The sequence below is a fragment of the Schistocerca gregaria genome, chromosome X (genome assembly GCF_023897955.1).
Source record: "Schistocerca gregaria isolate iqSchGreg1 chromosome X, iqSchGreg1.2, whole genome shotgun sequence".
In the NCBI taxonomy this organism is placed as follows: Eukaryota; Metazoa; Arthropoda; class Insecta; order Orthoptera; family Acrididae; genus Schistocerca; species Schistocerca gregaria.
Genome location: NC_064931.1, coordinates 470,393,485 through 471,546,917, shown reverse-complemented (window position 1 = coordinate 471,546,917; position 1,153,433 = coordinate 470,393,485). Strand labels below are relative to the sequence as shown.

The window sequence follows — 1,153,433 nt, the reverse complement described above, 5'->3', positions numbered from 1 at the left end:
GCCAGGGTAGGTGACTTACACATTCTAGAGCACGTTGGGTGGCACGGGATACATGCGGACGTGCATTGTCCTGTTGGAACAGCAAGTTCCCTTGCCGGTCTAGGAATGGTAGAACGATGGGTTCGATGACGGTTTGGATGTACCGTGCACTATTCAGTGTCCCCTCGACGATCACCAGAGGTGTACGGCCAGTGTAGGAGATCGCTCCCCACACCAAGATGCCGGGTGTTGGCCCTGTGTGCCTCGGTCGTATGCAGTCCTGATTGTGGCGCTCACCTGCACGGCGCCAAACACGCATACGACCATCATTGGCACCAAGGCAGAAGCGACTCTCATCGCTGAAGACGACACGTCTCCATTCGTCCCTCCATTCACGCCTGTCGCGACACCACTGGAGGCGGGCTGCACGATGTTGGGGCGTGAGCGGAAGACGGCCTAACGGTGTGCGGGACCGTAGCCCAGCTTCATGGAGACTGTTGCGAATGGTCCTCGCCGATACCCCAGGAGCAACAGTGTCCCTAATTTGCTGGGAAGTGGCGGTGCGGTCCCCTACGGCACTGCGTAGGATCCTACGGTCTTGGCGTGCATCCGTGCGTCGCTGCCGTCCGGTCCCAGGTCGACGGGCACGTGCACCTTCCGCCGACCACTGGCGACAACATCAATGTACTGTGGAGACCTCACGCCCCACGTGTTGAGCAATTCGGCGGTATGTCCACCCGGCCTCCCGCATGCCCACTATACGCCCTCGCTCAAAGTCCGTCAACTGTACGTACGGTTCACGTCCACGCTGTCGCGGCATGCTACCAGTGTTAAAGACTGCGATGGAGCTCCGTATGTCACGGCAAACTGGCTGACACTGACGGCGGCGGTGCACAAATGCTGCGCAGCTAGCGCCATTCGACGGCCAACACCGCGGTTCCTGGTGTGTCCGCTGTGCCGTGCGTGTGATCATTGCTTGTACAGCCCTCTCGCAGTGTCCGGAGCAAGTATGGTGGGTCTGACACACCGGTGTCAATGTGTTCTTTTTTCCATTTCCAGGAGTGTATATGGTGCGAAAAGTAGTAGTTGACTCTACATAATGAAAAGTGTTAAGTCGTCCACAGGAGTACTAAAACGAATGAAAAGTGGCAACTGAGTCTGAATAATGGGAAGTGTGAAGTCTTACTTGTAAGTACTAAAAGAAGTCCACTAAATTTCATTTACGGGATAAAACACACAGATCTAAAGGCTGTGAATTAAATACTTACGGATTACAATTATGAATAACTTAAACTGAAACTACGACGTAGATAATGTTGTGCGAGGAAGCAAATCAAGGACTGCGATTTATTGGCAGAAAATGTAATAGGTCTACTAAAGAGACCACTTACATCACACTCATCCGCCCTCTTCTGAGATATCCTTGGACGATGTGGAACTTGCACCAGATAAGATTGCCGGAGGACATCGAAAAAATTCAAAGATGGGCAGCTCGTACAAACTATCGCAAAATAAGGCAGAGTGCCACGGGTATCATACGTTAGTTGGGGTGACAATCATTAAAGCATAGACGATTTCGTTGAGGCAGGATCTTCTTATGAAATTTGAATCACGAACTTTGTTCTAAGAGTTGGTTAATTTTTGTTGGTGCCCACCGGTATAGGGAGGAATGATCACCATAAAAAAGTAAGGGAGATCAGAGCTCGCACCGAAAGATTTAGCTCTTTCTTTTTCTCGCGCGCTGTTCGAGAGTGGAAAGGTAGAGAAATAGCTTGAAAGTGGTTCGATGAATGCCCTACCAGGCACTTAATTCTTAGTTGCAAAGTAATCATGTAGATGTAGATGTAGCTCTCCTCCTACTAAGGTGGCCCATTTGGCACTTTACAGAAATATGTAAAACATAGCAAAATGTTTATCCTGGAGACATACAGAGCTTAGTTCCCTGTGCTAAAAGTTTGCGTTCACCCACACGTGTTCTGAACCCACTGATGTTCCACAGTAATAAGGGACTGTTTTGGTGATGACGTTATCCCTTTCCTCTCTCCTTTCATTCACCAGTTTTAGCTGAGGCATCAGCAGTCCGGTAGCACCTACTACGACGAGAGGGTTACGCCAGGCGCCGGAGCAATATGGATCAGCAAGCAGCCAACATGTGTCGGGGCCTCCACCGTCGCCGCACCACATTCAAGAACCAAGTCCACCGTCCTCTACTTGTTGTCTCTCCACTGATGGGCGTCTCTAGGCTTGCTCCATCACCAGCCAGATTCCTTCACTGAAGGGCAGCAGACCGACACTAAGACGATACAGCCACTCACCCTCCTGCGCGGGTACTGGCGCCCTGGCGCCACGAGTTGACACTCACAAGGCGAGTCCATCACTGGAGGCTGGCATCCCGTGCTAGTATACTGGCAACTTTCTGCGCTGCTGGCACCGCTCACCAACAAACAGGGGAGTGTACAGCTGAGCGAGCTTCTGGTGTCACCATTTCTGGGCGCAGACGTCACAGCCCAAAGGCCATCAGCTTGCCAGCGTCGCGCAGCACGCTCCTTCCTCTCCAAATGTTGAGAGGTCACATGGCTACTCCACTGTGAATCTAAACGTGTAAGTTTTAATAAACGTGTAGGTTTTAATAAGACATTTGACTTCAGATGTTACTTATGTGAGTTTCTTTCGGCCTGCACCCTTGCCACGACCCATTTCCACGACTCCGCCCTGTGCAGAAGTGTCTCTTCTCCCTGGATCCACTTCAGCTTCCATCAGACAGGACCAAGATCGCACTCTCTGACAGCTCCTCATCGAACCTGTCAGGGTATGATGTTCTTGATACTTTGTCTATATTTTGGCGAAATAGAAGGCTGCATTTGCTATTTCTTCTCTGCCTGCTGAGAGGCTGCGTTATTTTTGTTGTTAGTATTACATTACAGTCAGTCCTGTGTTGCACATACGTGTTGATTTAATGAGCTGTGCAGATTTGCAATTTCGTGGAGAGTTGCAAGTTGTTGTGCTCTATTTACGGCGATCGTCCTAGGGCTCACACTGTTTGTTGGTACAGGCTACTTAATTTCTAGTTAAAATGTCAACGCGAATGTAGGCGACTGAATGGCCTTAATTGCGTTTTTCACCTCCGAGTACTGGGTGCGTTGAGTAATCTTGAATTCCTGTATGTTCTTCTTATCGATAAGGGCTCGATATTTCTGCTACAAATTGGGTATCTCTCAAAACAATTCATGAACGTGGATGGAGTAATGCATTGATTATCTGCTGTGTCAGCAGCTGCACGTACTCTTCCTTTGTGCGCCACTGAAGTAGTGGCACTTGAAGCCTTAACCTCCAGACAGATGAAATCCAATGTTTTCTGGAGCTATTCTGCGGCTCTATACCTTAAAGGTGCACCATATCTCTGCAGCTGACTATCCATTCACTCCTGGAGATTCAGCTTTTAATAGATTTCTTACTTGAACAGCTCTCGCTTCCTAGATCAGAAGTGTAGTGCTATGCAGGTTTTCAGTTGATTTCAATGGCCTAAACCAAAATGTTATGAGCACCTTCCATTCCTTTAGTCACAACGAAAAAACAATTTAATAGTAGGACAGTTCCTGATAAGTTTGAAAGTGCACCATGTCACAATTCCCTCAATGAAAAAATGGAAACTCGTATGTACATTATTCATCAGGAGTAGTAATGCTAGAGTGGACGTAACAGAAGTAGTGACCTCGGAAGTTCGGTAGTCGTAATACGCTAAACGACTGGCGTTGATACAAAGGCTATCTAATGTACTAAAGATGACATGAAATGCTGATTATCTGTTTTAAACAGATTACCACAAATTCATTGGGAATTCAACGATCGATAAACACTAAACTAGTATTGTTTAGTGAAGTGCAGGAACTACAGTCATTCTAAGGTTCGTGAATGTAATATATTTATTGTCCCTTTCTGATCTCACAGTAGAGAAAGTAAAAAGCCATAGTATTCTGCCGATTTAGTGTTTAGGAGATGGAGAGGGAGAAGGTGGAAGGGAGTCATTCGTGCAGTTACATTGTTTCTTAGATCACTTGTTTGCTTTGAATTCCTGCTTTACTTTCCCTGTACTAATGGGACAATTCGGCAGCACTGTAGCTTTTAAAGATAACAGAAGATCTATCACAAGAAGTATTTTCATAATTTCTGTAATTTTGACAGTGAAATTTACAAGTCATTCTGGATTAATTTTGCCTGTCACCTTTTCGTCATTGCACCACCAAAAATCATAAGAACCTGCAGCAGTGGTTGGTTGGTTTTGGGGGAGGAAACCAGACAACGAGGTCATCGGTCTCATCGAATTAGGGAAGGAACGGGAAGGAAGTTGGCCGTGCCCTTTCAAAGGAACCATCCCGGCATTTGCCTGGAGCGATTTAGGGAAATCACGGAAAACCTAAATCTGGATGTCCGGACGCGGGTTTGAACCGTCGTCCTCCCGAATGCGAGTCCAGTGTGCTAGCCACTGCGCCACCTCGCTCGGTCTGCAGCAGTGTTTTCTGATATCTGGACTGCAATTTATTTCTCCAGTGTGTTCTTAGATCCAGACAGCGCATGGCGTGTAATGACCACACGAGTATTATCAAGCGAACCAGTAGTCGGCGCTTCAAAATTCACCAATCTTAACGCTCAAACGGTATGGTGCGGGTCAGATCCGACTGAACCGTTCAGTTTTCCTCTACAATGCTCTACCCACGCAGTGCAGAAAGTCGAACTGGCAAGGAACCCTACTTGTCACTCGTGTGATGGCTATTGGAGTGACTGCAGTTATCGTATAAGTGACCTTGGCTTGCTGCGTGCATTTCAGGCCGTATCCGACGCGACCATACCAGTAATGTAATTGTACTATGAATCTTTTTCACAGTTTTGATACGGAAATGGCTTGGAAACAACTGTTACACACGGCTGAAGCAGTTCTAGTTGAGCTATGTCTCCAGGAGGGTCCTTCAGGCCAAGAGGACAGTGACCCTACCGTGGAAGAATGTCTGAAAATCTGACGATGGAAGTCTTATGAACAGTGACATAGGAGAAGATGTCTTCGACTGTGATGAAGTGGGTGAGAGATACAGGAGTGAAGAAGAAGGGACAGAAGATGTAAATTTTGAGTTAGGTATGGACGAGCAAGCAATGTGGACCGACAAACTTTTATGTTCAAAATATTCAGGAACCCTTCTTCAAATGTGATTACTCACCTTCCCTGACCCAAAAATAAGGCGCGAGGGATTACAAACGAAAAAAAAAACATTATTTTCACTTTTCCTGGCCGATGAAATGACAGAAAACATTGTTCGTCATACCAGTAACGAAATAGAAGCTCAAGTACAGTCACCCCAGCAATTCCCTTCTACATCTGACAGACGTAACTGAGATAAAATCTTTAATTGTTCTCTTGTTCATGAGTGATGTCTGGAAAGATTCTCGCTTATGCCAAGATGGTATGTTTTCCGTGATGTATGAACCGCCGATCTTTCGTTGTGCCACGTCGCAGAAAATATTTACATTCCGTCTACAAAATTTGAGATTCGATGATAAGAGTACTAGGGAGTCGAGAAAGGCTAAAGATAAATTTGCTGCGTTTCATGAAATAGAGGATACTTTTGTAAGTCATTGTTTGCAGTATTATAACCCGATTTAGTATGCTCTTAGGCTTGCTTACTCAGTGACAGAGAGCAGTCAAAATGTGACAACTTATAACTGGTTCACTTTATATGGGTTGGCTGAGAAACTGTCTTAGAAAAAACTTACTTTAGTCGGTTCACTATGTAAAAACAAGGGTGAGATATCACTATCCATGTTGTCAACGACCCCCACTGGAACTGTAAAGTTCGTCTATCAAGACAACAAAATGTTGCTTTCTTTCACTCCTAAAATGAAAAGAAATGTTATCTTAGTGTCAACAGTGCGTCATAGTGGAACAATAAGTGATGAGTCAAGAAAGCCAGAAATTGTTGAGTTCTAAAGCCTAACAAAACGTGGAGTGGACATGTTTGACAGACTTTGTAATGAGAAGACTACCAAATAGAAAACTCGAAAGTGGCCACTGAGATATTTCTTCGGAATGTTAGGCATCACAACTGGGAACAGTTGCGTTTTACTAAGATGTAATACAAACCAACATTCATTCCCAGTACGTGCACGGACCACTTTCCTAAAAAATCTCGCATTGGGTTTGACAAATCCCGTGTTTGAAAAATGAATGCCCAACCCACGGATCTCGAGAGCTCTTTGTTTTGACAATTGCCAAGGTGTTCGGATAAAAAATAGGAACAATCCACCGTCACGCCCATTCAGAATTTGCAGACAACCGAAGAAGATGTAGCTTTCGTGATCCTTCTAAAGACAGAAAGGGAAATGAATTTTGTGTCAAATGCACTTTATGCGTATATCGTATTGTGTGTTAGGTGTGTGACTGATGATTCTACTGAGGAAACATACATATGATATTAATTTCTATTACTGAAGACATTTCTTTTTTTCTTTACATTCTTCTGTGTTTTGTAAAAAAGATGGGAATTGTGTTTCATTTTTTGTTGGTGTTTTGATTTGGATTTGGCGGCTGCTAAGGGCTAACGCCCGCAGGGGCTCAGCATCGGTTTGCTCGGTACGGGCTTGGCGACCCTGGGGCTCCTGAGCTGGAGACTGGGATGCTCCACCAGTCCTCTGTCACTATAAGCTTTCGGAATGTTTCATCGACCACCATGCGGAGCGGCGGTGGAACCTTGTGTGTCACAGTGTGCCGTCCCCCGTGAAAATATTGAACAAAACCTCGAACGTAAATATTAAAAAGAATCAATATGGACGAGAGCTTTTATCTCGATGCGAAATATTCTACTGAATGCGATACTGGCCGCACAGGCGCCAAAAATTTTTCTCATTTGTACTATTATTATATAAAATGTTAATTTCAGTTTTCGAGTGCAAAGATGAATAATTATGTACAAGACAATCAATGTAACTTTAATGTGAGGAAGAACGGAGCTCAATTGCTCTTCTACTATACTTTTTCTCTCTCTCTTGTGTGGTGTGGTAGAGGTCGGGCATGTTTGTTACTTACTGATGAATGTAAGCTCAGTTGTGATATTAATTTAAAAATATAATAGTTTAAAGTTATTGTTCACTTTTATCTGTAGAAGTTGCGCTCTGTATCATCTCCGCTTCCTTTTTAAAATCAGTATTCGAAGTAATTTTCAGTGCAACAGTCGCAGCCGCCTCTGCAGCAAGAGATGCCATTACGTGGCAATTTTGATTCACGAATTTAGCAGAAGCGAAGAGATCACCCGCTCATAAGATAACAAATATTTTTTCCACAGCCGCCTAACGCAGCGGAAGAAAACATTGTTTTAAGATTTTTATTTTCAATTACTCGGCGAAATCGAAAACCATGACTCGGATTTCAATTATTTGTTAACAGGGGTAAAAACAATTCTCTCGCGTGTGTGGGCTGCTGTAAATTATAACAAAGAACTCATGCTTGTAAGGAAAAATACAAAAATATTGTTTTAGTTCTCAAATTAAATGCAGTGTGTTTCTAGACTGGTTCATATTAAAGTGACTAACGTGAACAAAACGTTTGCTCATACTAATCTTTATTGATCAGTCAGTTATTAAAAGCATTAACTAAAAAATAATTTCAACTCTATTCAACGTTACATCCAAATCTCTATCATTTAAAAAGTCTTTCTCGTCCACACTACATATTTTTATTATTGTCACGCGATACTGGCGCCGCAACTCGGGGCTCGAATTATTTACTATTATGACTGATGTAATTATGTATATACATAACCACTGTTACATATTAATGTTTGTGTAAAATTTTCTTTCATGTACACCAAACTATACTCTGAGGCTAACTGGAGAAGAGAAGGACTGTAAAAGAAAACGAAATTGATTGAAAGAAAAAGGTAAGGCTTATTGTGCAAGAATCCTAAAGAACTGTGTGCGAAATATTCAAGCCATAAGCACATGAGATGCCTTTGGTTCAGAACAGTAAGTTGTGAAAAGTGAAGTGAGTGTATTTCTGTGTATTTGTGTATGTATTTATATGTTTATTTTTGAAGGGATATGTATATATTCATTTGTGTTAGTGTTTGGGCCGGCCTATGTGACCGAGCGGTTCTAGGCGTTTCAGTTCGGAACCGCGCGACCGCTACGGTCGCAGGTTCGAATCCTGCCTCGGGCGTGGATGTGTGTAATGTCCTTATGGTAGTTAGGATTATGGTTCAAATGGCTCTGAGCACTATGGGACTTAACAGCTGAGGTCATCAGTCCCCTAGAACTTAAAACTACTTAAACTTAAATAACCTAAGGACATCACACACATCTATGCCCGAGGCAGAATTTGAACCTGCTACCGTAGCGGTCGCTCGGTTCCAGACTGTGGCGCCTAGAACCGCTCGGCCATTCCGGCCGGCAGTTAGGTTTAAGTAGTTATAAGTTCTAGGGGAGACCTCGGATGTTAAGTCCAATAGTGCTCAGAGCCATTGAAACCATTTTTTGTTAGTGTCTGAAATTGTAATTGTGTCGAATTGAATCCAGTATGGGTAAAGTAGGGCAGGCTAAAGCACCTGTACCGGACGAACGAAATGAAAATCTTACTCAGAATATAAAAGAATCACATGGCACCGACTCGGAAAATATATCTTCCGAAGCGCGGTGCGAGTATATGCGGACGACAAAGGAGGCTCCACAGCTGAAGGACAATGAAATATTAATGACTCCTGTGCCTGTACAGGGGGCCAAACCAAGTTGCAGACTAGGTGGGGCACCTGTGTGCTCGCCTATCGCAGATCATTTCGCAGAATTTTTGAAGGCTTGAGGAAAGAGAGAGAAAAAAGGAAAGACTTTTAGAACAGGAAGAGCGAGAAAAGGAGCAAAAATTAGCTCAAATACTCAGTGAGCGAGAGCAAAAATTTGCTCAAATGCTCCATGAGCGTGAGCAACAAAGCAAATTCTCAGTGAGCGAGAGCAACGTATAGAATCAAAACTAAGTAGTATACAAAATGAAATTGTCGAGATGCTGGATGAGTGTAATGAGATACTCGATCTTGTACAAAGTTTGTCTTGCGAGATGCAGAAATTGCAAGTATCTCATACTAGTCTCAACGACGATGTTCAGAACCAAACAAATCGTGTAAACAATGTGGAGCTTGAGGCGCCTAGAAACGTTTACGAGTACTTAGAAGCCCTAGCACATAAAATTGAGAAGGAACTTGACGAATGGCTAGAGATTAAAAATCGCGAAATCTGATCAAAGATAGAGAGCGACATATAGTCGGCTGTTGAACAAGCGACAGCTGCTTTGGGCGTAAACACTGACGAAAACGCTGCCGCAATGCAAGTAGAACTAGCGCAGATAAAGTCACGTGTGCCGGCAGAGTTACCAATTTGGCAACTAGAAGTCGCACCAATCGTACGATGGCTATCTGAGCTAGAGAACCAGGTAAACAGTGGAGGATCGAGTCAGACTCCGCGCACAGATCGTTACGACAGCATAAATAGAGTGCAAAGCGCTTACGCGCAGACACAACCAGCTGTCAATAACAGACATGAACAATATCCAATACCATGTAGTTCACATCATGAATTAAGAAGCGAAACGGACAGTAGCAATCCACTGTACCGGAAAGAGCATAATGTGATCAAACATCGAACATTTCAGCCTTTCAATAGTGAGGAGCGTAATGTCCACCCTGTTATTTTTATCAAGAATTTTGGTAATTTTTTCCCAGGGGTTGGACAGAAAGGCAACGCATTTTTTTATTAGAGGTGGAGCCCCTCCACGCCCACACCGGCATGATGGCCAACACAAAAGGTCTACTGCCATGTCTGCATAAGGGATAGTATTCACTAAAGTGAGGTGTCGCAGGATGTGGGTACTGCGATGTTTGCGTACGTCTGGTTAAGATTAACCTTTAATACGCGCTCATCTGGAGATAGATTGGTCGAAATCTGACGAAGGGTAGCGGTTTTAAGGGCAGAGGAAAAAAAGTGCCAAGGCAAGAGCCAAGGGAAAAAAACCTCTGCGATAGTTAGGTCGGGTGGTAAGAGCAGTAGCGGTTGTCTTCCTGCCTGCGATAGGTTGTGCAAGGATGGGCCTTGTTAGTAGTGGGTATCATGCATGTCGATACCTTGGCGTTGTGCGGTTGTGCTGCTCGGCGGCTGGCGCTGGGTGCTGGTACGGAGTCCTCGTTCAGCGTCAGCAACCTGCAACAGTTAGGTTTGTTATCGATCTTGTGTCCGATAGGTCATATACCGGAAGAACAGTGTGAGGGAATGTTGCCAGATTGTTTGTGCGCCTGTGGGCGAGATCGACGGTATCCGTGCTGTGGCCTGTTGGTCAGCTCTAATAGCAGCTGGTAGTTGCCAGTCAGTGTTGCTGATATGCAGTGGGTTACCGACGTTTGTCGCCGTTTTGCGTATGTTAGTTTACCATAGCTGGCTATGCCCTAGCTAGCAGTGTCTTTGGCCGCTTGTGTTTCCACCTGTGGTTGTGATCGTAGTTTCCAGAGTGAGGGTGAAAGGATTGTTCGAGTGTCTCGAGTTCCTGTATAGTCGTGTGGCGTGTTTTTTGAATACTTCCTTGAGGCAACGCATACACTTCGGTCTCTTTTATACAATGTGGCGTGCACCGTGGGCAACAGATGTATCGGAAAAATGCCACACTATGCATCGATTTGAGCGTGCATTTTTGCAGAACATTTGGTCAGACATTAGAACATTTGGTCAGACAGTGTACAAGAAAGACTGTGTAAATAACTACACAGCCCTGAAATGTACAATTCGAAATTAGAAACCTTGCGCAAGTACTTTGAAAATTACTTAAATAAGACTAGGTAATGGGACGAACCCACATCTGATCGTGATGTGATCACATTGATAAAGATGAAATCACCAAGTGATATTAATAAATATTTGCTCAGCCTGGCCGGTGTGGCCGTGCGGTTCTAGGCGCTACAGTCTGGAAGCACGTGACCGCTACGGTCGTAGGTTCGAATCCTGCCTTGGGCATAGATGTGTGTGATGCCCTTAGGTTAGTTAGGTTTAAGTAGTTCTAAGTTCTAGGGGACTGTTGACCTCAGATGTTAAGTCCCATAGCGCTCAGAGCCATTTTGAACCTACTGGATGGGATGAAACTCTCCCTGAAATGACACAGTCACGATGGATAATCAGCAGAGCCAACTGGTTGATGCTGGGCCAGCTGGCTGTATGTAAATGCCGCAGCAGCATTCAGGAGTGGTTGGATCACATCACACGAGCAATCCACGATAACGCTGACCCCTTCACCCCAAAGGGTCATCATTCTACGGAGCCCTTGTGCCTTTGTGGACTGATGAGTACCGTGTAGTTATTAGAGTCAGGCATGCAGCTTTGCGTCTGTTTAAGAGATGCGTGTGGCGTACAGATTACTTTGCGCCACATTTCATTCGAATGGATTTTTTTTTGCGACAAACCGGCCATGTCGGATTAGCCGATGGATCTGCCCTCTATTTTAAGTAGCGTCCAAACGAATGCGGTTCGAGTGTTCAAATTTTGTGAACTGTTAACTGTTCAATATGTTTTCCAAGATTTTAGGGAGATGATTTTAGTGTGTCTACAGGGTGACAGGCTCATCCATATTTTTGTAAGAGGTCAGCTAATGACATTTCCTGTGTCTTCCTTTTAGTTCCTTCCTACATCTACATCTGCATCTGCATCTACATGGATACTCTGCAAATCAAACGCGTGGCAGAGGGTTCATCGGACCACCTTCACACTAATTCTCTATTATTCCAATCTCGAACAGCGCGCGAGAGAAACGAACGCATATATCTTTCCCTGCGAGCTCTGATTTCCTGATTTTGTTATGATGATCGGAGGAGAAGAAATTTGGTGACTGAAGATTTTTACCCTCCACGCTGCCCTCCAATACCAAATTGGTGATCCCTTGATGCCTAAAAAAATGTCCTACCAACCGATCCCTTCTTCTGGTCAAGTTGTGCCACAAACTTCTCTTCTCCCCAATCCTATTCAATACTTCCTCATTATTTATGTGATCTACCCATCTAATCTTCAGCATTCTTCTGTAGCACCACATTTCGAAAGCTTCTATTCTCTTCTTGTCCAAACTATTTATCGTCCATGTTTCACTTCCATTCATGGCTACACTCCATACAAATACTTTCAGAAATGACTTCCTGACACTTAAATCTATACTCGATGTTAACAAATTTCTCTTCTTCAGAAACGCTTTCCTTGCCATTGCCAGTCTACATTTTATATCCTCTCTACTTCGACCATCATCAGTTATTTTGCTCCCTAAATAGCAAAACTCCTTTACTACTTTAAGTGTCTCATTTCCTAATCTAATTCCCTCAGCATCACTCGACTTAATTCGACTACATTCTACTATCCACGTTTTGCTTTTGTTGATGTTCATCTTATATCCTCCTTTCAAGACACTATCCATTCCGTTCAACTGCTCTTCCAAGTCCTTTGCTGTCTCTGACTGAATTACGATGTCATCGGCGTACCTCAAAGTTTTTATTTCTTCTCCATGGACTTTAATACCTACTCCGAACTTTTCTTTTGTTTCCTTCACTGCTTGCTCAATATACAGATTGAATAACATCGGGGATAGACTACAGCCCTGTCTCACTCCATTCCCAACCACTGCTTCCCTTTCATGTCCCTCGACTCTTATAACTGCCATTTGGTTTCTGTACAAATTGTAAATAGCCTTTCGCTCCCTGTATTTTACCCCTGCCACCTTCAGAATTTGAAAGAGAGTACTCCAGTCAACATTGTCAAAAGCTTTCTCTAGGTCTACAAATGCTAGAAACGTAGGTTTGCCCTTCCTTAATCTAGCTTCTAAGATAAGTCGTAGGGTCAGTATTGCCTCACGTGTTCCAACATTTCTACGGAATTCAAACTGATCTTCCCCGAGGTCGGTTTTTACTAGTTTTTCCATTCGTCTGTAAAGAACTCGCGTTAGTATTTTGCAGCTGTGACTTATTAAACTGATAGTTCGGTAATTTTCACATCTGTCAACACCTGCTTTCTTTGGGATTGGAATTATTATATTCTTCTTGAAGTGTGAGGGTATTTCGCCTGTCTCATACATCTTGCTCACCAGATGGTAGAGTTTTGTCAGGACTGGCTCTCCCAAGGCCGTCAGTAGTTCCAATGGAATGTGGTCTATTCCGGGGGCCTTGTTTCGACTCAGGTCTTTCACTGCTCTGTCAAACTCTTCACGCAGTATCGTATCTCCCATTTCATCTTCATCTACATCCTCTTCCATTTCCATAATGTCCTCAAGTACATCGCCCTTGTATAGACCCTCTATATACTCCTTCCACCTTTCTGCTTTCCCTTCTTTGCTTATAACTGGGTTTCCATCTCAGCTCTTGATGTTCATACAAGTGGTTCTCTTATCTCCAAAGGTCTCTTTAATTTTCCTGTAGGCAGTATCTATCTTATCCCTAGTGAGATAAGCCTCTACATCCCTACATTTGTTCTCTAGCGATGCCTGCTTAGCCATTTTACACTTCCTGTCGATCTCATTTTTGAGACGTCTGTTTTCCTTTTTGCCTGCTTCATTTACTACATTTTTATATTTTCTCCTTTCATCAATTATATTCAGTATTTCTTCTGTTACCCAAGGGTTTCTACTAGCCCTCGTCTTTTTACCTACTTGATCCTCTGCTGCCTTCAGTACTTCATCCCTCAAAGCTACCCATTCTTCTTCTACTGTATTTCTTTCCCCCTTTCCTGTCAATTGCTCCCTTATGCTCTCCCTGAGACTCTGTACAACCTCTGGTTCTTTTAGTTTATCCAGGTCCCATCTTCTTAAATTCCCACCTTTTTGCAGTTTCTTCAGTTTTAATCTACAGGTCATAACCAACAGATTGTGGTGAGAGTCCACATCTGCCCCTGGAAATGTCTTACAATTTAAAACCTGGTTCCTAAACCTCTGTCTTACCATTATATAATCTATCTGAAACCTGTCAGTATCTCCAGGCTTCTTCCATGTATACAGCCTTCTTTTATGATTCTTGAACCAAGTGTTAGCTATGATTAAGTTGTGCTCTGTGCAAAATTCTACCAGGTGGCTTCCTCTTTCATTTATTTGCCCCAGTCCATATTCACCTACTACGTTTCCTTCTCTCCCTTTTCCTAGTACCGAATTCCAGTCACCCATGACTATTAAATTTTCGTCCCCCTTCACTATCTGAGTAATTTCTTTTATTTGATCATACATTTCTTCAATTTCTTCGACATCTGGAGAGCTAGTTGGCATATAAACTTGTACTACTGTAGTAGTTGTGGGCTTCTTGTCTACCTTGGCCACAATAATGCGTTCACTATGCTGTTTGTAGTAGCTTACCCGCATTCCTATTTTCCTGTTCACTATGAATTTTATTATACAGCAATCCATTTGAGGCGCTGAGAATCTTGAGGGTCGATCGCGAGATTGTAGCATTTATTCATGCTTCTGAAATTTGTTGATCCTATGGTGAGTCAGGTTTATCTGTGTTGTGGGCCCACATTGTATATATGAAAATTCACGAAAAGCTGTATCCCTGGTTTCTCTGATAATTCACTTAAATGTGTGCCGCGCGGCGTAGCAGCGCGTTCTGAGGCGACTTATCACAGTCCGCGCGGCTTTTCCCGTAGGAGGTTCGAGTCTTCCCTCCGGCATCGGTGTGTGTTGTCCGTAGCGTAAGTTAGATTAAGTTAGTGTGTAAGTCTAGGGACCGATGACCTCACCAGTTTTGTCCCATAGAACTTACCACAAATTTCCAAACTTAAGTGTGGGATTGGCGTGCTTTAAGCCCATATGGATCTCAGTGTCTCATTTGTATTCTAGTCAAGTAACCAATTTAGTAGACATTACTACTTGAGTTTAATCAATTAAATAAACGGCATTTCGTGTTTGGAGTTGGTTGTTTACTGTGCGGCTCAAAAATGGTTCAAATGGCTCTGAGCACTATGGGACTCAACTGCTGTGGTCATTAGTCCCCTAGAACTTAGAACTACTTAAACCTAACTATCCTAAGGACATCACACACATCCATGCCCGAGGCAGGATTCGAACGAACCTGCGACCGTAGCAGTTGCACGGTTCCGGACTACGCACCTAGAACCGCGAGACCACCGCGGCCGGCTACTGTGCGGGAATCGGGTTTCGTGTGCAGTGTAAACATGAACTATGTTGAATTTATTTTAGACCTTAACAGAATAGTAAATAAGTGATTACGGGTCATGAGTCGTGCTTGGGTCGCTCAGTCTGCGGGCACGGCAGCTCAGCGTGTTCGGTCAGAGAGCTGGATGCCCTCTGTAATAAAAAAAAAACCGAGTGAAAGGAAAAGCGATGAATGTGAACGGGTGTCTTGTGAAGTCCGCCCGACCACAAGCAAAAAACGATAACGAACAAACTGATCAATTTAAAAAAAGTCAGAGAGCACTTGCACGCAAAAGGCAAAAGTCCCGCGTTTGACTCTCGGCCTGTCACATAGCTTTAATCAGTACGAAACAACAAAGTTTTCAGAAAAACAGACGGCCGGTGTGGCCGTACGGTTCTAGGCGCTTCAGTCTGGAACCGCGTTACCGCTACGGTTGCAGGTTCGAATCCTGCTTCGAGCATGGATGTGTGTGATGTCCTTAGGTTAGTTCGGTTTAAGTAGTTCTAAGTTCTAGGGGACTGATGACCTCAGAAGTTAAGTGCCATAGTGCTCAGAGCCATTTGAACCATCAGAAAAACAATTCTTTATTTTGTCAGATAATTTACGCATCTTAGTGTGATTATTATTATTACTGTTATTATTATTATTATTATTATTATTATTGGCAGTTGCTGTTGTTGTTGTTGCGGTCTTCAGTCCTGAGACTGGTTTGATGCAGCTCTCCATGCTACTCTATCCTGTGCAAGCTTCTTCATCTCCCAGTAACTACTGCAACCTACACCCTTCTGAATCTGCTTAGTGTATTCATCTCTGGGTTTCCCTCTAATATTTTTACCCTCCACGCTGCCCTCCGATACCAAATTGGTGATCCCTTGATGCCTCAGAACATGTCCTACCAACCGATCCCTTCTTCTAGTCAAGTTGTGCCACAAATTTCTCTTCTGCCCAATTCTGTTCAATACTTCCTCATTAGTTATGTGATCTACCCATCTAATCTTCAGCATTCTTCTGTAGCACCACATTTCGAAAGCTTCTATTCTCTTGTTGTCCAAACTATTTATCGTCCATGTTTCACTTCCATACATGGCTACACTCCATACAAATACTTTCAGAAATGACTTCCTCACACTTAAATCTATACTCGATGTTAACAAATTTCTCTTCTCCAGAAACGCTTTCCTTGCCATTGTCAGTCTACATTTTATATCCTCTCTACTTCGACCAGTGTCAGTAGTTGCATAAACTTGTTGTTAAGCATAACTGTTACACAGAAGATGCTAACAATTTCTGAATCTAAAAATTTGTGAGTGCCCAGAATTTATACTCATGAGCCGCTGCTGATTATGAATTTCTGACACACAGTCAACATGAATTTAGGAAACATCCTTCTTGTGGATCACAACTATCTCTTTACTCAGACGAAGTGTTGACTACTATTGACAAGGGATTTTAAACTGATTCCATATTTCTATATATCCAGATGGCTTTTGACACTACCACACAAGCGGCTTGTAGTGAAATTGCGTGATTATGGAATATCGTCCAAATTATGCGACTGGATTCGTGATTTTCTGTCAGAGAGAGATCACATTTCGCAGTAACTGGCGGACATGATTCTGCCTTTCCCCAAGGCAGTGTTACATGCCTTCTGCTGTTCCTTATCTACACAAACGATTTAGGAGAAATTCTGACCAGCCGTCTTAGGAAGTTTGCTGAGGATACTGTCGTTTATCGTCTAGTAAACTCATCAGAAGATCAAAATAAATTGCAAAATGGTTTAGGAAAGATATCTGTATGGTGCGAAAATTGGCACTTGGCGTTAAATAACGAAAAGTGTGAGGCCATCCACGTGAGTGCTAAAAGGAATCCGTTAGACTTTGGTTACACGATAAATCGGTCAGATCTAAAGGCCGTAAATTCGCTTGTCCGTCCTCGTTTGAAGTACTGCTGCCCTGTCTGGGATCCTTACCAGATTGGATTAACGGAGTACATCGAGAAAGTTCATAGAAGAGCAGCACGTTTTGTATTATCGCGAAATAGAGGAGATAGTGTTTTTCGTTGCGGCGGAATCGTCTCACGAAACTTCAGTCACCAACTTTCTTCTCCTCCGATCATCATAACAAAATGAGGGAAATCAGAGCTCGCAGGGAAAGATATATGCGTTCGTTTCTCTCGCGCGCTGTTCGAAATTGGAATAATAGAGAATTAGTGTGAAGGTGGTCCGATGAACCCTCTGCCAGGCGTTTGATTTGCAGAGTATCCATGTAGATGTAGGAAGGAGCTAAAAGAAAGACACAGGAAATGTCATTAGCTGACCTCTTACAAAAATATGGATGAGCCTGTCACCCTGTAGACACACTAAAATCATCTCCCTAAAATCTTGGAAAACATATTGAACAGTTAACAGTTCACAAAATTTGAACACTCGAACCGCATTCGTTTGGACGCTATTTAAAATAGAGGGCAGATCCATCGGCTAGTCCGACACGGCCGGTTTGTCGCAAAAAAAAAAAAAAAAAAAAAAAAACAGTCGAATGAAATGTGGCGCAAAGTAATCTGCACGCCACACGCATCTCTTAAACAGACGCAAAGCTGCATGCCTGACTCGAATGACTACACGGTACTCATCAGTCCACAAAGGCACAGGGGCTCCGTAGAATGATGAAGAGATGCCTTTGGGGTGAAGAGGTCAGCGTTATCGTGGATTGCTCGTGTGATGTGATCCAACCACTCCTGAATGCTGCTGCGGCATTTACATACAGCCAGCTGGCCCAGCATCAACCAGTTGGCTCTGCTGATTATCCATCGTGACTGTGTCATTTCAGGGAGAGTTTCATCCCATCCAGTAGGTTCAAAATGGCTCTGAGCACTATGGGACTTAACATCTGAGGTCATCAGTCCCCTAGAACTTAGAACTACTTAAACCTAACTAACCTAAGGGCATCACACACATCTATGCACAAGGCAGGATTCGAACCTACGACCGTAGCGGTCACGTGCTTCCAGACTGTAGCGCCTAGAACCGCACGGCCACACCGGCCGGGCTGAGCAAATATTTCTTAATATCATTTGGTGATTTCATCTTTATCAATGTGATCACATCACGATCAGATGTGGGTTCGTCCCAATACCTAGTCTTATTTAAGTATTTTTCAAAGTACTTGCGCAAGGTTTCTAATTTCGAATTGTACATTTCAGGGCTGTGTAGTTCTTTACACAGTCTTTCTTGTACACTGTCTGACCAAATGTTCTAATGTCTGACCAAATGTTCCGCAAAAATGCACGCTCAAATTGATGCATAGTGTGGCATTTTTCCGATACATCTGTTGCCCACAGTGCACGCCACATTGTATAAAAGAGACCGAAGTGTATGCGTTGCCTCAAGGAAGTATTCAAAAAACACGCCACACGACTATACAGGAACTCGAGACACTCGAACAATCCTTTCATCCTCACTCTGGGAAACTACTATCACAACCACAGGTGGAAACACAAGCGGCCAAGACCGTAGCGGTCGCACGGTTCCAGACTGAAGCGGCTAGAACCGCTCGGCCATATCGGCCGGCGGGCCTGTAAGGCAATTACATGACGCGAGCTGCGCATGCCGAAAAGCTTCTTAAAATGTGCACAACAGTAGGTGTGTTCGCGATCCCGATGCAACTGTTCATAATGTTCGAACACAATATATGTTACAAAATACTGCTGCATATCGACGTGAATGATATGGGCCTGTAATCACTCCTATTGCTTTACTTGAATATTTGTGTGACTTGTAGAACTCTCCAGTCTTTGGGTAGGGATCTTTCGTCAAGCGAGCTGTTGTATATTATTATTAAGTATGGAGCTGCTGCATCAGCATACTCTGAAAGGAACGTATTTGGTACACAGTCTGAACTGGAAGATTTGTTTTTGCGAAGTGTTTTAAGTTACTTCACTACTCCGACGATTCTATTTCTAAGTTACTCCTTGTGGCACCTGTCTTGATTGGAATTCTGAAATATTTACTTCGTCTTCTTTGGTGAAGGAATTTTTGAAGGTTATGTTTAGTAACTCAGCTTTGCAGCACAGTCGTCGATAGTATTTCCATTGCTATCGCTCAGAGAAGGCATTGATTGTGTCTTGCTGCTAGCATACTTTACATACGACAATAATGTCTTGATTTTCCGCCACTTTTCGAGACCAAGTTGCGTTGTAGAAACTATTATAAGCGTCTCGCATTGACGTCCGTGATAAATTTCGAGCCTGTGTAAAAGATCGCCAATCTTGGGGATTTTGCGTTCGTTTAAAATTATCATGTTTTTTTTTGTTGTTTTAACAGTATTCTGACCTGTTGTGTACCTTGGGGGAGCAGCTCCGTCGTTTGTTAATTTATTTGGTATAAATCTCTCAGTTAATGTCGGTACTATATCTTTGAATTCAAGCCGCATCTGGTCTACATTTACATTGTTAATTTGGATGGAGTGCAGACTGTCTCACAGGAAGGCGTCAAACGAATTTTTATTTTTTTAATAAAGATATTTCTCGTTTACTTTTGTTGAATTTGGAGCTACGGTATTCAGTCTCGCTGCGACAACCCGGTGGTCACTTATCCCTGTATCCATTTTGATGCACCTTATTTGCTCAGGATTATTTGTTGCTACAAGGTCAAGCGTGTTTTCACAACCGTTTTCTATTTCAGTGGGCTCATGAACTAATGGCTCGAAATAATTTTCGGAGAATTCGTTTAGCACAATTTCGGATAATGTTTTATACGTACCTTTGGATTTAAACATGTATTTTCGCCAACATACCGAGAGTAAATTAGTCACCACCATTGCAAAAATCTCGGCTGAATTTATCTCCGGCTTAAGCCAGCTTTCAGTGCGTATAACGACAGGATATTAGCGCTCGGAGCTCTGGTACTTTCCCAACACAGCTACGTCATTTTCATCAGTGATACCGATGGTTCCTGGATTTACGTTCTTCCTGAGTTCTACCTGCATCCTTTGATACTGAAGCCCTTTTTGTGTTTACCCGAGACCCTCTAGCCTAACCCTTTGTCGTTTTACTTGTGATTTAATCTCATACATAGCTAGTTCTGCTCTTTCTCCGTTGTTTTAGCTTATGTGAGATAGAGTGATTGTGTGGTCAGTTCAGTGCATGATATTTTATCTATATTCGTCTGTTTTCATGAGTGTGAGAGGGCTGATAATCTCACCGCTGAGCTCCCCATAAGCTCCCATCACGCACACGGTTATATATTATGTCTTCATTAAGGATTTTGTATGTAACATACTATCAATAAACTTTATTATTCAAAAATAATACTTACTGTGTGCCTATATCCACACAAACCTCATCGAAGAAGGAGCGGGTCGGATCTGACCAGACCGTACCGTTTAACTTCGTCTCCAACCACCTACCATTTGATGTTTAATAGGTACTCAAGCCGAAAACACCTAAGACTCAGTCGACTAGCACACAGTGTTATCATTGATAGAAGAGAAACACTCAGAGACAAAAAAATTATTTACAGGAAGATAATCTTTAACGCAACCTTTTCTGGTATCAATAGTTGCTTCCGGAATCGTGCTATGAGAGTGCGTACTTTCTCTTCAATATTACTGGAACTCAATCCACAGATCGCTTCTTACTGTTCCAGCGACCAGTGAAAAAGAAAGTATATAGTTTAAGAAAAAATGAAACACGAATTGTGTAACATTCTGAAGGTCAGTAACTCAAGTTCTTCAATATTCATATCCAACAAGGACCAATATTCACCATTTACGGCAGTGACTGAAATATCGTAACAAAAGTAAAATTATAATCTTGGTTGTAAAATATGAAGAGACATCTGTTATTTATTTGTTATCTTGTAGTAGAGAAATAGCAATGTCCTGTGTCTGAGCTGTGCTTCTCCTACTTCATTACATTCCTCTTGTACTTCTAGTTCAGTCTTCACGAAAGCTGTATACTTCGTTCTCTTTGCGACGCTGTGATACGGGAACCAGTCAGATCATGGCCTCTGTTGGCATACACCGTCAGCCACTATCACCTTCAAACGTTGTGTTGATGGTTTAAAATGTTCGTTTTCTTTGGAGGAGAAACCGTATCTATGAAAATAACAAGTTCCCGCTTCATTTTCGTCTTTCTGATTTAAATATGAAGTCTCACTACTTTTATTGCTGATTTCATTTAACGTATATTTCTTGTCACTGCTGATCCTCATCCTTCGTACACACGTAACATGTCTTCGTCGATATCGTAATTAACTGCGTGAATGTTTCTTTTATCAATTACCTCTCATCTTCAGTTGTGCTTCCTGCGAATACCTTTGAGTTTACTTGTGGCTTTCTCCTTTATCAAAATAATGGGGCCGTATAATAATTGTTCTTTCAGCGGAGCTCATTATTATATGAATATCTTTAACTAGACATTTTTGTCAATTTCACTCGATTTTGTAATCAATAAAATAACATCATATATGATCTCAACCCATGATGTTTCATTTCATTTCCTTCTCTCCTTCTGAGTGTTCCACTTTTATTTTGTTACCAAATGCATTTGCATGCCTAAAATTTTCCGGCTTTCTCTCCATTCCCTTTTTCCATTTCTCTTTCGAATCTCTCGTGAAATAATGCAAATGAAGCAAATGTGTGTTGGGGAGGTATAGGCATGTGCAAGTAAGTCGTATAAATGGTAAATGAGTGGAGATGTGATAAACAGTCATGTAAGTTATAGATTCAGAATTCCCTATGGGTCTTTGCTAGCTCATAGGTCGTTTGAGGTCCACAGAGTACCTGAGTACTGTGGGCAGATTTTCTCTTTTTTCCGTTTCTGCTCCGTACTCCTATTGCTTAGCCCGTTTCCTAGTAAGGTAGTTCCAAACCGTGAGACAGCACTGACAAGGTGATACGTAGATCAGTGTCGCAACAGTATTTTATGGTTTGGGTTCTCTGCCCTTACATCACGTGGCACTGACTCAAAGCAGCAATGTGCTAAAGGCACCACACGGATGTGAGACAAATCATTTGCCCTAAATTTATCAATTAAACCACTCCAGGTTCGCTGAGATACACATGATACAGGAAATCGGCTCGGATAACTGTCAGAATCAGTGTAAGTGAGAATGTATCGGATACAAGCAGGTTTTATGGAATATCATGACTGGTCCTAAGACACACAGGCTGGAGCTGGCAAAACGTCTATGGTGAAGTACGGCAGTGGATCGTAGAGCTCACGGAGCACGATACATCGGACAGGTCTCTCGGCGTGAGAGATACAGTTTAAGACGTAAGTGATAGTTCTCCGGTTCTTATGGAGATTATAACGCGACATCAATGACTCAACGAGGCATTGTTAAGGTTTTCTTCAGAACATTAGTGTGTGTTGTATAACAGAGATGTCTATGCTTGAATTCAATTAGGAGTGCCGATATTGAAAAAATATAAGGTGGTGTATTCATACAAGAGAATTGCATAGGGGTATAAAGGAGACATTTTGCTGTAGTTAAAGTAAGTGATTCGGTTGTAGGTTAAAAGAACGTCTTCGTGACATGTTTAATTACATGGAATGTATAATGTTGTGGTATCTATAGTGGACACTTCGCGTATTTAATTTGAAGCGTTGATATTACCTAGTGCAACATGTTGATCATTTTGTGAAATGTGTTAACGAGGTTCAAGAGACTAAATGATACTTCCTAAGGTTAATTATGATAGCGTGTGAGGAAGAGTGAGACCATAGTTCCGTAATGTTCTACGAGTCCTGCCAGATCCCCACACCCCTATCGTTGTGAGATGGTTCAACACCGTTGCCGCATTCTCAAGTGAATATCGTGAACTGTAAGTGTTCAATGAGTAGTTTTGCCTAAAGGCTCAGTGGGACAGCACAGAAAATTATGTGGGATTCCAGGGAGTGGACTGAAGCATGAATGGTGCCCACAATAGTAATCAGTGGAGTCAAGTATTGGATACTGCAAATCAAATATACTAGAGTCGGATTCGATTAGGTTCAGTTTTTGTTCCACAGACCCAAAAATGAGATGATTCTCGTGAGTGTGGAACACATGAGAAAGAGTAACCTAAGAACCATAAAACATTTGAATACAATACTTACTACACTGATCATTTGCCAGCCGCCGTGGCCGAGCGGTGATAGGCGCTTCAGTCTCGAACCGCCCGACCGCTACGGTCGCAGGTTCGAATCCTGCCTCGGGCTTGGATGTGTTTGATGTCCTTAGGTTAGTTAGGTTTAAATAGTTCTAAGTTCTAGGAGACTGATGGCCTCAGACGTTATGTCCCATAGTGCTCAGAGCCCTTCTAACCATTTTTTTGATCATTTGTCAGAAGATTGTCAAAATAGGTGAATACAATACAATAAACTGGAACTGTTAATATTTACAGAATTAATACACTGTCAGAATGAAACATTGTTATTCACTTTTAATAAATTTATCACACATAAAATACCTAATCGTGACTGTTGTGACCAAGTGCTTTCAAAACTGAAGTCTAACAGACATTTTTACTTAAGCTGGTCTAACAGTTCAAATGGCTCTGAGCACTATAGGACTTAACATCTGTGGTCATCAGTCCCCTAGAACTTAGAACTACTTAAACCTAACTAACCTAAGGACATCACACACATCCACGCCCGAGGCAGGATTCGAACCTGCGACCGTAGCAGTCGCGCGGTTCCGGACTGCGCGCCTAGAACCGCTAGACCACCGCGGACGGCGTCTAATAGTTCCTGTTAAGATATTCATCGACAGAGTAGAAGGAGTTGCCTATCGAAAAATTTTTTGAAATGTATTTAAGCCGTGCTTCTGGCTCGCTCGAAGCCCGTTACCGCCGGAGGCGTACTCGCAGCTACAAGGACAATGGGGTCGGCTAAGCCTGCCACGGCTCGCCTGCTGTGAGTTTCCACTGCACTCGGGAGACTCGTAGACATTCCAGTGCTATTTGTCTCAGAGCTATAATGACGAAAGAGGACGTTCTGCGAATGTTAGCAGGGGGGAGGTACGTTCTGCTGGACACATCTAGAACAAGTTGGGTAGTTCATGCCTCGATAACTTCAAGATACTAGTTTAATTTTTTGTCAGTGTGTGTCATTTCATGTTAGACGAACGATGTGTCCACGGTAATGTTAACCGATTTTCCTGAAAATTCACTCTTACAGCCACGTCAAAGAAGAGAGCTCAATATTTATTTTCATGTCTCTTTTACGTTCTGAACAGTGGCGGATTAAAGCTTGCAGTATATTATTAGAGCGTTCAGTTTATTTGCGAATGTTATTTAGAATGCGGCCTCTGTGCGCTCGTAACAGGTATGCTTTTCCGGTTAGTGAACCAAAGACGCTATGCTGAGTTAAAACTTTTGTATCCCATGCTGGTAATTGCTTCCACTTGTTGACCGAAAAAGCTAGTAAAACTAAATCTCATTTGATCTCGTACTTACTTCTAGTATTCTCTTCGTCTGTTTAAGACTTCATAGGAAACGTACGATCTGTAATTAATAGTGGAAATAAATCAGTGTCTACCAGATATTTTGAATGCATGATTTAAATTATCAAGTCATCACAGAAGCTGAATTAATTACACTCCTGGAAATGGAAAAAAGAACACACTGCCACCGGTGTGTCAGACCCACCATACTAGCTCCGGACACTGCGAGAGGGCTGTACAAGCAATGATCACACGCACGGCACAGCGGACACAACAGGAACCGCGGTGTTGGCCGTCGAATGGCGCTAGCTGCGCAGCATTTGTGCACCGCCGCCGTCAGTGTCAGCCAGTTTGCCGTGGCATACGGAGCTCCATCGCAGTCTTTAACACTGGTAGCATGCCGCGACAGCGTGGACGTGAACCGTATGTGCAGTCGACGAACTTTGAGCGAGGGCGTATAGTGGGCATGCGGGAGGCCGGGTGGACGTACCGCCGAATTGCTCAACACGTGGGGCGTGAGGTCTCCACAGTACATCGATGTTGTCGCCAGTGGTTGGCGGAAGGTGCACGTGCCCGTCGACCTGGGACCGGACGGCAGCGACGCACGGATGCACGCCAAGACCGTAGGATCCTACGCAGTGCCGTAGGGGACCGCACCACCACTTCTCAGCAAATTAGGGACACTGCTGCTCCTGGGGTATCGGCGAGGACCATTCGCAACAGTCTCCATGAAGTTGGGCTACGGTCCCGCACACCGTTAGGCCGTCTTCCGCTCACGCCCCAACATCGTGCAGCCCGCCTCCAGTGGTGTCGCGACAGGCGTGAGTGGAGGGACGAATGGAGACGTGTCGTCTTCAACGATGAGAGACGCTTCTGCCTTGGTGCCAATGATGGTCGTATGCGTGTTTTGCGCCGTGCAGGTGAGCGCCACAATCAGGACTGCATACGACCGAGGCACACAGGGCCAACACCCGGCATCTTGGTGTGGTGAGCGATCTCCTACACTGGCCGTACACCTCTGGTGATCGTCGAGGGGACACTGAATAGTGCACGGTACATCCAAACCGTCATCGAACCCATCGTTCTACCATTCCTAGACCGGCAAGGGAACTTGCTGTTCCAACAGGACAATGCACGTCCGCATGTATCCCGTGCCACCCAACGTGCTCTAGAAGGTGTAAGTCAACTACCCTGGCCAGCAAGATCTCCGGATCTGTCCCCCATTGAGCATGTTTGGGACTGGATGAAGCGTCGTCTCACGCGGTCTGCACGTCCAGCACGAACGCTGGTCCAACTGAGGCGCCAGGTGGAAATGGCATAGCAAGCCGTTCCACAGAACTACATCCAGCATCTCTACGATCGTCTCCATGGGAGAATAGCAGCCTGCATTGCTGCGAAAGGTGGATATACACTGTATTAGTGCCGACATTGTGCATGCCCTGTTGCCTGTGTCTATGTGCCTGTGGTTCTGTCAGTGTGATCATGTGATGTATCTGACCCCAGGAATGTGTCAATAAAGTTTCCCCTTCCTGGGACAATGAATTCACGGTGTTCTTATTTCAATTTCCAGGAGTGTATTTACGCACTTTTTGTTGAATGCGCATTTTTTCGAAGAGCCATCAGATTCACTGAATCAAAGAGCCTCTAGCTACTAAATTCTAAATTTCCTACAGAGCCTTTTGCTCTAGCGGACTAATAATATTGTGGTGTGTAGTACGAAGTTTCGTTATCTGGTGAGTTTTTATTACAATAACACGATACAATGTAGAACTTGTGCTGTGTTTGTATGAGTCCGATGACAAGTGTATTTACATTTTATTCAGAACTTTAGAAAACATGATTAACGCCAAGTATCCAGGACGCTGGACGTGCACATTACAAACTATACAAGCTGATGCACTTCTTTCGCTGGTAGTCTAATTTAAGTTAAATCAGTTCCAAATAAAGGTGAAAAGCTCTGTCACGACGAAGGTCATTGTTAAACATAAAAGTGAAATAAAACAGACAATACTTTTTACGAACTGCAATAGAAAAATTGTTCCTTCGACTTCATCGAGATTTGAATCATATGTATAATGTACTGAAGAAACTGTTCACCAGATTTCAAATTGCAACATTGTGGGAATAATAATAATAATAATAATAATATTTTCCACTTTACTTTTTGTTGTCTTACAATTTCCTAAAAAATTGCTTCGTTACTTTAAAGAGATGCGAGAAAAAAATATGTGCTGTATTCGTCAGAAAAGATATTGATTACTGCAGTTTTTAATTCCAGATAGTGGCTGAAATGGATACTTGTGATCCTGTGGGTTACGTCCAGTGCCGAAGAGAGGGATGCGAAGTGGTACTAATATACAAGGGAGCGACCACGAGCACGAAAAGACATGCGTGCATAAGTATCACATATTCGACATCTATAATAGTTTCGAACAGTTATAAAGAGACAATCAGGGACAAGCGTGAGCAAATGTGCGCGTTGGATCTACGAGCGTTTGACACCGTCTGTTCAAAATGTTCAGATGTGTGTAAAATTATGGGACTTCACTGCTAAGGTCATCAGTCCCTAAGCTTACGCACTACTTAACCTAAATTATCCTAAAGACAAACACACACACCCATGGCCGAGGGAGGACTCCAACTTCAGCCGGGACCAGCCGCACAGTCCATGACTGTAGCGCCTAAGACCGCACGGCTAATCCCGCTCTGTCTGTAAGGAAGGGTTTATTAGCCTATCACAAGGACCATTCGATATTTGTGCCAAGTACGGGACAGTGACAGGACAAGAGATTTTTCCATCTCCGAGAACTGTTTTTCGATATGTACGAGATATTTCCGATCAAGTGAGAAGTGAGGTCTTGTCTCAAGTAAAGAAAGCTATTGAGCAGAATGGGTGTTCTATGATGTATTGTCGTTGGACTGACAGTTATCGCAAAATACGTTATCTGACTGTCACATCTGGTATTATTGTAGAGCCTGAGGATAGGTGTGAACTCAGAAACAATGTGCTCCTCACAACGAAGTTTCGAATCGTTCAAATGGCTCTCAGCACTATGGGACTTAACATCTGAGGTCATCAATCCCCTAGAACTTACAACTACTTAAACTTAACTAGCCTAAGGACATCACACACATCCACGCCCGAGGCAGGATTCGAACCTGCGACCGTAGCGGTCGCGCGGTTCCAGACTGAAGCACCTAAAACCGCTTTGGCACTGCGGCCGGCCACAACGAAGTTTCCTGACTTTTCAGATATAAGTGAAAATATTCTTACAGAGTCATATGAAATACTCTTTGCGATAGATATATCTCCTCTGAATTAAACAAAGTGACATTTGAGACGGATCATGGACCGAACTTGAAGAAAGCTCTTCAACACCACAAATGTCTACCACGAGCAGTGCACTGTATAAACAGAGCATTAAGGAACACAGCGGATGATAAGTTCCTTAATGAAGAATTGCCTGATAAACTCCATACAGGCAGCGAGTATAACTGTAGGATATATGAAACGCTCTGGTGGCAAGGCTAGAAAGGCATTACATCAAGATGTTCAAACGAGATCGAATAGCATCCATATGATGTTGGATTCGTTTCATTAAAAAAATAAAATTGAGAATTTGCTGTCGGAAAAAACGAACAGGAAACGATATCTTCGTATCAACCTGATGTAATGGAGGGTGTAATTAAATTTCTTGAACCTTTTAAAGAGGCCACAAATGACGTGGAGGGTGAAACAGAACCGCCCTGCCTCTTGTGGTGCCGAGGGCACTTAAGCCTAGTATACTACATATACGCCGAAGTGAAGAAGGCAGTGCAGTAGTTAGTAGTAGTTCAAAAATGGCTATGAGCACTATAGGACTTAACGTCTATGGTCATCAGTCCCCTAGAACTTAGAACTACTTAAACCTAACTAACCTAAGGCCATCACACAACACCCAGTCATCACGAGGCAGAGAAAATCCCTGACCCCGCCGGAAATCGAAGCCGGGAAGCCGGGCGTGGGAAGCGAGAACGCTACCGCACGACCACGAGCTGCGGACTTAGTAGTAGTAGTAGTAGTAGTAGTAGTAGTAGTAGTACTAGCACCGTTATTCATCCGTAGATCTCTTTCTACAAGGATACAGGACATGTCAAAGTATTTAGAAATATAGATCAATTTGAAATAAGCTAATTCGTATACACATATATTTACAGACTTCTAGTTAGAGACAATAATTAGATTTACTCCTGGTATACAATACTTTTTTATTAAATTGGTGAGAGGGCATGCAGAAACCTACCTAAAAGAGAAAGTTGTTGACGAACTACAGGATTCTTATTATATGGCTACTCTTAGTAATGAGTGAAGAGAAGAAAGAAAATATTTATCAAGATGATCGTCAGAAGCTAAATAGTGTAGTTTATCAAAGAGAGAGAAGATCCCATGCCCTCTCCCGAAAAGAAGTTCCGAAGCTGGCGTTCATCAATTTCTAAATGCAAAGATGAAGTTGAGAAATATTTGAACATAGAGACCCCCAGGTGATTACAAGAATGTTCTGTCGTGGTGGAAGGCCAATGCCTGTGCCTCTCCTAAGCTCTTAAAAGATGCGAAAGAAATCCTCTGGATTCCCGCTACTAGTGCTGCAAGCGAAAGCAATTTTAACAGGACAGGCTCAATGGCATCCGAGTAGCGCTCGTTTATCGATCCAGAACATGTCGATGACAAGTTCTTAAGTCATAATAATAAGAGGAACAAGGACATTATTTTATGAGGACAATCAAATCATACGAGACGGAGCACAAATAATCTGTGTAAACAGCCTCCACTTGTGTAAGGTACAGGGTGACAATTATTGAACTACATGAAATAAAATCGTCGTAACTTCTGGTCGGTTTGCGTTAGGACGTTCAAACTGCACGGTTGGGCGCGTTGCTGTTGTCGGCCATTTGCACGTGAAAATGTCACGATAAAATGTGGCTGAGCATATAGCACTTGTGAAGGCCAGCATTAACAGCCCAACTGCGGCTCAAAGGAAGTTTGAGACAGAGTTCAAGCTGAAGGCAGCCGGTTCAAGTGTGCTAACAATCAAAAATGCGATTTGAAAGTTTGAGAGAACGGGTAGTGTTCGTGATAACAGTGTTGGAAATTTCGGTCACCCAAAAAGAGTGAAAACGCCTGAAGATATCGAGAAGACACGTGCTGTGTTTCAAATCAGACCCAGGAAATCGGTCAGACGAGCTGTGCGATTCAACCGGGAGACACTGTGGCAAATTCTCGTTGAAGACCTGCATCATTTCCCATGCAAAATTCAAACCCAGCAGCCATTAATCCCCACGGCCATGGAACAGCAGTTGCGTTTCGCCAACAATATTGTCCACAGGTTTGATGAACAGGACTTTGATGTAAATATGGTTTGGTTTAGTGAGGAAGCCCACAGTCAACTGGATGACTTCGTCAATAAGCAAAATTAGTACCTTTTGGGAAATAAGAATCCGCACTTTGCGATCGAGAAGTTTCTTCACCGTCAATGGGTGACTGCGTGGTATGCAATGACAAGTCACGGAATAATCAGTGCGACATCCCTTGATGGCATGGTTACTGTCCAACGGTACGTGAATGTTTTGGAAAATGATTTCATCCCCATTATCCAAAGTGACCCTGATTTTGACAAGATATCGTTCATGCAAGACAGAGATCGACCCCATCGAAGCAGGAGAGTGTTTGGTGTCCTGGAGGAGCACTTTGGGGACCGCATTCTGGCTCTGCGGTACCCAGAGGCCACTGGTATGGGCCTCGAGTGGCCGTCATATTCTCCAGTAGTGAACACACGTACAGCAATAATCCCAAAACCATTGCTGAGATGAAAACAGCCATTCAGGTCATCAACAGCATCGATGTTCCGACACTTGAGCGGGTCACGCAGAATTTTGTTATTCGTCTGCGCTACATCATCGCCAATGATTGCAGGCACATCGAACATCTCATAATCTGAATTCTAATATCTGTAGTGAACATTTACATGTTGAATAAGGTGTGTGCAAGCCGTAGTTTGCAACTAATTAACTTTTTTATATAATTCAATAATTATCACTCTCTAAATATAATACACAGATTTGTATTCGGAAATTTCTATTACCAATAGATTTTTAAATTCTAGTCACGTAGTTGTCATGTACTGTGTTACATCATTTCCAGCCTCTACTTCATTTACTGATTCCACTTGATCATTCATTACTCCAATAGTTTTAATCTTATTTTTCATGTACGTACAAAGAATGTTATTTCTTCCATTAAACAACCATGAGATGGCTTCATAAATTGAATCTGGTTATAGCAGAGAAATGTTTTACTTCTTGGCACATGCTCGACGAACAAATCCTGCCCGGGAGGGATTAGCCGAGCGGTCTTAAGCGCTGCACTCATGGACTCTGCGGCTGGTCCCGGCGGAGGCTCGAGTCCTCCCTCGGACATGGGTGTGTGTGTTTGTCCTTAGGATAATTTAGGTTAAATAGTGTGTAAGGCTGGGGACTGCTGACCTTAGCAGTTAAGTCCCATACGATTTCACACACATTTGAACAAATCCTGCTTCTACAATGTTTCTAAACAAGATAACGCGAAAATACAAAGATCGAAGTATTATGAAGATAAAATAATGAATTTATCAAACGTGTATACATCATACGTGCAGTTTTTATCGCCTTTGGGTACCACATTTGGTCGATTTCCCTTCCGCTACAAATAGGACCGAGTTGCCCCGCTCATGAGCGGCTGTGCTCTAGCCACGAGTTACTTGCCGCCCCAATCCCGAGCAGCTGCCATGCTCCCGATTAACGAACGAGCTTGATGCGCGAACTGACCGCCTCCGAAATACATATACTAGTGTCGATATCACATAACTTGTGCATGTAATGTACAGGTAGAGATTAGAAATATACGAACTGTAGAGAGACAAGTAATTCGTAGTTGTGTGTGAGTGTCGGAGCCGAAGAAGGTGGAACAGCGAAAATAACGTTAATACAAACAGGGGAATGAAGACTACAGACATTTGGTAGTTAACTCAGAACTTGTACTCCGGACTAGTGTTTTGTAAAATATCAACTGTATAAAGAGCTTTTTTACTGCAGCCAGACTTTTGCCACGCTAGAATTCAGTGGACGGAATTACTCCAGAAAGGGAAGAGTGTAACGGCTCGTGCAACAATCGGGACCCCATGCCATAATACGAACGCTTCTCAACACCCGCAAACGTAGCGTTTACACTATGCCAGCAGCTCCCCAACTACGACTCGGTTGCCGAGACAATAACCATCGCTTCGAGGCATTTCGACGGCGGTTGACGGACTGTGTACGTCACAACTTTATTTATTTGCTGGTTTCTTTCAGTTTATCTATATAAAAGAACAGACCGAATGTTGCACATGAATTGCATGAATAAAGCCCACAATACTTCAACATAATTTCAAATGTATTAGTAATAATTAAGCATTACGATGTTTAAGAGGGGAAAATTTACATAGAATAACCACATTAAATCCAATTAAAAGAAATTGTACATACTACCATTAGGCTTTTTGGTGCGCAGATACCTGTTCATAAGGAATCCAGAAGGCACACAGTGCTGGTCTATTACACCATGCGGCAGTGGAAGATGACAAATTTTATAATTTATAATTCTGGGCTACACTACTACAACGTTATACTACACAGCACCACACCACAATACTGTTCTGTCAGGGTCTCAGGAAGCTTGTCCTGGTCCTCCATGAGGCTCGTCTCCTCACTGCTTCCAGAAGGTTGTTTTGGGTGGGTGTTCTGCCGTGGTGCATCTCGTTATCAGGATGTAAGGCCTCCTCTTGGTTGTCTCTCACCCATGTAGTCTTGCAGTTAATAATCCGATATCTTACCTGTAAGCGAGACAAGCTTATGCCACAGTTCCTTATTCCTTTTTATAACTGTAACAAGACCTCCTTCGTCTTGTATAATAGTTGGCCGTCCGGCCAGGCTGGGCTCCGAATGGGCGTCCGCTGTGTGTGGGTTTCCGTCGTCGGGCCATCGTTGATCTTTCTGCTGCAGGCCGCCGCCAGATGGGGCGAAGGTTGAAACGATGCCCTCCTAACGGGAGATATGTGGGCTCTAAGGCGTACGTCACAGCACGTGATACTATATGTCTTAAGACTTGCAGTGACAGTCTCCAGCGGGGGCGAGTTGCTGTGAGAGACCACTTAAATACTTCGCACCTGCACATTTAAAGAGACGCAAGCTCTCCATGGCATATGACAAAGCTAACGACTTTATTAGGTACCTTTTCACTGACATGCTGATTTTCTCTCTAGTCCCAGACGTAGCCGAACGTTAGCAATGTATACTGAGCAAGGCAACTAGTGTGGCGTCAAAAGTTCGTTGTGTGGCCCGTATTTCCCATGGGCCGCGCCTGACAGTCACTTACACTCTGGCCTGCCAGCGCCTGCACTCGCTTCAGCTGGGCGGGATACAGCGGCTCCGCCATCAGCGGAACTACATAAGGCTGCAGCGTCTGATGCAGTACTGCCTAGGTATGTATGCTGACCAAACAAGGACTACGCTCTACTGGGGAAACGGCTACCGCACTCCTCGTGACGCTATTTCTCACCGCCGCGATATCGACTCCTGACCATCCCTGCGGGTCAAGGACGTCGTGGGCCTGTGCTGGGCCGCGCCACTGGACGAGCAACTTATGTAACGTGCTGGAGAAACACAGAGTTTACACGCACACCGTCTGTCTTACTGCGGTCACCTTCACCACCTATGGACTCCCATAGACCTTGCCATCCCATCGAAGCCACAATGTCCAGATGGGAGAGCTATCGCCGTCCGGTCTACTTGAAGTACAGCTCTTCCACCCCTCCGTAGCACCCGCTACATACTCGTGACCACTGCAGAAGAATGTCTTTTTTCAGCACTCCATGGATTCTATATAATGCAGAAGCAGATAACATTTATTTTATTTTGTTCAGTTTTACAGAAACATTATTTTGCTCTCTACGTCAACATACTTATCTTCTTTGGTTGAAAGTAAATGACATTGAGACTAAATGACCCATTGGAGTATCTACGTATTTGATATTGCAGCTGCCATCTGCAACTCGGTTACTTGAGCACTGGCTGGATATGCACCTATTTCGTTACTCCCTTGTTTTTAGGGTTCCATGCCTAAATCAGTAAAAACGGAGTCCTTATACGATCATGTTTTTGTCCGTCTAACTGTTCGTCTGTTAAGGTCCCTTTTCCTCAGGAAAGGATAGAGGTATCGAGTTGAAATTTGTACCAAATACTAAGGTCTATGGTCCCTTGGCGGTGTAAAAAAATGAAGCTTCTAAGTCAATGCAATCAAAAGATACGAACGTCCGTTAAGATCTTTTTTTCTCAGGAACGGATAGAGGTATCAAGCTGAAATTTATGTCATATATGAAATCTGCGGTCCCTCGATGGTGCAAAAATTTTAAACTTCTCAGACAACGCTATCGAAAGATGTAGTCATTTATGTCACACATTTTGATGTTTCAAATTCACTCATTAAAACCTACAGATGACCCATCTACGTAGATAATTAAGTTTGTACAGAAACCTCAGAGCTCGAGTCCTACTCGCTCTTGTCCGGTTATGTTACTAGGACTGTTCAATAAAGAATGATCATATATTTTTTGACAACATACCTTTACTCATCCTCATAATTTTGATGGTCCTTCTCGAAGTAGTCTCCCATGAATGCGATGCACTTGTTCCAGCATTTCTGCCAGTCTTCAAATACATGCTGGAAACCATTTTTGAGAGGTCCAAAATCGCCTCCGAAGTCTTCACCACTGCTTCTGATGATTGATAATATCGCCCACGAAGGCATTTCTTCATGTTAGGGAATAGAAAAAAGTCACATGGGGCTAAAACCGGACTATAGGGAGGGTGAGGTATGCACTTCACGTTGATTTTTGCAAGATATTCAGCAACAACATTGGCAATATGCGGCCGCGCATTATCGTGGTGCAGCATCCAGCCTGCTTCACGGAATTATGGTCTTTTGCGCCTCATACGGACTTGCAATGTGTCCAGGACATCCCTGTAATATTGACCAGTTACTGATGTGTGTGCAGGTACAACATGCTGATTAACCATTCCATGAATATAAAAGAATGAGATGACCACAACGTTCCCAGCAGAAGCAACCAATTTTGCTAATTTGGGGGTTGGTGATGAAGGAGATTTCCACACTGAGCTTTGCTGTTTGCTCTCAGGATCAAAATGATGTAGCCAAGTTTCATCAGCAGTGATTACATTTGAAAGAAATTCCGGATCTACCTCTATCATCAACTTTAACTGTATGCAGATCTGCACGCGAATGTCCTTTGGTTCGGGAATCAACAGTCTTGGAATCCATCGCGCACAAAAACGTGTAGTGTGTAATTTTTCTGTCACCAATGTGTTGGTGGCACACGGTGAAATGTTCAGTATTTCTGAAAGTGATCTTAACGTAATTAGTCGATCCTCTCTCACATTGACAGTAACACTATTGATGTTTTCTTCAGTAAGAGCAGTAACTGGACCACCGGGCCGTTCTTCCTTTGAAATTGTTAGCTTCCCCTGTTTAAACATTTCAAACCACCTTCGAGCTGTGCTGTAAGGAAGAGCCGGCCGATGTGGCCGAGCGGTTCTAGGCGCTTCACTCCGGAACCGCACGACCGCTACGGTGGCAGGTTCGAGTCCTGCCTCGGGCATGGATGTGTGTGATGTCCTTAGGTTAGTTAGGTATAAGTAGTTCTAAGTTCTAGGGGACTGATGACCTCAGAAGTTAAGTCCCATAGTGCTCAGAGCCATTTGAACCATTTTTTGTAAGGAAGAACAAACTATCCATAGGCCTCCTTTAACATTGTACAGGTTTCAGCTGAAGATTTGCTTAGACGAAAGCAGAATTTCAAAGCCGCATATTGTTTCTCGCGTGTTACCTCCATTGTAGTGGTAGGCGATGCTGAACATGTCTGACCTTGCCTGCCTCTCACAGGCGGGAACCAGGAATCCCAATAATGAACTACTACGGCGTATTTGTTGCACATTAAGATAACAGAATATCATAAGATTTAATTTAGGAACGAGAAATTTGGACCATAAAAAATTATGATCATTCTCTATTGACCAGCCCTCGTATATGTGCCCTAACTTCCAGGGACATTAGGCCTTTAGCGATTATATAGGAAGAAATGTTGTGTCACATTACCTGACGTATGATACGAGTCATACATATTTTTGCATAAGACAGCCACGTGTTTCTTTCAGTTTGTTGTTTACAGATTTTGAATATACCTGGGAAAATAGTATTTACTTTCACTGGTGTAATTGGCACGTAAACGCAGTGAACACTTTCTTTTCTGATTGGCTGATTACCCGGCATTTATTCCAGTCTCCTCTTATTCCACCTCCTCCTTCCGCCTTCTTCTGTCCATCTGCTGCTCCACTCTTTCTGTCCATCTCCTCCTCGCACCTCTCTGCCCACCTCCTCTACACTCCCTCTCTGTGTTCACCATCTCCTCTCCCCTCTCTCTATCCATCCATGTACAGAATAAAAACGAAAGCCCGACTCCGCGTGGCGGGACACGGACAACGGTATGATCAGGTATCTATAAAGTTCAATAAAGATTAAGCGAAAGAACTTGCCCCCCTTCTAGGAGTAATTTATCGTAGATCACTTGGGAAACGAAAGGTACCTAACGACTGATAAAAAGCGCACGTCATTCCCGTTTTTAAGAAAGGCCGCATGACAGATCCACACAATTATAGACCTATATCGTCGATGCCAATCTGTTGTAGAATTATGGAATATGTTTTATGCTAAAGAATTATGCCGTTCTTGGAAAATGAACAGCTCCTCTATAAAAACCAACATGGATTCCGCAAACAGAGATCCTGAGAAACTCAGCTCATTCTGTTCCTCCATAAGATCCACACCGCAGTGGACAACGGCGCTCAGGCTGGTGCCGTGTTCCTTGGTTTCAGTAAAGCATTTTGACACAGTCTCGCATTGCCGTTTAAGCTTAGGGAGTATCGCAGCAGGCCTGGGACTGGATTCAAGACTCCCTTGCAGACAGAACTCAACACGTCGCTCTTAACGGAACTAAATCGACAGATGTAAAGGTAATATCTGGAGTACCACAGGGAAGTGTGATAGGGCCGTTGCTGTTCACAATATATATAAATGATCTAGTAGAAAGCGACGGATGCTCTTTAAGGCTATTCGCAGATGATGCAGTCGTCTATACCAAAGTAGCAACGCCAGAAGATAGTAAGAATTTGCAGAACTACCCGCAGAGAACTGACGAATGGTGCAGACTCTGGCAGCTGAACCTGAACGTAACTAAATATAACATATTACGCATACATAGGAAAAGAAATCAATTTCTGTACAGCTACACTACTGATGACAAACAGCTCGAGACAGCGTATGCCGTAAAATATATAGGCGTAACTATACAGAACGACCTTAAGTGGAATGACCATATAAAGCAGATAGTGGGAAAAGCAGACACTAAACTCTGATTCATCGAAGAATCTTCAGGAAATGTAACTCATCCACGAAAGAAGTGGCTTATAAGGCGCTTGTTCGTCCGATTCTTGAGTATTGTTCATCTATATGGGATCCCTATCAGGTAGGACTGATAGAGGAGATAGAGAAGATGCAAAGAAGAGCGGGATAGTTTAGCTGGCGAGAGAGCGTTACGGAGATGCTAAACAAACTCCACTGGCAGACGTCACGAGAGACACGTTGAGCATCACGGAGACGTTTACTGCTGAAATTTCGGGACAGCGCTTTTCACGAGGAGTCAGGCAACATATTACTTCTCCCCACATACATCTCGCGTATTGACCACGAGGAGAAAATTCAAGAAATCAGAGCCAATACTGAGGCTTACCGACAATCACTCTTCCCATGCACTATTCGCGAGTTGAACAGGGGGGGAGGGGGGAGAATCAGATAGTGGTACCGAATGTACCCTCTGCCACACACCATTAGGTAGCTTGAGGAGTATGATGTAGATGTAGATGTGGGCGCCTGGTAGGGCTGCTGCCCAGATCCACTCGGATCCCATTTACCGATCATAGTGGCCAAGAAGCAATAATGACCCACCGTAAGGAAACGGCTGGCGTGTCGGTAAACAGAAGCCGAAAGCTAAAAAAGTGTCCCTCCCCTACTCCCCCTCTCTCTGCCCATCAGCTCCTCTTCTGTGTTATGCCCACCAACTCCTCCCGATCTCTTTGGCCATCTCCTCTCCTCCTTCCCCCTATTTGTGTCCATCTCAGGCGTTCTCTCTCCATCACCACGTTACAATATCCACCACAATACGGGGTTGGTGGTTCTAATCCCCCAGCATTTTTTTTTTCAAATAGTAGGTAACATATGAGTATGTATCAAGTTTGGTTGAAATCGATCCAGGAGTTTAGGATAGGACTTTTACACGCGGCATTGCCCTGGTTTACATATGTGACACATATTTCATTCGTATTTGTACACATACTTCATTTATATTTGTACACATATTTCACCTGTCTATGTAGCGAATTTAATCACACAGTTTCGTTTTCAGGTAGCTCAATGTTTGTTATGTCATGTCTTCTGAACTAAAATTAAAGCAATAACAGCCCTCGGTCGCAAAAATTAAGTCTTTTGACCTGCTTTCGGCACTACTATGAGTGCCTTCATGAGAAGTAAAACATTCAAACAGGCCCATAAAAAATGGTTCAAATGGCTCTGAGCACTATGGGACTTAACATCTGAGGCCATCAGTCCCCTAGAACTTAGAACTACTTAAACCTAACTAACGTAAGGACATCACACACATCCATGCTCGATGCAGGATTCGAACCTGCGATCGTAGCGGTCACGCGGTTCCAGACTGAAGGGCCTAGAACCGCTCGGCCACAACGGACGGCACTGGCCTGTAACACAAGTACAAAAACTATGGGAATTTTTTTCATGTAAGTGTGAGTAATGACGAACAGTGTGAAATAAATATCAAGACATAAAGCTTTAGTCACAAAATTAAAAAAAAAAATACATGAAAGGCAAGCCACTATGGGCTGCTCACACATGTCAAGCCACAGGTAGCATCAGACTGAGACGTCCGCGTTAGCAATTGTGAGCAGGTGAAAATTACACCAAAAGTGCCATCTAGTAGACGCAAATACAAACTGGCTACTTAACATTCAGAATGTAGACAATCTAATACTATGATGAACATTATTTAGTACATGTAGTAAAACTCAATATTTTATCTGACAGTAGCAGACATGGTTACACTTTGTCAACGTCAGAGCTAAGAAGTACAGTTTAAAGACTGAGAACGTCATTATAGAATTACAAAGGGGGCTGAATCTACATCTACATCTACATCTACATCCATACTCCGCAAGCCACCTGACGGTGTGTGTCGGAGGGTACCCTGAGTACCTCTATCGGTTCTCCCTTCTATTCCAGTCTCGTATTGTACGTGGAAAGAAGGATTGTCGGTATGCTTCTGTGTGGGCTCTAATCTCTCTGATTTTATCCTCATGGTCTCTTCGCGAGATATACGTAGGAGGGAGCAATATACTGCTTGACTCTTCGGTGAAGGTATGTTCTCGAAACTTTAACAAAAGCCCGTACCGAGCTACTGAGCGTCTCTCCTGCAGAGTCTTCCACTGGAGTTTATCTATCATCTCCGTAACGCTTTCGCAATTACTAAATGATCCTGTAACGAAGCGCGCTGCTCTCCGTTGGATCTTCTCTATCTCTTCTATCAACCCTACCTGGTGCGGATCCCACACTGCTGAGCAGTATTCAAGCATTGGGCGAACAAGCGTACTGTAACCTACTTCCTTTGTTGTCGGATTGCATTTCCTTAAGATTCTTCCAATGAATCTCAGTCTGGCATCTGCTTTACCGACGATCAACTTTATATGATCATTCCATTTTAAATCACTCCTAATGAGTACTCCCAGATAATTTATGGAATTAACTACTTCCAGTTGCTGACCTGCTATTTTGTAGCTAAATGATAAGGGACCTATCTTTCTATGTATTCGCATCACATTACACTTGTCTACATTGAGATTCAATTGCCATTCCCTGCACCATGCGTCAATTCGCTGCAGATCCTCCTGCATTTCAGTACAATTTTCCATTGTTGCAACCTCTCGATACACCACAGCATCATCTGCAAAAAGCCTCAGTGAACTTCCGATGTCATCCACCAGGTCATTTATGTATATTGTGAATAGCAACGGTCCTATGACACTCCCCTGGGGCACACCTGAAATCACTCTTACTCAGCGTGTAGAAAAACCACATAACATGAAATGTAGCCAATATAAACCATTTAATAAACAAAAAATTATGAGTCGACTTAGATAGAAAGAACATTTCGGTAACTGCACGAGGGAACACGAAATCAAATATCAAGCAATTTCTTTACACCGTTGAAGTAGTTTTTCTTAGGTAATTATAGCTGCTCATTAAGAATAAGTCCATCATTTCGAGAAAGACGTTTAAAAATTTCTAATTATCCAAGAATATCTAATCTGCGCTCTTTCTTCTCTGTATGCAAAACGTTGATATAGTGAACTGTTTTACGGGCGTGACCTGTAATCAGACGGTCGTCGGCAAAAGACGGATTTTTGGTGCTAGTGCCATTTTCTCTTAAAATAAGTTCTTTGTATCTGATTGTGAAGGCACGTCCTGTTTGTCGTATGTGGTAAGAAGAGCAGGTGTCGCAGAAAATCTGATAGATACCAGAGTTTTCCAAAGGCGAACGAGTCGATTTTAAATTATGAATACAATTTTTTTCAAGCTGTTATCGGTTGAAAAGGTGACATTATAATTGTATCTATTACGAAGAAGGCGTTGAATCTGATTGGAGATGGGCCCCAAGAAAGGAATAGAAAAAAACTTCTTTTGATTGAGTTCAATAATAGAGGTGCTTTATATACTAAATAATGTTCATCACAATATTCATCTGTCTATATTTTGAATATTAAGTAGCGTGTTTGTATTTGCGGCTACTAGATGGCACTCTTGGTGTAATGTTCACCATCCCGCAGTTGCTAACGCCGGCAAATCAGGCTGTTGCCATCTGCAGCTTGACATTTATGAGCAGCCCATGTGACTTGCTTCCACGTATTCTTTTTTTAAAAATTTTGTGACTTAAGCTTTGTGTCTTGGTATCTATTTCACACGCAAATGTAAGTAATGTTTCTTTCTGGTACTGTTAGTCAGTACTTACACTTGTAAAAAAAAATTCCCATAATCTTTGCACTTATGTTATAGGCCAGTTTAATGTATTACTTCTGATGAAGGCACTCATAGTAGTGCCGAAACCAGGTCAAAAGACTTAATTATTGCGACCGAGGGCTGTTATTGCTTTAATTTTACTTTGTAAACGGTCGCTGACCACGCAGTCCTGTTTAGAACTTTAAGGTCTCCTGAACTATGTGTGTCGCCCAATGATTTAACTTTGCAGGTACATTCAGAGATATATGTAATACTGTATGCGAAATGTGTTGGGAATAGAGTTTGTTTTAAAGAAGTATTAAATTAAAACGTCGTGCATGATGTGGCGTCTTTCCCGCATCTCAGTGTCTATGACGTCATATCTTGTGAACTACGAGTCGTAGAATGATATATTGCAGGTACATTCCCGGTATATGTGAACACTCTCTGTTAAATGTGTTTAGAGTAGAGGTACTAAGAAATAGCTGATTAATTAAAGCGCCATGCATGATGCCAATTTTTCACCCAGCTCAGTGTTTATGAACTGTGTGTCCAACAGCGATATATTTTTGCATATACAGTCAGTAGTATATGTGAAAACTGTCTGCAAAATGCGTTGGGAATAGAATAAGTAGCAAATGAGTAATAAATTGAAATGTCATGCCCGATGCATCACTTTTACTGCATGAACAGAGAAAATGTATTTCATCATTTTGTGAGGGGTACCAACTGGAAACAGTTTCGTAAAGGTATGAAATTAAGTGCAAAGTTTGTTGTAAGTACTCTCCTCCTCAAATACTGGATGAATATAGTATGGATATTTGCGCATCGCGAGCTACACATCTTTCTCATCATAACCTCACCCCTTTGAGAGGTTGATGGCACTTCCCCGACAGCAGTCTTTCCAGACGGTAATTGATTGTTGAACCAAGTTTGGTCGAAATCCATCCAGTGGTTTAGAAGAAGATGTAGAACATACCTACTGACATCCATTTTATAGTATGTGGACATAGATTATGACCTGCCTCTTATGCATTAGAAAGCAATAAAGATTGGAATTTAACGCCTCGTGTATGATAAAGTCATTGAAGACGGAGCACAAGCTCAGGTACAATAAAGATAAGATAGGAAATTTGCAACATCCTTTTCGAAGGAATCATCCTGGCATTCACCTTTGCTGGTTTACGACTAACTCGAAAAACATACATCTGCTTGCCCGTACGGATGTTTGAATGCCTCTCCACCTCAATAGGAGTCTGGTGTCTTAACTACTCCACCACTCACTCTGTCTAAAACAGGAACTGTTTCTTGCGAAGTACTTCGCTCCTTCGTAGATGTTCCCACTTCCCTGGAATCTACTCCACTGCCTGTAAACGACATTACAGGCGACATTCAGTTAGCGGTCCATTTCATGCTGTCTGTGACTTGGATAAAAAGGTCCTAATTTCCAAAAGAGCATGCAGTTTTTGATTTCCGATAGAATAGTGCTCCGACATGATATCAGTATACCACTTGTACAACCTCGAATGACTGAACGAATTTTTCGTGTGGAAAATAGCCCTATAATGCTCTGAAAATCGGTAACAAATAAATAAAAGTTGGTGCATGGTGAAAATTTTTCCCTTGCATAATAATTACAATATACTAGAAAAAATTAATACTTTCGGCGACTGAGTATTAAATTCCTATGCTCGTGCTAGAGCTGCCAGTAAAAATACGTCATTCATTAGTGAGATTTGTCTTTTATGCACTATATGTTTAATAAGTCATCTTGCATACGGATTCGCCCGGACAGCCACGAGCGGTAAAGCGCCACTTCCGAGATGGTGAGATATGCGGAGCCCGGATAGAATGCGCCCGGTGGGTTGACGACGGGGGCGGCGCGCTCATGTGATTTGAAGGCGGTTTCCAGCATCCGGAAATCGGGCTGGCACCCAAATCCCACCTCAGTTATACAATTCGCAAAGATTTAAAAAGCTTTCGCTCTCTTTCACACGACTAACACTACACGCAGACACATGGGGTACACACATTCCGTCCCGTGGGATGACGGGTGCGACAAGAAGGGCATCTGGCCACCCCTACCCATGCAATATCCATTTCTAACCACGCGAGTACTGCAGTGATGCAGGACAAAGAAATTATAAAAAGAAAAAGTAAACTTAGATACGGCCCGTAAAGCGTTTAGATGTACGCACTCAGTGCATGATGCAGTAGCACTGCCGGTTTTGGAGTAAGTTTGAAACGATCACCGTAACAGAGTGGTTTTAAAACCGACAGTGTGTTTACATTTGATGCTGACTGCAGATGAATATTGCTTTGTTATTAAGCCTGCCGTTCGAGCAGTCATTGTTTGCAGATGACGTCCTGTGCTGTTGGACCTGAATCGTGCCAAATATTAAAGATTATTAATAGGGTCAATACGTTGTCGCCCTTGGAGCTCGTGCGACTGTGACCAATGTGGTACCTAGACACTATGCACTGAATCAGAAACAACAGCACTACGAAAACATGAGTGACATCGGTAGAGCAAGCTAAGAGCAAGGGGCTGAAGGAAAGTGGGTAGGACCTAAATTAGAAATGAAAAACTGTCAAAGTCACTTCCGAGCTGAATGTTGTTTCAAATAACATCAGCAAATAGTTACATGATAAACATTTGTTGGTTAGACACAATTGCAAGACTGTAAATGAGCCATATTAATGATAATATGAAAAGAGAGTGTTGCGACACGAGAGAACTATCGATTGTTTAGGCGATGTAGTATGCCCCTGTTTCAGACAATACGACATTTATTCTGACCAATAATTTCGATTACATGCGAAGCACATATGATAATAAATTACGAATAGAAATAGAACCTTTTTATTGTATCTGTTATCTCATCCTATTCTAAGGTACGGTGAGTATTGGAGATTATTTAGGCATTTTGTGCATCCAACTTCGATTGATGGCCCAGATTACGTCCTTGGAGAGATGGTTATTACACAGGCAATAATTATACGACACATCTGATCTGCACAGTTTGTTCTGTCACAAACCAGAGTAATTTTCGATCGAAATCGACTATAGAATCTCATCATAGTGCTTATAGTGTTAACCGATGCATAGGAGACTATGGACCATTTTCAGTCTCTGTCATATTCGTGAAGTGTGCCCAAACGTTTGATCCATTTTCATTGGTGCTCCTTGGCTACACACTGAATTACTTATGAAGTGGCCACCTTCTTTCCTCAGTGTAGTGTGTCAAATGTGTACCAGCGTTCTTTTTATTACTGCAATGGGCTTTTGTAGTGCAAAAGTAAGATTACTTTTTAACATTCCATTGACATCGAGAGTATCGGAGAGGTTTAACCAGCAGTAACTCGATAAAGATAGGCGAGAAGCAGAACCTCTGTCTTCTTGAAATAAAAATTCTGTTCTAACGCGAAAGGGAAAGTGTTACCCCATGTAGCACCAGTTCTACATTTATCAGACTTTGTGAAAATGTTCATTACGTACGAGGTCCATCATCAGCATTGGCACGAGACGCGACCCCAAAGGGCAAGAATCAGCTCTAATATTCATTGTGGCTTGGAAATAGACAACCTATGAATATCATTTTGGGGAATTTCTTGCCATGCCTGAAACACATGCTGTATCTGTTCTTGAAGATTGCTGGCCGGGTGCTGGTATATAAGTAGACATCTTCCATCTCGGATAAGCTCTAAGGGTGACAAATCAGCGGACCGAACAGACTGGTAGAGAATGCTTACATTCGTTAAGGCGTTTGCGGTGTAAACGGCACTGTGGGATTTTACATTGGCCTGCTGAAACATGCCATTTGGTGTTCTTGTCTTGAAGGGAAAACAACATGGTCTGCCATTGTTGCCATATACTAGCGTGCGGTTGGTAGCTCTTCAGTGACTGGTAAATCAGTCCTGTTATCATATCCCATAGCTCCCCACAACATGATTCCAGGAACTGGAGAGATACAGGTATCGAGGATCACTGCTTCCAGTGATCTTCCACCAGGTCAACGACGGACATTATATGTCGACCTGACCACCATAAACAGAAGGGAGTCTCATTGCTCAACGCCACAGAATGCCACTCAATAATCCTGTTGACTCTGACTCTTACACCACGCAAGTCTCTATTTTCTGTAGTATGGCGTCGGCGGTAAAGGATGCAAGGGAACCCGAGATCTCAACCCATCTTCGAATACTCTATTCCACACAGTTCGTGGACAGACATTGCCTGTGATCTTTGCACGAATCTAGCTATTGTCATCCGTCTGTTCGTCAGAGCCAATCTAACAATCCCACATGGTGTATTCATTCTGGAAGCACTCGTGCCTACCGTTCTCGTCACGGTCCTATGCCGAGTCAATCTCGCCACCTCTTATTGTGCAGCCATTGCACAACAGTCATCTCTCTGTTCTACCTGTCGGTCTGTCAGTATGATGTTCCCACGCCCTTCATGCTAATGATTCTACATTTCTCAAAGCCGGAAAGGTAGCGACAAACTGTACTTGCACGTACACTTCCTCTGCGCATGGCGTGTTGCTATCCCCGTCTGAACAATCCTGGTAACGTTAGACACTCCCAATAACTATGATGTACTCAAACCATTCTAGAACTATATGAATAGTTTTTCTTCTGTATTGAAAATAAAGTCGCATAAAGGTGAAATTTCAATCAACGTAAACCACAGGCATGGAAATACTCGAGTATCAGTTTGGTAGCGTTCGGTCAAGGTGTAACACTTCTTATTTTCGTCGGTATATTATCCATGTGAACTTATTTAAGGACACTACCGAAAATATAAATTATTTGGAATCGATAGGGTTTTAATTCCACTTCCGTAGCTAAATCGTCAGCATGTATGACCGCTGTGTGGAGTATCGAAGTTCGATTCCTGATTTCTAAGGGGGAAGATTGTAAACAAGTTTACTCGGCCTCTTGATGCCGATCGAAAAGCTACTGGAGTGAGATGTAGCGGTTACAACACTTTGGAATCTTACAACGAGTGGGAAGGGCGGTGTGCTGACCCCATGTCGCCTGCCGTTGTGGGCGAGCGGTTCTAGGCGCTTCAGTCTGGAACCGCGCGACCGCTATGGTCGCAGGTTCCAATCCTGCCTCGGGCATGGGTGTGTGTGATGTCCTTAGGTTAGTTGGTTTACTTAGTTCTAAGTTCTAGGGGAGTGATGACCTCAGATGTTAAGTCCCATAGTGCTCACAGCTATTTTTTTGACCTCATGTCTCTCCACAAGCCATCCAAGTGACGCCGTTGACCGAGGATGACACGGCGCCAGATCGGCCCAAGTGCCAGCAGACGGACCTTGAGCTCCACATACAGCAATTGGGCAAAAATATGGAAACACCTCTTGAAGTGGATGATTGAACATAAAAGCAGATGTTAACTAAGCCTGCAGTTTGCACTGTTGTATTTGACCACGAACGGAAACTGTGACATGTTCTGAATACGCAGGAATTGTCAGTCTTTGTCAGAACAGTGTTCTGTGTAGTTGTGAGTGCATTATGTCGGAGCTAAGTGAATTCCAACGAAGGCAAATTTTTGCTGCTCGTATAGTGTGTGCTTCTGTAAACAAAGTACCCAAAGTGTTTGTTGTTTCAAGAGCCACCGTATCGAAGAGTTATACCGCATATAGGGAAAGAGGAAAAACATCATCAGCTAAATCACAAAGCGGACGAAAGTGTGGGCTGATGACAGACGATCACCGAAGAGGCTTGTGACAAAAAATAAGACGACGACAGCTGAGAAAGTCACTACAGACTTGAATGTCGCCCTCGTCAACCCTGTCAGTATCAAAAGAGCTGGCATGGTGACCTGGAATTCCTAAAACACTCGTCAGTGATGCAAATGTCCTTAACTGAACAGCGGCTAGGGGTAGCCGAGCGGTCTTGGGCGTCTTGTCACGGTCCGCGCAGCTTTCCCCGTCGGAGGGTCGAGTCCTCCCTCGGGCATGAGTGTGTGTGTCGTCCTTAGCGTAAGTTAGTTTAAGTTAAATTACGTAGTGTGTAAGCTTAGGGACCGTCGACCTCAGCAGTTTGCTCCCATAAAGCCTTACCACAGATTTCCAGTTTTTCCGTAACTGAAAAACGTGTAGTCTACCTTAGCCATATGTGCAGTACTACAGAGCAATGGAAGAAAGTCATGTTGCCGGGTAAGTCTTGTTTTAACTAATTCCATCATCTGGCAGCGTTTAAGTCCAAAGAGTGAAGCAAGGCGGGGTTCGCCGATAACTTGGGCAACCACATCGTGGTATTACGTAGGCCACAAGATTACTCTGCAAGGTCGCGTTACTGCGAAAGATTATGTGACCATTTTGACTGATTAGTATATCTCGTGATACAATGTTTGTTCCCCAATGGTGACACTGTATTCCAAGACGACGGGCCCTATTCACACAGCCCACATCGTCCACGGCTGGTTTTGTGAGAACGAGGATGAATCGCTCACAGCCACCAGATCTCAATATTACCTAGCCTTTGTGGTCTGCTTTGCAGACAAGGGTGAGTGATCACTACCCTCCTCGATCATTGTTACCTGTATCTGTCAATATTTTGCAGGAAGAATGGTATAAGAGTCCCTTAAGGACTGTACAGAAACTATATTTATCCACCCCGTGATGACTGAAAGCTGGTTTGAATGCTAGCTGTTTTCCTCCACCGCATTAGGCATTTTAATGTGTTTCCATACTTTTTTATCCACCCTCGCATGTGCAGTGTACTTGTGTGTTGTTGTGAACGTTTATGATAGTGAAGGAATGTTGAGTGGTTGCAACCCAATGCGGAAACATAGCACATTGCTCTTGATTACCACCAAGCGGACTGCCGATCTTAATGTCGCCATGTGACGGATGGATCACCACCGACGGTGTTAGTGGCCTTTCTTCATAAGACAGTAATGATATGAGCACAATATAACTTAACACACTTGGAGACGTAACATGACGAACCAAAACTATAGGCCGATACCTCTCCTCTTTACTGGCGAATACTGACTATGAAAATTTCTTTCGTAGTCAGGAGTCGAATCAGATGCTACAGAATGGACCTAGCGCACTAGCGTTCGTTATAAATTATCAAAACCCTACGATGTTAAACAGGAAAATTGGGGAATTATAGTTTTGTTTACACAGATTTTTACAGAAGTCGTGCTGTGTTTGTTTCGTTGAAACTGATGACGTTCATCCCATTCTTTGCCTAGAACAATTTATCAGAAATAGGAATTCATCACAATTTAATTAAAGTTTATAAGTAGTTTGCTACTTCATTTCTTTTTATTAAGGAACTGGCGGCTGGGTTCTAAAGTGACCGTACTTATTGTGAAGATGATCCAGGTGAAGGACTCCCAAAACTACAGTCAGAGATGAAAGTACCAAGGAGGAACACATGATAATATTAGTCGATTGGTGTATGAAATACAGACATCAGAAAAAGTTTTCCATCACCCCGGTTCCTAGAACTCCTGAAGATAGACGTTGACTGTGGATATTGTATCAGACACAACTGCTTTGACTGCTCAGAGAGCCGGCCGGAGTGGCCATGCGGTTCTAGACGATACAGTCTGGAACCGCGAGACTGCTACTGTCGCAGATTCGAATCCTGACTCGGGCATGGATGTGTGTGATGACCTTCGGTTAGTTAGGTTTAAGTAGTTCTAAGTTCTAGGGGACTGATGACCTCTGAAGTTGAGTCCCATAGTGCTCAGAGCCATTTGAACCGTTTTGGAACTAGAATGATGTTTTCACTCTGCAGCGGAGTGTGCGCTGATTTGAAATTTTCTGGCAGATTAAAACTGTGTGCCGGACCGAGACTCGAACTCGGGACCGTTGCCTTTCGCGAGCAAGTACTCTACCAACTGTGCTACCCAAGCACGACTCACGTCCCGTCCTCACAGTGCCTCAGGCTGTGGCTAAGCCATGTCTCCGCAATATCCTTTCTTCCAGGAGTGCTAGTTCTGCAAGGTTCGCAGGAGAGCTTCTGTAAAGTTTGGAAGGTAGGAGACGAGGTACTGGCAGAAGTAAAGCTGTGAGGACTGGGCGTGAGTCCTGCTTGGGTAGCTCAGTTCGTTGAGTAATTGCCCGCGATAGGCAAAGGTCCGGAGTTCGAGTCTCGGTCCGGCACACTGTTTTAATCTGCCAGGAAGTTTCATTTTTGAACTGTTTAGAGATGTCACTAAACCTGCCCAAAGATGAAAACAACCATGCATGAGCAGCGCCTATTAGATGAGGGGGTCCGACAGCTGATCAATTCCAGTCATTCCACCAGGAAGGAGGTACAGGGCTCGTGTTCTCTGTAGTCCAACCATGCCCAGACGGTCAATACCATGGTTCGATCGCGTCCGCGTTGTTACTTTCTGCCCCTCAAGAAGGGTAATGTCCAGGTGTCTCGGAGAGAGCGAAAGCAATGTTGTTCGAATATGGAGAAGATACAGACAGGAACTGTCGATGACATGCCTCACTCAGGCCGCCCAAGGGCTACTACTGCAGTAGATGACCGCTACCTACGGATTATGGCTCAGAGGAAACCTGACAGCAACGCCACTATGTTGGATAATGCTTTTCGAGCAGCCACAGGACGTCGTGTTACGATTCAAACTGTGCCCAATAGTCTGCATGATGCGGAACTTCGCACCCGACGTCCATGGCAAGGTCCATCCTTGCAACCACGACACCATGCAGCTCGGTACAGATGGGCCGAACAACATGCCGAATGGACCGCTCACGATCAGCATCACGTTCTCTTTACCGATGAGTGTCGCATATGCCTTCAACCAGACAATCGTCGAAGACGTGTTTGGAGACAAACCGGTGCAGCAAGGTAGAGGTTCCATGCTGTTTTGGGGTGCCGTTATGTGGGTGCGACGTACGCCGCTGGTGGTCGTAGAAGGCGCCGTAACGGCTGTACGATACGTGTCATCCTCCGACCGATAGCGCAACTATATCGGCAGCATATTGGCGAGGCATTCGTCTTCGTGGACGACTATTCGCTCTCCCATCGTGCACATCTTGTGAATGACTTCCTTCAAGATAACGACATCGCTCGATTAGTATAGCCAGCATGTTCGCCAGACATGAACCCTATCGAACATGCCTGGGTTAGATTGAAAAGGGGTTGTTTATGGACGACGTGACCCACTAACAACTCTGAGGGATCTACACCGAATCGCCTTTGAGGATTGGGACAATCAGGACCAGCAGTGCCTTGATGAACTTATGAACAGTATGCCACGACGAATACAGGCATGCATCAATGCAAGAGGATGAGCTACTGGGTATTAGAGGTACCGCTGTGTACAGCAATCTGGACCTCCACCTCTGAAGGTCTCGCTGTATGGTGGTACAACATGCAATATGTGGTTTTCATGAGCAATAAAAAGAGCGGAAATGATGTTTATGTTGATCTCTATTCCAGTTTTCTGTACAGGTTCCGGAGCTCTCGGAACCGAGGTGATGCAAAACATGTTTTGATGTGTGTATCTAACGACTCAGATCAGATGAAATGACGTGGTACGTTTTAAATCAATAATTAACTCCAAGAAAGGTATGTGCAAGATAGTTGCCGTACTTGTTGAATGTACATTAAATACTCCCTTCTCCTACCCCCCCTCCCCCAACGAAAAACCTCAGCAATGTGTGCTTGTAAGTATGGATGACAAGAAGGTCCTCTAATCACGCCAGAAATGAAACAGTATCCATAGCATTGAATGGGACTGACGAGCTCAGATGTTAAGTCCCTTAGTGCTCAGAGCCATAGCATTGAATGGAACTTCTGGACCATACAGAGAGAAGTAGATTCCACCTTCTCGATGGACTACTGTCTATGTTTCATGGAATGCAAAACGTGTTCTTACTATTTACTATATTGCAAGAGGCAAACAGCAGCTCGCAAATACTATACAACTCTTCTAGCCCAATTTAATGGAGACATTGCGTCGGAAGAGGTCTGAATTATAAAAGAAAACAATCATTTTTCATCAGGCAATGCCGCTTCTCACCATGAGGCTTTAGCAACGGCGCACCTAAGGGATTAGAATCACTTATCTACTCTTACTCTCTGACTCTCCTGCCCCCCACAAACCGCAGTTGATTTTTGGCTTCGTCAAGTTGCCTCTTCCACAGCATTCTGTCTTCGGCATCTTCTTCCCTTGCTCTCTTATCCTGACGATCATTGGCAACCTGGTCTCTCCATCTCATTTTCAGTCTGCCTAGAGGTCTTCGTCCTTCCGGTTTATTCTGTGGGACTTCTCTCTTCTATGTACATCGCCGGTCAATCTTAGTCTTCTTCTCTTACCTTCTGCAAATACATCTGGTTCATTGTATAGCTCCCTGAGCTCCCTGTTCTTTCTTCTTCGCCATTCTTCTCCCTCATGGATTGGTCCAAATATCTTTCACAGTATTTTATTTTCAAAAACTTTTGTGTTTCTCTCCGTGTATTTATCTATACACCATATTCCGCTCCATATAGTAATACTGATCTGATTGTTCTTTTTATGTATTCCTATTCGGTTCCTCTCGAAAAATTTTTAGATGACAGTAGTTTGTTGAGTGAGTATGATGCTCTGGAAGCAGCTTTGATCCTCGCCTATATTTCTTACTTCTCATCGTTTTTGTTGTTTACGACTACCCCCAGATTAGAATCACGGATTGCAAAAACATCCACTTCTTACACAATACTTGACACTTTTACACTTTTAAGTACTACTGCATCTAAATGAATTTAAACGTGCAGATGTGAAAACATTATTGCTTCTGCTCATCTACTTAGTACGTCTAGTGATGATGTGCTGATAAAGTGTCTACCACTTTGTTGATTCGGCCTATGGATCATAAGGGATCCTTACTTGTAACAGACTATGTAGACGCAAGCAACTTAATGAATGCATGGTTTCCGTCACTGCTCAAGATATTGACCACTGAAACTCAAATTGAGCCAGTAGCTGTAGCTGATAACTCATAGAATAATCTTTTGTGCAGCAAAGGAACAGAAGATTCAGATATACAAGATACATTGGGAACTACAATCATAGAGGATGTTCGAGACTGGATGAGTAAAAATGCAAAAAAAAAAAAAAAATGCCAACAATATCCTGTATAAGGACGAAATAGTGGACGATGCGCAAGGAGTTTCCAGCGAAGAAGAGGAAGTCAATTATATTAGCGAATGTACGAGTAATAAGTCAACATTTACACTGTCAAATGCAAGACAGAAATGGGACACACTTACCAACTTTGAAAGCTACTCCTACCTGTTGTAATTTAACCACAGTACATAGCAAGTAATGACTCCGACATTAACGCTCTTTTTTTTTTTTTTTTTTTTTTTTTTTTTTTTTTTTTTTTCCTTTATTGTGATTTTAATACCTGTGACAAACAGGTAGGCCGGCAGCGGACCAAGTATGCCGCTCTTCGGCCTCAGAGTATACACAGAACAGAGATGAGGGAGATATAAAAACAATCAAGACGGCGGGGTACAAACAGTAGACAAAACAGAGTTAAAACGGAGTCGGTCACGTGCGTAGCACAATGGATAAAAGCGGAGAAACACGGTGCACAAACGCAGATGGCAGATGGCCACACGTGAACCAGCGGAGCACAAACGACGAAACACAAACACACTGCAGGAGAGTCGAGGCACAAACACATGCGATGGTCTTCGGCGTAGGACGATGAAAGTAACTGATGGAAGACAGCAGAGTCGTGGCCTGCCAAGGGGAAAAGGTGTGGGGAAGAGGAGAGAGAGGGGGAGGGGAAGATGCCAGTGGAGGAGAGGGATGGAGGAGAAGGGGGAGGGTAGGGGGAGTGGAAGCCCAAGGAGAAAGGGGAGGGGAGGGAGGGAGAGAAGGGAGAGAGGGTGCCCACAGGAAAAGGAGAGGAGAGGGAAGGTAAGGCTCAAAGTTGGTAGGAGGGGTAGATGGAGGGGAGGAGGGCATCATCAGGGAGGGGGAGTTGACGGAAGCCACCGAGGGAGAGGGTGTGGAGGGTGTAAAGATGGAGAGCAGGTGGGATATAGGAATGCAGGCGCGGCAGCGGGTTGGGGTGGGAGAGGATGGGAGAGACAAGAGGGTGTGGAGGATCAAGCTTGCGGGAGGTGTAGAGGATCCGTAACCGTTCGAGGAAAAGGAGGAGGTGCGGGAAGGGAATCAGGTCATAGAGGATCCGCGTGGGGGAAGGGAGACGGATGCGATAGGCGAGGCGGAGCGCATGGCGTTCTAGGATCTGAATGGACTTGTAGAAGGTAGGAGGGGCAGAGATCCAGGCGGGATGAGCATAGCAAAGGATAGGACGGATGAGGGACTTGTAGGTGTAGAGGATGGTGGAAGGGTCCAGACCCCATGTACGGCCAGAAAGGAGCTTAAGGAGGCGGAGGCGGGAGCGTGCCTTGGCTTGGATCGTCCGGAGATGTGGGTTCCAGGAGAGGCGACGGTCGAGGGTGACACCAAGGTACTTGAGAGTAGGTGTGAGGGTGATGGGACGGCCATAAATAGTAAGATAGAAATCAAGGAGACGGAAGGAACGAGTGGTTTTGCCTACAATGATCGCCTGGGTCTTGGAAGGATTGACCTTGAGCAACCACTGGTTACACCAAGTGGTGAACCGGTCAAGATAGGATTGGAGAAGGTGCTGGGAGCGTTGCAGGGTGGGAGCGAGGGCAAGGAAGGCAGTGTCATCGGCGTACTGGAGAAGGTGTAGGGGAGGTGCAGGTGGAGGCATGTCTGCCGTGTAAAGGAGGTAGAGAAGAGGGGAAAGGACGGAACCTTGGGGCACACCGGCGGAGGGGTAGAAGGTGTAGGAATCAGTGTTGTGGATGGTGACATAGGAAGGACGGTGGGAAAGGAAGGAAGCGACCAGACGGACATAGTTGAGAGGAAGAGCAAAGGTTTGGAGCTTGAAAAGGAGACCGGAATGCCACACACGGTCATAGGCGCGTTCGAGGTCGAGGGAAAGGAAGATGGCGGAACGACGGGAATTGAGTTGTTCGGAGAGGAGGTGAGTGAGGTGAAGGAGGAGGTCATCGGCTGAGAAGGACGGCCGAAAGCCACATTGGGTAGGGGGGAGGAGGCGGTGTTGGTGAAGGTGCTTGTGTAGGCGGCGGGTAAGAATGGATTCCAGGACCTTGCTGAAGACCGAGGTAAGGCTGATGGGACGGTAGGAGGAGACAGCGGAAGGCGGTTTGTCGGGCTTGAGGAACATCAGGATCCGGGAGGTTTTCCACAGGTCGGGGTAGTAGCCGGTGGACAGGACCACATTGTAGAGCCTGGCCAATGTGGAGAGGAAGGAGGCAGGAGCTTCACGGAGGTGACGGTAAGTAACACGATCATGACCGGGAGCAGTGTTGCGTTTAGGGCGAAGTGTAGCAATGATATCTTGAGTGGTGATTGGGGTATTTAGTTCTGTGTGTGTGATGTTGTCCAAGTACTGGAAGCCAGGAGCAAGCGGGGGGACAGAGGTATCAGTTCGATCACGGACATCAGGAAAGAGGGAATAATCGAACTGGGGATCGTCAGGGATGGTAAGGATATCGGAGAGGTAGGAGGCGAAATGGTTGGCCTTACTAAGGGCATCAGGGAAGGGGTGGTCATCATGAAGGAGAGGGTAGTAGGGAGAGGGTTTAGATCCGGTAAGGCGGCGGAAGGCTGACCAGTACTTGGACGAGTTGATAGGTAAGGTGGCATTAAGACGGGTGCATGTCTGTCGCCAGTCCCGGCGTTTCTTTGCCGTGAGTAAGTTCCTGATGTGTCGCTGTAGTTGCCGGTGGCGTCGTAGTGTGTCCTGGTCACGTGTGTGAAGGAAGGCACGGTAGAGCCGGCGGGATTCACGCAGGAGAAGGACGGCCTGTGGGGGTAAGGTGGGGCGGTGCGGATGGATGGCAATGGTAGGGACGTGGGCCTCCACGGCCTCAGACAAGGTCTGCTGGAGAAAGGAGGCAGCACGGGTAACGTCATCAGGTTGGTGGTAGGTGAGGGGGTGGCTATCGACCTGGAGAGCAAGGGAGTCCCGGTAGGCATTCCAGTTGGCACGGGAGTAGTCATGGACATATTTCGGGGGAGGGTCATGGCGCGGGTCGGGACGGGGGCGACGACCGTCTGATATTAACGCTCTGAATATATTCCCTTTTGTATGAAATTTGACTCCTGAATGAACAACAACGTTATCTGACTACAGTTAATGAAACACGAGGTAGTAGGAAAAATTCCGAAGTCGGATGGAACATATAAAGCGGCCTTCAACATACATTAAAGGAAGTTAAATTGTAGCCGAGACCTTCAGCCGTCATAATAGAATCCATCAGTATTTATGTGCCTGTCCTTGGAGGGATGAGGCGTGCCACCACAGATGTAATTGGACTTTTTATGTCCTAATGCCTAGAGGCGAGAAAATGATTCACCAGAATACGAAGTCCCAATGTATTTATTGCTGCAGCAGGTGTCTTGAGGGTCTCTGCCACTCTAACGTATCTTGCCTGGCTGGAAATAGCATACACGAGAGTAAAATTCCATGTCTCCTGAGAGCAGTATATTTTAAGTACGTTGTACTCGCACCTAGTACTAATATGAACAAAGGATAAGTGAATACAAATGCCAATGAACATGAAAATTCGTAAGACTGAGAAATAACTACAGGAAAAAAGTAAATCACGGGAGATTTTAAATTAACTTCAGTTATTTTTCCAAAAACAGACGCAAAAATTCATGAACAGGAGATAAAAATGTCATCTCATCGACAACCACATATTAAGAAAAATCAGAAAAAGTCATGGGATACCTCCTAATACCGTATCGGATCTCCTTTTGCTCGGCATTGTGCAACAGTTTGACGTGGCATGGACTTAACAAGTCGATAGAAATACCTGCAGAAATATTGAGCCCTGCTGACTCTATTGTCGTGCATAACAGCGAAAATGTTGCCAGTGCAAGATTTTATGCATGTGGACGAACTGACCTCTCGATTATGTTCCATAAATGTTCAATGGGATTCATATCGGGCCATCTGGGTGCCAAACCATTCGCTCGAAATGTCCAGATTGTTCTGACATAGCCCATTGTCAGTCGCAAAAATCCCATCGCTGTTTCAGAACATAAAGTCCATGAATGGCTGCAAATGATCTTCAGGTAGTCGAACATAACTATTTCCTGTCAATGATCGGATCAGTTGGAGCAGAGTACGCAGTTAGTTACCAAGTAAACACAACACACACCGTTATGGAGCCACCACGAGCTTCCACAGTGCTTTACTGACAACTTGGGTCCATGGCTTCGTGGGGTCTGCAACACACTCGAACCCTACCATCAGCTCTTACCAACTGAAATCGGGACTCACCTAACCAGACCACTGTTTTCTAGTCGTCTAGGGTCCGGGATCTCAGGAGGGGCTGTCGTGCTGTTAGCAAAGGCACTCGCGTCGGTCGTCTGCTGTCATACCCCATTAACGGCAAATTTCGCCTCACTGTCCTAATGGATACGTTCGTCGCACATCTCATACTGATTTTTGCGGTTACTTCACTCATTGCTGCTTGTCTGTCAGCACTGACAACTCTACGCAAACGCCGCTGCTCTCGGTCGTTAAGTGAAGACCGTCGGCCATTGCGTTGTACGTGGTGATAATTTATGCCTGAAATTTGGTATGTCTGCCACTCTTGACACTGCATATCTCGGAATATTTAATTCCCTAACGATTTCCGAAATGGAAATGGAAATGTGTCTAGCTCCAACTGCCATTCCGCTTTTAAAGTCTGTTAATTCCCGTCGTGCGGCCATAATCACGTCTGAAACCTTTTCACGTGAATCACCTGTGTACAAATGACAGATTCGCCAGTGCAATGCCCTTGTATACCTTGTGTACGCTATACTACCGCCATATGTGTATGTGCATTCCTCGCAGTAGTACGAGGGGCGTTCAGTAAGTAATGCAACCTATTTTTTCTCGCCCAGTCTCAATTGATAAAATGCGGAATTTGTTGTAGAACATTATAAAATATTCTCGCTTTATGTCCTATAGTTGCTGAAGCTCCGATAGGTGACAGCGCTATACGTAGGCATCAAAATGGCTTTTATTACGGTGGTGCGTCCCAAACAGGTAGCTGTCACTGTTTCATTTGGCGGAAAACCAAAGCACTGCAGATATTCGTACGCGCTTGCTGAGTGTCTACGGAGACAAGGCCGTGAACAAACGCACGATGAGTCGTTCTGCAGGCGTCTGGCAATATTGCAAAAAGGTCGCACTAATCTGATCTCCCGTGTGTTGGCCGTCCACACCTAGCTGTGACTCTTGCAATTTTGGAACGTGTGGACACTCTCATTCGAGGTGATCAACAGATCACAATAAAACACCTCTCTGCTCGAAACGACGTCTCTGTTTGTAGTGTTAACATACTAGTACACTATTTGAGGTACTCAAAGATGTGTGTCCGAATCTCACGCCTTCCGACTTCCCTCCGTTTGGCCCAAGGGAGGATATTCACCGTGGGAAGCAGTACGTGGATGATGGGGAGATTATTCATGCAGCAAGACTTTTGCTCCGACGTCGACCAATCGAATTGTAGTATGCGGACATACAGGCCCTCCCAGTACGTTGACGTAAGGCTGTCATATTGACTGGAAATTATGTTGAAAAATGGGATTTTGTTACCAAAACAGTGGGGAATAATGTGATGTGTTGGAATCCTGAATATAACCAACCTGATTTGAGAAAAAAATGCATTGCATTACTTATTGAACGTCCCTGGTATTTAGAAAGTGGAAAAGTAACGTGAAAGACGACCTGTATCCTCGGGCGACTCACTGAAAAATATGTATTGATTCTCGCATATTCAAATTGTTCACGTGAATACGCCGGTGCAAAAACATGTCCTGCAGCAGCACCTGAAAAAGCATGTGCGAGAACGTACTGAAAATTAATGCCTCCGAAAGCTTTTTTAAATAAAACAAACGTTATTAACATTCTACCTCTATATTCCTCATGTCTACATATTCATTTCTCAACATAGTCATCCTAGAACGAACACATTTCTACCAACGAAAGTCCAGTTTGTTGGTACTGTCACTGCAGAATGTTTGAAACTGTTGACGGGCCACAACTTCACCGCTGCTTGCACCTATTCATCACTATCAAAGTTAAGTCTTCGATGGTGTTCTTTAAGTTCTGGAAACAGATGAAAATCGGGAGGGACCAAGTCGGGACTGTGTGGAGGATGATCGCTGACAGTGAACCCAAAGAGTCGAATTGTTGCAAATGTCGCAAATCTCGCGTGTGGTCTGGCATTGTTATGGTGAAGAGAAGGTGATCCATGTGTAGGCGAACTTGTCGAATTCGAAACTCACTTACAAAACGCTGTTTTTTACACACCGACATAGTTCCGTTAATCACTGCCATGTTAGACGCTACAATTCGGATCCCTCTAGTGGCAGAGTGCTGCGAATACGTAGGCATGAAGAATAAAGATGTAAAATGTTAATAACGTTTGTTTTATTTGAAAAGCTCTAAGATTTTTCACACACAACATTTGGAGACATTACTCATTAGCACGCCCTCGAAACATGGGATTATACCAATACAACGCAAGCGAGTAAATGCCTCACCGATAACGCTAGACGATGCAGCTTGGTAATACTGATCTCAAGTAATTTACAAGACAGAATTGTAAACTTCACAAATCGCGAGCAGGCAGTAGTATGTCAACTACGTCCTGCACAGACTAGATGAAGAGGAAGAATAGAACAGCCGCTCTGCCCAAACGAACTTGAAGCTCAGCGCCGAGCAGCCTGATTGGATGATAAGGCACCGTGCTCAAAGTACAGCGTGAAGTCATCCTTTTTCACTACTCAACAAAAGATAAGACTTTTGCAGCAGGCGATAACGTGGACTATTAAGTCCTTGAGTCTTGCGAGTGTTTCGCAACTTGAGCAGTGATACTTTAAGTGAAAGACGTTTTTAGCAAATGCCTTTCAACTTTATAGACATTAATCTGGATAACCTCACTCGGAAAGAGATGTGACAACAGGTGATAAAAGAACAATGAATAAAAGAGTCTCAACCAACCTTCTTTAAGCTATTATCAACATCAAAATATTTCCATGGCATCAACATTAGGTACTAGTGCCACTTTGTCTGCTCTGGACCATATCATCATAAATCCAGATGACAGCACAAAGTAGCCGGTAAAGCAAGCACCATTCTACAGTAAATGTAGCATATAAATTTCAGGCTTTCATTTTCGAATACATACGGTAACGTATATGTGCAGTAGCGTATACATAAAGCTTGTTTCATAAAATCTTTAAGCCACTATCAACAGATATTGGGCCTGGAAATATCCCATCGCTCCAAAAAGTTTCGGGATTGGATTAATAAAAAATACACTACCGTTTGGAGAAAGTGGAACACCAAGACCTAGAGATGTCATCACAATTAACTTTATTCCACCGGTTAGGAAAATGACACTACACAAATGATTACCTTTACGAACCTGTACATGCACTGTGATTGTGGGAATTCGGTATGGAGTAGCGCCACCACCTGCTGCAATAAGAACCGCTAGACGTCGTGGCATGAGATCAAAGATCCCTGAATATGATGCTGGGGAATATTCAGCCACGCCGTCTGTAGGCGCTTCCACGAAGCATCAACTTTTGCTGCAGGATGATCTGAGCGAATACGTTGTCGACTGACGTATCCCAGACATATGCGATGGGCATCAGGTCAGGCAAACTGGGAGGTCGCGGAAGCAGTTGTACCCATAGTTCTTTGAACGAAGCTTGCACATTCCTCGCCACATACGGCCGGTTGTTGTCCTGCTGAAATATGGCATGTAGAACGACTTGCAAGAGGGGCATTGCCTCTGGCTGTAAACCGTCCATGATGTGACGGTAACAATGACTGCCCTCAAAACGTAGGAGGCGAAATCACGTGTTATGGGCACTGGCGCCCCAAGCCATCACACTTGGCGTTTGTCCGCTATGCCACGAAACAATACAGTCTGTCCGACTGCGTTCACCACCGCGGCGTCGAACGAGTATGCGGCCATCACTGTAGAAGCTGAAGCGGGATTCGTCCGAAAGCACTACATTTTGCCAACCAGCACGGGCCGGCCGGAGTGGCCGAGCGGCTCTAGGCGCTACAGTCTGGAACCGCGCGACCGCTACGGTCGCAGGTTCGAATCCTGCCTCGGGCATGGATGTGTGTGATGTCCTTAGGTTTAAGTAGTTCTAAGTTCTAGGGAACTGATGACCTCAGAAGTTAAGTCGCATAGCGCTCAGAGCCATTTGAACCACCCAGCACGACAATGTCGGCGCTCACGTGTCAATTGTAGTCTGTGACGTTGGTGGGTTCTGGTCAGTGGCAGCCGACATAATGGCATGCATGCCACAAGTGCAACTCACAGAAGACGGCGTCGAACCATCGATGTAGACATGTGGCGTGCGGGATAGCCGCGCGGTCTATGCGCCTTTTCACGGTCCGCGCGGGGCTCTCCGTCGGCGCTCGAGTCCTCCCTCGGGCATGGGTGTGTGTGTGTTGTACTTAGCGCAAATTAGTTTAAGTTAGATTAAGTAGTGCGTAAGCTTGGGGACCGATGACCTCAGCAGTTTGGCCCCATAAGAACTTACCACAAATTTCCAAAATTACCACGTAGACATGTCCACATCCTTCGCAGAGCTCCAGCGATGTTCCAGCACTGTCGGAGAAGCTGTTCTGTCCGCAAGGGCCGAGAGAATAAGATGGCGGTCATCTCGCTCAGTAAACACAATGTGTCGTCCAGTACCTTGTCGGCATTGTGTACGGCCCCCTTCTCTCCACTATTTCCACGCCTCACTATCGAAGCAGCGTGCCATGTACTAGACGCAGTGGCACGGTTGCTTACAGGTTTCCACTTCGCATGACGGTTCCGCATCGACTGAGCGTTGTGGACACTGACGTGTCTGGTCAAACACAAGAGGGCGCTGTGAGGTCTACGTGCACACCACCACCACCTCTCTCTCATTTAAATCACTTATTATGGTTCCGCTGCTCGACACGTCTTCTTATCGTGGTGTGCTGCAAACCATTGCTTCTGAGTGTTTCACTTTTTACAAACAGTAGTCTAGGTAAACGTTAAACTGGTGGTTTTAATGTTACAGGTGTTCTACGTACCTAAATTGAGTACTAGGCACAAAAATGCTCATGTGAAATTTTATGAAAAGTCCTTTTTCGGATGTTGTTCAACATACACGTCGTATTGGCTTGAATGACAGTTATGTTGTCAAATCATTGACCCATCATTCGAATTTCTCCACTTTGTCGTTTTGTGATCGGTTCATGTGATAACACCAAGTGTCGTTAACCGTGATAGTTTTCTGAACAGAATTGTATTCATTCAGCATTTTAATTAAATCTCGAAGGTGTGCATGAGTCATTTTTGTTCTGGATTCAAAGTGTGCAGAACCAACTTTGCAAGCAATTTTCTCTACGTCGAAACATTCTGTAGCATGTTCTGAACTCTTGATTTAGAGATGTTCCTCCAATCTCGGAACTTTTTGGATGGGCGCCGTGTTCTCGTGGATAAAAATCGGGCAGTAGTGCCTCTTTTGTTGCTGTGGATCATACACTGAAGAGCCAAAGAAACTGGTACAACCGCCTAATATCGTACACGGCTCCCGCGAGAACGCAGAAGTGCCACAACACGACGTGGCATGGACTCCAATAATATCTGAAGTAGTGCTGGAGGAAATGGACGCTATGAATCCTGCAGGGCTATTCATAAATCCGTAAGGGGACGAGGGGGTGGAGATCTCTTCTGAACCACACGTTGCAAGGTATCCCATATATGATCAATAATGATCATGTCTGGAGAGTTTGGTGGCCAGCGGAAGCGTTTTAACTGAGAAGAGTGTTCCTGGAGCCACACTGTAGCAATTCTGGATGTGTGGGGTGTCACACTGTCCTGCTGGAATTTGCCCAAGTCAGTTAGAAGGCACAATGGACATGAATGGATGCAGGTGATCAGTCAGACAGGATGCTTACGTACACATCACCTGTCAGTCATATCTAGGCGTATCAGGGCTCCCATATCACTCCAACTGCACACGCGCGCCGGCCGGAGTGGCCGTGCGTTCCTAGGCGCTGCAGTCTGGAGCCGAGCGACCGCTACGGTCGTAGGTTCGAATCCTGCCTCGGGCATGGATGTGTGTGATGTCCTTATGTTAGTTAGGTTTAATTAGTTCTAAGTTCTAGGCGACTGATGACCTCAGAAGTTAAGTCGCATAGTGCTCAGAGCCATTTGAACTATTTTTGCTCACGGGCCGCATCATTACAGAGTCTCCATCAGCTTAAACAGGCCCTCCTGACATGAAGGGACCATGGATCCATGAGGTTGTCTCCATACCCGTACACGTCCATCCAGTCGGTACAATTTCAAACGAGACGTGTCCGACCAGCCAACATGTTTTCAGTCATCAGCAGTCCAATGTCGGTGTTGTCGGGTCCAGGCGTGGTATAAAGCTTTGTGTTGTGCAGTCATAACGCGTACACGAGTGGGCCTTCGGCTCCGACAGCCCATACCGATAATGTTTCGTTGAATGGTTCGTACGCTAATACTTGCTGATGGCCCAGCATTAAAATCTGCACCAGGTTGCGGAAGTGTTGCACTTCTGTCACACTGAACGACTCTCTACAGTCGTCGTTGGTCCCGTTCTTGCAGGATCTTTTTCCAGCCGCGGCGATGTCGGAGATTTGATCTTTTACCGGATTGCTGACATTCACGGTACACTCTTGAAATGTTCGTACGGGATAGGCCCCGCTTCATCGCTACCTCGAAGTTGCTGTGTTCCATCACGCTTGCGCCGACTATAACACCACGTTCAAACTCACCTAAATATTGACCGCCCGCCATTGTAGCGGCAGTAACCGATGTAACAACTGCGCCAGACACATGTTTTCTTATATAGGCGTTGCTGACTGCCACGCCGTATTCTGGCTGTTTACACATATCTGTATTTGAATACGCATGCCTATACCAGTTTCTTTGGCGCTTCAGTGTATTGTAAATCCAAATGATAGCAGCAAATAACTGTTAAAGTTCATACCATTCTACAGTAAATATGGCACATAAATTTTTAGCACACTCCAGGCTTTGTTTTGAATATGTATAGTGGTTTTATGAGCTGTGTCGAGGCCTTGCACTAATCTGCCAGCAGTCAGTAACACAGACGGGTTACACGGGCAACGGACCTCTCTGCAGACGACAGACACGAGAGGACTGTGCTCCTCTCTGTCACCAATTTGCAACCCTAGTGCCACCAGAGGTCACTGGCCCCACGGAAATTTTCAATCCTGCTGTCCAGCACTCCGTCTTCAGGCCGCAAGTGTCCCATCGGGACCGTCCGACCGCCGTGTCATCCTCATAGAGGATGCAGATAGGAGGGGCGTGCGGTCAGCACACTGCTCTCCCGGTATTTATGATGGTTTTCTGCGACCGGAGCCGCTGCTATTCTGTCGACTAGCCCCTCAATTGGCATCACGAGGCTGAGTGCACTCCGAAAAATGGCAACAGCGCATGGCGGCCTGGATGGTCACCCATCTAAGTGCCGGCCACGCCCGACAGCGCTTAACTTCGGTGATCTCACGGGAACTGGCGGTTCCACTGCGGCAAGGCCGTTGCCAATCCTACTGTCCACGTGACCGAAAATAGTACCAGTAGTATCCTGGAGCATGGGCAATACTGAGGCTGGCGCTCGGCCACGATGGGCCAGTTCACTCCATGTGAGTTCCTGGGCCAAGCGCCAGTTGTGAAAGCATTCCAACAATCATTATCCCACTCTGGAGCCACGGCAGTGATGACGTGGCAATCCACATCAATCTTCCCATCCAGACGCTACCAGCACAGGCCCTACGCTAATGAGATATGGCTCCGACGCCATGACTTGTAATCGGGCTTCATAATGTCCGTTATTTATTTTGTCATCGCTTATGCCAAACTCAATCCCTTTTTCATTCATTCAGGACTTAAACAGTTGCTCGTCCAGGACAGACTTCGATTGTGGCACTGTTAGCGTATGGACCTTGACATTTACAAAGTTTCTTTGCCACGGCCATTCAGTCTTTTTAAGTTCATTCCATATTCAAGAAGTGACTTGTGTTAAATGACCGTGTTTAGAATTAACTCTTATCAGAGACAACTTCAGACCTTATCCCTTCATTTATTATTACTATTATTATTATTATTATTATTCATTCAATGTTGATGAAGAGGTTTGTGTTCATTTACTGTATTGACAATTAACTGTCAGCCGGGACAGCTACAGGCCTACGGCCCTCAGTTATATCCATCGTTTGTTTATTGTTCACACCTGGACACTAAATGTGGAACTAACTTCTAACGTACAGTGATCAGTACAGGCATTCTGCCTCAGAAATCATGTTGTGGTTGTACATTCAAGAGGTTTTCTGCAAGTTTTCATGATTGTGTTTAAACTAACGTCAGTCAGAGAAGTTTCTTTTCCTTTTTATGATGCGATAAACTTCACCTTCATTGCACATCTGGGTATTCTTCCTTTGGAGGACATATTATTTGGTGACGAAGTATTCTTTCGATGTAGTTCTCACAGGTGTGCTCTGACCCAGGTAGACAGTGTTTTGGTGTGTGTTAGCCTACTTTCAAGTACACTTACAGTTACATTGCTTCCAGCATGGCGGAACCGACGAATGGCTTTTCCCAAGTGTTGTGTTGTTGCTGCTCCAGCAGATGAAGTGCACCCACGCACTCCTGATCAAGAGACTGGCAGCAGTTTCCGTGTCGTCACAGGAGTTCTCCATCCACCTACGATAAACGCCGACTTGGCTTTCTCCTTCTGGCGTAGCTTCGGTGTCTTTGGTCAGTATCTTCATGACACCATTCCCGCCGCTGTTCCAGAGACTATCGCCGCCAGACAGCACCGTCGCAGCTTCCTCCCTGTGACCCAACGTCTGCACCTTTGTTCGTAGCTGTCCTCATGCATACTCCTCCATTCGACGTTTTCCTGCGTACCTCCATAGCCTCGCCTATTCCCTTCCACCTGGCCTCGGTCGTGCCTAATACCTACACTTAAATTTTTTTTCTATTTTCCTGTGCCTATTCCAAGCAAGCAACTTCTAAATGTCTTTTCTATGCCTCATCTATGCACACATTTCTGCTTCTATAACCACCTATACACTGTGGACAAAATCCTCTTCAAATTCAAGTGCGGTTCACCCACCTTTGCCCTCCCAAAACGCTCTCATGCCTTTCGGACCCAAGATTTTCACATCCAACGTGCTACCGTCCTCTCTTCTGCCCTCCTCTTACGCACTTCTGCGTTAATTTCTGCCCTCTGGTCTCCCCAAGTCTACTGCAACACCAGCATGTCCAGGCCTGCTGGTCTCAGCAGAATGAGTCCTTAACTCTGCTTCTAATCGTCTACCTCAATGCTCCGTCCATACCCTTAACTCCCAGTTGTCCACACTAAACTGTCACCACGCTTTGGACAAGGCCCTGTTGGCGGAAACCATTATCAATACTACTACTATGCCCCCGGTGGCATATGCCGTCATCGGATCAAAATCGATATCGCCTTTCCGAGTTTATTAATTTTTTTTCAGCAGTGTATATAGCTGGATAATTTGCGCGCTGTGAGTTACGCTGCCTAAAGAGAATGCACAGCTTGAAACTGTATACGTGACTTACTGTGTTAAACCTTTAACACAATACTATAATTCTCAGTGAGTATATGACAGCATTTGAAATTTTTAAATTCGATCAATAACTACAAGAAATACTGAAAATGAAATTTTTGTTGCCCCTGGAAACTATGAGATAGTCAACCTGCAATTTGATTGTGCCGCGCGTTAACCTCTTAGTAACACGTATTAGAGATGTTACGCGATACAGGTGAATCGAAAGTAACAGTACAAACTTTGTGGTTGTAATGTATGGCCGGCCGGGGTGCCGAGCGGTTCTACGCGCTACAGTCTGAAACCGAGCGACCACTATGGTCGCAGGTTCGAATCCTGCCTCGGGCATGGATGTGTGTGATGTCCTTAGGTTAGTTAGGTTTAAGTAGTTCTAAGTTCTAGGGGACTGATGACCTCAGACGTTAAGTCCCATAGTGCTCAGAGCCATTTTGTAATGTATGCATCAAAATACGAGTAAAATATTAAATAAAGATTTGCTTGCAATTGCTTTATTTTCGAGAGGCGCGGGCGTGGAGGGGCTTGGTGGTTAACGTCCAGTCGACAACGAGGTCATTAGAGACGGAAGACAAACGCGGATTAAGGGAGAATGGGGAAAAGGAACCATCCTGGCGTTTACCTGAAACGATTTAACGAAAATCACAGAAAATCTAAACAGGATGATCGGACGCCGGTTTCAACCGTCGTCCTTCCGAATGCCAGTCCAGTGTGATGACCAAGGCGCCACCTTGTTCGGTCTCCGTTTCCGACTTATGATGCACGATGCCATTTGTTGTAGGATTTACATCACATATCGGTAAAGGCTTTTGGCATGTGTTCTTCGTCTGCATATCGACTGATGTTGCTTTATACACCCCTCTACACAACTCTGTTGATACTGGTATTACATGAGTTTATATATTTGACTTCGGTGTTGTTCGCTGTACTCTGTGGCGTTGTGGGGCACTTGTGGACGCATAGGAACCCTCGTGTGGCTACTGTACTACGATATCAACATAGTTTCGCAGTGAACATTAGGTGTGGTATGGTGCACAATCAATTACTCGGACCGCATGTCATTCCACAGCGCTTGACTAGCAAAGTTTATTGACAGTTTTTGGAACATGAATTTGGTGGTCTGCTTCATGATGTCACAATCGCAACACGAACCAACTTACGGTTTATGCACTACGGCGACCCTGTACGTTTCAGGTGGGACATAGCAGAGTATCTCAATGTTTCCAGAATAAAATTTTCACTCTGCAGAGGAGTGGACGCTGATATGAAACTTCCTGGCAGATTAAAACTGTGTGCAGGACCGAGACTCGAATTCGGGACCTTTACCTTTCGCAGGCAAGTGCTCTACCAACTGAGTTACCCAAGCACGACTCACGCTCCGTCCTCACAGCTTTAATTACGCCAGTATCTCGTCTCCTACCACAGTTTTAATCTGCCAGGAAGTTTTATCTCAATGTTGCTTACCGCGGTAAGTGGGAAGGTCGTGGAGGCCCAGTCGCTTGGCCCACCATACCCCTTGGAATCTACCTTTGGAGTACACTCAAGGAGCTAGTTCATGATGTTCGAATCAATAATGTAAAAAAAAAATGGTTCAAATGGCTCTGAGCACTAAGGGACTTAACATCTGAGGTCACCAGTCCCCTAGCACTTAAACCTACTTAAACCTAACTAACCTAAGGACAACACACACATCCATGCCCAAGGCAGGATTCGAACCTGCGACCGTAGCAATCGATAATTTAGCGCAACTACAGCAGCAAACTGGAAACGGGTGTGAAACTACGCAGAATGAAATGAACGGAGCCTTCAACATTCTGACCGTGGTAAGAGGTCGGGCGCGTCTCTGTCTTCGTCTACTTGGCCATCATTTTGTAGTTGTGTTGAGTTTTTGGCCCATTCGTGACGTTGCTTACTGAGAAGAATTAATTTTGTGTTGCATTTGTGGTCCCTACTCTGCCGCATAACTCTGAAATAAATAATTTCAGACAAAACGTTATTTGACATTTTACGCTTATTTTGATGCATACATTACACCCACGAAGTGTGTACAGGTACTTTTGAATTTGCCTGTAAATACGAAATCGAACAGCGTCAGTCTTCTATCTGCACAGAGTGAAGCGTCCGAGAGGTCGCACTAGCGCTGACTTTCGTGTCCCGCCCGCCGCCGGCATGCGCGCAACGCAAAAGCAGCCCGATGACGTAAGTCAGCGGCGCGTTGCCTAATGTTGGCGTCGTTGGGTTAGGCCCCAGAGCTTGACTTTCACCGCCAGAGCTGTGTTAGGGACACCGGGAAGCCGCTCGGGTTGCGTGACAGTCACTCGGGGCGGGGATGGTGGCGGCTAAATGACGGCAGCCTTGGAAGCGGAGAGGAGCGCCGACCCTGGAGGCTCGTATTTGGCGAGCAACCGCACGGCAGGCCGCAGTCTGTGCTGCGCCGCGCCGCCGGACCGCACGCTGCGGAGCTGCGACGCGTCTCGCCTGGGTAAGCGCGCCACCCACCTCTGCAGCGGGCATGTTGCGTGCCAGGGGCGCGTCTTAGTTTACCATTGCTGCCAATGAATCACTTATAATTTTCATCCCATTTATATTTCGTGAGCCGTTCGAGATATCGAAACAAAGGTTTTGGCAATTGAGACTGTGCACAGGGGAGATGGAGAGCAAGATTATTGTCATATCCGGCACAATTTGACCAGTTCTCACAGACGTGGGTAATGATGATCGAGAAGTCCGAGTCTTGCACCGTGCGATTTCCATCTTTTCGACAAGCTCAAAGGTCATCTGGGGGAAAGAGATTTTTCAGTGATGAGGGCGTTCAGACACCGGCTCTCGAACGGGTTCGTAACCGAGTAGCGAAGTTCTATCATCAAGGAACTGGACGACTGATAGAAAATTTCGATCATTGTTTAAAGAGACTTGGTGTCTATGTTGAAAAATAGTGTCATGTAGCTATGTGAGCTGGAAGTGTTGTACAGTATTCAATGAAAGTCACTTAGCTTGCCATAATAAAGTGCAACTTACTTTTAGAAGTTCCCTCGATGCATTACACCGAAGCTGGCCATTTGCTTTAACTACAACTTACTCTATTCGTGATTTCACGTCTTACTCCGGCGCACTGCCGCTGGCAGATTTTCGTACGGTTGAAATTCTTTAATATAACAGTGAAATGTAGCTAAATTCTTACGACTTTTCTCATTTCTCCTTTATGAAACGGCTAACAGCCTCTCCACAAGGTCAACTCTTTGTCACCCGCATCTACATCTACATATTTACTTCGTAAGCCACTGGCAGAAGGTACATCTCACCAGTATTATCAATTTTCTCTCCTATTACATTCGCGTATTGAGTGATGAAAAATGAATGTCTAGATGCTACAATCTGACTGGATATTCTTTGAGTTTTCACACTACCCACACACAAACAAGCCGCCTCGGAGAATATCGTGATTGCAAGTAATACTCTCCAATAAGTCTCCATTACAATAACCAGTGGCGGCCCATTCACTTACCTGAACACAACCGAAATTTTTATCGTGTCTGCAGTTGACTCTTCGTTCAAGATAACGCACTCGACTATGCTTGTCAAATAAGTCTAAATCTAGTTGCGAACTGGTGTAATGTCCCATACGAACATATTTTCTTTAGCAGCTGTGAATTTGGTACAAATTCGGAAATTTCGAAAACCTACACTTGTATGCAAAATTTAACGACGAAAGTAACTTTCGCATCATGTGGACCTTCGAAGTAACTTAACTCATTGGAACTTGGACAATACATAGAAAGAATTGCTACTGTACAACGGAGGAGATAACTGAAAGTAATACGCAATGAGACGAACAGAAATGACTTTTACACAAAGACAATAATTACACTTAAGTCATCACGTTTTATGATGGTACCCTGAACATTACAAAAGGATGAACATAGTTCTTAATAGAGTGCCTGATCATCACGGACGGCAATGCATGCCCTGCAACGTGCTCCCATTCTGGCTAAAATGTTGGTAAGGAGTTCTTGTGGTAGGGCGTTCCGTTTCTCTACCAACTCGACTGACAATCACTGGATAGTCGTTGGTACATTTGGACGTGCTGCAATTCGTCTCGCGAACCCATCCCACTCGGGCTCGATAAGATTTAAGTTGGGGGAGCGGACAGGTGAGTCCATTCGCCGAATATCCTCTCGTTCCAAGAGCTCCTCCACCTGCTCATTTCCATGTGGTCGCACATTTTCGTCCATAAATATGATAAAAATCGTTCAAATGGCTTTGAGCACTATGTGATTTAACAACTGAAGTCATCAGTCCCTTAGAATTAGAACTACTTAAACCTAACTAACCTAAGGACGTCCATACCCGAAGCAGGATTCTAACCGACCGTAGCAGCAGCGCGGTTCCGGACTGAAGCTCCTAGAACCGCTTGACCACAACGCCGGCCATAAATATGAAGTCAGAGCCAAATGCATCCCTGATAAGACCCACATAGGGAAGGAGTACAGTGTCAAGGTAACGTTGAACGCTGAGTTTACCGTGTTCAAAGATTTGGAGGCCAGTATCCTGATGAAATTTTGCGCTATCACAACTAGACCACCCAAACGATCATGTTAGACATTTTTCCTGGGTGGATTACGTACCATCAAATAGCGAGTGATGAGAACACGTAAAACTCCCAGGAACAATATCGAACACGATCGTTTAGTGGTTCAGATGTTACGGTGTTGGGTGGCATAATGTTACATGTGTTTCCTGACCACCAAATCTCTAAACATGGTAGACGAGCTGGGAAACGCTGTTGTGACACTGTACTTCTTCCTCATCTTTTCAGAGGTGCATTCAGCCCTGACTTCATTTTTATGGATGACAGTGAGCGACCGCATCGAACTGGAGGAGGAGATTTGGGAACTAGAAGATATTCAGTGAATGTACTTGTCTATCACCCCCCCCCCCCCCTCTCTCCCTATCGAGGACTTAAGGAATGTGTTGGGGAGATGTATCGCAGCACGTCCACATGCAACAATGCCCATCCAGCAACCAAGCAACCATTTTAGTTAAACCAGGTCCACCAGGTTATCATACTAGGACTTGAAGTGCAAATGGTTAATTTTGGTTTTCATGATCGCTGTTTTTGAAAACCACATAACTTGTTATGATGGTCGTTTCTCTTCTGACACATTTTATTTTGATAACAGCAGAGTTTACGATAATTTAGCAGTGAAAGCTAATTTTCGAACATTTTACAATAATCTCTCCAGCATGGCCAGTGCTATCCACAGCTACCTTTTACAGATAACTTCTCTTAAGACATGGCTATAGATTTCCAACTCTGAACACTTTCGCTGGAATACATTAGTGTAAGTAATATTTATTACAAACTTTACGAACCTACATGGAGACCGGTTTACATGATGCGATAGCGAGTGAAAGAGCATCCAGACCTCATAGCTTGGGGATGTCTGAGGTGTCTACTCGAGGTAAATAATCTATAACAGAAGTGATATTCTACTCGTTGGTTAACAAAAGTTGATAATAATTAGGCAGCCATATCAGTTTCCTGAAACTAACCCAGGTTGTTTTTCAATTTATGCTCGCAGGTGCATAAAATTATTAAATATTAGTAGTCACGCAAAAAAATATTATCAATTGCAAGCAATATACCACAACCAACACAGTTTCATGTTAGGGAACCCAGTACCAGTTTCTCGTTCAACGTTGCTTTACGCCGCTTTCAGTCTAATTGCAATTCCGACTACTTTAATAATATTATATCGTCAGGTTCCAGAACTCGACGTTTAGATTAGGACTTGGTCACTTGATTTCAAAACGGGAACTGACCTCCCATTCGCCATTGTCTTGTCCCTTGGGCTTCCAAAATATGAGAGCCAGTCATAAATTACAAAGCACTTCAGAAACTTCCTCGTACAATAGACATATCCTTTTAGGTCAAGGTTAAAGTAATTATTTACGCTACAAAAAAATAGCAGTTTCCATTTGTAATTGTACAATGTATGACAGTACAGATCGAAACAGTATCTAGAAGTTTTACCAGTTTTTATCCACAAATCTAATAGTCGCGGAAGAAATAGTCACACAGTCGACTGGACAGGCTACTTTGGGTAGTGGGAGAGTGATCTGACTGACGAGTATCCACAGACAACTGCCTGCTAACTGGTCATTTAAGACTATGGTAAGGGAAGGGAAGCAAGCGCCAGAGCACGAATTATTGAAGGACTTCTGCGATGTAATTTTTCTGCCAAGGATGATGCTCAGAAAACTTCCGAGCGTTCCGCTCGCTAATATCATTAATGTACGTGGGATTCTCACCAAAACTGTTCTTTGGAGGAGCTCGGGAAAATGCAAGGTAGAGTTACGCAGTACGTTATTTTAATTATAAATGAACATGACAGCGTCAAATACATGTTCGCTTATCTTCAGTGGGCAATTTATATCGCGGAGTGAACATGTCAATAAAATCCAAGGAATCAGTGTGCACGGAAGAACGTATATGTAATGGTTCATCTTCAGCGTCGCTCGGTACTGAAACAAATAGATCCACAAAAGATACTGACATATGACGTAAACCCCACTTCACACTGTGCGATGACTTGTGAGGTCTAATATGAATGCAGTACATGCGAAACGTCTATTAGATATGTTCTGCTAGGAATTCAACACTTATGGTGGAGCCTAGTTGTTGATGTTCCTCACACGCCTCGTCTTTCACGTTGACTGTGTTTACCGACTGTAGGTAAAATCCTAATAAAATCTATTACGCCATCAGTTTAATATTCACATCCTGTTAAGAGGAAGGAAGATTGGGTTTATCGTCCCGTCGACATGGAGGTCATTAGAGACGGAGTATAAGCTCAGATTGTGTCAAGGATGGGGAAGTAAATCGTACGTGCTTTTGGAAAGGGACCATCCCGACATTTGCATGGAGCGAAACTGAGAAATCACGGAAAACCTAAATCTGGACGCGAGTTTGAACGTCCTCCCGAATGCGAGTCTACTGCACCACTCCGCTCGATACGTCCTTTCAGATACTTGTAAAATTGGAGTTATATTGTTAATCTCTGTAACCGTATCAGGCGAGCCTTAATTTTTATGTTTGTAAATTCCAGCTTTTCAGTTTCTAGCTGCATATGCTGTACGTAATCAATAAACTTGTTTGTATGAGTCTCAGCGTATGCTTGATCGATAGTTGTGCGATCGCTAAAACTTGGTGTGGCACATTCTAGAAGCTTACGAACACAAGGAGCGAAGTGGGGGAGTAGCTAAACCACCGAAATCGCCAGAAGTGGATTTCAAACTCGAGTCAGCTCTTCCTAATTTAGACGTTTCGTGATTTGCCTTCAAGTGACGCTTGTAATCGCTCCATCTTCAAACAAATACCGAACTACTTAGAACTTTTTCACCTGTTTCCTAATTTTTAATGGTTTCTACCATTTATGTGAAAAGTATAAACACACCACCGCTATGAAACCGAGCTGTCTGTATTGCTGGCGATCCAAGCTATAAGAACACACAATCGTGACCTGACTCACACCCAGGTGCTTCGCCAGACGAGTCGGAGAGTTCCCGACACTATAGACTGTAACACTCAGCTGCCCCACTTTCACTGCACAAGGTCCTTCGATGCTGCGCTCCTTCTGACGACACATCCATATAGTCTGAGTGACATTTATATAGAGCTATCCGGACAATTCTGATCAGATATACTATAATTGGAGGCAAATACATTAATGTTATATTAGTGATTTTTTTCAGAATGTGTCAATGCAGAAGTACATTGGTTAGAAAGAGGGTGACTGTAGCAGCCCACAGCTACCAGCAATCACTCTGATGGGTTTCACGGGAATTAAGTGCAGCCACGTCGACTGTGACTGTGAAAATAAACATCAGGAAAGTAGTAAACCTTATCTTCGCCCTTGTCCGCCTACGAAGCTAACGGATAAGGATCACTGAACACTAAAGCGCGCTGTACGAACCAATCGTTAACATAATAATCAGCTGTGATAACATATTTTTCTCTTGGAGCAGTATAAGCTACGAATGACATTTTTAGGATAAATTAAAATTGTGTACCTGAATTAGATTCGAATCCGTATCCATTGCCTCTTATGAGTAGGGCGTTACCAACGAAGACAAGGGTCCACACCTTCCTGATCGGCTAAAAGATTCAAGACATATTCCTGCTTTACTGAGCTGAGAGTGAAAAATTTTATTCTGTAACAAATACTAAGGCTGTGGTTATATCGAACTTTCCTCTTTTTTTCTTCTCCGAGAGGTGCCACTTGTTTAGCAGCCTAGCAGGAAAACTTCTATGCGGCTTGGAATATAAGACGAGAAGCCAGTCGGTAGGCGCAGGACGTACTGGTTTCGTAATTGATTGTGCCCTGCGGCAAGGCTCTAGACCTGCGTTCCGGAGAACGACTGAACAAGTCACCGTTCATTCATCTTGATGTAGGTTTTCCGTGATTTCCTTCGAAGACAAGCAAATGACGGGATGGTTCCTTTGAAAGAACAAGGCGGGTGTCCTTCTCTGTCTCTTCCCCCTCCAGGCCTATGCTTCGTCTCTAATGACCTTGTTGTCAACGGGGCATTAAACCCTAATCGTCCTTCAGTCAGTAGCGAGTAAACTCTTGATCGTATTCGTGCCATAGCAAAGGGTTTAATATACACTGAAAACAGTTGGTATTTATACAGAGTAGATAATTAAATATCTTGAGTTTTTTTTTCTCGTAACGTTATATGTCGGTTTCAAATGTGGGATATACGACAGATTAGTTATATGTCTTTAACTGTAGTCGTCACATACACATACACTGAGCATTAGGAATATTTTGCGGCGAATGTGTTTTGTAGCCTCCTGGCTAGATCTACTACGTTACAACTGGTATGAAATTCCGCGTTATGCAAGATACAGCTAATGTATTCTCTCTTCTCTCGCACTATCTGTACTATCTTGTTAGGTATGATATTGTATTTTACTGTTTGAAAACTTTCTGAAACGGTAGAAGATTTTGAAGATGTTCATAAAAAATGCAAAAAGGTACTTTATAAAAATCTTGATAATTTTCGCACTTTATCTCTAAAAGTGCAACTAAGAACTGGTTTTCAGTTACGTGATTTTAATGTCTGCTGTGTTTTTTTAATAACAAGAAAAGGAAAATTAAACATAAGGATTTAACGTTTAGTCAACAAGGATGCGAGTGCAATCGGGTACAAAGTCGTGATGAACGAAGGGTGAGAACACAGGCATTGCACTTTCTAAAGGAGCGAGTGTAAAATTAGACCTTATTGGCTTAGGAGAACAACGGATGGCAGGCCATAGTTTAACGCAAGTCCACCAAGTTGCAACACTTGTGTATTGACCACTGTGCCTGAAGAAATGAGGCAATAGAAAACTATCTTTAGAAATAATATAATGTAGCAATTACAATTACCTTCTATAAGAATGTTACAAAGAGAAAAAAAGAGTCGTATGGCATTGTTGATGGGAGACCCAGGGGGCTAGTTAAACCACGTAAACGGAAGAGGTCTTTTTCTCATCGCAGCCCATTTCCTTGAGATATGAGTTGTGTCTTAAGTAGAGTTGCGCTATACCAAACTTACGATTCCGTACTTTTGGTATACTACACAGATGACGTAGTAATGGCAGGAACACCGGTAGTATTGGTAGCACTGACAGGGAAAGAAACATAAATTAAACCGGAAGAGAGAAAATGGGAGCCGACTACTTCTCTCTTTTTTTTTTTTGTCTTGATGTTTTTATTTTTGCGCATAATTATCTTTATTTTTACCTCAAAATCCGTATTTTTCACGCTAAAAATCAACAATTTTCGGATAAAACCAGTATTAAACGTTGCAAATTTCAGTTTCGTCATAACTACACTTTATTCTTAAGTAACAGACAGGAGAATAAATATATAGAACGATAATGTTCTGTCCGGCCGATGTGGCCGTACGGTTCTAGGGGCTTCAGTCTAGAACCGCGCGACCGCTACGGTCGCAGGTTTAAATCCTGCCTCGGGCATGGATGTGTCTGATGTACTTAGGTTAGTTAGGTTTAAGTAGTTTTATGTTATAGGGGACTGATGACCTTAGATGTTAAGTCCCATAGTGCTCAGTGCCATTTGAACCATTTTGATAATGTTCCGTAGCTCACCTGACACTTTATGTATTATCACACAACTAGACGGCTCACTGTTTGTGGTTTTTAGGGGTATCTATCGAAACATTGACCGCATAGCAAAAACAGAAAGCGATCGTCATAAGGTAGCGCCGGATACGTATGGAACACACCCAACGTACAGATGACGTGGGTACGACCTTAACTGATCCAAGCTACTGGGAAAGCTAACGTAGGCTACGCTTACTTATGGTATTCTACAGTAGCCTACCGTAATTTTACAACTCTGGCCTTAACTCTGTCTGCTGGGTGCAGGTGACTGTAATGGATGGATGGATAGTGTAGTGTCATATTTGTGTTGGATGATGAGGAGAAAAAGTAGCTGTCGAAACCTGATGCCGGAGTATGGCCTAATGCTGTCGAATAGCGCCAAGGGGACAGCTGGGCCTAAGGATACCACGCGAGAGACTGATCATCAACAACAGCGCACTTGTCCTCACTTCATGGGACACTGTAGAGAGATCTGGAAATTAATCCATGAATTTAGTATAAAATCTGATATTTGAGTCACCACATTTCTCCCGTTGTCGATCAAATGCCCGTACTGAAATTTTCTTTCCAGGATTCAAACGGGCCACTTGCAAGGCGAGCGTCACCAAACATGCGTGCGTTAGCGCCCTGGTATGAGATTTCGACAATGGTAGAGGATATATTTTCTGTGTCTGTCGCTGATTTGATTAAAATATCAACATAATTTGTAAACACAACTATTGTATAGTTCAAGTTGGTATAATCCATCCAACGAACTTACTTGGGCCACCACCCAAATATTCATACGGCCATACATAGTTCAAACGTAGTAAGTTGTCCAGTCTTTATGTACAAAACTATTCACTTGCAGGTCTCTGGCTTCTCCATTCGTACATTTAAGTTCTGAGTGTATATCACGACAGGACTCACTGCCTTCCCCTTATTTCCATTCAGAAAAAATACAAGAACGCAACATAATTAGATATAAAAATATAGTTATTCTCATAAATCTCCTACAAGACACCCACTTGTGGCGGTGCTTGGTTGGCTAAGTAACGGGTCCGATCACGAAGGTGTCTCCGTCTCCATGCTACCTGCAGTGAACAAAGGGCTGGATAGTCCAGGTTCACGCATCCAGCACAGTTACAACGGTTCCCGATAGGTAGCGTATTATAATGGACAGGCTGACCTCAGCGCTAATTGGAGTCATGAATGACGGTGGTCGAGTTCAGTCTTCTTGTACGCGCCTTTACTTTTTCTGACAACCAATGAGCGCTCAGTAATTTTACCAGTGCTCCACTGTGAACATCATAACCGGTGCGAGCATTAAACGTAGTTATAGCGCATTATTTACTGAATTTTTATTCCATTCATGGTTGATGATGGTAGTCGTAAGCGAAGAGTTTTCCGTAAGCAAGCGAGATACGTTATTGGCAAACTACACGCTTTTTTCAAATGGAAAACCGTCTTTGAGCGTACTTCAACTGTCGCTCGGAACTGACAACGCTAGGCGCTACAGTCTGTAACCGCGCGACCGCTGCGGTCGCAGGTTCGAATCCTGCCTCGGGCATGGATGTGTGTGATGTCCTTAGGTTACTTAGGTGTAAGTAGTTCTAAGTTCTAGGGGACTGATGACCTCAGCAGTTAAGTCCCATAGTGCTCAGAGCCATTTGAACAAAACAGATCATGGTGAAGAAATCCTCCGCAACTTAAAACTTAACTGTTAAAGAAATTCCTTGACAAACAGTAGAATGCAGCTTCAGTCCTTCCAAAACCAGGAAGGAACCGTGGTTCCACCAGTACGTTTTCCTGCATCACATTCGTCAATTGTGTACGGGAGACCTTTGAGTGCCTGCTAAACTGCAAACTTGTCTGTTTCTTGAAAACCAAATATTTCTTTCGCCGCACTGTGAGTTGAGAAGATATAAAACTGTCGTTAGTAACAGGCTGACAATAATTGCTGCTCCCTGTGTGCTGTCAGGAACGATTTTCGGAGTGGTACAACTAGTAGCGGTACTGTGCATTTTATTTGTGACAAGAGAAGAGTTCTGAATTTAAATGGCGACATACACCCATTTTCGGGTCAGAAGGAATTCGTTTCTATCTTTATTTTATCCGAACCCTACTCTTCAGTGTGTGTGTGTGTGTGTGTGTGTGTGTGTGTGTGTGTGTGTGTGTGTGAGAGAGAGAGAGAGAGAGAGAGAGAGAGAGAGAGAGAGAAGGCGAGGGGTGCTGTATTAATGTGCTGCAGTGGCTTAATCGCTTAATATCAAGGGGCCTGTTAGATTAATATGTCTCATCCATACTTCCGGTAATTTCATGTGATTTTCCTGTTTTGCAATGTATTCGTGTGTGTGTGCGTAAATGTACGGAGGACTAACATGATCAAAGAACGGAATGTTACATACACACACACACACACACACACACACACACACACACACACACACACACACACACACAAGCCTTTATGGCTACTGCGAGTCGTCTGGAATTTTTACTGCTTGTGTTGTACTGAACTATGTCACAGTCACAGTAGTAGATATTTGATATTGCTAGCGACTGGACTATTTCTTTTTTTGAAGAGATATCTGATCTACATGTTGGAGATATACGGTAAGCAATACACTGATCGGCCTGTCATAATATGGTGATTTGCTATTATGATTCTTGGGCTTAGGCGAATTAAGCCCCGTCCACACTGAGTACGAGATGTTAACGAGAGAGTCGTTGCAGATCGATGTCAGTACTGGAATAATAGTTTCAGAAGTGCTTTCTATCAATCTATATTTACTCCACAACAGCTCACTGCGGAAGACGAGATGCCTCTCATTGGAAATATCAAAATATCCACATAAATTTTCTGGGGCATCCTGGGTGACGTATTTCAGATTTCTGTTGTGAGTTTGGAGCACCTTTAGATGTGAATATTAGACTTGCAACAGAATATTCAAGTGCCCATGGATTAAGAGAGCTACACGAAGTGCGTATCTGACTATTGCATAATGGCTACGGCTACAGATAAGAAAAGGTCGTAACGGATTATTATTAGTTGGTCGACTTTCAAAGGCTGTATAGCCGACGGAAGTTTAGCTGAGCTCCATTTTTCTCTTTTGTTTAAGTTATGCATTTTGTTATAAAGGTGTTAATAACAGAAAACGCCTAGCATATGTCACAAATTACGATACTTGCAAATTTAAAGCAAATTAAAAAATTCTCCTAGCCACAGATGACACAGACGATGCTACTATAAAGGGCGATCAAAAAGTTTCCATTAGAAGGCATTACAGTCCAGAATCAGTATGGTAATCAGGCAAAATTGCCGTGAGCATTGAGAAAATCATAAATGCGACGCAGTAAGTTAAAAATTCCCGTTTGATAAAACACCGTGCGTGAAGAAGTAGACCCTTTAAGTCCTTTTTTCAGGGACCTAATGAGTGATAATCTCAAGCGTTGAGATTATAAATATACAGCGGGTACTCGAGTGTTGCCTACTTGAGACGGCATAACGAAGTTTGCTATATGGGGACGTGTGTGATAATGAAGCAACAGCATCCATTGCTGTGCGATGGTTTTCAACAGACATTGTGCCCCATACACATTCTTCATTCTCCGATCGCTGTCTACCAGTGTTTGTCCTTCGGTAGCCAAGAAAAGAATAACAGCATGTTGGTTCTCTTTGGACGCATTTGGTTACAACTTTGCCATATGTTGTGTTTCTGCATTTGCTGCACGCTCAGTCGGAAAGACTCGAAGGCCGTACTAATCCCTTTCCTACATATTGGTGCTCATACAAGTGGACCGGAATAACGCTGCACTGCGTATACGTTGCAACAACGCCCTCAAACGGAAACTTTTTGATCGCCCGACACGTTATTAGTCGGACAAACTGGCAAGCCACCAGACTCTCTATGCAAAACTTGTTTCCTTTATAAACCACTCTTTCAGGGAAGGGGAAGTATTTACATTTTTCTTAACATACTCCGAGCAAGCCTTACGTAACAAAGTCGTAGGCGTCTCTGTATGCCTGTTCGTGCAAGTCTGACGTCTCAGTGAGGATGGTGTTACTTGTGGTGCAGAAAATAAATCACTTCAAACAAGATTTCCGTAAAGAATGTGACACGTGTTTTATAAGACAGAATACAGCAAATGTAAAATGTAACCAGATATTTTCATATCTTGCTTCTGAAGATTGTCAAAACCCAAATTATTGCGATCGCATATTGCAACTAAAGAAACACCTATGTTTTTACGACTAATGCTACGTTTATATTTAATGGTGTACTATATCAAATAAAAGTGTAAACAGCTTTATATTTCTGGAGCATCAAAACAGATGTAAAGAGTGGCTGCTTACATAAATGAAGGATGAGGAACGTTTGTGATACAATCTAGTGATCTGTGGTTACCAGAGATTGTACGAATGACATTTAGCCACTCGCTGGTATTTCTGATGTGTGTTTCTAACAAGTAATGCCTCTACTTAAAAAAATTACACGCACTGTTTTAACGTTTTGTAAATTAAACAAGAAATGTACTTTATAGCATCCAAAATCACCAATTATCTTTCTCGTCACCACGATGATTTGCATCCTAACTAAATATTGGACATATATGCACGTATCCAAAGACGTGAAGAAATTTTACACGCACTACATTCGTGTCTTACTTTACAGCACCTAGGTTCTACGCCGATCAGTATATTTGCCATTCCTCACACATGGTCCGTCTTAGACAGTTTCTGTGTTGCGTCATATACAAATAGTAGCGTAGAGAGGTATTTAATCCGATTAATAACTTTCCACAAAATCCATTCGCATAGGAACAGTCATCATTTTTCAGACGTGACTGTGATTAAAGCCAAATAAATCAGTAGATTCAACAGGAAATAAGCAAGCCTCAGGGTGAACGGATCGTGGTTATGTCAGTTCGAATTGGCCTCGGAAGGTCAACAGTACTGAGTGACCGCCGTGTCATTCTCAGCTAAGAGGCGTCACTGAATGCGGATATGGAGGGGCATGTGGTCAGCACACCGCTCTCTCGGCCGTTGTCAGTATTCATGTCCGGAGCTGCTACTTCTGTGAAGTAGCTTCTCAATTGGCCTCACAAGGGCTGAGTGAGTGCACCCCGCTTGCCCACAGCGCCTGGCAGAACCGGACGGTGACACATCAAGTGTTAGACAAGCACAACAGGGCTTAACTTTGGTGATCTGACGGGAACCTTTGTTACCTAGCCGCAAGGCCGTTGGCGCAGCGCTAATGGCCACGGAAAAACCGTTGAACATTGGCGCTCCAGGTATATCTAATCTGCGACCGCGAGTTCGACTCTAGTCCACCACGTGCAGGTGAAACGTCACAAAAATCATCAAACAAACGTCGGTCAAAGAACCCGAGACAGAAGTCAACAGGCAATTGGCTGTTTTTCTTTCGTTACCCTCTCGGGGAAGTTTATTCATATCAACGTAATAAAAAATTTCACAAATTTTCAAACAGCCGTGGTATGGTGAGTAATTTCACAGATTTTGTAGGGCCAGACTTACGTTATCTTTGTGTGGCAAAACAACTATTTTATTTAAAACAATTACCGTTTTCTTCTACATCATTTTGGTTTAATTAGCTTGACGCGTTGCCCTTGACATACGAAGAGCCTAGACTTTCTTACAAGTGGAGACTAATGTGGCAAAGAAATTCTCACCTCGTTCAAGGACATCCTAAATCAAGAAGGTAAATAAAAAATTTGTAACCATCTATCCTGGTTACGTTTTAATTCGGTGTTTTGATCTGGGATACGTTGAAAATCATCAGGACAGTCTTGTTGACTATTTCTAAGTTTCAGGTACCAACGTATCACAAACACGAAGTTCCAAATTAAGAGACTGCATATCGAAAATATGGAAGCACTGATAACAACACGGGCTACAACTCAAACAAAGAGATGAGCAAGGAAATTGAAGAACTGAATAACTGGAAATAATTTCGGGGGACATCATTTTTGGAAGATGTCGAAAAAGATAAGTACTGTAATTAAAGTCAGTATTGTAGACCCTGTGAAGAACTTTCTTTTTTTACGTATGTGAAGTGGTCTGACAATAATTAGACAGGGCAAACCAGGGGGAAGTAATTAATGATGTCGCTTCCTACGCCCGGGTTCCCGGGTTCGATTCCCCGCGGGTCAGGGATTTTCTCTGCCTCGTGATGTCTGGGTGTTGTGTGATGTCCTTAGGTTAGTTAGGTTTAAGTAGTTCTAAGTTCTAGGGGACTGATGACCATAGATGTTAAGTCCCATAGTGCTCAGAGGCATTTGAAGCATTTTTTGTTGTTGAATTAATGATGATTTGCTTTCAAATGACAACATGGAACTTGATGGTGGCCATAGCGGAGCGGAAGTAATTTTGAACAACAATGACGATCTAAACCAGAGAAGGGAAGACGAGGCAGGTGGTGGAAATGCTAGTAGCGCTTCCAATCTAATCTGAAGTCTAGATAAAAGGAATATTACAATTCAGTTGAAAGAAAAGAAGAAAATCCGGAGAAACTTAACGAGCGTCACAAGACGGAATTAAGAGAATTTTCATGGGAGTATTTTGATGCTTTTAATGAAAAGCCAGGAAGAGAAAACAATTACCCGTGTAAACTTAAGATACGATACCACGCAGTGTTTTTCGTTAATCTTTACGGAATACCCGCGTGTAGAATGGTGGCTGCAGAAATGGAATTACAAAAGATTGGAATTTGGGGACATATAGAGAGGAGCTGCACTGAATACCATAACACAGCGGTTGTAGTATGTAAATGAGATGGCGGGATAAGGCTTGTAGTAGATACCAGACACTTAAATAAAATGTTTGAGAGAGAAACTGACCATCCTGAAAATACAGACGAACTATTGCACGAATTTAAAGATGTAACCTACATAACTAGTCTTGATATCACCTCAGACTTTCACCAGGTACCATTGGAACCCAATTCTAGGAAGCACATTGCATTTCTGTACAGTGCCAGATTTTATCAATGGTGTGTGGCACCATTTACATTAAACGTTTCTGTAATAGAGTTTATCTGAGGTATAGGTTTTGTTCTATGAAAGGAATGAAATATTAAAATGACAATTTAAGGCGCTGATGTTTTTGTTACTGGTAAAAATTGGGAGAGCATCTTGAATTACTAAGAGGAGTATGGAAAAAGTTAAGGGCTGCTTGCACGCATCTCATTAAAGTTGAAAAAGTGTAAATTTGCTGTGAAACATCTGAAACTCTTTGGTCACAGTATTATAGAGGAAGAAATTTTGCCTGGAAGTGATAATATACTGGCCACAGCGAAATTTCCTTCCCTTGAATAAAAGAAGTTAATATTATTTATAGAGTTACCTAATTTTTCAGGAAAATTTGTAAAGAGTCGGGCTTTGAATGCACATTGTTTGAATAATCTTTTGAGGAAAAGTGTCATATGGGTATGGAGTCAGGAATTAGAGCAGTCTTGGGTGAAATGAGGAGGCAGTTATGTGATGAAATTCTACGCAGACCAGATTTAACATTACCGTGTTGCCTAATGTCTGATCGTAGTGCTAGTGGAGTAAGCTCACTTATTTGAGGAGAAAGAATAGGAAGACATAAAATCATTTTAAAGCATTTGCACGCATGACATAACAAAAACAAGAGAAGAATCACACTGTAACAGAAGAAGAGTTGCTAGCAGTATCGTGGGCTTTCCCCAAGTTTGGAAACTATTTATTAGGACATAAAAGTATAGTGTATTCTGATCATAATGTTCTGAGTTATCTGCTCGAATGCAGGTTGTATCACAGTAGAATTACAAAGTAGGCGCTTGTCTCCGAGCAGTTTCATTATTCAATAAAACAACTCAAAGTAAAGGAAAATGTAACTGTGATGCACTGTCTAGATTACCAATAGGAGGTGAATGTGTAGAGAGAAGAAAGGTGTTTTATGATTATGTACATGAAAGGAATTAAGTATGAAAGGGAAATTAGAAATACTTGTAATGAGATAAGGAGGAACCTTAACCACGATGAAAACTGGAAACTTATAAAGTGTCTCATGGGACAGAAAGGTAATAAAAAAGTGGAACAATACTATAAAGTTTATAAAGGAGTGTTGTTTAGGAGAAATAGTCCAGACTGTGATAGGTGAAGTTGTGTTATCCAGAACAGTATATTGATAGTGTTACGAGGTATGTACAAAAAAAAGTTGCATACACTGTGGAAGTTTGAAGTGCATCCACAAGATCCAAGAAAATCTATATATTCGCAACTTAATCAAAAGACTCAGAAGTATTTTCGCGACTTGTGACAGATGTTAACATGTAAAATTCATCAACCAAACTAGGAGAGGGTTCATGAAGAACATTAATCCAATGAAGCAGACTAAACTAATAGGAACTGATTTATTTGGTCTGTTACCAAAAGCCAAAGAAAGCACACTCTCATTTTTGTTATGTTAGATCTATTTTCGGAATTCATAAAGTTACATGACGTTGAGGAATTCTGCTACATGGGTAGCAAAATAACCCATGACAGATGGGCCAAGGAAGACATAAAAAGCGGAATAGCACTGGAAAAAAGATCATTTCTAGCCAAGAGGAGTCTATTGTATCAAACTTAGGTCTTAATTTGAGGAAGAAATGTCTGAGAATGTACGTTTGAAGTATAGCATTGTACGGCAGTGAAACACATACTGTGGGAAAATAGAAGCAGAAGAGGATAGAAGCATTTGAGATGTGATGCCACAGACAGAATGTCGAAAATTAGGTAGACTGATATGGTAAGGAATGAAGAGGTTCTCCACAGAATTGGGGAGGACAAGAACATATGGAAATCACTGACAAGAAGAGGGGACAAGATGATAGGGAATCTATTAAGACCTCAGACAATAACTTCCATGACTCTGTGTGGAGCTGTAGAGGATAAAAACTGCTATCAGAGACAGAGATTTTGATACATCCAGCAAATAATTGAGGACGTGTTACTCTGAGATGAAAAGGTTGGGACGGAGAGGAATTCATGGTGGTGCTGCAGCAAACAATCAGAAGACTAATGGCTCAAAAAAGTGATACCCTACAAAAAGTAAAATTATAATACAAAATATTTAAAAAAGATTATTTTGAAGAGGAAGGCATCCCAAAATCTTATCCATCTGATAACGGAGGTCAGTTTAGGCATAAGCTGTGAAATAGTTTTACAGAGGAAGAAAATACAAAACACATATTAATGTCAGCATAAAATCTATCAAATAATCCCACTGAAACATACGTGAGAGAAATTGGGAGACTATGTAGAACCTACTGCAGTAGAGAGCACAAAAGTTGGATTGAACATATAAATGGTTTTGAGGATACACTAAATCGGTTGCAACATTCAGCCACTGAATTTTCAGCACATGAGCTAATGTGTGACAAGAAACTTGCTAATTTAATAAATGAAATCATAAAATTCCCTGCATGCAAAAGTGTAACTGAACAGGAAAGAAAAGAGCGATTCCAGAAGAATATAAGCAGTGTAATATTAGTAAGCAGAGATGTGATAGGAGGTTAAAAGTAACACAGTTTATGGTACAAGATCTGGTTCTTGTGAAAACCAATGCAAAGTCAAGGGGACTTAGTGGAGAAACTAAAAGATACTTGAGATTTATATTTGATGATTCGAAATAATACAGATTCCTCATCCAAATGCTTATAGGTTAATTAATCTCAAGTCAAGAAAGTTATTTTGGTTAAGAAATATTGTACAGCTGAAACCATATGTGTGACAAAAGCCGTTTAACACCCTCTGTCACTACAAAAAATAGTAACATAATCTAGATGAGTACAAAAAATTTTGTATGTTTTTGAAAACATTATTGCAAACCCTCAGAGGGATGCATCTTCTTTATGCATTAAGTATGTGGCATATACTAGATCCCTAGCCATGCAGTTGTTACTGCAAAATTTCATAGTTTCCAGAATCACGTTATTCTTTATTCTGTCCTGTAAAATACACCTCTCTCACTATTTTTACACTTCTATAATACACAGCATCATGCTGAGTTTGCTTTGTTATATAAAAACCATGAATGGAATAAGAGCAGGCTGGTGGCCGAGCGGTTCTTGGCCCTACAGTCTGGAACCGCGCGAAAGCTACGGTCGCAGGTTCGAATCCTACCTCAGGCATGGATGTGTGTGATGTCCTTAGGTTAGTTAGGTTTAAGTAGTTCTAAGTTCTAGGGGACTGATGACCTTAGAGGTTAAGTCCCATAGTGCTCAGAGCCATTTGAACCAATGGAATAAGAGATGATATATGTTTCGTTATATTATCTCTATATACATATACATTTATTTATTTATGTGTGTGTGTGTGTGTGTGTGTGTGTGTGTGTGTGTGTGTGTGTGCTGGTGTGCTGAATCACTCATTCTTATTGAACTATGGAACAGTTTATTGAGCTGGTTTGTGAGTTTGTTACAGAGTTAAATGATTTGAGATATGGAAGAAATATATTTACGTACATACAGGGTGTTTCAAAAATGACCGGTATATTTGAAACGGCAATAAAAACTAAACGAGCAGCGATAGAAATAAACCGTTTGCTTCAGTATGCTTGGGACAACAGTACATTTTCAGGCGGACAAACTTTCGAAATTACAGTAGTTACAATTTTCAACAACAGATGGCGCTGCAAGTGATGTGAAAGATATAGACGACAACGCAGTCTGTGGGTGCGCCATTCTGTACGTCGTCTTTCTGCTGTAAGCGTGTGCTGTTCACAACGTGCAAGTGTGCTGTGGACAACATGGTTTATTCCTTAGAACAGAGGATTTTTCTGGTGTTGGAATTCCACCGCCTAGAACACAGTGTTGTTGCAACAAGACGAAGTTTTCAACGGAGGTTTAATGTAACCAAAGTACCGAAAAGCGATACAATAAAGGATCTGTTTGAAAAATTTCAACGGACTGGGAACGTGACGGATGAACGTGCTTGAACGGTAGGGCGACCGCGTACGGCAACCACTTAGGGCAATGCGCAGCTAGTGCAGCAGGTGATCGAACAGCGGCCTCGGGTTTCCGTTCGCCGTGTTGCAGCTGCAGTCCAAATGACGCCACGTCCACGTATCGTCTCATGCGCCAGAGTTTACACCTCTATCCATACAAAATTCAAACGCGGCAACCCCTCAGCGCCGCTACTATTGCAGCACGAGAGACATTCGCTAACGACAAAGTGCACAGGATTGATGACGGCGATATGCATGTGGACAGCATTTGGTTTACTGACGAAGCTTATTTTCACCTGGACGGCTTCGTCAATAAACACAACTGGCGCATATGGGGAACCGAAAAGCCCCATGTTGCAGTCCCATCGTCCCTGCATCCTCAAAAATTACTGGTCTGGGCCGCCATTTCTTCCAAAGGAATCATTGGCCCATTTTTCAGATCCGAAACGATTACTGCATCACGCTATCTGGACATTCTTCGTGAATTTTTGGCGGTACAAACTGCCTTAGACGACACTGCGAACACCTCGTGGTTTATGCAAGATGGTGCCCGGCCACATCGCACGGCCGACGTCTTTAATTTCCTGAATGAATATTTCGATGATCGTGTGATTGCTTTGGGCTATCCGAAACATACAGGAGGCGGCGTGGATTGGCCTCCCTATTCGCCAGACATGAACCCCTGTGACTTCTTTCTGTGGGGACACTTGAAAGACCAGGTGTACCGCCAGAATCCAGAAACAATTGAACAGCTGAAGCAGTATATCTCATCTGCATGTGAAGCCATTCCGCCAGACACGTTGTCAAAGGTTTCGGGTAATTTCATTCAGAGACTACGCCATGTTATTGCTACGCATGGTGGATATGTGGAAAATATCGTACTATAGAGTTTCCCAGACCTCAGCGCCATCTGTTGTTGACAATTGTAACTACTGTAATTTCGAAAGTTTGTCTGCCTGAAAATGTACTGTTGTCCCAAGCATATTGCAACAAACGGTGTATTTCTATCGCTGCTCGTATAATTTGTATTGCCGTTTCAAATATACCGGCCATTTTTGAAACACCCTGTACTACAACTTCGCAAAACTGTGGAACTGTAAGCCCCAAATATACACTACATATGATACATAACTGATAATACTTCTCTGTTTTTTCACCTGTGATGACGTTACTTTTCAAGAGGAACATACCATTTCTGATGACACAATGATTAAACAGAAGATATTACCATGCCAAGTATATACTAACTACATACCGAAGTGAATTATCAATACATTTAGTTACCAGTTTATCTTGTAAACTTTGGTTCGACCTACATGTATCCTCACTGTTAGAACAAAATACCCTAGATGTTAGGAATTTCTGCTATGTACTTGCACTAGCTAGCTGATAATGTACTGACATTTTTGAATTTTGTTTTGTGAAATATTCAGAATTTTAAGATTTTGCATCAGTCGTTTGATACTCTATAAACTTACTGTATTTTATTCTGACTCAGCTGTTTGTGATACGGACTATGTGTTGTTCCAGAGAAGAACAAACCATTTGACAAGACTCAAGGAGACGTGAGATGCCTTCTGATCACCAGCTGAATTTGAGTTCCCATTGTACTAATGACCCATAGATATGTGAAAGGACATGGAGAAAATAAATTTATAAAATTAAGTAACCTTTAATAATTTATGTAATGATATTATGTATATACCTGTTAAAACAGTTCTTTACCTAATATATATGTAATAGGTTATTTGATAATACTTCCCAATCTATAACCGAAACAGATGCAGATAACAACATTATTGTATAACATACCCCTTTTCTCATACAATCATTCTGTGGAAAAGTCTGGTCCATAATTTATATATTTGATAGCTTTTGGAGGTGTAAAAATGCAGACTGTGATGATTCTTATTGGAAACTGCGATTCTGACGGTATGAAAGTAGCCGAGACTCTCTCGCTATGTTTACACAAAGTAGAACGTATAATCAAGGACTGTAACATTATAAATTCAATATATGTATGTGATGAGAATATCTGGAATGCAATTACGATGAATTGTACTTGCAAATTCCATACACGGAAACCTGACTGTAATGACTGTTCAGCTAAGTGTAGAGGTGCAGGTTTCATATTATCATCAAATTTACAATTTTATTAAGATTTCTACCTTAAACATTATTGTGGAAAGGTATGTCATGTAATTTGGCGATAACTGTAATATGTTGGGATATTAATTATTCTGGAAACAGTGTAACAAATAGTAAATTGGATTTCTGTAACATGTTTTAGAAAACCGATCACCTTTTACATGTAAACATCGAAATTACTGGTCCATTAAGTTTCGGGAATGCAGCCCCATGAATTCTGCTTCTTCTAATAATATGTCGAAATTCTGACTTCTGTTTCATCTTTCTGGGACTCCGTAGTAAAAGAGGCCACTGAAATCCGCTTGACGAAGAATTTAATTAATAAAGACAGCGGTTTCACATTAGATAAATCATGGAATCCGGCACTTTCAATATTGAACTTACAAAGACGTCGCTACAGTTCAGCTCCCAGTAATACATCGACCTCCCAGCATGGATCGAATGCGCAGCCACAGACGTAACTCATGCATATTGTACGTCTTTGCCGCCGATCAACATCACTGACGCCTTGTTTATCTGTGGCCGCATGCGCAGTGGCGCGGTCCGCCAGTTTAAAAGGATGGAGCGAGCGCTGGAGCGTCAGTCGTACGGCTCTCTCTGAAGATGGCTGAAAGGTATACAGCCGAAATATTAGAAGAAGAAGCAGAATTCATGCGGCTGCATTCCCGAAACTTAATGGAGCAGTCTTTGCGCCGCGAAAACCTGAAGATTCACATCGAAATTACTGTTTGCAACAAAGAATGCTTTCGTATTTCGATTTTCAGAACACATACAAAGACCAGCAGCAACAACTGTGGTACAGTGAGTCTCAGATTTCGTGGGTCAGTGTTACATCATCTTTGTGGCGCAAATCAACAATTTTGTAAGCAATTAACTTTTTCTGCCAAATCAATTTGATTTGATTAGCGTAGTGGGTTGCTCCTGGCGTATAAAAAGTCCAAACTTCCTTATAGATGCAAGAAAGAGGTACTCACCTCCACCAAGAACATCTAAAATCAAGAAGTTATATAAACCGATTCATAGCCATATAACCTAGTTACATTTGAAGGTGACGATCAGTATTTGTCAGGGCGGACTCCAGCTATGTATGGCAAAAACGAAGTTCTAAATATCTACCGAAACACCAGTGGAAATGTGCGAACTCGTGTAGTTGCTCTCCTTTCTGTGCAGACAGAGTCCACTAGTATCTGTCAACAGACTCGAGTGATGAGTTGTCAGTTAAATGGGTAGCGGAAGATACTCACAACGTCCGGAACCGCGCGACTGCTACGGTCGCAGGTTCAAATCCTGCCTCGGGCATGGATGTGTGTGATGTCCTTAGGTTAGTTAAGTAGTTCTAAGTTCTAGGGGACTGATGACCACAGATGTTAAGTCCCATAGTACTCAGAGCCATTTTTTTAGACTCACAACGTACCGAGTCGGCGAGTTCGGAGATGGCGTCACAGAACCGACTGCCGAGTTTTAAGTGAGTATACAGACCTCATTTCCGATCTCTAATGAAGGCACAAAGCATGGAGAAAACGTCACCTGGACTACTGAGCTGTGGTACGCGATGGTTCGTCCCCAGAATATTGCTGCGCGGTGTGGGATCCTTACCAGGTGGGATTGACGGAGGACATCGAAAGGGTGCAAAAAAAGGGCAGCTCGTTTTGTATTATCACGTTATAGGGGAGAGAGTGTGGCAGATATGATACACGAGTTGGGATGGAAGTCATTACAGCATAGACGTTTTTCGTGTCGGCGAGACCTTTTTACGAAATTTCAGTCACCAACTTTCTCTTCCGAATGCGAAAATATTTTGTTGAGCCCAACCTACATAGGTAGGAATGATCATCAAAATAAAATAAGAGAAATCAGAGCTCGAACAGAAAGGTTTAGGTGTTCGTTTTTCCCGCTCGCTGTTCGGGAGTGGAATAGTAGAGAGATAGTATGATTGTGGTTCGGTGAACCGTCTGCCAAGCACTTAAATGTGAATTGCAGAGTAGTCATGTAGATGTAGATGTAGATGTAGTGGCGGTGTACAGGTCCATCGAAAAGCATATGAGACGATGCATCCTACTTGCCAGTTGGGTACATTTCGGGCAGGTGGTTAAGATGTTCTCATATGGGAGGTGTCTGTGTACAAGACCGTAAGAAGGGGTGGTGATATAGGCCCCAACCAAGGGTGTAGGCACAGATGGGACGCAAAAACTCACTGAAAAAGATGGGAAAGAAAGACGGTTTAAGAATTTCCTGGAAGAAGTGGTTGAGTTCTCCCACCCCTCGTGTTCTTATCTTCTGTCTACGAGGAGAAGCCTGTCTGTCAGCATGCGACTGTAAACATATGCTGTTGTATCAATGTTGTTTTTGCAATGTCGTTTCGTACAAATAGCATCATAACGAAAACGTCTGCTACTGTGAGACGACTATAGTCGCTAACGTGGGTTGTGGCTACACTGTGCTAGATTCACACAGCTTGCACCTAAACAGTTCGCTCATGGTCAGCAGTTGACTTCTTACTACTACTTGATTGGTGTTGTATGATCTCAAAGATCGGCGAGTAGGTGCTGGAGCAAATATGGTATCTGATCGAAGACTACAGATTTCCACCGACTTCTACTGACCGAAAATGGGATCGAGAGGCGACGGTAGAAGATGCAAGAAAAAAAGGTGAAGGGGATACGTAATTTACGAGGAGGCTTCAAACAGTAAGATACGCATGTCATTCTATATTAAGACAATTGCGCAATAACAGTGGTGCGTTGGCAGAAAAGAGCATAAATTCTGATCTTCCTGTAGACGCAGTTCTGGTGCGGTACGGAAAACAGGTGCATCACAGTGTGCGAGAGAAGCGGTCGCGGAAACTGGAAACGTACTCCAAAGTGGAAGTACGAGGGACAGCATGATTCGTGTAGCCAAAACGTCTGAACTGCACATAGATTCGTCGTGACATTCTGGCGGTATATGGACCAAATGCAATGTCGCTTTCAGCTTTTGTGAAATGGTGCCAATAATTTTACCAAGGCTGATCAGACACAGGTGTTGTCGATGGGCTACGAAAGCCATAGATACCGACACAGACGGCGATGTACAGGCAGTGGAGGAACTGATTCGCAGTAATCATATACTTTTTGATGATGAGGACGTTGACAGTGGTTCTCGAATGGCTCCGTGACCAAGGACCGGAATTCTATCGTCAAGGAACGATTGGTAGAACGTCCCGAGCGTTGTTTACAGGCACTTGATGACTATGTTTAAAAATTGTGTCGTGTATGTGTGTCACTTTGAAGTGTGCAGCATTTAATAAATGTTACTTGGCTGCCATAACAATGTGTAACTCACATTTTGAAATCCTTCGTACTTGTAGGGACTCTTCCCAGGTTTCCGTTGGTACGATTCAATTGTTTTTACAAAGTTTATACAAATTGTTATTAAAATCTGCGTAGAAAAATTACAGACATGTAGTTTCACAGGAGGAGCACAACTTTGGCTGTTCCGCCTGGGATAGAAGCACATCACTACAGTCCTGCTTGTATACCATTTGCTTCAGCAAGACAAATCGTACCTATTCGCTCCCACATCGGCAGAATGGTTTGAAGAACACTCCATAGACATGAGGCTACATGTGTGTCCATCTAGGTCTCCTCGCTTCAGTCCTGTTGTGTACGTCTGAGGCGCCATCAGTAATATGTACGCACATAGCACTCACAAAGGAATCATACACACGAGCCACACACTTTGCTCATCCTTCGCACGACTGTAGTCGAGAAGTCAAGGTGCAAAGCTTTAGTAGCTTGAATACCACAGGAGAGCGCCATTGTCGAACAGTGCGTTAGCTCAATCTCTGTCCTCAAATTTCCTCCACCATTGCGGTTCGAACTGGCTACCACCATCTCGAGTGTCTGGTAGCGAACTTAGATACATATGTTGATTATATGTTGATAAACGTGGTGCTCATTTTCAAAATGTTGTTCGATAATAAACAGCAAGTGAGCACTAGTTCATACCTATACAAAGATTGTTTTCCATATATGTGACCTTTAACGACTATGTATCGATAAACAGCGCAAACATAACTAAATGTAGGAAGAAGATACGTTCTCGCTTCCCGCTCCCGGGTTTGATTCCCGGTGGGGCAGGGATTTTCTCTGCCTCGTGATGACTGGATGTTTTGTGATGGCCTTAGGTTAGTTAGGTTTAAGTAGTTCTAACTTCTAGCGGACTGATGACCATAGATTTTAAGTCCTATAGTGCTCAGAGCCATTTGAACCATTTTGAAGAAGCTGTGGACAAATAAATCTTACATTACTTTATTTTCAAAGATTAAAAGTGTAAGATTGTACGGACTAAAACAGGTACATAAGTCAGTAATGGCACAGACTATTGCGGTATATAGAGAAAATAAACAAAATAACTGGTTAATATGATGAACAGGCAAAAAATGGGGCGGAAGCGAGGAAGGAGTCAATGGAATGTAGGTGGGCAACAATAATACTGTTTACAACTACTGTCTTATTCTGTGAAAATATTAACCGCGCTAAACCTCATGCGTGTTTAAAATTTTTACTCTGGCTCAGGAAGAGTCGGACCCACCTTTAAGACCCAAGCTGAAACTACTGTGCACAACAGAATGACAAACGCGAAGAATCTATGGCCCTAGTTTTGGCTCCTAAAGTGGAGTATCAAATCTAATATAAACGGATGGTGTTAAAAGAAGCAAGTTTTAGATGCACACATTAATTTTTCAATTAAAAACACACACTAAACTCATTTGACTATGAAAGAACTTCCATCAATATTACAAAATGTGTCCTAGATGAATTATGCCAAGTTAGTCCAATGATTTTCCGCGTTACTTGAAGTTAAATGAGAATGCTTTAGACGCAAATGACGTTCTAAACTTACTCACGAGCTTTTATTCTCAGGCTTTTCCTGCGATGCCACTGCTGCTAATAATGCTCACCATAAATATTCAGCATGCAACGTGCAGAAAGATGCCATCGTGTGTGTGTCTGCTGTACAGCTCAAGGATCGAGCTTCCGCCAACACGAACTCTGACCCCAGATCGGCTGCTAAGATGCATATCATTCCCGCACCTCCATGTTTCTGGAAAAACTCTTCTGTCTGTCCGCATCTCCGTCCACAACCAACTCTCCATATTCTAGCTGGATTATGCAGCTTGCTCCTTTCTTCCAGCCATATAGGATATGCTCACCAGTCGCTGAATAAGAACAATCAGCAAGCCAATGGTGGTGATTCATTGTTGCACAAAAATCCCACCAAGAAAGCGCTTCGCTTTAAAAACGCTATTGACTTTCTGATTCGACCTTCTTTCTCAAAAAAAGCTACTGCTCTGTCTTCATGACATCATAAACATTTTTACCAATCACGAGTATTTATGCTCAGCAACTAATCTCACATCCAAGGTCCTCAAAATTTAAAAAACTGCGCCTGCGGCTAGACTCTTATTTTTCGTCACACTATGCTTCTTTAGGAAAGCGTAAGATTCTTGTCTGCTGAGGGCACTCTTCAGATCATGGGTAAGCGCTGGCCTCCCGCTAAAGAAATTCCTCTCCTGGCCTCTGCACAGCCGCAGGATGGAGGGTGGCTCATAAGCCCACAATATCTATGATCATCTGGAGCTCATCCCACAAGGTGACATTCATGGAGACGAAACTTGAGGATGTCCGCCTGTGCGGATGCCAGAAACTACCTTTTCTGTTATTTCAGACACCACTGTGACTGTCCCCGATCCAGCGTTCTGCCCTGTTCCCAAGCACTCTCAAAAGCAAAAAGAAAAGAAGATCCCCACCATGTTAAATGCAGTTAAGATGTGAAGTTAGTACAGTCAGTGCAGTCCAGTTCAGTTTTGTAATTATTTCTAGCGACCCCAGCAACGCTTTGCAATTGCTGAATATGTATGGGAACTGGATATATGTTCTAAACTCCTTCTACCCCTCTCTCTGCCCAGTCCCTCTCCCCACTCCCTATCGTCCACTTCCTCCTCTCCTCCTCTGTCTCTCCACCTCCTCTTCCCCATATTATTGTCCATCTCTCCTTTCCCTCTCTGTATATCCATTTCCTCGTCCCCCCCTCTGTCCATTTTCTCTTCTTCCTTTCTCTGAGCTTGAGATTTCTGTATTGTTGTTGCCAGTGAACCCTTGGTTGGGAACTGAAGTGGCTTAAAATGAATAGGTATGTCGTATACGGACTATAACAGACCTCCCATGCTGCTGCATCGTCAAATGGGTGGGATTACACAGTTTTGGACAATTCATATTCCATAGCAGGATTCTAATCATAAGTCGTTAAGCTATAAATGCAGCTTTCGTGTTGCCTATTAAAAATAACACGTAGTTGCGTACAATTTATGTTTAAAATTATGTGTAAGGGGGAAGAATATGTATGTGGGAAACAATTTATGTAATGGCTGCGGGAAAGAAAATGAAATAGCCCATTTTCACAGCGCGGTACAGCACATCATTTTCACTCTCGCAGTCGATTTTAGCAGAACTCCTGCACGTTGTTGTTTAAATAAATATAAAACCCGTGTCAGCCTGGATATTTAAAATAGAGTATCGCGTAAAAATTTCACGTACGTCGGTCAAGAACCTTTCTGTCAATGTTCCCCTGATACACGTATACAGCTTATGTTCGTCCAAATGTTTAATAGAACATCGTGTAAAAATCTGAAGTAAATTTGTCAAGAACCTTTCTAGATATTGGTTGACTCTTTCACAGAAGATTAGAGCAACCAGCCACTTTTTACAATGCTATTTATTTATTTAAATAACGCCGTTACCGGTTTCAAACCTATAGGTTCATCTTCAGACGGCTACTTTACGTTTTACATTAGATTTCGTAAATGGAAGATGTAAGCGAAACATCTTCCATTTAATAATAATAATTTGTTTGCATCACTTAAAATTGTCGTGAGGCACAGTTACAATTAAAAAGACGCTTTCACACAACTTATTTTGGTTGTAGGGCATCTCCACCCCAAGGAAGTTCCGTCAGGTCGGAAAACAAAACACGAAATGTAATGTAAAACGTGAACTAGCTGTGTGAAGATGAACCTATTGGTTCGAAACCGGTAATGGCGCTGTTTAAATAAATAAATAGCATTGTGAAAAGTAGCTGGCTGCTGTAATCTTCTGTGTAAGAGTCAAACTATATTTTGTACACAGCCACATGCTCAAAAGGTCAGTTTTTGACAAAATAGCATTAATTTTTATAGATTTTTGCTTACAGCCTTTTCCCTTGTTGACCCAACGACGTCGTCCATTACGATTGCAGTGAGCACGGAACCATCGGGACTCGACCGTCGATCAATGGAAACGTGTCGGGTCTTCAGGTGAATCACATTTTTGTTACACTAGGTCGATAGTTGTCTTCACAGGCGCCGTCGTCATGGTGAACGGCGACTCGAAACCTGCAGCGCACCATGGTCGCAGGCTGGTTGGAGCAGTATTACGCTATGAGAGACATTCTGCGATTGGAAGGGACCTGTGGTAGTAATCGAAGACACGTTGACATCTGCGAGCCACATTAATTCCTTCACGCTTGATGTCTTCTCTGAAAGCGATTATATCTTTCAGCAGTATAATTAAGTCTCTCGGAGCCAGAACCTTGCTACAGAGGTTTGAGGACCATTATAGAGCACTCACGTAGATATCTCGGTGACCAAATTCACCTGATGTAAATCCTATGGAACACATCTGGGTCACTATCGGGCGCCATAAAGCATAAGAACATCAGCGACTCGCCATTTACGCGAATCACATAGTGCATAGACATTTAATGCCACATACCTCCACAAACCGACCTACAAACTGACGGATCCCTTATATGCGAAATCAGTGATGTATTTCATTCCAAAGACGGAAAAACAAGCTATTAAGCAGATAGTCGTAATGTTTTCGCTCATCAACTTATGTCCGCCCGTGTAAAAATTTAAACAAATCGGTCATGAACTTGTCGAGATATTTGGTAACACCATTAAATGACGACTTGTCTTTATATAGTAGTCAAAATTTTACAGATATATTCATATACTACACGTATTGAAACAACATGTGTTCTGTTTCTGTCTGAACGTTTAGTAGAGCGTCATGTAAATATTTGAAGTAAATCGGTCCAGAAAGTTTCGAGATTACTGGTAACAACCCTTCCCCTTTATATACGAGTAGTATATACATATTACGACATGTACTAAAGAAGAGTGTAGCTTATGCCATCCGAACTTTTATTATAGTATAGTTTAATAATCTTAAGTAAACTGGTCAACGTCTTTTCAAGATTTTTGCTAACAACTTTTCCCATTTACGTGTTTTATGTACATATATTTATATACCTTAAATATTAAAAATATGTATCCTGTCTGTCCAAGTGTTTGTTAGGTGCAGCCTGCGTCCGTCTGAACGCTTATTAGGGTATCGTGTAAGCGTTTGAAATAAATCGGGCAAGAACTTCTCCGGATTTTTGATAACAACGTTAAATGACGACTTGTCTTTATATATCAGTTGAAGCATGTATTATGATGGTCCTAACCTCATTGTCCTCTAACTAGAGCGTTATTCTCATCTTAAATGAAAACAGACATGCCAGATGGCTCGCCAGTTATCAACTGGCTGCTGCTACTTTGGCAAGCGTGAATATCGGAACTGTACTTAATCATTAAGAATTAAGTCAGGATTCTGTTACTCATGTTTCTTAGTAGCTAGAATATCAAGTGCTATTACTTTCCTGCCTTTAGTTCCTCTATGGAGAATATTAACTTTAATATCATAACACTGAGATTCATTCAGAGCATGTTGAGCAAAGATAGAATCTTTCTTTTTCATTCTCTAACTCCTTTCATGTTCAGTCAGTCTAGCAGTTATACACCTACGTGACTGATCTACAAATAATTTATCACACTAGTTGCAGCTAATCCTATAATTCTACTCTGTTGTAAAGGTAGAATTCTGTTTTTACTGTTGAACAGAACATGGCCAATAGCATTCCTAGCACAAAAGCTGGAGTATATTTCCTGAATTTTAATTTTCTGGCAGGTTCATGTGAATTCCTACCTACATGTGGCATAGGGCCCCATTGTTGTCAGTGTTATTTAGTGCCTTATAAGGAGCATACAGCGCTGCTGTTATCTATCCTCTGTTTCTTCTATCTACCGAGCATGTTATCAATTTTTGACTTGTAAATTCTTATTTTTTTAATCTTTGAGCGTAAAATAATATGTTTTATTCATAGCGTCTTTGTGAATTTCATTATGCTTGCATTCTGTATAGATATATAGTTACAAAAGGTCACACATACTTCGCAAAACTATCGTTGTTCTGCTATTAACTCTCGTTATTGTTCTGTGGACTATGTGCTTAGTATTCAGTGGTCTCAGGACGGCGTAGAAAGCCGAGAGGCAGTTCACGATGAACTATAAAATAAATATAATTGTGGAACTTTCGTTCTGTGTATTTCACTTCTTAAGAAGATAGTAACTTTCTTTTCTGACAACTGAAATTGCATAATAGACACTTTACAGGCCGGTGTGTTTTATTCAGTAAATATTCCTCCAACGGAATATCATCAGCTGTAGACTACTGTAATTCATCACTGCACGAAACGTCCGTACACTGTTCCATATTCCTGTTATGGCACCACATACGCCAACCGATGCAGCGTTTAACACTTGTCAGTATGATTTGTGGCTTGTTAGCAGCTTTCCGGAGGTGGGAATCCGGTTTACACCTTTCGCACCGAACAGTCATTGTGCTAGGAGAAGCTGATGCCAGTGTGGATTTTGTAAAGCGACCATGGTGACAGGATAATCAATTTATTGTTTACTTTACAGTCGCTAGACAATATGTGCCCTTTCTCTGAGAAGTCATTTGCAGCTACTTACTTGCATAAAATCTCTTCAGTTTGCAGACTTACTGTTGACAGTTTTAGAGAGCGATCAGTAGTGACAGCTATTCAGATTGTGTATTTAGTTTTATTTGCTTAGACAGCATACGTAATTCTTTCTTACGGAAGGAGGAGTTTAAAAAATGCCTCCGGTGATTTTAAATTTATTGTGTATAATATGACAGATTATTCACTCATAGGTAATCAAATCTGATTTTGTAACCTACCTTAAGTCTAAAGTTCAGCATTACATTAAATGTGGTTGAGATATACGCTCTTCTGAAGAGCGAACCGATTATAGTAAACGTCCGGTTACCTAGATACTCCCTTGATGAAAATCAGCTTCCTCTTTGGGATTATAGTCGCGGAAGCTATCAAGAAAATTACAAAAATCATGGAATATAGCGGTAAATATACTTTCATCTTTTATATCAGGCACAATAATATACTACTGGATAGGGAGAAACTTTTTCATATTTTTCTCTTGGATGAACGACTTTCTTCACGGACCATCTACTTACGTCGACACAAGAAACGCATTTGTTCTAGTCCCATTAAGAAATGCGTTTACGCGAATAAGATGATGAAAAATTTCATATAAATATATAAATTTAAGATGAAAGTCGCTGCGGAGAAAGATGGAGCCAGGATTAGCTTCTAAGCGCGAAGAAATTGTGTTAAAGTGTAAAATAGTTCTACGGATCGGAGCGTGGAATGTCAGATCCCTTAATCGGGCAGGTAGGTTAGAAAATTTAAAAAGGGAAATGGATAGGTTGAAGTTAGATATAGTGGGAATTAGTGAAGTTCGGTGGCAAGAGGAACAGGACTTCTGGTCAGGTGACTGCAGGGCTATAAACACAAGATCAAATAGGGGTAATGCAGGAGTAGGTTTAATAATGAATAGGAAAATAGGAATGCGGGTAAGCTACTACAAACAGCATAGTGAACGCGTTGTTGTGGCCAAGATAGATACGAAGCCCACACCTACTACAGTAGTACAAGTTTATATGCCAACTAGCTCTGCAGATGATGAAGAAATTGAAGAAATGTACGATGAAATAAAAGAAATTATTCAGATAGTGAAGGGAGACGAAAATTTAATAGTAATGGGTGACTGGAATTCGAGTGTAGGAAAAGGGAGAGAAGGAAACATAGTAGGTGAGTATGGATTGGGGCTAAGAAATGAAAGAGGAAGCCGCCTAGTAGAATTTTGCACAGAGCACAACTTAATCATAGCTAACACTTGGTTTAAGAATCATGAAAGAAGGTTGTATACGTGGAAGAACCCTGGAGATACTAAAAGGTATCAGATAGATTATATAATGGTAAGACAGAGATTTAGGAACCAGGTTTTAGGTTGTAAGACATTTCCAGGGGCAGATGTGGACTCTGACCACAATCTATTGGTTATGACCTGTAGATTAAAACTGAAGAAACTGCAAAAATGTGGGAAATTAAGGAGATGGGACCTGGATAAACTGAAAGAACCAGAGGTTGTACAGAGTTTCAGGGAGAGCATAAGGGAACAATTGACAGGAATAGGGGAAAGAAATACAGTAGAAGAAGAATGGGTAGCTCTGAGGGATGAAGTAGTGAAGGCAGCAGAGGATAAAGTAGGTACAAAGACGAGGGCTGCTAGAAATCCTTGGGTAACAAAAGAAATATTGAATTTAATTGATGAAAGGAGAAAATATAAAAATGTAGTAAATGAAGCAGGCAAAAAGGAATACAAACGTCTCAAAAATGAGATCAACAGGAAGTGCAAAATGGCTAAACAGGGATGGCTAGAGGACAAATGTAAGGATGTAGAAGCTTATCTCACTAGGGGTAAGATAGATACTGCCTACAGGAAAATTAAAGAGACCTTTTGAGAGAAGAGAACCATGTGTATCAATATCAAGAGCTCAGATGGCAGCCCAGTTCTAAGCAAAGAAGGGAAGGCAGAAAGGTGGAAGGAGTATATAGAAGGTTTATACAAGGGCGATGTACTTGAGGACAATATTATGGAAATGGAAGAAGATGTAGATGAAGACGAAATGGGAGATACGATACTGCGTGAAGAGTATGACAGAGCACTGAAAGACCTTAGTCGAAACAAGGCCCCCGGAGTAGACAACATTCCATTAGAACTACTGACGGCCTTGGGAGAACCAGTCCTGACAAAACTCTACCAGCTAGTGAGCAAGATGTATGAGACAGGCGAAGTACCCTCAGACTTCAAGAAGAATATAATAATTCCAATCCCAAAAAAAGCAGGTGCTGACAGATGTGAAAATTACCGAACTATCAGTTTAATAAGCCACGGCTGCAAAATACTAACGCGAATTCTTTACAGACGAATGGAAAAACTGGTAGATGCAGACCTCGGGGAGGATCAGTTTGGATTCCGTAGAAATGTTGGAACACGTGAGGCAATACTGACCTTAAAACTTATCTTAGAAGAAAGATTAAGAAAAGGCAAACCTACGTTTCTAGCATTTGTAGACTTAGAGAAAGCTTTTGACAATATTGACTGGAATACTCTCTTTCAAATTCTAAAGGTGGCAGGGGTAAAATACAGGGAGCGAAAGGCTATTTACAATTTGTACAGAAACCAGATGGCAGTTATTAAAGTCGAGGGGCATGAAAGGGAAGCAGTGGTTGGGAAAGGAGTGAGACAGGGTTGTAGCCTCTCCCCGATGTTATTCAATCTGTATATTGAGCAAGCAGTAAAGGAAACAAAAGAAAAATTTGGAGGAGGTATTAAAATTCATGGAGAAGAAGTAAAAACTTTGAGGTTCGCCGATGACATTGTAATTCTGTCAGAGACGGCAAAGGATTTGGAAGAGCAGTTGAACGGAATGGACAGTGTCTTGAAAAGAGGATATAAGATGAACATCAACAAAAGCAAAACTAGGATAATGGAATGTAGTCAAATTAAATCGGGTGATGCTGAGGGAATTAGATTAGGAAATGAGACACTTAAAGTAGTGAAGGAGTTTAGCTATTTAGGAAGTAAAATAACTGATGATGGTCGAAGTAGGGAGGATATAAAATGTAGACTGGCAATGGCAAGGAAAGCGTTTCTGAAGAAGAGAAATTTGTTAACATCGAGTATAGATTTATGTATCAGGAAGTCGTTTCTGAAAGTATTTGTTTGGAGTGTAGCCATGTATGGAAGTGAAACATGGACGATAACTAGTTTGGACAAGAAGAGAATAGAAGCTTTTGAAATGTGGTGCTACAGAAGAATGCTGAAGATTAAATGGGTAGATCACATAACTAATGAGGAGGTATTGAATAGGATTGGAGAGAAGAGAAGTTTGTGGCACAACTTGACTAGAAGAAGGGATCGGTTGGTAGGACATGTTTTGAGGCATCAAGGGATCACAAATTTAGCATTGGAGGGCAGCGTGGAGGGTAAAAATCGTAGAGGGAGACCGAGAGATGAGTACACTAAGCAGATTCAGAAGGATGTGGGTTGCAGTAGGTACTGGGAGATGAAGCAGCACAGGGTAGAGTAGCATGGAGAGCTGCATCAAACCAGTCTCAGGACTGAAGACAACAACAACAACAACATAATTACATGGCCCCTTCCTTTTGAGAGCGCCCATTTTTTATCACGTAACTATAATTGCGGATGAACCATACGAAGAATCAAAAGATAGCTATGACCTCTATAGTGCGTGCTTCCGTCATCTCCATACACTACACTTTTTATCTCCACTAGAATATGCCAACTATGTCCTGTCATGCACATGGCGACATTCACACACACACACACGCACGCACACACACACACACACACACACACACACACACACACACACACACACACACACAACGACAAGTTTGGAAGCGCCTCGTTTCATGTGTGTCAGCGGCAGTATTGAACGCAATAAATATGTCTGAACTTAGCCAAATTAAAGGGATCAATAATATTCTTTCTAGTTCTAGTTTTGTGCATTTATAAGAAGTGAAAAATAACATTTTAACTAACTTTTTCATGATTGAATTAATTTTTTGTGTTCTTGACTGGGTAGTGAATAAGCTAATATTTGTAATTTTCCACGGATATTTATAGTTTTATCACTATTCTGTGTGAAACACATATGTCCCACTGTTACCTGGGAAGAAGAACATCGGGGAAACATTGTAAGCGGTAACTTTGTGTTAGTAAGACGTGATAATTCAAAAGTTAAGGTAGATGAGATGCTTCAAAGCAAGAATGAATACATAATGGCAGTTTAAAGTGACTGCTTATGATGTTCGTCCTTATCTCATAACTTCTTGTGCTATATTGTCTACATAGTTGCCGTGTTCTTTTTCCTGACACTTATCGCATATCGTCCGGAAATCCACTAACTCCTCTCGCTTTGTGAGCTATCTTTCGGCATATAAGACATTTTTGAGACGTGAGCTGTCAATAGAATTGTTACTGAATTATCGTCTTGGCATTATATAGCAGGAGAAGAGAGATTAGGGCTCGTTCAAAGGCATCTAGAGTTATTTCTCTCAATGTGTGAGTAGAATAGTACAGAAATTCGATAATATTGGGACGAGGTATGTTCCAACATACACACTGTCTGACACAAAAAGTGCAGTATAGCGAAGGGTAGGGGGAAACGAAATGGAACTTAACGGATTGAGACGGTACATGATGTTACGAGTATTTCAGTCATTAAAAAAGTCATATTTACAAATAAGTTAGCAGTATCAGCCCACGTACCAGTATGTTGTTGACCTCCTCTGGTCTGGATTCATATACTGATTCTGTTGGGAAGGATGTAATAACACAGTTTTATCCGCTCCTGAGGCAAGGTGGCCCACAAGCGTTGCATTTTTTTTAAAAATTGGATATTTGTAATAAGTTCCTCTGGAATCAAACTGCTGAGGTCATCGGTCCCTATGCCTACACAATACTTAATCTAACTTAATCTAACTTACGCTAAGGACAACACACACATCAATGACCGAGGGAGCATTCGTACCTCCCTCTGTGGGAGCCACACGAACCGTGGCAAGGCGCCTCAGACTGCACGGCTACCACACGCGCCACACAACTGTCGTAAATTGTCCTTGATATCACGTCCGAGTTGGTCCCATACATGTTCTGTTAAGAACAGATTTGGGGATCTTTTTGACCACAGGTACAGCTCAACATCACACAGACTGCCCATAGAGACACGTGGCATGTGTGAACGAGAACTGTCCTGTTGAAAAATTGTACTACGATATTGGCACATGAGAGGTGACACATGAGGACATAGGATGTCCGTGACGCAGCAGTGAAATTTAGACATAGCCGATGGCTCCCCACGCTATGATGCCAGAAGTAACACATGACAAGGATGGGACCTTCTTCCCAGGTCACGGACGTACTCGCTCACGATGGTTATTGGGATAAAGCAGAACCACGATTCATCCCTAATAAACCGCGACGTTATTCATCGGCAATCAATGCTTCTCGGCCACAGTACCATTGCAAACGCAAACGTTTGTGTTGTGGTGTTGACAGCAGTCTAAGCATGGGACGTGATTTCCGTATCGAAATGCTGCTAGCCTCTGAGCAGCGGTGCTGGATGACACAGACTGCTGCAGTGAGTCCATTACATGTTTACGGATGGCATGTGCAGGTGAGAATGGATTACGACGTGCATTGTGCACAATACGACGATCCTCCATGTGGTGGTCAGACGTGATCGACCGGGACCTTGACGTCGTGTATGCCTGCCCTCACGTTCCCATACAGTCCAACACCGGGCTACAGGCACATCTGAATGCCCCACAACTCTGGATATTGGACGATTCGACCAACCAGCCAAATGGAAACCCACGAGGAGGCCCATTTCAAACTCTGTCAACGCTGCCTACGTGGCATCTCCGTATCCTTCACAGTGATCACTCAACATCTGGCGCTGTTCATACGTCTTATAGAGGGTGTTACAAAAACACCTTACATTCCTCACACACAAATAAAGAAAAGATGTTATGTGGACATGTGTCCGGAAACGCTTAGTTTCCATGTTAGAGCTCATTTTAGTTTCGTCAGTATGTACTGTACTTCCTCGATTCACCGCCATGATTTCATACGGGATACTCTACCTGTGCTGCTAGAACATGTGCCTTTACAAGTGCGACACAACATGTGGTTCATGCACGATGGAGTTCCTGCACATTTCAGTCGAAGTGTTCGTACGCTTCTCAACAACAGATTCGGTGACTGATGGATTGGTAGAGGCGGTCCAATTCCATGGCCTCCGCGCTCTCTTGATCTCAACCCTCTTGACTTTCATTAATGGGGGCATTTTAAAACTCTTGTCTACGCAGCCCCGGTACCAAATGTAGAGACTCTTCGTGCTCGTATTGTGGACGGCTGTGATACAATACGCCATTCTCCAGGGCTGCATCAGCGCATCAGGGATTCCATGCGACGGAGGATGGATGCATGTATCCTCGGTAACGGAGGACATTTTGAACATTTCCTGTAACAAAATGTTTGAAGTCACGCTGGTACGTTCTGTTGCTGTGTGTTTCCATTCCATGGTTAATGTGATTTGAAGAGAAGTAATAAAATGAGCTCTAACATGGAAAGTAAGCGTTTCCGGACACATGTCCACATAACATATTTTCTTTCTTTGTGTGTGAGCAATGTATCCTGAAAGTTTGGCCGGACCTTTTTGTAACACCCTGTATATCCTACCCGACCTGGTAACAAAACACGAACAACGACAGTCCATTCTATCTGTCACAGAGAATTGCAACTCTAACCATTTACAGATGCACCAGCGGTGTAAGAGTGCGATGTTACATTAGCATACGACCATGTCTTCCGGGTGCTACACCTTTTCGGTCAGGCAGTGTATTTAGATGTAGACACATATTTGGATGACTGGATCAGCATCGAATGAGGTAATCTGGGTTACATTTTGTCCACATAATCTCTTTAGATCGTATTAGGTAGGCCTGGTGCAACTTAAAAACTGGAGATTATTAAGGAATCATCAAACAGGGCATAATATGAAAGTAAATATTCTGCATCAAGAGATAAAAATTTATAATTTTGATATGCATTGAATGTTACAGTTGTTACCAACGTCAAACTCTTCAGTTTCTGTGCTCAACTGTTCTGGAAAGTCATCGGACAAGCAAGTCGAAATTAAGTCAAGTCTTGAAACGAAAAAAAAAGTATCCAATAAAAATAATGCTCACAAACCACCATTTGCGTGTTGTGTTACGTATACAAATACATTCATGGTGTGAAACTCTCCCTACGATTTTTAACACAGAGTTCGTAGCAACACTAATAACAAACTGGGAGATGGATCAAGTAACATACGAAAATCTGAGAATGTAAATCACTAATTCGAGGCTATAATCTTGAACTTGAATCCTTTTCTTACATCTCTCCCTTAAGTCAGAAAACATGCACAAGGAGTTAGGGTTTTTCAGAGCGTCACTACAACATATCTTTGAATGCAGTTTAAAGGTTACCAGTATCAACAACGGATGAATTGTTTTGACTTCACCAAACTTCGTACCGTTGGTTTGGACAGCACAGATAATAATTGATAGCCTGTTGATACAATGGAATCTGATGACTCAGCAATGCTACTTACTGCAAAAGCGCCTGCGGGCTATCTTAAAGTGTAAAAATTTACAACTCATCGTTACGAATCAAACATCACTTGAGTGTGCACGTGTGCTACATCGTACATTTCATATTTACATGTTAACGATCTGATAATAAAATATCTCAGTCATGTTAAAGCAGCGAATACGAAATTTTGTAGATTGTACACTGAGGTGACGAAAGTCACAGGATAGAGATACGCACATATACAGATGGCGGTAGTGTATAGGCGGAGCTGTCATTTGTATGTTGGTGATTCATGTGAAAAGGTGTCCGACGTGATTATGGCCGCACAACGGGAATTAACTGATTATGAACGCGGAGTGGTAGCTGGAACTAGGCGTATGGGACATTCCATTTCGGAAATCGTTAGGGAATTCAAATTCCGAGATCCACAGTGTCAAGAGCGTGCCGTGAACACGAAATTTCAGACATTACCTTTGAAATGGACAACGCAGTGGCTGACGTCCTTCACTTAACGCCCCAGGTCAGTGGCGTTTGCGTAGAATTGTCAGTGGTAATAGAAAGGCAAAACTCCCTGTGGAATGTACGACGGACGTATCCGTAAGGACAGTACGATGAAATTTTGCGCTAATGGGCCATGGCAGCTAACGACCGAAGCGAATGCCTTTGCTAACACTATGACGTTGCTAGCAGTACCTCTCCTCGGCACGTGATCGTATCGGCCGCACCCTTGACGACTGGAAAAGATGAGTCTCTATTTCAGTTGGTAAGAGCTGGTGCTAAGGTTCGAGTGTGGCGCAGACCCCACGAAGACATGGACCCAGGTTCTCAACAAGGCACAGTGGTGGCTCCATAATGGTGTGGGCTGTGTTTACATGGATGGACTGTGTCCTCTAGTCCAACTGAACTAATCATTGACCATAAATGGTTGTGTTTGGTTACTTGGATACCATTTGCAGTCATTCATGGTCATCATGTTCCCAAACAAGGACGGAATTTTTATGGATGACAACCCGCCAAGACACTGGGCCACTGTTGCTCGCGATAGGCTTGAAGAGCATTCTGGACAGTTCGAGCGAATGATTTGGCCAGCCAGATCGCCAGACATGAATCCCATCGAACATTTGTAGGACATAATCCAGAGTTAGTGCACAAAATCCTGCACCGGCAACACTTCCGTAATTATGAACTGCTGTAAAGACAGCATGCATTTCTGCAGGAACATCCAATGACTTGTTGAGTTCATGCCAAGTCGACTTGTTGCACTATGCAGGCCTAAAGGAGGTCCGACACGATAGTAGGAAGTATCCCACAAGTTTCGTCACCTCAGAGTACTTTAAGAAGGAATTTCACGAATTGTTGTACACTGACTGTCTGATGGGGACCATTTTCATTAAGAGCATTTTCATAAACCAAGACTAACATATCACTTTAAAAAGCTCAGAGTTTTGTATGCATTTTCTTTAGTTTTATTTGAAGCGCTTGTACGAAATATTTAAAGAACATAGAGAAACTGTTGAGCGTAAATAGTCAACACTGTATACTCAAATGTAGACTCATAAATTAGTTGGTCTGGTTGTCACACAGCGATTCCCCGAAATGTCATTGGCCACCTACGTGATAAATGTTTTTAATTGAAATAGTTATGATTTAGATTTGATTCTGAAATTTGTTATTAATAAGCTCCATTAAAATTGTGGAAATTATTTCATCAACATAAAGGCTATACAAATACGATTTATTGCATCCACGTAATTACTTTATTTTGAATTTTGTGACAAAAGAAATGTACCTACATCTAAATCTGAAATAACTAAAAATATATTTTTCCACAAAACTTATATGAAATGAAGTACAATGTTGTTTCGGTAGAACAGAGAAGCCTTGTAAATTATGTTTTCGACTAAGTGATATTGAAGCATTTTCTCTCTGAAATTGGCCGGCCGCGGTGGTCTCGCGGTTCTAGGCGCGCAGTCCGGAACCGTGCGACTGCTACGGTCGCAGGTTCGAATCCTGCCTCGGGCATGGATGTGTGTGATGTCCTTAGGTTAGTTAGGTTTAAGTAGTTCTAAGTTCTAGGGGACTAATGACGACAGCAGTTGAGTCCCATAGTGCTCAGAGCCATTTGAACATCTCTGAAATTGCCGGAAAGTCGTCATGGAAGACGTGAATTGTTTGAAGTACATAAATCACTAGAATTTATCAGTTCATAGCTCACATTATTACGGTGTAGAAAGGAGAAAGGAAGAAGTTAAGCTTGTTTCACGATCTAATTCGAATTAACTCAATGATCCGCTGTGTGGTGGGTGTGGAGCTGTTCAGCCAACTTCAGATGAGTTTTCACATTTTGCCTAAGCTGCTGGAAGCAAATGCAAGAATGGTTCTTCGACGCCTGCTGATGAATGTCACCCATAGTTTTCTGTAGGTGAGCTCAAAATGTTAACCTCTGACCCTCCTTGCGTTTCGGGTACAATTCTCAGTGATCTGAAAACAGAATCACCTTCGAAATTAGTCATTATTGCAACTTTTCTGCTTAACATTAAGATATATTCATTCTGAGGAAACGCAACAGCTATTGAAACTTACCAAGGCTGGCCATGTTGAGGTGTTGCGCCACTTCCTAAAGTGTATTCACAAAAGGTTTCCTCTACCTTATTAATAATGGGATGTAAATTCGGCCAAGGCTAAGCCTAGTCTCTGTAGTTACAGCCTCCTCCTTGAGCTGTCCTCTTCATCTCCACGTATGAAGAACTTCCCATATAACTGATGATATTTTTTTAAATACGATGTTCTCGGTCGTTCCCTCGTTCCCCTTGCTATGAATTTTCCTTCGAAAATGTTTTGTGAAACAATATAATGTTTAATTAAGTATCCAACGAGTTTTGATTTCCAATGGCCTGTAACTTTCAGTAGTTCTTTCTTTTCTCCTATTTCTTGTAGAAGTATCTCATTCATTCATCTGTCAGTCCAGCTAGTTCTTGTAATTCTCCTCCGGTCCCTGTGCGACCAATTAGTTACTTGCGCGAACTGTGCAACGAATGTCTGTTGCAAGGAAGGGTCCCTGCACCGTCAAAGAACGCTGCAGTGGTAACAATTAGTAAAGGGAAAGTTAAGGATCCAATTATACCCAAATCCTACAGACTAATTTGTCTTTTGAACGTTCTCAGAAAGATAATTGGAAAACTATTAAGCAAAACATTACAATATCATAGCCTGCTACACGGGATGAGCCCTCAAAAGTGAGGGTTTAGAAGAGGCACGTCAGCTGAAGACGCAATAAATAAGGCCGTTTCGCTAGCGACAGATACACATTCTACGTACGGTCTAGCGATGTTGATAAATATTGCTGGTCCTTTTGGTAACTTATAGTGGCCGTCTTTCTTGGGCCGCCCTAGGGATTTGGAGTGTCCAGAAGCGTTGTACAACCGCGTAAGAGATTATTACCACGGGCGACAGGCTTCTTTAACATGCTCAGGAAAGAAAATAACGAAGACAATAACAAAAGTCTGTAAGCAGGGATCAGTGTGAAGTCCAGAATTATGGGATGTAGCATTGAAGCCCATACTATCGACAGCGGTAACGTAAGTGGACTGAGAGTATTTGCAGATGACGTGTTGTTCGTTGTTTAAGTGGTGGCTCCATTGTTGTTGCGGTCTTCAGTCGTGAGACTGGTTTGATGCAGCTCTCCATGCTACTCTATCCTGTGCAAGCTTCTTCATCTCCCAGTACCTACTGCAACCTACATCCTTCTGAATCTGCTTAGTGTATTCATCTCTTGGTCTCCCTCTACGATTTTTACCCTCCACGCTGCCCTCCAATGCTAAATGGGTGATCCCTTTATTCCTCAGAACATGTCCTACCAACCGATCCCTTCTTCTGGTAAAGTTGTGCCACAAGCTCCTCTTCTCCCAAATCCTCATTAGTTATGTGATCTACCCATCTAATCTTAAGCATTCTTCTGTAGCACCACATTTCAAAAGCTTCTATTCTCTTCTTGTCCAAACTATTTATCGTCCATGTTTCACTTCCATACATGGCTACACTCCATACAAATACTTTCAGAAATGACTTCCTGACACTTAAATCTATACTCGATATTAACAAATTTCTCTTCTTCAGAAACGCTTTCCTTGCCATTGCCAGTCTACATTTTATATCCTCTCTACTTCGACCATCATCAGTTATTTTGCTCCCTAAATAGCAAAACTCCTTTACTACTTTAAGTGTCTCATTTCCTAATCTAATTCCCTCAGCATCACTCGACTTAATTCGACTACATTCTACTATCCACGTTTTGCTTTTGTTGATGTTCATCTTATATCCTCCTTTCAAGACACTGTCCATTCCATTCAACTGCTTTTCCAAGTCCTTTGCTGTCTCTGACAGAATTACAATGTCATCGGCAAACCTCAGAGTTTTTATTTCTTCTCCGTGGATTTTAATACCTACTCCAGATTTTTCTTTTGTTTCCTTTATTGCTTGCTCAATATACCGATTGAATAACATCGGGAAGAGGCTACAACCCTGTCTCACTCCCTTCCCAACCACTGCTTCCCTTTCATGCCCCTCGACTCTTATAACTGCCATCTGGTTTCTGTACAAATTGTAAATAGTCTTTCGCTCCCTGTATTTTACCCCTGCCACCTTTAGAATTTGAAAGAGAGTATTCCTGTCAACATTGTCAAAAGCTTTCTTTAAGTCTACAAATGCTAGAGACCTAGGTTTGCCTTTCCTTAATTGTTCTTCTAAGATAAGTCGTAAGGTCAGTATTGCCTCACGTGTTCCAGTGTTTCTACGGAATCCAAACTGATCTTCCCCGAGGTCGGCTTCTACTAGTTTTTCCATTCGTCTGTAAAGAATTCGTGTTATTATTTTGCAGCTGTGGCTTATTAAACTGATTGTCCGGTAATTTTCACATCTGTCAACACCTGCTTTCTTTGGGATTGGAATTATTATATTCTTCTTGAAGTCTGAGGGTATTGCGCCTGTTTCATACATATTGCTCACCAGATGGTAGAGTTTTGTCAGGACTGGCTCTCCCAAGGCCGCCAGTAGTTCCAATGGAATGTTGTCTACTCCGGGGGCCTTGTTTCGACTCAGGTCTTTCAGTGCTCTGTCAAACTCTTCACGCAATATCATATCTCCCATTTCATATTCATCTACATCCTCTTCCATTTCCATAATACTGTCCTCAAGTGCATCGCCCTTGTATAGAGCCTCTATATACTCCTTCCACCTTTCTGCTTTCCCTTCTTTGCTTAGAACTGGGTTTCCATCTGACCTCTTGATGTTCATATAAGTGGTTCTCTTTTCTCAAAAGGTCTCTCTAATTTTCCTGTAGGCAGTATCTATCTTACCCCTAGTGAGATAAGCCTCTACATCCTTACATTTGTCATCTAGCCATCCCTGCTTAGCCATTTTGCACTTCCTGTCGATCTCATTTTTTAGGCGTTTGTATTCCTTTTTGTCTGCTTCATTTACTGCATTTTTATATTTTCTCCTTTCATCAATTAAATTCAGTGTATCTTCTGTTACCCAAGGATTTTTTACCTACTTGATCCTCTGCTGCCTTCACTACTTCATCCCTCAAAGCTACCCATTCTTCTTCTACTGTATTTCTTTCCCCGATTCCTGTCAATTGTTCCCTTATGCTCTCCCTGAAACTCTGTAAAACCTCTGGTTCTTTCAGTTTATACAGGTCCCATCTCCTTAATTTCCCACATTTTTGCAGTTTCTTCAGTTTTAATCTACAGGTCATAACCAATAGATTGTGGTCAGAGTCCACATCTGCCCCTGGAAATGTCTTACAATTTAAAACCTGGTTCCTAAACCTCTGTCTTACCATAATATAATCTACCTGATACCTTTTAGTATCTCCAGGCTTCTTCCATGTATACAACCTTCTTTCATGATTCTTAAGCCAAGTGTTAGCTATGACTAAGTTGTGCTCTGTGCAAAATTCTACCAGGCGGCATCCTCTTTCATTTCTTAGCCCCAATCCATATTCACCTACTATGTTTCCTTCTCTCCCTTTTCCTACACTCGAATTCCAGTCACCCATGACTATTAAATTTTCGTCTCCCTTCACTATCTGAATAATTTCTTTTATTTCATCATACATTTCTTCAATTTCTTCGTCATCTGCAGAGCTAGTTGGCATATAAACTTGTATTACTGAAGTAGGCATGGGCTTCGTGTCTATCTTGGCCACAATAATGCGTTCACTATGCTGTTTGTAGTAGCTTACCCGCATTCCTTTTTTCCTATTCATTATTAAACCTACTCCCGCATTACCCCTATTTGATTTTGTGTTTATAACCCTGTAGTCACCTGACCAGAAGTCTTGTTCCTCCTGACACCTAAATTCACTAATTCCCACTATATCTAACTTTAACCTATCCATTTCCCTTTTTAAATTTTCTAACGTACCTGCCCGATTAAGGGGTCTGACATTCCACGCTCCGATACGTAGAACGCCAGTTTTCTTTCTCCTGATAACGACATCCTCTTGAGAAGTCCCCGCCCGGAGATCCGAATGGGGGACTATTTTACCTACGGAATATTTTACCCAAGAGGACGCCATCATCATTTAATCATACAGTAAAGCTGCATGCCCTCGGGGAAAATTACGGCCGTAGTTTCCCCTTGCTTTCAGCCGTTCGCAGTACCAGCAGAGCAAAGCCCTTTTGGTTATTGTTACTAGGCCAGATCACTCAATCATCCAGACTGTTGACCTTGCAACTACTGAAAAGGCTGCTGCCCCTCTTCAGGAACCACACATTTGTCTGGCCTCTCAACAGATACCCCTCCGTTGTGGTTTGTGGTTGCACCTTTTCCACAAAATTAATTACGAACTGACCGTCCGGTCATTGACGTGTCTGTTCTTCTTTTGTAGTCTTGAAAGCTGTCATACTATACATTAGTTATAGAATGTAAGTCATATGGTATGAATATATTACCATCCCAAGTAAATGTGATGAGCAGTGAGAGAAGGCGAGATAGCGCACAACAAAGAAATTCCAGAGTCAAAACTTCCAAAATGGAACGCAGGAGTTATAACATGTGGTACTTGTGTAGAACAAATAGGAGGTACGTACGTCTGGAGGTCCTTTCCGTACACCTCACTGTTGCAAACGGACGTTACACCACGACACAGACATAAATTTGAACAAGATACGTCGATGATCGTACTGACAGTTCTTAACTCCGTGAAAAAATGGGGCACGAGGGAGATTTGAACACTGATCTTCTCCCTCGCATTCCAACACCATGACCACATAACCACGACCTCGTGGTTGTTGCCTATCTTGACCTTAGAGCGTTCACTGTTTCTATTTTGCTTTTTTTTTTTTCGCAGTTCAGTACACATCCTTCCTGTTTTCATGCGTGATACGTGTTCAGTTTTTGACGGGCTATCCACTGGGCCATCTTACCACTAAATCTGAGGGGCGTGCGATGGGGAGTCCCTTGTAAGAGTAACGTGCGCCTACTGCACTGCCGCGAATGATGCTTTGTTAGTAATTCTAAGAATATTCCCACTGGACATAGAAAATAGGAAAAGGGGAGCTTTTTACTGCTTAAAGAATGGCAATCAAATGGAAGTACGAAGGGTGCTTGGAACTAAGGCCAATTCGAAAAAGGTAATCAAAGGTAGCGTATTTTAACTGTGGTAAAATGAATGGGACACTTCAGCCAACGGCAGGACAACATAGAAATTTCTCCCTAGTATCAGGGTGAGATTAAAAATAAGATTTCTTGACCCGCCGAGTGGACAGATACATTACCTGACTGGCCACGGTCCGTATGCTACGTATCTATACAATAAGGGTGAATGACCTTTGCGCCTACGGCAATGTGGCACAGCAGAACACACATTGCGTACTGTACGCCCTATGAAGATGCGGCGGGTAATGGATGTCAGGTATTAAGGACGTTGGACTCCAAAGCAGTATTAAGGAGCGAGTAGCAAGTCGACCTGGCGCATCTTGGACGATACTAGAGTCGCAGTATTCAGGAAGGCCAAGGAAGACTTCACATTCAATCATAAGTCAGCATGCTGCCATCCAGACTAGACAATATACTCTGCAGTTAGATAAAAGATAACTGAGGTCGGTGACCTCCGAATAAAATAATTTCCCAAGAATCTATATTGCGTTGGTGCAAGTGATCATGAAAGTGTGGATTTTAAGAAGTAGGAGTGATGGGTGGACTTTCTTGTTGCAGTGAAAACGCTGCTGACGTGCTTCCATCGCCCTAGAAATCCGGCAGACAATGTCTGTTAATGGGATAGTACGAGGGCGGATCCAGTAGCGGAAACAGCCATATACAAGTTAAATATACCAAAATAAACGAACTAACAGAGAACAGATTCTGTAGGTCTTATAGTAGTATTAGTAGTTGGGTGACTGCTTAAGGGTTTTATTTGAGCTTTGTGTTAGTAGAAGTAGTTGAAGTATTTGAAAGAAATTAAATATCAAAAATAAATAGTTAATATTTGAATTTATTAATATCCAAGAAAATGTGATATGTATGATCTATTTTAACTTTTCAGATAATTGGCTGTAATTATGAAGTATAAATAACCCTCCTCCAGAACCACATTTCCGCAGCTTCTAGGTGAGCTTTCTCCTGCTTTGCTAACTTCCAGGTTGCGCATCCATACATTACGACACTTCACACATTTCTGTCGTTGTTATAGCGTAACGTTTATTTCTCTTTCCTTCATTGATACTGGAAGTTAAATTTTCGCTATAAGCAGTTCAGTTTCACAGCAGGTACTTCCATTTTATCTGGAATGAGACAGAAATGTGAAAATATGGATTGTCGAAACTGATATCTCTCTCTCTCTCTCTCTCTCTCTCTCTCTCTCTCTCTCTCTCTCTCTATGCCCCCCCCCCCCTCTCTCTCTCTCCTTACTTTATCTCTGCGTGTCTCTTCTTTAAGTACAACCACATCCGAAAAAATGTCTGTACCGATAAGACTGAAGATTTATTAGTAGACGAGCATTCTCCTAATCGACTGTAATTGTAGACATTGGTGGGAAGAATTTTGTTAAGGTTCAGTTTTGTTTTCTAGCTTCTGCGTAGAAAAGCCGTCTTGTCACAGTTTTGGCACATACAGCCTGAAAGACAAAAGGAATACAGCAATATAAACTTTTGTTTGCGAAAATGTAAGAGACGTGGACTACTTTTTACGCGCACAATATTAATCTGCCTGTGCGTTAGAGTTTCAGGGAAGCGCAGCGCCGTTATCGAGTCTAGCAGCTAAACAAGAAAAGCAAAGCGCTCTGACAAGAGGCTATAGCATCGCAGCCGTATCTAATCTGACGCTGTGCAGCGTGAAAGATACAAAAAAAGCAACTTCATGCTGTAACAACCATACGGTTTATAATATACAACCAGTTACAGATGTTACTTCAGAAAGCGTAGAAGCTAAAATTCATGTCAGAGAGCTGACTTGGAAATAAACTACTGAAATTTACGTCCAACTTTTAATAAAATAGAGAAATATACTACAAATACACCAAGGTGGCCAGACTTCATACGTTTCATCGTGAACTTCCACGTTTCCCAATTCGTTCCTTGTTTTCCGTATAGTCCCAGTAACAAGAACATATATCTGTGTGTATACGCAAAAGCTAAAAAACAAAACTGCAACGTAACAAAATTCTTCCCGTCAGTGTCTACAATTACAGTCCGTTAGGAGAATGCTGTCTACTAATAAATCTTCAGTCTTGTCGGTACAGATACTTTTTCAGATATGACTGTGTGTGTGTGTGTGTGTGCGTGTGTGTGTGTGTGTGTGACCGTGTGGGAAAGATAAATTATGCTGCCAGTGATCGGAGTTGATATTGTATTTGTTTTTTCACAGCCTAGCAAGTGCATCCGTTGAACATGTACATCTCTGAAAAACTAAGAGTCATGTGAACGCAGAAAACGATGCGTAACTAATTATACCTGTGACATGCTTGGCTGTCAATTGACACGCCAAGGTTACAAGGCAGCGTACGTAACTAAAAATAGTGCGTGTGAAGAGGTAAACAATTTTGTGCATTACACAAATCTGTGGTGTGTGACATATATGTTTCGTATCTTCTTCATCTGTTACTCATCGCTACAAACTGCCGAAGTTCACCTTGTACCAGTCTCCTCATTCAGTACTCAGTATACAAAGAGTATTGAGGCCTTAGTTCATCACTAACTCTGTCAAATTTCGCTATCTATTGTGTTCTCCACACTGTCACAGCGGCAGTATAGCCTGTTATGGACAGGAAATTAGGGCACATTTGAATTCTATAGCATGTATGCTTTCCTGGTTAATTTCTTGCACATATTCGCAGGAAAAGTTTCCCTATACTTTATCAGTTCATCCGAGCACTCAGGTATGTAATTATAAGCCTACAGCTGTTCTGGTTCCACTAGAAACATAAAATTATTCACGTACTCGCAGATTCCCAGGAGTAGGTGAAGATCGACTCTGAAGTTCTGAGATTAAGATTCTCGATAACGCACAACTTTCTTCAGTTAGCTTATCGGTACTACAGTTTCCACTGATATCCTTTACCTAATACTTATGATCCTACATACTTCCTTGACGTTCGCTGAACACTTCTCTGCCAGCCTCTGCGGTTCTAGGCGCTTAAGTCTGGAACCGCGCGAACGCTACGATCGCAGTTTCGAATTCTGCCTCGGGAATGGATGTATATGATGTTCTTAGGTTAGTTACGTTTAAGTGGTTCTAAGTTCTAGTGGACTGATGACCTCAGACTTTTTGAACACTTCTCTTTCTGACGATACCTTCCAGGCAAGAACGACTTACATAGTTCTGATCGCGAGGAAGTATTGAGTCCAATCATATATCTGTCAAGGTATTTCATATGCTCGTATTTCCTGAATTAGCCGACGGAACTAAACTCTATGGAAAGCTTTGTGAAGCATGAGAAACGCGGCATTAACCTGTCATGCTATATACACTGTCTTCTAGATCTAGCGAACGAAGAGAAGACAGGCAAATTCAAACAATAGCCCATTCTTCCTGTTATAGCCTTTTGTGACTTCCTATCATTATTGTTGTCGATGGTGCCAAATATGATGTTTTTTTTTCAACTTGAAACTACTCAGCATTGCTGCCAGATGTCTCCCTCAAGGTTACCCCTCTCCTGCACTCCCTCCCCATCCCTATCCCCTTCCCATCCCCCTCCCCCTATAGACCATGCCTTCTATTCAAGGGCAAAAATTCTATTGGTTGAGGATATTGGGCCACTCTGCATGGATCTCCCCTACTCTTATCAATGATTTAGGACTCCACATCCATCCTCCCATGGCATCAGTTCCACCAACCTCATGGAGTCACTACCTCTGGAGCCACTGTCATCTCCATTACCAAGGCTAGGGTATCATCAGCCGTGAGCAGGGATGGCACGGTGTATATGTTGTTGTTCTCATTTGTACAATGGAAAAATTCGGTTGATCCTGCATATACACAACCACACATACAAAAATACACATTGAATATTTTTCGTTTCTTATTTGGACTGTCAGCATTAAGAGGCAGACATACATGGCCTCCATGAACTTCTCCAGTGCTAGTGTCACTGCATGAAAATTTCATGGTAAAAGTTCAGATGAGTATTGATGTGAATTCCACCTGTGAAGTTTCGTCTTATATGTAGCTACTGAGGGCAGAGTGGATGGGAAGCGTATGTTCACATGTGACTTCATTTGTCTTACAGGCAGGGGGTTATGTCATATTCCTGCTGGACGTTCTCTAGATATCTGGGGCCTGAGATATCAAGGCTGGAAGACATGTGGGGTAAGAGTGGCTGCAGCAATCTGGGAAGGAAAGGGTCAGAGCCGAAAAGCTTCTAGAGGAGGTATCATTGATGGCTGTGCACATTAGACCACACTTGGCACTCGTAAGATGTGGCCGCGATACCTAGCATCAGCATAAAAACAAATGTTCATAACGTTTAAATAAATAGACCATACGATCTGCAGTCTGTTTGTGATGTCCCAATAATTAAATATTGCTACACACATGCCCCTAAAACGTATATGTGCTATAAATGCTCCTAAATTTATAAATAAATGGCCTGTGTACCATTCAAACTTATGCCACTTAGATTTCTGGCCATTTTTACATTGGAGTTATATCTTAGTGGTGGATCTATTTGACAATTCATGGAGCTAGGCACCTTGCATTGTGACATCGTAGTGTCAGACATCTTTACCTAGAAGGAATCAATAGGGTAACTGCATTTGAATAGGGTAGAGGGGTGGGGGAGAGAGAAGGAAGGCCATAAATCATCGATAAGGGTGAGGGATGTCTGGCAACCATGCAGTGTGAGCTTCTATCATCAACCAATAGGATAACGGCCCTTCAAAGGCAAGTGGTCCAGAGTGGAAGGGAGATAGAGAGGGGGGAGGGGAGGGAGAATGGAGTGACCTTGGAGGAGAGATCTGGTAACAGTGCAGAGTGGGCTCATTTCAGAAAAAAACACCACACTCACACCAGCTTCCTTTAAGTTTTGTCTACATGTGCAAGTAACATGGCAGTCAACAGTAGGAGGTAAAAATTTAGAGATAGAACATCACTTGTAAAATTTGAAATGTACAAGATGCTGACAATTAAACAGTACAAATTGTCACAAAACGCAAAGATCATCACTTGGGCATAGTGCTACAAAGTGAAGGGATAGTGAAGTCAAACAAAACCATATACTTTTTGATGGAGGTAATGTAAGGAGATGGTAACCTGTGTAAAGAGACTTTACAACTACACGAACTGACTAAAAGTATCGAAAACGTTCGAAACATCCTACGTTTCATCAATTACTCCAATAGCAACGAAAACCCTTGACGTGAGATCACATACTAATTGAATACGTGTCTCATAGTCAATGTCCTTCTTACTACGCCACAAGAAGAAATCGAAACAACTTCGAAATCGCGTTGTCAATGGCTATATATTTGATGCACGTCGGCCAACTGTGTCCTCTCTGCGAGACGATTATTCACAACTGTGTTGAAATACTGTGACGACCCAAATAGCCACTCAGTTGGAACCACATGCGCCTTCGAAGGATGTAAGGAATTTCGTACAGCGGTACTGGCAGAGCTTCTAGGTAATCGTGGTAACGCTGTCCTATAGGTTTTTGGCGGAGTATCTAGTTACACCATCAATGTATGTTACTACTATACTGATCTACATTGATGGTGTGACTAACAAAGAGCAAGCAGCATGTACATCTGCAAGATGGCGAACCCAAAACTTATCTGATGTTGTACAAACGGTTTGTCAATGGTGGAGCGAACAGGGTGGGGGGGCCCATTTAGCCTCGGGGGGAAAACAAGAGTGAAGTGAAGAGCTTTCAAGAGCCTCATTGCTTCCATCCACGACACGTCGCCGCTTTTATCTGTGCTAAAGGCGGACATACCAGCTATTAGGTAGGTGGTCATAATGTTCTGGCTGATCACATATGCATCTTCCAGTTAAAAACACAATTCCATAAGAAACATTCAAGCGCTCATAAGCTCGCAAGCCATATGTTTCAGTCCAAACCTTTAATCGTGATCTATAAATAACACGAAGACTCGGATCGCATTCGTCTTGTTCTCAACACCAGATAAGCAAGGTGTTTTTTTCGTCCTCTGTCTATATAGTTGCACATAACGTTCTGCATGAAGACCAGAGATGTTTCCTTCTGTCCCCTGCTCTTTCTTCTCCAAGAATGCCGAAGGAAAAAACGTCGCGGACTGTACACTTCTGTAAGCGTAACATTCTTAAAATTAATGACACGCTAGCTGCACTGGTGTGCTACGCAAGAGTGCTTTCTTTCGTCACATATAAAGTGCACATACAACATATACCGCGGAGATCTAAGAACAGCTGGTAACATAGCTATCTGCTAAGACCTTCAAATTTTTGTTTCACATACAAATTGTCATTTCTAGATGAAAGAATAGATTCCTTTTAATCTTGTGGAGGGCCAGCTAAACAGTGCAACCCGCTGATGCAGTATTCAAGAGCATTAGCTTTTAATTTATTAGTTTTGATTAATTTGCCCTTTGGCCCTCTTTTTCTCTTTAATTTCAGTCTTTCTAATGAATTTCTCTTGCAGGGGCAGCGTAGTAGCCTATTGCCTATGCGACTCGATGATTCCCAACGAATTAAACGCAGACGTTTTATTTTTCAAATTCAGGTCTGATGAAGCTAGTGGCACTACGGCGTTTGTCTACTCCTGTTAGTTAAATTATTGGCGAACCATCATAAGACTACATTTCAATGACACTTTTTCTGTCCTTCTTTGTTACATGGTCTTCGCAATGACTGAACTGAACTTTTGTAAGTGTTTGTCAGGTTTTTGTCCTTGCGGTTGTTGATGCAGTACTTGTTAGAGTCCTACCAACAGCGTTGTTACAGAAACTGTACGTGCGAAGCGTGTTCTGGTACATACTTCCATGCAACGTGAGTGCTCATCAATTTCTAGGGCAGTAGTCAGAACTCGTGCCAGCAGATCTTCCTTTGTCTGCACAGGAGTCTCGTAGCAAGGCAAAAGTTGACATCAGGTGACGATATGACATAGCGCATGTCATCCTGTGTACCTTGTTGCATGCCAGGACAAGCGACTCTGAAACCTTTCTCTCTCCCTCAGCAGACGTGGACGCGCTACGCACCTGAACTGAAACCGTCGTAGAACGGGAACGGTACTTTTCCGGACATGGGTTCCTATTCAAAATATTGTGTAGAAGCGTAGAACTGGAATTTCCTAACACCCTGTAAGTCAAACATCGCTGTAACATCTGTCATTCTGTCATTCATGGTACTGAATTGAAATTAGCCATGTTTTCAGTGCATTCCTATTGTCACTCAAAGACTGAAAGTTATCTTCATATTTACCGCATTTTAGGCAATATCCTGGTCCTTGCAAACAACAATCCAGTCAGTACCGTGTCGTTGAGCAATCCATATACAAGTCCATGACGAAGTAGTCACTGCACGTTTTCGAGCTGGTGACGATGACGGCAATACTGACAACACAATCGTGCTTGTAGCAGTTGCTGCCACTGCTGTCAGACTCTTTACAGGTCTGTTTGATGTTCGAGCATTCGAGGTGTTAAACTTAAACGTCTTGTTAGTGAGCTTGGTGGCTCAGTACTTAAGACAATGAACACATATTCGGGAGGAAGGTGGTTAAAATTCCCATCCCGTCATCCGGATGTAACTTTTCCGTCTTTTCCCGATATGGCGAAAGGCAAATGATGGGACGGTTCCGTCGTAAGGACCCAGACGAACTCCTTTCACAACCTTCCCTATTCTTTCCTCGGTGTCCTCTTTGGTAGTGATCTTAGAGTCTTTTTTGATTGCCGTCATTGGTTCCCTTTTCGTCTTTGTCGTTCCTACTGTGCTGGCAATGAAGCTGACAACAGTAACTGGCCAGTCAGGCACTACGTAAGGTGTGGACGTGCTGCTTCTTACAGGGTGACAATTACTGAACTACATGAAATAAAATCGCCATAACTTCTGAAGGGTATGCCTTAGGACTTTCAAACTGCACGGGTCATGATGGGAATTAGTATGCATTGTATCATTTGGTTTTGCCACGAAGCTCACTTTCATTTCGATGTGTTCGTCAGTATGCAAAACTGGGGCGTTTGGGGGACTATTAATCCGCATTTCACGATAGAGAAGTCTCTTCGCTCTCAGCGGGTTGCTGTGTGGTGTGCAGTGTTCAGTCACAGAATAATGGGTGCGATATTCCTTGATGCCAAGGTGACTACCGAACGGTGGCGGCACGGTAGCTCAGCGTGTTCGGTCAGAGGGTTAGCTGCCCTCTCTAATAATAAAAGAAAACTGAGTTAATCGATCAAAAAAGAATTTATACGGATGTCTTACGACGTCCGCCCCGAGCAGATGCAACGAAAAAAAGCGAACAAAGTGAGATTTAAAAATAAAAAAAACGGTACGTGAAGTTTTTTTAAGATGATTTGATCCCCATTCTCCAAAGTGACCCTAATTTCTACGAAATGTGGTTCATGAAGACGGAGCTCGACCACATCGAAGCAGGAGAGTGTTTGGTGTCCTGGAGGCGCACTCGGGGACTGCATTCTGGCTCTGTGATACCCAGAGGTCACTTACATAGGCCTCGATTGGCCGCCATATTCTCCGGATATAAACACATGCGACTCTTTTCTGTGGGGCTATATTAAAGATAAGTTGTACAGTAATAATCCCAAAACCATTGCTGAGCTCAAAACAGCCATTCAGAAGGTCATCGACAGCCTCGATGTTTCGACACCTCAGCAGGTCATGCAGAATTTCGCAAATCGTCTGCGCCACATGAGCGCCAATGATGGCTGGCATGTCGAACATGTCACAGACTAAATCCGAATAACTATAGTGACGTTTACATGCTGAATAAAGTGTGTGCATACCGCAGTTTGTCACTAATTTACGTTTTTCTGTAAAGTTTAATAACTGTCACCTTCTAGGTCACCAATTCCGCGCTGCTGGCAGCATAGTATCGTCCCCCAGCCGCCCTAGTCGTCTGGCAGAGCATCTAAAGTAGTTTTAGCACCTGGTCGAGCGATGTGGTCAGAAAGACGACCAGGGCGGCTTGAAGCAGTGGTGGTCTGGCCGCGGAAGAGATTGGACTATGAGATCAGTGACAGCAAAGTGAGAGCAGGTGCAGTTAAAATCAGTGAGACACAAATTGCGTTGTCTAAAATCGGTGGATTAGATATGGATCGAACGTAAACATCAGGCTACTCTAGGGACTAGTCTGTTGCCACAACTTATTTGTCATTCACATTCCTACGTCTACATCAACATGCATACTCCGCAACCCACCGTGTGATACGTGGTGGAGGGTACCCTGTGCTATTACTAGTCATTTCGCAAATTGAACCAGGGAAAAACGACTATCTATATACTTATCTTAGTGGTACTTAGGCCGAATGTATGTTGGCGCCAGTTGGATTGCTCTGTAGTCACCTTCAAATGCTCATTCTCTAAATTATCTCGAGAGAGTTTGTATGAATCGACAGAGGATGAAATGACGCTTCGTTTGCTGTATAGGAAGTCGGAGTTTCCGAAAAAAAGTTTTTCGTCCAAAATCTACACTCACAATTATGCATAGTGGTCGTTTGAGCGCTTATAGTGTGAAAGCATTTGACTTCCCGAAGCATTTCCATAACACGTGTGTGCCGGTAACAAATCTGGAAGACCACCTGTGTATTGCTTCGATGTCTTCCTTTAATCCACCTGGTGCAAGTCCTAAACACTCGAGCAGCACCCAAGCATAGATCACAGTAGCGCCTATATGCGGTATCCTTTACAAATGAACCACACTTTCCCAAAATTCTCCTAATAAACCGGAATCGACCATTCGCCTTCCCTACTACAGTCCTCACAGCATCGTTCCATTTCATGTCGCATTGCAACGCTACGTCCAGATATTTAAAACAAGTGACCGTGTCAAGCAGAACATTACTAATGCTGTATCCGAACATTACGCTTTTGTTTTTCCTACTTATCCGCATTGACTTACATTTCTCCACATGTAGAGGCAGCTCCCATTCATCAAACCACTAGAAATTATGTCTAAGTCACCTAGTATCATCGTAGCGTCACTCATCGGCGACACCTCCTCGTACACCACAGCATTATCAACAAATATCACCAAACTGCTCCCCACCCTGTCCGCTAAATCATTTATGTACACTGTGTGGTCAAAGGTATCCCGACACCACCAAAAATATACATTTTTCATATTAGGTGCATTGTTCTGCCACCTACTGCCAGGTACTCCATATCAGCGGCCTCAGTAGTCAGTAGATATCGTGAGAGAGCAGAATGGGGCGCTCCACGGAAGTCACGGACTTCGAACGTGGTCAGGTGATTGGGTGCCACTTGTGTCATACATCTGTATGCGAGATTTCCACACTCCGAATCATCCCTAGGTCCACTGCTTCCGATGTGATAGTGAAGTAGAAACGCGAAGGGACACGTACAGCACAAAGCGTACAGGCCTACTTCGTCTGTTGACTGACAGAGGCCGCCGACAGTTGAAGAGGGTCGTATTGTGTAATAGGCAGACATCTGTCCAGACCATCACACAGAAATTCCACACTGCATCAGGATCCACTGCTAGCACCATGACAGAGCTGAGAAAACTTGGATTTCATGGTCGAGCCTCTACTCATAAGCCACACATCACGCCCATAAATGCCGAACGACGTCTCGCTTGGTGCAAGGAGCGTAAACATTGGACGATTGAACAGTGGAAAAACGTTGTGTGGAGTGACGAATCACGGTACACAATGTGGCGATTGGATAGCAAGTTGTGGATATGGCGAATGCCAGGTGAACGTCATCTGCCAGCGTGTGTAGTGCCAACAGTAAAATTCGGAGGCGATGGTGTTATGGTGTGGTAGTGCTTTTCATGGAGTGGGCTTGAACACCTTGTTGTTTTTCGTGGCACTATCACAACACAGGCCTACATTGATGTTTTAATCACATTCTTGCTTCCCACTGTTGAAGAGCACTGCGGGGATGGCGATTGCATCTTTCAACACGATCGAGCGCCTGTTCATAACGCACAGCCTGGGGCGGATTGGTTATACGACAATAACACCCCCTTAATGGACTGGCCTGCACAGAGTATTGACCCGATTTCTATAGAAAACCTTTGGGATGTTTTCGAACGCCGACTTTATGCCAGGCCTCACCGACCGACATCTGTACCTCTCCTCAGTGTAGCACTCCGTGAAGAATGGGCTGCCATTCTCCAAGAAACCTTCCAAAATCTGATTGAACGTATGCCTGCTAGAGTGGAAGCTGTCAACAAGGCTGGCGGTGGGCCAACACCATATTGAATTCCAGCATTACCGATGGAGGGCGCCACGAACTTACAAGTCATTTTCAGCCAGGTGTCCGGATACTTTTGACCACATAGTGTATATAGAAAACAATAGCGGTCCTGTCACATTTCCCTGGGGCGCTCCTGATGACACTCTTTTATATGATGATCACTAGGAGTCGAGGACAACGTATCGGGTTCTGTTACCTAAGAAGTCTTAGGCCCATTCAGATGTCTGGAAACCTATTCCGTAGGCTCGTATTTTCGTTAACAGTCTGTAGTGGGTTATCGGGTTATCGTGTCAAATGCTTTACGGAAATCTGGGAATATGGAATCTGCCTCTTGCCCTTCATACATAGTTCGCAGTATACCATGTGATTGTATAACTTCCTTTCACGCTGTGCGGTTCCTTAGTGGATACAAGAGCGAGGAACATATGCTGTTCATGAACACAGAATTCAGACATTAATTTATTCTACATCCAATATCAAATAGTAAAAATAGTACATAACTTTGTTGTTTTAGTTGCAGCGTCAGTTGCTAACAGTTGATCTGAATTTAGAAATATATACAGATACAAAAGATTTATAATTATGTGACCCTTCAGTACAATGTCTATTCAGAAGATGTCGAGCACTGGCTACTATGCAAGTCTGTAAACGTCATGGAACTGGTAAACACACAAATTGGGGTCAGTTCACCAATGTTCCAACTTACGCAACCCGCCGCTGGAGCTCCAGAAAGGGGATACTTGCATCTCATCGGTAGCGACGTAACCATTTGTGGCAGCGGCGTCGTACCGCGGTGGCTGCTGTAGGAAACACGGCGGCGTAACTAGGACGAGCGTGTTTGAAAGTGCTCCGACCGAATGGCGGCCGATACTGCAGTGAGAAAAGGGCAACGTAAGTTTCGCACGGGTTATGCTTTCTACAATCATTCCGATTTGTGGACATAAGCTTTTCGGTCTCTAGGAAATTTATTGTATTCGCAATTAGAATTTGTTCTAGAATGCTGCAGCAAACCGATGTAAAGGATGTTGGTCTGTATTTTGCAGGTCCGTTCTTTTACCCTTCTTATACACAGGAGTCACCTGCGGTTTTATCCGGTCGCTTGGGACTTTGCGCTGGGAGAGAGATTCATGATAAATGCAGGCTAAGTAAGGAGCCAACGCCGTAGAGTACTTTTTGAAAAAGTCCATCCGGACCTAGTGTCTTGTCTGTCTTTGAGTTGTTTCTCTACCTCAGGCATATACTTGTCCTGCGCACTATTTACAGTCTATTTAACCGATACCATTAATTCCTCTGTGTCCATCGTACTGGAATTAAATGATTGTAATCATTGTCTAAGTGAAATGCTATCAACAGCTCATCTGCTCTTTCTAGCAGAAACACTCTCCTAACCTTCTTCACTGATTTATTAGCTTTCGTAAACATAGTCGCTACGATGACATCATGGTCACTAATCCCCGTCTCTATACTGATGCCATAGATAAGGTCCTGCCTGTTTGCAGCTATAAGGTCTAAAAGATTTCGTTTGCGTGTCGGCTACCGAGCTAGCTGCTTAAGACAGTTTTCGGAAACATGTTCGTGGGCTTCGCCGACTCATAATCAAATTATCGCTTTTCAACCTAACCTAGACCGCGGTCTACGCTACAGGTCAGGTTGTCACCACAACAAAATCGACAGAGTTTATTCGAACGTCATTTTTCCCTTGCTCATTTTAGTGACTCATTGTGGAAAATAAAGAGTTGCATTCTCCTGGGTTCGATGTACGTCCTGGGCTGGCAGTGGGCACCGTGTCTTCCCGATGGGACGCTCATCAAGCTACATCCCTGGGACGCAAGATGTGGCACGTTTTCTGACACACACGTATCGTCTCTGATAGCGCCTGGTATGCCAGCGGAATTTGTAGCTGCATCTGTCGCGCCTGGTGCATGCACTTCAGCGATGCTGACGTCATCCCCCGGCTCCACAGCTGACATCGCACCCGGAAGCTGGTCGGATCACATGCGGCTTGTGTGGCATACTGTGCTGGCGATCAATCGGGCCTTTGTGGCTTTTAACTTCTCACAGCCAAGGTATCTCTCTATATGACCGCCGTTGGGGTATTTGAATGTCGGTGGGTACTTCTGAACAACGGGTACCTCTAAGGCGGTGTAAACATTCACATGACCTGAAAGATTTTCCTGTTCCTATGGCTTCAGAGGCGGCAGCGAGAAGAAATGTAATGCCCTACTGCGTCTTCGGGGATCTGATGCGCGTTACTGGGCGCACGCCAATTCAGAGGTTCTCCATTTCTCCTTTGGGGTGATCCAACTCTATACTTCGGGGAAGACCTGAAATTCCGCTCAGATCACATTGACCAGACTAGGAGGATGAGAGCAAAACGTAGCTGGTGTGCAGCTACCTCACTCGTCGCCTTCCTTTAGCCTTTTATGATGCTTCTCTCGTGGTTTAGAGTACGGTCGTTCACTGCTTGGGCAGCTGTGAAATTTGCGGTAGTCATCATTCAGCGACAGGACGACCAGTGGTGGTCTAGGCTCGGGCCGTTAAGCATTTTATGTCTTAAGAAATTGTATTGAAATCCATCTGCTCGACCGAAGAGTCTTCAGCGTCCATCTACTCGTCCGAAGATGGTTGTCGGTCGTTGCAGGTACTGCGGCAAACAGTTTCGCTGGACGGGCCGTGCTCTTTGTGACAATAGCAGTCTAGGCAAGACTCACAGAGCATGAGTCTCGCACAACGCGTCTTTTGCTACCAGTAGTGGCGACACCAACGTCCTTCTTTATCTTGTCGTCCGCCTTCGAGGAGTATCCGTGTTCGCTCTGTCGTCATATTCAGTTTCTTTCAATACTGTCGGTGCGCTACGGTTAGTTCAGCCACCACTGCAGTGTTCTCGCCTGGTGTCGGTCTTTTTGCCACACTGCGCCCTTCCTGCTGCACCCGTATCTACATTTATACAGCGCAAGCCAACTTTTGTCGGTAAAGCTGCGTATGCATTCTAATTTCTCTGATTTTCTTATCATTAGCTCAATGCTTCCGAAATGATAATCACTTTCAGACACAAACTCTGCTCCTGGGGGTCACCTCAACTCCACGAGGGTTGCCGACCGAGCTCCTAACGGCGCCACGAAGCAATTAAACATTTCGGCCTTCGAGCTGTCAGCCTCAGGAGTAAAATTTAGGCATTTTCATTAACATTTTTGAAACATTTAATCTTAGCTTCTGTTGGAACTTCAGCGGTTATAACAAATGTTAAATTTTTTATTATTGTAAAACAGTCCCAACTTCATGAAGATGTTTATTTATTTACTGCTAACCGGTTTCGACCACTATTCTGGTGATCATCAGACTGCTTACTCCGTGAAGGCAGCAATCTGAATTTACTTAGAAGAATGTAAACTTCAAGCACAAAAAGAAACATAGAACATCAACAAATACGTAAAAGAAAAGAAAACTATATCTATGGGAGTCTGCTGAAGCTGGTGAGGACCAGGCGCCACAGTGGTAGGCATACAGCCACTGCCGCATGACATGCAATTTGCATCGCTTAAATAGCGGAAGCTCCACCCACAGTCTCCAGCATTACATACTCGTTAACCAATGACCGTAAAACACGTTAAATAAAGACTAAATACAATCATTAGTCTACAATATTTACGTCGAGGCCACGGGTATACCGAAAATACGAATAAACTTTATGAAAGCTCTATCTCGCCCTCTATACCTGGTACATGCTATGCACTGGTCCCTATAGAAGGCACTAATGTTTTATATCTTAATATTATTTGCTTGTAGCTCCTTTTAGTGCTTAAAAGCCACGTTGCTTTTGAATATAATTGTGACACAAATAATTTTCAACCTATAATAACTATTTTGTTCTCTGATCAGTGCAGAAACATAACAATCGAGATTATGGTACCTTGATTACTGGCGAGCCAAAGATTGTAACCCAATACTGATATATCTTTGATGTGTAGTGATAAAACATCGAATTTCGGAACGTTACTATGGTTACTGGTGGCGTCCCTGTTAAACATATTTGCCTCATGGATGTTACACACAGAGCGCTACGGAGGGCACCACACGTATTCTTATAGGTTAACAGCTTATTTTGTTTCATTCTATTCAATTTTAAGTTTTATATTATGGTTTAATAAAGCTTATTTGTATTTTAGATATACCCATGGTCTGAAAGTAAGTATTGTACACAAATAATGGTATTTAGGTTTTTTTAAACATGTTTGACGGCCGCTGGCTGACAATTATGTAATGCTGGAGATGGTGGATGTAAATTGCATGTCATGCAGCTGTGATTATACGCCTTTTAGAGTGGCGTCAGCTCATCACGAGCTTCAGCAGACTTTCTTCGTATTCTTCATGTACTACGTTTCTTTTTGTCATTATAGTTTACATTCCTTTAAGTACATTCGTGCTATTATCTTCACTGAGTCTGATGATGACCAGAACAGTGGTCGAACCCTGCCACCAGTAAATAAATAAACATGTTTATGAGGGTAGGACTGTTTTAGCGCAATTTTTATAACTTTCATTTACCACTTCTCTCTCGCGCTAATAACCATTGGAAAAATGCGGTTTCCTACCAGAGATTTTCAAAAGTTTATCTTGAACAATTGGTGGAAGAGCACCTGTTATACTTGTAAAATTATTTATTTTGAGCTAGTCTCTTAGGTCCTCTCCACAACCAGTTTCGGATAATGATGATAAGGTCTTTTTAGTGCCCGTAGTAAACTCGTTTGGGGCGATTATGGAAAAAGCAGCTCATAGTCTCCAGCTCAGAGAAAAATTTATGGTCTCGACTATATGTTATGTTCTTCAAAAGCGTTTATGTGTTCTTAAATAAAGTATTAGCGTTGCAAGTTCACTCATTTTCTTCGGGGAGCGACTACATGGACACTCCTGATACTTTACATAAATAACTTTTTCAGAATGAATCTTTCGTTTGCAGTGGAAGGTGCACAACAAAGTTTTTGGCGGGTTAAAATTGTGTCACGGACACGGAATCTAAACCTGAATGTTGCTTTTCGTTGAAAATGTTCTCATCTACTGAATCATTCAGGACTTCCTCTCACACCTTTAGTTCTCTCCTACTTCCCAAACTTCACAACCGTTCTCCCACATGTCTAGCTACAAGGTTACCATGTTCTGAAACTCCAAAATCTTAACTCTTTTAGGACTGTATTTCCCCAGATCTATATAGTGGTGCTAGAATGTTTTTCTTCGTTTTAAATAAAAAGTATGATTGCCATACCTCTTACGTGTAGCGTAGCCCAGGTAATCTGTACTAAATTGGTTTTTTTTTTTTTTGTTTTGAATAAGAAAGTACGATTGCAGTGAAACAGTGACTGTCATGTTCCTATCGAGGTCAGGACTAATCCCTTCAGGGCTACCGAATCAAATATGATTAGCTCAGTTTTATGGTGTGAAACTGTTGTATTACATATGAAACAAGCAAGAAGCAGCTGGATGAATACACTAATTCGCAAAAAAAATTGTGTATAGCACAAAAATAAACTGTTAAGAGAAAACCGGGGTAAAGGTGAACCACCATAGACAAGAGATGTAGACATCACATAACTCTAAGCTAAAAAAATCGAAATATTGACTGTCAGCAGACTGAAGCGACATTATCCGTTTTACTAGCATAGGATGTCAACTGTAAGCAGTAATCTAAATAAACAGTACATAAATTGTTGATGATACGAGATGAAAACAAACAACTGGAGACTTTAGTATGAATAGTAAAAATATATGCGGGCACTACATTAAACGCCGAAAGTGCGGACATGTACGCATAAATGTGGACGTATGGTAACCTAAACTAGCAGGACTGCAAGAAAGGAGGAAAAAGTCTGAGATTAGTTTTGGAAACGACCTCTAGGCTGTAGCTATGGTACTTCTCTTGGCTACCAAGCTTAAATTCAGGAACCTTAAGACATCATTTTATGCGCACAACACTATTGGACACTTTTTACCCAGTGGAAAAGACAGCACTTCGGCTTTGGAAAAGAGTGGAGTACTCAAAATCACTTGTAACTGAGGCAAATTCTATATTGGCCAGTCTTGCAGGGCAATATCTACACGCTTGAAGGAACACAATAGAAGTTGGAGACTTAGAAAAGGATATTCTACTTTTGCAGACCATCTACTTAAAGAAGGCCACATTTTCAAGGCACAGCATGAAGTCTTACATAACATCCATCAAAGAAGGAAGGTAAACTGCCCTGAAATAATGACAATTAATAAACATATATCGACTTACCCAGTTTAGAACTGAATGATTAGATACAGCTCCGCTTCTCAAAACTTCTAACTGCAGGTACTGCTAATAATTCAGGTCCATAGCACTTTGTAAACTATTCCTCTCCTTCACATGCCTCATTTTTTTCCTTTCTTACGTTTACTGTAGTTTCACTTGCCCTGTTAAAATTTATTGTGTATAATTGCAGTTGTTTCAATTAACTGTCTAGTCTCACTCGTTATACTGTACCTTTTTGTAATATTGAACCTTTTAAGGACAATGATGATGATGATGATGATGTTTGGTTTATGGGGCGCTCAACTGTGCAGTTATCAGCGCCCCTACAAATTTCCAATATTTACTCAGCCCCAGCTTGCCACTTTCATGAATAATGACGAAATGATGATAACAACACAAAGACCCAATCCGCGGGCGGAGAAAATCCCCAACCCGGCCGGGAATCGAACCCGGGACCCCAAGCAACGATAGCCACTAGACCACTAGCTGCGGACTTTTAAGGACAAGATTAACTTTCTCACTATCCCGCTTGGAACATGTCACAATTTTTTTTTTTTTTGTATACTGATCACTTATTGTTCTAGGCGCGCAGTCCGGAACCGTGCGACTGCTACGGTCGCAGGTTCTAATCCTGCCTCGGGCATGGATGTGTGTGATGTCCTTAGGTTAGTTAGGTTTAAGTAGTTCTAAGTTCTAGGGGACTAATGACCACAGCAGTTGAGTCCCATAGTGCTCAGAGCCATTTGAACCAATTTTGTTCACTTATTTTTCCTCTAAGAACAATTCTTGGCATATAGTTCGGTATTTAATGTGTCTCGTATTTTATCTAATATAAATATTTTTACATCGCATTTTTACTGTAATAATCACTCTCGTTTTAGTACTAAATCAAACAGTAAGATTTGCTGTATTTGGAAACCAACTGAGATACCCCGTAGTTACACTGCTGTAAATCTTTGATCCAAGAAAAGTCCCACAGCCAGGCATATGTATCTCTGTACGTGACAATGGTGTAACAGCCGAAAACCGGTCTGTAAAATAGTAGATAGTGTAGACTATCACACCAGTGTTGCGTGTTTTGTCATTAATGATGTATTTCTCTTCTGTATCCAAGAGTGTTAGTTCCTCTACGTTCATAGGATAACTTGCGTCACGTTTGGAAAGCAGGACACAGGTGCTGGAAGAAATGAATCTGTTAAGCGTGGTCGTGATTCGTTCACGGATAGCTCAGTCAATGAGAGCATTGCACGCGAAAGGCAATGTCCCGGGCTTGAGTACTGATCGGGCACAGTGTTTCAATCTTCCAGCAAATTATAAATAAACTTACTGCATTCTCACTGTCGGCCTGAATGTAGGCCGCTATATCTCACGTTACACTGCACTCCGCGCCACGGGGCACTAACGAATGAACAACTGAGGCAAATATAGAACTCCCTACGCGCGACATTAAATTCAAATATTAAGTTTATCAACTGTCCAATGAGAATACTTTCTTTGGTAGAAATCTGATATTAACCATTTTGGTCGAGGACTGGATATGTGCGAATATTTCCAGGTCTTCTGGTTTCTAACTATACCTCGCACCATGTAGCCGCGTTCCCATTGTCCACCACGATGGATGGTGAAGATAAATTCTGAGATGATCAGTTATTCACTGTGACATGTGAACCACGTGCTGATGATAAGTTTCAGTAGCTACTATAGACAGAAAGCAGCTCGTTACCCTTCCATCTCTGGTACAAGATGCGGAACGATGTGGCCCAGACGAACGGTTTGCTTGTGGAAGTAGCAAATCAGCTACTGGAAGCGTAGTTTTCGCTATGACAGTCGGTTCTGAGGAAAGTAAAATGAGCTTCCACTGGTGATGTATCCTTATTAGGAAATGCAGAACGTATTGGAACATGATTGCTGTTGTTTTCCTAGTCTGGTGGGATCCTATGGCAGTGTCTATGTACTGTGTCTTCAAGTAATACTATTTTTGTGTACAATTCTATCGTAAGACCAATTTGCCCGATATTTGATTTCGAATTTCAATTTAAAACTGGTATCCATACTTCTGTGATACACATTTACTCGGTCCAAAGGAACTGCATTAAAACCTCAGTCCAAAGGAACTGCATTAGAACCTTGATTTCCATATAGTGCTTCGCTGATTCGTCGAATAGAGGGTCTCTACTCGGATTGTCATAATTTCACCAAAATGGAAGAGAGTTATAGCCACATACCCGTGTTGATATAGCTTTCCAACTATACGAATTTTCAACATACTGCATATCAACATGTGAATCTCACGAAACACAAAATACTTGCACACTAGCAAACAAACCTACGTGGCACGGAATTGAAGAGATAGCACCACTGCACATTATCGAACGACAGGGCATGTTGATTTCAGCTCACAATTAACTATGAGAGCTAGATTTTCTACCGTAATACATATGTGTGCTTGCAGGCGCTGCGCAATCTGCGATGCGCATGGATTCGTCACAAGTCGTTTTGTTATGGCATATTAGAGAGCGACCGGAAAAAGTTTACGTAACTTGACAATAGTAAAGAATTTCGTAAATGATGTGATTGTAATGCGAGAAACAAAAGAAGATTAATGTTCGCATAATCGGAGCTATAATATGTTATTCAGAATTTCTGTGGAGATCAGAGTTTAACGTCCCATCAACATCATGGTCATCAGAGACAGGGCGTAACCTCGGACTGATTCAAGGAAAGGGAAGGAACACGGCCGTGCGCTTTCAAAGGAACTATCCCGGCATTTACCTGTAGCGATTTAAAGAAATCACAGAAAAACCTAAATCTTGATGGCCTAACGCAGATTTTGATCGTCGTACTTCCGAATGCGAATCAATAGTGCTAACAACTGCGCAGCCTCGCTCGTTAATTTCTGTCTAAGGACAAGAATAAAATTACACTGGGTTGCCAAGAGGAATGATCAATATTCAGGAATATGAAAGAAGTGATCGTTCGAAGCCAAAAAGTCTAGTAAATATGGAATCTAAAATGCATAGCTTAAGAGCTATGGGCACCTTCTCATCTTCGATACTGTGAAGCAAATTTCTTGTACTATAAATTCTTTGCTTTCCATATTTTGGAAGGAAGTGGTAACGACAAAAACAAGAAAAACTATCTGTAAAAATGAGCTCTGAAGTGCATGCATTAAAAACTATGAGTACTTATTCAGTACTAGTTCAGCTTAACTCGTAGAGTCAGAAAGACAAACCGGGCCCTTATTAAACTCGCAGTGAGAGTTTTAGGCGATTTCTCACACCTACTCTCAGCTGTATCCCTGACGTGTGTCTGAGAAACTCAAACAATTGGTTCAAACCACCAAATTACACAGAGTAAAATGGCTGATTTTCATTGTTTTCGCTGAATTTTATCTATATATTTATGGGCCACCAATTAATTACGGGTAGTCGGGGACCGAGTTTAATATTTATTATTTTCAGAGTTATCCGAGTAGCTGTCAGGTTACTCGCAACTTAGTATTGAGTTCCTGGACGGAAGCACAAATAAACATTGTTCATTACGTTTTGCAACTCGGTACAATGGCGAAGCCTTTCATAATATTTCTAAAATTGTAACCCAGGAGATGTGCAGCATGGTACGGCACCAGTTATGGTGCAATGTTCACGAGACTACACTCGCGTTCGGTTGGATCATGATTCAGTGTGCCGTCCAGACTTACTGATTTCGATTCTCTAAAGTTACTTTGGGCAAATCCATGAGTGATTCTCTCGAGGTCAGGACATCCTTGTGCAAGCTAGAAAATTTTTTACAGTCACCATGACGTTGCAGTGTGAGACTCATTCCTTTCTTTCTTTAGTGGCCTTCAACTAGGTACGTTTAACCATTATGTAACGTATTGGAAAATAACTTAGCAGCTTTGGACTTCAGCTGGGGTATAAGGAAACATCAGTAACATTTACAAGTTCTCTTGTGTCAGCTTCCAGTACACTGAAGATTCATGATAATGAATATCTGTGAAACGCCGCTTGCCTTATCCGCTGCTAGCTAATCTTTGCACTTCAAGAGGTATATATATATATGGCATTCTGCAATCCGAGCTTCTCTCTCATTGTGATACGTGAATTTAATGTGTTGTCAGTACAAAGATCTTTTCAGAACATCCCTATCCATTTGGAAGAAATTGGACAGTCTCACTTAATCTTTTGTGTAGTCACCAGTGCCTTGTTGTGAAAAAATATTATTCCACATTTCATGAAACTGAATTTATGATTTCTGGGACTATATGAGTGGTTTCTCTAGCTAGTGACCTAACGCAGAGGGCCTTCATCCTGAGGTCTTTGGTTCGAATCGTTGGGATGAAGAGAATTTCATATCCACAATTCAGTCGCAATGAGAAGAGAGCTGGTAACGCACAAATTCTGATAACTTATTTCTGTGGCGATCGGCTTGTCGGAGGGGTCGTTAAGAATTTAGTTCATAGGTAAACGGGTGAGACAGACTGTCTACAGAAAGCATGCCCTCCGTAGCCCTAATTAGTCCGGTGTGGAGCTACCCGTAGTCTACTGACATAATTCACCTGACATTCATCCGAGCACGGTGAATGTGAGTCTGCAAGTGAATTCGCGCTTAGGAAATATGGAAGTGAGACCTAAGACTCACCGTCGACTTACCCCAGTACATAGACAGATGGGTCTGGCAATCCGCTTGCGCCGACATGTCAGTCTGACCGATCTGTATGTGAACGGCACACCGTAACGCTATTCGAGAGAAGATGGCTCTGTGTCAGCACTGTATTGCAATTGATCCCCATTTTATTTCAAGCTCGCATCGAAGCAAACACAACACTACACTGCAGAAGCTTTCATCACAGTTATCCACACGATAAAGGAACATACCTGATACGAAGACGTAGCTCAGGAGAACAATTCAGGATTTTCGAATTTTGTTTTCAACAGACATTGACGAGAATACGATAGAGTTTGGGACTAAATCTCAACTGTTTTGTGTATCTCTAAACGTCTTCTTTTCCTTTTAGTGCGTGAACCCCCTACAACCTTTTATCAGAAATTCATAGAATTAAAAATAAAAACAGAAACAGCGAATCATTATCTGCAATTTTATAAAATCACTGTTATACAGGGTGTTCGGAAATTCCCGTTACAAACTTCTATGACTTATAGAGGGAAGTGAGTACATAATATTTTGAATAGGAGCCCATGTCCGGAAACGTACCGTTTCCGTTCTACGACGATTTACAGATTTTTAACTCATCCACTCCTGCTTGAGGAATTGAAATTGAACGTGACAGAGTACAATTATTAGGCAACAATTCGAAAGGAAACATAATGAAACATCAATTCATCACTTAAGCACATTTGCTTGTGTTAAAACTTGAACATTACGCGTTTACATTATTCTAGAACAAAACAGAACCCAGCAGACTGTACGTACAGAACAGCAGCTCGATGTGGCGACCACCAACGCTGTTACAGACACAATATTTGCTAAGCATCTTCTGGTGCACCCTCTCCGTTCCATCTGGTGTCTCTTCAGTCTCTTGTGCAGCGGCCAGAACTGATACCAGCAGATCTTCTCCTGTCTCTACAGGAGTATCATAAATGAAACTTTGCATACATCGAAAGATGTGGCGCAGTGAAGAGCACACTAGACGAGCATTCTGGAGGGCGATGGTTCAAAACTGCATCCGGTCATCCTGATTGCGGTTTTCCGTGATTTCCCAAATCGCTTGCGGCAAATGCCGGGATGGTTCCTTTGAAAGGGCACGGCTGAATTCCTTCCCCATTCGTCCCTAATCCGATGAAACCGATGACCTCACTGTGTGATCCCCTCCCTCCAAATCAATAAATCAAATTTTGCATACGACTCCACAAGAAGTAGTACATAGGAGTTAAATCCGGTGATCGCGACGAGTACACGGTGAGACCGCCTCGGCCTATCCATCTTTGACCATCTCGTCTGTTGAGATGTCTCCGAACCGCACGTGGGAAGTGAGGGGGTGCATCATCAAGCTGGAACCACATTTCCTGACCAACATTCAGTAGCACAGCTTCCAAGAACTGGTTTAATACGTTTTGCAGGAAGATCAAATACGCAGGACCAGGTAGCTTGAGTGGAGGGAGGTATGGCCCAGTCATGTGACCGTCGAGGAATACCTGCCCACACGTTAGTATCAAACCAGTGCTGAAATCCCTGAACATGCGCGGCACGAAGTTTTTCGTCTGCCCAGACATGGCTTTATCACGAATTCAGAGCACAATCCCTTGAAAACTTAAATTGATCTGTGAACAGAACTCGGAAAGAGGAGTGTATCGATGCAGCGGTGCAGGAACCATGTGCATTAGGCAACATGTGGTAAATCGTCTGGGCACATAGTGTGTACCCTCTGTAAGTGGTACGGATGTAGCTGCTGCTCACGCTGAACGTCCCAGATGATACTGTACCTAACACCCAATGCATGCTCAGTTGTCCGAATACTCGTTGACGGGTCCTCTTCAACGTGATGTAGTACATCTTGAAATTCGGGCGTGCAGCGTTGCAGTGGAGTATCCAGTCCTACCTTCTCACAGTGAAATTACCTGCTTCTCAGAGCCGCCGTGTAACTTGGGCCAAAGTTTATGCGATGACGTGCTACGTTGCGGAAAACGTTCGTGATACAGCCGACTAGCAGCTCCTCCGTTACCTCGAGCTTCGCCAAATACAAGGAGCATATCTGTGTATTCAGAAAACGTCTATCGAACCATGTTTACTGTATCGGAGACACACAGGCACTGAAAAGGTCTCGCAGCAAGGCAGACATTAAGTGACATTAGGTTACCGTTTGACGTAGTACAAGTCATCCTGTCTACCCTATTGAATACCAAGACAAGCAATTCTGAGACTTTTCTCTTTCCTTCAGCATATGTGGACTCGTTACGCACTTCAATTGAAACCGTCGCAGAACGAAAACGGTAAATTTTCGGACGTGGCTAACTATTCAAAATATTATGTGTTCACTGCTCCGTACAAGTCCTACAAGTTTGTAACTGGAATTTCGGTATACACTGTGTGTATTAATTGATGACGAAGTAAATGGTAGTAGAAGTACTGCGCAGTATTTCATAAATGGAAAAAAAATTACATCTTTAAAGTGAAATATATTTTGCTTTATATTAGAATTTTAGTGTTTCATTAATTCTATTAAATATGTTCTATGCTATACTGGCTTAATGTTGGAATTCCAGGTTTTATACTGAGATCTGCAACATTAGATGGTGTTGCTATGAAGAGCGTTGACATAGATATATTTTCTTACCGTTATAATTTGACTTCCACTATCTCATTCTCACAAAAATTCGGCTCAAAATTTCAGATAAGTATTGTGTTTTCTACTGGGGCAAACCATGCTGTTTCTCTACCACTTTTGCCACTGAAAAGGTAACAATTATAGCGATGTGCTTTTCTCTTCAACACCTGTTTAAAAAAAATACTTTCTTTAATGAAAATTTCATTCCATTAGCCTTTTGCAGGTATGTAACTCAACATTACAAACGTTCAGGGTGGTTTTGAATAACGGGAACAATTCTTGCGAGAAAGAATAAATAAAGTACAATGAAAAAATGCCCTTGAATGTAAGATTTCCATTCTAGAACGCAGTTGATTGAAATTATGTAGCACCCGTGAAGTGCATCCCAGTGAGCACAATGAAGTAACAGCCACGTGACGCTTCGGGAGGCCATAGTTTGTTCTTCCGGTAGGGCAAACAGTGTGTGTGCCAGCGCGGGAGTGTGTCTGTCACAAGAAGTACCAACACGTATCGCGTGTAAGACGTCATAGAAGGACAGCCGGTTGCGCAAGCTGGCAGCCGCCAACATATTTTACTCTTCGAGGCTAAACACGTACTGATGGTTCGCGGCTATCGGGAATCCATGTATTACCAGGTGGCTGTCGCAAAATTTGACGATACCATCGTAGATAATGGTGACTTCATCTCGGAATAGGATAAATGGATACTACAGGAAGAAAGATCAGGGTTTAACGTCATGACGAAGTCATAGAAGATGAAACTCAAGCTCGGATCGTGAAAAGATGGGAAGCCACATGCCATGTCTTTTTTCAAAGGAATCAGCCCATAATTTTTTTAAATGGTTTAGGGAACTCATTGAAAATTTTTAATATGAATAGCCGGACGGGGATTTGAACCACAATCCTGCGAATGCGACTCCATATAGTAATATTGCGTCTCCTCCCTCGTTATCGATGATACAGGCTGGTACACAACCAAACGACAAAACGTTGACCGCAGAGGAATACCCGTTTGTAATAAACCTGCGCGTCGGGGTTACTTACGACCTATAATTTGTAGGTAGAGGTCATCAGTTGGTGTTCACGTGCCGGCCGCTGTGGCCGAGCGGTTCTAGGCTCTTCAGCCCGGAACCGCGTTGCTCCTGCGGTCGCAGGCTCGAATGCTGCCTCGGGCATGGATGTGTATGATGTCCTTAGGTTAGTTAGGTTTAAGTAGTTCTAAGTCTAGGGAACTGATGACCTCAGATGTTAAGTCCCATAGTGCTTAGAGCCATTTGAACCATTTTTGGTGTTCACGTAACTTACGGAACTGCAGCCGGTTGATATCGTCGACAACCGCCGATGTTTTGACAGGAGCGCACCCTGTCATTTTCAAGGCAAACCGGGAGTGAAGTAAGCGCTCCGCAAGAGAATAGGTGATATTGACCGCGAGTAACTATTCCGAGGCACACCTTCAATGTTGATCTTCCTCACGATAAGTGTTGCATTTCAGAATGATGTCTACATCGAGGAAGCCACGGTCTGTAGCGGAGGACACTTTTCGTATCAGCACCATTTCTCCAATCCGTTGTTCCATCTGCAAACGGTACGTGGAAAGTACAGCTATCGGTAAGGCTGCAATATCTCTGGTCGTCTCCTCACACTTCAGCAAATGTATGCACGAGGAAGTAGTATGATTTTTTTGGATTGTATGCTCTTGGAAATTTAATAGTATCTTCGCGTTGTTCGATGCCACATTTGTACCGTCTGTCACGGGAGATTCTTGAGTATCTCCGTAACATTCTCAAGCTTACTAAACGAAAGAATGACGAAATCCTTCGCTCTTCGTTGGATGTTCTCCCTTCTCTCTCTCTCTCTCTCTTCTATTAATCCAACTTGGCAGGTGTCTAGACTGACAAGAAACACTGAAGAATCGGTAGAACGAATGTTTAGTTAGCCACTTCTTTCGTGGACTATTACGTTTCCTCAAAGTCCTCCCAGTTACTCCCAGCCTGGAATTTAATTTTCATACAAGTTTTATGTGGTTCTTACATTTCGTGTCAACCGAATGATTACTCCTAGGTCTTGTAAGTTATTTATTATTCCAGTGATTATTTCCAGTAGCGTCAACTAACAGCAGTGGATATCTTCTATTTATGCACAGTTCGTTATAGACTGCCCAGTCACATAATGTGACCATCTGTAAAAATCCTTAATAACCATGTGTTGCAGCAATAACCGCTGCGGGGCGTGCAGGAAGCAAGTCAGTGAGCTTCTGGAAGGTATGGACAGGGATGTGGCGCCATGCCGACTGCAGTGCCGTGGTTTCCCGGTAGAGGATCCATGGCTCGTACAGCCCGATCGAGGTGGTCCCACGGAATCTCGATTGGGTTTAAATCCGAGTCGTTTAGTGACCAGAGAGGTACGGCAAACAGATCCTCGTACTCTTCCAGCTACGCACGTACATTGAGAATTGTGTGACACGTTACATTGTCCTCTTCGTATATGCCATAGTGCCGAGGAAAATAAAACTTCATGTAGAGGTGGACACGGTCCCCAAGGATAAATTAATACTTGTGTTGATTCATTGTGCCTTCCAGAATCACAAGATCACCCATGGAATGCTACGAAATGTTCCCCAACTTATAACGCTCCCTGCTCCGTCTCGACCCTTCCGATGACTACTGCAGGGTATTTGCTTTCAGATGCTTCGCGATGTACAAGCCAACGGACATCTGTCCAGTGGAGAATAAAGGGCCACCTGTCACCATTCAGTGGACGTCTAGTTGTGGTATTGGCGAGCAAATTCCAGCCTTCGTCCCCGATGAATAGCAGTCAGCACGGGAGCATGAACCAGGCGCCCGCTGCAGAGGTCCATACGCACCAACGTTCGCTGATCGATCATTGGGAAGACGCTGTTGGTGGCCCCTTGATTCGTCTGGGCAGTAAGCGCCATTTTGTCATGCACGATATACTTTAACCACGACAGCACGTTAACAGTTTATAAACTTAGACGTTTAGAAAACGATTCCCCTGATGGCCCGAAAGGCAGCGATCACGCCCATTTGGACCTCATATAAATCGCTCCGTTTCCACTTTAAGACAGCTACTGCGCTGTTTTCTGCATTTGCCCAACACGCTTTATACACCATCCACTGCTCTAACTGCCAACTGCCGTCAGCGAGTGGCTGTTGCACGTTGACGTCGAAAATAGGCGTTGTTCGTATGAATGTGACTGGACCGTGTATTTATTTATGTTCAGAGTAAATCGCCAGTCCCTCAACCAGTCGTCCGTCCTGTATAGGTGTTCCTGCATTTCAGTACAGTCTTCCGACGTTGCAACCTTGGATCACAGGACTTCTGACATTATTCAGTAGATCACTTATACAAGGTGAAAAGTATTTAAACCGACAAACTCTGGGAGGTTGTAGGGGACATCAAAACAAATATTTTTCCCTAATGTCATTTTTCCCTATGAGGATTATTTAAACCGTTGGAGGCCGTATTAAGCTCTTCAGTTGTAGGAAACTGCTGTCTACCAGTGTAGTAGTGCATTGTTTCTGTTTACTAATGGAGCGATACGCCTGGAGTGAGTACACTGATACGGTTGGTGCATACTAGAGTCCTGCATGACCGAGTAAGCGAGCACATAATACGAGATGCGGCGAGCACACCCTAACTGCATAGGCTGTCCGCACTAGTCCTTGTGACCGAGCATAGAAGCCGTGACCGAATACGTAGCTCGTAACTTCAAACACATTACACGTGTCGTTATCCGTGTGAGACAGCAGCCAGTACGGGCTTCTCATTTGTGGTGTGTCTCTCTCTGTAATCATGCAGCGCGAGGAAGCCAGTGCAGTAAGACGTAAGATTGAAAGGAATGTTTATACATTGAAGAAACGGGAAGGTCTAAAAAGCCAAGTATGGGGGTACATTTCTGTTGCTTGTAGACGAAAACAGTACGCCTACTGGATACGTATCGTTCCTAAACCGCTCCACATTACTGTGTTTCCAGTCGGGAACCACTCATTTAAAGAAACACAGTTGCAAGAAACCTCACAAAGATACAGCTCCTTCAGGGATACCGGCATTAATAGAAAACAGTATTACAGCAAAGTGTGTTGCAATGTGTGCTAAAGATATGAGACCAATTAATGTGGTTTCCGGTGAAGGTTTCAGAGAACTAGGCCAAGAATTAATACATCTAGGTGCGCATAATGGAGAAGTTAACGTGGCAGATGTGATGCCACTTCCCTCTTCTTGAAGTAGACATGTCAAAGAACAAGCTGATGTAACACGAAACAGCATAATGCCTTCTGTTATTGCGGAAGTTATTAATAAAACATGTGCTGCGAATGTTTTTATGTAGACTGATTCTCATAATCAGGTGCACTATTTGACGCTTACAACACATTACATTAACACAGATTGGTCTCTTGTGAACAATGTTTTATTTACAACAAAATTCCCGGACGTTAAGAAGACGGGAACAAATATTATAAAAGAAACTGAAGAGAGGATGGCTGATTGGGACATTTCGCCGGACATGTTGCACAGTTTTGTTTTTGTCTCCGACCAGGGTGCTAATATAATAAAGCCTTTGGAAGATCACGAAAGGATTCCTTGTGCTGCTCATTGTATAAACACAGCACTTAGCCATACGTCCGATGAAGATAACTTCTTGTTAAATCATATCCAGAACATCGCATCAACAATAAATACTGCAAAATGCATTGTAAGGTACATTAAGAAAAGTGGCCTCTACTCGTCTTTGAAGTCATCGTTGAAACAAGAGGTCTGCACACGCTGGAACAGCTTGTACACTATGCTGGAATCCTTACACACTCAGTATAACGAAGTTGCTGCTTTGATGACGGAAAAGGACTCCGCTTACAGATTGCAAGGATATGATAATGAGCTAGCAGGAAAAATTGCGCATTTTCTGAGACCATTTAAAATGACCACAGATGAATTAGAAGGCGAAAAATAACCGACAATCCAGTTAGTTCTTCTTTGGTTTCATAAACTGCATTAATCTGCAATGTCAATGACACTGACTGTCAGGTGAGTAATTACTGCAGTTAAAAGCACTGTTTCATTATTATACGCGATAGATTTATATTTTACTAGCGTAATTGACGAGTACTAACAGATAAGTATTTTTTAACAGGAAGAACAAAGGATTGAAAATCGAGCCTTGACTTTCGTTTGTCAGAAGCTTGTGATCACTTCCAGACATAAAATTGCTACGTTTCTTTGGCCGTCTTTCCGTGATCTTAAAATGCTTAAAATAAATAAAAAGCAGAAAATTCTTAGCAATGTGCGACAAATGTGTGCTACTTACGCAGGTGCAACATGCATTCATTAACATAATGGTTTTTGCATAGTTAGTGGGTAGTAAGTTATAGAGAAACGGGAATAATTCGTATAATATTTCATGAACGTAAAACACATCGTTTTTACGGTAACGTTTCGATAATTTCCACATCAGTTCTGTATTACTTGACTCTTTTGTTTCTTATCGTAGATCCTCCAAGTACTGTGTCATCACGAACAAGAAAGAGAGATCGTTTCAAGGAGTGGAAGAACAACAGATCATCCGCAGCAGATGAAGTAGATCTGTACATTTTAATGCACCCCGGAGATGATGATGACATCTTAAAGTGGTGGAGCAGACATGAAACAGATCTGCCAGGCCTGGCTGCAGCTGCAAGACGTATTTTATGTATCCCAGCAACAAGCGCAACGAGTGAAAGATGCTTTAGTAAAGCCGGCATGTTACTAACAAATCGTCGCAGCCAATTAAATCCGGAACGCGTTAGTGATTTACTGCTGATCAACAATAAATATAACTTTGTTTCTGTTGCAAACAAGTGAAATGTATGACAAGTTACGTCTGTAAATGTTTGATGTCCTTTGTATGCTTTCTTTGTGAAGATGGTTGTCTTCTAGATTACAGGAACAGCACTCATTTAATGTTTCCTATTGATGAAAGGAAAAATGTATCTTTTGTTTGGAAATGAGACTCGTCTTCTATCCGCGATTGTATTGAAATATTTTACTTTCCAAGTGCTTTATGAATTTACCTGTGTCACGTACCCGTTATTGTAAACGTGGGGCGGGTACGTGACCGAGCCGAGTCGTGTGGGGCCGGACACGAGCGGCTCGGTCCGCCTGTCAACAGGCGAGCCGTGACCGGTCAAACATAGAGCGTTGCAGCACTGTAGTGTGTACTACGTAGCGCACCACAACGGACGAGCTGCACAGCGGGTTTATCAACAATAATATCCTAATCGCATTATCCCGCATCATACGACCTTTGCTGCTGAGTACCAACGTCTGCGTGGGAACGGGTCATTTAGCAGATTACCTGGATAGGGACGCCGTCGCACGGGAAGAACGCTGCAATTTGAGGAAGCTGTCTTGGAGCATGTGAAGGGGCGTCCTTCAATCAGCACTCGTGCAGTTGCACATAGCATGGGGACGAATCAGACGAATGTAAGAACAGTCCTTCGAGAGCAATTGTTACGCCCATTTCACTTACAGCGTCTCCACAACCTGGAACCAGTTGATTATCCACCCAGAGCACAGTTTTTGCAGTGGTACCTGGAACAGTGTGAAATGCATCCTACATTTTCATCCTCTGTGTTGTTTACCGAGGAAGGAACGTTCGGACGTGATAGTCTTCAACATGCACAATTCGCATGTTTGGAGTGAGGGTAACCCACATGTCACAGTTACTAGCGCTCATGAAGTGTGGTTCTTCGTTAATGTGTGGGCCGGTGTTGTTGGGGACTGTTTAATTGGGCCGTATCTGCTACATAGGCCATTAAATGGCAGGCACTATTGAAATTTTCTCGCCAGAGCATTGCCAAAACTGCTGGAAAAGGTCCCACTCCCTAAAAAACACATGTGGTCCCAACATGACGGGGCGCCGGCGCATTTCAGTCATCGTGTGCGTCCATTCCTGGACCGACGGTTCCCAGAAACGTGTATTGGCAGCGGCAGAGTGTGCGTTGGTTTAATAAATTTGCCGCCCGAGAAATCTTCCTCTGCCGGTTTAAATACTCCTCATAAGAAAAATTGACATTATGGAAAAATATCTGTTTTGATGTCCCCTACAACCTCCCAGAGTTTGTCGGTTTAAATACTTTTCACCCTGTATATGTTCTTACATCTACCACTTTCGTACTGTTCGAATGATTCTTTGATCACTATTTTCTAGAATGTCCTGAATACAGCCACGAAGGTGGTTCGGTACTCTGCTAAGTACGTATTTTGTTCTCTTAAGGAAGCTGCAGATCTTCCGTAACTATGTTGATTTTTACAGAGGAGATATTCGTTCTGCAAAGTGTACTTAGGGCGTGAGCGTAAAATACGCTTCAATTACTCCCCAACAGACTGATATCAGTGGTATGTGTTTATAATTGTATCCAGCTGTCCTATGTGTGTGCATAGATGTCTGGCAACTTATCTTGCCGACAATCCCCGCTTGGCGTGAAGAGATGATACGTGCACGGCCTAAGCCTACAGTGATAATTCGAGGAATGTTGACAGAACGGACAGTGAACTCATTTGTGACTGGATGCTCAGTGCGGTCTACTGGGCTGCACTGAGTATTCTGGTCTACTTTTAGCTCCATTACACAGGTACGTAACGACTTCCTGTGGTCAAAATAACAATGAGAAAAAGCTTCTGAAAAAAACCCAATAACAATGCAAGTCATGATTGTAGTGTAAAATCTTTCTGAGTAGTTTATTCTAACACATCATATGGAATGTATCTCGCCTCAGCGTCACTGCAAAAAAAGGGCGCTGACGTTGACCTTGTGTTACATGTTGGCTGCTTTCTTATTATTTTTGACTATGACTAACGGCATATTAATTTTAAGAACTTGGGAATGGGATCATGTGGTCCCGAAACTGTGTTAAATAAATCTTGCATTTGGACTACTGGTGCGTCTTACTCTGTTCTGCCACAGGGGTTGCACAAATACACGGAAACATTGCGAAAAACATATTCTTGAACATAAATGCAGAAGCAAGCCAAGGTTGCAGGTTGAGCACTAACGGCAACTGCAATTATGTCGCAGCTTACTAAATTCGAACATAGGCAAATTGTTGGTCCTCGTATGACGGGTGCTTCCGTAACCAAAGGAGCTGAAGTATTTGGTGTTTCCAGGGGTTCCGTATCGAAGATTTATACCGCATACAGGGAAAAAGGAAAAACATTATCAGCTAATTCACAACTCGGATAAAAGTGGGTGATACGTGATCGTGACAGACGGTCATTGAAGATGATTGTGATGAAAAATAAGTGGCCTACAGCTGCAAAAGTCACTACAGAATTGAATGTCGCATACGCCAACGCTTTCAGCACCAAAAACACAGAAGCTGAGCTCCACAAGCAGGGAATTTCAGAGCGAGGCGGAACTTCAAATCCATTCATCAGTCGTGCAAATACCCGTAACATGAAAACGTGGTTCCGGAGCCATAAAATCTGGACTATGGAGGAACAGAAGAAAGTCATTTTGTTCTATGAATTTTCTTTCACATTATTTCCAACTACTGGCCGAATTTACGTCCCAAGAATGCTCATCAGGGGTTCTGTGATGATTTAGGCACCCATATCATGGAATTCCATGGGCGCCAAGATTATTCTGCAGGGTCACATTATGCCAAGGATTATGTGACCATTTCGGCTGATCTCGTCCATCCATTGGTACAATGTTTGTTCCAAGATAACAGGATCCCTGTTTACACAGCTCTCATCGTCCACGGTTGATTTTGTGAGGATGGGGATGAATTGTCGCATCTTGCCTGGCCACCAGTCACCATATCTTTACATAACTGAACGTTTGTGGCCTACTTTGGAGCGAAGGGCGCGCGATCGCTGTCCACCTACATAATAGTTACTTGAACTTGCAATTGCCGGCCGCGGTGGCCGTGCGGTTCTCGCGCTGCAGTCCGGAACCGCGGGGCTGCTACGGTCGCAGATTCGAATCCTGCCTCGGGCATGGGTGTGTGTGATGTCCTTAGGTTAGTTAGGTTTAAGTAGTTCTAAGTTCTAGGGGACTTATGACCTAAGATGTTGAGTCCCATAGTGCTCAGAGCCATTTGAACTTGCAATTGTTTTGCAGGGAGAATGCTATAAGATTCCCTCGAAAAAGATACGGGTCCTGTATTTATCCATTACGAGGGGACTAGAAGCTATTTTGAATGCCAACGGTTTTCCTACACCTTATTGGGCATGGTAATGAGTTGTGTTTTCAGTGTTTTCACATTTTTCCTACTTCTGTATTATCTCTGTCATGACAGTTACTCACACTCTTGGTTAAGAGTTCCTGAACGTTGAGACTGAAGTATGTTGGAACATCGTCCTGTTGGCAGATGTAATTCAGACTGTCACTCTATAGTTGCGGAGTGCTACACTTTTGCAGCACGTTCAGTTTCGTGTATTGTGTAATGAAATTTCTCGTGATGAAAAGGAGGTCATAAAAGGAAAAGCTGTGGCGCTACACAGCACATATTAACTTTTGTTAGGTCTCCGATATGCTGCATGAAACTGTGGGGATTTTTGTAGTTCTAGATTCGTTCATCCTAATTATTCACTGTACCATTGACCAAAAATAATAATTCATGACTAAACTCGAGTTCTCACGCAAACCACCTTTTTCCATAGGCTGTTGCAGTCGTGCAGCAAATTCCAAACGAACTGATGATACTGCTTTGTGTACGGGAAGCTGTCGAAGATGAGTGACTGTAAGAGGATACAAGATGACTTAGACAAAATTACTAATTGGTGTGATAAATGGCAGCTAGCTCTAAATGTAGAAAAATTCAAGTTAACGTGCATGTGTACAAAAGCAAACCCGTTTTGTTCGGATACAGAATTAGTAGTGTCCTGCTTGACATAATCACATCGGTGAAATATCTGAGAGTAACGTTGCAAAGCGATATGAACCGGAACGAGCATGTGAGGATTGTTGCAGGGAAGATCGACTTCGGGTTATTGTGGTAATTTTAGTATAGTGTGGTTCATCTGTAAAGGACACGGCATATGTGACGCTAGTGCGACCTATTGTTGAGTACTCCCCGAGTGTTTGGGAACCGCACAATGTGAGGTTGAAGGAAGACATGTACAAATAGAAACTCCCCATCGCATCCCCCTCAGATTTATTGATAAGAGGGCCCAGTGGACATGCCGTCAAAAACTAAACACAGGACCATCTTATCACTAAATCTGAGGGGGTACGATGGGGAATTTCCCTTGTAAGCAGTTCAGAGGCGGGCTGATAGATTTGTTACCGGTACGTTTGAACAACACGCAACAACTACGGCGATGCTTCGGGAAGTCAAATGGCAATCCCTGGAGGGAAGGCGACTTTCTTTTCGATGCACACTGTTGGGAAAATTTTGAAAACCGGCATTTGAAGCCGACTTAAGGACCAAAGAAATAAGATACCAGAAATTAGGGCTTCTACGGGGGTATGTAGACAGTCGCTTTTCCTTCGCTCTGTTTGTGAGTGGAACAGGAAAGGAAATGACTAGTAGCGGTACAAGGTGCCCTCCGCCACGCGCCACATGGTCGTTGCTGAGTGTGTATGTAGATGTAGAATTATTTCGTCCGTGGGCGTCATAGTTTGAAGCAGGAAGACGCTGGGAAGTTTCTGCTACAATATTTTGAGTTAGATTTAGCGAACTATGGGTAATAAAAATCTGCTCGTCGAATTCTGTAGGTTACGTGGTGAAGTAACTTAACTGTTTCTTCAATCACTCTCTGATTACTTCTAACGGAGTCATTATGTGGGGGAAAACTGAGCGCAAAACCGCTCAGTAGAGTAGGAAATTGTTGAATCTGTGTGAAAACTTATACAGCAGTGCCGCTCCTATCTTCAGACACATTGGTGGAAATGAAATTCAAGCCTGCGTAAGGTCTGCAGCGACTGTGCCTACCTTCACTAATCACTACAGGTGCTATTCGACATAAAGAAGCGAAAACTAGTGAATTAAAACAATTATTTAGTGTCTTCTCTATATAGCTGAAAATTTTTGAAATATAATTTAAATAAGCCCGCTTGAACAATAAATTCCAACCTTGAAACACCCCATTTCCTAGTCCGGCAGCCGGCCGCTGTGGCCGACCGGTTCTAGGCGCTACAGTCTGGAACCGTGCGACCGCTACGGTCGCAGGTTCGAATCCTGCCTCGGGCATGGACGTGTGTGATGTTCTTAGGTTAGTTAGGTTTAAGTAGTTGTAATGTCTGGGAGACTGATGACCTGAGATGCTCAGAGCCATTGGAGCTAGCCTAGTCCGGCTGCTAGCTGTTGTCTACAACAGGGTCGGGTATTGTAGGAAGAAGTCTTTCTTTAGCCTGGCACTGATGGTCCAGTCTTTCCCTAATCCTCCTAAAGGGGTTGTAGCCGGAGCCTACATGGTTGACTTACAGACAGAGTAATTCCTCCAAGACGGCCGGTAATTCCAATATCCGCTGCAGAAAAAGTTCTGGAAGTCCTACTAGGAATTATAACTTCACAGAAACCCTACTAGCGGGTGCAGGGAATGGCCTATGGAAATGGCTACATTCTGCTGTTGATTGTGACTGGCTGAATGGCCTAAATGTTAAATGATTTAGTGGGGCAGTCTGGAGCTCGCGCAATGGGGTAGTCAATCGGTAGTTCTCCTGTGTCATCGGGTCCTGCGCAATGCCGGAGATACCGCTTGTGTCGTTCGTGAAATTCTCTGTGTAATAAAAGTAACACGAGTGAATTTTGTTATGTACTGAAGTGTCCAAGTGATAATTATTCTCAAATGGTTCAAATGACTCTATGCACTATCGGACTTAACATCTGAGATCATCAATCCCCTAGACTTAGAACTACTTAAACCTAACTAACCTAAGGACATCACACACATCCATGCGCAAGGCAGGATTCGAACCTGCGACCGTAGCAGCAGCGCGGTTCCGGATTAAAGCGCCTCGAACCGCTCGGTCACTTCGGCCGGCCGGCGATAATTATTCTCACGGAAGTATATACATTGCTGAACAAAAGAAAGTGCCAGTCGGATGACTGCCTAAATTCGTATACATGCACACCGTCAGCGAGTATGTAACTGATTGGAGCTACATTCTCTGTGACAGAGAGAACGGCCACCAGAGTGATTAATGTTGTTCGTATTTATTGTTGTTAATAGGTCTGTTAAGGTATATAACAGGCATGATTAGCGTCAACTGCTGAATGATCACTGCTATGGACATGGAATTACCGTGTACTCGAGTGAGACACATACCACCATGTGGCATAGTTTGAAAGGGGTCTCATTGCGTGTCTCCATTTGGCCTACCGGTCAAAATGGTTCAAATGGCTCTGAGCACTATGGGACTTAAATTCAGAGGTCATCATTCCCCTAGAACTTAGAACTACTTAAACGTAACTAACCTAAGGACATCACACACATCCATGCGCGAGGCAGATTCGAACCTGCGACCATAGCGGTCGCGTGGTTCCAGACTGTAGCGCCTAGAACCGCTCGGCCACCTGGCCGGCTGGGTGACCGGTCGAATTGTGCAAAATCCAGATATGTGGGGCTTCGGGGCTTCCGGATGCAATAATGGCCCGATATTGGACTGCACGGGAGCATGAGGATAGGCTCACTCGTCCTCAAGGAGGGTCTACCAGGTTTGAACATTACATGGTAGGATCGTTGTATTGTGCACGAAGTACATTGTAATCCCTTCACGTCTACGCCTGCCATGCGATAACAAGTAATGGAACTCCTGCTATGTTCTGTGTTATTCTGCTCCATTGGTTGGCGACTAGCAGTAGCCAGACTAGGGAATACCGTGCCATGAGTTAACGATACAACACAAACGGCTGCGTTTGGAGCGGGTCCATGACCGGGAAGCATGGGCTGCGAATGAATGCGTCGCATTATGTTCAGCGATGAATCACGGTTCTGCACTACAACAAATGACTGTCGTAAGCGAATGTGACGCCGGCTTGCAGAGAGGTCTCACTCTTCAGTGTTTGGGGAGACATAGCTGTGGTTCTCCTGGCGCCATGGTGCGGGTAGCCGTCAGCTATGACTTCAGGTTGCGTCTGGTAGCGACTTGGAGACTCTGAAGGCATAACGGTACGTCACGGACATACTGCGTCTTCATGTGTTAGCTCTCATGTGACGTGGTGCCATTTTTCAACCGGACAGTGCTCGTCCACATATGGCACGTGTCTCTATGCTCCGTATGTACCATGTTGAGGTATTCCCGTGGCAACAAGATTACAGATCTGTTCCCGATATAACATATGTGGACCCAGCTCAGACGCCAACTCTGTCCCTGTACCAGTATCCAGGATATCAAGGATAAGTGAAAACGGTTATAAGCCAGCATGCCTCAACAGAGGACACAACGGCTTTGTCACGTTCTTCCCACATCAGAACATGCATCCAAGCCAGAGGAGATGCAACGCCATACTGTTAGGTGGGCTCATACTCCCAAGTTCATTGCAAATTTGACCCGAATTTGTAATCAGTGAAATGACTTCATATACCCTCTCAACCTGTTAACTTTGATTTCGTTTCTTCATCCTCTTCCCTGTACTTCACTGTATATGTTATGCAGTAAATTTTTCCCCCCAGCCTTTTAGAAATCTAATTGATACGGTTTTCTCAGTTTGATATCAAGATTTCTTGGATTATTTAAGAATCAACGGCTCTGTCGTTCAGAGTAAAATTCAGTTATTCTGCAGTTTGAGTCCACAGTACTTGTTTCATAATTGTGTAACCTATCGCGGTATTACATAAATCACCCAAAACCTGTTTTTGTCTTCCTAGGGAGTATATCACCTTCACTTGTTGCTGATAAGCTGAGATTGGGTTTCAGACTTCAAACGAAATATTAAGTCAAATATGTTGTTATAAAGTACCATCTCTAGGAAGTTGAAATTATTTTGACGCTTCTTTAATTTGTACAAAGAAAAGATTTTTTTGTACGGTAAGATCCTATGGGACCAGACTGCTGTGGTCTTCGGTCCCCAAGGTTACACACTACTTAATCTAACTTGAGCTAAGGACGACACACACACACACACACACACACACACACACACACACACACACACGCACGCACACACACACACACACACACACACACACACACACACACACACGCACACACACACACACACACACACACTCATGCCCGAAGGAGGACTCGAACCTCCGACGGGGGCAGCCACGCGAACCGTGACAAGGCGCCAAGACCACGCGGCTACCCAGCGTGGCAGCAAAGACTTACTGCAATTATTACGCAGCATATCGTCGTTTCGATTTCCATACTCTGTTGACACAAAAATTCAGAGTGCGTCATTTGAAACGCTATAGTTTCTTTTGGATTATTCAGGCCGCTGGATGTGCCGGAAACTACTGTTCTAGATCAGCTGATAAAGTGATAAGAAACGCATCGTTGTCTTTATAATCCCACGTTTTACCGCCGTAGTTCAAGGTTTGCTTTTAAGATAAGATAACTTTGCGGTGATGTAGGCTCTGGGAAACTAATGCCGCTCCTGATCTTTACCTGTGCGACAAACCTTAATCACGCCGCCTTCTGTGAAGTCGTGGAAGCGCTTCATAGCGAAGACGTAGCGGATTAGGTACGAATTTGAATTTTTTAATGAGCATTAAGTATTTGTATACTCCTTACGCGCAGGACTGAGACTTGTGTTTGCTGCTAGTTAATTAAATAATGAGCACGCGTAAGCATGGAGGTGAATGACCACATCACAAGTGAGCTGGTTGTATGGCCTGGCCTAGTATAAAAACGCCATGTAGAAAAAAAATAAGAAGAAAGAAGGAACAATGGAACCATGGTAATATCTTTTTCAGATTTCTGATGACAATAACTACACTTCATATTACATTCAGTAATAACTGGAAAAGTTCCACAATTTTCTCCTTAAGCAGGGATTACAGCAGGACTAGATCACAGTTCGTTAACTGACGCCATGGGGATGTGAGTTTTATAGATGTCTAGTCAATGTCATATTTGTTGGCGATGAATCTGAGAAGAAACATAAGGGTAATTACAGTTGTACTTTATACAATTACCCTTTGACAAGATCGCATTGCAGGAAGGTCAGCCGTTGATTCAGAATAACGTTTTCGATATGTCGTCGTTTGGCAGTAGAGCCTTTATTTTCTTACAGGACATACTAGTCACACTTCCACTCTGTGATACTGACACTGAATTTACATTGCGGTGAAAAGTGATCTTAGTATTAGATGTGGTACGTAAAGGAGTTGCTGGTTCTATTTACACTTGTCAGCAATAATCGTAGATTTCAGAGGTGTTCTCCGTGTTTCTTTGGATAAAGTACGTACAGCGTGGTTCCACTCAGAAATAATGAGATATGAGAAGTAATGCTACAAGTCTTTGTTTTTAAATATTACATCATTTTGTGTCTCTTTCGCTTATTGATGGTGACTGTCGGACTTTCATCTATTCCCAAAACATCTCACAGGAATAGAATCACAACAGATGTTATAATAGTAATACCATTACCGCAGGAGTGTGACACTAGTTCATGTTGCAACATGATACAATCAAGAATCCATACCTCTTCGTAAAGCCGGCCGCGGTGGTCAAGCGGTTCTAGGCGCTTCAGTCGGGAACCGAGCGACTGCTACGGTCGCAGGTTCGAATCCTCCCTCGGGCATGGATGTGTGTGATGTTCTTAGGCTAGTTAGGTTTAAGTAGTTCTAAGTTCTAGGAAACTGATGACCTCAGATGTTATGTCCCATAGTGCTCAGAGCCATTTTGAACCTCTTCGTAAGTGACTGAATACAGCTGTGTATGGATACCTGGAAAACCACATCAAATAATCCAAATGGCAATGCAGATGCTCAAACATACGGTAGACAAGTTACTATGAGCAGTGCGAAATGAACTAGTGCTGGAGCTAAGCAGTAGCTATGAAGTAATAGCGACAGAGGCAGCTAGCGGCGGCGTGCGGATAGGACAAAATGTTTATTATCTAATAAACTGTTCTAACACTGTAATGTTTTAATGATAAAGTATGTAATAGTAACTAAAATGTACTGAAATCACCTACTGGTAGTAACCAACCAAAGAACAATTAAAATAAGAACAGGCTGCATAAGGTTTACCGCCACATTCGTCGTGATCTGCAAGATCATACTCAGGTTACACTTTCAAACGCTACCTATCGAAACGAATATTGATCCATCTCCCGGATGTTGAACTTCGCCGTGACAAATATCCTTCCTTCCAACTGTAACCTGGACTAGTCTCCCCTCCCCCCAAGGCCCCCCTTTTCCATTCCCGTCCTTCTCACCGAGCGGATTTTCCTCCTTCCCCTCCCCCCTCCCCCCCTCCGAGTCCCTACACTTCATCCTCACCTCTTTCCCTCCCTCGCCCTCTTCGGCGCGCCCCCCGCCAGTCTCCCTCCCTCACTTCTTACGTTCTCCCTCATCTCCTTGCGCCTGGCAGATCCTCCATTTTGATCATCGTCATCAGTGTGCTACGACAGTGTTGTGTTTGGTGCTGTTCTCCTGTGTGTCGAGAGGTGTGCTTTTAATTGTGTGCTGGACTTGTACGTAGTGTTACTGTGAGGGGTGGTTATGTGGTACGCCGTCTATAGATACTTTTATGCTCCGGTCATACTTCGCCTTGTGTTCTTTTAATTGTCTCAGTGTGTGGTTTTTTGTGCTCAATACATTTAAAGTTTTTGTCTCCATTTACGGTCGCCCCCTTTTTGTCTGTCCTCGTCCATTATGTTTCCCCTTTTTTATATTATTGTGCGCCATATTTTCTCCTTTCACTTTTAAATGTCTTCTGCTGTATCATTATTGTCTTTTGGCTGAAGAGCAGCGCATTTGCTGCCGCCAGCCCGCCCCGGATGGGGAATTGAAATTTGATAAAGAAAAAAAAAGAATGTTGAGAATAAGTAATATAGTAAATGAACAGCACAAAATAACAAACTGTATAAGAAAAGAGCGCCATATATGGCGTTGTTCGGGGTACATGTCCTGGTTGCAGTTCAAAGCGCAAACAGGTGAAACAGATTTTAAACAGTGACGAGAACAGAAGTTTAATATACAGCAGAAACACTCTCCCTCAAGAACAAAGGACTACTAGATGAGCTCGAGAAGAAGGAAAGAGTAATTCTCAGGAAGATTCTTGGTGGACACAAAAAAATGGTGAAAAACGGGTAAAGATGAGCGGTGAGAAGATCTACAAATTTATTAAACCAGTGACAACGGAAATGAGAAAGAGAAGGCTGATGTCCTTTGCTCATCTGGTGAGAATGGATAACGGCAGATTAACGAAGAAAATTTTCAATATAATTCAAGAGAGGAAAACACCCAACTCTCCGTTGCAAGGAATAAAGAAAGACCTCAGTGAACTTGGACTTACAGAAATGGACGCAATGAATAGGGACAAGTACAGAAAGGCAGTAACTGAATTCGAGGTTTTTCAGAAGGCTCCAAAACCGAAGTCCAACAGAAAACTAACATCTGAATATCTGGCAAAAGTGGCAGCAGGCAGAAGAGCAGCCCGAGAGAAGAGAGAAAGAAAAGTGAACATGAAACAAAATTTTTAATGTGGTCCTTATCTGGACAATTCATGTAAGTAAATAAATAAGTAATAATAAAATAGTAAACTATGTTAGCTGACTTGTAATCAGTAGAGGCCACTATAAACTCTGTGTGCAAAGGTCCAAATGACTATTCTACAATAAAACCATTATTTTCATTACAACTCTACGTTTATTAAAACACAATGGCAAATGTAGTTTGTTCACTTTGGACTAACATTGACCCAGTATCCATTAGCTAAAGAAGTTCACAAAAATGTGTAGCTCAAAATGCGTGTGAATTCCTAATGGATCAAACAGCTGAGGTCATCGGTCCCTAGACTAACATACTACTTAAAATAACGTACGCTAAGAACAACAAACACACCCATGACCAAGGGAGGACTCGAACCTCAGACGGGAGGGCCGCGCAAACTGTGACATGGCGCCTCAAACCACGTGGCTATTTGTAGCTCCACATATGGCTTTGTACGTATGTTACATACCCTAGTCAAACAATTTATTAAAATACGAATTAAAAACAAGCTGTGTATTCCGTCACAGATGTTGACACAAAGCCTCTTTGGGTACTCTATAGGTAAATTCAGTATCTATACATGCGTTGTAATTCTGTATAAGTCCCGCACTACATAATAAGATGTACAGTATGTGACACCAAGCGCGTGGTTGCGTATGGCATTATCATGGACATTTGCCGCCGACTGTAACATCGTGGAACTGTTAATGAATACTATGAAGGTATTTAATTCAAATTTTATAATAATTATAATTTACAGCAGCAGCATGACGGGCATGACGGTTACAATCTCCGAATACAGGTTCTCCAAATGTCCCCAGCAGAGTTTCTCAAGAAGGCCGTCTTTGTGCCACAGATTGCCATTTAAGTTCTCTTAGTATTTCTATAACACCAAAATGTTAAGATGCTGGCAGCGCACCTCTCAATTCGATTCCTTTCGTGATACACATTTGGTATGGACTCCGGAATGGGTCGGTCTAGCATGTTGTGTGCGATTTCGTTAGCAGACGCAGTGAACTTTCCCAGAATCCTTCACACAAACCTAAGTCTTCCATTCGACTTCACTAATATTGATTTTACGTGATTGTCTCAGTTCATACCACTTCTTAGTATTACCTCTATACACTGTGATGACAAACGTCAAGGGATAGCGATATGTACATGAACAAACGGCGGTAATACGGCGTACACAATATATAAAAGGGCAGTGCATTGGAGGAGCTGTCATTTGTACTCAGTGTGGTATATGCGAAAAAGTGTTCGACGTGATTATGGCTGCATGACGGGAATTAACAGACTGAATGCAGAATGATAGTTGGAGCTAGACGTCAGAGACATTCCATCTTGAAAATCGTTAGTGTATTCAGTATTCCGAGATACACAGTGTCAAGAGTTTTCCGAGGATACCAAACTTCAGGCATCATCTGTCACCAAGGACAACGCAGTGGCCTACGGTCTTCAATTAACGGCCGAGTGCAGCGCCGTTTGCGTAAAGTTTACAGTGCTAACATGCAAGCAACAGTGCGTGAAATAACCACAAAAATCAACGTGAGACGTACGACGAATGTATCCGTTAAGACAACGCGGCAAGATTTGGCGTTAATGGGCTATGGAAACAGACGATCGACGCGAGTGCCTTTGCTAACAGCCGAACATCGCATGTAACGCTTCTCCTGGGCTCCTGACCGTATCTATTGGACCCTAGACGACTGGAAAATCGTGGCCTGGTCAGATGAGTCTCGATTTCAGTTGGTAAGAACTGACTGCAGTGTTCGAGTATGGCGCAGGCCCCACGAAGCCATTGATTCTAGTTGGCAACAAGCCACTATGCAAGCTGGTCTATGCTGTGTTTACATGGAATGGACTGGGTCCTCCGGTCCAACTGAAGCGATCATTGACTGTAAATGGTTATTTTCGGCTATTTGGAGACCATCTGCAGCCATTCATGCATTCATGGATGTCATGTCACACACACCTGTGGTGTTTTTATGGATGAAATTGCGGCATGTTACCGGGCCAAAATTGTTCGTGACTGGTATGAAGAGTATTGTGGAGAATTCTAGCGAATTATTTGGCCACCCGGATCGCCCGACATGGACCATAATCGAGAGGTCAGTCCACGCACGAAGTACTGCACTGCCAACGTTTTCGTAGTTATGGACGGGTATAGCTACTGCTCAGTATTTCTGCAAGGAACTTCCAAAGACTTGTTGAGCCCATGCCACCTCGAGTTGCTTCACTATGTTGGGCATAAGGAGAACTTATATTAGTAGGTATTTCATGACTTTTGTCGCCTCAGTGTGTACGTATACACTGTAACATGCTCAAGATGTTATCCACTAATGTTGTAGTCGGGTACTACCTGGCACTTCCTCTTTGCTAGATAAATTATGTTATATCTGTTCGCATTAAAGGAGAACTGCCATTCATAACACCAAATGTAAATTTTTTTTCGAATCTTTCTGCTATTCGTTACGAGTATCCAATGAAGATACTTTCCTGTACATTACAACATCTCAGCGAACAATCTTAAAGTGGCGCTCATCCTGTTCGAAAAATAATTTGTTTATATTATATATGATTGACAGCACTCACGTATGGGGGCAGTCTAGAGTATTATGAAATACAAGAGTATGAATGCGAGAGCCGCTATCGCTAATTATGATTTTATTTTTGGTGAGCGGTTTCGGCAAATCTAAGTTGCCATCATCGCATCTGTAAAGCATACAGATCGAAAATACAAGCATAATCGAGTCAGATATAATAGAGTGGGGTACACATTTACACAACTTGGACATACAACATATCTTATGCAAATACACCTCAACAAATCCCCATCATATGTGCAATATATAGTGGCAAGTCATATCACGTCATTCCAGGGACATGAATAAAGTGATACATTGGCAGTAATGCAACAACATTTACATAAAATACCATGCGTGCTGCACCAACTGCACAAGTTCATAATCACACAAAGATGAGAGACGACAGAGAATGACAAGTCAAAGGTAAAGCCGTTACGAACTAACACCAGGTGGCACTGCAGTAGTAAACAAACCGAAATACAGTCGTAACATAGAAAGCATCAAGAAGAAGTTGGCATCCAAGAAGTACACAAAAAATGAATTATACATAATCCAGACCACATATTGTAGCAACTAAATTCCTTTTATAAATCTTTTTTATTTATTTTTTATTTTACAGTTCCAATAACACTGTAAAAGAAAGTATTTTATATCAACTGCACTAACCTACTACATATATAGTCAAAACAGCTATGAGGCAAGTACAGTGTGGAAAATATATCGCCACTGAATAAGCTTACAGAAGATCACTCGATGTATAGGTGATAAGAATACAGAAACAATGAGCGAATTACAAGTCACGATGTATGTAGATAACAAAAGGGATCAACTAAAATTCTGCATTCTTAAATTATCAGATATGATCACATTATTGTAGACCGACGACAGTACGACACTAGGTCTAGGTGCTTCCATAACATGGTGGTCGTGGTCTACGTTTGGTGTAACAAATTAGTAGTATAAGACCAAAATTTTGTAATGAATAGTGTATGCAAATTGTTTGCAATATAATTATGTAAGTACAGTATTATGGTAACCGCGATTAAATTATGTACAGACTTTACAAAACAACCGTAAACGGAAATGGTAGCTCAAGGTCTAGGTGTAGAATGTATATAGAGCTATTAGCACAGAGAAGGATGTCAGTAACGTGAAGTATACTGATATCATGTAGAGGATTACAGTGTTCAATTGACATAATATCAGAGAAAGGGAACACTTAATATTGTAAAAGGGTGCATAGTACAACGGAAGGTTGTGGTGTTAACGTAACATGGAGCTCGAAGTCTAATTTTGGTGACATGAACATCTAATATATGGCCAGGAAATACTTACTGAGTAATTTGAGTAATTTGAAAATACTGATATAAGTACAGTATGTCATCTACATATATACGGAGTGAACATTAATAAAACCGAAAAACTGCAGGGACGGATTCCTGACTGGAAACGGAGGGAAAAAGGTGATACAAATATGTTTTCAGAAATGGGCGCTGTGCGTGCAGTGACAACAAATCGTCTCGGGACACAGTACAGAGTTGCACTGCATCCACGTCACAACAGATGTTCAAAGTGGCCTCCATGGGATTGCAGGTGAGAGGGATAGTAGAGGTTGTCAGCCAGGATACACAAAATCTTACTTCAGCTTACGACAATGTCCGCGGGACACTTGCCTAGAGCATGTATTAGGTAGGTTTCGTCTCAGTGACCTGTAAAACCCGCTCCTCCAAATCTGGTGTAGCGCAGTCCGGCGCCTCCTTGCACATTCGTCTATCTGAAAGGACTCATGGTCACACAAACTCCCAAAAAGAGCTTGAAATATTGTTTGATATGCTTGGTGTCTGAGGGGGTACTTGTTTTGGTATAGCCGTGCTGCCTCTCGACCGTTCTCATCTGCTTGGCCGTGCACAAACACCATCTCGGCTTGTTCCCGGCGGAAATATCATATCATTCTGCTGCTTACAGTACGCTGCGTAAGCCACACGCCCTACAGCACACAAGTAACACACGGCACGTGGTCAGAGGAACTGTCATTCGTCAGCTCCATCTATGGTGGCAACGATGCATTTCCGAACACATGTTGATACGACCTTTTTTCCTCCGTTTCCAGCTAGGAATCCATTCCTGCAGTTTGTCGGTTTTATTAATCTTCACCTTGTTCATTGTTTCTCTATTCTTATCACGTAAACATCGAGTCAACTACTGCAACCTCATTCAAAGGCGATATATTTTTCACATTGTACTTGCTTCACAACTCTTTTGACAATAATGTGCAGTAAGTTGGTACAGTTGATATAAAGTACTTTCTTTTAAATTGTTATCATAATTGTAAACCTCAAAAACTAATTTTTATAAAAGGAATTTTGTTACGTATTCCATTATCTGGTCTCGATTACCTGGTCTGTGTAATTACATACAGAATTGTATATATTGCATTATTTTGTGTTCTTCTTGTATGTAACTTCTTCCTGATGCTTTCTGTGTTATGACTATATTTCGGTATGTTTATTACTGCAGTGCCATCTGCTAGTAGTTGGGAACATCATTGCTTTTGACTTGTGACTCTCAGTCGTCTTTCACCTGTTGCGTGAATATAAGCCTTTGGAGTGTGTGCAACGTGCGTGATATTTTATGTAAATCTTATTGTATTATTGACAAGTCGTCGTCGTCCCCGCCCCCCTCCCTCCCCCACCCACCCCCCTACAGCTGAGTGGTCAGCGTGACGGATTGCCGTCCTACGGACCCGGCTTCGATTCCCGGCTGGGTCGGGATTTTCTCCGCTCGAGGACTAGGTGTTGTGCTGTCTTCATCATAATTTCGTCCCCATCCGGCGCGCAGGTCGCCCAATGTGGCGTCGAATATAATAGACACGCATCAAAGCGGCCGGACCTGCCTCGCAAGGGGCCTCCCAGCCAATGATATTAAACGCTCATTTCCATTCATTTCCATTGACATGGCGATGTATCACTTTCTTCATATTCTTGGAGTGACCTGATACGATTTGACACTATATATGCACATATGATGGAGATTTATTCAGGTATATTTGCATAAGATATACTGATATATCCATGTTGTGTAAATATGTAAATTATTTCAATTTGTAAATTCTGCTTGTATTTTCCATCTATAGGTTTTACAGATCCGATGATGGCAACCTAGATTTGTCGAAACCAGTCGTCAAAAGGAAAATTATAATTAGTGGTCTGGGCTATTGAAAATTGTTTCCTCTGTATTTCAGTTATGTATATAGAACATTATAGCTGCTATTGTTCTTTTAGGGGCATGTTACTTTCGGTTATGTGTAACATTCGCCTTTCTGTGTGAAGTACAGGATTCTTTCAGTCAAATATTTCTCGACCCAGTCACATATTTCAGAAGATACCCCGTATGACCGTATCTTGATAGATTAGTAGACAATATGGTAAAGTGCAGGACTTTCGGAAATCTAGGTAATCCGAATCGACCTGTCGTTAACAACACGTCGAGTATAAATGTTTTACACAAGTGTTTTTTTTCCTGAATCAGTGTCGATTCCTTGATAGATTGTCTTCCTCCGTGAAAGTGATAATGTTTTAGCTTAGAACATGCTATAGGATCCTGCCACAGACGAACGTCAGTGACATTGGTCTGTAGTTCTGTAAGTCAATTACCTTTTTTGGAAACATGAATGACCTGCGCTGTTTTCACGTCATACGGGGCCATACGTTGTGCAATATATTCTAGATAAATATGAGCCAGGAAAGGAACTAATTTTGCAGCCTATTCATTCTAAGATCTGTCTTGTTTACTATAGGTAGTCACAACTGCTTTTAAATTACGAGGCTACTAATAACGGTATCTGTCATTTGTGATGCTGTGCAACGATCAGATATTGGTACGGTTTTGTCTGCCTGAATACATTTTAAATGCGTAATTTACAGTTTTTGCTTTCCGTCTGCTGCCTTCTGTTTTAATGTCAGACGGATTCACGAGAGAATGAATGGAAGTTTTGGATTTTAACTCATTGTCATTCTTAAATATGATCGACTTTTCTCTATCAGTTTAACCTCGTTCTCTTTTGTAGCGTGAAAGTAGTAGTCTCGCAGCACCCTTCGAATAGTACCATCAAACGGGGTGGTATTTACTATTCTTTACTGCTGTAATTGGAGTGTACTTATTCAGACAGTTATAACAGTAATTGTTTTGCTTTTACCAGATCTAAATTAAGTGTCCTGGTTCCGTCCTTTATGTAAGTTTATAGTGACTGTATTATTTCTATCGAACTCAAGTGCTTTCCTAGCTTTCTTGATTACCTTCGATGCTAAAAGTTACAGAAGAAAGAAAAACGTGAGATGCAAAAATTTTGCATTGTCACCGTTTCATTCTTTACAGCTCTTGGCACGTTCGAAGATAACAGGAGAGCGTTATCGGAGATCTGCTGAAGCGGGGAAGGGACAACAGCTGCCAGTCCCAGTTGCGGAAGTTGGGAGTTGCAAGCGGACACCACGCGCTGTCACACCTCAGCGACTCCGGGCCACAGGTATTCCCACAGGTAAACTGAGGCACAACCTCCATCTACATCACTTTTTCATAGATAAAGTAGTGGTAAATTTGTTGATACATGCTTCACCTGTTCGTTCAGTTTCTATGGTCATGTGATATAGAAAATTTATTTTTTGTCCACTTTTTTCCTTGAAAGTTCTACATAAAGATTTGCAAACCATTGTCTCTCAAAATGAACTGAATCGACGTTTTTTGTGATATAGCAGGCAGTCTGTTCAAGCAATGAAGTTCTCGACTAACGAATACTAGGGAGCTGAGAAGACTGCTTTGAAACGAAGACCATCAAATGATGTGTCTGGAATGCCCAACTGCTCTTCCAAGCTCATCCGACCTGTTGTTAAGTTGATGCCATGTCGATCTGCGGCAATGCATCTAGCTAGCGGGAGTCCTAGACGGTATTATCTACCAACCTCGTGATTTTTGTTCAACCACTGCATGCTTTTTGACTTCCTACGTCGATGTCGTTGCGTTAAGAATAATCAAGCCTGATTAGAAAAAAAGGACTCACCCTGTAGTTCCAACTAACAACGACTGTTTGTGCCTTGAGTCGTCGAATTCTGAAATACGTTTTTCAGTTAGCACTCCTAGTGCAACCATTTCTCCTAGCTCGGTTATTAATTCGTTTTTTTATGTTAATTACCAGGAAACCTCTACACTGATTCTGTGAAGAATCGATCTTCCATGTATGAAACAGCTTCAGACGTCTGACTACTTTACAAATGAATTAATGTGTGAAATATTTGAAGTTACGAAGCCAAACGATAAAAAGTTGGAATAAGGTTTGAAATTATATTTAAAGTTTGTTGGATGTCAACCTTATTATCAAACACTAGACGAGTATTTTCGGGGAATTTTGCGCTCCGTTTTAAGAAAAGCAGGTTTTTTACGCATTTCAATGTTTACGACATCATGACAAATACAACAACTATGGGTCGTACAGTGACATAATTTGCAGGTACATTCTGAGGTATAATGGACGCTGTCTGAAGAATATATGGCGGATAGGGTTACCAGTAAATAAGTAGTAAATTAAAATGTCGTGCCTGATGCTGAAGTTTTACTGCATGAACAGCGAATATGTAGTAAGTTGGTGACTATTTTCCTTTCAGCGTTTTGCCAGGGCTTTCAGGGAGAAAAACTTTCGAAAGTGTTAGAAATTATGTGTAATGTTTGTTTGAAGTCCCTAAGAGCTTTCATTCTCAAATACTGGATGCATATAGCTGGGTAATTGTGGGCCATGAGCTATGCTGCCTCAAAACATACACAGTTTCTAATTGTAATTCTTGTCTTATTGTGTTAAACCTTTAACGTAAGATTATACCTCTTAATCAGTATGTTATTTTTAAAGTTAATCAATAATTATGTGAAAGCCTGAAAATCAAATCTGTGTTCCCCTGGAAGCCGTTACACAGGTAACCTCGTCTGTGCACCATGAAACCCGTTAGCCGTTTAGTACTATAGATTATTGTGAATCGAAGCGAAGTAAATCTGATCCCAACTCGAACGCTGGTCTTAGCACCGCAGTGCTTTACTAGTTGTGGCCTTACTAACCTTCCGTTCATTTCACCTTTGATGAACTGAGTAACTGAAATAGTTATGTGGTAACGTCCAGTTTAACGTGGACTCTTAATAATTTTTAACATCAAGAAATCATTTCCAGAGTAGTAGCTGATAGGATTGACTTAGTATCGAAACTCACCACTTTGTAGTTGTAGTATGGCATTTATCCGTTTATACTACGAATTTTATGTCAGATCAAAACAAGTGTCGACACACTAAAAATCTTGTCTATGGAACTGTGAAATCTCTGCAGGTACACCACTATTTAAAAACGTTTAGATGCTTTAAAAAGCGGAAGTTAATCATCAAATTTCAAAAATATGAATCACTTGTATTTAACTGATAGACCTATGAACCACTTTGGGCCAGTGTCTATAAAGTAATTATTTCTGTAATCATGGCTATATTTTATGAAGATAGGAGGTGCAATGTTTAAGACACTGGATTATCACTTGTGGAGATAAGTTCTAATTCCCGTCTCATTAGGCAGATTTACATTTTCGGTAACGTACCTACAACTTTTAAGACGAATAGAATAGTTCCTAGTATGAAGCAGCAATCGACTCTATTAGGTTCCTTTCGGGTAAGAAATGGTAGCATTATAATGAGGACGATGGAGGGGGGGGGGGGGGTAAGAGGGGGAGGGGGAAAGGCGAAGGGAGCAATGATCAGGCATTCTCTTGCGGTAAACATTCTGCATTCTGCAGGGTATTTGAACGCCGACCCTAACATTGCACTACAGTGCTACGTCTCACAGCCAAAGAATGCCGTAGGAACGAACTACAGTGTTCGACAAGGAACAAATTGCCATCCTATTTGTTATATCTTCTTACCGTGATCAACTGAAATTCACATGAAATGAGCAACACAAGCTACTATGTAACTCGTTTCTCTTGTGTAGATGACACAGCTAACTTCGTTTCATGGCGTGATATGACAGCCTTCCTCTGAAGGTCAGCACCACCGTCATACACCTCCCAATTATTCTTGTATTTCCTTTTTCCTTGAACACCGGAGTACACGCTCATTATTGCACAGTCTGCTGAAGCCTTTGTTCATCTTTCTTTTGATTCTGCAGCTGTATTCCAGTTCGGGTGAAGAAGGGTCAAGTCTTCGCCCAGCCATCCAACGTTTCACTAAGGATCACAAATTCACCTCTGTAGAGTTTCCTCCATTCTTCTCCATCTAAACCTGCATCATATCTCTAATGACTTCGCTGTTGATAAGATTATAGACTCTAGTCCCCCTACAATCCATGTGACACAACTCTCAAAACAATGCTATGATCGAGAAGAAATCAATTTTACTTCAGTTAACCCTTAAAGGAATTTAAACTGCAAAGTAGGTTTCGTAATCAGCTGAATATTGTGAGACTACTGTCCTCCTGTTGAGGGTTTCTAGCATTTTTTCCCCACTGCTTGATTCAGAAGTATACAGATATTTAAAATTTTTTGTCTCCTTCAGCACTATTATACCACCCTCTATAGGATAAAATTGAAAATCTAACAGCAAAATACTCGCATAAACTACACATTCTGAAACGTATATTAAGCTTAGAAACTCGAAATACATCTGATACCGATTTGGCGAGCTACTATGAGATGATAAGTAAACTTGATGAAGTTGAAATGTGATGTGTATAGCGATGCCATGAACTTGAAGTCCCTTCCTCTAAGCAGTTTTACTGAAAGAGGTGGTTAAGACACTGGATTGGCCTTTAAAATCCCCTTTAGGTCGTCCGTATTTAGATTTCCTTAGTTACACTAAATCGCTTAAGCTGAATAAGATGGTTGTTTTGATAAAGCTTCAGATGATTCCTTTGCACATCCCTGTCCCCTTGAGCTAATGCACCGACTGTTACAAGCTCTAACCTCTGGCTTTATGCTATTTGAAATATCGATCTAAACATGTCTTCTTATGTCCTGAAGTGTTCAGATATGTTCTTGCATTTTTGAGGGTGGTTCTGAGAGTGATATTGTTGTAGTTGACCTGTAATGGTTGTCACAACAAATGTATTAGTTGCTTTTCTTTATTTCCTAGATGGGATTTTATACATCTGCGGAGTGCGTTGAATTCGTATATTAACTACGTTACTTCTCGTCTCTATTTTCTTCCGTTAAAAGCATAGGTGAGACAAACATCGCACTTCCGTTGTTACTTACACGGGATTGTCCCAACAGTAAACGGCGACAATAAAGCAAAAGCCAAAGTCGTCTGATAGGTAAATCGAACACAAAAGGTGCAATTAACATCAAATTATATAACAGAAACATATGAACCACCTCAAAAAACTATTGCAGCATATCTTATGTAGGAAGTTTATCTTAGAAATTCCAAGCTCATAGCCAAGGATAAACGTTACAATCCCCTTCTCTAGTAACAGCACATTACGAGACTGCGAAACCATAAAATATAAGTCACGTGTAAGAAAAAAGAAAGTCGGTGGTTGTAAAAGTTTCACTGCCAAAGCTACTCAACATTTATATTAGTCATTCTGGCAGAACCTACCAGATCAGATTTAATGGGAATATGAGAGATTCCTTGCTGAAATATTTTGACGAATCAGCAAAGCTCAACTAATATTCTCGGTTTAAAAGAGGATGTATGGAAATTGATGGAGAAAACTAGTAGCAATTCTAGCTTCAGTAAGAGAGACAGAGCTTGATGCCTGGGAAAAATTCCACAGTCTTCTATACAAACAGAAGTCAGCAGACATGCAGCCGTATAATTAAATTCTACATTTAGTGTTATATCTGAGGGTAATACTCCAGTACCATGGTCAGACTGCAAGACAAACTAAGAAAGAAGTTTTTTGTAATACACACTCTTTACACTGAAAAAAAAACTGAAACTACAAGACCCAAGTACGACCTGGTTTAGAAAACTGCTGTAGTGATGAAAGCTCTTGTTAAGCTGGTTTAACAGAAAGCGGCGAAAGAATTCCGAGCTGCAAGGAAAGTAAAAGCCAGATATACAGCCCACACGCAAGTATAACAGGAAGCTTCAGAAAACCTAAATCAGGAGTTTTGTATCATAGACAAAGCTGTTCTCGCGAAAGCCAAACGGGGAAATTTAAAAATCAAATTTTCATCGTGGACTATACCAAGTATCTGCTGCCTTCATCGTATATCTCACGTAGTGATAATGAGAATGAGATAAGAGAGATTTGGCCACATACCGAGGCATACAGACAGTTATTTTTTGTCACTCTGAGCATGAATGGAATAGTGTACAGCGTAATTAATATTTGTCTGAAGTGCTCTCCACCATCGATTGTACCATGACTTGCATAGTAAATCCATAGAGATGGTAGACAGTGTACCACCGCACAGCTTGTTATCAAAATAAGCTATGATCTCACCTTTAAACTTACAGCTAGTAGGCTCTCGGTCGTCCTAATAATCTCACTCGATTTTTTCTTAATCACCTGGCCGTATGTAATGATAAACTTATGTCCACTTTAATACAGTTTTAGCAACTTTTGTTGCATATATTTAGGAGCCAAAGGAAATGCCACAACGAAACTACAAGAGTGACCTTACACCTTAGAAAACAAATTTCATGCTACCTAGCTGTAATGTATTTCCTCTGTGATGTTTTACTATGTCATGTTCGTAAAATGAGCTCTATGAATCCTCTAAGTGTTTCTCCTGAGAATTTCAGAAAAAATGTCTTTAATATGTGTACTGTCATTTTTAATTGTTGATTATCTCCAAATTTTCTTTTGATTCTGTACTGCAGATCATTAAAGGCAATCACAAATAGCATTGTGCGTCGCGAAAAGACGATTGCTCATTTCCTTTAAATTGAGTGCTATAGCACAGTCTCAAAACACGGCCAATCTGTATTAAATACGATAAAAGTTATTTTCTTCATGTGTTACATTTGGGTGACGATTCTGAATTTCTTCCTAAAAATGGTGTCGTTGTGTTCTTATCTAGATAGTTGGAACTGAAATAAAAATTTCGAAACCAAAATTAGTGTTCTATCATTTCGTTTATCAGTAGCGAATAACAATAGATCAGATACGACGTATGTATGTGTGCACGTCATTGGGAAAAGTCAATGGAAATGAATTCCGCTCAGAAACCTACATTTTTCTGCTACCGAACGTAAACAGGAAGAGTTGTTAAAGGAAGTTAGTGTGAATTAATTTAGAGGTCAGTAATTGAAATTATAAAATAATTTAAAGTAGTCATTTTCTATAATCTGCATATTCCAGGGAGGAATTCATTAACTTACAAAAATGGCGATTCCCCTAAGGAATTTCACTTATAATTGGAATACTCTCAGAAACTAAAATCATTCTTTTATTATATGATGAACCTTTCTCATCTTGTAGTTCCGCTGTACATTAATGGAAAAACTAATACAGGAAGTTCGTACACTTCCGTGAAGCCTACAGAAAATGAAGACCTTCCCTCATCTACTACTGTCAAACATTAAGTCAAGCTTTTTTTAGTTCACAGCTTAGTACTTCAACATACTAATATTAGTTAATAAATGCTAACTAAAATATAAATTGAATTGTGTTTCATCATTTAATAACAATAATCTTGTCTAAATAATACGAGGGCTATTCGGAAAGCATATTCCGTTCGACTGCGAAATGGAAACCACAGTGAAAATCCGTTGAAGCTGTGCATAGATGTCTTGGACAAAGTCTTTAGTATATCCACCGATAGCGCCACGCCGTTCTTTTCAGTTCTGAGAGGATTGTGAGCACGTAAAAGTGTCCAGAACAATAGTATCCTGATTTCATGCACCCCACACAACGTGATTCCCATGCATTTCCTTCTTCGTGACAATTCTCGGTCACACATTGCAGGGGAAATGAGCATAATACTGCAGCGCTTTCGATAGGAAGTGTTTGATCATCCATCATACAGCCCGGTTTTGGCACCTTCTGATTTTCATCTCTGCTCGAATGAAACGCTGGATATGAAGAAGTTTTGGCACAGACAGCAAGCTGCTGACTAGAGTACAGAATCGGCGGAAACAGAAAGCATTGGCCTTCTATGACGAGGGTACTGGAAAGTTAGTAGAATGCCACGACAAATGTCTTAGTTGGAGCCGCGACTGATAGAGAAGTAGCTAGAAGGAGTAGCTAAATATTGTAAATAAAAAAGATTTCATTTTCACCAATCTTTCCATTTCGCCACCAATGGGACCTTACTTTCCTAAAAGCCCTCCTATTTCGTTCCCTGTATCATCACCTGTTCAGAGACTGTGATTTCTGTAGGCTTCTCAAAGAATACACTTCAGTATCCATGCAACTTTGTTGGCTTATAAAGAAATAATTAACGAGTTAAACTAAATCAACAATTAAATCATGTCACAGTTTCATCTGATGTCAAAGACAACATTCTGGGTTAGAACATTATACACAGAAGTAAAAGGTAGTAATCAAATTACAGATACACTATGTGATCAAATGTATCCGGCCACCTGGCTGAAAATGTCTTACAAGTTCGTTGTGCCCTCCATCTGTAATACTGGAATTCAACATGGTGTCGGCCAACCCTTAGCCTTGATGACCCCTTCCACTCTTGCAGACATACGTTCAATCATGTGTTGGAAGGTTTCTTGGGGAATGGCAGCCCATTCTTCACGGAGTGCTGCGCTGAGGAGAGGTATTGATGTCGGTCGTTGAGGCCTGGCACGAAGTTGGCGTTCCAAAACATCCCAAAGGTGTTCTATAGGATTCAGATCAGGACTCTGTGCAGCACAGTCCATTACAGGGATGTTATTGTCGTGTAACCACTCCGCCACAGGCCGTACATTATGAACAGGTGCTCGATCTTGTTGAAAGATGCAATCGCCATCCCCGTATTGCTCTTCAACAGTGAGAAGCCAGAATGTACTTAAAACATCAATCTAGGCCTGTGTTATGATAGTGCCACGCAAAATAACAATGGGTGCAAGCCCCCTCCATGAAAAACACGACCACACCGAATGTTACTGTTGGCACTACACACGTTGGCAGATGACGTTCACCGGGCATTCGCCATACCCACACCCTGCCATCGAATCGCCACATTGTGTACCGTGATTCGTCACTCCACACAACGTTTCTCCACTGTTCAATCGTCCAAACGCTACTTACACCAAGCGAGGCGTCGTTTGGCATTTATTTGCGTGATGTGTAGCTTATGAGCAGCAGCTAGATCATGAAATCTAAGTTTTCTCACCTTCCGCCTCACTGTCATAGTACTTGCAGTGGATCCTGACGCAGTTTGGAATTTCTGTGTGATGGTCTGGATAGATGTCTGCTTATTACACATTAAGACCCTCTTCAATTGTCGGCGGTCTCTATCAGTCAACAGACGAGGTCGGCCTGTACGCTTTTGTGCCGTACGTGTACCTTCACTATCACATCGAAAACAGTGGACCTAGGGATGTTTAGGAGTGTGGAAATCTCACGTACAGACACAAGTGACACCGAATCACCTGACCACGTTCGAAGTGAGTTCCGCGGAGCGCTCCACTATGCTCTCTTACGATGTCTAATGACTACTGACGTCGCTGGTATGGAGTACCTGGTTGTAGGTCGCAGCACAATGCACCTAATATGAAAAACGTATGTTTTGTGGGTGTCCGTATACGTTTGATCACATAGTGTATGACCAATTGCACTGCAGTCGTCAATCTCTGTTTAAATTACTTTATGACACTATATACAAATGATTGTTTTTCGTAATCATCAATCGGAAAGTATTTTTTTTCTGGTGAAAACAAAATTTTATTTGCTGGTGGTGCACAGGAACTGTCACAGAGAAAATAAATGTGTAGATTGTTGTTGCTGAAGTTGTGTCCTTCAGTCAGAAGACTGGTTTCATGCTGCTCTCCAAGCTCATTATTCCTGTAAAAGCTTCTTCAGCTCTGCACGACTACGACAACCTACACACATTTCAACGTATTCACAGTAGTCGAGCCTTTGTCTTCCTCAACATTTATTTCGTAGCACATTTTCTTCCATTACCAAACTGATGATTCATTCATGCCTCAAGATCTGTCCTATAAACCGAGCTCCGCTTTTAATTAAGTTGTGTCAGAAATATTTCTTTCTTGTGAATTCGGTGCTGTATCTTCTCATTAGTTATCTCGTCTATTCATCTAATTTTCAGCATTCTTCTGTAGCACCATACTTCCAAATTTTCTTACATCTTGTTGTTTGAACGGTTTATTGTTCCTGATTCATTTACTTGTAAGGCTACACTCCAGAAAAATACGTTCATAAAAGACTTACAATTATTTAAATGTATATTCGACGTTAACAAACTTCTCTTCTTTAGAAACTCTTTTCTTATATCACCAATTCACATATTATGCCTTCTCTACTCCGATTATAATCAGCTACTTTATTGCCCAGACACCAACGATTATAATCAGCTACTTTATTGCCCAGACACCAAAACTTATCGACTACTTTTAGTGCATCGTTTCCAATACAATTCCATCAGAACCGTCCGATTTAATTTGACTACAATCCATTAGCCTCTTTTTGCATTTCTTGATCATCTTACATCCTCTTTTCAAGACACTGTCAATTTTATTCAACTTCTCTTCCAAGCGTTTTGCTGTCTCTAACAGAATTAAAACCTCGAAGTTTCTATTTCTTCATCAACATCAACGTCTACAGGATTACTCTGCAATGCACAATTAAGTGGCAGAGGGTTCATTGAACCATCGTCAAGTTTCTTCTCCACCGTTCCACTCTCCAACAGCACGCTAATAAACAGAGCACTTGAATCGTTTCGTGCGAGCTCTGATTTTGTAAACTATTGATTTTGATGATCTGATGACTTTATAAGACGATGAATGACAGAATCATCTGCAAGCAGTCTAAGAGGGTTGTTCAGATTGTCTCCTAAGTCGTTTATGTACATCAGGAACAACGGACGACCTATAACACTTCCTTGGGGAAAACAAAACATCATTTCTGTTTTATTAGATGACCTTCCGTCAGTTATTACGAACTGTGGCCTTTCTAGCAGGAAATCGCAAATCCATTAGCAAGGTTGAGACGATACTCCATAGCCACGCAGTTTGGTTAGAGGTCGCTTGTGAGAAACCGTGTCAAAAACCTTACGGAAATGTAAAAATATAAAATCATTGTGACATCCCCTATCGTTAGCACGTATTACTTGGCGAGAATATAGAGCTATTTGTGTTTCAAAAGAACAGTGTCTTCTGAATCCGTGCTCGCCATTTGTCGATAAACTGTTTTCTTCGAGGAAATGCATAATGTCGAACACAGTACATGTTCCAAAATCCTACAGCAAATCGACATAAGTGCTATGGATCTGTAATTCTTTGCTAGGCATTGGTGTGACCTATGCAACTTTCCAACCTTTAGGTATTCATCTGTCGATGAGTGGGAAATTGTAAATGATTACTAAGTAGGGGAGCTATTGTACTGATTAATAATTAGGGAGCTTTGTATCAGAATACTCTGAAAGGAACGTAACTGGTATACTGCCTCTGTTGAGTGATTTAACATGCTACACTACACCGACGATGTCTACTGCTATGTTATTCATGTTACGAGCTGCTCTTCATGCGAATTGTGGAATATTTAATTCGTGTTCTTTGGTCACCGAATTTCTGAAAATCATGTTTTGTAGCTCTGCTTTAGTGGCACTGCCATCAGCAACATGATCATGAAGCACAGTGAAGATATTTATTACGTCTTACCGCTAGTGTTCTTTACATACCACCAGAATCTCTTGAGATTTTCTGTCAGATTTCGGGACAGAGTTCCTTAGTGGAAACTATTGAAAGCATCTCGCATTGAAGACTTCTGTAGATTTCTAGCTTTTGTGAAACATAGCCAACCTTAGAGGTTCTGCTTTCTTTCTAACGTGGCATGCGTTTTTTGTTGCTTCTGCAACAGTTTTCTGATCTGTTTTATATACCAAAGAGAATCTGCTCCGTCTCTTACTACTTTATTTGATACAAACATCTCAGTTGCATCGATAATATTTCTTTAATTCCAAGTCATGTCTGGTCTACGCTTACGTAGTTTTGAAGGAATACAGACTGTTTCCAAGGAAGGCGTCTAACTAAATATATTTTGCGTTTATTTTTGATGGATTTGGATGTTATATTATCCAGTCTCAATGCAGCGACCTTGTGGTCACTAATACCTGTATCCACCATGAAGCTCCCTATCTGATCAGGATTATTTGTTGCTAAGTGGTCAACTATGTTTTCTCAACCATTTATACTTCTAACGGGCTCCTGTACCTATCGTTCGAAATAATATTCAGTAAGATTTCGTTCTATGTTTCATGCGCGTCACTTCCTGAACATCTATTCCTTCTTTGGTTTGATTTGCTTGCTCAGTGTACAGACTGAATAATATAGGGAATAGGCTACAACTCTGTCTCACTCTCTTCTCAACAACTGCTTTTCTTGCTTGCCCCTTGACTGTTATAATGCCGTATAGTTTCTGTACGAGTTGTAAATAACCTTTCGCTCATTGAATTTTACCCCAGCTACCTTCAGAATTTTAAACAGTGTATTGCAGGCAATATTGTCAAAAGCTTTCTGTAGGTTTGCCTTTCCTTAACCTATCTTCTAAGAGATGTCATAAGGTCAGTATTGCCTCGCGTGTTCCTACATTCCTCCGGGATCCAAACTGATTCTCACCGAGGTTGTCTTCTACCAATGTCTCCGTTCTTCCGTAAATAATTTTGCCACCATAACTTGTTAAAGTGATAGTTCGATAATATGCACACATGTCAGCACTTGCTTTATTTGGAACAGTAAATATTACACTATTTATAAAGTATGAGGGTATTTCGCCTTCATCATACATCTTGCACATTACCCGAGCGGATAACGGACTGGCTGAATGCGCGGTGTAGTCGGCTGGCAGCATCTCCCGACAGAATGGATGCGACGGACTTTGCGTGTCCTTATCTTCTGGCAGAGCCGGATGGATGTCCAGCGTCAGCGGTAACAACGCTCAGCAGCCAAGTCCCGTCAAGGCCATCACCGATGCATATACTGTGGCGTCTTCAATCGAAGTCTCTGATAAAGAATCTCTCTGGCTCTAGATTTTGAAGACATACTGAACTTCCTGGGCCCCATTCTTGACTCCAAACTGTCGTGGTTTACACACCTGAGAGACCTGAAAGCCAGACTCCTGAGGGCAAAGAATATGATAAAGTGCCCTATCCACGGAGCTTGGGGAGCAGACAGGCCACGTCTACTCAAGTTTTATTGGACTTCCATTTGTTCGGGGCTAGACTACAACTGCACAGTGCACGGGTCAGTGAGGCCTTCTTACCTGAAGATCACTGATGCTATCCACCATGAGGGGATGAAGGGCTTAGGTTGACCGCGGGTGCTTGTAGGACCAACCCCATACGCAGTCCCTGTGCTGACACTGGGGAACTGACACTCACCATCTGGCAACAGCTTCTCATGGTGCGCCATGCATCTAAGTTACTCCAGTCGTTCACGAGCAACAGTACCTTTTGGGATATGTGAGCAGTGTACGTTGGATTCAATAGTTGTGGAACGGGTACAGCCCTTAATTCAGTATTTTAACTGCTGCCACCGTGGTTACTCCAGAGGTCCAGAGCAATTTTAGATTTAGTGCAGTACAGGAGAGACTGCACTCCTACATATGTTTTAATACATTATTTTACTGCATTTTAACTAAGCATCACAACTCTACAGTTGTCTTTACGGATGGGACGCAAAAGGGGACTCCGAGCGTTACTGCCTCTCGATCGCAAGGGTCCCAGGTTCGATCCCAGGCCAGGTCGGAGATTTTCCCCACCTGGGGACTGGGTATTTCTGTTGTCCTCATAATTTCATCGTCATCCGGGAAAACGGCAAGACTAGACTGTGACAAGATTGCGAATATGTATGGGCGCTGATAACCGCGTACTTGAGCGCCCCACAAACAAACTTCATCATCATCATCATCAGGGGCACTCCATTGGCTGCTCTTTTGTTTCCCCGACCATGTCTTGAAGGTCCGACAGCCTCAAGACTTTACTGTCTTCAACACAAAATTATAAGCGATCCTGTGGGCACCGGACCAGATGAAATGTACTTAGGGCGCTAAATTCCTTGTCTGTTGCGATTCTCTGAGTGCCCTTCACTCTCTGAAACGCTTGTACTCAGGAGATAGCCCAGAATACCTAGGAAGCCATTCTCCAACTGCAACGCCTGGGGAAGGAGGTGTCTTTCTGCTGGGTACCAGAGTACGTAGATACTGCAGGGAACGAAAGGGTGGATGTAGCAGACAAGGGAGCATGTGGCGATCCTCATTTAGTTCATGAGTGTATGGGAAGACGAGTGGCTGGACGTATTACATAATAAGCTGCACCTGATAAAGCCCCCTTCGCGACCGTGGCGTACTTCCTTTCATTCATGAAGACGGGATGAGGTCCTCCTTACTCGTCTTCGCACAGGCTTCTTTCGCCGGCGAGAGGACCCTCCAACGTGCGGTGCTTGTGGCGAACAAATGACTGTACGCCACATTTTACTAGATTGTTTTATTTTCAGATCAGAATGCAGTGGAAGATTTGCTGACAGATCTTTACTCGATTTCAAATCACGTTGAAGCGAATGTGCTTAGATTTTTAAGATCTTATGATGTGTCCAAATTGTTTCCAAAAATTTTTCGCAGATGTTCTTAATGTGTTAAAATGATGACTGGCTCACCCATGTTTTTTTTTTTTTTTTCCAGTCAGATTCCCCTATGCCGTTGGTTAAGCTCCTCTGTCGTTTCACGTATGATTCTATCCTAGATGTGGCACCTTTCACTATATCTCTCTTATTTTACAGCGTGTTATATGGTGTGATTGTGTGGGTCAACGCGAGTGAGGTAGAAGTGACCGAGCTTATGAGTGAGTGAGCGTGACAAAGTTTTAAGCCCTTTCATCCACATTCGTTTCTTCTAATATTTGTAAGGTCATTGATAACCACGCCGTTGAGTGCCGTAAACCCACCTACCAAACCACCAACCCACCAACCACTCAACCCTCGCCCCCTCCCCCCTGCACACACTCACACACAGTAAACTAAATGAGTTTTGAAACTTTCCTGGCAAATCAAAACTGTGTGCCGGACCGAGACTCGAACTCGGGACCTTTGTCTTTCGCGGGCAACTGTTCTACCAACTGAGCTACCCAAGCACGACTCACGCCCCGTCCTCACAACTTGACGCGGTAATAACAGTATGTAAGCCGTGCAGACTTGGACGGGGCATCATCCTAGCGAAGACATGGGTTGCAAATAGGGAAATCCATTGAATAAGCGACTTTGACAAAGGGTAGATTATTATTACAGAGAACCTATAAACAAGTATCTCGAAAATGGCAAAGCTTGTCGAATGTTCATGTGCTACTGTCTGGAGGCTGTACGGAAAGCGGTAAAAGAACAGTGAAACTGACACTAAGCGCCAAATGGTTGGACGCCCACGACTCTTCACAGAGCGTGGGGTTCGGCGGCTTGTTTGCAGTGCGAAGTAGGGTAGATAGTGATCTGTGACATATCTGCCGAAAGAGCACAATGCTGGTGCACGCACAAGTTTCGGAGCACAACGTTCATCGAGCATTGTGGAACATAGAGCTCTGCAGCAGACCACCCCTACGTTTTCTCATGTTGACCCAACGATATCTTCATTTACGATTGCAGTAGGCACGGGACTATCGCGATTCGACCGTCGATCAATGGAAACGTGTCGACTCTTCTTTAGGACGCTGGTCGTCTCCACAAACGCCGTCATCGAGGTGAGCGGCGGCTCGAAACACGCAGCGTGCCGCAGACGCTGGCTCGTGGGAGCAGTATTATGCTACGGGAGAAATTCTCCTGTGCTTGCATGGGACCTGTGGTAGTAACGAAGACACGCTGACAGCTGCGAACCACCTACATCCCTTAATGCTTGATGTCTTTCCCGACGGCGACGTCATCTTTCAGTAGCATAACTGTCCGTGTCTCGGAGCCAGAACAGTGCTAGTTTGGTATGGGGAGCACTGTAGTGAACTCACCTAGAATTCTCGGCGACCAAATTCACCTGATGTAAAGTACTATGGAACCCATACGAGTCGCTATCGGGTGCCAGCACCGCATACGCAAATTAGAGGCCCGTTATTTACACGTATTACATGACCTGTGCGTAGACATCTAATGCCACATACCTCCAAAAACCTACCAACAAACTGTCGGGTGCTCGATACTCAGAATCACTAATTTATTTCATTCCAAAGACGGACAAACAAGCTATTAAATAGGTAGTCATAATTTTTTGTCTCATAAGTGTACAGTTTTACAATTATTTTTATATTGTCATACAATAATAATTCGCCTCTCCTTTGTATGTTACCTTACGCACACCACACCAACGCTCACCACTAAGAGTTTGTTGAACAATCGTAATCGTTATGATCGTCATACCATAAAGGGGCCTAGCACGATGTGGTGAAGGAGGATTCTGAACGGCAGTCATTCAGTAAGTTTTCATCTTGTGAATTTAGAAACCAATGTACGTCATGAATTACATTTTAATGTATTTGAAGGATACATATAGTAATGGTACTGTTAGATCCCATGCCGATTTTCAAAGCAGGACTCCAACATACAGGTTTCGTTTAACAAGTCATCAAAGTTGCCTCACATAGAAAGGCCAAATAATAACGACGAAAGAACATAGCTTCCGCAAAATAAACCTTGTAGAGTGCATCTAATGCACTGTCACTAGTCCGAGGCAAAACAGTTGTGAGTTGGCTGGAAATAATGTGAAGAACATAACGGGGGAGAAGGGTATAAGTGCTGATATTTTTATTGGTGACTGACGACGGCGTACTGAACATTTCATCAGTATTTACTTCATTTGCAGGCTAATAATTATAGATAATAAGAGTGGTAATTTTTTTTAGTTTGCTAGTCCCTCCAAGTACGTGTGTCTAGAAAAAGCCGAACAGTCGGTCAGATGTTGAAGTCTGGACGCTAAACGGTTAATCTATACTGACAGGCATAGTGCACTTACACGGGAATTGACCAATCCGATACGACAAGACCTGCCTTGAGATATTTTATAAGCGAAGCATATCCCTAAATAAATGCAATGTAAAAATTTTAGCTATTAAGACGCACTGAAATATTTAAAAAATGTTGAAAATGGCCGAATTCGTATCCCGCAAGACGGCGGGAGAAATGGACGCCCCTACTGAAGCTGTAGCATCTGCGCCTTCGCAACGAACCAGGCGCATTGCCTTGGTCGCGGTAGGTTTGTAAGCAGGAAACACGATACAACACGATCGTAATTCGTAAAGCGAATTTGCGCAGATAGTTTCCTCGACGCTATTGTAAACCGTGTTCTGCAAATCTATAAAAATTATCATTTGCTTTATGCAGCATGTTATTGGAAACTGTGGAAACCTTAGAAGAAACAGGAAATAACTCTTACGATTCCGTGAACAATGGTTCGGAAGACGACAGTTGTGCCAGTACTGCATGGAACAAGAATACCTCCCTGGACCAAAGGAAACATGTGCTAAAATAGATTCCAATGACAAAGAAAAGACTGTGAATTGTGGAAAACGCTTAAAGAAAAGCAGTTTGCGAAACCGATTTTGTTTCGTAAAATCGGAGCATGAACTGAGTAAATTTAAGAAAGAGATACTCGAATTAAGGAATATGCTCCAAAATGAAACTCGCAAAAGTGGGAAAGAAAAACTGTTCGAAAGATTTAGAACTGCTCGCGAGAAACGATACTCCATGAGAGATGGAGATCTAAGAGACTGGAGCCTTCGAATCGCTGATTTCCAGGATTTCCAGCTGCTATTAATAGGCATTACTATAGAGAAATTCATAGCTTACGAAGTTTGCTGTTATCCTCGCAGCTACAGTGTGCAACGCTGATCAGTCAAGTTTCATGAAAGAACTGCGTACACACCACACTTCACCTTTTCAGATCGAAAAAAGACGGAGTCAGCTGAGCAATCGATGAATGCACACAATAATGCCAGTTATGCATCAATTACTGCTTCTGCAGCTTTACACTGAGGTCACGAAAGTCACGGGATACACCTAAAGCCGTGACGGACCTCCTTTCGCCTGGTGTAATTCAACAATTCGACGTGGCATAAACTCAGTAAGTCGTTGGAAATCCCCTGCAGAAATATTGAGGCATGCTGCTTCTATAGTCGTCCATAACTGCGAAAGTGTAGCCGGTGCAGGATTCTGTGCACTAACTGACTTCTCGGTTATGTCTCATAAACGTTCGATGGGATTCATGTTGGGCGATCTGGGTGGCCAGATCATTCACTAGAAATACCCGGAATGTTCTTCAACCAATCGCGAACGATTTCGGGTCGATGACATGGCGCACTGTCATCCGTAAAAATTTAAGCGTTGTTTGAGAACATGAAGTCGCTGCAAATTGTCTCCAAGTAGCCGAACGTAACCGGTGACCTACTCCATTCCATGCAAACACAGCCCACACCATTGCGGAACCACCACCAGCTTGCACAGTGCTTTGTGACAATCTAGGTCCATGGCTTCGTGAGGTCAGCGCCACACTCAATCGAACGTCATATCTTGGAAGTTATTTAAGAAATTAATGAAATGACGCACTTTTGTATAATTAAAGCTTGGTTTATACAGAGACGAACACAAGAGGACAAGCATTAGTGAACTAGAATTCTCTCTGATGTTAACGGCATGCTAACGCGAGCGAACTTCATTCAACTGTGATCGATTAGCATGCGATTGTGTTCCGCTGGTGGTCGGTCTTATACCGAACCATGCAAAGGAGCTCTCGTCATGTCGACTCCACACATCGTGAAGGGGAGAAGGCTAGGTTAAAAAGTAAATGGAAAAATGGATGGTCCGCCTGGGATTCGATACCACGATTGTTTGGTTTTCAGGAAAGAGCTTTACCGCTTTTATGCCATTGTTCTTGCCATTTGTTCTGGGCGAACGTCATAGGACATCCCTTCAAGTTTGTTGTTGAATACTTCACATAGTTTTTCTTTATTGCAGAAAAGCAGCCAGTCCTCTGACTGAACACGCTGAGTTACCGTGCCAGCAACGCTAGATTGCGAGATCCAACAACCAGTGTGTGTATGCTAGTTTCCTTCAGGTTATGTTGATCGTCGGTAATTAGTGTCCTGTTTATAAATTTCCACCTCAGTTGTAAGGAGAAGCCAGAGAAAATCGTCAGCCGTCATAAGTACAAAATTTTGGACTATTGCTAAAGAAATCTGGAGCTGCAATTCAATGTTAAATGGACTATTTATACGCATTTCAGGCTACCGTATAAATTGAATACTTAAGTTCATCTTTACCTACTCCATTTTAAGTCCTTCGGCACGAACATAGGGTTCGTCATGTAAAATAATCCTCTCTGTCTAAGTTTTGCATCGTGGCTCTAACAGTATAGTGATGTATCCTGAACGCCGATTATTAGCTACATAAAACAATAATGAGACGTTTACAGTCAATGTTCGTTGCCTCCTGTTCTTTTCCTTTCCGTGTCGTTTAAACGCTTGTGCAGAAATAACAGTGAATTATAGTGAACACAGGCGAAATTTCTGCTAGTGCTCCTTCGCTTGTGTTCGCTTTCATTCCCTCTGGTGTGAACCAGGCTTCAGATACTTAAAACTGGCGTATTTGCACTCCGGATATTTACGCTACGCAGCGCTGAGCGCACTTGGCACAGCTGCTTCTTCTCACTCACCCAATCCCGCGCTCGGCAGGCAGGGCTGCACAAACTGCTGTTAAAATCGGTTCTTCGTGCTGCAAAAATGAGTAATTTCAACATTTTTTTACACTTGGAGTGCTTCTAAGAAGCTGGAATTTTGGCAGTGGATTTCTTTCAATGTATTCGTCCAGCGCCAAAAATTTCAGAGTAGGTTTCGACATTTCGGATTGGACTATTCCATCGATAGTGGTGCAGCTACTACTGTGCAGAAAACATCGTTAGTAAATTATGTAGCGTTTTCATAGGAAGAACGTTAGAAGCAGAGAATAAACAACACACACACAGAAGTGGGTACATATTATGCTACCAATTGTCACAATGTCTGCGCTTATACCCCTAACACCCTGAATAGCGATGATTCAGTTTATAAAGCACTCATCACACCAAAGTCTTCAAGAGCTGCTTCTTCATATAGAGGCTTAGTGAATCATAATATCCTACTGTCCTAAGGTTCAGCAAAATCAAGAAATGAGAATATATTTTCTGAACAGATCGGAAAGGTAACAGAACAACGGAATCCTTAATCACAACATATTTGGAAAACAACAGTGCTAGTACTGTATCATCAGAAAAGATCTCAGCCGAAATGAACTTGCTTCGTGGCACAGCGGTTAAGGTAGTAGGCTCGCATTTAGTAGGAGCATGGTTACCACCGTCCGACCATCCGACTCCTAGATCATTTCAATTCCCTGCATCCTAGCATCAAATTTACCATGGAGGTGGAAAATGATGGAAAGCTTCCGTCTCTGGATGTTCTGGTGTACAGAAAGGATGATGGGACACTGGGACACAGCGTTTATCGAAAGCCTACGCACACGGACCGTTACTTACATGCTTCTAGCTGTCATCCATCGTTCCAGCGTACGGGGGTTCTGCGGACGTTGGCGAGAAGAGCTTATGCCATTTCAGATGGAGAAAGCTTGACACAAGAATTGGACCATCTTAAGATTGTGTTCAAGCAGAATGGCTATACAGATAAACAGATCCGTCGTGCTTTCCAGTTTGGACCTTCGCCTGAACCACCAGAAGATACCTGCAAATCGGTAGCTTTTCTGCCTTTTGCTGGGAGCATTTCCTCGAAGATAGGAAGGATTCTGAAAAGATATCACATCAGAAGTATTTTTCGCCCGCCAGCTAAGATTAGAGCGCTCCTTGGCTCTGTAAAGGATGACTTGGGTTTGAGGAAGCCCGGTGTGTACAAGATCCCTTGCCACTGTGGAAAGACTTATATTGGTCAGACAATCGGGACCATTCAGGAGCGATGTGTTGAGCATCAGCGGCACACAAGGCTGCTTCAACCTGAGAAGTCTGCAGTGGCGGAACACTGTCTCACCGAGGGACACAGAATACTATATGACGAGACACAAATGGTTGCCCCTGCATCTCGCTATTGGGACTGTATTTTAAAAGAATCCATAGAGATTCGGTTATCTGACAACCTTATTAATAGAGACAAGGGTTTTCTTTTAAGTAAGACTTGGGACCCAGTGTTGTCTGACATTAAAAAACAGCGGTCTGTGGTTCTATCGTCGGAATAACATTTTAATTTATTTTTATTATTTTTTTTAAATTTCTGACAGCGATATCTCGATTTCGCCTCTTTCCATCACTGGCGGCGGGGTATGTCTACTGCGCTAGAGGGCGGTTACGGCACCTTCTCGAGCACGCGTTGTGGGTCTTCTGCGGCCTATATAGAGGCCGCCGCTTGCGCTGGGAAGTCAGTTCTGGCGAGATCGTGCACCAGCACTCTCACCTGAAGATGGCGGCCAGTTGGACCGCGGAAATATTGTGTCTTGAAGACGTTACGATCCGGCTGCATACCCGAGAAGAATATTATCAATTATTACGCCGGGAAAGCCTTCGTAGTCGCTTTTTTCTGTTATGAAATTGAGAAAGTCCCACCAACTTTCATGTTTCACAGAGTTTAATCTGCTCAACTCCATATGCCTGAGTGTATCACGAACCACAGTTCCTGAGACATTATGTATTCTAAAACTGAAATGTGTATAAATTTATAAACGCCACAGATTAGTGCTAAATGCCTGTATGTAAAGCTTCTTGTAGTTGCTATGTGTTAGTATTACCTAAGGTGCTTATTCAATCCAGTAATAAAAGTTACTGCTTTCGCAGAAAAATAAAAAGATGAAAATAAACGCACTTGATAAACTCCAGCTAATAAAGTATGCTGCAATATTCGCCTGTTAGAAGTAGATGCACCGAGCTATAATCACGTCTTCCTAAGTTACCAGCATGTGCAGCCTTCGGTATATAGCCGTCTTATTCACACACCTGCTCGGAATAGTGTACTCGAGGGGAAGACGGAATGCTGAGTGGAGCGCGAACGCACTTCGGAAATGCAAATCTTGGCCAGGGCTCATCTAGTTTTAGGATTTCCATTGTTTGCCCTTTCGTTTAAGGATAATGCCGGCTCGCTGCCCTTGAGAAGGTCATGGCTTATTTCCTTCCTCGTCTTCAGTCGTACTGCCCTCTTTGTCGACGAGAACTTAACCTTCTTCCATTCTCTCACTTTTATAAGAGTTTTTGAATTTTTTTTACCCTGTATGAGAGCGATCCAAACATTTATGTTCAATTTAGGTCATCCAACATCTAACTTTGTACCGCGTTAAGAATGTTGCTACTTCATGAGTTGCAGGTTTTAAGAGCATCAGTGTTCTGTTATTTATCTGTCCTGGAATGCACGACTGAATACAATAATTTGCCGATAATGGTGAAGGCATGTAAATTTGATTCTTCGACATACAAGAATATTTGCCCCGTTACTTTTAGATGAAAAGATGTTTACACTTACTTAGTTTCCACACTCGTGTCCATACTCATCTGTACAGTCTGGCATATGTCGCCGAAAAAATTAAAAATTCTACAAATTAATACTTTTATAAAAATGAAATAATATCTAAACTTATTGCCAAGAGAATGCATTGAAACTCTATGCTAGAACAGGCTCAAGGGTGTTGTGAAAAAGGCCCATATGTGAGAATTTTCTGTTGGACTGAAGGGCCATTTTTCCTCTTCGTTAAAATGCAACTGAAACTCTTCGGTCAGTTATAAATTGTTTTTCTCAGCAAAGATGTTAATGTTGTAACCTTTAAAAAAACTGGTTTACTTTGCTTTCACTGCAGAGTCCGCACCTCAGACTGGAAGAAGAAATATCAGGTGTCTCGTTGCTCTCTAAAACTTGTTAACTTCGTTGTGTATGTTTTTATTGTAACTGCTTGTTTTCTCAAGCGAGGATGGGGAACCAAGAACGGAGTTCGCCTAAGTGAAATAGTACACCAGCTCAAAGCATATGCGCATTGGTCGGTGTATGAAACAAACGATAATTAAATCGTTAAAGCATTAATCTTATTTATCAACTATTTTTCCTTTCAAAGTGATTTCGTTTTTTTAAATATATACATGGTATTAAAAAAAAGCGTCCAATATTTTGAAAGGCGGGAGCACCCTTCACAACACGTAGTTTCAATATTTAGGATGTCAGTGTTGTTGGAAGACAGATAAAATATCTTGTTGTCGTTTATCTGAAAAGCAGAAAGTTTGTTGAATTATTCCCATAGTATTTAAATGCTGGAATTTTGCTGAAATGATATCGTTGTATTCGAATGAAAAAGACCAAATTATGCCGATACATTGCGATTATGACTTCAGTCTCCAGGATATAGCATAACTTACTGAAATTGAAAATATCTCTTACTAGGCTATTTTTGGCAGGCAAAAATATCTAGATGAGAAAAGAACTTTTTAAAAGAACATGTATGATTTTCGTCAGCTACGGTACTTTTTAACGATTGCTTAGTCTGAGAAAAGAATTTGACAATAGCCAAGACTAAGCAGCCACATTAAATTCCGACAAGACTTCGTTATAAGCACGTCAGTAAATTTTGGACAGGGCGATGATGCGCATGTTTGACAACGGTTATCTTGTATTCTGTTTTCTTAAGTTGTATCAATGCAATCACTTGACTGTAACGAATTAGTGGGTGCAATTTTTATAACTATGGAATATTAATTACTTCAGCAGTGGATACAATTGATATCTGAGCCCACTGCGAAGAGTAGCCGCGAGTATTGTGCTGTATGTGATCGGGAAGAGTGCCCAGCATGTGTCCAACATCTGTGTCGTGTTGTAATACTTGGTACAATCATCTACAAACAGTCTATAGGGAGAGTTACTGCAGACGTATAATGTGAAGTAATTTCGTTAGCCGTTAAGGCGTTTATCCCAGTAGTTATTTAGTACTGTCTAGGTTGCCGACCGGTTGATGAAATTCCTCGTGCTTTGAAGTACTGTTTGCAGTCTTTCTTCGTGTCGCCAAACATTTGACAGTCACACGACGGGAGCCGAATGACTGTCTTGAGAAGTCACCCACTACACCTGTAATTCGGAGCAGGTATCACTACGGAGGAGGATAATACCATTAACAGGATACTAGAAAGTTTAAACATCAAATGGCCAATTGCTATTTGACAGGCGTGAATACTTACCTTCCTAGTATCATAAGCTTTACACACACAAGAGGACACTCATAAATTATGTCGTATGCTAATAGTGCTGTAAGACGACTGTGTTTCGAAAAAATACTTTTGTTGTGGTAGTTAAAGTCGGTTATTACTTGGCTGAGATATTACGTTACCGTTGCTTTATGTAAAAACCACGTCTCCTCATATCCTCCTGCCACTAAATGAGCTTTTGAGCTGGACGAAGAAGCACTCGGAAACACTGAAGTGAGCTCTTGAATGATTTCAGTTGGTTACAAAGTATACGAATTTCCCTTGCCTTCCAGTTGCGGTCAGCGTTTTGGCACTGTCTAACCCAGATAGCCGGCCGCGGTGGTCTCGCGGGTCTAGGCGCGCAGTCCAGAACTGTGAGACTGCTACGGTCGCAGGTTCGAATCTTGCCTCGGGCATGGATGTGTGTGATGTCCTTAGGTTAGTTAGGTTTAAGTAGTACTAAGTTCTAGGGGACTGATGACCACAACAGTTGAGTCCCATAGTGCTCAGAGCCATTTGAACCATTTTGACCCAGATATCTTGTGCACACGATGATCTTTCTCGAATGGTTCAAATGGCTCTAGGCACTATGGGACTTAACATCGGAGGTCATCAGTCCCCTAGACTCAGAACTACTTAAACCTGAGGACATCACACACATCCACGCCCGAGGCAGGATTCGAACCCGAGACCGTAGCAGCAGCGAAGGTTCCGAACTGAAGAGTCTAGAACCGTTGGGCCACAGCGGCCGACGATCTTTCTCATCTGAGCTAAATATTATCAACTTGAAATGCTACTTAAGTCATTTATTTAATCTTTGGCATGGTAAATTGCATATTATGTATTGCGCTTTTCGATTATCAGAAGAGCGAAAGATTATCTGGTCGCCAGTATTTTTTTTTTTTATTTACTTCATGAGAAGCAGTATCCATGGCTCTTAACGAGGAGGCGAACTAGCGTTACATTATGTAATATGACTATCCACGCGATGAGCAAGTAACCTCTGGCAATAAGAGCTAGTTTAGATGTACTTCTTAATAGTCATGATTGCCTCAATGTATCACGCAAATAATTTATGGCCGCAACACGAGGCATATAAAGTTACATTGCTGTGATGAATACAAATTGAAATGTACGTTATCTCATAACTGGCACATTGAATCGCTTATCAGGTTAGAGAAGGACGACGGCATACACTTCCAAAAGAATCGTGCCTAGTAAACCATTTTGTCAGTCAAACCATCCTTCTCGTTGTTGACTACATTTATTTTATTTACCACAGATTAATAATAACAGTGGTTATAAAATGGTGACTTTCATAATTTTCTCACACGTTTACTCATTTAGATTTCAAGGCCTTAATTTTGCAGACTTCAGTGTTATGATTTTTGAGTGACTGACTTCACATAGGTGTAGTACCTGACATTCTTACGAATATATCTTTTTACTTAACATTGTTTGTATCTTTAAGCTAAGCAAAAGGAATCTGTACATCCATAGCTCCTGCACGGATGTAAAATGAAAGACTGAAACACATGCGATCCGCAATTCGCACACAGTGTAATGCATACTAATGATATAAGCAACTGTGTTTGCAAGATACAGGTAACGACAATGACAATGTTGTAAATTCAGATAGCAGAGAAGCTGAAAACTCTACCAGCAGTGCATTTTATCTTGTTATTTCCCTCTGTGATCACTTAGACGTCCCTATCCTTTACAAGAAGTCAGGCCATTGTTACAGGGACACATTGGAAGAAAGTTGGAGTTCAGAGACTACTATAAATTCTAAATTTAGTAGAGCCGAGAAACTGAGCCTACAGCTTTCCTGAAAGAGGAGAATTCTGCAATTCACAATCAGATGCTTGGCAGAGTGTTCATTGAACAACCTTCGGACTTTTTCTGTAATGTTCCACTCTCGAAAAGCGTGTGGGAAAATGAACACTTAAATCATTCCGTGAGGGTTGTGATTCCTCTTATTTTATTACGATGATCGTTTATCCCTATGCAGGTACGCGTCAACAAAGCATTTTCATATTCGGAGGAGAATACTAGTGAATGAAATTCCCTGAAAAAACTCGCTGCATTAGCTGCGTCGACAAACCTTAACTTTGGGTGAATATTGTTCATTGGCAGAAAATTTAGAAGGTGCATCAGGTCTACTAAAGAGACTGCTTACACCACGTTTGTCCGCCCTATTCTGGAATATCGCTCTGCGGTGTGGGATCCGCATCAGGTGGGACTCAGGGGTGACGTCGAAAAAGTACAAAGAAGGGCAGCTCGTTTTGTATTATCGCGAAAAAGGGGAGATAGTGTCACAGACATGATACGTGAATTGGAGCGGCAATCATTAAAACAAAGGCGTTTTTCGTTGCGACGGGATCTTCTCATGAAATTTCAATCACCAGTTTTCTCCTCCGATTGCGAAAACATTCTGTTGGCACCCACCTACATAGGGAGAAATGATCATCACGATAAAATAAGAGAAATCAGGGCTCGCACAGAAAAATTTAAGTGCTCGTTTTTCCCGCGTGCCGTTCGAGAGTAGAACGGTAGAGAGACAGCTTGAATGTGGTTCATTGAGCCCTCTGCCAGGCACTTTATTTTGAATAGCAGAGTAATCACGTAGATGTAGATGTAGATCGTGTAAAGGAAATTTAACGGATTCTTTTTAGTACTCAGGTAGAAGACATCACACTTGTTATTCTTTAGGGTCAAGTGTCACTTTTAGCACCAAACGGATATATTGTCTAAATCATTTGCTAATTCATATTGATCTGATCATTTTACTAGATGGTAAATAATAGCACCATTTGCAAACAATCTCCCAAATTTTCTTGGGGAACGCTGTATATCACTTTCGTTTTACTCGACGGCATTCCGTCAGTTACTACGAACTATGATCTTTCTGGCGGGAAACAGTAAATCCAATCGCACAACGAAGGCGATACGCCAAGGCAACAACTTAATTAGAAGCCTCAATTTGATTAGATTGTGAGTAATGGTGCCAAAATCCTTCCAGAAAACTAGAAATGCGAAATGAATTTAAGGGTCACTGTCGACAGCATTCATTACTTCATGTGAATAAAGAGCTAGTTGTGTTTGACAACAACGAAATCGCCGGCCGCGGTGGTCTCGCGGTTCTAGGCGCGCAGTCCGGAACCTTGCGACTGCTACGGTCGCAGGTTCGAATCCTGCCTCGGGCATGGATGTGTGTGATGTCCTTAGGTTAGTTAGGTTTAAGTAGTTCTAAGTTCTAGGGGACTAATCACCACAGCAGTTGAGTCCCATAGTGCTCAGAGCCATTTGAACCATTTTGAACAACGAAATTTTCTGAATCCGTGCTAACGATGTGTCAGTAGATCGTTTTCTTCGATGTAATTAATAATTCTTGAACTCATACGTTCCAAAATCTTACTGTAGATCAGTGATATGGGTCTGTAATTCAGAGAATTACTTCTGTTTCCTCTTTTATGTATTGGTCTAACCTGCGCAACTTTCCAGTCCTTCGGTACACCTACGGTATCAACGTCTAAGTTATTCATGTTACTGTTTCGAATTCTGCAACATTTACTGCATCATCTTTAGTGAAGTAATCTCGAAGAACAGTGTGTTGTAACTCTGCTTTAATGCACTGTCTTCGTTAAAATTACCATTGCTATCGCGCAGTGAATGCAATAATTGTGCCTTGTCACTGTGTACTTCATGTACGACTGGAGTTTTATGGAATTTTCTGTCAGATTTTGGGACAGAATTTCGGTGTGGAAACTATTAAAATCATCTGGCATTGAAGTCGGAGGAGGAGATCAGAGTTTGACGTCCCGTCGATAGCGAGGTCATTAGAGACGGAGCACTTGCTTGGATTTCGGAAGGATGGGGAAGGAGATCGACCGTGCCCTTTTCAAAGTAACCATCACGGTAGTTATCTGGAGCAGTTTATGGAAACCCCTGAAAACCTAAATCTGGTGGGGATTTGAACCGTCGTTCTCCCGGATGCAAGTCCAATTGGCTAACCACTGCGCCACCTTACACGGTCGCGTTGATATCCATGTAAATTTCTAGTTTTTGTAAAATATCGCCAACCTTGGAGTTTTTGCATTCATTTCAATGGAGCATGCGTTTTTCGTTGCTTCTGCAACAGTATTCTGACCTGTTTTGTATACCAAGGAGGATCTGCCCCGTCTCTTAAGGTTTTATTTGCCATAGATACCTCAACTGCTGTCGAGTCATCAATCCCTTTACCCATCGTAACGCTCTCTGCCTCCTCAGGATTATATGTTGGTGAAAAGTCAAGTATGTTGCCACAACTATTTAGACTTCGACTGGTCTCAGGTTCGAATCCTGCCTCGAGCATGGATGTGTGTGATGTTCTTAGGTTAGTTAGATTTAAGTAGTTCTACGTCTAGGGTACTGATGACCTAAAATGTTAAGTCCCATAGTGCTTAGAGCCATTTGAACCATTTTTTCAACTTACAGAGATAACTATAGTCCTTAGTCTCAATGCTGCTCAAATCTAGGTAAAAGCATCTTTTCTCGATGTGTCAAAGTAAGGGTAGGGGTGCAGCATGTTAAAAGAATGTTTAGAAGTAAACTGCTCCACGAAATTACAAACGTAGATTTGTTGTTATCTCTGTCAGATGAACTGAACACAACGAAACAATGCATACACAGGGAGACTCAGCTGCCGCGTTTTAAGCAACTCGCAATGTTATATCTGACCTTCAAAAACCATGCGCGAGATTTTCGTGTTCTTTCAATCGCTACACGCAATTAGTGCTACAGAAAAAAAATGAACAGGCAGTTTTTTTGTACGTTTAATGCAGTTAAATTTGTACTGGGAAACGTTTTCGCTAGGGGTCGCAGTTTTCGAGGTATTCAAGAACAACATACGAAAGTGGCCTTCAAACGCACCTCTGCTCCCACACTCAGCCTTTACCGGCCAGGATTTCTGGTATGATGTTCATGGCACTTTCTCCTATCACTGTACAGAACTATGCGACTGTAAGAATATTTCCCGTATTAGACATTTGTTTTAGTCTTCACTGACTGGCCCTTTTACACCATCGACTTAGTCGAGCCCTTAGAAATTGTAAAATTGTTGTTTGTGGAAATTTTACTTAACAACGTTGTGAATTTTGACGGCATAAATAAACAGTTACATCGTTGTATTCGTTAGGTCTTCCGACTACGAAACTACTCTGCCTGTAAGGGTTAAGTTTGAATCGAATTGTGAACGTAATTAGTCTTAGCGTAACGATTACAAATGTCGTTTTTCTTTCATTACCCTAACGGGCACGTTTAAATCAATAATGTGAACGAAATAGCCCAATCAACTGAGACCCAAAAAGGTCGAATTTCGGGAATAGTTCGAGTAGCCGTAAATTTTTGTTCAGACATTGGAAAGTGTGCAACGAACAACATACTGGAAATCCTCATTGGTGAGGGATGAGTGTGAGGGTAGAGGTGCCTTTGAAGGTCACTTTCGTACGTTGTTCTTGAATAACTCGAAAAAGCATCCCAGTACAAAATTTAAATACATTAAGTTTTTTAGAAAAAGGTGCTATTCACTTTGTCTATAGGACTAATAGTTTGTTCATCGAGCGAGAGAATACTAACATCTCAAACGTGATCTTTAAACGCCAGATACAACATTGTGGGCTGCATAATACGACAGCGGTAGGTGCGGCTGAACACCCTATATATTTTTAAATATTAATTCATTTAGCAACTCCAATACGGAGAGATGTTCCAGAGACACTGTGTAAACAGTTTAGAAGAATTATAGCTCCGTAGGCTGAGGAAAGGCGAGAGAATTAGAAGTATGACGTCGCAGATGGAAGCAATCTGATTCAGTTGTCGATACGGATAGTCAAATTTAAAATTAAATCCCTTATGGCAAAAGTAAGTACATTTAGTGTATAATGACATTTCACTTGTGGAAATAAACCTAGATCCCCTTCCGCCTTCCATCGAAGCGTTAAACCACAATAAATAGCATATTTTGCTTAATTCTATTACAAATGCAATCTTCTGCTACTGCATCAGAAGACGTTAAATGCGTTGCGTATGTTACGTGCACTGTGCTGTTTAAGTACGGTGAAAATAACGTATCATCAGTAAAATGTCAGCAGTCTGACAGACGTATGACGTTAAACAAAACGCAGTGCCAAAAAGTAGACCTGATGTTGGCAAAGCGAAAGTTGTATTTCAAGGCAGATGGAGTAACCTTGGCCTGCGTCCTTGCTCACGAGGAACCGACGTGCCTGTCATAGCTTCCGCACGATACGTCGGTCAAGGTAGGGCGCTTATTCACGTCCACGACGATAGCGCGTCAATGTAAACCCCGATATCGCGGGCTTTACTTATTTCCTGGTGTGAGAGTGATTCTGTCTACGTTATTCATCTGAAACTAAGCAACAATGCACGCACAATTACATATTTTTGAGTTAGTGCTAGAATGGCGATGATTTAATAAACTGACTGGAACGTTCCGACTCTGTATGGGTTTATTTACTGCCTTTGAAGGCTGTCTAGGGACTCTGCGTATCTTCCACCACATGTAACTCTGTTTAGACCGTCTTTCTTTCCTGGTTTCTTTTTTTTTTTTCTTTTAACTCCGGTTTGTAGGGTCCACAGTAATGAGTTTTTGCTCATCGTAAATCTTCATTTTTTCCGTGGCCAGATGTCTTCCTGATGCCTGATCGTCTTCGTAATCTAAGGTTGTTGTTGTTGTTGTCATCAGTCCTGAGACTGGTTTGATGCAGCTCTCCATGCTACTCTATCCTGTGCAAGCTGCTTCATCTCCCAGTACCTACTGCAACCTACATCCTTCTGAATCTGCTTAGTGTACTCATCTCTCGGTCTCCCTCTACGATTTTTACCCTCCACGCTGCCCTCCAATGCTAAATTTGTGATCCCTTGATGCCTCAAAACATGTCCTACCAACCGATCCCTTCTTCTAGTCAAGTTGTGCCACAAACTTCTCTTCTCCCCAATCCTATTCAATACCTCCTCATTAGTTACGTGATCTATCCACCTTATCTTCAGTATTCTTCTGTAGCACCACATTTCGAAAGCTTCTATTCTCTTCTTGTCCAAACTAGTTATCGTCCATGTTTCACTTCCATACATGGCTACACTCCAAACAAATACTTTCAGAAACGACTTTCTGATACATAAATCTATATTCGATGTTAACAAATTTCTCTTCTTCAGAAACGCTTTCCTTGCCATTGCCAGTCTACATTTTATATCCTCTCTACTTCGACCATCATCAGTTATTTTACTTCCTAAATAGCAAAACTCCTTTACTACTTTAAGTGTCTCATTTCCTAATCTAATTCCCTCAGCATCACCCGATTTAATTTGACTACATTCCATTATCCTCGTTTTGCTTTTGTTAATGTTCATCTTATATCCTCCTTTCAAGACACTGTCCATTCCGTTCAACTGCTCTTCCAAGTCCTTTGCCGTCTCTGACAGAATTACAATGTCATCGGCAAACCTCAAAGTTTTTACTTCTTCTCCATGAATTTTAATACCTACTCCAAATTTTTCTTTAGTTTCATTTACTGCTTGCTCAATATACAGATTGAATAACATCGGGGAGAGGCTACAACCCTGTCTCACTCCTTTCCCAACCACTGCTTCCCTTTCATGCCCCTCGACTCTTATTACTGCCATCTGGTTTCTGTACAAATTATAAATAGCCTTTCGCTCCCTGTATTTTACCCCTGCCACCTTTAGAATTTGAAAAAGAGTATTCCAGTCAACATTGTCAAAAGCTTTCTCTAAGTCTACAAATGCTAGAAACGTAGGTTTGCCTTTTCTTAATCTTTCTTCTAAGATAAGTCGTAAGGGCAGTATTGCCTCACGTGTTCCAACATTTCGACGGAATCCAAACTGATCCTCCCCGAGGTCTGCATCTACCAGTTTTTCCATTCGTCTGTAAAGAATTCGCGTTAGTATTTTGCAGCTGTGGCTTATTAAACTGATAGTTCGGTAATTTTCACATCTGTCAGCACCTGCTTTCTTTGGGATTGGAATTATTATATTCTTCTTGAAGTCTGAGGGTATTTCGCCTGTCTCATACATCTTGCTCACCAGCTGGTAGAGTTTTGTCATGACTGGCTCTCCCAAGGCCGTCAGTAGTTCTAATGGAATGTTGTCTACTCCGGGGGCCTTGTTTCGACTCAGGTCTTTCAGTGTTCTGTCAAACTCTTCACGCAGTATCGTATCTCCCATTTCGTCTTCATCTACATCCTCTTCTATTTCCATAATATTGTCCTCAAGTACATCGCCCTTGTATAAACCTTCTATATACTCCTTCCACCTTTCTGCCTTCCCTTCTTTGCTTAGAACTGGGCTGCCATCTGAGCTCTTGATATTCATACACGTGGTTCTCTTCTCTCCAAAGGTCTCTTTAATTTTCCTGTAGGCAGTATTTATCTTACCCCTAGTGAGATAAGCTTCTACATCCTTACATTTGTCCTCTAGCCATCCCTGTTTAGCCATTTTGCACTTCCTGTCGATCTCATTTTTGAGACGTTTGTATTCCTTTTTGCCTGCTTCATTTACTGCATTTTTATATTTTCTCCTTTCATCAATTAAATTCAATATTTCTTCTGTTACCCAAGGATTTCTAGCAGCCCTCGTCTTTTTACCTACTTTATCCTCTGCTGCCTTCACTACTACATCCCTCAGAGCTACCCATTCTTCTTCTACTGTATTTCTTTCCCCTATTCCTGTCAATTGTTCCCTTATGCTCTCTCTGAAACTCTGTACAACCTCTGGTTCTTTCAGTTTATCCAGGTCCCATCTCCTTAATTTCCCACATTTTTGCAGTTTCTTCAGTTTTAATCTACAGGTCATAACCAATAGATTGTGGTCCGAGTCCACATCTGCCCCTGGAAATGTCTTACAACTTAAAACCTGGTTCCTAAATCTCTGTCTTACCATTATATAATCTATCTGATACCTTTTAGTATCTCCAGGGTTCTTCCACGTATACAACCTTCTTTCATGATTCTTAAACCAAGTGTTAGCTATGGTTAAGTTGTGCTCCGTGCAAAATTCTACTAGGCGGCTTCCTCTTTCATTTCTTAGCCCCAATCCATATTCACCTACTATGTTTCCTTCTCTCCCTTTTCCTACACTCGAATTCCAGTCACCCATTACTATTAAATTTTCGTCTCCCTTCACTATCTGAATAATTTCTTTTATTTCATCGTACATTTCTTCAATTTCTTCATCATCTGCAGAGCTAGTTGGCATATAAACTTGTACTACTGTAGTAGGTGTGGGCTTCGTATCTATCTTGGCCACAATAATGCGTTCGCTATGCTGTTTGTAGTAGCTTACCCGCATTCCTATTTTCCTATTCATTATTAAACCTACTCCTGCATTACCCCTATTTGATTTTGTGTTTATAACCCTGTAGTCACCTGACCAGAAGTCTTGTTCCTCCTGCCACCGAACTTCACTAATTCCCACTATATCTAACTTTAACCTATCCATTTCCCTTTTTTAAATTTTCTAACCTACCTGCCCGATTAAGGGATCTGACATTCCACGCTCCGATCCGTAGAACGCCAGTTTTCTTTCTCCTGATAACGACATCCTCCTGAGTAGTCCCCGCCCGGAGATCCGAATGGGGGACTATTTTACCTCCGGAATATTTTACCCAAGAGGATGCCATCATCATTTAATCATACAGTAAAGCTGCATGTCCTCGGGAAAAGTTACGGCTGTAGTTTCCCCTTACTTTCAGCCGTTCGCAGTACCAGCACAGCAAGGCCGTTTTGGTTAATGTTGCAAGGCCAGATCAGTCAATCATCCAGACTGTTGCCCCTGCAACTACTGAAAAGGCTGCTGCCCCTCTTCAGGAACCACACGTTTGTCTGGCCTCTCAACAGATACCCCTCCGTTGTGGTTGCACCTACGGTACGGCCATCTGTATCGCTGAGGCACGCAAGCCTCCCCACCAACGGCAAGGTCCATGGTTCATGGGGGGAGGTAATCTAAGGTAGGAATGTGGAATACAGTGTGCACTATATTCCGCAAATCTTACGTAACTGTATCATATATTTTTATGTACAACTGTGGGCATCTTGGTTCTCTGAGGCCGTGGTTCTTAGTTAGCTCGAAATTCTACTAAATGAGTGTGAAGCACTGCGTAAAATGACACCTAGGTCAGCCGGTATCCTGGAATAACACCTGCAAATCCAGTTTGGAGATTTTATCTGACTCCTGCACACCTCCTAGTGTCGCTTACTAGCGCTACATACACCACGCTGTACGAACAAGTCTGTGTATACTTCGATATCTTAATTCCTCTACATAGTCTATAGAGGGCAAGCGTAATACAGTCTGCATCACCAAATTTGCTCTTTGGATAAGATTTTCATAGCATCGTTTCTTATGAGGCTATTTACTATCGTGAAAGCATAAGTTGCCTACAACTGTTTATGGCTTTAGGTTTATCAGGTACAAATATGAATTTACCAGCAGGTGTTCCCTCTTCGCTCAAAATTTCCGGCCGGCCTTGTGACCGAGCGGTTCTAGGCGCTTCAGTCCGGAACCGCGCTGCTGCTACGGTCCCAGGTTCGAATCCTGCATCGGGAATGGATGTGTGTGATGTCGTTATTTTAGTTAGGTTTAAGTAGTTCTAAGTCTAGGGGCCTGATGACCTCAGATGTTAAGTCCCATAGTGCTCAGAGCCATTTGAACCATTTTTGAACCATTAATTAATTGGCCGTTGATAGTGCCCATAAACTACACACACACACACACACACACACACACACACACACACACACACACACATGCGCGCGCGCACGCACGCACGCACGCGCGCGCGCACACACACTTGGAACTGTACCAAAATATGTTATCAAATGTCTGAAAAATTGAAAGATAATGGAAGTTTATTCTTCTTGAGAATAAACAAATTATGCTAATACTTACTTTTTGATTGCTGATTCAATGTGCTAAGCACGACGCATTTTGTGAATTTACTTTCTGTTTGAAGAGATTCAGCTTCTACACAGAGCGAGGCGGCTAAGAGAGACCATCTCAAACATATAGAGAACAAGAAAACCTATCAAGGTGCAATCTGCACAACGTTATAGTGAAATATGTCACAAGTTTTATGACGTATGCTAGTGGCTTTTAACATTTTTTTATTAGGTCCCTTTCTTGTCTGTCTGCCAGTTCAGTACAAATTCCGCATTTAATTTATATGAACTTCTCTGTTAGCTAGAGATCTGGCATTTCAAACATAGCCTAGAACTGGATGACAGAGCAATATTAACTCGTTACTTGTGAGTCTCACCGGTGGGGTGAGGCTAGGGGTGAAAAGGCTGGTAATACGTGACGTGTCAGCTGTCCTGCATGATGAGCATGTTGTGCAGGTAGTATTAGAATGTCTTCCAGGTGGTATGCAAGCAGATATACACGGATGAGCAGAAAGAGGGTGGAAGAGGACATGAGCATAGAGAGGGGGAAAAAGAGATGCGTGTAGTATATATGACACGTGCACACATGAGCAAAGCCACAGGTAAATAGTTAGTAGGCCCAATGTATACACAATGAATGTTCGAGTGCAGGTTGTAGACAAATGGTTGGCGACGTATGGAATTTTGGGTCTGGCCATGAGTCGTGCTCGGATAGCCTAAAGGAAAGGCGACCGCTCGCTATAAGCGGAAAATCCGTCTTCGAGTCCCACTCCGGCACAAATTCTCATTGACTTCTTTCCATTATAAAGCTGATGGTTGTCCATATTCGCGATTTAGAATGCATTTCAAGCATGTGATATGAGCTCGGCGCTATGCCTTCATTTACTTCATTACTGCGTGCAGCGGGTGAGGCTGTCATTGTGGAGCTACTGATACCTGAGTTACAACACGACTGCGCCTACTTGTCATCACCAATTTCGTCCACGTTCATGGTATGTGCAGCGCTTAGCTATAAAAGATGGCCAAGTTTTTAGAAAAAAAAATACATTTTTGGCGCGGGTTCGGCGAGGCAAGAGTAAAATAAACTGAAGCGTCAAAGAAACTAGTATAGGTATGCATATTCAAATACAGAGATATATAAACAGGTAGAATACGGCGCTGTGGTCAGTAACACCTATATAAGACAACGAGTGTCTGGCGCAGTTGTTCTATGGGTTACTGCTGCTACAACGGCAGGCTATCAAGATTTAAATGAGTTTGAACGTGGTGTTTTAGTCGGCGCACGAGCCGTAGGACGCAGTATCTCCGAGGTGGCGGGCGATGAAGTGGGGATTTTCCCGTACGACCATTTCACAAGTGTACCGTGCATGTCAGAAATCTGCTAAAACATCAGATCTCAGATATCGCCGCTGCAGGAAAAAGATCCTGCAAGAACGGGACGAATGACGACTGAAGAGAATCGTTCAATGTGACAAAAGTGCAACCCTTCCCAAAATTTCTGCAGATATCAATGAAGGACCAGCAAATGGTGTCAGCGTGCGAACCACACAACGAAACATCATCGATATGGGCTTTCGGAGGGGAAGACCCACTTGAGTACCCTTGGTGACTGCACAACACAAACCTTTAGCCTCGTGTGGGCCGTCAACACCAACATTGGACTGCTGAGGACTGGAAACATATTGCCTTATCGGACGAGTCTCGTTTCAAACTGGATCGCGCGGATGGACGTGTACGAGCATGGAGACAACCTCATGAATCCATGGACTCTGCATGTCATCAGGGGACTGTTCGAGCTGGTGGAGGCTCTGTAATGATGTGGGGCATGTGCCGTTGGAGTGGTATGTGACCCCCGATACGTATAGTTACGACTCTGACAGGTGACACGTACGTAAGCATACTGTCTGATCACCTGCATCCATTCGTGTCCATATGCATTCCGACGGAGTTGGGCAATTACAGCAGGACAAAGCGACACCTCATGCGTCCAGAATTGCTACAGAATGGCTCTAGGAACACTCTTCTGAGTTTAAACACTTCCGCTGGCCAGCAAACTTGTCAGGCATGAACATTATTGAGCATATCTGGGATTCCTTGCAGCGTACTGTTCAGAAGAAATCTCCAGCCCCTAGTACTCTTACAGATTTATGGAGAGCCCTGCAGGATTCGTGGTATCAATTCCCTCCAGTACTACTTTAGACATTATTCGACTGCGGCACTTCTGCGCGCTCGCTGGGAACGTAGACGATATTAGGCAAGTGTACCAGTTTCATTGGCTGTTCAGTATATATTAGTGTAGTTCCCGGGCTGCAGTTGGCGCAGCAGAAAAGTTCAGAACGGTAATCCAATGGTCGTGGGTCGAGTCCCTATTTCTACTTGTTCTGCTTTAAATATTTACTTTACTTACTCTCCAAATATATCGAAATAATACTTAATATATTGTAATTATTAATATTTTCATAAAAGGAATAAAATGGAAAGGGAAATTTGGGATTTCAAAGAAAAGTCCAGGAAGGGATTGTAAGGTGTACACGAGAACTTTGAACATAAATTTAGCCTAAAGAAGTTCATGACGTCATTCTCCTGCACACAGAAAAGAAAGGCTTCAGACTTGATATCCGTGAAGAATTAGAGATTTTCGAACACCTTTCTCTTAATGATGGTTCCATTGTGAATGAGCAGTTGCAGCTACATAACAAACATTTCTTTAATGTTGAAATGCCCTTACTTACAGACTCCTAAAATTGACTCCCCGTTTTCCTCAGAGTAGTCTCTAATACGGCCTTCCTCTCTCCACGTCGGTTTTCACACAAAATGCATAGAGTATTCGCTTTTCCATTGTCCTGCATACATTTTTATTTTGCATAATCGTGGCTGTTGACTTTTTGTGAATGTGAGGGCTTAATTTCTTCCATTGTTAATCGATGGCGCGACTTGTTTCATGTCCACATTGTAGCAACTTCGTTCGGCGTGTGATCCTCTGTGTGCTGCCACCTCCAGTGCCTGTTCCCTCTTACAGCTCTTAGCAGCGTACAGCCTGCTACGTCGTGTAGATATAATTTTTACCAAGTACCATTGTTACATCAGCTTTCAATACTTGTAATTTTTATATCGTTCCCAAATACGATTTTAAGAAGTTATTTCATATGACGAGAGCATCTTGCTCGTAAATCTGTTTTCATTTCCACTACATGCGAGTACAGTCACCTCACAAATTTGCTCTGTCTAACCATCGTCTATTCTTGGTTTCTCTCCATGTTAATGGTTTTATAATGTTTATAGGTAATCGTTTTTGGTTGCTCTGATGACGAAGCCCATAGTCGGTGTCGATAACCTATCAAGTTAAATCTTATTGCAATCTATTGGGTGTATTAAACAAATCATATTCTTGTACGGTTGCTCACAGCCATGTTTAAAATTGTACAAAATCAGATACTTTTGTTATTTTACAGTTCATGAAATACACGCACATGCAGGAGTGATATCTTTGTAGAAACAAGAGAAGCAGTTATTGTCCCGGCAACTTGCACAAGTTATAAATGCTGCATTTTTACAATTATATGGTTGTTTTAAAGTTTCTACAGAAACGAAAACTTGGTTGACATCCATAAAATTTTCTCTCTCATCTCACAGTCTGGCAGTAAACCATGCATACCGTGTCATTCCGACAAATATTAGAGAGAGGATAGAGGAGATGTACAATGAAATACGTTTTCATACAGTCTTCTCGGCATGTGATTTATTTTCCTCTCTCGTCGAGACAATTTTACCCGTACCAGGAATCCAGTGTTCATGTGCAGCTGCCTTGGGCTATTCGAAGGTTGAAATGAAACTAATGTAATACGAAGTCTTATACGCTTTGATTGCAATTCCTCCTTGGAACGTTATTTGGAGAGTCATCGTGAACGCTGTGTGTACATCCTTCTTTGGAAATTTATTTGAAATCCCAAATTTTTCTTTGGCTTTCCTATTCAAACATTTTATGAAAACACAATATTATGAGCATTTGTCGGTTTATTTACAGTGCAAGTAACGTAATCCCAGAAAAGTAATAAAAACTCTCAAGCGTCGCTCAGCATTGACTGCAGAAATTAGATTAGATTAGATTTACTTTCATTCCAATTGATCCACAGTGAGGAGGTCCTCCAGGATGTAGAACATGTCAGAAAAACAATAACATATTACACATATTTACAACTGAAACAAATAAGCTAATGTACCTTCCACTGGTCCCAAGTGGAATGATCGTCATTTCTTTTAATGAACATTATATGAAAGAGTCATTTTACAAACACTCACTTACTAAGATCGCATTAATGCACTGAATTTAAAATTGATAAAAAAAGTTATTTATAAAGTAATAAACATATAATAGAACTACTGCAATACTTATTTACAATGCACACATTATTGCACTGAAATGGTGCAGAAGTTAGACTTTTTCGTTAAGGAATAAATATATTGGGGAGGAGTAGTTAGTATCCCTAGTTCCCTAAACAAACGTCTGAAGGATGTTCTCGAATTTACACCACATGTAAATCTCATTGCACCTTTTTTTGCGTGGAAAGCTTTAGCTTGGCTTGATGAATTACCCCAAAAAATAATCCCATACGACATTATCGAATGAAAGTAACTATAGTATGCCAGCTTTTCATTTCTGTATCTCCCATGTCTGACACAATTCGCATTACAAATAGAGATTTGTTAAGACTCTTCAGCAGTTCTGTTGTGTGCTCCTCCCAATTGAATTTAATATCAAGCTGTAATCCGAAGAATTTAACACTGTCTACTTCTTCTGCTTGTCGTCGTATGTTAAGGATATACTCGTGGGACACCCCTTACCAGTTCTGAACTGCATGTTGTGTGTTTCTTCAAAGTTTAGTGACAAAGAATTGGCTGACAATCAGTGATTAATGTCCACAAACATTTTATTTGCCGATCTTCCTAAGACTCACATGATTTGATATTTATTGCAACGTTTGTATCATCGGCAAACAAAAAAAATTGGCATCTGGTAATGCTACTGATGAAAGGTCATTGATATACACAAGAAAAAGTAAGGGTCCTAAGAAGGAACATTGTGGGACTCCACATGTAATTAGTTTCCAGTTGGAATATGCCTAATAGCTTAACCTGTCTCTTTCATGATAACACCCTTTGTTTCCTGCCAGAGATATAAGACTTGAACCATTTTGCAGCATTTCCTGTTGCACCATAAATTCTAATTAACTTAAAAGGATATTGTGATTTACACAGTCAAACGCCTTTGACAGATCACAAAATATACCACTTGTCTGCAATTTTTTGCCTAATGAATTAAGTGCATGTTCACTGTAAGTGTAGATAGCCTTCTCAATATTAGAACCCTTTAGAAATTCGAACTGAAACTTTGACAGTATGTTATTTGTGATAAGATGGTTATAAAGACGATTGTATATTACCTTTCCTAAAAATTTTTGAGAATTATGGCAAAGTGAAAACAGACGGAAATTTGTGCTATTTCTTTATCTCCCTTCTTCACCAGTGGCTTACCTTCAGCATATTTCAATCATTCAGGAAATATTCCACTGATAAACGATTGGTTACACAGATAGCTTAATATGTTACTCAACTCAGAATCACATTATTTAATTAACATTGTTGATATTTCATCTTACCCACTAGATGTTTTTGATTTTACAGAGTTTTTATGGGCATTACCTCTGCTGGGGTAGTGAGGGTCAAATTCATATTATTAAAGTTACTTGAAATGTCTGGTCTTAGGTATTCCATAGCATCATCTACAGAACCTGACAATCCCATCTTTTCAGTAACGGTTACGAAACGTTTGTTTAAAAGTTCTGCAACACTATACACATCTGTCACCAATGTATCAGTTACGTTTAATGCTATTTGTCCCTCTTCATGTCGGGTTCTACGGATCTCCTCCTTCATTATATCCCATATCGTCTTTATTTTGTTATCTGATATGGCTATCTTTTTCTTGTAATATAAATGCTTTGATGTCCATATTACAGTGTTTAATATTTTGAAGTATTTCTTGTAATGTGTTATAGTATCAACATAAGAACTGTTTCGGATTGACAGATAGAGTTTTCTTTTTGTTCTACGAGATACCTCTATTCCTTGAGTAATCCATGGCTTCTTTGTAGACTTTGCTCTAACGTTGGTTAGTCTTGAGGAAAAACAGTGTTCAAATAAGGTAAGCACTTTATTAACAAAAGTCTTATATTTTTCATTCATGCCATGAGCACTGTAAACATCACTCCAGTGAATGTCTCTGAGGAGTGTCCTAAAATGATCAATTTTTGGCTTATTGATTACCCTTTTGAGCTCAGATCTAATAGATTTAATACCCTGTTCAGTATTAACATTTAACAGAAGAAACTGCATGTCATGTCATGAGAGGCCATTGACTATTGTTTTTGTAATGTAATTTTGTTCATTGGACTTTTCTATAAAGATATTATCAATGGCTGTTTGTGAGCAATTTGCTACCCTAGTGGGGAACATTACAGTGGGAATTAACTTGAATGATAGTGTTACTGACTCAAATAAGTTCTTATTGGGAGAGTCTTTAAGGAAATCTACATTGAAGGCACCAGCAACCACTATTTCCTTGTTTTTGGTTGTTAAATGGGCCAGTACTACTTCGAGATAGTGTATAAACAGATTAAAGTTTCCTGCAGGTGCTCGATATACACTTAATATTATGAAGGATTTTTTGTGAAATTCTACTTCTGCTGCACATGCTTCCATATGCTGTTCTAGGCAAAATTTATCAATGTCTATGTGGCAACTTCTCCTTTCTCCATTTCTGCTCTACAGAAGTGAAATGCTAACCTAAATCCTGTAACACTTAAAAGTTCTATACCAGTGGTCACATGATGTTCAGAGAGGCCGATAATGTCAGCTGGATTTGAGGACTCTAATTCATCTATGCAGATAATTAATTCGTTAATTTTATTTCTCAGTCCTCGACTATTTTGATGCAATAAAGACAGCTGACATTTCACATTGACTGAGCTGAAATTGGGTATAGTTGAAATTTCTGCTGATTTTTGAAAATTCTTAACCAACAACTGTTTATGCTAATGTAATAAGCTAGAATTATGTTTTTTGGTTTCTTTCTCAAACTGAAGGATTGTCTCAATTCTAACCTCTCTTAAAACTTGGTTTATTTCTGTCCTTCCTACCCTAAAAAAGGGTATTTTCTGAACACAATAACCACTGGTATTTTATCGCTCATGACTGTGTCTCCCCTCTTTGACTTTCCTGCTATTTTCCCGGCCAGTTTTTCCTTCCCTTTCCGGTTGAGGTGACGGCCATGACTAGTATAATCCCATCTATTGAGAGAATCAACAGGAACCACACCAATGTGTGACCCTGCACCCGACATAAGCAGCAGTTCCAACTCCAAATTAGCTCTCTTGACAGAAGAGTTCAAATGAGGTCGGTCTCAATCTATACTGTACCCAAGATCTCTGTCAATACTATTACCTGGCCCACCTACTATAACCACAGTGTCTTCCTTAGCGAAATCTTTGCAAAGTGATCCTAAACCCTCTGTCACCTGCTCCAGACCAGCAGTAAGTTTAGAAAAATTGGTGACCTGATGTTCTGATCATGGACAAGCCGCCGGTAATGTTACTCCTACTATAGGATTTTAAGCTGTCCGTGATCGTGTACTAATGTTAAACAATGGGCCTTTGTTTCGTGATCAGAAGGATGCATTTTGATAGCGAGTAGTAGTTAATTTAACGGGAATCGAATTTATTAGGGTGGGGGGGGGGAGGGTGTGGAATGGAGTCGGGAATAAAGAGCGTGGGAAGAATGGTACTAGGGTAGCAATGGAAAGTTGTCAGTGGTATAAAAGTACAGCTATCAAAAGGGGGAAGTGAGAGGTGAGGAAGTGGGCGGATTACATGGAGTAGGATATGAAATATGTGGGGAAGAGGCCAGGTAAGTGATGGAAAAGACTTCAGTGTAATGGAACCTAGAGTGAGGCAAAAGCGGCAGTTACCGGATTATAAAAGATAACTAGTAATTACTGGAGGTGGGTCTACTAGATAAGTAGAATACCTATTCAGGATGTAAATTAGTACCAGCCGATGGAGATGTGGAGGAGAAAAGTGGGAGAGGGTGGCAGAAAGGTAAAGGAGATAACATAAGACCATCACATGTGTGTTCGTGTATAAACAAATACATACCAAATGCCACTGACACAGGGTGAAGTGCATACATCAGCCTCTATGGTTATACTGTACAATTAATGGAGGTATAGAGTAAAGGAATTAAACTTACTTTAATTAAACTAATTATTCATGATATTTTTAGATTTCCAGAAGGCTTTCGACACCGTTCCTCACAAGTGTCTTCTAATCAAACTGTGTGCCTACGGAGTATCGCCTCAGTTGTTCGACTGGATTCGTGATTTCCTGTCAGAAAGGTCACAGTTCGTAGTAATAGACGGAAATTCATCGAGTAAAACAGAAGTAATATCCGGCGTTCCCCAAGGAAGTGTTATAGGCCCTCTATTGTTCCTGATCTATATTAACGACATAGGAGACAATCTAAGTAGCAGTCTTAGATTGTTTTCAGATGATGCTGTCATTTACCGTCTTGTAAAGTCATCACATGATCAAAACGACTTGCAAAATGATTTAGATAAGATATCTGTATGGTGCGAAAAGTGGCAATTGACCCTGAATAAAGAAAAGTGCGAAGTTATTCACATGAGTACTACAAGAAATCAGCTAAATTTCGATTACGAGATAAGCCACACAAATCTGAAGGTTGTAAATTCAACTAAATACTTAGGGATTACAATTACAAATAACCTAAATTGGAACGACCACATAGATAATATTGTGGGTAGAGCAAACCAAAGACGGCGATTCATTGGCAGAACACTTAGAAGGTGCAACAGGTCTACCAAACAGACTGCTTACACTACGCTTGTCCGCCCTATTCTGGAGTACTGCTGTGCGGTGTGGGATCCGCATCAGGTGGGACTGACGGATGACATCGAAAAAGTACAAAGAAGGGCAGCTCGTTTTATAATATCGTGAAATAGGGGAGATAGTGTCACCGACATGATACGTGAATTGGAGTGGTAACCATTAAAACAAAGGCGTTTTTCGTTGAGAGCCGCGCTGGATTAGCCGAGCGGTCTAAGGCGCTGCAGTCATGGGCTGTGCGGCTGGTTCCGGCGGAGGTTCGAGTCCTCCCTCAGGCATGGGTGTGTGTGTTTGTCCTTAGGATAATTTAGGTTAAGTAGTGTGTAAGCTTAGGGACTGATGACCTTAGCAGTTAAGCCCCATAAGATTTCACACACATTTTTTTCGTTGCGACGTGATCTTCTCATGAAATTTCAATCACCAGTTTTCTCCTCCGATTGCGAAAAAATTCTGTTGGCACCCACCTACATAGGGAGAAATGATCATCACGATAAAATAAGAGAAATCAGGGCTTGCACAGAAAAATTTAAGTGTTCGTTTTTCCACGAGAGTGGAATGGTAGAGAGACAGCATGAAGGTGGTTCATTGAACCTTCTGAAAGGCACTTTATTGTGAATAGAAGAGTAATCATGTAGATGTAGATGTAGTGGCCTGGTGTGGTAAAACGACATGTGGAAACAGTGCGTTCAAAAGACATTGTGGAGACTCTCCGTTTACTTACAACGTTTTCGTACATGTTTTCTACTCATCTGTTCATAACTGAGTTTGGTTTTCCTAGCTTTCAATGTTCTACATTGTGTGCTATGACACACGACAGTTACATTGTGTAACCATTTTTATCCTGTACGGTATGTAAACGTTAGAATCAGTATGTAATTTGCTTACGTAGTAATAAAGGACAACAATTTACTGAAACTCAAAGCAAAACGTGTTTGATTACTTCTTCTAGGCAAGAGACGTGAATGTGAAGCCCTTTTGTGCTCCCTATCCTTAACAATCAGACTGATACGCGAGTCGGGTCTGTGAGACCCCTCGTATCAACGGTGGTACAAACGAACACAGTAGAAACGCAGGGTTAAGCGAATGGTCCGCGCTCCACATTCTGCCCACGGTTGGCTAGTCTCGTATTCGTACGAGGCATTACGCAATTGCGCGGACGGCCTGCACGCGACGGAGCCGTCGGCGCTGTCCTTCGGCGTCGCGAGCCGTCTGCTTCAGAAATACACAGAAAGAAGTTGGTGACTGCACAGTTCTTCGGATACCGCGGCCAGACGGAGCTGAATACCATCATTTCAGCCGAAGCATCCCACTAAGGTGGTCATACCAGTGTGGAGCAAAGTTATTAGAAAAGTTTTGACAAGAGACATACGAAAATATGTATAAAATTTGTTTTCGTCGCTACGAAGATCGAAATACAGTGTGACGAGCGCTCATTTCGTACATACTTTTCCACGGTAGGTTGTATCCGAAACCTCTCGCGTGTGTAATTTCTACTTTTGTACAGTACATCAGATAGGCTGAAATGACTTAACTGCAGCGAGCCAAACAAAAGAGTGTAGTAGAGCACTGAGCACAGAGCACATTGCGCAAAACTCCACATTCGTTCGACTGCACAAAACCACACGCATGCGCCCAACTGTGTAAACCATCGAGGCGGGTCCGCCAACCCCGCGCGGAACGCGGACAAGAGGGCTTAGGTAAGGTACAGCTTTAAAGAGCATTGTGCTAGTTTGCGACACAGAGGTGAGGCAGATCCGGGTTAACGGTTGTTCGTATGACATACTGGCAAATGTGTGTGTGTGTGTGGGGGGGGGGGGGGGGGGGGCTCGCTTTAATTGGTTTTCCACGCTGTTTTAGACATATTATGTATAGGTCCCTAATCTCCGCATCAGAAAATACGAAGCACAGATAGTTCAAAGATAGCATAGAGAATAGAGTTTACATGATTCATAGACACACCAGTTCCCTCTTATGGGGTACTGATGACTGGTGACACGAAGGACATCCGGTCACACATTTAAAATGAAACACTTCTGTCAAATCAGGAAAACACTGGGTCTCGCACGACGGAATAAACACTAGGAAAGGGAGAAGCTGCTTATCGAATATCCACATGTTCACAGTTTCCTGGAAAAAAGGGGATTGGGGAGAGCAGCTTGAAGGTGGTACTGTCAGGATGAGGTTGCTTTCAGCCCACCTGCCATCGTGTTTCTTCCCACTCTTTTTCTTCCACGCCACATATGTTATTGCTTTAAGGTTAGGGACGTGTGTGGATGCATTGACTCTGACACGCACACACAGGCATAGCGGGCGCTTCCACAGGCACAGGAAAGAAAGCAAAAGATTTTCACACTTGGCAGCGTCACAACAACAAATTACACTAGGTATAAGTGCATCTACGCATCATGGAAACAAAAATATATCCAGAGTAAGTAAAGTGCAACGTTTTGAAACTCGATCAACTATTTGTGAAAGAACGTTAGGAATGAAGCAGGATGCAGATATCATGAGTAATCTAATACGGTTTAATAGTAGTATCGTTAAGCATGAGAACTGTGTACGATATTGATAAATATGTTTGTAAGAACACCAAATTGTTACAGTAATCACTATACATGCTTTGAAAGAAATTGAAACGCTTATGAGATTTTTATCACAGTCGCAAAGGACGGTATATAATCTACATTAGTTGTGTAATTGCGACTGCGAAAAAAACAGACCTAAAAATAAAACAAAAAACCAGTGCTAATGTTCCTTGTATTTCTTTCAAAGACGTACACGTACTCCATTTGTTGGAGGCCTTTGTGCGACGGTATCCAGGAAAAATTCACAGAAGTTCTAGAAATGGCTCTGAGCACTATGGGACTTAACATCTATGGTTATCAGTCCCCTAGAACTCAGAACTACTTAAACCTAACTAACGTAAGGACAACACACAACACCCAACCATCACGAGGCAGAGAAAATCCCTGACCCCGCCGGGAATCGAACCCGGGCGCGAGAACGCTACCGCACGACTACCAGATGCGGGCACAGAAGTTATGTTCCACTGTTGCTCAACCACCGTAATGAATGTTCTTAACGTTTTTATGCAGCGACAGCAGCTGATATTGTTTATATAAGAATATGCAGCCTACAGTTGCAGGTTAACTTTACCGTTTACCTAGGTTTCAATGTTAGTAATAACATCTTCTTCAGAACATAAAATATTATTTAAATATTTGCCTAAAACAAGCCATGTCCTAGGTCAACTTTATAAAACTTGATGCATAACCATCAGGTTTTGTGTCCGCAGCTCGTGGTTGTCCGGTAGCGTTCTCGCTTCCCGCGCCCGAGGTCCCGGGTTCGATTCCCGGCGGGGTCAGGGATTTTCTCTGCCTCGTGATGAATGGGTGTTTTGTGATGTCCTTAGGTTCGTTAGGTTTAAGTAGTTCTAAGTTCTAGGGGACTGATTACCATAGCTGTTAAGTCCCATAGTGCTCAGAGCCATTTGAACCATCAGGTTTGTCACTTCATTAAACAAGCTGTAGCAAATTCACTTTAAGCCCGTTGTATGGGCCTCGTCGTATGCTTAGAGATTCTAGTTACACGACGAGGCCCATACAACGGCCTTAAAGGGAATTTGCTACAGCTTGTTTAATGAAGTGACAAAACCTTATGGTTATGCATCAAGTTTTGTAAAGTTGACTTAGGACATGGCTTGTTTTAGGCAAACATTTAAATAATATTTTATGTTCTGAAGAAGACGTTATTACTAACGTTGAAACCTAGGTAAACGATAAAGTTAACCTGCAGCTGTAGGCTGCATATTCTTATATAAATAATGAACGTTATCCTTCCTCAGCGTTGTCGGGTCGTAGTGACCCGCTGGAACACGTACCACGTCAGATATGAGGAATATCCGGTTTAGATCAGATAGCCTGTCGAACTGGAAAGGTCAGCCTATGCGGCAAACAATGACGTACTCTGGGGGAGTATGAATGATCATTCTTCTTAGAGATCACAACGAAAGAAGGCGCTGTACATGTACAGTGGTCAGTTGTTGTCGATCACTCGGCGAAAATTTGAAGCGCATCTGGACTCTGGATTTTCACGGTTGACGAGAATGTGTTGTTGGTGTTTAGCGTTTCACATTGGGGATCAGATGGATATTACATAAAGCGAGTTGCTAAGAGAAAGGAAATTTGAAGTGTTGGTTTGGTTTAGCCAGAGGAACTGGGAGGTAAGAACGTATTCGTATTAAAAAAGGTAGGAACATTTTTCTGTTTAGCAAAAGTGACAAAAAGCAGATTTCAGAGTACTTGATGGCTCAACACAAAAGTTTTGTCTCAAGTACAGATAGTGTTGAGTATCAGTGGACAAAGTTCAAAGCCATCGCACAATATGCGTTAGTTGAGTATGTGCCAAGCAAGATCGTAAGAGATGGAAAAGAGCCACCGTGGTACAACAACCGAGTTAGAAAACTGCTGCGGAAGCAAAGGGAACTTCACAGCAAACATAAACATAGCCAAAGCCTTGCACACAAACAAAAATTACGCGAAGCGAAATGTAGTGTTAGGAGGGCTATGCGAGAGGCTTTCAAAGAATTCGAAAGTAAAGTTCTATGTACTGACTTGGGAGAAAATCCTAAGAAATTTTGGTCCTATGTCAAAGCAGTAGGTGGATCAAAACAAAATGTACAGACACTCTGTGACCAAAATGGTACTGAAACAGAGGATGACAGACTAAAGGCCGAAATACTAAATGTCTTCTTCCAAAGCTGTTTTACAGAGGAAGACTGCACTGTGCTTCCTTCTCTAGAGTGTCGCACAGTTGACAAAATGGTAGATATCGAAATAGACGACAGAGGGATAGAGAAACAATTAAAATCGCTCAAAATAGGAAAGGCCGCTGGTCCTGATGGGATACCAGTTCGATTTTACACAGAGTACGCGAAGGAACTTGCCCCGCTTCTTGCAGCGGTGTACCGTAGGTCTCTAGAAGAGCGAAGCGTTCCAAAGGATTGGAAAAGGGCACAGGTCATCCCCGTTTTCAAGAAGGGACGTCGAACAGATGTGCAGAACTATAGACCTATATCTCTAACGTCGATTAGTTGTAGAATTTTGGAACACTTATTATGTTCGAGTATAATGTCTTTTCTGGAGACTAGAAATCTACTCTGTAGGAATCAGCATGGGTTTCGAAAAAGACTGTCGTGTGAAACCCAGCTCGCGCTATTTGTCCACGAGACTCAGAGGGCCTCAGACACGGATTCACAGGTAGATGCCGTGTTTCTTGACTTCCGCTAGGCGTTTGACACAGTTCCCCATAGTCGTTTAATGAACAAAGTAAGAGCATACGGACTATCAGATCCATTGTGTGATTGGATTGAGGAGTTCCTAGATAACAGAACGCAGCATGTTATTCTCAATGGAGAGAAGTCTTCCGAAGTAAGAGTGATTTCAGGTGTGCCGCAGGGGAGTGTCATAGGACCGTTGCTATTCACAATATGCATAAATGACCTGGTGGACGACATCGGAAGTTCACTGAGGCTTTTTGCAGATGATGCTGTGGTGTATCGAGAGGTTGCAACAATGGAAAATTGTACTGAAATGCAGGAGGATCTGCAGCAAATTGACGCATGGTGCACTGAATGGCAATTGAATCTCAATGTAGACAAGTGTAATGTGATGCGAATACATAGAAAGATAGGTCCCTTATCATTTAACTACAAAATAGCAGGTCAGCAACTGGAAGCAGTTAATTCCATAAATTATCTGGGAGTACGCATTAGGAGTGATTTAAAATGGAATGATCATATAAAGTTGATCGCCGGTAAAGCAGATGCCAGACTGAGATTCATTGGAAGAATCCTAGGGAAATGCAATCCGACAACAAAGGAAGAAGGTTACAGTACGCTTGTTCGCCCATTGCTTGAGTGCTGCTCAGCAGTGTGGGATCCGCGCCAGATAGGGTTGATAAAAGAGATAGAGAAGATCCAACGGAGAGCAGCGCGCTTCGTTACAGGATCATTTAGTAATCGCGAAATCGTTACGGAGATGATAGATAAACTCCAGTGGAAGACTCTGCAGGAGAGACGCTCAGTAGCTCGGTACGTGATTTTGTTAAAGCTCCGAGAACATACCTTCACCGAAGAGTCAAGCAGTATATTGCTCCCTCCTACGTATATCTCGCGAAGAGACCATGTGGATAAAATCAGAGAGATTAGAGCCCACACAGAAGCATACCGACAATCCTTCTTTCCACGTACAATACGAGACTGGAATAGAAGGGAGAACTGATAGAGGTACTCAGGGTACCCTCCGCCACACACCGTCAGGTGGGTTGCGGAGTATGGATGTAGATGTAGATTTAGATGTAGAAGTAGCGGTTAATTTCCAGTAGCGCATTTTTTGTTCCGATAGGTAAGTAATAACTGGTTCGAAGAAGTTCTGTACGACAGTTAATTTATGATCAACTGAGAGCTCCAAAGATTTTATTTGCTGCAATATTAATTTATCCTCCATGACCTGCCGCCGTATATGGAGAGGCATTTCTGCTGTTTCCAAAAAACGAGTATTGGTCGATGTAGAAGGCATCACTCTGATGGAGGTTCAAATGGAACAGTACAGTGTTTTGCCTAACTTCGTGAATACTGAATTAGTTCCGTTGAGGTAAAAGGCCGCACCGTAATCTTATTGTGGTCCCATCAGCGATCAATACGAGGTGAACACTGTCGCGGGAAGAGCGCTGCATCAAATGTGGGTCAACGCACGGAGAACGTTTGTCACTACTTACTTTGTACACCTCCCATATGGCAGAAAAAATACCTACCAGGATTCATAGATCTGGAAAGAACGCTTAACTCAAGCCATGTCTCTGCTGCAAACGGTATGAAGAGACTTCTTCAAATACAAGGCGGAATCTTTCTACTGATAAGCGTATGACTATATCAATATGAGTGCCCCATTTCAGCGTAAGCCTGTATGAAAAGTTAAACGAAAAATTTTAAAATTTCTCTGTATTATTTGCTGTTAGCATATTGTTTTGTCTCTCTTAAGCGTCTGGGAATTTTTCAGTGCAAGTGTATTCTGTTTGCCTATAACTCGAATTTAGTTTTTCAGTTTGAATTAAACGGCAATCGATCTTTACTCTTTTTCTTGCAAGTTTCGAAACTTCGTTGACTAAATTTGTCACTGCTAATAAACTCTGTTCGCAGGATGGATATCGTGGTGAACATTCTAGCAACGCTTGTCGTCGTTCTGGTGATCCAGCAGGTTTGGAAATTGGTGAAAGCGCAGAAACAGTTGGCATCTAGGCTTGCACATATTCCAGGACCTAAAGGCTGGCCGTTGCTTGGTAATACCTTCGAATTCGGAAAAGGGAATGCACTCGGTAAGAAATCTATTGCTATTTGCTATTATATCATAAGAAGCATAAATAAACTGTTTTTAGCCATTCTTAGAAATGTGATTTTCTAGGCGGAAATCATAGATACCCATGTCTTTTGTAACATAAAATTAGCAATGGTATTTCACCGAGCGAGGTGGCAGAGTGCTAAGGCGCTGAACTCGTTTCCGGACGACGGAGGATCAACTTCTTGTCCTGCCATTCAGATTTAGTTTTCCCTTTATTTCGCAAAATCGTTTGAGATTAGAGCCGGGGCGGTGCCTTCAATGAATCATGTCCGATTTCCTTAACATACATCTCGACGGTATGTTCAACTCTTATCTTAGTTCTTTTAATTTTTTAGAAATTCAAATAAAAAACGAATCCATTTTTTTTCAGTTTAAGCCAGAACTGTTAAAACTGTTTCTAAGCACCATAAAAGTTACTCGAACAACAGTTCTAAGCGGCTTTTCATGGAGTAGCATATTTACTGTTTACAGTGGTAAAGAACAATGAAAGCAATCTTCTAAGGAAGTTAAAGACAATACTAGGATAATAATAACGGAAGATTAAAAGCTTTAGATCAATTTGCAACCAAAAATTCCATTATCAGCCAAAGATAGAAATACAAAAACAGAGCCGCAACCTTTTTTATCCTGATGCAAAAGTACCACAGTATTAGTACAAATTGTTCCTTCTAGTGCAACCGTAAACATTTGACGAGACGTGAATTCACTGGGATTGTTGGAAATGTCACTATCTGTAATGTGCAGTAGATGAAAGTGCAGAATCATAAACGACTTTTGCTACTTTTCTGTATTCACATACAGTAGTAATGTTGTTCATAGATTCTTCTATTACTAATAAACGTTATTCATAGGTTTTACTATTGGTAATATGTGTTGGCAATGCCTTCCCCATTCCTGAAATACCTTTCGCAGTTAGTTTGCTTTTAAATGTGTGGACTGTATCTGCCATCAATAAATTTAGCATCGTATGTACTCAATAGTAAGCACCTCATAGAGGCCTGCGGAGTACATGTAGAAACAGAGTAGTTATTATCTGTCTTACAAGGGGAGACCACGAAGTTTGGATCATAGTTTTCTTCGAACTTTGTACATTTTTAGTAGTCCATTAGGACACCATAATGTGCAAGCGGCAAGGCATATAGCTTAGATGATTTCGAGAAAATCCCAAGAGAAGCTTTACGCGTCATCTATGTACCAATCCGCTGCGATCCTGTGCACGAGTTGGCGGCGGTCATGTGGTTACCGTTCAAACACTGCAATCGGTGGCTCGCTGGATCGAGTCCTGTTCATGTTTTCTTTTCTTTTGTTTTTAATTTACATTTCTTTCAACACTAGTCATATTAATTCGTACATATTACATCTGAAACGTAATGTGATGAAAAGACACACCCACTTGCCTGAACTTTTATGGAATTTCCAATGTTATTTGGTTGTCTGCTAATTTTTATCAAGTACTGTACTCATGATTATAGAACAAGTAAACGACCAAACACAATTTTTTTCCTGAAAATGTATTCCTACCGTGACTGCCGAGATCCCTAATAACTACAATCGGGTATGGTACCGAGAAATGCTTTGGATCAGGACTTTTCGATCTGCAGACACAGGTTTCAAGGACGAGGTATACACTTTGAAATCCCAAGTCAAACATCGATAAATAATGCTGTAAATAGCTTCATTCACTAATATAGTGAGTTACAATATGCCAGAATATGATGGTAATGTATGATTAATTGCCGGATCTGCTTTCCACATTATACGTACAGACACAAATTAAAACGGCATTTACTACATCGAATGAATGCAGTTTTCAGCATGCACAAGGAATCTTCAGAGTTTCTAAGGAAAAACAAATATGGTTGACATTTTGAACATTTTCTCTTTCTTCCAATAATTTGGATGCAAACCACGCGTAACGCAATAGTGTCGTAACTGTCGATGGCTAAAATTGGCGGTGTGCCATCGAAAGTATTTTAATAACATCTTCACGAGAAACAATTTCTCGTTCGTTGTCAATCAAATATGAACAAATCTGAAGGCACTTGATAAAGTTTTTAACTTGGCTAGACAAATAAAAGTGGCATAATTTTTGTTGCAGTAATAAAAATTAGTAAACAGGCAAATATCACTGAAAATTCAATAAAAGTTCAGGGATATCAACGTGTCATCATTATATTATCTTTCAAATGTAATGTGTACCAAGTAATATGATTAGTGTTGAAACAAATATAAACTAAAAGAAAAACAAGATGAGCGTTACTCGATCCAGCGATCCACTGCTTAAGGAGCTTGAACGCCGACCGCATGACCGCTGCCAGCTCGTGATCAGTGCTTAAAACTTCTCTTGCGATTTTCTTGAAGTCACTTAAGTAGTATGCCTTACTACTTGTAGATAATTTTGTCCTACTGGACTATTAAAAGTGTACAAAGTTTTTAGTAAATCCAAGATGCGAAAATCATGACATCCCCTTGTCAGAACACTGTCCTAGGCTAACATCGTTGTGTCCTTCTGAACACTAAATTTGTTTTCTGGGTTGTAACACAAGTTTGCCGTCCAATTAGTTACTGTAAATCTTATATTTACGCTATCCTGTCACAATCATGTGTCCTCGCAGCCGCTCGGGGTAGCCGCGTGGTCAAGGCGTCTTGTCACGGTCCGCGCGGTTCCCCCCGTCGGAGGTTCGCGTCCTCCATCGGGCATGTGTGTGTGTGTGTGTGTGTGTGTGTGTGTGTGTGTGTGTGTGTGTGTGTGTGTGTGTGTGTGTGTGTGTGTGTGTGTGTTGTCCTTAGCGTAAGTTAGTTTAAGTTAGATTAAGTAGTGTGTAAGCTTAGGGACCGATGACCTCAGCAGTCCCGTAAGACCTTACCACAAATTTTCAATTTTCTTAAAGACGCGACGAGCAAATCCAACAGCTGAATGCTAAACTTCAGTACTCCACAGCGAATGACATGCACGTCTTCCAGTTCATCTTACTAGTAAACTCTTTATTTTCTCGTCTATAAGATGGTTCTATCCCATACTCCCCTGCGTATATACCTTACTACATTTAATAGTAGATTTATTCCTCTTACATACACCGATGAGCCAAAATGTTATGACCACTGCCCGGCGTAAGATGCGGATTGCAAATAACCGACTGTGGCAAAGAGAAGATTGTTATGGCCTTGAGGCCTGGGAACGAGCATTCCGGAAACGGTGAATCTGGTACGCGCTTACTTGTATCGTTAGAGTCTGTGTAAAGTGGCTGAAGATCGGTAAAATCACAAGTAATCATCAAGATGTTGTTGATCATTGACTCTCATCTGGGAAGGTCGAAGTAGTATGCTTGCACGCCCAGTAAAGAATGGCCGGTGATCTGTGGCATATGTGATAACAGAGTACAAATCTGTTTCAGATACATGTATTTAGGAGCACAACATTCAGAGAGCATTATTGAACATGGTTACACCAGGCCGATGGTCGTGCCCAAATACGCCATTTTCCAGGTGAGCGGTGCTCCATACCTGCAGCGCATCATGGACACAAGCTTTCGAAGGCAGTTTATGTTATGGGGGACATCCACGTGGGATTCCATAGGATCTGTGGTAGTAATCGAAGACACCAAGACAGCCGTGGACTACATGAACAATACTGCGGACCACCTGCATGTCTTCCCCATTGGCAGTGACATCTTCCAGTAGGATAACAGACCATGTCACAAGTCGAGAAAGGTGCTGCAGCCGTTTGAAGAGCATGGCCACAAAATTCGATAGATTTGAACCCAATTGAACACACCTGGGAGACTATCGGGCGGCAGCCCCGTGCACGCATACGACGACCACGTGATTTACAGAAATTGTGTATGTTTAGACATCTGGTGCCACATATCTCCAGGTACCTACTATGGACTTGTCGAATCCATGTCACGCCAAACTGCATTTAACTGTCACGGTACGTGAAATACGATGGTCACTTAAGTTCTTGGTTTGCTTTTGAATGTCTTGTGATCACACAGATGTCTTACAGAAATGAATGAGGTCTACCCACTACCTGTAACATTGCACAAACTGTTGTATTCAGAGATCTGAGAAGAGTTTTTTTAATTTGTTCTCGTTACAGATTGATCTCGTGATATCTAGACTAAGTCATATAAACCCATACAAGTGAGGGTAATAATTATTGCTACATGTTACATACTAATAACGCGATGTGCACAATAGATAAAATATTTTCACTCCCAAAGTGTCGTAAGGCTAATACCGTTTAACACCACCTCGCACCTTGATAATGGCCTTATCAATTAGGAAAGGAAGAGGGTCCACAGATATTTCAGGTATAATATTTCCAACTGAATCCACTCACTGATGATTAGACGGCATAGACCTTCTAAACTGAGGTTATGCTTGTGGCTACGTTTCACCCACTGTCAAAAGAGTCCTTAACATGTTCTGTGGGGTTAAGATCGGGTCATTTAGAGGGCCAGTCGAAGCACGATATTCTTGAGTGTTCCTCGAACGAGGAACGTAATTGAGGAGTCCTGCGAACACTGCTGCCGCTTCTTGGACGGCAAGAATGCTCACAGCATGTTCATCATGCAGATGTAGAAGAAAAGACAACACTTGGTCACATAGAATGTTGAAATAAACGTCCCGGTGTGTTACGACGGTAACCTACATGAGTGGATCTCTGTCATGATACGAATAACACACCCGAAACATCACGAAACCTTACACAACCTGCGGATTAAACGCCTCTTTGGACCGCAGGCGCACGCATCGTCTTTAATCATTTGAAAAGAGACGAAATCGCGAATCGTCGGATCACACACCAACCAGTTACTGTCCGATTTCTCTGCTGTTTGGACCATTGAAGCTGTGAAGCTTCATATGCCTCTGTGATCAATTGCCTTTTGCTAAGTACCTGACTCTAAATACCGGTTCCATACTGTTCAGTTTCCAATGTTCACTCGAAAACTGTGTAAGACTGACTTGCATTCCTTGAAAACAGAAATATTGTGAGGTTTAGATCCGAGTTACTGACAGGGCTTGCCGCTCATCTCCTGTCCCTGTTGGTTAGGATCGTTTTACTCTGAAATAAGTCATGGTAATGAAGTCGGTCGGTTGCATGGAATCATTGTAATAAGACAGGTACCACAACTGCCCATACCAAACGGTGACTCTGCAGATTGACGTCAGGACCAATTTAACATGTCGAAACCAGGACCCAACTAAAGCAACGGCAGTGGAATTCCTGTCTCATTATCATGATGCGTGCGTCGTATGTACAGATGGGTCCAAGTCTAGCAAAGACTGTGGAAGTGCTTATTGGGTACCACATAGCAAACAACAAGCCCTGTTGAAGCTGGATCCACACTCCACTATTACTGACATATTTGCTGATCGCCATTTTGGAAGCCCTATTGTTCACACAGACGTCCACATCAGACGTAATAGTCATCCTGTCTGATAGTATCTCAAGCATACAACTGATTACAAACCATCATCATAGTTGTACCAACCACATAGTTGCAGAAATTCTCGATTGTGTTTCGAGTGCAGAGGAACTGTTGCAACATCATGATGGTGTGGATGAAAGGCCATTCTAGGATACCTGGCAATGAGCAAGCAGTTGCCCTAGCAAAGCAGGTGTCTCTGCATGCAGCTATTAAATATGATAAACTCCCTCTCACAGATATGATACCCATGCTCAGAAAGCGGTTGTCCTCAAATGGTTCAAATGGCTCTGAGCACTAGGGGACTCAACATCTGAGGTCATCAGTCCCCTAGACTTAGAACTACTTAAACCTAAGGACATCACACACATCCATGCCCGAGGCAGGATTCGAACCTGCGACCGTGTCAGCAGCGTAGTTCCGCACTGGAGCGCCTAGAACCGCTCGGCCACCGCGGCCGGCGGTTGTCCTCAGACCGGCAGGAAGAATGGTCGTGGACATCTAAAATCAAAGGCAGTCACTACGCACTAGTTCATTCTACGATCCCAAGAGTACCATGTTATGATAAGGCACTAATATCAAGGAGCTTCACGACAATTAATGCACGGCTGAAATTTAATTATTGGAAATTCAACCAACACCTCTATCGGCTCAACCTTAACGCCAACCCTCTATACGTTTGAGGATAGGAAGAATATCAAAATAATATACAGAGTGACAATTATTGAAGTATATGAAATAAAGTCGTTATAACTTCTGAAAGGTTTGCGATAGGACGTTCAACCTGCACACTTGGCCGCGGGGTGTGATGGGAATTAGTTTGTGCAACCGCACGTGCCTTGTTGTTGCCGATCATTCGCACATGAAAGCCGAGCGACCGCTCCTGTCGCAGTTTCGAATCCTGCCTCCAGCATGGATGTGAGTGATCTCCTTAGGTTAGGTAGGTTTAATTAGTTCTAAGTTCTAGGTGAGTGATGACCTCCGAAGTGCTCAGAGCCATTTGAACCATTTTGCACATGACAATGTCACGGTACAGCGTGCCTGAGCGTATTGCTCTTGTGAAAGCCTACTATGCGAGCACTAGCAACCCATCTGCCGCTCAAAGGAAGTTTGGATAGAGTTCAAACTAAAGACAACCAGTTCAAGTGTGCTAACAATCAAGAATTTGATTTGCAAGTTTGAGAGAACGGTGGAATTCGTGATAAAAGTGTTGGTAATATCGGTCGTCCAAAAAGGGCGAAAACACCTGAAAACCTCTAAAAGACACGCGCTATGTTTCAAAACAGCTCCAGGACATTGATCAGACGCGCTGCACAACAGGTGAGAATCAACTGGGAGACGCTGCTACAAATTGTTGTTGAAGTCCTGCAGCTCTTCCCATACAAAATTCAAACCTATCAACCATTAAGCCCCAGGGCCACGGAAATACGGTTGTCCACAGAATTAATGAACAGAACTTTGATTGTTTGGTTTAGCTACGAAGCTCACTTTCACTTGGATGGGGTCGTCAATAAGCAAAATTGGCGCATTTGGGGGACTAATAATCCGCATTTCGCGATTTAGAAGTCTCTTCACACTCAACGGGTGACGGTGTGATGCGCAATGTCCATCCACGATATAATCGATGCGATATTCCTTGATAGCACCTAACGGACGGTACGTGAAGGTTTTTGGAAGATGATTTCATCCCCATTATCCAAAGTGACCTTGATTTTGATAGGATGTGGTTCACGCAAGACGGAACTCGACCCCATCGAAGCAGGAGCACTGCTGTCCTGGAGGAGCACTTTGGGGATACCCAGAGGCAACTGACATGGGCCTCAGTTGGCAGCCATATTTTCCGGATCTGAACACATGCGACTCCTTTCTGTGGGGCTGTGTTAAAGACAGTGCACAGTAATAACCTCAAAAGCAGTGCTCAACTGAAACCAGCCATTCAGGAGGTCATCGATAGCATCGATGTTCCGACACTTAAGGGGGTCATCCAGAATTTATTTCTTTTTTCATATTCAGTAATTGTCACCCTGCATTTCTACAGTATCCTCAGAACACGTATCACACGAAAGTTCTTGCAAGTTATCTTCGCGCTCTTGGTGATCAGTTCCGAAGTAGCCTCCAAATCTCGTTAGAATTCAATGATGAAGCAACGTATAAGCTACTGTAAGTGTTTGTCAACGGTGCCAATATCAAGATATAGCTCCCTATGCTGCTACACTAGTGCTCCTGATACTTACACCCAAACCACCAAACGTCAGACTCTCAGGTCGATACCAAACGTTGTATGTCAACAGAGTATCAACCAAAACACCCATTTAGTTCGTGCTGTGTGCTGTCATCCTACGGAGTATAGGAAAAGCGTACCTGTGAGGTGTGAATGTGAAGGTCTCTGGTATGTGAGCTGGTAGCGCGTTGGATTGTCGTGCTGACAGTCCCGAGTTACAGGCACGGTAGCGAAGCGTGTTCGGTTGGAGGCTCAGTTGCTCTCTGTAATAAAAAAAAAAAAAAAAAAAAACCGAGGGGACGGATCAACGATGAATCTGAACAGGTGTCATGGGACGTCCGTCCCGAACAAATGCAACAAACAATAACGAACAAAATGAGATCAACAACAACAAAAAAAGAGTTCGAAGCTCAGAGTTGATGACTTGTTCTTAACAGTTTACGCTTGAAATTGTTATATGGGAGAACATGTTCCTGACATGTAAAAGAACGTTTCACAGTTTGTAGCACTGTTCTTTTGGTAATCAGTTTTCACTTCGTTAGTTGAAAGCAGCAAACCTATAGCATACACTTGTATAACACCACACCTATCTGTACAAATGTACTCTAACTTTCAACTAACGAAACGAAAACAGACTTCCAAAAGAATAGTGCTACAAACTCTGAAACGTCCTTTTACATGTCAGAAAAATGTTCTCCCAACAATTTCACGCGTAAACTGTAAAAATAGAAAAAAAAACGACACCAATACAGGTCTTCGAACTCGGGACCACTAGCACGACGATCGAACGCTCTACCAGCTCACATACCAGAGACCTTAACATTCCGAGCTCACAAATACGCTTTTCTTGTACTCCGTGGTTCTGGTGTTACTTTCAATTACCATTTACACATGTTCTACTGGACGACAGCACACAGCACGAACTAAATCGGTGTTTTGGTTGATACTCTATCGACACACAACTTTTGCTACCGATCTGAGTGTCTGACTCCTGAAGGTTTGGGTGTTAGAATGCCAGTGGAAGACCAAAGCGCATTTGACTGACTACATCCTATCGTATTACTCTGCAGGCTATGGAACGCTCAGCCTCTAAATATGGTAATTATCGACCTATAGCCGTAGCTTTTGAAACAATTCTTACAGGACATACAAAAAATATTTTATTCATAATTTTGATAAATATTCATTCATTTGGACTCAATTTGGAATATCCTAAACGTCTACCAACGGAGATTTGTTATTTCTTCTTGTGATAGCAGTAGGATTTTTGTAGTATACTAAAACTATTTATTCTGTGTTCCATTTTCGACTTGTTACTCGTTTTAGGATGCTCTGATTGTAAAACTTGTTTTATGTCGGATCAGTCCTTTGTTAGTCCTATTTTATATTTTGCCTGGATACGACGTAAAATAATGTCACTATGAATTGTCAAAACTAATTATAATATAACATGTCCTGTGTTTGGATGGCTGAATGGTACCTTCCGAAAGATAATAACTTAAAAAAAATTATATACAGTATGAGTTAAGTAAGACGTAACACCACTTTTATTTCCTGAACGTTTACACATATCGAAACGCGGTTTTTGGTAAATGTTAGAGCCTCCAGGTGCACGTATGGTTTTGTTCGGTAAATGTTTGTAGCGCTGGTATCAACTGAGATATTAAAGTAAGTACATTTCTTTAAATCTATATCTATATCTACACTCTGAAAATCACCGTGAGGTGCATGGCTGAGGGTACGTCCCATTGTACCAGTTATTAGGGTTTCTTTCTGTTCCATCACTATGGAGCGCAGGAAGAGTGTTTGAATACCTCCGTACGTGCAGTAATTATTCTAATCTTATCCTCACGATCCCTGCGCGAGTAGTATATTCCTAGAGTAATCATTTGAACTTGTTTCTTGAAACTTAATTAATAGACTTTTTCGGGAAAGTTTACGTCTGTCTTCAAGAGTCTGCCATTTCAGTTCCTTCAGCATCTCTGTGACATGCAACCGTATAATTTTTGTAACTGCATTAAATAGCTTTTGAGAAAACAATTACTGTGATATAGCGTTCGTTGAAGTTGGCGTTGAAACCTGTCGTAAAAAATTCGAGAAATGCCCTAGAATGTGAGAGAGTACGGTGGCCGGAAACAGCGTTTGTGGTGCAAACACTGCCAAGCATGCGTCGGGGACCAGGCTGCGTTGTTGTATACCGTAAGGTAGGCCTGCGCTATGAGAATAAAGCTGTATTTCCGTTTGAACCAACTTACTACCTAGATTCAGGTTCACCTACGGATGTTGTTTATGGAAATACGACATAGGCAAGAACCTAGCGCATCACAAAGCGCTTAGGAAAACTATTTCACATTTGTGTAGCGTCCCAGATTTACGTGAGCTGAAACAAAGAAATCAGCTGTACATTCTTCAAAAATAAAAACGTCTTATACGCTGCAAAAAGCAACTACTGTATTAAATATATAAATGTTAGAACGGAGATTTTATCTATCTTTTCCTGAACTTGGCTGTGTGCTTCTTAGAAGTAAAATACATGCTGTCGGTCAACTATCTCTACCTTCAATTCTCTAAGTTACATCATATGCGATACATTCGTTGAAGTAAACATTTTATTAAAATCACTGTGGTGACCACATGTACACCGCAAAATACATATTATTCTTAGTGAAACGTTGTTTCATGCTGAACCTAAGTGCACAATGACAGTGTTACCACCTACCTGCAATACACGCTGTCGACTTATTTGACATTGCAGTGCATTGTGGTACACATGTAAATGAAATAAAAAATTTACTAACGTTGATTTGGCAACCACCCAAATCACATAACATAAATTTTGTCTTAAGAAATTAATTTGTCCTTTATGTAAGCATGTTTCAAACTGTTGACCATGGACTGAAACGAACATATTCTATTGCCGTACGAAAGAACGATACTCAGATGTAGTTACAGTGGCTGATATGGCAGAGCATGCACTGGCGATTCAACGACACATATCGTCTGGTGTAGTTGGGGCTCCGTCGTAGACTGCATCTTTGAGCGCTCCCCAAGGAAAGAAATCAAGAAGAGTCAAATTGGGGACCTCTCAGATCATATGACAAGATAATTTCGTCCTATCCAACGTCCAGGAAAGTTCTCCTTGAGTATTTGGGTTGCAACACGGGACGAGGGAGCTGGAAAACCGTCGTGTTGCAGCCACATACACTGTCGAATATCCATTTGTACCTCTTCTAGAAGAACCGGCAGAATGTTAGAAAGTGTGCGTGCGAACGTCAATTTAGGACGCTTGAAGTGAAGTAAGGTCCCACAACGTAATTTCCTATGATGCCGCGCCATACGTTTACGCTACACGGCCGTTGATGTTGCACCTGACAAATTCAGTGTGAATTTTCAGCTGCCCAGATGTTCATGTTATGTAAATTTACATTAGTGTGGTCAGTAAACGTTGCTTCATCGGTAAATAGCACACGTTGGAAAAACGCACGGTCGTCTCTCAGTTGGTGAAGGGCAAACCAACAAAACTGTGTACGACGTTCGAAATCACGGTCGTCGAGTGCCTGATGTAGTGATAGGTGATAGGGATGGAAACTCTGTCGATGCAGGATACGAATGACACTCGTCTGACTGATTCCACATTCGTTGGCAATATGTCTCGTACCAGTGTGCGGATTCATTAGCCTCGTAGCCAGAACAGCTTCTTCGTGTTCTCTGTCAGTTGTAGTCCCCTTTCTTATCTTCTTTTTGACGTTCAAGCAGCCTGTCTGCACTAGCGTCTTAATAATCCGTGCAAATGACTGGCGCGTCGGACATGGCGATCCGGATAGGTGGCTCTGCACTGCTGTTCTCTTTCTACGGCATTTCTTTTGCATTCGCCGTGTAAATGTAGTATATCCAATTTCTCCTCATTGGTATTCATGCCTGCAGGCAAGGAATGTTGAAACAGACAAAGTAAACAGGCTAATGTGTTGACATTCTGACATAACGTAGCACGAGAGCTCTGCCTGGTGGAGTTTGCACCGCTAATACCTATTTCGGCCACCGTGCTCTCAAATTTTTAGGATATTTCTGGATTTTTTTTTACGACAGTTTTCAACGTCAACAGTAACAAAAGCTATATATCACTTCTCAAGGACGATCGAATGCTATTATGAAAACTATACGGGACCATTTTTTTAAAGTACTTTCTTCAATATCTCCATTGATACCATCGCTAAAAACATTAATTAAACAAAAAGTATGTCCCCCTCGACGCTCTAACATTTGCCGAAAACCGCGTTTCGCTATGTGATTCACCCTGTATATTGTGAAAATAAATTGTATTATAACATTCCCTTGTGGTACCCCCGAAGCTACTTTTACGTTTGAGTATTTCTAAATCTACGTCTACCGAGCGAGGTGGCGCACACTGGCCTCGCATTCGGGAGGGCAACGGTTCAAACCCGCGTACGGTCATCCTGCTTTAGGTTTTCCATGATTTCCGTAAATAGTTTCAGGCAAAAGCCGGGATGGTTTCTGTGAAAGGGCGTGGCCCATTTTCCTTCGACATCCTTCCCTAATTCGATCTTGTGCTCCGTCTCTAATGACCTCATTGTCGAAGGGACGTTAAACACTAATCTCCTCCTCCTCCTCCTACTCCTCCTCCCCCCCCCCCCCCGCCTCCTCCTCCTCCTACTCATCCATTGCCTCGCCCAGGCAGCGAGATGGTCTATCGCCGCTTGAACTCAGTACTGCAGGATATGTGCGCTTGTGAAGGAACAGGTGTCATCTCAGCACACCGTCTGCTGTACCCTTTGCATTTTGCTGCAGATTAGTGGCATACAGTACGTAAGAATTTGGTTTTAGGGCCTAGCGTGGTGTTTCGGCTGTTGCAGATGTCATCTAGTTGTTTATAAGTGAAATTACGACTTAATATAGTCAGTCTATACTGTTGTATCTATTGTGGAGTTAGCTGACTCTACGTCATCGTACGATACCAGACTAACAGTCTCACTAAACGACGTGGTGCAGTGTTCAAAGCATTTGCATGATAATTGTAAGAAGTGGGGTTTAAATCCCCGATAGGCTAGCCCGATTTACTTCAATGGCTTCCCAAAGTCGCCTCAAGTGAACAATTGTATAGTTTTTGCTACAATACAAGAGGCAGTTCGTCCGTCTACGTTTTCTCAAGGGCTTTGCATCCAATCTATTATGACACTGATCTAGATAGGACGCTTAACTCCGTCTCCCTCTCCCCCTTCCCACCTCCTTCTTCTCTTCTTTTGCAATAGAACTGAATTCAAACAATTTGCAGTATTCACATTTCGGCCAATGTTGTTATTGACCAATATTTGTCATGTACGTAGTTACGTAATGTACGTTTCATATCGACGAATTTAACGAACTAGGACATTAGCCGCACGAGAACGACAGACAGCACATCTTCGATATTATATTTCTACAGCTGTATTTATGCTCACCAAACAGTTTACAATGAGTGACGAAGTGAATAGAATATACACTCTCAGATACTGTGTAATGCGGAATTAAGCACTAGATGTCACGAGAGGCGGACCCGCCAGTATAAAAGGAGACGAGGAGTTTTATGTCGTCAGTAGTGAAGCAATAACACCAAGATGCGTCTATCAAGAAACCTCAATGATTTTGGATGTGGACTACTGATTAGATGCCATCTGAGTAACAGATTCATCAATGATGTTTCAACCTTTTTAAAGTTGCCCAAGTCGCCTATTATTGATGTGACTGTAAAGTGGGAACACGAAGGGACAACCACAGCTAAATCAAGATCAGACTGACCTCATGTACTGAAGGATATGGACCTTGCTGAGGGCAGTGCAAAAATTGAGTGAAATCAACGGAAGGAAACATTCGTTAGTTCCAAGTTGCTACCAGCAGTCCAGATAGCACAACGACTGTGCTTAGGAAGATAAAAAGAATGGGGCACAGTTGTCGAACAGCTCCTTGCAAATCACACATTTCTGTAGTCACTGCTAACAAGGGAACCTTCCCATCGCACCCCCGTCAGATTTAGTTTAAGTTGGCACAGTGGATAGGCCTCGAAAAACTGAACACAGATCAATCGAGAAAACAGGAAGAACTTGTGTGGAACTACAAAAAAAAATAATCAAAATACACAAACTGAGTAGTCCATGTGCAAGATAGGCAACATGAAGGAGAGTGTGAGCTCAGGGGCGCCGTGGTCTCGTTGTTAGCGTGAGCAGCTGCGGAACGAGAGGGTCTTAGGTCAAGTCTTACCTCGAATGAGAAGTTAAATTTTTTATTTTCAGACAATTATCAAAGATCAGGCACTCACACATAATCAACTTCGCTCTCCAAAATTCTAGGACATGTTCAGATTTGCTTGGACATATGCACGATTTGACGGTCTACACACGGAAAAATTTGAAAACGTTAAAAACGTGTTTTGACAGAGCACAGGGAAAATTGTTCGACTGTGAAACTGTTGCATTCAATTGTAACAGTTTATGTGACAAACACTAATGGTTTCATCACTTTGTTGGGAGTGATTATCACATCCACAAGAAAACCTAAATCGGGCAATGTAGAAGAATCTTTTTACCCATTCGCCAAGTGTACAAGTTAGGTGGGTCGACAACATATTCCTGTCATGTGACGCACATGCCGTCACCAGTGTCGTATAGAATATATCAGACGTGTTTTCCTGTGGAGGAATCGGTTGATCTATGACCTTGCGATCATATGTTTTCGATTCCCATTGGAGAGGGACGTCCATTTCGTCTACTAATCGCACAGTTTTGCGGTGCGGTCGAAAAACACAGACACTAAACTTATTACAGTGAACAGAGACGTCAATGAACGAACGGACAGATCATAACTTTGCGTAAATAAAGAAGGCAATTTTTTCACTCGAGGGAAGACTTGTACCAAGGACCTCTCCTTCCGCAGCTGCTCATGCTAACCACAGGACCACGGCATTCCTGAGCTCAGATTCTACTTGATGTTGCCTATCCCATTGACTACTCAGTTTGTATATTTTGCTTATTTTTTTCGTAGTTCCATACAATTTCTTCCTGTTTTCTCGATTGATCTGTGTTCAGTTTTTCAAGGCCTATCCATTGTGCCAACTTATAACTAAATCTGAGGGGAGTGCGATGGGGAGGTTCCCTTGTAAGTGATGCTTAGGCGGTGTAAGGTGCAAGGCCACTGGACAGTAGATTGATCTCAAACTAATGATTTGGAGTGATGAATCATGCTATATCCTGTGGCAATTAAATGGAAGCGATTGGGTTTGCCGAACAGCTGGAGAACGTTACTTGCCATCATTTGTACTGTCAACGGTGAAGTAAAGAGGAGGTGGTGTTACGGTATGGGAGTGTCTCTCGTTGTTAGGGTGTGGTCCACTTATTGTGCTTAATAAAACACTAAATGCGGAAGCATAGGAACGCATCTTACAGCACTGTGTATTGCGAACAGTAGAGGCTCAGTTCGGAGACGATTGTTATTTGTATCAGCATGGCAATGCACCCTGTCATAAAGTAGCATCTTCGAGGCAATGGCTTTGTGGTCAATAACTTTCATGTAGTTGACTGACATGCCCAGGTTTCCGACCTTAATCCAATGGAACCTTTGAGATGAGTTAGAGCATCAACTTCGTTCCAGACCCCATCGTCCAACATCACTACATTTTATGGTTTCGGCTCTCAAGGACGAATTGGCTGCTCTTCCTCCACAGACATTCAGACACCTCATTCAGGTGTCCTCAGCAGAGTTCAAGCCGTCACAAAGGCGGTCAGACACTCACCATATTAATGTTTACCAGTAAGTGTTCGGATACTTTTGATTAAATCGTGAGCTACTACCACCCATCCTTCCTCTGTTTCAATTATAAATGTTCAGTGGAAAGGACGACTGTTGGTTAACCACTATATTCTCTAACAATGACTTTGCTGGAATTTGCGTTTTTGGCATTTTTATAGGAAACCTCAGCGTGGTGCATAACTCCTCTCTTGCAACATGTGTCACTAGAATCAGTTGTGGATTTCCGTGACGACATCGCGCATCCTAAACAAACTTGTGACGACAGGCTTTTTTTCACGAATCCCTTCTGTCCGCTCTGTTGGTCTTACTGGAGCAAAAAATTTCTAATACATAATTTTGTATAGTAGGATATACGTGGGTGAACGAATAATTGCGCTTGAAATGCTTCGCTCGTAGGACGGAGATCTGGATGCAGCCCATAGTGGGTCTCTATAGACAACGCATATTCAAGTGGATTTATATGTGTACATAGTCGTCTTACGAGCTCAGCCAGTACAGAAGGAGTAGGGTTTAACGTTCTGTCGATGAGGACATAATCGGGTGGAATACAACGGTGCAGAATGCTTTCGGTGGTGGTCTTTCCAAAGGAATCATTCTGACATCAACATTAGTCAGTTTAGAGAAACCCCAAAAAACCTAATCCTGGATGGCCAGATCTGATCACAACCCGTCTCCTATGTGAGTTCGGTGCCTCCTCTATTAAGTCATTTCAATCGGTACGGCTAAAGAACTAGGAGTTGTAGTGGTAAGGCAATTGACTCATATTCTTGAGGAAGGCGGTTCAAATCCCAATTTGGCCATCCCGATTTTGATTTTCTGTTATTTCCCTATATCGCACAGCGTGAAAACCAGGATGCTTTCTTTGAAAGGGCACTACCGATTTCCTTCCCTAACCCTCTTACGTGTTCCGTCGCTAATGACCATATCGTCTACGAAACGTTTAAGTGAAATTTTTTCAGTACAGCTACTAAATGCAGTTATATTACTAAGGAAATGAAAGAAAAACAAGACTATTGTTGTTGTCCAATATACTAATGTACGTATTTCTGTGTATGCTCGACGAATAATACTTCCAGGAAATAAAAGTATAGCACACAGGCCTTCCTGTGTGATTTAACTTTAATTTACGGAATATAAATTTTACTTTCAGTTTCTTCTCTTTTACGCAACAAACAAACATTACAAATGTAGTATTATGAACTGATGAAGCATCACTCGTCCGGTGCAACTGTGGGTTCCTTGGTTGCTTTGGGCGATCGGGGAGTGGAACTGGAACGTTGTATTGTATTGTATGTTAACCGGGGACCTAGAAACGACTTAGAGGCTCCGTCTCCGCCGCAGGCGCATCTGTCCACAACCCCACGACAACTACCGCAGTCCACTTCACCCCTCCGCCGCCCCACACCGAACCCAGGGTTATTGTGCGGTTCAGCCCCTGGTGGACCCCCAGGGAACGTCTCACACCCGATGAGTGTAAACCCTATGTTTGCGTGGTAGAGTAATGGTGGTGTACGCGTACGTGGAGAACTTGTTTGCGCAGCAATAGCCGACATAAAATAACTGAGGCGGAATAAGGGGAACCAGCCCGCATTCGCCGAGGCAAATGGAAAACCGCGTAAAAACCATCCACAGACTGGCCGGTTCACCGGACCTCGAGACAAATCCACCGGGCGGATCCGTACCGGGGACCACGCGCTCCTTCCCGCCCGGAAAGCCGTGCGGTAGCCCGCACGGCCAACCGGGAGGACAATGAACTGGAACATGTTAAATATTAGTTCACTTTAGTAAAAGAATGATAAAAATGTTTACTCAGCTTTATACAATCCACTGCTACATGAATTTACCGAATAACTGCAACTATTCTTGAATATTTAAGCAATACTTGAAGCACAGATTTACTAAACTGTTCTCTTTTAAGTACAAAGTTTACAAAATTCAGAATGCTAAGCTAGGGGATAGGGTGTGGCTACGCTAGCACCTTGTCGTTGCAGCATGCCGCGAGACATCGATATCTTATGCGAAATCGATGCGAGTTGTCAAATTTACTTATGGCACCGCGAATTTTGCACGATTCCACGCATAACATTTTCCACTGTACGTTATTGTTAGCTCACTGATTTGCTTTCGATCTTTTGAGGCATACAAGTTTTACTTTGTTTCTTATATTTAGCCGGCCGGAGTGGCCGTGCGGTTCTAGGCGCTACAGTCTGGAACCGAGGGACCGCTACGGTGGCAGGTTCGAATCCTGCTTCGGGCATGGATGTGTGTGATGTTCTTAGGTTAGTTAGGTTTAATTAGTTCTAAGTTCTAGGCAACTGATGACCTCAGAAGTTAAGTCGCACAGTGCTCAGAGGCATTTTTCTTATATTTCTATAATCAATAAAAGTTAAACATCGGAAATTCCCAGCATATGTTATAGTTAGATCACTGATTTGTCTTCGGTCAAGTTTCGAAACGTATATGTGGAGTACCTGAGGTACAGTCGATGAACGCCATGTTTGAAAATGAAGGGAAGATGAGGGCTTAACGTGCAGTAGACAGCGAGGTTATTAGAAACGGAGCACAAGCTCGGATCACGAAAGGATGGAGAAAGGAGTCGGCCGTGTCTCTCATAATGAACCCTTGCGGCATTTGCCTCAATGTACTTAGGGAAACCACGGAAAGGCTAAATTTGAATGGCCGGACGGGGAATTGAACTGTCGTCCTCTCGAATGCGAGTTCATTGTGCTAACACTATTTTTTGGAGGTATGATATTTAGTGGGAAACACAGTAGTTCTGTGGAATACATTTTTGCTGTGATGTTACGGAACTTCCAGACACTTGATCAGACGCATGAATAAAAAGAATAAAAAAAACTGGTCCCTCAAATCCGCACTCGATTAGTTGAAGATAAACTGTAGTTATGCATTTCAGATGGAACGACTTTGGTAGTCCTCTGGTTCGAGGTTTTATGAAGTTGTATGAGGTTGTTTCTGTTGTATACTTAGACATGTGCTTCGTAAGTTCGAGTGAAATAAAATACACAACCTATTACTTCCGCCCATTATCTCGGTAGTGCACAAAAAAAAGAAAAAAAGAAAAGAAAACGGCCATGATGTACCAAGCCATGCATCAACGTTCCTCCAAAATCTGTGACCACTGTCTTAACTATTACTCTCTCTCAGTCTGTATAAGTTTACTGAAATGTTCATTTCCTTGAGATTTTTTCACCATGCTGGTTTCATATAGCTTCAAAATTATTATAAGTTCTTATCCACTTAAACTAATGCTCGGAAATCGACAGACACTTTGAAAGCCATACATTTCTTTATCTGTAAGAATTAACACTGAAACTTCTTATTAAAAGTATCTGTTTCTGTTACTGTAATTTATTTAGCTAACACCAGCATTCGTCGCGTAGTTGAAGAAATCTTGTTAAACTGTTATTAATTAGTTTTGAATTTCTCATGCTTTCAGTGAAAAATAAAATACTTTTGTTGCTATGTTTCAGATATCTTGCACAATAGCATTAGGCTGTGGAAGACCTATGGGTCAACATATCTCGTCTGGCTTGGTACCAGACCATTCATATTCCTCATAGATGCAGATGAGGTTGAGGTAAATGTCTCATTATAGTAACATGTGATGTTTCGTGCAGTTTAACTTAGCGTAAAGTTTTACATTGTCATTTTTTTATGTTGATCGGGGTAGCTAAGAATGTCCATGTACGAATTTTCCCTTAATTAAATGTGATAAAACCATCTTTCTGGAATTTCAAATCCATTTCAAGACGTTTATGATCATCTCATATAGACCTGTATCATTCAATTTTCTCTTATGTCAGTATATTAACTACACAACAGAAATTCTAGTTTCTATTGAAGTACGCCCACAGGTATATACCGGGTGATCAAAAAGTCAGAATAAATTTGGAAACTTAATAAACCACGGAATAATGTAGATAGAGAGGTAAAAATTGACACAAATGCTTGGAATGACATGGAGTTTTATTAGAACAAAAAAAAAAAAATACACCATATTGCTAGATGCGTGAAAGATCTCTTGCGCGCGTCGTTTGGTGATGATCGTGTGCTCAGCCGCCACTTTCGCCTTGCTTGGCCTCCCAGGTCCCCAGACCTCAGTCAGTGCGATTATTGGCTTTGGGGTTACCTGAAGTCACAAGTGTATCGTGATCGACCGACATCTCTAGGGATGCTGAAAGACAACATCCGACGGCAATGCCTCACAATAACTCCGGACATGCTTTAGAGTGCTGTTCACAACATTATTTCTCGACTACAGGTATTGTTGAGGAATGATGGTGGACATATTGAGCATTTCCTGTAAAGAACATAATCTTCGCTTTGTCTTACTTTGTTGTGCTAATTATTGCTATTCTGATCAGATGAAGCGCCATCTGTTGGACATTGTTTGAACGTTTGTATTTTTTTTTAATTCTAATAAAAATTCATGTCATACCAAGCATGTGTTAATTTGTATCTCTCTATCTACAGGAGAATGGTATGCCGACCACAAACCATAAATATCCAAATCCAGCTATGCTTATTGAGTGAGGATGACATAGCGGTCGGCCAGTACCATTGGACCTCCTGAGACCTGTTTGGGCTGAATTTAGTGCAGTTATATGTGCTATTAAAATGGTTTCTGAGACAGAACACATATAATGGACATTGTTGCTTCTTTTCTGTGTTATTCAATACACTGTCAGGTTTACAAATGTACAGCAGTGAATAATAGCACAGATCAGCATACAGCAAGATGACTTTTACTCACTTGCTGTTTATTCTACATCAAGATGCTGCTTTCTAGAGAGTTATAGAAAACCAAACATGCCCAACCCATTTAATTGCCTTTTGTTCTGCAATATATCTCCGTAAGGAATCCCATTACTTAAAGAGACAAATCAGTGTTTATTTAAAGATGTTATCTGTATCATGATGCAAACTCTTAACCTGCTCACTTTAGGTCTGTGATGAAGCACCTTCTGGATGCATCCAACTGGTCATATAATTGCGTACCTCCCTCTATTTGATAGCAACAGTAAAAATATGTAATTTGAGAATTTATTTATGGTTGCTTTGTTTCAGACTATTCTCAGCAGTCCAACTCACATTAAAAAATCTATAAGTTACAAGTTTGTAGAACCATGGCTCGGACAAGGACTTCTTACCTCAAATGGTTAGTTACTTTAATACTAATTTCTTGTACCATGTCATTATGTACAGTTTTTACAGGAGGTTGAGCAACGCCTCAGTTACAGTAAATTTGTACTTGAAAATAGCACAAGTTGCTCACATGAATCTTGTCACATTGTTAGATAAGAATAATAAAAAATGAATTTAGTTAAATCTTAATTTGAATATCAAAAGTTAATCTGGAGAAAAACAGAATTTATATGCAGTACCATTTGCTTTACTGATTAGATTTCATCACTTTAAGTACTTACAGAAATATTTGCCCTTACACAGTGTGTCTCCACATTTTACAGTGAAAGATAGATTTTGATTTGTTAAAATGTACTAAATGGATGTTTAAAAGAGAAACATGAATGATCAATTTTTATTACACCATTTTCTCTTCAACTCCCTTACGTCATACTTAATACCAAGTCCAAAAGTTTAAGATTATAAGGCACAATTTCTGATCAGTGCTTAACTTCAAGATCACCTTCAAAAGCACAACGTCAGTGTCTGATGTTGTTCCTTGCAAGGTGTATGTACCAAAGGCTGGAACGTTTTTAATTTTTGATTCCAGCATGTCTTCTTGCAATATAATTTCATGGCTTTTAAATTTTCATTCTGTTGAAGACATCCTTAGAGGTGTTGAAATCAAAGTAAATGCAATAAGTTGGCTCTGTTATTTCTCCCTTGAAAATTGTACTATGGGATGGACCTGGTCAGCCAAAATGGTTACAGAATCCTTGGCAGTAATGCCACTTGCAGAGTTATCATGGGGCTCATAGAGTACCATCATATGGCTACCCAAATCATCACGAACCACCCTGTCATGTTTCACTTTTGGAATTTAAACTCAGCCAGAAGTTGGAAAAATTGTGAATGAAGATTAATCCAGTCAAATGACTCTTCTCCATTGCTCCATAGCCTAGGTTTTATGGCTATGTTTTCCTCTTATGGGCATTTGCATCACAGGTGAGTAGTTTCCTAATTCCAGATTGCCCTCCAATTCACAGCCTATGGAGCTCCCTTCATGTTGATTTGATGCTGACAGGGTTTGCAAGAACAGCATTCAGTTCTGTAGTGACTTTTGACTTTTGCAGCTGTCATCCTCTTAGTTTTAATCACAATACTCTCCAATGTTCATCCATCATGATCACTCAACACACACTTTCATCCTCATTGTGACTTAGTGGCTGATATTTTTCCATTTTCACTGTAGGCAGTATAAATCTTTGATACAGGGTCTCTTGAAGTGCCAAACACTTCAGCTACCTTGGTTATGGAAGCACCCACCATTAGGGTATGAACAGTTTGCCCATGTTTAAATTCACTTAGTTTAGACATAATGACTCACAACTATACAGTCTACTGTTCTGACCATGATTGACACTTGCAACATGTTGAGTACATTGCATAGGTGCCATTCGTTGTTCAATACAACAGTGCAACTTAAAGACTTGGCTAGAATCTGCATTTATGTTCAAACACGCATTTCTTGCAGTGTTTCCTTATTTCTGTCCAGCCCTAGTATTACATTATTGGCTGAGAGACCCCAAGGGGTACATCAGTTTCCTCTGCACACAACTGCTGCTTTCCAGGCTATATATGTGAAAGTTCTGTCTTAGATGTATCCGTCGGGTGTTGGTGACTGTAAAAAGTCTGTCTATAGTCTGGTAATGTGTTTGTGTGTGACAATGATCAGAGGAGAGAGAGGGTGAAATCCAGTGTCAGCACATACGGAACTTCTTGAGAATACTAAAGCGACTGCTCTTGAGAATACTAAAGCGACTGCTGGGCTTTAGTCACCAGCTGTGTAGATCACCACAAACTGTATCACATGATCTCACTTCATGAAACACTGTGGAGAGGCTGGAAGTTTAATCCAGGACAATGGCACAAAGTCAGGTGGTCAGGAACATTGTCACAAACTGTCCTTTCATGCTCACCAAATAGTAGGGTTGAAAATTTCTTACATTATCAGGATTAATACCTGAGGACCTCAAGTAAAGCCCCACCACATAGGTGTGCTGTAACAATTTTGGCTAGGTAGATGAACTTATGGCACTGTGGTATTGTGCCTCAATTAATGAAATAAATGACATTTTTGTAAACAGATATCCTTGTGTTGGCATAATAACATCAAATAGCAGTATCAAAGTTTTGGTGAGGAATCAGTGTATAACAGGCTCATCTGCAAATATAAAAGGAATAGAGATTTCTGACTTTAAACAATTGCTGTGATTGGGTATATTCAACCACAAATTGTTCATATCTCAAAGAAGTCGCCATTTAATTGCACCCACTGTGTGATTATTTCAAATAAATGTAGTCAAAATGCTCTACAAAGCCTATAGATGTTGTACTAAGTGACTTTCAACCACAAATTGTTCATATCTCAAAGAAGTCGCCATTTAATTGCACCCACTGTGTGATTATTTCAAATAAATGTAGTCAAAATGCTCTACAAAGCCTATAGATGTTGTACTAAGTGACATGTATCAAAGACTTGTAGGATGAAACAAGGATTATCATTAATGGTTTGAGGTTACTGTGACCATTTGATATTTTCACAAATTATGATTATCACCAGATGATGTGAAGTTTGCTATTCATTACGGAATTTTGAGAACTGATGCCAGAGCATAGAAGTCTGTGCATGTTGACACGTTAACATGTTAGGTATGCCGTAAGTCCCATGAGCCCAACAGTGACTCCTTCGTTTGGGTGGAGTCAGTTCCCTGGGCCTGACAGTGTACTTTTCATCTGGATGAAGTCAATCCATGTGAACTGAGACAGTGCTTATCATTCAGACAACATCATTGTATGGGAATCGCTGCAACAAGGTTAAAAAACAAATATAATTTTCATAAAGTTTATTAAAATATTGTGTACAAATATGGGGTTATGCATGTATTAAAAAACACAAACCACCTCTTTAGTTAATTTTCTAGCTGCATTGTGCCTGAATGGTTTTTTGTTTGACTTCTAATGTTCAGAACAATATCAATGCAATTTATACACTTTTCCTTCCTTTTTGTCCACCTAGTGTCTGCTTCTTTGTGTATCAATACTGCCTTGGGTTTTTTCATGTGAATGCTGTGACACTACATCAGCCAAATTTTTCTGAAATATTGTGATTGACACTTTCTGTCCCATCATGTTTTTGAATACATGAAACACATTCACAACAGTGATGTTCAGAAAGAGATTAAATCATAACTTTTGATCCATTTTATTGTCTTTCTCAGTTGATCTGATCAGAAACGTGAATGGCAGTTTCTTCCTTATTGTATTCAGTGGCCATTTTTGGTTTTTGTAAACCCCTAGTCTCATTGTTACATTTCCATGTCACTCAAATACATGTATGAGCCTCCCCGCCCCCCTCCCCCACCAATGAACCATGGACCTTGCCATTTCTGGGTAGGCTTGTGTGCCTCAGCGATACAGATAGCCATACCGTAGGTGCAACCTCAACAGAGGGGTATTTGTAACACTAACCAAAACGGCCTTGCTGTGCTGGTACAGCGAACGGCTGAAAGCAAGGGGAAACTACAGCCATAATTTTTTCCGAGGGCATGCAGCTTTACTGTATGGTTAAATGATGATGGCATCCTCTTGGGTAAAATAATACGGAGGTAAAATAGTCCCCTATTATTGAAATAGTGAATGGAGACAAAAGTTTAATAGTCATAGATGACTGGAATTCGATAGTAGGAAGAGGGAGAGAAAGAATCATAGTAGGTGAATATGGATTGGGGCTAAGAAATGAAAGAGGAAGCTGCCTGGTAGAATATTGCACAGAGCATAACTTAATCATAGCTAACACTTGGTTCAAGAAACATGAAATAAGGTTGTATACTTGGAAGACTCCTGGAGATACTAGAAGGTATCAGATAGATTATATAATGGTAAGACAGAGATTTAGGAACCAGGTTTTAAATTGTAAGACATTTCCAGGGGCAGATGTGGACTCTGACCACAATCTACTGGTTATGAACTGTAGATTAAAACTGAAGAAACTGCAAAAAGGTAGGAATTTAAGGAGATGGGACGTGGATAAACTGAAAGAACCAGAGGTTGTACAGAGTTTCAGGGAGAGCATAAGGGAACAACTGACAGGAATGGCAGAAGGAAATACAGTAGAATAACAATGGGTAACTCTGAGGGATGACGTAGTGAAGGCAGCAAAGGATTAAGTAGGTAAAAAGACGAGGGCTAGTAGAAATCCTTGTGTAACAGAAGATATACTGAATTTAATTGATGAAAGGAGAAAATATAAAACTGCAGTAAATGAAGCAGGCAGGGAATGCAAACGTCTCAAAAATGAGATCAACAGGAAGTGAAAAATGGCTAAGCAGGAATGGCTAGAGAACAGATGTAAGGCTCTAGAGGCTTATCTCACTAGGGGTAAGATAGATACTGCCTACAAGAAAATTAAAGAGACTTTTGGAGAAAAGAGAACCACTTGTATGAATATCAAGAGCTCAGATGGAAACCCAGTTCTAAACAAAGAAGGGAAAGCAGAAAGGTGGAAGGAGTGTATAGAGGGTCTATACAAGGGCGATGTACTTGAGGACATTATGGAAATGGATTAGGATGTAGATGAAGATGAAATGAGATATATGATACGGCATGAAGAGTTTGACAGAGCACTGAAAGACCTGAGTCGAAAAAAGGCCCTGGGAGTAGAGAACATTCCATTAGAACTACTGACAGCCTTGGGAGAGCCAGTCCTGACAGAACTCTACCATCTGGTGAGCAAGATGTACGAGACAGGTGAAATACCCTCAGACTTCAAGAATAATATAATAATTACAATCACAAAGAAAGCAGGTGTTGACAGATGTGAAAATTACTAAACTATCAGTTTAATAAGTCACGGCTGCAAAATACTAATGCAAATTCTTTACAGACAAATGGAAAAACTGGTAGAAGCTGACCTCGGGGAAGATCAGTTTGGATTCCGTAGAAATATTGGAACACATGAAGCAATACGGACCACACGACTTATCTTAGAAGATAGATTAAGGAAAGGCAAACTTACATTTCTAGCTTTTGTACACTTAGAGAAAGCTTTTGACAATGTTGACTGGAATACTGGGGATAAAAGCATATTTGAATGTTACCTTGCGACCAGTCTGTGCACAAATACCTGCACATGAAAGACACACAACTACACTCGATGACACAGCTGTTCTGACACATGTATGTGTTCACGCAGTTGTTGTATCAGCTGGGGAAGCTGTTGCTCATCTGACAGTGGTTAGGGGCAAGAAATTATGCTGGTATGTGCAAAAGCTTGCCACAAACCATCTCAGTGGATGAGCACCTAGGATCCATTTTGAAATCCTTTCATATTCCTAATAGCACTAGTGGTAATGTTGGAGTACAAGTATCATTGTGGCACATTAGTGTGGTTTTTCAAGTGTGATGCCTTCTCTCAACTATGCTGTTGTTTCTGGGTGGTCGCTTGTGATCCAGTGGCACTGGAGCCCACACAGTTTTGACAGTTCACTGAAAAGGCTGATTCTAATGATTGTCATTGGACAGTAGTCATTTGAAGAGGGCAGCTGAAATGTAACAACCAGGACTTGATGAATGCCCCAGTGGTTGTCTTAGTGGATGTGACCCTGAACAGAACTGTCTCTGCCTAATGTGTACATCTGTCCTCTGCCATGTAGATGTATCTGTAATCTTCAGATAGGAAGCAATCTACTTTGATGTGGGTGTGGGCAAGACTCATTGTTGAAGGTGGAAAATGTCCCACATTTTTGTGTATGTAACATCTGATCTTGCAGTGTTGGCACTGTAAGCATTTGCAAGACTAGGTGCGCACATCTTTCTAGGTAGAAGGTTACACAAAATTATGTCACCTGTTTGGCTATGGCACTGGTTCTGGGTTGTGACAAATTGTGGTTGCTGCAAAAAGTTGAAAGTGAGGTGTGATGTAAAGCTTTGGTTTGTTTGCAGATACTTCGCATCATATTTTTGCTATGACGTCGGTGGAGGCATAGCTCAGTGGGTAAGTGCTTCAATAACAGTTGAAGTTGTTGATCAGAAAACTGATCACAGATGAGCTCATTATAGTCCACAACCAGTGCTAACCCACTTATGCAGGAAAAATAATTGGGTACAATCTTATTGGCACCAGGAATGTGGTGGATGTCAGTTGTACACTAGAAAATGTATTCGATGTGTCTGAGCTGGTATGGAGAACACTTGTCACTGATCATTTTGAACAATGAAAGATTGAATCTGTGGTCTGTGTTGGTGGTGACAGCATGAGCTTTGATCAGAGGGTGGAAAAGGCAAATGCTTTCATAAATTGCTAAAAGCTCTCTGTCTAAGTTCTCCAACATATTTGATGATGTAGCAGTTCTTGGGAGAAGAACAAAGTGGTTACCATTGTTCATTCACCTCCATTTTCCTGCATTTATTTATTTCTGTTTATCTTACACTTCTGGAAATGGAAAAAAGAACACATTGACACCGGTGTGTCAGACCCACCATACTTGCTCCGGACACTGCGAGAGGGCTGTAAAAGCAATGATCACACGCACGGCACAGCGGACACACCAGGAACCGCGGTGTTGGCCGTCGAATGGCGCTAGCTGCGCAGCATTTGTGCATCGCCGCCGTCAGTGTCAGCCAGTTTGCCGTGACATACGGAGCTCCATCGCAGTCTTTAACACTGGTACCATGCCGTGACAGCGTGGACGTGAACCGTATGTGCAGTTGACGGACTTTGAGCGAGGGCGTGTAGTGGGCATGCGGGAGGCCGGGTGGACGTACCGCCGAATTGCTCAACACGTGGGGCGTGAGGTCTCCACAGTACATCGATGTTGTCGCCAGTGGTCGGCGGAAGGTGCACTTGCCCGTCGACCTGGGACCAGACCGCAGCGACGCACGGATGCACGCCAAGACCGTAGGATCCTACGCAGTGCCATAGGGGACCGCACCGCCACTTCCCAGCTAATTAGGGACACTGTTGCTCCTGGGGTATCGGCGAGGACCATTCGTAACCGTCTCCATGAAGCTGGGCTACGGTCCCGCACACCATTAGACCATCTTCCGCTCACGCCCCAACATCGTGCAGCCCGCCTCCAGTGGTGTCGCGACAGGCGTGAATGGAGGGATGAATGGAGACGTGTCGTCTTCAGCGATGAGAGTCGTTTCTGCCTTGGTGCCAATGATGGTCGTATGCGTGTTTGGCGCCGTGCAGGTGAGCGCCACAATCAGGACTGCATACGACCGAGGCACACAGGGCCAACACCCGATCATGGTGTGGGGAGCGATCTCCTACACTGGCCGTACACCTCTGGTGATCATCGAGGGGACACTGAATAGTGCACGGTACATCCAAACTGTCATCGAACCCATCGTTCTACCATTCCTAGACCGGCAAGGGAACTTGCTGTTTCAACAGGACAATGCACATCCGCATGTATCCCGTGCCACCCAACGTGCTCCAGAAGGTGAAAGTCAACTACCCTGGCCAGCAAGATTTCCGGATCTGTCCCCCATTGAGCATGTTTGGGACTGGATGAAGCGTCGTCTCACGTGGTCTGCACGTCCAGCACGAACGCTGGTCCAACTGAGGCGCCAGGTGGAAATGGCATGGTAAGCCGTTCCACAGGACTACATCCAGCATCTCTACGATCGTCTCCATGGGAGAATAGCAGCCTGCATTGCTGCGAAAGGTGGATATACACTGTACTAGTGCCGACATTGTGCATGCTCTGTTGCCTGTGTCTATGTGCCTGTGGTTCTGTCAGTGTGATCATGTGATGTATCTGACCCCAGGAACGTGTCAATAAAGTTTCCCCTTCCTGGGACAATGAATTCACGGTGTTCTTATTTCAATTTCCAGGAGTGTATTTATATTTCTTAAGTTCCTTGTGTATTCTGTATTTACATTGATAAGTGTCTCTTCTTTTAATTGGTTGTGTATCACTCTCCATGTTTCATACCTCCTGATGCAGCCTTGTCTAGTAATAATTTTAATTTTATTTTATTTTATCAGTTTTGTTTATTAATAGAAACTGTTATGTAGGCATGCTATTCCTATTTTGTGCTAAAGGTTTTCCTGCCTACTCCACTGTTATTTATGTACTGTTCAGTTTTTACTTTTTCATTGCAAAGGTGTTACTTACTGTATGTTTCTACTTCAGTGTAGATGTGTTACTTCTCGTCCAATGTTGTCTGCTAACATTTAACTTCTTTGGTGATAATACTCAGTAAATGTCTGAAGATGGCCTTGTAAGCCAAAAACTGACTAATAATTAAAGTAATATTGTAGAACAAAAGCAAACTGGTGCTTTCATTTATTTGCCTGAGTGTTCTCGTGATGAGACTAAGGTGGTGTGGCATGGGAGCCACATGTGTCTCAGTTGCTGCAGTCTGCAGTTGCAATATTTCTAACTGCTGAGCCAGCTCCTTGATGGTAGCATGGAGAGTTCACAGGTCATAGGGAATTAATGATGGTCTTTGGGCAGCGATGGCATCACAGCAAAACAGCAGTTCATTGGGCTAGTGTGAGATACCTCAGCTAGCCTCAGAATGAGCAGAAATTGACATGGCAGCCACAGTGATGTGTGAGTTGAGCAAGGTGTATGTTCTATCAGCAACTCAAAGTAACTTGTATTATACCTGCCCTTCATGAGCAATTAAGGTTAATGTGACTTTAGGTAGCAATTGTTGTTGCCAAATGTGTAGCAGCAAAGCATCTGAAATGATATTGGCATCAGTTATTCCACATGGATGTCTCCACAATTCAGATTGTATATTTTTGCCCCATCTCTCATGGTTCAGGATTTATATGAGTCCTTTATCCATTGCTTTTGAAAAATGAGAAATCAGTGCCATGTTTAGATCATTGTAGCCAAGCTGGAGAGGGGAATCTAATATAATATTTGATACCATTGCAACAGCTCAGTGATCAGGATTATTGATCACTAAGGTAAACTATTGAAAATCATCATTGATTTTCTGTTGAGTGCAAATATTCTCCATTATTGTAGACGAATATCTGGTTGATCAGGCACAAATGGCTGGGTCTGTATTTGAAAATGCAATGCAGAAGGAGCAAGAGTTGAATAGCAGAAAATCTTTTGCCCTCAAAAGTGGTACTGGAACCAGTGAAAGAACTGGGAGCATGTTCACATTGGGCTTAATATCATATGACACTCCTTTATTACTGTGTGAAACACTGATCTGTGACTGCATCACTGTATCCGATGGCATGAGCAGCGTGGTTCATAGCATGATGTTCAGAGTCAGATCAGTGTGTGGTGCAGAATCCAGTGGTTGGAGCACTTGAGATGGGTGCTGTCGGACTTTGATCTCATTTTTAATATCCTGGATGACACTGTCAGTGGTGCGCAGTAGGTTATGCACAATAGTCATTGTCGCAGATATCTGCGCAAATCATGGCAGATAACATATCCACAAGAATCCAGTTTCTTCTTTGGGGTCACAACTCATGTAGGTACACTATTGTCTACATGTAATATGCGTACATGGACTGACTATGTATAAATTACACAGACATAAAATACATGTGCATAAACATTGGCATAAAAAGCAGAACAAGAAGCAACAAATGAGAAATTAAAGACATAGAGCACTTGTTACATATTTATTAGTCTATTATGTCACTTCCACAGTACTAAAATATTTTTAATATAGATAGAGACATATGTTAATTTCATAATATATTTTTAGGAAAAATGTCAGTTCTCAGTAGTAGGCATGGCACATCTTCTGTTTCTTTTTTCTTTCTGGACAGGTAATCATTGGCGAAAACATCGTAAGATAATCACACCTACATTTCATTTTAAAATTCTTGAAGAATTTATCAATGTTTTCAACTCAAATGGGGATGTCATGATCGATTTGTGGAAACAGAAATTAAATGGATCAGCATTTGATATTTATTCTTATGTCAACCTGCTTACCTTGGATATTATAAATGGTAAGTGATAATGTCTACATGAAATTTCTATATTAGTTGGAATGAGGACTTGACACTAAATTTATACTTATTTCTCGTGATTTTCAGAAACAGCAATGGGAGTAAGTTTCAATGCACAGATCAACAGCGACTCTGAATATGTGCATGCTGTTCGAAGGTAGGGCACATAACTGTCAACAACCTGCAAACACTGTTCACTTACAGTCCTGATAATGACAAGCACTTGGCAAAGTTTAAGTTCCATGTTTATAAAAGTGTTTTCATAATTTCATGTTAATTTAGCATTTAATGAGTGTTCTTTCATCATAAATTAATATTTCATTATAGGTCTTTGAGCACTATATGGATTATGTATAGGTGTTCTTTGACAAACATCAGTTTAAGACTGTCATACAATCAACTATGGGTATCAGAGTACAAAGTACAGAATTGAAATTACCTGCTGTAAGAATGTTTTGGTTATGCAGTGCAGTAGTTTAGACAATTTATAGAATATATGTGCTGAATATAAATGAATTCCTATTCACAAGTTTTGGGTACCTAACCCAGTAACTTAGACTTACACATGTAGAGAATGGCAGTTAATTCCTATTACAGTGTTTCACATATGTGGCACAGTGATTCAGAAATTTTATTGAAGACTAGTACCTAATGTGTGCTATTTTCTTGTTAGCCTGAGTGCAAACTTTGCTTAATGAAAATTTTCAAAATGTATTGCAGAGTAAAAGTGAGCTAAGCCATTACATTTTTCAAATTCACTAAAGTGAATGGAACCACTGGGGATGAAGTCAGTTAAATATAGTGACAAGAAATGATGTCAATGAAATCAACTCATAATTTTTTTCATTTGTCATGACATATTCATTACACTGCAGGTTTAGGAGTTACAGATGAATTTCACTGTTATCATTTCATCGATTCAGTATTCATGGGTGCTATTATAATTTTATTTCAATGGGTTTAATTAAGTTGGTGAATATTCCACTGGTTGATTTCACTGTTAGAGCTGTTTCTCCGGTGGTGCTATGGCTGAAGGAAGAACCTCTATCATTTTTTTCACTAAACAGAAGGAACATAAAAATGATGTAAAATGTTTGACTTTGTCATTAATGTGTGTTCAGATAATGTGATTGGTTAAGACATCTGCTTACAAACTGCAAGGGCTATTAGCACGAATCCTGATCCAGCACCAATTTACATTTATCATTATAAATGCACTATTAAAATGTTCGCATTTAAAGATAAATGCACTGCATCAGATTTTGTATCAAAATGTCATAAATGCTAAGGAAAATTGTATATCTTGAATTGTGAACACAATTCTAGTGAGCAGATATTTTCATTTGACCTTGGAGAGATAACATTTCTCATGACTGACTGAACATATTTCCAGCTGACGTGGTCATATAGTGAATGTATGAAATGTGACCATTCCCAAAAAAACTTTGGAGTTATACATCCTTCATCACATTATGACACATCTTTTGGTTAGTAAGGAAACATTATCTTCTGAAAAATTCAAACACCTGGCACAACTGAACTGTTTGATTTGTTAGTTTTTTTGCTCCTACACCATTATCTTCAAATAATACTAAAATTTTATTTAGATACTTTTGTAATCTAACCATAGTACATTCCTGCTACAGTCAAAGATGAGTGAGCAAAATGAAGTTAACTGTGACTCATGAATCAGTGTACATAATGTATTTTCATTAGTTCCTGAAGTTCCATAAATCTTTCGTTTGTAATTTTTAAAAAGTTATTCAGTGATAAGGATGAAGATAATGCACCCACTTAGCCTTCAACTTACACTCCTGGAAATGGAAAAAAGAACACATTGACACCGGTGTGTCAGACCCACCATACTTGCTCCGGACACTGCGAGAGGGCTGTACACACCAGGAACCGCGGTGTTGGCCGTCGAATGGCGCTAGCTGCACAGCATTTGTGCACCGCCGCCGTCAGTGTCAGCCAATTTGCCGTGGCATACGGAACTCCATCGCAGTCTTTAACACTGGTAGAATGCCGCGACAGCGTGGACGTGAACCGTATGTGCAGTTGACGGACTATGAGCGAGGGCGTATAGTGGGCATGCGGGAGGCCGGGTGGATGTACCGCCGAATTGCTAAACACGTGGGGTGTGAGGTCTCCACAGTACATCGATGTGGTCGCCAGTGGTCGACGGAAGGTGCACGTGCCCGTTGACCTGGGACCGGACCGCAGCGACGCACGGATATCGCCAAGACCGTAGGATCCTACGCAGTGCCGTAGGGGACTGCACCGCCACTTCCCAGCAAATTAGGGACACTGTTGCTCCTGCGGTATCGGCGAGGACCATTCGCAACCGTCTCCATGAAGCTGGGCTACGGTCCCGCACACCGTTAGGCCGTCTTTCGCTCACGCCCCAACATCGTGCAGCCCGTCCAGTGGTGTCGCGACAGGCATGAATGGAGGGACGAATGGAGTCGTGTCGTCTTCAGCGATGAGAGTCGCTTCTGCCTTGGTGCCAATGATGGTCGTATGCGTGTTTGGCGCCGTGCAGGTGAGCGCCACAATCAGGACTGCATACGACCGAGGCACACAGGGCCAACACCCGGCATCATGGTATGGGGAGCGATCTCCTACACTGGCCGTACACCTCTGGTGATCGTCGAGGGGACACTGAATAGTGCACGGTACATCCAAACTGTCATCGAACCCATCGTTCTACCATTCCTAGACCGGCAAGGGAACTTGCTGTTCCAACAGGGCAATGCACGTCCGCATGTATCCCGTGCCACCCAACGTGCTCTAGAAGGTGTAAGTCAACTACCCTGGCCAGCAAGATCTCCGGATCTGTCCCCCATTGAGTATGTTTGGGACTGGATGAAGCGTCGTCTCACGCGGTCTGCACGTCCAGCACGAACGCTGGTCCAACTGAGGCGCCAGGTGGAAATGGCATGGCAAGCCGTTCCACAGGACTACATCCAGCATCTCTACGATCGTCTCCATGGGAGAATAGCAGCCTGCATTGCTGCGAAAGGTGGATATACACTGTACTAGTGCCGACATTGTGCATGCTCTGTTGCCTGTGTCTATGTGCCTGTGGTTCTGTCAGTGTGATCATGTGATGTATCTGACCCCAGGAATGTGTCAATAAAGTTTCCCCTTCCTGGGACAATGAATTCACGGTGTTCTTATTTCAATTTCCAGAAGTGTATATGCTATTACTATGGATGTGACAATGACAGACCGAAATGTGGGCATAAGCTTTTATGGATTTTGTCAGTTTCAGTAAAATTGTAGTTATGTGACTGTTTGTTGTTTTATGGTAACTGAACAATGTTTTTCACAGTGTTTCAAGAGACTTTAATCATTCTGCCACGTTTTCTAGTGTACCAATGTAGCCACAGAGCTTACGTATTAATATTTCATCCTATGCCTAATACTACTAGTAAGAAACAGCTTTTGATTGTGTAAAGGGACTGAAAAATAGGCATCTAATTCATTTTAAAATTACATACACAGTTCATCCTTCCATGAAGTACTCAAAATATTTTAAGGAAAACATGTGGTAGCATTTTAACTGAAAACTGTGTTATGATATAAAATGTTAAGAATATATATCAGAAATAAAAAATGAAAATAGAGGTGGGCATATACTTTGAAATAATGACTTCATTAATGGTACTACCACCACAACACTACAATTGTATGTTTTAAGTTTGTCTTAATTAATGAAAAAAATATATTGGATATTTTTCCAATTAATAAGCTATGTCTACTACTTGGCTTATGAGAGCATAAAATTTAACAGCTAACTTAATTGGTGTGTTTTACATCTATAGATTTAAACTGGGCTCAACTGAACCCATGTAAGTAGGCTCTCAAGATTAATGCAGTGTATCAAAACTAGACATATTTGTCAGAGGGAGTTGTGAACAGTCCTTAAAAGTAGAAGATTGGTTTACTTTCCATCTGTCAATCACTGCTTTAAGTGTTTCAAATTGACCAGCTTTGGACAGTGTTGCCCATCAAATCACTTGTAGTAGTTAAAGGGTAGCCAGTCTTAACCCTACAGCAGCCACACATGGACTGACAGTCCACATAATTTTTTTTTCCTATTCCTTTTCCTTTAATCTCTTTGGACCAGGGAATCACATGAAAGAGTACCTTTGTGCTGTTAGCAGTACTATTTTACTCCTTTGTTTCATTTGGACTAGAGCAGCAGTGGTGGAATGGTCAAAAATTGCAAACTGACAGTCCCACGTGAGCAATGGTGTTCAATATAATTTTCATTGTTGCCTTTAGGAGAAATAATAGAAGGGAAGCCATTATAACCATATTATAGTTAATTCTGAAGGAATTTGTTATTATTACATTATTACTTTGTATTAGATCGTTGTCTCGTTAAGTATAGGTTAGTTCATTATTATGTAAATAAAATAGAAAGAAACTTCCACATGGGAAAAATATATTAAAAACAAAGATTCCAAGACTTACCAAGCGGGAAAGCGCTGGTAGGTAGGAATAAAACACACAAACACACACACAGAATTTCGAGCTTTCGCAACCGGCGGCTGCTACGACAGGAAAGAGGGAAGGAAAAGGAAAGATGAAAGGATGTGAGTTTTAAGGGAGAGGGTAAGGAGTCATTCCAATCCCGGAGCGGAAAGACTTACCTTAGGGGGAAAAAAGGATAGGTATATACTCACGCGCGCACACACACACACACACACACACACACACACACACACACACACACACACACATCCATCCATTCATACACAGACACAAGCAGACATATTTAAAGGCAAAGAGTGTGTGTGTTTGTGTGTTTTATTCATTGTGCCTATCTACCAGCGCTTTCCCGCTTGGTAAGTCTTGGAATGTTTGTTTTTAATATATTAGTTAATTATTATGAATATATATTTTTTGGAATGCACTTGTTGTTTCCATTTGTGAAGAGAAGTATGCATACAGACGGCTCAAATGTGTTTGCCTTCAGAAAATCGAGCATATAATCCTAAGAAAGGTAAAACTGTTGTACCTGTGTCGTGTCTGCACCATGATGACAGTGTTGATGAAGAGACAAGCAAAATAGAAATAATAGTCATGTACAACAAGGCAAATGTTGTAGACAAGTGTGGCAAATTATGTGCTGTCTACAGTTATGCAAGGCACACTTGCAGATGGCCTGTGGTCATATTTTATTCCCTATTGAATGTTGGAAGTATCAGTTCCTTAATAACTCATGCTGCTAACAACCCATGCAGCTGCACTTGACAAAGAGATTTCCTGCACCTGTTATCTCATCAGTTTGTTCCAGAATATGTGTGAGTCCAAACTTCCACTAAAATTTCAACATCGTAAATTATGTATTGACAATTCAGTAGTCAATGTTTACTTGTAAATCTAGTGATAGTCTGCTGTGACGACTTGTGGTATGAAACATGGCACAAATATGGCAGTGTTAACAGTACTACTAGTTTTACTGTCATATACTGTGTAACTATGAGAAATGATCTGAAGATGGATGACTCTGCCCAGTCCTGGACAGTATGAAATGAAAAAAGTAGCAATTGACTGACAGAAAATAAATCTGTTTTCTAATAACAAGATGATGATTATTAACAATGTGCAATATATTCTAGTTAGGACAGTTAAGTCACTTTCACACATTTATATTCTTTTTAATAAGCTCCATTTTCTTAGTTTTTAAAATTATCTTATTTTAATTTATTTTTGTTCTAGTGCTTCAGATATTACTCTTCAGCGGACATTTAGACCTTGGCTTTTTCCTGATTTTCTGTTTAACTTGAGCAGCCTTGGGAAAGAATGGAGAAAACATTTACATGTTATGAAGACTACTACACAAACAGTAAGTTTTTAAGAACTCAAAAGGCCATTCACATGATTTCATTCTATCTGGAAGAGGTAAAGCAATAGAGGTAAAGCAATAAACATAGTCCCTTCACTGATCATAAGTGCAGTGTGCGGTAATAGCTATAGCAGTAACTGCTGCTACCTGATATTATCTGAAGATATTTTGTAATAATGATATATTTTTCTTGAAAATATGATAACATGAAGAGATTGAACTCATAGCTGTTGTGAGATGAATTTCTGTACTGAAGATTTTATTTATTAATATTGTTGTTGTGGTCTTATTCATATTTTGAAGATAAAGAACTGATTTCATCTTTTGATAAAATCAGTATCAATGGCACTGGTATTTTAATAATGTGCTTTGTTATTGAGGTATTGTGTTCATGTTGTGACTGTGTTAAAGATGGTTCTGGAGCAGTTTATTCACCTAAAAGTTGTGCATATTTTTAATGTGTATGTATATTGCAAACTTAACACTGAATATCATTTATTTATTTACCAGTATGTATTACACTTCACTTGATATGCTGAAATACTTAGTTATGATTTACTCCATTTCTCACAATTTTATATAAGGTTATTGGCTTTAAACAGGCACAATTTGATCACAGTGTTTATTCTCACAGGACTTACTCAAAGCATGAGTTGTACTATTTTATCTTATTTAGGTACTAGCAGTGAAACTGGGCATCCTTTCTTTCTTTCTTTCTTTCACTGGTGCCATGTCCCTCACTGACACAGGGTCAGCATTGTTAAGAACAGATTAGGCAAGGTTAGTATGAAGGGGTGGCCAGATGCCCTTCCTGCCTCCACTCCGTACCCCCTGAGATGGAATTAGTGTACCCCTGCTTTCTGTGTCAAGTGTAATTCATGGAATAGTGCAATCGTGTTCATATGTTGGTGAGTCATGTAACTGAGGCAGAATGTAGGGACCAGTCCGGTATTCACCTAGCGGGATGTGGAAAACTGCCTAAAAAGGACATCCAGGCTGGCCGGCACACCGGCCCTCGTTGTTAATCCGTCAGGCACATTCAATCCAGGGCTGGTGCACCTACCCAAGTCCAGGAAGCAGCACGTCAGCACTCTCAGCTATCCTGGCAGGTAGCAGTGAAATTTGGCATCCCCCAGATACTTATTTATCGCCATGAGTTTGCTTCCATATCACGCAGTGTCTGGCATCATGCTTAACGTTTTTGACATCATATCTTCTGAACTATGTGTTGTACAATGATTAATTTTGTAGATACATTCTGTAGCATATGTGGATACTGTCTGCAAAATGTGTTGCAAATGGAGGGAATAGCAAAGAAGTAATAACTTCAAATGTCATGCGTGTTTCAGAAGTTTTTCACACACATCATTGTTTAAGACATCATATCTCCTGAGCTATATGCCATACAATAATATTATTTTGCTCTTACTTTCAGTGTTATATGTGTATACTGTATGTAAAATGTCTCATGAACACAGGTAGTAGTAAAGAAGTAATAAATTACCATATCATGCCCCATGCGGAAATTTTACTGCATGAACAGTGGAGAAATTGTGTGCAATAAACCTTTTTTCTTTCATCAGTTTGTAAGAAAGACTTGAAATTCTGTGTAAGATTTGTTGCAAGTTGCTAGGTGTTCTCATTCTCAAATACTGGATGAATAAACTAGGATTGAAGTTAGGTAAATAGGCCATAGCATATGGAAACTCAATCAGCCCACCAGAGACGCTGTCACCATATGTGATCTTTGTTTAGTTTCCTAAAACCAAACAAGAGAGTGATACAAAAATTGGATATGGGATGACAGTAAAGATCAAACCTGAACCAAAGGCTGAGCAGCCTCATGTGGTATCATCCATGCTATGAGATCAACTGACACTAATTGTGTCTGGTGCGCCACTTGAAGTAGCACATGCAATGGCCTGATTGACCATTTTCAGTGCTAATTAACTCAAAAATGGTACAGTCTATGGAATTTTTTCTTGTCGATTATTTTTCACTACACCCTACCCTGCAACATCTTTGCAAGCTTTTCAGACTGTTTGTGACCACCCTGTACATGTCTGTAGCATGAAGTCATTATTCCAGTCTCACTTTTTGTCTCTGGTATAATAGCTTCATGTTCAGTTGTCTGATTGACTTCACTGTGCGAAGTACTGCAGTGTAAATAACTTTGTACCAGAGTGTATATTGAACATTGACATTATTCCAGTCTCACTTTTTGTCTCTGGTATAATAGCTTCATGTTCAGTTGTCTGATTGACTTCACTGTGAGAAGTACTGCAGTGTAAATAACTTTGTACCAGAGTGTATATTGAACAGCATTTGAAATAACATTAATGTTGACCAGTGTTATAGAAATTAGTTTCAGAATCTTGATGAAGACTAGGTCCACAGTCAGTACCAGAGTGTATATTGAACAGCATTTGAAATAACATTAATGTTGACCAGTGTTATAAAAATTAGTTTCAGAATCTTGATGAAGACTAGGTCCACAGTCATTGTGAAATCTTTGAATGAAGTCATTCTGCTTTAAGCTGTTGAAATATTACTTATTGCATTGAATAATATTGTAACAGTCTAAAATGGAATGACTTCACTAAAAAATTCACTAATTTCAGAGCTAACAGGTATAATTCATTTGCTTTTGTTTCACATACAGAGAGTAATGATGTATCTTTACTTTCATAATAAATGTAGGTCTATTACTGCAGAAAATCTTAGTTATTAGTTATTATTGTTATCTGAAGTAATTATGCTTTTACACAACTTAATATTAGGGCTTTTTTTCAATTAATGGGATATGTTTAATTTTGCAGATAATACAAAATAAAAAATTACAGATGTCTGCAGAACAGGGGAAGAGTGAAAACCCAAATAATAATGATAATGATGTTGGTAAGTATCTTTGATTCTTCTCAAGTTTTCAAGTTTGTTTTAAAACCATGAACTTGCCATGAAGTCTCTGAAGTGTCTTGCATTATATCTTGAATAGGTTATGATTTTATAACTATAGTAAGACTAACCAAACTGCTTGACAAAATTTGATGTGTTTATATGAAACAATAAATCAGCCATAATGTGTTGAATTTACCTAATGAACTGTATGTTTCTTATTCTGAATAGGACAGGTTGCTAAGGCTACAGAACATATTGATATACTGAATAATGCTCTGAATTAGTGGCACAGTTTCATTTAATCTTTCAAGCATTAAAGAGTTAAAATTCACTACCCTTCTATCAAGCAATTTCAAACAGCAAGGTTGAATCACTGATTACTGTCTCTGTACACCCACATAATTGTTGCAAACATTTCCCCCCATCTCAAGTGAAGACATTATGTTTGGTAATAATTAGCACATATTTACTGTACTAGTTTAAAGAAAATATTTTTATTGGAACACTATTAGTTTCCTATAATTTATTTTATTTGCTAAATAAAAAACTAATTTATAACAAATACAGTACTCAAATAAACTAACTCCAGTCAAACAGACCTGGGAGGCTCAACAGTAGTGATTGATGGCCATGTCATCTTGAGCCCTAGGTGTCACTTGGCGTAGATATGCAGGGGACATGTGGTCAGCACACTGCTCTCCTGGCTGTTGTCAGTTTTCATGACTGGAGCTGCTACTTTTGAATCATGTAGCTCCTCAGTTGACCTCACAGGGGCTGTGTGTACCCCACTTGCCAACAGAGCTTGGCAGACCCAGATAGTCACCCATCCAAGCTGAACAGTGTTTAACTTTGGTGATCTGATGGGAACTGATGTTATCACTGTGGCAAAGCTTTTGACATATAACAAATACTCAAATCTGTAACATAGCTGAGAAATTTAGAGCAAGCATTCATATCACAGTTAACTGTTATATTCAGTTTTCCTGGGAAATTATAGAATTAGGCTAACACCTAATGTCCATATTTCTGGAGTAAAATATTTAAATAGTCATACTTCAACTAGATTATTTTAGATGCATAATTTCAGATGAGCTTCTAAAACTGTGGCAGTAGTTAGCACATTCTGGAGTCAGGGTCCAACTGTTACTTGTTGCACACGTGCTGTGCAGCATATAAAGTATTGGGCTTTTTCTGTGTTTTCTTACTATCACACTTCTTACAGTCCATGTATGTTTTTCTATTTGAGAGATGTAACTGCAAAGAGTAGATCAGATAATCAGTAGAATAGTTGTCATTTTTCTGAATAGCCATTTTCACAGCTCATTAAGGCATCAGTCTCCATTGGTGACACATCAGGAGGGTAGTGAGTTGCATAATTAGGTATTTTTGGGTGCTTTCATAGATTACTTCGTAAGTTACTCATGCTGGGATGGATAGGATGTATGTGTGTTGGGTTGCAGATGCAAAAGGAGCTGACCACAGTTTGTGGACACTTTAAGGCACTTTCAGCTGTGGTCAGCTATCTTCAGGCTGCTGCCTTAGAGTGTAGTGGTGGTGGAGAGTCTGGGGTACTGCATGGAACATTTCGGGTGTCACTTGTTTCACTAACAAGTCCCCTTCCATTGTATCCAATGTAGCAGATCTGCCCTCACCACAGGGTGAATGGTGGGTGGTGATACATTACCATTGCTCTAGGCAGAGGTCCAGTGTGGAGGCTGGCTGGCTGGCCTACCCCATTCTCCCTGTGAGTTGACAGGTGGCCACTCCTTCAACAGGGTCTGAGCAGGCGTAAGGAGGGCAGGGGTGGGGGGGGGGGGGGTGAGGAGTTTGCTAGTTATCAGGACCTTCAATGTTAGGCCCATTATGGAGTCTCTTAGGGAAATGGCTCTCAGGGCCAGAAACAAAGCCAGTGTGCACTTGGTATGTCTGTCAGGGGAAGCCTCACTTGAGATCTGGAGCTGGCCTTGCATGTAGCTATCGATCATGAATGGCTGCAAGTTGTTGCTCCTGTCAGCACCAATGATGCCCAGTGCTTGGGTTATGATACCATACTCAGGCCATATGTGTGGCAGAATGACACTTCTGCTTGTACACCTGTAAGAACATATGGTGACATAAACTGCTGCAAGTCTGTTGAAGTATAATGAAAATTTCCTGAAGATGGCTATTTATAGCCAGAATCTTAGTTTGCAAGGATAATGAAATCTAATGGAATACTGACTTAATTCTGTGAGCCTCTCCTTCCTTATTGTCTTTGGTTGCTGTGCACATCAGTTAATGATGGAGTCAGAGCTGGTTAAATTACTCATGATCAAATTAATCTTGGGACTGAGAGCTGGCTGAAGTGCGGAGTAGAAAACTCTGAAATACTTAGTGAGTCATGGAATGTATTTCAGAAAAGCAGATTAGACACCACAAGAGGAGGGGGGTGTTCATTGCAATTGACAATAATATTGTCTTTATTGAGGTCAAATTTGAGTGTGACAATGAAGTTATCTGAATGCATATAACAGGTCTAGGTGAAATAAAGTTAACTTGATGCTTGTACCAGCCATCTAATTCCACTCTGTCAGCTTTAGAGTAATTCAAAGAAAGTCCAGTCAGTAGCACAAAAATACCTAGATCATGCAATATTAGTGAGAGGTGATTTTAACTTACCATGTATAGACTGGAACAACTATGGATTCACTGCAGATTGTACAGACAGACAGTCTTACAAAGTACTTTAGGATGGAGTTTTCTAAAAACTGTTTTCAGCAGCTAGTTTAACAGCCCACGTGAAATGGAAATATTTTAGACCTTGTAGCTACAGACAGACCTAACCTTATCAGTGCTGTCAGTATGGGCACAGGGATTAGTGAAGACGATGTCATCACAGAAAAATGGTTACCCAAGTAAGTAAATCAATCAGTGAGGCTAGGACAGTATTAATGCTGCAAAGAGAAGATAATCATTTGTTAGCATCCCACTTAGACAATAATTAGGCATCATTAAGTTACAGTATTATGGATGCAGAGATTATTAAGGGCAAATTTTAAATTGATTATAAATTGTGCCCTGGAAAAGTATGTGCTGAGTAAGTGGATTAAGGATGGAAAAGACTAACAAGTGTGGTTTAACAACAAAATTCAGAAAATGCCAAGGAAGCAAAGAATGTTGTACTCTCAATTCAAAAGAGAACATGCAGATGATGCCAGGAAAAAATTAGTAAAGTTTCATGCTTCTGTAAAAAGATCAATGTGCAAAGCATACAACTACTACCACCATCAGACTTTAGCAAAAGATCTTGCCAAAACTAGAAAATTATGGTTCTATGTTAAATTGCTTAGTAGGTCAAAGGCTTCACTGACCAGTCTGGTGTGGCAGAAGAAGATAGAAAGAGGAAAGCTGAAGTTTCAAATTTCATGTTTAAGAAACAGCTCACACAAGAGAATCATACAAACATGCCATCATTTAAACATCATACAGACTCCCATATAGAGGACACGGTAATAGACATCCCTGGCTTAGAAAAACAACTGAAAGAGTTGAAACTAATAAGTTGCCAGATCCAGATGGCATTGCAATTCTGTTTTACAAAGAGTGCTCTGCAGCACTCACCCTTTACTTAGCTTTCATTTATCATAAATCTGCTGCCCAGTACTAAGACCCAAGGAACAGAAAAAATCATGTGTAAGTCCTATATATAGGAAGGGTAAAAGAGTGGACCCACTAAATTACAGATAAATATTCTTAACATGGGTTTGCTATAGAGTTCTAGGTTGTGTTCTCAGGTTGAATATGATAAATTTTGGTGGGACAGGAGAGCTTCAATCCACAAATAACCATGGTTTTGGAAATCACCACTCATAAAAAACTCAGCCTGCCCTTTCCTCACATGATATACTATGAACCATAGATGCAGGGCAATAGGAAGAAGTCAAATTTCTAGATTTCTGTAAAGCATTTGACACTGTGTCCATTGCAGATATTAACAAAGGTATGTGCCTTAGGAACAGTCTCTCCCTCTCTCTCTCTCTCTCTCTCTCTCTCTCTCTCTCTCTCTCTCTCTCTTTCTCTCAGGATGAGCAGCAATCTGCAGCTGTTTGCTGATGATGCTGTGGTGTACTGGAAGATGTTGTCATTCAGTGACTGTAGCAGTATACAAGATGACTTAGACAAATTTTCTAGTTGGTGTAATGAATGGTGGCTAGGTCTAAATGTAGAAAAACATACGTTAATGCAGGTGAGTAGGAGAAACAAACCCATAATGTTCAAATAAAGCATTAGTTGTGCACTGCTTGATGCAGTCACATTGATTAAATATGTTGCAAAGTGATAGGGAATGGAACAAAAATGTAAGGATTGAAATAGGGAAAGTGAACGGCTGGCTTCAGTTTATTGGGAGAATTTTAGGAAACTGTCGTTCATCTGTAAATGGGACCCCAGGCAAAGCACTAGTGCAACACATTGAGTACTGGTTGAATGTTTGGGATCTCCACCAGGTCAGATTATAGGAAGACATTGTAGCAATTCAAAGGTGGGCTGTTAGATTTGTTACAAGTAGTTTCCCTGGAGGGAAGGTTATGCTCTTTTTGAGGAACACTGTTGAGAAACTTTACAGAAACAACATTTGAAGCTGAATGCTGAACAATCTGCTGCCGCCAATATACATTTTACATAAGGACCATGAGCACAACATAAGAGAAATCAACGCTTGCAGAGAGGTGTATGGACAGTTGCTTTTCCCCCAATCTACTTGTGAGTGGAAAAGGGAAGGAAATGTTTAGTAGTGGTAGAAGGTACACTTCCCCACACACAATACGGTGACTTGTGGAATATGTATGCAGATGTAGATGATAGTTCAAATCCTCATTCACTTATCCTGATTTAGGTTTTCTTTGATTTCCCTAAATTGATTCAGCAACTGTCAGGACAGTACCTTTGAAAATGACATGGCCAGTTTCCTTCCCCATTCTTTCATAATCCGAGCATGTGCTTTATCTCTAATGACCACTCAGAACATTGAACTCTTGTATTCCTTCCTTCCTTCCTTCCTTCCTCTCTTCTATCTGAAACTATGCTCATCCTACCTTCATTATCTAACAAAATGATTGTTTACGTACACTCATTTACACATTATGCCCAACTCCTTAATGAAGGATGATATATACTAGTGAATAAGAAATACTGTTGTTTCCTTTGTATAAGTTTGTAATGATTAGGTGTTCAATAAAGGATAACATGTTTCTTATGATGAACCGCAATGCAATTTATTGAGTGTTTTTGTGCGACTTTCATATTGACTAAATGGACCTGTGACAATGTTTGCAGATTTTGTTTTAATCCTCTCTCTCTCTTCTGTTGATTCAAATTGGTGAGAGTCCAAGGCCATCAGACAGTAGTGAAGAAGTGCAATTTCAGCCTGAAATCCTTAGCCTACTGCTTGCTGGTTGGGACTAATGAACAGAAAAAGTTGGGTTAAATAGAATTAATGCTCACAGAAATAATTCTTTTGGAGGAGTAGTTTGGTCTCCAAACAAGTCATCATATACAAACACAAAATATCTTGCATAGTCGTGCAAAATACTGATGTCAGTGAGATGTATCTGTAGTTCTGTGATCTGTCCTGCAACTGTCCTTATATTTTGGACTAACACACTCCTTATTTATGTTGCACAGCAGGTTGAGCTGTTCCCGTCATTCCACAGCCTTGTAAATTTTCACAGTAGGGAATCATTGAATTCATAATGAAATAAATAAATAGTAGTGACCTGCAATAAACTATTGATAGAAGACGAGCCAGTACTTCTACATATGCAATACAGAATCCAATGACATCCTGTAGGATTAAGTGACATGAGAAGTTTTTCAGTATCATGCTCCCTTATATCTATATCTTATGTATATAGATCTTTAGTGAAGCATTTTTGAAAAGAAGAAAGTAGTATTTCTGCTTCAACTTCATCGTCTTCCAGTTGGGTAGCATCATAATCAACTATCATCTATTGAGGTAGTTTTGGTTCATTAACTGATTTAGTATAATACCAGAAAGCGGTCTTCTTGGCAGCTGAGCTGACTTGTAACTGACTATTGTGCTGTGGTGCTGGTGCATATCAGATCTCTGGTGATGTCACAGCTGCAGCTTCTTGATGTGGCAATTATTGGGCTATACGCTGTCTCTGGAGTAGGTTGTTGATCTATTGGTGCCTGTGGTGCTGCCTGGTGGTGTATACAGTGCTTATGAAACCGCAATAGTGTAAAACAAAGCACAGTGTAGTAGTAGTAGTAACAGATTTATTCATCTCTAGATCTCTTTTTACAAGGATATCGGGCATGTCAAAACATTTAAAAGTTTAGACCAGTTTAAAATAAGGTAATTCGTACATTTATAGACTTCTAGTTAGAGACAATTATTAGATTTATTCCTGGTATACAATACTTTTTTTACAAATGTTGTTGTTGTGGTCTTCAGTCCTGAGACTGGTTTGATGCAGCTCTCCGTGCTACTCTATCTTGTGCAAACTTCTTCATCTCCCAGTACCTACTGCAACCTACATCCTTCTGAATCTGCTTAGTGTAGTCATCTCTTGGTCTCCCTCTACGATTTTTACCCTCCATGCTGCCCTCCAATACTAAATTGGTGATCCCTTGATGCCTCAGAACATGTCCTACCAACCGATCCCTTCTTCTGGTCAAGTTGTGCCACAAACTTCTCTTCTCCCCAATCCTATTCAATACTTCCTCATTAGTTATGTGATCTACCCATCTAATCTTCAGCATCCTTCTGTAGCACCACATTTTGAAAGCTTCTGTTCTCTTCTTGCCCAAATAACTTATTAAATAATTTAATGCCACACTGTTCACTCATATCTCACTATCAGTCACTGCACATACTATACACACATTGTTTCATAACACATCACACACACACACACACACACACACACACACACACACACACACACACACACACACACACACTGGTGATCTCTGTGCCATTTTCTGTATCACAACCTCCTATTTACTATCCTGAAAAACTGAGTCAGCATCCGTTTATAATGAGTGAGATGTCAAGCTTTTCTAGAAAAGGAAAAAAAGAAGAAAAAAAACGTAGTGTGCAGGTGTTATGTGGAATGCGGGATGTTTTATAATCATTATTTATTTGCATCCCATTTTTGTTACCAATCCCCCACTCTTTTTAGCTAAGTAATCCTTCAAGGTATAAAATGTATTGTGTAACAGGTACTGTTTCGATGCCTTTTTTAAATAAGTGTATTTTTGCTCTTTCTTTAACCTCTTTTGGTGATTTATTGTACATTTTTATTCTACCAATGTTATTTTTGATCTGTACAACTAATTGGTAAATGTATTCACATAGTGCAGTTAAAATACCCAGTATTTTGAACAGATCTTTACAGTGAGCTCAACTACTTTTTTTTTTTTTGTTATATTCTCATGGCTCATTTCTGCAGTTTGAAAATTGTGTTCATATTTTGTCCATTTGTTCCCCAAAACAGAATGCCATAGCAAAGAATTGAGTGTAGACATTTATAGTATTTAACAAAGACACTGTGTTTTACACACTGATGATAGGATTCTAAAGGCATAACATGATGATGACATTCTGTTTGCAAGTGCCTTTGTGTGTTCACACTATTTCAACTGAGAATCAATATTCATTCCTAGAAATTTTGCATTTGCTACACAGTCTATAGAGGTGCCATCTACATTTAATTTAACATTATCATGTTCCCTCCTGAAACTGAAATTCGTGGCATTAGTTTTCTTTATGTTCAATGTCATTTGATTGCTGATTGACCAACCACAAACTTCCTTGAGAATTTCATTTGCTTCCTCAGCAAGGAGTTCTCTAATGACTATAATATTGCTGTTATAAGTAAAGAGAATTTTTTCACCATGAGTAACACTACTGGGAAAGTCATTGGTGTATGTCAGGAATAGTATTGGTCCTAATATGCTACCATGTGAAACCCATATATTAATGCATTTTGGTTCTGATAAGTGTTTTACTAAATGTTTAGATCTATTTGAAATATGTGTTCTCTCCTCTTTATACCCTATCTGCTAGGTATGATTGAAACCAGTCATTAGCTACTCCTCTTATTCCTAATGCTCCTAAATTATTTAACAGAATGTTGTGGTTGACTGTATTAAATGTCTTAGAAACATCCAAAAATATGCCTGTGGCACACTTATCTATGTCAAGAGCATCAAGTACAAATTTTGTGAATTCTACTGTGGCTGACTCCATATTTTTGCTACTATGGACAACAAACTGTGATTTGCTTATAAGGTTGTATTTATTGAGGTAACTCATTAATCTTTCTTTCATAACTGCTTCTATTATTTTTGAGAATGGTGACAGCACTGAAATGAGCTGGTAATTTTCTACGTCTTATGCACTATCTTTCTTATGCAAAGGTACAACTCTTGCCTATTTTAACTGCCCTGGAAACCTCCCTGATGTGAAGGATTAATGTATTATATTTGTTAAGGGGCCTTGTATAATCTTTATGCATTGTTTCAGTACACACATTGGTACTTCATCTAAGCCTACTGACGTTTTAGTTTTTGAACAGTTTTATTGACTCCATTCTCAGTGGTTGGAGGTAACATTATTGTATTTAGTGCAACATTATTTACAAGTCCTATATTTGTTTTGGGGATTTTTGCTGTAACTTCTCTGAAATACTTTAAAAATGCTCATTTACATAGTTTGATAAGTGTTGTGTATCATTTATTACCTTATCCCCCTCCATTGGCAGTATGTTATTCTGTGTTTGTTTGCCTTTCCCCATTTCGTTTTTTCACAACATGCCAGACTGCTTTACTTTTATTCTCTGCATTATATATTATTTTGTCATTAAATGACTTTTTTGCAGAAATCAGCAGTTTCCTTTAGATCTTTTTGTATCTATGATAGATATTTAAGAATGTGGGTCATTGCAACTCTTTTTCATGGAACTGAGGTATTTAAGTGTTTGGGAGTACTTCTTAATACCTGCTGTTATTCGTCTGTTTTTGTGAGATGTTGATACAGGCATGCATACTTTTGGAAATGCCTTTTCAAAGTTCAGTTTTAATAACGTGCAGAATTCAGAGAATTTGATATTCACATTGGTTTCCTTATTCACTTCATCCCAGCTTTGTTTTGCTAGTTCTTTTGAAAAATCTTTTTATTTTGACTCCTGATAGATGTTGTTTGTAGGCTTGTAGTTTAGGGAATGATTTGATGTCCATTTTCACTGTTGTTATATGACAGAGATGGTCTGATAGTTCCGTATCTTTTACAGCTACATCACGTTTACCCATGTCCATATTTGTGGCCACATGGTCAATTACTCATGCAGTCGTTGTAGTTGCACTATTGACCAATGGGGACATGCCAAAACTTTGAAGTATATTTATGAGAGTGCTTCTGGATTCATTTATGATATTAGTGTTGATTTTAAGGTCCCCACACAGAATTATGTTGACCTTTGCACTTGAGACTTTATCTAGAAATTCTGTTAATTTACTGAAAAAAGTGTCCACTCTACCACTGGAAAATCTATAAACAGACAAAATGATTAATTTCTAGGTGATATCAAGCCATGTTAATTCAATAGCTGATATTTCGAAGTGTGTGTCTTCACTTATTGTACTGGGGCCATGTCTTCATTTGAACTGTGTTCCTTTTCCGATAGAAATGCATGATCCTCCACCCCTTGAAGTAGTTTGCAGTAAGAGTTTGCTCTTTCATACAATGATAATACTACTTGGATTTCTGTGTCTCTACACCAATGCTCAGTAACACAAACTACTGTGCAGTTCAAAGATTGGAGCTCAATTTCTAATAGTTGTATTTTATTTTTATTGATTACATGCTTTGATTGAGAATTGTTAAGTCTGTGAAATGCCCCATGTTACTCTTTCCAATGGTTTTCTTTTATTTGCAACATCTGGTACATACCAGTGATATTTGAAGTGTTAAAATCTGCCTTGTGAGTGATTGTTTCAGTATTTTTTAAACTGCTGGAGATACTCTTTAGGCAGGGGAACCTATTGTCTAGATTTATCCTAAAAAAGACTTACTTTTCCTACACATAACAACAGGTATTTGACCATGTGTGGCCCAAGATCTACCCCCTATACTTTCATGACTCAGCTGTACCAATCTTCCCTTCACAGTCCTGTTTAGGTGTAGGACAAGCCTAGTGAAACCCCATCTGTTGATAGTCCGTATGGGCACCAGAGAAGCATGAGCAAAATTGGCTGCCCTGAGAGCCATCGCCAACCCTACATTGAATCACCTCACAGCTCGATGGAGGCGTTGGTGCCAGGAGTCAGGGTAGTGGACAATATTAAAAGTATCCTCAGACGTTTTGCAGATGATGCTGTTATCTGTAATGAAGTACTGTCTGAAAGAAGCTACATAAATATTCAGTCAGTTTTTAATAAGAATTAAAAGTTGTTCACATATTGGCAACTTGTTTTAAATGTTCAAAAATGTGAAACTGTGTACTTCAGAAAGTGAAAAAATGTAAAGACTGGATTCCATTGAGAACCATGTGCCCAATGACTGCAGTATTAGTAGTGCAAACAATAAAAATGGCAGCCTCAGTTGTAACACATTTTAAATCTTTTATTACAGCAAATCAATTTCAGTGAAAATTTTGGAGACTCATGTAACAAATTCTCAACTCAAAAATTTGTTAGTTAGTTGTTGTGTTGTTCTGTGCTGATGCCATATTGAAATTGCAATACGTGCTTTTATAACACGAGTGTTCAAGACTTTAATATTTGCACTGATGATGGTCACATAATGACTGAGTAAATTAGATTGGATGCACTTTTCATTCCAACTGGTCCATACTGAGGAGAACTCCCAGGGTGTGGAACATGTCAGAAGAATGAGAATACATACTAAATATTTACAATGAAAACAAATATGAGTATGCTAATGTACCTTCCACTGATCCATAGTGGAATGATTGTCATGGATGTGGAATGAGTCAAAATTTCTTAACAATATTTTCATTTATGAGGTAATAGACACTGAATAGAAGAATCATTTCACTCTATTTACAACACTTATTTACAGTGATTGCATTACTGCAATGAATTTGTATAGGAGACAGACCATAATAAAATTCCCTTTTTTATATTATTAGTAAACACACACACACACACACACACACACACACACACACACACACACACACACATCAGTTGTTTCTACTAAGAAATGCATCATTGGAGTAGATTGAGCTGGCCACCAATAAATTCTTAGGGCTCCTCTTACACTGAACTTTATTTGCAGTTAAAATTTTTATGGCTGCTGTTAAAATATTTTAAATGTGTTTTCTTGAATAGACCCCCTTTTTGGACCAAAGCAAATGACTTCAAATTTTTGTGAAGATTATTCTTATTTCTAGTACTTATTCCATGAACTGAGCTGTTGGTTTGAAAACAAGATATATTCTTATTGATGAATTTCTTTGATGAGTTAATGTATTGGGAAGCCTTGGTTAATATTTCTATTTCCCTAAACAGGCTTCAACAGGATGTTCTTCAGTTCACACCACAAATAATTCTTATTACACTTTTTTTTCCCCAGAAAACTTTAAATTCACTTGATGAGTTACCTCAAAAAATAATCCCATATAACATTATGGAATGGAAGTAAGTGTAGTATGACAACTTTTTCATTTTTATATCCCCTGTCGGTGACTATATTCACATTGCAAAGAGGGATTTGTTTGAGTGCTTCAGCAGTTCTGTGGTGTCCTCATCCCAGTTAAATTTATCGAGCTGTAATCCCAAGAATTTAACACTGTCCATTTCTTCTATCTGTTTGTCATCATATTTTGGCCATATACGAGTGGGAAACCTCTTACAAGTTCTAAATTGCATGTAGTGTATTTTTTCAAAGTTTAGTGAAAAAGGATTGGATAGCAACCATTTGTTAAGCTATTTATTGCAATGTTTGTATCATCTGCAAACAAAACAAACTTGGCATCTGGTAATATTACTGATGAAAAGTCATTGACATACACAAGAAAAAGCAACGGCTTCAAGACAGTATCTTGTGGGACACCAAATATAATTAGTTCCCGTAACATAATGCCTGATAGCTTAATTCATAGCTCTTTCCTTATGACATCCTTTTATTTCCTGTCAGAGATTTAGGAATTGAATCATTTTGCAGCATTTCCTGTCACACAATAATATTCTAATTACTTAAAAGGATACTGTTTTTTACACAGTCAGATGCCTTTGACAGATGACAAAATATAGCAGTAGCCCATAATTTATTGTTTGTGAGTTAAGTACATTCTCACAGTATACGTAGAGAGCCCACTAAGTATCAGCACCCTTTTGAAATCCAAACTGAGACTTGGGAAATATATTATTTGTTGTCAGGTGGTTAAGAAGCTGATTGTATATTATATTTTCTAAAAGTTTTGAGAATGCTGTCACAAGTGAAATTGGGTGGAAATTTAAAGCCTATTCTTTAAAATGTGTGTGAAATCTTATGGGACTTAACTGCTAAGGTCATCAGTCCCTAAGCTTACACACTACTTAACCTAAATTATCCTAAGGACAACACACACACCCATGCCTGAAGGAGGACTCGAACCTCCGCCAGGACCAGCCGCACAGTCCACGACTGCAGCACCTTAGACCACACGGCTAATCCCACTCGGCGCCTATTCTTTACCTCCTTTCTTGAACAAAGGTTTAACTTCAGCAAATTAAACTATTAAGGAAATATTCCACTCGAAATGACTGGTTACACAGATAGCTTAATATGTTACTAAACTCAGAAGCATGCTCTTCAGTTAGCTTTGTTGGTACTTTATCATAAACACTAAATTTTTTGATTTAAGAGATTTTATGATAGACATTACTTGTGCTTTGGTAGTGATGGTAATTTTCATGTTAGTGAAATTATGTCTGAGGTAATTAATGTTAGCATTTACTCAACCTGAGAACCTCATCTGAGGCTGCCATTTTTCTTGTTTACAAGAATAAATAGGTATCGTTTGACTATATCATCAATGAATTGTCATTGGAATTGGCCAACTCACACAAATACCTGGCTGTAAGAGTTTGAAGTGATATGAAATGGAATGATCACATAGGCTCAGTCATGATTAATACAGTTAATAGCCTTTGGTTTATTGGTAGAATATTGGGAAAATAAAATCAGTCCACGAAGGAGAGTGTTTATGAAACACTTGTGCAATCCAGTGCAGTTAATAGCCTTTGATTTATTGGTAGAATACTGGGAAAATAAAATCAGTCCATGAAGGAGATTGTTTATGAATCACTCACGCAATCCATTCTAGAATGCTACTCAAGTGTGTGAGGCCCATACAAAATGTGACAAATGGGGGAGATCCAAGACATACAGAGTAAGACAGCATGAATGTTCACAGGCTTGTTTGCGTCTTGGGAAAGTGTCACAGAGATGCTGCAAAAACTGAACTGGCAGATTCTTAAAGTTAGACATAAATTATCCTGAGGAAGCCTATGTACAGAGTTGCAATAACCAGCTTTGAATGATGACTCTAGGAATGTACTTCAACTCCCAATGTACTACTCACATAGTGATCATGAGGGCAGGATTAAATTAATTACAGCACACAGAGGCATGTAAACAATCATTCTTCCTGTGCTCCATATGTGAACGGAATGGGGAGATACCTTAATAACTGATACAATGGAATGTACTCTCTGCTATGCCCTTCACAGTGGATTCCAGAGTAAAGATGTAGCTCTAGATATGCCACTTATCAAAAGAATATTTACTCAACACATGAAAAGACGAATATGGATTAGTTTCTTGTGGCAGGAATATGCTGGGATAGACCATTAGTTATTATCAGAGACAATGCAAAATAAATATATTTTGTAAATATTATTACTAACCAGTTGCTACCTTTTACTTCTTCGCATATTACATGGCAATATCAAAATTCCAGCAGTTTTAGGAGTGTGATAATGAATAACAGTTGATACACCAGCCCCCCCCCCCCCCAAATTTGCAAGATGTAAAATATTTTGATCATATTTGAAAAGTTTACCAAAAGATTAGAGTAGGACTTTTAGAACCCACACGCAAGTAATCATAGTTATTTTATGTTGCAAAAATTATGAACATGATGTAGGGCACATTTTCATAATACTCTAGCAGATTAAAGTATCTCACTGTCATCATGGGGTAATGTTCATGACCTCATAGTTCAGTTCTGCAAAACAAATCCAAAATTCAGTCCAGGCATAAGGAAAAGGTAATGAGTAAAACTTCTCTCTCTCTCTCTCTCTCTCTCTCTCTCTCTCTCTCTTTCTCTCTCTCTCTTTCTTTTTCTCTTTCTCTTTCTCTCTTTGACACACACTGATAAAGCGCACCTCACACCTCTATAGGAAAAGTCTTTAAGTCTTTAGTGTGTAGTAACACAATAAAATCTGACCTAAATTTTGTCTCCTCAAGACATGGTGATGCATGGAAGTTTTATTGTTAGTGTTTGATTTGCAAGTGGAGGAGCAGTGGCAGCGTACAGTCCCTAGCCATTCTAGGTTTACTCCTAAACCTATTGACAATGTCTGATAGTGTTTGTCTGTGAAACTGTTAATGGTGGTCTACTCTTTGGGCAGGAAATTTAATGTGTGTATACATTGGACATATTTTATGGCAATGTGTGGGTATAATATTATTGCTGTCAATATTGCTGCATTGTGGCTGCTATAGATGGGAATACTGCAGTACATCCAGCAATTTTACTGATGGATCATGCTTCTGCAAGTATTTGTTGAGATAAAGCTGAGATGTCGCCAGTGTTGTCCATTAAAGGTGGAGAATATTTTATAAGGCTGGGCAATATACAGGGTGGTCCATTGACCATGAACAGGCCAAATATCTCATGAAGTAAGCATCAAACAAAAAAAAAAACTACATAAAACGAAACTTGTCTAGCTTGAAGGGGGAAACCAGATGGTGCTATGGTTGGCCTGCTACATGGTGCTGTCATAGGTCAAATGGATATCAACTATGTTTTTTTTTTAAATAGGAACCTCCATTTTTTATTACATATTCGTGTAGTACGTAAAGAAATATGAATGTTGTTGTTGGACAACTTTTTTCGCTTTGTGATAGATGGTACTGTAATAGTCACAAACATCTGGCTCACTATTTTAGACAAACAGTTGGTAATAGGTAGGTTTTTTAAATTAAAATACAGAACATAGGTACGTTTTAACATTTTATTTCAGTTATTCCAATGTGATACATGTATCTTTGTGAATTTATCATTTCTGAGAACACATGCTGTTACAGTGTGATTACCTGCAAATACCACATTAATGCAATAAATGCTCAAAATGATGTCTGTTAACCTCAGTGCATTTGGAAATACATGTAACAACATTCCTCTCAACAGCGAGTAGTTCGCCTTCTGTAATGTTCGCACATGCATTGACAATGCGCTGACGCATGTTGTCAAGCATTGTCAGTGGATCACGATAGCAAATAGCCTTCAACTTTCCCCACAGAAAGAAATCCAGGGACGTCAGATCCAGTGAACATGTGGGCCATGATATGTTGCTTCGAAGACCAATCCACCTGTTTTGAAATATGCTACTCAATACCACTTCAACTGCATGCAAGCTATATGCCAGACATCCATGATGTTGGAAGTACATTGCCATTCTGTCATGCAGTGAAACATCTTTTAGCAACATCAGTAGAACATTACATAAGAAATCAGCATACATTGCACCATTTAGATTGCCATTGATAAAATGGGGCCAGTTATCCTTCCTCCCATAATGACGCACCATACATTAACCCGCCAAGGTTGCTGATGTTCCACTTATCGCAGCCATTGTGGATTTTCCATTGCCTAATTGTGCATATTATTCCAGTTTACGTTACTGTTGTTGGTGAATGATGCTTCGTCACTAAATAGAATGCGTGCAAAAAATCTGTCATCGTCCCATAATTTCTCTTGTTCCCAGTGGCAGAACTGTACATGATGTTCAAAGTCATCGCCATGCAATTCCTGGTGCATAGAAATATGGTACAGGTCCAATCAATGTTGATGTAGCAGTCTCAACACAGAGACGTTTTTGAGATTCCCAATTCTCACACAGTTTGTCTGCTACTTACGTGTGGAAAACACCTACTTGAGCATCATCATTTGTTGCCGGTCATGGTTGTGTTTCACATGTTGCTGAACACTTCCTGATTCCTTAAATAACGTAACTATCTGGTGAACGGTCCGGACACTTGGATGATGTTGTCCAGGATACTGAGCAGCCTACAGAGCACATGCCCATTGGGCATTTTGATCATGATAGCCATGCATCAACACAATATCGACCTTTTCCACAATTGGTAAATGGTCCATTTTAAAACAGGTAATGTATCATGAAGCAAATACTGTCCGCACTGGCATAATGTTAGGTGATACCACATACTTATACATTTGTTACTGTTACAGTGCTATCTATCACAAAGTGAAAAAAGTGGTACAACTAAAACATTCATATTTCTTTATGTACTACACGAATATGTAATAAAAATGGGGGTTCCTATTTAAAAATTGCAATTGATATCTGTTTGACCTATGGCAGTGCCATCTAGTGGGCCATCCATAGCGCCATCTGGTTTTCCTCTTCAAGCTGAATGAGTTTCGTTCTTTGTAGTTTTTTCGTTTGATGCTTATTTTGTGAGATATTTGGCCCGGTCACGATCAATGGACCACCCCGTATATCTCTGACCTTGTCTGTAAATGCTTCCCTCTCACTCTCAGCCTTGCCGCCTCTTTTTGCTGATCAGTGCTAAGTCATTTAATCTGAGTGATGAAACTATTATTTAATTTTGTTTCAAAATATAGGGCATGTAGATTCAGGCACTTAATTTGTTTCTTGCCTACAACAACGTTTCAGAGAGGAATTAAGTTTGATATGTACATCTATACATCTGCAGTCAGAATATAAGATTTAACAAGTAGTAAAATTATTGAACCTACACCCCTACTGCCAGAAGTATCCATATCAGAATCTCACTACTATAGAACATGACAGTTACTGGCCACTGTTGCAGATCTTGCAAAACTATATGATACAGAAAATGCTGGAATACTAACAACTCCTTGTGTGGAGGACAGCAATAGTGACAGTAAAAATGAAAGGAGTGGCAGCAGTATCAGTTCAAACATCGCCATCAGTGTTAGCAGTAGCACCAGTACTAACAGCACTAAAAGTACCAGTGAAAATAGTAACAATGACAGTGGAAGCAGCAACAACAACAGTAGACGTAGCAACAATAACAACAGATATAACAGTAGGAGCAGCGGTAAAATCAAGCTTCATCGTCAGTATCAACAATTGCAGTACCAACAAACCTAGCAACATTTGCACCCACTCTGGCAACAACACCAACAACATCTAGAGAACTATCGAAAGTAGCAGAAGCAGTACCAGCAGCAGCAGTTCTAACAATACCATCACAAACTATAACAGAAGTTTCACCAGCAACTGGAGCAGCTACACCAACAATAACAACTGTACAATCAGAAAGAAGGAAGAGAGCTTCAGTAGAAAAAGCAGTGTGAAGTGTTATAGAATCACAGAAAACAGGACAAGTGAAAAAGTTTGATATTTCTTGTTTGGGTAAACAATGGGCCATTGACACTGAACTTACAGTTGCAAAACAGTTGGTAACTATAATGTGGCAAATAATACAAGGGATCATGGAAGTCTAGGCAGTATTTTCCTGAATCTTAAAAATACAGAAGATTCATATGAAGTGACAGTGTTTTCACTTTTTGGTCATAACTGTGTATCTTTAAATTATCCAGGTTAGTTCCCTCTTGATAAAAGTTACATAACTAGGCTTGTTCTAAAATTTGTGATTGTCAGACCTATCACAAAACTGTCAGATTTCATAATTACCTTACTGAAGGAGACTGGTTTGCCCAGTGTTATGGCGACACACATTACAGATTAAGTAATGATTTGTTAGCGAAGATAATACCAGTATTTTATATGTTGCAAAGCAATCTTGACACAATTTAATGATACAATTCACATAAAGAAATGCAAAGCAATTGACAAAAACTTTGAAACTAAGATTTCAAACAGACAAAATCCATGGTACACTAAACAACTGACTGATTTGAAAACCAGTTTATGATCTATATATATATAATTGTTTAAAAACTGACCATGCCAGGTTAGCCTGTGTTGAATGTAGTAATAAGCACAAAAAAACCTTCATGGAAACCAAAGAAAGTTCAAATGTTCTGTTTGTATCATTGGAAAAAAGTGAGCAGTGTACCAGTTGTCTTCATTCTCATGATTATAACCAACAACACAAAAACTACACCAAACTGCAGAAGCACTCATCACAGTCATTCACATGGTACTGACACACAATTTCCACAGCAATGGAGAGGTATCTGCATAGAAATGTAGTGCAGTTAAAGAAAGTCTAAATGTGCATGAAGAACATTTGCCTCACCCATCAACCCAGCAAGTCAGCCATAGCTGTACACAGGGAAACATGTGGGCAGGGTATAAATGTGTTCACAGACTGAAGCAGATCCATCAGTACCAACCAGCCACCATGTCATCTTCAGCCAATGGCATCACTGGACGTGGTATGGGTGGGTGCGGCGTCAGCATACGGCTCTCCTGCCCGTTATCAGTTTTCATGGCCTGGAGCCTCTACTATATGCTCAAGTAGCCCTTCAACTGTCATAACAAGGCTAAATGCACACAGGTCCAATGCTCACACAGAGAAAAAATCCTTGGTAGTATGGGGAATTGAACCTGGGTCAGCTGTGCTGACTACTCAGTTATGGAGGCAAATGTGATCAGGACATAGACTTTGCCATTGTTCATGTTTTAGTGAAAGCATTGTACCAAAAAATACAAAAATAATAAAAAATAGAAGTCAGAAAGCCTGTAAATTCGTTAATTGCCAGAACAGTTTTAATTGCAACATAAACTTTAGGATGCCAGTGGCATGGCTCCTTGCCTCCATAGCTACATGGACGCTGCATAACCAAAAACAAGCAGCCTCTCTCACTTCTCTATGTAAATGTCACATAAGAGTCACTATTTCCATCATATACCATCACCACTATAGTACTCATAATATCTGCACTCAGTCAAAGTTATTTACACTACTGGCCATTCAAATTACTACACCAAGAAGAAATGTGTATGATAAACGGGTATTCATTGGACAAATATATTTCACTAGAACTGACATGTGATTACATTTTCACACAATTTGGGTGCATAGACCCTGAGAAATCAGTACCCAGAACAGCCACCTCTGGTAATAATAACAGCCTTGATACACCTGAGCATTGAGTCAAACAGAGCTTGGATGGCGTGTACAGGTACAGCTGCCCATGCAGCTTCAACACGATACCACAGTTCATCAAGAGTAGTGACTGGCATATTGTGAAGAGCCAGTTGTTTGGCCACCATTGACCAGAAATTCTCAATTGGTGAGAGATCTGGGGAATGTGATGGCCAGGGCAGCAGTCGAACATTTTCTGTATCCAGAAAGGCCCGTACAGGACCTGCAACATGCAGTCGGGCATTATCCTGCCGTAATGTAGGTTTTCACAGGGATCGAATGAAGAGTAGAGCCACAGGTCGTAACACATCTCAAATGTAACATCCACTGTTCAAAGTGCTGTCAATGCAAACAAGAGGTGACCGAGACATGTACCCAATGGCACCCCATACCATCATGCCGGGTGATACAACAGTATGGCAATGATGAATACATGCTTCCAATGTTCGTTTACCGCAATGTCGCCAAACACATATGCGACCATCATGATGCTGTAGACAGAACCTGGATTCATCCGAAAAAAAGACGTTTTGCCATTTGTGCACCCAGGTTTGTTGTTGAGTACACCATTGCAGGTGCTCCTGTCTGTGATGCAGCATCAAGGGTAACCACAGCCGTGTTCTCCAAGCTGATAGTCCATGCTGCTGCAAACATCGTCGAACTGTTCGTGCAGATGGTTGTTGTCTTGCAAACGTCCCCATCTGTTGACTCAAGGTTCAAGATGTGGCTGCATGATCCATTACACCCATGTGGATAAGATTCATCTTGATTGCTAGTCATATGAGGCTGTTGGGATCCAGCATGGTGTTCTGTATTACACTCCTGAACCCACAGATTCCATATTGTGCTAACAGTTCTTGGATCTCGACCAACGCGAGCAGCAATGTCGTGATACGATAGACCGCAATCACGATAGGCTACGATCCGACCTTTATCAAAATCGGAAACGTGATGGTATTCATTTCTTCTTCTTACAAGAGACATCATAAAAAACGTTTCACCAGGCAATGCTGGTCAACTGCAGTTTGTGTATGAGAAATTGGTTGGAAACTTTCCTCATGTCAGCACCAACCTTGTGTGAATGCTCTGAAAAGCTAATCATTTGCATATCACAGCATCTTCTTCCTGTTGGTTAAATTTCATGTCTGTAGCACGTCATCTTCGTGGTGCAGCAATTTTAATGGCCAGCAGTGTAAACAATTAGTTTTCTACCATGCAAACACAATGTTTGATACAGTCTTTCTCTATTTGTATTACTACATAGCTCTCATGACATCACATGACCTCCAAAAGACCTAGGTGTGCTAATTTCTGAGTTAAAGGGTGGGTGCAATGTTCTGGTTGATTAGCCTTGACCTGCATGATAAAATACAAAAATTAAAGGAGAATAATTGGATTTCCATATTCTTCTAGAACTCTTCTCAACCCTGCAGGAGTTTTTGGTATCATGAAAGTTGATTATTTTCTTGATTTGTACTAATTTTATTATGACTAAATGCCTAAGTTATTTTGTTGTTGTATATATTGCTATAAATTTTGTTTTGAACTGACTGAGCAAATTATTTTTCTGTTATGCAGGGTGGCATAAATTATTTTATAATATTCTTTACTACTTACATTTTACTGTTCGTTTAGTGATTTCACAATTTACATTTTGAGAAGTTCCAAATTGATTTTCATTTTCATTTAGAATTATAAATTATGGATGTAACTCATAAACTTAGTGATTCCTTAATAACCTTCAACACAATTTGAATAAAGTGTGAGAGTAATTTCATATCTTTATATGTCATGACCATCTACTTAAAAAGTTTAGTTCCGATATACATTTATATGAATAATTGACTCCTATAAAATTGTGTTATGAATCTCACATCCCAACTGTGCGTTGCACAGTTTGCCCCTAAAATGTTAATGTAGCTGACTAAAAGTATTGGCTATGAGCATACATAATGATACATGCATGTAAATGTTCAGTGACTTGAAGAAGGACTTGCAAGATTTCTAGATACTAGAGCTCCAGTTAGTTCATTATGTGTTATTACAAAACAAAGGAGTTGTAAATTACCTTATTTTCCTAGGATATTTTTCCCCAGAATAGCAAAGGATAGAAACTTGTGTGAACAAAGTGTGATAACATTTTCTTGAGAACAAAGCAAGAAATAACTCTTAACCTGCCTGAGTGCTAGACATTATCCCTTTACATTCCTATCTCTAGGGGCACAAGAAAGGTTTCATGTGTGTGGACCCCATTTCAGATATTCAAGCAACTCTTTCATCTGCCTGCAGAACTATCTGTGGTAGGCTCGAGATTTGAATGAGTGCCACAGTGTATGCTTCAGCATTTGCATAGATGCCTCAAGATACAAGGGCATCATTTTGAATACCTCATTTAGGCCACATTTTAGTGTATCATACACTGGGATGTAGGCCTACTAAACTGGTTATTATGTTGCATTGTGTCATCTACTGGAATGAACTCTACAGGATGATCTATGGCATGAATATATTCCAGTAGTAGTAGTAGTAGTAGTAGTAGTACTAGTATAGTTGTTGTTGTTGTTATTGCTTATCAATACAGAGACAATGCATATAAGGAAGTACAGTATCCTACATAATTGCTAATCAATACTGAGACAATGCATATAAGGAAGTACAGTATCCTACATAATTCTAGTGTGCATAGTACCCCACACTGTAATATTACATTCAGAATTACCCATACAACTTTGATTAAATTACATAGATGACTGAAAAGATATTTTACATGCAACACATAGTTCACATTTACATATAACACATAATACTTCTAAGACTTCTGTTTGAAACATTCCTTCAGATCATAGTAAGCACTTAATTAAACATATTATTGACATGTAGGACATGAATATAATTATTTCTGCTGCTAGGTTACTATAGGTATTCATTTACACATAATAGCAGCTGGCCATTAAAAAATTTGAACACTACTTCCATAAATAAAGACCTTTTTTTATTTGTTTACTTGTGCTGGAAATTTGTTATTCAACCTATTACTCTGAATGTTTGTTTGTTTTTGTGGTAAAGCTTTGTTTACTTTTTTATGTGGATGCCACTGCACATTCTTTTATTGTATGTGTGAAGATCTGAGTTAATTATGAAATTTTGAATGTTCTATTTATATTAATTACACTTTTTTGTATATAGAGGCATAATAAGTGCAGAATATTTAGCTGTTGAAGGAACTGTTTGGTTGGTGTTAGCCTTTAACTGTTGGTAATTTTTCTAACAGTTTGTTTTTGTAGAGTGTAGATGATTTTAGTTTTGTCTTATTATGATTGCAGAAAGTGAGATCACAGGTAATAGCAGAATGTATGTAAGCAAAGTAGATAATTCTGCAACACCAGCTACTGCACACAATACTAAAATGAGGTGTGAAACAAATTAGCTTTATATGAAATGGAACTCACTCCAAAATTACAAAATCATGTTAACCATTCTTTCATAAACATTAGTGAGGGAGAGGACATGGGCTTTTGAGACTAAATTTTTGTCTATATGGACACCTAAAATTTTTGTGGTGGCTACGCTCTCAGTTTCTTTGTTTTCTATACTTTGAAAAGAGAGAGAGAGAGAGAGAGAGAGAGAGAGAGAGAGAGAGAGAGAGAGAGAGAGAAAGAGAGAAGTGGGGGGAGGGGGGGAGTGGGGGAGTGGGAGGATGTTTTCTTGCTGTGTGTCCTTCAGTAACATTCCATCCATACGGTAATACATATATTTTATAATCTTCAGTTGGACCTAATGTTTATATGCTTCATTGTAAAAAAAAAAAAAACATCTTGGTGTTCCTTTCAGGACAGAGAAAACGTATGGCTTTTCTTGATCTCTTACTACAAAGTCCAGATAAATTATCAGACAAAGAAATAGAAGATGAAGTGGACACATTTATGTTTGCTGTAAGTAACAACTTGTGATTCATTTTCCCTTGGTTTTATTTATGGGCAAATTGAAATGCTATTTATCTAGTCCTGTGGTCAAATATTTGAGAATTTTTGGTGGAACATATGTTTTAAATTTACATATAATATGTAGTGTGATGCTATGAAAAGTACAAGCAAATCTCTGATGAAGAATCAAGAATATTTATTGATCATTGAACATGCAATGTGAGAAAGGCTTGGTCTTTGGTAAATATCATAATAAAGTTTCTGACAATGTGTACAATGAATAGATACAGTTCATATACAAGCAGTTTGTAAATACCATAAATATTAAGGCACCGAATATGTGTTCAGTAGACACAACAGTTACAAAGTTGGAGAACACGATTAATATACAGAGCTGCGAAATATGATACATGTTAAAACAGTGACTGCAGTGACTACATAGAATTAACAATATTCAATATACATTATAAGCATACAATGTGTGTGCTGCTAAAACTCAGAAGCGAGTCTGGTGCGTTCAAGGCAGTTATATGATTTGGTAGCCCTCTATCCCCCATCCAAGAAGAAGGTTCCCATCTTTATCTGAAGGGAGTGCTTTTGAAGATATAAGGGCTGGGAAGTTTTGACCCCTAGAAATTTCTAGAACCTTCCAGAATACTGACAAGTATTTGAGAACATTCCACAACATTCCAGAATGTTCTGGAACATTTGGGAATATCCAGAATGTTCATGATTATTGTGGATAATTGTGGAACATTCCAGAACACTCTCAAATATTGCAGAATGATCTGGAACATTGTATACCATTAGAAGCCTTTTCAGTATGTTATGGAATTTGTCACTGGTGGCGCTACCCATTGGTAGGGGTATATAAAGCAAGACCTGTCATCAGTTTGAACATAAATTTCTTATCATTGATAAAGGAAGTAATCAAAAGAGTACTGCAATGAATGAATGAAATAAGATAGTGAAGTGTGAGTAGTCAGAGTGATACAGTGACTGAATATAAAGTGAAAATAAAGACTGAAAAGTGTGTAAAGTGTACTTAGTGTATTTGTTAGTAAAACGTTGATTTATATTTTAGACAATGCTCAAACATAAAAGAGAAGGTGAACTTGTCATTCTGAAGCAGAATGGTGAAAACAAAAGAAAAATGAAACATGTGGAAAACACAATAGAACAGGAAATTCTAATGAAAGGTCAATAGCATTAGCAAGGAATTTCAACCAAAAATAAGATAATGTAGAGGAAATAATAGTGAACTAATAGCACTACAGAAAGGAATGTTACATCATTGAACAGAGTAATTTAAGGGATTATTATACTCAAAGAATACTCAAGCATGGGGACTAAGAGAAAACCAGCAAGTGGAAGAAGAGGTAAATGGGATTCCTTAATGCAAGAGAATCAGCTAGCAATAAAAAAAAAACTAGACAACAATAAGTAATCTAGCAATGACAGCCTACCAGCTGAGCTTGTAATGTGTGGTGTAGAACATCTGGTTATTAGCATGGAAGCCCTGATCTGAGATAAATGGACAAAAAAAAAAAAAAAAAAAAGCTGTCCCAGATCATTTGAATATGGGAGTAATATGTGCTGTACATAAGAAGGGGGACATCCTGGAATGTACAAAATATAGGGGAATTACACTATTGAACACCGCATATAAAATATTCTCCTCCCCACTGACCAGATATCCACCCTGAGGGAATACAGTATAGCAACATATCATACATTTGTTCATTTTAAAGCAACAATGATACTGTAAAAAGATTTAAGCTTATTGAAGCCATGAATGAACTGGGAATACCACAAAAGTTAATATGTGACATAAGTTTGACTATGGAAAAAGTAGTATGTAAAGAATGGATATAAGGAAATTTAGCACAAAGTTTGAAATTAACTGGATTGAGGCTATGGGATCACTCTCATGTTATGCTTTTTAACATAGTGCTAGAGAAGGTAATAAGGGCAGCTGAAGCCAACACAGCAGGCAAAATATACAACAGAATGTTACACATTCTGGCCTATACAGATGATGTGGATATTACTGCAAGGACAGAATAAACATGATTAACAGCTGGCCCCAGAACTCAAGTCCATAAATCTGGCCAGAACAACAAAGTGTGAAATGGATAAAGCTTTAATACATCCACTATTAACATATGACTCAGGAACATGAACACTGATACTACAGTGTGAAGAGCTAATAGGATATTTTGAATGGGACAGTTAATGAAGCATGTTACACACAAATATAATTTTGAAGTTTACAGATAATATGAAGATCTTAAAATCATAAATTTCATTAAGATAAACTGCCTGATGTGGGTCAGCCATGTTTTTCACATGGAACATAAGAAACCAATAAAAATACTGCTGCTACAAAACCTAGTGGAATGAATACAGGGAAAGACTAAGACTTTTATACTCAGATGACATATGAGAAGATTTAAAAATTGTTGATGTCAGAGGATGGAGACACAAGATACTGGACACTGATGAATGGAATGATGTCCTAGAGCAGGCCAAGACCCATTAAGGGCTATAGGCCCAGGAAGAGAAGGAAGAAGCAGTCATTTTACAAATTGGTTTCAGCACAACTCATTTAATAAAACTTTTACTAAGTAAAATGGGTTGTCTGATAAGCAGTTATACAGTCTTTCTTAAAGAATGTTTAATTGTATACCGTGATCAGTTTGTAGTGGTTTATCAAAGAGTTTTAAAGTACAGTATTTACTTTGTGGGAGTTACCTTTCTTTTGTTATCCTGTACCACAGTATGTCCTGCTCTGCCTTTAGTCTAGTGCTGTAGTTATGAATTTCTTCCCTGATAGCACTGTTTTCATACAAATAGTACATGGTTGTATATGTACAGGTTTACAATAGTCTGAGCCTACTAAAGAGAGGAAATCAGTGCTCCTCAGGACCAGTTTTGCACATTATGCATAATTATCTTTTATGTATTTTCAAGAGTTCAGTAACATAAGAGGTGCATCACCAAATCAGAAGGCTATAAGTAATATGTGATTCAAAGATCCCAAAATACATTACTCAAAGATAGTCAATACTAATTATGTCTCTATGTTTCCAAAGGAGATAGGAGACTCATGAAGTCTTTTTGCACATGACTTAGATGTTATGCCCAGTTAATTTGGAATCAATATCTATTCACAATATGAATATCATAAAATCATAAAGTTCATTAAGATAAACTGCCTGAAATGGGTCAGCCATGAAACATAAGAAACCAACAAAAATACAGACTTATTTTTTGTGGATATCAGTAGCCCTAAAGGAAGATACTGTGATTTCTCTGAATCAGAGAACAATTTATTTGATGTGAACAGGTAGAGTTTTAAAACTTCTGTAGGAGTAATCCATTTAACTACAGACCTATATCATTGACGTCGGTTTGCAGTAGGGTTTTGGAGCATATACTGTATTCAAACATTATGAATCACCTCGAAAGGAACGATCTATTGACACGTAATCAGCATGGCTTCAGAAAACATCGCTCTTGTGCAACGCAGCTAGCTCTTTATTCGCACGAAGTAATGGCCGCTATCGACAGGGGATCTCAAGTTGATTCCGTATTTCTAGATTTCCGGAAAGCTTTTGACACCGTTCCTCACAAGCGACTTCTAATCAAGCTGCGGAGCTATGGGGTATCGTCTCAGTTGTTTGACTGGATTCGTGATTTCCTGTCAGGAAGGTTCGCAGTTCGTAGTAATAGACGGCAAATCATCGAGTAAAACTGAAGTGATATCAGGTGTTCCCCAGGGAAGCGTCCTGGGACCTCTACTGTTCCTGATCTATATAAATGATCTGGGTGACAATCTGAGCAGTTCTCTTAGACTGTTCGCAGATGATGCTGTAATTTACCGTCTAGTAAGGTCATCCGAAGACCAGTATCAGCTGCAAAGTGATTTAGAAAAGATTGCTGTATGGTGTGTCAGGTGGCAGTTGACGCTAAATAACGAAAAGTGTGAGATGATCCACATGAGTTCCAAAAGAAATCTGTTGGAATTCGATTACTCGATAAATAGTACAATTCTCAAGGCTGTCAATTCAACTAAGTACCTGGGTGTTAAAATTACGAACAACTTCAGTTGGAAGGACCACATAGATCATATTGTCGGGAAGGCGAGCCAAAGGTTGCGTTTCATTGGCAGGACACTTAGAAGATGCAACAAGTCCACTAAAGAGACAGCTTACACTACACTCGTTCGTCCTCTGTTAGAATATTGCTGCGCGGTGTGGGATCCTTACCAGGTGGGATTGACGGAGGACATCGAAAAGGTGCAAAAAAGGGCAGCTCGTTTTGTATTATCGCGTTATAGGGGAGAGAGTGTGGCAGATATGATACACGAGTTGGGATGGAAGTCATTACAGCATAGACGTTTTTCGTCGCGGCGAGACCTTTTTACGAAATTTCAGTCACCAACTTTCTCTTCCGAATGCGAAAATATTTTGTTGAGCCCAACCTACATAGGTAGGAACGATCATCAAAATAAAATAAGAGAAATCAGAGCTCGAACAGAAAGGTTTAGGTGTTCGTTTTTCCCGCTCGCTGTTCGGGAGTGGAATAGTAGAGAGATAGTATGATTGTGGTTCGATGAACCCTCTGCCAAGCACTTAAATGTGAATTGCAGAGTAGTCATGTAGATGTAGATGTAGATGTAGGTTACGTTAGACTGTCATAAGTATGTGTAGACTACAGTAGTTTTTCAAGCAGCTTTGGTCACTTAAGGTCATATCCATGTTATCTGGTATGTTTGGTGTGTTGCATACCTGTTGGCTATTAAATCATAATAATCACTTTCTTTGCATATGTGATCAATGTCTTGCTAGATTCCCCGAAGAGCAAGAAGCAGTGAACCAACTAGAAACTGAGTGAGGATATATAAAGGGCCAGGTAACCATACAACATTTTCATTCTACATAGTTATCCTCCTATCTGTTACTTACAACTAAACAGTATTTATAGCACAACTGATATTGTCTGTGGTTAATTCAGGTTTTATTAAAAATTGTTGATTTGTAATATGAAACAGAGGGATATTGTAATAAAAATAAAGAAACAAGACAGATATCTCATATAGTGCTAGAAAACACAGTTCCTTAATAAACTCTTGCCTTTGATCACGATGAAGAATGTTCTAGAAAATCACAACAATAATTGTATAATATTTCGTATATTTGTGCATGTAAACTGTACTTGAATCAACAATAGATGCTTTGGTTACATAACGGCACAGATCTTATGTGATTAACTAATTTGTATTACTTATAAATGCAATTTATACTCTCTAATAATTTAAAATACACTATGGACTAATGCTGAATGATGTACAGTTTTAACTATGTGCAATAGGAAAAACCAAAGAAACAAAAAACAAAGTGAGGACGTCCGGTCCTAGTTTCTCTCTGACACACTCATTTATGTTTCTTTCCCTGCCTATTCTAGCAATACTGCTGGTAATTTTACAGTTTACTACATCATCTATATAATGTACCAAAACTATGAAACTGTAGTTCTGGTAGAGCAAAACTTTAAGAACCAATGGAGGACAGATCTGAGTGATTAATGCACAAAGTTGAGATGTTCTGATGTGAGGTGATCCGGGTTGTGTCATCAGCATAGTATATCACTATGATGGCTATCCAATCCCTGATACCTCTAATGACCCAATGGGTCATTTTGACTCATACTTTATAACAATAATGCTCTGAGCTGTCATTTAAAAACTGAATGCAGTTATTATATTTTGATGTTTTTATATTATTTATATACAATTTAGGATATATAATTCTGAATAAATTGCAACATAGCAGAAATAACAACAGTTATTATAAAAATGAACAAACCTCATTGAAATCCATATGTCCTGAACAAGAGTAAGAAGGTGAGGGCGTTTTCTTAGTTTTAAATGCATAAAAACATTCAATTATTTTTATTTACATAAAATTTAGCTAGTTCATACTTCTGTGCAACTGACACTTTCATATTCAGTTTCCTTTGTGTGTATTGTACGAATCATCTTCTTACCAAAAGTGCACTTGAAAGCAGTGTTTATTACACTTGCAGAATTTGAGAACTTGACATTATTTGTGTTTTTGGGTGATTTGTCTTCGTTTTCATTCCATTGTTTTCATAATTGTCTGTACTCCAACAAACTGAGTGATTATTCACTTACTCAGGGTATAGTGCCTCTTTAAGTAGCTGAAGAAAATGTCTTCTTGTGATCTACTTCCCAGTACTAGTCGAGAATATGACATATGCATTTATTCCTGTTAGGTCAAGAATATTGTGGAAGGCATGTACTAGCCATCTTTTTGAGGCAGTCTTCACTGAATACTGTGTGGTGAATCTCAAACACTGTATTGCTGTAATAATATAGTTTCTGAACTCGTCACTAACATGTTGTCATTTTCTTTCCTTGATAGACCCACAAGAAAATGTCATCACATTTTAAAATTTTTATCACCTACAGAGGAGCCTTCAAACACTTCAGAGCATGTAGTATCTCTCTTCTTACTCTAATTACTGTTCCTAAGATGGTGGCTGACTATTCTTCCAATTTTGCTGCAAGTTTGAGGGAAGTGCAGTAATTATCTGTTGAAATGTTCCTGCTTTTGAATAGAAATGGTTCCATAAGATGCATCAGTACATAATATGAAATCCTTCCACTTTGTGATCATGTAATATCCTTACCAAGATAACAGAAACCATTGAGAATATACATGGTATCAACATCTACAGCTAACCAGAGCTTTTGTTCATACTTGTCAAGCTTTGAAGCAATGAAATGTGTCAACAGGCACCAGAGTTGCTCATGTCTTGTTACGTCAAATCAGGGTTTGTAGCACATGGTGAGGTTTTCTATGAATTAGTTTCAAACATCAGAAACAAATCAAATTTATCAGTCTGTAAATGGACAGAGCATGTAAACTTCTCATTAAGTCTTAGGAATCTCATAATTTCACTGAACATATTTCTACTCATCTTTCAGAACACTTTGTAAGCCTGGAAGTATCTTATCTTGATGCAAATAATGTTTTTGATACATTTCAATCTTCACCTCACCTCACTATATCCTTGCGGTATATCCAGTGTAATCAGAGGGATATATCATTGTAAGCTATCCTTCAGATCAGGAAGAGTCTGGATACTCGCTGATAGACACGAGCTGTAAGATAAAAGACTGATCCTTGTAAAAGAATGATAAATGAAAGTATGTTGTATAGTGACCATTGCTGTTACTATGTACCACAATAATAATAATAATAACAACAAAGATAAATATTATATCATAAAACAAAATAATTAGGATAAGGGTGTGCAAAAAATAAAGTGATTTTTGGAAGGGAATGACAAACATATGTAAACTTTATTGAATCCATTGTTGTCCATTCACTCCACAATAATATGATGAAAAGTTAATTATTTCATTACAAGGGAAGTATGGGAGTGCATGAAATACATGTAAGGCATTCCAATAAATACAATTATAGTATTATCTTAAAGGGTTCAATATGACCACTCTGGACAGTAAAGATAAAATTCACAAAAAATCGTAAACAATTGTGCAAAATGTGCTGTTCTTCAAGTCTGTTCATGTCAGCTGTATCAGGACTTTATGCAGAATTAGTGGTGATGAGTGAAAATGTGTGTCTGGAATGGGACTCAAACAAGGGATCTCCTGTTTATAAGGCAGTTGTGTTAACCACTGTGCCACCTAGACACACTACTGACTGGAATTGTATGGACTAACACAGCATACTTGTCAAGTGATTCACCTAGTTCCTCCTATCTGCAGTCCTCATCCATGTCCTCCATACTCACTACTATGAGATTTCCTCAGGAAGCCAAACATAATTGTGCAGCTTCACTTAAGGTGGTGTATTCATTGCCCGTCAAGGTAAATCAATTATATGAATGCATGGTGTCTGTTGTTTTGGACATGAATGATGTAGTTAACAACTGTGGCAATACTGATAAATATTGTGGTTTTTTGTTTTATGCCAGAACTGGCATAAAACATCCATCTGTATATATGCCTATGTGGTATTACATTTTGTCCTTGTTAGTAAGGAAGCTAATTGCTTATAATGTTAAATATTAAGGTATTCTTTAATTACCACCATCCAGTTTATGACAATAGTTTGAACATGTAATCCTGCTGAAGAAACTGCAAAAATGTGGGAAATTAAGGAGATGGGACCTGGATAAACTGAAAGAACCAGAGGTTGTACAGAGTTTCAGGGAGAGCATAAGGGAACAATTGACAGGAATAGGGGAAATAAATACAGTAGAAGAAGAATGGGTAGCTCTGAGGGATGTAGTAGTGAAGGCAGCAGAGGATAAAGTAGGTACTAAGACGAGGGCTGCTAGAAATCCTTGGGTAACAGAAGAAATATTGAATTTAATTGATGAAAGGAGAAAATATAAAAATGCAGTAAATGAAGCAGGCAAAAAGGAATACAAACGTCTCAAAAATGAGAGCGACAGGAAGTGCAAAATGGCTAAACAGGGATGGCTAGAGGACAAATGTAAGGATGTAGAAGCTTATCTCACTAGGGGTAAGATAGATACTGCCTACAGGAAAATTAAAGGGACCTTTGGAGAGAAGAGAACCAAGTGTATGAATATCAAGAGCTCAGATGGCAGCCCAGTTCTAAGCAAAGAAGGGAAGGCAGAAAGGTGGAAGGAGTATATAGAAGGTTTATACAAGGGCGATGTACTTGAGGACAGTATTATGGAAATGGAAGAGGCTGTAGATGAAGACGAAATGGGAGATACCATACTGCGTGAAGAGTTTGACAGAGCACTGAAAGACCTGAGTCGAAACAAGGCCCCCGGAGTAGACAACATTCCATTAGAACTACTGACGGCCTTGGGACAACCAGCCCTGACAAAACTCTACCAGCTGGTGAGCAAGATGTATGAGACAGGCGAAATACCCTCAGACTTCAAGAAGAATATAATAATTCCAATCCCAAAGAAAGCAGGTGCTGACAGATGTGAAAATTACCGAACTATCAGTTTAATAAGCCACGGCTGCAAAATACTAACGCGAATTCTTTACAGACGAATGGAAAAACTGGTAGATGCAGACCTCGGGGAGGATCAGTTTGGATTCCGTCGAAATGTTGGAACACGTGAGGCAATACTGACCTTACGACTTATCTTAGAAGAAAGATTAAGGAAGGGCAAACCTACGTTTCTAGCATTTGTAGACTTAGAGAAAGCTTTTGACAATGTCGACTGGAATACTCTTTTTCAAATTCTAAAGGTGGCAGGGGTAAAATACAGGGAGCGAAAGGCCTCTCCCCGATGTTATTCAATCTGTATATTGAGCAAGCAGTAAAGGAAACAAAAGAAAAATTCGGGATAGGTATTAAAATTCATGGAGACGAAGTAAAAACTTTGAGGTTCGCCGATGACATTGTAATTCTGTCAGAGACGGCAAAGGACTTGGAAGAGCAGTTGAACGGAATGGACAGTGTCTTGAAAGGAGGATATAAGATGAACATTAACAAAAGCAAAACGAGGATAATGGAATGTAGTCAAATTAAATCGGGTGATGCTGAGGGAATTAGATTAGGAAATGAGACACTTAAAGTAGTAAAGGAGTTTTGCTATTTAGGAAGTAAAATAACTGATGATGGTCGAAGTAGAGAGGATATAAAATGTAGACTGGCAATGGCAAGGAAAGCGTTTCTGAAGAAGAGAAATTTGTTAACATCGAATATAGATTTATGGATCAGGAAGTCGTTTCTGAAAGTATTTGTTTGGAGTGTAGCCATGTATGGAAGTGAAACATGGACGATAACTAGTTTGGACAAGAAGAGAATAGAAGCTTTCGAAATGTGGTGCTACAGAAGAATACTGAAGATAAGGTGGATAGATCACATAACTAATGAGGAGGTATTGAATAGGATTGGGGAGAAGAGAAGTTTGTGGCACAACTTGACTAGAAGAAGGGATCGGTTGGTAGGACATGTTTTGAGGCATCAAGGGATCACAAATTTAGCATTGGAGGGCAGCGTGGAGGGTAAAAATCGTAGAGGGAGACCGAGAGATGAGTACACTAAGCAGATTCAGAAGGATGTAGGTTGCAGTAGGTACTGGGAGATGAAGCAGCTTGCACAGGATAGAGTAGCATGGAGAGCTGCATCAAACCAGTCTCAGGACTGAAGACAACAACAACAACAATCCTGAACATTTGTTGAGTCATGGTGCCCCTCACTCTGCACCACTAGTATGGTAATTTAAATAAAGATGAAGTGCCCTGCATCACTAGTATGGTAATTTAAATAAAAATGAAGACTAATTTCCTCAGCATGCAAGTTGAGTACGATCAAGAGATGGCACTGTTTAATATATGGGTCCGCTTCCCAAGGTGAACCATTATATTCCTTGTAGCTCTTTTTTTGCATTTTTTTGAGATTGACTATGTTTACCAGTAACATTATGGACTTTATAACTTTGATGCAAGCATTGATTGTATATTTTCAAAAAACATCAGCAGAAGTATAATGTAGGAAAAGCTAGTATTTAAGCAGTAGTGACACTGCTGAAAAGTACGAAACATGGAAAGCATTATTTGGTTCCTCATGATGTCTTTCAGTTATTTGATCCACAGAAAAGTAATTTCATTTTTCCTAGATAAATATCCATAACAACATGTTGTCAGTTGTTACGTAGTTTCTCCTTGGCAGAGTAAAAGCTCACAGAATTCCACATTTATGAGAGTCAGCTGTTAATTTTTGAAAATGTTACTTCTGTTTATAAATAATTGTTATAGTCACCTATTGCAGAATAAAATATCTGTTTGTAATAATATTGCTTAATATTGATAGAAAGAGGCTACTCATCAAAAAGTACAGTACTGAGGAAATATTATGAAGTACCTAGCTTAATAACTCTGGTTTATTTCAGGGTCATGACACAACAGCGTCATGCACCAGTTTTGCTCTGTGGGCACTTGCCAAGCATGCGGATGTACAGGTAAGGAACATGGTTATCTCTTTCTGATTTGATGATTTAGCACTGATTAGAAGTAAGGTAGTAACAAATATTTCTGATGCACACCATAATTTTGAAACCTGATTATTATTATTTCAGGAAAAAGCTTACAGTGAGATTCGTGACCTTTTTGGTGATTCAGATCGGCCTGCAACATTTCGAGACTTGCAAGAGATGAAATATTTAGAGAGAGTGATAAAAGAGACATTGAGACTGTATTCAACAGTTCCATTGTATGCTCGTGAACTGGACCAAGAACTAAAAATCAGTGAGTTATTATTAAAATTTGATTTATTTAAAAGCATTAGTTATGTATGCTATTCAACTGCTCTGATGTGTTTCCCCTCTTATTCCTTTAAAAAATTACTGCTAATAACTTCAGAAGTTTGTGATCAAATGTTAACCACTTTGTCCATCTACAATTTCCATTCTCCAATTCTTAGTTCATTACCATATTAATTCCCCCATGAACCGTGAAACTTGCTGCCGTGAAATAGCTTGTGTACTTCAACAATACGTACACTGATCAGCCAGAACATTATGACCACTGGCCTACTACCAAATATAAACCTGTCCAGGCAATAGCTGCTTCACCTAGTGAGGAATAACTGCTAGTAAGACACATGCACAGCACATGTACTATCAGTGAGCATCCTTTCCATGTGTAGAATGGGGAAAGCATGTGATGTATCTGAGCTTGATCAAGGGCTGGAGGCTTGGCACAAGCATTTTGGAAACAGGATGACTTGTTGGGTGTGAAAGGAGTGCTCTGGTGAGTGTCTTCAACATGTGGTGAAACCAAGGTGACTCCGTTCAGACATCGTTGGGTTGGGTGGCCACCCCTCATTACAGATGTTGGACATTGTGAGCTGGGCAGACTTGTAATACAGGACAGGCAGCGAACTGTGGAGGAACTAACATCAGACTTTAATACTGGGCATAGTAAATGAGTGTCTGAACATGCAGTGCAGTGGACATTTATAGCCATAGGCCTCTGCAGCCGAGGACCCAATCATGTGCCAATGTTAACACCACAACATTGGCAACTACAAGTTAAATTGAGACATGACCATCAGCACTGGACAGTGGCACAGTGACAGAGTGCTGCATAGTCTGATACCTTCTTCATCATGTTGATGGGAGGGCGAAAATCCATTGTCTTCCAGGGAAACACCTCCTTAACATCTGTACTCTGGTACGGTGACAAGCTGGCGGGGACTCCATTATGCACTGGTAAATATTCACATGGGCATCCATGGATCTAGTGGAGATTGTACAAGGCACCATAAAGGCCAAAGCATATTATACACTGGTTGCAGACCATGTAACCCCTTCATGACGATCATGTTTCCCAACAGCAGTGGCAAGATGAGCCCTGTCACAAGACAGGAGTGTGATGGAGTGGTTCAATGAACACATTGGTGAGCTCCAGTTGATGTGTGCTCCCCCCCCCCCCCCCCCCCCCAAACTTGCCAGATCTGAACCTGATGGAACACATCTGTGAAGTGACTGAACATGTTGTCTGAGCTCATCACCCCTGCCCCTCCCCCTCCCTGGGATTTATGGGAATTAGGTGACTTGTAAGTGCAGATGTGGTGCCAGCCCCCTCTGGTGAACTGCCATTGCTTCATTGCTTCTATGCCATGCAATGCTGCTGCTTTTATCCATGCCAAAGGTGGATGTAGTAGCTATTAGGTAGGTGGTCAGAATGTTCTGGCTGATCAGTGTACATCAATAATCCTAGATAATTTACTATTTTTATACTGTGGAAAGATGAAATAAAGGGGAAACTACAGCCATTATAATTCTCAAGAACTTGCAGCTTTAGTGTATGGTTTAATACTGGGTAAAATATTCCAGGTATAAGATTCAAATCTATGTACTGGAACTACTCAGGAGGATGCTGCAGTTAGAAGAAATGCAGATCTGATATTCTACAGCTAAGAGTGTGAATGATAGATCACAAAATTGGGTGGGTAGGTAGGATAGAAAAGGGAATAGATAACTTAATATTAGACATAATGGGAATTAGTGAAGCATGATGGTGGAATGAAAGAGATTTCTAGTTAAGTGAATACAGATTTATCAAACCAAAATCAGTTGCCGCGGATATGGAACTAGGGAAGAGGGTAAAGTGCCATGAACAGCACAGTTAACTTATTATCATAGCCAAGACTGTCACAAAACATGATACAAAACTAAGACATACACAGGATCATAAATGACAGACCAATTAGCTCCTGAAGATGATGAAGAGATTTAGAAAATGTATGCTGAAGTAAAATAAATCATTCGGTACAGGGAGATGAAAATTTGGTGTTAAGGGGGGATCAGAATTTGATAGCAGGAAAAGGAAAAATAGTTAATGAGCATGGCTTGGAGGAACAGAATGAAAGGGGAAACACCTGGTAGAATTTTGCACAGAGCTCAATTTAATCATTATCTATGATTAATGTAAGAATAATGAAACAAATATTTAAACTATGATAAGTATATGGAGACATTGGAAGGTTTCAAATAGATTGTACAATGGTAAAACATATTTATAAACCTGATTTTAAACTAAAACATGTCGACTATCACCATAATCTATTATTTGTGCAGTGCAGATTAAAACTGAAGAAACTGAAGACAGATAGGAAATTAAGTATTGGGTTGGTGACTAAGTTCACTGTGTTTTTCCATATGTTTAATAAATACGACATATACACATAACAGAGATATCAGTCATGAATGATATATTCTCCTTCACTATCACAATAGTCTTCCAACACTGGGGTAGCTTTTTGATTCTGTGACTGTAAAATCTTTCTATTTTGAGACAAAGATCTCACCAAGCCAAGTTCGGAGGGCATTTTTATCCAGAAAGGAAGTTCCTTGAATGTTGTTCGATTGAGAACAGAAAAGATGAAAATCTGAGGCCACAAGATAAGGTGAATAGTTTGGGTGTGGAATGACTTCCCTAAAAAACTCCTGTATATAGTGTGTTTTGTCAGTCTAGCAGAATGCAAGCAGTCATTATCGTTGAGTAGCATCACTTCATCCAGTCTTCTTGGATGTAGTTCTTGGATATCATCTGCAAGAGGTCTCATCTGTTGACAGTAAATGTCAGCAGTAATGGTTACACCTTGGGGAAGCAAATGTTAGTACACCAAACCATTGCTGTCCCACCAAATGCATCAAATCATCATCTGTGGTTGCACTCAGGTCTTTGTAAGAGGAATTGTTGCTTTCTTTGGGCTGAACCATATCTTTCTTTTCCCTATGTTTGCATGAAGAGACAATTTTTCATTTGCAGTAGTGATACTGATTAGTATGGTTGGTGTTTTGTACAAGACGTTCGATGATGAGCAAGCAGAGATTCACACATGGCCATCCACTGGGTTTTGTGATTTTGGCTTAGAGCATGTGGTACCCATGCACTTGATTTTTGAGCCTTCTGCATGAGATGAAAACATCACACAGTGGTGGAATGATCACAGTTCATCACATTTGCCAGTTCTTGAATACCGTGACATGGACCATTGTGGACTGATGCATTTAAATGGTCATCTTCAAACCCCAAAAGTCTTCCTGCAAGTGGAAATTTACTGACGTCAGTATGATTCTCCATAAAACAAGAAAGCCATTTTCTAGCTTTTTCTGTGCAATGGCATTATCTGGATACACAGTACAAATGTTTAGGCTGCCTCCATTGCTGTCACCCATCTGTCAAACTTATACAAAAGAATATGTCATAAATATACTAGTTTCTCCAGTTGGCACTCCGTTTTCTAGCATCTAAAAGCAATTTCAAGTTAGGAAGTGGAGACTACCTAGCTTGAAATGACAAAATGACAATATGTAAACTTAAACTGCTACATTAAACTAAAATAAAAAATGACAATCAATAAAAAACCAAAAGCAAGCTAAATACCATCATGCAAAACAAAAGTGCTATGAACTTACAACCTGATAGATGGCACCTGGATACACTGAAAGAGCCAGAAGTTGTTGAGAGTTTGAAGGGAGTGTTATGCAATTATTTACTGGAACAAGAGGAACCAGTAGGTCAGAAGACAATTTGGTAGCTTTGAGACATGAAATAGAGAAGGCAGCAGACGAACAATTAGGCAAAAGAGATGGCTCACTAGGAATACTTGTATAACACAAAAAGTAAAATGCAAGATGGAAATAGATCTCTAAATATGATATTAATAGATGATGCATAGTGGCAAATTAAAAAAGGTACTGAGTGTAGATGAAATTGCCTCCGAATTATTAATGTCCATGGGAGATCTGTTGTTGTTGTTGTCTTCAGTCCTGAGACTGGTTTGATGCAGCTCTCCATGCTACTCTATCCTGTGCAAGCTGCTTCATCTCCCAGTACCTACTGCAACCTACATCCTTCTGAATCTGCTTAGTGTACTCATCTCTCGGTCTCCCTCTACGATTTTTACCCTCCACGCTGCCCTCCAATGCTAAATTTGTGATCCCTTGATGCCTCAAAACATGTCCTACCAACCGATCCCTTCTTCTAGTCAAGTTGTGCCACAAACTTCTCTTCTCCTCAATCCTATTCAATACCTCCTCATTAGTTATGTGATCTATCCACCTTATCTTCAGTATTCTTCTGTAGCACCACATTTCGAAAGCTTCTATTCTCTTCTTGTCCAAACTAGTTATCGTCCATGTTTCACTTCCATACATGGCTACACTCCAAACAAATACTTTCAGAAACGACTTCCTGATACATAAATCTATATTCGATGTTAACAAATTTCTCCTCTTCAGAAACGCTTTCCTTGCCATTGCCAGTCTACATTTTATATCCTGTCTACTTCGACCATCATCAATTATTTTACTTCCTAAATAGCAAAACTCCTTTACTACTTTAAGTGTCTCATTTCCTAATCTAATTCCCTCAGCATCACCTGATTTAATTTGACTACATTCCATTATCCTCGTTTTGCTTTTGTTAATGTTCATCTTATATCCTCCTTTCAAGACACTGTCCATTCCGTTCAACTGCTCTTCCAAGTCCTTTGCCGTCTCTGACAGAATTACAATGTCATCGGCGAACCTCAAAGTTTTTACTTCGTCTCCATGAATTTTAATACCTACTCCAAATTTTTCTTTTGTTTCCTTTACTGCTTGCTCAATATACAGATTGAATAACATCGGGGAGAGGCTACAACCCTGTCTCACTCCTTTCCCAACCACTGCTTCCCTTTCATGCCCCTCGACTCTTATTACTGCCATCTGGTTTCTGTACAAATTATAAATAGCCTTTCGCTCCCTGTATTTTACCCCTGCCACCTTTAGAATTTGAAAAAGAGTATTCCAGTCAACATTGTCAAAAGCTTTCTCTAAGTCTACAAATGCTAGAAACGTAGGTTTGCCTTTTCTTAATCTTTCTTCTAAGATAAGTCGTAAGGTCAGTATTGCCTCACGTGTTCCAACATTTCGATGGAATCCAAACTGATCCTCCCCGAGGTCTGCATCTACCAGTTTTTCCATTCGTCTGTAAAGAATTCGCGTTAGTATTTTGCAGCCGTGGCTTATTAAACTGATAGTTCGGTAATTTTCACATCTGTCAGCACCTGCTTTCTTTGGGATTGGAATTATTATATTCTTCTTGAAGTCTGAGGGTATTTCGCCTGTCTCATACATCTTGCTCACCAGCTGGTAGAGTTTTGTCATGACTGGCTCTCCCAAGGCCGTCAGTAGTTCTAATGGAATGTTGTCTACTCCGGGGGCCTTGTTTCGACTCAGGTCTTTCAGTGCTCTGTCAAACTCTTAATGCAGTATCATATCTCCCATTTCGTCTTCATCTACATCCTCTTCTATTTCCATAATATTGTCCTCAAGTACATCGCCCTTGTATAAGCCTTCTATATACTCCTTCCACCTTTCTGCCTTCCCTTCTTTGCTTAGAACTGGGCTGCCATCTGAGCTCTTGATAGTCATACACGTGGTTCTCTTCTCTCCAAAGGTCTCTTTAATTTTCCTGTAGGCAGTATCTATCTTACCCCTAGTGAGATAAGCTTCTACATCCTTACATTTGTCCTCTAGCCATCCCTGTTTAGCCATTTTGCACTTCCTGTCGATCTCATTTTTGAGACGTTTGTATTCCTTTTTGCCTGCTTCATTTAATGCAGTTTTATATTTTCTCCTTTCATCAATTAAATTCAATATTTCTTCTGTTACCCAAGGATTTCTAGCAGCCCTCGTCTTTGTACCTACTTTATCCTCTGCTGCCTTCACTACTACATCCCTCAGAGCTACCCATTCTTCTTCTACTGTATTTATTTCCCCTATTCCTGTCAATTGTTCCCTTATGCTCTCTCTGAAACTCTGTACAACCTCTGGTTCTTTCAGTTTATCCAGGTCCCATCTCCTTAATTTCTCACATTTTTGCAGTTTCTTCAGTTTTAATCTACAGGTCATAACCAATAGATTGTGGTCAGAGTCCACATCTGCCCCTGGAAATGTCTTACAACTTAAAACCTGGTTCCTAAATCTCTGTCTTACCATTATATAATCTATCTGATACCTTTTAGTATCTCCAGGGTTCTTCTACGTATACAACCTTCTTTCATGATTCTTAAACCAAGTGTTAGCTATGATTAAGTTGTGCTCTGTGCAAAATTCTACTAGGCGGCTTCCTCTTTCATTTCTTAGCCCCAATCCATATTCACCTACTATGTTTCCTTCTCTCCCTTTTCCTACACTCGAATTCCAGTCACCCATTACTATTAAATTTTCATCTCCCTTCACTATCTGAATAAGTTCTTTTATTTCATCATACATTTCTTCAATTTCTTCATCATCTGCAGAGCTAGTTGGCATATAAACTTGTACTACTGTAGTAGGTGTGGGCTTCGTATCTATCTTGGCCACAATAATGCGTTCACTATGCTGTTTGTAGTAGCTTACCCGCATTCCTATTTTCCTATTCATTATTAAACCTACTCCTGCATTACCCCTATTTGATTTTGTGTTTATAACCCTGTAGTCACCTGACCAGAAGTCTTGTTCCTCCTGCCACCGAACCTCACTAATTCCCACTATATCTAACTTTAACCTATCCATTTCCCTTTTTAAATTTTCTAACCTACCTGCCCGATTAAGGGATCTGACATTCCACGCTCCGATCCGTAGAATGCCAGTTTTCTTTCTCCTGATAACGACATCCTCCTGAGTAGTCCCCGCCCGGAGATCCGAATGGGGGACTATTTTACCTCCGGAATATTTTACCCAAGAGGATGCCATCATCATTTAATCATACAGTAAAGCTGCATGTCCTCGGGAAAAATTACAGCTGTAGTTTCCCCTTGCTTTCAGCCGTTCGCAGTACCAGCACAGCAAGGCCGTTTTGGTTAATGTTGCAAGGCCATATCAGTCAATCATCCAGACTGTTGCCCCTGCAACTACTGAAAAGGCTGCTGCCCCTCTTCAGGAACCACACGTTTGTCTGGCCTCTCAACAGATACCCCTCCGTTGTGGTTGCACCTATGGTACGGCCATCTGTATCGCTGAGGCACGCAAGCCTCCCCACCAACGGCAAGGTCCATGGTTCATGGGGGGAGGATGGGAGATCTAGCCATGGCAAAACTATTCCACCTGCCATGCAGGATATATAAGACAGGAGAAATAATGTCAGACTTAAAGAATAATGTGTTGATTGCAACACCAAAGAAGGCAGGTGCTGAATATTGCTGAACAGTCAATTTAATATCTCATGGTTGCCAAATAATAACATAAATTGGCTATAGAAGGATGGAACAATTAGTACAAGAGAACCTGGAGAAGGATTGATATAGATTCTGGAGAAACATAGGAACATATGAGTGCTTCAGTATGTACATAGAGTTAGCAGTATAGAAAACTGGGGAGAAATTTAGAAAGAGAAGTCAACTTCAAGAAAACAAAATAAAATGTTTAAGGTTTCCAGGTTATGTGGTGACACGGTGACTGTCAGGCATCGCAAAGGATTTAATGGAGTGGATATTGTCTTGAGAAGATGCTAAAAGTAATATCAACAAATGTAAAATATGGGTTAGTGAGTGTAGTTGTAATAAATAATCTGATGAGAGAATTAGGTACTGGTAGTGGATGTTTTGCTATGTAGGTAGCAAAACAACTTATGATGGCAGAAGCAGAGAGTAAATATCTTTGAGAAGAGAAGGTATGTTAAGATCAAATATGAATATAAGTTGTAGGAAGTCTTTTTCTGAAAGTATCTGTCTGAAGTAGACTCTATACCAGTAGCCTTATTTGGAAGTGAAGTGTGAATTAACAACAGTACTTAGAATAAGACTGTAGTAGCTTTTGAAATGTGATGTTACAGAAGGATGATGAAGATTATGTGGGTATAATGAAGAGGTACTGAGATGAGTCACAGACAAAAGATCTGTGTTGTATGACTTGATTAAAAGTATGTGTAGATTTATAGGACACCCCAGAAGGCATCAAAGTATATTTAATCTGATAATGGAGGGAAATGTGAGGAGAAAAAGTTGTTGAGGGAGGCAAGGCTCAACTACAGTAAGTGGATACATATCGATGTTTGCTGCAGTAGGTGTGCAGAGATAAAGAGGTTTTCACAGGAGAGACTGGTGTGGATAGTTCCATCACACCAGTTCATCTATTGTAAGATGCATGTGGATGGAGAAAAAGAAAAAAAATAAAGAATTTTATGAATTTATTTGTCAACTCAACATCATTCATAACATGAAAGCAAGAAGTTTTTGATGGGCATGTGACTTTCATTATTGTAAAAAGCAGTGCCACTGCAAAAACCAGAAACCACACACTCTTAGCAGACCCAGAACATGATCATATGGACAAAATCAAATGCTCAAGACAGTTGTGTCTTGAATCAAAGTGGATGCAAACAGCTCAAGAGTACAATCACTGCAGGCAGATTCTTAGGTTGGTACATGTTGTTCTAGATTAATAAACATCAGATAAGCATGTAAGTATCACTACTTGCAACACAGCCAAAATAAATACTCGAAACCAACATGTCAAATTAAAGCTTTAGGTGGCTAAATAATGTCTAACCAGTTTGAGATGTCATGTATCCAAAACTGGTGCAAGTAACGTGAATAAAAATGGGGAAAAAATTTCTTTCACAGAAACATGTCATTTTGGTTTTCAGATTTTAATAATAAGCTTACATTGAAGAAAAAATAGGTATATTTGTCTGTCTTGGTTTTGAACTACCTCCTGCTAATGGACATGAGTTGACCAAAGAAATATGTATTTGCAGAGGTAGAAATAATTGTTTTATAAGGACTGGTTTTCGCCAATATATTTTGATTATACGTCATTTGCAGATCAGAAATAATTGCAAAAACTTATTAAGTTAAAAACTTAATGTACCAATACCATTATTTTATTTATATTTAGAGTGATGGAAGTAAAATACAATGAAAGGTAATGATATATGTAGGCTTATCTTCATATTTCTCTCCCTCTCAGTTAGAAGTGCGTGATGGAAGGAATTATTTTTCATAAAATGAGCATTTGAGGCTCTTGTCTAAATATTAGAAGTACAGAAACTCAAAGTTTACTACCAACCAGAGACAATAAATTCATAGGTTCAAAATTTAGAGAAATATTGTACATACATAAAGCAATTAAACTATTTACTAGGTAACAGACTACTATAGTTAACCAAACACAATTACTCACGGCCCCTATGGGAACATTACCTAGGGGTAGTCGTATATTCCTAGATACATAATTTAAAGGTGGCTCTTGGAGCTCTGTACATACGCTTCCTTGGGATAATTTACATCAATCTTCAGGTGTCTGCAGTTCCTGTTTCCTCCACATCTCTGTGACACTCTCACGTGGGTAAGACAAACCTATGGTCATTTGTGGTGCCCTTTTCTGCATATGTTCAGTATCCCCTGAGCCAGATATCTGTATTTACATTTCTGAACATTGAAAGCAATTTACCAATCCATGCACAACTTTTAAATCTTATTGAGATCTGACAGAATACTTGTGCTGCTGTTTTCAGACAGTAGTTTGTTATAGATAACTGCATCAGCTGTAAAAACTCTGAGATCGTTAGTAATATTGTCTTATTGATAATTAATATTTGACAGTTATGGCAACAATCTCAACACACTTCCCTGGTGCTTACTTGAAGTTACTTCTACATCTGTTGACGACCCTACATCCAAGATAACATGCTGCATCCTCTCTACCAAGAAATCCTCAGTCCTCGATCCAGTCACAAAGTTTGGTTCATAATCCACATGACCGCACTCCTGATAATAAACATACTAGTAGGTGCAGTATTAGGTCCAATGCTTTCTGGAAATCAGGAAACACTACATCTACCAGACTGCCTTGATCCATGGCTTTCAGGAAGTTATCCGAGAAATATGTGAGTTGGGTTTCACATGATCAATGTAACTGCATACAACTGTCAGTCCCCAGGGTAACAGCCTCTTATAAATAATGGACACATGTCCCATTAAGGGGACCCTACAGTTCTCAACCCCATGGTATGAGTCTAGGAAGTTGCAGTCCAGCTTGTCACAGAACCTGGTTCAGTTCTTTTGGTTGAATCAGAACCATGGGCCAAGATCAGCTCTGGGGACAATGCTGCAAATTGTGAACTTCACTGAAACGCCATTAGCAAGGCTGGTCTTCTCAACATTCTCTGCCAGATGCTGAAATGATCCCAGTGTGATCTCAGAGACCAGACAGCAAGCAGCATTTGCTCCAGCGTGCACCACAATCTGAAGTTCGTTGCACCATGTTACGCCAATGACTATTCAAATAACCTCTTCAACATGTTGAATGAGGCCCTCAGACATACACACTAAGTGCACCTTGGGTTCCTTCCCATACATTGCTGCCATTTCCCTAAGAGGTACCATTATTCGCCATACATTTGAAATGCTGAAGATTAATAGACCCTGCCTTTTTGCATTTTCCTCCTCTTGATATGTCTGGTTTCGCATCAGATGAAACAAGTCTTACTAGCTGAGTTTCAGTTTCAGTAAAAGACAGAACACCAAATTTGTTGCGTTCTCTCTGATTCCTATCTTCTTTGTGCAGGGTCCCTAGCCCTACCACTGACACGCCATTCATGGTCAAGTGGACGAGAGTGACAGATCCTGTAGCTCCTGTAGAGGAGACAGCATCCAAAGGAGATGATAGCACTTCCGGCACCTTCACTATTTCAGGACCATATGCATTTAGTTGCATTTTACTAGAGAGCATGTGTGATGTGTGATATAATGCTGAGGAATGTTCTACCTGCATTAGCGATCTGCTGTTTTATTCCTGCTTTAAGCTGCGCTTGTTAAACGACATGATAAGATACTTCATGTTTTCTGCCTTAACCCATCTCAGGTCCCCTGCTTACAATGGAGTTCTCTACACAGATCCTCTGCATTACTTTCGTCTTCTCGGCATTGATGTTCAGGCCAGCTCTGGTTGGTTTCTACATTAGGTCTGTCACTGTCTCCATTGTCTTGGGTTACGACAGTGCTTGGACTGTGGTGTCATGGGGACTCCATTGTTGAGCATTATATTAATCAGTGTTGGTGAGATGGCCTCACCTTGTTGCAAGCCTGTGTTGTGTTAAACTCCGTGAATATTTCTGCCTGATGTTTCTACCTTTGCCCTTGCCTCTGCTGTGCATGCTTTTATCATGCCCATTAACTTCCACCAAGCGAGGTGGCGCAGTGGTTAAGACACTGGACTGGCATTCAGGAGGACGACGGTTCAATCTCGCGTCCGGCCATCCTGATTTAGGTTTTCCGTGATTTACCTAAATCACTCCTGGCAAATGCTGGGATGGTTCCTCTAAAAGGGCACGGCAGATTTCCTTCCCTAATCCGATCAGACCGATGACCACGCCGTCTGGTCTCCTTCCCCAAAAACAACCAACCATAAATTTCCTTGGTATACCATATTCCATCAGGATGTTGTACAGGCACGATGTGGAAGGTTTTATAATAACTAATATTTAGTATAAATACAGATAACATGATGTACGTTAGAAGAGTAAAACAATATTGAACAGTTATTCCAATAACCAAATATTGCGCAACACTGTTACTATGAAAGTACCAATGTTATTACTGTATAGAGCTGAATACCACCATTTTGTTGGGCATCCTTTGACTTATTTTGATAGTTTGTAAGTACTCATAAGTTTCAACCATCATAAATTATGCTCGTTTGGAAAAAAATTTCATTCACAAAAATATTTCCACAAGTACCTACCGAGAAACTTCACATTTTCTATGTGTTTTAAAACTTACTGTATCATTTAGAGAAGCGTGTGTTCCAAAAGACAGTATCATACATGTCTGTGAAATTAATCTACTCCTTAGTGGGATTGCGTTTCCGAGAAATCCTTGCAATACCAGTAATATAGATATCCTAAATAAATTTCGAAAACAAATAAAAGAAACTTGAATTTTTTTCTTTGTTGCAGGAAATAAACTTGTACCAGTTGGAACTACTCTAGTCATCAGTACTTTCCACATGAACAGGAACCCAGAGCACTTTCCAAATCCGGAAACTTTTGATCCAGACCGTTTCCTGCCGGAAAGAATGCAGGGCAGGCATCCTTACTGTTTTGTTCCATTCAGTGCAGGACTGAGGAACTGTGTTGGTAAGACTTCACTAATTATAGTACATCTGAATCTTATCATGATGTGCGATGAAAATAGGAATGGTCTTGTTTCTATCTACCATTTTCCATTTGTCGCTGTATCAGCTGAAATATTCAATGAGAGGGAAGTAAGGGAGCTTGGGGCCCCACATACGCCCAGAGAAAAATCTTTGCCAACCCCATTCATATCCCGCTTCTCAAAAAAAAAAAAAAAAATAAAAATAAAAAATAAACGTGTTAATCTGAAGAAAACCAGAACATGTAATAGATACTGACTAGTAGCAAGTATGCCCAGAACTATTTGTCACGAAACCTAAAGCCTATTTCATCGTTCATTTAGTGAGTCTGACTTCAGTAAGGGAATTAATAAGACTTCAGTAAGGGAATTAATAAGTGGAGCTTCTCCCTACATACACATATAAAGGGAACGCTGTGCAACAGGAAAATTGTTATAATAAAAATGATGCATAAGATCTTGCTCTAAGAGAAATGTAGGTTTAAGGAGCCACTGCTGGCTAGGATATGCTCAAATGTCAATTACTGATCAGTTTAAAACAAGTGCAGCTTCGGAGGAGGGTAACGGTTTTAAAGATGGAGCTGCTTCAGTTTGGGTGGTATAGTCATTTGGAATGGAATTTTTTGTGAGGAGGTTCCTACATTGATCCATAATAGTATCACATGTGAAGAAGACAGTATACTTTGCAAAGGAAATGGTATTTGTGAAATAACTTACCATTTGTAGAACAGCAAAGTTTATTGCCATGATCCTTTTTGTTACATAATTTAGACATTATCTGCTGAACCATGAATATGGGAAATATTCAGACCTGCAGTTTAGTATATGTAACTGTTCTGGTAGAAAGGAAGTAAGAGCACATTTTAATGTTCCGTTGACGACGAAGTAGTCAGAGGCAGAACTCAAGATCGAAATTATAAGCATGGGTGGAAAAGCGACCTTGGTCCAAAACATACTACTGTGTCTAGCATTTTGTCTTCTAATCATGGGGACATCATCAGTGGCTATGAAGTCTCAGATAGCAGTTTCTAGCTTGAAAAAGTTCAGCTATCTCATAGAAACAGTCAGAGATTGCATCAACAGGAGACCAAGATGTCAAGGTATTAACGCATTGTTCAAAACAACGAGAAAGGTGCTTGAATTTGAACACTGCATAGGACTTATGCCTGCCGCATGCCACAGCAGAAACATGTAAAATTCCTTGCACATGTGGTCAAGAATATATACAAACTAAAAAAATAACCATTAACAGCCAGCTTAGGAAACACAAAAGCAATTTTCCTCTGGGAAACACGTATAAATCAGCAGTAGCAGATAATACACTGGGACCAGGAAACCACCAAATTTGTTTCTCCAGTACTACGCGTTTTTCATGAGCTAGCCATTACTACGCTAGGATGTACAATCTTTGACATAAAACCTGACTGATGGCCACAGAGTATAGGTCCGCGCCGAATGGGACAAATAACAGGGCCTCCCTGATAATACTCCAAGTCCGGCTACAGCACAAACTGGCAGTTGCGGCAGTTCGTGGAGGAAGTCCTGTGTTCTTTGCAGCTATTATGCTACATTGATGCCCGTGGTGTAGCGGTAAAAGGCGCGTCGTCTGACTGCAATGTCTCACGGCCTAAGCCGGTCGTTGCCTCAATTTGTATAGCGCCTTTAGTCTAAATGCTGAAGTCCAGAGTGTAATGATAGCACAGCTACTATGTATTCCATTTTGTCACACTGGTAATAAAATTTCTGTCCAATAATGTTTTTAGGAAAGATTTCTTGGCAGGCTGTCTGCCTTTTAATGTCAAATGCGCCAGACCACTCTGGCGGCCATTTACTGGCAACCAGCAGCAAACGCCGCAGGGCCGCTGTGCTCCCTCATCCTTTCTTGATAGCGTCAGCTACTGCTCAATCGTTTTGGATAGTATAAAATGGTTTATTGGCGTTGAGTAATGGTCTACAAAATATGTCTACTATTTGCATTTCGCGCTCGACAACAACGGAGACAGACGAAACTTTTTAATGTGATGGGTATTGTATTACACTAATTTGAAAGAGACGTGTATGATTCAAACTAATTTTATAGTTTGTGGTCCAATCAGAATACCTCACTACATTGTTTAATAATATTATTAATGCTTTATATATTGTTTCTTTTCCTTCTAGAAGCGATCATTTGTGCATTTTTTTTTTTACCAGGAGTTCGTATATTTTCGTCACACTTAAGTGAGGAACTGTAGTGTGATGAGTTTTACTCTTGCTGTTCCGTGTTAATTTGGCGATTGTATGTGATAAACTGTCTGAATACGTTGCAGTGCGTGCTCTGTAGTACTTAAAACACATTGGACACTTTGAGGTCCGTGCACAGATTCATGGAAAACTTAATGCTGAATGAAAGCGATAAGTGAAGCATTATATCATATTTCAGCCAACAAATGTGCCCATTTTTAAAGTTACTCAGGGTGGAAGGAAGTTGCTAATGCCTCTATCGGCAAACACCTACAGAAGTGCCTAATCGCTAACACACTCATTTCACACTGAAAAAGTATATTCACTTCTTAACTATTACCATGTTTTATGGATCGTAGGTGATGAAAAAAACTCAAATTCGTATCATTGACGATTGAGTAAAGCCTCTTCAGAGAAGTATGTGTAGTGAAGCAGGCTGGTATTCTCAAAGCAGACATCTGAAACCACTAACACAGCTTAGGGGAAAGTTAGGTTAACTGGGCCACATTTTTAAAATTGGTCTGAATCATTTTCTGTACAACTTATCAGTGTTTAATTTTATGGGAAGCCTAGGATACATGTTTTCTTTGCAATGTAGTGTTCAAGGACACTGTATTACTTCCAGTTTGTGTGGACTTTGAGGTAATAAAGTTATTTGCAAAATGACCACTTAAACTAGCCGGCAAGGTTAACTGGTCCGAGGTGGTATGTTTAACTGGTCCAGGTAGTAAAATCAATAGAAATACAGTAAATACATTTAATTTTGAGTTTTACAATGTTTTAAAGTATATGTCACCAACATTTACTTTTTATTACATTACATATCAAATGTACTGATTGAAATTTTAAATAAAAGCAATCTTAGCGAAGGCTGTATTCATATAAATCGACATTGAAATAAATCATGTCTTCAAATATTTGACGGAAGTCTTTAAGGCGCTGCAGTGGCAACAAATGCATTTCCATCTGTTATGGAAAATCTGTTAGACAGTTTGTGCCGCTTATTGAAAATCACTTCAGCCCCAGAACTAAGAGATTTTTTTCACAACAGCTGCGTAATTGTTACCTGTCTTTTTTAATTTTATGGACTTTAACAACAAGGACATCACCATCATTAATTTCTGAAATATCCGCATCTGCTTCAATGTCTTCATCCCATGAACAATCGGATTCTTCTAAAACCAAGTGAGTGCTGTCTCCTGATGATGAATCTGGTTCTTGTGGAGTAGGTTTCTTTTTTTTAATTCTTCTTTTCATCTCTGGCAGAGGCTTCTTCTTCCAGGCGAGCCTTTACTGGTGAACTTGTAAGAATAAGAGATTCTCCTTTCTTTCGGCCACAATTATCTCTTTTTCGGGGACCACACTTTGGAAATGGAAGCAAGGCTTCTGGAGCCACAAACAGTTCTGCTTTGAATTCTTGTTTATGAGGACAATGAGGAATGAGATTATCAGCAGAAGGTGAAGGAATTGCATGAGAAGCAGATGCAGGAAGAGGTGGAGGAAGTGAACCTGGAACTATATTAGAAACATTACTTTCTGAAACAACTTCATTCTCAGTTGGCTCAAATGGTCGGTCTTTCACAGATGAACACAAAAAATCTGCATCACTAAATGTTTCACCATTGAAAGGCATTATTCCTGTAGCTTTGAAACCTTTTCTGGTATTAGACGGAGTGAAAGCAGATGGAAATGCTTCACCTACTAGTGCTGCTACAGCAACCTACTAGTCCTGCTACATCATACACATGCATGATTTAGTAGCCATCTGTCACAAGCTTTGTTGTAAAAGGACTTGAAAGGCCTATAAACGGCAACATCCAGTGGCTACAGCTTATGGCTGCAGTGTGGTGGTATTGTTAACAAAACTATGCCATTTTCTTTGGCAAATGTTATTGCCCTTATGGACATGTGGCTTTCATGATTGTCAATGATAAGAAGTTTTGGCTTTTCTTTGTTTGGTCGTTCATGTTTGACAAAACGTGCCAATACGTCCATAAATATGTCACTGGTCATCCATCCTGAGGTGTGAGCCGCCCCTGTACTTCCAGGTGGTGCATTGTGGATCATCTGATCATGAAAATGGACACATGGGAGCACAAAAAATGGAGGAACAGCTTTTCCAGTTCTCCCAATTATGCTACACATGGTTACAAGCGTGTCTCTCTCTGCAGAAGTTATCTTCCCTACTTGCTTCTGGCCACATAGAGACACTACCTTTTCAGGCTTCTGTACTGTTGTGAGGCCAGTCTCATCATGGTTGTAGACGTCTTCTGGACCAACTTTGAAGATTCTGTCAGCTTATTTCAAATTGGTATATACACTCCTGGAAATGGAAAAAAGAACACATTGACACCGGTGTGTCAGACCCACCATACTTGCTCCGGACACTGCGAGAGGGCTGTACAAGCAATGATCACACGCATGGCACAGCGGACACACCAGGAACCGCGGTGTTGGCCGTCGAATGGCACTAGCTGCGCAGCATTTGTGCACCGCCGCCGTCAGTGTCTGCCAGTTTGCCGTGGCATACGGAGCTCCATCGCAGTCTTTAACACTGGTAGCATGCCGCGACAGCGTGGACGTGAACCGTATGTGCAGTTGACGGACTTTGAGCGAGGGCGTATAGTGGGCATGCGGGAGGCCGGGTGGACGTACCGGCGAATTGCTCAACACGTGGGGCGTGAGGTCTCCACAGTACATCGATGTTGTCGCCAGTGGTCGGCGGAAGGTGCACGTGCCCGTCGACCTGTGACCGGACCGCAGCGGCGCACGGATGCACGCCAAGACCGTAGGATCCTACGCAGTGCCGTAGGGGACCGCACCGCCACTTCCCAGCAAATTAGGGACACTGTTGCTCCTGGGGTATCGGCGAGGACCATTCGCAACCGTCTCCATGAAGCTGGGCTACGGTCCCGCACACAGTTAGGCCGTCTTCCGCTCACGCCCCAACATCGTGCAGCCCGCCTCCAGTGGTGTCGCGACAGGCATGAATGGAGGGACGAATGGAGACGTGTCGTCTTCAGCGATGAGAGTCGCTTCTGCCTTGGTGCCAATGATGGTCGTATGCGTGTTTAGCGCCGTGCAGGTGACGCCACAATCAGGACTGCATACGACCGAGGCACACAGGGCCAACACACGGCATCATGGTGTGGGGAGCGATCTCCTACACTGGCCGTACACCTCTGGTGATCGTCGAGGGGACACTGAATAGTGCACGGTACATCCAAACCGTCATCGAACCCATCGTTCTACCATTCCTAGACCGGCAAGGGAACTTGCTGTTCCAACAGGACAATGCACGTCCGCATGTATCCCGTGCCACCCAACTTGCTCTAGAAGGTGTAAGTCAACTACCCTGGCCAGCAAGATCTCCGGATCTGTCCCCAATTGAGCATGTTTGGGACTGGATGAAGCGTCTTCTCACGCGGTCTGCACATCCAGCACGAACGCTGGTCCAACTAAGGCGTGAGGTGGAAATGGCATGGCAAGCCGTTCCACAGGACTACATCCAGCATCTCTACGATCGTCTCCATGGGAGAATAGCAGCCTGCATTGCTGCGAAAGGTGGATATACACTGTACTAGTGCCGACATTGTGCATGGTCTGTTGCCTGTGTCTATGTGCCTGTGGTTCTGTCAGTGTGATCATGTGATGTATGTGACCCCAGGAATGTGTCAATAAAGTTTCCCCTTCCTGGGACAATGAATTCACGGTGTTCTTATTTCAATTTCCAGGAGTGTAATTTACCAACATTTGACTTACTAAAACTAGTAGCACGACTCAGACTGTTGTCTAAGGTTGTCTAAGAAAGAGCTGATGCCTCTTCATAAAAGAACGAAGCCACTCCTTCCCAGCCATATTTTGTTGTTGCCAGTTTGCCAGAAGTTCCTTCTTGTTAGCTGCAGCAAATTCATGTGCTAACTTCCTCGTATCTGTGAATGATAAACCGTAATTGCGTACCAGCAATTTCTTTCAAGTAGGAACACAAAGAAAGCTCCACTACTGGTGTAAACACCATTTTGTGGTCATTTAATGGCCTGAAGTTTACTTCACGGTCATCAGCAGATTTGCAGACATAACGTTTTAGCATCGTTCGAGGAATCTGAAACCGATTAGATGCTGCACGAATACTAGTTCCTTCTTTGATAGCTGTCACTGCTAGTTTAAGATCTTCAGTTGAATACGACTAGTGGTTAGATGTACGAATATGAACTTGTGGAATCTGAAAGAAAAACTTATACCTCAGCTACAACATGCCTTAAGTACAGTTCATCACTATTCTAACTAAATATTACGTGAAATATTTTGAAATTAAAAGCTGTGTAAGTTACAAAAGTAAATAGTTAAGTTAGGGTTAACTGGACCGGTTCACATAACCTAATTGCCTTCCTGTCCAGTTAACCCAACCACAAATTTTTCTTGTAATGTCGCTAACTAACGTTACTCAAAAACAGAACCATCTGCTGTAAAGGGTAAACACTTACAATTGCTATGGTGTAATTTACTTCTCCAAAACTCTTCTTGAAATCACAAACAAGCAACAGACAATATGAGCGGGAAAAAAAATTGGGACCTCGGAAACCAAGAAAGCCAGTTTTTTCTTGCTTTTCAACTGTTACTAGTAGCTGAAGATCTTTGACCTGATTAGTTACTCGAGCCTGGAAGACACAGAAAACAGATTCTGATACAATTTACAAGCAAGGACCAGTTGATCTGACCTGTCCAGTTAACCTAACTCTCCCCTACTGAGTCTAGGCTTGTAACAAGACTTAATACGTAAAGGTTTTCATCAGATTTTATTAAAGAATTTCTTGTAGCAGTTTGCAGCTCCATTAAATAAACAGAAAATATGAATCAAAAGTGCACTGGTAAGCACCGTGATTAGAACTTCATGACTCATACCACCCTCCCGTAGCAAAATGTGCGGAACTGTGGATCTAACGAGATATTACTGGGAGCAAGTCTCTCTAATAGCACTATTGGTTGCTACTTCATTACGCTAAATTAAAAATAATAACAGTTATTACTATTGGTTGCTGCTTCGTTATGCAATACCATTATTACAAATGTGAACTATGGCAATCCGTGGAGCTCATAAATTAAATTTTCTGGCTCAGTGTCATACATTACATGAGTATTATGCACCATGAGCCATCAAAGCTGAAAGGGAATGCCACGTGAATACAGCAGAACAGTTCAGGACCACATGCAGAAGTAAATCTGTGCTAGGGGCAGCTATGCAGCGAAATGTGTGTCATGCTCATTTTACAAAGGGCGTTCAAATAGTTTTGCACAGTCGTCTCTAATTTTTTTTCATTTTTTGCTAGAGGAGAATGAAATTTTTTGTGAACATACCAGGAACATTCAGCTATACATTGAGCCTACTCAATGTAGCCTCCACCAGCTGTGATGAATCTGGCCCAACGTTCTTTCCATGATGTAAATGCATTTTGGTAAAATTCTGGTGATTGACTTGTACACCATCGCTTGATACAGTAAATAAGGTTTTTCTCACTATCAAATGTTTTACCGCGCAGGTGGGCCTTCAGACTACCAGAGAGGCAAAAATCAGACGGAGCTAAGTCCAGACTGTAGGGAGGATGAGGAACAATTTTGGAACCCATTTTTCTGATTTTCTCGTGCGTCATAAGGGCTGTATGGGGTTTGACATCGTCATGGTGTAGTCTGATGAGCTGACCCTGATGCTGTGGTCTGTGGATTTTGGAACGTCGCAGCTTGTCCAATGACAAACAGTAACTATCATGGTTAATTATGGAGCCAGGTTCCAAAAAGGCAATGAAAATGACACCAGACTGATCCCTGAAGAAGGAGGCTATCACCTTTCGGCCTGCTTTTCTTGAAAGTCTTGGTTTCTTCTTCCGAGGGGAACCCAGATGACGCCACTCCATGGATTGGGTTTTGCTCTCTGGTTCTGGCTAAAACGACCATGTTTCATCCTTGGTAATGGCGCCGTCGGAACACTGTTTCCACTCTTCAGTAAAGGTCTTCATGAGACCCTCGCACACATTCTTCCTCAGCATTTTCACTTCTCTTGTCAATAATCTAGGCACCCAACGCGAACAGATTTTTCTGTACCCTAGTGACTGTACCAGTGATACCACACTGCCCAATTATAAACGAGTCATTTCAGCAAGCTGTCGTGGCGTCACACATCTGACATTTTGGATGATTTGATCAATGGTATCCTTATTCGTATTACTCACTGCCGTCGATGGTCTAACGCATTGTGGATTGTCAATTATGGCTCATCTGTAAATAAAAGAAAATACTTTCATATACCAAATTGTAGCTAAATCTTTAAAGTATGTTCACAAAACATTTCATTCTCCTCCTGCAAATTAGAGACGACTGTGCAAAACGTTTTGAACTCCCTTTGTATATATGGTCCCAGAGGAGAGTCACGAGCGCTTTTAGTTTTTATGCAGCGTTATCTGATAATAATTTCCTACTTCACTTTTCAGACTACAAATATTTAAGACACTTAAGAAACTTTAATCTATAACACCTCATTTCTTAAGCTTTCCAACATGGAAGGGGGTTGTTGAAGTCGGTGTTATATACATTTCACTGTAGGGATACCAAAACTAGTGATATTAGTTTCTTCTCATGCGGTATATGACTTGTGAAATATTGAGGTGTAAAAATTTTCCATCATGATTATAATTTCCCCAACATACAAACGAATAAAACACTTACTTTGATAATTTGCAAGGGAAAACTTATTTCAGTGGCATTAAAAGAAATTGGAAATCAACCTTGCCCCACATGACAGGAAACACAAGATATCTTTGAAATCTACGGTGTCTATGTGCAGCCTTATGCCACATACAAATAGAATTTCATGACAACCAAGAGAATACAAAAGTATGTTGGTGGAGATGGAAACAAGAAGAATGCGTTTTCAGAGCTGGGCAGTGTGCACAATGACTTGCACTAAATTGGAGCCGGCCGCAGTGACCGAGCGGTTCTAGGCGCTTCAGTCTGAAATCGTGCGACTGCTACGGTCGCAGGTTAGAATCCTGCCTCGGGCATGGATGTGTGTGATGTCCTTAGGATGGTTAGGTTTAAGTAGTTCAAAATTCTAGGGGACTGACGACTTCAGATGTTAAGTCCCATAGCGCTCAGAGCCATTTGAACCATTTGAAGTAAATTGGATGTCTGGATCCGATGAGCTACGTAAGCATATTCTTCTTGCCACAGGCGCAGTCATTGGTCCGGAAACCTGTTGTCATAACAGCGATGTGGGAACGATTGATCCTGCTAAATTAGCATAACCTTCTCTTTTCATGTTTGTGAAATATTCTGAACGATTCTCACTTAAGATAGCACATGGCCTTAGGAAATTAAAATGTTTTACGCATAAGCTATCCATACTCTCATCTTTCATGTTGCAAACTATCTACCTTAGCTATGATCACAGCAGTGAGAGAGTACTACATCAATGCCTTGCCTGTATAATTATCAAATGTCACTTCCTAAAACAGATTACTTTTGAGGCTTTAATTTACTACTGTATGGTATAATTTTATCTGCGTACATTATTTTCCACAAAACTGTATCGTTTTTTTCATTCTATGAGCTTGAACTTGAATAATTGTAATTACCAGTATATCTTGAACTAGCTACTTCATTTTCACACTTTCTTCTAACATCAGGGGTATAGAGTCCTTATGAACTTTGTTTGCATCTGTGAAGTCATTGTGTGTGCAACTTTTTTTATCACATGTTTGGCATAATTTACTAAACGCAAACACAGCATTGCTCTGCAAATGGTGGCTTCAATACGGGGACGTTACACTAGCAGCAGTAAGCAGTCTATTTAATTGTAGTAAGTCTATGTTCAGTCCACCGTGGTAGGTGCGTGGTCAGCACGCCAAATTGCTAACTGAAGGGGCCCGGTTTCCCCTCCCGGCTGCGTTGGAGATTTTGTTTCCTTGGGGCATGAGTGTTTTGCTTTATCCTTATGTTCATATAATCATAACTGACAATCAAAGATTGAAATGGCTATATGGGCATATTCCGTAATCCAGTAAATAAAAACAAAAAAAGTCCATGTACACTGAGGCGAGTGTGTTGGTAAGTCAGCGGCAACTCACTAGTTCATTGAATCCTTAAGTATGTGCCATTGACCACTGGAGTTTTGATCTTGCTTGTGTTATGTATCTGATACAGATTGGTTGGTTAACAGTTTATAGAGTTTCAGATGACTTTGCTACCATCTGGACCTGTTTTTGGTTAGTAGTTCACTTTGTGAATTGCACCATCATCGACACTAGGAGTGGCCTGTTTGTTACACCAGTCTCTGGTTGACCACAAGTGCTAGTGATCATGAACTGGGTTCTACCTACACAGAACAGGGTGGCAAAAATAACAGTGGGTTTAAACACTGGACCTCTGGGTCTGGAGTAGTAGCCACTACCTACAGAACCATGGTGCCATGATTGCCCCTTTTTTTAAACATCAGAAGGCACTTACGTACAGTTGTTACTTGCTGTATTAAATTGACAGGTTGCCACTTTCAAAGGAAGAAAGGGCAGATTGACTTCCATAATTACAATGACTGTACCAACTGAGGATACAATGATTTGCAGCTTTAATTCACGTGCTATAATGGCTACTGTAGTTTAAGATCATGAGACTGTGGCAACCGAGATAAGCTCACCGGATAAAAAATTAGTCAACTTAGAAAAATAATTTGAAGCATCATTCAGTGCCATGCAATTCTACCCCTGGACTTGATAATAGCCTGCATTCAGTTAGAAAGCAAGTCCACAGTTCTGTGCAGGTACATCGCATCCAAGTTAAGCCATTTGCTGAGTAATTGATCACACAATTCCCCCCAAGTTGTTGGGATGATCATGTAGACGCTTTACCCACTGTCCAACAAGTCCTACAGATATTCTATGGGGATCAAGTCAGGTTATTTTGCAGGCAATTAAGTTGTAACAATGTGGGGGAGTGTTCAGAAAACCATCACATATTCTTCCACATTGTTGATCTTTGCTGTCGTCACCTTGCGAGTGTATCAGTGTGAGTAGGCTCGAATCCTGACTCGGGCTTGGATGTGACAGACTCGAAATGTTCATTGCATGCGGTTTGCATCGCAATGTTCTCTCGCTAAGTTGTTCAAATGGAACTTCATTCACTGCTGCAGTAATTCTTGTTTGGTTTGGAAGCGATTTTGATTCACAAGCTGTGAAACGCGTCTCCGATTCCCGTGTCAGGATCTTTTTCTGACCACAATTAGGACGTCGTGTCTGGTGTTACACCACTGCTTGTAAACACGTTGAACAATCCATCTTGAAAAACCAACAAATGCAACAACTTCACACACCACATGGCCGTGGGCACTGCCCAACACGATTGTGCCTCCTTCCTACTCTGTCACATCCTTACATTTATCCATGTTTGAGTACCGTGTATGCTTGAATCATGAATGTCTCACTGGTCGCTAAAGCCTTATCCTCATGTAGAGCCAGTGTGTACGTGGTTGCGCATGTGGCGGGCGATTGCAGCGCTATCTGTAAAGGTTTAATGGTTCATCTGTGAATGCACACTGCGGTGACTAAGTTTTTGCTCGGTGACCTTATTCATTGGTACGGTGGGTAGTCCGTGGTGTCAAACAGTCACAAAAGTCGATACATACAACGTGTACACGTATAATGGCGTCACATTGAAGTCACTTTGTGTGAAATGAGGGCTTTGTGAGGCCTACTAGATATTTACCGTAGGCCCTGAGTAGCGGTCTGGTGTCAACACGACCCAACCATGGAGTGGATACATTTAAACAGTTCGGCTTGATGAGCAAGTTTAAGTTTGAAATGCTAACTGAGTCTTTAGTACCAATTATGATGTCTCCACCCTTAGGAGACAATAACTTACGCACAGACACTGGCCTTAGACCGGGGTATGTCGCCTACAGAACAAATTTCATTAAGGATGCAAATACGGGCCGTGAAAGCCACCATTACATAATCGACTGTTTCGATTGAATCATGCCAGTATTCACCTGATGTGGTTAATTAAAACTACATGGAATCTGAAACGGAGTGACTGGATGAGGATTTGATATCCCATTCCTGTTGCATGCTAGTCCTGTGTCGCAACTGCGCCAGTTCGCTCACTTATTCTAGTGTAGTGGCGGTATAGGAATGTAGACAGATATTGTGTTTGTATCATTGGTGATTGAGAGACTGAGAACTTGAGATGGGTATCGGAAAATTATGTGTCCTAACAAACAGAAGGTATTTGACTAAAGGAAAGGATTGGCTGATAACATACTTCTTGAGGCATGGAAGAACCTTCAGTTAGGTGATGGAGGGATGTATAGTGTGTAAAAGTTGCAGAGGGATACTTAGGCTACACTGGAGTAAGCAGGTTCAAATGGTTGTAGGTTACATAGAGATGAAAAGGTTTGTACAGGATAGACTATCATGGACAACTACATCAAACCACTCCTCAGATTGAATATGACATCAACAGCAGCAGCAGCAGCTACAACAATATGTACTATAACATGCCATGTACTGGAATATTAACATGAACATTGATATTTCTTCATATTTCTAAAGTAATGTGAAGCTGTTGTAAATATGAAACGCTACTTTTTGTAACCTATCTTAGCAGAATATTTTAGTAAATTACTATTGGCCATGGAAACCGTTACACAATATATCTACATGGAACTCCGTAAGACAATCACACACTGGCAAATAATGTCAAAAGCACAAGTGATTTGTCAACCAAGTATGTAAAACTCTCATTTTTAATACTAATGCCAACAGATTGTTGTGTGATGAAGATTACTTATGTGGCTATGCAGTAAGCAGCTAAACAGTGGAATACCCTGAGATATTATTTTTACATTTTGTACTCAGTAATTTTTGGCCAATCGTCATGCAGCTGCAGCTGAACATCTGACATTATTTGTGAATATTGTTAATTGTGACAAATCATTTATGAATGCTACAAATGTGATTGACAAGTGCCAAACAGAGCACTATGACACAAGGAATATTGCCAAGACCTCACAGTGGTGATTCGCTAAACTCGTTGTATAACCCCAAGGATTACTTTGCTGCAAAACTGCAACGTGTCTGCTGCAGCCTACGAAGTCCGACATCTGTAATGATGTGTGGCTGACCAGCCCCATGACGTCTGAATTAAGTTTCACCTTACCTTGGTTTCGCCACATGTTGAAGACATGCACCACAGCACTAGGCGCCCAACAAGTCGTGCAGTTTCTGAAACGCTCGTGCCAAGCTTCTGGGCCAGCACAACCTGCCCTTGGTCATACTCAAATACTGTGTACCTCCCCCATTCTGCACAGGAACAATACGCTCACTGATACTAAATGCACCATGCACGTGTCTAATTATCAGTCAATCCTGTTCTGGCTGATCGGTGTATAATGCTGGTAAATGGTAGAAACACTGCCTATTGGCGAAATCAAGTTCATAGCAGAAATAAAAGTGCTTGCGGCATTGATTGCACAGTGCTGATGTGTGATATGACGCCAAGATATGAAGAGGAATGACGAATTAATCAAGTGTGATTCAAAATCAACTGGCAGTCTTCGTTGAGAATTTCATATCGGGTCAGGGGTCTTCAGACTGTCACTGTTGCTTGCTGATGTCCTCTCACAATTATGACAGTTTTCTTCAAAGCATGAAATACGAATGGATTAGTATTTTCTTTGTTTGAAGCACGTCCTGTACGTCCTCTGCCAGTAGCCTTGGTGATAGTATGACTCAGCCATCCAAGTGGCCTCTTACAGTTACACTATGTATATTCAAATCTCCTAACATGTGCTGCCCTACACGTATATTGTGCTTATGATTGCAAAATTTCCTTAAACATCAATATATCGACTTGCTGCCAAACTGACTGAATGACATAGATGTTGGCGGTCTAGTGCTCATAAATATCAATATTTTGAACATAACGTAGTTTCAATAACATGTGTCATAGTGATTATTTGAAAAATGTTTTATTTTTTTACTTGAGGCAGGAACATTTTATTTACATTTGTTGTATAAAACCTTTTCTTTGGGGTTACACATAAAGTTGTTTCATGACATTTGTTTAATTTTTATTAGTAAAAACTTTAACATTTGCATAGCCTATAAAATTATTTTATGTAATGATAGGAAATAGTGATACCAAACTGCAAATAATAGTAGGAGATCAGAAACATATGTTATGTCATTATTGACACTAAGAAGGCAAGTACGCTTACCTGAAATATGTTTGAAGCACTCAATTAAAAAAAATATTTTGGCACAGTTTACTTTCTTCCATTGATGGTGTTGCTAGCCTTTGAAATTAGCATCTTAACCAATAGAGAAATTACAGTGAAATTTATAATCTATTTTAGAGATATAAATTGATTGAAAAAGTTTTGTTTTTGGATCTTGCATCCAAAAATATGTGCAGAGCAAGTAAACGTGTTTACTCCATGTCCCTAAATCACCTCTCAAATTCCTTGAGGAGGGGAGTTTCAAGTTTGTGGCCAAGGCTTATTTTGTACAATATGCAAGTATTGACTTAAATTTAGTAATGGAAATTACCATACTTGCTCAGATATAGGTTTCTATATTTCTCCTATTACTAACTCGAAACTTGGACTACTATCCTAACAGCTTCAGCTGCATAGCAGTCAGCTTGCTCGAAGACTAAGAACAAGAGGGAAGAATATTGTTGACAATGTTCGATGAAATTAAAAATCATTTCATAATGCAGAAAGTATGGTTCCAAAGCATCCTCATTACCAGTGCAGTTTTCAAATTTTTCCTTTGAGAAATCGTTTCATTTTTTACTCTCGTCTCAAATGAGCACTGGTATTTACTGAACACTTTATGAGGTTTACAATGTGTGTAATATTTGCATTATGTGTCATGTAACAATCCTGTACTAGAAATTCTTAATGAATCTAAATTTTAAAAAGTTTATTTGACATGATGTGGGACAAAATACTGATTACTAAGTCCAAGACTCAGTTAATATGTATATAAAGTAGAATTATTAATGCATGATATCTCGGAGAGCCGTCCGTAGTGGCCGAGCGGTTCTAGGTGCTACAGTCTGGAGCCGCGTGACCGCTATGGTCGCAGGATCGAATCCTGCCTCGGGCATGGATGTGTGTGATGTCCTTAAGTTAGTTAGGTTTAAGTAGTTCTGAGTTCTACGGGACTGATGACCTCAGAAGTTAAGTCCCATAGTGCTCAGAGCCATTTGAATCATTTTTTATCTCGGAGCAATGTATAGATGTCAGCGATTTATAGGCAGTATAGTATCGAAATAATTTCTTAGAAATAACTGTGTATTGATATATCATTGTCATCTCCAGTGTGACCTTTCCCAACATAATTTTCATTCTTTTTCTCGTCGTGTTGTATAGCTCTTTCCTATAACTGTTTCCTGACACAATAAATTGCTGCTTAAGTCAGCTATGTTTTTCTGCTGATATGCTCCTACTTGATATGTTTTTGACTTAATTGTATAAGTGCCTGACGGTTTCTAGAATAGCTCATCAGATGCACATAGTGGCTGAACACTCTTAGGTCCATGCTAAGGATGGCAATGGGCTATTAATGTATTGATTCCCCAAATTTACTGATTGTGATACACAGTATCTGTGTGTGAAATGTGGTTTAATGAGCATATTTGTTCATATATCCTTGTTGAGTAGTGGCTTATGGAACAGTGATGACAATTAACTAAATAGAGGATTGTGTTTCAATGAATTTAGTTGAGGGGAGTGGGGAGCTATCACCCATCCTCTAGAGCATAAGACACGTGGCTATAGAATAAATATCTGTTACTCTTGTAATTTTGTTTACGAAGGAGTGGAGCAAAGTAATTTGGAAAAAGGCAAAAAGACAAGTATAAAGCTAAACTACAGAGACAGAAATTCTTTTATGTGGAACAGGGAACCAAAAATCATTATTTGGTTAAAATAACAGTCTAGATCACAATGATATTTATGTGTTTACTTAAGTCAAAGTCATCTTCAGAATAAGAACCCACTATGGCTGGTGCTGGTGGCTCCTCGGCCAATCTTGTGGTGGCACCAAATCGCTGTTTTTGCATGGACAATGTTAACTAAATTTATTTTACAAAACTGATGATACTATCAAATAAAAGTGAGATTATCATTAGGGGAAACTCAGTTAAAACAGGGTACTTAATAAACAAAGTGGCATATGTAATGAACTATGTGTACCAATCTGTTGAGTTTTTAATGACAAATTGCCCTCTCTGTCTTCTTACAATTGGGCATGAAAAACATAAATTTAAAAAAAATGCCTCATCACAGAAAAGAATTTTTGCACTTGTTCAACTACTCCGTTTTATCAGACTAGTTGGATAAAACAGGGTCCAACGTTATGATGGGAATGAAAAAAAAAACTCCATTTTCAAACCCTGACAATCACTTCACGTACAAAAATCACATTTGTATGGTTCATCATCATTAATGCTGGCTCACTGTTCACGAGCCCATTCACTACTCTTATAACACTCCACCAGCCTTCTTCAGACTTAGAATTGAAGAAAAGTTCTGTACAGTAAACGCAAGCTGTATTATTATCTTCTTCTTCCTCTTCTGACGATGTGCTATACTTCTGTACTTTTCCAACTCTCTTTGCTTTCTTCTGTCCAACATTGCTGACTTCAGCAGGCCTGGGACTGTTAGAATGTGGCCCCATTTGAAGTTTCCTTTTGGGGGTCTTTTCCTTTTTCATAGAAGACTTTAACTCTTCCTTATAAGGTGAACTTGCAAGAACAGCTGTCTTTCCTCTTCTTCTATCAGATTTTTGTTCGTTTCTTCCAGTTTCAGCCTTTCGGAGAGATGTGGAAAGCCGAAGTTGAAAGCTTAGGCCTATCCGACTGGGAAGAACCTGGCGTGACTGGAAAGTATGTATCTCTGTTTAATGACTCTGAAGTAGGTTCCGAAGCCGGGACATCACTTTTCTCCAACAGTTGGTCAGTGACTGTTGTTTCAGCAGGCTGATACATCCAATGAGGAAGAATATCTGCATCCAGTGCGAAGATTGCAGTTTTATGGAATGCATTTACAGCAGTCTCAGTAGAAGCAGCTTTCATGAATGCTGTCCCATACAGTCCTGCAACTTGATTGATGGTTATCACTCGTCCAGGATGACACTGAAGCCACTTTTGAACCTCTTGAGGGTAATAATTACTGAGTGGGGCCATGAATGCAACATTCACGGGCTGCGTTCGATGGGTGCAGTGTGGGGGGAAGCATAAGAGATTAACATGGTTTTCTCTAGCCATATCAATAAGTTCAGTACTCTTTGTGTGTGTTGAGTGACCATCCAAGAGCAGGAGAACGGGTTTCTCTGCAGTTGGCTTAGAAGATTCAACAAGTCGTTGAAACCACTTCAGGAAATTTTTTTCTGCATACATTCTCTACGGTGATATTCCGCAGTAGATCCTGACGTAACATTATCCAGCAGCTCAGGCTTGGCTCTTTGTCTAGGGAACACAAACATTGTAGGCATATAATTTCCAGAAGCGCTCATACAGGCTACAGCAGTCATTAAGATTCCTCACTCCGCAGAAACCAAATCGCCAACTTGACGTTTTCCCGTCAATGCAAGCACCTTTGATTGATTATTAGGGACTGTTGTTATTCCTGTCTCATCCACATTACAGTCTCTATCGGCTGTGAAGCTGTACCAATTACAAAAGTTCTAACATCTAACCAAAGAACTGCTTCACCACTGCACGGTTAAAGCCCATTGCTCTGGCAAGAGATGTTGGCTCGGCAGAACACGAATAGAACCAGCATTTACCTTCTATCTTCTTAGTCTTGCTGAAGTTATGCGGCAAGTTATTTTTCTCTGCCGGTTCGAAAGCAAGACTCCGCAAATCGTCGATTGTGAATCCACACAAACTGCTATCCATTAACAAGATATATTCAGCCAGTTCATTTTCCTGCTCCTGAATAAACACAACAACAGCAACAACAACAACAAAAACAACAACAACAATAATAATAACTGCAACAGTGTAATTAATTCTTTCTAAAGTAGTAAACAGGCCTACCTCTAAACACATTCCACTCTGGGCCTTTTTTACGCGTGCTTCCAGAGTACTCTGAGGTACCCCGAAGGAGTCTGATGCTTTCAAATAGCCCATTGTTTGGGCCAAAACTGCCGCTACAGCTTCTTTCATACTCTCTTGACTCCGTGACTGTCTGTCGGTTTTCCTTTTGTAAGACGCCATAATTATGACATAATTTAAGTTAGATCCTGTGAATGATAATAATAATAATAATAATAATAAATTTTCTAACTGAACAAACTAAATAAACAATTTGAAAATCGCAAACGGCAAGTTTTAAATCAGTTCGATAAAACGGGGTCCTACCCTGTTTTATAAAATTTAGAGGCACCCTGTTTTATTCGACAATTCCATGTTAGGAACAAGTTCATTTCAACAGCCCTTGAGCGGGACAAACATTTCGAAACACTCAACGATGTGTAGTGCAGACAACGTTTAACTTATATCATACTTACTTTACAGTCTTCCAAATAGTGTCTTGCAAATATAAACGCACAGTTCACAGTCGAATATTATAACACAACATCGTAAAAATATATTTTTCCGCTTAGAGAACTCACGGTTGCTTTCAACAGACTCCAGATACTCTAAGAATGAAGGTCACTTAGTGGGAAAGAGGTTTCTATGTTTACCGGGAGATGGTAGCCACATATCAGACGAGAAAAGTACGATACTCTGTTTCATAAGATCACCCTGTTTTATCAGACTATCCCCTATGTAACTGTAAGCCTAACCCTTAGTGAAGGAGTGTAGCCTCTTGTATAATACATTCTTTGTGGGACATCCACGACTGTTGATAATATTTTTATGATGTATAAATCCACTCGTCGTTTACTTGGATAAATAAACAGGATTTCAGAATATAAATCCAATCTTCAAGTGCTACAAAGACAAAGGAAACTAAGAGGGGTAGTATACAAAATTAACTAACATTAAAAGGGTGCATTCAGATGTGAACATCTGCTCATGCCTAGATTGCATACAAGAAAATCATGCCAGTCACGTAAAAAAAAAAAAAAAAACAGCGAAGCAAATTTGTCAAATAGCATGCGAGGTCCTGTGATCCTTTGTGGATGAGGCATGGAAAGGTTCTTCGAGTCAGTCAGTACCAAATCTGGTGAATGGGACCCAACCGGAAAAAAAGGGAAAGGATCAACATATAATCACTCACTGCCAAACTTGTGTGAGCTACAAACCAATTGCGAATGACTTGACATCTGGCATAGCGTTAACAAAGTAAAATGAAGTCATAAATGCCGTAGAATGCCGATTTCTGAACGTCAAAAGTAGCTTAGCATGGCGTGCATGCGCAGCAAGATCGGTCAACCAGCTGTCGAGCAAACCGCAATGAGATGGGTCAGTACACATATAGGTCCTATATCATACAGTGGCCGCCGTCAGAAGGAATATTGAGGGCGGAAGGGATAACCAAAGAAATCATAGGTAACAACACTGCCAAATGCCCACATTTTATCCTAAACGCCACCCACTACTATAGTCTGATCCACGAACGATGGCAGTTCGCGCTTGTGGAGGCACGGACAGGAATGGCATTGTTGACGATTCCAAGCGACAGTTGCAGTACGCGCATGCGCTTGAAGGCAGTGTATATCCTGCAAATCGTGTTGGTTGTTTGCTTATGCAGAATTTATCACTTACCACCATCATCAGCGATGAGAGGTCACAACAAACGAAATAGAAATTCACTAAACAATTCGCTACGATCATGTTTAATGCTCCCATTAGTTACGACAGAGCGCTCAGAACGGTACTGGACGCTCATTGGCTGCTGGAGTATGCGTGACGTAGCAGCGCAGAACAAGCCAAAACTCGACTGCCACTGTTCGTGACTCCAACTCTGATAGTGCTAAAACCATGTTACTCTATGAATGGCACTACCTAACATAAGCATGGTACAGAGCAAGTAATAAATGCAAAACATGCAATATAAAAATGTAATTCTCAAGTAATAAAAACAAAAAAATGTATAACGAAATTGTCGAGAAATAAAACAATAATATAAAATGTAAGAGAAACCAAACTGACATACCACAAATTAAAGGTAATAGTGTAAGTTGTGTGAGCTGAAAGGAAAATAGAACGTAGCTCTGTGAACACTGTACACACCTCCTAGTTGACATTACACTCAACCCCCAATATAATGGGACGAGGTAGTATTGTGCAACTTACATGAAAATGACCAAATACGACAACTTACTGTCGTGAAGACCTCAGTAGATGTCTCTTCCTTTTTAAGTTCAGTTTGCTCCTTGAGGTTGCTGCCTGGATGCTGCACCTTGCGTGTCGTGATTTCCAACTCTTCCAAAATGATAAGGACTAGTGTTTTTGATTGTATACGCAAGATTTACAAATCATCTTAAATGTTACACACTCAAAAAGATCGGTCCTTAACATTTTAGTAGTGAGTGGTGTTTGGGAGAAAACGTGAGGGTGCGGCTGTGTTGTTACCTACGATTCCGTCCCTTTCGCCCTCAGTTTTAATTCTGGTGGTGGCCCCTCCATTACTTATATGTGCAATGATGCAATTCATTTCGGTTTGCTTGGCAGTTAGTTGACCGGTGTACCTGGATATTCTACCGCACTGGCACATCGCACTGGGTTTGTAGATCACATTAGTTTGACAATGACTTGATTATTCCCTGTTTCCTTTGTTAGGCCCTGTCTACCCAGTGTGGCACTGGTAGAAACAAAAAAAATTTCATGCTACACCACATACAATCTCGCATGTTATTTGATAAATTTGCTTTACTGTTTTTTTTATGTGACTGGTACGATTTTCTTGCGCCCAATGAAGATATGCCCTAATGTTCAGATTAGTATGTACCAATTCAATGTTAATTAATTTTATGTAGTATCCCTGTTATTGTCCCTGAAGATGAGATCTGTAGCCTGAAACCTGTGCCATGTGCACAATTTTATGCAAATAAACGCTTTTTCAGTTACTACCGGAGCGAATTTATTCACCATAAAATTATTCCTCTTGTTAAGAAATGGTATTAATGGGCCATCTTCCATAAACTCTCATTACACTGTGTTATGGCAACCACCATGAGGATGTCGTAGATACCACTGTCGTTAACAAGTTACAATTTCCGAGTTACGCTTAGAGTGTCTCACTTAAAATTCTCTTTGTCAATAAGTAATATAGAAATGTGAAATTACTTTTAGCTTCAACACAGTCACGTTTGATGAGTACTTTTAATTTTGTTTTCAGGGCAAAAGTTTGCACTGCTGGAGATGAAGTGTACACTTTCAAAGGTTCTACGTAATTTCAAGCTCTCAACACCACAGGACGAACTGGTCCTGAGTCCAGAAATAGTTATGAAGTCTGCCAACAACATCATGGTGCGCGTGGAACCACGAAAGTGATAGTCTACCATAGCAAAATTAAAACAGTTTTTTGCCAAAATCATTCTGATTAAATAATTGGTTATTTATTTCCTAATAAAGTAGTTATATATTGTTCATCTGGAGTTTTCTTTGCATGCACTTCTACTTGTATATTCTAATCCTGTTTTCCTCCTACTGATCAGTCGCCCTGACTTGCATCTTATTATGGACGAGAATAATATGTTACATTACGTCCCAGTTGCAAGAAATTGTATTATGTATGGCAACTGTGCCAGTGACAAAGTCGATGTTCCTATAAATTTAAACAATTCATTATATTATGAAGAAGTTCTTACGCAGATATAGAGATATTGGCCTTTAATTTGATTCATGCAGTTCATAATGCATCTATGACACTTTAACTTCTTCAAGCCAGACAAATATTTACAAATGAAACAGAGTTACAGAAAAAACTAGATAAGCTCAAGTACTGTGGTATGAATGGGGCAGTGCTCAAATGGTTTAAATCATACCTAACTGGAAGAGTGCAGAAAGTTGAAATAAGCAGTTCACATAATATGCAAAAAACTGGTGATTTCTCAAACTGGGAAACAATCAAGAATGGGGTGCCGCAAGGTTCAGTCTTGGGTCCTCTGCTGTTCTTAATATATATGTTAATGACTTGACATTCTATATTCACGAAGATGCAAAGCTGGTACTTTTTGCCGATGATACAAGTATAGCTATCACACCCAACAGACAAGAATTAATTGGTGAAATTGTAAACGATGTTTTTCAGAAAATCATTAAGTGATTCTCTACAAATGGGCTCTTATTAAACTTTGACAAAACACAGTATATACAGTTCCACACAGTAAATGGAATGACCCCATTAATAAATATAGACTTCGATCAGAAATCAGTAGCTAAGGTAGAATATTCAAAATTTCTAGGTGTATGCATTGATGAGCGGTGGAACTGGAAAAAACACACTGAGGATCTGCTGAAACCTTTGATTTCAGCTACTTATGCTGTTGGGGTCATTGTAAATTTTGGCGATATACATCTGAGTAAATTAGCTTACCACGCCTATCTTCATTCTCTATTTTCGTATGGCATCATATTCTGGGGTAACTCATCATTGAGTAAAAGAGTGTTCATTGCACAAAAGGGTGTAATCAGAATAATTGCTAGAGCTCATCCAAGATCATCCTACAGACACTTATTTAAAGAGCTAGAAATCTTCTCTGTAGCCTCACAATATATATATTCACTTACGAAATTTGTTATTAACAATCCGAACGAATTCAGAAGTAAAGCAGTGTTCATGGCTACAACACTAGAAGAAAGGATGATCTTCACTACTCCAGGTTAAATCTAACTTTGGCTCAAAAGGGGGTAAATTATGCTGCCACAAAAGTCTTTGGTCACTTACCTAATAGCATCAAAAGCCTGACAGATAGCCATATAGCATTTACAAGGACACTAAAATAATTTCTTAATGGCAACTCCTTCTACTCATTAGATGAATTTTTGGATATAGTAATTGGGTAATTTCCCAGCCTCAAAAAAAATAAAAATAAAAAAAAATGAGTGTTATGTAATATTTTGTCTAATGTAATATCTTGTATAGACACCTTTTATTAACCTGACACGTTCCACATCATTACGAAGTGTCGTATTCATGATCTATGGAACGAGTACTAATCTATTCTAATCTATACTAATGAAGATCCTTTTGCCTCAGGACAGTCTAGTCACAGAGGAGTCAAGAGGGCAGTTATTACTTTTAAAATAACTTTACGTACTGTATTGTAAAAGATAGTTCGGATATGATCTTCAGTACCAGAGTATGTTTCTATTACATACTCATCAATAATGAAATACTATCATTCCTTAAGATTGGAAAGTTAATCAACTGATATAAACATTTGCCTCATTGTTATTAAAACATAAAGAAATCTGAAACAGATATTACTGCTCTCATTTAAAGCATCAGTTTCTGTTACCTCAGGTCTCAAAGACAAACAACTCAGTCAGTATGAGATTTTTACTGTGCAGCGGAGTGTGCGCTGAAACGAAACTTCCTGGCAGATTAAAACTGTGTGACGGACCGAGACTCGAATTTTTTTTGTCATTTTTTTTTATCTCTGCGTTTGGACGTTGATCGTTGCGGACGTCACCTGACATCCTTTGAAGCTCTTTTATTGATCCTTTCACTCAGTTTTTTTTTTATTACATAGGCCAACCAGCTCTCTGATCGAACACGCTGAGCTACCGTGCCGACAACTCGGGAAATTTGCCTTTCGCCGGCAAGTGCTCTACCAACTGAGCTACCCAAGCCGACTCACGACCCGTCCTCACAGCTCAGGTACTGGCAGAAGTAGAGCTGTGAAGACGGGTCGTGAGTCGTGCTTGGGTAGCTCAGTTGGTAGAGCACTTGCCCGCGAAAAGCAAAGGTCCCGAGATGGTGTCCCGGTCCGGCACATAGTTTTAATCTGCCAGGAAGTTTCAACTCAGACAGTTAATACACTTCCGTTATTTTCTTTTATTGAGTTGTATGAAACTTAGGACACCTGTGCAACTGGTCTATCAGACTATAAATTACGTGTTTCCGATATGGAAGACAGTAATAGTAATGAGGTAGTTCTAACAAACATGCTCTACTGACATTCATACTCGATACGCTGACAAAACATTCTCTGGCCTTTTGTATCATCATGTGGTTTGTAATGTAGCTCGTGACATTAGTACTGTTGTGTCAGTGGACTCCAAATTAGAAATAGTCTTTCTGTTCACAATTAAATCTACTTTTTGTGCAGCAAAGGGATAAATATACTGTGACAGGTCAGACGTAATTTTTCAGGCATTAATTGCTTCGCATAATCACAAAAAATCATGATAATTATGTATTCTATATATACTGTTATTGTTTTAAACCACTGCCTACCTACATGGCGAATTAAACTGGTTGCCTAACTGGAAACTAAAGAGTGATTTTTGTAAGTTGTAGAAATTATCGCTTCTTTCACATTGTAACAATCAATGGAAATGCAACAAAGATCTGTAACTGACTTTAAGCTCCTGTCACACGTGAATGATTACACCTTGTAAGAATTGGCTATTGTCATTTTACAACCATCAAATAACAAGCCTTGCCAGACATTCCAGCTGCTAAATGTCTACTTTCAATATTTTATGTACAGGAGCTAGTCACTGGCGTACCACAACTCTTTGATTTATGATCCCTCCAACTCCCAATTAGCCATATCCCTACTGTCTCCTTAATACCAATTCGGACAATGCTGAATGCCCTAGCATGATTCATCAGTCACGTCTTCTTGGTCAGTTATATGTTTAGTTCCACTAACCCACAGTGAGGAGACTTTTAAGGATCTAGAACACGTCATAAAACAAGAATACATAATACATACTTAGAAAAAAATAAATTTCTAATTTTAAGTACACAGAACCTTAGCGAAATGGTCAGATTGTTTGTCGACTTAGTCAAAATATGACACACATTTTCATTTCAGAGGAATAACAACTTTGTTTCAAATATGTATGTATATACACTTAGGTTTATAACATAATTCCTAGGCAATTGTAGCCACGCATCATCAAACAGAAAATCAGTTTACAATACTTATTTTAATTGATCACATTACTGGACTTTAAGTTTGAAGAACTTTAATGATTGTACGTAACACTCATGTCGTTTGTTGTTGTTGTTAATAATATATATGACAGCTGGAGGAAGACTTGACCACCTACAAATTCTGCAGGCTCCTCTAAAACGGAACCTTATTCGTAAGTAGTTATGTAATGAAATCGAGCAAAGTATACTAGCTTTTTTATTTTAATGTCTCAAATGTTACATGCGCATTGCAAATACAGTCCTGGAAATTGAAATAAGAACACCATGAATTCATTGTCCCAGGAAGGGGAAACTTTATTGACACATTCCTGGGGTCAGATACATCACATGATCACACTGACAGAACCACAGGCACATAGACACAGGCAACAGACCATGCACAATGTCGGCACTAGTACAGTGTATATCCACCTTTCGCAGCAATGCAGGCTCCTATTCTCCCATGGAGACGATCGTAGAGATGCTGGATGTCGTCCTGTGGAACGGCTTGCCATGCCATTTCCACCTGGCGCCTCAGTTGGACCAGCGTTCGTGCTGGACGTGCAGACCGCGTGAGACGACGCTTCATCCTGTCCCAAACATGCTCAATGGGGGACAGATCTGGAGATCTTGCTGGCCAGTGTAATTGACTTACACCTTCTAGAGCACGTTGGGTGGCACGGGATACATGCGTACGTGCATTGTCCTGTTGGAACAGCAAGTTCCCTTGCCGGTCTAGGAATGGTAGAACGATGGGTTCGATGACGGTTTGGACGTACCGTGCACTATTCAGTGTCCCCTCGACGATCACCAGCGGTGTACGGTCAGTGTAGGAGATCGCTCCCCACACCATGATGCCGGGTGTTGGCCCTGTGTGCCTCTGTCGTATGCAGTCCTGATTGTGGCGCTCACCTCCACGGCGCCAAACACGCATACGACCATCAATGGCACCAAGGCAGAAGCGACTCTCATCGCTGTAGACGACACGTCTCCATTCGTCCCTCCATTCACGCCTGTCGCGACACCACTGGAGGTGGGCTGCACGATGTTGGGGCGTGAGCGGAAGACGGCCTAACGATGTGCGGGACCGTAGCCCAGCTTCATGGAGATGGTTGCGAATGGTCCTCGCCGATACCCCAGGAGCAACAGTGTCCCTAATTTGCTGGGAAGTGGCGGTGCGGTACCCTACGGGACTGCGTAGGATCCTACGGTCTTGGCGTGCATCCGTGCGTCGCTGCGGTCCGGTCCCAGGTCGACGGGCACGTGCACCTTCCGCCGACCACTGGCGACAACATCGATGTACTGTGGAGACCTCACGCCCCACGTGTTGAGCAATTCGGCGGTACGTCCATCCGGCCTCCCGCATGCCCACTATACGCCCAAGCTCAAAGTCCGTCAACTGCACATACGGTTCACGTCCACGCTGTCGCGGCATGCTACCAGTGTTAAAGACTGCGATGGAGCTCCGTATGCCCCGGCAAACTGGCTGACACTGACGGCGGCGATGCACAAATGCTGCGCAGCTAGCGCCATTCGACGGCCAACACCGCGGTTCCTGGTGTGTCCGCTGTGCCGTGCGTGTGATCATTGCTTGTACAGCCCTCTCGTAGTGTCTGGAGCAAGTATGGTGGGTCTGACACACCGGTGTCAATGTGTTCTTTTTTCCATTTCCAGGAGTGTATATACAGGGTGAGACAAATAAGTAGCCAAGATGAGTGAATGCGACTGTACCACGCATGTAACTACACCACGTTACTTCAAACAGAATGGAGCAACTGCCCGAACAGTCAGCCGAACCTTGGAGCACATTTATACAATCTTCATGCCTGACAGAGTTGTTAGCAGAGGTCAGTCTCGTCGCAGCCATACTGGCCACCTAGGTCACCTGGTCTGTCAGTGTGTGGGAAGCCCTCAAGTCTAAGGTGTATCGCAATAACCCTCATAGTCTTCAAGAACTACAGCAGAACATTTTGAAAAATACGGAGAGATGAATGGTGGTCACTTTCAACATCAGCTATAGTCAGGTTAGTACTGTATTTCCTTTTCTCTGCAGTATTTTGTTTTACCCTCGAACACTGTTCTCTGGGCCATTTTTATTTGCACCATCCTGTATTTCTAATCCACGTCCGGTCACCCAGATTTAGGTCTTCTGTGACCTCCCTAAATCTCTCCAGGCAAATGCCATGATGGTTCCTTTGAAAGGGCACGGCCGATTTTCTTCCCCATATTTGAAATATTCTGAGCTAACATTCCAGGTTTGTGCTCAGTCTCTAGTGACCTCGATGTGGACAGGACGTTAAATCTTAATCTTCCTTCCTTTTCAATAAATATAAATTTAGGTTCCTTGGAACTCAATTTAATAACAGTGTCCGCAGCTCGTGTTCGTGCGGTAGCGTTCTCGCTTCCCACGCCCGGGTTCGCGGGTTCGATTCCCGGCGGGGTCAGGGATTTTCTCAGCCTCGTGATGACTGGGTGTTGTGTGCTGTCCTTAGGTTAGTTAGGTTAAAGTAGTTCTAAGTTCTAGGGGACTGATGACCACAGATGTTCAGTCCCATAGTGCTCAGAGCCATTAATAACAGGTTTTAATCCCAAGAACTTAACACAACAACCTCTTCTATCTATTTGTTCTATTTCAAGCATAAACAACCCCCATTATGGACAGTTTGAAGGGACAAGGGACCTAATATTCCGTCGATCCAGCGATATGAAGACCGACTGAGAGCGTAACGGTGACATGAATGGTGCATGGTCCCATAACTTAACTTAGATCTTGGCTTTCACACACCACGTGTTTCGCGCCAGCAAGCTGCCTATTCAAACGGGGATACTGAAATCGTGTATCCATCCACCTGACAAGCAGGAGTCTCGCTTACTGGAGAACTCTAGTAGTCCATCATATTCACACAACCATGACTCGAGTATCCCATACCGCCAGCTTACCTGCCTCCTCGGCCAGATATTGGTTTTAAGATAAGGCAGACAACGGCAGTGACACATTAGGAGTAGGTTCGTGAGTAGGGTCTGGTTCCTCCGACAAATTTCCTTCTGGAATACTCATGTGTTAAGAAATGAAAGTGGTAACTTTATCACCTCTGACAAATATTGCTTTTTATACCTGCGCGATCCACTGGGCAGTGACGGACAAATACATGACGTAGATTTTTCACTTCTTCTTGCACTCGTTCGCTGTACAACATACAATAAAAGTAAATAACATAATAATTAATAAATAACGCAGAATAAAGCAGTACAAACTTCGTCAAATACATACAAACACACACGTACCTATGTTATGGATTTTAGTGCGCTACAATCTTTATTACCTCTTTCAAGTACCTGCAGCGGGATGTACCTTTGCATCACTGTCGCTGTACTCTCCTAGACCGCACAGTACAATTACCTAGATCGTCCTTGAAACTACCAGACTAATTTGGGAAATGTTGAACTATATCTACTTGCCTATTCCAAACGAAGGACAGCGGGAAAAGACAGATCAAGGTTTTTATGCGCTGTGGAATTTACCCAATTGCTTGGCTGCGTTGGACGGGACGCATATCCCCACTGAAAATTTACGTGGTACTGGATCAATATTTATAAATGGTTTCATGCCCTATTACTATCAAGAGTATAGCTGTACAGTAATGGACTTCTTTTCCTATGTATATCCAGTATGCTACATTTATTTACGTGCAGGGTCAACTGCCAGAGTCTGCACCATTCATCATTTCTCTGGAGGTCATTCTGCAAATCATTACTATATTCTGCCGTTGCTTCTTTGTTATAGATAATAACCGCATCATCTGCGAACAGTCTTAAAGAGAATCTGACGGTTTGTTCTAGATCATATATATATATATATATATATATATATATATATATATATATATATATATTGTAAACAGTAACGGTCCTATCACACTTCCTTGGGGTATTCAGGAAATTACCTTTACATCTGTCGATTTAGTTCCGTTCAGAGCGACGCGTTGAGTTCTATCTACAAGGACGTCATGAATCCAGTCGCAAATCTTCTTCAATACACGAGACACTCGTATTTTTTTCCAATAAATGGCAGTGCGGGGTGGTGTCAGAAGCCTTCCTGAAGTCAAGGAATACGGCATCAACCTGAGCGCCGTTGTCAACGCCGCTATGGATCTCATGGAGGAACAGAGAGAACGAGCTGAGTTTCGCAGGATCTCTGTTTGCGGAATCCATGGCGACATTTATAAGGAGATTTTTATTCGCCAAAAACTTCGTAATTCTGGAACATAAAACGTGTCCATAAATTCTGCAAGAGATTGACGTCAATGATAGACGTCTATAACTATGTGCATCTGTCCTACGGCCCTCTTTAAAAACGGGAATGACTTGCGCTTTCTTCCAGGCAGTAGGAACGCTTCGTTGCTCAAGCGATCTACGATAAATTTCTGCTAGAATAGGAGCAAGTTCTTTCGCTTAATCTTTCTAGAATCTTATAGGTATCTCATATGGTCCTGAAGCCTTTCCACTAGTAAGCGATTGTAGTTGTTTCTCTATTCTGTGATCGGTTATCTCAAAATCTGCCACTTCGACGTTCGTACGGTGATTGAAAGTTCCGCAGTGAAGCAATTTCGGAAGATCTAATTAAGTATTTCGGCCTTATGTCTGTTAGCTTCCGTTTCGGTGACAGAACTGTCACTGAGTGAATGTATAGATGATTTTGACCCACTTTTTGATTTTAGATGTGACCAAAACCTCTTAGGGTTGCATTACCTGATATCAACAAAAAAATCTGTAAAACATGTACATTATAAACAGTGCCTGAAAGAAATAGGTGTTGATTTTTACATAATATTGGGCCGTAAAAGTACCCTGTATCCTTAAACTAACTTATGCTAGGAACAACACACACACCGATGTCCGACTCGGACCTCTGGCGGGAGCGGTCACGCAATCCGTGCATGGCGCCTTAAACCGTGCGGCCAGTTCGCGTGGCTATCAGACAACTGCAATATTCATTGTACAGAGAACATGAACATAATCTTAGCTAATTTATAATTTTACCAAAAGCTAATTTACTCATTTGAGCTGCCTTTCTACATCTACATCTACATCTACATCCATACTCCGCAAGCCACCTGACGGTGTGTGGCGGAGGGTACCCTGAGTACCTCTATCGGTTCTCCCTTCTATTCCAGTTTCGTATTGTACGTGGAAAGAAGGATTGTCGGTATGCTTCTGTGTGGGCTCTAATCTCTCTGATTTTATCCTCATGGTCTCTTCGCGAGATATACGTAGGAGGGAGCAATATACTGCTTGACTCTTCGGTGAAGGTATGTTCTCGAAACTTTAACAAAAGCCCGTACCGAGCTACTGAGCGTCTCTCCTGCAGAGTCTTCCACTGGAGTTTATCTACCATCTCCGTAACGCTTTCGCAATTATTAAATGATCCTGTAACGAAGCGCGCTGCTCTCCGTTGGATCTTCTCTATCTCTTCTATCAACCCTACCTGGTGCGGATCCCACACTGCTGAGCAGTATTCAAGCATTGGGCGAACAAGCGTACTGTAACCTACTTCCTTTGTTGTCGGATTGCATTTCCTTAGGATTCTTCCAATGAATCTCAGTCTGGCATCTGCTTTACCGACGATCAACTTTATATGATCATTCCATTTTAAATCACTCCTAATGAGTACTCCCAGATAATTTATGGAATTAACTGCTTCCAGTTGCTGACCTGCTATTTTGTAGCTAAATGATAAGGGATCTATCTTTCTATGTATTCGCATCACATTACACTTGTCTACATTGAGATTCAATTGCCATTCCGTGCACCATGCGTCAATTCGCTGCAGATCCTCCTGCATTTCAGTACAATTTTCCATTGTTGCAACCTCTCGATACACCACAGCATCATCTGCAAAAAGCCTCAGTGAACTTCCGATGTCATCCACCAGGTCATTTATGTATATTGTGAATAGCAACGGTCCTATGACACTCCCCTGCGGCACACCTGAAATCACTCTTACTTCGGAAGACATCTCTCCATTGAGAATGACATGCTGCGTTCTGTTATCTAGGACCTCCTCAATCCAATCACACAATTGATCTGATAGTCCGTATGCTCTTACTTTGTTCATTAAACGACTGTGGGGAACTGTGTCAAACGCCTTGCGGAAGTCAAGAAACACGGCATCTACCTGTGAACCCGTGTCTAAGGCCCTCTGAGTCTCGTGGACGAATAGCGCGAGCTGGGTTTCACACGACCGTCTTTTTCGAAACCCATGCTGATTCCTACAGGGTAGATTTCTAGTCTCCAGAAATGACATTATACTCGAACATAATACGTGTTCCAAAATTCTACAACTGATCGACGTTAGAGATATAGGTCTATAGTTCTGCACATCTGTTCGACGTCCCTTCTTGAAAACGGGGATGACCTGTGCCCTTTTCCAATCCTTTGGAACGCTTCGCTCTTGTAGAGACCTACGGTACACCGCTGCAAGAAGGGGGGCAAGTTCCTTCGCGTACTCTGTGTAAAATCGAACTGGTATCCCATCAGGACCAGCGGCCTTTCCTCTTTTGAGAGATTTTAATTGTTTCTCTATCCCTCTGTCGTCTACCTCGATATCTACCATTTTGTCAACTGTGCGACAATCTAGAGAAGGAAGCACAGTGCAGTCTTCCTCTGTGAAACAGCTTTGGAAGAAGACATTTAGTATTTCGGCCTTTAGTCTGTCATCCTCTGTTTCAGTACCATTTTGGTCACAGAGTGCCTGGACATTTTGTTTTGATCCACCTACCGCTTTGACATATGACCAAAATTTCTTAGGATTTTCTGCCAAGTCAGTACATAGAACTTTACTTTCGAATTCATTGAAAGCCTCTCGCATAGCCCTCCTCACACTGCATTTCGCTTCGCGTAATTTTTGTTTGTCTGCAAGGCTTTGGCTATGTTTATGTTTGCTGTGAAGTTCCCTTTGCTTCCGCAGCAGTTTTCTAACTTGGTTGTTGTACCACGGTGGCTCTTTCCCATCTCTTACGATCTTGCTTGGCACATACTCATCTAACGCATATTGTACCATGGTTTTGAACTTGGTCCATTGATCCTCAACACTGTCTGTACTTGAGACAAAACTTTTGTGTTGAGGCACCAAGTACTCTGAAATCTGCTTTTTGTCACTTTTGCTAAACAGAAAAATCTTCCTACCTTTTTTAATATTTCTATTTACGGCTGAAATCATCGATGCAGTAACCGCTTTATGATCGCTGATTCCCTGTTCTGCATTAACTGATTCAAATAGTTCGGGTCTGTTTGTCACCAGAAGGTCTAATATGTTATCGCCACGAGTCGGTTTTCTGTTTAACTGCTCAAGATAGTTTTCAGATAAAGCACTTAAAAATATTTCACTGGATTCTTTGTCCCTGCCACCCGTTATGAACGTTTGAGTCTCCCAGTCTATATCCGGCTAATTAAAATCTCCACCCAGAACTATAACATGGTGGGGAAAACTAGATTTTAGTACTTCTTATAACGGATGTACAACATCTTTCATTGACGAAGAACAACGAAAAACAAACTTTCCCATAATTCAGGTCAGTAATTATATAGAAAATCTTACCATAGACACGACTGCATCTGTTGAAGCAAGATCGACACCTCCATATACTCCTGGAGTAATTGGTATGGTTTCCATTACATTCCACCGAACCTCCGTAATTAAGACTCCCTCAAAAATTTTGCATTCCATGGATCAAATTAGCATGGTTTCCATGAATTTTAGTTTGCATGAAAACTGAAAATTCTTATAGACTTTCAATAGAAAGGTTTGGTAAGTTTTCGATGTTACCTTCTTTTGCAAGAATACGTCAACAGCTTTCACAACTTAGACGTGAAAGGACGGGCATCAATTTTGACTCTAAAAGGATATCTTTTTCTTGGTGTGGACTTCTGAAAGTTTTCGAACTTAATTACTTTTTTTTTTACATGTGGCTCTGATCACTATGGGACTCAACATCTTAGGTCATAAGTCCCCTAGAACTTAGAACTACTTAAACCTAACTAACCTAAGGACATCACACACCCATACCCGAGGCAGGATTCGAACCTGCGACCGTAGCAGCCCCGCGGTCCCGGACTGCAGCGCCAGAACCGCACGGTCACAGAGGCCGGCTTTTTTACATGTGTCAAGTTAAGAAAAAATAACTTTCCTTAACAGAAATTCAGTGGAGGTAATGGGAGATATTCAAAGACAAATCTCCAAAATTAAGGAATATTTTTGTTTTGCTACATCTTTGACGCTAGCAATCTTAACCTCATTGGAAGTATGATGTTCTTTAGAATAAACATTTCGCTTTTTACGGCTGAGTGTCAGAGTGACTGCATTGTCAAATTAAAATATGAGTTTTATACACAAATTAGCGCTTTTCATTAATTATGTCCTCATTTGGTATATAACGTACACTGTCTTATCAAAAATATCTCAGACATCTGTTAGTGCGTATTAATATGGAGTGTGTCCACCTTTGACGTTGCCTGACCTCTGCTGGGGCACTTTCGGTGAGGTGTCTTAATTTCTGTGGAGGAATGACAACCCATTATTTCTCAAGAGCCGAATCCACAGAAAGTAGTGATGTTGGATGATGGGGTCTGGACTGAAATCAACATCCTAATTCATCCCAGAGATATATCCCATTGGGTTCATGTCTTGGCCCTGGGCAGGCCAATCTATATCAGAAATCGTATTGCTCACAAACTATTGCCTTACACACACTACTTTACGAAGTGTTCTTCTACTGTACGCAGTACACAACGGCGTAAAGTGTGTTCGTATATTTCTGCATTTACCGTTTCCTTTAAAATAATAAGGGGACCACACCCTAACCACGAAAAACTTCCCCATGTCGTAAAAGCACCTTCTCCGTGCTTCAATGTTGCAACTACACCTGATGGCATGTATCGTTCTCCAGACATTAATCAAACAGAAACACTTCAACCAGATTGCCACATTATGCAGCTTGAGTCATCACTCCAAATCCCTTGTTTTCAGTCATCCGCTGTCGTTCTTTACATCACCAGAACCGTCGCTTATCACTGATTACAAAAATACTTGGCTTATGAGGAGCTACCCGACCACTGTACGTCATTCTTTTTAATCCTTACGCATAAAAAGTGTTCTGTCTGCAATTATAGTAGCAGTTTGGAACTCACGAGTGACTACTTTCGCTGATTTCTTGCGATTTTTTATAACCACCCTACGCAATGCTTCACAATGTCTGCCCATCGCTACAAGAGATCTGCCTAGTCTTGGCTTATCTTAGTTGTTCCTTCGCGTTTCCATTTCACATTCATGTTACCAATAGTCGACGTGGGTAGCTGTAGAACGACTGTTACTCACGTGACACAATGACTAGTTCACGTCCGAAGTCACTGAGCTCTCCCGACCAACCCAATCTGCTGTTACTGCTGCTAAACTGCCAACTCAATACTCCTCACCACCTTTTATACGGGTGGTCCGCCTTTGGTGACATCTAGTGGTCAATGTCGCATTTTATAGGGGTGTCCAGATACTTTTGATCAGACAATGTCCACACAGATAAAGAGCTGAATTTGACACTGCTATCTAGCAGCATGTAGCTCTCCGTTTCCTCCTGATGGCGGCAACAGCGAGTCGTTACACCATCTCCACAAGATATCAGAATTGTAGGAGAGCAATCCTAATACATGGCCACTCACAAAGAATCGTCATAGTTGTATTCGAGACATAGACTTCTCCGAATTTTACTCATAATGGATGTTGTTGAACTCCATGACTTTCCTTTTATGGAGTGCAGAATAATGCAGTTAATATGCGAAAATCGAAATAAGTTTGTAAAAAAATAAAAATTGTTCAAATGGCTCTGAGCACTATGGGACTTAACTGCTGTGGTCATCAGTTCCCTAGAACATAGAACTACTTAAACCTAACTAACCTAAGGACATCACACACATCCATTCCCGAGGCAAGATTCGAACCTGCGACCGTAGCGGTCACGCGGCTCCAGACTGTAACGCCTAGAACAGTACGGCCACTCTGGCCGGCGTAAAAAAAGAAGGGTGACAAATGTGAAGTTACGATTTGGATACACCAGCTGTTTTTAAGTACACTAATACCTTCAACGCATGTCACAAAGTCACTTCCAATTTCTTCACTTTTGTCTATTTAGTCAACATCATGTAATTTGCCTTTTATTTAAACGGTGAACTCCAACATTTTTTATGCTTGCAACGAATTGAGAACATTTCACAGGTGCTGTTCGTAGTTAAATACAACAGCGCAGCCTGCAGGCTTGGCTAGCATCTGCATTTATGTTCAAGCATGCTTTTCTCGCAGTGTTTCCATAATTTTGCCCAACCCCTGTGTTAAGAAGCATTGTTTAAAGCAACAAGTAAACGCATGCAATGTGAACTATACTACAAAGTAATATGGAAAGAATAACCGGCATTAGCCGACTTCGTTTAATAACTGGATGTTTCTACCGGCTCCTTGATTCAGACACATTGGCCGCAGTTGGGTTATTGCTGTACACTTTGTCTTTAAAACAGCCCCACAAAAAGGGGTCGCATGTGTTTAGATCCGGGGAATATGACGGCCATTGAGTTCCATGACAGTGGCCTCTGGGTACCCCAGAGCCAGAATGCGGTCCCCAAAGTGCTCCTCCAGGGCATCAAACTCTCTCCTGCTTCGATGGGGTCAAGCTCTCTCTTGCATGAACGACATCTTGTCGAAATCAGGATCACTTTGGGTAATGGGTATGAAATCATCTTCCAAATCCTTCACGTACCGTTCGGTAGTCGCCATGCCATCAGGGAATATCGCACCGATTATTCCGTGACTGGGCATTGCACACCACACAGTCACCCGTTGAGAGTGAAGAGACTTCTCGATCGCTAAATGCGGTTTTTCAGTCTCCTAAATGTGCCAACTTTGCTTTTTGACGAACCCATCCAAATGAAAGTGGGCTTCGTCGCTAAACCAAACCACGCATGCGTGTACTAATTCCCATCATGACTCGCGGCCAATCGTGCAGTTTGCAAGTCCTGTCGCAAACCGTTCAGAGGTTATGACGATTTTATTTCATATAGTTCAATAATTGTCCGCCGGTAGCAACGCGTTACCGCTGTACACTCTCATAAATGCTACAAACTGATTAATAAGCTTTCCCGGTATTGAAAAACAATGAAGTAAATAAAGCACCAAGCCCTGACGATATTCCTATTACATTTTACATTGAGTACGCTACGGAATTAGCTCCTTCATTAGCTGACATTCATCAAGAATCTATTGTGAAGTGAATAGTCCTGCGGGACTGGAAAGGAACGGAGGTTACATCTGTTCATAGAGAGGGTAAAACAACAGATGAACAGAATTATAGGCCACTAGCACTGACGTTTTTCTGTCTCATGATTCTAAGCATTTTCTCATCTTAAAAATTATGGGGTGACTTCGATTAGTTAGATTAATTTTTGACTGAAGTGCAATAGGACCACCCACATTTGTGACATACTGGGTGTCCCAGAGGTGACGCAACTAGTCTAGAGGGGTTATAGCGGGTCTCTTGAGGAACAAATCGAGAACAGGGACCCGTGTGCGTAAAGTCATCCAATGCGGCTGCAGGGCGTCGAAGTTTAGGAGCCGGCTCTTGCCACTAGGTCACCCCTTCGGCAAAAAATGTGCTTTTGTACGCTGACGGACCGTAGGTGGAATGTCTCGCAATGTTGTTTGTTATTCACTGATCGCAACTGACTGCCACGATCGCCAGTTGAGAACATTGAGGTAGCTGCTGCTTCTACGAACGCAATGCTCTGTTGCCATGTTGGATGACGATTTCGGACACGGGTTTCTATCCGCAGTTTATTTTTCTCCTGGAACTCTCTAAAACCTCCAGTGTCTTCGGTGTAAAGGAGAGAAACAAACTGTGGATGGAAACCTGTGTCCGAAACAATAATCCACCAAGGTTTGTGCAACGCAATCAGTACACAACCCTGTACACATGACAAATTTGGTGACAAGGCGTCCGTTACGAGCAACAGTAAGAAGTTTCTCACCGCGTAGTTCTGGTCCGCGCCCGAGATTTTTCGTGAAAACATCGAAATAAAATCATAACTAGTTTCTCGTTATACGTAATTTAATTACCAGTGTCTTTCATGCGATCGTTACACAGCATAGTGTAATGGTTATGGAGTCACGCTGGAGTCACGCTGTATGCCCGAAAGGCTAGATGCGTAATCACTTTGTGTCGTTTTTTCATTTCCTTTTCGATGCTGCCGTAGCTCTCGCATTCGCTAGACACTGGATTTATTAGGCTTTTTGGACACCTTTCCTAGCGAGGTTTCCTTTGACTTGCGGTTTCTGTAATTCCGAACATACGAGGGTAAGTCAAATGAAAACCTTCAGTATTTATTTAAATATTATTTATTGTGCAGAAGTGGTACAAAACTATATCACTTTTCAACATAATCTCCCATACGCTCAATGCAAGTCCTCGAGCGCTTACAAAATGCATAAATTTTTAGGAAAAAAATTGTTTTGGCAGTCCGAGCAACAACTCGTACACCGCGTGGCGTACCTCATCATCAAACCGAACTTCTTTCCTCCTATTGCGTTTTTGAGTGGTCCAAACATATGGAAATCACTTGGCGCTAGGTCTGGGTTGCTCGCTCTCTTCGTTTCCTATTGTGTGGAAGTGAACCTAGGTTTCGTCCCCAGTAACGATTCTTGCAAGGAAGCCATCACCTTCTCGTCCAAAGCGCCGAAGATGTTCTTCACAAGCATCAACACGTCGTTCTCTCATTTCAGGAGTCAGCTTGCGTCGCACCCAACTTGCAGACACTTCGTGAAACTGGAGCACATCAAGCACAATGTGGTGTGCTGACCCATGACTAATTTGTAAACATGCTGCAATGTCATTCAAAGTCACTCGGCTGTTTTCCTTCACAACTGCTGCAATGTTCTGTGGTCACAACTCGTTGTGCCTGACCTGGACGAGGAGCATCTTCCACTGAAGTCACACCATTTGCGAAATTCCTACTCCAATTGTAGACTTGCTGCTGTGACAAACATGGATCACCGTACTGAACCTTCATTCGTAGATGAATTTCAATAGGTTTCACAGCTTCACAACGGAAAAACCGAATAACAGAACGCTGTTCTTACCTGGTGCAAGTCGCAATTGGGGCGGCCATCTTTATACTGATACTGCGACGGTATGCGTGCATCTGCACTATGCTGCCCCCTGCACGCTGTTTGTAGCACGCTTACCAACTTACAGGATAACGGCGCGAAATTTCAATTTGTTATTACAAATTTAAGGTTTTCATTTGACTCACCCTCATATTTACAGGTCATATGAAGTGATATCTTTCACTATTCTGTAATTTTCTGAGCTTCACTTATATCCCAGCAAATATTTTTATTGCCTCACCTCGGATCCTAATAGTGCTCCACAAGGTCTTCTCAATGAATATCAATAGGTTTCACAGCTTCACAACGGAAAAACCGAATAACAGAACGCTGTTCTTACCTGGTGCAAGTCGCAATTGGGGCGGCCATCTTTATACTGATACTGCGACGGTATGCGTGCATCTGCACTATGCTGCCCCTGCACGCTGTTTGTAGCACGCTTACCAACTTACAGGATAACGGCGCGAAATTTCAATTTGTTATTACAAATTTAAGGTTTTCATTTGACTCACCCTCATATTTACAGGTCATATGAAGTGATATCTTTCACTATTCTGTAATAACGCCCCAACTAAACGCGTTTCACACTACAGAAATTTATAACTTCACACAAAGCTAGTTCGTAAGAACCACGCGCATGTGCCTAAACTGGTATGATGACGTCACAGTAAAACAAATACTGCGCTACAAACACGTAAAGACATGATCTATCCGTTGTGCATACAACCACTGTTTAAGCAGAATTATTAATCTCACAGAGATAAACGACTCAGAACTAACGATATTTTGTCGCACTAGTACGATCGATAATGGAGTTGGGTAGAGCACCTGGAATCAGTGGAGTCGGGTTCTCTTCACCAATGAGTACAGGATTTGTTTGAAACATGATGATTATTTTAGATTAGGTGTCATCAATGATAATATCCGCTGCACTTGTTTGTGTGAAGTTGCAACTGAAGCGGGGTTTATCATTGGCGATGAATATCAGCCGTTGTGGCTATCGTGTCAAGAAAAACAATTCGACTGGTAAATGCGTTTAGCGTCAGTATCACAAGGATGTTGCACACCTCTCATCGTTAACGTGGGTAGTTTGAAGGCCGTGTATTATCAGGACAGAATCCTCCAACCTACTGTCCATTTCTACAGTCAACATTTCGTCTTGCAACACGAAAATATTCGCGCACATCGCTTCCACTTCGCAAACACATACGAGTACCTCCAGAACGGAGGAACCACCGAATGAATTCGCCTGCGGTATCTGTTGACTTGCACAAGATTAAGCGTGGTAGGCACCTGCTCAAATTTGCAGCTCGTTGTCACAGGAAGTCAACTTACTCGACGGATGACCTCACCATGGCCTCCGTAGAAGAGAGCGACAGCAACTTCTCGTCCACTTCGAGAAAAGCGTATCAAGGAGGTACTGAATGTTACCCAGAAAAGGCTTTTTATTCTGAGAGGTACTGAGATCTGTACGTTTAAATATTCAAATACTTTTATTTATACCTCTTATGTTAACTTACGACACTGACATTCCACTTCCTTCAAATATTTTTCAAAAACTGAAATCTTGGCTGATGACACAGACGCTCAGGTCATGTGCACGGAGTGAATTGAAATTGAATGACCACATGACACAACACTACTGGCCATTGAAATTGCTACACCAAGAAGAAATGCAGATGATAGACGAGTATTCATGGAACAAATATATTATTCTAGAACTGGCATGTGATACATTTTCACGCTATTTGGGTGCATACATCTTGAGAAATCAGTAGCCAGAACAACGGCCTTGAGACTCCTGGGCATTAAGTCAAACAGAGCTTGGATAGCGTGTACAGGTACAGCTGTCCATGCAGCTTCAACACGATACCACAGTTCATCAAGAGTAGTGACTGGCATATTGTGACGAGCCAGTTGCTCGATCACCATTGACCAGATGTTTTCAATTGGTGAGATATCTGAAGAATGTGCTGGACAGGGCAGCAGTCGAACATTTTCTGTATCCAGAATGGCCCGTACAGGACATGCAACATGCGGTCATGCATTATCCTCCTGAAATGTAGGTTTTCGGAGGGGTCGAATGAAGGGTACAGCCACGGGTTGTAACACATCTGAAATGTTACGTCAACTGTTCAAAGTGATGTCAATGCGAACAAGAGGTGACCGAAACGTATTACCAATGTCACCCCATACCATCACGCCGGGTGATACGCCAGGATGGCGATGATGAAAACACGCTTCCAATGTGCTTTCACCGCGATGTCGCCAAACACGGATGCGACCATCATTATGCTGTAAACAGAACCTGGATTCATCCGAAAAAATGACGTTTTGCCATTCGTGCGCCCAGTTTCGTCATTGAGTACACAATCGCAGGCGCTCCTGTCTGTGATGCAGCGTCAAGGGTAACTGCAGCCATGATCTCCGACCTGATAGTTCATGCTGCTGCAGACGTCGTCGAACTGTTGGTGCAGATGGTTGTTGTCTTGCAAACGTCCCCATCTGTTAACTCAGTGATCGATACGTGTCTGCACGATCCGTTACAGCCATGCGGATAACATGCCTGTCATCTCGAATGCTAGTGATACGAGGATGCTGGGATCCAGCACGGCGTTCCGTATTACCCTCATGAACACACCAATTCCGTATTCTGCTAACAGTTATTGGATCCCGACCAACGCGAGCAGCAATGTCGCGATACTATACACAGCAATCACGGTAGGCTACAATCTAACCTTTATCAAATTCGGAAACGTTATGGTACGCATTTCTCCTCCTTACACAACAACGTTTCACCAGACAACGCCGGTCAACTGCTGTTTGTGTATGAGAAATCGGTTGGAAACTTTCCTCATGTCAGCACGTTGTAGTTGTCGCCACAGGCGTCAAACTTGTGCGAATGCTCTGGAAAGCTAATCATTTGCATATCACAGCATCTTCTTCCTCTTGGTTAAATTTCGCGTCTGTAGCAGGTCATTTTCGTGGTGTAGCAATTTTAATGGCCAGTAGTGTATGTAGAAAATAGCAAGCAAGACCCCAACTATTTTACAGCAAAAATTGTATGTCTTAATTCCGATAAAAACTTGCATTATAGTATTTGAAACTTATAGAAATATAAATTTGATATTATGAATAGTTGTTAAATACATTACAGTTCAATTTGCACCTATTCTCCGCAAGGATGCTTCAAGCACCAATGTCGGTAAGCCTGTATGGTAATTATTTCAGTTTCACTTATTAACTATTCATTCAGTAATACGCACAATCAGGAGATTTAAAGCTTCCTCTTTTTGTGTAAATTATCCTTATAATTCTTCCAATGAATCGTCGTTCAATTTTTATTCATTCCGGGCACATAGTTCGACACTAAATGTAACACTGCATGTTTAATTTCTTGGCATCAGACCTGAAGAAAGAAACTGGAATTCTGTTTATATTTTAAAAAAAACTAAAATTGAACCTTATTAACTACTCAGTCTGCGCATTATCTTATATTTATAACAGAAATCGTATCTTAAATGCATGATCTATTGCACAGTTTATGGGGAGAAACACATTCGGACATCCTGTTTCATAAGTGTGAATGTCGTATCCGACTGGTACGAATGTAGCTCCACCAGCAAGAAAGGGACAAACTGTCTTCTCCCGAAAGTGTGTTTGTCTTCACACTTATTGGGAGTGCTTTTTAGTTGACATTTTCAATAAAAAACTTTTACTGTTGACTTATTATTTGCCTGTTTTGTCCATTTATGTACGATTACTATTTTAAGACAGGTGTGGTGACAATAATTACGACGTTCAGGATTTAAATCTATAAACAAAACGGAGACTTTTTTTTCAGTTTTAAAAGGTCTAGGGTCTCGACCAGTGGTGCTTACACAAGCGCACTTCCAGAGTTCAGAGTCTAGTCACGAGGCAAAGTATTTCTCACGAAGTCCTGTTTGAGTTAATTACGCTAGCCTACGCGCCAGTATCATTTGCAGCGGGGGAAAAGGCGCCTTGGAGTGTAGCGCTGGAGAGCACGGCGGAATCCGTTGAATGCAGTTCACCAGGGCTGCTCTTTTAACTTTTAGAGTCTACAATTGCTGGTCATTTCTCTTACAACCTGTAGAAGACACCCAACAGTTACAATAAAAGCTGGAATTCTGTAACGAATATTTTAGTTTTAGTCTTTTGTGATACTGCCCTTTCAATGTTCCGTGTCATATGAGACAACGTCTGATGAAATGTATAGTGCTTCACCGAATGTAATAACACGCACCTCAGTCTCAGAATTTTTCTTACTCGACAGTTGGTTGACTGTACAGGGCTGAATCACGAAGTCGCATTAATACCTGTACGAGATGATGCAACAGTGAAGTACTATACCATATGAAATATTTTTTTTAAATTTGTATTGTATTTTTTATTTTAGCTCGTACTGTGTGCCATCAGAACTATGACATTAAGTAGAAATAAACTTCGTCGCGAGCGAACCAGGTTGTAAACCATAGCCTCGCAAGACTCGCAAGATGAAGGTAATAAGGAAGACCTGTACAATTGAAAATAATGGGTTTTGATGCAATTTTCACTGATGCAACTGACCTTTCGCTTTCCTTGTTACCGTCATCTTGCAAGTTATGGTTTACGACCCGGCTAGCTCACGATGAAGTTTGTAACTGCTTAATATCATAGTCTTGTTGGACCACAACACGAATACATGTAACTGCGTTATTACAGCTCATGATGATAGTTTTTACTGAACATTCACAGCTTCTTTTACGGTTTGGACGATATGGCGATGGTTGTAAAAAGCAACCGAAACTAGTTATCGCGCTTTAATTGCTTAAGGTGACAAATATCTAAGGTCTATGCATTAAAAATTTTTTTAACTTGGAATTTTTTTATTTCATAAATAACTATAAGACACCCCTTACAATGTCAGGGTTTCCTAAATACTATATTACTACTGGAACGAAGACGGACTGAAATTTGGTCCAGTGATACAAACTTGAATACTTTTTCACCGCTCCAAATAACAGACGGAAAGCCAGAATAGTCACTTCAGCTATGAAGAGTGCCATTATTTCTTTCCCTCTGTTTATAAGGACAAAGCTAGTGCGACATCTCTTATGACTGCTATGTTAACGACATGTGAAATCTTAAAAGAAAATAATTCTTATAAACGTTGTCAGCAATTTTACTTTACTTGGTTTATTAACACTTACCTTAAAGGAAAAGTTCAAAACCAGTGTTCATTTCCGCTCTTTGATGAGGATAACCGGTTACTTAATAGTAAAGGCATACAGCTACCTGTTAAATCAATCACGCAAAATCCGTTCATAGCCCATGGCGACCCTGCACTGATGCGTGACAAAGGCAGAAGAAGAAGAAGAAGAAGAAGAAGAAGAAGACGACTACTGACTCGAGTGCCTGGTCGGAAATCATTAGAGAGCAATGTATTGGATTTTCTGAACATGTATCTTGTTAGGAAGGGTATCACGGTAGGTACTGAGGAGCATGGATGTGAGGCGAGATTTGACGCACCGGTGCTCGGCGACTGGGCGATGAGAGGGACACACACACACAGACTCTCTCTCTCACACACACACACGAGAGAGAGAGAGAGAGAGAGAGAGAGAGAGAGAGAGAGGATACATAGAGAGTGAGAAGGGGGAAACAGAGAGAGAGAGGTCACAGAGAGAGAGTGGAAAGGGGGAGAGGGGGCAAACAGTGTTGGGAGAGAATGAGAAGAGGTGGAGCTAGGGAAAGCGAAGAGGAGGGGGAGAGGAGAGGGATAGGTAAGGAAAAACAGGTTTTTATGTGAATTGTTCAATGATTTTGTATAAGACCTGGTTTCCAATGTTTATCTGTTCATCAAGTAACTGTTTATTGTGTAGTAACAGGCACCTCCTGAGTTTTCACGAACACCACCACACACATAAAGCATTAAAACTCAGTAATCAGCTATATAATGACTAGATAAGTAATGGAAATCCAACACTCCACAAAACATTGAATGAGTCTCATAAAAGGCTTTCCCTTTCTCACGTCACCCTCCCCCCTCTCCCTCTCTCTCTGTCACGCACACACACACACACACACACACACACACACACACACACACACCATTTCACCATTGCCTCCTTTCTTTTTCCTCTGTCTCATCACTTAGTCAATGTCCTTTGCCACAACTTTGCATTCACTGTTCACAACATTTACTCACGTTCCCCATCCTTCACCCTGTTTCACCCTCCACTCCCCACCCTCGTGGATGAGTTAGATTTCCTTAAGGATTTTCCGATGAATCTGAGTCTTGTGTCTGCTTTTCCCACTATCTGTTTTATATGGTCCTACCACTTAAGGTCGCTCTGGATAGCTACGCCTAGATATTTTATGGCAGACACTGTCTCGAGCTGTTTATCATCAATAGTGTAGCTGTACAGAAACGGATTTCTTTTTCTATGTATATGCAATATGTTACATTTATTTACGTTCAGAGTCAACTGCCAGAATCTCTACCATTCATCAATTCTCTCCAGGTCGTTTCGCAAATTCTTACTACCTTCTGGCGTTGTTACTTTGGTATAGACAACTGCATCATCTGCGAACAGCCTTAGAGAGCATCCGACGCTTTCTACTGGATCATTTATATACACTACTGGGCATTAAAATTGCTACACCAAGAAGAAATGCAGATGATAAACGGGTATTCATTGGACAGATATATTATACTAGAACTGACATGTGATTACATTTTCACGCAATTTGGGTGCATAGATCCTGAGAAATCAGTACCCAGAACAACCACCTCTGGCCGTAATAACGGCCTTGATACGCTGGGCATTGAGTCAAACAGAGCTTGGATGGCGTGTACAGGTATAGCTGCCCATGCAGCTTCAACACGATATCGCAGTTCATCAAGAGTAGTGACTGGCGTATTGTGACGAGCCAGTTGCTTGGCCACCACTGACCAGACGTTTTCAGTTGGTGTGAGATCTGGAGAATGTGCTGGCCAGGGCAGCAGTCGAACATTTTCTGTATCCAGAAAGGCCCGTACAGGACCTGCAACATGTGGTCGTGCATTATCCTGCTGAAATGTAGGGTTTCGCAAGGATCAAATGAAGGGTACAGCCACGGGTCGTAACACATCTGAAATGTAACGTCCACTGTTGAAAGTGCCGGCAATGTGAACAAGAGGTGACCGTGACGTGTAACCAATTGCACCCCATACCATCGCGCCGGGTGATACGCCAGTATGGCGATGACGAATACACGCTTACAATGCGCGTTCACCGCGCGTTCACGGATGCGACCATCATAATGCGGTAAACAGAACCTGGATTTATCCGAAAAAATTATCCAGGTTCATCATTGGGTACACCATCGCAGGCGCTCCTGTCTGTGATGCAGCGTCAAGGGTAACCGCAGCCATGGTCTCCGAGCTGATAGTCCATGCTGCTGCAAACGTCGTCGAACTGTTGGTGCAGATGGTTGTTGTTTTGCAAACGTCCCCATCTGTTGACTCAGGGATCGAGACGTGTCTGCACGATCCCTTACAGCCATGCGGATAACATGTTTGTCATCTCGATTGCTAGTGATACGATGCCATTGGGATCCAGCACAGCATTTCGTATTGCCCTGCTGAACCCACCGATTCTATATTCTGCTAACAGTCAGTGGATCTCGACCAACGAAAGCGGCAATGTCCCGATATGATAAACCGCAATCCCGATAGGTTACAAACCGCCCTTTATCAAAGTCGGAAACGTGATGGTACGGATTTCTCCTCCTTACAAGAGGCATCACAACAACGTTTCACCAGGCAACGCCGGTCAACTGCTGTTTGTGTATGAGAAATTGGTTGGAAACTTTCCTCTTGTCAGCACGTTGTAGGTGTCGCCACCGGCGCCAACCTTGTGTGAATTCTCTGAAAAGCTAATCATTTGCATAACACAGCATCTTCTTCCTGTCGGTTAAATTTCGCGTCTGTAGCACATCTTCGTGGTGTAGCAGTTTTAATGGCCAGTAGTGCATATTGTAGACAACAACGGCCCTATAAGTAGTTGATGCTGGCTGCTGAGATATTCTGAAATTTGTATCCTATTAGCCTTGCTGCGAAAATATATCTTCCTACCATTTCTTGTAGGATCCGTCGTCATAGATGCTGTCACAGCCTTATGACCACTGATAACTTTCTCTACATTAACCGATTATCACGTCTGTTTGTTACCAGGAGGTCTGAGACGTTATCCTTACGAGTTGGTACTCTAACTATCTGCTCAAGGCAATTTTCTGTCAAGACATCCAGAACGATGCCACACTATTCAGTGTCTCTGGTACCAGTTTTGATATCATAACACTCCCAATCTATACTTGGCAACTTGTAGTCACCCCCTATTACAACGACATGATCAGGAAAATTACTAATGGTATTCTGCATGTTCTGTCTGAAGCGATCCACAACTACAGATCCTGACCCAGGTAGTCTATAAAAGCATCCGTTCTTTGTTGCCCATATTCTCCCAGATTAATTCACATTCGGAATCCGTGATAACATAGCTAGATTTTATCGAGTTTTTTACTGCAATAAACATGCCGCGCCGCCATTGGCGACTAACCTATTCTTACGATAAACATTCCAATCTGAACTTAGGATTTAGTAGTCACTGACGCCTGGTTTCAACCACTTTCTGTTCCCAATACTATGTGTGTGTTATAGCCTTCATTAAGCGATACTAATTCGGGACCTTTCCTTGGATGCTCCTGCAGTTTACTAAAATCAGATTAACCTTTTCTATCTCTGATCTGCGAGGATCAAGATTCTCTGAGGTCGCTGTGACTGATTTAACAGGCAACTCGCCTTTGCTCCCAAGGGAGGTGTTCTCTAACCTAAAAAAGCCCCTTGTGCACTGCGCTACCCTAGTAGCCGCTTCCTGCCTGTAGTGCACTCCTGATCTATTAAGAGGAACTCTACATTTCTGTAACCGTTAGTGGAGGCCGAGAAATTCGCATCCGATACCTTCGCAGAGTCGTCTGAGACTCTGGTTTAGACCTTCCACTCTGCTACAAAACAGAGGATCGGGGTAAACCCTGGGTACGATGCTACAAATAGACAGCTTAGCGTGCACTCAGCGTGCGTTGCTAGTTGCCTTCGCCAAATCAGCCAGCCGCCGAAAGGAGCCGAGGATGACTGAGAGCCCAAGTGGCAGGCGTCATTCGTGCCACTACATGCAGCCGGTTGCACCCAGTGCGCTCGATAGCTACCGGTAGCCCCTCCTTCACATCACGGATGATACATCCCGGAAAACATACCGAATGCACACTGGAATTCTTTCCCACCTTGCCTGCTATCTCCCTGAGGGGATCCATCGCCCACCTTACATTGGATCTCCCAATGACTAGCATACCCAACCTTCGTACTTGTGCGGACTGGGCAGGAAAATAGACCGCTGGCCCAACAGGAGAGGCATCTCGTGCTAGCTCAGAGTTATCATCAACACGGAGTAGCACCTTGCTCCTGTTGCTAATACGTAGGTAGCCAGCCGCATGGCCTGCTCCCTCTCGCGCAGTCCGGAACCGTGCGACTGCTACGGTCGCAGGTTCGAATCCTGCCTCGGGCATGGATGTGTGTGATGTCCTTAGGTTAGTTAGGTTTAAGTAGTTCTAAGTTCTAGGGGACTGATGACCACAGCTGTTACATCCCATAGTGCTCAGAGCCATTTGAACCATTTGAACCTGCTCCCTCTTCCGCTCAGTGACACGCAAATCCACCACTGGCTGTCACCCACACTGGAGCGAGGACGGACCGTGCAGATGTTGCGTATCAAAAGCCGCTGCGACGTCCGGGTCACCAGGGTATTCCAGTGGCACCAAAGGTGTCGCAGGTCTCGTCACTGGCTCCCGTACGTCACCGCAATTTTGAGCATTAGCTAGAAGCTTGTCGACGGTGGCCAATACAGCTTCCAGCTATTTACGGACAGCAGCCTACTCTCCTTGTATCCGCTCACAACAAGCGCAGTCCCTAGCCATATCATACTGTGTATAAAATAGATAAGACATTTGCACAACCTGCACATCTGCAAAAATGTGTTGGTTTAGAGTAAAGAGGAACAAGAAATGAAACGGAAAATCTTACGAAACTTAAAGAATAACTGTAAAATAAAATCTAAACAACAACCAGAATAAATAGTCAGTTCGAACGTGTACAACTCTGGAAATCTATGAAATCAAAATTCTGCTGCTAGGAAAAATTCAAAATTATGTTGCTCATCCCTACATATTGCAACATGTTTCGATTCTTCTTGACAAGCTGTCCGCGAGAAGGTGGAAACGTTACCGCTCATGTCTGTGCTAGCTTCCTGAGGTCATCCGTTGTGAGAGGAGGGTTCATTCTACGAGCCACAGCAAGTTTCAACTGTCTGCAGTCATGTTCAATCTGGTTTGTAGCAGCAGATACTGCAGACCATTCCATTCCGTTGAACACATCTCCACGAAGGCACGTCTCCTCGAGGTGGGCGCTATGTACTCTTGCATTATCGGTTTGAAAGACGACCCCATCGCCTAATACATTGACTGTAGGATTGGGCATTAGATTGAGAGATCTGGTTCCGATACTGTGTAGCCTTCACATTATGCTGAACAGCGATGAGAAATGAGAGAGATCTGTATACGAGGCTAGTCCAAAACATGACTGGCTGACCTTCTAGTGAACTGGTGGGATTGTTTGCCTCAGACGTGCGTTGGTGCCTTGTATCTCTATATCTTTCGACGACGATCATCAGGCCTCAGAGAAATACTGTACTCGTCAGTAAAGACAGCTCGATCTCACTGATCCACATTCCGTATCAGGGATTCCTTTGCATAACTGATCAGCGCAGCACGGTGTTGGAGAGCTTACGCTGTTGTTCGTTGTGGAGACCTAGAAGTCAAATTAATTACATGGAGGTGGTTGGTTGCTTACTGTGTCAACACAGCTCTCACATTAGGTAGTCTTGTTGCACACTCTTGGGACACCTATGAGCCATAATTTGTAGGTATCCATCACAGTTGGTCCTGTTGATGGCAGGCAACTATTACGAGGCAAATATTCGGTGTTTTATGTTTCACCATAGCGCTCCATTGTTGAATGGCGTGTTTGCAGTGTACGCCAGTTCGGCGGCCGACTATAAACTGGGATATAGTATCAGTTATCGAAAGCGATTGATGTAAATGTACCCACATAGTTAAGATTTTTGAAGTTTTTTTTTTAATGAAAATGAGCCTCAAAGAACTAAAATGAATTCAATGTGCACGTCTGTTTAACACGACGGCGCGCTTCTAGTTTTTGCTGAGTGGTGGTATTTTCTCTTATACAGCCTCTCAGTCAGTACAGTGATTTTGATCAATGTGACCACTGTAGCGATCAAAAAGGTTGAAAACTGTAGGAAATGTATGATTTTGAAACATGCAGAAAATTTCAAACATTCTTAATAAAGAAAAAATTTCTGCAAATGAATATGTTAATAGAGTCTAAAGTTTGGTGCTGCCTAATATTTTTTCTTAACAGCCGTATATATATATATATATATATATATATATATATATATATATATATATATATATATTGCGAAAGACTTGCAATGCCACAGACGTAGCCGTATAGTGTTTCTAGAACAATTCCACACGTGTGTGACGAAAAAGAATTTAGGTCACGTTTCCAGTAAAGGGCAGGAAGCTGCAGCTGAGGTGGTTAAGTGCAGGTCGCGGAGGAAACGATGCAGGGGGCAGGAAGCCATCGCCGCTGGCTTGCTAGCAGCACCCCGATGAGGAAGGGAAGTGCCCGTGTAGTAGCAGGGAGACACGCCACCGCAAGGCCACTGCTTCTGTTGGGAAGCTGGAAATTTCTCCCATCCCCTGAAGTGAGTTCGGCTACTGGGCGATTGAGCAGAAGTCGTTTCCGCGCAATGCACCCTGACGCAGAGTGTGATCGTCTGGTGTTAAGGGCAGAGCCATTGGAAGGATAACGGTAAACGTTACTAACATCATGACAGGAATGAGCGAGTATCAACAAAAATTTTGCACTGCATGCTTTGTCGTCATTATGTACGTGAAACATATGTACTTCAGAGTAATACCTAGTATTAAATTTTTAATAGAGAACAGTGAAATGTTATCTGAGGAATGAAAATTGTGTGTACCTCACAATCAGAACATTTAATTGGTTACTGCCTTTTGTCAGGTACTTTCTTAATTTGAACATTTTGTTTTTATTTAAGAGAAAAGTCGAGCGGTTCTAGGTGCTACAGTCTGGAACCGCGCAACCGCTACGGTCATAGGTTTGAATCCTGCCTCGGGCATGGATGTGTGTGATGTCCATAGGTTAGTTACGTTTAAATAGTTCTAAGTTCAAGGGGACTGATGACCTCAGAAGTTAAGTCCCATAGTGCTCAAAGCCATTTGAACCATTTTTTGACATGTAAACACCATTCGATGGTTTTGCAACACAACACTAATAGAAACGGTATCGTCGAATCAAGTGAATGTGAATGATGTATTCCTTCAAAGAACAAGTCGATATGCGTCTCATTTACGGAAAATGCCAACAAAATTCAGTGAGAGCTCGAGACTTATACACGCTAAATGATATCCTCACCGTACTCACCCTATACGTCATACATTTAAATATGTGTATGATAAATTGAGAGCAACTGTAACTTTAACGCATTGGAAACATATCCGGCAAAGGAAAGTTACTAACGAGGAAACAGAAATTTGTACTTTTGCCACTCTGATTCGTGATCCTTGTGTTAGTTCGCGTCAAACCGCACGGGGATCTAGTATGAGCCAGAGTAGTGTTGCTCATGTTCTGCATCGCCATAAATATCATCCTTACCATATCAGACTCCACCAAGAATTAACTGGTACGGATTGTATTTATCGCACTGAATTCTGCCTATGGGCTCATCTTCAGATTCAGAGGGATGACACGTTCATTAATTTGATTTTATTTACTGACGAGTCTACATTCACGAACCATGGAAATGTTAATTTGCGTAACATGCATAATTGGGCAACTGCAAATCCATGTTGGCTACGGCAAGTTGCACACCAAATACTGTGGTCGGTGAATATATGGTGTGCGATTCTGGAGGACAGAATTATGGGCTCCTATTTCATCGAAGGAAATTTCAATGGTAGGAAGTACACCACATACCTGCAAGAAACATTAGGTCTGTTATTGGAAGAAATACGTTTAGGAACAAGGAACAGAATGTGGTATCCACACGATGGGTGTCCGGCACATTTTTCGCTTATGGCTAGAAATGAGTTGCAGAGACAATTCCCAAATATTTGGATTGGATGCGGAGGAGATGTGTCGAGGCCGGCTCGTTGGCCAGACTAGACGCCTCTGGTTTTTTGTCTTGTGGGGATTCGTAAAAGACATTGTTTACAAAGACATTCCAACTACACCTGAAGATATGAGAGAGAGAGAATTGTCAGAGAATGTGATAAAGAATACTACTCAATCCATGATAAGTAGATTGCAGCACTGCATTGATAACAGTGGTCATCACTTCGAACACTTTCTCTAAATGGACGTTCATGTCACCTTTGTAACCCTCGTTGACCTTCAAAGACCTCACTGTTACACATCACCAGGTTCGGCCCGATAGCCGCTATCAGAAAATAAGTACCAAAGTATAGCATCCCATTAAAAAAAAAAAAAGTTGACCTTCATGTCTCTGAAGCGACTCCACCTAGGAACAAAAAACCAACGTCACATTATGGCCCCCGTTGTCCCATGGAACTTTTGTCCGACAAACCTTTCAGCTCCTGTCATACTATCGGAGTTATTCTTGGTGGCAATATTTAGTGACGCACCCAGTATATTACGTATACGATGTGTAGAAAACGCAATTCAGTTTACTAACCTCATTCTCCAATATGGTTATGAGGTGTTCTTAGTCCGCCAATCTAACAAGTTTCGAGACTGGATTAACAAAATACAGAGAAAAGTTAAGATGGTTCTAATGCTTCAGGTGTCCTACGTGGTATCTCACCCACCTGCGTATAGAGCACAGAACGTTCGTAGAACCATGTGAAATTGTCAGAAAACTCCTTCTTTGGTCTGTTGTCCAACGCGTGCGTCACAATGGCTTGAATGTCGGTTACGTCGTCAAAACGTTGACGCTACACGTCAATTTCTAAATGTTGTTGTTTGATGGTAGTGTCGCGAATGAGTCGTGGAAGATACCAAGAGCAAGCAGCGAGAATAGTAATGTTGCACATTGTGTGACTGTAGATGGCTAACCTAACGTCAGACGGGACGCTAGGAAGCAGGAAAACACGTTACCGCTGCGGAAGCTTCCGGAAGGCAGGAACGTCAGGAGGACAGCGCGTGATCGCGAGTGTCTTTGCTAACAGCACGATATCGTCCGCAGAGCCTCTCCTGGGCTCGTGACCTTATCGGTTGGACCATAGGGGACTGGAAAAGTGTGGCCTGGTCAGATGACATCTGACGTCGGTTGGTAAGAGCTGATTGTGGGATTCGGGTGTGGCGCAGACCCCACAAAGCTATGGACCGAACCTATTAACAAGGCACTGTGCAAGCTGGTGGTGACTCCATAACGATGTGGGTTGTATTTGCATAGAATGGACTTGTTTCTTTGGTCCAAATGATCCCATCATTGACTGTTAATGGCTATATTCAGCTACTTGAAGACCATTTGCAGCCGTTCATGGACTTCATGTTCCCAAAAAACGATGTCATGTTACCAGGCCACAATGGTTTGCCATTGGTTTCAGGACATAGTGAACAATTCGAGTGAATGATTTGGTCACCCATCATAGAATGTTTATGGGACATTATCTAGAGGTCAGTTCGTGCACAAAATACTGCACCGGCAGCGCGTTCTTAATTATGTACGCTGCAGAGGCAGCATGGCTGAATATTTCTACAGGGGACTTGCAACGACTTGTTGAGTCTCCATACCACGTTGATTTGCTGCACTACAGCGGGCAAAAGGAGGTACGACAAGATTTGAGGAGATATCCCATGAGTTTTCATCTCAGTATATATTATAACGAGGATAGACTATGAAATCATTTTGTACGGTAACGTTTTTCTGAAATACCTTGAAAATCAAGCTTTAGTGCATCCTCCTAAGAATTTGTTCGTAATATGGTCAACATCGACGAATGTTTTGTTGGTGGAAGGAGGGGTATGCACGGTCGGGTTAGAAGGTAATGGCAAGCAAGCAAGTACATAATTATGAAAATGACTAATGGATCTTTCAGTGATCGGGAGACGAAAATGGTGAGAGCTCTAATGGATACCAGTCGAAGGCAAGGACCTTTGGACCACAACAACCGTCTTTTAATATGAAAATAATTTTATAATATCATTTTAAAATCTAAGATGGTTCTATAAATGAAATCATACTTCTGGACAATACTCAGAAGCCGCTTTCGAACTTAAGTCTGGGAACGTCCCTGTGGCTTCAGCAATACTGGTTACGTGCGGTAGATGTTCATAGCGATGTATTCGACAGCATAACAGACGATGCTGTGGGCTGCGCATCCAACTGCACCACGACGGGCCGCAACGAAAAGGTTAAAGTTCATTTCAAATTTTCCGATTATTCGGCAGGATCTATTGCACTTTGAAGGTCATGCAGTGCGCTTTTTTATAAACGAAGGAAAGGACCCTTATTTAATAAGATGCTAGAATTTTACTCAAGAACAGAATAATTAGGGAAAGTTGCCAGTGAATATGTGATGGTACACAGATAAATTAACACATTACTTTTGTGTGGATCAAGATATGGATATATTGTGAAAAGGTGTTACTTAAGTTCTAGTTACCATTTGTAGATAGATCGCAGTGTCTAAAGAACAATGTTAGAAAGACTTGTGAGAAAAACTGGAAGATTTCAGATAAATATAAAGGGAAAATAATTTCTTCAGTACAGGCAAATACTCCTGTACAACATTCAGCAGCACGTTGATGAGCCGGCGCATTGATCATTCGTATAAAATGTATCAATGGCATTTTTCCTCAACATAGTACTTGAACTTAGTGAAATCTACGTAAGGAGCTTCAGAGTCCAGGATATGTCAACATTTTGCAACTTAATCACAGGAAATGTGTGAGAGACGAGGAACAATGTGCAGTAACTTTTTAACTCAAAAATCCTTTAGGGGTTTATGAGGTGCCTCCTGACACTGCAAAATAAAATTGTTTATGAGTATATAATGACATAAATGCAATAAAGGTATTTAAAAAATTAGTTTCAGAATATATATCGCTGATTTCTGAGAATGCATTTTTTACTATTCTTTTTACAGCGCCCACCGAAACGTTTTTCCTTAAATACTTGTAAGTCTAATACTGTCGACATATTATATCTGTTAAGTAGTCTCTCTGAAAATATTTTGTAATCTTTACAAATTAACTGTGAAAATCACTGTAACGTCCTAGGATAAGATTATAGTTGTCAATACCTTGAGTACTTTCTACTGATGTTTGTACAACGTGATGGATGTCCGGTGTGTAAGCACTGAGGACGTGACAATAGTTATAAAATACAAAAATATATATTCCTGCTACATCAGTCCATAATATTTGTCCTATTTAACGTACATAAAATCGACATGAAGAAGCGAGTACCAAAAAACATTTGCGCTGCTGACTTTATCGTCATTGTGTATATGAAACATACATTGAGGTGACAAACGCCACAGGCACATTCATAGATGACGGCAGTATCGCGTACACAAGGTATAAAAGGGCAGTGCACTGACGACTCTGTCATTTGTACTTAGGTGATACATGTGAAAGGTTTTCTGATGTGATTATGGTCGCACGACGAAAATTAACAGCCTTAGAACGCGGAGTGGCAGTAGGAGCAAGACGAATGAGACATTCCAATTCGGAAATCGTTAGAGAATTCAGTATTCCGAGGTCCACAATGTCAAGAGTGTGCAGAAAATACCAAATTTCAGGCATAACCTCTCACACCGGACAGTACAGTGCTCGGCGGCCTTCACTTAACGACCGAGTACAGCGGCGTTTGCGTAGAGTTCTCAGGCGCTAACAGTCAAACAACACTGCTTGAAATAACCACAGAAATTAATGCGAGACGTACGACGAACGTATCAGTTAGGAGGATACGACGAAATTTTCGTTAATGGGCTATGGCAATAGACGGCTGGCGCGAGTGCCTTTGCTAGCAGCACATCGCCTGCAACGTCTCTCCAGGGCTCCCAACCATACCAGTTGGACCCTAGACGTCTGGAAAACAGTGGCTTGGTCAGATGAGTCCCGATTTCAGTTGGTAAGAGCTGATGGTAGGGTTCGAGTGTGACGCAGAGTTCACAAAGCCATGGACCCAAGTTGTCACTAAGGCACTGTGCAAGCTGGTGGTGGCCCTATAAATGGTGTGGACTGTGTTTACATGGAATGGATTGGGCCCACTGGTCCAACTGCACCGATCAATGACTGGAAATGCTTATGTTCGACTACTTGGAGACCATTTGTAGCCATTTATGGACTTCATGTTCCCAAACATTGATGGAAGTTTTATGGACGACAGTGCGCCATATCACCTGGCCACAATTGTTCGTGGTTGGTTTGAGGAAGAAACTGGATAACTCGAGTGAATGATTTGGCCACCCAGACCGCCCGACATGAAACCCATCAAACATTTATGGGAAATAATCGAGAGGTCAATTGGTGCACAAAATCCTGCATAAGCAACACTTTCCCTATTATGGATGGCTATATACGCGGCGTAGGTCAATATTAATGATGGGAACTTCCAGTGACCTGCTAAGTCCATGCTAAGTCGAGTTACCACACTACCCCAGGCAAAAGGAGGTCCGACGCGATATTAGGAGTTACTCCATTACTTTAGTCACCTCAGTGTACACGCAGAAGTGCCGCAACACGACATGGCATGGACTCGAATAATGTGTGAAGTAGTGCTGGAGGCAACTGACATAATGAATCCTGCAGGGTTGTCCATAATTCGGTAAGAGGACGAGGGGTGGAGATCTCTTCTGAACAGCAAGCTGCAAGGCATACCAGATATGCTCAATAATGTTCATGTCTTGGGAGTTTTGTGGCCAGCGGAAGTGTGCAAACTCAGAAGAGTGTTACTGGAGCCACTCTGTAGCTATTACGGACGTGTAGGGTGTCTCTTTGGTTCAAATGGCTCTGAGCACTGCGGGACTTAACATCTATGGTCATCAGTCCCCTAGAACGTAGAACTACTTAAACCTAACTAACCTAAGGACATCACACAACACCCAGTCATCACGAGGCAGAGAAAATCCCTGACCCCGCCGGGAATCGAATCCGGGAACCCGGGCGCGGGGTGTCTCTTTGTCCTGCTGGAATTGTCCAAGTCCGTCGGAATTCACAATGGACATGAATGGATGCAGGTGATCAGACAGGATTCATACGTACGCGTCACCTGTCAGAGGTCATATCTAAATGTATCAGGAGCCCGTATCACTCCAATTGCACACGCCCCACTCCATTACAGAGCCTCCACCAGCTTGAAAAGTCTCCTGTTGACACGCAGGGTCCATGGATTCATGAGGTTGTTCCCATACGCGTACATGTCCACCCGGTCGATACAATTTGAAACGAGGCGTAAATATTTGTGTCGTGCAGTCATCAAGGGTACACCAGTGGCCCTTCGGCTCCGAATCCCACTTCATCGCTACCTGGGACGTGCTGTGTCCCATGGCCCGTGCGCCGACTATAACACCACGTTCAAACTCACTTAAATCTTGATAACCTGCCATTGTAGCAGCAGTAACCGATCTAACAACTGCGCCAGATACTTGTTGTCTTATTTAGGCGTTGCCGACTGCAGTACTGTATTCTTCATGTTTACATATCTCTGTATTTGAATACGCATGCCTGTACCAGTTTCTTTGGCGCTTCAGTGTATATGTATTTAAAACAGTTGCATAGGTTTTATGTCTTTCTTTGAAGTCCAGAAACTATGTCGGCATTCCAACAAAATTGAGTTCGAATTAACTGGGAATCGCTCTTGGTAGAGGCCGACAGCCAATTGTGGCACAAATTGTAGAAGTTGCTGTTGCCATGGCTGAGAATGCTGGACTCAATATGCCATTCTCAAGCAGTGCACGAACTTTGCAACGACAACTGAACATGGACTGGTCCAACGTTCGGAAAGCGCTGCGAAAAATTGTGAAATGGAATCCCTAGTGCATTTCCTGGCTGTCGTGGATGCAGGTGGTCATCACACTGAGCAATGTTTGTAACCTGGAAAGTAAACATTGTACGCAATTAACAAATATTTCCTTCTCACATGGAAACTAAAACGTGTTTTTTCCAAAAATTTACTCGTTGTTTCTCTTCTACATTCCCTTACAAATGTTTCAACGACGTTATTGTATTATAATCACCTGTTTTTCATGGGAGCCTTCTTAAGTAGCGAAAGTTTAATTGTAACCACCAGTATATGGCCGCATTCCCTGCATACCGTTCAATTTGTCGTCGGCAAAATTACAAACAAGGTTTTACTTTCCTTACGAACCTCCGTAGCCGAGGTCGCTAACACCCGACTGTGCTGTAATCTAGTTGCGAATTCGAAGAGTTCGTCCACACATGGGGCACCCTCTTCTTAAGCATGCCAGTGCCAGACGACACACGAGTGCTGCGACACCTCCCACAATCCGACGCCTTGGGTTCACTGTCATCGATCATCCTCAATACAGTGCAGACTTGGCCCCATCCGTTTTTCATCTGTGTTCAAAACTTAAGGATAGTGATGAAGCGGTGCAGGCTCAGGTGAGGTTGTGTCTCCGTCAACTGCTTCAAAAATTCTACAGAGACTGTGTCAACCAACTTGTCTCTCGTTGGGATGAATGTGTTCGTCGCCTGGGTTATTATATTGAGAAATATGTGGAAGTGAAGGCTAAAGGTGTAGACTGTTAATAATCTTTGTTTTATTTAAAAAAGCTTCAAGGGTTTTCACATAACAAATTTGGATGCTGTGTCGCACAATTCGCGCTTAAACTCTGTTTTCTTTGTTATCTTAAAAGATAGCACTTTCATTTAGGTTACCCTCGAATTATTGGTTAAAAACTATTGGTGTTCCCTGTTCACTTTTCAATGGATAAAAGTCATGTCAAATTTTATTGCTAGCCCACAGACCATATATTAATTTATGTCGCGTTCTCAGTTTTCAGCTAGGCACTTGGTTTCGAAGTTATCTGCATCCAAATGGGCTCAACAAGAAACGTTTGCAATTTATTAATTAATTACTTCAATCTAAGGCATGCCTTACGTATAAGAAGTATTCTTTTGATATCCTTTTATATGCCGCCATAATAATTATTGTTTTTTCTTGAATTAGTTACTGGTCATCGGAATAAGTGTCATGTAGTTTTTATTCAAATTACATTTATTTAAAATAGAGGTTTTATTATTTTACACCTCTGATAAAGCGCTATCAGATGTCATTTTTTGGCCTCGTTTTGCTCTAATTTTTAACAGAGAGGCTGAGAATCTCAATATCTAAGATGATTGAGGCCCTGTTTGCCTCATTTTCCATATGTTAACACGTTTTTAGTAGGTCGCTTTCTTGTCTGTCTGTCTGCCCGTCTGTTCAGTTCAAATGTTGTAATTGATTTCAAACTATTGAGCTAGAGAGATGAAATTTTATCATAGCTCAGAGCTGGATGTCAATACGATATTAACTCGCTTTCTTGTCGGTCTGTTCGGTAGAGGTGGGGGTTGCGATGAGAAAGTTTGGTAACGGCTGACACCGCAACTGCCCTGCAGGACTTGTCTGTTGCGTGGGTAATAAAGGAATGCGTTTTGGCAGTATGTGTAGGCGAGTGGGTGGCATGACTGAGCAGAAAGAGGGAGAATAGGAGTTGGACAGGGAGAAGGGGAGGAGGAGATAAGCGTAATATATGTTACATGTATCTACAGGGAGAAGGCGTGGCTAAAAAGCTAGTGTATAAATAAATAATTACAACGAAAAACGCGGGTCGCATGCAATAAATAACATTTATTCACACACCAATTATGTATAGAAAGCGTCCCACGTTTTTCGTTATAAATCGTACAAGTATTGTAATAGTCAATTAAAAATTAACAAGCACAAATTTTCTGGACTATCTGCTTGTGAATGAATCTGTATGAAACTAGGAGAAATTATTTTATACTTGTTAGTCCCATTTAAATACGTCTTACATCGAAAAAATTATTTAAATGATTATTGCATTTTTATTTGTTCGGATTTTAGCGTTGCGGTAACTGAAATAAGTCGCAGCTAGCTTTGGTTCCCACCTATATGGCCCTCACGCCATGTCTACGCGCAGTAATGCCACGGTTTACTTGCTGTCCTCCTAATAACCACGATTAATCCCTGGACAGTACGTACCGCCAGTGTCACTGATTTATTATCACTGCTAGTAAAGGACAGATCGACACACTACCTCCTCACAAACTTGGCACGGCTGTGTCCCAACTCGTACCTGCTCGCGTCTCAGCGACACCTGTCATCTCACAACAGGGTCACTCAAACTGTCCGTTCTGCCTTTAACTCCGGCGTAGCCAATATTAAGTTACTGGTACATAAAAGTGAGTCAAATGCAGTTAAGTTCCTCAGCTATACATAGTGAACAGTATACATCCCACGCAACGTTTTCGGACGTGTCCTTATGCTGACGCTGAATCTCTTCCTTGTTCATATTACTTAAATACTCGATCCAAGATTCCTAGGTATGTTTAAAAGAGCTTTTCACGGAGTGGTTTCTTTGTGACCCATATATAGTTGAATATTTGATTCCTTACACTAATTATTTAAAATGAGCAACGTTTTGACATCTGATTTGAAAACTCAGCTTAAAAAATTGTTGCTCTTAGTAGGATTCGGACTGTTTTCGTTAGATCCATTGCCTCCTTTCACGTTTGAGCGTCCAGTGTTGAGAGTTTCAAGTTATTCGTCTACTAAATCTTTATAAACTAAGTACATAGGATCTTACACTTTTCGAGAGATGCTGATATAGTAGCTTCTCCTTACAGTGAATTAGTGTTCCAGGACAATTTTGCTTGGATAGTGACCATATCCCACAATGTAATTTAAGAGTGCTCATTAAAAATCATTATAAACATCTAGAGATACTAAGCACAGGTCGACCGCTGATGCGCGATTGTGGGTAGCTAGGATTATTGCCTACATTCAATAATTTAGGATAACTAAATTAAAATACTCTATTACCTTCATCAAAGAGAGACAACATGCTTATTTTGTCTCGTTTCTCTGGCAGTGGTGACTGATTAGATGCAATGTGTATTTGCGTCGGCATTAGTAATCCCTCGTTGCAATTGGTAGCAGCTTTATGTGGTTGGGTGGACTGAAGAGCGGGAGGAGGGGAGGGGGTTCATACAGTTTCCACTCGAGGTACATGCTTCAGCAATAGCTATTTCTGTATCTAAAATACTGCAGATTAATTCAATACCTCGAAAATAGTCTCTCTCTTTAATAGAACACATCTCCCCTGATGTCTTGTTTGTCCACCTCTAAAAGACTATGTCCTTAGGAATGAACGGAAAAATTCGGTTTGAACCATGTTTCACTAACCACAGCTTTTGTGACCAATTGAGCATGTAACCTTTCCCGTAGATCAGAGCTTATGGTAACGTTTGAACTATACACAAATAATTAATTGTTTCTGTTGGCAACGATTAAATTAAAACGTCTAATTTTTCTTGAAGGAGAACTTCGATTTGTGAAGATATTTCTGCTTCAGACATTGGAACTAAGCTTGAATTACGAGAGATAGTTTGCTGAACAAGGACGGGATGTTGTGGAGAGTAAGAACAATGACGAATCAGTGCGGATGGTAGAGTAATGGTGTGCAGTGGTTACGAATATTTCCTTCTTGATAATTTGACACGACACTTCTGTTTGTTGACTATAACCCTGCACGGAAGAGTCAACAAATCGGAAACGCTAGTTTATCGCTGGTGGCTTTGTGGCTGGTAGAGAAAGCACATATTCTGTTAACGGTTATGGAAGGTGCCGACTGGACTTCTACAAAGGCAATATGATCTGCAACGACGTTTTTCATATGCCTTTTTTCGGTTTATTCAGGACGTTGTCAGTTCAACGCATCATGCACACCGTTGCACTGTACACATTCCTTCTGTTTTAGTACAATCGATAAAAGCATTATTATCACCAGTTTTGCACGATTTGAAGGACGACAATGGCTTCTAATATAAGGCAGCGGAAACACTGTTTACTGGAGGAATGCAAGCATCCACTACACGACATATACTACGAAATACACCACAGACAAGAGGCACAAGTATATCAAAAATGTACGATTAATATTCTAAGAGTGATTATGTAGCTAATCAAGCTTGCTCGTGAAACGATAGTGGGTGAGGTAGATCAGTGTAGGTATCTTCTTCGGTTAAGGTGCTGTCAACGTTATGGATTATTCAATGAAGCGCAATTACGTAACTCGGTATATAGGATGACCTGCAAGCGACGTAACTCACCTTCCGTTTCCTGAGCGATTAAAAACACCGAAACGACATTTTTAGCAGTGGTCAGGGACAGAGGGATACGTAATTTTGTTATGCAGTTAATGCCATTAACTCTTACAACAAAAAAGATATTGGAGCCAATATATGTTTTCTTTTTCCAAATCAAGCGGTATACATAATTGATTGACCATTCACACAGTATAACACGGTTGTTCACATATGGGTGTTAAGGCTTTTAAAATAGAAAACTGAATGAAAAGTCTAATAGTCCGCAACAGCTGCATTTACTGAAGTCTATTAGAGAATCACACAACCTCTTCTGGTATATATCTGTACAGAAATTTTATAAATTAGTACATAAATAATGGAAAATGGAATTATCCGAGTGAATAGATATAAATACGACAGCAAATATTATGCATGCGAGCAGGAAATGTATTTTAAAGGCGTTCTAAACCTCTTGAAGAGACAAACACACTGTTAAAATACTTGTTACTTCGGTCTTAAAACTTTTTGTAAGATTTTCTGAGATTTGGCCTAAGGTTGTGGGATATTGTGATGTAAATATCCCTTGATGTCTTAGGAGGAGCCATGTCTACCGACCCCTTCTTTTAGTCAAATTATGCCACAGATTTATTTTCTCCCCAGTTCTGTTCAGTACCTCCTCATTAGTTACATGATCTACCAAGCTGATCTTCATCATTCTTGTGTAGCACCAAATTTCAAAAGCCTCTGTTCTCTTCTGGTCTAAACAGTTTATCGTCCATGTTCCGCTTTCATACATGACTACATTCAAGACAAATACTTTCAGAAAAGACGTCCTAACACTTACATCGACAGCGCCAACACATAATTAATGCAGAGTAATGAATTTTCGGGAATACAACTACCCAGGTAAGATATTAAGGTGATTAAAATTGTAAGATCACAAGTTAATGTAAGCTCGGGATAAACCATTGCAAATGTTATATTCTGGTACATTAATAACTGGTGTAACTGCCCGAATGTTAAATACTAGCATGAAAACGCGCATGCATTGTGTTGTACAGTCGCCTGTTGTCGGTTTGTGGGATGGAGATCCATGCCTGTTGCATTAGGTCGGGCAGTGCAGGGAACCATAATGCTGTATGTTGATGACACTGGAGTTGTCGTCTGACGATGTCTCACATGAGTTAGATTGGAAACAGATCTGGTGATAGTGCAGAGCAGGGTAACATGTCGATACTGCAGAGAAGTTTGAGATACAACAGCAGTATGTGATCGAGCATCATCCTGCTGAAAAAACGCCCAACGGGAAAGCTGTTCACGAATGGCAGCACAGTATGTCCAGTTACCAGACTGACGTATAAATTTTCAGCCAGGCTGTGTGGGGTAGCCACGAGAGTGCTCCTGCTGTCATACGAAATCACATCCCAAACCATAACTCCAGGTGTTGGTACAGTGTGTCTAGCACGCAGAATAGATTAATTGCAGCCCTCAACTGGCCTCCTAACCAGCACACGGCCATCTCTGGCACCGAGGCAGACCAATTTTCATCAGAAAACACAGCAGATCTCCACCCTGCCCTCCAGTGAGTTCTCGATTGTCACTATTAAAGTCGCAAATGACGGTGGTTTGAAGTTAGTGGAATGCACGCTACACGGCATCTGGCTCGAAACTATCGTTGAAGTAACCGATCTGTAACAGTTTGTTATGTTATTGTGGTGCCAACTGCTGCCCCAGTTGCTGTAGCAGATGCAGTACAATGAACCAGAGCCACACGCCAAACACTATGGCCTTCGCGCTCGCTACCGCCACTTGGCCGTCCGGAGCCTAGTCTTCTTGCGTGCGCGACCACCGCTGCCAGCAACCATGTACAGTGACTACATTCATAACAAGTCTTTCTGGTGTGTGGTAGAAGGAACATCCAGCTTCGCGCAGCCCAATTACGAGACGTCGTTGAAACCCAGTAGGGTGTTGATAGTGACGTCTTTGTCGCCTTAAGGGCATTCTTGACTAACAACAACTACCACGTCCAATCTCAAAGGTAACTAACGCTCACGACCGTTACTGTTTTGAAAGCAAACTTGATATTCATGCTCATAGTGACGCCACCAGTGCTAGTTGCATACGACGGGTGCGAAATTTGAACAGACATCATCTTTCAGATGCAGAAACGAACCTACCAACTTTCGTTTATGTCGCACAGCTGCTTCTTGGTGCGGTGATTTTTTTACTTCAGAGTATATTCGATATTAACAAATTCCTCTTCTCAGGAATGCGTTTCTTGCCATTGCCAGTCTACATTTTATATCTTCTCTGCTTCGGCCATCATTAGTTATTTAGCCGCCCAAATAGCAAAAGTCATCTCCTACTTTAAGTGTCTCGTTTCGTAATCTGATTCCCTCAAAACCACCTACATCTACATCTATATACATACTCCGCAATCCACCATACTGTGCGTGGCGGTGAGTACCTCGTACCACAACTAGCATCTTCTCTCCCTGTTCCACTCCCAAACAGAACGAGGGAAACATAACTGCCTATATGCCTCTGTACGAGCCCTAATCTCTATTATCTCATCTTTATGGTCTTTCCGCGAAATATAAGTTGGAGGCAGTAAAACTGTACTGCAGTCAGCCTCAAATTATGGTTCTCTAAATTTCCTCAGTAGCGATTCACGAAAAGAACGCCTCCTTTCCTCCACAGACTCCCACCCGAGCTCCTGAAGCATTTCCGTAACACTCGCGTGATGATCAAACATATCAGTAACATATCTAGCAGCCCGCCTCTGAATTGATTCTATGTCCTACCTCAATCCGACCTGATAGGGATCCTAACGCTCGAGCAGGACTCAAGAATAGGTCGTATTAGTGATTTATAAGCAGTCTCCTTTACAGATGAACCACATCTTCCCAAAATTCTACCAATGAACCGAAGACGACTATCCGCCTTCCCCACAAATGCCATTACATGCTTGCCCCACTTCATATCGCTCTGCAATGTTACGCCCAAATATTTAATCGACGTGACTGTGTCAAGCTCTACACTGCTAATGGAGTATTCAAACATTACATGATTCTTTTTCCTACTCAGCTGCATTAATTTACATTTATCTATATTTAGAGTTAGCTGACATTCTTTACACCAATCACAAATCCTGTCCAAATCATCTTGTATCCTCCTACAGTCACTCAACTACGACATCTTTCCGTACACCACAGCATCATCAGCACACAGCCGCACATTGCTATCCAACCTATCCAAAAGATCATTTATGTAGATAGAAAACAACAGCGTACCTACCACACTTAGCTGGGGCACTCAAGATGTTACCCTCACCTCCGATGAACACTAACCATCGAGGACAACGTACTGGCTTCTATTACTTATGAAGTCTTCGAGCCACACACATACTTGGGAACCAATCCCATATGCTCGTAACTTAGTTAGGAGTCTGCAGTGGGGCACCGAGTCAAACGCTTTCCGGAAGTAAAGGAATATGGCATCCGTCTGATACCCTTCATCCATGGTTCGCAAGATATCATGTGAAAAAAGGGCGAGTTGCGTTTTGCAGGAGCGATGCTTTCTAAAGCCGTACTGATGCATGGACAGCAACTTCTCTGTCACAAGGAAATTCATTATATTCGAACTGAGAATATGTTCGAGAATCCTGCAACAAACCGATGTTAAGGATATTGGTCTGTAATTTTGAGGATCCGTCCTTCTACCCTTCTCATATACAGGCGTCACTTGTGCTTTTTTCCCAGTCGCTCGGGACTTTACGTTGGGCAAGAGATTCGCGATAAATGCAAGCTAAGTAAGAAGCCAATGCAGTAGAGTACTCTATAAAACCGAATTGGAATCCCATCAGGACCTGGCGATTTATTTATTTTCAACCCATTCAGCCCAGCCCTCATTTAATTCGACTACATCCATTATCCTTGTGTTGCTTTTGTTGATGTTCATCTTATATCCTCCGTTCAACTGTTTTTCCATGTCCTTTGCCGTCTCTGACGGAATTAGAATGTCATCGGTAAACCTAAAAGACTTTTTGTCCCTGGACTTTAATTCCTACTCAGAATTTTTGTTCGGTTTCCTTTTGTGCTTGCTCAACGTACAGATTGAATAACATCGGGGATAGCCTACAACCCTGTCTCACACCCTTCTTAACCACTGCTCACTTTCACGCACCTCGACTCATATAACTACCGTATGCTTTCTGTACAAGTTGTAAACAGCCTTTCGCTCCCTGTATTTTACCCCTGATATCTTCAGAATTTGAAAGAAAGTGTGCCACTCAACACTGACAAAAGATTTCTCCAAGTCCGCAGATGCTGTAAGTGTAAGTTTTCCGCCGGCCGGAGTGGCCGTGCGGTTCTAGGCGCTTCAGTCTGGAGCCGAGCGACCGCTACAGTCGCAGGTTCGAATCCTGCCTCTGACGTGGATGTGTTTGATGTCCTTAGGTTAGTTAGCTTTAATTAGTTCTAAGTACAGAAGTTAAGTCGCACAGTGCTCAGAGCCATTTTTGTATGTTTGCCTTTCCTTAAACTATCTTCCAAGAGAATTCGTAGCGTCAGTATGACATCGCGTGTTCTTACATTTCTCCGGAATCTAAACTGATCCTCCACGAGACCGTCTTCTACCATTTTTGCCGTTCGTCCGTAAATAATTCGAGTCAGCATTTTGCAACCATGACTTATTAATGTGATGGTTCGGTAATATTCATATCTGACAGCACATATATTCCTTGGAGTGGAATTACTGTATTCTTCTTGGAGTCTGGGGGTGTTTCGCGTGGCGTGTCTCGTACACTTTGAACACAAGATGGAAGAGTTTTATCATGGCTGACACTCCCAAGGATGTCAGTGGATCAGACAGAATGTCGTCTACTCTATAGGCCTTGTTTTGATTTAGGTCTTTCAATTCTCTGTCAAATTTTTCTCACAATAACATATCTCCCATCTCATATTAATCTACGTCCTCTTCCATTTTTATAATATTGCTTTTTAGGACATCTCCCTTGTATAGGTTCTCTATACACTCCTTCTACCTTCAGATTTCCCTTTTTTCCTTCGGACTGGTTTGCAATCTGAGCTCTTAGTATTAACACAACTGCTCCCCTTTTCTCCAAAGGCATCTTTGATTTTCCTGTAGGCCGTATCTATCTTTCCCCGTAGTGATATATGCATCTAAATATTTGCATTTGTCCACTAGCCATTCCTCCTTATCCGTTTTGTACTTCTTGTCAATCTAATTTTTTAGACCTTTATATTCCCTTTCGCCTGCTTGATTTACTGCATTTTATTATGTTCTCCTTTCATAATTTAAATTCAGCAACTCCTGTTTTATCCAAGGATTTCATCTTGACCTTGTCTTATTATCTATTTGATCCTCTGCTGCCACCACTATTTCATCTCTGAAAACTACCCATTGGTCTTTTACTGTATTGTCTTCCCCTGTTATCGTCAATCAATGCCTATTTCTCTCTCTGAAACTCTCCGAAACCTCTGTTTCTTTCAACTAATTCATGACCGTCTCCTTGGTTTCCTGCCTTTTTGCAATTTCTCCACTTTTAATCTATAGTTTATAACCAATAAATTGTGTTTCAGAGTCCACATCTCCACCTGGAAATGTTTTACAGTTTAAAATCTGGTTCGGAAATCTCTCTTACCATTATACACTGAAGATCTAAAGAAACTGCCTAATATCGTCTAAGGCCCCCGCGAACACGCAGAAGTGCCACAACACGACGTGGCATGGACTCGACAATGTCTGAAGTAGTGCTGGAGGGGATTAACACCATGAATCCTGCACGGCTGTCCATAAATCCGTAATAGGGCGAGGGGGTGGAGATCTCTTCTGAACAGCACGTTGCAAGGCATCCCAGATATGCTCAATAATGTTCATGTCTGGGGAGTCTAGTGGCCAGCGGAAGTGTTTAAACTCAGAAGAGTGTTCCTTAAGCCATTCTGTAGCAGTTCTGAGCGTGTGGGGTGTCGCATTGACCTACTGGAATTGCCAAAGTCCGTCGGAATGCACAATGGACATGAATGGATGTAGCTGATCAGACAGGATGCTTACATATTTTTCATCTGTCAGAGGTCGTATCTAGACGTATCAGGGGCCCCATATCAATCCAACTGCATACGCCCGACGCCATTACAGAGCCTCCACCAGCTTGAACAGTCCCCTGCTGACATGTAGGGTCCATGGATCCATGAGGTTGTCTCCATACCCATACATGTCCACCCGGTCGATATAATTTGATACGTGACTCGTCCGACCAGGCAACATGCTCCCAGTCAATAACAGTCCAATGTCGATACTGACGGGCCAAGGCGAGGCGTAAAGCTTTGTGTCGTGCAGTCATCAAAGGTACACGAGTAGGACTTCGGCTCCGAAAGCCCATATCGATGACGTTTCGTTGAATGGTTCGCACGCTGACACTTGTTGATCGCCCAGCATTGAAATATGCAGCAGGTTGCGAAAGGGTTACACTTCGGTCACGTTGAACGATTTTCTACAGACATCGTTGGTCTCGTTGTTGTAGGATCTTTTTCCGGCCTCAGGCATGTCGGAGATTTGATGTTTTACCGGATTCCTGATATTCACGGTACACTCATGAAATGGTCGTACTGCCCGTCAGATTAGTTAATTATACAGACAATAATGACCGGTATATCACAATTCCCTGTGGCACTCCTGGCGAAACCCTTATCTCTTATGAATACTCGTCATCGAGGATAACGTAATGAGTACTATTACTTAAGAAGTCTTCAGGCCACTCAAAAATCTACTAAAAAATTCATACGCTCGTATCGTCGTTAACAGTCTGCAGTGGGGCACTGTGTCGCAAATCTTGCAATACTAAATCTACCTATGCCCTCCATCCATAGTTCGTAGGCCATCATGTGAGGAAAAGGCAAACTGAGCTTCATACGAGCGATGCTTTCCGAAACCGTGCTGGTTTGTGGACAAAAGCTTTTCCTTCTCAAGGACATCTATTATATTCTAACTGAGAATATATTCACGAACTTTTCAGCAAATCAATATTAATGATATTCGTCTATAGTTTTGTGGGTCCGTTCATTTAATCTTATTATTTACAGGAGTAACTTGTGATTTTTTCCAGTCGCTTGGGACTTTGCGCTGGACGAGAGATTCGTGATTAATGCAAGCTAAGTTGGGGGCCACTGTCGTAGAGTACTCTTTGTAAAACCAAATTGAGGTTCCATCCGGACCTGGTGGTTATTTGTTTTCAACTCTCAGAGTTGCTTTTCTATGTCAGGGATGTCTATTACTATTTCCTCCATAGGGGACTCTGTACTATGGTTAACTCCGTATGAGATCTGATTTCTCTCATGTTGTGATCATGGTCTTTTCGCGAGACGTCTGTGAGGCGAATAAATATGTTACACTATTGTTCTTGGGACGTACGCGCTTCTAATTCGAACAGTCTTCTTTTCCGTGACGAATAACGTCTCCATTGTAGCGTCAGCCACTGGAGTTCGTTATGAATTTCGATAACGCTCTCGTACGTACTAAATTTTTGATCTGCAAAACGTGGGTGACGAGGAATAGGTGGGTGCTTAGAGAGAAAGCAGAAATGATTAAATTAATCCTTTATGTTTTTAATTTGTGGTAAGATCTTATGGGACCAAACTTCTTAGGTCATCGGTCTCTGAGCTTACACACTACTTAATAGAACTTAAAATAAATTACACTATGGACAACACACAGACCCATGCCCGAGGGAGGACTCGAACTTCCGACGGGGGGAACCGCGCGGACCGTGAAAAGACGCATCAGACCGCGCAGCTCAGAAATGATTAGAAGTACACTGAATCTTACTGACTCTGATGTTAACTTGAAACAACAAGCCCAACAGGGTCTTTTAAACAGATCCTAATGGTCAGAAATGACCGCAATACAGAAACACTATTGTAAGCTTCTGTTGCGGTGAAGGTACAATGGCGACTGGACGGGCCATGAAAGCCCACTGGAAGGCGACAAGGTGTAGGGGGGCACCTCTTGCGGTTGGGGCTGCGATGACGGCGACGGCGAAGGCGGCGTGTCAGCGGCCATTGGTTCCCCATACGGCACTGGCAGCGTCGTAACTGCAGTCTGCTTCACATCTGCTGTGCAGGGAGCTACGTTAATTTAAGTATTAACTGTGTTTTTCTTACTTGTCACTTCTTTTTCCCTGTGTTTTTGCTTTTAGGAAGCTTTAATTTTCGAGTACTAGTAATAGTGCCCCATAGATTTCGTGTTTGTTTTGAATACAGTCAGAGAGAGTCCCTTTAGTCAGCTGTAGTGCCAGTAGTGCTGGTGTTTATTTTGAATACAGTCCAGAGATAGGTAGTGCTTATTTTCATTTTTTTCAACAATAAGTGTCCAGTAACCACAGTTTAGTCAGCTATCAGCCGCCTTTAGTGAATTAGGAGTCTAGTTAAAAGTTGATTTCTTAGGATGGATAGGATGTGTGACTGCTGTGTACGGACGCAGGAGGAGCTGGCCACTGTTCGCGAACAGCTGAGCGTGTTGATGGCCGCGGTCAGCCGTCTTCAAGCTGCTGCCTCGGAGTGTAGCACCCCAGGTGTTACATGCTTCACCCACTGTCCCTGCTGTCGAGACATCTTCGCGGGCACCGGGCGCTGTTAGGCCACCCTCTCCCCAAGGGGAGTGGCGGGTTCAGCGGCGTTCGCGGCGCACGAGGCGGAGGGTCAATGTGGAGGCTGGCCATGTGGCATCGCCCTCTGTGCATATTGAGTGGACATGTGGCTGCTCCTTCAGCAAGGTCCGAGCAGGAACACGGGGGGAGGGGTTTATTAGTGACTGCGAGCTCCAATATTAGGCAGGTGATGCAGCCCCTTAGGGAAATAGCGGAAAGGTCGGGGAGGAAGGCCAGTGTTCACTCTGTATGCTTGCCGGGGGCTCTCATCCGAGATGTGGAGGAGGCCCTGCCGGCGGCGATAGAGAGCACTGGGTGCACCCGACTGTAAATTGTTGCTCGTGTCGGCACCAATGACTCCTGCCGTCTGGGTTCAGAGGTCATCCTCAATTCATACAGGCGGTTGGCGGAGTTAGTGAAGGCGGAAAGCCTCACTCGCGGTGTGGAATCTGAGCTAACTATTTCTAGTATCGTTCCCAGGACCGATCGTAGTCATCTGGTTTGGAACCGAGTGGAAGGCTTAAAGGCCGCGCGGGATTAGTCTCAGGCGCTGCAGTCATGGACTGCGCGGCTGGTCCCGGCGGAGGTTCGAGTCCTCCCTCGGACTTGGGTGTATGTGCTTGTCCTTAGGATAATTTAAGTTACGCAGTGTATAAGCTTAGGGACTGATGACCGTAGCAGTTAAGTCCCATAAGATTTCACACACATTGGAACATTGGAAGGCTTAAACCAGAGGCTCAGACGATTCTGCGGAGATCTGGGATGCAAATTTCTCGACCTCCGCTATCGGGTGCAGAAATGTAGGGTTCCCCTGAGTAGGTCCGGCGTGCACTACCCGCAGGAAGCGGTTACAAGTTTAGCGGAGTACGTGTGGAGTGCACATGTGGTTTTTTTTTTAGGTTAGAGAATTCTCTCCCTAGGTCCGACAAGACGCCTCCTGAGACGCGACAAGTAGTAGGCAAGCCGGCCAGTGTGGCCGTGCGCTTCAGTCTGGAGCCGCGTGACCGCTACGGTCGCAGGTTCGAATCCTGCCTCGGGCAAGGATGTGTGTGATGTCCTTAGGTTAGTTAGGTTTACGTAGTTCTAAGTTCTAGGGAACTGATGATCACGGATGTTAAATCCCATAGTGCTCAGGGCCATTTTTTTAGTAGTAGGCAAAACGCAACAGGGAATAACAGTATTGATATGGTAATAGTAAACTGCAGGAGCGTCTATAGAAAGGTCCCAGAACTGCTCTCATTAATAAACGGTCACAATGCCCACATAGTACTAGGGACAGAAAGTTGGCTGAAACCAGATGTAAACAGTAATGAAATTCTAAACTCAGATTGGAATGTGTACCGCAGAAACAGGCTGGACAGTGAAGGAGGGGGCGTGTTTATAGCGATAAAAAAAATGGTTCAAATGGCTCTGAGCACTACGGTACTTAACATCTATGGTCATTAGTCTCCTAGAACTTAGAACACCCAGTCATCACGAGGCAAAGAAAATCCCTGACCCCACCGGGAATCGAACCCGGGCGCGGGAAGCGAGAACGCTACCGCACGACCATGAGCTGCGAACTTATAGCGATAAAAAGTGCGATAGTATAGAAGGAAATTGACGGAGATCCGAAATGTGAAATAATTTGGGTGAAGGTCACGGTTAAAGCATGCTCAAACATGGTAACTGGGTGTCTCTATAGGCCCCCTGGCTCAGCAGCTGTTGTGGCAGAGCACCTGAAGGAAAATTTGGAGAATATTTCCAGTAGATTTCCTGACAATGTTGTAGGTCTGGGTGGAGATTTTAATTTGTCGCGTATAGACTGGGAGACTTAAACATTTATAACGGGTGGCAGGGACAAAGAATCCAGTGAATTTCTTTTATGTGCTTTATCTGAAAACTACCTTGAGCAGTTAAACAGAGAACCGACTCGTGGCGATAACACTTTAGACCTTCTGGTGACAAACAGACCCGTACTGTTGGAAACACTTAACGCAGAATACGGAATCAGCGATCATAAAGCGGTTACTGCATCGATGATTTCAGCCGTAAATAGAAATATTAAAAAGCGTAGGAAGATTTTTCTGTTTAGAAAAAGTGACAAAAAGCAGATTTCAGAGTACTTGACGGCTCAACACAAAAGTTTTGTCTCAAGTGCAGATAGTGTTGAGGATCAGTGGACAAAGTTCAAAACCATGGTACAATATGCGTTAGATGAGTATGTGCCAAGCAAGATCGTAAGAGATGGGAAAGAGCCACCGTGGTACAACAACCGAGTTAGAAAACTGCTGCGGAAGCAAAGGGAACTTCACAGCAAACATAAACATAGCCAAAGCCTTGCAGACAAACAAAAATTACGCGAAGCGAAATGCAGTGTGAGGAGGGCTATGCGAGAGGCTTTCAATGAATTCGAAAGTAAAGTTCTATGTACTGACTTGGCAGAAAATCCTGAGAAATTTTGGTCTTATGTCAAAGCGGTAGGTGGATCAAAACAAAATGTCCAGGCACTCTGTGACCAAAATGGTACTGAAACAGAGGATGACAGACTAAAGGCCGAAATACTAAATGTCTTCTTCCAAAGCTGTTTCACAGAGGAAGACTGCACTGTGCTTCCTTCTCTAGATTGTCGCACAGTTGACAAAATGGTAGATATCGAAGTAGACGACAGAGGGATAGAGAAACAATTAAAATCGCTCAAAATAGGAAAGGCCGCATTCTTGCAGCGGTGTACCGTAGGTCTCTAGAAGAGCGAAGCGTTCCAAAGGATTGGAAAAGGGCACAGTTCGTCCCCGTTTTCAAGAACGGACTTCAAACAGATGTGCAGAACTATAGACCTATATCTCTAACGTCGATCAGTTGTAGAATTTTGGAACATGTAATACGTTCAAGTATAATGTCTTTTCTGGAGACTAGAAATCTACTCTGTAGGAATCAGCATGGGTTTCGAAAAAGACGGTCGTGTGAAACCCAGCTCGCGCTATTCGTCCACGAGACTCAGAGGGCCTTAGACACGGGTTCACAGGTAGATGCCGTGTTTCTTGACTTCCGCAAGGCGTTTGACACAGTTCCCCACAGTCGTTTAATGAATAAAGAGCATATGGACTATCTGATCAATTGTGTGATTGGATTCAAGAGTTCCTAGATAACAGAATGCAGCATGTCATTCTCAATGGAGAGGAGTCTTCCGAAGTAAGAGTGATTTCAGGTGTGCCGCAGGGAAGTGTCGTAGGACCGTTGCTATTCACAATATACATAAATGACCGTCTAGATAAAACCGGAAGTTCACTGAGGCTTTTTGCGGATGATGCTGTGGTATATCGAGAGGTTGTAACAATGGGAAATTGTACTGAAATGCAGGAGGATGTGCAACTAATTGACGCATGGTGCAGGGAATGGCAATTGAATCTCAACGTAGAAAGAAAGATCCTTTTATCATTTAGCTACAATGTAGCAGGTTTGCAACTGGAAGCAGCTAATTCCATAAATTATCTGGGAGTAGGCATTAGCAGTGATTTAAAATGGAATGATCATATAAAGTTGGTCATCGTAAAGCAGATGCCAGACTGAGATTCATTGGAAGAATCATAAGGAAATGCAATCCGAAAACAAAGGAAGTAGGTTACAGCATACTTGTCCGCCCACCGCTTGAATATTGCTCACCAGTGTGGGATCCGTACCAGATAGGGTTGATAGAAGACATAGAGAAGATCCAACGGAGAGCAGCGCGCTTTGTTACAGGATCATTTAGCAATCGCGAATGCGTTACGGAGATGATATATAAACTCCAGTGGAAGACTCAGCAGGAGAGACTTTCAGTAGTACGGTACGGGCTTTTGTGGAAGTTTTCGAGAACATACCTTCATCACAGAGTCAAGCAATATATTGCTCCCTCCTACGTATATCTCGAGAAGAGACCATGAGGATAAAATCAGAGAGATTAGAGCCCACACAGAGGTATACCGAAAATCTTTGTTTCCACGAACAGTACGAGACTGGAATAGAAGGGAGAACCGATAGATGTACTCAAAGTACCCTCAGCCACACACAGTCAGGTGGCTTGCGGAGTATGGATGTAGATGTAGAGGATCTACGAAGACAGCGTACCTTAACGGCTATGAACACATGCTCAGTAGAGATGTGTTTCACATTAGCGAAAATGAACGAATGGTCATAGCTCCCCAGGTATGCAATTTAGGGCCCACGTTTATTGGACATTTTTTTTTTCGTTTTTTCCACACTACTACCACTGGAATTTACCAGCCCTACACTCTTCGCAACACAAGAACCGGTACATGTATTCAACTGTCAGAGGTAGTAGAACCGTTTTCGTTTATAACTATCGACTCGTCTGTTTCCGGTACAGGGATCTATACTTCAAATTAATAAATTTATCGTTCTCCATCATCCTAGAAAGTCTGTAACATCATCACGGAATCACCCCCTGTATACGTACATTTACAGAAGCCCGCGACTATAGCTTTGACGCTCTGTAGTCTCGTTGGATGACGTTTCCGGACATGGGTTCCTCACTCTCCTCTACAAGTCCTAGAAGTCTGTAACGGGAAATTACGAGCACCCAGTACAATGATAACACTTAACGTCACGGCAAGCGCATGCCTGGCGCTTGTTTGCTATGAAACGAAGAGGAGAAGACGTAACATCGTTAGTTTGCTACCTAGCTCACTGATACTGTTTAAGCCGGCCGCGGTGGTCTCGCGGTTCTAGGCGCGCAGTCCGGAACCGTGCGACTGCTACGGTCGCAGGTTCGAATCCTGCCTCGGGCATGGATGTGTGTGATGTCCTTAGGTTAGTTAGGTTTAAGTAGTTCTAAGTTCTAGGGGACTGATGACCACAGCAGTTGAGTCCCATAGTGCTCAGAGCCATTTGAACCATTTTTTTTTGATACTGTTTACGTTTCCGTCACTGAGACTTAGCGTGCCACGGTTCACGAGCCACGGTTACAAGCCCCTTTCTAAAACTCTGTATTTAACGAGTAGGAGCTATCGCTGCAATCTGATACGAGTACTGAAGCTCCACTAATTACAGAACCTATTGCAAACTAGAGTCAGGATACTTGAGTATGCGAGGATCTGAGGCAGCCTGAGTAATGGCGTCCCCAATCTGGGCTGACTCTAATAACGTCCATAATCACACTTAAATTTGCAACGGTGTGTAAGCCCTTCTACGTCTCCAACTCACTGCTTGTGAGTTTGATTTTGTTCTCCTCGCAAACGAAGAAATCTTTAACGTGCAGCTGTCACATTAATCTGTTTATCATAATACTTGTCGAGAGTCGCCGTTAATTCATCGTAACGAACATGACAGTGAGGGTGGGTGGGGAGGGGAGGGGGTGGGGCAGCGAGACACAAAGTGATGCACTGTCACTCCTGCTGCTGCAAAAAAAAAAATAAGGTTGCTTGTCCTCGCCTTCAATTTGATGCAATGCAGGTGAGAGTTGAACTGTGCGCGGTACTCGAGGCATGCCTCTTGTGTTGGAGTAGGCGTAAGGGAACACGCGCTGCTCGCTGTTGCGGTGCTGCGGGTGGTGGAGGCTGTCGTACAGGGTTGGACTATGTGGTGAGCAGTATTTTCATCGTTTCCTTAGGGTGATACATCTGCTGTGCCTGAAACTGAACAATATGTGTTAGTGACGGTTTTTGGGGATGTGTTCTGCCTGGTGTGGTATCGATACTGTGAGACGCTACAGTAACTAAATGTAATGTTGGGTGTCTATAGCTTACATTAATCCAAACTGGAAATGGTCCCAGACTGATGAGAAACAGTCAAGAATTGGTCTTACATATGTTCAGTAAGCCATTTGTTTAGTGGAAGAATTATGAGGGACGTTCAATAAGTAATGCAATGCATCTTTTTCTGAAAGCAGGATGGTTTTATTCAGGATTCCAATACACCATATTATTCCCTACTCTTTTTGCTACAAAACATTATCTCCGTTCAATGCGACGGCCTTAGGCCAATCAGAGAGAAGCCGGTAAGCGAGAGATCCGGGCTGTAGCGAGGATGAGGAACAATTGTCTAATGATGTTTTGCGAGCTCCTGTCTGGTATGTAGGCTTTTGTGAGGCCTTGAGTTGTCATGCAGAACGAGAAGTTCGTTTGCATTCCTGTGACGACGAACACGCTGAAGTCATTTCTTAAATTTCCGGAGAGTAGAACAATATACTTGGAGTTGATCGTTCAACCATGATGGAGGACTTCAAAATGAGTAACCCTTTTAGAGTCCCAAAGGCAGTCACCATGGTTTTACCAGCTGAGGAAGGGGTTTTGATCATTTCCTTTGGCGGAGAGGTGGTGTGGCGCAACTCCATAGATTGCCATTTTGTTTCCGGTTCGAAATGACGAACCTGTGTTTCATTGCCGGTGACGATGTTCCACAAAAAATTATCACGATGAGCCTCGATACGAGCAAGCAGTTATGCGCAATTGCTCCTTAGTTACTGTTTACGGTCTTCTGTTAGGCGGGAAAGAACCCAGTGAGCACACACCTTTGAGTACCTCGAAAGGTGGACAACTGTGTCAGCACTGCCAAAAGAGACGTCCAGCTGAGGAGCGATGTGGTTGATTGTTATCCGTCGATCGCCTCGAAAGAGAGTATCCGCACGTTTCAACGTTGAAGGAGTCAAGGCTGCGGGTGGCCTGCTGGCACGCTAAAGACTGCACAGGTTGTGCGATCTTGTTGCGATGATAACAGACGCCTCGCCCAGCGACTCACCGTGCTTTTGTCCAGTGCCAGATCTCCGTAGGCAAGTGCCTATGCATGTTTACGATATTCTGGTTTTCCGCAGAAAGGAACTCAATGTTAGGTCTCTGCTTGGAAGACTCCTCCGTTACAGATGCCATTTTGAAGGCTACGTATAGCGCAGCTACCTTTGGAATCCATGAGACTATGAGGGCTGTAGCGGAAATATTCCACTATTTCCCACAAAAAAATTCCGCATTTTTTCAACCGAAAGTGGCCGAGGTAAAAAGTATTGCAATTATTATTGAACGCCCCTCGTACTTCTGCCTAAGAATCTGCCAATGGATTCCAGTCCAGCATCTGGTTTTTCTTCAGTTTGTTTGATGCGATAATTTCACTTTAAGTCGCTCCGCAATGCTAAGTATTTTATGGTATGTATGGTGTTCGTAAATGTGTCTACGAGAGGGTGCTGAAAAGTAATGCTTCCGAATTTTTTAAGTTTTAAGTAAATTTTTCAGTTAAAGCTAATTAAATAAAGCGAACATTATTAAAATTCTACATCTTGATTCTTCATATTTACATAGATAACGTGCAAGATACCAGTGTGTAACGTAATTATGTCCGTGTGTGAGAAACAGTGTACTGTAATCGAGTTTCGATTTCGAAGTGTTCGCTCACTCACGGAGCACCTTCTTCAGCGTGACAGTGCCACGCCACACACGAGCGCTGCATCTGCAACAATCCGACGCCCTGGGTTACTGTGATGGACCGTTCTCCATACAGTCCAGACGTGGCTTCACCTGATTTTCATTTGTTTCCAAAACTTAAAGAACATCTTTGAGGACTTCACCTTCATAGTGATGAAGCGATGCAAGCAGCGGTGAGTTTGTGGCTCCGTCAACGAAATCAAACATGCTGCAGTGACTGTATCAAATGGGCAAATGGCTCTGAGCACTATGGGACTTAACATCTGAGGTCATCAGTCCCCTAGAACTTAGAACTACTTCTTTGAGGACTTCACCTTCATAGTGATGAAGCGATGCAAGAAGCGGTGAGTTTGTGGCTCCGTCAACGAAATCTAACATGCTACAGTGACTGTATCAAATGGGCAAATAGCTCTGAGCACTATGGGACTTAACATCTGAGGTCATCAGTCCCCTAGAACTTAGAACTACTTAAACCTAACTAACCTAAGGGCATCACACACATCCATGCCCGAGGCAGGATTCGAACCTGCGAGCGTAGCAGTCACGCGGTTCCGGACTGAAGCGCCTAGAACCGCTCGGCCACCACGACCGGCAGTGACGGTATCAACAAATTGCTCTCTCACTGCGAGAACTGTGTTCGTCGCTACGGATACTATGTTTAGAGTAAATAGGTAGGCATGAAGAATAAAGATGTCGAATGTTCATAACGTTTCTTTTGTTTAAAAAGCTTTAAGAGCTTCCATGTAGACAATTCGGTGACATTATTTTTGAGCAAGCCCTCGTATATGTGTGTAGAGCTCAGATGTTCTCCTTTTCCTCCGAACTCCATTTTCTTGAGTGAGACCATGTATTTTCCTACGGCCCATATTACGCTGTAGAAGAACTTTTTGAAATATGTTTTAAACACATTTTTGACTGTTTACTGGGATACACTTAACATATACTTTATAAAAGTTAGAGCGTCGTCGTAGCTTCTATAAAAGATGAAGACAGGACTAAGAATTCTTCGCTACTTTTTTTTCAGTTTCTGCGACTTTAATGTGTTCTTCAGCAGTTAGGGTCTGTGATGCGTATGGTGCTTACGCTATAAGAATTGTCTTTTAATGTTAAAATTTCGCATTGTGCAATGTAATTTTTTGTTATAGTGATTCTACGTGCTTCTGAATCCATTTTCAAGTTTCATGGAGCTTCCTAGGTTAGTGCTACTGTCCAACCCTTATGGCAGTATGAACTGTCCGAGGTATCTGAGCGAGGATCATCTTCCCATATTCCATCTTTAGCAGAACTTTCTTGTTGTTTTGATGCAGATTTCCCACATAAAGATTTTTCTCATGCGATATCTGGAGGCCTGAAAAAAAAGTTCAAATGTGTGTGAAATCTTATGGGACTTAACTGCTAAGGTCATCAGTCCCTAAGCTTACACACTACTTAACCTATATTATCCTAAGGACAAACACACACACCCATGCCCGAGGGAGGACTCGAACCTCCGCTGGGACCAGCCGCACAGTCCATTACTGCAGCCCCTTAGGCCTCTCGGCTAATCACGCGCGGCTGGAAGCCTGCGTTTCCCGCTATCCTGTGTAGTTTTTGTGTGAGATTTTTGTTTTTTCTTTAGTGTTGATCTTTACTGATAAACCGAGAGCAAAGGTTAACTGTTTGACATTAATTTGCCATCCAGAATTTCCAATATTTGTACTCCTGATGTCTTTTTCCCATTCTCTTCTTACCATTTTGTCCAGAAGTAAGTTAAACAGCAGGTAGTTCGGGACGGTTGATAAGGGGGGGGGGGGGGGGAGGAAGAGAGGGAAGCATGTGTCCTTGTCGAAAATAGATTAGTAGTCTGGTCTTCCTGTCTACTCGGAGATCCTCCAGGGTGTCAAAAACAATCGGCCTGTCACCCGAGCAACAGGAATTCTTAAAATACTCAATATGCGACTGTACGTGGGCGGATCCTTAATATTGTCAAGAGGTTCCACGTCTGTCCTCCGCACGATCGCCACTTCCATGAATCCTGCTTGGCAGCCACTATTAAGGTAATCAAACTTTGTCCGTCTACTAAGCTGGCCGGGGTGGCCGATCGGTTCTAGGCGCTACAGTCTGGAATCGCGCGACCGATACGGTCGCAGGTTCGAATCCTGCCTCGAGCATGGATGTGTGTTTTGTCCTTATGTTAGTTAGGTTTAAGTAGTTCTAAGTTCCAGGAGACTGATGACCTCAGAAGTTAAGTCCCATAGTGCTCAGAGCCATTTTTTGAACCGTATACTAAAGCTTTTAAAAGAATTTTTTGTATGTGAATGACAAAAGAGACAAACTTCTGTAGTTACTGGTGTCTGCCATATCACGCTCATTCCACAATGCACATTTTCTGTCCTGTGGAACATTTCAGTTTCCCAGCTCTTCATTGAAAGTATGTGCGTTAACTTTAAAAGTTCTTCCCGTGCTAGCATCCGCATCTGCGCAGTAAAGTCGTTTTTACCAGCGGTTTTGTTGTTTCTAAGTGATCTGATGATATTTGCTGTTTCCTGTATCGTAATGAGCTCTGAACTGCAATTTGGTGTAGGTTTTACGAAGGGCGATCTTTCTTCCGTTAGAACACAGATGCGAAAGTCTTGGAAGGTGCCTGCTAGTGAAATGTGGTTTCATTTAATATTCATGTGTGATGTTCTATCTGCTGGACGGAAACAGTGTTGGTGGCTGGTAGCCAGACAGGGTCACCTTGAATGTTTTATAAAATTTCCTGTCCCATACGTTATTCGAACATTCCTCATATTGTTTCTGAGGAGGTTTTGTTCTATTTCTATAAGCCAGTTTCTATGATAAGTTCGGTTTTGTTTGCGGATTATTTTAGACGTCATTTTCCGTGTCATTAGGAAAGACTCCAATCTCCCCCTGTAGTTCGATGTAAGCTCCACTGATCCTACGCTTTGAGATTGTCCCCTGTTGCTTTATCACAGGTTGTGTTCCACTACCTATATTTAGGTTTTATTGAAGGCTATCTTAATTTCAGAGCTTATGTCTGTTGCACATATGTTGCACAGATTTGGCCACTCTTTTGCACCTTCGTCACGTACTTTTTGCGCAATAGGGTAATATCGATGTTCTCTTTGAGACATTCAGCATTTACTCAAGAAAACTGATCGCATTTGGGTCTAGATCTAACAGTCCGCAAACTCACTTTCATTTGGATGAAGAAATGGTCCTATGCAAAACCTCCTTTCAGCACTCTGACGTTTTCGATTCCAGACATATTTTTTTCTTAGTATCTGAAACGTCAATCTGAAATTACAGTACTAGATCGGCAATTTTTTTCAAGTTAGGGAGGATTAAGGAAACTTCTGAAAAGGAAGACCATGTCTGATGCAGATAAGTAGCCCGAAAAACGTACTAGAAAGTTACATCTTCAAATACGTGCTAGTATTCCTTATAGAATACACAAATACCCACGATTCCTTAGTAAAGAAGACGCTATTTCACATACTGACAAAATACGGAGTGGACGCCAAAACAACGGAAATTTTCAAGGAGGTGTTGAAGGGGATCTGCTCAAAGGAAAATTTATGGGGGACTTCTCCAAGGGGTTTGATATTACAACAGGTGTCAGCAGGGTGATAAACAGTCTTTGGTTCTCTTCAAGTCTGTTTTAGAGAAGATTGTATGTGGACGGTGTAAAGAAATGGACAGGAAAGGATTGATCAAACAGATATGCTTTGGGGTTTCGAGAGGAGGTATCAAAATCAACTGACTTCCATTCCTCGACGATCTCATCGTCCGAACTAACAGTTCCAGCAGAGCTACAAAGCACGTAAGTATACCAAAAAATTAAGCAGAAAAATTGTGCTCCAAATTTTCTTCGAAAAAATGATATACATGACAAGCATATTGTAGACACTTAGCACCCAAAGATATAGCATGATAGGATAGAAAGAATTGAAAGCGTTAAATATCTCTGGGAAATTATGTAGCTGATAACCAGTAAAGATGGTACCAACTACATCAGGAGAGAGGACATAGCAAAGTTTTTTCCTAGATATGAATTTTACACAAAGGAAAACCAGTTGTAAGGTGGCAGATTGAATGAATGTCAGTTTCGCACCTTACATGAGAGATTTTATGTCATAAGAAGTAAATGAATGCCACTTGATATACTTTCGCGATGATGAGCAGATTTGCCTATCAAAATGTACAGCATGTAATGCAAAGGGATGACACTCAATTCGATGGTATTAACACACCGAACCCAAATCGTGCATGTAAATGAGAAAAAGGTGAAAAAAAGCTCCTGGAGGAAACGTTTTAGTTTGGGGGCAGATGCCAGTGTGCCATCATGGCTCGAATACAATCTAACGCTTCAAAAAGGGGTTGGTGACCCGCGGCGAGAAGGACAATGAACACACCAAACGATACATCGAGGGGAGCAGGTAGCGGTGTAGCGCTGCTTGCTATGGAGACATTCTTTAGAAAACTGCGTTGGGGTATTCCCAGATGCTCACAAACGGAACAGCTATGCAGTTGATCAAGTAAAATGCTCGTGGTACACACATGACGTACACATGTCAAAGGAGCAGGCACAAAATGTCTGATTGGCTGAAATAAATTTAGAAGGAGTAGAAAGGGGCGATATCTCGATGGAGTTTAAAGGTAGGCCCTTTGCAATTGGCAGATTTAGTTTCCAGAAGATGAAAGGAACGCTACCACTGGTCTGAAAAAGCCGTGACTTGAATCACGAAAGGACACAGGTGGGGGACAGTTTGCTACGAAAGACACAAGACCGAAAGCTTCGAGGACACTCCTTTTAACCAGTGTCAAGTGTGGAACCGGACACATCAGCAACTTTGTGTCAACACTGCGTTCACTTTGTCTGATAATCAGCTAGAAATTAGCTGAAGAGTCGTTGAGCTCCGGTAGCGGGGAAACAAACCAGCCACATAGTTAACTGTTTTTGCGAGAACTGAGGGGGCACTGAAATATACACACTGCACCATCTATGACCGTGTATATCGCCATATTTTCCAGACTAGGGATGAGTGCATGTTTTCTCGCCTAACGACAAATATAGGACAGTTTCAGCTGATAAAATCAGTAAAGATTTTTGTTAGCTTCTTATAGGATTTCAGAGGGCGAGAGCAGCCATGCAGCCGACAGCACATTGGAGCTAAAAGGTAATTGCCGCTGGCAGAGGCGTAAACTTGTTGGTTCACCAGCTTGTGTCCACTGTGAACTCGAGTAACCTTGAGTAATCTTTTGCTCGTCTTGTCACAAAAACTAACCATCCTCTGTATACTTGATTGTCATCCCAAATAGTACTGAACTTAGAACTGGAATGGGATGATTTGTCGTAATATTGGCTAACTTCATGTTGTAATAGTAAGAATAATCTTGTAGAGAAACCTCTATTTAAATTTGATACTTAAGTGCACAGGGTTATTTCTGCTCAACAGGACGTAATGCGTTATCTGGACAACTGTCCAGAAATTGTCATGTCACAATCTATGTAAATTCGTGTATTTCTTTGACAATAATTCTGAAATTAAGCAAATTGTGTGCATCCAAACAGCAATGTGCTCTGTCCTAGAATAAGGGTCCACTCCTAACCCCAGTCACTGATTCTAGCGATGCTAATGCACTCACAGGATGTTTTTGCTGATGTCTGACGAACGTGAAAAGGAGTGAAGTGTCAGACAGTCATAAGACGAGCTAAATTAAGACACTACAAAACGGTGATTAAAGCATTGTTTTTGTATGTTAGTGATTGTCTCCGTACGACAACAGTGTCAGGGCTAAGAGGAACGTGAAATTCGAAAAAAAATTCCTGCATAAGTTAATGGGCTCAAAGATCGGGGATGGACTGTATTGATTACAAGGATGGGAAGAACTGTACCACAAAAATAAAAGATTAATAAAATCAGCTAAAAATAAGTCTGAAATGAGTTTATGATGAATGAGCAGAAGAATACAAAATACATTTTCTTTTTAATTTAATTTGCAGCAGATTTTCGGTTTCACGCAAATGGTTCCATGGAGATGAAAAGGATGTTAAAGGGGCTGGATTAATTCGAGGAAACGGTAAAAGGTGTAGGTCAGCGACTGGAAGTTTCGAGGCTTCCATGTTGAACAGAATCTGACCAGACAATGGATAGAAAATAGAAGACAGGCTACTAGAGAAAGAATGCTAAGATTTTGGGTTGCAAAGCAAGCTTCGAGTAATGGATAATTATTACTTTATGTGGCCTTTACTGGCCCTTATGGAATGATGGTAGAATTAATATGCTGTGAATTATTTGGGCACAAGTCCCACACGAGGACCAACAGTTAAGGATTTCTGACATATAAGGACGCCAGAGTAGGACTCTTGTAGTGGTGCAGTATGGCTGAGGAGGAGAACCATGGAAAACGGTTTAAACTTGCTCGAACCCTTCATTTGGATGCAACAATGTTTCCAGTGTGTAGAATCGGTGTCAAAAACCCATTCACACCAGGCATTTCTCACTTGCATATAGGGACTACAGCAGACGTTGGCCACATTGTATTTAAATAACACCATTTAAATACACCATAATATTCCCTACTATTTTGGCTACAATACCATATTTTCATACATAATCTCCATTCAGTGCGACGGACTTGCGCCACCTAACTGAGAGGGGCCGTATGCCAGCATGTTACTATTCTAATTGTCGCCGCTGGAGCCAAGGTCTTGCTGCATCAACGACCTCATCATCCACGTTCCACTTCCCATGGAGTGCATCCTTTACTGGATTAAAAAGATGGAAGACGAATGTTGCGAGATTTAGGCTGTAGAGTGGATTAGGAAGAACAGTCTAATGAAGTTTTGTGAGCTCCTCTCGTCTGCGCAGACTTGTTTGATTCCTTGCATTGTCATGTAGAACGAGACGTTCGTTTGCATTTTTGCGGCGACGAGCGCGCTGAAGTCGTTTCTTCAGTTTCCTGAGGGTAGCGCAATACGCTTCAGAGTTGATAATTGCATCAAATAGAGTAACCCCTTCATAGTCCCAGAAGACCGTCACCACGACGTTACCGGCGGAGGGTGAGGCTTTGAACTTTTTCTTCGGAGGAAAGGTGGTGTGACACCAGTCTTTGGATTGCAGTTTTGTTTCCGGTTCGAAGTGACAAGCTCATGTTTCACCGCCTGTGACGTTGTTTGACAAATAATTGTCACCATCAGCCTCATAATGCGCAAGCAGTTCTTCACAGATGGTTCTTTATCCTTCTTTACGGTCTTCTGCTGGGTGATGAGGAACCTTTGAATGTCCCAACTGGAGAATGAGGGTGTCAGCACTACCAACATAGACGTCCAGCTGAGCAGCGACGTGTTGGATTGTTACCCGTCGATCACCTCAAATGAGAGTGTCTCCATTTTTCAACATTGCAGGAGACACAGCTGTGTGTGACCAGCCGGCCCGTGGGAAACTGAACGGGTCTGCACGCCCTCGTTGCGATGATAACAAACGCCTCGTTCACTAACTCACCGTACTTTTGTTCACTGCCAGATCTCCATAAACGTTCTGGAAGCGCCTGCGGATATCTGAGATGCAAAATATCAGTGCTAGCTCTCTGCTTGTAATGCTACTCCGTTACAAACGCCATTTTGAAGGCTACGTACAGCGCCGCCGCCGGACCGAACTTCACGAAACTACAGAGGCTAAAGTGGGAATACTACGCAACGTCCCACAAATTCCGCATTTTTTTAACCGAAGTTGGCCAAGAAAAATATGTGTTGCATTACGTATAGAACGCACCTCGTACATTGAGTCTACATGACTACCTATAATGCACAAATGATAACTACCATGTTAACTGAAATCTACACCTGCAATAACAAAAGACAGGTGATATTACGACTGATGCAGACCTTCTTTCTATCCTTGATTATATCACCATCATGGGTCACAGTAATTCCCATAGAATCGAACATTACGTATTTTAGATATCAAAATAAAGTAAATTACATGCTTTATGGTTTTCGTTTATAAACACTTTTGAATATAGTCAAGACTGTAGCTCTTGGGCTACTTTGTGACTGGCTGTTTCGTTTTAATAGCCACAACCATACCCAGAAATGAGGTGTGGCATGTTGGATTGTGAATATCATAGCTTAAGTGGGGTTGTGGGTTGTCACAGGATGATATCGTAAATAAGAGGGACGTTGCTTGTGATGTCATGTGTTTCCCCTGACATATCGCCAACCTGCGTTTGCACTTGCATTTTTCAAGGCCCAAGTCTGCCATAGCCATGCTACTGAGAAAGTCCTCATCATACGAACTAATCAGAACTAGTTCATCTCATCAGTCCAGAATCAAATATAGCACTGTGTTAGCCTGATCCATTGGCCATATTATACGGTGGAGAACAGTGTAATCAGATTAGTTCATCTGTCTTAAACTCCAGGATTAAGTGTCTCTGACTCAACATGAAGACTTACTGACTTCCTAGCAGAGTGAGAAGACCAAGAGTAGTAAAACGTAATAGTGGACAACAGGAATATAAGACTTCCTCAGAATCGTAAGGAGACTATCTCTGCAGACATCGTAAGACTCAGCAGGATTAGCAGTAAAACTTCTTTATAAATGGAAGTGTCTGATTTTACTTCCAATTCTGACTATTGTTACATTATTATCATTACTTTTTCCTCTCCCTTATTTTCATTTTCTCTTTCTAGCTTTTGTCTGCCAATTTAGGCATTAGTTTATACAAAATTCTTAATATCTGCATCGCTTGGTACGGATGATATGAGATACTTGTAGGTAACATTGCCTTTTGACGATTCGTGGAATAGTGGTAACGGAGTCTGTTTCCTCCACAGGTGGTGTACGTGTGTGTGTGTGTGTGTGTGTGTGTGTGTGTGTGTGTGTGTGTGTGTGTGTGTGTGTGTATTCCTAAGGGACCAAACTGCTGAGGTCATGGGTCCCTAAAGCAAATAGTTTTTCCTCTTGAAGTGCACAATCTTATCGTGGTAGTGAACAAACTTTCGCATATCAAGACGAGGACATGAAGTAATTAACTGACAGCGGACTTGCCAGTATTGTGGCCACCTACTTATGTGACTGGGACTAATTGTTCTGTCATCGCTAATCTGTGTACTCTGTAGCTGAACTTGTTTGTATTCGCGATGTGCAGCTACACACCATGTTATTTTAATTCCCTTGCTTGCTTGGCGAATATTTCTCGTTGATGAAGGGCGCTTGTCGGGACTGAAGCACTGTAGGTTAGTGGAACTCCTTTGTCTAAGGCGTAGGGGCACCTTAAGAATTAATCAAAGACGATCACAATAATATGAAGACGTTGTCAATCACGTTAGAAATCACGTAATTCTAAACGGGCTAACACACATTATGATTATCAGTGATACATAACAGACTATGTTACTACACAGTGACAACGGTTGAAGGAAACAAGAGTAGTTGATTAAACGATAATGAGCTTTAAGAATAACATGCAGCATAGCGGCAGGGGTAAAGTATAAACTACATCAGATATGAGTTTTAACTTTAATATATTACTAAATAAACTTCTCCCCACCTTTGATAGCACTTTCTCAACGAAAAATACTACACATTTCACAAATACATTGCCAACGTAACCACGAAAAATGAACTGAGCGAAAATATAATTTTATTAAAAAGTGGACCTATGTCAAATCGCTTGGGTACCACAGACAGGCAACGGTTTTTCCATTATCAAGTAAACTGTTGTATTAAAACAGGAGACAATAAAATTGTAAAAGGTGGATGTTATTAGTACATACAAAATTAATAATGCATAACAAAACTGTAAGATAAGAAAAGAGAATGTAGGAAATCTCTCAGGAACCAGAATTATTATGGTATTAAGGAAAATGACCAAATGGCACGTGACTGTAGGCACACAGAAAATGTTCTTAACAATCTTTTACATAATACAACAGAAAAATAGGTGCAATTAACGTGAAAGTAAAAACATTTCAACATACGCAAGAACCATGTTACGAACCTATTGAGTATTTTTCGTAAATGGTTCAAGTAGCTCTGAGCACTATGGTACTTAACTGCTGAGGTCATCAGTCCCCTAGAACTTAGAACTACTTAAACCTAACTAACCTAAGACGTCATATACATCCATGCCCGAGGCAGGATTAAAACCTAAGACCGTTGCCCTCGCGCGGTTCCAGACTGTAGCGCCTAGAACCGCTCGGCCACCGCGGCCGGCTTTTCGTAAATCTAGGGCATTTACCTGGTAGTATTAATGGAATATATGAGATCAAAAGGAGAGCGACGCGATTCATCACGAGTTCACGGGTTCCTTTAGTAAGCGCCAGAGCGTCATAGAAATTCTCGTCAAACAACAGAGACGGTGTGTATCACAGTTAAGTTAGCCGTCAAAATTACTCGAGCGTACGTTCCAAGAAGATTCAGGCACCTAATTACATTCACTCAAATACTTCTCACGTAATGGTCACGACGAGAAAAAATTAGAACTCATGCGGAGGTTTACAGACGGTCGCTCTTCCCAGGCATTCTTACCGAAATGCATAGCGAAGTGGAAAATGATACTGATATCACAAGTGCCCTTTGCCACACACTGTAAGACGACTTGCGGAGTGTAAATGTACCGGCAGATGAGCTTAACCGAAAACTCCACGTTCGCCAAGGTCATCAACTGATAGAACTGTTATTTTTATCTACTACTAGTTACAATCACAGAGATCATCATCAGGTGTCGTAGGATGTCAGTTCAGCACGGATAACACACAGTCTAGTCACATTATTGTGACCACAATCTATGTTAGACGTCTATGTGCGATAACTACTCACAGACTGCAGGTGGCAGCACTATTAGTGGAGAGTATATAAAAATTGTCGGTGGATGGGGGGGGGGGGGGGGTTGGAGGGCGGGGCGGAGGGTACGCTGGAAACATTGCAGTCGTTGACGCAATGCGGAAAAGGAGCGATTTATCTGACTTTCAATATGGCATGATCATTAGCTTTCCGGCCAAGGGTGGAAGCTTTTCCGAAACGGCTAACTTTGCAAACTGTTCTTGTGCCACCGTGGTTAATGTAACCGCACATGGCGAAATGGTGTTATGCAAAACCGGCGCCGTGGCAACTGTGATGCACCACGGGCCATAGTTCACTGGGGTGAACGACGGCTGCAGAGACATATATGGGCGAACAGACTTGAGACCGTTGAGAAACTAACCACTCAGATGAACCAACGGGACATCAACAGTGTCTCCTCAAGGACGCTGCTGTGTATGAGCCTCCGCAACAGAATGGTTCAAATAGCACTGAGCACTGTGGGACTTAACATCTGAGGTCATCAGTCCCCTAGAACTTAGAACTACTTAGACCTAACTAACCTAAGGACATCACACACATCCATGCCCGAGGCAGGATTCGAATCTGCGACCGTAGCGGTAGCGCGGTTCCAGACTGAAGCGCCTAGAACCCTTGGCCACAAAGGCCGGCCTTCCGCAACAGGCACCTGGTTCACGCACCAGTGCTGGCGGCTGTTCATCGGCGGCGAAGATTGGAATTTCCATGCCAGTACCGCAGCTCGACATCCACTGAATGGCGACAGCTTACCTTTTCCGATTAATCACGTTTTATGTACCATCGGACTGAAATCAAACGTCCTGCAACAGGAAGTGGGAGGAGCGTTGTGATCTGGGGAATTTTTTCCTGGCATTCCATGGGTGATCTAGTCATTTTGGAAGGCCCAGTGGATCAAACCAAGCATGCATTTATCCATGGGGATCATGTCCATCCCTAAATGCACATTGTTTTCTGTCACACAACTCACAGTACACGTGAGTGAATTTGGAGAGCACCAAGATGAGTTTACCGTACTCCCTTGGCCATCAGTCTCCCCGGATCCAATCGGGAATCTGTGGATCACGTCAATTAGACAGTTCATGCAATACGTCCTCAACCGAGAAACCTAGCACAGCTGGCCATTACACTAGCGTCGGCATGGCTCTATATTCCGCACGTTTCCGAGCGGTCTGCACTGCAAAAGGTGTTATTATAGCTTAAGTAGATGGTCACATTAATGTGACTGGACAGTGTAATATGTCGCGAATAGCTAAGTATAACCGGTGGGTTTGGAAAATCATAACCACTGGTTATGAGCATATTTGTTAGTATGCGCTCGTTGCGCTACTTTGACCTAATGATAATAATAATAGTAATAGTGTGGCTTAATGGCCGGTTACTAGTCTTTCAATTGGACACCACTTCGGCGACTTGCGTGTCCCAAATTCACCCCAGCTATCCAACACGGGAAAGGGAACCTACAGTTTCATTCTATACAGATTTCGTTTCTGGCGACTACTCACATCCTTGAGGTTACAGAAAGACAAAATTTTCTTGGGCCGGCCAGGAATCAGTCCCACGTCCTCTTCATTTTCACTTACACGCTTTACCACTAGATCACAAGGAACAACTGTTTTGACTTACTAGTCACGGTATATTTGCTTCTTTATTAGTTAACAAAAAAGTAGAAAAATAAATATGTGGGGTCCTAAAGGGGGATAGCACTTTTACGATGAGATATCTAACTAGCGAAATTGTTTACTAATCTTCATTCTCGTAAAAATCATACTGCTAAAGAAGCAACAGTTGTACATCACTAATAAATTAGTGACAAATATCTACAGCTACATGTTTACTCTGAATTCACACTAAAGTGACTGGCAGAGGGTGCATCAAACGACTGTCGCTCTATTCGCTACCGTTCCAGTTACGAACAGCTCGCGGGAAAAGCTAACCTTTAAATCTTTCTGTGAGAGCTCTTGTCCATCTTAATTTATCGCAATGGCCATTTCTACCTGCGTAGGTGGAAAGCAACAAAATATTCTCGTTTTCGAAGGAGAAAGTTCGTCACTGAAATTACGTGAAAATGAAAAGGACCTTTGTTTTAATGATTGACACACCAACTGGCTCATCATATCTGTGACACTCTGTCCCCTATTTTGCGATAATACTAAACAAGCCGCCATTCTTTGAACTTTTCGATGTCCTCCGCCCACCCTATATGATAAGAATTCCACACCACAGAGCAGTAGCAAAGAAAATGACGGATGCGGGTGGTGTATGCAGTCTCCTTCGTAACGTTCTACCAGAAAAACGCAGTCTCTAGTTCGCTTCCCCAGATTTTCTGCGTGATGGTTCCAATTTAAGTTGTTCGCAGTTGTCATCCCTAGGTATTTAAAATAATATAAAACCTTTAAATCTGTGTTACTTACTGTTCAACCAAAATTCAACGGAATATTTTTAGTACTCATATCGAGGACCTCACACTTTTTATTGTTTAGGATCAACTGTCACTTCTCGCACCATGCAGATTTATCGGTCTAAATGATTTTGCTACTAGTATTGATCTTCAACCGGCTTTGCTAGACGGTAAACGACATATATTCCAGGAGCGCTCCTAAGATTGTCTTCTAAATCATTTATAAAGATTAAAAATAACAGAGGGCGTGTAACACGTTTCTGGAGAATCCCAGATACTATTTTCGTTTCACTAGATGACTTCCCGTGAGTGGTTGCGAACTGTGACCTTTATGGCAGGAAGTCACGAATCAAGTTGCACAACTGAGATGGTATTCCACAGGCACGCAATTTGATTAGAAGCCACTTTTGAGGAACAGAGTCGAAAGCCTTCTCGAAATATAGAAATTATGCGTCAGCTTAGGATGCACAGTCGAAAGTACTCATTATTTCGTGCGAAGAAACTTGTGATTTTGTTTCATAGGGATTGTATTCTCTGAATCCGTGCTGGTTATGCATATTAATGCTGCTATTCTTCTGGATGAGAATAGCTATTACTAGTTCTTTGAAAAACACGAGTAGTAATAACAGTAATCTTGATCAGTAACTGAGGTAGAGTGGTCACAGATACTAACAACCTTCAACTACTAACTTTGCCAAATGTGTGTATCTGGTGATTGTCAGAACAATATTATTTTAATTTTACAAGGAGCTCTAAAATTAAGCAATACGGAGAACAGATACAATTCCTGTGAATATGTTAAACATTTCCTACAAATTTTTTTTATCAATTACTGGTTATAAATTGCCGGGGGACAACGTGCTGACACAAGTACAAAAGGGGCCTAGATATTAAACCTGATGATATTCTTGTTTCCCTTGGCGAGCAAACCTGAAACCTCATGAAGGAGGTGGTGACGGTTGGCACGTTTCTTATAATTATGATACTGGTATTCAGTTTCGGGTAACGTTAACATTGGTGGCGAACTAAAATACTGAAGCAAAAACAGAAAGCCTGACAACAGTCGTTACGTTTAACCTTTCGCTGTTTTCGATGGTTATTCTGAAATTAATTTTGTCGGTTGATGATGTGTTATCCGCTGCAGCCTCGCCGACGGATTTCCTCTCGGTCGATTGGATTTTGAGGTCAATAACGCCAGTAGTGGGAGTAGGTTGCGTTATTACATGTCGCCTGAGATTAGCAATAACAGTCAGCTGGCAGTATTCGACCACCCGATTATTTCATATCAATGAGCCGGCAGCTCGACTGGGTGCTTTATGAGCGGTGCTTACAAATAGGGAAGGTGTGCGAGCTGTGTATCAGTTTCATTCAGCCGGTACCGGCAACACGTCAGCCATATACAAGCACTGTTTTTCCACGTCTAAGTGAATGCCAGGATGGTCCCTAAGTTCCATTTCATCTACTACAAAAGTCAAAACCGCCCTCTAAATTACTACTAACATTGAGCCGAAGAAACTACATTGTTCAGAAGAACATTTTATGAATACTTCGACTGTAAAGGACGGCGTTATGAGGACACTGACTGTTGATAAATACAAATTAAACAGTATTTTACGACTCTACGGGCCCTAAAAAGCGCAACATAATCTACATTGCCCTTTGACTGCTGCTGTGAAGACGCGTCTGTATTCGTCACCAACTCCTTCTATGTAAACAAACAATTCTGCGCCTGAAGATAATGGTGTGAACCATTGAAACCCGTAGTGGCGAAATAAATAAGTGACTGAGGCTGAAAATTGTTTTATTTTTATAAACCTATTATCTATTTTACGTGATGATGAAAGTTATTGATAGTTTTGTGCGCGTGATTGTGTTTTACCTGTAAATCGCTTTACACAAAAATTGAAAAGCAGAGTTGTAATGCATCTTACAGGATGAATGACCCATATATGTGATCAGCTATCTCATCAGCAATATCATTTCCTATAAATTTTCTTTAAAAAAGAGTTGAGATATTTTCCCCGTTACCGGAGGGTACACTCGTGTTAGCATTGCGTTAAGTAACAATGAGCTTGTGTCGAACAACTTCTACTGAAGCAAAACTTCAAACTATAAATATGTCATCCAAACAAAAAAAAATTTTTCTTTGAAGAGCGCAATCAGTGTATTTGATATGATCAGTCTCAAAGACGATGAATTAAGTGCTTTCCGGTATAAAAGCCGTGATGTGGGCATGTAACCCATTGTGATCAAATTGCCGTGGAATGGTTAGACCAGTGGACGCACGACAGGTAACTACACTCGGACTTGAGCTTCGGACGCCCTCATCACAGCATCGGAAGAAAGAATCGTCTGATCCTCTGATACGTTTTCATGCTTCAATGAGCAAGCGACGTGATACATTTAAGAAGTCTAATAGAGTCCGGCCGCAGGTTACCCTTGCAGTACCAACAGCGGACGGTACTTTACATCCCTCTTCTGAAAAATATTGTATTATTGTCAGTTTCCTTACATTTTGAAACTTTGAAAAAAGTTATTGTTTTTAATGAATCTTTCTAACAGATTCCACATACGCTTAAAATTTTTTAGTTAAATTTAGCCCAGAAATTTAAGTCTCAGCAATAGATGTCACTCTCCGCAATGAAGACCACATTCAATATTGTCAGGTTACACGTCAGTGTCTCTTAAAAAAGTATGTTGAGAGCAAAAGTCAACAACAATTAACAAAATTTGGATTTTTTACACTTTTTTGGTGGTCATTAAGTCAGTAATACACGTTACTGAAAGTGCGTTGTTACTGGTAAGAGTGTGCTAAAAGGTATTTTCAGGTTTTCAACCCTGGTTACACACCAGCACCTCTTTAAAAACTTTATTGTTAATAAATTCAACAACAATTAACGAATTTCGTTTTTTAAATATTTTTCAGTGTGGATGCAAAGTATCGAAGTAGTGCGCATTATGGAAAATGCCTTGGTATTGCTACGGTTAACTCACAAAACAAATTTCTGTTAAAAATATGTTAATGACAGAAAAATTGGAAACAGTATATGCAGACAATGACGCAATTATCAAATGGGACACGTATTTCTTTATTCACTAAATACTGAAAACAGGGTATGACTCGTGTAACCAAAACAAAACCGAGGAATACTGTACGATGCGCGAAATAAAAAAGAAAATGTTCTGCAGTTTCATCCGAGAGCCGTCCGGATAGCCGCGCGCAGTATCACGGCACTTTCCGGATTCGGGCAGCTGCGCCGACCCGGGATCGAATCCGCCTGGTGGATAAACGACGAGCACCGTTGTGACGGTAAGGCTGGATGTGGTTTTTAGGCGTTTCCCAAATCCGACTAGGTGAATACCAGGCTGGTTCCAACGTTCGGCCGTAGTTACACGAGCCGCAAACATTTCTGAAACATTCTCACACTTTCAGATGGCAGACACATAGGGTAAACAAATTTCGTACCGCTGGGGATGAGGTGGCGACAGGAGGGGCATCGGGCCACCCTTTACCACTAACATTGCCAAATTCAGATTAACGTGCTGAAACCTCGAAGGCATGGGATAATGCCTGGAAAAAAGAAGAAAGAAGACCGTCGTTTCATCAGAAAAACAAAGGCACTGTTTTTAAGACAGCAGTGGATAAAGGAGAGAAGTACTCAAAAAACTTACGGTCATTCGTAAATGGAGAGAGGAAAAGTAAGGAAACAAATATAAGACATCTGTCCACTGAAAGATTGTGAAAGTAATGTAGATATTGTGAAGCACAATGCCAAAATATCCACGTATATAGGGCCTTAAGAAGTATTTTTGAGTAGTGTTAGTATGGACCAAAACGAGAAAAAATTCACCAGTAAACATGGGCTGTAAATTGCCTACCTTATGAGCTATAAGTATTTGTTCATCTTCACTGCCATGAAATAATACATCTCTTCTATTGCTAACTCTTTGCTACTACAAATGACCTACGGAATATAGTAAGCAAATGACTAAACAAACAAGAACACATTATTCTGTTACTGTGACACAGAAGAGCTACAGCATACAGGACACAGGCTCTATGGTTGCTTCCATTTGCTAGACTGTAACAAAAGATTTTTCTCGCCACTTCCCTTGAGAAATTATAAGCTTCCATAGTGCTGGTAAGTGCAAATATAGAGTTAGATGTAAAAGTGCTTCACAAACTTATAAAAACACAAACTGGTTGCATTAAAACAAATGTATGCGCTGTACTTACACAAAACTGCGAGTACTGTTTACAGTAACAACACTAATGGATGTTTACTGCATGGACAATAACAAAGCAATCTGTCCTCGTTTGTTTACTGGATTCCGTAGGTCGTTCGTAACATCAGGGATATCTTTCACAGCCGCAAAGATGTACAATTGCTTGTAAATCTTAAGGTTGTTAAGGTGACTATAATTTCGCACCTTACAAGCACTCATCTACATACTTTGCCGTGATTTACAACTGGAATTAGGTATCATTTGTACATCGTATATATGAATATTTAAAGAAGACTGACATTGTCACGTACACCTTGTAAATAATTGTTAATGCTTATTGCATGAAAGGTGCCGAGTTTCTTTGTTATCAAAACGGCGTAATGAATGATTGTCTATACTAGTAGAGGTTGGAACGCCAGTGGAAATGAAATGGCAGGCGTAACTCAAGCCCTGGGTGGGAAAGCCCGCACAGGTGCGTTGGTCCTGCATCACACAGGAAGTGCCAAGATGAACGGTCTGGGCACCTGAGCGTGGAAGCACATACAGCGGCGGCCGGCCGGTATTGTAGTGGGGTCGAAAGGATTACCGGACAATACTTCGGAAGCTCTGAAAATCTTGGACACAGCAGAGAGTAATGAGGAAGAGTTAACTTAGAAATCGCAGGCTGGGTTATTTCCGAGGATTTTTACTCAGAGAAGCGTACCATTGTGTGAGTATAGGTATCCGCTCGCAAACTTTCCGCGATGGACGACAAAAAACTAAAATATGATTGGTCGGCGTTCGGAAGAATCTGTAGAGAGGGAGAATATACCGTGGTTTCGAGAATATGATTCGCCTTCTGAGTTCCGAGGGAGGAGAGCCGAGCTTTGCTGGGAAGCCAGCGGTTGAGAGAAGAGGTCTTCCGTTTTGAGCGCCCAAGTTTGACGGTCTCTCAGTGTCAGTTTTTGTTGGTACATACGGGCATGCCGACTTTGTTCTCAGGAGATTTTATAATTATAACGGTTAGGCACTGCACTTTTGAGAACTTATACGATTCTAGACTTGGCCTACGGGTAGGGTCATCGTTGAGTATGCAGCGTTCAGTGATTGAGAGCACTTCTACCTATACTCACGTTGAGACGTTACCTGAACTCCGTCCTTGTGGCTGGGTGTTCGCGTTTCTCATCTGTAGAACACATAGAGGAGAAAACACTATTAGAGTATACTAGTCAGAGCACCGCCTTCGGCCGTCCTAGTGTTCGAAAGAGTTTATTTTGTGGCTGGAGTTCTCCCACTGTCGCAGACGTGTACGAGAACCGTCACTCGGATGCACTGGACACAGTACATATGGTGATATTGCTAATTGCTTCGGATTATTAGGGCTATAAGGCTAAAAAGCTGTGATCACTTAAGTTTTATTTCCACTGAGGTTGCCCACCACTGTAGATCATCTTTGAAAGGGGTGTCTTCTAGTATTTGGTACGTAAATGATGTCATTCGTCCCGCGTTATTTAAATTAGATCGCGTAGCCATAAAAAGGGGCTGATTTGGCCAATTGATCAATCGCATTAGTTAGGAAATTCATTTGTATCATTTATGCCCATTGGACATTGATGTATAAACATTTGTTATATAAAGGGGGTTTCAATCTACAATGGATGTGTAAGCGGAAACAATATTTATCATTTGGTAGTTACTAGTTCCTTTAATCATCCATTTATGTTTACGTTGTAATTTATATGTTGAAGAGCAAGAAGGATATAATAACCATTAACAGATCGTAAGATCTGCTTCAGGGGGTAGTCAAACAAGGCCAAATCTTCATTTTCACGTTCAGTATTTCCGTTGCGCACATTCATTTTACACCCACCTGGAGTAGCATCTTGGAAGGTATGCATTTTGGAATCAGATTCGTAGGCTTAGAATGAAAACCTCGTACGTCAAAAACAAAACAAAATAATATTTCTTGCACTATCAGGTAGGAAACCTCGTATATCAGCTATTAGTAAGCCAATGAGAGGTAATGAGCTATGTACTGCGTTGTAGCGAGGAAAAAAAAGAACGCACGTATATCGCTAGGCACCCATATTAATTGAGAAAAACACGTATAACTTCTCTGAGACACAGGGTGTTCATTATAAGCCGACGTAATATTTATTGGATATTTTTGTCTTGTTTTGCTCCATACTGCAACCTCTCAAAATACAGAATATTTTTTTTTAACATTTGCATTCATTACAGTTTCAAATCCAATAAAGCAACTAAAATCCAAACATTCTACTGGCTTACATGTGTTACATCAGATGTCATATATAAATGAAGGAAAAGTCTACCAAAAAAACTTAACCCACGTACTGAAGGCTGCAATAGAAAAAGATATTCTTCCATCTTCCATTACAAGGAAAAAAACAGTGTTTAAGAAAGGAAACAGAGTGGATTAGAAAACTAAGATCAATACCTTTTATCTGTTGAATGATATTAAGGAATAAAGTTGCAAGTTTTATAACCGAAGTTTAAATATTTTACTCGTCACGATTTTGTTTCAGAGAAGAGAAGTCAATGGTAACTGCATCAATAGATTTAGTTGAACATATTCTGAGTTGTCTTAACAGAAGAATTGTAAGATCTTCGAAGACCTGACTAATGCATGTGACTACGTGAATCATTCTAAGCTAGTGGAAAAAAACTGTTTCAGTGTGGTATTCAAGGGAAATGCTATGAAATAATAAGATCCTACATTATGAATAGGAAACAAAGCAGAGATGTCAGACATACCAGCTGGAGAAATATAATTAACTACAGATTTGAGTTGCAATCTGTCAGACATTATGTGTCACAAAGTTCTGTACTCAGGCCAATAATATTTATTCTGCTGCGCCGACTACTCAGCTATGGAGACGGACGTTTGTAGTTGCCACTCCATGTATTTATCTCTGCATGATTTAAAATTATATACAAATATTGTTTTTTTGACATAGTGTTTTGCATACAGCACAGCATAGCAGTGAGCCATTGATTGGTAACTAGCATAATATTATTACAAATTAGTTATCAAATTAATAAACTGGTTACCATGTGGAGACAGACAGGTTCTTTCGTTCACAAAACACCCATTTCTGCTAGACAGAATTTAATGCTCATTACACGTAACCCACTTTAAAATTCACAGTAAATTTAACTGAAAACTAAGTGCAATTGTGGACACAATAGCTCGCCCGGTTAGCCGTGTGGTCTAAAGCACTGAATCCAACAGGAAGTCGTATGCACATAAGTTCAGCATTCTTGAAACAAATTGTTTTTCTTGCCCCTTATTAAACATTGTTTGACCACCTATTACATTGTGCACGCCCTGCTAGCTGCGCGATCTAACGCGCTGCTATTCGAGCGGGAAGACGTGGCGGTCACCGGCACGAACCCGCCCGGAGGATTAGTGTCGAGGTCCAATGGGGCAGCCAGTCAGTGGATGGTTTTTTGGGCGGTTTTCCATCTGCCTCGGCGAATGCGGGCTGGTTCCCCTTTTTCAGCTTCAGTTAAACTATGTTGGCGATTGCTACGCAAACACTGTCTCCTGTCTCCGGTACGCCTTACTCTACCAGGCAAACAATGGGGTTACACTAGTCTGGTGTGAGACGTTCCCGGAGGGGGTGGGGAGGTAGGGGGGTCCACTGGCGGCTGAACTGCACAATTACCCTGGGTTCGGCGTGGAGCGGCGGTGGGGTGAGTGGACTGCTGTAGCCTGTTGTGGGGTTGTGAACCACTAAGGGATACGGCAGGGACGACGCCTCTCCGCCTTATCTAGGTCCCCAGATCCATACAACAGAATAAAATGGACAGAATAATAATTTAATTAAACTACATAATAATGACCACAAATAACAATTACACAAAGGAAAACATTTAAAATTAATTTGGCAACAAGTGAATATTTTGTAAATATTCATGTTTGTTGGTAGTCTGGTATCTAGCCTGGTGAGTTAGAAGGCTCGCTGGAGACTGTGGAACTAGAGCACGTCAGCTAGGCGAAGGTGCTATTTCTGCAACCGTGGATCTCGTATCGCAGCGCTGGCCTCGTCTTGCCGCAATGCCACACCTCTCTCGCTGACCAGTTGATGCTTCTGGCAGTACTATAGATTCTGCTGCTATGTGGTCCCACTTCCAATGACGTATTCGCCTCGCTTTCGTATCAGTAGCCGTAATGCACCGGTTTTCTGGTTTTCCGCTTCGCTACGTTTACTGTGTTTGGAGTACTATTTAGATTTGTTTGTTTGTCGTGCCGTCTCCGCCTGTTCGTTCGACATTGTTGTCTTCCATCTGCACTCGGCGATCTGCAGATGAAAACTGCAGGGAACTCAGCTAGTCTCTGTGGGTTCTTTGAGATATTCGTGATCTTTGCAGTCACGATAATTGGCAACGAGGTAAAAGCTTAGCAGCAGCGTCCATGAATGAAAAGCACTTGCATCTTCTGCAGCAGCAGTAGCAACAGCTGCTCTTGCAACAGCAACTGAAACAGCATTTCCGGCAGCAATTTTAGCAACAGAAACAAGAGCAGAAGCATCAGCGGCGGCGGTGGCAAAATGAGTTGCTCCGTCAGTAAATTCAGCTTTTGAAAAAATACGTGCTTGTTCAGGGTGCGCACACGATACAGACCAGCGGTCACTTCCTGGGCGGTGGCGCATTTCCATCTTTTAACGATGCCATAGGTGATTAGGACATGTACTTAAAGTCATGAAATATAATCGCAATTGCTACTGTGGACTAGAATCAGTTGTGTAATGGAATACGCAGTGGATAAATACGGTACTGCAGTGTCTGTGTTATTACGAATTACCATGCAAAGTTCCTTCGGACATGGGTGCATGTATTTATCCGCCGACATCGGGCAAGCGACTTTCAAGTAAAATGTCTCCCCTGTACGCGAATATACGTAGATAATGGATGTACGGGTACAGGTCACACGGTTGATGCCAAATGGAAGTCTGTATCTGGTAGAGAGTCATGCTTCAACTGCCAAATGGTAAGGCGATCGCTCATGATAAGCACAAAATCCAGGTTCGAGTCCTTGTCTGATACAAATTTTCACTGTCTTCATTCAATTCTGCAGCTGATGGTAGTCCACATACGCAGATGCGAATACATGTCATGTCTTTCACAACGGTTGTAGTCGCCGCAGTGGAAGGAACTGTACATCAGTTCGGAATAACACAAACAGTGTAGTTGTTGTTGTGCCTGTCAACTTAAACTGAAGGAGGGCTCTTTTATAATTGTAACAGTATATAGGTCCCCTTCAGGAAACTTTCATTTATTCCTGGAAAACTTGGATGCCTTGATGTGCTATCTGTCAGAGAGGGGGAAACAAATTATTATTTACCGGGACTTCAATGTTGATTCATTGAAAGAGTGTAATAGGAAGAATGATCTGGAAGGCTTTCTCGGTTCTTCAATTTGACATCTCTCATTAATTTTCCGACTCGGGTAGTAAAGGACAGCAGCACATTGATAGATAACACTTTTATAGACCAAGATAGGTTTAAAAACATACATTCTTGTCCTGTTGAGAATGGGCTTTCTGATCATGACGCTCAGCTAGTTACAGTATATGACATAGCTCCATTCAGTAATTCAAAACTACCCTCCAAAGTTGTGTGTTCAATTAATGACTCAACAATTAGAAATTTCAGAGAAAGTCTTCAATAGTTAGACTGGGATGAGATGTACAAGGAACCCAATGCTAATTTAAAATATAACTTATTTCATGCCAAACTTGTAAGAGAATTTGAAAACTGTTTCCCCAAGAAAGTAGTTAAATCTAATTATAAGAAACTATGCAAAAAACTTGGCTTACTAAAGGAATAAAAATATCTTGTAACCACAAAAGGGAACTGTATCTAACAAGAAGAAAGAGTAATGACCCAGAAACAGCCAAATATTATAAAACTACTATGCAACATTAAGAAAAGTTATTAAAAAGTCCAGAAGCATGTGCATCATGTCTGAGATTAATACCTCTGATAACAAAATCAAAACAATTTGGAATATTATTACAAGGGAGACAGGACAACCAAGAGTACAGGGTGACGGCATTACCATCAAAGCGAATGGAAACTTGATAAACAACAAGCCGGAAGTCGAAAACATTTTGAATAATCATTTTTTAAATTTTGTAGAGAAAATAGGATCTAAATGTTCATTAGAAGAAGCAAGGCAGTTAATGGAAGAGGTCTTACCCACACCATTTGATACAATTGAAATTCTACCCACCTCTCCATCTGAAATTAGGAAGATAATAAACTCTCTCAAGAATAAAAGCTAACATGGCATTTCCAGCAGGATAATAAAAGCTTGTTCCCAAGAAATAAGTGGAATTCATAGCCACGTATGTGATAACTCTCTGAAGCAGGGTATTTTCCCAGATAGACTGAAGTATGCCATTGTTATACCACTGCATAAAAAAGGGGATACGTCTGATGTCAACAACTACTTCTGACTGCCTTATCCAAAATTCTTGAAAAAGTAATGTATTGTAGAGTAGCTTCACACCTTTGTAAAAATAAAGTCTTAACAAAATGTCAGTTCGGTTTCCAGAAGGGTTTTTCAACGGAAAATGCTATACATACTTTCAGTAATGAAATATTAAATGCTCTGAGTAACCGGAAGTCACCCACTGGGATTTTTTGTGATCTATGAAAGGCTTTTGATTGTGTAAATCATGGAATACTTCTAGATAAGCTCAAGTACTGTGGTATGAATGGGACAGTGCTCAAATGGTTTAAATCATAACTAACTGGAAGAGTGCAGAAAGTTGAAATAAACAGTTCACATAATATGCAAAAAACTGGTGATTTTTCAAACAAGGGAACAATCAAGAATGGGGTGCCGCAAGGTGCGGTCTTGGGTCCTCTGCTGTTCTTAATATATATTACTGTTCTTAATATATATTACTGACTTGCCATTTTATATTCACGAAGATGCAAAGCTGGTACTTTTTGCCGATGATACAAGTATAGCTATCACACCCGACATACAAGAATTAATTGGTGAAATTGTAAACGATATTTTTCAGAAAATCATTAAGTGGTTCTCTGCAAATGGGCTCTCATTAAACTTTGACAAAACACAGTATATACAGTTCCACACAGTAAATGGAATGACCCCATTAATAAATATAGACTTCGATCAGAAACCAGTAGCTAAGGTAGAATGTTCAAAATTTCTAGGTGTATGCATTGATGAGCGGTTGAACTGGAAAAAACACACTGAGGATCTGGTGAAACGTTTGAGTTCAGCTACTTATGCTATTAGCGTCATTGCAAATTTTGGCGATATACATCTGAGTAAATTAGCTTAGCACGCCTATTTTCATTCTCTGCTTTCTTATGGCATCATATTCTGCGGTAACTCATCATTCAGTAAAAGAGTGTTCATTGTACAAAAGCGTGTAATCAGAATAACTGCTGGAACTCATCCAAGATTATCCTAGAGACACTTATTTAAAGAGCTAGAAATCTTCACTGTAGCCTCACAATATATATATTTACTTATGAAATTTGTTATTAACAATCCGAACGAATTCAAAAGTAATAGCAGTATACATGGCTACAACACTAGGAAAAAGGATGATCTTCACTACTCAAGGTTAAATCTAACTTTGGCTCAGAAGGGGGTAAATTATGCTGCCACAAAGTCTTTGGTCACTTACCTAATAGCATCAAAAGTGACAGATAGCCATATAGCATTTAAAAGGAGATTAACAGAATTTATTAATGACAACTCCTTCCCCTCATTAGATGAATTTTGGGATATAGTAAGTGGGTCATTTCAGAACCTCCACAAAAAATTATTGAGTGTCATGTAGTATTTTGTCTAATGTAATATCTTGTATAGACACACGATCCACATCATTACGAAGTTTCGTATTCATGATCTGTGGAACAAGTAATAATCTAATCTAATCTAATTTGTGGTCTTCAGTCCAAAGACTGCAGCTCTCCATGCTACTCTATCCCGTGCAAGCTTCTTCATCTCCGAGTGACTACTGCTACCTACATCCTTCTGAATCTGCTTAGTGTACTCATCTCTTGGTCGTCCTCAACGACTTAACCCGTAACACTCCCCCCCCCCCCCCCCTAATATTAAATTTCTGATTCCTTGATGCCTCAGAATGTGTCCTACCAATAGATCCCTTCCTATAGTGAAGTTGTGCCACAAATTACTCTTTTCCCCCATTCTATTCAGTACCTCCTCATTAGTTACGTGATCTGCCCACCTAATCTTCCGCATTCTTCATTAGCACCACATTTTGAAGGCTTCTATTCTCTTCTCGTCTAAACTATTTATCGTCCATGTTTCACTTTCAAACATAGTTACGTTAGATACAAATACATTCAGAAAAGTCTTCCTGACACTTAAATCTATATTCGATGATAACAAATTTCTCTTCTTTAGAAATTCTTTCTTTCCCATAGCCAATCTACATGTTATATCCTCTCTCCTTCGACCACCATCAGTTATTTTGCTTCTCAAACAGCAAACCTCATCTACTAATTTTAGTGTCTCATTTCCTAATCTAATTCCCTCAGCATCATCTGATTTAATTCGACTACATTAAATTAATTCTCTTTTTACGTTCCTTGATGTTCATCTTATATCCTCCTTTTAAGGCTCTGTCCATTCCGTTCAACTATTCTTCCTAGTCTTTTGCTGTCTCTGACAGAATTACAATGTCATCTGCAAACCTAAAAGTTTTTATTTCCTCTCCATGGATTTTAATCCCTACTCCAGATTTTTCTTTTGCTTCCTTTACCTCTTGCTCAATATATAGGTTGAACAACATCGCAAATAGGCTACAAACCTGTCTCACTGCTTTCTGAAGCACTGCTTCCCTTTCGTGCCCTCGACTATTATAACTGCTGTCTGGTTTCTGTGCAAATTGTAAATTTCTTTTCGCCCCTGTATTTCACCCCTGCCACCTTCAGAATTTGAAAGAGAGTGTTCCAGTCAACATTGTCAAAAGCTTTCTCTAAGTCTACAAATGCTAGAAACGTAGGTTTGCTTTTCCCTAATCTATCTTCTGAGATAAGTCGTAGGGTCTGTATTTCCCCGCGTGTTCCAATATTCTTACAGAATCGGCTTCTACCAGTTTTTCTATTCGTCTGTAAAGAACTTGTGTTAGTGCTCTGCAGCCGTGACTTACTAAACTGATAGTTTGGTAATTTTCACACCTGTCAACATCTGCTTTATTTCGGATTGTAATTATTATATTCTTCTGGAAGTCTGTCTCATACATCTTGCTCACAAGATGAAAGAGTTTTGTCATGGATCTCTCTCCCAACGCTATCAGGAGCTCTAATGGAATGTTGTCTACCGCCGGGGTTGTTTCTACTTAGGTCTTTCGTTGCTCTGTCAAATTATTCACGGAGTATCATATCTCATATTTCATCATCATCTACGACCTCTTCAATTTCCATCATACTTCCCTCAAGTACGTCGCCCTTATATAGACCCTCTACATACTCCTTCCACTTTTTTGCCTTAACTTCTTTGCTTAGGGCTGGTTTTCCATCTGAGCTCTTGATATTCATACAGGTGGTTCTATTTTCACCAAAGGTCTCTTTGATTTTCCTGTAGGCAGTATTTATCTTACACTTAGTGATATATGCCTCTACTTCCTTGCAGTTGTCCTCCAGCCATCCCAGCTTAGCCACGTTGCATTTCCTATCGATCTCATTTGTGAGATGTTTGTATTCCTTTTCGCCTGCTTCATTCACTGAATTTTTATATTTTGTCCTTTTACCAATTAAATTCAATATCTCTTCTGTTACCGAAGGATTTCTACCAGCCCTCGCCATTTTATCTACTTGATCCTCTGCTGTCTTCACTATTTCATCTCTCTTAGCTACCCATTTTTTCTTCTACTGTATTTCTTTCCCCAGTTCGTGTCAATGATTCCCTAATGCTCTCTCTGAAACATGCTACAACGACCGGTTCTTCCAGGTTATCCAGGTCCCATCTCTTTAAATTACTACGTTTTTGCAGTTTCTTCAGTTTTAATCTATAGTTCATGAGTCCACATCTGACCCTGGAAATGTCTTACAATTTAAAACCTGGTTCCTAAATCTCTGTCTTACCAATCTATCTGAAACATCTCAGTGTCTCCTGGCCTCTTCCACGTATACAACCTCCTTTCATGATTCTGAAACCTAGCGTTACCTATGATTAGGTTATGCTCTGTGCAAAATCGCACCAAGCGGTTCCCTCTTTCATTCCTTACCCCAGTCCATATTCACCTACAACTTTTCCTTCTCTTCCTTTTCCTACTATCAAATTCCAGTCGCAAGTGTATTAAATTTTTGTCTCTCTTAACTATCCGAATAATTTCTTTTATCGCATCCTACATTTCTTTAATCTCTTCTTTATCTGCGGAGCTAGTTGGCATATAAACCTGTACTACTGTGGTGGATGAGGGCTTCGTGTCAATCTTGGCTACAATAATGCTATAGGTATGCTGTTAATAGTAACTTATCCGCGCTCCTATATTTTATTCATTATTAAACCAACTTCTGCGGTACCCCTATTTAGTTCATGAACCCACACGAATTATAAATGGTTGCCAAAACACACTTGACATCTTAGCCACAAATAATCCTGATCTAATAGAGAGAGTCATGATGAATATAGGGATTAGTCAACACAAGGTCATTGCAGCGGGGCTCAAAACCATATCAACCAAAACCACTAAAAATAAATGCAAAATACGCCTATTTAAGCCAGCAGACAAAAATTACCTTGATGCCTTCCTAAGAGAGAGTCTCCATTCCTTCCAAGCTAATTATGTAAGTGTATACCAAATATGGGTCAAATTCAAAGATACAGTATCCACAGAAATAGGTAGATTCATACTGAATAAGTTAATAAGAGACGGGACTGATCCATCCTGGTACACAAAACACATCAGAACACTGTTGCAGAAGGAACGGAAAAAACATGCTAAATTCAGAAGAACGCAAAATCCCCAAGACTGGCTAAGTTTCACGGAAGCTCGAAATTTAGTGTGGACGTCAATGCGAGATGCTTTTAATAGTTTCCACAATGAAACATTGTCTCAAAATATCGTAGCAAACCCAAAGAGATTCTGGCCGTATATAAAGTACACCAGTGGCAAAAAACAGTGAATACCGTCACTGCGCGATAGCGGTGGAAATGTTACCGATGATGGTGCCACTAAAGAGGAGTTAATAAAGACAGTTTTCCGTAATTCCTTCACGAAAGAACACGAATTAATATTCCAGAATTCGAAACCAGAACAGCTGTTAGCATGAGTGACATAAAAGTAGATACCGTAGGTGTTACGAAACAACTCGAATCACTTAAGAAAGGCAAGTCTTCCGGTCCATATAGTATACCAATCAGGTTCCTTTCAGAGTATGCAGACACAATAGCGCCTTTCTTAGCAATCATATACAACCGTTGACTTGACGAAAGGCCCGTTCCTAAAGACTGGAAAGTAGCACAGATCACACCAATATTCAAGAAAGGAAATAAGAGTAACCCATTGAATTACAGACCCATATCACTGACCTCAATTTGCAGTAGAATTTTGAAGCATATACTGTACTCGAACATTATGAATCACCTTCAAGAAAATGACTTATTGATACATAACCAATACGGATTCAGAAAATATTGTTCATGTGCAACACAGCTAGCTCTTTATTCCCATGAAGTAATGAGTGCTGTCGACAAGGGATCTCAGATCAGTTCCATATTCTTAGACTTTCAGAAGGCTTTTGATACCGTTCCTCACAAGCGACTATTAATCAAATTGCGTGTGTACGGAGTAGCGTCCCAGTTGTGTGACTGGATTCGTGATTTCTTCTCGTGATTTCTTCAGGTCACAATTCATAGTGATAGACGATAGCCGGCCGTAGTGGCCGTGCGGTTCTAGGCGCTACAGTCTGGAACCGAGCGACCGCTACGATCGCAGGTTCGAATCCTGCCTCGGGCATGGATGTGTGTGATGTACTTAGGTTAGTTAGGTTTAATTAGTTCTACGTTCTAGGCGACTGATGACCTCAGAAGTTAAGTCGCCTAGTGCTCAGAGCCATTTGAACCTGGCTCATATTTATCTAGAATATGTGGCACTAATAACGCTACACCATCACCAAAACTTACAGGTGCTGCAGCCTGTTTTGAGAAAGGAGAATTTTTATAAGTTCCTCCCATAATCGGCCTGTATCATGCACCCGGTAAAACAGTTGCAGAAGATAGGAGTTCCGTATATATGGATGGCCTGTGAGCTCATCCTCATGCATGCTGTGCTTGGCGCCCTGCCTTACGTCATTTTCCCCATTGTGTCCACTGGTTTTTGTCATAGATGCCTTTCCACGTGGCACTGAAGCAGTGCTGACTCATGGGGACCATGAGGGCAATGAGTATGTAACATAACAGGTGCTCTTAAAACAGTCATCCACAAATACAATAAGCTGTTAGCCTCTGTGTGTGTAATTTGTACTGATATTTCATCTACTACGTTTATTTAATATTACATTTATGTATTAATAATTGTAGAAGGATGTGAAAAACATAATGTAAAATTAGCAAGAAAGATGAAAGAAGCTGTTTTGAATATTGATTGCTGTCCTGGTTAGTGCAATATATTAAAAATAAAAATACAACAGTATTCGATAGAATAAATTTCTACAGAACGGTGTAATATATTTCGTTTAAGTATTTGTATATTGTCAGAAGTGTTTGTAAACAAATGATGGTCAGGTATATGGATGTTAATTTGACTAGAGCAGTGTGCCACGTGACAAGGCGCTGGATAAAGACGAAAGGCAGGTACCGTGGTCTTTTGTGTGCTGGGAGCCGTGCGGTTAAGGCGGGCAGGAGTGGACTGTTTCCTTTCCACTCGGGATCGAGTGTCCCAGGAAATGTGTAGGCTTTTGAACAGGTAGTGTGGGGACTTATAGCAATACACAGTGCATAACAGTAACACTCTGGCAGTGCAATCAATGTGCATATGGGAATACTAAAGTAACGGTAGGCAGCAGCGGAAGAGACTCCGCACTGTGTGCCATGTCAGCGCTGCAACAGTTTGTGCGACAGTCTGTTTCACGGATTCGGGATGCCGCTGGCCCGCATTACTTTCGCAGGGCCGCCGTGTTCAAGCTGCCGCCAGTCGACGTGGCAGCTATAGCGAGACGCCGCTGACTATGCCGGCTCCGGAGAGTGTGACTGTTCTCATTTGCTGTGCCACAAACACACACACACACACGTGCTGTGACCGTCTCCACTCCGTCACCGCCAGTCTCAACGCCATCGCCCAGCCCACACATACGCTCGCGCCGCGTCCAAACTACGCCATCGGCTGAGTCTCCGCGCCGTTGCAGTCGCCCGCTCCACGTTTTGCAGCAATAGTCGACATCGCAGCAGTCACAAGTTAGGTGCAAGCGTTAGTTGCATTATATGTTTTGTGTCACTAATCGTCAGCCATAGCCGATGGTATTCAGAAACTTTCAAGTGAATGTGGATCAGAGGATATTAGGAGGATTGTAGTTGCCCTGGTACCCAAAAGGAGTGTGGTTGGGTGTCAGGATGTGAACTCACTCAATTATTGAATGCAATGAGCGAGAAATTGTTTGAAAGTTAAGATTCAAAATTGGAAAATGTGAAATCAAAATTACACTCCTGGAAATTTAAATAAGAACACCGTGAATTCATTGTCCCAGGAAGGAGAAACTTTATTGACACATTCCTGGGGTCAGATACATCACATGATCACACTGACAGAACCACAGGCACATAGACACAGGCAACAGAGCATGCTCAATGTCGGCACTAGTACAGTGTATATCCACCTTTCGCAGCAATGCAGGCTGCTATTCTCCCATGGAGACGATCGTAGAGATGCTGGATGTAGTCCTGTGGAACGGCTTGCCATGCCATTTCCACCTGGCGCCTCAGTTGGACCAGCGTTCGTGCTGGACAGGCAGACCGCGTGAGACGACGCTTCATCCAGTCCCAAACATGCTCAATGGGGGACAGATCCGGAGATCTTGCTGGCCAGGGTAGTTGACTTACACCTTCTAGAGCACGTTGGGTGGCACGGGATACATGCGGACGTGCATTGTCCTGTTGGAACAGCAAGTTCCCTTGCCGGTCTAGGAATGGTAGAACGATGGGTTCGATGACGGTTTGGATGTACCGTGCACTATTCAGTGTCCCCTCGACGATCACCAGAGGCGTACGGCCAGTGTAGGAGATCGCTCCCCACACCATGATGCCGGGTGTTGGCCCTGTGTGCCTCGGTCGTATGCAGTCCTGATTGTGGCGCTCACCTGCACGGCGCCAAACACGCATATGACCATCATTGGCACCAAGGCAGAAGCGACTCTCATCGCTGAAGACGACACGTCTCCATTCGTCCCTCCATTCATGCCTGTCGCGACACCACTGGAGGCGGGCTGCACGATGTTGGGGCGTGCGCGGGAGACGGCCTAACGGTGTGCGGGACCGTAGCCCAGCTTCATGGAGACGGTTGCGAATGGTCCTCGCCGATACCCCAGGAGCAACGGTGTCCCTAATTTGCTGGGAAGTGGCGGTGCGGTCCTCTACGGCACTGCGTAGGATCCTACGGTCTTGGCGTGCATCCGTGCGTCGCTGCGGTCCGGTCCCAGGTCGACGGGCACGTGCACCTTCCGTCGACCACTGGCGACAACATCGATGTACTGTGGAGACCTCACGCCCAACGTGTTGAGCAATTCGGCGGTACGTTCACCCGACCTCCCGCATTCCCACTATACGCCCTCGCTCAAAGTCCGTCAGCTGCACATACGGTTCACGTCCACGCTGTCGCGGCATGCTACCAGTGTTAAAGACTGCGATGGAGCTCCGTATGCCACGGCAAACTGGCTGACACTGACGGCGACGGTGCACAAATGCTGCGCAGCTAGCGCCATTTGACGGCCAACACCGCGGTTCCTGGTGTGTCCGCTGTGCCGTGCGTGTGATCATTGCTTGTACAGCCCTCTCGCAGTGTCCGGAGCAAGTATGGTGGGTCTGACACACCGGTGTCAATGTGTTCTTTTTTCCATTTCCAGGAGTGTAGATGTAAGTATAAAATCTGAAATTGGCGGTTTAAAAACTGATCCTGGACATAAAATAATTGCAGTAAATCAAAAGTTTAAGCTGTTGGAGAGCAGATTTGTAGAACTTGAAAATAACCTATGAGCTCATGAAAAAATTGTGCAAGGGGCCAGCAAACAAACAGACAAAGAAGAGAAGGAGCTGGTCAACAAAGTGAAGACTGTATAATTTTAACTTAGGGAACGAATTGAAGCACAGGAGAAGATGTGCAGGAAATTTGAACTCCAGACAAATTCTGAACTACGTTCGGTAATTAAAATCGGCAACGAAATGTTACAAGGAGAAGTAGAAATTGTCAGCCGCTGTGGCTTAGCGGTTCTAGGCGCTTCAGCCCGGAACCGCGCTGCTACGGTCGCCGGTTCGAATCCTGCCTCGGGCATGAATGTGTGTGATGTTCTTAGGTTAGTTAGGTTTAAGTAGTTCTAAGTCTAGGGGACTGATGACCTCATATGTTAAGTTCCATAGTGCTTAGAGCCATTTGAACAATTTTTGAAGTAGAAATTATTCAAGGAAAAATAGACAATCTGAAGGAAACCGTAAGCAGTGTAGTAGCTGGGCAGGCAAGTATGATGATAGAGTGTCCCATGGTAATTGGTAGTAATATAAATCCATTCAGTGCTGAAAGTAGGTACCATGCAGTAGATTTCTTGGCTGCATGCAACGATTGCTTTATAAGAGGGATGCATGAGGAGGCAAAAGTTAAGTTTGTAAAGAGATAGGTGGAGGGACCAGCTCAGACTTGGGCTAACCAACATGCTGAGGAATTTGTAGACTATAAGAAATTTGGAATAATGGTCTTTAAGAAATACTGGGGGTGGGCCAGACTATTATGGTTGCATAAATGATTTTTTAAATGGGCCAAATTACAGAAGTGGTAGAGAAACTATGAGAGAATTCTGTGTGAGGGGACACAGCAAACTAATATATTTATATAGACCATTAGAAATATAAAATAAATATCAACATTAAACAGAAGGCTGCCAGAGGACTTGCAGTGGAATCTAATACTGATTAAGAGGAGGAGTTGTTGAATTTTGACGAGAACATGGACAAGACACTATGCTATAAACCAAAATTAGTAGAACACAAGGAAGATCGCAGAAAACAGAATGAGAACAACAATTATGAAAACAATTTCAGTAACAGTGTAAACAGATGGTCAAGTAATAGGAATAGGCAGAGTGACAATGATAGACAGAGAGAGAGAAGAAAGAAACCTCGAAGGGGGTAGACATGATTATCCATCTGGAAGAAATGCCAATGAAAACAGGCAAAGGGACCGAAAAGATGCAGAATTTCAAAGGAGGTAGACGGAAAACGAGACAGAGTCTTACTTGAGGTCTGCATGGGGCTAGGACTTAAGCTGTGATTAGGACCAGACAAGGATACAACAAATTTGATGAGAGGGAAAAGAGGGACTTGGCCATATGCCATATGGATGCTGCGCGGCAATATTGATATGTGTGAAAGTTTTGTGAAATTAAGTAAGAGAAACAAAGATAAAAAGGGGAGAGGTATCAGTGATGTGAGTGACAGTGAACTGTATTACATAAGGGTGTTATTTGATAGAGATGAGATGGTGGAGCATAAAGGGATGAGAATAATATTGGTTTGGCTACATTAGAAGATTATTGAAGATAAGCCCGTTAGAAATCTAATACATAAAAGTATTGCTGACAGTGTTGGTGGAGTAGATCGTAAATGAGTTTATCACAATAGGGGCAGATCATATTTATGGCAATGCTCTAGTAAGTGTGAGAGATGTGAATGTGCCAGTGCCGAAGGTAGTGCAAGATGGTATCAGTTGTATTAATAATGAATTGAAGATGGAAGGAAATGGTGAGGCAGATATTAAGTATGATAAGTTCTGCTGAGTAAATGAAATGAAAATATTTGTATACAGGGAAGATAGAAGTCATGTTGTGCTAAGTAGGGTTCTTAACAATGACTTGATGGGGAAGGAGGAGCATGAGTATAATATAAATGCTTGGGTGTCATATGCAAATGTGCACCAGATGTTGGTACCAGAATGGAAGGAGTTAAAGTTCAACGTGGCTAGAAATATAGAGATATTGGATGATGGGAATGCAAGTGAAATATTTAATGAGTTACTTAAAGAGGCTATGGAAACTGAACATGGAAATCGGTGTTGGAATACATGTATGATGCATAAAGAGAGTAGGAAGTAAACTGAGTTTGATTTGGTGGAGTAAACTAAGTTAAAAGTCGAAAAGGTATAGAAGTTGCAACCTATTGTTAAGGTAATAATGGGGAATGTTGAAAGTGAAACTCTGCTGGATACTGGCTCAAGTACATCAGCTATGTGTGAGTCCTTATGGCAACAAATAAGAAGTAGAAATCTAGTAGAGCTAACTCTAAGTGGGATGAAGATCAAGACTGCGATTGGGACATGCAGTAAGCCTATCAGAAAGGAAATAATTTTAGAATTTATGATAAATAATTATTTTACTGTGCATCATTTTATCATTTCAAAATTATCAGTCAAAAATATTTTCGGCATGGTTTTTTTGTATAAATATGATTGTAATATTGCCGTGAATGACAGAATTGGGATTTTGATGCTGGAGGGTACAGAAAGAGAATAAAATTTAAAGAAAAATTAAAGGATGACAAAGTGATGGCATATTTGCAGAAGGAAACTGAAAGGTATGAGGAGCCATGTGCGAGTGAACAAACAGATAATAAGGTAAAGAAGATGCATTACGTACCAGAAGAGAGAAGTGTTCAACTGGGTGAACTTCTGCAGAAATATAGACGTGTGTGTTCAGTTAATCGAGGGGAGGTAGTGAATTGTGAGTATTCATTGAAGTTGAAACCTCATAGTGTCATTAAGATGACGCCTTTCCTTTTTGCAGTGAGGGACAAAGCAGTAATCAGAGACAGGATTCGACAAATGTTGGAATAGAAAGTATTACAATAGGGAAGGAGTGAATACAATAATCCAATTGTGGTGGTTAGGAAGAAGGATGGAAGTGTACAGACTGTGCTAAGTGCTAGAAGATTAAATAAAATAACAGCAAGAGAAAATGGCCAACCAGGAAGTATGAATGAGCAGTTGCTAAAACTCAATAACATAATACTAATGTCAAGTGTGGATCTGACATCTGGGTTCCGGCACGTGCAACTTGCCAAGCGAAGGAGAAAATTTACAGCTTCTCTGTTCGAGGGAAAGACTTACATGTTTAGGGTCGTTCCATTTGGCCTGTCCATCTCAACTGCTGTTTTTATTAGAGCATTAAGTCATGTACATGGGTGTAAATTGATGAGGAGGCTTACAGTATATGTGGCAGTTAAAATCTTTCAAGGGGATGTGTAATTTTTACCGGAAATTCATCAAGGACTGTTGTATGAACTCTACAGATTTGTGTAAAGTTTTCGAGAAAAATGTTTCCATGAACTGGACGCTGTTATGAGGAGTTTGCTACAATAAAGAAAAGCCTTTGTAACAGTAAAATATTATATTATAAAGACCTGCCACTCCCCTTTTTGCATTGCCTATGACATCTCATGTTTTGGTGTGGGGTCTGGAGTGAGGAGTTTGCTGCAATAAAGAAAAGCCTTTGTAACAGGAAAATATTATATTACCCAGACATGCCACTCCCCTTTTGCATTTCCTATGCCAGCTCACATTTTTCGTGTGGGATCTGTGTTATTTCAAGAGAATATGATAGATAGGTTAGTGGAACAGAGGAAAACAGCATTCCCTACTCGGATGTTATCAAAACATTAAGTCATGTATAGGATCTCGGAAAAGGAACTTTTGGCTGTGGTGATTGGCCTTCTGAAATTTGGGATCTGTTTGAAGAATGAATTGGGGGGGGGGGAGGAAGAATTCGGTAATGAGGGGTATCGTATAATGTACATGAAAGTGTAGAGGAGGACAAAGAAATGAAGTTGTGGTTGTCTCCATACCCGTACACGTACGTACATCCGCTCGATACAATTTGAAACAACCATGCAACATGTTTCCAGTCATCAACAGTCCAAAGTCGGTGTGATGGGCCCAGGCAAGGCGTAAAACTCTGTGTCGCGCAGTGATCGAGGGTACAGAAGTGGGCCTTCGGCTCCGTAAGTCCATATCGATGATGTTTCGTTGAATGGTACGGACGCTCACACTTGTTGATGGCCCACCATTGAAATCTGCAGCAATTTTCGGAAGGGTTGCACTTCTGTCATGATGAACGATTCTCTTGAGTCGTCGTTGGTCTCGTTCGTGCAGGATCTTTTTCCAGCCTCAGAGATGTCGGAGATTTCATGTTTTACAAGATTCCTGCTATTCATGGTACACTTGTGTAATGGTCGTATGGCAAAATCACCGCTTCATCGCTGCCTCGGAGATACTGCGTCCTATCACGTTCGCGAAACTGACGGAATTCGTACGTGGTCAGGTGATTAGGTGTCACTTGTGACATACGTCTGTACGCTAGATTTCCACACTTCCAAACATCCCTAGGTCCACTGTTTCCGATGTGATAGTGAAGTGGAAACGTGATGGGACACGTACAGCACAAAAGTGTATAGGCCGACCTCGTCTATTGACTGACGGAGACCGCCGACAGTTGAAGAGGGACGTAATGTGTAATAGGCAGACATCTATCCAGACACAGGAATTCCAAACTGCATCAGGATGCACTGTCAGTACTATGACAGTTGGGCGGGAGGTGAGAAAACTTTGATTTCATGGTCAAGCGGCCGCTCATTAGCCACACATTACGCCGGTAAATGCCAAACGACGCCTCTCTTGGTGTAAGGAGCGTAAATATTGGACGATTGAACAGTGAAAAAACGTTGTGTGGAGTGACGAATCACGTTACGCAATGTGGCGATCCGATGGCAGGGTGCGGGTATGGCGAATGCCCAGTGAACATCATCTGACAGCGTGAGTAGTGCCAACAGTAAAATTCGGAGTCGGTGGTGTTATGGTGTGGTCGTGTTTTTCATGGAGGGGGCTCTCACCCTTTGTTGTTTTTCGTGGCACTATCACAACACATGCCTACACTGATGTTTTAAGCACGGCGATTGCATCTTTCATCGCGATCGAGCACCTGTTCACATAGTGTATTTCTTTTGTTCTTTGTGCACAGACACTCAGTCCCATGTACAGTACCGTGTTCAAATACTTCTGAAAAGAGGTCAGACAAACATTAATAACAGTAGAAGCGGAAATCATCAATCTCGTAGCACATGGCGTGCGTCACAAAGCTCTGGGAGAAAATCGTGTAGTCAATGCTTTTCGACGTATGATCGGAAAAATTGTCCGCCCCGTAATGGTAGTTGCTTTCATTGTGGACCTGAAGGTCAAATTCAAACTGTATTTTTACGTGGCCGGCAGGGCAAAGTACTTCCACAACGCGGAAAGCTTCCGCTACAATATGCTGGCAGCCGAGCAAACGTTTTGGTCAGTCGCAAGTGGGACGAAAGGAAATTCTGTCACAACTGGACTCTGGTGCTCCTGTTTCCTGATAAGTAAAGACGATTAAGCCAGAATCGGTAGCTCACCGCTAAAGCAGTCTACGTCTGCTTTATCGACTTACAGTGGACACGAATTCCAGTGCTTGGCGTATGTAGTTCTGTCAGCAGTTTTCAGGGAGTGACAAAGTGTGTTTCATTTCATGTACTTAATGGCTAAATACTTCTAAGCACACGCCACTGTGACGGACAACGCCCATTCGCGGTTTTTCCGCGCACAACCTGTCCTCCTTTCTTTACGTGAACAAATTACTCTGGTGGTGGTGGTGGTTAGTGTTTAACGTCCCGTCGACAACGAGGTCATTAGAGACGGAGCGCAAGCTCGGGTTAGGGAAGGATTGGGAAGGAAATCGGCCGTGCCCTTTCAAAGGAACCATCCCGGCATTTGCCTGAAGCGATTTAGGGAAATCACGGAAAACCTAAATCAGGATGACAGGAGACTGGATTGAACCGTCGTCCTCCCGAATGAAATTACTCTGAAGTTATTAGGATGGCAAGATAATAAGATTATCTAATCCGTTTCATCAAGCCAGTGGACATTACCCTTGGTCAGTCTGAATAAGCCTTCTTGTGGTTTACGTTGTGTGCAGACCTAGAGGCTGTATAGTTGATTCTTTTCCTCTTCCATGTTATGTGGAGTTGATGGGCAGATTGGAACAGGGCAGACACTTCAGGACGAACAGTCAAAGCAATACTTTGTGATAAACGCTCTCTTACGCTTGCTCGAGTTACAAAGCGTACCGTATGACAGTGTTTCAGCTCCTGCAATTTTTCAACGGTTCCTGGAATGGTTAACAGCGAAAGTCTCTTCTTGTTCAAACTGTTTAGACGATATTGTGGTAGCAGGTCGTACGTCTGCTGAACAACAGAAGAAGACAAACTGATGGGCTTCAAGCGCACAGTTGAACACAAGAACTACTTGAATTACTTACTTCTCGTATAATAGGGCAGACGTTGGTGGAATCTGTATTGCTGACGGCGGGACAATTGTTTGCGACACTGTTATATTTACACAATTTGATGAAGTGTCATACACGTTATGTCGTTGAAGTTCTCTTAGAAGCTTCTTTCAACCGCCATAGAAAAACTATACAGTTCCATTAGAGAATACCATAAACTATAAAACAAAAGATAAAATTACCTGCGAACGTCAGGAAATTTTCCATTTTGTTCTCTATAACTTGACGAAAATCGCACACCGATATGTTTATTCATTATGGGTATATTTGTGGTGGCCTATTTAGCTGCCTTACCTTGTTTATTAAATATATATGAAGCAGAGTTACAACAAGGAACCATGACGTCTGCTGTCGATGCCGAAGATGACCTATATTAGAAATGTTCTTATCCTGTTGGTAGGCATCCAAATTCTACCTTTCCAAGTACATCAGTTTCGTATCTTACATTAAATTAATTGACCTCTGTTGTGTCACCTTTCCGTATTCAGTATGATGCAGTTACATCATGTATTCTTAGGATGACTAACAGTGAATCCACTGCAGTGGTTTCGAAATCTTCAGTGACCCAACGAGCCAATCCCTCCTTTGTACACCTTAACATTATGTGTACCTTGCACAGATAGAACAGCCTTATAGACTCCCTACAGTGTTCATAATGGTGGAGAGTAAGCCTCTAGTATAGTAGTTTCTCATAGCCTATCCGACAGTTTTTATTTTGCAACAGGCTTCCTGACTACTTTGGTCAGTTTCTCGCTAGCTTTGGTAACACTTACTTTCATGGAGCGCTGAAATTTAACCTTACATCGAAGTGAATTACCGAATACCTATTTTTCGTTTGACACTTGGTTAGGATGCACTCTCATCTTATGACAGAGCTGTTACTGAATTGTATTTTTATTTATTTAGTTTACATCGCATCTAGTTGCCCAGCTATTTAGACAACTATATTGTTATTTAATATATTTAGATTACATAGTTGTATGATAAGTGTTCAGTGAGTTTTCGATACATAGCTCTCATCATTCATAATTATGTATTGTCATTCCGAATAACTGTACTTATTTTCTTTTAACAAGCGAAAATTAAAAAATGTACTAAGGATGTTTATAGCTGGCACTATTGATAAGCTTCATGGGACTCGACATTAGATATAAATTATCCGTAGAGATCATGAATTAATGCAGGAAAACATTTTTTTACTGTCATTAGTTGACTGGTAGTAGTAGGAGGATGGGAGTGTCGGCGCATTTTGTTCCTGTGGGTTGCACACGTCAGGTGCATGCATGAGTAAAGGGTAAACTTGATTGTTTTATGACCTCCTGTGATGCCCTGATGTATGCAACCCGCACTAACAAACTGCGATGACACACAGTTCATCCTACTACCACTGGTGCGCATTTTTAATGGAGTCAGTGAATTAATGCAACTGGTGTGGCTCTGTGCTGCCCATCTTCGAACTGACAGAAGTGTATCCGTTTCTTGGAAATAGTTTACGATGTGGTCTTCATTTTCGGCTATCGAGAAAGGTTCGTGATATATGTGAGTAACTAAACTTCCAGTTTGAAATTTTCTATTGGGGTTTGGCCTGCTTACTGGAGCAACGGGAACAGTCAAGCAGTGGGACATTTAGATCTGCAAATTTCGAAGGGTGATCTTCAGAAAACGGAGAGATTAAAACTCTGATTCTGTGGAGATGTATAGGGTAAGCCTCGTGTTCATTTCGCATTCTGACTATTGCTATTGCATCAAGCTGAGCAAGTTTGAAATCTGACTGTTGCTATTGCATCAAGCTGAGCAAGTTTGAAATCTGCACACCATTTTCTTTTAGGAATGTACCACTGAATCAGTGAGAATTATCGTACTCATGGCATCTGAGAGGTTTACCAGAAGCGATAACAGTCGTCGAAATCTCCTTTCTCCATTGTAGCTTCAAAGTATGAGTAAGGTGTACATACAATAAAAGAGTGTCGCTCAATGTAAATCTATCTTTCAGTATGATACAGGCTGTTATGCCATTTCCATTACCGCAATACAAGAGAGTCCTACAGCTTGCCACAATCACGAACAAGTTCTTCATTCATATGGAAGTATCCTCACTTTCCTTATCCTCGTCTAGGAGCGGTTCGCTACTCAGTTCTTCTTTTTTTTTATTATAGATGTACAGAACAACACCTGTGGACATCCATCAGAAGCAATGTTGGTTAGGCTGACATTCGTATACCTACCACAAACTAAGTCAATGCAAAGACACTACAATCAAGTTATGGAGCATAAATACCTGGCATACTAACTGATGGATACACTAAGTCATGATAGCTTGCGGACCATTCGTCTGTACGCTCTCTGCATGAGATGAAGAAAGATAGGGATACCATAGGTTTCATTTGATAATCTGGAGTACGTGGCTTCGAATATTGGTCTCATCAAATTGTTTTCACGTTTCTCGCTATGAATTTAAAACCATACATACAAATTTTTCGACAGAGCAATAAAAATTCCCAAATTTGACAGATTAGACTCGCTGTTTCGTCTCCAAATGAACTCTGTTAATATTGAAACCTATACAAAAAATGTTATAATGAAAGACAGTAATGTACACCAGTTTCCAACGAATTCAAAACAATAAATCTTATGTTCCGATAAGATATAATTATAAATAATGTATCCTGGTTCTTGGATGCAGAAGTGTCCGTAATAGGAAAAGGTGATTGAGTAACTGCAGACATAAAATAGCTAATGTTCATCTAAAAACATCAAGAAAATGAGGAAAAATTCACATTGTGAAATATAAAATGTAGATGTCTCCTGCTATTTTATTGGTAGAGAAGTTCCTTCGTGTTTGAAAAAAATTGTTAAATAATTTTTAGCGCAGCTTAGAAACATGCCCTAGAATTATGTGCCTTTGATTTTCTTTTCTTTTCAAATAAAATCCGATGAAGCCTTAACCAGGTGAAACGCATTATTTGTAACAAAAGTAACTTTGCAACAGAGACTGTTACGTTATATCGTTGTTTAAATGTTGAACATAATTTGTACTGAAGGCTGTAGACTGATGATATTTTAAATTTGTAACGCCGTTCAGGAAGTGTAAATGTGATACGAAAATTTTAGGGAGCCTTACACATAATAGCACGTGCATGTGCAGAATAGCATCCTTCAAGTCATGTATGTTCTCAGGGTGCCGCAGGAGGAATGGTCAGTACTCGCAGATATGACATAGACCATCATTCCGAATGTTTTCTGGAATGAAACCCTTTTCATGTAAATTGTTATTTATTTTCTTTATTACACAGTGATTTGTCAGGTTTTCAAATGTGCATATGCTGTACTGTTAGTAACCATTACCACACGTCTTCTAAAAAGTATCAATTGAAAAATAATTTTTTTTTTGACACGTTAACCTCTAAGCATTATCATAAACGGCTCATTACAGCTGTCGTACAGTTCACAATAAATGATCGAATATCCATCAGTCAACTTCAATGCATTTCAGCACTCATGAGAGAACATGTTGTGTTGCTTATCAGAGTGCCTCCACATGTTCCCTTGTAAGGGCAGCAGCGCCCACAGAGCGACCAAGCAGCTCATCGCGAGTATTCACCTTTCACCTCAGACGTCATCCAACCCCATTAACAAAAATCTAATGGTGTAAAGCCTGGAGACGTTAGTGGCCAGTTAAATGTGCCACCGCTACGAATCCAGCGATTAGAGTACATCTGTATCGACATACACAGGGTGAATCGGCTAACACTTGCAGCGCAAATATTTCGGAAATGGCATATTCTATTGATGTGCTATTTTCACAGAATGGATTGGTTGTCAGGAGCTCGTACTGTTAGCCAATCAACAGATTGCAGGATACTTAGAAAAGGTATTTTTGTGCAAAATACATTTTTTAAATGGAACAATGCCTATTGACATTAACGAACTAAAATTATGGTAAATTAGAATTTCAGTGCAGGATTCTAGTGCGAGTCGTTTACGAGATGTCTTTTTTTTTTAAATGTTCCCACACCGACACTTGTACAATACACTGGAGGTATGAATTAAGAAACGCCTTCAATCACAACTTTTCGTGTATTATTAAGTACACGATGCATTTCGGACTCTGTGTGGTAGAGAAAAGAATGTTTGCTGGGGCTAAAATGTTAAAAACGCTTTTCTTGTATTGTGTGGAATATGGACTTCACTTTAAAAAAAAATGGTTCAAGTGTCTCTGAGCACTATGGGACTTAACATCTGTGGTCATCAGTCCCCTAGAACTTAGAACTAATTAAACCTAACTAACCTAAGGACATCACACAAATCCATGCCCAAGGCAGGATTCGAACCTGTGACCGTAGCGGTCACGCGGTTCCAGCCTGAAGCGCCCAGAACCGCACGGTCACACCGGCCGGCGACTTCACTTCATTCAAGAGAAAAAATAAAGCTTATTTTATGACAAATTACACCTGATGATGGGCCCACAGGGTCAGAAATGCATCGTGTACTTAAGAAAACACGAAAAGTTGTGACTGAAGACGTTTTTTAACTCATACCCCCAGTGTATTGAATACAGTCACGTTAGAAGTTGCGAAATATGGATAAAATTAAACTTGTACAATACCTGTGATAGCACACACTAAAGAACAACACAAGTGCATTCACTAGTTGTGTGGGTTCTGGTCAGCAATGAGACAACTGAGCATAACAGATTGTGTTCAAAATGGCCACCGGCAGCGGCAATACACCCTTCCAGTCTGGTATGGAATGACTGCTACACACGTGCTAGCAGTTAGCAGGAGATATCCGAGCAGGCTGAAGTAATATATCGTTGTATATCATCAAGTGTAGTTGACAAGTCCTTGTAGACAGCGTCTTTCACCTTCCCCCACAGCAAAAGGTCTACAGCCGTCAAATCAGAGGAACGACCCAAAGTATTGGTCCTCTGCGTCCAGTCCAGCGATTTGGAAACAATTCGTGAAGACACGCTGTAGTACTTCGTGCACTATGGGCTGGACAGCCATCATATTAGTACCACGGATTCCTCTTAGCCTGCAGAGGAACGTTTTCTATCATCGGTGCAAGATGGTCTGTCAGGATGCTTCGAGACTTGTTCACGTTCAGTGTTCCGTCAATGAAAAACGGGCCTATGAGCTGACGTTCCACCTGACGAAGCCAGCGGGGAACATCAACAGATCAATAGTGCTTGTTTCGGCGGTTTACCTGGCTATGACTGGTAAACGTGGCTTCATCGTTAAACAAGGTACATGATACGGCTGGAGTATCCTGTCTTAACAGATCCTCATAAACGTTTCCATGCAGCTCTTGATGGAGAAAGATGTGATAAGGATGGAACCTATATCGATGGAGAATGCGTAGCACGCTTGCCTGACTCATGCCTCTTCCTCGTGAGTTTGCGCAGGAGCTAACGTGCAGATCAACTGCAACAGCAGCAGGAACATTAATTTCCCCGTCATCTGTCGTCACTTGTTTCTTTCTGTTACGTTCCGTAGGTGCCGCTCTACCGTTTTAACGTAACTAGTTGGAGTGGTTGATAAGTAATTGCCAAGATGGTTGACGTCTATTTGGACATATTGTAGCATGTACCACACAGTAACGAAATGCATTCTTCCTACGCTCACCATAAACCATGAGCATGTCGGCTGTTTCTGCATTGGTAAATTCCATCGTCCACTCACGACCTACTGCTAGGACTGTCACACACTGACTTGACTTGCAAGTCGTATTGCACTCGAGGAACTCATGAACACAGTGTAAGCAAACATAACAGCATCGTACCTAAGAATTACGCAGGTGGAATGGCACAGACAAGTGTCGGTGAGGAAATATTTCAAAATACGATATCTTGTAAATGACTCACCCTAGAATGCTGCAATAAACACCACTGACGTTCTAATTTACCCTACTTTTAGCCTGTTAATATCAATAGACATTGTTCAATTTAAAAACTGCATATTCGTACAAAAATACATTTTATAAGTATTATTACACTCTCTTTACTGGCCAACAGTACCAGCCTCTGTATACTAATTTATTCTGTGAAAACCGCATGTCAGTAGAAATTTCCGCAATATTTGCAGAACGAATTTTAAGTGATTCACCCTGTATACTCTGCAAGCCACCGTATGAAGCGTCCCGGAGGTTTCCTTGTACCAGTAATAATTATTTCCTTTCTTGTTCCATTCGCAAATAGAGCGAGGGAGAAACGAGTCTACATGCCTGCATACGCCTGTATGCCTCTCTAATCGTGAAATTATGTGAATGTGTGGTGTCTGTTATTTTCGGTCAGAAGGAACCGATATCTCGCGTTCAAGTAATTGATTGGCCTCGATGGGCAATGTATCAACATAAAATCCATTTGAACCACCAGCTATTTATCTATCCCATTAGTCATTTATCCGTTCCGGTTATTAGCCATCTTCACGGATGTAGTGCACAATAGATTAGTCGAAAACATTCCTTCAAAGGAATATGTGATGCTCTTAACTAATCTGTTGTACCCTTGGATGACTGTTAATAACGGAAACCGCTAGATGACTGATGGGACAAACAGCTGAGCCAGACGGTATGGTCCAACGGTTCTAGGCGCTTCAGGCTGGAACCGCGCGACCGCTACGGTCGCAGGTTAGAATCCAGCCTCGGGCATGGATGTCTGTGATGTCCTTAGGTTAGTTAGGTTTAAGTAGTTCTAAGTTGTAGGGGACTGATGACCTCAGATGTTAAGTCCCATAGTGCTCAAAGCAATTTGAATTTTTTTTTTTAAACAGCTGGTGGTTAAAAGGCATATTTTACGGCTGTTGAACCTGACCTTATGGAAACATTACGTATCCACAACCTTCAGAGCGGATGCACATTTACTTTTGACCTCCAGCGGCAATCTAAAATTAGCGAATGTGGAGAACATGGTTGGAGACTGCGGGCAGGTGGCGCTAGGTGGGAACGTGAATCAGTCAACTTGGGAGCGTGGCGAGATAGTCCTCGCATTTGCGATAAATACTGCGTCCGGGTATGAATTCTCGAAGCCTCTTCGTAATACCTGCGTGTTGATCAAAACCTACCGGTAACGAATCTAGCAGCCCGCCTCTAAGTTACTTCGATGCCCGACCTGTTGGCGATGCCAGTACTCAAGAATGGGTCGTACTAGTGTTCCATACGCAGTGTCCTTTAATGAAACACTCTTTCCTTAAACTTTCCCAATAACCCGAAGTCGACCATTCAACTTCCACACTACAATCCTTACATGCTCTTTCCATTTAATATCACTTTGCAACGTAACGCTTAAATATTTAATCGACTGAACTGTTTCAAGCACAACATTGCTAATGCTACTTATGAACATTATGGGACTGTTTCTCCTACTCATTTGCATTAATTTACATTTTTCTACATTTAGACCTAGCTGCAATTCATCACACCAACTAGAATCTTTGTCTACGTCATTTTGTATTCTCGTATAGTCTCTCAACGACGAAACCAACCCTTACACCATAGCTACCTGTCAAAAGTTTTCAATCACCTATGACAACTACGGATTTGTGGATAAAACAGGGATTTCGTTTTGAATACTACAAATAGCTCTGAGCACTATGGGACTTAACATCGATGGTCATCAGTCCCCTAGAACTTAGAACTACTTAAACCTAACTAACCTAAGGACATCACACAACACCCAGCCATCACGAGGCAGAGAAAATCCCTCACCCCGTCGGGAATCGAGCCCTGGAACCCGGGCGTGCGTTTTGAATACTCTGTATATTTCCATTCTGATAATAAAACAAGTATAATCACATAAACATCGCGTAGACGCTGCAGATGAGCATCCATACACTGACGTGCCTTTACCTAAGGCGGTTCCATTCGGGTTGGCCTCATTTCTTCAGCTGTCTGTGTGGCAGTCCGTTCGAATTAATTTATAGTACGTTGTGTGCATCTAGCAGTGTGTTTGTATACTTGATCAGGTTTATATTATATTACCACCTAATGGGTTGGAAGCGGGAGATTGGAACTTAAAAACGCTCTGTAATTATAGCTCTTTATCAGAAGGTTTTCCTAGTAGGACAATAGCAATAAAAGTTGTCATAGCCCAATGTACAGTGACCTCTAAATTGCAGCGGTTCAAGCAAACTAGTGCCAATGGAAGTGTTTTGCTATCTGGAAGACTCCGATTAACATCGTACAGGAAAACTCAGTTCATATGTGTACAGAGTAAACGTCAGAAGGCTCGTACAGCACCTGAAATTCGTGAGAAAGTAAAGAGCATGCGAGCATCACCGATCTCTATCTCGAAAGTCCAACGTCGTGTTCGTGTTCAAACTCTGAAGGGGTGCATAGCGGTAAAAAAACCCTTTTTACGCAAACAAAATAAAGTGAAAAGGTTGCAGTTCGAGCACTAACACAAAAACTGGAACGTTCAACAATGGTCCAAAGTGTTCACAGACGAATCTAAGATTGAAGTATTTGGAGGCCATCGTCGAACGTTTGTTTGTCGACTTCGTAGAGAACGTATGGAGAGTCAGTGTCTGAGGCCAACGGTGAGACATGGGATGCACTTGACAGGGACGCCAGAAAACTGTGTTCATCTGGTATTGAAGATCTATGGAATAATTTGAAGACGAGCTGGCCTGTAGCATCTGCAAACACACTACAAAATCTTATCTCCAGAATGCCAAGAGTTCGCCCAAGTGTTCCGAGGGCAAAGGGTGAATACTTTGTAGAGGTTCAAATGTCTCTGAGCACTATGGGACTCAACATCTGAGGTCATCAGTCCCCTAGAACTTAAAACTACTTAAAACTAACTAACCTAAGAACATCACACACATCCATGCTCGAGGCAGGAATCGAACCTGCTACCGTAGCAGTCACGCGGTTCCGGACTGAAGTGCCAAGAACCGCACGGCCACCACGGCCAGCCTTTGTAGAGGCTAAAGTCTGAACTATATTGTATTGTACTTAATGACACAGAGAGTAAATATTTATTTTATTAGTCTATGTAGTTTGCGAAATGTATTTGTACACTTAAACGACGTATGCAGTTTTTATCGTGGGTGATCAAAAACGTTTGATCGGTAGTGTATTCAGAGAATAAGAACTGTCCTATCACGCTTCCCTGGGGAACTCCTGTCGATACCCATGTCTACGACGAACAATCGCCGTCGAGAACAACGTAATGGGATCTTTTACTTAAGAAAGTTTCGAAGCACTCACGTATGGGGTTGAGATGTTCCTTTATACGTATGGTAAAATGTGAAAGGGTTCAGTCATGCTGGAAGTACACTGAGGTGACAAATATGACGGGGTATCTCCCAATATCGTGTCGAACCTTCTTTTGCCTGGCATAGCACAGCTACTAGATATGGTATGGACTCAACAACAGATTGGAAATCCCTTACAGAATTACTGAGCCATAATGCCTCTACAGCCAACCATAATTGTGAAAATATGTCCCATAAATGTTCAATGGGATTCACGTCGGGTGATGTGGTGGCCAAATCGTTCGTTCTAAGTGTCCAGAATCTTCTTCAAACCATTCTTGAACAACTGTAGCCCTGTGATATGACTCATTGTCATCTACAAGAGCTCCATCGTTGTTTGGGTGCAAATGGTCTCCCAGTAGCTTAACCTAACCATTTCCAGTGAGTTGGACCAGAGGATCCAGCTCTTTTATACCTTGACTACGCGATACTACCGGCATCTGTAGATGTGCATATTGCTGTCCCAAACCTTCTTCCACCTCAGTGTACATTGTAGTGCACGTGCCCAATGGAACGTTCCCAAGGGTATCAACTAAAGAACTTTCCGAAGCATGCAAGTTATTCTATCCCTTCCTTTGCTCCCGTAAAATAACTGCATCTATCCTGTTACCGATCATGCTGAAGCAAAAATTTCCCAAGAAATTAACTTGGAAAATGGTTTCCATTGTTGCACGCGGATTTTGACTGTTGCGTGTGTTGTTGATTCCATTCCACGTAAATGTGACTTGATCAGTGAACAGTATTAATGAAAGCAAATGAAGATTGATATTTAACCAGTGACAACATTCAACGTATGTGGCATTTTCACCAACGTGAATATAGTGGACACGCTATATGTGAAAAGGCTACGAGACTTCCACACGTAATGTTCTCAGCAAACGTGTTTTTAGGATATCGATAAGCGCAGAAAGTCGCCGTGTGTCGGTAGTAGGACTTCGCTGCACCATTTCAACAACGTGTTGCTGTTCCTACAAAGGTTGTTGAACTACACGTTCAGAAGAAAAATGGGGACCGGGTGATTACCTGTTTCAGGCAATGTGCTGACAACTCTGACCGCGCGGTGTAGCCGCGCTGCCTTGGCGCCTTGCCATGGTTCGCACGGCTCCCCCGTCGGAGGGTTGAGTCCTCCCTACGGCATGGGAAGGTGTGTTGTCCTTAGCGTACGTTAGTTTAAGATAGATTAAGTAGTATGCAAGCCTAGGAACCGATGACCTAAGCAGTTTGGTGCCACAGGAACTTAAGAAAAATTTTAAAGAAAATATTGAATATTCTGGTAAATATTCTATGACCAAGATTTCAAAGTGTCAGAGAGCGCCGACGTTATTCTTTGGTAGCAGCAGGAACATTATCATGGTAGAGGCCGTAAAAATACACCACATCCGCATATTCTTCATTAGTGTTGATGTGTGGAATTTTAGCCAGCGCGCGTACAAACACGGTTTACCGACGCTTCTCTCTTATGTACTCTCCGTCCCTCCAACTGCCTTACTCAAAACACACCGCAGACAACTATGCTTTCAAAGTGCTAGTTTAATGGAAGAAATACATCCCGAGAAAAGAGGATGAAAGCGACAAAGTAGGTTTGGCTAGAATAAAACGTCGAAACGTTTGGATGGGTAATACACGTTGCGCGCCACTAACAATAAACAATTGTGCTTTAAAAGTGGTCCATCTCGGAAACCATTCTGAACAGGGCATACGTTCATAAGAAGTTTTTTTTTTCCAAATGAAATTTCCTGTCATATGCCTGAATATTGACCATTCCTCTTGGCACGCCCTATATGAAAGGTAGCAGAAAAGAATTAAATGTTGAGTATGTTTTTTTTTCAGAGATAAACGTTGGATGAGATATCGCTACATCTTGTCAATGCCAACAAAAACTGAATGATTATGTTACAGAATTAAAACAAGGGAGTATTTACAAGGCTTCGTGAGCATTGTTTATGGCATCGCTTTACTGATACCTGTTACTGTAGTGCTTTGTGGATGTAAGAAATGGACTGATAGTAACACTACCAGTAAATTATACATTAGATCTGCTGTATGAGACCCCAAACACTTTAATAGAATTGCATGACGTGTCGTAGAGCATCAAGAGTGTTGAGGCTATACCGGAGGCCCGCCATACTTGCGTAGCTGTGCCTAAAAGGTTTGGTGGCGTCTGCTGCGCTGTGGTTTGTGCAAGAATTTTGATTTCTGCAGGACAACACTGATACCAAATCAATAATATCACAGCGAGCGAGGTGGCGTAGTGGTTAGCACACTGGACTCGCATTCGGGAGGACGACAGTTCAAACCCGTGTCCGGATATCATGATTTAGGTTTTCCGTGATTTCCCTAAATCGTTTCAGGCAAATGCCGGTTTGGTTCCTTTGATAGGGCACGGCCGACTCCCTTCCCTAAGCCGATGGGAGCGGTGACCTCGCTGTTTGGTTCCATCCCCAAATCAACCAATCCGCAGTATCACAGGTACAAATAGCTTGTCGAATCGTAAAATGTAGCACTTGCTAAACAGCTTCTTCTATACACAGAAATATAGGATAAAAAAACTCGCTATTTGCGCTGTGTCGTTTTTCATTGAATAAATATTTTGTGCAAGAATATTTGTTTTCGTATTCTCTACAGTCCCAAAAATCCAAAAAAGTGTCCTATTTGCTATGATCTACAGATATGAGCAGTGGGTAGTTCGGTGACCTTGAAAGTAGTCGCAACTAAGTTTCTGAAAGTATAGTAACCTTCCCGAATGAGAATTTCCAGTCTGCAGCGGAGTGTGCGCTGATATGAAACTTTCTGGCAGATTAAAACTGGGTGCCGGACCGAGACTTTAACTCGGGACCTTTGCCTTTCGCGGGCAAGTGCTCTACCAAGTGAGCTACCCAAGCACGACTCACGCCCCCTCCTCACAGATTTACTTCTGCCAGTGCCTCGTCTCCTACCTTCCAAACTTTACAGAAGGTCTCCTGCGAACCTTACAGAACTAGCACTCCTAAAAGATAGGATATTGCGGAGCGCTTCTGTAAAGTTTGGAAGGTAGTAGACGAGGTACTGGCAAAAGTAAAGCTCTGAGGACAGGGGCGTGAGTCGTGCTTGGGTAGTTCGGTGGTAGAGCACTTGCACGCGAAAGGCAAGGGTCCTGACTTCGAGCCTCGGGCCGGCGCACAGCTTTTATCTGCCAGAAAGTTTCATATAGTAACCTTCGTTTCATACCCATTTGAGTACGCGAGGCCTAAGCGAACGTACAGCCAGCGAAGATCAGTGTCTTACCTGACAACGTAGAAAATTACATCTCATTGTGCAAGCAAATCTTATAAAGAATAGCGCTCCGTTTCCTGGATTCATTAAGCTTCACGCATATGTCTCTTCGGAAACCTGCCGAGACAATGCGTCAGGAGGCTATGCATATCACCAGAGCGATGTATCCTGATGATGCAAACTTTCATTTTGTGGCGAAGAAGGAGGTCTTTCCTTAGGAATACCTGAATTTGATGGAAAGACAGCGAAACCAGATTTCCCGATACAACCGCATTCACCAGTTAAGTCACACACAGTACCATAACGGACGTCTATTATAGGCATGTGGCCAATGTTTGGTCGGCTTTCAACATCTCTAAATTGTACAAGGACGCAGATGTACGATTGCTCGCATCGAACTGTTGGCGCATGTCGATGTAATGCGCATTTTCGAACGCAGGTTTTGCTGTGGACTTTGCCAGTGTGTGCACAGGTATGCCAAGGCGAGTAACCCGTGAGTGACTAACGAGGAATTAAGGCCATTTGGCTATTTGAATTACATCTTTTACTTGGATGTAAACAACATCTATAGGTACGTCATACAATAGTCTCTGCCGTTTCGAGAGTTCTGATGGATGTCCAAAGAGAAAATCGCCAGACTTGAAAAATAGATTCAACTGTGGCTGCGGTTTCTCGTGAGGGGTATGTTGTGGACGTAGATCTGGAGGAGAGAGTATTTTTCTCTGTTAGCGGAGTAACACATTTTCTGTGCAGTCTAGCTGCGGATGTGTGTGCTTCACAATTCAGTAGGCCAAAGCGTATGAATAACTTCGTCCAGTTGTACCTCTTCCATGGGGCGACGACCTCAATGACGACAACTGTATGGCTCATGTTGGGTGATGCAAATGCCTATACACAACTAGTTCTCTGCAACTACGATTTTCTTCTCATTATCATACATCAGTCACATACTTTTGTGGTTGTGTTGCAAATATGCTCCTTGCTTCACAACCACAAAACTGAGGATTGCGATTTTCTAAATCGGAATGTTGCACACACAATGTTTTTCTGACATTTGGAAGTCGCGACCTAACCTCACGGCCACATAACGTGTTGCTGGAAGAACTCACTGATGCTCGCCATTTAAAAAAGCTATATAAAAGGTGCCGTCCAACAAATGTCAATGATATAGCCGTCGAAATGCATTGTAAATTTGAAAATTTGTGACTTGCGCTGAATTACATATTACTTCATTTTAATTAGCACTTGGAGTCCTCAGAACACAGTATAAATGGATAAAATTGTTGTTTTTGCATTGGGATTGTCTGTTGCATTAAACAATTATTTTAGCTGGTCCCACAAATAATACTCCAAAGAACTGAAGTCGATACAACGTACAGACCACGAAACGGGGCCACCCCTACTTATACATCTGTCATGGTGGATGTCATAAAATTTATCTTCCACATTATGTTTTGGGGCCCAGTCACGCATAAACCAAATGAATCCGCTTACTAGCAGTGGAACAAGTTTAGAACAGTGCTCTGAACAAAGTACATCACCTGTAAGACTTACCGTAAAACTGGGCAACTTTGCGACACTTTTAGCTCTGTATATTGTAAGATAACCTTACAACAATATGTATTGCGACTGATACGGAAGTTTATAAATGTAATGATTTCATTTTGATACAAATAAGGTTTTTACGTGCAATGAAGTATTTGCAATACATAAATATTATTTATCACAAAGTTACCCCACCCCAGCTCAGGACAACATTGTGATATGAAGTCCAACACAGGGAAAGCAGAGTTAAATTCATCTGTCAAAAAGGTAACCTGAAATAGTGTTTATGACACTCCGTTAGAATTTCGATACAGATTTGTTTAGTTTTATGACTTTTGTTTCGTTCACTAACAGAACAACACTTGACACAAGTTTGCCTTTTAGATGATATTTATTTCTCTAATTTTCTTAAAATGGAAATAATTATAGGCCTATTCTCAGTGAAAACAATAAGAATGAAAAACAGTAAACAGCGTAAAGCATGGTAATTGAACGGAACTTTTACACACATATTTACGCATCTGTTCAGTGGAACCGTATCATAAATCATAGGTCACAGCACTTGCATTTGACACAATATCCTCTAAGCAATGTAGTTAATTCAAACTGTTAGGCACTTTCTTACGAGTAATATCAAAAATTCCGTCAGCTGTACGTTCAGTTCCAGTTTATTTTATAGGCTATCGGTTTCCGCGATATAATACGCCATCACCCCTTCGTCGATGGATTTCCTGTTCCTCCTTACTTAGGAGCATCGATTCTTCCTATTTTGGATGGCAGGACAGCAGTAGATATCTGTGTAATAAATATCAAAAAGCTCTCAGCTGCAAGTTCATCTCCAATTTTCTTATGTAGTTACTACGTATATATGAGCTGCTGTCCCGTTGTCTCGCTGTCGCTATGTGCACTGCGCCATCTCAACTTTCTGCTCTTGATACGGCGCTCAGACCTGCTTCCAAGCTGTTGCTTCTTTCGCTTTTATTTTTAATTTCCGTCAGCACATGTCACATTCTAGTATTAGATACATATTTTAACGAATTCTGAGGGTGTACCACACAGGCCTGTACATGCCTTTAAATTTAATGACGCGAGAAAGAATTCACTAAAAAACTATTGAAATACCCGTTCACCCAAAATTCATTCTGCGTCACGTCTATCTTCATACTGAAGTTTTTTTGTGCAGACTGTTTGACATTTTTACGAGAAATAGAAAGGCGGTACGTAATGTACTCAAACTTACATTTAAGGTACTAGAATGTTACTACACCAGCTGGGAAGCGCATTGTCTGTTAAATAATACGAATTACAGAATTTAGCGTGTGAACTATTCTAGCTGACAAAAAATATGGAGAACATATTACTTTATATATACCGTGGTTGTTACTGACACCGCTTTTCATTATTATGCATTTCAAAACTTCAAGACAGAAACGACTGACGCCAATATTTCGGTTACAAGCAAAGAACGCGGGAAAGGCCGCGCAATCCGTGACACGCCTTTGCTACAAGCTAAGTCTTTTTATTTTATTTTGTTATGTACTTCCCTCAAATGTAAACAATTTAGAAGATGCAGAATATATAAGAACTTATGCAGAATACAAAGAAATTTGTAACAATTCTGAAAGATATTTTTATACTGTAACTCACCTGAATCATTTTCAACTATTTTTACGATTCTTCATACACGTGACCTCAGTAGATGAAATATAAAGTGACTTACACTGCAGCACCATCTGCTTATTTTGTTATTTTCTCACAAAGCATATTATTCTCATTGCAGTTCCAAGTTAGTAGCTTTGAATGATTAGTAATGTATGTTAAACATGCAAGATATGTATTAGCCGCATGAACCGCATCTACTTCCATACATTTGTTTATTTTTTAATCATAACTAACGGGGTGGCACTTGAATTCAACTGATATTGGATTCATGGAGTAAATCTTCAGCAATTCTGTTACCTTGTATCCTTCACACACAAAATATAAAGGAATAAGTTTGAACAAGAGGCTGTCACGGATGTTGAGACAGCTCGTTTTAAAACTAGATCATAAAAGTTCTTGAGATAGTGTAGCGCGTGGATCGTTATGCCTCTGGAACATTTTCTTATCCATATTTATGTTAGGCAGAAGGAAGTCATAAGATTTCAAGAGCAAAACACATGTCGCGTCGATAACCAAATATATTTCAGCCAGTCATATCGAGCATCCGCCGGCGTCTTTTCATTTCGTAGCTTTTATCAGTATTCCTCTAACAACATCCGCAAGAAGTTCACAAACTTGTAGCAGGCCGCAAGTCTGCAACCTTCCCCGTGCAAAAATATTCATAACGAGCTAAAAAGCAAAAAGAAATACCTCGACGCCAACGGTTTATTTGACCAGTCGACCCTTAAACAGCAAAGTAAAAGAAGTGTCGCCCGTGACAAGCGCAGTGGGTAAACATTAATTACATCCGTTTCGTGTTTTTCGTGATCCACGCTTCATAACGATACGACACCGCAAAGTTCTCTCTCTTATCTCGTAGCGACAGTTAGCCCAGATACGAGGCACAGCTTCTGCGCAGTGTCGCCACGGATTTGTGTGGCCTCGCAAAAACGTTTCTAATCCCAAATGTTACACACAGCAAATATTATCGACGTAGACGCAGAACGTCCGATTTGTCAATAGCGGCTATTTACAGTGCACAATGGAAAGCCGGCTGACACAGCACGTTGTGCTGTACACTGGGCGCTGCGGAGCGTACCCGAAGCTGCTCCCAAGCTTTTATATGCGTTTAACAGAAACACCACGGAACAAAGACCTCATGAAAATCCGGTGCATCTAAGACGTACCTACTGCTTATTCGTATTACCACGTTTTCTGGTCGATTTCCATTCATCGCATTAAAGTGGCCACTTAGTGAATGATTTATATACTTTTAACATGTTATAAGTAACGGTTTCAATCCAACCGTTATGAAGAAACGAATAACTTAAAGTTTATATTTTCGAGGCATTTTCTTTTTATAATTGCTGTGAGTACTATAATAAATAAGAAAAATGGCATTCCTAAATTCGTGAGTCAGCAGAGTAAACTATGTTACATAAGCACCTTGTGGTTAAATTTGCGGCAGATCTCGCTATGGGCTCTACCTAGAACCAATAACGAGACGTTTTTCGGCGCTGCTCTTTCTGTCGCAGCAACCGTTTGCACGACTAGCGCAAGAAGAATTACGTCGGGTTAATTAATTACTCAGGCTAAAATAATATCGTTGCAATGTATTACCATCACGATGAGGGATAAAAATATGAAGAAGCCCTTAGCCGATAATAGAATGACAACACCATCTGAACAAGCTTACTGACGTGTAATAAGATTTCAGAACTTAATAAGAGAACTAAATATACTCAAACGATCGACGTGTGATTTTGGAGGTTTGCATCGGCAGGCATAGCGTCCAGGTTGCCTAAGTACAGATTGTATGCCGGAATGAGGACCCTTTACTGTGAAAGTTAAAAAAAAATGAAATGATCGTATGGCATTTATTGGCCAGGATATCCCCTTCGGGTTTCGGCCGCCGTATTGCAAGTCTTTTTAGTTGACGCTACTTCGGCGACTTGCGTCTCAATGATGCTGAATATGATGGAAGGACACACAACACCTAGTCCTTCTGCCGGGAATCGAACCCTGCCCCCCTTGCGTGGTAAAGAGTAACGCTACTGCTACGTTACGGAGGCGTACACTGAGAAGCAACTTTCAGTGGGCAATAAAAGTTGTGATATTGGCCATTTAATTTATACTTGTTCTACAATCGTGCGAAAACGCGTATACTACGTAACCACAATGTCTGGACTACCATCCAATCAGCCTGATTCTTACCTTCACCGTTTCCCCAGTTTACAAACAAGCAGTACTCTACAGAATGCAAGTGACAGTTTATGTTTTTATTCGTAGGTAAAAAACTGTTCTACAAAACAGCGACGAAGAAACTACTAACATAGTGTACATTTCAAGTAAAAGTGAAACAAGTTGCTCCAGCACTATTGAAATGCACTCCACTACTGGAACAAAAAGGTTACGAGAATACGAACAAAGATAGTTCTCATCGACAACAGACTATTTTGTAGGATTCTTTGACTGAAATCGCCTGCGTAGGTCAACTTAAGTGATCAGGATGATTGCAGTTCGTTAAGTGTACACTTCAATTAGAAATATTTGGCTAATCATTTATGACCTTCCGTTAAAAGTACATTATCCATTTCTGACAGTGAAATTATGTCATTAATGAAATTCTAACGTATTTTTATTTATATATCAACATTAATATTGACAACGGAAAAGGTACTATGGTAAGATCAACTGGTAGTGGTAAGCTTCTATGGGACCAAACTGCTGATGTCATCGGTCCCTAGGCTTACTCACTACTTAATCTAACTTAAAGCAACTTACACTAAGGACAACACACACGCCCGTGCCCAAGGGAAGACTCGAACATCCGACGGCGCCTTACTTAGACCGCACGGCTACCCCGCGCGGCGTACGATCAACTGATGAACCATGTTGATCAATAATGGAAATGGCAAGCATCTCTGACGCAAATAATACCTACTGAATGGAGCAGAAATGCTTAGGATTATGGTAGTTGTTGAAGTATACCTCTGTCGTAGAGACTTGAGTAATCTCTGGTCTCGACCTAGAAAGGGTTATTCAGGTTTATGCGAGGCACAGTGGTTATTACTATATACGTATTTATTCCCAGACTACTGTGAACTATCTGGGTGAAAATATAGAACTACTCTCCTTCGCACTGTTTGCAGGTAACGAACGAGAATCGGAATTATAACCTGTACTTCCTTTCAGAGACTCTGGGGCTTAGAAATTGACGGCACGCGATAAAAGAATATTTACTGGTGTTGCATTACATTACTTTAAGTAAGAAACATTTTTGTACAAAGAAATAAGGGAGAAATTGACAGTATTTTCGTAGATGATGTTAACGGTCATTGTAAATAAAATCAAATGGTTCTGAGCACTATGGGACTTAACATCTGAGGTCATCAGTTCCCTAGACTTAGAATTACTTAAACCTTACTAACCTAAGGACACCACACACATCCATGCCCGATGCAGGATTCGAACCTGCGACAGTAGCAGCCGCGTGGTATTGTACTCGAGAATATTCAGTAACGTTATTACGGATTCTGAATTTTCTAATAATCCGTGTGAAGTTAAGCACCAAAGGTGGGTCAAAAAAGGCAGTTGGTTGCTCATATAGAACAACTGTGTCGGAAGCCCTAGTGGCACAGTGCTTCACAGAAAACTTGAAAAATATCACGGGTTAGGTGTTATTGGTATATAAGCTCCTCGTCCAGGCCTTGAAGGCCCAATGGACGTTGACCGACCGCCGTGTCATCCTTTGCCTTACGGCGTCAAGCGGGTACCGAACCGAGGGCACGCGGTCAGCACTAGAGATCAGAAATGAACTCCATATACTCGCTTTAAACTCACCAGAGAGTCCTGTGACGTCATGTCCGAACTCGCCGTCTCCGTGTGCCTGTAGACGTCACTCGTGAGTGTCCGCCGCAACCCACTCGTCACCTGAGTCATTTGTCGGGTACAAGTGGACTCGACTCGCTCATAAAGGAGAACGATGATGTCTCTATAGGCCCCCGGGCTCAGCAGCTGTTGTGACTCAGCACCTGAAGAATAATTTGGAAAATATTTCGAGTAGATTTCCCCACCATGTTATAGTTCTGGGTGGAGATTTTAATTTGCCGGATATAGACTGGGAGACTCAAACGTTCATAACGGGTGGCAGGGACAAAGAATCCAGTGAAATATTTTTAAGTGCTTTATCTGAAAACTACCTTGAGCAGTTAAACAGAAAATCGACTCGTGGCGATAACATATTAGACCTACTGGTGACAAACAGACCCGAACTATTTGAATCAGTTAATGCAGAACAGGGAATCAGCGATCATAAAGCGGTTACTGCATCGATGATTTCAGCCGTAAATAGAAATATTAAAAAAGGTAGGGAGACTTTTCTGTTTAGCAAAAGTGACAAAAAGCAGATTACAGAGTACCTGACGGCTCAACACAAAAGTTTTGTCTCAAGTGCAGATAGTGTTGAGGATCAGTGGACAAAGTTCAAAACCATGGTACAATATGCGTTAGATGAGTATGTGCCAAGCAAAAGATCGTAAGAGATGGGAAAGAGCCACCGTGGTACAACAACCGAGTTAGAAAACTGCTGCGGAAGCAAAGGGAACTTCACAGCAAACATAAACATAGCCAAAGCCTTGCAGACAAACAAAAATTACGCGAAGCGAAATGCAGTGTGAGGAGGGCTATGCGAGAGGCTTTCAATGAATTCGAAAGTAAAGTTCTATGTACTGACTTGGCAGAAGATCCTAAGAAATTTTGATCCTATGTCAAAGCGGTAGGTGGATCAAAACAAAATGTCCAGACACTCTGTGAGCAAAATGGTACTGAAACAGAGGATGACAGACTACAGGCCGAAATACTAAATGTCTTCTTCCAAAGCTGTTTCACAGAGGAAGACTGCACTGTGCTTCCTTCTCTAGATTGTCGCACAGTTGACAAAATGGTAGATATCGAGGTAGACGACAGAGGGATAGAGAAACAATTAAAATCGCTCAAAAGAGGAAAGGCCGCTGGTCCTGATGGGATACCAGTTCGATTTTACACAGAGTACGCGAAGGAACTTACCCCCTTTCTTGCAGCGGTGTACCGTAGGTCTCTAGAAGAGCGAAGCGTTCCAAAGGATTGGAAAAGGGCACAGGTCATCCCCGTTTTCAAGAAGGGACGTCGAACAGATGTGCAGAACTATAGACCTATATCTCTAACGTCGATCAGTTGTAGAATTTTGGAACACGTATTATGTTCGAGTATAATGTCTTTTCTGGAGACTAGAAATCTACTCTGTAGGAATCAGCATGGGTTTCGAAAAAGACGGTCGTGTGAAACCCAGCTCGCGCTATTCGTCCACGAGACTCAGAGGGCCATAGACACGGGTTCACAGGTAGATGCCGTGTTTCTTGACTTCCGCAAGGCGTTTGACACAGTTTCCCACAGTCGTTTAATGAACAAAGTAAGAGCATACGGACTATCAGATCAATTGTGTGATTGGATTGAGGAGTTCCTAGATAACAGAACGCAGCATGTCATTCTCAATGGAGAGAAGTCTTCCGAAGTAAGAGTGATTTCAGGTGTGCCGCAGGGGAGTGTCATAGGACCGTTGCTATTCACAATATACATAAATGACCTGGTGGATGACATCGGAAGTTCACTGAGGCTTTTTGCAGATGATGCTGTGGTGTATCGAGAGGTTGCAACAATGGAAAATTGTACTGAAATGCAGGAGGATCTGCAGCGAGTTGACGCATGGTGCACGGAATGGCAATTGAATCTCAATGTAGCCAAGTGTAATGTGATGCGAATACATAGAAAGATAGGTCCCTTATCATTTAGCTACAAAGTAGCAGGTCAGCAACTGGAAGCAGTTAATTCCATAAATTATCTGGGAGTATGCATTAGGAGTGATTTAAAATGGAATGATCATATAAAGTTGATCGTCGGTAAAGCAGATGCCAGACTGAGATTCATTGGAAGAATCCTAAGGAAATGCAATCCGACAACAAAGGAAGTAGGTTACAGTACGCTTGTTCGCCCAATACTTGAATACTGCTCAGCAGTGTGGGATCCGCACCAGGTAGGGTTGATAGAAGAGATAGAGAAGATCCAACGGAGAGCAGCGCGCTTCGTTACAGGATCATTTAGTAATTGCGAAAGCGTTACGGAGATGATAGATAAACTCCAGTGGAAGACTCTGCAGGAGAGACGCTCAGTAGCTCGGTACGGGCTTTTGTTAAAGTTTCGAGAACATACCTTCACCGAAGAGTCAAGCAGTATATTGCTCCCTCCTACGTATATCTCGCGAAGAGACCATGAGGATAAAATCAGAGAGATTAGAGTCCTCACAGAAGCATACCGACAATCCTTCTTTCCACGTACAATACGAGACTGGAATAGAAGGGAGAACCGATAGAGGTACTCAGGGTACCCTCCGCCACACGCCGTCGGGTGGCTTGAGGAGTATGGATGTAGATGTAGATGTAGATGTAGAACGAGTACAGCTCGCGCAGGATACGGTGGCCTGTGTGCAGTGACTAGTTATCGTCCAAAGCGCTGGGTCAGCAATGACAGAACCGAGATGTGCACCCTACACTCTTCCTCAAACGATTTTACAGTAACTATTCGCTAAAAGAATTTCATTTTTGCTTTACTTATAGCTTTAGATGTCAGGTTCATGATGATGTGCTCAGCATTTCGTTAATGGTCATAGTTCTTGTGACATTTGCGTGAAAATTAGACAATTCTTGAAATTCGGAAAAGTGTGTAATGAAAGATAGAGTTCGCTATGATTTTGCGTTTGTTGGATACTACATACTATGTTATTGCATATGATATTTATCTAACATATTGAATTTTTCCTCAGACTTGGGGAGAGGTAGCTATCTGTCACCAACCTCGAGGAAATTAATCTGATGTAGCACACTCATTTGCGATCGCGCCGCGCCAGCGATAAAGTCAGAGTGAAATATCCACAACATTCCTCATATTTCATAAACTTTTTCAGATATCGAGATGAGATTTTGGCAAATGATAGCACGGAAAGAGGAGAGTAGTTTACCATATCGTTATTATCTAAAAGGTCATTATCTACCGTGTTATTCCAATAACTACAGACTTTCTCGGTGAAAGAATGTAATTTTTGATGTCCATAGATAGCCGGTGAAACGAGAAATATTATAGGTTTTGGATCAATATAAGGTAATGGCGGGGCAGACGCCACACATTTTTTCGAATTAATTTTTATCTATATATAAACACTTAAATCGCAATAAAATTAGGCAACATTGATAGTTTGAACATCCTATCTTATTATAGATGCCATCGCATTACAAAGGAACATTCTTATGATGTACAACGGTTTGTAAATTTCAGTTAATTAGTAAGGGGCGGTCAAGATGCCGCAGAAGGGAGGGACAGATGGCAAATGGCAAAATACATTGAAAATGACATTCACTTTGAGTTTTGTTTTTCAAGTTTATTTTTAAGTCGTCCACACATACGACACATGTTCTCATAGAGAGTGTATGATTCATGATGCCACCTAGAGCATACTACACACTAAATCCAGTCATTGGTAGACGTTGTTTCTTGATAAAGTTCAAGACACTATACACATTCGTTTCCTTCGAAATTTAATACATCGAAGGAACTACCGTGTGGGGAAATATCATAATCATCATCTTCTTCTGAAACTGAGTCTTCAAACAGACGCCTCTTTGGCGGTTTTTCCCCTCTGGTTTTGGGGATTGGATTTCTTTTAGCTGCTACATTTTTTTGGGCAAGAGCTTTTCCTTTCTTCTTTCTTTCGGTGATTTTCTTTCTTTTCGTTGCTATAAAATCCTCGAGTGTTACATTTGTTGCTGGTTGCTTTCTTTTAGATTGATTTTGCTGAGGCAGTATAGGAACAGGTGAAATCTTTTCCAGCAATTTTGATGGAGTCTGTCTATGAGGTGTTACTGAGTTGTTATTTATACAGCAACTGCCTTGCTCAGTTGGTGAACGAGTAGCCAAATTTGTGCAAGGTTTTCAGGTAGGAGGGTGCTCTCTTAACACATTTGTTTCAGACCTTGATGTTGATGGCTCATCTGGAGTCAGATCATTAGAGACATCTGCAATAGTTGGGAGTTCAGTATCCTGAAACAAAGGTATGGTTTAGAATTACTGCTCTGTCGAGCGGGATAATTCCAGTAGCTCTAAATCCGGATACACCAATCTGGACAGTGGCAGCACGAGTCGATGCCTTGAACAGCAACTCTAGAAATTGCTGCCTTGTAATTCTTGTGTCTTTGCTTACATTACCTACAATCCATGAATGACAAGCCTCTTTAAGGTAGGATTTCAGCAGTTTGAGAAATGATCGGTCTAGTGGCTGTAAAAAGTGAGCCCTGTGTCTAGACAAACAAATTATCGACATTTCATTTTCAACAGCTATATCCGAAAGGATGACACAATTCATATGAGAGGCATGACCATCTAACAGAAGCAGAGCACGGACAGGCGCCTTTCTAGGAAGGAAATGGTTTTAGAACCAATCCATGAAAATACCACTGTTGTCATAAGCGGATTCTCTCCTCATAACCACAATTGATCCTGGAGGCATGTTTTCTTCAGCGTCTTGTTTTTTATAATTGCAGTAAGGTGATAAGAAATTTCCCTCGCCATTACAGCATGCAGTAACTGTTATTGTCTCCCCTCTTGCAGCATAAGTAATGACCTGGACGTCTCTGCTTCCTTTTGCCAGAACAACCTTCCCGTGCCCATTGTTTAACTGTAGACCAGTTTCGTCTACGTTGTAGATACTACCTGGTTTATCCAAAATCACATTTTCGGTCGACGTTTGTGTTAACAGCTCAAAGCAAGAATTGACTTCGTCTCTGTTCATTCCAGTCGCTCTGGCTATAGAAAGTCCTTGCGCTTTCCTGATGCTTAAGTCCTCATTACGTTCTAAAAACGAAAGAAACGAATCTTTCCCTGCAAGTTTCTTTTCATCGTTGAATTTGTTTTTCAGTTCCATCTGATCAGCTAAATTGAAAGCCATTTGCCTTACGCCCGTCGGTTTGGGAGCAAAGCCACATGATTGCAATTTCTTTATATGGGCAACTAATTTCATTTCTGCAACTTCACCCAAGTATGATGATGGTCCACACCCTGCTTTCTTGAAATTGTGCGTAGCAAGTCTTCTCCTTAATGTTCGTTCTGGCATATTTTTCATTCGAGCTGCTTTTCTTTTAGCATAATCTTCCTCTTCGACTAGTTTCACTGCCTCTAATAGATCTTCTGCAGTCCATTTTCTCCAGTTTGTTGTCCTAATGCGTTTTCTCGGCATTTTTATGTAAAACAAAAACGTATGGACTCCTGTTAGCATTACAAGCATTCCGGGTTCTGTCCCACAGTAATGGTGCGTCATCTGTCCGTTTTCGTAGGGACAGATGTTCAAAAAATGTTCAAATGTGTGTGAAATCTTATGGGACTTATCTGCTAAGGTCATCAGTCCCTAAGCTTACACACTACTTAACCTAAATTATTCTAAAGACAAACACACACACCCATGCCCGAGGGAGGACTCGACCCTCCGCCGGGACCAGCGGGACAGTCCATAATTGCAGCGCCTCAAACCGCTCGGCTAATCCCGCGCGGCAGGGACAGATGCCGCACCCCCATTTTCACCAATGATGTTATCGGAAGAAGACATTACTCAACCGACATAACCTACAATGTTTGTACTGCACAATCGTATTACAAGTTATACTCTGCTAGGCGCGTATCTACTAGAATTCTCTCGTAATTGTCTCTGCACAACATGTCAGTCCGGTGAGACAGTGTAAAATCCGCTGTGTTTTGGCAAAAGAAGAAAATTTTGATGTGGCAACCAGAGATATGTGTAGGTTTTACTCAAAATGCGCCACTCAGGACGCTTCTCTGAAAGTGACGAATGGTTAACAAGCCAGGCGAAAATAAACCGCTGCATTTTCGGCGGAATTCTTTTTAGATACTAACGAAAGCAGAGGTGACAGTAAATCTTTTCGAATGGTCACCATGCAAGTCTGTGCGTGGAGGGGCCCCACTTAAATTTTACAAAAATTCACCCCCCCCCCCCCCCCCCAACCGCTACGGCTCTCACCACGCTTCCCCAGCCAACTGCGCATCTAGCGACCACAGCATTTACTGTGGACTCGTGACATTCCCGCTACGTGCGCAACCGTTTTCAAAGAAATTTACGCGATTAAAATGTAAATTATTATTCATTTATTTCATACAATCAAGATTTCGTCCTTATAGCCATTCTCAGGACCGAGTTGAAATGTCACAAAGTCTCCAACCAACCTAAATGATAAAACCAAGTTATATACCAGTGTTATGACTGTTCGATTAGCAGTTAATTTTGTTATATTTATACATGCATATATGAAGATAAAACTTTTTTATATTTAATATTTGTTCAGAAAATGTCTAACAATTACTTTGACATACATGCACTTTCGAGGCATTACCCAGTGTTTAATAATTCTACCAAACAACAAGATACTGATGATAGTATACAATTTCTAAATAGTGATTAACTATTGAAATAGATTACAAATGGCTCTGAGCACTATGCGACTTAACTTCTGAGGTCATCAGTCGCCTAGAACTTAGAACTAATTGAACCTAACTAACCTAAGGGCAACACACACACATCCATGCCCGAGGCAGAATTCGAACCAGCGACGGTAGCGGTCGCTCGGCTCCAGATAGTAGCGCCTAGAACCTCACGGCCACTCCGGTCGGCGAAATAGATTACAGAAATAATAATAAGCTACACACTCGCTGTTAGCCAATAAACTCAAGTTACATGACCAAATGAATACAGAATTGGAGCGCACGTGTTGTCTCATGGTGGAGGTACAATAAACAAAAATACAATCTTTTTTTTTGGATTCGACGAAATTTGTATGTTTTTCGTCTGAAGCGTGGAGTATAGGGCGAAACTTATTCCAGATAACGCATCTGCAGTTGTTCACTTTGCATTAATAAATCTATTTTCGTCTTACTCCCTCCCCAGTATCACAAAACACAACTTCATTAAAGACCATCTGATCTCAGCAGTCATTCATATCGCCTTACCAGTGTTACTTTACAGCAGAAAGATGGTGTACTCATCTTCCGTACGAAGAAAAAGTCTCAACTAGCTTTACACTCCTGCATGATTCAGTAAGAGAGAATGAGTCGACGAGTATGAAGCGACTGCAGCGCCACGGATCTCAGACTCGTCACACTCGCGGAACTACAGCGGGAATGGAGGAAGCCCGCTAACACTGATGTAACAAAGTCGCCTTGATTTGTGAAATATGTAACCCGAACAATACACTCCTACTTGCTCCGTTTCTGATCTCTAGTCAACGAACCACTCTCCCAGCCGTTCTGACAACTTTCCAGATCGTGGAGCCGATACTCCTCATTCCAGCTGCTCCTCAGATGGCATAACGGGCCTGAGTGCACCGTGTACCAATCCTTCCGCCGAGGAAAAATCTTTGGCGGTACTGTCAATCGAACCCAAGTCCTCCGCATGGCAGCTGTTTACACTGACCACTCAGCCACGGATGCGCATTATCGTAATAGCGGGAGACTAATTTGCCAGCTATAGAATGAGAGAGCCGTGAGATTAAAACTGGTGCCGAGGGCAGGAATTCGAGCGAGTTTTTTCTGAGTGTGTTGTGAAAATTACTTCGAGCAGCTGTTTAGGGAATTGACTCTTGAGGACAACACCTCAGACTTAAAAAGAACCTAACAAATACTACCTTTACGAATCAGTTAACGTAGAAGAGGGCATCAGTGATAGAATGAATGACTATGGTTGTTAAAAGGAATGCTAAAAATGTAGAAAAATATTTCTTCTTAGCAAAAGATAAAGCATACAAATTGCAGAGTATCTGAGTAGTTAACATAAAATATTGAGCCCAGAGGACGAAGATATGGAGACCAAAAGTATTAAATTGGAAAGTATTGTACGATACACCTTAGACCAGTAAGTCTTCAGCAACGTCCTGTGGGGTGGGAAAGACCCACCGTGGTACAGAACAATAAACGGTTAGAAACTTTCTGGGTAAGAAAAGAGAGCTTCATCATACATTTAAACGACGTTCGAAGGCTACTTCACGATCAAAAGATAAACAAAGCCAAAATTAGCGTTAGAAGTGCAATCTAAGAAGCGTCCTGTGAATTCGAAAGTAAAATTTTTCCAACTGATATACCTACAAATTCTAAAATGTGTCTTACGTATAGTCCGTAATCATATCGAAACCATGTGGTCAGTCACTCAGTGACCATACTGGCACCGAAACGAAACATGACAGAGACTAACGAAATACTGAACTCAGTCTACCGAAATTATTTCACTGAAGACGATCGTCAAGCGGTTTCTCTTCTAATCCATCGCACGATCACCGATACGGCAGATATTGACGTAAGTGTTCATGTAACTAACTAAAACTAATCAACAGTGGAAATGCACCTGAACCTAGTGACATACGTCTACATCTACATACGTACTCCTCAAGTCATCGTATGGTGTATGGCGGAGGGTACCATATACTAATATTAGCTATTTCCTTTCCTATTCCAGTCGCAAATAGAACGAGGGAAAAAGATTGCCTACGTGTCTCTGCACCAACCCTAATCTCTCTTATCTTGTCTTGTCCGACCTTACGCGATATGTAAGTTGGTGACAGTAGAATAGTTCTCCAGTAACCTGCAATGCCATTTTATCAACAGAGATTCGCGAAAAGAGCGTGTTATTCCCTCTAGGAATCCCCGTTTTACTTCACGAAGCATCTCAGTAATATTCGCGTGTTGATCTAATCTACCGGTAACAAATCTATCATCCGGTATGCTAGCCGGCCTGAGTGTGGTTATCAGGGGTTTCCCATGATCGTTTAGGCAAGTGCTGGTTTGGTCCCCAACTACCGTATCATAGAATACGATATGCACATTGTTGAAATACGAGAACACACAAAACACTGTTAACGTTTCACAGATAGAAGGCGAACACGACTTCGCTCCTTAGAGAGCCTACGTAGAGAGAGACTGTGTGGCCAACTGTGATTACGACGGTGATTATATGAGAACTCAGGAAGAAATGTTCTTACTTCTCTTTTGTTTAGCGTGTCTGTAGTACTGTGCACGGTTCTATTGCGCTCCTAATACCTATTACACGGCATTAATCTTTGCATATAGAAATACAGTAGTTCTTGGTGTAATAGTACATGACCTTTGTAAATTCAAATTACACATCATATTCATAATTAACATCGATAAAGGAGCCATGTTGTGAGTCGAAATAGTGGCGATGATGGTCACATTAGATTTTCACGTAATTTTTTGTAATCTGTATTTTGACTGATGAGGGATTAAACGGATGAAAATAATTTGGCTCGCACAATTTTTAAGGACAGTATTTGCAGTATTTCAGGTTGTTCCGCTATTATAGTGAAGACGTATTTTGCTGTAAATGAAGGAAGACACAGTTAATGCTGAGTTAAGTGTAACCCGGAAGACGGTAATCGTTCAAGGTGTTTGCGGAAACTAGCAAATTATTTCTTTCTGTGCAAAGTACGATGTTGCTAGTAGAAGAATGAATAGAAAAGCCACAATTTTGCAACCAAAAGTTAAAATATGACGATTTTAGTAGATGGCCTATAAACGTCATTAAAATTAGACATTTAGTACATTGCACACTACGTGTCATAAGTATTTAATACAAAAATTTCGGATGTGTTTTGCCTCTGTTTTGTATCAGAGTGCAACAGAGACAAAGCATAATTTGGTGCAACGTTCTTTAGTTTTATTTTATGTTTCCTTATCTTCGACCAGATAGCCGTACCTGTTAATGCACCCTTTGCGGGTGGGAAGTTGCACTGGTCGCGGATCAAAGCCGCCCGACGGATTAACGACGAGGGTCGTTGTGCCAGCCATGCTAGATTTGGTTTTTAGGCGGTTTCTCACATTCGACTAGGTGAATACCGGGCTGGTACCAAAACCTCCCTTCGTTACACGATTTGTAAACATTTAGAAACTTTCACACACTTTCACATGAATCATATACTACACGCACGCTGTTGTAGAAACATTGCATCACGGGGAGGGTTGGGGGGCGGGGGGTTGGGTATTATACGAGGGTCAGTCAAAAAGTAATGCCTCCTACTTTTTTTTCTACGTTTAATTGTCAGGAAATTTAAATTCAATTACATAGGTTGAAAACCACAACATTGAGGATCATTTTGTCATTTTTCAATGTAATCTCCGCCCATCTCTACAGTTTTGGTCCATCTTTGAACAAGGGCATGTGTCCCAGCACGGTAAAAATCACAGCTCTGCTTCCTAAGCCATTGACGCACGGATGTTTTGACGGCCTCCTCATCTTCAAAATGAATCCCACGATGAGCTTCTTTTAGTGGCCCGAACAGATGGAAGTCTGATGGTGCCAGGTCAGGGCTGTATGGGGGATGAGGCAAAACTTCCCATCCAATTTTGACAATCTCGTCAGAGGTGTGACGACTGGTGTGTGGTCTTGCATTGTCATGCAAAAGAAGAACATCTGCCATTGATTTTGTTGGGCGAACTCGCTGAAGACGTGCTTTAAGTTTTTTGAAGGTTGTGACGTATTGAACAGAATTTATTGTGCATCCCTGCTCCAAAAAATCAACCAGAATCACACCCTCTGTATCCCAGAAAACTGTTGCCATAACTTTCCCTGCCGATCGCACTGTTTTGAATTTTTTCTTCCTCGGCGAGCTTGTGTGACGCCACTCCATTGACTGCCTCTTTGATTCGGGTTCAAAAAAATGCACACATGTTTCGTCCCCGGTCACAATTTTTTTCAGAAACTCATCTCCCTCCAAACGGAAGCGCTGCAAGTGTTGGGAGGCTATTGTTTTCCTGATCGGTTAACATTCTTGGAACCCACCGTGCACAAACTTTTGAGTACCCCAATTGTTTAATAATCGTGATCACACTGCCTTTACTAAGAGAAATAATGCGACACACTTCATTTGCAGTCACCCGACGGTCACCACGAATGATGTCATCAACTTGCTGAATGTTGTGTGGAGTCACTGCACTCACCGGCCTGCCGCTCCGCTTTTCGTCAGTCAACGGTGTTTGCCCTTCAGCTTACTTACAACGACGAACCCATCGTCTAACAGTGCTGACATCCACTGTCACAACACCATACACCTTCTTCAGTCTTTCATGAATGCGTATGGGCGTTTCACCTTCTGCATTCAAGAATTCAATCACACAACGCTGTCTCAAACGAACATCGATGTCTGCCATCTTACAAACTTCTGCTGTGCTGCCACCTGTTGACACATAAAGTTACTACTGCAGTGGATTGCAGAAGAAGGTTTGAGGAATGGCGCCAAATTCAAATTTTTCACTTAACTTAATTTTTTTAAGTAGAAAAAAAATGGGAGGCATTACTTTTTGACCGACCCTCGTACCTCTTGACCCATCAGGTCTGGCTTGTAGACATTCGGCCAAGCGAACTGCCACACAGCTAAACCTGGTGTTCTTGGTAATTCTGTAAAAAATATCTTAGTGGGCACAATATGGAAAGTGGATAAATAAACAAATATAATTGCGTAGCATATCTTTTCCATGCCGGTAGGAAGAAATGTCGTTGAAGTAATTAATTTGCGATCATGTTTTTAAACCTGGAGATAAATGCACACGCTTCAACTGCGGGTCCGTAAACTGCTTTTGTTCCGGAGATGGGTATGAGTTCAAATGGTTCAAATGGCTCTGAGCACTATGGGACTTAACTTCTGAGGTCATCATTCCCCTAGAACTTATCACTACTTAAACCTAACCAACCTAAGGACATCACACACATCCATGCCCGAGGCAGGATTCGAAACTGCGACCGTAGCGGTCGCGCGGTTCCAGACTGTAGCGCCTAGACCCGTTCGCCCACTCCGGCCGGCGGGTATGAGTCTCGGACGAATTATCGGGAGGTGTTACAACCTGCACGGAAGCTTGGAATCCCCCTTTGTCGTAATTGCGAGGAGACGGGTGGAGTTTCTCTAAAGCCCAGCGGTGTGTGGCAGTCGGTACAGCATTTACAACACGGAATGTTCGGTGTGTTGCTATGCAGCCAGGGGAAACATTTTGCTCGTTAGTTTAATAATTTGACGGCACGGAAGCTGGGATTTTCCCTTTGTTGTCAGCATGAGGACTCGGGGGGAGTTTTTCCAAAGCCCAGCAGTGTGCGGCATTCGGCACTGCTTTCACAACATGGAACATTCAGGGTTTTACTATGCCGTCAGGAGTAATTTTCTGGTCATTAGTTTAAGAAAGTCATCTCTGTAATGAAATTAAATCGTCACATGGCATTATGGGCCGGGAGACCCCCGTCTGGGGTTGTTGCTCCCTGGTACAAGTACTAGTATTTGACGTCACTTCTGCGAGTTGCGTGTCGATAAAGATGAGATGAAATGATTAGGTCTGTGGTATATTTCTACCTGTAATATCTGATGAACCAATGAGATGCCAGTGAGCTCTAAATAAGCCAAGTATTCTGGAACTAAAGGGGTTGGAGTAAAATAAGGAAACAGCACTGCAATTGTTTGCTTAAATACAAGTACCGATGCTACCCAAGACTGCAGGTTGCTGTGTTGTATTGGCCACGAACGGAAAATGTGCAATCCTTACTACGTTGCAAGCGTCAGTCGTGGTCAGAACGTGTTCTGTGTTGTTGTGAGTGCATTATGTCGGATCTATGGGAATTCGAACGTGGGGAAAATTGTTGATGCACGTATGGTGGTTGCTTCCGTAACCTAGGGAACCGAACTGTTTGGTGTTTCAAGAAGCACCGCATTGAAGATTTACACAGGATATAGTAACAGCGGAAAAGCAGCATGTGTTCTGAGTGATCGTGATAGATATTCGTTGAAGATTGGTTGGTTGTTTTGGGGAGGGGACCAAACAGCGGTGTTATCGGTCCCATCGGATTAGGGAAGTATGAGGCAGGAGGTCGGCCGTGACCTTTCAAAGGAACCATCCCGGGATTTGCCTGAAACGATTTAGGGAAATCACGGAAAACCTAAATCAGGATGGTCGGACACGGGTTTGAACCGTTTTCCTCCTAAATTCGACTCCAATGAGCAAACCACTGCGCTACTTCGCTCGTTGAAGAGGACTGTGACGAAAAATAAGACGACAGCTGCAAAAGTCGCTGCAAAAGTGGATGTCCAACTCGCGAACGCCGTCAGCACCAAAGCCTCATAAAGGGTGTTCCAGAAACAGGGAACTGTTGAGCAAGCTGGAATTCCAAAACCACTTATCATAGAACCGGGACTATGGAGAGATGGAAGAAGGTAATTTTGTCGGATGGGTCTAGATTCACACTGTTTCCAAATTCTGCCAAGTTTACGTGGCAAGAGTGAAATATGGCGGGGGTTCGGTGATGATTTGAGCAGTCATATCGTGGTATTCCATGGGCCCCATGGTTATTCTGCAAGCTTGGATTACTGCCAAGGATTACGTGACTGTTTTGACCGTTGGAGAACACCCCATGGTACAATGTTTCTTCCCCAATGATGATGCTGTGTTTTAAGACGACAAGGTCCCTATTCATAAAGCTGACATCGTCCACGACTGGTTTTGTGAGGCTAAGAATGAATTATCTTATCTCCCCTGGCCGCCACACTCACCAGATTGCAGTATTATTGATCCTTTGGAGAGGAGGATACGGGATCGCTATCCAGTTCCACCTCGCCTTTCAAGTATTCCCTTAAACACAATACAGGACCTGTATTTATCCAATGTGAGATGACTGGAACCTGTTTTTAATGCCAACGGTTTTCTTAAACCATATCAGGCATGGTACGGTGTTGAGTTTTTGATGTTTGCACATTTTTGTCCACCCCTGTACAGCGCTGATTGAAAAGTCCGAATTCTTAACAAATTTCGGGAATTGCTCTAAACTCGCGAAATCGGAAAGTTGGTCGTGGAGGTAAGGCACAACCAATGAAACTAGGAAGCGTAATGTTATCGCCAGTTCCGAGTTTTAAATGCTGTCTTCATCATTTTAGCACAGACGTGCATGGTTTCAATGTGACAGCCTTGCTGTGGTGACAGCTGATAGGCAGTTATAACTTCCAGATCCGAGAGTACAGTTATTTGGCCTAAGTTCCTTTTATAAAACGACAGCAGTTTTGTTTTAGATAAGACAGCTATAAGCTGAAGGAGATGTTGCTCGAAGAAAGGGATTTGGCAAGTGTTATGAAAGTGAGAAAAAGACATATTGTTTCCGAGGAGACCTGAGTGCTATTATCTTGTTACTTTCACGCCTACATATCTTTGCCGCAGCATTTTTCTGAACTGAGATTTCCAAGGACGCTGCACAGAGCCAGGTGGAAGTTAACGGACATGGTTAGTGTTCTCCTATCGAGTTCAGTTACTAGAGTTTGGAACTTACCTGACAAGTGGGCCGTGCTTATTCGTCATCACCGAATTCGTCCAGTTTTATGGTATAGGCAGTATTTGGTCAGAACTGAATGTGACAGAAGTAGGAACTCCAGATGGCCAAGCGCTTAGCATAAAATAAAATATTTGCGCTGGTCGCGCGAGGTATGAGCCCTTTATGTTAGCGTTATTTACAGGCAGCGGTTGGCGTTACGGAAAGAGCGCAGAGAGGTAGTCCCACGAGATTGGGGTCAACTGAATATGAGGAAACCTTTTTTTTTTATTGTAAGTTTTTACGTTAGTTGCGCGGAAAATAAACCGAAATAATGTTAAATTAATTGAATTTATTAATATTTTCATAAAGGTAAAGAGAAAGGTAAGTATTGAATTCCAAATAAATTTCCAGAAAGGGATTGCAAAGCAGACACGAGTACTTCTTATACACAATAAGATACTTAATTATTTTGCAGTTGATGATTTACACGTTCTGGTGTAATAGTCACTAAAGGAAAAACAAGGAATGCAGTAATTTTCTCTACATCTTGCACACTTTAAAAACGCCGCATTTTTACAATTACATGGTTGTTTTAAAGTTACTATAGAAAAAGATCTGGTCTACGTTCATAAAAGATTCTCTCTCATCGTACAGTGATTGGCGAGGATGGCTGGTGATGTACAATGGAGTGTATTTTGAGGCAGTCTTCTCGGAATGTGATTTACTGTTTCTCTCTCAGTGAGATAAGAGCCATTTTGAAGATTTCTGATAGAATTCTTTAGCGAGCGATAAAACTGGGCATATCAGTGATGCAGCAGGGGAGTGCATATGGAAGGTGAATCACTTTAATACTACACAACAACAATCCTTCTTCGTCTTGGAGAATCCTGTCGTGTAATTGTGAATTCGTGTTTTCCTCCAATGAGTCAGTTATCAGAAGAAATTTGTTCTCTTGCACATAGGGTTTCATCACATCAGGTAAAATATACTGAGCCTAATCTCGGTTTATTTGCAGCGAAAGAAACGTAAATACTGAAAATAAAACAGAACTTACCGCACAGAGACACGATCACATGTCTCTTCAATTACCGTTCTGCACTCTTTGCGGTGCGCTGACCGCTGCCTGGGAACTATCCAAACAGAAATGTCTCATGTCTCACCCGACCTGCGCCAAATATGTCTTTTCTTCTAAACTCTTGGCCGTATGTTGCTCCAGCTTATGTCACTCTCATTCCTGGCCAAGACCTGGATATATCATAAATTTGGACGAAATCGGTGATGATGAGTAGACAGAGTCCCTTTGTGAGTGTGATGTGTTAGATACATGGCAGTTATCAATTTTGTGACTTTTTAGCCTTGCCTCGTGAATAAAGAGAGACTGGCGTCGCTTACCAGATTCCCTTTTTCTAATTCGTCAGGGCAGAGAGTTGGTACAGTTCTGCTGATTGACTGTTGAAAATCTTCTGCTGTCAGTAGGGTTTCATGCCGTGTATTCCTGCATGTGACGGTACGCACTTGTCTGACTCAATGAACCTCTAATCACCTCTCTGTCTGCTGGAGTAGCTTATAATTGTGTGAAGACCTTAAGGCGTGTCTTAGTAACTCATATGGATTTTCACGTGAGCCAGCTACTAGTAAAGCTTGGCGGAAGACTCGGTTAGCGTAGCCGCATGGCCAACTGACAGTAGGACATCTCTAATTCAGTCTGGTGCTGTGAGGATGTACCGATTTGTTTAGTATAGACGCTTTGTTTCGAGATAATGAACTGGGCGCACTGAAACAACTTCGTTCGGAATAATGGTGAGACGGTTGCTGGCTGCTTCCTTTCACGTGATTTACGCGATTCTCTGTAACATGACTTTTCTGAATACAGACCGTTAGATTTCTTTTCCGCGAGTTATTCTGTAGTCGTGTTTAACATGGGAAATGTAACATCTTTGTTCGAGTTCACAACTTGATTAGAGCACGTGGGAATCAATATTCAATTATTGTTCAATCATCCAAGTTTTTAAAGGTGATAATCTCTTTGCTCTTTCACTCATCATAATTCTGCAGAACGACGGTTGAAACCCGCGTCCGGCCATCCTGATTTAGGTTTTACAAGATTTCCCTAAGTAGTTTTAGGCAAATGCCAGGATAGTTCCTTTGAAAGGACACGGCTGATTTCCTTCCCACCCTTCCCTAATCAGAGCTTCACTTCCATCTCTAATCACCCCGTTGTCGACGGGACGTTGAACACTAACCTCCTCCTCCTCCTTCCACTCATCATAGAATATTTTTGGGTTTTAATACAAATATATGGTGATTTCTTTTGTATATGGATGGTCACGTAAAAACATGTGGTTTGTTGAATGGGATTTGAATATGAAATACAAGATTTTGTATTCAACTTCTGAACAATATCTTAAGAGCTAATATAATTTGGGAGTCTTACAAACTTATTTTTAACTAGTCTGATCTTTATTCATATCCTTACATGTGTTCATTTAAAGACTACCTTCAACTTAACTACAATTGCAGCCAAACTCCTTGAGCATTGATGAGATTTTGTATTTAAATGAAATTCTCAACTATTCAAGTAAGTCCGTGTTGCTGTTGAACTTCAAGACACGTGGTTGCAGAGACGGAGACTTCGAGATAAATTTCTGCTATCACACTAGATCGTATCTTTTACATTTACTCGGCATTGTAGGAGACAGTTTGCATTGCGCGAATTACGTCTGTAAGGTGTATTTTATATGCATATACAGTGAGTTGCTACATGAGGTCTACCGTAGGGAATATGGTTTCCTTTTTGTTTCTATTTAACACGTGTGAAAGCCCCGTTTAATTACTCCGGTGAGCGATGAGACAGTTTCTGCCACTACGAAATTTAAAAACAAAGTTACTCAGACTGCATGTATTAACGTATGGGTCAAATTTCATAAAAGGTGACAATGTTTCAGGGCAGTAATAACCGGGATCGTAGTCTCTTAGGAACTCATAGGTTAAAATATGAAGAAGTGGAACGCTTTCTCAACCGACAGTGGTGCGGTTTATGTCGCGTAAGGGAATCCGTTATGTTGCCTAAGTTCGGAGCTCGTGGTGAGCGCTACGGACGTGCTTACCGGACACAGAGTTATTAAGAAGAAAGTTCAAAGTTTGGCAATGATAACGTTGATTCAGACCACCGTTTAGCATCTTATAGCTATCAACTGGAGACAACGGTCTCGGCAGCACTGAGAAGAAATTCCTGGAAGACAAATGCATCGGCTTGGCGCGGTTCAGCTGTGAGCTGTGAATGGTGCATTGCGGCTGGGTGCAGCAGAGCGCTCGTTTACTGTGGAGTGTCATTTCTAGCTTCAGGGAAGTGGCAACTGAACTGTAAGTAACATGTCTTCTTCATAGAGCAATGCACAAATTATAACTCTAAAAGGTTTTTGTACTCAAACAAATGTTACGTATAATTACAAACTATGTAGAAAAGCTAATCCAACGGCAATAGAGTTTTTTAAACCTCGTTAAAGAACTATAGAGGTAGAATGTTTATAGTGCCGATAACATAGATGACAAATATAAGGCTTTCTTTAACACACTTCTCATGCTCTTTGAAAGTTGCTTTCCATTAGAACGTTCTAAACAGGGTACAAGAAGTAGAAGGCTCCCTGGTTGGCTGACTAATGGGATAACGATATCTTTTGGAATAAAGTGGAAATTATATCAAAGCAGCCACAATCAAGCTACAGTAGCCCATTACAAACAGTATTGTAAGATGCTTAAAATGTCATTAGGAATTCTAAGATTATGTGGTACGCAAATGCAACAGCTAATTCATAGGATAAAATTAAAACCATACGTCAGTCGTGAAGGGACTGTCTGGTCAGCAGCGTAAGGTTGACGATATAAAGCCCATTCATTCTAAAAATATTTCTGTTACTGATAAGTCAAATATATCTACAACATTTAACAATCACATTCTCATCATTGTTGGTGAATTAAATAAAATCGCAGTTTCTACAGGGAATCATATCTCTCTCTTGGAAAATGCCTTTCCGAGATTGATGGCTGAAATACTCCTCTGTGTTACTGATAATGGGGAGACTGAGTCAATAATTAAATCACTGAAGACTAAGGTCAATCATGGATACGATGGAGTGCCTAGCAGAATATTGAAGTACTGTGCTGCACATGTTAGCCCTGTACTTACCGATATTTCTAATTTTTCCTTTAAGAAAGGTCGATTTCCTGAATGATAGAGGAACTCAATAATAAAGCCGCTTTATAAAAAAAGAGGAAACGATAATGTAGACAATTTTAGACCTATTTGTATGCCATCAGTGTTTGCTAAAGTTATTGAAAAGGCTGTGTATATAAGGATAATTCATCATTTTATTTCACATAATTTGCTATCAGATTTATAGTTCCGTTTCGGAAGTGGTTTAACAACTGAAAACGCTATATTCTCTTTTCTCTGTGAGGTACTGAATGGATTAAACAAAAGGTTTTGAACGCTAGGCATCTTTTTTTGATTTAACTAAGGCCTTTGATTGTGTTGATCACAAAATATTGCTCCAGTAGTGGGACCATTATTGAACACAGAGAGTAGCTCACAATTGCTTCACCTCTTACTTTAACAACAGACACCATTTACAGTGTTGAGAATGGCTATGATGTGGGGTCTGAGTGGGGCACAGTCAAATGGGGGGTGCCCCAGGGATCAGTACTGGGGCCACTCCTGTTCCTTATTTATATAAATGAATGATATGCCGTCTAGTATTACAAGTAATTCTGAAATACACTGAAGCTCCAAAGAAACTGATATAGGCATGAGTATTCAAACACGGAAATGTGTAAACAAGCAGAACACGGCACTGCGGTCGGCAACGCCTGTGTAAGATAGCAAGTGTCTGGCGCAGTTCTTAGCTCGGTTACTGCTGCTACAATTGCAGGTTATCAAGATTTACATGAGTTTGAAAGTGGTGTTATAGTCGCCAAACGCGCGATGGGACAAAACATCAAATCTCCGACATCACTGCGGCTGGAAAAAGATCCTGCAAGAACTGGACCAACGACGACTGAAGAGATTTGTTCAACGTGACAGAAGTACAACCCTTCCGCAAATTGGTGCAGAATACAATGCTGGGCCATCAACAATTGTCAGCGTGCGAACCATTCAACGAAACGTCATCGATATGGGATTTCGTAGCCGAAGGTCCACTCGTGTACCTTTGATGACTGCACGACACAAAGCTTTACTCCTCGCCTGCTCCCGTCAACATCGACATTGGACTGTTGATGACTGGAAACCTGTTGCCCGGTCGGACTAGTACCGTTTCAAATTGTATCGAGTGGATGGACGTGTACGGGTATGGAGAAAAACCTCATCAATCCATGGACCCTTCACGTCAGCAGTGGACTGTTCAAGCTGGTGGACGCACTGTAATGGTGTGGGACGTGAGCAGCTGGAATGATATGGGACCCCTTATACGTCTAGATACAACTGTTCACAGGTGACATGTACCTAAGTATTCTGTCTGATCAGCTGCATCCATTCATGTCCCATATGAATTCCGAAGGACTTGGGTAATTCCAGCAGGATAATGCAACACCCCACACGTCCAGAACCGCTACAGACTGGCTCCAGGAACACTCTTATGAGTTTAAGCTCTTCCGCTGGCCACCAAACTCCCCAGACATTAACATCTTTCAGCATATCTGGGATGCCTTGTAACGTGCTGTTCAGAAGAGATCTCCACCCTCTACTCCTGTTACGGATTTATGGACAGCCGTGCAGGATTCATGGTGTCAAGTCAAGGGGACCCTGCACGATATTAGGCAGGTGTACCAGTTTCTTTGGCCCTTCAGTGTATTTCTGTTTGTTGTTTACACGAGCTTGGTAGTAAAGCATGTAGTTTGCAATTTGTCTCGGTTTCAAATAGTGCAGTTCCTGACATAACTTCATGGCTTGTTGGAAATAAACTAATGCTAAATCGCAGTAAGACTCAGTTTTTACAGTTCCTAACACATAATTCAGCAAAACCCGACATTTTAATTTCACAGATTGGGCATGCTATTAGTGAAAAGGAACAGTTAGATTTCTAGGTGTTTAGGTAGATAGTGAACTGTCGTGGAAAGCCCACATTCAGGATCTTGTTCAAAGACTTAATGCTGCCACTTTTACTATTCGAACGGTATCTGAGGTATGTGATAGTTCCACACTTTGCTTATTTTCTTTCGCTTATTACATATGGTATTTTGGGGTAACTCTTCCCATTGTCAAAGGATGTTTTTGGCACAGAAACGGGCGGTTTTGGCAATAAATGGTGTACGTTCGCGAGTTTCCTGTCGCCCCATGCTCATTAGTCTCGGTATTCTGACGTAGCCCTTTCAGTATATACATTCTTTATTGTCATTTCTTGTAAACAATATCCCAGCTTTTTCTCACGAATTAGCAGCTTTCACTCAGTTAATACTAGGCAGAAATCCAATCTGCGTCACTCGCTTTCAAATCGAAACTGAAAATTTTCCTCACGGCTCACTCCTTCTATTCTGCCAGTGAATTCCTTGAAAAATTAAACTGATTCCTGTGTTATATTGATGACTGCGTTTACATGAACTTATGGTTTGTCTTTATTTGGAATCGTGAACATTTTATCTCATCCATTATTACTTTTATGTTGTAATTTCATGTACTGACACGTTCCATGACCTTCGAGATTCGCTCCTCAATTTTATCCTACGGAACTCGACGAGTAAAATAAAAAAAAAAATCGAGAATATGAGAAATACAGGAACACTTTTTCTTTTTAATCTTAACACCGTCAGTAGCGAAAGTAACTGTGGTTAATGACTGTTTAAAGACAATCACACTGATTTTAGGAAATACTTTTCTCACTGAGTGAAAATAAAATTTGTTCTGTTGTTTCTGAGTGCTAAACCAACATTATTTTAGTTCATTCCTAAGAGTCTGTGTTATACAGTAAGATGCCTTAACAGTTCCAATCGCCTGTACTTTTCTGTTCATTCCGAAGAGGAACCGATTGTTCTCCAGCCCATATTTTGTTATGTAGTTCGCTACAACGTAATGATGACTCATGGTTTAATATACTCGCAAATAGTGGACCGAACTTTTAAAGTACAACAGATATCTTCCATAGGTTTCAGTAAACAAAAACATTTATCTTCTTGATGGCCAAACAAATATTTTGAGTACGCATGACGTCGCCAGTTACTGCGCGATGACAAATATTTCAGCAAGCTACACTGCAGTGCAGCCCGTAGCATTGGAGCTGTTGGCTGTGAAGGAGACAGCCAGTTGTGTCTTAGCAATGACACATTTACACCTGTTGCTATGCTAGCCGTGGGAAGCGGTATCTGTGTCACTGAATATTCATACCCTCAAGCATCTAAATAAACTATATTAAATATTGTTCAATCATTTACAAAAATCGGTACGGTACGCTAGTTTTTGTTATTCCGGAGAGGGTTGTACAAGAATTTCAACGTTGTCATTATCATAGTTTCAGAGATAGAGAAAATTACTTAAAAAGTAAGAAACCGACACTAAAGGAATTAAATTCAGTTAGGGACTATAACAGTTTACCTTTTGTTATCCTTTGAAAATGTAACCAGAACTCTCAATGGACAGAATTATTTAATTAAGATTTAATTTAAAAACTTTAACTACTTTACATTTTCGTAACATAAAAATCAGATAAAACTATTATATACAAAAAATTTCAACATTAAATTATGTAATACATTATGTTACCATAGTGTGGAAAAGATATTTGTGCCCACTTTGATAATGACGTATGTCTAAGTGTACTTGCTTTTGTTAGGAGCAGCCAGAATAACTGCTGAAAGTCTAGATCATTTTCTAAATTTATTCCAAGATTAATTTTCTTTTTGTTTGGTTTTGTTAAACATTATATTAATATTTGCATGTCGGAATGACGTAAATGCACCTGAGAGTAATGATTGGCGCAGGCCAGTTCCGGCGCGAGAATGATATCGAACAGTTCTTCTGACTGGCCAGCCAAAATGATCGTCCAATCGGAGTTAAGCAATTCCCGGGTACTACTAGGTAGGTATGCTCTGGTAGAAGCAGCAACCAGGGGAGTCGCTAGTAAGTTATTAGACGTGTATGTCATGTTGAATGTTCCAGTCTTCATTATGTGTAAAATGAAGAAGTAATCGGTTTCGCGCATCCAGATGGTGTTGCCGTGAAGGCAGTTTCATTTACGGACAGACTGGTGAAGGTTGGAAGTTTTGTAATTATTTCGTTGGAAAAATAACCGCGTGTGAACTTTCAGCCTGTGAGTAAATTCCGCGCGGCATGTTTCATATTCATATATGGAATATTTGGCGAGCAGTTTCTGTTAAAGAAATCCAATGAAAAGCATCGACAGTGAAACCCACTATTAGTAGCGGAACTGTAACTGTGAAATCGCGTAATTATTCGGGTCAAACTAATGTATATTTCTGGCTGCTTTGCTTGTGATCTGGATTGCATTAACTGTTAACTGAGAATAGTGGTCTTGTAAGTTAAGTACATTTGGATGTGATGGCAAATTTTTCTCATTTGAGCTAGAGGAAATGAAAAGACTAGTTTCAGAATTTTGATATTTTACTAAAGGAATGGTGCTGCCTCCTTATTATAAGATATTTACAGCATAGTTGGCTACTAGAGTTACGCGGAATTTGCAACGAAAGTATAGGCGTCGTTTTATCAAAGCTGCTTTTTCGACGTACTAATAGTACCAACGTTTGCTTAGAAACAGGATGGTGAACTGACGCCGTACTGATGTAGGTGGAACGTTTTCAGTGGACAGTACGACGAACGAGCTAAACATTTTATAAACCGCCCTGCCGCAACTGGTGCATTATCGTCTGGGAAAAACAATGGTAAAGCTAAGATGTGTAGGAACTTTATAAAAGCAACAGTGTCAAGTGTGCTCGGGAAGTATTCACACTCGTGTGTAAAGGAACTGTAGCAGGACAATAGGCGCGAGTTAAATGAACTTTCGTCGGGAAACGGCAGTAAGTGTAATGAGGTGGCAGGCTACGTCGGCAAGTGCTGAAGTTCGAGAGGCGGCGTTCTACAGTAGCAGCCAGGCGGACGTAGCAGTTGGCACCCGTGTATGGTGTGCTGGCCCGAAAATTGGATCGGTGGAAGCAGGGCTTGGTGTGAGGATCCGCTGTTTCTTCTCGCTGTACAGTCAACAGGGCGAGGCAAAAGATAAGTAGTGTTCTACTTAGAGTTTTGTGTGTGTGTGCCAAGATGCTTTGCAAAATGGCTAAAAATGATCAGGAGACAGTCGATGAGAAACTGAAGGTAGATTTTAGGTAATGTAAATTACGAAAATGATTGCATCATCGGTAATTTCAGTTTTTATGTATCACAGAGGACAGTGGTTTACCTGAGTCAATGTCATCTAACTATCGAGTTGATAATGAACTGATCGCAGTGGAAGCCAATGCAGAACACTTACCAGTAACTGTAAAAGAAATAAAGCACGAACCAGTTCAGTGGCTTGTGAACCAAGGGGTAGTGTTTCAGATATGTTAGTAAATACTCTAAAGAATAGGATACAGATGAATGTTAATATGAAGGAAAGTGGTAGTGAAATTCAAACGTCATTTAGTTGCAATGTTGACACTATAATTGATAGATTGAGTACTGATATGGAAACCAAAATAAATAAATTAGGTATTGATATGGATACCAAAATGAATAAAATGGGTTCAGATATAAGAACTTCCTTAAGTTCTGAAATAATAAATGAATAAAAGTTACATACTGAAGTTGATCAGGGGTTAATAACTTGTCAACAGGAAAGGAAGCTAGGATGGAAGATAAAATTTTGGATTTGAGAAACACTTGGAAAAATGTTATCACTTTGTTCAGTAAAAATGTGAAATGTGAAATTAATCAGGTAAAACAAGAGTATAACCAGGCTGTGGCAAGATTAAAAGATGAATTGACTGTTTAGATTAAGCAAGTTGCTGAGGATAGCAAACAACTGGAAGAGCAAGTAAATTCAGAACTAAATAAAGTTCATGTACAGGTTCAGAATACAGAAGAACACTGTAACGATAGCCATGTTGCAGTAGAAAGTCAAGTTAAAGATAGAAAAGATGTGTGTGCTAAATTTGGTATGCAAATGGCTAGTAAAATTACTAACATAGAAACTAATATCTAGCAGTTCAGTACCAGTGTGAATGAGCAATTGGGTGAGCATGAGGATAGACTAATCCGAGTAGAGCAAAATATTAACAACCATAGTGGCTGTGCAATAACCAATGGTGTAGTGGAATCATCTGAAATTGCTTATGTAACACATGTTCATCTAAAGGAATTTTGGAATGATTCTGAAGATGTTTTGCCTAAGTCCAGGAATGATAAACAAAATAAAGGATTCATTGTTTCATATGTTATGGGAGAGGCAAGAATTTGGGGAAACTTGGCCTCAGATAAAGATGACCGATTAGTGGAGTTCAAACAGGCAGTTTTCGATGAGTATTGGGGAAAAAGAAAACAAATAGAGGTTTTGAACAACTTCTGGTCAGGGGAGAAGTATGATCCTAAGAAGGAAAGTGTTAAAAGACTTGTACAAAAGTGGGTTACAACTTTGTCGTACTTGAATTTTAAAGTGGAAATGGAGCAAATAATTATGGGAATCGAAAACAAATTGCCGCTGTATTGGAGGAACAAAATAATTTCTACACCCAGGGATGACATCGACCTGTTTGTTCACTATTTGGAAAGAGCTGAGAACCTTTTGAAAGAGGAAGAGTGTGCTAGGAGAGGTTATAGGCCACTCGCTATACCCAATGACAACAGAGCTGAAGTTAATGTAAACAGAATCGGTGCGCAGCGAGAGAACAATTATAGAGGTAGAAGTCGAGGGAGAGGAGGTCCTGTTGTGAGCCGGTTCAACGACTGAGCTCGGTACTTTGACTGCCGCCAGCTTCAGTCTGATGACATAATGGATCGGCGCTGCCCGCTTGCTGACAGGAATGTCAGATGCAACGACAGTATGCATGAGGGAAACGAATAGCAATCTGTAATAACACTAGCGTTTTCAGATTGAAACAGTACAAATTAAACCCGCTAGTGACACCCTTTGTAAAGAAGGCGCTAATAAACAGCATAGGGGAAGCATGATTGAAAACAGTAGGGCAGAGGAGAGTGACACTGCAACAAAGTTTGTTTATATGGGAAATGAAGTAGCATTTAGTGAGAGAAAAAATCAAAATAGAGATCGTAGGAACCATGGATGTGAGGAACCAGGCATAGAAAGTGAAGACTTACATCAGGAGATGGGGGTGAATAACCACTACAAAAGAGATGAGAAGCCTACAAGAGATAGTGAAAGTAGCATTATTATCGGGGATACAGTTGTGGAAGTACACAAGGAAGAGTATAGTAGAGCAGAGGAAGCTGTGAATAGGCTGAATCAGGTAATTTCAGAGAGTGAGGAAGAGGGATCAGGAGAACAGGAAGAAGTTAGTGATTTTGAAAATTCTGAGAACACCTTGGAGAGCTTGCAGAACTAGAGGTTATTAAAGAGAGTAAGAAGCTAGAGAAATATTTTGATTTATCAATAGTGAACAGGATAGTTATGGCTGCCACTACTAATGAGCCGGCCGCGGTGGTCTCGCGGTTCTAGGCGCTCAGTCCGGAGCCGCGTGACCGCTACGGTCGCAGGTTCGAATCCTGCCTCGGGCATGGATGTGTGTGATGTCCTTAGGTTAGTTAGGTTTAAGTAGTTCTAAGTTATAGGGGACTAATGACCACAGATGTTAAGTCCCATAGTGCTCAGAGCCATTTGAACCATTTTGAACTACTAATGAAGTGAAAGTGGACCCACTTAAGGCATGTGTACATAAGGGGTAGGTTTTGATTGGCGTGAAGTAGTGCAGGATTTACTAGATGAACCTGAGTCTGTAATCAGAAAAAATATATTGGACAACGTATAATTGAATTGATAGTGTTTAAAGAAAAGTTTCCTTGTTTAATAGATAGTGGTTCTGAGGTATGTGCACTGTCACAAAATTTTGTGAATGTTCTACCTGAAAGTAAAGAAGTAGTAATCATGCCTGTGAGTGGGCTGAAAATTATGGTGGACACTGGAAAAAGCCAGGAGGTGGTTAAACAGGAAATATTGTTACCAATCATTGTAAGTGGAGTACAAACAGAACTAAATTTTTTGATTATTAATGGACTCAAAGTTGAAATGTTGGTAGGTGGCAATTTCTTACATAAATATGAAGGATGGGTTAATTCTGAGACAAATGATGTAATTATTAGAGTAAATGGAAAACCGGTAGTTGTTCCCTTCATAGGTAAAAGACATTGTGTAAATAATGAACAAAGTGATATTCCAATAAGGTACTGTATGGCTGCAGAGGTAATCGAGGGCTATAATGAATATGGTAAATGTAAAGAAGTAGGTCCTTCTGAGAGAAGGGTGAGGCGCAATGTAAATGATTTGAGAATGAAAAACATACTGAAGTACGATGCGGAAAACAGTAACTAGGAAGCCTCAGGGCATTCGCGTTCTATGCTTTGTCAGGTGTTTGGCGAACACCAGGTGTGGTGTCACCGCCAGACACCACACTTGCTAGGTGGTAGCCTTTAAATCGGCCGCGGTCCGGTAGTATACGTCGGACCCGCGTGTCGCCACTATCAGTGACTGCAGACCGAGCGCCGCCACACGGCAGGTCTAGAGAGACTTCCTAGCACTCGCCCAGTTGTATAGCCGACTTTGCTAGCGATGGTTCACAGACTAAATACGCTCTCATTTGCCGAGACGATAGCATAGCCTTCAGCTACGTTATTTGCTACGACCTAGCAAGGCGCCATTATCAGTTACTATTGATATTGTGAACTATGTACCGTCAAAACCGACGTTCATCATTAATGGATTAAAGTTAAGTATTCCACCAGCTACGTCCGTTGTTTCTAAATTATAATTTCCTTGTCCTGTTCCAGACCTCACGCCAGCCTGCGTGAGCTAAATCGCGTGCCTTTCGGCCTCCTCTAGTAACACGGTGTTGGCTCTCCTGCCAACCACAAAACCAGGCATCCTAAGTTGTAGGCAACATTATTTCCATTGCATTTCCTGTTGTCAACTTACCTCTTCATCATTTAGAACTTTTGCTATTGTCTTCCTTCTTCCCTATTGTAAATGTAATGATGTAAAATAATAGAGTTGTAGAGATATATGAAAGATAGTGTTTCAAGTAAAGAACTAAAATACTAACCAGATAGGTTTGGTTTGGTTTGGTTTGTTTTGGGGGGCGAGACCAAACAGCGAGGTCATCGGTCTCATCGGAATACGGAAGGATGGGGAAGGAAGTCGGCCGTGCCCTTTCAAAGGAACCATCCCGACATTTGCCTCGAGCGATTTAGGGAAATCACGGAAAACCTAAATCAGGATGGCCGGACGCGGAATTGAACCGTCGTCCTCCCGAATGCGAGTCCCGTGTGCTAACCACTGCGCCACCTCGCTCGGTCTAACCATATAGGTGTAGGGTGAAAATGAGCTGGAAAACAGTACAGTAATAAGACTAATTTGCAGAAGTTTTTGAAAAATTAGAGATATTGCGCTAAACTGTGGGTGTTAGAGGCAGGAGAGAGTTGCCTGCAGAATGAGTAAAAATAAGTTTTGCATCTCATGTGCTTTGAAAGCCACAGAGGTGGACTTAAGTGGAATTTAATAATTTCAATAACGTGTATTTTTTGTATAATTGTGTTCTCTTTTGTAAGGTGTCTATAAGATATTGTTTCAGAACTACCGAAGCTGGCAGGAGTCATTTCAGTATTTTTTGTAAAGTACATATTCACTTTATGTAATGCGATATGGTGTGCTTAGCAGACAGAACTGCAGATGCTAGCAGAAATAATTTTCAATATATTTATTAATGTTGTGTTTTCTTATGTATATGATAAGTGATTGTATGTAATGCCATGAAGATCAAGGATGTTTTGCAGAGCCGCAGAATTTGGCGGAAATCATCTTTCAGAATATTTAATGATGTTGTATTTTTCTTCATGCATAATAGCTCATTTTATGTAAAGTGATGGAGCTTAAATGGTGATTATAAACGAAAATATTTTTTGCAAAGGGAACATTTATAGAGAAAAATATTTTTGTATTATTTTATCAGGAATGTTTGTAACAGTAACTTGGCTAATGATTAAAATAAATTTGGAAAAGGAATTTAGTAGTAGTACCTATTTTGGGCACTGCTGATTTTTGTGAGAAACAGTTAATTCACTTTTTTACTGAGAGGATTAATATGAAAATGTAGCTACAATAAAGTTTGAAAAAACGTTCTTTGGAAGAGTTTTGATATTGAATTTCAGAGTCAAGACTTGAGTAATTTGTAACTATGTTATGTATATGTGTGTTAGGTTAGGATGTAGAAATTAAGAATGGACACTTAGACTCCTGCCGCTGTGGTCGAGAGGTTCTAGGCGCTTCAGTCCGGAACTGCGCTGCTGCTACAATTGCAGGTTTCAATCCTGCCTGGGCATGGTTGTGTGTGACGTCCTTAGGTTAGTAAGGTTTAAGACTTTCTAAGTCTAGGGGACTGATGACCTCATATGTTGAGTTCCATAGTGCTTAGAACCATTTAAACCATTGTTACACTTAGGCGTACTGTATATTGCAGGTACAAAAATATGACAGAAACCGATGCAAGACTGTGAATAACCCGACTGGAGACAGAGTTGAACCCTGTATCCCACTGATGAGCCCATGATGTAACCCATATGTAAGTGTTGAATAGAAGTGATCCGCACCCATTTGCTTCACCAGAGAAATTGGTCAGAACACCAGTGTATCGTCAGAAAAGTATTAGATTTAGAGACAACCCCCATATCGAAGTCAATGTATTCTGTTAACTTTCAGGAAAGGACACCTTACACAGTGCCTAAATTGTATTTCAGTAAATTTTTGAAACCAGAAAGTGACATAATAAAATTACTATTTTTGCTTAAAGTCAGTGTAAAAGATAGAGAGCTTTTTGTTCTGAGAAACTCGTAGTGTCAAGAAGAGTTCAATGTAAATAATTTGCTAATTTAGTTTTACGAAAAATATTCAAGAATATAATTTTCTGAGAAAAATGTGATTTTCGAAAAAGATGGAAATATTTTGTAAATTAATTTGAAAGGACACCATCAAGTCCTAGCCCTTGACATTTAATGTAATTATATATAAAGGTCTAACCTAATTTTAGATATTTTGTTTAACTGAGAAAAACTTCAGGTAAAAATAGATTTTATAGGAACAATCTAAAATTTGACAGTGTCGGATTAGTTAACGATATCAGTACTAAAAAAACTCGTCCGCAATGACAACCACAAAATATACTCAGGAGAAATTTTAGGTCCTTAAGGGGGGTATGAAGTCGCGCGATAACAATTATTTCAGTAAGCTACACTGTAGTACAGCCCGTAGTATTGGAGCTGTTGGCTCTGAAGGAGACAGACAGTTGTGTCTTAGCAATGATTCACACCTGTTGCTATGTTAGCCGTGGGAAGCGGTATCTGTGTCACTTCGAGCGACTGAATATTCGTACCCCCAAGCATCTAAATAAACTATATTAAATATTATTCAATCATTTACAAAATCGGTACGGTACGCTAGTTTTTGTTATTCAGGAGAGGGTTGTATAAAAATTTCAACGTTGTCATTATCATAGTTTCGGAGATTACTTAAAAAGTCAAAAACCGACACTTAGGGAATTAAGTTTATTTAGGAACTATAACAGTCTACCTTTTGTTATCCTTTGAAAGTATAATCACAACTCTCAATGGGCAGAATTATTTAATTAAGATTTCATTAAGAAACTTTAACTGCTTTACATTTTCGTAATATGAAAATCAGATAAAACTATTATTTGTGTCTAATATTGTTGTGGGAGTAAATGAGAGTGAGTGAGAGTGTGTATGTGGGACATACAAAAAATATCAAGATTAAATTTATGTAATACATTATGTAATCATAGTGTGGGAAAGATGTTTGTGCCCACTTTGCTGATGACGTATGTCTAAGTGTACTTGCTTTTGTAAGGAGGCAGCCAGAACAACCTTTGAAAGTCTACATCGTTTTCTATATTTATTCCAAGATTAATTTTCTTTTCGTTTGATTTTGTTAAACATTGTATTAGTATTTGCATGTTGGAATGACGTAAAAACGCCTGAAAGTAATGATTGGCGCAGGCTAGTTTTGGCGCGAGAATGATCTCGAACTGTTCTCCTGATTGGCCAGCCAAAATGATCGGCCAATCGGAGTTAAGCAATTCCCGCGCACTGCTAGGTAGATATGCTTTGGTAGAAGCAGCATCCAGGGGAGTCGCTAGTCAGTTATTGGACGTTCAGGTCATGTCGAACGTTTCAGTCTCCATTATGTGTAAAATGAAGAAGTAATTGGTTTCTCGCATCCAGATCGTGTTGCCTTGAAGGCAGTTGCATTTACCGAGAGATTGGTGAAAGTTGGCAGTTTTTGAATTGTTTCGTTAGAAAATAACCGCGTGTGAACTTTCGGCCTGTGTGTAAATTCAGCGTGGCATGTCTCGTATTCATATATGGAATATTTGACGAGCAGTTTCTGTTAAAGGAATCCACTGAAAAGAATAGAGTGAAATCACTATTAGTAGCGGAACTGTAACTGTGAAATCGCGTAATTATTCAGGTCACACTTATGCATATTTCTGGCTGCTTTGCGTGTGATCTGGATCGCATGAACTGTTAACTGAGAATAGTGGTCTTGTTATTTAAGTACGTTTGGATGTGATGGCAAGATTTTCTCATTTGAGCTAAACTAAATAAAAAGACTGGTTTTAGAATTTTGACATTTCACTAAATGAATGAAGTAACCACCTTCCGTCCGAAAATTATTATAAGATATTTACAGGGTAGCTGGCTACCAGAGTTACGCGGACTTTGCAACGTAAATATAGGCGTCGTTTTAGTAACGCTGCTTTTTCGACGTACTAATAGTACCTACGTTTGCTTAGAAACGGGATGGTGAACTGAAGCCGTACTGAGGTAGGTGGAACTTCTTCAGTGAACAGTACGACGAACAAGTAAAACATTTTATAACCCGCCCCGCCGCATACGGCTCAATCGTTTGATCATAGACCTTGTGGCACATTTTTTTGTCGTGCAGGTTCCACAAGAGACATACATTTCAGCACTTTCCCCGTGGCTGTATGGTTTTCTTACATATGTAAACAGTGTGTGTGGCGATAGCTGTACGTCTACCATAAAATGTAAATAAATATTCCTAATTATTAGAAAAAAGACAGCCCTGCGCATTAAACTGCCAGCTACCGGTACACGGGCAGATGCACCGGCTCCGGATAGAATCCTCCCGGTGGATTAAAGACGAGGGCCAGATGTATCGACCAATATGGATGTGGTTTTTAGCCCGTTTCCCACATCCGACTAGATAAATAGCGGGCTGGCAAACTTCGCGTCGCATACACGCTACTCAGACATTTAGAAAATGTCTTGCAGTTGAACATGAAATAACGCTAGACGTATGAGGTACACAAATTGCATTCCTGTGGGAAGTGGCGGCGTCATACAGTGATCCGGCGGCCCCACTGCCACTAAAAATGTCAAATCCGAAATAACACGCCGAATCTGTGGAGACACGGGTACAGGCTTGGAAGAAGAAGAAGAAGAAGAAAAATACTGCGAAAGTGTTCCGGAAACTCTCCGTGAGCTTCGACGGGAATCCTTCGGGGAAAGATTATGGCTTTTTACGTAATGCTATTGGGGAAGCTTAGAGAATCAGTACTTGCGACGGGTTATTGAACGATTCTATTGCTTTGAATGGTCATCACGCGACAGGACAAAATAAGGGAGATTAGCAGAGGCCGACAGAAAATTATTTGCGAGTGCAGAGGTTCAAATGGTTCAAATGGCTCTTAGGACTATGGTACTTATCATCTGAGGTCATCAGTCCCCTAGACTTAGAACTACTTAAACGTAACTAACCTAAGGACATCACACATCTCCATCCCCGAGGCAGGATTCGAACCTGAGACCGTAGCAGCATCGCGGTTCCAGACTGAAGCGCCTAGAACCGATCGGTCACACCGGCCGGCTTACGAATGTAGAGGGAAAGGTAATAATTAGCCAAGTTACATGGTTCTCTCCGACTTGCACGGTAGTGGCTTGCGGAGTGTTTCTGTGGATGTGTTATAAGAGAGAAACTAGAGAGGAAGTGAAATACCGAAAGTGGTCGGCACCCGGATGCTGGATATGTCGTTTTCCAAAGGTGAACACGGACCACTGGGACCTTTCGTTCATTACGATCTGCAAATTTCTTCGTGTACGTCAAAGCCGGTGGGCACTCGCCTTGATAGGTTATCGTATCTAAATCGTTTACTGAGTCAGTCAAGAAAATATCTTTTATGAGCTATCTATATTGCGGTATGTGAAGGAAGAGTGCAGGTGCAAGGATAGCAGAAGAGCGGATGTTTCGCGTCGCAGCCTTACTGGTGTCCACGGAGATGAGTGACGTGCAAGAGCAGGTTTCAAAAATTTGTGTCCAACAAGAAAATGCTGACAGTCTGTAAAGAATGTGAAAGTATCTCACTGCACACGAGGAGAGGTCCGCAATGACCCAATATTGTCGAGTGTGCATAAGCTTCTTGATCTGTGGCTGCCACGATGCGAAAAGAACTGTAGAAGCTTGACATTTACGTCAGGAAGTAGTCTAGACTCCAATGGGCATTTAGGGTTTTAGAAGATTGGCAAAATTATGACTGAATCGTTGCATTTTATTAACCGCCATCTCCACGTGACTTCGATTTTAGGCAGCTGTCAATAGAGTGAGCATGGCAACAAGAGAAGAGTAAGAGAACTAAAAAACATTACCACGCACTGCTGACCATTGAAATTGGAACATCAGGATACAACATAAAGAAGAAATATTTAATATGTGTATACACTGTAATAGATGCAATAGGATATTAAATTTACAGGTGGTTTCGAAGTGTACCGGGTTTGAAATCAAGTAAACACAGCTGCCACACCTAGTAGCAACTGTGGCTCTAACTCAGCTTGGCACGCACTAAAATTGAACTAGAATAACAAATACGGACGCATTATTCCAAATCTATTCCGGAATTTATCAGGTGTAGTGGCTGATGAGTGGTGGCGTGTATGTCTTTGGCCAACACATGCCCATTTGTTTTCATTGCGTGAGAGATATGGAGAAGGTGCAACAAGCAGTTTTGCGTTATCTTGTTGAAAGGTAACATCGCACACAGGATACAGCAACCAGCCTTAACACGCAAAAATGCAACAGCTTCTGTCCGTCTATTGGAACCGGAGATGGTCGTGTTATATACCCAATTGTACCTTATAAGATCACGCCAAGTGCCGGTCCCGTTTGACTAGGACGAACGCTATCTGGTAATGTTTGTTCTCGGCAGCGTTTCCACACACGAATGGACCTCTCTCTGCTGCTGTGTCAAGGGGTGCCGCTACAATGGTTGCCGTGCTGACAGTCTGGAGCTCCAGCGCCATACATTTGGACACTTATAATATTGTAAAGAAGCTCATTCCCTGACGCAAGGTACGTGACGTAGCTGTGCGATCCAGCACAGTTGAGCGAACATCACGTTGTCTTCTCGAGCGCCACACGTATGGGACCGTAGATGTCTTTCACGGAGTTAAATACGGCGATTCTGAATCCATCGATTCCATATACGTATGACAGTCGTGAAATCCCGACGACGCTTTTCCACCTTATACGAGACGTAACAGGGTAGTCTCACGAACAAGCACCATTCAGATGTGGTTTGATAGTGAGAAACCTACTTAGTAATCTTTCTGTATATACAGAATATAGATGTCATCGCTCCTACATATTTTTTGTTGTTGTTCTGAAACCCAAATCATTTACATATCAAACACATATTGTACTTCATGTCAATATGACGTTTGGTGCATGACGCTTTCATGATGTTACAGCTTTAATGGCCGACAGTGTAAGTAGACCATTTCCAGTAAGTGCGGTTGCAGGTAAAGCGGGGAATAAATGACAGATTGTTTTGGTTGAACGCGATCGTACACGGGGCTGTGTTACACAATGGCTCACAATCAATCATTGAAGTATGGATACGGACTATGAAGGGAACCAAGACTACGAAAATCACACAGTTTTTTCAATCACCTAAGGGAAACCCTTGCGAACAAGCAGTCTTTCATTAGGGCTACCAGTTATTCTCGGTGCGCGTCATGGCTTTAGGTTTACATCGACAATGTGTCGGATGTTAGTCCCTATTTAGTCTTATGTCATATAGCAAACTATATTGACTGAGGGGAAAACCACAGTGAGATAACAGGTACAGTTGCTATGTGGTGAAGTGGTGACTCCATAGTTGAAATCATGAGATAAAGATCAAAGAACCTTCTTGTATGAATTGCTTATAGTTCACGTTTCATTTCCACGCAGGCTACACTTCAGACAAATACCTTCATAAAAGACTTCATAACACTTAAAATTACATTAGAAATTCTCTTTTTCAGAAATTTTTACCTAGCTATTATCAGTCTGCCTTTTATATTCTCTCTACTTCGATAATCAGCAGTTACTGTGCTGCCCAAATAGAAAATCTCGTCTACTACTTTCAGTGTCTCATTTCCTACTCTAATTCCGTTAGTATCATCTGATTTAAGCTGACTACATTCCGTTTTACTTTTGTTGATATTCATCGTATGACGTTTTTTCAATACGTAATTTATTCCGTGTAACTGCTCATGCAGCTCCATTACCGTATCTGAATGAATGACAATGTCAACGGAAACCGCAAAATTTTCATTTCTTCTCCATCAACTTTAAGGCTCTTTCCAAGTGTCTCCTTGACTTTCTTTACTATTTGCTCAGTATGCAGATTCAATAATATCAGGGATAATCTAAAACTCTGTGTCACTCCCTCATCAACTGCTGCTTCCCTTTCATGTTTTTCGATTGTTATAACTGCGAAACAACTTTATTCGCAGTCTCTTCTCTTTGGCAACGGAGAGTTTCATATTTTGCAGTAACCTCTTATTTTCTTTTCAATCAGCTTATTGTTGAACCTAGCTACTTTCTTTATTTTACCAGCAATTTCTTCCTGTATGATTCGGTGCTGTTTTGTAATTTAAAAACGGATGCCAAGCGCCAGCTTTATGCATTGGTGGGCGAAAGAGTGCAGCTTGTATAAATACCAACCAGCTAGCCTAGTGTCTATATTTCAAATTGTTTCAGACCCAAATTGTCTATGTTTCTATTCAGTAAGAGTTGAATCAGCTTCGGAAAAGGGTTTTTTAGAACGTTCCTTTTCCACGTGGGCCGTTAGAAGAGTAATTACTAAAAATAGATTTCAATAGGGGGATAATTTTAGATACTTGAATTGTAGTCTAGAAGACTGCTTTAGTCTCTGAGACGGGCGCGAGTAGGGCTGGGTCGTTCGAGAACTAACGGGTGCCAAGAAACGGTTCTCCAAGATGAACGGAACGAGCGAGGAACGAATTCTAAGGAACGGGCTTTCATAGTTCACTTTCGTCGCGGCTTTCCACTTATAGTTCCCGGGAACGGGAAACGGTCGGTCTCGTTCTCGCAACGGCACCTCGGCTGGTCTCGTTCCAGCGTCGGTCTCGTTCGCGTCTGTCTCAGTCACAGTCGCGGCTTTCCAACTATAGTTCCCGGGAACAGGAAGCGGTCGGTCTCGTTCCCGAACGGCACGTCGGCCGGTCTCGTTCCAGCCTCGGTCCCGTTCCCGTCTGTCTCGGTCTCGGTCTCGCTCGGCTGGACTCGACCTTCTTCGCGTGGCCACTCGTCGCAGTTCCACTGCCGACTGTTCATAGCTACTTCAGTATTCAGTTGTTGTTGTTTGTTTCGTTTGCTTCGCATGCCCATTCTAGATCTGTTTCAAATATTTTTTTGAACTCTGAACTTCTGCTTCTTTTCGTATTCTATTCAGCGTCCACGACCGGCCATTAAAATGTATTTTATAATTACGTAAATTACATAAAAATTAATTGGTATGTAATACATATATCTTTTCAGGTAACAAATCGGCGTATCAGCTTACTTCACTATTTCGATAAACAGCAAAAGAAATACTTGTAAAAAGGCAAGATTTTTGTTATTACACATGCAAAGACGTCGGCACGGCAGACACGAGTGCCCATTTTCCGTCTGTTTCTGGACCAAGGTGAAAGAGCATGTTAATAGTTATTGAGGGTTGGCTGACTTACAACCGAATGAAGCCTTCGCTTCGTAATCGAGTGTATGGTGTCACATTTTGTGAAGAGAATATGATAACTCCTACAATATTATTTCAGTGGTACAGGGTGGCGCACAAAAAATCGGCCCCGAGTACTGGACTGCTCATTGCTCGAAGTTGTTTGCATTAGCTTATTTGTTATTTCTAAAGTGCCTTATTATTTCATGTTTATCTATTCTGTTCGTAGCGGTCAACAAATCGTGCGTAATTGGCGAGCAGTCTGTACTCGGGGCCGGTTTTTCGTGCGCCACCTTATATTATTTCACTGCGATCAGCCACATAACGCTACAGTTGGCTAAGCGAGATGTTTTGCAGAATCACGAAAATTACAAGTGTGTTCAAATGGTTCAAATAGCTCTGAGCACTATGGGACTTAACATCTGTGGTCATCAGTCCCCTAGAGCTTAGAACTACTTAAACCTAACTAACCTAAGGACATCACACACATCCATGCCCGAGGCAGGATTCGAACCTGCGACCGCAGCAGTCGCGCGGTTCCGGACTGCGCGCCTAGAACCGCGAGACCACCGCGGCCGGCTACAAGTGTGTGAGAATTCTGTTATGAACAAAAACTCTGCACTCCAGGGGGGAGGCAAGTGCCCCCTCTTGGCGCCTTCCATCTTCAGTCGCCTATGGTACTAACTTTGAATTTTTCGTAAGAACCATATACCAAGCACAATGAATGGTGAACGAATTCCCAAAAAAGAGAGATCACCAGTGAACTAGCTACCAAGGATGAACGACTTTGCCCATCTCTAGGCGCGAGCCACAGCGTTCCAAAACGCAAGGGTGCTCTTTGTCGGCAGCTTAAGGAAAATCGACACATTTTCCTCAAAATCCGAGCTTAGTGCAGCATATCGTTAAGGTTTTACTGCACGTATTATCCAGAATGATTCCCGTGTCATCGTGGAATCTTCTTCGGTTGTTAATCTATCAAATTTGATCACAATTGTGGTGCTTTTATTAGGTGCAGACGCGGATGAAAAGGTGAAAATACCTGATTGTGACAAAAAGCCAAATATTATGCAGCCACAGTTTTGATTGTCTAAATAACTCAAATGATTAAAAGTTTTCGGGAATTGCTCCGAACCGAAATTCAGTAGTCGGACGTAGATCCCAGAAGGGAGAAGGCAGGTCCATTGGGATGAAGGCTCAAAGTCTTATCAGTTCCGAGTTTCATAGGTGAACTCCATCATTTTAGCTCAGGCATACATGATTTTACGGCAGCAGCTTTGCTGTGGTAATTGGTGTTCGGCAGTTGTGACTTTCAAAGCCGAGGATATAATGATCTGGTCCAAGCTGGTGTTACTCGGCGGCGGTTTTGGTTTAGATCAGGGAGCTATTAGTTAGTTGATGGGGTTTTTGGTCGAAGCAATGGATTCTGCTAGATCTAGTAAGGCGGACACAAACTGGAAACTGTACTCTTTTAGTGGAAACTGGTGTATTACTTTATTTTAACATGATATCGTGAGCATATTGTTCAACTGTAGTCCCGATAAAATACTGAAACTTCCTGACAGATTAAAACTGTGTGCCCGACCGAGACTCGAACTCGGGACCTGTTGCCTTTCGCGGGCAAGTGCTCTACCATCTGAGCTACCGAAGCACAACTCACGCCCGCTCCTCACAGCTTTACTTCTGCCAGTATTTCGTCTCCTCCCTTCCAAACTTTACAGACGCTCTCCTGCGGACGTTGCAGAACTAGCACTCCTGAAAGAAAGGATACTGCGAAGGAATGGCTTAGCCACACCCTGGAGGATGTTTCCAGAATGAGATTTTCACTCTGCAGCGGAGTGTGCGCTGATATGAAACTTCCTGGCAGATTAAAACTGTGTGCCCGACCGAGACTCGAACTCGGGACCATCTCCCAGTCTGTGGCTAAGCTATGTCTCCGTAGTATCCTTTCGTTCAGGAGTGCTAGTTCTGCAAGGTTCGCAGGAGAGCTTCTGTAAAGTTTGGAAGGTAGGAGACGAGATACTGGCAGAAGTAAAGCTGTGAGGACCGGGCGTGAGTCGTGCTTCGGCAGCTCAGTTGGACGCTGGCACGGTAGCTCGGCGTGTTCGGTCAGAGGGTTAACAGCCCTCTGTAATACGAAAACTGAGCTAATCGATCAACAACGAACTTAAACGGATGTCCTACGACGTCCGCCTCAAGCAGATGCAACGAACAAAAGCTAACAAAGAGATATTTTTTTTAAAAAAAGTTGGTAGAGCACTTGCCCGTGAAAGGCAATAGTCCCGAGTTCGAGTCTCGGTCGGGCACAAAGTTTTAATCTGCTTGGAAGTTTCATATCAGCGCACACTTAGCTGCAGAGTGGAAATCTCATTCTGCAAATAAAATATTCATTGTTGAAATTGCCGAGGAGGATGAAAAGAATGAAATGGATGTTGAATAGCGATTGTTATTGGTCCACGTTTCCATTCTTCAAGTCGCTTCTTAGAATTTGGGAGCAACCAAATTGGTACATGGCAGTAATAAGACGCACCTGAACTGTGGCTTTTAAGCTTGTGTCTCGGGGAAAACAAATTATGGTGACAATGCACTCTCTGTTACGAATAGAACTGTTACAAATGGAACGATTGGAAAAGGCACGCCTTTCTGTACTGAAGAACGTAGGTAAACAGAACGTTTTGATCCAGAAATTTTCAATTTGACTAAAGAGTCGAACCAGTAACTGTAAATAGTTGGACCCCTAAGTGCAACTCTTTCTCTTACACGAATAACCCATACTCTAATACACAACACTTTAGAAGCATACACTGATATTTATAATCCAAGAAATCAATTCTTTTAGAAATTTTTTAACAAATATGCGAGCACACTGGACAAAATATTACTCATTTCCAGGAGCCATCCCGCTAATTCCGCGTAAAACCGCCTCTGTCCTTCATAATGGTCTCAGTTAGGTGAGGAAGGTCGTCCACAAGTTTCTTCAGTAACGCCGTATCCAGCTGAAGCCAATCATTGACGATTATGATGATATGATGAGCTCCCGTAGAGCTACCAATTTGCGGGAATGCTATTAAAATCATTCCCAGCCACTTTCTGTGGATTAGAGATCAGCGGGTCCACGAAAGTGTGATTGGCAGCCTGAATGTTCGTCAGACTAGAAATGTAATCGTTTAGCCCTGTGAACACGGTTGCTATCATCTTGGAGGACGAGTATGCTCACAGCATTCTCTGACTAAAAACGTACAAGAAAGGGCAACACTTACTCACCGAGAATATTGAAATAAACACTCTGGTTCATGTTCATGGTAACCTGAATGAGACGGGTCGTGTTATGGCACCAAACCCAGCTTCAAAACGTCACAGAACCACTTTTGGTCTGCTGTATACTCTCCGAAGGAAATTGATTAATCGCCTTATTGTTCGGACAGTGAGATCGAAGCTTAGCATCATTTGAAAATCGGAAATATTGGACCTCATCAGAGTTTCACAAATCCATTGCATGCTGTTCTCCTCGCGATGTTCACTTGGAAATAGGTTGAGGTGGATCCGCCTTCAGTCACACAGGAATTCCTGTCTGGCGTGAGGTCAACTGACGTTGACAAGGCTAACACTCATCTCTGGTCCCTGTCGGTTAAGAACTATTCTTAACGAGTGTTCTTACGCCGTGTTACATGGGTTTGAGTGGTGCACCATTCCTTGTCGACACGTTCGTCAGACCGAGGTTATCCGCAATAAATAGGCCAATTTAATTCTTGGTGTAGTCATGGTTACGTCCAAGCACGACAGCTCCCTTCTGCCATTGTGTCACGTCTCCACGTCAACCCATGTCATTGCACTGTTTCCATACAACCGACTGGCACATAAAAGTCAGTTAACTGCTTTGGGTTTCGTCAGCTGTGGAAAGTCACATGAACACTTGTGCCGCTTACACAATCTACAGCGCTTCAAAGCGACCAGTAGTGACTAAATTTTTGCACGAAAATTCTCTGTTACTAACCATTGTCAACTCTGAAGGCATGGCGCTAACAAATCCAGTGTGCTAGCTCACTGAAACATATAAGACATTCCACAAAATTCGAGGCAAGTTTGATCATTTTAATAATTTACTGTCAGTTAAAACCGACGCCACTCAGGCAATATTTTTATCACAATTTTCTCGGTCGTTAACACAATATTTGTTTCTTTTACCACCCGTGCCACCCTTCTCACAGTTACAAATCATTTCTTGTACAAATTCCAAATGTTTTATTTTGTAACATAAAAAATGTAAGTGATTTTATAGTTTCATGAAAAAGTTTTCATACATCTTACGCTCATTTACTCTTTTACTATTACACAGTAAAGTGTGCAGTTTGTACGGGATAACGCTGCTGCAGTTTGATGATGAGCTTGACGTGGAACTAGAAAAGAAGATATAAAATATTCATTCAAAAGAGTGAGGCAGGTTGCACTTTTAATCTTTATTAATGTTTAAGTCAGTGTGCGACGCGAAAAGAATACAACTTACTCCGAAATATATCTCATATTTGACCACGATGATAAAATTAGAGAAATTCAGGCTTGTTTAGAAAGATGTAGACAGTCTTTCTTGCGGTACACCATCTCTGAGTGAAATAGAAAGGTGATACAAATGACTCTGGTGCAAAATGTCTCCTGCAAGCCACAATGTTCGGTCATTCGCTGAGTCCAAATGTAGATGTAAAACTATTCGACCACAAAAAATCTGGCCGTGAGACAATAAGGCAGGAGCTACAATACCAGACAGCATACCGTTTGAGGTACGAAGGAACGTAAAGGACGTGAAATCCTGGCACCATTATTCCGTATTGATGAAGCCATTTTATTCCCTATCTGGCAGACTAGTACCACTATCTGTACCTGGAAAGATAATGAACATGTTGGTGAGCCTCAAACTATTGGCAAGTTAGCTACCTCTCTTATACAATGAGAGCCCTTGTGTTTCCTCCTCGACAGCTGTGTAATAAGCTCCAAGTTTCCCTGAACTGATACAGCTCTTTTAGGCACCCCAGGATAAAAGATAGAATCCACACGATCTTTTGTTTGACAATAAAACGCAGAGAAAAAATAAGTCTAGCTCCTGGCATTTCTAGATCTCGCGAAACAGTTCGAAATGATTCTGCATGACCTAATTTCTAAAATACTATTTGATGACGATATTCTACAAATTTGTGAGAAATATAATGGAATTTGCGTCTGCAAATGTCAACAGGATTTTTCGCTGCACTGATGGAATTCAGTCTTCTGTTGAGGACAACTACGAATCTGTGCTCACACTGAAGATGGAAACAGAGCCACATATACCACATGCCCTAGTCTTAAATGGTTGTCTACATTAATGGTTCTGAGGGTACTTTCTCATCGAAGGGATGCACCAGGTCCAGGAAAATTAGACAATTAGTTACAAAAATAATTCAGGAAATAATAAATATAAAAAACTGAGTTCATCGAATGTGATCCTCGGCTAAAGACAGCGTCAACTTTGCGGAGCGACCCTCTCAGTAAAACGGCAGAACTTAAATACTTCAGCAACTGTCTTGAGGTTTCGAATGGAGAAACGCTTTCCGTTTGCTCAAGCAGGTGGTAATTCTGCTTGGATGCTGTGATACCTAATGACAGCAGAGTTAATCCATTAGAAAGCACCTTAAAAATTGAGAGCAAAAATTTCTAAATTTATCGTTCGTCCACTGGCTCTTCACGTTTCAGAATATTAGACGGCTGTGACAAAACGTGATAAGCCCCAGTATTATGCAGTTACATATGCACTAAAAGACTTGGCGATCGAGAAATCATCATGTCAGGCAATATATTGGAGTAGCAAAAAATACTAAAAAATTTGAAGAAATGGACCTCTAGTAGCATGGGCGCATTACCAGAAGATACAGCAACTTTATGGGAAAATCGCCATTTGTTACGCCCAGGAGCAGCTCAACACTATAAACAGCCGAAGTAGCGTTTGTTGCGCAAGATTAAGCAAAACACAAAACTGGCAGGCACAAGCTAAACGATTCCTTCAGGAGGAAGTTTTATTAAACAATAACCAAGAAGCTGACCCGGTGACTTTGTGTGACCCAAATTCTTGTTTCTGAATTTCCTGACACTCACCTAGACACTTTAGTCATTAATGTTGCACGCACTCTATGCATAATAGCGAGTCAACACTCTTAATGATTTCTCCTATAATCATGAAAGCAATGAAGGGTCTCTCCTAGTGGGATTACTGTTAAATTAAGACTTTTAAGGTTTATCCACCAAGTACATGAAAGACGAATTTGCATGTGTGCAGTCATCACCGGTGCTACGAAAGATACAAGCAGCCGCCCGTCTTTTATTTATACTTGTCCAACAGCATAAAAAGTAAACAACGCCATTCTAGACCGTAAACAAGCCTTTCGTAGAATTACCCAGTCGTTATCAATGCCAAAGAGATGCACCCACTGGCTTCTCGCTTGTCGTTTCCTTATCTTTTTCGCTTTAATAACAAGCGCACAAATCACTGCTAGCTCTTGAATGTCCTTTGTGCAACTTGTTAGCCTTCCCTACACTACTTCCCTATTCTGTGTGCACGCAACAGCTGCTCACCTCAACCAGAACCTCGTACGAAGGAGGACGCATAATTTCGTAAAGCGACATGCTAGCTCTAGAATAACAGTACGTTATAAGTTGGCTGTTATCTGAACATAAAATAAGTTGGGGGAGGAGAGTGTGCCCTGCTTTTCCAAGCTACTTTGTCACCGACAGCCCAAAAATGATTGTTACTTCCTTTTTCCGTAAATTACGTAGACACTGCCAGCAAAAGAAGTGAAGCACCCAGAACTGGAGGAGGAAACGAAATGAAACTTCAAATGTTAAGAGGGTATTTGATATTTTATCAGTGGTGTTATTAAAAAGATATTGGCAATACGAGTCCACTTATAAGTATGGCGATGCGTGCCCCCTGGCGTGGAAGCATACACTGACTCTGTTACGAAGTGTCTCATAAGGCTGTTATATCCACTCCTGAGTCAAGCTAACTCACAACTGTAGCAATGGGCCTTGATATCCTGGAAGTTGGCACTGAGACGGAGTTGAGGGCCGATCTGACCCCACTCATGTTCTATCGGGGACAGGTCTGCGGTTCTTGCTGGCCACCGGAGTGCCTGAACATCACGCAAATAATTTATAGAGACAGGTGCCATGAGACGAGGAGGATTCTCCTGTTGGAAATTGGCATGCCGATACTGTCGCATCAGAGGTAAAAAAAACAGGACGCAGGGTATCCTGTCTGTCAGTTGTTGATAACTGTGTCTCACACTATTATATTCAACATATGAGTCTGTACACTCGCCTTATGTACCCTACCAGGCCTGTTAACAACACTAAACTCGAACAACCCTCATGCACACTGTCTGCTCTACACGTCACAGAGAATTTTGCATTGACGTCCTACTACATCTTCTGGGTACAACTATTTTTTGTCACTAAGTATACACGTGTGTGTGTGGAAGTTGTTGTTGTTGTTGTTGTGGTCTTCAGTCCTGAGACTGGTTTGATGCTGCTCTCCATGCTACTCTATCCTGTGCAAGCTTCTTCATCTCCCAGTACCCACTGCAACCCACGTCCTTCTGAATCTGCTTTGTGTAGTCATCTCTTGGTCTCCCTCTACGATTTTTACCCTCCACGCTGCCCTCCAATACTAAATTGGTGATCCCTTGATGCCTCAGAACATGTCCTATCAACCGATCCCTTCTTCTGGTCAAGTTGTGCCACAAACTTCTCTTCTCCCCAGTCCTATTCAGTACTTCCTCATTAGTTATGTGATCTACACATTTAATCTTTAGCATTCTTCTGTAGCACCACATTTCGAAAGCTTCTATTCTCTTCTTGTCCAAACTATTTATCGTCCATGTTTCACTTCCATACATGGCTACACTCCAAACAAATACTTTCAGAACCGACTTCCTGACACTTAAATCTATACTCGATGTTAACAAATTTCTCTTCTTCAGAAACGCTTTCCTTGCCATTGCCAGACTAATTTTATATCCTCAATACTTCGGCCATCAACAGTTATTTTGCTCCCCAAACAGCAAAACTCTTTTACTACTTTAAATGTCTCATTTACTAATCTAATTCCTTCAGCATAACCCGACTTAATTCGACTACATTCCATTATCCTCGTTCTGCTTTTGTTGATGTTCATTTTATATCCTCCTTTCAAGATACTATCCATTCCGTTCAACTGCTCTGCCAAGTCCTTTGCTGTCTTTCACAGAATTACGATGTCATCGGCGAACCTCAAAGTTTTTATTTCTTCTCCATAGATTTTAATACCTACTCCAAATTTTTCTTTTCTTTCCTTTACTGCTTGCTCAATATACAGGTTGAATAACATCGGCGAGAGACTACAACCCTGTCTCACTCCCTTCCCAACCACTGCTTCCCTTTCATGCCCCTCGACTCTTATAACTGCCATCTGGTTTCTGTACAAATTGTAAATAGCCTTTCGCTCCCTGTGTTTTACCCCTGCCACCTTTAGAATTTGAAAGAGAGCATTCCAGTCAACATTGTCAAAAGCTTTCTCTAAGTCTACAAATGCTAGAAACGTAGGTTTGCCCTTCCTTAATCTAGCTTCTTATATAAGTCTATGGAATCCAAACTGATCTTCCCCGAGGTCGGCTTCTACTAGTTTTTCCATTCGTGTGTAAAGAATTCGCGTTAGTATTTTGCAACTGTGACTTATTAAACTGATAGTTCGGTAATTTTCACATCTGTCAACAGCTGCTTTCTTTGGGATTGGAATTATTATATTCTTCTTACAGTCTGAGGGTATTTCGCCTGTCTCATACATCTTGCTCACCAGATGGTAGAGTTTTGTCAGGACTGGCTCTCCCAAGGCCGTCAGTAGTTCCGATGGAATGTTGTCTACTCCTGTGGCCTTGTTTCTACTCAGGTCTTTCAGTGCTCTGTCAAACTCTACACACAGTATCGTATCTCCCATTTCATCTTCATCTACATCCTCTTCCATTTCCGTAATATTGTCCTCAAGTACATCGCCCTTGTATAGACCCTCTATATACTCCTTCCACCTTTCTGCTTTCTCTTCTTTGCTTAGAACTGGGTTTCCATCTAAGCTCTTCATGTTCATACAAGTGGTTCTCTTATCTCCAAAGGTCTCTTTAACTTTCCTGTAGGCAGTATCTATCTTACCCCTAGTGAGATAAGCCTCTACATCCTTACATTTGTCCTCTAGCCATGCCTGCTTAGCCATTTTGCACTTCCTGTTCATCTCATTTTTGAGACGTCTGTATTCCTTTTTGCCGGCTTCATTTACTGCATTTTTATATTTTCTCCTTTCATCAATTAAATTCAATATTTCTTCTGTTACCCAAGGATTTCTACTAGCCCTCGTCTTTTTACCTACTTGATCCTCTGCTGCCTTCACTACTTCATCCCTCAAAGCTACCCATTCTTCTTCTACTGTATTTCTTTCCCCCACTCCTGTCAATTTCTCCCTTATGCTCTCCCTGAAACTCTGTACAACCTCTGGTTCTTTTAGTTTATCCATGTCCCATCGCCTTAAATTCCCACCTTTTTGCAGTTTATTAATCTACAGCTCATAACCAATAGATTGTGGTCAGAGTCCATATCTGCCCCTGGAAATGTCTTACAATTTAAAACCTGGTTCCTAAATCTCTGTCTTAGCATTATATGATCTATGTGATACCTTTTAGTATCTCCAGGCTTCTTCCATGTATACAGCCTTCTTTTATGATTCTTGAACCAAGTGTTACCTATGTTTAAGTTGTGCTCTGTGCAAAATTCTACCAGGCGCCTTCCTCTTTCATTTCTTTGCCCCAGTCCATATTCACCTACTACGTTTCCTTCTCTCCCTTTTCCTACTACCGAATTCCAATGACCCATGACTATTAAATTTTCATCTCCCTTCACTATCTGAATAATTTATTTTATCTGATCATACATTTCTTCAATTTCTTCGTCATCTGCAGAGCTAGTTGGCATATAAACTTGTACTACTGTAGTAGGTGTGGGCTTCGTATCTATCTTGGCCACAATAATGCGTTCACTATGCTGTTTGTAGTAGCTTACCCGCATTCCTATTTTCCTATTCATTATTAAACCTACTCCTGCATTACCCCTATTTGATTTTGTGTTTATAACCCTGTAGTCACCTGACCAGAAGTCTTGATCCTCCTGCCACCGAACTTCACTAATTCCCACTATATCTAACTTTAACCTATCCATTTCCCTTTTTAAATTTTCTAACCTACCTGCCCGATTAAGGGATCTGACACTCCACTCTCCGATCCGTAGAACGCCAGTTTTCTTGCTCCTGATATCGACATACTCTTGAGTAGTCCCCGCCCGGAGACCCGAATGCGGGACTATTTTACCTCCGGAATATTTTACCCAAGAGGACGTCATCATCATTAACCATACAGTAAAGCTGCATGCCCTCGGGAAAAATGACGGCTGTAGTTTTCCCTTGCTTTCAACCGTTCGCAGTACCAGCACAGCATGGCCGTTTTGGTTAGTGTTACAAGGCCGGATCAGTCAATCATCCAGACTGTTGCCCTTGCAACTACTGAAAAGGCTGCTGCCCCTCTTCAGGAACCACACGTTTGTCTGGCCTCTCAACAGATACCCCTCCGTTGTGGTTGCACCTACGGTACGGCTATCTGTATCGCTGAGGCACGCAAGCCTCCCCACTAACGGCAAGGTCCATGGATCATGGGGTCAGTGTGTGGAAGTAGAATGGCGAAAACGGAACTAAGCCCGTAGCAGCCATAAAAAAAAATGTTTTGTACGACTAGTGATCTTCATTCCGAATGCCGCTTGACTTTGAAGAAAAAATCTACAGCACGGGGTCAGCACTAATGATGTATGACATGCTGAACAGGAGCTAGATTCCACGGAAAAAACTCATTGTTTATCGAGAAATATATTTTTCACAATCATGCCTCGATTTGCCTAGTTCGTGTTCAGGATGTCACACATCAATGATGCAACCCCTACGCTTTACTATACAGGGTGTCCCAGGAGGAATTGTCAATATTCATAGATCTGACAGGAAACATCATTTGAAGCAAGAAAGGCAGAACACATTTAACGTGCATTGTTACTTATTTGCTGTATTATTCAATATATTGCCAGGTTTACATACGTAAACATGTACAACAGTTAGTAAACATTACAATTTGTGTTTTACAAAGTATCAGCTAAAAGGTACGTATTTTTGACACATTCATCTCTAAGCGTTATCGTACACCTGTTGTACAAACCACAGTAAATGTTAGAATATCCCACAGTCAGCTCGAGTGCATTTGTGCACTCTTGGAAGATTTTGTGTTGCTTGTCTGAGTGCCCATGCTCGTTCCCTATTGAGGGCAATAGCGTCTATGATGTGACAAAGGAGCTCATCTTGCGTATTCACCTTTCATTTGTAAACCTCAAATTCGAGCCAAACCGAGCGAGATGGCGCAGTGGTTAGCACACTGGTCTCGGGAGTACGACGGTCTAATCCCACGCCCGATCATCCTGATTTAGAGTTTCCGTGATTTCTATAAGTTGCTTCAGGAAAATGTCGGGATGATTCCTCTGAAAAGACACGGCTGACTTCCCTCTCCATCCTTCGATAATCTGATGAGACCGCTAACCTCGCTGTTTGGCCTCTTCCACCAAATCAACCAACCAACAAACTAACTTAAGCCAACCTCACAAACATAAAATCTAATGGCGCAGTGTCTGGTGATATAGGTAGTCAGTTAATTGCACTCCCACGAGCAATCAAGCGATTAGGGTAAAAGTGGCTGAGATGTTCCCTCACACGTCTGGTAAAATGTGGAGGGGCTTCGTCATTTTGAAGTACACTGCAGTGTGTGTGGCCAAAGGAACGTCTTCCATGAGTGCAACAACGAATTTTCCAAAAATAAAGGCAAATAATACTGTACGGTTATTCATTTTTGCAAAATAACTAGATCTATCACATTCTTAACGATCAAGCCGCATCCAATCCTGATTGAAAAACGAACTTCCAAAATTGGTATTAACTGTTGCATGTGAGTTTTCCTGCGACCATCGATGATTATTACGTGTACTGTCGATACCATCCCGTGTAAAAGTGCCTTCATCAGTGGATAGTATTAATGGAAGGAAATGACGATTGTCACTTAACTAGTGAGAAAATTCATGTCGCGTGTGAAGATTGTGGACATGCTGTATATGAAATGGGTAAGAGTTTCCCGCCTCTAAGGTTCTCCAGACGCGTGTCCGTGGGACTTTCATCCGAGCAGAAAATCGTCATGTGCAGGTAGCAGGACTACGCTGCATCATTTCAACAATGTGTTACTCTTCCTGCATAGGTTGCTGAATTACTCATTCAGAATAAAAATTCGATCTTGCAAGAATACCTGTTTCACGCAATGTGCTGAAAACTCTGATGAACACTCCAAGATTAGGATTTCGACGTATCGGAAAACACGAACGTTGTTCTTCGACGGCAATAGGAGCATTACCTTCGCGGTATCCGTAAACATACATCACATTTGCTTCTTAATTAGGGTTGATGTATGGCCTTTCAGTCAGCGCGTGTATAGAGTTTACCCATACTTCTCTCTGATACACACTGCATCCGTAGCACTACTTCAATCACAACACACCATGGCTAGCTGCGCGTCTAACGAGTTAGTTTTACTTCAGAAAGACATTAAATGTGTTCTATCTCAGAAAAAATTCGGAATAGGGCACATGTGTATATGAAGTTTCTTACTTCAAATGAGCGTTCCTGATAGATCCTTGAATATGGGCCATTCCTCCTGGGACATGCTGCGTAAACGATAATCTTGTCTTAGAAAAAAGAAAAGAAAAACGAAAAATTTGTAGCTTAGTCCTCGTTGCCGTCTAACGATGGACCTATATCCGAAACTGGTTATGATAAGTAAATCATTCATTCAGGAAGTGTGGTTGGCTGAAATTTTTTCTTCAGTGATTGTTCCGAAAACAGCCGAGTGTTGTCGAGTCATAATGGATAAAATAGTCTCTCATAACTCTTATACTATCAAAATTTACACAACTTAAGGTTGCAGTTTGCGTTGCTAAGATCAGTATGTCACATAAGGCTACAAATGAACGAAAGTATGCAGACTATGGCTATGCGGGCACGTAAATGAGCAGAATGCTATTTATTTGAGCCATTTCGTCCACCTTCAGGACGCCAGCCTTTCCATTACTTTTTTTTGTTAGAAAATGGTTATTCTTTCTTTCGTCTTGTCTTATTCAACTTCCTCTGAATTGTCAGTCCTATCTGTGAATCCAAGAACCGTGTCGGCTTTGCTGTCAGCAGTAGTCCACCAGCCTGTGAATGAGCGCCCTGTTTCTTGGTGGAATGTTCTCCACAGCCCTCGAGGGCGCAAGCCCACCCACGACGGTCAGAACCTGAGAAGTATAAGTTTGTAATTTTGTAGAACCCCTAATCGTTTTAGAGAAATTTATTTTTCAGCCTGCTTTGTTCGCTGTAAGTTATTTGAGAAATTCTGGAATTGATGTATGTGAAAATACATGGCGGTTTTACTAAATGGGGACCTACGACAACAAACGAGCCCTGAGAGGATGAGGACCAAAAAGCTGATTGTGACAGAGGGCAGGAACTGCGTTCCATGTAAACTACACGCACTTGAAGGCGGGTGTAAAAGACGTTTGACTGTGTAGTTTTCAATGATTGAAAACACACATGAGAACACACCAGACAAGTGGGAATGTTCTGTGTGTACTTATGTCTTATTTACACATTCAAGAGTGCAGTGAGCTCAAGCGCCATTATATGGTAGTCACGTTATCCTTCGTACCAGTAAAGTGACGTCTTGCAGCAGGGGATGCAGTGTCACCCACCGGAAGTGCAGATACGCTTTGCCTGTGAGTGGGGCGTTGTGGAAGGATGACTGGTGCTAAGCCAATTATTCCCTCCCACACATCGAAGATGAACCGATGCTGATGGTTCTCTGCCAGCATGCATGCGAATTCATCGCAAACCACAGGTGGGTGATATGAAGGTTGACGATAACGCCCCTTGTAAAGGTAGCCTTATTTGTGAGTAGAGTAAGTCACAGAAATCCCAGCACTTTCAGCATCGTTAAAAAATTATTTTTACTTCCTCTTTTATACTATGCATTTTTAACTTCTTAGCCTGCACAAAACTAGAACTTCATACGTGCTAAATACATGTGTTCCAAATTATATGTGATGCTCCAATATCTATAAACATGGATTCTGAAGCAGATGAGCAGTGTGGACAGTTATATTTCGAATCATAGTGCATGCTTAAATAACTGGTGCTTACATTCGATACGAGTCGGTTTTCAGATAGTGTCTTTTTGCAAGTGTTGGATAAAAATGTAAATTATTTTCTGCTATGGGAGTCGTTCATAAAGTTATAGAGTATACAGCATGAGACAGATAACACGCCAGCCGCGGTGGCCAAGCGGTTCTAGGCGCTTCAGTCTGGACCCCTGCGACTGCGACGGCCGCAGGTTCTAATCCTGCCTCGGGCATTGATGTATGTGATGTCCTTAGGATAGTTAGGTTTAAGTAGTTCTAAGTTCTAGGGGACTGATGACCTCAGATGTTAAGTCTCATAGTGCTCAGAGCCATTTGAACCATTTGAACAGATAACACAGTCCACCCAAGATATATCTAGAATGAGCAAATATCTCGAGGTGCGGTTTTCGCCGAGTTATAGCGGACAATATTGCGAATTTACTGACGTTCGAAAGTAATTTTTATCGTTTATAGTCGCTATATTGTGATACCAACTTTGCTTTACTTATGGGACTATATACTTTTTTCCTGTGGTATTTGAAAGAAGCTTCTAAGAGAAGTTTAACGACATAACATGTTTGGGACTTAATCAAATTGTATCAAGATAACGGCGCCACAAACCACAGTCCCGCCGTCAGGAGCAGAGGTTCTACAAACGTGTGCCCTGTTATACCAACTGTAAGCAAGCACGTAACTCAGGTACGGTTCGTGTGTGTACTATCACAGCCGTCACACCAAGTTCTCAAAATGTTGGTCTTGAGCGTTACTATACTTTGGAGAAACAATACTGCATGTTGAATTTCATCTGGAGTTGAAGGCAGCACAGGTCTGTATTATAAGGGATTTCATGCTTTTGGGACTCGTTAGTGATTTTGTTCTCTTTTTCGCCAAACATAAAAGTACAGATATGTTAAGTTTGGTGTCCTTGCAAATCACTTTGCGTTTCCAGAACGACCGTTCAAATGCTCTGTAAATCTTATCTTAAGAGGGTCTGTCATTACATGTGAGGAATGGGCAGGACATCCATCATGTTGGTACCACATTATTCTGCTCAAAGGACCGGTATTTGCCTTTAGAGATTAAGGAAACTGTGAAAAATATAGATCTGGGTATACGTAGGGAGTTTGAACTACTGTCCTCCGCAATGCGAGTCCTTTGTCAAACCACTCTAAGCACATCGCTCGGATTTTCCTGTGGAAGACCGAGCTCTGAATATCTCATTGACTATTGACTGAATATTCAAGGCGCATTCATTACGTACAACTGCATTGAACCTCGCAGGACTCAAAAGCCTTTGCCTAAATTTGTTACGCCGTTTGCATCAAGGGATATCTTATTTCTCTAATACATGGGGTCGTACGAAGTAGCCCATAGAATTTTGAGGAGATTTTAGTCATACGGGAAAATTATAATCTCATATATGAGAGAAGCGAAAGATAGCCTAACGAAACAATCTGACCTAAAAACTACATATAATACAAAGTTCTTGAACCGAACCATGCTGCAGATGTATTGCATATGTTGCAACTAACACCCTCTTGACAGATATTGGCTGAGATAAAGTTAAGCGATTTTGGTACAGCTTTAGCACAAAATATAAATCACCAAAAAAAGGCTGAACAGTCTACATGTTCATTACACTGGACGAAGAGGCGTTCGTGACTTTCTCATACTGGAGATAAGAAATTTAAAATTCGGCAGGAATCATGTAGAAGAAGGCAAGGCTAGAAATCTGAAACCAAACATAACAGTAAGAAATGGTGGACGTCCTTCATGTTAAATGAAACATGTCAAAGAGTGCAGAGAAGGGAGCACGTTCTACAGAGGAGACGTGAAGTATAACGTAACGTTCCGAACAGGCAGGCACCAAATGCACCATGAAAGCTATTAGGAATTTTTTTCGGCTACCGCAGCAGAGTTTTTTATGTTCTTCTACCAAAAACCTTATTTTGTATCGCACGTTAAGACTTTAACTGTTGTGAATAAAAAATATTGGCTCTTATTAGACAGAAACAGAAGATTTGTGGTTTGACATCTGTTCACCTTTGAAGTCGTCAGAGATAAAGTAACAATATTTGATAAAAAGGGCCACGAACTGAATCAAGATGGACAAACTGAGATCTGAACCGCGCTTCTCCTGAGTACAAGTCGAATTCCTTGAACACCGCCTCACTTCTCTCTGTGCCACACAAGAAATTCCGTACTACAGTGGGGACAATTTGTATTGATATCAGTACTTTTTTTAACAAATCCAAAAGCTCTGTAGAATCTCTGTGGGATTTTGAGTTACATTACTAATTACCTTCGTTTTAACAGTAACTTAACACTTGTTTCTTGAGGAGGAACTACTCTTAAAAATTGGCAAAGAATTTGTTCTATACTGCTATTTATACGTAAGTTCTGTATTGCTGCTATTTATGGATACCAGTAAAACAGAGCTGTAACAGCAATATGAAGGGTGTTCGGAAATTCCCAATACAAATTACTGGGACTTGTAGAGGAGAGTGAGCACGTAATATTTTGAGCAAGAACCCACGTCTGGAAACGTACCGGTCTTTGTACAGTATTCATCGTATAATTCCTGCATAACACACTATGTATCTCCTGTATTCCTTGAACGTCACGAAGGTGAAAATGAAATTTCACTGAATATAAGTTCCGCGGTAGTTTCACACTTACACCTATACATAGCCTGACAAGAAAGTAAAGCAAAGAGAAGGCATAGTCAGTTGTGAGCGTGTGAGTATTGTTACAAGGTATGGTAGTGTATGTAAGGGGCGGAACAGCGTCAGACTATGAGTGACCACTATGACGGACACTGGGATACCACGTACTCGGTTAAGATAGCGTTAACAGTACCAGACAGAGTTTGAAAGGGGCCTCATTGTCGGTTACTATTTAGCCAAATGGTCAAATCGTGCAATTTGTGGGGTAATCGGAAGTGACAGTGGGCCGATGTTGAGTTCCACGGGCATATAAGGGCAGGCATACTCGTTGTCATGGTTGCGGTCGACCACACCTGATCATAGTAAGAATGTATCGCAGTACTGTGCACCAAGCGCATCGTAATCCCATCACATCTGCGCCTGTCAGTCGAAATTAAGTAATGGACTCCCTGCACAAAATGGTTCAAATGGCTCTGAGTGCCATGGGACTTAACATCTGAGGTCATCAGACCCCTAGAACTACTTAAACCTAACTAACCTAAGGACATCACACACATCCATGCCCGAGGTAGGATTCGAACCTGCGACCGTAGCGGTCGCGCGGTTCCAGACTGTAGTACCTAGAATCGCTCGGTCACACCGGCCGGCCACTCCCTGCTATGCTTAGGCTGCTATTAACATAACAATAGAAACGGTTGCATTTGGAGTGGTGCGGTGACCGGGAAGCATGGGCTGCTGATGAGTGACATCATATTGTATTTAGCGAAGAATCGCGGTTCGGCAGGTCAATGCTCGTCGACACATGGCACGTGTCTCTATGAACTGCCTGCATGATGTTGAGATACTAACGTCGCCGTAAGATCCCCAGATTTGCCCGATAGAACATGTGTGAGACCAACTCTGAGACCAACTCCGTCCTAGATCCAGGATATCAAGAGCCTGTTACAACAGTTGTGGGTCAGCTTAACTCAGGAGGGGGGTATACAACGGTTTTATGAGACCTTTCCCAACCAAATCAATGAATGCATCCAGGTAAGGTCATTCTTATAGGTGGGCTCATATTTTCAAGTTATTTGTAAATTTGAATCGGTTTTGTAGTCAGTCAAATAACATCACTTACCCTTTCAACCCACGAAGTTTCACTTAATTTCTTCCTCCTCTTCTGAGCGTTTTTCTTTTTTCTCAGGCAGTATAATGTCAGCGTAAATTAGGAAGTATTAACGATTCCTTTGGATTCATAACTACTTTCTCCTTCTTGTAAATTAATTATTTTAAACGTGTTACTTTTTAGCTCTATACAGAAGGCGAGAACTACAGAGCCAAGCCACTACTGCCTTTTTTCGCTACGCTGAGTGAAAAGCATTGAAGGGAACTTTAAGAATAAACTTCAGAATTAGCTTTCGATCTTGAGGAGTAAATTTTCAGTGTTAGTAAAGTCTCCATAAATTCAGTTGTCGGAAATTCAGAGTGACATTATTGTTTTAAGCGTTGTAGGAAACGTAAATTCTAGCTTTTAGATGAGAAGTGCTAAACAGAAAGTTGTTAGATATGGTTCCAAACTAAAGCCGTTAATTGCTAAGTTATAATTAAAATACGTTTTAGCTGGTGTTCCACTTAGCCTGTCCACAGAGAAACCAGTCACGTGGAATACAGGGAGGCTGTAATTAATCTTTCATTACTTAGAGGGCCCCCATGAAAAACTAGTAATCGAAGGACAATAAAATTTTGCGGAAGCTTCTGTAAGGACATACAGAAGAGAAGTAACGAATAAACCAATTAAAGAAACATGTATTAATTTCCACATGAGAGGGTAACATTTCTTAACTGATTATGTTCTAGGTTACAAACGTTGCTCATTGTGACAACCATCAGCATCCACGACAGCCTGGACCGCACTAGAGATAGCTCTTCTGTTGCCCGAAACAGCGATGGACCACGTAATGTTCAGCTGTCAAGACGCAGTTAGTGCCCTGTTTGTGCTTGGAGATCGCACATCGCGTTCAACATTGCCAACAATGGTAACAGTGACGCCTTCAACAATTTGCGGCGCAACTTGCCGTTGGCCCATCCAGGAGTAATTTCCAAATAACTATTTAATTCGAATTTCCGAACCACATTCTTCAACTCCGGTGCGGAAGAGGATGTCTCCGTATCCTTTGGTAGGTTGACACTCGCAAAGAATAGCTGCAGTATTTCTATTTTTTTGGATAAACAGCATTACGAGTAAAGCCCTACCCTCCTTTTCTAGACCCATATTGACTGCCTGCAACTGTATTGCACAGTGATGCTTGTATTTCAACCCAACGTCGCCGCACCAGTACCGGCGCATAACGTCAGGTCATTGTAATAACACATCGCGATTCCTGCAAAGCACATAATTCCTATGAAGTTGGCTACCCACATGGTAAATAGCTTTCCGTCTACCATGTCTCAAGTAGCGAAAGTTCAATTACATATAACCCCCTTGTATTTCGCACCTATGCAGTTTGTAAGCTCACTGGACTGAATTTTATACACATCTTTGAAAGAGGACACTGGTCGATTAGGAGCGCTGTGTATGGTGTAAAACTGGCCCCAGATGACCTAAGGCGTTGCAGTGAAGTGGTGGGTATGAGCAAGTCGACTGTAGTGAATCGGAGCAGTAACTTGGATACGACGTGACTAAAAAGCAGGAAGAAACTACCTTGTTTCAACATGGCCATGACCAAACTGTGAATGAAGTTGCCATATTTGTTCATGTATCAAAGCAGGCGGTAGCAGCGCTGAATGTCTTCAACTGGTAGGGCCTTCAACATGTCGGTCGCATTTCTCTGAATGTTCTCCAGAGTTCCAGAATGACGTCCTTTTAAGACATTATTTAATTTCTGGAAAAGAAAAAGTCTCAATGCCTCAGATCATGTTAATAGGGGTGGCAGTGGCAAAACACGAATACCTTTAGAGGTTAAAAATTTCGTGCTGGAAGTGGTTGTGTGACATGTTGCGTAATCATGATGCAGCACTCACTTGTCTGCAATGTCCGGTCTCACTCGATACACCCTTTTCCTGAGACTTTCAAGGACATCTTTGTAAAATACTTGGTTGACAAATTCTTTCTGCACGATACCCCTATTGCCACCAAAGCAAATCAGCATTGTTTTTGTGGTGTGCGTACTGTAAGACCTTCGGTACACACACCATAAGATTATTTGACTTGTCGCTCTAACGAAATAGGCGAGTGTCAGCAATATGTCTCGTGGTCTTACCGTGGCGTGTTTATCTTCTGCCGTTAGGTCAGACGATAGAAATGCCACTTGCACGCTTAGAGTAGCAGATTGATGGTGACCAACTTTAAACAGAACTTGATTAATTTTCACACACATTTATTAAAATAATAAAAATCATAGATATTACGTAACTTGATCCTGGATGCTGTTGAAAGTGTGAAGTTCCTTTGGTCTTGGTACGTTAATCTTATTCTCACATATCTCTGATACTTGACAAAGTGTCTATACATTTCTCTTCATGGCTGTGTACAGGAATATGATAATCTTATCAGGCGCAGACTGAAACTTGACTACAGACTAATGCAGACTAATGCAGACTGACCAATCAGAGGTCTGTACACTCGTTATAATATCTCGCGCGTTCAGGTATCACTGCGCGAGTGTGATCCGCGAGGAGAAAAGGTTCTACGTTAGCAGCAACCTCATTGGCTGCGTTACATATTAATACACGGATCGGCGGAAGCAGAATTTGGTCCGTCTCTAAGACAGCCCCATCTCGTAGTGCGGAGACGGACGAGCGCTGCGCCTGCGCTGTTGTGCTTAGCGGGGCGCGCTCTATTGGGAAAGTTGTGTACACGCTGACTACGCGGAACTATGTACGCAACAGTTTTGATCTTAAATTTGCTCATTCGATCGAGGAGATGTCACAGTGTGCCACTCCTAACTTTGCCACTTTGTTTCAGGATCATATTGAAGAAAGCAGAATTCATCTGCTGTGATCACACGACTGAACCATTCGTGTTCATTGGATATCCTCTCATGAAGATTGACACACACGTTTTTTCGGTTGTCTTTCTGGTCATTTGTGAAGTTTCTCTGCAACATTTTGGCACAAACCTGTCGCATGTGCAAAACATCAGTCTAAGTTTGATGGATGGTGAAAGTTTTATAAATTATAGAGCGCAGCAATGAGTCGTCCTTTTTTTCAGGTTTTATTTGGCAGACTCAGATTTCGGCTAGTGCCTAGCCATTATCAATGAACTGTTTTCTAGTCTCAATGCATGTAAGTTCCCTGTTGTTCGGGCGCCAGTCGCAGTTCTTTGAATACTAGCCGAAGTCCGGATTTTCCAAATAAAACTGCCAAAAAAAGTACAACTGATTGCTGCGTCCTATTATTTATATATCATATCACAGCTGCTGTGTGCACCCACGTTCCTAATGGAAGGTAACCTGATACGGTGAAAATGTTTGAGTTTAGGTCACACATCATCCTTTTAGTTAAACGTCGGTCTGATCTCACAAGGGCACGCATTCGTTCGAAGTTTTCGTTGGTTTTTGGGGCTAAAGGTCTCCCTGAGCGAGTTTCATCTTCCACGTGTTCTCGGCCTTCCAAAAATGATTTGTGCCAGTGTAAAAGTTGTGCTCTCTACAAGAAATGTTCCCCCTAGGCCTATTTCAGATTTCCAAAGGTCACAATCATGGATTCCCCACGTTTAACTTGATGGCATATCTTTACTCCATATCCCGCTGTTCCATTTTCGTAACAGACAACAAAACAACTCCACAGATGGCGGTCTGAAAAATCATGTGATGGTTGTAGGTAGCTGAAACTCGGACTGAGCATCTGAAAGGGATGAACACACCGGACTACACAAGTAGAACATTACAGCGGCGCCCGGGTTCCCGGGTTCGATTCCTGGCGGGGTCAGGGATTTTCTCTGCATCGTGATGGCTGGGTGTTGTGTGATGTCCTTAGGTTAGTTAGGTTTAAGTAGTTCTAAGTTCTAGGGGACTGATGACCATCGATGTTAAGTCCCATAGTGCTCAGAGCCATTACAGCGGTGCCAGATCACTCACAATGTTGTCAGTCTCATTACTTTTCTCACGTACCTTGTACATTCTTGGTTTCACGAACACACAGGCACACGATCGCACTTCGACTACCCTGCAAAATCACCCCATCTTAATAAGACGGAAAATAGCTGAGATATTTGTAACATACGGTAAACGTAGCAATCAGCATCCCCAAAAACTGGTAGCTACATGGGATCTACTCATCGAATAGCGGCATCAGCAGCGTGTGGCGTACATGAAGAAACGTGTGGACTGTCTCCTCACCTAACTGAGGTCACTGTGTGTGCTGTAGGCAGGGTTTCAAGGTATCAGCCAGCTGTCTCTAGAGGGTGACTATTCTGTTGGCCAGTGTGCGTATCGTAATAGATGTTTCCTGTGGTTATATTATGTTCATTAAACATTCCTTAAGCTCACTTTTACTAAATCGAAAGTTACTGAAGAGGTTTTCTGATACAAAGTTTAATTGGTCAGATTGGTGGAGGCTCCTTTGCAGAAAAAAGTATTGTCAATGACATAGGTAACTTCTGCCACCAACTGCCACTAACACTTCAAAAACGCATATAACAATACCGATCTCCTAGAGGGAAGGGAAACGGCAAGGAAGAAGAAGGAGACGAAATAAAATAGGTAACTTCATTTATCTCCTAGCAAAGTACGTACATATCCCTGAAAAAATTGGTAGCTATCTGTGAGGGAAGTATATTATGTACGATGGCCATATTAAGGATTTTGTACAAGCAGTATTGGTAAAATAGCTTGTATATGTTGTCCAAAGGCTGTAGGAGAGGGAAGGGGGAAGGTCGTTTTACAAGAATCATCCTTTCTCCGCTTGTAGTAAGTGTTGGAAACGTTCGTGTACTGATGTACTGCAAAAGTCACACAGGCTCTAGATTTAATACACTACGCTGCAAGTGGAACTCATACCTCATAAAATTTAATGTTGTTGCCTTGTGACGCGTCGTTCGTTTTGCTCATTGACACAGAGAAGAAATAAAATCGAATTGCTGTTTACTGGCGAACGCAGAACTGTGGTGTCTTTACAAAAAAACACGAGATAAAACTGCAGTAGGATGCTACGAATGTGTATGTACATCATAAATGTCGGACGTCTGTCCTGTTTTTATATTTTCAAGACATCAGACTGAACTGGGAATGCGGCTGCGGCCCTTAATTGGAACCATGACTCAAATCCGTCAAGGATCCTCGTACGATAACGGTACTAGGCTGAGGCACGAATACCGATGTGTATCCACAATGTGAAGTTGGTAGCTGGCATTGAGGTAACGGAGATAACAAAGCGTAGGAAATAGCATAAGCTGAAAATCGACTTTATATTTTTTTACATTGGTTATCATACGTAGGGACGTAGTTACACACGATGTCCCACGCTAAGATCGTTGTGCAAAAGAGATGCGCATTGTCAAAAGAGATTACACGATTTCCTACCGACACAGCTCTGCTGAGGTACGGATAACAAGTGCATCATAGGGTGTGATTGAAATTGCGCACTGACTAGAAAAGTACGATTCTTGAGGTAAAACGTCTAAATTGGACACAGATTCGCCGTGAAATTCTGGCAGGACAAGTGCAATTTGGCGGTTCAGCCCTCGTGAAATGGTGCCAATAATATGACAAAGGCTGCACAAACGTGGGTTATGCTGATTAGAATATTTAGATGTTGCACCATGCGATTTACATCTTTTCAGCACACTGAAAAAACATCCGGAGAAAAGAGGTTTTCCAAAGATGAAGACATTCACACACCGGTTCTCGAATGGCCCCGTGACCAAGGAGCGAATTTCTGTCTTCAAGGAACTGAACGATTGATTGAACGTACCGACCTTTCTTTAGAGAGGTTTGATTCTGTGTGGAAAATAGTGTCATATACCTACGTCACTTTGAGGTATAATGCACCTTTCAGTAACAGTTACTTGGCCTGCCATAATAATACGTAACTCACTTTTTGAATACACGTCGTCCATACATATAGATCGTTATATCATACGCTGCTCTTCAAGACGAGATAGATAAAATAACCACCTGTCAATAGGTCGATGGAAATGAATGAAAGTGCAGGAGCATGTAGGCAGAGGTCTTCCAGTCGTGCACAGAAAGCTGTACGTCACATGGCACGTGGTCAGCGCGGCTAGAGCGCCAAATGGGGCTAATGCAGTTGAACAAAGGGGAATATACAGTGTGTGTGAAACAGCGGGTAGTTACGGTGCACTGTGGTGGGGTTCTTCATTACAACATGGATCGGATACATCTGGATGCCTCCACAGCAGCTTTAGTTTTACGTTTTATCCGTGAGAGTGGGTTTTATACTTCTATGTAGGTTTTAGCGCATGTCTTTTGTCCTCTGTGTCCTCCACCCTAATGCTTTTCGGATGGAGGTTTTAATGTGTTGCAGAGTGGCTGGCTTTCCTTTTATATTCTCGTGGCTGGCCAGCCACTGTAATCTCCTTTCATGTTTTACTCTCTTCTCTTTCTAGCGTCTCTCTGTCGTTTTCTTGTCCTTTTTTGTTTCTTTTAGTGTTCGTTGCCTTCCCTTCGTTCTTGTGGCTTTTCCTTTGTTTCCGTTTTGTGTTATATGTTTCGTCCGTTTTATTCTCACACTTGTGGCAATGTTTTATTAGGAACTAGGGGCCGATGACCTAGTAGTTTGGTCCCTTCTCCCGCCTTTAAACCAACCAACCAACCGACATTTGGATGCCTTCACACGGGGAAGAATCATCGGGAAACTGGAAGAGGGACGGTGTGTGAAGAGTGTAGTCAAGGAGTTTGGTATTGCTCACAGCATTGTTTCACGTGCGTGGGGAGCGTTGTGAACCATAGGCACCGCTTTTCAAAGGAGAGGAAGTGGTCGTTCACAGTGAGCTACTACAACAGGTGACCGCTACATTATGCAGTGGGCAAAATGGTATCCTCATTAAACAGTGGCTGCAATTGGAACCACAGTAAACGGGATTGCAAGGCGCGCAAGTAGTGGGACAACCTTCGTATGGCCCCATTCTCCATTGTTGCCAAATTTTTTCAAGATGGCAGCAATAGATATGGCAACATCGCAATGACATCATGGTAGGAAGCTCAAATTCTGAGGGGAAAATAGGCAAATTCTGCTACTTCCACTACCCTAACCCCTACCCTCCCCCAGAAAAGGCGAGAAGTTCATATTTCATATGGATAATGCAACACACTTATGCTACCTCCACCAACCGAACAAAATGGAGAGAAAAAAGGGCACTAGGGCTACCTTCACTAACCTAAGTCATCCGACCGCCACCTCACCCTAGGAATTGGTGGGAAAAGGACTCAGAATGTGCAGGATAGGATGGATATTAGTCTTTATTTAAACAGTCTTTATTGAAACAATTTGAGGCAGTAGCTCCATCTAGTGTGTCCACCATGAGGTCCAGAATTAAACTGACCTAGTATGCAGTGCTGCCACCAGAGGGCACTTTTGTAATGTAATCCAAGATGGCGGTCTGGAGGGGGGAGGGAATGGCGGGAAAATGACTAAGCTCGCGCTGAGCTCCTGGAGAGAGGAAGGAGTGTACTTTAATTATTTTTAGGAACAATTTATTTAGGGACAAATTTCACCTAGTTCATTTATTCAAAAATGGTTCAAATGGCTCTGAGCACTATGCAACTTAACTTCTGAGGTCATCAGTTGCCTAGAACGTAGAACTAATTAAACCTAAGTACCCTAAGGACATCACACACACCTATGCCCGAGGCAGGATTCGAACCTGCAACTGTAGCGGTCGCTCGGTTCCAGACTGTAGCGCTGAGAACCGCACGGCCACTCCTGCCGGCTAGTTCATTTATTACACTGATACAAAACACTCGCCCTGACATGATTGGGATCACAGTAAATAGTCTGGAGATCTGCAAACTACTCGTAAACTGTCGAAATAATGCAGTACACTGATGTACGCACACAAAAGGACTCGTAAATTGCCGAAATAATGTACTTCAGAGCGTACAGACCTTCAATCTACTTGTAAATCACCGAAATAATGCAGTACAGTGATGTACAGACACGAAAAGTACTCATAAATGCTAAAAAAATTGCATGTTAAGGGCTGTGCAAACACGCTCACAATGCTTAAACAGTTGAAAATAATGCACTTCACAAACACTCACTGCACATAAGAAACGCTTTCGAACTATCGTCAACCACAACTATCAGAGGCTCCAACACATGCACGCGCAGATGGCACCGTGAGCCACCGTGGGATGCAAGGGAGGGCCGGAGCACGAGGCATCACTCTCACGCTGCTGCTGCCTACAGCACACAGGTGAAAGTCTTATCTATTTTCAGGTATAGAGTTAGAGTTCTTCGAGTGCTGTGCTGACGTAACAGGTCGTGTTATAGAAATCTGTTCCAATGCTTCCCAGAATAGCACAGAGTGCATTGTTCCTAGCAGTCCTATTGGGACATGCGAGCTGCGTCTAGCCATGCACGTATTTACCTGCCAAGCATGGCTGACGCATCGCCACAAAGTGTTTAGGTAGCGACTCACCATCTAAAAAGTTTACAGTTTTATACTGACATCACATCGCTATGAAAATAAGAGGCAAGTCCCTTCTAGGAATTGGTAAGCTTTTATTGAAATATGGAAACCTCAATTTTGTTGTAGCTTTCGTGATGTCTCAGGTTGACTGAATGGAAATTCCTGTTCTAACAAGACCTGCTAACGAAAGTAGCCCAGAATAGCTCAGATTGCATTTTTCCTGATGGTCCTAACGATGCATCACGTGTTACCCTTCCCAGAAATCATAATATCCTGCTGTCAACAATCATCTCCAAAACACAAACGTTCTCACTGCTATGTAGAGGCTCCTTTGCCACAGCACAAAGGATGTCTTGTGAATCAATGGAGCTTCCGATTGGCTCTTACTGAATTTAACCTCCAAATTATTGATGTTACCGGCGTGGAAGCACTGTCCACCTCTTTTTCTGCAGACGAGACTTTCAGCGACAAAAAAAACTATATTTTGCACTGACACTCTGCAAATGTGGACTATGATGAGTGGAGGCGACTGGATACAATCGAGTACAGTGCTACACTATGCTTCCCAATCGTTACATTTGCGCTAGGTGGTGGCAGCTGTACTACATTTACAAGCAATTTTAGAATAGAGAATGAGACGTTATGCCATGATTGCATGTGTAGAACTGACATAAACAAATCGACAGAACTGCGAAAAATACGTATAAATTGAGGGGATATACACCGAAATGCGGGGAAATTGAGGAAGTACTTGCGTCTATTCTGGTTGGTTCAAATGACTCAGATCACTATGGGACTTAACATCTGAGGTCATCAGTCCCCTAGACTTAGAGCTACTTAAACCAAAGGACATCACACACATCCATGAGCGAGGAAGGATTCGAACCTGCGGCCGTAGCAGTCGCGTGGTTCCAGAATGAAGCGCGTAGAACCACTCGGCTACACCGGCCGGCAAATCTCTCGCTCATCAGGGGAGTTCCATCTCATGTGTGAAGAAACATGACACATTCCTCTAAACCAGGGCTTCCCAACCTTTTCAGCTGGCGGACCCCTTGTTCAGTCGAAAATCCATGGCGAACCCTAGTGAGTCAAGAGCATAGTGACTTTAAATTTCAGAGCGAAAGCCGTGGGAACTGAAAGCTTCTTAATGCAAGTGCCATGTTCCCAAGGACCCCCCACCCCCGGAGTATCAATAGTCTTTGGTTTAGAGATGAATGAAAACAACTTGAAGGTCAAAAATGGACTTATGAAATAGGTACTGCACTGACAAAGCAAGTTTAACATTTAATGATGCCTGGGGCCGCATACGTGCCAGCGAGCGCTGTGATTGGTCGACAAAGTGCGCTCCGCTCACGCGTAAAAGGTTTCAGCGCATCTAGCGCCGTGAGCCTGCGCAGAAACGACACCCTTATTGTTGCGAAACAGTCGATCAGAGAAGCCGCATTCTCCGGCACTAAACTGTGTATGAGTTCTCAGTTAGGAACCTCAAAGGCTGCTTGGGAATAAGACCTGAAGTAAAACTACACATGTTTTTCACAAAAAAGTGATGAATTTGATTTTCACATTTTTATTCAGTAATTTTACACGATTTGGTGAAACGTGGCCGCGGACCCCTAGAAAGACCCGGCGGACCCCTAAGGGATCCGCGGACCACGCGTTGGGAAGCCCTGCTCTAAACGAATGAAGATTTGTGTGATGCACTCCATTACCCTGTCGTATCTTGGGTGTAAAATAGATACTTCAGTTTCATAACTAATTTAGCGATACGTGTGTGTGGGACACTGCAAACTCCCTGTTTACATCTGCTTGACATATGTGCTGTTTACGGAGTTAGTGGAGGCATGGCTTGTAATTTCACATGTCGAACGCTGCTGCTATGCGTTTATCTGCTTTCTTGCGGTGGCCGAGTGGTTCTAGGCGCTACAGTCTGGAACCGCGCGACCGCTACGGTCGCAGGTTCGAATCCTGCCTCGGGCATGGATGTGTGTGATGTCCTTAGGTTAGTTAGGTTTAAGTAGTTCTAAGTTCTAGGGGACTGATGACCTTCGATGTTAAGTCCCATAGTGCTCAGAGCCATTTGAACCTTTTTTTTTTTGTTTCCTTGTAAGAGGTATTTTCCATTACTAACGATCATTTTATATGGGACTGATGTGAGTATAGTATAATTTCGGAACCGTTATTGAATGTGAACAGTGGACGCTATACATATCTGGATAGCTATATTGTGCATGTATCACACAGAGCCACTGAAGTAGTGTTTTTCGTTTTAGCCTCTTGTAAGTGCTGAACCATGTAGCCTTAGGAGTGCGTGTCTTTATGCTCTCCCTTACCAATACCCTCGTGGTACTGATCCCAGACACTAGAACCACACTTTAAAATTGATAGCGTAATTGATTCACGTAATATGCTTCGAACTCCATCCGTCCGTAGTACCACCATGCATAAAAAACGGTTCAAATGGCTCTGAGCACTATGGGACTTGACTTCTGAGGTCGTCAGTCCCCTAGAACGTAGAACTACTTAAACCTTAGTAACCTAAGGACATCACACACATCCATGCCCGAGGCTGGATTCGAACCTGCGACCGCAGCGGTCGAGCGGACCAGTCTGTAGCGCCTAGAAGCGGTCGGTCACCCCGGCCGCCCATGCATAAAAATCACCCATTTCTTGTTCTTCTTAATTGTCTGCTATTACATCACAATACTTTCAAATCTGTTACGATACATCGATAAGGAGTGCTAACCCCCTCGAAATGGGCGCTTCTGGAGAAATCTTGTGCACTTGTATGGACGAGGACTCAGCAAGGTTCATTCATTTACGAGGCGTGCAATGTAGCGGTCAACCTCTGGTCAGCTGCAGATTAAATGGGTAATGGTGCTGAGGACAGGTTGGTCGAAGGGGATCTTTCAGTTCCTAATTTTATCCCAGGACTGCGAGAATGCTCTATGACTCCCATCCACATACAGACAGATCGTAAGTTAAGCTCTACGCTCGAGGTGGTAGAAATACGTAGAGCGCTGTCTGGTATACTTTGATTATGTATATGTTTGAGAATTAACAATAAATCGACGTGCTGCACAGTCGTCTATCTACATTCGCAATTATACGCGCAAAGTAGAGAGGGGACGGTTTAGCTATGATACTGAAACTGGGAAAATTGCTGTCGCATCGTTGGTCAGTGTTGATATTACTGAATAATTGCTAAAATTGTTAGCACTATCAACTGTCATGCTTATTATTTCAGTACATGGATGGTGTCTTTTCCATCCCATCCATCCACGGGTACGCTACTGCTTACCTCATAATGATTGACTGACATCACTCGTTTGAGTTGGAGAAAGAGTTTTGGTGGAGGGGCAACGCCTTCTGGGGATGGCTAGCACCAGAGCAGTGATCACATACATGACTGCAATATGACGAATCAGTCGAAATGGAGCCATCAGCTATTCCGTCACTGTGACAGATGAGTTTAAATGTTGAGGTCATCAGTCACCTTCGGACAGCAGTTTGGAAACTCTCCATAACGCCGCCAAACTCATCCAGTTTCCTTATGTTGTAACTGTGTTTTATTTAAGATCATTCAGTGTGTGCGGCATGTTATAGTAGCAGAAGTAACACCATGACTTGTACCATGGGATGTCTAGTTTCCTGTGAGAAGCAATGGATCAGAACGCTTTAGTGTCAGTTTAGAACCTGACACAGACATCGAAGTCATGGCGGAAAAAACTAAATGTATGGCAGTGTACAAAGCGTGGTATAGCAGAAAAAAGCAATGTTTCAAACAACGTCACAGGGTCACAGGGTGGGTCTCTTTGACATATGGTATAGTTTGTGGGATACGGTCGTCCTCCTACAGTACACGCGATGCACCTTTACACTGGTCCATGCAATGGATCAATAAAGCACTCCATCTTCAGGCATCGAGTGGCCTACTGGGACCATCCGACCGCCGTGTCATCCCCAGAGGACGATGCGGATAGGAGGGGTGTGGGGTCAGCACACCACTCTCCTTGGTCGTTATGATGGTATTCTGATGGATCAAGATCTGCATATTTAATAGGATATTCACATGGGATTGATGCCAGCAGGCAGATGTTATTTATTTTCGATATATGAGAGGAGAGAGATGCGGTAAAAATCTTATCGAGTTCTCTATCAGATGAAGTTAGTGGAACTTTTGTAGTTCGTAATTTTTATCTGTTGGATGGTACAGAATAACGAAGATCACATGATGGCGTGATAGACGAGGATGGCCACTGAGGGACGGAGATCTGCTTCGGACAGCAGTACTTGTAAGTAGTTTGGGGATGCACCACAAAGCTGCATCAAAATCCTCCGCCTTCTCGCAGTTCCTGTACTGTCTTATACTACTCCGTGTTGCAGGAGCGTGCTTCGTTTGGCGCTGACCTTACACATCGTGCACTGTTGGTGGAGCTATGACAATATGTTCCCGTTTCCATCGAATGGTCAGACTACAGTTCTGACGCACTAACTCAGCTTTGCCTGTTTCTATAAGGGTTGCAGAAGGGGTAGATATATCTTTCCCCGACTTATACACACTTACAACTTAAATTGGAATGATCACGTGTGTAAAGCTGCAGAAATGGCAGCAGTTGCAAGATGTACAGGGACTACCTAAAACGATGTTGGAGTTTTGCTGTAGCAGATAGGTTCGAGAAAGGTGACTCATTTCGAGATATGAGAGTGCCAGAAATATAATTCACACTAGTGGCTGTAATCATTAAATGACTTCCCAATAGAATCCAAAGCAGGGATGTGGTTGAATGGAGAGACTTGATTCCAAACCCCAGAAAGCATTTCTAGCAGATAGCGTAACACTAGAGATCCGAAAAGCTAGCGCACATTTCTTATGACCTCAATCAGTACATCATCTACCGTTTGTGGTCATTCTCAATGAACCATCCCTATAACCCAGTCGATATATCACTGAACCTCTGACATGGCGAGAGGGAGTTGTAAATACCGGTTTCATAGCACGTTCTGTAGCCGAATCACTTTCTAAATTCAGTAACTTTATTATGAGGTTATACCGTCTACGAAGTGTAACCGCACTGTTGGCCTGATACTATACACTCCGGCGATCACTATCCATATTCAGTGTCACGATATTTGTGTGGAGAAATCCACTTCATTCAGAGGTAATCCCGTACCTCGATTTATAAAGCCAGTATAGCTTTGAACATGAATACTTGTATGCACCTGTATAACCAAGATCGCTTGTGACAATAACATACACTAGTTGTTGCGATCGGATTTTTTAACATCTGGCGGTTTGTAAGATGAATGTGCCTCTCTTTCTAAGACACAATGGTACCACTAGCGGGAAAAACAGTGACATGTCTACCCATCGTTGATTTTCGGTCAGTATTATTTCGTAATTTCCAGCAATCAGTTATTGTTGAAGTATTATACTTAGTAGTAGGAGATGTGTGATAAGATAGACTTGAGCACTAGGCTTATAAAGTATGTGTTTGTGTTCTGACATGTTTAATGGACTATGTCCAGTTGTAAGGAAGGTATGGATTTGACGTGGAATGCTGTGATAGCAAAGGAAAGAGTATGTCAGGTCATAAGAATGGTACAGATATTTCTATTTCCAGAGCCACAGCCGTGAGCATGGTGTATTTCCGATACTCTGCTCGTTGTCGAATGTCATTCAACTGAAACTACAATCGTAACATTTCATTGTAAGTATAGCGATCAAATATATATCTGACCGACTTCCTAGGACGTGTCTGTCTGGTGGTGCGTGGCGCGTCGTCGGTGGCCTGTGGCGGGAATATTTCACATTTCCCGTTAACGGCAGGAGCCGTCCGGATGAAAAGGCTTGTTACAATGCAGGAATGTAGCTGACTTAACCGTGTCATCCTCTAGACGGCCAAAATAGCGAGCTAATACTTACTGTGTGTTGGACAGCTTTAGTGATCATGCGGAAAAAATGAGAAGATTCAATATAGACATGTGTTTGTACTGGTCTCCCTCCCACGTAAATTGTCTGATTGACTGCTTCTTCACATTTCCCCTCTTTATTGGGTTGAGAGAACATCGATTGTGGTTTGTTTTGAGTGCATCTAGCAGGTGAAAGACGGGTGGAGGACCCATTTACTGGTTCTCTAGGCATGAGACACACCTTAGTTAACTCTATGAATTATAAGGATGATTTGGAATCTGTTAGATCACCTATCGCGAGTAGAAATACCAGTTTCCTCTATTTGTTTCGAGTTTTCAGGTAAAGGTCCTCGCAGACAGGACAAGTTTCTAGTTACTCAATTGTTTACAGCATGCTCCACCTCACTAAGGTTTCGGGTTTGTAGAGAAATAGTTTCCAGTCTCTAACTTCAGAACTATGTTGCGGTAGCGATCGGTAGGATACTGCTATGTGCTTGATATCGAGAAGTATTGCGTAAATGGTATAATATTCTGGCAAACCGTGTGAAAATGCATGTGTTCTTTTAATCTCAGGGTCTGGAGATGTGTGTAGTAAGCGTAGCAGCAAGCAAGCAGGTCGGGGCCCAAAAGAGTAACGCCTTTGTTCTAAAATGGGGCTTGCCCATCCTTTGTACATCAGTTCAGAGAGTCAAATAAAGGATATGGCTTATGACGATTTGGCTCACGGCCCCCTTGGGCAGGTCAAGAATAAGCTAATACCCAGTTTGTGTTGAGTTGCTTTGGGGATCGCGTAAGTTGCTTGTATTCTCTGTAGAAATTTGAGAATATTCAATATGACGAGTGTCTGTGCTGGTAGTATTGAAGGCATTCTCCTGGGATGTAGTGTCGTCCACGGCCGGCTGGCCTCTCTCTCTCTCTGTCTCTCTGGTTGACATACTCTTGAGAGGCGGCAGTCATTGACTACATTTATGCTGGTAGTTTCCTCTCTCGGCGCTGCATAATGGCACGGTGAATATGTGAGGTGTATTTGACGATTTGCAGATCACTTTTGCAGGGTTGAACTGTCAGTTCAATATGTCTATATTTGCAAAATAGTTTTCTGCCGCTGAAAGTCTCATCTGCAGAAACAGAGGTGAACAGTGTTTCCACATCGGCAACATCAGTAAGTTGGAAGGTAAATTCAGTAAGAGCTAATCAGAATGATCCATTTGTTCACAAGACATCCTTTGTGCTGGGGAAAGGAGCCTCTACATAGCGGTGAGATCGTATGTGTTTCGGAGATTTTTGTTGAAAGCAGGATATTACGATTTCTAGGAAGGGTAACACGTGATGCCTCGTTAGGACCATCAGGAAGAAGTAGTTGATGTTATTCTCGGCCATTTTCGGTATCAGGCCCTGTTGGGACAAGAATTTCCATTCAAACAACCTGAGATGTCACGGAAGCTACAACAAAAGTGATGATTAACTATTTCTGTAATATTTACCTATTCTGAGAAGGGACTGATAAGTAATGGATGGAGGGTCCTGTTAGGATCGTGAGGGAGAAAGCAGTCGATGTTATTCTGGGACGCATTTGAACAGATTTCCATAGCGCGACCTATGGCGTCAGTATCCACAGATAGAGAGGTTTTGTGCCAGCAATGGTTAACACACATGGGTGGCCCAGAGGGAGGCTTGAGTAGTAGGGCAATGCTCATGTCAGCTCAATCTGCATTGTTGCTAAATTTATTCAAGATGTGGTGTAATTATGTAATAGGCGTATTTAAACTGTTTTAGCATGTAATTATCTGAACTGTTTCTTATTTAAATTGTTTTGTTAATTAAATTGCATTGTGTATTATTGAGAAAGAGCGGGAAACCGCGCATAGATACATTTTGAGAAAGAGCGGGAAACAGCGCGCAGTAATACATCTGTAATGGTAGCAGGGATTGTCTGCACCAAAAACCATTGTTGGCGGCGAGACCGCACTTTTGTAGCATTGAGCGTTGGAAGCGAGCAGTTGCGAGTAAGATGTGAGACGAGGCAGTCGTAGCTAGCGAGACATGAGAGGAGGTCGCTGTAAGCGAGGTATGAATTAACACTTTGAAAGAAGCGGTGTGCTCACCAGCCACTCGCTATATGTAGCGCAATGCTAGTTTTTAAGAATTTTTGTAAAGAACTATGCCCCTTGTAATTGTTTGTCAAGATCGTTCTCAGAATATAGTTATGTAATTTTGATGGAAAATTAGGTATGTAGCGCAACGCTACTTTTTTAAGAATTTTTGTAAAGAACTATACCCCTTGTAATTGTTTGTCAAGATCGTTCTCAGAATATAGTTAACTTCTACCAGATTAAATGCATTAAGAATTTTCTATCCCAAAATCATTCACGTAAATGCTTTACGGAATTTATTGTTATCTTAAAAGAAAAGTCTAAACTGAGCTTCAGCTTTTATCAAATCTAAATTAACTTCAACTTAAAGAATTCCAGTCACAAAGTATTATGAAACTCCACCAGCAGCTTATAATTATGTTAAAGAGAAGTAAGTATATTCGTTCCACAGTTTGCTGTAGCAGTCAGATGGCGATCCAGTATAAATAATTAAAGGTAAGAATCAGTCTTAATAATTTCAGGTAACGACTGAGGGCCACGGCGACAACACATTTTATGTTTCGTCGTAATAATCAGCAGGTAGTCTTGACAGAGCAGCAGTTAAAAGATTTTAAGAGACGCAGCGTTCAGTCAGCAAGCAAACGTTCATCCAATATTAGACGGGAAGGTTTCACTTGGTGACCCTGCCAGGATCCTAAGACGCGTAGGCTTCGACATTGTGAAATAATAGACACAGCATTAGCAAACACTAAAAGAGCTGCAGATCGGCGGAAGAAACAACAGAAGCTGGTAAGTCGACTACAGAAGTACGAGATTGGCGACAAAGTACTGATTCGCACTCATTCTCTTTCCAACAAAGGTAAGCACAGATGCCGTAAATTCGAACTTCTGTATGCAGGCCCTTACAGAGTTCGTAATATTCCACACGCTAATGTAGTGCATGTGGAAACGCTACATAAGAAGAAATCATTAGGGAATCATCATGTATCCAACGTGAAACATTTCTTGAGTTAAATTTTTGCATTTCAGCTGACGAAAGGACGGCGTGACACGTAAGTATGCAACAATGGTAGTTTCAGCGCGCTTCAGTAACAAACAAAGCCGCGACACGCAGCGGGCCGCTAATATTTCACCGTACCTTAAAGAACACAGCAGTACTTAATGATGCTACGCCAGCCAAGACAAATAAAAACACGAGAAACATTTCCTAACTTAAAGAGAACATGCAGACAACGACACGACGTATGAATTTGTGCACTGAGAGCTCATAAATGAAAGAAATTTTTTTTATAACGTGACATAATTACTTAAGAAAATGTCGATTTTTGCAATAGCTAAACTGATAATATAGATCGTTCATTAATCAATTATTTTAGTGGTAACATTAACATGTACTCTTTATTCCAGAATGCAGCATTGTTGTCACACGTCATCAAAATGAAACGTAGTTTTAGTTAGAATAAGGATGTGAATCTTTAGGTCACGCAGATAGCTGACGCTAATTGTCATTACAGAAATTTTATAGGTCATGCCGGGAGCTGACGTGATTTTGCAGCAGTTAATATTATGATAAAGTGTTTTATAGGTCATGCCAGGAGCGGACGAGAAGTACCAGAAGATGTTTATTGAAGTCATGCCGTGCACTGACGATAATTAATACTGAATGTTTTATAATAAGTCATGCCGTGCGCTGACGTTAATTAATGCTGGATGTTTATAACAGGTTATGCAGAGAGTTGACACAGATGCAGAAGAAGAATGTGTATGTTATGTTAGTATATAAGAAATGTATAATGTTAAGAAATAATTTTGCTAGCATGTGACACATTGCAACACTATGGATGGGGACCACACATTACAATGTCTAACCAGAATAATGTTTACCTTAATTTTCAGCTGCAAAAGAATACTTTAAATAATTTTATGACACTAATTTTATTGTATATTATGACCTGACATTTGACGACTCATAACTGACGACTACACCCCTGAATGGAAGATAAAATTTTAGGACAGTAAGTCAAGAAATGCATTGTCAAAAAAATTTATAATTAATGATGTAAGAAACTAAGATATGTAAATACAGAATAAGTAATAATGTACTTGTCTATAACAAGTCTGTATACTATCAAATACTGAATAAGTAGGAACTTTTATGTCTTTTATATATGGGAATAATTTTCTGGAAGAATTCTTAAATTAAAACTACATATTGTTACAAATTACGACACAACATATTTTGTCATAGGGAAAATTATTTGGTAGTCAAATTATGGTACCAACAATGTCCGTGAACCCATTGCCAAAACAATTTTACCCGTACCTTAATTCCTGTGCATCCCCATGGTTATTGAGCACAGAATCAGTGAATTGTGAAACACGTGACTTCAACCACTGATGTTCTCGACGAGGTGTTTGCATACCTAGATGCACACCACAGCCCGATGTATGTCAATTGGTGCCTGCATACCAAGATGCACACCACCAACCTTAATGGACCATTGGAGATGGAACTTAATCCTGATGTGGCTGCGGCAACTCAGGCTATTCGACGACGTACTTAGTGTTTGGGTACACTAAAACTATGGAGCAAGGCGATGATGGAACCACATGGCGAAACCTGGTGTTGTGCTATGTGAGGGAAAGGAACAGACTTTTGAGTGCATTCACAGACAGTTGCCAGTGCTTTGACCATGCTATCCAATTCCTTTTGTACCTTCCTTAAGTGTGGTACTAAGAGATGTCAATTTGAATTAAATGTTTCATAATGTAAACTTTCAATTGCTTCATATGATCTGTATATTGATTTTCACATTTACTCTTATTCTTGTTGTTAAATTTAAGGGAACCAAATTTTACTTGATGTACAATTCCTACTAAAACCCTTTCTATTTACATATTCTCTTTATTAGAGATAGACAAATCATTTCGTATGACAGCATTTGTGTATACACTTTGTTCAAACTATTTTCTATAATCAAATTTTATACTTATGTTGAGTCCATATGACTCAACAACGTAGTAAAATTTTAAGAAAGCCGAGTAGCGGCGTACGTAATTATGTAATAGGCGTATTTAAACTGTTTTAGCATGTAATTATCTGAACTGTTTCTTATTTAAATTGTTTTGTTAATTAAATTGCATTGTGTATTATTGAGAAAGAGCGGGAAACCGCGCATAGATACATTTTGAGAAAGAGCGGGAAACAGCGCGCAGTAATACATCTGTAATGGTAGCAGGGATTGTCTGCACCAAAAACCATTGTTGGCGGCGAGACCGCACTTTTGTAGCATTGAGCGTTGGAAGCGAGCAGTTGCGAGTAAGATGTGAGACGAGGCAGTCGTAGCTAGCGAGACATGAGAGGAGGTCGCTGTAAGCGAGGTATGAATTAACACTTTGAAAGAAGCGGTGTGCTCACCAGCCACTCGCTATATGTAGCGCAATGCTAGTTTTTAAGAATTTTTGTAAAGAACTATGCCCCTTGTAATTGTTTGTCAAGATCGTTCTCAGAATATAGTTATGTAATTTTGATGGAAAATTAGGTATGTAGCGCAACGCTACTTTTTTAAGAATTTTTGTAAAGAACTATACCCCTTGTAATTGTTTGTCAAGATCGTTCTCAGAATATAGTTAACTTCTACCAGATTAAATGCATTAAGAATTTTCTATCCCAAAATCATTCACGTAAATGCTTTACGGAATTTATTGTTATCTTAAAAGAAAAGTCTAAACTGAGCTTCAGCTTTTATCAAATCTAAATTAACTTCAACTTAAAGAATTCCAGTCACAAAGTATTATGAAACTCCACCAGCAGCTTATAATTATGTTAAAGAGAAGTAAGTATATTCATTCCACAGTTTGCTGTAGCAGTCAGATGGCGATCCAGTATAAATAATTAAAGGTAAGAATCAGTCTTAATAATTTCAGGTAACGACTGAGGGCCACGGCGACAACACATTTTATGTTTCGTCGTAATAATCAGCAGGTAGTCTTGACAGAGCAGCAGTTAAAAGATTTTAAGAGACGCAGCGTTCAGTCAGCAAGCAAACGTTCATCCAATATTAGACGGGAAGGTTTCAGTGGGCGATGACGTCATCCAAAATGGCAGCATGTAGACTTGGCAACAGCGTATAACGTCATCCAAGATGGCGGGTTTTGGCGGGAAAATAGTCCACTAACCTAACCCTCGAGAAAAATGAAGCGAATTTTGAATTTTGGCGGGAAAATACATCAATTGGGTTACGTCCATTAACCTAAGCCTCCAGAAAAAATAGGCGCGAAATTCAAACTCCAACAGGATAATGCATGCAAAACCTTACTTTTCTTTATTATTATTCATTATCGTTTATTAACATGCATTATCATTTATTATCGTTCATTATCATTTATTCTCATTTATTATCATTGGCCTACCTCCATGAGAATATTCACCCCAAATTCACATTCCAAAACGATAATGGCTGCAAAACCATACTTGTGTTTGTTATTATTCATTATCATTCATCATTGATTATTATTTATTATCATAATTTATTATTTATTATTATTTATTATTATTGACCTACCTCAACAAATATAGAAAATCGCGCCATGTTCAAATTCACACTCCATAATCTCTGGAAAACCGTACTTCTATTTATTATTATTATCATATACTATTATTTATTAGCATTTATTATTATTTATTCCAGATGGCAAGAAAGCCAATTCCCTTACTTCCATAACAAAAAATCTCTCACAAATTCAAATACGATAACCTGCCACACCTACAAAAAAAAAAAAAAGAAACCAATTGGGCCATATGCACTACCCTAAGTGTCCGCTCCTGGTAGCTGAGTGGTCAGCGCGACAGACTGTCAATCCTTAGGGCCCAGGTTCGATTCCCGGCTAGGTCGGAGATTTTCTCCGATCAGGGACTGGGTGTTCTGTTGTCCTAATCATCATCATTTCGTAGCTATCGACGCGCAAGTCGCCAAAGTGGCGTCAAATCGAAAGACTTGGACCAGGCTAGCGGTCTACCTGACAGGAAGCCCTCGTCACACGCCATTAGTATTATTACTAACCTAAGTCCACCTCATCCTACGAAGTTTGAATTTTTCGTTGTCACTTATTGTTTCGGTCCTAAGCTATGAAAATCGCGTCAAATAGTAATAAAGTGCACTTTTACAAACGTAAGTCACCTCCTGTGAATTCGTGGGAAAAGGACTGAAGTCTTTATTTTACACAGTACCGTCACCACTTGTTCTCCAACAGAGTTAGTACACATTCAAGAGATCGCAGTCCAGCCTCCACGAGGTCCCCAGTCCAACTGAATTAGTTCATATGGTCGCCACCGACCCGCACCAGACCGCGCGCCACTGGCAAGCGAGCGGTCGCCTCACGTGACGGCCGTCGGATGCGTCAGTGCCCGCTGCCGGTCCAGCGGCTGCTAACGTCACAGCCTACTGCCTCCGACTCGCTTCGCAGGCCCGCATTGGTCCAGCGATGAAAACATGTTTTCGTGTACAGTGGAGTACGCCCCCCACCGACCAGTTGGCGCCCAAGCTGTTCGCTGGACAGGTTGGACCCTGACGACGCAGACTTCATAACTGTCGGTCGGTTGATCCAGCACCTGGTTGACAAAGAATGCCCTGCCGCACGTTTGGCGCCAAAGTTTGCTCGGGTGTGGAATCCGTCATGACGTCCCAACAGGTGGTCCAGCACATGTGCTCGCCACGACGTCCCTCGCTAAGTTAATTGATCACACGACTCACATCAATCCACATTCTGCACTTACCTAATACAAGATCGTCACGAAAACACACGCCCGTACACCTGAGCCTTCGCGCGCGCCGATCTTATTACCTCCGCAAGTGAATGTACCAGAGTTCGCATGACTACTTAATTAAATTGATCAATTAATTAACCTCTCTGGTGCGGAAAACTGCCACGTCCACCTACACTTGGAATCAATTTTCGCCAGTGCCACGCCAACCTGGACTTGGAATGAAATAGTTAAAGTCTCTACCGACCACCACGGCCCCTTACCGACCCATGTTCGTTGGCTCACATGTACTAATGTGTGCTAACGTGTACTAACCCACATTAACCAGTATTACATTTTGTCTATACAAATAAGCCAAGTTTTAATTCTGATGGACAGTTCGTGTTTCACTACCAACCCAAGAAAATTGTGGTAAACGAAGGCACTAACCTAAGTCGCCTGTGATGATTCAAAATCGTCGGCTTTGCCTCTCTCACACACCACAAGCGCGAGGCCGCCCACGTCACAGCCTGAACCTTTATACTCGCGTCGGACATACTCCTCTGTAAATATTCTAGCCAAACTATGACCTGAATACTGTTATTCAATCCACACGGTCTAGGACATGGCCAGAGCACACCCCAAAGTACCTAAGCCGAGAACATCGCTCGCCCCATCTGTAGTTAACCGCTGAGAGACAGAGATATGCTGCAATAACATCCCTCGCGCTCTCGTAGCTACTTGCCTCAGAAATACGATCTAACAAAACCTCCAAGTAGAAAAAATAATAACCAACTCGAACACTCTCATATTCTATATCGTCCCACAAATACTTAACGTGCATTTTATTTAGGCGGTGGTGGTGGTTAGTATTTAACGTCCCGTCGACAACGAAGTCATTAGAGACGGAGCGCAAGCTCGGTTTAGGGAGAATTGGGAAGGAAATCGACCGTGCCCTTTCAAAGGAACCATCCCGGCATTTGCCTGAAACGATTTAGGGAAAGCACGGAAAATCTAAATCAGGATGGCCGGAGACGGGATTGAACCGTCGTCCTCCCGAATGCGAGTCCAGTGTGCTAACCACTGCGCCACCTCACTCGGTTTTTATTTAGGCATCGAGTATATCTATCACTCTCGTACAAAAAACACTCACCCTGATGTACTTGGTGTCATGCCGCACAGTCGGCAGACACGCAAACAGCTCCTAATTTCAGTGCACAATATCTAACTGAACCTAAATAATGCAGTACACATAACTGTAAACACCATCAGTACTCGTAATCTGTCCAAATAACGCATAGCAAAATAACTCAACAGACGCGCGCAATGAACCTGTCCCACACTTAGTCACACGTCCGACAGCTCTCAATTCGCTCAAAGGTCTCTGTTCGACGCCTCAAACATGACTTGATGACAGCCGCATTCACAACTAACACCTGAGAAATTCAAATCACCTAGACGCCGAACATGACTATCGAAGCCAGGCCGCGCGTGTCGTCTGTCACCATCCTAACTCAGTGAGGTCCAACACACATGTTAAGGCCGCATTCCATTGCTTGCCGGCCTATTTACGACCCATCTTAACGTTCACGTCTGTTGTCAGAATAGCTGAGAGTGAGTTGACACACACACCGTCCGCACACATCCCAGTGCTGCCCTCCCCTCACAATCTAAAACGATCATCATACTATGTAAAAAAATATTTAAAAAAAATAAGAGCCCAGTCAACCTCTCCGAAATTGTATAGCGCCCCCCAGAAATAGTTAACGCTCGCTTTCGTGTTTTCTCAGCTTATTTGTAAATTCAAATTCTTACCATAACATAACTTGTTCACGAAAATAATACTGAATGTGCTCCTAACCTCCTACCCTTCCAGCTCTCAACACACGCAAATGTTCTCAGCCCTCCTATATCCCAGAACAACCGATTAATCATTCTTATTCCTTCTTATCGAATTTACAGATATAATTTCCTAAGGATCCGTTATCGAAGTACCATCCTGCTTTCCTTTCTGAGGCTTTCTGTTCTTACTTTTACAGAGATCGCTAAATTACCTCCACAGCTCCCTCAATCTACACCACACACACACACACACACACACACACACACATGGTCATCCTCTCTGCTCATCCCATAACATAAGCACTGCTAACTTTACAATCCATTATATACAAACCCTACACAATGTAGGCAACAGTAACTTTACAATATCGACTATATGCCCCAATGCTCTCCATTCCCAAGGAAGCGCTGTGAACCTGCTCTATTTTTCTACACACGTGACACTCAGCGGTAATCAGCCCTTCTACATCAATGGACAGAAGTCCCTCTCAGAATTGTTCCACAATTTCGGCGATCGCTTCCCCTCCACACAAATGCGCTACTTTCTCTTCATCCTTGCCTTCTCGCTTTTTTTATACAAAAATCTGCAGACTCATAGACTACAAGAACACACAAAAATTTTTCGAAGTACAGCATCCTGTTAACCACTGAGTAACTAGAAACAAACATACCATAAAATGATATTCGCACTCTCGAATACCGAAGTCGTTGATGTCATTGTACTTACAGTTAAATGTTACGATCGCGCCCTCAATTGATTCGCATTCGACATTGAGCAAAGTATCGGAAATACACTCTCTTGACCCCTGTTACTCTGGAAATATCTCTACCGTCCTTACGACTTCCTCTCTACTCATCGCATAACATAAACAATATTAACTTTACAATGCGATATACACAAACGCTACACAATGTAAACCACATTAACTTTACAATATAGTATATACATATTTGACACAGAACAGTGCACATATCAAGTATATCTATACAGCATGTGAAAAAAATTCCTATTCCTACAGCGTCTATATACCCCAATGCTCTCCAATCCTAGGAAAGCACCATCAACCTGCTCTCTCTCTCTCTACAGACCCGACACTCAGATCTAATCTTCCCTCTTACATCAGCACACCTAAGTCACCCCCTCAGAACTATTTTTACAAATTTTACAAATTGAGTCAAGCCCCCCCCCCCCCCCCCCCCCCCCCCCCGCTCCAGGCTCAGCAGAAACGCTTTACTGTCTCTCCTTCATTGTCTGTTCGCTTTTTTACAAACATCCTCAGAGTCATAGACTACAAGAACATGTGTACTTTCTCCATAATATTACACGAGTTTTGCTCTACTTCTCAATATAATGCACTAGGCTACACCCTACTGATCGCTAGTTCATCGTAATTCCCAAGATATAGACTTCAAATTAATTCTCTACAAACGTCGAACTTCATCTATGTGCAGCATGCTGTAAACCACTCACTAACTAGAAACAAACATACGCAAAATGATATTTCCACTCTCGAATACCAGTCTCAGAAAAGTAACATATTCGAGATCTTGGCTATAATTTACACGTTAACTAAGGTCTGTCCCAGGTCTAGAGAACAGACAAGCCTGTATCCAACACAAAACAATCGATCTTCACTCAACTAAATAAAGGAAGCAAATGTACAGAAGTAGTCATCCCATCGAATAACACTCCTACCTAAATCAATCATCATCTCAAATTCTGACTTGATCACCAAAGCCGCCCAACACATACTATCACCTCGCTATTCAGTCGTCTAGAGGACATCAAAGTTAACTCTTACAGACCGATACACTCCAACAGGTCTCTGCATTCGGACAGCTGCTCGAGTTATTTATTATTATTTATTATCGTTTATGATCATTTATTATAATTTATTATTATTTATATCATGCGTGTGAGTTCGCCACGAGGTCCGGAGTCCAACTGGGTTAGTACACATCGCCACCAGCAGAGGGGTCTCATTCAAGATGTCCGATTTTGGTACGGAGTTGGAATTTTGGCGGAAGATCATACAATTCGTTTACCTAACAAAAATGGCTCCAAGTTCAACTGTGTTTAGCTCCTATCACAACCACTAGAGCGCTCTGTCATCACGTCAGTTGATTACTCAATTACCATTATTCAAGATGGCTGCACCCAGTGCGAAACGTGTCACCTTTCCCGAACCTGCATGCTACAGTAAAATTCCAACTTGGCTTTTGTCACACCCAACACAACGTTCAGCTGATCCCATTTCCAGACCTTTACGCATCTGATATCTGCAATTTAAGTCCGAGAAAGACCTATCCGTTACCTTCTGCAGCCCGTTTAGAAACAGAACGACCTCATTTACTGCAACAGGACCTTGTCTTCACCATTCGCCGGAAACGCGAGCGCCGTCGGCGGCATTTCAAAGCCACATATCTGACCATTTAAACAGTCATCCACTCAGCCCCAGGACCAGCATCCCGAAGTGGATCTCTGCATACCTGCTCTCCAGCTATTGTCTAAACACATACACTGCACAAATGGATTCCTGAATAGCGCAGATCTCTATCCTGCTCTGCATCTCCAACTCAACATGTAAACACTGTCTCTCCCCCAGCCAGCGAACCCGGCGTCATTCACGCGGCGCTGACAATTTCCACTCACAAATTGTGAACACTCTCATATATAAAAGCCTATTCACTCCTGCCAAAAATCACTTAATAATAAAAAACATTCTCCCTTTCTAAGCATATATTAGTATGCATTTAGAAGAAATAGACAAACATAATGCCAAGCAGAAGTCATACATATGATTAAAAAGAAAAAAAACCTCAATAAACACAGACCATTTATTCACTTGTCCTAATGATACAGTCGTAGATGAGTCGCGTCATCAACTCGCTCAGTCCTTCAACACACTTTCATAGAACTTGTTTTACTTATATGCCACCCACTCTGTTATAATAATTTTGTACAAACATTTACGCCCCCCCCCCCCCCCCCCACACATACAACCCAGCTCAGTAGAACATAATAATTCCTTTTTCCTGAGATACTCATAATCGGTGAACAATTAAACGTACTAAATTACGCATACATGTAGTCAAATAAGCAAATACTTTTACCTACATACACACCCCTCTCACTGGGGATAGGGCATTTAATATTATATACTTAAACACAGACCAATGATAACAATATTCCGACTCGCAACTTGTCCTTATAATAAAGATAAAATACATTTTCACATACGGTACAAAATAGCAATTTTACATCTGTGCACCCTCAGTCGACCCAAGTCGCCCTCAGAACAGTTCAGCTAATTCGAGAGCCTTTTCCCGTTGGCAGAAACGCATCAGTCTTTCTGATCAGAGCCTACTCCCTTTTATACAGACATCTCCAGACTCGCGTATTAGAAGACCAAAAATATTTTTAATATAAAATTATAAAATTCACCTCGTACTCGTCGATATTAAGCGCAGTCCTAGTACTTTAGCACGCCATAGACCTCTGACTAGCTAGAATTCCTGCCCAGCACAGACATTAACACGGACTGATGCACGGCCTCTCACAGGAAACTATACCCTGCACCTTTTAAATCATATTCTTACAGTCGATAGCATAACATTGAATGATTTTAAATAAAGGACAGCCACAACACATGGAAACTAGAAGAGCCTGGTGGCGTTGTGGCGACTTTCCAAACTATCCCCCGAAAGTGATTGATGGCCTCTACATTTAAACTCATATGTCGCAATGACCCAACAGTTGATAACTCTGCCTTCCATCCCTAGTCATTGTTCATTTTGCTCACAAGTCCGGGATCACCGTTTTCGGTGCTAGCAACCCCAGAAGTTGCGGTCCATCAACCAAAATTGGTTCACCAACTCATGCAAGCATTCTAATTCACTCATTATGTGGCACCCAATGCACGGATGGTATGGACACGACACCACGGATCTACTGTAATATTATCCATCACAACCGATATCGCGAAAAATTTCACAGCAAGACCAACACTGACCATTCATGTGACAGCATGTTTTCCTAATTTCAGTATCATAGTTGAACCATACCTCGTCTACTTTGCAAATATCATTGCGAGCATTGATAGATGTCTGCTCAGTACATCCATTCACACTTAATTCTCGAACAGATAAAATCGATCCAAGTATACCAGACAATGCTATACATATTTCTGAGATCTCGCGCCTAGTACTCGATCAATCTCTCTGCGGATGACGGTCAAAGAGCAATCTCGCCCTCCTACGTTAAAAGACCGTCCTGACCACAGCATTGAACAGCCTACCCCGCAACATCACTACCCAATTAATCCTTAACCGAGCAGTCGAGTATAGTAGCTATGCTTCACTTCTCTTGACTGAATAGAGCTTCCCTAATCCTAACCCATCCAAGTGCACCACATTTCTCGGGATATAACCAAGTCTTGGAGCTTACCCCACAATATCGATCTATAGTAACAGATCTCAAAGTGCCTCTATTTAATAGCAATACAGTTAAGAAGAACAAGCTGAGTGATATTTATACATGACGTAGTTGGACACATTGTTACGTAAATCATCCAATGTATCGTGTAAAGTATTGTAGGTGCATATGACTCACGTGACTAAAGCATCCAGATACAACACTGGAAAAAAATCGACTTTCAGCATCTTGTCTTTCTCTAGAGTAAATGAGTCAACGTTTAAATCATACCTAGTTACAGCTCTGTCTCAATCGATCATCCCGTACACTCTCTGTTATTCTTTAACACAAAAGTGCGTAAGTTTAGATGGGAATGATTCTCTGTCCTCCTCCTCAAAAGCATCAAATACACTATTCAACTCGCGTGTATCACTGCTACCTCAGTAGACACACACTATAATATGAACTCAACGAGAAAAAATTGACTATCTTCCTTATTCCGCTCGCTTCAATGTCATCGTTTTCGTACATTCCTCTTGTTGCAGCATACATGACTCCATGTACAAATTGCTCCCTGCGAATCAGAAGACAAGAAAGTATGTCCTCATTTTCACCACATTTCGGTGCATATTGGGATGCCGACTGGTGTTAGGCAAGCAGTGGTAATTTTATCTGGTGACTTCAGTTTTATATTTTATGGAAAGAACGACAATGTAAGCAGTTTTTTATTATTTTTATTGGTTGTGACAATGATTTTATCAGATGGTCTGCCTCATATGCCATGGTGTCCATATGGTTTCATAAATGTTAATCCAAATTTAAGATCTGATGATGGCACCTTCAGAGTGCTGAAACCGGTCATCTAATAAACGATTTAACAGATCGTGAATTTTCAATTATTTTAAAAACGGAGTGATCGCCCCATGACACACCATGTTTTCACTGCAAAAAAGAAATAAAAACCTTGAGATTGGCAGATGAGATTGCAATTTTGTCAGAGACAGCAAAGGATCTGGAGGAGCTGCTGAACGGAATGGACAGTGTCTTGAAAGGAAGATATAAGACAAACATCAACTAATGCAAAATCAAGGTAATGGAATGTGGTCTAATTATATCAGGTGACACTGGAGGAATTAGATCAGGAAATGAGACACTTAAAATAGTAAATGAGTTTTGCTATTTTGGAATCAAATTAACTGACGATGGTTAAAGTAGGGAGGATATAAAATGTTGACTGCCTGTAGCAAGGGAAGCGTTTCTGAAGAAGAGAAATTTGTTAACACAGAGTGTAGATTTAACTGTCAGCAAGTCTTTTCTGAAAGTATTTGTATGGAGTGTAGCAATGAATGGAAATGAAACATGGACAATAAATAGTTTAGACAAGAAGAGAATAGAAGCTTTCGAAATGTAGTGCGACAGAAGAATGCAGAAGATGGGATGGGTAGATCATGAAACTAATGAGAAGGCCCTTAATAGAATTGGGGAAAAGAGGAATTTGTGTCAGAACTTTACTAGAAGAAGGGATCGATTAGTAGGACACATTCTCAGGCATCAATGGATTATCAGTACAGTATTAGAGGGAAGAACGTAGGGTAAAAATCGTAGAGGGAGACCAAGGTGTGAATACACTGAACAGATTCAGAAGGATGTAGGTTGAAGTAGTTACTTGGCGATGAAGAAGTTTCCAAAAGGCAGAAGAGCATGGAGAGCTGCATTAAACCAGTCTCCGTACTGAAGACAACAACAATAACAACATTTAATTATTTGATAGTTTCTAATTCAGTCTTTACACATATATTATTATTTTTCTATTTACTTATTTTTGTGAATGATAGTTGTCAATTGACTTATCTACTTCACATTTTCTACATTTCTTTGACTCTTCCATATAATGGGAAACTTTTTTATTAGTTTAATCAAATTTAAAATGTAAGTAAAGAATCCCTTTTTATGTTGCTGCACTCTAAATAACTGTATGGATAAAATATTTGCACTCTTAATTTTCTTTCTGTCACTAGCATTTCTATTGTGTTTTTATTTTTCATTACAATACACATTTCATGAAAAAGAAATTGTGTTCAATAATGACACACTCTTAAGGAAATTACTGAAACATGGGCAGATATTTTTGCATTTATTAACTATAACAATTATGAGCTGAATTTAGGGAGTTGAAGAGAAAATGTCTTGATATTTCAATTTTTCTGTATGAAATTCCAGAAGTTGAATATTTAGAGCCTGAAAATTTTTATAAAATATAAAATGTAATAAATGCAACAAATGCAAAGCACATCCACTTCTGAATTATCTATCAATAGTTTCTAATCTATCAACCATATCAATTGCCAGATTAATTTGGGAGGTTAGTTTAAAGATATTTGGATTCTTTTATTCAATCAAAAGATTATTTTAATCACTAATGACATTTTATGCTTTATTAAGTAAGGGATTTCAGGGTGTGAGAAGCCACACCACGAGAAACTGAAACATATACAACATAATTTAATAGATCCTTTAAAAGAGTACTATCTGGAATACGTTGAAACACAAAATGACAATCCTCTGGCTTTACAATATGAATATATTAAAAGCGAAATATTTTACCTTAACACAATATAGTACAAAAAATATGGATTTTATTACCTGTTATAGACTGTAAAAAACTAGTAATGAGTTTTAGAACTAAGGTTTCCCATGACATTAAAGATTACTACATAACAATTGAGGATATATCAGTTAATTATTTAAACTATACATCATCTGTTGAAAAAGAACAATTACAACTATAACTGCAAGAAATGGAAAAAGAATATATACATTTAAGAGATGAAGTAGTTGAACTAGTACTGGTGAGGGAAAAACAAATTATTTACATTGCCACATCAAAGCAGTATGCCAATAAACATTATATTAAAGGTAGTGGTATATTATCTGGTTATCATAGTGGATGCCATAAACAATATAAAATGTCTTAGGTTAGAAATATGAATGTACTAATTATAAATTAGCAGAGCATAGCCTTGATATTTATTTTAGTGTAGACAGAGAAGATAAACGTAAAGAAATGTACAACATCAACTTAAACGGTCTGTTTTATTTCCTTAAGTAATTATATGAAGAATCCAGTGGTACTGTTGATGAAATAAATGAGAAGAGAAATAAATTTCAATTTATCTAATATATTTCTACCTTCATAAATGGAATCGATCATTGACCTGGTCAACAAGAAGCTTGCATGCAACAACAAGGAGGTTTACATGATAACTGATGATTAGAATAATCCATGGTTTCCAGGAACTGATGTAACTAGAACCTTGGCATATAAAAGACCTAGAGATGTTATTTATGATAGTATAGGTTAAAATGACAGAAATATATGGCGAGTTAGGCTTCAGTCAATCACTGACACCTTTTATTATGCAACCAAACCCATTTTTATCAACAAATCAGCACTCTACATATTTATACACAATTCTAAATTGCCTGCAGCTGAAAAATATAGAGACTAGGTAACTAAAGAAGTTTTAACAATAATTCAAGAACATGGTGAATATATGATCTGAAAAGAAATAGTAAATTCCTATAGAAATAAAATATTTACAAGAAATAAATAAATTGGCTGAAGAACGAATAAAATATTAGGAAGAAAGAGCTGATATGGCTTTAGACACATTAAACAATGGAAACAGAGCAAAAGATACACTGTTAACTTATGTTGTTCCACAAACTGAAGACCTTATTTTTAGTCCAACTTTCATCTTTTTTTAAATTATTCGATGGTGACAGTATTGATACTAACAATGTTATTACAATACAAAGGAAAATTTACAAAAAACTGTTGCACACTAATCAACATAGACATCCAAATTGTGATGAAATGGTAGCACTTAATTATTTTTTTAATTTTATACCAAAGAAACAAAGAAAGCATACACATTGTTTATTATTTTTTTTAATATATTGAATGCGTACACTCCTGAAGAATTGATTAACAATATAATACATCTTCAACAGATTGATGTAGCACAAGTAGAGTGGTTATTTGTCACCCTCACAAAAATTCAACCTTTTTAGTAAGAATAATTGGGCATCTATTCATACCCTCACAAAAGATTTTTATTTTAATAAAAGATTTTCATCACACAAGGGTAACAATTTAAGCGAATTAGCAGATAGACGTAACTTCTCCAAAACATATAAAAAATATGATGTACAGAATATAGAACTTTTAAAGACAGAATATTTAGAATAATGTGCAATAGCAAAAGATTTTACCATACGAGGTTATTGTTACAATCCTAAAAGCAGTTTACTAGAATGTACTAATAAAGTAGAACATATTCATATTAGTTTGAAAAAACACATGTATCCTAAAGATTTGGATATAGAAGCATTCAATGTAAAACAACTCTGAGCTATTGCAAAGATTTTTGAAAATAGACAAGTACAACAGCTTTCATAGAGAAACACTAATAGATTAAAGAAAAAACAACAAGCAGTTATTGGAAAAACCATTATCACATACTTAGAGAAGAAGAACGATGTCAAATTGAAACAAATAGTAAAATAATAGAAAATTGATAGCTATTCTTTTGTTAAAGATAATAAAAGTCTTGGACAAATAGATTTAATAACATTAGTATTGTAAGAAGAGCAAGCCATTAAAAGATTACTGGATTTTAACTTCGATGATGCAATATTTTTATAAATTTGCTGTATGAAATTCCAAGGAAATCTAATTATTCTTGTGGAGAGTTAAATAATAAAACAGAATGTAGTAAAATACTTAATAATTATAAGACTGATTTGTTTCTCTTTAAAACTACAGTCGATACACTAAGATCATCTAAATATTTCTCTTTTTTTGAGACATTAAAAATTTAATCTCTATGGATCTTGAACAAAATAGGCAAATCATTTTGATTACAAATGATATTTTACCTTTTCTATATGGAATTTCAGAAATGAAAAAACATTATGTTAAATTCGATATATAGAAATGGTGTATAACACATTAGCTCTAGAATACGAATTGATTCAAATTGAAAATAAAAAAATTAAGACCAAATGATCCTGGCCAGAAAAAAATTAGATTCAAACACTGATTTCAAGCAGCAGTAATCTGTTTTTTAAAGCGTGCATATGCCACACAAATATCATTACTTTTCAGATAATATAAATAGTTCACATTTATATCAGTTAATTGATTTATGATTATTAATGTATCTTCATTAGCATAACATATCGATAGAATGAAAGTACAGGTTTTTTCATTGTTAGTATAGGCATTTACATATCAAAATTTTTATGAGGTAAATTTCTCTTTATCCACCCAACTATTATGTGAATTATCAAATACCAATCATTTAAGCTATACGTTATCTCCTTTATTTCTCAATACGTTTTCAAATGATTTCCATCAGGTTATTTTGTTTTCTGTAGTTCTTGTTCATAAAAATTTGCAACAATAACTTTCAATTTATATGTGACTGGACTGGAAGGAATAACAGATTAAATTTCAAAACTTTCTGTTGACCAGTTAGTTGTGTATCCTTTTCAAAAACGTCCTACAAATTCACAGTTTCTAACTTCAACTCCTATTTTAAATTTAGCAGTTTCATTAGATACAATGACAGTTCGTTTATAATTCTTTTCACTGTTTTCTATTGGTTTCATTTTTATAGTTGAATGATTTGTGTTGTTGTATTCATCAACTTATTCTGTAACTGTATGAACCCATTTATAATTTTATTGGAGCCTTAACTTTTTCTTCATCTTCTCCATAAGTGTCCTGCTCAATCTTTCAACCACAAATGCTTTTAGTTCACTGAAAGTAGAATACTGACAAATGTTATATTTTTCATGAATTCTGGAATATCTTCATTATAAAAGCCTTTACCATCATCTGTTTGTAAGTTTCTTGGAGTTCTCAACTTAAATATATTTTTCAAAAGCCTCAACATCATTCTTACCTGTTTTATTTTTAACTGAAACAGCCAAAGGAAATTTTGAAGAAACATCAATAACAGTTAATAAAACTATATACACTTCATTTATTTCTGATATTCCTTTCAATTTTCCAGAGTCCATTTCGATGAAAATCATAAATCAGCCATACCATGAGAAATAACATTTCTCCTATTAAAATTATTTCTCATAGGTTATGTAACTCATTAACGATTTCTTCACAGACATTATATTGTAAACCATTGCCTAGAAAATTTTTGAATGAATTTACTCTATTTATGGTTTTACAAGCTGTATAAAGAATTTGAATTCTCTGTCTTGTATTTTTAGTTGTTAATCTGTGAGGATTATATGTTTCAGTAATTTTTTTAAACATCAAACAGTAGATGTGAGAGTCCACCTGCACAGAAAAAAATTATATGATTTAACGTATTTCACCAAATACAATTAACTTTCCATCTGCAGAAACGGTTGCAAGCCTGTCTTTCAAATCTTACAGTTACAAAATTTTATATCAGTACTATTTTTTGACTGGCTAAAATCAGGGATTTTGTATGGTTCGTCAACAGCACTCATCGAAAAATGAAAATCATTAACTGTTAAATCATATTTTTAGTAACAACAACAATATTTTTAATAGTAAAATCATACTCACTGGAATTGTGCATTTTTGTTTGCCTCCATTCGTAAATCTGAATTCAATAATATGTTTATTGTTTATCATATAGTTTCAGATTACTTAACTCATTTAAGTGGTGAAGTTAAATCTGTTTTTGTGAAAAATATGAAAAATCTTTTGCAATTTCATTTTTTGTAAAGTAATTTGTTAGATCAGTTTTATTGACATAATTATTCAGTTGAGTTAGATTACTTGTGGATTCAGGTTTTGTAACAAGATTCAATAATTATTTTTTAAGTATTGTTTGATAACTGCATCATAACCAGTTATCGGATCTTTTACACCTACTAATCTTATACCTTTAAAACTTATATAACCTTTCATAACTTTAAAAATGATAGCTATTTCTTTTCGAAATTGCTTGATTATATCATTTATTTGTATTTACTGACGACTGATAACTTTGGATATCATTAAATTTTTCTTCTAATGATTGTAATGTTCGATTTACCTTTTTAAGTTCTGATGCTAACTATTACTTAATTTTTGGGGCTATATTTGATGTAAATCTGTGATTTTTTAAAATTCTTCACTGTCTTTAGGACACAACTTATTCCAATTTTTTTTAGTTTTTGCACTGTCTTTAGGTAGAACTTATTTGCTAAAATTTGCATTTGTTAAAGTCAAAATATCATTAATCTTATAAATATCAGTTAACACATTTAATACAAATTTACGAAAATGACAGTAATTACTTCATCAGAATTTTGTATTCTCTAAGTATTGTAAAATAGATAATTTGTTCCCCAATAGTTAAGTAGTTGTTTAGGTATATTTTCTCTAAATGAATCGGAAATAAATTTCTTATTTATCGATTTACAGTAAAAAGCCAAAACGTAGAAATATGATCATGTGTGTCTAAATTTACTATTCGACATTCAACATTTTTTGCTCTGTTGGGTAAATCATCAATGATGAACACATATCTACAATATTTAATTAGTAATTTTTAACTGATTCTTTTATATCAAAATTTGACAATGGACTATCATATTTTTAATCACTTCCTTAATGTTTTCCCTTTTATCATTCTAGTGCCAGCTTGCTTTTGCACTGCTAGATGTGTCTTTTTTGTTCTTCTAATCTATTATCACCTTTTGTTTATTGTAAACTGCTTTTGCGATTGCTGCTGCACCTCTGGCTAATGAACCAACTGCACATAATGCTGCATGTAAAACTAGTAAAAATCTCCCCTATGTTTTTCAATAATTTTTATCACAATTTGAATGCCTAATGTATTAAGTAAATTTCCACCCATTTCCTTATTGCATTGATGGGCTCTTGAAACTTTGCTTCTGTCTCTCTTGCTCATTTGAGCATTAGTTAAAAATTGATAAATACTGTAAAACTAATCACTATTTACTTCAATTTCATTCTCATTTGGTGTAGTCTTGCCACTTGATATTAAAGTATAATCCATGGAAAATTTATTCGTTTTTATAGATAAAAATTTATAAGGAGAAATATTTTTGCAATCGCCAACCATTTGCATCCATAACTAAGACCTTACCTAATTTTCTATTCCTCTAACTGTGGTAGCTGCAATTTTCTCTTACAAACTAGCATCTGAACTAAGCATTCTTTCTTTTGCTGCTTTTTTGAGATATTTATTTGATTCATGTAGAGGTTCTAAATCTTTATGGTCATGGTAGGCCATCTCATGTTGTTTACTAGCTTCATCTAATGGATTTCTTCCTTTATCGCCACATGCTAGTCTTTCATCTAGTTTATTAAAAGACCCATTAAATTTATAGCCCAGTGGTAAATTATTTAAAACCCAACTGACTAATCCTTTACCATGTTTTTCAATTTTCTAAAATGTGTGATGCTTACTCAGAAATCTAAATATGGACTTCCTTTATGATTATTATTAATAATAAAACCACTAAATTTAGTTGTTAACATTTGAGATATTCCTACTTTTTCATTATGATAGCTTTTAATTCCAGATGATTACTCTCCATGAATATCACCTAATCTATCCATTAATTGAGAGACATCTTCCATCCAAACATATTCTATTGGTTTTTTCTTTATATTTCTTTACTGAACCTTCACTCATTTTTTACTCCTAATTTTTCAGTGAATCATCAAAATTTTTTACCTTAATGCTGGGAGAAAGTTATGAGCCATTTCTTCTATCAAGTGTTTGTACATATTTCCTTTACTCAATTTTATTTAGATTATTACCAGAATATAATGATCCCAAATGGTAGAAAATACCTGCATAATTTTATACATCAGAACCTGTAAATAGTTTATTCATGTCTGCAATAGTTACTTGTTTTTAGTTAAGAGATCTGTACATTTGTATGTCCTGTAACCAATAGTCAATATGTCTTCATAAAATTTTACTCGTAATTTCCCAAGAACTTTAACCTACCAACAGTTTTTAATCCAAAAAATTTACCTTCACTGTGATTAATATATTCTAAAGTTTCCTTATTTACATTTATTTTTTAATACTTTTTTATTTCCTATCTTATATCAATTCTCAATACCTATGGAATAAACTGTGTATTTCTGATTCACTCAAAGTATAGTCGTAGACTTTCATATAGTTTAATTGGTGATACATCATTAAATTATTCTAACTGACCATGAGAATAAGGAATCATCTGTTTGTCAACTTCTATGTTTTTTTTCAGTAACTTTCAGAACATTATCATCTAATCCTTTCATTCCTTGCTTAACGTGTTTGATTGTGTCGATAACTGATTGACCTTTTTTTGTAAATTTTCATATTCCTTTCATGTCTTTTTTCCATTTTTTAAATTCTTCTTTTAACTGTTATTTTACTTTTCTATTTCATCTAGGGTTTTAATAACCTCTGAGGCTACAACGAAGTTTTACATAGTCCCTTAAGACGATCATATTTTCCACACATTTATTAGAAATGAAAAGACATCAATTATAATGATTTTTACTGTTTACATTTATGATCATGTTTATTAAATAGTTGAAAATGTCTTTTTTCTGTAATTTCCTTCTTTTGATTTCCTATTCATGTGTAATGTAAAATATCCAATTTGTTCATTCCAACTTTTAATACACATTTGTTTAAAATCGTCAATTTTTTTAAATCTACAGCAACAAATGCATGATAAATATGATTCAAGTTTCAGTCATTGTGTCTGAAGATATTTTAAAAAAATTAGATTATCTTTGATTAATTGTTAGCTATTTTTGAATAATCTAAATAAAAATAACCTATTCTTATATAACTTCATCTACTCAAATAATCTCTGACTACATCATGATTTTCTATTTTTGAGGTCATCAGAACTTACAATTGAATTTTCTTGACATTGCTCTTGTGGTATTATTTCACCATTTTTCAATAAAAGTAAAATTTTTCACTGTGCTAATCTTCAATTTTTTACTACACATTTTTATAAAGTCTGAGTATTTTGGTTGATCTTAAACTTCTTGAATAAAAATATTGTGCAAGTGATTTATTTTATTCCAGTTCAATGATCCTGGAGTTAGAATATAACTGCCAGTCATTAATGTTGTTTTTCTGAATCCACTTGGCTTTATTATTGCACATTGAATAGATTTTTGTAAAAGTTTAACGTGTGTATTGTTTTATTTATTTTGTGGCATTCTTATTTTCAGTTCCCAGTTGGGTTTCATTTAATTTAAAGAAAAAATTTATTGATAAATGAGTAGATTATTTCAATTTGGTGATAAACACGTGTTAAAAAAGATTGACTGTACCTATATGACACAGCTTTAGTAATGTTACACTTATTGGTTTCTATTTAACTCTGCGTATTACACAAAAAAATAATAAACTTTATTGTGATGAAGAAACAATAGAGATAACTGTAGGTCAATATAGTTTAAAAGAGTTGGAACAACTTAAGCATTCGAAAAGGCCTAATTTAGACATGAAAGCAGATGAAATTTGAAATAGAGTTGTTCTTGAAAGCGATGTAGAATTATACATGGATATAAATTTAGTATAGGTAGTATATTAGAATTTAGTAACCAACTGCACTAATGAAAAAACTATTGCTAACCCTCTTCCTAATATTATTCCATCTGAATTAATTAATATAAATTTTAATTTAGCTGATGGAATGTTCGTAAGGCATAAATGATCACGTTCACTGTTAAACTAATATTATTGCATCATTAAAGTCTAATGCAGAATTCATGTATATATTTTGATTTCTGATACTATTCAAGATCTAGAAATAACTGTAACTGATGAGAGTCATAATTTGATTGACTTTAATGGTGTTTGAAAAACGTTTTAATAAATTTTATTCTTATTAAATCATTAGCAGAATCGAGAATTATTAGTTTTACTCATTACCTGTTAGTGAGAAGACTAAACATAATCTAACTCTCCCTAGCAGGAGGTTGTTGAATTCATGCTAACTATACACAGTTATACATGAACAAGCAGGTTATCCAACTTATCATACAGTATCCAAGAAGAAATTAACTGATAAATACGTGGAAAAGCTGTTAGAGGTCATCATCATAAAGAAAGGAAATAATATTGAAGCTAGAATCGAACACCATTCATATCTTCATCTGTCGTTATCTGATTGACTTCGACTCTAGCTCATGAGTTAACCATGGAAGGGCATTTCCTCAATAATAAAAAGTAAGGTAAATGAAGTACTTTTTCCACTAGATTTGTTTTATGTTTTCTTTAGAGATTATAAGGAGGTCATTTTGGAAGGAGATATTACTGTAATTTTTGCTTAGAGTTCGAGTGCTGGTGAAGCTATCCTCAAATAGGCTGATAAAATTTAATCTTAAATTGAAATTCGTGTAAATTCGTGTTCCAGTCGTTAAATAGGAACTGGAATATCCAATGGAGTTGGAGCAAGAAAGGCTAAAAAAAAGGGTGGTTCCCATATCTTCCATTGAACCACAGACTGTAGAGAGTGCTGGATCGAATGGAAAAAGAAACTTTAAACTAGACATACCAATTACTATAATTCTGCGAAATTTGATATGCCTTATTTTATTTTTGTCATCTTTCAGACTAATCAAAAAAAAATAATGAGCTGCTTGAGTCTTCTTTATTTGGTCATATTAGAGTGCAAATAATCTATATAAAGATGGGAAAAAACGACGTTTCTCCTCAAGAAATGTGGAATCTAGATCCACTAAATAATTATCTGAAAGCATATGATGTTTTCCTGCTTTTTTTTAATGGGAGTCACTGAATTGAATGGTGATGTCAATGTAACTACACTCAATTTTATTGAAAATTATCCTATTTTTGCTATAAATATGTCTAGGAGAACATAATTAAATGCAACTTTTAAAGATAAAATTCCAAATAATATAGTTGCTTACATAATAAAATATGGAAAGAAAAATCTTACATTGCTCATCGGCACAGGATTTTAAACTAATAATTTTTGATCTTATTAATCTTTAAGCTATATAAATGGATACTCTACTGAAGAAACTTCATAACTCAAGTGATTAAAATTTGTTTAAAGGGATTAGGGAGTTACCACTAAATGAATTGTATTACATTATAGGCTATGAATATTTAAAAACTAGATGTGGTAAATATTTTGTACTGAACTCGATAGCAAATTTAAAATTATTTTACCAAACAGATACAACAAATTAATTACCAACTGAGACTTTCAGTTTTTTGAAGACTGTAATATGAAACATAAAAATAATGATAATGAATTTCACGATCTGGGGCTCATAATGTGAGACACAAGTTCTATTTTTATATTAATTTGTGGGTGAGATAGGTTTCATCAGTGAATCATCTCCTAGTGCTCTGAACAGGCCCACTTACTGCTTCTACCAGCAATTCGTTGTCCAAGCCGTCGACGAGTCCATAATCTTTTCCACTGTTTTCTTCGCCCTACTTCGACAATTGCTGCCTGAGTTAATGCAATTATTTTATGCGTGTCCCCTTTCCTTAGTTAATTGTGTGGTTTTCGCGCCAGATGCAACCAAGAACTGCCGCTTCGGCCTAAAATTACTATGTGGAGCACGTTCAGTGAAATATAGCGGGACGTTTCAAAGTGTCCAACATACACTACGGTCACCGAATCTTGCGTGCTTCGCGATGAGAAACACGTCCCATGTAAGGACGATTTAATTGCCAGCCTCATGACTGGCAACAGACCGACTGACATCCCACTCCAGTGTTGCATATTCATCTTTGATCTATGCCCTGTCAGGACGCAGTGTTCTAAAACCGGCAGATCATTTCTGCAATGTAGGTAGATAACAGGGTACAAAATTATTTCTACTATCCTTTACAATTTTTCTGTTGACTATGCTTTACTCGTTTATTATATCCATTGGCTGGACAAAGCGTTTTCACCAACGACGGCCTGACCTTCAACTGGGGTTCCTGTGTATAATCCAATGCATTACAATATGACGATAGCGGTTGTGGTAACCAGGAATAAATCTTTAGTTTCTACTTAATGTTGTTCATTAACGATGTGAGAGAACGGTTGTTATGTTTTTACAGTATTTACTGGTAGCATTTAACGGTAGTTTTTGTCCTACATACAACAATTCACAGAGCTTTGCATAAGCTTGACACTGTTAGAGCCCACACCAGATCAGCAGGACGCGACCTAATGAAATGTGCTGTGTGAGATGGGAAGGCCACTGACAGAAGTCGTCGATTCTAATGGAAGACGAGAGTACATAGTTCACTGTGTCTTTATTCCATTTTGTATTGTCAATGCCCAATTGTGCTGGTAGACATTTCAGAGTTATAATACCATGAGCTAATTTTTAAAATCTGACAATGGAAGTGTTGTCTCTCTGAAAGTGTTGTTGAGTACTGTGTAGGGCAAAAATTACGATTGAATGCCACCAGTTAGTACTGTTTAATGTGTATTATTAAAATGTAGGTTCGATGATACTTTCCGATCTGTGCACCTTATACACATTAACACTAATATAGTTTTCTGTCCCTGTCTGTTATTTATCTAGAGACAGTTAGCTGTGTTGGTTTTCCTTGTCAGAAATTTGCGCTTAGGCTACACTTTTCTACACGAGATCTCTAAATGAGAATCTTCAACAGAGCAGTGTAAATCATTCAGGTTTCATCTATCACTTTTGTGATGTAATATGCATACTTGCATTTCATCGAGCTGGCATTACCTACCAATGGTTCTGCAACCCTTACAGCTAGTTATAGTTGACAGAAGTTAATACACTCCTGGAAATGGAAATAAGAACACATTGACACCGGTGTGTCAGACCCACCATACTTGCTCCGGACACTGCGAGAGGGCTGTACAAGCAATGATCACACGCACGGCACAGCGGACACACCAGGAACCGCGGTGTTGGACGTCGAATGGCGCTAGCTGCGCAGCATTTGTGCACCGCCGCCGTCACTGTCAGCCAGTTTACCGTGGCATACGGAGCTCCATCGCAGTCTTTAACACTGGTAGCATGCCGTGACGGCGTGGACGTGAACCGTATGTGCAGTTGACGGACTTTGAGCGAGGGCGTATAGTGGGCATGCGGGAGGCCGGGTGGACGTACCGCCGAATTGCTCAACACGTGGGGCGTGAGGTCACCTCAGTACATCGATGTTGTCGCCAGTGGTCGGCGGAAGGTGCACGTGCCCGTCGACGTGGGACCGGACCTCAGCGACGCACGGATGCACGCCAAGACCGTAGGATCCTACGCAGTGCCGTAGGGGACTGCACCGTCACTTCCCAGCAAATTAGGGACACTGTTGCTCCTGGGGTATCGGCGAGGACCATTCGCAACCGTCTCCATGAAGCTGGGCTACGGTACCGCACACCGTTAGGCCGTCTTCCGCTCACGCCCCAACATCGTGCAGCCCGCCTCCAGTGGTGTCGCGACAGGCGTGAATGGAGGAACGAATGGTGACGTGTCGTCTTCAGCGATGAGAGTCGCTTCTGCCTTGGTGCCAATGATGGTCGTATGCGTGTTTGGCGCCGTGCAGGTGAGCGCCACAATCAGGACTGCATACGACCAAGGCACACAGGGCCAACACCCGGCATCATGGTGTGGGGAGCGATCTCCTACAATGGCCGTACACCTCTGGTGATAGTCGAGGGGACACTGAATAGTGCACGGTACATCCAAACCGTCATCGAACCCATCGTTCTACCATTCCTAGACCGGCAAGGGAACTTGCTGTTCCAACAGGACAATGCACGTCCGCATGTATCCCGTGCCACCCAACGTGCTCTAGAAGGTGTAAGTCAACTACCCTGGCCAGCAAGATCTCCGGATCTGTCCCCCATTGAGCATGTTTGGGACTGGATGAAGCGTCATCTCACGCAGTCTGCACGTCCAGCACGAACGCTGGTCCAACTGAGGCGCCAGGTGGAAATGGCATGGCAAGCCGTTCCACAGGACTACATCCAGCATCTCTACGATCGTCTCCATGGGAGAATAGCAGCCTGCATTGCTGCGAAAGGTGGATATACACTGTACTAGTGCCGACATTGTGCATGCTCTGTTGCCTGTGTCTATGTGCCTGTAGTTCTGTCAGTGTGATCATGTGATGTATCTGACCCCAGGAATGTGCCAATAAAGTTTCCCCTTCCTGGGACAATGAATTCACGGTGTTCTTATTTCAATTTCCAGGAGTGTATCAATAGATGCTGACTCGTTTTCATACACTCCTGGAAATTGAAATAAGAACACCGTGAATTCATTGTCCCAGGAAGGGGAAACTTTATTGACACATTCCTGGGGTCAGATACATCACATGATCACACTGACAGAACCACAGGCACATAGACACAGGCAACAGAGCATGCTCAATGTCGGCACTAGTACAGTGTATATCCACCTTTCGCAGCAATGCAGGCTGCTATTCTCCCATGGAGACGATCGTAGAGATGCTGGATGTAGTCCTGTGGAACGGCTTGCCATGACATTTCCACCTGGCGCCTCAGTTGGACCAGCGTTCGTGCTGGACGTGCAGACCGCGTGAGACGACGCTTCATCCAGTCCCAAACATGCTCAATGGGGGACAGATCCGGAGATCTTGCTGGCCAGGGTAGTTGACTTACACCTTCTAGAGCACGTTGGGTGGCACGGGATACATGCGGACGTGCATTGCCCTGTTGGAACAGCAAGTTCCCTTGCCCGTCTAGGAATGGTAGAACGATGGGTTCGATGACGGTTTGGATGTATCGTGCACTATTCAGTGTCCCCTCGACGATCACCAGAGGTGTACGGCCAGTGTAGGAGATCGCTCCCCACACCATGATGCCGGGTGTTGGCCCTGTGTGCCTTGGTCGTATGCAGTCCTGATTGTGGCGCTCACCTGCACGGCGCCAAACACGCATACGACCGTCATTGGCACCAAGGCAGAATTGACTCTCATCGCTGAAGACGACACGTCTCCATTCGTCCCTCAATTCACGCCTGTCGCGACACCACTGGAGGCGGGCTGCACGATGTTGGGGCGTGAGCGGAAGACGGCCTAACGGTGTGCGGGACCGTAGCCCAGCTTCATGGAGACGGTTGCGAATGGTCCTCGCCGATACCCCAGGAGCGACAGTGTCCCTAATTTGCTGGGAAGTGGCGGTGCGGTCCCCTATGGCACTGCGTAGGATCCTACGGTCTTGGCGTGCATCCGTGCGTCGCTGAGGTCCGGTCCCAGGTCGACGGGCACGTGCACCTTCCGCCGACCACTGGCGACAACATCGATGTACTGTGGAGACCTCACTCCTCATGTGTTGACAATACCGGGGTACGTCCACCCGGCCTCCCGCATGCCCACTATACGCCCTCGCTCAAAGTCCGTCAACTGCACATACGGTTCACGTCCACGCTGTCGCGGCATGCTACCAGTGTTAAAGACTGCGATGGAGCTCCGTATGCCACGGCAAACTGGCTGACACTGACGGCGGCGGTGCACAAATGCTGCGCAGCTAGCGCCATTCGACGGCCAACACCGCGGTTCCTGGTGTGTCCGCTGTGCCGTGCATGTGATCATTGCTTGTACAGCCCTCTCGCAGTGTCCGGAGCAAGTATGGTGGGTCTGACACACCGGTGTCAATGTGTTCTTTTTTCCATTTCCAGGAGTGTAGAATCAGAAGTCCATAGGTCGATCTCTTTATATCAAAAATTCTTATTCATTGCTATAAACATATCTCTCTGAGTTATACAAACACTCTTTTTCACTCTGACTATCAAATCTTGGTGTCTAGTTTTATATAGTCTAGTGCCTTCCTGGCTAGAAGAGAATTGTTCGTTACAGACGTTTCGTTAACTTTTACCACGCTGATAATTTTGTTCCACTTACTCTTTTTGTGATATAATTTCCGAATAATATGTTTATAAAATAACGAACGTATGCCTGAATTACAACTAACGTACCAGATAGTCCCATTTATACGCCCATACTTCAACTGTTCAGCAGTATTAATACATCTATAGTTTTTAAGAATATCAGATAACGTTACATAACTGTATCACATGATTTGTTTCTTTTTCTCTTTAAATGTAAATTACAGATTATGTTCTTATTTATTCTTCCAGAATCTTAAAAGTATTTAGTAATATTAGCAGCTTTACTGCTTGGAATGGGGCTAATCTGCGTCTGTGGAGATTACAGTCCTACTTGTTACACAGTTTTCAAAAGGGGATTTCAGTGCACAATGCACATGAAGATTACAGATTTTTAGATGCTTATTTCTACAGAATATTTTTCATTTTGTCTGTAAGTTTGTTAACAAATACTGATTAAGACTGCATTACTGCCTAGTTTTACAAATAATTAGTATCTGAAGCTGCAGAAAAGCTACAGTAATAAGATAAATTTCATTTGTACAAAGTGAGTCCCCTACATTACCACTGGAAACACCTCCCAAACCACAACAAACATTGAATAACCAATCCCACAGACCGAAAGTGAGGATAGGGGCTGGTAGAAATGGCTAATACAAACCATTGAGAAATGCACAAAAGTATGATTTTCAATGCATGCTTATGTTTTCTTTAATGGAAACATGTTATTATTTATAGTACAACTGAAAAGAGAAAAAATACTTAATCAATGCCATTTGTTCCACTGTAAAATGTTAAGTACATCCGGAGTAATTTGTAACGTAAAGTTGACACTTGAAACCTCAGACATTCAGTAGCGTGTTGTAACGAACAAGATCTGTAAGGGTATGTTACGAAGACTACGATGTTTACGAGTTTGGCTGTCTTAGTGTCTGCATGTAGCGTTTGCTAAATTAGTCCCTGTACTCAGAATAACTGTAGTACACTGTGTTACCGGACGTCTGTGATAGTGTACTGTACACATGTAAGAACACAAGTACGCACAGCAGGAACGTGAGACGGTCGCAAGTGCAACAATGAGTGCAGTGTTTTGAGAACTGTGAAAATAGTTTATTCAAACTCTGAAAAGGCAGAGATGATACTCATCTGTGGCGACTGTAAACAAAATGCAGCTACGGCCTGCAGGTTGTATGCAGAAAGGCACCTGGACAGAGATCATCCAACGCGCTTCACATTTGGAAACATCTACAAGTCATTGTATGCAACAGGTATGGTCGGAACACACAAACGGGACCGTAACAATCTCATCACAAGAGAAGCAGATACAGTTGGTGTGTTACCTGCTGTTGTCGTTAACCCACACATGAGTTCACGTGATATCGCTAGAGGCAGCGCAATGAGTAAAAGTAGTTTCATGCACATCCTTCTTCGTCACTAATTTCACCCGTATCATGTGTTGCTGCATCAGCAATTACAAGGAGATGACTTCAATAACCGAGTGAATTTCTGCCATTGGGCACTAACAGAGAATGTGTTGCCGTTCTATCTGTTTACCGATGAAGCAGGTTTCACAACCCTCGCTGGCTACGACAGGTAGAGAGGCAGCAACCATGGAATGTAAATTTATGGTGCGGAGTAATTGGCGACCATCTCATTGCTCCTCACTTGATTGAATGCAGCCAAACAGCTGCCAAATGCATCTAGTTTCTACAAAATGATCTGCCATTATTGCTACAAAATGTCCCGCTGGAAACGCGTAGACGTATGTGGTATTAACATGATGGTGCTCCTGCACATTCTGCAATGAACACTAGGCTGACCCTTGACAGAATGTTCCGCAGGCGTTTCATACGACGTGGCCGACGCATAAATTGGCCAGCCCGTTCTCCTAATCTTATACCTTTAGACTTCTTTCTGTGGGGTACGTTAAAGGAGAACGTGTACCGTGATGTGTCTACAACTCCAGAGGATATGAAACATGGTATTGAGGCAGCCTGTAGCAACATTGCACCAGATGTACTGCGTCATGTAAGACATTCATTACGCGGTAGATGGCAAATGTGTGCAGCAAATGATGGGCACCACTTTGAACATTTATTGTCCTGAAATGTCAGGACACACTCTTTTTCATTCTGTAACCTAAACCAAAAAATAAATTTGTAAGTTTAACTATGTTCTCATGTTAATGTACATTTCCTTCTAACAAATCAGTCGCGTACAGTATTCTTCAGAGAAAAAGACTAATAAAAATGTTAGCATGTGAGCGTAACGTGCTGTTCATGTCTCTTCTGTACCTACGTTACATCACTGTTCTTTTTGTATCCCTAATTAATTCAGTTCTCTTCGATACACACGACTGAACTGCTGAGGAGTTACTCAAGCGTCAACTTTACATTGGCGTAATTAAAATTTTACCATGTAAGAAACGGCATTGATTAAGTATTTTTTTCTATTTTCAGTTGTGCTAAAAATAATAACACGTTTCCATTTAAAAAATAAAAACACAGGTATGTGTTGAAAATTATGCTTCTGTGCATTTCTCAATGGTTTGTATTAACCCCTCTCCTCACTTTCGGTCTGCGGAATTGGTTATTCAGTGTTAGTTGTGGTTTGGGAGATGTTTCCAGTGGTAATGTTATATGACTCACTCTGTATAGTATTGTACCAGTTGCTGTTGATACGAATTAGGTATTCATTTTGTTGTTGCCCGTTGCTCAACAGCACAAGTCAGGTGTCAACTCGATCTGATGAAGAGTTTAGTTCATATAGATTTTTCGACTATCTTGATGAGGGTGTTCTTTTCAAACAGATGAACTGAAATACAGTATTGTCGTATAATTAATTGTTGCGGGCGGTTTATCGACGATCTAAATTCATGCAAAGTTGGCAAATGTTTGTGATGAGTCTTTCCTTTACTTGTATAGCTACAGAAATGATCCTCTGTAGTTGAAATTCTCTGTACTTCTCCTGAACGTAATTATGTGAACGACATCTCAAAAATACAGCCGCAGATTAAAACACCGAGAAAATGCCTAACTGTATCGGACGGCAGGCGTTTTCAAGTGTAAGAAATGTCTGATGCTACAGGCATATTAAAAATAAAAAGATTATAGTACGTATTACCCTAAAGATTATGTCTAATACCTAAGACTGGCTGGAATATCACTTCTACTCACCAAATGCTGTAACTTCTGAATTTCATGTAGTCTCACGTGTAAAGAAACTCGTGTGGCAGTGTTTACTGGGAAACCCGGAGTGGTAGGTTTAGTCGCCTAATAGGCAAGGGTTGTTTTCCTGTGAGCACAATGGCATCTTTCGTGTCGGTGTATGAGATTAGGGTCTTGAGTGTGTCTCTTGAGTGCAGCTGACTATTTAGATTTGTGGTGTCACATGATGTGAATGATGATGAGAGAAGGAAAACGCAGTGTGGGTGCATACCACGTCAGTCAAAAAATTTGGAGGCAGGATTAATAAAAAATAGAGAAAACTTAACGTACTTGTTTTAATGATTCAGGTGTCCTACATAGGTAAGGGTAAGGTCGGCTAAATAGGGTCAAATTTTGTTAAAGTCTACATAAAAGACATATTTTCACATTAACAGATTTTAATTGTAATATACATAAGAGCTATGTCCTTTTTCATACAAATTCCAATTTATAACACTACATAAATGTTTTTCATATATCCACAAATTTTCATTTTCTTCTTAACAGGTACCGCAGCAATGAATTCAACCACAAAATCATTTGACAATGGCTAAAGGCTGTAACTACCCATAAACAAATAAAATTACTACATCCAAAGGGGAAAATTCCACCTTGTTTCACGAAATCAGTCTGAAAAATGAGCTGCATGACCTTTTTCACCTTCAAGTAAGGTGCCACAGGTAGTAAGTCCGGCGAACAGGATCAATACAGGAATGTAACATCACGTTAAAATAGCAATACATTTTCTACAAATATACCTCTTCTTCCCACTGCATAAACACAATTCTCATGGTACCATTCTCTGCAGTTTCCTGGACGCTGAATCCAGTCACCAAGTTTCACCGACGTTGAATCGCGGATTTCGCAGAACGTTTCATTATTTTCACCTGTTTATTCGGAGGATTCTGATGAATCTGACTCTGATATATTTTCATAATACACTCCTGGAAATGGAAAAAAGAACACATTGACACCGGTGTGTCAGACCCACCATACTTGCTCCGGACACTGCGAGAGGGCTGTACAAGCAATGATCACACGCGCGGCACAGCGGACACACCAGGAACCGCGGTGTTGGACGTCGAATGGCGCTAGCTGCGCAGCATTTGTGCACCGCCGCCGTCAGTGTCAGCCAGTTTGCCGTGGCATACGAAGCTCCATCGCAGTCTTTAACACTGGTAGCATGCCGCTACAGCGTGGACGTGAACCATATGTGCAGTTGACGGACTTTGAGCGAGGGCGTATAGTGGGCATGCGGGAGGCCGGGTGGACGTACCGCCGAATTGCTCAACACGTGGGGCGTGAGGTCACCACAGTACATCGATGTTGTCGCCAGTGGTCGGCGGAAGGTGCACCTGCCCGTCGACCTGGGACCGGACCGCAGCGACGCACGGATGCACGCCAAGACCGTAGGATCCTACGCAGTGCCGTAGGGGACCGCACCGCCACTTCCCAGCAAATTAGGGACACTGTTGCTCCTGGGGTATCGGCGAGGACCATTCGCAACCGTCTCCATGAAGCTGAGCTACGGTCCCGCACACCGTTAGGCCGTCTTCCGCTCACGCCCCAACATCGTGCAGCCCGCCTCCAGTGGTGTCGCGACAGGCGTGAATGGAGGGACGAATGGAGACGTGTCATCTTCAGCGATGAGAGTCGCTTCTGCCTTGGTGCCAATGATGGTCGTATGCGTGTTTGGCGCCGTGCAGGTGAGCGTCGCAATCAGGACTGCATACGACCGAGGCACACAGGGCCAACATCCGGCATCATGGTGTGGGGAGCGATCTCCTACACTGGCCGTACACCTCTGGTGATAGTCGAGGGGACACTGAATAGTGCACGGTACATCCAAACCGTCATCGAACCCATCGTTCTATCATTCCTAGACCGGCAAGGGAACTTGCTGTTCCAACAGGACAATGCACGTCCGCATGTATCCCGTGCCACCCAACGTGCTCTAGAAGGTGTAAGTCAACTACCCTGGCCAGCAAGATCTCCGGATCTGTCCCCCATTGAGCATGTTTGGGACTGGATGAAGCGTCATCTCACGCAGTCTGCACGTCCAGCACGAACGCTGGTCCAGCTGAGGCGCCAGGTGGAAATGGCATGGCAAGCCGTTCCACAGGACTACATCCAGCATCTCTACGATCTTCTCCATGGGAGAATAGCAGCCTGCATTGCTGCGAAAGGTGGATATACACTGTACTAGTGCCGACATTGTGCATGCTCTGTTGCCTGTGTCTATGTGCCTGTGGTTTTGTCAGTGTGATCATGTGATGTATCTGACCCCAGGAATGTGCCAATAAGGTTTCCCCTTCCTGGGACAATGAATTCACGGTGTTCTTATTTCAATTTCCAGGAGTGTATATATAAATGACCTAGTAGATAGTGTCGGAAGTTCCATGCGGCTTTTAGCGGATGATGCTGTAGTATACAGAGAAGTTGCAGCATTAGAAAATAGTAGCGAAATGCAGGAAGATGTGCAGCGGATAGGCACTTGGTGTAGGGAGTGGGAACTGACCCTTAACATAGACAAATGTAATGTATTGCGAATTCATAGAAAGAAGGATCCTTTATTGTATGATTATATGATAGCGGAACAACCACTGGTAGCAGTTACTTCTGTTAAATATCTGGGAGTATGCGAGCGGAACGATTTGAAATGGAATGATAGTAAAAAATTAATTGTCGGTAAGACGAGTGCCAGGTTGAGATTCATTGAGAGAGTCCTTAGAAAATGTAGTCCATCAACAAAGGAGGTGGCTTACAAAACACTCGTTCGACCTATACTTGAGTATTGCTCATCAGTGTGGGATCCGTACCAGATCGGGTTGACGGAGGAGACAGAGAAGATCCAAAGAAGAGCGGCGCGTTTCGTCACAGGGTTATTTGGTAACCGTGATAGCGTTACGGAGATGTTTAGCAAACTCAAGTGGCAGACTCTGCAAGAGAGGCGCTCTGCTTCGCGGTGTAGCTTGCTCGCCAGGTTTCGAGAGGGTGCGTTTCTGGATGAGGTATCGAATATATTGCTTCCTCCTACTTATACCTCCCGAGGAGATCACGAATATAAAATTAGCACGGAGGCTTTCAGACAGTAGTTCTTCCCGCGAACCATACGCGACTCTAACAGAAAAGGGAGGTAATGACAGTGGCACGTAAAGTGCCCTCCGCCACACACCGTTGGGTGGCTTGCGGAGTATGAATGTAGATGTAGATGTAGATGATTCAAGCTGCAGGTGTTGTCTGTTCTTAACCTGGTTTTTCTTCAAAATGTTGCGCTGAAAAGACTTTTTTCTGTGGTTTAACCTTTTTTTTAGTTATTGCATTTATATTTTTTGGGGATGTAAGAATTTGCACTTTCTGTTTTCAGGCAGAAGATTTTGCTGTAGGCAACAAGTCATGGAATGAAGCAGAAGATTTCGACGTGCAAATGTTAGGTCTATCATGATGTGGACTAACTGGAGAAGACACAGGATGAAGTTGAGTTTCCTTTTGATGTACCAGTCAGCAAGAATTCATGTTCAGCCACTGAATCCTTTTTTGTTACAAATGAAGCTAATATATAAGTTATCGTAATATGATTTTAGTGGCTTAAAAATGACCTGCCTCGTGGCTACAGGTGGTCAATTACGTGGCTTGTTAGGGATATTATGCTTATGTTATTTTCTTCGCAGAACTGGTATAAGTAGGAGGAAGCAATATATTCGATACCTCATCCAGAAACGCACCCTCTCGAAACTTTCGAGAGACGCATGACCATCCCCAAGTAACATGCAGTGACCAGGAACCCGGTAAGATTATAAACGTTTTAGTCACTTGAGGAATATTTCTTCATTAATCAATCCATAATATGTCATAGTTCTCAGGCACCCATTAGGAAAACCGTCACGAAATTCAGGTAAGGCTTTCTACGTTTAAATATGGCCATAGGGAATAAAGTTTTATGTGGAATAAGCTAAGATAATGACAAGCTCTCTTCTTTCTACGTAAGTCTGTGCATAAACATCTTTACTTTCTTTTTCAGCAAAAAAAAATATTCTTGTGATTTTGTTGTTCATTTGCCAAACTGAATCATCTGAATTATAGGTTAGCTATGGTTTGTCCATTAAATCAATATCCTCCATACTTTTCTTGAACAAGGAAAAGAAGTTAGTCAAATCCTCTTTTTTTAAAAAACCATTGCATATGGATAAGTAAGGTCCTTCCTGTTGTCTCAAAGACAAATCTGGGTTTCGTTCTCTGAACCCTTTTACCCATTCTCTACCTGCCATATGTTGGTGTCTGAGAAGATGTGACTTATTTTTCTGGATCCTGCGAACTTGTAGGCAACCCTCCTTACATTATTTGAATCCAACAGGAAGTCGTCTGCACATAAGTTCAGCATTCTTGAAACAAATTGTTTTTCTTGCCCCTTACTAAACATTGTTTGACCACCTATTACACTGTGCACGCCCTGCTAGCAGCGCGATCTAACGCGCTGCTATTTGAGCAGGAAGGCGTGTCGGTCCCCGGCACGAATCCGCCCGGCGGATTAGTATCGAGGTCCGGTGTGCCAGCCAGCATGTGGATGGTTTTTAAGGCGGTTTTCCATGTGCCTCGGCGAATGCGGGCTGCTTCCTGTCTCTATGTACGCGGACATCATAATTACTCTACCACGCAAACATTGGGGTTACACTCGTCTGGTATGAGACGTCCCCGAGAGGGGAAGGGTGACGGGGGTTCCACTGGGGGCAGAACCGCACAACCCCGTTTTGAAGAAGGGACGTCGAACAGATGTGCAGAACTATAGACCTACATCTCTAACGTCTATCAGTTGTAGAATTTTGGAACACGTATTATGTTAGAGTATAATGACTTTTCTGGAGACTAGAAATCTACTCTGTAGGAATCGGTATGGGTTGCGAAAAAGACGATCGTGTGAAAGCCAGCTCGCGCTATTCGTCCACGAGACTCAGAGGGCCATAGACACGAGTTCCCAGGTCGATGCCGTGTTTCTTGACTTCCGCAAGGCGTTCGATACAGTTCCCCACAGTAGTTTAATGAACAAAGTAAGAGCATATGGACTATCAGACCAATTGTGAGATTGGATTGAGGAGTTCCTAGATAACAGAACGCAACATGTCATTCTCAGTGGAGAGAAGTCTTCCGAAGTAAGAGTGATTTCAGGTGTGCCGCAGGGGAGTGACGTAGGACCGTTGCTATTCACATTATACATAAACGACCTTGTGGATAACATCGGAAATTCACTGAGCCTTTTTGCGGGTGATGCTGTGGTATATCGAGAGGTTGTAACAATGGAAAATTGTACTGAAATGCAGGAGGATCTGTAGCGAATTGACGCAGGGTGCAGGGAATGGCAACTGGATCTAAATGTAGACAAGTGTAATGCGCTGCGAATACATAGAAAGAAAGATCCCTTATCATTTAGCTATAATATAGCAGGTCAGCAACTCGAAGCAGTTAATACCATAAATTATCTGGGAGTAGGCATTAGGAGTGATTTAAAATGGAATGATGACATAAAGTTGATCGTCGGTAAAGCAAATGCCAGACTGAGATTCATTGGAAGAATCCTAAGGAAATGCAATCCGAAAACGAAGGAAGTAGGTTACAGTATGCTTGTTCGCCCACTGCTTGAATACTGCTCAGCAGTGTGGGATCCGTACCAGATAGGGTTGACAGAAGAGATAGAGAAGATCCAACGGAGAGCAGCGCGCTTCGTTACAGGATCATTTAGTAATAGCGAAAGCGTTACGGAGATAATGGATAAACTCCAGTGGAAGACTGCAGGAGAGACGCTCAGTAGCTCTGTACGGGCTTTTGTTAAAGTTTCGAGAACATACCTTCCCCGAGGAGTCAAGCAGTATATTGCTCCCTCCTACGTATATCTCGCGAAGAGACCATGAGGATAAAATCAGAGAGATTAGAGCCTGCACAGAGGCATGCCGACAATCCTTCTTTCCACGAACAATACGAGACTGGAATAGAAGCGAGAACCGATAGAGGTACTCAAGGTACCCTCAGCCACACACCGTCAGGCGGCTTGCGGAGTATGGATGTGGATAGCAATGGGTTCGGTGTGAAGCGGCGGTGAGGTGGGTGGGGGTTGTGAACCACAGAAGAAGTACAGGGCGGGGCGAAGCCTCTCCGCAGTTTCTAGGTCCGCGGTTCAATACACAACACACACTCTTTACATTTGTGGGAGAATGTGTTCCACATTGCAGTTGTCTTTGTACATAGGAATGCGGCACGTCAAACAATTCCGCTGTGTGGTCCTGACTTCGATCCTCGCTGTAAGCCTTAATTTATTTTGTTTGTCATCATCGGTCCACACAGAAACAGTTTTTCTTTTATATATTCCATTCTGAAATACAAAACGGAAACAAAATAATACAAAACGAAAACAGTATAATATCCGCAACAAACTGAAATAAATTGGACTCTTTTTATCCGCACTGTACTGAACAAGTTTGCTGGAAGTGCAGAATATTTTTCCAAACATTGGTAGTCCTGCGCAAGCAAATTAACGCCCCGGGAATACCATAACCTAATCTCCAGTATGGGAACTTGTTGTGAAACAAATACTTAACAAACTACTGAGCGAATTATCAGAAATACATCAATTTGAATCCAAAACTGTTTTAAAACTGGAATATTTTCTGATGTTAGCACATACAGCACAATCTTCCATAAACTTTAACACAACAACGAACACACGTGGCAATAAATTCAACTTTCCAGCCTACACATCGAGTTCCAACAGTAACCGCTATGTGGCAGCATCTCCTATAGTGCTTTGTATGTGACGAACACGAGGAAATTTGCGAAATTGAACCGATTGATCTCCTAAGCCGATTCGAGCTACCTTATGCTGCTCCCAACTGAGTACAACGTACATAATGTTCATACAAACACTTGAAACTGTTAGTCAAGTCCTACTTTGGAATGGTGCTCAACACTCTCGTCACGTTGGCTTGAATGTCGGTGATGTCGTTAAACCGTTGACTCTTAGATTCGTATTGACAGCATCAAGCAACGTAATCCGCGACCTTTTTTTTAAAAAAAAACAGTTGTCCGTGTTTTGCATTTGAATCAACTCTCGTCATGCATCCGCCCGCTGTTGTTTTATCCGAGGGTCAAGTTTTATTGTACAAACTTTCCATACACTTTTTTCTTTTTCAAAACATTCTGGAGAATTCCTTGAACAATCGAGTTAGAGAAGCTGCTCCATTGCGATTTGTGGCACTACAACGTTTACACACAATTGCCTCACGTACACTTCTTTACACTGCCTGTTCGTAACTGACTGGTCGATGTACATCTAATGTACACAGCTGTTAGTTTAGACTGCCACTGTAGCTACTGCTCTAACGTCGCATATACACCTGGAATAAAATCAGTCTAGGAACTTATTTGGATGAACGGTGTGTCTTACTGCTCTCGAATAGCACCGGGGGGGGGGGGGGGGGGCATCGAGCTCAACGTTCCATTCGACACCAGAAGGATCATAATCTAAAGTACCTACATTCCTTCACTCCACTGCCGATCGAGATGGGGCAGTGGTAAGGTACTGGACTCACATTCGGGGGGACGGCGGTTCAAACCATGGAGTTAAGTTTTCCGTGATTTTCCTAAATCGCTTTATGTAGGTGTCGGCAGGATTCCTTTGGAAAGAACACGAAAGCTTTCCTTGTACTTCTATCCCCAACCTGAGGTAGTGTCTCGTCTCTATTGACTTCGTCGTCGACGGGACGTCAAACTCTAGCCGTACCTTCATTTCTTCCACACTCCATTAAACATTGCGGAGAGGTCTGGAATCTAATCCAGAAAATTGGAGAAAAGTGTAGAGATCTGGAAACTTACGCCGCTGCCTCTCCTCACCTTGACGTCCAAATACTGGGCGTGAAAACGTCTACAACCTACAAGATTAGAATTGCATACCTCCAAGCCGAGCGCCAGAGCACTGATGTTCGTTATCGATCTTGGCTGCTATTTTTTAAGACTCGCCCTTCAAGCTTTTAACCTCGCCTTACTCTTGTCACCAACACCATTTTCTCCTGACTGAATTCGTCCTTCTGAAGTGTAGAAAACGAAACGCTGTTATCAGCATTTAAGTCTTTTCAGCACCTGTCGACAAAAGCTGTTGAAGTGATGTAGGGGGTGTTGGAATCAAAGGAAGCTACTGTTAAACTAAAACAAAATAACATTTCCACGACTTTAATAAGATGAATCTTTGAATATTAGTTGCTCTCTTTTACTGCTAGACTCACGGGTCTGTCTCTCAGACCGAACACGTAATCTAATGGAAATCGTTAAAAAGCAAAAATGTAAAGCTGAATATTCCTGTAATGCGCCGATGCTAGTTAAGAGTAACGGTACTATTGCCGTTGTGGTTAAAAAAAGAGCTTTACAAGTAAAGCCCTGTTCACTTTGTCCAGGCCCATACTGACTGTCTGCAACTGATGCTTGTGCTTCAAACCTATGTTGACGTACCAGAACCGTCGCTAACCACAGGTCTTGACACTAACACCGCTTCATTATAGCTAGAGACATTCGTGTTCACGGAGCTACCGCGAACGTTACTTACAAAAAGTGTTCCAATTCAGTCTCTCGATCGCTTTCTTTTATTTCAATATGACCGGTTTCGGGCCAGCTTCCCATTTTCACATCGGTTACAAAAATTATAAAAGAATTGAAACTGGTTCAAAACACAAATGGTATACAGTTAAAGTTTGCAAAGCTTTAAGATTCTTAAGAAATTCCCCAAATTTGCGCAAAATACCATGTTTCATTTGTTACATTTAGTAACATCTTATATATTACACCAGTCCACAGAGGGCATTTTCGAGCGCTAAAAACTTTGCACCAGCTAGGATACTTATTCAAAATATTAAAAAAAATTAGATAATTGTTTCGTAAACGCCTTTTAAAAGATTTTAATGTTATTAGGTTTCACATCATTGTTTCATGCTATACCAAGGAGCGTTTCTCATGAATTACATGAGTCCAACCCACAAAAATACAGGGTGTTTTTCCGTATTTTAGGTGTCGCACTAATCAGGTGTTTTAAAAATTTAGTTATAAATCCGCAGCAAGCTGGTGTATAGCTAGTTATGAGAGTGAACTTTCAGTTCCATATCCGACAGGTTACTCTGTAACTGTAACCAAAAGTATTGGCACAAATTTGTATCGTAACTAATTTCTTTAGAATACTGAAGCTTTTCAAACATAAATTACAAATCATTGGTATTTTGAACCAATTGTGATTACAAAATAATTTTTGAAATAGATCTAAAGATGGGCAGCTTGCCCGAAACCGGTCATATTGAAGTATAGGGAAGCGATCTGGAGATGGGATCTCGATATTTTCTTAACACTACTAACACGAAAATCCTTCAGCACACAGTGTAAACATTATTCGTATAAAGTTGGGTACCCACACAGTAAATAGTTATCTGTCTACACTGGCTCACGTAGCGAAAGTTTAGTTATGACCACCCTGAATTTGTAGAATGGTTTGAGACCTTTTCCACGCTGTGGTTTTGAACTGAGTCGGGCCGTGTCCTTCCCGCACCAGAGACAAACACGTGGTTTAGCTTACGGGGTGCTTTTTTATGTGGAAGTGTCGTCGAAGAAATGAGAACTTTTTACACGATAGCTTCCCATCCCTTCCGGCGCGGCGCGAGGGGACGCGTTTTGGGGAGGCGCAAGTGCGCGGGGCGCGCAACAGGTGGTGGCAGGCTGCGCGCATGCGCGGAGCGCCAGACGAGCGGGTGGCGCGCCGCACAGAGCCGGAGGGCCAGTGCGTCTGCAGCCGCGTCGCTGGACGCCCACCATGCCTCTGCTGCTCCTCGTCCTCGCGGCGCTGCCGGCGTGCACCGGTGCCACCACCAGCGCCGGCCTGCCGCACCGCGTCTCCAACGACTTCGACATGGACCCGTGTAAAGGCGGTGAGTCGCTGCGCACCACGTCTATTTCATTATTTGATAGCCTACCCAGCGGGCCGCTGCCAAAATATTCTTTCCATCAACAATTTGCTACTGTCCGAGGGTGAAGAGACAAGCAGGTACCTCTCACTCTGTTATAAAAGGTCTTCCTCAGAAAAGCTACCCATGTTTGGAAATACTCACTGTATCATTAATACTTTTCACGCCTTTATATGACTACTGCTTTCGGCGTTTATGCTTTCAAGATTAACTGCCATCACTTTTGATGCACATTCTATAAGTAGTGCATCGTGTTCGCAATGCAAACATTCAAAAAAAAGATATCAGGAATTATTTAAACACAAAATTTACTTGATGAAATAGGCATTTTTCGAATAGAAGTCTTCATTGGTGATTTAAATTACGAATAAAGGTTGTAGGCAAGTAAATAAAAAAAAAGATTCATGTGTGGTGACAGGTAATGGTCCGTGAAATTATTTAAAACTGGTTCTGGCGTACCCTGAAGTGAACTAAGGAAGCACCAATGTGTTTGAGGAAGATCATATGTTCAGCCACACACATACAGGATACGCTTACATGCTAATAGAACTGAAAATGTGAAGTAGAACACTCAAGTATATCATTTTCCGCTGTGAGCGCATTACTGTGACAAAAAATATTGAGGAGAGATATTCGCAAGACGGAGTGAAGCATAGTAACGTTTATTATCGAGTAGTGCGTCCCAAACACAGAGCATTGCGGTAGATCATCAGATCCAAATCTGTTTGAATCATGGAAAGAACATGCTTATGGTTGAAGGTGAAATCAGAAAGACAATTTCATCATTTCTTCCATGCACGATTTTGTGTTCCGCGACTATTTAGACAATAAACTGTTGAGAAAATTACAGAAACAAGTCAAACTTAATGAGTAGAGCGAGTTATGTTGCCATGGCCGATTTTGGGTTTAAGCCCATCTCCAGCTGTCAAAAAATATGGATTCCAACGTTTTGTCGATGACATTACACTATCAAGTTGGGTAATGCTGGACATGGAAACTGAGCGCATCTCTTCGAAGCAACTGCCGCAGTGGTTTTAGAAAACCACGGAATCTTGATTGCAGTATGAAAATTTGCGCGGCATATCTTCCGAATACAAGTTGAGGATCCTAAACGCTGTTCTGATGCCACAATGTGTCACCTTACGCTACGTGCGTCCGTCAGACTTTGAAATATGAAGAAAATGGGTTGCAAATATGTATTACGCCTGGCTATAAACGAAAGCAAGCGTAGCTTCATGCTTTGTAACTGATGACTGCTTTAAGATGTGTGAGGGTCCTATCACAATCAGCTTTAGAGTAGATAGGCCACATGTGAACCGAGAAGCATTCCCTCCTCTGGAGCACCAGCGTACTTAAGTGTGGACGCAAATATGGAGAGATTTTGAGTGGACGTCTTTCAGGAAACCATACTTTCATCTCAGAAGAGGCCTATAAATGGCGTTGCTTGAAAATTAAGTGTCTGCCTCAGGGCTCACACAGCCATGGCCGATACAGGGCATGTAGTTTCCATTTATCGTGCTATGATACGCTTAATACAGAGATTGGAGTCCTTTAAAATGGGTATTTTCAGTTAAAGGATGTGATTCGTCTCAACATTATGCTAGCATATTACCTGGGGCACCGCTCATTTTCAACAAAACACTAAGAAATGACTGTGCAGTACATAATTGCTGAATAATAATACCGTATTTTGCTGTTCAGATTCTATGCGTGTATAATATACTTTTGAAGTGCAAGTGAATCACAGTTAAATCTGGGCCTAGTTATCAAGTATAAATTTTGTATTCTAATATATAATCTGAACGGTTTTCTTTAATCTCTCCAAATAAAATGCTTGATTAATTCTTCTAAGAAGCTGGAGCTTATTAACGTTTCAGGAGTTAGGATAGTACAACAATACAGAACCTGAGTAGATAAAGCTAGTGGACATTGCCAGCGATATTACGTTATAAGTGTGTGGATGGACGGTCATTAATTTCTGTGTCTTGGCTACTTTGTTTGTTTGCTATTGGGAGACTAACAGTTAATATGCTACCCGACAAAGTACGAACTACTGCTTTGTATCCAGTCAAAATTTACATAATAGGGTAGCAGTTGACATTACTGGATGTCACCTAGAGATTTTTCCGGCGCAAATCAGGTAGTATATATTCTCTACAGTGTCATGGAGTATCTACTGGTAATGGCCAGTTTTGCACAGACATCGTATATAAGATCATGTAAGCACTGACTCTGCACGTTTTAGGAATTCTGTTTGAAATGGTGGCGCGTGATTGACAACAGTTCAGAATAGCTGCCAACAGTCGCTTTCCCAATACCGATCGTTGTAGAATTTTCTTCCCACAGATTGCTGCCACACATTTTTTGTACTGGAACACATGGACGTGAAGAGGTTCAGATTTCCGTCTTATTTGTTGTTAACTAAATACTACATCTCACTATCAGACTGGTGTCTAAACGCCATGCGTATTTCAGGACATCGCTCGAAGCAGCAGAATCAGAAGAAGACCGGAGACTACGCCCAAATATTGTATAGAAGAGGAGACTGATAACCCGGCTTTACACCTGGATATTACTCTTTTGCAAGTAACCCGTGAGAAAATCACTAATTGTTTGTCTCGGAAGTTCAGGTCTTCCACTGGCTTTGGTGGAGACAATGCTTTGTGGAAACTTTGGCGCAACTGCGTTTCTTTTCACAACACTGACATTTATTTCTATGTAGGTGGTGTGGTATGCAACTGAGTTTTGAAGTTTGTAAACCATGTTCCAAGAATGATAGCGATACTCCGCGTTTGGCAGGCATGAGCTAGTGACCGCACGCTGGCTTACCGCCACCCGACAACGCCTCCGGTGACAATCGGATCGCTAGTTTCATCATTTTGAGTACAAATTGAACTTTTTTCGTTAATTATCGTATTATCTAAAATGTTATTAGCCAAATGTGGTGATTACTGAAATTTGATTTCTCGAAAAAATTTCATAACTCGCTGTTTTTGCTGATTTTCTAGAAATTGCAGCATTTTTCTTCCTCTTCACCATGGGAAGGTACTTAATAAACTCGCATAATTTTCTGCATCTACTTCTACGTGATTACTCTACTATACACAATAAAGTGTCTGGCAGAGGGTTCATGCTCTCACTCTCTCTACTGTTCCACTCTCGAACGGCACGCGGGAAAAACGAGCACTTAAAATTTTCCGCGCGAGCCCTGATTTCTCTTATTTTATCGTAATGATCATTTCTCCCTATCTATGTAGGTGGGTGCCAACAGAATGTTTTCGCAATCGGAGGAGAAAACTGGTGATTGAAATTTCATGATAAGATCCCGTCGCAACGAAAAACGCCTTTGTTTTAGTGATTGCCACCCCAATTCACGTTTGATGTCTGTGACACTATCTCCCCTATTTCTCGATAATACAAAACGAGCTGCCCTTCTTTGTACTTTTTCGATGTCATCCGTCAGTTTTTTCTAAGATGGTTCTACAAGATGGAAGAAATGAAAGATAGCAGTAAGCACAGAGTCGAAATAGGTCTATTGTGTCGAGAATTGCCTTATGAGGTTTAGGTTATCACGAAAGATATCCGACGTCATTCAGATATCTGCAAACACACTGCAGCCTTTGCAGAACGTACTGAAAGAGCATAAACTGTACTACATTCACTGATTTAGTCAACCTTATATGATACTTGAAATGCACACTTTTCAGGTTTTATAAAACATTAGCTTTTATTTAATTTTCCTTACAGTTACTGCCCTAACTTCTGTGTGAACATAAACCTACATATCTGAAGACGTCTCGCGTGTCAGATAAATAATTACTTAGCCTGACGTATCGAGACGATTGTTGTTGCGATATGCTTGACGTAGGAGTAATGTGTGCTGTAACAAGAACTATAATTTTTGACTCACGCGAAAATTCATGACAGTTTTAATTATTACGCCCATGTAGACTGAAATGCATTCGCAATAAAAATTGACTTCGCGTTCTCGTAAAATAACTGAAAAATGCTGTTTTTTATATGATCAAACGTAATTGCTATCATTTTTAACGCTTAAAATGAGTGGGACTAACGCATCCCGAAATGTAATTGGAAAACTAGAATATATGCTAGTTGTCAAAGGAATTGTATTTTATCGACAAGGATAAGAAAAAATTGCACACGTTCTAACGTAAGACCTTATGTCGGTTTACTCACTTGAGGGTTCAATGAAAACATCAGTGTTCGCTGTGTTCTTTAGATGTTCAATACGTACGAAGCAGACTCGCTCAAGTGAATTCGTGTAGCTCATTCACTCATGACAAGTTCTTTAAAAACTGTTAAAGTTGGTTACCAGACTGAAGATATACGCACTTTAGACACGCTAATACGTAAAATAAATTTCTGGATTAAACACACAAATTCTGCACGGATGCAACGTGCTAGCAGAAGTCTGTAAAAAAAAATGCGTTTTACTAATCTGCACTATTTTTTCCTTTTACTGCGAAGATAAATGTACCAAATAGTAATAACAAAGGACGGTGCAAGCATTTTTTGATAAAAGGTGGTGAAGCGATCTACTTTAATAGAATATACTACGAAGTTACGACGATTTTTATAGCGCATTCATATTTTTTTTCTCGGATGACAGCAAAATACGTCATGAAGAAATACTTATATAAAAGATGCTAATTCAAATATCATCTACGACAGTTCCTCAAAACTTTCTGCTCCCTAAGCCTATTTGGCCGTTTAGTTTTATTTCTGAGTGCAGTTTTTCAGGCCTTATGCCATAAACACAACCTTTGCTTGCCGCACAGTCTTCCCAGCTGAAGGCTTAGCGATAACCTCATCAACGGTCATGCCACCTGATTCTTGTCCTTGTTGCATAAGTACATTAAACAGCCGCCGCTCTTTGGAAAAAAAATTGTCTCGGGTAATAAATTAAAGATTTTGTAGAAAATATCTTGTAGAAGATAACAGTTCGTTGACAGCTCGTGACCTTTTTGTGATCATTTTCAGACCGTTTCGGGAACTGAACTACCCACCATTAATGAGGGCTAATGATCATATTTTTGCATAGCGCAGCTTGTTTGGTGCATAGAAATTATTCAAGAGAACGAGTGATTGAGAATAATGTAGCGCCAAGATAATTCCAGATAAGTTCGTAATTATATGATTGTCAGTGAATATACAAATTTTGCTACGGTAATAGAAATACTCAAACCAGGCCTCTGAGACGTCTTTATAAGCCAACTGGCGATATTTTGTAAGGATTAATCCTGTTTATCCATGCAGAAAACTAATATGCAGGGGTCAGATAACCTGGAAGGGCATCAATCCTTTCACCCCTACGCTACCGGAAAAACGATGGTCAAATTTCACCAGCCAAACTACGTAAGTGGCTTCCTGTTAACTCATTGTTAACATTTAGTACCCACTGGCTCAACACTAAACGCATGCGGAGCAGAAGAAAATTCTATCTTTCTTCTAATTTGACGATAAATACATGTGTCGCATTGCACCTACTGCCAAAAACACAGTGGACCATAAGTAAGTGAATACCAACTTTTACTACAAGTGAATGATGGTGCAATTCTAAATTTACACAAGCAAATTGCTTAATTAAATGCTATGCTCAACTATCCAAAGTTGTACCCTTGAAAAAATGTGCAATAGTTTTCGTTAGATTGCTTAGCCACAGACAAGGTTGCCAATGTAAGCTAGTTTCGTGGTAGTCAATCTGGCAATAGTCGCATCGAATCCTGGTGGAAGAACAAATTTTGATTACCATCGTTTGCTTTGTATGAAGAATACAGTACGCTAACCGCCTGGGTTACATCCCAAAGCAACGCTGTGTCGTTTGGCACGAGGTTATCTGATCATGTCTAAGACGGTCCAACTATCTGATGGGTACTGTAAGTCCGAACACTCCTTAGTGCTATTTGAGAAAAGTAGGCAGCGTCACAGCCCCTTTCGCTTCCTCATTTATAACAGCATTAGTAGAAAGCTACACAGCATAGGCGATCATGAAAGCAATCAAAACTATTAATTTTTCTGTAATTCCGTGAGATAGTTCTTGTGTAATTTAAATAGAGTATTACCAGTGAAACAAGCATGTGCCTTATGAACGTTGACAGTTGACAAACGACTGTTGTGTAAATTAGAAAGAGCAGTAAGTCAACTGTAGTGCTATTTGTGATTCCCTGTTTGTGTATTAGCCACTCTGAAATTAGTTTTAGCCTATGGCGCTGTCATTTGAAGAACATTTTTAGTTTCTTTTTATTCTTATTTGACTAGTTAGAAGCGAACCACAATTCGTAACATAATACTTGAGGTTCCCTACTAATGTTATAATTTTTCTCCTTTCTTTTCCCTAGCGTTTATCGTCACTAGTACTGGGTATGCTTTTTCAGGGCTTGGCTAATTTTATTTTTATTATTTAACTGCGTGCCTGGATGCCGTTCCTGACACCAAAACTTTACTCTCCGCACAGGGTGAGTTGAGCTGACGTGAAGTCTACGGACTGTATTCTTATGACACACAAAATTTGACTCTTTAGGAGAATCTGGCTTGGCTTCTTATTTTCGGACCCTGAGAGATTTGAGTAATCGGGTTATATGAATTAAATGACAAGCAAATTCTAAGTAACTACTACAATTCATAATTATCTCAGTGACATGGCCGTAATCGTGGCTAAGCAGATATCGCTGAAGCTGCTTATTGCCGTTCATACAATAAAACTCACCCGCACTTCCACTAAAGAATGCATCGATAATATACCAAGGGTATTAGCGGTACAAGATAAAAGAATATGATACAGTGCTTCAATATAAATGTGTGATTATTCCCACTTAAAGAAACTTACGTTTGTATATGCGTCTTAACAGATCGTGGCTTGGAGTGGCCAAGGTAAAGAGAAAAGACACAATAGAATTATGTCAGACAAAAGACGGATCTTGATTTACAAAGATATCTTTGTCACTGAACCTGTTCGTCTATACTTTCAACATTATGATTTCATGTTTTGTATGCAAGAGTCTTTTCTTCATTACAAGTAACACTCTTCCTAGCCAGATTATTATAACTGCTCTTACGAAAAAAGTTATTTTACTTAAATAGGAAAGAAAACAAAATTTACTGTTAAGTCGCTATAACAGTCGTCAAGGTAACTTATGGGATGGAGCTCATGTTCTGTCTGTGAATCGAGTTAAACTATGTCCTTCGTGTTACTGTGTTAAGTGTTTGTGTATTGCATTTTCTGAAGCGAAATTTTGGCACCAGTCCAGCATTCGCCTAAATGAACTGGAGAAACTACGTAAAAATCCCGCTCAGGCTGGCCCGTGTACCAGACGCTGCACGGATTCGATCTAGAGCTGGGTCACTTCTCTCTCTCTCTCCCTGTCTCTCTCTCTCTCCCTCGCTCCCCCTCTCACCATCTCCTTCTCTCACGCAAGTTTGCACCTGCGCGTTACCCAATATGAGCAGGTCGTTAATGTCATAATTTTTACAGGAGACAAAACCTTAGCAATACATCGTAACAGCATCATGTGATTCCTCACAGTACTAAGAATCAGCTATAAGATCTAAACATGACAGCTATGTGCTGATCTGCGTGAACAATCTTTGTAGAGGCGACCTGCTCCAGTGGCTAGCTAGTGGCGTAGTAGATAATACTTCATTCTCTCGGTTCGTATTCGTCAGGTTCATTGTCATTAAAAAGGTATCCAGATTTGTTTAAGTTTTTCTAAAACTGCACCAGCACCACACAAGTTACTGAGAAGACAAAGAAGTGATACCCTTTCTAGTAATATAACGTTTCGAGAGCAGAAATGGCTATTCTCTGGTATTCTGTGTATAGAAATAGTTTGAACTTGCAGAAGCAGGAAGACTAAGACCCGTGATTATTGATCCCTTATCCTCTTTAGCCATCACACAGTAGTAGTTACAAATAGGTTTTCATAGACATCTCATTTTAGCTGAAAATATTTAATCAAAATATAACATCGTGGTAGTTAGCAAGTGATGAATGAACTATGCTATTATCTTACAAAGCAAAGTAGATCAGTGTCACAGTGCAATTACCTGAGGGCCTGGGTAAGAGGAGAAAGGTGTAAAACTATCAAGCCGTATGATTCCAAAGCATCTGAAATGTCAGTCTGCTGGCTACGTGAGTGCTGTCAACGACAATAAAATATTCTGGGCCATGGGCAGCGTCATTCTTTTCTTCTACTTCTTTCATAAACTACACTTTTCTATTCCTCTGCTGGGATTTTCTACAGAAGTCGTCTGGTGTGCAGCTGATTAGATCACTTCACTTTCCTCTTTTACGTCTTCCACGAACATCAGGAGGCTCCCGCAGAACATCCTATCAGAGTGGTCGAAATTTTAAATTTACAGAAGTAGAAGGGAAACATCGTTCGTCTTAATACATCCAGAAAATTTTACTTGAACTTAAAATATACTTGTCTCGTATAATGTTTAAGACCTCCCGGACGGAATACGTTGATAATCAATAAGTCTTTCTAAACACTGATTAAAACGAGAAGTAAGCTGATCAATGAAACGAGAGAAATAACCGTGCTATAGGCACTATTTCTCAAACTAAGAGTATGACCTTACGTAGATAACTGTAGAAAAAATGGAAGATAAAAAATGAACTGAACACAAAAGACTCCCGTGAAGACAAAATCTGAGGCACTGCCAGACTGATACATCAAATACAAAATGAGAAGGAATATTCTACGGTGATCACATATTTTCAACGAGAAAACAATATATGAAGACATGGAACAGAAGCCCCACCAACTAATAAACCCAGAGTACTAGACTAGAAATAAATTGTAGTAATTATGTTTTCAGGTATTCTCATTCACTTCAGAGTGTTAACTGACAATAACAGCGCTGCCAGACATATGTGAGCCACCAAACTACGGAAAGAGTGTTTTAAAAAAGAGTAACTGATTGAGAAATCTAAATTACTTACTTTCCTTTGAGGCACGAATATTCAAACTATTGTTGTACAGTATGTTTTGCACGTTAACGCATCGGTATTCCACCCTGCAATGCAAGTCTAAATTTTTGCCTTTGGCAGGTGTTTTCCCAGATGAAATATTTGACTGTATCTACAGAAAGTTATCAAATGGTTCGCCGGCCGCGGTGGTCTCGTGGTTAAGGCACTCAGTCCGGATCCGCGCGACTGCTACGGTCGCAGGTTCGAATCCTGCCTCGGGCATGGATGTGTGTGATGTCCTTAGGTTAGTTAGGTTTAAGTAGTTCTAAGTTCTAGGGGGCTGATGACCTAAGATGTTAAGTCCCATCGTGCTGAGAGCCATTTGAACCATAAAATGGTCAAATGCCTCTGAGCACTATCGGACTTAACAACTGAGTTCATCAGTCCCCTAGAACTTAGAACTCTTCAACCTAACTAACCAAGTACATCACACACATCCAAGCCCGAGGCAGGATTCGAACCTGCGACTGTAGCGTTCGCGTGGTTCCAGACTGAAGCGCCTAGAACCGCTAGCCCAACATAAATCCCATCAGACATTTATCGGATGTATTTGAGAGGTCAGTTCGTGCACAAAATACGTCACCGGCAACACTTTTCCAATTATGGACGTCTGTAGAGGCATCATGGCTCAATATTTCGGATGGGGGCTTCCAATGATTGGTTGAGTCCTCGTCACGTCGAGTTACTGCACTACGCCGGGCGAGAGGAGGTCCGACACGATGTTAGGTCACCGTAGTGTACTCTCCCTTCTATTCTGAATAAGCAGCTTTCGTTATTTGGTATCCTCTCTAGTGTTTCATTTTTAGTGGGCAACAATGTGTGTGAAACGTTAATAGAACAGTAATCCCGATTCGACAATATGTGTAATGAAAATTCCGAAATTGTGATGCAACTGAAGAAAGTCATTACGTCGACATTACGTCTGACTTAAGTGTCAGATTCCACTTAGAAAGCGTTTCACCTTTCATGTTGCGGAAATTGTTCACCTTTCGAAGAGGAACAATTTACAACGGTGAACTCACAATCTTACTGGTTGTTTACTTTCTGTCTGTTACAGAATAAATATTTTCGTCCGATGATTTGCAAGTGTCAAAGTCGTGCAGCAGGTAAAAGAAGAAACCGATACCGAATTACAACGGCCGTCTCGGAAATTGCATTTGACTTTTCACAAACTCAGGTCGCCTTTATCACTGTATCAGTGTCTCTGTAGTGTTTTGTCAATTAACATCGTCTCTATTTCGGGTGACATAGACCACTAGAACCATCGTGTAATTATGGCATCATTCGCCCGTTCTGTTCAAATGGTATTCATGCAATTTCAAGTTTTCTGTATCTGACTTAGACAAACATATCAAAATAACCGACGCTGTACGTAACAAATGGCTCTGAGCACTATGGGACTCAACTGCTGTGGTCATCAGTCCCCTAGAACTTAGAACTACTTAAACCTAACTAACCTAAGGACATCACACACACCCATGCCCGAGGCAGGATTCGAACCTGCCACCGTAGCAACAGCGCGGCTCCGGACTGAAGCGCCTAGAACCGCACGGCCACCGCTACCGGCTGTACGTAACATATTTCTCACAAAAAATGTATTACTGTACGGCTTGCCATTAGTCAAATTCTTTATTGTGAGGGTGAAAATGACTGATCTATACATACAAGTCCGTTCCCTTTTCTATTTCCAGTTATTACGGCGGCTCAAAAGTAAGCCTTGAGGACGGTTTCGTCTTATTAAATGTAGTTGTGAGATGTAAAATGTAATGTAGGTTGAATTTTTCCTTAGGGAGAAGAACTTGCGATTTGAGATGACGCTTTGTTCCTTGAGTGTTCACCATACCGCAAAACTTTTCAGAAGGTGCGTTTCGTTGAAATAACATGGAGACTTACAATTTTGGAGGACCAAACGCTTACAGAAAACACGTCGCCATTAGAAAAATGGTTTCCGTAACGGGGTTTAAATGCTATGAATATTTCCATACTTATACTCAATGGAGTTTTTGAAACTTTATTTTAGGCTGAAAGCTGTACCTGACTGTGTCTAGATCCTAGAGATTCATACCTTTTGCAGACAATTCTCTGTAGACTGTTACAAGGAAACGCACCTTGCGACCAGACCAAAGCTGATGCCACTATCTATCCTACTCGCGATAGGCAAGGGTCTGTGTTCGAATCCCGATCCTACTGACTATTTTAACGGTAAAAAGTTTCATTACTGGGTTTCAGCGGAGAACAAATCTTTCAATTATAAGAGTTCAACAACAATTTAAGACAATAAATGTCTACTTTCAAAATACCTGCATCCATTCCAAATGATATTTATTTACTTTGCAGCGTTTTAGGATCTTGCAGATAAATTTCCGATCTATTGATCGGCCCTCAGTAACTACGTTCGTGAGCTCCTTCCATTCAGTTATCTAGTGGCTCCACGTCTTTAATCAGGTCTATAATTGGCATCGTTGTCCACGAAGCGAACGTGTTCCCTTGGGCTTTCGTATCATCACAAGTTTGGATCACATATGTTCGGGCACGCTTGCTGCATGCTCTGCCCATTGAAACTGTTTCGCTTTCATTTTCTGAAAAATTTTCCGTTTTCGAGTCACTGCAGAGAGTTCTTAGTTCTCAATTTTCTCCATCCACCTATATCTCGCACTGGACGAAATATATTTCTTGAGACTTTTCGCTCAAAAATTGTAAGTTTTCGTCATCCTCTTTTTAGTACTCAATGTCTCATATCAGTATAACAGAACAGTAACTGTCGTCGGATTATACACCTTTATCTCGACTGTGCTGATGACAGCATGTGACGTCGTAGTGTGTGTCATACTGAAATTATTTCTGGGGCCGGCCGGGGTGGCCGAGCGGTTCTAAGCGCTACAGCCTGGAACCGCGCGACCGCTACGGTCGCAGGTTCGAATCCTGCCTCGGGCATGGATGTGTGTGATGTCCTTAGGATAATTAGGTTTAACTAGTTCTAAGTTCTAGGGGACTGATGACCTCTGAAGTTAAGTCCCATAGTGCTCAGAGCCTTTTGAACCATTTATTTGTGGGTGAATTCTCAGTCCGTTACTAAATTGTTGACGTTGCTAAACAAGCTGCCCAGATGTCCTTAAATTTACAGAAAATCGCATGGAAAGCTTCATAACATTTGATCCTCTCAGCATTGCTTTTCAGGACTATCTTCCTGGACTTCTATGGTAGGACCCGCACTGTCTATGTAATATCAGCTTCCGACTCTGCCAGGACTGCGATGATATCTAAAAATACTAATATATCAGTTCTCCCATTAATGTTTGCATCTTTCTCATTTCATTTATTTCTCGGATGGCTATATAAAACACTTGGAGCACTTGGTTGACCAATATCTCCAAAATAAAATAACTTTATCACAAACCTGTGTCGATGTCAATATTTCAGGATGTCTCTCCTTGGTCTTTTACGTCTTTGTGTTATCCCTTAGGTACATGCTTTCACGGTGCCCATTAACTTTCTTCGTATCCCAAATCCCCTCAGAAAGTTGTACAGTATCAGCCTGTGGACATTGCCGCACGTCTTAGATAAATCAATGAAGACTGCCAACATGGGTTTATACTTACCTCATACTAAACATCTGATCCATGGTTTATCTCACTACCCGAAATCATGTCTGATAATCTCAGTTTCTTAAATAAGCGACTAATGTCATTATGAGGCATATTCACCAGTGAAATTCCCTAAATTTATCGTGAAGCCTTTTACTGTTATACATTGGGATGGTTGTAGACGATTTTCATCACCCCAATTCAGAATTTATATAGTTCTCTCTGCAGCCGTGGTCCGCCTTCGAACCCGAGTGACAGCCGGCACGGTAGCTCAATTTTTCATTGACAGAATTTGAGAGATCTCATGACACATCCGCACAGAAATTCTGAAGAAAAACGACGAAGGAACAGATAAAAAGGCGAAAAAAGTAAAAAAAGTGGTCAGCGTGGCTGACTGTCATGTGGAGAAATCGGGTTCAATTCCTGGTACTGCAAGATTTTTTTTTCTTAGTGGGGGAGCTGGAACGGAGACCACTCAGCTTCGTCATGTCAAACGAGGAGCTGCTTGAATGAGAAGAAGGGACTCCACACAAAGCCGACAACAGCTGAGAGAGCGGTGTTCTAATCCCACACCCCTTCGTGCTGCATTCAAATGAAGCTATTGGCTGAGGATGATAAGGCGGTCGGTCGGTGCCGATTGGGCGTCTAAGCCAGAATGACAGACCTTTCCTTTTACCTCTGAAGTCTTGATCTCTTCCCTTGAATATTCCCGAAATTGTTTACTCTGTCTTAACCTGGAATGTAGCCATTCTTTAACTCTCAAATCACTGGTGTCACATCCTCCTCCGCTACGTATCTGCCGCCCTTCAATGCTTCAAATATGGAAAATCGTTTTAGGGATCCTATTTTATCGAAAACTGACACTCTGAACCCGTGTCTATGTACAAAATATAGGTTGACTCTTACAGACAAGACAAGGCAACCAGCCAGTTTTTACAATGAAAATTATTTAATTAAGTTGCGCTCTTACCCGTTTCAATCTGAAAGATACATTTTACATTAGCTTTGACATTTTGTTTTCCCAAATGATGAAATTTCTTTGAGGTGAGGTCGTTGAAGAAACCAAGCCATTACATTACGGTGCTGACTGCCTGTTATCATACAGCAGCGAAGGTTGTATGATGCACTGTTTTTAAGTATATTTATGCACACAATTTGAAGCACCACTCATACACCAAGACATTTCACCACAAGGAAGAATGTACACAAAGATGGCGATATCGCAACCATAACAATGCTCATAAATATACGTAAGGAAGTGCATCATACACTCTTCGTTGCTGCATGATCACAGGCAGTCAGCACTGTAACGTAATGGCGTAGTTTTTTCCAAGACGGCATCAGCCCAAAGATATTTCATAATTAGGGAAAACAATAAGTAAAATCTAATGTAAAATATATCTTAAAGTGAACTAGCAGTCTGAAGATGGTTCTTTTGTTTCGAAACCGGTGACGGAGCTACTTAAATAAATAAACAGCATTGTAAAAAGTGGCTAGTTGCTGTTGTCTTCTCTGTAAGGGTCAGCCTATATTTTAGAGATCCTCTACTCTCAGCGGCTCCTCTATGTATTTCTTGCATCTGCCTAACATATTCTCCCTTTTTGTGAACATCTTTCCGAGTGCAAGTAAAGTTAAATGCTGCTAGCTCGTGGGCTACGGTATACCACAAGGACATGGCACAGCGACTCAGCACTTCAGTTTCCTCCTGAGAAATTAAGAAACGTCTTCACTCAACATTAGAGTGTGTGCCTGTTTCGAAATTTTGTGAGAGATTTTATTCGTGCGCTAGATCGAGGCTCGAACACTGAACCTTACCTTTGGGAACCAGTACTCTTACCGACTGACCTGTCCAGGTATGAATCAAACCCCGTCCCCCGACAGCGGTCCGTGAATCCGTGAGTCTAGCCCAGTCAGTCGATGGTAAGAACTTTGCCCGCGGAAGATAAGATTTTGGTTTCAAGCATCCGTCTGGCACACATTTTTAGTCTACCAGAAAGTTGCGAAACAGCTTTAAGATATAGGTGCTCTCTACCGAGAAAGAAATTCTTACAGTTACAATGTGTTCCAAGCAATAGAGGAATCACTTTCTAATAAATATTTGTGTATCAAATTTACCATATCGAAACGAAACAGCTGGATGTATGTTGCAGGAAGTCCATTACAAACTAAATAAATATCGAGTAAATTTCATTGAATACATTTTGTTATTACATGTTACCTTAGCGCACATTTATCTAAAACTGAAAACTTTAGCAGTTGAATACTGAATAACGGAAGTGGAAATAATTGGCCTTTCTCACATAAAGTAACGTTCACCAAAATGATTTTTGTGTCGGCGTGTTGACCATTGGTCTGATTCACAAGCATGCCGGAGTTTGATGTTAGGGGACATTCCACTTCTGTGTAGATCAGTGCAGTGCAATTGGTCCTCAAATCCATCTCAGTAACCAAACATCCAAATAACAAATAAATAGAAGTACACAAAACAAAACTTGCTGGACTCGCACGAGCGCCCCTTTCATTTCAGATCTAGATGACAACCGGCATGAGTCCCAAAACGTCGATCATGAGGAACTCAACTCGCACTATTCTGACTTGACATCCTGAAAGCAGGCAGTCAGGAGGTACAGTATTTCTCGACTTACGAAAAGCATTTGACTCAGTATCACACCAACGGTTATTATCAAAAGTACGATCGTATGGAGTATCAAGCGAAATTTGTAAATGTTGAGGTCTTCTAAGTAGCGAGGACGCAGAGTGTTATCTTGCATAGAAGTAACTTCAGGTGTGCCTCAGGAAGTGTGTTGGAACTTATGCTGTTCATGTGGTACATTAATTGCCTTTCAAACAATATTAATAGTAACCTCCGACTTTTCGCAGATGATGTAGTTTTCTACAACGCAATAGTGTCATAAAAATCTGCAAAAATATTCAGTCGGATGTTGATAAGATTTAAAAGTGATGCAAAGATTGGTACCAGCTTTAAATGATCGCAAATGTAAAACTTTGCTCTTCACAAAAGGAAAAAAACAAAGCATGCTGTGACTACAGTATATACGAGTCATAAAAATACATGGATATAACACTTTTTGGGGATATGAAGTAGAACGATACCATATTCTCAGTTGTAGGTGAAGCATCTGGCAGACTTCGGTTTATCGGTAGACTACCAGTGAAATGCAAATTAATCGTGTGACACATCCTAGAATGTCTCTCAAGTTTGTGGGATCCGTACCTATTAGGACTAACAGGGAATACTGAACGTGTACAGAGAAAAGAAACACAAATGATCAATTGGTTAATCTAGGAATATGCTAAAAACCTCTGCGTATCGCTCCCGTAGAGATCGTGAGAACAATTTTAGATTAAATACAGTGCGCAAAGAGGCATTAATAAAGTCAAGCTTCCCGAGTTCCTTACGGGAATGGAACAGTAAGAACCCCTAATAACTAGTACGTTGGGAAGTACCCTCTGCCATGCAGTTCATAGTAGTTTGCAGAGTATGGACGTAGTTGTAGATATTGTTAGACGAAATGGCAATCTTTATGAAAGTCATTTACACTGTTTAACGATGAATTAATGTGGTATCAAGCACGAGTATGATGAGTGTCATTAAAAATTAATCCCAGCTCTCTCCTATAGTTTTCCTTGCCGCATCCTAAAACGGATATTCCAGTTTGGATTCCTAGTGATTGCTGTAGATGTATCAGTGACAGGGTGTTTTCCTTTCTTTGAGACAAGTGACGAGCTGCTTGCGCCTATAATATGTGTTAGTGAAGGGGATGTCGCCAACGTGTCGCTAGGTTGAACGACATTCATTAGACTGTGATCTCTTCCAAGATATCGTGTGTCCACTACTGACATTAGTAGTTCGCAAGGCACGCTCCGTGTCGTTTAACGGGCGTGCTATGTAGCGCGCTATTTTATGAAGCGCGCTCCGCATATTCGCATCGGATATTTAACACACTATACAGTCAATGGGGTATGTAGAAAAACGTGTGCGACTGAGAATTGTGTTCGATGGGTAAAGTAAATAATATGGACAGATGCCTAGCCGCATATACTGCCACTGATTATTATTGAGGGTGTAAGCAGCAATGGAATAGTTGTTTTGTAAATTTAATTCGGTTTGTTTGTTTCCATAGTGCATGTAACCATAACAGTCGCTGTATTAAATTGCGTCACTGATGTACTACAGTTAATAATTTTCATATACGTAGCGTAGGAGATTCCAGATAATGAATTTTGTGAGAATTGCAAATAACTGTGACCCGTTATTCATTTCTCTGAAATAACTAGGTTAGCCAACATGTCGCCAATCATACCACTTTATACAGTGGGAGACCATCGACGCTCAAAATCTGCTTCTGCTGTACCAAACACACAGTAAGTGACTGCGGTTGAATCTATACGTTTGCTGTTACTTTCATTCCTATTAACATTTTAATAGGTAAAAAGTATTAATTATGTAAAATCTGGAAAAACATTTACAAGAGTGACAGTTGCTAAACTTTTACCTGCAATGGACGCAACACTATCCTTTGTACAAGTGCGGAAAGTCTATGGGTGACACATTCAGAATTCTATTAATTCAAGCCATAAAGTTGCCGCTCCTGCTGATTTCTAAAACTCTTTTCTTAATAAAACATGTTCACTAAGAACCAAAACACGTTTATGCAGTGTGCGAAAACCGGAAAACTGCTGCGATCCATAGTACGACATACCGGAATGTGACAGTAATACCATCACAGAACTTGCAAAACGTTCAGAAGATCGGCATATTATGTAGGCAAATGCTTCTACAGTTAAGCAGTTAATTGATGCTTGACACTGATGCACTCGTTATCACTCACACATGTACAGTGCACAGTCGCAATACACAAGTGGGATGCTTGACACTGATGCACTCGTTATCACTCACACATGTACAGTGCACAGTCGCAATACACAAGTGGGAAAGAGAGTTTCATAGAAGCAAATAATGTAAGAAGAGCTGATTCAGAAGTGAAATTAAGCACCTGCACGTTACCCACTGTAAAAAGGAAAGAAAAGAAAGAAGACATAAACAAAATTATTTATGTTTTATGTTCGAAAGAATGAAATAAAGGAAAGATGTCCGATACTACTGGAGAAGGAAATATAGTTTCTTTGAGAAGACGAGGTGTGATCAAGAGGTAACAGGAATTTTTTAATTTCGCGGGCTCTATACATCCGCTTTTCTATATTTTTATCTTGTTGGTACACATGTTCCAAATAATTGTTTGTATTTTTTGCTGTTTTGAACATTTAGTTCATTGTTGACCGTCGAAATCGTTACATGTGTTTTCGCGTGCTTGGCGGTTTTTTACTTACGGGACAGGTGGATCAAAGAATTTGCATTAAACTTTGCTTGAAAAATGTAATGAAGTGCGAGACCGCATTCTAAATGTTGACTGCGGCTTTTGGCGAAACTACTATGATTAAGACAAGAGTTTACGAGTGGTATAAACATTTCAAAGAGGGTCGAGACGACATTGAAGAGGACGACCGCCCTGGACGCCCTAGCACATCAATTACTGACGACACTGTGGAAGAAGTAAAGAAAATGGTTCTAGAAAATCACCATCAGAGAAGTTTCTGATGATGTTAGCGTATCCTTTGGCTCATGCCAAGCAATTTTTTGGGATGTTCTGGGCATGAGGCACGTAGCAACAAACAATGTTCCGAAATTGCTAAATTTCAACCAAAACCGACATCGCGCAGACATCACACAGGAATTGCTGAATGAAGCCTATAACGTTCCAGGCCTTCTAAAGAAGGTTATATCGGGTCATGAAACATGGGATACGGGTATAACGTCGAAACGAAGGCTCAGTCGTCCCAATGAAAACTGCCTAGAGAGGCAAGACCAAAAAAATCGACAGGTTCAGATTAGATTACGTTCAGTTTTCGTTCCATAGAGCCAAAAAATGAGATGATTCTCGAAGGTGTGGAACATGTCAGAAAGTATAACACAAAAATATAAAACAGCTGAATATAATACTTACCACCCTGGTCATTTGTTAGGACATTGTCGAAGTAGGTGATTACAATGAGGTAAACTGTAACAGCTAATATTTACAGAATTAACACGCTCTCACAATAAAAGGTTGTTATACACTATTAATAAATTTATCATACACAAAATACCTAATCTTGACTGTCGTGACCAAGTGCTGTCAAAACTAAAATCTAACACACATTTTTACTTAAGCTGGCTTAACAATCTCTGTTAAGATATTCATCTATAGAGTAGAAGGATTTGCCTATCAAAAGTCTTCCAAACTCTGTTTAAACCGTGCTTTATCTGAAACCAGGATTTAATGATTGCTGTCAATTTATTGAAAATGTGCGTCCCTGAATACTGGACCCCTTTTTGGACCAAGGTAAGTGATTTTAGGTCTTTATGATGATTGTTCTTATTTATTGTATTCATAATACGTATTGATCTATTGGCTGGAAATACAGATATATTACTGGCAACAAATTTCATTAAGGAAAAAATATACTGAGAAGCAGTGGTTAGAATACAAAGTACCTTGAACAGGTTTCTGCATGATGTGCTTGAATTTACACTGTAAATGATTCTTATCACATGCTTTTACACCGTAAAAACTTTTGTTCTGTTTGATGAGTTACCCCACAATATGATCCCACATGACATAGTAGAGTGAAAGTAAGCAAAGTACGCAATTTTTTTATGTGTATATCTCCTACATTTAACATCATTCTCACTGCAAATACAGTTCAATGACATGTGAAGGTTCATCTCGCTATTTTCTTCGTTTACAATTGCCTAGTACATCATGAGCTCCCACCTTCCGGTCGTCCTGTCAATAAGGAATACTACCTGGTGAAGCAATCCGAAGAAAACGACCAGAATTTTGGAAAAACCGCTCGTGGAAATTACATTACTATAATGCCTCTGCTCACACTTTAATGCTTGTTCGTGATTATTTGACAAAAAATAATCGTTACGTTGTCTTAGCCACCGTCTACGCTGGACACAGCGTTTGAAGAGGTTGAAGAGAACCATGAAAGGGTGTCGTTTTTCCCCCACTGGTGAGATAAAAACAGAATCGCTGTAGGAGCTTTCTTCCTAGAACATTCGGTGTGTTACACATGTTAAATTTCAGCCCCTTGGAATAGGGAATATCGAACGAAACCACCACTTACGACTTGTAAATCGACGAGACGTTGAATTCTAATAAGAGCTGTTCGCTGCAGCACACATTCAATAGTGGATCTGCTAACGAAACCGGCACCGTTTCACGCTTAGAATTAAATAAATGTCTGATACAGCGATATTCTTTGTTTCAATAATAATTTCCCTTTGTATGTACGGGACGTATGAAAAGGTTTAATGAAACTGGTGGGAAGCAGACGCGCGAACATTCGGAATACTGGTGCTGAAGCGGTGGGCGGCGTCATTTTTTGCCGACAGTTTTGTTGGGCGGCTGACACACGGGAGCCGGGCGCGAGGGATAGCGGCGGGCGGCGGCCCGTCCCCACGGGCGAGGGGCGGCCGCTTGTCTTTCCCGCTGTGTTAGCGACGAGCCACGCAATTCGCCGGCAATCGATGGCGAGGCGTATGTTCCATTCAGCCGTAATGCGGCGTAAACTGGAGGGCGTTAAACGACGCCAACGATTGGGCGCGTGATTAACAAGCGGCGCTCAATGGGAACAGCGCGACCTGCAGCCCGGGAGATGTTACCGCCGCCCTTGTTACCACTACACTACAACCCGCCGCTGTCTGCCGGCGAGAATTGCTACCCGCTCCTTGTAAAAGATGCAAGGAATTCACCCTCCGCAGTGTTCTCCCTGTATTTGTGACTATGAGACGACTTCTCCTTAGACCACATATACGTTCCGCTTTCGCAATATAAACGCTTCTTCTCTTTCTTCGTTCTCTTTTTTAGCGAGATCTATTGCACGGACTGCAGCCAACTGATTTGCGTACTCAAGTAGAAATAACAATATTTTAGAAAATTACTGGAAGTGCTACGGGTCAGACTAGACACGAATGCTTTATACGAACTCCGCAACTTTTACCAGCTATTATCGGAACAGCACTTGCTCAAAACTGCCCACAGTGAAAGTAAAGATGAACTTGGCAACTAACTGCTATGTGTTATATTCTCTTGCCAGCTGCCCGCAACAAAAAAGAAAATGCTTCCAATGGCTCCGAGCACTATGGGACTTAACTTCTGAGGTCATCAGTCCCGTAGATCTTAGAACTACTTAAACCTAACTAACCCAAGGACATCACACACATCCATGCCGAGGCAGGATTCGAACCTGCAACCGCAGCGGTCGCGCGGTTCCAGATTGTAGCGCCTAGAACCGCTAGGCCATCCCGGCCTGCCGCAACACTTCAATAGTCCGTAATATACACTGAGGTACCGAAAGTCACGGTGTACCTTCTAATACCATTTCGGATCTCCTTTTGCCCGGCGTAGTATAGCAACTCGACGTGGCATGGTCTCAACGGCTCTTTGGAAATTCTCTGTAGAAATATTCAGCCTCTATAGACTTCCACGACTGCGAAAGTGTTGTCGGTGCAGGATTTCCTGCACAAACTAACCTCTCGATTATGTCCCATAAAAGTTCGGTGGGATTCATGCCTGGCAATCTGGGTAGAAAATCAGTAGTTCAGTTGTCCAAAATGTTCCTCAAACCAATCGCGGACAATGTGGTCCGCTGACACGGCGTATTGTCAACCATAAAAATTCCATCGTTGTTCGGGAACAAGAAGTCTATGAATGGCTTCAAGTGGTCTCCAAGTTGTCGGACGTAGCTATTTCCAGTCAATGATTGGTACAGTTGCGCAAGGGGACCTAGTCCATTCCATGTAAGCTGAGCCCACACTACTATGGATGGGGTTGTTTGCGGGAAGAGACCAGACAGCGAGGTCATCGGTCTCATCGGATTGGAGAAGTAAGGGGAAGGAAGTCGGCCGTGCCCTTTCAAAAGAACGGAAAACCTAAATCAGGATGGCCGGACGCGGGATTGAACCACCGTCGGCCTGAATGCGAGTCCAATGAGCTAGCCTCTGCGCCACCTCGCTCGGTATTATGGAGGCACAACCATTTTGCACAGTGCCTTGTCGAGAATTAGCGGATCTACATCTACATCTACATTTATACTCCGCAAGCCACCCAACGGTGTGTGTCGGAGGGTACTTTACGTGCTATGGCTTTGTGGGATCTGCGCCACACACGAACTCAAAGATCTGATCTTACCAACTGAAATCGGGACTCATTTGATCAGGTCACGGTTTTACAATCGTCTAGGGTCCAACCGATATGGTGACGAGCTTAGGAGAGGCGCTGTAGGTGATGTCGTGCTGTTAAAAGCAAAGGCACATGCGTGGGTCGTCTGCTGCCGTAATCCATTAAGGCCACATTTCGCCTCAGTGTCTTAACGGATACGTTCGTCGTACGCCCCACATTGATTTTTGCGTTCATTTCACTCAGTGTTGCTTGTCTGTTAGCACTGCCGTGTCTACACAAACACTGGTGCTATCGGTCGTCAAGTGAACGTCGGTCACTGCGTTATCCGTCGTGATAGGTAATGCCTTAAACTGGGTACTCTCGGCACACTCTTGACACTGTGGCTCTCTGAATATTGAATTCCCTAACGATTTCCGAAAGGGAAAGTTTCATGCGTCTAGTTCACCTACCATTACACGTCCAAAACGTGCTACTTCACGGCGTGCGGCCATAATCACATCGGAAACCTTTTCACGTAAATTACCTACGTACAAATGACAACTCCACCAACGCACTACCGTTTTATGCGTTGTGAACGCGATACTTCCGCCATCTGTATACATGCATATCTCTATTCCATTACTTTTGCCACCTCTGTGTAGGAGTATCGTAATGTACTATAATCTAAACAAAATTTTAAAAAGCGAGTATCGTCTTTGATTCCCCAACTGTCAGGAGGAAGATGAAGTGTGCTTACATATAAGAAAGTATATCATCACGAGCTTCAGTTTGGCAGTACTTTGATTCGGAAGATGATTTTAAACTAATAAGGAATTTAAGCTTTGTACGAAACAAGCTTCAAAAAGTGCAATCTCTCCCTACCACAATTTCGCCTTTGCAAAATTTTGTTCTGGATGAGTTATCGTCTTTCTCTAGTGTTATTTTAAGTTTTTGGTACGAACCATAGCCGGTACTATTTGGCGAATGTAAATGTCTGTACTATTCTCAACTTATTCACAAAAACGTCAGTGTTACGCTCAGCCGATTGAAACACACAGTTACACTAGTAGTCAAAAGTTTTCGATGACCCGTGATAAAAACCGTATTATTTATTTAAACGGACAAACACAAACGAAGGAGACGAACGCAATAATTATTTTCACTCTCTATCGTTAAGTACAATACAATAGTATTTATATTTTAGCCTCTTCCAAAGTATTCACCCTTTGCCATCAGAACAGCTCCACAAGCACTTTGCATTCTGGAGATAAGATTTTGTAGGGTTTTTGCATATATTGCAATCAAACAGTTCTTTAAATTATTCAATAGTTCTTCAACAACAGATGATCTCACTTTTCTGACATCCGAGTAACGTTCATCCCCGTAAGCGTTCAATAGGATTTATGTCAGGTAAGTGACTTGGCCAGACCATATCTTCAGTTCACCACAGTTATCAGTTTCATTAACTTACCATTTGCAGAATTTAGGATCTGGTCTGAGATCATTAACCTGGTGGAGAAGAAACCCATGACCAATAAGTCTCTTGCTAAATGGATCAGTATCTTGCCACATCCCTCCTTCTTTAATGTCCCATTAACTCTCAATGGATCACCGACTTTAACACTCGCAAGAAATATTTCAGACTTAGATTCGTCCGTGAATAACGTCTTGGACCGTTACTGCACGCTCCAGCTTTTATGTTGCTGTGCCCAATGCAATAGTTTCACATTGTTTGTTTAGTAACATTTCTTTTTCTGATTGCAGCTATCTTCCTCGCGAATTTCAGGTGCATTCAGGGTTTTCTGAGTTACTCTATTCACTTATGAACTGTTCTTCCCTGTATGATGTTACTTGGGGTCTTCCATATCGCTAGACGCATGCATTGGCACCAATTTGTTTGGAGCGCTGCAATGTATAAACCACTGCATATTTGGTTACGTCAGCTTTTGTTGCTACTATAACAGCCTTCCTGATGTAGAGCTACAAGTACAGGACGAATCCAGGCTCCTGCTTTTCTCCCATTTGGAGATAATATGGTAAGAACCTGATCGGCTATACGAACACATAGCTAGATGTACACAGTGTACTGTAAAGTAACGCAAACTGATTACTACACAGACATCTGAAGGAATGAGGCCTATTCGAATGGAACTGTCTTAGATAAACGTGCGTCAGCGTCCTCTATGATAACAACCAGTCAAATACACAAGAGAGGCACTTAGTCTTTACATATTTATATTTGCTTTATTTTCAGAATGAGGATTTGATAGAGTATTCAAAGCGAAATCCCTGTTTTAACCACAAATCCATAGTCACGATAGCTAATCGAAAACTTTTGACGCTCGACGTAGAAAGAGAATGAATACAAACTGAATTGAGCTTAAGAAAAATTTAAAAATATTCACAAACGATTTCTTCCGATAGCTAAATTGGAAGAAGCACTACAGCGGACAAGCTATTTTCAAATAAAGAAGAAAGTTTAAGGTACTAGCCGACCACGACCTTATTGCACTGGGCTTGCTGTGGTCGCTATCAGAAACACGCAGAGATACTGCAGTAAAGAAGTACAGTGGTGACTAAGGAAAACGAATTGCAGTTTGAGTGATTTCAAGATAGTTGTGCATATACAGAATGTAACAGGTAAAAGAACAGATATTTTTATGTTTCATACATTGATATGCACACATATCAGTGAGTTGGTTGTTTTTCGTCTGTATCGAACAGTCTTTCTGCAAACAAACCACAAAATTTAATATCTGATGTTTTCTGCTTGGCTGTACCTGCAACACTAAGTGGACTACGGCTGTCGGTATAGGCTAACAATTTTGCACTCATGCCTCCACACTTCAACACCTGGCCTGCTGCCCAGGGGAAAATAAGCATTAATGACTTGCTCTTGCCACATATATTTAGAGGTACTAACCAACATAAAAACATACAACTTGTAATAGGTATAATTATTAATCTATAGAGGATGTAAATACTGAGGTAATGTTTTTCAGTGCACCATACTCTGTCACCAGTAGTAATATCTGTAGTGATACCTGTAATACCCTGTATGAGGGATGATCAAAAAGTTTCCGTTTGAGGGCATAGCAGCTCCGTATATGCGACGTAGCATGACTCCGATGCAAATGTACAAGCAACGACATATAGCAAGGATCATAGAGGCATTCATCTCTTTCCAGAGCGCGTGCAGTAAAATGTCTACATATTAGAGATTTCGTCCAGATATGGAGTACTCTCTCTTTCAACATGAAAAAGCCAGACCACATGAGCGCTGCAGCATCTTCAACATTCCGACACCTTGGGTTGTTTGTCATCAATTATCCTTCATACAGTTCTGGATTAGCCCCCTCCAATTTGCATCCGTTTCCAGAACTTAAGGAAAACCTTCAAGAACTTCACTTTGTTAGCAACAAAGCGAAGCAAGCAGAGATGAGGCTGTGGCTCCGTCAACAAAGTCAACCGGTCTACAGTGACAGTATCATCAAATTGGTGTCTCATTGGAAGGAATGTGTTAGTCGTTAGGATGACTATGTTCATAAATAGATTTGTACACATGAAGAAAAAAGATGTAGGGTGTTAATGGCGTTTGTTGTATTTAAAAATCTTTCAGTTTTCATATAAAAAGTTCGGAGACGTTACTTTTCAGCACGACCTCGTATAACATGGACATCCTTAGTTTACCTTGAGAGCACAGTACACAAACGAGTGACACAGAAGGAGACAATACAAACTGCGTACATTAATCTAATGCTACGTTTACACTTCTTTTTGTAAATATGATATACTACTGTAGCAATATCTCCGGTAAAAGCAAAGTACGACCATTTTATTTTAATGTGAAATATACCCCTTTGGGTTTTGAATGTGCAAGAACCTCAAGTCTATTACGTACTAACTCCAAGAATCTCTTACAAAGCATTAATGCTAAATAGCCCGACGTGTTTTCAAACGATTATCCATGCTAGAACACTGAGCGAAATGCACTCACCTCTAGAAACAAAGATGGTAATAGGAAAGTGTTGGGAGTACCAGGTACAGTTCCTGAAAAGAAAGTCAGATGACAGCTAGTTACGTATGGCAGCTGCTTGAAATCATTTTAGAAAGCAAGGTTGTAGACTACCAAAAGCTTCCATGTTGATGCGGACAGAGCTAGAAACAAGCAGACATTAACTGCAACTGCAACACAACGGCCCCCATCTCGTGGTCGTGTGGTAGCGTTCTCGCTTCCCACGCCCGGGTTCCCGGGTTCGATTCCCGGCGGGGTCAGGGATTTTCTCTGCCTTGTGATGGCTGGGTGTTGTGTGATGTCCTTAGGTTAGTTAGGTTTAAGTAGTTCTAAGTTCTAGGGGACTGATGACCATAGATGTTAAGTCCCATAGTGCTCAGAGCCATTTGAACCATTTTCAACACAAGAAATACAGGAAGTACGAGAAATAGTTCGTCTTATGGATGTATTGAAACAAGAAAACATGATCTCCCAAGTTATTAGTCAGTAGTGAGGAGGAGATAATTCAGGAGTCTGCAGGTCACAGATATAAATGATCTAGAACCTCAAGTAGTGGACTGAAACCTGGATATCACAGATCTCTTCAGTATAGCTGAATCTTGAGTCCCAGCCAGAATAATTATGATTCAGATTTTACTACTTTAATCCATCCCCGCCCATTTCTCTTTCACAAAACTGTGCTTATCATGTCAGAGAAACCAAGTATTGTATCGCCAACATCACCGTAACTATTAAAAACACTACTAGTACCCTTCACTTTAAGTAACAGAGACACAATGTTGTGTACATCACTGCTAAATGCTGTGCAGAGCAGCTTGTCTATTCTCTGTGGCAGCAGAATGAATTCAAGACGCCATTTTGCACAATACACTGTACATCCGTATACGTATCACGCTTTTACGTTAATTGAATAAAAAACCTGTATGACTCTGACTCCAAACCGCTTTCAACGCATAAAGTGAAATCGGAGCTTCTTGTGAGCCAAATATCCTTCCAGCGACTGTCACGTTATGTGCTTATGGTGTATATACAAGGTGAAGTGAAATTCGCACACTCAGGCTTCGCAGCGCGACTCCTCACATGCCAGCGATAAAAAAATCTCTGTCACAAAATTTCATCTGGCGAGTACACCCGGCAGAAAAAGGACTGTAAGGAGTGGCAATCTGGCAACACTGTAACCATATGTACGCTGCCTCTGTCAGCAATTATTAATTGGTCTATACAGTTAGTGCAGTGGATAGTTTTTTGTGTTATGATGCAAGAGGTCGATGGTTTGAGCCTGGGTTGAGGCAAATGTTTTTTATTTGGTAAATGTAGTCCAGGTGGTTTGGTATCTGGCATCTTAATCATCAAAAGCGATTGCAGCAGGTCCTCCAGAAAACATTTGCTCTTACATACTACGATCATAGAAACGGAGAAACGGAGTACTGGTCAGCTTTGAAGGAAGACCTTCCCAAGTCTCCAAGTCGTGGGAGTGAATTTATTTGCACCACTTCATCTACTAGATGCGAAACTTGTTTTCTTTGTACCCTCCTCCAATGCTCCCATAGATTAGTATCAACTATTATTCGTGCCTTGTTCAGATCGGTTACATTTCGTTAGGCCTTACGTTACCAGTAGGACTAGCAACGTGCTTTGCGAATAATGCCCAAACTCGGTAACTATTCGTACGTGTTATCGCCATGGTCCCACTAATTATGCCTTTCAGCATTGAGTCTGGTAACCGCATGCTGTTTAGTACCTATATCAGTGCATTATTATTATTATTATTATTATTATTATTATTATTATTATTATTCTGTCGACATGGTTGTGAAAACATCACGTCTATTACCGTTAGGGAAGCAGTGTAATTCGAAATCGAACGTATCACAGTTGTCGGTATCAGGATGAATCGTGAAGAACAATCTCTGTCAAAGGGTTACTGCACGTTAGGTGTAACAGCGCGCAGGACTAACGGTGTGTTTATCCTGTATGCGCTGTCCACCAGACAGTTGGGAGCGGAGTAACGCGCCTGTGAATGACTCCAATGTACATGCGTACACGTATCGAATTTTCTCATTGAAAACGTTTAAACCAGTGTGACAGACGTATGGCATACACAAAAGATGAATATGTGGATATGCTTCTGTTCCTTGGTGCATCTGATAACCAGGCTGGTGTCGCTCGTGAATATGATGCTAGATATCCTCGTCGACACATCCAGATAAAATTGTGCTTCGTCATCTGGAGCCGCCCCTTCGGGAGTCAGGTTCCCTCCTTCCATCATCGCGTGAGAGAGGTCGTCCACGGACTCGTAGTACTCTAGCTACTGAGGAAGCTATTCTGGAGGTCATACGCCTAGAACCTCAGCGAAGTACACTTAGTTTATCAAGGCAGCTTCGTGTCTCGTAACGCACGGTCGTTAACATGCTGCACAATCAGGGACTGCACCCCTATCATTATGTTCTCATGCAACACCTGCATCCTGCAGATCGCCGTCAGCGGATGCAACAACAGGAAGCTAATGATGACTTCGCGAACACTGTAAAATGGTCAGATGAAGCATCATTCACTCGTGAAGGTGTCTTCAATATGCACAATGACCACCATTGGTGTGAGGTTAACCCACACGTCAACTGTGACTGTGGATATCAAGTTCGCTTTGGTATCAGCGTCTGGGCTCGATTATTGGGCGACAGCTGTTTGGGCGCCTACATGTTGCCTGACCGGTTGACTGCACGGGGCTATCATGCATTCCTCTCAAGCGATCTGCCAGATGCGCTGGAAGATGTTCCACTACATGTTCGGCAGAGGATATGGTTGCAACATAATGATGCAGCTCCACACTCTGGAATTAATGTGCGACAGTATTTGGACAGAACATTTCCAGGGAAATGGCTCAGATGTGGACGCCCAGTTGTATGGCCACCGCGTTCACCTGACCTAAATGCCCTGGATTGGGGACACCTGAAGGAGCGCATGTACTCTACTGTGCCGACGAATGTCGAAGAGTTGGTAGTGCGTGTTCAAGCTGCTCTTGTTACTGTGGAAGCAGCTTTGCTGCGGAGGGTCCAGAGCTGTATGATCCGGCGGGTTGCGCAATGTTTGGACGTGCAGGGAGGTCGCCTTGAGCATCTGTTGTTCTGAGGACAATGTATACTGTTGCGAAGGTCATTAATTTTGGACATTATTATTGTCACTGGTTGCTAATGTGCGACATCTGAGCGCTCATATTACTTGCAATATGAATGACAAGTAGATGTTGCGTTATTGTTCTGTGCTATCATCTTTAGCATCTCAAAATTGATATTGTTTTTGTAGTTATTTAGTCCTATGTCAGGTCATTTGTTTCAACTGTCTATTTCTTATTTGTCTAACCACACATTTGTGATGTTCAGCGGCACGAAATGTTGTAAAATTAGGACACATGTGACGTAAGAAACGGTGTATATTACAGTATGATATGCCAGAATGAAATTGGCAAATAAAAAAATGCACCCCAACCCAGGCTCGAACCCTCGACCTCCTACATGTTACCCCAAAACTCTATCCATTGCACCAACAGTACAGCACAGCTAAGCATTGCAGGCAGAGGTAGTTACCATACATGTGGTTACAGTGTTGGCAGATTGCCACTCTATAACATCCTTTTTCTACCAGATGAACTCGCTGGACGAAATTTTGTTACAGACCTTTTTTATCGCTCGCTATTCAGTGTATCTATGGACTTAACATGTACAGCAGGCTACGACGATCCAGAATATCTTTTAAATTGCATATGAAAATAGGAATCTAATAGTTTTACGATATTGTCCGTATTTTTTTTTTTTTTTTTACATTCTGCGACAGTGGATTCATTATTGATGATATTTGCGCACGTTTAGAGAAAAAATGGAAACTTTATTCATGCTATGGATAATAACTAAAGAAATATGCGGCGTCGTACATGCAGTCAGCTCAGAAAACATAAAATTGAAGAAGCTGGGAAGGCACACGGCCTTCCCTACATACTCCTACCTATAGAAAGAGGAGAAAGACAGACGACTTTCGCATGTAGTCCACTTTGGGAAACCTTAGAGTTTGGCTCGATTGTTGTGTAGTACCACACTTCTATTGATCAGCCAAGTCGAACACGCAGACTGATGGATGTTAAGTTGGAAGGTCTTGAAGGGACCCTTGCCAAATTCTGACAACAGTTAAATTTCTTGAGAAAATGTGTTGTGTGCCACAGTCGTGGTTTGCTTTTCAGATTTTTGCACTTTATATCGTGTAATACTACTGCTTCAGAGGGCTTTGAAGCCTTCCATTTAACATTCATTAATCCAGAAAACCAATTCTGAAATTTCGATTGACACAGTCGGATGATATAGTAAATACTGAGGTAAAAAAAAAAGACTGAACACTTCCCTGAACGAAATTGACAATGTACTTTTAATTGACTTTTATCTAAAGTAAAAAAGCAAACAGACATTCGTCCTTACAACATGTGGATGGATAAAACGTACAAGACAAGTGTAGAGTATCACAAGAGTAAACTCCTCTTGCAAATGCCTCTCATTTCACCGTAAAGGAGTAATGCAACAGTTTTCAATGGGCAAACCTACACATCTAAGACTTAAAATGTTGCTATGCACTCTTCAGAATAAATTTAGGATTGACAGCTACGAAAGGACTAGTGGGGTGAGTCTAACGCGGCAGGCACGTCATGCATTGGGCCAATCCGATGATACCTGCACCTGCAGCAACAACCCACGGTTACCATATGTTCTCCATCACTACTCGTACAGCCCTTCCCGCCTGTGCTATGCTTCAGGTTCTTGTAGCTTGCAGTACTGCGGGATCGTTCGTTATGCGCTGAGATTTTGTTTGTATCCATTTCTTACAGGTATGGGGCTAATACTTCATCTGTTATTCGTTGTGAATTATGTCAGAAGCAGGATCGTCAAATGTTATTCAATGAGAAAGTTCGACGTTGCTCTGTTGGCCAGGGGATTTTCGTAGGTCAGTCGCAAGGAGTAGTTTGCTCGCAACGTTGCTACTTAATGGTGGTTAGGAATAATAAAAATGTTTTCTCTTTTAATGCTCGAAACAGTGACTAAAGAATCTGTTAGCGAAGTCACGTCTGAAGAATGGAAGAAAGCCGTCAGTCATTAGCTATGGATAGTGAAAAAAAGTTTGGCATTCTGAAGGTATTTTAGAAAGTTCGAAAGAGGAAATGATCACGTCATCAAATAACGACAGTGGCAGTGTCACCTGACGCACATGTGGTGACGATGGGAGTAATGTCAGTCAAATGTTTCCACCGTCACAACAAAAGTAGATGCAAGGCGGGTTCATTTCAGTGTTTGATGTGCAGGTTCAAGTACATTCTTGGCAAAATTATATTTCGTATTATTCACTGCAAGAAGGCAGCTGTTATGAGCAAATGAGTCCAAATGAATTTCATCTTAGAATCTTAGTTTTTACCACACATAAAGAAACCTTTCAGTTTCTGCAACATAATTGCTATTGTTACAAATAACTAGAGGATCTGATGAAAAAATATGATAATATGTTGATTACACATGTGCTGATTTTTTTTCTCGTAATGAGACCAAACGGTCAACGGCTTGGTTTTTTACGAGCGAATGGATCATATGCGTCAAATTTGACTAATTATCTCGTGTAAGAGATCTCTGACAGAGTTTCGGTTGTTAGTAGATGAAGATATGATATATATTTGTTGCATAAGGTATCCATATAAAGGAAAAACTTTCCTTCTTGTCGAAAATTCGGCAACGGCAACAGGAAATGTATTTCCGTAAGCTACATCTATTTAAGTCCGCCTCCGTAACTTAGTGGTCAGCGTAGTTGACTGCGATGCGGAAGCCCTTGGTTCTATTCGCGGTACTGCCAGGAATTTTTATTTGTCCCGGCAGGTCTAGTGAGGAGTGTGCCCAGCGTCGTGATGCCAGAAGAGGGACTACTTGAATGAGAAGTAGCATCTCCAGGGTCTGAAAAGTTGCCAAAACGTCCGGGAGGGGGGTGTGCTGATCAAATTCAATTCCATTCTGCGTTCGCATGACACCGCAAGGCAGAAGATGACATGGCGGCAGCTTGACATCCCTTTGGCCTCCTAATCTTTGACGAGGACCTACTTTCGTCATATTGACTTAAAAACTTGCTGCCGGAAAAAGATTGAAAAGAAAACATAGTTCAGCTCTTTCAGAACACACTGATCCCCACACTATCATTGTAAACTGAATGGTATTTTGAGCTGGAACAAGTTGAAGAATTGTGAGATTTCCCCTGTGTTCTGGGATGTGGATCTCTGTTCTTCGCCTCCACGTGCTCCTGCCGAAGCGTCAGACCTAAAATAACTTTGAACAGAGTACGATAAGATGTATTTATTATGAAAGAAAACACCAGAACCGACGGAACAGTCAATCAGTGGAATATATTAATTCCTTATTAACACAAATGATGTATGGAAAGCGTTATGGAACATATATGGACAACAAATTTAACAATTTTAATAGTTTTTTATACTAAAATGTTTGTCAGTCTAACTAATGTTACTTACATTGCCCGAAAGGCCAACAGAATTTTAACTACTCTGAAATGAGAATATTTATAGACTGAAACAATCTTATTGGTTTACAAAGCAAGAACTGAAAGTCAACTCATTGCAGAACTTTGTTGCCCTCTTACTGTTTGCAACACATAGTGTCAGAATCTTCGACAAGCAAACAACACTGGCCTGAAACAATCGCTCAGAGTTGAACTGTTCACATCTGTCCACAGTGTAATACAGCTATGAAAGTTAAGGAAACAAAGGGTTAAGCCACTGGACTCTTAAAAGGATGAGCAGTCATTTGACTCTATGCAATAGCCTTCCTGATCTTGGCTTAACGTGACTGACTTTCTGTTTCCCCAGGCGGTAATTGTATCTTGTGCAATGTCATGGTAGGTTTGTTACTCAAACGACAAGTTGCCTACAGAAATAACTGTCCTCGGAAGGAGATTACCAAATATATTAATGTATGCTTTTCATTTTACTGCGACTTCATCCTGTATCGACAATTACACAATAAGAGGAAAATCTCCAACGATTGAAATTACATATGTGAATGATCTACTACTTCACACTCATTTAAACAGGCGATAACAGTGCTATAATAAATATTGTTAGAGAGAAAGAAGCAGAAGAAATTGTTAATGATGTTTTACAAAGAATTAATAAGCGGTTCCCTTAAAATACAGTCTCCATATTTATGAGGAAACACATTATATTCCGTTCGGTGCAATAAAGAGACTCACACCAACAACTTATGTGACACATGAACGGAAGTCAGTAAACAGTGTAAAATCCTCCAAACGTTTGGTTGTAGATATTGATGAAAACTTGAAATAGCAGAAGAATATTAAGGAGCGGTCCAATTAAATTCTGCTACCTTTGCTTTTCGTATAATTGCTAGTCCTGAAAAGAGACGACTTAACCCCTAACACATTTTTCATATTTCCAATCAGTAATGTCTTACAGAATAATATTCTGGAGTAATTAATCACTTAGGAAGGAAGTACTGATTGCACAAATGAGAGTAAGAATAATAATAGGTGGTGATAGGCGTTTTAATTGTGGATAATTATACACAAATAAACCATCACAACGTAATTTGGCAAGAATAATGTTAAAATTAATCATGTATACATATTCTGTAACCTGATTTGTTGCGTTCTACATATTACTAACTAAACAACTAACTAACCATATAACTGAACTACTTTTGAGGTCCTGTGAACGACAGTGTTGAGTAACTTTAGAGGTGTCGATAGCGATATCCCAGGAAGCGTGAAATGCGCGTAGCACACATGACACTCGCTGTGAAATCTATATTTTCCCCCGAAGATGTATTCTATAAAATCTCCATGCTCACCAACCTATCTTACAGCCCAGTTGCCAGATCATCATTAGGCGACAAAGTTCGTTAACACAAAATTTTTTCATGTCAGTGGCAGAGAAACTGTTATATGGTTATCGGTTTTTCTACAAATAAAGGAGTTACAGACGGATTTAGGAACTTTCTTCATTCCTCTGTGACGTTGTGCATGTGTAAGAGAAATACCTTCAATGTTCTTAGGAACAGAGTAGAGGCAATCAGCGATTGTTTACGTGGGACCATTGCTAAAACAGTAATCAAGTAATGATTTATTTAGCCATCGCGTGAGCCATAAAGAAACTGATGTCAGTCACGAGCGGTAGGCATAGCTTCAGCGTCGGTATTCTGATACAACACAAGTGAGGTACCACATCTCAAAGCGTTGAAGTTGCCTGCTCATACTTGTGTGTAGAAAAGACCGCTCGTACCGTTCTTAAATTTGTCTTTAAACTCAGGAAACACAGTTCTTAAATCCAGCTGTGAGTAATTTGTAAGGAATAACGCAACTTTCTTAAGCAGCCTTATAGGACGAATGTTACCCTTATTACATGAAACGTAGTCGCAGTTGCGAATATGGACAACGATCAGCTGAATAATGGAAAGAAGACATTGAAAATTTGCTCCACACCGAGACTCAAACCCGGATTTCCCGCTTATCGCAGGCGGTTGCCTTACCATTGGGCTATCCAAGCACGCTTCACTGCCAGACTCAAACTTCCATATGTCGTCAACCATGTGTCTACAACATACACTCGTACATCCATTACGTATGTTCCCTTACAGGGAAGAAATTTTCATTGAATGTCTCTTTCCCTGTGTCGAAGCATAAACAAAATATTGCAGTGCCTATGCTGTAACACAGGGACTGCAATACCTTATTTATCCATAATGGACATTGTTTCACAAAGTAACAGCTATATTTCACATTGGTTTTGTATTTTATGGAAGCAAACAAACAAGTGACCCATTTGTTGGATTTTTTAATCAAATACTAATTGTAAAATAAGAATTAATATCTTTGTATCCATGTTTTACATCTAAGAGAACTTGGCTTGTCATCACTAACGATCTTACAGCAATGAGAGAGATGAAAGGTAAAAGCAGCAAATGTTCACATAATCTACTAATATCGTATTAGAATTCTGAGCTCAATCCCGTGATTCCAAAAATGGCTCTGAGCACTATGGGACTCAACTGCTGTGGTTATTAGTCCCCTAGAACTTAGAACTACTTAAACCTAACTAACCTAAGGACATCACACACATCCATGCCCGAGGCAGGATTCGAACCTGCGACCGTAGCAATCGCACGGTTCCGGACTGCGCGCCTAGAACCGCGAGACCACTGCGGCCGGCTCCCGTGATTCCAAAAAATAATTATGAAGGAATTATGGAATCCGCCTTTTTGCAAGTATAATGTTGTCGTATACAGTTTATGAAGGTGGCAGGGGTCAAATACAGAGAGCGAAAGCCTATTTACAATTTGCAAACCAGATGGCAGTTATAAGAATCGAGGGGCATGAAAAAGAAGCAGTGGTTGGGAAGGAAGTGAGACAGGGTTGTAGCCTATCCCCGATGTTATTCACTCTATATCTTGAGCAAGCAGTAAAGGAAACAAAAGGAAAATTGGGAGTAGGAATTAATGTCGACGGAGAAGAAATAATTGCCAGATGACATTGTAATTCTGTCAGAGTCAGCAAATGACTTGGAAGAGCAGTTGAACGGAATGGACAGTGTCTTGAATGTAGGATATAAGATGAACATCAACAAAAGTTATGGTTGGCTTGTATTTATGTGCCAAATATGTTTCTGTTGTTTTTGTGTATTTGGTATGACCAGGGGACTTCGATAAGAAATTTTTGCAGCTTTGGTACGGAGAACTACTTGCTGTGGTTTGTTATTCATGGATTATGTTTTGTATTACAACCTACTCATTTGTGAATCTTGCGTCTTCTTACGTTTCTCTGGCTTGAACACACGTTTTCCTGCACAACTTACGTTTTAGCACGTTTTGGATTGTCGTTTGTTTCACTGTTTTGTTCTCTTTTGACGGCCGCAAACTTCGAATTTGTTCCGTTTGTTTTCATTATGTCTGTGAGGTGTGTGTGTGTGTGTGTGTGTGTGTGTTTATTTTGTGTACTTTTGTATTTCGTTTAGAATGCTGAATAGTGTTTTGTTGCAGAGTACTGTTTGATCATTGATGACTTTCTTGGCCTGAGTTTTTTCGATGTGGTAATTTTCTTCTACGTTTAAAAAATGGTGTAAATGATTACCGTGCTTTAGGATTTGGAGGTCTTTTTCTGTGCCAGTGGGGTTGTGGGTGTCTTTAATGAGGTTGTCTGTAAATGTGGAACATCGGTTGTAGCTTTTCGGTGCTCTTAAATGTTCAGAGTGTCTTATATCGAAATTTCTGCATGTCTGTACGATATATACGGAATCATAGTCACTACAGGTTAGCTGGTATATGCCTGCTTTGTTGAATTTATCTGTGGTGGTGTTGAGTACTTTAATCTCGTCTGTAGTGGTTTTTTTTATGCCACACGTATACCTTGTTTTCTCATAATCTTTCTCACTCTGTGTGTTGTTTTGTTCTCAAATGTCAGTGTGCGCCATGTTTTCCTGTTGTTTGTGGTTTCTTCATCGTATGTGCTTTTTGTGTACTGGAATTTTGTGTTATGATACTCCAGTGTGTGTCTGTTGTCAATTATGTTTCTATTTTATGGCTCAATTTGTTGACAGTGTTTATTTAGTGAGCATTTTCTTAGGAAATCTCCTGATTGTGTCTTGTACGCAGCTATCCTTATCAAATGGCTCTGAGCAGTATGGGACTTAACATCTGAGGTCATCAGTCCCCTAAACTTATAGCTACTGAAACCTAACTAACCTAAGGACATGACACATATCCATACCCGAGGCAGGATTCGAACCTGCGACCGTATCTGGAGCGCGGTTCCGGACTGGAGCGCCTAGAACTTCTCTGCCGCAGCGGCTGGCTCGTTATCATTATCCACTAGAATGATGTTCAGCCTATGAAGGAGGTATGTAAGGCTGGCTTGGTTGTGGATTTTTCGGGTGGTTTTCACTGTTGTGAATAGTTATTATAGTGGTTGATGTAGGCTTTCTGCAAATTGAGAAGCGGTATATTTGTTTTTTGTTTTCTATTGTGATATCCAGGAAATTTATTATTTTGCCTCTTTCAGTTTAAAGAAAATTATGTCATCAACATAGAATTACCGATATATTACTATGTACTGTTTTTCCTCATCATCATGTTCTTCTTCTTGTTTCAAATCGGCCTACTTTGGACCACGCTTGTTCAACTGTTGGGCTTTGATCGTTGCCCAGTACTGTCGCTTCTTCTGTCGGTGCAACCCCTTCCTTTCTTCTGTCCAGGGGGTACCTTTTCTTCGGGGCTTTTCCTGAAATCCTCGGACTTCCTTCAGGGTGTGTCTCACAGACTGTCTGTTCTGGAGATCAGTTATTCCCATTTCTTTAATGTGCTTCTCGATTTCTGTCAGCCAAATGGTGCGAACCTTCTTGTTTTGCCAGAAGGTGAACAGACGGTTGGTCAATCTGTTTGGGGGCACTCTTGCAACATGGCTATAGAAAGCTACCCTTCTTTTTCTTGCACAGTCACACAACCTCTCGATATGTTAGTAGAGCTCCGAGTTATGCCGCCTTCTGAATTCCCCAGCTTCTTCTACCGGGCCTAGGATCTTCCTGAGGATTCTCCTCTGACTTTCAATTTCTCCATCAGACCTCTCCGGTTCATAGAAAGACATTCCATGGTATACAGGGCTTCTGGTCGTATGACTGATGTGTTGTAGTGCTTAAGTTTCAGGTTGTGTGACAGGCATTTTTTGTTGTAGGTGTTCATAGTCAGTCGATAAACTAGTTCCAACTTGTTGACTTTCATGAATAATGACGTCTTTTCTGATAAGTTAAGTTCAATCCATTCACCGAGATACTTAAGTTTCTCAGCCCTTTTGATCTTTCCCTGGTCTAGTAACACCTCTTTGTTAGCTTCTTTGATGTTGGTGAAGAACTCTGTTTTCTCCAGCGACACTTGAAGACCCACTTTGGCTGCCTGTTTCCTGAGGCAGTTTTCCTGCGTTGTTGCCATTTAAAGAGAATCAGAAATCAGTGCCATGTCGTCTGCAAAAGCCAGGCAATCTACGATCAGTCCTTCGTTCTTACGGCCCAGGTAGACACCACTCTGGACACCCAAAGTGGTCACTTCCTTCCGCCATTCTCTCACAACCTATTCGAGGACGCAATTGAAGAGAAGAGGTGAGAGTCCACCCCCTTATCTCACTCCAGTTTTTATCTCGAAGCATTTTGAGATATCCCCTTTAAATATGACCTTCGAATGGGTGTCTGTCAAGGTTTATAGAATGAGTCTGCGGGTTTTGTTGTCTAGTCCTAATTCTTGGAGTATTTTGTTAAGCGTTTCTCTATCAACAGAGTCGTAGGCCTTCTTGAAATCAACAAAGGTGACAACCACTTGGAGTATACCAGTACCGTTTTAAGGTTGAGGTTATGTTCAGCACAGGGCATGGTTTTCCTGAAGCCTCCCTTGTTTTCTCTCAGTTGACTGTGCAGTTGATCTTCTGCCCTTGTTAATAGTGCCTTGGAGAGAATCTTGTATGTTACCGTGACAAGAGAAATTCCACGGTATTTTTTCAGATCAGTAACATCTCCCTTTATTTAAAGGGGATGGATCCGAGCCGTGTTACAATCAGGTGGTAATTTATCTGTTTCTCAAATGTTCTGTGTGATCTCAGTGAGCTTGCCCACGGCATTATACCCAGCACATTTCCAGAGTTTAGCAATGGTTGAGTTCTCTCCAGTTGCCTTATTATTATTAAGAAGTTAAATGATTTGTCGAACTTCTTCCAATGAAAGAGGCAGTGAGTCCAGGTGGAGCAGAGTTGAGTAGGTTTTTAAAGTACCGACCTAAGAGGTGGAAGTTGTCATTGTCGTTAAAAACCAGTTTTCCCTGTGAGTCTCTGAAGAGGAGGATTGCTGGATTGTATTTTTTGAGTGTCTGCTTGAAGGTTCTATAGAAATCTCTGGAGTTATTCTTAGGAAAGTTCTCTTCGATTTGGCGTACTTGGTTTTGTGCGAAGGTCCGTTTGGTGCCTCGAATTATCTTAGGTGTTAGCCTTCTTTGTTCCAAAAAGTTCTCCGAATTTATCTTCGTTTTCTTACAATTCCACTTCTCCCAGAGTGTCTCTCTTTGGGCTATTGCATTGTCACAGTCCTCGTTCCACCACGGATGCTTCCTTCTTCTTGTGAGGGGGACGAGTTCATTGGCCATCTTCACAAGAGTCTTCTTCAGTTGGTTCCAGCTGTTGAAATATGTACTGTTCAGTCTGTGGCCTAATTCCTGACTGTTCTTATGTTGTTATACGTCACATCTCGCCATCTTGGGGCTTTTGTGTGCTCTAGTGTTTCTACGATGGAGGCTTATTTTGATCTTTGAGAGGTAGTCCAGATTGGCACTTCTCAATACCTTCACGTTTTGTATTTCCTTTTGGGAGTTTCTTGAAATGGCCAATGATCTATATGGAATTCACCCAAGTTGGTGTCAGTTGAAATCCAAGTCTTCTGTTTCCTTGGCAGGTGTTTGAAGGCTGTAGACTTCATGACCAACACAAAAGTCCTACACAGATCCACCAATCGTTCCCCATTGTGGTTAGTTATCATATGTGCTGGATAGTTGCCCGCTGTGTTTCTGTACTTTTTCTCTCTTCCCAATCGGGCACTGAAGTCACCAAGCAGTAGCCGGCCGGAGTGGCCTAGCGATTCTAGGCGCTTTAGTCCGGAGCCGAGCGACCGCTCCGGTCGCAGGTTCGAATCCTGCCTCGGGCAGGGATGTGTATGATGTCCTTAGGTTAGTTAGGTTTAATTAGTTCTAAATTCTAGGCGACTGATGACCTCATAAGTTAAGTCGCATAGTGGTCAGAGCCATTTGAACCAATCACCAAGCAGTACGATTGTTTGCGTCTCTGGAATTTTTGAGAGATTATCTTCTAAGTGTTCCCAGAATTTCCCCGATCTGTCTCGGTTGTGTCTGTTGTCCTGTTTGGTTGGGGCATGTACGTTGACTACACTATAGCCCTTGTTAGCACATTTGAGGGACAGGATGGATACACGACTGCTTGGGGAGGTGAAGTCAATGACTGAATCCAGTGTCTTGTGACTGATTATAAATGCTGTATCTAAGTGGAGTACGTTCTTCATTACCCGCTGACCCACTTTTCGTTTGAGGATTTGTATCCTTGGGACCCGCAGGCATGATCATCTATGATTCTGGTTTCCCATACTGCTATCAGTACTATGTCGTGCTGTGTAAGTCAATCGGGTCAGATGTTTTAATTTACCCACTTTGAGCAGTGAAGTAGCATTAAAAGTTGCGAAGAAGCTTTGCTGTCTTGCTCTGAGTTTACGTCCGGTGATTTCAGGATGCTCCGACTCATCCTTAAAGCATGTTGGCGCGGACTCACCAGAATCCGAAGGTCCGCTAACATCACCTAGGGTGACGGTGGATTGGTCACCACGTGGGGTACTGCATACAGCGAAATTTTCCTCCATGGCCAGTTGAAGATTATTCTTTGTGGGGCAGTGGCAAGCCACTGTCCAAGATGCTACCCAAGTTGATAGCTTGAGAGGCTTATTATTTGGGGTTGTCACCCCTAGACAGAATGCCTTCACTATGGCTAAGGAGCCCTATCTACCCCACACTTTACTTATGACAAGGGGTGGTAGGAAAAAGAACAAGGCAAGGACAAGATGAGGTTAGAAAAATGGGGATAGATAGGACGTTGTGAGACAAACCTTGTCTGGCTCCTCTCATTCGGCCTGTCCGGCTTGGGTGACCTTCTGGTAGTTAAGCTACCGCCGGCATAGCCCTTCGGATCTAGAGTACGCAAACCTCCTCTTCCGCATGGACTGTTTTTTTAATTATTTCTTCAAAGATTTTGTTTTCTAGGTGATTAAGGAAGATGTTGGCTAGGAGGCCACTTATGGGTGATCCCATGGGGAATCCTTCCTGTTGGATGGATAATTCATCTTTAAATGTCAAATAATTTTGTCTTGTGATTACCTTCATGATGGATGAGACTTATTACGCTTGTATTTTCGGGTTTTTTTATTTGTCTTTGTTATCTTTCTTTTATTTTGACTGTTTCCTCAGCTGGTATATAGATACCTGTATACAGTATAGCTGTATAGTGGGGTTCCATGGGCCGATGGTTACTCTGCAAGGTCGCAATACTTCCAAAGATTATGTAACTATTTCGGCTGATCAGGTCCCTCTCACAGTACAGTGTCTGTTCCCCAATTGTTGCAGTGTGTTCCAAGACAACAGGGACCTATTCACATAGTTCGTATCGTCCAGGACTGGTTTTCTGAACACGAGGATAAACTGTCGTATCTCTCCTGATCTCAGTATTATTGAGCCTTTGTGGTTGGTCTTCTTTGGAAAAAAAAGGTTGCGTGATCACTATCCACCGCTATTATTGTCATTTAAACGTGCCACTATTTTGAAGGAATAATGCTAGAAGATTCCCTTGACAACCATACAAGATCTGTATTTATGTATTCCGAGACACCTAGAATCTGTTTTGAATGCCAACAGGTTTCCTACACCGCATTACTCATGGTAATGTGTTTGGGGTTTCCACCTTTTTGTCCAGCCCCGGGTTACGCAAGAAATAGGCCGACTTTCGAAAGGCGTCGAAGTAAGGGAAGTAATTTTACGTTCAACTTGAAACTGTCCCGGGAATTAAAAATTCGAGCCCAGATTAGATATCTTTAACATGCCAAAGGCTGTTCACAGTATTGTGATTATATTATTATACAGTTACATAACTTTTTCACTCAACGGCTGGCATCTACACGACGGAGGAACGTAGCTTGTTTATGGAGTATGACACTGAACTTCTGAAACTGAATTTTAAATCCTCAGCAGACACAATTTCTAAACTTGGCACGGAGGTACGTTGCTTAACAGTAACAATTGCAGGCCCTTTTAACACGCGTCCCAGAGGCTGGATTACGATAGTGAATGAATGAATACATTTTCATAGATTATTTTGTTTCCATTTTACATAACGTAAATGTAGTCGTATAATAACACATAGATTCCGCAGTTAAGAAATTAGATCGTCGTATTAGTTTATGACTTTGTGCCCGATAGGGATGCAAATCGGCAACTGAGTCTCTCGTGTTTGAGATTCACACACATATCTCGTGACGCCTGCTGATTTGCTAGCGTCTTTCTTCATCTTTTCCTGATGTCGACATCTTTACTGGTCACTGAAGACCGATGCCGATGGCGCAATGGTAAGACATTGAACTCGTATTCGGAAGAACGTCGGCACAAATTCCCGTCTCGCCAGCTGATTTAGATTTTTCGTGGTTTATCTGAATCGTTTAAGACTAATGGCAGTATGGTTTCTTTCGAAAGGATGCGGACATTTTACTCCCCCAATCTTCTCCAATCGTAGCTTGTACTCCGTCTCTAATGACTTCTAATGACCTTCCTTCCTTTTATCGCTGAAGTATGACAGACAAAATGGTATATTCTGTCATGGAAATCTATCATAGCACACATTTCGGTGTAAAATTAGACTTTTGATTTCATTAATAGCAACTGTCTCAAGGAACGGATGAAAAGTTACTGATTACTGGAAAGTGGAAATGCCTAGCGACACCTTGTCTGAGAGTGATTGTCTCCAGATGATTGTTTGTTTATGAATTGCGTATTCAGTGGCTGAGTCTTCATTCTGAATGCCTTAAGTATTTAATGTTCAGGGAGATACGTTAGTATTAAATGCCAATAAAATTGTGCTTAGTAATTCAACACTGTTTTCATATTCTTTACCAGGGAAAAAGTTAATGATAACGGGTTCATGTTAAGAACTGGGACTGATTTTGTTCTGCTGAAAACTTTGTACTGTCTGCCGCTTTAGCGGATAAACTTTTTCAATGAATGGGGGAGCTTAAAGGAGCGAGTAGGCTTGAAAATCAATTACGGTAAGACTAAGATGTTTAATAAACATATCGAAAAGACAAAATAAACAATGAGGTCATAGGACTAGCTGATGAATTTATGTATTTAGGTCAGTCGAAGACATCTGGGTGGACAGCGAAAGAAGAAAGAAAGAGATGACTAAAAACGGGCAGAAGTGCTTTCGGTTAACCAAATACAGTTTCACAGCTAAGCTTTTTACTTTTTTAAACATAACAGTTTTCAGTTATTGTATATATTAGCCAGCGGAACAATATCCCTATTTTTAGCGGAAAGCCACAAAGTATGGGGATGAAATGATGATGAAGACAACACAACACGCAGACCCTGAGCGGAGAAAACCCCGACCGAGCCAGGAATCGATCCCGGGCCCGTAGGACGGTAATCGTCACGCTGACCACTCAGCTATCGGGGCAGACTCCGATGTGATAGTGAAGTGGAAACGTGAAGGGGCACGCACAGCTCAAAGCGTACAGATCGACCTCGTCTGTTGACTGACAGAGACTGTCGACTGTTGAGGAGGGTCGTAATGCGTACTAGGAAGACATCTATTCAGACCATCATACAGGAATTCCAAACTGCATCAGGATCCACTGCAAGTACTATGAGAGTTAGGCGGGAGGTGAGAAAACATAGTTTTCATGGTCGAGAGGCTGCTCATGAGCCACGCATAACGCCAGTAAATGCCAAACGACTCCTCGGTTGGTGTAGGGAGAGTAAACATTGGACGATTGAACAGTGGAAACGCGCTGTGTGGAGTGACGAATCACGGTACACAATGTGGCGATCCGATGGCAGAGTGTGAGTATAGCCAATGCCCGGTAAACGTCATCTGCCAACGTGGGCAGTGCCAACAGTAAAATTTGGAGGCAGTGGTGTTATGACACGGTCGTGTTTTGCATTGAGGGGGCTTGCACCCCTTGTTGTTTTGCGTGACACTGTCACAGCACAGGCCTACATTGATGTTTTAATCACCTTCGTGCTTCCCTCTGTTAAAGAACAATTCGGTGATGGCGATTGCATATATCAACACGATCGAGCACCTGTTCATAACGCACGGCCTCTGGCGGAGTGGTTACACGACAATAACATCACTGTAATTGACTGGTCTGCACACAGTCCTGACTTGAATCCTATAGAACGCCTTTGGATGTTTTGGAACGCCGACTTCGTGCTGGCCACACCGACCGACATCGGTACCTCCCCTCAGCGCAGGACTCCGTGAAGAATGGGCTGCCATTCCCCAAGACAGCTTCTAGCACCTGATTGAACGCATGCCTGCGAGACCGGAAGCTGTTATCAAGTCTAAGGGTGTGCCAACACCATATTGAATTCCAGCATTACCGATGGAGGCGCCACGAACTTGTAAGTCATTTTCAGCCAGGTGTCCAGATACTTTTGATCGGATAGTGTGCTTACCTCCTCCTCCCCCTTATATCTTTACAACACACTCTCCCCCCTCTCAGTTTCCATGTCTCTCTTCTCTCTCTCTCTCTCTCTCTCTCTCTCTCTCTCTCTCTCCCTCTCTCTCTCTCTCTCTCTCTCTCCATATTCTCCTGCCCCCTCACTCTCTCCATGTCCCCTTCCATTCTCTATGCCCATTTTCTCCCCGCCCCCTTGCCCTCTGTCCATCTCCTCTTCCCCCTTTCTCAGACCTTGAGCCTTCTTTATTATTGCAAACGAAACCGCGATTGGGAATTGATGGTTAAACCGGTTGTGATCATCAATATATGGGATATGAGTGATCTCTCCAGCGGCTGGACCTATGAAGATGGTACCTTCGTATTTCTTAAAAAGAATGTAGCCTATACTCGTCCAAACGCTTATTAGTGTATCGTGTAGAAACTTTGAAGTAAATCGACCAAGAAGTTTTCGAAATTTTTGGTAATAACATATATATATATATATATATATATATATATTCCTGGAAATTGAAATAAGAACACCGTGCACCGTGAATTCATTGTCCCAGGAAGCGAAAACTTTATTGACACATTCCTGGGGTCAGATACATCACATGATCACACTGACAGAACCGCAGGCACATAGACACAGGCAACAGAGCATGCACAATGTCGGCACTAGTACAGTGTATATCCACCTTTCGCAGCAATGCAGGCTGCTATTCTCCCATGGAGACGATCGTAGAGATGCTGGGTGTAGTCCTGTGGAACGGCTTGCCATGTCATTTACACCTGGCGCCTCAGTTGGACCAGCGTTCGTGCTGGACGTGCAGACCGCGTGAGACGACGCTTCATCCAGACCCAAACATGCTCAATGGGGGACAGATCCGGAGATCTTGCTGGCCAGGGTAGTTGACTTACACCTTCTAGAGCACGTTGGGTGGCACGGGATACATGCGGACTTGCATTGTCCTGTTGGAACAGCAAGTTCCCTTGCCGGTCTAGGAATGGTAGAACGATGGGTTCGATGACGGTTTGGATGTACCGTGCACTATTCAGTGTCCCCTCGACGATCACCAGAGGTGTACGGCCAGTGTAGGAGATCGCTCCCCACACCATGATGCCGGGTGTTGGCCCTGTGTGCCTCGGTCGTATGCAGTCCTGATTGTGGCGCTCACCTGCACGGCGCCAAACACGCATACGACCATCATTGGCACCAAGGCAGAAGCGACTCTCATCGCTGAAGACGACACGTCTCCATTCGTCCCTCCATTCACGCCTGTCGCGACACCACTGGAGGCGGGCTGCACGATGTTGGGGCGTGAGCGGAAGACGGCTTAACCGTGTGCGGGACCGTAGCCCAGCTTCATGGAGACGGTTGCGAATGGTCCTCGCCGATACCCCAGGAGCAACAGTGTCCCTAATTTGCTGGGAAGTGGCGGTGCGGTCCCCTACGGCACTGCGTAGGATCCTACGGTCTTGGCGTGCATCCGTGCGTCGCTGCAGTCCGGTCCCAGGTCGACGGGCACGTGCACCTTCCGCCGACCACTGGCGACAACATCGATGTACTGTGGAGTCCTCACGCCCCACGTGTTGAGCAATTCGGCGGTACGTCCACCCGGCCTGCCACATGCCCACTATACGCCCTCGCTCAAAGTCCGTCAACTGCACATACGGTTCACGTCCACGCTGTCGCGGCATGCTACCAGTGTTAAAGACTGCGATGGAGCTCCGTATGCCACGCAAACTGGCTGACACTGACGGCGGCGGTGCACAAATGCTGCGCAGCTAGCGCCAATCGACGGCCAACACCGCGGTTGCTGGTGTGTTCGCTGTGCCGTGCGTGATCATTGCTTGTACAGCCCTCTCGCAGTGTCCGGAGCAATGTGCTCTTTTTTCCATTTCCAGGAGTGTATATATACATATCTCCGCATGTTTATTAGAGCATCGTGTAAAAATCTGAAGTAAATTGGTCGAGAAGATTTCGAGATTTTTGCTAAAAACGTTTCCCATTTATCGATACTAATATTAAAAATGCGAAAGTAACACTGTTACGTGGCCACGACTAAACTGCTGAACCGACTTTGATAAAATTTGGTACGGAGATGGTCTGAGCACTGAGGACGAACATAGACTAGCTTAGAAAGTGTGTAGTGCAACATATTTATTGATTTGAAGAATAAAACGCGAAATATGGAACATTAACTACTATTTGAAAAAACTATTTACACTTTGACTTTTGAGCTTCATCATATTTGTAAACATGCTTTTCTAGCTTGATATGTTCTACTTCAAACGATACGACATAGTGAATATATTGCTTATACAGTCCTCTACGTGTTTAATTCATACTCCCATACTAATATCAGTCACATTTTAGCCGTTGAGCATCATGCATCCTTTATAATTTATTTGTTGCATTCAAAATTGCGAAAATGGTCATTTCCATGCGGTTAGCGTTGCTTTGTCTCGTTCATGGGTACCCTGATTCAGTCCACATCCGGGTCGGTATTTTTTCTGTGGTGCCGCCTGGATGTGTGCGTTGCTCTCATCGCCATTTATGATTATCGACTTGCAAGTCACCGAAGTCGCGAAATTTTTGGTAACAAAGTTAAACAGCAACTTGTTGTTGTATAGTAGTACGTAAGTATAGATAATCTGCATTTGGCATAAGGTTGATTCAAATGAGGTTAAATAATAGACAATTCTAATGACTATCGAAAATGTGGGCGATGTTAGAGTATACGATTAGTAGTATACAAGTTAATTCGGTCTCATGAGCGAAATACCTCACGCGCAGCACTGTAAACTAGTGGAGTAGACAGTTAATATACTTGACTGGAAATTCAGCGCATCTGCAAACGATATCTCATTTAACGTTGTAGGGAGAACTATTTGTAAATACTAGTGCATAGAAGAAAGGAAGATGAGAGTGATATTTCTTTTTCGGCGTGGTCATTTGATATCAAGCCCTGTCTCAGCTAGATAAAGATACTGAAGAGCGATGTTCGCGTATAAATCATCGTGATAAGTTTCAGACAAGGTAAGATAATCCTAAACCTATATGACTAGACATATATTTGAACACCTTCGTTCCTAAGCTGGACTACTGCACAGCCTCCTCGGTTCCAATACTGTACGGGGATTTGAGATCCTCAAAGGAAGACGTACTTCAAAGACGTTCTTGAAAATGTAGTAAACCATCGAATTAGTTAGAACAAAATAGTGGTGGAAATTGGCAAGGAACACGCCTGGATATATTAAGAAGAAAGATGAGGTGCTTATTGTGTAACGCTGTTGAGTTAGTTTCGAGAAAGAGTATTGGTAAAACAATTTAACTGCCTCCACCAAATATTTTGCTTAAGAATGGCAAGAACCGTATAAGTGTAATTACGCCGCAGAAGAGGCATAGGAACGTTATTTTTTACCACCGTTCACTTGTGAGTGCAATACGGATAGAGTAAGTAATAACAGAGAGGACCGCTCTCCACCACACATCCGACAGTGATTTGCAGAGTACAAGAGTAATAATGAAACAATATTCCGAAATAATTTATTTGCTTATCCAATCAAAGTCTCTAACCCCTTAATCTTGAATGCTAATAGTTCATTTATTTGAAATGGATCAAATGGCTCTGAGCACCATGGGACTTAACATCTTAGGTCATCAGTCCCCTAGAACTTAGAACTACTTAAACCTAACTAACCTAAGGACATCACACACACCCATGCCCGAGGCAGGATTCTAACCTGCGACCACAGCTGTCCTGCGGTTCCGGACTGCAGCGCCTAGAACCGCATGGCCACCGCGGCCGGCCGTTTATTTATTTATTTATGTACTTATTTATTTATTGTTCCGTGGGACCAAATTAAGGAGAAGTCTCCATAGTCATGGAACGAGTCAATACATGAAATTATAACACGATATTAGAAACAGATCAAATGAAATATAGAGAAACATATTCAAGTCGTAAGTTTAAATAAAGAAAATCAACAATGTAACACTGGAATTTGCTTAATTTTTTATCTCTTCCAGGAGCTCCTCGACAGAATAGAAAGAGTGAGCACTGAGGAAACTCTTTAGTTTGGACTTAAAAGACTTTGGGATACTGCTAAGATCTTTGAGTTCTTGTGGCAGCTTATTGAAAATGGATGCAGCAGAATACTGCACTCCTCTCTGCACAAGAGTCAAGGAAGTGCATTCCACATGAAGATTGGATTTCTGTCTAGTATTAACTGAAAGCTGCTAACTCTTGGGAATAGGCTAATATTGCTAACAACAAACGACATTAAAGAAAATATATACTGTGAGGGCAATGTCAGAATTCCCAGACTACTGAATAGGGGTCGACAAGAGGTTCTCGAACTTACACCACATATAACTTGAACAGCCCGATTTTGAGCCAAAAATACCCTTTTTGAATCAGAAGAATTACCCCAAAAAATAATACCATACGACATAAGCGTATGAAAATATGCGAAGTAGACTACTTTTCGTGTTGAAGTGTCACTTATTTCAGATACTGTTCTAATGGTAAATAAAGCAGCATTTAGTTTCTGAACAAGATCCTGGACATGGGCTTTCCACAACAGCTTACTATCTATCAGAACGCCTAGGAACTTGAACTGTACCGTCTCGCTTATAATATGCCCATTCTGTGTGATCAAAATATCGGTTCTTGTTGAATTGTGAGTTAGAAACTGTAAAAACTGAGTCTTACTGTGATTTAGCATCAAATTATTTTCCACAAGCCACGAACTTATTTCATGAACTACATTATTTGATACTGTTTCAGTATTACATACAAGATCCTTCACTATCAAGCTGGTGTCATCAGCAAACAGAAATATTTTTGAATCACCTGTAATACTGGAAGGCATATCATTTACATAAATAAGAAACAGCGGTGGCCCCAGCACCGATCCTTGGGTCGCTTTCAATTTATGCCTCTACAACTGTATTGTTCGAGTTATATTACATTACTGACCGATCGAACCAGTATCAATTGCACTTTCCATGTGTCGCGAGTTTGTTGTGCTGAGTGTTATTGTCTTAAAGCCCCACAGTTTATTAATCTACGTTACGTGGATAATTAATTTGTCCGCCTTTATCTCGTTCCAGGTGGGTTACTGCTAAATTTTGAACCCATTTCACTCAACGCATGCTTTATGAATGAAAATATTGTCATTAAAAACTAGATTTTGTACCGCGTGGATAGCTATATGTCACAATGTTTGTCTTAATGAACACACATAAATTTTGTACACGAGTTGCTGTCGTTTTTGCTGAATACTTGTACATACCTAAAAGAACTTTCAGAGAGTTTTAGTATGGAGGAGCTTTTTGCAAATTTTCTCTGTGACGTAAACATATACATAATGATTTCCCACGAAATGTTAGGATCTGTATCCGAATACCGGTGTCACACACAGTTCAAATATATGACGATACTTAAAAGAACTGCGTATCTTTCTATGCTGAGAGAAGAATAACGGTGGAATATGATGCTGTTTTCTCACCCATTTTTGTCGCCCACTTACACGTTTATGTTGTAGTTATGGGAATTCGTTTTTCAAACTTTTATCAGAGTTTGCCTATTTTAAAGTATTACAGGTAACTGTTTACCCATCACAGTATTTTTTCCATTTTTGGTGTGTTTGCAATATGATATCCTTACTTTGACTTGTTCATCAGTACTCTGAACATTCAGTGATAACTATTTTCTATGAAATAGGGTATGACTAGATTTGTTTTTAATGATGTTCTGTTTCCATTTTGAGATATTGTTTGCACGTGTAATGAGCCTTGCCCAAACTCGAGATACATTTGAGTGTATTTTCCTTTTTTTGTCATTAAAGTGTGTGAAGGAACTAATTTCTTATCTCAGAATGTATACTGTCATTACCAAAAATTAAAAACGTAAAATACAGAAACTGCATCCTGCTATATCTCTCTGTGCTGTTACCCCAAAGAATATACATAATTATGACATGGTATTTAAAACCTGAATTACACTTAGAAACTTGTAATCTAATACAGCTCCTGTAATAATACATTCCATTAGCCATTTCACCTAAGAGAGATATCAGTATTAATTAAAGGACACTCGACAGGAAAAATAATTCATTGCAAATGCGCCGGGCCGCGTAGTTTCTCGTTAACATACTCATTACGTGTCTCGATTGTGTTTAGAATCACTCAGTTTAATGCAGCGTGCATGTCCGTGGGGATGGTCCGTGAATCTGAGTTAGGCCGTGCGGTTTGATGGGAGGATCACTTATACGGCCTTAGAGGGTAGATTACGTTAATTGTTATAATGTTACGGATAGTAATAGCCATTTGTCAGGTTACCGAGGGGGATTTGCTACGCGCCGTAAGCAGACAATTGATTAAAGGCATTATAGTTTCGTGTGACCGGTAGGTTTACACGCCGTTACGGAAATGGCTAGTCTTTGCGGTAGAGAATCCAACACTAAATTTCGCATTTTTTGCCAGCGTATAAGCACTGTCGGGGGGGGGGGGGGGGGGCAGACAACTTGTGGAGCATTATCGGTTGCCCATTTATCAGAAAGCGCATACACGCAGTTTACTGGTTGCTACTGCGTTGTTTATAAAAAAGACAGTTTTGTCGAGTAACCTATGCATAAACTGAAAGCGAACCATTTGACATCGCGTAACTACTGAGCTAAAATTTTCTTTATATTTCTAAGATCACTTACTAACATTGCATCCTAATATCAGAGTGTGCACCGTAGATTTTGTAGCTGTAATATATTAATTATAATTTTAAATTTTTATTTCATGCTAAAGGTTAGCGATAGTGAAATTTCAAATGTGAAAAGAAAGGAAGAGACTCTTTAGTACAACTGTAACTGCGTTTAATACTTAGTCCTCCCAGTAAGGTAACGTAAGATACTTCTAGATCACTGGCTTCAGCAAAACATAGCTCTATTTACTTTTTTTACTAATCTCTGTCAGCGATCCTGAAGCCTACGTGAGATAACAGTCCTCTCAATCCAATAGCTCTTTCAATGATTTCTCGAAGACACACAATTACTGTTCTCAAATTGTAAAAATTTAACCGTGTGGATGATGACTCTTTTATAAACGCAGTTTGTGGGCGAAGGGGATGAAATAACAATTTAGAAAAACGAGAGCTATTAAGAAATGATCAGCGCAAATGTTAACACACAGATACAAAGCAGTAGATTTATAGCGAACATATTTGGAATAAATATTCACAAATGAAAGAGTTAACACAAATATATTCCGATGTATGAAGTGTGTCCTTTCCACAGATATTTCAGTGGCTACATTGGTGTCATGACACACAAAATGAATATCGATTTAACAGCGCCTGTGATGGAAATAACAGTTATTCCCGCAATAAGGCAAGCTAATTAAACGGTCATAAAAATAGTCATTGTAGAAGCTTTAATTTATTTGTGGTGTGATTGAGTAATCACAAGTACAATAATTAGTTGTATAATATCGTTATCGCATATATAGCAAGATAAAATAGCTCTCGAACAACTGCGTGACGGCAGCGTAGCGTACCAGTGATCAGAGGCTTAACAAAAACGCAGTAAACAGATTGAACAGTTTATAGTCTACGCAGTACATAATATTAAAATGCCGCCAGACGCATGGGTATAACATTGTTAGGACATCAATTTCAAAAGCAGCTCACCATGTAAATGGTACTTCACATTTTTCTTTTTCTCAGTGTTAACCAAAATAAATCATAATTTATATTCGTAAGGTAGATCCAAATGCCGGTTAACAAGACTACACTCAAAAGACTAAAACCCTTTCAAATAATGATACTATACTTTCTAGATTACCAACTACCGAAAACGTGCTTTAAAGAAAATCCAACGCACGTGGCGCTCAAATCATAAACAGTGTGTAAAGCACAGATATGTGTTGTGTATAAAAAGTCCGTTTCATTATGTGTGCTGCACATATTATTTGTATATCGAGTGATTTCAAAACCAGAGCTGCAGTATCTGCAAGAAAGCCGCCCGTTGACGCTTTCATCAGGCAGACTAGCATAGCGGGGCAGCTTTAAAACCCTCGCACCATCCCCAGCGAAATAACTCCTCTAAATTAGAAATGCCGGTAACTTCACGTGCTACGCGCTTTATTTAACGTTTCATTGTCCGCCGCCGTGCCGCAATTTCTGCGTGTACTAGCGCCGTTAGGACCACATGCTGGTTTACCAAACTTGTCACTGTACTGCTGTTTTGACAGCATACACTCACCATGCCCTCCTTTACTTCTTATGTATACTGCTTCAAGTTTACTCGCATGGTCTTGACGTTCCTTTACGCTCCGCCGAAGCCTTTGCAATCTTCGAACAATGAGAAATCGCTTTTCCACCATTTACACTGCGTTTGACTGCACCAGACTTTTTCCTTCCGTTTCTTCTTCCTCCTATTTCTGCTACCTAGAATCAAACAATGTGTTTATCAGGTCTGAAAGAATTAATTGGTTTAATTGTGCACTCATGTACGACATTTATTTGTCTGGATTTCATATTGTTGCCGGCTATTGGTTGTTTAAACATTATCATTTGATTATTTTAGGCATATAGAAAATAATGACAGTTAATTGCCATCACCTTACACTGGGAAACAGCTTGATGACTTCAGCAGTTAAGTCCCATAGTGCTCAGAGCCATTTTTGTATACTGGGAAACCATAAAAATCTTTCTAATCACTGCTGGGTATCGAGTTTGCTATACCTACAGCTAGTAATCTCTTTCCATAGAAGTCACACACAGTCTACTTTTGTTGAAATATTAACGATTATAGCGGACGAGAAAGCCGCTACACCGATATATATGATGGGAATTACCGTGCCAGATTATCTGATGGTATCATCATTAGCTATGTCGAAAATGCTTTCAACGCTTTAATATACTATATGCAAGAGGCAAACCATACAGATCACTTGTGACGTGGACAAGTTTTTTTTCCCGCCAGAAGCACAAAGGGTTTCGAAGATCGCAATAACTAACGGTATATAGTTAGATGCAGCGCCACCTTTACAAAGAACCTTTAACTAGTCAAATATGATGTAGATATATGAATAAATCTGGACTACAGTCACTGTACCCTAAGCGACGTATGCTATTGACACATTGACATCGTTTGGCACGTTATCAGTGATGCAACGAATGTAACAGCTGAGCTTGTTGTTCCCTCTAGGAGACCCACTTAAGCACTGTACGAAGATAGGACACAAAAGCATCCAGTACTGCATAGAACAATGCACCCAATATGCAGCGAATTGTCTCATTGGGTATCTTGGACACTAAATATTGCTGTTTATTGTGTTATCATTTGCAGTTCCTGAATACAGCTCGTGACTTTTCAAGAGACGGATACACATCAACATCATAACGAGGGAAGGAGGGAAAAGTGTGAGTATAATATCTCGTCCACGGTGAGTTATTAGTGACAGTGGTTGTTGAAGAATTGGGAAGGACGTGGCCGTTGCAAGGTCAATAAACCAATTCGGCGGCATTCTCTTTTTCGAAGGGAACATTGGGTTTTACGTCCTGTATACATCGTTATTATTAGGTATGGAACACCAACAAATCGACTACAGTTTTCTCTATGAAACCATCGCGACAATTGCGTGACCCAGATTATGATGCCAGATGGTGATAGGAAACCTACTCCTGCATAATACTAGAGTCGTCCAGTAAGTAAGATTCCTTATTTTATTTCTCCACAAAATAAACTGTGACCGTGTCATATGGGGGCTAGACAGTTTGACTGATGTGTGTTGACAGCGCTCACAACGGCTTATGATACATACCGCAGTATCTTCCCACTATGCTGCCAGTTAACATGGATTTACCTCTACAGGGGATGTCCTCTTGTGAGCTCCTGTCACTCATTCGTTTTTTTTTTCTTTTCGCAACAAAACAAGCATCCGCTGTCGATTTCCATCGGGCGTTGACATCTGTTTTGGGAAAGGCTGCATGAGCATTTAAATGGGGATAGCACCTGGGTCCATGATTCGACCACAAAGACAAAACGTTAGAGCATAGTGTAGAAGAAATTCCGTGAAAGCGTCCCAAAAAAGGCCACGAATTCACCATGGAAAGTTATGGCAACCGTATTTTGTGACTGTCAGGGGGTTTCACTCGTTCACTACCCGTCACGGAATGCCACAATGAATGCAGAAACGTAATGTAATGTCGTGAAGTATCTGCGAGCTCCAATCTGGACTTCTGTCTCGCAAAGTTCTCTTCCTTTATAATGCTCGGCCTCAAGCAACTCGAATAACATAGGCAGAGCTCAGAAAATTCATTTGGGAAGTTTCCCGCGTCCTCCATATTCACCAGATCTTGTCCCAAGTGATTTTCACATGTTGCCGTCACTTAAAGGTCATCTTGGAAGTAAGCACTTCAACACCGATTATGAAGTCATATCAATAGTGAGCAGCTGTTTACTAGCGTAGGACCTGGTATAACACTAGTTTTGGTATAACACTGGTTTGGAAGAATTTGCCACGTTGTCAAAAATGCTTGAAAAACATGGCGGCTATGTGGAAAAATTACGGAAGCATTGTCCATTGTAAATACAGTTGTTTCAACATGACAAGTTGTTTGTATTTTTTATAAAGTAGGGAAATTTGCTTATTAGACGTCCTTTGTACAAATGGATTTTCTCACTCCCTAACGCGTCTTGGTCAGTAGCGCCACGAGAAAGCGTCTGGGCTTGGAGCAACATTCATACAACCATTTTCTTTAAAAAATAACACTCGCCTCAGTGTGATTCTTTAGCACTCAATGAGATACCGGCACCATTCCACGACACATGAGTTTATCTAATTTGTCATTAATCAACCACATTTCAGTTGCGCTAGAATGATAATTCCTTCTATGTCAGCCGCTTGCACTAACACAGAGACCTGCCCATGAAACTATACTGTAAGAAATACATGGCAACCCTCGTAAATAGTCCGTTCGGAAACTGTAAAACGTGTTACCTCATTGTTTATCGTAGCACCATGGACCAGTACTTCACACGATGGTTAACTCTAGCTTTGTGTATGCTCCACAAAAGGTAGATTAGTGTTTAATGCATCGTCGACGCTGAACAAGATGAATCACGAGTTCAGACTGGGAAGAAACAGGACAGAAATCGGCGATGTCCTTCCCAAAGGAATGCATTTGCCTTAAGAGATGTAGTGAAACGACATAAAACTTGTATCCGCACATTCGGACTGGAGTTGAATCGCCGTCCACCCGTATGCAAGTCCATTGTCTTAACCACTGCGTCACCTCACTCCGCTTGCCCTGTAGAGGACAGCTCTCTGAATATTTCATTGACTGAAAATTGCAGGGGCTTTCACTCAGTCTAGCTACACCTAAAGCGAAAATAAATCTTTATTAATTAACGTCAGATGCTGAAGACTTAGTTAGATTATATTAAATTATAACAATAGCAATTATTTACCTGTAATAATTTTCAAATATCTAAGTTTTTTATTCACTTGGTATTGCGGTTTAAGCACCCATGAACATCTCAAGCGCAGAGATTGTACTATTATTTCACTTTCACACTAATCCACTACCATGGTGTGAGGTATGAAAATCACGAAAATACCTTAGTCTTCATAGCTGCGGGTTCCAACAAACCTTGGGTGCTGTAGTTTAGAATACGCGATTTGTTCTAGTTCTTCGTTTTGTAGTGTAAAATACACACAATTAACCGATGTGAGGATATTTAATGTACTGAAGCGCAGAAATTAGTTTAACGTCGTCTTCAGGATGTTCTGCATTTATAACAGTATCTTCCAAAAACTTATGAAGTTATGTTTTGATAGGCATTGCGATGTCCTGGTTATATCGGAGCGACTAGTAAATTAGTTTCTTTAAACGTGGGTTCACAGCCTCCAAGATTTCTTTAAGTGGCGTCATTTTCCGCTTTTGGCTGTTGGCTGTAACTGTTTCTACAGTGCTATTTTCGGTATATGTGCTATTTTCGTGCATCTACATACTTATTGAACAATGTGCCAAGAAAAACATAATAGCAGTATAATAGAAGGTACAACAAATTTGAAGTCATTTATTTGTTTTGTAAATAGGAAACGTCTTCTCTTGCTACACTGTATTTTATCTCTCCTAAACGCGTTTTGCAATTTTTCACTTTAAGGCATCATTAGTGACATCTAGAATGATACAGTTTTGTTTTGATTTGTGTCATTTGTAGCTTATAAAACAGTTCACGTCTCGTTTTGTATGTAAATAGGTGATTATTTACAGTCTACGTTTTTTGGTTTGGCTCTGAGCACTATGGGACTTAACTTCTGAGGTCATCAGTTCCCTAGAACTTAAAACTACTTAAACCTCACTAACCTAAGGACATAACACACATCCATGCCCGAGGCAGGATTCGAACCTGCGACCGTAGCGGTCACGCGGTTCCAGACTGTAGCACCTAGAACCGCTCGGCCACTCCCGCCGGAAGTCTACGTTTTTAGTTGGCATCTGCGTTTCCTCTCATCTGGTCGCATGATGGCGGTCGAACTATAGCCCTGTTTATGAAACAAAAGTATATTTTTATATTCCGAACTTTTCTCTTCTGACTTTTTATCTTGTTTGCCCTTATAGTTGTAATTTACTGTTCTTCTTCTGTTACTCATTATAGATATTTGATCTAAAACTGTAATTTCAAGATATAACTACTTTGAGTTCATTATGTGTCTCATCCTGTTTGGTTTGCTTACGTACATGTTGGCAACTAACGTCTGTTCATTTCTGTTATATCTGTGTGTGTGTGTGTGTGTGTGTGTGTGTGTGTGTGAGAGAGAGAGAGAGAGAGAGAGAGAGAGAGAGAGAGAGAATACACATGCATGGATTTTTTTGTGGCGCGGGTTATGGTGGTCATTCATTGCGACTTATAGGATGTTCAATATGAACGTAATAGCTATCAGAAAATGGTTGAAAGTTTTGATGTTCAGCTGATTTGAGTTTTGTTTTGTGGAAAGGTTCATGTACAAGTGAGTGGAAAGTAGTTGTGTGGTATTATTATTATTGTTATTACTATGATAATAGCCCTCTGTTGTAGTGTTGCTCTATTATTTTATCTATTATTCTAATCGATGAGTTGTTTGGCATGTGGACTTGAACATTCAACAGTGTTTCCTTTTCTGCTTTGTTTTCCGGTATGTGGTAATTCTCTTGCAGTGTTACAAGGTGTTTTTTTGTCTATTCTAATTATTTTCACATCTTCTTGTCTATTGGTTGAATTGTGATTGTATTCTCTTTGCTGTTCTGAAATTGTGGAGTGGTTTGTCCCATACTTCCATGGTCTCAAGTGTTCTTTGTATCTGACACCAATGTTCTGCCTGTTTGTCCTGTGTATCTGCCATCAAAAATGTTACACTGTAATTGATATATATCTTCTTTCTGGTATATTTCTGTGAAGATGATCTGCCAGTGTGGGTTACGAAAGTATTTGTTAAGGCTCTTTACGCTGGGGACCCCATTAGTAATCCATTGTCTTGTAAATAAAATTCATTATTGAATTGGAAGTAATTTTGTTCTGTTATGAGCTTTAATATCCTGAGTATTTCATTAATCTGTTCATCAGGGATGTAACCATGTGTTTTCAGGTCCTTTTCTATGATTTCTGTTGTTCCTGGTACTGATATGCTGTCTATATCAAATGAGAAGAATGTTGCCGCGTCTGGGATTTTTATATCTTATTTCTTGTATTAGCAATGTAGTGCTTTTAATGATTCTGTCTTCCTGTACTCTGAAATTTTCAGACAATAATTTTAACATGTTTCCAGCAAGCCTGTAAGTGCGAGATTTTCTGAAACCCAGTATTCCTTGGATCTTTGGTTGGCTTCAGAGGACAGGTGCAGTGGAATTAATCTGTGTCAGCTTTCTTTTATCTGCGTTTTTCAGTGCGATGTCTATATTTTTCAGAGTGTTCTTTACTTTTCTCTGGAATCTGTTTGTTGGCTCTGCTTTTAATTTTCAAATGTTATTTTGTGAGATGATATCTTTTGTTCTTTCAGTGTATTGCTCTTTGTCTATAAGTACTACTCCGTTCACCTTCTCTGATTTGGAAGTGACGACATTTTCATTTTGAAGTTTTTTCATAATTTTTTTGTGTGCTTCAGATTCTGTGTTTGTGTTGTTTTTTCATATTGGTTATTATACTATGGATTTATATTTTTTAATAGTTCTCTAGTTAATCCAATGTTGACGCTGTTGTTTTCTCTCCTATCTTTCCCTGTCAGTACACTTCCTTCTTCTATACTTATATTTTCTATGCAATCTTAATCTCTTTCTTCATTTACATTGTATTTTAACTCTTTCTGCAACATTTGAATTTCTTTACTGTTTATTTGTGCGTCTGTAAGGTTCACTAATCATGGGTAGAATTTGTGTGTATTTTTTTGTTAATTTTGTGTCAAGAGTGACCTGCTTTTAATCTTTACGTTGATATATTAAGGTACAAGATCATTACATTTGTATGTGGTGTTGTATTTTGTGTGTTGTATGGTTTTATGAACGTTCGGGTGAAGTTTTCTCAGTTTCTGGTAAATGCTTGGCATTGCGTCAATAACGAGTTTCTTTGCGTGGGCATCCTCCACAGCAAGCACAGAAATATTTGTTTTGTAAATTAAAAAAAACCTTCTGTTGCTGCATTGTATTTTATTTCTCCTTAGCGCGTTTCGCTTTTTTCACTTTAACGTATCATCAGTTGCAGCTGGAATGATACAGTTTTATTTTGATATGTGTCAATTGTAGATTATAAAACAGTCCACGTCTCTTTTTTATGCAAATAAGTGACTGCGTACCACCCTCCGCGTTTGTAGTCGGCATCTGCGTTTCCTCCCATCTAGTCACATGCTGGAGGTCGAACTACAGCCTTATTTACGAGACATAAGCATATTTTTATGCTCCGAACTTTTTTCTCCTAACTTTTCATCTAGTTTGCCCTTATAGATGTGATGCCCTATCCGTCTTCTGTCTTTCATTATAGATATTTGATCTAAAACTGTACTTTCAAGAAGTAAATACTTTGAATTCAGTATGTGTCTCATCTTGTTTGGTTTTCTTTCGTACATGTTGCCAACCTAACGAAGTATATGCTGGAAACTAACGTCTCGTCACTTCTGTTATGTTTATCTCTCTCTCTCTCTCTCTCCTCTCTCTCTCTCTCTCTCTCTCTCTCTCTCTCTCTCTCTCTCTCTGTGTGTGTGTTTATGTGTGTGTGTGTGTGTGTGTGTGTGTGTGTGTGTGTGTGTGTGTGTGTGTGTGTGTGTGTGAGAGAGAGAGAGAGAGAGAGAGAGAGAGAGAGAGAGAGAGAGTATACATGTAAGGATTTTTTTGTGTGGTGGAGGTGTTGGTTTTTATTCAATGCGAGTTGTAAAATGTTGAATATGATTGTTGAATGAGAGAATGGTTGAAAGTTTTGGTGTACACCTGATTTGAGTTTTGTTTTAAATTTTTTGTGGAGAGGTTCATGGACAAGTCAGTGGAAAGTGGTTGGGTAATACTGTTATTATTATGACAATAGCCCTGTATTGTAGTGTTGCTCTATTATTTTATGTATTAGTGTAACAATGAGTTGTTTCGCGTGTTTACTTGAACATTCAACAGGATTTTCTTTTCTGCTTTGCTTTCCTGTATATGGTAGTTTTCTTGCAGTTTTAGAAAGTGTTTTTGATTGTTGATTCTAATTATTTTCATGTCTTCTTCTCAAATGGTTCATTTGTGCAAATGTGGAGTGGTTTGTCCAGTACTTCCATGATCTCATGCGTTCTTTGTATCTGTCACCAAATGTTCTGCCTGTTTGTCCTATGTGTCTGCTATCATAGGTGTTACGCTGTATTTGATATATATCTGCTTTCTGGTATATATCTCTGTTTTTGTCAGATTTATATAAAAAACGAGACGTGAACTGTTTTATAATCTACAAATAACACATTTTAAAAAACGCATCATTTTAGATCCCACTAGATCCCGATGCCTTAAAGTGAACAACGGCGAATTGCGTCTGGGAGAAATAAAATACAGTACAGCAAGAGAAGGCGTTTTTTATTTACAAAACAAATATTTCTGCGCCTGCTGTAGAGGATGGCAGTCTGTTAACATTCACATACTTATAAGACACGATGTCATATTGCGGCATAGAAACAAGTTACAAATAATAGCGTCCTTGTACGGTTGTCTCACCCTAGTTGAGAAAGATTCAACGGCTGTTATTAATGATGCGGGGAGAAGGATGCCTAGATTTGTCTTATAAAGGACTATCAAATAGTTTCCCTTCGAAAGCCGCACAGCCCACAATTGGTATGTCATCATACAAAATCGCCGTGAGCTCTGAGGCAATCATCCCACCGACGCACCAGCTTGAAGATACCCGTTCGGTAAACCACTGTGTCTTGCTGAGTGTCGAAATCCGTAACTGGCTTCTGCACACCCTCGTTCGATGGGAGTCATCGACGCTTCAAGGCCTGTTTGAAGGAACCGAAGGCTTGGTAATCGCAAGGGGGGAGATCAGTATTACAGGGCGGTTCCTCGAGTGTCTCCCACTCGAACTGGCGTAACTTCTGCCTTACGAGATTTGCGATATGGGGACGTGCGTTATCATGAAGCAGCTGCACCCCTTGTCGCAGATTTCCCGGACGTTTCGCAACAATGCTGGTTTTCGACAGACATATTGCCACATACACAATCTCCGTTGGTTGTCTACCGGTGTTTGTCCTTCGACAACCCAAATAAGAATCATGTTGGTCCTGTTTGAACGTATTGGGCAATAACGTTGCCATAATTTACGTTTCCGCATTCAGCGCACGTATGTCGGAAAGACACGAATGCTACACTAATTTCTTGCCTAAATGTCGGCGTTTATCTGCTCGCACCGGAGTCGTCTTACGTTGTATATACGCAGCAGCAACTCCCTCAAATCGAAACTTTTTGATTGCCCCTCAAGTCGGACAAAGTGAGACACAGATAACAACGTAACACATGAGTGTGGACTGATTGTTTCAGACGTTACATAATTTACTTTTGTTTTCACTAAAAGTAAACAGTTTTAGATCATTTTTGCAAAGCAGATCAATATATTCCAACACTTATAAACATGGTTCTTGTTATATGGCATACTTCTTAGCTGAGTCGTGCTATGTAAAGCGATTTTTGTATACACTACTGTAATCGTCGAGATTCTTCTTTAAATAGTGTATTAAAATAACTAGGTTTTTTACTGTTATTTCTATTAATGTGGATTTTTCTAGACGTGACGCAAATTTTTTTATGAAACAGTACTTTATCTAAATGTTTTTAACTAGACTGCCAATATGTGATAACTTTTTGTGACTATTCTGTATTTATAGAATGTTTGTTGCACAAACTGATATAATCTTGGCATCTTATCAAGACATAACCAAACAGTACATTCGATGTGCTATTTGACACCAGATGACTGCAGTAATCTAATTTATGCTTTATCATGTATATTTTAAGGGACGGTCCATACAGCTCCTTCTGTTTTGTTAATTTTATTCATCGTCCTCAGCGAAGAAAAAATAGATATTGTCAGTGATGCATCTCTGATGACGCCACGATCGATTATCCAAACTTGCACGCAATATCGCTGCGCTCGTGAGGAAACAGTCATCAGCCCGATTCAGAAGTCCGTTTATCATACTACTTTGGTGAGACAATTTGTGAAACAAACCGTTAATTTGAACACTTAGTGACTGACAGAAAAACGTGTAACGCAATGGACGCATGTATTAGTGACAGGTGTATTGTGTGTGTATTAAACCGAGAACCTAGAAACAACGGAGAGGCTCCGTCCCGCTCGAGCCCTCACAATCCCACAACAGGCCACAACATTCCACCCACGTCACCGGCGCCCCACACCGAACCCAGGGTTACTGTGTGGTTCAGCCACCAGTGCCCCAGTGGACCCCCCACCTCCAGGTACGTCTCATACCAGACAAGTGTAATCCTAAATGTTTGCGTGGCAGGGTAATAATCGTGTACGCTTACGTGGTGACAACGCGCAGCAATCGCCGATATAGTGTAGCCGAGATGGAATAAGGGGAACCAGCCTGCATTCGCCGATGTATATGGAAAACCGCCTTAAAAACCATCCACAGGCAGGCCAGCACACCGGACTTCGACATTAATCCGCCAGGCGGATTCGTGTCGGGGACTGACACGCCTTCCCGCTCGGGAAGCGTTAGACCGCGCGGCTAGCCGGACGATCATAAGTGACCGATTGTACACAGCGTGAACCTCCATCACACAGACAAACGTTCAGAGGTTGTTCAGGGATACCTTCTGAGTATTTTGGTATAGAGACACCCATGGTCTCCGGAGTCTTATTATATACTAATAATGTAACAACTCTCCTTCCGATCAGGCCTGAGAAGGCCAAACGGTACTGGCCGACCGCCATGGCATCCTCAGCCTATAGGCGTCGCTGGATGCGGATATGGAGGGCCATTTGTTGACACCGCTCTCCCGGCCGTTGTTTCCAGTGCACTACAGATACAAAGCTAGCTGCGGTAAGAAACCAAACGAAATACAAGACCTCTGTAACGAACCATCCGAGACCGTGGGTTCCTGATACCTGAGTACTGAGGATGCATTCCTGAGCAACCTCTGAAAGGTTGTCGGTGGGGTTCTGGTTCAGCCTGTTTATCTATAACGTATGTACAGGTTGTTCGGGAATTCAAGTTACAGATATCTAGGACTTGTAGAGGGATGTGAGCATACAATATTTTGAATAGGAACCCATGTCCGGAAACGTCATCCAATAACGCTACGGAGCGTCAAAGTTATAGGTGCCGGCGCCAGTAAATGTATGTATATACTGGGTGATTACATGAGGATGTTATGAACTTTCTGTTATGATGGAGAGGGATAATTGTGTCAATTTTAATTTTATGGTCCCTGTACCGGAAACGAAAGAGTCGGAAGTTATAAGCGAAAACCGCTCATATATTTCTTAAAGTGGAATACATGTATTGGTACTGTTGTTGCTAAGATTGTAGGGTAAGAAATGTTCAGAGGCGTTAGTATGGACCAAAACAAGAAAAAAGTCTGATAAACATGGGCTCTAAGATGCGTACCTTAAGAACTATGAACACTTGTTTAGTAGAGGAGATACGTTTCACTGTAACGAAGATGATTAAGTGCTCATAGCTCCTCAGATATGCCTTTTAGCGCCCATGTTTACTGGACTTCTTTTTCCTCGTTTTGGTCCATGCTGTCACCTGTCAAAGTTGTCTACCCTGCAATGTTAGAAACAACAGTACCAGTACATGTATTCCACTATCACAGGTGTCACAACGGTTCTCGCTTGTAACTTTCGACTCGTCCGTTTCTGTTACAGGGACCATTACCTCAAATTCATACATTTATCTTTCTACAACATCATAGAAGAATTTTAACACCATCACGGAATCAGCCTTCATATACATATATTTAAAGGCGCCAGCGCCTATGAATTTGACGCTCTGTAACGCCATTGGATGATGCTTCCTGACATGGTTTCCTATTCAAAATATTATGTACTCACTTCCCTCTACAAGTCCTAGAACTCTGTAACGGGAATTTCCGAAGAGCCTGTATACACATATACTATGTGTTATAATGTCCTTACGCATATTGTATTTTTAACTATTTCAGTTTGATGCTACAACCGATAATAAATATCTACTCGACGCGGAGTAACCTTTCCTTAACCTAAAGTAATCGTATTCGTGAGCATCTGCTACCGACAATAGTGCATTTTAACTATTATGGCATGTGCCATTTCTTTCGATACATAGGTGGCTTGAAAACGTTCATTTGACGGACGGACAGTGGATGTCGATAAATAAATGCACATTACAGTGCTTTTGGTGGTATAGTGAAGCCGTTTTTTTTTTTTTAAATTCAAGAAACATTATTCCCTTCAACATACATCGTGCTTAATAACTACGACCGTACCTGGGTAATTTCTTTTCTTATACAGACGTTTACCGACAGCAATTACTCCGCGTACCAATCTCGAATCGAATAGAGCGGGTTGCAAATGATAAAGTGTACACACATCCGCCACACGCCATACAGTTTCTTCTGAAGGAAAAATGCTGCAGAAACAGGGAGACGCTATAACGCATCTAGATGCCAATGCAGATGGCAACAACAGCCCGCAATTTACCTTCAGAAATATTTCAAAACTTTTGCTTGGTTGCTGGGACAGCGGTAGTGATATTATTTCAGTTTTAGACAACACGTCGATTTGTAGTGACTCAGTTTTTCTAAGTGAAAGGTAGTTTTCTCCGTGTATACGTTTCTTGCACTGTGAGAGTAAATACTGCATTGCCTGTTACATATGCGATTCGTTTCCAAGCCGCTACTCGCTACAAATTTTCGCTCACTTCCTCAACACTTTTTGCCTTCTGGTTGGTGGTAAGCGGGAAATCTCTAGAAACAATTGAAGCATTGACTGTGTTACAATAATTCTATATTTTCTACTTATCTAAGATTCTGGTGCTCAGCTGGTAGCAATAGAATGCTAAAACTTCGTGGCAGATTGAAACTGTGTGCCGGACAGGAACTTGAACAAGGGAGTTTTGCCTTTTGCGGGCAAGTGCTCTATCAACTGAGCTACCCGAGAACGATTCACGATCCGTCCTCACAGCTTTACTTCAGCCAGTACCTCATGTTCTACCTTCCAAACTTGGTAGAGCACTTGCCTGTGAAGGGCAAACATCCCAGGTTCGAGTCCCGGACCGGCACATAGTTTTAATCTTACAGGATATTTCGAATCAGTGCACTCTCTCCTGCTGAGTGACAATTCATTCTCACTAAACCCCCCATGCTGTGGATAAGCCAGCTTTCCGCAATATACTTCCTTCCCTCAGCAGTAGTAGTTCCTCAAGTTTCCCAGGAGAAATTCTTGGAAGTTTGGAAGGTAGAAAATGAGATACTGCGGAAATAAAGCTGTGAGGACGGGTCGTGATTCATACTCGGGTAGCTCAGTTGCAAGAGAACTTGATCGCGAAAGGTAATGGTCTCAGGTTCAAGTCCAGCTCCGCACACAGTTTTAATCTGCCGGGAAGTCATTGCATACTCCGCTGCAGAGTGAAAATTCATTCTGGAAACAGAACGTTACTTTTCACTAAAACTATTCCCCCCCCCCCCATCCCTAATAAAAACTATATGGTGTGAGCAGTGACGTGGGTTGCACTTTTTACTAATAGTACCTCCTACGAACGCTGGACGTTGACGCTGTGGAATGGCTTGCGTGCCTGCCTCAACGGTACAGAGAACCGTGCCGCAGGTGCAACCATATCGGAGGGGCAAGACTAAAGTATATTTTGCAAGAGGAGCAGCAGCCAGTGGTTATAGAGGCAACATGTTAGATGATAGATCTAGTCTTCTGTCATTAGCCAACATGACTTTGCTATGTTGCTACTGTGGACGGTGGCAAGCAAGGTGAAACTAAAGCCCTTATACTTTCCGAGGACATAGAGCTCTACTGTGTAGTATGGTGATAACGGTATTCTCTTTAATAAATTATTCCGGAGGCAAAATAGTCCCCCCAATTGGATACCTGGAACGGAGCTACGAGGAGGAAGTTATCTTCAGGGGAAAAAAACGTGGTGTTCGGAACTTCGAAGCATGTGATGTTAGATCCCTTAATAGATAAAGTAGGTTAGAAAATTTCAATAGAGAAATGAATAGGCTGAGGTGAGAGATGGTGAGAATTAGTGAAGTATAGTGGCAAGAAGAACACAAAATCAAGTATCGTAACTCTGAAACAGGACTAATAATGAATAGGAAATGAAGGATGCGGGTAACTACTATGTGAAAACACTATTGTAGACAAGAGAATCACCTATATATATGCCTACTAGCTCAGCACATGCTAAAATGATCAAAAATGTATAATAAAAGAAATGATTTAGTACACTAAGGAATGCGAATATTTAATTGTGATGGGGGCTGGAATTCGTTAGCAGGAGAGGGAACAGAATAAGAAGTAAAGGGTGAACATGGACTGCGGAAAAATAATTAAAGGTAAAGCCGCATGATAGAATTCGATACTAAGCATAGTTTAATCATAGCTAGATTTGGTTTTAGAATCATGAAAGAAAGTTGTATACGTGGAAGAAATCAGCAAACATTTGAAGTTTCGGATTGGTTGTAGAAGGGTAAGCAAAGTAACTTGAAGAGAACATTACGAAAATGGAAGTGGAAATGGGTGAAGGTGAAATGTGACATGTGCCACTTCGCGAAGAATTTCAAAGAGCACTGAAAGAAACAAGTCGAATGAAAGGAAAGCAGACGAGATACCCTCAGAATTACCACGATAAAACAGCCTTACCTGGCATGTGTCACAAGTGGAGTGACCCCAGACTTCAAGAAGAATGTAACGTAATACCAAAAACAGCACGCTCTGACTGGACTGAATATTATACTAGATAATTCATAGCTGCTAAATACTAATAAGAACTATCTACAGAAGAATGAAACAACTGCCAGAAACACAGCCTGGAGAAAGATTAGTTGGCGTTCTGAAGAAATGTGGAAACGCGCTAAGCAGTACCGACATTAGGAGCTATCTTAGAAGATAAGTGGGGTACCAGCTGCCTCATTCTACCATATTCCTCAGCACCGTTAATAATTCTCCAATAATTTTGTCATACGAACATATTCCCGCTTTTTTACATGGAAATCGGCTCAGACTCCCACAAACTCACCTAACTGTAACTCACTCACACCCACTAGTCCTTGCTGTAAGTCACTCATACCTATCAACTCCTAGTTGCCCTTTCTCACTCACTCTTTCAACTCAACTCATTGTCATTATCTCTTTGTGTCTATCTGTCATTGTCCCCCCTTCGTTCTGTCCTAGTACCCTTGTACTAGTCTCCTCTCACTGTCACTGTCTCCCTCTTGGTCTCTCTTACTGCAAATATCTTATTCCTTTCTTGCTACTTCTGCTGTCTCTTCTCACAGTCATTATCTCGTTGACATTGTCATATACTCTGTCCCTCATTATCACCGGCTCTCACCCACTTCCACTTTCTCTTTATTCCTCCGTCCTCTCCCCCCTGGTACTGTCTCCTTCACTCTTTTCCTAGCACTGTTCTGTCACTGTCAACTATGTTCGATTGCCACTGTGTCCCTTGCTTTCTCTCACACTGCTATTGTCTCCATCGCTCTTTATATACCACAACCACTGTCTGCCATCTTTCACTAATTATTACTTTTCCGTCTCTTTGCCATTACCACTGTCGTCTTCTCTATCAGCATAAAAAGGCGCAGATATATTCGCATGCCAAAATTTTTGGGAAAACTTTCAAGGTGCTGAGGAGGGTAGAACGAAGTAGCTGGTACCCCGCTTTTTAGTCAGAGTCTTTTAAGTAAACAGGGACACATTGGTATATTTTGTTTTCCGAAAAGAGCATTCTTTGGCTTGTTCCCTTTTTTCCCCGCTGCAGCAGAGCATGCAACTCATATAAAAAACCATTGGTGAGTAAAATATAGATATTGTACTTATGTGAAATTGAAATAATCTAAAACTAATTTTACAGCTAAGACCGGATTTTACGTGCGAAAATTTTTTACATATGCTTCAGTACTACAGCACTGGGTTCCTAGACGACAACGGCGACACTTTGTAGCATATTTCTCTGTGCTACGTCGCTTTACGAACCACGTTTCCGCCTCACACCGGATGTTATGTCGGTATTTTACGTGTACCAGTCGAGAAACATCATGAGAAAGCCAAGCCGCTGCATCTAGCATTCCTGGATCTCGAAAAGGCCTTTGATCGGGTGCCACACAGTTTCATCTGGCTAGGACTTTGACAGCATGATAAGCCAGAGCAGCTTATTAACTGGGTGCAGTTACTTTATGCACAGCCAAAAAGTTATGTCCGTACAACCTCAGGACTATCCAAGGACTTCCCCATCACAGTCGGCGTCCATCAAGGTTCTGCAATACCACCACTTTTGTTCATTCTCGTAATGGACACCGTGACAGCTGACCTTCACCGGCCAATACCATAGACCCTACTTTATGCTGGCAGCAGAAAACAAGCTTGATCTGCAGAGCCTAACTCAAGAATGGAGTGACCCGTGAGCGCAACACGGTTTGTGCCTTAATTTGAAGAAAAACGAGTACATGACATCAGGCAGACATGAAATGGGAACCATCACGATTAAGATCTGACTCGTGTGAGTAAGTTTAAGTAACTTGGTTCCCTGATCACCGCTGACGGCCGACTCACTGAAGAGGTCAACACCAAAACTCAGGCAGCCTGGTTGAAGTGGCGAACAACAACCGGAGTCAGTTGCGGCCACAGGATGAAAGATAACCTAAAATCAAAACTCTATCCCACTGTCATCTGACCAGTCGTCTTGTATGGTTGTGAGTGCTGGCCGACTACAGTTGAGACGCTGCTTACGTGTAGTGAAAACGAAGATGATAAGGTGAACAGCGGGCCTCACTGAGTTAGATCACGTTTCTAATGACAGCATTAGGAAACAGTTTGGTGTTGCACCGGTGAAAGACAAGATACGTGAGATCCGTCTTCGATGATTTGGGCATGTTTTACGGGCAGGTGATGATTCTATTACCAAGGCGGGTTATACACTTTAAGTCGACAGTAGTAGACCCAAAGGACGACCTAAGCAAAGTTGGGCTGATACGATTCATACAGACCTTAAGTGCTTGAACATCCACCCAGATGCAGCCCATGATAGCGGACCTCGCAAGCACGCGGGTAAACGCTGAAGGAAAATAAGAGGATTTTACGTGTACAGGTAGGGTAACTTTCGACCCTCTGTATGTCGGAAATGGATAAAGATATGAAGAAAATTTTCAAGTTTGTTAGGGATTGGTATCTTTGGCATATGTGGTACAAATTACAGCCATTTTCTATCCATAGCCGTCTCGGAATCTGCGGCTAGTTTTTGGTACCCACAGAAACAACATGTTACGGATAGCGGATATACATTTTTGAAAACGGGAAGATCAATCTTTTAGATAAATGCCTATAGAGAACGTACTGCTAAATTTTGAGCAATTTTCTGCGGTTATTTATTGTTTAGATTTCGCCTCATACCGTATTTTATATATAGGAGCAGGTTAAATCTGAACCTGTGTATCTTGGAAACGGATAAAGATATCAAGAAACTTTTGTGGGTTATTTGCGATTTGGGTCTTAGGAATATATTATGAAAATTTCAGCCATTTTCTGTGCATAGCCGTCTTGGTATCCTCGGCTGGGTTTTGGTCCGCTGGTGGCCGCGAAAATATAGTAAAAACCCATTTGTGAGGTTTTTCGAGAAACCGGCCGTGAACTAATGGCACCTCCATAAATCCCATCAAGCCCACATTATATAACATCAGATTTAAAAAGAACCAACCGATCTGCTTCATTTGCCTAAGCAGGAGGCAGTGTGCAATATTCATACCAAGCCCAAGACTTATCCAAAAAGTGTGACCCTACCTTTTGTAACGAATAGAACCCGAGATATGAGCACCGTAAATGTGTTTTTATGCGCGGCGTTTTGGAAAATATTAGGGACGTATGATGTCGCATGCATACCAATTAGAGCTGTGGCAGAACCGAATGGAAACTGGCATGTTCAATACTCCATCCGATAGTTCCAATGGAGATAAAAGTCTGCCTTCATCATCATCTTGCGACACTATAAGTTTACTTCGAAAAGTATTTCAGTGATGATTTGACAAATTTAATTGGATTAAAAATCCATTCAAAAATTCTCCTGTACCATCATGTCTAAATGTAAAAGAGCAAAAACAGCTTATTGATCCCACTTGTGATACTTCACTGAAAAGTAAATTTAATGGAGTGTCTTTGTTGGAGTTTTGGATGCATATCAGCAAGGAATCCCCAACGCTGAGCTAAATGCAAAGAAGATCTTGATTTATTTTGCAACGAAATATACGTGTGAGACTGGCTTTTCAGCTTTGGCAGCTTTGGAGTCAAGTTATCGTTCAAAGCTAAAGATAAGCAAACAACTTCGAGAGGCTGTTTCTGCTACTGCACCACTCCTTGCAAAAACTCTTCTCAAAAGCAAGCTAATCAGTCACACTTCGTAATTTAAATTTTTAATGCTCTTGTAATCTTTCTTCGCTGAATTATAAATATCGTTCATTTCATAGTTTTCGGATAAATGAAAATGTGATAAAGATAAAAAAATTTATTCCGCATTTTCTTTTTAGTAATTTATGTAGTTGTGATTTATGTTGCGTAAATTCCTTTTTAAGGGGAAAAATATTAAAAGTGACTAGTTTTATTAATGAAACAGGCTGGGGGTCTGACACTATTTTTCCTCGGAAAGGGAGGCCCAGAGGAAAGAGTTTGAGAATTTCTGATCTACGGGGAGATATTCAAAACAACCATTCCAGCATTTGATTAAAGTGATTTACCAAAGTCACTGAAAATCGAAATCTGGATGTCCTAAACGAAGATTTGAACCACCGTCCCCTCGCATCCCAATCTGTCGTCTTACCATTGCCTCCTCTCGCCCAAATCGCATTTTGGAACTCATTGTGGCAACCGAATGGAATATTTTCTACGAATGAGGTTAGGTAACTAACTGGTAAATATAATTTACAGTTTTTCATGGACGTCTTATTGACGTATACTTTAAGCCCGTTTTGATATTCAAATCCTAACTGAACTTGCTATTACTGTAGGAGTTGGCGTTCGGATGCCGGCATTGAAGTTCACATTTCTGCATCCACCTCCCGGATTAAAATAATGAACATAAATGTGTGGCGGTCGGGCACCATAAGTGACTGACACGATCGCCGCATATTTGTTTCTATAATTATTTGGTGCCACCTGAAAATGAATCTTTAGTCTTCCAAACTGGAAACCGAAGCGGATTTTTTGTTCTATTAATATGTTCCTCAGTTGCGGGTGTTCCTTTAATCAAATATTTGCATCTCACGGAACCGTGTAACATAGTACGAACTATTAACCAACTTTTATTACTCCGCTTTTCCCGTATACGTCCACAATTGTATCTGACTGGTCAGTGCAACTACCTGCAATGCCGAGGACCTGGGTTCGATTCACAGTACTACCAGGTATTTTTTCCTTGTTGGGAGGGCTGCCACGGGGTGTACTCAGCCTCGGGATGCCAATTGAGAAGCTACTTGAACTTATAGCAGCGACTCCAGGTCACGAAAACTGACAAAGGCCGGGAGAGCGGTGTGCTCACCCACGCCCCTCCACAAAGCATCCACTGACTCCATAGGCACAGGATGATACCGCGATCGGTCGGTACCCATGAGTTCGCCAGAGCCTATGGACGGAGCTTATGCATTCGTTTCCTCAAATAGACATATAGTGTCAAACATAACAATATCATTATTGTACGAAATGTGTTGTTGAAAGGTGGCCTTTAATATATCTGTCCCAAATGTAGGTGGCGTGACTCTATTCCTATATACTACTGCATTAAGTTTTTTACATCGCTATGGAGTTAGATCCAGATGTAGCTAGCGAGGGCCTCGGTAGTGAACAGTAATTTGATTGGAAGAGTTGGCTGTATACAGTTCCTGATAAACAATATTTGTTCTTCTTGTGTTTCATTATTTTTGAGAAGAGTGGTGTTCTATGGACCGTCTCCGTGATTCTTTCTCTTTAGAGGCTTATAAAATTAAACTTTACATGAGGTTGCCACGATCATTCGTTTTTTCACCGTAAGTGCATCCAAACACCGAATATGCTGTTAATCAGAAGACGAAAAAAATTACTCTGTGCAGTGTGTAACTCAACTGTTCAAGAAAACTTAAGCGTAATGTACGAGTCATCAAATCTATACTAGTCGCACGTTCGTGGTTCTCCAAGTTAACAGATGACAAACTGAAGTGGTCTACAACCTATAAACATGCATTAATAATTCTAAAACTCCATGCAATCCGTTGATAAGTTCTGTTGGTGATATAGTTGCCGTTTATAAAATAGCACTCGTAGTTGTATTACAAATTACATGTCACTTTATCTGGTAGTTCACTGTGAAAGCAAAGTGTCGTATATTGTACTGACCGAAACGGAGCCAAGTTACTCGTAACGTGATCACTGCCAAACGTAAAGTATTGTATTTATGTTAAAAGTGACGTATTAAATTACGGCGTATTCTTTTAACTATATATCAAAGTATTTCAATATTCTATGTATGCTGTCTTGTTATCTATGTAACTCTTACTTACGAACTACTGCGTTCAGACGTGATTCTTTCATTCAATGGAGATTTCAGTTAAATATATTTTTAGTGTAAATGACACAGAAGGGCCATAGGTTCACATCGTGAAGTATATTTTGAGAATTAATGAGAACTATGTCAATTCTTGATCAAAGGCCAAGGCCTCTCTATGATTATATCCACAATTCATGCAAACGGAGCTTGCAACAAGGCTGAAAGAAGTTTTGCTCACGTAGAGACCCCCATACCAATGAAAAATATATATAGCCCAAAGGCACTGCCATCATGTGTGTGTTCAAGGACGGAAGGTCGAAATTCTTATACGCCCCAAAGCAGAATAATTTCTATAAAGTGAGAATTTGACAAACTCTGGCAAATAGTTACATCTCATGGGACAGAACTTAATAATAAGGGAGTATTTAGAAAGAATTGATGTACATATTTCATCACTGTTTTCAAAATAAATCACATTTTTGCTGGTAAACATTTATGAGTAAAAAGATTTTCATTCTTGAAAAAAGTATGAACAAAAAACTTTTACTGTCGTACCCTCCCTTTTCCCTCTCCCTTCCTTCTCCCCTACCCACTCTCTTCCCTTCCTTCTCTACCTCCCTCTCCCCTCATCCTTCTCTTTCTCCTTCTCCTTCGCCCCTCCTTCCCTCTCCCCTCACCCCTCTTTTCCTCACCACATCTCCCATCTCTCCCTCTTCCCCTTTCCTCCTTCGCTCTCCCACTACTCCTCCCCCTCTCCTTCCCCCTCTCGCCGTCCTCACCCCTCCCTTATTCCCTCTCCCAACCACTGTCTCATTCTCCTCCTCCTCCCTCTTTTCTCCTTCCCCCTCCATCTCACTCTCCTTCCCCCTCCATCTCACATTCCTTCTCCCTCTGTCTCGCTCTCCTTCCCCCTTCGTCTCACTCTTTTTCCCCCACCGTCTCACTCTTCTTTCCCTCCATCTAACTCTACCGCCCCCCTTTGTATCGCTCTCTCGCTCTCCTTCCCCCTCTGTCTCTTTCTCTCTCTCTCTCTCTCTCTCTCTCACACACACACACACACACACACACATACACACAAAGAAACACAGACATCTATAGTAAAGATGGAGAAAGGAAGAGCAAACAGTTCCCATAAAGTGGACATTCATTATATTTCACGAATTAATCGATACATTGAAAGGCAGTTTTAAGAGAATGGTGTTATGTTGCAAACTAAATAATTTGCAGTACAGTCATGAATCGTAACTTTTTTCTGAACGATTTAAATAAATTTAATTTTTAATGTACTATCTATTTTTAACGGCCTAGGACAGTCAATGGACCAAGGAGTTTAACAATTTTACCCATGCTAATGTTATCGATAAAACATTTCACAAAAAGACACCAGGGAACTGCTATATTTAACACGATACTGGTGGCACATCGTGGATTCCCTCATCGCATTCATATGTGCACTGCTGCAAGTCTAACGCAGCTTCGGTTACAGACAAGAGTACTCTACACTATAATTCATTAACTGTTGTGGCTGTCGAGTTGCGGATGCAAATTTCTCAGCTACCATGACGAGACGTATTCAGTAGGTTTGAGATCTCGAGAAAATGCTGGTCAGGGCAACATTTGAACACTTTCTGTATCCAGGTACATCAGGACAGCACGGACAACAGTGCTCTTCCTTTAATTTGTTGAAAGATAACGTCACGGAAACCTCGAAGATAGAGCACAGCCACCGGCCTTCACAAGTCGAAAATGTAACACCTGCTGTCCAAGTTATCGACTCTAAGACACAGAGGTGATAATATTGTGTACCCAATGGCACCTCACACCATCATAACATTAGATAGTGAAATAATACCGCTTTCAGAATAAAGATACTTCAACTATCAAAATTTTATCAGTTAATTGTCAAATATTCCCTAATTTACTGCTTCCCAGGAGATCTCTCGGCCCAAATTATTCACGGGACCGAGAGCTTCCTGAAGCTTGGAGCAAAAGGGTCTGAAATATTTAGCGAGTCATGGAACGTTTATCGGAAGGACAAATGAGATGCCATAGGGAGGGAAGTGTTCATTGCAGTCGACAATATTTTGTCTCTAATAAGGTTGACTTCAAGTGTGACTGTGGAGTTACCTGGACGCGTATAACAGGTCTAAGTGAAATCAAGTTAATTGTTGGATGCTTTTACCAGTCACCCTATCCCGCAGTGACAGTTTTAGAGTCATTCAAAGAAAGCCTACATTCAGTAGCGCGGACATAACCACGTTCTTGTTGTGGTCTTCAGTCCAGAGACTGGTTTGATGCACCTCTCCATGCTACTCTATCCTGTGCAACTTCTTCATCGCCGAGTAACTGCTGCAAACTACATCCTTCTGCATCTGTTTGGTGTATTCATGCTTTGGTCTCCCTCTACAATTTTTACCCCCGCGCTTCCCTCCAATACTAAACTGATGATCCCTTGATGCCTCAGAACGTGTCCTACAAACCGATCCCTTCTTCTTGTCATGTTGTGCCACAGATTCCTCTTTTCCCCAACTCTATTCAGTACTTCCTCATTAGTTACGTGATCTACCCACCTAATCTTCAGCATTCTTCTGTAGCACCACATTTATAAAGCTTCTATTCTCTTCTTGTCTAAAATATTTATCGTCCATGTTTCACTTCCATACGTGGCTACATACCATAGAAATACTTTCAGAAAAGACTTCCTGACACTTAAATCTGTACTCGATCTTAACAAGTTGATCTTCTTCAGAGACGCTTTCATTGCCTTTGTCAGTCTACATTTTATATTCTCTCTACTTCGACCATCATCAGTTATTTTGCTCCCCAAATAGCAAAATTACTTTACCACTTTAAGTGTTTCATTTCCTAATCCAATTCCCTCAGCATCACCCGACATAATTGGACTACATTCCATTATCCTCGTTTTGCTTTCTTGCTGTTCATCTTATATCTTCCTTTCAAGACACTGTCCATTCCATTAAACTGCTCTTCCAGGTCCTTTGCTGTCTCAGACAGAATTACAATGTCGTCGGCAAACCTCAAAGTTTTAATTTTTTCTCCATAGATTTTAATTCCTACTCCAAACTTTTCTTTTGTTTCCTTTACTGCTTGCTCAATATACAAACTGAATAACATTGGAGATAGGCTGCAACCCTGTCTTTCTCCCTTCTCAACCACTGTTTCCCTTTCGTGCTCCTCGATTCTTGTAACTGCTATCTGATTTCTGTAAATTGTACATAGCTTTCCACCCCCTGTACTTGGCCCCTGCCACCTTCAGAATTTAAAAGAGAGTATTCCAGTCAACATTGTCCAAAGCTTTCTCTAAATCTCAGTCAACATTGTCAAAGGCTTTCTCTAGGTCTATAAATGGTAGAAACGTAGGTTTGCCTTTCCATAACCTATCTTCTAAGACAAGTCGTAGGGTCAGTGTTGCCTCACGTGTTCCATCATTTCTACGGAATCCAAACTGAACTCTCCCGATGTCGGCTTCTACCTTTTTTCCATTCGTCTGTAAAGAATTCGTGTTAGTATTTTGCAACAGTGGCTTATTAAACTGATAGTCCGGTAATTTTCACACCTGCCAACACTTGCTTTCTTTTGGATTGGAATTACTATATTCTCCTTGAAGGCTGAGGGTATTACGCCTGTCTCATACACCTTGCTCACCAGATGGTGTTTTGTGAGGGCTGGCTCTGCCAAGGCTACGAGTAGTTCTAATGGAATGTTGCCTACTCCCGTGGCCTTGTTTTCTGACTTAGGTCTTTCAGTGCTCTGTCAAAGTCTTATCGCAGTATCATATCTCCCATTTCATCTTCATCTACGTCCTCTTCTATTTCCACAATATTGCCCTCAAGTACATCGCCCTTTTATAGACTCTCTATATACTCCTTCCACATTTCTGCCCTCCCTTCTCTGTTTACAACTGGTTTTCCATCTGAGCTGCAAATGGTTCTCTTTACTCCAAGGTCTCTTTAATTTTCCTGTACGCAGTATCTATCTTAGTCATGGTGATATTTGCCTCTACATCCATTTGTCCTGTAGCCATTTTACACTTCCTGTCGATCTCATTTGTGAGACGTTTTATTCCTTTCTGCCTGCTTCATTTACTTCACTCTTATATTTTCTCCTTTCATCAGTTAAATTCAATATCTCTTCTGTTACACAACGATTTATACTAACACTTGTCTTTTTACCTACTTGATCCCCTGCTGCCTTCACTATTTCATCTCTTATTTTTCTTTTACTGTTTTCCCTTCCCCCTTTCTTGTCAATCGTTCCCTAATGATCTCTCTGAAATCACAAGATTTTATCTAAAGGTATTTTACAACAAATACATTCACAGAAACATAGAGGTTAATCTTTCATTTTTAAATTTATTTCTTATATGTAATGTAGTTAATTATTAATGGTGTAATATTTACTAACAACTTAGGAGACTTTCTAAAAACATAAGCCAATGGTTTATTCAGTGACAAGTTCCTTATTCTATATCTTCTCTTGGGGAACCGATTAAGAGCTTCTATATCCTTAGCCTTTCTCGACTGAGAACTGCAATTATCTGATTTGCCACAATCTGAGGCTCCAAATATATGCGCCCATTGTTTCGTTATATGTGACTGTGATGTTTCCTGTAAGAATAATAATAATATGTTTTCGTTAGTATGTACATATTTTTTACTTTGTTGTAGGAGTATCATGGGATAAAGTATTAACAAGACACGGTTTTCTCTTAAATCGTAAGTTCAGAAAGAAAAACAATTTATGGAAAAGTGGCTTGTAAGATATGCTTTAAATCTTTTTCACGGATACCTATGGGCTCTTAATTTTATGCCTAATGTCTGTGGGTGTCTTATCAAAAATCTTTACATCAAAATATAAAATTCTACAATTACAAATTATTTCCACATCTTGTGTAATTGTTGAATATTATCGTATGGACTTACAAAATGGCCCTGAGCACTATGGGACTTAACATCTGAGCTCTTCAGGCCCCTAGAACCTAGAACTACTTAAACCTAACTAACCTAAGGACATAACATACATCCATGCGCGAGGCAGGATTCGAACTTACGACAGTAGCGGTCGCGCGGTTCCAGACTGAAGCGCCTAGAGCCGCTCGGCCACATCGGCCGGCCTATGGACTTACAAATCAAGGAAATGTTTACGTAGACTTATTAGAACGGAACAAGATACACCATTCTCCGAGTCGACTAAGTGTGAGGAATTTACTACGAAATATGAAAACTGTAATACTGTCCACCTCTCTCGTTCCTCCCCTCCAGTCTCCCAACACAAAAGAAAATCAAGTCAGTACTATCATCTTCGATGATCGAGTGTACTGTCACTGCCTGAAAGCCGGGAGCACATAAAAGTTTCACAAGCTATGTCACTGTACCGAAGTATAGAATTCATTCTTTTCCGCTTACATATGAAACTTAAACGGTTTCGACATTAAGTTCCCTTCTGGCTGTGTATTACCTATTACTATTAAAATGGCTCTAAGCAATATGAGACGTAACATCTGAAGTCATCAGTCCCCTAGATTTAGGACTACTTAACCTAAGGACACCACACACATCCATGCCCGAGGCAGGATTCGAACCTGAGACTGTAACAGCACCGCGGTTCCGGATTCAAGTGCCTAGAACCGCTCGGTCACAGCGGCCGGCCTATTACTATTATTGCCTATCGACAGAGCATGTACTTGATGTTTGCTGTAATCAGTATCTAAAATAGCATTAGTGTGGAGTCACGCATGCGAATGTAAAATATGGAGTATAAATATAATAATATTGATTGTTGGCAATACATTTACAGCCGTATTGAACTTCTTTCATACAAGTTTTTTCGGCCCTTACTCATGCTAACGAAATACTTGCCGAAAGCATGGGCAACATCGACACTGCAGTGTTCCTAAGAATAAGCTTCTTCATGCAGCTAATCGCGTAGCTACTTCTGCTTACTTTCCAGTATTGTATATTTTGACTGCAATCTGATGAAATACGCACGTTGAACTCTTAAAAACCGTACTGGATTCTTAACTTATAAATGGAAGGTGTAATTCATTATTTGAAACAAAACAGTTATCTGATATCGAGTACTCATTCGGTGGAATAATACTAAATGTCTGCTTTCTATTCAGTACCCTCAACAACGTAGAATCAAGTTATATTACTTCTGTGACAGAATGGCCATGCTGCGGGAGCAGCCTGGTTTGTCTGAACGTTGGCACATTACGCTGGATCGGAGATTATTACAGGCGCCACGATCTTTGCCCCTGTAATCTGAATGGTGCGTCATGTTTGTAAACTGAATAAACAGAACCAGCTGACGGAAGGCATCGCGCGGCACTTTGTTAGACAGAAGTGCTACAGGCAGTCGAGCAAGAAAAAATTTCAAGAATTATATTCATGACTAAAAATGAATTCTGTGAAGTCTCTGTGTTACCTTAAACTATGTTTTGAACCTACTTCCACCTCCTTTTTTTCTTTTAACATCGAGTAAATCAAACGAGCCAGTGAAGAAAACAACAATAAATTTCAAGGGAGCTCAAATCGAAGTACAAAGAAGGCGATACCAGTGTTAAAATGCCTAGTGGCAATTTAACTTTACGAAAGGATGATTACATTTCCGTCTTAGAGCGAATAACTCAGTTACTGTATAATACGGATTGTTATTGTTCCTGTTGTTGTGGACTTCAGTCCGAAGATTGGTTTGATGCAGCTCCCCATGTTACTCTATCCTGTGCAAGCCGTATCATGTCCGAGTAATTTTTGCAACCTACATCCTTGTGAATCTGCTTACTGTATTAATCTGTTGGTCTCTCACTACGATTTTTACCCTATCTCACCTCCAACCACACGCTTCCCTCCAGTACTAAACTGGAGATCCTTCGATTTTTCACAATGCTTCCTACCAAACGATCCCTTCTTCTAGTCAGATTGGGCCACAAATTTCTTTGCTCACTAACTCAGTTTATTATCTCCTCATTAGTTACGTGATATAGCCATCTAATCTTCAGTAATCTTCTGTAATACCACATTTCAAAAGCTTCTATTCCCTTCTTGTCTAAACTGTTGGTCGTCCATGTTTCACTTCCATGCATGGTTATGCTCCGTACAAATACCTTCAGAAAATTTCTAACACTTAAATCTGTATTCGATGCTAACAAATTTCTCTTCTTCAGAAACGAATTTCTTCCAATTGACAGTTTACATTTTGTATCCTCTCTACTTCGACCATCATCAGTTATTTTACTGCCCAAATAGCAAAACTCATCTACTGCTTTCTCTGTCTCGTTTCCTATTCTAATTCCCTCAGTATCATCTGATTTAATTCGACTACGTTCCATTATCCTATTTTTGCTTTTTTTGATGTTCAACTTATAACCTTCTTTCATGAAACTGTCCACTCGGTTCAACCGCTCTTCCAAGTACTTTACTGTGTCTGACAGAATTACAATGCATCGGTAGACCTCAAAGTTTTTATTTCTTCTTGCTCAATGTATATATTGAACAACAAAGGGGATAGGCTACAACCCTATCTGACTCCCTTCTCAGTCACTCCTTTCCTTTCACCCCCTTGACTCTTATAATAGACAGTGTTTTAAAAGATAAGAATGATACAAAAATACAAAGATTCAACTAAAGTGTATTACTGAGTAGTATGGCTGGAGCACGTATGTGTCAGTGGTGTCAGTCGCAGTGTACAAAAAATGAAGGGTGACCTAAGCAGTATAAAAAGTAAGTGTATTTGAAATGTTAATAATTTATTATCACTGATATACAGAGGTGGGCGTAAGGAGAGTTACTTATGTTGAAACGTGAACTAATTGCGTATGGAGTTGGTAAGATACAGATTGCGGCTTTTTACGGATGATGCTGTAATATACAGAGAAGTTGCAGCATTAGAAAATTGCAGCGAAATACAGGAAGATCTGCAGCGGATAGGCACTTGGTGCAGGGAGTGGCAACTGACCCTTAACATAGACAAATGTAATGTATTGCGAATACATAGAAAGAAGGATCCATTCTTGTATGGTTATATGAAAGCGGAACAAACACTGGTAGAAGTTACTTCTGTAAAATATCTAGGAGTATGCGTACGGAAAGATTTGAAGTGGAATGATCATATAAAATTAATTGTTGGTAAGGCGGAAGCCAGGTTGAGATTTATTAGGAGAGTCCTTAGAAAATGTAGTCCATCAACAAAGGAGGTGGCTTACAAAACACTCGTTCGACCTATGCTTGAATATTGCTCATCAGTGTGGGATCCGTACCAGGTCGAGTTGACAGAGGAAATAGAAAAGATCCTAAGAAGAGCAGCGCGTTTCGTCACAGGGTTATTTGGTAAGCGTGATATCGTTACGGAGATGTTAAGCAAACTCAAGTGGAAGACTCTGCAAGAGAGGCGCTCTGCATCGCGGTGTAGCTTGCTGTCCAGGTTTCGAGAGGGTGTGTTTCTGGATGAGGTATCGAATATATTGCTTCCCCCAACTTATACCTCCCGAAGAGGTCACGAATGTAAAATTAGAGAGATTCGAGCGCGCACGGAGGCTTTCCGGCAGTCGTTCTTCCCGCGAATTATGCGCGACTGTAACAGGAAAGGGAGGTAATGACAGTGGCACGTAAAGTGCCCTCCGCCACACACCGTTGGGTGGCTTGCGGAGTATAAATGTAGATGTAGATGTAGATTGTGCACAAGATTTACCCCTGACGGAAGCAATATAAAAATTCTTAATAACATTATGCGACGAGTTGTTATTGCATCCATGTCCCCATGTCCCTCACTTTCCAACATTACCGTTATGGTGAGAAAGGCAGTCACGATTTTCATCTTGGCTGAGCGGTGTTTCCTTACTATAAAAAGTGAACTTTTTTCAGAAATTCACTTTTGTGTCATGATTTAAATGGCACAAGATGTAATAAAATCAAGTTTTCCTCGCTTGTTTCAACATTGTTAATATATATAATGAATGGAAGTAAAATCAACCACAATTGTTGATACTTTTACTGTCACAACCGATATTGCTGAATTAAAACAGCATCCTCATGTGAACTACATAAGAAGAAAAGGACCCCATGTAATGATCAAAGTGCTATAAGAATATTTTTAAATAAATTAAAAAAAATTAAATTTGAAGTTTTTTCGGGAACTTTTAAGAAAACATTTTTAATTTTTTGGAGATCCTATGTAAAGAATTTAACCAGACACAAAAAATCAAAATTAAATCGTACTTACAACAGTATCACTTTAGCAAACCAAGAAATCAAACCGCTGAAGAGGGGAAACCGTCCAAATAATTAACACAGGACATTGGAGCGAAAAGCGCGGTGGTGCACTTCGAGAAAAAAAGACACTTATATAAGTACAATGAGTCAGAACGAAAGGCGAAAGGCATAGTAAGGAGTGTTAATAATTTGGGCCTCCAGCGAGCTAAATAACCGACACCGTAAGGCTGTTTGAGCAAGAAGCCGATAAGCTTACCTGTGTGGAATCCATGAAATGGAGGACACTAAATTAAAACAGCCACATTCTAACATGGGTATTGACATGTAAAAATTTTTTGTCAGGCAGACTGTATCAAGTAAAAGGACACATAACTATGACAGAAAATTAAGATGACAAGATAATACTAAAATAACTTGAAGTAACATAAAATGAGAATCCATACATACCGTGTCGTGGTTGCAATAACGTGTCAATAACCATGTGAGTATGTTGCGGTTTTAACTTAGTGTCCTTCAGTTCACAGATTCCACGCGGATACGCTTATTGGCAGGTTGCTCAATCAGCCTTATAGTCTTGACATTTATTCATAATGGTATGAGGGTGACTGAAGAGCGATGGGTGTGAGAAAGCGAACGGGGGAGGGGGGGGGGGGGGTGGTTCTGTCATTTAGCTCGTTGGAGACCCCAATTTTGATCTTCTCTTATTTATGTCTTTCATTTCCGCTCTTGCACTTACATATAATTTTTTCTTCGTAGAGCACCAACTCACTATATGCCCCGATGTCCTGTTTTATTTATTTTGACGACTCCCTCTGTTCAGGGGTTTGATTTTTGACTATGAACGTTGGGGGCGCCTTGGTGCGCTAATGTGACACTGTTCATAGTACCTTTTAATTTTAATTTTTTCTGTCTGTTTAAATCTTTTACATGGGGCCTATAAAAATAATTTAAAAATTTCTTAAAAATTCTTGAAAATATTAAAATTAAATTTTTTCAAACAGTGTTTAAAAGAATCTTAGATAATTTTGATCACATATATTACGTGGAATTCTTTCCTTCTTGTGTTCACTTGGTGATGCTGTTTTAATGAAGCGAAACAGTTTCTAACAATAAAGAAATCAACAATTACAGCTGTTTTATGGTTTATTTTACCTCCATTCATTATGAAGTTTAACAGATGTTGGTGAGCACTACAAAGTTACATTGCTTATACACCGAAGTGAGACACTTCTGATGTTCTGGAGCATTTCTTTGTCCATAGAAGTCAAATTAGTAGGTCAAAGAAGTGAAAGAACTAAAATAAAACTCTACTGTATTCATTACCATGTTCATGATATGAAAAAATTAAAACAAGATTAAAATAGACTTTCGTATGTGAACAAATTTTATGAGTAGATAATGCTTTAACAAACATAAATACAGATATATTTTAGCTAAACACATCAGTAAAACGCAGTATGGTTAGTAAGTTGGTGTATACGTGGCCCAGAACAGGAATTCTAGAAGAAAAACGAATTAGAGAAGTATGCTTCGTTGTTGAGGGTATTAGTTATGGAATAACACTTATTTGGCATTTGCATCGTGAGATTAATTTGATAATGAGTTTAATAAATATTAGAGAACATGCAAAAGATAGTATCGTATGGAACACTATGTTGTTGTTGTTGTTGTCTTCAGTCCTGAGACTGGTTTGATGCAGCTCTCCATGCTACTCTATCCTGTGCAAGCTTCTTCATCTCCCAGTACCTACTGCAACCTACATCCTTCTGAATCTGCTTAGTGTATTCATCTCTTGGTCTCCCTCTACGATTTTTACCCTCCATGCTGCCCTCCAATGCTAAATTTGTGATCCCTTGATGCCTCAAAACATGTCCTACCAACCGATCCCTTCTTCTAGTCAAGTTGTGCCACAAACTTCTCTTCTCCCCAATCCCATTCAATATCTCCTCATTAGTTACGTGATCTATCCACCTTATCTTCAGCATTCTTCTGTAGCACCACATTTCGAAAGCTTCTATTCTCTTCTTGTCCAAACTAGTTATCGTCCATGTTTCACTTCCATACATGGCTACACTCCCAACAAATACTTTCAGAAACGACTTCCTGATACATAAATCTATATTCGATGTTAACAAATTTCTCTTCAGAAACGCTTTCCTTGCCATTGCCAGTCTACATTTTATATCCTCTCTACTTCGACCATCATCAGTTATTTTACTTCATAAATAGCAAAACTCCTTTACTACTTTAAGTGTCTCATTTCCTAATCTAATTCCCTCAGCATCACCCGATTTAATTTGACAACATTCCATTATCCTCGTCTTGCTTTTGTTGATGTTCATCTTATATCCTCCTTTCAATACTATAAGCATCAGTTTCCGGAATTATGCTCGTCGTTTAGTAACGACCAGCAACAATTGTTTGGATGGCAGTGCTGTCGATAGTAACTACTTTTCACAAACATTTCATTTCGTCACTAGACTTTCTATCAAGAATGCAGTTTTACATCAGATTTTATGTTTTATTGCTGAGATTATACTTGAGATCTTAGTAGACGGAAGCCTCAGCCTTATGCTTGTTGTGAGAATAGGGCCAGTGGCACAGCAGACGGCGTAGGAGCGGCACTCACTGTCAGCAATCTTGTAACTGAAAATTAGCTGCCCCCCGAATACAATGGTGTGCAGAACTTAATGACGAAAGTAACTCTCGGATGATGTGTGACTATCAAGTAACAGCTCGATGAAACTTGAAGCACCAATACAAAGAACTGCTACAGTGTAGCACAGAAAGTGACTGAAGGAAACTCGCATTGGGACGAACGAAAGTGGCGCTTTTATTCCATGAAAATAATTACACTGAAGTCACCGAGGTTTATGATGTTCCTCCGAACACTAAAAAAGGTGGGACATGATTCATCACCACGGACGAAAAAAATAGCTCTGAGCACTATGGGACTTAACTTCTGAGGTCATCAGTCCCGTAGAACTTAGAACTACTTAAACCCAACTAACCTAAGGACATCACACACATCCATGCCAGAGGCAGGATTCGAACCTGCGACCGTAACGGTCACGCGGCTCCAGACTGTAGCACCTAGAACCGCCCGGCCACTCAGGCCGGCTCACCACGGACGGTATTGCATTTCTTTGCAATGTGTGAACGTGCTGCCGACAAGATTGGTAAGGAGTTGTTGTGGCAGAGCATTCCAATCGTCCACCACCGCGGTTGAAAAGTGCTAGATGGTCGTTGGTGCATGTGAATGTGCAGCAATACATCTCCCTAACGCATCCGACACGTGTTCTATGAGTTTATAGTCAATTGGCGCTATTGTCACGCTGACCTCACGCCAGGTGACGTCCAGCTTTCTGTGCACGACTGGGAGAGCTCTGACAATATGCCCCCACATTTTCATTGATTTCCACTGAGTAGTTGATATGTTATTGTACTTTATCCATTGCTTCCTTCAGTTTTACAGAGCATTGTACAAAATGTAAATGTCGTGTGACTAGGGCCTCCCGTCAGGTAGACCGTTCGCCGGGTGCAAGTCTTTCAATTTGACGCCACTTATGCGAACTGCGCGTAGATGGGGATGCGATGATGATGATTAGGACAACACAACACCCAGTCCCTGAGCGAAGAAAATCTCTGACCGAGCCGGGAATCGTACCCGAACCCTTAGGATTGACATTCTGTCGCGCTGACCACTCAGCTACCGGTGGCGGACAGCATTGCACTTATAATGGTAGTTTCTGCATGTAGACTGTGCTTGCGATATTATAAGATCGTGATCGAGTCCTGTGTAAAATGGCGATTGTAAGTAGCAATTAAGACTCTTTGTAGCGTCTTTTCACACTTACATACACATGCACACACACACACACACACACACACACACACACACACACACACACACACAATGCGGAAGTCCAGGCAAAATGAAAGCAGCTATAGGAAAGTTTTCAGCATGCTTTGAGTGCTTCGAATGAGCACGTTGTAGTCCATGACCTTAGGCTTTTGAAGCAACGCTACAGCTTGATATGTTGCTGTTTGTGGAGGACAAGAGCGAGCAGAAAAGATAAAACAAATACATTATAAATACCAAGGAAATAAAAAAAAGATTGAAATGAAGTGCAGAATGGCTAAACAGGAATGACTAGAGCACAAAAGTAAGGATTTAGAAGCGTTTGGGGATAGACGGATACCACCAACAGAAAAATTAAAGAGGTCTTTGGAGAAAATAGAAGCAGCTGTACGAATATCAAGAACTCAAATGGAAAACCAGCACTAAGAAAAGAAGGGAAAGCTGAAAGTTGGAAGGAGAATATTGAGGTTCTATACAAGGAACATGAATTTGGAGGCAATATTATAGGAAGGGAAGAGGATGTAAACGAGAATGAGATGAAGATATGATAATGAGAGAAGTATTTGACAGAGCTCTGAAAGACGCAAGCCGAAACAAGACCCCTGGAGCAGACGACTTTCCATAAGAACTAACAATGACGAAACTATTCTATCGGTTGTGCAAAATGCATGAAACAGGCAAAATACCTTCAGAAGAATGTTATAATTCCAATTCCAAAGAAAGCAGGTGCTGACATGGCTGTATATTACCGAACTATCAGTTGAATAAGTGACTGTTGCAAAACACTAACAGTAATTCTTTACAGAAAAATGGAAAAAAACTGGTAGAAACCGATCTCGGGGAAGATCAGTTTTGAGGTTACCGATGACACCGTAATTCTGTCAGAGACAGTAAAGGATCAAAAGGAGCAGTACAACGAAATGCACTATGTCTTGAAAGGAGAATATGAGATGGACATCAATAAAAGCAAAAGAAGGATAATGGAATGTAGTCGAATTCAGTTAGGTGGTACTGAGGGAATTAGCTCAGGTAACGAGATAGTTAAAACAGTAGATGAGATTTACTATTAGGGCAGCAAAATAACTGATGATGGCCGAAGAAGAGAGGATATAAGATGTAGACTGGCAATGGCATAAATACATTTCTGAATAATAGAAATTTGTTTACATCCAATATATACTTACGTTTAGAATGTCTTTTCTGAAGGTATTTGTACGGACCATAGCCATGTATGGACGAGGAACATGGACGACAAACAGTTTAGACAAGAAGGGAGCAGAAGCTTTTGAAATGTGGCCTACTGTAGATGAGTAGATCATGTTGCCAATGAGGAGGTACTGAACAGAATTGGGGAGTAAAGAAATTTATGGCACAACTTGAGTAAAAGGAGGGATTGATTGATGGGACTCATTCTGAGACATAAAGAAATCATCAATTTATTATTGGAGGGAAGTTTGCGGGGTAAAAATCGAAGAGAGAGATCAAGAGATGTAAACAGTAAGCAAATTCATAAGCATGTAGGTAGCAGTAGTTATTCTGAGATCGACAGACTTGCACAGGATACAGTAGTACGAAGGGCTGCATTCAGTCACTCTTCCGATCGAAGACCACAAAAACAACTACCAATTTACGTATCAAAAACTTGGTTGTGCAACGTACCTCGTATCCTAGTACCATCTACATCTACATACAAACTCCGCAAGCCACAGTCTGGTGCATGTCGGAGGGTATTCTGCACCACTACTAGTTATTTCCTTTTCTGTTCCACTCACAAGCAAAGGGAGGGAAAAATTACTTTCTGTATGTCTCCATACGAGCCCTAATCTTTCTAATATTATCTTCATGGTCTTTACCCAAAATGTACGCTGGCGGCAGTAGAGTCGCTCTGCAGCCAGCCTCAAACGCCGCTTCTCTCAGTTCTTTCAGAAGTGCTCCTCGAAAACAATGTCTCCTCACCTCCAGGGATTCCGCTTTGGGTTCCTGAAACACCTACATAATACTCACTATTGTTCTATATGGGCACTCCTTTACAGGTGAACCAAACTTAGCTAAAATTCTCACAATAAACCGAAATCGAACATTTGCCTTCCCTTCTACAGCTCTTACATGCTCATTGCGTTTCATATCGCTTTGCAGCGTTACGCCTAGATATGTAATCAACGTGACTGTGTCAGGCAGCACACTATTACATTCTTCATTTGTGTGGCCATAGTGTCCGTAGTTGCTTTATAGTTCTTGAGGGTATTTTTGTTCTGTCGTTGCAACTACAAAAATGCGTGATTATTATTGTATTCGAACATTATGGGTTTGGTTTTTCTACTCATCTGCATTAACTTCATTTTTCTTAGATTAGAGCTAGCTGCCATTTATCACACCAACTAGAAATCTGGCCTAAGTTATCTTGTATCCTCCTACAATCACTCAACGGCGACACCTTCCCATACAGCACAACGTCATAAACAAACAGCCGTAAACTGCTGCTTACCCTGTCTGCCAGATCATTTACATATATAGAAAATAACAGCGGTCCTATCACACTTCCCTTAGACACTCCTAACGGTATCCTTGTCTCTGATAATGTAAAAGTCATGTGTGGAGACCAGTGCGTATAAAGAATTGGATCTGTTACGTGACTTATGAAATTATCCGACTTAACACCGCATGAATTCTTTTTGTGGGAGCATGCAAATCACTTTATAATACACGCTGCTTTCGATCTAATTCAGTTCTTCGATAAAGACCCAAATGTCGTGCTCCCAGTAACATATACCAAGTTAGATTTCTTAAAAGAATTCAAAAATCGCTGTTGAAATGGGAAAAGGCTATAAAGGTACATTCCTGGCGCGAGAAATAAAATTCGACTGTTAATAACAACACCTGACTGGCGCATCGTATCCTTGGCTATGATTCTCTCGGTTTTTTTGCCGTGTTAGCTACAAATGTTGACTCAAGGTTTCGACATCGTTATTCATCGTCGTAATCGGGAGATGCTGTGGTGATGCGTAAAACACATTTCCTAAGCGTCAGTTACGACAGTCACCTCACAGCGGTAGAAACAGAGACGTAGAAAGCTAGCGCCATAATAAGATCGAGAAAAATTTATCCAAGTCGCTAAAAACTTCATTTCCGGATTTCATTCTTACTTAAGTTAGGATAACGACCACATCGCTTCGAAAGTCTGAAGAATAATATCAGGGCAGATGTCGAAATATCGCGCCAAATGTGGCATCCAATACTCGATTGGACCATTACAAGTATGTCTCGAAAGAATTATTCCTGGTTAAACGCAGAAAACAGAAACAACACGAAACGCAGATAAACTGATTTCAGTTGTACTAGTTATGCTTATGATTAACATAACCTAATCTAACAACGTATAAAGTAATCTACCCTGTGCACTACTCCTCAAACAGGAATGCATGGCACCAAATTGCAGTCAGAAAACACAGGCTGTTCGATTAAGAATGATTCCCTTCACAAATATATATTTATAATGCCTAAACTTGGTGAATCGAAGAATTTCTTGTCGCTAACCACAAAAGTGTTGCTTAGATGGATTATGCCTTGTTTCTAATTCTGCATGAAACAGCAAGGGCGTCGTATTGCTGGTAACTGCTAGTTAACAACACACTTCAAGACAATGGAAAATCATCTAATATGCGAGACTGTGTAGCAAAGCCCTGTGGTACTTATCATCTTGTAAATCAATTTATGAACTAAGTAACTGTTGGTTATTTCCGCAACTGTCTCATCAGATACTGGTTTAGTATACCTCTGCTTTCTTGATAAACCTATTAGATACGCAGTAATAATAGAAACGCCATCTCAGAGTTTGAATGTGCACCGTGTATTTAGCCACAATATAGCAGATTAAAGGAAGATAAGTTCGGCTATATAATGCAACTGGGCTACTTAAACCACAGACGCTAACAAAAATGTTGTCATTTTCCTCTCACCCTTATCCAGAACTGGAACAGAAATCTCGCAAATGATGCTGTATCTAGACGATCTCCATTACACAATATACTACGAGTTATGAAAGTGAGCTTTTGATTTAAGTGTGTAGGAAACTAAAAAAAAGGTTAGTCTGACAACGACCAGCCTCAGCGGAATACAAAACCGACTCAACTAACTCTCGTGCTAGCTATGTCTTCTAGGACCTCACACGAGCAGTTATTGAGAACAAAGACAAATATAGGAACATATGTCACCGATTTCTTAAGCTGAAACCCTATAGTCGGGAAAGTATTACTGTCTCGTATAAAATAACCCCTCGGGTTAAAAGTTCGCAGTGTTCTCTTTCCTCAAAGTTAAATCTGTTTCACTTGACTTGGCTGTTCTCCAGAAGGGCTACTTTGTGACCGAGCTGATCGCTCGTGACCGTCTGTAGAAATGCCGCCATACATAAAATTTCAGTATGTCATTCGTGTCACCAGGCGTGCTGTAATTTCGCAAACATTTTCTAAATGGTTTGTTCCAGCACTATATCTTGTCAGTTGTCACTAACTGTAGTTCACAAGTATGTTTCTCTGGCGGCGACAGAAAAAAATTAGGCTATTTCTGTGACGTAAGAGTGTAATCATTCCTGAGTATTAGATATAACCAAGGAACTGATCTACTCTTCTGTTCGGTGAGATCTTTTTATAGTACCAAAATATGGGTCTCCTACAAGATTTCGTGTTTCCTACGAAAGCACTGAAACACGATGATGGATTTTATATCATTGGCAGAGCACGCACGAGACATCCTTTTGTACTTCCGCCAAGGAGGATAGGGAAATCGTAGGGCCAATATACAGCCCGCATACAGAGTTTCAGATATGCCGCCCTTTTTACGTAACTGCATCTGGAGTCGGCGGCTATTTTATGTACATTTCGAAATCGAGGACTGCTATTATTATCAAATTGAAGTACACCAAACTCGGTCAAAAGACGTGATACACAGTTTCTGTTTCTATAGGAAACGTTTTCAAACATAAAAAATTGCAATATCTACAAAATAGTTTGATACAGAACAATGAAATCAGTTATTATACAGAATGACTTACAAATCAAAAAATCAGTTAATGTTTTCTGTGAGTGTTGTTAAGAGACAAACATTTGGTAACAATGCAAATAGTTCTGACGAAGAATACTATGTTTCTATTTTCGCAATGTGGTACTGCGCATAGTATTTTAGTGCTGTATATGTACAGTGTCTATTGGGATGTTCTGATTGTAGTAGCATGCCACACATATTTATTCTGATGTTTTGACTCTACGAATGAAACTACACTATGCTACACAATTAAAGGGCCACTTTTCCAAAACCTTGTAATTGTCTCCCGTTGCAACGTAGAAATTTGAAATATGTCTCAAGGATCCCTACAAACTTCCTCTGTAATGGTGAAAAAGCGTGGCGTCCTCCGACGGTGCCCTCGGGCTGGGCAACGCTTCAGACAAGAAGCTATCGATACATGTGAAAAACACGCCAGAGCTCAGAAGTTCATGGGAAGTGTAGGGTGAGTTAATGATGTTACATTGGCACCAAATTTCACCACAATTCCGCCCAACGCACCTTGGACGTGTCAATCGATGGGAAGGTCGTCACATCTCCTTTTACCCAGAATTCACTCCTTCTTTTGACGCATCTGCGATGGTGGTCACAACCGCAACACCCAGCGTTGAAATCACGCGGTTATCTTGTGGGAAACAAAGGAAAACATTTCACGCACACCGCCGCTCAGTGGCAATACGAAAAGACCTAAAGCGTGGCATAGAGAACGTCAACGCTTTGCGGTCGAAAACTACAGTTCGCTGTGCGGTAAGCAACAGTACGACGTTCATGACAATCTTTGACACTGCTGACAACGGCCGGACGATTCAGCCCTTATATAAGGATATTGCGGGGGGAGGGGGGGGGGGAGGGGTGCAACCCTACTGGACGTGATCGCACCCCTGTGGAGTGTAGCGCGACCGTAATTTTTAATGTGGGATACAGGGTGGATCCACTAGGGACCATTCAAAACCATTCGACTAAATTAGGACGTGATCTGTAGCAGCAAAGGCTGTTTACGTTTTTTCAGCCCTCCGGTTTCACGCCCTCCTGTGTCGTGATAACAGAGGGGTGCGAAATTGACACATGGGTGAATAAAAAAGGCAAAGGGTCCCTCTGATACCCTCCCCCCCTCCTCCCACAGTTTGGCAACGCCCCCAGTGCCACCAGTATACCTATGTTGAGCACTTTAAAAAAGTACCTGCACAGGGACAGACAGCCACTGATTACTAGGCGCCAACATGACGGGTAACTACTTCGATACTCCTGAGTTGAGTGGTAGTATGACGCTGCAATAGCGCCTACTGGCCGCATGCGAAAGGATGTCTGTGACGACGGCCCTTGGGTTCAGTGACTGAATGTTTCTGTACAAGTCCATTTTTAAAGACCTCATAGGCGCCTGAGTAGCACCGAGGGATTTGCCGAACTGGGAGTATAAGAGGGACCTACCGCCGTTTAATTTATGGACGTGTCAATGTCGTACCCCATCGTGACCACACCACAGGAGAACTAAATAAGCATAAACCCCTTTTGCTGCTTCGGATCACTTTCACATTTCTTCGAACGGTTCGGAACGGTCGATATTGGTTTCACCCTGTATACCACACCAAACCGTGGGGTCACGCTGCAATCCAAAGGAATCACTTGACGTTTAGTGGTGTCATACTGCCACAATGTCCTTAGAGAAGGGTTGAATCGGACCGGGGGAGGAGGGGGGATGTGGTGGGGGGTGTCAATGCCACAGCACAAGTTGTCAAGAACGTCGTCCTGTTGCTCACCACACTGCAAACTATCATTTTCTACCGCAAAATGTGTGGGTATCAATGCCCCACGGGTAGGTATGTTTTCACTGACGCTATTTATGGCGCCCCTGATGCCTTTACGTTTCGATACTGAGTGGCCGTGTGTCTAAAACGTATTCTTCGGTCATCTATAAGAAAACCCCGTGATTGTAACCACTACCAGATGCATCAAAAGGAGGAGTGAAGTGTGGGTAAGAGGGGATGTGAAGACCTTCTCATCGTCTGAAACGTCCACGGTGGCGTTGGAGAGGTTTGTGGTGAAATTTGGTGCAAATGTGACATAATTAACCTACTTTACACCTCACGTGAACTTTTGAGTTCTGGCGCTCTTTTCGCACATCTCGGTACCTTGATGTCTGAAACGTCGCCGATCCCGAGAGAGACAGCACAGGCGCCACACTTTTCCACTGTTACAGAGAGGGTGTTGTCAGTTTTGAGCGAAATTTCATTCTTCTGCGTCACAATGGTATACAGTTATGGTGATTCGAAAATTTGATCCTTTAACTGTGTTGTGCGATGTAGCCCCGCTTTTATTGTTTATCATTTAAAACTGGATTCTACTCTTTGGCACCAAGGGTCAACAAAATCTGCAGCAGATGATAAATAAACTGCAAAACCGATAACAGCAGTAGAAAACAAATTGGTGAAGGTATTTCCTCAATTTTGAGTTAATCACCTGTTTTGCAGTCACATACCTCGATATTCATCTATTCAGGATAGTGACGTGTAGAAATCAATGATCTTCCACATGACGTGAACATTCTCCTAGTTGTTACCACTAAGAGATTTCGCGCCGTTAACATTTGTTACGAGACACTGTACCACGCAAAATGCTTGCACATCGCAATAAACGAGCGTTCTCGCTCTTTCAATCTGAGAGATGCGCATTTTACGCTGCGCTGTAGCGGCTGGTCGTATCACTTCGTAGCCTTTGACCTTGACCTCTCATGTTGGACTAGTGATTCCGGGAAAGACCATCCACTGTAAGTTGAAACAGAGACACCTAGCATCTCCTTTCACCATGAGGGTAACGGTTACGCTTTTTAACACGCACTCCATGAGACGCCGAAAGCGTAGAAGAGCACACGCTCGTCTCACAGAGACTGATCGGAATAGTGTCCGTTTGCTATACAAGTCGTTCGACGGCATCTCAAAATGATTGACATCAGGTGACTTGGAGACTCAAACAAACGTCTTCACATACATAAACCACTCTGATATAATTTGGGACCGACTGAATGGTGAACTGTCGTTCTGTTCTGCCACAGACAGACAAATGCATGCGGATGATAAGGCAATAGTTTTCTGTGTAGTTTACTCATTACAGATGCTGAGATTCGTTTCATGAACACCATTTTATCTAGTATAATCCTCCCTCACACGAGAACACCTCTACCACCTGCCCGAACGTTACCGTATTGGCATCGCGGCATGCACTATTCGACGAATTCGTAGTTTGACATCAACATGTACTTTGACTTATGAGTCCAGGTAAGTTTTCCACACGCTACGAGCATGTAATGGCTGTAGTCTTGTACCCATCACAATCTTTGGGCCATTTGCAGTGGACTCACGTACGTATGTGAGGTGGTAGTTTCTGTGTCGCATAAAGGAGATGAAGTTCTTGCTGGGTCAGCTGCTGATCTGTTGTTGTTGTTGTTGTTGTTGTGCAGCACTGAATTGGGGGAAGTTCTGGTGCACTGTGGTCCCTGTATCTGTTGTTACAATCACTGAATCCCCTGCAGGAGCGGGGGTTAGAATAGGCCCGAGATATTCCTGCCTGCCGTAAGAGCCGGCTAAAAGGAGTCTTATACGTTTCGGCCTTTATGTGATGGTCCCCTGTAGGGTTTGACCTCCATTTTTCAAAATTTTCCCGAAGAGCGGGCCAATTGGGGAAGAGCGCCTTACGTGGTGCATAGTGTCCATCATGTGCTGAGGCCTCTCGCATCCTTCGTCGGCGTGGATCTGCACATCGGCTCATTCTCCAGCTGTTGGGAGAGGTCACCCTTCTGAATGCGTTTTCCTCCATCCTCTGTGCAGTATCGCTTTCTGCACTGAGACGATAATGCATTTCTTAGCTTGTTTGCGCCTGATATCCAGCACAGTAGCCAGTCCGTTGTGGTGGGGTCACCATGTACTATGTTGGTCGTAGCCTCCTGACCACACAGGGATCGCTCAACTGATGCCTGCACCGTTAACCTCACATATGCCAAAGAGTAAATGCCCGTCATCCTGGGGCATTGGGACTCCATCCTGCCAGGTCGCCATCCTGCCAGATGGTTTTTGCTGTAGCTGGGTGGCGCTCGTGGGGAGGACCCCTAGTCAGAGTGGGTGGCATCAGGGCGGATCACACTCCATGAAGCGTAGTACATCATCTCTTGCTGGTTGTCAAACACCAGCAGTCTCTAAACGGTCAAGGTCTAACTTCGATGCTAAGAAATACGACCCCAAATCGTTCTCCCCACTCGCCGCAACATGGGAGGAACGCCAGGCTAAGGATAACAGTGAAGTTTATGCACCCCAGTACCTCGTATGTACGAGAGTTGATGGGGAATCTTCCTAGTCAATGAAACCTCAGTTTTTCGTCGAGTATTTAGAGGACAAGTTTGGGGACGTGAAGGGCTTGTCCAAAATGCGGTCATGGTCGGTCGTGATCAAAACAGCATCCTCTGCCCAATCACGGTCACTACTCACCTGTGACAAGCTGGGGGATGTTTCTGTTTCCATCACGCCCCATAAGAGCTTAAATATCGTCCAGGGTATCATGTTTCACAGGGACCTTCTTTTGCAGTCTTACAGTTTTCGTCCATCGGGGTCTGACGAATATTCAGATTGCCACCGCGCCTTCATCTTGGCCTCCGAGGGGGACATATTCCCCGAGAAGGTCAAGGTGATGGTTTATTGCTGTGACGTAAAGCCACATATCTCTCCCCCAGTGCTGTGCTGGAAGTTCGGGCATGTCTTTCCGCTATACTTCCAGCGTCACCTTTCGTAATTGTGGACGTCCTTCACAGCCCAATACTCCCTATGCTCCGCCTCCATCTGTGTCGGCTTCAGAGAACACCATTTGCCTTGGTCGACAGACTGAAGGATTCTTCAGAAAGAAATAAAAATAATGAGATACTAGACTATAGACCGACTGACCTACACTGAGGCTAAGAGAAAATATAAGAGGCTACATCCTGTACGTACGTGAACCTACGCCGCTGCTACGACAATGGTTCTACCATTTTCCGTTCCGCTGCGTGCAGTTGGCTCTCAGAGCTGTCAGACTCCACCTGCCTCCTCGATGGTGGGGGGCACTTCCCCCAGTCCCCACTTCTCAGCTGGAGCAGCGTAAGTCTTCGTCGGCTCCTCTCGCCAGGAAGGGATTCCTTGAGTCACTCCATTCCCAGGTTCCTACCAGTGGCCAAGCTGACACCTGCCAGTGGCTGAAGCAACCACAGGTAGGTGGTTGTAGGGCTCCGCGGTCCTCTTCAGTCCCTGATACTGAATCAGTGAAGCTCTCCCAACTGGAGAAATCTAAGCAGCAGTGAGAGAAACCTAAAAAGGAAACGACCCCGAAGAACCAAGGCACCGCGGTGGCACCCACACCACCACTACCTACAAGCTCTTTGTCTGAGGATCAGGTGGACACTCTGGCGTCTGCTGAGTACCTAGATTTCGCTGGGCTCTCAGACACAATGAATGTCAACCACAGAGGTATTCATCTGGCGGCAGCAGGTGACCCTGAGGCGCACACTGCCTCATTGAGTGTTTCATACCTTCCCAGTCCCACAATCATGGAGTCCTCCAGTGGAATTGCGGCGGTTTTTCCACCACCTGGCTGAGTTAAAGCAACTTTTAAGCTTCGCACCTGCTTTCTGCATTGCCCTCCAGGAAACCTGGTTCCCGGCAATGTGGACTCCTGCCCTCTGCAGGTACAAGGGATATTACAGGAACTGTAGCGACTATAATAGAGTGTCAGGTGGAGTTTGGATCCGTGTCCTGAACACAGTATGTAGTGAACCTGTGCCCCTTGAAACCGCTCTAGAAGCTGTGGCTGTCAGGATAAGGATGACACAGGAATGTATACCTGCAATGTATATCTTTCTCCAGATGGTTCAGTTCTCCTGAACGTATTGGCTGCACTCATTGATCAACTCCCTAAACCTTTCCTACATATGGAAGATTTTAACGTGCGTAAGCCCTCGTGGGGTGGCGCCATGCTTAATGGCCGAGGTAGGGAGGTTGAAAAGTTTCTGTCACAGCTCGACCTCTGCCTCTTAAATGCAGATGCCTTCCCCCCTCCCCCAACCTCCAACCCCACACGCACACACACACACACACACACACACACACACACACACACACGTTTCAGTGTGGCTCATGGCACATATTCTGCCATTGATTTGCAGTTCGGGCCTTCTCCCATCTATCCACTGGAGAGCACATGACGACCTGTGAGGTAGTGACCACTTCCACATCTTCCTGTCACTCCCCCAGCGTCATGCCCAAGGACGCTCACCCAGATGGGCTTTAAACAAGGCAGACTGGGAGCCTTCACCTCTGCTGTCACCGCTGAATCTCTCCCACATGGTGTCATCGATGTTGTCGTTGAGCAGGTCACTACAACGATCGTTTCTGCAGCAGAAAAGGCGATCTCTCGTTCTTTAGGTGGCCCCCAGCTAAAGACAGTCCCATAGTGGTCGCCGGAAGTCGCTGGGGCAATTAAAGAGCGTTGGCGAGCTCTACAGCGACATAAGCCACACCCTTCCCTTGAGCACCTCATAGCCTTTAAGCGGCTCCGTGCCCGCGTTCGCTAGCTTATAAAATGATGGAAACAGGAGCTTTGGGAGAGGTACATGTCGACCATATAAGCGACATCTCCTCGTAATCTTCATCGTGCTCTGGTGTGATGGCATCTTTCTATCAAAGTGCCGGGAGAGCACAATAATTCCGGTGCTCAAATCCAGTCAAAACCCACTTGATGTAAATAGCTACCGGCCCATCAGCCTCACCAACTTTCTTTGTAAGCTGCTGGAACATATGGTGTGTCGGCGGTTGAGTCACGTGGCCTACTGGCTCCAAGTCAGGGCGGCTTCCGCCAGAGTGACGCTACCACTGATAATCTTCTGTCCCTCAAGTCTGCCATCAGAACAGCCTTTTCCAGACGCCAACATCTGGTTGCCGTATTATTTGACTTACGTAAACCATACGACACGACCTGGTGACATCATATCCTTCCCACATTGTACGAGTGGGTTCTCCGGGGCCTGCTACCGATTTGTATCCAAAACTTACTATCACTCCGTACTTTCCATGTCCAAATGGATGTTTCCCATAGTTCCGACCATATTCAGAAGAATGGCGTTCCGTAGTGATCCGTATTGAGTGTCTCTCTATTTTTAATGGCTGTTAACGGTCTAGCAGCACTCTAGGGCCATCGGTCTCACCTTCTCAGTATGTGGACGACTTCAGCATTTCGTACTGCTCCTCCTGTACTGGTGTTTCTGAACGGCGCCTACAGGGAGCCATTCACAAGGCGCAGTCATGGGCTCTAGCTCACGGCTTTCAGTTTTCAGCCGCGAAGTCGTGTGTCATTCATTTGTGTCGGCGTCGCGCCGTTCATCCAGAACCAGAACTGTACCTTAATGACCATCCACTCACTGTAGCGGAGACATATTGATTCTCAGGACTGGGTTTCGACGCCTGATTGACTTGGCTACCTCACCTTCGTCAGTTTAAGCGGAAGTGCTGGCAGCACCTCAATGCTCTCCACTGCCTGAGCAACACCAACTAGGGTGCAGATCGCTCTACGCTGCTGCTGCTCTACAGAGCCCTTGTTCAATTCCACCTTGACTATGGCAGTCTCGTTTACGGTTCGGCGGCGCTCTCAGCGTTGCGTTTTCTCGACCCAGTACATCACTGTGGGGTTCGCCTAGCGACGGAGCATTTAGAATGAGTTTGGTTATCAGTCTCCTGGTGGAGGCCTGAGTTCCTCCATTGAAGGTTAGGGGTGCACAACTGTTCGCCAGTTACGTTGCACACGTTAGTAGTTCTCCTGCGCATCAGAATACCGTCTCCTTTTCCCAACCACGGCGGTTCATCTCCCGCATCGGCGGCCAAGGTCAGGACTTACGATTGCGGTTCGCGTCTGGTCCCTTCTGTCTGAACTGGAGTCCTTCCCGTTACCACCTCTCCTCGAGGTCCATTCACGTACACCTCCATAGTGTACACCTAGGCAGCAGATTCTTCTGAACTTTTCGCATGGCCCTAAGGACTCCGTTAACCCTGTGGCTGTCTGCTACAAATTCCTCTCGATTCTCGACATTTACCGGGGCCATGAAGTGGTTTACATCGATGGCTCGATGGCTGATGGTCACGTAAGCTTTGCGTATGTTCATGGAGGGCATATTGAACAGCACTCCTGGGCAAATGGCTGCAGTGTTTTCACTGCAGACCTGGCGGCCATATCTCGTGCTCTCGTGCTCTTGAGCACATCCGCCCATGCCCTGGCGCATCGTTTCTCCTGTGTACTGACTCCTTGAGCAGCCTACAAACTATCGACTGGTGCTACCCTCGCCATCCTTTGGTAGAGTCCATTCAGGAGTCCATCAATGCTCTGGAACGGTCTCGTCGTTCAGTTGTGTTTGTGTGGATCCCCGGACACGTTGGAATGCCAGGCAACGAACCTGTCGACAGGCTCGCCAAACAGGTTACTCGGAAACCGCTTCTGGAGATGGGCATCTCAGAAACTGACCTGTGTTCTGTCTTATGCTGCAGGGCTTTTCCGCTTTGGAAGACAGACTGGCATAACAATACGCACAAAAAAATGGGGCGTCATTAAGGAAATTACGAATGTGTGGAAGTCTTCCATGTGGTCCTCTCTCAGGGAATCAGTTGTCCTCTACCAGCTCCGCATTGGGCGTACGTGGCTAACGCACGGTTACCTCATTCGTTGCGAGGACCCACCTCGGTGTCGCTGTGGCTAAGAAATGACGGTCGTCCACCTCTTGCTGGACTGCCCACTTTAGGCCTCAGAGCGGCCAACTTTTAACTTTCCCAGCGCCCTACCTTCGGTGTTGGGTGAGAGTGCCTCAACAGCAGCCTTAGTTTTACATTTTATTCGTGAGGGTGGTTTTTATAATTTGATCTAAGTATTAGCGCATGTCCTTTGTCCCTCTTTCCCTCCACCCTAGTGCTTATAGGGTGGAGGTTTTACTGTGTTGCAGAGTGTCTGGCTTCTTCTTTTTATTCTCATGGTCAGCCAGCCATGGTAATCTGCTCTCTTGTGTTGATCGCTTCTACATGTTTCTTGCGTCTCTGTGGTTTTCTTGTCCGATTTTGTCCATTTTAGTGTTTGTTGCCCTTCTGCCACTGTTGTGGTTTTCTCCTTTCTTCCAGCTGTGTTTTATAAGTCTCGATTATTTTACTCCTACTCTTGTGGAATTATTTTAATCGGAAAGAGGGACCGGTGACCTAGCAGTTCGGTCCCTCCCCCTGTTTTAAATCAACCAGTCAACAATTATTGATAGTCAGTGGTTCCCTCCCAGATAGCCTAACCCAGTAATGGGCCGCTTCTGGGGCACGGGGAGGCAAGCCTGACACGGATCGAATCCGGCTCCCGGATTAACGAGAGCTTGTGAGCCGCCAGCCTAGATGTGGTTCTAGGTGGTTTCTCACATCCCACTAGGTAAATACTAGGCTGACGCCCAAGTCCCATCTCTCAAATACACCTCTATGTAACTGTTTGGAGAACGTTCTCACACTTGGACATAGACACCATTTCGTTTTACTAACGACACGTTTTGCCCTTTCAGAAGGTCGACTGCTATGCTGAAGAAAATTTGAAGACTTGATGCTATCCCATTCACATGACAGGCCAAACTATTCCGTTTGACGAGTTGACGGAGAAGCTGTCACTAATTTAGCTTCGATGTTAGGAAGAACTCCCCAAACAGCTGTTAGCGGAGATCTTCCTAACATCATGTCTATCAACAGCTGCGGTTGGCCGGAATATAAAATAGTTTGTGACTAATTTAGTTGCTCATTAGCACAGAGACTCGTGGAGCCTGGGCACAGCCCGTCCACAACTGCCTTGTCCGTCGAGGATCTCAAAAACGGAACGAAATGGATTTCAGGGCTCACAGGCACAGAAAGAAATTCCACCTGTCTCATCGTATCCATACAACGATGTTTGGTATGTTGACGATTACGTACATGCTAACTTTGGCAACCATCAACCATATAGTCCGTCCACACTGATGCCTTGACAGGACAAAATAGTCAGTGACGGACTCGCACCAAATTTTCTTTATTGGAACAAAGATCTTTTTTGCCTCTGACCACTGGAGTGTACAGTTCTGGAGGCCTCGTGATGAGCCATTCAACTGTGATTTTGCTGTTGTGTGACAAAATACCCTCGCTATTATAAAATCCAATCCTGGACATCATCGTATACCTCAACGGCTAGAGACCTGTGGTTAGGTAACTTTCAGAGGAGAGAATATTCAGTGAAAGAATGCAGATATACTCGTCGTGCTTGACAAAAAGACACTTAAACTCACTGTGATCACTTAAAGCCCCATGCCGGTTTTAGATTAACGTTGGTTCTTAAATACAATATGTAAATGGAAGGGATTTTTTTTTGCGTCTTTGATCTCATTTTGTTCTTTGCATTTGTTCTATGTGGATATCCCATGACACGCATTCAATTTTAGTGTTGAGCCGTTGACTCAGTTTTTTATTACAGAGGGTAGCTAACCCTGTGACCGAACACGGTGCCGGCGCCATCCGGGACACAACGTTATCATAACTGCGCGGACTACACACAGAGGTCAGACGTATTTGTGCATCCGTACTGGAGAAAGTGGATCTACTGCCCAGCTAGGCATATCAATTATATGACACCACGACGACTAAAGATTATTCACAGTTTGTTACAATTCATACGATTCCATAACTCCATTCGAATTAAGCCACTGGTTTTCAGATTAGTTTCAGTCGCCGTAGAATATTATATGATATCTCGTTTCATGTATCAACAGATATTAATATTCGCGCAGAGTTTCCACACTGACTGCACACTCAGTGGTCGTCTGTGACTGTAAGACTAACTGACGAGCACTAAACCTGCACACGTCAAACCGCCCCTGTACTCAGCTGTTGGGACATCCCCGAACCATATGCGGCCTGCGGTCCGGCAGAGATCAGTAAGGACAAAATTAGAATCCAGGTACTGTCTCAATATGTATATCTTTACACACACAACACTATTTCGTATCCAAGAGAAAAAGGTGTGAGAAGCCAAATCACTTAACTTTAGGAAAGGTTATAGCACATCGTAAGATTTGAGAAGAAAAAATTTACTTAACGGCGCACTCGTTATTACAGTAGCCGTTTTATTAAGTATCCTGCCACGGAAAATACTTACAGTTATCTGAAATACATCATTCAAAAAATTCGTCGCAGCTGCAGATTCCATCAGTATGAAAATTATAAAACTTTAGAAGCTTCTCACCTTTCCTCTAAACAGACAGACAGATGTGATTGTTAACTTTAGGTGATGAGTGAATCACTTCTGAATCTATAACGTCGAATATCTTAAATTATTGGTTAAAATGAGTAAAGTTCAGCTGCTATGTTTCCAGCAATTTCGAAACTTATATGACAGCATTTATGGTATTATCGATGAGTATTTTAGGTGTCATGGAGGTCAAGTTCGCTAATAAAGTTTTACAGAACTCAACAAAGTATAATATGCTCTCTAACGGGATTGGGGGATTGAGCATACAATAATCCAATACGCACACTGCATTAGAAATTGATGAGTCTGGACTTTATTTATTTTCTTGTTCTTGTGCAAATAAATGTGCGCTCGCTCGCACACACACGCGCGTGCACACTCACCGACACACCCACCCACCTACCCACACACACACACACACACACACACACACACAAACACACACATACACACAAGGAGGGATAGGGGTGAAGGGAGAGAGGAAGAGATAGAAAGAGAGAGAGAGACAGAGAGAGAGAGAGAGAGAGAGAGAGAGAGAGAGAGAGAGAGAGAGAAATTGGCTTTCTCACAGAGGTCAGGGAAATGCCAAGTGCGATGCGAAAGCTGCGTGCTTGGGATTCACGGCGTGCCTAACAATCCGCGAAGGTTAAAACTTGAGAAATAGAGAGAATAAGAAATTACAATTGAAATTACATCTTGCGATGTGTATATGTAATGGACCTAGTGGGACTAACTAATAGATGCCGTGAAGGAAGGTAGGTTAAACTTTCAATCAACATATGGGTCATTAGAGGCAGAGCACTAGTTAGTTAGTTACATGTTCCACAAGTCATTTTTAACGTTTCTTTTATCGAAATGGCATGGAACGAGTCAGTTTACAGGATTTGTATACACTATTAACGTTACCATTAATGAACACATTAATATTTTATTCCTACTCATGCAACCACATTTAGAAACAATGTTTTTACTGGCTACGAGTTTTTAAGTATAAATTCGTCAATGAATTTGAAGGAGCTTTCCAGAAGAAATGATTCTTAAATTAGAATTAAAACGTGCTTCGTATTTTATGTTATTGAGAAAATGATCAAGAATTTTTATTGCTACATATTGAACGCCTGTCTCAGCCATTGTCAACTTAAGCAGTGGATAATAAAGGTTATATTTCCCCCTAGCGTTGTAGATATTTACATCACTGTTCTTCTTAAACTGTGATGGATTATTTATTATGAATTCCATTAGCGAAATTATGTATTGTGACAGCACAGTTGAATTGCCTAGCTCTTAGAAAAGGTACGTACATGACGTCCGTCGATGAACATCACATATTATTTAAAGCCCACTTCTGTGCAATCAATACTGTCTCTCTAAGTGATAAGTTTCTCCAGAAAATTATTCCGTACGGTATTACTGACAGAAAATATGCAAAATATGTCAGGAGGTTGATTTGTTTGTTTCGAAGATTAGCAATTATGAGAAGAGCAAAAGTATCTGAACTTAATTAAGCTGGACAAAATTCTGGCACGAAATTGACCTTGACTTTGTTAAAGGAATCTTGCGGGCGAACGTCTAAACTCTAATGTGAAGTTATAGACCATGAAATTATGGTCCATGAAATGAAACGTTCTCTGTCCGAAAGCCAGGCAGATGTTTCTTATGTTTCTTTAGTTCTATACACACTCGCTAACCAGGAGAGGTCCAAACAGCTGTTAATTTTTTTCGAATACTATCCTCCGACAACTGCGGCAGTATGTGCTTAAAAAATCATGGTGTCATTGTTGACCTCTGTTTCTTCAGACGGAGAATGACTGAAAATGGATGACTTGGGCTGTTACCTATGGTCCATAGAGTTTAGTGATTTCCTGTTTCTTTTTGTCGGTTGTACACAGGCTGCTTAAACAAAATATGCTGTCAGAGAGAAGGTACAGCATGTCATAACCTTGTTTCTGTATTAACACTGAAATATAATGATGAGATTACTTCGAGAACAGACCACAGTTGAATAGGACGAGTCTTGTGGAATATATGTCAGCATCTAAGCGGGTCTTTTTCTAAGTGGTTGGGATGGATGCGGGGGCGTGGGGTAGCATACTTAGCAAACAACAGACTGTTGGAGAAACGAAAGTAAAGTATAAACTATTGAGCCAGGACACTATGACAAGTGCCCACAGCGGGGCTGAATGCCGCGTTATGGCTACTGACATAATCATCATCGACAAAGAGCACATTGTTATGGTTGCACGCCTTTCAACGTGCTTCTCTGAAACGGTGAACCTGGCCAGCTGCTGGCCGTAAAGCAGGATAGGCGGCGATATGTGCCAGGTAGGACAACAAAGTACAATCCTGGTGCAGGTACAAGTGTTTCAGAGTATGCCGTTCAACGCATATTGTTGAACATGGGTCTCTGCAGCATACGACACCTATGTGGCCGCCACATTGACCCAGCTATATGGTCAGTCACGACTGCGACAGGCAAAGGTTCGTTGAAATGGGACCATGGATCAACGATAAAACGTCGCCTTTCCGAATGAACCACTTTCTTTTTACACAAGATTCATGCTCGTGTCGGCATACGATGTCATCCAGGCGAACGGCTGCTATCAGGCCGAAGGGGTCAGTATCATAATAAGGGGGAGATTCACCTGGGATTCCATAGGACCTGGAGTGGCAATATAAGATATTTCGGCAGCTGAGAACTGAGTGAATTTTACTGCACACCACCTACATCCCTTTATGTTTTTCTTCCCCGACGGAGATGGCATCTTCCAGCTGGCTAATTGCCCTTGTCACAGTGGTTTGAATATTATGATACGCGATACACATTGACGTATTTGCCACCAAATCCTCTTGATCTGCTTCCCATGTAATACGTCCATAACGTCACCTGGCACCAGCTTCGCGCCCGGCACACAGTTTTAATCTGCCAGGAAGTTTCATACCAGCGCACACTCCGCTGAAGAGTGAAAATCTCATTCTGGAAACATCCCCCAGGCTGTGGCTAAGCCACGTTTCCGCAATATCCTTTCTTTCAGGAGTGCTAGTTCTGCAAGGTTCGCAGGAGAGCTTCTGTAAAGTTTGGAAGGTAGCAGACGAGGTACTGGCGGACGTAGAGCTGTGAGGAGGGGGCGTGAGTCGCGCTTGAGTAGCGCAGTTGGTAGAGCACTTGCCCGCGAAAGGCAAAGGTCCCGAGTGCGAGTCTCGGTCCGGTACACAGTTTTAATCTGCTAGGAAGTTTCAGACAAAGATGTTGATTGGCAATAACTTTCAACCACAATGATTATTTCCAATTTAAAGACCATAAATTTTCATTGTGTTAAAATTCCTATATATGTATATTTAGATTTGAAGTAGGATAATGTATTTTATAATCATAACAGCACTAAAAAGTAATTTTAATTATGTTCGTTATTGTAATAAATCTTTCTCCTTCAACAATGCACGTGTGTGCCAAGAAAGTTTCTTTTATGATATCACAAACCTTCGGAAAGGTATACTGAGCATCCACTAACAACATTTTCGAGACTCTGTGTCACATTCTGTTCCTTACCAGTGGTGTTCGTCTAAGATAAGTAGAATAGCTTAGGAATCGTAGGTGAAAGTTGTTGATACATTGTAGGTTTCAGTCGGTCAGTGAGATATAACGCAGTGCACGAGGAGGCTTCACGCTTCTTCAGTCGGAATCTCCGACTTTCTTTTTCAGCATATAGAAAGAGAGAATTTCATACATTAGACTTCGGTGTTTATGGATAGCGCCGTTCCTAGAATCGCATATATGCTGTGATGCATCTTTGTCACTTGATACAATGTTTGATACGCCAAAGATGTATATAACGTATTTTCAAGTTGACGAATAGTCACAATCGCCACATAAAATAACGACCAAATGTTTTCGTAACCTTATTAACCACCGAGATGCAGGTACATTTTTTTCATGTGGAGCTAAGAAAGTTTTTGGTTCCAGAGGTCTGCTTCCCGAACAGTTTAGATTTCCCAAATCGCTTCACTCGAATGCCTGGATGGTTTCTTTGAAAGGGCAAGGCCGATTTATTTCCCTATCCTTGAAATAATCAGAGCTAGCGCTCCGTCTCATAAATCCTAGTCTTCCGTCATTCCTTGTATGACTTCAACTGCTCTTTATGGATTTGGCAGCACAGTGCTAAGGTTAATAAAATTCATTGTATATCTAAAAATATTTTGAAATTATTGTTCTCCAAAGTAAATGTTTTAGGAAAAGCATAAAATAATTAGTTTTGGTCGTATCTTCTAATATGCCTGATCCACGCAGCTCTTTAACTGCTCGTATAGCGTAACAAGCAGCTCTCTAGCCTGCGGATCGAAATTGTTCATTAATGTGACTTTTTCACACTCATTTAGGCAAATGGTAACTGGTCCCCTCTTTCTGCCTCAGAAGATACGAGATATAAATGTTAAAATACGATTGCACACGGAACAAAGTTTATTCCATTCATAGGCAGGTGGTCTGCACGATTTCTCACTATTAGGCAACTGACGACTGCTGCTGCAGTAAGGGTGGCCGTAAAGTTAAGTAAAAAAATATATCTGGCAAGATATGAACTTAGTGAAGCCCGTAGTAGGTGGGTTAAACCCTATCATTCAGATCCTAAGGACAATAAACATTTAGTCGGGTATCTCCTACCTCGGTGAAGAACCCACAGTGTCAACAACCCTCCATTTGTTTCTCCAGTGCCTCCAGTGATAATAGCGCAAACAATCAGAGGGACTGCACCAGTCCGAAACACCCAACTCCTCCCCAGTGTGCAACCACTGCCAGCCACTCTCCGGTCAAATGAGCGCCAGCTCTGCTTACTTGGGCCTGACACAGATTTGATGGTCGCCTATTACGGTGGTAATGGTACAACATGTAACAGAACGGAGCGCACTAGTCTCAAAACTCCGACTTAGTGTCCAGGTAACCTGTGGCCCTCACAAGTCCTACACAGAAGTTTTCTAATAGCTGAGTTGGTAGGGCATAGCCAACGATACGGAGGGATCTGTGATCAAACCCATTATGTCCGAAATATCTTTTTTTACAGTGTTAATACAAATGAATAGCTGACGGTAAGAACCGATTTCGAGTCGAAAAGCTAAAGAACACGAAATCGCACATTCGGACAAAATGAAGTAATGACAAATGACTCGCTTATTGATAAAGTTGAAACATCTTAGGGTATCGAGCAGGGTCAATAATTTACTTGCAATATCCATAAACTCTTCTAAATTATATTTCAAAACCCTGGTGTCATCATGAAGACTGATTAACGGCAGAGACTGTAACTGTTCGAAAAAGAGATAAGAGATCTTCAGGTGTTTATTTAGACAAAGTTACAGTAACGCATGTATATTCAACACACTCCATTGCGTCACCCAAAAACAAACCTAGAACACTAAAGAAGGGGGGGGGGGAAATGTTACATTGCTACGAAACCGTAGTAAGCCGCGTGGTCAGAGGCGCCTTGTCACGGTTCACGTTGCTCCCCCCTCCATACCCCCCACCCCCCATCGGATGTTCGAGTCGAGTCCGTGTCCTCTCCCGGGTATGCGTGTGTGTGGTGTTGTTCTTAGCGTAAGTTAGTTTAAGTTATATTAAGTAGTGGGTAAGCTTAGAGACCGATGACCTCAGCAGTTCGGTGCCATAAGATATTACTAAAAACAAAAAAACAAAAAATCACCATCGTAACGTTTACTGCTCCTTATTTTATTCAAAGGAAGCCATAATTTATAGGTTATGATTTAGTTATTTACAAATATTAGGTATCAAATTCATGTTACATACTAAATAAAATACAGAATGTCCTGTTTTATCCCTACAGGTAATCATAAATTTTGCGAGGGGTTAGTAGTGTTGGTTTAAGCACATCTAAGGGGTTGGAATTAACATTCCAGTTGCGTGCACTCCGGGAGGTGTTATGAAGTAAGTTACTACCCGTCACATCATGAACACGGTGACAAAGATTGAATAATTTCAGGTATGTGAAGACGAATACAGGCTGTCATCCTTTCCGCGAAACTTCAACGAATGTAATATGAATGAAAACTAATGATACTTTTAAGATACATATCTTCCGCCACACACATGTGGCGTCATTAGACGACGTAGATTGTCCCATAGAAAGAGAATAATTTGAGCAGCTGGTAAACGATGGATGGTTGTTGAGATCAAAGTTTTCTTCATACACTGTGAAACAGCCCACTCCAAATACATCTGAACCAGTAAATATTTAGAGGTGCGATTTTGGGTAAGTTATAGCGGAAGATGCAGTGCATTTTCCGACGTAAGCACGCAATTTTTTAAAAGTTTGTAGCAGCCGAAATAATGACACCGATAATGTTTTTCTTTCTTTTTAAATGGACCTACGTACTGTTTTCTGTGGCATTCGAAAAAGCTTTCGAAGAGGACTTCGACATGTCAACATGTACACTGTCTGATTTAAAGTATCCCGACAACTACCAATTAGTGGACATTACGCTTCGGCTTTATAACGTCTTGATCTCAGCTGGGAACACTTCCAACGAGGTGTCTGAATATCAGTAGAAGGATGTCAATCCACACTTCCTCAAGCACCGAAACTAGAAAAGGTTGTAATGTTGGACGCTGAGGTCTGGAACGAAGTCGAAATTCTAACTCTTCCCAAAGATGTTCTGTTGCCTTCATCTCGGGATTCCGGGCAGACCAGTGCATTTCAAGAGTTTTATTTTCCACAAATCATTGCATCACAGATTCCGTTTTATTCCTGCGTACATTGTCATCCTGATAAAATAAGCCGTCGTCTCCAAAGTGTTCCTCTACTGTGCGCAGAACTCAATGTTGTAAATGTGTGCATATTCTTCCGCATTTATCGTTTTCTTAAATGCAGCACGGGAGCCACACGATAATCACGAAAAACAACCCTATATCGCAGCACATCTCCTCCTTACTTCACGGATGGCACTACACATGAAGGCTCCAGGCATTCGTGAACACCTGCATCAGATTGCCACAGGATTTAGCGTGATTCGTCACTCAGAATCACTCGTTTCCTGTCATAAAGAAACGGAGCTTGTTAACTGATCAGCGTGTTTGCTGTTCAGCCCAGACAGTGCAAACAGACTTTATGAAAGATAGTTGGAAACAGTGTGTGATGCTGAAATGAATAAAATTCTACTTAAAGCTATCATAATAATAATGAGATATGGAGCAGCAGTAACATTTATTATTTCATAACTTCGGGAGTTGGTGTGTAGCAGTATTCTTTGAATGAAATGCGTTCAGTTACATGGCGCTATGATACAATTCTATTGAATGAATACTCCACTCTTCACAGAAACTAAAATTCAACTGTGCCCCCTTGATCTTTTCCTATTCGCTTGCTGCAGAATTGAGGCCCTTTGTCCATCATAACGTAAAATTTCGCAGAACAAAAGTTGGTTATGATGTAACATAGCAGACATTTTTGGCGACTAAGTAGAATAACATTTTCCGTCTCCTTTCATGTCGATCTTTTTACTTCGATTTATTTTCTCAGAGTTGTTCGTGTGATCCAAGTTTTCGTATTTGATCTCTGTTAGAAATTATCCACAGAATTACTAAAATGTATTGCTAATTATAACCACCCGTTATTTGCAGTGAAATAATACTTTTTTCTGGGATAGCTTCCATGAGCCAATCTTTCATAGCCTGACACGAAAGCACTGTACAAATTAATATTCGACAGTTTCTTTGAAGAGCATTCTGGAGTAACTGAAATATCATATCCAATGAGTGAAATACTTGGCTATAGATAATATATTTCATCCAAAGGACAATACTCTAATTAATATTAATTATTTAAAACACTGGTACTACGGCGTTGATAATATTCAAATTGCAATCTTTTTTATGTGAATAACGTTCTGTTTATTCGTTTTATACATTCAAGCTTCTATTTATATCTGAAAACTCAACACCACAAGGCCGACAATAGTAAGACTGCGTTAGAAATATTACACAAAATACCGGAAGGAATTACTAGGATCATTCTCAAAGAAAAGGAAATTTACATTCAGACAAGAAATTATCCACACGAAATTTTAAATGGACACATATATTTTCAACATGAAAAATATCTCGAAAACTTTTTTGACATAATAAAATACGCAAAGAAATCGTTATAGGGGAAACAAAAGCTACACAGACCAAAGATAAAATTCAAAGGAAAATAAGAGCAACGAAATGTAGAATCATCTATGCTAAGCTGTATATACTATGTAAAAATAAAACGTCATAGAAAGGATATGTCAAAACTAAACTGTCAGATCATTTGACAAAAACGTATTTTTACGTTTCGTAATAATAGAAAACAATATAGTTACCACGACATGACAGAAATAACTTGCTATTGATGCGATACGGTCGTCACTTCTGGCTAGACGGAAGTACCAAGGCAACTGCTAACATAAAATAGCCACGATTTACATTATATAACATTAAAAGTGTTATTTTCGCAGGTCACTTGACAACGGTAATACGCAGGAACAGGCCTTCGTGTAAAATATTTAAAAAAATATATACTACCTTTTTGTAGTCTTTTACTGACTTATATTATGCTGCGGACCCAACTGAAAATAAAGTCTTAATACAGTTTTGCTTTTATATGCGATGAATCTAGATTAGAAAACAGTTCACGTGATAATTTTTAGAAATATCAGGTAACACTGATAGTTATTCACTTCTCTTGCTAAAATTTGCGTTTTCTCTCATATGGTCACAGGTTAGAGGTCACACTGTCACTTCATTTTCGAAACATAAACACGTTTTCGCGTTTGGGAATGTTTATATTTTTAAAGTAACTGTTCTGGAACGCAACTACTAGTCCGGCACTAGTTGCAGATTTTCTAAGGACAACAGTGATTTTTTGTCGTAACTACGTGTTTAATTTATGTCTCTCTTCTTGTTTCATTTGTTTATGTAAGTGTTGCCAATCTATCAGAGTATACGACAAATCCTAACGATTGTCCATTCCTGCTGCTTTTTTTAAAGTAAAGATAGTAGAGAAGTTGGAAGATAGTTAGTCAGGGAGAGTGTTGTAGAAAGTTGAATGTGGATGTTATAGCTGTCAAAGAGTGGTTTGAAAGTTTTAAGTGTTCACATGATCGGATTTTTGGTGTGTGTGTGTGTGTGTGTGTGTGTGTGTGTGTGTGTGTGTGTGTGTGTGTGTGAATTCCTAAGGGACGAAACTGCTGAGGTCATCGGTTCGATTTTTGGTGTAAAGGTTATTTAGAGGGGAACATGGAAGCATGAGGCGAAAGAGCTGTGTGGCATTATTCTGATGATCATCTGTCGGAGTTTTATTCTAATACTGTATCTACGGTATGAGAGTTGTCCAAAAAAAGTAAGTTCCGATCGGTCGCTAAATGGAAACCACAGTGAAAATCAGAAACATTTTATTTACAACAGTTAACTACACTTTCCAGATACTTCCATAAATAGTCGCCGCTCCGACTTAGAAATTTGTCGGAGTGTTATACCAAATTTCCAACACCATCGTCATAGAAGGCAGCCCGCCTGTGCTTTCCGATAATTCTCTGCGCTGGTCTATAGCGCCCAAGTGTTGTCTTCGTATCCAGCGCTTCATGTGAACAGAGATGATAGGACAAGCCAATTAGGGCTGTGTTGCGGTTGATCGAACACTTCCCATCGAAAAGGCTGCAGGAGCGTCTTCACTGCCCCTGCAAAGTGCGGCTGAGAATTGCCACGAAGAAGGAAGTGCGTGGCAGTTGTGTTAGGTGGGCTGCATTCACTAAGGCGAAGCCTCTCAGTGGGCCCTCCTTCTTGGCGGCAGGCATCGTGGTTCTAGGCATCTTTACTCACTCACAGTGCGCGCACAACTGAAAATAGCGACTTGATGCGATCGACGGCCATAGTACAAACGCTACCCAACACATCTGTGCAAAGCTTCATTGGGTTTTCACTGTGGTGTCCAAATCGCGACCGAACGGAACTTACTCTCTGGACAACCCTCGTATTAGTCTAACTAATGAGTTGTTTGTCATGTATAGTTGATTATTCAACAAGGTTTTATTTTCTGCTTTGGTATGATAATTTTCTTGCAAGGTCGGAAGGTGTCTTTTGATATTTATTCTAATTATTTACATATCCTGTTCTTTGGCGCTTAGCTAGTGATTGTGTTCATAGAGCTGCTCTGCAAGTGAGGAGTTGTTTTCCTCATACTTCCAGGCTCTCATATTGTTTTTGTATCTGACATCGAACGTTCTGCCCGTTTGCCCCACCTATCTGCGTTCACAAGTGTCACATTCTAACTGACATTGTGTTCAGTTCTGATCTTGACATTTTTATATTTTTTAGTCTTTCTATTCCTGTTACAACCTAGTCCAGTCAATACAGACTACACTGAAGCGCCCAAGAAACTGGTATAGGCATGTATATTCAAATACAGAAGTATGTAAACAGGCAGAATACAGCGACGCGGTCGCCAACGCCTATATAAGACAACAAGTGTCTGGCGGAGGTATTAGATCGGTTACTGCTGCTACAATGGCAGGTTATCAAGATTTAAGTGCTTCTGAACGTGGTGTTATTGCCGGCGCATAAGCGATGAGACACAGCATCTCCGAGGTAGCGGTGAAGTGGGGAATTTCCCATACTACCATTTCCCGAGTGTACCGTGAATATTGGGAATCCGGTAAAACATCAAATCTCCGGAATCGCTGCTGCCGGAAAAAGATCCTGCAAGAACGGACTGAAGAGAATCGTTCAACGTGACTGAAGTGCAACCCTTTCGCAAATTGCAGAAGATTTCAATGCTGGGCCATCAACAAGTGTCAGCGTGCGAACCATTCAACTAAAGATCATCGATACGGGTTTTCCGAGCCGAAGGCTCACTTGTGTACCTTTGATGACTATACAACATAAAGCTTTACGCCTCGCCTGGACCCGTCAACACCGACTTTGGACTGATGACTGGAAACTTGTTGCCTGATCGGACGAGTCTCTTTTCAAATTGTATCGAGCGGATGGACGTGTACGTGTCTGGAGACAACCTCACGAATGCGGGGACCCTGCATGTCAGCAGGGGACTGTTAAAGCTTGTGAAGGCTCTGTAATGATATGGAGCGTGTGCAGTTGGAGTCACATGAGATGCCTCATACGTCTAGATACGACTCTGTGAAGTGACACGTACGTAAGTATCCTGTCTGATCACCTGCAGCGACGGACTTGAGCAACTCCAACAGAACAGTGCGACACCCCACGCCGCCAGAATTGCTACAGAGTGGCTTCGGGAACCCTCTTTAGAGTTTAAACGCTTTCGCTGGCCACTAGACTCCCCAGATATGAACATCATTGAGCATATCTGGGATGCCTCTCAACATGCTGTTCAGAATATATCTCCACCCCCTCTTACTCATACGGATTTATGGACAGCTCTGCAGGATTCATAATGTCTATTCCATGTAGCACTACTTCAGACATTAGTCGAATCCATGCGGTACTTCTGCGTGCTCTCGAGGGCCCTAAATGATATTGGGCAGGTGAACTTGTTTCTTTGGCTCTTCAGTCTATTATAAACATGATCCCCATGCAAAGAATACCGAAAATCCTGGAAGATTCCTGGATACTATTTTGGTCCAATGTATCATACTGAAAATTATGATTGTAAATTGTGGAAGTATTCGTTTCATTCATAAGTCACTTCGTAATTCTGACATAGGGCTTGCTTCATGCCATGAGAATGACGTCAAAAGCCACCGTAATATTAGAAGCCACTTCAGCTTCAGAGTTTGCCCTCCTTTGATTAACTTTAACCTGGGAGTTCACACTATCTACCCAGCTGAAAACTGTTTCACTCCAACTTTAAATACAATTATAACGTGTGTAGTAATTTTCGGGAACGTAAATCTTGAGTGGACACACGTGTAGCATGTGGCAGGATTCGTTAAACAAAAACCAGGGAGGAGAATAATAAATATGTAAAATCCCAACTGCACTCAAATGCAGTAAAATGATCAAAGTTCATACAGAGAATAACACGCTTCATGGATAAATACAATTCAACCAACTATGTGCTTTTACGATTGACAAAGAAAATTACAATACAGTTTCAGATATAAAGGATAAACTGAAACAATTACCTGTGTAAGTCACTCTTTATTTTCCCCCACTATGCGTTTCGACGACTTACAGCTTACACCCTTACCTTCTGGTGGATAAGTGGATTACAGTGCATTATTGTTTGCTTGATGTAGCCAGTTGATCATTTTGAGTTTCGATTGGCAACAAATAAGGCATAATCATCAATTGTTAAGATGTGACTAGAATAATGAAGGGCGATCAAAATGTTTATGTTTGAGGACGTCGCTGCAGCGTATATGCAACGCAACGCATCTACGATGTGGTATATAAGAACAGGTGTGCGTGCAGTAAAGGCAGAAGCATGAACTATGGCAGTGTTATAATCAAATGCGTCCAAACAATACCGACGTGCTGTTAATATTTTCTTGGTTGCCAAAGGACAGGCACCCGTAGGCGCCCACGGGAGAATCAAAACTGTATGGGGCAGCACGTCTGTCGAAATCACCGTTGTGCAAAACTGCGCCAAGATGTTCTGCTATCTTATGGTAACGCACATCCCCATATCACGCAGAAGTTGCGGCGTTTCAAGTGGGAGACATTCTATCACACGCCCTATAGTCCTAATCTCTCCCCATGCGACTATCACGCCTTCGGTCCCTTAACAAAGTCTTGAAGAATCGACTATTCCTGCCTGATGAAGATGTGCAGTAGGCAGTTACGGACTTCTTCACGCAGCAGGACACGGTGTTTTACTAAACAGGTATATTCAAGCTGGTGTGTCGGTGGGATGGTGGTCTCAGTGCTCGCGCAAATTTTGCCTTCGAACGTAAAATTTTTGATCGCCTCTTATACAAATTTTGAACAATAATATAGCTACTTATAATATACTCCGGCAGAAATAACCCTAAAGAAGAGGGTGTAGCCTTTATAGATGTGTCGTGGGAAAAAATGCAACTGATAGAAATAATCGTTGTAATTTTCGGAGCCACAGCCCAACGCGGACAACTTAACGTTACTTCCTGATACATGGTTTTATTAATGTAAGAGCGCTTAGGTAAACCACTTGAACTTTATATTAGAAATGCATATGTGTTCTAAAGAAGTTGAAAGCACAAACAAAGACCTAACATACCCACTCAAATGACGACTGCAAAATGTTGCACACCAAGCAATCTAATTCTTCATGATCTGAAAAGCAACATCACGTAAATGTAGATCAAGTGCGTAAAGCTAACAGCCGGCCGCGGTGGTCTCGCGGTTCTAGGCGCGCAGTCCGGAACCGTGCGACTGCTACGGTCGCAGGTTCGAATCCTGCCTCGGGCATGGATGTGTGTGATGTCCTTAGGTTAGTTAGGTTCAAGTAGTTCTAAGTTCTAGGGGACTGGTGACCACAGCAGTTGAGCCCCATAGTGCTCAGAGCCATTTGAACCATTTTGTAAAACTAACAATAGTCTGACCATAAGCCAGAACGAAGTTGGTCGCATGTGCCCATGTCACTGCCACAAGACAGTGCGCCTATGTAGTGTGGTTGTAATTAACTTTCGCTACTCGACAGGGCCCCCCCAAAAAACAAGTTATCTTAGGACTTTTGCGCAAACATTTGTTACGGCACTGGGAATAGAAATACAGAATAAACCACTGGAAGAAGCACATTTTAATTTTCACATGAGAGGGTAACATTTCTTAACTGCGAACCATTTTAGCGCTACAAGTTACAAACATTGCTCAGTGTGACGGCTGTCTACGTCCAAGACAGCCTGGAACTGCATTATGTATAGCTCTACTGCTGCCTGAAACAATGGTGGACCGTGGAATGTACAGCTGTCGCACATTGTGTCCAGCATTCTCACTCATGGCGACAGTTACTTCTTCAACAACTTTGCCGCTATTGGCCATCGGCCTCGCCCGGTAGCAATTCCCAAATCGCCAGTTAATTCGAGATTCCGAGTCATGTTCTTCGATCCCAGTGCGGATAGAGGACCTCTCCGTATTCCTTTAATGCGTAGATACTCGCGTAGAGCAGCCGCACTGTTGCTGTGTTTTGATACAACAGCTTTGCGAGTAAAGCCTTGCTCACGTTATCCAGGCCCATGTTGACTGTAACAGCAGTGTACACTGATGCTTGTGTTTCAATCCTCCGTCGCTGTTCCAGTACCAGCCCCTAACGGCAAGTCATGAGACCAACATAATTAACAACGCAAATCATACAGCGCATAGTTTGAATATCATTTCTATGAAGTTGGGTATCCACGCGGTAAATAGTTTTCAGTCTACACTCACCCAAGTAGCGAAAGTTTAATTATAGGCACCTTTTGCTACCGAGAAAATCGTCATGTCCAGTTGTCACGGCAGCTCGCCCTTGTGCTGTGCCCACGAGGCTTCCAAACCGAAATATGCCGCCCAGCATCCCGACTGAACGAAGCCCGTTGAAGCCCATTCGTTCGTTCAAGACATGCCCTGCAAGTCCTATCCAGAGATAGACCGCGCAAGCAGACAGATAGGTCATTGGCAGTCTTTAAGGCTGACAAGCGGTTGTCGTAGCGTTCACGAATTCGCTGATAAAAAGCGTTCGCACTAAAACAGACGAGTTTCTAACTGGAGGTTGTCATTTGTGGCCAGTTCTGGAGGATGTTCAGTTAGAGTAGTTACAGGCTGATTGGTTCTAATGATTCGACTTTGTTACATAGTATGGTGCAACACAGGCAACGCGAAGTGGAAGTATTTTTTTTTGCTGAACGATAATATAAAACCACTACTTATAATCAACTCAAAAATTACATGAAGCTGTGGACCTGCAACCTTAAAAATCCACAAAATAAGTATCAATGTATATGCGAGAGTTGTGGCTTTGAGATGCTATTGATGCCTGGATTTTTACAAGCAAAACAACAAAGAGTACGTGGATCTCAACGCCTTGTAACAAAATCAGCGTTACAGAACTTATGGTCCAATCCAAAATTCGCATGTTGGGCTGTAAAAGGATACGATCGCATCACATATGTAATGACTAATACGCCACAGGCCGCCACTTCAACGGTTTTCTTTCTCTGACGTTTATGGTTCCGCCAACACTGAGATCGTTAGAGATGGATCACTTTTTCCAGATTTCTCTGGAGCTCGGCAAGTAGTCGACAGTCTTCCAGCTCAAGTTACGAGGACAGAATTTTGATGCTGCGTCACCGCATTCAGCATTCGCCCGTCAGGAAAATCTACGTCTCTGAGTCACACGGGTAACCCAGCCAAGCAGTGGAGGCCTTCCGGTTAATCACGATGAGCGAATGTCTGTTTGTGAACCTGTTCAAAGTTAGATATTAAGTAAATGCCTTGCGATCGATTACATGATATTTACTAAGCTCAAAGAAAACTTAAATCAGTAGCACGCGGTGAAACCTTGTTCAGAAGCTTAAAAACACGTCATGTTACATTTTCGGAAAGACTAACAGTCTCAGATTATTTAATGTCTAGACGGTACATCTTTCGTGTACGATAGACGGTCACGCAGTAGATGACTGTGACTTTCCTAACTATGACACTTTCTTCCGTTATAACTTCTCAGTTAATTTCTTCGAAGGTCTCTAACTTTTCATTCCGATTTTGAATCAAACCCTACAATAGCTCATTCAGTTCTTAGTTATTTTTAATGGGATAATCTGAAACATTTATCACTGAATGGTATCTCATTAGTCAGTAAAGTGTGTGTGTGTGTGTGTGTGTGTGTGTGTGTGTGTGTGTGTGTGTGAAAGCGTCATGTCGTTGCAGAAATCACAAAGCTCCATTTAGAGAGCCATGGAAAGGTTAAACGCTAGGTAAGTCATAACTCGTTACATTACATAACAGTACATTATTACGTGTTTCATAGATCATGAATAAGACATTTCGTAATGATGTGGAACGTATTAACATTAACATAAGTTTTCTTTACACAATACAATTAATTTTTTTTACCACTTCATCTCTAAAATTTCAACTATTGAGTAGAAGGAGTTGTCATTCAGCTGTTCTTTCAATTTGTTTTTAAATATCGGTTGGCTGTGTGTCAGACTTTTAATTCTATTTGGCAAAAGACCAAAGATTTTTGTGGCAGCATAATTCACCCCTTTCGGCGCCAAAGTAAGATTTAATCCAGAATAGTGAAGATCAACCTTTCTTCTAGCGTTGTAATTATGCACTTCACTATTATTTTTGAATTGGGATGGGTTATTAATAACAGATTTCGTAAGTGGATATATGTATTGCGAAGGTACTGTGAACATCTCTAGCTCCTTAAATAAATGCCTACAAGGTGATCTTAGGTGGGCTCCCGCTATAATTCTGATTACAGGCTTTTTTGCAATGAATATTTTTTCTCTTTATGATGGATTACCCCAACATATGATGCCATATGATAGGAGTTAATAAAAATAGACGTAGTAGGCTGATTTACTGATGTGTTTATAACCAAAATTTACAATAACCCTAATAGCTTAAGTAGCTGAACCTAACTGTTTCAGCCGATCGTCAATGTGTTTCTTCCAGTTCAATTTCTCATCAGTGCACACAGCCAGAAATTTTGAATATTCTGCCTTAGGAACAGACTTCTCTTCATACACTATATTTATCAACGGTGTTCCGCCATTTACTGTACAGAATTGTATATACTGTGCTTTCTCAAAAATTGGTGGCAGTCCATTTGCAGAAAACCACTTAATAATATTCTGAAAGACACTATTTACAATTTCCTCAGCTGATTATTATTTGTCGGGTGTGATTACTGTCCTTGTATCGTCAGTTAAAAGAAATGGCTTTGCATCTTCATGAATACAGAGTGGCAAGTCATTGACATATATTAAGAACAATAAGGGATCAATGACTGAAACTGGCGGGACACAGTTAGTGGACTCGGCTGATTTTTGCAGACTATCTGTACTGTTAATTTCAACCTTTTGCATTCTTTCAGTGAAATATGAATAAAACCATATGTGAAGTGTCCCACTCATACCACAATACTTAAGCTTATATAGAAGAATTTCGTGATTTACACAATCAAAAGTCTTTAGGAAATCACAAAATATCCCAATGGGTTATGTTCGGTTATTCAGAGCATTTAACATTTGGTCAGTGAAAACATATACAGTATTTTCTGAAAACCAAACAGACATTTCATTAGTACTTCATTTTTACAAATATGTGATCCTACTCTTGAATACATTGATTTTTCATGAAAGTTGGATAAATCTGTCAGAAGTGGGATTGAACGGTAGTTGTTAGCATCAGACCTGTCCCCTTTTTTTATGCAAATGTTGAACAATGCTTCAGTCTATTTGGAAAAATGCCCTGTTTCAGAGAGCTACTACATATGTGGCTGAGAATCCTACTTATCTACAATGAGATTTTCACTCTGACAGGAAGTTTCTTCATATTTATCTGTTGGGAGCAAGCTTTTACTACTCTGTTGGAAATGCCATCAATTCCATGTGAGGGAATTTGTTATTTTCCTGTTTTCAGTAGTAGAGGTGGGTTGAATTTCAATTTTATTAAATTGTATAAGTATTGCCTCTATCATATACGACCTTGCATTTTCTGATGAATACCTGGATTCTATTTTCTCTGCAACACTTAAAAATGATTATAAAATTATTTTCCATCTCTGACTTCTTGTTAACAAACGTTTCATTGAGTCTGACAGACATACATCTTCCTGTGCTCTCGGTTGCCCTGCTTCCATTTTAACAATATTCCAAATTGTTTTAATTTTATCGTCATATGTACTAATCTCACACATAATGCAGATACTTCTTGACTTTTTAATAACTTTTCTTAATACAGTGCAGTAGTTTTCATAATGTTTCATTGTTTCTGAATCATTACTCCTTCTAGCTGTTTACAAGATATTTTTGTCTCTTTAGTGAGCCATGTCTGTTTGCATGGTTTCTTACAATTATATTTCACTGTTTTCTTAGGGAAACTGTTTTAAAATATTCTCGCAAAGGTATCATGAAAGAAATGAAATTTTAAATTAGCAGCAGGTTCCCTGTACACCTCATCCCAATCTAACTGTTCCAAACTTTCCCTAAAATTTTCAGTTGTTAAATCGTTAATTGAATGCACTGTTTTGGAGGACTGTTTTGCGTTACTGTATGGAGCTATGTCATATACTGTGACTAGCTGTGCATCATTATCAGACACACCATTCTTAAGAGGAAAAGTTTTCACTTGATTAAATTTATCTTGGTCTTTAAAACCATTATCTATTAGCGTGCCACTTTGCTGTACAACCAGAGTAGGAAAAGAAATAACTGAGGTATAATTGAAAGAACCTAGTAGTACTTCAAGGTCAAGCTTCCTATCGGACTCTTTCAAGATATTCGCAGTGAAATAAACAATAATTTGTTTCCTTCTGTCTGATAGACAGCACAAGAAAGTATCCAAGTTTTTCAAAAAAGCTGAAAACTTCACATTGGGGACCTGTACATGGCTACAATTATAAATGTATCATTATTTAGTTTAAGCTCACGTGAATATGTTGCTCTACACATTTTTTTAATTTCTAAATTTTTCACACTATGTCAGATTTTAAGATATGTGGTAACTCCCCCTCTACTTACATGTGCTGAAATATTATATCCACCTACATTTACCTTTTCCATGTCTGTAACTATATGATGTTCAGACAGGCATAGTACGTCTATTCCACCCTCAGTTTCTAAATCTTATAAGCAAACAAGAAGCTCATCTATTTTGTTTTTTAGTCCCTCTGCTGCAATATACTATCATTATTTTTTACTGTACTTTTATAAGAATCTTGTGATATTTTAACATCTCTAGTACCTGCATGCCTGGGATTCTCATTAAGCTTAATTTTACTCAGTGCTCAATCATTAGCCTTAAAGAGAGGTACTCCCATGAGTTCCAGTGCCTTTCCCCCTTTAAAGATTTTCCTATCTTTCCAACTAATTTACTCTTCCTTTTCTACTGAGATGTAGGCCATATCTTGTGAAGTCCCAACTACCAATACCATCAACAGAAACCAAACCTTTGACTGACAAAGTAGCTGCCCGAAGCACCTGATCTAGCTCCATATTGACCCTCCTGACAGAGCTGTTCAATTGGGACCGATAATACTGCATGAAAGCAGGGACCAAACCAAGGTTTGCATTATTCGTCACAGATGCTATTTTCACTACGTCACGCTCAACATTGTAGCCCTGATGCCTATCAACACTGTTTCCCACTCCACCCACTACTACAACATGATGCTGATTTGTAAAACCCTTGCATAATGATCCTACATCATCCGTCACTTGGCTAAGACATGCACTGTGCTTGAAAAAACTTGTGACCTATTACCTATCACCTAACTTTTTCTGCAAGATCTGGCCCACACCTCTTCTATGGCCACTACATAACAACAGAAATTTTCTCCTACTTTCTACTTTTTTTGAAACAGTTATTGTTCTGGCGAAAGTCTCTTGAGTGCCGACTCTACTTACATCTACCTGGGCCTCTCCCTTAGTTAACTGACGGGAAATGTATTCTTTGTGCCAATGATGAAACTGTCACATACTGTTCTCTTTCTGTGGCTCCTGTTCCTTGCTACCACTTTCACTTGTCTTCATCACCCTTCTCTCCCCTTAATCTCATGAGTTCCTCCCTAGCACTATCCAGTTCAGCCTCAAGGGCTCTAATCATGCCTTCCAGTTCAGCTATTTTCCTATCCCTCTGCAATACAATTGAAGAGCCCCATTTACTTCCTCAATTCACACGCCACTACATTCCCCCCAATATAACCAACTGTCACTACAGCTACATAGAACCCCAGAACTAACTTTCCTATGGCAGCTCAAACACTTCTCGCTCATGGTTGTTTACAATATTTTTACAAAATTTATCTAGGCAATAACAGTAATATTCTATTAACTACGATAATTCACCAAGGTTATGTTGAACACTAATATACGTATATACTATTAATATAATAATGTAATGCACTTAAACTAATATTGAAACTAAAAGTTTGTATACTCGAATAATTAGGCCTAAGATCGCGTATGGGCTTAATGGACTTTACGATTTTGAAAGGAAATAAAAGACAGAACTTAAAACCTTTAATTCCCCGAGTAGTTACGGCACTACTAAATATAGGTGTAACGAAAAAAACCTAAATTCTGCATTTAATACTTACGCAAACGCGCCCCGATCTACGATATTTCCGAACCGGGGCAAAAACTTAATGGTGGCGCACCCCACCCCTCCCCCCCACCGCCCCCTTCCCCTCGAGATTTGAGTTAGGACGACAAAAATTAAAAAATCGGTTTTTCAAAAGTACGTTCATTTTGTAGTTCACATTTTTCTGAAGAGCTTGATAATTCAAATGTAAGGCGTGTTATTTGGTCTTAAGGGTGCCAATGTGCAGCGTAACGACTCTTCACACAGCATTCTTCTATCGCAAGTAATATTTCGCTCTGTGGAATTCAAAAGTGTATATTTTGTAATGGAAAGCATCAAACCTATGTTGAGGACAGTGGAAATTAAAATGTCCTGTGGTGCCTCTCCTGCTCCGAGTCGACTGGTTTGACATCCTAGCCCCCTTAAAAAACTCACAATTAATACTGGGTGTGATTATATGTGACGGGAGAGTAAGAACTCTTCAGAAAATTTGCACTCTTTGTTGACTATTAACTAATAACTTTCTCTTTTGTGTGATATTAAATTAATTATAGGAAACATAAAACCAGTGAATGCATGTTAAAGATTGGCAATCTCGTAAAACCTTCATCACATGTACGTTAACTGCCTCTGTCAGCATATAGGAGTAGTGTTATGCTGTTGATGCAGTGGATAGCGTTTTGGGTTTGCATGCAGGAGGTCAAGGGTTTTATTGCGGGTGGAGGCGTATTTGTTTTTATGTTCTAAATATAGTCTGCATAGTACGGTATCTGGTGTCTTAATCGTCATACAGCGATTGCCTTGGGTCTTTTCAAAACATTTGCTCTTACGTACTACCAACACTGAAATAGAAGTTCAGCTTTTAAAGAAGCGTTTTACACGCCGTGGACGCAAATAGTTTCACACCACTGCATCTACTAGATTCCAAACCTGTTTTCTATTTACTCGCCTCCAATGATTCCCTCGATTGGTATCAATTATTATTAATGCCACGTAAAGGTTCATTACATTTCGTTATGGCCTTCCGTTTCCAGAACGGTGAGCAACGTGCTTTGCAAATAATTTCTAAACATGTATCATGTAAATGTCGGATGTATGTGGCTGAAGAAATGGAGTGCACTACAACATTATATGACACAACGAAATTTGCAAATAAATACGCTTCAACCCAGAAGCGAACTCTCGATCTCCTGCGTGCTAACCCAATACGCCATCCACTGCACCAGCTGCACAGTACTCCTCCGAGCTAGTTACCATATATGTGATTATATTGTTGCCAGATTGCTAGTCTTTATCGTTCGTTTACCGCCGGAAATATTCCCAGGACGAAATTTTGTGAGAGACATTTTTATATTGTTAGTATGTGAGGAATAGCGCTGCGACGCCTAAGTGCTTTAATTTTTCCTCACCATCTGTATGGCAAAAATGTTTTTCAGTATGCAAAGACGTTTCAAAGCAAAAATCTCATTTAGTGCCTACAGAAAGCTGCTTTCTACACAGTTTTTAATATGGCCCGAAATAAATAACAGGAATGTCTAATACATATTCGCGCAACGATTGATATGAAGTGTTCCCTAGCCACAAATCGCACAATTGGCTTGTGGTAATCGAAACGAAGCGAAAGAAATTTTCAGCTACAAAGAATATGAAATACCCTGTGGTTACAAAATTCATGGGATGCCTCCTAATATCGTGTCGGACCTCCTTCTGCCAGGCGTAGTCAAGCAAATCGACGCGGCATGGACTCGACAAATCGTTGGAAATCCCCTGTAGAAATACTGAGCCACGGTGCCTCTATAGCCATCCATAACTGAAAAAATGTTGCAGGAGCAGGATTTTGTGCACGAACTGGTCTCTCCGTTATGCCCCATAAATTTTCGATGCGACTCATGTCGAGCAATCTGATTGGCCAAATCATTCGCAGGAATTGCCCAGAAAGTTCTTCAAACAAACAGCGAAAAACAGTGGCCCGGTGACATGGCGCACTGTCTTCCATAGAAATTCGTAACAAATATAAATACAGCCCTCACTGTTATGGAGCAGGCACCAGCTTGCACAGTGCCTTGTAGACAGCTTGGGTCCATGGCTTCGTGGGATCTGCGCCACACTCTAACCCTGCTATCAATTCTTACCGACTGAAATAGGGACTCGTCTGACCAAGCCACGGTTTTCCAGTCGTCTAGCGTCCAACCGATATGGTCTTGAGCCCAACAGAGGCGCTGCAGGCGATGTCATTCTGTTAGGAAAGGGACTAGCGTCGGTCGCCGTAGACCATTACAGCCAAATTTCGCCCCACTGTCCTAACGGGTACGTCCTTCGTAGATCCCACATTGATTTCTGCGGTTATTTCACGCAGTATTGCTTGTCTCTTAGCGCTGACAAATCTACGCATAAGCCGCTGCTCTAGGTCATTAAGTGACGGCCGTAGGCCACTGTGTTGTGCGTTTTGAGCGGTAATGCCTGAAATGTGGTATTCTTGGCACACACTTTACACAGTGAGTCTCGGAATATTGAATTCCTTAACGATGTCCGAAATGGAATGTCCCATCCGTCTAGCTCCAACTATCATTCCGCTTTGTAAGTCTGTTGTCGTGATACCATAATCAGATAGGAAACCCTTTTACATTAATTACCTGTGTACAAATGACAGCTCTGCCAATGCACTGCCCTATTACACCTTGTATGCGTGATACTACAGCCATCTGCATATTTGCATATCGCTGTCCGATGACTTTACTACCTCAGTGTATGCTGCTACTACCTGGAAGAAGGCAACTTATGTTAGAGCAGTAACGCAGGTAAAAATGGAAGGATTCAAAATTCAACTAGTATAAGATTATACTCGAAGTATTTGCAGTTCCCCTCGTTAAATACTACGAAGTTGACAGAGGACAGAGCATTATAAATAAAATATATTGTTCTAAACCTTACACTATTGTTTTTTCTACAGTCATTACATCTGACAGCGGCGCCAACAGTTTTGCCTGTGCGTTAGGCAACCTTGCGTACTTCTCCCGCTGGCGCACCTGAAACTCTGTAGCAGGTAGCCCGCATTGCACCTTCTATTGTACACATTGAACTTGAATCTTGAAGCATTTACACATCGCAGCTGCAGTTCGTACTTCGTACACAAAAAACTAGAATCTGTGGGTGATTGTGTAGAAGAGTCTCTACTGACAACTCCTAATAAATATGTAACAAGCTACAAAGACCGCAGTCACTTTTGGATCAATTTGCGTGGAAGCGTAAGCCGTACTCTACATCATCGGCCGAAAGAGATTTCCCGATACATTTAGTGAAACAGATTCTGAAATATACTCTTGCTTTACGTTCTTCTTTATTTCGCTTAGGGTAAACATATCTGATAATAATAATAATTCCGTGTGGCTTAACGGCCTGGTGCAAGTCCATCATTTGGAAGCCGCTTCGGTGACTTGCGTCGTGTCCTTATCGTAGCCAAGTAATTCTTTCGGGGAAAGGGGATCTACAGTTTAAAGTGGGATCGACAATGTGTCGGTCCTGGAGAATTTTCACATCATTCAAAGTTCAGTGATAGGCCAAAGACAAACTAAAATACTCCGTGGTTCGACAGGGATCCGATCCCGCGACCCGTCGTTTTACAGTTACAGTTTTTACTAGACCACCACGTACCTGATGAGGTATATAGTGACCATTAACTTTTGTCCTACTGCCAATGCCCTTTTTGACAGGAAAACGTACGTTAGTCAGAAAGAGTCAAGGAAAGTAGGATTTGAAACTTACTGAACATTTCTGTGTGTCTTGTGATACGATGTAGATATTATTTACTATTGTTCTTATTTAGCATATTGTATAAGAGACGATCAAAAAGTTTCCGCTTGAGGGTATTGCTGCAACGTATATGCAATGTAGTGCGACTCTGATGCAGGTATATAAGCATCGGCATGTGACTATCACGCCTTAAAAATGGAGTTGAGAGGTCAACAATTCCTGTCGAATGAACATCTGTAGCAGGCTGTTACGGACTTCTTCATGTGGTAAGACACCGTGCTTTACCAAATGGGTATCTTCAGCCTGGTGCGTCGGTGGTATGGTTGCCTCAAGGCTCACGGTGATTTTCCTGACTGACATACATATTCTGGACTGTATGGGCTCCGAATGGAAACATTTTGATCACCCCTTAAACATTTGTGGAAGAGTTTAGGAAGAAAATCAGTTTCCACCCCAGCATACGCGAGAAACGGTATAAATGCCACCTGAAAACTTGGTAATATGTGAAACTATTGGTTAGTAATCCAACGAAAATTTCGTCACTGTCCGAGCAGGCCAGATATTTTTTAAAGTAGTAAAGATACTTTTGTTGACTCTTTACTGTCATATGCACTAGATATGCCGCGTTAACTGTGATAACAATTGGTGATTAAACAGAGTATACGGGCTCCACTTCGTGCCAAGTACTTCAGAACTTTCTGTGAACAAAGTTTCATCTAGTTGACGCTATCATGAAGGAACACTTAATAAAATTCATTCGTTTAGGTGTTTCCGTGTCGAAACTGTTCTAATAGTATCGAAGTCGATTACTGACGAAACGCTACTTACAAAACTACGGCTATCTTACTTGCAGAAGGAGAATCACGCTTTGGTGACCTGCAATACGTTTCTTGATCGGCGTGACGTATTAATTCTGAAGATTAAAAAGTGCTAGAGATATGGAAAATAATTGGTAAGAAAATTGGATCCCTGCGAAAAATGAACAGCACATCGATTTTCTTGGTAACTTGATGCGAGTTATGGAATGGAATCAGCATTGCTCAAGACCAAAGGATTATCCTGAGTCATGGGTGTTCTGCAACCTCGCAGAGATTTAGAGCGAGCTCACTCGAGAGAACAGTTATCGTGTACACACAGAGTCCATGGCCGCGGCCGCCGTCCTTCAGTTTCAGACACATCTGATAGGTCCCAGCTCCGCACCAAACAGCTAATTTCCCAACAATGGGTCCCCTACAGATTATTCATTGCTCATAAGTAGAAACTTAACTGCAAGTACGACTATTGAGTTGCAATGATAAGGCACTGTCTTGTTGTTCGGAAAGACTACTATTAAAATTCATGTATCTAACGTACCGGTTTTATGTTTATAGACTCAGGCTGGATGAATGAGGTTGTTCCTTTCTACAGTTCTGAATCCTTTCCACAGCCCTGTCCAAATATACAATCACTTCGCTTTTCATGACCTGGATGCCTATGAGACGTAAACGATACAGAAAACTAAATAAAAACTACATCAGCTAGTAGTAATTACCCTATAACGCTATATTAACCTCTCCACGCTCATCATGACGTTTCTAGGTTTAACATGTGATGCATGCAATGAAACGTATCATTACAAATACATTGGTGAGCCACGACTTGACAACTGTCCACTGTTAGTCTGAATACTACCTGCTGACGTTGCGATCACGTGACGCTGTAAGGGAAGTACATAAGCAGAGGAGAGACGAGTGTGGAATAATTCTAACGACTATACGGGCCGCAGATAAGGGAATTCCACTGACATAAGCGACCGCGGCAAAGGGTGGATTATTATGGCCCAGTGCCAGGGGATGAGCATCTCGGAAAAGGCTAAGCGCTGGCTATTCGTGTTCTGCGGTCGTGAGCACCTATGGGAAGTTGTTGAATGACGATAAAACGACGAGTAGACGATACCCAGGTGCACGTTCACGCCTTACCACAGAATGTGTAGGTCGCAGGCATCACGCTCTGTACAGCAGGATATGCAGCAATTTGTGGCACATCTGACTGCAGAGTATAGTGCTGCTGCATGCACAAGCTTTTGGGAACATATCGTTCAGATCACTTCGTTGTGGATGGGCCTCCGCAGCAGATGACCCCTACTTGTCCCCTTGTTGATCCATCGACATTGTCAATTACGAGTGCATTGACCACGGGATCATCGAGACTCTCCCATGGATCAATGGAAACGCGCCGCCTTATCAGATGATTTTCTCTTACACTATATCGATAGTCGCATCCTGATACACAGTTATACAGGCGAACGACTGCTCGAAACATGCTCACGGAGGCAGACCGATGGGAGCATTATTATGCTGCCGAAAACCCCCGATTCTTTAAAGAATCGAATTCGCATGTATAAAAAACTTCAAACATCTGATTACTTTACAAATAAGGTAATGTATTAAAAATATTTGACATTCATCATCTAAGCGAGAAGAATTTTAGGATAAGTTTGAGATTATGCTTAAAGCTTGCAGAAAGTCGTTAAGTGCTCTCATTCTCAAATACTGGATGAATAATGGCCGGGAAGTTGAGCATCGTCAGTTGCGTTGCCTCACGACAAACACACTGTTTCTAACTGTAATACTTATCTTACATTATTAAACTTCTAACATAATATTATGCCTCACAATGAGTAGATTCTGAGAGAATTTTAAATTTTTCAGTTCTGTTAATAGTTACGCAAAACAATAAAAATCAAATATTTGTTGCCCCTGAATTCCATTAGATAGGCAACCTGCAATTGGTCTTGGAATAGCGGTTTAGGAATATAGAGTAGGATGATTCGTCTAGGTTTTCTTTGGACCTGTGGTAATATTCGGATACATCATGACAACTGTGGACTACGTAAATATTTTTGAGGACCACTTATACTCCTTCATGCTTGATTGCTTCCTGGAAATGATGGCACCTTCCAGCAGGATAACTGCCCTTGACATGACCAGAATCGTGCTACAGTGATTTGAGGAGCATCACAGAGAAAATATATTGATGTCTTGGCCACAATATTCGCCCGCTGGAACACACATGGCGCGCCAGCTCCGCTACCACAAACAACTTTCCCGTAATTTACGGTAATTGCGTAACTTGATCGTAGACATCTGGTGCCACATACCTCCGGAAACCAAACAAGGACGTTTCGAATACATGCCACGCTGAACTGTTGCTGTATTGCATTCCAAAGCTGTACCAACACACTATAATCTGGTAGTTGTGGTGTTTTGGCTTGTCAATGTACAGTGTAAAGAAATTTTGAGTATCAGCGTTAACTATAACACCGTTAGAAATTTTACTGGATCAGCACAAAATTTTGAACTTAGTATACCACCGATAGAAGTGCACATCCACGTAGATTTAGAATTTACGTTTGTGTAAGCCGCTTCCAGGTTTGACTGGTAGCTCTGCATGAAGTACTAAGATTTTATTTCGGAACTATCTGCGCAAAACACGCATTACTTACAGAAAAAATATTTTGCGTAATTACTCGTGTTAAGAGTGTAGCTATCTCTTTGGCGAAGTGCCAGTGACGTTTTCCGTAGCGGATGTTATCGGGCCGCGTGCTGCATCGATTGATGTTGTTGAACTCGGCTGCAGGATCACAGTTGAAAGATACTCTCTACATATATTCTTTTGTGAAGTTCAGTTCCCCTGCGTAAATGAAGTATTTAGTTCCTGCTATACTCATAACTGGGAGCAGATGGCTTCAAATCCACGGCCTCTTTCTTAACGATACGGTATTAAGTAGTATTTCTAAATCATTCAAGGCAAATACACGCCTTATTCCTTACACAGTTTCAATATACAATGGCTATGAATATTGCCACTGATACCAAAATTCTGACCCTAAGGTTTTAACACCTTTTTCGTTAGTATTTTACCTTTCGTTTACACCAACATCTGTAGCGGCCAGAACACCCAGAACAGATAACGCTGGTAGCCGAAATGAGGTTAATGCAGACAAAATTTGCTATCGTAATGTAATTCTGTTACTAAAATTTGCACACAATAAACACTGACTCATGTAACAATTCATAAAACTGTGCTGGCGGACTTTGAACCTGGACCTTTCTTTTTTGTGGTCAGCGTTCTACAAACTATGCAAACTATGCAAGTTAAATAAACATAGTGTTGCTGGAAAAAGGCAAAGATCGAGATTGTAGTGAAGTCCGTCATATTATTTTGAATTATTGTGTTGGTAATTATTCATATTATACTGAACTAAACAGCTCTAGCCTAATTTTTCCGCGTTAACATATTTTCGTTCAGTATTTCACATGAGCTCCAATGTGACAATGTCTGCTGGATTTCCCATAACAACTAGAAAAATATAAATTCTTTCTTGTAGTAAACGAAAGGTAAAATGTTAAAACTTCCAGCCACGGCTAGAACAGAGTTTTTCAACTCTCCGTTAAATTAACTTCGTTGAACAAAACGATGTAGAGTGAAAGCGCCATTTCAGATTAGATTTGGTATTTATATACATATATTCGTACTTTAATTTGAAAAAAAATTTAAATTCCTGGCAGAAATTATTAATTTTTAGGGGTCCATGTCGCAACCGGTAAAAACATAAGCTGTACAGAATTACTTTTCTGTGCTTCTGTCAGTTCCTCTATTAAGACTCCTTTTTCTCCGGAACGGGTAGATGTATAAAATTTAAATTTATGTCAAAGTCTAATGTCTGTGGTTTCTTGAGGAAATTAAGTTTGTGCGAAGCCCTCAGTTGACCAGTACAACTCACACTCGTCCTGTTTTTTATTGTTATTATAATATTCCTAACTCAAAGCAAAACATAGGATACAGAGAAGTAATAACTTCCGTGTAGCATTGCGTCTGTTTTATTTGTTGTATAACTCACAATGACTAGGCTAGACTAGTCTAGACACTATGATCAGAAGGAGGGATCGGTTGGCAGGACACTTTCTAAAGCATCAAGGGATCACCAATTTAGTATTGGAGGGACGCATGAAGGGTAAAAATCGCAGAGGGAGACCAAGAGATGAATACACTAAGCAAATTCAGAGGAATGTATGTTGCAGTAGTTACTCGAAGATGAAGAGGCTTGCGCAGGATAGAGTAGCATGGAGAGCTGCATCAAGCCAGTCTCTGTACTGAGGACCACAACAACAACAACAACAACACTCACAATAAATGAGTCCCAAGTTTTCAGTGATGTTTCGTTGCTTCAAGTATTAGATCAGTTTGTTTCTTCGTTTTACTGTTAAGATTAGATATCACAGCACAACAAAAGAAAAATCTAAGGTCAACGTCACTGTATCCACCAAGTATGTTACTGCACCTACAAAAGGCTGTTCCAGCCTAGTCGTGATTTTCAATTGCTGACAAGAATGTGACAGAACATGAGCGTCAAAATACTTTGAAAATACTACCTCCTGTAAGAGATCGGGCTAAGTAAGCGGTTAGTATCGGGTGTAACGACCGTAGGTCTGTTTAGATTTTAGATGCATCGTGGCACTCCGTACATCGACTCACAATGATGGTATAAGAATGGTAATATTTTGAAAACATTTTGACACTCATGCTCTGTTATACACTTATATATTAACACCTGTAATGGACTACTGTGACAAAACGGCAAATCCTATTTATGATATAAACATAATTTTGCAGACACAGTAACAGTCCTGGCGGAAAAAAAGGATTTAACTTCCAATAAATTAATGAGAAGAGAATGTAATAGAAATCAGCTTTTGTTACATAAGAGTGATAACTCGTTTCGGCGAATAATTTTTTATCATAAATGTTGCCGTCTGCGGCGCTATTCTTAACGATATTACTAAGCTTTAATGATACACTTCAGCCACACGAAGAACTCTCTTCATGCGTTCTTCATTCCGGCTGTGGTGGATTGTTGACTGTGGTACTCCGTTTCTTAGAGCAAAACAGAAACACATTCTAATATTTTTTTAAAGTGCAATCGAAACTTGTAGTGGTCGTATTATAGCTCTACGATATTTTCGGAAGCGTAGTGTAGCATATACTAATAAATTATTGTTTCCATTAACAAGTATGATGAGTAATTAAACGCTTTGCAGCGTACGCCTTAAAGTTTTTCCTACATCAGCCTTTTTATTTTAACTGAAAGGAAATGTTTTCTTTTCAAGGAGAAAACAAACTCTACCTTCCTTCCACAGGTCTTAATTTTCATAAGACAACTAACGCATTTATCATACACTTGGGCTGCCTTCATTGGCGCCTCTCACCGCTTTGATACTATCTGTCGCTATCTGTAAAAGAGTTTTTTGTAAAATATCTAAAATGTGTTCTCAAAGTATGTGCCTGATATGGCACATTCTACGAACTGAAATATGTTTTGTTAGCACTATGGGACTTAACATCTAAGGTGATCAGTCCCCTAGAACTTAGAAAAATCTAACTAACCTAAGGATATCACACACATCCATGCCCGAGGCAGGATTCGAACCTGAGACCGTAGCGGTAGCGCGGTTCCAGACTGAAGCGCCTAGAATCACTCGGCCACAACGGCCGGCTTTGTTGTTTGTGTTCCACAGCTTTGGCAAACTTTAGAAATGATATTATAGACCACCTCTTGCTGTTGTTTAAATTATTATTTAATAAGTGACCAATTTCAGTGAAAGATCATTATCGATTCTTGTTGTACAGACGTCACGAACATAGAAAATATTCAGGTGGTAAGGATGATTCAGAATTGTTGTAAAAGTAGAAGCAATACTTACAGCTTGGATTAACGGCAAGAGTTACATACTTTCGTCAAAAAGAAACCCAATGTCAAAAATATAACTTTTTTTATAAACGATGCTTAGGCATGCAGAGGTAGATGCACGGAGTCATAATTAAAGACAACCACCTAAGGAACACACAAATAAACGGCAAAGTATTATGAACAACCGACAGCCTGAAATATCGCTAACCTGCAAAAAACTGTACATATCTTACGGCATTGTTGGTTGGGATATCCCATGGAGTGGGTTCACCTGCCAGTCGAAAACTGTGTTATTCCTCTGAACACACTGGCCCTTTCTGCTTTGGACAAGTGAGAGTTCTGCCTTTGCGTGTATCTGTAGTGTGTGGGTGTGTGTAATGGATGCGTGTATACTATGTATACTGTAGTGTTATGTTTCTATTGTATGATGATGATGAGATAAGGGAGAGGGTGAAACCCAGTGCCGGCACAGAGGGTACTCCTCTCAAATAGCACCAAAGGGGCGTCGAGCTTAACGTCACCATCCGACATCATGAAACACAAATGGATAGTTTTGGGATTTAATCTAGGACATTGGCGCCAAGAATGGTGATCAAGAGCTTTATGCCACAATCCCTGCTCCTCTTGCCACCAAATACTGCCAGTAAAGGTTTCATCCACGGCCAGGATTCGAACAGGCTTACTTCCGAGTCGAGCGTCACTGCACATGTGTGCGTTAGCGGCCTTAGTTACCAAGGCGGGTGGCGATCTGTGAATTGTTGTTGTTGTCTTCAGTCCTGAGACTGGTTTGATGCAGCTCCCCATGCTACTCTATCCTGGGCAAGCTTCTTCATCTCCCAGTACTTAGTGCAACCTACATCCTTCTGAATCTGCTTAGTGTACTCATCTCTTGGTCTCCCTCTATGATTTTTACCCTCCACGCAGCCCTCAAATGCTAAATTTGTGATCCCTTGATGCCTCAGAACATGTCCTAAAAACCTTTCCCTTCTTCTTGTCAAGTTGTGCCACAAGCTCCTCTTCTCCCCAATTCTATTCAATACCTCCTCATTAGTTATGTGTCCTACCCATCTAATCTTCAGCATTCTTCTGTAGCACCACATTTGAAAGCTTCTATTCTCTTCTTGTCCAAACTATTTATCGTCCTTGTTTCACTTCCACACATGGCTACACTCCATACAAATTCTTTCAGGAACGACTTCCTGGCACTTAAATCTATACTCGATGTTAACAAATTTCTCTTCTTCAGAAACGCTTTCCTTGTCATTTCCAGTCTACATTTTATATCTTCTCTACTTCGACCATCATCAGTTATTTTGCTCCCCAAATATCAAAACTCCTTTACTACTTTAAGTGTCTCATTTCCTAATCTAATTCCCACAGCATCACCCGACTTAATTCGACTACATTCCATTATCCTCGTTTTGCTTTTGTTGATGTTCATCTTATATCCTCCTTTCAAGACAGTGTCCATTCCATTCTACAGCTCTTCCAAGTCCTTTGCTGTCTCTGACAGAATTACAATGTCATCGACGAACCTCAACGTTTTTATTTCTTCTCCATAGACTTTAATACCTACTCCGAATTTTTCTTTTGTTTCCTTTACTGCTTGCTCAATACAAGATTGAATAACATCGGGGACAAGATACAACCCTGTCTCACTCTCTTCCCAACCACTACTTCCCGTTCATGTCCCTCGACTCTTATAACGGCCATCTGGTTTCTGTACAAATTGTAAATAGCGTTTTGCTCCCTGTATTTTACCCCTGCCATCTTTAGAATTTGGAAGAGGGTATTCCAGTCAACATTGTCAAAAGCTTTCTCTAAGTCTACAAATGCTAGAAATGTAGGTTTGCCTTTCATTAATCTTTTTTCTAAGATAAGTCGTAGGGTCTGTATTGCCTCACGTGTTCCAACATTTCTGCGGAATCCAAACTGATCTTCACCGAGGTCGGCTTCTACCAGTTTTTCCATTCCTCTGTAAAGAATTCACGTTAGTATTTTGCATCTGTGACTTATTAAACTGATAGTTCCGTAGTTTTCACATCTGTCAAGAGCTGCTTTCTTTGGGATTGGAATTATTATATTCTTCTTGAAGTCTGAGGGTATTTCGCCTGTCTCGTACATCTTGCTCACCAGATGGTAGAGTTCAGTCAGGACTGGCTCTCCCAAGGCTGTCAGTAGTTCTAATGGCATGTTGTCTACTCCCGGGCCTTGTTTCGACTCAGGTCTTTCAGTGCTCCGTCAAACTCTTCACGCAGTATCGTATCTCCCATTTCATCTGCATCTACATCCTCTTCCATTTCCATAATACTGTCCTCAAGTACATCTCCCTTGTATAGACACTCTATATACTCCTTCCACCTATCTGCTTTCCCTTCTTTGCTTAGAACAGGGATTCCATCTGAGCTCTTGATATTCATACAAGTGGCTCTCTTTTCTCCAAAGGTCTCTTTAATTTTCCTGTAGGCAGTATATATCTTACCCCTAGTGAGATAAGCCTTTACATCCTTACATTTGTCCTCTAGCCATCCCTGCTTAGACATTTTGCACTTCCTTTCGATCTCATTTTTGAGACGTTTGTATTCCTTTTTGCCTGCTTCATTTACTGCATTTTTGTATTTTCTCCTTTCATCAATTAAATCTGCACCTGGAAATGTCTTACAATTTAAAACCTGGTTCCTAAATCTCTGTCTTACGATTATATAATCTCTCTGATACCTTTTAGTATCTCCGAGATTCTTCCATGTATACAACCTTCCTTTATGATTTTTGAACCAAGTGTTAGTTATGATTAAGTTATGCTCGGTGCAAAATTCTACCCGACGGCTTCCTCTTTCGTTTTTCTCCCCAAATCTATATTCACCCACTATGTTTCCTTCTCTCCCTTTTCCTACTCTCGAATTCCAGTCACCCATGACTATTAAATTTTCGTCTCCCTTCACTAACTGAATAATTTCTTTTATCTCATCATATATTTCATCAATTTCTTCATCATCTGCAGAGCTAGTTGGCATATAAACTTGTACTACTGAAGTAGGCATGGGCTTCGTGTCTATCTTGGCCACAATAATGCGTTCACTATGCTGTTGGTAATAGCTTACCCGCACTCTTATTTTTTTTATTCATTATTAAACCTACTCCTGCATTACCCCTATTTGATTTTGTGTTTATAACCCTGTATTCACCTGACCCAAAGTCGTGTTCCTCCTGCCACCGAACATCACTAATTCCCACTATATCTATCTTCAACCTATCCATTTCGCTTTTTAAATTTTCTAAACTACCTGCCCGATTAAGGGATCTGACATTGCACGCTCCGTAGAACGCCAGTTTTCTTTCTCCTAATAACGACGTCCTCTTGAGTAGTCCCTGCCCGGAGATCCGAATGGGGGACTATTTTACCTCCGGAATATTTTACCCAAGAGGATGCCATCATCATTTAACCATACGGTAAAGCTGCATGCCCTCGGGAAAAATTACGGCTGTAGTTTCCCCTTCCTTTCAGCCGTCCGCAGTACCAGCACAGCAAGGCCGTTTTGGTTAGTGTTACAAGGCCAGATCAGTCAATCATCCAGACTGTTGCCCCTGCAACTATTGAAAAGGCTGCTGCCTCTCTTCAGGAACCACACGTTTGTCTGGCCTCTCAACAGATACCCCTCCGTTAAGGTTGCACCTACGGTACGGCCATCTGTATCGCTGAGGCACGCAAGCCTCCCCACCAATGGCAAGGTCCATGGTTCATGGGGGTGGATCTGTGAATTACGTAGACACAATTTCAGTCAGTCGACCTTCATCACTAGCGTTAGCGTTGTAACAAAATATCCCCAAAATGTTAGATTTCTTTTCTGGCTTGAATTGTTTGCTCAGAATGGCACTTGGTTCCTTAGCAGAATGTGAAAATATTGCCAGGTCCGTATGTCTACCTTTCTCTGCCTGACTTAAAACAGTAACATTATTTTCGATTTTATCCAGCTACAGGCTTGTTATCCCATAAACGCTTAGCGAACATCGACGGATTGCATTTGTCGCTGTTCTAAAATTCAGCTGCTTTAAATTTGATTCAGCGGATAACTGATGAGAACTACTCCGTTTGCACAAGCCTCGGAAGGCTCTACAATACCGACCCACCGCCGTGCCATCCTCAGCCAATAGGCGTCACTGGATGCGGATATGAAGGGACGTGTATTCAGCACACCGTTCTTCCGGTCGTTGTCAGTTTTCGTGACCAGAGCCACTACTTCTCAATCATTTACACTACTGGCCATAAACATTGCTACACCACGAAGATGACGTGCTAGAGACGCGAAATTCAACCGAAAGGAAGAAGATGCTGTGATATGCAAATAATTAGCTTTACAGAGCATTCGCACAAGGTTGGCGCCGGTGGCGACACCTACAACGTGCTGACATGAGGAAAGTTTCCAACCGATTTCTCATATAGAAACAGCAGTTGACCGGCGTTGCCTGGCGACACGTTGTTGTGATGCCTCGTGTAAGGAGGAGAATTGCGTACCATCCCGTTTCCGACATTGATAAAGGTTGGATTGTAATCTATCGCGATTGCGGTTTATCGTATCGCGACACTGCCGCTCGCGTTGGTCGAGATCCTATGACTGTTAGCAGAATATGGAACCGGTGGGTTCAGGAAGGTACAGCATTATGATGGCCGCATCCGTGTTTGGCGACGTCGCGGTGAACGCACATTGGAAGCGTGAATTCGTCATCGCCATACTGGCGTATCACCCGGCGTGATGGTATGGGGTGCCATTGGTTACACATCTAGGCCACCTCTTGTTCGCATTGACGGCACTTTGAACAGTAGACGTAACATTTAAGATGTGTTAAACCCGTGGCTCCACCCTTCACTCGATCCCTGTGAAGCCCTACATTTCAACAGGATAATGCACGACCGCATGTTGCAGGTCCTTTAGGGCCTTTCTGGATACAGAAAATGTTCTACTGCTGCCCTGGCCAGCACATTCTCCAGATCTCTCACCAATTGAAAACGTCTGGTCAATGGTGGCCGAGCAACTGGCTCGTCACAATACGCTAGTCACTACTCTTGATGAACTGTGGTATCGTGTTGAAGCTGCATGGGCAGCTGTACCTGCACACGCCATCCAAGCTCTGTTTGACTCAATGCCCAGGCGTATCAGGGGCGTTGTTACGGCCTGAGATGGTTGTTCTGGGTACTGATTTCTCAGGATCTATGCACCCAAATTGCGTGAAAATGTAATCAGATATCAGTTCTAGTATAATATATTTATCCAATGAATACCCGTTTATCATCTGCATTTCTTCTCGGTGTAACAATTTTAATGGCCAGTAGTGTAGCTCCTCAGTTGTCCTGGCAAGGGCTGAGTGCAGGCAACATCATTTGGTATACCCGGACAGTCACCCATCCAAGTGTTAAACAAGCTCTATAGCGCTTAACTTCGGTGATCTGACGGGAACCGGTGTTAGCACTGCGGCAAGACCGTCGTCTGTAGAATAACTAGGTAACCCACAAAAATTGATTTTTACTAAAATAATCGAGTGAGTTAGATGAAACATGGAACCAAGTCAATCAGATTAAGGCGCTGGACTCGTGATCGGCAGCTGCCGGGTATGTTCCTAGCACTGTGTATCTGACAAACCACTTGTGATAACTGCGACCAATATGTGTATTTTTTTATTAATTCCCCGGGGTAAGCTGTGTATTATTTCACACTCTGTTATCAAGGTTTCTGTTCCGTTTCTAATGACATCGTTGTCAATCGATCTGAAAAAATATCGTCAAAAGTAACAGAAAGTGGCCACGCTGGTGCCAGGAAGTCACGTAAGAGTACGCACCCAGTTAGCGAGTGTTGCAGTAGAATGCTCAGTCGTGCCCATGTCCGGACCCGAAACAAGCAGTGCGTAGTGGCGTGGACAGGGATGGGTGTGTGCGTGTGACGGTGGGGTATCGCGACGATGCATCGTGCGCCGGATGAATGAGCGGTGAGCGGGCGCGACACACGTGCGCGCCAAGGACACCCCTTGTCGCCGCTCCTTATCTGCGCCCTCCGACCTCCCAGACAGAAATAGTTCACAGCTTGCAGCCCGCCAGACGCGACACCGCTCGCCTATCGATGCTAACTGTCTACTTATTCGGCCTTGTCAACTTCACATCAGCTCTGGGCATGCTAATTCTAATTCTACATTTTCTTCGTACTCGCACGATCCACGTGTCAGAAGAACCTGTGCCACAAATCTAGCTATGTGGCAGGTATGGGAACCTTTTAGCACACGAAAGGCGTTATCCCACGTGTACATATTGCCAAAAGGGCTTTGATTCAGCATGTGGCAGAATTCTAACAGCAGGATGCAAACAGTTATTATTTTGTTATAGCGCTGAAATACTTTTACACTTATCTTCTCCATTCCGTTTCTTATTAATGCGTACTCAAATCCCTTCCACAATATGTTGTTCGTCTTTCCAGCTGAAATCAAACTGTCTTTTTGACACTGACCTAGACTGATCATTTTCCCTTCGCCTCCCCAATCGAGAGAGGCGGCGCAGTTCTAAGCAGACTGGACTTTGCGACGGTACCTTTCAGTTACTGCTGCAGAACTGCTCTTCGACACAGCATCCTATATTAGCAAACCATTTGCATATTTACCTATGGTTACCCATACTCCAGGTACGTGGACAATGTACGGAACAGTTTAAAAAGAATATAGTCAGTTCCACAAGGAAGTGTACACAATAATTTAAATGTAACGTCCGCCGCGACATCTCTGGTAGTGGTCTCGAATCTGTAATCAGAGCGCTTTTGCACACTGTACTGATAAACAGTGTGGGAGTTGTATCTTTTAGCTATTTACACTTATTTACAGCCAATTTAAACGTTGAAAAAATGTGCCATATGTATCAAAACTGCCTTCTGAGGTCCGTTAAGAAGCAATTTGTTTCGAGCGAGGCAAACTGGATACATCAAGAGGATAATGATCCGAAACATCGCAGACATCTCTGTACAGCGTGGAAACAAGCCAATGGGGTAGGTAAAGTACACAAGCGGCAAGACGCAGTCAGTACCTTCGCTGCGCAGTGCCGATGGTATTGTTATCGACGACTGTGCCGCTAAAGCGGAGTTATTGAGCGCAGTTTTCCGAAATTCCTTCACCAGGGAAGACGAATGGAATATTCCAGAATTTGAAACACGAACATCTGCTAGCATGAGTTTCTTAGAAGTAGATACCTTAGGGGTTGCGAAGCAACTCAAATCGCTTGATACGGGCAAGTCTTCAGGTCCAGATTGTATACCGATTAGGTTCCTTTCAGATTACGCTGATACTATAGCTCCCTACTTAGCACTCATATACAACCGCTCGCTCACCGATAGATCTGTACCTACAGACTGGAAAATTGCGCAGGTCGCACCAGTGTTCAAGAAGGGTAGTAGGAGTAATCCATTTAACTACAGGCCTATATCATTGACGTCGGTTTGCCGTAGGGTTTTGGAGCATATACTGTATTCAAACATTATGAATCACCTCGAGGGGAACGATCTATTGACACGTAATCAGCATGGCTTCAGAAAACATCGCTCTTGTGCAACGCAGCTAGCTCTTTATTCGCACGAAGTAATGGCCGCTATCGACAGGGGATCTCAAGTTGATTCCGTATTTCTAGATTTCCGGAAAGCTTTTGACACCGTTCCTCACAAGCGACTTCTAATCAAGCTGCGGAGCTATGGGGTATCGTCTCAGTTGTGCGACTGGATTCGTGATTTCCTGTCAGGAAGGTCGCAGTTCGTAGTAATAGACGGCAAATCATGGAGTAAAACTGAAGTGATATCAGGTGTTCCCCAGGGAAGCGTCCTGGGACCTCTACTGTTCCTGATCTATATAAATGACCTGGGTGACAATCTGAGCAGTTCTCTTAGACTGTTCGCAGATGATGCTGTAATTTACCGTCTAGTAAGGTCCTCCGAAGACCAGTATCAGTTGCAAAGCGATTTAGAAAAGATTGCTGTATGGTGTGTCAGGTGGCAGTTGACGCTAAATAACGAAAAGTGTGAGATGATCCACATGAGTTCCAAAAGAAATCCGTTGGAATTCGATTACTCGATAAATAGTACAATTCTCAAGGCTGTCAATTCAACTAAGTACCTGGGTGTTAAAATTACGAACAACTTCAGTTGGAAGGACCACATAGATAATATTGTCGGGAAGGCGAGCCAAAGGTTGCGTTACATTGGCAGGACACTTAGAAGATGCAACAAGTCCACTAAAGAGACAGCTTACACTACACTCGTTCGTCCTCTGTTAGAATATTGCTACGCGGTGTGGGATCCTTACCAGGTGGGATTGACGGAGGACATCTAAAGGGTGCAAAAAAGGGCAGCTCGTTTTGTATTATCGCGTTATAGGGGAGAGAGTGTGGCAGATATGATACACGAGTTGGGATGGAAGTCATTACAGCATAGACGTTTTTCGTCGCGGCGAGACCTTTTTACGAAATTTCAGTCCCCAACTTTCTCTTCCGAATGCGAAAATATTTTGTTGAGCCCAACCTACATAGGTAGGAATGATCATCAAAATAAAATAAGAGAAATCAAAGCTCGAACAGAAAGGTATAGGTGTTCGTTTTTCCCGCTCGCTGTTCGGGAGTGGAATAGTAGAGAGATAGTATGATTGTGGTTCGATGAACCCTCTGGCAAGCACTTAAATGTGAATTGCGGAGTAGTCATGTAGATGTAGATGTAGATGTAGATGGGGTGTTCATGATGGATATCTCCGTATGCACATCCGATCGATGATGTTTTGTCATATAATAAGATGAAGCTTAAAGGAAAACCAATATATACTGTGAAGCAGCTGTCATAGAAAATCAGGACGATATGAAGATCGTTACCGAGAGAATACGCAGAAAATCTCGTGGAGAGCATGCCAAATGGTGCCAAGCTATAATCGATAATGGTGACGATTGTTCAATTAGTAATAACATGTATTTTCATGTAAACATATATTTATAATAGTGTCTTTTATTTCATACAGATGACGGCGTACACTTTCCCTTGGAAATGACTGTAGTTCGCTGTAGCCATATGGTCGAGCCGTGCACGTCTGCCTTCATGTCCTGCACCTAATTCGCTGCAAAGGATAACCTGTAACTTTGATCCTGCAGTGAAATAATCTCTGCATTGTCTAGAATACCGAGTTAATAAAATGTAAATAAATACAAAATAAAAGTTAAATAACTAATTTATAACAAGGGTTCTATTCAAACGTCTGTAATTGAGTTTTTGAGAACAGCCACAGGTCGAACTTTGCATATTTTATTGACCGATTTCGCTCTTCAAATGAACAAGGGCATCGTCAGAACAGACAGTTTAAAGATCACTGACAGCATTTAAGATTGAATGTGAAGTTGGCTGACAGCTCCAAAGATTAAACTGGCTTTACTATAGTACTTAAACTTATGTTTAAAGTACGCTTAAAGTACAGTAGTAAATTATGACATTGACAGCGCAAACCTTAATGCTGCCAGCCTTGTTAATTCGAAGAGCGAAACCAGTCAATAAAAAACACAAAGTGCGACTTGTGGCTGTTTTCAAAAACTTAGTTTCAACAGTCGCTCTCTTTGCATGCAGTGTCTCCCTTAGTAAGTCTGTAACTGATGTAGATGACACAGAATTATGTTTACAATGTTTATTCAAGAAAGGACATGTTAAATAATCAGGGTATTCAATTAAAATACAGACAGAAAATACCTTATCAAATACAATAAAGTTACGATGAGAGTGTTACCAGACTGGCAGCAAAATCTTCTAACTAATTGTCATCGAAGATATGCAAAAACTAAGTCCATTTCGTAATCACAATGCACGAAATATTCACTAGCTCAAGACAATTCAGAGTGCAGCATGATGATTTGCAAATTATCACCCATGATACAAAAAATACTATCACATACTCTATCCTCAGTTCCATAATAAATGTTGAAAACATTAGAGTCCTACTCTGGGGCACATTGAGATTTCTCGCGAGACAGAGTTGCTTCAAAAGTTCAAGAATTGTAGCGACCATTCACCTCCCAGAATCAATCACCTATACAACTGAATCACGCATGTTACCGTAGGCAGGTCTGCTTTTTTCCAGTACTCGACACATAGCGTTCAGAATCGCTCTCTAGAGCTCTCCATTCGAAAACTGCTAGTCTCCACTTGACTCCTATAGTGTTCGGCTACTGTCCGCTTTTCCATTGGTTGAAGGCCATCCCCACTAAAACTACATTGTTCTTAAGCTTACAGACATGATTTGACTCATCTTGACCACTTCCTGGACTAAACTAATAGGTCATATTACAAACATACTTACGTAAGGAAATACTATAAACATTCAGTCACAATGAGACCAGTCACAATAAGTATAAATAAAGGCTTGTTCATAAATAAATAAGCCAGTATTCTTGTGCAAGTGTCTTGATAAAAGACAACAAATCATCGTTAAATTTTATTTAAAGAGCTACATAGACTTAATTATTAGAAGGATCTTTTGGCACTCTTTTACAAACTTGAAGTCAGTTAGTAAGTAAGATTCATCACTTTTAAATTAGCACAGTTTTTAACAGCTCTTGCAATAAACATTTATATAAACCTACTGGTCAAACATTAAACTGTACAAAATGTGAGGAACTGGTGCTGTGTTCATTTGCTGTGTAAATGTGGAGGATACTATGGTCTGACAGACATTTACATAATGAAAAAGATATAAAGGACGTCTTAAATCACTAAATAAAATAGATACAGATTCGCAGCTTCCAGAGATGATTGCTATAGTGCAATGCTGTCATCTCAGATATCGTATTGAAATCGCATGAAGCGATTAAAAGTTGTTTATCCAGAGATTCATTGTATTGAAGTTTATTCGCTATGAAATATTAACTTCTGTGGTTTTAAAGACATTTAAATACAGTTGGGGCATTGGATAAGCTACATTTTTCTGGGATTGCCGATGTATTCATGTTTGCATTAATATTTGATTGTAATTCATTATAGGCTCTCAAAGAGTTTTAAGAAGCCATCTTTCAGCTTGTCTGACACTCCACCATTTCTTGGAGCATTGTCTCACCTCTTAAGCGTCAAAATCCTCCGTGCCCGGATTTTCTCCATTTCCGGCCAAGCCTTTGTGCCCGCACCTGGGCTCGCCAGGAATGGTCGATGCCTCTCGACCGGGCCGCGGCGTTTTGTCGGCGCTGGGGCTGTCTGCCTGCGCTCAGCTTTACAAGAAGTTCATCTCACCTCATAACAATAATGAGCGACAGATTAGCTCACCTAAATACGCGTAATGTTACAACTCTCATTCGGGAGGATGATGGTTCAAATCCGCCTCAAACCATCCTGATGTAGGTTTTCCGTGATTTTCCTAAATAGCTACAGGCAAATGTCGGGACGGTACCTCTGAAACAGCACCACCGATTTCCCTCCTCATCCTTAAACCAATCCAAAAGTGTGCTCCACCTCTAATGACTTCGTTATCGACGGGACGTTAATCGTAATCTTTCTTCCTTTTTCTCTCTACTCACCACTTTCTCTTTAACACGTAGCTTCATTACGTTGTTGTTTTACTGACTGCACAAGACTGAAGTAATTATTTCGCAAAGGAATCACAACTCGAACGTTAGCTTCAACACCACGTTGTTTTACTAGGTATTCTCCTATCGGAGATGGTATGTCGTTTGTTCCCTCTGACCTGGAATCGGACACATCTGTCAAGTTCCAGGTGGCCGTACAGTTCGTGTGGCGTTATTTTTTCACTTGAAGGCAAGGAGAGCTCTGTGTGTCTTTTTTGTCGTCTGTAGATAAGTTTAAATTACTCATTTCCTTCACTGTTTCTCTTCTTCTATTACACAGTACTACATTATATTATTTAATAATACTAACATTAGAATTAATTTTAAACGAAACGAAGGAATAGCAAAACGTTGTAAAGTGAAAGTTCCGGAATTTACATGAAGCATTTTTACCTTCACTCTTAACAAAACAGTTACAATACCTATGCCCTAACAATGGAAATGTCGCGATCATTAAAAATTATATATATTTTTATGCTCTGATAGTTCCATTAAAACGCCATGAAACTATTTCAGTTGTTAGGTTAGTGTAATATTTACCATGTTGTTCCTGAGCTACCACAGCAGCTCATTTGGTAGAGATTATAGTAAACGTGACCTATTTTCTGTATGAAGAATAGGGATTTTAAAACGTCTTGCCGGCCGCGGTGGTCTCGCGGTTCTAGGCGCGCAGTCCGGAACCGTGCGATTGCTACGGTCGCAGGTTCGAATCCTGCCTCGGGCATGGATGTGTGTGATGTCCTTAGGTTAGTTAGGTTTAAGTAGTTCTAAGTTCTAGGGGACTGATGACCACAGCAGTTTAGTCCCATAGTGCTCAGAGCCATTTGAACCATTTAAAACGGCGATGACGTGATCCAGACGTATGAAAAATGTAAAAGGGGCAGTCAAATGAAACCCGAACACCTGTCCAACGGGATCATAGAATGGCTCCACTCAAAAGTAATCTATACACACAGATCAATTCTTCTTCCGTAGAAGGCGGTCGGCCATTGACCAATCCACAACCCCACCCACTGTTGCACCTCCTCGTCTGACCGAAACCGGAGTCCACAGATGTCTTTTTTCGGCCAACAAAGATGTGTAAATCACCTGGAATGTACGGAGGATGTTGCAGCGTTTCGCAGCCAAATCTCTGAAGCGTGACCTTCATCCGATTGGTAGTGCGGTGGCGGGCCTTACAGTTCAACAGAATGATTTCGTGCGACAGCATTCCGACAGCTCGAGGGAAAATGGAAAAGCAAACAGTGGAAACATCCTACATCTCCCCCGCGAAAGAAATCCAAAGCTGTTCACATAAGTTGAGTTAAGGTCATGGTGACCTTTGACCTCCTTCGTCGGCACGGGCCCTCTGCTCGTCGAGTTCCTTGAGCTTGAAATCTCAATCAGTGCCCAGCCCTATGAAGATACTTCGCAGAAACTACGAAGCACCATAAAGTCAAGATGCCCAGGAATGCTGTCGCAAGGAATCGTTCTATTGCACGATAAAGTCCGTCCTCTAACTGCCACTCGGACGAAGTCTACGCTACAGCGATTTGGTCAGGAAACACTGCAGGATCCTCCGTACAGCCCTCATGGCTTGCTCGTGTTTGGCGACCTAAAGAAAGACATTCTTAGACGCCGGTTTCAGTTGGACGAAGAAGTGCAAGAGTACGTGAGGTTGCGGGACCGTCAGCGGCCGACTGTATTGTACGAAACAGGAACTGATGATCAAGTCTCCCAGTGAGATAAATCCTTAACGCGTGCGGTAATTACTTTAGAATGGAAGCTTTCTTTGGCCCTGTTGTGACGGGTGTTAGGTTTTCATTTGATTGGCCCTTAAGTAATTTCAAATCAAAATGTTCAGATGTATGTGAAATCTTATGGCACTTAACTGGTAAGATCATCAGTCCCTAAGCTTACACACTACTTAACCTAAATTATCCTAATGACAAACACACACACCCATGCCCGAGGGAGGACTCGAACCTCCGCCGGCATCAACCGCTCAGTCTATGACTGCAGCGCCTTAGGCGAAGTAATTTCAGTATTTTCCATTACTTGTAACCTTATAACATTACAACCACAAAGTTTCACATTTGTTGGACAGTGGAATGTATCGTTGACCATCTTTACCATATATCCAAACTCACAGACGTGCTGTTAACTTCTCCAATACTATCCTTTTGAACCTTAGAAATAATTATCACTGGAAACTTGATTTTTAAGTTACGAGGGGCCGCGGATAACACTGGCCACGGTGTCAAAATATACTACACAGCTTTGAGAAACAGTTCGATTTTCATCATCAACTTTGGGATAGATAATAATAGTGATCGGGTATAGAAATGACTACAATGGTGTCACAGATGTATGATTTACGTGTAGATGTTCAGGTAGCTCAGTTTTAACAGTCACAAACACTCAGAAAGCAACAATACATGAAAGAAAGTCATCAAGCAATCGTTGAAGGGATTATATAATTGGTTCTTATTTAAGCAGCAGTTGACAGTAATTGAAATCATGGCTGCCTTTGCTTCTGACTGGAGGCCAGGAGTTTGTATTTCAGATCCAGCTACCTACCACTCTATTTCCATCTCAAAAGTAACAGATATTACATTTCTCTGTTGTTGTTTCACCACCGTCCCCAATATAGCCGGAGGGTGGGTTGTTAATGGTAAAACATTTGTTCCTCAACTACAGAATTTTAAAAAGTATGAAAAGTTATTTAGAAACTTTTAAAAGGTGTTCACCTACATGTAGTTTACAAGTTAAAATGTTGAAGACATTCTTTGAGCTTTTGTCATAAAATAGAAACCGGCACTCTTGATATTTATATAAATAAAACGGATGTCTTCCATGGTGTTTGGCACAGGAATATATGAGAAATAGATTTGTTGATTATGAAGAAGAAGTGAGCCACATGTGATGACGGTATTTGTGGGGACGGGTTTTGTAAGAGATGCCGTATGAGTGTGTCTTGGAAAAATATCACTACCCACGCTGTTGGAAATGGAAGGAAAGAAGCTGGAACAAGAGGGGTCTTGAGATGGAGAGGAAGACGAGTATTTAGCGAAAGCTGAAAGTTAGGATAGAATACGTAAAGTGCGTAGGTTTAAGGCTTGTTGAGGGGAAGGTGTCCTGATGCAAGCGCGACAGATACAATGGTTGGTAATGAAAATATTGGATAGCTGGTGTCAAGTATTCGGAAAGAGTAGGAAATTCGAAGATGAATGTACTTGAGAGGGAGAAGTTACTACGTTTTTAGAGGATCAGAGGGGAGGAGGGACAGAGGTAGGCAGATATACAATTTGTGGCAGATTGATCGACTTCGATGATTTGGAGGGATCTATAGAATTTACGTTCGAGGGTTGTAGGTTAGGACAGTCGTAAGTTGTGAGATAGAAGCCATGAACGCAGAAGCTCAGGATGGTTCGTCCTGTAATGGTTGCCTGAGTCTTGGAAGGGTTGATCTTAAAGAACCACTGGTTGAACCAAGAGATAGAATTTGTATGATAGAGATGAATGGATTTCTCAAGTATTGGTTACAGAGATGGAAATGTAGTGTCGTTGAGGTCCTGGAAAAGGTGGACAGCAAGAGGGGTATAATAATATCAGCATTGTATAGGATGTACGGAAGTCGACGAGAAAGGGAGCCTTGGTGTTCAGCTGATAGCATAGAAATAATGCATTAAAGTAGGCACAGCTTTTTAGATACGCATAGATCGAGGGTGAAGGTAGAATCTCATATACGGTCGTGTGCTTTTTTCCAGAAATATGACAGATTTATATTTTTTTGAGTAGGACACTGGAGCTGGACGTCGGATTTCAATTAGAATACAAACCACTTTCTTTAAAATGAAGACATAGATGTTTATTTAGGTTTATATGGATTCATTGTGAGAGGATATGTTCGAATAATTATCTTAAACCTGAGGTGCAGTGATGTATCGGTATGAGGAGAGGAAACTGGCAGTTTTGCTGCGTATAGGGAATAATAGGATTCAGAAGGTTTTCTGCGGTTCGGGTTAGTAACCCGTGGGACGGAACAGAATGCTTAGGCTGTCTAGGTTTTTTTAGAAAAAAATGCGGAATTCCTTCAGGTGTTATAAGGAATGCAATAGTGACCCTGAAAAGTGTTAATTTTTTGATAAATATTGTTTAATGTTTTGTGCATTGCCGGTTGTGTTGAATTACGTTTCTCTTATGTGCTCTAGTTAGTGGGATCTAGGAACAAGAGTTGACAGACTGGTGTTACTACTTTCGTTGACACTATGGAATAAGGATTAATCAAACTTTGGATCATCAGAGATTGTGAAAGTATCTAAGAGGTAGGATACACGTGGATAGATTATCAGTGTGGTTGTGAAAGCCTTCTGGTAATCTGAAAAGTTCACACTTAATATACAGTTAAGGTTTGTGCATGCATGTCGCCAATACCGGAGCTTCTTCGCGTTTGTTAGATTTTTATGGGTATGTGTATTTTCCGATGACGTATGAATGCATCTGAGTCTGCAGAACTGGTTATTATAATTGACAGGAATCACCGGGGAGCAGCACAGATCATTATGGTAGGTAGTTTAGACTGTGATGTGGGTGCATATGGCATCCGAGCAGATCTGTTGCGGAAAGGAAGTGGCAAGAAGGATATAATCAAGGTGTTCAGAAATAAGGAGGGCCTTTTTATCTGGATAACCAACAATGGCGTGCAAACATAAGGACGAAAGTAATTTTTCCACGATGTTTCAATGCCAAGTATCATAGCGCGATGAAATTTCGACCCTATGTAGAAATAATTGCTACAGTATAGTTTTTGGTGGTATTTTAACACTTTAAGCTGCTGAATAATTTATGTTTAATTGTACGACCGGTTTCAGTCAGAAACCAATTCATCCTTCTGTGGTGGTGGTGGTGGTGGTAAGTTCCTATAGGACCAAACTGTTGAGGTCATTGGTCCCTAGACTTACACTCTACTTAATCTAACTTAAACTAACTTACGCTAAGGACAACACACATACACACCCATGCCCGAGGGAGGACTCGAACATACGACGGAGGGAGCCGTACGTACAGTGGCAAGGCGCTCAGGGCGCGCGGCAACACGGCGCCGCTCATCCTTGTGTGGGCGGTCGCACATTTTGCAAAGATCATTCCGACTAGGCTGCAGAAGTTTCGCTGGGAAGTCCTTTCTCATCCTCCATAGAGTATCGATCTCTCCCCGTGCGACTTCTGCATTTTTGGTTCCCTGAAAAAAGCCATTCTTGGCTGTCGATTTGCTTCGGACGAACAATCACACTCCTGGGTGCAGCCAGGGCTCCGTAGGCAACCGCAGACATTTTTTCATAAAGGCTTTTACCATCTTGTCATACACTGGGATATATTTATTAACGGTTATGGTGATTACATAAACAGTTCACTTACTTTTCTCCATCTGTCTCGTTTTCATTTGACTGTCGCTTAATATCGAAATCAAAATTGCAGCGTACTTCAGTGAGCAGGACAACAGATGAAAAATTCGTTGTTGACCAGAGGAAAACTCGTTTCCATCACCATGCTCTGAATTTGATGTTATACTGTGTTTGGGATTCAAAATTGCGTTCCAATTGCTTATAACTTACCTTTTCGGAACTTGGTAGCAAAAGAAGTGCTGCAGCGGAAAGGAACTAGATTGTTTTTTTAGTAGGAACATGATGTCCCGCATTAGATCGTTAAAACGGCGGAGGAGGAGATTTGTGTTTAACGTCCCGTCGGCAACAAGGTCATTACCGATAGAGTAAAGCTCGAATTAGGGAAGGCTAGCAAAGGGAATCAGCCATGCCCTTTCAAAGGAATCATCCTGGCATTTACCTGAAGCGATTTAAGGAAATCACGGAAAACCTAAATCAGGGTGGCCGGTTGCGGATTTGAACCGTAATGCCCCCCAAATGCGAGTCTAGTATGCTAACCACTGCGGCACCTTGCTCGGACGTTAAATCGGAGTACATGGTTGGTTGAGAAAAGCGTAATACATAAAATCGGACATTCCTTTTTCGAATATTCATCTGAAGTGACTAAGGAAATCATTGAAAACCTGAGTATTCAGACCCCATTGTTTCCGGATGCGAATCCAGTGGATCCATTACAGCATCATCGTGCCCAGCTGATGTTCGAGAGAAAATAGGTAAAAAATTTGATTAATCCATCATATTTAAAGGTTATGAAGATTTTTTTTAGATAACTTCTAACGAACACTGGCGGCGTTCTTCCAAATATGTTACGGGCAATCTTGCTATCATCGCTGGATTTGTGTTCAATTTGTTTATGGTAGAAACAATTTCGGTGACAAGTTCTTCATATATTTAATAATTCGACTTTAGCGTACGAAAAATCTTAGCGTACAAATTGTAACGAAATGAAAAATCTCCATCGCATTGTAGGGAGTGAGTGAATTTAGAACCTTTCATGGACTAAATCGATGACAATTGTCTGTTATTATAACATTTCTCGGCAGAAGCAGTATAATCACTCATTGCTTCCTTCCAACTTTCATCTATGATGATGTCGTCCAGGATACCGAGCAGCATACATAGCACACGCCCGTTGGGCATTTTTATCACAATAGCCATACATCAACACGATATCGACCCTTTGCGCATTTTAACACGGGTAATGTATCACGAAGCAAATACCGTCCCCACTGGCGGAAAGTTACGTGATACCACGTACTTACGCTTGTGACTATTACAGCGCCATCTGTCACAAAGCGAAAAAAGTGGTCCAACTAAAACATTCATATTTCTTTACGTACTACACGAATATGAAATAAAACTGGGGGTTCCTATTTTTTATAAAAGCAGTTGATATCTGTTTGACCTATGGCAGCGCCATCTAGCGGGCCAACCATAGCGCCATCTGGTTTCCCCTTCAAACTAGACACGTTTAGTTCTTTGTAGTTTTTTCGTTTGACACTTATTTCTTGAGATATTTGGCCCGGTCACTATCAATGGACCACCCTGTATATAGATGATATTACTCTTATCCACTTTGTTCGGTTCCACTGAAATGATAGTTATTTGTATTTGCAAGTATGTAGCACATTTCATGCCAATGTGACATGTGCTATTTTAATAGCCAACAGTTTATATAATCAACCGAATTTGCGCTTTACCTTTCTTCGACTCAAGCCTTGCGGGCGGTTCAGATGCATTTCATGACTGATAACTGTGACAGTAATGCGATCGTGTTGCTGTTAGTCCGTCCGGAAGGAACAAAGAAATGACTGAACGTTTCAGCGTATCTTCATTAGAAATAAAGCAATTGTGTTGTTTACAAAGGCATAATAAGGATATTGGTGCCCTGTTTCTGAAAAAACCGTTCAAACGTCCGTCTGAAATGATTTGGGAAATAACGAACAATATTAAATACTATCATCAGAAAAGTAATCTATTTCTGCACCTCCTGAATACACCACCTTGTATAAAGAAAAGATTACACAGAGGGTTTCCCATTTGGAAACAGCATTTATATCTTATCAGAATATATGTGACATCTCTGGGCCACTTTGCACTTAAATGGCCTTGAAAAGCGCAAGCGATAGCCCACACAATATTGTGATGATATTATAAGGATCATCAAAATGAAATAGCTGATCAGAATGTATTACTTTACTGCCCTCAAAACGAATTCCACCATGATTCAGTCTTGGATTGTGATCTGATGAGGTCAAGGTCAATGACCTATGTGTGATGTCATGATGACATCAAATCCGCAAGTCCGCAGCTCGTGGTCAAGTTGCTAGCGTTGCTCCCTGTAGATCACGGGATCTCGGGGTCGATTCCCGGCCGGGTTGGGGATTTTGACTGCCCTGGGTCTGGGTGTTTGTGTTGTCCTCATCATCTCATCATTATCATCATGATCATTCGTAATTGTGCTAGACTGGACTGCGTAAAACATTTTAATGTGAAAAGATTGGCACTTCGAACGGGTGCTGATGACCGCGCAGTTGAGCGCCCCGCAAACTAAACATTATCATCATCATTACAATCATGACGTCACAGTAAAGGGAGGTGTGGCTTGCGACTTCATGAATGAGGTACATCCATCATGAATCTAAATGTATTTCTTGTTGGCCTCAAATAGTGTCAACTTGCTGTCTATTTCCCATTGCTTAATGGAGCAAGGCGCGACTTGCTGTAATAAGTGTGAACTTGTTTAGTTAACATCGTGATTAAATTTACTAACATCTGCAGATGCGTCCTGACGCCGTGTCCAAGCATATCACATTCCATCAAATGAAGAGAAATGCACGTCCGGGGTAATGGCAGTCATCATGTTAACTAACTATAATCCCCCCCCACTAGTACCTAGAGGTGATGACAGTCAACATATCAACTATCCACCTTTGCCCCTCAGCTACATTCAAGGTAATGGCATCTCGTCTTTTCAATAGCCTATGTGAATGAAACTCCAGTCCATTCCATTCCTTCCTGCTTTTTAAATTAAACGCCCATCCATTCCGTTCCTTTCTAACTTAGACAAAATTTCTACTTGGTGTGATGAATGGCAGTTAGCTCTAAATGTAGAAGTGTCTAAGTTAATGTCGAAGCGTAGGGAAAACAATGCTGTTATGTTCGAATACAGCATCACTAGTGTACTGTTTGACACAATCACATTGATTAAATGTCTAGACAAAATACTGCATCTTTATATAAAATGGAACGAGCATTTAGTAGTAGGGAAGGCTAACTGTCGACTTGGGATTCTTGGGAGAATTTTACAAAAGTGTGTTTGGTAAAGACAACGTATATAGCACTAGTGCGTACCATTCTAAGTTGCTAGATTTGTTTTCGGTAGGTTCGATCAACATGAGAGTATTACGGAGGTACTTCGTGAACTCACGTGAGAATTCCTGGACGGAAGACGACGTTCTTTGAGAGAAACATTACTGAGATAATTTAGACGACTAGCATTTGAAGCTAACTGCAGAACAATTCTATTGCTTCCACGAAGATGAGAGAAATTTCTGCTCATACGGAGGCATATAGATAGCCTCTTTTCCCTCGCTCAGTTTTCAAGTAGAACACGAACGGAAATGACTAGTAGTAGTACAATGTACCCTCCATCAGCCTATCGTATACAGTAAATATCTGTGTAGTTGTGCGCATTGTTTATAAACTGGTTTAAAAAGTGAAGTTCGAATCAAAATCGAGAAACTAATGTTACGTATACGAAGTACTTCTGTATTATAAGTGAAAGTCCTGAAAAATTCCAGAGCCTGTTTAAGAATGCCTGCTGACAATCCGCAGTCCTTTGTTGTCTGTTCAGCATCTTAGCTCTGTAGATATCGATTTTCTTTCATAACCGATAAAGATTCTTGCTTTCTGATCACCGCTAAAGGGTCAATGCGAAGAATTTGTGATTCTGACAGAAGTCAGACATGGGACAGTTGAACGTGACGGGACACAGCTGTTTTCAAGTTCTGAAGACGACTCTGTAGGTATGGCAACCACAGCTATGAGAACGCGTACGACTTGACATTGAATTTGAGCTGCAGTTAACGGTTTCGCTTGAAAAACGAGAGTCATAAAAGGAGCTTTGACGTTGGAGCTATTTGGAATCAACACGACCACAGTGATCCCAGGTTTCGGATACTTTAGTGCCGTCTCTGAGAACTCCTGAACTGTGGTGGCACTTCATGAAACAACACCTTGAGTCCTGAAACAATAAGCACTTGCTGATTAATACGATATGCACCGGAATGCATCTATTGCTCCAGATTGAGAACTGAAATGCCCGTTACATGGAGTTCGCAGCGTAATAAGCAAGCAGTTATGAAACTAACAACAAGTCTTAAATCTGACACGAATAAAAATTTTGAATTTGACTTTAATTTATACATAGCTCGTACATTGAACAGATAATACAATATAAATACATAACAGGTGGGGCAAATAAAATTGGGCCGGAGGAGTGGATGCGATTGGACGTGAATTTGTAGCAGCATTGACGGAGGAGGAAAAGATCTACACTTACTTCCAACAGGATGGAGCAACTGCCCATACAGCCAGCCGAACCTTGAAGCATATTTACACATTATTCATGCCTGAGAGTTGGTAGCTGAGGTCAGTCTGGTCGCTGCCCTAGCTGGCCACACAGGTCACCTGATACGTCACCTGATGCGCGCTTGCTTTGAGTGGGGAGCCCTACAGTCTAAGGTGTATCTGGTCCCGGCGGAGGTTCGAGTCCTCCCTCGGGCATGGGTGTGTGTGTTTGTCCTTAGAGGATAATTTAGGTTAAGTGGTGTGTAAGCTTAAGGACTGATGACTTTAGCAGTTAAGTGCCATAAGATTTCACACACATTTGAACATTGAAGGTGTATCGCAACAACCCTCACATTCTTCAAGAACTGTTGCAGAACATTTCGGATAAAACTGCAGCAGTTTCAGCAATCTAGCTTTGATCCACCTTCAGTTACTTGCTGGGCAGGGCTTAAAAGTGCCAAGAGATGAAAGGTGGTCAATTTCAGCATCTGCTATAATCATGTTAGTACTGCATTTATTTTCCTTTGCTGTGTTTCTTCGTATCGTGGAACTCTGTTCTCTGGGCCACTTTTATTTGATGCCCCTTTCCTCTCTGAGGATGGTACACACAAGGTAGAAGTACATGGAAGTCATTCGTAAATTTGAATAATATTTAATTACAATTGTGGACGTTACCTATGAATTGACAATAAACCACGGATGTAGTTTGTGCTTGTTCACATTTCTTAACCGCAAATGTCACGGTCAGTGACGCAAAAATCCTGGTATCCTTCACTGGTCGAAGCTCGCGCTTCTGAATTTACCTGCTGAACCACATGATACCTTTCAGGATCCTTCCGATGTTATTGCACGTTCTGTCGACAGTGGAGCCATCAACGATGGAGTACTAATTTATTGTAGAGGGTATTCAGCCGAGTCTTATGAAGGAAATCGTGTCTCTATTCAAACACAATATTTATGATAAACCTCTGGATTACTGTGACCTGATTGTTCGTAACTGCTGTTGATTACATGTTGAGTGTCTCATTATGAAGTCACGTCAATGATTTGGCGGTGGGAAAAGAGGAGATACATTACACAGCCAAAAGCCTCCAGGACGCGCTCTGTGTGACTACCGGTTACACATCCCAGGGTATGTAGGTGCAGGAAAATATATCAAAGTGGTAAAACTACGAAGCAAGTTGATAATATCTCTATCTGGTGAAGGAAGACTGCGTTTTTTGTATCAGAGATGCACTTATTTTTAGTTGTACCTCTTTTTTAAGAAAATTGGCTTGATCCCATGTTTCTTATGTGACTGAATCCCATCTCAGATAAATAAATAATACCCGTTTACCCATTTACTTCTGCAGTAAACTCTTCTTTGGACTAAAAAAGTTTCTAGTCTCAAATTTATTTAGATACGAGAATGGGTGCCAATCTGAGAATACAGAATCTCGTGACTACTGAGGATGTTCCAAATATTTGCCTAGTATTCAAGAATTATTCTATTTACTCTCTGCAAAATAATAAACAAGCAGAATCGCTTTTGTATCCCAGAAACACTGAATGTAACCTTTTCAGCAGATTAAACAGTATTCACCTTTTTAGGTGCAGGGCTACCAGCTCCTCTCATTGCTGTTTCGTTACTAGTTCTAAACCGTCCCGAGTCACCGAGCGCTTCTAGGCGCTACAGTCTGCCTCGAGCATGGATGTGTGTGATGTCCTTAGGTTACTTAGGTTTAAGCAGTTCTAAGTTCTAAGGGACTGATGACCATAGATTTTAAGTCCCATAGTGCTCAGAGCCATTTGAACCATTTTTGTTCTAGGGGGCTGATGACGGCAGAAGTTAAGTCTCATAGTGCTCAGAGCCCTTTTGAACTAGTGCAAAGTCGTGCACACACAACTCGTCTGAAGTAGATTGATTCGTTTTAAAATGGGCAAAAATTGAGACTTTTTTGTATGTGCTTTCGGTCACTTCCCATAAAATACACGTTTCTTGATGTAAAATGCACCGTGCTCTTTCTTTCTGATATTCGTGTAGTGTTGTCTCTTTCATACATCTTTATTCTGTAATTATCCTGTATTTTCTCGGCGCTTTCACCCATACTCTCAGTTTGGAGCGTCCTGCACTGCCTTTTAAAGAAGTGCGGCTGCTTTGTATTTCCGCTGATGTGTCTGAAATCCCGGTGTAAATTACGTTTACGTTTCAGTTCTAACTGTTGAAAATGGAGAAGAAGTTTCACTATAAACCTTTACTAACTTTGGATGAGTTTCTGTGGGAGATGAGTCGTCCAAAACACAGAATATTGTGACTTCACACTATTCCAGTGTATTTAATTAACGAAAAACACACAGCACGCTAGTTCTAAATGCCGTATAAAAAAGATATTCCACAAAGCAAGATGATGTTGACGTTTTTGCGCAAAAGGTATCAAAATAAGAAAATCAAAAAGTCTGCAGTAACAATGTCTAGGGGTTCTGAAGCGTAAGCCCACTGCTTCAAATGCTATAATTATATGGAAACATAAAAACGCCACAACCGTTCATCATTATATTATCTGCATAACTGTGAAGCATACTGCGAGTACCAGTTGTCAAACATCTTTATCAACAATTATAGCATCGTTCCGTAGTTTAATGACAGAAGGGCCCGTCGAGAGATGATAGAACCCTGTTTTCGTGACCAGAAAACTATTGACAGCAAGGATAAATGCGCATAGTCTCTCAGAGTGTCGGTATTCTGTGGATAATTCCTACAGAACCAAGAACAAGATCGATGGATGTGTCACCGCACATGATGCGTCGTTACATCACTGAAACCCTATGAAGTGATTTAATAGTCTAGCATTATTTTTTTTGTATATAGTTTGCCGTAGTTTTGGTCAATGAATCCGCGCAGGTGCTCATGAATACATCCTCGATGATACTCGCTTTTGATTGTTCGAGGTCAGTGTATTGTTGTAAAGAAATAGGTGCCAATAAAATCATTGAGTAATGATAGAGTGCCCATAGTTGAATTACGTGAGAATGTGGCGGTACATAATATGACTCAAGTGAGAAAAAAGAAAGGACAGGGAAAGATATCGGCCGTGTTTATTCACAAGAAACTTACCAGCATTCACATCAAACAATTTAGAAAAATTAAGGAGGACGTAAATTTGGATCTATAATACATATGTGTTTGGTGTAATGATTATTAGGACATATTAATTGAAACCATTCGTTTATCACGGTGGAAGGGCTCCACCATAGTCTGATTTCAATGGCAGTTGTCTGTAAATACGATGCAGTGCTCGCCTGAGTGACATAATGTAACGTAGCAGGTTATGTACGCAGTGTAAGAAGCAAGTGGATGATAGTGATTGTTGGGGACACTTCCTCAGCTGTGCTGGCAGTCAGTAAGAGAGATCACTTGTAAACATATTTTTTCGAGTCGTGGCGTTGTTTAGAGGTTTTTCTTACCATTGAAAATGAATGAAGACATGGAGTCTCACAGAAAAATTATGCGATTTCAGTTACAATTCCTTAGTCGTCGCTAGAGTGTTACACATGCCCTCGGTGGGTTGGCATGTAGACAATGAAACGTAGGCGTCATCCTTCTTGTTTTAGGTGTTATTATTGCCATACATCGAGCAGTACTCCGCACAGTTAGAGATCATCAACAGTTACTTCTATTCCGTTCGCTCGTCCCCTAAACGGCTCCTCACTACATATCTAAATCCACGTATCATTATCACTGCTGAGGAATTTTATTACTCACTACAAATCTTACTCTTCCTTGTTATACTTAGCTTTCGTTCTGAAACGGCATGAGAAATGCCACAGGTCACCCGTCGGCTTTTGTCTTTTTAATTAGAGAGAATGTCGCAACTCTGTAAAGCCATAAAAGCGAAGTAAGCTCATCTCACCCTCAAGTGCATGCATTCATTGCATATGAATGTGTACAAAGGAATAACGCGCCGTCGGCGTAGCTCCCATTGCTCTCCTTGTGTGTGGGAGGAATTCTCGGCTGAGAAAAAAAAGTCTGTTGCAATAAACTCCCTCGGAATTTTAATGAGCAGCGCTCTCTGCTACCAGAAGCGAAGTATCGTGCTGTACGTATTACAGATTCAACAATGAAGACATTTGTTCAGAACTTTTCAGCGACACAACAGCATTCCCTGCTGCGCCTCACTTTAACGAGGTTTTCCGTATTGTCAGAGCATATTTCTGTTTTCGGCAGGTTCAAAATAGTCTCTCAAAATAGTGCCTACCTACGTCCTAGACGAATCTTCTGATATGTTTCCTTTTATTCATGACCTGACAGGAGGAGACACTGTTATTTTCAGTGCTGTCATACAACTGTTTTCTGTCGAAACGTCTGGTGAATTCCTTCAGATATTGCCCCCCCCCCCCCCCCCCCCCGCAATTGCTATTCTTTTCTGTATACATGGTGAACATAAATAAAACCTAAAAACTGCAGGGGCGCACTCCTGAGTGGAAATTGTGGAGAAAAGGTCCTACGAACACGTGTCCGCAGATGGAAGGTGTGCGTGGAACGACAACAGATCGTCCCGGAATACAGTATAGAACTGCATCGCATCAACGTCACAATACATGTTCGAAGTGGCAGCCATGAGGTTGCAGGTGATACGGATAGTAGCGGTTCTCATGCAGGATATACATCGTACTTTGGTTTACACTTCTTGACTGGAGCTTGTACTAGGGTTTGTCTCAATATCTTGTAGAAGCCGCTCCTCCTAATCTGGTGTACGCATATTCCGCCGGCTTACTGCGCGTTCGTCTTTCTGAAAGGACCCATGACCACACAAACGCCCAAAAAGGACTTGAAACATTGTGTGACGTGATTGTGAGGGTACTTTTTTATGTAGCCGTGCTGCCGCTCGACCGTTTCCGTCTACTTAGCCATACACACCACCATCTCGGTTTGCTCCTGGCATGAATACTGACAATTCTTCTGCTTACAGTACACTACGTCAACCACACAGCCTGCAACACAGAAGTAACACACGGCACATGGTCACAGGAACTGTCTTTTGTCAGCGCCATGTACTATGGCAACGATGCATTTCCGGACACATTTTCATACAACCTTATTTACCTCTGCTTCCAGTCAGGAATCTGAGCCTGCAGTTTGTAAGTTTTATTCATGTTTACCCTGTATATTGCTGAATTACTCAGTTATGGACTACCAAATCGCCACATGTAGCTGCACCACGCACTGTTGCTTTGCAAACAAATCGCGAATCGAGCATCGAGAGTGGCCGCGAGGTTAGAGGCGCCATATCACTGATTGCGCGCCCCCTCCCGCCGGAGGTTCGAGTCCTCCCGCGGGCATGGGTGTGTGTGTTGTTCTTAGCACTGGTTAGTTTAAGTAGTGTGTAAGTCTAGGGACCGATGACCTCTGCAGTTTGGTTCCTGAATAACTCACATACATTTGAACATTTTGCAGCATCGAAGCATCAAATACGTCGCTATCATTGGGTGGCAGACTGTTACATGCACATGGTAATCACGGAACAGAGATATTTACAGTGAATGTTGACAGAATATGAACGGAGGCAAAGAGCTTACTGTTCTATATACTGTAAGAACAAAAGTATCGGGACATTCTGTGTAATGCAGAATTGACCACTTGATGTCTCGAGAGGCGGATCGCCCAGAATAAGAGGAGGCGGGGAGTTTTGTGATGTCAGCAGAGAAGCAGTAACAGCAAACTGGCCGGTCAGGAGATTTCAGTGACATCGAACGTGAACTGATCATTAGATGTCACCTGAGTATTAAATCCGTCAGGGAAATTTCATCCCTTATAAGGCGGCCAAATCTGTCTGTTAGTGATGGGACCGTAAAGTGGAAACGGGAAGAAACAGCCACAGCTAAACCAAAACGAAGCAGACCTGATGTACTGACGGACAGGGACCGTTTTTTTTTTCATGTATGAAGCCATAATTCAACTACTACTGTCATTCTTGTCTCTGAGCGAGAACAGAAAAGAACATTTACGTTTTACAATACACAGTGGTAGTGCCTCTCCTGTTCGTATCTCAATTCTTCTGGTTCTTTCCGAAGATTGTGTGCAATGATTTACCACTTACGTAGACTTGGGCAGACTCATATACTAAAAATATTCTTTGGACAGCTGCATGCAGTTTCTATTATCTTGTAATTGTATCGATTTGGAATAAATGTGTGCTGATGTTCGAGCCTTCCCTGTGACTTCTCAGTTGCTTGCACATAAACTCTGCTTATTCGTCCTTGGATCGTTAAATGACATTCACATTCAGTGGTGGATTGGCATTTTATTTTGACTTCCCAATATTTTTGCTATTATGTGTTATGAAAATCTCTTGACACTTAACCCGTGTTGAGAACATATGGCGATTTTCTTTTTACTGGAACTACGCCTTTATGACGTCAAAGGCCACGTCCGACAGACGTTACACAGATACTCTCTGGTAGTGCCAAGTGCCGTATTCGGTAGTTCTCCGCAATGGTAAGTATCTGCTAGTACGACCATATATTCAGTGCACGCTGATTAATGAACTCCATTCAACATCTGCTGTGAGGAATTTGCTAACGGCGTTAGTCTCACCAGCTTGTTGCTTCAGGCGCTGGTTATCACGGGTGTCTGGCGAAGATTCATTTAAGTCTCGAGGTCATTACGAGAACTTACGCAGCTATCCCGTCAAAGCGCTGCTGTTGCTAATGGGCCGCCTGTTGACGCTGGGGCGGCCCGTCTAGCTCGGCGTGATTGATTTGAGACACTACGTTAAAGCTTCGTTATCTTCTGTCGAAAGAGGAAGTACCGATCCCTTCGCAGGCCTTCCCGATAACCGCAAGTGACCCTGTTGAGCTTCGCTGAGTGCGCACAGCGAGAATTTCACCGATGCTGTCAACTTGAATAGTATCTTGCTGATACGTTATAGATTCCGCGAGTCTCTCATCCTATTGTGCTACGGATATCGATCTGTAAATTAGAACAAGAATACGGCTCCGTAAATTTAAATGCTGAACGGCCGGTCTGAATTTTTCTAAATTTCGGAACTGAATCCTTGTTTATTTATTCATATTGATAGAGCATCCAACTTTAAATGAGTGTTTCGAAAACATTAGAAAGAAGGAAGCTTAGATTTTAACTTCTGCTGAACAAATACATCACTATAGATCGAGAACACCTCAGTTGGAGTACCGTGGAAACAAGATGAGGTCGTTGTTTGCAGCAGAAACATCTCAGCTTTTTTCGGTTATTTTCAAAGATCACGGAAAGGTCAAGTTACTGGACGATTATTTGAACCTCGCTCTTCCTGGATTCAAGTGCATCTTCCTATCTTCTTCGCTACTTCTCTCGGTAAAACGCTGGAGATCCAACAGTAAAAGGAAATGCACACCATAAGTGAAGCAGTAAGTTCGGCAAGGTGCGAAGTGTCCTGGATATTAAAAGTGTTGTTGTTTCAGTGTGGCTAATTAACAGCTCTGAGGTATGGAAGTGTAAAATGTAGAGCGGTACGATTCTTTTCTATAAACATTGAGGGGAAACATTTTAGCTCTCTCTTCACGACTAACATTTTGTGCGCAACTGCCCACACTTCGCACTAGCATGAAGGTGTACGCAGCACGCGTTTTGTTATGCAACACTTACTACAGACGACTTGTTTCTTAAGCAAATTCTCTGCGTCAGTGAAGAGACCTCGCTGTAGGAATATTAATGGTTAACAGTCCTTCACGCAGATTGGGCCTTGAGAGATGTTTTCTTTGGTGGAAGGCCGCCTGACCGTTACTCCTCTTACTACGCTCTTTTACTATGTGACAACAATCAGAATGTTCGTAAAACACGAGGTAAGAGAAATAGGGCGAGAAGGTTCATGTATATAGGATACTTACAATAATCTTTACGATTTGAAATGTATAAATCAAAAGTGAATATAGTCTTCTATGAAGTAACATAATAATATGTATATTTTTTGTTAACAGAACCGTTAATAAATGTTCACACAATATGGATAAGTAGCGTGTCTAATGAAAATGACCACGCATGATCGATATGAGTTCTTAAGTTAAATTTGCATTTGTAAAAAAAAAAAAAAAAAAAAAAAAAAAAACATTATTTGAATCGAGTACATTTAATTCCACGGCTAAATGATTGCTGCTTTTCAACGCACTGCATGTTGGTGTTCAAATTAGAAACTATTTCACAAATCCACAGAAGAAATGCTGTTTCGATTTCCCCTGCAGTTGTTTCATGCAAATTAGTCGCTCAGGTGTCTTTAAAAGGGACAATTTCTTCCTTTTTCTTTACTTTGCGTGTGGCACTGCAGACCTCTACAGCAGAAGTCCTGTTTTGTCTAGACAGAGTCGGAGAAAATTGACTTTGGTGTGATAATACAGTCATCCGTCAAATGTCTATGATAAGCAGTCTCTGTGTGTACGGCAGTATGGCTTCAGGTAGACGCACAGAGCTCCAGCTCTTTGTAGGTGAAATGTGGCTTCACAGGCATATAGGGGTGAAATTCATCATGTACGCCTTTGCACCGATGCAGTAACTTCCAATGTCATCCTGCAAAACGGCTACGGGCTGCCATAAAGAATTTGTCTGTGGGAGAATATCTTCAACAGCACACAATTAACCGCATGGAGTCTTCTCGACATTACTACCTTGAAACTGTAGAACACCTCCGGGATACTCTCAGGAAGGCTGTTTGCTCTCCTCCGAAGCGCTTGGCCTGTTGAAAGTAGCTTTGTAAAACGAAAGTTATTCACGTGGAATGTAGCTCATAAACACTTATCATTAACACAATCACATACAGTTTATTGTGGCACTGCTGTGATAGATGTAACATATAATATGCGCTTTTTGTACTTTGAACTTTGGAATACACAATGTGTTTTATAACACGGTCTACATTCAAATACACATAATTTATCAAGAACTTTGTTTTTTTCCGTCTGGTCCTTACACTATCTGGGCTACACATCGTCACATTCAACCCATAAATTTTTGAGTTATAGTTAACGTTTAATTTTTCATTCATTTATAGATACCGGCATATTTACATCAAGAGGCGAAAGTACATGATATTCCTTCATGTAGGAGCTGAAGCACTAGTATTCGTGTGGCTGGCTGCTGAGCAGTGATTGTTGGTGACCTAAGCCTGAACACTACGTGGTACGCCTTACAGAGTCGCGAGGTCATCACGTATTATCAGTGAACGAAATGGGACGGAAGCTCTGGACGACGGCGCGCAACATCTGCGCAGCGCCCATTCACAAACGGCAAACAGAATCGTTGACTCAAAATCTCGATCCAAAGCCGACATTGAATGTATGATGAAACACAATGCGGAACGTCGGCGCGTATAATTATTTAAATCGAGTGGGTCTCTTACTTCTTTGGTTCCTAAGGTTTTCATCGTGATAGTAAGTCAGGCAGCCACCCTTTGTCCACTATTCTCAATAAAAAATATGTTATGACAAAACAGATGTAGAAACATGTCATACAGGAACTCATCATCACCGAGCGAGGTGGCGCAGTGGTTGGCACACTGGACTCGCATTCGGGAGGACGACGGTTCAATCCCGTCTCCGGCCATCCTGATTTAGGTTTTCCGTGATTTCCCTAAATCGTTTCAGGCAAATGCCGGGATGGTTCCTTTGAAAGGGCACGGCCGATTTCCTTCCCAATCCTTCCCTAACCCGAGCTTGCGCTCCGTCTCTAATGACCTCGTTGTCGACGGGAAGTTAAACACTAACCACCACCACCACCACTCATCATCTTTATTATCTATTGACATTCACTGTTAGATAAACGATTGCTTCAGAGTTTTCCATGATTTTTCTTTATGTTTTTAATAATATTTCATTAGGCCGACGTCTGGGTCTTTTCATATCTCTTGTAATCCACAGTAAAATTTCCTTGGTTCTTATACCAGCTGTTCGTCTGGCTAGACGTTCCGACCAACTGCATTTTAGTTTAGTCTCTTATATTACAACATATAGTTTACGTCATACATATTGCATTCGACAATACGAGTATGTTGAAGATGTGTGTAATCGCATGGTCTGCCGTCTTTCACACAAAAAGTCTCTTGGTTTCCCTTTGACTGGAAGAGATCAGAAGAATCTTCAAAACATTTACCATACCTACCTGTTCGAACTGGTTAACTGAAGCAGAAAAACTAAATCTAGGCAAAATTTAGAACAAAACTTCATCTGAGCGTTAAGCGAACGATTCGAAAAGAATGCTGTTTTGTTTGGTCATGGGTGCATATTAATTTGGCCTTGGGATGAGAAACTCCTGACCCTCTCTCTTCTTACAAACGATATTTGTTTGACTGAAACGGTACAAATAGAATTCTTTGGCGGAGTACCGGCCGGCAGCTGTGGTCCAGCGGTTCTAGGCGCTACAGGTTGGAACCCCGCGGTTGCTACGGTTGCAGGTTCGAATGTGGCCTCGGGCATGGATGTGTGTGATGTCCTTACGTTAGTTAGGTTTAAATAGTTCTAAGTCTAGGGGACTGATGACCTCAGATGTTAAGTCCCATAGTGCTTAGAGACATTAGTACCATTTGAACGGAGTACCAAATGGTTTCGTTGTTGGTAACGCAAGATTCATTCAGGGTAATTCAACGAATTCCTCGACCTCATCGGGCTATATTGCGATCTGTGGCTAAATTTATAATTCGCTTTCCATCACGCGGTATATAGGGGTGGGTACTTTATACAAGTGCAGCCAGCCCGCTTTCTGATATTTTCACGGCTAATTTTATAACTACGGTCTCTCTATAACACATACCTGGAGGACGTGACATGTCCTGCGAAAGTTTAAGAGCTGTAAGCAGCATGAGCTCTCATTGTAGGACCACATGTCTTTATTTTGTATGTGGCATATATCTCCTGATTCGGATTCAACTATGTCTTTGAGTTGCCGGGAGCGGGTATCCAGGGTCGCCCCATTACTGGCAACATTCCCAGGTAGCTTCGACACGCCTTGTGCAACACTGAGGCCGCGATGTGAATTCGAGAATTCCCAGCTTCTGTTCCGCGTTCTGGACGCATCGTTTCATACATCCGCACTTTTCTAAAATTTGTCACTTTTCTTCTCATTCATAAATGCATCAGGGGAGTCGACAACAACTGATTAAAAAAAATGGCTCTGAGCACTATGGGACTTAACATCTGTGGTGATCAGTCCCCTAGAACTTAGAACTACTTAAACCTAACTAACCTAAGGACATCGCACACATCCATGCCCGAGGCAGGATTCGAACCTGCGACCGAAGCAGTCGCGCGGTTCCGGACTGAGCGCCTAGAACCGCTAGACCACCGCGGCCGGCCAACTGATAAAATAAGATAAATGTATGCACTACAAAATCACGACTACTGTTCTTCGTGTATTTCAGAGCAACTGTTTAGTCCTGAGCTAGAGTTCTGAAAATCAGTACAGGAAAAAACTTTGTCACCCTGTGTCATTTTCCGTTATTATAGGGATGTGTTTATGGTAAATGAAGATAAGCCGCTAAACTAATTTTGCATTTGCACTGCTAAACGCATTTAATGAATATCCTCGAATCTGCATTTTATAAAAGAATTAAGTTTTGTCCAAAATGGAGCTCGCAGCGGCGAAGTCCAGAGAGTTTCAGGAAGATAACTCTTGATGTCACACATGTCAACTTCACTCATTAATTTGAAAAAGAAAATGCTATTCAGTTGTTCTATAAAATCAGAATTAGACACCAGCGATCCAAACTTCGAAGTTGTTTCAATTTTCGAATTCCAAAACTTCCTCCTCTGGCGGAAATACACTCCTGGAAATTGAAATAAGAACATCGTAAATTCATTGTCCCAGAAAGGGGAAACTTCATTGACACATTCCTGGGGTCAGATACATCACATGATCACACTGACAGAACCACAGGCACATAGACACAGGCAACAGAGCATGCACAATGTCGGCACTAGTACAGTGTATATCCACCTTTCGCAGCAATGCAGGCTGTTATTCTCCCATGGAGACGATCGTAGAGATGCTGGATGTAGTCCTGTGGAACGACTTGCCATGCCATTTCCACCTGGCGCCTCAGTTGGACTAGCGTTCGTGCTGGACGTGCAGACCGCGTGAGACGACGCTTCATCCAGTCCCAAACATGCTCAATGGGGGACAGATCCGGAGATCTTGCTCGCCAGGGTAGTTGACTTACACCTTCTAGAGCACGTTGGGTGGCACGGGATACATGCGGACGTGCATTGTCCTGTTGGAACAGCAAGTTCCCTTGCCGGTCTAGGAATGGTAGAACGATGGGTTCGATGACGGTTTGGATGTACCGTGCACTATTCAGTGTCCCCTCGACGATCACCAGAGGTGTACGGCCAGTGTAGGAGATCGCTCCCCACACCATGATGCCGGGTGTTGGCCCTGTGTGCCTCGGTCGTATGCAGTCCTGATTGTGGCGCTCACCTGCACGGCGCCAAACACGCATACGATCATCATTGGCACCAAGGCAGAAGCGACTCTCATCGCTGAAGACGACACGTCTCCATTCGTCCCTCCATTCACGCCTGTCGCGACACCACTGGAGGCGGGCTGCACGATGTTGAGGCGTGAGCGGAAGACGGCCTACCGGTGTGCGGGACCGTAGCCCAGCTTCATGGAGACGGTTGCGAATGGTCCTCGCCGATACCCCAGGAGCAAAAGTGTCCCTAATTTGCTGGGAAGTGGCGGTGCGGTCCCCTACGGCACTGCGTACGATCCTATGGTGTTGGCGTGCATCCGTGCGTCGCTGCGGTCCGGTCCCAGGTCGACGGGCACGTGCACCTTCCGCCGACCACTGGCAACAACATCGATGTACTGTGGAGACCTCACGCCCCACGTGTTGAGCAATTCGGCGGTACGTCCACCCGGCCTCCCGCATGCCCACTATGCGCCCTCGCTCAAAGTCCGTCACCTGCACATCGGTTCACGTCCACGCTGTCGCGGCATGCTACCAGTGTTAAAGACTGCGATGGAGCTCCGTATGCCACGGCAAACTGGCTGACACTGACGGCGGCGGTGCACAAATGCTGCGCAGCTAGCGCCATTCGACGGCCAATACCGCGGTTCCTGGTGTGTCCGCTGTGCCGTGCGTGTGATCATTGCTTGTACAGCCCTCTCGCAATGTCCGGAGCAAGTATGGTGGGTCTGACACACCGGTGTCAATGTGTTCTTTTTTCCACTTCCAGGAGTCTACTATATTTACACTAACAGTACATAAGGAAGGCCTGGAGATTGTGGTCGCTTTGAAGCTCAACATAGAAACTGTTTGCAGTTTACAAATCCCCACAGGGAAAGAATATTACAGCAGAATACTGTGCCCATTCGTCAGTCACATATTGCCTCCCTGTGACTTCGTGAGGAATTCGTTTCGACTCACAGTTTCCATGAACTAAGGTGGCAATTCAAACATCAGGGCGATATTCCTCCACAGTTTTCTCCCATCAACGTTGTTGGTCACTGTTACGTAGAACCGACGAAATTTATCATTTTAGAGGAAGTATACTGTTTCTTGCTGCATAGTTTCCCCAACGTAAGTCTCTTGAATTTGTAACCTCGTAATAAAAGAGCAAGTTCTGAGCTTCTCGATGTGATTGTATGATGCTGGTTACATCAAAGATTATTTTATCCTGTTGTTGCACTTCGTACAGTATCACAATTCCTAACTTAATACGTGGAATAATTTAGTTTATGCAGCTTTTTACAGTAGTCGTGTTGTGTGGGTTTCGTTCAAATTGAAATCCATTGCTATATTTTATTACGTTACTTCAAAACTGACAAAAATTTATCCGAAGTTATTGAATTTTAATAAGAATCTGTTCACTACTTTTCAATCACCAAGAAATGTGTGATTGCATTAAATCACCGAGAATGTGTATAATATAGAATTGGAAAATCAGTGACTAAATGTGTATCATGTACCTCCGAAATTTATTAATTGATTTATTTTCCCTACGTTGCAGCCGATTACCTAATATTCCACAACAGGCTATGTATTTTGTCTATAGCTGTATTTGTACACCTACTCTAAGCCAAACAGTAGCGACTGTAAGGTTATACATAGACCAGAAATTATAATTATTATTGTAACTATGACTACAGCTAATACTACCGCCATCACAATCAGTATTACCACTGCTACATATATGTATGTTTCCACTGTTATTGTCTCTGTTTCCCTTATTATGTGATCAGTGATGATGTGACTCCGCTATACCTATTTGGACACTGTGTCCCAATGTCACTGAAAATCTTCGAGATTAACTCATCTTAATGAGCCTCTTTAGCATCTGGTATACCGTGCTGAGTTTGTTATTGCACCCAGCACTAGCAACCTCCGAATACATAAGGCCTTCCAGTAGTGTGATCTGGAGTGCCTTCATCTCTGCAGGCACATCCGGTTGCTTTTTTCCTTCTGATTCTGTGCGATTACGTGGCATACGGAACGTGTACCGTCCGTTAAAGGGACAGTAGTCTGAAGGAATTCAGGCGTCGTAATGCTTAGGAAAAAGTTGTAGCTTCGTCTCCCTTTTTCTACGCCATTCAGTGTTCCTGCCAAAGGAGGAGGGTACGACTGTGCTACAGATATGTCATAACTAAGAGTAAGACACATTTTACATGAATAGTTAATTAAGGGAAAGTTTTGTGCAATGTGTGATCTGCATTGGTTGCTCATTGACCGAAAGGAAATGCAAAAAAACTAAATTGTCGTTAGTTCAAAAATGGTTCAAATGGCTCTGAGCACTATGGGACTTCTAAGGTCATCAGTCCCTAGAACTTAGAACTACTTAAACCTAACTAACCTAAGCACATCACACACATCCATGCCCGAGGCAGCATTCGAACCTGCGATCGTAGCGGTCGCACGGTTCCAGATAATAGCGCCTAGAACCGCTCGGCCACAGCGACCGGCTGTCGTTAGTGTCTGGAGCGGTTAGAGAGAATCAAATTCGTTATGGGTCTCAATTAACTGCTGTGAATGAGACTAAGGTCAATGACCTCACTCCAAAAAAGAAACAGCAAGCAGTTGATGGAAGAAGGTGACCTGTCTCGTATTACATGGTAACTATAGTGTACAGTAGTCACAGAAAGCAGTGAAGCTGGTCATATTGCCATTTTAGGAGTAGATACATTTAGCTGTGGTACTAGATGTTCTGTTACTAGCAGATATACTGTAACTATGTTATTAAGGTCATTCAAAAAGAAACTAGGCGGAGACTGTTAAATGAAAACTACTGAAGCCGTCGTAATGCCACTGCCTACAAAACAAGGTGTTGTCCCTATAAAGAGCTCTGAGACCCCACACTCGGTACTAGAGCGAAATAGCTGTGCAGTGCACAACCACATTACAAAAGAGAGAGCAAGTGCAAGCGTCGACCGTCCACTGCATTCAGTCAAAACTGTTGAAATGTGTATGAATTCCCTAGACTTACACACTACTTAAAGTAACTTAAACTAACTTATGCTGTAAGAACAACACACACACCCATGCTCGAGGGAGGACTCGAACCTCCGGCGGGAGGGGCCGCGCAGTCTGTGACAAGGCGCCTCAAACCGCGGCCACTAAGCGCGCATACTGCATTCAATCGAACTGAAAACACAAACTGAAGCTTCAAAAGATGAGGAAGGGTGTGCTATGCGTTTCCCGGCAAAGGAAAGATGGAAGAAGTGCGGGGAACAGAAATTCATCAAAGAATGGCACAAGAGTACAAAGAGCACTGGATATTTGTTGCAAGGGTCAAGGCGTAGGTAGCACAAGCGATTCACGGAAGGACGGATGTTGCTGGCCGATAGCCCACGATATAGAACGCCACACAGCATTACCGATACCATTATACAGCCTGCCGATGCCCTCATGACTGAAGACCAGCGAGCTGCGGTGGCAGCCGTTGCCCCTAAGGTCGGATTCAGAGACGGAATTGCGTCGGATATTCAGTGCCCTCTGAACTTGTGCCGTTCTTTAATGAATTTCCGTTCTCTGCACTCCTTCCGCTGTCAGAAACCCACTACACCCGTTTGCACCTCTTTTGAAGCCTCCATTCCCCCAGTCATAGCTCGACTGAGTGTAGCGGACGGCCGACGCGTGCACGCACTTGCTCTGTCGTCACGTGGGTGTACATCCTTGTCCGTCTAGTGACGATTTTGACACCTCACAGCTCTTATAAGACCCCAACCTTATTCTGTAAGCAATGTCATTACGATCTCTCAAACGTTTTCATTTTACAGCGTCCGGCTCATTTCTTTTTGGATGACCCTACTACACTACGTCATCAAAAGTATTCGGACAACTGGTTGAAAATGAATTACAAGTTCGTGGCGCCCTCCATCGGTAATGCTGGAATTCAATATGGTGTTGGCCCACGCTTAGCCTTGATGACAGCTTCCAGCCTCGCAGGCATGCATTCAATCAGGTGCTGGAAGGTTTCTTGGAGAATGGAAGCCCGTTCTCCACGGTGTGCTGCACTGAGGACAGGTATCAATGTCGGTCGGTGGGGCCTGGCACGGAGTCGGCGTTCCAAAATATCCAAAAGGTGTTCTATAGGATTCACGTCAGGACTCTGTGCAGACCAGTCCATTACAAGGATGTTATTGTCGTGTAACCACTCGGCCACAGGCCATACATTATGAAAAGGCGCTCGATCGTGTTGAAAGATGCAATCGCCATCCCCGCAGTGCTCTTCAACAGTGTGAAGTAAGAATGTGTTTAAAACATCAATGTAGGCCTGTGCTGTGATAGTGCCACGCAACAGCAACAAAGGGAGCAAGCCCCCTCCATGGAAAAAACGACCACACCATTACACTACCTCCTCCGAATTTTACTTTTGGCACTACATACGCTACCGATGACCGTAGCAGTCTGGTCCCTTTAAACCCCCCCCCCCCCCCCCCCCACACACACACACACTACACACGCTGGCAGATGACGTTCACCGGGCATTCACCATACCCACACCCTGCCATCGGATCGCCATATTGTGTACCGTGCTTCATCACTCCACACAACGTTCTTCCACTGTTCAATCGTCTAATATTTACACTCCTTACACGAGGCGTGGCGTCGTTGGCATGTGCCGGTGTGATGTGTGGCTTATGGGCAGCTGCTCGACCATGAAATCCAAGTTTTGTCACGTCCTGCGTAACTGTCACAGTACTTGCAATGGATCCTGATGGAGTTTGATATTCCTATGTGATGGTCTGGGTAGATGTCTGCCTATTACACATTACGACCCTCTTCAACTGTCGGCGGTCTGTCAGTCAACAGACTAGATCGGCCTGTACGCTTTTGTGCTGTACGTGTCCCTTTACGTTTTCGCTTCACTATCACATCGTAAACAATGGACCTAGGGATGTTTCGGAGTGTGGAAATCTCGCGTACAGACGTATGACGCAAGTGACACCCAATCACCTGACCACGTTCGAAGTCCGTGATTTCCGCTGAGCGCCTCATTCTGCTCTTTCACGATTTCTAATGACTACTGAGGTCGCTGATATGGAATGGATGGCAGTATGTGCCAGCACAATGCACCTTGTTCCGGACCGGTATTCGAACCTGGATTTCCCGATCATCACGATCGGTAGCCTTAACCTTTAGGCTGTCCTGTCACACCTCCCCAACGGACCTAAATTTTCATATGTCACGCTCTCTACATCTCTTTATTTCGAAGAAATTTCGTACGGCTTTCTATCTGCATCAGTGTCTTTTCATCCAGACATGCAAATTAATTGCCGAGGCGCCTAAATGAGGATAACATGCTGTGTCCCGGTTCCTCATAGACTCATTCTCACTGTTGCGGGAATACAGAGTATAGTTGTGAGCGTTTAATGATGAATGTAAGAGACTATGATATAGGGATGTAGACGGTGTGACACAACAAACTTTTAATCGGTCTAGGAGACGTGCACGGATGGAGCTAATGGTTAAGGCAACCGCTCGCGATAAGCGGGCAATCCTGGTTCGAGTCCTGGTTTGATGTAAATTTTCATATGTCACTAATAGGTTGCACATCTATACCCAGCACAGTTGCAACCAAGTTATTCACATTTACCGAATTTATTTCTAAGTACTTTCAGACGACTGTCTATCGGCAACAATGTCTGTTCATCCAAACATGCAAGTAAATATAAATATCTATTACCTTTCGAGCTGTAAAATAATAAATGGAAAAAACCAAACCAAGCCTGTGGTACCCGCTGAAAGCAAAAATAAGAGCGAATGGAAGCAGTAACGCAAAAAGGTAATCTTTCTTCAAGACAATGCACCTGCTTGAAAGGTGTCATAACAAAAGGAAATCTGATGGATCTGAAGTACGAAATGATCCCACCACCAAATCACTCACAGTAATTCTCACACTCTGACTTATCCCTACAGCTAAAGAAATTCGTGGCTGAAAAGTTTTGCGGACAAAGGAAAAGCTATGGTAGTGTTAAGTGGGTATGCTGTAGAGTTTCCAGAATCGTGCTTAAAATAGGACTACATAAAAAGTTAGTATATTTTTACCTAAGAAAATTGTATTTTCCAGCTAGACCATGAATTTTCGCGTAGAGACAGAGACTGATGGTTCTAAAGATATCTTCACTTTCGTTTATCTGATGTGTTGTTTAAGACTGCCCAAATGTTATTTCATGCTTGACAATAGAAGACAGAAAGTCATTATAAAAGTCGGCGATCATTATGAAGCACTTATACAAAATTAAATTTCTGGATCGCACTTTATTTACCCACATATACTAAGCGTTTCGGCCGACTGCCATCATCGGATCAAAAAACAAGGCTGAAATCAGTACAGTGTATAAAATAGTGCTCAAACGCACCATGTATAAGAGCGATCTCAACAGACAGCAAAAGAGTCGTTTTGGTGATTATTGCATACAAAATAGAGTTTTAAGTTTACTTTAGTACGCTGGATTGACAGACCGCCCTCAGTCAAGTCAGGCCTGATGTGCAATCCAATGTTATTTACTGAGGATACTGGCAGTAACAATCAAAGAATTTTCAAGTAAAACAGTCGCTGGGCATTATGAGGAGATAGCTGATGAGCTGCGAGCAGACGATCAATTGAAGTCTGGGGACTTATGAATCTACTACTCGTAGAATTCATCAGTTTTCTCAAAGTACTGTTGCACGATTCTTACTCCATACCGTGAACAGCCGCTCTGCTGAGAAGGCGAAAGACAGCAACCACTAACAAGGGGCCACACGGCAATCGGATTTCTGTGATTGTTTGTAGTTATGGTACGTGAGTTTCAGAACTCAAATATACCTCTCCAAAATCACTCGAGAAAATAGACTTTGAAGTTTTCCGACCATTTCTAATATGCAAAACGATGGTGGTGTCCTCTCGACAAGCAATGTGGCTATGCTGTAGAGTGCTCGCATGATGTGTGTGTGTGTGTGTGTGTGTGTGTGTGTGTGTATGTGTGTGTGTGTGAGTGAGTGAGTGTGTATGTGTGTGTGTGTGTGTGTATGTGTGTGTGTGTGTGTGAGGGGGGTGGGTTGGTTTCGAATTCTGGCGAAATAAAATTTTTAAGCAAACGTGCATATTCTATGAGCATTTACGTCAAGCGCAAAATACAAAAGTACGGAAAAAAATAATTTGCAATTTTTTGCGCAATTTTTACTAGCCGTCTCTCACAAAAATCGGTAAGCAGGAAATATTTTTGCAATGAAAAGGCAATTAAATATGTTAATTAGCATATATTTGATGAATTTTATAGTTAACTTAGGTATTCGAACTGAGCGGAATAAAACGAAACGAACAATGACCGAAACGCTATCCGAAATAGCGACTGCCATTCTCGTGCGCCTTAAGTAGTGTACGCTTTGCAAAAATTTTCGTAGAAAATGCACTTATGTTGAAAAATTTTACTCTACCTGGAATCGAACCTATATCCCCCACAACGCGAGCGCACATTCTATCACTGAGCCACACCGCTCGTCGAAAAAACTGTACCTTTTTTACCATATTAAACCTGGTTGGAAAATTTCGAAGTCTATTTTCGAGAGACTGGAAGAGGTGAGTTGATGTTAGTGAAGAATGCCTTTAAGGCAACAAAGACACCATTATCAGCACCTCAATGAGCTTGAACGTGGTCGTGTTATGATACGCCCCCTTAGAAAAATTGTGCAAGGCTGTGCTTAAACTGACACACAATATTTTTAGCGCAACGCAATCTGACTTTCAATAATCCCTACAAAAGAATGGCCCTGACTGACATTAACCTATACCTTTCACAAATCACTTACCTCACAAAAAATCTTCGTTACTCGAACTACTGCAATACAGCGAGCACCACTACTGCCAGCTAAATAAAAGATTCAAACTACGGAAGGCACTAACTACTGATAGGCACAGTTAGCAAATGAAAGATTTTAATAGAGAACAAACAATGTATTTACCTTTATGGTCATAATATATATATCAGTTCATGACACCAATTCTTACAAATTTCAAAACTCCGCCATCTCTCTCCCCACGTCCACCACTGCTGGCGGCTCACCTCCAACTGCGCAACGCTACGCGCTGTTAGCATCCAGCTGCCGCTGCCCAACACTACAATGGCAGACGACAATGCAAACCAGCCACAGACTGCACACGGCACAGCCAGTGATTTTTATACAGAGCGCTAAGTGGCGTTACCAATAAAAAAAACGTAAACAGCCTACTTACAGTGTAATAAGGGGTATGAGAAGCTGGACGTCTGTTCTGCGATACTGCAGGAAGATTTGGCAGGATGTAACCACTGTACATGATTGCTGGCAGCGTTGGTCACGAGAATGTAGAGTCGCAAGAAGACTGGGCTCCGGACGGCCACGTGGCACTTTTGAGATGGAAGACCATCGTGCTCGGCGTATATCCTGGAGCATCGTACAGCATCTGCAGCAGCAATATGAACAGCATGTGATACAACAGAGACACAACGGGCTGTTACAAATGTGTTACTACAAGGGCAGCTCCGAGCCAGACGCCCTGTAGTGTGGTTTCGAACTGACTCCAAATCATCGCCGTCTGCGACTTCAGTGGTGTCTAGCGAAGCAACCTGTCTGCGTGCTAGACACACCGGACCCACATCTGGATTTATTGTGGGATGCGATTTCGTATGATAGCAGGAGCACTCTCGTGGTTGTCCTAAGCGCCCTGATTCCAAATTGTACGTCAGTCTTGTGATTCGACCAATTGTGCTACCATTCATAAACGGCATTCTAGGGGTGGTTTCCACAGGGCAACGCTCGCCCACTTAGAGCTGTTGTAACTCAGCGTGCTCTACATAGTGTCGACATGTTGCCTTGGCCTGTTCTATCACCAAATCTCTCTCCAATCGAGCATATATGGGACATCATCGGACGACAAGTCCAGCGTCATGCACAATCAGCCTCAACTGCCCTGTAATGAACGACCAAGTGCTACAGGTATTGAACTCCATCCCACAAACTGACAGCCGGCACCTGTACGACACAAGGCATGCACGTTTGCATGCTTACGTGCAACATTCTGGTGATTACACCTGTTATTAATGTACCAGCATTTCACATTTGCAGTGGCATTCCCACGCGTACGTTAACCTGTGCTCTTGCAATGTTAATTACTTAAATATGTTACTTACACAAATGTATTCCCTAAATTTAATTACTCTGCATTAATTATTTTTTGTTGTCGCAATTTTTTCCGTCAGTGCATTTGAGTTCTGAACGTCACGTTCCATAAATATTAAATAAAAAAGATTTAACAATTCCATTGCCGTGAGATACCCTTGTAGTATTGACAAAGTTCACATTTTAAATGACTCTTTCTGCAACAAACACACATCGTGGAGGCCAAGTTGAATACCCCCTACTATATTCCCTAGTTTGTGTAAATTCGTGGTTCTTCCAGGTTAAATATAAATTACTGACTGTAGTATGTGACATTCGAAGAGCCACGTTTTTCTATGATAGTCATACACAACCTTTGGATATTACATCTCCCTTTCGACAAAGTATTTTAAAATAGACTTTTTCCTCATTCTCTGCATGGGATGGTGACGGAAGGAATTCTATGTACCACTGACACCTTGTAAATACGTTTTGTGTAGCATCAGTTGACCTTCATATAATACACCGTCCGTTCAAAAAGCTCCAAGATTCATTCTATTGTCGGCCATAGTGTCCGAGCGGTTCTAGGCGCTACAGTCTGGAACCGCGCGACCGCTACGGTCGCAGGTTCGAATCCTACCTTGGACATTGATGTGTGATGTCCTTAGGTTAGTTAGGTTTAAGTAGTTCTAAGTTATAGGGGACTGATGACCTCAGAAGTTAAGTCCCATAGTGCTCAGAGCCATTTGAACCGTTTTTGAGCCTCATTCCATTCCTGGCGTATAAGCGACTTCGGAGTAGTAGGTGGAAGATTTAACTAGCAACTGTAAATAACAAAATAATATGCATTCAGCCAGTCAGTTGTGAGAAGGCAGAGTTAAGTAATGGGCGTGCGGCTATAGTGTGTCAATGTTGTGTCACAGATGACAATGGAGCAACGAACTGATCACCTCTAAATTAGATGTTCAAGACATTCTTCAGAATATTTTTAATAAGAGAAAGGCGTGTACAACGTTTAACCCGCATGCCTTGACTCCCGAACAAAAACAACGAGGTATGGACGCCTGCCATGACTTGATTGTAATGAGAAACGGGGACAGTTCTTTTCTGGAGGCAATCTTCACTCATGACGAGACTTGGTGTTATAAACACGTACCTGTTACAAGACGACAAAGGGTAGAATTAATCTCTGTTGGTTCATCTAGACCGAAATGATGCAAATTTGACACGCGAGTAGAGCAACATTACAAAGTAAGACTTTTCTGAAAGTTTCACATTGTGTATCATTTTGCCCTCCATTGTACTCAATGAGAGGGAAGCTATATAGAACAGCTGAAGTATTAAAGCCTACATCTGCTTTTTATTAACCCTGTCTCGAAGCTATTTAGACTGACAACGTGCTGACGATTATTCGTGAACTATAGGAATAGTTATATCTTGCTCAGTAGTTGTATTGCTGTGATAAAATGTGCACTGAAAAACCAACTGACAAAAATTGATTAGCTTAGTATGAATTTTTTTGGAATTTTTTTTTCCCGTCGGAAAAAATATATTCTTGTGGTATTGTATCCGATATGGAATACATTATGTCACAACAATACAAAAACGTAAATGGAGACGGTGTATACCACTTGTCAGCACCAACGTAATCAAAAATGGAGCTTTAAATTAAATCAACGATGGAGTATGAAATCGTTCTTGGTCTTACTGAAAGTACCATATCGACATCTGCTGGAGATGATTTTGTCAATAACATTTTAAACCTAGAAACTGGTAACCAGCACCCCAGATTTCCGAATATGAGTCCAGTATCGCAAGCGCTACCTGTCAAAATTGTAACAAAGGCTGGAAATCGTGTAATACGAACCAATATTTTATGATAGTCCATGTCACTGCAGTTACTGAAGAGCAACATAGGTGAGTCTTTGAAGCAGCATAAGCATCCATTTATTTCTACAACATACATGGTCTTTTTAATTTAATTATGCACTTATTTCACCTGTCAAGTTTAAGGCCTGCAGAACCTCTCTTACATCTAACAATACATCCTTAATTAATCAAGTTTATAGGTTTTATAGCACGCGAGTAATATAATCGTGGTAATAATGATATAATAAAAATATATCATCATTAAAACTGTGGTAACCGTGTTTATGTAGATTCTAAGAAAAGTTAGGTGTTGTTTCATTTATTACAGACTATCTGCTCATGGTTTATTATTTCGATGTCTTCTTGTAATTCGATTTGGTGAAAAGTGCCTTCTGGGTACAACAGTTAAATTGTAGCTGTATGCTCCGTAGTGAACCACAGTTCAATATGCTGTCGTAAACAGGGAAGTAAAGGCATAAAGGTAATATCACAGTACCGAACATATTTCACGAGTATACGTCCAAAACTATGCAGCTTGTTTGAACTACATCTTGGTTGTCAGTGTTTTTTATTACATTATTTAGAGCCAATTAGACAGCACGCATGGTGCAATTAGCTTATGTCTCGATCTGATATCCGAGGATTTAGTTTTAAATAGTTCTATTTCAAATATCACAAATTTCCTTTGATGCCCTGTGAATATTTAACAGTGCATCAGCTAGACTAAATAATAGCTAAGCTAAATTCAACTTCCAAATCCTGTAGCGGCTCCGAAGCACCGGAACGAAAGCAAGGTGCGGAGGGTATTAAAGTAGCCATAACTGGCCTCTGTGATTAAGGGCTAAACTTTGAGCTATAATCTCTGAGATGTGTTCTAAGTGTTTCCCCTTCTAATAGGAAGAAATGGGTCGTAAATGTTCCATGGGAACTATTTGGCAGCAATTGGGGAACTTTAGAACCAGGTGTGTAAAACTCCTTCAAAGCACCTGATGCCTCTTTTAAGCCCTTGTTACGTGCTCTGAACAATGCGCTGAAAATATCGAAGACAATGGAAAGACAGATGTCTACTTCCACTTGCGGTGAAATAGCCACACTGATGACTATTTTACTAAAGCATAACATGTTATTTTCAGTATATGGTCAACGTTATAGAGAATCTTTTCAATGACGTTTAGTATCTGTTGAGCGATGTTCATACGACTCAAGCCAATAATTGGTCGTGCATTGATCCCAGTATCCTAAGTATGTTCACATCCCCCATCTTCCTTCACCGTTGTAAACAGATCTATAGAAAATTTCGTTTTTTTCCTACCACGTTTGGTTTCGTTTGCAGTCTTTTTGAACTTTTCTTCAGTTGAAAGCTGAAGTAGTATTAAACAAATAGCAGTCGACTAAAGTAATTTATATTCGGATTAAAGTAATAATCAAAGGGAAAATAGCAGGCATAATCTCATTACTTTATGTCCCACATTCGTTGCTGGCTCTACAGTTTCATAAGGGAACCAAAATACTTGTAATTGTAGGACATTTTCTCATACTTGCGTTGAGTACAATCATCATATAGGTGCTAGGGAATCTGTGTTGCGGTGCATGTGAAGTAGCGAAGTTGTATTCCATTCTTAAGTTATCTTTCACAAATTATTTAAAGACTGTTATAGCATCGCTTTCAGTCCCCAAATGATTATTCTATCTGCTTGTGACAACAGAGATAAATGCTAGTACTATGTATGTATTCGTGGGATAGTTCATTAATTTTATTTTTGTGAAAAATATGAGAATCAGAATTTTCTCATGTTGGGAACTTAGAAGGAGTGATCCATGTTTTAAATAAAGATTCACCAACTAAGATCGTATAAATTACTCTTTATAATTTACAACCGGTTTCGACAGCTGTGTCATCTTTTGGTCTGCAAAAAATTTTTGTTATAAAACGTGTTCCATTGAGAGTTAGGACTGCATGCCTTGTTGCCATTATGGTGGATAAAATACAGCAACTGTAATACAAACCTGTTTATAATGTAATGAATTTTTATTTTCATACTGCTAACATGTCCAGAGGTACTAACTCACAATGGAATACGATTTATAAGAAAAATGTTTTGAGGACCAGGAACTGTCCAAATCGGCTGTCAACAGTAAACATTAACTTATTCGATCCGGGCTATTGAATGTTTTCACCCAATGCCAGAAATACTTCGACGTTCGTTGCATACAGTTGGAAGGTTGCTACGTTTATTGCCCTCATGTAGCCTGTTTTGTGAAGTTTGAACATTCCATTTCACTAAAACGAGTGATATGTGGAAGGACGGTGTGAAACTGACGACTATTTATGACTCCTGATATCCGAATATTCTATACTTAAACCAATTATAGCTCCAATTTTCGGTGATACCGAATACTGCTCCGTATCATCACGCCTGTCACTCACCCAGTACCGTAGCTGATTTCGTTGCATACGGTTATGCAGTCATCCTGAAAACGTTCCGTTTGAATTATGTTTAGTGAACAAGAAGATCATTTAGTGATTCTTGGATAACAAAACTATATAAAACGTCTCGTAGAAGCTATCAGCATCGGAGACTCCTGTTTAGACTTTTGCAATATCACTGCTACTTTTCAGACTTTGGTTAGGTAAAAAAATCCATTTAAATTTGTATATTGCCCTGTTTCTTATGTACAATCCATAATAATGATTCAGTTCAGTTGAACTTTAATAGTAATCAGTTCTTTGGCGCAGTACGACCGACCTTCAGGCTTGGAGACATCACGTGTGTTCACTCACCTGGAATGCATGACGTCACAAGCTACGCCCCATTATCAGTGACGTCATCACCCTTATCAGTGACATCATCATCAAGTGACAGGTCCTACTCACAACTCTCCAGTCAAATACAACACGGTATTTTAACGCGTATGAAAATAAAGCATGTACTCTAGAGTGATTGTCTCTGGACCCTGCTGTTTCTCTTGAACCCAAGGACCTGACAGTACCTCTAAAACTGCCTCGTGATCCGCCCCATGACACAGACACTACGCTTTCATATTTCACCTTCACTGCTGCGCTGATCCTCATCCTCTTTTTGGTAATCGCAGTTTTTTGTGACTGTGGATTGTCTGTGGCCTTCGTGCCAGTATCAGTCCGACTTGCCTCATACTATGAGTTGGTAATACAGATTTGGTTCTTTCCTCCATTATTTATTGCATCGATTGCTGGCAAGACGTCGCCCAGTTCATTTTCATTTCCATGGCTATGTATTTATGACGCATTCTGCAAGCAGTTTATTTACGGCTCATTCTGCACTATTATTCAAAAAGATCCATTTTTTCTCATATAAGGGGCAGTCCAATCAAAACGAGAAGATGGAAGAAAGTAAGTAAACTGTTTATTATTTAAAAAGTAATCACGATAACTATTAATACATTTATTAGACTGTGAGGCAATTCCTTCGGTTGGTGACGAAACCATTATTGTACCCAGGCGTGCACATCTTCGTCCAAAGCAAAAAAAAAAAAAAAAAGCAAATCGACGGCCACTAATGGCCTACTTCAGGGCTCCACAAACATGAAAATGAAATGGGGAGAGGTCAGGACTGTATGGAGGATTCCAGTGAAACTTTTAGCATGTAGTTCAAACAGCCTTGGCAACATATGGGCTGGCATTATCCTGCAACAGAATGATGGCGTCCGTCAACGTTCCCGGGCTGTTGGTCTTCATGGCACGCTACAATTTTTGCAAAGTGTCCACGTACCATTGTGCGTCAATTGTGGCGCAGTGTTCCAGAAAGTCAATGAGCAATGCGCTGACGGGCGGAATCCTTCTGTTGCAGGATATGGCCCGGTCACATGTCTCCAAGGTTGAAACATTTCACTGGGAAGCCCTTTCACATTCTCCATACAGTCCCGATCCTTCCCCATGCGATTTCCATATTTTTAGAGTAGAGAAGAAAGACATTCGTGGCCGTCTATTTCCTTCGAACGAAGAAGTGCTCGTCTGGGTACAATTATGATTCAGTCGGTAACCGCATACATTTTTCCATGAAGGCATTGTTTCACAGTGGGATTAATCTTTAAGCAGTTACGGCGATTACTTTTGAAATAATAAACAGTTTACATAGTTTTTTACTCGCTATTTTACCCTCTTAGTGATTAAATTTAAAAAAATGCTGAAACACATTTTTTTTTACTTCACCGAGAAAGCAAATATTAATTTCCGTAGCTCTTGCTTGAAAATTGCCTTAACAGCGATATATTTTCACAAAATCTTATATCTCTTATTTCACCGCTTTAATAGCGGAATTTCAAACAGTTACTTCCTAAAAGATACCTACAGTACAAAATCCACACTCTCTCTTCTATCCTTACCTCCTTAGGGACTGAATTTCGGAAAGCAGTGAAACACGTATTTTTTTCAATTCTAGCCGAGAAGCCAATAACCGGGTCTCATAGATTTAGCTCTAAAAATGCTTTCGCAACGAAATATCTTCGGAAAACATTTCACCCTTTTATCACCCCCTTAGGGTTTGATTTTCCAAATACAACTAAAAATTTTCATACATTTGGCTTCAAAAATGTTTGATTGATGACATTTTTAAATAAAAATTGTCATGCCCTGTTTCACCCGCATAGGGCTACATAGGGATAGAATTTCCGAAAACAGTGAAACACGTACCTTTTTCTGTCCAACCGAGAAGCAAAATTCAAATTTTCATAGATTTAGCTTTAAAAATGCTTTAGTCATGAAATATTTCATGCCCTGGTTAACCCCCTTGGCGGTTGAATTTCCGAGAACATTAAAACGCGAATTTTTTAATTTATAATCGAGAAGTCAAACACCCATTTTCGTAGATGTAGATTTAACACTACTGCGGTAGATCTTTAATAATGGTTTATTTTAAAAACAACTTCACCCACTATTTCACCGCTTTAGGGGTTAAATTTCCAAAAAAAAGTGCTGAACACTAATTTCTTTACTTCTCATCGAGGAAGCACATACATACAGGTCTAGTTTCAAAATTGCCTTAATAGCGACATATTTTGAAGGAAGCTGTCATCCCCTATTTAACCCTCTTAGGGGTGTTTCCAAAAATACCTTCTTAAACGATGGCGACAGTATAAGATTGACACCTTGTGGAAGTTTCAAGTGTCTATACTCAATGGCTAGGGTTTGGCGATGATGAATCAGTGAGTGAGTGAGTCAGTCAGTCGTGTCATTGCATTTCATGTATAGAAACTGACAACCCATTCACCAATTTGAAACCAAATTACCCAAAGGCAGGCATTATTTTTCTGTACTAATCCCAGAATATAGCTATACTACTTTCTTAAGAGCTGAAAACATCCTATAGACTTTTTCTTTGCTTCTATACGGTTAACTTAACATTTATTTATTATGGTGCAGAAGAGGTAGTTTCGGAAGCTTATTGAAATGTATTTTGTATCAATGCAATTTCAGCTTCTCTTCTAATTTTAACGCAAGGCTCGAATATTAAACACGCTGTGGACATGGATTAAAATAAAGGTGCCGAGGACGAAAGAACATTACGCCTCGACTCTGCTGCATAGAAGCGAAAGAAAGAAAAGAAATACGTCTTTGATATCGTCGCATACTTACGTCGTATATGGGATAACGAAGGCGAAAAAACAGGACATTTCGCAATATGGCATTTGTCCGATAAAGAAGTGGATGCAAAAATGACGGTGTCGTGTCTTCGCTCTGCTACCGATTTTTGATCATTAGCCAGCGGGCGTCCTTAGCGGCGCTTATCTCGTAACAGTTCAGATAACTGGAACTGCCTTTACTGATCCGCCTTAGTCATGGTATCTGTTTTTCAATTTCCTTTCGAATGCTCTCCGTGTAATATTGCTGGCTATAGCCAATACTGTTGGATGCTTGCACTGAATACGAGGGAGATTTGAAAGAAGTATTATTTTCTTTCTTTTATGTTTATTAGCATGTCTTTCCAATTGCAGATAAAAATTTACCTAGTCGACTGTCATCGAAGTTCGTGGAAGAAATTTATATCTCTAAATAACGATTTGGCTGTAATGGAATAATCATACGTGTATTTTTCACCATTTTAAATTGTCTTATATATGAGATGTTTATTATCACATGTGTATTATTAGTAATATTTTAATCTACAAATGATGGGGTGTTTCATGTAGCAAATTCAGTGAGTTTCAGTCCTTTCAACGTTACTCAAAATTCGCACCATCTCTACAGCTATCTATGCAAGAAGTCTTTCCTTTCACAACTATTACGTTGGAAAAACTCAAAAACTATATATTGATGAATAACTCAATGCAGCACTCTTTAGTCTGATCTTTACCTGCTCGTGGGATACGTTCCCTTCTAAGGTAAACAAAGCATTTTACCTTTGTTGATATATTAATAATTCATAAACCAACACGTTTTGACTATAAAACTGAAATTCTGCACTATCGCAATTTCTGCTGTTCACTAGCAAAAAATAGTTAAGAAATCTTATGTTGAAATTACAATTTTTAAAGTTGTCACTCAGGAATACATCTAACTTTTTTGCATTGGAGGTTATTGTTAACGTAGTAAACATTTCTCACTGATGTAGATATCATGTTCTTCAAGACAGAACTTATATTTTTATTTACGAATGGTTATGGTAAAGCTCAATATTCAGAAAATCTTCCAGTGTGACGACTATTGACCACAGTAAAAGTGCCAAATTTGTGTTAATCGGTAGTAACTCTAGAAATATGTATACATACAGATGAAACCCCGTTTGAACGTTTAGTTTGAGAAAGAGACTGTACAGAATAAATTTTTACGACACACAGTTTTTACAAGACGTCGCAAAAATATAGAAGCAGTATATACTGTTTGCCTGCAGTATAACACGTATGTGTTCTGCTGAGTGGAATCAATTATCTTTCTAAGAGGTACAATTGCCACCAAGCGCTATGTCGCATCCCTTGTATCACCACTTTTAAAACTACATTATTGGTTATGACACAGATCTGGAAATTAAGCAAGCAGAAATCAAGACATCCGCTATTAAAGGTCTTTTAATACCCTGATAATCATCATTTAAATCAGTACTAAACTGCAAGTATTCCAGATTTCCAATTGCACAACAATCCATCATGACATATTAACGGATTCTGTTCAATCTAGATTAGTCAAAAAATGATGAAAATGTAACGTTTTACGATTATTATCTTATCTTTTGAGTTACGGCGTTCACACAAATCAAACTTCGAATCATCTTCACTTGTTATGGAAGTACCTTACACTTTGTATTACTTATATACATTGAAGCGCCAAAGAAACTGGTATAGGCAAACACAGACATGCAAACAGGCAGAATACTGCGCTGTGGTCGGTCACCCCTATATAAGGCAACAAGTGTCTGGCGCAGTTATTAGATCGGTTACTGCGGCTATAATGGTAGGTTATCAAGATTTCAGTGAGTGAACGTGCTGTATAGTCGGCGCACGAGCCGTGGGACACACTATTTCCAAGGTAGCTATGAAGTGGGGATTTTCCCGTACCACCTTTTCACGAGTGTACCGTGAATTTCAGGAAGCCAGTAAAACATCAAATCTCCTACATCGTTTCTGACGGAAAAAGATCCAGCAAGAACGGGACCAAAGACGCCTGATTAGTATCGTTCAGCGTGACAGAAGTGCAACCCTTCCGCAAATTGCTGCAGATTTCAACAAGTGTCAGAAACATCACCAATATGAGCTTTTGGAGCCGAAGGCTCACTTGTGTATCCTTAATGACTGCACGACACAAAACTTTACGCATCGCCTGAGCCCGTCAACGCCGAGGTTGGACTGTTGATGACTGGAAACATGTTGCCTGGTCAGGCGAATCTCATTTCAGATTGTACCGAGCAGATGGACGTGTACGGGTATGGAGACAACCTCATGAATGCATGGATCCTGCATGTCAGCAGGGACCTGTTCAAGCTGGTGGTACGTGCAGTTGGTGTGATATGGGATCCCTGATACGTCTAGATACGACTCTGACATGTGGCTTGTACGTAAGCATCCTGTCTGATCACCTGCATCCATTCTTGTCCATTGTATATTCCGATGGACTTGGGCAATTTCAGCAGGACAATGCGACATCCCACACGTCCAGAATCGGTACAGAGTTGCTCGGGGAACGCTCTTCTGAGTTCAAACACTTCCGCTGGCCACCAAACTACCAATACATGAACATTATTAAGCATATGTGGAATGTCTTGCAACGCTCTGTTCAGAAGAGATCTCACCCCATTGCACTCTTAGGATTTATGGACAGCGTATAGAATTCATGGTGTCAGTTCTCTGGAGCAGTACTTGAGACATTAGTCGAGTCAATGCCACATCGTGTTGTGGCACTTATGCGTGCTCACGGGGGCCCTGAACGATATTAGGCAGGTGTACCAGTTTCTTTAGCTCTTCATTCTGTAAGCAGAGTTCGCTATAGACGCTTTTATCGACGTTAGAAATATTGGAAACATCCACTCTCATTCTTTATAAAAGCTGCATTCAGTCAATTCAAGCAAAATCTCATCAATCTCGCGAATAAATTATCTCGACTTAAATTCTCTCGAATAAATTTCTCTTTAAGAAAATGCTTTGGCGGAACTTTGCAGATTGTGAAAACATTCGCCTTTCGTGATTTAGGATAGCTTGAATACAACGGTTATTGTTGCAGGACAGATTCATTATTTTTATTTCCTTGACTTGCTCTTCGTGTGTGAATGTGAACTATAATCGCTCGTTGTCCGTACTGTATCTGAAACAGCTGAAAGTTACAATTTAATTTAAATAGACATAGTATTTACATTTTTTTAAAGTATACAAGGTGTTCAAAACAAATTGTCGAATACTTTGAGAGGTGATAGTACCCACAGACACAAGAAAAATAAGACCAATAAACATGAGTCTGGAAACGCATGCTTTCCGAGATAAACCCTCGTAGGAAGGGCTGCACGGCGCTTGGTTGCTGATATTAGCAAAGTCGTTGCATTGGCGCTCTGTCAAATGTGTCGACAGAGTATTACGATGTCTTGCTCACAATACTCCACCTAACGTTAGGTGGTCTGCAGTCAGTTGTGTGGTTCGAGTCGTGTTGCAGGCTAAGTTAGTTTTCGTCATGTTTGTGTGCGTTATTATACAGTACTGTCAACCCTGGGTGCGTAGCATGGTGTTTTACCTACTTCCAAAAATATAGAGTCACTTATTTGTTTACTGTGATTCCGCTGTTTGTATGTACAAATGGCGTAGTACATTTACATTTTCTTTCATTTACCACTTGCTAGCAATGGAAACCTACGACTGGACATGTGATGATATTTTGCTATTGTGGGTTAGTAAATGGACATAGCCTGCGAGCCCATGTCCTCTATGCTGAAAAATATCCACAGTGCAGAGTGCCCTCTGATAAGCTGCTTGGCATACTTTTCCAACACCTGAGGGACACAGGTACCTTTGCACCTCGGAAGACTGGCCGTAGAAAGCTCCGGACAGTCCGCACGCCTCTTGGATAAGTGTGTGCTACGTTCGGTGGAAAAAAACCCTGGGAACTGTGTGCGACGATTAGCAACAGTAGAAGACGTGTCCCACTCTCTTATCTGGAGAGTAATTCATGAACAATTGCTGTACCCATATAATCTACAGTGCGTTCAAGGACTAAGGCCACAGGATCATCACGGCAGACGGCGGTTCTGTCAGTGGTTGTTGCTGAAGTGTGCCGCAGATCCACTGTTCACATCCAAGATTTTATTTACGGTTGAGCCAAGGTTCACAAGAGATGGTGTTGTGCCGGCCGGTGTGGCCGAGAGGTTCTAGGCACTAAAGACCGGAACCGAGCGACCTCTACAGTCGCAGGTTCGAATCCTGCCTCGGGCATGGATGTGTGTGATGTCCCTAGGTTAGTTAGGTTTAAATAGTTCTAAGTTCTAGGGGACTGATGACCTGAGCAGTTAAGTCCCATAGTGCTCAGAGCCATTTGAACCATTTTTAGATGGTGTTGTAAATTTCCACAATCAACATGTACAGGCAGATATAACTCTCGAAGGAATTCAGGAAAGAGTGCATCAACACCGATTCTCGATCAACGTACGAGCAGGCGTACTTCGCTACAGATTAATAGCACCATACGTCTGGATTTTGTCATTAATGTATTGCCTACCTTGCTGGGGGCAGTGGGAGCAACGATTACGAATGTGGTTCAGGATGATGGCGTACCAGCACACTTTAGTAGAAACGTGTGCGAACATATGATGCAGATATTTCAGAATCGCTGCATTGGAAGGGGGGAGGGGGGAAGGGAGTCGGCGGCCCACACCTTGCCCTGCTCGTTCCTCAGACTTCAGTCCCCTAGACTTTTGGTTATTGTGGACACTGGTCTACGCCACACTAATAAACGATGTGCGGACACCACAGGATCGCGTCTTCAATCCGTGCCAGCAGGTATAACAACCGGGTATACTTCAAATAGTGCGTCATTCCTTACGCTGGAGGGCAGAGGGGTGCATTGCCATGAATGGACGCCACGTTGAGCACCTCTTGTAAACACGTGTTTATCGCAAAAAGTATGAATTTCCGGACTTATGTTTATTGGACTTATTTCTCTTGTTTCCAAGAGTACGACTAACTCTCAAAGTATTCTACACTTTTCTTAACACCCTGTATAGAAACTATTGTCGAGGCTGACGATATCGAAAGTGGAGGAGGTCGCTGTTTGGTTACGTTTGTACGATGTTCGTGGGTGAAAGTGATGGTGAGAAATGCGTTCTATTGGTGCGAAGAGCTCACAATGGCGGATGGCGGTTTTGGAGGAAGTGACGTCCGGGACACTGGAGGCGCTGTGCTGGCACAGTAGGTGACGCTGAGGCAATGACGCGATTTGTTTTGTTTTGAGGAGACATCCTGGCATTCGTCAGCAGCGACTTAGGAAAACCATGGAAGTCCTAAATCAGGACGATTAGATGGGGATTTAGACTCTCATTTTGAGATAGGAAGAGCTGAAGTAATAGGAGATATGCCAGCAAAAAAGTGATTCGTGGAGCAGGTGTTATGGTGAGAACATAACGTTACGAAAAACATGTGAGTTAGTATATTACTATGAAAACGAAAACATGGTTATGTAAAGAAAAGAAGATGTAGGATGGGATGGGAGATGATCGGATGGGATAGCATTGGGTATGATAGTATGAGATGTGATAGGATGGAGCGGTATGGGACAGGTTAGTATAGGACCGAAAGGAAAAGGATGGGACAGAGTAGAAGAGAAGAAGCGAGCAGACAATAGGATAGGATAATACCTAAATTATTTTATAAAATGTGCTTCATTACAAAATCTGACTAGAAATTTTGACCGGTTGACAACAATGAAAGAGAGCTTTCGCACTTCAAAACTTGTAACTGTCAACAAAACGAATGTCACCAGGCAGTGCAAAGTCTCAAACGATTCAAACATTGATCTCTCAGAATCAGACAGCTATAGAGTTGAAAGTAATAACTAAAGTATTCTAGTCACCAGAAAACTAAGTAATGTTGCCGTTCTTAGAAAAGCAGACACAAGAGTAATTGTTTTTTAAAACTTCACTCAAGTATTTCATAATCATATTACTTATGTTTTAACTGAGCTGTTGACAGACATTTCATCGTTTTATATATCATGCGAACTTACTTTGAAAAGGGAAAATAACAGCAAACATAATACACTCTCTGCAGCACTCAGATGTAATGCTCTTTTTAGCGCAGCAGGACTAAAAACTCTTTCATTCTAGAGCACAGTGTACGCTGTAGCGGCATTTAGAGACAGATTAAAAGTGTATGTCGTGCTGGGATTCACCGACGTGATGGCGCAGTGGTAATATACTAGAATGCATTTGGAAGGATGACGGTTAAAATCCTCACCCGGATACACGGATTTATATTTTTGTGAGTTCCCTAAATCGCCCCAAAGTTCGACAGAAGATATGCATGAAATATCATCGTCACGCTTGCACTGCGCGCCTCAAATAGAGGAACATTTGACGGACGGAAGTCATGCAGAGAAAACCTATGAGCTTGCGCCTCCGCACGGAGTTTCGGTATAATGTCAGTGAGGTGCACGATGAATCCCCAGTCTAAAGCTCATGTGATGATGTCTGCCTGGTTGTCAGCCGCTATATCGTAGATGATGTCGACATCCTACTACTGCAGTCCCGAAACTCGTGGAAAACGTAGCTTGGTGTTGTGACTAGATTGTCGCTAGATGACACAGATAATTTTGAAGGCGGCAGCTATTGAAGAAATAGGGTGAAGCCACTTCCAGATTGTGATGACGTATGAACTGTGCTTGTCGTCTGGGCTCCGGAGTCATCCGTGGATCGGAGGAAGTTCAGAATAGCGTTGCTCACGGAATTTGAACGAATCTCACAAAAAACAGCAAGCCCTCCAGAACTGATCGTGGCATGTTGATATTGAAGAAGTGAAAGACAGATAGAAAATAATGTGCCACGGTGGGTTGAGATTCCCTAGATTTGCGCCACAGGGTTGAGAAACGAAGGGACCCGCTAAATGACTCCAGTGCACTATGTACCAGAGGCTGCTACCCAGGGAGCTGGCCCCTCATCTAGTCCAGAAATAACAGTTCTAGGATACTGTTAAGTATTAGCTTAAGGTCCAACAAAATTTCCTCAAACGAAGTCCACGTAATAGTAGGCATAGAAAACTGTGTAAAACTGGAAATCGACTAAAGTGAGATTTTTAGGATCAGTGTAAGTGTATATCGAAGAAATAGGGCAGTGAGAAATTTTATGAATGTATTCGTTGCATTATACACTCAACCCATATCCCCAGACAGAAACTGAAACTGCATTCGAGATCGTTGGGACAGGACTCAGTATCAAGAGTAGGAATGAACTTACAGTTGAGAACTTTTATCGACTGCCAAACTCCTCCAGGATGTATAGAAAATTTGAGGGAGAACTTCAGCTCGCCAGAACACACAATCCCCATTCCCGTTCATGCTGACACTACTGGAGGACACACAACAATATATTGGGATAATTACAGTGTTGTTAAGTAGTGGGTGTGATAATACTTTCTGTAAAGTAATATTAAATGGTTTCTCTTAAGATTATTTAGAATATACAGTTCAGAATGCCACTCATTACGGAAACAGATTAAAGCTAACAGTAACAAAGGGATATAAAATGATTTAAGGCGTGCACATTGAAACTGATATCACTTACTGTTAGCGAGTTGTAACAACAATGGGCAGCCAGTGTGGCCGAGCGGTTCTAGGCGCTACAGTCGGAAGTTCGAATCCTACCTCGGGCATGGATGTGTGAGATGTCCTTAGGTTAGTTAAGTTTAAGTAGTTCTAAGTTCTAGGGGACTGATGACCTCATCAGTTAAGTCCCATAGTTCACAGAGCCATTTGAACCATTTTTTTAACAACAATGGTCACCAAAGTGCAAATGATATCTACAGAAGCTGAAATACTCAGACGTTTTGAAAAGTAGATAAACAGGCAATAGTGTCATAACGCAAACTGTAACTTAAAACAATTACATCTGTACAAGAGTGTGTACAGGATTTGTGACAGAATCTTAGAAAAATACTTGACCAAGTATTTGGCAGAAGAACAGTAGCTGGTTTAAAAGAATAGTTGACAATGCACTTGACAGATATGCAACCAGTGATAAAGTTCACCATACATTTATAAAATAACAGGGATGACTGCACAATAAGTGTTATAGGGTTATGGAAAGAAAGATGCTATATAAGACGCGTTTGGCTGTTTTGCGGTCAAAAGGGCAATATGTGAAATATTTAACGACTACTGTATAATATTTTTGGCAAAACAAACTCTCATAAAGCCGAAAGCAGTTCCGGTCATATGTGAGGTATGTCAGCGGCACCTGAGTTCGGGTGTTTTGAGACTCGTGGACGACCTACAACATAAGTGAGAGTAGGTAAAGCAAAAGCAGAAATATTGAACTCTGTTTTCAAGTATTCTTTCAAAAATGAAGATACAAGACCATTAACAAAGTTTAATTCTTGGATCACATCAGGGGTTACTGATTTACTGTGAGTTAAAAAAAAGTAATTCATGTTTTGAGAATTTACGGCAAAGACAAAACTATCTTGTAAACATGGACTCCAAACTGCATGAGCACCTCTCTACTGTGAAACACATCTCTTCAACGGCAATCTCTTTGCCTAACGAACGACCTAAAGAATTTATTAAACAAATGAGGACACATTCCTTTGTTATTCTCCATGGATACAACCTGCAGTTCTTCTGTTAGTGATGTTATTGTAAATCGTATTAACTGTTCTGCGTAAGTGCAGTGCATTCATCAGTTCTAATGGAACCAGGTTATCTTGTGATGAGTTTGTGAAATGCTTTTGAACTGTAGTTCCATCTTTGCACTTACCAGAATAATAGCGGCCTATTATTCCAAATGGGAAATGGCAGACATGTTCTTATGTTATGGCCTAGTAAACGTACCTGCGGATACAGTTTACAGCAACAACACCAGCAGTTTGCTGCATGCTGTGTGCATCGACAATAACATTTGTTTACTGCGTTCTACAGCCCTCGGTCGGCCATGGTGTGCGAAAACGCAAACGAGAAAGATATGGGGGCTGCATGCTAGCCGATGCCCGGCCTGCCTTCGCTTTGCTCGGTACATCTGCAAAGTGCCCGGTAAAGCGGAACATTTCATTTAGTATTCCGGTCCGGCGTTTTCAGGTCGGCACGACTTTCTCCATTTCGGCGGAATCGTAATGTCACCGCTGTTTACCCTTACCTATTTTTGTTCATGTATAAAAGAAGTTTACAGGTCCAGTGGTTGATTACGAAAAAAGACGAAGTCCATCACAGGCCTTTAAAACTAAATGAGAGTCAGAGGAGAGAGGGATAAGAACTCTCGATATGTATTACGCAGTTTGTAAGTACTTGCAAATTTGGTATGAAATGGAATTACAGCACCAGGCAGGATCAATGTAATGATTTCGTTAACAATGAATGTGCAAAAAATTACAACGGTCGCTACACGAGATTTATTGGTCTGTACATAAAGAAGCAGTTGTGATAAATTTGTAGGTATGAAGAATGTGAAGAAACTGGTGCCTGAAGTCTCACGCATTATTCCATTGTCAGCTGCAACAGTTTCAGATGGAATTGAAAGAAGAGTATGGAGACTTTATTATTATTTCAAAATACGTTGGTTACGTCGGGAGCATGCCTGAAACGATTTTTCGATTTAAAACCCGCTATTGTTGAATATCAGTAGGAAAGTAGTGCAGGAACGAAAAGTAGAACATCCAGAATAGATTGCAAACCTCGCATTTTAAGTGGATTTCACTGCCCACTGCCCACAGTAAGACATTGAAAGGTGAGAAACAACATATTTCTCATTTGATGGGGCTGCATTTAAAAAGAAAATCGCGTTGTGCAAAGGACAAATTATGAAAAAAAAGACCTTTCATTTCCCTAAGCTCACTAGCGTCAAACAAAACAGAAATAAACTTGAAAGAATTAGAAAGATAGCTTTCTAAACGTTTTAGGACACTGAAAATCTTACAACTGTTTTGGAGCTGTTTTTGAGACCGTTTGTCGTTTCAGTTGAAAGTACTCCTGTACATGAGCAGGTGGAACTGATTGTTCTGCAACGTAATTCCTGTTTTCAGGACAAATCCTTTTTACGTTAGAACTGTTCAGGGCATCTACAGTGTTCTCCTTACGAAGAGTTTCCACATCTCTGTAATGAGTTTACAAATGTGTGAAAGGACTTTTTTACATTATGAAACAAAATAATTCTCGATTACATGATAGCCTCAGTGCGAAAATCCGCGAATGTCTGCATCTGTCCATATTCTCACAGTTTATACTAGTAAAAATTATATCACACCTTCAGTACGCCAAAAATAATTAAATAATACTGAAATGTGTTTAGTTTGTGATCCTTGCAGTTGAGAATAATGGAGCCAAGTTGTATGCAGTGCAGCTGCATTGCCGTCTTACTACAGCACGTTCACAGTTTCCTCTTTTTCCCGCTCCTCACATTCAGGCAGCGTCACGTGGCGGTGGGGGAAATGTGCAGCCACCCTATGCCTCACCCGAGCGTAATTCTGGGCTGCTCCTGCTGTAGACGAAGCTGGTTCAAAAATTGTTCAAATGGCTCTGAGCACTATGCGACTTAAGTTCTGAGGTCATCAGTCGCCTAGAACTTAGAACTAATTAAAACTAACTAACCTAAGGACATCATATACATTCATGCTCGAGGCAGTATTCGAACCTGCGACCGTAGCGGTCTCGCGGTTCCAGACTGAAGCGCCTAGAACCGCACGGCCACACCAGCCACCTAGACGAAGCTGTATGACGGTCATCCAGTAATTGTGCAGTTCAGCATTCGCTCTAAGTACTTACAGCCAACCTGTGGTTTCACACATGCAGACATTTACTGTGTGACCCCAGGACAGTCCAAAATATCTCACTACGAGAAATTAATTTTTCGACCTCAGTCGAGGTCACTAACACGCTGCTATTACACACTTTGCCGAGAGTTACTTGGACTTGCTCTAACATTTCGACTGTATTTCACGGCTTTCAAAGACGGATTTGGCTTAATACTGACCTTTCCGATAACACGCGAGAGTAAATCACTACTGCGTTTTTGTTAATCTCTCTGAAACTTAAGTGACCTATTTCTGGTACACTGTGATATTTCAGTGTCTCGGTTTTCTCTGGATTTCACAATCACTAGTCTATGTATTATTACACCGAAATTGGCTTATCATTGTTTTAGTTGTTGACGTTGTTTTCATCTGCAGTCCAAAGATTGGTTTGATACAGCTCTCGATGTTAGTCCATCCTGTGCAATGCTTTACATCCCTGGATAACAACTGCAACTTATATCAATTTTAACCTGCGTACTACAGTGAAACCTGGATTTCCATCTGCTGTTTTTGCCCCCACCCTTCACCTCCAATACGTCACTCCATCACCAAATTGACAACTCTTTCCACGTTTCACCTCCGCATAAGTCTCTATTCCGGACAAATACCTTCGAAAAAGACTTCTTAGCGCTTAAATTTATATTCATAAGGGAATGGCCGCAGACATGCCCAACCGATTCGGCTTCTATTTGGCAGGTTGTGTACAACATAAAATTAAAGACTGTAATATATTTTGGTCACTAATCCCAATTTTGAGAAAACTACCCCTGAAGTTTGACTCAGAATTGACGGGATTGATAGATAATTCGTAACTCAGTATTTTTCATCATCATATATGAGGGCTACAAACGTATATTCTCCTAGAAACCGAGGGAAGAAACTTTTTTAACTGCCGCTTCGTATCCATAAGATAAGAGCTCCTCAATGAAAGCGCCGATGGTGTTGCAACCAAGATATCTGTATGCGGAGCGGAGAACCTCCGTACATTTCCCAGGTGTATTCTGCAGGTTTTCTTTTATTTGTGTTTTTTCCATTTCGAAATTAGTAGCCATAAGAGGGTTAGTAAAGTAAGTAAAGGGATAGTGCATAATAACGGGGTTGCCAAAGAAATTTCTCGAACGATTTTGATTAATAAAGAATTACAAATTTAATTCTGGTCGTTTTACAATGACTCTTTCACTCACTCTTTTACATGTCCTCAGTGTGCTTCTACGGCCGGCAGTGGTGGCCGTGCGGTTCTGGCGCTGCAGTCTGGAACCGCGGGGCTGCTACGGTCGCAGGTTCGAATCCTGCCTCGGGCATGCGTGTGCGTGATGTCCTTAGGTTAGTTAAGTTTAAGTAGTTCTAAGTTCTAGGAGACTTATGACCTAAGATGTTGAGTCCCATAGTGCTCAGAGCCACTTGAACCATTTTGTCCTTCGAACTACTCAAATCAAATATAATCGCTGCACCAAAAACATATTAGGAAAGCAATTTTGTGCAGCTGCATCGCTCCTTCAGCAGATTCCAACAGAAACCAACTTGATTTACATTTAAAAGCATTTCTTCGTCTTCGAATAAATTTTGATGCATATCACACATACGATTAAATTTTCTGAAAAATCGGTGCTGAAAGTTAATCATGAGCTATGCTGTGAATAGTTATTGCATCCTCTCGGTCATGCAATCTCCGCTGGGTTTCCAGAAGCAAACTGCAATTCTTAAGCCTCGAAATAATTTTGCCGTAAAAATAAAAATAATAAACCTGTCACGCACTTTTGACTTAGCGGCATTACTGGTACCGTGCAAGTTGGTTGACCCCTCACCATCTATAAACATGCTATCATACTTGACAGTGTAAGTTTGTCCATCCCCAGGAATGCAGTATCAGACAAAACAGTTCACCAGCAACGTGCGTGGTTTTCAAATGTTCTCAAGATATGTTTCGTAAATCAAATTCTTCTATTTCCCGGATTTGGAGCAAGAGAAGTACAAAGTACACAATTTTTAACGAGTCGGTTAAACGACTCTCATCTTCTATGCCCCGAGGGATAAATTTATCATCAGTTTCTAAAAGCAAGGGAAAACTTTAGGTAACAATTTTCCACACGCTGTGATGGAATATTGCGCTTTACATGCACTACTAGCAGCGATAAGGGTTAGTTTTATCCCTTGTGCGATAACGTCCGCCGAACACTCGTCTTCACAGCAATCATACTCGCAATTGTTTTCTTACAACGGGGCTTAAAATTTCAATTTTTTTACTAATCCAAGTCGCTTGCTTTTTCTACTTTTTTAGTTATGTGTCACTAATTCAATTATCTTTTTGACCCCTCCTATTCCTATCAATTTCGATGCGAAAAAAATACAATTGGAAACACCTGCAAAGTTACACTGGGAATTGAACACAGATTCTCTGCTTCTGAGCCGGATGCCTTGGTCGCTACACCAGTGGCGCTTTCGTTTAAAAGCTCTTAACTTATGGGTACATAAGTGTTAATCAGAAAAGTTTCTTTCTTCTATTTCTAGGAAAACATGCATTTGCTCTCCCCATATATGTTAATGCATAACGCTCAGTTTTTAATTACTTATCAGTCCCCTCAATTCTGAGTCGATTATACTTTATAAAATTGGGGGGGGGGGGGGGGGGGGGGTATTGAGCCAGAATGTCTCAAAGTCTTTCATTTGGGCCTGTGCACAAACGACCTGCCTAATACGAGCCGAATCGAATAGTCGTGTCTCAAGCCCTCCCCTTACCAGTGTCACCAGAAGTCTCTTTCAAATCTACAGTTCATATTGCCTCTACGTCGGCTATTGTCAGACGTTTAGCTGTCCAAATAGCAGAACTCATTTACAAATTTTGGTATTTCATTTCATTATCCGATTCCCTCAGTATCGACTGATTTAATTCGTCAACATTTAGTTAACCCTGTTTCACTTGTGTTGATATTTCTCATATAATGTGTTTTCAAGATATCATCATTTTCGTTCTATTACTCTTCCAGGTTCGTATTTGTCTCCGACAGACTTACAGTGTCATTGGCAAGCCTCAAAGTTTTTATTTCATCTCTAAGAACTTTAATTCGTTTTGGATTTCCATACGTTTTCCTCAGTATACACAGTGTTAAAATCAGGTATCGGCTATAACACTGCCTCTGTTCATTCTTAGATACTGCTTCCCTTTCGGGTCTTTCAACGCTTCTAACTGGTTTCCGTAGGTAACCCTTCGCTCTCTGATACCTTCTGAATTTCAAAGAGTGCACTGCAGTCAACATTATTAAAAGGTTTCTCTAAATCTACAAAAGCTATGGACGTAAGTATGTCCTTCTTTCCGATTTTCTCCTCAGATAAGTTGTGCTGTAAGTATTGCCTCTCGTGTTCTTATATTTCTCTGGAATGAAGCTGGTCTTCCCCGAGGCCCGTATCCACCAGTATATCCTTTCTCCTGTAAGTAATTCTTGTAAGTATTTCATAATCATGATTTACTTAAATGATGGTTCTGTAATATTCACACTTGTCAGCCGAGCCTTCTTTGGACCTGGAATTATTACATTCTTCTTGAAGTCTGAGGGCATTTTGCCTCTCTTATATATAATGAACACCAACTGAAACTCTTTTGGCATGGTCAGCGTTATTATTAGTATCAACATTAATGTCATTACACGACAATTTTTAAAATGGTATTGAAGCTATCGGTCTGCAGCCTATAACTATATTTTCGTGATTACCTTCTTTGGAATGTTTTTGTTATGGTTTCACCTATCGGGATGCACTAATAATAAGATGCTTTACGAGTCATAGCTTTGAAATCAATGTTGTCAATCTTTATTATTAACTACCATTATCTGAAATAGCAGAACGTTACGTTACGTCCTTCTTTCTGTCTTTCTGACTTTCTGTGTGATTCACAGCGTAAATCTGATTGGGGAACTGGCACACGTAGCGATCCAAAATGGAATTTCTGTACCCAAAAATACTCATGGCTCCACACTGAAACAAGTAGAGCTCCCTCACTGTACCAGTTCCCATGGATAATTACGGTAAAGAGTATACAAAAACTTTTATACGAGAATCTCAAAAGTATTATCAATTTATAATAGCTTTTGATCGCGTTTTAGTGCTCAGTTCTGTGTTTTCTGCTTGAGGTAGGAATACCATTCATTGTTTGCGGACACAGCCGACGAAAGTTGTATAACGGAGATAGATCTCTCTATTATGCCTGACGCAAAACTTATGGGAACGTTGCTTCTGGTACACTACAGCCAGTATTTCTTATTAGCTAACATAACAGTAATGGAATCTTAGCGGTGGTGCAGGTGAACAAATTCATTATAAACGTTTTGGTCTTTTGCTTGTTGTTTTGTGGGCGCTTTGTGTTTTTAAACCAGACGTACTGTTACGGCCACAGAGATTTACAGAATGGTAGTATCTATATGTTCATTCCCTTATACATATGCGGTTTATATGCAGTCAGTTGATTTACTTATGTTGTGTAACAAGTTTCATAAACATAAAAAATTTCAAAAATCTGATTGCCATGTGTCCCCTTTTTGGACAGTTAAGGGTCAACGGACTGACCAGAGGACTGTCTAACACTAGCTGTATGCAAGGTAAAACTAGTGAATGTATTGCCAGTACTCATTTTGTTGAATACTTAGTAATTATCTTGTAACGCAGGCAACTATTATCACGGAGACTACAAGACCAGTGTAGGAACTGGACAAAACTATGGAAACGCAGCGAGAAATGAGTGCTTGAACGTAAATGCAAATGCTGGTCAAGAATGTAGGTTTCTCTGTTGTATTTTACCAAGATCGTCTCCTGTACAGTGTCCTCAATACATTGAAAGCGTCAGTCGTGATCGCAACAGAGTTCTCTGTAGTTTTGAGTACATTATGTCCGAGTCAAGTGAATTCGAACGTGTTTCCGTAACCAAGATACCTGAAGTGGATGGTGTTCCAACAGGCACCATATTGAAGATCTATACCCTGTACGGGGAAAGTGGAGAAACATCATTTGCTAATTCACGACGCAGACGAAAATCTGTATTTTGTTACCGTGACAGACTGACACTAAAGAGGATTGTGACGGAAAATAAGAGGACGACAGCTGCAAAACTCACTGCACAGGTAAATATCGCACTGGCGCACGCAGTCGGCAACAAAGCAACTCGAAGGGAGCTCCTGAAGCAAGGAATTTCAGGGCGAGCTGGTGTTCCAAAAACTACTGAACCGGGATGCAAATGGCCGTAACCAGAAAACGTGGTGCCGAAACCATTATAAACTAGACTCTGTAGCAATGAACGAAAGTCATTTACTCAGATGAGTATAATTTCTCACTGTTTCGAACTACTGGACGAGTTTACGTTCCAATAGTGAGACACGGCGTGGGTTCAGTGAAGGTTTGGGCAGGCATATTGTGATATTCTATGGGCTCCATGGTTACTCTTGCGAAGTCGCTTTACTGCCAAGGATTACATGAATATTTTGACTGATAGGGACTGTACCATGGTACAATGTTGGTTGCTAATGGTGAAGCTGTGTTCCAAGACGTCATTGCCCCTTTCACACAGTTTGCATCGCCCGGCACTGGGTTTGTGAGCACGACGATGAATTGTCGCATCTCCACTCGCCACCACAGTCGCCAAGTCTTAATATTATTGATCAATTGTCATCTGCTTTGGAGAGAAGGCGGCATGATCGCTAACCGTCTCCATCATCGATACGCGAGCTTTCTGCTGTTCTGCAGGAAGTATGGTGTGAGATTCCCTTCAAATCCATACAGGACTTGCATTTATCCATTCCAAGACGTCCGGAAGCTGTTTTGAATGTCGGCGGCTTTCCTAAACCATATTAGGCGCGTAATTCGTTGCGGTTGCGGCGATTCCATATTTTTGTCCATACCCCGAATGTGCAGATTGTCTCATGCCAAAATGTGCTCTCTTCTTTTCCCGTGTACGATACCATTCAGCTTGTTACGTAAATTGTTACTGAAGGAAATACTAACACTTTCCACCGTATGGCCTTTATGTTTCTATATAAGTAATAGTACTGCATATTAAATGACTTCCATGTACGTATATGTTAATTCTAGGAATTGTGCGAATAAGGCGATACTTAACAATCCATGAATCGATGTTCAGGATCACTGAGTATCTTTGGACTTATAAGCTATATTTCTTTCAATTAAGAACAGTGAGTGTATTAGATAAACTTAGGGAGGGAATATTTCCATCAAAACCTTATACATCTGTCTCGATATAGGTTACTGGACACAGATTTTTTCGCCCTGAAACTTCACATACTTTTAGAGGTTTACACTAGGGATAATTGTCTGAGACGACAGAATATATTTTACGATATTAACTGTTATAGTTATTTCTACAGAGTCTATTCCGAAGGTAGTTCTGTGTTTCCTCTTTCTCATTTAGTCATAACAACGACATATAGGCACATCACAACGAGGACAGAGATAATCTATCACAATACTCAAAATGTGGACTTTATCAATATAACAAAACAGAAGTTTCTGATATTCTATAGTGCGGCGCAGAGGTCCGAAAGTCTGGCGCAGGATCAGAAGCCATATTCTGCATTAAGTCTGGTGATTAGCGCGCGTGTTTGCATGCGAGACCAGCCCTCCTTGTGCCAAAAGTCAAACGCTGCGGATATGTATGCTTCGCTCTGTTCTAAGTTGCTTGTTTTTCTCCGTTAGCTGTTTTGCGTCACTTACCGTTCTCGTGCAAAGATGTATCAAACGACAAGTGTTGGAAAATTCGAAATTCCTAATACATGTTGCAGTATGCGCCTCAGTACGAGCAACACTTTTCATTTATAAAGAAACATTATGAAGGTAATATTTGCTATCGCTTATGATGATCTGCATTACATGATTTTCTTAGTTATTTTGCTGTTTCCTTCACTATAACAGAAACTCTTGAAGTTCACTAATATCTGACATTTTTATTAATCTATAATATTCGTGGACAGACAGGTCTCAGCTACAGGTATTCTGTAGAACTTGAGAGCTGTCACTGGCATTTTGCCTAACTTTTGCTTAACCGCTGTGACAGGACGTGAACTACAGGTTACACAATTTTCGGCCACGCTGTTCTAGGCGTTGCAGTCCGGAACCGCGTGACTGCTACGGTCGCAGGTTCGAATCCTGCCTCGGGCAAGGATGTGTGTGATGTCCTTAGGTTAGCTAGGTTTAAGAAGTTCTAAGTTCTAGGGGACTGATGACCTCAGATGTTAAGTCTCATAGTGCTCAGCGCCATTTGAACCACAATTTTCGCGAATGTTGTCGCTCAGGTTCAGTATATAGACTGCTAATCAAAGTCAGAGTATTACGTAATGTAAACGAGACAGGACACTCATAGTAGCTGTGTCACAAACATTAAACGGACCCAACTCTGCAAAACTATTTACGTTTTCTTAAAGACGACACAGTGCTATAGTGTTCGAAAGCTGCAAAGCAAGCCGAAGAGTGAACCTCGAAATCACGTATTTTATAATACTTTTGATTTAATACTTTATCATCATCATCATCATTCTTTCAAGGATTAGGCTATCTCCTGTACCAACCTCACAAACAAAATCATTACAATGTGTTACAAGGTCCTCCAATACCTCTTTTCCCATTCTGCTTGTGGTTCAGGATCATCTGTGGAATACTATAACATAGTATTCTCATGACGTACTGTTTCCAATTTTCACGATACATTTGAACTTTATTCATTCATGTTGAAAAATTTAATTCTGACCTAATATTTCCATTTTGTAATCACGTCTCTTCTTGTGCAGTCCTTCTTTATCCTTAGGAACCCAGTTTCTATTGTTTGAATTTTATTTTCTTGCTTTTTTGTGTAACCCAGCTTTCGCTTCCATAGCACAACACAGGAATCGTCATAACTTGGAAATTCTGTATTTTATTTTCATGATCAGAGCCAAACCCGAAGCTTACAGCATAATCTAAGTAATATTTTAAATTATCTGAAATAATTTTTGACCTGACTAAATATATTCTTCGGGATGCCATTATTTTCGTTTCATTATTAGAAATGCTTAAGTTGTATTTCTTGCATATTTCTTTCAGCTGGTACTGAGCTTTGTAGGTCATCTTCATACTTCTCAACGCTTACTTCGAGCTATAGTAAGTAGAAACTGAACACTGTTTCATGATCCCAAGGTGAAATCGTTGTTTGTGTCGTTTAAAAAGCATCTGGCCACTGATTCAAGCAGTCTGCAGCAAGTTAGATGAAGGGATCTAAACTAAAATCTGTGCTACGGTAACGATTATTTACGTTTGCCGCTTCTGCTACTTCTGCTCATACGAACTCCCTAATACATTTGAATGAAATAAACAGAAAGAGCAGTCTTCTGACCGGTTTGTTGCAGCGCACCACGAATTCCTTTCCTGTGGCGACCTCTACGTCTCAGAATAGCACTTGAACCCCACATCCTCAATTATTTCTTGCATATATTCCAATCTTTCTCTTCCTTTACAGTCTTTTTTACCTCTACAGCTCCCTGTATTACGATGGAAGTTATTCTGTGGTGTCTTAACGCACATTCTATCATTCTGTACCTTGTTCTTGCCAGTGTTTTCCACATGTTCCTTTCTTCAGCGATTCGGAGGAAAACCTCAGTTCTTACTCAATCAGTCCACCTAATTTCCAACATTCCTCCGTAGCACCACATCTCAAACTCTTCGATTCTCCATTACGATACCGTTCGCCACAAAAGCGCATAAACAAATGATAATTTTTGCTGTTTCCCAAATAGTATCCATTTTTAACCCAGAACCGCATAATAATCCCTCATTCCAACTTGAAAAATCTCATCCTTTGCTCACGATAATAAGGACAGGAATACGTACATAGATCCCCTGATACACCTACGTCCTCAATGTAAATGTTTTGATATTTGTGATGAGAGATACGCTTTAGACGTCACATGCATGAGGTGATCGTAATGATGAGACTTGACAGTGTAATCAGTATGAAATAGTTCGGCGCACTCGAAAAATTCTGTATCTTAAGATTAGCGCTCACTCAGGGTCAATGTGAAACTTGTAATTCATAATAATGGTATCATTAAATCATTTGCATCGTCAAACCTATACAAAATCGAGAGTAAGTTCCCTTTCTAGGAGTATATTAATGTTTTCATTATTTGTTGAAAGAAATAAAAGACCTTTTTTTCTTCCACTTGTAATACCCGACCCATATGAGTATTCCGTTATGGTGAAAAGTGTACCTTTACCTCCAGTTATATACCATGAGAACTTTCCGGTATTTTAGTGTGCTAGAGCCATGATACGTTTCTTCCATCGGAACCTCTCTTATTGTCCATCAGTGGCCGCTGTTTTCTTTCGCTAATCATCGAAGTGGAGTATACACGGTGTCCCATGAGGAATAGTAAATATCCACGCATATGATAGGAACGATCATTTGAAGCAAGAAACTTCATATGGACATATTTTTTATTCCGTGTGGTTTCCGAGCTATAACTGATTTAATGTACACGATTATTTACTTTCTGTATTATTCAATACATTATAAAGTTTACACAAGTACATATGTACAACAATTGGTAAACATTAAACACGTAGCACAGTGGACTCACATTCGGGAGGCCGACCCGCGTCCGGCCATCCTCATTTAGGTTTATCATGATTTCCCTAAATCGCTTCAGGCAAATGGCGGGATGGTTTCTTTGAAAGTGCACGGCCGACTTCCTTCCCTAATCCGATGAGACTGATGACCTCACTGTTTGGTCCCTCCCCCAAATCAACCAACCAGTCAACCAAACATTACACATGCCTTTGACAAAGTATCAATTAAAGAATAAGTATTTTTAACACATTCAACTCTTAGCAATATAGTACGCTTACACGTCAAATTTAAGCTGTTGTACAGTACACAACAACTGTTCACATACACCACCGTTAACTTCGATACCTTTCTGCACTCAAGGGAGAACAAGTTGTGTTGTGTGTCTCAGTGCTTCTGCACGTTCCCTAATTAGTGCAGCAGCGTCCTTGATGCACCCAAGCAGTTCATTTCAGGTATTCACCTTTAGTTTACGCACCTCAGACTTCATCCAACCTCCATAAAACAGAATCTACTGGCGTAAGATCTGGCGATCTTGTTGGTCAGCTAATTGCACTACCACAACCAATCCAGCGATCAGAGTAAATGCAGCTTAGATGTTTTCTCACACGTCAGGTAAGATGTGGAGGAGCTCCGTAATGCTAAAAGGTTATTGCAGTGCACGTGGCCAAAGAATGACCTCAAGATGTTTGACAAACAAATTTTCCAAATATTAAGGGTGTCTCGTCATTTGCTCCTGTAAAATCACTGACGTATCAAACATGTTACCGATCATGCTGCACCATGCATTTACTGAAATCCCAAACTTAGAAATTAGTTTCCTCTGTAGAGTGTGGATTTTGCTGCTACTTTCGATGATTGTTACGTGTGTTTTTGATTTCATTCCGCGTATACATATCTTCATCAGTGAATAGTATTAATGGAAGCAAATGACGATTATCATTTAACCAACAATAAAATTCAAGTCGCATCGCATTGTTTCCAATGTGAACTTTGTGGGCATGCTATATGTGAAATGGATACAAGTTTTCCGCATGTAATGTTCGCCATACATGTGTTCGTGGGACACTGATAAGTGCAGAAAGTCGCCGTGTGCTGGTAATAAGACGACGCAGCACCATTTCAACAGCGTGTTGCTGTTCCTGCACAGGTTGTTGAAGGACAAGTTCAGAAGAAAAACAGGAACGTGGAAGAATACCTATTTCACGCAATTTGCTGAAAACTCTGGTAACGAATCCACGATCGAAACTCGACGTGTCGGAAGCGCTGATGGTATTCCTCGACATCAGCAGGAGCTCTACCATGGCAGAAGCCGTGAACATACTCAATATCTGCGTATTCTCCATTGGTGTATATGTGTGGCATTTTAGCCAGCTCATGTACAAACACGTGTAACCGAAGCTTCTCTCTGATACAAACTCAATCCCTCGCACCATTTCACGCACAGCCATGGAAAACTTTGCGAGTTCAGCGGGGTAGTTTAATGGCAGAAAGTCATCCCGAGCAAAGCAACAAGATAAGTTGGTCTAGAATAAAACCGCAAAGAGATAGGATGCGTAAAACGTTTTATGTGCGCCACTAGCCCAAACACTAATGTAAAACTTGGAAACCATTCGAAATAGGGCATATGTCTATATTAAGTTTTTTTGCTCCAGGTGAGGTTTCCTGTCATCTGTCTGAATAGTGATCATTTTTCTTGGGACACCGTGTATTGTTGTTAGCTCTGTTCAAAACACTTACAATTGTATCCCGTGAAATAATTACCAGAAGATTCATAGCTTCATTACGATAAAAATGTAGGTGCAAGCGTATTTGATCCCTGCAATAGTATTAGCCATATTCCATGTTTGGCTAATCTCTACTTGAGGTTGAGAATCAAACTGAGATCATAAAAGAGGATTCCCATTTGTAAACTTTGCATTCCTGAACTGCAGTTCGAATAATAATATTTTTTTCAGGAATTGTGTCACTTTCACACCAGCTACACCATTCACGCTTCCTGGTACTGTTTCACGTAGTTTTAGTTCAGGCTCTTGGACTAGAGGGTAAGTAATTGGAACAGAGATTTGCCGCCTCAGCTGGCAGCTCTTCTGATACTCGATTCTGAAACAATCTGGAGACAAACTGACATACGTTGACTCAACCACAAATTTTGCACCTTTCCCTGTCACTTTTAATAGAGAATAACGATCAGATTTTAATGCTGTATGACTGAAAAGAAGTTTCAAACAAATTGGCTTATCAAGCGTAAAATTATTTCCAATCAATCACGAGGCAGAACTGATTACTGGACCTATCATCCTGAGCTACCTGTTTTTGCTGTGTCGTTTTGTTTACCGCGGGAGGCTTTTAGCAAGACACGCAGCTGGATAACCAGATCGACAAATCAAAAATTAGTCCGTCTGGTGGCGGGCGTTGGTAGGGCTTCGCTGACCCCCGCCGGCGCCGAGAGGAACGCTGCGGCTGCACTCACGTGACCGCTGGTCGCCTCTCGTCGCGTGTTTTGTGGTACCCTCTTCGCTGCAAAAGCACGAGCAAATGGAGATATACTGCTAACGTCATCTTCAATGGTTGCAGAAGCCTCTACCTCGTATACAGCCAAATAATGCCTTATAAATTTTATTACTTCCAAAGCAAAGTACTGTAATGTTTAACACAGGACTCGATCAATAATATTTGATGGTAGAGTAACGTTGCTTCAAAGAGTGTTAGAAAATATGTTAAATTTTCTCCAATTTCGAGATGTTTTGTGGAATTTTTCAGTTGCTAACCACACGTAACAAATAATATGTAGACTGTTAATAACGTTTCTTTTATTTTAAAAGCTTTAAGTCTGTTCACATAAAAAATTCTGAGACACTGCTTTTCGGTACGCCTTCGCGTAATGTACAATCATGCCATGCCGGATACATCAGTTCGTCTCATACATCACTGATTAGTGTGGACGTCAGCTTAGGAAATATGGATTCCTAAAGTATCTTTGATAATCCGTGAACTGTAACACATACAGAATCCATTTTTCACGTCGACCAAAGTATACCCGCCCCTGTCTCCGAACGACGAAATTTTGATTGACATTCCCTTGAGAAAAGTTCGTAATCATTCCCGAAAATTATATTTTTGACCATAAATTTCAAATACGTACTGTCATAAATGCGACTTGTCTTTCTGGTGTTATCACTTTTTTTCCATTTTTTTCAGATGGTTTCTATGGGGACATCGCTGTGCCGCTCACGCAGTATGAGATGGAGTGGAAACAGCAAAACAATATTACGGAGACGCCCGCAGAACCAGGAGGCAAATCACATAAAAGGTAAAAAGAGACTGTTCCCTGTCATAATATTTAATTTATATCCCTCCACAATGGATGATAATACATTCTAGTTTTGTTACAGCGCCATGAATTGTGATTTAAAGGTGTACGTGTCTCACTAATTTTATGATTTTGTATTCCGCCATAAACTATGATGACCTAGAGTTCAGCGTCCGGTAGGTAAAGGTGACGTCCGATGTTTCTAAATCACGCGTTCGTCAGTTTTTCGACGCTCACATTTTTCTATTTCGCCAATAAACCTGTAAAGCAGTTTATTTAACATAATTTTTTGATTTCGCAAATGATATGTAACACACATTTGCCTCCATATGCAGCTTCCACATGTCAGTTCTACTGTTTACTAAACAAAATGGCACAGTAATCCTAATAGAAAGTAGTTGTTTTCATATTTCGCTCTGTTCTTAGAAATGTGGATGTTGTATGCCCTTACTTACTCATTTTAAGTTTATAATAAGTTATTTCTCCAGTAAAACCACGACCAGTACGAACTCCTGTCTACGTAAGTATTGGATTAGTGTTCTGTCTTCAGTAACTCCGCTATCAAGATACGTTCAGTCCTAACAAGAAAGGAAAATACATTCTATAGTTCTCATTTCAGTTACATGCTGATAATATTTAGTTGGTTATGATAGTCATTTTAAAGAAGAAAGAAATACTGGTAAATAACCTTGTTAAAGAAGCTCAATTGGATATGGTTCACTCTAATTTATGTTTATTTGATTTAAATTTCTTAAATCTTATAATCCAGTTCTAACCGCAGCTCTTTGTTACATATTTCAAGTTTTGCTTAATTAATCTATTTTCAGACGTATTTCGCTATTTTCGATGCAGAACTTGTGTCAGGTAGTCTAGTACCAACAGTACTAGCCATGTGAAATGTTCCCGAAACATTTACGGTCAAGACAAATATTGTAAGTTTGTAGCTACTTGACGCAGGTCTTGATTCCACGACAGTATAATACTTTTGAAAATTTTAAACGACGAAGCTGGTAAAGGGTAACTAAATAACTGCGATTTGCATTGTTTTCATTTAAAGTTTTATTAGAAACAATCACTATCTGTTCAAGCAGACTGTATTTTTAAAATTATGTGTACGTTGCTTCTTGGACTGAAATTATCAGTCTCCGGTCCGCATATACTTTAAAACACCTTTCAAACACATTTTTGCATTTTAATGGATTTTCACTAGTTCCAGCTCTCCTACACTCCTGGAAATTGAAATAAGAACACCGTGAATTCACTGTCCCAGGAAGGGGAAACTTTATTGGCATATTCCTGGGGTCAGATACATCACATGATCACACTGACAGAACCACAGGCACATAGACACAGGCAACAGAGCATTCAAAATGTCGGCACTAGTACAGTGTATATCCACCTTTCGCAGCAATGCAGGCTGCTATTCTCCCATGGAGACGATCGTAGACATGCTGGATGTAGTCCTGTGGAACGGCTTGCCATGCCATTTCCACCTGGCGCCTCAGTTGGACCAGCGTTCGTGCTGGACGTGCAGACCGCGTGAGACGACGCTTCATCCAGTCCCAAACATGCTCAATGGGGGACAGATCCGGAGATCTTGCTGGCCAGGGTAGTTGACTTACACCTTCTAGAGCACGTTGGGTGGCACGGGATACATGCGGACGTGCATTGTCCTGTTGGAACAGCAAGTTCCCTTGCCGGTCTAGGAATGGTAGAACGATGGGTTCGATGACGGTTTGGATGTACCGTGCACTATTCAGTGTCCCCTCGACGATCACCAGAGGTGTACGGCCAGTGTAGGAGATCGCTCCCCGCACCATGATGCCGGATGTTGGCCCTGTGTGCCTCGGTTGCATGCAGTCCTGATTGTGGCGCTCACCTGCACGGCGCCAAACACGCATACGACCATCATTGGCACCAAGGCAGAAGCGACTCTCATCACTGAAGACGACACGTCTCCATTCGTCCCTCCATTCACGCCTGTCGCGACACCACTGGAGGCGGGCTGCACGATGTTGGGGCGTGAGCGGAAGACGGCCTAACGGTGTGCGGGACCGTAGCCCAGCTTCATGGAGACGGTTGCGAATGGTCCTCGCCGATACCCCAGGAGCAACAGTGTCCCTAATTTGCTGGGAAGTGGCGGTGCGGTCCCCTACGGCACTGCGTAGGATCCTACGGTCTTGGCGTGCATCCGTGCGTCGCTGCCGTCCGGTCCCAGGTCGACGGGCACGTGCACCTTCCGCCGACCACTGGCGACAACATCGATGTACTGTGGAGACCTCACGCCCCATGTGTTGAGCAATTCGGCGGTACGTCCACCCGGCCTCCCGCATGCCCACTATACGCCCTCGCTCAAAGTCCGTCAACTGCACATACGGTTCACGCGCACGCTGTCGCGGCATGCTACCAGTGTTAAAGACTGCGATGGAGCTCCGTATGCCACGGCAAACTGGCTGACACTGACGGCGGCGGTGCACAAATGCTGCGCAGCTAGCGCCATTCGACGGCCAACACCGCGGTTCCTGGTGTGTCCGCTGTGCCGTGCGTGTGATCATTGCTTGTACAGCCCTCTCGCAGTGTCCGGAGCAAGTATGGTGGGTCTGACACACCGGTGTCAATGTGTTCTTTTTTCCATTTCCAGGAGTGTATATTGCACATAAGCTTCAGAAACATCTATAAATTTATGTAAGATTGTGCGATTTGTCCAGAGGCTGTTTCGACGACTCGGTTTAATTTTCCAATATCTTTGCAGAACTTTCTAAAACTAGGATGGAACTCATTGCCAAATACGATTTACCTGTTTGACGGGAAGATTAAATTGATCTCCTTTGATTTTATTTGAAATAAATACACAACGTTCGTCCTGTGATGATCAGTACATAAAATTTTATAGCGCACAAGCATTTTTCACACTCTCCAACACGATACATATTTACGCTCATCATTTTGGTGGAAGTTAATGGCAGTCCATCTCCATTAGAGCCTCCCTCTGAACAAAAAGGCAAAATTTCTGCACAGATGCCAAAAAACCTCCTGTTGAGGTGTTCCTCATATGGCAGGAGTTACAATATATCAATATCCTGTAAAACTGGTGAGCTTGGAACCATTTCTCTGTAGCCCAGTACGTCATAAGGTACTCCCCATACAAGTTCTCTCTCACAGAAAACGTGCAATAGCTCAGAGATGACGTCTTTGGGACGGCCTTCTCATATAGCTGCGAGGCTGCTTGGTATGTGCCTTCATCATAACGAATTTTGTAGGATAATTAACTGAAAATTTGTGAGCATACAAGTATGAATCAGCTGTTCAAAAATTAAAACTCCGTCAAGAGAAATAGGCTAATGTATGGGATACCTAGTTTCCTTTCTTCATCTGATATACCGTGGTTGGTCAAAAGTATGGAAACACAATGAAAACAACGTATTACCATGCCTGATACGGTGTAGGGAATCCGTTGGCATTGAAAACAGTTTTCAGTCATCCCGGAATGGATAAGTATAGGTTAAGAACGGTTTTCAAGGGAATCGTATACCCTTCTTTCTGTAAAATATTGGCAAGTGCAGGTAATGATGGGTGGAGAGTGATCATGCAAACTTCTCTCCAAAGTAGTCCACAAATATTCAATGGTATTGAGGTCAGGTGATTGTGGCGGCCAGGAGAGATGAAACAATTCATCGTTATGTTCACAAAACCAGTCCTGTATGATGCGAGCTGTGTGAACAAAGTCCCTGTCGTATTAGTGTGCAGCATAAGCACTGAAAAAAAAAAAACTATCATGAGAGGAACATGGTCAGCTACAAAGGTCACAGAATCGTTGATAGTACCGCGACCTTGCAGAGTAACCATGGGATCCTTGGAATAACACAATGTGGTTGCCCAAATCGTCACTGGACCCCAGCCACATTTCACTCTTGCGACGAAAGCTCGCCCAGAAGTTGGAAACAATGTGAATCAAGACTCATCCAACCAAGTGACATTCTTCCCTTGCTCCATAGTACAGTTTCCTGGCTTCGGCACCACGTTTCCTTGTTAAGGACATTTGCATCGTTGATGAGTGGTTTTGGAATTCCAGAACGCCCTGAAATTCCCTCCTCCTGGAGCCACCTTCGTGTTCTTTTGGTGCTGACAGGGCTCTCGAGTGTAACATTCAGTAGTGCAATGAATTTCGCAGCTGTTGTCAGCTTGTCTTTTGGCACAATTTTATTCCATGGCCGTCTGTCGCGATCACTCAGCACACACTTTTTTCCGCGTTGTGAATTTTCGGGTCATGCTTTGTGCTTTCCCCGTATGTAGTATAAATCTTCGAAACGATGCCTCTTGAAACCCTGAATACTTTTGCTACCTTGGTTACGGAAGCATCCAACATGCGAGCACCAAAAATTTTCTCACGTTCGAATTAACTTAGCTCCGACATAAAGCACTCACAACTACGCAGAAAACTGTTGCGACCGCCACTGCCACTTGCAGCGTATTGAGGATAGTGCACAAGTGTCGTTCGTGGTCAAATACATCAGTCCAACCTGCATTTACGTTCAAGAACGCATTTCTCGCGGTGTTTCCATATTTTTTTCAATCCCTGTACGTGCATCCGTACCTTCCGTGTGGCACATTTGATGGTTCTAGCTCCTCTACAGGACGATATTGAAGAAGTTTGCTATATAGTGTACCGTCGTGTTTGTCTTTTTGATGATGAGACATAGCGAAGATATTTTAAATGCAACCCAGTACAGTGTGGCACCTGGAAACCTTACTGACACAAATCTACTTCAATTGTCGGTCAAATACTGGTGATCAAAATTTATGCTACCGCAACAGATTTCAGTCGTCTAAATTAGCGTCGAACTATCTTACCAAAGTGTACGTTAGCGACCACGGCTACGGAAGCTGGTACTTTTACCTGTTATCATCCATACTAATACTAACACAACACTGCAAAGCAAAACATCCGTTACTCAGCAACAAGGTATAGATATACCCTTGATATACTACATTGTAATACCGAAGAGGGTCACACCCAAGCAATGCCATGTGGTCTAGGAACTACACGAAAACTGGAAACCATGCTCGGTTACGATCAAGTTATTTGGCAGATACTTGCCACTTTCTGTATTATTATAAACAACACTCCACCATGTAAAATATTTCACTTTAAACATTTAGGAAAAGGGACAGATGTAATGAACTATTCTTTTTTTTTATAAAGGAGAGATAATTTCCTGTGAATTTCACTTGCATTACAGGACATGACGCTGTGTGAGCGCTTCCATCATTTAATTATATTGTTGTTAATTCACAACTAGGCTCATTAATAAGAAAAGTCCTCCATTTACCTCAATTTTCGCATAAATAAATTTTGGTACCTGTACCATTCGTAAGTCACTGGATACAAGTATCTCCACGAAAATTTGTATTAAAATTACCCTTGCAGTCTTACTAAAGAAAGCTGAGTCCCACCAGTTTGACAAATTTACTGATTTCTTTACCAAATGAATGTTAGTTTTGTATTCACAAATTAATGTGTATAAAGAGCTCATATACTAACTGAAGATAAGCTTGATACGTATTTGTAGAGAAATAAAAATTGATATTATTGGTGAGGCGTATTATTAAGATATTATTTAGTTACATGACGCGAAAACAGTCGTAATCGAGCAACAGACTTAACTGATGCCTCGCTGACAAAGAACTAGCTGCGTCACTGAATCCTGCAGTCCATTTATTTTCTCATCTGGACTAAAATATGTAAAGACTTTGATCGCTTTTCCGACCATGAAACTGAAAGTAAAAGTTGACGTGACCTGACACGCTACCCACGTGTCTCACGACCATATGGCGTCTGGAACGTAACTGCGTAAGTAATCATATATGCTCTACTGTTGCTGAGCGACTGATGCGTTCTATATTCTCCTCTGTAACTAAACCAACACCGCTACTTTCATTTTTAGCGATTGTGTCAGTATTCCTTGGTATATTAAACGGAAAGGTGATTCTTTCATTGTTTTAAATATGAATTCTGCCCTGTGAATATGACATGCAAATGATGTCTAGCTACGTCTTTGTCGTTGATGTTTGGATTGGTAACGTTAAAGCGATAACCTCCATTTGCCTTTTTATATTACAATAGTATGAATACTTCCTCAAGTTAGGTGTCATTTCTTACGAAATGACACTTTTAAAACGATTCTGCCTGACTGCTAGTTTACAAGATATTGTGAGTTGCAACCTGAAGCTCGTCTGGTCAGTGTTCAACGGTGCCTAAAAGTTCTTAGCAAAATAAATTCATTTCTCACAAAGATACATAGGCCTATAGTCCCAAGATGAAAGAAGTGTCGCTCAATCTCTGTTCTTAGCTGGGGAGCTGCCATGACACTACCCTTGGAGAAAAGAATTTTATAATATTACGTAATTTAGCGTACTTCTGTTACATTGTGAATACTGTACTTTTTTTGTCGTTGAGTACCAAGAGGGAGACACCAAACCATGCCAGTTTTCGATTTTGAGTTTATCTGTGTGTGCCTAATTGACTGTAATTGTTTTAGCTATTTAATCATGTTACAATGTTTTGTTTTTGTAGTGCTGCCAATAGTTGAAACCATTTTTTCGGTAGCTGAGGTCAGTGGTTTAAACTGTACATGTACGCGTAAAATCGGAATAAAATTTGAATGCGGAAACTGGTAAATGAAATGTTTTTCATGTCAGTAGGTAAATGTTTCAGGTTACTGAATATGCTTTAGAATGAATTGAGGCGAAACGCATTCGGCAAACTACAAATAGCATTTATTCTATTGCGAACTGCAAAAAAGAGTAGGACGTCCAATCAATTTATTAACAGCGCCATTTCATTAAACGTTTTATAAACCTTTTGAACCAATAAATATGCATTATAAATATTTGTACAGTATTCCTGATCTCAAGCTGTACTCTTAGTTTATGAACTGTCTGTCCGCGTCTGGCGAAATTTATAAAAACAGGTTTTTGCTGAATTAATCGAGAACACTTTCTTGTCCTAGAAGTCTCTACATCTTATTTTCCATCTTCTGTTACTGTAACATTCCTGGTAGACTGAAATAGTGTGCCGGGCAAGTCGATGAACATGGACATATGCCTACAGAAGATAAAATCGTACGTAAAATCTATAAAACAGGACACTGGAACATTGGAGCTCAGATCCTACTTGTTAAACGTGCATAGATAGCGTAGTGGGTATAAGCTTTGCCCGCAATATTTAGGGCTCGAATTTTGTCCCGGTTTATCAAAGAGGTTCACCCAATTACTACACACAACAGCTTTCACTCCTATGCAGTGCGTGAAATATTAATTTCAATTATTTCTCTCTCTCTCTCTCTTTTTGTCTCACAAATAATTGAAGCACCCACAAGACATGATCGGATGTCAATATAACTTTGCAGATGTACACACCATCAATGTAAATTGTTACAGAGTTTCAATTGTCTGCGACGGGCAGAACTACCACCAAAGTGCATTAGTGTTGTTTAGCGTTGTTACCTGACGTCATACATTATACAAGGGGGTATGGACATTGACAGATGTTGAGTAATCATTGTAAAGGACACGGAGATGTCATATACTCGTGTGAGATATCGTTATCAGCACCTGACGGACATTGAATGGAGTCTCATTTTCGGCCGTCATTTGACCGGCTGGTCGAATCGTGCAACACCCAAAATAGTGGGCCTTTCGGATGATAAGGTGGCCCGATGTTGGACAATATGGGAACGTGAGGACAGTTCGTACACAGAATCTTGCACCAGCAACACTTTCGAAATTACAGACGGCTATAGAGACAGCATGGCTCAATGTTTCTGCAGAGGACTTCCAACAACTTGTTGAATTCATGTCACGTCGAGCTGCTGCACTAAGCCGGGCGAAATGAGGTCCGTCACAATATTAGGAGATATCAAATGACTTTTGCCACCTCAGTGTACGATGCCGGATATGTACATCTTGTGATACTTGCCTGGCCAATTAACCGCAAACTGCAAAACAAATATTTAATATGTAATAACTTACGAGTAAACAAGTTACTATAGCCTTGAAATGTCTTCGGCACGACTGTCAAACTACGCAATGAACTGATAAATGCAAACGGGTATCGACATGCACAGAAATGACATCGCTTTCCGGTTCGCCTAATAGATAATCGGAGCTCGCAGGGCAGTCTGCCAACAATCTTACCTCCCGGGTGTCGTTCGCATCTTGAGCAGGAAAGGGTAGGGATGGGGGCATGTGACAGTAGTACACATAGTAGGCTATGCCACATCACATAACGTGGCCTGCGACGTATAGATGAAGATGAATACCCCTTTGTTCTATCTTACTTCTAACATTCACAACAATCGTAACACACACCATGTGCTATCAATCACCTTGTGACGTTAAACTGTTTGACAGACTAGGATTGTGTCGCGGAATCTGCATTTCTAGTGCATGGTTTAATAGTTAGACGCTGAGGGGCTGTAGTTGCCTCAGAATGAATCATGTTCCTAGAGAAAGGTAGAATCTAAAACCGATTCCCGGTACACTAGGTAGTTTTAATGTAAGAAAGTTTACGTATAGGTAATACTACACTGCGGTATAAAATATTCGCTCTGTATGGACTAAATTTTAAAGTCATTCTTAAGGGAATTTCTATTAGATGAGCCCTTCTCCATTACTTGCGTACTATCTTACAAACCTCGAGAGCCGGCCGCTGTGACCGAGCGGTTCTGGGTGCTTCAGTCTGGAACCGCGCTGCTGCTACGATCGCAGGTTCGAATCCTGCATCGAGCATGGATATGTATGATGTCCCTAGGTTAGTTAGGTTTAAGTAGTTCTAAGTCCAGGGGACTGATGACCTCAGATGTTAAGTCCCGTAGTACTAAGAGCCATTTGAACCATTTTGAAACCTCGAGATTGCCTGCAACTGTACATAACTTTTACAGAACCTTTTGCTTCTATGTTTGCCAGAGAACACTGATGATGGACGTATCTTCCGAATGCTAATCGATTTCCAAAGTGACGTGTATTTTTGTGGTACAATAGGCTGCATATTGAACGTAACCGTATATAACCATTTATTGGATTTGTGTTAAAATATTCTATGAAATACACTGGTGAGCAAATGTTAAGGGTGAATAAGGGTGAAAATAACTGGCGCTTGATGTGTCACTGCCTGATCACGTACCTCGATTTTGAGTATGCATAGAAAGAACTGCTAGAGTATAGTACAGAAGATAACAGAAAGAATAACGCCATGAGACGAACATAAATGGCACATTTATTCAGAGACAATAATTACACTGGCGTCACCGTGATATATGATATGTCCCTGGACAGTTCAAAAGGCAGGACTTGGTTCTTAATAGATGTGAGATCACCACGAACAAGAATGCAACACGTTTATATGCTGGCCACAAGATGGGCAAAAAGTTCTACTGGTTGGGCATTCCATTCCTCAAGCTGCGCGGTTGACAGCTATTGGATGGTCGTTGGTGCACACGGACGTGTTGTATACCACTCCTTTCCAAGAAGAAGGCTGGGACCAATCCAGCCTTGAAAAGACGCACAGGGGAAATGAGTACAGTGTCAGAATAACATTGAGTGGTGAGTGTACTCTGTTCAAAGATTTGGAGGACAGTACGCCCATGCAACAATATGCCTCTCCTTACCGTAACACCTTGGCCACCAAAACGATGTTGTTCGACAATGTTCCTAAGTGCATTACGTGTTCCCACGACTCGCCATATGACGGTGTGTCGAACAGCGTGGCTTTGGTGGTCCATGTGTTACTGTGTGGGTGGGCGTACCGACTGACCCACTTCACAGGGGTGCAGTCGGCCCCAACATCATTTTTATGGATGAAAATGAGCGACCACTTTGAACAGCGCTGTTTGAAAAGCTCTTGGAACGAGGATAGCCGGACGGAGTGGCCGTGCGTTTCTAGGCGCTACAGTCTGGAGCCGAGTGACCGCTACGGTCGGAGGTACGAATCCTGCCTCGGGCATGGATGTGTGTGATGTCCTTAGGTTCGTTAGGTTTAATTAGTTCTAAGATCTAGGCGACTCATGACCTCAGAAGTTAAGTCGCATAGTGCTCAGAGCCATTTGAACCATTTTGAGCGAGGATATATTCGGCTAATGGTGTGGGCTGCCCGTTCTCACAACATAAATCCCACTGAAAACGTGTGGAATGCCGTGGAGACCCGTTTTACAGCACGCCCACGTGCACCGACGTTATCCAGCAGTTGTCAACCGCGGTGGTGGAGGCGTGAAATATTCTGCCACGGGAACTTACCAACCTTGTGGCCAGCACGGGAGCACGCTGCTTTGCATGCACTGCTGTCCGTTGTGATCACACATACTAATAACAACCCTGTCCTGACTTCTGAAATGTTTAGTGAACCATCAAAAATCACTGACGTCAGTGTTATCATTGACTCTGAATAATTGTGTAATTTCTTTTCGTATCATTTCGCTTTGCTTTCATTTATCTTCCATATTATACTAAAGCAGGTCTGGCGAGATGCTTCTCTTACAGGACGAAAATTTACAAAATGTACTGACCCTTCACTACATGAAGATTTATTTCTTAGATCGACAAAAACTGAACTCACTATCCACATCAAAGATTATCTGCGTCCACTATTCATATGAGAATGAGACGCTGTGCGAATAAAGCCACGGTGGGCTGATGAGGATATTACTCAGCATGAGCATGTTATATCCCAGGAGTACTGCTTCGTTTATATCCATTTATTTTACCTCTTACGTGGCGTAGTTAGTAGCGCGATTCATCTTTAATGCTGCACGCGTTTATATTTGTGAGGATATTAGCAATTCCGCAGGGAGACCCAGTAGCACCACCAACACGTTGCTCCTGCTTTTATCCACTTTACAGCCCAGTGAAGACTGTTCCTTTTTTTCTGTCTGTTCGGCAAGTCCTCGCGTCGTAGAATGGCAGTGAGCTCGACGGTGCGCGGCAAAGCTCTGCGAGTAAAGACGGGTTAGCAAAGCGAAAGCTGTTTCATATTCAGGAGAAGCGCTACTCGTAAGAACATAAAATCTACATTTTATGGTTGAAGAGAAGGGAAAAAAGACTTAAGCGGCAGCTTAAGTCAGCAAGTGCGTATCAAAAGGCTTAAAATTTGAAATGCACGTTCAATTGAATAAAAAATGAAAAATAGGTGCCTAACATCTAAAAATGAAGACTGTGTTGCTAGTTTTAATTTATGAGACTTGTTTAAAAAGATTAAATTTGAGTCCTTTAATTGGGAAAGGAACTCAGACTACTGTTTTTACTAACAACTGATTGCCCATTTAATTAATGCTATGATTACTATAAAATGTAATAAAACATAGGCAGCGTTGCATATAACCCTATACAAGATTAACTACTACAGGCTGCCTTCACTGGACAATGACATATCGGTTTCATTAGAAATGCAGAAAATTTTAATGCACAAATCTCACAAAGTGGATCAACGCATCAACTGTAAAAGTGCCTTCAAGTTATCAATACTTGACGTACTAAACAAAACTTGTAGAACGATGTTTCAAGTCTCCTCATATCGTCACGTCATAACCAGAATCATCTTGAAATACGAAAGCACGCTCGTCAATGAAGCACAACACTTAGCACGTTTGCTAAGTACACCAACGTGCAGCCAGAACAGAACTGACCTAGATTAGATTAGATTAGATTAGATTAATACTTGTTCCATAGATCATGAATACGACACTTCGTAATGATGTGGAACGTGTCAGGTTAATAAAAGATGTCTGTACAAGAAATTACATTACACAAAATATTGCATGACACTAATGATTAAGTTTTTTTTTTTTTTTACTTACTTTATATCTAAAAATTCAGCCAATGAGTAGAAGGAGTTGTCATCTAGAAATTCTTTTAATTTATTTTTAAATGTTAGTTGGCTATCTGTCAGGCTTTTGATGCTGTTTGGTAGGTGCCCAAAGACTTTTGTGGCAGCATAATTTACCCCTTTCTGTGCCAAAGTCAGATTTAACCCTGCATAGTGAAGATCATCCTTTCTCCTGGTGTTATAGGTATGCACACTGCTATTACTTTTGAATTGGGTTGGATTATTATCAACAAATTTCATAAGGGAATATATATACTGTGAGGTTACTGTGAGGATCCCTAGATCCTTAAATAGATGTCTGCAGGATGACCGTGGGTGGGCTCCAGCAATTATTCTGATTACACGTTTTTGTGCAATGAATACTTTTCTACTCAACGATGAATTACCCCAGAATATGATGCCATACGAAAGCAGTGAATGAAAGTAGGCATAGTAAGCTAATTTACTGAGATTCTTATCACCAAAATTTGCAATAACCCTAATAGCATACGTAGCTGAACTCAGACGTTTCAGCAGACCATCAATGTGTTGCTTCCAGTTTAACCTCTCATCAATGGACACACCTAAAAATTTTGAAAATTCTACCTTAGCTACAGACTTCTGTTCAAATTCTATATTTATTACTGGAGTTTTGCCATTTACTGTACGGAACTGTATATACTGTGTTTTATCAAAATTTAAAGAGAGTCCGTTTGCTGAGAACCACTTAATAATTTTGTGAAAAACATCATTTACAATTACATCACTTAGTTCTTGGTTTTTGGATGTTATTACTATACTTGTATCATCAGCAAAAAGAACTAACTTTGCATCTTCATCAATGTGGAATGGTAAGTCATTAATGTATATCAAGAACAGTAAAGGACCTAAGACCGAACCCTGTGGGACCCCGTGCTTGATAGCACCCCAGTTTGAGGAATCAGCTGTTGTTTTAACATTACACGAACCACTTATTTCAACTTTCTGCATTCTTCCAGTTAAGTATGAATTAAACCATTTGTGCACTGCCCCACTCAAACCATAATGATTTAGCTTATCTAAAAGAATTCCATGATTTACACAATCAAAGGCCTTTGAGAGATCACAAAAAATACCAATGAGTGATGTCCGGTTATTCAGAGCATTTAATATTTGATCAGTGAAAGCATATATAGCATTTTCTGTTGAAAAGCCTTTCTGAAAACCAAACTGACATTTTGTTAGTACTTTATTTTTACAAATATGGGAGGCTACTCTTGAATACATTACTTTCTCAAAAATTTTTGATAGAGCTGTCAGAAGAGAGATTGGGCGGTAGTTGTTGACATCCGACATATCCCCCTTTTTATGCAATGGTTTTACAATGGCATATTTCAGTCTATCAGGGAAAACACCCTGCTCCAAAGAGCTATTACATACGTGGCTGAGAATTCTACTTATCTGTGGGGAACAAGCTTTAAGTACTTTGCTGGAAATGCCATCAATTCCGTAAGAGCTTTTACTTTTCAGTGAGTTTATTATTTTACTGATTTCAGAGGGAGAGGTTGGTGGAATTACAGCTGTTTCAAACTGTGCAGGTATGGCCTCTTCTATTAATAGCCTTGCCTCTTCTAGTGAAGATCTAGATCCTATTTTCTCCACAACATTTAAAAAATGATTATTCAAAATATTTTCAATTTCTGATTGTTTGTTAGTGCACTTGTCATTCAATTTTATTGCACTAAAGTCTTCCTGTGCTCTTGGTTGCCCTGTTTCCCTTTCAATAATATTCCAAATTGCTTTAATTTTATTATCAGAGTTACTGATCTCAGACATGATACACATGCTTCTGGACTTTTTAATAACTTTTCTTAGTACCGCACAATAGTTTTTATAATATTGAACAATTTCGGGGTCAGTACTCCATCTTGCTGTTAGATACAGTTCTCTTTTGCGGTTGCAAGATATTCTTATTCCTTTAGTTAGCCAAGGTTTTTTATATGTTTTCTTGGAATTATGTTTAACTATTTTCTTGGGAAAACAATTTTCAAATACCCTTAAAAATGTATTGTGAAATAAGTTATATTTCAAGTTTGCATCGGGTTCCTTATACACTTCATCCCAGTCTAGCTGCTGTAGGCTTTCCCTAAAGTTTGCAATATTTATATTGTTAATTGAACGCACTGCTTTGAAAGTCTGATTTATTATACTGCATGGAGCTATGTCATGTACTGTAACAAGCTGTGCACTATGATCTGAAAGACCATTCTCAACAGGATAAGCATTTATGTCCTTAAACTTATCTTGGTCTATAAAAAAGTTATCTATCAATGTACTGCTGTTCTTTGTTATCCGAGTAGGAAAATCAATGACGGAGCTCAAATTGAAAGAACTGAGTAATACTAAAAGGTCATTCTTCCTATTACACTCTTTCAGGGAATCAACATTGAAATCCCCACAAATGATAATTTGCTTCCCCCTGTCTGACAGATAGCACAACAAAGCATCCAAGTTTTCCAGAAATAGCTGGAAATTCCCTGAGGGGGACCTATACACTGTTACAATTATGAAAGTGCCATCCTTTAGTTTAAGTTCAGTGGCACATGCTTCCATATGTTGCTCTACACAAAATTTTTTAGTTTCTAAATTTTTTGCACTGTGGAAGCTTTTGACATATATGGCAACTCCTCCTCTCATCATATTATCTCTACTTACATGTGCAGCTAATTTGTACCCATTGATGCTAACCTTTTGCATATCAGTGACAATGTGATGCTCAGACAGGCATAGTACATCTATTACATTCTCAGTTTCTATATCTTCTAAACAAAGCAGAAGCTCATCAATTTTATTGTTCAATCCCCCAATATTTTGATGAAATATACTAACATTTTTCATTTTACTTTTGCAACTATCTTGAACTTTTTTGACATCTTTAGTACTTGCATGGCTGAGTTTCCCACTGGACACTGATCTTACACTAAAAAAGAGTTTCCACCATGAGATGTAGTTCCTCCCCCCTTTAAATTTCCTGCTATCAGCCCAGCCAGTTTACCCTTCCCTTTCCTGTTGAGGTGTAGGCCATGTCTAGTATAGTCCCACCTACAGAGTGAATCAACACGAACCACACCAATGTGTGACCCCGCACCAGATCCAAGTAGCCGCTCCAACTCCAAATTAACTCTCCTGACAGAAGAGGTCAAATGAGGTCGGTCGTGGCGCTCCAGAACCGACACAAACCCAACACCGGTATGATTCGATGCCGATGCAATCTTTGCCAGGTCACACTCTATGCTGTACCCCGGATCTCTGTCAATACTGTTGCCCGGCCCACCCACAATTACCACGGTGTCTTCCTTAGTAAAACCTTTACATAGTGAACCTAAATCCTCTGTAACCTGCCCAAGTTCAGCACTAGGTTTGAAAAAACTTGTGACCTGGTAATCCAACCCTAATTCATCCTGCAGAAGTTGGCCCACACCCCTAGCATGCGAACTACCTAGCAACAAGACTTTCTTTCTCTTTGCAGACTTCCCTACATTCTTAATCAATTTGCTGCTGAAAGCTTGTTGAGCCCTGTGTACATCTACTTCTGTGAGAGGCTCATCAGTTTCTGACTGAGGCAACAGGTCAAACCTATTTTGTACATTAATAACAAAGCGGTCAGAAGAATTTCTTGGCCTGTTCCTCATGCCTGTTGCCACTTCCCACCCCTGTTTACCCTTCTCCCCCCTTAACCTGCCCAGTTCTCGCCTAGCCTCATCTAAATCAGCCTGAAGGGCAGCAATTTTCCCCTCCTGTTCCACAATCTTCCTATCTCTACTGCATAGCCTACAGAACCACTGATGAGTCTCGCTCATTTTCCCAATTCCCACGCCACTACAGTCGCCCCAATGAAAAAAGTTACTACATCCATCACACCAGACCCCGGAGCTAACGATCCTACGGCACGTCAGGCACTTTACACTCATGGTACAAATCTATTTTAGTGACAGAAAGACAATTAAGTTACCGGAAAACAATGAAAATACGTGTACGAAAAATTAGGCCTACTCGCGACTATGTAAACAGTGGTTCAGAAGTTTTTTACTGGAAATTACTTAAGAGATGACGATACTCTACAGATATAAAGGGGCAGCAAACGTATTTAGCACACTAAACTATCAGTAAATGCACTTAAGATTGCGGTATGAAGTTTAATCTGAAAACTCAAAAGTTCGGCCTGGCCGCGATATGTAAACAAAATGAACTTTACGTGATTACTGTGAAAATACGCGAGTAAGACAAAAACCTTTAATGGTATGCTTGCAGAGCACTATAATTAACGTAATAAATTAGTTTCAAGTGTTAAAAAACAGTTTATTACTACTTAAATTACTTATCTTGTACAAGAGCTGTGACTCAGACGTCCGTGTAGCAGGCGCAGGGCTACCAACCTCTTGGACAGAGTGTGCAGCTACTTACACAAACATCCAGTATTCCATAATGCTGGTACTTATACAAACATCGTATATACCAGAATATACAAACATAAGATATTTTAAGAACTTTCCAAAAATGATAAGTACTACATAACAATAACTGGTGGTCGAGTTTGAACTGGTGACCGGCAGTACACCAGGCAGCGACCATAACCTTTTTTATTTTTGTTATCTTTTATTTATTAATCTTTTTAGGCTTCCACCTACCGTTATAGCCCGTCCTTGCACTCCCCAGATTATGCCTTTATCAGCTAACTTCTTTCAGGTAGACAGGGTTCGTACTTCTTTAATTAATTAAACTCTTCGTTTTAAAAATGAATTGAAAGTTTCAGTTTCCTTAATTCACGACATAAATTTTGTATTCTGTAGTGGAAAGTAACGTAACATAAATGGCGTCTTCTGCAAGATTAAAAGTGGAAAAAAGAAGAGTGACTAAAATCATAGCGTTTCGTCTGCTTTCGGTACAGCTGCAAAGAAACGTGGTGGGAGGTTCCACCATTGAACTAAATCATAATTGGTTGTTAAGTGAAGGCCGCTGTGGCCAAGCGGTTCTAGGCGCTTCAGTTCGGAACCGTACGATAGCAACGGTCGCAGGTTCGAATCTTGCCTGGGCCATGTATTGTGTGATGTCCTTAGATTAGTTAGGTTTAAGTAGTTTTAAGTTCTAGGGGACTGATGATCTCAGATGTTAAGTCCCATAGTGCTCAGAGCCATCTGAACCATTTTGCTGTTAAGTAACTTTATGTCATAGATTCAACTAAGGCTTCTTATATCTCCTTCTCTTTCTTCTTCGTTGGCAGCAGAGATGCTGTGAGTTGCGTTAAATTTAATCGTCTTTTTGATCGAGAGAAGTAAACTGATCAATCAGAACATTGTGACCCCCTACCTAATAGTCGGTATGTCCACCTCTGGCACGGATAACACCGGCGACCACTCGTGACGTGGAAGCAATGAGGCCATGGTTGGTCGCTTGAGGGAGTTGGCTACACGTCTGCACACAAAAGTCGCTTAGTTCCCGTAAATTCTAGGTAGCAGGGCGATGAGCTCTGATGCCACGTTCAATCACATCTCAGATATGTTCGACTGGGTTCAGATCTGGCGAGCTGGGGGACCAGGACATCAATTGGAACACGCCACTGTGTTCCTCGAACCATTCCATTGCACTCCTCACCTTGTGAGATGGCGCATTATCTTGCTGAAAAATACCACAACCGTTGGAAAACATGATCGTCAAGAAGGGGTGTACGTGGTCTGCAACCAGTGTACGATACACGTTGGCCGTCATGGTGCACGAACTCCAGTGGACCCACGAATGCCCACGTGAATGTTCCCCAGAGCATAATGGAGCCGCCCGCCAGCTTGCCTCCGCCCTGCAGTAAAGATGTGAAGGAGCTGTTCCCCTGGAAGACGACGGAATCCCCCCCTCCCATCGCCATGATGAAGAAGGTATCAGGATTCATCAGACCCATGCACGCTCTGCCACGGCGCCAATATCCAATTTCGATGGTAACGTGCCCATTTCAGTTTTAGCTGCCAATGTCTTGGTGTTAACATTGGCACATACGTGAGTCGTCGGCTGCGGAGGCCCATCGTTAGGAGTATTCGGTACACTGTGTGTTCAGACACACTTGTACTCTGCCCGGCATTAAAGTCTGATGTTATTTCCGTCCAGTTCGCCGCCTGTCCTGTTTAACCAGCCTGCCCAGCCTACGACGTCCGACATCTGTAATGAGGAGTGGCCGTCCAACGCCACGACGTCTGGAAGTGGTTTCACCTTGGTTCCGCCACGTGTTAAAGACACTCACCACAGAACTCCTCGACCAGCCGACAAATCACGCAGTTTCCGAAATGCTCATGACACGCCTCTGGGCAGTCACAAACTGCCCTCGGTCAAACTCAGAGATCGCTCGCTTCTCCCGTTCTACACACAGACAGCACGTTAGCACGTTCACTTGTACTAATCGCCTGGACATGTTTATGTAGATAGTACGTCAGTGGTCATAATGTTCTGGCTGATCAGTGTATATGTAAAACTAAACTAGAGGACTGCAGTGTTAAAATTTAAAGTCAATAAAATTGAAATTAAAAATAGAACTTATATTCTCTTACCGTTTTTTTTTTTTCATTTTCGTTACTTTTGCACCTCTGTGGTTAAAACAACACTGTCACGCTTAAAAAAGTTGCAGAGGTATATCTTCTTCTTTATTCTGAGCAAATGAAGTTTTGCTGTTAAATATAGTTGAAAAACCGTGCTTAGTTTTTTTCGTCTCTTGTTAAAATATAGCACATATTGTGTCGTTTTTAACAATTTCTCGTGTTGTTTTTGGTCATAGGATACGGTTTGTCATCAGGAGTTCTGTGGTCCTATTTATAATCGCTGCTTCGTCTGACATGAAATCCCATATCTCCTGAGAATTTGTACACACGTTCGTCGCTATCTACTGGCTAAGATGTGTTACACAACGGTGAAGCTGCTAGGTGAATTTCAGGGACCTTGGAATTTGTTGGAACTTTTATCTTCATTGCGAAGTATCATTATGTCCTCACGTAAGATGGCACGTGAGCTGTGTATGTTTTCCCATACGGCTGATCAATCTTCGTGCCAAATATTTCCGTTCTGCCAATCTGCTTGTCTTAAGTTCTGAAAGATCCTTATAGATTTCGTTGACTTTTATAAATCGCTTTTCAATTACTCTCATACCGATATAACTATACTCTAATAAAGAACGCTTCAAATGATGCAACTAATGTGGGATATGACCCAGATTGAGCGGTTCAGTGACATTCGTAGGTGCGATTTCGTGCAGTATAAGTGCGGTAAAACTGATAGCCACTGTTTATACATGGTGCGGATGTACAAGGCTTGTGCCATGGTGAACACATGTGTTGAATTCAGTTCGGCATGTCGCGTTAAAAACGTAAAGGTACAATTTTATCTCGGTTTGAAGATGTGACTACGACTGACGAAATGCCCAAGAGCCGCTGAGATACTTTTTGCTATGTTACAAGGCACAGATAGAGTTTGAGCTATATAGTTTGCCGTCGATAGTTGGTAGACGTTTGTTAAATGACATTTTGAAATTCATATACACTCCCCTTATCTGTTGCAAGATATATTTGTAATTGGCAACAATGTTGTGCTGTAATTTGATTTTGAACTCTATTCTTAGACACTTGATATTTTAGACTTCCTGAAGTTGATCTTGGTGGTTTGGGCCATACCAAGTTCGATGTTCATAAGTCGAGACTTCTTACAGTTCAACTTAGTCCCTGATACGGCTTCATATCGCTGTGATATCCGCAATGCGATCTCATCTTCGTTGACACTAGTTGTCAGGAAGCCGACGTCATCGGCGGCGTACGCTCGAAATACAATTTTCTTCGTTTATTTGTTCACATTTTAGCTGTTTCGTTAGTGTGGCGAGAAATGGCTCTACTGAAATTGTGAGTAACACTACTGACATTAGGCATCCTTACAAGCTTTTGAATTGGATATCGCAGCCAAGCTGACCATTTGTCGTAGTTTGTGAGGAACTGCCCAGAAAGACAATATGTATTCTACTTGTCGAATGGATCGTGACATGGGTGAAATCGGACAGTGCGTTGTTCTTATACTCCCAAGAACAAATTAAAAGAAATTCTTTAACGACCTGTTCAGGTTCTATGGAGTTACTAAAATGTTGTGTTTGATCTTTCGGATTAATTACCCAATTAAAATCTCCAGCCAGGATTATATTGTCGTGCTGGTTTCTTGAAAGAGGAATAAGCTTTTGCCTAAAAAATTCGGCCCTGTGACGCACGTTGGTTGCGCCCGATGGCGCGTATGTGTTGACCAGTCTTTTATTGTTAAAGTTACCGGAGACTGACCTGTTATTTCCAAGTCTTTCTACATCCTTATGTGTTCGTTAGTAAGGAAGGCCGTTCCTAGTTCTGTGCCATTGCCTAGATCTGTAATAACGTTGTATACGGGTATCCGCTGCAGATTTACACCAGTGACCTCTTGGATCTGCGTAAGGGGTCAGCGCACACGGAGTAAAAAAGATCTTGAACATTATTTAATTTTAATGCACTGCGGATCTTATTTATGTTTAACGTGGCAGACTTGTGTAATTTTAAGGGATTCAGCTTTTTATAGAATTCATCATTTGAGCATCAGCTCGAAACTGCATCTTCGTCTACGTTCTGTACATCTTTGGTCATATCTTCAGCTTCCGAAACAATATGTTTTGGTAGTAGTCCTCTGATTCGTTTCTGTCACCCGAGCATCGGCATTTTCTACTTCCTATGCTTCCCAATCGATTACAGGCGGGTTTTGATTTAAAGCATTAGAGCCCTTTGCCTGTATCTGTTCTTTCTTTTCGTCTTTATTGTCTTTCTTTGACAGCTTATCGGGTGCTTATTTGGTGCATCTTCTGGATGTCGACAATCTCTCCTGAAATTTTGATTTGTCTGATTGCTCTGTGTTGAATTGAATTCCTCACTGACCATCTTGGGTTTCCTGCCTTACTCGCTCCTTGATGTGTGAGGCTTCGCTCCTTGTTCTTTTCCTTCGGTGTAGAAGGCGGACAGCTACCTTCACTATCTGCAAATACATGTCTGTGTTGTTCTGAAGTTTGTTCCTCGTTGACACTTGCTTGTTTGTTGGTAATTAAATCGATCTGATCTGTTGATGGAAGGCCGGCATTTTCTGTTTCCGGAGGAACAGTTGTGCCTGCTTCTGATCCTTCATTGTATTCCATAGGAATCTCTACTTTATTCGGGCTGCAATGTTGCTATGTTCAACGCCGTTCCGTTCATGTCTGCAGACAAGCGCCGGCCAGTGTGGCCGAGCGGTTCTAGGCGCTTCAGTCTGGAACCGTGTGGCCGCTACGGTCGCAGGTTCGAATCCTGCCCCGGGCATGGATGTGTGTGATGTCCTTAGGTTAGTTAGGTTTAAGTAGTTCTAAGTTCTAGGGGACTGATGACCACAGATGTTAAGTCCCATAGTGCTCAGAGCCATTTGAACCATTTTTTTTTTTTTTTTTTTTTTTTGCAGACAAGCTGATGCTAGCGTGGCCACGGGCCGCAGCTGCATACGAAATGGGCCATGTTGTCCTCTCAGATGTTTGTGCAGGTTCACCTCTAGGTAACTGTGCCACGTGCCTCTGAATGGACTCCACACGAACGTTACCAGTAGAATTACAATCAGCACAGTTACTATAATTAAAGCGCAGCTACTCACGGAGGTCCAGTGTGCGCTGTAATTATCGTATAGCAGTGAAATTTGGTAGATACACTGAGGTAACAAAAGTCATGGGGTGGCGATATGCACATATACACATGGCGATACTATCCCGTACACAGCGCATAAATAGGCATTGCATTGGCGGAGCTATAATTTGTACCTCAACAAATTCATGTGAAAAGTATTCCGACGTGATTATGGCCGCACAAAGGGAATTAAAAGACTTCAAAAGCGGAATGGTAGTTGGAGCTAGACGCATGGGACATTCCATTCAGAAATCGTTAGTGAATTCAGTATTCAGAGCTCCATAGTGCCAAGAATGTGCCGCGAATACAAAATTTCAGGCTTTACCTCTCACCACGGACAATGGTGTAGTCGATGGCCTTCACTTAACGGTCGGCAGCAACGGTATTTGTGTAGAGTTGTCAGTGTTAACAACCAAGCAACACTGCGTGAAACAACCGCATAAATCAATGTGGGACGTACAACGAACGTATCCGTTAAGTCAGTGAGACGAAATTTTGCGTTAGTGGGTTATGGCAGCAGACGACACACGCGAATGCCTTTGCTAACAACACAACATCGTCTGCAGCGCCTCTCCTGGGCTCCTGACCATATCGGTTTGACCTTGACTGGAAAATCGTAGCCTGGTCATATTAGTCCTGATTTCAGTTGGTAAGAGTTGACGACAGAGTTTGAGTGTGGCTCAGACCCCACGAAGCTATGGACCCAGGTTGTCAACAAGGTACTATGCAACCTAGTGGTGGCTCCATAATGGTGTGGACTGTGTTTACGTGGAATTTGCTGGGTTCTCTGGTAGAAATGAACCGATCGTTGACGAGAAATGGTTATGCTCGGCTGCTTGAAGACCCTAAGCAGTCTTTAAGTTCAAACTATTTCGAATTTACAAATGATCTGTCGAAGGTAAATTTCAGCGTATCTTCTGTGCTAGCCTCCGCCATTACCTCATGTTAATCTACACAGTAAGGTTACAAACACAATCGAGTGACGCTGCAAGCTAGCGACGCACCACACCGATGTAAACGATGTCGGCCGCAGCGCGCTGCACACAACAGGTCCGCACACGGTCGCTGCCGCAGGCAGACTGTTACGCTACACTGCTGGCACCACATCTTGGGGAAATATTAAGACTGAAATAGTATGTTTACCACGCGATCAAATTGTTGTTATGCGTTTCATATGTAACAACTGAGGAAATATTTGCGAGATTTAAACAGGCTGTAAATTGATGGACAGGTCGTGGTTTATTAGGAAAGCTCTTTGAAATGTTAGTAATGCGTAGACCATTTTCAGGAGTACAGTGCCATTCACTAACGAGTAATTGGTTGACATGCTCTTAATTTATGCCGAATGACACCTAAATACATCAGGAGCAGCTGAACTGTATGCAGAGCCGTTCCCAGGTAGACTAACTCGTACCAACTTCGTTAATACCATCAAAAGATTTCACTGGACAATAAGTTTTACCGCATGAGAACATATACTATGGAAGCCTGCTACCAACGAAGCTGCTAAAGTAGCGGTTCTTGCAGCTGCTGCAACAAACTAATGTCAGTTCGTACCAAATACCAAGAGAGGTTGAAATCAGCCAAAGTGGCGTTTTCGGTATTTCTTATAGACATAAATAACACCCGTTCAGTATTTCTCAAGATAAAGTGCAAGATAGCAGTGATTTTCAGCGTCGTTTTGGACACTGTCAGTGTGTTCTTCAGAAAGAAAATAATGCTAGGAGGAACTATCATCCACTGATGAGGACAAGTTCACAATTCCCAGAGGGCAAATATGAGAAACATACATTACTGCCTTAGGGAGATGTTCAGCCAACTACTCGTACATTGGAGTGAGAATGTGTGATGTGGCATAAGCGGTCAGCACGTGATTGGACCATATTCCATTGCTGTTAACGTTGAATGGGGAAATGTAAAATCTTTTTGGGTAAATGGGTGGCTCTTAACTCCTGCTCTTTTAATATTTTATAATTTTACTTGGACTACCCTCCAGTTTTATTCCATTTCATGTAAATTGAGCTGGGTGAATTTTGGGCTCAATAGGAAAAGGTGAAGGGGTATCTCTGGGCCTTCAAATTCGGAATGTCCATTAAAAGGTAGGGCGTTAGGGGTATAGGCACACATATTGTTATCATTGGTATTTTAATAAGTACCTGCTTTAGTGTGTTAGTTGTTTTTTTCTCTGTGTGTAACAGTCTTTCCGCAAACACATCGCATAATATACTACCTAATGTTTTCGGCTCGCTCGTAACTGCACGTAAAAGTGGACTACGCCTATTAGTTAGACCATCCATTTTGTGTCCATGTGTACACATGCATGTACCTGATCTCCTGCCCAGGAGAGTATAAACGTTAGTTGCTTGCTTGTGCCACACGTACTTGGAGGTACTAACCAACCTAAAAACGTACTACATGTAGCAGCTATAATTATTAATCTGCAAATGAAGTAAATATTGATGTAATGTTATTCAGTACACTGTTTTCAGTCATCAACAGGAATTGCGGCACTTATAACCCTAACACACTGTATAACCACTGACTCTGGAGTATATTACTTCTCCATGACAAGTTCTTTCATTGCCAAATTCAGGCTTGTAGGTTCCTTTATATTTCTCAACGGACTAAAATAATTTCACAGAACACTCGTTTTTGGGTCACGTGATGAGTCAGTGACTCCATGGCAAGTACTGAGTGGGCAAAACGGGCTGTGCAGCTCCTTCTTACAACTCAGTCAAAACGGTCTCAGTAGTCTTTCATTTTCGAGGAAAGGAGCAGTCGTATCAAGGTTAATGTCATTCAGGGTTCAAAATTATACTCGTGTTTGTGTTCTTTAACTTGCTGTCGTTATTGTACTTCTTAGTTTTTATCAGACTGAGTGCCGAATTGGTGAGTCAGAGCTAGATTTCGTGGACTCTCAGGATACATCAACTGATAACACTGTTTCAAAAATTACGTCACCACTATTAAAAAGAAAAGAGGAATCAAGCAATATTGACTCCCAGGCTTGCAGGTGCCTTTGATAAACGTGGGATCAGCATTCGCATTCTGAGAGTTACAAACGAAATGCTACATAAAGATATCGAAGATACTGCAGTCGACAGAAGTTCTATGATATAATGACGTAGACGTCCGCGGCCACAGTCAGTTGACATCAAAGATTTCTGAGTATATAATGCAAAAACTATACTGGAGAAATCAACGTTTTGGGGACGGTTCAGTGGATTATTGCTCCAGAATAGTTTTTTACATTATGACGTGATGCAACGCTCAAAAAACTTTTTTATCAACAGGAGTTCTGTTTCATAAACCTGGCAGAAGGTCTATGAGAAAAAGACTCCTGAATTCAAGAACGAATTTAGTGACAAGAAATTACAGGCTGCTGCCATCCATTGGAATTGTGAGCTATTAACGAATGAACAGGTAAAAATAAGGTAAAAGACTTGGTGTGATTCTCTCTAATTGTGGTGCTGGGCAACTTCTTGTAGCGCCTGCATTGTTATCAGCGATTATAAACCCGAACGGTAAGCTGTGTATGAAATTCTCGTTGTAAATCAGTGCTCAAAATTATATTCGTATTGCTGTCATTTAACCTGCTTCCGGTCGTGGTGGCTAGCGGTTCTAGGCGCTTCAGTCTGAAACCGCGCGACCGCTGCGGTCGCAGGTTCGAATCTTGCCTCGGGCGTCGATGTGTGTGATGTCCTTGGGTTAGTTAGGTTTAAGTAGTTCTAAGTTTTAGGGGACTGATGACCTCAGATGTTATGTCCCATAGTGCTCAGAGCCATTTGAACCATTTAACTTGCTATCGTTATTTTTCTTCTTAATTTTTGTCAGATTGACTTGCCGAATTTGTGAATCAGAATTAGGATTCAAGCATTACTTTTTGACGCAATAGTGTCAAATATAGGAACTTTCATGGGTCCTTATAAGTTGATTGAAATCTTTTTAGAAAAGACCTCTAGGTTCAAAAATTTTGTTCTGGAATCGATGTTAATAAATTCGAAACTGAATTTCAGTACACAAAAGTCAAGGAACACTTGGATTGAGTTGATGTGATTCCAGTTCTTGAATTTGTTCGAGATATTTTGAGATAACAGCAACCAAGAGTGGATTATAGATAATTCTTGGAGTTAGCTGCGATCTTTCTTGGCGAAGTTGTTTCCATGTATTTGGGGCTAGCCATTACGCTAGATGGATGGCTGCAAAGATTTATTGCTTGAAAATGTTTGTGTTCTATGGTGAATTTGAATTATCACCACCCGAAGTGAAGGTATTTTGCGATATTTGCAATAAATGAAGCAGGCAAAAAGGAATACAGACGTCTCAAAAATGAGATCGACAGGAAGTGCAAAACGGCTGAGCAGGGATGGCTAGAGGACAAATGTAAGGATGTAGAGGCTTATCTCACTAGGGGTAAGATAGATACTGCCTACAGGAAAATTAAAGAGACCTTTGGAGAGAAGAGAACCACGTGTATGAATATCAAGAGCTCAGATGGCAACCCAGTTCTAAGCAAAGAAGGGAAGGCAGAAAGGCGGAAGGAGTATATAGAAGGTTTATACAAGGGCGATGTACTTGAGGACAATATTATGGAAATGGAAGAGGATGTAGATGAAGACGAAATGGGAGGTAAGATACTGCGTGAAGAGTTTGACAGAGCACTGAAAGACCTGAGTCGAAACAAGGCGCCCGGAGTAGACAACATTCCATTAGAACTACTGATGGCCTTGGGAGAGCCATTCCTGACAAAACTCTACCAGCTGGTGAGCAAGATGTATGAGACTGGTGAAACACCCTCAGACTTCAAGAAGAATATAATAATTCCAATCCCAAAGAAAGCAGGTGCTGACAGATGTGAAATTTACCGAACTATCAGTTTAATAAGTCACAGCTGCAAAATACTAACACGAATTCTTTACAGACGAATGGAAAAACTGGTAGACGCGGACCTCGGGGAGGATCAGTTTGGATTCCGTAGAAATGTTGGAACACGTGAGGCAATATTGACCTTACGATTTATCTTAGAAGAAAGATTAAGAAAAGGCAAACCTACGTTTCTAGCATTTGTAGACTTAGTGAAAGCTTTTGACAATGTTGACTGGAATACTCTCTTTCCAATTCTAAAGTTGGCAGGGGTAAAATACAGGGAGCGAAAGGCTATTTACAATTTGTACAGAAACCAGATGGCAGTTATAAAATTCGAGGGACATGAAAGGGAAGCAGTGGTTGGGAAAGGAGTGAGACAGGGTTGTAGCCTCTCCCCGATGTTATTCAATCTGTATATTGAGCAAGCAGTAAAGGAAACAAAAGAAAAATTTGGAGTAGGTATTAAAATTCATGGAGAAGAAGTAAAAACTTTGAGGTTCGCTGATGACATTGTAATTCTGTCAGAGACGGCAAAGGACTTGGAAGAGCAGTTGAACGGAATGGACAGTGTTTTGAAAAGAGGATATAAGATGAACATCAACAAAAGCAAAACGAGGATAATGGAATGTAGTCAAATTAAATCGGGTAATGCTGAGGGAATTAGATTAGGAAATGAGACACTTAAAGTAGTAAAGGAGTTTTGCTATTTAGGAAGTAAAATAACAGATGATGGTCGAAGTAGAGAGGATATAAAATGTAGACTGGCACTGGCAAGCAAAGCGTTTCTGAAGAAGAGAAATTTGTTAACATCGAATATAGATTTATGTATCAGGAAGTCGTTTCTGAATATACACTCCTGGAAATTGAAATAAGAACACCATGAATTCATTGTCCCAGGAAGGGGAAACTTTATTGACACATTCCTGGGGTCAGATACATCACATGATCACACTGACAGAACCACAGGCACATAGACACAGGCAACAGAGCATGCACAATGTCGGCACTAGTACAGTGTATATCCACCTTTCGCAGCAATGCAGGCTGCTATTCTCCCATGGAGACGATCGTAGACATGCTGGATGTAGTCCTGTGGAACGGCTTGCCATGCCATTTCCACCTGGCGCCTCAGTTGGACCAGCGTTCGTGCTGGACGTGCAGACCGCGTGAGACGACGCTTCATCCAGTCCCAAACATGCTCAATGGGGGACAGATCCGGAGATCTTGCTGGCCAGGGTAGTTGACTTACACCTTCTAGAGCACGTTGGGTGGCACGGGATACATGCGGACGTGCATTTTCCTGTTGGAACAGCAAGTTCCCTTGCCGGTCTAGGAATGGTAGAACGATGGGTTCGATGACGGTTTGGATGTACCGAGCACTATTCAGTGTCCCCTCGACGATCACCAGAGGTGTACGGCCAGTGTAGGAGATCGCTCCCCACACCATGATGCCGGGTGTTGGCCCTGTGTGCCTCGGTCGTATGCAGTCCTGATTGTGGCGCTCACCTGCACGGCGCCAAACACGCATACGACCATCATTGGCACCAAGGCAGAAGCGACTCTCATCGCTGAAGACGACACGTCTCCATTCGTCCCTCCATTCACGCCTGTCGCGACACCACTGGAGGCGGGCTGCACGATGTTGGGGCGTGAGCGGAAGACGGCCTAACGGTGTGCGGGACCGTAGCCCAGCTTCATGGAGACGGTTGCGAATGGTCCTCGCCGATACCCCAGGAGCAACAGTGTCCCTAATTTGCTGGGAAGTGGCGGTGCGGTCCCCTACGGCACTGCGTAGGATCCTACGGTCTTGGCGTGCATCCGTGCGTCGCTGCGGTCCGGTCCCAGGTCGACGGGCACGTGCACCTTCCGCCGACCACTGCCGACAACATCGATGTACTGTGGAGACCTCACGCCCCGCGTGTTGAGCAATTCGGCGGTACGTCCACCCGGCCTCCCGCATGCCCACTATACGCCCTCGCTCAAAGTCCGTCAACTGCACATACGGTTCACGTGCACGCTGTCGCGGCATGCTACCAGTGTTAAAGACTGCGATGGAGCTCCATATGCCACGACAAACTGGCTGACACTGACGGCGGCGGTGCACAAATGCTGCGCAGCTAGCGCCATTCGACGGCCAACACCGCGGTTCCTGGTTTGTCCGCTGTGCCGTGCGTGTAATCATTGCTTGTACAGCCCTCCCGCAGTGTCGGGAGCAAGTATGGTGGGTCTGACACACCGGTGTCAATGTGCTCTTTTTTTCATTTCCAGGAGTGTATTTGTTTGGAGTGTAGCCATGTATGGAAGTGAAACATGGACGATAACTAGTTTGGACAAGAAGAGAATAGAAGCTTTCGAAATGTGGTGCTACAGAAGAATGCTGAAAATTAGATGGGTAGATCACGTAACTAATGAGGAGGTATTGAATAGGATTGGGGAGAAGAAAAGTTTGTGGCACAACTTGACTAGAAGAAGGGATCGGTTGGTAGGACATGTTTTGAGGCATCAAGGGATCACAAATTTAGCATTGGAGGGCAGCGTGGAGGGTAAAAATCGTAGAGGGAGACCAAGAGATGAATACACTAAGCAGATTCAGAAGGATGTAGGTTGCAGAAGGTACTGGGAGATGAAGAAGCTTGCACAGGATAGAGTAGCATGGAGAGCTGCATCAAACTAGTCTCAGGACTGAAGACAACAACAACAACAACGTACGTTGACATCCACAGTGCAAAATCTCACAAAAAATCGTAGAATCATTGCTACATCTCAGGATACAGTCTGTCAGTACATCGCTAATTTATCCCTGTAGTCTATGTTTACAGGGAAGTGGAATTGAAAATCTCTGTTTAAACGGCCTGCAGTCTGACATTTAGCAAACTCTCTAGCTCCATTTTATGAAACGTTTCGCTTCGATGGTAACATATACCGTATTATTTCAGACTGCTTTTTCTAGCTTTAGAATGCTGTTATAAAGTACATGGCTTCGTTAAAGGAAACCATAGTTGATTTTATATCTCTATGGTTACAAAGTTATGTAATTTAATCTTGCTGTAAAATAGCCTCCTCTTCGCCCACCGTTGTTTGCAACAAACTAACTTCGATTCCCTTGATTCTACTGTGAAATATAACAGGCATTATGATTTCAGTAAGTTATCGTGTATATTAGAATGAAGTTCCAGAATAAAATCAGGAGCTCAATGAAATACAGGTACTGAATATAGAAACTAATGAAACGTAGCTACTCACAGACGACACACCTCATGTGTCACAAGTATGAACTAGTAAATACTTGATTTGCTATTCAGTGGAGAAATACATCACGATAATATATGGAGCTAATCAGTGGAAAAATACATATGATAATATATGGAGACATCGTATCTGCGTTCTCTAGGAAAAGCAGCAACAGTTCAGTATCCAAATTAAGTTTAAAGTCGGCGATAAATTATACCTTTTCAGTCCCGGGAAACGAAGTGTAAAGCTTTTCAAGACATATCCGAAAATCATTGAGGCGTTTTAATATTTGTAATTTTTCCATTTCATAGTATAGATAAAGTAAGAAATTAAGGAAAATTCCGTAGAGGTAATTAAAATTATAAAACAAAGGTTTTACGTGTGGCGAAACCATGTGCTCCAGCATACTGTACCTCATAATACAAGGGAATGTTGAGGCAGTAACACATGACGCCTTTCTTTGAAAAGATCGCAACACCACTTCTGTAGGCAGCAGTCTGCCCAGAAGTGATCGCCGTTGCTGAATGATCCTACACATCTCAAGAAGGAAAAGGGCAATATAACAGAAAACCGATCCATATCTTGTTATGGCGAACTACTGTATTTTTACTTTTATTTAATCAGCTGTAACGTTTTGTGACGGCTGACTGCTCCAGTATGGGAATTACAACCAGTTACACTAAATACATTGGCCCTCACTTTGTTATCCCGTATCCAAAAACGCATTCATAGTCTGAAGTACATTCTACGCTCAAATAGAGAATGTGACTCTCAACTAGACATGTCACTTTGTCACATTCCGTCTAAGCCACATATCACTGAGGGAAAAGCACCGTTTTTCTACGTAGCGTCACTGAACAATTATGGGGAATCAGAAGCCAGGAAAGAAAAGACAAAGTTGATGAAGTCTCAGGTAGAGATAAGATTTGGATTGGATTGTTTGGGGGAAGAGACCAAACAGCGAGGTCATCGGTCTCGTTGGATTAGGGAGGAAGTCGGCCGTGCCCTTTCAGCATTTGCCGGGAGCGATTTAGGGAAATTACGGAAAACCTAAATCAGGATGGCCGGACGCGGGATTGAACCGTCGTCCTCCCGAATGCGAGTCCAGTGTGCTACCACTGCGCCACCTCGCTCGGTTGAGATAAGAAACGGAGTGAGTATGAACTTACGTTGCCTGTTTCTTACTTTACAAATCAAGGCGCCACTGTCACATCAGTGCAACACCGCCTTCACCATACATCGTAAGGTGGATTGCGGAGTGTAAGTATAAATGTTCTTATTATTGGACTATGAACGAGGGTTGGAACTTTAATAGCGGCAAATATTTATTTACAGCCTATATAAAATAGATAACGTTTCAAAGTTTTACTTTTCTTCACAGCAGTTACCAACGTGGTGCATATCCCGTTGCAAGCGATGTCCAAGTTGTAGGAGACCCTTAGCAGAGCCAGTTGTGTTCATGGTTCGAGTAGAGCACTCTATTGCCCAACGACGCTCTGTAACCGTTTTGAAGCGAATAACATGAAGTGCTTCCTTGGTCTTAGGAATCAAGTTTAAGTTCAAATCAAATGTGTGTGAGATCTTATGGGACTTAACTGCTATGGTTATCATTCGATAAGCTTACACACTACTTAACCTAAATTATCCTAAGGACGGACACACACAACCATGCCCGAGGGAGGACTCGAACCTCCGCCGGGACCAGCGGCACAGTCCATGATTGCAGCACGTAGACCGCTCGGCTAATCCCGCGCGGTTCAAGTTTAAGTCACAAGGGCGTAAATCCTGGGAGTTTTGTGGGAGGTACAGCACTTCCCAGTCCCATCGACGAAACAAATCAGTCTCAACCTGCGCCATATGCACTCGAGCACTGTCCTGCAAATGTTGGGCGGGTCATGCAGAAGGCGTCACCGCATCTTTCTCTAAGCAGGTCGCATGCTATTTTCAAAAAATGAACAGCAGTATCCTACGACTTCCACACCGCTGGCAATGGGCTGTGCACAATGCTGGTGACTGCTTTGAAGTACAGTAAGGTTTTGAAACATGTGTCTATTTTGTGTAAATTGTAAATAAATAGCCGCCACTGTGAAAGCTCCAACTGTTGTGTATCTTAAAGTACGTCTTATTTTGCTTATGATACCGTAAAGAAATAAGTCGTTGGCATCATTTCTCTCGTAGCACAGCGAAACCTTCGGTCGTTGGCACAGCGAGAACTCCCTCGATCACCGCGCGGCAGGCCGGTGCCAGCTGTGCGGCGAGTCGCAGAACGGGGAATTACAGTCGCGATGGGCCAGCAGAGGGTTCGCCTGGGGAAGGGAAGGGAAAGGGAGGGAAGGCAAGAGTGGCAGTCTAGCGGCCAGCCTTAATGGGAGCCGCCGATGCGATATCAAATCGATAACTGTCGTGCTGATTCACCCTGTAGCGACCCCGAGCCAACCGCAGTCGCACCGCCACGGCGGTCCTCGTGGCCCGCACCTGCGCCTGCCGCTCCGCTTCCCGCGCACCACACTGCCAAGCCTCTGGACCCGTACTCTGCAAACCACAGTCCAGTATGCGGAGTGATCATACACTAAGGCTACAATGCCGATTTTCCTGAAGTTTCGCCTGTTATACAGAAATTAATAGTATGCAGTAATTCTGATAGATGCTGTTGGTGACTATATAGAGTTACAGCCACCTGCCCTCTACAGCGTTAGTTGGTAAACACAAATGGCAACTCTCTTGGAAACCTGTCACACGAAGAAATCGGTTAAGTTATTCGATTTCTGTGGGCGAAACTTGTAACTGTGGCTGAAATACACCGGCAACTGGTAGAGCTTTACGGAGAGTGTAATACCCCGTCAGCACGTCACAGAACCGTGTCGAAAGATTTGGGCCTGTAGAGGAAAGTCACCGACGAGGATGGCAGTGGCCGATCACCGCGCTGTTGAACTAGTTTCGCTGACGTCACTGACAATCTTCCCCACACCCGGACATCGTTCCAAGCGACCTTAACCTTTTTCCTCACTTGAAGGAGCACGTCTGAGGCCGACGGTTCGCTTCAAACGAAGAAAACGTGGTTGAATACGCAAGGACACGTTTTTTACCAGGAGGGTACACTGAAACTCGTTCCACGAGGTGAAAAGTGGCTAAACTACTATGGAGATTGTGGTGTGCGTACTGTAAGACCTTTGGTACACACACCATCAGATTATTTGACTTGTCGCTCTAACGAAGTAGACGAGTGTCAGCAATATGTCTCGTGGTCTTATCGTGGCGTGTTTATCTTCTGCCGTTAGGTCAGACGATAGAAATGCCACTTGCACGCTTAGAGTAGCAGATTGACGGTGACCAACTTTAAACAGAACTTGATTAATTTTCACACACATTTATTAAAATAATAACAATCATAAACCTTACTTAACTTGCTTCTGGATGCTATTTACAATTGACAATCTGAAGCTCCTTTGGTCTTGGTACGTTAATCTTATTCTCACATATCTCTGATACTTGACACAGTGTCTATACATTTCTATTCATGGCTGTGTACAGGAATTTGCTAATCTTATTAGGCCCAGACTGAAACTGGTACAGACAAATGCCGACTAATGCAGACTGATGCACACTGACTAATCGGGGTTTGTACACTCGTTATAATACCTCGCGAGTTCATGTATCACTGCACGAGTGTGATCCGCGAGGAGAAAAGGTTCTGCGTTAGCAGCAATCTCATTGGCTGCGTTACATATTAATACGCGGATCGGCGGTAGCAGAATTTGGTCCGTCTGTAAGACAGCGCCATCTCGTAGTGCAGAGACGGACGAGCGCTGCGCCTGTGCTGTTGTGCTTAGCGGTGCTCGCTCTAGTAGGAAAGTTGTGTACGCGCTGACTACGCGGAACTATGTACACAAGAGAGACCCTGTTGAAAAAACCTAATGTGTGTACTATGAGCTAGCTCTACTGGTTGTATGAAATATAATGTACACTTTTCACTGCAGGATTTGTAAACTAAGTTTCTAATCACCGCTCGTATAAGGGTCAGTCAAATGAATACAAGAAGCACAGAAAGAAGGTAAATAAACTGTTTATTATTTCAAACGAAATCACAATAAATGTTAACATATTTGTTTATCCCATTGTAAGATAAGATGATCAATGCTTTCATGGAAATATGTTTACGGTTGTCTGTGAAACCATGATTGCACCCAGCCGTGCACTTCTTGGCAGAAAATCCTAAGAAATTTTGGTCCTATGTCAAAGCGGTAGGTGGATCAAAACAAAGTGTCCAGACACTCTGTGACCAAAATGGTACTGAAACAGAGGATGACAGACTAAAGGCCGAAATACTAAATGTCTTCTTCCAAAGCTGTTTCACAGAGGAAGACTGCACTGTGCTTCCTTCTCTAGATTGTCGCACAGTTGACAAAATGGTAGATATCGAAGTAGACGACAGAGGGATAGAGAAACAATTAAAATCGCTCAAAAGAGGAAAGGCCGCTGGTCCTGATGGGATACCAGTTCGATTTTACACAGAGTACGCGAAGGAACTTGCCCCCCTTCTTGCAGCGGTGTACCGTAGGTCTCTAGAAGAGCGAAGCGTTCCAAAGGATTGGAAAAGGGCACAGGTCATCCCCGTTCTCAAGAAGGGACGTCGAACAGATGTGCAGAACTATAGACCTATATCTCTAACGTCGATCAGTTGTAGAATTTTGGAACACGTATTATGTTCGAGTATAATGTCTTTTCTGGAGACTAGAAATCTACTCTGTAGGAATCAGCATGGGTTTCGAAAAAGACGATCGTGTGAAACCCAGCTCGCGCTATTCGTCCACGAGACTCAGAGGGCCTTAGACACGGGTTCACAGGTAGATGCCGTGTTTCTTGACTTCCGCAAGGCGTTTGACACAGTTCCCCACAGTCGTTTAATGAACAAAGTAAGAGCATACGGACTATCAGATCAATTGTGTGATTGGATTGAGGAGTTCCTAGATAACAGAACGCAGCATGTCATTCTCAATGGAGAGAAGTCTTCCGAAGTAAGAGTGATTTCAGGTGTGCCGCAGGGGAGTGTCATAGGACCGTTGCTATTCACAATATACATAAATGACCTGGTGGATGACATCGGAAGTTCACTGAGGCTTTTTGCAGATGATGCTGTGGTGTATCGAGAGGTTGCAACAATGGAAAATTGTACTGAAATGCAGGAGGATCTGCAGCGAATTGACGCATGGTGCACTGAATGGCAATTGAATCTCAATGTAGCGAAGTGTAATGTGATGCGAATACATAGAAAGATAGGTCCCTTATCATTTAGCTACAAAATAGCAGGTCAGCAACTGGAAGCAGTTAATTCCATAAATTATCTGGGAGTACGCATTAGGAGTGATTTAAAATGGAATGATCATATAAAGTTGATCGTCGGTAAAGCAGATGCCAGACTGAGATTCATTGGAAGAATCCTAAGGAAATGCAATCCGACAACAAAGGAAGTAGGTTACAGTACGCTTGTTCGCCCAATGCTTGAATACTGCTCAGCAGTGTTGGATCCGCATCAGGTAGGGTTGATAGAAGAGATAGAGAAGATCCAACGGAGAGCAGCGCGCTTCGTTACAGGATCATTTAGTAATTGCGAAAGCGTTACGGAGATGATAGATAAACTCCAGTGGAAGACTCTGCAGGAGAGACGCTCAGTAGCTCGGTACGGGCTTTTGTTAAAGTTTCGAGAACATACCTTCACCGAAGAGTCAAGCAGTATATTGCTCCCTCCTACGTATATCTCTCGAAGAGACCATGAGGATAAAATCAGAGAGATTAGAGCCCACACAGAAGCATACCGACAATCCTTCTTTCCACGTACAATACGAGACTGGAATAGAAAGGAGAACCGATAGAGGTACTCAGGGTACCCTCCGCCACACACCGTCAGGTGGCTTGCGGAGTACGGATGTAGATGTAGATGTAGAAGCGACTCGACAGTCACATATGTCTTTCTCACGGCAGCAAGAATATGAAAATCGCGTGGAGAGAGATAGGAACTCTACGGAGGTTGTCTAAGGGCTCCCAGCAAAACTTCTGCAGTGTTGTCAGTACATGGGTGTGCATCATTCTGCAACAGAATTATGCCATTTGTCATCGTTCCTGGGCGTTTGGACTTGATGGCGCCCTTCAATTTTTGCAGAGCGTCACGTGTCGCTGTGCATTAATTGCGGCACCGTGTTTCAGAAAATCAATGGGCAGAGGGCTCTAGCAGTCAAAAACGAGGTCTCCTGATTTTCCCGGAGCTGTCGTGCCCGTAATTTCAATACGCTGCAAAATTTTCACTGGCAAGCCCACACACATCCTCCATACAGTCCCGATCCTTCCTCATGAGACTTCCATATATTAAGAGCTCTGAAGAAAACCATTCGTTGTCTTCTATTTGCTTCGGATGAAGTGGTACATGCCTCAGTACAATCATGATTCCGGAGGCCACTGCCCTTTTTTATGAGGGTACTGACCGTCTTGTCTCACAATGGGATAAATGTATTAACAGTCATGGCGATTACTTTTGAAATAATAAACAGTTCACTAACTTCCTCCATCCATGTCGTTTTCATTTTAATTACGCTTACACATGGTAGAGGGTACGTTCCATTATTAGGGCTTCTTCCCGTTGTACTCGAGTAAGGAACGGGGAAAGCAAGATTGCTTAAGTATCTCTGTGCACCACTTAATTAGTCTAAGCTTACCTTTACGTTCCTTACGAAATCGATGCGTAGGGATCTGTAGTACACTGAAGCGCCAAAGAAACTGGTATAAGAATGCGTGTTCAAATACAGAGATATGCAAACAAGCTGAATGCGCCGCTGCGGTCGGCGGCGCCTGTATAAGACAACAAGTGTCTGGCGCAGTTATTAGATTGGTTACTGCTGCTACAATGGTAGGTTATCAAGATTTAAGTGAACTTGAATGTGGTGTTATAGTCAGCGCACGAGCGTTGGGACACTGCATCTCCGAGGTAGTGATGAATTGGGGATTTTCCCGTGCGACCATTTCACGAGTGCATCGTGAATACCAGGATCCTGTAAAACATCAAATTTCCGACATCGTTGCTGCCGGAAAAAGACCCTGCAAGAACGAGACCAACGACGACTGAAAAGAATCGTTCAACGTTATAGAAGTGCAACCATCCCACAAATTGCTGCAGATTTCAGTGCTGGACCATGAACAAGTGTCAACGTGCTAATCATTAAACGAAACATCATCCATAAGGGCTCTCGGAGCAGAATACCCACTCGTGTACCCTTAATGACTGCACGACATAAAGTTTTACTCCTCGCCTGGTCCCGTCAACACCGACATTGGACTGTTGATGACTGGAAACATGTTGCCTTATCGGACGAGTCTCGTTTCAAATTGTATCGAGCGGATAGACGTGTATGGGTATGGAGACTACCTCATGAATCCATGGACACTGCATGTCAGCAGGGGACTATTAAAGCTGGTGGAGGCTCTGTAATGGTGTGGGGCGTGTGCATTTGGAGTGATATGAGACCCGTGATACATCTAGATATGATTCTGACACTTGACACGTACTTAAGCATCCTGTGTGATCACGTGTAACCCTTGATGTTCATTGAGCATTCCGACGGACTTGAGGAATTCCAGCAGGACAATACGACAACCCAAACGTTCAGAACTGCTAGAGTGGCTCCACTCTTCAGAGTTTAAACACTTCAATCGGCCACGAAAATCCCCAGAATATGAACGTTATTCATCATATCGGAGATGCGTTTCAACGTGCTGTTCAGAAGGGATCGCCACCCCCTCGTACTCTTAGGGATTTAGGGACAGCACTGAAGGATTGGCTCTGAGCACTATGAGGCTTAAAATCTATGGTCATCAGTCCCCTAGAACTTAGAACTACTTGAACCTAACTAACCTAAGGACAGCACACAACACCCAGTCATCACGAGGCAGATAAAATCCCTGACCCCGCCGGGAATCGAACCCGGGAACCCGGGTGCGGGAAGCGAGAACGCTATCGCACAACCACGAGCTGCGGTCCCCTGAAGGATTGATGGAGTCAGCTCCCTCCACTATTTCAGTCATTAGTCGAGTACGTGCCACGTCGTGTTGTGGCACTTCTGCGTGCTTGCGGGGGCCCTACACGATGTTAAGCAGGTTTATCAGTTTCTTGATACCTTTTAAGCAGACGTTCGGGGGACAGTGCAAGGGGCTTCAAAAGTACCTGTTATGCAATACATTTTATACATTGAAGGATTACTTAGCTAAAACAGAGTAGGGGTTTGATAAAAAATGTTATACAAATAAATAATAATAATGATTATAAAATATCCACCATTCCACATAACATCTTCACTTTATGTTTTTCCGTCTTTTTTTCCTTTCTAGAAATACTTACCCCCAAGCTATGCATAGCACAGTACTATCACCTCTTCCTCTTTCTGAGCTCATCATCTCACTCATTATGGAGGGATCCTGACTCAGTTTTTCAGGAGAGCAAATGGGAAGTTGTAGTACAGAAAATGGTCCAGAGGTCACCTGTGTGAGTGTGTGTGTGTGTGTGTGTGTGTGTGTGTGTGTGTGTGTGTGTGAAGTGTTATCAGACGATGTGTATATAGTGTGTGTAGTGGCTGATAGTGAGATATGAGTGAACCATGTGGCATTACATTATTTAATAAGTTATTTGTAAAAAAATTATTGTAACCAGGAGTAAATCTAATGATTGTCTCTAACTAGAAGTCTGTAAATATATGTGTATACGAATTAGCTTATTTTAAATTGATCTAAATCTGTAAATACTTTGACATGTCCTACATCCTTGTAAAAAGAGATCTACGGATGAATAAAGCTACTGCTACTACTACTACTTCTACTACTACTACTACTACTACTGAATTACAGGTGTTTCCAGCGCTCTGGTAGGAACGTTAACAGTTCAGCGCAATTGTAAGTGCCACAACAGCAGCCACGACATTCAGTTGTTCCTCACGAAAACATTGCAGAATTATGTCAAAAGCGCAAAGCTTTACTCAGATTTGACGCGACTACAAAACGGAGAATGTTTTATACATGTCCTGATAGTCTTATCAGAGATGCTTGAGCAACGTTCTGGTGTCGCACGAGTGTTTGTAAGCAGTCTCCTTTATAGACTGATTGTACTTTCACGGCATCTTACAAAGGAAACTAAGTTTTCCGTTTGCTTTCCCTACGATTGCGCCTCTGTTTATCATTCCTTTTCATGTCTTCACAAATTGTAGCACATTGTATCGACATGAGACGGCCGGAGTGGCCGAGCGGTTCTAGGCGCTTCAGCCTGGAACCGTGAGACCGTTACGGTCGCAGGTTAGAATCCTGCCTCGGGCATCGATGTGTGTGATGTCCTTGGTTAAGTTAGGTTTAAGTAGTTCTACGTTTAGGGGACTTATGACCTCACTTGTTAAGTCCCATAGTGCTAAGAGCCATTTCAACCATTTGTATCGACATGAGGCGGCTAGTTCCAATTGTTGCTCTTTGATATTGTAGTCATATGCTTATACGTTCATTTGGTGTAATGCATAATTTTACTTTCTCGAACATATAGAACCATTTGCCAATGTTTGTTAAAATTTGAAAGTTTATCAAGAACTGACTGCTGATTTCTATAACATCATTTTCAGATAATGCTTCATTATAGATAACTGCATTATCTGCGAAAGGTCTGAAGTTTCTATTAAAATGGTGCGAAAGGTCAAGGATATACAACATGAACAAGGGACGTAACATACTTCCCTTGGATACATTCCTACATTTCTGGATGACTCTCCTTCAAATATAACACGCTGTGTCCTTTCCAAGAAATCCTCAGTTCACTCACAAATTTCGATAATACCCACAAGATTGTACTTTTGTTAATAAACGTTGATCCGGGTTGAACAAAAAGCATTTCATATGTCAAGATATACTGCATCTACGGAATTGCCTGGATACATAGCTTTCATGCTGTGATTTAAGAAAATCGCGAGTTGGTTTCGCTGGACGATGTTCTCGGAATAGATGCTGGTTGACATTGAGGAAGTCGTTCCGTTGGAGATACCTCATTACATTTAAGGCATGAATATGTTCGTAGATTCTATAACAGGTGGCTGTCTAGACGGACGTCGCCCATGCCTCCTACCAACTAATGGGCACAGATTTTTACGAGTATTAGTGGCATCGACGGTAATTATGCTTGAAAGAGAGGCTACCTCAGGCGCAAATTCTCTACAGAATTAGATAGGAACTCGGTCGCGCCTTGGAGCTATGTCCAGTTTTAGAGGTTTCATTTTTATTTAACTGCTGCTTATTAAATTGACCAGAAAGGTCTAATCTTGGAATTTTCGTTTGTAAGGGAACATTTGAAAATGGAATTCAGTGTGTCTGCATTTGCTTTCCTATCCTCAATTTCAGTTCCTGCGTCATCCATAAGTTCCTAGACACTAACTTAGATGTCACTGACAGCCTTGATATGTCGCTAGAATTTCTTCGGGTGTTGTGAGTAGACTTTCCGCTAAGGTTCTGCTATGGCAGCTGAAGGCTTCAAGCATTGCCTTTTTCACGCCCAAACGGGTTTCATTTCACATTTCTCTGTCTGTAGCTCTGTCCGTTTTTTACAACTATTGGATAGTAGTCTCTATTCCTTTAGAAGTTTGTGTGCGCAGGCCGTATTCCATGGTAAGTCCCTGTCACCTTGAACTATTTTTCTAGGTACACACCTCTCCCTTCCTGTTCAACTAGTTTTCTGAACTTCAAACACGTTCTTCTAAATTCACTTGCCCAAAACAAAATGTAGATCGCGTCTCACCTCATGCCAACTCCCGAATCATTACAAGGAGCTTTGTTCCAGTTAATGCCTTATAAGAAAGAGGTTGAAGGTGTGTTTCGCTATGCAGTAGCGTTGGCATTCCTTCTTTCTAGGAAGCTCCAGAAGGCTACGCACGTGAGCCGGCCGGGGTGGCCGAGCGGTTCTAGGTACCGCGCGGCCGCTACGGTCGCAGGTTCGAATCCTGTCTCGGGCATGGATATGTGTGATGTCCTTAGGTCAGTTAGGTTTAAGTGGTTCTAAGTTCTAGGGGACTGATTACCTCGGATGTTAAGTCCCATAGTGCTCAGAACTATTTGAACCATTTGCTAAGCACGTGACATAGTTTATTTATTTTCATCTTGGTATGTCAAGTGAGACAGCAAAGACACTCTATGAGAGACTAGCAGGGGGTGTATGAGCGCGTAGTAAAATAAGATTGTTTATAACACATTCAGAACATCAGAATGTGAAAGGTTTCTTTGTCACGCAGGTAGGTGGAGCATTATTTAAGACACTGGGATCGTATTAGGAAGGACTGGGATTCAGATTTCCATTTGGCCATCAAAATTTATTTTTTCCGTAGTTTCACTTAAACGACTTATTCTTATGGATAGAAGACATCCTTTTAGAGGCTCAAATACACTGATGGGCCAAAACATTTTGACCACTGCCCACCGCGAGGTTAGATATTTCTTGGTGATGTGGGCACGAGAGGTACTAAGGAAAGGATGTAAGCGAAAGAGGGACGAATAAGCAGTCATTACAGCGAATATACGGGCCGAACCTGCGGAAATCCACTGATACGAGCGGTTTTGACAAAGGGGCACATTGTTGTGGCGCAGCAGCTGGAAACGAGAATCTCTGAAATGGCGAAGCTGGTCGCCTGTTGGCGTACTACTGTCATGAACACCTATGGAAAGTGGCTGAAGTATGGTGAAATATGGAGTAGGCCGTATGGTATTGGACGACCGCGTCTCATCATAAAGCGTAGAGGTCGGAGGGTTCCCCACTGTTGCTGACGTGACGACAGAGCACAATGCTGGTGCATGCACAAATGTTTCGGAGCACACCGTTCAAAGGGCATTGTTGAACATGGAGCTCCCCATCGCACGACCCCTACGTGATCCTGCTAGTTATGATTGCAGTGGGCACAGCATCACTGATTTTTCATCGTGAATCGATATAAACGTGTCGCCTGTCGATTGAATCGCATTACTTGCTACACCAGGTCGGTGGTTAGGTTCTTACACGCTGTCATCCAGGCGAATGGCTGGACGAAACATGCACCACGCCACAGCTGCAAGCCGGTGAGGACCGAATAATGCTGTGGGGTACATTGCGTGTGGTTTCCATGAGACCTGTGATAGTAATCGAAAGTATCACGACTGCAGCGAACTACGTGAACATTATTGCGGACCAGCTGAATCTTTTCATGCTTGAACGCTCCCCCTACGCCGATGGCATCTTCCAGCAGGATAACTATTAGTGTATAAGGTCAGAATCGTGCTTCGGGGGTTTGAGGGGCATTATAGCGAACTCACATTGATGTCTTGGCCAACAAATGTGGCTGATCTGTACCCATTGGAGAACATAGCGGGCGCCAGGTGCTTGCCATAAACCACCATCCCATAATTTGCATAAATTGCTTGACCTGTGCGTAGATATCTGGAGCAAAATACTTCTGGAATCCCGTCAAGGACTTGTGGAATTCATGCCAAGCACAATCTCTGTTTTACTGTGTTTGAAAAGTGATTATAATATTTTGGCTCATCGGTGTATTATTTTAGCAACGCCATGGGTCCGTGGCACATCTAGAAAAGAACTTTTATTTTTGTTTCAAATAAAGAGTATATTTATAGTAAATTAAAAATGGAACAGATGTAGACAGTTGAGATGAAGAAGCGCAAGAAGAAGAAGAAGAAGACTATAAAAAATTTGGGTCAGGTCTGGATTCCAGCCAGCAGTTGGGTTTAGGATCTAGTTTTTTAAAAAGAAGAAGTTTTAATTAGTAAGTTTAAAATGTGTAAGAGGAAAGCGTATTATTCCTTTAGCAGGAGGAACATTAAATTTTTTCACAGTGGGCAAGCTTCAGTTAATCTTTCTTTTTTTTCTAGTAGTAAATAATGTCAGCAAACACTCCGCTTAAAATAGTTTCTATAGTAGAAGGAGCCGACGCCGATGATAGCCACTTTGGAGAGTGAAGGGTAGGATTAAGAGGATCATGAGAGCTCACTAAAAGTTTAAAAATATGTAAAACAGAAAATAAAAATTTGGAAATAATGTGAAAGTTTCGAAGGTTTCTTCGTAATTTGCCTTCCCATCCATGTTCAGTCTAAGATTGTGTTCCACTTCTAATTGCCTCAGCTTGGACAGGACGTTAAACTATAATGTTATTCTCTTTGCGTTCATAGTATACTACATAGAGTCATACCTTGCCACACTGGGAAGTGACCCAGACCCAGAAAGAACTCACGTCCTGAATTCCACCTCCGCCTCAGAAACACAACACACAGACAATTAAAAATGCCAAAAATACAGAATAGAGATTACTGACAGTTAACAAACTCTGTATTTCTTGGTTTAAAATAATGTTTGTGCTGTGGTGTCATGAAGATAAATTGGCCACTGAAAAAAGTATTAGGTACACGATAAATAGATATCTGGTTGGCACAGGACATATTCTGGAAGAAAAATACACTCCTGGAAATGGAAAAAAGAACACATTGACACCGGTGTGTCAGACCCACCATACTTTCTCCGGACACTGCGAGAGGGCTGTACAAGCAATGATCACACGCACGGCACAGCGGACACACCAGGAACCGCGGTGTTGGCCGTCGAATGGCAGCATTTGTGCACCGCCGCCGTCAGTGTCAGCCAGTTTGCCGTGGCATACGGAGCTCCATCGCAGACTTTAACACTGGTAGCATGCCGCGACAGCGTGGACGTGAACCGTATGTGCAGTTGACGGACTTTGAGCGAGGGCGTATAGTGGATATGCGGGAGGCCGGGTGGACGTACCGCCGAATTGCTCAACACGTGGGGCGTGAGGTCTCCACAGTACATCGATGTTGTCGCCAGTGGTCAGCGGAAGGTGCACGTGCCCGTCGACCTGGGACCGGACCGCAGCGACGCACGGATGCACTCCAAGACCGTAGGATCCTACGCAGTGCCCTAGGGGACCGCACCGCCACTTCCCTGCAAATTAGGGACACTGTTGCTCCTGGGGTATCGGCGAGGACCATTCGCAACCGTCTCCATGAAGCTGGGCTACGGTCCCGCACACCGTTAGGCCGTCTTCCGCTCACGCCCCAACATCGTGCAGCCCGCCTCCAGTGGTGTCGCGACAGGCGTGAATGGAGGGACGAATGGAGACGTGTCGTCTTGAGCGATGAGAGTCGCTTCTGCCTTGGTGCCAATGATAGTCGTATGCGTGTTTGGCGCCGTGCAGGTGAGCGCCACAATCAGGACTGCATACGACCGAGGCCCACAGGGCCAACACCCGGCATCAAGGTGTGGGGAGCGATCTCCTACATTGGCCGTACACCTCTGGTGATCGTCGAGGGGACACTGAACAGTGCACGGTACATCCAAACCGTCATCGAACCCATCGTTCTACCATTCCTAGACCGGCAAGGGAACTTGCTGTTCAACAGGAAAATGCACGTCCGCATGTATCCCGTGCCACCCAACGTGCTCTAGAAGGTGTAAGTCAACTACCCTGGCCAGCAAGATCTCCGGATCTGTCCCCCATTGAGCATGTATGGGACTGGATGAAGCGTCGTCTCACGCGGTCTGCACGTCCAGCACGAACGCTGGTCCAACTGAGGCGCCAGGTGGAAATGGCATGGCAAGCCGTTCCACAGGACTACATTCAGCATCTCTACGATCGTCTCCATGGGAGAATAGCAGCCTGCATTGCTGCGAAAGTTGGATATACACTGTACTAGTGCCGACATTGCGCATGCTCTGTTGCCTGTGTCTATGTGCCTGTGGTTCTGTCAGTGTGATCATGTGATGTATCTGACCCCAGGAATGTGTCAATAAAGTTTCCCCTACCTGGGACAATGAATTCACGGTGTTCTTATTTCAATTTCCAGGAGTGTATATGGAAAAAATGGCAACAGAAGTCTTTGCTCGTGAAAATTACTAAAAAATTTGAAAAAACGTTTCTTGGTCTATGGAAAAGAACATTTCAAGCTGATTTCAAAAATTGTATAGTTTATGGGCATTATCATTTTCCGTTCGTTCTAAAATTGAGGCTGAACGTAATGTTGCACAGGGGCGACGCCCACCTGTCAGTTTGAAGTGCGTCAGAATACGTGATGCCTTATTTTGTTCTTCCATTTTTTCCTTCGTTAGTTATGGATTGTTAACACAGGTGTATTCTATAAAGCACTGACTCCCGGAACAAAAGTACAGGCATGTCTAGAAGGCTATGGTTCGAATGTAAACAAAGATCGGAGAATATATGATTTCGGAATTTCATACCTAAGTGGTTTTGCAGTTATTGTGTGTTGTTTTGTTTATGTGTGTGTTTTTCCTGTGCTACAAAGCCGACCACTGTGGCCGAGCGGTTCTAGGCGCTTCAGTCTGGAACCGCGCGACCGCTACGGTCGCAGGTTCGAATCCTGCCACGGGCACGGATGTGTGTGATGTCTTTAGGTTAGTTAGGTTTAAGTTGTTCTAAGTTATAGGGGACTCATGACCTCTGATGTTAAGTTCCATAGTGCCCAGAGCCATTTTTTGTGCTACAAATACCGAGTGTAAAGGAGTTCAGCCCCAAACGAAAATTTCTGGGTAACAGACACAACCCAATAATACACACCAGTTGCTTCAAATGTCGCCAGCGGAAATTGTTTCTACAGACAGTGTCTCTAGACGTAAGCTTTCGCGTCCTGAATGTAATAAGAACAAGGCTAGTAGTATTGTGAGTAGCAATAACGACGTAAATGTTATTTTGTACCTAAATATGCTGTCAAGACTCTTGAAGAGCGCTGTTATAGATTTTTGAATAGGTCTTTAGGAGAGGAAATGAATTTCCGAATAAAAACTACAGTATGCCAGTTTAAAACATTTCAGCAAGTAACGGCCTTTCAAGTCGGTTAGTGTTTGCCTGTCGCTCATGTAAGATGCACAGTGATACTATGACATCGCCAGTGACTGATAGTCGACATTACAATGTAATTATTCAACTTGCTTATGCAATGCGATGTATTGGAAGTGGAAGGAGAGCTTCCCAGACTTTTTGTGCAGTTATGGATTTGCCTTCACCTTCGTTGAGGTTTGACAGATACAGTAAATTAAAACATAATGCTTTATGTGGTGTAAGTGAACATTCAATGAAAAGAGCAGTAGAAGAAGCAGCAGCGTTGTCTGAGAATACAGAGACATTTTAGGAGTATTTGATGGATATTGGCAGAAGAGCGATCATACTTATCTGAATGGGGTTGTAACTGCCATATTTGTTGAAACTGGTAAGATACTAGATTATGAATGTCTAACAAAGCACTACCAGGATTGTTCAAGTAAATTTATTGACAACCGTGTTTGTGTAAAGAACTGTGATGGCCCAAATGGGAACGTGGAAACTAAAGAATTTCTAAACATTTTTAGAAGATCAGATATCAGGGTCAGTCGTGGTGTAAGGTATGTAGGCTACCTTGGGGATGGAGACTGTAAAGGACACACTACTGTTGTCAATAACAGACCATATGGGGACACACTGATAGAAAAGCTTGAATGTGTTGGGCATGTAGAAAAAGAATGGGAGCTCGGCTGAGAAAATTATGTAAATACTTCACTGGGAAAAAAACACAGACGGAAAACACATAGGTGGTCCAGGTCGTCTTACAGAAAGTGAAATTGATTATTTGACTCAGTATTACGGACCAGAAATAAGGGGAAATGTAGAAGATTTGGAGAACATGAGACGAACTGTTTGGGCAACATGGTTTCACAGAGTGTGAACAGATGAGACCCCACAGGATACTTTGTGTCCAAAAGGGGAAGATTCGTGGTGCAAGTACTGGTTGACCAATGCTACCAGCATACAATATACCTCAAGCATTCCTTAACACTTGCTGTAATGGAGGCAATTAAACCTATATACATGGTGTACCATTTATCTTGACCACCCTAAATAACTGTTTGTCCAGATGCAAATTACAAAATTTTTCAAGCAGATGTTCGCTAGCCTTCAGGAACATCAATCAGCATGATTTTCTTCGTTGAAGCTTTATTTTTTTACAAAGATATGAACAGCGGTATGACTTTTTTAAATGGTAATCTGTAGTTTTTGTTCTGTATTTCATTTCCTCTCCTAAAGACCTATTCAAAAATTATCACAGTGTACTATTCACTGAAACACAATGTTATTAATTACATAACAGAACATTGACTTTTAGCCCGAGAACACAAATTCGTCCAATTGCTCGTGTTGTCAGAAAACAAATGAAAACCAAGTAAATACATAACACAAAATTGACTTTGACTCTCCTGTATCATTGCTCAGGAGTAGAACATTCAAAGGTGTTCAAAATGGTGACCAGGGACACCGATACACTGCTGCACTCGTTGAGTGCAAGAATTATTTACTACTTGCAGTGTTACCAGCTGAAGAGAATTACAAGCAAGTACTATATGTTCCTGCATGTCCTCTGGAGTTGTTGGAATATCGCGATAGAAACGTCTTTAATGCATCCCCAAAGAAGAAAGTCCAGAGGATTTAAATCAGGAGACCTCGCAGGCCAAGTAACCGCCCTTCCTCGACCAATCCATCTGGCAGGATACCTTCGGTTCAGAACACGACGTGCACGCAAGACATTATGTGCTGGACATCCATCATGTTGATACCACATAAGCATTCTGGTTCTTAGCGGCACTTTATCCAGAAGAAGAGGAAGAATTCGTCTGAGGAAGTTGGCATACGCTGTGCCGTTTAGACTACCACTGATGGAATAAAGGCCAATAATTGTAGAACCAGGCATCCCACACCTGATGTTAACTCTCCATTGACGCTGATGTTCCACCTGTCTAAGCCATCGTGGGTTGTCACTGGACCAATAATGCATGTTCCTTGTATTTACCTGTCCTTTGGTTGAGAAGGAACATTCATCGGTAAATAGAAGGATTTGCCGCTGTGCCAACTGACAGAACTTACACGATTCTCGAAATCATTCCCAGGCAATTCTTGATGTAGGTGTACATGGTAAGGATGAAAACGGTGACGTGTAAGAATACGATGTACACTGGTTTTAGGAATGCCAATGTCGTGTTCAAGCTGTCGATGCTCACATGTGAATTCACAGCAGCGGAAGTGAGAACAGTAACCTCGGCAGCTTCGTCTGTGCGATTGCTACAACGATTTCGTTGTCGTGAGTTGAAACTTCCCGTTTCCTGAAGCGTCGAAACAAGACGAGAAAACATCAGTCGGGAAGGTGGGTTGTTGTCAGGATATCGCTCTATGTACAGCTCCGCTGCATGCGTAGCATTTCGCCTATCTTCTCCAACAACAATAAAAGAAACGTTATGTCGATGCAGTTTGTAGGAAGGACAGCCTTTACTGTATGCCTACTCTAAAGAACAGTATTTAAAAGGACTAAACTACTGTACTAAATGTACCCGTACATAAGAAAACAATATTGCAATTACTCTCCTGCTAACTCACATTCCCCATAGATGAGCAGCATTTCTACCTTCTCTTCGTTGGTGTACATTCTACTCAAACAACTCTTCAACTGACGATGGTTGACGGATTGACGGATGTGCACTCTACTTATGTTTACATTTGTCCTCTGACAGCGCCAGCACGTGAATGTATTCCATTACCCCGAGTACCTACACTAAGCGCTGGGAACGTCAACGCAAATGTTGTGTTATGTAATTAATAATGTTGCGTTTCAGTGAATGGTACAGTGTGATGCATTTCTGAATAGGTACTTAGGAGAGGAAATGAATTACTGATTAAAAAATACAGGCTACCATTTAAAAAAGTCATACCGCTATTTACATCTTTGTAAGAAACAAAACTACAATAAAGGCAATCATGTTGATTGATGTACCCCTGATGGCTAACGAATATTTGCTTGAAAATTTTTTTGTAATTTGCATCTGGATAAAAAGTGATTTAGGGTGGTCAAGTTAAATGGGACACTCTGGTTCAAATGGCTCTGAGCACTATGGGATTTAACATCTGTGGTCATCAGTCCCCTTGAACTTAGAACTACTTAAACCTAACTAACCTAAGGACATCACACACACCATGTCCGAGGCAGGATTCGAACCTGCGACCGTAGCAGTCGCGCGGTTCCGGACTGAGCGCCTTAAACGCGAGACCACCGCGGCCGGCGGGACACCCTGTACAGGGTTCTGGCAAATAAAAATCTACTTAGAAAATGTACGCATGGTCTCTCTCAGAACGCAAATGAAAGCTTCAACAGCTGTATATAGGAGGGAATACCCTAAACTGTATTTGTTGGGTTGACAGTAATGACGATTGATGTAATGGATGCAATAATAACATTGAATGATTGTATAATTTCAATCATCAGTGTTATGAAGGAACTGAACATCCAGACAGGAAGGAATATGGTTTCAGCTCTAACTGCTATTGATAAGTGGTGGGTAACCGAAGCAGAGACAGCTGCAGAAGCTGCTACTAAGGAGTCAAGGATAAAGAAAAAATGAAGATGAAGAGTATAGAGGATAAGGAAACAGGAGGACAACTGCAGTATGCAGCTGGAATGTTTTAAACGAGTATAGTGGTAAGTTAATGAACCTGTAAATCTTGTATTGCGATTTACCGAAAACTTGAATTTTCATAATTCAGGTACACTTTCCTCCTAAATGACTGAAGTTGAACTCACAAAAATTGGTACAGATGACCTCTCCTACCTCCTTTTGCTTACTGTTTCCAGTAAAATTTATAACATGATGATGATGTCGGTGTTACTTGATCTACATTTCAAAATATTTCTGTTGTTGTAAAATAAGTTACTTGTCTTTTTCACAGATCAGCATCATGGAAGGACAATGGAGGCATAAAACGCATATGCGAATGTTGTCTGTATTCTGACTCATTTTCCTAGCTGTGCAGTCAGTGGTTCCAAAGAAAATGGTACCGAAGTGAAATAGTGTTCCGTTTTTTATACTATTATAAATATTATTGTCATATATCTCGATGATTTTTGGGTAAATGCTTCGACTAATAACCCTAATTGTGTGTAAGAATTTTGAGCTATCTCTCATTTATTGATCAGTTGCACTATGAGGGTGAAGATAATGCTAAAAATGCAGCACGTTCAGGGGCCTATCCCCTTAAAATACGGGGTGTGGGTCAAACAAAGATCGAAATTTCTCCAGACTCTGACAAACTAGCGCGTCTGTTTTCAGTGTTTTGGTAGTCCTTTAAAACTGATGCAATATTTTAACCAAATAATCTTTGACGACGAGATATTACCATGTTGAGAGACGGTGTTGTATTAGCGAGCGGTACAGCCGTCCTTACCTAGGATTTTTGTATACCCCCAAACAGCTATTGACAAATACCAGAATTCCTCTTCCAACAAGGACAGGACCAGATCTTTCTTGTATCGCTTTAGACTGAACTAGTACGTCGTCACTAATGATAGACAGGTAGATGCACTGTTGTCATCTGTTCAGACGGAACAGCCTACTGTCCCTGGTACACATTAGAACAAGTTACATTAACTGCTCAATTTATGTACTGAAAGCAAGAAATTCAGCCGATACGATATTGCAGTGCCTGTGTTAAGAAGAACGAGGCATGCATGTCCGAAGGAACAGACACTGTGGCGACTTCAGCCGCTATGAAATACATGAAATGTATTCGCTGTTGCAAGTACGAACAACCACCAGGACAACGAAAATTTGCGCCGGACCGTGACTCGTTCCCGGAGTTCCCGCTTTCCGCTTTAACCACTTGGTCTATGCATGCACGACTCACGGCCAAAACCAAACTTCCGTATGTCGTCGTTCCTGTACGATGTGTGTACGAGTACAGGTTGTGACGCGGCGACGACATATGGAAGTTTGGGTAGCCAAACAGATTAAAACGACCGCTCGCGGAAAGCGGGAAATTCTAGTTCGAGTCTCGGTCTGCCACATATTTCATTGTCGTAGTTGCCTTACACATCTGATGGATGTTCGTATCAGCAATTGCGAATACATTTCACGTATAAGACCTTCACAAAAATAAATAATTTTACGCTTTCCGACGCACCTGATCTCCGGCATAGATTGGAACACAGTACTAGGAGTAATATGAAAGAGGAAAGTGATATAACGATTGTTTATAATTTATTTATGTAATCGTATGGCCCAATCCCTGGGCGGAGAAAATTTCCTGACCCAGCTGGGAATCGAACCCGGGCCCACAGTATTGACAACCCGTCACGCTGACCATTCAGCTACCGTGGGCGGACATTTATATTTATATGTTTTCTACAAAATAAACATACCAGGTTTCAGACATTTAAATGGTATGAAAAAGGATGGAATTATAAACCAATGCCTAGTGTGAAATAACAATGAAATCAAGACATTTAGCGGCTTACAGGTGTCGATAAATATCAACGGAGACAGTTGGGAATAAGTGCCCCGACCGGGACTCGAATCCGGGAACTCCTGCTTACATAGCAGATTCTCTATCCGTCTTTTTTTGTAAACATGTATTTAAGGTATAATGGTACACATTACAAATACATACTAAGTACATGTACTAACCACGCACACATGTTACACATGAAATGATTTAAACAAAAACAGTTTGATCATTGCAATTATGCTGATGTGAAAGAAATACAAGATTATGTTACTGACTAAATTACAAGAAAGAATTAATTTGAACATCAACAAAAGTTTTGTAAAGACATTCAAACTTCTTCAAACATGAATAAATAAAGAACTGAACTTTGAATTCCAAGTGCTCCAATCTTTAGAGAAGCATAAATAGTACTACTATAAAGGATATCAGCAAATTTTTGGGATAATTTTTAATATATTAATGTACACAATGAAATCGTCTCCGTAAGAGACAGGTTAAAGGTAAAAACTGATCATTAATCTTCTCAGCTCTGTATGACTATCTATGAGAATTTCACACAACTGTGTTGAAATCACCAAAACGTATACAGAATATGGAAGATTTATGCCCCTTGCACATAAAAACAATTTAACAACCATATCAAACTATCTCTTAAATACTTGAGAACGGCGGAAAAGAGATGTTATAAAGTTGACTAGCCTTCAAACTACACTTTCTGGAAATTAAAGAAATGTTAATTATCTGAAGTGATCAGACCTATATAATAAGTCTTTCACAGGAAAACTGATTTTCACATCACAGTGCAAAAATGAACAGGGCAATTTGTCAGCCATTGCATATTACATTATATCAGACACAATCTTACGGTTTTAACCAATCGTTAAAGACATTGCCATAAAAACTGTCAATTTTCATATTTATACTATAAACCAATTATCCAGCTTTAATGTGTTGTGTTTTCACACTATTAGAAACACAATCTGGCTGTCACATAAGTTCTGTACATTAGCTTATAAAATTTCAAAAACCACTTTTTGAAGTAGAAAAAGCACACACCAAAATTTTGCAGTAAAAATTTAAATAATATCCTTCAGGTAGCTACAATACATCACTGTCAACACAGTCTTCTTTTTTATATTAACCAATGTCCATTTTTTCAAATACAATTTTTAATTATTACCGAACTTTTTCTTGTGATTAGAATACCTTCTAATTTTGTGGTATCCATACAGCATGTGTACCTTGAACTCTATGGTGCTGTCCGATCCTAATCTGTTAAGAACGTAATTAACAAAATTTCCCAGCAACCACTGCACAGCGTCATGTTTTGCCTCTGTGAAATAGCGTGCTTCAGGCCTGTGTCTCAATGACAGCGATATACTCTCAGGGCATGACCTGTTAATCAGAGGTATTTGCTCTCCGATCCACTTCCAACTATTCATGTGACTACTGAAAGGGTATCTATGAATTATTGTGACAACCAGATGACATTGTTGACATACATCTACATCTACATCTACATGACAACTCTGCAATTCACATATAAGTGCTTGGCAGAGGATTCATCGAACCACAATCATACTAACTCTCTACCATTCCACTCCCGAACAGCGCGCGGGAGAAACGAACACCTGAACCTTTCTGTTCGAGCTCTGATTTCTCTTATTTTATTTTGATGATCATTCTTACCTATGTAGGTTGGGCTCAACAAAATATTTTCGCATTCGGAAGAGAAAGTTGGTGACTAAAATTTCGTAAATAGATCTCGCCGCGACGAAAAACGTCTTTGCTTTAATGACTTCCATCCCAACTCGCGTATCATATCTGCCACACTCTCTCCCCTCTTACGTGATAATACAAAACGAGCTGCCCTTTTTTGCACACTTTCGATGTCCTCCGTCAATCCCACCTGGTAAGGATCCCACACCGCGCAGCAATATTCTAACAGAGGACGAACGACATAAATTTGTTTCATTGAGTCCGATTGCGTATGGTCTTTCATTGTGCTAACTATGTTGTTAACTGACTTGTACAATGACGTCTGTATATTAGACGTGAGCACATTAGAACTAATATTTTTCCAAATCTCAGTCCAATCAATGATTGGAAACTGTCGTTCTATTTTGTTCCTTCTTTCGCTTTTCTTTCCTTCCCGCATTATGGCTCTTGATGTTAAGTGTCGTGACTGCCTGATTTCGGCACTTACATAAATGAACTGAAGATAGAAAACCCTCACATGATGTAAACGATATTCTGCACGTGAATCGGGGGAAGCAGGCTTCGAAGTTTAATGATCTCGAAAAGTTCGCTTATTATGCTTTCTCGCGAGTCTCTTATTAAATTAACTTGCCTTGTGATAAAAAGTGCAGATGTTTTATCCGTTATATCAGTTAATCCTAGTCCACCTTGTTTAGGATCTAAGGTGGCTACTTTAGCAGGAACTCTGAACACTTCACCTCTCCACAAAAAGTTCGTGATTTTGGACATTATTCTCCTCGCTGTCACTCTCGGTATTGGAAGAAGCTGGAAAGCATAATAAGCTTTAGCAAGTATGCATGAGTTGATACACTTTATTCTTTGAAGTTGGTTCATCTATCGAGTTAAATTCTCTATAATGGCTCCTTGCACATTGTCTGCTGCAAGTTTCCAATTAAAGCCGTCATTTTCAATGGGCATGCTGTCAGGGTAATCCCAAATATTTTACGTTGCGGACTAATTTTGTCCACTAGACATTGATATTACCAAAACCTCTGTGATTTAACATCTTACTTTCTTTTAGTTTGCATTGGCTCTAGATGATCTACAGTACGTATCATTCACTGTTGCTGGTATGGCTACCTCTTCATTATTTCTTATAATGACCCCTATATCGTCAGCATAGGCTTTTATAACTGTTTTATTTCCTTATAATGTTAAGCCTTTTAATCTAGCATGGACATGTCAGAGCAGAGGTTCCAGTGAAATGGCGAAGAACGACATGGACAGAGGACTTCCTTGAGGAACGCCCCGTTTTATTTGTAACAGTCTAAATTGTTGACAGTTCACCGCTATTTTTGCATTTATTCCAGTTGCTACGTTCTTTATCAACTGTATGACCCTATCGTTGAAACTTATTTCTTCAGCGTTTGTAGAAGATATTTATGATTTACTACATCGAAGGCTTTATAAAAATCCAAAAAAAAGTAAAGCACACTTTATGTTCGTTACAGAAGTTGTTGCAATGATAGCCCTGAATTCTGCTAGATTTTGAAAAATGGTACTGCATCGCGCGCAGTTCTGATGTTGACTAATAACTTTATCTGTAAGGCATGAAATTCTCTTGTTTACTATTCTAGCTGTTAATTTATAATCAGAATTCAGCAGTAAAATTGGACAAAAATTATTTAAATCTTTGTTTCCAACTATTTTTTCCACAAGAACATTTTTTTTACTCTCCTCAAACTCAATCGGAATCATTTTACCCATAATAACCTCATTTACAATGTCGGTGATTTTTGCACCCACTATTGGCCAGTAACGGATGTAAAACTGCTGACAGATTTTCGTTGTCATCTTCTGTCAGCTGTGGGGCTAGGATGTCAAGGAATTCTTCCAAAGAAACATCACTACTTTGATTTACAGAATATAACTCGCAATAATAGCCATAAATCTCGTGTATAATATCCTGCTGAGTTCTGAGAATGGTACCTTTTTTTGTTCCCATTTCATCAACAAAAGTCATTCTTCCCTTTTTCGTATGCTTCACTAAATGATACAGGGAAGTAGTTTCGTCTTCTGACACCGAATTTGCCTTAAATTTTATTTTCAACCCTTCCATTTGATTTATCTTGATATTAAGTAAGTGGGCTTTGACGTTTTTGATGTATGTTATTCGAAGTGAGGAACCTGCTGTGACCTGATCATATAGATCTCTCAAAACGGAATAGTAATATTCTATAGTGCATTTCATTTCTCTTATGCTCTGGGCTCTATATTGAATAAGAACCTTCCTCAACTTTGGCTTCGTCATTTTAACCCACCAGTCTACAGCAGTGGCATATCTACTACGAGCACGCAGGCATATTGCCCATGCTTCTATTATCAGGTCTTCTAAATCATGGTCTGCTGACAAGGAAACGTTCAAATTCCAGTGACTCTTGAATTGGCGAACTGGCTGTCTTGTTAGATTTATGCAAACTAAGACACTTGAATGGTCTGAAAAGTTCGTAGGAATGGTTTCTACTTTTGCCACGAAAATCTCAAGATTTTTAGAAATATATAATCTACCAGTTCTGCTACGAGATGTTGCCGTGACGTAAGTGAACTCAACAGTGGAGGGGTATTTTAATTTCCCATATATCATTTAATTCTAAACCAGTAACTAGTTGTTTTAGGTCTCTTGAGAAATTAAAATTAGGTAACTGATCTTTTCAATTTAAAACACAATGAAAATCACCTCCAAGTAATAACTGTCTTGAATTTTTCCTTAACAGTATATAAGTTCATTTTTGAAGAAACGTTCCATGTCAGTTCGGTGAGAACTTCCTGAGGAGGCATATAAGTTGATGGCAGTCACATCATAGATGTTTATTCCTAGTCCCCTTCCGGACTCCAGTCGTTCCACCTCATTTACTGGAATCCCTATCAGTTGCGGATTCGTAAAAAATTTCTTAAGTGCCGATAATTTCAAACCAGACTTAATTTTATTTATGTTTATTGTGGTGACAGAGTAGGACGGCGTCATTGCACTTTCAGTATGTAGTTGTTTTGATGAACTAATTTAGTTTCCTGTGATTCAGGGTTCAGTTAAACTATTAACAGTTTTCTCGGAAGGCTGAACATGGAATAACACTTCAATCAGTTTATTAGTTACTCTCCCATTTTTTTGCTTTTTCTACTTCTGATGTTTTCTATTGTACCGCTAGCAGACTGATTTCCAGGTCCGTTTCGTACCGACAGCTGGTCCCGGCGGAGGTTCGAGTCCTTCCTCGGGCTTGGGTGTGTGTGTTTGTCCTTAGGATAATTTAGGTTACGTAGTGTGAAAGCTTAGGGACTGATGACCTTACCAGTTAAGTCCCATAATATTTCACACACATTTGAACATATTTTTCGTACCGAACATTGTTTTGGCTAGGGTCGCCCTTTCCGGATTTTCGCTTCCCTTGGTTACAAGCTACATTCACATTTGGTTGCATTTTTATTTTACTTCGCGGTTCATCTGGAGCAGCAGCAGACGCTTTCCCAATTTCTGTTGCTGGCGCCTGCCCTGCGGTAGTTACCGTGGTTTCATTGTGACCACCGTTTACTTGTTCATTATTAATATCACTTACTTCCTGACCGAGAGAAACAAATGAAGATGGCAGTTTTGCAACCTCTCCCTGAATGTGTTTACTAAAAGATAGTTGCTGATCTTTGCAGTCAGCTACTTCACCTGTTGTTTCTTGCAAATTAATACTGACTACACCTCTTTCATTTTCTGGTACCGTATGTTTATTATCTTTCTGTTCATCAGTTTCCTTTTGCATTTTGCCTTCCGGTTCTTCTGCCCCATCATCGCACTGTTTTTGCTTGCAAACTGAGCGAGTTGTACAAGACAGCTCGTCCTCTGAACAACTATCAGTTGTCTCCAGAGGTCGTTTATTCGGTTGCGCCAGCCGGAGTGGCCGAGCGGTTCTAGGCGCTACAGTCTGGAACCGCGCGACCGCTACGGTCGCAGGTTTGAATCCTGCCTCGGGCATGGATGTGTGTGATGTCCTTAGGTTAGTTAGGTTTAAGTAGTTGTAAGATCTAGGGGACTGATGACCTCAGATGTTAAGTCCCATAGTGCTCAGAGCCATATGAACCATATTCGGTTGCATTTCAGTTTTATTGAGTAGTGGTAACAGGTTTTCCCTTTGTTGTTAACGGAAGAAATTGACTATTATCATGAAGGGAGACAGCAGCTTGGCCCGCTGCGTTAACATCCTCAAACAGTTGGTCGGGGCTATTCTTTGGTAACAGATAATTTAAGGTAAGTTTCTGACGCTGTATAAAATTACTTTTAAGAACAAGAGTTCGCTGCGGACATTTCTGTCTGAACTGGCTGGTTTCGTTACATATATGACATTTAGCTTCCTAACCTGTATAAACAATTTGTACCTTATACCCACAAACAGTTATGTGAGACGGAATGTTTGTCTTAACGTCCATCTTTACACAGTGGACGCCGGGACGCCGTTTAAACATTGTAGTTTAAAGCGAGGTGACCATCTTCCATTTGCAATTGATTTAACTTCCCCGTAAAATGAAAGAGCTTCCTTACTCTTATCATTTTCAATTTCACTGGAGGGATTCAAGACACGAATACCAGAGTATTCTTCCTGAGGTTTTTAGCCATGGTTAATCCAGCGACGAAATTTCGGTTCAAAAACTGAAATTCCAGTTAACAGCAGCACGACCCGAAGGAGCAATCAGATCACAAGGAATATGAACGAACACGGAGAGTAACGGACGGACAGCACTCGGCGAAGCACAAGTACAGCGATGTCAACACGGAAGTGCAGCGCAGCAATAAACAACGTCCACTCGCGAGCGCGGCTGAAACGGAACTATCTGAGCCACTGAGGGCACAGACGATAGTTCGACTGCAGGGACTTACCTCTGGCACGCTCCCCGTAAGATCCGTATTTCCAACTTACTGTCCACAGACTACATTTGTAATGCCCCTGCCCACTATACTCATTACTCGCGGCAGTCAATCTACCGATTCCCGTAAGAGTACACTACAAATGTAGTGTGTGGACAGTAAGCTGGAAATGTGGGTCACAAGGGGAGCGTGCCAGAGATAAGTCCCTCCAGTCGCACATTCTTCCGTGCCCTCGGTGGCTCAGACGGATAGAACGTCTGCCATGTAAGCAGGACATCCCGAGGTCGAGTCCCCGTCATGGCACACATTTTCAACTGTTCCCGTTGATATTTATCAACGCCTGTAACCAGCTAAAGCCTGGATTTCATTGTAACTTCATTCTTCGAGAGCTGCAACATCATCAATGGTATCTTCGATGTTTCCTATGAGCACTGTATTACGTTAGTGTATCTAAGTAGTATATTTATGGGCATTCTGACACACTTTGTTCACTTTGTATATTTTGGACCATATTGTTTACATTATATAACCCAGACCATTGACCTACCGACGATGCTACAAACCCCATTCTTCTTATCAGTCACATCATTATTATAAATAGTGATACCATCACTTTTATCAGTGATTCCATCATCCTTATCAGTGATATCATCAAGCCATAACCAACATTGCCCTTTCCGCTTCCTCCTTTTCCTTTCTCTCCAACTAGTCACAGAGTAGTATCAAAATCAAACAGTCAGTGAGAATGTAAGTTAAATAAATGAGTGAATAAATAAAACAAAATAGCCAAGATGGTGGAACTAAACCAGTTGTTGTTTGTACCTCAGTCCTCTCCCACTCTCTCCAGCCAATCTCAATGTAGTATTAAAGTGAGGCAGTCAGTTTCATAAAAATGGTTCCGTGTTCAAAGGCGTGCAGTAATCTTCACATGAATATATGCCAAGGAAAAGATAAGCATTATTTTTGTGAAAGTCAAAGAAATTTTCTTACGCATTCATGCACCTGCATTTAATCAGAATAATGATGTGTTCAGTTATGTAATAACGGTGTCATGTTCAAATATATGCAAATAACGTTTGCACTAAAACTGTAAAAAACTGACCATGTTACCGCGACACTGTAACAAATAACCCCCCCCCCCCCCATTTTACAGCGAAATTTTAGCAGTTTGCACTCCTTGTAACAAATTGTCTTGTCTTCAACATAATTGTAACACATTGCTCTCAAAACTGTAACAAATTGAATATGTTACATTGAAACCATAACAAAGTAAATTCCATTTTGCAGCAAAACTGTAACAAATTGACCAATCTGGTAATAAAAGAGTAGCAAATTATCTCCCTCACACAGCTTACTCCTTATACACTCATACCCTTACAAAGTAATCCGGGAACTGTGTGTTTTTTATCATTCTCTGCGAACCAAAGTACCAGACTGAGTGGGATAGAGAAACCGAGACGTCCAACATCAGCAACAGACTCCTTTAGTTCATTTCTCGTTCGACAAATAGCATTCTGCAAGTGATTGCGTCATTTGGCATAAATGATGCATATCATTTCATTAGCGTTGGAATTCCTGGATTGTGCACACAGGAATTTGGTTATTGAAACGATGGAGGATTTTCGAAAACAAGTGAAGAGTGCAATTTTTATTTAAGTCGATGTCACTAGGTTTATGCCACCCTGAATCATCTACAAGTCTTCCTTCAATATACAGACGACTCTCACGTGTTTTCGTTTTATATCACAATGGATATGGAATCGTTGTGAAAGAAATCTGTTTGGCCGCGTGGTTCATACCTAATGGTAGTCGAAGCGCTTAATCGAGTTGTCAACGGGAATTTTTCTCTCACATACAATGTGTAACTCTTCTTCTTCTTTTTTTCCTTCTCCTCCTCGTTCTCCTTCCCCACCATCACTCAGCAAAAAGTCGAATGAGAGCTCACAGGGAATGATAATACTTATAGAACTGTGTATCCTTGTGATAAAAGGAGTCAAGACATCTTCCATTCCATACTTTTTCTTCTTCTTCTTCTTCTTTTCTTCTTCTTCTTCTTCTTCTTCTTCTCCGTATTCTGTCTCTTCACACACAACACGTTGCCTGAATATGATCCGCATTTCGTTTTCTTGTGTGTAATCGAACACATTTCTTCTCAGTCGAAATCCACAAGATTTCCGTGTTGGTCTCTAACTGATATACTTAGATCTGAAATGTATCTTACCACGACTGACACGATGTGGAGATTCCATGATGTTATATGAAGTTGCTACGGCACGCTAGAAATTATGTAAATGTGTTTAAGGGCAGAGTTGTGTAATATATCGCCAGAAATATTACAGTCAGGGCATCTGGCGTTGAAGTCCGTAATATTTACTGGCTTTTCTGCTTTCTTTAAGTTATACTTTTCTATCACATTTTTCTCAAAATCTAAAACTTGTCCTATATTATCATTCAGCTTAAAATGAACATGTACATTACTCCACATCTTGCATCGTTCGAGAGCTTTTTGCAACTGATGTTTAGTTCGACTGTGATTTTTTTCGCATCATCTTCTTCCTCCTTCTTGATGTTGTATAACTTTATCTCACTCAACAGGGCTGTAAAAAATCATCATTCAATACTCTGAAACTGGTATAGGCATGCTTATTCAAATACAGATATGTAAACAGGCAGAATACAGTGCTGCGGTCGGCAACGTGTATATAACACAAGTGTCCGACGCAGTTGTTAAATCGGTTACTGCTACAACATGGCAAGTTATCAAGATTTAAGTGAGTTTGAAAGCGATGTTATAGTCGGCGCAAGAACGATGGACCACAGCATTTCCGAAGTAGCGATGAAGTGGGGAATTTCCCATTCGACCATTACATGAGTGTAACGTGAATATTAGGAATCTGGTAAAACATCGGATCTCCGAGATCGCTGCGGCCGGAAAAAGATCCTGCAAGAACGGTACCAACGACGATTAAAGAGAATCGTCCAACGTGACAAAAGTGCAACCCTTCCGCAAATTGCTGCAGATTTCAATGCTGGGTCATCAACAAGCGTCAGCGTGCGAAACATTCAACAAAATATCATCGATATGGGCTTTCGGAGCCAAAGGCCTACTTGTGTACCCATGATGACTGCACAACATAAAGCTTTACGCCTGGGCCCGTCAACACCGACATTGGACTGTTGGTGAATGGAAACATGTTGCCTGTCCGGACGAGTGTCGTTAGAAATTGTATCGAGCGGATGGATGTGTATGGGTATAGAGACAACCTCATGTTTCCATGGACCCTGCATGTGTTCAGGGGACTGTTCAAGCTGGTGGAGGCTCTGTAACGATGTGGGGCGTGTGCAGCTGGAGTGATAATGGACCCCTGATACATCTAGATACGACTCTGATAAGTGACACGTACGTAAGCATTCTGTCTGATCATCAGCATCGATTCATGTCCATGGTGCATTCCGACGGACTTGGGCAGTTCCAGCAGGACAATGCGTCACAGCGACACACACCATGTCGAGAATTGCTACTGAGTTCCTCCAGAAACACTCTTCTGAGTTTAACCATTTTGCTGTCCACGACACTCAACAGACATGAACATTATTGAGCATATCTGGGATAACTTGCAACGTGCTGTTCAGAAGAGATTTCCACCCCGTCGTATTCCTACGGATTTATGGACAGCCCTGTAGGATTCGTGGTGTCAGTACCCTCCAGCACTACTTCAGACATTAATCTAGTCCATGCCACGCTGTGTTGCAGCACTCCTGCGTGCTCGCCGGGCCCCTAGACGATATTAGGCAAGTTTACTAGTTTCTTTGGCTCTTCTGTGTAACTTCCACGTTTTCTAGTAACTCTGTCCAGTATTTCCGGATCACGTATTTGATTATAAAGGTAGGAGTTTTTTTTTCTCTATGTACTATTCGGTATGTAGTTTTAGGTCAATAAGTTGAGTATGGAAAATTCGTGCACGCGATTTGATAAATTTAGTGTGGGGTCAAAGACTGCAGCTATAATAGATTTTTTCCAGGCGGGTTAAACATTATACTGGGGTCGAAGACATCAAAAGTCATACTGTCGGTATATGTTAAGAGACTTGCTAAATTATCTAGAGTTCAGAAACTTTAAGCCTCTCACTTATAGTCGATAGTAATGATATCTTAAGGTGGAGTAGGTGGTAAATCGCCGAAGCTATCGAAATAGGAGTAATCCAATGAATTACAAACTCATATCACTGACATCGATTTGCAGTATGAATTTGGAATATAAGTTCAGAAACACTGAATTACTTCGAAGAAAACGATTTATTGACTAATATCGATCTTTAGAAACGCAAATAGCTCTTTATTAGCACGAATTAATGAGTGCTATCGACAGGGGATTTCAAATTGATTCAATATTTCTTTATTTTCAGAATGCTTTTAACACCGTTTCTCACAAGAGACTTCTAATTCAACTGCATGTCTGCGGAGTATCGTCTCATTTTTGCGTCTGGACTTATGATGTCCCGTCAGAAAGATTACAGTTCGTAGTAATCGACAGAAAGTCATCGAGTAAAACAAAAGTATGCATCGCGTTTCCTAAGGAAGACTTATAGGCTCTCAGCTGTTCCTAATTTATATAAACGAATTAGAAGACAATCTGAGCAGCCCTCTTAGATCTTTTGTAGATGATGCTGTCATTTACCACCTAGTTAAATCATTAGAAGATCAAAACCAATTGCAAAATTACTTAGGCACGATGTTTGTATGATGCTAAAAGTGACAATTGACTCTGAGTAAGAGAATGTCTAAGGTCATCCTCATGAGTACTGAAAGGAATCCTTCAAATTTTGGCTACACGACAAAATCACACAACTCTAAAGGCTGTCAATTCAACTAAATACCTAGGAATTACAATTACGTACAACTTAAACTGGAACATCACATAGATAATGCTATGGGGAAGACAGAACACTTAGAAGGTACAACACATATACTAAAGAAACTGCCTGCACTACGCTTGTCCGTACTCCGTAGAGTATTATTGTGTGATATTGGATCTATACTAGATAGCTTTAATGGAGGACATCGAAAAAGTTTGGATTTCCCTAAAAGAGGGGAGAGATATGATAAGCGAGATGAGGTGGCAATCACTAAAACAAAAGTGTTTTTCGTTGCGTCGAGATGTTTTCACGGAATTTCAGGCATCGACTTTCTCCTCTGAACGCAAAAATATTTTACTGACGCCAGCCTTCATAGAAATAAATGATCATCATGAAAAATAAGAAAAATCGGAGCTCGTACGGAAAGATTTCAGTGCTAATTTTTCGCACGCGCTGTTTCAGACCGGAGCGATAGAGAAATAGTCTGAAGGTGAATTGCAGGTGTCATGTACGTGTAGATGTATATGTGGCTGTAGATATAGATGTAGTACAGAACATTACTTTCTTCTTATAAGATACCTAACGTCAATTAGGTTCAGTCTCTCTGCGGAGGTCTACAGTCTCGTTCTTGTACCTTTTAGGGGTTTTAGGTAAATAACATCTCATTCTCACACCAAGAAAATGGGTGATTTCCAATTTTTTAGAATAATATTCTAAGTCAGTATTGGTAAGCGCTCTAGTTGGAAAATGCTTTAGAAGGTTTTTTTTTTTTTTTTCATCACACCCAGACCAAGCCTTTTTCCCCTCTATGTTCCTAATTACAAGCCGTTGGCTTGATGAAGTTCTATTACTTTCTATCTCAGCCAGTCGTTTGGTAGCACCGTTGTTTGCATCACTAACTCCCTTAGCAGTGCCCACTGCTCCACCAGCTAATCGTCCAGGCGCTAATACAGCAACACATATTGGAACGAGAGGTAACACTCCATCTCCATCATTCTGCATAGGGATTCCGCTTTTGGAGCAACTCGTGAAGCAATTTTACGAGCTTTTTTACGGTTGTTATGAGATAACTGGCTGGATTCATAAACTTTAAACTACTTCGGATTGTTTTAAATAATCCATTCATAGCATACTTTGTGTTCTTCTTCTAAGTCCTTTTCTCTCAATACTCGAATTCCACCTAAAGTCTACCACATTCAGCCGACCTCATTAGGAATGCTAAAAGACAACATCCGACGGAGATTTCTAACCATACCTGCTGTTGTGCTGTACACTGCAGTTCACAACATTGTTCCTCGACTACAGGTATTGTTGATGAATGACGGCCGTTGTTATAATGAACATAGTCTTTGCTAAAAATCAATTGTTATACTAATTATTGCTTTTGTATCGTATGAAGTGTCACCTGTTGGTCATTTAGTGCGATTTTTTTGTTTCAATAAAAGCACATGCATTTCAAGCATGTGTGCCCATTTTTACCTCTCTGCCTACAATATTCCGTGAAGTATTGAATTCTCAAATGTTAACAGACTTTTGGTTCACCCTGTATATACTTATTCTTAAATCTGAGATAATTTTCATGAAGGAGAAGGTCGAAACTTCCTGGCAGATTAAAACTGTGTGGTGCCGAACCGTGACTCTAACTCGGGAACTTTGCCTTTCGCTGCAGTGCTTTATCATCTGAGCTACCCAAGCACGACTCACGACCCGTCCTCACAGCTCTAATTCCGCCAGCATCTCGTTTCCTACCTTTCAGACTTCACAGAAGCTCTCCTACAGACCTGCCAGGAAGTTTCATATCAGCACACACTCCGATACAGAGTGACATGTTCATTCTGAAACACCCCCCAGGCTGTGGCTAAGCAATGTCTGCGCCATATTCTTTCTTCCGAAAGTGCTAGTTTTGCAAGGTCTGCAGGGAGCTTCTGTGAAGTTTGGAAGGAAGAAGACGAGATACTGGCGGAATTAGAGCTGTGAGGACGGGCCGTGAGTCGTGCTTGGGTAGCTCAGTGGTAGAGCACTTGCTCACGAAAAGCAAAGGTCCCGAGTTCGAGTCTCAGTCCGGTACACAGTTGTAATCTTCCAGGAAGTTTCTCCGGCGCAGAGTGAAAATTTCATTCTGGAAATATCCCCAGGCTGTGTTTAAGCTGTCTTCGCAATATCCTTTCTTTCAGGAGTGCTAGTTCTCCAATGTCTGCAGGAGAGCTTCTGTGAAGTTTGGAAGGTAGGAGACGAGATGCTAGCGGAATTAGAGCTGATAGGGAGGGTTGTGAGTCGTGCTTGGGTAGCTCAGAGGGTAGAGTAATTCCCCGCGAAAGGCAAAGTTCCTTAGTTTGGGTCTCGGTACGGCACACAGTTTTAATCTGCCAGGAAGTTTCGTATGAGTGCACACCCCGCTGCAGAGTGAAAATTTCACTAGCGAGAAGGTAAATAATCACATTCACTTTACCACGGTTGAAAGAACGAGGTTTAAAACTTCTAACTGTAAGAGGAAATATACCATCATGTTTGCAATTTGATGGTTTTAACCCACTTTCATCTACAATAAGACTAATTGAGATTTAAAGTGCATGCTTCTTGAAACACATTTTCAAATACACTAAGAATTCTTCAGCCTTGCAACACCTATATCTAAGAGCATTGCATAGTTTCTAGTACGTCACTCCCCCACAGTTGTCTCAGAAATCTGATGATATTCAAAAAGAGTTGAAGGCAGAGTAGAATGTGCATTAAGTTCTTATGTTACCAGTATGTGCGATAGAATAAGCCGTCAAAGTTCATTCTGAAAATCGTGCAGAGTAACAAAGGTTCTGTAATTAATTTGTCTAGGGAACATATTTAAGCGATTATCATTGCAAGATCACAGGTTAATGTAAGCGCAAGATAAGCAATTGCAAATGTGAAATGCTAGTACATTAATAACCGGTGTAACAGCCAGAATGTTGAATGCAATAATGTAAATGTGCATACATTATGTCGTACAGGAGCCGGATGTCAGTTTGTTGGATGGAGTTCCACGCCTGTTGCACTTGTTTCGTCAGTACAGCAACGGTCAATGCTGTTCGTCCAATGATGTCCAACATGTGCTCGATTCTGGTGGTCGAACAGACCAAGGCAACATGTCGTCACTCTGTAGAGCATGTTGAGACACAAAAGCGGTATGTCGGCGAGCGTTATCCTGTTGGAAAATCCCCTGGAATGCTGTTATGAGTGGCAGCACAACAGGTCGAATTACCAGGCTGACGTACACATTTCCATTCATGGTGCATGAGATAACCACGAGAGTGCTCTTGCTGCCATTCGAAATCAACATCATACCTCAGGCCATAACTCCAGTTGTAGGTCCAATGTGTCTAGCATGCAGACAGGTTTGTTGCAGGCCCTCAATTGGCCTCCTTCTAACTAAGATATGGCATCACTGGCACCGAGGTAGAATCAGCTTTCATCGGAAAACACAACAGACCTCCAGCCTGCATTCTAATGAGCTCTCGCTTGAAACCACTGAAGTCGCAAATGGTGGTGATTCGGGGTCAGTTGAATGCACGCTACAGACTGTCTGGATCGGAGCTGTCGTTGAAGTAATCTATTCTTAACAGTTCGTTGTGTCACTATGGTGCCAAGTGCTGATCAAATTTCTGCTGCAAATGCAGCACGATGTACCAGAGACATACGTCTAACAGGATGGCCTTACGTCTCGATAATGCCAATGGCAATTTGGAGCCCAGTAATCTTTCGACCATATATTCTCGGGGATACCGCTGCCGACAGTCATGCACAGCGGATGCCAAGTCTTTGTGCAGCATCGCAATAGAAACATCCAGCGTCTCGTAACCGTATTACACGACCTCGTTCAAAATCAGTCAGGTGTTGCAAATGGCTTGTTTGTCAGCTTAAAGGCATTCTTGACTAACATCAACTCAACATCTGCGACATCAAGGGTAACTAACGCTCATGACTACTATATCGTGTATTTAAAGCAAACCTGATTTGCATCCTCAAAGTGGCGCCACTCGTATGTGACTGGTGATAAATCTGAATAGGCATTACCTTGCAGATGCTCAAACACGCCTAAAAACTTTCGTTTATATCAATGGTTCAAATGGCTCTGAGCACTATGGGACTTAACATCTATTGTCATCAGTCCCCTAGAACTTAGAACGACTTAAATCTAACTAACCTACGGACAGCACACAACACCCAGCCATCACGAGGCAGAGAAAATCCCTGACCCCGCCCGGAATCGAACCCAGGAACCCGGGCGTGGGAAGCGAGAACGCTACCGCACGACCACGATATGCGGGCCCTTTTATATCATACTACTCCTTCGTAGTGTTGCGATTGGCTTTAACGCAAATAATGCATTACTTTGACTTTGGCTCCCATTCAAGTTAAGGTTACTTAATGTTTTACTGCATGTCTGTGAACTTGGCGCCATTTTTATACATCTGACTGCGTTATTTTAATTCTACTCTGAGATTGGCTGGGGAGAGTGGGAGGAGCACGAGATAGAAAACACATCTGGGCTAGTTCTGCCATCCTGTATTTTTACCTTATTTTATTTTTTTATTGAAACTACATTCTGAGTGTCTGTCTGACTTTAATACTACACTGTGACTGGTTGGAGAGAAGGGGCAAGGAGGAGGGGAGGGCACGATGGCTTGGTGACATCATTGATAAGGATGATGAAGTCACTGACAAGGATGATGAAGTCACTGATCAGGATGATGATGTCACTGATAATTATAATCATGTCACAGGTAAGAGTGATGATGTCCCTGTTAAGTACGTTAATGTAATTGATAAGGAGGGTGGCGCTTGTGATGCCATGGGTAGGCCAATGACTTCAGTGCATGGTATAAAAAAAGTGGTCCAGAACATACAGTGTAAACAAAGTGTCGCAGTACGCCCATAGATATACTGCCTTCTCTCCATTGGCACCATTCTACTCTGTAAGAGTGTTTATTTAGGTGAAGCAGAAGTCAGCTCATGCTGGATACTGTAACATCGTGTTTTTTGTTGACTTTTATTATCGATCACCTCGAATATTCATTAGTATCATCTCCTTCCCTTGTCCACTGCAAACTAAAGTGCTCATAAAACATGATTATGAGTTGATACGAGTGAAAGTCTTATATCAATAGTAAAGACACTCCTGGAAATTGAAATAAGAACACCGTGAATTCATTGTCCCAGGAAGGGGAAACTTTATTGACACATTCCTGGGGTCAGATACATCACATGATCACACTGACAGAACCACAGGCACATAGACACAGGCAACAGAGCATGCACAATGTCGGCACTAGTACAGTGTATATCCACCTTTCGCAGCAATGCAGGCTGCTATTCTCCCATGGAGACGATCATAGAGATGCTGGATATAGTCCTGTGGAACGGCTTGCCATGCCATTTCCACATGGCACCTCAGTTGGACCAGCGTTCGTGCTGGACATGCAGACCGCGTGAGACGACGCTTCATCCAGTCCCAAACATGCTCAATGGGGGACGGATCCGGAGATCTTGCTGGCCGGGGTAGTTGACTTACACCTTCTAGAGCACGTTGGGTGGCACGGGATACATGCGGACGTGCATTGTCCTGTTGGAACAGCAAGTTCCCTTGCCGGTCTAAGAATGGTAGAACGATGGGTTCGATGACGGTTTGGATGTACCGTGCACTATTCAGTGTCCCCTCGACGATCACCAGAGGTGTACGGCCAGTGTAGGAGATCGCTCCCCACACCATGATGCCGGGTGTTGGCCCTGTCTGCCTCGGTCGTATGCAGTCCTGATTGTGGCGCTCACCTGCACGGCGCCAAACACGCATACGACCATCATTGGCACCAAGGCAGAAGCGACTCTCATCGCTGAAGACGACACGTTTCCATTCGTCCCTCCATTCACGCCTGTCGCGACACCACTGGAGGCGGGCTGCACGATGTTGGGGCGTGAGCAGAAGACGGCCTAACGGTGTGCGGGACCGTAGCCCAGCTTCATGGAGACGGTTGCGAATGGTCCTCGCCGATACCCCAGGAGCAACAGTGTCCCTAATTTGCTGGGAAGTGGCGGTGCGGTCCCCTACGGCACTGCGTAGGATCCTACGGTCTTGGCGTGCATCCGTGCGTCGCTGCGGTCCGGTCCCAGGTCGACGGGCACGTGCACCTTCCGCCGACCACTGGCGACAACATCGATGTACTGTGGAGACCTCACGCCCCACGTGTTGAGCAATTCGGCGGTACGTCCACCCGGCCTCCCGCATGCCCACTATACACCCTCGCTCAAAGTCCGTCAACTGCACATACGGTTCACGTGCACACTGTCGCGGCATGCTACCAGTGTTAAAGACTGCGATGGAGCTCCGTATGCCACGGCAAACTGGCTGACACTGACGGCGGCGGTGCACAAATGCTGCGCAGTTAGCGCCATTCGACGGCCAACACCGCGGTTCCTGGTGTGTCCGCTGTGCCGTGCGTGTGATCATTGCTTGTACAGCCCTCTCGCAGTGTCCGGAGCAAGTATGGTGGGTCTGACACACCGGTGTCAATGTGTTCTTTTTTCCATTTCCAGGAGTGTATATTCACAGCCACATTGAAAGTACCAAAAACTCTTCGGAGTACAATTTTACAGATTAAACGCTCCTATCCAGTGTCCAGATTAGTGAAATCATTTACGATTATGTATGCTACAAGTCGTCTAGCGCTACAATTAGTATAACCAGTGAAATCACTCTGTTGTCTCGTTACTGATGTTCAGGCAAAGGTAATGAAGAGTTCCTTTCTTAAGTCCCAACTACAAATTTTCCTCGAATATTGGTTTACCAGTAAAAGATCCTTAACACTTCAGAGCATTACTTTGTTACAAATATTTAGGCGACATACTTTCCACGAAACCATTTTCATTTCACTCAAGTATCTCATGAAAAATGTGTCATTCGTCAGGTTAATTGCAAAAGAGATGCGAACTTTTGATTTTGATAGTCTAAAAAATTGGTAGACAACGGTTGTAAAACTGTTAAATGTCATCATCCTCGCTCGTAGAAATATGGGTGTGTTGCCAAACAGATTGCAGTTTTCGGGCTATACTACACAATGAAAGTTTTCTTCATATAACTGCTTGTTATGACTTTCATGTTACATAGTTGTTGACAGTAAGGAACAAGATGACATGCCAATATTTTTCATTTCGTTATAGCCAGGATAAAATCCTATGTCATCAGATCACCTCATGTTTCAATTGCTCATATTTACTACGAGAATTTCTTAGAAACACTTATTAAGACACGTAAGCCCTTCAAATCTATATTTTAAGCCAGTTCATTACAGACTGCACATCAGGTTAACTAATAATAACATGTATAAGCTTTAACTACTCATCGAATTCCCTAAGCGACTTTCGACCACTTTCTAAGTTCATGTTACGAATGTGGTACTACAAATTAATTTCCTGTAACCACAATTGTTTCTGTAACTGATGACATAGTGAAATTATAGCTAAGGACAATGTCTGCTATCTGGAGTAGCCTATCATAGACTGGAAATGGTAGGTGAAATATTCGCATTTCGAAGGAAGCATTTGCCGTATGCGGCGCTTTTGATTCTGTTTGCATTTATCGTCACAGAACATATCGCTAATGAGCTGGCTCAAGTAGGGCCTGAATAAATGAGCCGAGCTGAAACATTTCATGAGTACATCGCCTTTCAGGTTGTTCTCCGTCTTTACCTCTCGCTTCTGCTCTCGTCTCTTCTCTTCTCGCCCTCTTGCTGCTCGTAGGTGTGAAAAAGAGAGGGGAGTAAATAAAAAGAGAGGCTCGAGCACACAAATCTGTGCGTGGATTGCGTACACAGCAGTCGAGATTACGCGTGTGAGGTGTAGGGCTTACTCAGGTAGTCTGAAACAGAACAACGGGCTTACACGAACAGGAATTTCCGGGAGAAATTAGTTAATTAGGTGCCTCGAGTTTCAGTTTTCGCAATTCATAAATAAGGCAAAGAGGTAAATAAATCTCCTTAAAATAAAGACGAACAGTGACTCGCAAATATTCCTTAATTTTGTCGAGAGTGAAAATTAATTGGAATGTGTCGAGTACTTACACTCCATCGTAAATACACTCAAGTTCAGAAAAAAAAGAACACGTTGAACGACTAAAGACGGGGACTTCACATTCACAGGTCATGTACATTAGCGTATTCTGCAGAAATGATAGGAGTTTCAGTCATTTCGTTTCAGCACGTTCCCTGTCGCCTAGTAGGTACAGGGTCCGCCATGGGCCCTGACAACTTGTTCCATGCGTGATGGCATCGACGTGTATAAAGCGCCAATGGCGTCCAGTGGTATATCCTTCCATGTTGGATTCACCTGGTTCCAAAGCTCATCTGTGGTGGTTGGCATAGGGTTACAGCGCTACACACGTCGTTTCATCATATCCCACACATTTTCGATTGGCACTAATTCTGGTGATCTGGCGGCCAAGGCAAAAGGTTGACGTCCTGTAACACCAAGAAGGTACGTGTTCGTACAGCAACATATAGTCGTGCATTGTCTTGCTGAAAAATGGCGTCTGGGGTGTCGTGCAGAAAGCGTATGACTATGAGAATCAGGATGTCATTCACGTAGGTCACATTGGTCACAGTCCCCTGGACACACACCAACTGCGATTTGTAATTATACCCAACAACACCTCACATCATAAAGTCTTGTATGTCTTGTGCGAATGCAGGCACTGTGATGCCACTCCCTCTTATCTGTGGCCGACCAAAATGCAGCCATCATTTCCAAGCAAACAGAACCTGGATTCGTTCTGAAACACTATCTAATGCTTTTCATGTCAACAGTGACTTCGTTCCATACACCACTGCCGTCTAGCATGTTTCTGCACTTCGTCAAAGATAGGCGGAGATGTGGACGACGTGCACCTAACCCACGCCGTAATAAACGTCGACGGACTGTCACACCTGATAGTGTACGATGTGTTACATTGTTCCACTGTTGCAACAGAGCCAAGGAGGATACAGATCCGTCCTGAAATACCATTCAAATGGTTCAAATGGCTCTGAGCACTATGGGACTTAACATCTGAGGTCATCAGTCCCCTAGAACTTAGAACTACGTAAACCTAAGGACATCACACACATCCATGCCCGAGGCAGGATTCGAACCTGCGACCGTAGCTAGTATACCATTCGGAAGAGGTGTCGTTCTTCTTGGGGTATGGTCTGGATGGTGCGACATGAATCATTTCGATGTGTTCTAAGGCATCCGTGAACCATTCTGCTCACACTCGTTGCACTGCCCAAACACTTCGTCCCACACGAGCAGCAGTTTCCCGGATGGACGAATCAGATCTCCCATGCCAATAATGCGTGCACTTTCAAATTCACTGATTTGACGATGCGGTTCGCGCATACGTCACTGAGGCACCCTGCACGCCTGCTCTAGTTACACTGATCCGTTACCCTCGGTTTATAGCGACAATGAAAGCTGCAGGCACTTTTTACCGGAAGTTGGTGTTGCGCTGCCATACCGATGTTGACCATGAACACGCTGACCGATATGGTTCAAATGCAGCTCATTTCTGCAAGAACATACTAACGTGCATATCCTGTGAATATGAAAGTCCTATCTCAAGTAGTTCAAGATGTTCTGTCTTTTCTGAACATGAGTGAAAATTTGATGCCAGAAAATGCTGAAAAAATTGCTCTCGGTTTTCTTCGCGAGTTTTTGTAGAGGCAACCAATTTTGTGCCTTCTATTTCTTCACATGAGACTATATACACACATAAAAAAAGTTTTGCATCACCCTGGTTCCCAGAACTCCTGAAGACAGCCGATCAGTTCCAGTCATTCCACCAGGAAGGAGGTACACGGCTCGTGTTGTCTGTAATTCAACCATCCCTAGACGGCCAATACTGCTGTCCGATCGCGTCTGCATTGTTACTTTGTGCCATGAAGGGCTCTCAACAAGGGAAGTATTCAGTCGTCTCGGAGTGAACCAAAGTGATGTTGTTCGGACATGGAGGAGAGTCAAAGTGACAGGAACTGTCGATGACATGCCTAGCTCAGGCCGCCCAAGGGCTACTATTGCAGTGGATGACAGCTACCTACGGATTATGGCTGGGAGGAACCCTGACAGCAACGCCACCATGTTGAATAATGCTTTTCGTGCAGCCACAGGACGTCGTGTTACGACTCAAACTGTGCGCCATGCCGAATGGACCGCTCAGGATTGACATCACGTTCTCTTCACCGATATGTCGCATATGCCTACAAAGAGAATATTGTCGGAGACGTGTTTGGAAGCAACCTGGTCAGACTGAACGCCTTAGACACACTGTCCAACGAGTGAAGCAAGGTGGAGGTTCCCTGCTTATGTGGGGCCGGCGTACGCCGCTGGTGGTCATGGAAGGCGCCGTAAGAGCAGTAAGATACGTGAATGCCATCCTCCGATCGATAGTGCAACCATATCGGCAGCATATGGGCGAGGCATTCGTCTTCATGGACGACAATTCGCGCCCATATCGTGCACATTTTGTGAATGACTTCTTTCAGGATAACGACATCGGTCGCCTAGAATGGCAAGCATGTTCTCCAAACTTGAACCGTATCGAACATGCCTGGGATAGATTGAAAAGGGCTGTTGTCAAAGCTCTTCGCTTTAGAAAGGGCGCTGAAAATTTTAAAATACCCTTTATCATTCTAAAAAGCAGATTAAGGTGTCGAAAGGAATCGGAACACAAGACAAGCCCATCTTTCTATCACACAGTTCCTGAATAAAACCACCCGGCAATCATCCTACAAACTAATATTATCCATTTTCATGTTTCAGTTGGGTAGAAGGTGGACTGCAAAAGATATTAAAACACCAAAAGAATGTGTTATTGAAGGTTAATCGATTACGAAGGTCGCTGAAAATTTTCAGATCACTTTTAGCACATAACGAATCAGATTAAGGAGAGTAAATTAATCAGATTCCAGCTTACGAAGAAAATGTGTACTCAATATTAAAGCACACGAAGCTACAGTGTAATTAATAAATGAGCTTTCCATCAGACATAGTGAGTGAAAATGTAATATAACAATTTCTATACATTCTCTTTCCACTACTTAACACAGATTTAACTAGAACTTATTCTCCGTTTCAGATCTTAATGCAGCCGTGCCTAGAAAATCTCATCGGATTTTGGAAGAAGAATGGAAGATATGTTTCAACCAGAAGCGTGCACTTGTTGAATCAACGGTCAAAACACGTGTTACTGTATACAGTATTAATTTTAGACCAACATCAAGAGTCTGAATGATTGGCGAGTCACGAGTAGATGTCGATGGAGTTGATGTAGTAATTCACAACGCGTAACACCTGGGAATCTATTGTTCAAAATTAAATCTTCTGGAAAGAGACACATGTCGATGGAGTTGATTTAGTAATTCACAACGCGAAACACCTGGGAATCTATTGTTCAAAATTAAATCTTCTGGAAAGAGACACACAATACAAGTTCTTAAGTATTATGGTAAAATTCGCAACGCTACCAGTGTTCATAAGCAAAGCTATCTTCCCTTCAGACAAGTAAATCTCAATATAGGTTATAAATATATTGATATCGTTAAGATTGCGTTAGATATAACTGGTGGATCATAATTGAGAGATGGTGATGACATACACATCGGCATGGAAAAGAACGCAATTCTAGCTGTGCCAAAAGAAATCTAGTCAGGTTTTGTCAAGGTATAAGAAGAAGATACAATTCAACAAGCATGCAGTTCAACCTACTTCTCATATACTGGCAGAGCTATGTAGAAAGGAGGCGTACGTAGACAATAAAAGCGACATTTTTATAAAAGCTGACGGTGGATAAGAAGAATAGGATAATTACGACAAATCGTTAGCAGGTATCAACCCAAATGAAGTGGCAGAGAGATTAATATTCTTGTTCGATTTGAAAGCAGGGGTAATGATTCACAGGATAATGAAATACTATCTATTGAACAGAAACTTTAAGAAGCATTGATTATTATCTGAAGATACAGCTAAAAATTAAATGGTGTTACAACTGAGGACCTAGACTCCGTAAGATGATGAGGGAAACGTTGAAACTGTGCAACTTCCCTCTCCTCGTGTTCTATTTGTCAGACTCCTGTATAAGCTGCAGTAAGAGCATTTGCCGCAATGAATTCAGTAGCACCGAACGGTTTTGAAATGTAAAATGGTTAGTTAATGTGTACAGTTTTGTACTTTGTTAACTGTGGAAAATAAATCACTTTTGTTAAAAGAATGTTATTCGTTTTTTCATTGTAGCAGACTTGGGTGTAACGCACTTGTGTAACACATAAGAGTGCTGCTTAAGCTAAAAGATTTTTGTCAGTGGTGTCAATAAGTGAGCCGTGAGTATTTTAATAAGTAATACAGACATTTTAGTTACGGCAATGACATACACAGCTCCTGTCTGGGGATACGCAGCGTCCACACACCTGGACCGCCTCCAGAAAATACAGAACAAGGTATTACGTATCATAAGCAATGCTCCCCGATATACACGGACAGCGGACCTTCACCGAGAATACCGACTGGAGACTCTCCAGGAGGTATCCAAAAAACTCGCCACACGACTGACAAGAAATCAAGTCACTCGAACAATCCTCAGATTCTGCACTTGGGCAACTACGATCACAACCATAGATGGAAACACAAGCGCCCAAAGACACTCCTTAGGGACTTGCCATCCATGATAACTTCGTAACTACGCAAGCGACACAATGAGGCGCGCCCCTGCACTTCAGCCACTGACTAGTTTGCTAGCTGAGCCTCTGCCATGAGAACTGGCAATCGCAGGGAAGCCACACACGACACACAAACTCCCAACACATATCAGTTCCTTTGAGGACCATCGAACTGACAAACCTAAAACGTCATGGCTATGTTACAGGAGTACTTTGCTTGCAATGATGCAGCTTTTATTTTGCTCGAGATTTCGTAGAGATCTTGCATATATTACGATAAGCATTTTAATAGGTAGCACAAAAACTTTACATACTGAAATATTTGATTTTTCAAGCTTTATTGGGCTTGAAAAGTGTAGTAAATCTCACAACAAATGATAAATAATTTTATTTATGTTAGAGATACTGTCTCTGACATTGTCTCTCAAGATGTCACGTCTCTCGTCGTCACCATCTTTGTTCGTCCTCCTCTTATGAGTGTGTGTTTACGAAAAGTCCACGTGGCTCTACAATTTAAGGCAACTTATTCCTTCCTAGAATCGAACACCTTTTTCCTCCCTTCCCTAAAAATATCGTGTTGCGTGTGTGTGTGATGGTACTTATTAGTAGTTCATTACAGGTTTTATTTTAGCGAGCCATAGTTCTATATGCAGCTATGTTGTTTTTTTTCAATAACTGTCGCTGATGGTATTTTTTCTTGTGGTGCGTTATGTTTGCCCTCCTCTCCTAAACTGGTGCTCAAAGGAAACATCAGGTGATTATGGTACACGCATTATCAGACCGAATATGCTTTACGTATTTATATATTAATGTAACGTAAAAATTACATTTTATGACGCATTTTAGGATATTGTGGCATGATATCTGAGGCAAAGCAATTATTTTGAGCCTTACAAAGTTTTTCTTGTACTTATCGTTAACTAGGTCCCAGCTATTTTTTGCAATAATTTTTATCGATTACATTTTTCTAGTGATACATTCTCTTCACTCTCCCCTTCACCCTGACATACTTCAGAGTTCATAGTCATGATAGATACATGTAGAAAATAACTGATATAAACATTGCAATAACTGACATAAACACTGTACATTTTGCACAGCTTGAACACAGTTCGTGTATTTAGGTACTATTCAGCCATATGATGGCTTGCAGAGTATGTATGTAGACGTAGATTACATTTTATGATGCATTTTAGAATACTGTGACAGTATAAATGAGGTAAAGTAATTAATTTTAGTCTTACAATGTCTTTTCTTGTACTTAACCTCAACTTGGTCCCAGATAAACAATGTAAACATCACATTTTCGTGTTGCCGATTTTTTTGTAGATTTTTAGAACATTTTTATATCATAGATGTGAAAAATAATAAATATAATGCTCTTGTGTGTCTTAAACCAAGTGTGGTTCATTGAAAGAACTTCGATCATATGTTCCTAGTACAGACACCTGTTGGTGTTAGTGAAGACAGCTTGGGGTACAGAGATCGAACTTGTGTCACTTTTAACAGTGGAGTGCTCTGTTGGTGACAGTTAGCGCGCTGTTTTTATTTCGCGTTTCCAGCGTTTTCGGAATAGTATTTAAGGTAAAACACATATTCAAAAACTACATATTCCTAATTTGTTATTTAATTTAAAAGCAAATTCCGCTTTCAATTATTTACAGAGAAATATGTTATATACCCGTTCCAATATTGCATAGTCAATGATATACAGGTTCGATTGAAATTTACTAATGTACCACCGCCTTCCTTGCTCTCGCCCCGTCCCTCCAACGTTCCCAGCGTCTCCTCCAATCCCACCTTGACCTGTGCACCGCATGGTGCAACCAATGGCTCCTTAAGATCAATCCCTCCAAGACGCAGGCAATCATCACAGGCCGCACCACCCCCTCCTTCCACCTCCTGGATTTCTACCTTACCATCTATGGCCCCTCCATTGCCCTCACTCCCACCCTCAAGTACCTTGGCATCACCCTCGAACGCCATCTTTCCTGGACCCCCATCTCCTCACAGTCCAAGCCAAGGCACGCAACTGTCTCCACCTCCTCAAACTCCTCTCTGGTCGAACGTGGGGATTAGACCCTTCCACTATCCTACATACCTATATGTCCCTCATCTGCCCCATCCTATGTTGTTCCCATTCCGCTTGGATCTCCTCCCCCCCCCCCTACCTACTACAAATCTCTCCAAATCCTTGAGCAACACGCACTCCGCCTCACATATCGCAATGGTCTCCTGTCCCCCATGCAGATCCTTTATGATCTTATTTCCTTCCCACATCTCCAGTTCCTTGAACGAATACAGGTCCTATACGTCTCCCACAAACTGGATCTCCCCCATCCTTTGGTTTCCCCTGTCCTCTCCCACCCTAGCCTGCTGCTAAGCCTGTACGACAGTGTCCCGCCTGGTCTCCATCTCCACACGCTCCATACCCACGCCCAAGATGGCTTCCGCTAACTCCCCCTCCCGGATGATGTCCTTGCGCCTTCCATCTACCCTGCCTACCTGATCTAATCCCTCCTTCTTCTCCCCCTCCTCAGGGCTCCCTCTCTCCTCATTCTCTTCTTCCTCCTTTTCCCCTGCTGACCAGCTTTCCACCCCCCCCCCCCCCAACAGGCTTCTGGCTCCATTCCTTCTCCCCTCCACCACCCCCCTCCTCCCCCTTCCAGGTTTCCCCTACCGTCTGCCCCCCTCCGTTTTCTTCACCCCCTCCTACCCTTCACTCTGTGGCAGGTCCCCTTCAGTGCAGTGATTTTTAACGTTTTCGTTGTGGTGTCAGTGTTGCTCCAGTGCCGTGTGCAGTGCTATGTTCCACCAGCACTAACAGTGTCGCCAGCATCATCCAGCACCATTCATTTGTGTTCCCACTGCAGTTTTCTTTGTTTTCATGTCGACTCACAGTGCTCATTCTCTGCATGTGTGTGTGGCTTCCGTTTATGTTGTTTTTAAATCTACCATTTATACTCATCTACCTTTTTTTTGCTTAGTCACCAATTTATAGCATTCTATGTTGTGTGTTATTTTCTCATTTGACTTTGTTTTTGCTGTAACTCTCTTGGCTGAAGAGCGGTTTATTGTGCCACTGCCAGCCCGCCCCATTTTGGGGAGTGAAATAACAATAAAGAAAAAAAAGTTACTAATCTAACTGGTGAGCCAGTCCATAAACAGTTTTTGGAAGTCATTAAGGCAAACATCGTTGACAACACTTTTGTTATGGCAATTCAGATGCTTTGACGTATTTTATTTCGAGTACTTTCGAGAACAGTCCTGATGGGTTCCATTGTAACACTAATTCTAGGCTCTGGCTGGAGGAAAAGACAGAATTGTACTTCTTTTTGATAAGTGATCCAGGTCGATCGGATAATTTTGAGCACAGCCCAGATGTGGCTACATTGTAATTGGCTCCTGAATTTTAATACTAGGCCCTGATTGGAGAAACAAGACAGAGAGGTGGAACACTACGCACTGTGAGTGTGCTCTGCTAACTTGGAACTTGCAGTCATTTTCATATTTCGTCAGACGTATATATGTGTCGTAAATAATGTAATATGACACCATTTTTACGCCAGAGGTAAATGTCTTTCGGAAATAATTAATATGTCTTATTTTAATCCTAGGTAGTTTTTTACTGCATATTAGGCCTACGCTCTGACTGTCTAATATTAAAGGCGCGAAAGTAATCAGCTGACAGATGTCAAAGTGACGTCCTCTGAACCTCATGAGATCGATTTACGAAATAATGGTGAGTTTCCTCAATCGGATCATTGTTTCTAAAGATCCTTCCTAAGGTCAGCACTGTTGTTTTATTTCTGGATACTGGTTTTTGTGTAGTGGCTATTAGCATTGGATGTATCACTGGTTTCCACCATTTATCTGTCAAACTTGTTGACAGTTACGTCGTCAGTTTATAACCGTTGGTGATCTGTTTTTGTTTACTCCTATTATCACTTGCTTTTTAATTACAGAATGTTTGTGCAGCTTCGTTACTTGTTGCACTACATTTTATTGTAAGTCTTATCAATTAACTGGGGTAGGATTACTACTTGCAGTTTCTATATATTTTTCACGTATCGCCTTCTTAGCGGTTTAGTTTTCATTCCAAACTGACTGCGAATTTATTTTTTTCATATATCTTCAGTGCTGCTTATCTTATGACATCAGATATGTGTCTTCTATTAGAGCTGTATTAAGTTTATACGCTTTTACTGGAGGATCAATACAATGGTGATGTCTTTATATCTAGATATTCCCTTGAAGATGTGATTATAATGCCACGAAACCGGTCGGTAAGCACAATAAAAGGATTCTCATACAGCTGAAACGGTTTTCTGACTTCCAAGAAACATGTATTGTTGCCTAAAAATTGCACTCATATTGGCCCTCGCGTCTCTATACACTTATTCAAGTCGCAGATTCATCAAACACCTCCCCTCCCCGACCAGTTAGTACATGAAGCTTCAAATGAACTGGGCGAAGATTCATTGAACTCTTTGTCAAACAAAATCTTACTTTCAGTTTGCAAGATAGATTTTATTCACATTAATTTCCATGATAGATTAACTAATTTCTCATGAACTGTTTTTATTGATATCAGTGCATAAAACAGTTACGTTGTGTGGCTCCAGGGTGACCCGGGCGGCGACGGCTCGCAAGGAGCGCGTGTGGGACTTGGGAGTCATCCCGTACGAAATCGACGGCAACTTCAGCGGAGGTCACAAGGCGCTCTTCAAACAAGCCATGCGCCACTGGGAGAACTTCACCTGCATCAAGTTCGTGGAACGCGTGCCGCAGGATCACCCCAACTATATTGTCTTCACAGAACGTCCTTGCGGGTGAGTCGTTGCCACTGCTTCGCTTAACGTCCCTATTATTACGAATATAATTACTGATACTATTAGGGGCTATAATCAGAATAAACCGACAAACTTGGCATAACAATAATTATTCCCAATGAAAAAAATCATAAAGAACAAAGGCATTGACACATTTTTCAACTCTAAACTTGACTGCGTATTCTGCGTAATTTAAAAACTCTTTCAATCGTTTGTTCGACAGATTACGCAAGTAAAGCAGTGTATACCTTCTTTTTCAGATGATTGTGAGCGTATGACAATTCCGATCGACATCTGCAGTGTGGCATGTTCATTACAAAATAAGAAGGTTACCATTTGGAACGGACGGGCAGTGAAGACAAAAGCAATTTTGAAGGAGAGTGAATTTACGTAATTCGGGCAATGGACGAAAAATCTCAAGCAATTTGCATAGTGAGATTATTCAGACTGTACTAGGTAACTCGTTTCTGCACAAAAAGTGAGCTACGAGAGGAAGGAAGTTGCTATGTATTGTCCCATCGACTACACTGTCACTGGATACGGAACATTAGGTCACATTCAAGATCAGTTTCGAAATAACGAAATAACCAAACCATAATGGTTGCATGCAAACTGCAAACTAGTTCTTCCAAAATATGAATCCACTGACCGATTTCTCTCGTAGATAGATAAAAGGGGGTGACGGGGAGAGGGTTTAGGGAATCAATTGGACTGAAAAAACAATCACAGCAGCATATTATAATCAATCAATAAGTAATATTATAGTCAATGTAATTCGTCATGGTTTCAAAATGCTGACACGAATGATTTACAGAAGAAAGTAGAAACTGGTGAAGACTATCTCGGGGAATACAGGAACAAACAAGGCAGTACTGACCTTGTGATGTACAGGATGTCCCAGGAGGAATGGTCAGTATTGAGGGATATGACAGACTGCGTATGATATATAATTTGGAAATAATACAACTGAGGAGTATATTTACATAAGACATTCCCTGTTACGAGGTGATTTTAGAACCAACATAAGTAACCTTAAAATTAAACTATATTAAAACTAAAAAAAATCTCAAAAAATAGCTAATTAAGAAGATGATACCTTGATAAATTGGAACAACCAGATGTTGAAAACTTCAAAGGAAGTATTAGGCAGCGATTTACTGTTAACAGAGGGGAGGAATATTACAGACAAACAATGTATAACCCTGGGACATGTAATAGTGAAGGCAGCAGAGCATAAAATATACAAAACGACTAACACGTAGTAGAAATGATTTGATAACATCTGAGATATTTAATTTAAGTGACCAAATGAGAAACTGTAAAAATGCATCAAATGAAACACACCAAATGGAATACAGATTTCTACAAATGAGACTGACAGATAGCGAAAATTTTCTAAGGAGGGCAGGCTGGAGGACACATGCAATGGTATAGAGGCATGCATAAGTAGAGGAAAATTTTGTTGCTGCCTATAAGTAAACTAAAGAGATCTTTGGAGAAAAGACAAGCAGCTGTATCAGTATTGAGAGCTCAGATTGCAAGCCAGTACTAAACAAAGAAGGAAAACATGAAATGTGGAAGGAAGACATATAATGGCTATACGAATGAGATAAACTTGAAAGCATTATTATAGAGTACGAATAAAAGTATTTCGAATGGGAAGAGGAATTAAATGAAGACCAGATGGGAGATATAAAACGACGAGAAGAATTTCATAGAGCACCAAAGACTTTAGGCGAAACAAGGCCCTACAATAGAAGACATTCCCTCTGAATTACTGAATGCCTTGGAAGAGCTACCCATGACAAAACCATTCCGAGAGGTATGACACAGGAGAAATACACTCAGACTTCAAGAAGAATGTAATAATTCCAGTACCAAAGAGAGCAGATGCTGACAGTTTTCCATATTATAATCAATCAATAAGTAATATTATAGTCAATTTAATTCGTCATGTTTGCAAAATACTGACACGAATGATTTACAGAAGAAAGTAGAAACTGGTGGAAGACTATGTCGGGGAATACAGGAACAAACAAGGCAGTACTGACCTTGTGATGTACAGGATGTCCCAGGAGGAATGGCCATTATTGAGGGATATTACAGAAACGAGCATTCGAAGCAAAATTTCTATTAAACATGTACTCCAAAACGCATACCTTAAGAGCTATGAGCACTTACCAGAAAAATGCCTAATAAACCTGGCTCTAAAACTTGCGTGTGGACGACTTGTTAAATTCTTACAATTTTCCTAAAATTAACATGGCTCTAACTAAAATACGTGAATCTTAGTACGATGACAATTATAGGACAACAGGAGTGTATCTTGTTGAACATTCTGGTAAACAATTAATCATTTTAGTTCTCATATTGACTTCATTACAATTTTTTTGAAGGTCAGTAAATTATATTTCTTATTCGCCAGTCTATACTTGGAATCTATGTTGTGACTAACTACACTCCTGGAAATTGAAATAAGAACACAGTGAATTCATTGTCCCAGGAAGGGGAAACTTTATTGACACATTCCTGGGGTCAGATACATCACATGATCACACTGAAATAACCACAGGCACATAGACACAGGCAACAGAGCATGCACAATGTCGGCACTAGTACAGTGTATATCCACCTTTCGCAGCAATGCAGGCTGATATTCTCCCATGGAGACGATCGTAGAGATGCTGGATGTAGTCCTGTGGAACGGCTTGCCATGCCATTTCCACCTGGCACCTCAGTTGGACCAGCGTTCGTGCTGGACATGCAGACCGCGTGAGACGACGCTTCATCCAGTCCCAAACATGCTCAATGAGGGACATATCCGAAGATCTTGCTGGCCAGGGTAGTTGACTTACACCTTCTAGAGCACGTTGGGTGGCACGGGATACATGCGGACGTGCATTGTCCTGTTGGAACAGCAAGTTCCCTGGCCGGTAAGGAATGGTAGAACGATGGGTTCGATGACGGTTTGGATGTACCGTGCACTATTCAGTGTCCCCTCGACGATCACCAGAGGTGTACGGCCAGTGTAGGAGATCGCTCCCCACACCATGATGCCGGGTGTTGGCCCTGTGTGCCTCGGTCGTATGCAGTCCTGATTGTGGCGCTCACCTGCACGGCACCAAACACGCATACGACCATCATTGGCACCAAGGCAGAAGCGACTCTCATCGCTGAAGACGACACGTCTCCATTCGTCCCTCCATTCACGCCTGTCGCGACACCACTGGAGGCGGGCTGCACGATGTTGGGGCGTGAGCGGAAGACGGCCTGACGGTGTGCGGGACCGTAGCCCAGCTTCATGGAGACGGTTGCGAATGGTCCTCGACGATACCCCAGGAGCAACAGTGTCCCTAATTTGCTGGGAAGTGTCGGTGCGGTCCCCTACGGCACTGCGTAGGATCCTACGGTCTTGGCGTGCATCCGTGCGTCGCTGCGGTCCGGTCCCAGGTCGACGGGCATGTGCACCTTCCGCCGACCACTGGCGACAACATCGATGTACTGTGGAGACCTCACGCCCCACGTGTTGAGCAATTTGGCGGTACGTCCACCCGGCCTCCCGCATGCCCACTATACGCCCTCGCTCAAAGTCCGTCAGCTGCACATACGGTTCACGTCCACGCTGTCGCGGCATGCTACCAGTGTTAAAGACTGCGATGGAGCTCCGTATGCCACGGCAAACTGGCTGACACTGACGGCGGCGGTGCACAAATGCTGCGCAGCTAGCGCCATTCGACGGCCAACACCGCGGTTCCTGGTGTGTCCGCTGTGCCGTGCGTGTGATCATTGCTTGTACAGCCCTCTCGCAGTGTCCGGAGCAAGTATGGTGGGTCTGACACACCGGTGTCAATGTGTTCTTTTTTCCATTTCCAGGAGTGTATTTTACTTAGAGACATAAAATTTTTTAGTACACGTTAACAACATGTCTGTCTAAAGAGTAGACTACAATATGTCATTTCAGTGGTATGTTCTTGTTCTGGAAATACTTACATCCGTTAATCATAATTAAGGTAATTTTTTGGTATTTACTCAGTGAGCATTTTTCTAGTCTACTGTCTTCCAAATAGTATCTCGAAAAATACCAAAAAATCTCAGACTTCAAGCTCAGATACATTTTTTGGTGTAAAATAAACATGTCAGAAAATGAAATTCTCGGAATATTCAGTTCAAAGTTATTTACTATGTGATCAAAAGTATCCGGACATCCAGTAAAAACATACGTTTTTCATATTAGGAAAATTGTGCTGCCACCTACTGCCAGGTGCTCCATATCAGCGACCTCAGTAGTCATTAGACATCGTGACAGCAGAATGGGGCGCTCCGCGGAACTCACGGACTTCGAACGCGGTCTGGTGATTGGGTGTCATTTCTTTCATACGTCTGTACGCAAGATTTCCACACTCCTAAACATACCTAGGTCCACTGTTTCCAATGTGATAGTGAAGCGGAAACCTGAAGGAACACGTACAGCCCAAAGAAGCGTCCAGGCCGACCTCGTCTGTTGACTGACAGAGACCGCAGACCCTTGAAGAAGGTCGTAATGAGTAATTGGCAGACGTCTATCCAGACCATCACACAGGAATTCCAAACTACATCAGGATCCACTGCAAGTACTATGGCAGTTAGGCAGGAGGTGATAAAACTTGGATTTCATGGTCGAGCGGCTGTTTATGAGCCACACATCACACCGGTAAATGCCAAGAAACGTCTCGCTTGGTGTAAGGAGCGTAAATATTGGATGACTGAGTTGTGGAAATACGTTGTGTTGAGTGACGAATCATGGCAAAGAACGTAGCGATTCGATGGCAGGTTGTGCGTATGGCGAATTCCCGGCGAACCTCATCTGCCAGCGTGTTCAGTGCTAACAGCAAAATTTTGAGGCATTCGTGTTATGGTGTGGTCGTGTTTTTCATGTAGGGGCACTATCGCAGCACAGGCCTACATTGATGTTTTAAGCGCCTTGTTGCTTCCCACTGTTGACGAGCAATGTCGGATGGCGATTGCATCTTTCAACACGATCGAGAACCGTTTCATAGTGCACGGCCTGTGGTGGAATCGTTACACGACAATAACATCGCTCTAATGGACTGGCCTGCACAGAGTGCTGTCCTGAATCTTATAGAACATCTTTGCGATGTTTTGGAAGGCTGACGTCGTGCTTGGCTTCACCGACCGACATAGATACCTCTCCTCAGTGCAGCATTCCGTGAAGAATGGGCTGCCATTCTCCTAGAAACCTTCCAGCACCTAATTGAACGTATGCCTGCGAATGTGGAAGCTGCCATCAAGGCTAAGTGTGGGCCAACACCATACTGAATTCCAGCATTACCGATGGAGAGCGCCACAAACTTGTAAGTAATTTTCAGACCTGTGTCCGGATACTTTTGATCACATAGTGTATTTGATCTATGACTCACCTCTGTTGTTCCTAATACGTTCCATTTGAATAATCTTCTTGGTTTACGTGTCCCTCATCTTTCTTCATAAATGCAGCGCTCGGTCTACTGATGCTGTCAAGAAGTGCCTGTGTGTATTTCTCAAATCTTGGAAGTGCTGACAAATCTATGACAGCATAAAATTTTTGTGCTGTGCTTCTGTATGCTATTCTAATATCTCAGTCTCTTCCTTTGCACAATCCAAAAGAACACCCAGTTTTAATTACTCCACAGAAATTATAAAACATTTGAAACTTGCTGAGCACAATTTTCTGCCTTCAAAAGCTTCTACAATTTTAATATCAGGTATTCCACAGAGTGCGCACACAGTAAAATCCTTTAGAAGACTACACAAAGCACTCAGTTCACCAATTGTGAAACTCCATTCAGTTATATTGTCTTAATCAGTTCTCTTAAATGTTTCACTTTGGGTTTTCAAACATTTGAGCTTCTGTCTTGAGGCACTTGGGGTCAAGCTAACATCAAGTCGTTTTTAGATGCACTTCCATAGTTTGTGCTTCCTGGCCAATTGTCCGATTGCCGTAATTCTCACGTTTTCCAGTACCAAAACACTTTTTGGGGTCATAATAACGTTCTAGAATGACAAAATAGTTGGTTCAAATGGCTCTGAGCACTATGAGATTTAACATCTATGGTCATCAGTCCCCTAGAACTTAGAACTACTTAAGCCTAACTCATCTAAGGACATCACACAACACCCAGTCATCACGAGGCAGAGAAAATCCCTGGCCCCGCCGGGAATCGAATCCGGGAGCCCGGTCGCGGGAAGCGAGAACGCTACCGCACGACCACGAGTTGCGGACAACACAATAATAACAACTCACACTACAGAAAAGTTGGAAAGTAAAACACCGCTCGAAAACCAAGGACATACAAGGGGAAACATAAGATCATCGCAAAGCTTATCTGCTAAAAGGGCAACCAACTCTAAAAACAGTTGTATGGTATGTATTTCTGGAATGGGAGTCTAATGACAACATAAACCCTATGTCGTGTGAAAATGGAGAAAACATGAGTGTGGCCGCACGTGGAGAGGTCTTTTAGTTGGTATTTAAACAACTTCCCGATGTTCAGTTCTTTTAACTACATTTTTTGTTCAAAAAATCTAAACTTCGATTTAAGATTAAAACTAAAATCGATTTTTTTTTTTTTTTTTTTTTTTTTTTTTTTTTTTTTTTTTTTTTTTTGAAGCTGATGCATAGGCAAGTGACAGTAAGAAATATGAAGAGATGCGTTTCACAGTAGCGAAGATTAAAAAGAGCTCATGGTTATTGAGGCATTCTTGTTTTGGTCCATACTACCACAGCTCGTCGATGGAAATCAAAGTGCTTGCAGTAGAGGAGATTTTTTTCACAAAGTCGAAGATGAAGAAGTACTGACAGCTCTCAGAGGACTCAGTTTAGAGCCCTTTTTTAAAAGGTTCGTTTGCTTCAAATGATCGTCCCTGTCATACACTGTAACTGAATATTGGCCTTTTCTCCTGGGATACCCCGTACAGCGATAAGATTGAAAAAAGGAAAATCTACGTTTTATAGCATTTATTGATTTGGAAAGAGCTTTTAACCATATGAACAGACATATTCTCTTAATTTTCAGTGTAGTATGAATGAAACACAGGGCCCGTTAGGTTATATACAACCTATAGAAAAACCAGATTGCAGTTCTTAGAGTCGAAGGACATGAAAGAAAAGGCCGCAGTTGACAAAGGATTGAGAGAGGGTTGCAACCTGTCATCGATGTCATTCAGTCTACAGACTGAGAAAGCTGTGATACAAGGAGAAAAGTGTAAGAGAAATTGAAGTTCAGGAAGAAGAAATAAAAACGTTAAGATTTGAGATGACAACTGTAATTTTGTCAGAGACGACAAATGTCTAGGAAAAACAGATTAACAGAATAGATAATGCTCTGAAACGTGGTTAGAGGATGAACAGCGAGAGAAGTGAAACAAGGATAACTGATCGTAGTCCAATTAAATTAGGCGATGCTGAGGAAATTATATTAGGAAATGATAAACTAAAAGATTTGTTATTCAGGCAGTAAAATAACTGATGATGGCCGAAGTGGATAGGATATGAATTTTTGGCTGGCCATAAGAGGGAAAGCCTTTCTGAAAAAGATTAATTGCTCAACATCTAATATAATTTTTAAGTATAGGAATTTTCAAGAATTTTTTTAACGTGTAGCCTTCTACGGAAGTGAAACGTGTACGATAAGCAGTTCTGATAAGAGAAGAAGCGTTTGAAATGTGATTCTATAGAAGAATCCTGCATACTAACTTGGAATAGACTAATAACTGATTAGGACAATGATTAGTAAATTTGGTAACGAAAGGAAGAGTGGGGGTGGGGTAAAAATTGTAATGGAAGACCAAGGCTCGAATACAGTAAGGTTGTTCAGATGGTTGTAGATTGCAGTATTTATTTAGAAATAAAGGGACTTTCATCCTACTGAAGACCGCAACAACAATATTCTGCCGCGAGGTCTGTGGCGCCTTGTCATGGTTCGCGTGGCTCCCTTCATCGGAGATTTGAGTCCTCCCTCAGGCATGGGTGGGTGTGTTGTCCTTAGCGTAAGTTAGTTCAAGTTAGATTAAGTAGTGCGTAAGCCTAGGGCCGATGACCTCAGCAGTTTGGTCCCATAGGAACTAACCACAAATTTTCAACAACATTCTGTGTTTCAAGTCTTCAGTGTCCCTATCCACACAGCTACCACCGTCCAGGCATGAGGACAAATTGTATCTCCCCTGGCCACCGCAGTCACCAAATCTCAAAGTTATTGAGCGTTTGTGGTCTGCTTTGAAGAGAAGAGTGTGTGATCGCTGTCCACTACCATCACAGTTACCCGAACTTGCCACTATTTTGCAGGAAGAATAGTTTAAGGATCCCGTGAAAACCACACAGGACCTGCACGTATCCATTCCAAACGACTGGAAGCTGTTGTGAAGGCCTTTTTCAATTTAAGACGACATCGGAGGGATCTTTAACGATACAGTTACGATACACTTGTACTTTGATATTTAGTATTTGTAGATTGTAAGACAGTTCACATCTCGCTCTTTATGTAAATAAGTGATTACTTGCTGTTTTTTGCGTTTTTAGCTGGTATCTGCGCTTCCTCTCATCTGGCCACATGCTTGAGGTCGCACTACCGGTCTATTCACATGTGTTTACGTTTCGAACATTTTTCTTCTCACTTTTCATTTTTTATGCCCTTGTGACAGAAGACTGATAGTGCATATCAACACCAAGGGCAAAGAAAATGAAATGTGGGAAGGAAAATGTTCGAAACATGAAAACATGCTTATGCTTCGGTAGCGACATGCTTATGTTTCGTAAACAGAGCAGCAGTGCAACATCCAGCAGGTGCCCAGATGAGAGGAAACGCAGATGCCAAAGAAAAACGCTAAGAACCGTAATTAATCACTTATTTGCATAAAAAGCGAGAAGTGAACTGATTTGTAACCTATGAATAATACATATCAAGACAAAAGTGTATCATAACTGTATCATCATAGATCCCACTGGTGATGCCTCAAAGTGAAAAAAGGAGAAACGCATAAGGGAGAATAAACTACAGTGCAGCAAGAGAAGGCGTATTTTATTAACAAAACATTCATTGATAAACGTTAATGAATCTGGTAGTGTGCCTTATAGCAAAACCACACAGTTCCGTATAGTAAATCTTACGTCGGAGAGTTCCAAAAAAATTCTGGCCAACTTCCCGACATAGTTTTCTGTTGATCTTATGTAGATGCTGCTCTTTCGTGGGAAAGCGTGGGAATGGCCCACAAGCTATCAGCATCGGCAAGAACTGCGACAAGTTCGGCATCGTCGTACACGAGCTGGGCCACGTAGTCGGCTTCTGGCACGAACACACCCGCCCAGACCGCGACCACCACGTGCAGATCGTGCGCGAGAATATCATGACAGGTAAGCATTGCATTACTCATATTCTAATTAAAAATACTCTCTTACGTAGTAATAAAATTTGTTTTCCACAATCAACCAGCCAATACATAAACATGTAAAAATACCATGTGATTTGGGAAAATGTCTGGGAAAAATTAGCCGCTCCGGTATGGCCTGGTGTCTGTAAAACTCAACATATTTTGACAAGTTCTCTTGTTTCTAGTTTATAAGGTACACATCTTGTGCTGTGGAGGCGATCTTTATGGTTGGAACTGAAGAATACACCTCGTACACCACGATCGCACTGTAGAAAATGTTTTTGCTCCCAGTTGGCCGGTTTCAGCAGTCTGACGCTGCCATCATATGATCTTGCGGAACACTTATGGCACTTTTACAAGTTTCATAAGATCAGTTGATGGCAACATAAGATTGTTGAAACCTGTCGCAGAAATAAAATTATCTATACTGTGATTGCGGTTTAGGAAGTGTATTCTTTATTTCTAATTTTCTAGCAATCAGTGCTTGGCTAATCTATTAACGCATTCCTACATGTTGCAACCTATAGATGAAACCTGGGCATTTTCTGAAGTCTGTGTACTGTAATTTGTTCGTAATATACGATGCCTGCTGCATTCAATTATCCAGGCGCAATGTATACCATGAAACTTACGTTCCACAAACTTTATACAAACATACATAATTTAGTCGGCAACCGCAGTATCTGTTTCTATGTGACGGTTAACCTCAAGAACTACTTTAGGATTTTGGTACGGTTTTAACTAAGGATAGACTATTTCACGAGGAAGATTTGTGTGTATAATTGATAAATACAGTAGTTCATACAATCTAACTGAACTATGATGAATTATAGTACTCGTTCGTGTTTCTCCTTCTACATGTCAAACCTAATCTCAGGGACTATTGTAGGGACTTTGAGATGGTTTCCACTAACAGATAGGTTGAGTGACGAGAAAGGTTTGCGAATACAATTTATTACCGTTACCAAACAAGCTGTAGATACAAATAAACCCACCCAAGGAATATATATTTTTATTTTGATCGGCTTTGCGTATGTTGTAGTGTAGAGCAAATGAAGACGTACATTTTTTTATACGTCTCCATTAAGCAGTTAAGCTTGTGAAACATCCCCTAGTAAAAATTTAATTTAATATTTCTGAATGAATACTGTGGAAATGGTGACACACAAAAAAAAATTCAAATAGAAGTTTTGGGATTTTAATGTGCATTACAACGGCGCACCCGTATGCGTCAGAAAAGTCAATTTTTCGAAATCCAGCTGGCCGGTGTGGCCTAGCGATTCTAGGCACTTCCGTCCGGAACCACGCGACCGCTACGGTCGCAGGCTCGAATCCTGCCTCGGGCATGGCTAAATGGTTCAAATGGCTCTGAGCACTATGGGACTCAACTTCTGAGGTCATCAGTCCCCTAGAACTTAGAACTACTTAAACCTAACTAACCTAAGGACATCACACACATCCATGCCCGAGGCAGGATTCGAACCTGCGACCGTAGCGATCGCGTGGCTCCAGACTGTAGCGCCTACAACCGCTCTTCCACCCCGGCCGGTGCCTCGGGCATGGATGTGTGTGATGTCCTTAGGTTAGTTGGGTTTAAGTAGTTCCAAGTTCTAGGGGACTGATGACCTCAGATGTTAAGTCCCATAGTGCTTAGAGCCATTTGAACCATTTTTTTCGAAATCCCATTCCAGTCAGCATTTTTTGACAAGGAAAGTTCTGTGCTTCCTCATTATTGTTCATATTTACTTTAATATTACGACAGTAATGTACAAACAATTTAGGATATAACATAATTAAATCTGAAAACTTTACAACTTGAAAACAACAAAAAATACACAAAATGTAAAAGGAAAACAAAAAATACAATACAAGGTATTTTAGATTTCATATAGAATACATTTATCTGGGAAAGATTATTAACCAATCCAATATAACAATTGGCACTGAGGCGGACATATATCGGGCGGGCGTCTAGTGGTATAAAGATATTACTAGCTTATTCCTGAGAAATGCATACTTGGAATAACAAGTATATACAATACAGGTTGGTGCTAACGATACTACACGTTTTGCTATTAGTCAAACGTCGAAACGAAAAGCAAAATAATGTGGAGGGGCGAGGATTTTGGAAAAACGACTTTTCCGACAAATAGGGAATGCATCTTTGTAACGCACGTTAAAAACCATAGTACTTTTAAGCTTTTTACATCTGTTACCGTTTCAACGATATTCATTCATAAAATAAAACTCTTTTTTTTTTCAAGGGGATGTTTCATTCCCTTAACGGCTGTATGGGCACGTATAAAAAATATGTGCATTATTTTGCTCTACATAACAACAGATTAAAATGCGATCAAAAGCTAAGCTGATACCTTGGGCAGGTTTACTTGTTAGAGCTACCAGTGCGAAGCCAGGGCCGGTAGCTAGTCCAGTAATACACACTAAGATAAAAATAAAGACGCACTTCCAAGCAATTGTCCGAATGGGACGGAAATCTGTAGATGTGATGTACGTACATGTACATGCAACCAAAATATTACAATTTCAGAAAAAATGGATGATTTATTCCAGAACAATAATTCAACAAATTGAGCAAGTCATCAGTGCGTTGCACCCCCTCTGGCCCTTATACAAGCAGTTACTCGACTTGACATTGATTGATGGAGTTGTTAGATGTGCTCCTCAGGGATATCTGCCAAATTCTGTACAACTGATGCTTTAGATCGACAAACTTCTGAGCTGATTAGAGAGCCCTGTCCATAATGCTCTAAACTTTCTCAACTGGAGAAAGATCCGGTGACAGTGCTCATCAAGATAAGATTTGGCAATTGCGAAGACAAACTATCCTCGTGTGCGAGCAGTGATTATCATGCTGAATGTAATCCCAGGATGGCTTGCCATGAAGGGCAACAAAACGTGGCGTAGAACATCATAGACGTACCGCTGTGCTGCAAGGGTGCCACGGATGACAACCAAAGGGCTCCTGCTTTGAAATTTAATCCTGGATGTCGAGGCAATTGGCAGGCGACAGCAAGGTTGGTGTCCCACCCCTGTCTGGGGCGTCTACAGAAACGTTTTCGCTAGTCATTGGGGCGCAGTTCAAAGCGGGACTCATCACTGAAGACAGTTCTAGCCCTGTCACTGAGATTCCAGGCCGAAGACGTGCATGGAGACGCCCTGGTCAGCGGTGGAATATCAGCCTAAATGTCGTCCGCCATATGGCCCGACAACAAGGAGTGATGGTCTGAGGTCCCATTTCTTTTCATAGCAAGATCCCTATGGTTGTCATCCGCGGCACCCTCATAGCACAGTGGTACATCGTCGATATTCTACCCCCTGTTTTGTTCCCCATGATGGCAAGCCATCTCGGGCTTACATTTCAGCAAGATAATGTCCTCTCGGACACGGAGACAGTTTCCACTGCTTGTCCTCGTGTTTGACAAACATTACCCCGCCAAGCAAATTTTGAAAATTTGTGGTTATTTCCAGGGGACCAAACTGCTGAGGTCATCGGTCCCTATGCTTACACACTGCTTAATCCAACTTAAACTAACTTATGCTAAGGGCAACACACACATACCCTAGGGAGAATTCGAACCTCCGACGCGGGGAGCCGCTCGAACCGTGGGAAGGCGCCGTAGACCGCACGGCTACCCCGCCCGGCTCTCGGCGAGCAAGGTCGTCGGATCTGTAGTCAGTTGAGAAAGTTTGGAGCAATGTGTGGAGGGCTCTCCAACCATCTCACCCTTTTGACGATCTAAAGTTCTGCACGATATCCCACAGAAGACCATCCAACAATTCTATCAATCAATGCCAAGCCGAATAACTGCTTGCTAAAGATACAGAGGTGGACCAACGCGTTATTGACTTTCTCAGTTCGCGAAGCGCTTTGTCTCGAATAAATCATCCAGATTTTCTAAAACTGTCGTCATCTGTTTGTCTGTACATGTACATCACATTTACCGAGTTCCGTCCTATTCGAATAATAGCTTCGTGGTGGGTCGTTTCTTTTGTCTTAGACTGTACATGCAAATATGTGTTGCTACTTCTGCGAACGTGAAAACTCAGAAGTTTTCTCTAATATTACAACGCCACGTAATTTCAAAGTTTTACTTTATGCTGGCCTTCAAAAGAATGCTAGCGATGTTGGTCATTGAATTCTTTGTAATCTCTGTAATGTCGTAGACTGCGTATCACTACCAACATTATTACACCAGGGTGTAATACACATTTTGTGGCAAAGTGGGATGTATCCCTATTATCTAACCAACACGTGTTATGGAACATACGGCTTAACATTCTGCGTTGTATAAGTCATGACATATGGATAAAATCATGGACTCACTCAACTAAGGAAACTGATTGATTTCGAAATGTCATTATTGTAGAGGCACATGGGTTCAGACATCCTGTCTAAAAGTTTTCAAATATGGTACGTTTATCCAGGTAACGATGAGATGGAACTGAAAAGGAAGCATTAACTGTAATCATCGCTTTCGTGAAACTAAGAAGTTAACTGGTAGAAATTGCGAAACTATATCTCTTCCAAAGAAATATTAAAATTGTTACCAAATATTGCAGAGGACGATAGTTGCAGATCGTATACAGAGGTCAATTACAGTAAGATCCGCCGAGAGTACATAGGGATCGGTTCCTATCACAGGGCACGACCGACTTCCTTCCCCATCCTTTCCTAAGCCCATGGGACCGATGACCTCGGTGCTGTTTAAGAGCCACCATTCACGAGAATTTTTCACTCTCTTTCATAGAACACCGTCGTTGGTCTGTGGAGAGGTGGAAGGTGGTTTTATGGGGAGATGAATGACTGCACCCAGGGAGCTGCGAGCTGCAAGAGGTGCGCCCACCGTACTGTCGGAAGACGGCTGCTGTGCTCGGGGTGCGACCTGCTGCATCTTGACAGGAGGCTGGCTGCTGCTCGAGTAGATCGGCGGCTCACAGCGCTGTGGCACCGAGTCCGGTGGGCAGAATTAGTGCAGGAAGCAGGTACCCCGGTAGGGATTCTAACCCGTGATTGTGGCTGGTGGCTGTATACCGTTGCCTGGTGTGTCGTAGCCCCTGCGCCCTGATGGTACTGCTGGACTGAGAATTACTCTGCTATGGAATCAACAGTTATTTATACCAGACAGCAATGCACTTGGTAACGTTCTCAGGTACACCGCTGAAATCCTGATGCTGGACAAATTACCATACCTGTGCCATGATGATACAGCGAGTGAGGCTACCCATCTGACAATATTTTCACATGGTTGTTGCCTCACTCCAGACGGCGCTCACCGGCGGCTAATGCAATGTTCCACCACACATTCTCACAAATTTTACTCTTAACGTGGTAGCTACACTACACATCTATTGTTCTGCAAAATGCTACACTGGGTAGACTATTCTCTGTCATTCTTGTTGTACGGCCTGCCCAGTTCAACCTTCTCTTCTTCAGCACATCGCCGACGTTATGACTTTTGTACATCTGTCTTAATTCTTTGTCCTCTGCAGTATTTGGCAAAAATGTTTTACTTCGCATTTTATGTTAAACCAAATTTTGTTAGGTCGCTTTCTTTTTCCTGTAATTTTGGTTGCTTGGTTGGTTGATTCGGAGGACGGGTTCAAACAGCGAGATCATCGGTCCCTTCGGGTTAGGAAATGATGGGAAAGGAATTCGACCGTGCCCTTCCATAGGAAACATCCCAGGATTTACCTGAAACGATTTAGGGAAATCACGGAATACCTAAATCAGGATGGCCGGACGCAGGTTTGGGTCGTCGTTTTCCCCGAAAGCGAGTCCAGTGTGCTAACCACTGCGCCACCTCACTCTGTCTGTAATGTTGTAAGTTACTTCTGGAAGCAATGGTCTCCAGGTGTCTCCATCTACTTTCCAAATCTTGTTGTTCCCTACTGAACAGTCTAGTTTTTGTTAGGTTACTTTTCATTCCTTTTTTAAAGCTTTCTTTTATGTTTTCTCTTCACCAGATTTCCTATGTTGTGTTTAGTCATTTCCATTCTATTTGGTTTCCCTACCACAATAACCAATGAAAGCATTTATATTATAAAGTGGATCAAATTCCAAGTTTGTCTGCAAATTTAGGAAACAGGCTGTCCGTGTCTTCTGCCAATACCAAACCTGCCACAGTTCAAATGGCTCTGAGCACTATTGGACTTAACTTCTGAGGTCATCAGTCCCCTAGAACTTAGAACTACTTAAACCTAACTAACCTAAGGACATCACACACATCCATGCCCGAGGCAGGATTCGAACCTGCGACCTTAGCGGTCGCGCGGTTCTCGACTGTAGCGCCTAGAACCGCTCGCCCACTCCGGCCGGCTTACACACTAATGAGCTGAAACATTTTCATCACTGTCTACCGCGAGGTTGTATACCCCTGGTGGTGCTGAGGGCACGTGAAGCTATAAGAGAAGTATATGAGCGGCACAGAGACGAATGGAGTATCATCATAGTGACGATACGTGTCGCAAATGCGGAAATCCGTCGACCTATGTGACTTTCATAAAAGAGAGATTGTTGTGGCCCAATGTCTGGGAGCGAGAATCTCGGAAATAGCAAAGCTGGCCGGTCGCTCGCGTGTTACTGTCGTGAGCAGCTGCCGAAGGTAGTTGAAGAATTCTGAAACCACGAGGAGGCGACAAGGAGTTGTACGGCCATACCTCATCAAAGAAAATAGGGATCAGAGGCTTGCCCGCTGTCTAAAACAGGATAGGCGGCGATCTGCGGCAGATCTGACGACAGAGTACAGTGCTGGCCCAGGCACAAGTGTTTTGTTGGGCGCCGTTCAGCGTACAGCGCTGAACATGGTGTTCCGCAGCATAGGACCCCTACGTGTTCCCATGTTGATCCAACAACATCACCAATTATGATTACAGTGTCCATGATATCATCGATGCCGGCCGGTGTGGCCAAGCGGCTCTAGGCGCTTCAGTCTGGAACAGAGCGACCGGTACGGTGGCAGGTTCGAATCCTGCCTCGGGCATGGATGTGTGTGATGTCCTTAGGTTAGTTAGGTTTAAGTAGCTCTAAGTTCTAGGGGACTGATGACCTCAAATGTTAAGTCCCATAGTGCTCAGAGCCATTTTAACCATTTGAATTTGATAGCACCGAGATTGGACAACGGATCAATGGAATTGTGTCGCCTGGTCGGGTAAATCATATTTATTGTTAAACCAGGTTGATGGTTGTGTTCAGATACGCTGTCATCCAGGCGAACGGCTGCTCGAAAACATGCAGCGAGCTACGGACGTACGCCGGTGGGAGCAGTATTATGTAATTGGGGACATTCACGTGAGCTTCCACGGGACCTGCGGTAGTAATCGAAACCATCATGACAGCTGTGGACTACGTGAACTTTATTAGGGACCACCTGTATCCGCTTAAGCTTGATGTCTTTCTCAGCAGAGGTGGCATCTTCCAGCAGGATAACTGCCAGTGTCACAACGCCAGAATCGTACTGCAATGGTGTGAGTAGCGTGATAGTGAACTCACATTGATGTTTTGGCCATCAAATTCGGCTTATCTGAATCCGATGAAACTCAACTGAGACGCTATCGAGCGCTAACTTTGAGCTCACAAACCAACCGGCCGTGAATTGCGGCAGGGGTGAATCATCTTCTGGCACTGGACAAAATGTCCATTTAGCAGCTTGCTTTTTGAGTATTATACTTTGTTGCCTTAACATTTATTTATGTAGGCGAACATGAGAGTAATGCCCTTTCACTGGATCTCTTCCACTATTCTAATAAATACACTGCTGTTCAAAACATAGGGACGATGGTAATTTTCACATTATGAGTCGCTGTCAAGCGCCATAGCTTTATGGAACTTCGATCAGTCATAGAAAGAATTGTTATAATATAGCATAGAAGGTAACTGAAAGAAATACGCAATGAGGCGAACGGAAATGGCACTTTTATTCAAATACGACAATTACACCATTCACCCTCATCCATAATAGTCCCCTGGACATTAAGAAAGGTTGGGCATTGTTCGTAATAGGTGTGTGATCACCATGCACGTCAATGCACGCTCTGTAACTTGCTCCCATGCTGGCCACAAGGTTGGTAAGAAGTTGGTGTGTTAGGCGTTCCATTCCTCCACCAGTGCGGTTGACAACACTACTAGGTTGTCGTTGGTGTATGTGGGCGTGCAGTACGTCTCCCCAACGCATCACACACGTCCTCGATGGTATTTAAGTCGGGGGAACGGGCAGGCTAGCCCATTCTCCGAATATCCTTTCATTCCAAGAGCTCCTTCACCTGGACTGTTCTATGCGGCCGCGCAATGTCATCCATAAAAATTAAGTTGTGGTCGAATGCACCCTGGAAAGAGGAGAGTACAGTGTTCGAATAACGTTGACCCGTGAGGGTATCGCGTTCAAAGATTTGGAGGCCAGTACGCCCATGCAACATTATGCCTCCCCGCACCATAGCAGCTGGACCACCAAAAGGACATGTTCAACAATGCTGGACATACCCTAATATGGCTAGAGGTGGGAAGATGTAAATCACCGAGGAACATTGTCGAATATGACCGTTTTGGTGGACCACATGTTGTTATGTGGGGAGGCATAGTGTTGCATGGGCGTACTGGCCTCAAAATCTTTGAACATGGCACGCTCACCACTGAACGTTATTGTGACACTATATTCCTTCCTCACGAGCGTCTTTTCAGGGATTCATTCGACTCTGACTTTGTTTTGTGGATAACAATGAGCGACCACATCGCACAGCCCATGTGGAGGAGCTCGTGAAACTAGTCGATAATCGGTGTATGAAATGGCTTGTCCGATCCCCCAACTTAAAGCCCATCCAGCACGTATAGGAAGCGTATTGGAGCATGTCCGTGTGCACCACCGACCATTCAGCATTTGTCAGCCGCGCTGGTGGAAGAATGGGAGCCCCTGCCACAAGAACTCCTTTCTACCCTTGTCGCCAGAACGAGGGCACGTTGCAGATCATACACTGTCGTCTCTGGTGATCACGCTCCCTATTAAGACCCATGTCCAGCCTTTTGTATTGTTCAAGGGACCATCATGATCGCGATAACTTCAGTGTAATTAGTGTCTTTGAATAAAAGTGTCATTTCTTTTCTTCTCATTCCTTTCAGTCACTTTGGAATGCAATTTCAGTTGCAGCTATTATATAACTAGATGACATTTCGAAAAATTATTACCGAAAGGCTGGAAAAATCTGCAAAGCTTCAATCAGTCTAAGAAACGAGCGAGGTACCACAGTTTCATTTTGATCAGTTCCTTATATTTATCTCTATTTGATTTTCGAGGAGCTGAAAAACTTGTCCAACAAATATAGAACACTATACTACTCCAATTTGTAGAAAATCTTTCTAGTGACACCCTATCAGATCATATCGGCGGGAGTATTAAATTGTAATATAGTCTTCTGTATGCAGTGCAGCATTCGCCACTACTGAAAACAATGAAAAGCAGGTTCACCCTATTGCGTAGTATCATCGCTCAGAATGTTATTTTAAACGTCCCTGAACTGTTCTAACGTAACGACTTAGATCACTCACCCCGTGTACAAATGTTTCACTGAGTAAGATTTGCCATGGCTTAATTCCTATGGATAAGCAAATACATTATTTCAGCATCTTCCTCATAAGCTGTTCGTTTTATGCACTGCTTTATCTCATGTAATTGCAGGTTAGGCTCTGCAAACAAATCAACCACTCTTATCCTATTCTAATAAATATGAAGCGGTATTTTTATTTCAGTGACCTCACACATCTCTCAGGTTTGTTGTGACACAGGCACCTTCTTTAGTTAAGATTAGCTTGACTCGTTCGTATTTCCCATTATCGATGAGGTTTGACAACGAAAGCCCGAAGAAACATGGCGACAAAAATCATCCAGACATAATTTGGCTGGCCTCTCTGTGTACCTAACGAGTGCTAATGTGTGGTAGAATGAAATGAATGCGATGCGCTGGCCCACGCACGCGCTCTTCATACACACGCAGGGGCTCCAGTGGCGCCGACCCGCCCTGAGAGGATCCATCGCTCCTGCTTAACCTACTTCGGAGTGGTTGACGATATCTTATGAGGCAATCAAGGCGTTTACTGCGATATCAGAATTGACTGCCTGCGCCCGCTATCACGTAGCATTAGTCCAAGTGTAGCTCGGAGCCTCATGGCTCACTGCGGTTTCCCGTAAATTCTCACAGTGGCTGTGCCTGAGCTGTTTTATTCTTCCATACGCTTGATTACAAATATTTAAGGAACTATCCTATGTATTATTGTTAGTGACAAACTTTAGGAAAGAACTTTATGTGTTTTATTGCAATACGTTCGTGATGTCACTGATATAAAGTGCCCAGCACTGCAATTTGTTTGTGTTGAATGATAATGTTTATAGGCGAAAGCAGTTCGATAGTTCATTTCAGTTTTTGCTAGTAGAATTTCTCCACGTCATTTACCTATTTTAAACTTATCACTGTACTTTTCAAATTTGCAATTGTAGCTGACTATTAATTGGGTCGTACAGACTCTGCAATTCGATTTACTTTTCTATTTCTATTGATACATTTCTTTGCCTAGTCATGGCAGATGTCGTTCCACAGTACGTACTATTTGAAAGGACGTTAATTTCTCCTGCTCGAAGAGATTAAACGTAGTAAATTTAGTATTTCCATATGCAGCACTGCTTCTGGATATTAGAATTTTATTCAGGGGTAATCGTTTTTCGTTATTTTGGTCTTTATTTGGAAGACTGATTTGATGCAACTCTCCACGCTGATCTATCCCGTAGAAGCCTCTGTATCTCTGCCTGACTACTACAACCTACATACATTTCAACCTACTTTCCGTAATCAATTCTAGGTCTTGTTCTACAATTTTAGCCCCCCCCCCCCCCTCACAGTTCCCTTCAATGCCACATTAAGTATTCCTTGATATCTCAATATGTGTCGTATCAACCTTCCCTCCTTCTAGTGGAGTTGTTCCATAAATTTCTTTACTCCACAGCTCAATTCATTACCTCCACACAACTGATCGGTCTACCAATCTCATCTTCAGGATTCTTCTATAGAACCACATTTCAAAACCTTCTATTTCCTTCTTGTCTGAACTGTTTACCGTCCATGTGACATTTTCTTAGAAGGCTTCACTCCAGACTTACCTCCAGAAAAGACTTCCTAACACTTATTCGATATTAACAAATCACCTTTCTTCAGAACTTTTTTTATACTGGCCGTCTGCATTTTAAATCCTCTCTACTTCGGTCTTCATCAGTTACTTCGCTAGTCAAATAGCAAAATTCATCCACTACTTTTATTGTCTCATTTCCTACTCTAACTCCCTCAGAAACATCTAATTTAATTCGACTACATTCCACCGCCTTTGTTGTGTTTTTGTCGAATTTAAACTCACAATCCCTTTTCAAGACACTTTTCATTCCGTTCAACTGAGATTTCAAATCCTTGGTCGCCTCTGACTTAATTACAATGTCATCAGCAAACGTTAATGTTTTTATGTGCATCAGATTAAGCTTATCCGCTACTGGTGTTTGGAATCCGTAACTGTGTCTTCTTGCTAATTTTTAAATACCTTTCCTAATCTCTTTTAAGTACATGCTGTAGATGACGTTTCGCTCTCTGTATATTATACATGATTATTTCAAGCAGTATATTCCAGTCAACATTGTCAAAAAGTTTGTCTAAATTTACAAGTGGTATAAACGCAGATTTATCTTCCTTTAGTCTATCTTCTAAGATAAATCTCAGGGTCAGTATTGCCTTGTTTGTTTCTGCATTTCTGCGGAACGTGAACTGATCTTCGTCGAAGTCAGCTTCTATTAGTTCTTTTTTCGAATTCTTCTCTAAATGATTCGCGTTATCATTTTGCATCCATTACTTATTAAATTGATGGTTCGGTAATATTCACAACTCTTTTATTTGGAATTGGAATTATGACGAAGGTCGTCTTGAAAAGAAAGAACGTTTTGGCGTAACCAAACAAAGACGAAAGATATCAACGCAAAATTTTATTTACAAAGTTACAGCAGCTTACTCTATTTTTCGATATAGTCGCCACAGCTATCAAGGCACTTATTGTAATGTGAGGACAATTTCTTCATTCGCATGTTGTACTCTTCTACGGCCAAAGATTTGAGTGGGGATGCCGCTGCTCATACCTGGTGGCCATCCTTTACCCACCGAAAAATTCCTTCAAGTTAGGAATTAAGTTACAATCATTTGGTACCATGTCAGGACTGTAAGGAGGATGTCCAAAAATTCCCAACTCAAGACGGTGAAGTTCATGCTGTTTTCATGTTGATATATGAGGCCGCACATTGTCATGAATGAAAAACACTTTAACTGACAACATTCCATGTCTCCTAGAGTAGAATACGTGGAATGTCGTTGGCAAAGTAAGAACTTCAGCCTGGTAAGTGGGATACTTCTGGACATCCTGTTTACAGCCCTGACTTGGCACGAAGTTTATATCACTTATTCTCTAACCTGAAGGAGTATTTGGATAGAAAGCTGTTCTCAAATGATGAAGACCTCAAACAAGCAGTGACATCCGGACTCAAATCTTTGGCGGTAGAGGAGTACGACATGGGAATGGAAAATATGGTCTCACGTTGCAATAAGTGCCTTGACAGCTACGGCGATTACATTGAAAAATAGAGTAAGGTCCTGTAAATTTGTAAATAAAGATTTCTGTTGGTATTTTTCGTGTTTATTTAGTTATGCACCCCTAGTACATTCATATTGAAGTCGGACAGTATTTCACCGGTCTCATACGTCTTGCATATCAGGTGTAATAATTTTTATCGTGATATGTTCTATCAAAGACCTCTATAATTCTTAAATTCTTCTCGCAGTATCGTACAGTATCTTCCTTCTCATCTACCATAGACATATATCTTCTACAACATTGTATTTCTCCTCTGGCCATTCCTGCTTTTGTCATTTTGCACTTCCTGTTAATTTCATTTCTTTAAATATGTATTCCGTTCTGCGTATTTCACGTTCTACATTTTGTATTTTCTCCTTCCGTCTATTTATTTAAATATCTCATGTGCTGTCTAAGGATTTCTACTATGGCTTTTCCGTTTTGCCTACCTGATCCTCTATTGGCGTCGCTATTTCATATCTCAAAGCTACCCATTGCTTATATATTGTATTCCTTTGCCCTGTTTCAGTCAATCGTTGCCTCACACTCCCTTTGAAACTCTCCACAACCTCTAGTTACTTTCCCAGTTTTCTTTACTTCGTGTCCAATAAATTACTCTCAGAGTCTACACCGGCTTCTTGAAATATTTTGTAGGCTAAAACCTGGTTTCAAAATATTAGTCTTACCATTATTTGTACCCTTCACTGATGACACCACTTAGTGTGCTCCATTGCCATATCAACAATTCCTTGATTTTCGTAAACTAAACATTTTCTTCTTTTTGATGTGTGTATATCTAGTTACTTTTAAACAAATTTCTCAGTTCGAATTATGCAGGAATCGTTGCAATGAAATACATTTTCATGTCAAAAAACGCGTAGTTCCTATATTGAAATTTTCGCTTATGACATATCGCAAACACTGTTGAACTGAATCCTCTCCAGTGCCTCGGTTCTGCCTACAATCGCAGAACTGAAATAGTTATGAGCGAATCATAATTTAATTCAACCGATAACGGATGCACTTCTGTTATGAGCCAGTTGCTAAGCTGAATGATCGTTAACGGCTATTGTACGAGAAATTCTGTCGAAAAGTCTCATTAACGGCGTATCGAGGCTTCCACATCTCTAGTTTTAAAGAAAGGACGGATTATATCATTTTATCCTTTTCACTGCACAAGATAACATTAGAGGTTCACGAAATTCTAAAACAATATCTTTACGTCCTTTTGAAAAGTGCTCTCTGGTGTTGTTCTCGCATATTTTACTTTACAAAACGACGACCTTCAAACACTTTGTGCTGTTTGTATTTGATAAGCTCAGATCAGAAATCAAAGAAATAATAAAAATATACTAGCGATAAGGTCTATCAAAATATCTACTGCTGACATTTCTGCTTCAGTGATTTCCTACTGATGAGCGAATTTCAGTTTTTCATTGAAGTTCTTCGTTAAAGTCAGGCTTTAGTTTTTATTCGACTCGTTGTTGAAACAGTCATTATCTGCTCCCTCTTCAGTGGAACCAATTTCTGCCTGTCTGATCTGTTGAGAGCCACCAATGCCAAGATAGGTAACTCAGCAGTAGAGCACTAAGTTTGTACTTTTTGAGGAATAAGATTCGAAGCTATTGTTACACATCTGTCAGAAAAATAAAACTTTCAAAAATTGGGGGAAACATACATTTGATTTGTCACGTTTACTCTGTTATCTTATGCCTAATTAGTACAACGTGTGAATCAGAACTGGTCAGATCGTAAGTCTATGTTATAGATCCATTCAGGATAAGCTGCCAGACTGTAATGAGGTAAACCGAACGCTTTCAAATGCCACTAGACATTTCCCTTGCATCAACAGACAATAGATGTGTATCAATGAACACGAACAAGGAAACAAATCAGTATCACCTGATCTTATATAGTCAGAATGAAGTCTTATAGACATTCTGAATCTATTATCTAAAAGAGATTCTTCTCGTCTTCATTTTGGTAAGGCTCAATTGAGTGTGATTACTATTGTCTTTCTCAGATATGTGGATAAAATGTCAGATGTGTAAGAGTATCTCAGGCGTGTCTGTCATGAAAATATGAGCGGTATTCTATTGTTCGCGGAGCAATATTTCAGCAAGATAATGCCCGCCCGCATACGGCGAGAGTTTTTTACTGCTTCCAACAAGTCTGTCAATTAATTCCAAGCAGAATAACTGCTTGCCTGAGGTTCTGAGGTGGACCAACGCATTATTGACTTGCTCTTGCTCAGCTTCTACTGAATCCCAGTTCCTCTGAAACTGTAATCGGTTGTTTGTCTTACATGTATATCAGATCTACCGACTTCCGCCCCATTCGTACGATTCCTTCGGGGTGCATGTTTTTTTGTTGTTTTTTTTTACTTTAGAGTGCATTTAGGCTCACACTGTAATTAGGCTGTGAAGAGCAGCCTTGAAACATAAGCAGCAGTCGATCTACAACGGCCTCCTCATATTCATAAGTGTTGCAGCCGTTTCTATTTTTCTTTATTTTTCCTGCACCACTCTCTATTGAAGATACCCTTAAAAAGTTACTAACATTGTTTTTAAATCAAATGCTAAACTACACTAAAGAGCCAAAGAAACTGGTACACCTGCCTAATATCGTCTAGCGCCCCGGCGTGCACGCAGGAGTACCGCACCACTACGTGGCATGGACTGGACGTATGTCTGAAGTAGTGCTGGAGGGAACTGACACCATGAATCCAGCAGGGCTGTCCATAAATCCGTAAGAGTACGAGATAGTGAAAATCTGTTCTGAACAGCATGTTGCAACGCATGCTACATATGCCCAATAATGTTCACGTCTGGGGAGTGTGGTGGCCAGCGGAATTGATTAAATTCAGAAGAGTGTTCCTGGAGCAACTCTGTAGCAGTTCTGGACGTGTGGGGTGTCGCATTGTCCTGCTGCAACTGCCCAAGTCCGTCGGAATACACAATGGACATGAATGGATGCAGGTGATACAGGCGTTGCCGACCGCAGGAGCCGTATTTGGCCTGCTTACATATCCCTGTATTTGAATACGCAGGCTTATACCAGTTTCCATGGCGCTTCAGTGTATATGGCATAATTTTTATTCCATTTAAACTGGAATTTCTCACAAAAATATGATAAAGATGAAAATTGCCTAGAGTTCTAAAAAATACTGCATGAATATCACCTCAAACTATACAATGTTACCGGCATTTATAATTTCATTTGAGGATTTTACTTTGAACACTTTCTGAGTTCCGAGTCTCAGAATATCGAGATTTTTAGTAAATTAAGGTAGCGTTGGCCCTGGAAAAATCCGGAAGCATGTGTTTATCACAGCTATTTTAGATGACGGAAAATGGAACCCCCATAAAAAATTCAAGGTTTCCTGCTGTCCAAAATGAAATGGAGCTGCCCAAAATGTGAATGTGGTTTAGCCTGCTAAAAAAGAGAATCTAATCATTTTAAAAAATAACAAACGCCAAGAAATGCCAGTAAGAGTAAGGCAGCTTTCCAACAAGTATCACTCAGAATAATTGTTCCAAATGTTTCATTGTCTCGGTACGGTAGTTTTGCTAAAAGAATACTTCGTGTAGGACAATTTATCGTCTTGAGTTATCATGATGTTAATGCTGAATTCTTATTACCTTATACAGTTTCTGTGTTAATATTATCTCCTACTCTACACTACACACAGTACTTTCTAGGTAGAAACCGTACAGTGTTTGTTATTGACATCGCTGTCGGATTAGAGGAGCACAGTCAGGTTACATTTACGTACTGCTTGTTGAAGTAAATATGAAAATACAATGCTGAAACAGTCAATTTTATTACATACGCTGTGTTTTAAGGATCCGTGTAAGATCAAACCAGCAACACACCTCTTTGCCGTGTGAATTGTATACTGTATTTCCAACTGTGAATTGTAAAAAAATTTTACGTAGATTAGTGACTAACAAATCAGTTGGCACCAATGGTAAAAATATATAGTATTTTCTGAAAACAACAGAAAACAGTTTAAAATGTATTATGTGAAACTGCTTGAAGCATGCTCTTACGAAATGCTCGCATAAACTAGGCTTAAAACAGCAATATAAATATTCCATTTTTAATTATAGTGTTTCTGTGTCATTTGCGAATATCTTCCTTCCACAAGAAGCAAATACTTAATATATTAAATTAAATAAGTCTAATAAATGAAATCCAGTATATGTATGTCTTTCGCATACCGACCTCTCACGTGCCTCTTAAAACCTTATTCCAAATTTCTTGCAGTGACTTCTTATTTTACGGTAATGTAATTATGTTTTCTAATTTAACATCACACAGCGGACGTCAAAGTATTGACGTTCATACATTCGCTCTACAGGTGGGAAATTCACTTGGCGAATGTCTTGCGTGACAACGTACGATGGCGTGTCAGCTTGCATTAACGTGCACTGAGAGCTACTGCAACTGAACACGAGGATAAATAGCAGCGATAAAAGGCCTCACTGAAATATGACTCTACTGCAGCAGAAAATCGTCTTTTCTCGGAATCTGCTATTGTATTCGCAATCTGTTTCTATTTCAGAAAAATCAGTGGTCATATATAAGCACACATCCCATGGAACTCATTTTATTCGTTCCCTCTGACATGTAATAGATTAACTAGGCAATGTGAGAACTCCTTGGGTTTTATTTATTGTTGATAAGTTCATAATATTCATAACAATGGATGTGCAAATCAGTTTTTCGTGATTTAAAACGGTCATACATGCAAGTGAGCGTCGAGGACAAAAAAAAGAAAAGAAAGACGGTGAAGCATTACAACTACGAACTCTCTAAACACACAGACAGGAAAAAATCGCTGCACCAAAAAAAAGTGTAAAGTAATGAAATTTCGGGAATACATTTGTCTAGGTACCATATTTAAATGATTAACATTTCAAGTTCACAGGTTAATGTCAGCCCAAGATAAACCATTGCAAATGTAAAATGCTGGTAAAATAGTAACAGGTTTAACCACCAGAATGTTGCATACAAGCATGAAAACGTGCCTGAATTGTGTTGCACAGGTGCCGGACGTCAGTTTGTGGGATGGAGACCAGCATATTTAGTCGGTCAGTACAGGGACGATTAATGCTGTCTGTCTATGACGCTGCAGTTGTCGTACGATGATATCCCGTATGTGCTCGAGTGAAGACAGATCTGATGAACAACCAGGCCAAGGCAACATTTCGACACTCTATAGAGCATTTGAGTTACACCAGCGGTACGTGGGCGAATGTTATCCTGTTGGAAAACACCCCTGGAATGCTGTTCGTGAAGGCAGCACAACAGGTCGAATCATCATACTGACGTACAAATTTGCAGTCAGCGTGCGTGGGATAACCACAACAGTGCTCCTGCTGTCATACTAAATCGCACTCCAGACCATAGCTCTTGTTGAAGGTCGACTGTGTTTAGCACAGTGACAGATTGGCTGCAGGCCCTCAGCTGGCCTCCTTCTAACCAACACACGGCCATCACTGGCGCCAAGGCAGAACCAGCTTTCATCAGAAAACACAATACCTCATCACCCTGCCCTCCGATGAGCTCTCACTTGACACCACGGAATTCGCAAATGGCAGTGGTTTCGAGTCTGTGGAATGCTCGCTACAGGATGTCTGTCTCGGAGCTGTCCTCGAAGCAACCGACATATAACAGTTTGCTGTGCCACTGCGGTGGCAACTGATGCTCAAATTGCTGCTGCAGATGTAGTGCGAAACTCCAGAGCAATACGTCGAATAGTATAGTCTTGTCCCTGGTAGTGCCACGTGGCCGTCCGGAGCCAGGTCTTCTTGCGACCGTACATTCTCCTGACCCCTGCTGCAAGCAAGCATGTACAGTGGCTACATTCCTGCCAAGTCTTTCTGTACCGTCGCAGAGGGAATATCGAGCTTCATTCAGTGAGATGTTCATTATGGCGTCTTTGTCGCCTTTAAGACATTCTTGACTAACGTCAACTCACCACGTCAAGTCTCGAACGTAACTAACGCTCACGTTCGTTACAGCGTGTATTTAAAGCAAACCTTATTTGCTTCCTTGCTACCTCATAGTGCCACTACTGGCACCCCTCCTAGGTCTATGCGACTGGCGCGAAATTGGAGCAGACATCATCTTTCAGATGTAGGAACGCGCATACCAACTTTCGTTTATGTCGCAAAACACCTTCTTGGTACTGTGATTACTTTTCCGTCAGTTTTACACTACTCCATGAAGTAACCATAACAGTGTCTTATTTCATAGCTTGCACATCTTTCGTGCTATTATACACTGTAAGTAGATTAATTATGGTGTACGTGTATGTGGAGACAGAGTTTGCACATCAATCGCCGACATAGTGTAGCTGAGGCGGAATGAGAGGAACCAGCCCGCATTCGCCGAGGCATACGCAAAACCGCCACAGGATGGCCGGCACACCGGACCTCGACACTAATCCGCCAGGAGGATTCTTGCCGGGGACCGGCACGCCTTCTTGTTCGGGAAGCAGCGCGTTATATCGCAAGGCTAGTCGGGCGGGACTCCCGTAGCACTGTACTGCTTTCACCAGCCTGCGTCCCTGGCGCGCTGCTCGTTTCGAGCTGCCGTTCAGCTCTATGACGGTGTCTGTGGAGACGACCATTGATCTAGTGTAGCAAAAAGTATGATTCACCCAAAGAGACAACACGTTTCCATTAATAATGGTCAAAACCCGATTATCCGATGTCCACTGCAATCGTAGTTGACGATTTAGTTGGGTCAACTTGTGAACACGTAAGTGTGGTCTGCTGCGGAACTCCGTGTTCAGCAATGTACGATGAATTTTTCATAGCTCGTCACGTACCCGCAGAGTCACCAGGTGGCATCCAACCTCACAAAGGGCAGTGGTCATAATGTTTGGACTTATCAGTGTACTTTGATACAGTTTTCCTTTCTGTATTTTTAAGAGCAGGGTGTCATGTTTAATAATCAGATTCCCGACAGCATACAAATGACAGCAAGTGGAACTGCAAATCAAATTTTGATCAGCCTTGAATGAGAGTAATATTTACTTTTCAATACATACGACGTGTTAAAATTGTGCCAGACAGGGACTCGATCTGTATCCTGCATTTGCAGCACGACATACGATACGTGCAGCTGCTAGTGAAGCGGTGTCACCAGGGACGTACCTGGGAAACACACAAAGTGGTGATGTGAGGATAGTTATCGACTGGCAGGTTGACGGCGGTGGGAGATGTAGTCCGGCAGTGGTGCAACGGCGATAGTACGTGCGCGCAGGAGTAGTGCTGGTGCATAGCGAAGGCAACTTCAGGACCAAGAACGTCTAGGTCTAACGTTCCGGAACGAAGTGTTGTTGGATCTTGTTGCTCTACGTGATACTGGGGCCGAATCATTTGCGCGGCCTTGACGCATGTCGCTACTTTCTGTAACCAAAACGTTGCTATCCCACCTCTCTCTGAAGCTAGACTCAGGAAATGTCTTCCTATGATTCAGAAAGTATGGAATGGCAAGGTCGAGCAGTGCTATAAAGACTAATCTGAAGACCACCTTGTTTGCGACCTATAAATCGAGAAATAGAACATAATGTAGTGACTGTAATGATGAACTTAACTACAAGGGCTTGCTGAAAAGTAATACCATCCGAAATATTTACGTGAAAACTCTTAAAACTTTTTAAATAAAACGTACATTATCAACATTCTACATCTTTATTCTTCGTGTCTATATATCTGCAGTCCTCTGTCGCTAGAGGGCTCTGAACTCTATCTTGTAAAATCGCCATGTGTAACGTAACTATGTCGGTGCATACAAAAAGAGTGCTGTAATCGAGTTTAAAATTCGAAGAGCTCGTTCACACATGGAACATCCTCTCCTTGAGCCTGGTAATGCCAAACCACACACGAGCGCTGTGACCTCTGCAGCAACCCGACGCCTTGGTTCGCTGTCATCGATCATCCTCCACACGGTCCCGACTTGACTCCATCCGATTTTCGTCTGTTTCCAGAGCTTAAAGAACACCACCGAGGACTTCACTTTGACAGTGAAGAAGCGGTGAAAGTAGAGGTGAGGTTATGGCTCCTTCAACGAAGTCAAACGTTCTCCGGTGACAGTATCATCAATTTGGTCTCTCGATGGGGAAATATGTTAATCGACAGGATGACTGCGTTGAGAAATAAATATGTAGACATGAAGAATAAAGATGTAGAACGTTAAAAACCTTTTGTTTTAACATAAAGGATTCGGACGAATTATTTCTCATCCCGCCATCGTATGTGTTGCTGCAAAACACAACTTCAGAGGATCATTCAAACAAAGACAAGGAAGTCAGCAACATAAGAGCTTAACACCCGTCGATGACCGGGTCGTAGAAACGGAGCACAACCTCGAACTGAGGAAGAATGAAGAAAAGAATCTACTGTGTGCATCTCAAAGGAACGTCCCCTACAGTTGCCTTAAGCAATTGAGAAAAGTCACGAAAAGCCTAAATCTGGATAGCAAGGCGTGGATCTGAACCGCTGTTCTTCCGAATGCTAGTCCAAAAACAAAGTAGGAACATTAGATATTACTTGAAATTTAGGTTCATTTACTAAGACATAATATTCTTCGATGTAAGTTGAGTACATGTGATGGGTACACATCAACAACTTGAGCAATGAATCGCTTGAGTGACAGCATACTGTCTGATGAAAGAAACTGAGAAATTACCTAAGTTATATATTCCACGTTCTTCCACACTTTCCTAAATTGACGAAAGAGATAACCAACAACATGAGCAGAGTATTTGGAACTTATGCAGTAAATGGTGGTGTTGGTGGTAGTTAGTGTTTAACGTCCCGTAGACAACGAGGTCATTAGAGACGGAGCACAAGCTCGGGTTGGGGAAGGATTGGGAAGGAAATCGGCCGTGCCCTTTCAAAGGAACCATCCCGGCATTTGCCTGAAACGATTTAGGGAAATCACGGAAAACCTAAATCAGGATGGCTGGAGACGGGACTGAACCGTCGTCCTCCCGATTGCGAGTCCAGTGTGCTAACCACTGCGCCACCTCGCTCGGTTATGCACTAATTGATTTCCTGATACAGTGACGAATGAAAGAGAGAGATCTAATACTATGACACGCGTTAGTATTATTCAGTGTTCATCGAAAACGACGACGCCGACTAACCGCAAACATTGGTTGACACAGATCCTTTAGTAACGGCTGAGTACGTAACATTGACAATGGCTGTTCATTTATCACAGTCTACGTTTTGGGTATTCATCACCGTCAACATCGTCGGCATCAGCATAATTATCACATCATCGTCCTCCTCATCATCATCATTATCATCGTCACCGTCGCCGTAGTCGTCGTCAACATCATAATATCATCATCATCATCATCATCATCATCATCATCATCATCATCATCATCGATTTTTTTTTTTTTTTTTGAATTCGGTAACAGGCGTATGTTTGGCAACACCTTACTGAATTTCCACCAATTTATTGAGCTCTTGTACTGTTATTATCGGCGGAGGAGCTCACTAATAAATGAGATGACAAAAAACAATTCAGAGAATTTGTTATGCCCATAACTTCGAGCACTTATTCTGTCACTACGGAACGTTCTCAACTCTCCCAACGTCCGACAAATTTAACGTAAAATATATAGCTGCAGAAAGATTTCACCAAATGACTTTCATCGACGTAATAATGTGTATTTGGGCAACTGCATGTCTCGTAGCACTGGAGGACATCAGGATTGTCCACATATATGCTGTCACTAACACGAAAATAATGTTATTGCAGTAAACGAATCGGAGGCATAAATGTGACAAACTGGCTGAGAACGTTGGTATATAGGCGTCCGTATGTGCGATGGTAGGAGATCGTTCGAGAACCGTTAGCGGATAGTATAGGTCTCAAACATGAGTACAAATGTCACCAAAATGGACTGCGTTTTGCGCACAAAAAGGATGAACGGGGCTGCATTGCAGCAAGCGACTCAGCACGGTGGAGAACAAAGCGTGTCAAATGCATACAGTATATAAGTAACGCGCACGCAATAAGTATTACGAAATTATTCTGACCAATAAAAAATAATTTCTTGTAACAAGAAGACAAGGCAACTGCCAGTGCAAACAGGATTTTTAAAAAGGCGCCACTGATTATGCTAGTGGAAATAAAAAGCTAAGTACATAACTTAGACTAGATCAGATGCTTCTATTGTAGATCTTCAGCTATGCTCACTATTTTCGATCTCATAAGCCTACACTTTCCTTTACGATGAGTTTACATAGACAGTTTTAGCGGAATACATTTGCATCTCTAAGATCTCTTAAGGGGTTTTAACATTGAAGAAGCTGCAGTTTCTATCACCTTCGTGAAACATTAGGAATATTTTCTCGTGACAGCAGATACCGTTTCACCAATTTCTGAGTGTGATAGGTGGATCGATAATCCATTTCCTCCTGTATATAAAGCGCCACCTATGGTTTAAGTTATACTCGACTAAATAAGTTTTAGAATACACGAACTGTGATAAAATTTGGATTAAGCTGGACAAACAACGAACAGATTCTGAATAGAAATACAGGTGTTATGTGCATTATTGAATCTCAGACAGTTTGCAAAAGTTCTGAATGTTGTAATTCATTTTATAATTTTTTCTAATGAAATAGATAGTTGGATAGTTTCATCTATGAATTCAGGTCTGTTACCTTCAAGCAGATAAGTTCTGTTTTCGTCTCCTGTACTTCGCAAATTCCGAAATCGGTTTTTCTTTTATCAGATAATTCTAACATACTCAAACATGAAAGTAGATGTACCAACGAGATGCTAGTTCTTAATAATAGTTAAGGGGTTTTGTACGTTTCTGAATTCGTACAAATTTATATAACCTTGTCTCTTTGTTTTAGTAAACATTTTCTCAGTGAGATATGTGGATTGATACTTCATTTCCTGCTACGTAAAAATCTTGAGCTTGTGGATAACTTCTTTAGATATAACTGGAAGTCTGTTATTAACTATCTGGAGGTTGAAGCTACAGGAGAGCTCCACAAATAATGCGATGGCAACAAGGGACAGGGTCAAAAGCCTCCAGAAGGAAAAGCTGCGACGAAACGCCCGCGCACCATATGTAAGAGGCTTTAGTGGGCAAGAGCCTACGCCGACGTGAACCCAAATCAATCTAATATACCTACTTAGAGTAAAATAAGAGCTTCACACACCATGAATGTACGAGCTTAGCTCTGATTGTAGACTGGTCTGTACTGGCGAGACGGGACGCACTACCAATACATGTACTGCGCTGCATGAGCGATATACACTCCTGGAAATTGAAATAAGAACACCGTGAATTCATTGTCCCAGGAAGGGGAAACTTTATTGACACATTCCTGGGGTCAGATACATCACATGATCACACTGACATAACCACAGGCACATAGACACAGGCAACAGAGCATGCACAATGTCGGCACTAGTACAGTGTATATCCACCTTTCGCAGCAATGCAGGCTGTTATTCTCCCATGGAGACGATCGTAGAGATGCTGGATGTAGTCCTGTGGAACGGCTTGCCATGCCATTTCCACCTGGCGCCTCAGTTGGACCAGCGTTCGTGCTGGACGTGCAGACCGCGTGAGACGACGCTTCATCCAGTCCCAAACATGCTCAATGGGGGACAGATCCGGAGATCTTGCTGGCCAGGGTAGTTGACTTACACCTTCTAGAGCACGTTGGGTGGTACGGGATACATGCGGACGTGCATTGTCCTGTTGGAACAGCAAGTTCCCTTGCCGGTCTAGGAATGGTAGAACGATGGGTTCGATGACGGTCTGGATGTACCGTGCACTATTCAGTGTCCCCTCGACGATCACCAGAGGTGTACAGCCAGTGTAGGAGATCGCTCCCCACACCATGATGCCGGGTGTTGGCCCTGTGTGCCTCGGTCGTATGCAGTCCTGATTGTGGCGCTCAACTGAACGGCGCCAAACACGCATACGACCATCATTGGCACCAAGGCAGAAGCGACTCTCATCGCTGAAGACGACACGTCTCCATTCGTCCCTCCATTCACGCCTGTCGCGACACCACTGGAGGCGGGCTGCACGATGTTGGGGCGTGAGCGGAAGACGGCCTAACGGTGTGCGGAACCATAGCCCAGCTTCATGGAGACGGTTGCGAATGGTCCTCGCCGATACCCCAGGAGCAACAGTGTCCCTAATTTGCTGGGAAGTGGCGGTGCGGTCCCCTACGGCACTGCGTAGGATCCTACGGTCTTGGCGTGCATCTGTGCGTCGCTGCCGTCCGGTCCCAGGTCGACGGGCACGTGCACCTTCCGCCGACCACTGGCGACAACATCGATGTACTGTGGAGACCTCACGCCCCACGTGTTGAGCAATTCGGCGGTAGGTCCACCCGGCCTCCCGCATGCCCACTATACGCCGTCGCTCAAAGTCCGTCAACTGCACATATGGTTCACGTTCACGCTGTCGCGGCATGCTACCAATGTTAAAGACTGCGATGAAGCTCCGTATGCCACGGCAAACTGGTTTACACTGACGGCGGCGGTGCACAAATGCTGCGCAGCTAGCGCCATTCGACGGCCAACACCGCGGTACCTGGTGTGTCCGCTGTGCCGTGCGTGTGATCATTGCTTGTACAGCCCTCTCGCAGTGTCCGGAGCAAGTATGGTGGGTCTGACACACCGGTGTCAATGTGTTCTTTTTTCCATTTCCAGGAGTGTATGTTGATGCGTCAGCACACTAAATGGGCCGTGGCGAACTATGAAGACAAGTGCAACGGATCCGAACAATTTAAACAAGCGCATGCGTAAGCCAGGTGGAACTTCCCACAAATGGAACATCAGAGACACTTTTGAGATCGCAGAGCAGCTCTCACTGTCTTCGTTGTTAGTTACTACGGGCAAGTGGTCAAACAGTTCTGAGGGAACTGCTCTACCGCTTGGCGTGTAAACACCACACTGGAAGCAAGAGGAAACACTGATAGGTTCCAAGCGCCATCTTCTAATGCGTTCGCAACAGTATGTTATGATGATAGCGTCAATCAGATAAGCCAATGACTATCAATAAAACTAACATCAAATACCCCCATCATTTACGCATTTGATGTCCCCCGCGTGACCCTATAACCCAATTGGGTGTTAATTCCATCTCATGTCACAGTACAGAAGAATTACTTAGTGTGACGTCATAAGCGATTGACTGCGTGTGACATCGCTCTCTAAGTTTTTATATATTTTTAGGTTTCAGACACATATTTTAAAGGTTTTTCTGATATTATTTACTATATAAGTGACTTATTAGAGGTTTCTTCATTCACCTCTGCCTTTCTTATGTTGTGACCAGATATCTGTGAGTGTTTCGTATCGAGCAACTTAACCTCTTACCTGTGTTTACATTCCGCGCTGACCAGTTGCAAATGCAGCGGCGCATCGAAAGCTAAGTGCTAATTAATTGTGCGTGTATAGTGGTTTTTTTAGGAACTTTAGTAGTCTTCAACCGGTGTTCGTGGTGTTTTCTGGTGAAATAACTTCAGAATAACCTTTTGGGAACTGTTTTCAGTTTCGTTACTGTGTCATTAGACGTTTGATTCTCTTTCTGTATTAGTCTTTTGTTATATTCTCATTTTTTGTTGATTAATACTGTTAATAATAGTAGTTACTTCCCTTGTAGAGTACGTCTGTGATTATTGCAGTCAGGTTTTTAAACATCTTCTTATTGTAGTAACGGAACTTAGAAAAAATAGTTTTCTTGTTTCAATAAGTGTAAAATTTTACCATGAGTCATAAGAGTGGGCTTTGTTGTCGGTTCGTGAGTAGTGGATTTCGGTGTGAGACTTGTTCGAAGTATTTTCACAGGGGGGAATGCAGTGGGGAAGCCAGTGGGCATTCTGGTGAGATCGTCTCCTGGAACTGCAGGTTATGTAGCAAGAGTAAGTTGATAGAGGAGCAGGAGCGTAATTTCTGTGCCCTTCAGGTGCAGCTGAAAAACGCACAGGAGGAGCTAGATAGGATGAAGAGGGAGAAAGGGGTTTGGGAATGGGAGCTGGCTGTTGGCAAGAGATCTGCTAGGAGAGGAAGATTTTCAGATAGTTTTACTATTGGTGTTTGCAATAGATATGACCAACTGTCAGAGTCTAGTGGAGAGGAATCTCTAGTAGCTGTAGATGTAGGAAGAATGCAGCAGACCTCAGCTGTTACGGTGGCTAGGACAGTTGCAAGGTCGAAGAGGAAGAAGGAGGTTCTGCTGTTAGGTAGTTCTCATGGCAGAGGTGTAGGCAAGCAGTTGCAGGAAGTGTTGGGGAGTGAATACCAGGTCACCAGCATTGTGAAGCCTAATACAGGATTGGCTCAGGTGACTGTTAACATAGGGAGGTTATGTAGGTTCAAATGGTTCTGAGCACTATGGGACTTAACATCTTAGGTAATCAGTCCCCTAGAACCTAGAACTACTTAAACCTAACTAACCTAAGGACATCACACACATCCATGCCCGAGGCAGGATTCGAACCTGCGACCGTAGCAGTCCCGCGGTTCCGGACTGCAGCGCTAGAACCGCACGACCACCGCGGCCGGCGGTTATGTAGGGACTTTACTAAAGAATATCAGGTAGTGATTGTGGGTGGGGCTGATAATAGTATTGATAGGGATGGGGAGTATGACATAGATGGTGACCTGGAAAAGATAGCCACTCAGACTGGCAACACGAATTTGCATTTCGAGGAACTGTTTCAGCGTCACGATCGGCCTCATCTTAATACAGCCGTCAGGCGTAATAACATGAGACTTGAGGGTGCGCTGATGACAGAAAGCTTGAGTCACATTTCAGTGCTGTCAGTGGAGTCTATGAGCAGGACGGGTTTCACTAGACATGGCCTGCACCTCAACAGGTATGGGAAGGGGAGGTTGGCAAAGCTTATAGGTGACAGCATAGGTGGGGGTGGTGGGATCACTCATGGGAAAATTCCTGCAGTAGTGGGTGTTAGAGCTGCACCTTTTTTTTAGATTGAAGTCAGCTGATATGTATTCCCGCTTAAGGGAAGTCTCTCTAACAAAGGAACCACTTTTGACAAAACTTAGGTATCCGAGTAATGAGGGAATTAGTATATTTCATCAAAATATACAAGGTATTAGAGATAAAGTTAGTGAATTGCTTATAGATGTAGACTCTGAAATTATTTGTATATCTGAACACTTCTTAAATAAGGAGATAATTCAGAGGCTTCCTTTACCAGAATACAGGTTGGCTGGCAGCTTTTCTAGGAGGTATTTGCGTTGTGCGGGAGTAGCCTTGTGTGTGAAAAACGGCATCCCATTTGAGTCAATTGATGTTTCAAAGTACTGCACTGAAAAGGTGTTTGAATGTTATGCAGGTGTGGTTAAATTTAATGGAGATAAACATCTAACTGTTGTTATTTATAGATCCCCAGACTCCGACTTCACAACATTTTTGCTAAAGCTAAAGAAGGCTCTTGGTTCACTTTATAGGAAATACAAAAAGTTAGTTATATGTGGTGACTTCAACATTAATTGCATAAGTGATTGTGCAAGGAAAAGGATGCTGGTAGACTTCCTTAATTCATATAATCTTATGCAAACCGTATTCTTTCCAACGAGAGTGGAAGGGAACAGTAGAACAACCATAGACAAGATTTTTGTTCATTCCTCATTATTAGAAGGGCGTTCTGTTAGCAAAAAGGTGAATGGCTTGATGCACAAATTTTAACTCTGAAAGATTTTTGTGCTGCAACACATGTTAAATATAGTTATAAACAGTTTAGGAAAGCTGATCCAGTTGCTGTAGAGACCTTTGTAAACCTTATCAAGGAACAAGAGTGGCAAGATGTTTATAGCGCTGATGCAGTAGATGATAAATATAATGCTTTTCTCAAGACCTTTCTCGTGCTCTTTGAAAGTTGCTTTCCGTTAGAACGTTCAAAACAGGGTACTAGCACAAACAGGCAGCCTGGGTGGCTGACTAGAGGGATAAGAATATCTTGTAGAACAAAGTGGCAATTATATAAAAAGTTACAAACAGGCAAAATCTAAATGCAGCAGCCCATTACAAACAGTATTGTAAGGTGCTTAAAATGTTATTAGGATGGCAAAAAGTATGTGGTATGCAGATAGAATAGCTAAGTCTCAGGATAAAATTAAAACCATATGGTCAGTCGTAAAGGAAGCGGCTGGTCTGCAGAGACAGGTCTAAGATATAGAATCAGTGCGTAGTGGGAATGTCCGTGTTACTGATAAGTCGCGTACATGTACAGTATTTAATAATCACATTCTGAATATAGCAGGTGAACTAAATAGAAACCTAGTCCCAACAGGGAATCACATAGCGCTCTTAAAAAGAAAGTGTTCCGAGACAGTTACCTGAAATGCTCATCCATGTTACTAACAAGAGGGAGATTGAGTTAATAATTAAATCACTAAAGCCCAAGAGCTCTCATGGATATGACGGTGTATCTAGCAGAATACTGAAGTATTGTTCTATGTATGTTAGCCCAGTACTTAGCCATATCTGTAACTTTTCCTTTAGGAGTGGTCGGTTTCTGACCGATTAAAGTATTCGGTAGTGAAGCCACTTTATAAAAATGGAGACAGGGATAATGTTGACAATTTTAGACCTATTTCTATGCCATCGGTGTTTGCTAAAGTTATCGAGAAGGTTGTATATACAAGGTTACTGGAGCATTTAAATTCACATACTTTGCTGTCAAATGTACAGTTTGGTTATAGAAATGGTTTAACAACAAAAAATGCTATATTATCTTTTCTCTGTCAAGTTTTGGACGGATTAAATAAAAGGTGGCGAACGCTAGGTGTTTTCTTTGATTTAAAGAAGGCTTCTGACTGTGTTGACCACAAAATATTACTGCAGAAGTTGGACCATTATGGAGTAAGGGGAGTAGCTGACAATTGGCTCGCCTCTTGCTTTAAGAACAGAAAGCAGAAGGTAATTCTCCGCAATATTGAGAGTGGTAGTGATGTTCAGTCCCAATGGGGCACTGTTAAGTGGGGCGTTCCCCAAGGGTCGGTGCAGGGGCCACTGCTGTTTCTTATTTATATAAATGATATGCCTTCTAGTATTACAGGTTATTCAAAAATATTTCTGTTTGCTGATGACACCAGCTTGGTAGTGAAGGATTTTGTGTGTAATATTGAAGCAGTATCAAATAATGTACTTCATGAAATAAGTTCCTGGCTTGTGGGAAATAATTTCATGCTGAATCACAGTAAGACTCAGTTTTTACAGTTTCTAACTCACAATTCAACAAGAACAGATATTTTGTTCAGACAGAATGGGCATATTATAAGCGAGACGGAACAGTTGAAGTTCCTAGGCGTTCGCGTAGATAGTAAGCTGTTGTGGAAAGCCCACGTCCAGGATCTTGTTCAGAAACTAAACGCTGCTTTATTTACCATTAGAACAGTATCTGAAATAAGTGACAGTTCAACACGAAAAGTAGTCTACTTCGCATATTTTCATACACTTATGTCGTATGGTATTATTTTTTGGGGTAATTCTTCTGATTCAAAAAGGGGATTTTTGGCTCAAAAACGGGCTGTTCGAGCTATATGTGGTGTAAGTTCGAGAACCTCTTGTCGACCCCTATTCAATAGTCTGGGAATTCTGACATTGCCCTCACAGTATGTATTTTCTTTAATGTCGTTTGTTGTTAGCAATATTAGCCTATTCCCAAGAGTTAGCAGCTTTCACTCAGTTAATACTAGGAAGAAATCAAATCTGCATGTGGAATGCACTTCCTTCCTTAACTCTTGTGCAGAAAGAAGTTCAGTATCCTGCTGCATCCATTTTCAATAAGCTACCACAAGAACTCAAAAATCTTAGCAGTAGCCCAAACTCTTTTAAGTCTAAACTGAAGAGTTTCCTCATTGCTCACTCCTTCTACACTCCTGGAAATGGAAAAAAGAACACATTGACACCGGTGTGTCAGACCCACCATACTTGCTCCGGACACTGCGAGAGGGCTGTACAAGCAATGATCATACGCACGGCACAGCGGACACACCAGCAACCGCGGTGTTGGCCGTCGAATGGCGCTAGCTGCGCAGCATTTGTGCACCGCCGCCGTAAGTGTCAGCCAGTTTGCCGTGTCATACGGAGCTCCATCGCAGTCTTTAACACTGGTAGCATGCCGTGACAGCGTGGACGTGAACCGTATGTGCAGTTGACGGACTTTGAGCGAGGGCGTATAGTGGGCATGCGGGAGGCCGGGTGGACGTACCGCCGAATTGCTCAACACGTGGGGCGTGAGGTCTCCACAGTACATCGATGTTGTCGCCAGTGGTCGGCGGAAGGTGCACGTGCCCGTCGACCTGGGACCGGACCGCAGCGACGCACGGATGCACGCCAAGACCGTAGGATCCTACGCAGTGCCGTAGGGGACCGCACCGCCACTTCCCAGCAAATTAGGGACACTGTTGCTCCTGGGGTATCGGCGAGGACCATTCGCAACCGTCTCCATGAAGCTGGGCTACGGTCCCGCACACCGTTAGGCCGTCTTCCGCTCACGCCCCAACATCGTGCAGCCCGCCTCCAGTGGTGTCGCGACAGGCGTGAATGGAGGGACGAATGGAGACGTGTCGTCTTGAGCGATGAGAGTTGCTTCTGCCTTGGTGCCAATTATGGTCGTATGCGTGTTTGGCGCCGTGCAGGTGAGCGCCACAATCAGGACTGCATACGACCGAGGCACACAGGGCCAACACCCGGCATCATGGTGTGGGGTGCGATCTCCTACACTGGCCGTACACCTCTGGTGATCGACGAGAGGACACTGAATAGTGCACGGTACATCCAAACCGTCATCGAACCCATCGTTCTACCATTCCTAGACCGGCAAGGGAACTTGCTGTTCCAACAGGACAATGCACGTCCGCATGTATCCCGTGCCACCCAACGTGCTCTAGAAGGTGTAAGTCAACTACCCTGGCCAGCAAGATCTCCGGATCTGTCCCCCATTGAGCATGTTTGGGACTGGATGAAGCGTCGTCTCACGCGGTCTGCACGTCCAGCACGAACGCTGGTCCAACTGAGGCGCCAGGTGGAAATGGCATGGCAAGCCGTTCCACAGGACTACATCCAGCATCTCTACGATCGTCTCCATGGGAGAATAGCAGCCTGCATTGCTGCGAAAGGTGGATATACACTGTACTAGTGCCGACATTGTGCATGCTCTGTTGCCTGTGTCTATGTGCCTGTGGTTCTGTCAGTGTGATCATGTGATGTATCTGACCCCAGGAATGTGTCAATAAAGTTTCCCCTTCCTGGGACAATGAATTCACGGTGTTCTTATTTCAATTTCCAGGAGTGTATTATGTCGAGGAGCTCCTGGAAGAGCTAAAAAATTAAGCAAATTCGAGTGTTACATTGTTGATTTTCTTTATTTAAACTTAAGACTTATCGCCTGAATATGTTTTTTTTTTTTTATATATTTCATTTTATCTGTTTCTGCTATCGTGTTATAATTCCATGTATTGACTCGTTTCATGATCATGGAGACTTCTCCTTACTTTGGTCCTACGGAACAATAAATAAATAAATTAATTAATTAAAAACAATTAAACATAGTATGACAGGACGCTTGCCCATTTTCAATTGGAGGAATAGGGCTGTCTGCAATAATAGAATGGTTCAAATGGCTCTGAGCACTATGAGACTTAACATCGGTGGTCATCAGTCCCCTAGAACTTAGAACTACTTAAACTTAACTAACCTAAGGACATCACACACATCCATGCCCGAGACAGTATTCGAACCTGCGACCGCAGCGGTCAAGCGGTTCCAGACTGAAGCGCCTAGAACCGCACAGCCACACCGGCGGGCTGTCTGTCTGCAATAGTAGACGAAATGTTGACAGTTTTATCGCATCGTTACGCGGTCACACACCCAGAAAAAATTTAGGGAAATTTACTCTATATCTAAGGACGTTGTGTCTATAATTTCAATTGTGACAACTATTGTCTGTATACAAGTTAAAGCGAAAGAGATGAACTTTCCAGCTTGGGTATTTTGTATGTTTTTATAGTGTATTTTCTATTTTATGTGTATAGTTTGTTCAATGATGTGTTCAGCTTTTTACTTAAGTTATATGTCGCACTGTCTATACAGTTTATTGTTGGATCGGTCGGGATATGGGCTTTGTGTGTCTTTGGTTGCGCTTGCAGAGCTGGTTTACGTGGACTCATTATAGAGCATGATTTTTTGTCTTGTTCAGTGAAAACTGCGTAATAATTGTTAATCGCTTTCTCAGTTTGAGAATTGTATTTGTTACGATGATATTGCACTGCCTGTTTATTCTGAATTACTATGTAAAGTTCCTTTGGACATGCATGTCCAAAGGTACAGGAACTGCGGCGACTATAGCCGTTATGAAACACATTAAATGTAAACGCAATTGCGAAGATGGAACAACTATCAGCTGTAGAATGGAACGACGACAATGAAAATCCGTTGTGTACCTGGACTCGAAGGCGGATTTCCCACTTATCACGAGCGGTCGCCTTACGATTTGAGTATCTGTGTACGACTCAAGGCCAGACCCAAACTCCCATATTTCTACAACCTGTACTCGTACATCCATTTCGTGTACCCCTGTACAGGTGAGATATTTTTCTTGAATGTCGCTTACCCGGTGTCGGCTAATAAATACGATATTCCAATGCCTGTGTTATTCTGAATTACGATGCACTGCGGCAACTACAGCCGTGTGAAACACATTAAATGTAATCGAGCGAGGTGGCGCACACTGTACTCGCATTCGGGAAGGCGACGTTCCGTGATTTCCCTAAATCGCTTCAGGCAAATGCCATGAGGGTTCCTTTGAAAGGGCACGGATGACTTCCTTCCCATCCTTACCTGATGCGGTGGGACCGATGACCTCGCTGTTTGGTGCCTCCCCCAAATCAATCAACCAGACTAATTGCTAATGCGAATATGGACAATCATCAGCCGTAGAATGGAATGACGACAACGAAAATCTGTGCTGGACAGGAACTCGAACCCGGAGTTCCTACTTATCGCGATTAGTGTGAAATCCAGGTTCGAGTCTCGGCCCGGCACAGATTTTCATTGTAGTCATTCCATTGTACAGCTGATGGTTGTCCATATTCACAACTGCGATTACATTTAATGTATTATGTTTGTTACTTGGGTTATGTTGTGGTGTTGTTATTCTGGGAAAAAATTGTACTTAATCGATATAGTCATTTTGGAATATAATGACTATACTATTAACTTTGTCCCATTTCATTGCCATAGCATTTTGCGTTATCAGTTTGGTATTTATACTGTTTGGTGTGTGACGTTCAGTGCTATTTTCTGTTTTGTATTTCTATTTCAATGATCTTTGCTATTTTTGCAGTTACGTCTTTTTCTTCACGTTTGGATATTTTTGCGATGTCATCTGCTACCTTTGCTGTAGCTATTACGTGTTTTATAGATATTTTGTGAAATAATGGTTCAACGTTATATTTTAGGCCCTGGCAGTTGTCAAATGGCAAATCATCCCATTGTTGCGTTACGTTTACAAGGAAATTATATCGTTGGTAGTCAGAGATATTTCTTACCAGGGATATTTTGCATTACCTGGATGTACGATCTTAATGCTGCCTATTATTGTTCGTTTATCGTGTTGTGTTCATTCTTTTTCTCTTTCTATTATCTTAATAAAGTTTTTCAGATAATTTTTATGTTTGAGGTCGATTTATTCGTTTAGGATGTCATTCGAATATCCATTGTGTGTTTATAAATTTCTAGTTCTTCCAAAATGTTCGCGGTTTGACCTTATGGCATCCTATGTAGAATTTTCAAAGCGTTTTCGATTGTGTTCACTCTATGGTTTTTATTTCTTAAATGTAGGTAAAACCGTCTCGGTTGCTTCTCAATCTCTCGTTTGTTCTTTAAATTTTGTACTAAAATTTCATCCTGTTTGTCCAATATAAAAACTATTACACTCGTCACAGGAAATTTTCTACTGGGTTAGAAGAGATAGGGACGTCAGTTTTTCCTGATCTCAGCTTCATTTATAAGTTACTGGTAGTGCTAGTTGTATTTTCAATTTCTTTAACAATTTCCTTAATTAGTGTGGTATGTTGCCTTCATATTTTGTTGGTACATATACCGTATCTGTATGGCTTAGTTTTTGTCATCTCGTTCCAATGTTATTTCTTTATGTATATTTGTGCGACCTGGGATGGCATGAATGTTTACTGATGAGGTACGTAGCTGTAGATTTTCTGCAAATTTCAGATTTCTTTAGGTTATTATCACTGCTTATTTTTATGTCTAAGAAACCGATGGATTTGTTGTTTCCTGTTTGTATTGTAAATTTTATTTTTGGATGCAGAGTGCTTAGTTGCTGGTGAATGGTTTGCATATCCTTGTTATCCCCATTTCTTAAGAGAAATGTGTCATCTTCATATAATGCCCAAGTCAGGAACGCAATAAAAAATGCAGTTTTCATTGAACAAGACAAAAAATCATCCACTGTAATGAATTCACGTTCACCAAAGATGCACGTAGACCATATTCCAATCCGTCCAATAACAAATTTTATAGACAGTGTAACATATAACCCAAGCAAAAAGCTGAACGTATTATTGTACGAGCTATACACATACAACCCAAAATACATTATAAAAATATTTACTAACGCTAGCCCATAAAATAAAAAGACATACAAATCCCCCAATCCCCCAAGCTGGCAGGTCCATCTCCTTCAATATAACAACTATGTATACAAACATACTATTAGTTGAGACGATAGAAAACATAAAACACAACTACCTCAGGCACAGAAACTTACGAAATCATAAAATTACTACAGCTCACTCTGTCATAAAATTACTCCAGTTGCGACATACACTATTGAGCCAAAATATTATGACCACCCATTTAATAGCATGATGGTCCATCACTGGAATTCAATACAGCAACTATTATACGTGTCATGGATTCGAAAAGCCCTTCGTAGGATTCTGGAGGCATGTGGCAACACATGTCTCCACACAGATATTGCAGTTCCCGTAAATTACGAGCAAGTGGACTGAGGGCGTGGAGCTGGCGGTCGATAGCGTCGCACATGTATTCCATCTGGTTCATATCAGGCGAATTAGGTGCCCGAGATATCAGGATGAGTCCAGTGCCGTACTCCTCAAACCACTGTAGCATTACTCTAGCCTTGTGATATGGATAGTTACACTGCTGGAAGATGCCATCGCTTTCAGAGAAGACATCAAACATGAAGATATGAACTTGGTCGGTCCGCAATAATGTTAACGTAGTCCACAGTACTGGTGGTGCATTTGATTAGTACGAGAAGACCAGTGGAAGTCTAGTTAAATGGCCGCTGTAGCCTACGACCATGGTGGGATACATGACTGAAGTATACGTTCGCTTGGAAGACGGCGTATTCTGACACAACCATCGACCTGTTGTAACAAGAAACGTTTTTTGTCCACCAGGGTGCACCGTTCCATTGATCCAAGGTCCAATCTCGATTATCCCGGGCTCATTGCAGTCGTAATTGGTGATGTCGTTGGATCAACATTGGAACACACAGATGTCGTTTGCAGCGGAGCCCCATGTATAACAATTTGCGCTGCTCCAGAACACTTGTATCTGCACTAACAGTATCTGAACTAACTGTTGTGACATCTGCCACAGATCGCCTCCTATTCTACTTTACAGAGCAGGCAAGCCTCCTACCTTCATGTTCTGTGATAACGCGTCGACGTCCAACACCTTGTGGCTCCACCATTCTTGCTTGCCTACATGCTCACGATAATAGCACACAAAAAGCCGACCACCTTCGCCGTTTCCGAGATGCTCGCTCCCAGGCGCCGGCCCATGACAATCTGACCTTTGCCACTGTCGCTTATGGCAGTAGATTCCCCCATTTGGAGCCCATATCTTCGCTGGAATAATTTCTCATTCGTCTCTTCTCCGCTTGTATGCTTTCCTTACCGCATCACGTGACCACAATGACACCAGGCAGCATTCCGTCTCGCGGTGGGCAGTCGTCTTAATGTTTTGGCTCATCAGTATTCTGCATTGTAAGATTCTCTTAGGATTTGCCGACCTTACAAGAGTTTTCGCTATTTTCAATAGTTAAACAGAAATTGTCGCACACTGAAAACGTCATACAAAGAATGAGATAAGCGAGAAGAATAAATAAATAAACTTTTGAATACAAAAACACTGAACGAGACCAGAAAGTTGCACAAAGTGTATGACAGACTAACAAGCTAGACATCTCTCAAACAAACATGGAGCCCTACCCATAAAGAGCTTAAAATACATCACCGCTGGCATCACACACAAAACAATAGAAAATGTAATCACAGTAAATGGCAACATTTTATAATAAAGCTTCGACATACTTCAATACGTACGTCTTCTTGCTGTAGAAGTAATAGAAGTAATCAGAAAGGGCCGACCAGAGTGGATGAGCGGTTCTAGGCGCTACAGTCTGGAACCGCGCGACCGCTACGGACGCAGGTTCGAATCCGGCTTCGGGTATGGATGTGTGTGATGTCCTTAGGTTAGTTAGGTTTAAGTAGTTCTAAGTTCTAGGGTACTGATGACCTCAGAAATTAAGTCCCATAGTGCTCAGAGCCATTTGAACCATTTTAATCAGAAAGAACACAAATAATACATTCATAAACAACTGAACTACTGACAGAAACTAGCTTGAGAAACTAAATCTCTAATAACATAAGATCACAGGGAATATTTTGATCATCATACAAGAAAAGCACTACGACAATAAAACACAGTCAAATTGGCAATCGCAGTAAAGCTTGCTAAAGGAATCGTTATTTATTTGTTGTTAAGAAATTAAATTCTGACAAAGCAAAAACAACACATCGTTTAAAAAAGCCAGTGCTACAGCATGGGTAAAAGCATATATTGTAACGTTTGCTATGAACTATTCAGCTATTCAGAGATATCTGAATCGAACTGTGGATAATGTTATGTCAGACACGTTTTTGCGCGATGAAATTGAGCAAAATGTTGTGAACTGGTCAGTGAACAACTGAATAAAATCAACTTATTAAGTGATTCTCAGTGAAAATTATGGACCAGTTTTAAAGTACATTAAGTAAATTACACATGAATTTTATGGCAAGGTTCTGGATAGTCAAATTTTTTCTCATCTTAGTCATAACATGCGTTTCAACGGCAATAATAATCGCTGAATTCTAATAACTTTACTTCATGCCATAAAGCTACAACATAACGCAAACTTGCCGAAGATACACGGAGAATGTTGTTTTAGTTGAGACACGCAGTTCAAAGCATATCAGAGAATACAAAGATTCATTCCATATGTTTTTGCATTGCGTCTGTTAAGGAACTGAAAAACAAACCTGAGAGCTCTCGCCCTTTCGAGTTTAATACCTTAAATGTCGGTAATCTTGTTCATATAAATTTCTCCTCCGCTACAACTTGCCTACAAAATGTCAACATCATTCTTAAGCTACAGGTATGCATTCTGAAGTATGGCGAATGGTTCCACTCGTCTGAAGAGTGTAAACATGTGACAGGGAAAGGATTTAATGATTCAGGTGTTAGATGTTAACAGGTAGAAAGTGTCCGCAGACATATGAAAACATTTGTTATGCACGTGGAATATTCATTTTGTTACGCGATTCTGAGATGTTCTTTCAACGTCTGTAATGATTCAGATACATGTGTTTGTTTCTTTTATAGGCCACTCCAGTAGTCATTATCACACACATATGCTTTCTTAGATTACCCAAGACATTAACTGATTTTACAGTTTTTTTAAGCACATCAATTTAATTTTTATTTACTGCACTAATACTCTTAATTATTTCTGAATAATAAGCTTTTTCCCTCCATATGTTTCACTACATGCACATATTTCAAGTTGTATCACTGCGTATTGTAAGGTTGTTCACGTCGCTAATGATTTTGTTATGAACGACTTTTGTCCCCTGTCGCCCATAATCAGTAAATCGAACTGATAATGGTTTGTTACGTGTAGGAATCCTGTAACGGGCCTCATACGTAACAGAGGCGATGTAAGTGTATTAGCGAACTGTAACATGAATAGATGTGCAGGTTTCTGAGTATCATGTAATATTCCAACTACAAATATTTTTCTCTTTCTTCTCCTGTTGCCATTTTCCTACAGTTCCAACAACCCACTCTTAATCAGAGTACTGACTACCATCAACATTCTTTGATTAGAATATATACATAAGCTTCAGTTCGGTAGAAAACTATTTGTGTAAGGGAGTTACTTACGCTGTGCAAATTATTACCCGCTGGGTACAAATCAACTAAAACTGCGGCGTACAAGCATGAGCTTCTCGGTCTGCGCCTGTTTCAAATTGTAGAGATAATGCCATATGCTGCACGCACAATGGCCATTACCTTGTAATATCACAAACAGCTGAGTGCACAAACACTCTTCTCCTCCCTCCACATCTCTCATCGGCACTCCCTTCCTCACCAATCGCGGCGTCTCAGTGTCTCAACAGTAGAGACAATAGTCCAAGGGCAAAAAACGTGCTGTTACGCCCAATGCTATTCTACTGTTAAGGTACTGTTATTTGTTTCTCAATGCAGCAACTTGGACGTTGTAGTAAGGTACTTTGTACGCAAGCTAAAATATCATTCCAGCATTGTCAAAATTTTTGTCTGCATTCTTTTTCTAAACTGTGTAATTTATAAAATAACTACCCTCGGTATATGACAAGTATCAGAAATACAGATAGTTGTCATAAAACTGCAACAGAACCCCTGTCGTCCCGACGAAAACTCCATTAGTCATTTCACTTGATCATTACACTAGCCGTCTGAAAGCTGTACACAGAATGGGCGAACTCAGTACGTCTGTGCATTTGATAATTGTGAATATATACGATGGGAACATCTCTCTCTCTCTCTCTCTCTCTCTCTCTCTCTCTCTCTCTCTCTCTCTTCCTCCCTCCCTCTCTCGTTCTAGTCACTAAGTCGATTCCACTCTCCGTGACTCTCTGAACTAAAGCACGTCAATTTCTTCTGCCCTGCACTATCTCCTGAAGACTTTCCAAGTTGGAATCCATTACTTCTGTAATGCCATCGGGCCATTTAATCCTTTTCCACCCTCTTCTCCTTAACTCTTAGATATTCCCTAGCATTGAGGTCTTCTTCAACGAATCATCTCTTCTCATGATGTGCCCACAGTTCAGTTTCTGTTGCAGTAACAGGCCTTCCAACGCGAATAACGTTTTTACTTATTGTAATGTCGAGCTATTCTTTCTCTCTGCAGTCCATGGAAATCTAAGGAGTTTCCTCCTGCACCAGAATGCAAAAGAGCCTATTCTACGACCCTCAGCCGTTCCTGTGGTCCAGGTCTCACAACAGTACATCACAACTGGAAAGACCATATGATTTATTATATACATGTTTGTTGTTAAAGTTATATCTCTACACCCTAGAACTTTGACAATATTGAATCTGGCCTCTCTACCCAGTAATAAACGTCTCGTGATTTCGTGGCCGCAGTGACCATTAGGAGAAATCCGGGAGTACAGATAGCTGAAATTAGGAACTGCCACCACTATTCCGTCTCCTGTGTGCTACGAACTGATACTTCTAAGCCGATCAGACACAAAATTATGACTGCCTATATACTATCGGTATAAACCCGTCCAGGCGATAGCAGCGTCACCTGGCGAGAAATGACTGCTAGTCAGACACACACATGGTTTCATGTGTTATAGGTGAGCGTACTGTCCCTGAGTAGAATGAGAAAGACACGCGATCTATCTGAGCTTGATAGACGGCAGATTCTGATGACCCGGAGGCTCGGCACGAACGTTTCACAAACTGCAAGACTTGTCGAATGGTCGAGGAGTGCTATGGTGAGTGTCTTCAACACGTGGTGAAACCTAGGTGAAACGACGTCCGATGGGAATTCGTCGTCTTCCAGGGGAAGAGCTCCTTGACACCTATACTGCGAGAAGGAAACAAGCTGGCAGCGGCTCCATTATACTCTAGGGAACATTCACGTGGGCATCCATGGGTCCAGTGGAGTTCGGGTAACGCACCATGGCGGCCAAGAAATATAGTACACTGATTGCAGACCCCTTCACGACGATCATGTTTCCCGAAGGCAGTGGCATTTTTCAACAAGATAATGCGGCATGTTCCATGTTACAAGGCTAGGAGTGTGACGGAGTGGTTCGAGGAACACAGTGGCGAGTTCCAGTTGCTTTGCCCCCCCCCCCCCCCCAGTTCGCCTGATCTGAATATCGAACACACCTGAGATGTGATTGAACGTGGCGTCAGAGCTCATCGCCCCGATCCCCTGAATTTACGGGAATTAGGTGACTTAGGCGGATGTGATGCCAGCTCCCTCCAGCGACCTACCAAGGCCTCATTACTTCCAGGTCACGACGTATCGTCGCTGTTGTCCGTGCCAGAGTGTGACATACCGGCTATTAGGTAGCTGATAATAATGTTCTGGCTGATCAGTATGGTTCCATAATTTCCTGTTTCTCGGCATTCAACATTAAGAGCACTTTCGTCTTCCCCTTTTTCATCTTCAGTAAGAAGCTCTGTAGCTCTTCATCAGTTTCTGCCATCAGGATGGTATCATCTGCATATCTAAGGTTATTTATATCTGCCCCATCCATTTCATTTCCGGTTTCTTCTTCTCCTCGTAATGTGTCTGCATACAAGCTGAAAAAATGACTTGATAATATTCAGCCTCGCTGTACCCTTTCGTAAATTTTGATCCACTTAGTTGCTCAATGTCGGGTTCTCGCCGTGGCTTCTGCATCAACGTATAAATTCAGTGTGAAGTAAATGAGATAATCTGTTATTCCATGTTTTGTGTACTTTCCATAACTTATTTGACGAACACAGTCAAAGGTCTTAGCGTGTTCCATGAGCACTCAAATCCCTACCACAATTCAGAGAATTGTCGAGGTGGTCCCAGATATACTAAACATGATTGGGACCAGCTGACTTCATAGTCTACGCAAGTATCTACGTTTCTGTGGAACGTTCACCGTACCATGTTGACACAACTCAGGAAAAATAGGCTGGTGTATTGTTATGCTGAAGGTACAGACCAGCTGTGAAGTTTGTGAAATAAACATCATCAGACTTTAGGTATAGTACGCGGGATAGAGACGATGGCACACAACTTAAGGGTCGTATTTCGTCTCATTTAAACATCTATCTGCCTTAACAGTGCCCTTGCTGCAGGTGGTAGGCACACCTGTTTTCAGCGTACGTGCTTATACCAATGTTTACCTCACTCCATGAATCAAGAATCCAATGGTGGTGTTCCTAATCCTATGTTAATTATTATGCCCTGTGATTAGAACAACCTTGAAATGGTGTAAATCCCGGTGCCAGGAAGACCTTAGAGATGGAAAGTCTCACGTGTCTAGCACCCACGGTCATGCGCTGATATCTCGTGTCTTGCCCATCCTGCAATCCACTGTCACGCCCACGGTCAAGGTGTTCTTTGACAACATTCCAGTCAAGCCGATCTGGGCTATTTCATCAGAAATATCTGGACATCCCTATGTAACGCGGAAGAGACTATTAGTTGTCAAGAGAGAAAACCCTGCCAGCATAAAAGGAAGCGGAGATTACTATGTTGTCAATTGAAAGTCAGGAACAGCAGAGTGGATAGCCCAGGCGAGCTGAGTGAATTCGACATTGAATGTCGCCTGAACAACAAATACATCACTGACATTTCAGTCGATCTAAGGCTGCCCAAGTCGACTGCTGGTGGCGTAGTGTCTAGTATAAACACGAGGGGACAACAACAGGTAAACTAAGACCAGGCAAGTTTCATGTACTAACGAAAAGGAACCGTCGAGACCTGTGGATGGTGGTTGTAAAAATCACATGAAATAAACGGAAGGAATCACTCGTGAATTCCAACGCTCAGCTAGCACAATGATTGTGCGTATGGAATTAAAAAAGGCCAATGGTGAGCACAGCCCATGTTAATGTCCGGTAACAGGTGTCTGGATACTTTTTATCAGACTATTTAATCCAGCCACTGTGGTGACAGGAGCAGTCACTCTTCATCTGTCTCGATTTCAGTTTCAGTTTTAGCACTCAGCTTACACTTTAAGACACATACATTCTACTGAATTTTGCTCTCACATGAGTCTTGTAACAAATTTCAAGCATTCTGTGATAAGAAACTTCCTGGCAGATTAAAACTGTGTGCCGGACCGAGACTCGAACTCGGGACCTTTGCCTTTCGCGGACAAGTGCTCTATAAACTGAGCTACCCAAGCACGACTCACGCCCCGTCCTCACAGCTTTACTTCTGCCAGTACCTCGTCTCCTATTCTATGATAAATTTGCTCTACATTTTAATCTAATAGAGTTTCAGCTGTTATTATCACACCAGATACCACCTAGAACATTTTTATATACATAATGTTTCCGTGGCGATGAAACAGACTTTCAGGTATGAAGAGAAGGACAAACATACTAATTTGAGGTGAGGAACTCTGGGCCGGAAACGAGTAAGTCGGAGACTACGAAACCAAGAAAGTTATCGGATAATTCTGACACTGGGATACGAGTAACCGCAATTGGTTGTTTGTAAAATGTAACAAATTTATTTTTTGTACATGTAGCTGTTAACATTGAAGGGAAGCCAAACCTGACCAACATGCAAGCGTACATCATAAGGCAGAGACATGAAACTCCACAAGCAAACCGCAGATTGCCTGACAGAGGCACTCGCATGTCAGTCTTGATGTAAAGATCCGTTAGACTGCTGTCTGTGCTTCCAAGATGAGGTGCACAGTCGATCAGCCCTATTAAAATGGCGTTGTATGTAGATACGAAATTATTAGTCGTGTGCGGACGAGCAAATGGAAACTGTAGGGAAGCTGATAGTTTGTTTGGGACATCATCACGGTTCCGAAAAATGTTCCGTCTGGCAAAGAAAGCAGTGCAGGCAGTAGCACCGACATCCGATGGCGACAGCTATCTGTACAGTCACTCGACGTGGAAGAACCAGTGCTTTGTAGTGTGGATAAGGAGCATTCTATCAGCACTCGATCAGTTGCGCGTATAATGTACACTATGTGATCAAAAGTATCCGGACACCCCGCAAAAACGTATTTTATATTATCTGCATTGTGCTGCCACTTATTGCCAGCTACTCCATATCAACGACCTCTGTAGTCATTAGACATCGTGAGAGAGCAGAATGGGGTGCTCCGCGGAACTCACGGACTTCGAACGTGATCAGGTGATTTGGTGTCACTTGTGTCATACGCCTGTACGCGAAATTTCCACACTCCTAAACATCCCAAGGTCCACATTTTCCATTGTGATAGTGAAGTGGAAACGGGAAGGGACACGCACAGCACAAAAGCGTACAGGCCGACCTCGTCTGTTGACTGACAGAGACCGCATACATTTGAAGAGAGTCGTAATGTGCAATAGGCAGACATCTATCCAGACCATCACACAGGAATTCCAAACTGCATCAGGATCCACTGCAAGTACTATGACAGTTAGGTGGGAGGTCAGAAAATTTGGAATTTCATGGTTGAGCGGCTGCTCATAAGCCACACATCACGCCCATAAATGCCAAACGACGCCTCGCTTGGTGTAAGGAGCGTAAACATTGGACTATTTAACAGTAGGAAAACGTTGTGTGGAGTGACGAATCACGGTACACAATATGGCGGTCCGATGGCATGGTGTGGGTATGGCGAATGCCCGGCGAACTTCATCTGACAGTGTGTGCAGTGCCAACAGTAAAATTCGGAAGCGGTGGCATTATGGTGTGGTGGTGTTTTTCATGGAGGGGGCGTGCACCCCTTGATGTTTTGCATGGCATTATCATACCACAGGTCTACATTTATGTTTTAAGCACCTTGTTGCTTCCCGCTATTGAAGAGCAATATAGGATGGTGATTGCATCTTTCAACATTATCGAGGACCTGTTCATAATACACGGGCTGTGGCGGAGTGGTTACACGACAACATCCCTCTAATAGACTGGTCTGCACAGAGTCCCGACCTGAATCCTACAGTACACCTTTGGGATGTTTTGGAACGCCGACTTCTTGCCAGGGCTCACCGAACGACATCGAATCTCTCAGTGCAGCACTCCGTGAAGAATGGGCTCCCATTCCCCAAGAAACCTTCGAGCACGTGACTGAAGGTATGCCTGCGAGAGTGGAAGCAGTCATGAAGGCTAAGATTTAGCAAACACCATATTGATTCCAGCATTACTGATGGAGGGCGCCACGAACTTGTAAGTTATTTTCAGCCTGGTGTCCGGATACTTTTTATCACATAGTGTATGTCGTGAAGAGTACAGGAACAGCAGCTACAAACGTATCACTCACAGAAAATGCAAGCTTTAGATTCCGCTTATTTCTGACTTTGCCTCATGTTGAGGCAATGGATACTGCTGGAGTGTATGATGACTCCTCACTTTCGCGCATATATAAGCGCACCGGACAATAAATTATTCATCCCCAAGAGATATCACGCACATACTGTGTAACACCAGTTCTGTACTTTAATGGCCTCAGTCGGAGAGGACGATAGTCCACAAGTTGCTTGAGGAGTGCCATATCCAATTGGAGCCACTCATTTGTGATTAGATCCCATAGAGGTAGGAGACTGCACGGATGTTGACCGTAAGAAATAGTCCCAGACATATCTGAGGAGTTAACATCCCGTGATTCAGCGAATCAGTCGAGGTGCACCTGCAGTCAAACGCAGTTCAGTTTGTGTTGTCTTGCCTATAGAAAATTACAGTTTTTGCGTCACAGTGTTTGCTGCCTAACACTGGCTGCAGCGATTCCTCTTTAAACGTGCTCATAAACGTGCTCCGATAGTGCTTCGGGATGGCTCGTTGAAACATGCTTTAACAGAGCTTAAGGACAGACGGCTTGTCAGTAACTTTGTGCAAAGATATCGCTGCAACGCAGGAGCGGATGCAGAAATTTTGTTGTTCAGCAGTAATTACCAAGCAGTGTATTTATATTATGGTGTTTCCTAATAGTGCTATTTCGTTCGTCTCTGCCGTAAGTTAGGCGCTGAAAATTAAGAAATTAACTGGCATATGAGGCATATAATTATCGAGGAAGGCACCATTCACAATTTTACTGGGCAAAGAATCAACACTAAACGCTCCTTGTTCGAGTCTGAGTCTGTCAGGTTATACAATGTGTCGTGGCGGTTAGTTTTGTCTCCTTTTGGTTTAAATTTTATTTTCTAAGAAGAAAGATGCAACAGAAAAATTACATCATTAAAATTATTGAAGAGTTTTCGACACACATGGAAGTGCGCGTTTTACAGTGCCAGGAAGGTAATGGAAATTGTATGTAATAAATAAGTAGCCAGTCTCAGAGCCGTTGTTGTTAACACATGCATTCGCTATGACAATCGATTTGGGTGTAACCACTTCGAATCCTGGTAATGAAATAGATGTTCAGCGCTGATATTTCATCGACAAGGTCTGCTGAGAAAGGTTTGCGTAAAATTCCTAAATCACACAATTATTCATTCTTGTGGGTTCTATTCATAAACTTTCTGGTGTGCCATACACAATGAAAACGTGTTACACTGTTGACAATAGTCTGTTTGTTGGGTGAAAACGTTAAATCGGTTGCCTCCTTGCTGCTATTCGAGAGGAGAAGGCTGCACGCCGACAACCGGTTTTCTTCTATCCCTTCCCCCATTATCATCATGAACACGACATTGCCCATTATCATCATGAACACGACATTGCTCTCCTCAAGCACTCGTCACATTCACCTACAGTAAATAGTTACACTTTAGAAATGTGGCTCATTAGGAAGCCATGCACCTAGCCTTGAACCAAACGAATAACGCTTTTTTAAAGGCGCTAAAAAAGTTTTATTTGTATAAGAAACGTAATTACATAATCAGTATGAAAAGCCACGTTATTCCATTACTAATATCACAGGGTTTGTCAATGTTACTTTGTATGGCCGTTCTTATTTGACGTCTAATCATAAGGACATAAGTACATTCCTGTTTCTGCCACTAGAATGAGACTGGCCCCTAGTCACGGTCATGTCTGTTATAAGACGCCACATATGAAATATTTTCTGGAGTTATATACTATTCATACTCCCAGTGAATCATCACATGCCTGGGAAATTTTCATCCGGAAGGCAGACAGTCTTATGAGGCAGCTCATATAGTTGATGGACTATGTCGGTTCTGTGCTTCTCTGGTTACAGCCTCTCAGAAAGAAGAGGAGAAAGACGAAGAAGAAGAAGAAGAAAACGATATTGCCACCATGAGTTTTAAATACACAATACTTACACACGAGCATCATTTCAGTAGACTGATCTTCCCAAACAATGATTTCTAAATCTTTCACTTCGCAACAGAGTATGCACTACCATGAAACCTCCTGATAGATTACAGCTGTGTGCAGAATCAGGATTCATATCGAGACCTTTGCCTGGGGTGGATAAAGCTGTTAGCGACTATCTATCGTATTACAGTTCACATACTGGTACACAGTTTCACCCGCCATTATTTGGTTCCTATATTCCAAACTAAGTTACCACATGTCAGTCGCAGTCCAGCATATAACTGAAATCTCTAAGGAAGTTTAATGATGTATTTTTTTAATTTTCTAGTGTACAATGCACTCAGCAAAACGTTTCAACAGAACTATAAAGGCAGACATCAATAATTGAGGAAATGGTTTCAGAAACTTAAGACAGATTATTAACAGCATCCATTATAATGGAGACATTATTAAGTGTAACTTTTGTTTCGCGTACCGACAGAATTTAAGTTTTTTCCAAATTCATTTTCTTATTTTCTACAGGCTATACTCTACAGCTTTTATAAGCGACGTAATTGTGTATAACCATAAAAAAAGCTGCGAAAATCATAATTGTACTGCAACTAGGTAGACAGCAAGTCATGGTCTGGCTGGCGTTAGAATTTTAAAATAGCGTATATAACATGTCCGTAATTTTAATTTACGTTATACATACGATTACTGCAGTGACCGTAAGTAGGAGTAGCGTATGGCATGGCATGATCTAGCCCACAACACAACTCGAAGTTTAGTTCTGGGCTAAATGATGTTACGTCGTCTTCTACTGCACTAAATACACAGATAACATTTTAAAAATTATGACCATGTGGTATAAGCGGTTTTCAAATTCTTAAAGTCCGCCAGATACTAACAAAAGTTGATACAGGACAGCCAAGTTTTTACTAGCTTTTTGTTTGCTATACACAATAATGTCACTTATAAAAGTTGTAACGTAGGGGCATTTTGAAGAAGCTCCACCGCTGTCAGCACGTGAAGCAAACGTACAGGTTACATTCGTCAGTTATTGCAATCCATTTAGATGCTAAATCAACGAATTCAGATATACACTTCATTCTGAAAGGAATGATCCAGTAGTCACTAAAGGTTGGGGTTTTTCATATTCAGTTGATTAATCGGGATTAAACTATAAATAATTAATGTTAATTTCATTATGATTCCCCTCTAATAACTGTTATCTGAAGTATCCGTGCTTTTTAATAAGAACTTTTAAACTTTTATGGCATCAAATAAAAGTGGTTACGGACACATTCTGCAATATTATCTATTAAATAGATTCGATCAAGTCCTAAATTCATTTTCACTTAAGTGCTGAAGGAGGATTCACTACAGATAACTGATATATTACTGTCGCACATATGCTTGCGAAGCAAGCTGTACAAGAAGGAAAACGTAACCACTGTCATGAAACGAAAAACGGCCATAATCCACGTGAGGTGGACGTTGTCGTTTGCGATTATAGAACCAGAAGCAAAATAACCCCATTTGCCTTCACACCTTCCCTGAAACAACAGTTCCTGTTGAGAAGATTCATAAAGCGTAGTATGCGAAGTACCATTAATTTAGTTTCTCTGACACTCTGAATCAAGAAATGCCTACTATCCTTTGCGGCAGTAAGTGATGTCACGCTCAATGTGATGTTAGCACTTAAAGTAAACCTAAATTTAGGTTGTTGGACGAAAGTTTGAAACGTGCTCATCCCAAACGCGAGTGCAGTGCCTTCTCGATTAGCGCAAGACACTGCACAGACGAAGAGATTCTAAGCTACCCGCAACTTATTTTAGTGAACATGGTTAGCCGAGCAGGCTTACTATTGAAAGTCCAGGCGAAATTTATTGCTGCTATCTCTCACCAAGCGACACTGTCCATCACCAGTTTACAAAGAAGGTGAAATTTTAATATAATCTACTGTACTCTTGCAATATTCTTAAAAGTCGCAATAGTCTGTCAAACACCTCGAGAAAAATGAAATGTCGTAATGAGGTTTTCTCTGAAAAATATACTTCATCTGCACAGCTTTGATGACTTCTCCCTACCCCCCCTTCCCCCCTCCACCCCCAACACCCACCCCAACCAAATTGAAACCTGATGACTTATGAGCTTCTGACTACCCACTCACAGTTACAGAGCAATCTCCTTCTACTTTTTGGACCAAAATAACCTTTGACTGCAGAGACAAGAACGTCATAGTCCAAGATGGCAGTGATAGAAAATTTATATGTAAAAAATCCATGACGGGAGAATCCAAGATAGCAGTGGACTTGTAGAAAATGGTGGATCCAAGAATGTTTACTCTATTAGAGACTGCACGAAAAATCTGTTCATACATCCCCATTCAATTTCATAGATTTCAATGTAAATATCCAGTGTGTCATTTTAGATCAACAAATTTTATAAAGTTGATGAGGTTGTCATAGTCATCGCAATACAGCTACTATATCAGCCACATAAAGTGTGGAACAAAGCCTAGATAAAACTGATCAACCCGAACATGATGTAAGTGTTGCCATCTAAAAAAGTCTTCTTGGTGATAATGGTTTACACTGGGTAAACTTAGATTGTTTCTCAGACTTGGCTAATAGCATTAATTATCAATTGGGTCTCATCTCGCTTCTGGTATCTAGAAACGGCATCCTTAGAGTGCACGCTCGTTAGTACCTCACAGAGTAAATTACCAGAGTTACTTGACTGTATCACATTGTACACTCCTGGAAATTGAAATAAGAACACCGTGAATTCATTGTCCCAGGAAGGGGAAACTTTACTGACATATTCCTGGGGTCAGATACATCACATGATCACACTGACAGAACCACAGGCACATAGACACAGGCAACAGAGCATGCACAATGTCGGCACTAGTACAGTGTATATCCACCTTTCCCAGCAATGCAGGCTGCTATTTTCCCATGGAGACGATCGTAGAGATGCTGGATGTAGTCCTGTGGAACAGTTTGCCATGCCATTTCCACCTGGCGCCTCAGTTGGACCAGCGTTCGTGCTGGACGTGCAGACCGCGTGAGACGACGCCTCATCCAGTCCCAAACATGCTCAATGGGGGACGGATCCGGAGATCTTGCTGGCCGGGGTAGTTGACTTACACCTTCTAGAGCACGTTGGGTGGCACGGGATACATGCGGACGTGCATTGTCCTGTTGGAACAGCAAGTTCCCTTGCCGGTCTAGGAATGGTAGAACGATGGGTTCGATGAGGGTTTGGATGTACCGTGCACTATTCAGTGTCCCCTCGACGACCACCAGAGGTGTACGGCCAGTGTAGGAGATCGCTCCCCACACCATGATGCCGGGTGTTGGCACTGTTTGCCTCGGTCGTATGCAGTCCTGATTGTGGCGCTCACCTGCACGGCGCCAAACACGCATACGACCATCAATGGCACCAAGGCAGAAGCGACTCTCATCGCTGAAGACGACACGTCTCCATTCGTCCCTCCATTCACGCCTGTCGCGACACCACTGGAGGCGGGCTGCACGATGTTGGGGCGTGAGCGGAAGACGGCCTGCGGTGTGCGGGACTGTAGCCCAGCTTCATGGAGACGGTTGCGAATGGTCCCCGCCGATACCCCAGGAGCAACAGTGTCCCTAATTTGCTGGGAAGTGGCGGTGCGGTCCCCTACGGCACTGCGTAGGATCCTACGGTCTTGGCGTGCATCCGTGCGTCGCTGCGGTCCGGTCCCAGGTCGACGGGCACGTGCACCTTCCGCCGACCACTGGCGACAACATCGATGTACTGTGGAGACCTCACGCCCCACGTGTTGAGCAATTCGGCGGTACGTCCACCTGGCCTCCCGCATGCCCACTATACGCCCTCGCTCAAAGTCCGTCAACTGCACATACGGTTCACGTCCACGCTGTCGCGGCATGCTACCAGTGTTAAAGACTGCGATGGAGCTCCGTATGCCACGGCAAACTGGCTGACACTGACGGCGGCGGTGCACAAATGCTGCGCAGCTAGCGCCAATCAACAGCCAACACCGCGGTTCCTGGTGTGTCCGCTGTGCCGTGCGTGTGATCATTGCTTGTACAGCCCTCTCGCAGTGTCCGGAGCAAGTATGGTGGGTCCGACACACCGGTGCCAATGTGTTCTTTTTTCCATTTCCAGGAGTGTATTTCTTCTGTTGAAAGGTCCATTAAAGCACAGAATTATTCTAAAAAGACTCTTTAGTCAAGTTATGATAGCTGTTGGAAAAGAAATGTGACATTTTAAGTGGATTTGAATTGTGAATTACAAGGATGTCAGTTAGATTTCAGTTACAAACACTCGAATTTTAATGCAAACGTTGTATATTAATAATCGTCGTAAGTTTGACACTGAAAAAAAACAATGATTTCTGTAAATAATAGGAAATGGAAAAAGAAACGTAACTCAACTTTTTGGTTTTGTGTGACCGAACTTACGCAGAGTGCAGAACACATGACAATACATATATTATGTATGAAAACCCTGTACCAAAGAATGGCTTTAAGATCGAATTAAAATCATGTTTCAAGTGTTTGAAATAGATATATCAGTTTTTGTAGCACAAGCTAATTCATTTCGCAGTTTGATTGTCCTCCGTAACAATACAATTTATGCCATGATGTTTGTTGGTGTTAATGATTAAGTCTATGAGACCCATCTGAAGCGAATGTCATTCATCTTGCAGAACTCTGAAGCAAAACTGATTTTCAGTAGCCATTGTACGAAGACTAAGACATTTTTCCGTGTTACCCTTAGTCACCTATTGGCTGCACACATTTAACAGAACCTATCTTTGTAACGTGGTACTTTATTACCTGGTGGGACATACATGGCGGGCTGCATGACTGGATGACATGTGACTTTCTGTCTTCTTTTTAGTCTGATTGTGAATGAGGTGCAACTTTCACACGTGCAGTTTCAGTTCACTCTTACAAACTTATACAGGTACGTTTGCCCTGATTAGCATAAAACTGAAGTGACATGTTTTATACCAGAAAGATTTACACTGATCTGCCAGAACACTATGACCACCGACCTACTATCGATATAAATACGTCCAGGCTATTGTAGCGTCACCTGTCGAGGAATGACTGCTTGTCAGACACACGCATGGTGCATGTATCATTGAGCGCGCTGGCCGTGTGTAGAATGAGATAGGCATGCGATCTATCCGAGTTTGACCGAGGGCAGATTGTAAATGGCCCGGAGCCTCGGCACAAGCATTTCGGAAACTGCACGACTTGTCGGATGTTACAGGGGTGCTACGGAGAGTGTCTTCAACAGATTGCGAAACTAAGGTGAAACCAATTCCAGAAGTACATCAAATTAACTTGCAGTAGCGAATGAGGACTACCATCAGATGTAGAATGTGATGAGAACAATGAAAATCTGTGCCGGACTGGGACTCAAACCCGGATTTCCCGCTTATCGCGAGCGGTCACTTCATCGTTTTGCTATCCGTGCACGACTCACGGCCAGACAGAAATTTTCGTATGTCATCACCTTGGGAAATCAAGGTTCGACTCCCGATCCGGCACAGATTTTCAGCGTCGTCATCTCAATCTACAGCTGACTGTAGTCCTTATTCGCAATTGCGAAATCATTTGATGTGTTTCGTAACGGCAGTGGTCGCCGAATTGCCTTGCATGCATGTCCAAAGGAACTTTGCATCGTAATCAGAATAACACAAGCACTGCAATATCTTACTTCCAGAAGACGTGGGGTTTGGCGGCTGCTCCTCATTACAGATGTCAGACGTCGTAGGATGGGAAGACTGGAAAAACAGGACAGGCGGCGAACTGGACAGAACTAACATCATACTTTAATTGTGGGCAGAGTACAAGTGTGTCTGAACACACAGTGTACCGAACACTCCTAGCGATGGGCCTCCGCAGCCGACAACCCACGTACATGACAATGTTAACTCCACGACATCGGCAGCTAAAACTGAAATGGGCCCGTAACTACAGGAACTTTATGTTGGTGCAGTGGCAGAGCGTACATGGGTCTGATAAATCCTGATACCTTCTTCATCATGGCTATGAGAGGGCACGAATCTGTCATCTTCCAGGCAACAACTCCTTGACGTCTGCACTGCGGGACGGAGACAAGCCGGCACCGGCTCCGTTATGCCATGGGGAACATTCATGTCGGCATCCATGGATCCGGTGGAGCTCGTGCAAGGAGTGTCATAGACTGGTTGCAGACCACGTACACCCCTTCATGACGATCACGTCTCCCAACGGCAATGGCATTTTTCACTTGTTCATCTTCAGTGATGAAGCCATTACTTACTGAGTTTGTCTAACGACGTTCATAACCAGGAAGGATGTTGTTGGTGCAAACTTGTGTAGTCACACTTCTACGTGGAAAGGGAATCCACTAAAAGATATAACTCGTCAACGTCGACACTGCCTTATCTGAAAGGTCCCTTTGTCAGATTTCTGATGGACGTCGACGCATCTGCAGATGACATAGTGAATCGAATAGTCACAAAATCAGTCGATGAATTCCAAAGGATTGCAAACTAGTAGTTTTATCAGATTAATACCATTTGTTTAAGCTTCCGATAGGATTCCGGCATGGTTCTGACGAAACGAGATCATTAACTCTGATTCTTAATAAAGCACTGATTATGCTGCCGGTGGTCGCAAATGTACAGTGATTCTGTGATGATGGTACAAACTTTCAGGGATGATGGAGAAGGGTAAATGTATCAATCTGAGGTAAGGGACCATTATCCGGAAAAGACCGAATCGATGGTATAAGAGAAAATCCGCTCAAGTTCCACTTAGCCTCGCACAGCGCTCAAATTAAGTGCCCCATATTACGAACTATGATCATGATGTGCATAATTCCCCCCGAACACTCCCCAATATCGACAGGTTCTTTCTTCTGTTGATTGGCTTGTAACGGCGCATGTAACTTGATGTCAGAGACACCAAAATTTCTAGGTCTACAGTACAGTAATAACGAATTCCATCAACCGACGCAGGTTTCAGAAGCTACTGTATTTACAACAGTCGTTCCGCAACATCAATATAGGCACTGCATCATCGCACAAAGTTCTGTCGTACCCGTTCTAAATTCCCCAGTGTCGCTTGAACCATGTCGCAGGCAGCGAAAATTCTTGACTGGAATTTCTCTTCAGTCTCGACAGACACCTCATACACAAAACTCATGGCTTCAGAAGAAAAATCAAGTGAGGTGAGATCGCTCAAAGTGCTGGCCACGAAACAGGACCTGCTCTGCCTACTCAGTTTTTAGAGATTTTCTAATTCAGGTGTTCACGGACCATCAGTCCAAAATTAGATGCGGCTCCATTATGTTGGAACCACGTCCGTTGACGAATAACAAGTGGGATATATTAAGGAACCTGAGTTGTAGGTCTCCGATAAACACTGTGTATACCGCTGCATTTTATCGGGCATGAAGAAATGGCTCTCAATACTGTAGCGTGAGTATTTCATCGGCGACTATTTAGCATTCCGTCTCTGGTGAAGTAGACTTCATCCGTAAAAGGTACATTGGCAGCAAAGTGAAGATTAACTGTAAATCGCTGCAAGAACAATTAGCTGAACACGGCACGAGGTTCGAATCAGCAGATGTCAAAGCATGCAGTTTCAGTGAAGGGCAGGGGTGTAGCTGCATTTTCCGTTATACTCACCACACAGTACTCTGTGAAACACTCATTTCACGTGCAACTAATCGAGTGCTGGTTGCAGGAGCCTCATCCACTCGAGCAAGCACTGTATCTTCTAAACTGGGAATCCGCGTAGTTCGTCGTCCTCCTCGGTTATAGTACTGTGGTATCATTTCCTCTGTTCCACTTAATCGTTGGGATACCATTTCACCTGTTCCACTGAATCGTTGGGACAGTCTTGGAAACATGATATGAGCAGGATGTGTCTTCTACCCGGATATCTGGTCCTGTAGAACCTCTCCGATTCTCTGCTGCTTCCACTTGCTTGCCAGTACACAAAACTCATGTCTGCAACTTCCGCCACTAGGTACAACTCCATTTGGTTAGGGCTGATCGACTTTAGTACTTCAACTTGTAAACACAGACTGCAGTCTGCTAAACAGTACAGACATAGTACACCACGATTCCTCATGTAAGTACAAAGTACGCCATCTGCAACCTCTAAATGCTCGTCAGGGCTGCCTGCCCTACAATCTTAGCACCATCAGTACCAGTATGTGCATTCCACTGTCAAAGGTATCAGAAGGATTTTCTCTTATAACTTTCGACTCGGTCGTTTCCAGAACGGGGATCCTTTACCTCAAAAAGAAACATCTACCTGCCACTGTCATTTTTGAAAGTTTTAATATCATCACTGAATCACCCTGTAATGTGACATTTTAATTGTAGAATGTACAGTGTACACTGACCGTCCTATACTGATCAGCGGATGACAGTTGCTTCAAGGGGCTGCTTGCAGACAATTCGCAGAATTCACCTACCATCAACAGGATAGTTATTCACCCAGACGCTTAGCAAGGGTAGTTCAGGAGAGGTTCAGTGTGATTCTAGGGAATAATAACCTAAATCCCGGCCGAAATGTTAACTTTACTTACTCAAATCTGAGGACAGAACTACTCTTGCATAAGAATCTCCATCTACAAGTGCTAGAGAACTAAATAAACCTCGTGATACTCCCAGCCTGATTGAGCCTTTCGATTTCACACCAGTTGGGCGACTTTCCTGTTAATGCCGATGCCTGTTATTAAAGAAGCTTCTCATATGGGGTCAGAAGGCTAATAGAACCCTGTTTCAGATATTCCCATAACAGAAACGACTGAAGTATTTACTGGGAATCAAACCACGGACCTTCGCTTTAATGGACAGCCCACTAGAAAACGTAGAAGAGTAGCTGAACAAGCTTGGATCAGTATTTCTCGACAGGTTATGCTGCTCACCTATTGAGCAGATATTTTGTTGGATTCCCAAGATCCGTAAACCTAGGAATCCTTCATTAAGTCAATTCCCCATCCCACAACATTTCATTGTTGGTGTACATAATCTTTTTCCGTCCATATACAGACTGTATTTCATTGCGTTTTAGCCTGGGACTTTTTTGTCTCTGAGTGCAATGTGATGAATACTGCAAAGCATTGTCCATGTTATCAGGGTCATGTTTGCAAGCTTTTGTAATGAGATACAGAAGCCTTTAAATTTGAAATTGCTACCGTCTAATGTAGATCACAAGCCTTGGCAGGCTAAGGATGTCCTTTGACAGCTGTAACCTTTCTTCCATCTCTTACTTATTTGAGGGGTATTTGCGAAGATACCCATTCTATTTGAGGGGTATTTGCGAAGATACCCATTCTATGATCATACTTAGTTCTGCGTTTGTAAATTGTAGTGATATTGACAAATAGCCAGACTCGCTTTCTTAGACGTGAGCGCAATTTATTAACGAATTCTAATTTTTCTCTGCTTATTAAACCTGAATTTTATGACACAACCAACAGTGGTAGTTTTCAGAGAGAGTCTCTAGATGGCAGTCATTGTCACACAAGCTAGTGTTCATGAAGTCTTCCTTGCCAATAGTGATATGTGTTGCTGCATCATATAAACTAAGTTACGACGCGAAACTAATTTCTATATTGGAGCAACTGACGGTAGGCGGCAAATCACTTACAGCAGGGAGACAAATGTTGAATTAGAACAGAATCGATCTACAAATGAGGTCCAAAATATTCAAAGTAGAATGGTGGGCATTGATGATATTCGCACAGAGTTAAAAAAGAAGTAAGGAAGGGTAGACTCCAACGTCCCATTGAGATCTAGCTTATTAGATATGGTGTACTCTGTAGCAGGAATGCTGTGGCAACTCTGGGACAAATATTCACACACGCCGTTCCTCGGACTGCTACAGGTGTACGCTCAAACTGTAGTGGATGAAGAGCACGCCCCCTCTGATGTCACAATCCAAGATAGCGATAAGCCACGCTCCTCTCCTCTAATCACAGTCTAATATTTTACCTGCCACTGACATGAAACAGCGAATCACATCCCAGTATTTCATCAGCCAATGTAACGAAACACCCAGACTCAGTCCAATATTTTTCCAGTCATTAAGAGGAAACAGCCAATCACAACCCAATGCTTTACCAGCCACTGAAATGAAACAGCCACTCCCAGTGTACCCCAGAGCAGCCCGTCTTGACCATGTTCATAAGTATCCAAATGATTGAATTTTTTGCGCCATGTGCAAAAATACTTCCAGCATATCTGCATTTTTTCTTCTACAGAAAACACACGCACAAACACATTTACACAGGTGGCCACGAAAATTGATGCCTTAAACATGACAGTGGACTCTCAAAAATAAATGTTTCCATGTTATTTCCACATCTAAATCATTAAAAAACTCACCTGTTTAAAGATAACATAATAAGCACGTGGCTGACACTTGATTTTTAGGTCTAAATGTGGCAATTCATCATAAAAACCTCACTAGGCTTGTATTTGCAGAAAACTGAAGAAATATTATACCGATCAGGCAAGCACACAGACATAAAGACAGTCTGAATTACTGTCATCTACTGGAAGAATATAATAACGTCATCGTAGGCCTAAGTGAGAATATGAACAAAAACAAACCTGAACAGGTACCAATTTAGGGGGAAGAAGACAACACACACAATGTATAAGTCGAGTTTCACAATATTATTTCCACGTTTAAATAATCCATCAGACAGGAAAATATTTCTTTTTATTGCTTTTCGTCTAAGCATACTCGAGCTGTGTACATTTTTCTAGGAAGGCAGCTACATTTACTGGTCCGTACTACGATGCCAAGGCTCTCTAAAAAATTGCAGTCTGTATTATCCACAACCAACTACTACCTAATGCCAAGATCTAATTGTGCTGCTGAAAAATACAGGATGTAAAAGCACACAACATCGCCAATGATAAACGAACTGAGCAAGCACCATTTAGGGAGGGAAGAAGACAATTTGATGAAATCTTTATCAAGTTGTTTCACTTACACTGTACATTTTCGTAATACGCAACGAGACATTTATAATGAATGGAATACAAATAAGAGAGGGCAGTTTGTTAGTCTTGCCGCGATACTGCCTCACAATGTAAACTGACCACCATTGCCCCCTTTTGCGTATGGGATAACAGTAGTCCCCATGTAGACTGCCAACATGGCCTACAGGAGGTAATATTGGTCGTCATCATCTAAACTTACTGTCCTTTCCCTAGAGGGGGAGGAGGTAATGGAGGTAATCCTGTAAACTGACCATTATTACCCCCAGAAGGGTAAAGACGGTCACCCCTTGCAACGACCATCACTGCCCAACCCAGAAAACTGACCATAATTGCTCCACACGCCATAAACTGACCATCATTGCTCCCATATAGTTTCAAGATCAATAACTGACATCCACTGCAGATACAGAGTCAGCTCTTGGTGTTACAATACGAGTTTAAGATCCAGTAGCCGACACCTGCTATCAGACTATGGTCCATATACTATCACCATGCATTTGTGATAATGATAGTCACCATACCAACCGACCATCACTGCTCTACTTTGTTACAATTTCATGTAATACGGTGATGTATGGAAATAATTCGTTATAACGTTGCTGTCATCGGTTTTAGATAGTTTTCACCAGTTTCAGTTGATTTATGGTAAATAATCTGACCACCATTGTTCCAATTTGTTACAAAATGAAAATGTGTAAAGCATTCTGTTTTCATTTTAACGTAAAATGACGATGTGTGGGGTGATGTGTCATTTAGTCTCCATTGTGCAACAGATGGAGATGACAAATGTTCTACACTAAAAGATAAAGATTATGACTTAGCATGTTGCTCAGTGGCTGACTTTGAAATCGATTTTAGTCTAGCCAAGACGACTTTCTGACAAATTTAGGCGTTGCAATATTATTGTACACATTGGTTTAGATATCAAATTGTTCTCATTGATAAGTCTACCTTAAGCTGTAACTCGAATCAGCTGTAGCGTCCATGTGCGTTTTGTCACGTTACGGAACCAGTGTTTATATATTTTGACATATTTAATGGATAGTACACATGTTTAACTAAGCTTGTCAACTAACGTATAATTTATTTCATTAGCGCCAATAAGCGAACAACGAGTATTTTGACCAGTAGTACAGACAGTTTCGATGTGGGAGTATTTAGTTTGAGGATCCACTGTGCCTTCAAAAGTGTGGTACAAAAATCGAACTTTGGTCATCACCATTTTATCTTAACCGGTAATATTTGCCAGTAGTGTAAATATGTGAGCTGGTGTATTTTTTAATGTATTCAATAGTCAAGTTACGGTGGTAGTGCCATATTTCTTATGTGGTCGATATCTTACATATTTTGAGAAATAATGTTCTCTTGGTGGAAAGATCGAATTTTCGTTTGCAATTAGAGATTTGTGGCGCAGCAAAGAGCTATCGAAGTTTCCAGTCCATGTGTTGAAACTTGTTTCGCCACCGTGTTTGGCCATGTTCACATTTGTATTCTATTCCATGCATTATGAATGTATGCTTGCGTATTACGAAAATACACAGTTTAAGTGCAACTTAATAAAGATCTAATAAAAAGGTCTTCTTCCTTATCTAAAATGGTGCTCGCTCAGTTCGTTTGTCTTTGGCGATGTTGAGTTTTTTTACATCCTGCATTTTGAAGCAGCACAATTAGATTTTCGTATTATCTCCGGTAACACTGTGGGTAATACATTCTCTAAACCCTTTAGAGACCCTTGGCACCCCTATTCAGACCAGTAAATGTTGTAACCCCCCTAGAAAACTGTATGTAGCTTGGTATAATGCAGCGCAGGAAATACTGCAGAATGGTAAAAACTGCCAAGTGCAAATCTGAAATGAAGCCTTTCGACACCAGTCACTGACAGCAAGTAGGGAAGGTGCAGAATATGTAAAGAAACACCAATAACCGTGGAAGATGCTTTATAAATAACAGCGAAACACGTCTGATGTAATTCTTTTTAATTAAAGTGCAGTCACCTCAAAACCGATAACCTATAGTAACAGACTGCCTAGTTGTTTGTGAGCTTCCCTCCTTGGTATAGTATTTCTTGTTTTCTATAGATATAAGCCTGGTGAGGTTATTGGTGCATTGTCTCATTTAGGTCTAAAAATTAAGTGATAGCCGCCTGCTTAGTATGTTATTTTTAGACACATGCGTTTCTTAACAATTTACATGTGGAAATGACATGAAAGCACTTATTTTTGAGAGTCCGCTATCATGTTTTAGGCTTTAATTTTTATGGAGATGTGTGTGTGTAGAAATAAGATTGTGATGCATTCTTGTCAAGCCTCACAGGCTAATTTAAATGTAGAGATTCTTAATTTGAGGACGCATTGTGCAGTACACTAAGGATGGTAAGAGATCAAACTGTGAGTGGTGACAAGTGCTGCTTGCCCTGTAAGTTCATCGCATGAGCGTTTTGCTGACGAAGAAGTTTGTCCATTTTAGATGCATATATGCTGGAAGTTACAAACTTTGATAAATACATCTGCAAAAAAATTCAGATGATCTGGAAACTTACGAACATGGCCAAGATAGCTGCTCTGTGGTAAACTGAGATGGCTCTTTCATTTCATTGGTTGGTAAAGTACTGGGATGTGATCGGCTGTTTTATTTTAATGGAAGGTAGAAATACTGGGCTAAGATTGGGCGTTTCGTTTTAATAGCTCGTAAAATACACTATGTGTTCAAAAGTATCCGCACACAACCAAAAAATACGTTTTCCATATTAGGTGCATTGTGCTGCCACCTACTGCTAGGTACTCCATATCACCGACCTGTGTAGTCGTTAGACATCGTGAGCGACCAGAATGGGGTTCTCATGAACTTCGAATGTGATCAGGTGATTTGGTGCCACTTGTGTCATACATTTGTACGCAAGATTTCCACACTTTTAAACATCCCTAGGTCCACGGTCTCCGATGTGACAGTGAAGTGGAAACGTGATGGGAAACCTGCAGCACAAAAGCATACAGGTCGACCTGGTCTGTTGACTGACATAAACCGCCGACAGTTGAAGAGGGACGTAATATGTAATAAGTAGACATCTATCGAGACCATCACACAGGAATTCCAAACTATTTCAGGATCCACTGCAAGTACTATGACAGTTAGGCGGGAGGTGAGAAAATTTGGATTTCATGGTCGAGCAGCTGCTCATAAGCCACACGTCAAGCCGGTAAATACCAAACGACGCCTCGTTTGGAGTAATGAGAGTACACATTCTAAGCAAAAAAGGGAAAGCAGAAAGGTGGAAGGAGTATATAGAGGGTCTATACAAGGGTGATGTACTTGAAGACAACATTATGGAAATGGAAGAGGATGTAGATGAAGATGAAATGGGAGGTATGATACTGCGTGAAGAGTTTGACAGAGCACTGAAAGACCTGAGTCGAAACAAGGAGCCCGGAGTAGACAACATTTCATTAGAACTACTGACAGTCTTGGGAGAGCCAGTCCTGACAAAACTCTACCATCTGGTGAGCAAGATGTATGAGACAGGCGAAATACCCTCAGACTTCAAGAAGAATATAATAATTCCAATCCCAAAGAAAGCAGGTGTTGACAGATGTGAACATTACCGAACTATCAGTTTAATAACTCACAGTTGCAAAATACTAACGCGAATTCTTTACAGACGAATGGAAAAACTGATAGAAGCCGACCTCGGAGAAGATCAGTTTGGATTCTGTAGAAATGTTGCAACACGTGAGGCAATACTGACCCTACGACTTATCTTAGAAGAAAGATTAAGGAAAGGCAAACCTACGTTTCTAGCATTTGTATACTTAGAGAAAGCTTTTGACACTGTTGATTGGAATACTCTCTTTCAAATTCTGAGGGTGACAGGGGGAAAATACAGGGAGCGAAAGGCTATTTACAATTTGTACAGAAAGCAGATGACAGTTATAAGAGTTGAGGGGTATGAAAGGGAAGCAGTGGTTGGGAAGGGAATGAGACAGGGTTGTAGCCTATCCCCGATGTTATTCAATCTGTATATTGAGCAAGCATTAAAGGAAACAATAGAAAAGTTCGGAGTAGGTATTAAAATCCATGGAGAAGAAATAAAAACTTTGAGGTTCGCCGATGACATTGTAATTCTGTCAGAGACAGCAAAGGCCTTGGAAGAGCAGCTGAATGGAATGGACAGTGTCTTGGAAGGAGGGTATAAGATGAACACCAACAAAAGCAAAACGAAGATAATATAATGTCGAATTAAGTCGGGTGATGCTGAGGGAATTAGATCAGGAAAGGAGACACTTAAAGTAGTAAAGGAGTTTTGCTATTTGGAGAGCGAAATAACTGATGATGGTCGACGTAGAGAGGATATAAAATGTAGACTGGCAATGGCAAGGAAAGCGTTTCTGAAGAAGAAAAATTTGTTAACATCATGTATAGATTTAAGTGTGAGGAAGTCTTTTCTGAAAGTATTTGTATGGAGTGTAGCCATGTATGGAAGTAAACGTGGACGATAAATAGTTTGGACAAGAAGAGAATAGAAGCTTTCGAAATGTGGTGCTACAGAAGAATGCTGAATATTAGGTGGGTAGATCACATAACTAATGCGGAGGTACTGAATAGAATTGGGGGAAAGAGGAGCTTGTGGCACAACTTGACTAGAAGAAGGGATCGGTTGGCAAGACATGTTCTGAGACATCGAGGGATCACCAATTTAGTATTGGAGGGCAGCGTGGAGGGTAAAACTCGTAGAGGGAACTAAGAGATGAATACACTAAGCAGATTCAAAGGATGTAGGCTGCAGTAGGTACTGGGAGATGAAGAAGCTTGCACATAATAGAGTAGCATGGAGAGCTGCATCAAACCAGTCTCAGGACTGAAGACCACAACAACACAGCAACAACAAACTGCTTGCATGATATTGGTGACGTGTGTGTCACATTTAAAAATGAATTTAGAGAGCAAGTCTAGTGGTCATGTCTTACCTATTTACTGTACTTTCGGTATTATACTGCAGACATTTGATAATGACGTAAGGCCGAAACTGGCCAGTAGTGAAATTTATATGCATGGTGTATTAAAGGAATAAGACTTATAGCCTATGGTGGTCAAAATGGTTCCATCATTTAGACGACACATTGAGTCTGTTGTCCCGTACATGAAGAAATTATTATAATTTGGTTGAGGAATTATGTAATCCTCATATCGCGGATAACGTTGGGACTTATAGCTGTTATTAATGAGTTTTAATCACAAAAAAATGTCTCAAAGAGCTATTGTGACCAATGAAGTATAGTTTTCTTACATCTGTATGAAGAACAACAAATGACAACGATGTAGAATACCGGTACATTATGGGAAGAGATAACAGTATTACAGAACTCAGCGCTTAAGTAAAGAAGGCTGCCGAATTCAGATCCAGTTCTGAAGTAAAGGCAGTGTTTACGATCAAGGAAGGCAGTCAAATGTCGCTGTTAAACGTTATTATTTTTATAGCGGATTGCGTTTTGCCGTGCCTGATTTCATATTTCATACTTTCATATTAAAGTTTTCTTAGTAAACGTATATCGCATTATCGTTATTTACAGCACGAATTACACGTAACACAGGTGACCTTAAATGTTCTGTCTTGATATCACATAATGAAACTGGAAATGAGATAGTTTACAATAGGTAAAACTTTTTGGCTCTTGTACTAAAAGTATCAATATTTTTCTTCGTCAGTATCAGCACTTATCGTTTCATCTGTCACCAAAAGCTATTTCAGTAATATTTTCGTTTATGAAAAAAATGTACTTCTTCAGTCACTTCTTTACTAATATTCAATTAGTACGACACATTTCGGTAGAGTGCTACCCTCATCAGGTGCATTTCAGTTACATTTACATTACATTAATATGAAATGTGACTATGTTCATTTGCTGTGTGTGCCAGTGCGGTTATGAATGCATTTTTATTGGAAATTTAGTTGCCTGTCACAGTGAACAATGACAAACCCCTTACAGCGTAATTAACATTTTCACATACACATGTTTACATGTTAGTGTGCTTTCCACTGTGCTCTTTGTGCCAGATAACTAATTTTCCAGTAAAACTGTATGTAAATGCACTAAATAAATAATCTACGCATTCATATCATATAATGTACACACTAATGTATATTTATTTTTCTGTACAGGATTGTTTGTCTACATATATCGTCACTGTTATAAACAGAAAATGATCATAATCACACTTAGGATAAATATAATATAAATGTAGCTCAAATGTACCTGAGGATGGTGAAATGCTACCGAAACACCTCATGCGAATGAAATATTAGCTAAAAAGTGACTATTGCAGTACAAATTATTTCATAAATTGACAGTCCATCGTTATAAACAATCCTATCGTTATAAATATTGTAACCAATGAAATGACACTTTGTGGCACACGGAGGGCCTGTGCTACTGTTTGACCAGCCTCCAGTCGCCCTAGTATTCTACCCTTCATAACGTCATCAGTATGTTTTCTTTCAGTCGTTTTCAATACACAGTCACCATTAGCACGTCTGAAAACATCTGCACACTTACACGCTGCACCGTACTCTGACATGCACCAATATACCTGTGCGTATGTGGACTACTGCCAGCGCCATTGTGCGACGACCGCAGGCCAAATGCACCGCATGGTCATACCCCGAGGTGATTTAAACCCGAAAACCGCCCACCACAGCGTTGTTTCACCATGTATCAGCATTATCCTTAATTTATGAGCATGAGTGTACTTGTCGACTGTTGCTATCAATTCTTCGTTTGAAGTGAGTCTTCGTCCACCAATAAAAATTTTCAGTTTTGGGAAGAGATGGAAGTTTTATGGCGCCATATCAGGTAAATAAGGAGGGTGTGGCAACAATTCATACCCTAGTTCGTGGAATTTTGCCATGGCGACGGCACACGTGTGCGGGTGCACATTGTCTTGATGGAAGATGACTTTTTTAGTTGCTAAACCTGCCTTTTCTTGGCGTCTTTTTTTGCAATTTGTCCAGGATGTTGGCATAGTATTCTCCAGTAATTGTCTGCCCAGTGGGGAGATAATCTATAAACAGAATCCCCTTTGTATCGCAGAACTCTGATGCCATGACCTTTCCCACTGGAGAATTGTCTTTTCTTTCTTTGATGGAGGAGAATCAGCATGTTTCCACTGCTGACTGTTGTTTTGTGTCTGGGGTATAGTAGTGCACCCAAATTTCATCTGTGGTCACAAACCAGCGCAAAAAATTTTGTTCGTTTCTCCTGAAACGGGCCAAACATTGTTCCGATATGTCCATTCTCATGTTTTGATCCAGCGTCAAGAGTCGTGGCACCCATCTTGCAGATATTTTTTTCATATCTAATTCTTCAGTTAAAATGTGATATGCCCTTTCAGATGACATCTGGCAAGCGTGGGCAATTTCACACACTTTCAATCGGCGATCCTCCATGACCATTTCGTGCACTTCTGCAATGATTTCTGGAGTAGTGACATGTCTTGGGCGACCACTGCACGGATCATCATCTAAGCTCTCCCGACCAAATTTAAATTCATTTGTCCACTTGGCAACAGCTGAATACGAAAGAGCAGAGTACCCCAGTGTGTCCCAGAAATCTGTATGAATGTCCTCTGCTTTCATATCTTTCTTTACGAAGTACTTCATTCACTGCTCGAATCTCGATTTTTCCATCTTCGCAAATCACTACGCGGGAACAACAACAGAGCCACGTCACCGCCACAGCTCTCTTCCACGAGCACTGACGTGGCACATATTAACAGGCAACAGTTCAATGAATAGCACGTGAACAACTCGTTGCGCTAGCGCTGACCCTCGTGGTAATTCCGAGAACTTTTCAAACCACCCTCGTATATTATAAAATGCTCTTGAACTTTATCCATCGATAATCAACGTTGTTAATGCTGGGGATGAAATTTTCATGACGACCGTTGGAATAATCTGAAATCTGTTCATTGTCGCTCTTGCTAAGCAGAAATATCTCCCTTCCGTTTTTGTATTCCTATTTACAACCGTATTCAGTGATGCTGTAACGGCCTTATGATCTCTGATTCCCTGTCCTACGCCAACTGAGTCGAAAAGTTCATGTCTGTTTGTCATCAGCAGATCTAAGATGTTACCTTCACGAGTCGGTTTTCAGAATAAGATAATTTTCGGATTAGGCACTTACAACAATATTCACATGACTTCCTGTCCCTGCTAAACGCACTAATCACTTGAATTTCCTAGTGTATAGCTGGTAAATTGAGATATCCGCCTAATGCTACAAGACGACCAGGAAATTTACGCGAAATGTTCTCCAGGTTTCCCCTCAAATGATGCGTGGTGGAGGGTACGTTGTACCACTGCTAGTCATCCCCCTTCCTGTTCCACTCGCAATGAGAGCGAAAGGAAAACGACTATCTATAAGCCTCCTTACGAGCTCTAATTTCTAGCATCTTAAGATCGGGATCCTTACGTAGCAGTAGGATCATTCTCCAGTCAGCGTCAAATTTCAGATCTCTAAATTTTCTCAGTAACGTTTCTCGAAAAGAATCCAGAGATTCTTATTTGAATACCTGAAACATCTCCTTAACACTTGCGTGTTGATCGAACCTACTGGTAACATATCTAGCAGTCCTCCTCTGAATTGATTCAATGCCTTCCTTTAATCCGACGAGAGGAAGATCCCAAACACGCAAAAAAAGAAAAAACGCACTCCGTCTTCGGGCCACAAATGGCCCATCGGGACCATCCGACCGCCGTATCATTCTCAGTTGAGAAAGTGGATAGGAGGGGCGTGTGGTCAGCACACCGCTCTCCCGATCGCTATGAGGGTTTTCTTTGACCGGAGCCGCTACTGTTCGGTCGAGTAGCTCCTCAATTGGCATCACAAGGCTGAGTGTACCCCGAAAAATGGCAGCAGCGCATGGCAGCTGGATGGACATCCATCCAAGTGCCGGCCACTCCCGACAGCGCTTAACTTCGGTGATCTCACGGGAACCGGTGTATCCACTGCGGCAAGGCCGTTGCCCCAAACACGCAAGCACACAAACAGTACTCAAAAATGGCTCGGACCACTGTTCTTTACGCGCAGCCCTTTACGGGTGAACCACACTAAAAACCAAATTGGGATTCCATCCGGACCTGGCGACTTATTTGTTGTTAGCTCTTTCAGCTGTTCCTCTATGCCACAGATGCCTATTACTATTTTCTCGATTCGGGAGTCTGTGGGATGATCAAACAACGGAATATTTGTACGGTCCTCCAGCGTGAATGATTTCCTAAACGCGAAATTAAAAACTTCGGCTTTCTATGCCAAACCAGATTGGTCAACGAGTGACCCACTTAGTGATTTTGCGTAGGACCAAAACTTTCTCGGGTTCTCGGCTAGATCCTTCGATAAGATATGACGGTGAATGTTGTATGCTTCACGCATAGATTTTTTCACAGCTACACGAATCTCTAATAAGTTTTGCCTGTTATCATTTTCGCATTCTCTTTTGAACCGAGAGTACATTTTCCGGATTTTGTTATTAAACCGCGGTGGCTCTTCTCCGTCCTGAGTCTCGACACATAGCTTTGCCCTTAGTTCCTCTACTTTCATCGTACATGAACTATATGATCTCCATTCATTGTCCAAGTAGGGTGCCAGCAACTGATTATCTTCTCTTTCTAGCAAACATTCTTTCCTAACCTTCTTGATTGATTTATAACTTTAGTATCACCGACGCAATGATGACATCATGGTCACTAATTCCTGTCTCTATACTGAAGCCGTCGACAGAGTCGGGCTTGTTTGTAGCTACGATATCTAAATTATGTCAAAGGCGTATGGGCTGTTGAATTAGCTGCTCAAGATAGTTTTCGGGAAACGTGTTCAAAAATACTTTAAAAGACATCTTGTCGGTGCCCTGCATCCATAAACGAGGCAGTCTACACTCGGCAGGTTAAAGATGCCTCCAACAAATATTGCATGAAACTGGTATTTCCACGCAAGTGAGTGTAAACTTTCTTTGGTTGACTCTAAAAACTGTCACTGTGATATCAGGTAGCCGGTAAAAACATCTAAGAATTAACTTGATTTCTCTTAGACGTACTATACGCGTCCAGATGAATTCACAGTCACATTCAAAATCTGTCTCGTTAGAGACAGTATTTATGTGGAGTGCAAGTTACACTCCTCCTGCTATGGCATCTGACTTGCTAAGTATTTCAGAGCTTTCTGTTTTCGGTTTCAGCCATCTCACGGTCCCGAGAATAGTTTTATGGCGACAAATTTGCTAGAGAACAGTAAATTCGAGAACTTCGTTACGAGTACTTCATTAATTTACTGATAAAATCTCGACAGTCGAAGTGTCTGTACTCTGCACCACCTGGTCCGATTTCGCAGTTTGCTTGTCGACTGGCGAGCTTTCATTAGAGCACCTCGAACAACCGCTTAGCCTTTAAAAAAAGCGAAAGAAAGTGCATTCCACACGTACTCTGCTACCCACCCAAGCAGCTGCTTTCTTTATTTTCCGACACAACTTCTCCTGAGGCATATTTCGCATTTTGAATCCGTACTAATTTCATTAGATATTATCACATTTTTATACACTCCTGGAAATTGAAATAAGAACACCGTGAATTCATTGTCCCAGGAAGGGGAAACTTTATTGACACATTCCTGGGGTCAGATACATCACATGATCACACTGACCGAACCACAGGCACATAGACACAGGCAACAGAGCATGCACAATGTCGGCACTAGTACAGTCTATATCCACCTTTCGCAGCAATGCAGGCTGCTATTCTCCCATGGAGACGATCGTAGAGATGCTGGATGTAGTCCTGTGGAACGGCTTGCCATGCCATTTCCACCTGGCGCCTCAGTTGGACCAGCGTTCGTGCTGGACGTGCAGACCGCGTGAGACGACGCTTCATCCAGTCCCAAACATGCTCAATGGGGGACAGATCCGGAGATCTTGCTGGCCAGAGTAGTTGACTTACACCTTCTAGAGCACGTTGGGTGGCACGGGATACATGCGGACGTGCATTGTCCTGTTGGAACAGCAAGTTCCCTTGCCGGTCTAGGAATGGTAGAACGATGGGTTCGATGACGGTTTGGATGTACCGTGCACTATTCAGTGTCCCCTCGACGATCACCAGAGGTGTACGGCCAGTGTAGGAGATCGCTCCCCACACCATGATGCCGGGTGTTGGCCCTGTGTGCCTCGGTCGTATGCAGTCCTGATTGTGGCGCTCTCCTGCACGGCGCCAAACACGCATACGACCATCATTGGCACCAAGGCAGAAGCGACTCTCATCGCTGAAGACGACACGTCTCCATTCGTCCCTCCATTCACGCCTGTCGCGACACCACTGGAGGCGGGCTGCGCGATGTTGGGGCGTGAGCGGAAGACGGCCTAACGGTGTGCGGGACCGTAGCCCAGCTTCATGGAGACGGTTGCGAATGGTCCTCCCCGATACCCCAGGAGCAACAGTGTCCCTAATTTGCTGGGAAGTGGCGGTGCGGTCCCCTACGGCACTGCGTAGGATCCAACGGTCTTGGCGTGCATCCGTGCGTCGCTGCGGTCCGGTCCCAGGTCGACGGGCACGTGCACCTTATGCCGACCACTGGCGCCAACATCGATGTACTGTGGAGACCTCACGCCCCACGTGTTGAGCAATTCGGCGGTACGTCCACCCGGCCTCCCGCATGCCCACTATACGCCCTCGCTCAAAGTCCGTCAACTGCACATACGGTTCACGTCCACGCTGTCGCGGCATGCTACCAGTGTTAAAGACTGCGATGGAGCTCCGTATGCCACGGCAAACTGGCTGACACTGACGGCGGCGGTGCACAAATGCTGCGCAGCTAGCGCCAATCAACAGCCAACACCGCGGTTCCTGGTGTGTCCGCTGTGCCGTGCGTGTGATCATTGCTTGTACAGCCCTCTCGCAGTGTCCGGAGCAAGTATGGTGGGTCTGACACACCAGTGTCAATGTGTTCTTTTTTCCATTTCCAGGAGTGTAGCTGTAAACACGCCTACACCACCAGCGTTTAACCTATGTTTTAAACATACAATCCAGTCGGAGTTCAGAATTTAACTGTTGTTGGCAACTGGTTTCAGTAAGCTTTCTGTGTCTTGTGCATAGTTACCCTTTATAAGCGAAGCTAATTCCGGGACCTTTTTAAGTTTTATCCTGGTTATTGCCGCTGTGGCATATTGTAATTTATAGATACCACTGTGCTACGGTAAACGCCGTGGGAAATACTGCACTGATAAAATAATTTGAAATGTAGCTTATTTAATAGTGCTTCTACTAATTTAAACATATATCAAGAAACTGTTGCTTGTCAGATCATCATAACATGACCTTCCTCCCATAAATTACTATATCATAGATTGTGTTTACCACATACATTCACTCACTGAAATCAAAAGTTACTTTATAATTTTCAAATGAAAAACAAGAGAGAACGTTTAGTTTAAGGTCTCTGGAGAAAAGTCCATTTAAAATTGACTTCTGTTTACGATTCTGTAGTATACTCTGAGTGCTGCAATACGACATTAAGGTCTAGCTCATTTTTTATTGTACAGAACATTAGCTAAATATTTGCACAAATAGTACGAAATTATCAGTCTAATCTAATTTTAGTCTATTTCGAATAACTAGCTATTATTTAAAAATTGAAATCCGCCACTTTCTTTTCCCTAGGGCAAGAATATAATTTCAATAAGCTGACGGAAGAAGAAGTGAATTCTCTTGGACTGCCATATGACTACGATTCCATTATGCATTATGCGAGGAATACATTTTCTAGGGTAAGTAAAGGATGAACGATAACCAGAATTATTTTACAAATTTTAGGAGTTTCCATCCTCTTATTGTTTACTTAGCTTGTGGAATACTACCACGCTTACTAATTTGAGATTCTGTCATTTCTAAATGAGGGGCGTATGCTGAGAAGGTAGTACATAATCAACGTACTACCAGAGAAACAAGCAACGTATCTTCGATAAGCTACACTTCTAATACTAGAGACTAGTGAACTTTAGTTTTGCATCTCTGCGAGTCCCAAATATGTACGACCGTCAGGGAATTCTTCCTCGTGGTTGCCTTTAACCACATAATGTCAATAACATTGCTTCATTTTTTTAGCATTCCCAGGTCTGCAGTGTTAGACAAATGTAGAAAAGCGGATGCTTGCGTATTGCGATGGTTCGTATTTAGTTCTGCTCCTTCATTCCTGCAGTTCTTAGTGCAATTAGCTGAAGACAGCGGCCCATTTCGAGCACTTCGGTAAATCTCGACAACGGTTACACTACAGCAACTAGCAAGAGAAGTAAATACAATTGTGAATCTTTCTGGCAGATTAAAACTGTGTGCCGGACCGAGACACGAACTTCGGACCTTTGCCTTTCGAGGGCAAGTGCTCTACCAACTGAGCTACCCATGCACGACTTACGCCCCGTCCTCACAGCTTCACTTTTGCCAGTACCTCGTCTCCTACCTTCAAAACTTCACAGAAGCTCTCCTGCGAACCTTGCAGAACTAGTACTCCTGAAAGAAAGGATATTGCAGAGACATGGCTTAGCCACAGCCTTGGGGATGTTTCCAGAATGAGATTTTTCACTCTGCAGCGGAGTGTGCGCTGATATGAAACTTTCTGGCAGATTAAAACTGTGTGCCGGACCGAGACTCGAACTCGGGACCGCAGGAGAACGTCTGTGAAGTTTGGAAGGTAAGAGACGAGGTACTGGCAGAAGTAAAGCTGTGAGGACGGGGCGTGAGTCGTGCTTGGGTAGCTCAGTTGGTAGAGCACTTGCCCGCGGAAAGCAAAGTTCCCGAGTTCGAGTCTCGGTCCGGCACACAGCTTTAATCTGCCAGAAAGTTTCAAATCAGCGCATACTCCACTGCAGACTGAAAATCTCATTCTGTAAATATAATTGTCCTTACACTTTTCAGTTTGGTGAACTTCTGCAGCACTCATTCATGACATTGGCAGTTGCCATCTAATGCCCTTTCGAACAGAAAGTATGAGCAGGTAGTTGTCTAAAGATTACCACTAGAAACTTCGTACTGCGCATCGATCAATGCGAAAAAATTCTTTCGTGCGTTAAATGTGTGCCGTGAATCTAATCATATAGCATTTAAGTGAGGTTTACTTAAAATTTAAAACACTTCATTCAAAAGTATCAAACATGCCTGCTACTCCCGAAAAATTAAGTATTTAAAGCTGTGAAAGGTTTTTCCCACGGCGGATGCAGACCAAACTATTGGGTGATTTCCTAGCGTGTCATTCACCAACATTGCTCTATCGACGCAAGTATTGTCGTCAAAGGATCGTTTGACGTGCGGGGGTCACAACTCCGCCAGTGTTGATTCTTGGCCACAGCAACAGCCTGCCACGAGGATACGGGGGTGCTCTGCACGTAAATACAGGCATGTCTTGTGTCCTACACTTTCTCTAGCGATAAATTCGTTGGCTTTGCTATCATATTAATCTCACACATTCTACGGGCGTGTGCAGGTCGTTTATACAATTAATCATATTACGTATAATTTGTGTTGATAATTTGAAAAGCTCGATGCGGTTGAGCTATCTTCAGCCACATATTGCGACTGGTTGTAAGCGAAAAATATGTGTTTTTGGGTAATCTAACCCCAAATTTCGAACATATTTAGTTGTTTGAAAGCGACTGTAGGCGTGAAACTATACTTCAGGACATTCCACTTCCATTTGCTATATCATGCTTTGACTCTCCTCTCTCTGACATGTCAATGGTCCCCAATGCATCTGATTACAGTAAATCCGTTAACGAGACACTGTACTCTCTTTGCTAGTTTTGTAAGAAAACTTTCGATGCCTCCACAAGGCCCTGCACTTAAACAACACCCCTGTTATCGTACTCATAACTAGTTGACTTTTTGTTTTGAGAACAACGGGTTTTCTCTTCTTCCTACAGTAATATAGAGAGATTGTACCCCAAGCTGTCTTCACACAACGTACTGCCCAAGCTGGAGAAAGATATTCTTACTGACCCCCAGTGCGTTTAACATTGTCTTGTTCCAGAACGAATATTAATGCGTCATACCAAACATAAACAGCCATAATGGCGTTGTTCTCCATGCAGTATCTTCAGCTATAATAGCTGCTACTAACTGTTAGTTCTGTCAGCAGTGACCACAGCATAGGATAGCGGCAAAAATCTTGCTCTTCTTAGTAGCACTCTCAGAAGAAACTAGTGTTACGTTGTGTATCCAGATAAATACAACATTATCTTGGTAGAATAAAGATTATAGTTTAACACCTTGTCAACGCCTTGTGGTACAACCGCAGTTTTGGGCGAGTACGGGATATGATATTGCCTCTGTTGCGGCCGCCCCTATTGTATTACCGGTGTTCTATTATATGGTGAGGCGTAGGTCCCATTTACGAGACATGTCTACGACTGTACATGTATGGGATATTACATCTTAGTTCTTTGCAATACACACATTGCTATCCTCCAAAGTCAAATGTCAACCAACTATGACATCATATAAAAGCAAGCCGAAAGGCAACAAGTAAACAATCAGCGGTTTTCGACGAATAGAATCTCTTTTTGAAGTCATAGTACTCGAATTACTGATTTGTCCCAGGAATACGAGGACTGCTCAAAAATTTCCGGAACCTTGTCCACAAAAATTTTCTGCGCTTACTTTTTACTTATTGTGCATGGTTTCCTTCGAAATACTTTTCTCCACGATTGACACATCGCTCCCCACGCCGTTTCCTCTTCCGGAAGTAATCTTAGTATGCCTCTTGATGGATCGCGCGAAGCGCCGTCTGTGAATTTCCGCCGGCCGCGGTGGTCTCGCGGTTCTAGGCGCGCAGGCCGGAGCCGCGCGACTGCTACTGCCGCAGGTTCGAATCCTGCCTCGGGCATGGATGTGTGTGATGTCCTTAGGTTAGTTAGGTTTAAGTAGTTCTAAGTTCTAGGGGACTGATGACCACAGATGTTAAGTCCCATAGTGCTCAGAGCCATTTGAACCATTTTTTTGTGAATTTCCTTTCATCTCTTCTACCGTTGCAAATATTCGTCCTTTCAACGGGGTTTTCAACTCTGGAAATAAAAAAAGTGCACAGGGGCCAGGCCTGGAGGGTACAGAAGATGAGGCAGCACAGTGATTTCGTTTGTTGTGCAATAGTCACGCACCAACAGGAACGAAACGGCGGGTGCGTTATCGTGCCGTGGGGCGAACTTGGCTGTAACACGATGCATTCCAAGATTCTGTGTGAGGATTTATTGACATGATCCAACTGAAATGTTACATGTTTCTTCAATCACTCGACAGTCAGTCTTCGACTGGCATTCCTGAGATGGGCGTCGTCGGTAGACATCGAATGCCCTCCAGAACGAGGGTGGTCTTTAACTTCCATCCGGCCATTTTTAAACCATGTGAACCATTCGTAACACCGAGTACGACTTAATAACTTAAGCACTCTTCACCGTAGGCTTCCCGCGTCATTTGTTGTGTCTCTATAAAGGTTTCCTTGAGTTTCACGCAAAATTGAATGCATCCGCGTTGCTCCTCTAACTGTGCCATCTCGAAATTCGCAACGTTCTACTCAATACTGCAGTTAACAATATCTAACAGACATATAACAATGAAACTTCCGACAGTCACACATTAAACACAGACGCGTGCACGGAAGCCCCCCTAATTTTGCTCCTACCCACCATTGGCGTGAAATTACGAATGTTCCGGTAATGTTTAAACGGACCTCGTATAGCATATTGGCACGGAACGGTTCTCTCTTTTACCGATATTTTACCCGCGTTGTACACTGAGGTGACAAAAGTCATGGAATACCACCTAACATCGTGTCGGACATCCTTTTGCCCGGTGAAGAGCAGCAACTCAAGTAGAATGGACTCAACAAGTTGTAGGAAGACCCCTGTACAAATACTGAGCCATGGTGCCTCTATAGCCGTCCATCGTCCATATTTGCGAAAGTGTTATGTTTGCGAAAGTGTTGCCGGTGTAGGATTTTGTGCACGAACTAACCTCTCGCTTATGTCCCATAAACGGTCGATGCGATTCATGTCGGGCCATCTGAGTGGCCAAATCATTCATTCAAATTATCCAGAATGTTTTTAAAACCAATCGCGATCAACTGTGGCCCGATAACATGGCGCATTGTCATCCATAAAAATTCCACCGTTTTTTGGTAGCAGCAAGTACATGATTGGCTGCAAATGTTCACCGTGTAGCCGAACATAATAATCTCCAGTCTGTGATACGGTCAGGTGGACCAGAGGACCCAGTCCATTCCATGTAGACACAGCCCACACAATTACGGAGCCACAACCAGGTTTCACAGTGCCTTGTTGACAACATGGGTCCATGGCTTCGTAGCGTCTGCGCCCCACTCTAACACTACCGTCAGCGCTCACAAACAGACAACAGAAGTCGGAATTCATCTAACCAGGCTACGGTTTTCCAGTCGTCTAGGATTCAATCGATATGGTTACAAGCCCAGGAGAGACGTTGCAGGCGATGTGCTGTTAGCAAAGGTACTCGCGTCGGCTGTCTGCTGGCATAGCCCATTAACATCAAATTTCGCCTCAACGTCCGAATGGATACGTTTGTCGTACGTCCCACATTGATTTCTGCAGTTATTTCTCGCAGTGTTTCTTGTCTATTAACACTAACAACTCTACGCCAACACCGCTGCTCTCGGTCGTTAAGTGAAAGCGCCGGCCATTGCGTTGGCCGTGGTGAGAAGTATTCACTGTGGATCCTGGAATATTGAATTCCCTAACGATTTCCGAAATTGAGTGTCCCGTGGGTCTAGCTTCAACTATTATTCCGCGTTCAAAGTCTTTTAATTCTCATCGTGCGGCCATAATCGCGTCGGGAACCTTTTCACATGAATCACCTGAGTACAACTGACAACTCCACCAAAGTACTGCATTTTTACATCTTGTGTCAAGGTCTACAGACTTTGCCTTGTGTACGCGATACTACCGCCATCTGTATATTTGAATATCGCTGTTCCGTGACTTCATGTCACCTCAGTGAATATTTCTCTTCATGTTGCAGCCGTTTTCGGAAATACAAGGACAACTGAAGAAAACCTTAAGCTTTCAGCATTGGACTAAGAAACCTACCTTTTGAAAAGAGGCTGTATGGTTGAATATCTATATTTTTGACAGCAGCCAGGAGTAGGTAGCCTCCAAAGCCTGATGTGACAGGAATGTTTTCCGTACTTTGGTTATAATTACCTTCCTCTTCGATGCCGGAAGCATATTACTACGTAACGAGAATGAAACAACTGTCAAAAGTAGTGACATGTTTCAGTCATCTTACTGCGAGTTAAGATTACGCCTGTATTGCTAATTTTGCCATCAATAAGACACGAAAATTGCCAAAATAGTTCAAAGCTTTCTCTAGCTCATCAGAACCTCCCTGATAGTGTATCTCGACCCTCTCAGGAGCTGTCTTAGCGTTACTATCTCAGTTTAACGTGCATATCAAGCATAGACTGAGAAGGGAAATAGGAACTGTCTCAGGCTTGCTCCATTCTCAAGGGATTGTAGAAAGATTGCCGGTAAATTTGAACTGAATTTACTTGAAGAAAGACATACTGAATCTCTCGAGAACCTACTTAGCACACTCCTGGAGTTTACATTTCGGTTGAAATTTGTTAATGTTATTCAGCTCACCGTATACTGGGCCTAGAGGGTCAGTGAAATCAAGCTTAGACTAATTATAGCCCGCCTAGAGGCATGTAAGTTACCGTATCATTCTCTCCATACACCATTTGTGAAGTGAATACATTGTAAATAAAAGTACCCTCAGCCACACATATCATAGTGAGATACGAAGTATGACTGTAGACGTAGACTATTATTTGAAAAAAAAATGCCTGTCTCTTAAGCCTGGAAAAGACCACAACTCACTTCTGTACGTAATTAAAGTAATAGAAAAAGCTACTGAAATCACCAGTTGTGTTACCGACGTTCACCTCCAGATGAATACAGTACGTTTCTGGAACAAATACTCAGATGGAATCCAATGACAGTTCTTTAACGAACTGTATTTTTTGAAGGTTGTGTTCAGATGTTCAACAGGCATCGCTTTCTTTCCAGTTTAGACTTAGCATTCAACAAATGAGCAAAAATAGTCAGACATAATTCTTTGGACACTAAATTAGGTCATATATGCTTATCATTCCATAGACTTACAGCGAAGAGTTCCTTCAGGAGTTGGAACACATCACAAAAATGAAAGTACGTAATACCGGTACTTATTTGCGTAGGAATTGATGTGGTAACATTTCTTCCACAGATCCTAAGAGAGATGGTCCTCAAGGATCTGGAAAAAGTAAAAACTGTATAAATGTTTCATTGATATATTAATTAAGGTCTTATAACTAACATTTACAAGTACATATACTAAAGAACATAAAGACATTCCACGACCATTGTAGAACATTTCATAGAACACATGATGGAAATTTCGCAGATTTTGATGAAATGAAAGGAACTAGGCCGGACACAGTCCTGATACACAGACTTCTGTTAGGTATCCACTTTACTGTATTGGCAGAGAAAGAGTATTTTATATGCAAAGGGGCTTCAATGAATGAAAAAGCATGGAACGCTGCTGAAATAGGCGATAAATGGACTGAAACAGGACACTGGAATACAAAGAGAATTAATTATTGATGCTGAATGACTTGTTCAGTTGACGTATACTATGTGATCAAAAGTATCCGCACACCTGGCTGAAAATGACGTACAAGTTCGTGGCGCTCTCAATCGGTAACGCTGGAATTCAATATGGTGTTGTCCCACCCTTAGCCTTGACGATAGCTTCCACTCTCGCAGGCATACGTTCAGTCAGGTGCTGGAAGGTTTCTTGGGGAATGGCAGCCCATTCTTCACAGAGTGCTGCACTGAGGAGAGATATCGATGTCGGTCTGTGAGTCCTGGCAGGAAGTCGACATTCCAAAACATCCCAAAGGTGTTCTATAGGATTCAGGCGAGGACTCTGTGCAGACCAGTCCATTACAGGGATGCTATTGCCATGTGACCACTCCGCCACAGGCCGTACATTATGAACAGGTGTTCGATCATATTGAAAGATGCAATCGATATCCCCGAATTGCTCTTCAACGGTGGGGAGCTAGAAGGTGCTCAAAACATCAGTGTAGCCCTGTGCTGTGATACTGCCATGCAAAACAACAAGCGGTGCAATCCCTCTCCATGAAAAACACGACCTCACCATAACACCACCGCCTCCAAATTTTACTGTTGGCACTACACACGTTGGCAGATGACGTTCATTGGGCATTGGCCATATCCACATCCTGCCATCGGATCGCCACATTGTGCACCGTGATTCGTCACCCCACACAACGTTTTTCCACTGTTCAATCGTCCAATGTTTACGCTCTGTACACCAGGCGAGGCGTTATTCGGCATTTACCGGCGCGATGTGTGGCTTATGAGCAGCTACTCGACCATGAGATCCAAGTTTTCTCATCTCCCGCTGAACTGTCATGGTACCTTCAGTGGATCCTGATGCAGTCTGGAATTCCTCTTTGATGGTCTGGATAGATGTCTGCCTATTACACATTACGACTCTCTTCAACTTGTCGCGGTCTCTGTCAGACAAAAGACGAGGTCGGCATGTACGCTTTTGTTCTGCACGTGTCCCTTCACGTTTCCTTTTCACTATCACATCGGAAACAGTGGACCTTGGAATGTTTAGGAGTGTGGAAATCTCGCGTACGGGCGTATGACAGAAGTGTCACCCAGTCACCTAACCACGTTCGAACGTTTTGAGTTCCGTGAAGTGCCCCGTTCTGCTCTCTCACGATGTCTAATGACTACTGAGGACGCTGATATGGAGTACGTGGCAGTAGGTGGCAGCACAATGCACCTAATATGAAAAACGTTTTTTTTTTTTTGGTGTCCGTACATTTTTGATCACATAGTGTGATACGAAATATTTTTAAAATGTTAAAAATACACGGTAAATTAAAAATATACTAAAACGTTATTCAAGTGAAACTTCAAAGAGGAACCATATCCAAAATAAATACGGCATATATAGAAATTTCACTTTGCTAGCTCATGTAGGACAATAAGCAAATGAAACATTGAAGTGAAGATTCTTACTGACAGAAGGACTTTCATTGTATTGTCATGAACACTTCAGAATGGCCTAAGGGTCTGAATCATTTCACTTAAAGTTTTTGGTCCAGGTGGAGCTGCCATTCAATATATTTAGTAGTGACAGTTGTGGATGCCTTGTGTTCTAGAAAATAAGAAACATTTTTCACTCGTGAGTAGGGGTTGCGGTAGAACGTATCACAAGTGAAACTTATTCCAGCAGCTGTGTTACAAATTTGAAAGCAGTATGTGATACAAAGAATGAGAGTACCTCATCATCGTAGAAAGGCACCAAAATAAATATTATATATTTATTTAAGGATGAGTTCAATTATATCAATGTTTATTCTTTGTATAATGTTAACTTAGTGTCAGTGGTTGAGACAATATGAAATGCTAGTATGTAACTACTATAATACTGTAATAAAAAATAACTGGAGATAGAATGTTGCTTTTAAGTGGCTGCTGTATTAAGAAAAACAGTGACAGAATTAAATTCACTCAAAATTATTCTTTTAGCAAATATGAAAGATAAGAATCCAAGTGAAAGTGTGTTTATTTTTATTATAGCTCCGTTTCAACAGTACAATTTATTCAACTTTTTGTTATCAGCCTTATTTTTAACAGTTGCACTCTTCAGCTACTTTCTGAATTTATCAGTGGATATAGAGTTCTAGACTGGTTCATAAACTCCACTTACAGCAATATGGTTAATTTTTCCTTCTTCAGTATTTATATTTTTTGGTGTCCTGTGTTTCTATAATCTGGGTTTCATATTTATGCGTGAATTTTAACCATTATTAGTGTAAAAAACATTTTTTCAGGTGAATGCTTCTAAAATATTCAAAAGTAAAGACATCATGTAAACCACACTATGAAGAATGTAAACATATATGAGACCAGTAACAGCTGAGTTAAGAAAATTGTCATCTATAAAAAAAATCATAGTCTCTGAACCCCATATGTAAATATCAGAAACATGGTGTTTATGTTCAGAGGCGGCCGATGTGGCCGAGCGGTTGTAGGCGCTTCAGTCTGGAACCGCGCGACCGCTACGGTCACAGGTTCGAATTCTGCCTCGGGCATGTATGTGTGTGATGTGCTTAGATTAGTTAGATTTAAGTAGTTCGAAGTTCTGTGGGACTGATGACCTCGGATATTGAGTCCCATAGTGCTCAGAGCCATTTGAACCATTTATATTCAGAGTCCCCAGTTGATAGATGGATGAATATGACAACTTACTCCCTTGTCACCTTGAAGTATACCTTTAGAATTTCAGTTTGTTAACATTACAAGCAGTGTTTCCATATTTAATCAGCATGTTACATTCCTTTGAACAAAATTTTCTGATTCCATTTCACATATAGAAGTAGAGCATATTTCTTTTCGTGCTGCTTGGTCTAACATTTCTGTAACTGTAAGCAGGTAGCATATTTGCCGTTAGGTGCAGCTGGTTTTCAAGCAGTGCTTCAATAATCTGACAAGAAGTTATTGAAAGTAGTATTTGCGTACTGTTGTTTTTTATTTGAAGTTCCAAAAAACCATATCAGGAGTGTACACATGAATATAACAAGTTATCACAAAATGTTATCAAAATATTAAATCCAAATTACCATGTCTGTTCCAACAAAAAGCTATAGCTTGAATTTTTTTAAAAAAATAATGTATATATATTTAATTTGATGCACAGTGTTAAAATACAGTGTTAATATGACTTAACGAACGTTTACCTTTTGTCTTTTAGGGTACATATTTGGACACCATATATCCCATAACACCCCTTGGTGAATCATATCCAAAAAAACGACCAGAAATTGGACAAAGAATTCGTCTTAGCGCAGGAGATATCGCACAGACAAATTTACTTTATAAGTGTCCACGTAAGTATGCTCTGCATTTTTAACTACTTAATTTCATTAAAAATTCACAGAAAGTTTATAAACAACATGGCATGAACAAAATCTTTAGACATAACAACTATAATTGTTACAAGGGACGAGCTTTGATGAGCTGGGTATTACAAATAACTGTCTCATATCTTGAGTTCCCCTGAATTCCTGTAAGACAAACCATCTGTTCAAACAATTTGATGAAGGCTTCATCACAGGCTTCTTTCGGGAGGTCCTGAACCTACGCCCCACACACATTGAGTCTCAAATCACTGCCCATGGATGTAGAAATCAGATGGAACTCCAAAGGGCATTGGTGAGTGAGGAAATCCTTTGTTAACACCACACACTGAACTGGTGTGTTGTCATGACAGAGGAGAATCCTACACTCTCTTGATCTGGGTTGTGATTTCTTTAGCTTCTCCCCCAATAGTCATTAACAGAAAGGCCCAAAGATTTACTGCCGGTACTGGGCAAACTTGTAAATCGCTACTTTACTCTCAGTAAAGTCTGGGAACTAGCCCGCAGTATAATGCAGGAGAAGAATAAGCAAACACATCAGATGACTTCCGATCTGTCGATACGATCACTGCAGCCACCACAAACATCGCCACTGACTCAGCTGGCACATGTATTTGGATTCAAATGGTGTATAGAACCCCACTCCAGAGATGTGGGAGGAGGGATATAATTCACCAAAATGTCCCAAGAGGCCAGTTTGTTAACAAAGCTGGTGATGTCGACTGGGTTGCTTGCCAAAATATTATGCCCATAGGACAACGAGTTCTGACAGAACAAATAATTACACAGCATTCATTTCCCAACATTTTGTGCACTTTTCACTACCAGCAGTCAGGGCTGCTCTTGAAAGCCCCAAACAAATGAATGCTATTTTGCTCATAGAAGAAATTGTTACGGCCATGTTTCATCAATAATTATGAAATAAGATTCTTCTTTTGACTACCTGAAATTGAACTTTTCTATCACTTGTTGGCAGAACACAATAATGCCAGGAGCACAAATGATTGCAGAATTTTGTAACCCAGAGATTCTAATTTAGGTTCTTATAAGCTACAGGTGATCCAATCTAAAAAGTGCACTCAATTTTTTGATGGATCGGTCTGCTGGCAGGATCCATTTCAATCACCATACTGTCTCAAAGTTAGTCTTCAGCTGTAGCTGCTCTTACAGACCAACTGATCAGCTTTGGTCTTAAAGAGAGTGTCTCTCATTCTGATCTCATCAAATCAATGAAAAATTGTTATAATTCTTCAAGCTTTCCCAGCGAAATGTTGACATGTTGAATAATTGGATCTCCTGCGTATTGTTCATGTCATTCTCACATGATATTTCTATGGTGTGACTCGCTGTCCTGTTCAGGTTCTCCCTGAGACTGGTCCGTGGGTAGCTCAGGTCCAGTATTTATGTCTGAATGTAGCTAGGAGCTTCGAGTTTTGTCCGCGCCATGTCAGGTGCTCCATCTGCAGTCTGCACCTAACAGAGGCGGGTCTTGTTGCCCTGTCTTGTCACTGGTGCTCCAACCCCTGCATGCACCTGACCTGGCCGTCCTCCTTTGGTGTTCAGTCTATGCTCTGATGCTCTACTTCACGTCTGCACCATGCAAGGTGTTCTGTTTGAGTAGGTGCGGACAGCGTTTGGAGTACCAGCCACAAGAGAGAAAAACTAGAGCGGCTCCTGCTGGGAGTGGACTATGGATGGAGCACCTAACGCAGCGTGGACCAAAAAACAGAGCACCTACTGCCATGCAGGCATAAATACTGGATCTGATCCTCTCAAAGACCAGTCTCAGCGAGCACCTGAAGAAGACAGCGAATACGGCCATCGAAATATTGTGTGAGAATAACATGAACAAACAGCAGAAAACCCTATTATTCAACGTAACAAATTATTGGTGTTGTAGTTGAAGAGCTGCCCTAAGACTGCTGCAGACGTTCTAGCTATTGTTTTGTATGTATTCCTACTTACAATCATATACATTGTTCCTGTAGAAAAGTTCTCATTTCACCATTTCAGCTACAGTGCTGCGTTAGTCTGAATGGTACTTGTATAAACAAACAACAGAATTATAACCTACCCAGTTGGTCAAGCTTGCTGAAACTTGAAAAACTGACTATCAATATTGTTGGCGCTACAGACCATAGTTTTTTCTATCCTAATGATCAAATATTTATGTGCAGCAAAAATAATACTCCCTAAAATGGATTTTTGTGCAAATTATAACAGTGAAGCTAAGAATGGGAAATTCACAAATGGTGTATAAAATTGACCAGTCAGAGGTTTGGGTTTGCAAAAGAATATTTAGTTACTTCAAAGTAAGCTGAGTAATTAAGAAAAATTAGTTAGTAATTTGCCAACGGCCTTGCAGCAATGGTCACAACCGTTCCCGTCAGATCACCAAAGTTAAGCGCTGTCGGGCCGGGCTAGCACTTGGATGTGTGACCATCCGGTCTGCCGAGCGCTGTTGGCAAGCGAGGTGCACTCAGCCCTTGTGATGCAAACTAAGGAGCTACTTGAATGAGAAGTTACGGCTCCGGCCTCGGAAACTGACATACGGCCAGGAGAGTGGTGTGCCGACCACATGCCCCTCCATAACCCCATCCAGTGACGCCTGTGGGCTGAGCATGATACGGCGGCCGGTCGGTACCTTTGGGCCTTCATGGCCTGTTCGGGAGGAGTTTTTTAGTTAGTAATTTGAGGTAAAATAACACAATGGATATTTTCTGAATTTTTATCCGCGAGCAAAGAGTGGAAAATAGTAAATAGGGGATCAAATTGATCGTTATGAGGTCTAGTTTTGCTTGAAACTAATCAGGGTAATTAAGAAAAAATTATGTTAGTGACTTGAGGGAAAATTGAAATATTTCATGAAAACATGAATAGCTGCTCATAGCAACGTAAATGAAGTGTCAAAAAATATCAAATAGCCTTACAGTTGTAAACAGTATATATCACAATTAATTTGTATTTCGTACTTCAGCACACAGTCCACTCCTAAAATAACATTCATACTCTGCTCAGAAACTACTAGAACCTCATGCTCCAAACACAGTTCTCCTATGCTAAACTTCAGGAATACAAGTTCTATAATGGGATTACTTAATTTGGCTGTCAGTCATATGACACTGACTCCTATCACTGGCATCTCTGTTAAATGTTGTTAGTCTTTCAAATATTTTTGTAATAGATTCTGAGATAGCCAGCATTATGGTATCCAAGTCGATTACCACATGCTCTACCTTGTTGTATACAATTATATTAATTGCAAGTTGGCATACTTTCAGGTAAGTCTCCGTAATTTCCTCTTCTGGTGTTTAGCCTTGAACTGCTTAAGCAAATCTTCAAACGTTTTGCGTAATTCCAGTGCTTTATCTGCCCACCCCTGAGAAGCTCCAAGACACTGCTCATCCATAGATTTTTTCTCTACCCTACAGTTAATCAGTACCCGACATGTACATTCCTTTTTGAACATCATTACCATTGGAGCTACCTTACCTTTAGGATCAGTCTTACTATCAAGATAACCAAGCAGTTAGCGCTATTCAGGGGAAGGCTCTGTCCCTTGGCACTTTCCTCTAGTGATTACACTCTTTCCTGGATTCCAGAACTATCCTTCTTCATTTTATTTACTTCCCCCGTCAGCCCAGAACTATTTCCTGAACTCTCCTTTTCAAGACTTTCTTTCAGTTCCTCGTAGGTAATTTTATGGTTCACTAACTTTGCATTGGCTTGAGGATGCAGCTCTCGATGCAAAAATATCAGCATATGAACATTACAAGCACTCCTTAGTTACTCCAGAAACGTACTGCTTGAAACTACCTCACTATCTCTCCACCAGTATAGGCTTCTTGCCCGTTACTGGGGCCACTCGCCCCTCCTTCCCTGTATTCACGACACTACAGCTACTAAGGCATCCATCTTTGGCCCCTTGACCACTTATTACGCAACATCAGAAACTTCACAGAAAATTTTTTTCCAGCAATGTAGCAATACCACCATAATGGCACTAATGTATAAGCATCTCAGATGCTGCACATGATTTCAACAATCATTCGAAGGCTTTCTAATGTTTCTAATATATTTAAGTATCGACAGGTTTTCCGTTATTATTAAGAGTATGTGAAGTTGGGTACAGTGTGAGCACGATATAAATGATGTATGACACGATACGGTAGACTTAACACTTCACTGGACCAATATCTACAGAAGTAAAAGACACACAGCTGTTCACCTTGGATCCTAAGAACGAACTCAAGTCTCTGGTTACGTCACAGATATTGCACTCACAGCATGTCAGCAATGTACTGTATATCACAATGAACGTCACGATAAGTATACAGATCAAGAGAAAGCAGAGAAATTTTAGTTTATGTCGTAATTTGAAATTTTTGGCTCATTTCTCAAAAGATATTTTAATCTAACAGTCATCAGAACCCTATGTAGTCTCAAAACCAGTGGAGTGATCCTTGATTGGTTGGAAGCTACTACAAAGAAAGTTTTTAGCTCATGCACATCAGTTTCATTAAAGAGAATAGTCAGAAAACCAATAAATCTCAGTGACTCCAACAGAAATAAAGCTTTATTATATTGTATGAAATGTAATTTTACCACATAAGCTCTATCTCTTTCAACTGCCTTATGCCACAGTGGAACTGAGACTTCTGTACCTGCACAGTGGAAGTCAAGAACAGCATGCTTGAGCGACTGTTCAGTAGCTTTTACAAAGGTGTCATCATCTTCAAATGTTCTGCGAAGGATTCCTTGAGTTTACCGATGAGAAGGTAATTTCACGGTACCAGACAAGGTCTGTAGAGTGGGTATTTCAGTGTCGGCGACTCAAGCTTTGTGATCTCACTGGTGGTTTTCTCACTGACATGTGGCCAGGCATTCTCATGTGACAGCAAAGCATTATGTTTTTTCTGATGTTTTTGAACGCAACACACACTAGCGTGAAGGTTTTTATGAGTTGCCACATACTTATTAGAATTTATGGAGGTTCTGTGTTGCATGATGTCCACAAGCAATAGTCGTTTTGAATCAAAAACACAGCAGCAATCACTTTTCCTACTGATGGCACAGTTTTAAATTGCGCCATCTTCGATGCATTTGCATGATGCCATTCCATTTAATTCCTTTTCGTCTTTAGTTCACAGTGATTCAACCAGGTTATCTCGGAGGGCGAGCGATATGTTATTGAAAGAAAAAACCTTGTTTCACAAAGAGGCTAGCATTCAGCGCACGTTTGCCTAGCGATTATTCATATGATTTTGAAACGCATAGTTGTTGGTTTTTGAACATTTTTGAACACATTCTAAGTTGATTTATGAACGAATCATCAGTTGATTTTTGAATTTGTTCATAATGGACGTGACGTCTCTGCCAGGGGAATGCCCGTCGCATCAAGAAATAAAGAAGCTTTCCCGCAGACAAAAGGGGACGTGCTGAGCACAATGAACCCGAACTGATGAATGCCAGTCGCTATTGATATGGTAGATTGGATGTGCGAATGATAAGCGTTCTTATAATTGTTAGCGAAATCCATAGATTCATATAACCAGAGCGGAAATAGAAGACTAACAGAGTGACAGGCAAGAAAAATTACGTATTGTCTTCTCGGTGTATACAAGAAAGAGAAATTTTGACAGAAAAATTTTGCCGGATCGCTACGCTAACTATTAAGAGCCTGTTGTACAGTCCCCCAATAGGAGCCGCTTAGGTTCTGTTCTCGGAATAGCGCAGAAAACGCATTGTATGAACACGTAATAACTCGTAACAGGAGAATAAAAGCGGGATAACTAAACCGGTGATTCTGGCAGGGTTACTGAAGTTAACCGGAGAATAAGTTTTGACAAAGGCAGGAATAGTTACAGAATTAGTGGTAACAAGATCGATTTTGAGAACGAGGAAGGAGAAGAAATGAGGGCAACAACTAATATGAAAGAATGTGACGATTCCAAATTATATAAAACGTTTGTACTACTACTACTTCTTTTCCATCTCATGCTTGAGATGGAGCGTCTGAAGGAAATGTGAAACTATTTCCTAACGTATAACTTTTTGCATGTAGTAGGCTTAATAGGCATTTGATATTGGTACTTCTTGAATTATCTTCGTGGTATTTATGTTAATTGGGTAGATAAAAATGACAAACTCTGCCAAAACAGTCTCGTTTATCTGAAGCGTGTTACAATTGCTGCAATATTAGAAACGCCTATTTCGTTTTATCAAGCAGCCAGTGACAAAACAGACGTAATCAAATCAAGAAATCACACCGCTCTTGGGTAATATTCGTAGTATCAGCTTTTTCAGTATTAGACAACGATTTTTGATTTTTCATGTAGCGAGAAGTTTGATGAACTTTGATGATGTAATACGTAGATACTTTCGCAGAAAGCAAAGCCAGCCGCGTAAAGCTATATCAAAATTAGAAAGAAAAAATGCTGGGACCTAAGGATTGAAGATACATGTACAGTCTTGCTTGTCTCTTCTCTTTACTGGTTTTGTGTTTCCTATATTTAATTTTCTGCCACAGAAAAGAGAAAGTTGTTAGATAACAGAAAATAAAGTGTGCAAAGTTTCTGAAGAGTTATTCTCTCGGCCACAAATAATCTCACCCAGTTTTAATTGTATTTTTTTTTTTTTTTTTTTTTTTTTTTTTTTTTTTTTTTTTTTAGGAAGGTGGGTATGATGTCAAACCGACCAACTGGAAGTAGGAGAGGCACCACCGGACATTTTAATTTCCACTGTCCTGAGTATAGGTTTGATGGCCTCCATTACAAAATATACACGTTTTAATTCCACAGAGCGTAATACAGCGGCTTGCGGAAGAAGACTGCTGTGTGAAGAAGCGTGACACTGCACTTTGGCGCACTTAAGACCAAACGACATGTCTTACATTTCCTCGAACATATATGTTTTATATATCAAAATCTTCAGAAAGATGTGCGCTACAAAATGAGCATATTTTTAAAAAAATCTTTTTTTTATTTGTGACGCCCTACCTCCAACGCTCGTGTGGTGAGAAGCGAGGGGGGGGGGGGGGGGGGGGTCACCACTACCAAGTTTTTGCCCCGGTTTGGAAATATGAAATATCATAGATCCGGGGCTGATCAGAGTCCTTCCAAGGCAGCCACCTCCAATAATCTTGTACTACTCCAATGGTTTGCTGCACACTGTCTTCCGTGTTTCTTTGCGAGCATCTGTCAAAATTTTCGGAGTCCACCTATTTTCAACCTATTTCAGCTTCAAGTGTCTCAATATTCTATACAGACTCACTTCTCTTACTCCCAAGCGAGTTGACAGTTCATTCACCGTTAATGTGTTTGTCATACAAAATCAGATTGTGAATATGCTGAATACTGTCAGGAGTCTGTGCAGGTTTCATCAAACACTTTCGGTTTACAAGCCATGTCACTCCGAATAAAATATTTGAGCTTTCGATAACTGTCTCTGCCATCGTCATCAGGATTTAAAAATCACTGGCCACGGGTGCTGGCACTGTGTTATGCTCGTATGTATGCAGGACCAGCATCCTTAACCTCCCAGATAGGGCCGAAGTAACGCAAGCTTGGTAGGCAAATTGGGCAGCTCATAGCAGCTTCGTTCACCGCTGCAGTGAATGACATCAGATGGCGCGAGAGGCCGGCGCATCGTTTGAAATTGCTTTTCCCGCCGCCCTGTCGTTTCTTTTGCTCAATGTCCAGAGCTCGCCTCTATGCCCTGTGTGCTTATGGTCTTGTGTTAGAATTGTTGCTGTTAACTGTAATTCCGGCCGCTTCTTTTATAACATAATCCTTCGTCTTTTCAAACTGTATTTTATGCCCGTTTTCTAGGCAACATTCAGTCATGGCGGAGTTATCAAGTTCCCTTCGTTTAATAGATCGTCAGTTCTCTGCACAACACTCAGCAATAGCGCGAATAGTTCATCCTATGTAAATGCTGTCGCATTCACAGGGGATACGAAACACATGACCTAACTTGATAGTTGCTGCTCCACAGTATGGGAGAAATGCAATCTGATTGGCCTCTTCTGCCGATTCAGGAGACGTCTTTCATCAGTGGCACCAGAAAACTTTTTCTATTCTCTCTTGCTGTAACTATTTTCCCTGAACACGCTCTTCAAATGCTGAAATTCAGATTCTATGGTCCTAACGTGCCCAGAACCGTTTCCATGTATACAGGGTGTTGAAGTACTCGTTAGTGTGCGTAGATTTCCTGTACACTGAATGTGTCTTCCACTCAACTAAAAAATCCAAGAACAGAAGCTTGCTATCCCTCTCTATCTCGACAGTTAATTTAATAATGGAATGGCCACCATTCAGGCGGTTCACAAACTGCTGCAGTAGGGGAGAGTGGGGCACATTGAACCATAAAAAATATTTCTTCGTGTTACTCATTCAATAATTTTATTACAGAGTTGTGATTTACAGATGTTACAGTTTAATCATCCAAGTATCAAATGGCCTTATATGTGAGGTACAATGAACCACTTTAAACACGTTCATTGAAAGAACCTATTTAGCATACAGAGTAAGTGTAAATGTACTTTAGACATAATGTTTACATATATTCCATGAGTGAATCATATAATTAAATCTGTTGGCACACTCTCATGTAACTTATTTTGGAATTACCGAACATCCATGGACTCGAACCTGATTCCAAATTTGAAATACGATTTTTGTCTCTTTGTCACACCATCAGTAGCAGGTCACGGGAGCATGTAAAGTATGTTGCTAGCTGGAACAAAAGCTTCATCCTTTACCTGAGGAAGATACACTACTGACCATTGAAATTGATACACCACGAAGATGACGTGCTACAGACGCGAAATTCAACCGACAGGAAGAAAATGCTGTGACATGCAAATGATTAGCTTTTCACAGCATTCACACAAGGTTTGGCGCCGGTGGCGACACCTACAACGTGCTGACATGAGGAAAGTTTCCAAACGATTTCTCATACACAAACAGCAGTTGACCGGCGTTGCCTGGTGAAACGTTGTTGTGATGCCTCGTGTAGGGAGGAGAAATGCATACCATCACGTTTCCGACTTTGATAAAGGTCGGATTGTAGCCTATAGCTGTTGTGGTTTATCGTATCGCGACATTGCTGCTCGCGTTGATCTAGATCCAATGACTGTTAGCAGAATATGGAATCGGTGGGTTCAGGAGGGTAATACGGAACGCCGTGCTGGATCCCAACGGCCTTGAATCACTAGCAGTCCATATGACAGGCATCTTATCCGCATAGTTGTAACGGATCGTGCAGCCACGTCTCGATCCCTGAGTCAACAGATAGGGACGTTTGCAAGACAACAACCATCTGCACGAACAGTTCGACGACGTTTGCAGCAGCATGGACTATCAGCTCGGAGACCATGGCTGCTGTTACCCTTGACACTGCATCATAGACAGGAGCGCCTGTGATTGTGTACTCAACGACTAACAAGGGTGCACGAATGGCTAAACGTCATTTTTTCGGATGAATCCAGGTTCTGTTTACAGCATCAGGAGGGTCGCATCCGTGTTTGGCGACATCGCGGTGAACGCACATTGGAAGAGTGTATTCGTCATCATCATACTGGCGTATCACCTGGTGTGATTGTATGGGGTGCCATTGGTTACAGGTCTCGGTCACCTCTTGTTCGCACTGACGGCACTTTGAACAGTGGACGTTACGTTTCACATGTGTTACGACCCGTGGCTCTACCCTTCATTCGATCCCTGCGAAACCCTACATTTCAGCAGGATAGTGCACGACCACATGTTGCAGGTCTTGTACAGGCCTTTCTGGATACAAAAAATGTTCGACTGCTGCCCTGGCCGGCACATTCTCCAGATTTCTCGCCAATTGAAAACGCCTGGTCAGTGGTGGCCGAGTAACTGGCTCGTCACAATACGCCTGTCACTACTCTTGATGAACTGTGGTATCGTGTTGAAGGTGCATGGGCTGTACCTGGACGTGCCATCCAAGCTCTGTTTGACTCAATACCCAGGCGTATCAAGGCCGTTTTTACGGCCAGAGGTGGTTGTTCTGGGTACTGATTTCTCAGGATCTATGCACCCAAATTGCGTGTAAATGTAATCACATGTCAGTTCTAGAATAGTATATTTGTTCAATAAATACCCAATTATTATCTGCATTTCTTCTTGATGTAGCAATTTTAATAGTCAGTAGTGTAAAACTTCACTCTCATTTTTTTCACTTTTTCTCAAAAATGATACCTGATAGTCTCCTGCGTCATCCTTCGGTTTCAAAATCTTCCCCACATAGTAAACTGGTGTTTTGTTTTTCAGTTCAAGTTCGGTCAAAACGAAATTAGCTGTTTCTGGTAATTTGTCCAAGTATTCAAAGTTGTGCTCAGATTCGCCACACACATCCACATTGACATCACTGTCTTCATAATGCGCCTCACTAATGTCGTCATCTGATTCCTGCTCATAAAGCTTGCGGTTGACCTTTTTATTGGGATGTTTTGTGGCTTGCAACAAATATTTCCCCGGTGTATCAGTTGCATTTAAACTTCGTCCTCTCTTACGTTTATTGATCTTCTTTCTGTTCTCTGCTTTTGGATATCCTCGAATTATTTCAGGAGAAACTCCATTAGGAAAAGCTGTTTGGGTGTTAAGTACTGCCAGCCGGAGTGGCCGTGCGGTTCTAGGCGCTACAGTCTGGAACCGAGTTACCGCTACGGTCCCAGGTTCGAATCCTGCCTCGGGCATGGATGTATGTGATGTCCTTGGGTTAGTTAAGTTTAATTAGTTCTGACTTCTGGGTGACTGAAGTTAAGTCGCATAGTGTTCAGAGCCATTTGAACCATTTTGTTAAGTACTGCAGATGGTCCTGCTTGCTGCACATCTTGTGGCTGGCTGACATCGACTGAGGCTTGTCCTGCAGATCGTGCATCCTTGATATGATGGAGAGAATTAACATCTGAAGTTGATCTGTTTGCCTCCACGACCCTGTCTGTTACTTCACTGACCATAAAGTCTTCGTCAGTGAAGATGTCTTAATCAAATGGAAATATTCCACATTTCTTGAAAGCCGAACATATGTTAGTAGGTGTCATTGGTTTGTCGTGAGCAATTTTGACACATACAGCTACATCAGAGTAGTGAGAGGAGTGCCTTTTTTGTGAAGAAGTTTTGAATTTAATGCTGAGTAATAAGTTTCCTTGAATGAAGAGAACATTCCTACATCTAGAGGCTGCAGTTTGTTTGAGGTATGTGGAGGTACAGTTAGCATAATCACCCTATTGGCTTTTGCTACATCTGTTACCTCAATTGACAGATAAGTTTCATGATTGTCTAAAAGTAGAAGCGCAGGATTGTCTTTGCTACTACTGAATTTGTGGATGAAATGATTCACGACATCCACAAAAAGTTCGCTATTCAGCCAGCCACTCTTTATTGCTAACCCCAGGGTGCCTGTTGGTGCATATGTTGTTTAAAATGTACTCGAGGAAATATCATTGCCGGGGGCAGGGGAAAGTACCACCTGCACTGATTATGCAACAGGTGGTCACTACGACACCACGTTCTGCACTAGTTGCTTGTAAAATCTGTTTACTTTCCTTTTGTGCCACTACCTTTGGAAGCCTGTCTGGTACAGTTGAGGTACTTGCTTCATTCAGATTGAAAACCCTTGTACCATCAGCGAAAGTAGGGTATCTCTGGTAAAGGTCTTTCAAGTTTTTGAAGAAATTCGGAACTATACCGATTAAAGGATGTTGTTCTGAATAAGCTGCAGCCGCGCGGGATTAGCCGAGCTGTCTACGGGCGCTGCAGTCATGGACTGTGAGGCTGATTCCGGCGGAAGTTCGAGTCCTTCCTCGGGCATGGGTGTGTGTGTGTGTTTGTCCCTAGGATAATTTAGGTTAAGTAGTGTGTAAGCTTAGGGGCTGATGACCTTAGCAGTTAAGTCCCTTAAGATTTCACACGCATTTGAACATTTTTGATAAGCTGCAGCCCTCTGGGGTTCAGATACTTAAACTGGGATTTCGTTTCATGAACCCATGGAACCAGTTTACACCACCCATTCCCTCCATCCAGTTCTCAGGATATTTCAGACAATTTTTCACAGCCGGTTCAATTGCTAAGCGCCTGCATGCTGTAGTGTCAACACCAAAGCATATCTTAGAAGAATGCAACAAATACTCCACTAATTGTATTTCCTGCTCCAGAGGAAATACCTTTCGATTTTCATAGTTTGGTTTCAATCTTTCACTGGAACCACATTTAATGTTTTGAACATATCATCGAAGAGTAGGGTAAGGTACTGAATGAGATATAGCTGCTTGGTGAACTGCCATACCCTCATTAAGAACATCCTGTACAGCTTTTTGCATAACATTGTGGTCAGTTTTACCTCTGTCCGTTTTCCTGCGGTACAAACGAACCATCTTCAAACGTGATAATATAAAACAGGGCTGTTGAACGCCTGTAATTTCAAAGCCTAATACCTACACATATGTATTTACCCATGCTTGTATTTATCTAGTGTGCTTGTATTGGATAATTAAAATATTCCTCGGGCACAATGGACCACCCTGGGGCACAACGAACCATTGCTCATTGTGCCCCAGGAGAGCTTGGTTCAGTGTGCCCCAACAGTACATATTTCAAACAAAGCTTATATATATGAAGATCTATATGATTAAAATACAGTATTGATATTGTTACAATGACCTTCCTCTAAAATTTTGTGACAAGTGATTGAACGAAATTCAGTCTATCTACGTCTCCAAAAATTACTCCACTGTCGCGAAACTAACATATTGCCAGTACAACACTAATGGTAGGAACTAAATCCTGCAGAAAACAAATGGCAGTCGATAGAGCAGTACTGACAACATATGCACAGAGGAAAAAATAATTGACCACCTGATACTGAAATTATGCTACCTGATTCATTGTGCCCCATGGTTCAGAGTGCCCCACTCTCCCCTACATTCACCATGAAGCCATATTAGAATACTGTCGTCAACATACCGTAGGAAGCAAGATGGATGCAACCTAGTAGAATTCAGAGCTTGCTCCTCAAAATGCTCCATGAAGAATTTCACATCGGCTGGAGACAATGAGGATCCCATGGCTGTGTTACGTCAACATGTAATATCCATTGCAGTACAGGAAGTACATTGTCATTAGCACATGGTGGAACACCTTACAAACCCAGGTTTAAGCTATTGTGCCAAAAAATCCAGTGTCACTTTTACTTCACCCTAATAAAAAGTGACCCAAGGTCCAGACTAATCATTATGTCATTTTGGTCTATTTTTATTATCCTGAGGGTCTCAAAGGATGACTGCAAGCTAACAACCTGATTTTTATAGGTCACTGTTACAATATTCATGGCCTGTTAGACCAGCTAAAGTAAAACTGTTTTTTAGATTTCAGTTTTGACAGCACTTGGTCACAACAGTCAAGATTAGGTATTTTGTGTATGATAAATCTATTAAAAGTGCATAACTATGTTTCATTCTGATAGTGTATTAATTCTGTAAATATTAGCTGTTTGTGTGCTGTAGTGTATTCATGTATTTTGGCAATCTCCTGACAAATGATCAGAGTAGTGAGTACTGTATTCAAATGTTTTGTGTTTTTTGTGTGATACATTCTGACTTCTTCCACACCCACAAGAATCGTTTCATTTTTGGGTCTATGGAATGAAAACTGAATCTAATCTAAAGAGGAACAGCTTCCTTGAGTATCTTCAGCAATCCACAAAGCCTGGGAGGTGTGGCGGCACATGGCATGAATTTCTTCACAGCTTCTTCTTGCATACCAGATTTTCCTTTTCTTTCTTAAAGGGATCTGTGAGGATTGGAGATAAACTTCCGATGTGTATAGTATTCAGCACCTTCAGGTGGTGGTCTTCTGTGCTCAGAATCACAATGGTATTTCCTTTATAGGTTGGAAAAAATCATGAATTCCTTATTCTAATGTAATAAAGGTAAGCCATATCATTCCTCCCAGCTAATATTGGATTTCAGTGGCTTAGCTTTTGCTAGGATATGGCTGGTAGTTATTCTGCCATCCTCAGCTGTGCCAAGAGAGAGAGACCTGATGCACTACTCTGTTCCACCAGCAACAACCAATATGGCAGATATCACAGGGCTGGAGAGAAATAGAGCACTCTATACTACAACAGAGCTGTCATCCATTTCTTGGTGAGAAAAATAACAACTGTTCTGTGGAGCTCACCTGACTCCAGGTTGGCATCTTCTCGAGTTAAGTGGTCAAACTTGGAACACTGCTTAGACATTCTCTTTCACAAACTCACATGCTGCTGCACTACTATAGCTGTATCTACACACTCATAGTTGAATGGTGACAAAGTTGATGCCAGAAGTATGTGACAATGAAGCAAGCCTTTGGCATCAAACTGAACTCATACCATGTCTGTTGTATTCAGTATCTCACTATGGCATGACTATACTATTCTTCTTCAAAATTGTGTCTACTGCATCAAAAGTGTGGTTCAAAATAATTATCAAATACTGAATTATACCCACAAATTATAGTTTCATTTACAATCAGTTAGGATTAATGCTCCCTGAGACAATCTATAGAAAACAATGTGGGTGTGTTTACAAGTAGTAGTTTTATTCACCTGTGGATCACATACAAAAGAATATTTAGCATGTTACGTAATTGTAGTTTAAGAATAAAAATCCCAATTTTTATACACAAATATTTACATACTTATAGGTCTAGTTATTACGGTAGTACAAGTAGATGATTGGGGACTCTTAGTAGGAAATACCCTGTCATGTGCATAAAGGAATTTAGAGAATCAATACAACACCTTAATCAGGATATCTGTATGGGAATTAGACCAACCATCTTCCAGAATACAAGTCCAGTCTGTTAAAAGCAGTACAAACTCATTCACTTTATCCGTTGTTTCCAACATGTTTCTGTTTATAAATTCTTGCACTGAAGTTATTTCATAATATAAAAAGCTAGTGCTACTCTGTTCATTCATTTTACAATGTCAGTTACTACTACAGCTACTACTACTATTAGTACTAGCACAGTGCACCCACAAAGTCTCTCCACAGTGGCGAGCTCTGCAAGTCTCACCTTGTGGGTTGCATAAGAGTGGCAGCAAATTCATGTCACTATTTACACTAGGGGCCAAGATTTACTGCTTGTGGCTGCACTTCTGTCAGGAGATTGGATTCAGCATTATTTTAATTAAAACAATGAAATTAAATAATTATATTAATTACATTTAAATACACTTTACTCATCAGTTTTGCCATGAAGAGACAGTCCATGCATGGCCTAAGCTTGAAATCATCCTCTGAGGCAAACTGACAGTCTGAACAAGGCACACAAGCGATATTGTCACTTTCATGACTGTTGACACAGTGTGCTCTAATGAACTGCATTGTGAGTGGATGTCTACCTGTACAGGGTGAGGCAAACGAAAGTGGCCCAGATGAGTGGATACGATTGGAGTTGAATGTATGCAAATAACTATACCTCATGATGTGCACACCATGTGTATGCCTACCACATGATCCACTCCAGCTCAGAGCATAGTGTTGGCTATGTTAGTGTGAGTGGAGCCGTGCAATGGGAATGATGGTGCTCACAGTGGAGCAGTGGGTATTTACTGTGGAGTAATGGTGCCAAAGTGACAGTAAAGAGTGCCATACAATGCTTAGTCTGAGAATGGCATCAGGCAGGATCTGTTTTGAGCAAATCAAAAAACATTCTGAAACATTCCCATACACCAGGGCCCAAAAGTGCCATTAACATCTGTTATAGTCAGGTTAGTACTATATTTCGTTTCCTCTGCTGTGTTTCTTTGCACCCTGGAACTCTGTTCTCCAGGCCACTTTTATTTGCCCCACCCTGTACTTACATTATGTTGGTGGCTGCAGGTAACAGTTTCCTGTGGTCAAAAGTATACTGAGAAAGAGTTTTCCAACAAAAAATCAAAAGAAAGCTTTTCAAGACATCACAAACTAATTTATTTACAAGGTATATGCAGCTTCTGAAGGTCATAATGAATGAAAACCCTCTTTACAGCTCGTAAAACTTGGTTTTAAATGACCACACTACCAGCTTCATGGCTTATAGCCACGTCTTCAGGTGCAACCTTAATTATGATTATAAACTTTACTCCAATTTCGGACACTAGTGGCAAATTTAGCACTGGGAATGCAAGAAAGATGTATAGAAATGTTTCCATATGTAATTAATTAGGAATGGGACACGAGTAGAAAAGGCCAAACAAGTGAGAGAGGCATAATGTTGATTTTACTATTAACCAGAGCTTACACAAGTTCTTCAATATGAGCACAGGAGATGTCAATGAGATTCTGCAGAATTCAAGATTTTCACCTGGTGGCCATATTTTGAACTAATTTTTTTCCAAAATAAGTAGGTTAGCATATCTACCAAGTTTCACTGCCATACAATAACTACAGCCTACACGGGAACTTCGTGAGTAGCTGCACATTAAGAATAACCACCCTGTGTAAGAACAAGAAACAGTAGCTGAAGGCTAAAACCTAGGTTGCAGTGGAGGTTCGAGTCCTCTCTCTGGCATCGGTGTGTGTGTGTTTGTCCTTAGGATGATTTAGGTTAAGTAGTGTATAAGCTTAGTGACTGATGACCTTAGCAGTTAAGTCCCATAAAATTTCACACACATTTGAACTTTTTTTTCTAAAACCTATCTTGAAGATGTAGCTCATTGCATAGTCAGTCATGGAAATATGAAATACTGCAGGGCCATAGGTACAAAGTAGAATGAACTAAGCACACTGGCTTCTTCCCTGCCTCAAACCAGACATGAGATGTGTAGCTCGCAAAAGTAGGCCAAAAAAAAAGTTCAAATGTGTGTGAAATCTTATGGGACTTAACTGCTAAGAACATCAGTCCCTATGCTTACACACTATTTTACTTAAATTATCCTAAGGACAAACACACCCACCCATGCATGAGTGAGGACTCGAACCTCCGCTGGGACCAACCGCACACTCCAGGACTGCAGCGCCTTAGACCGCTCGGCTAATCCCATACGGCTGCAAAAGTAGGCCTTGCCTTCACTGGCAACCAGGAAATGTTGACAGCCCTGGTAAACAATAACTATAATGTTGGCACTATTCTGCAATGTACACATGACTAAGATCACTGGTTCCCTCCATTACAATATAGTTAACCATGTGAGCAATCAAAATAGTTATAATGCTTCAAGTTCAAATGACCGTATACTATCTTTTTTGTATCTAAAGGTTTCCACTTCCTCCAATACATTCAAAACCTGGCCTTTTCCCTTTTCTTCTTTTCTTTCTATTTTTTTATATTATTATTATTTTTTACCTGAGCAGAAGACTTAGAGATAAAGAAAATGTTTCCTATAACAAATATAATGCAGCTCATGTCTACTGCAATGTTGAATGAGACAGAGAATATCTCAAGCAAAAAGAAGCTTTCAAACTTTATCAAGAACTCTATAAAGATTAATTAATAGAGACCAGGAGCAACTACACAGCAAACAATATTCTGCATTCACATTGTGTTACTGCAGTGATAAACAGTTTTAGAATGTGCAGAGACAAATCCTGTGTGGACTTTATTATTACGTACAATGAGATATTCATAAAAGAGCAAATTGAGATGACAGATATATTCAATGAATACATTTCTTCATCAGGGGGAGCCTTCTATAACAAAAATAAAGAGCTGCAGCATAATTTTAAAGGGAATCCATTTGAGCATAGCATATATCTAGCACCCACAAATTCCAAAGGAATAATGAGCATCATTAGCTCTTTAAAATCCTCCAGTTCTTCAGGTTATGATGACCACAGTATTAATGTATGAAAGGTGTGTAGGCAAAGTGTCTCTGTACCTCTGTCTGTAGCAGTAAATAATTTAATAGAGTAAGATATTGTAACTTCCAGATATACTAAAAATAGTCCAGGTAACACAGATCTTTTAAAAGGGTGACAAATACAAAACAGAAAAATACAGACCAATCTTGATACTTCCTGTGCTTTTCAAAATTTGTCTCAAACAAATGCAATCTAATGCTTCAGAATCAGAATGGATGCCTAAACTGTAAATGAACTGCCAAAGCAGCTTCTCAGTTAATTGAAGGGGTATTAAGTAGCATCAACAACAAGGAACTTTACAGATATATTACCTAGAACTTGAGAAAACTTTCCACTGCGTGAACATTACTGTTCTATGGAACATTGGCAGCAGAGGCACTGTATATGATGTAACATAGTCATACACAAGTAACTAAAATCAGTTTGTACTGTTTAGACAAAAAGTGGAGTTTACAAATCTAAAATCACTAAATGAAAGTATGAGGTGCCACAGGGCTTGTTATAGGATCCTTTTCTGTTTTTTGTTAATGTAAATTACATGAAACATTTCTCTCTAAGTTCAAAAGTAGTTCTATATGGAGATGATAAGCCCATCAATTGTAAGACTGAATCATTTAATGAATTTGAGAGCCACTTTAAATATTTGACATATGAAATTGATCAATACTTTAATAAAAGTCAGCTAAATGTTAGCATGACTATGACGTGTCTCATGGAGTTTAACAAATTAAACTAGCCATTGCCAATAAATTGGTATAAAAAGAGGGGACACACATGTTGACTCACTAGTGTGTAAGTTATCTAAGACTATAATTTCACTCAATATGATTACCAAGTTCTGCAAAGACACTCTTGTGCCAAACACTGCATACCATACTTTATTTTCATCACACTTGAACTACAGAGCAAGAACCAGAGCAAATCTAAATAACTTACTGGTACTTTAAAAAAGTGCTATAAGAATCATCTGTGCAACTAAATATAAGGAATTAAGACATGGCTTGTTTCCAAAAACTGCTGTATGTCGAAGCCATATTGCTTGTTAAAAGAATTTCTTTCACTTTCACCATAGTTCTGCACCGATCGCAGGGTCGGCATGGCGACAACAGATTTGGGGATGTTAGTTTTAGGGGTGGCTGGATGCCTTTTCTGTACAATACCAAATATAAAGAAACATTTTACGTCACCAGACACAGAACAGCACTCTATGAAAAGGGTCCAAAATATGCAGGATTAAAATTAAACAATGCACTGCCCAATTTGGTTATGGCTCTTCTCCCAACAAAGCTTAAGTTTCCGGCTAAGAAATTCCTGCTTTCTGCTACAAAACACTCTTTACACATAAGAATATGCATATACATTATGTGATCAAAATTATTTGGACACCTAGCTGAAAGTGACTAACAAGTTTATGACACCCTCCATCAGTAATGCTGGAATTCTATATGATGTTGGCCCGTCCTTAGCCCTGATGACAACTTCCAATCTTCTAGGTGTATGTTCAACTAGGTGCTGATGTGCTGGAAGTTTTCTTGGGGAATGGCAGCCAATTCTTCACGGAGTAGTGTACTGAGGAGAGATACTGATGTCAGTCTGTGAGGCCTGGCATGAAGTCGGCATTCCGAAACATCCCTTAGGTGTTCTATAGGATTCGAGTTGGGACTCTGTGCAGGCCAGTCCACTACAGGGATGTTACTGTCATGTAACCATTCCACCACAGGCTGTGCATTATGAACATATGCTCAATCGAGTTGAATGATGCAATCACCATCCACAAATTGCTCTTCAACAGTGGGAAGCAAGAAGGTGCTTAAAACATAAATGTAGACATGCAAAACAGCAAGGGGTGCAAGTCCCCTCCATGAAAAACATGACCATACCATAGCACCACCTCCTCCAAATTTTACTGTTGGCACTACACACACTGGCAGATGACGTTCACCAGGCATTCTCGATACCTACAACCTGTCATCAGATCGCCACATTGTGTACTGTGATTTGTCACTCCACACAATGTTTCTCCTCTGTTCAATTGCCCAATGATTATGCTCCTTACACCAAGTGAGCCATTTACAAGTGTGATGTGTCGGCTTATGAGCAGCCGCTCAACCATGAAATTCAAGTTTTTTCACCTCCTTCCTAACTGTCATAGTACTTGCAGTGGATCCTGATGCAGTTTGGAATTCCTGTGTAGTGGTCTGAGTAGGTGTCTGCCTATTACACATTATGACCCTTTTCAACTGTCGGCAGTCTCTGTCAGTCAACAGACGAGGTCAGCGTGTACACTTTTGTAATGTACATGTCCCTTCATGTTTCCACTTCACTATCACATTGGAAACAGTGGACATAGGGATGTTGAGGAGTGTGGAAATCTCACATACAGACATATGAAACAAGTGACACCCAATCACCTGATCACGTTTGAAGTCCATGAGTTCTGCAAAGTGCGCCACACCACTCTCTCATGATGCCTAATGACTACTGAGGTTTCTGCTATGGAGTACCTGGAAGTAAGTGGCAGCACAATGCACCTAATATGAAAAATCTGTTTTTTTTGGGGTGTCCGGGTACTTTTGATCACATAGTGTATGAAGAGTGAGAAGTGCTTGGAAAAAAATATATTAACAGTATTCAGGAAACCATGTATTTGTAATTTTATCATTTGTGAATCAATGACAAATTGAGAAGAATATATTATCATGTTATATATAAAGAATTGTAACATTTGCTATTTTGTACATATGCAGTGAATCATTCTATGTTGAGTAAAGTATTATTATTATTATTATTATTATTATTGTTGTTGTTGTTGTTATTTTATTATTACTGGCTGTTTTGATGCAGAATACTTTATAATCCTTAAGTAGCTCTTGCCTTGCTCTCTGTGACAGCACCTTATTTTCACATGTGATTACTGAACTGAAAAGATGGCCATTTCCTTTGGAGATATATCTTCTACAGACATGGAAAAATAATGTACCCAGGTGCAGAGGTTCTCAGAAAGAAAATATATTTGAAGAGTCATTTAGCAAAGTGTAAAGTTGTTTCAACTGCAGTTGAAAATATTTTTCAAAATAAATATTAAGTAAATTGACCAGTGTTGCAAAACTTACCTGTATATATCTCTAGCTTCATAATGTTGGTGTGTGCTAGACTCTATGCATCTGACATTGTATACCAATCTTAACTCACAATAATTATTCCAAAATTTTCAAATTTATAAATATAAAAATGTTGATTTACTAAATTTGTGTTATAGGTTGTGGTAGAACTTATCAAGAAAATTCAGCTACATTTTCAACTCCAGGTTTCCATCCTACTGCAGCAGCTTCTGTAACACCAGAACATTGTGAGTGGAGAATAACAGCAACACATGGTGAACGAATCATTCTTAACATTACAAGTATAGACATGTATCCCAATGAAAATTGCTGTTCTGATTACATAGAGATAAGAGATGGTTATTGGCAAAAATCACCTCTTATAGGTAAACAAGTTTTATTTTCTTCGTTATTATGTTAGTTTAGATTATTTAGACTGTCTAAAATACTGGCATCAATGTTTTACATATTTTGCTAAAGAAGAAATGAAAATATTGTAATTCATCATTTATTGCTCTTTATATACTATGTTCAGTACATGTTTATATGTTTAATGAGAATCTCCTTAATTTTATGGACATTATGGTTGCATGCTGTACCTCTGAAACTTCTGAAAATTATTGTTATAATATTTACTTTTTACCAGCTACTGCTATATGTAAGCATTTTACATAATGTGCTACTTTAAGTTACTCAGTACCTTATTTGCCAAAGTAGATCACTTTGCATCATTTTTGTTTTTAGATAAAAGTGTCATTCACTCTTATACAGCAGTGCAAAATTAAACACAAAAAGGCATGACTATATTTGCAAGGAACACTGTCAGAGAGTAATCAAGGCTATGGTGAAAGTTCTGTGCTGAAGATAAAGTAAGGATGACATACTGAGTGTGGACATGCTGAAATTTTAACATCTGTATTTGACTTGTTGAAAGACTGGTCTGTTATTTTAGGCATCATACCAGGTTAAAGACATGCTGGAATGGTGCCAATGAATATAATGAAAGAATTTAACAGAACTTTAGTGATGCTGAGTTATGAGTCTCTGAGAGGTGTCACAGTTCTTCCAAGGATTTTCCACCCAACTGGGCATTTGTGATGTATCAGTAACAGGCAATTGATCCAAAGATCAGCTTACTGCTCCAAATGACAGTAACATATGTGAACTGCTGCAACAGACAAGAAATCTTTGCTGACTGAATAGTTACTGCAGCATAAATCAAGACCAGTTTTGTTCCTATAATGTTAGTCAGGACTATTAGGAAATATCTTCTAGTATTTGGGCTATACCCAAGGATACAAGCCACCATATTTGGCCAATAATCTCTCTCACTGAAAATGTAAATTTGCCTTCAAGCACCATTGCAGTAAACATTCATCACAGGGGTTTTCTGGACTGCACAGTTCTCACAAAATCTATTTTTAATAGTGATATTAGTCCTCTTGTAATATATGTGAACACAGAGGCAATCAAACAGTTTAGAAATTTTACTGTTTGTATGTTCCTGCAGTTTCCCCAGTTTCACTGCCCTCCCTCCCAATTGACCAAAACAATGATAATTACCAGGTCTTGTAAATTGCATTTATAGTATCTATCACCCATGACAACAATGAGTAAAATCATGTTGGACAGCTCGCTGATCACCACATATACCTATTTCACCGGCACTCACTACCTTAGTCACTCCAATCATATACACAAATTAGTTCAAAATGAAATAATATATAGGGTAGTTGTAATTTAAACTTTTGCTACTTGTGAGGCCACATTAAAAATGAGTGATTTTCGGACAATGAAATTTCACAGAAACATTTTTAAAGACATGTGGAAGAGAAATAACAAATAAACCATTGAAAGAAACACATTTTAATTTCCATATGAGAAGGTAACATGTATTAATTGCATACCAAATTTACATCCCAGGTTACAAAGTTTACTCAATGTGATGACCGTCTGCAACCATGATATCCTGGAACTGCACTAGAGATAGCTGTACTGCTGCCCAAACATCTCAGGTTGAATGTTTAAGTATTATGACACTGGTGCACTGCTTGATGATTGTACATCGTGTCAGGCACTTTCAACCATGGTAACAGTAACTTCTTTAACTAGCCATTGAACTCTCCCAGGAGAAATTTCCAAATTTCCAATTAATTCAAACTTCCAAATCCATATCACATTAATACACTGATACTCACGAAGAGCAGCAGCACTATTGCCATTGCTTTCATGAACCAGTGTTATAAGTACAGCCCTGCTTACCTTTTCCAGATCCACACTGAATTCCTCCAACTGTAATGCATACTGATGCTACAACACCAGCATTGAATCACAAGTCATGACACCAACACTACTAACAACACGCAACCTGCAACACACAGTCTGAACATCATTCCAATAAAGCTTTGTACCCATACAATTAATAGTTTTGCATCTACATTGGTTTAAATACTGAAAGTTTAGTTATAATCACCCTGTAATTTGTAGAAGGAATACAGAAATAGATTCAGGATTATCTAGTGTGGTTTGGAATAGCTTATTTGTATGTACCTTACCTGATATGTGTATTCCTACACGAAATGGTGAAGTAAGAAATAAATTATCAGCTAGGAAAGAATCATTAATTCAACTTTGTAGTAACTAGGTTATGAAGTAGATAAGTTTTTCAACAATTCATGTTACTCACATCCCTTTAACAATAGTGGAAGTACAGTAAGCAGTGGACAATTTGATTTTACTAAATTTCTAGCTGCAAATAAATAAAATTGAAATATTCTGAAAGGCCTGTTATTACAGTTTAATGATTCTATTTTTTCACTCTGATCACCACTTTTATTAAAGTAATGCATATATGCAGATCATAGTGACTGGAGAACACTGCATGTGTGGCTCATCTCCACAAATCATCTGCAAATACCCAGTTGCTCTCTAAGCACCATGATCTGAAGATACTCATTATTTGAATGAATCCAGTCACCAGTATAAGTGAGGGAAAAATTTCGGAGTTTTGGGTTTCTGTGCATGATATAATGTCAAGCATTTATAAAACTGATGTAATAACATTGGCTCCTTACGATTATTCTTTTTGCTCACATTAAAAGAACCAACTGTTTCTAAAGAAATTTCTATTGCAGGAAGATACTGTCCAGACAATCCACCCACAAATGCAATACTTTCAACAGGAAGCAGAATGCTAATAACTTATGTATCATCAAACCCACAAGGCCGCCACAAAGGTTTTCAAGCTAAGTATGAAGGTTGGTGCTGCACTGAAGTATGATGTAACTATCACATATATTGTATGTGTCATCTAAAAATATACATCTGCTCACCTTTGGAGAGCATACTGTAATTTTATGACAAACTGATATCTATATTTGGAGCCAGCTTTTTCATATAGTTTTAATTGCTCAAGACTCACTTGTACATATAGTTATTATATCAGTATTATTAAACTGCATAAAAACTACATTTTTAAGTAACATACAACTTTTAGAATACCTTATCTTATTTCCCATTTCTGAAGATTTCTAAAAAATGTCACCAGAAACCATATTCAAAGCAGTATGCAGTTATAACAAGAAAGTTTACCACCATCAGATATCTGCAGTGAACTTGGAATGTTAAATGTGTATAAAATTCTGAGCTTCTAACAATATCCACCAGGGAAGCCAGTGACTGGCAAAGAGGTGACCAGATGTTGCAAATGAAAAAGTGAGGTATGCACTGCTTCAGGAGATTGCATGCATTACCTGCAGCATTGTTGTTCTGATCGTGATGTGCAGCATGGAATGTACACATCTATAGTCTCCTGCTATTCAGTGTCCACTTCAACACATTGCTAAAAGAGCAGCTTGTATCTCTGGTAATGTTGTTGGTGCACATTCTGATTTTCATGGCCTCTTTGATTACTTAGTCCCAGTAATTTGAAGTTGATGCTAGCCTCTACATTTGATCAAGCAAGATCTTCAGTTAATTCATGGTGCTGTATTTTGCCATAGCTGAGTTCTGTACTTGATGTGCTACTGCCATTTGCTGCTCCACCGAGAAATAGTTGGAAGAATCTGTCCAGTGTTACTTTATTAAACTTCCTGGCAGATTAAAACTGTGTGCCTGACCGAGACTTGAACTTGGGACCTTTGCCTTTTGCGGGCAAGTGCTCTACCATCTGAGCTACCAAAGCACAACTCACGCCCGATCCCCACAGCTTTACTTCTGCTAGTATCTCGTCTTCTACCTTCCAATTTGCAAGGTTGGCAGGAGAGCTTCTGTAAAGTAAAGTAAAGTAAATAACTATTCTAAAATAGGCTTTCCACATTGATATTGGCTTAAAATTTATTTTTTTCCCATCAGGGTGTGCCATTCAACGAATCATTACAGGTCCAAATATGTAGCACTTTGTTCTAAATGTAGGTGGCAGGACAATCACTAGAAATGTAATCCCTGAAAAGTACAGTCCAATTTCACAACTGCTACTACTAAGTGAGCAAACAACATGGAGTGTGATCATCAAGGATAGTGCTGTATAATATGGTTTTTGTGGAATGGGGGTGTAAACACAGTGGATATTGGCAGGAAATTGGTGGCAGTGTGTGGAAAGTGTGCACTATCATGAAAAGTGCTCTTACAATATGACAACACTCATCCCTGTATTAGTGGTGAGTGGGGAAACATGGTTGCCATCCTTCTTCCATCTGGTGCTGTGAAGAAACGTCTGTGAGGACATTATTTTGCAGGTTCATAGGAAATGCAAGGAGCTGTCCAGCAGTAGGTGCAACGGACTCTAGAAAAGTGGTTGAAGGGGTGCCTACAGAAGTTAAGGAGGCCAGTTCAGGAGAATACTGTTAATTTGGTAGTACTTGGAACCCCATTTCAGCAATGAAAGCCATGGTTTTCCAACTCATGTGGGCATGAGTATTGTCATTTTGCAAGAGCACTTTCCATGATGATGCACACTTACCACAAACTGCCATCAAATGCCTGTGAATATCTGCACTGTTTACACCCTCTGTATACCAAAACTACATAGTCTATTGCTGTTCTTGACAATCCAATTCCATGTTGTCCACTCATGTAATGGAAGCAGTTGGAAAACTGGCCGGTATTGCTCATTTGTAATGGTTGTTCTGCCTTTTACTGTTAGACCAAAGTACCTGGAACAGCAATGACGAGTAAAATGGTGCATCATGAATGACTCTAAAAATTAAAGTGTAAATAAATATGGAAAGCATCTGATACACAGATTTCAGCATCACTCTGATTTTTTAAATGACTGAAAAAATTGCTTGTACCGTATAGCCTGTTTAATATCAATCCAAATGTAATCAATGTTGTTCCACAGAACAGAGAGTCATGGTGTACTGATCTTTTTTTTTCACTTACCAGACATCTGTCTGCATTTTCCATACAGTGCTGACTTGTTTTCATGTGTTCATGAAGCCGTTTGACCTGAACACAGATGTTAGATCATCTATTACTGAGATGATTCACATCTTAAATGCTTGTAGACCCCTGTGTCCTGTCATTATGATCAGAACAATGATGTTACAGATAATCTAGCATTGTTAGCAGAGATATAATCAATAGTAGGAGGGCAACACTATGACATTTAATCTGTGAAATTCTGTTGCTTCTTTGCCTGCCAGTTGTATTCGAGGTGGGTATTAAGAAAACTGCAGAATTTTATATAGATTTAACACTATATGTTCACCCAAAACCTTTTATACTATAGTGCAATCAATTTCCCTGACATGAGTGTGTTGTCTCTACAACTGAATTCTTGTCATTTTTTCTTGTTTCTCTTTCTCTCAGACCCTGAACCCTCCCCATCCCCTACACTATCCACATTAAACTTACCCATTTCATCTTAACCAAATGCTCCCTCTATTAAGTCTGTGGCTTATGTAGAAGGTAGCAGACTGGGTATTTTGATGTCAATGTACTATAACTGTATGCTCTGAAGAAGAAGAATAATATAAGTTTGAAAGCTGAACCATAATGCTTCACATTTACTGTCCAGTATTTATGTGTCCATTAAGTTGTCATCTTTATTGGATGTAAATATTGTGGCAACAAGGAAGGGCCTATGCCTTCTAATTCTCAGTGACTTGCTGAGTGCAGGTCTAAAGGCTTCAGATTCATCTCATAGACATATAAACTGCTTTTCTAACATTTGATCCTTATTTCTATGTTTCATTCAAACAATATTTGATGGTATGTCTAGGCATTTTATTCAAATTATAAACGTTTATTGTATGATCTCTCTGCTTGTTGATGACAAACAAATGGATAAATCAGTTTTATCCAGATGGTGCTTGACCAAACTGGTTTTACTAATCATTCAATGAACAAAGATTTAAGTGCTTCTTTATAGACCACAAGTGCATTTTCCTTTTCTGCTGCCTACTGATTACATACACTTTTATATAAACTGTTCTTCTTTCACTCTGTCCTCTGTCTTACTCTGTTTCCAGCTGTATGCGGGGGACAAATTGAAATCAGGGGGACTGGTGGCCATTTAGAATCCCCTAACTATCCAGAAGATTATCAACCTAATAAAGAATGTGTATGGAGAATTACTGCTCAACAAGATTATCAGGTGGCACTCAAGTTCCAGTCTTTTGAGGTGAGGTACAGTGTAATTCTACAAGTTTGAGATTAATTTCTAATGCTGAATACCAGGTCAAAATGATACAATGTCATTCAGAATTTAGAAAATACCTCCAAATATTCTGTAACATTTGAGAAATATTATGTTGATAAAGTATTTGTTTTACATCTTTTAACGTCATTAAATCTTAATGACATTCATTAATCTAAAATCCACACAAAAATGTAGCCTGCAAGAGATATTTTTTTGTTGAAATTTTTAGTGTTTTTGGAGAATGTCTGGCAGAACACATAAGTAAGTTGTTTTACATAAGCACAAACAGTAAGAATGACTAAAAGATTAAACCTGTCATAGTTTTAACACATAGCAACATTATTATTTAATAAATGAGATTGCACTGAGGTGATAAAAGTCATGGGGCAGTGGTAGCCACATATACATATAGTGGTAACATCTCATATACAAGTGCAAAAGGGCACCGGATTGGATTTGTACTCAGGTGATTCACGTGAAAGAGTTTCTGATGTGGTTATGGCTGCATGGCAATAATTGACAGATGTTGAATGCGGAATGTTAGTTGGAGCTAGACACATGGCAGATTCCATTTTGGAAATCATTAAGAAATGAAATATTCTGAGCTCCACAGTGTCAAGAGTGTGCCGAGAACACCTAACTTCAGTGACCAATGGCATTCACTTAATGATCGAAAGCAGTGGCATGTGTGTAGAGTTGTCAGTGCTAACAGACAATCAACACTGCATGAAACAGCTGCAGAAATCAATGTGGGACTTATGACAAACATATCCATTTGGACAGTGTGGAAAAATTAGCTGTTAATGAGGTACAGACAACTGATGTGAGTGTCTTTACTAACACCACAATATTGCTGCAGCACTTCTCCTGACCTCATGATCATGCGGTTGGACCCTAGATGACTGGAAAACTATGGTGTGATCAGATGAGTCCTAAATTCAGTTGGTAAGAGCTGATGGTAGGGTTGAAGTGTGGTGCACACCCCATGAAGCCATGGGCCCAGGTTGTCAGCAAGGCACTGTGGAAGCTGGTAGTGGCTCTGTAATGATGTGGCCTGTGTTTAGTGGAATGGACTGTGTCCTCTGGTCTGACTGAAACAATCATTGAAGGGAAAGGAGACCATTTGCAGCCATTCAAGTACTTCATGTTCCCAAATAATGATATGCCATGTTACCAGGTCACAGTTGTTTGGTTTGAAGAATATTCTGGTGAGTTCAAGCAAACAATTTGGTCACCAAGATTGCCAGACATGAATCCCATTGAACATTTATAGGACACAATCAAGAGATCAATTCATGCACAAAATTCTGTATTGGCAAGAATGTTACCATTTTATGGACAGCTACAGAGGCAACATGGCTAAACATTTCTGCACAGATCTTCTAATGACTTCTTGAGTCCATTCAATGTGGAGCTGCTGCACTACGCCTGACAAAAGAATGTAAAGAAAATATGACACAATATTAGGGGGTATCCCATGACTCACGCCATCTCTGTATATTGTTCTGTTAAAATTACAGATTTCACTGCAGAATATGCTTATAATTTGAATATGTGACCTTAAATTATTTTGATATAGGACACACATTCTGTAGCAGTAAGCAATTCTTTAATATTATATTATATATGATGCAGTCACATTAGTGGTGTGGCTACTGCCTATATTCAGCATCACTGTGCAACAACCATTCACAGATGTTAAGTGCAGCACTAGCAGTGGAGGGTATATGAACCAAGTCTAGGGCACACAGAAGTGCAGTGCTTGTCATAACCAAGAAACAGAGACATTTATCTGATCTCCAAAAGGGCATGACCATTGGCTTTCAGGTTAAGGGTGGAATCATTTTGAAATTGGATAAGTTTGTTAAGTTTGTTTACCATGGTTATAGTGTACCATACATTGAAAAATGGCACTATCAAAAACCAGTTGGAAGGCAACTGTGTTGCACCGTCTGCCAGAGGTGACAGGGGTGAAGGACGGCTGGAGAGGTGTGTACTAGCAAATAGACATGCAACTATTAAGTTACTGACCACTGAGATGAACTAAGGGGTTACCATTAGTGTCTCCTCAATGGCTGTTCAGTGAACATTGCAGAGTATGAGACTTCACAGCACGCACCTGCTTCGTGCACCCATGCTGAATGCTGTTCATCAGTGACAAAGGCTGGAATTTGCTTGCCAGTATTGAAACTGGATGTCCACTGAGTGGTGACAGGTGTACTTTTATGAAGAATCACAATATATGCTCCAGTAGCGTAAAACATGTGAAAACAAACGCCATGCATCAATCATCAGAAGTCCCCAGGCCAGAGGAGAGAGGATTTTGGTCTGGGGAATGTTTTTGTGGCATTCCCTGGCTAGTCTCATCATTCTGGAAGGCACAAGGGATCAACACAAGTACGCATCTATCCTTGTGGGACATGTCTACCCCTACATGCAGTTGGTTTTTCCTTGTCACAGTGGCATCTATGACCAGGACAATGCAACATGTCACACACCTTCCAGTGTACATGCATGGTTCAAAGGGCACCAGGATAACTTTACCATGCTTCCATGGTCACCAAACTCCCTGGATTTAAACCCAATCGAGAATCTGTGGGACCACCTTGATGGGTCTGTTCAGACCATCGATCATTGACTGAGAAACCTAGCACACCTGGCCATGGGACTGGAGTTGGCGTGGTTCCGCGTCCCTGTTGACACCTTCCAGATCCTCACTAACTCTCTTCTTTTAGTGGTATGTGCTGCAAATGCTGATTATTCACGATTTTGCCAAGTGTTCACAATTGTAATGTGCCTGGACAATGTATTAAAGAGAAATATTTACGTAATTTTTGTGAATTATGGTTTATTTGTCTCATAATGTTCATAATCTGAATCATTTGGTTCAGGTACATGAGTCATGTCAGAATTGTAGTAAAATTTCACAATAAACATAGAACAGCTGATTTTAACTAACAGCATCAAAATAACAACATAATTTTGTTACATATATGAACAATAAAATCTAACACTTACACAAATTATCATTTCATCCTCAATGAATTATTCTATTGAATGGTAGCATTTCTCCCACAGCATCTGCGGTAGCCTCCTTCTTAAAATTTCTCATTTCATATTAAATATGTTTTTGCTCATTAACTTGTTATACGTGACCGTCCCCATATACTGTGGAGTCCATGCACATATTTTCAACTGGTATGTCAGTAAGATAACACTATTTTATTTCTCACATTATATGTGTGGTTAAAATTATTCTCACCAAATAATTTTTGTCTGCTGTATAGGAAGCATATAAATGTATATGGATTTGCAGTTTCTGAAACAATGGGCGACAAGACTCTGTTTGCTGAGTAGTACACATGTATATGACAATTTTCTTTTGCAGTTTCAGTATTCAAGATACACAACTTGAACTTCCACAAAAATTGTATCATATATAGTAACATATTCAAAATAACTATGCTAATCAATTTTTGTGTATGCAAGTCAGTGGAATTTGCATAGTTTATTTGATAGGAAGTCTGTGCATTCCACCTTAAGTTCTGTACACATGTAGTTCTAAGAATTTGACTGTGACAACTTTTTACATGAGTTGATTGTTATGTTGAATTTTTAAGTTCCACATATTTTGAAAGTTTGGTTTTGAAATGTACCACATGGCATTTTGTACTGTTCAGTTTCAACCAATTAAACTGGAACCAGTTTTCTAAGGTGTTCTGTGTGGTTATGATGAAGCTCCGAATTTTTCAGCATTGTCATCTTCAATTAAAACAGAATTATCATCTGCAAACAGAACTGACAGGGAATTTATATTTATGGGTAAATCATTTCCATAGAAATGAACAGGACTGGCCCCAGAATGGAGCCTTGAGGCACACCTTGTGATACTGTACTCCATTTAGAATAATAGTTCACTGCATCTGAAGTGATAGTTACCCATCGTTTTCTGTTGTGTAAGTATGGTGTGAGCCAATTTAGAGGATTGTCCTTACTCCCATATCTGTCTGATTTGTAGGTAAGCAAGTCATTATTCACAGAGTCAAATGCCTTTGTGAGGTCACAGAAGATATCTGCAACTTTACTTCTCTGGTCCAATAATTTGCAGATCTTTTCAGTAAAGTTTTTCACTGCATCCAGAGTGTTTTTCCCCATTTGAGATCCAATTTTTTTACTTATAATAATATACTTCAAAACATTGCAAAAGCATCACCGTTGAAAAGTTTGGTTGAACATTTTAGTTAGGGGAGGTGCTATTATGTCACACACTGTTTTAATCACTCTATTGGGTATCCCATCCCACCCAGCTGCATTTTTATTTTTTATGATAATAAAATACTTTCCACATCCTTTAGTGTGACTTTTTTAAAATACACAGGGTACTCAGCTTCTTGCTGAAGTTCAAATGGATTTACTTTACTCTGATACACTGCTACATCAACATCTGACTTTGCACATTTATGAACAATTTGTTTAAACATTCTGATATTTGAGCTGGGTGTACAGTAAAGTTGTCATTTATTTTTATCCTAGATATTTCATTACTACTAATTCTCACACCTAACTCTGATTTTGCAATGGACCACATTATATTTGTGTTACTTTTATGTTGTACAATGAACTTTTTTGTTGCCATTATGTTTGGCTGCCTTCACAACTTTTTAAATATAGCTTTATCATAATGAACATGCTCAGTAAAACGTCTGTTTTTATTGGATTTCAGTTGACTGTGGAGTTTCCTCTTCCTGGCACTAGAAATTTTTGTACGTTGAGCTATCCACTTACATTTATTATTCATTTTGTTACATGTGGTACCAAGTAGAAAAGTTGCATTAAATATTTAAAGAAAAGTAATTAAAAATTTGTTAAAGATACTATTACTTGAAATACAGCTGTTTGAAGGCCATTCAAGCTCTGTTGACCTATTTCTAATTGTAACTGAGTAGTTTCAATTGAAGTTCCTTTTCATACAGCTTTTATTCATGAAATTTCTATTTTAATTTCTTATACTTCCATGAATAAAACAGAGTAGTCAGAGATTCCCAAACCTATGCAAAATTTATAAACATTGTCAAATACATAATTTGTTAGAATATCATCAATACAGGCTGCTGACTTTGCATTTTCTCTAGTGGATTGTATGAAGTTTACTTTGAAGTCAAAGTATTTCACTAAACCAGTGAATTTTGATGTTTCATTGCTTTCATCAGTGATGTTAACATTAAAGCCAGCAACTGTTACTGTCATCTTCCTTTTTTCTATACTGGGTTTTTCAAGTAGGCAATGAAATTTCACCAGAAAATCTTAAATTGTAGCTTTTTCTGGTACTCCATAAATAGAAACTACTACAACATTTCAGGTCCCTCACCTCAATTCAGCACCTTCCAGATATACACCCTTCATTCAAATGATTAATATCATTTATTATTTTATGTTATTTCTCGTATCTACAAAGGCTGTTATCTAATTTGAAATTTTCAATTTCATTAAGACTTTAATATTGTCAAATACAAGCCAATGTTCATTGAGGCAAATAACATAGATATTTCTACATGCAGGTAGAGTAATTTGTAATTTGTTTATTTTATGATGTTTGTTTGAAAAGCCAGCACTTAGACAATTTATATTCAAGTGCATTATGAAGGGACATTCTTCCCTATTTGTGGTCTCAAGTATACTCTTTCTTTGGTACCATTTTGGTGTTGCCATGGTCATTACCAAACTCTGTTTCTCATGAGTTTCTCCTATTTTTCAGAATCTTCAATATATCAACAAACATTTTACTAAGAGTTTTGGATCCTAACCTATTTAATAAAGACCATCTTTATCTAAACATTTATTGCTGAAGAACTTATTTATATTTAGAAACCTAGCTCCAAGAGTATTGCAGTTTTCATTGAAATCACAGTTCATTTTCTCTATATATCAATCACTGACAGATTTTCCATAGATAATACCACTCACCATGATCTAGACATTTTGTAGAGGTTACTGGCATACTGAATTAAATTTCTTGTTTCACTTATGAACGAAGACTCCTTTGTAAATCTTCTGAGATGCCTCTGCTGAACCATCCTGTGGGCTATATATGTTGTGAAAGTGTTTCTACAACTGGTGGTTCTTCATTCCTGGATGAACGTCCGTTGTGGAATTTGGCACTACCACATTTTTCATTATGAAGATGGTATACAATATGTCATCAAGCTCTCACAGCTCTCTTTATTTTCACTCATTAATGTCTTATGGCATCATATACTGGGACATTCTTCATTGTGAAGAAAGTAACAGTGCAATGCATTAAAGTGTGTAATGATAATTATATGTAATGACTACTCCAGAACATCGTGTAGGTGACTCTCTATACAGTTAGGCATACTGTTAACAGTCTTAGATTATGTTTGTTCCGTTATGAAGTTTGTTGTCAGCAATTTATCACAGTTTGAAAAGAACTGTGGTATTCATAAGTATAATACTTGGAGGAGAAATGATTTACACTACCCATCACTCTGTGCCAGTAAGCTGCAGAAATCTTTCATCACCAGCCCACTGATGTAAAAAATCTCATAGCTAATAAAATTAACTTCAAATGTAAACAGAAATTATATCTGCTTGGCAACTTCTGTGAGTCCATAGAATCTAACCGATAATAAAATTTGCTTGAAACACCAACAGTTGAAAATCCTAGACAGAACACCAGCAATGCAAAAAGGATAGATATTTATTCACAACATAGGGAAGGCACTGGGTGACAGACAGGAACATTGAGTAATGACTGCTAGATATTTTTCAGCTTTTGAACTAAATACTTCACCAGACATAGACAAAACGTACACATATATACACATTTATAACTCTCATGCACATGGCCAGTGTCCTCTCCAGGTGCTAAGACCAACTGCAACTGTGACAAATTGAGCAGAAATCTGAGCTGTAGTGGATATTGAGGGTAGAGATGAGATGTGAGGTGGGGAAGGGAAGGCACAGCAGAGTAAGGATGGGAGAAGATGCTAGTGCTGCCTGTAGGAGCATATAGGGACATCACAGAAACAGGATAATGGGGTGCTAGGTGTAGTATCAGATGGCTGTGCAGGGGGAAGGAGGAAATCAGACAAGGGGAAAGGACTGTGCAGGTGTGCCAGCAGGCTGAAAGCATGTGGTAGGTAGGAGAGGGAGTAGGGTAGAAGATGCAAGCAGGTGGAGGACCAAGATTAGCGAAGGCTGAGCCCTTGCAGGTTATGGGATTGAGTGACATATTGTAAGGAGAGTTACCACCTGTAAATTCAGAAAATTTGGAGTTGGTGGGAATAATTCAGATAACACAGGCTGTGTAGCAGTCACTGAAGTCAAGCTCATTGTGTTAGAAGGCATGCTCAGCAAATGGGTGGTTGTAAGCTCTCACCCCATAATTTTAAGAGAGTTTATCCATTTTGTTAATGGTTGGCTATCACACTATCAGGTGAGAGACTTACTTCAGTCATGACTGCAGAACTACAAAATTAACTATAAGATCTGGTAAGGTTCTTCTGAAATAAAAGATAATGTGCTTTAACTTGATTTATCCATCTTCAAACAATGGAAAACACGCCTGACTGTATCACACTCATTCCTCTGATGATACTTCCAAGTTTTAAAGGTCATTCATTCAAGAAAAAAATCAACAATTTAGCATTCCTATTTCAATGAACCCCCATAAACCATGAACCTTGCAATTGGTGGGGAGGCTTGCATGCCTCAGCAATACAGATAGCCATACCGTATGTGCAACCACAATGGAGGGGTATCTGCTGAGAGGCCACACAAATGTGTGGTTCCTAAAGAGGGGCAGCAGCCTTTCCAATAGTTGCAGGTGCAATAGTCTGGATGGTTGACTGATCTGGCCTTGTAACACTAACCAAGCCATACCGTAGGTGCAACCACAACAGAGGGGTATCTGTTGAGAGGCCAGACAAATGTGTGGTTCCTGAAGAGGGGCAGCAGCCTTTTCAGTAGTTGCAGGGGCAATAGTCTGGATGATTGACTGATCTGGCCTTGTAACACTAACCAAAACGGCCTTGCTGTGCTGGTACTGCGAACGGCTGAAAGCAAGTGGAAACTACAGCCGTAATTTTTCCTGAGGGAATTTGGCTTTACTGTATGGTTAAATGATGATGGCATCCTCTTTGGTGAAATATTCTGGAGGTGAAATAGTCCCCCATTCAGTTCTCCAGGCGGGGACTACTCAGGACGACATTGTTATTAGGTGAAAGAAAACTGGCATTCTACAGATCGGAGTGTGGAATGTCAGATCCATTAATGGGGCAGGTAGGTTAGAAAGTTTAAAAAGGTAAATGGATAGGTTAACGTTACATATAGTGGGAATTAGTGAATTTCGGTGGCAGGAGGAACAAGACTTCTGGTCAGTTGACTACAGGGTTATAAACACAAAATCAAATAGGGGTAATGCAGGAGTAGGTTTAATAATGAATAGGAAAATAGGAAAGCAGGTAAGCTACTACAAACAGCATATTGAATGCATTATTGTGGCCGAGATAGGTATGAAGCCCATACCTACCACAGTAGTACAGGTTTATATGCCAACTAATTCTGCAGATGATGAAGAGATTGATGAAATGTATGATTAGATAAAAGGAAATTATTCAGATAGTGAAGGGAGACTAAAATTTAGTAGTCATGGGTGACTGGAACTCATCAGTAGGAAAAGGAAGAGAAGGATATGTAGTAGGTGAATATGGATTGGGGAGAAGAAATGAAAGAGGAAGCCACGTGGTAGAATTTTCCACAGAGCATAACTTAATCATAGCTAACACTTGGTTCAAGAATCATGAAAGAAGGTTGTATACATGGAAGCAGCCTGGAGATACTAGAAGGTATAACATAGATTATATAATGGTAAGACAGAGATTTAGTAACCAGGTTTTAAATTGTAAGACATTTCCAGGGGCAGATGTGGACTCTGACCACAATCTATTGGTTATGAACTGTAGATTAAAACTGAGGATACTGCAAAAAGGTGGGAATCTGAGGAGATGGGACCCACATAAACTGAAAGAACCAGTGGTTGTAGAGTGTTTCTGGGAGAGCATTAGCAAATGACTGACAAGAATAAGGGAAGGAAATACAGTAGAAGAAGAGTGGATAGCTTTGAGAGATGAAATAGTGAAAGTAGCAGATGATCAAGTGGGTAAAAAGACGAGGGCTAATAGAAATCCTTGGGTAACAGAAGAGATATTGAATTTAATTGATGAAAGGAGAAAATACAAAAATGCAGTAAATGAAGCAGGCAAAAAGGAATACAAACGTCTCAAAAATGCGATCAACAGAAAGTGCAAAATGGCTAAGCAGGGATGGCTATAGGACAAATGTAAGGATGTAGAGCCACATATCACTAGGGGTAAGATAGATACTGTCTACAGGAAAATTAGAGAGACCTTTCGAGATAAGAGAACCTCTTGCACGAATAGCAAGAGCTCAGATGAAAACCCAGTTCTAAGCAAAGAAGGGAAAGCAGAAAGATGGAAGGAGTATATAGAGGATCTGTAAAAGGGTGATGTTCTTGAGAACAATATTATAGAAATTGAAGAGAATGTAGATGAATATGAAATAGGAGATATAATACTGCATGAAGAGTTTGACAGAGCACTGAAAGTCCTAACTCATAACAAGGCCCCAGGAGTAGACAACATTCCATTAGAACTACTGATAGCCTTGGGAGAGCCAGGCCTAACAAAACTCTACCATTTAGTGAGCAAGATGTATGAGACAGGCAAAATACCCTCAGACTTCAAGAAGAATATAGTAATTCCAATCCCAAAGAAAATAGGTGTTGACAGATGTGAAAATTACGAAACTATCAGTTTAATTAGCCACGGCTGCAAAATACTAACACGAATTCTTTACAGACAAATGGAAAAACTGGTAGAAGCCGACCTCGGGGAACATCAGTTTGGATTCCGTAGAAATGTTGGAACACTTGAGGCAATACTTACCCTACTACTTATCTTAGAAAATAGATTATAAAATAGATTAAGAAAAGGCAATCTTATGTTTCTAGCATTTTAGACTTAGAGAAAGCTTTTGACTCTCTTTCAAATCCTGAAGATATCAGGGGTAAAACACAGGGAGCAAAAGGCTATTTACGATTTGTACAGAAACCAGATGGCAGTTATAAGAGTCAAGGGACATGAAAGGGAAGCAGTGGTTGGGAAGGGAGTGAGACAGGGTTGCAGCCTATCCCTGATGTTATTCAGTCTGTATACTGAGCAAGCAGTAAAGGAAGCAAAAGAAAAATTCAGAGTAGGAATTAAAATCTGTGGAGAAGGAATTAAAACTTTGAGGTTCGCCGATGACATTGTAATTCTGTCAGAGACAGCAAAGGACTTGGAAGAGCAGCTAAATGGAATGGACAGTGTCTTGAAAGAAAGAACTAAGATGAACATCAACAAAAGCAAAACGGGGATAATGGAATGTAGTCAAATTAAATCGGGTCATGCTGAGGGAATTAGATTAGGAAATGAGATGTTTAAAGTAGTAAATCAGTTTTGCTATTTGGGGAGCAAAATATCTGATGATGGTTGAAGTAGAGAGGATATAAAATGTAGACTGGCAATGGCAAGGAAAGCGTTTCTGAAGAAGAGAAATTTGTTAACATTGAGTATAGATTTAAGTGTGAGGAAGTCGTTTCTGAAAGTATTTGTATGGAGTGTAGCCATGTATGGAAGTAAACGTGGATGATAAATAGTTTGGACAAGAAGAGAATAGAAGCTTTCGAAATGTGGTGCTACAGAAGAATGCTGAAGATTAGATGAGTAGATCACATAACTAATGAGGTATTGAATAGAATTGGAGAGAAGAGAAATTTGTGGCACAACTTGACTAGAAGAAGGGATCAGTTGGTAGGGCTTGTTCTGAAGCATCAAGGGATCACCAATTTAGTACTGGAGGGCAGCGTGGAGGGTAAATCGTAGAGGGAGACCAAGAGACGAAGACACTATACAGATTCAGAAGGATGTAGGTTGCAGTAGGTACTGGGAGATGAAGAAGCTTGCACAGGATAGAGTAGCGTGGAGAGCTGCATCAAACCAGTCTCAGGACTGAAGACCACAACAACAAACAATTGCAATGACATATTTCCCTTACTGCACTAGTAGATACTTACACTTCAACTTTGCCTATCTCTGTCTCATAACTCTTTTATTACAATTGTTCAATATTATAAAAACTATTGTGCGGTACTAAGAAAAGTTATTAAAATGTCCAGAAGCATGTGTATCATGTCTGAGATCAGTAACTTTGATAATAAAATTAAAGCAATTTGGAATATTATTGAAAGGGAAACAGGGCAACCAAGAGGACAGGAAGACTTTAGTGCCATAAAACTGAATGAAAAGTGTACTAACAAACAATCTGAAATTGTAAATATTTTCAATAATCATTTTTTAAATGTTGTGGAGAAAGTAGGATCTAGATCTTCACTAGAAGAGGCAAGGCTTCTAATAGAAGAGGCCATACCTGTGCAGTTTGAAACAACTGTATTTCCACGAACCTCTCCCTCTGAAATCAGTAAAATAATAAACTCACTGAAAAGTAAAAGCTCTTACAGAATTGATGGCATTTCCAGCAAGACACTTAAAGCTTGTTCCCCACAGATAAGTAGGATTCTCAGCCACGTATGTAATACCTCTTTGGAGCAGGGTGTTTTCCCCGATAGACTGAAATATGCCATTGTAAAACCATTGCATAAAAAGGGGGATACGTCGGATGTCAACAACTATCGCCCAATCTCTCTTCTGACAGCTCTATCAAAAATTTTTGAGGAAGTAATGTATTCAAGAGTAGCCTCCCATATATGTAAAAATAAAGTACTAACAAAATGTCAGTTTGGTTTTCAGAAAGGCTATTCAACAGAAAATGCTATATATGCTTTCACTAATCAAATATTAAATGCTCTGAATAACCGGACATCACCCATTGGTATTTTTTGTGATCTCTCAAAGGCCTTTGACTGTGTAAATCATGGAATTCTTTTAAATAAGCTAAATCATTATGGTTTGAGGGGGGCAGTGCACAAATGGTTTAATTCATACTTAACTGGAAGAATGCAGAAAGTTGAAATAAGTGGTTCATGTAATGTTAATACAACAGCTGATTCCTCAAACTGGGGGGCTATCAAGCACGGGGTCTCACAGGGTTCGGTCTTAGGTCCTTTACTGTTCTTGATATACATTAATGACTTACCATTCCATATTGATGAAGATGCAAAGGTAGTTCTTTTTGCTGATGATACAAGTATAGTAATAACATCCAAGAACTAAGTGATGTAATTGTAAATGACGTTTTTCACAAAATTATTAAGTGGTTCTCAGCAAACGGACTCTCTTTGAATTTTGATTAAACACAGCATATACAGTTCCGTACAGTAAATGGCACAACTCCAGTAATAAAAATAGACTAGCTAAGGTAGAATTTTCAAAAATTTTTAGGTGTGTCCATTGGTGAGAGGTTAAACTGGAAGCAACACATTGATGGTCTGCTGAAATGTCTGAGTTCGGCTACGTATGCTATTAGGGTTATTGCAAATTTTGGTGATAAGAATCTCAGTAAATTAGCTTACTATGCCTACTTTCATTCACTGCTTTCGTATGGTATCATATTCTGGGGTAATTCATCGTTGAGTAGAAAAGTATTCATTGCTCAAAAACGTGTAATCAGAATAATTGCTGGAGCCAATCCACGGTCATCCTGCAGACATCTATTTAAGGATCTAGGGATCCTCACAGTAACTTCACAGTATATATATTCACTTATGAAATTTGTTGTTAATAATCCAGCCCAGTTCAAAAGTAATAGCAGTGTGCATAGCTATAACACCAGGAGAAAGGATGATCTTCACTATGCAGGGTTAAATGTGACTTTGGCACAGAAGGGGGTTAATTATGCTGCCACAAAAGTCTTTGGTCACCAGCCAAACAGCATCAAAAGCCTGACAGATAGTCAATCAACATTTAAAAATAAATTAAAAGAATTTCTAGATGACAACTCCTTCTACTCACTGGCTGAATTTTTAGATATAAATTAAGGTAGGGAAACAAACTAACTTAAGCATTAGTGTCATGCAATATTTTGTGTAATTTAATATCTTGTACAGAAATCTTTCATTAACCTGACACGTTCCACATCATTACGAAGTGTCGTATTCATGATCAATGGAACAAGTATTAATCTAATCTAATCTAATCTAATCTAATCTACATGTTTGCTCAACCAAGTCTGCCACACTATTACCTCACATGTTCACTGGTAACTAATACTGTCATCAAGACACAACAAAGCCTGCCACCCTCCTCCTCCACCCTTCCACCACCACCACCACTACCACCACAATAACCACCACCACCACCACCACCACCACCACCACCACCACCAGAAAAGGTGGAAGACTACTCTATGTAATTCACTGTCAAGGATTGTGGTCATGATATCCTTACATTCTCACCCTGAATTGCCTTGCCAGATGGAAATTTTTTTCAATAATAGCAGCTAAAAACCCCACGGCATTTACAGGCACCCCGTCTAGATCAAAAGACAACACTTAACACTGAAGCACTTGATCCAACATGCGTGGATTTGCTACATTTTTTAATAGAGCATCATTCCAACTCATTCACACCCTAAAAGATTACATCAAGCTACAGCTTGACTTAAACTGATTACTGCAAAAATATTAACCATAGGTCAAGGAGTTGGGAGAAGGGGTGGAATAGGGACAGACAAGAAGATTGCATGGGTTGGGTGGGTGGCAACGTGTCACTCTTGGAGGGATGAGGAAGACAGTGGGAGGGTATTCCCAATTTCAGGGCATGACAAGAGGTGGAGACATGATTCAGTTTCTTCAGTCCTGGGTGGATGTAGTATAGTAAATATATTTCATCATCATCTTGTTTTTCACTGTACTACCTCCAGTTTCATCTTTATTTCACTAGACTTCATCTGCTTTTGTCTGTTTTGAGCTTATTGAGATACTCCTACACATTTTAAATGCTTTTGTTATCATCCACTGTGAGTCCTGGCTCCTTCCATCTGCACCAGTACAGAGAAGTTACCCTTTCCCTCTACTGACTTTCCACAGTTCCTCTTACTTTACCACCTGGCACTCTGCTCATGACTGTAAGTGTCAACTGCCTCTACGCATACATCCAAAATGACAATGACCTTTGCCACTATAAAGCCCTACCTTCCTAAATGCTCAGCTGCCTCCAAACCTACTATCTCTTTCCTGATTACCACACCCTCGCCCATAATTACTTCTAACTTGAAGGCATCACCTATATATAAACCTGCATTCCAGCAATGGACACCCACATGTCACCATCCTATTCCAACATTTTCATAGGCTGTCTAGAGTAATCCTTTATAGCCAGGGCAAAAACCCCAGTTCTCCTTACCTCATTTAGATTCTCTGATGACATTGGTGTGATCTAGTCCAAGGGTGAGGACACCCTATCCACAGTCCTCAAGAACCTCAACACCATTCACTTCGTGGAGTCCCCTCAACCCAACAAACTACCTCACTCAATGTTGACCTCCATCTCAGGATGGCTACATCAGTACTTCTGTCCGCATCAAGTCTACCAACCACCAACAATGCCTCCACTTTGAAAACTATCACCCATTCCACACCAAGAAGTCCATTCTATACAGCTTAGCTACCCATCTGCAACATGTCTGTAATGAGGAGCAGTCCCTCTCTAGATATGCCAAAGGTCCCACTGAGGCCTTCACAGATCATGTATCATGACTCGGTACAGCTCAGCACTGGAGCAATTGAATTATATTCTCCGCCAGGGTTCTGACCAGCTCTTGCTACGCTGTGAAATGAAAAATATCCTCCACAACACTCTCACAGTGTTATTCTACCACCAACCGAACCTACACAACAGCTTTTTCTGTTGATATTCCACCCCTGCTCCAAACTCCTCAACTCATGTATAATAACCCTGGAATAGATACACAGATGCAATATCTGTGCCATACATCTGCCCCACTTACCTTGTCTTGTCACAGGCATCTCCTACTTCATCGAAGGCAGCATCACTTGTGAAAGCAGCCACATGATCTAGAAACTTAGCTGCAACCACTGTGTGGTATGTTATATCAGCATGACAACTAACAGACTGTCTGTCCATATGAATGGCTACTGCCAAACTGCAGGCAAGAGGTAGTTGGACTACCCAGTTGCTGAGTATGATGCCCAACATGATGTGCTTGATTTCAATGACTGCTACTCAATCTGTGCCATCTGGATCCTTCCCAATAACACCAGCTCTTCTGAATTGTGCAGGTAGGAACTCTCCTTGCAAGATATCCTTCATTCCTCTAACCTTCTCGTCATAACCATTACTAGTACCTGTCCTTCACCTGCTTCTATCTCTTACCCTGCTCCTAATACAGCTCCACACATGCCATCAACTTGTCAGGGTCCTGCTTAGTCTGTTTTTTTCCTCTTCTCTACCCCTCTCCTTCCCCCATTCCACTCCCCCACCCCCCAGGCACCTCTAGCACAGCCAATGCACATTACACCTAGCAGCCGACTATCATGTCCCCATGATGTGTCCTGCATGTCGCCACAAGCAACACCAGCATCTTCCCACAACCCACACTTATTCTGTACCTTCAATGTGGATCCATACTGAAACTGATGCTCACCTCAGATGCAGTCAAAGTTGGGCCTTAGTTTCCAGAGATGACATTAGCCCTGTGTATGATTGTGTGTGTGTGTGTGTGTGTGTGTGTGTGTGTGTGTGTGTGTGTGTGTGTGTGTGTTTTGTGAGTAGCTAAAATTAGTGAGTAATTTAGTTGCACTCATGTTAATATCATTTTTGTATGCTACTTTTATACATGTGACACATTATCTGCAAATGAACAGCTGGAACTTTGGAAAAAGTTTTGCAAACAAGGTGGCGTAATGAAGATAGTTCTAGGATTTAGCCTCATCCCTTCATTAATTATTTAAGTGACCATCAGATTTATTGCTACCATCTGATTCTCCCTGGTGGTATCCATCTGCCTCACTCCAGAAGAAATTGTGGAGTAATTTGAAGTTACACAGAACATTTGTAAATAGGCTGATTCCCAGGTATTGTTTGTTGTCACTTCTCATCAAAGCTTACGACAATCTGTTTGGAGCTGAATTTGATATTTGTTCACCCATATGCTTACTCATTTCCCAAAGAGACTGAAGAGTGAAACTGGAAAATATGTGCACTGATATTTGTGTCAAATTTTAAATATAGCACCTACTTGAAGAAACAACTAAATTGGAAAACAGGAAAATGAGATTTTCAGATTATTTGCAGCAGTTAGATATTTTGCTGAACAGTATAGTAACAAGCAGCTGAAGTAAGAACCCCTATCTAATAACAAATATTATCCCACTTTGCCTTTATGATGGGAGCACTTATCATGCTCTGGACTTTACAAGACACTGGAAACAATCTGATTCATATCCATTTAATACTTGCTCATAAGTGAATTACATTAGCTGGAGCTGATTTTAAGATATCTTCATCTTCTTCAACAGTGTTCTGTATAGACTGCCTGACAAAAATGTGAGGCACCCAGTAGACATGGTTGTATGTAAATGTAATATCATGCATGTACACACCACTGAAATTCTCTCCAACAGGTAAAATGTAAAATAGCCACCAGATTGCATTAGTATCATTCATGTTTAGTCATGTTACCAGGCCATGTAAAGTACCTAAGTGGCACGAACAGCATCAAATGCTGAGTAATCACTGTGAAGGACACAGAGATGCTCAATACACATGTGAAATAGTGTTTACAGCACATAACAGTGTTTGAAAGGGATCTTATTGTGGGTCTCCATTTATCCAGCTAATTGAATCAGGCAATATCCAGATTTGTGGGGTATTTTAATGTGACAGTGGACCATTGTTGAACAATATGAGAACTTGAGGCTAGGAATACTCATCACCAAGTTTCCAGTCAGGCATGTCTACCACAACAAGGGAGGATTACCATATTGTGCACCAAGCTCGTCATCCAAATTTGTGGGGCATTCAAATGGGACCAGGACCATTGTTGATCAGCATGGTAATTTGAGGCCAGGGATACTGATCATCAAGTTTCCAGCCAGACATATCGGGCCACCACAAGGGAGGATCAGCATTTTGTGTGCTAAGCACATTCTAAAACCTTGGCATCTGCACCTACCATCAAAGAACAAGTAGTGAACTCCTTGAAACATCCTGTGTCATCCTGTACCATTGAATGGACAGCTGGACTACGGGGATTACCATCCCATGCATGCACTGTCATTAGCACTGCAACACGAACAGGGGCACTTGGCATGATGACATGACCACAAAGCATAGACTGCTGTTGAATGGCATCACATTGTGTTCAGCAGTGAATTGAGGCTCTGCACTGCTCCAGAGGAGTCTCATTCTGCTAGTGGTTTGGTGAGGAATAGCAGTGTTAGTCGCGACATCATGGTGTTGGGTGTCATCGGGTATGACTTCAGGTGACTAATAGTGATTTAGGGAAATCTGACCATACAGTAGTATGTCATGGACATCTTGCAACTTCACATGTTACCTCTCATGTGACAAGTTTCTGATGACATTTTTCAACAGGGCAATGGTCTTCCATACATGCCACATGTCTCTACAAACTGTCTGAATGACACTGAGGTACTCCCATGGCCAGCAAAATTCCCAGATCTGTCTCTGATAGAACACGTGTGGGACCAGCTTGGACACAAACTCTACATGAGTTCCATTGTCCAGGATATCAAGAAACCGTTACAACAGTTGTGGAGCAGCTTGCCTTGGAAGAGGATACAGTGGCCTTATGACACTATTTTCAAATGAACCAGTGCGCACATCTACGGCAGAGGGAAAGAAAGCCATACTGATAAGTGAGCTCATACTGTTGAGTTATTTGTAAATTTTACTTAGTTTTTTAATCACTGAAATAACATCATATACCATCTTAGCCCAAGAAGTTTCATTTCACATTTCACTTCCTCCTCCCTCGCACTTCTGGGTGCTTCACATTCTGTTAAGGCAGTGCATGCTCTATTACACTGATATATGTGATCTAACAGTCCTCATATGTAGCCTTGTGTCTGTAGGGGAATGTTCATTGAGCATCTGTTATTTTCCAGTTGGATGTTGTAGGAGACAAGCATATACATATAATCTGCTGACAATCTACGCATTGTCTTCCTGTGAGGAATGGTAGTATCGGTTCTAAGTGTCACATTTTATCTTACATAAACAAGAAAGAAAATTTGTTTCCATAGAACTCTGTTACACAAGTTTATAAGCAGAGAGTAAAATGAGTCTACTGCCATGATTGTGCAGTACATTTTGTATCATAGGTGTAAGTGTAACATAAAAGAAATTAGGGCTCATACAGAGGCATACAGATAATTTCACTATTTTTATTTTCAAAGACTATAAACTAGAAGCCTCTACCTGGGATCTGACCTTATCACTATAAATTAGATTTCCTTTAGAGTAGTTAAGTTACTCTGTATTCAGTTTTCACTTCCTGAAGAGTGCGGTTGTCAAAATTTACATTTTGTTCAACATACATAATTTATGACAAAAGAGAGATTTTGGCACAAGCTGCAGTTGGGCACTGAAGTGAGTCCAGTGGTGATAGGTGAAAATTCCTAAAAGAGCAGGACTTCAACCCAGATTTCTCATGTATCACAAGAGCTGACCTTAACAACTTTGGCTATCTGAGCACACTTTCAGTCCAACAAAATTCGCATGTGTCACACACTACATACATAGTGTCTGAGTGTCTGAAAGAACAGACAATTCACATAGAAATATATGTGCTCTGATAGAAAAAAATTATACCTTCAGTGTAAGTGAACTCTTCATTCAACCTCATGTGGGAATCAGGTGAGGTTGCAAGCATTTAGAACGGTTGACAGGGGACACTACATATGTAGTGCACGGCATATGGGAATTTGACAATAATCAGAAAATCGAGGTTCAAGTTCAAGTCCAGCACAAATTTTCATTTATTGCCATTGAATTTATTTCAATGCCCAATTGCAGAGGATATTGGAATTTCTCTTTTGTCATGTAAATATAGCTGCAGGACCATGAATGGTGTCTGTCTTTTTGGACAGCTCAAAAAGAGAAGACACAACTACTATAAAAATAGATAACTTAGTTTCCATATTTTTGTGCTTTAAACATACGTTTCACCAAAATTACTTCCTGTGTAAATTCAGTAACAAGCATTGTGCACATTCCACTTCATTACTTTAAAATTGCACTTTTTAAAATAATAAATAATTCATATTTTCATCTCTTTGTTTCTTCTTACCTTAGTCCAGTTTTGTGAGGGCAAGCTAAAAATTTCTTGACCTCCCAGTAAAGAAATATCAGTTTCCAGCTGCTACCTGTGATGGCCCAGCAGAACAGCAAGTTACATATTTAGCGTTCACTGTGTTTTTTCATAGTCTGTTTCTTAAATTCCATGTGTGTTTTTGTATTTAAGAGATTTAATGTCAGTCATTGTGAAGTGTAGATTAACACAGTCTGTAGCACAGGTGTCATTTCTTTTGAGCAGTTAACTACACAGCTCAGTTAGGTGTCATCCTCCATTGATGACATTTCAAAAAATAGCAATTACTTGTGTTTGGTTGGTGTATAAGTTTGTAGTGCATTTCCATACATTTAATAAACACAACAGATACACATAGCAAAGACTTTAGTCTTCAATAATATTTTTTCCTTCACTATTTACAACAGTCTGCCAATGCTAGGGTAACTTTTTGTTTCCATGACTTTAGAAATCATATTGTTTTGAGGTGAAGCACTTGTTGAGCCATGTTCAGAGTGCATTTGCCTCCAGAAAGGAAGTTCCTTGAAGGTTGTTTGTTACAGACTCTAAAAGGTGAAAATCTGAGGGTGTAAGATCAGGTGATTAAAGTGTTGAACAATTTCTCAACCCAACTTCTGTATATTATTTTTCTTCACTGTAGCAGCATGTGGGTTGGCATTATCATGGAGTAGCATCCCTTCATGCAGTCTTTCTGGTCATTGTTCTTGGATTGTATCTGCAAGACATCTCAGTTGTTGGTAGTAAATGTCAGCAGCGATGGTCATTCCTCTGGGAAGCAACTCATAGTACACTCCACCATCACCATTCCATCACATGCAGAACATAATCTTTATGGATGGGCACAGGGAGTTGCTGGTATGTTTGGGCTCAACCACTCCTTTCTTTTCATTATGTTAGCACAAAGTAACCATTTAAAGACACCAGAAATGATACAGGTTAGGAATGGTTGGTGTTGTTCAAGAGACAATTGATGACAAGCAAGCAGAGATGCACATATGGCCACCCACTGAATTGTGTGATATTGGCTTAGAGCATGCAATACCCATAATTCTAATTTTTCAATCTTCTGCATTGGATGCAAATGTCACACAATGGTGGAATGATCAAAATACATCACATTTTCCAGTTCTCTAGTACACTGCTATATATTGTGGGTTAATGTGTTTAAACAATCTTCATCAAACACTGAAGATCTTCCTGAACATGTAGAGCCACTAATGTCAAAATGATCCTCCTTAAAATGAGAAAACCATTTCCTTGCTGTGCTCTGTCCAAGAGCATTATACTGACATGCAGTACCAATGTGTTTGACTGCCTCCACTGCTGTCATCCCTCTACTGAACTCAAACAGAAGTACATGCTGGAAATGTTCCAATTTCTCCCATTGGCACACCATCTTCTAGTGTCTTCAGCTCCACTCACTGTCTCCAGATGACAAAATGACAATATGTAAATTCAGACAGTGACAGTGAACTAAAATAAAAAATGACAATTGATAAACAAATTGCTGCACAGGGTAGCAGCATGGTCTAGGACGCCTGGTCACAGTCTGTGCGGCTGCCCCCTTCGGAGGTTTCCATCCTCCATTAGGCATGGGTGTGTGTGTTGTCCATAGTGTAAGTTAGTTTAAGTTACATTAAATAGTATGTATGTATAGGGACTGATGACCTCAGCAGTTTGGTCCCATAAGATCTTACCACAAATTTCCAGTTTCCAATAAATAAATTCATAGCAATGGAATACCAACATAATAGAAAAAAGAAAAAAGCTACAAACCTATGCACCAACCTAATATAATTTTCTGTGTATCCTTTTTGCAATTAAATCTTAAATTAATGCTACTAGGGCTGTGTGCTTGCCATGTGTGGATCGAGGAGGAGCCAGCTGCTGTTCACCAACACCTCAAGGTGCTTTTGGCCACAGTCAGTCATCTTCAGGCTATTTCCTTTGGGTGTAGCAGTGGTGTAAAATCTGGTACATTGCCTAGGACACCTCTGCTGGTGCTTGTTCCATCTGTGGGCTCTTCTCCCAAAGTACCTCGCAGGATACCTGAAGTGGCAGATCCACTCTAACTACATGGTGAGTGATGGGTGGGAGCACACACACATCCCTTGAAGTGAAGATGCTGCAGTGTGGAGGCTGGCCGTCTGGCCTCACCCACTCAACTTGTGAGTAGACAGGTGCCTGCTCCTTCCGCAGGATCCAAGCAGGCACACAGGAGGAGGATTTTGCTAGTTATTGGGAGCTCCAACATTAGGCACGTTATGGAGCCCATAGGTTAATAGCACCCAGAGTCAGATGAAAATCCGTGTCTGCCAGGGAACTCATCCAAGATGTGGAGAAAGGCCTGCTTGTGGCTACTGAGCATGCACGGTGTAGTCATCTGCAAGTTGTGGTTCACTTTGTCACCCATGGTGTCTGTCACTTGGGTTCCAAGGCTATCCTCATTTCATGTGGGTAGCTGGCAGATGTGGTGAACACTACTGGCTTCATGTGTGGGGTGCCAGCAGAGCTCACAGTCAGCAGCATCATTCCCTAAACTGATCGGAGTCCTCGGGCTTGGGGCTGAGTGGAGTGTCTAACCAAAGGCTCTGTCAATTCTGTGACAGTCTTGGCTGTAGATTCCTGGACTTGTGTGGATAATTATAGAAATCCTCTTGATAGGTCAGGGGCACCACTTCACAAAGGAAGCAGCTACTTGGGTGCACATGGGGTTACTTAGTCCTATGATGAATGCTCACTAGTCAATACACAGAGAGTGAAATCAGAACTTGTAAAAAATAAACACTTCAACTTTCAAAATTTTAACAGTAAGTTGTCAAAGTATTTGTAACAAAGTTCATGAATTTACTACCCTCCAGGAATGATGTTATGCTCAAATTATTCTCCGAATCAAGAGCTGGCTGAAACCTAAAGCAGAAAATTCTGAAATATTTACCTAGGCATGGAACATATTTTGAAAAGATGGAGTAGACGCCATAAGTGAGAGAGTGTGCATTGAAATCAACAAAGATATTGTATCTGTTGAGGTTGAAACTGAGCCTGACTGTGAAGTTACCTCAAAGCATGTAACAGGTCTAGGAGAATACAAGTTAACTGTAGGATGTTTTTACTGTTCACCCAGTTCTGCCATGACAGGTTCAGAATCAGTCAAAGAAACTCGACATTCAGTACTGTGGAAATGCTCAGATCATGCAATGATAGTTGGAGGTGAGTTTAATCTACTGAGGATAGACTGAGTTGTCTATGGTTTTTATGCTGGTTGTATGGACAGGCAGTTTTGTAAAATACTTTTGAACATGTTTTTCAGAAACTGTCTTGAGGAGCTATTTCAACAGCCAGCATATAGTGTAAATATTTTAGTCTTTGTGATTTCAAACAGGCCTGACCTTACTAACAGCATCATCATAAAGACACAGATTAGTGATCATAACGTCATCATAATGATAATGATCCATTAAAAATGTTATGAGAATGTTTCTGCTAGAGAGAGCAGAGAAGCAGTTGTTAGCATCGTACTTAGAAAATGAATGGACATCTTTTAGTTCCAGTATGATGGACAGAGAGGAATTTTTTAAAATTTTTTTTATTTATTTTTATTTACACAAAGTTTAAATGAATGATAAATCACGTTCTGAAGAAGTATGTACCAAATAAGTTGATTAAGGATGGAAAAGTTCCACTATGATTTAAATAAAAAATTCAGAAATTGCTGAGTATTCAATGACTGTTACACTCTCAGTTCTAATAAGAACATCCAAATAATGAGAGGTAAAAGTTAGTAGAAATTCAAGTGCCCTTAAAAAAGATTGATGTGTGAGGCACTCAAGAACTACAGTACCACCATCATATCTTAGGAAAAGATCTTGCTCAGAACCCAAGAAAATTTTGGTACTATGTAAAATCACTAAGGGGGTAAAGGATTTTAGCCAATCACTCATTGACTATCTGATGTGGCAACAGAAGACAGCAAAAGGAAAGCTGAAGTTTTAAATCTTGCATTTAAGGAATCATTCACACTGGAGGATCATACAAATGTACTGTCATTTGATCACTGTACAGACTCCTATATGGAGGACATAGTAATAGGCATCCCTGGCATGGAGAAGCAACTGAAAGAGGTGTAACCAAGTAACTCATGAAGTCTATTTGGATCCCAATTCTGTTTTACAAAGCATGCATTGGCTCCATGCTTAGTTTGTATTTACATTTACTGTTAATCTTCTGCCCAGTGCAAAGTCCCAAGTAACTGGAAAAAGACAGGTGACTCATATGTATAAGAATGGTAAAAAAACTGACCTACAAACCAGTATCCTTAACATTGGTGTGCTGCAGAATTCTTGAATATTCAGTTCAAATACAATAAATTTCCTTGAGACAGAAGAGCTTCTGCCCACAAATAATCATGGAGTTAGAAAGCATCACTTCTGCAAAACTCAACTTTCCTTTTTGTCGCATGACATTTTGTAAACCATGGATGATGGACAACAGGCAGATTCAATATTTCTGGATTTCTGCAAAGCATTTGACAAGGTGTCCCACTGCAGAGTGTTAACAAAGGTCTGAGCATACAGAATAGCCTCCTAGATATGTGAGTGGCTGAAAGACTTCTTAAATAGTATAAGCCCAGTACATTGTACTCATCAGTGAGTGTTCATCACAGACAAAGATTGTTCCAGGGAAGTGTGATAGGAACACACTTATTCTCTAGGTACATAAATAATCTGACAGACAGGGTGAGCCACAATCTGTGGTTTTTTTGCTGACGGAGCTGTGATGTATGGGAATATGTCAACATTGTGTGACTGAAGGAGGATACAAGATGACTTAGACAAAAGTTCTGTTTGGTGTGATGAATGGCAGGTCGCTCTAAATGTCGAAAAGTGAGTAGGAAAAACAATTCCATAATGTTCAAAAACAAAATTAATAATGTACTGCTTGACAAGTCATGTCAATTAAATGTTTAAGCATTACACTGCAAAGCAACATCAGATGGAATGAGCATGTAAGGAATGTAATAGAGTAGATGAATGGTTGACTTTAATTACTTAAGACTTTTAAGAAGGTATAGTTGATCTGTAAAGGGACTGCATATAGAGCACTAGTATGACCCAATCTTCAGTATTGCTTGATTGTTTGGGATCTCCACCATGTCAGATTAAAGAAAGACATCAAAGCAACTCAGAGGTTAGCTGCTAAATTTGTAACTAGTAGTTTGATCAAATGCAAGTGTCATGGGCATGCTTTCACAGCTCAGGTGGGAATCCCTGGAGGGAAGATAACAATCCTTTCATGGAACACTACTGAGAAAATTCGGAGAGACAGCATTTCAAGCAGCCTACAGAATGGTTTTGCTGCTGCCAATGTACATTTTGTATAAGGACCACAAAAATTAGATAAGATAAATTGGGGTTCATACAAAGGTCTATGGACAAGTGTTTTTCCCTTTCTTTGTTTGCAAGGGGAATAGGAAAGAAAGTGACTAGTAGTGGTACAAGGTACCCTCCACCATAGATGATATAGTGGCTTGCAGAATATGTTTGTAGCTGCAGATGTTGCTGTAGAATGTGTATTTTGTGGTGAGAAGTGTACTTACTTTTTGATACAGTTCCAGCACACTTAAATCAGAAGAAGTGTGATGACAGATGGTCTGTCTAATATTCACTAACAGTTATCACACCTCTTCACAGGATTCAGAATATTTTACAGCAACAAATCTCTATAATGATAGGATTAGGTGGAAGTCAGGAGTGCCAATTACATATTTTTCATCCAGGAGGTCCAGAACACACAACAGTACTTCTTAGTTACTGGTAATCTTTGTAAGGTAGCCTCTTAACTGATAAGGACGATACACCAGAAAAAATTAGTAATTACTATTCTGATATGAAAATAAATTCCACACTTTCTAATGCAGGGGAATCAACAGCTTCCATGATTTTGCTTCATTTTTCATTTTTAGCACAAAGCAGTGTTCCTACATCTCAGTTTCAATAACAAATAGTCGTCTACAATCAATAATATTCTTCTAGAAGTTGTTCCAAAAATTGCCAGTAAATATGTGTTTACTTTGGCTTTTGCTCAGCCTAAGTATGGGATCCATCTTATACAAACCTTTCTAATAGTTAATTCTGTTTATTAATCATTTTTAATTTTGGGTTGTCCTTCATGTGGATCATCCTCAGCAGCACTACCCCATTTGAATTCAGCTGCCAGTAGTCATTTCTTTAACAGTTAAAAATTATGTGTCAGAATTCTTACAAATTGTCACTTACTATGGATGAAATACTTTGGATATAAACTGTCCCAAACAATGAGTTTTATAACAGCATTTTACTGAGTTTATCCATTGGTAGGAAACACACACAAAGTGACTATCACATAAACAGTACAAGTCTGCAGATTGGGTTGACACTTGGCTTCCATTATAATGAATCATATGACAACATAAAGGAAACAAAATTTCATTGATATCCTTGATATCTCCAAATCCTCTCAGAAATTTTCTTCTTTCTCTCATCCCGTTTCTTCCTGTCTGGTGCCCTTTATCGAGTCAGTGTCAGACTGGGACTGCTATGATACTTCTCTTATTTCACAGAGAACAACCATAATGATACATGGGCTATTACACGATAGGATTGCCACTCCCAAAAGCATTTTAAAGCTACTGCAAGCTTCCACAGTGGAGGAATCATCACACTCCTTATGTCTGCATCTAGTGTAATTGCATGGCCAGATGTGACATGTGTTACAAGGTGTTCACACATTGTGTAACTGAGGTGGTATCTGGCAACTACCTCAGTATTTATATAGACAGATGTGGATAAATGCCCAAAAAACCATACCCAGGCTCACCAGTATAACAGCCCCCATTATTAATCCATGAAACAGATTTGATCTGGGCCTAAAATGCCTCCCTGCATTCCAGAAGCAATACTTTAACATGCTTGGCTATTTGGATGGGTTCAACTTTCCTTCAGTATCCTCTTCAAATTCTTCATCAGACTTAGCTTGTAAAAATCCATCTTTATTGATTTCTTTGGCAACATATTTCAAAGCATGACTCCTACTGATGTGTCATGTCTGGAATCTTCTACAAATTACAGTATTTTATTCGTAATGAAATCATCATAAATATAATTCAGGATCCCATTGTAGTGTATCTGCAGTACATATTTTATACACTTTCATGAAGTGATGACTTGTCACTGCAGATTCAATTATTTTCATTGAATCTGTATATGCACCTATGAGATTGCATTTTTAACTTTACCACTAAATAAATGTCCATATGTTATTTCCTATAGATTTCAACCCTAGATTACGTACACACATGAAAAAAAATTGCATTACCTCAGTTCTGAGAGTACTGAAATCTGTAATGCCTGTATTCATCAAGGCATACTATCCACAAGTACATCAAGGCACTGTTGGTCCAGATTGCCCCACTCCTCAATGGTGATTCGGTGTAGATCCCTCAGAGTATTTGGTAAGTCACATCGTTCATAAGCAGCCCTTTTCAATCTATCCCACGCATGTTCAATAGGATTCATGTCTGCAGAACATCCTGGCCACTCTAGTCAAGCAATGTCATTATCCTGAAGGAAGCCACTCACAAAATGTGCACGATGTGGATGTGAATTGTCATACATGAAGACGAATGCCTTGCCAATATGCTGCTGATATGGTTCCACTATCAGTCAGAGGATGAGATTCAGGTATCGTACAGCCATTACGGTGCCATCCATGACCACCAGCAGCATATGTCGGCCCTACATAATGCCATCACAAAATAGCACCACCTTGCTGCTCTTACTGGACAGTGTGTCTAAGGTTTTTCAGCCTCACCAGGTTGCCTCCAAACATGTCTCCAATGATTGTCTGGTTGAAGTCATATGCGACACTCATTGGTCAACGTCTATCTTCAGGAGTTCTGGGAACTGAGATGATGCAAAACTTTTTCTGATACGTGTATGCTCTCAGATAATGACATTATGATTAAAAACATACATCATATTGTTTGACTGTGTGGTAATGACACTATGTTTTTATTTAAACTTTTCTGTAGTTGAATCTTTTCTCACATAAATAGTGTATTCATGCTTACCTTTTTTTTTGTATGGTTAAGAGTGGAATAGATATCACCTTCCGCCAAGGAGTCTGGTTATATTTCTCATACGTTACCTAGTTACCATACCGGCACCATCTTTTTCAAGTTACACCTGTAAATATGCAAATTCTGTATGTGTGAATATTAGTCAGTGAGGCTGACTGCCATGCCTGGGTTCGATTCCTGGTACTATCAGAGATTTTCCCTTGGTGAGACAATGGGTGCCCTCAGCCTTGTATGTCCAACTGAGAAGCTACTCAGTTGTTTAGTAGTGGTTCCAAGGTCAATAAACATGACAACAACCTGGAGAGTGGTGTGCTGACAACATGCCCCTCCATACCACATCCAATGATGCCATTGGCAGACGATTCCATAGTAGTCGCTGAGGCCTGACTGGCCTATCTTGGGCCAGAGCATGGAACTTTACTTTTTTTTTGTATAAATAAAATTTTTTTCTTAAGACACAAGGGAATTATAGAAACTGGCTGCAAGTGGGCATTGATTGAATTCAATTGTGAAAGTTGAAAATTTGTGCTGGGCCAGGATTCAAATCTGAGTCTGCTGATTACTAGGCAGATGCTCTGAACTCTAAGCCATCCAGACACAGTGGCCATTGCAGTTGTATGGAAGATCGCACCACACTTTCCGTCAGACCCAAACTCTCATCTTATCCACACACTACTAATGTAGTGCCCCTTGCCCATTAACCTTATTACTCGCCACATACAGGGTGTTTCAAAAAGGACTTTACAACTTTGAAAATTCATATAAATTAAGTCATAGTATCTACAGAGGTGACTGTAATGTCAATTTGTAGTAAAATACATCAAGTTTTGTCTTGCTTAGTTCACTAGTGCTGAATCACACCATAAAGGGTGCTAGTGGCAGTTGTGTTAAAGGTGGCTGCCTTCACTGGACCCAAGTGTGCTAGCTGTGTATTTTCGTTTGAAGAATCAAAGTCGGGGTAATTTCCATACCAAGTACCATATGCTAAAGATCTTCCTTGCAGACCTACAGTTTAAGAGTGGCATAAATGTTTTGCAGGAACAGGGTGCTTGGTAAGACATGGGAAATCATCAGGTCATCCAAGCACATCTAACAACATTGTTGAGTGAGTGAGACAACGTGTCGTCAACAGCCCTATTAAATCAACCTGGTGTGCATCTTGTCAACTGCAGATCCCATATACGACTGTTTAGTGTGTGTTGAGAAACCATTTGCATTTGAAATCATACAGATTGATGATCATAGGAGCAATAAAAGATACTGATGAAATTGAGTGCAAGAACTTCTGTGCAGTTATGTTAAATCGATTTCATGAGGATGAACATTTCTAGGACACAATCATCTTTTCTGATGAGTCGATTTTTCACTTAAGTGGCAAGCTTAGCACCCATAACTGTAGGATTTGAAAATCCACATCAAACATTGCAGCATGTTCATGATAGCTATGAACTGAATGTTTTTTGTGCATTGAGCAAGAACAATGTGTATGGCCCCTTTCTTTCCGTGAGAGAACCATCAACGGTGTAATGTACCTGGGCATGTTACAACATTTTTTGAGACCACTGATTGATGATCTTGACCAAGAATGAAATGTTTACTTCATGCAAGATGGTGCATGAAGGTCAATGGATTGGCTGTGATGCATCAATTGCATGGCCCCCACATTCCCCAGACTTGACACCACTTGATTTTTTTTTTTTTATGTCATTCATCAAGGATATAATGTTTGTACCTCCTGTGCTGGCTTCTCTACCCAAACGTAGCACAAGAATTTATGTTACCACTGAGCATGTTACACCTGCAATGCTACAATGACTCTTGGAAGAAATTGACTTCCTATGGGTTGTGTTCAGGATAACCAGCGGAAGCCACATACAACGTCTTTTGTTTAAGGAAATAAACGTGATGTGTTCCCTACAAAATAACACTAAACCCAGCACTATGTCTTCTTTAAATAAATTTATATGAAGTTTTAAACTTGTAAAGTCCTCTTTGAAACACCCCACACATATACTTAAGGTGAAATGGCTAATAAAGTCTTCAGTTCAGATGTACACCAGACTTGAACTCTTGCAGAAATTGGCAAAATGCTGAGAGTAATGAGGACAATGAGCAAAGGGGCACTACACTAGTAGTGAGAGAGGATAATTTGAGAATTTAGGTCTGATGGAGGTGTGCTAGGGTAGCCTACACAGCAGCAGTTACCACTGTCTCCAGATGGCTCAGTGGTCAAAGCATCTGCCTAGTAAGCAGGAGACCCAGGTTTGAACCCAGTCTGGCACAAATTTTCAACTTTCCTCATTGGTTTCAATCAATGCCCAATTGCAGCCAATGTCTGTAAGTCCCTTATGTCTTAAGAAAAACATAGTTAATGTATACAAAAAAAGTAAAGTTCCACATTCTGGACATAGATAGACCAGTCAGGCCTCAGTAACTATTATCTAATTCTCTACCAATGGCATGATTGGAGATGGTATGAGGGGCATGTTGTCAGCACACCACCCTCCCGGTCGTTGTCAGGTTTCTTGACTTTGGGACCACTACTAAACAACTGAGTAGCTTCTCAGTTGGCCTTACAAGGCTGAGGGCACTCTGTACCAGTCATTTCACCTATAGGAACTGACAAAATGCCATGTGTAATGAGGATAATGGGTAAGGGCTACTACATACGTAGCGTGCAGATAAGTTGAGAATTTGGGTCTGACAGGAAGTGTGCTATAGTAGTCAGTGCTACTGCAATCACCACTGTGTCCAGATGGCTTACTAGTCAGAGCACCTGTCTAGTGACCAGAAAACCTGGGTTTGAATGCTGGTCCAGCACAAGTTTCCAACTTCCCCCATTAAATTCAGTCAAGTCCCACTTGCAGCCAATGTTTGTAATTCCCTTTTATGTTAATTCACAATGGCTGAATTGTACTACCACAAGTCCAATATTTTTATAAAAGTGACCCAGAGATGAACATAATTACTACTGCATACTGCTTTCTTTGTCTGAATGTTTATGTCACGATTTATATGATCAGATTTTCATTCTGCAGCAGAGTATCTACACATATATCTTAAGAACTGCTTTGTAGTCTTACATTTAGGTTTCACTTAAAAATTAATTTTAACATAAGCTGTTATTTCATAAAACTCACGATAAACCAGTTTTCTTACTTCAAAACACACTTGTGAATCTCACTGAGTGGCCAGATCTCATGAGGTGGCAAATGTACATGAGATGGTTGCTGCCTACTGAAGCCTATGCAGTGCATTTGCCTCCATACAGTCCTGTTGCAAATGCGTTCTTAATGCCTGACTTTCAAATCAGGGGTGATATGGCTGACAGTAGAGCTTCAATCATCTGTATGGCTTTGGGGAGGCAACATCATGCCTATTTGTCAGACACTTGTGGTCTCCATATGCAGCATTTCATGTATTTGGAAACAATCTCACTGTGGTATTGAAGATCCACCCTAGACAAACGTTGACTTCAGAAATCTAAATTATTGTGTAATTTTGATATGCTATGATCCATGCCCCAATTATCATTCCACACTGAAGTTCATTTAAACTCTGACCTGCTGCCATAGTCACTGCAAGTGTCTACAAATGAATACTCAGTTACTATACTATATTTCCAAGTCTGCTGCACCTAACCACAATATTTGGGCATCGCAAATGGCATATCTCCAAATGAGACAATGCCTCCTGAGACCTTTAGCCACATAGTTCATGTAGTTTTTGGTTTTACAGTGGCTATATGCCTAGTAAAAAATATCTGCACTTAAATGACAGACAAATGTAATAGTTACACATGATTTCTGGGATATTTTATCTCCAAAGCTTATATTTGAATTTGCACAGGTAGAAAATCATGATAGCTGTGTGTATGACTATGTTGAAATCCATGATGGCCATTCACTGGACAGTCCACTGCTGGGAATTTTCTGTGGTTACAAGCTGCCACCAGACATCAGATCAACAGGAAATAAGATGCTTGTGAAATTTGTCTCTGATGGTTCTGTTCAAAAAGCAGGGTTTTCTGCATTATTTATGAAAGGTAAGTATTATCATTTAGCTAATACTAGCTATAACTGGTCAGCAACAACTAATACTGAAGAGCAATATTTCTGTAATTATTTGTAACGGTAAATATTAGAGAATCTAGTACACTGTGTGTATAACTGTAAATATAACAGACTGCCTCTAAGTTTGAGAACAAAGCAATGAGCAGTGAATGGAGCACATGCAACACAACAAATGGAAACTTTCAAATGAACCATATTCTGTAGCACTGACCAATAGGCTATGGGAACGGGATGGTAATCGAGATGTAGAAAACTTAATTCCCATATATGTCGTAGCTCGCATATACTTACACTTGACACTTTGTCTGTACAGAATGAAGTATAACAAAGAACTGACTTAGAGTTCTCAGATATTAAGTTTCGTGGTTGATATGAACTATCGATGCCACACAGCACCCCCCCCCCCCCTTTCTCCCCCACCGTAGAGAGTACTACAGATGTTGAAGGGTGAGGGCATGCAGGTGTCAATATCAGTGGAAATTGTATGCGTACGCAGGTACCCCACAGGTACTTTCATCTCAAATGAAGCGGGTTGTGCAGGCAGAGCGGCAAGATGCAGGTCCATTTCATAGTCAGTCAGCCACCATGGCCGGATGAGAGAGCGGCTGGCCCAAGAGTAAGCGGGCAGGGCAGTTGATGGTGTGGTGGAGGTGTGTGTGGCCCTTAAGTGGATCAAGCCATCCATAGAAATGAAAGCATGTACTGATGCTAGGTCACATTCGCGTGGGAGTTTTAGGTTGTGTGCAATGTTGATGTGTAAGGGGCTGTCCGATGTTGGGACCTTGGAATCTGTCAAAAGAATGAGCACTCGGTCATCAAATGCTACTGTAGAAACATCGTTCACTCGGTACAGCGGCACGATGATGGACGAACTGATGGTAGGTATGTGTGTCTCCGATGTTGGAGGTGAATGCGTGAAACCTGCACAGCGTGAAACAGGGGGCGAGGTAGGGAAACCAGCAAATAGAGGCGAACAGTCTTCAGCAGAAGAGGTGTGCAGTGAGGTTGATGGGAGCACATCTTCATTCTTGATCAAGGATGGATCGTCTGCAGAGTCTGACTGCAGCAGTGTGAGACCATCAGGGTCAACAAAAGCCAGATTCAGGCAATGCAGAGAAACTGTCTGTGTTCGGTCTTTAATCATGATATCAAAAGTCGTTTCCCCTTGCTGCAGGACCTTGTAGGGGTCAAGATAAGGAGGTTAAAGAGGCTGCCTAACTGCATCATCATGCAGCATGTCATGGGAACAGCCGGAGAGTGTGGTGGAAACATAAGTCTCAGGCAGTGAGTGACTGATGGGCGGGTGCAAATGCGTTTGTTGAAAATGTGTACACGTCTGGCTAATGAAATCTGGCAAGGGGGGAAGATCCTTGCTAACCTGGGGAAGAATAAGTTCTCCCGGTAGGACCGGATTCTCGTCGAAAATAAATTCGGATATAGTCCCCTGTAGGTCAGGTTTATAGGTCAAGCATGGACCAAGTAGCACCCATGGGAGAGCTTGCGACCAGAGACTGTCATGCCATTGAAGGGCCATCTTGAGGTTGCAGTGCCATCTCTCCACCAACCCATTGCTTTGTGGGTGATAGGCAGTAGTGTGTGTTTTTTTAATACTACAGATATTGCAGGTGTTGGTGAAAAGGGAGGATTCGAAGTATTGACCCTGATCGGTGGTCATATTGGTCAGGCACCCAAAACGAACAATCAATGAGCCAATGAAAGCCTTGGCTACCATCTCGGCAGTAATTTTAGGCAGAGGGACAGCCTTGGCCCAGTGAGACAAACAGTCGATAGTTGATAAGATACATCTATGGCCCTCCGAAGGAGGAAGACGCCCGATCAGATCAATATGTACATGACAGAATCGGCCTGCGGGAATGTCGAACTTGCCCAGAGGTGTGGAGGTGCGGCGGCTGATCTTGCTGCACTGGCAAGCAACACAGCTGCATGCCCAAGTTTGACAGTCCCGTTCTTCCAAACAAAACGTTTTGACACGACGTGTGATGGCTCGAATGCCTGGGTGGGCTAGGTTATGTAGGGTGTCGAAAACCTGTTGGTGCAGCCCGGGTGGGAGCAAAGGGTGTAGGGTGCCGGTCAAAGAATCACACCACACCTCATCAGAAACGCCAGGAAACTTAGCCTTTCTGAAAACATGTGATGTTTGTGGGTCTTATAGGAGAGCCTGAGAACCTTCGTCAGAACCTTGGAGGGAGGCCATATCAGAAAGATCAATGATGCAGAAACAGCACTGATCCCCAAGAAGAAATCTCCAGCGATGTTATCTGCACCCTTGATGTAACAGACATCCGTTGTGAATTGAGAAACCAAGTCAAAGTGGCGGTAACGTCGACGCATCTCAGATGGGTTGCAGAATGCTTCTTACAGTGGTTTGTGTTTGGTGAGGACAAAAAATGAACGTTCCTCAACGTCATAGCAAAAATGTTTCATTGCCTCGTAAACAGCACGGAGCTCTCTATCGAATGCAGAATATTTTCTCTGAGCCGTAGATAATGTCTTGGAGAAGAAATGAAGGGCAAAAACCGTGTCGCCCTTGCCTTGTTGCAACACTGCCCCCACCGCAATGTCGCTGGCGTCCATATTGATGAATAACTCCGCCGAGGGTCAGGGTGGGCGAGATTCACAGTGTGAGCTAAGGACGTCTTCAGAGCCTTGAAAGCCTGTAGTATCAGAGCAGTCCAAGAGATGGGTTTGATACCGGAAGTTTGTTTGCCTGATAGCGAGTCCATCAGGGGTGCCTGAACAGTGGCGGCAGAAGGCAGATGGCAACGATAGTAATTGATGGTACCGAGGAAACAGCATAGCTCTTTGTAAGTAGCTAGGAGCGGCAGAGACGTGATAGCCTGCACACAAGATTTGGGACGCTGTATTCTGTCAGTGGAGACAGTGTAACCTAGGAAGGAGACTGACACGTTAGCGCAACTGAAACTTGTCTTTGTTGACCTCGACACCATTGGAGTTCGAGGTCTGGAGGACCATAGGCAGATGATTTTCATGTTCCTCCACTGAACTGCTGAAAACGACTATGTCGTCCAGATAAGCAAAGCAATACTCGAACTGTTGCAAGATAGAGGCAATGAAATGTGGCCACGTTTGCGCCGCGTTCTTTAGGCCGAAAGGTATGAAGTGGTATCAGAATAAACTAAGCGGCGTGATAATAGCCGTCGTAGGAATGTCTTCCAGTGCCACAGAAATCTGGTGGTAAGAGCGTTTACAATCGTAACACTGAGGATTGTGGCGCCTAATAACATATGAGTGAAGTCATTGATGTTCATCACTGGGTAATTGCCCATGACAGTATGAGCATTTAAGCGTCTGTAATCACTGCACATTCGAAAAGATCCATCGTGTTTGGGGCTGTGGTGGATTCGTGAAGGCCAGTTGCTGTCTGAAGGTTGCAGTACACCTGCCGCCAAAAGTTCATTAATCTGCTGCCGGGGCGCGTGCAACTTGATAGGGTTGAGGCATCGGACCTTATATCTTATAGGAGGGTTGGCAGTGGGAGCTATCATGTGTGTCCTTCCATCAGTGGCAGAAGAAACTGAGAACTGAACATGAGATTGGTTAACATCCTGGTGCCGACTGTTCAGATGAGTAGGGCGCGACGAGGTGTAGCCGTTAGCGCGAGTGGGGAAAGGTAGCACGAAAGCCACATGTCTCTTACGGGAGCTAGGCGTGCGCTTGTGTCGAGGGGATGGGTGCGCACGAGCGAAGGGGAACGGGTGGCAACTGTCCGATAACCTTGCAGTGGACAACCGGCATGGGCAAGAGCAGCGCTGGCGACGCATGTGGGAGCACAGTGGCCGCTGGGTCATGTGGCCAGTGAGTGACAGACGGGGCATGTTTTTCAATACGCGCAGTAGCTGTCCGAGAGGTGGGCGTGGTCGCAAAGTGCATGTGACTGTCATTAACAGCACTGTTTGAAATACATGGCTCTGGTTGAGGCAAGCGCGACGAAGGGGGTGGGGGTGGGGGTGGGGGGTTGGAACATTACATGCAAGTAAAGTTTGTGGACTAACCTGCTGAGAGTTTGAGCTAGGCTCAGGTGAGCAATCTTGTTTAGCTGGCAGCGCCGTGGACTGCAGTTGCAGAAGCGAGGTACGAGCTGTGACGAGCTCACTGTAAGTGGATCTGATGTGTTGTTTCAGCTTCTCATTGTTGCTGGCCGAATTGCGTCGCCAAGTTGTATTCTGACAGTAGGTCAATAACGCAGGTCACAATGTTGCCCATGAGAGCAGAGCACTCGCGTATGATAATGTATGTTGTGGTGGAAACAGAGGTGTATGTGCACGGTATGTGAGTGTTCATAGGATGGTGGAGCACTGAACCCTGTACGACAATTGGAGATAGTTTGTAATGAGACAAAAAATCCACAGCAAGGATTGGTTCATCGATGTCGGCAATGTAGAGCGTCCACGGAATACTTAGAGAAGGAGATGGGCTCACCATAACCTTTACTAAGCGTCAGGTAGGTAACGTCGGCAAGCTGACAGCTCATAGAAGTGATTTCATCTCTGAAGAAGTGGGTGGAGACATTGAAGTAGATACGATCGACATGTCAGCACCAGTTTCAACCAGAAAAGGTATACCTGACGCAATGGCAGTCAAATAGAGACGACCACTCGGTCGGCCGGATGAGTGAACTGAGTGTAATGTAAGAGGATGCCTGCTAGGTTCCCCACAGGACTTCATGCCTCTTAGTACTTGCAGTTGGTGTTTGGGTGTTGGCATGGCACCCTGCACTTCTTGGCATCATCGCCGAACACTTTGTGGTACCAGCAGAAATGGTGAGCAAGGTGAGGAGGAGATGGACACTGCAAAAGTGGGGACAGCTTGTCCTAATTGATTTGTTCCAGTAAAGAGACCAGTACGTAAGGTGCAGGGGCAATCCTGGAGTCCTCAGACAGCAGAGAGAGTGAGCCGACGCTGCCAGGAGAAGTATATGAGGTGACGGTGGAGCGAGCACTACCTCTGCCGGCTGAAGGTCGGTATGCGGGGGCAGCTGTGCTGATGAACGGTGTCGAATGAACTGGCTGATGTTGCCACAGCAGCGAATACAACTAGTCAGCGATGCACAAGCAGGACCCGATGAACTCGAACGAGTGTGGTAACAGATGGATCTGTAGATCGTTAGGTAGTTTGGCAGACCACACAGCCCATAGAGTGGTGTCAAGCATGGTACACTCGAGCAATCGAAAGGGGTGCCAGAGTTGCAAGGGGGTTCGTTCCCCCAGGTGCTCCTCGTAGAGAATCTTGATTATTAACTCTTGTGGCGAGCAGGCAAGTCGTTCCATTATAGCCCAGGCGAAAGGAGCAGGTCACAAATCAAATCTGAGTGATTGTGATTGTGGAGGTGTGATAAGGCAGAGAAACTTTGAGTTGTTGTCCGACACATGATGTAATTCAAACAGATGCTCGACATGCGCAAACCACGATGCCAGGTTGTCCTTGTATAAGGGCGGTAGCTTCATCAGGCTGCCAGGAGGTGGTGACAAAGGTAGCTTCGGTGTCTCATGGGATAGCGGCTGAATTCAGGTTAACTCAGAGGCCGGCACGGTAGGCCTGGATTTAAATCAGGCAAGCGAATCCATAGTAGCAGCAGCTGGTATAGTTGATTGTGTATCATGAAAACAAGGTGTGACAGGCACGGATGGTACCATGAAAACCAGTGGATGGACGGCACACAAGGGGGGCCCGGAAACTGGACTGTGAGTGATGAGTGCTGGATGGAAACGACCCATTTCCGGAACAGGGTGAGAGACTGGCGCAGCAGACACAGGCGGTGCTGTGGGAGTGGTAGGAAATTGAGCGACTGGGAACAGTGACTTCCGCAAGTGATGGGGCAGGGGGAATTGAGACTGAGAACGTCACCCATATGGAAACTATCTGATGCATAACATGCCTGTAGTGCATGTGGCGGGCCACTGAGGCAAGGTAAGGGGTCCATGTTACGTAAAACACTGAATTGTGCACGTACATTAGACACAACTGGAACACAACTGGAACACCAGGTGCATGGAACAGATACGGTGTGGTTTGTAGTAATGGCGGCATTGCACACAGCCTGACAGTAACTGATGTTGCATGACGGTGGGTGGGTAAACACGTGTTGGAATTGAGATCACTTTGTTCTTGAAACACTCGATTTGAAGATACACAATTCAAAGTGTTGTTCAGTTCACATTTAACTGTCAGATGGGCATAATCTGGTGACACGAAGCCTGAGTCCATTGTTTGCTCTAACAGTGTAGATGTTGACTGTTGAAAACTAATGAGATTAGCACATGGCGTTGGTTGAGAATGCGAATCACTGTGCGTAAATGATGAATACACTGTTGGCGAAGAAACGATGAAACTCGTGAGCGGAGTTGTGCTTCCACACCTTTGAACAAGGCATTGTTTGGTGTGGTCGTTGCATAGTGCATATAACCTGTTGCATAACCACTGGTGCGGGAGACTCTAAACATGAACAAACTGTGGGGCCACCACTATGGGGACAGGATCTGTAATTGGGATACAGAAAACTTAATTCCCACATATAAATCATAATTACAGGTTTTCGAAGAAACATAAAATTACGAATTCATACCCTTTTACCACATGGTGTGGTTTTCCGGACATGATATGCTTTTATAATGACTGATTTCTTTCACAGTTTATGATCTGCAACCATATACAACTTAATCAAGACAAATTATTTAAGCAAAAATTGCGATTTGGAAACTGTTATGGCTATGCCTGAAATTAATTAATTCTATGTGGAAGGTTTTGTGTGTGTGTGTGTGTGTGTGTGTGTGTGTGTGTGTGTGTGTGTGTGTGTGTGTGTGTGTGTGTGTGCATGTTACAACTTCAGGTAAATCATTTATATAAATAATGAAAAGGAAATTTCCAAGAACAGATCATTGATAAAAATCCTTCACAGCTGGGAGACATTCTGACATTTAATTATTTACATTAACTAACTGTTATCTGTTGTCCAAGTAAGACTGCGTTAGGCATACAGCATTCTCTCTCACTCCATAGTGGTAGAGCTTCTTTATAAAAATATTGTGGGAGACAATACCAAAAACTTTCCTGAAGTCCAACAGTGTTGCACAGATAATATCTTTATTTTCAAAACAATTGTATATTTTCGCTACAATTCACTCAACTGCTTTGACTGTAGAAAGACTGTATCTGAAACCATACTGTGAGGAGGTAAGTATATCATTATGTTCAAAATACTGACTCATCTGTTTATGCATACAGTATTCTATTATTTTTGATATTATGTGTATAAGTGATATTATTCAATAGTTATCTGGAGATGCTATATCTCCTTTCTTATGTATTGTTAGGACTCCATCCTAGAATCTTTGATCTGAAAGGTATCCCATGCTAATGACCTAAGATCTTATCACATTATGATGTTTTATTGATGACTGTGATATTGGTACAAATGAGTACCATCAGAAAATAATACCCTTGCACATGTCACTTTGAAGTGCCCTGTTTACAAATGTATATTAGTAGGGACTGATTTGAGAAATATGTATGCACTTACTGTTCCACTACAATTTTGGGGGAGTAGGTTATGTTCTACCCATAATATGACTTACCACTTTAATATGGTTGGTAGTACTGCCTGCAGTTTTCTTGAAAATAACAGTGTTTCAGGTGTGGTTATTGCAGTCTCCTTCATTTTTCTACTATTGGCATCATGTGTAACGTTGTTTGGAGCTGACAAACACCAGGCCTCCATATATCAGTTTAGTGAATAAGCTGTATTGCAGTTAGCAGTTAAACTTTGTGTGTTGTATGTGGTATTTAAAATATCACTATACTGATGTAGGAATATCGAATGATGAATCACAGTTTGGAATGCATAAGACCACTAATTTCACTTTTATTAAGAATATTGTTTTATCTAAATACAGTTACAGAAAATTATTACATGGTTCTTCACTCTGCAACCTATCCTCAGTACGTTTAGCTTATAAACTTGGTATGACAGCTGTTTCCAACACTGTTAGATTATTGTTCATGGACTTGAAACTGCATCTCTGACTGTCATGACAAGTCAGAAACATCCAATTTTTAAAAATCTGTCTAGATTTCACTGTCAGATACACCCCCAGGCTTTTTGGATAACTATTGCATTTTCATCTGTCTTCACTGAAAATAACAAGAAAAATGTGACTTTCAGGAGCAAGTGATAAACAGACTGAAAATAATTAAATACAAAGAAGATGAAATGGCAGCTGTATAGTAACATAACACTTTTGTTACAAAACCACAGAAAAGTACACTATTCAGTGCACTGTATACCCCACTCTCCTTGTGGTTTACACAATCCACGCATTATGTTACAAAAATAAGAAGAAAGTTATATGTAATTGTGAGGCTTATCACATAATTGGTGATTCATTACTTAGACTAGAGGAAAGCTGACAAGACAATTACAGAGTAAAGAAACTAAGGTTAAATATTACTACAAATTAAAGTACTAGAATGATGGTTACTGTGTATGTCTTAGCAGTTAAGTGACTATCACTATTAGTAGTTATTCATATTAACTGGCCACTGCAGCAAATTAAATGGCAAGGCTTTTACTGTAATGTTGCAGAACATGTTTTATAGCAGATACTGCATGTTGCAAGGGCATGCAGCTACATTTTGCATATTAATTATTGCAGAACACTTAGTAATAATTGTTACAGGGTGGAATATTCTTCACTGTAAACCATTTATGATAAGAATATGGTTGTGAAAGGGTTATAGGAAAGAACAGAGACTTACAATGATTATTAGTATCATTAACTTTACAATGATGAAGAAAGACCCCTGTGGAAACGGTAGAAGACATTTAAGCAGCAAAGTTAAGCTTTCAACAAATCGCAGACACTACCTAAGTTTTTCACCATCACCTTTAAATCTCATTTTCAATACTTTCACTTACTACCATCTACTATAGTCTCATCACTAACAAATGATTTCATGCAACACAATTCATGGCATATGCCAATAAAGTGATAGCCTCAGGTATCACCTGATGAAGACAAGTCACGTTGTTGAAATATTGTGCATGGCCGACACTGATACCTGGCAGAACACTCGACACCCCAAGAGGTTTCTTTGTACTTCAAACTTTTATTTATAAAACACTTTTTCCTAACATAATGTTTATGTTCTTCCTCTTACATAAATTATGTTGTCCATGATTAATCTTCTATGATTTTTTTCCACCACATTATTCTTTCTGTGCAGTAGTGTATCACAAAATAAAATTTTTTAGTTTTGGCTCTGGTACCTTCCTTCTGCTCTTTGCAGCATGTCACCCTCCATATTTATACTTCTTATTCTTCTGCTACACCATGTAATCACATTATATGGTGAATTCTTCTCTCTTGAAGATGCAGTAAAAATATATCCACTATACTAGGGAGCAACAAACCTGGTGTCTGGATGGGTAAGTAAAGAAAGTACTACCTCCACTTTTATGCACACTTCTGCCACTAGTGTCATCACTTTACTCCTCAGTTTTCAGGAATCAAAAGCTTTTGGCCTGGGCATGTTGATCCAAACGTGGAAAAATATGTGCCAGTGGTAGCACAAATGAAGTACATAAACCATGTTAAGGGTAGGTGTTTGTTTGGTAGTGATCACTTTTTCCACTGTCACCTGGCCAGCAAATGTTGCAAAAATGACACTGTGGCAACAGTGTACACTTAAGTCATGAACCAAGCCAGCTTAGGCCAAAGGCTTCTCATTGGCACTTAGAAGCTGTAGGAAGGTGACGAGTGGGAGAGGTTGTCCACTCCTCCCAGCACCACTTTCACTGCACCTTAGTATAGTTCAATTACTCACGCTCTCAACTCCAAATTAACAACAGGTTAATTTAAAAGTGAAGAACCCCCAGATCTACTATATGTAATCTACCCTCCATTCTTTGTGAGAATGAGTGACATGAGGCATTTCACTAGGGAAAAAATTGGACTACAACACCGTAATAAAGGCAGATTACGGTACAGATACTATTAAATCACACAAAGTGAATACTTTGAAAATCCACAATCCACAATTTGATTGGTCTGTTTCTTTATAAAATCTCAAAGTAAGTCACCGTTACTGGTTGACAGACTATTTAATTCATTGTATAAAATAATTATACAAACTGCACAATTCTGATATTAATTTGTAAGGTAATAATTGTAGTCATGGTCTTACTTATTCTTCCTATGCACAATACTTATGTGCCTGTAAGATAATAAGTATATTCACTGTATTAATAATTCATATTATGTATTAATTTACATTAACTTAACAGCTATACCTAAATCAATGCCTACCATATTTAATCATTCCATTCACCTTTTTGGTATTTTTTGTAGTTAGTAACTTTCTTATATTATGTATATTCACTATCTTGTTCATTTTTATTGTATATAAATGACGAAGAATATATCGTCTCATACAATCAGTGACTAATAAAGATTCTTCATTTTTATCCATTTCTACAGTGGAAAATGTTCTATACATAGACATAACACAACATAAAATCATTCTCATGTTTCTAATTTTACTTCAAATGTGATGAAATTCATTCATAACTCACAGTTTTTGTTCAGAATTAGATGAATGTGCACTACAGGACCATGGCTGTGAACACAACTGTATTAATACACTGGGTAGCTATGAATGTGGCTGCAAAATTGGTTATGAACTTCACTCAGATGGAAAACATTGTGAAGGTTAGTATTTACTTTGTAGTTGATCATGATGATGAATACACCATTATATTGTACAGAGTGGTGTGTATAAATATTGTTATTAATTGAAGTTGTGTTAGGGACTGTAGGTATATCAATGTTACTGGTGGCTGCACTAAGGAGATCCGGAGTTCAACTCTTGGATCTCGGATTTTGTCCACTTAAATACAGTATCAGCAATTTTTGTTTTTTTTTTTTTTGGTGTGTGTGTGTGTGTGTGTGTGTGTGTGTGTGTGTGTGTGTGTGTGTGTGTGTGTCTTTATTTGTTTGTCTTACATTGGTCAAGGCTATTGTCCTTTCCTTGTAGCATTTTTCATTGCATTTCACCATGTTTAATTTATTCCCCATGACATAAACACTATCATGTATTTTTTTATTATTTGTATTGAGATCTTATTTGTTTCACAATATGCCAGTGAAAAACTGAGAAAATTCTATTCCATTATGAAGTCTAAGATTTCTTAAAGTTTATGAAAATTTTTTGAATAAACTCATTGAATAGCATTGAGTCATGCAGAGAAGCAACACACACACACACACACACACACACACACACACACACACACACACGTGCTGGTAGGACTATGTTTTGCCAGCTCTGAATACATAGTGCTAGGTTTGCAGTTCTGCTGCTTGGCTGGGGTGATGAATTGTGTTAGTTGCATTGGGAAAAATGAGAAAGGACGCGGGGAGCAGTAGGCAGGGTTGGTGTTGGGTGGCAGACAGCATTTGTATAGAACAGAAATGTGAGAGGAAGAGGCAACCGGTGCACAAGATAGGATCGCAACACAAGCTAATGAGTAAGTTCAGCCCCTTCTAATGCACACATCCACATCATCATCATCATCATCATCATCATCATCATGCAATGCATGAAGTCACTAGTGCCAGTGCCTGTGTCACATTCCTGTACTGTGCACTTCTCACCCCTCCTTACCACATTTGTATACCACCCACTGCTGCCTCCCTCTCAGCTGTCAGTCACCCTTCTCCTACCCTCCTTCACACTCCTCTCCCCCACACCCCACCCTTTCTCCACTTACCCACGTCAACCGATAAGACCACTTCCCCAGTGAAGTGGCAGACATGCAGTCCTGGCACAGTGTGTTCAGCCAGCATAATGTAACTGAACAAGAGAGAGGGAGAGAGGAAGAAGAGGAAGAGAGGGGAAGAAAGAGAGGGACGAGAGAGAGAGAGAGAGAGAGAGAGAGAGAGAGAGAGAGAGAGAGAGAGAGAGAGAATTTACTTCAAATCTACTGAAGTTTAGAGTCTTGTTTCTCAGTGCATCTACTATGCATTGAGCTGTTACCCAATTTTTTTTATTTCTACCAGGACTTTCCATTTCCATACTTTATTAGTTTTATTGATTTTGTATAGCACTTGCATCAGGTTACAGTAATTACTATATCTTGGTGTAACATATAAAAAGGGTGCAGTGCAGTGATGAATATCAGTATCAAACTAACATGCCCCATCCTAACTCCTTTACTTCTGCCAGTACCTTGCCTCCAACCTTCCAAACTTCTCAGAAGCTCTTCTGTGAAACTTGCAGAACTAGCACTCCTGAAAGAAAGTATATTGCAGACACATGGCTTACCACTGCCTGGGAGGTGTTTCCAGAATAAGATTTTCACTTTGCAGTTGAGTGTGCGCTGATATGAAACTTCCTGCCAGATTAAAACTGTGCGCTGGATAAAGATTGGAGGCAAGGTACTGGCAGAAGTAAAGCTGTGAGGACATGGTGTGATTCATGCTTGTGTAGCTCAGTTGGTAGAACACTTGCCCATGAAAGGCAAAGGTCCTGAGTTCGAGTCTCAGTCCGGCACACCGTTTTAATCTGCCAGGAAGTTTCATATCAGCACACGTTCCACTGCAGAGTGAAAATCTCATTCTATTCACTGAATTATTTGCACCACAAACTGGAAGTAAAGAGGAGAACATCAAAGATTTCCTAGAAGAGTGAGAGATAGAAGTTATGGTTGTGGAAGTGATAGTGATGGGCAGCTTAAATGCACAGTAGGGAAATAAGACACTAGGGTCCACATGGATATGGGAAAAAGAAATAGAAAGGAAAGAAATTGGCTGAGTTTTATGAAAGAAATGTTCTTTGATTGAGGGCAATAGCTGGTTCAGAAACAAAAAACTAGCCAAAAGATAATAAGATTTGATTGGGGAGAGAGAAGGGCAATGATGGTTACTGACTACTTTCTGACAAGAACCTGAATCATAGACTGTTAGTGGATGTAAATGCATTCCCAAGAGAAGTTTTAATTGGAGACCATTGAATAGTGGTGGCAAAAATGAGGATGGATAAAATTGAAGGAATAAAAGCAGAAAGAGAGTAGAAGATAAGTGGGGAAACTAAAAGATATGAAGGTACAAGAAAATTCCAGGGAGTTACTTAAACTTAAAATTCCAAGCACTGAATGTGATAGTTTGGAGAGGAATGTGGTAAATTCACGGAGGCTTTTGCAAGTTCTGTAGAGAACACATGTGGCAGAACGTCTCCAAGTGTGGAGGATAAAGAAACACCATGGATAAAGGAACACCATGGTGGAATGAATAGGTAAAGGAGGCAGTAGAAAGGTTGACATGAGTAGAACAGAAAAAAATGAAGGAAATAAAAGGAAACATTAGGAAAGCAAAAATAAGGAAGTTGTTACAGAAGAAATGAGGAACACTTGGAGGAATTCACATGAGAGTTGGGAAAAGTGATTAATGATGGTAGAAGTATGCTGTATAGAATAGCAGGGAGAGAGAGAGGGCAAGGAAGGCATTTACACAAAACTAGTAAATGGAGAAGTGGAGAGCTAACAGCACAACCATGTGAGCTAATAATGATAATAATAATAATAATAATAATAATAATAATAATAGATAAGAAAAAGCACTTTGTCAAACTACTAAATGTGAGAAACAGCAATGAAGGGGGAGTAGAAATATGGCAGAGAGACCTGGACAAGGAAGAAGAGAATGAAATTTGGAAGGTGCAAGATCCAGACTATAGGGTTGCTGAGAAAGAACAGACCAATGAAGCTTTGTATTTCAGTACTAGAAGTGGAACTAGCAGTCATAAGACTGAACACAGGAAAGACAGGTGGGATCAGTGAAATGAAGAGTGGAGATGCTAAAGGCGGCTGGACATACTGGGCTACAATGGTTATATAAATTGCTAAGATGTGTATGGACTCAGAAATGTGTGCTTGAAGAATGGGGTAAAGGAATAACCATTCTGGTGTTCAATGAAGGAGACAGAAAATTATGTGATAACTATCAAAGGATCAAAAGTAGCAAAGATAATGGAGAGAATAATAGAAAGAAGAAAGAGGGAAAAAGTGGAACATCAGGTAGAAGAAGAGCAGTATGGAATTTAACATGACAGATCAACAGTCAATCTTTAGTAAGAGGAAGATGATGGAAAGCATCAGGAATATGAGGAGGATCTATTAATGACATTTCTTGATTTAGTGAAGGCATACTATATTGCCCACAGAGAAAAGGTACAGGAAACCATGGAATTGATAAATAAACAATTAGGAACTGTCAAGCAATGTATCACAAAAGCTTCAGTTGTGTCCACACCCAAGTTGGAAGATTTGGTTGGTTTAGGGAATGATGTTGAGTTGAGATAAGGAAATGTGCTGTCACTGGTATTATTTATAATGGTTATGGATGAAATTGTTGAAGAGAGAAAATAATCCCACTGCAGAAGGGAGAGGAAGAAATTCCTATTTGCCAATGATACTGTATTGTGGGGAACCTACAGTACGGAAGTACAAGAACAAATGGACATTATTTTTTATTGAGATCTTCCTCAATACAGAGCCTTCCAATATAACAATACACATGCAACTTATTACAATGCATATTACATAAGTATTAGGGGCATTCAATGGGTAATGCAACACTTTTTTCTGAAAACAGATTGGTTTTATTCAGGATCCCAGTACACCATATTATTTCCGACTCTCTTGGCTGCAAAAACCTGTTTTTCAATGTAATCTCCATTCAGTGTGATGGCCTAACACCACCTTACTAAGGTGGCCTGTATGCCTCCTGATATCACATTACTAACCATTATCAGAGCTAGTATCTTGTTGCATGAATAACCTCTCCATCATCCATGTACAGCTTTCTTCATTGGACAAAATAGATGAAATTTGGAAGGTGCAAGATCCAGGCTATAGGGTTGCTGAGGAAGAACAGACCAATGAAGCTTTGTATGGATTTGTGTGAGACCTTGCATTGTCATGGAGTTGTAGAAGTTGGTTTGCTTTTTTGTGATGACAAACACACTGAAGTCATTTCATCACTTTCCTGAAGGTAGCACAGTGCACTTGAGAGATAATTGTTGCGTCATGAGAGAGGACATTAAACAGAATAACCCCATCAGATTCCCAGAAGACTGTCACCATGGCTTTACTGGCTGAGGATGCAGTTTTGAACCTTTTCTTCGGAAGAGGCTGTGTGTCACTACTCCATGAATTACAATTGTGTTCCAGGGTTGAAGTGATGAACCCATGTTTTATCACCTTTGATGGTGTATGACAAAAAAACTCTCATGATCAACCTTGTAACACACAAGAAATTGTGCACCGATAGTCCTTCACTGCTCTTAATGGTCTTCTGTTATGCACTGAGGAACCCAGCAGGCATATATACCACAGAGCACCCTATCTTGTGAATGATTGTCAGCACTACCAGCAGAGATATCCAGTTGAGCACTGAGATATTTGATTGTGTTCTAGCAATCACCTTAAATGAGAGTGTCTGCACATTCCAAATTTGCAGGAGTCACAGCTGTGTGCAGCTGGCCAGTACGTTGGAGATGGAACAGGTTCTTGTTGCAATGGTGGCAGATGCCTCACCCAATGACTCACCAAATACTTTTTCTTTTTTTTCCACGTTTCTGTAGACATTCTGCAAACAGCTATGAATATCTGTGATGCTGTAGTTTTCTGCCAAAAGAAATTCAGCGACAGTTCTCTGCTTGTAATGCACCTCCATTACATATACCATTTTGAGTGCTATGTGCAGTGTTGCCACCAATCAGAAATTAATGAAACTATAGGGGTTGAAGCAGTGCTATTCCACAATGTCCCAAACAGATTCCACATTTTTCAACTGAAATTGGCCAAGAAAAAAAGTGTTGCATTACTAATTGAATGCTTCTCATACTCAAACTATCTCTTCAATGTGTTCCTCCAGGTTGTTTGTTTTGTCTATCCTCTTCTTGTGCAACAAGTATTCTCATTGTCATCTGTAAATTTTAAAGCCAGATAATCATTGGTCATCTTCTTATTCTTCCTTCTTCAATTTCTCACCCCAGTTTTGGTTTTGGTATTCTTGTTTCCTCTATTCTTCATACAGTTCTGTATCAATGTAATTGTCTTTGATCCACTGCATCACTTACACCTTCTTCCACTTCTATTACCTTTATCAGTTCAGCATTCCTTACATGTTCTCTCCCTGAAATTCTTGGTGACCTACTGCAGAAATACATGTATAATGTTTCCAGCTTGCCTCTGATTAATTGTCCTGGTCTCTAATCCATACAGCAGTATACTCACTAGTAGTGACTTGACTGTGAGTCTTTTTGTTCTGTTCATCACATTTCTGGTCCATAAGATTGAACTGATCATCCAATTAACCGTGTTTCCATTAATAATTCCTTTATTAAGTTATAAATCTTTTCTTTCTTTTTTCAAAATGGATCCCCCCATCCCTCCCTCCCCTCAGTATGCATAGTTCATCCACAACATTAGTAGGATATGCTGTTTCTAGATAATTAACCTTTAAACTATAAATACTTAATGCAATGTCAAAAAGTGTGGTGTGTAGTGCTGTGTTGAGAAGCAGGAGAGACAGAAGGGAGAGAAGAAATTAATATTAAAGGACAGGAAATCAGAGCTGTAGGCAACCTTAAATATTTTGTTACTTTGTTAATGCAAAATGCAAGGATGGGGGCAAAAATTATCAAAATGGTACAACATAACAATGCATTCTACCTGTGTGTGAGGGCTCAGTCTGGGGAAGGGATGTGCCAATGAAAACATATGCATTCAGAGACCTAGACAATAACAAGAAGAGAGAAGAGTAGAATCAAAGTCAGTGAAATGAAATTCTTAAGAAGTATGTTAGGGAAAACAAGGAGATACAAAGTGAGGAATGAGGATGTTTGGATGGAAACTGGAGTTAAAAAGTTGAATGCAGGAATTGAGAAAAATATATTAAAATGGTTTGGACGTGTAAAGTGAGTGGAAAATGGAGGCTATCAAAATGAATGCTGGGGGCCAAGTTTGAGGACAGGAGGAAGATCCAAAGCAAGATGGATTGATTAAGTTAACACCATTTTAAGAAGAAGGTATATGGACAGGAAGAAAACAGCTGTAGGAGAAGAACTGTGAAAACAAGGGAAAGTGGAAAAGTACCTTAAATGTCTCAACCCAGCCTAATGCTGGATAAAGGGAGAATGAAGATGACTTAGATTATGGAGTAAATCTGATTTTTTTAAAAGATGTATGTCCCACTTTCATATTAAATATTGTATGTTTCATACCAACTTCCTAGAATCTTTATATATTTGCTTTTCCTCACACAATTTACCTACTTTCTGTAATTAATCATTGAAATTGTTTGTTTATTATCAAGTAATAGTTAAATGCAATGATTTTACTATCAAAATTCATTTCAGATGCTTGTGGAGGCTTGTTTGAGTCATCAAATGGCACAATATCTAGTCCATCATTCCCAGAATTATATCCAAGTAACAAGAACTGCATATGGGAAATTATTGCCCCTCCACAATACCGTATTACTTTGAACTTCACACACTTCGATCTTGAAGGGAACAATGTAAGTAAACAACTACAGTCAATTTCATAGCTGCATAACACAATAATTAAATTTTTGTTCATTGATTCAATGAATTTTGTATAAAACTAATGATACATTAACTGCTGAATGTTTTACAGAAGCAGAAACTGCTATTTCAAAAATTTACATTTAGTTTGGTGGATTTTTTTTTTTTTTTTTTTTTTTTTTGAGCTTATTCTTAAATTGCCCTACCTATGAGCATATTAGATAGTCCACTTACTATCCAACATCTTTTTTCTCCATTTCTCATTATATTACTCTTTTCAAATGTCAGTTTGTGTGCATAACAAAAAGAAACCTGGAGGATGGTTTAACATTACAGCACCAGTATCTACAATGATAGTCGTGGTCTGTTTTGAGATGGTGTACTCTTGCCTTCCTCTGAACTGTAAAATGTGTTCCTCAGACACTTTAATACCAATATGAAATCTGAATGAATGTAAAACATGAATAAGGCAATTCAAAAAAATTTGTTTTGATATACTATAACTGGCTGGACAGAACAGACAATGAGCAACAGTAAAGCACATAAAAAAGCATGACTGGGTCCCCAGGAGAATGAGTGACGGTGTGTGAATGTGCAATCTGTGTGTGGTCTGTCAACCTCTCTGAAAAAGGACTTACTCTAAACCCCAGCTGATAATTGTTCTTGTCTATGTGCCCACCTGCTTCTCATTGTCTTTCTGTTCACTGAAAGAGATATTCAAAGTACTGACATTCAATGTGACTTTTAGTTATTACCTCTCAAAACATTATGAGGGGTGAAATTAACACTGTAAGCAAGGAAACATCATAGGACTAAAAGTGAAGTTAACTGCATATCTTTGAAATAATAGCTTTGATGAATTCCACAAAGTAACCACACCATTCTATGAACATTATGAGTTCCAAATTAAACCTTACAGTTGTTATTACTACTTTTCAACAATTAAAATAGATTAAAATGTACCCATTCCTTTTATATATGAGGATTGCAACTTTAATATTGACAAATATTTATTTACAACTTATACAAAATAGATAAATATTTCAAAGTTTTACTGTCCTTCAGAGTAGTCACCAGAATTGTGTATAACCAGTTGTCAATGATGTGGAACTCATAGGACAGCTTTAGCAGTGTCAGTTCTGTTGATAGTTTGAGAGGAGCAGTCTATTTCCTGAATCTCTGTAACAGTTCTGAAATGAATGCCAAGAAGTGCTTTCTTCATCTTAGGAATCAAGTTGAAATCACAAGGGATTAAGTCCTGGGACTGTGGTGCACTGCAGGCTGTGTTCCAAAAATGAACAGCTTAGAAAAAGAAGCAGTGACACTTTCTGCAGGATGCACCCATCCTGTCCGGTCTCGTGTGGCACCAACTTGTGACTGATTTGGTCGATCACTGGCACTTGATTCCTGAGATGAAGGAGCCACTTTATAGAATGCACTTCAGAACTGTTACAGAGATTCGTCAGACAATAGACCACTCCACTTGATGTATCAACACATCAGATGCCGCTAAATGTGTCCTACGACTTCCACATTGCTGGCAAGGGGTTATACACAATGCTGGTGACTACTCTCAAGGACAGGAAGACTTTGAAACAGTTGTCTGCTTTGTGTAAGTTGTAAATAAGTATTTGCCACTATTTAAGTTTCAACCCTCATATTTTTGGCTTTACTTTGCAGTTGTTTCTGTGGTTTACAAAATGTGTTTCACTGTATTACTTTCATTAGTGACGGTATGATGTTACAACAAAGGGATACTCAAAAAAAGAGTTACATCTGTGTCAGGCATGAATAACAGAGGCTCAAATAAGAGAAATTATTTTCATAAAGTCAATCAAAAACTGCAGAAGTCTTACTGAATGCTATGGCATTTAATCAAAAGCTCATTGAATGTGACCATGATGCAATGCCCACCAGAGTACTTCAAATTCTAAGAACAGTTCACTGATACCAACTATTGGTAGCAATCAGAGTCGAACAAGATTATTTGCTCTTTTATCACTTTCTGGCCAGATGAGGTCTCAGAAGAAACATTGTGCTACAAATTAGGATTGCACCTTTTGAGAAATACTTAAGCAAATATTGCCAATATACAAAGTAAAATGTGCACTGATTGGGAAAAATCTTGAACTGACCTGGCTCACAGTTTGTTGGATTCAAGATTTGTAGAATCTATTTTACGATATGATACACAATAGAGTATCATTTATGTGTATTCATTCACTATTATCTACATCTACTAGTCAGTATATGGAGAAGGTACATAGCATGCCAGGATCACTCCCTGCCCCATCCCCTCTTGCTGTTCTATTCTTTGATGGACAGGAATACGGTTTGTCTGTAGATTTCAGAGAACACCTGAATTTCTCTAGTTTACCATTTCAGTCATTATGCAAGGAAAAATAATTAGTGAAAGAAATACCTTCCCTTACTTGTACTGTAACTTAAAGCTCTCAGAATTCTCCATACTGCTTATTTCCCTTTTTGTAGTATCTCTCATTGGAGTTTTTTCAACACTTCTGTGATGCTGTTGCACACAATAGACAATAATATGTTGATCTGGACAGTTTTATCTTAATTTTCTCTACATCTTTCATTAAGTAAAGTTGGTAAAAGTCACACAGTGATAAAGAGTTCTCAAGAACTTGTTGAATGAAAGTTTTCTAACTGACCTTCTTCATAAGTGAATGACACTTCCTTCACACTGTTCTGACAACTCCCACCATCTCCTAACAATGTAATATAGGTGGGTTTGCTTTTATATGCCAAAACATGACAAGATATTACAGTCTTCTTTGATCACTTTTTGTGGAGATATCTGCCTTTTCATGCTTTTGTCACAATTCATCATCCACTTCAAGATGTTTATATACTGTTTTCTTTAACTCAATGCTATCATTATAGTGACATGTCAGATTATGATTTACATGAGCAGTGATTTCATATACACTCCTGGAAATGGAAAAAAGAACACATTGACACCGGTGTGTCAGACCCACCATACTTGCTCCGGACACTGCGAGAGGGCTGTACAAGCAATGATCACACGCACGGCACAGCGGACACACCAGGAACCGCGGTGTTGGCCGTCGAATGGCGCTAGCTGCGCAGCATTTGTGCACCGCCGCCGTCAGTGTCAGCCAGTTTGCCGTGACATACGGAGCTCCATCGCAGTCTTTAACACTGGTAGCATGCCGCGACAGCGTGGACGTGAACCGTATGTGCAGTTGACGGACTTTAAGCGAGGGCGTATAGTGGGCATGCGGGAGGCCGGGTGGACGTACCGCCGAATTGCTCAACACGTGGGGAGTGAGGTCTCCACAGTACATCGATGTTGTCGCCAGTGGTCGGTGGAAGGTGCACGTGCCCGTCGACCTGGGACCGGACCGCAGCGACGCACGGATGCACGCCAAGACCGTAGGATCCTACGCAGTGCCGTAGGGGACCGCACCGCCACTTCCCAGCAAATTAGGTACACTGTTGCTCCTGGGGTATCGGCGAGGACCATTCGCAACCGTCTCCATGAAACTGGGCTACGGTCCCACACACCGTTAGGCCGTCTTCCGCTCACGCCCCAACATCGTGCAGCCCGCCTCCAGTGGTGTCGCGACAGGCGTGAATGGAGGGACGAATGGAGACGTGTCGTCTTCAGCGATGAGCGTCGCTTCTGCCTTGGTGCCAATGATGGTAGTATGCGTGCTTGGCGCCGTGCAGGTGAGCGCCACAATCAAGACTGCATATGACCGAGGCGCACAGGGCCAACACCCGACATCATGGTGTGGGGAGCGATCTCCTACACTGGCCGTACACCTCTGGTGATCGTCGAGGGGCACTGAATAGTGCACGGTACATCCAAACCGTCATCGAACCCATCGTTCTACCATTCCTAGACCGGCAAGGGAACTTGCTGTTCCAACAGGACAATGCACGTCCGCATGTATCCCGTGCCACCCAACGTGCTCTAGAAGGTGTAAGTCAACTGCCCTGGCCAGCAAGATCTCCAGATCTGTCCCCCATTGAGCATGTTTGGGACTGGATGAAGCGTCGTCTCACGCGGTCTGCACGTCCAGCACGAACGCTGGTCCAACTGAGGCGCCAGGTGGAAATGGCATGGCAAGCCATTCCACAGGACTACATCCAGCATCTCTACGATCGTCTCCATGGGAGAATAGCAGCCTGCATTGCTGCGAAAGGTGGATATACACTGTACTAGTGCCGACATTGTGCCTGCTCTGTTGCCTGTGTCTATGTGCCTGTGGTTCTGTCAGTGTGATCATGTGATGTATCTGACCCCAGGAATGTGTCAATAAAGTTTCCCCTTCCTGGGACAATGAATTCACGGTGTTCTTATTTCAATTTCCAGGAGTGTATATTAACGTTCACCTGCAAGTTTTTCTGCTGATTATGACAATTTTTCTGGTGATTTCACTTGTACTTAATATTTTAAGAATTCTCACTCATAACAAGAAACCAAGCTGCACTTATATATGTGGTAAGCATGGTCATAAACAGTCATCAACCCTAACATACTTAAACAGTGAATCAAATACTTACAATGCATTCCTGAATATGTACTGTTATGATGATGATGAACAAGTCATAACCAATGTTGACTTGTGGCCAATGCTAAATATAAACATATAAATCACAGAAGGTTTGTCAGTAATGTCAATAAGCTTCTGGCTGCATGGTCTGGATCTGCAGTGACTAAAATAATTAGAAGTTGTTAGTAAAAAATAATATATATTGTACTTACCTGGTTGTACAGGATTCTTCTTGGTTGCATACATATAATTATAAACAGACAGCTATTGAGGCCTCACTTAGGCCATACGTTACTAAGTGCCTTGTTATAGGTTGCTTCCTATCAGCTGAAGGCTATGCTGCTTTACTACTTGATGTCCCGAGCAAGAGTGGACAAAAGCTCGCTAGAAACTTGACACAAGCCACGGAGCAACACTAGCGGTGCTGGTCATAACTCGTGGATACTAATGCAGACTGCGGTCGATAACTGCAACCCCCAACAAGTGTGGTATGAAACGTTGATACCACATTCCTCCCCAGCAAACCTGCAAACGATCGTTGAATGTGGCTGATGACCGCTGGGTGGAGGATCCTATGCTGATTTAGGTGAAGGGGTGGGGAGCCTGATTGCAGGTGAGGCACGCCCACCTGCACCCTGCCATTGAGACCGAGGGGAGATAGGAAATGCCTGGAAACCTTCTCCTTGGTGCACGTCAACATGAGGTGTCTGTGCCTATACAACTATGGGAGGAACCGAAGGATTGACCTCCACCAGGTTGGAGCACCCAACCAGCAACAAAGAATGGAAGCCTGGAAGTTCAGACTGTTCTACGGTGGTGGACAGTGTTGTAACTGGAATTTCACTGTGCGCTATCACAGTCGAAGGCACCTGGTCCACATGGTCATCCGGTCACTGCAGCGATGATGGCACTGCAGGTGACTCCGGCAAAAGACGTGGCATCCACACTGGTGTGTCATTATGTGGGAAAGGTGAAGCTATGGGTACTGGCACCCAGGAACGAAGAGAGCCAGGAAGAGGTCCCCATGGGGCAGCCCCATTGGCACCGACACTGGAAACATAAGGCAAGTGGCAGAGACCTCACGACTAAAGAGGCGCATCTGATTCTGATGCCTGCACACATCACCACATGGACCTGATAAGACAAACATAGCGTGGCCTAGATGGTGAAGAATGTGCCATTTCAACCATTGGAAATTGCCACAGAAATGACGATAATAGACAGTATCATCTAGCAAGAATTTGTGGGTCTGCTGTGGCCAAGAAATGAGGTGCGCAGGATGTAACAAATTCATCAGAGTTCTGTGAGGGCAATCTTTCAACAATTCAGCCAGCAATGAAATGTCATGTGGATGTGATTGGTACGAAGATAAATACAACAAAAGAGCGTCCTCACGAGAATGAGAGTCATGCAGTTTAGAAATTTGCGACTTAAAATGTCTGAACAAATCTTTCAGCAGCTCTGTTCATTTCAGGGAAGAACACTGCTGAAGTTAAATGCTGAATACCATTAGCGTCACAAAAGGTTTCAAACTCTGCAGACACAAATTGAGGTCCATTTTTGGTGACAATGACTTGTGGCAATCCTTCAATGCAAAATATAGAAGACAAGGCTTCGATGGTAGCAGACGATGTTGTTGATGACATGCAAACAACAAATGGAAAACCACTAAGAGAATCAACAAGAATTAACTATCGTGCATCCAAAATAGGACCAGCAAAATCTAAATGTAAGTGATTCCACGGCAAAGTTGCCTTAGGCCAAGAGAAAAATTTCTGCAGTGGTGTGGATTGGTTTTCCGCACACACAGAACAAGAAGAACAAATCTTGGTTATGTCAGCATCAATTCCAAATCAGGTACAGTGACCGTGAGCTAACTGTTTTGTCCGAACAATACCCCAACAACCTTGGTGGAGAAGTCGTAGCACAACTGACTTCAAAGAATGTGGAACAGTAACACGAGACTGATTGTTCTCCATGTGGAGCAAGACTGATTGTTCTCATGTGGAGCAAGATGACACCACGTTGGACAAAATGTCATTGTCTGTGCACAAAAAAATGAACCAACGGATATTCAATCTGATTTTTAGATAAAGGCCATTGCGTAGCGACATAATGCAAAACAACACTTAATACTGGGTCTTTAGCTGTTACTGTGGCTATATAACGAAAGTCGACAGGAAAACTTTCTACAACATCATCATTTTGCACATCAATGAACATACAACACTGTTTGGAAGAGTCAAACAACATGTCTTCAGCACTGGTCACAACTCGAGGGGGGGGGGGGGGGGGGAGGGGGGAGGTCCAACGATACTAACATGGACCACAGTCAATAACTGCAACCCCTAACAAATGTACAAATGTGGTATCGAATGCTGATATCACATGTACCACCTGCTGTGAGATGTATTGGTGCTGTGATATGAATTTCATGTTCAAATAGTACAGCTATATCATCCTGAATTGCATCTCTTACACTCCCACATGCTGTTTTAATTTGCATAAAGTTACTACAAAAAATTCATAAGCAGAACAGCTTTTGGGTGCTTTTCAACTTTTTCGTCCCAATTTAATTTTTGACTAGTGTCCTTTCAAATAACTTACATGTGTGCATGTGTGCAAGGTGAATACAACATACAGTGAAGAGTCAAAGAAATTGGTACACCTGCCTAATATTGTGTAAAGCCCCCGTGAGCATGCAGAAGTGCTGCAACCCAACATGCAATGGACTCAACTAATACCTGAAATAGTGCTGGAGGGAATCATGGAGGGCTGGAGGGCTGTCCATAAACCTGTAAGAGTACAAGAGGGTGGAGATCTCTTCTGAATACACATTGGAAGGCATCCCAGATATGCTCAGTAAGCTCATGTCTGGGGACTTTGGCAGCCAGTGGAAGTGTTGGAACTCAGAAGAGTGTTCCTGGAGCCACCCTGTGCAATTCTGGACTTGCAGGATGTCTCATTGTTCTGCTGGAATTGCCCAAGTCCATTGGAATGCATAATGGGCATGAATGGATGCAGGTGATCAGGCAGGATGCTTATGCATATGTCACCTGTCAGAGTTGTATCTAGACATATCAGGGGTCCCATCTCACTCCAACTGCACACACCCCACACCATTACAGAGCCTCCACCAGCTTGAACAGTCCCCAGCTGACATGCAGGGTCCTTGGATACATGAAGTTGTCTCCATAACTGCACATGTCCATCCACTCGATACAATTTGAAATGAGACTAGCTTGACCAGGCAACAGTTCAATGTACAAGTGGACCTTCAGCTTCAAGAGCCCATATTGATGTTGATTCATTTAATGGTTCATGCGCTGACACTTGTTAATGGTCCAACATTGAAATCTGCAGTAATTTGAGGAAAGGTTACACTTCTATCACATTGAACATTCTCTTCAGTCATCATTGGTTCTTTTCTTGCACAATCTTTTTTTCTGGGCAAAGCCATATCAGAGATCTGATGTTTTAACATATTTCTGATATTCATGGTACACTTGTGAAATGGTTGTATGAGAAAATCCCCACTTCATCCCTATGTCAGAGATGCTGTGTCCCATCGTTCGTGCACTGACTATATCATCATGTTCCTGCTCACTTAAATCTTGTTAACCAGCCTTTCTAGCAGCAGTAACCAATCTAGTAACTGCACCAGACACTTGTTGTCTTATATAGGCATTGCTGACCTGAGCGCCATATTCTGCCTGTTTATAGGGTGTTTCAAAAATGACTGGTATATTTGAAATGGCAATAAAAACTAAACGGGCTGCGATAGAAATACACCGTTTGTTGCAATATGCTTGGGACAACAGTACATTTTCAGGTGGACAAACTTTCGAAATTACAGTAGTTACAATTTTCAACAACAGATGGCGCTGCAAGTGATGTGAAAGATATAGAAGACAACGCAGTCTGTGGGTGCGCCATTCTGTACGTCGTCTTTCTGCTGTAAGTGTGTGCTGTTCACAACGTGCAAGTGTGCTGTGGACAACATGGTTTATTCCTTAGAACAGAGGATTTTAGGATTTTCTGGTGTTGGAATTCCACCGCCTAGAACACAGTGTTGTTGCAACAAGACGAAGTTTTCAACGGAGGTTTAATGTAACCAAAGGACCGAAAAGCGATACAATAAAGGATCTGTTTGAAAAATTTCAACGGAGTGGGAACGTGACTGATGAACATGCTGCAGAGTTAGGGCGACCGCGTATGGCAACCACAGAGGGCAATGCGCAGCTAGTGCAGCAGGTGATCCAACAGCGGCCTCGGGTTTCCGTTCGCCGTATTGCAGCTGCAGTACAAATGATGCCAACGTCCACGTATTGTCTCATGTGCCACAGTTTGCACCTCTATCCATACAAAATTCAAATGCGGCAAACCCTCAGCGCCGCTACCATTGCTGCACGAGAAACATTCGCTAATGATATAGTGCACAGGATTGATGACGGCGATATGCTTGTGGGCAGCATTTGGTTTACTGACGAAGCTTACTTTTACCTGGACGGCTTCATCAATAAACAGAACTGGCGCATGTGGGGAACCGAAAAGCCCCATGTTGCAGTCCCATCATCCCTGCATCCTCAAAAAGTACTGGTCTGGGCCGCCATTTCTTACAAATGAATCATTGGCCCATTTTTCAGATCCGAAATGATTACTGCATCATGCTATCTGGACATTCTTCGTGAATTTGTGGCGGTACAAACTGCCTTAGACGACACTGCGAACACCTTGTGGTTTATGCAAGATGGTGCCTGGCCAAATCGCACGGCCGACGTCTTTAATTTCCTGAATGAATATTTCGATGATCGTGTGATTGCTTTGGGCTATCCGAAACATACAGGAGGCGGCGTGGATTGGCCTCCCTATTCGCCAGACATGAACCCCTGTGACTTCTTTCTGTGGGGACACTTGAAAGACCAGGTGTACCGCCAGAATCCAGAAACAATTGAACAGCTGACGCAGTACATCTCATCTGCATGTGAAGCCATTCCGCCAGACACGTTGTCAAAGGTTTCGGGTAATTTCATTCAGAGACTACGCCATATTATTACTACGCATGGTGGATATGTGGATAATATCATAGTATAGAGTTTCCCAGACCGCAGCGCCATCTGTTGTTGACAATTGTAACTACTGTAATTTCGAAAGTTTGTCTGCCTGAAAATGTACTGTTGTCCCAAGCATATTGCAACAAACGGTGTATTTCTATCGCTGCTCGTTTAGTTTGTATTTCCGTTTCAAACACACCGGTCATTTTTTAATCACCCTGTACATATCTCTGTACTTGAATACATATACTTATACCAATTGCTTTGGCATTTCAGTGTATATTCATAGATGATTACAAAATAACAAGTCTGTCAACACTGATGGCTGTACTAAGGAAATACAGATAACCACCACAAATAATATTAAAGACAAGTAGCAATTGTGAGAGATATAGTGTTTTCAGTTCTGTTGCTTATATGAGTGACAAAAAATTAATTAACAAATTTTTATAGTTGATTCTTCCCTCATCAGTTTTAATTTGGCGCTGTTTTGAATATATTATTTCAACTTTTTTCAAAATGGAAATTAGCTCAATCTCTTGACATCTAAATCAATCCAATGCACTTTTTCAAAATCATAAGCAAATGTAGATTTCTGCTAGAGCCTAGCCATTATCATTGCACTGTACCATAGTATCAGTGCATGTCCTAGTATGTACTGATGTACTAGGACATGCATTGATACTGTGATATAGTGCATTGTTAATGGCTAGGCACTAGCCGAAATCTAGACTTACTTAATAACACACGTAAGAAAAGGATGACTGATTGCTGTGCTCTATCATTTTGAAAGTCATATCACAATCATTGAATACATTCACATTCCTAATGGAAGGTAACTTGACCAATGCATTCCAGATTAACCACAACCCTCTCCTTTCCAGAAAACTATCAGATTATCACAAGTGAAGCAGAAAAAAAGAGAGAAAATAAAAATGGTTAGACTCTGACAAAGTGCACAAGACACTAACCAGATTTATAGACTTTGCATACAGATGTTGGACAAAATTATGGATTCACACAAAACATCCAATTACTGTGCCTAGTAGGGTGTAAAAAACTTGTTGACATACAAAACACCTTCTGTTTTGCTCACAATGGATAACTACAGGTCCTGTATGGTTTTCAAGAAAATCCTTTACCATTTGTGCTGAAAAATACTGGCAAGTTCAGATAATGATGATGGAGGTGGATAGTGATTATGTACCATTCTCCCCAAAGCCAACCACAGGGGCTCAGTTATATTGAGATCTGGTGATTGTGGAGGCCAGGGGATATGTAACATGTAATCATCATGCTCACAAAATGAGTTCTGGATAGTGTGAGCTGTGTGAGTAGGGTCTCCGTTGTATTAGAACACAGCATCACTATTGAGGAAAAGCATTGGACCATGTGATTGACCTGAGCAGCCAAAATAGTCATATAATCCTTTGCAGTAATGTGAGCTTGCAGAGAAACTATGAGGCCCATGGAATATCACAATATGACTGTTCAAATCGTCATCAAATCCCCACGATATTTCACTATTGGGATGTAAACTGAGCCAGAAGCTGAAAACGGGAAGAAAGAAGACTCAGCCAACCAAATGACATTCTACCATTGCTCCACAATCTGGATTTTATGACTTCAGCACCATGATTTTGTGTTAAGGGTGTTTACATCATTGATGAATAGTTTTGGAAATCCAGTTTGCCCTTCAGATCACTGCTTCTGAAATTCCATTCATGTTGTTTTGGTACTGACAGGATTCAAAAATGTGACATTCAGTTCCAAAGTGACTTTTTCAGATGTCCTCCTCTTTGTTTTTTATAACAAAACTCTCCAGTGACCATCTGTCATGATGACACATTATAAACTGTCTTCAACCTTGTACTTGCCTGATGAAGTTTCCCTGCTTTCTCTTCATGCAGTATAAGCCTTTGTTATGGTGCCTCTTGAAAAACTTAACACTTTGGCTCCCTTGGTTATGGAAGCATCCACCACACATGTTCCAATTCAATGAGCTCTCGCACAATGCACTCACAGCTACACAGAACACTGTTCTGACTATGACTGACACTTGCAACATGTACAGGGTATTGCACTGTCACCACTAATTGCTCAATACAGCAGCACAACCTGCAGGCTTGGCTAGCATCTGCATTTACTTCCAGACCTGCATTTATTGCATCGTTTCGATGTTTTTGTCAAACCCTGTACATGTTGACATGGCAGAAGATCGATAAAGCTCTAGTGGTGGAACTGTGAAACTACATACTTGTTGTCAGATGAAAGCTAATAAAACTAATTAAATATATTCACCTTCTTTTGACATCAAAATAAGGAAAAATTAATCACTGTACACAGAGTATTAACATGAGAGAAGGCATAATTTCTCCTCACTCTTTATCAAATTTTTCAGTGTCTTCACAATGGAACATTTAGATTTCTTTGAACAATGTTTTTATGTCTGGAAGTTCTTAGGGACTAATTGTTATTGTTATTTGTTACAGGTCTTCCAGGTAAGCTGACTCTCCAATGCTTTAGTGAATGTTAGGAAAGTTGGAAGGTAACACTATAACACCCTTACAATAAATAAGAGAACACCATTTAGCTTGAAGGATTTTATCGATTTATTATTTGTTCTTGTCAGATCTGACCCCCCCCCCCCCCCCCCCCTCCAATGAAGCTTCATGTCTCAAAATTCAGTTTTCACAGATCAACAAATGAACTAATCACAAAAGTTTTCCCAGACATATATCTGAATAGCACTGTCCTAATAAGAAAATGTTTGAATAAAAACCAGGTTGGTAGTATCAGGTCTACTAGTGAACTAACACACTTTGTTGGTATTCATTACTTCAGTTTCATTAACTCTCACCTCGAAAGGCACCAGTCAGACAAGTTATAAGTGCTTTATTTGGATATTTTCCTTTGGGAGTTTGATGAGTACATATCTATTTAGATCTAAAATATTACATTTCATACTTGATAATCCATTAATTTATTGTAATGGGTGTTAATTCTCATGGGTAAATTGAAGGACTTCGCTCATAGCAGTCACTATTAAAAACAAATCTTTTGCTCTAATGCAGGGCTTCACAGCATATGTGCTCCATGATCAGACATTGAGTACAGACCTTGTGAGTAATGAGCACTGCACCTCTTCTATCAATGCAGGGAAGTCATGTGGAAACTTACGTAAATGAGGAAATCAGTCCTGAGGGAAATGCTTCTAAAAATCTATAGTCTCTTTATATTCTCTGGCTTACTGCAGGTCAGTTTCTTCAAGCTGCAGATCAGTACAAATTATGTACTGGAAATTTTTTCAATTTCTCATTTGTTTGTACTACAAATCCTGATTTATCCTACAATATGAGTGGTGCTCTATTTGTAGACACATAAATGAGTAATTTCCATGACAAACCTACATTTCCTACACTTTATTCAGTGCTACTAAGAATGTCACATTCAGCTGTAAGCCAATGGTATCTGCTCTTTCATAGAGCACTAAACAATATGTAACAAACTCTTAACAAAGATTTTGCAAGCCACCACTAAACATCATCTACCATGACACATGTGGGACATATGATTGTCATGTTTGATACTGACACCACAGAAAACTATTCCACCTGAAATTGATATAAATGTTAGCTGCAACTACAAAGTATTCACCTATTTAATCACCATCTGTAAGAGGAATCAAGAACTTTGCTAAGGGTAGTGCAATTTTGTGACTCATCCAAATGGCCAACACACTTGACATTTCTTCATCCTCTTCACAGAGCTTCCTTTTAAGTTTTAACACCTCTAGTGCATGTTGGGGTTCTTCAAAATTTTCTGTTTTTGTATTCTTTGACAGGGTAAAAACTGAACTTAGTGAAACTATTAAATGTCTTGTGATACAATAAAATTTTCGTGTTTACAAAAATGAGATTTCTCACACTGGGTATTTAAATGTGAAAACATTGTCCATTTTAGACAATTACAACTCACCATAGCTGCTGTTAGATGGCACCACTGTCAAAAATGGTGCTCACTCATTTCACAGTTTGTGTTTCTCTTTTGTAGTCATGAGCACATGCAGTACATGCACTTCCCTTACTTCCCACAGTGCCACAACTACTCTACTTAATAGTTTATATAAGGGAAGGTAAATGACAAATGTTTTTAGTTTCATTTTGAATGCCACTCAAAGACCCAGAAGATTTTCAAGTGTAAATAGTCCTTTTGTGTAATGACATTTGCATAATAATTTCAGCTGCTTCCTCAATCTTCCTTGACTGCCTCTCCCAACTGGCTTAAATCTTCTCATCTGGAGAGGTAATCTTTCTTCACCCATTCTTTTGAGATGTTCATTCCAGTTCGTCATATTTTCTTTTGTATTTTATTGAGGATGTTAAATGTATTCATTTCTTCCCTAATTTATGAATTTTGAAGTCTGTCAGCTCTTGTGCACACATTTACTGCTCTTAGAAAACTCATGTCCATTGCTTGTATGCAATTTTCTTGACATTTACTTATAAACCATGATTCACTTCAGTACATGAGGTTTGGAACTGCCATTGTCTTATAAAATTTCAGTCGTATTTATTTTCTCATTTTATTTTTTTTATTTTTATTTTTATTTATTTATTTTTTTAAATTCTGTTTTTGTTCCTCATATGTTCCCCAACTTTGCTGATTTCTTCTCTATGTCTTCATAATATTCATTTGTGATATCACAACATAAATAATTGAAATATTTGACATGTTCTATTGTTCTGTTGTTAATCACAGCTCTTGTAAATGCAAGCTATTTCCCTTTGAAAGTCACTGATTTCATCTTTTTTCTGAAACTATCTTCATATGTCTTACCTAATAACTGTATTCCCCTTTGAAGGTAAATTTCATTATCTACCAGCAGTGTGGCATCATCTCCATATAAAAGATACTTTTAAGTTGGAATTACTGTTAATCTGAACCCCTGCATTATAAACATCTTTCCATATCTGAACTGTATCATGTGAATAAATGTTAAAATGTGTGGGTGAAATGCTGCAGCCATTGTCTTTCTCCATTGCTTATGGCTTATAGGATATGTTAGAGTGTCATTTATATGAAAAATTACAGTTGTTTGCTTGAACAGATTTTGTAAAACATTTATTATGTGTTGTGGATATCCGCTTTTCCTCATGATACTCCACACTTTCTTTCTATCAAACCCTGAATGCCCTAATAAAATCAGTGAAAGCTAAATGGGTTTCCCTTTTATACTTTGTCTGTTTTCTCATTATTTGTTTTATTATTAATTTTGTTCATCTTCTTATTTATGGTAAATTTGTTCTGTAAGTCCATGCATACAAGCACATCATTTGGACAGGGTATAAGAAAATACACAGAATATGAACAGCAATACATAGCATGCCAATAATAACAAGTTCAACAATTGTAACAATACAGTAGTACCTAGCAAAAAGACATACAAGATGCGTAGTACTGTGTGTTTTTCTTTAAATAAATTAAAATATATATTGATACAGAAGGTTATCAGTGCAAGTGATGCAGTGTTAGCTAAGAAAATATATAAAATAAAGAAATTACTAATAGGAACTTCCATACAACATTTAACTTTTTATTTTACTTCCATGTGCACATGAGAGCTTCACATAAAAGATTTATTTATTTCCCGATAAAATTCTTCTACAACAAAATGCGTTGCAGAGAATATATGCTGAGATACTGTAGTCACTATACCAACTGCTTTTTGAAAGATTACAGTTTGAGGTATGTGGTAATACTCCACACCTGAGTCTAGCTGCTGTTTTATGTAGTGTGGGGCTTATTTTATATTGTTACTGAATGCAAAGAGCCAAAGTGTGCTGACTTATAGATGATGTATTATCCATCACAAAACTAATATGATCAGCAGACATTGTGAAATTACATATTTTTCTAATGGACTGAGGCAGATTATTGACATATATCATGAACAGCTAAGGCCCAAGAACAGAATTCTCAGGAACTCTAAGTGGTAATATGCCACACTCAGGGGTCATCAGATACCAACATGCTATTAGGATAATAGCATAATATAATGTCCTGTTATCAAGGTAAGTTTTGACCATGTATTCTCTAAGAATGTCTTGTGATCTACACAGTTAAATGCCTGTGAGAGCTAACATAAGACACCCATTGGTAATTTCTTACAGTTTTTAGATTTAATATGTCATTGGTGAACTGATGGTTTCTTGGACACCAAACTGTCTACTCTTGCTATTTTCATGTTCCTGAGTTGTGCCAGTCTCATGTTATACACAACATTTTCAAGAACTTGAGACAGTGGGGAAGTGTTGTTGAAAGTGAGATGAGGTGATAGTTCCAGACACTTACAATACCTCCAGTTTTTATTACTAGGTCTAACAGTTGGGTATTTTATTCTTTAGGGAACTATCCTTTGTTGTTGCGATATGTTACTATTAAATCCAAAGCTTTATATATTTAATTACAGCTTACTTTCATCAGACTGCTGGGCATATATTCTATCCTAATTCCTTCCTGTCAGCCATTTCCTCATTGTCAACATTTAAGCCAATGTTTTCCACTTTGGTGTAGTGTGTAGATCCAGTTTATTACTTTGTTAGTACCCTTAGTAAGCCAAAGCTTTTAATACGCTTTGTAAGTTGAAACCTGAGTGTCCTTTAAAGCATATACATTCAAATGTTACTGTTGTCTCATTTATTAATTAACTATACTCTGAGTTAGCATCTTGCAAGGGATAAATTGGTCTCCTGTCAATTTTCTCAAAAATGGAGATTCTCATCATTCATTATGTTTGCAGCTTTCCACTTTGTTCCAGTTTCATTCTGGGGAATATTAAAGCTGTTAAATGTAAGCCTTTTGACCTTTGTGATCAGACAGACCATATATGATCTGTTAGACAAAGATGTTTTTATTAGACTACAGAAAGAAGTTCTAGTTCTAGTGGGGAACTCAACTATAGGAACAAGGCTGTAGCTTTATATTAGATGTTCAGAATCTTCTTAATGGGGGGAATTTACCAGGAAATCTACATTAATCTTAAGTTACTATCAGGTCCCCATTTTTTTCATTTATGTACAACAAGATACGATCTGCCTAGGTGTTATGTATTATATTGAATATCACTGAAATTTTTTCTTCTTATGCAGATTTTTTTCTATTATTTTTCTATGAGCACACTTGAAAAGTGTGAAACTATAAGGATCAGTCAAATGAAAACAATACAGATGCAAAAAAAGCAAGTAAACATTTTATTATTTCAAAAGTAACTGTCACAACTCTTAACACGTTATCGCACTGTGAGACAAAATGGTCAGTGCCTTCATGGAAAAATGTTTGGAGTTCCTTAGGGAACCATGTTTGTACCCAGACGTGCACCTCTTCATCCAAAGCAAACTGATGACCACAAATGTATTTCTTCAGGGTTCCAAAAATATGGAAATCAAATAGGGATCAATCAAAACTGTATGGAGAATATATAAGGGCTTCCCAGCAAAAACTTCTGTGGCATAATGGAAACAAGCTTGGCAACATGTGGGTGGGCATTATCCTGCAATAGAATGATGGTATCATCAACACTCCTGAATGTTTGGACTTGAAAGCGCACTTTAGATTTTGGGGAAATGTTCATGTACAGCTGTGCGTCAACTGTGGTGCTGTGTCCCAGAAAGTCAATGAGCAGCAGGTTGATGCATGACACCATTTTGTTGCAGCTTAATGCCCACCCACATATTGGCAAGGTTGTTTCAACTATACTGCAGATATTTCACTGGGAATCCCTTAGACATACGTAATATAGTCGTGATCTCTCCCCATGCAATTTCAATATTTTTCAAGTCATAAAGATAGACATTCATGGCTGTTGATTTGCTTTGGATAAAGAGGTACAATCATGGTTCTGTAGGGAACTGTAAATCTTTCTCCATGAAACATATTGTCTCCCAGTGAGATAAATGTGCTAACAATCATTGTTATTACTTTTGTAATAATAAACAATTTACTTACATTTTCCTCATCTGGCTCATTTTCATTTTGTCATTCCTTAAAATATTCTCATTAATTCATCAACAATTGCTCACAGAAAGCAATAAAATTTGGGGTAGTCAGTCCAACATAGAGCTGTTGACTCTGCCAAACAAGTATCCATTTATCTTCTGGTAAACCTTCCGGGATGTAAGGTCGTGGTCCATGAAACTCTTCAGCTCCTAACGTTTCATCCAGAGCTGCACTGGACATCTTCAGAGGGGTGTTTCTCCTCTGGTGAGTCTTGCCCACTGATGGGTCGGACGTCTGAGAGCGACTTATATATCGTAGAAAGTGGGCGTGGGCAGAGTTACACGTGATATGCAGAGATAATCTTTGTCAGAGATAAAACTTAACTATCCATTGTAATCTCATCACAGATAAAACTGTCTAGCAATTCTGTAGTGCTACTGTCCAAATATCACCAAGTTTCATGGTCTCTTCTTTCCGATTAAAATTATCCCTATATTTTTGAGCTAACTTTCAATGAGATAGAGTATACAGTTACGTATGAACTGAGATACGCTTTTGTTACATTTTGCCAGAGAATTATCATAGGAATAAAAACTATGAAAATATAATTTTAGTTTAGTTCCTAAATAAACACAATTAAATAAATTTCTAAGAGCAAAGCAAGCTAAAATGTAGTCAAATCTGTAAGCTACCATAGTATGGATGCATAAACATTTATTTCTATTAAATAAAAAATTATTGGTAAAGGTCAGCAATACTTATCTTCAAGGGGGAAAATGTGCAGTACTATCTGTACACATTTATAAAAGCAAAACTAATACACTAACTACCTTTTAGCTAGTTATTTCCTTACACATCAGGGAAGGATAGGTTGGCTAAGGTTAAAAGGGAGGGCAGGTCAGTCAGACCCCAGGTGAGACTGACCCACCATCAGTGAGGATACAGGGAAGCACTTATTTATTTTTGCTTGTTATTATTCTTTTTCTTGTCGTGTGACTGTCCAGATAAGTATGGTGGTAATGTTGGTTGCTATTTATTCATTAACTGCTATATGGGAACAGTTCTTTGATCGAATTTCAGCTAGTACCTCAGATTTTCAAGCCCTAATTTCTATGGTACATATCATGAATTTACTTATATTCACCCATGTATTATAAGAAGGTATGCAAGATCAAATATCTAGGTTAAATCTTAAAGGATGTTACATTTAATGGACAAAGTATTTAAAGTTTCTTTTTTATAATCGATATAAGTATTTCTTTTGTTTTTTCTATGCATGAGTAGTTCAGCCCTTCTAAAGCCTTATTTCCAGTGGTTCAATTTGCTTAATGAAAATGATGAGTGATGGCTTGGGAAACATTTATTCTCCGTTGAATGATATTAAGGACCCGTAACTCTCAACTAACTCTAATTTAATTATGGGGCTACATGGTTCCAGTAATAGATAACAGACGAAAAAAGAAAGAAAGGAAAATAAGACAGAGTATTTTGTATTTGATTAGCCAGTTTTTGGCTTACAAGGCCATCATAAGACCATAACTTAAATGGATGTTTTATTTCATTTTTAAGAAAGAAATAAGAGGTTTTTGCAACCTTGACTCATGTTTTGATCTACACTACCAGAACACCACAACCAAAGTGTACCATTTTGTCTATTTTTCAAGTTGTATTTCACTTACTTTAAAGTGTTCCATTTTAAGAGGTTCTTTACAGATTGCCACGACTTTGTTTTTAAGCAATTTACATTTGAGTCTCAATGTCAGCCATAGTGATCTTCATAATGAGCATCACAATTATGTCATAGCCATTTCTCAGTTTATTATGAATCACACAATTTAATGCTTATATATACACAATGTACCAGAATATTATGACCACCTACCTAATAGCTAGTATGCCAACCTTACACTTGGATTATAGCAGTGATGCATCATGGCATGGAAGCAATGAGGCCTTGGTAGGTTGCTGGAAGAAGCTGGCACCACATTTGCACCACAAGTCACCTGATTCGCCTAAATTCTGGGGTGAGTGGCAATGAGCTGTGACGCCACATTCAATCACATCCCAGATGTGTTCAATTGGGTTCAGATCTGGTGAGTTGGGGGCTAGCACATCAACTGGAACTTGTCAGTGTGCTCCTCAAACCACTCCATCACACTCCTGGCCTTGTGACATACTGCATTATCTTGCTGAAAAATACCACTGCTATCAGGAAACATGGTCTTCATGAAGGGGTGTACATGGTTTGCAAACAGGATTCATCGCACCATACAGTGCTCTGCCACTGTGCCAATGTCCAGTGCTGATGGTCAACTGCCCATTTCAGTCGTAGTTGCTGATGTCGTGATATTAATTTGTCAGCTGCTGAGGCCCATTGTCAGGAGTGTTCAATGCACTGTGTGTTCACAGATACTTGTACTCTGCCCAGCATTGAAGCCTGATGTTAGTTCCACCACAGTTCACTGCCTGTTCTGTTTTGCCAGTCTGCCCAGCCTGTGCCATCCAACATCTGTAATGAGGGGTGCCACCCAACACTATGATGTCTGGATGTAGTTTCAGCTTGTGTTGGAGACACTCACCACATCACTCCTTGAACACCCAACAAGTTGTGCAGTTTCCAAAAAGCTCTTCCTTAGCCTCTCGAACATCACAATCTGCCCTCAGCAGAACTCAAATAGATCACGTGCCTTACCTGTTCTGCACATGGACAGCTCACTCACTGATACTACATGCACCATGTGTGTGTCTGACTAGCAGTTATTCCTTGTCAGGTGACACTGCTATTGCCTGGATGGGTTTATGTCAATAGCAGGTCATGAGTCATAATATTCTGGCTGACCAGTGTATATTATTTGAAGCTTGTTTGACTGTTATTTTCAGGTATACATTGAAAAGTCATGTCAATAATATACAGACATGTCTAACATAAATCTTTACTTTCAAACTAAGGTAAATCATTGACCTACTCTTTAACTGACAATCTGGTTCTTTTAAAATGATTTAATTACTGGAGATATTTTCATCAAGACTGATTCATTTCATGCCTTTAAGAAATTATGAATCCTCTCTATATCAAAAGTTTTTTTCCAAATAAACAAAACACATATGAACACTGTTAAGTCACCATGGTCTAGGTGTAGTAGTTTTGGCTAGCAATCCAAACTTCTTGGGTCAAATGTTGAATCCCTACCACTATTTAAATTTTGAATAAAAATTTTCAGCAATTGGAATTGAAGACCTCTGAGATAAGGAGTCACCATTTTTCTTCCAATCTCTTTATCAAAGAGGAAAGAGGTGTAGATAGAGGTTTGGGCAACCTATTGCCCTTGTTGTTGGGAAATGCCCCTAATAGGAGGCAGTTTTAATCTACAGGATATTTCAGATCAGTGCACACTCTGATGCAGAAAGCAAATTCATTCTGGAAATAATCCCCTATGCTGTGGGTAAACCATGTCTCCACAGTATACTTTCTTCCACGAGTGCTAGTCCCACAATGTATGCAGGAGAACTTCTTTGAAGTTTGCAAGGTAGGATACGAGTTAATGCTGGAAGCAATGCTGAGAGGTTTGGTCATGAGCATCGCTTGCAAAGCTCAGTCAGTAGAGTATTTCCCCATGAAAGGTCCCAAGTTTGACTACCAGTGTGGTACACAGTTTTAAGCTGGTAGGATATTTCAGATCAGTGCACATTCCACTGCAGAGAGAAAATTCATTGTGTAATTAATTCCTTAGTCTGTGGCTAAGCCACATTTCTGCATTATCATTTTTTCCAGGAGTACCAGACCTGAAACGTATGCAGGAGAACTTCTGTGAAGATTGGAAGGTAGGAGATGAGGTGCTGTCAGAAATAAAGCTTTGCAGGCAGATAGTGAGTCATGCTTGGGTACCTCATTAATTAGAGTGTTGGCTGTGAAAGGAAAAGGACACTGCTTTGATTCCAGTTTAGCACACAGTTTTAAGCAGTAAGGATATTTCAAATCAGCACACATTCCAGTGCAGAAAGAAAGTTCATTCTGTAAACCATCCCCATTCTGTGATAAAGCCATATACCGGCAGTGTGCTTTCTTGCAGAAGTGCTAATCCCACAAAGTATGCAAGAGAACTTCTGTGAAGTTTTTAAGGTGGGAGAGGAGATGACTAGACTGTGAGGATGGCTCATGAGTTGCACTTGGATAGCTCAGTTGAGAGAGGGCTAGCTCATAGAATGCAAAGGTCCCACATTTCAGTTTCAGTCTTCCATGCAGTTTTAATCTGCCAGGATGTTTCATAGTAGTGCACACTCTGCTGCAGAGTGAAAATTCATTCCAGAATATAGGACAGTATCAAGAATAGCAGAAAATGGTGCAACAGGAGTATGATTTATGATGAACAGAAATCTAGTACAGAGCTCGAGATACTGTGAGCAGTTAAGTGGTATGATTTTTCTCATCAAAATCAACAGGAAACCACTGCAAATAACATTATTTAAGTAATACATGTCGATATTACAAGCAGAAGATGAAGAGGTGGAGAAAGTATTTGAGGATATTGAATGTGTATTTCTGTACAACAGAAGACAGAATTATAGAAGAATATGGGCTCAGTGGTAGGAATGAGAGAGTGGCAAGACTAATTGAGTGCGACAATAACTTTCAGCTAGTAATAGCAAATACACTGTTCAAAAATCACAGTCAAAGGAAGTATACTTGAAAAAGGACTTGAAACACACAAAGATCCCAGTAAGCTTACACATTGTCAAACAAAGATTCCAAAATCAAATACTGGATTGTGAGGCATAACCAGGAGCACATATAGACCCAAATCACAATTTATAATGATTAAGAGTAGACTGAAGTAGAAGAGAATCTTCTATAAGGATGTACATGGAAAGAAGTAAACACTGAAGTACTGAGGAATGGTGAGGTGCTAGTTCTCTAAGGCTACAGAATATCACAATAGGCAGTTCAGTTGAAGATATTTCCTATATCTCATAAACTATATTCTTCCCCTTATAACACTATCCTTTTTTTCCTTTTCTCAGTGTGCCCACCCCCAACTACTCTGTTCCACTCCACCATGTTCATTTGTAATGCCCTCCAGGCCTCTCTCCACAGTACATTCCCTCCTGCTTAACCATGACCCACTCGATCTGAGATTTCTACTCAATTTATCAGGCACCATCACTGCAACACAACTATGGCTGTGTGTGTGTGTGTGTGTGTGTGTGTGTGTGTGTGTGTGTGTGTGTGTGTGTGAGAGAGAGAGAGAGAGAGAGAGAGAGAGAGAGAGAGACTGTTAGCTTCAATGAATGACTCTATTTAAAGCTAAGTGATATTCTGCTTTATTTATGTGCCTGACGGATTCTCTGTATGTCCTCTATTTCTTAAGTAGCAGAATGCCCATATACACACCATATTGCAGCCTGGGATTTCCATTATTGTTGTTTTATCTTAGACATATTCAGTTTCCCAACATAATTTCATAAATATGTTTGCTGGTTGTTATAACCTTTTTTTTCATTAGACTGTTGGACCCTTTTCAGAGTCTAGAACAGAGCTACAAAGTCATTGTAAAAATGGTTGCTGTTTATCCTGTGTAATATTAACAAATTTTGCTCACTGATTAAACCAGAGCCACAAGTGTTTTCAAATAAGTCTAATACTACAGAGACTCCTGAGGAGACCACTACTAGATGTCTGATTATTTGGATCATAGATTTTTGCAAATATGATGTCTTGAGAACAGATACTTCACCATCTTCATCTGTATTATCCCAAAAATATCATTTTAATAAAAGAAATACAAAGCATTTAGACTACACTTACATTTTTGAAACTGAACTGAACTCTGTCTGAACAGGCCTTGGATGGCCCAAAGGTACTGACTGACTGCCATGTCAGCCTCTGCCAACAAGACTGCCGTGTCATCCTCAGACGACAAGCATCATTGGATGCAGATGTTGAGGGGCATGTGGTCAGCTCACTACTCTCCTGTTGTCCGTGTTTGTGACCAGAGCTGCTACTTCTTAGTCAAGCCACTCAAAAGAGCTGAGTGCACCCTGCATGCCAAAAGCACTCATCTGATCCAGACAGTAACCCATCGAAGTGTCAGACAAACCCAAAAGCACTTAACTTTAGTGTCCTCGTGGGAACCAGTGCTAACACTGTATCAAGGTTTTTGGCACACTAACATTATTACTTGCATGTCAACAGCCTGAGAGACTAAAGAATTTTAAACACACTAATTTGTACAAAATTTGTCCAGCACTTTCTATTTATCAAGTCTGGAATGATAATCATTTAACTGAAGTCAGAATAAGTTAGTTTTAGGAGGACTGATGAGTAGTAAGCAATCTGTGAATCTACTCATAAATTATCTTAGTGTGTGTGAGATTGCTTGGTTGAGAGCCCACATTACCTTATGATGAAATATGAGAAAAATTAATGTTCATTTCATGCAGAAAGTACACGGAATAAATTTTTATCTTTTTTAGCTTTTAAGGTTTTTCAGCAGATGTGTGTTAATATATGTAAGAAGTGTGTGCTGTAAATAAGTGTGTGCTAGTCTTGGCTTCCCAAATATTTGTCTTTTACGGGCAGTGCACTATCAATTTCACTACATGAGGATGCCTCATGGAAGGACTGAAAACTGTGACCTATCCCACAGTTCCTCTTCAAACCTTCCATACTTCCATTACCTAATGTCACTGGATTCAATGGTGATCATTAGCAATGGGTAGTGAGTTTTAATAGCTTTTGGTGACATTCTGGAAAGTACCCAGTACCCACTTACTGGCTGTCAAGTTTGTTAACAAGGGTTAACAGTCACAGTTGCTCACAAGTTTTTGGTGATTCTTACCACTAACAATAGCAAACTCTGAAACAAATGTGGTATGTTTTATTGGCAACTGTTTTTTACCCAGTTGTCAGAAAGTATATAAAACTGTTTGTTTTTGGCTGTTATATGGTAACTCCTACTCAAATATAAAACTTGTTTATCCTGTAGAAGTGAATTATGCTATTTGTAGTCAACAATCATCCTAATTTTTTGTTTTGTTTTGATAAAGCTTTCCTACATTTATCAACTTTTCTCTTCACAGCCAAGTCCTTGTTATTGATTAATGTTCTTAATACTCTTCCTTATGTTCATCATAATCATGTCAATTTTCTATCTGGACTGCTGCTTAGCGAAATTTACCTTAGTGATGAAATGGGATTGTTAAATGCTTAATAACTGCCGTGATCTTCCTATGGAAGATGCAAGAGGAAATTAACTTGCAAAACTTGTTTTCTTCTGTGACTGAATGAGAATTAAGAGAGGAAGTCTGAGTAATTATGCTCCTAAGCTGGCTTATATTGCTAGAACAGATTATACTTTGTGATCATAGTCTCCAGGATAAAAATTCTAACTTTCATTGACTTATTTGACGTAAAATCACTTATATGTAAATGAATTACAGTTGTTTAAAAATACATGTTAATGCTTCCAATTTATTGTTCATTCACAGCAAGAATGTGAGTATGATAGTGTACAAGTTTTTAGTCGAATGGGAGATGACATTCTACGACGACATGGCGTGTTTTGTGGTTCAAAACCTCCACCTCTTGTTACCTCAGAAGGTAATAGCTTACGCATAGAGTTCTCTTCAGATAATTCCATACAGAAGAGTGGCTTCTCTGCAATATTTTTCACAGGTCAGTTAATTAATTTAATTCATATTTACACACAAAAATTATTTGGTGATGTAGGTTGTTTAAAAAGAGAAAAATAATGTCAAGATAAAAGTGTAACTTTTATAAGTGAATTCCAGTAGCTGTGACATTACATATTGTTTCCAAATCCATTTAAGGTTTTGTTGCTGACATGAGTATGGTATGTCAAAAAATATGCAATATTTTTAAATAATAATAATAATAATAATAGCAATAATAAAGGAAATGGCCTAGGAGGAAAGCAATTAATCAGATTCAATAAAATTATTTATCCTTGTTCCTTGGCAGCAGTCATTTTTCATTGTAATGACTTTTAACACTAGAACAGCAAAAAATGTGATGCACCTAGAACAGTGGGAAGGTGCCAATTGACCCCTAATACAATATGCATTAAAAATCCACACGATTAAAGCTACACCTGTATCCTACATATTTTCCATTGTATGAATTCATGATGTCTGAAAGAACAAGACTGAGTCAGAATCAGCAGCTGCGATACATATTACGTAAATTGGAGATTGAGAGAAGGAGGGGGGTGAGAAAAGAAAGGTAAGAAAGGAATTCATTATTTCAGCAGCATTGGGACTGCATGTGGAGTCAACAGTGACAAGTGTAAATGTGTGCTGGAGTGGGATTCAAAACCAGGATCTCCCACTTACTAGCCACTTGCATTAACCACTGTGCCACCCAGACACAGTGCTTACTGCAATTGCATGGACTGCCTTGGTATGCACCCCAGCCAAATGACACTCCCGTCTGCCCACACACCCTGTGCACATCTCCCTTGCTCACTACTTTGAGTCTCCAAAACATGATAGTGCATTCACACCAAAGGTGGTGGATTCATAGCTCATGGAGGCTAATTTACCTAATTTATATATGTATCACAGCTGTGGATTCTGTATGGTGTCTGTTCTTTATGACATGTCCAAAAGAACAGACACCACACAGTTATATAATTGATTCGACTTGATGGGCTATGAATCCACCACCTTCAGTGTGAATGCACAGTCATCTTCTACCTCCTGCTGGAATCTCAAAGTAGCAACTAAGGGGGACATGGATGGGGACTGTGAATAGGTGGTGCTAGAGGGTATGTGGGTCAGCTCAGTTGTGTATCAAGATAGTCCACACAACTGCAATAAACACTGTGTCCAAGTGGCACAATAGTTAATGCATCTGCCTAGTAAGTGAGAGATCCCAGGTTTGAATCCAGTACACATTTTCACTCATCACTGCTGACTCTGCATTACGTACCATCACATCTGACATCATGAATTCCTTCCCTTTCCTTTCCTTTTCCCTCTCCTCCCTTTCACTTTCAATTAACATACTCTATTTTCCATTCATCTACCCAGAAAAGTGACATATTTCTACAGCTCCATGCGTTTACAACTGCTCTGTCTGGGATATTATAAAATAAATGCATCTGCTATCTCCTAAAAGCAAGCTTAGTTGAATATTTATGAATCATTTTGTCAACAACATCCACACCACATTTTGTAACTTATAAAAATAACTGAGTGCTACTTCAGGGTGTAGTGCATTGAGAAAAATAACCTTCTCTTGGTACACTGTCAGTGTGTACTCTGTCTTATCAGTCTTCTTCAAGATGATGGTGGAACATAAGTTGTTCTTCTCCACAGGGATGGGAAGTTTTCAACAAATTTTGGTCTACTGAAGTTTCTTATAAAGCTGAAGGTAGGTCAAGGAGTTGTCTGTTGTCACATTTCTTTTTTGGTTTAGAAATGGCTCCTGAGGTAAGGAGCAATGTACTTTCCCAACAGCTGGTTGTCTGGTTACTTTTTCCTTACCAAGATATGAGAAGACATTGGAAATCTACTTGGATGTCATGTCTGCAGCTGCTGAAAATCTGAGTCTGTAATTGCCAGGTACGTTTGGCCTAAAGTGGGTACATTTGCACTTTGGTTTGCTTGAACGTAACTGGTCATCAGCTGTAATACAGGGGCTGGCTGAAAAGCAATGCCTCCAAAATTTTTATGTGTATTATTCTTAAAGCTTTTAAATAAAACAAACATTATTAATATTCTACCCATTTATTCTTCACATCTATTTAATTGCAGCCCTCTTCTACTAGAGAACTCTGAACTGTAGCATATAACATGGTGGTATGTAACCTAATTATTGCAGTGTATGAGAAACAGCATGCTGTAATTGAGTTTTGAATTTGAATAGTCAATCCACACATGGAGCAACCTTTGCTCCAGCATGACATGGTGGTATGTAACCTAATTATTGCAGTGTATGAGAAACAGCATGCTGTAATTGAGTTTTGAATTTGAATAGTCAATCCACACATGGAGCAACCTTTGCTCCAGCATGACAATGTGAGACAACAAATGAACCACCAATGTCTCCAACAATTTGACACCTTGGGCTCACTGTCATCAGTCATCCCCTGTACATTCCCAACTTTGCCCCATCTGATTTTCATCTGATATCAACAAACTGATCTCTCATATGGAGAAATGGGTTCATCACTGGGGTGACTATGTTGAGATTGAAATATGTAGGCATGAAGAATACAGGTTATAATGTTAATAATATTTATTTCATTTCAAAAGCTTTAAGATTTTTCACGTACAGAATTCAGAGGCATTGGTTTTACAGCATGCTCTCATATTTTCACCAGGACAATAACAGTACAGGCAGTTTTGTACAAACTTGTTCCATATTTGAGAAATAGAGTAAACTTGTCAACAGAAAGGCATTGAGTTTGAGATGAATTCTCATCAAAGTGGAGGAATCTCATAAGTTTGTGGAACTATCTGTTATTATTTTATCCATGATAAAATTCGGCCCCCAAGAAGACAATCAAACATCACCCAAGGATACACTTTCATCAAAAAAGAAAGGGCCTTTGGAGTACGTGATAGCAATCATTTCCTCCGATTACTCAATGATATCATCGGAGTGGTGTTTTTTTTATTTCATTTCAAGAATTTGGTTCTGTGTGTTTTATATGATGCAGAGCATCAATTAATTATGAAGAAGCTCAAAGGCACTGATGACAGACTCATCCACAAAGTCACAAGCAAATGCAGTGGATCACCCTTACTCCTTCAGGATATTTAAAACAGCCCATCTTCCAGGCAACAGCATGTTAACAACTTCCCATTTCCTTCCAGTTGTAGTTTCCATTTTCAGTGTTGTGCTGGATGACTCCAGAGACTGTTGTGGAAAAAATTGAGATGGGTAGTTATCTGTTGATGGTAACACACCTCCTATCTTCATCATCAGTTGTCTTTGGTAGAAAATCTCCATCTGAATTTGATAAGCCACTTTCTGATTCAGTATCTGAGTTCTCCAGAATATATGATATTACTTCTCTAGTAAGAACACACTAAAGCAAAATAACGGAAAATGCCAGTAACAGGCTATAAATAAATAAATAAACACTCACTGATCAGGTAAGTAACAACATAGAAACCCAAACTATGACTGAAAAGTTACATTAAAATATTCACCATGGAAACCTTTCAAACAATGTGTACATCACCAGTGAAGGCACTCACTGTTGACTGAAAACAAATATAATGCAAATACACTCTAAGCAAAAAAAAAAAAAAAAAAAAAAAAAAAAAAAAAAAAAAAAAAAAAAAAAAAAAAAAAAAGTGCACCACGAAGGAGTTGTACAAATTGGTCACAAATTGACATTCGTACAGTTATTGATAGAAGATGTGTAACTGTAAGCTTTGGTAGCCAGTGTATGAATGTGTGATGCTGCAGTGCTGCAGTGCAATTTCACCATGCAGCTGGCAAGAGTAATAAACAGGGGACACGTTGATACCAGGGCCTAAGTTCTTTACAAATTTCATTCCATCTACTCAACTGAACAGTAACTATGGCTCACAGCTGGGCAAGTGATTGATATATGCTGATGTCAGCATTTGAAAGAGGGTGTGTAGTTGGGCTCAAAGAAACTGGTTGGAGTAATCAACGAATTACTAAACTTTTGAATATGAGTGATGCCACTACTTGATGATATTGGCAGGAATGGGTGAACCATGGCCAAACATAGCACCAAGAAGGAAACATTTGACCCTGAGAGATGACAGATTGTGAGGAATGAGCAGTCATCAGAGATGCATCCAGAGAAACCATATTCATCATTACACGGTGTGCAACTGCTCCTTCAGTGACCACAAGGGCCATAAAAAGGCAGCTCATAGAAAGGGGACTGAGCTAATACAGCTTCCTGCACCAACTTCCATTCACCTCTGTAGACTAACAAGCCCATCTGCAGTGGTGTTGGGCACCTTTGACCTAGAATAACATTTGCTGGAGTAGAATTGTTTTCAGTGCGGGGTCCAGATGTGTCTGGGGACAACATGAACAGCCAAGGGAAATGAATCTGACTGTCACTTGCCATATGAACTGACAACAAGGAGTGATGATCTTAAGTGCCATTTTATTTTGTAACAGGACTGCTTTGGTTGTCATCTCCAGTACCCTTACAGCACAGTGGTATGTCATCAATATTCTATGCCCTGTTTTGTTATACCTTATGGCATGCCACTCTGTGGTTACACCTCAGCAAGATAATGCCTACCCACAAATAGTGAGAGTTTCGATTGCCCATCTTCACATTTGCCAAACACTACCTTGACCAGCAAGGTTGCTGGATACATCTCTCCACTTGAGAACATTTTGAGTTTATAGGCAAGGTCCTGCAACAAGATTGGGATTCTGATGATCTGACACACCATTTGCATCAAATGTGGCATGATATCTTGCAGGAGGACAACTAAGTTGAATAATTGCTTGCATAATGAGCAGAGATGTCCAGTGCATTACTTACTTGCTCATTTTGTGAAGATTTTTCTCTGGAATAAATCATCTTTTTAAAATTATAGTCATTTGTTTGTCTCTACATGTACATGACACCTACCTTTTTCTGCCCTACTCAGATAATTCCTTCGTGTTTTGTTTATTTTTTTAAAATTTATTTTATTGTTTTAGAGCATATCTTTGTAATTCCAAGAACACCAGTACATCAGTATTCTAAAGATTATTTATGATGGAGATCAACTGACCCTTTCACTGTTCTATATGTACTTCAGGAAATGTCCATGAAATCATATTTGAAAATTACGGTGCACTATTGTAAAAAATAGAAGAAATGGTAAAAAATCAAGAAGTTCAATGAAAACATAGTAAAACTGAATTTGTAATTACAGAAATAATATGGAAAAGTGTCTTTTGACACCTTCCACTGTTCTGGTATTATAAAAGGTGAATGACAAATAAATAATAGAAGTTGAACAGTGTGTATTTTTCTTTGAATACTAATATATTAACTTGAAAATCATCTTTATCATGTAACTCTCTTTTCATTTGAGATCATTTCTTTGATTATGTAAAAGTTCAATAGGCCATTTAACCACAGTAATTCTCTGTCTCAAGTTTTATGTCACCATTTACAATGATAATGTATTGCTGTGAAACTATACTTTCTTCTACAAATGTGTTTCTCAGATATTGATGAGTGTGCCACAAACAATGGTGGATGTCAACATGAATGCAGAAACACTATTGGTTCATACACCTGTTCTTGTCATAATGGATTCACACTACATGACAATGGTCATGACTGTAAAGAAGGTGGCTGTAAATTTGAAATTACTGTACCATCAGGAACAATTTCCAGTCCCAATTATCCAGATTACTATCCTAGTAGAAAGGAATGTGTCTGGCATTTTACAACAACACCAGGTCATCGTATAAAATTGGTTAGTATCACAAAAATGGTCATGTCACATCTTGTAAACATAACATATAAGTCAATTGTTCTGAATGTTTCTCCCCATGTATCAAATTTTTGAATATCAAACAATACATGTCAGTATTTCATACAGTAAACAATATAATAGCTGTCATTTCACATGTTAGAAATGTCTTATCACAACCTCAACTGTTTTGTGTACATCAGGTATAGTACTAACTAGATTACAATTTGAATAATATGTTGCATGTCACTCAGTCATTTTGTGTGTGAGCTTTTCAAAACAGTTAGATAGCTCATCAGAAAATGAGAAAAAGCTTTTAACTAGTCTTACAGTTATATTATTTGGAACCTCAGTATGTATGGGGATTTGGGTATCTCTTTTAAAAACTCTTATTTACTCAATAAGATATAATAAAATAGGTACTCTATAAAACTATGAGACAGAATTGCTGGCCAGTATTTCCCATTGGGCCAAATGTTAGTACTGCCAGTAGTCATATATAAAAGTATATGGACTATCCTAGTTTTTTGAACTAATAATTTCTTCATTGAGAGGGCGGGAGGGGGGGGGGGGGGTAAGGAGGATGCGACGGGGAGGGGGGACGAGATGGGTTGGGTAAGGTTAAATAGGAAGTATAGTTAATTAAGAAACAGAAGTGACAGGGACCTAAATGTTGTGAGGAAGAGGGGAGAATAAGTAGTCTGTCATACTGAAGATGCTATACATATTTGTATACTTTTGGTGAGCCCTCTTTTAGCAGACTGACCATCATTTCACAATAACCCCATTTGGAAACATACAGTGCCTACTTTAGATGAATCCCTCAGATCCTCCCTCTCTATTTCTTTCAAGTTTTTGTATTTACACTCCTGGAAATGGAAAAAAGAACACATTGACACCGGTGTGTCAGACCCACCATACTTGCTCCGGACACTGCGAGAGGGCTGTACAAGCAATGATCACACGCACGGCACAGCGGACACACCAGGAACTGTGGTGTTGGCCATCGAATGGCGCTAGCTGTGCAGCATTTGAGCACCACCGCCGTTAGTGTCAGCCAGTTTGCCGTGGCATACGGAGCTCCATCGCAGTCTTTAACACTGGTAGCATGCCGCGACAGCGTGGACGTGAACCGTATGTGCAGTCGACAGACTTTGAGAGAGGGCGTATAGTGGGCATGTGGGAGGCTGGGTGGATGTACCGCCGAATTGCTCAACACATGGGGCGTGAGGTCTCCACAGTACATCGATGTTGTCGCCAGTGGTCGGCGGAAGGTGCACGTGCCCGTCGACCTGGGACCGGACCGCAGCGACGCACAGATGCACGCCAAGACCGTAGGATCCTACGCAGTGCCGTAGGGGACCGCACCGCCACTTCCCAGCAAATTAGGGACACTGTTGCTCCTGGGGTATCGGCGAGGACCATTCGCAACCGTCTCCATGAAGCTGGGCTACGGTCCCGCACACCGTTAGGCCGTCTTCTGCTCACGTCCCAACATCGTGCAGCCTGCCTCCGGTGGTGTCGCGACAGGCATGAATGGAGGGACGAATGGAGACATGTCGTCTTCAGCGATGAGAGTCGCTTCTAACTTGGTGCCAATGATGGTCGTATGAGTGTTTGGGGCCGTGCAGGTGAGCGCCACAATCAGGACTGCATACGACCGAGGCACACAGGGCCAACACCCGGCATCATGGTGTGGGGAGCGATCTCCTACACTGGCCGTATACCTCTGGTGATCGTCGAGGGGACACTGAATAGTGCACGGTACATCCAAACTGTCATCGAACCCATCGTTCTACCATTCCTAGACCGGCAAGGGAACTTGCTGTTCCAACAGGACAATGCACGTCCGCATGTATCCCGTGCCACCCAACGTGCTCTAGAAGGTGTAAGTCAACTTCCCTGGCCAGCAAGATCTCCGGATCTGTCCCCCATTGAGCATGTTTGGGACTGGATGAAGCGTCGTCTCACGCGGTCTGCACGTCCAGCACGAACGCTGGTCCAACTGAGGCGCCAGGTGGAAATGGCATGGCAAGCCGTTCCACAGGACTACATCCAGCATCTCTACGATCGTCTCCATGGGAGAATAGCAGCCTGCATTGCTGCGAAAGGTGGATATACACTGTACTAGTGCCGACATTGTGCCTGCTCTGTTGCCTGTGTCTATGTGCCTGTGGTTCTGTCAGTGTGATCATGTGATGTATCTGACCCCAGGAATGTGTCAATAAAGTTTCCCCTTCCTGGGACAATGAATTCACGGTGTTCTTATTTCAATTTCCAGGAGTGTATATTTATTTGTGACCAACAGTCTTAAGGATATTATTTGAAGTTGGAATATCCTTTTGGTAGTCACTGGATTTGGTTCCTCTTATTAGTTTTTCATACACTCCCTTCTAGTCCCCGTTAGTCTGAGAGGTTTTTGGGTTTTATTTTTTGTGAGCTCTTGTAATCTTTTTCCTTCCTTTGATTTTGATCTGTTTATTAATTTTCTTTTTGTTCTCATTAGTGCAGCTTGCAGAAATAATGCATTAATTTCTATTTTTTCTCTTCTTTACATTTTTAAGTAAGTGGATTTGCCTGTGATCTTTAGTGACATCATAAAGAACGTTTTTCCATGTTCTCTCTCACATGAAGTTGTAATTGCACCAAAACAAATGCCAGTGTTACATGCAGATAGTATTGACTTATTTACTTCTATGTTATGCAATTAAAAATATGAGTATTTTAAACAGTTTCATTCAGTGATGCCCTCCAGGTAATTTTGTGTAACTCATCTTAGGCACAAAATATTGACTGTGCTGTAGAACGTAACTAGAAATATTTGTAGGGTTCTCTCATGTACACCTTGTTGTTATCTGTTTCAGCAGCTAATAACGTTAGCTACAGAATTTTTGTAGTACATAATCAGTTTAGGTTTGTGATTAGTATAACTATTTAGCAAGTGAAATAAGGTAATCTCCACAGGCCTCTACTGAAGCTAAATTCAGCGAAAAGAGGATTGAAATACATAGCTATAGAATATTCTGATAATATCCTCATAGAAATCAGATGTCTAACAAACAGATTTGTTTTCAAATCCTGATTAAAAATGCTTATCCTTGATTTCTCGTTGTGTACCATAGAGGACTTCTAGAAGTGTGTAATTAATTAAACACCTGTAAGTAATCTGTGTGTAGTTATATATTTACATATATTTTTAAAGAAAATTGGGTGTATCTTCTCTTCAAATGACATTTCACATATCATTAGACTAATTGTGAGCAGGATTTGTAGTAATTAAACCCAAGAAAAATGACATGTGTTGAATGGATTTCAACATATCTTCTGAGACAATATTTCAGTGCATACCTTCTGCTACTCAAAGGAGATTAACAGGCTTATTCAGAAACACATCTAATGCAGCCAGAAAATTAGCAACATGTTATTAGGTGCTATATTGGATTTTGTCCTCATATTTATGACATTGATTGTTCTATAAATTTCACATTAATGTCACTCTGTCATGTGGTGGAGAAATTAACTTTATTTAAATTCATTATGCAATTACCAAAAGCATCTGCTACACAGATGAATATCAAAGACATTGGATAGTAAAATTGTGGATCAATTGAGCTATCCATCTTTCAGACTGATGTGACTTGTGCTTTCTTTTGATTATTGGGTACAGTTTTTTGTTCAAAGGGTGTATGTAAAAGAGGAGTTGCCTCAACAGAAATTTCTATATAGAATCTGTTATGGGGTTCCATCAAGCCTGGAGCTTTGTTTACATTACATGACTTCAACTATATCTCAACTTCATTGTCACTAATATCTGTACCATTCACATTTGCACTGTTTAATGTCTCACATTGGAGCAGCAATTCTGGATTTTCCTTTGTAAAGGAATATTTCTGCTCTTACTTTGCTATATTCTATTTGAGTTCATGAGTCATCAATGACTGTTGGGTACAAACATTGATGCAATTGATAATATGTACATATGATGAGAACTTATTTGGATTTTGTAAGATATTATTCTGTCAGATTTTGCTGCAGTAGTCATTGAGAGTTTCAGGAATTGCCCTTTTGACAGTCAAATGTGTTTCAATTAACATATTTCTATCTATTATCCAAAGCTTTATTTTACATGTATTGTGCAATAGACATTTCCCATTTAAAAGTTTCTTTATAGAGACGTGTAAGAAGAATGGTTCTTCTTATCATGAATTGTTCTGCTGAGTGCAAATCTATCCAGTGCTTGGTCCATTATTTTCGTAAACTTCAGTACATTTCCTGTTCATGATCCTGCCATGAGCTGAATGTTTCTGATTCCTTTTGAGATAGATCAATACTGTTTCTTCACCTTGTGTACTAAACATTAAAGTATTTCAACGTGTTGTTGTTATCTTGTGTGTATTCTTTACAGTCAATTCTTCACCTTGTATACTACACATACGCACTGAACATGCAAATATTTCAACATGCTGTTGTTGTCTTGTATGTTTACAGTGAATTCATTCTGTTTCAGACTTTTGTTGAATTTGAGATGGAACCACATCAAGAATGTGCATATGATCATGTAGTCCTGTACGATGGTGATTCTCCTGATGCTCACACATTAGGACGTTTCTGTGGCTCCAAGGCTCCTCACCCATTGCTGGCAACAGGCAATGAGATGCTAATGGTTTTCAAGTCAGATGCTTCAGTTCAGCGTAGAGGTTTCCTTGCAAGGCATACTACAGGTACTAGACATTTCACTTTTCTCTAGATATATTTATTGTGATATACTTTAATAAACTGAGAGTGAAATGACAATTTAATGTGACACATGTACACATTCACGAAACTATATTTTAAGATCTATTCAGATAGAATGTTCATATTCCTACACAGTGAAAAAACGATGAAGCATATGTCAGAACAGAATCATGTATATGGATGTTAAAATTTTTTAGATATTTTCAGATCCATTAATACTTATCAAAACAAAACAAACAGTACAACTGGGTCCAGAAATGCATACATTCTTAGATCTGAAACTTGTTCATAGGTAAGGTATAATATGATGTCTATTCATGGTGCTTGTTCATAGGAGTTGCTCAATGTTACTTCTACACAAGGCAATGCATTTTCCTCCATTATGGAATTACAGATCATGCACCATTGAGGTTGACTCTGTTGTAGTTGTTGTATCTGCTGAATGCAAAGAAGAGAAAGTTTTGTAATATCTGCACATTATTGACTAAAGAGGCATGGAACAATTTCTTCAAGTCTCCATAACCAACAGTCTAGATGATTGAGGTGTGCAGAATGTGGGGTCCAAGGTAAGGGGCCTCCTTGAGCGACCCAGTGCTCCTGTAACGTGGTCATAAGATGTTCTTGGATATGTTCTGGTGCACCATTATGTGTGAACCATATGTATAGTCTTTTGTGACATGTCATAGCCTCTAGTAAGGTAGGAAATAAGATAATGGAAAATCCTTAGTAATGAGTTTCATTTAATATCTTCAGTAGTATGTATGGTCCTATTGATATACCAGCAACAACACATGTGCACCTGTCGATTGAGAAATGGTGTTATTGATACCCTCTTTCTGCAACTAAATTGGGAGTATAAAAATACATAATATTATCTCTTGTGAATCACACCTTGTCAGTAAATAAAATATTAAGTTTGAAAGTGCACCTGCACCACACTTTTTCAGTGGCCATTAATGGAACTTCAATTTGCCATGGTGGTATGGATACAGTAATTCTTCATTAAGTTCTACCCAGAAGGAATGATGACTCTGACCTTCTGCTGCTGCTAATCATTGGATACTGCTTCCAGGATTTCCATTCACTGAATGTAGCAAACCATCCTCTATCTGAGGTGTGTGGATGGAGAGATGCTTTCCAATATTTACCTCCTGATATGCTAGATAAACTGTATCCTTAAGACACTGGAAAAGTCAACCAAACAGTTATCAGATGGTTCTCTGCACTTTCAGTGTAGAGGAGATGGTCTCATTGACTACTTTCATTAGACCATGTGAGGCGAGACTAGTTCCTTTAGACCAAGTGAGGCAATGCAGGGGTTAACACATGAGTCAGATTCCTTAGTAAAATAGTTCATATCTCTATCCAGCTATCTAGATTTAGGTTTTCCATGATTGTCCTGAATTACTCTGGGGAGATTGATATGAAAAGATTGTGGTTGATTTCCTTCCCCATCCTTTCGTAATCTCAGCTGGTGCTCCTTCTCTAAGGCCTCGATATTGAGAGGACATTGAACTCCAATCTTCCTTCCTTATTTTACTTTCATTTGCTAAATCACAGTAGAAAATCATATCCACCATACCATATGTGGAGCAGTTACTTTCCATTGGTAACAAATGGACAAAAACAGAAAGTGAAATGTACTAAACCATACAAACATGCAAACAGCATGTTAACAGTAAAAACAGAAGTAAAGCTATTTGTGTAAGTAGGTACAACACCACAATAAGCACACTCTACAAAAAAAATTAGTCACTCCCAGGAGACATCATGCTAATATCATGTAATATCACCTTTAGCCTTGTCCACCACCAGTATCTGAGTGGTGAGCATGACAGAATGTCAATCCTAAGGGCTCAGGTTCAATTCCCGGCTAGGTCAGAGAGTTTCACCACTCATCATCATCATCATCATCATCATCATCATCATCATCATCATTGCACCCCCATTGATGTGCAAGTCTCCATAGTGGCGTCGTATCGAAGGGCTTTCACACGGCAAATGGTCTACCTCATGGAAGGCTCTAGTCACACAACGACCTTTAGCCTTGACAATTACCTCAATTTAGCAAGCATGAAGGTCCACAATTATTTTCAAGTATGCTGTATCTAGCTGAAGACACTCATCAATGATTAGATCCCTTACAGCTACCAGATTGTGAGGATGTTGATTGTTAGGTTTCACCTGATGTTCCATATAGTTCTTGACATTTTCTATGTGATTAATCTTGGGTGGTTTTGTGGACCAACCTAGGTGTGACAGAGTGCCTGACACAACTGACTGCAGACCAATTAATGCTCAAAATAATATTTATCTGAAGTACTATACCTCACAAGGACATCAAAATTTTTATTGACACTGATGATGGAATGCCAGTGCAATGACTGTTCTCATATCTACAATCAAATGCATCCCTTTCCCTATTCTAAACAAGTATCCATATCTCAAAGAGAAAAATATTGAGAAATTCATACTGAATATGCATATCAGAACTCCATCAGACAAATAGTGTAGTAGCCTACTATTTTGACCTGTTAACTGTCTAGTATGTGCCACTATGCTTTTCATTTTAAATATCTGCGAGTTGCAAAAATGAGATGTGGCTATATAACTGACAAGTGTGGAACTTGATGGTCATGGCATGACATTGCTGTTCACTTGCTCCACAAAGACATCTTGAAGGGAACTCAATGATTCCATGATCTGGTACTAGATCCCAATATTTGATGGTCCCATTGATGAAGTGGGTGTCAAGGCACTGATGGACTGTTAGCATAACACTGAAATATTAGTACAGCTACTAAACATATTTGCTCTTACTTCTCAGCCAAACTAATTTTTTCATATTACCATTACCTTGCGATTTAGACAATAACTATTGATCATGAAATGGCCAGCAGGTGGAGCAAAAAGGCTGTCTAGTGATGATACTCAGTCTTGAAATTGAGTGTAACATCTGGCTACCATAAGAATGAATGTGTTGTGGACATGTGACGCAGTAAGGAAAGTAACACAGAGCAAAGATGAAGAATGGAGAGTCATTGTAGCAGTGATATGGGCCACAAATGAGGAAGTCCACTAACATAAGGGGCTTTGACAAAGCACAGATTGTTATGGCCCAGCACCTGAAAATAAGAATCTTGAAAATGAGAAAACTATTCACATGCTACTGTTGTGAGCATCAATGGAAAATGATTTGTGAAAGTTGAAACAATGAATAAATGTCAAAGTGATAAATGTACATGCCTCATTACAGAATGAAGAGGTTGGATACTTGTCTATGTTGTAAAGCAGACCTGATGACAGAGCACAGTGTTGATGCAGGCACAAATTTTTCAGAGCTCACTGTTTTGCACACATTGTTAAGCATGGAGCATGTTAACCCAATAAGATCATCAATTACAATTGCAGTTGGGATGGAATTATGAAGATTGGACTGTGGATCAGTGGATATGTACTCACTGTTTGGATGAATCATGTTTCTCATTACACTAGGTCACTGGTCATATCAGGATACATCATCATCAAACATAATGACTGCTTGAAACATGTCCAGTGCCAGGGATGCAGGCCGGTGGGGGCAGAATTATGCTATTTGGGACAAACATGTAGGCTTCCATAAAACCTGTGATAGTAACTGGAAGCATAATGACAGCTGTGGACTGTGCGAACATCATAGCAGATCTCCTGCATCTCCCAATGCTTGATGTATTCTCTGATGGCAATGGCATTTCCAGCAAGATAATTGTGTATGTCACAAGGCTAGAATCATATTACAGTGATGTGAGGAGCATGATAGTGAATTCACATTCATGTCTTGGTCACCAAATTTGTCTGATCTGAACCGAATGGAGCACTTACATGATGCTACTGGGTGTCACCTCAGCATCCACAAAACACTGGCCAATAATTTATGAGCATTGCATGACCTGTACATATGATGGTTTCAGAAAAGTTATTGTCTTCACACAGAGAATGCAGCACTACCCGTGTGTTCTTTTCCCCCTTATATTGGTACACATGTTAGTAGATACCACATAAAACTTGAAATCATTCCAGGCAGCAGTTGACTGTAGGCAGTTGTTTGAAGCAGTTGTGGTGAATGAGGTGTTGAAAATGGAAAACGATTGAGTGTCATGCAGTGATTATATTCTTCTTAAAAGAAGGTTTAACACTGACTGATATTCATTTGTTACTTGTAAATGTGTATGGCAGCTCTATACCTTTAGTTTCCACGGTAAAGCAATAGATGGTCAGGTTTCAACATGAAAGCATCCAAGATGATCAACACATTGGATATGCAAAAAGTGCAACATAAAGTGTATAATATGATTTTGGAAGATTGGCATATAAAGATGAGGGGAATTGCTAATGGTCTAGGGATATCGAACAAATATATTGGTCACATCTTGCATGAGGAACTGAGCATAACAAAGCTTTGAGCAAGATGAATGCAATGTGTGCTCACTGTGGATCACAAACACAATCACACAACAGTTTCTGAAACGAGCTTGGTGAATTTTTTCATCAATACATGACAGTGGATGAAACTAGGATTTTCCATTACACACCTGAATCCACCATCAGTCTACACAGTAGACAGAAGCAACTTCTTCAGCTCCGAAGAAGGTGAGGATGGTGCCATTGGCTGGAAAGATAATATCAACAGTGTTTTGGGGTGTGAAAGAAATTTTGTTGATTTAGTATCTTGAAAAAGATAAAACCATAACTACAGAATACTACTCCCAACTTCTTACAAAACTGAACACAAGTATTTGTGAAAACAAACACTGCTCAAAGCAGAAAAAAATGCATTCTATCACGAAAAAGCACGTGCCCACAAAAGTGTCTTGGCAGTGGGGAAATTGAGGGATTTACATTATGAAGTACAGGAACATCTGCCCTATTCCCCAGATTTGGCTTCCTCAAACTTCCACCTATTCTCAAAACTGAAGAAATTCCTTGCTGGTCAGCACTTTTCATCTAATCAAGAAGCCATCATGGCTGTAGATGGGAACTTTGTAGGAGATAAAAATAAATCTTCTTTGAAAGCATAAACTGTCATTGTCACTCTCAGGCTCGGAACTTTTCAGATGAACCTTATAGACACATGGTGTCATATACCCCCAGAAACCTACCAAAGAGCTATGAAATACATACCACCTGTCATCATGCTGTATTGCACTGTAAAGGTGGACTAAAAAACTATTTAGCAGTTGGTCTTCATGTTTTGGCTCCTTGGTGTAAGTATAGTATAGGAACCATACAGACCACTTATGCAACCAAGTTTTGCTTGGGGAAAAAAAAAAAAAACTTTTGTGTGTGTGGAGACATTTGTTACTGGAAGGCTTCTACAACCTTACACCAAGTATGTTTCACATCAGAATGATTTAAAAAATGAACTCTGTCATGTAAAGATTTGGAATTCGTTACATTTTCTGGTGAGTGACACTTGGCCCTGGAATGGTCACAGTAGGTGTGATAGTGTATGATATAGTGGGTACAGACAGTTGGCTTTAGTGACCCTTTTGTATACTCAATAGAATCTTTGCACCATGGAAGTTAGAGGGACAAAATTTTTCTTTTTGAAGAAATGTTTTCTGTAAAGAAAGTTCCAACCACATAGGCTCTAAAATGGTATAAGCCCCCCCAAACTGTTTTCCATGTTATGGCTGATACCTATTGTTCACTTTCTTATAAATCCAGTGAATGTATCATCACATCTTCACCTATAGTACACACTTTCTATGAGAATTGAAGGGATCAAAAGTGAGTTTATTATGAGTTTATAAAACAGGCGAGTACACACATTTTACCATATGAGATCAAGTCCCATCTTAGCCTATGTTGCCCTAACATTTTTTGCATGCATTTAGTGCTCCCTTAGAACTTTTATGAGTTTTCACTAATATCAGCAGAATTGTACAGGGCAAGGAGTTCAAATTTTGTAAAGCTTGAAGGTTTGTTTCATTCTTCAAAATTATATCTCTTTACAAGCTTTTAATTGTATTGTAACCCACAGGTTTGTTACCAGTGAAAACCATATTGTTGACTATGCTCTCCTTGAAACAGATTATATACTTGTATACCAATCTATAGCTTCTGGACCAGTAATCATGCTATTTATTTTAAAAACAACTACTTGATAAAGAATAGTCATTTTTGCTATTTTTTGGTAGGTTGTCATACAGAATGCTGTATCATTTTAGATAACCTCAAACTATTTGAAGTGATAAAATAGCATCTAATACAGCTCTGTAGAGGTTTCTACTGAAAGACCAATATGAGAAGATCAGTTCAACCATAGCACACCACAAAACATACATCACAGACATATGGGTCCACCACAAATCCTCTCACCATCATTAAGAAACAGTCTGTGCCTGTCATAATATCCAATTTGGCATGCTGATTGATCACATATTTTTCTTAGTCATTGCTGGTTATGGTCATGAAGTATACATGATCAACCACTGCAAAACCTATAAGCAGCAGGTTCCTGTATCATACAACTGGCATAAATATGGCAAAATGTGTAGCTATACAACTTTGGAAGTGACTATTCTACTGTCTCTTACAAAATCAACTAATTTTCTGTAGTAAAACTATAAGCTTCTTCAGCCATATTCACCATATGTAAACAAATAACTAAGACAAGTTGGTTTCACTAGCTGTTGAAAGTTTTAAGCTTTTGACTGTACCAGCATAGGACATCTGTGCATTATCCTTATTGTTACTGTGTAGAGAAATGATACTCAAAAAATTATAAAGCATATTAAATACAAAATACAGCTTGAAATCTCCTAGAATCATAATTGCTGCTGGATGACATTAACAATGTAATGAAACGGGTGAAATAATTTGTGGTGGAATTGTAATATATTCTTGAAATGATAACTTTGTTGAGTTTCGTAATGATATTCAGTGACCAAAAGATGTTACTTCATAAATGTGCAACAGCACATAAAATTACATCATGATGCTGTTTAGATGGTATTGACATGTTTAACTGATATTGTATATTGTAGTTAGTAATCATGTGCTAAGAGCAATGATATTGTGTGCTTCACAGTCTTGCTAAAGCCTTTTCACTTGATTGCACTTAAACATATTATGTATAATGTTATCAATAACTAATTACTACAGCTTTGCAGCTGGCCTCATGAGGCTGAATTAAGTCGACTCCAGGCCTTTCTACAAGAAAAAAATAGGGTTATCACTAGAAATCAAATTAATTAACTCTGAAGTATTGATCAGCAATACCAATAACCAGACTACAGCTGCAGTCTGTATCATTTGTTGTAAACTATTTGCTACCTTTAGGATTAAAAGAGACCACTCATTAAAAAGCAGAAGCATTGAGTTGTCGATAGGCATACAGCTAGCTTTTGGAGTTTTCCCTTGATGAGTGACAGTAAAAGAAAGACAAACACACACACACACACACACACACACACACACACACACACACTGTGTGGAGGGAGTGGGGACAGTGGGTTGCCTGATATTGAGGCCAGGGCAATTACTGGAGTGGAGGATGTGTTATAAGGATAACTTCCATTTTCATAGTTCAGAGAAGATGGTGGTGGAGGAAAGGATCTAAATGTCTTGGGTTATGAAGCAGTGATATTTTACTCTGGCTCATCAAAGGATACCTCTCAAAGCTAGCAGATTTTCAGTCTTTTTGTGCACTTATTGACAACACAATGCTTCTGCTTTTCTGTGAGTGGTCTCCTTTAATCCTAAAGTATTTATATTCTGTAAGAACTTGCCTACAATATTTAAACTGTTTACTTACTATTTCTCTTACTGCCTGTCTTCTGACACATAATGTGAAATAAATTTAGATTTACAACTGTTCTCAAGTTGCAAATAATGATGAACTTCTTGTAACAAAGCTTTGAAATAGCATCTTACTTTAATTCCCAAGATTTGAATCTAGTCCTATGGGCATGACATAGAGCTAATTTTAGTGGCCATAGGAATTATTTACAAGGCCCAATATATTTTCAGAAGGTGATTCCCTACAGCTTTTAAGTATTAGAAAAAGTCGTGAATACTGCTTCATCTGCTGAGATGATAATCATGACTTTTTTCAAGTACTCATAAGTCTGTAATAAAAATAAGTTCTCCAAGAAATGTGAACAGTCAGAAACTATTACAGTTGATTTAGGTGAAAAGAAACTGTCTGTTAGTCTGTTAGCTATACTTCTTACAAGAAGAAATGAGAATGGTCATGAGAAAATTTAAAAAATACAGTGCTTAAGGATCAGACAGATAAACTGAAACAGAACCAGAAGTACACTCAATCATAACACTAACAGGTTTATATTTGGTGTTGTTTCAATACAGAATTATTTATAGTTCAGTGCAAAAAAGAAAAGATACAGTTAAAGGCACATCTCAAATGATAAGTTTTGATAAATTTCTTATAGTTTCCTGGTGACATCTGCATTTAAGAGCTCACTGTTATAATGACTAGTGAATTTTAATGCTTGTGTTTACTTCACACCTTTTCTGCTAGTTGCTAATGTATTGCACACTGCTTACAACTTTTTAAACAGCTACAAAACCTTTGATGTAGTGGAACATTATATCACTTTCTGGCCATGTAGTTTAATATACTAGGGGAATACAGACAATTGATTATCAGTGTTGAGATTAGGATTTCATGGGATACAATGTCTTTGCCAAAGAATTCCACTTAGATATCTAAAACATAAGACTAAGAATGGGAACAAAAATCAATATTTCTACACAAGCATCTGTTTAACTGAGTGCATTCATTATTTTTTTTTCTTTACAGAGCTCTCTGGCAGAGTCTTTTATTTCACTCTCATGCAACAGTGATGTGTGTGTGTACCACAACAATATTGTCTGTTACAGATTGATTAACATAACAAAAAGTTAAATGATGAATATATCATAATACAGTTTTAGTAGGTATTTTCTATGTGTGGCTGCTATGCAACTGTTTGTCCTGATACAGTTTTGAAATAACATCTTACACTTCTACACCCTAATTATTGTAATGTATTAATGCCTGCCTTATCCTAATACACTGTTAGCCTGCTTAAGTATTTAAGATTTTTGTTTTTTACATTTTTCTCTAAAATGTCAGTTAAGTCTTCATGATCTATCAGATGTTCATTTTTATCTTAACACATTTAAATATTCTTCTGTTACTGTTTGCCTGGCTACATTATTCTTGACATTAAGTATGTTGATCGATTCTTAGTAACATACTTACTAACACCTCTGTTTATTCCATGCTGTTAATATATGTTGTTATTTATTGTACTATTGTTGGCATAATTGTCTCCTGACAGGGTGTAGTGCTTGAAAAAAAATAGTTGATCTACTTGTCTTCTATGTCGTAAAACTGAAAAAAAAATGAAAATAGCAGTAATACAACATTACATATCCTGGCCAATGTAAGTTAAACGATAACAGATCAACAGAAAAATTAACAACTGTTAGTATGTAGATCAAACCAAAGTACACTACTTTATAAAGTATTTGTTGATGGCTTGGATGACACAGTATCAAAAATTACTGAAGAGATCAAGAACTCCCTGCATCATAAGATATGAGAGCTATTTTTTTTTTTTCAAGGATTTGATTGGTCATGAAGTTAAAACCACAGGTGCAAGACAATGAAGCTTTCCACAAACATGATGCATAGTGTATCCAGTAGGCCTGTCTATTGTGTAATATCACACTTTTCAGTTCTGAGTGCACAGTGAGCAGTTAAAGATGCTTAGAACAGTAGTGTCTAATTCCAAGTGTGAAGTGCCTGCTGAGAGGTTTCCTCTGATTCCATGCAGTCTGTATAATTTAACTGTCATGCATTTCCTTCTTGAAGACAATGATTTGTCACACACTGCAGATGCAACAATGACACTCCTGCAGCATTTTCACTAGGAAGTAGTTTCTATAGAACTGTAATTTGACTCCCTCTGATTTTCATTTCCTTGCTCACTTGAGCAATTGGTTATGATGATACCATTTTGCCATGAACTGTGAGTTGTGGAGCAGCATAGCGAATGGGTGGAAATAACAGATGGCCACCTTTTATGATGAGGGTATAGGAAAGTTGGTACCATGCTATGACAAATGTCTAAGTCATAATGGTGACTATATAGAGAAGTAGGTATAAGTTGTAGGTAAATGTTGCAAATAAAACATTTTTTATTTCTATTGTGGTTTCCATTTGCAACTGATAATGGGTTGGAAAAAAATTGCCAATGTAATTTAATGCAGAGTTCAGCAAATGTCAAGGTAACCTTGGCAAGATAACTGTTGTGACTTTATTATTGATATCTCTAACTTTTATATTGTTTTAATCAGGCACAATTGTCATTTATGTGCCATTGGTGAAAAAGCTTCACTTTTATATTAACATGCTGGTAATCTGTCACTCACAAGGTGCCTATGTGTCACAGAAAAATGCAATAACTTACTGCAGACACTATTCTCCTTTTTCAAGGACAGTTCAAATTTAATCTGATATTTTCAATTGAGAATTATTTTCATGAATTCTCTCCAAGTTTCTAGTATCTTTTCGTATCACAGATTTCAACCTCCTTTTCACATACACTAAGTATCCAATATTCAATAACGATGACTGGGTCTTTCACATTTTATACACACCACTTTTTTGTTAGTATTATTAATTCATCCTTTTCTAGAGAGTATTCTATAAGTCTATTTCACACGTTCTGTCATGTATACTATTTACAAACCCTGATTACTATTTTTGCACCAAGCGTCTGTCATTAATGTTTGAGATGTGTGTCTGAAGATTGTAGCCTGTATAGTCTAGTTTAGCTTTTTTTCAACAATATAAGAAAAATATAGACTGCTACTCACCATATAGATGACACCTTGAGTTGCAGACAAGCACAATGAAAAGACACTTACAAATTATCTTTCAGCCAAAACCTTCTTCCGAAAAGGAAACACACATGTCTGAGCTGCTGCTGATGGAGGTCATGTGTGTGTGTTAGGTGTGCTTGCTTGTGTAATTGAATGTGTGTGTGTGTGTTTCCTTTTCTGAAGAAGGCTATGGCCGAACGCTAATGTGTAAGGGTATTTCCATTGTGATTGTAACTCAGCGTGTCATCTTTACAGTAAGTAGCAACTATCTTTTCCTCACATTATTGATATTCCAGTCTGGAGTTTCCTATTGTGGCACTTTCTACAATTTCATTAAACCATTACAGGCCAATTCTTGTATAATTTCTGCAGTAAGACTCCTTACAACTGATTTCTCTGGTAGTGGAGAGTACAGCTTCTGTCATGACAAAACATTAAATCTTAACACAAATAGTTTATGAATGAGAATGAATTAACAATTGTATGAATTTCCTTTAGTAACTCAAATGGTTATTGCAAGTGACGAGATTAGTTTGATGATACATATTTCAGTCAGGATGTTGTTGGCAAGAGTACTCCTATTTATCTTGAATAGTTCTTCCTCTCATGAAGCCGGTTATTTGTTGGAAGGTACCTGATCCTTTCTGCAATTAATATTATATTTAAACTCTTAATGAATTCCATTTATTCAAAAAATTTTAATGCTTTATCAGTGGCACAAAGAATAGAAGTGTGATAAATCTTGGATGTCAAATATACTTGTTTACACTGTTGTAAAATTTTTATTCAGCTATTTTAAAGTGTTTTCACTATAATTTCCATGTCTCTGAAACAGTAAGCAAATATGTGCTTCATACTGACATTGTCTTTTTCTTCTTATTTGCTCCCAGGAGCAGGTTTATTCTGTGGAATGTACAGTATTAGTGAACTCCCTTTACTCACAATAGTCAATAGGCACAAGTTATTTTCTAAGAAACTATTAAGAACTGTGTAAATTCATAGTTTCCTGTGAAGCATCCTGAGCTATTAACCTTCACCAAACCCAGTGATTACTGAGGAGCTGTTGGATAATATATTCAGCATCTTCAGACTTAGCAGAATGAACTTGGTATGAATGAACTGTCAATACATAATCAAAATTTTGTGTATGCCTTAGTGCTGATACAAAATACAACCAATGTTAGGAGGGGATGTCACAGTAATCCAGTAGTAGCAACCGAATTCCCAAAGAGGATGATTTTTTATTGTTTTTATCCAGTACTATTTATGCAATGAGTGCTGTGAGGCAAGTAATAGCACCTTCATCTTACTTACTGTGTTATGTATAAGGCACACTTTGGTTGCTAAGCGGGTAATGGTCAGAACACAAATCCAAAGGTTGAAAGCTCAATTACCATGCAGTCGTAGGGGCTTTCATAAGTGTCAAAGATTTGTATAGGTAAAAGTGCTAAGTTTCACCATGATTTGGAGTCTACTTTAACTTCAGATCTACTTCTAACTGGTTGGGTGAGACAGTTCAAAAGGATGTAGAAGTCTAGGGCATATCACCTCCAATAGGACCACACTTATTGAAGCACTGTGATGTTCAAGCTATCCTTTAAGTTGAGAAAACATTTAATAAGTAGTGCATACTAAGAGTATTCAAGGATATTAATGACTATTCATGCTTGATGTTCCTTTCACAGAATTGAAATTGTGTTTTTGGAAATTTACATATAACATTTTTACAAATGCAAAGTAAATTGCCAAAAGATATAAACATTGCGAATAGGCTCTAATCTGTAAATGACAGACACTCATATATTGTGATTTATGCATTTGTAGTTGTAAGCTGTGCTATAACCCTGTATACAATACGCGGATATGTGTCATGACACCAGGCCATGAGTACACTACACTTAGATTATTCCATGAATACGTGCAGGCCAGCCACCAGTGGCTTCTTGTTGTGTGCCACATGACTTGTGCACTTGGTGTGACATCCGTTGTGCCATCTAGTGGAGTCCTCTTCTTTATAAGCATGGTGCAGCAGGCTTTTGCCCTCATATTGTGTTCATACTTACTGTGAGCAACTGCTTGTATCAGTCCCTTAATTGTTTCTATGTCTGTGTCTTAGAGTATAATAAAATTGGTGACAAGTGTGATGTTCACTTCCCAGTCTATTTGGTTGCTCCTTTGGTTCTTCTGACTGTGGAGACAGTGCTTCAGTCTTTCCTCAAGTAGCAGCAGGATCTTATGGCTGCTATCATGAACTTGTCAGTCACATTGACAATCCAGTCTTCCATGCTGTCTACGTACATGCCATCCTTTCCTCCTTATGATGGTGTGGTCAGAAACCTGGAGGCTTAAGAGATGCAGCTTCAGCAACTCTTCCTCCCTTCCGGTGCTGTTGATGGAAACATGTGTAAGGCTTTGGTCCTTTCTTGGATTTATCCTGGTATCTACCAGTTGTTGTGCCAGTTATCCCTAATCTAGGAACCAGTGCAACTTTCATTGGATGAAATGTGGAAGTTGTTGTCAAATTTTCACTGTAAATGCATGGATGTCATTGCAGCATGTGTAGAGTTTTATCGTGGCCATAAACAGCCCCACCAGTCCATCTGAGTTTGGACAGCCAAACTCCACACCCTCAAAATTTCAGTTTGTTACTGATGCTTATGATGGTTCCTATACTGATTCTGTTGTCCATGATGCCACCATTCGGTTGTCTCCTGACAATGAGATGATGTCAACACACACTACAGTGCAAGAGTTCATCTTTGGGTGAAGTGTTTGATATTGCTCAGTCTTTCATGGTAACTTGTGCCGCTGGTGATCAGATTGTTGCTTGGTGTGACATTGCCATGGTGACTCATTTTCCTGGTCATCAGATGTTGTTCAGTTGTAGGAAGGAGGATGACATGGCAGCCAAACACATGCGGACTTCACACCATACTGGACAGTGACATGCAAAACAACAATCACAGCAACAACAGTGCTCCGCACTCTTATCTTGTCCACGCTGTTTCATGCAATATGACAAGGCCACATACCTTAAGCACTGAGTGAATTGCAACAACTGTAGGAGAAAAGAAAAGGACATATAGCATCTGTGTGCTGTTCCCAGCCCCCTACAGTGGACATGGACATCGATATTCTTTGTGTGTCTCCACTGCTTAAAACCTTAAAAAACTGTTTATCAAAGAGCAAGTAATGGTCAAAGTACTAAGTTTACAAGTGGACATGGATGCAGCCTTGACTTGACTGAACTCCGAAACTTACAAGGTGCGTTCCATAAGTAATGCGCCCAAATTCATAAAAAATCATTTATTGACTATATTCGTACAAATAATAAAAAATTTTCAAAATAGCACCCTCGTGCATCGATACACCTCTGGAGGTGGTGTTTCCATGCCTGGAAGGCATCCTGGAATGCCTTTTCCGGAATGTCCTTTAGAGCTGATGTAACATTCACCTGGATTCTTTCAATCGTGTCCCAAGGTTTTCCTTTCATGACTCCTTTTAACCTAGGAAACAAAAAAAAACGTCAATGGGAGCCAGGTCAGGACTGTAGGGAGGCTAGGGAACCAATAGGGTCTGGTCCTGGCCAGGAAGTTGTTGACAATGAAGGCGCTGTGACACAGCGCGTTGTCATGTTGAACTTCCCACGTGTCCTTGATGTCGCTTCGGCAGTGCCAGACCCTCCTTTACAGTCTTTTGAGCACATCCAAGTAGAAAGCTGAGTTCACTGTAGTCCCAGTAGGTACAAATTTGTGGTGGACAATGACTCTGACGTCAAAGAAGACAATGAGCATGGGTTTGATTCTGGACTTGCTCATGCATGCGTTCTTGGGACGGGGGGACGATGGGATGTGCCACTCTGAACTCTGCCTTTTTGTCTCAGGGTCATACTCAAAAATCCATGACTCATCACCAGTGATAACTGAGTTTAAATAATGAGGATCATTTTCACACATTTCCAACATTTATAGGCACCGAAGCGCTCGTATATGCTTGTGTTCGTCGGTCAGCACTTTTGGGACAAGTTTGGCAGACACCTTTCTCATGTTCGTATCTTCAGTCACAATGCAGAAAACGGTTGTTTTTGACAAGTTTAGAGTTTGTGCTATCAATTGAAGGCTCAGTTGTCTGTCAGAGTCAAACAATCGTGCACACATTTTTGTCGATTCGTGCGGTTGATGGCTGTCCACTGCGAGGTTCATCGGTGATCTCCTTTTGGCTCCTAATGAACGACTTGTGCCATCAGAAAACTTGTTATTTGGACAAGCAATCATTCCCAAAGGCATGCTGAAATAATGGAAACGTTTGGGTGGCAGACTTCCCGAGTTTAGTGCAAAATTTGAGAGCAAACCATTGCTCTACAGAATGATCCATTGTGCCATGTTACATAAACTCAAAATGGGGTTGACAGAAACACAAGTCCTAATTCTCTGGCAGTTTGCAGCTGAATGAGACGAAGAGCATTTTGAAGCTAACACTCCCTTCCACTTAGCCCAGCCAGTTACAACACACTGTGGTGTACCGTTGCATCAGAAAAAAATTGGTCGTATTACGTATGGAACACACCTTGTATGTGGATTTGGGTTCTTCAGAATTGTCTCCAGTGACACAGTTTGATGAACTGGAACAAGCAGCATACTACAATTTTGGGGCAATTTACGGCCCCCCACTGTGTATAAATCTGTGGTTTATTCATTGATGGTTTTAGTAGTGGATTATGCTAGCACCACAAACCTTTTTAGTCTACATGCTTTCAACATTTCTGGTTTTTCTGTTCTGGATAATGTGCATCTTGTTTCAGATCAGGTCGTTTACCAGCAGTTAGAGTCTCTGTGTTCTGTGTTCTTGCCCATTTCTTGGGTGGGTTAGATTGTGCCACTAATTTTGTGTTCCACATAACCCTGAAACCTATGGCAGAGTCACACTTTTCCCATGTGCATCATATTGCAATGGCTTTGTGTGATCAAATGAAATGAGAATTGGACATGCTGACATCATTGGAGGTCATACAGGTTCACCTCTGCAACAACTTTAAAGTTTCAGTTAATGTATGGTATACCACTGACACCTAACCTTTGCCCTGTCTGGGCAAGTTATTGGCCTAACTCATTGGGGTACAGGTTTCCTCCAAAACTGATTCATCTGAAGACTATTTACTTGTTCCATTGGATGATGTTTCTAAATGGCTTCTTGTGATTAACACATCCTTCAGGTTCTTCCAAATCAGGTTGTTCCCATTCAGAGTGACTGGTACCCAAATGATTTTTCAGCATTTTTTGGAACAACTGACAATGTCCATTCTGCGGTACATCAACTAACTCAGTGGCACCATCATCATCATCATCATCATCATCAGGGTGGAGCATTTCCATAAATTAAGCACCTTGTTTATGTCTTATATTCTGCAGAATTGGAATGTAGCCTTGACAAGTCATACATTTTGTATTGGTGTTTGGGCTTCCTTGTAATGGTGTTAAGCCATTATATCATCATCTTGCCATGGTCCCAGCTCTGCCTCACCCTACAAATGTCAGAGAATTCCAAGAATTTAGGTAAAATTCCCTATTATCACAAATTTATTCCAGGTGTAGCCATGTTGGTCCATACCCTCCATTTGTTGTTCCACAAGGCTGTTTCCTTGCAGCGAACACCAGTCTGTGAGTGCCCATTAATGCTTTTGAAATGTAAATTATATTCTGCTCCTTGTTTTTGTACTTTCCATGACTTTGGTCATGATGAACTCCTTTGTTTTCGTTTATTTGGCCACCATTTATTCTTGGCTACGGATGCCTCTCAGCATGGACTTGGGCTTTCACACATCAGTATGATGGTTCCAAATGTCCAATAGCTTACACATAAAAAATTCTCAACTCCACTCCCAGCACTATTCCCAAGTTGAAAAAGAAGTGCTTTCTATTTTCTACTTCCTAAATAAGTTTCATGTGCCCTTGTATAGGTCTCAGTTCCACCACATTACTGACCACAAGCTCTTGGTTTCATTGTTTAATTCTTATGCTTCATTGTCTGCAAAAGCAGAATATCATCTCCAATTTTTGGTCTGCTACACAACATCCCAACACCAATGTGCTGTTCTGGCTTCTGCTGTGGCCAGATCCTACCTTTGATCATGATGAATTCCTTTGTTTTCATTTATTTGTTGAACCACAATGTACTCTAGTAGGGTTTCCTATTACAGGCTGGATCATAGTTGCTGACCAGGTTTTAAATCAAGTTGTTCATGTTTTTCTGCATGGTTTGCAAGACAGGCCTCTGGGCAGAGCTTCTGATCCTTTGCATAACTATTTTGCCCTGTGTCACCACCTTCCCACATTTGATGGCGTTGTTCTGATAGCTACAGATGGTCTGCTGCCTAAGGTTGTGATTGTGGTTGCCCTTTGGTGGGATTGTTTCAGCTTCTACATCAGGGATATCAGGATATCTGATGCACAAAGTTATTGGCCAGTCATACACATTTCAGGCCAGCATTAATGGTGACATTGTATATTTTCTCCCAGTGTGCTGTCAAACAGGTGGCACCACAGGCTACACATCCTCCATGTCCATGTTGATTTCATGGACCTTCTTAAATTCTTCTTTGTTGCTGGTTGTTAATGCATTCTCTAAATTTCCATATGTTATCTTCTCAAACATCAGCTGTGGCTATAATTAAGGGTGTCTCCAAAATTTTTTTCTATTGAAGGATAGCTTTATAAGCTGTGACAGATAAAGGACCACAGTTTGTGTCTCAGGCCTTCCACAATTTTTGCACCCATCAAGGCATTTGCCACGTGAATGTTCCTCCTTTTCACTCCCAATCTAATGGTGAGGTAGAACATCTTAGCTGCACTTTCAAGGTTCAAATGGAGAGGTACTTCACAGACTCCTTAATGGACTATTCCTTGAATGTCTTCTTGAGTTCCTACATGTGTATGGCAGTGGGGGATAGGAGTCTGACCGAGATGCTCCATGGCCATAGTAAAGCATCCTCCATCTTCTCATGCTGCTCTACCAACACCTGTCTCTGTGGCCCTTGTTTTGGTTTGCTCCTGGGTCCATGGTCTGAGCTTGGTGATTCGGTCATTGACTGAAGTGGGTTCTGGCTATGGTCCTCTAGCTGCTAAGGCAACCACCTCTGCATTGGGGTCACCAGTGAAGGATTGTTGGTGTGCCACTATAAACACCTGCATCCTTGTGTCATACCAAGGGCTGTGGGTTCACTGCCCTGTTTATGCTTCCACCTCCTCCCTCACTGCCTGTCGTGGCCTCACAGGGCATCCCTGCTGTGGGGGCGGGTCTGCCCTCCCTGTGGATGTCACCTTCTTCTGCCTTTTGTTTGGGTTTCAAACCCCTTGCAGCTGCTGCTGGACCCTCCTGCGAATGGCAATTCGACAACCAGCTGGGCTGGTGCCTTCAGGCCCTTAAACTTTGTCATTACTGAAACCCCTGACCAAGTGGCTGGTGCCTTCTCTGTTGGTGCTGTTTCACCACATCAAGATGCTACTAGCACCCTTGTCACTGGTCCTCCTACAGTACTTCATTGGGGACACCCACTGCTTGCGCCCATGGTCCTGCCACTTCTGCCCCTATTCACTGGTTCCAGCCTGCAATCTCCATACATTGCTACCATCACTGCCTGCAGCATCTGCCAAGAAGGGCATGGATATTTCAACAGCCAACCTGATGCCCATGTTGGAAGAGTATCCTTTCCCCAATGGTAATACAGAGGCCACCTGCTGTGGGCCACATGACTTGTGTACATGTTACAGCATCGAATGTACTACCTACCAGAGTCATCCTCTTTATAAGCACATGCATCAGGCACTTGCCCTCATATTGTGTTCATAATAATTGTTAGCAACAGCCTGTATCAGTACCTGGATTGTTTCTATGTTAGTGTCTTAAAGCATGATGCAAGCTGTCTGATCACTGATTTCTGGCCAGTTATCTAATACCTTGTGGATCATTCACAGTTGTTGTTATAAAAGATCTGATATGGTAGTAATGTGACAAGATGTCAATACTGGACATGTGATACAACCAACCATGCCCCGCTTTGCTTTTAATATGCAAGTAGGGAGTATTTCAGATACTGAATGTGCGACTCTATGAATTCCCACAAGTATTTAATCATAAGGCATTATGATAGATTTGGGTCACTCTCAAAATGATGGAAGCCTATACTAGGTTCTTCAAACTATTCTTGCTCAAGAAATGGATAGTGGGTGAATGGACTGACATTTCATAATGTACAATCACTGTCTGAGAAAGGTTATGAGCCTTGCAGTTGCCATGCACATTATTTCTTGCTCTTTTTTCCCATAAATCTCTATAAGATGAAAATAATTCAGCTGGATTCTGCTGGAATGTCTTTTACGTGTGCCCAAAAATTCTTTCATCTCACTATCACTATTTATTGCAAGTTCAGTGGCTGATGATTGAGTAATCCTATTGCCTCATTCTAACATGCTGCACAATGATTTACTGCAAGTGCTGGACACCTCATGCAAATGTTGCACAGCCAATCATACTTATTACATTTACTTTTGACAAGCTCTGCATCTATTTCTTTGTGATAAAGTGCACAGTTGTCAGTCAGATATTTGAAAATGAGTACTATGAAATCAGTCCCTATAATAACAGCATGGTCTCAGCATGATTCTGTACACTCTCATACAGATATAGCAATCTGCAACAATAAATTACTGTGTTAAACTAAAAGCTGGAAGACTTCTGCCTTTAAAAAGCAATATTCATACATCATATTTAATTCATTTAAAATTTATTAACTGGTAATAACATAAGACTGCATGTTGTCTTGCATATTCAGCATAAACACATAAAGAATGGAGACTTACATAGTAAGATAACTGTAGATGCTGTGTTAATATTTCATAACTATGAAGATATTACTACTGGTACCATACAACAATACTAACAGTAAGTTTCAGAACATATAATGCCACAATTAAATGCATTTGGTAGTGCAGCTGTACGTTCTGAAGCCGCTTATGCAGTGATAAATTCAGGAGGATGGTGGCTCAGATCACCGCCTGGCCTTCCAGATTTTTGTTTTCTATGGTTTCCCCAAATCGCTTAAGACAAATAGTCAAAAGATACATCTGATTTTCTTCTCTATCTTTCCACAATCTGTGCATGTGCTCCATCCCTAATAACCTCGACGTTCATGAGACGTTAAATCCTAATCTTGCTTCCTTTCAACCCAACTTTTTTTTATCAAATCGAAGACTAAGTAACAAGATACCACCATTTTTCACTCACCTTTTCTTTTCTTACAAGAGAAAACCATATAATGCCCAATGTATAGAAATCTCTGTCCGGCCTAGGCGGTTTCTTGAAAGTGGTTGTAATTGCTTGCCCTGTACGTGTGCTGAATTCATCTTTGATATCCACTGCTTTGGTTGAACACTCTTTCTAATGCCACAACTTTCTATTTATCTTGCTGTATCTAGAACTGATGTTTCTATGTGCACCTAATGTGTCAGACAGTAATGCCAAAATTTCTTCAGCTAGTGATCATATTCCATCTGTGATATAATCATGCTTGACATTCTTATTCTGATGCTTCTTTGCTAGCCATTGTAGTGCATGATAATCTGCAGTGATTCTTTCTACTGTGGTCACTTAGTAGTTTCCACTCGTGTCTGTCGTGTTGTGTCCTCTTTACTTCTCTTCGCACACCTTACCTAATTGCCGGACTTCCCAGCAGTGGATGTGTAATATGCTTCCCTAGCTTTCCCCAGGAATTTCAGTGCAGCAGTAATATGTTTGTACGTTGACTGTGACACGGTACCAGATGCCCTGCCAGCGCTGCCTCACCCTGTGGCGAGTTTCTCACATCGCCGCCGCTTTGGCTGCTGCCGGTCCGTTGCCGTTGGCTGCTGCCGTCGCAGCCCTTGCTGCCCTTATACTGGTTGCCACTACCAGCGTTTTCTCCTGCATTGCTGTAGTTCACGGTAATGTGAATCTGATGGGCTTCTTGTTGCAATTTTTGCAAAAGACATATGGCCAAATAAATACAAGGAAGGTTCGTTGTCTTTTTGTTTGTTAGGTTCTATTGCCCCATCGACAAAGAGAGCATTAGACATGGGAGAACTAGCTCAGTTTCAACAATGAATAATAATAATGGTGATTAATGGCCTCAACATCTCGAATCTACTAAAAGGTTAGAGATAAAAAATGTCAAGCAATGAGTCAAATGTTGTGGTGAAAATACACACTAACTGATTAAAAGTATGCAGACACCCTATGTAACACATAATTGATTACTAAATGTTGTGAGAGGCGGAAAAGACAGCATAAAACGAGACAGGAAGTAATGTGTTGTCAGTAGAGAAGCACTAACAGCAAACTGGATAAGCCAGGAGAGCTTAGTGACTTCCAATGTGGACAAGTTATTGGATATCTCCTGAGTATTAAATCTACCATGGACAGGAAAGCTTCCCAAGGCGACTGTTGGTGATGTGAGTTAAACGAAGACCAGGTACATCTCATGAACTGATGGGCATAGACCATAGAGTACTGCAGGGGTTGGTTGTAAAAATCGCCTGAAATCAGTGGAAGAACTCCCTCGTGACTTCCAGAGTGCTACCAGCAGTCCAGGTACCATAGTGACTTGTCCTAGGGAGGTAAAAACAATGGGGTACAAAAATCGAGCAGCTCCTAGTAATCTCCGTATGGTCGGTGCTAAGTGACTCGTGAGGTGGTGTAAAGGTGACTCCACTGGACAGTGAATAACGGGATACAAATGATGTGGAGTGATGAGTCACGCTATGCCCTATCTGATGGATGGGTCTGGATTTGGCGAATGCCTGGAGATCGTTAATTACCATTTTATTTAGTGCCAACAGTAAAGCACAGAGGAGGTGGTGTTACAGTATGGAGGCATTCTATGTGTTTAGGATGTAGTCCCTTTATTACGCTTAAGAAAATGCTAAATGTGGAATGACTGGGCACATTTTACAGCAATGTTTACTTCGTACAGTGAAGGGACAGTTCGGAGACGATGATTGTTTGTGACAGCATAACAATTCACACTGCCATAAAGCAGCATGTGTGACAATAATAGGCAATAGACAATAATATTCCTGAAATGGCCTTACCCGCACAGAATGTCGACCTAAAACCAATAGAACACCTTTGGGATGAGTTAGAACGTCGACTTCGCATTGGGCTCCAGTGTCGTACATCACTGCCTCGTCTGGTTTCATGTCTTGAGGAAGAATAAACTGTCATTCCTTCACAGTTATTTAGACATCTCACTGAAAGTGTCCCCAGCAGAGTTCAAGCCGTCATAAAGTCGAAGGGTGAACACATTCCATATTAATGTGTGGATACTTTTGATCGGATAGTGTAGCTCACTTTGTCAAACCACGAAACACATTCATTCAGACACTCAAGTAGGCTACAAACGAATAAAAATATGTAATTGTTAGCATAGGCATTTTAAAAAGTCGCTTAAATACAATAGAAATATTAGCCTCGAATGTAAAACAATAGGACTGAAAAAGTGGGAAGCTAATTGTTTACAAAATATAGAAAAACACAGCTCTCTGTACACACACTGGAATTTGTCTACCTGTGAGATGGAGTTAAAGTGCGAGCTAGTCCCACACATGGTCTATTGGGAACAGATAATGGAATCTTGTTATTCATGGTAGTACTCCAGCTTCACGCTGACAGTTCATAGACAAATGTGCCGTTTGTGGATGAGCATTTTTCTGTTGAAAAATGGCACTATGATACCGTTTCATGGCAAGTAACACATAATAATGCAGGATGTATATGATGCACTGATGCGTCATCAGAGTGCCCTCAGTCACTACCAGTCATGACCTGATGTCATACCCAATGGCTCCCCTCACCATGAAGCCAGGAGTAACACCGCTGCGCCTCTCCTAAATACTGGAAGAATGGGAGCTCTCACCAGGTGGCCCCATAATCATAGGCAGTGATCATTTTGAGTAGTGAAAATAACTGATTCGTAACTGAACACAATACATCATTTATCAGAATTCCATGCTTCTTAGTCACGGCATCACTCCAAATGCAGCTGTTTGTGTTGCTGTGTTAACAAAATCCTACATATAATATTCTCAGTAAATTTGCCGTATCAAATTCCTATAAGATCCTAAGCTTTCGATGAATGTCCAAGCTTCAATGCTTGCCTCCATATGACGACGATGAGAGCTTCAGTACCGGAAACAACTCTGCCTGCTGTGTTTTGCGTTCCATAACCATACACTCAGATCTCGTGTTTCAATCTTCGTGAAGCACTTGACTGCATTATCAGTGTAGGCTTTGGAACCATTTCAGTACTGCAGATGCGATTATCTGTTGCAATTTATTTACGATGCTGAGCACTGTACCCATAGTTTGGTGCACCATACTCTGCAATTCCGACAGATCTTGATGGCAGGAAGTGATAGTTTTGTCGCCAATAGCTTGGATTCCATTAGCGGTTTCGTGACTGTGTGCATAACAACCTGATAAATTCCTGAGTTGTTGAGAACCACTAGCCAATCTATGTTGAGAGAAAACTGGTAGTTCAGCGACCAGCCAGATGTGGGTTGAAGTTTCCGATTCAAGGATTCAAGGCCATGGTCTGTCTTCCTGTAGCTGTGGGGGATAAGGAGCTCTTGAGCGTCATAATGATTCATTGAATGCCTTGCATCCTCTATAGTTGGCGACATAACCAGCTTTATTACAATTGATGCGGAAGGTGTTACTGTCCTCCTTGTGTAGAGTGCAGTCGTTGCTGATGTGGTCTTACCCACATTTTACGCAGTGAACTGATGGTGCAAAGGTACTATTGGTTGTTGCAGGATCTGCTGTCATGAGCTTTATAGTGCTGCATGACCTGTGAGGTTGCTTAATAGCTTCTTCACCCTAAATTGATGGACGAAGAGACTTGATGCCTTTCTTGGAGACATTCTTGCTTGTGGCGAAGGTGACAGCTGATTTCTGCCTGGCGCTGTGCTGCTACTCTTCAGTAGCTGGCCTTTTCGGTCTGATAATCTCATATTCCATTTCTTCTGCTTTCACATGAGTGGTAGAGCAGGCAGAAGTCAGTCCCATTATCTTAGCAAGTCCGTCATGAATGCTGGCATATGCCCAATAAGTACTGATGTCTATTTCAGTGCCCTCATTCGTTGCAAGGGCTGTCGTTGTTGGGCGACCAGATGCGACGTCCGATCAGCCACTCATTACATCGATCACTGTGGTGTACTGCGGTTCCACTTCCCGAATATACTGTATTATTATTAGACCATGCGGCATCGGACTTCCGGAAAGCAGCTCTGGCGTGTAATAGGTTTGAATAGACACCGTATGGTGATCCAACTACTACACGGAATTTTTGGAATAAATAATGATAATGGCGTAACTAACTTAATTCTACGTCTATATTCGATTATTAGTAGCACTTTGAAGTGACTGAACAGGGAGCACTTAATTATGTATGTTTGATATTGCCTAGCAGGAGGACATTATTGATTTAAGACACTACCACAGCCTGAAATCGTTTCACAATACATAAACACACATGATAAACACTTGAACTTGTTTTAGGTTAATGTAAACTATACAAATTGTAATGACTGAATTTAATGCTATTGAGCTTGCATTGTGCTGAAGGCACAATGTGTACTGTGGTGGCAGCAATTTCCTGGAATGCTTAATTAAAGAACAATATAAATCTGGTTGTCAATATAGTTACTGTAAGCACTAATTGAGAATCACGTTGCTCGGACGGAACTGAGTAATTTTTGACTATGGCAATGTACTGAAAAGCCACCACATCGAGCTGGCAATTTCGGCGTTAATTCCGACTATTTTCTCTTGTAATATAGCTACGCCGATACTCACACACCATAACTTTTCACTGATGTTGCAGCACATAGGAATCACTGGATATGGGGTAAAAATGAACTATTTCCTTTAAATAATTGATTACACTCGGGGAATGCAATTTAAACCACAAAATTATTATTGCCTCCAAAGTTTACACACTGTAAAGAACTTGGTTGGACTATTACACAAACTGATTCACAGAATATAAATGTACTGGTAATGGCGTCGGTATAACCACCACTGTTGATAATAATACTCCTGTAGATAACTTCTAGTTCGTTGGTACTGAAGTGAGCTTACCAATGGACCTCATTAGTTATTGAGATCACAATACGCCGTTGGATGCGGCTATTGGTCCCTTCAAACCTCCCCGTTGGCACAAGCAACTCGTCGCAATTGACGCAGCATTGCACCATGCAGTGCCATGTACCTCAGAGCGGGAAACCGTACTATTTTGCCGCTCACTGCCCATCTCCGTTGAAATACCGCGTCTTACAAGCCTTAGTGTCCATTTAGCTTGCAGTCATATGATAAACGAAGTCCATATCTGCTGCTACCGTAGCACACACTGGCAGTCACTTTTACGCCACTTAACAGTTGTTCTCCCTCAGAGCTACGCCAACTTACTACTACCGCTAATATTCCACGCCAATCTGTGCACTGTTCTCATTCTCAGGGAATTCCCCCCCCCCCCCCCCCCATCATTATTTTACATTACGCCAAGTTCTCTATTTACAATTAAACATACCATAGCATTACAATATTCAATTACAGTCATTTTCATATATTTAAGTGATATTACAATTATATTTTTACGACATGTAACAATATTATTTAGTTTCATTCTTTTGTTATTTCACTGTCAGAGTGCAGCACAAGCCAGACACTGTCTCCTGCATAGCGTTCTTTAATTCAGCTGCCACCTAGTGGAAGCACTTCCACTTTGCCTTCGATTCTTGCCCACAGATGGCATAAGCGTCCACTTTCTCTATTGTTGCGCCTGACTATGCCTGGCTTTCACTAAATGGCACGCTGTCACATTATAGTATCCATTGTAATAAGTTTCAGGCTGGATAGCTTCCCTTGCTGGGTGACTAAAGGGGTTCTTTTTATGGAGGAAGTCTTTTATAAAATGTTCAAATGTGTGTGAATTCTTAAGGGACCAAACTGCTGAGGTGATCGGTCGCTAGACTCACACTCTAATTAAAATAACTTATTCTAAGGACAACATACACACCCATGCCCGAGGGAGGCCTCGAGCCTCTGGCGGATACCAAAACTGTGTTCCACGTTTCTTCTAGATGTGAATACGTCGAGAACCACTCTCCAGACAATATCAGTGCTCATCTGTGACAAGGACACTTGCGCACTGTTCAACCGTAAAGGTGGCATGTTGACGACTCCACTCTAGACGTTCCTTTCTGTGAAGAAACATCAGAGGTGCACATATAGCAGATCTCTGTCAATGAAGACCACTCTGCTGAAGCCTTCTGTGCACCGTTTGCCTCGAAACAACACGTACAGTAGATGCTGAGTGGTCGGATTCCAGTTGTCATGCAGTACTACGGTGGTACTGTTGTGCCTTTACAACCAAATAATGGTCCTGTTTTTCTGATGTCACACGTTGGTCGGTCCTCTCCTGGTCTTTGGGAAATGGTTCCAGTCTCTATAAACTGTGGCCATATCCGAGAAAAAACAGAACGATTCACATTAAGCAATCGGACCACATCGGTTTCGCGACTGTTCTGCTTCCATTCTTCCTATGGGCCTCCACTGCAGAGCCTGGCAGGCGTCTTCTCTGCGCCATATTGCATCGTCTGTGACTATGTACACTTCCATTGTGGATGTGAGACTACCCAGCAAACACTAGCCAGTTTGATAAAAGCCCTCACGTAATCACTGGCGTAGTCGTCCATTGACCACACTGTCCTCTTCCATGCAGAACAGATCGTTTGGATATCTGTTGACAGTTTGTATGATAATATCGTGAATTAGACAAGAGTTGGTGACATAGCATTTAGTTGCTTTGATTTTGGACACCAGTTTAGTTGGTGGTGTGATATATAACTATTGGCTGTATCTTGACTTTATCTGCTGTGATTGCCTGGTTGGACTGACCTGCCTTGCGGTGACGTTCTTCCACACTTGATGCGACACTGCTTTGTCGGGACCTAGCCGGCTTCCTGTTGGTTGCCGAGTTGGACATATTCGTTGCATAGGGCTTGTGGGCTGCTGAAGTATGCTGGCTCACTGGAACAATCGAGCAGGTGGTCGTGGTTTCTTGCAGGTGGTGTTCCCCTGCCAAAACGTCTTGTGCTGACATAGCCAGCGAGTTGACATACGATTGCTCGCTCTCTGATCGCTGTCCTCCTAAGACGATGCGCCGGACTATGACGATGTTGCCACAAATTAGACTCTGGTTGACCTTATGTAGCGTTTGTGAAGTTGTGTTCCGACGTGAAAGGCGACTTGTGCCGTGAAGCGTGGTATGCAAAGTCTATTTTCTTCTTTGTGGTGTCCCTATCCTTGCCAATTTCACAGCGACTGGCAGGTCAGCGTTTTCGTGGTGTTTGTTTTCAGCCTTGAACACGATGATTGGTGCTATGTCCACCTGCTTAGCTGAGTGGTAACGTGCTTGCCTCCCATGCAGCGAACCTGGGGTCGATTCCCGGCTGGGTTGGAGATTTTCTCCTCTCATGGACTGGGTGTTTTGTTGTCCTCACCATCTTTTCATCCTCATCATCGACATGCAAGTCACCCAACGTGGCGTCCACTGAAATAAGACTTGTACTTGGCGGCCGAACCCGAATGGAACCTCCCGGCCAACAATTTCATGCGATCACTTCATTATTGTTGCTATCAATAGCAGTGGCGCTTCGTCGTCCGCTCTGTCAATTTCTTACCTGGCCTGACTGACACAGGCTTGTGCAGCCGGGGCTGGGGACCTGGCCAGTATTTGCTCTACTCCTAACGACTAACAATCCCAGCTATTCAGGGATATCTGATGTCGCTACTGCGGCCTACAAGTGACACGGCAAAATTGATTCATTTCAGCAGCAAATACATGTTCACGCCGAGAAACGCTGTTGAACGTCGAAATCGTGACGCAAGCTTTCACCACAAAAGTGTCTTAAGCTCCAACTAGAATGACGTGAAACCGACGACGCTCCCACTTTTATGCCCATAAAACGGCATCTGATATCCTGTATTAAGGCATGGGATGGCGCATGCTGAGTTGGCACCCTCTGTGTTCTTTGCACTTGCTGTCCAGTGTCGCTTGTAGCGCTACTGCTTGCATCAGGCGGAAAACTATAGAGATGTCCCTGCGTGCTCTCCTGAGCTTCTGCGAAGTTCGGAAGATAGGAGACGAGGTACGGGCGGAAGCACGTCTCTGAGGAGAGGTCTCGTCGGTCGTGCTTGGGTAGCTCAGTTGGTAGAGCAATTACACGCAAAACGCAAAGATCCCGAGTTCGAGTGTCGGTCTGGCCCACAGTTTTAATCTACCAGGAAGATTCATATCAGCCCACACTCAACTGAAGAGTGAAAATTTCATTCTGCACGTTATGTTTTGTGTGAACAAGCAACAATGCTTGCGCAGGCATCGAACTATTTGTGAACTATTGTGACTTTGTGATCAGGGAAGCAGCTGATATTACACTATTTGAGAACAAAATTAATAGAGACACTAGCTATGCACTCACCACTGCATGGAAGCGTGTACTTGATAAAGAAAGAGCACAGAGGAAGACATCTCATAGTTTACTGCCTGATGTAAGCGGTGGCGCTGCAAGCGATACAGGACAAAGCAAACATAATATATGGACACAGTGTGCGTCACCTAAGTGTACACCATCTCTGTGACGAAAACCAGCAAATCAGAAGCTGTTTTTTCGGGATACGAGTGGAAGGACCGCAGTTTCACGAAGGATGAAGATGATGGAGGCAGTCATCGAAAGCTTGGGATTTTACGCGAATTTGATGCATCAGATTTTCCTATGTGAGTCTGTGATAACGATAATGCATCCTACGCAGTTTATTTCCCAGAAAGAATTCCTCGTGGTTAGTCGGTGGGGGATGTCCGGTAGTGCCCGTCCAAATTCAGTCAGTACATTTCCCATACGTAAAGATCGAGGGATGGCGCAAGTAATGAGGTAATGTCGGTGACATACAGATGGTCATTTGATAGCATCACTGTATAAAGTCTTGCATAGTCTTTCTGGAACTTTGCGTTGAGTGACAGAAGTAGACCATTCTGCACCACACCATCAGATCTTCAGCAATATGACACTCGACCATGACCACCGTCGCTTGCCGCTGAAGGTGCCTCTACAGATGGATCATTAGTAATCCCGAGTCTAGATATCACTGGCATACACCGTTGAATATTACGCGCCAGCACCTGTCTTTCAACCTTTGGTGGGATTTTTTGGCAGACAAGTCAACGTGTGAACATAGTCCCTTGTCATGGAGACGTGTGCCAATATTGCACGTGGTTGCGAGTGTTTGTCCTCGTATCCCAATGCTATCTGAATGTCTGAAAGCCATAATGACAGCCCATTCAGAGCCTGCAAGATAATTCAATGATCTTCTCTTCCTGTGATCCCTCCGTTTATTCCAGAATGTTTCAATAAATGCTGCGTCTTTCACAATGAGTTAATAGAAAGGGGAATTACACTTACAAAACTGCTGACATGACAGATACATGATCACCAATGACTTTTACTAGCGTGCGATGCATAACCATGTGTGGTAACAAAATAATTTTAATGCATTTTGATGCAGAACCCAGTTTCCAGATTGAAAAAAAATTACACTGACCGAATCGAAATCCTAATACAAATGTATGCAAAAGTTAAGAACGAAAGTAACTTTCGCGTGATGTATCACTACCACGCAACATGACTCGAAAGAACTTGGACCATACATAGAAAGAACTTCTGCAGTATAGTACAGAAGAAAACAGAAAAAACACAATCAGATGAACAGAAATAACGCTTTCATTCAAAGACGATAATAACACTGAGGTCACTGCGGTTTATGACGGTCCCTGGGAGATTACCAAAATCAGGACATGGTTCTTAATAGGGTGTGTGATTTATTCAAAGACGATCATAAAACTGAAATCACCGCGATTTGTGATGGTCCCCCGGACATTACCAAAAACGGGAGATAATTTTTTATAGGGTATGTAATAACCATGGACGGCAAACATTCTCTGCAACGTGTTCCCTTGTTAGCCACAAGGTGGTACAAATTTGTAGTAGAGCCTTGCATTCCTTCACCAACGCGGTTGACAACTACTGAATGGTCATTGGTTCATGTGGACGTGCTGCAATAAGTGTTCCCCAATGCTTTCTATACAGGCTCGATGGGATTTTAATAGGGGCAATGGGCCGGCCAGTCCATTCGTAGAATATCCTCTTTTTCCAAGATCTCCTCCACCTGCGCTGTTCGGAGCGGTAGCGGATTGTCACCCATGAAAATTAAGTCAGGGACGAATGCATCCCGCAAGAGACGCACGCTCATGGGGAAGGAGCAAAGAGTCACAATAATGTTGGCTGGTGACTGTACTGTATCCTAAGATTTGGAGGCCAGTACGCCTGTGATACAATATGCCTACCCACACTATAATACCTGGACCACCAAAACGATCATATTCGACAATGTTTATGCGCGCATTACCTGTTCCCACCTGTCGCCATATGATGGTACGCCAGAATCACTTCTCAGACTGAATCTATTCTCATCCCAGAACAAGCACGAGACCCCCCTCCTCCTTGATCCAATCGCAGACGGTGCCGCCGATGTGCGGGAGTCGACAAAACAATATATTGTTCGTCGTTCAGAGAGACCACCCACATCCTGTCGCGGTACCACTCTGGAGCCTGAGATTGCGTGCCCTGCAGTCCAGTTAAATGTGATTGCAATTGGGCCCGCTTTTTGACGCTGGTCCCTTCTTGCCTGTTACAAAATGTAGCTGTCATCTGCTGCTGTAGTTCACCGTGTTCAACCAGACCCTCTCTTCGGGGCAGCAGTATTTGTGGTTTGGAACGCTATCCATGCACGTGAAATAATACTGTGAGCAATGCCAAACTACCGGGGTACGCCCGTCACACTTTGTCCTACTTCCAGTTCCTCGATTATTCTTCCCCGTGTGAAGTCATCGAATTGTTACCAAAAATGCTTCAAATGGCTCTGAGCACTATGCGACTCAACTTTTGAGGTCATCAGTCCCCTAGAACTTAGAACTACTTAAACCTAACGAACCTAAGAACATCGCGCACAGCCATGCCCGAGGCAGGATTCGAACCTGCGACCGTAGCGGTCCCGCTGTTCCAGACTGTAGCGCCTAGAACCGCACGGCCACTCCGGCTGGCCAGTTGTTACCCTTGGGCATGCTGTAACGAAAAACACCATCACAGTGCACCGCAAATACTCGCTGATTGACGCTCACTGTCTTTTCCCGTCTACTGAACTGCCTCGTGTTGCGGGGTCAGTCCCATTTGGCGCTGACTTAACATTACATGCACAGTTGGGGGCCCTCTGGCAATATTCTCCAGCAATTTCATTCATTTCCACAGATTTGTTAATACGTTATGTTATATTACTTTATGTATCTCGTTTTGAGATTTGCAGAGCAGTGTATTAAACAGAGAAGTCCTGTGCCTTTTCAAACAGAAGCAACCCCTTCATGGTTATGAGTTAGGGCGTTAAACTGAACGTACCTTGTTCATTAACAATGATGTAGCATTTTATTATTAATACAATAGCCTTGGCTCCGGCACCTACACTTTTTAGGCATTAAAAATGCAACATCATGAAGGTAGCATGCTACAAACGTCAAACTGACAAAGTGTACCACACAGTTCAGTCACATTAATGTGACAACCGCTTATATTCGACGTCAACCACTCACAGACTGTAGATGGCATAATTAGCAGTGGAGGATATGTGAAACATGTCGGTGGCGGGGGGAGCGAGAGGGAGGGATGGGGACACGGCAAACACAGCAGTCGTCGTTGCAATGCGGAAAAGATGCGACTTATCCGACGTCCAAACGGGTATGATCATTGGTATTCCGGCCAAGGGTGTAAGCGTTACCGAAACGGCTAAGTTTGTAAATTTTTTGCCTGCTGCCGTGGTGCGTGGCAAATGGCACCATCCAAAATCAGCGTCAAGGCAACTGCAGTGCAACATTGGCCATAGATGTCAGGGGAGAACGACGGTTGTGGAGATGTGTACGGGCGAATAGACGTGCAGTTGTGCAACTGACTGCCCTGATGAACAAAGGGGCTACCAACGTTGTATCTTCAACCAACTCTCAGCGCCGGCTGCTGTGGCCGACAGGTTCTAGGCGCTTCAGTCCGGAACCGCGCTGCTGCTATGGTCGCAAGTTCGAATCCTGCCTCGGGCATGGATGTGTGTGATGTCCTTACGTTAGTTAGGTATAAGTAGTTCTATGTCTAGAGGAGCGATGACCTCAGATGTTAAGTCCCATAGTGCTTAGAGCCATTTGAACCATTTTGAACATTCAGCGAACTTTTCTGCATATGGGCCTGGTTCATGCACCAATGCTGACTGCTATTCACTGGCGATGAAGGCTGGAATTTTCCGCAACCGGACGTCCATTGAGGCGACAGATGGTCTTTTCAGATGAGCCACGTTTTATGCTCCATCAGACAGATGACCGTTAGAGTGTACAACGTGAAACGCCTGCAAGCAAACACCCTGCATATATTATGGTATGGGGTACGTTTTCGTGGCATTCCTTGAGTTATCTCGTCATTCTGGAAGGCACACTGGATCAGCCCAAGTATGCATCTACCCTCCAGGACCATGTGTTTGTTTTTCCTCGGCATAATGGCATCAACCAGCAGGACAATGCAACGTATCACACAGCTCACAGCCTACGTACGTGGTTTGAAGCGGAACAGGATGAGTTTGCCGTACTCAACTGGCCACCTAACTCCCCTGATTTAGACCGAATCTAGAATCTGTGGGACCACCCCGATCCTGCCATTCGAGCCATGGATCGTCAACCGAGAAACCTAACGTAGCTGGCCACTGCACTGGAGTGGGGATGGCTCCTCATCCCTGTCGGTACCTTCCAGAACCTCAGTGGCTGTCTTCCGGATCATCTCCCGCTACGAAAGGTGATTATTCATGCTTTTGACAGGTGGCCAAGTTAATGTGACTGGACAGTGTAGATGTCTGGATACACCCGATTACAATTTCGGCACAACGGCAAAAAGACGGTAGTAGTAACGCCATCTACATTTTGCGCATAAAGAAGATTATGCAGCAGATTTCTCATTAAGAAATTGCAACTGAGTGTTATTTGTGAGAAGATCGTAGTACGTCTCGTGCTAGAAGGTGGAACGTCTATCACCATGTGTCAAATTCGACAGCAGCAGGCTCGTAGCCTATAAATACTGCGATCTATATTGTCACGACATTGCTGCTCACGTTGGTCCTACAACTATCAACAAATATAAAATTTTTGTTTCAAGAGCGCCTTACTGAACGTTATGCAAGATCTCAAGCAACTAGAGCGCTAGAGGGCAGAAATGTTGTTCTATAGTACAGCCATGTCTCGTACCTTCAATCAGGAGCTGTATTTGTTTTCAGTAAAACACGCATCCACGCGTTAGTGAAACAAAGTGTGCAGCACCACCGACTGTCAGGCTCTAGCTCTCGAATTACACACAATTACAGAGAGGCAGTTTAAGTGTTTATCTTCGTCAGTGTTTTCCTCATAGTATACTTATTACACTACTGGCCATTAAAATGGCTGCACCACGAAGATGACGTGTTACAGACGCGAACTTTAACCAACAGGAAGAAGATGCTGTGTTATGCAAATGATAAGCTTTTCAGAGCATTCACACAAGGTTGGCGCCGGGGGCGACACCTACAACGTGCTGACATGAGGAAAGTTTCCAACCGATTTCTCATACACAAACAGCAGTTGACCGGTTTTGCCTGGTGAAACGTTGTTGTGATGCCTCGTATGAGGAGGAGAAATCCGTACCTTCACGTTTCCGACTTTGATAAAGGTCAGATTGTACCCTATCGCGATTGCGGTTTATCGTAGCGCGACATTGCTGCTCGCATTGGTCGAGATCCAATGACTGTTAGCATAATATGGAATCGCTGGGTTCAGGAGGGTAATACGGAACGCCGTGCTGGATCCCAATGACCTCGTATCACTGGCAGTGGAGATGACAGGCATCTTATCCTCATGGCTGTAACGGATCGTGCAGCCTCAGCTCGATCCCTGAGTCAACAGATGGGGACGTTTGCAAGACAACAACCATCTGCACGAACAGTTCGACGACGTTTGCAGCAGCATGGACTATCAGCTCGGAGACCATGGCTGCGGTTACAATTGACGCTGCATCACAGACAGGAGCACCTGCGATGGTGTACTCAACGACGAACCTGGGTGCACGAATGGCGAAACGTCATTTTTTCGGATGAATCCAGGTTCTGTTTACAGTATCATGATGGTCACATCCGTGTATGGCGTCATCGCGGTGAACGCATATTGAAAGCGTGTATTCGTCATCGCCATAATGACGTATCACCCAGCGTGATGGTATAGGGTGCCATTCGTTACATGTCTCGGTCACCTCTTGTTTGCATTGACGCCACTTTGAACAGTGGATATTACATTTCAGATGTGTTACGACAGGTGGCTCTACCCTTCATTTGATCCCTGTGAAACCCTACATTTCAGCAGGATAATGCACGACGGCATGTTGCAGGTCCTGTACGGGCCTTTCTGAATACAGAAAATGATCAATTGCTGCCCTGGCGAACACATTCTCCAGATCTCTCACCAATTAAAAACGTCTGGTTAATGGTGGCCGAGCAACTGGCTCGTCACAATACGCCAGTCACTACTCTTGATGAACTGTGGTATCATGTTGAAGCTGCATGGGCAGCTGTACCTGTAAATGCCGTCCAAGCTCTGTTTGACTCAATGCCCAGGGGTTCAAATGTTTGTGAAATCTTATGGGAGTTAACTGCTAAGGTCATCAGTCCTTAAGCTTACGCACGACTTAACCTAAATTATCCTAAGGACAAATACACACACCCATGCCCAAGGGAGGACTCGAAACCCCGCCAGGACTAGCCGCACAGCCCATGACTGCAGCGCCTTGGACCGCTCGACTAATACCGCGCGGCTCCCAGAGGTATCAATACCGTTATTGCAGCCAGAGGTGGTTGTTCTGGGTACTGATTTCTCAGGCTCAATGCACTCAAATCACATGTCAGTTCTAGTATATCATATCTGTCCAATGAATACCCGTTTATCATCTGCATTTTTTCTTGGTGTAGCAATTTTAATGGCTAGTAGTGTAAATCAGACACCACTCTTTATGTAAAGAATTAGAGGCAGCACCACCAAGTGTATTTTCCACTGAGTCCATAGCCCAACTGACTTAGAAGACGCTGTAGTGACGTCAGGTGATGACGCAAGTACCATCATCGAAGATGGCGCCACCTAGTGGGTTCACCATTAAGTGCAGACCCCAACTGTCTTAGTACAGTTCTTCGCCACCAGAGGACGCCTTTGTGAGACCAGCTGATGACGCAAGTTCTCCCTGATGGCGGCAAACATTGTGTCCTCCACGAAGTCTAGTACTCAGTACCACCAGCAGAGAACGCTGTCGTCCTTATCATGATGTAAACCAAGATGAGTAGGGAAAATGGTGGCAAAGCGACTCAGCCTGCTCTGGGCTGCTGGGGAGAGTAACGACTGACTGCACTCTATTTATTTTCGAACATTTTATTTAGGCGTGTAGTATATTCATCACACTATCACAAAACACCCACCCAGATATGCCTGGGGTCATGTTGCACAGACGTGCAAACAGCTCCTAATTTCAGTACACAATAGCAAACTGCTCCTAAATAATTCAGTACACATATATGCAAACACACTCAGTGCTCGTAAACTGTCCAAATAACTCATGGCACAGCCTACAGGACCGGTCACAAAATAACACAACAAAAGCGCACAAGCACCCCTCACCACATCTTGTCCCCTGCGAAGTCACATGCTCGTCAGCTGTCAAATCCTGCACAGGTCCCTGCTCGGCTTCCACAAACTTGAGGTGGCGACAGCCACATTCATACTCCACACCCGTGAAACTCCTATCCAAATACGTGTTCACCTCGACGCCAATGATGACGCGAGCGAAGGTGGTCAGCACATGCCACAACACCGGTGAAGTGAAGCAGCCGCAGCTCGGGTCCCGCACGCTCCGTCGCACCCACCAGCCACCACCACCACCGAACACTGGTGAAAGTTAGATGCCTCTATACAGTCACCGTTATACTGTCATAGCATTCCAAAGTGCGTTCATGCCAGTCTCATATTTTAGGCATCTCCAGGTGCCACTTGTCTTTACCATTGAAGGCAGAATAGCACAGAGCATGTTGACACACACGTTCAACCGCACGTACTCGCCCCAGCCTGACTGACACATCGCCATCTAAGACATTCTCAATGTTATTCTTACATCACATGGCTTTATAAAAAAATAAGAGCCAAGTCGACCTCTTGGGAATTGCATAGTGTCCCAGAAATACTCAACGCTTGCTTTCTTGATGCCTCAGCTTGTATGCACAGAAATTCTTACCGTAACAGAACCTGTTTACCAAAATATCGCTGAATCCAGTCTTCCTCCCGGACATAACGTGATAGCCTTCCTGCTCTCAACATATGCAAATGTTCTCACCTCTCCTATATCTCACCACAATCAATCGAACATTCTCATTGGCTCTTATCGAATTTACCAGTCAAATTACTAACGCCGTCGATATCGAAGCACCATCCACCTTTTCTTTCTTTCTGGGACGCCGCGTATTGTGGATCTGCATCTCAACACCGATCCGGATACAACATGCGGTGGATCCACAGTCGAACGCTAACTCTGGTCTACTGCGGGCCCTGGAAAGTGTCCACGAGGCGTGCATTTACACAGACATACAGAAAGCAGAGCAAACGCTCTCTGAACGTGGATGTGACTGGATACAGTCGAGTGCAGTGCTATATTACACGTCCCGATCAATGCATTTGGGCTAGGTGGTGGCAGCTGTGCTACATTTACAATCAATTTTAAAACACAGAACGACATGTTGTGCCATGATCACATATATAGATCTGACCTTAAGTCGATAGAATTGCGAAAAGTGACGATGAATAGGTACATATTGACCGAATATAGAGCCTAATGCGGTGAAATTGAGCAAGTACTTTGCTATCTTCTGGTTCGCGCCGAACAATATGTATGTGGGACCAAGTATGCAGCAATAGGAGGAATCATGGAAAACTTGGACATCGAAACGAAGGGAATAAGAGAGGCAGTCAGTATTTTCCCATTGGGGCTGCGCTATGTCTATTGAGGTACCAGTGATTCTGGATGCATTGGTCAGGTGACATAGCCTGCGTTCTACTAGTATACAGCTACATGTTCCGTATGTGTTTTAAAGTGGTGTCTACTTGTGATCGTTAACGGGAAACCTGTCGGTCATCAAAGGGCTTCCATCTCATGTGTGAAGAAACTTGACACACTTCTCTAAAGGAGCTTTGATTTATGTGATCGCCCCTGTCAAATCTTGGGTGTAAAATCGAAACTTCAGGGTCATAACTAACTTAGCGATAAGAGCTTGTGATGCGCTGCAATCCCTGTGTACACATTTGCCCGAGTGATGTGCTGTTTACAGAGTTAGTGACGGAATGACTTGTAATTTTCACATGTCGGACGCTGCTGCTATGAGTTTATCTGTTTCCTTGTAGGATGTATCCCCCGCCACTATCATTTTACGTAGGCCTTATGCAGGCATAGTATAATTTCTGAACTGTGATCGGATGTGAACAGTGGACACTATATGTCTCCGCAAAGCTATATTGCGTTCGTATCATGCAAAGCAAATATTTTACCATTCGATAAGATGGTTCAGCATTGAGAAACTGTGAAGAAGGATGTATGTCTGATAGGCCGGAAAGGTATTTGATCTAATTACCCCGTTTTTAAGTGCAGACCGTTGTAGTCTTAGGAGTTTGTGTCTTTATGTTCTCTATCTTACCAATACCCTCCAGGTACAGATCGAAGAGTGTAGAACAATAATTTAGAGTTGATAGCTTCGTTGATTTAAGTAAAAATGTGTCCAACTCTATTCGTCTCGAACTCCATCGCGTATAAAAATAAGTCTTTTTTAGTTCTTCTTAACTGTATGCTATCACATTACGGCACTTTGAAATCTGTTACTATAAATCGATAAGGAGTGCTAAGCTCCTCAACAAGAGAAATCTAGTGCACTAACGGTGCTGCAGGGTGGATTGGTCAATGAATGTGTGAGGTTGGTCTTTCACCCTAAGACGGGGAGAGTGCTCTGTGACTCCTATACGCTGAGAGATAGATCGTAAATTAAACACTATGCTCAAGATGGTAGAAACATGTGGAGTGCTGTCTCGTATACTTTGATGATTTATGTGTTCGAGAATTAAGAGTTAATGGACATAATGCTCAGTCATCTATCAATGATCGCAATGATACTCGCAACATGGAGAGGGCATGGTTTAGCTGTGATACTGAAATTGGGGAAACATACTGTCACATCATTGGCCGGTGCTGAACTTAGTGTAAAATTCTTCGCACTATCAAGTCTGTTGCTTAATATTACAGTACATCGACAGTGTCTTTTCCATCACATCCGCACATTGGTTGCCACATAAAGATTGACTGATATAGCTTTTTTGAGTCGGGGAAGAAGTTTTGTGGATGGATGACAACTCCTATGGGTTGCTAGCAGCTCAACAGCGATCGCGTATATGAGCGCAAAATTACGAATAACTCGAAATGCAACGCTGAGCTACCATCTATTCCATCAGTGTGACATGTGAATTTAAATGTAGAGGTCATGAATCACTTTCGGGCGGTAGTTTGGAAACTCTCCACAACGCTGCCAAACTCTTCTAGTTTCCTTATGCTGTAAGTGTGTTTTATTTAAAAATCGTTCAGCGTTATGCTATCTGCCATAACAATGTGATATACATCGTGTGATGTCTAGTTTTCTGTGAGAGGTCGTGGATCAGAGCATCTTAATGTCAGTTTAGAATCTGACACAGACCTCGAAGTCATGGGAGACAACGAAATCTTTGGCAATGTACAAAAGTGTGTCAGAAAACAGTGTTAGAAACAGGAGCAGAGGGATCGTCTCATACGATAATTCTCTTACGGTATAGGTGATGAAAGTTTAAAGTGGTCTATGTGGTGTTGGTATACTTAATATGATCATCTCAACGTAGGCAGCTGCGGTTTGATGTGTCGGACTTGTTGAACCGTTAGGAATGCTGGGGTGGCTGCCGCTGCGCTATTCTGGGGAAGTACTGTGAAATGTCTTCTTCGCATTGGAGGCTCACCGTAGCTATACGTCACTGCACCCGCATCGACATCTAGGTGACTTGTAAATAGGATGAGCTTTTATAGTTCGTGATTTTTCTATGTTGGGGTGATTATAGAATAACGAAGACAGCATGTTGGGGATCTGTAGTACTTGTATCTAGTTTGGGTACGCACCACACTGCGCTCATTTCCACCAAATGCTCAAAACACGGTCCAGTTGCAGTACCTCAACTCGAACTGTCTCTACGCGGGTTTCATGCTGTGTTGGATACGTCTTTCTCCGACTTAAATTGGAACTAGCACTTGTGGAAAGCTGTAGAAATGGGTGCGACTGGAGGATGTGTAGGATGTGATTAAAAGGAGATTGTAATTTTACTGTTGCAGACAGATTCGAGGAAGGTGACTCGTTTAGAGATATGAGAGTGCGTGAAATATGATTGACTTGTGTGTGTGAGCCTATGCAAGTACGTGTTTGAATGGACCTAATTTCTAACATATAGCGTAAGGCTAGAGATCTGAGAAGTTAGTGTATATTTTTCTTCTTAGGACCTCAATCAGCCCGTCATCTACTACTATTGTCTGTCATCGCCTATAACTCAACGGATATATCGCGGAACGTCTGATATGGTCTCGAGACAGAATGCGTTGCAAAAACTAATGAATTATGCACTTACGTACGGTGTGATGGAGTTGCAAATAGCGCTTACATACGACGTTCCTTAGCCGAATGACTTTCAAAGTTCATTGAGTTAATCGCGGGGTTGCATCATTGGCTCTTAATACACACATTTCTACGATCACCGTCACGGTATTTGTCCGGAAAACACCACCTCATTCAGAGATAATGTCGTACCTCGATTCATAAAGCGGTTATAGGTTTTAACATCGATACTTGGGTGCACCTGCAGAACGATGACCGCTTGTGAGAGTAACAAGAAGTAGTTGTTGGGATCGGGACTCTTTAACATGTGCTCGATTACGTCTATGACACGGTGGTATGACTCGCAGGAAGAACGTAAGAGGCATGCACGCACATTGTTGATTTTTGTCAGTATTATTTGGTATCCTATGCATCTAGTTATTGAGGAGGTAATATTGTAGTTAGTATTAGCACTGCGTGTGTGATATGTTCGCATTTGAGCATTAGGCTTATAAAGTATATCTGTTTGTGTAAAGGAAATGTCTGTGTGCTGTTGTAGGGAGGGTATGGATTTGACTTGGAGTACTGTGACAGCGAAGGGAAGAGTATGTCTAGTGGTAAGGAAGGTACAGGTATTTCCAAAGCCACAGCAGTCAACAGAGTGTATTTCCGATACTTCGCTCATTGCCGAATACCGTTCAGTTGAGACCTAGATCGTTATATTTAATTGTAAGTATAATGATAGAAGACATACGTGAGGGGTTTTCTAGAATTTGTTCGTGTATGCAAAGTCTGTATTGGTACTGATTCGCGTTCCCACGTTAATGGTAGCGATCTTCCGAATGCAGAGGCCTGTTGGAGTGTAGGAATGTATGACAGTTAACTTTGCCATCTTCTAGGCGACCGAATAGCGAACTAAGTATGTGCTGGGCCGCTTTCGTGATCAAGTGTAACTTTGAGGAGATGGTGCGTTTGCGGTGGAGCATTATTCCCTCCCATGTAAATTGTTCGGTCGACTGCTTCTGCACATTTGGTGCCTTTATTTACTTTAGGGAATACTGGTCGTGGTGTGTTGGACACACGTTTGGCTGTTCTCTAGACGTGGGAAAGATCCTAGTTGGTTTATAAATAATATTGATCATCTGGAATCTGTTAGATCACCGACTTCGGTATTTGAGAGTGTAAATATCAGTTTACTCTACTTGTTTCCAGTTAGTCAATGGTTTACAGCACACTGCACCTCGCTAAAGTTTGGTGTTTGTGGAGAAATAATTTACAGTCTTTATCTTGCGCATTATGAAGCGTTAGCGATCGGGAGGCTACTGCTGTGTGCTTGATATCGAGATGTACGGCGAAAATTGCATAATATTATGGCGAAAATACGGGTGTTCTCGTAAGCGCCGAGTCTGGAGATGTCTGTAGATCGGTTTGATGCTCCAATATTCTTGCTAGTATGCTAGTATTGTATGTGTTTGATGACTTGTAGACAAATTTCCCATGTTTAGTTGTCGTTGCAAAATGGTGATCTGTGTAAAATAGTTAATTATCACTGAGTGTAGCGTCTGTAAAAAGAGAGAACAGGTTGGGGGTGTACAGATTGAGGGAACTGTCTGTGCAATTTAGCAATCTTTGCAAAATAACGACAGAAAGCCCCAGAAAGAAAGAGAAGGTGGATGATTCTTCGATACCGACGGCGTTAGTAATTCAACTGGTAAATTCGATAAGAGCCAATGCGAATGCTCGATTGATTTTGGTGGGATATAGGAGCGGTGAGAACATTTGCATATGTTGAGAGCAGGAAGGCTGTCACGTTATGTCCGTGAGGAAGACTGGATTCGGCGATATTTTGGTAAACAGGTTCTGTTACGCTAAGAATTTCCGTGCATACAAGCTGAGGCATCAAGAAAGCAAGTGTTAACTATTTCTGGACACTGTACAATTCCCGAGAGGTCGACTTGGCTCTTTCTTTTATATAAAGCCATGTGATGAAAGAATAACATTGAGAATGTTTTAGATGGCGATGTGTCAGTCAAGCTGCGGCTACCTATTCGCGTCTTAATCAACTGATATATAGGAGACTGTTCGCGTTGGACACCGTCTCGAAGTCTCGCTCTTATCCGGCACCCTTCTAATTTTTTTGTGTGTTATCGCCGTAAACGTGCCTTTGCCCGTTGTATTTCCCGGTGGTTGGCGACAACCGACGAGTCTGGCCGGAATAAGTCACGGAGGACCTGGAAAAAGAATTTCACTGTGCGGATGCGCCATTTCCTCTTCAGCTCTTGACGGCCTTCCTGATCGCCCGTTTTGCACAATTTAACCACCAACCTAGCGCCAAGGCATATTGAGGATGCTGTCTTTCATAGGTAACCCATGTCGTATCAAATACTGCATGCCATTCACCCTCGTTGAAGTGCGAGACGTTCGGGTTCCAGTATCTCCTCACACGGTACGTCATCTGTCTTTGGAGACTTACTTTAAATATGTACGCTGAATGGTTAGAAAACACGGTCGGCACAGCTCTGTCTATAAATTTTGTGACTTACTGCTGGCGTCACGTAAATGCGGTCAAGTCGCCTGGCTGAGTGGGTCGTGGCATGTGTGAATCCTGTCTCATTGCCATTAACGTGCTCCCAACTGTCACTCAAATCTAGGTGCCGTATTATAGATGCTAGGTACGGGCTACTGTTAAAATGCGGAAATGCGACGTCTGGACATTCGGGGACAGGAGCCACCCCTGAAGATAATGAGGTCGTAATTGCCGGTGAATAAACGGTCTATATCTACGATAATTTCGTCGATCGCCAGAGCTTGAGGGTGCGTAGACGTTGACCGAGCGTGTATTCTGTTTGGTGAGGGTAATATCTCAGCCCGTTGCTAGGTATTCAACTTCTTTCACCATTATTCCTTCCTTGTAAGTATTGCTGTTCCAAGATATTTTTAAGTTCCTGGATGAGTGAAAGCTGTACATCCAGTAATCTTCTGGAGACCTATGTTCGTCATCTCTTGCAGTAGACTACATCTAACTGGGCGGTTTACTGTATATCACGTACAGTCTGAAGCTTCAGGCTGTCGCTTATACTGTTGATGTTGACCATCCCTGTTTCGTATGCCTGTGCTGCAATCATTCTTTGAGGGAAGGGAGGGTGTCCCTGCCCTTAACCTGTGAGTGCTGCTTAAGTTTTCCCACACGGCTGGTCATTGCCATATCCTTATGACCCTTGACTCCGTGCACCTCCCCTGTTCTGACACCTACAGTCATTTATTTATTCATGCCTTCACCCTATAGATCACATTTCACATCATCTGCCAGCTGACAGATTTCCTGGGGCATCTCGACGCCATCCAGCCGTTGTGCCGCGCTGCACCATTGTCGTTTCTTGAGTCCCGTCCACATCTTTCTGTTGGATGGGTTCCTTTTCTCAGCCGTTTCAGAGATAGCTGCCTGTTGAAGTATCTGGCATATTCCGTCTCGGTGGCCGTCCAATGGTCCTCCCAGGGTGCGGGTGATCCTCTGCACTCTTTCACGCATTTCTATCGCTTCTTGATCCACGTTTGGGGGAGCTATCCGTTGTTTTTGTATTTTCGTGATGAGTGCCGCGGTCTGCACACGGCATTATCTGAGTGCTTGCTCGGCTCCGGCGGCATCGGATCATCCACATCCTGTCGCCTGTCATTTGCAGCTGTCGCCTCTCTCATTTGTTCTACTCCATTTTTGGTTGCTCGTTGAACTGTTGATTCAGGGGGTGATTCTGTCGCCTCTGTCTGGTGTGTGTCCATTGGTGCGACGTGTTCTCCGGTAACCGTCATTCCTAGACCTTTCTCCGCAGCTTGAAATCGTTCTGTTCGCGTTCAACTGACTGCAGCATCATAAACCACTGGTAGTGTCAACATTTGCTCAGGGTCAACTGATTTCCCCACTGGTGACTGGGCCACCCATCTCCGCACACATTCAGACTGTACACATCCTTCTTTGCTACAACCTCAACCGTTTGGGACTGTCCTTCATACATCACGAGCACTCTACTTCTGCAGACATTAATATGTGATGGGACATGGTGATGGATATCAGCCTTAACCTGTCTGACACCGAAGGACAGGGTAGGTTTGGAAACTTGTTCATTTCTCTGCCATGTTGCTCAGTACTGTGCCGTACATGCTTAGAATTGAAACGAATTGCGATCGAGTCACTTATAATGGAAGTTCAAAGAACCTTATGGTCCTGACCCCAAATCCCGCCATTTCTGCTGGTGCCTTTCCCACATTCCTATCACAGATGTTGAACTTAAATCGTCTTCCAGTTACGGATACGACTTCACAGCTTTATGTGTTTATCACCTTCACATAGACCATGCGGCTAACTATCGACAAGTGAATCCCGAACGTATCATGAAAACCTGGTTTTACCACATCTCGCAAAAATATCTCTAATACGAGAGGCCTAGCTCGTGTGTACTGTTTGTCAGATTAATTTCAGAGTGTCCTTACGGAGCTGTGATACCGTCCTTATATCAATATTCTGTCTGAATTGTTCTAGCAACCGCTCTTCCCACCAAATTTACTCACCACTCGCCTTGGTGCTCGGCCGCGGCGGCGGGAACGTGAACAGCGTATGTCCGCACAGCTCGCCTGCCACAAGCAAACTATGAACCATTTAGACTATCTGAGCACACTTCCGAGGCTGACCCAGAATACCAAATGTCACGGTGTGTTTACATCCTGTACTTGCATAATTGCTGTGATTCCTGCACAGGGAGAGACTTTCATGATTCTTTTTGCGCCCTTGTCTAGTCATGAAATAATATTTGCAGTGTGTGTGTTATACGATGTAATATGCAGTGTCTTTCCGACATGCACGCCTTGCCTAGACAAGGCCGCAAGAATAATAATGAAAGTCTCTCCTGTGTGGGAATCACAGCAGTTGTGTAAGTACAGGTCGTAGACATACAGTGACATATGGAAGTTTTGGTTCGTTCTGGAGGAGTGCTCAGGCCGTGTAAGTTATTAAGACGACCATTCGCAATAAGCGAAATTCATGTTTGAGTCCTGGTCCAACACAAATTTTCATTGTCACTAAGCCGTTGAGCAGCCGTCGTCTAATCGTATTCTCAATTGTGAATATATTTAATTTATTTCATACGGCTGTCATCCGCCCCAGTGTCTGTTCCTTCAGACATGCAAGCCTATCTGAAGGACACTGTATAGTTCATCGCATAAAAAAGACAATGCAGATCCTATTTAGTGCCTAGACAAGGCCACAACAATAATAATGGAAGTCGCCATCTGTGTGGGAATCACAGGAATTGTGAAATCACATGGCGTAGACACACAGTGACATATGGACGTTGTGGTTGGTCTTGGAGGGGTGGTCGGGTAGCGTAAGTGGTTAAGGCAAACGCTCGCGATAAACGGGATATCTGGGTTCGAGTTTCGGTCCAGCAGAAATGTTCATTGTCACTAATCCATTGTGCTGCTAACGTTTAATCTATCGCGCTATCAGGGCTGTTCGGTGGCAAACTGTGTCTTCTATAATACTATAAAACAAAATTGAAAGCTCGAGAATATAAAAAACATCAATGCACCAGTTTCATCAAGGAAACCATGCTGAAATTCTTACTAAGCGTGATGGAACAGTGTTTAAGGCAACGTACTGGATTTATAATCCTGCCCAGTCTTCCTAAGATAGGTTATCCGTGTTTTTTCTAAATCACTGTAGGTGAATAGTGGGTTGATTCCTTGAATAGGTCACCGTTACTTCCTTCTCCCACCCTTATAGAATTGAGCACATGTTTTACCTCGAACGATCATGGCGACGAGACAGCATTTTGTCCGACCTGCCCAATCTGATTTTTTCATCTCTTCACCAAAAGTTCTGTTAGATGAATGAGCATTTCTGAGACTCTACTGCATGTTTTAGAATAGCTTGTCGTAAGTATAAAATTGACAAGATGGCTGAGACGGACGAGTGAGATAGGGTTTGCCTATGTCAAAAGTATGACAAGCATCGAACCTTTGTTGATCCTTTCTATGAACCCTATAAACTATGTATCAGTAAATGTCGAAATCTTGAGTGTAATCCGGAATTACCTGCTATCCAACTGTACCACTGCTCAGAACCTTCCCACATTAATTCGGCCTAATTGTGTTTGAACTGGTGAACACAGTAAGAAATTATGTGACGCTATACTGAGCAGTCAGTAAGGAGCCGAAACTTCGACATAATGGGTGGGAATAACCATCCAGCAGCAGATGCGTCAAACAGCCTCAACAGAAACTCACTGGTTGTCAGGAATCGACAGTCAGCCACGTATTAATTTTCTGAATATTTCAGTTCTCAATTTAAAAAAGCAAGAAAATAGTAAATGAATCTGTGCCCAGTTTGCATTTGATAGCAAAAGCCTACTGGTATCCATACCTACTGTGAAACGGTAGTTAAAAGGAGTCTATATACCTTGTGTCTCTGTTGTAGAGGAACATTCGAAAACAGCGGTTAGCACTCCGGCTTTTGTTTTGGTGTGGTAGATTTAGATTTCTGTCATACTTTTTCGAAGGTTCTGTAACAGTCCTAGTGATAAAACTCTACTATGCCAGTGTTACAATTAACAGACACACATTTGCAGTTTTGCCTTTCCTGTGAACCTGTAATGCATCTATTTTTTTTTTATAGAAAGTCCGTAGTTTAACTTGTATACTGGAGAACACCTTGGTGATTCTTGTATATAATATACTAGATCTTTGTCAACAGTTTTCCTGAACTTTTGTGACAAATACTGCTCATATCAGGTGCTCAATCTACAGTAAATACTTGTTCATTTCATCGGCCATTTAAATTTATGTAGCTTGTCTAGTAGCCCTTTGAAAGCTGATGACTTGCTATAACACTGAGAATATGGTGAGCAGTTGCAGTCTCAGTGTAAAAATCGTATGTCAGACCTGCTCATCGACAGATGCCTCTTACTTTGCCCTCTCACATGAACTCTTCTAGCTATAAAGTTATATTTAATCTACAGAGAATCCATAAAATTATGTCAAAGGAGACAGTGAAGTAGTCAAACAATTTATAATTACTGCAGCGTAACTAGGGAGCATATGTAGTGGTGAACTGACAATATCTATGAAGTTTTCACTTATTGCAACGGGCGTGTCTGATTAACGATAAAAGGACCTACCCGCAATTTTTACCTCGCTTTGACCAAAAGAACTTCGCATGGGGAGTATTCCTACCTCGACAATTTTCAGATTCTCTGCAATAACTACATTAAGTCCTTTTCTTACCCTGTACGGGAAGTTTCACTTTCTCATAGATGTTGAATACCAAACTGAGTAGCTTATTTCAGTAAAATACTGATTTTCTCCCTGCATCTGCTCATGTCTTATCAGTTCTTCTTTTATTATCCATATTTACGCATTTTTCCAATTTTTCTCACATGCTCACACAGTTATGTCCCCGAGGTACTACAAAAAGTGCGTTTGTTCCTTTATGCAGTGGTGTTCCGTGACCTTCCCACCTGACTGGTACTCGTTGGATTTTAGCGCAACTTCACAACATTATGTTACGCCTACCAAAATAATTTTGAAACATAACCATTTTATATTATACTAGCCTCTTACCTGCGGCTTCGCCCGTGTACGTGTACGGTATATGATTTTATGTGTATAGACTGAAGCGACGAGTGAAAATTTGTTCCAAGGCCGGGAATCGATCCAGCGTCTCCTGCTTCCTAAGCAGGTGTGCTAACCACTAGCCACCTTGGCACAACGGTTCACACAACTGCACCGATTACTTTGGCACACCTCCCTCCTTGATCCAAACCACACCAAGGTAATCTGTGTAGTTGTGTGAACTGCAGTACACAGGTGGCTTAGTGGCTAACACACCTGCTTAGTAAGCAGGAGACCTGGATTTATTCCCTGGCCTTGGTAGAAATGTTCACCTGCCGCTTCAGTCTGTATGCATAAAATCATATCTGTATGAGACCAGTAAAGTCTCTTAAGTTAGGTCGTTTCATTTGTATAAGAACCTGCATCTGGGTTTGAGGCTGGATCCCCCATTATGTTCACTGTTAAGGTGCTATTCTAGAACATGGAGAATCTTGACGATTCTGTTCGTGTGTAAGGGGGAATTTACAGTACACTGGGGCGGCAGTGAGAATTCGGATCGAAGAGGGAGGCATGCCAAGGTAATGCGTGCAGTTGTGTGAGCAGCTGCGCCAAGGTGCTTAGTGGCTAACACACCTGCTTAGAATCCCGACCTTGGTACAAATTTTCACTCACTGCTTCAGTCCATAAACGTAAATTCATATGTTTATGAGACCAGTAAAGCCTCTGAAGTTGGGTATTTCATTTGTATGGCTTATATATTGGTCACATCCCTTCCACCTCGTCTCTCTATTTCCTGCTACCCCTCTCTCTGTCCACCTCATCCACCCAGTCCCACTATCCGTCCTCTTATCCCCTCTCTCTCTCTGCTCAGCCGTCTTCGTCTTTATCCACATGTATACGATCTGGAATGCATTCAGATACTACGCACAAAACACATCTATCATTCAGGGCAGCCTAGATCTAAGGAGTTACCAAGCCTTTGTCACCTTCAGGCCCACCCTAATGGATGCTCATAGTGCTTCTTTACAGACAATAGGTAGAATGTGTACCAAATTTGGTTGCCGGCCGCGGTGGCCGCGCGGTTCTACGCGCTTCAGTCCGAAACCACGAGACTGCTATGGTCGCAGGTTCGAATCCTGCCTCGGGTATGGACATGTTTGATGCCCTTACGTTAGTTAGGTTTAAGTAGTTGTAAGTTCTACGGGACTGATGACCTCCGATGTTAAGTCCCATAGTGCTCAGAGCCATTTGAACCATTTTGAACCAAATTTGGTTGAAATGGATACAGTGGTTTAGGAGGGGATTAGGAACACACACATAAATGTTTATTTGTGTTTATGATTCCCGAGAGCACACAACATCTCCACTGTAACTCGGCCTCTTCTGTCAAAAACATTTACGCATTTATGCTGTTATTTTCGTGGGTTTCATTGGATCCAACTAAAGATACACCACCCCACTGATACCACTTCGTTATTTTATGTGCGTTTGAAGGACGATAGTGGATACAGATTCTCACCAAATCAGAACATGTCCATCAAAGCATTAGTCAGAGTGTTCCTGACCTTGAAGCAGGATCTAAATAATTACCCAAAATTACTTATGAAGTTTGTGACTGTTCGCCAGGCAGCAGCTCCATATCACCTTGGTACAGCTGAAACTATAGACCATATAAGTACTCCCATCCAGCATCGATGTCTTCCTGCAAGGAAACATTGCCCCTGATTACAAGTTGCCCATCTCATGTTCCGTGTCAACCATTATTTTGAGTTATAGAAACAATAGTTTCCAGTATAAACTGTCTCCCACAAACTTAGTGACTTTAGGCAGTCTGATGACTTTCTAGGCAAACGACTTAAAGCAAGAGAACTTTAGCACAATGGAAGAATGGTCGACTGTTCGTCATAGTTCTGGTTAAGTTTTACGGAATGGAAATTTGTGGTAAGATCTTATGGGATCAAACTGCTGAGGTCATCGGTCCCTAAGCGGACACACTACTTAATCTAACATAAACCAACTTACGTCAAGGACAACAGACACACCCATGCCCGAGGGAGGACTCGCACCTCCGACGGGAGGCTACGCCCGAGCCGTGACAAGGCGCCCTAGCCTGCGAGGCTACCCTGCGCAGCTTTAAGGAACGATTTAGCCTCATGTTCACTCAAAGTGACATTTGTCACGAAAACCTGCGCACTTCTAAATGTGGCTGGTGTCCCATCTCTAATGGCCACACAGTCGATGGCAAGTTACCCTAACAAACAAAATTAAGTTACGTTAATATAAAGAGCAGTTCAACCCGCCAAGAAAATACCAGTGATAAATTTCGGATATCATCTCAAAAATTGTCATATTTTTCATTGTATCCAACTTTGTAAAATTGCATTTAATTTTATAAATAAAGGATTTTGCCCTTCCATTCGTTAATTCACTCGAACGGTTACCACCTGTGTAACATATTTGCCTGACGTTACCATTTTTCTGCTCATTTATTATTTTTTTTTCACGCTTGTAGTCTAAGTTGGTTCTTTGCGCCATTCAGTTAGACGAATGTCTTCAGATTTTTCAGTTTTCTTAGACCGGCCTGAACAATTACTAGTTGCTGAAGTTATGTCAACGGAACTTTTTCCTTTGTCCGTTGACTGAGCTCGTCATGCCTTCTTGCACCTTTAGTCCTTCCTCTGTTTACAGAAAAATGTATAGATTAACAATGTTGTAGTAATTCCATTGTAACCAGGCAAACAAGTAAAAGTTATAGATATACGGATATATGATATTAGCTGTTATTATTTCTAGCTATATTACTGTTCTCTTTTCGGACTTATGATACTCTAGCGATATAAATAGTAACTTTCTTTTTCTTGTGTTGTTATTCAGCTTGTGGAGGACACCTCAGAGCTACAAAGAAGGTTAAACATCTCTATTCTCATGCGAAATATGGAGATCATAGTTACGAAAATGGAGCGGACTGTGACTGGGCGATAGAAGCACAACCTGGATTAATCATTCACCTAACTTTCCTCACATTTGAACTGGAAGATGAGCAAGACTGTGGCTATGACTCCGTAGAAGTATTCTCTGGATTAGATTCCAGTGGTCCATCCTACGGCCGATTTTGTGGTAATTCGGTGAGTAAAAGGATTTTTCTACACAATGATCTGTAATTACCTATTACTTATATACAAACTGTCACGATACCTATTTTTATGATAATGAAGTCAGATTACCACAGATTAATGAGTACACAAAGCTCTAATGAGCTCATGATGATAAATCTTGATGTGAAGAAAATGATTCCATTAACACAAAATTGCAACACTCATAAGAAATAAAGTGGAAACTGCTGCCATTGAGAGATTAAACGATTTTGTTATAATTACGAATTACACCAGATAGGTGAAAGAGCCGACAGAAAAATCCACTTTTGGTCGTGCACTGTTGAGTACCAGCACCTATGCGACTGGGAAGAGAGTTGAAGTCCAGTTACATTCTCTTTTGACATAATCTGAACTACAGCTCTTACAAGTGTCACTTAATATTCCGGACATCACCTGGGGCACTTTTGACACCCGAAAATATCTCACATAATGTATGTTTTGGAACAGAATGCAGAATTGGATCTATACGGACTGTAAATTTTAGGCAAGGGGATTCTGCTGTTGAGTACCTTGGAAAGAAATGACAAAATAGCAATCATTCGAGTGAAATGAGTTGTGTTCACAGAAGGAACCAGTCCGTACAAGGTTACCGTATCAGAACAAAGTCAGTGATGGCCTCTAAAACTGAAACGAAATCAAACTTGTAGTGTAATTCATCAACAAGCGTAAGCCGAGAGGCACAAAACAAATAGCATGGTCATCTTACAGTGGTACTATGCTATTTAAGGGCGACGCATGATAATGCATTCTGAACTGACTGCCGGTCACATGGCGGAGGGCCATTCGCCGACAGGTCGATCGGATAATGGAGGCATCTTGAACTTGATCTCTGAATCAATACATCACTGGACGTAGATAAATCCCTGTCTACTTTTAATCGTTACATGGGGCTAATACACTGATGTGCCTAAGGCCATGGGATATCTCCTAATGTGTCGGACCTCCTCTTGCCTGGCGTAGTGCAGCAGCTGGACGTTGCATGGACCCAGCAAGTCGTGGGAAGTCCCATGCAGAAATATTGAGCCATACTGCCTCTATAGCCCTCCATAATTGTGAAAGCGTTGCCGGTGCAGAATTTTGTGCACGAACTGACCTCTGGATTATGTCCCATAAATGTTAGATTCGATTCATGCAGTGCAGTCTGGGTGGCCAAATCATGTTCTCCGATTGTTTAGAATGTTCTTCAAAACTATCTCGAATACTTGAGGCCCGGTGACATTGCGCATTGTCATCCAAAAAAATCCATCGGTGTTTGGGAACATGAAGTCCTTGAATGGCTCCAAATGGTCTTCAGGTAGCCGAATAGAACAATTTCCAGTCAATGATCTTCTCAGTTGAACCAGAGGACCCAACCCGTCCCATGTTAACACAGCCCACAACATTATGGAGCCACCACCGTCTTAACGTCACATTTTGCCGCACTGACATAACGGATACGTTCGTTATGAGGCCAACTTTGATTTCTGCGGTTGTTTCACGCAGTGTTGCTTGTCTGTTAGCACTTACATGCCTCAAATGTTCAAATGTGTGTGAAATCTTATGGGACTTAACTGCTAAGGTCATCAGTCCCTAAACTTTCACATTACTTAACCTAAATTATCCTAAGGACAAACACACACACACACACACACACACACACACACACACACACACACACACAGATGCCCGAGGGAGGACTCGAACCTCCGCTGGGACCAGCCGCACAGTCCATGACTGCAGCGCCCTAGACCGCTCGGCTTTACATGTCTACCCAAACGCCACTGCTCTCGGTCGTTAAGTGAAGGCCATCACCCACTGAGTTGTCCGCAGTGAGAGTAATGCCTGGAATTTGTTACTCTCGGCGTACTCTTAACCCTGCGGATCTCAGAAAACTGAATTCCTGAATGATTTCACAAACAGAATGTCCCATGTGTGTAGCTTCAACAACTATTCCGCGTTCAGAGTCTGCTATCTCCGCTTCATGTGGCCATAATCACGCCTGAAATCCTTATAGGTGAAGCATTTGAATACAAATGACAGATCCGTCAATGCACTGCTCTTTTATATGTTGTGTATGCGATATTGCGATCATGTGGATATGTTGATATCGCTATCCGATGACTCTTGTCATCTCAGCGTGTTGACTAGGTTTGTATGAGGTAGGGGGAGAACAGTGCTGGGGTCGGTGCTAGTGGATCCTGTCACATGACGACATTTGGCCTCTTGCTGAGGGTGGCATAAGTGGTCTGGGTGAAAGAGGAGCACAACTTCCATGAACTGCCTTTCTTCATTGGAGACCTTCATGGCCCACTGCAGCTTACAGCAAGGAAGAACATCGCAGAAACTTTGGGGCATAAGTATCGGTAGGTGCCGCGCGTAGTGACAATTCGGTTTGAGGCTCCATGTCACGGATTGCGCGGCCCGTCCCACCGGAGGTTCGAGTCCTCCCTCGGGCATGTTGCCCTTAGTGTAAGTTAATTTAAGTTAGTTAAAGTAGTGTGTAAATCTAGGGACCGATGACCTCAGCGGTTTGGTCCCTTAGAAATTCACACACATTTGAACATAGGTAGGTGTGTCAGAATACGTCTAGTGACAAGGTGAGAGGCAAGTCTATGATTGTGGTTATTATGGCCCCATGTTATGTAACGTGTGGTTGTTGTGGCCCCAAGTTATGTAACGTGGGGGCACTGTTTGTGATGGTAGCAGCAGCCGTGGAAGGTTTCTGTGGCAAACAGATGATCAATAGCGGCTGTGACGTGAAAAAATTGACATTCCTGTGGCCAACTCCCCATGTCTAACAGAAAGTGTTAGCACAAATGTGAAAATCCCTCTGTTATCATGGTTATGTGCCAAGCTCAGTGATTGCTTTGTCAACTTCAATAAGTAGAATAATGTGCAACGTCTACAGCAGTACAGAAGTTTTGAACTGATATGTGGTGAGATGGCTAGTTAGTGCTGCCTCAGAGGACGTTGACATTTGTGCCTTTTAGGTCTTGACTACCAATCTACCAGGCGGATGGGAGTGGTGGCCAGAAGCGGCTATTATGTTGACAACAATCTTTGAACACAGAGGGGATGAACTGAAGACTTTGTCTCAGGTAACAATGGGGTGTGCTCTTTCAGTAGTGAATACGGTGTACAAGGCGCGGATTTCTGTGTTTTATAGGTCTTTGACATTGATGCTAAGTAGGGAAGATTGAGAGAGTATCAGCTGCCCACAGCCACATTGATCTCTGAAAGGCCTGCCTGGCAAATCTATCTACAACCTCCTCCAGAGGTGTTTCAAATGAGGCTATGGAGAGAAATGCTGTGCATGGCCTGACTGGTTTTGGACCATATGCTCTGTGGTGGAACTTCTCTAATATTTTCAGTCGGATCACCGCGGTTTTGGAGGGACCATCCCAGTATTCTCTTAAAGTGATTTGTGGAAATCATAGGGAAGCTAAATCAAAATTACTTGTCAGGGATTTGAAACCTGATTCTCTCGAATAAGAGTCTAACATCTTAAGCTGCAACGATACATCGTCAGGTAATAAGGCTGGAAGCTCTGCAAGAGTTGAAAGCGTAGTGTCTGATTGCAGCTAATGTAAAGGAGGAAAGTGGGATAAGTTGAACTTATAGGTACGTGAGATATACAGGACTGAAAGGAAAATGATAGAAACAGAACAGTGAAGTTGTAACAAGAGTACTCTAATGGGTTTAAGAGAAATTTATATGGTTGGAACAATGTGAAAGTCTTAGCAACAGCCTAAATTGGAGTGAACATCAGCTAAAGGCGAAGCTTGCTTAGTTGTGTGAGTAAGCATCTTTCACGTTTAACTGAAGCGTCAGAATGGATGGATGATTCCCAAGTGTGGAGCAGTCAAGCGACTGATGTTTAGCCATTCGTGGGGAAGTGAAGGAACTACGTGAAATGAATTCGCAGCTGCGAATATGAACAACCATCACCCGTGTAGTGATATGACGATAATGAAAATTTGCGCTTGACCAGTACTCGATCCCGGATCTCCCGCCTGTCGCGAGCAATCGCCATACCTTTAGACTATCCGAGCACACTTCACAACCATATCCAAATTTAGATCTGTCGCCGACCATGTGCGTACATCAACGGCGCGCAGGTGAACACGTATTTTGAGAGTAATTTCTCAGGTGTTGAGTATGAAAGGGACGCCACCACCTCATGCATGCGGGACCTGAATGGGCATTACTTTGCGAGTGGGTCTGTAGGCTGTGCTAGGCGCTATTTGGACAGTTTACGAATACTGAGTGTATCTACGCATGACTGTGCTGTATTATTAAGGAGCAGTTTTCAGGTCTGTACTGATATTATTTCGGTGTAGTAGTTTGCGTGTGTGTCGGCTGTGGCTGTGGAATGATTTACTTCGATAGTCTACAATTAGCAAGGGTGTCTGTTGCGTTATTTATGAGTAATCTGCAGACTGTGTGATGTGACCCCAAGCAGTTCAGAGCGTGTGTTTTGTATCAGTGTAATAAACATACTCCAATCCTAAATAAATTGTTCGAAAATAAATAAAGTATACTCTTTCCTGTCTCCACCAGCCCAGTGCAGGCTGAGTCCTTTTCTTACTAATCCCTAGGAAGAGGTGGCGGTGGGGTGACTTAGGTTAATGACGGTAGTCCAAGTGACCTGTCTTCCCACGAGTTTCTGAGGTTGGTAAAGAAATCCCAAGTGGCCTTTCTTCCCACCAAAATTCAAACTTCCCACCAGGGGAGTGGGGTACTTGCATCATCAACTGACGTCACGGCCGCCATCTTGGATTACGTTATGCGCTGTGCACGTTAGTATATGTTAGTGCACATTAATACTCTTTAGTATAGGTTAGTGCGTGTTACTACACGTTAGTGCACGTTAGTACAGTTAGTACACGTTTGCCTGCCAACATGGGTTGGTACGAGGATGTGGCGGTCGGTTGAGGATCGTCGTAGAGTCTTTAACTATTTCCTTCCAAGTTCAGGTGGGCGTGGCACTCTCGAAAACCTGACAAAATTTTAATTTCCCGCGTGGGAGTGGGTGTGGCACTTTTAAAATTTCCTGCCACCACTATCGTGGATCTGGTGTGGGAACCTTATCAGTGTGTCTGTGACGTCACGGTGACTCTCAATATGGAAACAGCCTCAAAATTCCCATTACTACTTCCAGATGACAGCAAAGCGGCATTGCAGCACTTCGTGAGTTTATAAAATAACAATGGCATATCTCTCTCTCTGAGTTAAGATTTATCATACGTTTAGATAATAATGAGGTTAGAGTGATACAAACGTCAGAATTTTTTCTTGTGTCTCAACTCATTCCCATCCAAGAGGAAGGGTGTTTCTATGCATCTTAATGTGCTGACTCGACTAATTTTAAGTGATCAGCCATTGTAAGACAACCATTAGCACACTTGTCGATTTTCCTTGCGTATATAGTTTCTGTATTTTATAATCATTTTAAATATACAATAGTTTCCATGACATAGGTATGATTTAGAATGTGCATGTGATGTTTAAATCCTTGTGAGGAGTTAAATCGCATATTACTTCATTATTGTAAGTAAAAACGCTGAAGACCAAGTCATTAAGGTGTGAGAAATAACAACTCTGTGACAGAGACTACAAATGTCATCTCATAAACTGAATTAGTTCCAAATATCTCGTATGCCATTACACTTGTTAATGCTAACGTGCACATTAAGGGAAAATGCATCCTTGTGAGATCTCATTCAGAATTCATGTACACCATTTTCCTTATTCTTTATCATTAGACGAGCACAGTGCTCGAAGTGAGTAACAGCTGCTATAGCACAAATATATAACTCTTGATGTTTCTTTAATGTAACATATTTGTGAGGAAAATATTTTACAGTAGAGACAACACCAGCTTCAGCAACTCCCTCCCTACTCTCTGTCAGTCAGTCTAAGTCTGTGTTTCATCGGTTATCAGTAAAAATATTCATCAGCTATTTTAATTTTTACATATTAGCGAAACAATGTCACATAATTGCTTACTTATTTATCAACAATTTTGTTTTAATTACATTATTCACAACAGTAACTATTTTCTTGATGTTTCCTGCATTTAAAAAGATATAATCTATTATATTTATATGAAATAAACATTTACTAAATTTTCCATCCTTAATTCAAACGTTTTCAACGCGTTTTGTTTGATTTGTTTTTCAGAACCCAACTGATATAGTTTCCATGACAGAAAGTTTATTGGTCAGATTTCGATCAGATGATAGCATAGTAAGTAAAGGATTCTCTGCTTCCTATTCAGCTATTGAAAATAATGACTCAGGTGGCCATACCTTATAAACTTTGAATGCTGCACAACAGAAGTTGATGTTGGCGCTGAATTCTTATACATTTCATGAAGCAAAGTGATCATAAGAATTTTAATTCTTTCCAGAGAGTATTGGTACCAATGTGAGAAACCTTATGGCAGTTATAGTTGATAATAATACAGAGTGATTCTCATTGACAAACGATTTAAGTATGGGAGGAAAACATGTATTTTGATGAGAAGATTTCTAGGGATTGTTCAAGAGTCAAATAAAAGAACATATTAAATAACTAAGAATAGTTAACCAGTGTTATCAAAATGTGAAACTTTTGTTGATAATAATTAGAAGGGCTTCCATGATGTCCTCCTCCTTGTCCAGCCAGTCACAGTCAGAAGCCTAAATATGGAGGTGGATCAATACGAACTCAGTAATTTTTTTTCTGGCCATGTCAGAACATGAATCACGTTTTTATCAAAACTTTTATAATGTGATGGAATGTCAATGGTATTCAGCTTCAGACTTACAACATTTAATACATAGAACATATCCATGCCATCACTCCTCGCAGTATTTGATATTTTTCTGTGCCATATTATTTTATATGTTGATTATATACTTTTAGAATCTTTAATGTTTACTTTCAGACATCATGCTATATCCTACAATTATGTTAGTTTCTCTGTAGTTATATTTGTTAATCAGTGCTCCTTTCTGTTACTAATAACATGAATTCAACTATTCTCAAGGCATTGTATATTGATTTATTCCATTTACTTGTCAACTGCGAATTTTATTGTCATAAAATGTGATGCTGTTATTCAAGAAATGATGTTCCATGCTACAAAACAGATTGATGTAATAACTTAAAAACTAAAGAACTGCCAGCTAAAGTAAAATGTTTCGATTTCTTTTATCATGAAGCAAAGTCATAGTCACTGAGTTAGCAAGAATTATTTTACACCCCTAGATGGGCATGTGTGGCCAATTTCGTAATATTGACAGATGCAGTGTTCACAAATTGATGTAAATATATTTATGCCATGGAAATATTCCATATCATCATTAACAGTCTCATTAAAAATTGTCTTTAGTTAGCTTTTCGATAATGCTATTTCATAGAGTAATATGTTATTTATTTCTTTTTTAATAATTTTATTAATTACTAAGGTAATAAGTATTAAAATAATCTTTTTGTATTATGTTTTTCATTTTCTGTGGATTACAAAACAGGTGTGACTGGACAGCAGATATATGAACGTTTGTGACAAAATATAATGTCTTCTCTTACCGTCTTTATCTCTGAGCTGATGTGGCATTATTTCATCATTAAATGATGATAAAAAGGTAAAGTTTCAAAGAATCGGTTTTACTTGATAGGCAGGTTATAAACTCTGTGGAATTACTTAATATTTGCGCTCTAAATACACAACATAATCTGCTGACCATATCACAGAATAAATATAAGAACACACATTTGTTTCTCTGTCAGAATATTTCCTGTTTGACTAATTTCATTTATCCTTTGTCCAAAATAGACTATTGAAATTTTCTAACAAAACTACTGATTATCCAGAAGTTGAAATAAATTTACTTGAAACCATAATAACTGTTATTCATTTCAAACCAACCGTTTAGTAACTGTACTGAATGCAATAGCAGGAATAAATATTTTATGTTACTCTGTGTTAACTATATACTATACTGTATAGTTATTTCAGTATCACATCTAGTCACACAGCAAAAACTACTGAACTATATTCGTCATACAAGTTTAGGAGAAAGGGTTACACTATTACAATAATTATTTATGTAGCAGCAGTGCAATGAATATATTTGCTGATGATCCAGTTGCTGCAGATGCTAATGAAGAAGCTGTTGCAGTAGAACAACATAGTTTTAAGAAAAAAATTTAAATTTTGTAGCTACAGACATCTCTACATATGTTGAAAAGTGTTACTTTCTTAAATAAATAATGTTTTTATCTTAACTCAAATTTTTACTGGATGATTCAGAGTCTAATCGTATATGTATGTGATCATTCCACACATCGGTAAAGAACTATGACATAGGTTGTAATGGGGACGAGCGTGACAGGTTTAATAATGTAGCTGAAGAGAATTTAGGTGATTCAGCTGTGGAAAATCTGAAATAATGTCACAGAACAAGTGAGAGGCATATAGTTTGAATGAAGAGTTTTATAATTTGACGTTTTCTCTGCACTCAACACAGATTATCAAACAATAAGAATTTTTCTTAGTAACACAAGCACAAAGACTGTTTGTCTACAGGTACATCCGAGAAAAAACTTAATTTTATTTCCTATATGCAAAAAATACAGTCAGTGAAAGAAAGTAGTTTTTTTTTTATTTTCTACCTCAGTGGCAAATTTACGGAACTGCACCTAATGAACAGAATAAACGACTCCCTAGGCTTCACGTTTCTAATTCAAACAGCATTTTTAAACGATCAGGAAATACTTCTCAATTATAGAAAAGTTTTGTATTAAAGTAATATTCAGGGTTAGTAGTGTCCTCAAAACTGTCGAAATAATTACTGACTTAAAATCAGGTTCTAAACATATGTTCTTTCGCTATACAAAACACAGTCTTGCCATATTTCCGCTTTTCTTTGTTGTGGTCCGAGGATGCGCAGTTTGCATCATTTTGTATTCCACATATTTTATGAATACATCTTAAATAAGGTAAAGTTTTGGCATGCAGAAATTAACCACAGACAATGAACTGAAGTGTTGAAAATGGTGCATGTAATGTTTCTCTTCAAACAAATTGACAACAATCGACGCATATTGGCGCTAATATAGATAACACTGCGCAAGATCGTAATAGGTTTAAGTAATGATGCTTGTCATCTTAATGACGAATTTAAACGAATATTAATAACGAAACTGTGGTTCTCCACGACGTCTTGAGCAATAGTGCAGTTCGCTTAAGGTCACTGTTATATGACAGATATGTCCTAACTATTTCAGGTCATAATGGTTTATTTGTATTTGGTGTGTGTTCTACCTAGGACTCGGATGTTTGGAACGCATTCGTGTCATCTGATCTTCGGAACACATTCAGGTACACATGGTGGGAAAGCTTGAGTCTCTTACGAAACAGCGGCAGGTATTGCATTCTTGGCAAATATCAAGCATGCGATGTGATAATGTCTCGAAAGTAGTAAGTGTTGCATATAACTCTCCGCTCTCAGCTTAACTAAGTTATAGGCATGTCGACGGAGTTAGCTCCCAATCCTATCGAACCTTTTGAGGAACTTCTTCAGTGAATTATTGTACAGAAGCAAAAGATTTGTTCAGAATATTTTTTTGTATTCTGTGATTTCAAGACAGTTTGTGAAGCTCGCAGAATTGCTAAGACTGTTCATTGTTCCTGTTGAAGGGAAAGGAAGGAAGATTGGGGTATAACGTTCCACCTACAACGAGCTCATTAGAGACAGAACAGAATCTCTAAGATACGCTAGAGAAGGAAATCGGCAGTGTCTTTCTTAAAGGAATCACCCCGTTATTTGCCGTAAGAAGTTTTGGGAAACCGTGGGCACCTTCAATCTGGTTCATCGGACAGGAATTTGACCCCACATCATAATGCACGCGATTTCAGTGCCTTACCACTGAACCTCCTCGATCTGTCCCTTGAACAGAGATTCGAATAAAACAGCTCTTTCATTTCAGCTTCATGGCTCTGGCATCAGAGACTATGAAGTTCCAGGTTTAGAGACATGAACGTCTGATGTAAATCACATAAACAAGCCGTATTCTCCAGCAGTCTCGTTAACTGGGACACAGTCACGCCTTGGGCTGGACTTTAATTCTAAATATGTCGTTATTGTATACGTGCCCTCACCAGTTACCGAAAGAATGATGGGAAAACTTGCGCATATATCAGAACAAATGTAGGTAGTTCAATGGCTGAGTATCTGAAAGCCAATGAGAAAATAACGTAGCCCAAAACCTGTTCCTCACAAAATAGTTTGTGTTTCATTACATTAGCCACTCTGCGTGTTAGCGTCACAGTTTTCAGAACATCCAATCACTGACCAAAAAATATTAAGTACGTAGAAGAAAGAAGTTGAATGAAACATCATGTATTGAGACTTTATGTGGTTTTATTTCAGCGATCAAAAATCTAGTTAAATAAACAAAGAAATTAGCAGTATGAGTACACTGTTGGTGTGTCAGTTGGATACTAAACCCATTAGAGCCTGGGTAAATACAATGATTCTGTTGGGAAGGATGTCATACCGATGTTGTATACACCACTTAAGTACGTTGCCTCACGATCATTGTAATATTCCCTCGACATTGGTATTGGGATGGAGCTGGCGATGAAGTTGGTCCCTAAAGTATTGTACTGTGGACAGATCTGAAGATATTTCTAGCTGAGAGAGTATCTCAGCATCAAGCTGACGTGCATACAGTTAAGTGCCGTGTGTGAGAGACATTGCGCTCTTAAAAGATGGTACTAAGATACTACATACTCAAAGGTATTACATGAAGATGCTGGATGTTTGTGATGTACTGCCGTGGCGTCGGAGATACCTGAATCACGACCACATGTGACTTTCGTTGCCTGCTTCTGTGCTTTGCATACAGGTTCCGCGAGTTAGTGGACTTATGCCATCTTTCACTTTTCATTTCTGTGACTTAGTTCAGTATTATCGACTTCAGCCCACCTACAGGACACCAGACTAATTGCATTTTTCTTTTTTACATTTATTGCATGTGTTTGGCATCTTTGATTAACAGATTTATTCGTGATTTTATATAGTTTTGCATAGTAGGCAATGGTTAGGGACTTTGTTGTGTGAGGACACAACATGAAATTAACGCTGCTCTCCGGAACAGCTCGAAGCAGCGTTGGCCACGGCTGACAGGCGTCAGTCTGCTGCGCTAAGCTGCAGCGACGTTGGGGCACCTCTGGCGATGGATGTGACGTCTCTTGTGCCGCTGTAATTCCCTTGAAACCTTCGACCATAGATATCTATGGTCGAAGCTCGAAACCAAACAGAGAGGAGATATCTCTGGAGTGAATACTCAAATGCACAGAATAGATGTTCTGTTGTCAACATACATTGTCGCCGTGGTCACGCGATATCGGGTCGCCGTAGATTTGTCTGTAACGCCCCTTGAAAATTTTGAGTGTCATTACATGGCACGTACAGACAGAGTCTCTTCGAAAGTGCTGTGGAGCTGGTATAGGTATTTTGTGGACACCACAGCTATTTCCCTTTGATACCCGAAATAAACCGTGCTCATAGCTTTGTGGAGCAAAATGAAAGGATATTTCTCTTCTTTGCGACAAATTTCACAGCTCAAATGACCCTACCTTTTGGTTTCTGGAACAGCTGCCGCTATGTTTTGGTTTTATACGAACCTTTTCGTATTTCCTAGTCTGTTCTAGCATATTTTTGCGTGGTGACATTGCAATATGAACTGACAGTGAGCTAATGCTTTTAAAAGTGTTTCAAAAAACAGTGAATTCGCCGCACAGTGGCTATGAGATATCGCGCTTCGTCATTGCTTTTTCTCCATTTCTGCGTATTTTCACCTCTTTTACAGGCTAGCACATAATGCCTGCTGCTAATATTCTGAAATATACAGGGTTATTCAACTGACCTTACCTATTGGATTTATGCTACCCGTAAGGCTTTCAAATACCACGCGCAAATTTTCATATTCTGTTGCTCGCTATACGCGAACTCTTAGTCCTACAGAGAAGATGAACAGGCTCTTTTTGTAGGAAATTTATTTTAGCTAAGTTTTATACTGGAATACGTTTTCACTGGTGGTCACTGTTTACGAGTTATTAAAAAAAAACCTCGTTTGAATATCACTTCTGTGCGTTTGTCTTGAATAATTCGAAAACTACAGCCTCCAGCAAAAACGTATCCCAGTACGGAATTTAACTATATTAAATTTCCTACAGAAAGTTCCACTTCATTGTTTCTGTAGGAATATGTGCGTAAGGAGCAAGAGAATATGAAAATCTAGCACGTGGTATCTGAAGGTGTTGTGAGTTGCACAGAACCCATAAATAGGGGCAGCTGAATCATCATTTATATTTAGAGCATTCTACGTACAAGCTGTCACTACTTAACAGAATAAGTATACATTCCATCCTGTATTTTCCATGTTTGCTTGAAAAATATACATGACATATTTCAATATCCAGAGAGTGCGCCCACACACACGCACGCACACACACACACACACACACACACACACACACACACACACACAAAGAGAGAGAGGAAAGGGGGGGGACACTTTTCATGATCTTGCAATAAAATTTATAACACTACCGACTTCTACTCAATTAGCAGTAAACTGACTGTTTCCCATGCAAAAGAAATAAGATCTGACTGTGACCGTGTACTAATGGTTTAGGTACCACACTAGTTTTCGTTTTCCTCGCGATTCCAACTGATATGAAGCAGCAACAGAACAAACGGAATTCGAACAACGGTTTTATTGGTTACAAGTAAACTGCAGTTACGTAAAAGAAAACTGTTACCAGTCTAATTAGGCAAAGTTGCGTCGAGTACTAGCGCTGTTCACAAAGTAAGTTGACTTTTGGTATTTACATTATTTGATACTGAAATTCTATTGTTGCTTATGGGACACGAGACAGCAGTACACTTTTGCAAGAAATGTACCTGTAGTTTGACATGAATTGACTCTCAGTGACACACACTGCCTGTATATTAAAGCAGGAAGCTAAGGATCATTGAAGGTAAATGACTACTAATGGTAGAGTAACACTAAACTGAACAGTAGATCCTTTTATCAGTTTAATTACTGGAAAATACTGTCACTGAAACTGTTTTCAGGTTATTATATTCTCTATTCTGACTACCATTTGTAGGTCTCGCGGTTCTAGGCGCGCAGTCCGGAACCGTGCGACTGCTACGGTCGCAGGTTCGAATCCTGCCTCGGGTATGGATGTGTGTGATGTCCTTAGGTTAGTTAGGTTTAAGTTCTAGGGGACTGATGACAAAAGCAGTTGAGTCCCATAGTGCTCAGAGCCATTTGAACCATTTTGAACTACCTTTTGTATTGTCACAGAGCATTCACTTCTTAATACTATAGAGCTTAAATGGAACATGTGATCCCTACGTCCGTTACAGTTTGAACATCGGTTCTTATTATAGCACACACAAGTTATAAGAATGGAAATTGCACTTCATTAGTGCTGTTTTTTGCGATATGTGCTGCAAAACTGGCTCAACAACCGGCATGGGAGCCCAGAAACCATATTAGAAACTGACTCAGATTAAAACTTAACGTTTTAATTAAGACACAATATGAGAAACCCTTAGCTACAGGTCAATTAGCTGCTAAACTATTCTGAACGATTCCAGTTTTATTCGTGCAACTTTAATACTGTACCTGGATTTTAGTAAGAACAATCTTGAAGCTAAATACTTTAAATCTTTACTTGACAATTATAATTCAGTGAAACTTTAACTATCCTATAAAAAACAAGTGGAGTACTTCAGAAACAATATTCACTGAATGGTGAGGAAATCTACTAACCCACAAATGCTGTTGATGTTATTACAGAAATGAGTTACTTTAATTTAAATAAAATAGGATACTCGAAATAACGCAGCACTTAGACCCTGTCTAGGTAAATGACTAAGGATAAAATATGAGTGCTCAACACAGAGTTTACAATAAACAAACATCACTGGATAATAAAACGCGTAACTGGTCTATGCTATTATGCAGTACTCAACTGATTGTTTGAGGCTGAGGTGATTCCTGTGGGGATTTACTATGGCTACTCAAAAGAGGCTGCACACTATCTATGGCTCTCACTGAATAACAAGCTCTTAAAATTATCTTTTTAGCGTCGGTTTTTCGTAGTACAGAGCTAACCAATATATGCCATGAATAGTGAGACAAATTTCTTCCACATCCGAGGCTATATTAAATAATCTCCCTGCTCTTCTTGCCCCGTTCAGCGCACAAGATGTGAACACTTTGCATGCTAGCCACCGACTAATTCTTGCCACGAAGGAGCCTTGTCGTTCGACCGCTAAATCCATCTTTTTGTTGCAGAGGGACATCTCTCCATGATTTACATGACTACAAACCTCAGTACGCTATCCATGTACCAGTGTTACACACAGCGTTTTAACATATACATTCTTTTACAGGACATGACTTTTAAAATTGTATCCGTAGATTAATTACGTTGACATAAATGGACATAAGTAAGGAATAAAATGTTTACGTAGATGTTACTTCGAAGTGCATGGTTATACAGCTGTCACATTAAGTAAAAACAGACACAAAAGTTAGAGAAGATAAATATGGGTAATATTGATGACAGTGTTAGAAACTGTTCACTACAAAATTTATTTTAGCCTTCCAATGTCATTTTTTGAACTAGATCAAAGTAACAATATGAAGGTAAGTAGGCTAGCTGACGCTTACGAAGACGTTAGCTGTCATGTTGCGTACTAATACTTTATGCTTGTTATTCAAATGGTCGACGCAGTCAGCAGGATGAAAAATCCAACGAAGCAGCTGAATGTGTACTAAAATGACTACCCAAAGTGTGTATTTTCTGTCTTCTTTCTGTTCCCCAATATTATGTTACACTGCACGGTTACTGTCGGTGTGGGTAAGATGAAATTACTACACATGAATCCAAAAACTCGTACTCTCATATTCTGCGCTACTTTTTTACTCTGTATCCAAGTCTATGTAACCCGGACTTATACCCGTATTTATTCGTTAGTAATCCCTATACACAAAGTGGTTCAAATGGCTCTGAGCACTCTGGGACTTAACTTCTGAGGTCATCAGTCCCATAGAACTTAGAACTACTTTAACCTAACTAGCCTAAGGACATCACACATATCCATGCCCAAGGCAGGATTCGAACCTACGAACCGCGAGGTGGCGCAGTGGTAGCACACTGGACTCGCATTCGGCAGGACGACGGTTCAATCCCGCGTCCGGCCATCCTGATTTAGATTTTCCGTGATTTCCCTAAATCGCTCCAGGCAAATGATGGGATGGTTCCTTTGAAAGGGCACGGCCGACTTCCTTCCCCATCCTTCCCTAATCCGCTGAGACCGATGCCCTCACTGTTTGGTCTCTCCCCACAAACAACCAACCAATCGAACTTGCGGCCGTAGCGGTCGTACGGTTCCAGACTGTAGCGCCCTATACACATCTTAATCTCTTACTGTATGCAGGGGTTCTTGGTACTGCAATTCTGATTATCAATAATAGCCTAGATTCAGTTGTATTTAATGGTTCTCAATTGAACTTTAAACGGTTTAACAATGCAATGGATAACGTTAGCTGCATCACAAACCAAAACATTCAGAAGAGAGGCTGGTAACTGTTTGCTTTATGATGACCAGAGTGGAAACATTATTCACTTGTCAATGTTGTTTCATCAAAGCTTTAATAATTCTTCCTGCAATCTCTTTTCCATATTTCAAATCATTCTTGGCACTGAGATTCTATACAATCTGCATTTAGTAAGGAAAGGGAGTGGTGATCCAGTTATATTATTCCCGAAATGTGGTTCTATCTAATGATCTGTATTTATTGGTATAAAACCCTGGCTTCAACATGAGGTCGTACAACATTTATTTTAGAATAGTAATGACATCTCAATTAATGATAACAGTTGTGAATTTTACCTATTTGGTCTTCTACATACAACGGAAGCTTCAGTCACACTTTAGTGTAGGGGCATTGATTAAATTCAATGTTGTTCCATGTAGCAGCATGCAACATCACATACACACAAGAACACGTAAAAACTACAGCAAAGATGTTGGGGTAAGTATTCCGACTAAGTGCACCAGCTTACGCTATAGGAAAGTGAAGCAATGCTAAGATTTCTGAGGGGCTTTGTACAACTGCACATTAACGAATAAATAAATTACGTTACACACTGCCAGAATAGTCACCGCATCTGTTATCGTTTAACAAAGCGAGTTGGTGGGGGCTTAACTCAACATATCAAGTCCATTGCAAAGTTTAAAATTTGAGATAAATTAATGAATTTAGGTTTTACAGGCTATCATTCCACACCAAGAGATTGACAAAAACTGCTTGGAATGACTAGAGGTCAACGAATTCACAATGGTGGGAACACATGGGGCTCGTTAGCATTCACAAAAACAACTCACCAAAAATCACTGAATTATTAGGTGAGACATGACGGATGGCCATTAAAATCATTGTAGCATATTGCAGGAAATTAAACAACATCTGTATCACTCAAATTTATGTACTGGGTGAATTACTATTACACACATGGCCAAATCTCGCTTACAAAGAACAATTCGCACAAAAGGGGGTATCAGATTTCATAGAATCACTTCTGGAAAACATTAATACACTTAAACGTACATTAGTGCCTCAAGGAGGCTCAAAACAGATTGCATCTACCTGGTGAGCATTGTAGTCCCAGTGAAAGCCACAAACCAACTGCCCAACATTCATACAGTAACTGAGTGAAGTTACTGTGACCCGATTTCTAGACTCTTTATCAAGCCTTTAAGATGTTTAATCATACGCAAAATTTGAATTTCTAATTGTTAATCTGCGCTCGCAAAACTGGCGCGAACGTGTGTTCATGACCACGTTACGAAGAAACTGACATAAAATTTAGCTTTATCCCACAAAATTTTACAAATGAAGCAATAGCTTGACACATTCTCTCAAATGAATATATTTCACTCGCAATTATTTCCCAAATAGAGTGTATAGCCGATGGACGGTCAACACTCATACTTAGTGGTCATAACCATGAAATACCATTTACTTTATAGCAACAAAATTATAATAATAAACGGTCCTCTAAGACTTCCCTGACTAAATTGTTTCTAAGCGACAGATTACGAGCGTTATACACAATGATCTAACTCATTTTAATACCTTTTTTGACTATATCAGCAAGAAATCCACTGCAGCGTCCACACCTCACGCCAGCTCGTGTAGCAGGACCCAAGCATGACGGACTTGCAGAGACAACGTCTCCTTCTTCAAATTGCGTGGTGGAGAACCTCTCCTATTATCTGGAACCACTTGATACCTCTCGACTCTGCTAATCTTTCCTGAAGCCTATAAACAAGTTCTTTGGTTAGCCGTCTCATAGTTAATACTTCGACAAAGTCCACTACACTCTATCTTTGGCTAATCCCTCACCTTTCTATATCCCATTGCGTTAAAACTTCATGCACTCACACACTCATGGATGTGCATAGATACGAACTGAGAACTGTGACACATTAAAATAAAACAGAGACTGGTTCAGTCTCATATCTAGAATCCATGTCTTATGAGTATAATAAATTTACAAAAATAATATCTCGTGGCACTCTAAAATCACTCGCATGCAAATGGTTTAAATGGAGCATACTAACAGCATCACTTCAACACACTGAATCTGTTGATTTCCTACAAACTTGTCTGCAATACACAATATACCACCCAGATCTGTGGATGCCAGTGTTGTAACAAAAGTAGACAAATGAAGTGATCTCAACCAGTATAGTGCCGAAAATGTATTTATGGTACTGTACATCCTGAAATTTTGCTCAGTACTACATTTCATACTTTGTAGCTATCGTTCACTTGTGTGCTGTGCTAAACAAGCTTTCAGGTAACAACAGAATGTTTCAAAAATATTTCACTGCTGCATAAAACACAAAACTGTTCCTTCATGTCACAGAATGTCATTCGATACGTGTATTCCAATTTCAAACAAATAAACTGGTCCTACACCACGCATATGATAGCTACCAAAAATCTATCCGCAAGAAAAACATCTAACTTCTACGCAGGACATTTTTCAAGCTGTGGATTTCAATTGCCTTTAATGTGTATGAACACCAAGATGGAATTTGCCTTTAATTCGTTATTGACAAAGAGTTCTTTGAAAACATAAGAAAACAGCGTGGTCCTGATATCTCGAGAGAATCCTAGTTCACTCCAGAGATATTTGTACTCTATGGGAAACCCTGATGACTCTGCTTCTTCCGATGGTTGACATCTGACAGGTTTTTCCCTACTAATGGGTGAGTGGCGGATGGTGGTGGGCTGAGGGTGAATGTGGGAGTGGCCACATGGCTGTCCCGTTGTGCCTCAGCAACAGTTACTAGAAAACGTCCAGTGCTGAAGTCTCATCTGAGCCAGCACGGAATGCCTCGCTTGTTCGGCCAGTGGAAGATTTTCCTGCCGAGTCCGAACAAGCACTCAGAGTGAGTACCTGGAGCATTGAAAGCTCCAGCGTTAGTTGCATAATGAAGCCCCCGGAGGGAACTATTAGGCAGGTCGGCAAAAGAGGTCAGTACGCACTCCGTATGTATGCTGTGATGTTTCGCTTGAGACGTCTTGGAGGTTCTGCCAGCGTGTACCAAACGAACTGGTTGCAACTAACTGCAAATTATAGTTAATGTCGGCACATATGATGCTTTCCAGCTGGGTACTGCGGCCGTCCTCGATTTCTTTTGAGTTCGTTGTACTGGTGAAGACAACTGCACTCGCATGCAAGGAGGTAACATTCTCACTATTTGCAACATCGTTCGTAGGTTCGATCTGCGGTCCTCTGGTTTGGAGCCTAATAGAAGGTGTAAACCTGAGGATCAGATGTTTCTGCGAAGATTTCGTACGCAGATCTTTCGATCTCCGCGACGGGTGGAGAACTATAGGACGTCCCTCAACATGTCATGCGTGCACTACAGAAACGGAGCGGCTATTCTGGTAGCAGAGTACGTGCGGCGCGCACATTCCGTTTTAGGTCAGAGGAAAATGAATTACTGGCTGTAATCGGAGAAAAATCAGGTCTTTTACTGTCGGAAGAGAACGTTCACCCTTGCAGATCAGTAACAGAAGTGTTAATGAGGTACGAGTAAACGGGGGGGATCATCCACGGTGAGCTCCCAGAATTTGTCTCACGTATTACATCTACATCCATACTCCGAAAGCCACCTGACGGTGTGTGGCGAATGGTACCCTGAGTACCTCTATCGGTTCTCCCTTCTATTCCAGTCTCGTATTGTACGTGGAAAGAAGGATTGTCGGTATGCTTCTGTGTGGGCTCTAATCTCTCTGATTTTATCCTTGTGGTCTCTTCGCGAGATATACGTAGGAGGGAGCAATATACTGCTTGACTCTTCGGTGAAGGTATGTTCTCGAAACTTTAACAAAAGCCCGTACCGAGCTACTGAGCGTCTCTCCTGCAGAGTCTTCCACTGGAGTTTATCTATCATCTCCGTAACGCTTTCGCAATTACTAAATGATCCTGTAACGAAGCGCGCTGCTCTCCGTTGGATCTTCTCTATCTCTTCTATCAACCCTACCTGGTGCGGATCCCACACTGCTGAGCAGTATTCAAGCATTGGGCGAACAAGCGTACTGTAACCTACTTCCTTTGTTGTCGGATTGCATTTCCTTAGGATTCTTCCAATGAATCTCAGTCTGGCATCTGATTTACCGACGATCAACTTTATATGATCATTCCATTTTAAATCACTCCTAATGCGTACTCCCAGATAATTTATGGAATTAACTGCTTCCAGTTGCTGACCTGCTATTTTATAGCTAAATGATAAGGGACCTATCTTTCTATGTATTCGCATCACATTACACTTGTCTACATTGAGATTCAATTGCCATTCCGTGCACCATGCGTCAATTCGCTGCATATCCTCCTGCATTTCAGTACAATTTTCCATTGTTGCAACCTCTCGATACACCACAGCATCATCTGCAAAAAGCCTCAGTGAACTTCGGATGTCATCCACCAGGTGATTCATGTATATGGTGAATAGCAACGGTCCTATGACACTCCCCTGCGGCACACCTGAAATCACTCTTACTTCGGAAGACTCCTCTCCATTGAGAATGACATGCTGCGTTCTGTTATCTAGGAACTCCTCAATCCAATCACACAATTGATCTGATAGTCCGTATGCTCTTACTTTGTTCATTAAACGAATGTGGGGAACTGTGTCAAACGCCTTGCGGAAGTCAAGAAACACGGCATCTACCTGTGAACCTGTGTCTAAGGCCCTCTGAGTCTCGTGGACGAATAGCGCGAGCTGGGTTTCACACGACCGTCTTTTTCGAAACCCATGCTGATTCCTACAGAGTAGATTTCTAGTCTCCAGAAAAGACATTATACTCGAACATAATACGTGTTCCAAAATTCTACAACTGATCGACGTTACAGATATAGGTCTATAGTTCTGCACATCTGTTCGACGTCCCTTCTTGAAAACGGGGATGACCTGTGCCCTTTTCCAATCCTTTGGAACGCTTCGCTCTTCTAGAGACCTACGGTACACCGCTGCAAGAAGGGGGGCAAGTTCCTTCGCGTACTCTGTGTAAAATCGAACTGGTATCCCATCAGGACCAGCGGCCTTTCCTCTTTTGAGCGATTTTAATTGTTTCTCTATCCCTCTGTCGTCTACTTCGATATCTACCATTTTGTCAACTGTGCGACAATCTAGAGAAGGAAGCACAGTGCAGTCTTCCTCTGTGAAACAGCTTTGGAAGAAGACATTTAGTATTTTGGCCTTTAGTCTGTCATCCTCAGTTTCAGTACCATTTTGGTCACAGAGTGTCTGGACATTTTGTTTTGATCCACCTACCGCTTTGACATAGGACCAAAATTTCTTAGGATTTTCTGCCAAGTCAGTACATAGAACTTTACTTTCGAATTCATTGAAAGCCTCTCGCATAGCCCTCCTCACACTACATTTCGCTTCGCGTAATTTTTGTTTGTCTGCAAGGCTTTGGCTATGTTTATATTTTCTGTGAAGTTCCCTTTGCTTCCGCAGCAGTTTTCTAACTCGGTTGTTGTACCACGGTGGCTCTTTCCCATCTCTTACGATCTTGCTTGGCACATACTCATCTAACGCATATTGTACCATGGTTTTGAACTTTGTCCACTGATCCTCAACACTATCTGCACTTGAGACAAAACTTTTGTGTTGAGCCGTCAGGTACTCTGTAATCTGCTTTTTGTCACTTTTGCTAAACAGAAAAATCTTCCTACCTTTTTTAATATTTCTATTTACGGCAGAAATCATCGATGCAGTAACCGCTTTATGATCGCTGATTCCCTGTTCTGCATTAACTGATTCAAATAGTTCGGGTCTGTTTGTCACCAGAAGGTCTAATATGTTATCGCCACGAGTCGGTTTTCTGTTTAACTGCTCAAGGTAGTTTTCAGATAAAGCACTTAAAAATATTTCACTGGATTCTTTGTCCCTGCCACCCGTTATGAACGTTTGAGTCTCCCTGTCTATATCCGGCAAATTAAAATCTCCACCCAGATCTATAACATGGTGGGGAAATCTACTCGAAATATTTTCCAAATACTATTAGGGACAGAGATCTGGTTGAAACCGGAAGTGAACAGCACCGAAATATCAGATTCGAACTCGAATATATAGCGCAGGATTGAGCTAGACGCTAATGGTGACGGCGTATTTATTGCCGTAAAAAACATAGTAGTGTGTAGTGAGGTTATTAAAAATGCCGACTGAGACTTCAATTTCTCAGCTGTAGATTGAGAGGGTCGTGCGATTAAAACTGGTGCCAGAGAGGGCTACGTGTGCGATTGTTCTGAACATTTTTTCTGAAAAATAATACAAGCAGTTAGTTACAGTGCTTGCCATAAAACTGCAAAACTATGAAGGCGGAATTCTCGCTTAGCCGAGTACGTGTGGCGTGAACATTTCTTTTTAGATCAGAGGAAGATGAATTACTTGCTGTAATTGGAGAAAAATCAGATATTTTTCCCTCATAAGAGGGTAAAATACCTGAGGTAATAATAAACGGTTTGATTATCCATGACGAGGTCCCAGAATTGGCATGTAGTGTATGCATATGATCAGCTTTTCAGTGAAATTGCACAAAGTAGGTAGAAGTAACGCCTTCTGTATTACTGTATGTGTATAAGGCGATATTACGCAGCTGGTTGCTCATTCGTAAATAGCCCTTGAATTCTGGTTGCGTGTGAGAAGATCGTGTCACAGAATTCCACAGTGGCTGGATCGTTCCCTATCGAAACTGCCGTGTACAGTATCGCAACATCGTTGCCGTTTCTCACGGGATCCCAAGGTTGTCATGTGAATATGGAATCGATGAGCTCAGGAGTTCCGTATTAAACACCATGCAGCATCTCAACGACCGTAAGCGACTAGCTCCCAGGACGGAAATATTGTTTGCTTGGCAGTGCAGGGTCGTATAGCCAAGTAAAGCGCCTTGGTTTATCCGAAACAGAAAGAGTATCCTACACGTAGTTTTCCTATGGCATCTTTTTCAACTCTCGGTTTGGTGTTCCGTAACTATGACGTAAAAACAAGACATAGGGTTTCGTTATTTCAATATATTTTAACTAATTTGACACTAGTCTTTCTCACTTACTGCTGTAGCACTATTACAACTGCACGTACTACTCCTGCAGTAACAAACAATACAACTATTACAAGTGTAAAAAGGTCCTATCAGTGTAACTATTACCTTAATTTTTCTACAACTACTGCTACTGATACTTGCGTTACTAACGCTATTGCTAATACTTCTGCTACGATTACTTTAGATAACATAAGGTCAACTAATCCTCTAAGAAGAGTTAGAAAGTATAGATTGGTTGGTTGATTTGGGGAAGGGACCAAACAGCGAGGCCATCAGTCTCATCGGATTAGGGAAGGAAGCTGGTCGTGCCATTTCAAAGTAACCATCGCGGCATTTGCCTGAAGCGATTTGGGGGAATCACGGAAAACCCAAATCGGGATGGTCGGACGCGGGTTTGAACCGTCGTCCTCCCGAATGCGAGTCCAATGTGCTAACCACTACGCCACCTAGCTCGGTATGAAGCATATTATCTTATATAGCCTGTGCATTCCATACCAGGTTGGCAACGCTGTTGGGTCCAGTAATGTCATGCTGAATGCACGCAGCATGGCGCGGATCAGAGCGGACCACCTACCTTTCAACGATACTTCTCGCTCGTCTTAGATACGCTGTGGTCACCTCCTGTTTCTCCTCCATTACTGGGCCAAGCGCTCGTAGAGCAATTGGGCTTCGTTCTCTTATCATAGGGTGGTCGAAAGGCAGTGGCGGCTGATGTGTAAAAGCACAAGAACACGTGAACACACTAATTTTCCACACCTTGCGAATTTATTGGTTATTTTTCTTTGAATGCTGTTAAACGTAACATAGATGCTGCAATACGAGAGGTACTGCACTTAAATCTATCGCGCTACTGTTCCTGCAGACTCTGTGAAACTTGTCATCAGGATCACCAGCACACCTCCAGTTATGCACTTTTCAAGGAGCTTGTGCCAATGCGCAACTCGCGTGACGTAATTGCTTTATGGGCCAAATACATACGAATTTGACAAACAACGTGCATGGCCTACTGGTTATTTTGCCATCCTTCAGACGCTTTCCATAGGTGCTCACGACAGTATTAGCCAACAATCGACCGGCTTCGCCGTTTCAGAGATTCCCGTTTCCAGCCGCAGTGGCACAACAATGTACCCTTTGCCAAAACCGCTGATATCACTGGATTTCTGCATTTACGGCCGGTATCATCATTATAATGACTACCCATTCTCCTCTATTCTGCTTACATTCTTACCTTACTGCGTCACGTGCCCGCAACACCACCAGGAGACATTCGACCTGGCTTTGGGCAGAGGTCATAAAGTTTTAGCTCCTCAGTGTATACTCGACATGAATTCATTGTTTGCTCATAATGTTTCCTATTCTATGTTATTTTGTTGTCAAATGTCACTGTACACCTTTGTTTCTTGTTGTTTGTGGTTTCTTCATCCAGTGTCCTCCGTGTGTTCACTGTTGTGTTGTTACTGGTGTATTGTGCTCTAATACTGTTGTGTGTGTTCTGTGTCAGTTGAGTTTCTATTTTTTTGGTTCATATTGTCTACTGAGTTTGTTTTGTAATCATTCTCTGTGACAATCTGCGTGATTATATTGTGTATGTCTATCTTTGTTCGTTGGAATTCTACGCCATTTGTGTAGGTGGTATCTGAGGCTGGCCTGTTTGTGGGGTGTGTAGAGGTCTGACCTGGTACGAATCATTGTACTGGTCGATGCCATCTTTCTCTGTATTGAGATCCAATATTTGTGGCTTTTATTTTCTATTGTGATTTATAAGGAATGCATTTTCTCTCTTTCTGTCTGTTTCAAATTCAAAGGTGAAGTGGATTTTTTGGTGGGCAGTATTGATGTCTCTGAATTGTAGTACCTGGTCACGGGTTCCATTTGCCAAGCAAATTATCTCATTAACATAGCAATACCAATATATTGCTTTGTACTGTGCATACCACACACGCACACACACACACACACACACACACACACACACACACACACACACACACACACAAACAAACAAAACATATCGGATCGAACTTAATTTTCGCAGCCGTCAATCGTAAACTAAACAACGAAACAAACGGCTGTCAAGATAGCATCGGAAACGTAAATTGTGCTGTGAAGCGTGTGACCAAATTTCAGCGACGTAATAAGATCCAGGGTGCAGCAATAAGCAAGAGATATACGAAACGTGATCTATAAATAACAAATGAGACCAAACAGTTCTCCATATCAAAGCCTCACAAAGTTTTATTGATGTCCGTTTGTCATTTCAAATACAGTTCTTGTAAAGCAATTTCCAAAAATCCTACAAAAAAGTCTTAAAAAAACTTTCAAAAATTTTTCTGAAAAAAATAAATGAAAACTCTTCAAGGCCGCATTAGTTGTAGAGTGTTTCCTTTATTAGACGGCACAACCGGTTTTACTACATTATAGGTGCATCTTCAGGTGATAATAATTTTTCACTTCATGAGGCTACAGAGAATGTATGATGCCCCAATATTCAAGCTGTAAACAGATTCGTTTCGTAGCCTCTTTAAAAGTTGATCATCGAATGGCTAAACTCGGAATTATACACCGTAGGTTGCACGTCGAAAGTGTCAAAAGTCATGCTCCAGTAAGAAACCAAAGCTGTGTGATGACGGACTCAGGGTCTGAAAAGTTGACTCCTCAGTAAACGTGGTCCTAAAATGTAGTCCCCATTAAAAGAGGAGTACAGTTAGCTCATACAGCATCCCCGTCAGGTGGATAAAACCACAGTTCATATAGATCAACGATAAAACTGTGCTAAGACAGTGATGAAGAAGCTTTGATAGTTTAGGGTGGTACTTTCTTGCACCTTGCTATGGAACCCATTGGAGTGAGCTTTAGTGACAGTCGTACGGTAGAAGAGGTCACTGACACCCGAACCTCGAGATGTCAGACAGTCAGATCGGTACCCAACGCTACATATCGACAGAGCATCAACCAAAACTCCGCTATAGTTTGTGCTCTGTGCTTCCGTCCACGACAACGTGTGTAAACGGTGAGTAATAGGTAACCCCTGACTTACGAAGCACAGGAAAAGCATTAATTGTGACTGTCTGCCGGGTAGAGTTCCCGTGGGGAGTCGGTAGAACGTTATTTGATAGTGCCGAGAGTCCTAGGTTCGACCCCTGGCCATGCTGGTTTTTGTACAGTAGTACCTGTGAAACTGTTGTATGGCACAGCGTGTTCCTGACATGTAAAAGGAGTATACGAAGTTTATAGCAAAGTTTTATTGGCAGTCCGATTTCGCTTTCCTTATATGAAAGTAGCAAACCGATAGAGTACATTTGTAGTTTCACAGAATGAACATAAACAATACGAACAGAAGAATAAAGGAACAACTGAATCAAAGGTGCAGAACTATTAATAGTTTTAGTTATGAATGTAATTCTGACCATCGAAAGAAGTGGGCGATAGCTTGCTGTTTAGAGATACTTATTCCAGAATGTTAAGCAAGTTTAAGCAACGTTTTTAAAATATTAATCAAAGAAAGTAAGGGTTTTGGCGGGCAGCCTCCGAGTGCATTAGGCAATCACATTGACAGACTGCAACTCGAGCCGTCTCTCCCACTAGAAAGCTACCATTTGCTACTGGTATCGTACACAAATGATTACGTCATATGCGTAATACTGCAACGTCTACTGCTCTGGCTAGTAAAGCCAGAAATATCCCAATTTTCATTCATTTTCAGAAAAAAAATTAAAGAGTTCTTAAGATTATTTTGGAGAATTTTTGGAAATTTATTTACAGTAACAATGTGTAATCTAAGCTGTGGTTGTCCTAGCTACAGAATAGTACATTATAAATATGCAAACAACAACAAAAACACGTTTGGGAGGCAGCGTAAAAACCAGTGACAGCTCAGCCCTTTGGCTGCCAAAAGAAAAGAACACGTAAAATCCGTATATAATTTAAATCACAACAAAGTCTGCTGTAGCGTATTTCCTAACTTACATAAAATTTGTTTGTATCTATGTACCTCAAGAGCAATAAAAGGAAAAACTTCCTCACTGAGGGTACCACAACTGTAGTGAAATATGTTTGCGTAATCAAGCAAAACAATAATTGTATACTTGCAAAATGGTGGAGCCCCTTAATTCAAAATTATATTTTTATAAGTGCAGAACAGAGCTTAAAATTCCATACGATACTTACAAGTTTTCAGTAGCGCATTGAAAGGAAAATAAAATAAATATTGCCGCAAATAAGAGTTCCGCATGTTAACCATACGACAAGCTACTCTCCTCTTCACGTCTAACGGTTTATGAGCTATGAGGAATGTTAAGAATATTTCTTACACACGCACACGCGATCGTATGTGAACGCGTTATATCCTGTACAATCAATTTTCTGGAAACTGGAGGCAGATATTGATCTCCTCCCAGTTTACAGAAAAAATCCAACATGTTAGCCAAATTTCATACACAGTAACGTATCAAGTAATATCCACCAAATACAAAGTCACAGCGACCCCTATTTTTTATTATGAACTTTTCGAATTTCACCCAGGATATTACTTACTCGTGAAATATCACAATAAGTAACTAAATGACCGGGAATTTACCATGAAACTGACATATAAACCTATAGGTAATGAAAATTATCGTTTTTTCTTTTCATCGAATAGCACCTGTAAAATCGTGTGTGAAAGACTACAGAACTAAGGAGCTCGCGAGACTTTCTACTCTAAATAGCACAGCAGCGCCCTGACTAGTGAGTTACCAGTCCTGCTGCTCGACTCGCTGCGGGTCACGTCGGCACTACTATCGCTCGTCTCTTTCGCCAGCACATCCCGGACATTTCTTGACTTGGAAAGGGAGGCAAAGTCTCTTCTGGGGTTGAGTTCCTGCTCAAATTGGCCGGGAACGACCGCGACGGCAAGAAGAAGACAAAGGCAGAGTAGTGTTACCGCTGCCAACAACTTGGCCACATCACCATGTACTGTGTGCTTGAAGTATGCGAAAACACATGACACACGCAACCGCACCGGACATGCGACAAAGCTGCGTAGTGTATCAACTGCGGCGGCGCACATGCGGCAAACAATAGCGGCTGCAGTTTTATCGAGAGCCGCGACAAGAAGAAGAAGGAGAGGAAGAGACGCTTCCCAAGGCCGCAAATGGAGAGATCGCGGTGTCGTGCCAACAACGAGCAAGAGGTGCCGGCGGTCGCCAGCTCCCCCCCCACCCCCCCCCCCCCCCCCTCACCCCCTTGAAACGCAATCAGGTTGCCGAGGCAAGCGGGCCGAGCTACCACGAAGACGGAACGGCCACTTGCGAAATACCACCGACGTCGCAGTTGCTTGTCACAAATACGCCATGGTGGAGGAGAGGGCGGCCCTGATGGCAGTGCTGGACGAGGCTCGTAGCCAGATGCGGTATTTACTGAAGCTTTGACTGACGTGACCCCCCACCAAGACGGGAATAGACGCGAAAACCAGACGGGGGCCACCTTGGCCGGTTGTGGAAACGCAGGCAGTTGAGATGGTAGCCATGGTACTGGCAACATCTGCCGCAGCCACGCAGACGGTCACCATGGATGCAGCTGCCTCACCAGCCCCTGCAGAGAAGCAGGAGGCTGCGTATGTGGCCGTGGAAACGGAGACGCTGGCCTCACACGCCCCCACTCCCAAAGTGGGGATGGCGGAACATGATGAACAAGAAGAGACGTCTTTCGTGTGCCTGTCCCTCCCGGGTGGGAACAGTTTGCAAGCGGAGCTCACTAAGACCCCTGAGTCTCTCCGTGATGGTTCCACTCTCCACCACGACCACCCCTATCCCTTCAACTTTTTCGACATTACCAATCTCCCACATAAACCTTATACCTTCCGCTTGGGTGTGAAACCTTTAATTGAGAACTTAGGAATCAGGAGTTTATCGAAAAGAAAGATCAATAACTCCTCGACTCCTATCTCATCTTCACGAACCACCACTGGATATACGTGACTGAAGAAGCAGTCAAGTATATACGAAAGCACAGACCACCGGACTGAACCATCCGCGAGTTTTATGTACTAAAACCGCCAAAGAAGAAGAAGAGGGGGAGTGGTGCTAGGGGCGAGTGCTAAGCCACCTGGCTAACGCCTTCCTCCGAATTATCACTAACGCCAGTCTGATTAGTCCCTAGGTTCCTTCATTTTTCAGTGTCGTCAAGTCAAGTCATCACGAGAGGTACATAGCACCAACAACCCACCAGGAATAAAAGGAATGTCACTCTAGTGCTCAGACTAAGCACATCTCGGACCAAGGATAAGTTCATCATTATCAGTCACAAGTGACAAACGACTTACATAGTGTTCAGACTAAGCACATCTCGGATCAAGGATAAGTTCATCATTATCAGTCACAAGTGACAAACGACATACCAGCATCCTGTATGTGAACCTGTAGGCCATCACAATTGCGCTGGACAACGCGGTGAGTATATTCTCTGCCAATCGGCATTCTTTCTGCACTTAGGCTAGGCAAACGCTCTCATGTCTGTTCCGCTAATGAATAAGTGCTTCCCGTATGAGGCCAGGAAGCGTACTGGTGAAGCACACGTTAATTAACTGCCACTTTTGTGTCAAGTGGGATCGATACATAAATTTTCTCCGGAGGACGGCATATTATATTGAGACGATGAATCCACGTCTCACCGGCCGCGCCACGCAAGATCAAAGAAAGAGATTTGGTGCAGCATGAAGCGTCCAGTGTGGACGGCAAACTGTGCCACTCTGTGCGCTGTCGTACAGAAAAGTTGATAGATCTGTACCGAAAGAACCGGAACATAATGATGAACACACAAAAAAATATGAATTACACTCCTGGAAATTGAAATAAGAACACTGTGAATTCATTGTCCCAGGAAGGGGAAACTTTATTGACACATTCCTGGGGTCAGATACATCACATGATCACACTGACAGAACCACAGGCACATAGACACAGGCAACAGAGCATGCACAATGTCAGCACTAGTACAGTGTATATCCACCTTTCGCAGCAATGCAGGCTGCTATTCTCCCATGGAGACGATCGTAGAGATGCTGGATGTAGTCCTGTGGAACGGCTTGCCATGCCATTTCCACCTGGCGCCTCAGTTGGACCAGCGTTCGTGCTGGACGTGCAGACCGCGTGAGACTACGCTTCATCCAGTCCCAAACATGCTCAATGGGGGACAGATCCGGAGATCTTGCTGGCCAGGGTAGTTAACTTACACCTTCTAGAGCACGTTGGGTGGACAGGATACATGCGGACGTGCATTGTCCTGTTGGAACAGCAAGTTCCCTTGCCGGTCTAGGAATGGTAGAACGATGGGTTCGATGACGGTTTGGATGTACCGTGCACTATTCAGTGTCCCCTCGACGATCACCAGAGGTGTACGGCCAGTGTAGGAGATCGCTCTCCACACCATGATGCCGAGTGTAGGCCCTGTGTGCCTTGATCGTATGCAGTCCTGATTGTGGCGCTCACCTGCACGGCGCCAAACACGCATACGACCATCATTGGCACCAAGGCAGAAGCGACTCTCATCGCTGAAGACGACAAGTCTCCATTCGTCCCTCCATTCACGCCTGTCGCGACACCACTGGAGGCGGGCTGCACGATGTTGGGGCGTGAGCAGAAGACGGCCTAACGGTGTGGAGACGGTTGCGAATGGTCCTCGCCGATACCCCAGAAGCAACAGTATCCCTAACTTGCTGGGAAGTGGCGGTGCGGTCCCCTACGGCACTGCGTAGGATCCTACGGTCTTGGCGTGCATCCGTGCGTCGCTGCGGTCCGGTCCCAGGTTGACGGGCACGTGCACCTTCCGCCGACCACTGGCGACAACATCGATGTACTGTGGAGACCTCACGCCCCAAGTGTTGAGCAATTCGGCGGAACGTCCACCCGGCCTCCCGCATGCCCACTATACGCGCTCGCTCAAAGTTCGTCAAATGCACATACGGTTCACGTCCACGCTGTCGCGGCATGCTACCAGTGTTAAAGACTGCGATGGAGCTCCGTATGCCACGGCAAACTGGCTGACACTGACGGCGGCGGTGCACAAATGCTGCGCAGCTAGCGCCATTCGACGGCCAACACCGCGGTTCCTGGTGTGTCCGCTGTGCCGTGCGTGTGATCATTGCTTGTACAGCCCTCTCGCAGTGTCCGGAGCAAGTATGGTGGGTCTGACACACCGGTGTCAATATGTTCTTTTTTCCATTTCCAGGAGTGTATATTCCTCCCAGGACCTGCAATTTTCTTCTGAAGGATTGGTTTCCTCTTCTGCTAAAACTTTTGATTTCTCTTTGTTCTCCTTCGTACCTTCTTTGCTCTTTTTGCTTCGGTAATTTTCTTTATGGACGACTCAATTAGGAATAGTGATTCCTGGCATCTCTCTCATTGTCTGTCCATTAGGGCTTTGCTACCACCTGGAGTTGGTGAAATTCCTGCAAATGACTTCCTGTTGTTGGAAGATACTTCATCCTGAGTTTCGTTTGCGTTACTGGACTTTGTAGCCAGAGGGTCATAGAATGTGGACACTTCTTGCTTATAAAACTTGAATTCCCGGCTCACGCTGATTGGTTCTGACTTGCTTACATAAATGGCGGAATTGCTCTCCAGAATGCTCTCTAAACAATCTCTACCAGGCATACGACCAACTGGGTTGAAACTGTTAACTAGTTTGTTTCTTTCTGCAAATTCATATACAGCTCCTCTAAGATCCAGAAGATCGAAACCATAACACGTGTTTGCTAACTTCTTGAAATATACTTCAATTTCTTTCTCCTGCTGAACAGTGAACACCGCTTTGCAACCCGTTCTATGGGCCTCTCCATTCCCTTCTTTGTTTTCTCCTGCAGGCTGCTGAAACGAATTTCTTTTTATTTTGCCACTGAACGTATACACTGATCAGCCAGAACATTTTGACCACCGACCTACTATCGATATTAACCCATTCACGTGATAGCAGCATCACCCAGAGAGAAATGACTGCTAGTCAGACACACACAAGGTGTATGTAATATCAGTGAGCATGCTCTCCATGTGTAGAACGGGGAAGACGCGCAGATTGTGATGGCCGGGAGACTGGGCACAGGCATTTTGCAAACTGCACGACTGGGACCGTGGACCTGGGACCGGACCGCAGCGACGCACGGATGCACGCCAAGACCGTAGGATAGTACGCAGTGCCGTAGGGGACCGCACCGCCACTTCCCAGCAAATTAGGGACACTGTTGCTCCTGGGGTATCGGCGAGGATCATTCGCAACCGTCTCCATGAAGCTGGTCTACGGTCCCGCACACTGTTAGGCCGTCTTCCGCTCAAGCCCCAACATCGTGCAGCCCGCCTCCAGTGGTGTCGCGACAGGCGTGAATGGAGGGACGAATGGAGACTTGTCGTCTTCAGCGATGAGAGTCGCTTCTGCCTTGGTGCCAATGATGGTCGTATGCGTGTTTGGCACCGTGCAGGTGAGCGCCACAATCAGGACTGCATACGACCGAGGCACACAGGGCCAACACCCGGCATCATGGTGTGGGGAGCGATCTCCTACACTGGCCGTACACCTCTGGTGATCGTCGAGGGGACACTGAATAGTGCACGGTACATCCAAACCGTCATCGAACCCATCGTTCTACCATTCCTAGACCGGCAAGGGAACTTGCTGTTCCAACAGGACAATGCACGTCCGCATGTATCCCGTGCCACCCAACGTGCTCTAGAAGGTGTAAGTCAACTACCCTGGCCAGCAAGATCTCCGGATCTGTCCCCCATTGAGCATGTTTTGGATTGGATGAAGTGTCGTCTCACGTGATCTGCACGTCCAGCACGAACGCTGGTCCAACTAAGGCGCCAGGTGGAAATTGCATGGCAAGCCGTTCCACAGGACTACATCCAGCATCTCTACGATCGTCTCCATGGGAGAATAGCAGCCTGCATTGCTGCGAAAGGTGGATATATACTGTACCAGTGCCGACATTGTGCATGCTCTGTTGCCTGTGTCTATGTGCCTGTGGTTCTGTCAGTGTGATCATGTGATGTATCTGACCCCAGGAATGTGTCAATAAAGTTTCCCCTTCCTGGGCCAATAAATTCACGGTGTTCTTATTTCAATTTCCAGGAGTGTAGCTGCTGCATTTGATGATCTACTTCGGAAAGTAATACTCAAACCTATGCAATGGTAATTCGGACGACGACAGTGAAATAAGAGGGGAAAATTTTTTAGTTTGTGCCGACTGTGAAAATGTTGGCGAAACATGGTACAGATGTAGGGTCTATGCCAGGGGCACATTCTTATCGTTCAGGGTTGGATGAACCGGCTATTGTAAGTGTGATTTTTGTGTAAACACAACTGAAAACTGAATAGGAAACATTCACTTATTCAAATTCTGCCAACCCATTAATTTTGTGAATTTCATGCACCATATACCCCATAATATGGAGTTTACATTTGGTTTTGCATGCATTTGTCTTCTTTTCAGAGTTGGTTTTCTTTATTATACTGTTATATTAGATTTTTTTCATGTTTGTGATCATGTAACATTTATTTCTTAATCTTAATTCCATAATAATTTCTCTGACTATTATTACCCCCATCTGTGGATATTTCTGGTCAAATCAGTGTTTTCATTTGATTCACTCTGCGCATTAGATCTGGTACATAATAGTGCAAAACAAAATCGTTCCCAAGTTTATGTATTTCAATTACTATACATGGATGAGCCAAAACATAAAGACAACCTACTTAATAGCCTGTTTCTCCGTCTTTGGAAAGAAATACATCACTAATTCTGGGTAGGAGGCAGCCAACAGTTTGTTGATAGGTTTGTGCAGGTGTGTGGCATTAGATGCCTACGCACAGGTCACGTAAATAACGGGTCGCTGATTTGCGTACGCGGCGATGGCACCCGATATTGACCCAGATGAGTTCCAGAACATTTACATCAGTCGAATTTGGTCGCCGAGACATCAAAGTGCGTTCACTATAATGCTCCTGAAACCACTGTAGCACGAATGTGGCTCCCAGACACGGACAGTTATACTGCTGAAACATTACATCGCCGTCGCGGAAGACATCATCATGAAGGTATGCAGATGGTTCGCAGCTGTCAGCGTGTCTTCATCACTACTACAGGTCCCATGCAAGAGCAGGCCAATCTCTCAGAGCATAATACTGTTCCGCCCAGACTACATCCGTGGCGCGCTGCACCTTCCGAGCCGTCGTTCACCTCGATGATGGCGTTAGTGTAGGGAGCCATCGACCTAGTATAACAAAAATGTGACTCACATGGAGAGCGACATGTTTCCATTGATCGACGGTCGAATCCCGATGGTCCGTGCTCACTGAAATCGTAACTGACGATGTGAACATGTAGGGGTGGTCTGCTGCGGAGCTCAGTTTTTAAAGATGTACGATAAACAGTGTGCTCCGAAACACTTGAGAGTACTCCATCATTGTGCTATTTTGGCAGAGATGCCACATTTCACCATTTATCCTACTTTACAGAGCAGACAGGCCTCCGAACCCCACGTTCTGTGAAGTGTCGTGGACGTCCAAACATTTAGCGCCTAGTGGTAGTTTCACTGTCCTTCTATCTCTTTCGGTAGATACTCACGACAGTATCTTTTGAACATTCGACCAGCTTCGCCGTTTTCGAGATACTCGTTCACAGAGTCTTGTCAAAGTCGTTTAGCTCAATGGTTTACCCCACTGATGCCCACATTTTCTCTAGGGTGACCCCTTGTCCGCTATTGCTCCACTTACATACTTTTGTTACCCGCGGTCATAGCTGCCATTGTACTTACTGCTCTGATGCCACTTATATGCTGGGAATAAAATCAGCCAAGGATTTTTATTTTAAATGTACAGTGTATATTCCCTGCCCCTGTGTCTGTTAAGTGAACTATACAATACCACCTAAATTTTGACCAGATTTGATTTGGTTTTCATAAGTAAATTATATATTCCATAACAGTGAATATTCATAGAGTTTTCCAGTCAGTTTTCTTGTTGGAGTTATCCACCAAGATTCAGTTCCTATGTCACCTTACAGCTCAAGCTGTCTTGAAGTCAAAGCCTTGATGTACTTTGCAGATTTTCCTTAAAAGTGATCTATATTTAAGTCTAGTTGGAAGCGCTAGATCTTGGCGTGTAGGAAGTTCTGGGTTGTTTAGGATCTTTCTTTATGGTCTTGTGGCTAAGTACCATCCCCTAATCAGTGGAAGCTCTGTGTTTGCAAGTACGGGGAGTGAGACACGTGGGTTTTGCCTAGAGTGTTCTGGAGATTATCCACACTGTCTCGTTCAGTTGGCCATCCACTTTAAATATGTGTGCACTTCTGATCCAGACTGATGAACAGTATTCATCCAAGCTGTATACAGGGGCTACTGTTGAAGTCCTGAATGTGCTTCCTCCACAACCACATGTTGTTCCAGACAGTTCCACCTGGATAGCATTATGGGATCTTAATTTGTTTTGTAACTTTCAGATATGACCTATACATGAAAGTGTGATCTAATAACACTCCCAAGTATTTAGGCTTGTCCTCATGCCTGATGCTTTTTCCATTCATAGGAAGTTTTAGCTTTCTAATTTAGTGCTGATTGTTTCATTTGGGTTTCAATGTAAATGCCACTTGGAGTAGTAGATGTTCAGTACTTCCAGGTCTGCATTCAGTATTTTCTTGAGATCATTAAAATGTTTACTTTGATATGTGTTGGCCAAGTTGTCCACCTATGCAGATTTACATAATTTTGTGTCTGGCCTATTAGCACTACATAGATTGAAAAAAAATGGGTGCTAGTTCCAAACTCTATGACAGGCCATTATTCAAAATCATGCTCTTGCTGTTCATGCCATGAAGTGAAACCTTGATTTTTCTGTCATGTTTTTGAGTAAGACATAAGTCTGTTTGCAACTAATGATTGTAGCTAGCTTAAGCAGTAGTCCTCAATCCATACTGTGTTGTAAGCAGATGTAACATCTATGAGAAACAGGCTGGTTTCCATCTTGTTTTGGAAGCCTTTGTCAGTATAGTTTGTAAGGCAGAGCACTTGACTGCAATAATTTCTACCTGCTCAAAAAATTTCTTGTCATTTAGGAATGTTGGCTTTTATGTGTGGAGGAAATGAGCTCAGTAATATTCTCTTGAATAGTTAATAGGAGGTACATAGCAGGGATGTCGGTCTGAAATTCTTTGAGTTATCTACAGACTTTGCAGGCTTCAGCACTGCAATGACTTTTACTTCCTTCCAGATCTTGGGGAGAGTTCCTATCCTGATGGATTCAGTGCAGAGCTCTTTCAACCATCTTCTTTATAAAACTCCTAGTGCCTTAAAAAATTCTGGTAGCATCTCATGAGGTCAAGTTAGTTTTCCTGTCGTCATTAGCTTCAAGGCCTTGGTAATCTCAACTGTTTCCACTTTTTTCACAATGTCCTCTGTGATTGCATTATTAAGTAATATAGATTTCAAATTTTTGGAAATCTGTTTCTTTTCAGCTACCTTCAGTTGAATGTTGGAGGTCTATTTCAGGGCTGTTGCAATCTCACATGGGCTAGAGCCAAGACATGGCTTGTGAGGGGAAGTTGCACCACCTAGTTTCTTCTGCAGTTCCCAGCTCTTTCTGCTGGAATAGGAAATCCAGATTTTCCATTGCTTCCTTCCATTTGCAACTGCACTCCTTATTCAAATTACTGACCACTTGTTCTGTGGTTTCATAGTCCATTCTTCTGAAATGTATCGATTAGTGTTCGACATTCTTTCATCGAGCAGGGGGTGTATTCCTTCCTAACTCCACAAAGAATAGCACTTATGGTCACTTGGGGTACCAGGTTCATGAATTTTTTGTAGTTTTTAGGATTTAATAGCATCTGATTTACTGTTTTCTTGGTGTAGCACTTTTATTTAATCCAACCAACTTTCATCAGGCTCCATTATGAGATTTGAGTCTTCTGTAATGCCAACTGATAGCCCAATTTCTACAATTACCGGGAAGAGCTGGTTATGTGGGAATGCCTCTATGACTCTTTTTGTAGCCTGGCCAGGTGTGCCTGTTGCATCATGTGTGATGAAGGTAAGATCAGGTGTCAACTTGACATCCTACCCCTTTGATTTGAAGGTTGCCTAATACTTGAGTTCAAACAGGAGATCTAGGACCTGGTTGTTTGCCCTGTCATATAATCACAAATTATGAAAATTATTTGGCAACATAAGAGGAAATTCCTAATTTTTATATTTCCTATGCACAGAACTTGGATAAAGTTTTGAACATAGAATACATGTTTGAAAACATCTTTATTCGTTTTGTTTTTCAATTATTTGTGTACATTCTCCTCCATGCTACGCCGAATAATCAAGAGTGCACTGCATTCGTACCTAATATAAAGTGGGGTATGAACTTAATAATTACAATTATTCAGATATTCTTGTATTCAATTGGGAACGTTATTTGTTTTATTTATGTATTTATTTATTTATATTTTTATACCTTACTTGCGTTATTTGTCAGGGCACAAGTGACCAAGAATCTACTGATGTAACTACAAGATACTAAATTCTTTTGTGAAGAATTAACTCATTTTCTATATACCCATGTGTTGTGTATTTTATACATCCTTAACTTTCTGTACTTTTTGTAAATTGGATTATCCATACCAAACGATATTACAGAAAAATGTGAAACATGAGAAGCTATACCAGACTTCCTCCAAGTAGACAAACTATTAAATACTTTGAAAAAAATTGTAAGTTTTCTTACTATTTCCTTGTTATTCTAGACCTGATTTAAACAAAATGTAGTAGTGATAGATTTGCAGATTTTCTATAGATTCTATGTCTGACACAAAAGGTTTTCATAATCTCACTTTATTACTACTAAGCTATTATAAAATTATCATTACAAAAGGACAGATCATTCTCAAAGACTTCCAAAACATTCAACATTAATTAAAACTTTTAATAAGAGAGGGAGTTTTCAACCTAAAGAAGCACACTCTGATCCAAATTCTGGGTTCAGTTTTGTATATGTATGTGTTTGTGTGGTGTGTGTGTGTTATAGTGGTGGTGGGGGGAGGAGGAGGTGAGGGAGTATTGCAATGAACCAGTATCTGACAGAACTTTCACTCAGTTAACGAACTATATGATATCTCCCAAATTCTAGTCAGATTTAAATTGGTTTTCAAAAATAAATTATATGTTCCATAGCTGTGAATATTCATAGTGTATTGCAGTTGTTGGGCACAATTTTTCCACAAGTATAGTTCCTTGTTTTGTTTTATATATTCTCATACTTAGTCTTACACTATGAAAATTACTTAATAAGTAACTGACAGCTAAAATTCTGGGAACAAATTTTACATAATTTTTACTATTTCCGCCTTTCAGTTTTAAATGCAGATAAAATATATGTTTCTATTTCTGTTTTTATTTATTTTACTATTGACATGCAATTGCTATTGTAACATAACAGAAAGTTTCTGTTTTTTATGTTTGCAATTTTCATAATCTCCCTTAACAGTTATTATGTCTAAAAATGTTCACAGATTTACATATCTTCAAGAGCCATCTTATACTATGAATTTGTCATACGATTTAAAAAAAACGGAAATTATATTACTGATATTTTGACGTATGGATTATTCTGGAATATTGTTGAGCAAAGTATGTGTCTTATGCTACATTTGCATGGCACCAATTTAGTCAGATTCATTCAGACTGTTTTCGGGCTCATATGTACTGTTTATAACATGACATAAATCGACATCCAGAAGAGCCCTTTACAAATGTTTAATGGAGATGTTCAATAATAAGAACTAAATTCTTATGTTTTTATGTTCTATTATGAAGCTGGTGAAAGCAACTGTGACCTAATGTGGAAGGACACATAAACAGTGACTTTCATCATTAGTACTATTGACTCCAAGCTGTGTCATTTCAGTACTCAAACATCATACATGATATTGAACAACATTACTCTGTAGTTGGGCACTATAGTCACCTCAAAGTTAAATGAACTTTCATATACAGTTTTTGTGCAATATGTACAACAACTGAATCTTGAAAGGATGGTGTGTCATATGTAAGCACTATTTGAGGGAAATGTCACAAAAGAAAATTCTTCTTGATAAAAATTATGTATACAATATGCTGCAAAGAAACATAGAATCTGGACGCTGAAGGAACTCTCATGTGGATTTAGGAAGAACTTCATGCATACATGGACAATGAGAAAAATCTGACAGTCTTTACAGGAGATTACAGTAGAAACAAACTAAATATTCGGGAATCACTTTAAATTCGGGAAATACTTTATAATCTCATGAAAATGAGTGAAAAAGGTGAAGGATGTGAAGCCATAGGTGGGGACTGCAGATGCAAGCCAAGATATATTCTGATTCTGTTAGTTTTGACAATTCAACTGAAGTACAATTAAATGGAAAAACAGACTTCAACAAATTATAGAAATCCACGTTAGGACAACTGAGAGAATTGGACACAATGTTGGGAAACATATAACCTCCGAAGAAGATGAGCAGGAAACATTTAGTTTCAAAATTGGGAAAAGTAGAATTTAAAGTGGAAGGAACTGAATCCACAATAAAGGCTCATAATGAACAGGCTAGCAACAAATTCATAGAAAGAAAACTTCCTTTGGCTTATGAATTGTGTATTAAACCAGGGACATAGAAACAGTGGACAGGCTTTGTCTCATCATAGCCCTCAGTGTTTCACAATCCTACGACAGGCCACAGCAGTCCACCCACTGCACCACTGCCTCACACTGAACCCAGGGCTATTGTGCAGTTCAACCACCAGTGGACAACCCCCCCCACACCCTCCACTCCCAACCCATCCCCCCAGGAATGTCTCATACCACACAAGTGTAACCCAAACGTTTGCGTGGTATATTAATTATGGTGTACGCATACGTAGAGACAGCATTTCCGCAGCAATTTCTGACATAGTGTAATTGAGTTGGAATAAGGGGAACCAGCCTTCATTTGCCCATGTAGATGGAAAACCACCAGACCTTGACACTAATCTACTGGGTGGATTCATGCTGAGGACCGGAATGCCTAGTTCCTCGGGAATCCATTGGACGGTATAGAAGAAAAAAATCACTTCTAAAGTCAGACCTGACCTCAATGAAGACCCTTTAATTGAAATGGACCTAAAAATTTTGTGGTACAGGGAATATTGCTGGATTTATCTTAGCCATATAAATTTACCTGTGGTATAAAATAGTGTAACTTCAGAATATATTTGCAGATAGTTTCAAAGAAATGTTACTACAAGTCAAGTAGAACTAAAGTCAAAAACTTACATTGAAAAAAAGCACATGGAATGCAACAGCTGTAACTTTATGTTGTCGACCACCAACAATAACAAACTTGGACCTTTGTGAGCTGTGATGCTAGGAGTGTGCAAACTATTTTGTGAATTGAAATATGGAGAAACATGTGTTGCACAATTACTGGTAGTATGTTATAGTGCAGAATCACAAACAGTAATCATGGAAAAAAACTTAGACGGTGTTATAGACAAAAGATGTTAAAAATGGCTATCAGAGGAAACTGAATATTATAGATCAACCATAACAGTAGTGTTCACATGTGCTGAATGTGATATGGGCTTCGCTAATCCAGGGCCACAAGCTCTTCCAGTACTTTCAAAATTTTCGAATTTCGGTACTGCATATCTTTTCATATTTTATTAACTGCCTCTCACTATCAATCTATCTTCTTCTTTTTATTAATCTAATAATCATGATCTAGTTTGAGGTCAAATAATCCCACAGCAAACATTACAAATACCGAACTGAAAATATGACTGAGAAAGTGAAAGGAAATAGAAGATTTACTTCTATTAATGGTAGAAAAACAACATAATTTACATATTGTTATAAAAATTTCTGTGTCTAACCTTTATGGTGTTTATGTGATATATTGTAAATAAGAAAATTTTTATGCTTCTTTCTAAACATAATTTATTGGTGATCTACATTATGCAAACTAAGCTGTGTGATGTCATGTTAATGCTGTTTGTTATGTGTTGAAGGCTAATGCTAATGAAAAGAATAATGGTTTGGGTATCTACATAAGGGGAACCAAGACAGAAATTATTTTGTTGTTCATTTTGATTATAGTTAGCTGATGTCAGCAATGCAAAAACATCCAGTATTTAGGTAAAAGAAAAATGTTTAAGAGAATGAAAATATAAGATTTCTTAAAGATATGTCAAATTTGTTACCATTGTGCTGTTGTTGTGAGAGGAAAGTGTAATGGAGAAGTATATTTTTCAGATCAAATTAAACCAAAGCTTACAGTAAGATACATAAAAGAGCAGTTATGATGCAAAATATATTTTTGGATTCAAACACTAGTTGTATTATTATGAATGAAATATAGGGATTATATCCAGAGCAGTTTTTTCCATGTGAGGTATATTTAAGTAAAGTTTATGGAGATTCTGTTATGTTTATGATGTTTGAGTAGAGATGAGGTTCTTAAAGTATTGTGCAGTATAATGATGAATTATAATTATGGTGGTTATGATCATTATTTAGAGGTTTTGATGTATTGGGGAATTGTTTGTGCTCTGTCCTGTAATTTCTTGTCCTTTTGTTTATGATTGTATGCTATATGAGATTCTGATGAATGACTATGCAGAATTTCAGTAACACATAAATGTTCAACATTGGTCTGTGATTATACTACTGCTGTTACCAGTATGGGTCTGACATATTGATAGTATCTGAATTTCAGTTAAAAACTTTGTTATGAGTTAGTTTTGGTATGAAATGGCTACTATGAAGTACTAAATATAATTTAAGAAAGGGGGGGATTCTTGATGGACAGAAAGATTGGGCACCATATTTATGGAAAGGAACATAAAGCATAAACACAGCAAATATGTGTTCCTCCCTTTATCGAAAATGACAGATAATTGGGACCAGTTAAGACATTTTCTTGAAAAATATTAATATTCTTTGGTATTTTTGAGTATTGGTGTTGTGTATAATACTATTCTGAGGTTTCTACCTATGTAGGTATAGAAAACTTTTATGTCAAAGTTATGCTAATGTCATAGAAATCGATTATTATTACAATATTTTCTCTTTCACTGTTCAGAAGGCCACCAATTAGCCATCACTTGTATAGAGTGTTGCTTGCTTAACAGTGGATATAATCTGAGACGAATTGGACAAGTTGCTGCAAGACATCATTAAACCTTGCGAGTGTCCTTTGTCCTCCCATGTTGTCTTTGTGAAGAAAAAGGAGAGCATATGATATTTCTGCATTGACTGTAGATGACTGAACAGAATCATGAAGAAAGATATCTATTCATTGCCACAAACTGATAATGCCATAGATTGCTTGAAAGGAGTGAAGTATTTCCCAACTATGGACATGCAGAGATGTCTTTATAACTTCTGACAGCCTCTATGAGTTCCAATGTGTGCCTATTGGACTATGAAACACTCCAACAACTTTTAACACATGATGACAACCTGCTTTGATAGCTTAAACAGACAAAGTGTATTTGATATGTGGATAACATTACCATGTTTTTGAAGGCATCTGAATAACAATTAAGCCTACAGATAACCATACTGAAGTGTGTTCAGCAGGTCACTGCAAAATCTGAGAAAAGTGTTTCGTTGACGCCCATAAAATAAGAATCGTGGGGCACTTAGTGAATGGCTATGGATACCCTCTCAGTCAAAAGACAGATTTTCCGACTCCTTGGCACATTTGGGATGGGAGAAGTTTTCTCAGAATTTGCTTGTGCTAGTGGAGATTCATAAAAGGGCTTCTGTACCAAACTCTCCTGGGACAAGGCACAAGAAAAATCTTTCCTTGTTCTTAAGGAGGGGCTAACATCTTCTCCAGTTCCAGCGTTTGTTTAATTAATAACGTTCTTTTCAAAGTGTCTTCAATCACTCCTCAGTACAAGAACACTACAGAAAGGAATGTTAACCATAGAAGCACATGCCACAATTACCTCCAAAGCATGTGGTAACACTCCCATCTGCCGTGATGCTGCCATTTCACTTGATTAGCATCGACCACTTCGGGAGATTTGCACAGTCAACAAACTGTAATCGATGGATAATAGTCTGCACTGGCTACTTCATCCACTGTTCTGTAACCAAAACTGTGCTCACTGCTGGAGCTCCATAAACTGTGAAGTTTGTTGCAAAAATTGTCATTCTGAAGCACAGAGCACCTAGTGTGGTGGTCTGTGATCATGGAAAAGTTTCCCAGTTGGAACTAGAAGACAAATTCGTGATGAATAATCACACACAGAGTAATGATAACTGCCTAAGAGAATGCTTTACTAAGATGTTGGCAGGTATACTGTTGATGTATGATGATGTTGAACAGAGAGATGGGAATATGATACTGCCCAGCATGGCAGTCACATACAACACAGTGTAGCAAGCCACCACAGGTTTTACACATTTCTGTCTGCTCCATGGTCGCGAAGCTGAAGTGACAATGAATAAACTCTTTACATTTTAGCTTGATGATACTCAGAAGTAATTCGTGAAACATATCATCAGTGCCAAAAGAGAAAAGCAGCTGGCGCACACAATGACCATGGGCACCCAGGAGGGACGCTGAGAGCACTATAGTGCCAAGCACTGGGAGACTTGTTACGGATATTTATATGTTTGTGGCAAGTGAGGCTCATGGAAAACATCTACATCTACAGCTACTTGATTACTCTGCTATTCACAATGAAGTGCCTGGCAGAAGGTTCAATGAACCACCTTCAAGCTGTCTTTCTACCCTTCCACCCTCGAACGGCGTGCGGGAAAAACGAGCACTTAAATTTTTCTTGCAAGCCCTGATTTTTCTTACTTTATCGTGATGATCATTTCTCTCTTTGTAGGTGGATGCCAACAGAATGTTTTCGCATTCGGAGGAGAAAGCTGGTGATTGAAATTTGACGAGAAGATCCCGTCCCAACGAAAAACGCCTTTGCTTCAATGATTGCCACTCCATTTCACGTATCGTGTCTGTGGCACTATGTCCCCTACTTCGCGATAATACAAAGCGCACTGCCCTTCTTTGCACTTTTTCGATGTCATTCGTCAGTCCCATCTGATGCGTCTCCCACACCACACAACACAATACTCCAGTCTCTTTAATAGTCCCGTTGCACCTTCTAAGTGTTCTGCCAATGAATCACAGTCTTTGGTTGGCTCTACCCGTAACATTACCTATGTGATCCTTCATATTTAGGGTATTTGTAGTTGTAATCACTACGTATTTAGTTGAATTTACAGCCTTCAGATTTGTGTGACTTAACGCGTAATCGAAATTTAGTGGATTTCTTTTAGCTCTCATGTGAATAACTTACTTTTCTTTATTCAGGGTCGACTGCCAATTTCTGCACCATACATATATCTTATCTAAATCATTTTGCAATTCGTTTTGGTCTTTTTTTTTGCGTAATGTCCGTGAAAGGAACCGACGGGGAGGAGGTGATGGGGTACTTTAGTATCAGTGTCTCACTTACTTTGTCGTACCTTGCGGAGCACATTTATACAAATGTAAATGTAGAAATAAAACATGATATCGCACACACTAGTCGTTTCTCTTCTACATAACTTTACTTAAAATAAATATTTTTAAAAAATTCTCACCACGTCAGTAACCATTTCAGCAATTTCTGGGAAGCGGGATGACAGTGGTAGTAGGAAGCTGCTGCCGTGGAAATGAATGACTTCTCACTGTACCCATCTTCGGAACTGTGACAACTAGAGTGGCCCTGATGCAGGGACTGCGCTACCTGGAATTTCCAGGGCTCCAGACAAACCGCATTCCTTTGAGGCTCAGTCCAGCCATTGGTGGCAATATTGTCGCTGCCGTATTCCCCTCGCGCACTACGCCACGCTGGCATAGCCAGTTTGAAAAAGCGGCAGCTTTGAAATAAAGATTTTAAGGTCAATTCTCCCTATTTTTTTTTTTTAGCTTCGTCAATTTTTCGGGGGTGGGGTTTGAGCCCCCAAAATCCCCGCCCTTGGCTACGCACGTAGTCGCTAATCCCTGTAATCGCCAAGATACTCAGTATTTCTCCAGGATTATTTGTTGCTAAGGGGTCAAGTATGCTTTCGCAATCATTTACGCTTCGACTGGGCTCATGAACTAATTGTAAAAAATAATTTTCTTAGAAAGAATTTACTACAATTTTGGATGACGTTTTATACCTGCCGCCAGCTTTAAACGTATCATTTTTCCAACATATCGAGGGTTGATTAAAGTCACCTCACACTGGGGTAGCTACCTATATGAAATGAGACTCAAGTTTTCTTTAAACTGTTCAGCAACTACGTCTTCTGAGTTTGGTATCGGTAAAATGACCCAATTAATAGTTTAGTCCGATTGTCAAGTACAACCTCTACCCATACTATTTCGCAAAACTATCTACTTCAATGTCACTACAAGGCAAACTATTTCTGACAGCAATAAATACTCCACCACCAATTGTATTTAATCTATCCTTTCTGAACAGTGTTAGATCGTTAGAAGAAATTTCTGCTGAGCCTATTTCCGGCTGTAGAAAGCTTTCTGTACATATAACTATTTGAGCTTCAATGCTTTCAATTAGGGCTCGGAGCTCTGGTTCTCTCTGAACACAAGTACGATAATTTACAGCTGAAATACCAATCATTTCTACAACTAACTTACTGTGTTTTACCTGTCACCTTTTAGACAGACGCCCTTTCTGTGGTTCCCTGAAGCCCTCTAACCTAAAAAACCACCAATTCCCTTTCCGCACAGCACCCGCTAACCGTGTAGCTGATTCCTGTGTGTAGTGGACTCCTGACTTATTAACCGGAACCTGGAAACCGACCACCTGATGGCGCAAGTCAAGCAATCTGGAGCATACACAGTCACAGAAACACCTGAGCCTCTGATTCAGACTGGTTCTATCGACAATGCTGCAGGTGGTGAGCTCCGCCTTAATCTCGCTAAAGAGAATCTCTTCCGATCCAAAGCAACTTATGTCACTGGTACCGACATGAGCCACCTTCTGCAGTTGGCTACACCCTGTACTCTTCATGGCATCCAGAAGCAGCCTTTTCACATCTGGAATGACTCTCTCTGGTATGAACACCGAGTGCACACTGGCTTCCTTCCCCTCCTTGGCACCCATATTCCTAAGGCACTCCATTATGCGCCTAACACTGGAGCTCTCAACTCCCAGCAAACCCACCCTCTGCGAACGCCCAGACCTTGTAGTCTGAGAAGCTTCCTCTGGAATGGGGTAATGAACTGGGGATCCCTACGATCGGCTCCTTGGAAAGTATTTTGTTGCCTGCCAGACTTTGGAATGATCTTCCACTCGACCATGGGTCAGGGGTCAAACTCAGTTCAAGCAGTACCTGAGCCTGCCACAGCAGTGGACCAAACAGGGGGCACATGGGATGTGCTCGCATCCCCGCATCCAACCCCCCACAGTGATGCCCCTTGGCAACAGCCTCAAGCTGCGTACCGGAAGCCAACACAGCCTGGAACTTTGAGTGAAGGGTCGCCAACTCAGCTTACATCTGTACAAAGCACTCACAGTTCCTATCCATTACTGCAGTTGCTCCTGATTGAAGCTCATAAAAATTACAACAAACAAACTGTGTACTCGCCTTAGTAGCAGCAGGAACATGTGGTGCTCTGTCACTGATGGTCTATCCAACACTGAGCTATACTAGCCAAAAGAAACAACAGCCTGTACGATCTGAGGGTTGATAGGAACAGCAGTATGGTATGCTACACTGTTATTAAAATAAAAGCATGTGCCTAGTAAGCACTCGAACATGCAAGAAATTACAAAAATAATCTAGTGACTACGCAGGTATCTGTAAATAAATAAGTCGCTCCTGCTGGAAGCTAGTAAAAATATACAACAAACGAAAGTCGTACTCTCCTTCTTAGCAGCAGGAATGCGAGATGCTCTGTTACTGATGGTCTATCAGACACTCAAGATACTCAAGTGCTACTTTGGCTTGTATCACATCCTTTGTTGCTTGTCAGACATGAAGTATGAAACTGAGAATTATAACCCTTCATCTAGAAGACAAAAGTGCAGGGAATTCATCAGTGTCCTCCCTGTAGCGGCACTACTGTTTAAGATGGGAAAAAGTTAGAATTGGTGCAGTATTTCTGAGTGCACAAGTTACAGTCAGGAGTACGCCTGTTGAACGTAATTTATGCTTACCAGCGGTTGTGAAGTGGAATGGAGGCCACACGGCCGTAGAACCGCTGAAAAGAGTAAACACTGCGGTTTGCATGGTGCAAGTTCCAGGCACACCAAGGTGGTATGAGTACGTGACTCAGAGTGGCGCATTAGCAAAACAGAGGTGCACAGCTGCCTATAAATAGGTGCCGGTTTTCTAACAAGGGTGGCAGCTGGCAGCTCTCCTGGACGGCAGAGCGTGTTACACCACTGGCTATATGCAGCAGCAGATGGGGCGCCAGCGTTCCAGTCCATGGCGAGTCACTGGTTTGACCCTCTGAGACCAACGCAGGTTCCACAGCCAGCCAGCGGCGGGCCACTCAACGGCTCACTACTGCGGGCAGTCTTGTTGCCTCTCAACACACTCTGGAGGCATCCCAAGGCGATGGCCACAGATTTGGCTGTCAGATCACATGCACTTGTCGTCGCCCATGATCTTAACCACGACGGCGAAGAAGCACGCAACGGGCCATTCTATGACTCCCAGAAAGCGGCGCTAAGGCAACGGGGACGACGCTTGCTGAATCGGCTGCCGGCACATCCAGTTATCATCAAAACATCACGGCTGAACACGGCCAGCACGCCACAGTATGTTGCATGGGTCACTGAGGTAGCCCTTCTGCACCAAGATGTTTTGCAGACAGCGAAGTGGCATCCTCAGCATTGCGGGACCATGTGACACTGACAGAGATGAACACGGCACTGTAGCTAGGAATAATAAAACAATTGAAGTTCAAGGAAGAGTTTTAATATGGCACACCCTGACATTTTCCATCCACGTCCAACATTCCTCCACAGAACGCCAACATCTACATTTTACAGTGACAGCTATATCCCTATGAAGCCCAACTATGGTCCAGAGGTGCAGATTGATGATAGAAGGTTCAAAGGAACTGAAGACCCACTCAGTGATCACAAAGATTTGAGGGAAGGCTACCTAGAATGGACATGGTAGTGAAGAGGATGTAACAACATGAGCACCTGCTTAGAAGACTATTGACAATACTTGTATCCAGGGCAATGTAGCTGGCACCAATGAGACCTTTTGGACCAGTGGTTTGCTGTTTGTCCAGGAGAGGGAGCAATGCCGTGAGCCATGGTGCCTTATAGTGTAGTGTACATAATTGTAGTGCCTAGCATTACTATCTGGAGTGCTGCAAGTCACCAGTTCCAACATAAACACCAATGATTGTCAGTCATTTAGTATTTATAATTTTTGGAGGTTCTTGGAATATCTTATGTTTGTAACGTAGTATATACTAGAATATCTAATTTTTGTGTAAATAAGATGAATGTTCAGAATGTAGGGATCAGTCAGGCGTGAAATGGTAACCACAGTGAAAAGCAGATGAAACTTTTCAAGGATTTTTTGGACAGTGTCTCTTGTATGCCCATTGATCACGTCACATCTCTCTGTGACGTTTTGTGTGCGCAATGAGCACGAACAGATGCCTTGAAAATAGTGTCTTCCACCGAGTATGAAAACCTGGTGAGCGATTTCACTTGCTGTTATGCGGGCCACATAACATAGCTGTCATTGGTTCCCTTCTGCATTACAATTCTGAGACGCACGTTTCAGGGACAATGAAGATTCTCCAGCAGCATTTTCGATAAGAAATATTTGATCACCCGTAATATAGCTTGTAATAGGTTCCCGTTTCATCTCTGCTCACATGGACCACTAGCTATGAGGACGACATTTCAGCACAGGCAAGGAGCTGTACATCAGTGTAGAGAATTGGCGGAAATCACATGTGGCTGCCTGCTATGAATAACGTATTGAAAATTTGGTAAAACACTTTCACAACGGTCTAACTCAGAGTGGAAACTATATAGAGAAATAGCTGGAAGCTGTCGCTAATTGTTGCAAAGAAAAGCTCTTTGATTTTCGGAATGGCTTCCATTTTGTGACTGATCTAACTTTACTTTCGGAAAAGCCATCATACCATCAGTTTGGTTTATTCAAAGTTCATATAAATAGCAGCACTCTTCATCCAGGGAGTCATTTCTGTTCTGGGTGTATGTTGGTGTCCATAATAATCATGGGACCAGTATGCCGCATTGTATCTCATTGGTGACCTTGCCTTCCAATTCAGGCTTGGTTAGGGTCTGGATGCGACAATATGGGAAAACAGGCAATCCAGTAACGAACCTCATTGTGCTGTCAATAACCTATGAATTTATGTATTTACTTTGCAGCTTTGAATGTACACATACGGATTGGCTCCAAGTATGTATTTGCATTGTCATTTTAACACAAAAATGATTATATACACATCAAATTTTTTTTCACTTAATATCTATTCATTTACTGAATAGACAGGATGATCTATAAGCAACAGTTTCACTCTTTGATTAAATTTCTCTTTCAGCCTAATGTTTGAAATATGGGTTGGTAAACAATTGTACAGTTTTATTGCTATATAAGCATTATTTCTTTCTAGTTTAGCTGAATTGTGTTGTGAAACTCTGTACATAATACTGTTTCTGGTTGCATGGCTCTGTATATCTCCATCAGAAATTGATAATGGCTAACTGGACAATACAACCCACTTCCAGCCAATATTTGTGACATTCATTATCTGTTAATACAATTTTGAGAATTATCATAGGTCTGAGGAGGACACCAATTTTGTTCAGAGTGACTGAGTAACTAATATCTCCCATAGCATACGGCAAGTGGACATCCTTCCCACCAATAACAAACACCTATTCAAACTATGAATGTTTGGTGTTAATATCTCAGAAAGATTGAGTGTCTTTTTAATGGAATATTTGTTATTCAGCATGTAGAGAGACAGAGTACTGTTAATGAAAGATTATTTAATTAACACTAATGAGTGATACCATTACCAGAAAGTGGCATCTGCCTCATTAGTTCAAAGCTACTGCTGTATCATTATATGAGTAGTGTTTGTTATTGTTAACTCTAAGATTTTGAACAATAATATGAATTCCTGTTGTTATCCATGATGCTACAGAATCCTAATGAATGTTTTCCAGGTACTTAATAATATGACGGCATCGAATCAACATCTAAGAAAAGCATAAACTATTTGTTTAAGTAATGTCAACTAACCAGATATGTCGGAAAAGAAAATTCACTGTCTGATCATATTAGTCAGATATGGATGTGAGGCAAATAGAAGAAAGTTTTGAGCACAGTCAAAATAAAGTGACCAATAAACCCATTACACAACTAGCAATGAATGTTGCAGCAATGGCTTTTCAAGATATGAAAGGCTTCCAAGAATTCATTTTTCATCAAGAAGTAAGTCTACCCCACTGTTACCTCAGTGTCCAATCGTTTTTGAATCAGTTGCTTCCTCAATAGCAGATAAGTTGTATGGGAAAAGAAGACCTTGTCATTGAGATCTCCTGATCTCATGCCATGTGACTTTTTTTTGTGAGATATGTGTAACAGGCAGTTTACATCCCACTTCCACCAACGACTCTGGTTGACCTAGAGAACTGTGTCATTGTTGATGTGAACTAAGTAACACAATAGATGGTTTTTCATACATAGGATGAGTTCAAGTGCTGCTTAAATAATTGCACACAGCAGGACAGCACACAAATTCATAGGCACTGACTGCCGCATAATTTTTCATCTCTTCTGAAACTTAATTTATTTTGCCATGGTTTTTATTTATTATTAATTGATCGGTATTCAAACATGCAGTCACAGAGAGTTGAAATATTATTTATCTGCTTTTTTAACATCCATCAATCCATGTATGTTATTATTTTAAGTATGTTAGTTCTGAACTGCCCTTCAAATTGTTATGGAGAAGATGTTTATTTGTCCTTCCCAGACACACACAGTTATGTTATTTTTCCTTTTCATTGATCCTTCTAATTGATGCCAGCAATACAAACAGCAGTGGAACAGGCAGTTTTGTCATGAATGTGGAGGGAAGGGTAAGCTTTCCTCACAGATCTAGGTTGAAAGTGCACCTTCTTTCTTGCCTTAAAAACTGCTAGATTTTCTCTGAAAAACTGCTGTCTCCATGAAACTGGCACATTAAGACTGCATGTCAAGAAATTCATATTCAGCATGGATGTTGATAGCCATGCAGCAGAGAGTCATATAACATGATGAAAAAGTTTCCATTTGAGGGTATCTCTGCAGTTTATAAGCAATGTAGTACTACTGTGATGGGGGTATATAAGCACTGACATCTAGATGAGGGGTCAGTGTGGCACTAGTGACTCTTTGAGGTGCATGCAGCAAATGTGCAAACATGAACTATGGTGATTCAAATGGCACAAATGTGCTGGTATTCTTACATTGGCTGTCTAAAGATATATGCAACCTGGTGCATTATTGGGATTGTTGCCTCACTGCTCACAGCTATTTTGCCTCATAGGTACACCAGCTGTGGACTGTACAGTCTTTTAATGGCAACATTTTGAAATGTTAGAGATTGTGGTTTATGTCTTTGGTAGTAGGTTGCAGGCAATCATTTGCACATGTTGGTCACAAAGGCAGAGATTGTTTCAGTGCTGAAGTTGCAATGTGATATTCTGGATGAGTGGGCTAATGGTTCTTTGAGCACATCTAAAATGTAGCATCTTTGAGAGTGAAGTGGGATGAAGTCTCAGTAGAGAGGTTTTTTTAGGGTACTATGGATTGACAGTCATTCTAGGCTTTATGTGTGCTCTTGGCAGTAATTCATGATGATGAATGTATCAGATAACTCATGTAGGTGCTGCACCAGATATCATGGGGTTGATAAAGGCAGTATCTGCAGTGATGATAAAATACACAAAAGGAATTTAAGGTGATACACATAGGATAAGGAAAATTCCTGTAGAATGTAAATAATTTAGGAGTAATGGAGATCACCCACCAAGTAGTAGAAATAGTATGCAAAAGAAGAATGAAACCTTCATAGCACACTGAAAAAATTCTTTGACAAGCTACAGAAACAAACTCACATGCCTGCGTGCACTGTACACACATGCAATCTCCCAACTTTTATTCCCCTTACCTTACAGTTTTCATTAATAAAGTTTTATGTCATATTTACAGGGTGAAGTCATGGATGAACCTGGATTTCAAGGAATTGTGATTGATTATTACATGCAACTTGTTGATTTTATAGTCACAGCAACAGCATTTATTTGTAAAAATGAGTGTCACACTGCTCCAAATTCTATGGATGTGGGTTGGAGGATTTTATTTATTATATTGCACAGGGAACCTGAACAATGTATCTCCCAAAATCAGATAATCTTAATGTTTTTCTTCAGTCCTAAAAGTTTTTGTATTGAAATTCCATTGCATTCAGTAAAATATACATAAGTGGTCTAATCAGAAACCATGTGAAAAATCATTGTATTTCCATTATGACTTGATAAAAAATGAATAGATTTGTCTAAGGAATTACTAATTGTTCTTTTATTTTCTTCAGGTATGTAACTTATCACGTTTGTGGTTTTTTTCAGAACATGCACAGTTAATTTTTCTGGTATTGCATTGGAACTGTATTCAGTTGATCTTATTAATTTATCAATAATTGTGTTTTTGATTAAGATTAAAACTATTTTGGTAAACATATAGAGTGTGTTACAAAAAGGCACGCCCAAACTTTCAGGAAACATTCCTCACACACAAAGAAAGAAAATATGTTATGTGGACATGTGTTCGGAAACGCTTACTTTCCTCGTTAGAGCTCATTTTATTACTTCTCTTCAAATCACATTAATCATGGAATGGAAACACACAGCAACAGAACATAGCAGCGAGACTTCAAACACTTTGTACAGGAAATGTTCAAAATGTCCTCCGTTAGCGACCATCCTCCATAGCATGGAATCCCTGATGCGCTGATGCAGCCCTGGAGAATGGCGTATTGTATCACAGCCATCCACAATACGAGCACGAAGAGTCTCTACATTTGGTATTGGGATTGCGTAGACAAGAGCTTTCAAATGCCCCCATAAATGAAAGTCAATATGGTTGAGGTCAGGAGAGCGTGGAGGCTATGGAATTGGTCCACATCTACCAATCAATAGGTCACCGAATCTGTTGTTGAGAAGCGTATGAAAACTTCAACTGAAATGTGCAAGAGCTCCATCGTGCATGAACCATATGTTGTGTCATACTTGTAAAGTATGCTTCCTTCAATTGGGCCAACTGGCGGTGAATCGTGGAAGTACAGTACATACTGATGAAACTAAAATGAACTCTAACATGAAAATTTAGAGTTTCTGGACACATGTCCACATAACATCTTTTCTTCATTTGTGTGAGAGGAATGTTTCCTGAAAGTTTGGTCATACCTTTTTGTCACACTATGTATAGTAACTGCTTATATGAGTTGCCAGTGCAAGTTGTGTTTTCATTTTACTTCACATTTTATGTTTTCAAGAGATGAGTATTCAATGTCAATAGTTTAGTGACCATAAGAAAGTAATATTTCTTTCCCAAACAAATGTTCAAATAAGTACAAAGTTTTGTCATTGAAATTAGTGGCAGCAAGTTTCAATATCAGGAGAACTCTGCAGGAGCTGCACAGGTATTTTCTTCTCTTGACCACCCACTTTTGCCATAATTTGCTATTCTATGGTGTTCTTCTTGGTTGTAATGGTTACTGGACTACATTTTTTTGTGCAAGGTGAGAACCATCTGTCAATTGTAACAAAGCCTGCCTTTGAGTTTCCTGAACACTACACCTTCCTCCCTTGTTTGGCTGGTTTTAAAGACATATATTACTATAGTGATGTCCATGCCTTAAAAGGTATCATGCTTTCATCCACAGCACATACCTTACTGGGAACATGTTGTTGGGAAATGTTGCATGAGGTCTGACCTTATGAAGATTATCATGATTGGAATTCACATGTCTTTGGCTTTGACAAGGCTGATCTAGAGTAGGTTCTAAACTATAATAGTGCACTACTCTTGATAACACAACAGTACCTATCAAGTTATTCCTGTTGATTGTCTCCTCATGGTGTGACCTGATGGTTAGTTTTGTTTCAACTGGTTGTATACAGATTCATCTACAGAACCAGGCACTCTTAACATCTCAGTCGTAAATAAAGAATGGGAAGAGTCTTTCTCTCATACTGTGTTTTGTCAATGAGCTACTGAAAATGGGTTTCTATTATGCATGAATGTGAAGTGAGTCAAAAAGTGAGTCAAAAACAGCATAATCGTTTAACCATTCCTCTTCTGGTGACAGCCCACCTTCACTTATGGTTCCTTCACCGGAAATATTAATATTCACAGCACAAGTCCTGTTTGCACTACAATTGGTATCACGTTGTGGAACCTAACTTGGATCCAGGTCCTGTGACATGTTCCACATCCATGAGGATCTCCTTATCACGGATCTATGGAACCGAAAAACTAATCTAATCTAATCCTGCACAATGTCTGAAACCAATTAGTCACCTGTTCTTTCATCAGTTTCTGTTTCAGAATCTTCAGGATCCTTAGACAGTGAAAGTATTAGCTTCTCCACTTCTATTATTCTCAAAGAATCAACTTTGCCAAGATTGCTAGATAGTGATGCTGCAACAAATTGTAATAAAAAGTGGCAGGGGACATCAACATGTCACAAAAAAAACCATGTTATGGTGATATCTCAGCTGCTGTGAAATCAGCACATGTCATATGTTTTAATCATGTGGTATTTTATTTCTGAGATGCTGATGTTCCCTGCCACTTTTTATTAGAATTTTGAAGCAATGTCACTTTCTAACTTAGGTGGTTAAGAAGCCTCTACGTCTAATAATGTTACAAGATCCAATGATGGCAGTCTAAATCTGTCAAAACCAGTAGTACTAATTAAAAAATTACTAGTGAACTTGGTAAACTTGATTCTTCAAGAATAAATATAATTTTCAGATCACCCCCAATGACTGATTCAATATCAAACATATATCCAGTGCTTCTAGTTTTCAAAGTATATTACTTACAGATATTAAATTTTACTTATCACAGAGTGAAAACAACTCTAGAAACTTTACCATGAAGTACAGAAATGAGGTAATAACAGGTAAAACAGCATATACTGTAAAAACTAAGCACTGTGATCTGACTTCACAAGTGATAACAGTAGTGATGTCATAACAAAGAGAACCTGATTATTGTAGTAGTTTTTATTAAGCTGGTATAGCATACTACAACAAGATGTCAAACAAATCCAGAAATAATATGATATATTGACATGAAAGTAGTAAAACCAGTGAACCAGTGGTAAGTATGCTTCCTGCAGTCCATAAAAACCAATAATTTTGTTGTAAGCATATTTTCTATGTCTTGTGGAAAAATTATCTTTGTCGTAAGCATACTTTCCGCTGACCTTTAAAACAATCTTTTTGGGGGTACATAAATTTCCCATGGCCCCTAAAAGGCAGTGTATTGTCCTACCACTATACACCAGGAGCATACAGAGGTGATACAATATATTCACATAAACACAGTTCAGAAATACAGTAACTTGATAGTGTACTTCCCATGGCCTGTTAAAATGATTTGAGGATTATGCTTGGCTTAAAATCATTTGCAGGATGTGAGATTACATAGTGAGAGATTATGCCATTTATTGGGAAAAAATTATCTGTTACTTAGTGAGAGATTGTACATTTACTACAGAAAACTTTGTACCATATCAATCACTCAGTAGAATTTCAGAAAGAATAAGCAATTAAAATAATTACATCATGAAAATGCTGAGTTTTCATTACCAGTAAGAAAATTTATATAAAAACTGAGTAACCTAATGCTTTTGGTGTATTGTGGCATGCACAGCTGTTGGCGCCTATAGGGAAGTATGGAAGAAACATATCAATAGGGTGAGAAGTGGACATTACATTTGATATAATAATTATAACCATTGAGACACTTTCCATGTGGAAAAAGGAACCAAGTTTATAGAAAAACAATATATGAAATGAAATTCTCAATACTGCCACTAAACCCCAATAAAAGTTCAAGAAACTATCCTAGCTTTTGAAACTATTGGTATGTGTGTCATTGAACCTACACTGTCTGTTACTAATGTTTAGTATTACTCACCAAAAACCAGTTATCTGAATTTCATCCTTCTTGTAGAATTAAAACTGTTTTGGTATGTGAGATCTTGGCAACTTGTCCCATCTTAGCACATGTTGTACTATGCACCTGTAGCCTGACAACCTGCAAGGTGTAGTGGTAATAGATTATATTAACAAACCTTCCTCAGAAATCAGTTTCTCTATTAACGAAATTTGATCAAAATTCAGATATTAACCCTAACATAAAAACAGAAAAATCAGGCAGGGGACTTTAATTTATTATGCGTATAGATCTGGTAATAAGAGTTATGTGTGGCATTATGACCTGGTGCAAGTCTTCCAATGGATACCAATTTGATGACTTGCATGTCCCTAAGATACTCCCATTACACAACTGGAGAAAGGGGAGCTACTGTTTAATATGGGCTCTGAACAAGATGTTATGTCTGGTGAATTTCCATGTCACTAAAATATAAATACAAGGTTAAATGGCAGACAGAAAAGTCAGTGGTCTGACTAGGATTCAGTCGCATGACACATTACAAATCACCCATTACATGTTACATTGTCTTTGGTCTTCCAGACACATACTGTAGAACTAGATGGCCAGTCCCAAAATAGCTTTGATGCTTTCTGGTGCTGTGGAGGCTGTTTGCTTTATTGCTTTCCCTGAAGTGTACCACCTCCTCTGTAGCTGACCATCTCATTGCTCCCAACATTGACTTGAGATGTCAGTCCAGACACGAGTCAAGTATACAACAGATATCGATATTTCCACTGAATCTCTCACATAGCCAACTGTAGCAATTTATTGTTGTTTCATCTGTAAAATTTAGTTCTTGTGGCATAACATATCTACATCATATCTACCCCCCCTTCACCCCCCTGCTACAATAACTCTCTGTGGATGTTCATATGTTCAATTCAAATAATTTAAAGACACAACGTAGGTAAGCATATGGAGAAACAGTTCCTTACTGTGTCGAAATCACTGTCACTAAATGAAAAAAAAACTGCTTACATGATACTTAAAGAGTGAAGAGTATGATAATGAGGGTCGCCTGAAGTTCTGTTTGAGATGTGAATTAAATTGTAAGGATTACATAAAGAAGCTCTAGACTGGCTACATGTGTCTTGTGTACCTTGTAATTTTGTGAATGTATATATCTGCCATTAGTTTTTGGGAGGCCACATCGTTTACACTTAAATGTTTTTAGTACTTCCTTTGCGTATTTCAGCAATGATGCAGTTGTTTGTCAAACTTAGCTTGTAGGACCATTTTCAGGCTTCTAATATCATTCAGTGCATATTGTGGCAATAAAACAATGACATTACTTTTATTTATGGAAGAAGTGTGGTGTAGCGATTACATTCACTGGTTCCTTTTGCAGTAAAATATTACCTTTCTCTGTGAATATTCATGAAAATACATGACAAGCTTGTCACCTAATTTCTACAATCAAACCCATGGGGGAATGACTGCAGAAATTCTTCTGTTGTATTTTCTGTTTTCTTTGGATAGGTACAAAGTTTAAACTTTTCCCAGAATGGTTAAAAATTTCTAAATGTAGCATTGTTGCCAAGTGTCACAAATAGTACAGAAATCCAAAAACCTCCATTTCACATTTCTTGAATTAAGCTATAAAGGAACTTGTGGAACTAAGGCATATCCATGATTAATTAATTGATACTGATAAAAAGATTTGTAACAAACTACTGCATTTTAACATATTTGCCTGTGGTTATTAACATCAATCAAATTTTAATTTCTAAAATGATAGCAATGTCTCACTGAGTGAGCTATAGTTGGGTGTTGAGATTACAGTTGTAATAATATTTTTTCTTCTATAGCTTGAAAGATGGCTTTATATATGAAATTTCACAGAGTTTTCATTACATCAGGACAAGCTGAAATTTTACTTGAATTATTACATGAAATGGTATGGCATGAGGCCTGACCATGCCAATAGAAATCATGCATGAGGGTAAACCAATATATGAAACAGAATACTCTAAATGTATAGGTTCTTATACTGCTAAGAACCAGAACTGGAAGTCACATGCTACAGATCTTCTTAAACATATTAAATCTGAAACTTCCACATTGCAGATATCAAATTATGGAAATGGAAAAGTAAAAAAGTTGACTAACTTTTCCTACTTTCTTAGTCCTAAATGTCTTACAGCTTTATATACTGGGGTAATACATCACTGAGGAGAAAAATGGTTGTAACAAAGAAGTATGTAATAATTATTATATATGGTGTCCAGTCTCAAGTTACTTGTGATATATTGAAACAGTAGAGCATACTAAAAATATTCTGACAGTGCGTTTACTCTCTTAGGGAACTCATTGTTGACAGTCAATCATAGTTTGAAAACAACAACATTCAGTTCTTTTTTTAGTGTTGGTATAGCAGAGGATCAGATCTCATTTCCACTCTGGGTGTTGGTAGAAAATCCCTGTCATCCTCCCAAAGAAACAGTCTCTCAGTTGCAACATTGGTGAGAGATGGCAGCATAGACTGAGTTAGTTCAGTTGCTTCAGCGATGATGGGTTTTCTATTTTCCATGGCTTCCAGAGGTGAGTCTTGATCACAATCTCCAGTGGATGACTCACGGTCATGTGGAGAATGTGTCTCTGTGGCAATGAAAAAGTTTTATCGTGGATACTGTCATTCTTGTGTGCCACATCTTCGTCCTGCAGAGATGACCTAGTGGCTGATTCTGATGTCTTGTGGCATTTCTTACAGCTCTTGGGCGAATTTTGCTTATGGCAATGTGTTTGAGTGTCTGAGGAAGTAAAAGACTCACGTTATTCTGGTATATAAGACTTGCGGTTAGCCATGTGAACTTCGAGCATGGGTGTGTACAGTTGAAATCAGGTTCGTGGTTGGCCCTGCAAGTGGAAAGGTGCTGTGAAGCATCCGCTGAAAACACAGAAAGTCGAAAAGCCAAATCCAGTGTTGTCCACGTTCATGGATTGGCTGTTGCGATCAGAGTGTTGATATTTGAGTCCATGTCATGTCCACTGGATAATATCGTTGTAGGCACTGCCTGAAGTCATCTTACGATAAACGACACTGCTGATGATCAATAGGTTAATGCTGATGAAATCATTTTGGGGGATCTTGACATCATCATGTAAGATGTACTCAATGGCCAGTGCTTTCGGTCATGCTTATTCATCTCAAAAGGTGAACTTAAAAGTTTTGTTCCTGTTAGACGCTGGTCATGATAGTTTGTTCGACTTAGAAGTGTGGTAATCTATGCGCAGACAGTGGTGGAGACAGCTGAGCACAGTCCATACAGTCGAACTGCCAAAGGCAGATTGGCATCCTCAGCTAGCTGAGCACGTCTCCCGTCCAACCCGAAACTCCCAATGCTTCACACTACACAGCAGCACACACTATCCATTAATCCACTTGCTCATAGACTAACTGTATTCAAGCAAAGGCTCGAAACTGTTGTGCATCCACATTGAAATACTGTAACGCCAGCTGGCATATATATGTTATATGGATGGTGTCTGTTCTTTCAGACGTGCATGTCAGAAAAAACAGAGATCATTGATTTGAACAGGCACTGTATACAATAAATGACAAAAGAAATATCCAACACTTCACTGCAGTGGGGCATTGAGTGAACTCAGTAGCGAGAGATGAAAATGTATGCCTTACCTTGGAGTCTTTGACTAGATGCTGAACTAAGCGAATGATGTTCTAATAGTGAGATGGAGGTACAACAAAACAGTAAGTTATGTGTAGCCACAAATTACAGTACTACTACTCATTGCAGCTGTGCTAAAAGGTACTCGCTGGCAGAGAAAAAGGAAATATCTGTTAGAATGCCACATCTCGTTGAAGAATACAATACACATTTGGTTGACTATCTACTGGGCAGGCACATGTTCCTTTACGGGTTGAGGACAAGATCAGAGCAGTGGTGGTGGCCATTATTCAACCAAACGACTGATATCTGCACTATAAACACTTAGTGTGGGTACCAAATTGCTAACCAAAATGAATAGGTCGTAGTTTTTAATGTCTGAAAGAGAATAGTGATGTTGTACCTATCGAAGGAAACAAAACCAACATTGAAACATAAGAGTACCACAAAGAAGCAACCTGATGGGAGAATAGGTGAACACAGCTGTGCGACTAGACACAGGAATCCACTTTATTGTGTCAAGCAAAACAGGGAAGAGATGTGCATATTACAAGCAAAAAAACTAAAATATGTGTGATATGTAAAATATTGATGTACATGACTAATGTTTTTTTTTTCATTTCATACTGAATAGGCACTCAAAACCAGTACAGACAGTGTTTTAATTTTGTTAACGGTTTTTCTTATAGTTTTGTGTATAGGTGCGCAGTCAAATCCAGAACTGATAAAAAGATCCAGATCTTTCTGAAGAATGGATGATGGATGATTCAGAAAAAATGAATAGTAGCTCACCTGATTTCAAAATGTATACCAGGTGGAGGAAACGAGCAGGATGAAAATTCCTCGCTGGGCTGCTGCAGCTGTGACCCACCTCACTTCCACAAGAGAATGTTTCCCAAGCTACAAAAAATATGTTACAGACCATGCGCAAGTGTGGATTTGGAAACCTTATTAGTGCAAGAAGCTTTTCTCATCCATGAAAACAGACAATAAAGAAAGCTCCAGTTACTTTGTTTAATTTATTGGCTATTGGGTAGTACCCTTTCAGCTACCTCAATAGTAATACTAATTAGAACGAAATGAAAGTAAGCACAACACAAAACTCAATCACAGAGCGGCAAAAATATTCTTCGATCGAATTGAGAAGGGAACCTGAAGTTCTTCACTTCACATCCACTTGCGTTGACCATTCAGCCCAAGAAAGAATTTTTCGCGATTTCCATGATTTAACACCACGAAATAATCAATGAGTCTAGGTTTTGTTTGCAGTCCAGTCAGGGTTATCGCTAAAGTTAAGTACTCGTTCAGTTCCTTGCTTGGCACAATGGGATCAGCTGCAGCCTTTACTTTGCCTGCTCTTCCCTAGATAACACAAGCTCTTCCATAGAGCATCTGGCCTTTGTTTTAGATGATGTCTATTGACTATGTTTGCTTTCTGCTTCTAATCAGTTTTATTTTCAATGGTAGGAGGTCGCTTGTAGGTCTAATGTGCAGCGTCTCCAAAATTCGTGAAGTGTTTTAGTTCTTCCGTGAGGCAAGGTGCCGGTTTTCCCTTGCGGTTTCCGGTGTTTGGGGGAGCATATTTATTCCGTAATGGAGTTACTTTGGTAGTAAATCCATTGAGTTGGTCTTTCATGTCCGTGAATGGTGTGGAAGTCGTCTCCCAAATTATCTGTGGTGCTTGCACTGCAATTTCAGGTACACTGACACACAGACTATAATAGGCTGCATTGTGAGTATGTGCAAGCTGAATTTCTGTTACATTTCAAGGAGAAACTACACCTATAAATTTCACAGTGAAGGCGAAGAATATTTATGTTAGTGGACCTAGCATAACTTGTATACCGGTACTCCTAAACGGAATCGAATCTTTAAAGGTCTGTTTTCAAACAGGCTATCTACCTACTTCCTGAGGGCTGTAGACGACGCCCATTAGGCAAATTTTTTTAAGGGGTTAGAAATTTACGAAAATATATTTGATTTGTTTGTCTTCATTTCTAACGGATGTGCGTAGCATGGTCGGTAATAAGTCAAAGCGTTTGTATGCCACTACTCCACCTGCTCATCTGTTACTTCTGTTTTGTCTTCGGGCAGAGGAGTCTATATTTAATGAACTGGAGAGCATGCTTGGTTTGAGCCAGGTGCCCACGTTCGTTAGAAAAAAGACATGGATGTCGATATTCTCAGATATATGGCGGAGTTCGTCGAAATAAGTTGAAAGTGATGAGCAGCTATGTTCTACAGTAACCATTAATGAGGTCAAATGAATTGGAGGGACCCTTTGCTTTAACCAAACTTGCTGAAATGCAAGAAAATTTAAAAGAAAACCGACTGAAATTGAAACAAGATGTCCCAAGCAGGTGAAACTCTACTTAGGAAATGTTGCATACACTTACTTTCAATAAAGCTCCCGTTATTTCGTGCCTCGCTATTTTAGGTAGAAAATCGATTACTTTAAATTTAAGAGACACAAAGTAGGAGGTAATGGGCAGGCTTTACAATTTTTGAAAGTTGTCCATAAGGTAACCAAAGAAGTGTCCTCTTAGAAAGACGCCTCACTTTTAAAATTAGTATTAATGGAATGGAAATTAAATTCTTTTAAATGCAAAAATAAAGAATATCCTCAAGAAATAGTCATTGGCTAATAACTTGCTTAAAGGTTTATTTGAGTGTTTTAAGGTTATCTCCAGTAACAAACTGATTACTCAGGCAACGTTACTGGACCCTGATTCATAGGCAATGATTTTCAGTCGACAAAACGTTTCATGACTGCTAAATGATAGCTATTGGGTAAATGGAAGTGTTGATTGATCAAAAACAAAAAGCAGCACTCTTTTCTTTACCAGATTCTATGATGAGATATGAGACGTTCTCAATCTGGGGGGAGTTCAATGAAACTATTAGTCAGTTTCAAGCACGCCACGACCCACAGAGTGCGGCAATCGTCGAACTAGACATATATTTAGTGGAGAGGTATTTACCTAGAAACAGCAATCCCTTAAACTGGTGGGCAACAAGAAAATTGCTGTCGCCAGCTGTGTATTAATTGATTCTAAAAGTATAATGTATCACAGATCAGTGGCATATGAACGAATATTTTCAAAAGCAGGGCAATGTGCACTAAGACGAGAAAGAGACTCATGTCGGCTGAAATCAATTACAATAATGATTAATTTTTCATATATGGTAATACTGACTGTAAATGACTGTTGCAAATACACTCCATTTACAGTTGTTATAATTTTTATATTTTTTCAGTAGAAGTATCAAAATATAAAAAC

General features: G+C 41.4%; 2 protein-coding genes across 2 annotated transcripts; both read left to right on the top strand.

Moving 5' to 3' along the window:
* Positions 1–67,788: 67,788 nt before the first annotated feature.
* On the top strand, positions 67,789–321,674 carry LOC126298354 (cytochrome P450 4C1-like). The gene is made up of 14 exons (XM_049989649.1): positions 67,789–67,996; positions 163,237–163,396; positions 213,322–213,497; positions 232,462–232,568; positions 234,059–234,149; positions 243,936–244,121; positions 244,209–244,278; positions 249,855–249,981; positions 252,801–252,879; positions 276,077–276,177; positions 287,116–287,184; positions 287,302–287,470; positions 299,660–299,839; positions 321,424–321,674. Exons 3-14 carry the CDS (start codon positions 213,323–213,325, stop codon positions 321,576–321,578), a joined length of 1,509 nt encoding a protein of 502 aa, XP_049845606.1. The 5' UTR covers positions 67,789–67,996; positions 163,237–163,396; position 213,322; the 3' UTR covers positions 321,579–321,674.
* Positions 321,675–549,796: 228,122 nt separating this feature from the next.
* LOC126298241 (tolloid-like protein 1) lies at positions 549,797–1,098,811 on the top strand. The gene is made up of 17 exons (XM_049989546.1): positions 549,797–549,940; positions 756,777–756,888; positions 836,719–836,925; positions 846,132–846,310; positions 917,055–917,161; positions 927,255–927,390; positions 948,534–948,761; positions 951,510–951,632; positions 954,849–955,000; positions 986,376–986,571; positions 997,222–997,344; positions 1,004,057–1,004,217; positions 1,029,306–1,029,492; positions 1,035,010–1,035,263; positions 1,039,768–1,039,981; positions 1,090,278–1,090,528; positions 1,096,721–1,098,811. Exons 1-17 carry the CDS (start codon positions 549,826–549,828, stop codon positions 1,096,853–1,096,855), a joined length of 2,880 nt encoding a protein of 959 aa, XP_049845503.1. The 5' UTR covers positions 549,797–549,825; the 3' UTR covers positions 1,096,856–1,098,811.
* Positions 1,098,812–1,153,433: the final 54,622 nt, after the last annotated feature.

Excerpts from the sequence above, each read along its gene's own strand:
- LOC126298354 (XM_049989649.1), top strand. The coding sequence starts at position 213,323 with ATGGATATCGTGGTGAACATTCTAGCAACGCTTGTCGTCGTTCTGGTG. Across the intron at positions 234,150-243,935 it reads AGGACTTCTTACCTCAAATG|GTAATCATTGGCGAAAACAT; the intron begins GTTAGTTACTTT and ends CTTTCTGGACAG. Across the intron at positions 252,880-276,076 it reads TAATAATGATAATGATGTTG|GACAGAGAAAACGTATGGCT; the intron begins GTAAGTATCTTT and ends TGTTCCTTTCAG.
- LOC126298241 (XM_049989546.1), top strand. The coding sequence starts at position 549,826 with ATGCCTCTGCTGCTCCTCGTCCTCGCGGCGCTGCCGGCGTGCACCGGT. Across the intron at positions 927,391-948,533 it reads TTTACTTTATAAGTGTCCAC|GTTGTGGTAGAACTTATCAA; the intron begins GTAAGTATGCTC and ends TTTGTGTTATAG. Across the intron at positions 1,090,529-1,096,720 it reads GCCGATTTTGTGGTAATTCG|AACCCAACTGATATAGTTTC; the intron begins GTGAGTAAAAGG and ends TTTGTTTTTCAG.